The sequence below is a fragment of the Erythrolamprus reginae genome, chromosome Z (genome assembly GCF_031021105.1).
Source record: "Erythrolamprus reginae isolate rEryReg1 chromosome Z, rEryReg1.hap1, whole genome shotgun sequence".
NCBI classification, from domain to species: domain Eukaryota; kingdom Metazoa; phylum Chordata; class Lepidosauria; order Squamata; family Dipsadidae; genus Erythrolamprus; species Erythrolamprus reginae.
The window spans coordinates 64,295,499-65,351,056 of NC_091963.1; the positions used below are offsets into that span (position 1 = coordinate 64,295,499).

Here is a 1,055,558-nt window from a genome sequence, read left to right on the forward strand (position 1 = left end):
AATTCTCACAATTCCAGAAGCTTCTTAAGTATCTTGAAATATTGTGAATATCCTTAAAAATAGATCAATTTCAAAATATCATTGTGCTGACCACAAAAGCAAAGTTTACAGGCAATAATAACTTTTTTCTATTCATTTAAGGTACAAACAATCAGGAAAACACACTTAACAACTGGGAACAATTCTTTTTTGAAAATTGTTACATGGTGTAATTTGCTCTCTAATAAACAATTTGGTTTCAGGAAAAAAACTATCCTGCAACCTTCAGCTCCACCACAGCAAAAATATATGGACAACTCATCTAGATCAGGGGAAATCTATAGATGTAATTTATATCGACTTCTGCAAAGCCTTTGATTTAGTGGTCCACGAGAAACTACTCCTAAAACTCAAATCCTATGGCATCTCAGGATCCCTCCACAGCTGGATTACAACAAGTGGTCAAAATAGGAAGCACCATATCCACCCCCGTCCCAGTTAAAAGTGGTGTTTCCCAAGGTAGTGTACTGGGACCAACACTCTTCATTCTCTACATCAATGACCTTTGCGATTACATCACAAGCAACTGTGTCCTCTTCGCCGATGATGTTAAACTCTTCAACACCACCAATAACACAACTACTCTCCAAAAAGACCTGAACTCTGTTTCTGAGTGGTCTAACACATGGCAACTCCAAATCTCAACTAGCAAATGCTCTGTCCTACACATTGGAGAAAAAGAATCTGAACTCCAAATACGAACTGAATAATCAAATTATCACAGATAATCCCCACTCGGTTAAAGACCTCAGTGTACTAATAACAAAAGATTTAAATGCCAAAGCCCACTGCAACAACATAGCCAAGAAGGCTTCAAGAGTTGTAAATCTAATTCTATGTAGCTTTTGCTCTGGCAATCTCATACTACTTACCAGAGCTTACAAAACTTTTGCCAGACCCATCCTCAAATACAGCTCATCTGTTTGGAACCCATATCGCATCTCAGACATTAACACCCTTGAAAATTTCCAAAGATACTTCACCAGAAGAGCCCTTAACTACTCGAAATAGAATACCTTACGACAGTGTTTTTCAACCGGTGTGCCGCAGCACACTAGTGTGCCGCAAGACACGGTCAGGTGTGCCGCGAGGCGGCTCCTGCAAGTGGGAGCTCCAGGGCTGAGGCTTCAGCCCCGGAGCTCCCACTTGCAGAAGCCGCCCCCCGGCTATTGCCCACCGCCGCTATTGGCACCACTGTTCCCCATAGGCTGCGTGTGTGAGTGCCCGCGCACCCCAAAATACCCCCCGTGTGCCCTTTTCCATGGGTGCGGGGGGGCGGGGAGGCGCTGGCAGTAGAAGGCGCTGCCCCCCGCCCACCGAAAGAAACGCGCGGAAGCTGCCTGCTTGAGCCTCGCGTTGCTCCACCCCGCTTCGTCCTGCTTGTCATCCTCCGTTGTGTTTTCGCGGGGGAGCGGCGGGAAAGCCCTGTGCCAGCCAGGAAAGCCGGGTTTGCTTTCCGTGAAAGCAGCGTGCCTTTTAAACACGCTGCTTTCCTGCATCTCTTTCCTGGGGGGAGGGAGTGGCATCAGCGGCTTTCGGCATCGGCGCCCACCCCTCCAGAAGCAGCAAAAGCCTAAGCAGCGGGGCGCGCTGTTTGCCTTTCGGCTCTGTTGCTGAGGCTTTTGCTGCTCGTGGAGGGGAAGGCGCCGATGCCGAAAACCTCAGCTATGTTTGGCTGCCGGGGGGGCAGGGAGGAGAAAATCCTCCCCCCCTCCAGGAGCAGCAAAAGCCTAAGCAGCGGGGCGCGCCGTTTGCCTTTCGGCTCTGTTGCTGAGGCTTTTGCTGCTCGTGGAGGGGAAGGCGCCGATGCCGAAAACCTCAGCTACGTTTGGCTGCCGGGGGGGCAGGGAGGAGAAAATCCTCCCCCCCTCCAGGAGCAGCAAAAGCCTAAGCGGCGGGGTGCGCCGTTTGCCTTTCGGCATCAGCGCCACCCCTCCACGAGCAGCAAAAGCCTCAGCGACGGATCGCGCCGTTTGCTTTTGCTACTTGTGGAGGGGGGGTTGGTGGTGCCGATGCCAAATGCTTTCCCTCCGCGGTGGGGGTGCAGGGCAGGCGCAGTCAGCCCCAGGAGACAAAGAGGGAATGAGAGAAAGGAAAGAGACAGAAAGGAAGGGAGAGAAAGAAAAAGTGAGAGATAGAAAGGATAGAGAGAAAGGGAATGAGAGAAAGGAAAGAGACAGAAAGGGAGGGAGAGAAAGAAAAAGAGAGATAGAAAGGAGAGAGAAAGAGGGAATGAGAGAAAGGAAAGAGACAGAAAGGGAGGGAGAGAAAGAAAGAGTGAGAGATAGAAAGGATAGAGAGAAAGGGAATGAGAGAAAGGAAAGAGAGAGAAAGGGAGGGAGAGAGAGAGAAAAAATAAGAGAGAGAACGAGAGAGAGAGCAACAGAGAGAGAGAAAGAACAAGAGAGAGAAAACATGAGAGAGAAAGAACAAGAGAGAGAAAGAAAATAAGAGAGAGAACGAGAGAGAGAAGGAAAGCAAGAGAGAAAAAGAGATAGCAAGAGAGAGAGAAAGCAAGACAGATAGGGAGAGGAAAGGAGAGCGAGAGAAATGAGAACAAAAAGGGGAGAAAAAAGGAGAAATGAGAAAATGGTTGAGGCAGAGAATGAGAGGAGAGAGAAACAAAAGAGAGAGAGAGGTGATTCTTGAAGCATATGGTAAAAAGCATCCAAATAATAAGAAAACCCCCCCAGCCCACACCTGTTTTTTGAAAAGAATAAAAGAGAAAAAAAACCCAGCCCTCAACTGGTTTTGGAAATTGTTCGAGTGTGTATACACACACACACATAAGGGGGGGAGAGAGACAGGGATGGAAAAAGAGGAGAAGTGAGAGGGAGAAGGAATGAGGGAAAAAGGGAGGAAGAGAGAGAAATGAGAAACATGAGAGAGAAAAGGGGGAAAGACAGGAAAAGTACCCAGAAATGAGACAGTGGTATAAATTTCAGGAGGGATGATTGATGATTGACTGTATTTATAAGGGGATGTTACATGGGATTGTATATATGAGGGGGTTATTTATGTATGTATGTATGTATGTATGTATGTATGTATGTATCTATGTATGTATCTATGTATGTATGTATGTATTTATTTATTTATTAGATTTGTGTCATTTTGGTTGGTGGTGTGCCCCAGGATTTTGTAAATGTAAAAAATGTGCCGCGACTCAAAAAAGGTTGAAAATCACTGCCCTACGAGACTAGACTTTCAATCCTGGGCCTAGAAAGCTTAGAACTAAGATGCCTTAAACAAGATCTAAGTATTGCCCACAAGATCATATGCTGCAACGTCCTGCCTGTCGCGACTTCAGATTCAACCATAAAAGCATACAACAGATTTAAATTTAATATTAACCTGTTGTGGTTGGCTCTGGCCCAGCTCCTGCCCCAAGGAATGTGGAGGTGGATGTGGGGGAAACATCCACATGCCACAGGCCTGTTTTGCTCCCGATAGAATCCCCCGATGAAGTCTCCTCTGACAAAGGAAGCATGAGTGGCAGGGAAGAGGAGAGTTTGGCCAACAGCCCAGGAGGAGATCAATCATCCTTTTCATCCCTGGATACTGAACAAGAACCTATGACGGACCCACGCATGTGTAGAGTGATGCATAGGAGAGAACAACTGAAGGATTATTACAGGAGATAAGTGAGGCCACCTGTGGTTGGGTGGGGCTGTTGTAATTAGTGCTACAGATAAAAAGAGCAGCGTGCTGGTTTAGCCTCGTGGAAGTTTATCTGATTCATAGTTCGTCAAGATTGTGGTTTGTTGTTTCCCTATTCAAGACTGCGTGTGGAATTTCTGGAGTTTTGGAATTGGACTCAATTTCCCAGTTACTGGGTGAGAAATTGGATTGCATTTGACCTGTGCCTTGTGTGTACCAGAAAATCCCTTTGACATTTAAAAAGGGATTTTTTTTCTGCTTTGCTGTTGATAAAGACTTTGTTTTTCTTCTATCGTGTGGTGTCTTTTTGGACTAATTACCCTGTAATTACGGGCGGTTGGGACACATTAACCGCTCCAAACTTGACTAAAAAATATGACTTCAGTAACTGAGTTGTCGAAGCGTGTCATCCCCAAACCCCCAACTATTTACCCTTAGATTATCCACGGTTGACCTATCCAGATTCCTAAGAGGTCAGTAAGGGGCAAGTACAAGTGCACCAGAGTGCCTTCAGTCCCATCCTATTGCTCTCCTATATCTTCTATACCTTTCTTCTATTCCTATATCTCTTCTTCTATTCTTTCATTGATATGTTCTATTCCTATATCTTCTTTTCTATTCTTTCTTAGATATATTTTACTATGAGTATCTTCTCTATAACCTTTATCATGTATTTTACTATGTGTATACAGTGATCCCCCGCTCGTTGCGAGGGTTCCGTTCCAGGACCCCCCGCAACGAGCGGGTTTTCGCGAAGTAGCGCTGCGGAAGTAAAAACACCATCTGCGCATGTGCAGATGGTGTTTTTACTCCTGCAGCGCTAGCGAGGAGCCGAAGATTGGGGGCGGCGCGGCTGTTTTAAAACATCGCTGCCGGCATGGGGGGCTTCCTAGCAGCCCCCCAAACCTGGGTTGGGGGTCCGGGGAGTGCTGGAAAGCCCCCCATGCCGGCGGCAACATTTTAAAACAACCGCGCCGCCCCCAATCTTCGGCTCAGGACTCAGCTGAAAAGCGCCGAGAGCCAGCGCCAGCGAACGGCTTGTCCGCGCTGGCTCTCGCCGCTTTCGAGCTGAGTCCTGGAGCGAATTCGCTTCAGGACTCAGCTCAAAAGCGCCGAGAGCCAGCGCCAGCGAACGGCTTGTCCGCGCTGGCTCTCGCCGCTTTCGAGCTGAGTCCTGGAGCGAATTCGCTTCAGGACTCAGCTGAAAAGCGCCGAGAGCCAGCGCCAGCGAACGGCTTGTCCGCGCTGGCTCTCGCCGCTTTCGAGCTGAGTCCTGGAGCGAATTCGCTTCAGGACTCAGCTCAAAAGCGCCGAGAGCCAGCGCCAGCGAACGGCTTGTCCGCGCTGGCTCTCGCCGCTTTCGAGCTGAGTCCTGGAGCGAATTCGCTTCAGGACTCAGCTCAAAAGCGCCGAGAGCCAGCGCCAGCGAACGGCTTGTCCGCGCTGGCTCTCGGCGCTTTCGAGCTGAGTCCTGGAGCGAATTCGCTTCAGGACTCAGCTCAAAAGCGCCGAGAGCCAGCGCCAGCGAACGGCTTGTCCGCGCTGGCTCTTGGCGCTTTCGAGCTGAGTCCTGGAGCGAATTCGCTTCAGGACTCAGCTCAAAAGCGCCGAGAGCCAGCGCCAGCGAACGGCTTGTCCGCGCTGGCTCTCGCCGCTTTCGAGCTGAGTCCTGGAGCGAATTCGCTTCAGGACTCAGCTCAAAAGCGGCGAGAATGAACGGCGTGGGCGGGCGAAGGGCGGGCGGCAGCGAGGAGTTTGCGTGGGCGGTGGGGAAACTCCTTGCTGATGCCTGCTGCTCGCCCTCCCGCCAGCAAGAGGGGGAAGACCCAGGGAAGCCGCCCAGCAGCTGATCTGCCGGGCCCCATCTACGCATGCGTGCCCATAGAAAAAAAGGGCACGCATGCGTAGATGGTGTTTTGACTTCCGGGTTCAAAAATCGCAAATTACCCTGTTCGCAATGGTTGGGGACGCAATAACCGGGGGATCACTGTATATATTTATACCCACTAAAACCCTCATTGTGTATTGGACAAAATAAAGAAAACAAAAACGCCCTCTCACATCCCCCTAAAGGCCCATTGGAGGCTGAAAATGCCTCCAAGAGTCTCTGTGTGAGCTGAAAATCAGCTGGCCATGCACGTGTGCATGCTGGAGCTGAGCTAGGGCAATGGCTCGCATGCCGGAAAATATGGCTGCGCATGCCACCTGTGGCACAGGTTCGCCACCACTGGTCTAGAACATCCTTCCTGAGGATGGAAAGCTTTTAACTATCTTTAATAAATAACTGGGAATTAAAACCTTATTGCAAATTACACAGAGATCTATGAGAAAAATCTTCTTACAATATCCCATTTATAGATACATTTATGGAAAATCTAATAATTATTCTTCAACCTTTTATAATCAACATTCAACAAGATTTTTTTTAAAAAAAACTTTATTCAATAGCAAATAAATTTTGATAAGGCATCCACCTATGGCAATTGTTATTATACATGTCCATTGGCATCCTAACACTTTGGTTTCCATTACACAAATAGAATGCTAGTGGTTAAACTCCCTTGGTTAGTCAGATTGAAAACAAATACATAATGAAGACCAAATCTGCTGTAAGCAGCCACATCAAGAAGTAATTCTGTACATAACATCTACTACAGGATGTACAATCAAAATTTCTTGATGAATAAATATTCTCTAAACAGTAACATCTATAAAGCCTATCAGTTAGCACATTATGTATATATGCTTCTATTGGTTCAGATGTAGGTTTATGCATATATATTTAAAAAGCATTTTGGCAGTCACCTTTTATAAAGAATCCCTAAATTCCTAAAAGTCTCAAAATTGGAGGTTTAACTTTAGCTCAGTTACACATGTTAACACATGTTAAAGGATAGTGTGGTACTATCCTTTATCATAAAGAATTGAAGACAATCCGTTTTTAATATTTTAATGACAATTTTGGAAGCATGTCATCAGTATTTTGATATCGCAAGATAGTCAGCTGACTGACATAAACCAGAAGAATACATTTACATTAAACAATATACAGTAAATGTTCTCAAAACTAGAAAAAATAAACTCTAACAACTTACACATTTTTCAGAATGGAATCTTACTTGTGTTTTTAAAACCCATAGTGCTATCCTACTGGAGAAAAATATCTTTCACAAATAGGCAAACATAAAGTACTTACAAAAGTAAATGTCAGTATCTCTGAATTAAGGGGTAAGTAAATACTTCTAATTGAAATGCACTTCACCCACTTCATTTTTAAATTTAATGTATCAGTTAACTTTTACTAAAGCAATTTTCACTAAAGCAAAGAAACACAATATTCTGGATAATTCAAGATCCCGAATATGGCACATTTTTCTGATCAACTGTACTATTAAGTAGTAAAAATATTCAAAAACTGCATTACAAGATATTCCACAATGATGCACACGTACAATGTAGTGTGTTGCAAGGAAGATATACTATTAAATTAAGGCATATTCAAATATTGTTCTAGGTTTATACCATTAAGCTAGGTCCATGTATAAATGATTCCAATAGAAGCAGTCTCTCTTCTCTAATTTGCATAATTTTTAACAGCAAAAAAGAAAGCTTATTTACTTTTTGATTACTTTTCATTACCACTGTAATTTTCAAGGCAGTAAGATATAAAGAAAAACTATGATATAAAAATATATGCTTTAAAGAAAACAGAAAAAATGCTTTTTCATTCACAGTTCAAGAAACTGCCTAAGGCGGGGGGGCGGGAATCCCCTATACAACCATGGCAAAAGAAAACAAATTATATGAATTAAATTCTGCTTTTCTTGATATTGTTTTTTTTCAATGAAGATTTTCAATGTTGTCCAAACCATGTCTGAAGTGGTATATTAGAATCCCCCAACTATTAAGAGAGATTTCTGCATAACAGTCTCCAAAGAGCATGCTTTATGTTAATGGATTTTATTGTGGTTGAAGTAGGAAAAGACTTTGAAACTTTGATTATAAAATGCAACATCTTTCTCTGATCCTCTTGGCTAGACTTTTCCTTTTCTTTTTTCCATTCTTTTCTTTGCTGTCTTCCATCTTTCTTGCTCTGATTTCTCTCATTAAGTCAAAAAATACCTAGGAGAAATATCAGTATCAATACATTTGACTGAATGCTTAAATATAATATGTACTTAGCTATTTCACTTAGCTATTAATTAAGCCAGGATGTATCTTTAGTTCCAAATTATATGCTGAAAGCCAGAATTTTTTTTGCTATATCTCAACAGCAAAAGCAAATTGCACAATTAACAATAAATTAATTTTATTGATTGATTGAACTTATAGGCCATCCAACTCCGAAAGGACTCTTAAATATAATAATTTAAAATTTAACACATGAAAAATACAACCAAAGACTAGTCTTTCAAACTAACAGTCGATAAACTTTCAAAAAAACTAATTGTCCATATAACATGCACTTCAATCATTCAATGCTGTATTTTATAGAGCAAATTACATTTGCTGATTCAGACTCTAGCATCAGACTTTAACAGAATTATTTGCTAGTCACCTTTTAAGTGCCATCACATCCTTGCTTATAGAAACTATTCTCCTTTCTTGTACTCCTTTTTCTAATTTTTTTCCTTGTTTTAAAAACTGCTAATGAAAAAAAATCAGAGAATTGGCTATCATGTCCTGCCAGAAAGAAAAGGGTCCATGCTTGCCCATCTCCCATTTCCAATGTTCCCTTCTCTTCCATATAAGCATGGGACAGAAATTGCTTTTGCAGCTAACTGCAAAGGACAATGAAGAGCAGAGTGATTCAGAAAGTCAGATTGGGGGGAGGAATGGACCATCTGCACCATTACTTTTATTCTCCTCTAATGCAAAATTGCTGTTCTGACTCAGTTCCCGAAACAGGACAAATCCTGCAACATAAACTCAAACGTTTCTTTTATTAAGAATGCCAGCAGCCCCAGCAAAAAGTTTATCTGACAGGCTAACAAGTCCAGCCAGCTGGCAGACTAATAGTTGTCTGCCACACCTATTCATCTCTTCCCCCTGCCTTTTATTCCCAGTAGTAGTGGCTCTTCCTTCCCCAGGACTGGCCCGGAACTTTCTTTCTTTCTTTCTTTCTTTCTTTCTTTCTTTCCTTCCTTCCTTCCTTCCTTCCTTGACTTCTATGCCACCCAATCCTGAAGGACTCAGGACGGCTTACAATAATAATATAAATACAAATACAAATAGATACAGAACAATAAGACGTTGAATACATTATCTAAAACTATAAAACCCATAATAAAGAGAACCAATTAATTATAAAACAGTCATAATCACATGCATACATTCCATTCATACGGTTTGGCCATGAAAGATGTACATTTCATGGCCCCCAGGCCTGCCGGCAAAGCCAGGTCTTTGGAACTTTCCACTGCTTTCCCCTTCTCTGCCTTCTGCACAGCCTGCATCAGGTACTGGGCCCAGCTGTTCCTCTTTTTCATCAACAATCCCCTGATCTGGAAGCTATTGACTCTCCATCTGAAGGTTGACAAACGGCCTAGGTTCCACTTCTCTCTCTCTCTTTCTCTCTCTCCCCCCCCTCCCTCCCCCCCTCTCTCTGCCAGCTCAATTCCCTTTTCCCCCTTAGAGCTCCCAGGTTGTCCTAATGTTTATACAGACTTCTATGCCTCCTCCTGCTGCTGGAGCGGTTGGCAGTCAACAGGCCACAACAGTTGCTTTTTTCATTTCCCAAACTCTGTTCTAGATGGAAACAGTTGCAGCAAAAATAAAGCAAAATATTAAAAGTAATATTTTAAAAAATGGAATTTTAGATTTTCATTACTTCTACCAGCTTTTTTAAACTTATCTTTCAGATTTAAAATTTTCTAATGTACTGGGATTTTTGTAGCCACTTTGGGAATAAATTTAAAAATAATTATGTTGGCAAATCTTATGTGAAAAGGATTAGACAAAGTGGGAAATAACTTTTACCTTGTCAACATTAGCTCGTGTTTTAGCAGATGTTTCCACATAGTTAACATTCCAATTGTCAGCTCTAATTTTTGCTTCTTCTACAGAAACGCGTCTTCTATCCTCTAAATCAGATTTGTTGCCAACAAGCAAAAATGGCACATTTTCATCTTCCTTTACTCTTAAAATCTGCTCTCTGGAGAACAAAAAGGAACACACACTTTTGATGAATACACTCATGGAAAATACAAACTGTGATATTTTGAACTAAATGTACTGTTGTAAATGTAAACAAGCTGCCAAGCATGTAGATTATCATCATGTGATCACAGGCATGTGAGTGTGCAATGTTTTGCCACAGCTAGAAGAGCTTTTACATGTAAAACATCCTTTCTGAGGCTATCCTAATTCCGGATTGCTAGTCATTTTCCCCAGATCTGTGAAATGATATAGCATGTTACACATGGTTATCTGGAGCATTAATCAGACATTTCAGTTATATGTAGCTTTCTGGTACCATTGTATCAGTTGGTGGATGTTAACAGAATTACCATTATAAAAAGGCAAGGAACTTATAGAACAAAAATTACCATCATTCAAAATACTAAAACACTCATCCAATTACCTGAAGTCAGCTGTAGCAGCAAAAGATTCAAGCTCTGTAATTGAAAATACACAGAGAAAACCTTCTCCGCTTCGAAAATAATTATCACGAATTGCAGCATAATCTTCCTGTCCCGCTGTATCTAATATATCAATTTGAACCTCTTCTCCATCCAGGACCACTCTTTTTCTGTAGCTGTCGGCTTTGGTAGGTTCGTAATCTTCTACAAACTGTTAACAAAATAGTCAATTCTATTCTAAAGAAGCAAATTTATTTAAATACAGGTACAAAAATTCATTTCTTGTTCAACCCTACTGAAACATTGGTGGGACATTCAGACTCAGAACGTAAAGTTTTGAAAAATAGTCACTTGAAAATTACCCATCACATGAGAGGTACTGTGTTCCAGTTCTAATAATCCAAATTCCAACAGACCCCAAAACGTAAGAAAGTAGCCAGTCTTATAAAAGACCAAAAGGCAATCTGGGGGATGCTGTTCAACAAGGCAGGCAGTTACAGAAAAAGCAGAACTCTCAAGTCCAACAAAATGAGATTGTTTAATGGGGAAAAAAATTGGAGCATGCCTATTCTATAAGATCTGATAGGGCACACAGAAATAATGTGAGAACGGCAAAAAAAAGTTTGGCTACATGCAGGGCTTTAAGATGACAACCAGCACCTTGAATTTCTTCCAGAAGCCTACAAGGAACCAGTGCAGCTTGCAGAGCAGGTGTCTTATTAGGCTTAGTGAGAGAAGTGATAAACTGCCTGCACCACTGTATTCTGGATCACTGGCAACTTCCAAACACTCTTCAAAAGCAGCTCCAGAATGCATTACAATAACCCAAATGGGAATTATAAGCCACAGTAGCATGAAGACTCAGCCCCCAAACAAGCAAGTAGTGCATAAGCTGGACTTGCAAAAAGTTTTAGCCACAATTGCCACCTTTCCTTAAGGAAAGGTCTTAAAACCCTGAGCCAATCTTAAATCAAATCCTATTTACAATTGCCTTAGGCAAAGAAAAAGTTTTTAATCACACTATTTCTGTTTAAACCTAGCCAGAAACAAAAATATGTTTTGTTTCAAATTTTGACTCTTCCAAATATAACTAAAACATCCCCTCAGCTATTTTATTTATCAAGTAATTTTCTTAGATTATATCTGAATTTCTTCAACCACTTATACCAGAGAAATGTATTAAGTACTGATGAATGTACTGTAATGGTTTCAGTTGCTCTCATAGACAACCTTGAAAACACATATATTTAAAGAAAAACATTTTGAATTCTTACCTCATCATACATGAATTGTAAAGTCAATGCAGATTTTCCTACTCCCCCACTGCCTACCATAATTACTTTATGCAGAGTCAAAGCATTTTGATTTTTAGGCTTATTTGTTGCCATTTTTACCTGCAGGTATTTCACACAAAGACCTAGAAAAAAAGTTTGCATTAATAGGATATAAAATATTCAGGGGGGGTTTCTGTTCCACAACTGAGACTGAGAACTACATATGGACTTCCAAATTAGTAAAATTACTAAAAATTAGTATATAGTAAAAATGCTATATACACAAGCAAATTAAATACTGAAGAATTGTTTTTATTGGGTTTTAACTCCTAAATACAGTATAATGAATAGCATAACTAAATAACCCTTAAAAGGACTGAATAAGTAGAGAATATTTGTGTAGGTGTATGCACTTTCAAATAAGTCATTTGGGTGAACACCTGAGCAAGCCCCTACAATTTTCAGAAGTGATTTATCTTTGCTTTTTTAGGCTGACAGGGACAGGCTCAATCACCCAACTAGCTTTGCTTAAAACAGCAGTAACTCCGGGTCTCCCAGTTTCTAGCTTGATGGCTTAACAGCTATTCCATACACTGGCTCTCAAGTCTACTAATGTGTACAACATCCAACAATAGGACCTTATTTAGAGGCAGCATATGTAACAGAAGAAAGCTACTGATTTCAGAAATCTGGATATAGTGTCTCAGAATAATTTGCTTAGTGCTTCACCTCAATAAAGGCGTTATAAGCTTTTCTTTTTTACTGGAATTGCTAACCCTTCCCAGCTAAAGCAAACCCCAGGTCTGTCTGGACTCATGTAGGCCCAGCATATTTCGCTTTGAGTAAGTTTCACACTGCAGGGGGGGAAACGAGCGCCTTACGCGGAAACGCTTCCATCACTTTTTTTCGGCGATACACTTCAGTATAACTAATAGGAAAGCAGCCCTGAAGCCGCCTTAATTAAACAACCAGCTACACGCCCACACAAGCAGCGTGGCGCGCCCATTGCGTTCAAGACATGGAAAAAGGGGGCGCCACGGCGGGCCATTCAGGAGGGAAAAAGCGAGGACAACCTATCAGAAAAGGGAAGAGCTCCGAAAAAGGGAAAGCTCCGCCGTCGGCCTCCGAAGACACTCCACGCCACACTTGCCCTAGACAGGCCCCCTTCTTCCCCTAAAACAGCACTAGGCTTAGAAGCGTCGCCTTCCCATTTCCCACTCACAGAAACCGAAAGACTCAGCAGATTGCACCCGCCCAGTTCTAGGCAGCCTCCAACTGACCGCGGTGTGGAAGAGAGCACATATTTACCTGCAAGGGATGGGTCAGGCAGGTCCACCTAAGGTAGAAGGAAGCAAGCAGCTTGTAGAAGCTATCTCCGTTTTTCTTTTCAGTTCCGGACCCGCTAGGGCGAGACCGGGACGGATAGATTAAGGGCGACACTGACTACAATCGCTTGCCGGCAGACGCGTCTCATCAGCCAGTCGGCTCCTCCTCCAGAAGAGAAAAATAAGGGGGAAGGCAAGTGGGCGGGGCCCAAAATGGGTTTCACGTGCTTTCCAAAGGGAGCCGGGGACGATCAAGGGTGAAAATGTAGAAAAGCATGGTGCTGCGCAAAGGCCAAGGGCTTTTTAAATTAAGAGGCCCCCATTGGTTATACATACTGAGGACATGGTGATGTCATTTTTTCTCCATCATTTCTGTGGTGAATGCCTTGTACTCAACAGCGCAAGGGAAATTTTGGAAATGAGAATTTTTCGAAGTAATTGTTCTCACCTGTGAATGACCCTGAGAAGTTCCAAATAATCTCTAAATTAAGAAAGCGTGTACCTCTCACATCTTCAGAGAGAAAAATCAATAGCAACTAGTTCAATTTAACATTCATAAAGATTTCACTATAAACTCTTTCTCGCAGGCAATCTTTTGTGACCCTGGTGCGAGAACAACCCATTTATTTATTTAATTTGATTTCTATGCTGCCCAATCCCGAAGGACTCAGGGCGGTTTACAACAATATAAAATTACAACAGCAATAAAAAGAAGTCAAGAAATAAAACAATCTGAGCCAATGCAGTCTGCGGAGTGATGGTGAGATATGGGCATTTCTTGGAAGGCCCAAGACTGCTCGCGCGGCTGCATTTTGGACAAGCTGAAATTTCCGAACACTCTTCAAGGGTAGCCCCATGTAGAGAGCATTGCAGTAGTCAAACCTCGAGGTGATAAGGGCATAAGTGACCATGAGCAGTGACTCCTGGTCCAGATAGGGCCGCAACTGGTGCACCAAGCAGACCGGGGCAAATGTCCCCCTCGCCACAGCCGAAAGATGATGTTCTAATGTCAGCTGTGGATCGAGGAAGACGCCCAAGTTGCGGACCCTCTGAGGGGGTCAATAATTCCCCCCCAGGGTGATGGACGGACAGATGGAAGTGTCCTTGGGAGGCAGTACTCACAGCCACTCCGTCTTGTCTGGATTGAGTCAGAGCCTGTTGGCACCCATCCAGACCCTGACAGCCCCCAGACACCGGCACATCACTTCCACTGCTTCACTGAGTGGACATGGGGTGGAGATGTACAGCTGAGTATCATCAGCGTACTGATGGTAACTCTCCCCATGCCTTTGGATGATCTCACCCAACGGTTTCATGTAATATATTGAACAGCAGAGGGGAGAGGACCGACCCCTGAGGAACCCCACAAGGTAGGGACCTAGGAGTCGACCTCTGACCCCCCACTAACACCGACTCTGACCGACCAGAGAGGTAGCTGGAGAATCACCGTAAAACGGTGCCTCCCACTCCCAACCCCTCCAGTCGGCGCAGAAGAATACCATGATCGATGGTATCGAATCAAGAATAATTAACTGTGATGAAAATAAATCGGAGAAGCTGATGGCACGATGGAATAAGGTGAAAGATTATATTTTACGTAGAATATTTGACGACAATGTGAAAAATAAACTTCAATCACTCTTTGTATGTAAAGGAATGTAAACCGGAGCTAAGGAAGAAATTAAAATTTAATGTAAATAACTGAACCCCCTAATGGTGGAGGGGTTATTGGTGTTGGGCACTTTTTCTTTAAGTTTTGTTGTTGTTGTTGTTGTTTGTTTGTTTGTTTGTTGTGGAAAAATTTAATAAAAAAAACTTATTAAAAAAAAAAGAAAGCCGCTGAGAGGTCAAGAAGCACCAGGACAAACCCGTGTCCCGGGCCCGCCAAAGATCATCCATCAGCATGACCAAAGCAGTTTCCGTGCTGTAGCCGGGTCTGAATCCTGACTGCCGAGGGCCTAGATAACCAGCTTCTTCCAAGGATCGCTGGAGTTGGAGCGCCACCACCTTCTCAACAACCTTCTCCATAAAGGGAAGGTTGGAGACAGGATGGTAGTTGTTGAATACAGCTGGGTCCAGGGAAGGCTTCTTGAGGAGGGGGCGCACAAGTGCCTCCTTGTACGGAGACGGAAAGGACGACAAGCGTTGACAATCTCCTCGACCCAGCTCCGTGTCACCTCCCTGCTGGCCGAAACCAGCCAGGAGGGACACGGATCCAGTAAGCAGATGGTGGAACTCACAGCTCCAATGGCCTTGTCCACTTCATCAGGTGTCACCAGATCAAACTCGCTCAAAACAGATGGACTAAGATGGGCCCCTGTCACCTCAATTGACTCGTTGTCAGCCGACTCTGCACTCCAATTGGAGTCAAGATCAGTCCGGATCTGAGCGATTTTGTCTGCAAAAAGCGTCGGCACTACCCTGCAAGGGCTCCCCATCTCCCCCCTGGTTAAGAAGGGAGCAAGTCACCCTGAACAGGGCGTCCAGGTGGGATTCTGCAGACGAAATCAGGCCGACATTGTATGCACGCCTTGTCGACCTGATTGCCACTTTGTAAATCTCAATATGAGCTTTTACAAGTGTTCGGTCAGATTCGGATCTGATCTTTCTCCAACGCTTCTCTAGAGTTCTCTTCTGGCGTTTCATTCCCCGGAGCTCCTCGGTGAACCAAGGAGACCTCTGGGGTCTGTTGCCAGAGAGAGGTCGCAAAGACGCAATTCGGTCAAGAGCCTCCATCGCAGCACTATTCCAGGCTGCAGCAAGGGACTCCGCCGAGCTGTGGACAAGTGAATCCCAAGCGCCCTTTGAAAGCCTTCTGGATCCATCAGGCGTCTGGGGTGGAACCTCCTAATTGGTTCCGCCTCCCTGCGGGAGAGGATTGAAGCCTTAAAATCAAGCCGCAATAGAAAATGATCTGACCATGACAAAGGCAAGATATCTAAGCCCCTTAATATCAGATCATTACTCAACTGTCCCGAAAGGAAAACCATGCCAAGAGTGTGCCCCCTCTCATGGGTCGGGCTCTGAACTACTTGGGTCAGATCCATGATTGCCATGGTGGCCATGAATTCCTGTGCCAACCCAGAGAATCCGCTGAGCAAATTAAAATCCCCCAAGACAGTAAGTGTCAGGAAAAAAACCCTAGATGCCAAAGTTGAAAAGTTCACCCCTTCTGCTAAAGTATATCTATACGATACAAATTGGAAGTCCCAACTTCTATATACTTCTCACAATAAGTCTGGGGGACTCCACCGCCAGCCTGGCCACCCCCTTGAGTAGTGCAGGCAGGGCTGTTGACACGCAGCTGGGAAGCAGGTACATGAGCAACAAGTCCACCTGAACCCCTAGGTCCAACCTCATAAGAAGGGACTCACAACCCGCAATCTCAGGGGCAGCAAGCCTACGCAGTTTGATGGTCTTCTTGGCTATAATTGCCACTCCTCCCCCCCTTCCCTGGGGTCGTGGCTTGTGCCACACCTGAAACCCAGCTGGGCACATTTTCGAGAGAGGAACTCCTCCCTCTGGGCCTAGCCAGGTCTCAGTCACACACGCCAGGTTTGCCTCCTCATCCAGGAGTAAATCCTGGATGAGGGGAGCTTTATTTAAAGCAGACCTGGCACTGAGCAGCAACAGCCTGAGCCCAGGGTCCTGATTTTGCTTGTCACCAGTTCTCCGGGTTGAGTCCATGGGGCCGGAACAAGGAACTACTTTCAAGCAGTAGTCCCTTCTTCCTCGCGAGCGGCCTACCCCATGTCTTCTGCCATATCTGCCTCTCCCCAGCACAACCGGAATATTTTGGCCCTCTTCCACCCCAGAGATAGGCTCCCCCACTCCTCCTGTTTCCAGGCCGCCAGGCAAACTGACCCTTCCATTCAACCCGTTCATTTACACTTTAGTCTTTCAATCATATCCATTCAAACAATATAACAAACAGCCTTCCTTAAAAAGAATTAATACTTAAATACAATAATAAAATATATATTAAAATGTATTAAAATGCACATTTCATCACTAAAAACCTATCCAGTCAATCTATTCCATTCATACAGATTCATCCAAAAGCTTCTATTAATTAAAGTAAATTAATTAAAAGTATTACCAAAATTAAAAATACATTAAAAAGTGCATTTAAATATATATATATGGGTCCTCAGGTAATCCAGTAGTGCAATAAAGATATTAAAAATTTCATAAGTGCTACTAAAATATTATAATTGTATCAAAATGTACTAATATGTATAAATATACAAAAAATATATTAGAAAGCGAAACAGAACCTCAGTCTTAGTTTCTTTGGGGGGAAGTCTTAGTCTTAGGAGGAAAAAGACTCATATCTTAATATGTTTATAAATATTCATCGTTGGAGCCTTGTCTCCTCCTCCTCTTAATAGTAATGGGACTATTTTAGTAATTATTGGAATGAATGGAATACTGTGAATGAAAATGAATGGGAGGGGGGTGATAGATGGAATGGAGTGGGTGGGGGGGATTATAATATGTATGGAATGAATGAATATGACATGAATGGAATTTTTGGCACACCTGACGCTGGAATGGCAGGAGGGGAGGGGACACTTATCTCTGGGGTGGCAGAGGGTCAAAATATCCTGGTCTTGCTGGGGAGAGGCAGGTATGGCAGAAGCCATGGAGCTAGCTGTTCCAGGGGAAGGAGGGATCGCTGCTTAGTAGCGATCCCTTCTTCAGGTTCCATGAGCTTAACTCAAGGCACAGGTGATGAGTGTAATTCTGGCCCTGGGCTAAAGTTGTTGCTACTCAATGCCAGGTCGGTGGTAAATAAAGCTCTCCTCATCCGGGATCTGATCCTGGATGAGGAGGCCGACCTGGCTTTTGTGACCGAAACCTGGCTGGGCCCGGAGGGAGGAGTTCCTCTCTCTGAAATTTGCCCAGCCGGGTTTTGGGTATGGCACCAACCTCGACCCCAGGGAAGGGGGGGGAGGAGTGGCTATTATAGCCAGGGAGAGTCTTGGCCTGCGTAGGCTCATTGCTCCAGAGGTTGCGGGTTGCGAGTCCCTCCTGGTGAAGTTGGACTTAGGGGTTCAGGTGGGCTTGTTACTCACGTACCTGCCTCTCAGCTGCGTGTCAACAGCCCTGCGTGTGCTACTCGAGGAGGTGGCCGGGCTGGCGGTGGAGTTCCCCGGACTTATCGTCCTGGGGGACTTCAATCTGCCGTCGCTCGGCAGTTCCTCTCGACTGGCACAGGAGTTCATGGCCACCATGACAGCCATGGACCTGACTCAAGTAGTACAGGGTCCGACTCATGAGGGTGGGCACGCACCCGACATGATATTCCTCTCTGAGCAACTGAGTAATGATCTGAGATTAAGGGGCTTAGAAGTGTTGCCTTTGTCGTGGTCAGATCATTTCCTACTGCGGCTTAACTTCCTGGTTCTAATCCTTCCCCGCAGGGAGGCGGAAATAATTAGGAGGTTCCGCCCCAGACGCCTGATGGATCCAGAAGGCTTCCAGATGGCGCTTGGGGTTATTCCAGATACACTTGTCCACAGTTCGGCAGAGTCTCTTGCTGAGGCCTGGAACAAGGCTCCAGGGGAGGCTCTTGACCGGAATGCGCCGTTGCGACCTCTCCGCGGCACTAGACCCCGTAGAGCTCCATGGTTCAACGAGGAGCTCCGGGTGTTGAAGCGCCAGAAGAGACGTCTGGAGAAGCGATGGAGGAAGAGTAAGTCCGAATCCGATCGAACACTTGTAAGAGCTCATATTAAGACTTACAAAGTGGCGCTCAAGGCGGCAAGATGCGCGTATCATGCCGCCTTGATTGCATCAGCGGAATCCCGCCCGGCCGCTCTGTTTAGGGTAACCTGCTCCCTTCTTAATCAGAGGGGAGTTGGGGAGCCCTTGCAGAGTAGTGCTGAGGATTTTAACACGTTTTTCGCTGATAAAATCGCCCGGATCCGAGCGGACCTCGACTCCAATTGTGAAAAAGAGTCGACTGACAATGAGTCAGTCGAGGTGACTGGGGCTAAACGTCTTTGTCCATCTGTCTGGGAGGAGTTTGACTTGGTGACACCTGATGAAGTGGACAAGGCCATTGGAGCTGTGAGTTCCGCCAACTGTTTACTGGATCCGTGTCCCTCTTGGCTGGTTTCGGCCAGTCGAGGGGTGACACGGAGCTGGGTCCAGGAGATTGTCAACGCCTCCTTGGGGAGGGGGTCCTTTCCGCCCCTTTATAAGGAGGCGGTTGTGCGCCCCCTCCTCAAGAAGCCTTCCCTGGACCCAGCCGTGCTTAATAACTACCGTCCAGTCTCCAACCTTCCCTTCATGGGGAAGGTTGTCGAGAAGGTGGTGGCACTTCAACTCCAGCGGTCCTTGGATGAAACCGATTATCTAGGTCCTCAGCAGTCTGGATTCAGGCCCGGCTACAGCACAGAAATTGCTTTGGTCGTGTTGATGGATGATCTCTGGCGGGCCCGGGACAGGGGCTTGTCCTCTGTCCTGGTGCTCTTTGACCTCTCAGCGACTTTCGATACCATCGACCATGGTATCCTTCTGCGCCGGCTGGAGGGGTTGGGAGTGGGAGGCACTGTTCTTCAGTGGTTCTCCTCCTACCTCTCCGGTCGGTCGCAGTCAGTGTTAGTGGGGGGTCAGAGGTCGACCCCAATGTTTCTCCCTTGTGGGGTGCCTCAGGGGTCAGTCCTCTCCCCCCTGCTATTTAATATCTACATGAAACCGCTGGGTGAGATCATCCAAGGGCATGGGGTGAGGTATCATCAATATGCCGATGATACCCAGTTGTACATCTCCACCCCATGTCCAGTCAACGAAGCAGTGGAAGTGATGTGCCAGTGCCTGGAGGCTGTTGGGGCCTGGATGGGTGTCAACAAACTCAAACTCAACCCAGACAAGACGGAGTGGCTGTGGGTTTTGCCTCCCAAGGACAATTCTATCTGTCCGTCCATTACCCTGGGGGGGAATTATTGACCCCCTCAGAGAGAGTCCACAACTTGGGCGTCCTCCTCGATCCACAGCTCACATTAGAAAAACACCTTTCAGCTGTGGTGAGGGGGGCGTTTGCCCAGGTTCGCCTGGTGCGCCAGTTGCGGCCCTATTTGGACCGGGAGTCATTGCTCACAGTCAGTCATGCCCTCATCACCTCGAGGTTCTACTACTGTAACGCTCTCTACATGGGGCTACCTTTGAAAAGTGTTCGGAAACTTCAGATCGTGCAGAATGCAGCTGCGAGAGCAATTATGGGCTTCTCCAAGTATGCCCATATCACTCCAACACTCCGCAGTCTGCATTGGCTGCCGATCAGTTTCCGGTCACAATTCAAAGTGTTGGTTATGACCTATAAAGCCCTTCATGGCACCGGACCAGAATATCTTCGGGACCGCCTCCTGCTGCACGAATCCCAGCGACCGGTTAGGTCCCACAGAGTTGGCCTTCTCCGGGTCCTGTCAACTAAACAATGTCGTCTGGCGGGACCCAGGGGAAGAGCCTTCTCTGCGGGGGGCCCGACTCTCTGGAACCAGCTCCCCCCTGATATTAGGATTGCCCCCACCCTCCCTGCCTTTCGTAAACTCCTTAAGACCCACCTTTGCCGTCAGGCATGGGGGAACTAAAACACCTCCCCCTTGCCCATGTTGTTTTGTTGATTGATTGACTGTGTGCCTGTTTTTTTATATATACTGTTTTTATGAGATTATTAATTTTAAATTGTAACTAGATGGGTGGGCATTGGATTTGGTATTATGTACTGTACTGTTTTTTTATTATTGTTGTGAGCCACCCCGAGTTTGCGGAGAGGGGCGGCATATAAATCCAATAAACCTAACCTAACCTAATCTAACCTTAAAGTTAATGGAAGAAATATAAGAAAGAGAAATATGAATGACATAATTCTGCCTCCTAAATGCGCAATTTCTTCCTCGATCCATCTGTTGGTTCATTTTCTCTGCCAGAATTCCAGTCCCAACCTGCCTCGGCTTATTCAATACTTAGATGCATTCTCCCTCGCCAATTCGGGTTAGGTGAATGGTAGTGTGCATGATGTCAATCCCTCTCATCTACCTCTGTGTCCAGAAAGCCAGGCGTTGGCAATGGTCCCTCTTATCAGCCTCCGGGCGATGAAGTGTTAGTGTCAGGTGTCAGCGTCAGGTATTGGTGTTGGTGTCGGCCTCTCTCACCAGCCTTGCATCATAGATGTTAAACGGTTTCTGGGGTCTCCTGTGTATGTGTGTGTGGTGGGGGAGGTTGACGCTAGCGTCAGCTTTCTCACCAGCTGTTGCTTCCGCGTCACGTGATGAATTAGGGCATTAATGCCGATTCCCCTCACTAGCTTCGGCGTTTTTAAAACAGCTCCTCACACCGACTTCAATGCCCCTCGCCAGTCTCAGTCTACGTATAAGCTTAATCACTCATTCATATGCTCGCTCACCAACAACTCAGTCTCTTTGCAATTTGGTTTCTTTACTTAATTCCCCCATGCGGTTTATTTACTTAGCTCGTTGAGATTCACTTGCTCCTCTTTCAGTTCATAGGTGGTCACGGATGGGCGCTAATGTTCCCAGCAGCAATCCCAAAATGACTTAAAGGTTCTTAAAAGAAGGGTCTTCAGTCTCTTTGCAATTTGGTTTCTTTACTTAATTCCCTCTGTGCGGGTTGTTTACTTAGCTCATTCTGCCATTCTTTAAGCTGAGATTCGCTTGCTCCTCATTCAGTTCATAGGTGGTCACGGATGGGCGCTAATGTTCCCAGCAGCAATCCCAAAAGGACTTAAAGGTTCTTTAAAAAGGGTCTTCAATTGTCAGAGATTCTGATAGCTAATTTAGTAGTACATAGGCACTATTGAAAACCTGAGTATTTGGTAAACAACAATCCATTTCCAATTATAACAACAATCCATTTCCTTTCCTCTTCTTTCTCCTCCTTCTTCCCTTTCCCCCTGCTTCCCTCCTTCCTTCTCCTTTTCTTCCCTCTACTTCCTTCTATTCTCCTCCCCCTCTCTATTTCCCCTCTCTTCTCCATTTCTTGAAGTTCTGACATTTCTACGGGTGTAACGACCTCAGTGCTGTACTTTCTCGGCCCTCTTTTTAAAAAAAAATCAGGCTAGAAAATAAATTCCACAGAAACAACTTTATTTCATTTCATTCATGCTGACAACTCATATCACGTTGCTTTTCCATAGAAAATCAACTTGACTACTATTCACTTCCATCTTTGTGCTATACCATAGATTAGAGCAGAGCTCAGCAATCTTATTCAAGTGTAAGGATCACAGACAAGTAGCTGCCATAATATTTTGAAAGGAAGACAAAGGAAAATTCTCATTGATGAATGAAAGTAAAACAGGAAGAAAGAAGGGGGTAATAGCTTCATGTGTTTTAGCTTTTAAAAGCTATATGGATTATAAGAAGGAATTTATGGGATTTAATTTGTTGCTCAATGTAGAAATTATAGACACAGAGACATGATTTCTTGAACAATGCTTTGTCCAGGTTGGAAATATCTCTCTGGGATGAGCACAGCTGCCTCATGTTCATAAGCTCTCAGTTCTTTGGACTTGTGGTTTATTTTTTATAACAAAATTCCTGTGTATACAATTACAATGATTCACCTACTCTAAAGATAGATAACTCTGGCACGACCTTTCAGAGCGAACCCATCAACCCAAAGTCCACTATTTCATGGTAAAATCACACTCTTTATTGATGAAAGCAACACACAGCGAAAAGCAGATTAATGTCCAGGAGAAATGAGTTATTTTTCTCTCCAAAGTGAAACATACACCAAGTCTAGGAAAAGTGCCAACTCAACCTAAAAGCATATTTGTTTGTTTGTTTGTTTGATTTCCCGAAGGACTCAGGGCGGCTTACAACAATAAAGTGAATACAAAACAATGAAAAGAAGTCAAATTTAAAATCTAAAATACTATAAAACCGTAATTAAAAGCTCATAAATTAACCTTAGACAACATAGTCTATCATTCAGCAGAATAAACCAGCTGGCGGGGCGGAGTCCATGCCACTGGCGGCATGGAGTTTCCCTTCATCCGTGGGAATGTTCAAGCTGATGGAACCAAGCCAGATCCTCCCTAAAGGGAAGATGATGCTGGGGACACTACCAGGGGTCTGGTTTGGGGTCAGCATATCCCACCAGATGAACTGGCTTCTCTCACACCAATGACAGTGTGAAATCAGCTAGGCTGCCGTGCCTAAGCCAACAAAGCTGAGCCGACACCACAACAAAAGGATTTTTAAAGTAAGCTTGGAGTCATCTGGAGAGAGGAACTGAGGAATGTGATGGAGCGTGACAAACAAAACAAAGAGTGGTGCTGGTGAGTGATTTGGCTGACTGGAGCTTGGAATGTTTTTTTTCTTTTTTGACTTCAAATGGGAACAAAGGATTGAAAAGAAATGGAGAGGAAGTGACTAATTGGCAATGAATGCAATAGCAGAAAGCTTCTGAAAGGACACTAAAAGCCCAATTTGAGGATTTTTAAAATTTTGATTATTGAACTATCTTTATGAATTTTTACTTTATTGAAATGATTTTTATCAGCTGAGAAAATTCACTTTTAATATATAAACAAGTGAAAATATGTTTGTGGAGTTCATAAGTCTGCCACCTGCTGGTTGGAGGAATAATTGCAGGAGAAGATCTTGTTGGACATGTAAACTGTTTCCTGACCTTGGCTTTTGGAACATCTTATCTATTGTGATTGTGACTGTGAATATTTCTAATTACTTGCATGTGGAGATTATAGCACTTCAAAGAGGAGGATTTATATTGTTTTAGAAGGATTATTCTACAGAATTACAGAGACATAAGCATATTGTCATCTAACTTTGTGGACACTAGAGACCTTATTTGCAGCACAAAACTGAACTGAGAAAAAGAAGTAAGCATTCCAAAAATAAAAGCAAGAAAATAAAAGAAGAGCAGAAATAAGAAGGAGCAGATGGAAGAAGATTTTGACATTATTAAACTATAAATTATAAGATTTTTTAATGAATTTATGGAGATAAATTTGAATTTATTGATTATCTGAATTATAAGATTATCATAATGGGAATTATAATGGAAAAGAGAAGCAAGGGAAAATGGATATAAAAAGTTGTTATTAAAGGAAGATTAATTTGGGAAAAATAATAGTATAACAATTACCATTTTTGGAATTATCTACGATTTTAACTAAATAGATTAGGGAAGTTTATCATATTGGGAATGACAGTAAAACTAAATAGATCAGGGAAAATTACTCCACTGAGATTGACAGTTAAAAATAGATTAGGGAAGAATATTACACTGGGAATGACAGTGAATAGGGTTGGGCAAACCGAACTTGCATAGTTCGGGTTCGTACCGACCTTTGCTGTGTTCGGCATGCCGAACCCGAACATGAACGTTTTTTAAAGTCTGTGCAAAAGTTTGGCGTTCGAATGAACTCTGTGAGGCACCAATCAACAACCTTCTTCTTAGCTGAAGCTATGCGGTCTCCAGACATAAAATGCAAGAAAAGGCTGTGATTGGCCATGTGTCCTGCTGGCCACTGATTGGCCAGCCGGATGCATGGCTAAGATTGGTCCGGAGGGACACCTGACCTACCTCTATAAAAGGCAGGACCATGCGGTCCATCGTCATTGAAAGAGATAGTAGTTAGTTAGGGACAGTGTTGCTGCTGCTGACAGGAAGAGATAGGTTGGGGAGATTTCGAACAGCAACTAGGCTTCATCTGCTGACTGCTTCTTTAAAAGGGAGATTTCTCAACTGTGACATTGTCTTCAAAAGCCATCCAAGGTAAAGAAAGAAGAACACTTGTGTAGGCAGGGGGCATACCATCCTAGCAATCCAGCCAGGGCACCAGAAGAAACAGAATTTGGTGGGCAGGGGGGGCAGTTGCTCTCTCCCCCAGTTCCAGTTTTCCTGTTTGCCAGTTTTGTCCTGGGGGCAAAGCCAGCCAGCCAGGACTGAAGAAAAAACAGACTTTTCTGAGAAAGAGGGCATTTCCTCTCTACACCAGTTCCAGTGTGCCATTGTGTCAGTCTTGTCCTGGGGGCAAAGCCTGACAGCCAGGACAAAGGAAAAACAGTTTCCTGAGCAAGAGGGAAGTTCCTCTGTACACCAGTTCCAGTTTTACTGTGTGCCAGTCTGATCCTGTGGGTAAAGCCAACAAGCAATCAAGCAAAGGCAAGAAAAGAAAAATACTTTTTGAGGGCAAGTCTCATTGCATCTGCTGGCTGCCACTGAAAGGAAAACCTAACTTGCATAGTTCGGGTACATGCAGAATTTTGTTACTGTAGAAGGGATACATCAGGGCTTTAAAGCAATTAAAAGGGGCCGGTCAGTCTTGCACTGCTGCTACTGACTTCTGGCACTTGTAATTTTGGGTCAACCACAGGGCTACTTTCTCTGCATTTCCTTTTTCTATCTAATATAAAGTCTCTAGTGCTCTCTCTCTATTTAATTTGGGGTCAACCGCAGGACCACTTTCTTTTTCTACATTTCCTTTTTCTATCTAAAAAAGCCACTAGAGCTCTCTGTCAATTTAATTTTGAGTCAAACATGGGGCAGCTATTCTGGGAGGTGAAGTCCATTCATCTTAAAGTTGTCGTGGTTGAGAAACATGAGACTACATTAATGAATCTCATTTTTAAACCTAATGTGATTCCAAAGAAGTAGTACCTTGTCTTGCGCTCTGGGATATTGGTAGATTGCTCAACAATAGAATTGTCCTAAGTGCAGATTGGGTTGGAAAAGTTACTGTAGAAGGGATACATCAGGGCTTTCAAGTAATTAAGAGGGGCTGGTCAGTCTTGCATTGCTGCTACTGAATCTGACCTCTAGGTCAACAATAGACTTGTCCTACGTGCAGATTGGGTTGAAAAAGTTACTGTAGAAGGGATACCTCAGGGCCAGTGTTCCCTCTAATTTTTTGGGGGGGTGGGCGGAAAAGTATAGTGTCTGAGCGGCAGTCTCTTTGGGACTGGGCGGCATAAAAGTATAAATAAAAGTATAAATAAAAGTATAAATAAATAAATAAATAAATAAATAAATAAATAAATAAATAAATAAAGTGTGGGCGTGCGCTATCACACATGAGCGAGTTCTTGCAGCCATAATTCTAAATTTTTAATAGTTTATTTTCAAATACACAGTAATCATTCAACACTCCAAACTCACAACAGCCATTGCAAATTATAAATCTTTGCCTCTAGAAATACCAAAATGTATTTGAGAACTTTAGGTTTAGTCTGTCAGTCTCAGATTAAAAACATTATCAATATCCAATATATTCATAAATGTATTTAATAAGTCAAAAAAGTCTGGCTCGCGTTACAGTTTCTCACATCTGTCTCTCACATTGATGATGACCATTCCATCTTTGTCTTTGTCCATTCTCAAATACATCTTGGTATTTCTAGAGGGAAAGATTTATAATTTGCAATAGCTGTTGTAATCTTAGGTAGTTTGCAGTGCTTAAGTGGGTGCTGGAACAAATCAAATACAGTGATCCCCCGAGTTTCGCGATCTCGAGTATTGCGAAACGCTATATCGCGAGTTTTCAACCCGGAAGTAAACAACACCATCTGCGCATGCGTGCCTTTTTTTCTATGGCCACGCATGCGTAGATGGTGGAGTTTCCCGCCAGGCAGATAAGCTGCTGGGCGGCTTCCCTGGGTCTTCCCCCTCTTGCCCCGGTAAGACCCCAGCGGCGGCGCGAGCAACGGCGTGGGCGGGCGGGCGGTGCGCGCGCGCTTGGGGAAACCCCAGCTCCGCTTCCCAGCTGGGAAGCCGCCCCAGCAACGCGCGCGCGCTTGGGGACATCCCAGCTCCGCTTCCCAGCTGGGAAGCGGCCCCAGCAACGGCGTGGGCGGGGAAACCCCAGGCGCGAGCAACGGGGTGGGCGGGCGAAGGGCGGGCGGCGGTGGAAGTAAAAACACCATCTGCGCATGTGCAGATGGTGTTTTTACTTCCGCACCGCTACTTCGCGAAAAATCGATCATCGCAAGGGGTCCTGGAACGGAACCCTCGCGATGATCGAGGGACCACTGTATAATAAATTAACCATACCTATTGGTACATCCAGACTTTCTATCTTTCTTTCCCTGCCTTTCTCCCTCTTTCTCTCCCTTCCTTTTCCCTCTCTCTATCCTATTTCCCCCCTCTCCCTCCTGTCTATCTCATCCTCCCTCTTTCCTTTCTCCCTCTCTCCCTCTTTCCTTTCTCCCTCTTTCCTTTCTATCTTTCTGTCCCTTCGTTTCTCCCTCTTTCCCTTCATCTCTCCCTCTCTCTTTATCTCAATTCCCTTTTTCTCCCTGTGCTGCTGTGCCTGCCCTGCAGCCCCACCACGGACGGACTGCCTTAGCATCGGCGCCCCCCCATACACACACACACACACGCTGCAGCTTCCGGACCATCGGCGGCACACACACACGCGCACACACCCCACACACGCTGCGTTTCTCCCCGCGTTTCTCCCTCTTTCCCTTCATCTCTCCATGCACACACTGCAGCTCCCGGACCATCAGCGGCACACACACACACACACCACACATGCTGTGTTTCTCCCTGCCTTTCTCCCTTTCCCTTCATCTCTCCACGCACACGCTGCAACTCCCGGACCATCGGCGGCACACACACGCGCGCACACACCCCACACACGTTGCGTTTCTCCCTCTTTCTCTCTTTCTTTCTTGCTCTCTCACTCTCTCTTCCTTCCTATCTTCTCTCTCTCCCTTCCTTACTTTTCTTCGCTCTTCCTTCCACTTTTTTTCTCTTTGTCTCTCTCTTTTCCTTCCTTCCCCTCTTCCCCTCCCTCTCTTTCTCCCTCTCTCCCTTTATATTTATCTCCCCCTTCCTTCCTCTCTTCCTCCCTTTCTCTCTCCCTCTCGTTCACTTTTCTCTCCCTTCCCTCCCTCCCTCCTTCTGTCCTCTCCTCTTTCCCGCCCTCTCTTTCCTTTCTCTTCATGTCTCCGGCTTTGCTGACTGGCACAAGGCTCAAGCCAGCTGCCCGGGAAAGCCAGGAAGGTCCTCCTGCCCCCCCCAGCCGAAAACACAACGGAGGTCTTCTGCCACCAGCATGAGCCTCGCGTTGCTCCACCCCGCTTCGCCTGTCATCCTGGACTTCCATTGTGTTTTTGGGGGAGAGCGGCAGGAAAGCCGGGTTTGTTTTCCGTGAAAGCAGTGCGCCTTTTAAACACGCTGCTTTCTTGCAACTCTTTCCTGGGTGGGGGGGGGGAAGGAGGCCACCCTCCCCAGGAAAGAGGTACAGGAAAGCAGCGTGTTTAAAAGGCGTGCTGCTTTCACGGAAAGCAAACCCGGCTTTCCTGCCGGCACAGGGCTTTCCTGCCGCTCTCTCCCGAAAACACAACGGAGGATGACAAGCAGGACGAAGCGGGGTGGAGCAACGCGAGGCTCAAGTAGGCAGCTTCCGCGCACTTATTTCGGCAGAAGAGGAGGAGAGGGAGCGGATCGGGCGGGCGGGGGCAGCACCTTCTACTGCCTGCACCTCCCCGCCCCCGCCCCCCCACGGGCTGGCAGGTGGATGGGGACTGCGCGCCCATGGAAAAGGGTGCGCAGGACGGTATTTTGGGGTGCGCGCGCGCTCATGCGCGCAGCCTACAGGGGACAGTGCTCAGGGCTTTCCAGTAATTTAAAGGGGAAGGTCAGTCTTGCACTGCTGCTACTGATATCTGGCACTTGTACTTTTGGGTCCACCACAGGGCCACTTTCTTTCAATTTCTTTCTCTGCATTTCCTTTTTCTATCTAATATAAAACCTCTAGTGCTCTCTCTAAATTTAATTTGGGGTCAACTGCAAGGCCACTTTCTTTCTCTGCATTTCCTTTTTCTATCTAATGTAAAGCCTCTGGAGCTCTCTGTAAATTTATTTTTGGTAAAACAAGTGCCAATTCCTTTCTCTACATTTCCTTTTTCTATCTAATCTAAAGCTCTAGTGCTCTCTGTAAATTTAATTTTGGGTCAAACACGGGTCCGCTATTCTGAGAGTTGAAGTCCATTCATCTGAAATATGTCGTGGTTGAGAAACATGAGTCTACATTAATGAATCTACTTGTTAAACCTAATGTGATTCCAAAGCAGTAGCACCTCTGAGATATTGGTAGATTTCTCAGCGATAGACTTGTCCAATGTGCATATTGGGTAGAAAAAGTTACTGTAGCAGTGATAAATCAGGGCTTACAAGTAAATAAAAAGGAGTGGTCAGTATTGCATTGCTGATACTGACCTCTGGGTCAACGATAGACTTGTCCTATGTGCAGATTGGGTTGGAAAAGTTCACGTAGAAGTGATCAATCAAGCCATTCCAGTAATTTAAAAGTGCTATTGCTAACATGTTGTAAGCCGCCCTGAGTCTAAGGAGAAGTGTGGCATAAAAATCAAATAAATAAATAAAAAGGGGTGGACGGTCAGTTTTGTCTCGCTACTAACCTCTGGCACATGTAATTTGGGGTCAACCACAGGGCCAATTCCTTTCTCTGCATTTCCTTTTTCCATCTAATCTAAAGCCTCTAGTGCTCTCTGTAAATTTAATTTGGGGAAAAACAAGGGCCAATTCCTTTCTCTGCATCTCCTTCTTCTATTTAATCTAAAGCCTCTAGTACTCTCTGTAATTTTGGGTCAAACACAGGGCCACTTCCTGTATCTGTGATTTTAATATTTTTCTGCCTAATACAAGGGTTCTACTGCTGTCTAGGCATTTAAATTTTTCAGGGCATTTATTTTTCAAATTCTAGGTCCACTTGAACACTGCACCTTCTTCTGTTCCTTGGGCCAGTGTCACTGCAGGGCTTCAATCATGAACAAAGCCGTGAAAAAAGGATGTGGCCATGCTGCTGCTGCTGGTGGTGGTGATGGAGCTGCAGGGATAGGGCGTGTAACATCTGCGCCTCATACCCCTTCCTCTGGTGCAAGCAGGCGTCTGGGTTTGATGCAAGAAGAAGTTGGAGATAATATGGCATGCAGCGCTACCTTTTCCTGTGTATTGCCTTCTGCACACTCCACCTCATCTATGAGTTCAGAGCCCTCGTCATCACCCCCCCTCCAAAGCAGCAAGTCCATCTCACCCAGAAGCAGCGGAGTCTTTAATGCTGTTCGTTGACACTTGTAACTGGGATGCCATGAGCCGTCCACCTGCCCCATCCCCAGTTGTAAACCTTGGGCTTCCGGATAGCCAGGAGCTTCTGCTGGAGAAAGAGGAGGTGTCCAGGGCATCATCGGGGAAGACCACGATGGAGGATGATGAGACCCAGATACCCGCTCCTGTAGCTTACTGCAATGTTGAGGCTGAGAGGGAGGCTAGCGGGAAGGAGTCCGTGGAAGAATACACCAGGGAGGATGACGAGGTGCTATATCCCATGTGGACCAAAGGCCGGCAGAGTTCAGAGGAGGAAGAGGCTGTGGCGGTCCTACAGCCCCAGTCAGCCAGGAGACGAGGGAGAAGGCTGCAAACCTTCAGTGTTCTTTATGCTGGTACTACTGCCCACCGTGGCCAGGGAACGAGTGTGCCACATGTGCCACAAGGAATCTCACCAGTGTGGCATTTTTTCAAGCAGTTTACAGAAAACAAGACAAAGGTAATTTGCACACTCTGCCACCAGTCCCTGAAGCGAGGGAGAGGTGTTAATAATCTCAGCACCACCTGCATGACCAGGCACCTGAATACAAAACATGAGCTTCGGTGGCAACAATACCTTCAAAGTATTGAAATGCCTGGGTCTTCCTCTTCTGCTATGGATGCCTCGGCCCCTGCCACTGCCTCCCCAACAACAAGGCCACCTGTCTCTCCCCAAAGGGACAATGTAGGATCACCACCAACACCACCTATACCAATAGCAGCAGCAGCAGCAGCACCGGCACCAGCACCACCAGCACCACCACCACCAGCAGTAGCACTGGCACCGGCACCACCACCATCGCCAAGCCTGTCTATACCGTCCCAGGGAAGGTTTCAGCTGTCCATCCCTCAAACTTTGGAGAGAAAGCAGAGATTCGGCCCATCTCACCCACAAGCCCAGGCCCTGAATGCCAGCACATGGGGAAAGAACAAGAAGCAATGGATAGAAACTAAATTAGAGAAGCAACTTAGAACTAAGGAGTAATTTCCTGACAGTTAGAACAATTAATCAGTGGAACAGCTTTTCTGCAGAAGGTATGAATGCGCTGGAAGTTTTAAAGAAGATGTTGGACAACCACTTGTCTGAAGAAGTGTAAGGTTTCCTGCCTAAGCAGAGAAAAGACCTCCTATGTCCCTTTTAACTCATTATTATTATTATGTCAATATAACACAGCAAACAAGATCACTATGCTGGATTTCGTATTTCATCACCAGCTGGGTGCTTCCCAAGCACCTAGGACTGCGTGATGTAGCACCAAATTATGTTTGCTGATCCCAGTAAAGCAGCCTTTTTCAATCGACAGATGGAGATTTTGTCAATTCCGATGGTTTTCAAATGTCCGCCGAGAACCTTTGGCACTGCGCCCAGCGTGCCAAGTACCACTGGGACCACTTTCACTGGCTTATGCCAGAGTCATTGCAACTCGATTTTTAGATCTTTGTATTTCACTAATTTCTCTAGCTGCTTCTCCTCAATTCTGCTGTCTCCTGGGATTGCAATGTTGATGGCCCATGCTTTCTTTTTATCCACAATCAGGATGTCTGGTGTGTTATGCTTCAGAATTTGGTTAGTCTGAAGTCGGAGGTCCCACAGTAGTTTTGCTATTATTATTATTATTATTATTATTATTATTATTATTATTATTATTATTATTACCACCACCACCACCACCACCATCATCATCAGACAGCTCTTAAGTTCTCCATTCCAGAGAAGAATCATCCTATCATCCCACTTCCTCCCACTTAGGACTGTATGACTGTAACTTGTTGCTTGTATCCAAAGATTTTTATTAATATTGAAAAATAGAAACATAGAAGATTGACGGCAGAAAAAGACCTCATGATCCATCTAGTCTGCCCTTATATTATTTTTTTTGTATTTTATCTTAGGATGGATCTATGTTTATCCCAGGCATATTTAAATTCAGTTACTGTGGATTTACCAACCATGTCTGCTGGAAGTTTGTTCCAAGGATCTACTACTCTTTCAGTAAAATAATATTTTCTCATGTTGCTTTTGATCTTTCCCCCAGCTAACTTCAGATTGTGTCCCCTTGTTTTTGTGTTCACTTTCCTATTAAAAACACTTCCCTCCTGAACCTTATTTAACCCTTTGACATATTTAAATGTTTCGATCATGTCCCCCTTTTCCTTCTGTTCTCCAGACTATACAGATTGAGTTCATTAAGTCTTTCCTGATACGTTTTATGCTTAAGACCTTCCACCATTCTTGTAGCCCGTCTTTGGACCCGTTCAATTTTGTCAATCTTTTTGTAGGTGAGGTCTCCAGAACTGATCACAGCATTCCAAATGTGGTCTCACCAGCACTCTATATTGATTGTTTCTTCATTGCTTATTTGACCCCTATGACAATCATTAAGTGTTGTACCACATGATTCTTGACAAATGTATCTTTTTCTTTTATGTACACTGAGAGCATATGCACCAAGACAAATTCCTTGTGTGTCCAATCACACTTGGCTAAAGCAAATAAACTAAGACTTCCATATTGGAAAATATATATGAAAATATCTATGAGGGGAAAAAAGAACAGAATTTCACGATAAAAATAACAAAATATTAAGATCTGCAAGCAGAAGGAAAACTTCTGTGGCAAAATGAAGCAAAAATAATAGTAGTATATATTTTTGGTGTAATCCGGAAAAAAAAAATCCCAACTGTAATATTACTTGAAGAGCTTGACTAGCTTCCTGAGGGATTCAGATAAGGTTACTAGGATGTTTACTTTTAGTCAATAATGTAAATAACTGACTTAATAGAGAAGTTAAGTAATTTAAAGAAAGGAACATTCAATTAATAGTTCCCAGCAATTGTTGTAAATGAACTAAAGTAATAGGAAATTTTGGGATAACTGGTGCAGCATAAGATTGAGACATTTAGGTGCAAGTAAATATAGCTTGTAGCTGAATATTTTCTGGTGCAATGTTTAATCCATAAGGGAGAAGGTTACACCAGGAACTTCCGGGTGCAGCGGTGCTGCGACGGGAGGCAGGGGACAGAGCTCCATTCCCGAACCTCCTATTTCTTCCTGGAGGCCGCGTATGTGTGGTCCAATCAGACTCGGAGGGTCTGATCCTAGAATAGGGGGTCTCCCGGAACCCGAGCGGCAGATCACCATTGCCCCGAAGAGAAGGGATAGCTCTGCAGCTCCAGAAAAGAAGAACGGGCTCCACCCATAGCTGGCACCCGGCCATAGCAGCACGACCATGCAGAAGGAAGAAAAACATTTTAAAAAGAAGTCAATCGAAGAAAATAGATCAACAGAGGAGAAGACAAGGTAAAAGAATAAGGAAATAAGTAAATGTTTCAGATTCCACATGACTAATTGTTTAAAGAAAGTCAATTTGAAACAAGGTGAACACAGAGAAGTTGCTAGAGTTTAATGTCCGCACGAGTGGAAAATTACTAACTGGAACTTGATTTCTTGTGATCACACTGCGAGAACAAAGGAGTTGTTTAAATTGTTTTAATTTTTCTGATAATCCTAACCCTGGAAAGAACTAAGAATATACCTTTATACATGACATAGGGGATTAGGATTTGAATTTTTATGAACTAAAGAAAAAATTGATTGGTTGTTTTTTTTCTCAGGACATACTCTATTAAAATCATTTTGGCCTTAAAGAGACAGTGTGAAAGAAGTTTGTAATGTGAAATATAATGACAACGAAGGGCTAAAATAAATAAAGTGGAACAAAAGATCTGATCTTGAGAATTGATTTTATGGTGAATTAAATTGGATATTGCAATTGGATTTATGTTTTTGGAGTAATCAGTGAAGACTGGACTACAGAGGACAAATTTGAGAGAGATTGAATCGTATCTGGATTATATTGGACTATATGAAAATATGACTATTGGATTACTTATATAAAATTTGGACAGAACTTTTATATTGGACTACAACTGAAGATATTTTATATTGGACTACAACTGAAGATATTTTTTTTCTTTCATCAGTGGGAGCCTGTTTGACTTTTTGCCCATTTATTGGAATACATTTGAGATCCAAGGATCTCAAGGAAGAAAGGAAGAAAAAGAAAAGAAGGACTGAACTGATAGTGTTAGATTTTAAAAGGACTGGACAGAAAACATAGTTTAAGTATATTTTGTTGTTATTTCTTCATAACTTTCTTATTATTGTATCCCTCTGTTCCTTTTTTTCTTGGTATATAATTAAGAATAGAATGAATTGCTAACTTCCCTTTCCTCCCTCCAGGTTTGGTATACCCCCAACTCATTATAATTTTTTTTTAAAAATTATTTTGTATTGCTGTGGTTTGCATTATATATTTCTTTCATTTTTCCTTTCCTCTCTTTTTTGCCATTTTGATCTGATCTGATTAAGTAGATTAAGTAGATTAAGTCTGATTAATTATTTAAGTGTGTAATATCTATATTTACTTATATTTATAAGTTTTTGAGGTACTTTGATAACTGTTTTTGATAACTGATTAATTATTTATTTTTGTTCTTTCTTTGTTGTTTGACTTTTCCTCTTCTATAATTATTTTAATAACTAAGTAAATTGCGTATTATAAGATTTATATAATCAAGTTTCACATTATATTTTTATTATTAATTAAGTATATAATAAGTATATATTAATAAGTTCTTGATTGTTAACTAGGTGTTAAATAGTAAGTAAGTAATCATTTATAAATTAAGAAATAAGTGAATTTTATAAATTTTAAGTCACTGATGTCACCTTGGAAAATGTTTAATTTTACTATAGGCCAAAGGAAGTCCAGAAATTCATTTAAGATGTCGAATATTTCTAGTATTATAAAAACATCTAAAAAACAGAGTTCGACTCCATCTTTGGCTTCACAAGAATCTCCAACTCCATCTCCATCTCAACAAAAGATGATAACAAGTATGCTAGCAAAAGAGAAAGAGAAGAAGGAAAAAGCATTATCACAACCTTCTCTTCAAACTATTCAAGATTCATTGTCTGTCACACAAGATTTTATGCAGATCTCTATTGATACCAATAGAGAAGAAGCAAGACAGCAACATGAAGATTTGAAAGCTGAAATGGGAGATTTAAAAGTTGACATGGGAGAAATGAAGGAAAGAATGAAAGAAATGGATGTAAAAATCGAAGATATACAACAAACTTTAAAAGAGAATGATCAAAGGATTAAGACAGTAGAAGGCAAAATGGATAAAGTAGAGCTGAAAATAGAAGAATTCGAGGAGCACAGCAGTACAATAAACAGAGGATTCAATGAGGCAATAACTCATTTGGAATTACAATGCGCTTCGTATGGATTGATCTTTCAAAATATCATAGAAGAAAAGGATGAGGACTTAGGTCCAAAAATGGCTGAGATAATAGGAGAGATCCTACAGTAGCCCCAGGAACTGATAAAAGAAATTGATGAACTTTATACAGACAAGTTTTGCCAGAAAACATAATTTACTTAGGGAGGTCCATATAAAATTTATAAGAAAGACTATAAGAGATGATATTTTAAAATGGACAAGAAATCAAAGTCTGGATTTCAAAGGGAAAGAAATTATAATCTTAAAACAAGTTCCAAGAAGAGTTAGGGAAAGTAAGAGGGAGTATTACTTTTTGACCAGAATTTTAATTAAAGAAAATATAACCTTCCGCTGACTTATTCCAGAAGGTCTCTCACTGTACTGGCAAGGAGCAAGAGTAAAGATTGAGAATGTTGACGACACCAGGGACTTTTTTGAAGAAAGTAGCCTGAATAAATCTGATCAACCAAACAAGGAAGTTATCCAGAAAGAGGAGATGGGCTGGGGGCAACCTGCCAGGAGAAGGAGGAATCCTTAGGTGCTAGAAGAAAACAACCACAAATACAACAATAATTGATCTTAAGCAGTAGATTGTGAGAACACAAAGATACCAAGAAATATTATAAATAGTTATGTTGGCTGATACAAAAATCTTTTCTGTCAATGTAAATGGATTAAATAATCCAAGAAAAATATTTGCCAAGCTCAAAAAACAAAGCACAAATAATTATACTGCAAGAAGTGCATATTAAAAAATCTAACAGAAAACTATTATGTAATCTGAAACTACGGAAAGTTTAGCGGATCAGAAAAAAAAGTATTGCAATGTATATAGATGAAAAAATAGATACAAAACAATTATATAGTGACCAGGATGGTAGAATTTTAATTATACAACTGAAATTAGAATTCGAACCTCTCATTGTATCCATCTATGCACCGAATAAAAATCAAAAAGAATTTTATAAAAAATTACATGATAAAATAAATGAATTAGCTATTGAGAATATGATTACAGTGGGCGATTTTAATGCAATTCCTAATAGCTTAATGGATTATTCTGGCAAAAAGAAAGATAAGAAAATGAAAACAATTTTGCCAATGACATTTTGGAAAATGAGCTTAGAATTATTATTGAAAAATATATGGCGTGAGCAACATCCATTAACTAAACAGCATACTTTTTATTCAAATCCACACAAAATTTGGACAAGGATAGACATGGCCAGGACTTCTGCACATACTTCTGAATATATTAAAGATATTGAGATAGAAACAAATAGGGCAGATCACAATCCGCTAGTAATTTTTTGGAAAGGAAATAAGAAACAAATTAAATGGCAAATGAACAGAAATATTTTATGAGATCCTCAATATGCAGAATGGATGGAAAGAGAATTAGAATTTTTTTTTAGAATTAATAAAAATTCTGAAACAATCCCACAAAATACAGCCAAGGCCTATATTTGGGGTTTAACGATTTCTTATACTGCAAAAAATAAAAATAAAGAAAAAAAGAAACAACACCAACAATTAGAGAAAGAATTAAAAGATTTAGAAACAGTACTACAAAGTGATCCACACGATAATAAGGTAAAAAGGAAAATGGATTTGTTAAAACATAAAATAAATTTGATTGAACAAGAACAAATAGCTGAAAAAATTAAAAGAGCAAAACAGGAATATTTTGAACATGCAAATAAACCAGGACGATGGTTAGCCTTTAAACTGAGAAAACATAGAGAATCTAAAATGATAAAGAAATTGGAAGATAGTAAAGGAGCACTAATATATAGAACAGACAAAAAGAAAGAAATAGTGGTGGAATTTTATAAAAATTTATATCAAAAAGAAGAAATAAAAGAAGAAAAGCTTTCTAAATTCTTAAATTCCATAGACCAGCATTTCCCAACCAGTGTGCCGCGGCACACTAGTGTGCCGCGAGACATTTTCAGGTGTGCCGCGAAGCTCCTAGGGAAGCTCCAGCTGGGCGGGGCGCTGCCAGTCCCGGTACCTCCGCCCTGGAGCTCCCACTTGCAGCTACCCCCGGCTACTGGCCGATGCCGCTGTTGCCGGTGCTCTCCTGCTGGGCCCCAAAGACGGAAGGCGGGAAAAAGGAGAGCTTCATTCTTCGCACCTCCTTTTTCCTGCCTTCCTTCTTTGGGGCCCAGCAGGAGAGCACCGGCAACAGTGGCATCGGGCAGTAGCTGGGGGTAGCTGCGAATGGGAGCTCCAGGTCGGAGGCACTGGCACCGGCAGTGCCCTGCCCAGCTGGAGCTTCCCTGGCATCAGCGGCAAGTGTCCTTTGGAGCCCGGCGGGAGGGCATTGGCAGCGAGAGCAGGGGGGCACCATCAGCAGCGGCACCAGGTAGTAGCCGGGGGATGGTGGTGGCAAGAGCTCCAGGGCGGAGGCACCGGCAGCGCCACGCCCAGCTGGAGCTTCCCTGGCAGGGGCGGCAACCAATGTCCTTTGGGGCCCGGCGGGAGGGCACTGGCGGTGGGAGCGGGAGGGTGCCGGCTGCAGCACCCCCAGGCAGTCGCGGGGAGATGGCGGCGAGAGGGAGCTCCAAGATGGAGGCACCGACGTTGGCAGTCGGACGTGCTGTTGGATGCTGTACATGCTGGCACTGCGGTGCTGGCACTGGCTCGCTGGCTGGGCCAGAGGTGCCAGCCACGCGCCAGCATATATGGCATCCAGCAACACGTTCAGCTGCCGCCGTCAGGGCTCCTGCTCGCAGTCAACCGCTCTGCCGCCACCCCTGGTTACTGACTGATGCCGCTGTTGTCAGCATGGTGTAACGAGAGAGAAAGAGAGAGAGAGAAAGAGAGAAAGAAAGTGAGATAGCAAGAGAGAGAGAGAAAAAGAGAGAGATAGCAAGAGAGGCAGAGAGAGAGACAGAGAAAGAGAGAGAGAAAGAGAGAGAGAGAAAGAAAGTGAGATAGCAAGAGAGAGAAAAAAAGAGATAGCAAGAGAGCCAGAGAGAGAGAGAGAAAGAGATAGAAATAGAGATAGAAAGAGATAGAAAGAGAGAGAGAGAAAGAGAGATAGCAAGAGAGACAAAGAGACAGAGAGAGAGAGAAAGAGAGAGAAAGAAAGAGAGATAGCAAGAGAAAGAGAGAAAAAGAGAGAGATAGCAAGAGAGGCAGAGAGAGAGATAGCAAGAGAGAGAAAGAAAGAAAGAGAGAGTAAGAGAGAGAAAGAGAGATAGCAAGAGAGACAGAAAGAGAGAGAGAGAGAAAGAGAGAAAGAAAGAGAGATAGCAAGAGAGAGAGAGAGACATAGGAAGAGAGGCAGAGAGAGAGAGAAAGAAAGAGAGATAGCAAGAGAGACAGAGAGAGAGAGATAGCAAGAGAGAGATAGCAAGAGAGAGAAAGAAAGATAGCAAGAGAGACACACACACATACACAGAGAGAGCAAGAGAGAGAGAAAAAAAGCAAGAGAGAGAGCAAGACGGGGAAGGAGGGAGAGAAAGACATAGAGGGAGGGAAGGAAGGAGAGAGAAAGAGAGCAAAAAAGAGAGGAAGAAAGAAAGAAGGATGGAGAGAGAGAAAGAAGGGAAGGAAGGAAGAGAGAGAAAGAGGGAGGGAGAAATAGAGCGACAGGGAGGAAGAGATTTTTTTGTCCAAACTTTTTTTTAGCGGCCCCCCCTGCTCAATTTTCCCCAGGATTTTGAAAATATGAATAATGTGCCGCGGGTCAAAAAAGGTTGGCAGACACCGCCATAGGCTTACCATCCCTATTAGATGAACAACAAAAAAGGCTTAATGCTCCATTTACTATGGCAGAATTACAACAAACGTTGAAAAAAAATAAAAATAAAGCTACAGGCAAAGATGCTATTCCTGCTGAATTTTATAAATTAGATAGTAATGTACTTACCGTACTTTGAATATGTTAGAGATTTTTAATAAGATTATCACAGATGGTAAAATTCCTAGAACATGGTCAGAAGCCCTAATAATGTTAATACATAAACCAGGAACAGAGAAGGATAAAATACAAAATTATAGACCAATATCTTTATTAAATGTAGATTATAAAATATCTGTTTCTATTTATGCATTTAGACTAATTTTTTTTTAAATGAAATAATTCATGAAGATCAGAATGGATTTTTGCCAGGCAGACAAATAAAAAACAATTTGAGGATAATCATTAATACATTGGAATTTTATGAACATCACCCAGAAAAACAAATGGCATTGGTATTTCTGGATGCAAAGAAAGCTTTTGATAAAGTCGATTGGACTTATATGAAATTACAATTAAACAAAATGAAATTTGGCATTAAATTTATAAATTTAATAGATGCTATATATTTGAATCAAACAGCCATAATTATATTAAACAATGATCAAACGGAAAGGTTAGAGATACAAAGAGGGGTTAGACAGGGTTGTCCCCTCTCACCCCTGTTATTTATTTTAACATTGGAAACTTTGCTAATAAAAATTAGAGCAAATAAGAATATTAGAGGAATAGAGATCAAAAAAGAATCTTATAAAGTCCAGGCATATGCCGATGATGTCTTTATTACAGAAAACCCCCTGACTTCAATACCAAATTTAATAGATCTAATAGAAGAATTTGGGAGTGTGGCAGGCTTAAAAATTAATAAAAGTAAGATGCAATTGTTAATTAAAAATATGACAGAACCACAGATAAAACTGGAAAACTTGACAAATATGAAAATAACAAAGAAAGTGAAGTATCTTGGTATTTGGATTACTGCAAAATCCATGTCTTTAAAAAATGATAATTATATAAAATTCTTAGGTCAAATTAAAAAGGATTTAGAAATATGGAATAATGTACAATTATCCCTATTAGGAAGAATTTCGACAATCAGGATTAATAGCCTGCCCAAAGTATTGTTTTTATTCCAGGTAATTCCAATTAATCCGGGGGGAATTTTTTTAAAAGAATTAACAAAGATTATTAAAACATTTATATGGCAAGGGAAAAAAGCAAGAATACAACTAAGTGCATTAGAAGATGTAAAAGAGAGAGGCGGGCTCCGCCTACCAAACTGGAAATTATATTTCCAAGCTGCGGCCTTATCATGGTTTAAGGAATGGCTAACCTTGGAAAATAGATTATTGAATCTGGAGGGCCATAATTTAATGGTAGGTTGGCATGCCTTTGTATGGTATGATAAGACTCATTCATATTTTAAGAGACATATAGTTAGAAAGTCATTACTGGAAGTATGTATTGACATAAAAAAGACCACTTTTTAACAGTTCCAGAATGGATTTCTCCAATCAAAGCAATATGCCACCCCAATTTATTACAAGAATGTAAGTTATGGAAGTATAAGGATTTATTAGATGAACAAATGAAATTGAAAACTAAAGAATTACAGGAAGCTGGAGTAACAATGGATTGGTGGCAATATGCCCAGATTCAGACTAGATATCAAAAAGATGCAAGAATGTATATATTTAGATTAAGATGTTTTACAGATGGCATCTACCCCCTAATAGACTTTCAAAAATGTTTCCAAATGCATCCTCAAATTGTTGGAAATGTGAAAAAGAAATTGGCTCTTACTATCATCGATGGTGGACTTGCCAAAAAGCCAAAATCTGTAGGAACAAAGTAGAAAGATGGATTAGAGAAATCACTTCACAAGAAATTAGGAAAACCCCAGAATTTTTTCCTTTATCTGTGTCACAAAAAGGCATTGTAAAAAACAATATTTCAAATCAACTATCATTAATTGATAATTGTTTGGAATCAAATTAGGTGACTCCAGACATTGAATTTTTCTGAGAATTATTCCTCTGCCAGGAGCTCTGCATTCTTCCTTACAATTTTACTGTAACAATTGTAACATTTTTTTTTTGGGGGGGGGAGAGTTTTCTTAACTTGCCTTTTGGCTGCAGCTAACAAATTATTTTTATAACTAGGAAAATCTATATCTTTATAAATTTTAATCATTTCAGCCAATTCAGGATTCTTGCCTGATTCTCTGATATTCCTGCATTCAGAAGCAGCTTTTTCTTTAAATCTGCGTTTGGATGGGCTATCTGTGGAACAGTCTGTATCGACAGACTGCAGGCCCAAATCAGGTGATCACCATTCTCAGCAATGGCAGAGCATCCCACCTAAAACCATATCAAGAACATTTCATTAATTTATCAGACAACCCTGCTTTAGGATCAGCAGGGTTCCAGACCAGTTAAGAGGATAACGATTTAAGCATGTCAGTAGAACATAAAAGTTTTCTGCAGTTCATGGAAAAAGAACTTAAACGGGATGCTTGTAGTAGCTGGGTTGCACTGCTGCCTTTCCACACATCCAGGCCACACCTGTCTGACAACTGTGAGCAAGATCTCTCTCGCCTTTTTAGTCTGAGAAGGCTCATGAACAGGAAGCCTGGAATTGCCCACCTGGTGCAATTTATGGACAAGATGATCCAGAATGGACATGCTGAATTCACCCCATCTTTGGCTAAGGGTGAGGGATGCTGGTACCTGCCATTCTTTGGAGTATACCACCCAAAAAAAGCCTGGGCAGATAAGAGCAGTCTTCAATGCAAGTGCTCAGTTCCAAAACCTTTCTTTGAACAAAGTCCTTCTTACAGGACCCAACCTTACCAAGAGCCTGCTAGGTGTGCTTATTTGCTTCAGGAAGGAGGCCATAGCCTTCATGCCAATATCCAGAGGATGTTCTACTCGGTCCTTGTCAGAGAAGATCACCACAGTTATCTACACTTCCTGTTGCTCAGCAACAAACAGCATGACCAGCAAATTACAGAATATAGAATGCGAGTGCATGTCTTTGGTAATCGTTCTTCACCTGCAATTGCCAACTATGGCCTACAACATACTGCTCGTATAGGCGAAGCTAATCACGGTGCAGATGCTAGATGCTTTGTGGAACGAGATTTCTACGTAGACAATGGCTTGAATCTGTACATACTCCAAAAGAGGCCATAGACCTACTGACAAGAATATGTCAGATGCTAGCAGTAGCCAATCATAAATGCATAGGATAGCATCCAATAGCAAAGAAGTGCTGAAAGCCTTCAATCCTGAAGACCATGCCAGAGGACTGCAAGACCTTGATTTTAGTGCTGACACCCTTCTTGTACAATGGAGTTTTGGCCTGTGCTGGGACTTGAAGAAGGATGTTTTTACCTTCAGAACCCCAGCTCAGGAGGCTGTCTTCACAAGAAGAGGAGTAATGTCAACAGTAAATAGCTGTCAACGAACCAAATAGCATCTGAGAAATAAATCACATTCCACTCCTGTGCTCTCACACAAGGTTCGATTTATTAGCTTCGCCATGTTGGATTCACTACTCCGACATTCCAACACTAAATTATCTTCAGTTCCCCATCCAGGTTAAGGTTCATTTCACATCCCCCTACACCCACAAGTGCAATCACGTGGACCAATCCAGTGCAGGGATTCACTGGCTTCTTCATTTATTCAGTTGACCTTGGACTCTGTGTAAGGAATATATGGTGGTATCAATCGCTTTCTGTCAGGCAGCCCCCTTTCCACAAATACCCATCTCCTGGAATGATAGAATAAAACATAGGGGTCAGTATCGCTTCCAAACTATTCTATCTCCCCTCCTGCGGCCCCTGGCTTATTTGGGTAATTTTCATGGAACTGCTTGACTAACCTATCAGCCTTGACATCCCAACTCTTTACCCAAGTAGCCTCCAACAGAGGGTACCACTTCCAATGAATCAGGTACTGTAAATTACCCCAGAAAATGCAGGAATCCAATTTTTTTCACTTCATAGAAGGATTCCTCCTGTATCACTACAGGGGAAGGGGGTGGCTATGCATGTGACCTAATGTTGGACCTGATCACTGGCATAACCAGGCTGCAGTGAAATATACGGTGGATCCTCCCTAGGATTCTAGGCAATGCAAGCTGCACCATGACCGGGTTGATTACTTTCACAATTGGGAAAGGGCCCATCGTACCTGCTTAGGAGAAAGCCTCCAAGGGGTCTTTAAAGTTTTAAGGTTTTTATGGTCAGTCCACACTTCGAAAGGAAATGCTCCGCCTTCTAGAAATTGCCTCCATGTCCCCAGTGCTACATGTACAGCAAATGCTTCCTTCTCCCAAATAGCCCTCATCCTCTCGGTGGGGGTTAGCTTCTTGAAAAGGTATGCACAAGGCAGCAACTGTCCCTTTCCATTGTCTTGAAATAACACCACAGCTATTGCCACATCACTGGCATCTGACTGGATCACAAACTTCCGGACATTGCAGGATTGGCTCCTTTGCAAAAAGTCTTTTGAGCCTTTTGAAAGCTTTTTGGCATTCCATCGTCCACCTGATTGGCTGAGATGGTCTGGGCTCAGTAGGGGCTGACCCAGTCTTTAGTAGCTCGGTTAGGGGCAAGGCAACTTCAGCGAAAGCTGGAATGAACTGCCGGTAGAAATTTGCAAATCCTAAGAAACTCTAATTGTTTGTGCATGCGGGGAGCTTGCCAATCAAGCACAGCCTTCACCCTGGCTGTGCACCTCTATGCCTTTGTTTGATATGCGGTATCCCAAATAGTCTACTGACGTCTGGTGAAATTTGCATTTGGAAAGTTTTACACAGAGCTTAGCAGCTAAAGGTTTCTTCAAGACTTGCCTCACAAATTTGACGTGGTCAGGGAGATTCTTATTGCACCGTCTGTGGGCCTGTGAGGGGGCAGTTCATTGCAATCTTCCTCACTGAAAACCTTTTCCAAATCTCTGTATTCCAGGGGCAACCTCTGGAGATCTGGAAGTGTTCCTTCCTTCATCGCAGCTGCTGCTAAAGACCTATCTGGCTCCTCCCAGGGAGGGGGTTTTCTCCTGCAAGTTTCTAGAAAAGGGTTAGAGCCAAGTGGGAGGATAAGCTTGCGATATCCACCCTCCCAACGAATTGTGGGGGTCCATTTGTCCACCAGGCCAGACCCAATATGACTGCTTCCAACATCTTAGGGGCGACTATGAATCTCAGGAATTCACAGGGTCGATCTATCCGCAGCTCCACTACAAAGTTGTGGACAGTCAGGAGCATAGTGGGAACTCCACCTGCTAGAGAGCCGTCCACCTGTTGGAACCAGATGGGTTCTGCTAAAGGCCTGGTCTGGATCTTTAACTTCTCCACTACAGTTTTGCTGATAAGGCATCTCGAGCACCCTGTATCTACCAGAGCCCATATTTCTTCCTCCTTCCCCATGGCCATTACTTTAATCCTTGCTTTAATGAGGAATGGATGGATGGGCTCACTCACCATTGGGTCATCTTCTCCACCGGGCTCCTCATTCCAACTGGGGCTGGTTCCTGAAGGAATAGGTTGTTCACCCTCAATAAAATCCTCAGGAGGGCACAACTGTGTTGTTTGGAAGGCCCAGCGACCCTGCAGAGGAGCTTCTTCAGACCCTCTTTCCACTACAGGGCTTGGCTCTGGTTTCGGGGGAGGGGCACCAAGCGGTCAGCCCCCTTATGGCCAATCTGGTCACATAGCAATTTATTTTCTTCATGGCCCCTGAGCAAGAGGGGGCCAGATGGCAAGGGAAAAGGCAGCGTCTTAAAGAATCATTTGGTGCATGGAGAGGGAGGAGGTTCCTTCTCAGTAGGAATTACATGACCCAAAGTGAGCGCCATGGCTTAATCTTGAATGGCCCAACTGCCTCCCCCATACAATTCACAGGCCTCTCTCAATTCTGGGTCAAGGACACTTTTAAAAACATGGACCAAAAGGTTTTCTGACCATTCTCTCAGGTTGCAGGCAACTTTTCTGAATTCCTCCACAAATTTCCTCACACGCCACCCTGATTGTCTCAAATGGCCAATCCGAATCTCTGCCTCTATCTGTCTTGCCACATCATCCAGCTCAGGGGCCCCCTTGTTATGCAATTTAGAAAGCAGTTTGGGTTCCTCCCACTCCTCCATCCCTTTAGAGAGGCTATAATTTCACTGCCAATTAATTTGGAGCAAATGGTCACCTCTACCTCCAATCTCAACCTGGAAAACTGGCAGGCCAGCTGCAATCACAGGAGCAGGGGAAAGGGGGGTGAGCGGGGTTTGAAATCCCTCCACAGGGAAATTTCTTTGATGTAACAGAGGGCTTTGTCTATGTCCCAATTTACTCAGAGGGGGAGATGCTTGGGCTAAACATGCACGGTTCATTTTGTGTACCAGTAAAAAAACATATACCTATGTCTTGAATTTGGAAAATAAATTGATTTATCACTAAAGAAGGGGTTCGGTGAATGTGCATATGAAACTGGTAGGTTCGGTACGTCAAACAAGGTTAAGAACCACTGGGCTAAAGGAAAGACTACATTATTGTTCATTGTTGCCGCGCAGAGAGGCCCATAGGGAGGGGGAGATTCAGGAATCCATTGGCACCTCACCCATCCCCCCTCTGGGATATAAATTGCCTCCAGCATCTTCATCTCTGTCCTAAGCTCCCATCTCCCATGCTAGAAACTTCCCTCTGCACCTTCATACTGTTGAATTCTGGCTGGATCCTCCAGGAGAGGGGATAGAAAACTCCAAGCCCTTACACTCCAGGTTCTTGGTTAACCTTTCTCTTCCATTGTCTTGAGACAGAAATAGCATAGTTAGACTGTATTTAGTCATGTTCCTTTAAGAAACTGCACTTTGGTTAAGGAAGCTTCACATGTGACCATATCTATGTGTTCCTATTGGCTTTGTCTTAGGATGATGGGTAATTGGAGAGAACATTCCAACAGGCCTTTTGTAGCCCTTTTGTCTTCACTCACTAAGTCAGTCATCATATACAGTGGTACCTCAAGATACGAACCCCTCGTCTTACGAACAACTCGTGATACGAACCCGGGGTTCAGCAAAATTTTGCCTCTTCTTACGAACTTTTTTCGAGTTATGAACCTGCGTTCGGAGACAGCTGGGAAGCCGCGCGGCTGTTTTAAAAGGTAACAGCCGGCAGTGGGGCTTCCCAGAAGCCTCCCGAATGCCGGTTCGTAACTCGAACAAAGTTCGTAAGAAGAGGCAAAATTTGGCTGAACCCCGGGTTCGGTTCGGGAGGTTCCTGGGAAGCCCCCCAGGCCGGCTGCGACCTTTTAAAACACCCGCGCCGCTTCGCAGCTGTCTCGCGAAGCCGAACGCAGAAGTTCGGCTTTAGCGTTCGGCTTCGGGAGACAGCTACGAAGTGGCGCGGGTGTTTTAAAAGGTCGCAGCCGGCCTGGGGGGCTTGCCAGCACCCCCCTGAACCCCGAACCCGGAAGTTCGGCAAAAGTTCAGGGTTCGGGGGGGTGCTGGCAAGCCCCCCAGGCTGGCTGCGACCTTTTAAAACACCCGCGCCACTTCGCAGCTGTCTCCCGAAGCCGAACACGGAAGTTCGGCTTTAGCGTTCGGCTTCTGGAGACAGCTACGAAGCGGCGCGGGTGTTTTAAAAGGTCGCAGCCGGCCTGGGGGGCTTGCCAGCACCCCCCAAACCCGGGTTCGGGGTTCGGGGGGGTGCTGGCAAGCCCCCCAGGCCGGCTGCGACCTTTTAAAACACCCGCGCCGCTTCCCATCTGTCTCCTGAAGCCGAACACGGAAGTTCGGCTTTGCCGTTTGGCTTCAGGAGACAGATGGGAAGCGGCGCGGGTGTTTTAAAAGGTCGCAGCCGGCCTGGGGGGCTTGCCAGAACCCCCCCGAACCCCGAACCTGGGTTCGGGGGGGTGCTGGCAAGCCCCCCAGGCCGGCTGCGACCTTTTAAAAGAGCCGCGCCGCTTCGCAGCTGTCTCCTGAAGCCGAATGGCAAAGCCGAACTTCCGCGTTCGGCTTCAGGAGACAGCTGCGAAACGGCGCGGGTGTTTTAAAAGGTCGCAGCCGGCCTGGGGGGCTTGCCAGCACCCCCCGAACCCCAAACCCGGGTTCGGGGGGGTGCTGGGAAGCCCCCCAGGCCGGCTGTCACCTTTTAAAACAGCTGGAAAGCCGTTTTTTTGCGGGGGGTTTTTTGGTTGCACGGATTAATTGACTTTACATTGTTTCCTATGGGAAACAATGTTTCGTCTTACGAACTTTTCGTCTTACGAACCTCCTCCTTGCACCAATTAAGTTCGTATCATGAGGTATTACTGTACAGTAGATGCTAAACCTGGAGCTGGGGTCCATTCAAACTCTTAAAAAAAAATTTATTGATTTTTTAAAAAATATGAGACAAAACGAGACATACAACATTTAACAAAGCAGCAGGGTGGAGAGGCAATTAGATGTTGTTCTTTAAACACGTTTACAGACTATGGAGCCCCAAACAGAATCATCTCTGATCGGGGAGTACAGTTCACTGTGAAGTTCTAGATGGAGTTCCTACAGGCCATTGGGTGCAAACAAGGACTTAGCTCAGCCTTCCATCCTTCCACTAATGGAGCAGTAGAGAAAGCTAACGCTATAGTGGAACAGTACCTCAGATGCTATGTGGACCACCAACAGGACAACTGGGTGGAATTGCTGCCTTTTGCTGAAATGTCTTATAGCAATGCTGTCCATAGCAGTATGGTACTAACCTCTTTCCAGGTCACTTATGGCCAAGATTTCATTCCTATGCCTGAGTTATCTATAGACCCCCCTCCTCAATGTCCCTAACTGTGTGGATGGAGAAGCTAAAAAGGAGTGGGAAGACACAAAGAAGACACTTGTTGAAACAGCAGACACCTACAAGAAAGAAGCCGATAAACATAGGTCGCTCCGACCTCCTTTTAGAGTGGAGGACAAAGTCTTGTCAACCAAATACATTCAATTGAAATGCCTAGCAAAAAGTTAGGACCCAGATTTTTAGGCCCTTTCCCAATGGTGAAACTGACTGTAGTGAAAACCCAGTCACTGTGCAACTTGGGAAAAATTCACCCTGTATTTCATAGCAGCTTGCTTAAGCCAGTAATTAGGTCCAATATAAAACCCCATACCCAATCCGAGTCTACGGAGAGGGGCGGCATACAAATCTAATAAATAATAATAAAATAATAATAATAACCACCACCTCCCCCAGTAATAATAAGGGGGAGACACACTATGAAGTGAAAAAAAATTTAGACTCCCTTATATTTAGACATCAACTACAATATTTAATTCATTGGAAGATTCCTTGTCTGAGGCCATTTGGGTTAAAAGTTGGAATATGAAACTGACAAACTATTTAAACAATTCCACAAAAAATACCTACACAAAGTAAAGGGTTCCCCTTGGGGGGGAGTTGGTTAAATTTGATATTAACCCCCTGTGTTCTTTTGTTCTATCCTTTTTCTGGATATGCATTTTTCTTGAGTGGGTGCCTTGGGAGGCTGAAGCCATCATTTTGAGTTGGAGACTTTGGCCTGCCACAAGTAAATTACTACTGTGGGAATTGGGGAAGGGTGGGTGCATGAAAGGAAAAATACTAGCCACAACAAATTATTTCTAGAGTTTCAAGGTCATCTTTTGTTCAGCACCAGCCAGAAGTACATGGGAGGATCATGGACATTGAGAGAACTGGAATGGTCCATGACATGGATTTGAGTGATTGGGGACAAGGGATGAACCTTAATCTTGGTGGAGAAGTGTAGGAAGTTAGTATTGGATTGCCTACAGTTTGTAGCCAATATGACTGTTAATAAATTAGAACTTGGAAGAAGGCCAAGGTTTGATTTATTTCTCAGATGTTAATTGGAATGCTGACATCTGGCTTTCCAGTAGAGGGTGGTGTCACTCCTGCCAACTTTCTCTCCCTGTTATCAGTGGAGATGTTCCACCACTCCTTCAGGGACCAAGGGAGTGCCAGAAAGTGGAAGATTAGATGGCTGCCATGCTTGTGAACACTGGAAATTGGAAGATCATCTACTATTCCTGTTTAAGGCGCACTCCTGTTTTGGCATTTGGTGCCAAAAAGGTTTACCAATACAGTTCTACTTACGAACGCCTCTACATATGAACTTTTCAAGATATAAACCTGGTGTTTAAGATTTGTTTGCCTCTTCTTAAGAACCATTTTCACCTTACGAACCTGAGCCCGGGGGAGTGTGCTCTCTTACTGCGTGTGCATGCTCTTACTGCTGCAGGGATTCCCCTGCCTTGTGACTGCCACCGCTGGGATTTCCCATTTGCTTGCCACCCCCGATGGGATTCCCCACCTCCAGATTGCCAACATCGACTGTTGCTAGCCGGGGTGCCTGGGATTTTCTCTTTGCTTTCCAGCGGCTGGGTGAGATGCTCCCCTTCCTCCTCCTCCTCCTCCGGAGCCCACGGGGACAGTCACAGGCTCCCCTTTGTCTCCCCAGCCAAAGAAGCGGCAGCCAGTTGAAGTTGCGGCCTGGAGACCTAATCCGGCCACCGCTTCACCTCCCTCTGCCTGATCCTCGGCAGCCCTGGCAAGCCTACACAGCTTCTCTGTCTGGGAGAAACCGCTTTGAGTCCTCCTCACCCCTCCTGCCCATCGGCCGGTTGAATTGCAATTGCTGCCCATCAGGACGAAGCGCTTGGGGAGATGTCCGGCTCGGCATCCAGAGTCGCCCCTCCTTGGCATCCCCAAGCCGAGTCGGTGGCTCCCCGCTTCTCTGAGCCTCCCCTCAGAAACAGTGGGGCCTGGAGCCTGAGGTGACACGACAGTTTTTCCAGGGCTCCTGCGTTGGCCTGTCGAACCACAGCTGTTTATGTGTCCATTTAAGGATGGATCCTGATCTGGGGAATCAGGTAAGAGAGGGGAGTCTCTGGTGAATCCGCAGGATATCGCAAATCCTGCTGGTAGCCAGTCCCTTGACCTGCAGCTGTCCGGAGGTGGTAAATCACCACCAGTTTGACGATGGTTTTTTTCCCGTAGCAGAGAGGCTCTAAAGAAGATGAAAGATTCCATCTGGGTGAGACCATTTTCTATCTGATTTAAAGCTTATCTTGGGAAGAGGAAAATACAACTGTAGTGGCTTTTTAAAAAAGTTTCTTTTTTAAGACTTTGTGAGAAGAGGAGATTCCGGAATTTGTTATTTCCAGTTTAGCAGCGGGGAATGCATTGTGGAATGGCATCTCTTTCTGTTTTTTGTGAATTGTAGTGCCTGTGTGTGGCAGGCTAAACAGATAAAAACTGCTTAAGAATCTTGGACTAAGGTTTCATCTTTCTTTTCCTTTTTAAATCTATGTTGTGGTTTGGACTTTGAGATTTTTTTTAGGACTCTATTTCAGCTATATACTTTATACTTTACTTTATATTTACTTCGCTGCCACCGTGTGGGCAAAAAAATAATATATGGGAAAGAAGATCCTTTGCAATGTGGGGAAGTTTTACTATCTAGCTTTCTAATCTTGAAACCAAATAATAAAGCCAGCTGCGGTTTATTTATAGTCTAGTTTGGACTACAAATTTGATACTTCTTTTTTTTCTTTGTATGGAGAATTTACTCTAAAGATTCACAGAAACCTCTTTCTGACTAAACAGACAAAAACTGCTTAAGATCTTGGACTTATATTATTTTTTAATTATTATTTAGAGTTGAAGTTTGATTAGGAGAGTGCCTGAATTTTTTTAGCTTGATAGCTATATTTACATGGATATAGATATATAATAATAGACCTTTTTTCTTTTTTTTCTATTTCTTGTTTGTTTTTTCAAGTTTTTTATTCTAGATTTAAACCATTATAGATTTTTAAATTTTTAAAATTATTATTATTATTTTTAAAAAAGTTTTAACTATTATTTTTCCTTCTCCTTCATTGAATCTTTTGGAGTTTTTTTGAGTAGACATATTATTTTTCCTATTTTAAAATATTTTGATATTTTTAAATTTTAAATTAGATTTTTAAATTTAAACTTAAGTTTAACTTAAATTTTAAATATCTGGTTTGGAAGATTCATTTTTTTTGGAGTTTTTTTCTCCTCCTTTTATTAAAGCTATTTTTAAAGCTATTCCTGGCTGCTCTTTTTCTTTCCTCCCTTTTTCTTTTAGATCTTTTTTTGTAATTCTTTTCCCCTCTTCTGGAAAATTGGATTTTTTAGCATTTCTTTTTCATTTTAATTTTTTTGGGGTCTTTTCTTGAAGATCTGATCACCGATCTATAATTTGGATTGATTTTTAATTTTGTTTTTTTATTTATTTATTTTTGTTATTTTTCTTTTTTCCTTCTTTTCTTGAAAAAATAATTTTTGTTAGCTTTTTTAAATAGCTGTTTTAATACATTTAATCAATTTATTTGATTATTACCTGATTGGATTATAATTTGACTGAACTACAAAATGGCTGCAAAGAAACCTCCTTATGCTTCAAGCACACCGCCACAAGCATCAAGTATTTCAGAGAAATTGGAATTTGCTGAAATTAAAAATGCCATACAGGCTTTAAGAGAGGATATTAAATTAAGTAGAGAAAGTGCAAATCAAGAGTTCAATGTAGTCAAAGGAAACTTAAATCAGGTAATTAAAAATTTAGATCAAGTTACTGCTGAAGTGAAAGAAATGAAAGAAATTATACATAAGAATGAACAACCTATCCAAAAAACAGAAGAAGAGATCCAGTCTCATGATGTAAAGATAGAAGAACTGATAATGGAGGAGAAGAAACAAGAACTAATGTCTATAATTTTGGAGATGGACCACGCTGAATTTTATTTGCAATTTCAGAATATTCCAGAAGAGAAGGGGGAGAACTTACAAGAAATTATAGGAGATATTTTAGCAGAATCGTTGGAAGAAGACAAAGTGAAACTTTTGACTGACATCGATGAAGCCTTCAGAGTGAGCATGAGATTTGCTATGAGACATAATTTACCTAGAGAAGTTCACGTTAGATTTACAAAAAGGTCTCATAGAACTCAAATACTTCAGAAGTTGAGAGTTGCTACTTTTAAATATTGCGAAAAAGAGATTACTGTTTTAAAACAGGTGGCAAGGAAATCTTCGAAAAGAATATCAATTTTTAGCAAGAAAATTACATCAAAGAGGAATCAATTTTAGATGGTTGGTGCCCAAATGCTTGTTTCTGATTTGGCAAGGACAAAGATATAGATTAGATTCAATTAGTAAAGCACAACTATTCTATCGTCAGAAGTTTGAACAAACAGAGGAAGCTTTGAAGGAGATGCAAGTGATTGCGAGGCCGAAAGAACATGTCTTAAAAGAATCAGCTCCAATTGAGGGGGGACTTATAGATTTGAGGGAAGAATATTTACTGGATGTGGCAACAGAAGGCATAGAATCTACATTCCAAGGGCAGGAACAGATGTTGACTGAAGAACAACCCCTTGTATTGGTGAGCAAGGAACAAAGAGTAATGACTAGAGCAGCAAAAGAGAGGCAGAAGCCTTAATATGGGAAGACAAATATAATCAAAAATGGATGAAGAAATTAAATGGATCTCAATAAGTGTTAATGGACTTAATTCACCAATTAAGAGAAACAGAATTTTTAATAAACTCAAAAAATTGAATTTGGATATAATTTGTCTCCAGGAAGTTCATATTAAAAACAAACATAAGAAATTTTTAGAAAATAAGTGTTTTGGAGAGCTTTATATTGCACTGATTGATCAAGCTAAAAGAGGAGTCGCTCTTTATATACAGAAGAAAATGGACTCTAAGCATATTTATTCAGACGAAGAAGGAAGAATATTGATGGTGGAAATCAAAGTAAACTTGCAAAAAATTGTACTGATTGTAATTTACGCTCCAAATGATAATCAAGAACCTTTAATGTAAAATTACACAAGAAAATTAATGAATTAAACTATCAGAATTTTTGCATATTGGGGGATTTCAATGCGATAGTGAAACCTGACTTGGATTATAAGACGAATAAAGGAAATAGGCAAAAAAAGACTTTGCCTAAATCATTTTTTAATATGGCCTAATGAATGGAGTTTGGTGGACATTTGGAGAGATAGACCTTTGAATGAGAAACAGTATAGTTTCTATTCAGTGAGACATGCTTCTTGGACTAGAATTGATATGGTCTGGACTACCCTAGACCTACTTAATTGAATTCAAAAAGTTAATATTGAAACTAATGTCTGGGCAGATCATAATCCTATAGGGATGCAATGGAAAGGGAAAAGTAGAAAATTTAGATGGACATTAAGACGGGAAATATTATAAGAGAAAGACTTTGAGATGTATGTAAAAAAAGAAATGACTTTTTTCTTTCAAGAGAAAGAGACCATACTTCCTTGCAAATATTTTGGGACAAATCTAAAGCTTACCTTAGAGGCTTGGTCTCCTCATATATGAATAAGAGGAATAGACTGAAAACTATCTGCAAAAAAGAGCTTGAACTGAAACATAAAAAATTGGAACAACAATTGCAGTTGAATCCAGCTGATGTAAAAACTCAAGAAATGTTGGATCTAACTAAACATAAATTAAATCTATCAGAAGATGAAGAAATCGTTTTGTAGATGAAGTCAGTAAAACAAAACTTTTTTGAACAGGCTAATAAACCTGGAAAATGGTTGGCATACAAAATACGAAAAGATAAAGAGGCAAAATGGATAAAACAACTACAAAAGGACAAAGGTGAGTTGCAATATAAAGAGGATAAGAGACAAATCGTTTGGAACTATTATAGAGATTTATATAAACGAGAAGTAGTAGACGATAAAGAAATTTGTGACTACTTGGAGAAGGCAAATTTACCAAAAATTCCAGAAACTTTCAGGGAAAGTCTTGATGGTAGAATAACAATGATGGAGTTATCAGAGGCTATTAAAAAACAAAAAAAATGAAAAGGCCCCAGGGCCTGATGGATTACCAGCCGAAACTTTTGAGGAAGTATTTGGATTTTTAATGCTGAATATATTTCATGAAGTTTTGACTGAAGCTAAGATACCAGGCTCATGGCCAGAAGCTTTTATTTCCCTGATATCAAAAGAAGGGGTAGATATTCTGAAAGTGAAAAATTATAGACCCATTTCACTTTTAAATGTCGACTATAAAATATTTGTATCTATAATAGCGAAGAGACTAAAAAAAAATTTATTCATATAGATGAAAATGGGTTTCTTCCTAAAAGACAAATAAAAGATAATATGCGGATAATTTTAAATACTATTGAATATTATGAACAGCATCCTGAGAAGCAAATAGCATTGATGTTTTTAGATGCTCAGAAGGCATTTGATAATTTAATCTGGCAATTTTTGAATAGACAACTACAATATATGAACTTTGGTACAAGAAGCAATATATAAAAAAAACAATAGACTAAGATATTGATTAATGGAGAATTGACTCAAAAGGTGGAAATTACAAAGGGTACGAGGCAAGGATGCGCTTTAGCTCCATTGTTATTTATTCTGACTTTGGAAAGAGTAATATTTGACAAGATCGTGGGATTACAGGTTTAAAGATAAGGAATCAAGAATACAAATTGCAAGCCTCTGCAGATGATTTGGTATTTATACTTGAGAACCCAATAACATCGAGATCGAAGCTTTTATTCCAAATGGAAAGATATGGACAAGTAGCAGGACTTAAAATTAATAAAGACAAAGTTGATTACAAAGAATATGACTGAAAAACAGAAAACACAGTTAAAAAGACACTTAGATGTTGAGATTGTAAAAGAAGTAAAATATTTGAGGATTCAATTAACAGTGAGATGCTCATCACTTAAAAAAGGTAATTATATGATACTTAAAAAACAGATTGAGATGGATTTGGAAAAATGGAAAAGTCTTCAGTTATCTTTGATGGGCAGAATTGCTTTAATTAAGATGAATATCTTGCCAAGATTATTGTTCCTATCCTTTACAATTCCTATTAAAATTGAGAAATCCTTTTTCAATGAACTAAATAAAATGACTTCTAAATTTATTTGGCAAGGGAAGAGGCCAAGGATTAATCTAAAGAATCTACAAGATATTAGAGAAAGAGGTGGATTTGGACTCCCAAACTGGGAGTTTTATTATGGTTAAAAGAATGGATTCTACTCAGAAATAAAAGACTTTTAATTTTAGAAGGGCATGACTTGCAGACTGGATGGCATGCGTTTATGTGGTATGAGAAGAAAAAAAACATAGTTACTTTCAGAGACATATTATAAGGAATTCGTTATTGGCAATTTGGGACAAGATAATGGAGAAATGTTATTCAAAAATTCCATTCTGAGTTTCGACAATAGGAGGTTTTCTGCATCCCAACAGATTAGATTGGTCTAATATCTTAAGATATAAAGATATATTGACACAGTCAATGAAACTACAGTCGTTTCAAGAGATAGAAAGGCAAGGCATAAAAATAGACTGGTTTATATATCTTCAGTTGCAATCAAAGGCAGATAAAGATCTTAAAATAGAAGGTATCAATTTACAAAAAACTGAGCTAGATCAGATTATATTTGGTCAAGAGGACACTTTAATTAAAAAATTTTATAAGTACTTCTTATCTATTGCATTAGAATTTGAACAGGTGAAGGACACGATGATAAAATGGATGAGAAATTTAGGCTATATAATCGATATAGACAGTTGGCAGCAATTATGGAAACAGAATTATAAAATGACAATGTCAACTGCATTTAAAGAAAATATGTATAAGATGTTTTATAGATGGTACATGTCACCAGAGAAGTTAGCTAAGATGTTCAAAGGTTTGTCCATGAAATGTTGGAAATGTGCTGATTTACCTGGCCCCTTTTATCATAATTTACCTGGCCCTTTTTATCATTGTTCAGAAGCTTGAAAATATTGGATACGGATTCAACACTGGATATAGAAGATTCTGAAAAAGCCTATTGAATTTAAACCAGAAATATACCTGCTGGGTATTTTACCAGAAGGTTTCAATAAAGAAGAAATATCTTTAATTATACACATAGTAACGGCTGCGAGAATTGCCTATGCACAAAATTGGAAATTGAATAGAATACCAACTGAAAGGGAAGTTTTAAAGAAAATTATAGATTGTGCAGAGATAAATAGACTGACTTTAAAACTCAAAGACAAACAAGATTCTGATTATTACAGAATTTGGGGAAAATTTTATGAATGGTTGGAGAGTTAAGACTTATTGATGTTTTGATGTTTTTAATAATAAGATACTGTCGATAAAATTGAGATAAGAAAATTGAGTTTTAAATATTGTCACCCAGATGGAGAAGATGAGTAATGGTGGTAGCACTAAGTATTGATATAACACACACACAAAAGAATACTATTGGGATAATTTACTCTAAACATATTCAAATTAACTAATTTTTTAAAAAAAATTATTTAGCTTTTTTTAGTTGTGATATTCAATTTTACTTTATATATAATTTACTTTACTATAAAATATGATATACTGTACTTTCTTATCAAAATAACTATTTTATTAGATATATAGAATTATGGTTTATAGCTCTTTTTGCTGTAATATGAAGTATTATTTTATATATAATTTACTTGGGTTAAAAGATTATAAGAAAATTGTTTTGTTTTGTTTTTTTGAATAATGAGCCTAACAGATTTGTAAGATTTAAATAAGAAATGAATTTGATGACCAGCGATTAATGTAAAGGTTATTGTAATGTTTTAATATTAGATAATTAAAAGCTATACATTAAGAGTTTTTTTAATGTATGATACGTTCTTACAATTACTTTGTGAAAGAAAGAGATATGAACCTCCATTGAATGATTACAAAGGAAAAAGGAAAAATTTGTATATGTTTGACAATAAGCTGGACTTGTGTTGGAAACTATGTATTGTTTTTTAACTTTGTGTTGGAGAAAAAATAAAAAAATTATGATGCAGAAACTTTTTCCATTCCGTTCTCAGCCAAGCCTCTAGATGGATAGATAATGGATAGATGATTGATGGATAGATAGATGATTATCTATCTATCCATCCATCCATCCATCCATCCATCCATCCATCCATCCATCCATCCATCCATCTAGGGGCTTGTCTGAGAACGGAATGGAAAAAGTTTAAATTTTGGCACCGGACGATGCTTCGTCCCTCTCCCAGGTCAAAGTTTCCCCATGACAGTCTGGTGGAGGATGGAACAGTGGGGCGAGGAGGACCAGGGGGGGCACAGCAGACAGAATGGGAGATGCACATCTCTACTCATCTGCAGGCGGCAGGAGGGAAAGTTTGTGAGGCGTTTGTGAGGCGAAGTTACGGGAGAGCTGGCAAGCTCCACTCAAGGTGGCCGGGAACAAAGCTATGGCGGCAGCGGCCTGGCTTCGGGATTTCTGAGGGGAGGCTCAGAGAAGTGGGGAGCCGTCGACTCGGCTTGGGGGCACCGAGGAGGGGTGACTCCGGACTCTGAGCCGGACATCCACCCAAGTGCTTCATCGCCCGCCAGACAAGAGGGGGGTTAAGGCAGGTGCAGCTGGGCCAACTTTGGAGTGTCCTGGTGGGCAGCAGTTGCAATTCAACTGGCTGATGAGCAGGAGGTGCGAGGAGGACTCAGAGTGGTTTCTCCCGAATATAGAAGCCGTGCAGGATCGCCGGGGCTGCCGAGGATCAGGCGGAGGGAGGTGAAGTGGTGGCTGGATTAGGACTCCGGGCCGCAACTTCAACTGGCCGCCACTTCTTTGGTCAGGGAGACAAAGGGGAGCGCATGGCTGTCCCCACGGGCTGCAGAGGAGGAAGAGAGGCATCTCACCCAGCCCCTTGGTCCCTGCTTCGGCGTCTTCCTCCGGCTAGCATATGACCGGCTTCACAACTCTCCTTGGCCAAAAGCGGGTGGACAAGCTGGGCTCTCCCTGCCTGCTCGGGTGCCAGACACGGAATCATGGAGCCTTCTTTGAAGCCGAAGCGCCAGGATTCTCCTTTGCTGCCATCACCGAAAACTTTCAAGGAGGGTAGAAGACCTGCCGGTTGACAAGCCACCAGACAGCTTCCCGCGCGTGTCAATCTACCCATGAGGCTCCCTCTGGGCAGCCTCCACTGTCTTCCCCCCCCTCCTCCACCCACCTCCAAACAAGGATCCAAATGCTGGAAGTAATAAGGCAAAAGGGGTGAGTTTTGGGATTGCACGCATTATTCGCTTTTACATTGATTCCTATGGGAAAAATTGTTTCTTTTTATGAACTTTTCTACTTACGAACTTAAGAAGAGGTATCATTATACTAGTCTATAACCTTAGGTGCCTGGGAAGTTCCAGTGATACAATGTGAATCAGCTACTAGCAGATTTCTATGAAGGGCTTCCACAAGATAGAAACATAGAAGATGCATCTTTATCCCTCTTAAAAGAGGATGGAAATGTTGGTGCATCTTATATATTGAACACAGCCATTTTTGGCTTCCAGAAGCCCTACCCCCGCATCCCATTTTTTGCAAAAAATGGTGTCCACATAGGGTTTGGGAAGCCTGCAGAGTGCTTGTGGGGCCTGGGGAAAGTCAAAAATACCTCCGTTTCTGCAAAAAAAAAAAAAGATGAAAAATGGACTGAGTTTTCTTTTCAAAAATAGCGGTGCTTTTGCCTTCCCCCGGCCCCCATGAGTACTCTGTATGATTCCCAAACCCTCTGCATGCCCCATTTTGCAAAAATAGGCCTATTTTTGGCAAAAAACGGGGCATGCAGAGGCTTTGGAATAGTGCTCCTGTGGGCCAGGAAAGACAAAAAAATATTCTTACCTTTTTGAAATCTTGGTACTCCTTATACACCGGTGTGTCTTATAGTCCAAAAAATATGGTAATTATACACTCTTCTGTTTAGTTAGAAAGCATACCTTGATATCATTTGTCTGTATACCATGTGTTATATTTAACCATTTAGCATTGTAAGTAAAATAGTAAAATTAATACTTGTGTACACAAAGAAAATTGCTATGAAAATAAATGCAAATCCCGAGCAAGACAGATCTCTGAACAGCATACCCAGAGAAACAGATCTCTGAACATACCCAGAGAGAAGTAACATCTCTGAATACACCCAGACAGAACAAGACTCTGATCACTGAGGCTTCATACCAGAGAGAAGGTCTTTCTAGCTCGGAACTGCTTTGCTCAGAAAACAATGTCTCAGTGTCTATGATTCCTACAGTAAATTGCTGGCTTTTGGGCAAAGAATATATCTCATGTATTATCTAAACACTAGAATTTAAGTAGAGATGCCACTTGGGAATGAACATAATTGTCAGTCTGGCCCACTATGCTCTGGTTAACAAACCAAACATTAAAAAAAATTAGAACATAGCATATAAACCACCTAGAAATTATTGTTTTGGATTGAGAACTGTTTTATTTCTAAAGCCTTCTGATTTGCATCTGAAGTTCAGGATCAGCTGAAAATAAGAATTCTAATCCTATTGATGGAATTCTAATTCAGTTATATATTTTTATTAAAAAGTATTCACCAAGTCCATTAAATTTAGTAATTTACTAAACAGTCATATGGCTGGGCTGAAAGTCTTCGATTTCTAATTGTGAAATCAAAATTCTTTGTGAGAGATTTTGGATCACCAAATTTATTTTGCTCAAATGGTTATAGGTCTAGTTCAGGGGTCTGCAACATAAACACTCAAAGAACCATTTGGACCAGTTTCTCACAGGAAAAAACAACAACAGTAGCCAATAATTTTACAATCTGTGTGACAGGGTGGGCGTGGCCGACTCTAATGTCACTCACTCCCACCCAGTCATATGAGAAAGAAATAAAAGATACCGTATTTTTGGGTGAGTAAGACACACCTTTTTCCTCCCTAAAATAGGCTGATTAGGGTGCGTCTTAGACATTAAATGTAGCTTTTCCCCCCCAGTCCTAACTAGCTGCTAACAATCTTCCCAGCTCTTATTTTGCAGGCTCTTTCATTATTTCTCTCTGCAAAGAATGTTTTCCAAACCCTAAGTCTTTGCAGGGTTTTTAAAATTACTCTAACTTGCTCTGAGTAAGTTTCTTTCTAGCCCTAACCAGGTGCTAATGATGTTCCCAGCTTTTACTAGCTTGCAAGCTCTTTCATTGTTACTCTCCATCAAGAACGTATTCCAAACCCTGTCTTTGATTTTTTTTTCATTCTCTACTTGCTCCAAATGTTTCTTTCCAGCCCTAACCAGGTACTAATGATGTTCCCAGCTTTTACCAGCTTGCAAGCTCTTTCATTGTTATTCTCTGCCAAGAATGTTTTGTAGGTTTTTTTTTCATTGCTTTATTTGCTCCAGATATCTCTTTCCAGCCCTAACCAGGTGCTATTAATGTACCCAAGCTCTTTCATTGTTACTCTCTGTGAAGAATGTTTTCAAGCTCTAAGTCTTTGCAGGGTTTGTTTCATTACTCTAACTTGCTCTGAGTAAGTTTCTTTCAGCCCTAACCAGGTGCTAACAATGTTCCCAGCTTTTACCCACTTGCAAGCTCTTTCACTGTTACTCTCTGCAAAGAAGAATGTTTTCCAAGCCCTAAGTCTTTGCAGGGTTTTTTTCCATTGCTCTACTTGCAATGTAAGGAAGATCTGAGGAAGGCTATGCACCTGGGATCAGCTGGGGTGTGAGTTCAGTTGGAGGCGGCTAGCTTTCTTTTTTAGAGAGAAAAAAAGGGGGCAGGAGAATAACAAGCTTCTCTAGAGAAAGAAATGTGTATCTCCTATCAATTACAGTGTAAAGACAGAAAGAAAGAGAGAATTACACTGCAATTGATGGGAGATACACATTTCTTTCTCTAGAAAAGCTGGTTATTCGCCCGCCCCCTTTTCTCTCTCTCTCTCTTTAAAAGAAAATAAGCGGCCCCGAGCTGAACTCACACTACAGCCGATCCCAGGTGGGTAGCCTTCCTCAGATCTTCCTCAGCTGGACCTGGCTTCCCCCTTCTTTACAGATTTGGCAATTTGTTCCTCTTTTGAAGCTTTAGCAGCATATATTATCTGTTTTGCCTCCTTCTGTCTCATTTTATACACCTCCCTATTAGCTATACTTCCAGACTCTTTATACCTCCTATAGGCAGCCTTTTTTTCATTGACTATAGCCCTTACATCATTGCTAAACCATAGCGGTTTCTTCTTCCTTTTACCTTTAGTTATTTGTCTTACATACAGTCCAGTGGCTTTTAAGATGGCCTTTTTTAATACAGTCCACTGGGTTCTCGCTCCTGCCATTTTATCCCTCCCCTTTAATTCATTATCTAAATATTCCCCCATTGCATTAAAATTTGTTTTTCTGAAATCCAATACTTTGGTTGCATTATAGGATTGCTCACAATGAGTTTTTACATCAAACCACAAACATAGATGGTCACTGCAACCTAAATTTTCTCCCACCTTGACTTCTGAAACCCAATTCCCATTCGTAAAAACTAAATCTAGAATATTCTCCCCTCTAGTTGGTGTCTTAACCAGCTGTGCCAGAGCTGCTCCTGTAAAGGCCTCTACTATATTCTTACTTTTGCATGTAAGGGCACTGGGGATATTCCAGTCAACATCAGGCATGTTGAAATCACCCATAACCACAATATCTCCCTTTAGTGCCATTTGGGTAATTTCATCCACCATCTTGTTGTCATATTCCTCAGATTGCCCTGGAGGCCTATAGATCACCCCAATTCTAAGGACAGAACCTTCTTTATTTTGCATGCAAATCCAGAGAGTCTCCAGATCTTGACATGTATTTTGAATTAGTGTTGTTTTTAGACTTTCTTTAACATAAATGGCTACTCCACCTCCCCTTCTCTCTATTCTATCCTTCCTATACAGTGTATATCCTGGTATGGATATTTCCCATTCATTAGAATCCTTAAACCATGTCTCAGTTATGGCAACCAGATCCAAATTATCTCTAGATATTATGGCCATTAACTCACAGAGCTTGTTGCTCAAGCTTCGAGCATTCGTGCACATTGCCCGAACAACATTATTTTCATTATTAGTTTGTCCCTTATCATCAACAACTACATCTATTTTATTGCAGCTCCCTTTTCATAAGCTTCCAAAAACTGATTTATCCTCATTGGTCGGGGACAGAAATCACCCACATCAGTTACATCTCTGTCCCCTTTACCTAGTTTAAATGCCTGTCCAAAAAAGTTCTGAATTCCTCACCGAGCACCTGGGTACCTCTGTATGATGGATGCAAACCATCCCTCTTAAACAACTCCATATTAGACCATCTACTGATATCATGACTTAGATAGCCAAAACCTTCAGCTTTACACCACTGCCTTAACCACACATTAAACTCTCTGATACACGTTGTTTTATCCTCTTGGCCACAAACCGGTAACACATCTGAGAAAGTCACTGAATCAGTTATTTTACCCAGCTCCACACTTAGACATTGAAAATCTCTTTTTACTACATTAACATTTCTCTGGGACAAATCATTTGTGCCAAGATGCACCACTACATCAACGTTATTACCTTTACTCACAGCCTTGACAATGTTTCTAATCCGCCTCCTGTCCCTGCTGGCAGTGGCCCCTGGGAGACACCTCATCTCCTTCACCACATCCTTACTCTGTCCCAAATCAACACCTCTAACAGTCGAATCACCCACAAGAAAATGTGTCCTCTTTTTATTTCTACACTTGCACTTGATGGTTTGGTGACACTATGTACCTCACTTAGAACAACTTCCCCTTTGAACATCCCCTCATTCTCTGCCTGAGGGACCTTGCTAATATCTCCAACACCCTTACTATTTAAATCCGCAAGAACATTATAGGAATTCGAAACAGAGAGACCAAAATTGCTATGTTTTCGCTCAACTGCACGCAATCTTCCTGAACCGACAGTTGTTCACACAGCCCTCCTCCTCGGGGGGCGCTGTGGAAGTGGAGGCTGCACACATGGCTGCATTACAGCACGTGGCTGGGACAATCTTTCTACTTCAGACTGCAAGCTACAAACTAAGGACTGCAATCTAGAGATCTCGCCATCTAACCTAGATGTCCTTATGCAAAGAGGGCAGTACCCAAAGTTCCACAAGGTACTACGGAAGACAACAGCCAAACAAGTGTTACACTGCACCAAGCCAGTCATCTTAACAATGTATTGAAATACAAGTACTTAGCAAGAAAATCCACAACCCCTATTGCTACCAAACTTTGCTGATTTTGGTTTATAGTTATATGATTGTCCCTTACAGCCAGTAATATCTGCCCCTCCTCCTTGAATTAAAAAAAATACAAACTGTAAAAGAGCACTAGTTTTCTCTCCTCTTTCTCTGTGTTCTGAAAGTGCAATTTAAAATGGCTTTTTCCTGCCTTGTATCCTTCCCCGTCTAATCCTGCCCCAGCCCAATCTGATTGAACACAAACTGCCAATAAAATTGTCTCTTACAGCCCCTCCTCCTTGAATTCAAACAATAGAAATGTAAAAAGCACTACCTTCCTCTCTCCTTCTCTGTGATCTGAAAGTGCAACTTAAAATGGCTTTTTCCTGCCTTGTATCCTTCCCCGTCTAATCCTGCCCCAGCCTAATCCGATTGAACACAAACTGCCAATAAAATTGTCTCTTACAGCCCCTCCTCCTTGAATTCAAACAATAGAAATGTAAAAAGCACTACCTTCCTCTCTCCTTCTCTGTGATCTGAAAGTGCAACTTAAAATGGCTTTTTCCTGCCTTTTATCCTTCCCAGTCTAATCCTGCCCCAGCCTAATCTGATTGAACACATCTGCCAATAAAATTGTCTCTTACAGCCCCTCCTCCTTGAATTCAAACAATAGAAATGTAAAAAGCACTACCTTCCTCTCTCCTTCTCTGTGATCTGAAAGTGCAACTTAAAATGGCTTTTTCCTGCCTTTTATCCTTCCCAGTCTAATCCTGCCCCAGCCTAATCCGATTGAACACAAACTGCCAATAAAATTGTCTCTTACAGCCCCTCCTCCTTGAATTCAAACAATAGAAATGTAAAAAGCACTACCTTCCTCTCTCCTTCTCTGTGATCTGAAAGTGCCTAAAAAGTATACATGGTTGTAAAAAGTATTCTGCTACACTGGTATTTTATTAAACAACATAATACTAATTTGGTTCAGAATCCTTTTCTCCCTTGTTTTCCTTTTCGAAAGTCTAGGTGCGTCTTTAAATATGGTAACTTTTAAAAGTTTGAATCCTTCCTCCATGCCTTTCTGGGCAATTTCAGAACACACACATACAGGGGGAGAACAAAAAATGGAAACACTTGACTTCTTGGTATCATAATGTTTGAACATGTTCAAAACAATCAAAACTTGACATATGACTGCTTTTGAAAGAGAAAGGAAAATGTCCTCAGCCAAGCACAGGTCTGGTCGCAAGTCAAAGTTGTCTGAGAGAGACCGTCAGACTCTAAAGCAAATTGTTAGAGCAGATCGCAAGACCACAGCCCCTAAAATCACTGCAGAGCTCAATAGATATGTACAGAACCTAGTTTCCACAAAAACTGTTCAAAGGGAGCTTCACAAATCTGGATTTCACAAAAGAGTTGCAATTAGGAAACCTCTGCTCTCAAAGACAAATGTTTCAAAGCATTTAGAGTGATGCAGAAACCACCAGAAATGGTCCCTCAAGCACTGGCAAAATGTGATTTTTTTTCCTGATGAATCATCGTTTACCCTTTTTCTGATCTCCAGCCGTGTTTATGTTTGGAGACAGCCAAAAGAATCATTTCATCCAGACTGCCTCCTCCCAACCATCAAACATGGCGGGGGTTCAGTGATGATCTGGGGTGCTATTTCTTGAAAATCCACTGGGCCAATGATTTCCCTTCATGGAAGAATTAACAGCCATCACTATTTAGGAATTTTGGCTGACCAAATACATCCTATGATTCAAGAACGGTTTCCAGAAGGAGATGCCATCTTTCAAGATAATAATTCACCAATCCATAGAGCAAGAATTGTTAAAGAATGGCATGGGGAACATTCTAATGAAGTTCAGCATCTCATCTGGCCACCACAATCACCAGACCTCAACATTAATGAGCATTTATGGTCGATTTTAGAGATTCAAGTAAGAAGTCAATTTCCACCACCATCGTCTCTAAAAGAACTGGAGTGTGCTTTAACTGAAGAATGGGCTAAAATTCATTTGGAAACAATTCACAATTTGTATGAATCAATACCTTGGAGAATTGAGGCTGTATTTGCCCTGGACCAACACCATATTAAAAGATATTTTCATGATTTTTCAAGGTGCTTCCATTTTTTTGTTCACCCCCTGTACACTGCAAGTGACACCTTTTATAAAATAATTTAAATGAAGCATGTGTTTTTCTTGATGAGAAGATAATAAACAAGCTGCATTTAGCCCACACAAATGGAGTATAAAACAATGGGGCTAAAATGATAAAAACAACAAATCTCATTAATTTGGGTCAATTCCCACTTCTATACCCATCAACACACTTAACTCAATTTGTCAATTGAGAATACCACATTCATTTTGCAAAAATCTTTACATGGTAGCTGGTCAAGGGTGGCATAACTACTGTCAAGTTTAACTTTTGAAAATCCTGGAAGAAGAAAAATATCAAAGGATTTCTCTGTTGTAGAAAAATACGAGGAGATATTTATAACCAGTTGGGAATAGAACTGGATCCCAAGAAATCTTTACGAGTGCAATCGCATATTGATGGCGATTATAGCCTCCTCTTCAACATTTAACACTTAAACATTTGCTAGCCTGAAAACTACAATTTCAGAGTTTTATCTACAGCTATTTTGGGAGTGGATAATTTTCTCTTCTCCTGCTCACAACACCTATTAATCCAGCAGCACCATATTCCGGACCTTCGAACTCAAGGTGAGGCAGCCAATGCGCAGGCGCAAACTTCCAATTCCGCTACGGATGTCTCTCTCTTTCTCGCCGCTTGTTCTACGACCCCGGAAGTAGTAGGGACTTTGAATTGTTACGTGGCGAGAGGGCAAGAAGGAGAGAGAAAGATTGATTAAGGGGTGGCGGTAGTTTTGGCTTCGGGTCTGTTGGTGATTGAAGAGGAGGAAGGGAAAATATGTTATATGTTATTTAGGAGAAGCGCGTCTCATTTTTTTTAGAACAGACACATCTCCAATTTGTTTTGCCTTCCCTTGTTCGCTGGTTGCTAGGAGAGAACTTACATGGTTTTCTTTCTGATTCGACTTATTTTTGTTGCAGAGTTTAATGTCTCCAATGCTTCTCAAAATATTCTTGATTCTTTTCAGGTTTAGCCCGTTCTCCCGGCTATCCTGAGTATGCTCGATTTCAGCTGCTCAGATTCTTAGCCTCTTTTGGATCAGCAAGTTAAGCAAAATGTCATGGTTACAGTATTCAGTTAACCAGTGCGGTGAAGATGTATTTGATGAAAATGCAGATGAGATGGACATAGCCCAGAAAGAATGGAAGAGTGCAATGGAGAAACGAGTCAAGGTAAAAATAACCAGTGTACCCCTATAATGTTGATTGACATTATTACTTCTTCTCTGTCTCGTTTGTATTAACTTGAATGCAAATGGAGAGCTGGCATAATTCTTGATAGGAATCAGAAGAGTCAGTCTTGTTCTTTGTTTAGTGGGATTCTTAAAAATTAGATGTCAGGTGGATAGAATTTACCTCAGAATTTAATTTTGGAAATGATCCTGTAGAACAAAACTGACCTTTTAATTAGCAAGAATACTTATATTTTAATTAGCAAGAATACTTACATGGTTATACTGTATGACCCAAAATGAAATTTGAGACCCTGTAGATTATTTGTCATGTAGATCTGAAACTTGTGATTAATTGACTTTTCCTCATTTGAGGGGTTCTTGCTATGACTGTAGTCTTTTTTTCATTTTGTTTACTTTTTGCTACATGCTGATTGTTACATTTTGTTACACCCAAAACAGTACATGTGTATAGTAAATGCGAACACAACAGCAGGGTTAAAATAAAATGCTGTGAATCAGGCTCTGAAATTAATTTTAATTTATTCTGTTCTTTTTTGATAAGCCCGGCCCAGTCAATGGAGAGGGGCAGCATACAAATCCAATCAATCAATCAATCAATAAAGAAGGAAGGAAGGATACTTTTTGAAGCTTTTAAAATTTTACTTATATTAGATGGTATTATATTTAAATAATACAGAAAAATACTAACAAATTATATTATATTTCTTTTGCTTAAAGGAGGGCTATAGGGAAGGTGTTGAAGCTGGAAAAGTGGTAACACTTCAACAAGCCTTCAGTCAGGGTTACAAAGAAGCAATAAGGGTGATGTTTGAATATAGCCAGCTCAAAGGAATCATAAGGTATGTTTAAAGATAAGATAAGATCCTCCCCCTCCCCCAGATTGATCAATTTTATTGAATGTGTAACTGTCATCTTTTTCATAGCCTGAATAACTTAAGACTAATCTTTCTAGTTTACAAGGTAAGAGGTGGAAAATGTGATAAATTGGAACGACTGAATGACAAGGATTTCCATGCCATAGTAAGCATTAGGGCAATGATGGTGAACTTTTAGGGACTGAGTGAGCCCGAATTGCAACCTCAAAACCATTTATTTATCACAAAGTGCCACATGGCAATTTAACCTGAGTAAAGAGATTTTGTGAGGAATTTCAATCACTCTTTCACAACTTGACTTCTCCCTGGTGACTGGATTTCTTAACAGTACAACTCAGGAATGATGGAAGTGTAGTGCAGTAGCCTCTGGCAGCACTCCTTCCTCCCTTCCCTTCCTCCTTTCCCCCCTTCCTCCCCCCTCCTATGATTTCCCCTTCCTTCCTTTAATTATGTATATTATGGTTCACTATTGTTAGTATGCATTAAATAATGTTGTGTAACTTAGAAGCTCTCAGCAAAAATTTCAGCAGCTGTTGATTGTGGCTGAAGCAATCCCAAGATGTTATTTACATGCGCGCATGTGCACACACACACACACACACACACACAGAGTCTTACTTTTATTCAACTTTCTCTGGGTCCTTGGGAAAAGAATGGAATCTTTTCCCCATCCCATCCCCGCCTTTAACAAACCCTATCCTCCCTCACAGCCTTTTAGCTACTATTGTCCCACCTTGCTTTCCCCTCCCCTTAAAATAAGGCTAGGAAAGAAAGGGGGAGAGAAGAAGAGACCCAGGCAGATCCCTCTGTGAATAGCCTCCCACCCATATTTCAACTGATTTCTTCTCTTATTCTCTGATCCAAAGACCCTCCACCCCACCCCCTTTTGGACTGAACTGCTGGGCCTTTATTTTCCCCATTTATTGAGGGAAATTAGATTTTTATTAGGTCTTCCAGCCACTGCATGCCAAAAGAAAAGCCAGTTGGGCTTTTCCTCATAAAAGTCTCCCTACCTGCTCCATGCTTCCTTCCCCCTATCCCCTACTCAATCCCACTTCGGGAGCATGTACTTGAAAGACGTGTTTTGGTGAAGTGGGAGCATGCCTTCTGACCCTCCGGCCCGCAACTCTCCGCGCTCCTCCAGGCCCGGTTTGCTGAAGAGAAAGGAAGCAACCCTGACACCTCTGATGCTCCCCCATGGTCCTAGTCATTGGTGCCTGGCTTCTTGAAATGTGTGACATTTTTCAAAGGCAGCAGTTCACATCTGGAGATGCTGAACAGTGTCCCATTGCAAGAACCAGGCCAGGCCTCTTCACCATCTAACTCGCAAATGGGGGCACTTTGTTGGGTTAGCCGTCTCTCCTGCTAAGCTTTTGTGCTCAGCGCTTGGCCCAGAGAGGGAAATCCTTCCCCATGCCGTTTCCTTTCTCTTGGCCCCGTTGACGAGGGAGAAGGAAGGCCAGGCTTGGGGAATGCCTCCTACCCTCGCCATTCTCTCCCAGCCCTCTTTGCCCATCACTCCGCCCATTACTGCCGCTGTGACAGGGTGACAGCTCTTTCATTCCTCTGCCAATGACAGGAGCCACGGGTGAAAGAGGGGCATGTGTTGCCTTGCGGCTCCAGGTCATATTGGGCTACAGGAAGACGACGGGACTCCACTTCCCCCATTGTGAAGTGTGTAAGTGAAAAAGTTCAATCAATTCCAACTTCGTGAGATCTTTTGCGAGAAGTTGGAATTAATTGAGTGAAACATGATGGAGGAATGCGATTGGAGTTGGGCTCTGTGTGCCATATCTGACATGTGTGCCATAGGTTCCCCATCACGGCACTAGGACTTTTGTTCAAATCTCTCTTTTTCTGGAAAGAATCCGTTCTGAAATGTTTATTGATATAATGGTGATTTTCTATCTTAGCATTTAAAAATAAAAAAAATGTCTTTTTGTTTCAAATATCCACATTGTAGTGCTCTTCTGTCTTGGTATCATCACAATAAACACAGCCCTGCAATGCTGAAAGAGATGACTGTTCTGCTGAATCAATTAAGAATATATGAAGAACATATGCTTAAGAATTTAAATTGTGTAAACCCACCAGCCAGTGTTGGAGATTTGCTACATACACTTAATGACATGGATCTTCATCATGAATGCTGCCCTGTTGAACAACATAGTAGAACCTGTGATGAGCTTACTAAAAACGGTTGCAGAAATAATGGAACCGATTCATTTCAAAATGAATATTGTGGCAGGACAGAAGGTCACAAAGATTCTGAAAGAGCAACCCTTTCTTGGCTTAAAGAAAGAACTGCCATCCTCATGGAACAATTTGGTTTGTCTCCAGACACAATTAAACATATGTAGCTCTTGGAAAAATAAATGTGTTGCTTTAAATTATATGTATTTCTAATATTCTTTTTTGACAATCACATGATCATAGGAGACTACAACGATTATAAATAGAAGAATTGGACACAAAGTTGAAATTGTCTCAATTTCAAGCTGTCACTACAAATACAGTTGGCAAGACTACCTGCATGGTTTCAGCAGATGATGGTAATCATATTTCATCTTTATTATTTTTATAAATAATTCAATTCAATTTATTAGATTTGTATGCTGCCTCTCTCCGAAGACTCGGGGCGGCTCACAACAATGGTAAAAACAATATTATAATGGCACAAATCTAATATTAAAAGAAATAACTAAAACCCTATCATATTAAAACCAGACAACACATACATGCCAAACATAAATTATGAGGAGCCTGGGGGAAAGGTGTCTCAACTCCCCCATGCCTGGCGGTATAGGTGGGTCTTGAGTAGTTTACGGAAGACAAGGAGGGTGGGAGCAGATCTAATCTCCAGGAGGAGTTGGTTCCAGAGGGCCGGGGCCGCCACAGAGAAGGCTCTTCCCCTGGGGCCCGCCAGACGACATTGTTTAGTCGACGGGACCCGGAGAAGGCCCACTCTGTGGGACCTTATCGGTCGCTGGGATTCGTGCGGTAGCAGGCAGTTCCAGAGGTACTCTGGTCCAATGCCATGTAGGGCTTTAAAGGTCATAACCAACACTTTGAATTGTGACCGGAAATTGATCGGCAGCCAATGCAGGCCACGGAGTGTTGTAGATACGTGGGCGAATCTAGGAAGCCCCACGATGGTTCTCGCGGCCGCGTTCTGCACGATCTGAAGTTTCCGAACACTTTTCAAAGGTAGCCCCATGTAGAGAGCGTTGCAGTAATCGAACCTCAAGGTGATGGGGGCATGAGTGACTGTGAGCAATGACTCCCTGTCCAAATAGGGCCGCAACTGGTGCACCAGGCGAACCTGCGAAAACGCCTTCCTCGCCACAATGTTCCAATGTCAGCTGTGGATCAAGGAGGAAGCCCAAGTTGTGCACCCTCTCTAAGGGGGTCAACAATTCCCCCCCCCCAGGGTGATGGACGGACAGATGGAATTGTCCTTGGGAGGCAAGACCCAGAGCCACTCTGTCTTGTCTGGGTTGAGTTTGAGTTTGTTGACACCCATCCAGGCCTCAACAGTCTCCAGGCACCGGCACATCAATTCCACTGCTTCGTAGACTGGACATGGGGTGGAGATGTACAACTGGGTATCATTGGCGTACTGATGATACCTCACCCCATGCCCTTGGATGATCTCACCCAGCGGTTTCATGTAGATATTAAATATCGGGGGAGAGGACCGACCCCTGAGGCACCCCACAAGGGAGAGACCTAGAGGTCGACCTCTGACCCCCTACTAACACCGACTGCGACCGACCGGAGAGGTAGGAGGAGAACCACTGGAGAACAGTGCCTCCCATTCCCAGTCCCTCCAGTCGGTGCAGAAGGATACCATGGTTGATGGTATTGAAAGCCGCTGAGAGGTCAAGAAGCACCAGGACAGAGGACAAGCCTCTGTCCTGGGCCCGCCAGAGATCATCCATCAACACGACCAAAGCAGTTTCCGTGCTGTAGCCGGGCCTGAAACCAGACTGCTGAGGACCTAGATAATCGGCTTCTTCCAAGGACCGCTAGAGTTGGAGTGCCACCACCTTCTCAACAACTTTACCCATAAAGGGAAGGTTGGAGACTGGACGATAGTTATTAAGCACGGCTGGGTCCAGGGAAGGCTTCTTGAGGAGGGGGCGCACAAATGCCTCCTTATAAAGGGCCAGAAAGGACCCCCTCTCCAAGGAGACGTTGACAATCTCCTGGACCAGCTCTGTGTCACCTCTCGGCTAGCCGAAACCAGCCAAGAGGGACACGGATCCAGTAAACAGGTGGCGGAACTCACAGCTCCAATGGCCTTGTCCACTTCATCAGGTGTCACGAAGTCAAACTCTTCCCAGACAGATGGACAAAGACGTTTAGCCCCGGTCACCTCGACTGACTCATTGTCAGTCGATACTGCTATACAATTGGAGTCGAGTTCCGCCCAGATCCGAGTGACTTTATCAGCGAAAAATGAGTTAAATTCCTCGGCACTACCCTGCAAGGGTTCCCCAACTCCCCCCGATTCAGAAGGGAGCGGATCACCCTAAACAAAGCAGCTGGGCAGGATTCCGCTGATGCAATCAAGGCGGCATGGTACGCGCATCTTGCCGCCTTGAGCGCCACTTTGTAGGTCTTAACAAAAGCTCTTACAAGTGTTCGATCGGATTCGGACTTACTCTTCCTCCATCGCTTCTCTTGACGTCTCTTCTGGCGTTTCAACTCCTGGAGCTCCTCATTGAACCATGGGGCTCTACAGGGTCTTGTGCCACAGAGAGGTCGCAGTGGTGCAATTCGGTGAAGAGCCTCCACTGCAGCCTTGTTCCAGGCCTCAGCAAGAGACTCTGCCGAGCTGTGGACGAGTGAATCTGGTAAAACCCCAAGCGCCTTCTGAAAGCCCTAAGGGTCCATCAGGCATCTGGGGCGGAACTTCCTAATCGGTTTCGCCTCCCTGCGGGTAAGGATTGGAGCCAGGAAATCAAGCTGCAGTAGAAAATGGTCTGACCATGACAAAGGCAATGCTTCTAAGCCCCTTAGTCTCAGACCATTATTCAATTGCTCCGAGAGAAATACCATGTCAGGTGTGTGTCCACCCTCGTGAGTCAGACCCTGAACTACTTGAGTCAGGTCCATGGGTGTCATGGTGGCCATGAACTCCTGTGCTAATCCAGAGGAACTGCCGAGCGATGGTAGATTGAAGTCCCCCAGGACAGTGAGTCCGGGGGACTCCACCGCCAACCCGGCCACCTCTTCGAGCAGCACAGGCAGGGCTGTTGACACACAGCTGAGAGGCAGGTACGTGAGTAACAAGCCCACCTGAACCCCTAAGTCCAACTTCACAAGGAGTGACTCACAACCCGCAATCTCAGGAGCAACGAGTCTACGCAGATGGAGGCTCTCCCTGGCTACAATAGCCACTCCTCCTCCCCTTCCCTGGGATCGAGGCTGATGCCATAATCCTGGGGCTGTCCTCCATGGTGCTAGAGACTGGGCACTGGATGGGAGACAACAGGGTTTCTGCTGTACTCTGTTAAGGGGAGTCTTTAGTTCTATTCCAGACAGACAGACCCAAAGCACAACTTGGGGGTTCTCTTAGACTTCAATTGCTGCTCAAAGTGCATATGGTAGTGATGACTAGAAGAGCATTTTTGCGGCTTTATATTATGCACAAATTGTGATCTTTTCTGTATTGTGAGGCTGTGCCCTGAGTCACTCATGCCCTGTCCTCTCTTGTTTGTCTTATTGCATCACACTTGACATGGGGCTATTTTAAAAGAGTATTTAGAAGCTACAGTTGGCCCAGAATTCATTGGCATGGAGAGGCCCTAGGATGGCACATATAAAATTAAAAATACACTGACTGCCAATCTGATCCAGTTCATGCTGTTGGTTATCATCTTTAGTGCCTCCCAGGATATCTGAGGAACTGCCTTGCTCCAATTAAACTGCCCTGCCCCATTTGCTTTGGAAGAAATGGCCTATTGCAGTCCAGTGGTGGGTTTCTACTGGGTTTACAACCAGTATGCTGTGTGCACGCTTTGTTCTGTGCATGTGCGCAGTTCACAGCAAATAGAACTCCGTTGTATTTACATGCAGCAAACTAGGCATGGAGCAAGGAAAACAGCTGCGGAGCACGAATGCTGCCCCTGATCATCTGGACTTCAAAAGCAGAGATAAAGGTCAGTGTAACCTAAGGGTGGGCGGGCCCACTTTTACAGATATAGAGAACCTGTTCACTCTCGGCTTGGAATCAGAGCTAACAATTTGGGTGAACCAGTCCGAAACAGTACCAACCCACTACTGCTGCAATCCCTACTAGCCATAGAATTTTGCTAATGGAATCTAGCAAAGCAGCCTTTTCTGCCATGGCCCCTGCCCTAGGAGCAACTTGCCACTAAAGGAGAGATCTGCCCCCACCCTCCTGGAAACCAGACTCTGCTGGACTTCTGGTTTCTCTTTCAGTGACATCAGAAGCCGGACTGCAAGCTCCTTGGCTGACTTTGAACACTACGTCAAAAAGTCCCGGATTGGGATCTAAGTCCCCACCCCCATGGAGAGAACAAAGCAAAAGGGAATGCTTGGAAGGTAGAGGGGAGTCGCATCTCCCATCCCTGAACTGGAAAGCCCCTATCAATTCAATTTATTAGACTTGTATGCCGCCCCTCTCCGAGGACCCGGAGCGGTCCTAGTTGATGACATGGAGAAGTGGCAGCAAGCATGGCTGCCATAAAGTTGAATGAAGGCCAGAAACACCAAGACTGAGCAGGAGGGAAAACTGAGTGGTTTGTGATCTGGACTAAAAAGGATTGTTGCTTTTTAAGTTTAACCCCCTTTATACAAGGGGGGAGGATATGGAAGCTAAATGCTAGCAGCAGGATAAGCATATTAAAAACTTGAAGAAAACGTTCAGGAACTTTGAAAAAAAAGTCTTGCTAGAAATTTTAAAAGAATATGTGGTTCTGGAAAGATACAGTGATACCTCATACAAACCCCTCGTCATACAAACTTTTTGAGAGACAAACCTGGGGTTTAAGATTTTTTTGCCTCTTCTTCCAAACTATTTTCACCTTACAAACCCAAGCCGCCACCACCACTGGGATGCCATGCCTCTGGACTTCTGTTGCCAGCGAAGCACCCATTTTTACACTGCTGGGATTCCCCTGAGGCTCCCCTCCATGGAAAACACCACCTCCGGACTTCCGTGTTTTTGCGGTGCTGCAGGGGAATCCCAGCAGCACAAAAACGGGCGCTCCACTGGCAACGGAAGTCCAGAGGTGGGGTTTTCTAGTGAGGGGAGCTTCAGTGAAATCGCAGCATCACAAAAACACAGAAGCCCAGAGGTGGGGTTGTCGGGATTAGAAGACCCCCTTACCTTAGACAAGGCGCTCAGCCCGTGAGGAGTGAGCCGGGAGCTTCCAGAGGTGATGAATATTGAAGTACAGACAAGCATGTTCGAATGAACTAGTTATTTTTATTATGAAAGTATAAAAACAACAAATGTCTGAAGAGACATAGAAAAGCACATCCTCTGGCTAGGATGTATAGAAAGAATAATGTCCTCTAACTAAGGACCTCCCTTCTTCTCCAAGAAGGGACAGGATGTGAGCAAACAGGTTACATCACACAGGAGGAGCTACCTTACTAGACAGAATTAACTCTCTAACTACTGGATGTTTCTCAATGTCATGGGGGCTGGCAATTTCCAGCGTGACACCCCTTCTTTGTCAGTCATCAGAGACAAGAGGGACATCAGGACATCAAGACATCAATTCACTTAAGGCACAATTTGTTGGTGAGGTATTCATGTTGATCAGCTGGCAATGGCTTATTCAGCAAGTCAGCGATCTGCTCAGTAGTAGCCACATACTGAAATTTCACGAAACCATCTTTCACCTTCTCTCGGATATTTTGATACCGGATGTGAATGTGCCGTGAACGAGCTCCAACAAATTCAGCTTCAGCAATGAATGCAACTGAAATATTATCCTCCATAATAACAATTGGTGTCATAGGACCTTTCCAAATACTATCAATGAGAGGAAAAAGAGACATTAATGCATTACAGCAATCAGAAACACATGCATATTCAGATTCAGTTGAAGAGCAAGAAATAAACTTCTGCTGCCTAACTTTCCAAAAGAAAGGACAACCATTTAAAAACATGATATAACCAGAAGTACTTTTTCGTGTTTCTGTGTCACTTGCCCAGTCAGCATCAGCATAACAAATCACTTCAGGGTACCCAACATGATCTGGCTCAAGGTACAGCTTCTTGCCTTTCGTGAGCTTCATGTATTTGAGCAGCTTCTTTATGCAAGACCAATGAAACGTGGTAGCCTTTCCAACGTATCTGGACAGTAGATTCACACTCAGTGAAATGTCAGGTCTCGTCCAGCTGCTGATGTACAATAGCGATCCAATCACTGACCGGTACAATGTTTTGTTCTCAAAATCAGGATACTCTTCTCGGGTTAACCTGTAAAAGTCAGTTTGCATAGGAGAACGACAAGTATGCGCATCAGACATGTTACAATTTTGCAAAAGCTGGTCAACCTTACTTTCTTGTGAAAGAGAGAACCCCTTCTCAGTTTTCTCAAACTGAACACCTAGATAATCATTGATATGCCCTAGGCTTTTCAAGGTGAAATGTTTCTCAAGGCCCTTAGCAAAAGTTTGACTAGTGCTTTCATTGAGACCTACATAAACAATATCATCAACATAAACAAGAACAATTTCATAAGTCTTACCTTGCCCTTTTGTGAACACGCATCCATCAGATTCGGACTTAATAAAGCCCATTGAATTTAGCTTTTGGGATAATAATTTGTACCAGCAGAGGGCGCTCTGTTTGAGGCCGTATAAAGACTTGCTCAGATACCAAACCTCTCCTTCTCGGTTCTGGAATCCAGGAGCACCCTTGACGTAGATCTCTTCATTCAGATCAGCGTTCAAATAGGCAGTCTCTACATCAAACTGGAAAACTTCTAAACCCAAAGCAATAGCAGTGATTAAGGCAATCTTGACACTTTCATTTCTGACTGTGGGTGAGTATGTATCTGTGTAGTCATCCGGATAAATTTGAGAAAATCCTTGAGCTACGAGCCTAGCTTTGTACAGCTTTTCCTCATTAGGCTTTTGTTTGACTTTATACACCCAGCGTGTGCCAATGACTTTCTTCTTGTTAGGAGGCTCCACCTTCTGGAACACATTAAGTTTCTTTAAACAGTCCAGTTCGTGTTCCATAGCCTCATGCCATTTTTCTTGTTCAGAGTCAGGCAAAAGTTTGATCTGGTGAAAATGATCAGGTGGAAGTGTAAGATTGTTACACATGAAAAGATAAGGAGAGTCAGATACTTGCTGTGCAAATCTCTTTGGAGGAGTTCCTTTGGTAGTTCTCTTGGAACGCCTGGGAACGCTGGTCCATCCATCATCATCATCTCCGCCTTCAAGTTCATCACCAGGGGTTTCCTCGGCAACTGTCGAAGGCTGTTCAACATCTGGAACATCAGGAATATCTGGCACAGATCCTTCGGTATCAGGACTCTGGACACTTTCCTTAGGGAAATAAACTGAAGTATCATTACTATGTATACTGGACCAATTTGTGTCTTCCTCAAATTTGGCTGAATTAGAAATGTAAACTCTGTGATGAGAGTCAGCAAATTTGTGGTACTTGGAGACTTCATCAAAGCCGATGAATCTCATCCTTTCTGACACAGGACCTCCTTTTCTTCTCTGTTCAACTGGAATGTTAACAGTGGCATAACAACCAAAAATGTAAATGTTTTGAATGTCAGGTTTCTTGCCATGGAGCAAGTAATAAGGAGTGTCTTGAATGACGCTACTCCATGTTCTGTTAACAATGTAATTAGCATACCTTAATGCTTCGCCCCAGTATGAAAAGTCCACGTTTGCATCCTCAATGAGACAACGAAACATTGTCTGCAGGATCGCGCTTCTGTGTTCGCATGCATTGTTGTGCTGCTGCGCTCCTAACGATGAGGTCTGCCTTAGGATCCCATTCCTGGCCATCCATCCTTGGAACTCTTGTGACATAAGTTCGCCTCCACGATCACTTTGAATCCGCTCGATCCAGACGTCGTGTTGGGTAAGTATATCTGCAGCAAAGCCTTTAAAAGCCTCAAACGCCTCTGATTTTTGTTTTAAAAGAAAAACATAGCCAAATCGTGAGTAACTGTCAACTACAGTTAAGAAGTACTTACGTTTACCAACAGTAGGCCGAAATGGACCGACAACGTCGGTATGGACCAATTCAAAGATGCGTGTACACTGGCGGACAGGAAATCTGGGGATTGTGAGATCCTGAAATTTGACAGTGTTACAAATTCTACAATCAAGGTAAACTTTGCAAGCCCCATCAATTGTGAAACCATCAACATATTCAGATGTCTTTGCTAAAACGGGGTAAGAAGCATGCCCCAAGCGACGATGCCATCTGTGAATGCACCTGGAATGAAAAGATTTGTTTGTTAACATATGTTTAACATTTTTAACAGCATTAGGAACCTCAGGGGTTTCATTGGTTTTAGGAACCTTTGAACTAGCGGTGGCACCAGGGTTTCTCTCTGGACCTGTGCAATCGCCCTTTGGAACGCTTATACTTACACTACCTTTGCTGGCAGGTTTGGGTTGCAAATAGAAAACACCTTCGATGGGGATGGCAGTAGCAAGAAGTTTGCCATCCTTGAAAATGTTAGAGTCTTTGAGTCCAAAGTTCATTACAACCTTCAATTCTTCTTTCAGGCAATATCCACTAAGGATGTTGTTCTTGGCAGTTGGAACGTAGAAAACATTTGAGATAAGGGAGTCCAGTTCTTTGACGAAGACTTTTCCTTTTCCTTCCACCTTGGAACGTAGACCACCAACTCCATACACTTCTTTGACATCTGTCGGGTGTAGCTCACTGAAGGATTCCTTCCGGTACGCGATGTGTGCCGCTGCTCCACTGTCTAGGGTCCATAACTCACGAATGTCGTAGAGTGGACTCTTGTCAGGAACAATGCTGAGGTGGATGGTACCAACATAAGTAGGTTTCTCATCTTTGGAGTCTTTGGGAGTTGACTTTGCAGCTCCAGAACTCTTTCCTCTGGATCCTTTCTTGTGTGCGCCTTTAGGCTGGGTTGGATAAGGTGGATGATCAGTCTCGCCAGACTTCACACTTTGCACATCAGGAGAAATGCGGGTGTCATCCTTCTTAAAAGGTTTCTGGCGTGAGTACTTTGGAGTACTTGTTTTCTGCTGACCGCCCTTGGCCAAGTTAGATTTAAATGCTGCTGACATAGGTCTAAGGCCAGTGTTCAGCAACTCTGCTTCTTCAGTTAGCATGTTACAGAGTCTCTGAGTAGATTTAAAAGGCAGTGGATATCTGCTGAATCTGTCAACAACCTTCTTCCATTTAGGAGGACATGGGTTGAACAAAACATCAGAGTCTATAAACATGAGTATGAAAATCAGTCCTATCTTGCAAAGCCATACTTTAAAATCCAGTTGATTTGGTAACAGCACAAACTCACCTTTCAGAGTAGGAGAGGTGATGGCATGCCTTGCTGGAGCAGTCATCTGAACTGCTTGGAGTTGCAGGGGTTGAGCCCCAACTCCTCCTGGCAAACCTTGTGGCTGTCCCATCTGGGAAAGTTGTGCTTGCATCTGTGGAATGAAGACTGGAGGTCTCTGTGGTGAAACAGAAGTACCTAAAACATGAGGAGCCGATTGCCTTTGCATCTTAGTATTGAGGGAAACTCTAATTGCATTAGGTCTCACTTGAAATGCATTTGTTTCAGGAATTAACTGTGCCTTTGGCGCATTCCATCCACTAGTGGCCGCTGCTGCGTAACTTTGCTGCAATGGGGGAATTTGCCCCCCCGCACTGCTTGTAGTTTCAAACTGCAGGAAATTCGGCTTTTTTACGGTGGGGTGACTAGCCCCTCCTTGTCCCTCTTTTGAGGCCTCTATGTTTGTTATTTGAGCAGGGAAGATTTGCTTAGCCACTGGAGAGTGAGTAAAAAGAGATTTTCAATGTCTAAGTGTGGAGCTGGGTAAAATAGCAGATTCAGTGACTTTCTCAGAGGTGTTACCGGTTTGTGGCCAAGAGGATAAAACAACGTGTATCATAGAGTTTAATGTGTGGTTAAAGCAGTGGTGTAAAGCTGAAGGTTTTGGCTATGTAAGTCATGATGGCAGTAGGTGGTCTAATAGGGAGTTGTTTAAGAGGGATGGTTTGCATCCATCATACAGAGGTACCCAGGTATTCGGTGAGGAATTCAGAACTTTTTTGGACAGGCATTTAAACTAGGTAAAGGGGACAGAGATGTAACTGATGTGGGTGATTTCTGTCCCCGACCAATGAGGATAAAGCAGTTTTTGGAAGCTTATGAAAAGGGAGCTGCAAATAAAATAGATGTAGTTGTTGATGATAAGGGGCAAACTAATAATGAAAATAATGTTCTTAGTGTAATGTGCACGAATGCTCGAAGCTTGAGCAACAAGCTCTGTGAATTAATGGCCATAATATCTAGAGATAATTTGGACCTGGTTGCCATAACTGAGACATGGTTTAAGGATTCTAATGAATGGGAAATATCCATACCAGGATATACACTGTATAGGAAGGATAGAATAGAGAGAAGGGGAGGTGGAGTAGCCATTTATGTTAAAGAAACTCTAAAAACAACACTAATTCAAAATACATGTCAAGATCTAGAGACCCTCTGGATTTGCATGCAAAATAAAGACGGTTCTGTCATTAGAATTGGGGTGATCTATAGGCCTCCAGGGCAATCTGAGGAATATGACAACAAGATGGTGGATGAAATTACCCAAATGGCAGTAAAGGGAGATATTGTGGTTATGGGTGATTTCAACATGCCTGATGTTGACTGGAATATCCCCAGTGCCCTTACATGCAAAAGTAAGAATATAGTAGAGGCCTTTACAGGAGCAGCTCTGGCACAGCTGGTTAAGACACCAACTAGAGGGGAGAATATTCTAGATTTAGTTTTTACAAATGGGAATTGGGTTTCAGATGTCAAGGTGGGAGAAAATTTAGGTTGCAGTGACCATCTATGTTTGTGGTTTGATGTAAAAACTCATTGTGAGCAATCCTATAATGCAACCAAAGTATTGGATTTCAGAAAAACAAATTTTAATGCAATGGGGGAATATTTAGATAATGAATTAAAGGGGAGGGATAAAATGGCAGGAGCGAGCACCCAGTGGACTGTATTTAAAAAGGCCATCTTAAAAGCCACTGGACTGTATGTAAGACAAATAACTAAAGGTAAAAGGAAGAAGAAACCGCTATGGTTTAGCAATGATGTAAGGACTATAGTCAATGAAAAAAAGGCTGCCTATAGGAGGTATAAAGAGTCTGGAAGTATAGCTGATAGGGAGGTGTATAAAATGAGACAGAAGGAGGCGAAGCAGATAATATATGCTGCTAAAGCCTCAAAAGAGGAAGAAATTGCCAAATCTCTAAAGAAGGGAGATAAAACCTTCTTCAGATATATTAGTGATAAGAAGAAGAAAAACTGCGGCATCACGAAGCTTAGTACCGGGAAAAATACATGCATTAATGGGAATAAGGAGATCGCTGACCATTTCAATAGCTACTTCTGTTCAGTTTTCTCAAAAGACACCTTACAAAATAATACTATAGAGGGATATAGCATTGCTTCCAGCTGTACGGATTCAGCTCCAGTGATCTTAGAAGCCGATGTCTTAGAAGAACTTGAACGATTAAAGATAAATAAGGCAATGGGTCCAGATGGCATCCACCCCAGAGTTCTTAAAGAACTCAGATCTGTCATTGCTACCCCCCTGACTGATTTGTTTAACCAATCCTTGTTAACAGGAGATGTTCCTGAGGATTGGAGAATGGCAAGTGTTGTGCCTATCCACAAGAAGGGCAGTAGAGAAGAAGCTGGTAACTACAGGCCAGTTAGCTTGACATCAGTTGTCGTTAAAATGATGGAGACTCTACTGAAAAAGAGGATAAATCAGCACCTAAAAAACAATAACTTATTGGACCCAAATCAGCATGGCTTTACTGAAGGCAAATCATGTCAGACTAATCTCATTGATTTCTTTGACTATGTCACAAAGGTGTTGGATGAAGGTGGTGCCGTGGATATTGCCTACCTGGACTTCAGCAAAGCCTTTGATACGGTTCCACATAAAGAGCTGATAGATAAATTAGTGAAGATTGGACTTAATCCCTGGATAGTTCAATGGATTTGCAGCTGGCTGAAGCATAGACACCAGAGGGTTGTTGTGAATGGCGAGTATTCTGAGCAGAGTCAGGTTACAAGCGGTGTGCCACAAGGGTCTGTTCTGGGTCCTATTCTTTTTAATATGTTTGTGAGTGACATAGGGGAAGGTCTGGTAGGGAAGGTTTGCCTATTTGCCGATGACTCTAAAGTGTGCAATAGGGTTGATATTCCTGGAGGCGTCGGCAATATGGTAAATGATTTAGCTTTACTAGATAAATGGTCAAAGCAATGGAAACTGCAGTTTAATGTTTCCAAATGTAAAATAATGCACTTGGGGAAAAGAAATCCTCAATCTGACTATTGTATTGGCAGTTCTGTGTTAGCAAATACTTCAAAAGAAAAGGATTTAGGCGTAGTGATTTCTGACAGTCTCAAAATGGGTGAACAGTGCAGTCAGGCAGTAGGGAAAGCAAGTAGGATGCTTGGCTGCATAGCTAGAGGTATAACAAGCAGGAAGAGGGAGATTATGATCCCGCTATATAGAATGCTGGTGAGACCACATTTGGAATACTGTGTTCAGTTCTGGAGACCTCACCTACAAAAAGATATTGACAAAATTGAACGGGTCCAAAGACGGGCTACAAGAATGGTGGAAGGTCTTAAGTATAAAACGTATCAGGAAAGACTTAATGAACTCAATCTGTATAGTCTGGAGGACAGAAGGAAAAGGGGGGACATGATCGAAACATTTAAATATATTAAAGGGTTAAATAAGGTCCAGGAGGGAAGTGTTTTTAATAGGAAAGTGAACACAAGAACAAGGGGACACAATCTGAGGTTAGTTGGGGGAAAGATCAAAAGCAACATGAGAAAATATTATTTTACTGAAAGAGTAGTAGATCCTTGGAACAAACTTCCAGCAGACGTGGTAGATAAATCCACAGTAACTGAATTTAAACATGCCTGGGATAAACATATATCCATCCTAAGATAAAATACAGAAAATAGTATAAGGGCAGACTAGATGGACCATGGGGTCTTTTTCTGCCGTCAGACTTCTATGTTTCTATGTTTCTATGATTTGCGCATGCGTATCTTCGGGGGGATAGGAGGAGTGCATTCCTACGCTATCTCCCTGTGGAGAATGAACATACGTGGCACTTTTCAGGGTCATAGCCTCCATCTTTTTTATAAGAATTCTAAGCTGGAGTTTCTTCAGAGATCGTAATTCAGTCCTGACTTCATTAGCCTTTTTTAAGTAACTGAAATAGATTTCTTGCTGCTCTATATTTTTCATTGTAGGAAGATTATCGAAACGGAGACAGACTGATTCTAAAGAATTTATCTCCTTCTCATCCTTGTCAATGAGCTCTTCAATTTTCTGCAGGTTTAAGGAAGTTCCTTTTATTTTAGCAGAAGTGAGAGAGCTAAAATCATCTAGGTGCTTTGTCTTGGTTTGAGCCTTAACGTGGGTACCAGATGATTGCGAGGGGAACAGAGTTAACGTCTCCTCCTCCTCATCTTCGCTAGGATTAATGGAAAGACTGCCGGAGGGCTCACCCTGGGTAGATTTACAATCCTTTTCCCTGGTTTCTACATCAATCAAGTAAGATTCACTTACTGTTTGTTGAGTGCAGGGGTCAGCTAGAAGAAGTTCCTTCTCACCTTGTAGAGACATGGTTGGATTCCTTTTACAATCGGTTACACGAATTGTCTCCTTGAGTTGGGCCAATTGGTCACTCGTGAGGGAATCAACGTATGACTGCGTGAGAGGATTACGTTTCTTTTTCGCTGGCATCAGGGAAAAATTCCTAGGAAGCTTACGGGGTGTAAGCGGGGTCTGTTACTTCAATAATAACCGTGCTCGGCTACCATGTCGGGATTAGAAGACCCCCTTACCTTAGACAAGGCGCTCAGCCCGTGAGGAGTGAGCCGGGAGCTTCCAGAGGTGATGAATATTGAAGTACAGACAAGCATGTTCGAATGAACTAGTTATTTTTATTATGAAAGTATAAAAACAACAAATGTCTGAAGAGACATAGAAAAGCACATCCTCTGGCTAGGATGTATAGAAAGAATAATGTCCTCTAACTAAGGACCTCCCTTCTTCTCCAAGAAGGGACAGGATGTGAGCAAACAGGTTACATCACACAGGAGGAGCTACCTTACTAGACAGAATTAACTCTCTAACTACTGGATGTTTCTCAATGTCATGGGGGCTGGCAATTTCCAGCGTGACAGGGGTTTTGAGGACTTCCGTGTTTTTGCGATGCTGAAATTTTGCTGAGGCTCCCCTCGCTGGAAACCCCACCTCCAGATTTCCGTTGCCAGCGAAGCACCCATTTTTGCGCTTCTGGGATTCCCCTGCTGGGATTCCCCTGCAACATCACAAAAACACGGAAGGCCAGAGGTGGGGTTTCCCATAGAGGAGCCTCAGGAGAATTCCAGCAGTGCAAAAACGGGTGCTTCGGCTGGCAAAAGGGGTGAGTTTTGGCTTGCATGCATTAATCGCTTTTCCATTGATTCCTATGGGAAACATTGTTTCATCTTACAAACTTTTCACCTTACAAACCTTGTCCCGGAACCAATTAAGTTCGTAAGACACTACTTTGTTTTAAAGAAAAAATACCAATATTTGAATTGGAAGTTGTCTCTGCCTTATACCTAAACTGTATACTGTATACCTATTTACACACAGGATTTACAAAATAATGAAATTGAGAGCATAGAATAATAAAGAGGAATAATATTGACCTGAAGCATGAACCCATTTTAAAGAAAGAAAGATGGATGTAAGTAACTGTTGGAACTTTTGTTTATGCAGGAAAAATAAAGTGGAGTAAAAAAAGGAAAAGATCTGGTGACATTCCTGTTTTTCTTTTGAAATTTGGTTGGATTATAAAAATGAAAACAAGTGGAAATATAGATGTGGAATGGATACATCAGAATATTAAAGGCATTATAAACGAACAGCCTATGGGAATGAAAGAAATACCTGAAGATATGGAGTGCATAGAACTAAAACTGGAAAATATAATACAAAGAGTAACAAGTGCAGATCAGAAAATGAGGAAAATATGGAAGAGCAGAAGAAGTAAAGGAACTGGGGAAAAACAACAAAAAAGAAAATACAACAAATGGAAACACGGAGGGTGAAAAAGGGATTAGAACAGAAAGGAAATATCTTAGATGGCATGGAAAAATATTGGAGAAAAAGAAAAACAGAAAGGGAAAAGAAGATAAATCTAGAAAAGATGAAAGCAAAACAACAAAGGTGGAAAAAAGAGAAAGTATAGCAAAATAATGGATTTAAGAATAGAAATGAGTGAGTTGAAAGAAAAGGAGAAAAAAAGATCAAAACTATGGAGCAGGATAAAAGGCAAGGGATAAAAAAGAATAAGAATGTGCATGCTAAATTAGTATATTAGAATTATATAATCTTGAATATATTGTTTATTGTGATAATGTTTTGAATATAAGATATGAATATAGAAGAGTTATAATGTAGAAAAAATGCATTAAATATATTTATTTATTTATTTATTATTTGGATTTGTATGCCGCCCCTCTTCGAAGACTCGTATGTATGAATAGTTTGTAGAAATGAAAGTATAAAAAAAATATGACGATTGAAAATTAATAACTTTGAAACATGTTTTGTATGGGATAAAAGAGATAATTAGTTTTCAATGTTTGTTAGAAATGTGATAAAGTGAGAGAATTAACTGTTATGAAGGTAAAGCCAGCTTGTATTAAAGAGTAAGAATTGAAATGGAAAAGAGGAAAAATATTTTTGAATATTGTTTAGAAAAGAAGTGAAAAAATATTAATACTAGAAAGGTATGAAATGGAAAAAGATCACATCTCTGATTGTTTAATGGAAACAGAAGAATAGAAAAGAGAAAAGGGAGGAAAGAAAAGAAAATTTAAATAGAGATAAAATAAAAGGAGAAAAAGACGAAAAGATAGATATTAAGATGAAAAGAAACATAAGGGATGTATAAAAAATGAAATGATAATGAATTGTAAGTAATTAAGATAAATATTTTTAAGATTATTGTATGGATGTATGAAACTCATAAAGCTAACTCTCATGACATGAGATGTAGGGGAAAAAAACCCTTGTGTGGGATGGTGGTGGTGGGGAAACCAGACTCTGCTGGATGCAATGAAGCCCTGATGGAGAATCTGTAGACTAACGGTGTAGAATAGAATAGAATAGAATAGAATAGAATTTTTATTGGCCAAGTGTGATTGGACACACAAGGAATTTGTCTTGGTGCATATGCTCTCAGCGTACATAAAATAAAATATACATTTGTCAAGAATCATGTGGTACAACACTTAATGATTATCATAGAGGTCAAATAAGCAATGAAGAAGCAATATTAATAAAAATCTTAGAATATAAGCAACAAGTTACAGTCATACAGTCAACATGGGAGGAAGTGGGTGATAGGAATGATGAGAAAAACTAGTAGAATAGAAGTGCAGATTTAGTAGAAAGTCTGACTGTTGAGGGAATTATTTGTTTAGTAGAGTGATGGCGTTCAGAAAAAAAAAAGTGATAATGCACCATCCATCTATTATTATCTGAGCCAGTCTTTTAGTCTGTATTTAATCTTTTGTATTTTTCATTAATTTTTAATTCAAGGAGGTGAACATATCTACTGTATTTTTCGGAGTATAAGATGCACCTTAGTTTTGAGGGAGGAAAATAGGGAAAAGAATCTGTTTACCAGGTATTCATCTGGCTAGCATCCTTAGTCTGGTCAGCTTCAACACATTATTTTATCCCCTGGTTAGGGCTTTAATCTAGGACTTTATTCGGAGAGAGTAACAATGAAAGAGCATTAGCGCCTGGTTAGGGCTGGAAAGAAACTTATTTGGAGCAAGTTAGACCAATGGAGGAAAAAAAAGCCTGCAAAGACGTAGGACTTGGAAAACATTATTTGCAGAGAGTAACAATAAAAGAACTTGCAAGCCAGTAAGAGCTGGGAACATTGTTAGCACCTGGTTAGCGCTGGAAAGAAACTAATTTGGAGCAAGTTAGAATAATGAAAAAAAAACCCTGCAAAGAGTTAAGGCTTGGAAAACATTCTTTACAGAAAGAAACAATGAAAGAGCCTGCATGGTAAGAGCTGGGAAGATTGTTAGCAGCTAGTTAGGGCTAGGAGAAAAAAAGCTACATTCAGAATATAAGACGCACCTGAATTTTCAGCCTCTTTTAGGGAGGAAAAAGGTGTGTCTTATACTCCAAAAAATACGGTAATCGTCTTTCTCTTATTTACTTCTAACAACAATCCTGTGAGTGGATTGAGCAGAGAGACTGACTCTCAAGTTCACCCAACTAGCTTTCATGACTAAAGCAGGACTATAACTCACAATTTCCTAGTTTCTAGACTGGTGCCTTAAACACCAACTAAGTAGACTAGGGGTAGGCAAAGTTGGCTCTTCTATGATTTGTGGACTTCAACTCTTGAGAATTCCTGAGCCAATCATGCTAGCACAGGAATTCTGGGAGTTGAAGTTCACATGTCATAGAAGAGCTAACTTTGCCTACCCCTGAACTAGACCATTTATAGCCCCTTCTCTCCCCACGTATCACTTTAAAGGTGCAACAATACAGTAGTCATGAAGATGGCATATTTATTTGTATCTATGGGAAGGAAAATGAAACACTATAAAAATACAGCATTACAAAATATTGACAGGTCCAGACATAAAAATGATAAAGAAATTAGACAAAACAGAAGAAATAGTAAAATAACCAATGATACCTTGGGTAAAAAACATAAAACACAATATACATTAGGCTGACTAAGAGAAGACTTAGAATACAAATTGTAAAATTACAAAATCAGTGGCATTCAAAGAAAATTATTACAAAATGTATTATAGATAGTATTGAGCACCATCTAGATGAGCAGAAATATATCCAAATTCCAATCCAAACTGCTGGAAATGCAAAAAAGAGTTAGGCACCTTCTTTAATCTGCAGGAGATAATAGACATGGAACTAGAATTTTCCTCTGAATGCTTTATACTAAGAATTAGAAAAAAACTAATATTCTAAAAAAAATATCCATATTTAATAACCCATATAATAACGGCTGCAAGGATTTGCTATGCACAATCCTGGAAAAATAATACAGTACCACTAGAAAATATAGCCATAGATAAAATTTATAGATATGTAGAAATGGATAGCCTGATAATGTAAAGCAAAGGATTAAACAATTCAGAATATTATGGTATAATTGGACTGAAAATAAAATAAAATAAAATAAAGTGATATAATGTGAAAGAATGTATGAAAAATGGAACTATGTAAATATAAACAACGGAGTAGATTATAGAATTGATACAATATAAGAGATTGGGTATTAATCTGTGTAAAATTACTGTGATGTTTAAAAAGAAAAAGAAAAAATAAAGCATTAAAAATACAGCATTAGCAATTGTTTCAATATCACCCCATGTAGTGTCTTGATAGCAAGATTGGCAGGAAGTAGTAATAAACATTTCTCATTTAGTAGTCCATGGGCATAATTCAGTTTTAAAATATATTAAATATTTTATATATAAGGCCTTATAATTCATATCTACATATAAGGCCTTATAATTCACAAATTACTAAAATTTCTTCTTGAAACCACTTTTGTCTGATTTACTTGCTATGACTGCTTAATCTATATCTCACTTTCAAGAGTTGTGGTTTGTAAAGAAGCTGTTGTATATTATAGATACAAGCTCAAAATTCTCTATCCTTTTAGGAGCCTTGAGCAATCTTAGAAAATCATTAATTTAAAAAACAAATCAATGTTATTTTTTTAGTCCACTGCTCCCATAAAAATGAACAAGTTTTCCCATGCATAAAAACAATAAAATTCATAGAAAACAATAAAAACAGAATATTATTTTGTATATTTATTCCCCTCGTGAAGAACAGCAAAAGCCAAGTTTTAATTCTAGACCTCCAGGACTCTCTAACAAACCAATTGGGATCTTCCAGGCTGTATTAGGACACTAATACTCTGTTCTTTACATCAATTAACTGAGATTCTGTTAGGCTGGATAAGAGTTATTTAACACCTTATATTCCAACTCAAATCAATTATGTTTTATATTTGTCTTTACTGTTTTATATTTGTATTTTACATTTTAAATATCTTTTAATTAGGGTATTATTTTAGTTTAACCCTGAGGTTCTGTTTGAAAACACTATACACTTGTACTGTTCTTGGGTCTATTTGACCCGGACCAAAAATGGTTTATTTTAGGTACTTACATTTGGTCTTTTTGAAAACGTTTTTCACTGGGAAACTAGTTTGAACATTTCTGCACACAATGAAAGGAAAATTGAAATGAAGAAAATAATGTGTATATTTTTATTTTGCTCATAAAAGCCCCCCCCCATTTTTGTGAAATGTTTTTCAGTTTATAGATATTTTCGCCTGCAAATAACGTACAATTTTACTAGATTTGTTGTGGGATTACTAGTTTGAACATTTCTGAACATAATGATATGAAAATTGAACTGAAAAAAATGATGCTTATTTGTTTATTTTGCTCATAAAAGGGCCCCAGTTTTTTCAAGTACTTCACTTTATATTTTTTTCAGGCTCCTAATTCCAAATATTTTCAATAATGTTTGCATTGATATACTAAAATGAACATTCCTGATCACAACCAAATGAAAATTGAACTGAAAAAAATGATGCTTATTTGCTTATTTTGCTCTGAAAACCCCCCCACAAGCCTGTGTGCAATTTTTCACTTTATATATAAATTATGCTTGTGATTTCAAAATTACATACTTGTTTTTAGAAAAATGGATTTGTTTCATAAAATTAGTGGTCTGGCTATCATGTGCTTGCTTTTCAAAAGGATATTCCCAATATTTTTAGCCAAATCTATATAAAAAGTGAAAATGATGGCACACAGCAAGGTCAAGGGGTGGTGGCCCTTTTCTGAGCAAAATAAAGAAATAAGCATAGTTTTTTTCAGCTCTTATGATCAGTAATGTTAAATTTAGTATATCAATACCTTATGGGGAAAAGCTTTTGGAGATTTGTAGCCTAAAAAAAAAAATAAACTGACAAAGAATGTTCCAAATCATGGGGGTGGGCTTTTCAGAGCAAAATAAACAAATAGGCATCAATTTTTTCAGTTCAATTATGTTCAGAAATGTTCGAACTAGTTTCCCAGGGAATATTTTTCTGATGATCAGCAATGTTCAATTTAGTAAATCAATGCCTAGGGTATTAAAAATATTTCGGATTTGGAGCCTAAAACAAATGTAAAGTGATTGCACACACCTGGGGGGGGGGGAGGCCCTATTTCTCAGAAAAATAAACAAATAAGCATCAATATTTCCACTTCAATTTTCATATTATTATGTTCACAAATGTTCAAACTAGTAATCCAATGCAAAAAGTTTTAATAATATTTTGAATTTGGAGCCTGAAATGTATATAATTTGAAAATATTGCACACAGTGGGGGGGCACTTTTATGAGCAAAATAAAAGTATAAGAATCATTTTTTTCAGTTCAATTTTCATATCATTATGTTCAGAAATTTTCAAAATAGTAATTCAGTGCAAAAAAATTCAAAAAGGTTGCAACTGGCAGGCTAAAAATTTTTTAAAGTGAAAATGGTTGCACACAGCCGGGGGGGGGGGAGGGGGTTTGAGGCCTTATTTCTGAGCAAAAAACCCCCAATAAGCACCATTTTTTTCAGTTCATTCCCATTTTTGTAATGATCAAGGATGTTGAAACTAGTAATCCAACACCAAATATAATAAAATTGTATGCAGTTTGCAGGCTAAACTATCTATAAATTGAAAAAAATTTCACAAAAATGGGGGGGGGGGACTTTTATGAGCAAAATAAAAAATATAAGCATTAATTTTTTCATTTCAATTTTCATTTCATTGTGTGCAGAAATGTTCAAACTAGTTTCCCAGTGAAAAAGGTTTTCAAAAAGACCAATTTTAAGTACCTTAAATAATATTGACTTGGGAACAGAACAAGTGAAACTAAGCAAAAACTAAGCCCCCCCACCCCCAAAAAAAATTCTCATAGAAAGAACCCCTAAAATTATGCAAAGTCATGAAATTCCAAGTTTCAGATATGCAGGGAATTTTTTTTACAGGGTCTCAAACATCGATTCCAAGTCACATAGAGTATGTGGCAAACATGATTTTCAGAACCATGCCAAAAAAATACATATAGTATTGAAACTTGATTGTAAATATAGTTTCAAAGTTGTGTTTGTATCTCATATAGCATTTAATTTCCTTCTTCTATCATAATTCATGATGTCAATTGGTGTTCAGAAAATGCACAGAAAAGCATGTATGTAGCTCATATGGAGATTTACAAAGTGGCGCTTAGGGTGACAAGATGAGTGTATAATGTCGCCCTGGTTGCATCTGCGGAAGCCCGCCCAGCAGCCCGTTTTAGGGTGACTCATTCCCTACTTAACCAGGGGAGAGTTGATGAGCCCTTGCAGGGTACTACTGAGGACTTTAACAAGTTTTTTACAGGTAAAATTGCTCAGACCTTGACTCCAATTGCAATGCAGTGCCGGCTGACAACGAGTCAGTCGAGCTGACGGGGGTCTGTCCTAGTCCACCTGTCTGGGAGGAATTTGACTTGGTAACACTTTGCCACCTGTTTTTTGGACCTGTGTCCCTCCTGGCTGGTTTTTTTTTTTTTTTTGAAAATAAATTTATTAAATATATACAATAAAAACCAAATACAGAAAGACAAAAGAGATATGCATATTGTACATTTTTTTACACTCTACTTATGTAGTAATTGGGGAGTGGGAGAAGGGGTTTGTGAAGGGAGGGAAGTAGATATAGAAGGAAGGGGGATAGGGAGAAGAAGGAGGGGGGGGATAGAGAAGCGAAAACCAGCGTTAGAGCTGGGTCTTTCATGATTTGCGGCCTGTAGTTTGAGCTCGTAGTTGGTGTGTTTTACCCTAAGGCTTTATCGATATGTTTTGAATGTAGTTTTTAGTGCCAATATATATAATTCATTTAGGGGTTTATTTTCTTTGTAAAGTTGGAGTTCATGTCGATCGATGTTTACAGTTTGTTGTTTCGGTTTGATGTTATAATTTGTGATGTAAATTGCTATTTTTTCAAGTTGTTTTTGTTGGATATTTTTCTTGATGGGTAATTTTTAGATAATTCCTTTTTTTTAACCAGAGGTACCATTTATCCCAAGCTTTGTAGAAATCTGTCTCATCCTTGTTTTGAAGTTCCAAAATCTCCAAAAGTCCTTGGATGAAGCCGATAATCTAGGCCAGCGGTCCCCAAACTACGGCCTGCAGGACACATGCAACCCACTAAGGCCATTTATCTGGCCTGCGGCAGCGCACAATATTTTACATGGAGCCGGGTGTTGGAGTTGGGGGCAGGGAGCGACAAAAGTGTGAGGCCAGCTAAAGTTTTTCTTTTTTTGAATGGCGAAGGTTTTTCTTATTCTGAATGTTGCGCGTGCGCGTGCACTCCCCATCCCCTTGTGGGCTGGCAGGGTGATGGGGCGGAGAGGCCACAACCAAGAGGCTCGGCACCCGCCCATCCGCGGCGGGTGGGAGCGGCCGCGGCTTCCTTTCCTTCTCCCACTGGCAGCCAATGCCGCAGGTTCTTTGGGTGGGAGCTGCCACTCCCTCTGGGCAGCCCAGCCAGGCGGCCGTAGAAAGTGCAGAGATTATTAGAAAGTGGCAGAACCCGCCTGAGAAACTCGCGACGACTGCTGCCGGCTTGGCTGGAGGCGACAGCGGTGGGTGAAAGAAAGAGCTGTGCCCATGCCCACCCACCGTGAATGCTAATGACGAGATTCCCCGCTCCACGCCAGGTGGGCTGGCTGGTGGATGGGGGCGGAGATGCCACAACCGAGATACTCGGCACCCACCCATCTGCGGCGAGGGGGGGGGAGCGGCTGTAGCTGCAGCTCCCTTTCCTTCTCCCACCTATATCTACTGCCAGTGGCCGTCACTGCAGATTCCTCGGGCAGGAGCTGCCATTCCCTCTGGGCAGCCCAGCCAGGCAGCTGTAGAAAGTGCAGAGATTATTGCACTTTCTATGGCTGCCTGGCTGGGCTGCCCGGAGGGAAGTGGCAGATCCCGCCTGAGGAACTCGCAGCGACTACTGCCAGCTTGGCAGGAGGCGACGGCGGTGGGTGAAAGAAAGAGCCGTGGCTGTGGCTGCCCCACCTGCCACGAATGTACTGGTGCTGAGCCTCACTGCTCCATGCCAGGCAGGCTGGCTGGTGGATGGGGGAGGGGAGGCCACAACCGAGAGGCTTGGCAACCGCTCATCTGCGGCAAGGGGGAGCGGCTTCGGCCGCGGCTCCCTTTCCTTCTCCCACCTATATCTACCGCCGGTGGCCATCATTGCAGATTCTTTGGGCGGGAGCTGCCACTCCCTCTGGGCAGCCCAACAAGGCAGCCGTAGAAAGTGCAGAGATTATTGCACTTTCTATGGCTGCCTGGCTGGGCTGCCCAGGGGGAAGTGGCAGATCCCGCCCAAGGAACTCGCGGTGACTGCTGCCGGCTTGGCTGGAGGCGATGGCGGTGGGTGAAAGAAAGAGCCACGGCATGGGTGCCGTGAATGCTGGTGCCGAGCTTCCCCGCTCCACGCCAGGTGGGCTGGCAGGGGAATGGGGGCGGAGAGGCCACAACCGAGATGCTCGGCACCTGCCCATCCGTGGCGGGGGGATGGACGTGGCTCCCTTTCCTTCTCCCACTGGCAGCCATCGCCGCAGGTTTCTCAGGTGGGAGCTGCCACTCCCTCTGGCCGTGGAAAGTGCAGAGATTATTGCACTTTCTACGGCCACCTGGCTGGGCTGCCCAGAGGGAAGTGGCAGATCCTGCATGATGAACTTGCGGCGACTGCTGCCGGCTTGGCTGGAGGCGACGGCGGTGGGTGAAAGAAAGAGCCGCGGCTGCGCCCACCGGCCATGAATGCTGGTGCTGAGATTCCCCACTCTACGCCAGGCAAGCTGGCAGAAGAGGCCACAACCGAGATGCTTGGCACCCACCCACTGCGAATGTGCTGGTGCTGAGCCTCACTGCTCCACGCCAGGCAGGCTGGCTCCACGCCAGACAGGCTGGCTGGTGGATGGGGGAGGGAAGGCCACAACCGAGAGGCTTGGCACCCGCCCATCTGTGGCGGGGGGGAGCAGCTGCGGTCACGGCTCCCTTTCCTTCTCCCACCTATATCTACTGCCAGTGGCCATCACTGCAGGTTCCTCGGGTGGGAGCTGCCACTCCCCTCTGCACAGCCCAGCCAGGCAGCCGTAGAAAGTGCAGAGATTATTGCACTTTGTATGGATGCCTGGCTGGGCTGCCCGGAGGGAAGTGGAAGCTCCTGCCCGAGAAACCTGCGGCGCCGGCCGCCGACTTGGCGGGAGGCGCCGGGGGTAGACATAGGCAGTGGGAGAAGGGAGACGTGGCTGCCCCCACCTCTGCCCATTGTGGAGGTGCTGGTGCAAAGCCTCCGTGCCCCCGGCCTCCACAGAGAGGTAAGGAAGAGAGAAAGAGAGAATAAGAGAGAGAAAAAAGAGAGTGTGTGAGACAGAGATCAACAGACAGAGAGCGAGATAGAAAGAAAGAAGGAGAGAGAAAGTGAGAAAAAGAGAGCAAGAGAGGGGGGGAGAGAAATAGAGATAGCAAGAGAGAGAACAAGAGAGAAGGAAAGCAAGAGAGAGAAAGAGTGAGAGAGAGAAAAAATCAAGTGAGAGGGACAGAGAGAGAGAAAGAAAGAGAGAGAGAGAAAGCAAGCAAGAGAGAGAGGGACAAAGAGAGAGAGAAAGAAAGAAAGGGAGGGATAGAGAGGGAGAGAGGGAGAGGGAGAGATAGAGTGAGTGAGAGAGAGAAAAAAATCAAGTGAGAGGGACAGAGAAAGAAAGAAAGAGAGAGAGAAAGAAAGAGATAGATATTTTTTAAATATTTAAATTTATTTGAATCTATTTGGATTTGTACGATTTGTTTATGCCTGTTGTGAGCCGCCCCGAGTTCACAGAGAGGGGCGGCATACAAATCTAAATAATAAATAAAATAAATAAATAAATAGTGAGAGAGAGAGAGAGAGAAAGAAAACAAGATAAAGAGTGAGAGAGAAAGAAAGCAAGAGAGAGAGGGCTAGAGAGAGAGAGAAATAAATAAAGAAAGAAAGAAAGAAAGGGAGAGATAGAGAGGGAGAGAGGAAAAGGGAGAGATGGATTGAGTGAGAGAGAGGAAGAAATTGAGAGGGAGAGAGAGAAAGAAAGCAAGCAAGAGAGAGAGAGAGAAAGCAAGCAAGAGAGAGAGAGAAAGGAAGAGGGAGAGATAGAAAGAGAATGAGTGAGAGAGAAAGAAAGCGAGAGAGAGAAAGAGGGACAGAGAGAGAAAGAGAGAGAAAGAAAGAGGAATAGAGAGGGAGAGAGAAAGGAAGAGGGAGAGATACAAAGAAAGTGAGTGAGAGAGAAAGAAAGTGAGAGTGAGAGTGAGAGAAAGAGAGAGAGAAAAAAGGAGAGGAAGGAAGAGAGAGAGAGAGAGAAAGAAAGAAAGAGAAAACTCAGCAAGAAGTTGGGGACTTGCTCCACTTCACCTCCTCCTCCTTCCTCAAGGCAGTGGCATTAAGAAAACCGCAGGGTTTTTTATAGTCCGGCCCTCCAACAGTCTGAGTGACAGTGAACTGGCCCCCTGTGTAAAAAGTTTGGGGACCCCTGATCTAGGCCCCCGACAGTCAATACTCAGGCCCGGCTACAACATGGAAACTGCTTTGGTCACACTGATGGATGATCTCTGACATGCCCGGGATAGGGGTTTATCTTCTATCCTGGTGCTCCTTGATCTCTCAGTGGCTTTCAATACCATCAGCCATGGTATCCTTCCGTGCCGACTGGAGGGGTTGGGAGTGGGAGGCACCATCTTATGGTGGTTCTCCTCCTACCTCTCTGGTCGGTCACAGTAGGTGTTTTTAAAAAAAATTTTTAAAAATTATTTCTCAAAAACAAACATGACGAACAGAACATATAACATTTAGTGGAGCTACAATCGCTCCTCCTAAAATAGAAGTCTTCATTGTATAAAACGAAGAAAGATCTTATTGTTGTTTAACACAGTGTTTCCCAACCTTTTTTGAGCCGCGGCACATTATTCATGTTTTCAAAATTCTGGGGAACACTGAAGGGGGGGGGGGGCGGGGGGGCTAAAGAAAAGTTTGGACAAAAAAAATATCTCTTCCTCCATTTCACTCTATTTCTCCCTCCCTCTTTCTCTCCCTTCCTTCCCTTCTTTCTCTCCATCCCTCTTTCTTTCTTTCTCTCTTTTTTGCTCTCTTTCTCTCTCCCTCCTTCCCTCCCTCTATGTCTTTCCCTCTCCCTCCTTCCCCCCTTTCTTTCTCTCTCTCTCTTGCTTTCTTTCCCTCTCTTTCTCTTGCTTTCTTTCTCTCATTCTCTCTCCCCTCCTTTTTCTCTCTCTCTCTTTCTCTCTCGTTCACCACGCCAGCAACAGAGAGAAAAAGAAAGAGCGAGAGAGAGCCGGAGAGAGAGTGGAGTGCGCAGCAGCCATCAGCCTCCTTGCCCTCCCAGACGTCCCCAGCGCCCGGCCTCGCGCCGCCTCCCGTTAGCCCGGCCAAAAGCCACACAGTCCCGGACTCCCGGATTGCTCGCTTCTCTGGCCAGCGCGGCGCTTTCCTGGGCAGATGGCTTTGCTGACCGGAGAAACGAGCGATCCGGGAGTCCAGGACTGTGTGGCTTTGCGCCATGAAGAGAAAACGGCAGCAGGGAAAAGTCGGCCGTTTTCTCTTCATGGCGCAAAGCCACACAGTCCCGGACTCCCGGATTCCTCGCCCCAAGGCAGGAGGCGGTGGCGGAGAAGAGTGGGCGGATCGGGCGGGCAATGGGGCAGGACGGAGAAGCCAGGGGCGCGTTTGGCCGGAGGCACCGTGGGGAGGCAGGGAGGTGCGGCAGTAGGAGTAAAGGGAGCCGCGGCTGCCCCTGCCTCCCCACGGTGCCTCCGGCCAAACGTGCCCCTGGTTTCTCCGTCCTGCCCCATTGCCCGCCCGATCCGCCCACTCTTCTCCGCCACCGCCTCCTGCCTTGGGGCGAGGAATCCGAGAGTCTGGGACTGTGTGGCTTTGCGCCATGAAGAGAAAACGGCAGCAGGGAAAAGTCGGCCGTTTTCTCTTTATGGCGCAAAGCCACACAGTCCCGGACTCTCGGATTCCTCGCCCCAAGGCAGGAGGCGGTGGCGGAGAAGAGTGGGCGGATCGGGCGGGCAATGGGGCAGGACGGAGACGCCAGGGGCGCGTTTAGCCAGCCTGGAGGCACCGTGGGGAGCAGGGGCAGGGTGGTGCGGCAGTAGGAGTAAAGGGAGCCGCGGCTGCCCCTGCCTCCCCACGGTGCCTCCGGCCAAACGCGCCCTTGGCTTCTCCGCCCTGCCCCATTGCCCGCCTGATCTGCCCACTCTCCTCCGCCGCCTCTCGCCGCGGCACACCTGACAGTGTCTCGCGGCACACCACTGTGCCGCGGCACACCGGTTGGGAAACGCTGGTTTAACACCATGTAAAAAATGTATAACAATATCTATTATAACACACTAGTTAAAAGCACATCTAAAAATATAAAAGAATATATATAGAAATTCTTAATTTGTAAAATAGATCAAACAGAAATAAAGAAGATAAGAGTAAAAGAAATTACATTTATGTTATAGATAATCACAAACTAGTAAATTTTTTCTATTAAGTTCAAATTTTTGAAGTAATATAACAACAAGCTTATGTCTTTTTCTTTTTATCCCACCAAGTACAGTGATACCTTGTCTTACAAACTTAATTGGTTCTGGGATGAGGTTCTTAAGGTGAAAAGTTTGTAAGACGAAACAATGTTTCCCATAGGAATCAATGGAAAAGCGATTAATGCGTGCAAGCCCAAAATTCACCCCTTTTGCCAGCCAAAGCGCCCGTTTTTGCGCTGCTGGGATTCCCCTGAGGCTCCCCTCCATGGGAAACCCCACCTCCGGACTTCTGTGTTTCTGCGATGCTGCAGGGGAATCCCAGCAGGGGAATCCCAGCATCGCAAAAATGAGCACTTCTCTGGCAATGGAAGTCCAGAGGTGGTGTTTCCCAGCGAAGGGAGCATCAATGAAATCGCAGCATCGCAAAAACACCGAAGTCCTCGAAACCCCACCTCCGGACCTCTGTGTTTTTGTGATGCTGCGATTACACTGAGGCTCTCCTTGCTGGTATACCCCACCTGCGGACTTCCGTTGCCAGCGAAGTGCCCGTTTTTGCACTGCTGGAAGTCCGGAGGTGGGGTTTCCCATGGAGGGGAGCCTCAGGGGAATCCCAGCAGCACAAAAATGGGTGCTTCGCTGGCAATGGAAGTCCGGAGGCGGGGCATCCCAGCGGCGGCGGTGGGTTTTTAAGGTGAAAATAGTTTGTAAGAAGAGGCAAAAAAATCATAAACCCCGGGTTTGTATCTCGAAAAGTTTGTATGATGAGGCGTTTGTAAGATGAGGTATCACTGTATATACCTTCTGCCAAGTATTATAAAATTCTGAATCTTCTTGATTGTTTAACCGCCTCGTCGTCATATCTAGCTCAGCACATTCCAAAATGTTCTTAAGTATTTCTGCTTCTTTTGGAGTCTCCGTTTCTTTCCATTTTTGAGCAAAAACTATCCTAGCGGCTACTAATATGTATTTAATATGTAACTATTAAATAGTATATATCTTTTTTATATTTATTATTTGATATACCTAATAAGAAAAATTCTGGTGTTTTCTTAATTTCTTGCTGTGTTATTTCTCTTAATCATTTTTCTATTAAATTCCAATATTCTTTTGCTTTTGAAGTGTGGTAATAAGTGCCTATATCTGTCTTGCATTTCCAACAATTCGGTGACTTGGTTTAAAACATTTTTGAAATTCTATTTGGTGGCATCTATAAAACATCTTAATTTGATTTTCTTTAAAAGAGGTTGACTTTGTTATTTTCCAATTATATGTCCATACTCTTTCCCAAGTATTTAAATCTATCTCTTTATTTAAATTTCTGCACCAACTAATCATATTATCTTTTAATATCCATTCTATATTTTTACAGTTGATTGAAAATTTATAGATTTTCCCAATCAATTTTCCTTGATCTGTTGTTAATAGTTTACCTAGAATATTATTATCCTTTCTAAGTATGTATGTTTCTTTTATCTTTGTGGAACCTAGACTTAATCTGTGCATATTGCCACCAGTCTATAGCAATTCCTACCTCTAATAATTTCTGGTTCGTTTTTAAGTTCCACTGGTTGTCTACTAGGTCCCTGTATTTCCATATTTTACCTTCTTGTATTAAGTTTGGGGAACTTATAGCTTCAATCGGAGATATCCATTCTGGCATGACTAAGAAATCGTATTTTTTTTTGTCATTCCAGACTTCTATAAGTGCCTTTCTAATTGTGTGTTTCTTAAAATAGGAATGTGTTTTGCATTTTTCATACCATATAAAAGCATGCCACCCTAGCATTAAGTCGTGTCCTTCTAAATTTAATAATCTTCTATTTTGTAAAGTAAGCCACTCCTTAATCCAAGTTAAAGTTGCTGCTTGGTAATACAACTTCCAATTTGGGAAGGCAAGGCCGCCTCTTTCCTTTACATCTTCTAGTGTGCACAGTTTTATTCTGGGTTTTTTGTCTTGCCATATAAATTTTTTTGTTATCCTCGTTAATTCTTTTAAAAAGTCTCTTCCTGGGTTTATAGGGATTACTTGAAATAAAAACAAAACTTTAGGTAGGATGTTCATCTTAATTGTGGAGATCCTACCTAGTAATTGTTCTGTCTGGGTCCCCCCAGACGCCAACACCAACCAAAAAGAGTAGCCAGACACACTGGTAAAAAGCAAAGGCAGTTTATATAATTCAAAGCAAACACAGGTAACAAAAACTGTTCTTACAGACAGGAACACTATGAAGCTTCACAGAGGTTTCACGAAGGCCAGGCAATAAAACAGGATTCTTGCTGGCAAAACCAACGCTGGAGATAATAAAACCCACGCCTCCCCCAAGTCTTCCAGACTTCTAGGCCACAAGCCAGGATCAGAGATGCCGAGGATCGAAGCAAGGTCACAGGACTCCCAATTGATAACTCTCCACAAGACTGTAAGGGCAGGCCTGCCTTTTCAACCCTGCTGAGGAGAACCACACCCAAACCCAGCTGTTGCCAATTCAGGGATGGAAATACCTTTCTAATTGGCCCCTTCTTTGAGCTGCTCGTCGCTGCCTCATGTCTATTATAGCCTGTGCGTCTTCATCCAATGAATCCAGGCTACTATCTGGGGAGAGCCCCCGCCGGGGGTCTCAGGCTGCTCTCCCTCCTCCTCTTCCTGACGTTCCTCTCCCCTGTCTGCCTGGTCCTCCCCCTCCTGTTCACTGTCCTCCTCCTCTGGACATGGATCCGGCAGAGATCCAGCCATTCCCTGAGGAGCCTCAGGCTGAATCACAACAGTAATGATAGTTGCAAGTTATTCCAAATTGCTAGATCCTTTTTAATTTGCTTTAAAATAATTATCTTCTTTTAATGACATGGATTTTGCTGATATCCAAATACCTTAGTTATCTTCATATTTGATTTTGTTTCTAGTTGCTTTATCTGAAGTTCTGTCATATTTTTAGTTAATATTTGTGTCTTATTTTTGTTAATTTTCAGACCAGCTACTCTTCCATATTCTTCTATTGCTTTAAAATGCTTTAAAATCAAAGTCTATTAACTTTGATATTGAAATTAATGGGTCCTCTAGTCATAGTTCCCTCTAAGCTGAGCAGTGAGCAATCGCTCACTTAAAAATCATAATCAAGTCAGAGTTTTCCAAACCTGCCCAGAAGCCGAGAGGGAAAGAGTGAGAGGGAAGGAGAGAGAGAGGAAGAGAGGAAGAGAGAGAAACAGATAGAAAAAAGAGAGGAAGGAAAAGAGAAAGAAAAAGAATGGGAGTAAGGAAGAGAGAAAGAAAATCAAAATCTAGTTTGAAACTAGCTCAACTATTTAAGTGGCATTTTGATATTGATAGAGTTGCCCTATTATGAGTTCACTGTTATAGACACACAGTACAGTATTTTATTTTGAAATTCTCTGAGGCAAAACGGTGGGTTTTTTATTTGTTTGTTTGTTTGTTTGTTTATTTATTTATTTATTTATTTATTATTTCTGTGCCGCCCAGTCCCGAAGGGACTGCCACTCAGACACTATACTTTTCCGCCCCCCCCAAAAAAAAATTAGAGGGAACACTGCGTCTAGTATAAAGACAACACCATCTGCAAAGGCCTGTAGTTTGTAAGTTTCTTTTTTAATTTCTAAACCTTTAATGTTTTTATCTGTTCTTACTTTTGTCAATAAAGTTTGTAATGTTAAAATAAATAATAATGGTGAAATGGGGCAACCCTGTCTAACACCTCTTTGTATTTCAAACTTGTCTGTTTGGTCATTATTGAGAATAATTTTGGCTGTTTGGGTAGAATATATAGCGTCAATCATATTGAAAAATTTAGTTCCAAAATTCATTTTATTGAGTTGTAATTTCATAAAGGACCAGTCAACATTATCAAATGCTTTTTTTGTGTCTAAAAATATTAATGCCATTTGTTTTTCTGGGTGTTGTTCATAGTATTCTAATGTGTTTATAATTGTCCTCAAGTTATTTTTAATCTGCCTGTCTGGTCAAAAACCATTTTGATCTTCATGTATTATTCCAGTCATAATGTTTTTTAATCTATAAGCGTATATTGAGACAAAATTTTTATAATCTACATTTAATAATGAAATTGGTCTGTAATTTTGGATTTTTTCTTTCTCGGTGTCTGGTTTATGTATTGTAATGTTAGGAGCCAGGAGGGACACAAAGTTAGGGAGGTCCGAGGAAATAACAGCTAAGCCATATGGACATGAACTGGGGCTGCTGGTCAGGGGTCATGGCCAGCACTTTGGTGATTTCTTTTCCCCAGAGACTTGGACATTTGCTATGTGGACGCTCATACTAGACTCTTTAAGAAGCTATTTATTTTAGAGTCTGGTGCCATCTTTCTGTTGACTGCTTAAGAGCTGCTGATTGACTGCTTTTTCTATATTTTTATATTCAGCTATTCTTATATTTACCTGTTTTATTTTTTATGTTTAATTAATTTAATTAATTAATTAGCAACTAGTGTTTTAATTAATCTATATTTTTAAATTAATTATTGGGGTTTTTAGTGGTGGATGTTTTTAACTATTGGAATGAATGGAATGGAATGAATGGGGGTGGGTGGGAGGGTGGTGGTGAATGGGATGGGGTGGGTGGCTGGGATTATAGTATGTATGAGGTGAATGGATACAGTATGAATGAAATTCTTGGCACACCTGACTCTGGAGAGGCAGGAGGGGAGGGGGCACCTATCCCTGGGGTGATAGAGGGTCAGAATATCTTGGTCTTGCTGGGGAGAGGCAGATATGGTGGGAGCCATGGAGCTAGTCATTCCAGGGGAAGGAGGGATCGCCGCTTAGTAGCGATTCCTTCTTCTGGCTCCATTAGCTCAACTCAAGGCACTGGTGATGAGTGTAATTCTGGCCCTGGGCTCAGGCTGCTGCTACTCAATGCCAGGTCAGTGGCAAATAAAGCTCTCCTCATCCGGGATTTGATCCTGGATGAGGAGGCCGACCAGGCATGTGTGACCGAAACCTGGCTGGGCCCAGAGGGAGGAGTTCCTCTCTCTGAAATTTGCCCAGCCGGATTTTGGGTATGGCATCAGCCCTGACCCCAGGGAAGGGGGGAGGAGTGGCTATTATAGCCAGGGAGAGCCTTTGCCTGCGTAGACTCGTTGCCCCAGAGATTGCGGGTTCTGAGTCCCTCCTGGTGAAGTTGGACTTAGGGGTTCAGGTGGGCTTGTTACTCATGTACCTGCCTCCCAGCTGTGTGTCAACAGCCCTCCCAGTGCTGCTCGAGGAGGTAGCCGGGCTGGCGGTAGGGTTCCCCAGATTTATTGTCTTGGGGGACTTTAACCTACCGTCGCTCGGTGAAACCTCTGGGCTAGTGCAGGAGTTCATGGCCAACATGACAGCCATGGACCTGACTCAAGTAGTACAGGGTCCGACTCACGAATGGGGACACGCATCCGACATGGTATTCCTCTCTGAGCAACTGAGTAATGGTCTGAGACTAAGGGGCTTAGAAGTGTTGCCTTTGTCATGGTCAGACCATTTTCTATTGTGGCTTGACTTCCTGGCTCCAATCCTTCCCCGTAGGAAGGCTGAACCGACTAGGAGGTTCCACCCCAGACGTCAGATGGATCCAGAAGGCTTTCAGAGGGCACATTGGGTTATTCCAGATACACTCGTCCACAGTTCAGCAAAGTCTCTTGCTGAGGCCTGGAAAAAGGCTGCAGCGGAGGCTCTTGACCGGATTGCGCCATTGCGACCTCTCTGCGGCACTAGACCCTGTAGAGCTCCATGGTTCAACGAGAAGCTCCGGGAGTTGAAATGCCAGAAGAGATGTCTAGAGAAGCGATGGAGGAAGAGTAAGTCAGAATCCGATCGAACACTTGTAAGAGCTCATATTAAGACTTACAAAGTGGCGCTCAAGGCGGCAAGATGCGCGTATCATGCCGCCTTGATTGCATCAGCGGAATCTCACCTGGCCACTCTGTTTAGGGTGACCCGCTCCCTTCTTAACCAGGGAGGAGTTGGGGAGCCCTTGCAGAGTAGTCATTTCATTTCATTTCATTTCATTTATTGGATTTATATGCCGCCCCTCTCCGAAAACTCGGGGCGGCTAACAACAGTCATAAACAATATACAGTAAAAATCCAATACTAAAAACTAACTTAAAACCCCCTAATGTATAAAACCAACATACGTACAAACATACCATACATACAGTTGTATCAGCCTAGGGGGAGAAGAAGTCTTAATTCCCCCATGCCTGGCGGCAGAGGTGGGTTTTGAGTAGCTTGCGAAAGGCAAGGAGGGTAGGGGCAATTCTAATCTCTGGGGGGAGTTGGTTCCAGAGGGCCGGGGCCGCCACAGAGAAGGCTCTTCTCCTGGGTCCCGCCAAGTGGCATTGTTTCGTTGACGGGACCCGGAGAAGACCCACTCTGTGGGACCTAACTGGCCGCTGGGATTCGTGCGGCAGAAGGCGGTGCCGAGGACTTTAACACATTTTTCGCTTATAAAGTCGCTCGGATCCAGGCGGACCTCAACTCCGATTGGATAGCAGAGTCGACTGACAATGAGTCAGTCGAGGTGACTGGGGCCCGTACTTGTCCACCTGTCTGGGAAGAGTTTAGTCTGGTGACACTTGATGAAGTGGACAAGGCCATTGGAGCTGTGAGTTCCACCACCTGTTTACTGGATCCGTGTCCCTCCTGGCTGGTCTCAGCCAGCAGGGAGTGACACGGAGCTGGGTCCAGGACATTGTCAACGCTTCTTTGGGGAGGGGGTCCTTGACGGCTCCGTACAAGGAGGCACTTGTGCGCTCCATCCTCAAGAAGCCTTCCCTGGACCCAGCCGTACTTACTAAGTATAATCCAGTCTCCAACCTTCCCTTTATGGGGAAGGTTATTGAGAAGGTGGTGGTGCTCCAGCTTCAGCAGTCCTTGGAAGAAGCCGATTATCTAGGACCTCAATAGTTGGATTTCAGGCCCAGTTACAGCATGGAAACTGCTTTGGTTGCGTTGATGGATGATCTCTGGCGGGCCTGGGACAGGGATTTATCCTCTGTCCTGGTGCTTCTTGACCTCTCAGCGGCTTTCGATACCATCAACTATGGTATCCTTCTGCGCCGGCTGGAGGGGTTGGGAGCAGCGTTCCCCATAAGCTGCGCATGTGAGCACGCGCATGCCCCAAAATACCCCCCCACCCTTTTCCAAGGGGCAGGGGCGGGGAGATGCCGGCAGCAGAAGGAAAGGGAGCCGCAGCTGCCCTTGCCTTCCCACCGTGCCTTCGGCCCTCTTGTGACCCTGGCCTCTCGGCGCTGCCCTCCCCACCCGATCCACCCCCTCTCCTCCTCTTCCATCAGCTGCCCAGGAAAGGCCTGTGCCGGCCAGGAAAGCCGGCTTTCCGGGAAAGCAGCGCGCCTTTTAAACATGCTGCTTTCCTGCACCTCTTTCCTGGGGGGAGGGAAAAGTGGCCTCCTCCCCCCCCTGCCCAGGAAAGAGTTGCAGCAGGAAAGCAGCGCGCTTGAAAAGCACGCTGCTTTCCCGGAAAGCTGGCTTTCCTGGCTGACACAGGGCTTTCCCGGGCAGCTGGCTTGAGCCTTGTGCCGGTCAGCAAAGCCGGCTGCCCACCGGAGATGTGGAGAGAAAGAAGGGAAAGAGAGGGAGGGAAAGAGGAGAGGAAAGAAGGAGGGAGGGAAGAAATGGAGAGAAAAGTGAACGAGAGGGAGAGAGAAAGGGAGGAAGAGGAAGGAAGGAAGAGATAAATATAAAGGGAGAGAGGGAGAAAGAGAGGGAGAGGGAGGGGAAGAGGGGAAGGAAGAAAAAGAGAGAAAGAAAGAGAAAAAGGTGGAAGGAAGAGAGAAGGAAAGAAAGGAAGGGAGAGAGAGAAAGAAAGAGAGAGAGAGAGAAGATAGGAAGGAAGAGAGAGAGTGAGTGAGCAAGAAAGAAAGTGAGAGAGGAGAGAAAAAGGAAGAGAGAGAGAGAGGAAGAAAGCAAGAGAGAGAGAGGAGTGGAAGGAAGAGAGAGAGAAATGATGGAATAAAGGGGAGAAAAAAAGAGAAATGAGAAAATGATTGAGGCAGAGAATGACAGGAAAGAGAGAGAAAACAGAGAGAGAAGTGACTCTTGATTTAAAGCATATGGTAAAAGCACTTAAATAATAACAGAGAACCTCCAGCCCTCACCTGTTTTTATTAATAGTTATGTTTTTGGATTTGCTGGTTGTTTTAGTTTTAATAGTAATAGAGTTTTGTTTTGTTTTGTTTTATTATTAATTTCTTTTAATAAAAAAGAAGGGATTTATTATTTATTTATATTTATTTGTTTGTTTGTTTCTTTATTTATTTATTTATACATACTTCTATGCCACCCAGTCCCAAGGGGACTGCCGCTCAGACACTATACTTTTCCGCCCACCGCGAAAAAAAATTAGAGGGAACATTGGTTGGGAGTGGGAGGCACTGTTCTTCAGTGGTTCTCCTTCTACTTCTCCAGTCAGTTGCAGTTGGTGTTAGTGGGGGGTCAAAGGTCTACCTCTAGGTCTCTCCCTTGTGGGGTGCCTCAGGGGTCGGTCCTTTTCCCCCTGCTGTTTAATATCTACATGAAACTGCTGGGTGAATCATCCAAGGGCATGGGGTGAGGTATCATCAGTACGCCAATGATACCCAGTTGTACATCTCCACCCCATGTCCAGTCAACGAAGCAGTGGAAGTGATGTGCCGATGTCTGGAGGCTGTTGGGGTCTGGATGGGTGTCAACAGACTCAAACTCAACCCTGATAAGACGGAGTGGCTGTGGGTTTTGCCTCCCAAGGACAATTCTATCTGTCCGTCTATCACCATGGGGGGGAATTACTGACCCCCTCAGAGAGGGTCCGCAACTTGGGCATCCTCCTCGATCCACAGCTCACATTAGAGAACCATATTTCAGCTGTGGCGATGGGGGTGTTTTCCCAGGTTCGCCTGGTGCACCAGTTGCGGCTCTATCTGGACCGGGACTCACTGCTCACAATCACTCATGCCCTCATCACCTCGAGGTTCGACTACTGTAATGCTCTCTACATGGGGTTACCTTTGAAGAGTGTTCTGAAACTTCAGATCGTGCAGAATGCAGCTGCAAGAGCAATCATGGGCTTCCCTTGGTATGCAGTCTGCATTGGTTGCCGATCAGTTTCCGGTCACAATTCAAAGTTTTGGTTATGACCTATAAAGCCCTTCATGGCACCGGACCAGGATATCTGTGAGACCACCTTCTGCCGCACGACTCCTAGTGGCCGGTTAGGTCCCACAGAGTTGGCCTTCTCCGGGTCCCATCGACTAATCAATATCGTCTGGCAGGACCCAGGGCAAGAGCCTTCTCTGTGGTGGCCCCAACCCTCTGGAACCAGCTCCCCCCAGGTATCAGGACTGCCCCCACCCTCCTTGCCTTTCGTAAACTTCTTAAATACCATGTAAAACCTGCCCAGCCACATATATTCACTACAGCAGAAACCAACATCCTCTCCAAAGGATTCAACTTTACAGTCGCCCCCAAACGCATCCCCACTGAAAACATCATATGCGGAGTGGAAGCCACCCTAACTAAAATCAACCCAGATGAAGCTAACAAAATCAGACTCGAAGTCAGCAATGTCCTCTGCTCCAGCATTCCACCCAGAAGCAACTTACATAAAGATGAAGAAAAAGCACTCACCAACTTGAGGAAAGACAACAACATAATCATCCTCCCAGCAGACAAAGGCAATGCCAATGTGGTGATGAACACATCTGACTACCAAGACAAGCTATCAAACCTACTCCAAGACCCCACTTACAAACCTCTAAGCATAGATCCTACCACCTACCTGGAAAAATACCACCAAATCCAAAATAAAAGCTTCTCCCATCAGTGAAGAAATCCAGCAAAGAATCATCCCCAGAGAAAAATCATCCAGATGCCCCAAGCTCTATGGCCTCCCCAAGATACACAAAGAAGGAACACCACTCAGGCCCATAGTCAGCTCCATAGGCTCACCCTTGCAGAATCTTGCCAAATTTCTTGCCAAACAACTTCAGACCTATGCAGAATCCATCATGTCTCATGTACAAAACTCATTCCACTTCATAGAAATCATAAAGGAACAAAACCTACAACCCAGTGACCTTCTCATAAGCTTTGATGTCATATCTCTCTTCACCCAAGTGCCTATTAAAGAAGCCCTGACAGCCATCCAAAACAAATACAACCCCCTGAAGCACATCTTAGATCTGACCGACCACTGCCTGATGAACACATACTTCATCCACAATGGACAAAGATACAAACAGATAGAAGGAGCCCCCATGGGATCACCCCTGTCACCCGTCATCGCAAACTTATACATGGAATACTTTGAAACCAATGCCTTGGATAAATCTGAACCCAAACCCAAACTCTGGCTTAGATATGTAGATGATACCTTCGTAATTTGGCCACATGGGAAATAAAAACTGGACAGCTTCCTCACATATCTCAACAGCCTACATCCCAAAATACAATTCACCATGGAAATAGAAACCAACAACCAACTTCCTTTCCTGGATGTCCTAATCTACAAAAAACCCAATGGCTCCCTAGGACACACCGTCTACCAGAAGAAGACACACATCAACCGCTACTTGAACGCAAAATCCCACCACCACCCTGCACAGATCAATTCCGTAGCCAAGACCCTCATTTTGCTGTGAGCCGCCCCGAGTCTTCGGAGAGGGGCGGCATACAAATCCAAATAATAAATAAATAAATAAATAAATAAATTTCCAGAATGAAACGCCTAGCCTAGAAATATATATATTTCAAATTCAGCAAAAAACTATGTGACACATACATATAGAATTGTTGGCTATCAATAAAATTAACTGCCTTGGAAATGGTCCTGGGTTGGGCCGAGAGGCAAATAAGGAGCTTGTGATGTTCCTTCAATACACCAGGGTGATTCGACACAAAAATATGTAACCCTTCCCTGGTGCAGAGCTGAAGGGATTGGATACTGTAGCCTAGAGCAGTGATTTTCAACCTTTTTTGAGCCGCGGCACATTTTTTACATTTACAAAACCCTGGGGCACATTGCGCGGGGGGGGGGGGGGCTAAAAAAAGTTTGGACAAAAAATTATCTCTCTCTCTTCCTCCCCTTCACTCTATTTCTTTCTCCCTCCCTCTTTCTCTCCCTTCCTTCCTCTTTTTTGCTCTCTTTCTCTCTCCCTCCCTCACTCTATGTCTTTCTCTCTCTCTCCTTCCCTCCCTCTCTTTCTCTCTCTCTCTTTCTTTCTTTCTCTTTCTTTCTCTCTCTTTCTCTTGTTCTCTCTCTTGCTTTCTTTCTCTCTCTTGTTCTCTTTCTCTCTCTCTCTCGCGCTCTTTATCTCTCTTGCTTTCTTTCTCTCTCTTGCTTTCTTTCTCTCTTGCTATCTCTCTCTCTTGCTTTCTTTTTCTCTGAGCTTCGCGGCACAGCTGACCATGTCTCGCGGCACACTGGTTGAAAAACACTGGCCTAGAGGATAATTCTCTGCCTTACAAGGCAAAGGTTGCAGGTTCAAGTCCCAGTGGGTATGGCTAGCTGATGAGGCCAAAATAAGGCCGAAATAGATCTATCCTAGTCTCCCTTAATTTTCAAATTCAGCAAAAAAACATGTGACATATATATATATATATATATATATATGTATGTATGTATGTATGTATGTATGTATGTATGTATGTATGTATGTAGATTGTTCTGAGTTCGGGTTTTGCCCTGTGTAATATTTTGCATGTCTATGCGACGTTTCGGTGAAATCACATTCACCATCATCAGGCTGAAGTTCCAAGCTTCGTGTTGTTGTAAAATGGAATGTTTGCAACTGTCATTTCTTCCTGGAACTTCAGCCTGATGATGGTGAATGTGATTTCACCGAAACGTCGCATAGACATGCAAAATATTACACAGGGCAAAACCCGAACTCAGAACAATCTACATACATATACCCGTGAAAATTTACGAACACACACACACACACACACACACACACACACACATATATATATATGTCAGATCACCCTGGTATATTGAAGGAACGTCACAGCTCCTTTTTGTCTCTAGGCCCAACCCAGGGCCATTTCAAGGCAGTTAATTCATTCATAGTGTACAACTATATTCTGTATGTGTCACATGTTTTTTGCTGAAATTTTAAAATTAAGGGAGACTAGGATGGCACCATTTAGGCCTTGTTCTGGCCTCATCAACTAGCCATACCCTTGCTGGGATTTGATCCCTTTCAGTTCTGTCCCAGGGAGGGGCTATATGTTTTTTATGTCGGATTTTTGTATTTGTCACATGTTTTTTTTGCTGAATTTTTAAAATTAAGGGGGACTAGGATGGCATATTTAATATATGTTCGGAAACTTCAAGTTGTCCAGAATGCAGCTGCAGAAGCAGTTATGGGCCTTCCAAGGCATGCCCATATTTCTCCAGCACTCCGCAGACTGCATTGGGTGCCCTACATGGCATTGGACCAGATTACCTCAAGGACCGCCGTCTGCTGCATGAGTCCCAGTGGCTGGTTAGGTCCCACAGAGTTGGCCTTCTCAAGGCTCTGTCAACTAATCAATGTCGTTTGGCAGGGGGAATAGCTTTCTCTGTCAGGGTCCTGGCCCTCTGGCATCAGCTCCCCCCAGAGATTCGCACTGCCCCCACCCTCCTTACCTTCTGTAAAAGTTTAAAGACCTATCTGTGCTGCCAGGCTTGGGGCCATTAGACCCTAGCCCTCTGGCTGACGAGTGTAGTATGCCTTGCTATGTGGATGGGAATGAATGGTTTTAAATGATATTAGAGTTTTTGAAGTTTTTTAGCTATATTAATTGGATTGTTTAGATATGTATTTTGTTTATTGTTTTGATATGTTGTTAGCTGAGTCCTCAGAGAGGGCCAGCATACAAATCCAATAAATAAATAAATAATAAATGTTGCAGGTAAAATCCAAAAACTTTCTGAAAAAAGATCTTGATTGTGAACACCAGATGGTGCTGCAGCACCTTGACTATTTTACAAAGCTCATAATCCTATTAGCAAGTCCTTTCTTTTGATAACAGGAAATGTAAAATCTTCATGTCAGGTACTGGGGGAAAAATGAATTTCTTGACCTGTTTTGCTCTATTTTAGTGAACTTCTGTCCTCAATTAGAAACAAATGCTTTCAACATAGTAATTCAGTTTATTTTGAAGACAATGCAGATATTCTTGGTTTGAACTCATGGTGCAAGTAATATTTAAATTTGAAACTGTATTATAACATTATGATCTGGGTAGTGACATCCACTGGGGAAGGGAATCAAAATGGTAAATACTATTTTACAATCAAAGCCCTTTTTTATAGACATGCAAAAAAGGATGGGGCTTTGATCACACACTGTGGTTCCCATCTTGCAAATGTTAACACCCACTGTGGATGCTACAATAAAGAATATTCTTATAGCCATTATTTGTGGAAGGCTGCTCTTCTAACACCATTCTTGTGTTAGTGTGGTGGTTTAAATTATTATTTTTTTCTTTTGACAGCCTCTTAAAGCCTTGAATGTAATGACTTTTTCATTTGTAAGAATTGGCAGGTAGTAATTGTTTTATGCAGTTCCCTGGGCTGGAGAAATATGGGATAATACTCCATGATTTTGAAGGCTTCAAGCTCTGTTTTGGCCTTGAAATTTCTTTTATCCCCACCACTGGATATCACAGGAGAAAAAAAGACCTTAAATCTATCCAAGACCTGGGGGGAGGGCAGTTGGGGGTGGGGCAGTGTTGATCTGTTCCATTTGTGGCAATCATTGTCTTCCTGCTAAGGTTAAGTACAGCCTTTGGATATCAACGATTTGGCAATCCTTGTAGTGTGTATTTTCATTAAATCATTCAATTTAATTTCAAATATCATTAGAAAATCAGTATTAGATTATGTTCTTGGATTCTATCAATGACACCTGGACCAAGGGTAGATTTTTGTGTCTGTCATCTTAAACTATTTTTTTTGTCTGTAGACAATTTATAATAAATTGCCTATTATTCCTTATTGTAATAAATTTATAATAAAATATTAAATTTTAAAAAATCAAGAAAATGCCCCAAACAATTGCTTGTTATCTTTTATTACAATGTAAGTTCCAATCAGAATGATATATGAGAAATAGACTGGTTCTTTATTACTTTGCCTTGGAGGGGGAGTGTATTATGCATTGTGCGTATTGTATTGTATTTGCTTAGTGCTTATTATAAATTCTTTCTATCTGTTGTCTATATGTAAATAGCACTTATTAAGCATAACTAAGTCTGTGTCTTTGTTTCTTTGGCTTTATCACACATCCACGCTCTGTTAAAATTCTCTGCTCGGTGTATGTTGAAGGTCTCTTAGCCCAGCTATACCGAGATATACCAACAGTTGGCCTGCTTCTTTATGTTTTCATATTACTGTGGCACCTCTACTTAAGAACTTAATTCGTTTTGTGACCAGGTTCTTAAGTATAAAAGTTTGTAAGTAGAAGCAATTTTTCCCATAGGAATAAATGTAAAGGAAATAATGCGTACAAACCCATTATGAAAGAAATAAAAGCTTGGAATTTGGGTGGGAGGAGGAGGAGGAAGAGGAGGAGAAGGACAGTCACTGCTGAAGGAAGAAGGTGAAGTGAAGGGAATCAAAAAAATCCAAAACTTTAAGGCTTAAAAAAAAAGAGGGACTCTGGGGCGGTGAGGAGGAGCACATGCCTCCCATACACCCAGCGTGAGCCTGCCTCCCATACACTGAGCCAGAGAGAGAAACCCAGGCAGACGAGAGGGGGGAACCTCCCGCTCCTTTCACTGAAAGGTGGCTGCTAATGCTGCTACCTGCTTCCTCTTCCTTCCCATGCTGAAGGGCTCCCCTCTCCTCTCACTCGCTCGCTCGCTTTGTAGCCGGCCCCTTTCCTTCATTGTGTTGACTCCTCAGTTTGGCTGAAGCCAAGTTGATCCAGCCCCCTTCTGCCTTTCTGCACCCAGACGCTCCGGGAGGCAACCTCGCACCGGGTGTATGGGAGACAGCATGAGGGAGTCACCACAGCAAAGTGGTTTATTTCTTCTCCAAGTGCCCAGAGAAAGGAAAATACTCCGTTCACTCTGGGCTGCCCAGAGCGAAGGGAGTGGTTTTTTTCTCTGGGCACTGGCAGAGGTTTATTCCCTATCCAAGCACCCAGAGAAAGGAAAATTCTTCATTCGCTCTGGACTGCCAAAGCCTCCTTAAGCAACACCGAAAGTCTCCTCTGGCAGCTCAGAAAAGCCCGAGAAGGGAGGGATTAAAGGGGGAATGGCAGGAAACTGGCCCAGCCTTTTGCCACTCTCAAATTTCCTGGGAAATTTTTCTGGGCTTCGGTTCTTAAGTAGAAAATGGTTCTTAAAAAGAGGCAAAAAAATCTTGAATACTCGGTTCTTATCTAGAAAAGTTCTTAAGTAGAGGCATTCTTAAATAGAGGTACCACTGTACTTGGCCTTGAGCTTGTAGGTGGCTTGGAAGTTGCCACCTTCAATTTTCCCATCTGATGCTCTCAGATATTTCCCTATAATTAGTTCACTAGCAAGGTATTTCTCAATCTTGGCAGGATTAAAATGTATGAATGTCAACTCCCAGAATTCCCAAGTCAACATTCTTGTTTAGGCGTGTAGGGAGTAGATGTTGAACAAATCCAATAATTTGGTCATTTTATGGTCCAATATATTATGTGAAGGCAAAACTTGATTAATTAATGATTAGTTGTGACCTGCAATTAGTATCCTATGGAATTAATGATTCATCAACAGGCCTACATTGTTTCCCCCAAAGTAAGATATTTATTTATTTATTCTATTTTTATGCCCCCCTTCTCCTTAGACTCAGGGCAGCTTACAACATGTTAGCAATAGTACTTTTTTAAAAACAGAGCCAGCATATTGCCCACACAATCCGGGTCCTCTGATTATTATTATTTATTATTCCCTGATAATAAACCCAATTGGGCTTTTGAGTACATAGCAATAAGACCAAGCACTTATTTCAGGGTTCCAAAAAAAAAAAAGAAAAAGAAAAAAAGATGGGGTCTTATTTTCAGGGAAACACAGTAGTTATATATTGTTTTTAGCCAGATATTTTACATTCACCTTGTTTTCCAAAGAAAAATCATGAACCTTACTAACATACTGTATGATTATTATCATTTGTCGCAATCACTTTTAATATTGGAGAAATTAATAGTGGGAAGCAATATTGTAAAGAGGCAACATCAAAGTAACTGTACTTCTTTTATTTAATTTGGAAGTAGGGTCAACAGTTATATACATAAATGCTTGAAAGAAGGGGGGGAGTTATCTGTTGCTTTCCAGTTCCTCTTCAATTACTGAAACTTTATCATTCTTGCTGAAAGTTAAAGCTGCAGTAAAAACTTTTATACCAAAAATTAGGATTGTGGATAACCAAGCCTTCCTCCCTTTCCTCCCCCCTTACATTTCAATTATTGGCAGTATTCATTTTGCAATTGCCTCATTTAAGTAGTTTTGTGAGCAATCCTACATAGATCTGTAAAGCAAAGGAAAACTGAGATAACATCATAAGCAAAGCTGCTTTTTCAATTAGTGACTACTTTGCTTAACAATTGAGTGGCCGGTCCCAATTGGGGTTGTTAAATGAAAAATACCTATATATCTTCTATCAAGGATGATATCCAGGTATTCTTCAACCTATGACTGCAATTGGAACATGGTTTCTAGTGGTAAGGTACAACATTAATTTCACCAGACCTGATTTTACTACAATTTTTGCAACAGTCATTAGGCAAATCACCATTATTTGCTTAAATGAATTCATGGGTGTTAAACAAATGACATAGTTGTAAATGTTACCCTATTTTTCTGAATGGTTGTTTTTTTCTGGAAATCAGTAAAAAATGTTGGAAACTAGCAAAGTATGTTACACATTGGAGTCACATGACTGTAAAGATGAGCTGGTTGGTAAACAACTGAAATGTCCTGTGACTATGAGGAGCACATTATTTTACAACTGCCAGAAGTGCTTCAGGATCATAAATTGAAAAATACTTGCATTTGTCTTTTTTTTTTTTTTAGCAAATCCACCAAATTAAAGCATTCAACCTAAGCTTACCCAGTGAACTTTATGACAAAGCAAGGGTTTAAACCTAATATAAACCTTTAAGCCAACAGTCACCAAACTTTTGAGCACTAGGGACTAATTTCGTGGGAAACAATTTTTCCATGGGCTGGGGTGAGTGTGGTTTTGCACACTACTTAGATCTTGCACATGCACCAGATGAAGCTTCAGCTCACTTGTATGTGTCAGGATTGGGGCCCTATCTAATGTAATATTCCAAATTGCAGAGAGAAGAATTGTAATCAATGCAATGACTTTGACAGTGTAAAACTGCTTAGTCACTGTGAATCTACAGATTGTAATGTAATCTGATTGATTGACAAATGTATATACCATGATGCACCTTTGCATAGGTGTGGCTTAGTGTGGCTGAAGATATTGTGGCTAGGTGTGACTTATTATGGCTTGTGCTGGCTGAAGAATAGCATAGCTGAAGATTTGTAGCCGAATATTGTAATTCAGAGTAGTAGATAGAAATTGGTGAGTATTGTGTATAGCAGTGTTTCCCAACCGGTGTGCCGCGAGACATGATCAGGTGTGCCGCGAAGAAAGCAGCTCACCTTCTGGTCTCAAAACTTTTTGTGAAGAGCAAAAAGTTGTGAGAACGGAAGCTGAGCTTCCTTCTTAGCGCCTTCCAAGTTTTCCGGCAACTGCAGCGCCCCGCCCGGCTGGAGCTTCCCTGGCGGCTGCAGCAGGTGAGCTTTGGTGCCCGGTGGGAGGGTAGTGGCAGCAGAAGGGCGGTGCACAGCGGGAGGGTGATGGCGGCGGCAGGCGCAGCGGGTAGTAGCCGTGGGGCAGCGGCAGAGTTGTCAGCTGTGAGGCGGATCTCCAGAACAGAGGAACAGACGGCGGCGGCTGGACATGCTAGAATTGCGTGGCTGGCACTTGCCTGCCGCTGTCGGTGCCTCCGTTCTGAAGCTCCACCTCACAGCTGACGACCTTGCCGCCACCCCACGGCTACTACCCGCTGCGGCTGCTGAGAAAGAGAGAGGGAGAGAGGGGGGAGAGAAAGAGATAGCAAGAGAGGGAGAGGGAGAAAGAGGGAAAGAGGGGGGAGAGAAAGAGAGAGGGAGAGAGGGGGGAAGAAAAAGAGAGAGAAAGACATAGCAAGAGAGGGAGAGAGAGAAAGAGAGAGGGAGAGGGGGAGAGAGAAAGAGAGAGAAAGAGATAGCAAGAGAGGGAGACAGAGAAAGAGAGAGGGAGAGAGGGGGGAAGAGAAAGAGAGAGAAAGAGATAGCAAGAGAGGGAGAGAGAGAGAGAAAGAGAGAGGAAGAGGGGGAGAGAGAAAGAGATAGCAAGAGATAGCAAGAAAGGGAGAGAGAGGGGGAGAGAAAGAGATAGCAAAAGAGAGAAAGAGAGGGAGAGAGGGGGGAGAGAAAGAGAGAGAAAGAGATAGCAGGAGAGGGAGAGAGAAAGAGAGAGGGAGAAAGAGGGGGAAGGAGGGTGAGGGAAAGACATAGAGGGAGGGAAGGAGGGAGAGAGAAGGAGGGCAAAAAAGAGAGGAAGGAAGGAAGAAACAAAGAGATGGAGAGAGGGGGAAAGAAAGAGGAAGGAAGGGAGAGAGAGAAAGATGGAGAGAGAGAGAAATAGAGCGAAAGGGAGGAAGAGAGAGATTTTTTTTGTCCAAACTTTTTTTAGCGCCCCCCCCCCCCGCTCAATGTTCCCCAGGATTTTCTAAATGTGAATAATGTGCCGCAGCTCAAAAAAGGTTGGGAAACACTGGTGTATAGTATCTACTAGAGAGATAACTACAGTGTAATTTTACTACAAAAGAAGTAAATAGTTTCTTAAGAAATTCTGCAATACGTGTCTTCAATTATCTTCAATATTGCAGTTCCTGATATCCTGGTCTGAGGCAGACTGGCTAGCTGATTTAGCTATCTGGGTGGGCTAGCTTCTGCAAAACGTTACTCCAATAGATAATGGGCCCAGACTAGTCCAGAGTAACCCATAAGTAATCAGTGATAGCCCAGACTGAAGTGCATGTGTTTAAGTATTCCAGTGTTCCTGTGTTCTAGAGCTGGAGAAGGAGTGAGAAGAAAACCAGGATGGCAAAAGACAGGATTGGTGTCCAGAGCTGGTAGGAGTGAAGACAGAAGGCAGAGGTTTTGGCAAGAAGCCCAGTTTCTGAAGCAAGTCAGAGCTGGGTGCACTACAGAGACAGAAGTGAACTGTTTATCTATAGGAAGGGGCTGTTTGAGTTTGTAAACATGTCAGCAGTCAGTATGTCATTTGCAAAACTAAATAAAGGTAATTACTATTAAGTCGGAGAAAGTACGCTCGCAGACATGGAACTGTAAGAGTTATTTAATGGAACCAGCTGAGGGAACAAGAACGCGGCAACAACTGATGACAGATTATTTATACCAACAACCCCCTGACAGAACAACCAATCTGGTAACAGTAATGAGCCCACCTAAACTTGGGCTTCCCAGCAACTAATGATAACCAATAGGAATGGGGGAAAGGTTCAGCCAATCACTTAAGAGGAAACATAACACTCCTCTCCCCTTACATTTCTGCATACATAATCTCAGAGGTAAACAGGCAGATGACAGATCCTTCCAGAATGATGAGGGGGAACTTCTATCCAGGCCCCGCCCTGGGGCCCGGTAGCAGACTGCGTGTCTGTGACCAGTGACTCAGCCTGGAGCTCAGCCTGACTAAGTGTGTGCAGTTTGCCAGAGCCACTTGGGTCTGCTGGTGGCCCTAAAGGAGCCGGTAAGACAGGTGAGGCACCAGAACTCGGGGCCGGGACTGAGTCCTGTGGGTGCGGTTCGGAGGACGACCGGGGTGGAGCTGGTCTAAATGTCTGTGCCAATTCCAGCCATCAGACAGGGCGGTGTAATAAGAGTGAGACCCCCTTTCTGCTGACACGGTTCCAGGAAACCAAACTGGGCCAGTCAATTAGGAACGGGCATATACCAGGTCTCCGGGCCGCTGGGGGCTGGCCAAGGGGCATCATGCGAATAGGAGGGGTGAAGGCGATTTCGGGCAATTCGGAGCTTGTGTCCCAACAGAAGCTCTGCTGGTGTTTTCCCAATGGAAATGCAGGGTATTATATGCTGGGTGAAAAGCAAGGCAACTATCTTGGACTTCCAATTGCCTTGGGTCATTTTCTGGAGCACTTCCTTGGTGGAGCGTGCCATGCATTCCGCCTGGCCATTGGAGACTGGGTGCCAGGGCGCCGTCAAAGCATGACAAATGCCAGCTTCGGCTAAAAAGGATTAAAAAGAAGTGGAGATGAACTGGGGGCCATTATCTGAGACCAGTAGGTCCAGGTACCCATGTGTAGCAAATAGACTGGTGAGTGTGTCTGGGAAGTAGTGGAGGTCAGGTGGCAAGCTTCGAGCCAACGTGAGTGGGCATTCACAACTATCAAAAAGGTTTGACCCGAAAGGGACTGGCCAAGTCAATGTGGATTCACGCCCAAGGCCTGGCAGGAGGTTCCCAGGAGAGAGGGGAAGTGCAGGAGGGCATTGGGTGAGTTTCTTGACACAACATGCTCTACGTTGTTGGTCTAGGCCGGGCCACCAGAAATAGCCTCTGGCTAAGGACTTCATCCAGATCATTCTGGGATGGCCCTTGTGGAGAAGGGAGAGTACCGTATCTTTGCGAATGGTCACTCGGCTGCCCTGGAGCAGGTAGCTGCGTATAACAGAGAGCTTGGAACAGCAATGGGAATAAGGGGCGAACTCTTGAGCAACACTTGTTGGTGGCCAGCCTCGCAAAACCCATGATAAAACAGTGGATAGGACAGGGTCCCGTTGAGACTCCCAGGCCACGACCCTGGTTAACAAAACTAGTGGGTTGTCAGCAAAGGCCAGAACAGTAGATGCCAGTGCGAGGTCATCCAGCATGATTGGCAGGGGACAACAGCTGAGGGCATCAGCATGGGCGATATGTCATCCTGGGTGGTAAATCTAAGAATAGTTGGCTAGGAAGATGATCCAGTGGGCCATTCTAGGAGACAGAACAGCGGGACTCTGATGGTTGCCAGCTAGAAGGCTGAGGAGGGGCTGGTGATCCGTAACAAGGTCAAAAGACCTGCCATACATATAATCATGAAAACAGTCGATGCCCGCTATAAGAGCTAGGGCTTCCCAGTCAGTGTGGCCAAAATTATGTTCGGCCTTTGCCAATGTGCAGGAGAAAAATGAAATGGGTACCTCAGTTCCATTAGGTAGCTTATGACTAAGGACAGCACCCACCCTGTAGGGGGACACATCACACATGAAGACCAGCAGTAGGTGAGTAGAGTATTGGGCAAGGACGGCGGAGTAAGTAAGTATATTTTTTACGTCCTTAAATGCGCTTGCCTCCCGAGGACCCCAAAACCACTTGGTGTTCTTATCTAATAAACGGTGGAGGGGCTCAGCCAAAGATGCTTTGTGGCAGGTAGCGGCAGGATGACTGGCCAAGAAAAATGGCATTGCAATCAAAACAATGGGGACTGGCCAACGAGAAGGGCTTGCAAGCTGATCCTGTGAGGATGAAGAGGATGGTGGAGGCTGATGGCGGAGTCTGGATATATAAGCAATGTGGCCCTGTGCCACAATGGCGACAAACTGCATATTTCAATGGGCTGTTCACATGAAAATGGTCACCCCCCGCAGCCCCGACATGGGGAAGGTGGAGGATGGGGCCAATCTGCTGGTGGCTCCCAAGTGCAGGCGGCAGCAAGGCGGCAGACTTCTTCCTGTAGGGTTAAAGCTTTTTCTAGGTCATGGGGAAGGCAGGAAACTTCAGGACTGATGCAAGCGACTGTGGCGTTCACAGGTGTATCCATGGCAGCCATGGACTGGATGGACAGTTCGAACATTCAGGCCTCAGCTAAAGCGGACTTAAAAGGGAGGTCTTGAATAGCCAGTAATCTACACTTAAGGTGACCGTCCCTCAACTCAAAAATGAGATAGGAGATAGTCCTCCAAATTTTCAAACTTGCAATAGAGAGCGGCGCAACAGAGAGCAGCCACAAATTCATTGATGGTTTCGCCCTTATTCTGGGCCTGATGGAAAAACTTGTAATGGCGGGCACAACAGGAGGGGGCTGGGGCATAATGATCTTGCAGAGTAGACAAGAATTCTTGCCACAGAACACCATGGATGGACATAGGGATGAACATGGGCACGGGCAGTTTCAAACATTTCTGAGCCACAAAACCCCAGAAAGTAAGAGCGCTTACGATCCCCCGAGATCTCTGTGTACCCATTCAAGATCAGGAAGCACTCGAAATGGGCAACATACGAGTTCCAGGTTTCCCCTTGGAGATTGAACGGGGGGAAAGTTAACTGTGTGGACATTGTGACTTACGACAATTTCATCCACAGGTGAGATGACACAGTACCCGCAAAGCATCGCATGGGGAAAGTCCAAATCCTTCGTCACCAGTATTAAGTCGGAGAAAGTACACTCGCAGACATGGAACTGTAAGAATTATTTAATAGAATCAGCTGAGGGAACAAGAATGTGGCAACCACCGATGACAGGTTATTTATACCAACAACCCCTGACAGAACAACCAATCTGGTAACAGTAATGAGCCCACCTAAACTTAGGCTTCCCAGCAACTAATGATAACCAATAGGAATGGGGGAAAGGTTCAGCCAATCACTTAAGAGGATACATAACAATTACCATTCTTGGAGTATGAAAATACAGAGACTGTTAGTAAGGGAAGGCCTCTGGGACATTATAGTTACCCCACCGGATGATGATAATTTAGCTCAGCAGCAGGTGATTGTGTTCATGTTCATATGAACAAATTAAAGACTCTATTTGCTGAATTGGAGGTTCGAGGACTGACTTTCTTGGAAGAACACAAAGGTTAGATTTTATTGTCATCACTTAATTAAAGCTGGGAGCAATTCATGCTCAGTATATAAAGTGTACCTGATTCTAAACTGACTTTGGACTTTGTAACAGCAAAGTTAATTGATTGGGATAAACAATGGCAGTTTCGGGAGGGAGGTCACGAAGGGGCTGTTAGCAAAAATGAGAGGAATTTACATGCAGCTTAAATCTTATTATTGTGGGAAGAATGGACATATTGCCAAGAACTATTTTAAAAAGAAAAATACCGTAAATCAACGATTTACACCAAGAAGCGGCATTTTGGAGGAATGAAGTAAGAAGCGGACTCGACGTTGTTAGTATCTTCAAAAAATCCTTGAAAAAAGCTACATGGATTTTGGACTCAGCATGATCTGACCATATTGTTAACAGTAAAGAATGGTTAACTGGTGACTTGCAAACATCAGAAATTAGCCACATTACATTAGCTGATGGTTCTGAGTTTAATGTTCAATTATCTGGTTCAGCAGTAATATGTGTACCTAATCAAAAATTCTGTTTGTTAAGTGTAGGGAAATTAACAGCAGAGGGGTGTGTAGTTCATTTTTACGAAAAGGGATGTACAATAATGAAAAACAATGTAATTTATGCTGAAGGTATAATTGCAAACAGGTTATATATTATGAAAGAAAAGAATGATATGGGAAATGCCACCTGTGTAACTGACAAACCAGTTCATGATAGTTGCATGCACTACTTGCATAGAATTATGGGACATGCAAGTTTTAGCACATTGAAGAAGATGACTGGTATTTGTGATGTAAATGTAAAAGGCTGCAAAAAATTTCTTGATTGTTCTGTAGGCAGCAAGGTAAAAGTTAAAAAGTTCCCAATACCTAAATTTAGCAAAAGGGTTACTAAGAAGCCATTTGAATTGGTTCATGCAGATTTGACAGGTCCTTTTAAAGTGAGCCAAGATGGTGCTAAGTATATATTTGTTTTGGTAGATGATTACGCCAGATATACATTTTGTTTATTGTTGAAGTTTAAAAGTGAGGTGTTTTCCAGATTTAAAGAGTGGGTAGCCATGATAAAAGGGCAGTTAATGTGTAAGGTTGAGAAATTGCAAACAGACTGGCAAGGTGAGTTAATTGGTTACAATTTCCAGAGATGGCTAAATATTAAAGGAATAATATACAGCAGTGTTTTTCAACCTTTTTTTTCTTCAGGGGAATTCTTTGGTGTCGTCAGATTTCTGTCAGAACTCGAACTGTGTACCAGTACCGTTTATGTCCCTTCAAGGTGAGCCCCCATTTTTAAAAAAATCTAAAAATGTTCATAGGTGAGTTGGACTGTTGGAGACCATTTTGACTTCAAAAAAGTCAACACTGCTATAGCACATTTCATGCCTGCAATTTTTTCCTCACATATTTCAGAATACTAGTCAACTAATCATTAATTGCATGGTTTGCACAGCAAAAAAATATCACTGATCATGCTAGCTACCATTAATCAAACGTATTTACAAGTCTTACAGGAGTAGGTCGAGTACGGAAAAATGTTCATTGTGAACATTGTGCTTGGTGCCTTCTGCACAGCAGCTGTATTCTTGGCCAGATTTTGGATAGCAAAGTTCTTCCTCGACAGACAAAAGGCATTCTTGTTTCTTGTGTTTGATGTTGCTCATGGCTGAAAAATCCAAACTCCCACATGTATGAGGTGGAAAAAAGCAACAGAAGTCACAAAGCTTTCTCAGCAATTGCAGGGTACTTGTTTTCAACCAACAACCCAAACATATCCATGTTGAGCTCTGCATGTTTGAGTTTAAACATTCTGTCACTTCCAATGCTAACCAGCTCCTCTTCCTCTTTCAAAGTGAACGGTCCTTCGCACAATTCAAACTCAATGAATTGATTCCTAACCCAGTCATACTGGTCAACAGATATTGATGGGAAGTATTTGCTGAGACTGCTGGACAGACTTTCCAACTGGTGGACGATCAAAGGCCGAATGTCTTGGTGCAATGGTCACATTCTGTTTCAAAAATATAGCATAGAAGTTGAGTAATCCTGGGAAGACTTGCAACTCTGCTTTGTTCTTGGGGATTGGGGCTTCTTTTATGGCTTCTACTTTGGTGTCTGTGGGTATATTTTTTTTAATTTTTTCTCTATCTTAAAATAAAACATACATGAATAAAAACACAACAGCGATGCCTAACAATATAAATGCATAAAATTTTCTTATCTTACCTAATAAACATTCAATGGAGTAGCTTAGCTTTCTATTTTTATTTAAGCAATTATAACTTCATCCTTCCCATATTTAAGCTAATTAACAACTAAAATATATAAAAATAAAAAAATGAAACTATAAAAATATTTAAAATATAAAAATAAGAAAATTATATATAATTTTCTTATCTAATTAAAAAATAATTTCATCCCTCCAACTAATAAACTAATTAAGAAATGAGTAAAATTTACATATTTAAGAATAATATGTCATAAACTACCTTAGATTTGTGTTACATTATTTTCAAGTGCTACCACCATTTTTTTTGTCATCTAGGCTTTTACCAGCTAATTTCTAATTCTTTCACATCCTTTCCAAAATAATTATTTATAACTGTTTTTAATTTCCATCAATTCATAAAACTTTCCCCAAATCTTATAATATTCCAAATCTTCTTCATCTTTAAGTTTTAAAGTAAGTCTGTTCATTTCCACACAATCCACAAACTTTCTTAATGTTTCTCTTTCAGTTAGTATCTTATTCAGTATCCAATTTTGTGCATATAGAATTTCAGCTGCAGTCACTATATGAATAATTAAATATGTTTCTTCTTTGTTAATTTTTTCTGGTAAGTAGCCTAGCAAAAATATCTCAGGTTTTAATTCAATATCTTCTCAATCCAATGTTGAATTCCTGTCCAAAAATATTGAGCTTCCTTGCAAGTCCACCACATATGATAATAAGAACCAGGTACATTTCCAAGATTTCATCGATTTATTCTTAAACATTTTTGCTAATTTGTCTGGTGATAAATGCCATCTATAAAACATCTTATATATTTTTTCTTTGAATGCTGTCGACATCATTTTATATTTTTTCTTCTATAATTGCTGCCAGCTATCTATATCTATTGTATAGCCTATATATCTCATCCATTTTATCATTGTTTCATTAACTTGTTCAAATTCTGGTTCAGTGGACAACAAATGATTATAATTTATAAAACAGATTTTCACCTGGACCAAGTAAAATTTCATCCATTCAAAATTGATACCTTCTACTTTAATATCTTTTTCATATCTTGCTTGTAAAAATCTATCTTTATACCTTGATTTTCTAATTTTGCTATTGATTTTAAATTCTTTGTCTGTGTAATTATGTCCTTATATCTTGGAATTTTATTCCAATATGTTCTACTGGGGTGAATCAAAGCTTCTGTTGCTGAAGTACAATATGGTACCTTTGAATAATATTTATTTTTCATCCCCACCCCCAATTACAAATAATGAGTTCCTTATACTATGACTCAGGAAGTACCTATGTATTTTTTGTTTTTCATACCACACAAAAGCGTGCCACCCTATTTGTAAATCATTTCCTTCTAACATCATAAGTCTTTTATTTCTAAGCATAATCCATTATTTAATCCACGTCATTGCTGTAGCTTGATAATAAAGCTCCCAATTTGGAAGACCAAAACTACCTCTTATTCTTGTATTTTGTAGCATTTTTAAGTTAATCCTTGGTCTTTTCTATGTTTCATTTCAAGGTCTCTTTTATAGCCAATATTTTGTCTATTCCTCTTGTTCATATATGTCAACATCAATACTCTAAGACAGTGTTTCCCAACCAGTGTGCTGCAGCACACTAGTGTGCCGCAAGACGTGGTCAGGTGTACCAGGAAGAAGGAAGCTCAGCTTCTGGTCTCACAACTTTTTGCTGAGAGTGCTAAGAGCAAAAAGTTGTGAGACCTGAAGCTGACCTTCCTTCTTTGCGCCTTCCAGGTTTTCCGGCAGCTGCAGCACCCCGCCCGGCTGGAGCTGCCCTGGTGGCGGCAGCAGGTGAGCTTTGGGGCCTGGCGGAAGGGTGGTGGCAGCGGGAGGGTGGCAGCAGCAGCGGCACTGGGCAGTAGCTGCTGGGCGACAGCAGGGTGGTCGGCTGTGAGCCAGAACTCCAGGACAGAGGCACCGATGGCAGCAGCTGGACATGTTGCTGTATGCTGTACATGCTGGCATTGCATGGCTGGAACTTGCCTGCTGGCTGGGCCGGGGTGGAGGCTCCAGCCCCACACCCATGCCCAGTGCAATGCCAGCATGTACGGCATCCAGCAACACATCCACCCACCGCCGTCAGTGCCTCCGTTCTGGAGCTCCGCCTCACAGCTGACCACCCTGCCGCCACCCCATGGCTACTGCCCAATGCCGCTGCTGTGGCATGGTGTACAAGAAAGAGAGAGAAAAAGAAAGAGAGAGATAGCAAGAGAGAGAAAGAGAGAGAAAGAAAGAAAGAGAGAGAGAAAGCAAAAGAGATAGAGAGAGAAAGAGAGAGAAAGCAAGAGAGAGAAAGAGATAGCAAGAAAGGGGGAGAGAGAAAGAGAGAGAAAGCAAAAGAGAGAGAGAGATAGCAAAAAAGAGAGAAAGAGATAGCAAGAGAGGGAGAGAGAGAAAGAGAGAGGGAGAGGGGGGAGAGAGAGAGAAAGCAAAAAAGTCAGAGAGAGAGAAAGAAAGAGAGAGATAGCAAGAGAGGGAGAGAGAGAAAGAGGGAGAGAGAGGGGGAGAGAGAAAGAGAGAAAGCAAAAGAGAGAGAGAAAGAGACAGCAAAAAAAGAGAGAGAAAGCAAAAAAGAGAGCGAGAAAGAGAGAGATAGCAAGAAAGGGAGAGAGAGAAAGACAGAGGGAGAGAGAGGAGGAGAGAGAAAGAGAGAGAAAGCAAAAGAGAGAGAGAGAAAGAGAGATAGCAAGAGTGGGGGAGAGAAAGAGAGAAAGCAAAAGAGAGAGAGAAAGAGAGAGACATCAAAAAAAGAGAGAGGAAGATAGAGATAGCAAGAGAGGGAGAGAGAGAAAGAGAGAGGGAGAGGGGGGAGAGGGAAAGAGAGAGAAAGCAAAAAGAGAGAGAGACAGAAAGAAAGAGAGAGATAGCAAGAGAGAGGGGGGAGGGAGAGGGGAGAGAGAAAGAGAGAGAGAGAAAGAGAGAGAGAGAGAAAGAAAGAAAGAAAGAAAGAGAGAGATAGCAAGAGAGAGAAAGAGATAGCAAGAGAGGGAGATAGAGAAAGAGAGAGGGAGAGAGAGAGGGGAAGAGAGAAAGGGAGAGAAAGCAAAAAGAGAGACAAAGAGAGAGAGAAAGAGAGAGAAAGAGATAGCAAGAGAGGGAGAGAGAGGGAGAGAGAGAAAGAGAGAGGGAGAGAGAGGGGGAGAATGAGAGAAATAGCAAAAAAGAGAGAGAAAGAGAGAGATAGCAAGAGAGAGAGAGAGAAAGAGAGGGAGAGAGAGGGGGGAGAGAGAAAGAGAAAGACAGCAAGAGAGAGAGAGAAAGCAAGGGAGAGAGAAAGAGGGGGGAAGGAGGGTGAGGGAAAGACATAGAGGGAGGAAAGAAGGGAGAGAGAAAGAAAGCAAAAAAGAGAGGAAGGAAGGGAGAAACAAAGAGGGATGGAGAGAGAGAGGGAAAGAAAGAGGAAGGGAGGAAGAGAGAGAAAGAGGGAGAGAGAGAGAAATAGAGTGAAAGGGAGGAAGAGAGAGATTTTTTTGTCCAAACTTTTTTTAGCCCCCCCCCCCCGCTCAATGTTCCCCAGGGTTTTGTAAATGTGAATAATGTGCCGCGGCTCAAAAAAGGTTGGGAAACACTGCTCTAAGAAAAGCTTTAGATGTATCCCAAAGTATATGCAGTGTCGTAACCTCCTTTTTATTTTCTTGGAAAAAGAACGCCATTTCTTTCTTTATGAATAAATCAAAATCTTTTTCTTGTAATATTTCTCATTTTAAAATCCATCTTGGTCTTTTACTTTTGCCTTTCCATTTGATAGTAATAGGATTGTGATCTGCCCAGACATTCCTTTCAATATCAACTTTGTGCACTTGATTTATCAAATCCAATATAATCCATATCATACCCATTTTTGACCAAGATCTATGTCTAGAAGAATAAAAAGTATATTGTTTCTCTTTTAAGTGTCTCTCTTGTCATACATCAGTCAAATTCCATTCATCTACCATATTAAAAAATGATTTAGGCAAGGTTTCCCTTTTTACTTTATTTTCCTTGCTAGTCTTATAGTCCAAGTCAGTTTTCACTATTGCATTGAAGTCTTTCATTAAAAAAAATATTCCTATAATCTAACTCATTAATTTTCTTATGTAATTTATATAAAATGCTTCCTGATTATAATTTGGAGCATATATTGTTGTCAACAATATTTTTTGATTGTTCATGTTTATCTCCACCATTAATATTCTGCCTTCTTTGTCAGAATATTTACCTTTTGATTCTATTTTATTTTGTATATGCAGAACCACTCATCTTACTTTGATCTAGTAATGACACATAAAGTTCTCCAAGGGATTTATTTCCAAGAATTTCTTATGTTGTTCTTTAATATGTACTTCTTGTAAGCAAATTATATCCATATTTAATTTTTTGAGTATTAAATCTCTCACCTTTTTTGGTACTTGCTTTAATTTCCTTTTTGCTATATTTAAGAGTAGTGGTTCTCAATTTTTGAAGCAATTGAGTCCCGTGTGTCTTTTTAGTAAATTTTGCATGGACTTCTCCTGATAAATTGTGCTCCATGGCACAGCTAGCATTTACATGATGAATTTCATCAATATCATTCAGGGGTTTTTTTCTTACCTTCTTTCATAACTTTTGCTAACATTTTTCCAATTATTTCATATAGGTTTTCTCCTTTCTCCTCTGGGATGTTTTGAAAACACAAATAAAACTCAGATCTGTCAACTTGAGAATTATGGAAGACCTCTCTTGCTAGCTATTTATTTATTTATTTACTGATTGATTGATTGATTTGATTTCTATGCTGCCTCTTTCCAAGGTCTCAGGGAGGCTCACAATATATCAAAACAATAAATTACAGTATATACATATACAGGTTGGTATAGGGACAGTTGATGTGTCCCGGCTTTTGGCAATAGCAGCACACAGCATCCCTGAATTTGCAAGCAGTGTGGCTTCCTAGGCAGTTGGAACAGCGGGGCTGCCTTGGATCAAATATTTTTTGGCTCACCCTCCTTTCTTCATGAATGCGGTGCACATGGTCATTGTCCTCATACTCTTCTTCTTCCTCTGGGACCTCAGTCATCCAATCGGTCTGTGGATGAGTGCAATGGATTCCAGAGCTGGTTTTGCGGATGTCGGCTATAGAGTTTTCTGATGATTCTGCGGCTCTTGCTTCCTCTAACACATCTTTAAAGGTTGCTTACCTCTGGATCAGCAATTTCTTTTGTAAATTCAGGTCCCTCATTCCATTATTTCCTCCGGGTTGATAAACTCACATTTGAATGCAATTTCCCAGAGTTTTGCTATGAAATCATTGATTGATTCATCTTTGTGCTAGTACCTATTGTAAAATTTGTTTCTGCTGTCCATCGGAGGGTTCATAGTGTTCAGATAGCTTGATCTGTAGAGTTGACCAAGATATGGACTTGATTTCTGTTGGTGCCACCAAGGTCTGAACCATCTTATATATTTGTGGCCCACAGTAGGTAAGAAATCTTCCTGTTGTCCAGCATATCCTAGAAATTTCTTCTGTCTTCAGATCGAAGAAAGCTGGACTGGTGATATCTGTGTCATCATCCTTTAGGTTGCCTGGGCAGTTCAAGGTTTGCTTCTTAAGATGTCCATAGATGCCAAGAGATGCCTTTATTCTGTGGTTCTTCTTCTATCACCTTTGTCATCTGTGTTAGATTCATTCATAATTGAGGAGATGAGTTACAGGAACAATTCAGCACCTTTATTGTGTCTTAGCTAGAACTTATACAGACTGCCAGCAGGCTGCAGGGAAGCCGCTTTTAAGGGCTTCCCTGAAACTTGCTAGCCATTGACAGGAGTTTATTTTTCCTGCTGCTAGATTAGCTAATCAGCAGCGGCTATGCAAATAATCACTATGGACGTCTGTATGTAATACTAGAGTTAGTCATACCAGCATCTGTAACATTCAGAAGTCTGGACCTGTAGCTTGCCTAGTTTTTCAGCCAGCATATACTAGCATAAAATAGTTTTGGAAAATCAAATTTGGTAACATCGAAGTTTTTTTCTGAGACCTAAGTTGTGAAGACAACTATGGTAATATAATATAATATAATATAATATAATATAATATAATATAATATAATATAATATAATATAATATAATATAATATAATATAATATAATATAATATAATATAATATAATATAATATAATATTATATTATATTATATTATATTATATTATTTTATATATATATATATATATATATATATATATATATATATATATATATCTGACGGTCTTGGTATATTTGGGTTTCTTCCCGTGTAGGATTTGGAAATTTCTGGCGACGTTTCGACGAGGTCTCACTTGTCATCTTCAGGCTGGTGTTTCTGTCCTTGTTCTAAGGCGAACACTGCGAGACCTCAGCTGCCTTCCTTCTATAAATACTGGTGGCTGGGTGTGGTTTGATGGTTCAGCAATTGCCTGCTGTGTAGAAGCTTCCTGGTGAGTCAGTGGGGTAACAATTGGGGTTGTTGATGTAGCTGAGGAATGCTGATTAGTTAATGGTTGTAGATTAGGCGTGATATCCTGAGTACAGTGTTCCCTCGATTTTTGCGGGTTCGAACTTCGCGGAAAGTCTATACCACGGTTTTTCAAAAATATTAATTAAAAAATACTTTGCAGGTTTTTTCCCGTATACCACGTTTTTTCCCACCCAATGATGTCATATGTCATCACCAAACTTTTGGCTGCCTTTAATAAATTTTTTTTTTTATAAACTTTAATAAATAAACATGGTGAGTAATAATCTGAATGGTTGCTAAGGGAATGGAAAATTGCAATTTAGGGGTTTAAAGTGTTAAGGGAAGGCTTGTGATATTGTTCATAGCCAAAAATAGTGTATTTACTTCTGCATCTCTACTTCGCAGAAATTCAACTTTTGCGGGCGGTCTCGGAACGCATCCCCCGCGAAAAGCGAGGGAACACTGTAGTTGGAACTTGCAGGCTACTTGATTGTTTTACAATGTGTGTTCTGAGTCTGGTTTCTATGGCTGGGATACGTTTGAGGGCTGGTTTCCAGATGTTTGGTAAGCGAGAGGTATCATCCCGCTTGTTCATATTTTGGGGATGTTTTTCTATCTCGATGGCTTCCATGATTATTCTTTTGCTGTAGTGTTCTGTTTTGGAAAATCAAGCTGATCATGAGCACTTAAAAACTGAATTGAACAAACTCAAAGATGTATTAATTTCTAATGGATTCGAAAGAAAAACAATTACAAACCTAATCAAAAAAGAGACATCCCCCAAAAATCAAGACCAAGAACAGGATAATGGCACCACCCTCCTCCCTTACATCAAGGGCACCACAGACAAAATTAGTAAAATTCTACACAAACATAATATCAAAACTTCATTTGTCACTAACCAAAAAATATCAAACATCCTAAGAAACCCAAAAGATAAAATCCAACTCGAAAACCAAGGACTCTATGAAATCCCTTGCAAAACATGTGCAGCCACATACATCGCACAAACTAATCAAAGAGTAAATGCACGCATTGCAGAACATAAGAATGCAGTCAAAAAAGAAGAAAAAACTTCCTCCCTTGTCCAGCACATTAAAAAAACAGGGCATGAAATTGACTTTGAAAAAACTAAATTACTTTCCAAAACAGAAAATGTATACAAAAGAATAATTTTGGAAGCCATAGAGATAGAAAAACACCCCCTCAGCATGAACAAACGAGATGACACGTCCCGCCGATCAGAGATTTGGAAACCGGCCTTAAACAAAAAAACATATCATAATCATCACCATGTCAATCCTTCAACTAAATGTGATTCCACCAACCAATCAAATCATTAAAACATAGCCACCCAATCTATTTGCTACATTCAAACCAAATCTCCACCCCCACCACTATATATAAGGAACAAATGGCAGTTGCAAACAAACTATATTTACAGCAGCACGAAGCTTATAACTTCAGCCTGATGATGGTGAATGTGATTTCACTGAAACGTCGCATGGACACTCAAAATATTACACGGGGCAAAACCCGAACTCAGAACAATCTACATATACATACATACATACATACATACATACATACATACATACATACATATATATTAATGTCGGATCACCCTGGTATATTGAAGGAATGTCACAGCTCCTTTTTGCCTCTAGGCCCAACCCAGGACCATTTCAAGGCAGTTAATTTATTTATAGCCGACAACTATATTCTGTATGTGTCAAATGTTTGGGGTTTTTTTTAGCTGGAATTTTAAAAATTAAGGGAGACTAGGATGGTCCCATTTTGGCCTTGTTTTGGCCTCATCAGCTAGCCACACCCTTCCAAGGCAGAGTTCACCAGATCAAATCCCAGTAAGGAAGGGTGTGGCTAGCTGATGAGGCCAGAACAAGGCCGAAATGGGACCATCCTAGTATCCCTTAATTTTAAAATTCCAGCTAAAAAAAACATTTGACATATACAGTTTCCCTCGATTTTCGCGGGGGTTACGTTCCAAGACCTCCCGCGAAAATCGATTTTCCGACAAGTAGCGGCGCGGAAGTAAAAACACCATCTGCGCATGCACGCCCTGTTTCCATGGCCGCGCAAGGGCTTGAAGTTGGAGGCAGGGAGGCGGGGAGCGACGAAAGGCTGGCAATGATTGCTTTTAATGTCGGCCACCCACCCAGCGCCTCCGGCCTCCTCGCCGCTACGCCCCGCCCGCCCGATTCGCCCCTCTCACCGGCTTTCTTGGGGTACGAGTCCTCCTGCAGCAGCGCTGGCAGCTACGGCCGCTCTGAGTGCTTTTAGAATGCCCGCCCCACCCCTGTTGTAGTCCCTTGGCTGAGAGCACTTTCGTCACAGCTGTCAGCGAGGGGGGCTGCAGGAGGCGGGACAGGCGTTCTCACAGAGAGCAACAGAGAGAGCGAGATGGAAAGGAGAGAGGGAGAAAGAGAGAAATGAGAAAATGATTGAAGCAGAGAATGACAGGAAAGAGAATGAAAGCATACAGTATGGTAAAAGCACTTAAACAATGACAGAATAAAAAACCCCAGCCCTCACTGTGTTTGAATTTACAATATTCATTCATTCACTCACTCATTCATTCATTCATTCTTCTATGTCACTCAGTCCCAATACTTTTAACCCATAAATTACCATTTCCCATCCCCTTAATTACCATTTCCCCTTCCCATTACCTCTACCTGTACCTGTACAGTACTGTACTGTACACATTGAATAAGACACTTAGACATCCTGATAGTTATAAATGATAACAATATTTATTTACATTTTTTGGGGGGGGAGTTAGCATAACTAGGATAACTCGGGATCTTCTTCTATCACCATTTCATCGGGCACTTCTACAATGGACGCTGCAGGTGATGGTGTGACAGACCTCTTGGTTTTCATGACAAACATAGTTATGGGCAGTTGTTGGTGCAGTTTCTTTTTCTGGGCTAACATGGCTCTGTATGGTGCAAAGGTGTTGTCAAGGGAGGCCTTAAAGTGTATAGAGCGAGTCATGTTGGGATCCCAAAGTTCCACCATGTGTTGGAGATGTGCAGCAGCTCTGTTCAGTTCTGCAAGCTGCTCAAGCGTTAGGCCAACATCTTCTTCTTCCTCAGCTTGTTCAGCTTCCTCTTCCTCCTCTTCTTCACTCGCTGACCTGGTCAGCTCCTCCAGATCTTTGTCTGTCAGCGGTAGGCCATGCTCATCAAGCAAACCATTGACTTCATCTGGTGTCATGTCAATGAAGCCTTCTCCACCCAGTGCCTGTGCCACCTTCACAGATTTCTGGACTGCAGCATGTTGAATTTCTTCGGGAGCAAATCCCTTGTAATCATGCACCACTTCTGGCCACAATTTCTTCCAGCAGGCATTCATTGTCTGTGACTTCATATCCATTAAGGCATTCTGAATGTTCTTCAGACACGATGCGATCGTGTACTGACGCCAGTAGCCCTTCAATGTGAAGTTTTCATCAGCGTCCATTGCTTCCACGAGGCTTCCAAGGGAATTGCGCATGTACAGTGCCTTAAATTCGCGGACAACACCTTGATCCATCGGCTGGATAAGAGATGTGGTGTTTGGTGGCAAGAATTCGACTTGCACCCCAGCATGTTCATGTGCCAGGTCATCATGGCCTCCAGCATTGTCCATTAGGAGAAGCACTTTGAAATTGAGTCCTTTGCCAGCCAAATAATCCTTCACCTGTGGGATGAAGCACTGATGAAACCAGTCCCGCGTGAGGGCTTTTGTAATCCATGCTTTAGGATTATGCATCCAGTACACTGGCAATGCATTCTTATTTCTGTTCTTGAGGGCTCTTGGATTTCGTGATTTATAAATTAGCCCTGGCTTCATCAAGAAGCCTGCTGCATTCCCACACATGATCAAAGTTACCCGATCTTTCTGGGCCTAAAACCAGGGGCTTTGGCTTCATCCTGCATCAAGAAAGTCCGTGAAGGCATCCTCTTCCAGAACAGGCCTGTTTCATCCATGTTGAACACCTGTTCTGGAAGGTAGCCCCCTTCTTCAATTAGGTCTTTAAACGTGCCATGGACATACTGCTCGGCTGCACCTGTATCTGCTGAGGCAGCTTCTCCGTGCAATGACACACTCTTCAGGCCATAGCGCCGTTGAAATTTATCGAACCACCCTTTGCTTGCTGTGAATGTGGATGGGGCCGAAGAAGCAGAAGATGTTGATGGCTGGGGGTCTTCAGGGTCATCAGCACCTCCACCAGCATCTTCATCTGCAGAGAATGACAGGAAAGGGAGAGAGAAGTGACTCTTGAATGAAAGCATACAGTACTGTATGGTAAAAGCACTAAAATAATGACAGAATAAAAAAACCCAGCCCTCACCTGTGTTTCCCTCATCTGCATCGCCTCCTTCTGTGTTTGCAAGACGGGTGTAGAGTTGCTGTGCCTTTGTCCGTATGGTGTTGGTATCCAAAGCAATGCTCTTTTTACGGCAGTCTTGTACCCACACGGACAAAGCAGCTTCCATCTTCATAAGGCGTTTGTTTCTATGCGTCACCATTCTTTTTGCAGCCTTGTTGAATGTTATCAGAGAAGTTTGCCTTATCTTCTTTTCGTCTTTCCGAATGTATCGCACACTCGATTCGTTGATCCCATAATGCTGACCAACATCTGCATAAGAGCGTCCCTCTTTTAGCATGTCCAAAAGTTCAATTTTCTCCTTAATTGTCAGCATCTTCCTGCTCTTTTTAGTGTCGCCGCCTCCGCTCCACGTGCAACGTTCAGGAGCCATCTTCCAACAAGTTTTAACAAGTTGCAAAAGTTCCAAAGCACGCTGGGCTAACACCACTGATTGGCCGAGATTTCTGTCCATCAGCATTGTCGGGTGAAATTTTTGCAATGACAACGCTGATTGGCTGAGATTTCGGTGCATCAGCATTGCCGGGCAAACTTTTTGTGATGGCAAAGCTGATTGGCCGAGATTTCGGCCAATCAGCAATGGCAGACGTAAGTTTGGTGATGACATATGACGTCATCGGGCGGGAAAAACCGTGGTATAGAAAAAAACACGCGGACTATTTTTAAATTATTATTTTACAGGTATGACGGTCTTGGTATATTCGGGTTTCGTCCCGTGTAGGATTTGGAAATTTCTGGTGACGTTTTGACGAGGTCTCACTCATCATCTTCAGGCTGGTGTTTCTGTCCTTGTTCTAAGGCGAACACTGCAAGACCTGAGCTGCCTTCCTTCTATAAATACTGGTGGCTGGGTGTGGTTTGATGGCTCAGCAACTTCCTGGTGAGTCAGTGGAGTAACAATTGGGGTCGTTGATGTAGCTGAGGTATGCTGATTAGTTAATGGTTGTAGATACCAAGACCGTCATATATATATATATATGTTTTCGTAAATTTTCACGGGTATATGTATGTAGATTGTTCTGAGTTCGGGTTTTGCCCTGTGTAATGTTTTGCATGTCTATGCGACGTTTCGGCGAAATCACATTCACCATCTTCAGGCTGAGGTTCCAATCTTTGTGTTGTTGTAAATGGAATGTTAGCAACTGACATTTCTTCCTAGTATGTAGTGTGGGGGTGGAGATTTGTTTTGAATGTAGCAAATAGATTGGGTGATTATGTTTCAGTGATCTGATTGGTTGGTGTAATCATAGTTATTAGAAGGAGTGACATGGAGATTTTTTATGAAGTGTTTTGTTTAAGGCTGATTTCCAAATATAAAATTCTAAAATCATAATTATTAGAAGGATTGACATGCTGATTATTGTGAAGTGTTTATTTTGTTTAAGGCTGGTTTCCAAATCTCTGGCAGGCGGGAGGTATCATCTCTTTTATTTAGACAAAGGGGTCTCCTCTCAATTTCGATAGCTTCTAGAGAAATTCTTCTATATAAATTCTCTGTTTTGTGGAGTAATTTAGTTTTTTCAAAGTCAATTTCGTGCCCTGTTTTTTTAATGTGCTGGACAAGGGAGGAGGTCTTTTCTTGTTTTTTGACTGCATTCACATGTTCTGCTATGCGTTGGCTCACTCTTCGGTTAGTTTCCTTCCTTACATCAAAGGCACCACGGATAAAATTAGTAAAATTCTGCACAAACATAACATCAAAACCTCATTTTGCACTAACCAAAAAATATCTAATATCCTAAGGAGCCCCAAAGATAAAATCCAATTGGAATACCAAGGAATCTATGAAATCCCCTGCAAAACATGTGCAGCCACATACATTGGACAAACTAACCGAAGAGTGAGCCAACGCATAGCAGAACATGTGAATGCAGTCAAAAAACAAGAAAAGACCTCCTCCCTTGTCCAGCATATTAAAAAAACAGGGCACGAAATTGACTTTGAAAAAACTAAATTACTCCACAAAACAGAGAATTTATATAGAAGAATTTCTCTAGAAGCTATCGAAATTGAGAGGAGACCCCTTTGTCTAAATAAAAGAGATGATACCTCCCGCCTGCCAGAGATTTGGAAACCAGCCTTAAACAAAATAAACACTTCACAATAATCAGCATGTCAATCCTTCTAATAATTATGATTTTAGAATTTTATATTTGGAAATCAGCCTTAAACAAAACACTTCATAAAAAATCTCCATGTCATTCCTTCTAATAACTATGATTACACCAACCAATCAGATCACTGAAACATAATCACCCAATCTATTTGCTACATTCAAAACAAATCTCCACCCCCACACTACATACTAGGAAGAAATGTCAGTTGCTAACATTCCATTTACAACAACACAAAGATTGGAACCTCAGCCTGAAGATGGTGAATGTGATTTCGCCGAAACGTCGCATAGACATGCAAAACATTACACAGGGCAAAACCCGAACTCAGAACAATCTACATATATATATATATATATATATATATATATATATATATATATATATATATATATATATATATATATATATATATATGTAGATTGTTCTGAGTTCGTATATGTATATATATATATATACAGTGATCTCTCGATTAGCGCGGGGGTTACGTTCCAAGACCTCCCGCGCTAATCGATTTCCGCGTTATAGTGGTGCGGAAGTAAAAAACACCATCTACGCATGCGCGCCATTTTTTTCATGGCCGCACATGCGCAGATGGTGGAGTTTGCGTGTGGGCGGCAGGGAAGACCAAGGGAAGGTTCCTTCAGCCGCCCAACAGCTGATCTGCTCCGCAGCGCGGAAGCAGCGAGGAGCCGAAGATGGGGTAAAGGCAAAGGGGAAACCCCATCTTCGGCTCCTCGCTGCTGCCGCGCTGCGGAGCGGATCAGGTGTTGGGCGGCTGAAGGAACCTTCCCTTGGTCTTCCCGCCGCCCAGGCAAAGGGGAAACCCCAAGATCGCTTGCCGCTTGCCGTATTGCAGCTTGGAGCCTTGCTTCGCCTCCTTCGCTGCAATACGGCAAGCGGCAAGTGATCTTGGGATTTCCCCTTTGCCTGGGCGGCGCTGGGGCCATGCGGAGCCGCTCATCTAGGGGGGCGTGAATAGAAGACTGATTATTATTTTGATTATTTTATTATTAATTATTTTTTAATTAATATTTTTTGAAAAACCGCGTTGCAGCGTTTCGCGCTAATCGAGACCGTGCTAATCGAGGGATCACTGTATATATGTAGATTGTTCTGAGTTCGGGTTTTGCCCTGTGTAATATTTTGCATGTTTATGCGACGTTTCGGTGAAATCACATTCACCATCATCAGGCTGAAGTTTCCAAGCTTGGCGCACTTTTAAAACGCGTCACTTACCCGGGCAGCCGGCTTCGCCTCTTCCTCCCCCGCTGCCATGCTGGGGCTGCCCCCTGCAGCCGGGGGCGACGGGCTCGGCCTCGCCCCACTCTGCCCCAGTGTGCCCGAAGCACAAGCTTTGCTTCTTCTCCCGCCGCCGCGCTGGGGGCTGCCTGCCGCAGCCGGGTCCCCTCCACCACCCAATGCAAATAAAAGACTTCCCTGGCCGCATTTTTCAAACGTGTCACTTACCCGGGCAGCCGTCTTCGTCTTCCCCGCTGCCGCGATGGGGTTGCACCCGGGGGCGATGGGCCCGGCCTTGGCCCACTCTGCCCCAGTGTGCCCGAAGCACAAGCTTCGCTTTGTCTCCCGCTGCCGCCAGGTCCCCTCCGCCACCCAATCCCCGTACAAGACGGCGGCAGCCTGCATCAAGACAGAGCCGGCCACCGTTACACAGATAGGAAGAGAGGGGAAAGAGAAAGAGGGGGCAAGAGGGGGGAAAGAGAAAGGAGGCAAGAGGGGGGAGAGATGTCAGCTCAAAGCCCTGCAGAGCTGCCACCGCCGCCTCCCCCCTTCCGTCCCAGTGCCTGATGGGTGCCGGCAACTTTTCCTGAACAGGCGGGGCCAAAGTGGAATGGGGAGCATGCAGTTTTTCAAAGGAAGAAAAACCTTGTCACTCCCCGGCCCCAGCTCTGATGTCTGGCTTGGCTGGGCAGCCTTGGAAAAGGCTGCGGGCGGGGGGGGGGGTATTTTTGCGTGCATGCACAGCTTAGAGGAAACATTGGTACTTACCCCACTGCTCCTGCTGGTTTTTTCTCGCCACCGCCCCCCCCACCCAGCGGCTTTTCCCCCCTCTCGCGTGCAAGCAAAGGAGACAGCCAACCACTTCAACGACGCGCGAGGGGGGGAAAGGCCATGGGAAGCCGATGAGGTTGGAGGGGGTGGATTCCTGCTTTTGTTTTGTTGCCACTGCCCCCCCACCTCACAGGCTTTCCCCCCCTCGCGCGCGCAAGCTACCTCAGCCGGGAAGAGGCGGCACCTGCCATAGCTCCCTCACCCGCTCAAGCCAGCAATGCCTGCCAGGTTCCCGCGAGCGCCCTCTTGTGGTGACTTTTCTGTGACCCGAGTATAACCCGAGGTCGGGTTTTTCAGCCCATTTTGTGGGCTGAAAAACTCGACTTATACTCGAGTATACACGGTATTTTCATATGATGCATACAGAACCTAGTACAGTGGCCTTTTGTAGCTGACAGATTGTGATTTTGTCAATGTTTATTGTTTTCAAATGCTGGCTGAGGTCTTTTGGCACAGCACCCAGAATGCTGATTACTACTGGGACCGCCTGTACTGGTTTATGCCAGAGTCATTGTAGTTCGATTTTAAGATCCTGATATTGGCTAAGTTTTTCTTGTTTCTCATCAATTCAACTGTAACCTTGTATGGTGACATCAATGATCCACACTTTTTTCCTTTTCCACAATTGTGGGGTCCAGTGTATTGTGTTCCAAAATCCTGTCAGTTTGAATTTGAAAGTCCCAAAGTATTTTGGGATGCTTGTTTTCAACTACTTTCTCAGATTACCACTGATAGATGGTAGTTGTGGCACAGGTTCCAATGAAGCATCTGGGCCATGTAGTTGTACCTCTATTTGTAGTCCATCTGTGCAATTTTCTTGCAGCTACTGAGGATGTGATCAACTGTTTCATCAGCTTCCTTGCAAACTCTGCATTTTGGGTCATCAGCCTTGGCCTTGATTGCATTTGTTCGGATTGCTTGTTCCTGGACTCTAGGAATCAAACCTTCTGTCTCCTTCTTCAGTGTTCCATTAGTGAGCAATAACCAGGTCTTATCCTTATGAACTTTTCCTTCAATCTTGTCAAGGAACTGCCCATGCAAAGCTTTATTGCACAAGCTGTCGGCTCTGGTTTACATTGCAGTTTTCCTATATTGGTTCTTTGTCTGCTGTGCTTTCAGAAGTTTCTGGTTGTTTATTTCAATCAATGCAGGTTGTTCACGTTCTTTGACGTATTCTGCCTATGCATGGTTTTCTTCTTCTACCATTTGTTTTACTTGTAAAAGTCCTCTGCTACCAGATTTTCTGGGCAGATATAGTCTGTCAGCATCACTACAAGGGTGAATGGTCATGAGTTTTCTTGTTTTTCTGTACAAATTGTCCAGTTCAGCCTGTGTCCAGTTTATTATGCCAGCAGTATATCTTATGATAGGTATAGTCCATGTGTTTATGGCTCTGATAGTATTGCCTCCATTGAGCTTGCTTTTGAGAATTGTTCTGACTCTTTGTGTGTATTCTTTGCTGACTACATTTTTCACATGCCCATGTTTGATGTTGTCCAGTTGTAGTATGCCCAGGTATTTATAGCCCTCTGGCTGATGACACTTTATGGCTTGACCATTAGGCATATTTATGCCCATGCTTTCAGTGATTTTATCCTTCTTTAGTGCAACTGTGGCACATTTGTCCAAACCAAACTCCATGCTGATATCAGTGCTAAATTTTCGGACAGTGTTGGTTAGAGAGTGGATTTCAGTTTCAGTTTTTCCATACAGCTTCAGGTCATCCATGCCTAGCAGATGTAAAATTTTATTAGATTTCTAATAAATATAGCCAAGGTTTGTTTTTTGTAAGATTGTTGACAATGGTATCATAGCAATGATGAAAAGCAATGGTGACAATGAGTCTCCTTTGATGTTAACAGAGTTCCTTGGCTATAGTAGACAATTTTTGATTAGCTGGATTTCCTAACTTTCAATATTACACTGGCAGCAGAGGGTAGATGGCTAAACTTGTACAAAGAGTATAAGTATAATGAAATGAATTAAGCAGATCCAAAGCCAAATGAAGCCAACTCAAATTTATACACAAAGCTTGCATGACTAATAACCAATGAAAGGAAACAATGTTATGTACCAGCCATGCCAACCACGCACAGTATGGCAGTTCACTAAAGGCTCTGTCTTCTTTCTGATTTTGATGTCTGTCTCAGAGTAGAAAAATTCCATTATTGAATATATGTCTCAATTTGTCTTGGTTGGTTACTCTGCATGTATCCAGCATAGATAAATATTTATTTATTTATTTATTTATTTATTTATTTATTCATTCATTCATTCATTCATTTATTTATTTATTTATTTATTTATTTATTTATTTATTTATTTATTTATTTTGTCCAATGCACAATGAGGGTTTTAGTGGGTATATATCAATATACACATAATAAAATACATGATGACGGTTATAGAGGAGATACTCATAGTAAAATATATCTAAGAAATAATAGAAAAGAAGATATAGGAATAGAATATATCAATGAAAGAATAGAAGAAGAGATATAGGAATAGAGGAAAGGTATAGGAGATATAGGAGAGCAATAGGACAGGGGATGGAAGGCACTCTAGTGCACTTGTACTCACCCCTTACTGACCTCTTAGGAATCTGGATAGGTCAACTGTAGATAATCTAAGGGTAAAGTGTTGGGGGTTTGAGGATGACACTATGGAGTCCGGTAATGAGTTCCACGCTTCGACAACTCGGTTACTGAAGTCATATTTTTTACAGTCAAGTTTGGAGCGGTTAATATTAAGTTTAAATCTGTTGTGTGCTCTTGTGTTGTTGTGGTTGAAGCTGAAGTAGTCGCCGACAGGCAGGATGTTGCAGCATATGATCTTGTGGGCAATACTTAGATCTTGTTTAAGGCGTCTTAGTTCTAAACTTTCTAGGCCCAGGATTGAAAGTCTAGTCTCATAGGGTATTCTATTTCGAGTGGAGGAGTTAAGGGCTCTTCTGGTGAAGTATCTTTGGACATTTTCAAGGGTGTTAATGTCTGAGATGCGATATGGGTTCCAAACAGATGAGCTGTATTCGAGGATGGGTCTGGCAAAAGTTTTGTAAGCTCTGGTAAGTAGTGTGAGATTGCCAGAGCAGAAGCTTCGTAGGATTAGGTTTACAACTCTTGAAGCCTTCTTGGCTATATTGTTGCAGTGGGCTTTGGCACTTAAATCTTTTGTTATTAGTATACCAAGGTCTTTAACCGAATGGGGATTATCTGTGATAATTTGATTATTCAGTTCGTATTTGGAGTTCAGATTCTTCTTCCCAATGTGTAGGACAGAGCATTTGCTAGTTGAGATTTGGAGTTGCCATGTGTTAGACCACTCAGAAACAGCGTCAAGGTCTTTTTGGAGAGTAGTTGTGTTATCGGTGGTGTTGAAGAGTTTTACATCATCGGCGAAGAGGACACAGTTGCTTGTGATGTAATTGCAAAGGTCATTGATGTAGAGAATGAAGAGCGTTGGTCCCAGTACACTACCTTGGGGAACACCGCTTTTAACTGGGATGGGGGTGGATATGGTGCTTCCTATTTTGACCACTTGTTGTCTGTTTGACAGGAATGCTGTAATCCATCTGTGGAGGGATCCTGAGATGCCATAGGATTTGAGTTTTAGGAGTAGTTTGTCGTGGACCACTGAATCAAAGGCTTTGCAGAAGTCAATATAAATTGCATCTGTAGATTTCCCTTGATCTAGATGAGTTGTCCATATATTTTTGCAGTGGAGGAGCTGCAGGTTGCAGGATAGTTTTTTTCTGAAACCAAATTGTTTGTTAGAGAGCAAATTATTAGTTTCTAAATGGAGAGTAATTGATTTGTTTATAATTGATTCCATGACTTTGCATGGCACGCAGCATAGTGAAATTGGTCTGTAGTTATCTACAAGAGAGGGGTCTCCTTTTTTGAAGATGGGGATGACCATTGCTTTCGATCATAGCTTAGGAAGTGTGCTGGTTCTGAAGGATTTTTCAAAAATTATGCTTAGTGGTTCAGCTATGGCAGAAGAGAGCTTTTTTAGGAAGTATGCACATAGACCATCTGGTCCGACTGATAGAGAAGGTTTAAGGTCACTAATGCTTTTTCAACTTGGTCTTCAGTGAAGTCTACTTGGGTTAAGTCGTTGAGGGAGTTTGAGGTGCGATTGATGAAATTGGGGGATGAGCCATTGCTGTTAACAAAGACAGAGCCAAAGAAAGAGTTGAAGAGGTTGGCTTTGGATGAATCATCATGGTATTCTTTGTTGTTGGGTCCTTTGAGAGGTGGGATTGGTCTAGAGTCTTTGAGTTTATTGTTGACAAAGTTGTAGAAAGCTCTATTAGATTTGGTGCGTAGGAGGTTTTCCTCTTGTTTGCTGTAGTAGTTAAGGCATTCTGCTTTTATTTGATTGCAAATGCTTTTATATCGGCTTTTGAAGTTGGAAACTTGTCCTTTTTTGTTTTTCCTCCAGAGATTTTTTTCTTGTTTGTAATTTTCTTATTGAGATGGGGAGGTTATTTTTTTTGTTTATGGTACATGTTAGAGGTACATGAAGTCTGATGATAATTTTCATTTCGAGGTGGAATATGTTGTAGAGGTCATCAGGAGTGTAGCATTCAGAGAATAGAGTTTTCCAGTTTAATGTTGAGAGGTGGGCTTCAATGAGTTCGTAGTTCACTTTTTTGAAATTGAATTTTGGTGTTGTATTATTTTGGTGGTTCATAGTGTGGCTTAAGTTGAGACTGAAGTTTATCATGCTGTGGTCGCTGTTGGAAAATGGTTCTGTTATTTGTAAGCCATATATTGTACTTTTGCTGTTACAGAAGATGAGATCCAGACAGTTATCAAGTCTGGTATTTTTAGTTACTAGTTGGTCGAGTCCCAGATGGGTGACGGTATTATATATAGTAGAATGGATGGGTTCCGTGCTGCATTCATTTAAGGACCAGTTGATGTGTGATAGGTTGAGGTCTCCGAGGAAGATAATGGGGTATGGGCAGTTGGTTGCCCACGTTAGTAATGTGGATAATTTGTTAGCATGTTCGATGTTGTAGTCCGGGGCTCTGTAGCAGAGTAAGAAGCGAATTGTGGTATTTAGGGATAGATCACAGACAATAGTTTCAGGTACCAATAAATCCTGTGCAACTTTGAGGATTTTTAGGTTCAGCGATTTTTTGTAAAATATAGCTACTCCTCCTCCTCTGCGGGATTCACGGTCTGAGCAGAAAACATGGTAGTTTTTTGATGTGATAATGGAGTCTGGGTAGGAAGCATTTAGCCATGTTTCGCATATAAAAATTATATCAAAATTGGAGGTTTCAAGTAGAAGGAGGAATTCAGATATCTTGTTTACTAAACTTCTAGCATTTAATAGTTTACCATTTGAGATTGGTCTTGTGTTGGGGATTGGTTTTGGGGTGGTTAGAGGAAGTAAGGGGCACACTTTCCTATTCTTGGTTTGAGGTGGTAGGGTTGTCCATTTGTTGTTGTGGGATGGTGGTCTGGCTGGTGTCAGTTTGATGTTGTGAGATGGTAGGTTGAAAGTTAGACCGGAAGATGTGGGGAGAATTATGGGTTTTGGGTTTGATGCTTTCTGTGCGGTAATCTATGTAAAGGTTTGTTTCACCAAGTTCATAGCGTCTCTTGAGTTCTGCCCGTAGTTCGTGAGAGCGAATACGTTGGAGGAGAGAAAGATCTGGTCTGGATCTGAGTTTGTTGAAGGACTTGTTATTTCTGGCAATGTGGTTAATGGTCTTGATGAATTGCTGTTTTATTTGTTCAGTTTTGCATACTACTTTGCAGAAGCGGGGAGCTATTGAGCCATCGTTATACTTGTGCTCAGGTCCAATTCTGGTTACTTCCAAAATGTCTTCTTGAGCAAATGTTTGTGCATGTGAGTGATGTTGGTGGATGATATTTCTTATTCTTGTTATATCTGATTCATGACTTTCATCAAGACCAAAGAGGATAGCATTCTGGCGTTTTTGTTCACGTTCCATGGCATCCTTGACTAGGGTAGAGATATCAGTGGTAGAATTAGTGGGTTTTTGGAGTACTGGAAGTGGTTGAGGTTGAGGTTGAGGTGGTGGAGTGGTGAGTGGTATTTTGTCGGGTGGATTCAGTGTTTGGATATTTTTCTCCATGGATGAGAGTCTTGATTCAATACTTTCTTTGAATTCTTGTTGTGTTTTGAGAAGTCTTGGTTCAATACTTTCTATTAATGTTTTTTGGGTTTTTATGGCTTCTTTTAAGGTATTAATCTCATCAGACAAGCTGCTAAGTATATTTAGCTTGGGGGCGCAGGATGAGCACATATAAAGAAATGAAGAGTTTGCTTTTAGGAAGGTGTCAATATGTTTAGAAATATTGAAGCAGCTTTTGTGAGCAGACTGATTGCAAGTCTGGCATTTTATGAAACCATCATGATCATTGATAATGTCTTTGCATTTAAAACATTGATAGCTGTTATTATCAATTGTTGCTTGTTGTTCTTTTTGTTCTTGTTGTTGTATATTCTTTTTGATTGGCATTTCTGCTTTGATTTGAGCTGTTCTGTGCCAGCGTCTGTCTACCAGGATGTGTGTGTGTGGGGGTGTTAGTGCTTCAGGAAAGTATTTCAGTTACCCTGCCTGAATTTCTGGCTTCCTGCTCAGTGGGCCTCTTTATGACTTTATAGCGTGTTGAGGGAGAGGCAATTAGGAGTTTGTAACTTTAAGAGAGAGGCAAATAGTTGAAACAGGTAAGAACAATGGCTTTCAAATGCCCAGTAAACCCCCCCTCTTCCTTCACAGCCAGCACCTAGAAGTTTAAGCTTGCCTTATTAGCCCAAATGGTGTTTGATGAGGTGATTTAGAAGATTTTTCAGTCTCCCTTTGAATGGAGCATTTACCAGTCCTTTTGTTATTAACAGGACTCCTAGCGCTTGTTGAAACTAAGGGTTTCTCTCTTGGTTATTCACTTGGCTTACAAGCTTCAAATGGCTCCAAGCCTTGGTTGATAGCTCGGCTGATGGCAGGGTAAGCTTGGTTCTGCAGGGGGTTCGGGCAATGGCAAGAAGTTTGATGGTGCTAGGGTGCTGGAGGTCCTGGGGTGCTGGGCAGATTGAGGCTTTGTGGTGTTCAATGGGCAGTAGGGATCAATCACTTACGGTTTGATGTCTTGCCTTTGTCTTGCCTTGTTTCCTCGTGGATGTCTTGCCTTTGTCTTGCCTTGTTTCCTCGTGGAACATTTCTCTTCTCTTCTCTTCTCTGCTCTGCTCTGCTCTGTTCTGCTCTGCTCTCCCAGAAATGTTGATCGAAAATGTTTTTAAAATATTTATATTCAATAAAATTACTGTTTTAGCCAACTCTCTCCCCCCTCCCCAAGCAGAAGAAGTGCCACTGATCTTAGTAAATCTTAAAAATATTTAACTTTTACATTACATTGGATAGTAAAATTTTGTTACATTGCCTGAATTGCATTTACAGATGAAACTCGAAAAATTAGAATATCATGCAAACGGTCATTTATTTCAGAAAATTAGAATATTACATGCAGTCAATAAAGAAAGGATTGTACATTGAACAATATCGGACCTGAAAAGTATAATCATACATATGTACTCAGTACTTTGTTTGGGCTCCTTCTGCAGCAATTACTGCCTCAATGCGGAGTAGCATGGATGCTATTAGCCCGTGGCACTACTGAGGTGTTACGGAAGACCAGGATGCTTTAATAGTGGCCTTCAGTTCTTCTACATTACTTCTCTTTGGGGTTCAAGTCAGGAAGGTTCACTGGCCAATCAAGGGCAGTAATCCCCCGGACATTGAAGCAGGTTTTGGTGGTTTTGGAAGTGTGGGCAGGTGACAAGTCGTGCTGGAAAATTTAAGTCAACATCCCCATAAAGCTTGTATGTGGATGGAAGCATGGAACACTTCAAAATCTCCCGGGACTTAATGAACCATAGTGGACAAATATCAGCAGATGACATGACTCCTCAAATCAACACAGACTATGGAAAACTTTGCATCTTATTTGGAAATCAAGGACCTAGGGTATAGAGGAAGAATGGAGAGGCACACACTGCAAGATACTTGAGGCCAGGTGTAACGTTCCACAGTCTGGGTTGATGTTATTGTGTTATTGATCATATGTAATATTCTAATTTTCTGAGATAGTGGATTTGGGGTTTTCATGAGCTATATTTATTTTATTTATTTATATATTTGTCAAACAAGTATAGTATTATATTACATATTAACATAACATAACATAAGTAGAACGTAGTAATAGAAAGGATAATAAGACAGTAGGACAGGGACATTAGGCATATAAGTGCACTTATGCACGCCCCTTACAGACCTCTTAGAAAAGGGGAGAGGTCAATTGTAGATAATGTAAGGTTGAAGATTTTGGGGTTGGGGGAAGCAACAACAGAGTCAGGTAATGAGTTCCAGGCGGTGACCACTCTATTGCTGAAATCGTATTTTCTGCAGTCAAGTTTGGAGCGATTTACATTCCGTTTGTATCTATTATGTGCTCTTGTGTTGTTGTTGTTAAAGGTGAAGTAGTCACTGACAGGGAGTACATTATGATGTATGATTTTAGGAACAACAGTTTAATCAGTTCCGAGACGACATAGTTGTAAATTTTCTAGATTTAGTATATGAAGTCTGGAGGAGTATGGGTAATTTGTTATGTGAGGAGGAGTGAAGGACTCTTCTTGTGAAGTATTTCTGGACTCCTTCAATTGTATTAATATCTGATATGCAGTGTGGATTCCGCACAGGTGAACTATATTCTAGAATAGGTCAGACAAATGTTTTGTATGCTCTGGTTAATAAATCAGTGTTTCTAGAGAAGAAGCTACGTAAGATTAGGTTTACAATTCTTAAAGCCTTTTTGGCAATGCTGTTACAGTGGGCTCTAGCACCTAGGCCATTGGAAATGAGTACTCCAAGGTCTTTGACTGAGTGAGGGGCCGCTGTTAGTTCAGTTTTACTAAGTATGTATTTAGTATTCGGATTCTTTTTACCAATGTGTAGGATGGAGCATTTGTTGGTAGAGATTTGAAGTTGCCAGTTGGTAGACCATTCAGCTACGTGGTCAAGGTCCTTTTGAAAGGTAGAAGTATTGGCTTCCGGGTGGAGTTCGACCGCGTCGGAGGTGCAGAAGCCAAGCTCCGGCTCCGCAACCTTCCTTTCCCTCCTGTAGGACGCGGATTCGCGTTGTGCAGGCACCGGAGGGGTCGGCACAGGACAGGGGGTCTCCTGGACACCCCGAGACCGATCGCTGGGGTCTCGGGGGTTAGGGATTACCCCGCAGCTGCAGGAATGGAGAGCTGTGCCCAGGCGGCTGCCTGGACACAGCCATAGCGGCCGCCGAAAGCGGAAGGTTTAAAAAACAGAATTGAAGTCTACAAAAAACAGATCGGCAGATAAAGGAGATCGTTAGCACCACACGGAATTCTTTTGGTATCGGGACGACTTTGGAAGAAGAAGCTTTTAAACTTTAAGGCGAATCCACAAAAGAAGAAAACTGAAAGTGATATCCATTCGCTGAAGAGAAAACCAGCCGGAACTACTTGTCTTTGTTACAATTAAGTATAACTTTCACTTTTTTCTAAACTAAAGATTATAGTGTGGTGTGTACATTTTCCCTTTTTACTTTTTTCCTATATTTTTGATATATAAATTTTCTTTTTCTTCCTTTTAAATAAAGTTAAATAAAGTTAAACTTTGATTTGCTAAACATTGAGTGGATGAAGTAAAATATACCAATGAACTGAATACATGAACCTATGAACTGAATTAAATTGAAGCTACATTATTTGAATGGAATCCTACTGAAGCTACAATTATTTGAAATGAAATTTGGATTATTTACTCTATTTTTCTATTTTTAAAACTGTTGACATCATTTTTATTTCTCTTCTATCGTTGTTTTTGGACCTGATGGGACTATTTTTCTGTGTTATAATAGAGGTGTAAGGATATTTCTTGTATTTTTACTTTTTCTACTTTTTTTATAAAATAAAGAGAATCAGATTATTTTATAAGTACTTGAATTTGGAAAGGTTCACTTTAATTGGATTTATTGCCAGAAATATTTTTCCTATGGACTAAGTGGGATTATTCTCTCTTTCTCAACACAAATTTGGAGGTGTAAGGATATTTTTCGTGCTTGTTTCTTCTCTCCTTGTTTTTCCATATAATAAGAAGACATTTATTTTAACTGGACATTACATTGGATATTACAGTGGACACTTGCTTGGAGTATCTTCTTTTTTGAGATTTTTATTAAAGCATAACCTATATTTGGCATTTTTGGACTTAATAGTTTCCTTCTTTTTTTGCTCCTTTCCTCACCTATTGGACCTTTCCTTTAGATTTTTCGGATTTTTTTTTCTTTCAATTTTTTCAATTAAATTTCTCCCCTTTTTTCCCTTTTAAAATCATATTTATATTTCCCCCCCTCTTTTTTGGTATCAAATAGCTATGTGCTAGAATATTGGCTTCTTCCTTTCCCCTACCTGAACCCCCCCCTTTAAGGAGTCTAGGAACTTATTGAAATATTTTTCTATTTTTCCACCCTTCCTTTCTTTTCTCTTTTTCTTTTCCATTTTTTTCATTTTCCCTTTCTTTCTAATTAAACCAAAATAATTAATTATAACATAAATTGAATCGAATTGATATACTTAACTTCCTTTTTTTTCCTTTTTTTCCTCTCCTTTGTTTTACTTTCCCATTAAGAATACATAAGATTTAGATTAAAATAATTTTTAAAATAAAATAATAACAGTGATTTTGGATTATGAAAGGTTCCCACAGGGCACAGAGTGTGACCTCAGTGACTACAATAACAACGCGAAAACAACCAACTACTCCCGTCCCAACCTCTACACCCAGGGTCTCCCCAACTTCATCACCGCTACAACAAAGGACCATACCTACAATGTTGGCCAAAGAGAAAGAAAAAGATAAGCCTACGATGGACCCTAGTTTCCAGATTATTCAAGAAGCACTAGCAGACATTAAGGCATTACAAACCCAGGCAAAAACTCAAAGTGACACTGACAAGGAAGAAATGAAAACTTACTTACAAGAACTGAGGCAAGAGATGAAGGAGATGAAAGACGAAATCAAAAAAGAAATTGCGGAACTTAGAACCGAATTAACTGAAGAGACAGCGAAAAGAGAATACAAGTGACAGAAGGGAAAATCCAAGATGTGGGACAGAGAGTAGAAGAATATGAAGATCGTAACTATGCAGCCCGCAGAGATTTTGATATAGCAATAACTAATCTTGAACTTCACTCCGCACAACATGGCTTGAGGTTCCAAAATATTGAAGAAGAAAAAGACGAAGATCTGCCTGCAAAAATGGCAGAAGTCTTGGGCGCTATTTTGCAGTTAGACCCAACAGACCTGGTAAAAGAAATTGACGAAGTCTACCGAGTCCAGACTGGATATGTAAGGCGCCATAATTTACCTAGAGAAGTCCATATCAAGTTTACAAGAAGAATCGTTAAAGACACGATACTGAGATACACAAAAAATGAGTCCATTAAACGGGATGGGAAAGAAATCACGATTCTGAAACAAGTTCCGAGGAGAATCCGAGAGAGTAGAAGACAATATTATTTTCTTACAAGCATTTTAATCAGAAAGAACATTGTTTTCAGATGGCTGATCCCAGAAGGCCTGATCTTAACATGGCAATCAACGAGAGTGAAAATAGAAAGCGTAGAACAAGCAAGATCTTTCCTGGCACGCAGTGGACTGGACAGCACCGCACAAATCCAGATTCAACCACAGCCTAGCGATGAAACGATGGGGGCCACGGGTGATGGAGGGGAAGAAGCGTTGGTGATGAGGCAGAAACAACTACAGATCTCACAGGACTTAATTTTGGATACCCGACTTCGAGAACCAAAAGAACCGAAAAGGTACTATAAATAAAGATGACACATGATCTGAAAATATTTTCAGTCAATGTAAATGGATTGAATAACTCAAGGAAGAGAAACCAAGTATTAACTAAACTTACGAAGCAAAAAGCCCAGATAAATATCCTGCAAGAAGTCCATATCAAAAAATCAAAAAGAAGTCTTCTTAAAAACTCAAAATTGGGGAAATTATATACAAGTTTGGCTAATCAAAAGAAAAGAGGTGTAGTAATGTATATTGATGATCTAATTGAATCCAAAGAAATATACAATGACGGGGATGGAAGGATTTTGATAGTACAATTAGATTTAGAAATAAAACCTTTAACAATTGTCTCAATTTATGCACCAAATGATAATCAAAAACAATTTTATAAAGATTTACATGAAAAAATTAATGAGTTATCAATTGAAAATATGATAATAATAGGAGACTTTAATGCAATTTCAGATGACCAAATGGATTATAACGGGAAAAAAAAAGAAAAGAAAAAAAAGGTAATATTACTGGCCTCATTTTGGAAAATGAGTTCAGAATTAGCATTAAAAGACGTATGGCGAGAACAGCATTTAAAAGATAAACAGTATACTTTTTATTCCAACCCACATAAGACATGGTCTAGAATTGATATGGCTTGGGCTCCTATTCACATAATGGAACAAATAAGTGAAATAGAAATAGAGACAAACACTTGGGCGGATCATAACCCTCTATCCATATATTGGAAAGGTAAAAGGATAATAAAGAATTGGTCAATGAATAGAACAATAATAAAAGATCCTGAATATAAGAAATGGATAGAGAAGGAATTAGAGATTTTTTAAAAAATAAATAAAAACACAGATACCACCCCTCAAAATTTATGGGATACAACCAAAGCATATATACGCAGATTAACAATATCATTCATAGCAAAAAAAAAATAAAGAAAAGAAAGAATATCAAGGAACATTAGTAGAAGAATTAAGAAAATTAGAAATTTTAATGCAAAAAGAGGATAAGGATGACAAATTAAAAAATCAGAGAGAATTAATAAGACATAAACTGAGATTAATAGAACAAGAATTAATTGTAGAAAAGATAAAGAGAGTAAAACAAGATTATTTTGAACATGCGAATAAACCTGGAAGATGGCTGGCATACAAACTAAGAAAAGAGAGAGAAAATAAAATTATAAAAAATCTGACAGATTCAAAAGGTACAATAAAACATAGAATAGAAGATAAAAAGGAAATAGTATCGGAATTCTATAAACAATTATATAAGAAAGAAGAGATAAGTGAGGATTTAATTTTTAAATATCTGGGAAAAATAGAACTTCCAGTTTTAACGGAAGCTCAACAGCAAAAATTAAATAGACCTGTTTCAGATATAGAATTAAAACAATCTATAAAGAATCAAAAAAACAATAAAGCGACTGGTCCAGACGCAATACCAGCTGAATTTTATAAACTAGAATTAGAAATATTTTTCTCCAACATGCTTGAGATATATAATCAAATATTGACAACAGGTAAATTACCAAAAACCTGGTCAGAAACTTTAATAACCTTAATACATAAGGCAGATACTAAGAAAGAAAAAATTGAAAATTACAGACCTATGTCATTGTTGAACGTCGACTACAAAATTTTTATATCAATATTTGCCAATAGATTTAAAAGTATTATAAATAATATGATACATAGTGATCAAAATGGATTTCTACCAGGAAGACAAATTAAAAATAATTTAAGAATAATAGTTAATACTTTGGAATACTATGAGCAGCACCCTGAAAAGCAAATGGCACTTATATTTCTAGACGCTCAAAAAGCATTTGATAACGTGGATTGGAATTTTATGAAAATACAATTAAATAAGATGGAAGTAGGAACAAAGTTTTTTAATATAATAGATGCTATATATTCTGAACAAACTGCTAAAATTATAATAAATAGTGAAGAAACAGAAAAAGTAATTATACAAAGAGGAGTAAGACAAGGTTGTCCAATATCACCATTGTTATTTATTTTAACTTTACAAGCATTGTTGATAAAAATAAGAGCAGACAAGAAAATAAAAGGATTGAAAATTAGAAAAGAAACCTATAAAACACAAGCATTTGCTGATGACGTAGTGTTTATTTTGGATGACCCAATAGAATCTATTTTAAATTTAATAAATGTGATTGAAGAATATGGGAAAGTTGCAGGATTGAAAATAAATAAGGAAAAGACACAGATATTAACAAAAAACATGACTGAAATACAGAGGAAATACTTAGGAGACTTATCAAACATGAAGATCACGAAAAAAGTGAAATATTTAGGGATATGGATGACTTCTAAAGCCGTATCTTTAAAAGACGATAATTATTTAAAATTATTAAGTCAGATTAAAAAAGACTTAGAAATATGGAGTAATCTACAATTATCACTTGTAGGAAGAATTTCCACAGTTAAAATGAATATCCTTCCAAAAATATTGTTTCTTTTCCAAGTGATTCCAATAAATCCAGGAACGAAATTCTTTGCCGAATTGAATAAGATAATAAGAAAATTTATTTGGCAAGGTAAAAAATCAAGAATAAAACAAAACTCATTAGAAGATCGTAAGGAAAGAGGAGGCCTGGGTCTCCCAAATTGGAAATTATATTACCATGCCACGGCCCTGACATGGATAAAAGAATGGCTCACACTAGAAAATCAAAGATTGCTTAATCTAGAAGGCCACGACTTGATGGTCGGGTGGCATGCATTCGTATGGTATGATAAGTTAAGAACCCACTCATATTTTAAAAATAATGTTATTAGAAAGGCATTGATAGAAGTGTGGAATGAAATAAAGAAAAATCACTTTTTAGTAATGCCAGAATGGGTTTCACCCCTTGAAGCCATAGTGCACCCAAATCTTAAAGGAAAAGGTAAGATTTGGAAATATAGTGATTTGTTAGATAATCAATTAAAATTAAGAACAAAACAAGAGTTATATGAGTTAGGTATAGATTTAGATTGGTGGCATTATATGCAGATTAGTTCTAGATATCAAATAGATGTAAAGACTTATATTTTTAAAAAAGAAAATAATGTATTGGGCAAATTATTATTCCAAAATCAAACAAAGACAATTGGAAACGTTTATAAATATTTATTAAATCATAGAACGATAGGTTGGATATTGAAGGATAATATGATCAGTTGGTGCAAAAATTTTGGCAAAGAGATTGATTTAGATACTTGGGAAAAGATATGGATGTATAATTGGAAAATAACAAAATCAATCTCTTTCGAAGAAAATCAAATTAAGATGTTTTATAGATGGCACCTTCCACCATATAGAATCTCCAAAATGTTTCCTTCGGTATCGCCCATTTGTTGGAAATGTAAAAAAGAAGTTGGCACATATTACCATGCATGATGGACCTGTCCGGAGACAAAAATATTTTGGAATAAAGTAGAGAATTGGATAAATGAAATAACAAAGGAGAAGATAAAAAAATCTCCTGAATTTTTTCTATTGGGTATTTCAAACATAAAGTATAAAAAAGAAATTTACTATTTAATAATATATATATTGACAGCGGCACGAATAACATTCGCGCAGAAATGGAAAGAAAAGACGATACCGAAAGACACTGAGGTGTTTAAAAAAATTATAGAGTGTGCAGAACTAGATATGATGACTAAACGTTTGAACAATCAAACTGAAACAGAATTTTATAAAATTTGGGATAAAGTATATGATTGGTGGAATGTTAAAAACAGTATAAAAAATTAAATATATAAGAATAAATGACTATTTTAAAATCATAAGATAGCACTATACAGTTAATATTATAACTAACTTAGAAGTGTTTATATTATCTCCTTCCTGTATTACTAATAATTTGTTTATTGCTTTTTTATATATATATATATATATATATATATATATATATATATATATATATATTATTTTTCATGATTTTTCTTTAAAAAAAAAATTCATAAAGAAACTTAATTAATAATTTTAATTAATAATTTTAATTTTAATTAATAATTTTAATTTTAAAAATTTATAACTAAACTTAACGATAATGTAATCTTCAAGTGTGGTTTCTCTGCTTAGATCTGATAATAGTTAGAGTTTTTTATATTTTGTATTAGTTAGACTTCTAAGATAAGCGGAGCAATGGTAGCTCCTTAAATGTTCAATGTTGTATGTCTTTGTTTGTTTTCTTTTGAAAATAATAAAAAATATTTTTAAAAAAATAAATAAATGCCTGTCCAAAAAAGATCTGAATTTCTCATCAAGCACCTGGGTACCTCTGTATGATGGATGCAAACCATCCCTCTTAAACAACTCCTTATTAGACCACCTACTGACATCATGACTTACATAGCCAAAACCTTCAGCTTTACACCACTGCCTTAACTACACATTAAACTCTCTGATACAAGTTGTTTTATCCTCCTGGCCACAAACTGGTAACACCACATCAACGTTATTACCTTTACTCACAGCCTTGACAATGTTTGTAATCCGCCTCCTGTCCCTGCTGGCAGTGGCTCCTGGGAGACACCTCATCACCTTCACCACATCCTTACTCTGTCCCACATCAACACCTCTAACAATCGAGTCACCCACAAGAAAATGTGTCCTCTTTTTATTTCTACTAACTGCACTTGATGGTTTGGTGACACTATGCACCTCATTTACAACAACTTCTCCTTTGAGCATCCCCTCATTCTCCGCCTGAGGGGCCTTGCTAATACCTACAACATCCTTACTATTTAAATCTGCAAGAACATTATAGGAATTGGATACAGAGAGACCACAATTGCTATGTTTTTGCTCAACTGCACGTAATCCTCCTGAACCAACAGTTGTCCACACAGCCCTCCTCCTCAGGGGGCGCTGTGGAAGTGGAGGCTGCACACATGGCTGCATTACAGCACGTGGCTGGGACAATCTTTCCACTTCTGCCTGCAAGCTACAAACTAAGGACTGCAATCTAGAGATCTCGCCATATAAACTAGATGTCCTTATGCAAAGAGGGCAGCACCCCAGTTCCACAAGGTACTATGGAACACAACGTCCAAACAAGTGTTACACTGCACCAAGCCAGTCATGTTAACAATGTATTGAAATACAGGTACTTAGCAAGAAAATCAACCCCTATTGCTACCAAACTTTGCTGATTTTGGTTTATAGTTATATGATTGTCCCTTACAGCCAGTAATATCTGCCCCTCCTCCTTGAATTCAAAAAAATACAAACTGTAAAAGAGCACTAGTTTTCTCTCCTTGTGCTCTGTGTTCTGAAAGTGCAATTTAAAATGGCTTTTCTCACCTTTTTATACTTCCCAGTCTAGTCCCACTCCAGCCTAATGTGTGAGTGGTCTGTGCTTAAACACAACCAGCCAATAAAATTGTCCCTTACAGCCAGTAATATCTGCCCCTCCTCCTTGAATTCAAAAAATACAAACTGTATTTTCTCTCTCTCTCTCTTCCTCCTCCCTCTCTCTTTCACTTTCTTTCTCTCTCCCTCCATCTCTCCCTCTCTCTCTTCCTCCCTTCCTCTTTCTCTCTCTTTCTCTCTCACCCTCTCTCTTTTCTCTCTCTCTTCCTCTCCCTTCCTTCCTCTCTTTTTTCTCTCTCTCTTTTCCTTCCTCTCTTTTCTCTCTCTCTCTTCTTCCCTCCCTCTCTTTTTATTTCTCTCTCTCTATCCATCCTACCCTCTCTCTTCCTCCCTCCCTCCCCTTTCTCTTTCTCTCTCTCCATCCTACTTTCTTTCTCTCTGTTCCTTTTCTCTCTCTCTTCCTTTCTCTCTTCCTTCCTTCCTCTTTTTTCTTTCTCTCTTCCTTCCCTCTTCTCTCTTTCTTTCTCTCTCTCTTCCTCCCTTCCCTTCTCTTTCTCTCTCCCCTCTCTTCCTCTTCCTTCCTTCCTTTCTCCCTCTCCCTCTTTTTCTCTCTCTTCCTTCCTTTCTCTCTCTTTTTTTCTCTGTTGAGCCGATCAGAAGGTTCATTCAACCAGCTCTTTGTGGAGCCAGTTGGAACACCTGGATGGGCTTCTTCTCAGGGGTCTGGGAAGTTGAGCTAGTTTAAAACTAGATTTTGCTCCCTCTCTCTCTCTCTTTCTTTCTTTCTCTCTCTCTCCCTCCTTCCCTCTCTCTCACTCTCCTTCTCTCTCTTTCTCTTCCTCCCTCCTTCCCTTTCTCTCTCTTTCTTCCTCCCTCCCTCCCTTTCTCTCTTTCTTCATTTCTCTTTCTTCTTTTCTTCCTCTCTTTACTCTCTCTCTCTCTCTTTGGGGGCTCTCTGTGCCTCTTCCTTCCAGGCCATGTGGGGGTTGTGGCTCCAGAGGCTGCAGAGCCCTCACTGAGGAGAGAGTACAGCTAAAGGGGGAGTCTCTCCTGGCACCTCTCCACTGAAGACCTTGCAAGTGGGGCGGGTGGGTGTTGCAATGGGGAAGCTCATATTAGGAGGGGTGGATCAGGCACTGCCAGTTGCAGCTGTCAGGTAGGGAGAAATGGTGCCTGACTCTATTCCTGAGGCAGGAGAGGTGAGGAGCAACAGCAGCTAAAGTTGGAGACTTTTGGAAGGGAGCGGGAGGGAAGAGAATCTTTTTGTGGCCGTGTGAGAGGGAGAGAGAGAGAGAGAGAGAGAGAGAGAGAGAATCCCCCCTTTTACTTGCATGCAGGTCAAGGGGTTTTTCTTTGTCCCTCTTGCCCACCTTAGTCACTTCCCCACTCTTCCACAGACCCGGCACTGCAACCGTGGCGGTCCTCCTGCCTGGCAACTCAGGCATCACTGTGCAGCAGCAGTTCCTTGTTGGATGGGAACAGTGGCTACCGCTATCCACTGTGATTTTAAAAAATTGCTTTTTCTGTGCAGTCAACAATATAATCAAAGTCATACTAATATTGTCCTAGTTTTACAAAGCAGTGAGTTAGTATTGCAATATGCTGAACTCTGCTAAGTGGGAATGTGCTGTGCATATGTTTATAAATGGACTCTACTCATACTTTTACCAAGAAAGAACAATAGAGGAATTCATATCCATAGAGATCTTTTTGCATACTCTGAAATAGTCAGTGCATCAGTTAATCTTAAATTGTTTAACTTCACCTCTGGTATCTGCTGCTCTCTCCTGTTATAATACTGGTGGTCTGCTGTGACTCTATCTGCCTGGAATTTCTCTATGAATGGAAAGTTTCACAGAACAGGGGCAAAGTCTCAAAATTTCTATAATATAAATTAATGCAAATCAAATTAATCCTTATTATATTGATAGACCAACATAAGAAAATGGGATACAATCATAAAAAAGGATATAATATTGCTAATTCTCTGTAGATTTTAAAAATAAACATCTAAATGCAGTTATAAAAAATTAGAAAATACTAAAAATTTATTTTTGTTGGAATTCTGATATTAGCCATTGAGACTTGAATATTTCAAAAAACTATATATTTTGTTCTTGTATCCCAGTTACATTTTAATGTTCTATTTGTCAAGTAAAAATATGTTTTCTCCATCCACTGCATATATGATATTTTGTTATGGTTATGATTATGATTGCTGCATATATTGAATTAGGAATTAAATAATTTCCTACAAAGCAATTTGGCGGGTTTTTAAAAAATTCCTCCTCCCTGCCCTTCAAGATCCCTCTCACATTTGAGCAAAGTACAGATATACCAGTGAACCAAAAAAGTTCACAACTTTTTGGCATGTGAACTTTTTTGGTTTACATGACAGAGGTTATGTGTGGGCATGCTAACATGCATGCACATGCCTACACCCCTCCCCCCCTATGCATGTGCACATGCCTCCACTGCCCCCACACCAGTGCACAATTCTCTCCCATCCACATGCATGTGCAAAGGCATCAGTGAAACCTGAGACATGAAAACGGACACAACGGGCAAACCAGACATTCAGAAAAATGGACTTCTGATTTGCCCATTGTGCTGGTTTTTGCACTCTGGGGCTTCAGGAAACTTCCCCGAACCCTCTGGAGTGAAAAAAACAGCACAACAGACAAACAGGAGGTGCATTTTCTGAACTTCCAGTTTGTCCATTGGGCGGTTTTGGTTTTTTGTTTTGCATTCCGGGGCTTTAGGGAAGCTTCCCTGAAACATCCTGAGGGCAAAATGGCCTTTTCCAAGGCCAAAAATAGCTGGCCAGCACGCATATGTGCACAGGAGCTGATGTAGGGCAATGTCTCATGTGCGCTCTGATATGGCTCTGTGTGCCACCTGTGACATGCATGCTGTAGGTTTGCCATCAGACATATATTGTATCTGTACATTTTGTTTTTCTTGCCTAAGTGTAGAGCCTTACATTTTTTGCTATTGAATTTCATTTTGTTAGATAGCGCCCAATGTTCAAGTTTGTCAAGATCCTTCTGTGTCTTAATCCTATCTTCTGGAGTGTTGGCTGTTTCTGCCAGTTTGGTGTCATCTGCAAATTTGAAGAGTTCTCCTCCTATCCCCTCATCCAATTCATTGATGAAGATGTTGAGAAATACTGGACCTAAAACAGAGCCTTGGGGTACTGCACTGCATACTCCCCTCCATGTAAATATAGTTCAATTAAGGATTACATGTTGAGTGTGGATGGTCAGCCAGTTGCAAATCCATTTGATGATGATGCTATCTAACTCACATTTTTATACTTTATCTACTAGTAGGTTATGGCCTACTTTATCAAATGCCTTACTGAAGTCCAAGTAAATTATATTGACAATATTCCTCTGGTCCACTAATTAGTAATTATATTACTATATGAACTGAAATTTTAGGAATGAAACTATCATCAGAACACAGTAAGGCACAATATATCCAACTATTACTTGGTAATACAGGTGAAACTCAAAAAAGTAGAATATCGTGTAAAAGTTCATTTATTTTAGTAATGCAACTTAAAAGGTGAAATATAATATATGAGAGAGACTCATTATATGCAAGGCAAAATAGTTCAAGCTGTGATTTGTCATAATCGTGATGATTATGGGGTATAACTCATGAAAACCCCAAATCCACCATCTCAAAAAATTAGTATGTTACATGCAATCAATAAAACAAAGATTGTACATAGAACAATATCGGATCTCTGAAAAGTATATGCATGAATATGTACTCTTTACTTGTTTTGGGTCCCTTTTGCAGCAATTACTGCATCAATGCGGTGTGGCATGGAAGCTATCGGCCTGTGGGCAATGCGGTGTGGCATGGAAGCTATCGGCCTGTTGAGGTGTTATGGAAGACCAGAATACTTCAATAACAGCTTTCAGTTCTTCTGCATTGTTCGATCTTATGGCTCTCATCTTTCACTTGGCAATAACCCATAGATTCTCTATGGGATTCAGGTCAGGAGAGTTTGCTGGCTAATCAAACCCAGTAATTCCACATTCATTGAACCAAGTTTTGGTGCTTTTGGCAGTGTGGGCAGGTGCCAAATCGTGCTGGAAAATTAACATTAATATCCCCATAAAGCTTGTCTATGGAAAGAAGCATGAAATGCTTCAAAATCTCCTGGTAGCTGACTGCATTGATCCTGAACATAATGAAGCACAGTGGACCAACACTAGCAGATGACATGGCTCCCCAAATCAACACAGACTGTGGAAACTTCACACTGGACTTCAACCATCTTGCAATATGTGCCTCTCCGTTCTTCCTTCATACTCTGGGCCTTTGATGTCCAAATGAGATGCAAAAGTTTTCAGAGTCTGTGTTGATTTTGGGAGCCATGCCATCTGCTAGTGTTGGTTCAATGACCGTGGGATTACAGTGCTTGATACATAACTCCAGTCCATGTTGCAGTCAAAATGAAAGATAAAGGAAAATTTTGTAAACCATGAACCCAGCCCATGTTGCAGACAAATGAAAGGTAAAGGAAAATTTAATTTGCTTACATTAATACAGTAAAAACCCCAAATCTCAAGACCAGATCCATAATTATCCAAAATGAAGTCAAATATTTTTTATATTGAATGTAAAATTTAAGGCTGCAAAGTTTCTTCTATGGAATGGGAGATGAGGAACAGCTGAAAGTAAGTGTGAAAATAAATTGAAACTTTGCACAATGTAAGAAATATATTTAATTAAATTTCCCTGATCAATTTGTTCTACTTCTGATAGTTATTTAAAGTAAAGTATCAGATAATGAGAATAATGTAATCAGAATAATATAAAATGTTCAGAAATGTGAGTTACAGTTTATGAGCTTTGGAGAAATAATTAGTATTTAGATATATCTTGCATTTCTGGAAGCATCTGAGAGCCCAGTTCATGCTTTCTCATCTAAATAGACAATTTAATATATATAACTATTATGTTTCAATTTTTCATTTTGCATGTTTTTAAAACCTAGGCTTAAATAATTTAGCTATTATAGTGAGCAAGCAGAGAGATTACTAGGATAGTAAATTTTGTATTACAAATGTGGAAAAGTTGTTTAAAATAAGAATTCTGAGTGTGAAATGTTGTGCTTAATCTAAAAAAAGAAGAGGAAAATGATTGATCCAAGTATTTTTTTTTAACAAAAACACCAGCTAATAATAGCACATTCTTTAAGATATTCCTAGAATTAAGTATTTGCCCCCCAATTATTTAGTAAGTGCTTAATTTGCTACTGGTGGCGTCTAAGTTATTAAACAATATTTTTATGTCATTGACAGAACAAGAAAAAAAGTATTGACTAGGGACATCACACCATGGATAAATTTTTGACCCTGTCCTTTTATATGACATTGGAGAAAAAAATCAACAAAAAGTTATGAGTTAGCTACACACCATGGTGGAGAGATCCACATAATATATAAAGATAGAAATAAAAATGTCCCCATTTGTCTAAATATATTAGCACTTTACTTGAAAAACATGGGTGCAAAGACAGTTCGGATGAAAAAAATTCCAGTAAATACATCATATGTGTTTGTGGATCTGTCCTTAAAAATAGCATTACTTTAGATCATTAATATTGCAGGCACTCTTTTATTCCCCCACTCCACTCCTCTGCAAGTGCCTCCCTTTTTGGTTTTAAGATATATTTTTTTACTTTTTTTTGAGATTCAGAAAACACAAGAGAGTCAGGTCTTCCAGACAAATGCATTTACCTTGACTGAATGCATTTTCAGTTGTTTTATGACAATGGTCTAGAGAATACTTGCACTTTACATTGCAATTATTTTTAATATATATATATTTATATCACTTACTACTTGGGAAATGGACTCAGTGGACTAATTTTTGGTTACCGCACCTACTTTTTCTATCCAGGGAGCAAAAGAATGAATGGGTTAATCACCTGACATATTTTCATCCTATTTCAAGAATAGAATATGTTCATTTTCTGACTAATGGCATGTCATTTTACAAAAGCCTTTGCTTACAAATTAATCTTGGAATCAAAACAGATTTTCCAGGGAGCAATCTTCCATCAAGTATTGATTTTTTTTACACTCATAGAGTCTGTACTCTCTAATTTAACTTGACAATGATTGTGCACAATGGTCTGGGAGCCACTTGGCAACTCACAGAAGGAACTTTTACCATCTGTTCTGTTTTTAACTTTGGAGAGAGGGGAAAAACAATAGGAAGAAATAGTATAGTTGCTTAGAGATGGGGGAAGCATTTTTAAACTTCCTCCTGCTGATGCTGATTAAAGCAGAGAGAAATAATCGATACATGGTTTCATATATCTGTTTTTTCAGGGCTATTGCTTGAAATGTATGCCTAGTCTGCTTGTGAGTCCATTTGGATGTGTCTTTGTGGAGGGAATCGACAGGATAGATTAATGATAGATAGGTAGGTAAGTAGAAAGGTAGACAGACAGACAGACAGACAGACAGACAGACAGACAGACAGACAGACAGACAGACAGATAGACAGATGTAGAATAGAGATTGAATGGATGTATGTATGTATGGATGGCCAGACAGGGAGACAGATTTGAAATTAGCTGTATTATATGAATTTCAGTTGATAATATTCCCTACTTCATTTTATTCTTTTGACAAACTGTTACTTATTTTTATAGAAAAAGTGTATGGATAACTTTGGAGAAAACCTCTGTAAAACATGAGCATAACCTGGGAAAACATGAAAGAATTAGAAAGATATTTTTTCCATATTGGAGAGACCCTTTGGACAGGCAAGTTTTGCTGTTTTCATCTGGTGAGTTTCCACCTCCTTAAAGATGATGATGTAAATTTTATTTTAAAAGTTTACAAGATTTTGTTTGTACTATGTAGCAAAAAGATGGACATATTAATATGGACATATTAATAATAATATATATAACATAGATTATATATATATATAACGGTGGATGAAATTACAGGTGGATGAAATGGCAGTAAATGGGTGATTTCAACATGCCTGATGTTGACTGGAATATCCCTAGTGCCCTTACATGCAAAAGTAAGAATATAGTAGAGGTCATTACAGGAGCAGCTCTGGCACAGCTGGTTAAGACACTGACTAGAGCGGAAAATATTCTAGATTTAGTTTTTACGAATAGGAATCAGGTTTCAGAGGTTAAGGTGGGAGAAAACTTAGGTTGCAGTGACCACCTATATTTGTGGTTTGATGTAAAAACTGATTGTAAGCAATCCTATACTACAACCAAGTATTGGATTTCAGAAAAACAAATTTCAATGAAATGGGGGAATATTTAAATAATGAATTAAAGGGGAGGGATAAAACGGCAGGAGCAAGCACCCAGTGGACAGTATTTAAAAAGGTAATCTTAAAAGCCACTGGACTGTATGTAAGGCAAATAGCTAAAGGTAAAAGGAAGAAGAAACTGCTATGGTTTAGTAATGATGTAAGGGCTATAGTCAAATGAAAAAAAGTCTGCCTATAGGAGGTATAAAGAGTCTGGAAGTGTAGCCCGACAGAGAGGCATATACAATGAGACAGAAGGAAGCGAAACAGATAATATATGCTGCTAAAGCCTGAAAAGAGGAAGAAACTGCCAAATCTGTGAAGAAGGGGGATAAAACCTTCTTCAGATATATTAGTGACAGGAAGAAGAAAAACTGCAGCATCACAAAACTTAGTACTCAGGATAATACATACATTGATGGGGATAAGGAGGTTGCTGACCATTTGAATAGCTATTTCTGTTCAGTTTTCTCAGAAGACAGCTTACAATATAATACTATGGATGGATATAGCATTGCTTCCAGCTGTAGGGATTCAGCTCCAGTGATCTCAGAGGGCGATATCTTAGAAGAACTTGTATGATTAAAGATAAATTAGACAATGGGTCCAGATGGCATCCACCTCAGAGTTCTTAAAGACCTCAGATCTATTATTGCTACCCCCTGACTGATTTGTTTAACCAATCCCTTTTAACAGGAGATGTTCCTGATGATTGGAGAATAGCCAATGTTGTGCCTATCCACAAGAAGGGCAGTAGAGAAGAAGCTGGTAACTACAGTCCAGTTAGCTTGACATCAGTTATAGTTAAAATGATGGAGACTCTACTCAAAAAGATGATAAATCAGCACCTAAAGACCAAAAACTTTTTGGACCCAAACGAGCATGGCTTTACTGAGGTCAAATCATGTCAAACTAATCTCATTGATTTCTTTGACTATGCCACAAAGGTTTTGGATGAAGGTGGTGCCGTAGATATTGCCTCTCTGAACTTCAGCAAAGCCTTTTATACAGTTCCACATAAAGAGCTGATAGATAAGTTAGTGAAGATTGGACTTAATCCCTGGATAGTTCAGTGGATTTGCAGCTGGCTGAAGCATAGATGTCAGAGGGTTGTTGTTAATGGCGAGTATTCTGAGCAGACCCTGGTTACAAGTGGTGTGCCACAAGGGTCTGTTCTAGGTCCTATTCTTTTTAATGTTCGGGAGTGACATAGGGGAAGGTTTGCCTATTTGCCGATGACTCTAAAGTGTGCAATAGGATTGATATTCCTGGAGGCATCTGTAATATGGCAAATGATTTAGCTTTACTAGATAAATGGTCAAAGCAATGGAAACTGCAGTTTAATGTTTCCAAAATAAAATAATGCACTTGGGGAAAAGGAATCCTCAATCTGAGTATTGTATTGGCAGTTCTGTGTTAGCAAAAAGTTCAGAAGAAAAGGATTTAGGGGTAGTGATTTCTCACAGTCTCAAAATGGGTGAACAGTGCAATCAGGCTGTAGGGAAAGCAAGTAGAATGCTTGGCATAACAAGCAGGGTAAGGGAGATTATGATCCTGCTGTATAGAGCACTGGTGAGGCCACATCTGGAATACTGTGTTCAGTTCTTGAGAACTCACCTACAAAAAGATATTGATAAAATTGAACAGGTCCAAAGACCGACTACAAAAATGGTGGAAGGTCTTAAGCATAAAACCTGTCAGGAAAGACTTAATAAACTCAATCTGTACAGTCTGAAGGACAAAAGGGAAAGCGGGAACATGATCGAAACATTTAAATATGTTAAAGAGTTAAATAAGATTCAGGAAGGAAGTGTTTTTAATAGGAAAGTGAACACAAGAACAAGGGGGCACAATCTGAGGTTAGTTGGGGAAAAGATCAGAAGCAACGTGAGAAAATATTATTTTACTGAAAGAGTAGTAGATGCTTGGAACAAACTTCCAGCAGACGTGGTTGATAAATCCACAGTAACTGAATTTAAACATGCCTGGGATAAACATATATCCATCCTAAGATAAAATACAGGAAATCATATAAGGGCAGACTAGATGGACCATGAGGTCTTTTCTGCCGTTGATCTTCTATGTTTCTAGATGTAAAAATAACATTAAAGGATCAAAAGAATTTGGAATTACAGAGCTGAATTATTTAGAAAATATTTTATCATGGGAAAATGGACATTGTTTTCTTTTTTTTTTATGGTAACGAAATCTTAAAGATGGGCATTAGTTCAAGAAGATAAAGGAAATGGAACAGAAATCTTTATTGAAAAATTCTGAATATCTTTCAGCCATGTCTATGGAAGTACTCAATCATCCACTCACTATTGCCTTTTGAAAAAGCATATTTCAGATCTTTCAACCATGTTTAATCAAACATGGATCAAATGTTTGATAAAAATGAATGAGCATATTCTAATGAAATGGTAAAACAAGAATGAATGGCAATGGAGATCTACAAAATTAATTTGATATTAGCTATGGAAGGGGGATTTTATTTTGTTTAGAAATTGTGATAAGCTATTAAATAGCTTTTATCTGTTTGAATGAAAGGGGAAGTTACTTTTTCCCGTTTTCTTTACTTCCTCCCTCCCTCTTTCCTGATATTTTGTACTGATGTTTATTCTTTTAAAAAATTTTTTAATAAAATTATTTGAAAAAAAAGAAGTGGGAGTAATATCTGTATCATGTATATTTGTGTGAAAATGGTCAAGATGACAATAGTGGCAGCCATAACAAAACCCTCAATGACTTGCCATGATCTATCTTGATTATTGGATTCTGCCTGAAGATGCTGCTATTAAATAAAATTAACTTAATTGTTCTTGGCATGAGTCTATTTCCCCAAAAACTGCATGGAAAAATAGGAGCTGTTTTCATTGTGACTACATTTACATTTACATTGTGACATTTACATGTACTTTGAGCCTGCTAAGAGCTTTGAAAGACCTTAGGAGTCTTCACAAGAATACCAGGCATTTGTTGTCATGGAAGTGAAATTAGACAAGCTCTTTGAAGATATTTCCAAATCAACTCTCTTTGATCTTAAAGGATCTGTCAAATTATGAATGTTTTCCAAGGATTTCAAATGGTTAAAATACATACTGTACAATGGTAATGGAGCTGTGCATCAAAGAAATGTGCCTAGTTCAGACAATCTAATCCAGTGAAACTAAAAGAGTAGTTTTGTCCCAAGCATCCATTAGTCAGGACTGAGGACAGAAATCCAACAATTATGACTCCACTTTCTAGAGATCATGAAATTTTAGAATAAAATAATACAGATTAACTGTGGGGAGTCCTACAAGACATAGGGAGGCCAACACATCTGGTCAAGAGGTTATTGTATAAACACCACAAGGAACTTATTTGTTCAAGATAGAGAAAGGAATTTGGAAAGGTTTAAAAGCTGCCTCGAGTTGCCTTTCAATTAGATGAGTGGCATATAGATCTAATAAATAAATAGAATATTGCATTTCCCCACCTTTCTTATGCATTCAGTTTGATAAAGTGATCATGAAGAAGCTGGCACTTGAATAATAAAAAATTAGAGTAAATATTGCAGGAAACAACATCAACAATCTTTGTTATGCTGACAATATAACCAAACAAATCAAATGAGACCTAAAACTCCTGGTTAAAAGGATTAAAGAAGAAAGTGAGAAATTTGGACCCTTCCTGAACATCAAAAAGACCAAGCTCATGACTACTGTAGGGAAATAAAAGATCAACGTTACAGTTATCAATGAAGAGACTAAATTCATGCAAGAATTCATTTTCTTAGGATCACAGATTGATCAAAACAGTGAATAAAATTTAAAAATAAAGTGTCAGATTGCATTGAGTCACACAGCAATGATGAGTATGAATCAATTATGGAAAAGCAAGGTCATCAGTCTGGGAACTAAATACAATTTAGACTGCACTATTATGGTTACCATTGTTATCCATGGTTGTCAAAGCTGGACTGTAAAAAACAAGACAGGAGATTGACTCAAATTGACTAATTAGAGCTGTGGTATTGGAAATGGATCCTGCAAATTCCTTGTATGGCAAATGTGACAAACAAGTATATACTCAAGAACCTAAAACCAAATATTTTATTGCAAAGCCAAATTATAAAATCCCACTTTACATATTTTGCTCATGTCATGAGATCAAGCTCATTGGAAAAGGTGGCTATATTTGAAGTGGTCGGCAATAGAAAGAAATGAGGTTGCCAAAAAAATCTGACACCAGCGGCAGCAGAAAATAAGCTGTACAAGATTGGAAAATGTGAGAAGAACTGTTTCATAGAATCATTGAGAATAGGATACAAATGAACAGATAGGATCATTATTACCAAGTGCTAGCTATACATAAGGCCATTTTCCCGAGAGACAATAATCTGTACTCCAGGTTATTTCTGACATTGCTCTATCTTGCCTTTTCACCAAGGAATTAAAAGCCGCATATAAGATTTCAAACTCCCCCTCCCCACTATCCTTGAGAGCCTGAGAGGGTTAGGGTTAGAAGCAATTTAAAAAGGAAGAAATAGCCAGAATACAGGCTAAACGAGTAGAAGAGATGGCCAAAGTGCAAGCCAAACTTGACTTTTTGCAGTGTGAAAAGGAGGTCAGGGTAAAGATAGCAAGAATGGGAGACCCCAGAACCAAATCTCCAAGAAGAGAACCTCATCCTGTTGAAAGAAAAAGACACACCATGGAACTCTTGGCCCATGAGACTTGTACACCAGGTTCTGCCCAGGACTAGTGCAACAAGTTGAAGTGCAAGTTGTGAAGCCACATGACCCAGGCCATGACTCAAAGACTCTTGCCAAGAAACTCTACACCAGACCAGTCACTGACCTAGTTTTGCTGAGAAGAAAGATCGAGCTTCAAGACTGAATCTCAAATTTTGTATGGCTTGTACCCACCACAATGTTTGCTTTGTTTGATGATATAATTGTTTGCCCTAGTTGCTTAGATGTTTATGCTATGTCTCTTTACTTAGTCAGTTAGATAGTTACATTACGTTGCTCATGCTATACCTGAAATGACCGAGAAACACGGTTTCTAACTTCAATGGTTTATTCTCAATAGGAGACTAACAAGCCGCGGAAACACTTTCACTCTGGCGCGTGCCTGACAGAAGCTGCGTAAGACCGGAGGCACTTCTATTTATACATTTTCGCCCGGCAACAAGCGACGCCTGACAGCTCTCTAAGATTGGGGCCAAACCGCAGCAGCCAATGAGAGGCAGGTAAACAATCCTTCTTGTACATAGTGAATCTTGCTTAACAACTCATGTTTTAGACTTTACCTAGTTACAGAATATAGTGGAAACTTCTGGACATAACACCCCTCCCCCTTCTGGCTGGATTTTTTACAGATGTTTATTCAGACAAACACGTAATAAAATCGTCCAAACGGGCAGGCCTCCTGGGTGTTCGCTCAGACCTGCGGGGCCCGTTGAGGACCTGGGTGTCCACAGAAGAAGATGGTTCCTCGGGTGTCGTTGGTGCAGAGTTTCCACGGCTGGAACCTGACCGAGCTGAGGCAGCGCTGGATTGGTCACTGAACCCAGGTAAGTCCCAGTCTATTTGCTCCTGATTTCTGCTAGGTCTGGCATAACTCCCTGTGGGGCGTGAAGGAGTAGAGACCCCATTACTAGTGTTAGCCATATTGTCCCTTATACTGGCTGTTTCCAGTCTCTCCCGTATGTGATCTATGTGCCTCTTCCAGAGGCGGCCATCACAAAGTTTGATCATATAAGTTTTTGGACCTGTTTGATCGGTCACTATTCCACTCTCCCAATGTCTGCCCCTGTCAAAATTTTTGACATATACATTTTGACCCACACACATTGAGCGCTCAGGGGTTGTTACATTCTCAGGCTTCAATTTTACATAAGAGGGGTGAAGCCTATCTAAGGGAGACCTCAACCTTCTCCCCATGAGTAGCTCGGCGGGGCTCTTATTTGTTGTCAGGCTTGGCGTGATGTGCTGTGTGAGTAGGAAAGTATCTAATCTCTCCTGTATGTCCCCTGGTGATGACCTCTTGATGGCCTCCTTGGCCACACGGACATATCTCTCTGCCATCCCATTAGCCCAAGCTGCGTGGGGCGATACCAAGGCATGTCTGACCCCCAGGTGGGCTAAGAACATTTCTAGTTGCCTGGAAATAAACTGGGGCCCATTGCCCAAGACCAGGACATCTGGACACCCATGAGTTGAAAACAGTTTCCTTAGTGCATTTATCACAGCTGTAGAAGTGGTGGACCCTAATAACAGTATATCAAGCCATTTGGAGTATGCGTCCACCACAATCAAAAACATATTGTTGCCCACTGGCCAAGCCAGGTCAATATGTACTCTAGACCAAGGCCCCTGGGGAGCGTCCCACTGTGCAGGGGTGGTTTTGGGGGGATTTGGTCTTGTCTCCTGACATGGGCTACAGGTGGCAACCCAGTCCTCTATTCCCTTGTCCAACCCTGGCCACCATAAGTATCCTCTGGCCAAGGCTTTCACTCTAACCACCCCTGGGTGCCCTTGATGCAACATTTGCATGACCTGTGGCCTCAGAGCAGAGGGGATAACCACCCTGTTACCCCATAATATACAGTTGTGCATCACTGAGAGTTCCAACCTCTTAGTTTTATATTCACCCACTGAGGGGTCTTCTCCATTTGGTGGCCATCCCTTCAGAATGTACTGCAGGACTTTCCCTAACACCTGGTCTTGTTTGGTTTCAATGGCCACTTCTTTAGCAGTCACAAGGGATGGAGTGCCTAAGTCAATGAGAAGGACATCCCCTGCAGGGGCTGGGTCCTCCACCTTCTGCCCCAGTGGACAGCGACTCAACCCATCTGCATGATTTATTAGAGAGCCCCCCTTATGCACCAGAACATAATCGTAGCCTGCTAGAAAAATAGCCCATCTGGACATGTGGGGGGACATGAAAGGAGGGGTGGGCCGGCCGGTGGCTAGCAATCCTAGTAATGGCTTATGGTCGGTGACCAACTGGAATGGTCTTCGCAATAAATAGTTGTGAAATTTTTTCACCCCAGCCACCAATGCTAATGCTTCTCTATCAATTTGCGCATAATTGCGTTCTGCTAGGGACAATGTCCTGGAAAAGTAGGCCACTGGTGCTTCTTGGCCACTAGGTAATACATGGGCTAGGACCCCACCCACCCCATACGGTGAAGCATCGCATGTAAGCCTAAGGGGCAAGGTGGAACTGTACTGGACCACAACACTTTGCGATGTTAAGAGGTTTTTAACAGCATTAAAACCCTGTCGCTCTATCTCACCCCATTCCCATTGCGCTCCCTTGTGGAGAAGTCGATGAAGCGGCTCAGCTGCGGAGGCTTTCTGTCTAAAAAAAAAACAGAATAAAAATTCAATAGCCCTAGAAAGGCTTGCAGCTCCGTCTTACAGGTGGGGGCGGGTGCATCCTTAATGGCTCTAATCTTCTCCTCAGTGGGATGTATCCCCACTGCATCTATCCTGAAGCCTAAAAAATCTACTGAGGGGGTTCCCCACACACACTTTTCTGGTTTAAGCCGTAAGCCCTTAGCTTGCAATCGGGTCAGAACATGTCGGATTCTGCAGTGCAACTGGTCTGGAGTGTCCCCACAAATTAAGATGTCATCAAAATATGGGACCACTCCCTTAAGTCCCCACAGTAAACGTTCCATGAGCCGCTGGAAAATACCCGGGGCTACGCTAATGCCAAATTGCAGGCGCGTACATTTAAAGGCGCCTCTGTGGGTTACAATTGTTTGCGGTAGGGCTGTGGCATCATTGACGGGTAACTGCTGGTATGCCTGAGCGAGGTCCAGCCTCGCAAAGATTTTCCCAGACCCCAGGGTATGCAGCAACTGCTGCACTACAGGTATAGGGTACGAGTTGTGTTGTAATGCCCTATTGAGGGTAGATTTGTAATCCGCACAAACCCTCAGGGATCCGTCAGGCTTTAGGGGGGTTACAATAGGGGTTTCCCATGGGGTATGTTCAACAGGAACCAAGATCCCTTGAGCCTGGAGTTTTTGTAATTGGGCATCCAATTTTTCCATCAGTGGCAGCGGCACCCTGTGAGGTTTTAACCGAAGGGGAGGAACAGCAGGATCTAACGAGAAAGAAATTGGGGGCCCCTTACATGTACCTAAACCGTCTTTAAAAACCTCAGGAAATTCGTGTACAAAATCAGGTACCTTCAGACAAGTCAGTTTGTGAAGACCTGTAACAGCTAACCCTAAGGGAGCCATCCAATTTAGACCCAATAGGGAATGATTAGCCCCTTCAACAATCAGAATAGGTAACAGATGGTGAACATTTTAAAAAGTTACCGGCACCCTAGTGCTGCCCAAAACCCTGATTGGGTGTCTCTGGAAGTCCTTGATTGTGATGTCCAGCGGTTGCAAAGAGTCCCGTGATAAATCAGGCATATAAAGTCTCAGTTTATGCCATGGCATTAAGGTAAATTTGGAGCCCGTATCCAGCTCCATGTGGCATGGGTGGCGATTTAGCAAAAGAGGGACAACAATTTTATTAGGGGTAGGTGGATAGGTGGCACAATCTGTGTGTGTGCGGTTACCTCGGTTGTTCCACGGCCTCCGGCTTCCTCGTCCTTGTTGCCTGAATGGGCGGTAGGACCCTTGAGTAGGCAGCAGGTCCTGATTGCAGGGGATGTCATCGGGCAGTGTGGCTCAGCAGACGGCGGCGATATGGCCTCGTTTGTCGTAGCAGCGGCAGAAGGCGTCCTTGAAGGGACATCTGGACCGTGGATGTTGGCCCCGGCATCCGGCACAAGCTGGGAAGGGCTGGCGGGGTTGTCTGACAGGAGGTCCCCGAAGCTGGCAGCAGTAGTCCTCATACGCGTCGAAATCAGAGGAGTTGTAGTCATGTGGAAGATTGATGTGGGAATGCGGAGCCGCAGCAATTTTACAGACAGTAGATAGCTTGTCATTAGACTTCAGCTCAGCTGCCGCGGCTTCTGCGACTTCTGCTGTCTGAGCAGCCTTAATGACATCTTGAAGGGAAGAGTCTTCGGCTGCAAGCAGTTTGTTTCTGATGGACACATTTTTCATGCCAAAGATTATGGCATCTGTCAATCTTGCCTCAGGATTTTCAAATTGACACTTCGCTAATATTGTTCTTAGGCGAGTGGCAAACTGGTTAATAGTTTCCACGTCGGATTGAGCCATTCGGGAAAACTGGTGTCGGAAAACCCTCGCAGGTTTAGTCGGCTTAAAATGAGTTGCCAACTTTTCCCTCAAAGTTTGCCATGGCACTGAATTAGCAGGTTCAGGGTCGGTCAAAGTACCTGCCAAATCAAAAATTTGCATGCCGCAATAGTTCAGAAATAAAGCCCTTTTCGGGCTGTCATCGGCATCTTTCATGCCGGCGGCTTCAAGAAAGATTTCAAATTTGGCCATATAGGCAGTCCACGTTGACCTCTCAGGGTCAAACAGTTCAGGCGGCTGTATTATCGAAGGGGTTGCCATGATGATTTTTCCGTAAAGAAAAAATCGCCTCTAGACCCTCGTCGCCAGTGAAATGACCGAGAAACACGGTTTCTAACTTCAATGGCTTATTCTCAACAGGAGACTAACAAGCCGCGGAAACACTTTCACTCTGGCGCGTGCCTGACAGAAGCAGCGTAAGACTGGAGGCACTTCTATTTATACATTTCCGCCCAGCAACAAGCGACGCCTGACAGCTCTCTAAGATTGGCGCCAAACCGCAGCAGCCAATGAGAGGCAGGTAAACAATCCTTCTTGTACATAGTGAATCTTGCTTAACAACTCATGTTTTAGACTTTACCTAGTTACAGAATATAGTGGAAACTTCTGGACATAACAATACCTTTGTTTATTTCAGTTTATTTGCTAGTAGGTAGTGGAATTTTACACATTGCAGGCAGGAAATGTGCTGTGACCACAGACAGAAATAACATAGTTAGACTGTATTTAGACATGTTTCTTTAAGAAATTGCACTTTGGGTAACATAGCTTCACATGTGACCACATCTATGTGTTCTTATTGGCTTTGGCTTAGGATGATGGGTAATTGGAAAGAACATTCCAGCAGGCCTTTTGTAGGCCTTTAATTTTCACTCACTAAGCCAGCCAGCATATACAGTAGACGCTAAATCCAGAGCCAGGGTCCATTCAAACTCTTTTTATCTGTGCAATGAGAATGATTATATTGTAGAAGAACCATGAGTTATTGTGTAGATGACTGCAATAAAATTATCAGTGATATCTAATTGTGTTGAGTTATCTGACTGGGAAGTATACTGGCTTCATGCAATATCATAGCTGAGAGAAGATTTGAACCCAGGTCTTCCATTCAATATGTCAACTGTTACACCAATCTAATCCTGATGGATCTCCAGGGGAAAGGAAAGCTACAAACTATTACAGAGAAAGTAGACAATTGCTTGGAAAACATTTGGTGAAATCACATTCGCTATCTTCAGGCTGAAGTTATTGGCTTCTGCTGCTTTGAGTATGGTTTGTTTGCAACTGCCATTTCCCCCTTATAAATAGTGGTGGGGGTGGAGTTCTGGTTCAAATTTTGCAAATAGATTGGTTGGCTATGTTGTAATGTTTTGACTGGTTGGTGGAATCACATTTAATTAGATGATTGACATGGTGGAGTTCTGATTGTGATATGCTTTTTGGCTAGGGCCAATGAGGTGTCATCATGTTTATTCATATTGAGAGGGTATTTTTCCATTTCTATGGCTTCCATGATTTTTCTTTTGTATGGGTGTTCTGTTTTGGAGATTAATTTAGTTTTTTCGAAGTGAATTTTATGTCCTGTTTTTTTAATGTGCTGGGGGAAAAAAAGGACATAAAATTCACTTCGAAAAAGCTAATTTAATTTCCAATACATTTTTTTTAATGTGCTGGAAAAGGGGGAAATTTTTTTCTTCTTTTCTGATTGCATTTTTGTGTTCTGTGATGTGTGCATTTATTCTTTTATTACTTTGTGGCTGTGCAGATTTTGCATGGTATTTCATAGATTCCTTGAATTTCAAGTTGGACCATGTCTTTTGGGTTTCTTAAGATGTTGGATATTTTCTGGTTAGTGACAAAGGTTGCTTTGATTTTATGTTTGTGGAGAATTTTGTTGATTTTGTCTGCCTTTAATGTAAGGGAGGAGGTGGGGAGAGGGACGTGACCAGCGCTGTGACAAGATGGCATTCCTTGCGCTCCTGCGGGGGGGATGCCAAATCCCCTCTGTTTGGGGGTGCTGATTCCTGTTTGGATCGGCCTGGAACCCCCCTCAAGGGGGGTGAACAAGGGATCTTTGCCGCCCACTGTTTTTGGGGATGGCGTTCCCCACGGTGGACAGGCAACCAACCTCAACCGGCAGTGGGCAAAATGGCCTCAGCCGCCATAGTCGCGGCAGCTATGTGCTAGGAAGAGATTAAGAAAGCATCAGGAGTCATCTGGAAGGAGAAGAGAACTAAGTTTTTGTGCTGGAGGTGGAGGAGAAAAGAGGATTGTGTGGAAAGGTGAGCTGATTTTGCCGGAAGAAAACTTTGATACCAATTTTTCTAATGTTTTTCTTTTTAAATTTGAGTTAGAGTGAAGTGTGGAAGCAGCTGGACTATCAAAGACTTTTTAAAAGTTCAACACTAAATAGCTTTTAAACTAGTTAAAACCTATGAATTACATGTTTGCTTTGCTTTGGAATTTTGGAATTAAAATCTGATTTCGGAGACTATCAAAATTTAATTTTGAAAAATTCTAAAGTTAAAGGAATTGAAGGCTATTCTGAGTTTTGTGTTGGAGACACCTCTTGGCAAGGCTGAAGTAGTAGTCAGTTGGATTTGTTATTCTTTATTCATTGACTATGACCTTCATGAGATGGAGCTGAGCAGATTGTTGCCAAAACAAGTGATAAAGAGCAGCTGGGAACTTGCTGAGAACCAGAAGAAAATATTACTGATTTGAATTTCGTTTCTGTTGTGGTTGGCTCTGGCCCAGCTCCTGCCCCAAGGAATGTGGAGGTGGATGCAGGGGAAACATTAACATGTCATAGGCCTGTTTTATTGCCGATAGAGTCAGGTAGTGCAGTTTCTTCGGATGAAAAAGAAGGTGGAGGTGACTTGGAAGAAGGGGGCTTGGCACACAGCCCATGAAGCCAATCTCCATTATCTTCGGTCAATTCGGATGAGGAAGTGTTAGATTCACGCATGCGCAGAATTAGGCATAGAAGATACCAATTGAAGAAATATTACAGGAGATAAGAGAAGCCACCTGTGTTTGGGTGGGGCTCCAGTAATTAGAGCTGCTGGCTTGGCCGTTGAGGAAGATTATTTGATTGTTGTTTCTTCAGGACCGTGCCATGCTGTTTCCGAACTTTATTTGTTGATTTTTAACGACTTGGAAACCAAAGCAGAGAAGAGTGTGTGTGTGTCTCATTTCGTGGAAGGAGGACTGTGACGTTTCTTCACAGCTGCTAGCTAAATACTTAAGGACTGATTAAGGGGATTGTACAGCCTACAAGGTTGTTTTGGGATGAGTGCTCTTAGCAATACAAAAAGAGTGCTTTGTTTCTATTGAATTTTGTGATAAAGAACATTGTTTTTGAACTTTCAAGTGTGTGTGTGTCTGAAATTTTTACCCTTGAATTTTCAGGAGACTCATACCATAGAGTCCGGCAGAACAGTTTCAATGTGGAAGGAGTAAAAAGACAATCAGTTGGTTTTATTGGATACACATTGGTCTTTTCAAATTTGGACAAGATGGAGGAAATAAGAGATTTATTCAGAGATTATGCAAGACATTTCTTACTGGAGAAATCAATATGGAAATGTTAATATTGTTTTTTCAACTGGAAGGCTTAACCAAGACTATATAGAAAATGATGAAGGGGAAGAAGAAGAGAGGAGTTATGAACAGCTGGGAAAAACTCCTCAACAACAAGATAATGATGCAAATGCAAAGACACTGCCAATTGAACTTTATTATGAGATTGATCAAAGGAGGAAGGGATCCCAAAAGATAAATGATTTAGAAGGTGGTCAGATTAAAGAGAGGGTAGAGGGTCACATGTTTGATAATGATTATATGAAAATAAGCACTACTATTAAGAATAGATGTCACCTGACACCTTGGAATGGGCAAAATAAGACAGAAATTGGGATGGAAAATGGAAAATTTCTAAAAATTGTTTCTTTTGGCAGAGAGAGAGAGAGAGGAAGAAAGTATATGATTTTAAAAAGATAAGAAAGATTAGAGATAAAATAACTGGGGTTTGGCAAGAGGAATGGAAATTTGAGGATGGTTGATTGATGTAAGGATACAATTAGATTGAAATAGCATTATTTTTACAAATGATATATGAATTTATAAATTTGTATCAGAAGGATTGAATTATATGGATAATTTATAGCTATATTTACATTTATAATAGTAAAAGACTGGTGTGAGTTAATGTTTTTGGAAATGTTAAGTTTTTTCCTTTTTTACTTCTTATTTTAATATTAATTAAGCTTGGAAATATGTATATTGGAATCTCTGCAAGGTGTGAAAAACAATAAAAAATTTATGGAAATATCAAAAAAGATATAGAAATGTTAAGGTGCAATGGTATAATAAATATATTGAATTATTGATTTAATTCTAATAGGTCATATGTTATATGACTACAATATTATGATAAATGTTTAACTAAAATATTGAAATGATTAGATTTTGGTCTTTTCTTTTTCTTTTTTCTTTTTTAGTTTGCTTATTCTTAAATTTTTATTAATATTAGTAATAGTTTTTTTCTTTTTTCTTTTCTTTTTTACTACTAGACTTTTTTTTTCTTTTCCTTAGCTTATGAGCTTTTTAATTTTACTTAGGAAATGGTGGTAAGGGTTTCTAGAATACATGAGTAGGGGGAGTAAATATAATGGCTTAATTGTGTTTGTAAGAATAAGATGAAATTATTGCAATAAGGTTAAAGGAAATCAACGTGGAATTCAATTAGATGAAAATTTTGACATCTGGATGACAAAATTAGAGGTCGAGGTTGGGGGTTATGATTGATACTGAAAATAATTTAATTTGGAATTATTAAACTTTTTGAGGGACAATTATATATGATTTACTAACTAAAGACTGTTTTTATTGTAATCCGACTATTCGGAAATTTATGGAAAAAAGCTTGTATGGAGAATTTTTTTAAAAAAAATATCTGAAAAAATGTAAGGGAGGAAGGTGGTGCCGTTAGCCTGTTCTATGTCCTGGTTTTTTGGGTGTGTGTGTCTTTTTTTGATTTGGTTTGTAATAGTTTTTCTTTCAAATCCATTGGAAATCGATACATTTTTTTAAAAAAATATTTTTATTGGTTTTGCACATTGATTTTAACATAAAACAAACATAAAATGGTGCACAGTGCATGTGCCCACCACCCGACTGACAATCCCATCACCACCACCAATTGCGGGGGGGTGGGTGTGTGTTCGAATATTTACTAATTTATATTCTTATATTTCCTTAGCTCTACTTTGCATTTGTTTACTATTGAAAGAGTGATTGGAGTTTATTTTTCACATTTTCGTCACAAATTCTACTCAGCATATAATCTTTTACCTTATTCCCTCATACCATCAGCTTCTCCAATTTATTTTCATCAAAATTGTTTAATCTTATTTCCATGATTTCAAAATGAATGTGATCCACCATGTACCAGTACCAATTCTGTAATGTCCATTTTTAGACTCTTTCCAACCCAATACCACTACTGCTTGAGCGCTTTCTAATGCTGCAGTTTTTATTTCTTTGAAGTCTCTTAATTCTCTTTGTTTAACTAATATCGCTATTTCTTTTGTAATTACCCAGTTAATATTTAACATTTTATTTATTTCATTCTGCACTTCCTTCCAAAATTTCTGAACTTCAACACACTCCCAGAACATATGCATAAAGATTCCTTTCTTTTGGCAACCATGCCAACAATTACATTTCCCTTTCCTCTGGAAGTGTGAAAGTTGTGCTGGTGTATAGTACCATTTATGTAAAATTTTCCTTCTCATCTCTCTAACTCTTGTATTCTTGGTTTTATATATATTTTCTACTATTTCTTTCATTTCTCTTTCGTCAATTTGTAAATCGTTTTGCTAACATCTTGTCAAGCCTTTTATTACTCCCTCTTCTGCTTGCGATAACATTCTATATATATTACTTGCCTGTGCCTTTGTATCATTAATCTTTTCTTTTAATATTTTCTCTAAGCAATTTTCTTCTCTCAAAAAGGCTTCTTTATTCTCACTTTTATTTAAATATTTACATATTGCATTAATCTGCAGCCATTTCTGTTGGCCCAACCACCATTCCAACCGAATTCTATTAACTCTTCTGTCCTTCTCATATAATTGTTCTATTCTCATTATCCCTTTACAATTTAATTCTTTTATAATTCTGCTTAAGTTAACGTCATTATTTGTATTCAATACATGTAACATTGATAATTTTGAGTTTCTAATTCTCAATTTTCCCTGCCATCTTAATCATATTTCTAAAACTGCTTTCAGAGGATCGGTTAAATTATTAATTTCTAATTTACTACATTTTTAAAATAATAACTCCTTATTATTTATGTTATTGATTTCCTTTTCCAATTTCACCCACTTTCCCCCCCCCCCCAACCAATAACTGTAGTTCCATTAATCTTTCTATTTGGAATGCTTCCCTATATAACTCTAAGCTCGGGCTCCCCCACCCCCCTCTTTCTCATTAGCAAACAGCCATCTTTTCCTTATTCTAGGTCTTTTATTTCCTTCAATCCAAAAATTTAGTTTACTATCCCATTCCCTCAATTTTGCCCCTGGAAAGGTACCTGGCAAGACCTGAAATAAATACATCATTTTTGGAATAATCATCATTTTAAGAGCTCTAATCTTTGCCATTCTTCTCAATCTTTTTTTCTTCCAGTTTTTTATCTGCTTTTGAATTCTCTTCCATATTGAGTTATAATTAACCGTCACAATTTTATTAGGATTTTTAAATAGCCAAACTCCTAAATATTTCATTTTTTTACATTCTAATTTCAATCCTGAAACTTTTCATATCTCAATTTGCTCTTTAAGACCTGTATTTAAACAAATTATCTCTGATTTCTCTATATTAACTGAAAGACCCGATTGATCTTTAAATTCCTGGAGTAAAACCATTATTGTTTTCATCATTTCAATTGGGGTTTCAGTCAATACTATAGCATCATCTGCAAAAAGATTTAATTTTAATTCAAGTTTTCCTATCTGGTAACCTCTCCACTCCTTATTGTTTCTAATTTTATTTGCTAAGACCTCAATTGCCAATGCAAATAGCATTGGGGATAGTGGACAGCCTGTTTAGTTCCATTTTGAATTTTCACCTTCTCTGTTCTATTTTTGTTTACCCTTATATAAGCCGTATTATCCTTATAAATTGCTCTTATAATTTGACAAAAACTATCTCCCATGTTTAAATCCTTACACACAACTGAAACAAATAATTATGGTTAACTTTATCAAACGCTTTATACATGTCTAACTTTAAAATACTTAATTTCCTTTTGGTAGTGGTAGCATGGTGTATCACATTAACAACATTTCTAATTGGTTCATAAATCTTTCTTCCTTTAACAAATCCATATTGATCTTCTCCAATTATCTTTGGTAAAATATTCTCTATCCTGTTTGCCAATCTTTTCATAAATATTTTGTAATCCTGATTAAGTAAACTGATAGGACAATAGGAACCTGGATCCATTAGATCATGATCTGGCTTTGGGATAGTTATAATCTCCAAGATCTTCCATGACTGTGGAATATCAAAGGTTTGAAACACATTATTAAACAATTTCTCCAAATGCGGTAATAATTCATTCATATAAGTCTTATAGTATTCACCAGTGAAACCATATGGGCCTGGAGCCTTAGCAGGTTTTAGCCCTTTAATAACTCTAGATATTTCATCATTTGTTATTTTTGCATTTAATATTTGTCTATCTTCTTCCGTTAATTTCTCCTTAACTTCTATAGTTTGCACTATAACTTGTTCTTTTTTATATAAGTTTTCATAAAAGTCTTTCATTATTTTTTCCAGTTCAATATTACTACGTTTTATTACGCCATCCTTATCTTTTAAAGCAGGGATACAAGATTTCTCCTTTCTTTTTTCAAATAATGTACCATTTGTTTCATTGATTTGTTCCCCCATCCCATAATTTTCTGTTTTACAACCATCTTCATTTTATTCCATTGTTGCTCCTCAAGAAATTTTAATTTCTTTTTCTTAATTTGTAATAATTTATTCCATTCCCTATTTCTTGTGATTCTCAGACTCTCTTGGATTAAATCTATTTCTTTAATTATTTTTTCTCTTTCTACCTCCCATCTTTTTTAAATATAAGTTTCAGTACTTATGCAATTGCCTCTCATAAAAGCCTTGTGTGTATCCCAAATTATTGTTTGCTTAATTTCTCCTGTATCATTTATATTAAAAAATTCACACAATTCTTTTTGCAATTTGAGTCTATCTTTTTCACTAACCGAAACAACAAGGTTATATCTTCAGATCCTTTGTTGTCTGTTTAAATCCATTTCTATCACTGCTAATAATGGAGCGTGATCTGATAACCAGATACTTTTATCTTCAGCTCTCTTGAGATGTGCATTCCCCGTTTTATTCATTAATATATAATCAATACAACTAAATTGATTATGTCTTGCTGAATAAAACATATCCCTTTTTGCCACGTTTGTGTGGAGGTCCAACATATTAATTTTATTTAAGTGTAACTTTTTCTTTTCCCCCTTTCCTGCTGTTAATTCCAAATTAAAATCTCCTGCAAGGATCACTATGCCTTCTGCAAAGTTGTCTAACTTACGTTTTACATTTATTATGAATTGCTTTGTATTTACATTTGGAGCATAAATTACTGTTAAGGTTATCACCTTATTATTTATTTTCCCCTTAATGAATAGCATTCTACCATCTTTATCACTTTTAATATGGGTTAACTCAAAAGGAACTCTTTGATGAATAAGTATTGCAACTCCTCTGCTTTTTGTATTCCCCCAAGACTCATAAATCCATTTCCACTCACTATTATTAACTAATTTATCTGATATTTTCCTTCGTTTGGGAGTTTCTGATAAAAACAAAAAATCAACTCTACTATCCCTGGCCAACTTCATAATTCTATAACATTTTTTCCCCGATGCCATTCCGTTCACATTTAGTGACATTAAAATCCTTTCACCCATTGTACATACTTTTAAGTGTGTTCCCCCCTCCTGCAAAACAGAGCCTAATGGAAAAATCTTTGTTAATTATCTTAAACCCCCACCCTAGTGCCCCTTCCCCTGCACCCCCCCAAGGAGAAGTCAACAAAAAAAATATCCGTTGATCCGAAGAGGCACCCATGGATTTGCTAATCCACTGAGGAGGCTCCCAACATTTCCCCTTTAAAAACAGTAAAGAACCCCCTCTTCCCTCTTTATCCCCTGTTAATTAGAAGAGAATACACAAAGAAGCAAATCAGCTGAGAACAATAATACCACTTTAACAATTCAGTTCTTATTTCTTCTTTTGACGCGTGGTTCTGGGTTCTTCTTTCTTCTCTTTCTCTTGGAGTAATGCCAGCTCCTTTTGTAAAGCCGCAATCTTTTCATCTTTTTCTCGGTCTACGATGTGAATTGGTCCCGAATCAAATCTTCAGTTTCTCTCCCCCCTTCCGCTGTGATTATCTCCTTCGCTGAGGATGCCTGCTGGTTTAAATCGAAATTGACCCCCAGTTGCTGAAGCATTTTCTTCCCCTCCTCCAAAGATCTTGCTTGAAAGACTTTTGAATATTTAAAAACCATTATTGTCGCTGGGTATTTCCAGGTAAAGCGAACTCCACTTTGGAATAGAAGATTCGCGATAGGTCTCAATTGGTTTCTTGCCTGCAGTGTCTGAGCAGACAGATCTTTTAAAACGTGTATTGGAGTGCCTTTATAATGTAGATTGGAAGTTTGCTTTAATTCTCTGTAGATCTCAGCAGTCCTCCTTTCCGAGATAAATCTCACAATGATGTCTCTCTGGTTGCCTGGATTCTGAGGGCCGAAAACCGAATGAGCTCTTTCAAATTCATTTAAATCAATTTTGATCTTATTTTCCTGAAGCCACTGATGGATCGCTTGAATAAGTCTTTTGCTTTCAGCAAAATCTTGTTTAAAGCCTCTTAAACGTAAGTTAGGTCTTCTTTGTCTGTCTTCCAGATTATTTATGCGTAGCTCATGGCGGCTTTTTCCCTCCTCCAGTTTCACAATTCTCCTGTCCTGTGATTTAGACTGGTCTTTTAACTCCTTAACTCCTGTACTCACTGCAGCTATAGCCATTTGCATCTCTTTAAGTTCTTGTCCCATATTTGCATATGCCATTAAAAGTGAATCCATTCCCCCCCCCCCCAAATCAGGAGTAGTCGCAATTTTTTCTTTGTTCTCTTTTTTTTTACTCACAGTTTAAAACGATAACTTGCTTCTCTTTTTGAGATGATCCAAACACGTTTTCAAAAGCTCAGTTTGATTCTCTTCCTCTCAATCCACTTTTTCACCAAGTCTGAGAGGGTTATCAGGGGTTAATATTTACTTTTCTAATTCACATTTAGGAGCCTCCCATAGAGGCGTCTATCTCAGTCGACGCATGCACAAATCCCCAGAAATCGATACGTTTTTGAGCTTGTGTAATTCAGTTTTCAGATGGACTTTGTCAGCTAGGCGTTTGGTTCTGGAATTGAGAGTTTTGGCTACTGGGGTGATCTGTGCAGGTTGGTGGTAGGAATATGCATTTAAGTAGCGGTTGATGTGTGGGGTTTTTTTGGTAAATGGTGTGTCCTAAGGTGTCATTGGTTTCTTTGTAGATTAGATATCCAGAAAGAAGAGTTGGTTGTTGGCTTCTATTTCCATAGTGAATTGTATTTTGGGGTGTAGGCTATTGAGATGTCCAGTTTTAATTTTCCATGTGTCCATATTATGAAAGTGTCATCTACATATTTAAGCCAGAGTTTGGATTTGAGTTCAAATTTCGCTAAGTTGTTGGTTTCAAATTGTTCCATGTAAAGGTTTGCAATGGCAGGTGAGGGAGTGATCCCATAGGAGTTCCTTATAATTGTTTGTATCTTTGTCCATGTAGATGAAGTATATATCCATTAAGCCATGGTTGGTCAGATCCAAGATGTGCTTAGGGGGGTTGTATTTGTTTTGAATAGCTGTTAAGGTTTCTTTAATGGGTATTTGGGTGAAAAGGGATATGACATCAAAACTCACAAGTAGACACTAGGTTGTAGGCTTTTAAAAAAATTATTTCTATGAAATGAAATGAGTTTGTACATATGAGGTGATGGATTCTGTGTAAGGCTGAAGATGTTTGGCTAGAAATTTGGTGAGATTCTGTAGAGGTGATCCCATGGAGCTGACTATTGGTCTAAGAGGTATTCCTTCTTTGTGTATTTTTGGGAGGCCATAGAACTTAGGATATATGAAAGATTTTTCTGTGGGGATGATTTTTTGTTGGATCTCTTCACTGATGGGAGAGGCTTTTATTTTAGATTTGGAGGGTTTTTCCAGCTAGGTGGTAAGATCTGTGTTTAGAGGTTTGTAAGTGAGGTTTTGGAGTAGCTTGGATAGGTTTTTCTTGTAGCCAGCTGTGTTCATGACCACTGTGGAGTTTCCTTTGTCTGCTGGGAGGATGATGATGTTGTTGTCTTTCTTCAAACTGATAAGTGCTTTGTGTTCTTCTTTTTGAAAGTTTCTTCTGGGTGGATTGCTGGAGCATAGGATATTGGTTATATCAGATATAAGTCTGTTTTTGTTCGCTTCATCTGGGTTGATTTTATTTAGGATGGCTTCAATTCCACATATAATGTTTTCAGTTTGGGAGTCACTGTAAAGTTGAATCCTTTGGAAATGACATTGGTTTCTGCTGTGGTAAGAGTCCTGTCTGATTTGTCGTGAACTGCTTTTTTTCATGAGTTGTTGTGGGCAGCTGGGCTTCTAGTTCATGGAGTTTCTTGGTGTGCGTGTATGTCTGTCTTGTAGTAGGTTTCCATTTAAGCTTGCCAGATTGATATTTGTTTGTATTTGTCCCAGAGTATTAGGTGCATTTTGTTGCTGAGTTTAAGGTGAAGAGAGAGTAGGCTTTTGTTGGTTTGGTCCAGTATGAATCTTTTCTTGTGGAGTTCATTTCCCAAGTTGCCCCGAGTCTGTGGAGAGGGGCAGCATACAAATCTAATAAATAAATAATTAAAATAAATTTCTAATTAGGGCTAATTCAGTTCTTTTCAGGATCATTTCAGTGACTGCGGTTTTTGGGTGGAATTTTAATTGGAAGCATTTGAGAATTAATTAAAAAGAACTGGGGTGGTACAGCAGATAGAGTGCTGTACTGCAGGCTACTGAAGCTGACTGTAGATCTGAAGGTCAGTGGTTCAAATCTCATAACCGGCTCAAGGTTAACTCAGCCTTACATCCTTCCGAGGTAGGTAAAATGAGGACCTGGATTGTGGGGGCAATATGCTGGCTCTGCTAAAAAGTGCTGTTGCTAACAAATCATGTCAGACTAATCTCATTGATTTCTTTGACTATGTCACAAAGGTGTTGGATGAAGGTGGTGCCGTGGATATTGCCTACCTGGACTTCAGCAAAGCCTTTGATACGGTTCCACATAAAGAGCTGATAGATAAATTAGTGAAGATTGGACTTAATCCCTGGATAGTTCAATGGATTTGCAGCTGGCTGAAGCGTAGACATCAGAGAGTTATTGTTAATGGCGAGTATTCTGAGCAGAGTCAGGTTACAAGCGGTGTGCCACAAGGATCTGTTCTGGGTCCTATTCTTTTTAATATATTTGTGAGTGACATAGGGGAAGGTTTGGTAGGGAAGGTTTGCCTATTTGCCGATGACTCTAAAGTGTGCAATAGGGTTGATATTCCTGGAGGCGTCTGTAATATGGTAAATGATTTAGCTTTACTAGATAAATGGTATAAGCAATGGAAACTGCAGTTTAATGTTTCCAAATGTAAAATAATGCACTTGGGGAAAAGGAATCCTCAATCTGAGTATTGTATTGGCAGTTCAGTGTTGGCAAATACTTCAAAAGAAAAGGATTTAGGGGTAGTGATTTCTGACAGTCTCAAAATGGGTGAACAGTGCAGTCAGGCGGTAGCGAAAGCAAGTAGGATGCTTGGCTGCATAGCTAGAGGTATAACAAGCAGGAAGAGGGAGATTATGATCCCACTATATAGAATGCTGGTGAGACCACATTTGGAATACTGTGTTCAGTTCTGGAGACCTCACCTACAAAAAGATATTGACAAAATTGAACGGGTCCAAAGACGGGCTACAAGAATGGTGGAAGGTCTTAAGCATAAAACGTATCAGGAAAGACTTAATGAACTCAATCTGTATAGTCTGGAGGACAGAAGGAAAAGGGGGGACATGATCGAAACATTTAAATATATTAAAGGGTTAAATAAGGTCCAGGAGGGAAGTGTTTTTAATAGGAAAGTGAACACAAGAACAAGGGGACACAATCTGAAGTTAGTTGGGGGAAAGATCAAAAGCAACATGAGAAAATATTATTTTACTGAAAGAGTAGTAGATCCTTGGAACAAACTTCCAGCAGATGTGGTAGATAAATCCACAGTAACTGAATTTAAACATGCCTGGGATAAACATATATCCATCCTAAGATAAAATACAGAAAATAGTATAAGGGCAGACTAGATGGACCATGAGGTCTTTTTCTGCCGTCAGACTTCTATGTTTCTATGTTTCTATGTAAGCAGCCCTGAGTCTAAGGAAAAGGGCAGAATAAAAATTGAATAAACAAACAAACAAACAAACAAATAATGTTTTTGCCTCTGCAGTTAGCTGGAATGTGAGATCACATAAGATGGAGGCTTTTTGGACTTCAAGTTTTTTCATGGGTCTTAGTCATGAGGTAGGTATCCTCCCCACAGAGGTAAGATATTTGTTTTTCTAGATTTTCATGGGTATGTGTACTGTATGTAGATTGTTGTGAGTTCAGGCTGATGTTATTGGCTTCTGCTGCTCTGATTATGGTTTGTTTGCAACTGCTGTTTTTTCCTTATAAATAGTGGTGGGGTGGAGTTCTGGTTCAAATGTTGCAAGTAGATTGGGTGGCTGTGTTGTAATGTTTTGACTGTAATGTTTTGATACACACACAGAGTATAAGATGCACCCTAGTTTGGGGAGAGGAAAATAAGGATAATCCTTAGCCAGCACATTATTTTATTCCCTGGTTAGGGCTTTAATTTTTTTTTATTTAGAGAGAGTAACAATAAAAGAGCTTGCAAGCCAGTAAGAGCTGGGAACATCATTAGCACCTGGAAACAACATTCGGAACAAGTAAAGCAATGGAAAACTCCCTGCAAAGTCTTAGGGCTTGGAAAACATTCTTCGTAACAATGGGAGAGCTTGCAAACTGGTAAGAGCTGGGGACATCATTAGCACCTGGTTAGGGCTGGAAATAAATATTTGGAGCATGTTAGAGTAACAAAAAAAAAGCCTGCAAAGACTTAGGTCTTGGAAAACATTCTTCGCAGAGAGAAACAATGGAAGAGCCTGCAAGGTAAGAGCTGGGAAGATTAGCAGCTAGTTAGGGCTGGGGGGGGGGGAAACTACATTCAGAGTATAAGACACACCCAAATTATTAACCTCTTTTAGGGAGGAAAAAGTTGCCTCTTATACTCTGAAAAATATCCAAAAATATATGGAGACATGGGGACTTACAAAGTGGTGCTCAGAGTGACAGGATGCATATATCATATCACCTTGATTAATCTATGGAATTCTGCCCAGCTGCCTTGTTTAGGGTGACTCACTTCCTCCTTAATAAGGGGGGGAGAGTGTTTGATGAAATCTTGCAGGTAGTGTTAAGAATTTTAATACATTTTTCGCTGATAAAATCGCTAAAGATCGGGATAGATCTTGACTCCAACTGGAATGCAGTGTTGACTGGTCATGAGTTAGTTGAGGTGACAGGGGCTTGTCTTAGTCCCATTGTGTGGGAGGAGTTTTACCTGGTAACATCTGATGAAGTGGACAAGGCTATGGGAGCTGTGACCCGTGTCCCTCCTGGCTGGTTTTGGCAAACAATGAGGTGACATGGGGCTTGGTCCAGGAGATTGTCAATGCTTCTTTGAGGGAGGGATCCCTTCCAGCTCCCTATAAGGAGGCAGTTGTGTGCCCCCTCCTCAAAAAGCCTTCCCTGCATCCAGTTGTATTTAACAACTATTGTCCTGTCTCCAACCTTCCCTTCATTATGAAGGTTGTTGAGAAGGTGGTGTTGCTCCAGCTCCAATGGTCCTTGGATGAAGCCCTCAACAATCAGGATTCAGGCCTGGCTACAGCACAGAAATTACTTTGGTGGCGCTGACAGATGATTTCTGGTGGGCCCAGGACCTCTCAGTGGCTTTCAATACCATCGACCATGGTATCCTTCTGCACCAGCTGGAGGAGTTGGGATTAGGGGGCACCGTTTTATGGTGGTTCATCTCCTATCTCTTCGGTCAGTTGCATTCAGTGTTAGCAGGGGGTCAAAGGTCGACTCCTGGGTCCCTCCCTTGTGGGGTTCCTTAGGGATTGGGTCCTTTACTCGCAGTCACTCATGCCCTTATCACCTTGAGGTTCGATTACTGCAATGCTATATACATGATGCTACTTTTGAAATGTTTGGAAACTGCAAATCATGCAAAACACAGTTGCGCGAGGGGTCATGGGCCTTCCCAGGTAGGCCTATGTTTCTCCAGCACTCCGTGGACTGCACTGGCTGCTAATTGGTTTCTGGATGCAATTCAAAATGTTAGTTATGACCTATAAAGGTCTACATGGCATCGGACAGATTACTTGCGGGACTGCTTCCTGCCACATGAGTCCCAGTGACCGGTTGATTTTTAATGGTACTGGGGTTTTTAGATTAACTAGTTTTATTTTTAAAAATGTGTTTTATTGAAATTCTTTAAAAACATTAACAAAACATACACAAACATATATGCAAACAACCAAATAACCAAAGAAAAAGGGAAAAAAACAAAAAACAAACAAAAAAGAGAAAAACACTTACAAGTAACAATAAATATAAACTTACATCTCGCAAGGAGAATATATATTCATAAGTTAATAATTATTAAAAAAATAAGTTCATTTTATCACTCCTTTCCTTTCATTTAAATTCTGGCAATACAATCAGCATCCAAGTTAATTGATCTGATTATTAATTTCTGCTTATACCATCATAGATACATAGAAACATAGAAGATTGACGGCAGAAAAAGACCTCATGGTCCATCTAGTCTGCCCTTATACTATTTCCTGTATTTTATCTTAGGATAGATATATGTTTATCCCAGGCATGTTTAAATTCAGTTACTGTGGATTTACCAACCACGTCTGCTGGAAGTTTCTTCCAAGGCTCTATTACTCTTTCAGTAAAATAATATTTTCTCACGTTGCTTTTGATCTTTCCCCCAACTAACTTCAGATTGTGTTCCCTTGTTCTTGGGTTCACTTTCCTATTAAAAACACTTCCACCCTGAACCTTATTTAACCCTTTAACATATTTAAATGTTTCAATCATGTTCCCCCTTTTCCTTCTCTCCTCCAGACTATACATATTGAGTTCATTAAGTTTTTCCTGATAAGTTTTATGCTTAAGACCTTCCACCATTCTTGTAGCCCATCTTTGGACCCGTTCAATTTTGTCAATATCTTTTTGTAGGTGAGGTCTCTAGAACTGAACACAGTATTCCAAATGTGGTCCCACCAGTGCTCTATATAGCGGGACCACAATCTCCCTCTTCCTGCTTGTTATACCTCTAGCTATGCAGCCAAGCATCCTACTTGCTTTCCTACCGCCCGACCACACTGTTCACCCATTTTGAGACTGTCAGAAATCACTACCCCTAAATCATTCTCTTCTGAAGTTTTTGCTAACACAGAACTGCCAATACAATACTCATCAATTATTATTTTTAGCGCCTCGTTAATTATATATTTAGATTAACTAGTTTTAAATTAAGTGGATTAGGATCTTCACATTGTTTTTTTTTAAAAAATACGTTGTAAGCCACCCTGAGTCCTCAGAGAGGGGCAACATAGAAATCAAACAAACAAACAAACAAACAAACAAATAAATAAATAACAGATTTTTTAAAGGTAATATTTTAAGAGACTGCTAAAAAAATTTAAGCAGATCTAAAAGTCTCGCAACTTTTATGTGCTTCTTTTTTAATATTAGATTTGTTTCGCTATAATATTGTTTTTTATTGTTGTTGTGAGCTGCCCCGAGTCTTCGGAGAGAGGCGGCATACAAATCTAATAAATTATTATTATTATTATTATTATTATTATTATTATTATTATTATTACTTTCTTTATCAAAAGGATGGCAAGCAGTATTTTTGATATCTTACAATAGAATTATTTATTAGCCAAGTGTGATTGGACACACAAGGAATTTATCTCTGGTCCATAAGCTTTTAGGTACATACAAGAAAATCATAGATCATAAATCATAAGATACAATCATAATGTTCTTTTCACATTTTTGCATCATTTTCTGGTTACGTTGCAGGAATATCAACCCACAAAACCTGGTTAGTGAGATATGTGCACTGCCTCTTTTGCCCACCCCATTAGCTAGAGCTAAGTTATCCTCTCACCTTGATTAGCATCATACTACATTTTGTAGTAACTGTAATTAGAAGCTTAACTTTCTTTTACTGGGGGAAAAAGATGTCTAATCATTAATCTTTGTATTGTAACTCCAGTTAATGTTTCATGCTAAAGTTCTGGCCAGTATTTGGATACTATTTCTAGTTAGCATGATCATGCTTTCTCAGTCATGCAATTAAGGCAAAGCTGTCATGATCTCATCAACAACTTGAATATCCTGAAAATGTCAGCAAGACAGGATAATACAAGAGAAAGGCACTTGGAATTTCAAATCACTCTGGAAAAAAATCTTTCATCTAATATTTCTTAGTAAACCTGGTATTCAAAGGGTAAGAAGATGTTTTCTTTAATCTTTTATTTTCTAAAAATATACCCCTAAGATGACAACTCTCAGAAATATGAGCCATCATGACTAATGCATAGCTAGCATTCTAGCATTTATACAGTCAATACACATCTAGGGATCACCAGCTTAATTATGATATTTTTATCTTACCAACTGATGAAAGAACAACAAACAGGGAGCAAAATAGTGCATCATTGTAAAACAGATGAATAAAAGATTAGAATTTTTTAATATTGGACATAAGTGTGAAATTAACACAGCCAAGATTCTTATAAATGAATGTAGAAAATAGTAGTTAGAAAGCTTTAGTTGCAATGCCAACAAGTAGGTTGGCAAATTTATGTTTGTCTTGTTTTTGTCTTTGGTTTTTGTTCTGTATTTGTTTTGTCCTCTTTTTAATGTTAATAATTTATATATATATATATATATATATATATATATATATATATATATATATATATATATATATATATGTTTTCGTAAATTTTCACGGGTATATGTATGTAGATTGTTCTGAGTTCGGGTTTTGCCCTGTGTAATATTTTGCATGTTTATGCGACGTTTCGGCGAAATCACATTCACCATCATCAGGCTAAAGTTTCCAAGCTTCGTGCTGTTGTAAAATGGAATGTTTGCAACTGTCATTTCTTCCTAGTGTATAGTATGGGGGTGGAGATTTGGTTTGAATGTAGCAAATAGATTGGGTGAATAAAAGAGATGACACGTCCCGCCTACCAGAAATTTGGAAACCAGCCTTAAACAAAAAAAACACTTCATAAAAATCACCATATCAATCCTTCTAATAATTATGAATTTGGAATTTTGAAATTTGGAAACCAGCCTTAAACAAAAAACACTTCATAAAAATCACCATGTCAATCCTTCTAATAATTATGATTACACCAACCAATCAGATCACTGAAACATAATCACCCAATCTATTTGCTACATTCAAACCAAATCTCCACCCTCATACTATACACTAGGAAGAAATGACAGTTGCAAACATTCCATTTTACAACAGCACGAAGCTTGGAAACTTCAGCCTGATGATGGTGAATGTGATTTCGCCGAAACGTCGCATAAATGGCAGCATATAAATCCAAATAAATAAATAGATAGATAGATAGATAAATAAATAGATAAATAGATTAGATAAATAGATAAATAGATAAATAGATAAATAGATAAATAGATAAATAGATAAATAGATAAATAGATAAATAGATAAATAGATAAATAGATAAATAGATAAATAGATAAATAGATAAATAGATAAATAGATAAATAGATAAATAGATAAATAGATAAATAGATAAATAAATAGATAAATAGATAAATAAACTTACCAAATTTGCAGTTGATACTAAGCTGGCAGGAACACCCCAGCTAACATCCTACATAGGTTCAAGATCCAAATGGATCTTGACAGGCTTGAACACTAGGCTCTAGCTAACAAAATGACTTTCATGTAGAGAAAAGTAAAGTCTTACACTTAGGTAAGAAAAACCTAAAATACACATATAGACTGGGTGAAACCAAGCATAATAGCAGTAGCTGTGAGAGGGATCTTAGTTGACAACTGATTGAATATAAATTGTGTGGTGGCAGCTAAAAAAGACAATACAATCCTGAATTACATTAATAGAGGGATTCAATGAAGATCAAGTAAGATAGTAATACCACTCTATAAAGCTTTAGTAAGATCACACCTAAAATACCATATCTAGTTTTGGTCACCACACTATAAAAAAGATGTTGAGACTCTAGAACAGTGATGGTGAACCTTTTTTTCATTGGATGCCAAAAGAGCCTATGTGCGTGCTATTGTGCATGCATGAGTGCCCACACCCATAATTCAATGCCTTGGGAGGGCAAAAACAGCTTTCTCCGCCCTCCATAGGCCAGAAATGGCCTGTTTCACAACTTCTGGTGGGCCCAGTTGACTTATGTTTCGTCCTCACCAGGCTCCAAAGGCTTCCTGGAGCCGGGGCAGGGTAAAAATGCCCTCCCCCCGGAGGCTCTTTGGAAGCCAAAAATACCCTCCCAGAGCTTCCATGCAAGCCAAAAATCAGCTGCCCAGGACACAAACTTATGTTGGAGCTGAGCTAGGGCAATAGCTTGAGTGCCAGCAGATATGGCTCCACATGCCACCTGTGGCACCTGTGCCATAGGTTTATTTATTTATTATTTATTATTTAGATTTGTATGCCGCCCCTCTCCGAAGACTCGGGGTGGCTCACAACAAGATAGAACAAATCATAAATAATCCAAATAACATTAAAATATTTAAAGATTAAAAAAACACCCCATATACTAACAGACACACACACAAGCATACCATGTATAAATTGAACATGCCCGGGGGAGGTGTTTCAATTCCCCCATGCCTGACGGCAAAGGTGGGTTTTAAGGAGTTTACGGAAGGCAGGAAGAGTAGGGGCAGTTCTAATCTCTGGGGGGAGTTGGTTCCAGAGAGTCGGTGCCGCCACAGAGAAGGCTCTTCCCCTGGGGCCCGCCAACCGACATTGTTTAGTTGACGGGACCCGGAGAAGGCCCACTCTGTGGGACCTAATCGGTCACTGGGATTCGTGCGGCAGGAGGCGGTCTCGGAGATATTCTGGTCCAGTGCCATGAAGGGCTTTAAAGGTCATAACCATCACTGCTCTAGAAAAAATGCAGAGAAGAGAACCAGGGTAATTGGGGGACTGGAGACTAAATTATTATGTATTGAGGTTTGAATAGTGTAAACTGTTTACTTCAAGGTCTGCTCTTTGAAGGGGGAAATTAAGATTGCCGATTGATTGAACCAACTAGCAACCCTCTATTTAAAGAGAGAGCTCCCCAGCTGATTTGCTTGCTGGATCTATGGTTTCTACAATAAATAGCTGTTAGTTATTCCTGTGTTTGAGTCTCTTCAGTACCAGAACATAACATTGGCAATGAAGGTGGGATACTGAAGAGACATTTGTATGGCACCCAAGATCCAGCCCAGCAGGAAACATGACGATGGCCATTTCTACAAAGCAAATTCAAATTGCATAGCAAACTATGTCAAATTTCCACCTGCTGACTCAATTCAACCCGGCCAAAGAAAACTGGGGGTCCTACATGATTCGATTCAGATGCTTCCTAGAGATAAACAACTTACAAGGTCTAACCAACAACAGGAAGCAAGCCTTGTTCCTGAGCCATTCTGGCCATGAGATCTTCAACAAAGCTGAGTCACTAGCTGAGCCAATGCCATTGGAAAAAATTCCCTTCAGAACATGCTCCAGATGCACCGGTTCCATCCAAAGTAATTCACCAGCATGAATTCCACCAGCATCTGCAATGCAATGAGAAATCAATAAATCAATCCCTAGCAGTGCTAAAAAAGGCAGCCATGCACTGTGACATCTGTGACCTAGATGATATACTGCTAGATCAACTTATGAGCGGGGTGCAAGATATCCAAATACAATGGAGGCTCCTGACAAAGACTAATGTTTCACTATAAATGGCATTAGATGAAGCCAGAGCCACGGAATTCTCGAATAAAGCTGCAGAGTAGCTACATTGCCGAGGTGTGCCAAAGCTAAAGAAGCCAACATCAGAAGTACATGAAAACCAGTGCCACAATGACTCCGACCAAAGCAGGGATGAGGAGGTCTGCCATACCGATCAGCACCAAGGGCTCAAGGTGCAAAATCTAAAGCCATGATTCAGCTGGGGGTGGGGGTCCCATCTGACAAACTCTTCCCAGTTCAGAGATGCTATTTGTTGCCCTTGCAATAAAATGGATCACATTGCCAGAGCCTGTAGAGGGGTGAAAACGCCTAAATAGTTTATTGCCAGAAAAGCATGATGACTGGCTGTGAGATCCAAAGCCAGACAAGGTCAGGCCAACATACAGATCTGAATACCACTGCCCCCCAAAGCAAACCAGACCTGAGTTGGCCAAGCGAGCACTCAGAATAACAAAATGTTGATCATCACAGTGTTAATTGAAGGCTCTCCTTGTGAAATAAAGATAGACACTGGCTCATCTATCTCCATAATATCCTGGACTAATTTTAAAAGAACAATACCAGGCCTCTGCCAAAGACAACTGCAAACTCAACCACTGTGCATCAATTACTGCCAAGGGAACCAGATTCCTGTGATGGGCTGCGGGACATTCTATGTCAGATTCAGCCACCCTGAAGCCAGACTTCCACTAACTGTCATGCTAAAGGACTGTTTGTGGACCCAATAAAAGAACAAATTTCCACCAGACAGTAAAAAGATTTGAACCAACCATTCATAAAACTTTCCCCAGATCTTATAGTGATCACAATCTTTTTTATCTTTACGGTTTTTAAAAGTAATTTTTAGTAAATTGTGTTAAAAAGTATAATCAAAAAAGTATATACATTGGTATATTTTCAATATTTGCAATACACAAAGACAAAACAAACAAAAAACACCATGGACAATTTCAAAAATACAAATAACATGAAAAAAAATCTCATCAATATCCTCTAGAGAGGAGGAAAGTTACAATCTTATCGGATATCAAATTATTTTCTGGTGAATATAAATCATCAGCATTCACTATTGTTCTTTTTTGGTTATCAATGTCTTCTCTGTTATTATTGTTTTTTAACTGCCTTCTGTACACTCTTTGTTAATTAATTTAGTTACATAGAAATTTTGTCTTCACAAAAACAGTTGTATATACATCATATCTCATCTTTCTGTCAATAAATACATGTCTTAATGCATTGTTATTATCGTATTTCAATTTCAATTTCAATTTCTCCTCTTAAACCAATCATAAAATGTGTTCCATGTTTTATAATAATTGGAGTCTTCTTTGTTTTTTAATTTTAAAGTTAAAGCATCAAGTTCTGCACAGTCCAATTTTTAAAAAATTATTAACGAATCTTCTGGAGGGTTAGTCTGTTTCCAGCCAGGGCCACCGATAGACGGGTACTACTGGGAGTCCCGTACCGGGCCCGCCCGGCCCAGCAAAATTGAAGAATTAGGGGGGCCCCCGCAGTCAGCTCCTTGCACATGCGCAGACTGTCACCTCAGCAAAATAAAAGAACGGGCCTTTTACTTTGCTGAGGTGAGGTAGCAGCAGGCAGCCAGCAAAAGAGGGAGGGTACAGTGTGCAAGGAGCTGCTAATTGTTCAATAATTGAACAATTAGGGGGCCCGGTCTCTTGGCGCCAAGTTAGTACATGCGCAGACTGTACCCTCCCTCTTTTGCTGGGACCTTAGGTCCTCAGCAAAGTAAAAGGCGAAGCAGAAGAACTTGAGTCCCGGTCCTGGTCCCGAAAAATAAAGCGTGGTGGTGCCATGCCCGTGTGCGTGTGGCGAAGCAAGGTAGGAGCCCCTTTGGGGTGGCGAGAAACGAGGCTTTTGGGCGGCCGGGGCCCAGGCGCTCACCTCATCCGGGCCCTGGCTGGCCGGTGTGTGCGCGTGTGTGCGGATTTGCGATTTGGTAAATAAATCCCCAGAGGGAAGGGGACAGAACTTTTTTCTTTCCTTCGATAATCCGGTGTGTGATTGTGTGTTGTTGTGTTAATTTCGTTTAACAAACCGGGAGCTTAGTTTAAAGTATTCCTTCTCATTTTCTCAACACCCCCCCAAAACCCTCTAGAATCCTACTTCTCATTCCTCCCCCACCCCCTCGTAGCGTTTATAAAGCGTGTGTGTGTGTGTGCGCGTGTATGCGGATTTGCGATTTGGTAAATAAATCCCCAGAGGGAAGGGGACAGAACTTTTTTCTTTCCTTCGATAATCCGGTGTGTGATTGTGTGTTGTTGTGTTAATTTCGTTTAACAAACCGGGAGCTTAGTTTAAAGTATTCCTTCTCATTTTCTCAACCCCCCCCAAAACCCTCTAGAATCCTACTTCTCATTCCTCCCCCACCCCCTCGTAGCGTTTATAAAGCGTGTGTGTGTGTGTGCGCGTGTGTGCGGATTTGCGATTTGGTAAATAAATCCCCAGAGGGAAGGGGACAGAACTTTTTTCTTTCCTTCGATAATCCGGTGTGTGATTGTGTGTTGTTGTGTTAATTTCGTTTAACAAACCGGGAGCTTAGTTTAAAGTATTCCTTCTCATTTTCTCAACCCCCCCCCAAAAAAACCCTCTAGAATCCTACTTCTCATTCCTCCCCCACCCCCTCGTAGCGTTTATAAAGCGTGTGTGTGTGTGCGCGCGTGTGTGTGCGGATTTGCGATTTGGTAAATAAATCCCCAGAGGGAAGGGGACAGAACTTTTTTCTTTCCTTCGATAATCCGGTGTGTGATTGTGTGTTGTTGTGTTAATTTCATTTAACAAACCGGGAGCTTAGTTTAAAGTATTCCTTCTCATTTTCTCAACCCCCCCCAAAACCCCTCTAGAATCCTACTTCTCATTCCTCCCCCACCCCCTCGTAGTGTTTATAAAGCGTGTGTGTGTGTGTGTGTGTGTGCGCGCGCGTGTGTGAGGATTTGCGATTTGGTAAATAAATCCCCAGAGGGAAGGGGACAGAACTTTTTTCTTTCCTTCGATAATCCGGTGTGTGATTGTGTGTTGTTGTGTTAATTTCATTTAACAATCCGGGAGCTTAGTTTAAAGTATTCCTTCTCATTTTCTCAACCCCCCCCAAAAACCCTCTAGAATCCTACTTCTCATTCCTCCCCCACCCCCTCCAATAAATCTTGAATTCAAAGGCACCAACCGACCCATTTAAATTGGGGAAACAGCTTTTCTATATCCTTACAACCAAGACAGTAAAAGTAAAGGGGGGGGGTGAAAGAGGGAGAAGACTTCAAACTCTCCCGCTATCAGAAGATGCCTTAAAGTCACCCCATATTCTAATGGTAACAAGGACTTAAAATGGCTACTTAACCAAATCAATACATCGCCACTGCCCTCTTTTCTCTCGCCTTTTCCTAATGGGACGTGGGGGTTTTTTAAAAAAAAAATAAATGGCTCGAAATGTCTCCTCCCCACCCCCACCCCACACACATTGTCCATTACTTTGTCCCCCTGTGCCAACTGCATTCGTGTGAGACTGAAAGGGGATTAACTTGTGAACTTTTAAAAATCAGAACTTAAATGAGAGGCGAATCTAGGCCACCGCTCATTGTGGGAACCGTTTCTTAAGCAATTAAAGCGAGAAGAAATTCCTCTCAGCCTTTTTCCTTAAAGCTGCTTTCTGAAGGATTTAAGGAGGACTAATGTCCAGTCCATCAAGGCAGATTGCTGTTATTTAAAGGGGCACTATCACCATTTCCATAAGACCCTTGACATTGTTTCTTTAATCTTGTTTATAAACTTAAACAGATTTTAAAAAGTTCCCCATCCCTCCTCTCCCTCCCTCCCTCCCCCTCTTTCCATGAATTCATTGAAAACGTATTTGATGCCGGATTTCAAAAGAAACCAGAGCAGGCTGAGTTTTTAAGGATTTTCTGATGAAAAGTATGAAGTCGCTTGCTGCTGTCGTTCAGGCTTGGGATTCTCTCCCGCCCTCTCCTTTTGGAAAGTTTATGAAAAAAAAATTCCACAACTGTAGATGGGGGGAGGATTTCTTTTCTCTGCTATTCATCTCCCTATTTTTTTTTTAAAGGTTCCTGGCTAGGGCTCCTTTTACAATACCACCATGTTCACTTTTAAACACTCTAATGCAGGGGTCCCCAAACTTGGTAAGTTAAATACTTGTGGACGTCAACTCCCAGAATGCTCCATCCACCTATACTATGCTGGCTGGAGAATTCTGGGAGTTGAAGTCCACAAGTCTTAAAATTGCCAAGTTTGAGGCCCTCTGGTTTAGAGTAGCACTTGTTATTTTTTATGACTACCTTGTTATATCATAGAAACTTCATTGTTTTGTACTATTGATAATTAAGGTTGAATTGTGCAATGTGGATATGTGATGTTATGGCTGGAGAATTCTGGGAGTTGAAATTCACAAGTCTTAAAATTGCCAGGTTTGAGGACCTCTGGTTTAGAGTGAATCTTGTTATTTTTTAATGATTACCTTATTATATCCTAGACATTTCATCATCATCATCATCATCATCATCATCATCATCATCATCATTATTAATAATAGTTATTATTATTTATTAGATTTGTATGCCACCTCTCTCTGAAGACTCGGAGCAGCTCACAACAAACAATATACAGTGTACAAATCCAATGTTTAAAAAACAGTTTAAAAAAAACCCCTTATAATAAAAAGCAATCATACAACCCAAACAAACCATACATAAACCATAATAGCTAAGGGGTATATCAATTTCCCCATGCCTGGCAACATAGGTGGGTTTTCAGGAGCTTACGAAAGGCAAGGAGGGTGGGGACAGTCCTAATATCTGGGGGGGGAGTTGATTCCAGAAGGCTGGGGCCACCACAGAGAAGGCTCTTCTCCTGGGTCCCGCCAGATGGCATTGTTTTGTGGACGGGACCCGGAGAAGGCCAACCCTGTGGGACCTAAGGGAGTCCTGAAGGTATGTATGGTCTGATGCCATGTAGGGCTTTATAGGTCATAACCAAACTGTACTGAGGAGATTTAACATTCCATTGTGCAATGTAGATATGTCATGTTGTGGCTGGAGAATACTGGTAGTTGAAGTCCACAAGTCTTAAAGTTGCCAAGTTTGAGGACCCCTGCCTAAGGGCAGCAAGGGTTTTTATCAACCAAACCATCTTTTAAGAATGGAAAACTAAAGAGAGACGTTGTATTTGGTGTTGAGTATTGTGTACTTGTTAGGCTTCTATACCCGGCTTTCTTCCGGATATAACGAAAAAATATATATTCCCACATTCAAATTTTCACCCCTACCAGCTGGCTCAGAGGTAGGCCAGTTTCCACTCCCCCATAGGCATAGTTCCCCCCCTCAGTGTTGAAGCGGGCAGTTAGTTGCAGGACGGCCTAGTGGCCCTTTGGCTCCCTCCTCATTTACTAGGGCTTGTAAGTTGGCTCCAGGCTTCTCTCACTCCCCCTCCCTTTCTCCCCCCCCCACATCTTTCACGCCCTCTCCTGTTAAGTTGCACAAAAGCTGGTCAAGGGGAAAAAAATTCTAAAGAAAAATTGAAGTCCTCCTTGAGGAACTGCTCCTCCAGCTCCAGCTGGACAATGTTTGCTTGGAACTGAAGGCCCAAAGGGCATTTTTGGAATAAACTTGCATTGTGGGTCCTGAATAAGTTGCTGTTTTCCTTTGGAAATCAGCTGCGCTGTAATGCACTCTCCCATGGCTCTATTAGTGCTACCACTACCAGCATGTAGCCGGCATGAAACCACAGCTTAAATATATTGTTTGCAGAGTGGAGCTGTTTGCATAGCCTCAGATTAAAAGGGCTGATCAAATGTTGGGGTATAGTTTTCTCATGGTATGGAAGTTTTAGAGCACCATAGGATTTTTCTGTTGTGCAGTACTCAAGTAAATAAACAATTCTAGTGTTTAAAGCCCTGTTTTCCAATTTTATTTTTAATGGGGGCAATTGGAACCTTGTTTAAACCAAGTTAATGGCTTTAAACTAGGTTTCCTCTGCATGTGTAGTAGTTCACTTTTTGAATAGTTAGAATTATATGTCATGGGTGGAGGGGCATCAGGATTTTAGAGATGCTTGGGTGGGGCATGGCAAAAAAAAGGTTGGGAACCCATGGGTTAAGCCTTGAAACTTTTCTTCCTACATAGCCTTTCTGATTTCTCAAGAGCTTAATTGTAGCCTGGTTTTGACTAGGTTTCTGCTCAAAATAAAAGGGAACATGCTGAAAAATAAACCATGGTTAACATAAGTGGCCAAGCCCCTTATAAAGCAGTCATTCAGAATGGGTACCATCAATGTAAGCCAATAGTAGGTGTATGGCAGGTTGGAAGTTAATGTTCCAACAGCACATGGTTAGATGTTTTCTGCATCCTTAGGTGTGTTGAGTAAGAGTACTACACTTCTAGTATGGAAAGTGGAATTCCTAGGCCTGACTTGAAGAGTATACTAAATACTTGAGTTGTGTGAATGCAACTGTTCTGGTTTATGGCTTGACCAGAATTGGCTACACTTGCATGTTCTGCCACAATTAAGCAAACTAGGAAGTACTTTTAATGTCTCCTGGTTAAATGGATCTCCTAGGCCAGGTGTAGGCAAAGTCGGCTCTTCTATGACTTGTGAACTTCAAAGATGTTAGAAGGTGGACCAGGGAGGGCGGGATTGTTAGGACATCGGGTGTGTGGCACTGCGGAGAGGGACTGGGGCAATGTTATTATGTACTGTTTTTTATTATTGTTGTGAGCCGCCCCGAGTTTGCGGAGAGGGGCGGCATATAAATCCAATAAATCTAATATATAATATATAAGTTTTTAGCTGGAGAACAACAAAGCACACAATACCTCCAAAGGTATGTGTGCTTTGTATTAATAATGATGTAGGCTGCTATGCTACCAGCATAGCAGCCTGTTTGGGGATGGGACTTTCACTTTAAAGGAGTGTTCACATTGCGTTTTTGGCCTCCCTTGCCGGGATACGTTGGTAACCAGTCACAATCAGCTACCCACTTATCCCTGCACGGAGAACTGCAGCCCCCCCTTTTTTTAATGGCCAGTTCTTCGTGCAGGGATAAGTTGACAGCTGATTCTGACTGGTTACCAACCAGAAGGAAAAGGGGGGACATGATCGAAACATGTAAATATATTAAACGGTTAAATAAGGTCCAGGAGGGAAGTGTTTTTAATAGGAAAGTGATCAATAGAACAAGGGGACACAATCTGAAGTTAGTTGGGGGTAAGATCAAAAGCAACATGAGAAAATATTATTTTACTGAAAGAATAGTAGATCATTGGAACAAACTTCCAGCAGACGTGGTAGATAAATCCACAGTAACTGAATTTAAACATGCCTGGGATAAACATATATCCATCCTAAGATAAAATACAGAAAATAGTATAAGGGCAGACTAGATGGACCATGAGGTCTTTTTCTGCCGTCAGACTTCTATGTTTCTATGTTTCTATGTATCCCAGCAAGGGAGGCCAAAAACGCAATGTGACAAAGCCCTGAGGATTTATTAAGAGGGCTCTTTTAAATGGTGTTGGCCCTCTATAGGTGCTTTCACACGTAGCAGATTTTACGTAGCAGATTTTACCTGCAGATTTCCTGCTGTGGATTTGGCGCTTCTGATTGACTTTGGCTAGCCAGGCCAGCTGAAAATCCTCACGTAAAATCTGCTACATGTGAAAGCACCCTAAACAAGTATAAAATAAATAATTTTTATAAATATAAAAAAATCCCCTCTCACAATAGAAATTTAAATTACCCTTCTTCCCATTTTCCAAATGAAATTATCTCAAGGCTCCTGCACACATTTGTGTGCCAAGGCCATTTTGGCAGCCCATGGTTCACTTGCAAAGGAGGCTGTGATCATGACTTGCAAATTGAGGTTTCTCCCCATCATTGTGGGACGTGTCAAAGGCTACTGATCAAGGCACCAGTATTTATATTGGAGCTGCAATCACAGGTAGGGATAGGACCTGTCATTTGTAAGCCATGATCGCAACTTTAATTGCAAGTCAGCCAACAGGGCCTTGTAAAGAAACACAATAAAATGTAAAAGTTGGAACACAGCCTTGTGCATAGTGAGCAGTGTTTTGAAGTTCATTATTTTTCTTTTGCCTAGCAAATTCTGAGAACCCCCAAAAATGTACCATCACAAATCTGGCTCTCAAAAACGGAAGGAGAAAAAAGAGCGGAAAGATGAAGAGGAAAAGTTGAAGAAGAGAAAAGTCATTATGCAGTACTTTGAAAAGCGTAAAAGTGACAAGGGAGATGAAGTTCAGGAAGTACAGACAGAACCTTCTCAGGAAGTTGTTGAGCAGACTGCTTCATCCTCTCAGACTGCACCTGTAAGCATTTCAGTGATGGAAGAAGAGCATGAAACATGTAATATGCCAACTTGTGAAGTATCGGAAGAAGATTCTTCTCCAAACCCAATTATATCATCCACTGTTTGTATAGAGATGGATGAAGAAAGACCTTCCTACATAAATGTAAGTTATGACCCTGAGAATGAACATATTGCCCCAAACATAACTTCTTTGGAACAGACAAATGAGGAAGAAATCGACTGGAAAGACCCAGCACGTTGGCCAGATTTCCTCAAGGACAATGAAAGGGAGAAGATTATCCTCTCTGGACTTTTCAATGACGAACAATTAAAGAATATGGTGCACTCATTGCCTAAAGATGTAGAGAATCATTCTTTCAGTGATTTTCTTCTGTATGCCAAGTCATCAAATGGACGTGAGAAGATTTTAAGAGATTGGCTGAGATGGAGTTTAAGCAGAAAAGTACTATACTGTGTAACTTGCATGGCATTTTCTAATGACCGTATGAGTAAGAAAGGAAGCATCCTCAGTAGGAAGGATGGTTTTGACCCATCACAGCACAAGTGGCATCAGTTGTATAAGAAGTTGCCAGAGCATGAATCCTCTGCACAACACAAAAAGAACTACTGGAGCTGGAGAACACTTCAAAAGTCTATAGGTGGTCATGGCGTTGATTATGAGCTTCAAAGAAATTTGTTAAAGGAAGCTGATAAGTTTATGGCTCTTTTAGAGAGACTTTTGGATGTCACATTGCATCTAGCATCACGGAATTTGGCATTCCGAGGGAGTTCCCAAAGAATTGGAGAAAACGACAATGGCAACTTTCTGAGAACCTTGGAAATCTTGGCAAGATATGATCATCTACTGAGAGAGCATTTAGAAAAAGTCAAGGCTAATCAGGAAAAGGGAATAAGACTTCCAGCTCATTACCTGTCTTGGGCCACACAAAACGAATTCATTAATATTTGTGGAAAACATGTCCTGAATGCTATATTGTTGGAAAGGAAAGCAGCAATTTATTTTGCAATAATATGTGATGCAACACCTGATGTTTCACACATTGAAAAAAATGTAATTGTTTTGCGATATGTTTACAGAGAGCCCCAAAATGGAAAATGGAGTACAGTGGTCCCCCGATTATCGCGAGGGTTCAGTTCCAGGACTCCTCGTGATGATCGGTTTTTCGCGAAGTAGCGCTGTGGAAGTAAAAACACCATCTGCGCATGCGCGATCTTTTTTTTTTAAGGCCGCGCATGCGCAGACGGTGGGGCGACGGCAGTTTGGAGGCTGGCAATGGTTATTTTTCATGCCGGCCACCCCCCCCCAGTCCAATTTTAACCTGGTTTTTTTGTGCTCTCAAGTTGCTAGCTCTCAGTGAGGACACTTGCCACTTCTGATTTCCCAGTCCAATTTGAACCAGGTTTTTTGGCCCTCCCAAGTTGCTAGCTCTCAGTGAGAACACTACACTTCATGATTTCCCAGTCCAATTTGAACCAGGTTTTTTGGCCCTCCCAAGTTGCTAGCTCTCAGTGAGAACACTTCCCACTTCTGATTTCCCAGTCCAATTTGAACCAGGTTTTTTGGCCCTCCCAAGTTGCTAGCTCTCAGTGAGAACACTACACTTTATGATTTCCCAGTCCAATTTGAACCAGGTTTTTTGGCCCTCCCAAGTTGCTAGCTCTCAGTGAGAACACTTCCCACTTCTGATTTCCCAGTCCAATTTGAACCAGGTTTTTTGGCCCTCCCAAGTTGCTTGCTCTCAGTGAGAACACTACACTTTATGATTTCCCAGTCCAATTTGAACCAGGTTTTTTGGCCCTCCCAAGTTGCTAGCTCTCAGTGAGAACACTTACCACTTCTGATTTCCCAGTCCAATTTGAACCAGGTTTTTTGGCCCTCCCAAGTTGCTAGCTCTCAGTGAGAACACTACACTTTATGATTTCCCAGTTCAATTTGAACCAGGTTTTTTGGCCCTCCCAAGTTGCTAGTTCTCAGTGAGAACACTTACCACTTCTGATTTCCCAGTCCAATTTGAACCAGGTTTTTTGGCCCTCCCAAGTTGCTAGCTCTCAGTGAGAACACTACACTTTATGATTTCCCAGTCCAATTTGAACCAGGTTTTTTGGCCCTCCCAAGTTGCTAGCTCTCAGTGAGAACACTTACCACTTCTGATTTCCCAGTCCAATTTGAACCAGGTTTTTTGGCCCTCCCAAGTTGCTAGCTCTCAGTGAGAACACTTACCACTTCTGATTTCCCAGTCCAATTTGAACCAGGTTTTTTGGCCCTCATGTCCTCCTTCCATCCCTCCCTCCTTCCATCCCTCCCTCCATCCCTCCCTCCTTCCATCCCTCCTTCCTTTCGTAAAAAGCACTTAAACAATGACAGAATAAAAACCCCCAGCCCTCACCTGTTTGAATTTCATTCACTCAGTCATTCATTCATTCTTCTCTATGCCACTCAGTCCCAACACTTTCAACCCACAAATTACCATTTCCCATCCCCTTAATGTACTCTACTGTACTGTACTGTACCTCTACCTGTACCTGTAACCTGTACTGTACACATTGAATAACACTTAGTCATCCTGATAGAAATAACAAAAATATTTATTTACATTTTTATATTTTTTGGGGGGGGTTAGCATAACTAGGATAAATCGGGATCTTCTTCTATCACCATGTCTACAATGGACGCTGCAGGTGATGGTGTGACAGACCTCTTGGTTTTCGTGACAAACATAGTTATGGGCAGTTGTTGGCGCGTTTTCTTTTGCTTGGCTAACATGGCTCTGTATGGTGCAATGGTGTTGTCAAGGGAGGCCTTAAATTGTATAGAGCGAGTCATGTTGGGATCCCAAAGTTCCGCCATGCGTTGGAGATTTGCAGCAGCTCTGTTCATTTCTGCAAGTCACTCAAGCGTTAGGCCAACATCTTCTTCTTCCTCAGATTCTTCAGCTCCCTCTACCTCCTCTTCTTCACTCGCTGACCTGGTCAGCTCCTCCAGATCTCTGTCTGTCAGCGGTAGGCCATGCTCATCAAGCAAACCATTGACTTCCTCTGGTGTCATGTCAACGAAGCCTTCTCCACCCAGTGCCTGTTCCAGCTTCACAGAGTTCTGGACTGCAGCATCTTGAATTTCTTCGGGAGCAAATCCCCTGTGAGCATGCACCACTTCTGGCCACAATTTCCTCCAGCAGGCATTCATTGTCTGTGACTTCATATCCAGTAAGGCACTCTGAATGTTCTTCAGATAAGATGCAATTGTGTACTGACGCCAGTAGGCCTTCAATGTGAAGTTTTCATCAGCATCCATTGCTTCCACGATGCTTCCAAGAGAATTGCGCGTGTACAGTGCCTTAAATGCGCGGATAACACCTTGATCCATCGGCTGGATAAGCGATGTGGTGTTTGGTGGCAAGAATTCGACTTGCACCCCATCATGTTCATGTGCCAGGTCATCATGGCCTCCAGCATTGTCCATTAGGAGAAGCACTTTGAAATTGAGTCCTTTGCCAGCCAAATACACCTGCACCTGTGGGATGAAGCACTGATGAAACCAGTCCCGCGTGAGGGGTTTTGTAATCCATGCTTTAGGATTATGCATCCAGTACACTGGCAATGCATTCTTATTTCTGTTCTTGAGGGCTCTTGGATTTCGTGACTTATAGATTAGCCCTGGCTTCAGCAAAAAGCCTGCTGCATTCCCACACATGATCAAAGTCTCCCGATCTTTCATGGCCTTAAAGCCAGGGGCTTTGGCTTCATCTTGCATCAAGAAAGTCCTTGAAGGCATCCTCTTCCAGAACAGGCCTGTTTCGTCCATGTTGAACACCTGTTCTGGAAGGTAGCCCCCTTCTGCAATTAGGTCTTTAAACGTGCCCTGGACAAAGTTTTCGGCTGCACCTGTATCTGCTGAGGCAGCTTCTCCATGCAATGACACACTCTTCAGGCCATAGCGCCGTTGAAATCTGTCAAACCACCCTTTGCTTGCTTGGCTGGGGCTGAAGAAGCAGAAGATGTTGATGGCTGGGGGTCATCAGAGTCAACAACACCTTCATCTACAGAGAATGACAGAAAAGGGAGAGAGAAGTGACTTGAATGAAAGCATACAGTCCTTCCATCCCTCCTTCCATCCATCCCTCCCTCCTTCCATCCTTCTCTCCCTCCCTCCCTCCTTCCTTCCCTTCTCTCCCTCCCTCCTAACATCCATCCCTCCCTCCTTCCATCCCTCCCTCCTTCCATCCATCCCTCCCTCCTTCCATCCTTCCCTTCTCTCCCTCCCTCCTTCCTTCCTTCCTTCCCTCCCTCCTTCCCTCCCTCCCTCCCTCCTTCCTTAAAAACACTTAAATACAGTATGTAATGACAGAATAAAAACCCCCAGCCCTTACCTGGGTTTCCCTCATCTGCATCGCCTCCTTCTGTGTGTTCAAGACGGTTGTACAATTGCTGTGCCTTGGTTCGTATAGTGTTCGTATCCAAAGCAATGCTCTTTTTTCGGCAGTCTTGTACCCACACAGACAAAGCAGCTTCCATCTTCATAAGGCGTTTGTTTCTAGGCGTCACTATTCTTTTTGCAGCCTTGTTGAATGATATCAGAGAAGTTTGCCTTATCTTCTTCTCATCTTTCCTAATGTATCTCATAGTCGATTCGTTGATCCCATAATGCCGACCAACCTGTACATTAGAACGTCCCGCTTTCAGCATGTCCAAAAGTTCAATCTTCTCCTTGATTGTCAGCATCTTCCGGGTCTTTTTAGCATCGCCGGCTCCACTCCGGGTGCAACGTTTAGGTGCCATCTTCCACGAAGTCTTCACAAAGAGCTCCAAGAAACAGATCCAAGAAACAGATCCAAGACACAGATGCAAGACACAGCTCCAAGACACAACAACTCCAAGACACAACAACTCCAAGACACAGCTCCAAGACACAGCTCCAAGACACAGATGCAAGACACGCAAGCTCCAAGAAACGGCTGCAAAAGTTGCAAAAGTTTCAAAGCAAAGCAAAGCTGAGCAAACAACACTGATTGGCCGAGATTTCTGTCCATCAGCAATGACAACGGTGATTGGCTGAAATTTTGCTGTATCACCATTGCCAGGCAAACTTATTGCAATGGAAAAGCTGATTGGCCGAGATTTCGGCCAACCAGCAATGCTACACGTCAGTTTGGTGATGACGCGTGACGTCATCGGGCGGGAAAAACCACGCACGTATTTTTAATATTTTTTTTGAAAAATCGCGATATAGCGTTTCGCAAAGATCGAGATGGTATCAATTGCTGAAAAATCGCGATATAGCGTTTCGCAATGATCGAGATCGCGAAACGCGGGGGATCACTGTATTCAAGAAAGATTTATTGAATTTGTTGATTTTTTTAAGAAGACTGGAGAAGAAATTGCTGACACGATCACGTCAAGATTGAGTGAACATGCCATTGATCTCAAAGACTGCAGAGGTCAGGGATATGACAATGGAGCCAACATGTCTGGCAGAATTAAAGGTGTAAGAGCCAAAATCCAGGAGACATACCCAACAGCTATGTTTTGTCCCTGTGCTGCACATTCCTTAAACCTTGTCGGAGTGCATGCAGCCTCAAGCTGCCCTGAAATGAAGACCTTTTTTGGTAGTGTAAACAGGTTATTCTGTTCAGCAGCAGTCCTGCAAGATGGAACACACTGATTGATGAAGTGGGAAGGTCTTTGCATGGTTTGAGTGACACTCGGTGGAGTTCAAGAATAGAGGCTGTACATCCCATTGCACAGGATCTACCAAGCATTTTAAAGGCTCTGGAAAAAATCCTTGCTTCCAGAAAACTTTCAAATGATGCACACTCAGATGCCCAAGGTCTCTATGACTACTTCTCATCCTTTCGGGCAGTGGTTTTAGCCACATTCTGGTTCAAAGTGCTTACCAGCTTTGAGGATAGAAACAAAATTCTCCAATCAAGATCTATTTCCATGGAAATTGGAGTGGCCAACATTAAAGCTCTCGCTGAAGAAATGCAACTGCTTCGAGAAAAGTGGCCTGTTTTACTTTCTGAAGCTGGAGCAGTAGCAGATTGCATGGAGATTCTCAAGGAACTACTGAATCCTCAACAATTGCGGCAAAGGAAGTCAAAGCATCATGATGCAATAGATCCCAAAGAGCATTTTAAAGCTAATGTCTTCCTTGTGGCAATGGACACAATCATTTCTGACCTTCATCAGCGCGTCCAGTCTATGGAGGAAGTCTGCAAGCTATTTTCTCCAATCTTGAAATTGACCACAATAAGTGAGGAAGACCTGGTGGCATCAACTGAAGAATTAATCTCAGCATACCCTGATGATCTCACATCATCTTTACTCGATGAGCTGCAACATCTTCGGAAAGTGTACAAAGTTACATTTCCAGAAAACCTGGGTCCCTTAGATTTGCTAAACGCAATCTACGAACTAGAGCTTCAAGGAATATTTGGAGAGATGTGTATTGCTCTTCGGATTTTTACCACACTCCCACTTTCAGTGTCAGAAGGAGAGAGGGCATTTAGCAAACTTTCATTAATCAAGAACTACCTGCGCTCTACAATGAGTGAACAACGTCTAAACAGCCTAGCAATACTTTCCATTGAACATGAGCTTGCAAGACAACTCAGTTACAAAGATTTAATTAAAGACTTTGCAAATCAGAAAGTCAGAAGACTTGCTCCATAAACCTGAATTTGTTGTTTATTTTAACTATGAGCCAAGAAGGGCACAATTCAGTGCTCACAGTGCATTGGATAGAAGGTTCACTTTTGCTATCCACTAGGTTTTCCAGATACAGTACTGTGAACATTTACTTGAAGAAAATGACAGCTTTACTTTACCCACATAGACACGTAGGAAAATGTTATCATATGGGACTTTGTTTTTCGTTCAGCTGTGGACTTCACAGCTAAATACAGGTCCAAGTTTACTCTAGTTACCCAGATCTAGCTGATGTTCAAGCCAGAGTGCAGTTTGTGCAACACGGTCCATGTGTTCACCTCATCACAAGGACTGTACTTATGCATGTGAATGTGCATGGCTATGAAGCGTGGAGCTCCTCAGCGCTTGGAGTGGCAGTGCAGTTATGAAGTGGGGAGCCCCATTCACATGCACAAGTGCAGTCCTTGTGATGCAGTCAGCACACAGACTCTGTTGTCTGCAGGAGTATTTTGTCTTTATCCTTTGTGCCATCTTATTGCTTCTTTTAATATTGTTGATGGCAAAATTAATAATATTTTGTTAATTTGGTATATTTGCACTGTTCTGGTTATTTATATGTATGTAATATGTTGATGTGACTTGAATATATTTTCTGTGTTATTAACACATTGGTCAAAAACTGAGAGGCCAGTGAAGAGACATGTGGAATCAGCGCACAGACTCTGTTGCACGAACTGCACCTTTGTTTTGGAGCCAGCTGTTTGTTGCAATAGAGGTTCTACATGATTTGAGTTGGTTGACCTTTTTTTTACACCTATGGTGGAGTTTACGTATAGTTTTAAACATTATTACGTATAATTTATCTTCTGGTTACCTGTTATTTATTGGTATTATTGTGAAAACAAATATTTTTCTAGTGTGGTGCTGGAGTATTTTGTCTTTATCGTTTGTGCCACCTTATTGCTTTTTTTAATATTGTTGATGACAAAATTAATAATATTTTGTTAATTTGGTATATTTGCACTGTTCTGGCTATTTATATGTATGTAATATGTTGATGTGACTTGAATATATTTTCTGTGTTATTAACACATTGGTCAAAAACTGAGAGGCCAGCGAAGAGACATGTGGAAACAGCGCGGTTTTACTAAAGCTGAATATATGACAGAACTGGTGGCCCTAGCAGCTGCACTTTATAATGTTATATTTGTTATATGTCTAGTAAATATTTGTATATATTTACAGTTCACTGTGCTTTCCTTTATGATGTCATATTTGCACTATTGTAATAAACATACTTGACCAAAAGATTTAACAAAATGACTCATATTATTAATCTGTCAAACAAGTGTACCTTGTTGTAGTGGCAGGGTTTAAATTTTTTTTGTGAAAGGTAAATTTAATACATAATTGGTATGTCGCAAAATAAAGTAGTTTTAAAATGGCGGGGAGGGCAGACACTTAGGCTGTATGGGGCCCCAAAATTCCTGATGGCGGCCCTGTTTCCAGCATCGGGCTATTGCCATCCTAGTTGCAATTTTTGTCTAATTTTTGGTTTATTATTCCTAGAAGGAACTCTTCAGGTCTTCTGTTTATTCTAATTTGAAATATATCTGTTAGCCAATCTTGTATTTTAATCCAAAATTTCTTTATTTTTGGGCAGGTCCAACATGTATGAAAATATGTGCTGATTTCTTTTTTACATTTCCAACAAGTAGGAGAAATATTGGGGAACATTTTTGAAATCCTATATGGTGGGAGATGCCATCTATAGAACATCTTAATTTGATTTTCTTTAAAGGAAATTGATTTTGTTATTTTCCAATTATACATCCATACCTTTTCCCATGTTTCCAAATTTATTTCTTTTCCAAAATTTTTGTACCAACTGATCACATTGTCTTTCAATATCCAGCCTATCGTTCTATAGTTAAATAAATATTTATATACCTTTTCAATTAATTTTCCTTGATTTTGAGTCAATAATTTGCCCAATATATTATTTTCTTGTTTAAAATATATGTTTTGATATCCTTTTGATATCTAGAGTTAATCTGCACATACTGCCACCAATCTAGGTCAACACCTATCTCTTGTAGTTCTTGTTTAGTACTTAATTTTAATTGATTATCCCATAAATCTCTATATTTCCATATCTTTCCGTCTTTTAAAAAGTTTGGGTGTGAAATGGCCTCAATTGGTGAAATCCATTCTGGGGCTACTAAAAAAATGATTTTTCTGTATTTCATTCCAAACGTCTATCAATGCTTTTTCTAATAATATTACTTTTAAAATATGAGTGGGTTTTCAACTTTTTGTACCATATAAAGGCATGCCAGCGTAACATTAAATTATGGCCTTCTAAGTTAAGTAATCTTCAATTTTCAAGAGTTAACCATTCTTTTATCCATGTTAAAGCAGTAGCTTGGTAGTATAACTTCCAATTTGGGAGGCCTAGGCCTCCTTTTTCTTTACGATCTTCTAATGAATTTTGATTTATTCTTGGTTTCTTACCTTGCCATATGATTTTTTTTGTGATACTATTTAATTTTGTAAAAAAAATTGGCCCAGGATTAATTGAGATAACTTGAAAAAGAAATAATACTTTAGGGAGGATATTCATTTTAATTGTAGAAATTCTTCCTACTAGAGATAATTGCAAATTATTCCATATCTCTAGGTCCTTTTTAATCTGTTCTAACAGTTTATGTAATTATCATTTTTTAGAGGTATAGCTTTGGAGGTAATCCATACCCCTAAATATTTCACCCTTTTTGTGACTTTCATATTTGTTAAATTTTCTAAATGTTTTCTCTGTGACTCTGTCATATTTTTTGTTAATATCTGTGTCTTTTCTTTATTAATTTTCAAACCTGCAACTTTCCTGTATTCTTCTATAACAGGGGTCAGGAACCTTTTTGGCTAAGAGAGCCGTAAACGCCACATATTTTGAAATATAATTCCGCGAGAGCCGTACAATATGTTTAAAGGGCCATTGACAGATCAATCGCTCCAATGTTCACTTAGTACAGCAAGGAATGCTCCTCCCTGCTGTATAAAGCCACAACTGGACTGAAACAATGGTAATTAGCAGTAAAAAAATTAAATAAATAACTTACATTGTGAGCTTGCGATGCATGACATCAGTCCAGCAGTCTGGCTTCTTCTTTTTCCTGCGCATGACTGGAAGCTGGCATTCTTCCCACCTGATGTTGAGAGAATGCCAGCTTTGAGGCATTCGCAGAAGAAAGAAGCTGGAATGTTGGACATGTCACACAACGCATTGTAAGTTATGTCAATTATCTATTTTATTATTTTACAGCGAATTATTGTTTAGGTCCAGCGGTGGCTTAGTGCAGCAGAGAGGAACACTCCTTTGTGTACTCTTTGTCTCTTTCTATCTCTTTCTCTCCCTCCCTCTATCTTTCTCTTTTTATCTCTCTCTTTCTCTTTCTCTCTCTCTCTTTCTCCCCCTTCTCTCTGAAGTGGGGAGGGCCGGGTTGGCACCAAGGGAGCTCGAGACGGGGTGCAAAAGCAAACTACTCTGCTGGCCCAGGCCCACATCGGAAGGAAGGAAGGAAGGAATGGTAAAAGGGGCGATCAAGAGAGGAATGGGTGAATGAATGGATGGAGGGTGGGAAGGAAGGAAGGAAAGAGGGAAGGGACAGGAACAGAGGAAGGGTGCAAAGAAAGCAAGGAAAGGTGTGAAAGGGGAGAGTAAGAGAAGAAGGAGTGAAAGAAGGGAATGAGGGAGGAAACAAGGGAGGAAGGAGAAGGAAAGCAGGAAATGGAGGGAGGGAAGGAAGGAAAGAAAGAAAGAAAGAAAGAAAGGGGGAAGGGACAGGAACAGAGGAAGGAAGCAAGGAAACTTATGAAAGGGGAGAGTAAGAGAGGAAGGACTGAAGGAAGGGAGGGAGGGAAGAAGGTAGGAAGGAGAAAGAAAAGAAGAAATAGAGGAAGGGAAGGTAAAAGAGAGAAAGAAAAAGAGCAAGAAAGAAAGCAAGAAAGAGAGAAAGAAAGAATGAAAGAGAAATAAAAATAGAGAGGGGGAATGAAAGAAATGGAAGGAGGGAAGGAGAGAAAGCAAGAGAAAGAAAGAAAGCAAGAGAAAGAAAAAAGAATGAAAGAGCAAGAGAGAAAGAGAGAAAGAGAAAGAGAGAAAGAAAGAAAGAAAGAAAGAAAGGCAACTTCAAAGAAAGGCTCACTGAGCATCTCTCACTCTCTTTCTATCCCTCTTTCTTTCTCTCTCTTCCTTTCTATCTCTCCTCTTCCTTTCTCTCTCCTCTCTCTCTCCCTCTCTTTCTACCCTCCTTTCTCTTCCGTTCTTCTCTCCCTCCCTCCCCTCCCTCCCTCCTTCCTTCCTCTCCATTTCTCTTTCCCTCCCTCTCTTTCCCTTTTCTTTCTTTTGGTCCACTTCTCTCTCTCTCCGCTTCTCCACTTGCCTCCCCCTCGCGCCTCGCCCTTCCCACCCGGCCACCCGCGCGCGCTTACCAGCAGCAGGAATTCAAGTAAGCCCAAAAGAAGCCATTGGCTCCGGGCGGCGTTCATGGCCCCCCCGAACCCCCAGCCCAGCTGGAGCTCCCTCTCGCCGCCGCCATCTCCCTGCGACTGCCTGCGGCCGCTGCAGCCCCCCTCCCACCGGGCCACAAAGGACATTTGCCGCCGACGCCAGTGAAGCTTCAGCTGGGTGGGGCGCTGCCGGTACTTCCCTCCTGGGGCTCCCGCTCGCAGCTGTCCCCCGGCTTCTGCTCGATGCTGCGGTTTTCGGCGCTGTCCTGCTGTGCCCCAAAGACGGAAGGCGGGAAAAAGGCGAGAAGAATGGAGCTCTCCTTCTTCCTGCCTTCCGTCTTTGGGGCCCAGCAGGACAGCGCCGAAAACCGTGGCATCGAGCAGGAGCCAGGGGACAGCTGCGAGCGGGAGCTCAGTGCAAGGAGCCGCTGACTGCGGGCCCCAATTTGCCCGGGGCCCGGTAGCGCGCTCCCTGTAGTACCCGTCTATCGGCGGCCCTGGGTAGGAGCCCTGTCTGCGAGCCAGATACGGCCATCAAAAGAGCCATATCTGGCTCGCGAGCCATAGGTTCCCGACCCCTGTTCTATAAGATCTATTAACCTTAAAATTGATGTTGAAAAATCTTCTATAATAAAAACTACATCATCTGGGAAAGCTTGAACTTTGTATATTTCTTTTTTAACCTTCAACCCTTTTATTTCCTTTTCTGCTCTTATTTTTATCAATAAAACTTCTAATGTTAAGATAAATAATAGTGGTGATATTTAACATCCTTGTCTCACTCCTCTTTGTATTTCTAATTTTTCTGTTTGTTCACTGTTTATTATAATTCTAGCTGATTGTTCAGAATATATAGCGTCTATTATATTAAAAAATTTGGTTCCTACCTCCATCTTATTTAATTGTATTTTCATAAAGTTCCAGTCTACATTGTCGAACGCTTTTTTAGCGTCTAAAAATATTAGTGACATTTGTTTTTCAGGATGTTGTTCATAATATTCTAAGGTATTTATTATTGTTCTTAAATTGTTTTTAATTTGTCTTCCTGCTAAAAATCCATTTTGGTCTTCATGTATTATTCCATTTATAATATTTTTAAACATAGTGGCAAAAATTGATATAAAAATTTTATAATCTACATTTAACGATGATATGGGCCTATAGTTTTCAATTTTTTCCTTCTCAGTTCCCACTTTATGTATTAAAGTTATGAAGGTTTCTGTCCGTGTTTTTGGTAATTTACCATCTGCTATTATTTGATTATATATTTCTAACATATTTTTAAAAGGTATTCCAATATCTAACTTATAGAATTCTGCTGGTATCACATCTGGACAAGTCACTTTATTATTTTTCTGATTTTTAATAGATTGTCGTAATTCTATTTCTGTAATGGGTTTATTTAATCTTTGTTGTTGAACTTCCGTTAATACTGGTAGGTCTATAGTCCTTAAATAATCAAAAATTAAATCTTCTTTTATTTCTCCTTTCCCATATAATTTCCTGTAAAATTCTAATGCTATTTCCTTTTTTTCATCTGTTCTATGTCTTATTACACCTTTACTATCTATTAATTTTTTAATAATTTTGTTTTCTCTCTCTTTCCTAAGTTTACATGTCAACCATCTTCCTGGTTTGTGTGCATGTTCAAAATATTCCTGTTTTGCTCTTTTTATTTGTTCTACCATTGATTCTTGTTCTATCAACCTTAGTTTGTGTTTTAATACTTATCTCTGATTTTTAACTTTATCATCATATTCATCTTTTTGCATTTCTAATTCTAATTTTTTCAGTTTATTCTCTAACTCTTGGTGTTGTAACTTCTTCTCTTTATTTTTTTTCGCCATATAAGAAATTGTTAACCCACGTATATATGCCTTTGTTGTATCTCAAAGGTTTTGTGGGTAATGTCATTATTTTTATTTATTTTGAAAAAGGCCTCTAATTCTTTCTGTATCCATTTTTTATAGTCAGGGTCATTTACTATATTTCTATTCATCGACCAGTTATTTACTTTTCTTTTACTTTTCCAATATATAACTAATGAGTTATAATCTGCCCAGCTATTAGTTTCAGTCTCAATATCTCTGATCTTTTCCATTGTGTGTGCTGGGGCCCAAGCCATGTCAATCCTAGACCAAGTTTTATGTGGATTAGAATAAAAAGTATATTGTTTATTATGTGGGTGGTATTCACACCATATGTCTTTTAATAATAATTCTGTACTCATTTTCCAAAATGTTGCAGGTAAAATTACCTTTTTTTCTTTTCTTCCCCCCCCTGTATAGTCCATTTGATTATCTGAGATCGCATTGAAATTTCATATTATTATCATATTTTCTATTGATAGTTCAGTTATGTTGTCATGCAAATCTTTATAAAATTGTTTTTGGTTGTCATTTGGTGCATAAATTGAAATAATTACGAGAGGTTTTGTTTCTAAATCTAATTGTACAATTAAAATTCTGCCTTCACTATCGCTTTTGTAGACTTCTTTAAAATTCTCTTGACTTCCTTCATGGACTGATCGCTATGGCCGCGTCCCTGCAGCCGCTGGGACATGGTTCTCCATGGTACAACTGCGGGGCTTTCCCTACCCTCTGGGACAGTGGCAATCTGCCCCAAGGGATCCGGGAAACCCCCTGTTCTGTGTGGAGCCCTCCAGGCTCAGATGGAGCGCAAATTTGCACCCTGTAGCAGGGAAAAGGTATAGCGAAGACGGAGCAATGTCTTTCGAGTGTCACCCGGAAGTCCCCTAAAATTGAATTTCTAATAATATGCTGTTTAAAATATTTATGGGTTCTATTTTTCCTGTCCCATAGAAAGGCGTGCCACCCTACCATCAAATCATGGCCTTCTAATAATAATAATAGTTTATTCTCTAATTTAATCCAGTCTTTTGGCCAATCTATAATTGATGCATTATAATATAGCTCAAAATCAGGTAACCCAAAAACTCCTTGCTTTTTATTGTCCTGTAAATACTGTATTTTAATCCTTGGTTTTTTCCCTGCCCAGAAAAATTTTGTCATAATTTTGTTAAGTTTTTGAAAGAAGGTTTTTTTTTAAAATAACAGGAATTGTTCTAAATAAATATAGTATTTTAGGTAGAATAGACATTTTAATTACAGAAATTCTTCCCATGAGAGAGACCTGTAATTTGTTCAATTTTTCCAATTTTGTACGAATTTCTTTAATCAGTACTGTGTAGTTGTCTTCTTTAATTGTTATTGCCTTTGAATGGAGATGTAGAACTGGGTATCATCAGCATACGCTGATGATACCTCACTCCATGCCCTTGGATGATCTTCCCCAGTTGTTTCATGTAGATATTGAATAGCAAGGGGGAGAGGACTGACCCATGGGGCACCCCACAAGGGAGAGACCTAGATGTTAACCTCTGACCCCCCACTAACACTGACTGTGACTGACTGGAGAGGTAGGAGGAGAACGAACCACTGAAGAACAGTGCCTCCCACTCCCAGCCTCTCCAGCTGGTGATGAAGGATACCATGGTCAATGGTATTGAAAGCCGCTGAGAGGTCAAGAAGCACCAGGACAGTGAACAAGCCCCTGTCCCGGGCCCACTAGAGACCATCCATTAGGGCAGTGTTTCCCAACCTTTTTTGAGCCGCGGCACATTATTCATATTTTCAAAATCCTGGGGAACACTGAAAGGGGGGGGCGGGGCGGGGGGGCGGGCTAAAGAAAAGTTTGGACAAAAAAACCCTCTCTCTTCCTCCCTTTCGCTCTATTTCTCCCTCTTTCTCTCTTTTCCTTCCTTCCCTTCTTTCTCTCTCTCCATCCCTCTTTCTTTCTTCCTCTCTTTTTTGCTCTCTTTCTCTCTCCCTCCTTCCCTTCCTCTATGTCTTTCTCTCTCCCTTGCTCTCTCGCTCTCTGTCTCTCTTGCTATCTCTTTCTTGCTTTTTTCTCTCTCTTGCTCTCTCTCTCTCTTTCACTGTCTTGCTATATGTCTCTTTCTTTCTCTTTGCCTCTCTTGCTATCTCTCTTTCTTTCTCTTTCTTTCTCTCTCTCTGTCTCTCTTGCTATGTCTCTCTTTCTTTCTTTCTCTTTCTCTTTCTCTCTCTCTCTGTGCCTCTCTTGCTAAGTCTCTCTTTTTCTCTTGCTATGTCTTTCTTTTTCTCTCTCTCTGCCTCTCTTGCTATGTCTCTCTTTCTCTATCTCTCCTTCTCTGCCTCTCTTTCTTGGTCTGTCTCTCTTTCTCTGCCTCTCTTGCTATGTCTCTCTTTCTCTCTCTCTCTGCCTCTCTTATATGTCTCTCTTTCTTTCTTTCTCTCTCTCTCTCAGCTGACTGCAAGCGGGAGTCCTGATGGCGGCAGCTGTGGGCCAGGCCCGCAGCGCCAGCATGTATGATGTCCAGCAGCATGTCCAACCGCCACCGTCACGGCTCCCGCTTGCAGTCAGCTGAGAGAGAGAGAGAGAGAGCGCTCCCTCTCGCCGCTGCCATCTCCCCGTGACTGCTGCCGCCCCCCCCCCGCTCTCATCGCCAGTGCCCTCCCGTCGGGCCACAAAGGACACTTGCCGTCGACGCCAGAGAAACTCCAGCTGGGCAGGGCGCTGCCGGTACTTCCGTCCTGGGGCTCCCGCTCGCAGCTGTCAACCGGCTCCTGCTCGATGCCGCGGTTTTCGGTGCTCTCCTGCTGGGCCCCAAAGAAGGAAGGCGTGAAAAAGGCGCAAAGAATGGAGCTCTCCTTCTTCCTGCCTTCCTTCTTTGGGGCCCAGCAGGAGAGCGCCGAAAACCGCGGCATCGAGCAGGAGCCGGTTGACAGCTGCGAGCGGGAGCCCCAGGACGGAAGTACCGACAGCGCCCCACCCAGCTGGAGCTTGGCGGCACACCTGGCCATGTCTCGCAGCACACTAGTGTGCCGCGGCACACCGGTTGGGAAACGCTGCATTAGGGGACCAAAGTGGTTTCTGTGCTGTAGCTGGGCCTGAATCCTGACTGTTGAGGGCCTAGATAATCGGCTTCTTCCAAGGACCGCTGGAGCTGGAGCAACATCACCTTCTCGACAACCTTCCCCATAAAGGGATTGTTGGAGACTAGACTATAGTTATTAAGCGTGGCTGGGTCCGTGGAAGGCTTCTTCAGGAGGGGGCACACAAGTGCCTCCTAGTAGGGAGCCAGGAAGGACCCCCCCTCAAAGAAGCATTGACAATCTCCTGGACCCTGCTCCGTGTCACCTCTCTACTGGCCGAAACCAGCCAAGAGGGACACGGATCCAGTAAACAGGTAGTGGAACTCACAGCTCCAATGGCCTTGTCTACTTCATCAGGTGTCACCAGGTCAAACTCCTCCCAGATATTCTAGTATTGACTAGATACTCTAGTATTGACCTGAATAAAATTTATTCAGGTTTTGCTGAATAGTGATAAATTATCTTTGTTACCCTTTGTATCAATAGTTGAAGCTGAAGGCACTCTCAGGCCCACCGCCATTCAAAACCCAAGAAAGAAAACCCTAGGCTCCATTGAAGTAGAGAAGAGGTATTTTACTGAGTTTGAAATGATAGCGGCAAAAGCAAAGCAAGATCTGATTCAAAAGATGCGAAAGATAACGGATGAAATTTCCCTAAATGCTTCTCCCTAGAGTCCCAGACTGAATGTTCAATCCATGTCCTGCATAATGTCATGTGAAGTTCATCTTCAGGTATTTTTGCCCATTTGGAGTTCTAGGACAGGTGGCCATGACTGAATGTAAACAATTCCACTCAACAGCACAGTAATGTCCCAAGCATTTACCCATTCCAACTGTGAGGGAGGGAAATGATTCTAGGCTACCAAATACTGTACTTTCCCCCTATGTTACTGGGAATCCAGGATTTCTTTGACTTTGAAGTGTTGCTCACTTTCGGTGAGGAGCAGAATTGGAGAGGCAGGTTTAGCTGATCAAAGAGGAGACACAAGCTCAGGCTTTAACAAATTAACATAGGGTGGTTCCGCCTAAGGGTTTTGGGTAGCTCTACCATGACTGGATTGACAATTCTAACAATGGTGAAAGGGCCTACATACTTGGACCTTATTTAGATTTTTGAGTGGTTTATAAGTACTTTGTAGATAGGAAAACTCTGTCCCCAACTTGGAACTCTTTCAGTTTAGCTCTTCTTGTCAGACTACCTTTTATGAACTTGATGTGTCTTGTATAGTGCCTTACCAGTGGTGGGCAAAATACATTGAAGCTGTTTAATTCAGGATTTAAACTCCACCCACCATCCAAACTAATGGGGCCTGTGAATGCGCAAACTCAGTTCTGGAATAGTACCTTAGCAAATGTGAGTTCTAACTTATCTCACCACTGGTTTCCTTCCTCCCATGCCATGTGACCATGCAATGTGCACACATGTGCAAGCATAGTGCCAAAAACTCAGCTTTTGTCCATATGTAAAAGCAAAAAAGGAGGGGATCTGAAACTTTCCCTGTGGCAGTATTGGTATAGTATGAAATCCTGACCAGAAGCAATTTTAAATGGGATGGAGTTATTGAGTTGTTGTAAGTGACCTCTGCAAATGGCACCAAATTGGCCCAATTGTCCCGCTGGTAGTTTACATAGTCCCTAAGGTACAGAGGTGGGTTCCTACAGTTCTAACCAGTTCTTTAGAACTGTTAATAAACTGGTGTTCATGTCACGGAGCTTGTTCTGTCAGTGCCAGTCCATGGGTGCTTGCACCTTGTTTTTTGCTTCTGCACAGTTTTTGTTTTTTTGCTTTTGGCACTGTGCATGCACATGGGGTGGCCACATGATGTGGGGGGAAATAAACTGGCGGTGAGATAGGTTAGAACCTACCCCTGCTCAGTTCCATAACTAGTTCACGCATTCATAGGCCCCATTAGTTTGTGGATGGTGGGTGGAATTTAAACCCTGGGCAGAGCCTAACAACTTCAGGAATTCCCTCCAGAAGTGGGAGGTGAATTGTAACTTACACACATGTTGAATACACATTTTTGTGAGTAAAAATAAACATTTTTTTTGCTGAGGGAATCTTGGGGCAGGGTATGAAGTGCACCTGCTTGGAAAATAATTTCCTAATCACACAAATGACTGTGTCCCCTCACTTTGAGTAGTTCAACAATGAAGTCCATAGATAGTTTCTTCCATGGGGTGCTAAGACTGGCAACACTCTGGAGGAGCCCAGCAGGCTTCCCTGGAGGCTTCTTAGCAGCAGCACACACAGGACAGCTGGCCACGTAGATCTCTATGTCCTTTTTCAATGAGAGCCACTAAAACTGCTGTTTAACCAGGTGTACAGTTTTCATGAAGACAAAGTTCCCAGCAGCTTATGGGCCTGTTGCAGCACAGACCCCCTAAAATTGGAGAGAATGTATAATTTAGCACCAATCCACAGCAGATTGTCTTGCATGATGTACTCATTTGAGTGGGATAGGAACCAGTCATTACTATTTAGCATTCCTTTCAGCTCCCCACATAAATCACTAGGAAGGTCAAGGTCCACCTTTTCCTGGCTCTGGTGACCACTAGGGCAGCTAATTGCTTGGAAGGGATAACTGGATGGTTTACTTCTGACCAAGCACTATTTACTGGGGCAATCTAGAAAAGCATCCACCATAAAGTTCTTTCCCTCAGGGATGTAAAAACTGATTGTGAGCAATCCTATACTATAACCAAAGTATTGGATTTCAGAAAAACAAATTTCAATGAAATGGGGGAATATTTAAATAATGAATTAAAGGGGAGGGATAAAATGGCAGGAGCAAGCACCCAGTGGACTGTATTTAAAAAGGCCATCTTAAAAGCCACTGGACTGTATGTAAGGCAAATAACTAAAGGTAAAAGGAAGAAGAAACACTATGTTTTAGTAATGGTGTACATCAATGAAAAAAGGTCTGCCTATAGGAAGTATAAGGAGTCTGAAAGTATAGCTGACAGAGGTGTATAAAATGAGACAGAAGGAAGCAAAACAGATAATATATGCTGCTAAAGCCTCAAAAGAGGAAAAAATGGCCAAATATGTAAAGAAGGGAGATAAAACCTTCTTCAGATATATTAGTGATAGGAAGAAGAAAAGCTGCAGCATCACAAAGCTGGGGATAATACATACATTGATGGGACTAAGGAGGTTGCTGACCATTTGAATAGCTATTTCTGTTCAGTTTTCTCAGAAGACAGCTTACAATATAATACTATGGATGGATATAACATTGCTTCCAGCCACCGTTCCCTGTAAACTGCGTGCATGAGCACGCATGCGCCCAAAAATACCCCCGCGCACCCTTTTCCATGGGCGTGCAGTCCCCATCCCCCTGCCAGCCTGTGGGGGGGGAGGCGCTGGCAGTAGAAGGTGCTGCCCCCCCACCCGATCTGCCCCCTCTCCTCCTCTTCCGCTGAAAGAAAAGTGCAGAGGCTGCCTGCTTGAGCCTCCCGTAGCTCCACCCCGCTTCGCCCTGCCTGTCATCCTCCGTTGTGTTTTCAGAGGGGAGCGGCAGGAAAGCCCTGTGCTGGCCAGGAAAGCCAGCTTTCCAGGAAACAGCGTGCCTTTTAAACACGCTGCTTTCCTGCACCTCTTTCCTGGGGGGGGGGGAGAGTGGCCTCCTCCCTCCCCCCTGCCCAGGAAAGAGTTGCAAGAAAGCAGCACATTTGAAAAGCCCTGGCTGGCACAGGGCTTTCCTGCTGCTCCCCCCCGAAAACACAACGGACGTCCAGGATGACAGGTGAAGCGGGGTGGAGCAACGGGAGGCTCAAGCTGGTGGTGGCAGACCTCCATTGTGTTTTCGGCTGGGGGGGTGCAGAAGGATCTTCTTGGCTTTCCCGGGCAGCTGGCTTGAGCCTTGTGCCGGTCAGCAAAGCCAGCTGCTCGCTGGAGATGTGGAGAGAAAGAAGGGAAAGAGAGGGAGGGAAAGAGGAGAGGAAAGAAGGAGGGAGGGAGGGAAGGAAGGGAGAGAAAAGTGAACGAGAGGGAGAGAGAAAGGGAGGAAGAGAGGAAGGAAGAGATAAATATAAAGGGAGAGAAGGAGAAAGAGAGGGAGACGGAGGGGAAGAGGGAAAGGAAGGAAAAGAGAGAGACAAAGAGAAAAAAGTGGAAGGAAGAGAGAAGGAAAGAAAGGAAGGGAGAGAGAGAGAGAGAAAGAGAGAGAGAGAAGATAGGAAGGAAGAGAGAGTGAGAGAGAGCAAGAAAGAGAGAGAGAGAGGAGAGAGGAAGGAAGAGCATGAAAGAGAGTGAGAGAGAGGAAGAAAGCAAGAGAGAGAGAGAGGAGTGGAAGGAAGAGAGAGGGAGAGAGAAATGATAGAAAAAAAGGGGGGAAAGAGAAATGAGAAAATGATTGAGGCAGAGAATGACAGGAAAGAGAGAGAAACAGAGAGAGAAGTGACTCTTGATTTAAAGCATAAATAATAATAGAGAAAAAAACCCCCAGCCCTCACCTGTTTTCATTAATAGTTATGTTTTTGGATTTGCTGGTTGTTTTAGTTTTAATAGTAATAGAGTTTGGTTTTGTTTTATTATTAATTTCTTTTAATAAAAAAGAAGGGATTTATTTATTTATTTAATTTGTACTTCTATGCCACCCAGTCCCAAGGGGACTGCCCCTCAGACACTATACTTTTCCACCCCCCCCCCCGGAAAAAAATTAGAGGGAACATTGCTTCCAGCTGTAGGGATTCAGCTCCAGTGATTTAGAGGCTGATGTCTTAGAAGAACTTGAACGATTAAAGATAAATAAGGCAATGGGTCCAGATGACATCCACCCCAGAGTTCTTAAAAAGCTCAGATCTGTGATTGCTACCCCTCTGACTGATTTGTTTAACCAATCCTTTTTAACAGGAGGTATTCCTGGTGATTGGAGAAAGGCCAGTGTTGTGCTTATCCACAAGAAGGGCAGTAGAGAAGAAGCTGGTAACTACAGGCCAGTTAGAGAGAAGAGCCTGTGAAGAGTGTTTTTTGCCTGACAATTTATAGGGTTAATTTCTAGTAAGTGGACTTTGGCTGAGAAGCAACTGTGTGGGACTTTATCTTAACAACTTGGCCTCACGCCTGGATTTTTTCAAGTTGAAAGACGTTGTTTTGGTTCATGTTTGTGCAGTTCAACAAACATCTTTGTAAATAGATTCTTGTTCATTTTGAAACCTTTGTGTCTGAGTTTTAACTTGGGGCTAATTACCAGCCGGCTGCCGTGCAAGACAGAACACAACCCAAGGAGGATTTCTATGTCGCAGTCTGTGGGGCGATGGGGGGAGCATATCTGAGCCCCCCTCTCTGAATGCCTCCCTTAGGTCCCAGTATTCTTGTGGATTTTATTCTCACAGTTTAGGTGCTCCCTTGCTGCAGCTCCTAACTACTCACAATCTTAGCTCTGGTTAGGTCTTGCCTCCCATTTTTCCCAGCTATGTGGTATAAATTCATAAAAGCCCATCCTTCCAATTCACATGAGGGTTCCATTTTCAGAAGCAAGAAGGATCGCTCCATTCTGGGGGCTGCAATGAAATTCAGTGTCTTTCTGTGATTCCACATCCACATCTTCACTAGTTCAGTTACAAAGTGAGCTGGACCTTCTCCAGCTACTGACCCATCCAGTTTGCAAAATGCTCTAGGGACCCTCAGTGTTCTTAGTCTCAGTCCCAGTTTCTCTAATACCTCAGGGCCAGTGAAGGACTGCTCATCTTCAGAGCTACTGGTACGCTCTCCGAGGCCGTCATGGGTGTGTCCAATGGGCACTTGTGCATCTGTTGGTGTGAAATTCGACTTCTGCACACTTGCAGCAAGTGAAATCTCATGTGAGGACACAGAGTGAGATTTCAGCCATTTTTCACCAATATTTTTGCTCCCGCACATGCACAGAAGCAAAAAAATTGGCAAAAATAGCTGAAATCTCACTTGTGCAAGCATCCTCACACAAGATTTTGCTTACTGCACATGTGCAGAAGCCAAATGTCATGCAGGGGCACACATGAGCATGTTGGGGATGAGCAACTTCATGTGCAGCTCCCATTTTTCCAACTGAAAAACCAGCTGCCTGTAACTAACAGCCCATTACTGCTCAGGGCTAATTACACATCTTGTGCACCCTGATGCCAGGTTCCAATGTAATGAAGGAAGTCAAACACAGATGAAGGGTTGAACCTTATTTATTTACACTGGCATAAACTGACATCCACACTCACTGAAAGGATAAAATGATTGGAGCCACCGCTCTATGCTCCCCACTACCTGATAATGTCATGTCTCACAGCTGATTCAGGGAAGCCTCAGTGCACCTATTGCATTAGGGATTGTTCACCTCCCATCTAGACTCACTGGCAGGCTCAATGTCTGAGCTTCCAGGTGGGCTTCTGCTGCCAGTGCCCCTCCGCTCCCAATGCAATCCCCTTTGAAGTGACACCAGTGAGCACCAGATGTGCTGGGGCTGACATGCACCCCCCACCCAAGGAGACAGAATTTAGAACATAAAGATTTATAGTGAGTACTGAGCAGTCTTCTAAACCAGAACACCCCAGCATTGGATGCTTCTGATGAAACCTAGCAGTCCGTCGAGGGGTACTGACATATCTACTGGGTACCCAGGAGGTCTCCAATAGGAGATATCCTTTCCACAGAATTAAATACTGCACCCATCCCTATGCCACCGGATGTCCAATATTTCTTTTATCTCATAGTGCAGATCACTTCCCACTATGAGGGGGCTTGGTGGGATAGTATAGGACCGGGTCCCCTGATTTGGGCTCTGTAGGTCGGTCAGAGCAGCCTTTTCCTACTACCATCTTCTCCTCCCTCCTTCTTCCTTCTCCACCTCTCCTTCTGTTAATTTTAATTCTTAACTAAGATTAATCAATTTCAATGCCAATGTGCTTCACATCATCAATTAATAGTAATTCAAAATCTCCAATTTCCTTAATCCATTACTAATGGTAAACCTTTGAATCATGGATCTTCCTGAAGAAAAGGAACCTAAAACTTTTTTTATGGACTGTGTTGAATGAAGATCCAAAGAGTTACTTTATGAAATGGGAAGAAAGATTTACACTAGCACTTGAAGAAGTCTTGGAGCACAGTAATTGGATTGTAAGCAATAAAAAACCTACCAGCAAAATGTAGAGGAAACCAGAAAAAGAAAAACAGGTGGAAGAAGATGCAGACAATGGTGGAGTCAAAAATGAAAGGAACTATGAGAACAGACAGATCAATGATTACACTGAGCTTTTTGAAATCAAAGAAGAACAGAAGAATGAAGAATCAGAGAAAGATATAGGCAAAGGGAGAAAGAACTTTGAGAACAAACAAACTAAATGTAATAATAATTATACTGGGATTATTATTAGTGTTTAAAAAGTACTCAGATTGTGGGGGCAATAGACTGGCTCTGTAAAAAGTGCTATTGCTACCACCCTGAGTCTAAGGAGAAGGGCAGCATAAAAATCAAATAAATAAAACAAGGCGAGGAGAAAATGATGGAGATATGAATATGAATATTACATTGGGGTCTCTCTCTCTCTCTCTCCATGTATATATATATATGTGTGTGTGTGTGTGTGTGTGTGTGTAAGAACCGGGTGTTCAAGATTTTTTTTACCTCTTCTTAAGAACCATTTTCTACTTAAAAACCCGAGCCCGGAAAAATTTCTCAGGAAATTTGAGAGCGGCATGAAGGCCTGCCAGTTTCCTGCCATTCCCCATGGGTTTCTCTCTCTGGTGCAGTGTATGGGAGGTAGCCTCGTGCCAAGTGTATGGGAGGCGTGTGCTGTTCCTCGCCGCCTCAGAGTCCCTCTTTTTCTTAAGTCTTAAAGTTTTGGATTTTTTTTTATTCCTCTCACCTCACCTTTTTCCTTTGGCAGCAACTGTCCTCCTCTTCTTCTTCTTCCTTCTCCTCCTCCCACCCAAATTCCGAGCTTTTATTTATTTTCTAATGGGGTTGGACACATTATTTGCTTTTACATTGATTCCTATGGGAAAAATTGCTTCTACTTACCAACTTTCCTACTTAAGAACCTGATCACAGAACGAATTAAGTTCTTAAGTAGAGGTACCACTGTATGTGTATATATATATATATATATATATTTGTTTTCGTAGATTTTCACGGGTATATGTATGTAGATTGTTCTGAGTTTGGGTTTTGCCCCGTGTAATATTTTGAGTGTCTATGCGACGTTTTGGTGAAATCACATTCACCATCATCAGGCTGAAGTTATAAGCTTCGTGCTGCTGTAAATATAGAATGTTTGCAACTGCCATTTGTTCCTTATATATAGTGGTGGGGGTGGAGATTTGGTTTGAATGTATCAAATAGATTGGGTGACTATGTTTTAATGATTTGATTGGTTGGTGGAATCACATTTAGTTGAAGGATTGACATGGTGATGATTATGATATGTTTTTTTGTTTAAGGCTGGTTTCCAAATCTCTGGTAGGCGGGACGTGTCATCCCGTTTGTTCATGCTGAGGGGGTGCTTTTCTATCTCTATGGCTTCCATAATGATTCTTCTGTATACATTTTCTGTTTTGGAAAGTAATTTAGTTTTTTCAAAGTCAATTTCGTGCCCTGTTTTTTTAATGTGCTGGACAAGGGAGGAAGTTTTTTCTTCTTTTTTGACTGCATTCTTATGTTCTGCAATGCGTGTGTTTACTCTTTGATTAGTTTGTCCAATGTATGTGGCTGCACATGTTTTGCAAGGGATTTCATAGATTCCTTGGTTTTCGAGTTGGATTTTATCATTTGGGTTTCTTAGGAAGTTTGATATTTTTTGGTTAGTGGCAAATGAAGTTTTGATATTGTGTTTGTGTAGAATTTTACTAGTTTTGTCTGTGGTGCCTTTGATGTAAGGGAGGAGGGTGGTGCCATTATCCTGTTCTTGGTCTTGGTTTTTGGGGGATGTCTCTTTTTTGATTAGGTTTGTAATTGCTTTTCTTTCAAATCCATTAGAAATTAATACATCTTTGAGTTTGTTCAATTCAGTTTTTAAGTGCTCATGGTCAGCTAGGCGTTTGGTTCTGGTGATGAGAGTTTTGGCTACTGAGGTGATCTGTGCGGGGTGGTGGTGGGAGTGTGCATTTAGATAACGGTTGGTGTGGGTTTTCTTTTGGTAGATGGTGTGTCCTAGGGTGCCATTGGGTTTTTTATAGATTAGGACATCCAGAAAGGGAAGTTGATCATTGGCTTCTGTTTCCATAGTAAATTGTATTTTGGGGTGTAGGCTATTGAGATGTGTGGGGAAATTGTCTAGTTTTTCTTTTCCATGTGGCCAAATTACAAATGTGTTGTCTACATATCTCAGCCAAAGTTTAGGTTTGTGTTTAGATTGCTCCAATGCATTGTTTTCAAAATATTCCATGTAGAGGTTTGCGATGACAGGTGAGAGGGGTGATCCCATGGGGGCTCCTTCTATCTGTTTATATCTTTGTTCATTATAGATGAAGTATGTATTTGTCAGACAGTGGTTGGTCAGATCTAAGATATACTTGGGGGGCTTGTATTTGTTTTGGATAGCTGTTAAGGCTTCTTTAATTGGTATTTATTCTATATTTATTCTATATTTACAGCAGCACGAAGCTTACAACTTCAGCCTGATGATGGTGAATGTGATTTCACCGAAATGTCGCATAGACACTCAAAATATTACACAAGGCAAAACCCGAACTCAGAACAATCTACATATGGTACAGAGCTGAAGGGATTGGATACTGTAGCCTAGAGGATAATTCTCTGCCATACAAGGCAAAGGTTGCAGGTTCAAGTCCCAGTGGGTATGGCTAGCTGATGAGGCCAAAATAAGGCCGAAATAGATCTATCCTAGTCTCCCTTAATTTTAATTTTCAAATTCAGCTTAAACATGTGACATATATATATATATGTGTGTGTAGAGTGTTGTGGGTTTGGGTTTTCCCACTTGTAATATTTTGAATGTTTATAAGGAAGACCCGAACTCACAACAATCTACATACATATAGATGCATGTAGTTCTTGGAGAGGGGGCATACAAATCCAATAAAAATAAATAAATAAATAAATAAATATACCCATGAAAATATACCTATGAAAACACACACACGCGCATACGCACGCACACACACACACACAGAGACATGTATGTTTTCGTAGATTTTCACGGGTATTGGTGTATTTGGGGGTTTTCCCATGTATCAAGTATGTTTTTGTGATGTTTTGATGAGACCCCATTCGTCATTTTCAGGCATGTCCTGGGCTTTGCACTTCGGTGAACAAAGTGAGGTTGGAGCTGCCTTTTTTTCTTATAAATAGTGAGGTGGGGGTTGGAATGCTGGCTCACCTGATGCAAGTGGGCTAGATAGCTATAGTGTAACACCCTGATTGGTTGGTGGAGTCACATCTGGCCAGTTGATTGACATGGTGGACTTGTGGTTGTTATTCGTTTGTTGACCAGGGCTAGCTTCCATGTTTTTGGTAGGTGGGAGGTGTCATCACATTTATTCATATTGAGGGGGTGTTTTTTCTATTTCTATGGCTTCCATAATTATTCTTTTGGATAAGTGTTCAGTTTGGGAGATTAATTTAGCTTTTTCGAAGTCAATTTCATTCCTGTTTTTTAATGTGCTGGAAAAGGGAGGAAAATTTTTTCTTCGTTTCTGACTGTATTTTTGTGTTCTGCGACACGTGCATTTATCCTTCTATTAGTTTGTCCAATGTATGTGGCTGCATAGATTTTGCATGGTATTTCACAGACTCCTTGGTTTTCAAGCTGGGTTTTGTCTTTGGGGTTTCTTAAGATGTTGGATATTTTCTAGTTAGTGAATAAGGCTGTTTTGATATTGTATTTGTGAAGAATTTTGCTGATTTTATCTGCGGTGCCTTTGATGTAAGAGAGGATGACAATGCCATTATCCTGTTCTGTGTCTTGGTTTTTGTTGTGGTTGGCTCTGGCCCAGCTCCTGTCCCAGGGAATGGGGAGGTGGATGCAGGGGAAACTTCAACATGTCACAGGCCTGTGTTATTGCCAACAGAATCATTTCCAAGTTTAGTTTCCTCGGATGAAGAAGAAGGTGGGAGTGACTCGGTAGAGGAGGGCTTGGCACACAGCCAAGGCAGTCAATCTTCCTTATCTTCTATTGCTTCAGATGATGACATTTTGGACCCATGCAAGCACAGAATTATGCGTAGAAGAGACCAAGTAAGAACATATTACAGGAAATAAGAGAGGCCACCTGTGTTTGGGTGGGGCTCCAATAATTAGTCCTGCTGCTATAAATAGCAGCATGTGGGTTTGGCCATTGTGGAAGAATATCTGTTGCAGTTTGTCAGGAATCTTATGCGCTGGACTTTGTTGCTTTTTCATGCCTTTGAAACCAAAGCAGAGCTACGTGTGTGTGTGTCTCACTTCATTGGAAGAAGAAGGGGTGTGAAGTTTCTTCATAGCTGCTGGCCAAGTACTTAATGACTGCTTAAGGGAAATTGTACAGACTACCCGATTGTTTTGGGAAGAGTGCTCTTTGCAATACAAAAAGAGTGCTTAGTTTATTTTGACTTTTGTGATAAAGAACATTGTTTTGAATTTTGAAACGTGTGTGTGTCTGAAATTTGTATCCTTGAATTTTTGGGAGGCTCCTATCAGAGAGCCCGGCAGAACAGTTTTGGGGGAAGGAACGAGGCGAGGAGAAAACTTAGAAAATGATGGAGATAAAGGGAGAGAGAATTTTAAAAATGGACAGATTAAAAATTATACTGAATCTGTATAGTCTGGAGGACAGAAGGGAAAGGGGGGACATGATCGAAACATTTAAATATGTTAAAGGGTTAAATAAGGTTCAGGAAGGAAGTATTTTTAATAGGAAAGTGAACACAAGAACAAGGGGGCACAATCTGAGGTGAGTTGGGAGAAAGATCAGAAGCAACGTGAGAAAATATTATTTTACTGAAAGAGTAGTAGATGCTTGGAACAAACTTCCAGCAGACGTGGTTGGTAAATCCACAGTAACTGAATTTAAACATGCCTGGGATAAACATATATCCATCCTAAGATAAAATAAAGGAAATAGTATAAGGGCAGACTAGATGGACCATGAGGTCTTTTTCTGCTGTCAATCTACTAAGTTTCTATGTTTCTAATATGAATATTACACTGGGGTCAATGCAGAAAAAAAGAATTGGGCAAGGATATAGAAGGAAAAAGAGAGAGGTGAAGAAGTTGGAGGTATAAGGTTACAAGGAAAAAAGAAAGGAGGAAGTTAAGATTAAGAAAACGGAATTCGAAAGAAAATGGGTTGATTGACTATTCAACCATTATTTGATTACTATATAATGACTTTTTATTTCTTGCTTATAATTACATGCATTTATGAATATGTGGGATGTTAATAACTAATACTTTTGATTTGATTGATTAAATTAAATTTTTAAAAATAAATATTGGTATTGTTAGAAAGATTTATAATTAGCAATGGTTGAAATGAATTAAATCTGGGATGTAGTATGTCCAATGCCTATTTGAAAATATAGTTGGTCATGACAGCTAATATTGTTATTGATAATGAATATTTTCTTTCTTTCTTTTCTTTTTATGAATTCAAACTTAATATAATTATTTTAAAGTAACTTATGATACATTTAAGTGATAACTCTTGGAAAACATTATTATATTATAGATTGGTATAAAATTGATCTAAAATGCATATTAATTATGTAAGTGGGGAATATTTATGAATATATTGGATGGATATAACTAATACTTTTGGGTTGATGGCTTAATCTAAAAACTGTTAAATATATATTAGTTCTCTGAGAGAGAAAGAACCACAATTAGTACTGGGTTGAGATTTTATAGTTGTACACACCATGCAACTGCAGACGTGTCCTCTACATCTAGATTTGACCATATTTCAAGATCTAAAATGGACAACTAACATCAAGTGTCATCAACAAAGTGCAACAAAGAATGTTCTTTCTGCACCAACTCATCAGCTCGCTCTGCTAAACAAATAATTCCCTAACAATATCAATCTATTAATTAAGTCAGTATTACTATTGCTATTAATCTTCTCATCATTCCTATCACCCATCTCCTCCCACTTATGACTGTAACTTTTTGCTTGTATACAATTTATATTGACTGGTTCATAATATGATTTGATTGCTTATTTGTACCTGGACTATCATTAAGTGTTGTATATTATGATTCTTGACAAACCTATCTTTTATTTTATGTACACTGACAGCATATGCACCAAGACAAATTCCTTGTGTGTCCAATCACACTTGGCTAATGATGTTTATTAAAACATGAGTTACATTCTGCCAATGTTTGCAGAACATTTAGATAGTATAAATTAAAGTTAAATTCTATAGAAATAAATTTTGAATTATGTTGTACTTTTACAATGTGCTATTTTTAAAAGTACTCATTGGTTTAAGAGAGAATGCAATTAAATTCACAACAAAAGTAAATCCTATGTTGAATGCACAGAAATACTGTTTTGATTGCTTTTTGTGCAAAAACTTGTAAGGATCATGGTAAGAATGACTATTATAACCCCTTAAAATTTCTGGCACAGTGATTGCACTGTGATTTGAAGATAGATCTGTCAGTCATTGAATCAAATTCTGTTTCTTCTTACCATTAGTAAGGATAAGGATGAGTCTGAATTTACATACATGTTGTTGTGGCCTGTCCACGTCCTACTCAGCTGATCACGGATTTCGAGGATTGAGAGAAGGGTGCATTTTGATATTCTAGGCCAATATACTGGGCATCTGAGTCTGAGAGTGGAGAGGATGTGGAGTTAGAGGCTGAAAGCGAACCAGAAACTGTGGCACCTCTAGACTTTTCCAGCTGTTGTGGTTGGCTCCAGAGTTGTTATTGAGTGACTCCGGAGATGATAAAGAGCCACTTATAGATGCAAGGGTGCACAGAACTATGAGCAGACAGGATTATTTGAGGAGAAAGAGGTTTGAGTGAGAATAGATGTATAGAACACTTGGCCATGCCTTGTGGCTATATAAGGGGGGTTTCACAATGAATCAGTGTGAACGACAACTTTCGAATAATGGCAGGGTGTGTGATTTAGAGATGATCTCTGCTTCAAGACAGCTTTAAATATCTACAATCGGCTCTTCCGGGACTTCTGCCAAGGTACTGTGAGTTTGAGTGATTAATAGACCCTTCAAAGAGACTTTTAATGAGTTCTTAGATTCCGGCCTGAAAAGGTCATTAGCCATGGACCACTGCCCAGTTTTTGATGTTCTTTTTACCTTTAACCATTTTATGCTATGAACATTTTCATACTTTTCCAGCTGTTGTGGTTGGCTCTGGGCCAGCTCCTGCTCCGAGGACTGTGGGTGTTAGTTTGGGAGAATCCTCAAGTTCTCAGAGACTTGTTTTACTGCCAACAGCTTCAAACAGTGAAAGTTCTGTGTCAAGGGCAGACTCTGGGAGTGAAGCAGGATTGGATGGTGAGGCAGGCAGCCCTTTAGCTAATTACCCCATTAGTGAGCCATCATCAGACTCAGAGAAAGATTTTATTTATTTATTTATTATTTGGATTTGTATGCCGCCCCTCTCCGAAGACTCGGGGCGGCTCACAACAAGTGAAAAACAATCCAATACAATCCAATTAATTAAAATATTATAAGTTTGAGAAAATCCCCTGTACTAACATACACACATACAGACATACCATATATAACTTCAACGTGCCCAGGGGGAGATGTTTAGTTTCCCCATGCCTGACGGCAAAGGTGGGTTTTGAGGAGTTTACGGAAGGCAGGAAGAGTAGGGGCAGTTCTGATCTCCGGGGGGAGTTGGTTCCAGAGGGCCGGTGCCGCCACAGAGAAGGCTCTCCCCCTGGGGCCCGCCAACCGGCATTGTTTAGTTGACGGGACCCGGAGGAGGCCCACTCTGTGGGACCGAATCGGTCGCTGGGATTCGTGCGGCAGAAGGCGGTCTCAGAGATATTCTGGTCCAGTGCCATGAAGGGCTTTAAAGGTCATAACCAACAAGATGAATTAATAGATGCTTGCAGGCGCATGTTTATGACGAGAAAGGAACAACTGTGCAAGTATTATAGAAGATAAAGGAGAACACCTGTGGCTGGGGCAATTAGGGTAATGGGGCTGCTAATAAAATGTTAGCGTCTCTGAGAACGTGCACAGGAGATTATCCGTTTGGATAAGGATGCCATGTTTGAACTTTGTTCCTGATTATTCACAGACTCTTGGGGAGATTTCACAGTTAATAAAAACTTCTGAAGTGACTAAAAGATGTTTTGGCTGTGATGTTTTCACAGCTGCTTCTATCTGCTTTGGTTTGTTTTATTCTCACAGCTGGCAAAGTCTGTTATCTGTGTTTGAGCTCGTTTGCTCAGTTTAAAGTGTGTGTGCACCATATTTTTCTTTGATACACTGTTCTGCATCAGCATGTGTGTGTTTGAATTTACATTCCTGACTTCACTGGGGTTCGTAACGTGAGCCCGGCATAACACCAGCTATTTGTTGTATGTGGACTTATTTTCTAAGGTTTACTTGCTTAGACAGAACACATGTGTACATGTGCACATGCACACATGCATACACAAAAACATAAAAAATTGAATAACGGTTCAAAATACCTTCAAGAGTCAAGGCAGCCTTCAAGCCTGCTTTGACTCTTGATGACTGCCTAGACAAGTCCTTCTGTCTGTCTTGGAAAGATTCCAGAAGTGGTTTGTAATTTCCTAAGGCTGAGATAATGACTGCCCCAAGGTTACCCAATTGCTCCAGTGCCAGTCTGTCAGGTAGTGCCATCTTTTTTCTTGATTTTTTCTTGATTTTGTCATAAGGGGATGCTTGCGCATGCATGGAAGCCAAAAATTGCTGAAATCACGTGTGCACAAGCGTCCCCTTGTGAGATTTTGCTATGATTTTGTTTCCTGCGCATGCATGAAAGCAAAGTCACATGCACATCTGAATGAAAGAGAATGCATGCAAAGTGCACCGATTTCCTGGTAAGTGCAATCCACCACTGGTATATATGTATGTTCATTTTAGGAACCTATCCCTGCACTATCCTTTAATTCTTTTAATACTACTGTCTCTTTTAATTCAACTATTTTTACCTGTTGAACCGGCTTTCAATTTCTTTCACTCATTTTTAAAAGGTTTTTGTAGTGAACTGATGTAAAACTACATGAGGCTTTATTCCGTGAATAATTGAAGAAACTTAGGGGAAAAAAACTATGATGAAAGCTTATTTTTCAAGACAAACAATTCTTTATTTTTTTTATGGTATAAATTAAAAGTGACAGATCTGAAGCTGTTAAGAAATACACAAAGTGCAGCTTACTGACCATACAGATATTGCTCTAGATAAAGTACAGTTTCTGTCAGTTCATTTTTTAAAAATGTTAAGCAATCTGTGCAGATAAATCAGCTTTGGTTTCAAAGTCAGAATAGATATGAAGTTTGAAATAACCATTTGGCTTCTTGGTCACAAGTTCTCCATATATCTTTTCTTTCTTTTTTTAAAAAAAACAAAAATGAAGATTCCAGTACACTCCATCACAGTCTCTGCCATCTTTCCTTCTGCATGTATTCTTCATGAAAAACAAATCTCTTTTGCATGCTTCAGAAGTGACTCTGGTGACCATCCAGAAGATGTTGGGAGCAGGACACTATATTTTATTGCTACATGGCCTCCATTCTCTTCAAGGGAGCTGGCTCTGGAGCCTTGCAGAAATGCCATTAAAATGAAGGAAGGATATGCAGCAGTCATATTTCTGTACTGTACCCAGTAACATATAAGACCAATATATAAATATATAACAATAATATAAATTATACGTTAATTTAGATTATTATAGCTAAATGAAATTATTTCTTTTTCAACTTAAGGGAACTAATTTGACAACAATTTGGAATTCTTGTAAATTAATTAAATTGAATTAATTAAAGTTTTAAAAGAAAAATTTTCTCAACAATAAATAAAAATGTGCCCCATATAAGTTCAAACTGGAAACAAGCAAACTACATGGCAAAAAACATAATACAAAATGTTATTGAAACATTTTTTTCTTACAGTTAAACATTTACATGGAAATTATTTCTATTTTTATTTTAAATTAATTCAGTGTTGCTCATGAACTGGATACAAGTAGAGTGCTGAGGTAAAACTTTGATGAATAGTTTGTGTATTTTTTAAAATAGTAACATTTTAGTATTGCAAGATTGTCAGCGACATTTAGCCATATCTATACAACGTGCATATACCTACATACAATGAGCTTTGGTCCAGCTTTGAGAAGATGAGCAAAGGCATTATACATATTTCTTTTTGGTTATAGCTTGAGTACTTTGACATGCCTCTACATGTTCCTTCTTAGCTCCTCTTTCATTTCTTTGTTTATTTATTTATGTGATTATAGCATAAATTGAAAAGTCCTAAATGAATTTGATATTTTTCTGTTCATTTGAACCTGTACACTCAACATGAAAGCATTTTTGGTATGATACTGAAGTGATGCTGCTTATACAGTGATGCAATGCAGGAGTTTGTGACAAAGCTGTATATCTTGTTATGTAGTGCATCTCATGGATTTGCAGAGAAGGAAGAAAATGTAGGATTAGACTTTTACGAGCAAAAGAAAAAATGACACATCCAGGAACAAAGCACAAAAATAATTTAACAATATGTGTTACAATTAATTAATTCCTGTTCATTATTTCAGCTGAACTCAGAAAATGTATAATTGATACATTAAGCATAATAGTAAAGTTCAGATTAGTATTTTATGAATAAACTCCTCCCTGAATTATTGACTGTTTAGCATAGTTATGAAAAAAGAGTTAGAAAACTTTCATTTCACTGTCATAATCACAGACTGCTGTGTCCATTTGAACTTGGGCAAATTATACAATAGTTCATTTTCACTCTTTAGTAGAAACACACCCATTTAGCACTACATAATTTTAATCAAACCATTAATTATTTATAACTAAGGTATGACTTTAGGGAATACTGTATCTCTAACAAATTAATTAAGAGCAAGTGTTGCATTTATTTATTTATTTTCATATCCAGACATGGCTACCAAATCTGGAAATGAAATGGGCTTTTTGCTACTGAGGCTTTGAGTTTTATTAATTCCTAGAAACCTTTGGTCTTGAAAAATGAGAAGAAACAGTATTACTGAACATGGAAGTACTGAAAACTTTGTTCTCTTTATTTTATTAAGTTTGCTCAATACAGAAACTTTCTGGGTCTTGCTAACTAAAGTATAATGTAGTTTACATTGTATAAAAGAACATTCTATTCTTTCTTGTACTAAAGAACCCTAAACATTTGATTTTTTTGTTGTCATGACAGATTAAATTCACCTAAGTTTCAATAGGTATTATTCCTAAGGAATAATCATTCCATTGAATCATTACTTTGAAAATAAGCAGAAATCTACTCTGATAAAGTGAAAAAGCACAATCAATCTAAAACCTGATGAATGTAGACTTGCTATATTCCCACATTTAGTGTTCATTATATATATATATATTTAGGATGTAAGTAATCTGTTTATGCTTATGCCTATTGGGAATTCTTACTTTTTTGTTCATGTAGTGTTATATCCTTTACTACTATAAGAGTGAATGGTTTTTATAAAGGTTCTATTTAACTATTTCTATTCCAACAATAGGATATTTATAATACTGTATATTTTGGTGTATAAGACATATTTCTAACCACAAAAAAGTGTGTCAAAAACTGGGTGCATCTTATACATCACATGTTGCATGGGGGGGGGGGGGAGTTGGGTGGCAGTTAGCAGCAGCGGCAGCAGCCTTCCTTGGCTGGAGGCCAGCAACTCAGCTCCAGGGATGGGCAGAGTGCCAGCATTCATAGAAGAGGGCCCCAACTTCAGCAGTTTTGGGGGTGCCTTTGGGAGGGCGCGGCAGTCGGCAAAGGGCGCTCTGAGCGAAGCTGCCTCAGCTGGGGAAAGGTGACACCTGCCTGGCCCCTGCCACAGCTGCTCGCCCGAACCGCTTTTCAGCCAGCTGAGAGGGCTCCTTGGCCAATGCTCACCGGTCTCTCACAGGGAAGGAAGCTCTGGGAATTCCGCAGCTGGCGCCCTCTGCTCTGAACACCCAGTGCCCTGTGCAGGTGAGGTGGGGTGCACAGCGGAAGCTGCAGAGAAGCTGGCTAAAGCATTCATGCCCCCCTCCGTATCTCACAAGGCATACAAAGCCTCAGGTAGAATTACCTCAACAGCTCAAAAGACCCTGCCCAGCTTTGAGCATGAGGATCTGGAGAGCAGAGGTGCCGAAGAGAGATTCTTTTTTGGGCTCTCCAATGCCCCACAGCACTGTCCCTTTTGAGGAATGAGAGACATGGCGGCAATGGAATCTGCTACTTCAGTGCCGCACTCACTCATTTTGCCCACAGCTGAGGAGCCTGCCGGCTTTTAAAATGTTCCTGCCCCTCCAGGTGAGGAGACGCAGCTTGGTCAATGCAAGGAAGGGGTTTTCTAGAGGTCTCTGAAATTCTTAAGACTTTCCTGAGATATTTGTTTTTCTTGCCTTTACTTTCTCTTGTCTTTTGGGCATTTTCCAAACTGTTAGGCGTTTGCCTCCCCCACTGCAAAGGCCTGCTTTTCAAAGTCTATCTCCATTTCTGAGCTAGTATGACTAGTGGAGGAATTCCGGGGAGTTGAAATCCACAAGTCTTGAAGCTGTCAAGTTTGAAGTTTGTAAAAAATGTACATGGTTTTAAAAAGTATACATGGTTATAAAAAGTATACATGGTTGTAAAATGTATTCTAATACATGTAAATGTATTTTATTAAACAATATAACACTACACCATTTGGTTCAGAATACTTTTTGCCTTGTTTTCCTCTTCTAAAATCTAGATGCGTCTTATACACCAAAAAATACGGTAATTTATTTGGCTCCTATGAAATTTTAAGAAACAGGAAGAACCTACATTTTCCATTTCTATTAAATGTTTAATGGTACATGGTCACATAATGTCAATATGTGATTATAGAGCTTATCCTTGGCACAAAACCAAACTTGATTGGAAGTAGTACATTAAGAATTTCAAGTAATTTTAACATCTCAGGAATAATCTGTCAAAAGATTGTATTGTACAAATTTATTTAATCTGAAAAGTAGATTAAAACTCCAGAATTACAATCAGAATAAACTTCAAGAATGGAACACTTTATCCTGTATATGGTTTGTCTAAGATTAGCTCTTTCCGACTTTCAGGAAGATAGAAAAGAATTTGTGAACAGATGGAATCCTGTTTTTGTGGATGTTTTATACTCAGTTACAATGGGGTAGTTTTGCCCGAAGGAGAAAAAAAAGCTTTTGGATTTACCAAGAATTATTTAGTTATATAGGCTCAAATTCAAACATACTTAAAAACTCTGGCATGGAATTACTGTACAAATGAGCAGAACCTAGACCTCAAGTTCATACCTTTAAATATAAATGTAATCAATTCTGATTGACCTCTACAACTTGTACTATATGCTTTTTGTCCACAAAACTGATTTGTATAGGGTATCTCTGCTCCTTAATGCTTCTCTCTCCCCCTCAATTAGAATAAATAAATCATTGCAAAATATTCATTTTGTAACTAGCCAATTTGAGTAATTATAAAACCACTTCTGAGTTCATCCAAAGTCTTAATGGTTGCAATGCAATGCAGTGCAGTGCAGTCCAATGCAATGCAGTGCAGTCCAATGCAATGCAGTGCAGTCCAATGCAATGCAGTGCAATGCAATGCAATGCAATGCAATAAATAAACAAACAAATAAAAATATTAACAACGAAATAAATTCTTTAGTTAATAAAATTGAATCTAACTAATATTCTACTTATTTTATCACTGCCAGTTGCTTGTTTGTCATTAGAATCCCAAGAAATTTCTTTGGTTATCAGACTTCAGAGAGAAATTGGTTAACATAGAATCATAAGCATTGATACTGTTATTTTGGACTAAATGGTGCTATTTATGATTATATTACAAAAGTAGCTTTGGTAACTTGTCCAATTTGTGGCCAAAGGACAGAAAAAGTCACAAATTGTTTACAGAAATGGAAGTTCGAATAACTTTGTGTGTCCTTGAACTGACTGTTACAACTTGTGTACTTTAAAAAAACAACCAATTGTATTTTAAATAAATTTTAGTAATATTAAGATGGAAGTCAGTTAAAATGAAAGATCACTCTACTTGCAAATAAAGACTACAAACCCCAAAACCTATTGTTTAGGGAAACTGTCATTTTGGCACACAAACATTTGGAGATCACAAAACTGTATATGATCAACATGAGGTTTGAGCAGTGTAGCTCAAATCAAGTGAATTTTACTCACGTGCTGGGTATGTGTGAGAAGGTGCAGGGGGAAAGAAAGTCCTTTAATTATTATTGTTTCCTTTCTGTAAACGACAAATGTAAAAATTGAAAACACAATGTAGCACTCCCAAAAGAGTTGACCAACAGTCTAGTTTTAATGTCCTCTTTCTGACTTTGGTTAATAATTTTCATTGTGAAGAAGCCCTTGATACCTGAAAGACTACAATCATTCCTCCAGGTGGCAGGCTTGTACTCTCTTGCTTCCTAAGAACATTTAAATGCTTGCTGTCCTTGTCGTTGTGTTATTTTTCCACAAACAAAGTTCACATGTTCATAATGTACAGAAAAGGTAATAGATATTTGGTTTATTTCTAAGTCCATTAAGAAAAAAATTGTCTTATTGGAACTAATTCTAAAACACACACACACACATACACACACCCTAAGTGCCATGGGTTTTTCTTTCCTAGGAAATCCCGCAGGCATTTGTAAATCTTCAGTCCAGCTTGTAGCTTTTTCAATCTTTACTTACAAAGATGAGAAAAAGCATCTTTACAGATTTCCAATGGTTATAATGTTGTCCATTCTGGGAGGGGGAGGTATCTGGGTGTTTCCCCCTTTAAATCTATCCATTTAAGAGTCTTCTTTCAGAGAGTCTGTTAAGGGCTCCAATGGGGCTGCTGTCACAGGCTCATTCTGTTTTAGACGTTTAATTGTATTCTTCAGTGCTTGCCTTTTATTGCAGAACCATACCCTAACCACTTCCCGATCATAGTTCAGTTTCTGTGCAATTTCTGTCATTTCCTGCCCAGAGGGATGGGTGTTCTTCTCAAAATGGGCATTCAAGATTTCAAGAGCTTGTGGGGTGAAGGAAGTGCGCCTCTTGCGCTTTTTGGATGGTTCGCTTCCAATAAATTCAGTAAGGTTCTGCATACCTGCTCGATGGCGGGCCTCAGCCTCAGCCATCCACCGTTCAAGTACCGGCTTTATCTTCTTGGCACTTTTAGGGGTGATGTCCAGCTTTTCAAACCTGGCAGGATACAAAAGGCCAGGGTTCAGTTTGGCTGTCAGACTGCTAGCTATAGTGTTCTCTTGGGCTTCCTGTGGTAGGAAAAAGTGGCTTCTCAGGATGGTGTGTCTGAGGGGAAAATTGAAAAAGAAGAGTCTTTACACTGATGCTCTGCCAGGGTGGGATGTCCTGCCTGCCTACTTGCCTGCCTAATTGACTGGCAGAGATAATTTACAACGGATTATGAAAAAATATCATGTCTACAGTTATTGATATATTTCAGCAAGCAGGCAGACAAATACAATCACACTGACAAAATGCTACTTCATCTAACTAGTTGCTTCAGTCAGGAGATTCATGTGAAATTAAAGGCTCAAGTTTATCTTGATGCAGATGGATCTCTCAGTTCATTTATGTGAAGCATATTGACCCCATGACCTTCAGTCTATTTGTTTAGGTTGACCTGCTTCACTCAAATGAATGAAAGTCCAGCCAGAAGAACTATATGTTTGCACTGAAGAGGCACAGCTCTTCCTGGAAAGAACTGTTCTTAAGGATATACAATATGTTTCAGATTTAAGCATGTTCAAAACAATTTATACTATGATCTAGCTGAACACAAATGCTAGAAATGGAAATGACAGCAATTGATTCTGGTTTCTTTGTTTTATTTTTTTATGGGAATTGGTTTCTTTCTATAGTATACACTGCTATTTTAATTTTGCAGACAGATTGTTATCCTCCTAAAAGTAGGTTTTGTTTTCATTTTCATTTTGAAACATTTTTCACTGGTCAGAGATTAACATCATGCCCTTCCAAAATCTCCAAAGCAGTTGTAATCTTCAGTTCAAACAGCTGGATACATTGTAATTATCTTGAATATCCCCACTAGTAGCGTTATGAGAAACTCATGCCTTCCTGATAAAACCCAGCATAATAGTGAACTAATATACTTTGGCATCAAGCTGGGTTTATTATGGCATGTCTCCACACTGTGCCAAATGATATCATTTCCTCCAAATGAGGTCCTCTAGGTCTCATTTTACCATCAAAACTCTTTTACTGAATCAGATTTTACAAGTCAGTTTGCAGTACCTACAAAAACATTTCTAAACTTAGCTGAAATTTTTATTTTTTTTAAATTAAGCCATTTTAAAGTCTTACATTATCTACTAATTGTAACTTCAAAGATTATAGTGTTTTCATTCATTCCCAGAAAAAAAAATCAAATTTAATCCCTGAGATGCCTTTGCAAAATGTGTACTATCAATCTCAAGTTAAACTGTCACAGAAAAGTGATTGCTCTCAGCTAGTGTTCCATCATTAATATACATATAAACAGGGGTGGGCTACTGCCCGGACCGGTGGGGAGGGGATGCAGTGGGGTAGTGAAAATGGAGCTCCACCCCAGAGCACCCAATTTTGTATAATTTAATTTAATTTAATTTAATTTAATTTAATTTAATTTAATTTAATTTAATTTAATTTAATTTAATTTAATTTAATTTAATTTAATTTAATTTAATTTAATTTAATTTAATTTAATTTAATTTAATTTAATTTAATTTAATTTAATTTAATTTAATTTAATTTAATTTAATTTAATTTAATTTAATTTAATTTAATTTAATTTAATTTAATTTAATTTAATTTAATTTAATTTAATTTAATTTAATTTAATTTAATTTAATTTAATTTAATTTAATTTAATTTAATTTAATTTAATTTAATTTAATTTAATTTAATTTAATTTAATTTAATTTAATTTAATTTAATTTAATTTAATTTAATTTAATTTAATTTAATTTAATTTAATTTAATTTAATTTAATTTAATTTAATTTAATTTAATTTAATTTAATTTAATTTAATTTAATTTAATTTAATTTTTTAATTTTTTAATTTTTTAATTTTTTATTATTTTATTATTTTATTTATTTTTTATTTATTTATTTATTAGATTTGTATGCTGCCCCTCTCTGTAGACTCGGTGTGGCTCACAGCAACAATAAAACAATGTACGACAAATCTAATAATTTAAAAACACTAAAAACCCCATTATTAAAAGCAAACATACACACAAACATGCCATGCATAAACTGTATAGGCCCGGGGGGATGTCTCAATTCCCCCATGCCTGATGGCAGAGGTGGGTTTTAAGGAGTTTACAAAAGGTAAGCAGGGTGTGGCCAGTTCTAATATCTGGGGGGAGCTGGGGGGATATTCTGGTCCAATGCCATGAAAGGCTTTATAGGTCATAACCAACACTTTGAATTGTGAATGGAAACTGATCGGCAACCAATGCAGACTGCGGAGTGTTGGTGTAACATGGGCATACCTAGGGAAGCCCATGATTGCTCTCGCAGCTACATTCTGCACGACCTGAAGTTTCCAAACACATTTCAACGGTAGAGAGCACTACAGCAGTCGAATCTCGAGGTGATGAGGGCTTGACTGACTGTGAGCAGTGAGTCCCGGTCCAGATAGGGCCGCTACTGCTGCACCAGGCAAACCTGGGCAAACGTCCCCCTCGCCACAGCTGAAAGATGGCTCTCTAATCTGAGCTGTGGATCGAGGAGGATGCCCAGGTTGCGGACCCTCTCTGAGGGGTCAATAATTCCCCCCCCCCAGGGTTATGGATGGACAGATGGAATTGTCCCTGGGAGGCAGAACCCACAGCTACTCCATCTTATCCAGGTTGAGTTTGAGTCTGTTGACACCTATCCAGATCCCAACAGCCTCCAGGCACCGGCACATCACTTCCACTGCTTCGTTGACTGGACATGGGGTGGAGATGTACAGCTGGGTATCATCAGCATACTGATGATACCTCACCCCATGCCCCTGGATGATCTCACCCAGCGATTTCATGTAGATATTGAATAGCAGGGGGGAGAGAACCGACTCCTGAGGCACCCCGCAAGGGAGTAACCTTGAGGTTGACCTCTGACCCCCCACTAACACCGACTGCGACCGACCGGAGAGGTAGGAGGAGAACCACTGAAGAAGAGTGCCTCCCACTCCCAACCCCTGGTTGATAGTATCAAAAGCCGCTGAGAGGTCAAGAAGCACCAGGACAGAGGATAAACCTCTGTCCCGTGCCCACCAGAGATCATCCATCAGCACGACCAAAGCAGTTTCCATGCTGTAGCCGGGCCTGAATCCTGACTGTTGAGGGCCTAGATAATCAGCTTCTTCCAAGGACTGCTGGAGTTGGAGCGCCACCACCTTCTCAACAACCTTCCCCATAAAGGGAAGGTTGGAGACTGGCTGATAGTTGTTAAGAATGACTGGGTCCCGGGAAGGCTTCTTGAGGAAGGGGCGCACAAGTGCCTCCTTGTAGGGATCCGGAATGGCCCCCCTCCCCAAAGAAGCATTGACAATCTCCTGGAGCCAGCTCCGTGTCACCTCCCTGGTGGCCAAGACCAGCCAGAAGGGACACGGATCCAGTAAACAGGTGGCGGAACTCACAGCTCCAATGGCCTTGTCCACTTCAACAGGTGTCACCAGATCAAACTCCTCCCAGACAGGTGGACAAGTACGCGCCCCAGTACCTCAACTGACTCATTGTCAGTCGACTCTACTATCCAATTGGAGTTGAGGTCCGCTCGGATCTGAGCGATTTTATCAGCGAAAAACGTGTTAAAATCCTTGGCACTACTCTGTAAGGGATCCCCAACTCCCCCTTGGTTAAGAAGGGAGCAGGTCACCCTAAACATAGCGGCCGGGCGGGATTCCACTGTTGCAATCAAGGCGGCATGATACGCACATCTTGCCGCTTTGAGCGCCACTTTGTAAGTCTTAATATAAGCTCTTACAAGTGTTCGATCGCTTCTCTAGATGTCTCTTCTGACGTTTCAACTCCCAGAGCTCCTCGTTGAACCATGGAGCTCTACGGGGGTCTAGTGCCGCAGAGAGGTCTCAATGGTGCAATCCGGTCAAGAGCCTCCGCTGCAGCCTTGTTCCAGGCTTCAGCATTAGACTCCGCCAAACTGTGGACGAGTGCATTTGGAATAACCCCAAGTGCCCTCTGAAAGCACTCTGGGTCCATCAGGCGTCTGGGGCGGAACTGCCTAATTGGTTCCGCCTCCCTGTGGGGAAGGATTGGAGCCAGGAAGTCACGCCACAATAGAAAATGGTCTGACCATGACAAAGGCAACACTTCTAAGCCCCTTAGTCTCAGACCATTACTCAATTGCCCAGAGAGGAATATCATGTCGGGTGCATGCCCTCCCTTGTGAGTCAGACCCTGTACTACTTGAGTCAGGTCCATGGCTGTCATGGTGGCCATGAACTCCTGTGCTAACCCAGAGGTTTTGCCGAGCGACGGCAGGTTAAAGTCCCCCAAGACAATAAGTCTGTGGAATCCTACTGCCAGCTCGGCTACCTCCTTGAGCAGCACAGGCAGGGCTGTTGACACACAGCTGGGAGGCGGGTACCTGAGCAACAAGCCCACCTGGACCCCTAAGTCCAACTTCACTAGGAGGGACTCACAGCCCGCAATCTCTGGAGCAATGAGTCTACGCAGGCAAAGGCTCTCCCTAGCTATAATAGCCACTCTTCCCCCCCTTCCCTGGGGTTGAGGCTGATGCCATACCTGAAACCCAGCTGGGCAAATTTCAGACAGAGGAGATCCTCCATCTGGGCCCAGCCAGGTCTCGGTCACACATGCCAAGTTGGCCTCTTCATCCAGGATCAAATCCCAGATGAAGAGAGCTGTATTTACCACCGACCTGGCATTGAGTAGCAGCAGCCTGAGCCCAGGGCCAGAATTACACTCGTCACCAGCACCCTGGATTGAGCTCATGGAACCGGAACAAGGAATCGCTGTTAAGCAGAGATCCCTCCTTCCCCTGGAATGGCTAGCTCTGTGGCTCCTGCCATATCTGCACCGAAATATTCTGACCCTCTGCCACCCCAGAGATAGGTGCACCCTCCCCTCCTGCCTCTCCAATGTCAGGTGGACCAAATGTGTCATTCATGTCGTTCCCATTTACCTCATTCATACCATAATCCCACCCACCCCACCCATACCAGCCATTCATTCCATACATATTACTACACCCGCCCCACTTATCCATCAATTAAACTTTCCCCCAATACTTTAATTAAAATATAAAATTAAAAATACAGATTAATACTAATTTATTAATACTAATAAATACCAATTACTCCAGAATTAGTACTAATAATAAATAGCAAGGATATAGATAAAATCATTTAACTTAATTTACACTAGAAACTTACACTAAAAGCAGTTCATTAAAAATTACAATACATTAGATTAGTTCGAGTCAGTCCTTTACAAGTTTCCTGAGTCACAATTCTTCCACTAAGGGTACGGTAAGATTCTTCCAAAGGCAATAAAGGGAAAGGACTGTTTTTTTCAAAAATAGTAGTCCAGGAGGGGGGTGGGGGGATATCTCCTTAATCTCCAGTCTTCTAAATAAGTTCTCACCCCCATTGTTGTAACTTCGGTCTCCTCCTGGCTCAGCTGGCTCCGTACAGGGAATGTGGTCCTTATTAGTCAGGTCTTGGTTTCCACAGGTTGCTTTCGAGTGACTTCCCCTCTCACAAGTCGACGTCTCTGGCTTCCTGGTACACCACATGATCTTATAATGGCCACAATACGGCCGGCCACCATCCTCGCCAACTCCTCTCTTGATGGCCGGTCCTGGTCCCTCCATCCTGCAGATCTTCTTCTGGCAGGTCTTCCAGCACTGGCTGCTTTCACTACCAGTGCCCCAGATCTGCCTGCTCTCACCAGCCAGTTTTCGCGGGCTCCCGTCCACCCAGCCGTCTTTGATGTTATCAGCTCAGCTTTCACCTGCTTTTTTTCCGCTCGGCTCTGCATACACACACGCATGCTTGCTTCACTTTCACTCTGCCCAGCTTCCACTTGCTCAGCTGCCGGTCACCTCAGCTCATGATCTCAATTTAAGTTGGCAGCCTCAAAACAGTCCAAAAACCCCTTAGTTCCTTCCAACCACAGTTTTAGAGATAGAGACAGAGGCAGAGGGGGCGGCATCCAAAGACGGCCGCCATCTTCCGCCAAATAGCTGATCTCATTGTATTTTTTCTTTGATCGCTCTTGTCTCAAAACGCCCCGAATAAAGCCCTCGGCAATTTCAGTCTCTGCCACAGATCTTTCCACATCTGACAGTATTGAAAAGGGCTGTCTCCAGCTAACCAATTATCTATATCCTGGATCTTTTGCCATAGTCCAGTGGGAGCAGCATTTCCCAGCTGCCCCCTGCTGCCCCACCGGAACCGGAAGATGTTGAAAGAAAATTCAGGGAGTCCTGCATAAGCCACACCCACAGTGTGGTAGTAAAAATTTTGATAGCCTTTCACTGCATATAAATAACAAAAATGTCTGTAACTTTGTATCTCAATGATAATAAATAGAGAGAATACATAAACCATTTATTAGTGCTCTCTGTCCCCCTCCCCTGAACTAGCTTTTAGACTATTAAATTTGGTATACTTATAAGAAGCTAATAGTTGGGATGATATCAAAAAGTACTTACTAAAATGGGATAATTGCATTTATTTATTTATTTATTTGTTTGTTTGTTTGTTTGATTGTTTGTTTGTTTGACTTATATGCTGCCCCTCTCCATGGACTCGGGGCAGCTCACAACATTTCGATAAAAAGATACATTATAAAACATTTCTAAGCCAATTAATAGAATAATTACTTTAAAAAATTGTCTTAAAACTAGTCATTTAAAAAAATGAACAATCACATCCATACTGTCACATTCAATACATTTACTGGGCACAGGCTGGGGTCTAGTGACCCCAAGCCTGCCAACATAGGTGCATTTTCAAGTTCTTACGAAAGGCAAGGAGGGTGGGGGCAGTGCAAATCTCTGGGGGAAGTTGATTCCAGAGGGCCAAGGCTCCCACAGAGAAAGCTCTTCCCCTAGAACCCACCAAACGACATTGTTTAGTTGATGGGACCTGGAGAAGGCTAAACTAGATAAAGGGGACAGAGATGTAACTGATGTGGATGATTTCTGTCCCTGACCAATGAAGATAAATCAGTTTGTTGAGGTTTATGAAAAGGGCCCTGTAAATAAAATATATGTAGTTGTTGACGATAAGGGGCAAACAAATAATGATAATAATGTTCTTTGTGTAATGTGCACAAATGCTCAAAGCTTGAGCAACAAGATCTGTGAGTTAATGGCCATAATATCTAGAGATAATTTGAATCTGGTTGCCATAACTGAGACATGGTTTAAGGACTCCAATCAATGGGAAATATCCATACCAGGATATACATTGTATAGGAAGGATAGAATAGACAGAAGGGGGGGGGTAGTAGCCATTTATGTTACGGAAAGTCTAAAAGCAACACTAATTCAAAATACGTGTAAAGAACTGGAGACTCTCTGGGTTTGCATGTAAAGAGGGTTCTGTCATTAGAATTGGGGTGATCTATAGGCCTCCAGGGCAATCTGAGGATTATGACAGCAAACTGGTGGATAAAATTACCCAAATAGCAGTAAAGGGTGATATTGCAGTTATGGTTGATTTCAACATGTCTGACATTGACTGGAATATCCCTAGTGCCCTTAAATGCAAAAGTAGGAATATAGTAGAGGCCCTTATAGAAGCAGCTCTAGATTTAATTTTTATGAATGGGAATTGGGTTTTAGAGGTTAAGGTGGGAGAAAATTTAGGATGCAGTGACCACCTATGTTTGTGGTATGATTTAAAAACTAATTGTGAGCAATCCTATACTGCAACCAAAGTATTGGATTTCAGAAAAACAAATTTTAATGCAATGAGGGAATATTTAAATAATGAATTAGAGGGGAGGGATAAAATGGCAGGAGCAAGCGCCCAGTGGACTGTATTAAAAAATGCCATCTTAAAAGCCGCTAGACTGTATATAAGGCAAATAACTAAAGGTAAAAGGAACAAAAAAACCACTATCATTTAGCAATGAGGTAAGGGCTACACTCAGTGAAGAAAGGTCTGCCTATAGGAGATATAAAGAGTCTGGAAGTATAGCTGACAGAGAGGTGTATAAAATGAGACAGCAGGAGGTGAAACAGATAATAGATGCTGGTAAAGCCTCAAAAGAGGAAGAAATTGCCAAATCTGTAAAGAAGGTGGATAAAACCTTATTCAGATATATTAGTGATACAAAGAAGAAAAACTGCAGCATCCCAAAGCTTAGTACTGTGGACAATATATACATTGATGGGAATAAGGGGGTCACTGATAATTTCAACAGCTACTTCTGTTCAGTTTTCTCAAAAGACACCTTACAATATAATACTATAGATGGATATAGCATTGCTTCCAGCTGTACGGATTAAGCTCCAGTGACCTTAGAAGTCGATGTCTTAGAAGAACTTGAACGATTAAAGATAAATAAGGCAATGGGTCCAGATGACATCCACCCCAGAGTTCTTAAAGAACTCAGATTTGTCATTGCTACCCCCCTGACTGATTTGTTTAATCAATCCCTGTTAACAGGAGATGTTCCTGAGGATTGGAGAATGGCCAGTGTTATGCCTATCCACAAGAAGGGCAGTAGAGAAGAAGCTGGTAACTACAGGCCAGTTAGATTGACATCAGTTACAGTTAAAATGATGGAGACTCTACTCAAAAAGAGGTTAAATCAGCACCTAAAAACTAATAACTTATTGGACCCAAACCAGCATGGCTTTACTGAAGGCAAATCATGTCAGATTAATCTCATTGATTTCTCTGACTATGTTACAAAGGTGTTGATGAAGGTGGTGCCGTGGATATTGCCTATCTGTACCTCAGCAAAGTCTTTGATACAGTTCCACAGAAAGAGCTGATAGATAAATTAGTGAAGATTTGACTTAATCCCTGGATAGTTCAGTGGATTTACAGCTGGCTGAAGCATAGACATCAGAGGGTTGTTGTTAATGGTGAGTATTCTGTACAGAGACTGGTTACAAGCAGTGTGCCACAAGGGTCTGTTCTGGGTCCTATTCTTTTTAATATGTTTGTGAATGACATAGGGGAAGGTTTGGTAGGGAAGGTTTGCCTATTTGTGTACAATAGGGTTGATATTCCTTGAGGCATCGGTAATATGGCAAATGATTTAGCTTTACTAGATAAATGGTCAAAGCAATGGAAACTGCAGTTTAATGTTTCCAAATGTAAAATAATGCACTTGGGGAAAAGGAATCCTCAATCTGAGTATTGTATGGGCAATTCTGTCTTAGCAAAAATGTCAGAAAAGAAAGATTTAGGGCTAGTGGTTTCTGACAGTCTCAAAATGGGTAAACAGTGCAGTCAGGTGGTAGGAAAAGCAAGTAGAATGCTTGGCTGCATAGCTAGAAGCATAACAAGCAGGAAGAGGGAGATTGTGATCCTGTTGTATATAGCACTGGTGAGACCACATTAGAAATACTGTGACAAAATTGAACGGGTCCAAAGACGGGCTACAAAAATGGTGGAAGGTCTTAAGCATAAAACTTATAAGGAAAGACTTAATGAACTCAATCTGTATAGTCTGGAGGACAGAAGGGAATGGGGTGACATGATTGAAACATTTAAATATCAAAAGCAACATGAGAAAATATTATTTTACTGAAAGAGTAGTGGATGCTTGGAACAAACCTCCAGCAGACGTGGTTGGTAAATCCACAGTAACTGAATTTAAACATGCCTGGGAAAAACATATATCCATCCTAAGATAAAATACAGGAAATAGTAGAAGGGCAGACTAGATGGACCATGAGGTCTTTTTCTGCCATCCGTCTTCTATGTTTCTATGTTTCAATCTTCTAAGGCCAACTCTGTGGGACCTGCCCGGGTGCTGGGATTTGTGCGGCAGAAGGCAGTCCCGCAGGTAATCTGGTCCTATGCCATGTAGGGCTTTATAGGTTATAACCAACACTTTGAATTGGGATCAGAAACCAATTGGCAGCCAATGCAGTCTACCTAGTGCTGAAGAGACATGGGCATATCTTAGTTGGCCCATAATAGCTCACACGGTTGCATTTTGCACAATTTGAAGTTTCCGAACACTTTTCAAAGGTAGCCCCATGGAGAGCATTGCAGTAGTCGAATCTCATGGTGATAAGGGCATGAGCGACTGTGAGCAAAGACTTCCTGTCAAAATAGGGCCACAACTGTTGCAGCAGGTGAACCTGAGCAAATGCCCCCCCCCTTGCCACAGCCGAAAGATGGTATTCTAAGGTCAGCTGTGGATCAAGGAGGACACCCAAGTTGTGAATCTTCTCTGAGGTGATCAACAATTCCCTCCCCTCAGGGTGATGGACAGACAGGTGGACGTGTCCTTGAGAGGCAGTACCCACAACCACTCCATGTCTGGATTGAGTTTCAGCCTGTTGGCACCCATCTAGACCCTGACAACCTCCAGACATCAGCACATTACTTACATTGTTTCACTGAGAGGACACTAGGTGGAAATGTACAGCTGAGTATCATCAGCATACTGGTGGTAACTTACCCCATGCCCACAGATGATCTCACCCAGTGGTTTCATGTAGATATTAAACAGCAGGTGGGAGAGGAACAACACCTGAGGAACTCCACAAGGGAGAGACCTAGGAGCCGACCTCTGACCTTCCACTAACACCCACTGTGACCAACCAGTGAAGTAGGAAGAGAATCACTGTAAAATGGTGCCTCCCACTCCCAATCCCTCCAGTTGGCGCAGAAAGATACCATGATCAATAGTATTGAAAGCTGCTGAGATGTCAAGGAGCACCAGGACAGAGGATAAACCCCTATCCTGGACCCACCATTATCATGCATGAGTAGAATTTTTGTAATTAAGATAAATATTTTACTACCAAAGATGTTGGTATTTTCTGTTTCAGACATCACCAATATTTGCAACTGACACTGCATTTAAACAATAACAGATAGATATTTCCAAGTTTATATGGTAAAGGGAAAAACCAAGAATTACATACAAATGACTGCAAGGTGCTGAAGAAAGAGGAGGTTTGGGTTTACCAGATTTGAAATTGTATTGTTCTTTTGGGTCTGCCCAAAAGAGCAAGCTAATCTTCAAAATAAGAATTTACTTGATTTAGAGGGTATGAATTAAGATTTGGATGCTATTTTAAAAAAAATATTATTATTATTATTATTATTATTATTATTATTATTATTATTATTATTATTTAGATTTGTATGCCGCCCCTCTTCGAAGACTCGGACTTAGATTTATATACTGCTTTATAGTGCTTTTACAACCTTCTCTAAGCAGTTTACAGAATCAGCATATTGCTCCTAACAATCTGGGTCCTCATTTTACCCACCTCAGAAGGATGGAAGACTAAGTCCACCTTGAGTTGGTGGTGAGATTTGAACTGCTGCATTATAGCTAGCAGTTAGATGAAGTAGCCTGCAGTGCTGCACTCTAACCACTGCGCCACCACGGCTCTTTATGGTATGGTTATTTATAGTATGACAAGGTTAAAGTAAATATCAAATTGAATAACCCTTTTGTTAGAAGTGCTATTCTAAGAGTGTGGAATAAATATAAAGCAAGTTTTTCTGTGAAGATACCTCTCTGGGGTCTCTCCAGGAAGCTTTTTTTTAAAGAAAGGAAATAGTGGCAAATCAAAACTGGTAGACTCAAATCTAAAGTGGAATTAGACTAAGAAGGACATATCTGCCATTGGTTTACATATTTACTATTGAAAGAAATATTTAAATAAAAGAAGTTATGGGTGATTTTGTGAAAAACAAATTGGAAATCCTACTGCATGATAATGAGGAACACATTATTGTTAAGCTCTATAAATTGTTATTGAATTTGAATTTGGAGAATGAATATGCAAAGCATTGCAAGTTTCAGTGAGAAAGAAAATTTGGATGTAATATTGTTGTGGTTGGCTCTGGGCCAGCTCCTGCACCAAGAACTGTGGGGGTGGATGTGGGTGAATCTTCGCAGTGTCAGAGGCCAGTGTTACTGCCGTCTGCTTCTGACAGCGACACAGGGAGTGAATGTGAACTGGGATCCTCAGAGGAGGGCCTGGCAGACAGCCAATTAGGAAACAATTCATCTTCCTCCTTATCTTCTTCACTGGACTCAGATGAAGAAGCATTCATTGACGTACGCAGGCGCAGGGCAATGAATAGAAAGGAGCAGCTACCTAGGTATTACAAGAGATAAGAGAGTTCACCTGTGGTTGTGTGTGGTTTATCTAATTAGGGCTGCTGTTAAATGGGCAGTGTGCCAGCCTCTCAGTGTGGAAGATTATCTATTCGGAGAAAGAGGAAGCAGCTTTCATCTCAAGGACTCTCTTTGCATCGATCCCAGGACTTGGATATTAAATCATAGTTACGTGTGTGCATTGCCAACGGTTGAAGAAGGGTAGCTGTGACATTTTCACAGCTGCTTGCTAATTGATTTGTGTTTGTTTATTGCTTTTCACTGCCTTCAAGTCCGTTGTTTTGAAAGTGTGCCGTTTGACTGCAAAAAGGGTGTTTTGCTTTCCTTTTATTTTCAATAAAAACTTTGTTCTTGACTTTTCAAGAGCATTTGTTTGAATTCATACCTTTGCACCTAATTTGGGGCTCGTGCCGTTGAGCCCGGCAGAACAGAATAATCTTCCACACCCCCTCAGACACACACCGTTCCAGTTTGGGTGGTTTGTTACTGATTGTTTTTTGTTCCTGATTGCTTTTGTTCTTCCTACAATTGGTTTACCATGGCTGCTAGTGTCACTGAAATGAAGGCTGTGTTTGAGGTGCTGTAGCTGAAAATACAAGCTTTGACGCAGACGGTGCTTCAGTTGCAGAACCAGGTGGATGTGTTGTCCCAGCAGCCCGCCCCTCCCCAGGTGCAATCAGTGGCTCCTGCTCCACAGCCCCCACCATGGAGGAGATGGCCATGAGAGCGTTGAAGCAGTTGAAACAAGGCTCGCGCCCATTAGCGGAATATCTGAGTTACTTTTGCAGTCTCATTGGGCAGGTGCAGTGGAATGAGGCCACGTTGATGGAGGCGTTCCAGGACAGCTTAACAGAGACACTGTTAGATGAGCTGGTGCATGAGGCCTTGCCGGGCACCCTGAATGGGCTGGAGCAGCACTGCTTAGCCATTGAAGCTCAGCTGCTGGCTCAAGAGGTCGTCGGGCTGGGCGGTCCTCCCCCTGCATTTCTGGTGTCACGCCTGTGCCTGCTCCACAGCAGGCGGTGTCCACTGTGCCAGTTCAGACCCTGGTTCCTGTACCCCGTTGCTTCATGCCAGCCCTGCCTCCTCGCATGGCGGATTGTGCCCCTGTGGGGGAGCCCATGGATGTGAGCTTCGTTCGATCCCGCGTGCCTCTGGGAAGGGAGGGCTCATCAATGTGCATCAGGCCTGTGCTACTCTTGCTGGGGGGGCAGGTCATTTTGCGAATGCCTGCCCTTGCAAACAGCGGAGCATGGCTGCTGCCGCTGTCTCAATATCTCCCGGCCCGACTGCTGCCACCCCGACTCTTCCAGGACAGTTTCCAGAGTCTGCACCCCAGTTTTCCCCACAGTATCTGATTCCCTGATGTTGGTTCCCATGCCCCTGGTTCCTCAGCCGGCCGTTCAGCCAGGAAACGAGGTGAGACAGGAAAGCGGGGGCTGGCAATTCTAACGCCTCCCTGCCCCACCGGCGCTTATCAGACTGGTGGCCGCATGGGTGATGTTTGCGTGGCACATAAGTCAATCCCTGTGGGATCTCGGCGCCTGGGGCAGGGTGAGTTTAAGCACAATAATCCCAAGTAAGTTAATTGGCATGCCATTTGGCTCAAAGCGATTTGATTTATTTAAGTTAGTATACTTGAATTGATTGAGCATAAAATGAATTAATTAAAACAATTTAAGATATTTAAGTAAGTATACTTGAATTGATTGAGCTTAAAATGAATTAATTAAAATGATTTATTTATTTAAGTTGGTATACTTGAATTGATTAAGTGTAAATGAATTAATTAAAATGATTTAATTAAGTTAATGTACTTGAATTGATTGAGCTTAAAATGAATTAATTTAAAATTAAACTGATTTAAGGGAGGGGACATCACATATATTTGCAAATAGGGGCAGTGGGGCATAGACTTAGTAAACACAGCAGGGTTCTCTATTGAGGGCATAGATTTAATAAACACCTCTACTTGGGAACAATTATTGGTCAAAGAGTTCCCCACAGTTTTTGATGGACAATTAGGTAAATACAAGAGTCCCCCAGTGATTTTCAAGCTTAACTCCATGGTTCAGCCTATTTGGCTTAAGCCTAGAAGAATTCCATTGCCATTGAGACCTAAAGTCAATGCAGAAATTGACAAACTGTTGGTGCAAGGGGTCCTTGAACCAGTGGTCTAAGCTGAGTAGGTGACCACAATTGTAACTCCACTTAAGCTGGATGGGAGCATCAGAATTTGTGCTAGCTATAAGTGTACAATCAACTGTGCATTGGCTCCCAAAGCGTATCCCGTTCTGGTAGTGCAGAATCATTGGGGGAGGGAAAGATTTTCATGTGGTTAGACCTCACTCAGGCTTATCCACAGCTACCAGTCGACAATAGTGCAGCTGATGCTCAGACCATTTCTACCCATAGGGGCACCTTCAAGTGCAAGAGGTTGCAATTCTGGGTAAGCATAGCCCCTGGTATATTTCAGGGGTTGATGGAGCGTCTCCTCTGGGGAATACCAGGGACACTCCATTATAGTGATGACATATTATTGGTTGCACCTAATGAAAAGCAATTGCTAGAAAGATTAAGAGCAATCCTGAAGAGGTTTGAGGAGGTGGGGTTGAGAGTGAAAGCATCAAAATGTATATTTTCAGCACCCCCAGTTGAGTTTTTGGTTTTTTCTAGTGGATGCCAAGGACATCCATCCCACCCCTGCTAAAACAACAGCTATGGTAGATGCCCCTCCCAACCCGTTCCATAGCCAAGTTTCAGGCATTTTTAGGCCTTTTGAGTTTTATATTCTATTTTCTTGCCACATAAGGCTTCGGTAGCAGAACCGTTGTATCGGCTTTTGGATATGGGGGCCAGGTGGTGGTGGGGAGAGCATAAAAACATAGCTTTCACTGAAATCAAATGGCTCCTAGTTTCTAATGCTGTGTTTGCCCAGTATTCTGATCAATTACTATTGGTTTTGGCCTGTGATGCATCCAATTATTGCGGTCTTAAGCCACCATTTGCCAAATGGAACAGAAGCATCGATTACATTTTATTCCTGCACTCTTGCTGCACCAGAAAGGAATGATGGGCAGATTGATAAAGAGGCTTGGGCTTTGTTAGCAGGTGTTCGCCACTTTCACCATTACCTGTATGGCCGTAAATTTACATTAGTTACAGACAACCAGCCATTGCTGGGAATTCTTTCTAAGGACAGGCAGTCACCCCAACTAGTGTATGACGTTGTGGACTGTGTTCCTGGCAAATTATGAATTTAACTTGATATATAGGCCAGGTAAACACATTGCTCATGTGGACGCATTGAGTCATTGTCCTCTGCCTGTGTGATTTAGTGACCCAGCCCCAACTTCTACTGTTTTAGCTATTTCAGAACTCAATCTCCCTATAACTGCAGTGGAGTTTGCCCGTGCTACAGCAAGAGATTCAACCCTTTCAAAAGTTATATTGTGGGTCTTGTGGGGATGGCCTAATATGCAATTAACTTTGGAATTTGATCCATACAAACTTAGAAGAGAAGAGCTTTCAGTTATGAAAGGGTGTTTGTTATGGGCAGACTATGTGGTTATTCCACATGCACTTCATCAACCAATTTTGCAGTTGTTACACCAAACACACCCAGGGGTTTTACGGGTATTCCAGCAGATGATCCCCTAATGCCCCTTGTGAGAAGTAGCCTAGAGAGTACAAGTGAGTGGCCTATAGAAGCGCAGGTAACAGAGCAAGCAAGGGCTGCTCCAGTGCCTTTGAATAAAGACACTTCAAGACCTATAGAGTCCAATACTGATCCAGAAAGAGAGCCAGGGGTAATCCTTCACAGATCTAGTCATTGCCGGCAATGGCCTGCACATTTGTTAGAGTACGTTTGTGGAAACGTGGTGAGGAGTGTAATGTCCTAGAGCGTGAACAATTAGCCAACTCTGGCTCGCATTCGCTAGCCACATCCAGGATTGAATATGATTGTCTGACTCATTGAAAGTAGCTGCATGTAGAACTCATTGTGGTTTGTTCCATGCTTCTTCTTACTTGTATCATAATAAACTTATCTTCCTTTTAACTCAGCTGGTGAGTTCTTCGAGTACACTACAGTGTGGAAGTGGATGGTGATGGGCTGCCCTTCACCAGAAGTTCCAGGGAGAATCCACCTGAGTGTTGGGGAGGGGGTGCCCTTGGGGCTCAGTTGCCGCGAGCCCACAAATGGGGTGGGCCTTCCCACATGCCTTGGGCATGGCAGTGGGCAAGGGAAGGTCAAAGCCAAGGTCAAGATCAAGGCCAAGGTCAAGGGTGACATTCCCTTGCTCAGCAAGGAGTTTTCGCCGATAGCTGCCCAAGGATGTTTGAAACAGAGGTTCCACCCCATTGGCTTTCTCTGCATGTCCAGATTTAAATAAATAAAGTGACCCATAAAACCCAGCTCTGTGGTTCATGTACATTTTGTTTCTACTTGGCCATCGCTTCTGAACTTGATTTTGCATTTTGTTGATTAGTTAGGTTTATTTTTATAGAAATCACTAGTTTATATTATTATGTAGAAGTAAAAAGTCAAAGTTTGATGTTATTATTCTACTGCAACAAAGGGAATTGGAAGTCAACACTTTTTCTTTCTTTTTCCTTTTGCCCTATCCCTTTCTCTTCACTTTTCCTTCCCTTATTTTCCTATTATCTGCTTTTGAATTTTTGTATTTTATATACAGTATATAAAGAAACTAATGGTTTAGAAGTAAACCTCCTCCTAATGCTATGAAGTTCAAATAAGATAATCTCATTTGAACCATTCAATGCAAGGAGAAAATGTGCCAGCTGAAATGTGTGTTGTAGCGTAAGAATAATGACTGTTATTTTGAGATGGAGACAGAGATGGAAAATGAAACTATGAACACAAAGACTACTTTCTCTCTTTTTTCAATAATAAATTATATATTATGTTTGGACTGTTCGGGCTGTCAGAAATATTTGAGAGCAAATTGAGGTCTCATTAACCCATCAATGACTGGTTTGAAAAATGAAGAAATAAATGATTACTGGTACTCTATTAAGGAAAACCTCTGAGTCATAATTCTAGTGACGACCTTAGAAGTTTTTTGCTTGGGCAAACATGTCAGTTTCATGTCTCTAGTGGATTAAAAGATCTGGAGCTTAAAACATCACAATGATCAATCCAACTTAAGTAATGCACTTATGTTCCTTCTTTCATGTTCCTCAGAACTGTCACAGAACTTTGCCATGCTTACGGGTTCATAATGTTATGCTTTAGTCTTGATCTCAACCCTGTTGGATTCTTTGCACAGGGTTGAGATTTTACACTTTGCATTAGGCTTGTCATTCTTTCTAAGTAGCAGTAGCTCTTCTTTATAAGATGACTGAAGTACCCGAAGAGAGGAAAATCCTTTATATCTGTAGTTTTGATTGCTTAATGATGGAGTGATTTTTGCCATTTTTTCCATGTTGTTCTGAATACAGATATCAATTGTAAGCTGTTCATATCTTTTACTATAGATGCAACTTTCATAATTTTTTTTTTTGCATTTTGCTTTTTTTGTATTTAGATTTATATACCACTTCATAGTGCTTTGCAGCCCTATCTAAGCGGTTTACAGAGAGTAAGCATATTATTGTTGTGAGCTGCTCTGAGTCCTTGGAGAGGGGCAGCATACAAATCTAATAAATAAATTAAATAAATAAATAAACAAACAAACAAATAAATAAATAAATAAATATTGCCCCTAACAATCTGGGTCCTCATTTTACCAACCTTGGAAGGATGAAAGGCAGAGTCAACCTTGAGCCTACTGTGATTTGATCTGCCAAACTGCTGGCAGCTAGTGATCAGCAGAAGTAGCTTGCAGTACTGCACTCTAACCACCACACCACTGATATGCAGTTACATATCATAGGAAACATGTAAGTTACACTCTAACCACTGCGCCACTGCACCACCGATATGCAGTTACATATCATAGGAAACATGTAAGAAAACATGTATTTTCTTACATGTTTCCTATGATATGTGTTGTGGTTGGCTCTGGGCCAGCTCCTGCTCCAAGGACCGTGGGGGTTGATGTGAGCGAATCCTCCCATTGTCAGAGACCTGTTTTGCTGCTGGCTGCTTCTGACAGTGAAGCATCTGGGAAGGATTCTGAAAGTGAAGTGGGGTCGATGGAGGAGGTAAGGACAGGCAGCCCATTAGGTAATTGCCCCGTTAATGAGTCATCTTCCTTATCATCATTAGATTCTGAAGGAGAGACATTCATAGATGTGCGCAGACGCAGGGTGATGTCAAGGAAAGAACAACTGCATAAATATTACAGGAAATAAGGGAGATCACCTGTGGCCGGGGTAATTAGGCTAATGGGGCTGCTGTTAAATAGCCAGCATTGCTGCCTCTGGGTGTGGGAGTTTATCTGTTTGATGATAGTGAGAACTGTGTTTTACATCAGGATTTCACAAGGACTCTTTGACCTGTTTCAAGATTTTTCCAGGACTAACTCAGTTAAGGTTTTGATTCAAGGACTCTGAAAGGGGGTAGCTGTGACGTCTTCACAGCTGCCTTTTATCTGGTCTGTTTTCGTTTTGTGTTCCTCACAGCATTCAAGGCTGTTGACTTGTGGGAGAGCACTTTAACTGACTAACAGTGTGTTTGGAAGTATTTTCCTTTTGATAAAACAACTTTAGTTCCTTTACAAACATTTGTGTTTGAATTTCTCTTTTTGGACTTAATTGGGGGCTCTCAATGAGAAGCCCGGCAGAATAGATATGTAACAGCAACCCTGTTATAGAATTGAATTAGGTGACATTTGCTGTTCATTAATAGTTTAAATTTAAATTACTATCAGCATCAGTAATAATTCAGCTTCACTGGAGTTTGAGGCACATATTGAATCTTGACTTAAGATTTAAGATTTTTAGGATTTAATTGGATTTGTGGTCCACCCCTCTACGAGGACTTCGGGCGGCTCACAGCATGTACAGAAAAAATAGGAAACAATAATAACAATCCAATTAATAGTACATTAAAAACTATCTTTAAAATTGTAATACTATTCATTCAACAATCATCCTCAAAACATTCATTGGTCAGGGGGGAAGATTTAAGGGACCCCAGGCCTGGCGGCAAAGATGAGTTTTTAAACTCTTTCGGAAGGTGAGGAGGGTGGGGGCAGTATGAATCTCCAGGGGGAGCTGATTCCAGAGGGCTGCCCCCCCCCCAGAGAAGGATCTTCCCTTAGGTCCCACCAGCCAACATTGTTTGGTCAATGGGACCCTAAGGAGACCAACTCTGTGGGACCTCACTGGTCGCTGGGATTCATATGGCAGAAGGTGGTCTCTTAACTGCCTTGGCTGCTGCCTGATTGGTTGAACTTAATCAGACAGTATGTGGGAGATTTGGATAGTTTATTGGTCTGTCCCTCAACAGCTTTTCCCATAAATAAAGAAGTTGTCAGCCTTAATTCCATTGTTATTGTTTTAACCATAGTCCTAGAATAAACAGCTATATTTTATGCAAGGTGCCTCCTGCCTTCTTCCTAGAATAATCTGACACTCAACTTTAACATTTGGCGACTGAGGAGGAGAAATGAGCCTTTGCTGACCATTGTTGCTGCACGGTTTTTATGTATCTTTTTTTATCGTTTCTCTCTGCCAGATTGCTGTTTGTTCTGAGCTGCTCATGCCAAGCTAAAATTACTACTTCAACTTTTAGGGCTGATGAAATGAGAGGTTGCTGTCAGAGTTGCTACTATTTTCCTGCTATATAGAATGACTGCCTTGCTTTCATTTTCTTCTTTTGAACCAGCCACTGAGACTTGGGATGATTCTGACCCATTTTGAATGTGTACTTAGGGCTGCTAACTTGACTGAATTATCCAGCTCTTGAAAAGTGGGCTATTTTTAAGCTCCTGTGCCAGGGACATTTTTGCCACTGCCAGAGCCCTTACTGCTCCACAAGAGGTGCACCTTGTCGTCAGACCTGTACTTGTTCAAACCAGACCTCAATTTATTCACTATGAGGACTCAGATCCTGACATCCTTTCTGATGATGAACATGATATCTGCAAACTCCAAAGAACAAGGAGGAAACCCTCCAAAATTGATCAATCATCTCAGCAAATTTGTTTTAGCTGTGTGTGTGGGCACAATAGAACATTGCCATTTCAGAAATGTAACCTGCTGCCGTTGTGGCAAACAGGGACATCTAGTTAGAGTTTTCAAATCTTCCTTGCCAGGACCAGCAAGATTGCCCATTGGGGCATATCACAGAAGCCTTTTCCTGCTTCTACCTCAATGCTATCTCCAGATTTAGAGAAATATCTTCTCATAGACTCCCTCACTCTTCAAGATTCCTGTTACTCCATCTCCAGAGACCTTTCTCCAATCTCTTACTATGTGAACCATGCCTCCATGGTTGACCCATCACAAAAGTTGTTTGTTACTATTCATATCAAGAGCCAATCATGTCCGATGGAAGTGGACACTGGGTCATCAAAAACTTTACTCTCCTGGGCCACCTTGATTCAGTTATTCCCTGATTTTGATAAGGAACATTTAGAACCATGCCCCATTACTCTCAAAGATTACCAAATGAATTGAATTCCCCTTGTGGAGTGTGAATCCTTCCTTATCTCCTATGCAGGGTTCAAAGACTATCTTCCTCTCATCATTGTCAATAGACACTTGCCTGCTCTGGTTGGCCTCAGCTGGTTCCAGTAGTGCAACACCTCTTGCACTTGTTGGACTAGGGGTCTTTTTTTGCCAAGCTAGACCTGGCACAAGCTTACCAGCAACTCCTGGTGGATGAGCCGACTGCCTTAGCTCAGACTATCGTTACCCACTTGGGAGCTTTTAAATGCATCAGGCTCCACTTTGACATTAGCATTGCCCCTGGAATTTTTCAGAGCCTCATTGAAAGGCTCTTACCTGGGATGCAGGGGATGGCGCCGTATTTTGATGATATGCTCATTTCCACCTATTTGCAAGGGTTAGAGCTGTTCTTAAATTTAGAGAAGCAGGCTGCATTTGCAGCCTGATAAATGTCAATTTGGGGTCCCCCAGCTGTGGGTTTCTTATTGATGCCCACAGCTTCCTCCACTTCTTCCAAATTTGAGGCTATTCAATTGGTCCCTACTCCCTACTCCAAATCAGAGTTTCAGGCTTTCCCAGACCTTCTCAATTTTTATTCAATATTTTTACTGCACAAGGCCACCCTGGCTGAACCTTTTCACAGACTTTTAGACAATTGCACTGAATGGTATTGGGGTCCAGCATAGGAGACTGCTTTTAGAACAGTTAAACATCTTTTAACTTCTGATGCTGTCCTTGTTCAATACAGTGATAGCCTCCCCCTTCTGTTAGCCTATGATGCTTCCCCATATCGAGTGGGAGCAGTATTAAGTCACATCCTCCCAAATGGCTCAGAAGCTAGATGAACAAATAGAAAAGTGGGTTAAGCTGTGGTCAAAAGCAATAGTCATCCCCATTTTCAAAAAAGGAGACCCTTCACTAGTGGACAACTGCAGACCAATATCTCTCTGTTGCGTCCCTTGTAAAATCATGGAATCAATTATAAATCGATCATTCACCCTCTACTTAGAATCTAATAACCTACTCTCAAACAAACAATTTGGATTCAGAAAGAAACTATCCTGCAACCTACAACTACTTCACTGCAAAAACATTTGGACTACCCTCCTCGACCAAGGAAAATCCATTGATGCAATTTATATAGACTTTTGCAAAGCCTTTGACTCAGTGGTCCACGACAAACTACTCCTAAAACTCAAATCCTATGGCATCTCAGGACTCCTCCACAACTGGATTACTGCATTCCTGTCAAATAGGCAACAAATTGTCAAAATTGGTAGCGCCATCTCCACCCCCACCCCTGTCATAAGCGGCGTTCCCCAGGGAAGCGTATTAGGTCCTACTCTCTCCATTCTCTACATAGAAAGCAACTGTGTTTTTTTTGCTGACGATGTGAAACTTTTCAACACCACTGATAACACACTCACCCTTCAAAAAGACCTGGACTTTGTCTCAGACTGGTCTAACACCTGGCAACTTCAAATATCAAGCAACAAATGCTCTACCCTCCACATTGGCAAAAAGAATCCTAACCGCACATACGAACTGAATAAACAATCTCTCACTGCTAACCCGCATTCTGTAAAAGACCTTGGAATACTAATATCGAATGACCTAAGTGCTAAAGCCCACTGCAACAATATCGCCAAAAAAGCCTCTAGAGTTGTTAACCTGATCCTACGCAGCTTCTGCTCAGGCAATCTCACTCTACTCTCAAGAGTCTACAAAACTTTTGCCAGACCCATCCTAGACTACTGCTCATCTGTCTGGAACCCATACCACATCTCAGACATCAACACCCATGAAAATGTCCAAAGATATTTCACCAGAAGAGCCCTTCACTCCTCTACTCGAAACAGAATATCCTACGAAAATAGACTAACAATCCTGGGCCTTGAAAGCCTAGAACTACAGCGCCTAAAACACGATTTGAGTATTACCTACAAGATCATATGCTGCAAGGTCCTACCAGTCAATGACTACTTCAGCTTCAACCGCAATAACACAAGAGCACGCAACAGATTCAAACTTAATATGAACCACGCCAAACTTGACTGTAAAAAATATGATTTCAACAATCGAGTTATCGAAGTGTGGAACTCATTACCGGACTCAATTGTGTCAACCCCTAACCCCCAACACTTCTCCCTTAGACTCTCCATGATTGACCTCTCCAGGTTCCTAAGAGGCCAGTAAGGGGTGTACATAAGTGCACTGGAGTGCCTTTCATCCTCTGTCCAATTGTCTTCACCTATCTTATATATTCTCTTCCTTTCATATATCCTCTCCTACAAGTTCACTTTCACCCTCTTTTATATTATCATATGTCTATTTTTCTTCCTATGTATTTGTGTATTGGACAAATGAATAAATAAATAAAATAAATAAATAAATAAATGTAGTTGTCTAGGCCAAGCCCTCCTGCTGCTCCTGTCTTAGATGGACCTGACAGGGCCCTTCCATGGCCAAACCTTTCTGGTATTGGTTGATTCATATTCTAAATGGATGGAGCTAGCCAAATGCCTTCTACTACTTCCGAGTCCATTATCTGAATTCTGGACTTAATCTTTGCCACACATGGCATTCCGGATGTATTAGTTACAGATAATGGATCACAGTTTACTTCCTCTGGTTCAAGGCTTACCTACCTCAGATGGGGATGTGTCATGCTAAAACTACCCCCACTCACCCTGTCACCAATGAATTAGTAGAAATTAGTAGAAAAGTCTGTGAGGTCTCTCAAGGAGGCACTAAGTCAATTGGGCACCTTTAATTGGTAGGCTAGCTTAACCACCTGCCTATTTGCCCAGCATACAACTCCATGCCAAATTACAGGCCTACGTCCCACTGAACTTCTAATGGAATGATACTTAAGAACCATACTCAATCATCTCCATCCTTAACTTAGGGACTGAACTTAGGGACTGTGCCTAAGTGGGTCCCCAGACACAACTCTCAGATAAAAGGACCTTGCTCCTACAAGGTTCTGTTAGCAGATGGTTGAATCTGGTGGCGGCACATAAACCAGATTCACAACTATGTACCTGATACCACCCAGCGTCCTACTATGCCACCTTTACCTACTCCAATCAGCCTTCCGATTGCACCCTCGCCCTTAATGTCTCCGCCAGCACCTTCACCTGCTAGGATGGTTCCACCGGCACCAATCTCATCTCCAAGGATGGCCTGGCAGAGGGCGCGAGCAGCACCCTTCAATCTTTTCCTCCATCAACTCTGGCCCCAGTTCTGAGAAGGTCTGGGCAGAGCTGGCAGATCCCCACCTATTTGAAGGAATATGTCTGTGCAGTTTAAGGGGGGAGGGGTGTTGAATCCTGGCTTAACTGCCATGGCAACTGTCTGATTGTTTGAACTTAAACAGCCAGCATGCGGGAGACTTGGATAGTTTATTGTCTCTCCCCCCTGCAACTTTTCCCATAAATAAGGAAGTTGTCAGCCTTAGATCAGTTGTTACTGTTTTAACAATAGTCCTTGAATAAACAGCTATATTTTATTCAAGCTGCCTTCTTCCTTATTCCTAGAGTTATCCGATACTTGGCTTTAACAGCAAGCTTCCTGAGTCTTTAAAATCTGTATTAGCCAGTAAGCTTCCCCCCCACTCCCATTACAAATCTCAGGTAAATCAAAATAAAAAAACCAATGAATGGTTTGAAAATCTAATGTTCTGTATTAAGACATGATATTATTATAAAGTAAGGCAACATAACAATACTGAACACATTGCTTTTTAAAAAATCCTGCTAGTTCTGGTTTTATTTATCAACTAGCCATAGAGAAAATAAATTACATTAAATTTAAATAATGAGAAAACCAGATTCATATTCACGAAAGGTCTTGTTAACACTTGTACTTCTGTATGTGATCTTTGATATAATCGTCTCTAAGTCTTGAAATAAATTTCCTAGCAGTGGTATCCTTGTATACACTGGATAAAGGTTATTTTCTGTAGGAAAGAATCTTATAAGAAAAAACAGTAGGGGAGACCATAGAAGTGAGAGGATCCTATGGAGCTTTTTGTATTTAACAACAATCAATGGGTTTTATGGAAAACCATTGAGCAAAATGTGAGCTGCAAGCTCACTACCCCATACTGATGTTATTTATAACCTTATTCTTAAACTGTAGGAAAGGTACACTGCCATACTATGGGGAATACATTAGGAAGTACAACGAGCAGATAAAAAAAAACAGAGCATTTCATGGATCACAAAGAACAAGATCCACTTAAATGAACTTAGAGTTCATTTTTTGGCTCTCATTGATGGAGGAAAACTATAAGACTACATTGCCCAAGAGAAAAAATCTGTTACCTAAGTGGGTTTGTTACCTCATGCATAAACATAGAATTAGTAAATACATATATGAAGATGTAGGTGCTTTGTTTTCAAGATATTTTAACTCTATCAAGGCTACTGTATTTTCATGATTTTTCACTCACTCACTATGGAATATTATTCTCCTTTTTCTAAATACATATTTTTCTTTTGAAACACATTAGGAAGATATATAATTAATTCTAGAAAGCCCCAAAAATATTTTCTTTCATTTCCCCTCCTCCCACCTTAACAGCATTACAAAAATCACCATGAACATCTTTTGGGTAACATGGATTATGGCATTACAGGCTGAAACATATCAGGTAGGCACATGAAATAATTATTCAGAATTCACAACAGTAAAATGCACAGTTTGAAAGCATGCAAATACAGGTAATAAACAGGTACTACTTTGGTAGGAAGATAACGGTGTTCTGTGTGCTTGGAGTACAGTCCTGCCAGCCATATTGACCACAGAAATGTCTTTCGACAATGCTGATTCCCTTGGCTAAGACATGGAGATGAGCACCATCCCCTGAAATCTGACATGACTAGAACAGTGGAAACCTTTACCTTTAAGAAGCTTAACTGGTATTTGATAGCATCAGCCACAGGGTCAACTCCATAATATATTTATTTGCCTAAATAAATAAATTTGTGGGGGTGGGAAGATGAAAATTGTGTTAAAGCCAGGTGATAAAATATGTCAGTGTTTGGCTGCTGGACGTATAGATAAAATTATAATATAAAGGCAATATGTTATAAGCCTTAAAATAACAAGGTTGGAGAATGGAGGACAGACTATACATTTTGTTACCTGCAGATGGCAGACTGGCTGTAGGCTGGACCCTCTGTGGCACTTAGAGCTTGACCGACTTGTGTCTGAGTGAGACCAAGAGACAGGCGTCGGATTTTAAAAGTTTTGGCAAATTCTCGTATTTCTTCGAGATTCACCCCATCCACCTCACTAGAGGCTATTTGGGGATCTGTTGAAATAATAAAAAACAATTTGAATGTCTTCAGATCATATACAATTAAATTAAGGGAAATATTATCAAATACAGCACGGTAAAATCTCCTACATCCACATAGTTTTGTAAGGCAAACAGCATACCTGAAAGTACAGAAAGGTAGATAAAGCAAGAATTTGGGTTAATAATAAGTTTCCCATCTTCATTTGGAAAAGAACAAAAAGATGAACACTTTTAATAAAACAGTGCATGTTGTCAGGTTATTTTGTAAAATGTTTAGTTCTTGACTTGCAAGCTTTCACTTTTTTCACAAACTGCATTTCAAGTAAGATAAGCAGCTACTCAGAACTATAAATTGTTTTCCTAATAGCTATCATAAGAAGGTGCCCTCTTCTTTTGCCTAGCAACTGCTCTTCCAAGCCACACAGTTTTGGAGCAAGTCACAGAAGGCGGGCGTGGGAAATATTTGCTTTGCAGTTTTGTCTGATGGTTTTGAAATCAGGGCAGGGGGGGAATCACTGGAGGAGGGCGGGTTGGTTGCTAGCTTTAAAACCGCTGCAGCTGGAGAATGGAGCAAGAGAGGAAGGAGGGAAAACATCTCTCTGTGAAGAGAAGCAGAATTAAAGGTTCTCTTTAATTTCTTCCTTCTCCCACTGCCAAGAAGAGAGAAAGAAAGGGAAGAAAGAAGATTGCAAAGAAGTGAAGCAGCTGGCCACAGAACTGCCAGCTTCGGGAAGTGGTCCAATCTTTCTTTCTTTCTCTCTTCTTGGCAGTGGGAGAAGGAAGAAAGTGCTCTGGCCAGTGCTCAGAGACAGCCCAGCACACTCATCCACTGGCTCTCCAGGTAATGCCACTTTCTCCCTGCCCCAAGGGCCCTGCTAGTCTGGAGACTGCGCTCTGGGATGGTACATGACAGTGGACATGCTTGCCCTTCCCCCTTGCTTTCCCAGTTTACGGACCAGAATACCTACAGGGCCGTCTTCTGCTGCACAAATCCCAGTGGCTGATTAGGTCCCACAGAGTTGGCCTTCTCCGGGTCCCATCAACTAAACAATGTCATCTGGCAGGACCTAGGGGGAAGAGCCTTCTTTGTGGTGGCCCCGGCTCTCAGGAATCAACTCCCCCTGGAGATTTGCTCCTCCTTGCCTTCCGCAAGATGTTGAAGACCCATTTATGTCTCCAGGCATGGAGGGACTAATCCCTCCCTTCTGACTTGTAACATTTGAGTGTGGTGTGATTGTGTAGCATTGATTGGTATTTTTTAGTAATAATGGGTTTTAACTTGTTTTTCTTAATATTAGATTTGTATTGTATTGTATTGTTATTGTTGTTGTGAGTCGCCTCGAGTCCTCCGAGATTGGCAGCATACAAATCTAATAAATTATATTATTATTATTATTCAGCTCTGGGACCTTCGTGTGCTGGGAAGCATCGGGGCTTCCTATGGAGCTCCGCTGGCCTCCGAGATGGTGCCACTGCCTGGGAAGCTAGTGGATGGGTGTGCCGGGTGATCTCCGAGAACCGGCCAGAGCACTCTCTTCGTTCTCTCACTGCCAAGAAGAGAGAAATATAAAGAAAGAAGATTGGACTGCTTCTCGAATCCAGCAGCTCTGTGGCAAGCCACTTCGTTTCTTTTCAATTTTCTTTCTTTTTCTTCACCTCCCTTCCATTCCCTTCCTCCAAGCATGTCTCTATGGGTTCTAGGAGGAAGAGAAGGAAGGAGCACACACAAGTGGGGATGGGAGGAAAAGGCAAAAGAAAGAGAAAAAGAAAGAAAGTGCTTGGAGGGAGGGAAGGAAAAGCAAAAAAAGAAAGTGCTTGGTGGGAGGGAAGCAGTCAAAATGAACCTGTCTTGCCAACTGGGAATGTGCTCTGTTAGAAGCAGAGGCCCTAGCCATCCGGACTCTCAAAGGAAAGTGTGGGGAAAGTTCCCAGAAGGCAAGGGATTCTAGCCCAGCCTGCAGCAGACATTGCTTTTCAGCTATCAAATGGCTTGGCCCTTCTCTATCCTTCCACTCCTGCTGTCCCCTCCCCTGCTGTGTCCAAAGACACAGCCCTCTGTTTCTTTGCGGTTGGGGAGAGGTGCCATAAAAAAAATGAGACTGGAGGAAAGAATTCTATCAAGTTGGCTATTAGCAAACATGGCATCCCCTCTTCCAGCCCTCCAGAACACTTTGCATGCTGTTTGCCATTCCCTACAACAGAGAGGCAGTTGTGTTTTAAATGGCCTGTGGCAGCATTTTAAAACATGCTCCTGCCTTCATGGAGGCAGGGATCGATGCTCGCCCTTTGTTCCTCATGGGCAGAAGGGTGTTTTAAATTGCTGAAGGCAGAGCCTAGAGCAGCTTGTGCAAAAAAACCCAGCACAACGGCAAACCAGAAGTGTGCTTTTCTAAACTTGGTTTGTCCAATAGGGGATATTTTTTTGCCTCCAGGGCTTCAGGAAAGCTTCCCTGAAACATCCAGAGGACTAAACGGCCTTTCCCTTGGCCAGTGATGGTAAAACTATGACACGGGTGCCATAGGTGGCACAAGAAGCCATATCCGCTGGCACAAGAGCTGTTAGGCTAGCTCAGCTCCAATGTGCATGTGTGTGCCAGCCAGCTGATTTTAAACTTGCCCGGAGGCTCTCAGAGGATATTTTTGGCTTCTGAAACCTGGGGAGGGTAAAAAAGGGGCCTACTGGGCTCACCAGAGGTTGGTAAATGGCCTGGTTCAGGCCTCCAGAGGGTCATTTTTGCTGTCCCCAGGCATTGAATTATGGGTGTGGACACTCACGTATGTGCGATAGTATAAATGAAGTATAAATAAATAAATAAATAAATAAATAAATAAATAAACGAACGAACGAACGAACGAACGAATGAATGAATAAATCTCTTCTTTTTTATTAAAAGAAATTAATAATTAAAAAAACCCAAAATCCATTACTATTAAAACTAAAACAACCAGCAAAACTATTAATAAAAACAGGTGAGGGCTGGATTTTTTTCTCTGTTATTATTTAAGTGCTTATACCATATGCTTTAAATCAAGAGTCACTTCTCTCTCTGTTTCTCTCTCTTTCCTGTCATTCTCTGCCTCAATCATTTTCTCATTTCTCTTTTTTTCTCCCCTTTTTTCTATCATATCTCTCTCTCTCTTCCTTCCACTCTTCTCTCTCTCTCTTTCTTCCTCTCTCTCACTCTCTTCCTTCCTCTCTCATCTTTCTTTCTTTCTTTCTTTCTGTCTTTCTTTCTTTCTCTCTTTCTTTCTTTCTCTCTCTTGCTTTCTTCCTCTCTCTCACTCTCTTCCTTCTTCTCTCATCTCTTTCTTTCTCTCTCTCTCTCTCTCTTTCTCTCTCTTGCTTTCTTCCTCTCTCTCACTCTCTTCCTTCCTCTCTCATCTCTCTCTCTCTCTCTTTGTTTCTTTCTCTCTCTCTCTCTCTCTCTCTTGCTTTCTTCCTCTCTCACACTCTCTTCCTTCCTCTCTCATCTCTCTCTCTCTTTCTTTCCTTCTCTCTCTTTCTCTATCTCTGCCCCTCTTGCTCTCTCTCTTTTTCTCACTTTCCCTCTCTTGTTTTCTTTCTCTCATTCTTTCTCTCTCTCGTTCTCTCTCTCTTGCTATCTCTTTCTCTCCCCCCTCCTTCTCTCTCTCTCTTTTTCTCACTTTCTCTCTATCTTGCTCTGTCGCTCTGACTCTCGTCCTCCGGAGGCTGGCGAAAGTGATTTACAATGTCGGGCACACGGGCTGGCGTGCGCTCTCCCCATCTCCTTGCCAGCCCGCCCAGAACATTCAAAAAAAGAAAACCCTTCGCTCTTACTTAGAATGTTCCAGGCGGGTTGGCAGGGGGATGGGGAGAGCACGCGCTGGCCCGCGCGCCCGACATGGTAAATCACTTTTGCTAGCCTCCAGAGAACGCCTGCCTCGCCTCTCTTGCAGCAGAGGAGAAAGAGAGGCGGATTGGGCGGGTGGGTGGGGGGCAGCCTGTGTGCGCTCTCCCCATCTCCCTGCCAGCCCACCCAGAACATTCAAAATAAGAAAACCCTTCGATCTTACTTTGAATGTTCCGAGCGGGCTGGCAGGGGGATGGGGAGAGTGCGCGCCAGCCGTGCGCACGACATTGTAAATCACTTTTGCCAGCCTTCGGAGAACGCCTGCCCCGCCTCTCTTGCAGCGGAGGAGAAAGAGAGGTGGATCAGGTGGGCGGGCGGGGGGCAGCCGGCACGCACTCTCCCCATCTCCCTGCCAGCCCACCCGGAACATTCAAAATAAGAAAACCCTTCTCTCTTACTTTGAATGTTCCGGGCAGGCTGGCAGGGGGATGGGGAGAGCGCGCGCTGGCCCGCGCGTCCAACTTTGAAAATAGCCTTTGCCGGGCCCCGCTGTGAGAATGCCTGCCCCGCCTCTCTTGCAGTGGAGGAGAAAGAGAGGCGGATCAGGCGGGCGGGGGGCAGCGGCGAGTAGCCAGGGGTGCAAGGGGGCTAGAGGTGTGGGGGGGGGGCAGCCACAGCTTCGTGCGTGCCCTTGGAAAAGGGTGCGTGCGGGGCGTTTTGGGGTGCGCTGGCGCAGGCGTGCGCAGCCTACAGGGAATGGTGCTTGCCATTAACAACAACTCTCTGATGTCTACGCTTCAGCCAGCTGCAAATCCATTGAACTATCCAGGGATTAAGTCCGATCTTCACTAATTTATCTATCAGCTCTTTATGTGGAACCGTATCAAAGGCTTTGCTGAAGTCCAGATAGGCAATATCCACGGCACCACCTTGATCCAACACCTTTGTGACATAGTCAAAGAAATCAATGAGATTAGTCTGACATGATTTGCCTTCAGTAAAGCCATTCTGATTTGGGTCCAATAAGTTATTTTTATTTATTTATTGTAATCTAGATAATTAAAATTCTTCCTTCTTTATCTGCATAGATTTGTTGGGGGGTTAAGCAGTTTTTAATATATGTTGCTATTCTTTTCTTTTCTGTTGCTAGAGATGTAAAGAGTTTGCCTAGTTTTGGTTTTTCCAAATATTTTATATCTTTTTGTCTAATGTGGAATTCCTGCATACAAGGAAGGTGCATACACCTTTTGCTTGTTTAGTTTATTAAAAACTTGACCTCTTTTTTTCTGTGAGTTTTTTACATATTGAGATTCCCCTCTTATTTTACTCTTTTGGTGCTTCTTGGTTCTCGGAGTGTTCCTGTTCTATCTTCTCTTTGTACTATCTGTCCTTCCTCTATTTCTTCTTCAATTTCTTTCTCTTCTAAACTTTGTGACCTTGACCCTGTGGTACCCTCTAAGAATTCTTTGATAAATCTATCTGCTTATTTGGTCATTTTGGTAGTTATTTTTTTCTCTTTCAATTTAATGATTAGCCCCTCCGGGACCAACCATCTAAATTGAATTTCGCGTCTAATAAGTTTTGCTGTCAAATAGTGGAGGTCCCTCCTCTTTTCACAAATTCTTCTCGGGACTTGCTTCAATATTATTATCTCCTTCCCCTTATATGTTATTTTTAGAAGTTAGAAAAGGAAAACATCTGCATTGTAGGAGATTTTAATCCGATATTGGATATTAAAAAAGACTATAAGGAGACAGGGAAAATAAACAATAGAAAAAGATTACTGACAGAATTTTTTAACATGGTAAGTGAGTATAAACTAAAAGATATTTGGAGAGAGAGAAACCTGGAACAAAAAAAGTGTACATACTTTTCCAATCCATATAAATCGTGGTCCAGATTGGGCATGATATGGGCAGATATTGAGTTAGAAATGGATATTATAAATGTGGAAATTGAACCTAACATATGGGCTGACCATAACCCTGTAACAATAATAATTAAAGGAGAGCTAAAAAAAAGAACTAGATGGACAATGAACTCTAAAATAATACAAGAAATAGAATATAAACAATGGATTGAAAAAGAATTAAACGTTTTTCTATCAGTTAATTGGAACAACGACACCACTATCCAGAATATTTGGGATACAACAAAAGCATATATAAGAGGATTAACAATAGGATATACTGTTAAGAAAAACAAAAATAAATACAAAGAAATGAACAATCTCCAAAGTAGAATAAAGGAATTAGAAATTAAATTGCAAAATGACCCTAATGATTTGAAAAATAAAGAAGAAAAGGACCTACTTATTCATAAAATGAATTTGGCATTACAAGAAGAAATATCCATAAAAAAGAAAACAAAACAAAATTACTTTGAACATGCTAATGAGCCTGGTAGATGGCTTGCATATAAACTAAAAAAAGAAAAAGAAAGAAAATATATACAACAACTTGAAGATAAATTAGGGAATAGAAAATCTGAAATGGAGAAGAAAAAGCAAATAATTATGGAATATTTCCAAGAACTGTATAAAAAAGATACAATAGAAAAGGGTGATACACAGGCTTATTTAGATCAAGCAAACAGACCAGAAATATCAGAACCATATAGAAATAGAATGGAAGAGGATACTACAATATCTGAATTGGAAAGAGCAATACAAAAGCAGAAAAATAACAAAACCCCTGGCCCAGATGAGTTTTATAAAAATATGCAGGAATCTATTAAAAGTTTATTATTAGTGACCTTTAACGAAGTTATAATTAAAGGGAAGAAGCTACAATCATAGGGAGAAGGATTGATTACTTTAATCCCAAAAGATAAAAATAAAAAAACATATGAGTAAACAATACAGGCCCATTTCACTACTTAATAATGATTATAAAATATTTGCCACAATTATTGCGGAACGGTTGAAAAATATAATTAGTGAAATAATTCATCCCAATCAGAATGTTTTTTTACCAAACAGAAATATTGGAAACAACACAAGAATGCTATTAGATATTCTTGAATATTATGAATTACGTCTGGAAAAATCCATAGCATTAATATTTCTTGATGCTGAGAAGGCCTTTGATAATTTGAATTTGATTTTTTTTTTACAACAAATAATAAAAATGAAATTTGGAGAAAAATTCAATAGAACTATACAAACTTTATATACAGAACAAGTGGCTAAAATTATAATTAATGGCGACATTACAAAAAATATAAATATTGAGAAAGGAGTTAGACAGGGATGCCCATTATTCCCTTTAATATTTATCTTAGCAATTGAAATTCTTCTGATTCAAGTATGAGCTAATAGATATAAAAGGTCTTAAAATTAAAAATCAAGAGTATAAATTATTAATATTTGCTGATGATTTAGTATTTAATATAGAAGGACCATTAGAAACTGGAGGAAAACTTTTAGAAGAGATTAGCAAGTTCGGTAAAGTAGCAGGTCTACGGAGTCTACGGAGAGGGGCGGCATACAAATCTGATTAATAAAGAATAATAATAAATAAATAAATAAATAAATAAAGGTTTAAAGATGAATAAACAAAAGACTAAAATAATTTCTAAAAAATTAATGGACAAGGAAAATCAAAAATTGGAAGGAAAACTTGGAATCCAGATAGAAAAAAAAATTAAGTACTTAGCTGTAAATATAACTGCAAAAGCCACAACAATGAAGGATGGTAACTATCCACAACTACTAGGAAAAATAGAGGGGAAACTTATTAAATAGAATAAATTACCTATTTCAATGATAGGTAGAATCTCAGCAATTAAAATGGTAATCCTCCCACAATTATTGTATCTCTTTCAAACAATCCCAACTAATTTAAATAAAAAATATTTTGAAAAATTGAATAAAATGTTGACAAATTTTGTATGGGCAGGGAAAAGGCCAAGAATTAGATTGTCCTATTTACAGGAAAACAGGAGGCAATGGGGCTTTGGACTCCCTGATTTTCAACTTTACCACCAAGCAGCAATAATAGCTTGGCTCAAGGAATGGATTATTTTAAAAAATAAAAGACTTCTTCTGCTCGAGGGACATGACTTACATCTGGGCTGGCACATATTTATTATGGACGGAAAAGATAAAAAACTTACTTTAAGAGACATAGTCAGAAATGTCATAAATGCGATATGGACAAAAATAAAAAATCAGCATTATTTACAAATTCCTGGGTGGTTCTCCCCAATGGAGGCTACGATGCACCCCAACATGATTGATACTAAAAAATTAATTACATATTATGACTTGCTAAATGAAAGAGGAGAATTAAAAACAAATACACAATTAGATAGTGAAAGAATTAAAATTGATTGGTGGCCACTAATGCAAATAAAAGCAAGATTTGAAGAAGATAAAAGAAAAAGAGGAATACTAAAAAAGAAATCAGAGTTAGACTTGATAATATTAGGCCAAGATAAAAAAATGATTTCTAGAATATAGAACTTTCTGTTAAAACACAAAATGCAGAGTTATAACTTAAAAGGGAATATCCAAAGCTGGCACAAAAATTTTGAATATGATATTAATTCAGATAAATGGGACATAATTTAGAATAAAAATTATAAATTAACCAAATCGGTCGCCTACAAAGAAAATATATAAAAAATGTATTATAGGTGGCATCTCCCACCAGCACGACTGGCGCAAATGTACCCTTTACTAAAACCAATTTGCTGGAGATGTAATGAGAAAGCAGGGACTTATTTTCACATATTGTTCTGGGACAGGTTCAACTTTCCCAGTCAGATAACTCAGCACAAAGAGGTATCACAGATCATTTTATTACAGGAATTCTCACAATAACTCACAGTTATGATGCAATTCTTCTGCAGTATAATCTTTCCCATTGTGCAGGTAAAAAGAGATTGAATTGACCCCAGCTCTGGGTGTGGCATCTACATGCTAGCTGGCTTAATGAGTGAAGACAAAGGCCCACTGGAATGTTCTCTCTAATTACCCCTCATCCCGAGTCAGAGCCAATAGGAATACACAAATGTGGTCACATGTAAAACTACATTACCCAGAGTGCAATTTCACTACATTTCCCCTAATGCAATATCTTAAAGAAACATGCCTAAATACAGTCCAACTATCTCTGTCTCTGGGGACAGCACACTCTCTGCCTGGAATTTGTAAAATTCCACTACTAACTAGCAAATATAATAAACAAAAATATAGGCTAAATAGTGCAACTTAACTATCTTACTAAGATAAACAATGAATCGTATAAACAATGTAACATAACTATCTAATTGACTAAATAAAGGGCATAGCATAACAGTCTATCTGAACTAAATAACAATGGTAAATGAAGCATATCATCAAACAATGCAAACACTGAGGTAGACACAAGGCATGCAGAGCTTGAGGTTCAGTCTTGAAGTTCAGTCTTTCTTCTCAGCAAGACAAGGTCGGTGACTGGTCTGATGTAGAGTTTCTTGGCAAGAGTTTTTGAGTTGTGGCCTGAGTCATGTGGCTTTGCGACTTGCACCTCAACTTGGCGCACTAGTCCGTCGGAGCTGGGCATAACTTGGTACACAAGCCCTATAGGCCAAGAGTTCCGCAGTGTGTCCTTTTCTTTCAACAGGACGAGGTCCCCTTCTTCGAGATTTGGTTCTGTGGTCTCCCATTTCCGGCGGACCTGAAGGGTGATCAAGTATTCTTGTTTCCATCATTTCCAGAAGATGTTGGCCAGCAGTTGAACTTGTCTCCACTGCTGCTTATAACTGTCCTTGGGTACAAAGATCCCTTGTGGAGCCGGCCATTTGCATTAACAGGGTGGCTGGCAACAGGACAGTAGGATTTTCTGGATCTGAAGAGAGTGGCCCCAAAAAGTCGTGCATTGATGATAGCGGACACTTCTGCCATGAGGGTTGTAAGAACCTCACTTCTCAGCATGGGTACTTTAGTCAACATGGAATCAAAAATTTTTTGTGCTGTGCCGATCATTCTTTCCCATGCTCCTCCCATATGGGATGCATGAAGAGGGTTAAATACCCATATACAGCTTTGGGCTTTCAGGTAATTATCAATTGCTGTGTTGCAGTGAATGCCTTCATTGATCTGAGGCTCTTTGCAAGCTCCCACAAAGTTTGTCCCTCGGTCAGATCTGAACACTTTGACTGGGCCTCTGTGAGCTTGGAACCTTCTTAGTGCATTAATGAAGGAAGAGCTGTCCATGGAGTCGATAACTTCAATGTGGATGGCTCGAATGCTGAGGCATGTGAAGAGGACGGCCCAACGTTTGCTGTGAGCCTGACCACCTCTGGTTCGACAAGCAGATACTGACCATGGGCCAAAAACATCTAGACCAACATAAGTGAATGGCGGCTCAGTGCTTAGACGTTCTGGTGGCAGGTCAGCCATCAGCTGATATTTAGTCTTACTTTGTTGTTTGCGGCAATGCAGACACTTATGTAAGATGGTTGAAATGAGTTTCCTGGCTCCCACGATCCAGATTCCTGCAGCTCTAACCGCTCCCTCAATGAAGTGCCTGCCTTGATGTTCAACGGCTTCATGATGGTGTTGTACTAACAAGTTAGTTACATGATGACGAGCGGGAAGGATGATGGTGTGTTTTGCAATTGAGTCTATGTCAGCCTTGCTCAAACGTCCCCCAACTCGTAGCATGTTGTGGCTGTCAAGATATGGGTTCAGAGTCAGAAGTGGGCTCGATTTTGGAATTGGTCTTTTAGCTTTTAAGCATTCAAACTCCATGGAGTAGACACTTTGTTGTATGTCCCGTAGAATCCCTCTTTCTGCTTGGGTATAGCTTTCCCTAATGTCTACCTGTGCAGTTGCTCTGTGATGCAGAAAGCATACGATCACTGCTACCCCCCGTACAATAGATTTCCATTTAGAGAAAGTTTTGAAGGTGAGTGGTCTTAGGTCGAGTTTCCTTGTTTCCTTGATCATGGTTGCTGAGCAGGCAGTAAAGATAGATATATCTTGGCCCTGTACAGATGCTTGAGGCCGAATATCATTATCTTGGTCTGGATCAATAAGGTTGTAATGTTCTGATTTCTGTGGTGTCAGATTCTGAGGGCACATTAAGAACTCGGGATCCTTTACCCAGGTGGATTCGTCCAATTTGGTCACAGGCACGGATCGTGTGGCATGATCTGCAGGGTTCTTATCTGTTGGCACAAAATGCCATTGCTCTGGACTCGATGATCTTCTGATTCTGTCCACTCTATTGCCTACATAGAGATAAAAGCGTCTCATTTGGTTGTGGATATAGCCGAGTACCACCTTGCTATCCGTGTAGAAGGTGGTGGGTTGTAGATCGGGGTCTATTGTCTTGGTTATCAAGTCTGCGAGTTCTACAGGTAGCACTGCACCACAGAGCTCTAATCTTGGTATGGTGTGACCGTGTTGTGGTGCTAGCTTCGCCTTCCCCATAACAAAGCCAATGTATATGTCGCCCTCCCCACCATAGACTCTGATGTATGCCACAGTTGCTATTGCCTGTGTGGATGCATCGCGGAAGATGTGCAGCTCCTTTCTTAACGCGGTGGCAGGCGAGATGGGAACATATGCACGTTGTATGCTGACATTTTGAAGATTACTCAGGGAGCCACATCATGACTCCCATTTTTGTTTCTGCTCTTCCGGAAGTGGTTCATCCCAATCTTTGGCATCCTGGGAGAGCACTCGTAGAAGGAACCTTCCTTTGATAGTTACAGGCAAGGCAAACCCTAGGGGGTCAAAGAGACTATTTACTGATGACAGTACTCCTCTCCTTGTGAAAACAGCTTCTTGAGCTGGGGCTCTGAAGGTAAAAACGTCCTTCTTTAAGTCCCAGCACAGGCCAAGACTCTGTTGTACAAGAGGAGTGTCAGCTGCGAAATCGAGGTCTTGCAGTCCCTTGGCGTGGTCTTCGGGATTGAAGGCTTTCAGCACTTCTTCACTATTGGGCGCTATTTTATGCAGTTTAAAATTTGCTACTGCTAGCATCCGACGTGTTCTTGTCAGTAGGTCTATGGCTTCTATTGGAGTAGGTACAGATTTCAAACCATCGTCTACATAAAAATCTCTTTCGACAAAGCATCTAGCATCTGCACCGTGTTTGGCTTCGCCTATGTGACCAGTGTGTTGTAGGCCATAGTTGGCAATTGCAGGTAAAGAACCATTACCGAAGACATGCACTCGCATTCTATATTCTGTGATCCGCTGGTCATGCTGTTCATCGCTGAACCACAGGAAGCACAGGAAATTGCGGTGATCTTCTCTGACAAGGAATGAGTAGAACATCTGCTGGATGTCAGCCATGAAGGCTATGGCCTCCTTCCTGAAGTGAATAAGCACACCTAGCAGGCTGTTGGTAAGGTTGGGTCCTGTAAGAAGGACTGTGTTCAATGAAAGGTTTTGGAACTGAGCAATTGCATCGAAGACTACTCTTATCTGCCCAGGCTTTTGTGGGTGGTACACTCCAAAGAATGGCAGGCACCAGCATTCTTCGCCCTTAATCAGGGATGGGGCGAGTTTGGCATGTCTGTTCTGGATCATTTTGTCCATAAACTCCACCAGGTGAGCTTTCATCTTGGGCTTCCTGTTCATGAGCCTTCTCAGACTAAAGAGGCAAGAGAGAGATTGCTCAAGGTTGTCAGGCAGGCGTGGTCTGGGTGTGCGGAAAGGCAGCCGTGCAACCCAGCTACCACTATTGTCCTGTTTAAGTTCCTTTTCCATGAGCTGCAGAAAATGTTTATCTTCTATCGACATGCCTAAGTCGTTGTCCTCTTTGCTGGTTTGGAACACTGCCGCCCCTAGAACTGGGTTGTCTGATGAAATTGTGAAGTGGTCTTGGCATGGTTTCAGGTGGGATGCTCTACCATTGCTGAGAACGGTGGTCGCAGATGCGTTCACCTGATTAGGGGCTCTCATCCTATTGATACAGGCAGTTCCGAAAATAGCCCATCCAAATACAGATTTGATGGCGATTGGAGCTTCTGCCTGGCCTTTTGGGCCTTTAACCACTTCACGGGTATATGAAAGTCCAGGGGCATCTGCTCCCAACAAGAGCAGGACTTCTGCTTTGGGGTCCAAGGGAGGAAAAAGGTTAGCTAAGTGCTTCAAGTGAGGTATACTACTTACTACTTCTGGTGTCGCGATCTGCCTGCGATCGCCCGGTATGTTGTCGCATTCTGGCAATGGCAGCAGTGTGAACTTTTCTCTTCCATCTAATGATTCTATACAGAATCCAGTTACTTTCCTCCCCGCCGTGCACTGGTATCCAGTGCATGTTGATAGCATGTAGCGAATTTCCTCAGTCTGAATGTCAAAAAGGTCAAAAAATGCAGGTTTAGCTAATGGCCTGCTGCTCTGCGAGTCCAGTATTACATACATGTTCATGGCTTTTCCTGGGTGTCCCGCTGGGTAGACCTTGGCTAAGTATATGTGGTGGCATGACCGAGGCACTGGTGATCCATCGCATATAGCTGTGCAGCCAATATTAATGGCTGCTGGTGTCTGAGTTTCCATAGACACAATGGATCCATCGAGGTAAGCTTTGTAATAGTGAGGAGGGAATCTTGCGATCCGGCGCATGCAATGTCATATGACTTTGTTGCGTCAGGCTGTTGGAATCGTTCTTGACGTAGTGAGTTTTGTTCATCTATATAGGTCTGGACTCGATTGTTTGGGTCCTCTTCCTTCAACTCTATAGGGTTGAACTTGGGGGTAGCGATCTGAATCTCCTCTAGTAGAGCGGCAGCTCTCGCTATCGTTAGCCTGGCCTCTCTTTCACTCTGCAAAAAATCAAGTTCGGCTTGAATTCTGGCTGTCTCTTCGACTTGTTTAGCCTGTAACCTGCCCATTTCTTTCTTTTTTAATTGCTCTTGCTTTGCCAGCTCTAGGGTCACCTTAGCTACCTGTATTTCAATTCGTGCCTTTGCAGCTTCGTTGACCAGACTCTCTGCTCTCGAGGCTCTGGATGTATGGCTACGGCTGGAAGATTGTCATGAGACACTGCTGCTTGCATGAGACTGGGCTGTCTTGGAGTGAAAGGAGGAGGCTTTCTTTGAGCGATAGGATGCCTCTGATGTGGGTTTATTATATGTTGTGCCCTGGATGTGTGCTGAGGAGGATTTCTCAGAGACGTGTGTAGAGATTCTAGGTGGCTGTGGTGATGGTGTGCATGAAGGATAAAACAGCTTGTGTGTATCCTTGCTGCTTGTCAGGATTTCTGCTTGAAGCTGGTTATGGGGCTGAAACTCGGGGTTGAGAAAATGAAATTTGCATAGGAAAGACCTCTCTTGTTCCTTGTTCTTCTTCTGGAGATGTTGCAGGCTCTCCAGCAGGTTCTTGTCCTGCAGCTTCTTTTGTATGCTACTTAGCTGACATTCACTGTCTTTCCAAGATATGTAAGTCTTCTTGCAATCTGTATGTAGTGACTGAATTTTATCTGGGGAAATGTCCTCTTCCTTAATGTCGGAGAAGTGTAATAATCTCTTCCCAAGTGTTTGACAGTTCTGGTAGTATTTGTCCCATTCCATAGTTAGGTCCTGCACGGTCTCAGTAAGTTTTCTATTTGATCTCAAATTGTAGCTTTTCTGAATTGCCCCTGCTTCTTCTGAAGTGTATGGGTTAAACTCAGAGATTGTGTTGTCATTGGGCAAGTAGTTCTGTATTTCTGTCAAAGCAAATGTTTCTTCTTCAATTGGGAAGGATTCCATGATATCAGTGTCTTCATTTGCATCAAAATTGATTAGGGCGACCTGCTCTTCTTATGCTGCAGTTAAGGGGAAGAGATTTGCAATTTGCCCTTTGGCTACTAGGGGGTGCTGTTGGTGTTTGAGAGTGGGAGGCACTCGGGCTTTGCTCTTTGCTGTACAGGCATGTTAGGCTATGCTTGGCTTGCTTTGGACAACAGGGTGTGCTATAGGCTTGGTAGTGGGCTACACTTGGCTTGTTTGGCTTTAATGTGTTTAGCAAAATTCAGCTGGTGGCCAGTAGAGGGAGGCGGCAATCATATTTTAAGCTTTGGCATATTTTAACTGAGATTCAAAGTGTGACCACCAGATGGCGATGCTTCTTTGCTAGTAAAGGCTTAGGTGCACTGGCCCTTTAATTCCTTTGTCTGAAGGGAGCCATGTGCTGTTTTCTAGAACAAGCATTCAATCCTCAGGCATAACTTTCATATAGGCTTCTTAGTTAGTGTTGTGGAGAGAGGCAAAGACTCTGAGTTTGTAGATTTACAAATAGTTGAAACAGGCAAGCATAATAGTCTTTAAATGCAAACGTGCCCCCCTTCTTCCTTTATGCTGAACAGATTAGAGCAATACTTTTCCAAGGCAGTAACTGAGGGGAAAGAAGTGGGGGGAATTTCCTTTCTCTTATAGATTAGATAGATTAGATTTATTGGATTTATATGCCGCCCCTCTCTGAAAACTCAGGGCGGCTCACAACAATAATAAAAAACAGTACACAATAACAAATCCAATGCCCACCAATCTAATTACAATTTAAAATTAGTAATTTCATAAAACAATCCCAATATATATAAAAAACAGGCACACAGTCAATCAATCAACAAAACAGCATGGGCAAGGGGGAGGTGTTTTAGTTCTCCCATGCCTGACGGCAGAGGTGGGTCTTAAGGAGTTTACGAAAGGCAGAGAGGGTGGGGGCAATCCTAATCTCAGGGGGGAGCTGGTTCCAGAGGGTCAGGGCCCCCTCAGAGAAGGCTCTTCCCCTGGGTCCCGCCAGACGACATTGTTTAGTCGACGGGACCTGAAGAAGGCCGACTCTGTGGGACCTAACCGGTTGCTGGGATTCGTGCGGCAGAAGGCGGTCCTGAAGATATTCTGGTCCAGTGCCATGAAGGGCTTTATAGGTCATAACCAACACTTTGAATTGTGACCGGAAACTGATCGGCAACCAATGCAGACTGCGGAGTGTTGGAGTAATATGGGCATACTTAGAGAAGCCCATAATTGCTCTCGCAGCTGCATTCTGCACGATCTGAAGTTTCCGAACACTTTTCAAAGGTAGCCCCATGTAGAGAGCGTTACAGTTGTCGAGCCTCGAGGTGATGAGGGCATGAGTGACTGTGAGCAGTGACTCCCGGTCCAAATAGGGCCGCAGCTGGCGCACCAGGCGAACCTGAGCAAACGCCCCCCTCGCCACAGCTGAAAGGTGTTTCTCTAATGTGAGCTGTGGATCGAGGAGGATGCCCAAGTTGCGGACCCTCTCTGAGGGGGTCAATAATTCCCCCTCCCAGGGTGATGGACGGACAGATAGAATTGTCCTTGGGAGGCAAAACCCACAGCCACTCCGTCTTGTCTGGATTGAGTTTGAGTTTGTTGACACTCATCCAGGCCCCAACAGCCTCCAGGCACCAGCACATCACTTCCACTGCTTCGTTGACTGGACATGGGGTGGAGATGTACAGCTGGGTATCATCGGTGTATTGATGATACCTCACCCCATGCCCTTGGATGATCTCACCCAGCGGTTTCATGTAGATATTAAATAGCAGGGGGGAGAGGACCGACCCCTGAGGCACCCCACAAGGGAGAAACCTCGGGGTCGACCTCTGACCCACCACTAACACTGACTGTGACCGACCGGAGAGGTAGGAGGAGAACCACTGAAGAACAATGCCTCCCACTCCCAACCCCTCCAGCCTGCGCAGAAGGATACCATGGTCGATAGTATCGAAAGCCGCTGAGAGGTCAAGGAGCACCAGGACAGAGGACAGTCCCCTGTCCTGGGCCCGCCAGAGATCATCCATCAACGCGACCAAAGCAGTTTCCGTGCTGTAGCCGGGCCTGAATCCAGACTGCTGAGGACCTAGATAATTGGCTTCTTCCAAGGACCGCTGGAGTTGAAGTGCCACCACCTTCTCAACAACCTTCCCCATGAAGGGAAGGTTGGAGACTGGACGGTAGTTATTAAGCACGGCTGGGTCCAGGGAGGGCTTCTTGAGGAGGGGGCGCACAAACGCCTCCTTATAAAGGGGCGGAAAGGACCCCCTCCCCAAGGAGGCGTTGACAATCTCCTGGACCCAGCTCCGTGTCACCCATCGACTGGCCGAAACCAGCCAAGAGGGACACAGATCCAGTAAACAGGTGGTGGAACTCACAGCTCCAATGGCCTTGTCCACTTCATCAGGTGTCACCAAGTCAAACTCCTCCCAGACAGATGGGCAAAGACGTTTAGCCCCAGTCACCTCGACTGACTCATTGTCAGTCGATTCTGTTTCTTAAGGCTTCAGAAGACAGTGACATAGCATGCAGCAACCTCAGAATGGGAATTTAAAGCTTCTGGTCATCAGGAAGAGGGATCAGACCTCTTTCAGGCTATTAAGTTTGCAGGGAAACAGAGGGAGGTTAATCTTTTTTAGTAGACTGATTACTTCTTTAAAACAGGTTATTTCTTTAAGGCAGCAGTGATTGCTTTGAAGGCTTGCAGCTGTGCCAAGGGACATGAATTTCTTCTCTTTTTACTGTTCTGGGACAGGTTCAACTTTCCCAGTCAGATAACTCAGCACAAAGAGGTATCACAGATCATTTTATTACAGGAATTCTCACAATAACTCACAGTTATGAGGCGATTCTTCTGCAGTATAATCTTTCCCATTGTGCAGGTAAAAAGAGATTGAATTGACCCCAGCTCTGGGTGTGGCATCTACATGCTAGCTGGCTTAATGAGTGAAGACAAAGGCCCACTGGAATGTTCTCTCTAATTACCCCTCATCCCGAGTCAGAGCCAATAGAAATACACAAATGTGGTCACATGTAAAACTACATTACCCAGAGTGCAATTTCACTACATTTCCTCTAATGCAATATCTTAAAGAAACATGCCTAAATACAGTCCAACTATCTCTGTCTCTGGGGACAGCACACATATGGTGGACCTGCCCACAAATCAAGAAATTCTGGAGTAAAATACAAAATTGGATAGAGGAACTGACTAAAATTCAAATTAACAAAAAACCTGAAGTATTTTTATGAGGCATCATAGATCAGAATATGAAAAACCCCCCAATATTATTTAATATTACATATTTTGACAGCGGCCAAAATTTTAACCGCACAATTCTGGAAACAGAAAGATCTACCAGATGATTCCATACTAAGAAAAAATATGGACTGCACTGAAGCAGACATGATGACACTCAAAATAAACAATAAAGAAGACTCCAAATATTATAAAACATGGAACAATTTTTATGAATGGTTAAAAATAAGAAATAAATAAAAATGAGATATTTATATGAAATATATATACATATTTTAAAAAAAGAAATGAATTTACATAAATGTTAAACTCTTTAAGACAAATTATTAATAATTTGATAAGAAATGTATTATTATACCTATGATGGATTCTAAGCGGTCAAAAGCACAACAAAATCGTAAATTAAGTGAATAACCAAGACCAATTTTCTTACATTATCACTCATATCAGCTGTCAAATTGACTTACTCTAAGATGTGTTTGATGGACATGTACAAAATAATCATTAGATATTTTTGTTTGTTGTTTTGTTTTGTTTGTCTGCGTTTTTTTCTATGTTTTAATGTAAATAATTCAATTAAAAAAAACAATTTTTTTTCATCAGTTAACTTAATGAACTCTTTGTATTACTTGGATGTTATACTTAGAAAAGCACTTGAAACAGTTTTCCTAAAACTAGAGATGTTGTGCCTGGCTGCACTTTTAATAAAAATAGCCGTAGGCTGATAATATTAAAAAATAGATATAATCTTTTAGGTCAGTGATGGCGAATCTTTTTTGGGTGTGTGCGCGCATGATAGCATGCATGTGCGTGCCCACAATCATAATACAATGCTCTCCCCCTGTGCATGCACACAACCTCTGCAATGTCCCTGTGCATGCGCACTCTCCCCCGCATTGCCATCCAGCACATGCCCACTGAAGCCTCTACACTTCGGCTAGGCCCAATTGGCCATTTTTCACTGTCCCCTGGGTTCAGGAGGGTTTCCTGAAGACTGGGGAGAGCAAAATGATCAAAAAGAAGGCTGAAAATCAGCTGACTAGTGCGCACATGGGCACTGGAGCTGGTATAGGGCAATGCCTCGCATGCTCTCAGGCATGACTCTGCATGCCACTTGTGGCACCTTTGCCATAGGTTCACCATCTCTGTTTTAGGTTCCTCTGGTAACTAAAAAGCCTCTAACAAGATGAGACCTTACATTTGGTGTAACTTTTTCCAGCACGGAAACTGTCCTGTCTAGCCCAGTTAATTAGCAGTAATTAATCCATAATTAAGATTCAAAAGCACGCACAGCCTTATACATTTTGTCTTTATAAATGAGCACGTAAAAAACAGTGATGAGATCATTGGAATGCCTGTCTGACTGCCAACTCGGCTGTTATCAACAAAAGCACTACGCTTTTGAAAAGAAATGATACCTCAGGAGGAAGAGGTTATAGAAAAGATTACAACTTGTGTGGAGATGGATAAATTAACGTTGGAAATTAAAAACAAAGAAGAATCTGATTTGTACAAATGTTGGGATATGTTCTACTGGTGGTTAGGAAAAAGGATAAAGTAATTAATGTACATTTGATTAATGCTTAATCGATAAAGTTATTGCCTGGTAATAGAATTTATTGTTAAATATAAGATGACTTATATGACTTAAGATTTGTATTTTTTCAAAACTTCTGTATATGACTAATTCAACAGAGCTATAATAGAAAGTCAATATAGTTAGAACTGTTTTTAGGATATGCTACATTTTCATCCAATTTTTTGGTTTTTTTAAATGTCTTTGTGTTGTTTTGTGTACTGTATTTTCTTATGTATTTAAATGAAAGTTAAATTAAAAAAACAAAAGCAAAAGCACTATGCCTGCCAAAATAGGCTCATAAAATCAATTTCATTAGCTCTTACAGTTTTTTACTCACAAATTCCATTCAAAACCAGGATTTTTCAAGACCCCAGAGGATTAGGAGAAGCTTTTTTGCTATAAATCTTTGCTCTCCATATTGGAACGTTAAACTTCTCGAACTACTTTTCCCACAAGCCTTCCTTTTTATACTGCCTGTGATGACAAGCTATACATAGATGTATTCAATGCCTGAATTCACGTCCATAGAGATATTCGTGCCTATCTCTCATTCTTCTAATTCTGGCATCTAAGATTGGCTCCTCTATGTTCCCTCATCCTCTAAGACATTGCCATAGCTGGGGGTTCTGCAATCTCTAGCAAACTGTAGCTTAGCTTAGCTTAGCTCAGTGTTTCTCAATTGTTTCCTGTTGTGCCTCCCCTTAGGCAAAAGTAAACATTTCACACACACTCCACACTCTCCGCCAAAATGATTGTTTGCAATATTCAGCACGTTTTTTGCTGAAAAACCTCAAGCGGCTTATCAGCTTAATTTATTTGACTTCATGTTGTCAGCTTCCTTCATTCAATGCCATTTGGTTTACCCTGCATTCTATTTCTCTAGGTAATACATAAGACATTGATGCTTTAACAATGGAGTTCTTTACAACATCATAGAAAACATAGATTTCTTGATTATCCCAAATCAGTACCCAGATGTAGTTTAAGAGAAAATAAGAGATCCCATCTGGAAGAAAAGGGAAAAAATTATGCATTCTTGCTCAAATACATCAGAAACATGCATATACACTGAACAAAATTGACATAATATTGAGTTTCTTTGCTGAGCTGGCAAAAATAATCTACATAATTATGTACGGCCGGCATTTTAAAACAGTAGCAGATGCTCTGAACCTCTGCCAGCGAACGTGGGCTGTAAATCCACAGTAACTGAATCTAAACATGCTTGGGATAATAATATATCCACACTAAGATGAAATAGAGGAGATAGCACAGAGGCAGGCTAAAAGGACCATAGTTCTTTTTCTGCCATAAATCTTCAGTTTCATGTTTATACCCCAAGACAGTTCCTTAAAACCATTTAACTCAAACTACACTTGCCCTTTTATACCATTATGCAGTTGTGTTCAATTAGAGCGGAGCCTGCTAATGCTATCTGATACCGACAGACTAACCACCTTAGAGGTTTCCCTTTATGTTTAGGGAGTTATATGGTGGAGGTTATTTTGCCATACAGGGCAAAGGCTTGTAGTTAATCCCAGTACAGCATGGGAGGCGGCAAATGTCAGTGGGCTATCCAGATTGTTTAACATAGTTTATGGGGTATATTCCTGTCTGGGGTTATGTATTCCCTTAGATGGTCTCGCCAAACTGATCAAGGTCTTAGATAACTCTAGGCGGGCACAAGGATGGTTTGGCCAACCCTGTACAGTTTAATTCCCCTTCACCCTGGCGATCCTTCGGGTTTGACTTCTAATGTAGGGGTGCGGGAGGCGTCTCGGTTATAGCAGACTATCACCCGCCCATTTAGGGGAAACGAAAGTAGCAGAGCTGATAGTGTTTTTTATTACACCATTTCTGAGCCTTGCCTCCCTTGGCATTTCACCATCTATGCTGGCTGCCTTTAATGGCTTAGCCATTAATGTAAGTAATGGTCAACAACTGAACTTATCATGGCCATGCGGTAGACCATGGACTCCCTGGCTTCTTTGCGTAGGGATCTGGAACTGATACTGGGAGTGGGCAGTTGCTCTAAGCCTTCCTCCTTTTAAGTAGGAGCACCCAGTAGGAGCAACTGCACATTCTCCTTTTGGGTATCTTTTCAAGATGATGGGCCGCCTCTCCCCATGAACTATAGGTTGGTGCAACTTAGGGGATTGGAGAGGGGATGCCCATGGGACTCACCTTATCCAATTTCCCTCGGGGATTGGAGGGTGAGCTCCTCCCACATGCTTATGGGCATGGCTCGGATCCAGAGATGGCTACCTTCACCTGGATCAGCAAGGAGTTATGCCCAATAGTTGCCTATGAATGTTTTGACAGGTAAATTCCGCCCCATTAGTTGTTGGCCTCTGCAGGTCCTTTGTTTACATTGTTATAACGTTTGATTTACATTATTTAAATTGACATTATTTAAATTTATGCTAATTTAATAAAGTGACCCATTATTAAATTCCAGCTACTGTCTCATCATTGTTACTCCGCTTCCGGGGCAATGCCACTTTTCATCCACTATCCTACTTTTTGCAATATGTATCTCAATGCTGGGCACTATATTTATTTCTTAGGTCCCCCCTCCTCCAAGAGTAAGTTATAGTTTAAAAATATTTGTTAAAACTGATAGTGTTGGCATGGGCATGGGAAAAGGGGCATGGGAGGCAAGTAATAAAATATGCATTGTGTTGCAAACTCTTCCTCATATGTATTTGTTTGCCATGTTGTACTGCACATATGAAAGGACAGAACATGTGTCATATTATCATGATGCACATTTTGTCATTATTTTGTTTATTATTTCTGTAAACTATAAGGATTAGGTAGATGGACTATTTTTTTAAAGTATCAAAGAAAGAAATCAAAGGGACAGAAAAATGACAATAAATGTTTGTCTTATCGGTTATACTATGGTTGGTTCATTGATGAATTAATTTGATTTGATTTCTTAAATTCCTGGTCCTGCTTTTCAATGATTTTAGTCAAGGAATAAATATTAATAATTAACATTTTCTGCTGTGGCTTGACTTCATGGCTCCAATCCTTCCCCGCAGGGAGGCGGAACCGACTAGGTGGTTCTGCCCCAGGTGCCTGATGGATCCAGAAGGTTTTCAGAGGGTGCTTGGGGTTTTACCGGATACACTCATACACAGCTCGGCGGAGTCTCTTGCTGAGGCCTGGAACAGGGCTGTGACGGAGGCTCTTGACCAAATTGTGCCATTGCGACCTCTTTGTGGCACTAGACCCGGTAGAGCTCTGTGGTTCACCGGAGAGCTCTGGGTGTTGAAATGCCAGAAGAGACGTCTAGAGCAGTGGTGGAAGAGTAAATCTGAATCTGATCGAACACTTGTAAAAGCTCATATTAAGACTTACAAAGTGGCTCTCAAGGTGGCAAGATGTGCATCCCATGCCGCCTTGATCGCGTCAGCGGAATCCCACCCAGCCGCTCGGTTTAGGGTGACCTGCTCCCTTCTTAATTGGGGGGGATGGGAAACCCTTACAGAGCAGTGCCGAGGACTTTAACTCATTTTTCGCTGATAAAGTCGCTCAGATCCAGACAGACCTTGACTCTGATTGGATAGCAGTGTCGGCTGACAACAAGTCAGTTGAGGTGATTGGGGCCCGTCTTTGTCCATCTGTCTGGGAGGAGTTTGACCTGGTGACACCTGATGAAGTGGACAAGGCCATTGGAGCTGTGAGTTCCGCCACCTGTTTACTGGATCCGTGTCCCTCTTGGCTGGTTTCAGCCAGCAGAGAGGTGACACAGAGCTGAGTCCAGGAGATTGTCAACACTTCCTTGAGGGGGGGGGGGTACTTTCTGGCTCCTTACAAGGAGGCACTCATGCGCCCCCTCCTCAAGAAGCCTTCCCTGGATCCAGCCGTACTTAATAACTATCGTCCAGTCTCCAACCTTCCCTTTATGGGGAAGGTTGTCGAGAAGGTGGTGTTGCTCCAGCTCCAGTGGTCCTTGGAAGAAGCCAATTATCTAGGCCCTCAACAGTTGGGATTCAGGCCCATCTACAGCATGGAAACTGCTTTGGTCGTGCTGATGGATGATCTCTGGCTGTCCCGGGACAGGGGTTTATCCTCTGTCCTGGTGCTTCTTGACCTCTCAGTGGCTTTCAATACCATCGACCATGGTATCCTTTTGTGCAGGCTGGAGGGGTTGGGAGTGGGAGGCACTGTTCTGCAGTGGTTCTCCTCCTACCTCTCTGGTCGGTTGCAGTTGGTGTTAGTGGAGATTGATTGCTCCCTTGTGGGGTGCCTTAGGGCTCGGTCCTCTCCCCCCTGCTATTTAATATCTAATGAAACTGCTGGGTGAGATCATCCAAGGGCATGGGGTGAGGTATCATCAGTATGTTGATGATACCCAGTTATACATCTTCACCCCATGTCCAGTCGGTGAAGCAGTGGAAGTGATGTGCCAGTGCCTGTAGGCTGTTGGGGTCTGGATGGGTGTCAACAGGCTCAAACTCAACCCTGACAAGATGGAGTGGCTGTGGGTTTTGCCTTCCAAAGAAAATTCCATTTGTCCATCCATTACCCTGGGGAGGGAATTATTGACCCCATCAGAGAGGGTTTACAACTTGGGCATCCTCCTCGATCCACAGCTGACATTGGAACATCATCTTTCAGCTGTGGCGAGGAGGGCGTTTGCCCAGGTTCGCCTGGTGCACCAGTTGTGGCCCTATTTGGACTGGGAGTCACTGCTCACAGTCACTCATGCCCTCATCACCTCGAGGTTCGACTACTGCAACGCTCTCTACATGGGGCTACCTCTGAAAAGTGTTCGGAAACTTCAGATCATGCAGAATGCGGCTGCGAGAGCAATCATAGGCTTCCCTTGGTATGCCCATGTCTCATCAACACTCTGCAGCCTGCACTGGCTGCCGATCAGCTTCCGGTCACAATTCAAAGTGCTGGTTATGACCTATAAAGCCCTACATGGCATCGGACCAGAATATCTCTGGGACTGCCTTCTGCTGCACGAATCCCAGTGGCCAATTAGGTCCCACAGAGTTGGCCTTCTCCCGGTCCCGTCGACTAAACAATGTCGGCTGGCGGGACCCAGGGCAAGAGCCTTCTCTGTGGTGGCCCCGGCCCTCTGAAATCAACTCTCTCCAGGGATTCGAACAGCCCCACCCTCCTCGCCTTCCATAAAATGTTGAAGACCCACCTTTGTTGCCAGGCATGGAGATAATTACCATCCTCTCCGCCCTTTTTTGTTACATTTTCGGCCTTACTGTATGACAGATTAGGTTGAATGTGTATGATTGTATAGTTAGGGATTTTACTATGTTATTAAGGTTTTTTAAATTGATTTTATTTTTGTACTATTGGATTTGTAATGTATTGTATCACTGTTATGTTGTGAGACGCCCCGAGTCTTCAGAGAGGAGTGGCATACAAATCTAATAAATAATAATAATAATAATTATTATTATTATTATTATTATTTAATTATATAATTAATTATATAATTAATTATAACAACAACAATAATTAACATTTTATGGGAAAAGATTCTTCTTTTTATGCTTCCTTTTTACATGATTCTTTTCTCATGGAAAAGAAATAAAAACTTTTGATACTTAAAAAAAATCTATCTGCCTAATCTTTATACGTAGATAAAGATTAAATGTATATGAAGGTAGGCATATATGTGTGTGAATGTGTATTCATATTTTTAATTTCAATGATCCATTGGGTTTATTGCGTTTGTTGTATGTGTATACACAGCCACACATAAATGTAGATGTAAGTATATATACATAGATGTAGAAGAGGACAACTTGCAGCAAAGTGGATGGACTCAATTATAGTGGCAATTGGTGCCCTGTGGAAAGAGACCAGTAGATAGAGAAGGTAGTAGACAAAAATAGGATAAGAGTGCAGTACTTACTGTTGACTAATTGCCCAACACTCAAAGCTGAAGATGAGGTGGATGAGGAAGAGGAAGAAGAAGCCTGGTGCACTGGGCTTTGAGATATAGATGATTGACTATGAGTCAGGTGTAGAAGACTGGTCTGTGAGGCTGCTTGTCCTACTTGTGTTTGAGAGGGCTGATGGAGCTACAGGCAAAGACAAAGACATTTTCAGCAATAAAATTAAGATGTTCATAATATAAGGTGACCAGATTTGAACTTTGTTAAAGTGGGACACCATTGCTGGAGGGGGGGGGGAGATGGACTTCAACTCCCAGAAAGCTACAGGCTATAGAAGGAGGCAAAATACCCTTCCAAAAGCAAATCGCCTTTCTCTTCTCGACACTCACCATTGCTGCACTCAATATTTAATCAACAAGCCAGGCTGAAAGCCCTTGTAACTATTGGAATCCATATTACAGTATGCCTACTGGAGAAATCTCAAGACACCTGCAAAGTATGGCTACCTCTGCTTTCAAAACCTGGTGCCGAACAAGAACACTCAAACCAACTGCTACCGCTTTGAATGGGGCACACTGAAAAGGCTACATTTCCCAGAGAGTCTTGGGAGCGGAACATGGTTAAAGTTGATTCAAATGTGATGCAGTCTAAGAAAGTAAGAAATTAAAGCAATGTCTTCTATATTCTGGGGGATGCATTTGGTGGCTGGCCATCTGCAACATGTAAAAAAATTGGGGGTCTGTGTAGAAATATCTGGGGTTTTACTATTATTATTCATATTTTATTGGTCCTAAAGCATTTCCTTTCTCTGGGCACTGGGGGAAGTTTATTCCCTCTCCCAGCACCCAGAGAAAGGAAGCGCTTTATTTGCTGAGGGCAGTCCAGAGAAAGAAAAATCGGGACTTTTAAAAAACCCCATAGGACGTGGGACAAATGATTAAAAACGGGACTGTCCCACCAAAAGCAGGACATCTGGTCACCTTATCATAATACCCCTTACCTATCTCTACCATTCCCCCTCACTGGCTCCTCCAGGCCTCCTCACCCTGTGTGTCACCTTTGTGACTTATCCTTCAAAGATCTTTGGAGTTTGAGTTAGGGATTGGGGGCAGGATGCTCCATTTCTTAGTGTGCCGCATGAACCAGAAGTGTCCTTCACTTTTGGATTGGCCACAATGCAATGCCATTCCGTAAATGGAATTGTGCCATACAACCCAGGAACAAAGAGGCCTGGTCTGCTTCCCTAATGCAAGCTCCAAAGAGTTCTATATAATCTGCCATGATCCATAGGCTCCAGAGATCACAACCAACTCTGTCCCTAAATTTACTCTTGGAAGAAAACACCATTTTAGATTTAAATTTAAAAATGGTGTTCACTTGCAGAAGCAAACCATGTGGCCTAAAGGTGAAGTGGCATATTCTTCTCCACTGGATCTCAACAATTCTGCAGATACTGGTAGAGATTTCCTGAATCTAAACTCCAGAGATTTTAGAAGAAGAGCTACAAAGATAACTGAGTGATCAGTGATGAGGCGGAGTGTGCAGAACTCAGTGATGAGGCAGAGCATGCAGGACTCAGTGGATGGGAAGCAAGCTCAAGTTTAGGGGGGAATCAAGGGGCAGGAATGGGATATTCTGCTTAATGACCCCTTTAATGTTTAATATTCAACTTAATGGCTGCATTAATGCTCATTTACTTGTTGGCCTGATTTGAGAGGTGACAGTGTAATTCCTTGTGTGTTGATTACTGGCAATATCTGGTTTCCAATGACTGTTGCAATGATTTGACCTTGGGCATTGGTCAATAACTGTGGTGTGATTGGCTGCACTTGAAGGCCCTGAGCTCCTCTTGCTGCTTGATTGGATGAGACTGGATTAGGCATTAGTGGAATTGTCCCAATAATCTGAAAGAAATAGAAAGCAGAAATTCTGTATATTATAAATATTTCATTGTGAAATTAATATATCTAAGAACACAAAGTATTTTAGCTGTTTGAAACTCATACTTTGTCCAATTAATTTATTAGCCGTGACCATATATTGTAATTGATATACTGTAAATTAGCAGTCTTTATCAATCTGTCTTATTACATTCTACTATTTTGCTTGTCTTCTGCTATTCTTCCCTTGAAGTCTTGAATTCCAAAACATCAAGGGACATATTTTAAAGCTAACAATTAGAGGAGATTAATTGATGAATTGGAGATGCCAAAATTCTTTCAAAAAGGTGGATAATCTTTTGGTGTCCCATAGCAATAACTTTGGAGAGAGAAAGGTCACTATGGGAGGCAGGGGGAAAGAATAATGCAAGTAGATAAATTGAAACCACAGTATAAACCAGTGGTGGTGGTGGTGGTTGTATTAAAACAGTTTTTAAAAATCTTTTTTCTACATTAACCTCACTTTTGAGATGGTTGATTCCTTGTTAACCTGTAATATGACTGTTTTAGGGCCCTTTAGTACTATGACTGTTTTAGGACCTTCGACTATGTGCAAATTTTCCAACTAAAATAGCAATAACAATAGCACTTAGACTTATATACTGCTTCATAGTGCTTTACAGCCCTGTCTAAGTGGTTTACAGAGTTAGCATGTTGCACCCAACAATCTGGGTCCTCACTTAACTGACCTCGGAAAGATGGAAAGCTGAGTCAGCCTTGAGCTGGTGAGTATCAAATTACTGGTAGTAAGCAGTGAGTTAGCCTGCAATACTGCAGTCTAACACTGCACCACCATGGCAATGATCAACTTTAGCAAGCACTCAAAAAGCTGTTTGTTTGTTTGTTTGTTTGTTTGTTTGTTTGACTCCTATGCTGCCCTTCTCGAAGTGACTCAGGGCGGCGTACAACATAATGAAAACAATATTAAAAGAAATCTAATTATTTTTTAAAAAATAATTATTTATAAAATCGTAAAAAGTGCCCATCTGCAGTCATTCCCATTCATTCAATTCAATCATTCACAACATCGGCTGGAGACAATCTCATCTCTTACGGCCCCCATGCCTGCCAGCAGAGGTAGGTCTTCAGAGCTTCATGAAAGACCAGGAGGGAGGGAGTGGTATGTATCTCCGGGGGGAATTTGTTCCAGAGGGCCGGGGCTACCACAGAGAAGGTTCTTCCCCTAGACCCCGCCAGACAATTTTGGCTGACAGGACCTGGAGAAGGCCAGCTCTGTGGCACCTAACCAGGGTGCATGAGGCAGAAGACGGTCCCGCAGGTAATCTGGTCCTAAGCCATGTAGAACTTTGTAGGTCATAACCAGCACTTTGAATTGTGCCCAGAGACCAATTGGCAATCAGTGAAGCTGACGGAGTGAGGTTGAAATGTGGGCAGATCTTGGGAGCCCCACAATAGCTCGCACAGTAGCATTTTGCACCATTTGCAGTCTCTGAACACTCTTCAAAGGCAGCCGCATGTAGGGAGCATTGCAGTAATTGAACCTTGAGGTGATAAGGGCTTGAGCGACCTTGAGAAGTGATTCCCTGTCCAAATAGGGCTGCAACTGGTGCACAAGGCATATCCATATGAACGCCCCCCTCACCACAGCCGTGAGATGGTCTTCTAAGCTCAACTGTGGATCAAAACCCATAGCCACTCCATCTTGTCGGGGTTGAGCCTGAGCCTATTAATGCCCATCCAGATCTTGACAACCTCCAGACACCTGCACATTACCTGCACTGCTTCACTGAGTTGACTCAAGGTGGAGATGTATAGCTGAGTATCATCAGCATACTGATGGTAATTCACCCTCTGCCATTGGATGATCTCACCAGCAGTTTCATGTAGATATTAAACAGTAGGGGCGAGAGGATCGACCCCTGAGGAACCCACAAGGGAGGGACCTAGGAGTTGACTTCTGGCCACCTGCCACCATCGACTGTGACCGGCTAGAGAGGTAGGAGGTGAACCACCACAGGACACTGCCTCGGACCTTAACCCCTCCAGCTTGTGCAGAAGAATACCACGATCAATGGTATAGAAAGCTGCTGAGAGGTCAAGAAGTACAAAGATAGAGGATTGCCACCTATCCCGGGCCTGCCAGAGATCCTCCATCAGTGTGACCAAAGCAGTTTCAGTGCTGTAGCTGGGCCTGAATCCTGACTGCTGAGGATCCAGATAATCAGCTTCATCCAAGGACTATTGGAGCTGGAGTGATACTACCTTCTCAACAACCTTCCCTATAAAGGGAAGATTGGAGAACAGGAAAATAGTTGTTCATAGGGTCCAGAGAAGGCTTCTTGAGGAGGAGGCGCACAACTGCCTCCTTGCAGGGAGCCGGAAAGGACCCCTCCCTCAGAGAATGGTTGACCCAGCCCCATGTCACCTCCCTCCTGGCAAAACCAGGTCAAACTCCTCCCACACATCAGGACTAAGACAAGCCTCTGTCACCTCAACTGACTCATTGTCAGCCGATAGTGTATTTCATTCAAAGCCAAGGTCTGTCCAGATCTGAGAGATTTTATCTAGGAAAAACTCATTAAAATCCTCTGCACTACCCTGCAAGGGTTCATCAACTCCCCCCTGGTTAAGGAGTGAGTGAGTCACCCTAAACAGGGTGGCTGGGCGAGATTCCGCTGATGCAATCTTGCTGTCTTGAGCACCACTTTATAAGTCTCAATATTAGTTCTTAAAAATGTTTGGTTGGATTTACATCCAACACATCTCTACACATCTCTTCTGGCATTTTATCCCCGTGAGTTTCTCGGTAAACCAAGGATCTCTCTGGGGTCTACTACCACAGAGAGATCGCAAAAGTGCAATTCAGTCTAGAGCCCCCCTTGCAGCCGTATTCCAGGCCAATACCAGAGACTCCATCAAACTGTGGATAAGCAAATTTGGTAAAACCCGAAGCACTCTCTGAATGTCCGTCAGGTCCATCAGATGCCTGGGATGGAACCACCTAATTGGAGAAGGACTGGAGCCTGAAACCCAAACCCTAGCAGAAAATAATGTGACCATGACAAGGGCAGAATGTCTAGGCCCCTTTAATTCAGATCATTACTCAGCTGCTCCGAGAGGAATACCATGTTGGGCGTGTGTCCCCCTTCATGAGTCAGACCCTGAATTACTTGAGTCAGGTTCATGGTTGCCATGGAAGCCATGAACTCCTATGCCAACCCAGAGGACTGGCTGAGTGATGGTGTGTTGAAGTCCCCATGTCTTGGGAACTCCACCATCAACCCGGCCACCTCCTTGAGCAGCTTGAAATGCATCTGGGAGGCAGGTATGTGAGCCACAAGCCCACCTGAACTCTTAGGTCTAGCTTCACAAAGAGGGACTCACAACCCCCTATCAAAGGAGCAGAAAGCCTGCATAGTTTGAGGGTCAGCCACTCCTCCCCACTTCCCTGGAGTCGTGGCTGATGGCACAACTGAAATCCATCTGGGCACATTTCAGAGCCAGCCAGGTCTCAGTAACACAAGCCAGGCCAGCCTCTTCATCCGGGAGTAAATCCTGGATGGGGGAGCTTTATTAACAACCGACCTGGCATTGAGCAGTAACAGCTTGAGCCCAGGGTCTAGATTTCTCCTATCACCAGGACCTCGGGTCAGACTTGTGGAGCCAGAACAAGGAATCGCTTTCAAGCAGTGGGGCCTCATTCCCAGAGTGTGGCCTACCCCATGGCCCCCACCATGTCGGCTTCTCCCCAGCAAGACAAGAATAGTCCGACCCTCTGCCTCTTTAGAGATTGACACACCCATCCTTCCAGCCTCTCCATAATCTAGCAAGTTGGCCTTCCCATTCCTCTGAATCAGCCCATGTCCTTCCCAATCTAATCCATTTTCCTCTAATCCATTCAGTTGCAATAAATTATAAAAACTCTCCCCCAACCCACCCAACCCCCTATAAAACCCTTCCCCTTAATATTTTTTAAACAGTCAATTAATAAATCACAAGCTCAAGATGTATGATATTACCTTCACCCCCACCCACCCCAAGTATCATCACTCCTATGAATAATAAATAAAAAGGCATTAGGGTCCAAAGTTTCTTTGACATAATGTTCCTGTTCAAATAATGACCTTCCTGAATTGTCCAGTTTAGTAATAGGTCTAAAATATGGCCCTCATTATGTCTACAAAAGGGTTCAGGTTCGCTATATTGATATTAAATACCAGTCTAACAAGGAAAAACACTAGCATGCTCATAACCACAGCAATCTCAAATCATGATTCATAGTTTGCAGATGTTGCCCATATATAGATGTTAGTGGTTCACTACTATGTTCTCAGTCTTGGCATTGGTCTTCTCACCCTCACCACCAAGATCAGTCCTTCCTCAGCTCCGCTCTCCACATCTTCACCAGCAGTTCTCATCCATTGGCTTAGCAGTATGCGTCCTTCTTTCGCAAATGTGCTCCACCCACTCAGGCACTGCCTCCTCCAACTACTCTCCCTTGCCGGCTAGGCAGTCCTGCTCTGCCCATGCAGGCACCATTTGCTTCTGCCTCCATCAGCTCAATTTTCTGCTGGCTGGTAATGTTAATTCTTCCTCCCTCATCTCCATTGCCAGCTGCTCTCATCTTCTGGCAACTCAACAGTGATATAGCTCAGCTCAGCAGTCCGTTTGTAATCTAAACTCCTTCATCTTCCCAGTGCTCATTCCACATAAAAGTCATTTCCATCTCCACTGCCACTACCTCGTTACCGTAGTTGGTTAGCTGCCAGTTGCTCTCATTGCTGGCAGTCCAAGATTGAATCAGTAGCTTGGCTTGGCTTAGTGAAGTTTAATATTTATTATTTATTTATTTATTGGATTTCTATGCTGCCCCTCTCCAAAGACTCGGGGCAGCTCACAACATATAAAACATACAATGCAAAATATTTTAATCCAATTAACTAATTAAAAATCTAACCCCCTCCCCCAAAACCACAAATAACAATCATTCCATTCACTCCACATTTTCTTAACATGTTCATTGGGCAGGGGCAAAGATCTAATGGCCCCAGGCCTGGTGGCATAAGTGAGACTTCAGACTCTTACGGAAGGCAAGGAGGGTGGGGACTGTACGAATCTCTGGGGGGAGCTGATTCCAGAGGGCTGGGCCCCCCACAGAAAAGGCTCTCCCCCTGGGCCCTACCAAATGACATTGTCTGGTTGACAGAACCTGGAGTAGGCGGATTCTGTGGGACCTAACTGGTCGCTGGGATTCATGTGGCAGAAGGCGGTCTCGGAGGTATTCTGGTCCAATGCCATGTAGGGCTTTATAGGTCATAACCAACACTTTGAATTGGGTCCGGAAACCAATTGGCAACCTGTTAGTATGTCTTGGTGTGAAACCTTCAACATACATTAAGCAGAATTGTTGTGGGTATAGGTAATGTGGGTTAGCCAGACAATGACTCAGTATCAATGTATATACAACAATATTATTATTTACAAATATACAGAAACAACAACATATCTCTAATAGTTTACAAACCGCACACAGCAAGAATAATACAGTTCACAAGCAAAGATATCTCTAACAAAGTAACCCCCCCAAAGGGAATGGTTTTGGCGCCCTCTTATGGCCAACCAGTAATAAAGGTACAGTTTTTATATTTTACATACTAACATTGTTAGTTACTGTATGGCAACACCCAAGTAGGTTACCTACAATGTACTAACACAACCAATGCAGGCCACGGAGTGTTGGAGAAATATGTGAGTGTCTGGGCACGCCCGTGATTGCTTGCGTGACTGCATTTTGCACAATTTGTAGTTTCTGAATGCTTTTCAAAGACAGCCCCATGTAGAGAGCATTGCAGTAGGTAATGAGGGCATGAGTGACTGTGAGCAGAGACTCCCTATGTAGGTAGGGCTGCAACTGGTGCACCAGACAGACCTAGGCAAATGCCCCTTCGCCACAGACAAGAGATGATGTTCTAATGTCAGCTGTAGGTAAAGAAGGATGCCCAAGTTGCAGACCCTCTCTGAGGAGGTGAAAAGTCCCTCCCACAGGGTGATGGATGGACAGACGGATGTGTCCTTGGGAGGCAGTAACCACAGCCACTCTGTCTTGTCTGGATTGAGATTGAGCCTGTTGGCACCCATCCAGACCCTGAAAGCCTCCAGACACCAGCACATTATTTCCACTTCTTCACTGAGTGGACACGGGGTGGAGATGTATAGCTGTGTATCATCAGCATACTGGTGGTAACTCACCCAGCATTTTCATGTAGATATTAAACAGCAGGGGGGAGAGGACTGACCCCTGGGGTTCCACACAAAGTAGGGACCTAGGAGTCGACCTCTGACCCCCCCATTAACACTGACTGCGACTGACCAGAGAGGTAGGAGGAAAACCACCATAGAACTGTGAAAGAGAAAGAGAGAAGGGGGGAGGAAGAAAGAGAGAGAGAGAAAGAGAAGAGAGCAGGAAAAGAGAGAGGAAGGAAGGATGAAAGAGAAAGAAAGAAAGAAAATGGGGGGAGAGAAATAGAGAGAAATGGAGGAAGGGAGGAGGAGAGAGAAAAAGAAAGAAAAAGAGCAAGAGGGAGGGAAGGAGAGAGAGAAAAAAATAGAAAGAGAGAAGGAAAAAGGAAGAGAGAGAAAGAGAGAGAGGAAAAAGAGAGGAAGTAAGAGAGAGAGAAAGAGAGAGGGGGGAGGGAGGAAGAGAGAAAGAGAGAAATAGAGAGAAAGGGAGGGAGGAAGACTTACGTAGTTAAGTGACTTGTGTTCTTATCTTACATATTGGTTATTTAAGAGGGCAATATATAGCAAAATGAATAATTAATGATAGATGGTTGATTGCTATTTGATCATTATTTGTTTAATATATAATGTTCTGTCTGGGTTTTTTCTTTTAATATACTGTATAATGGATTACATCTATGAATATATTGGATGGTGACATATACAGAGAATAGTATTAATGATATTTAGTAGATGATACATGTTTACTAAATTGACCTATATGATGTATGCTCTTTTTTAGTGGGGAGAAAAATAATAAGAAAAAATCTTTGTAATTAAAATTATTCGCTCAGGAAAGGATTTAGAGGCTGTAAGAGTGGGTGACATCTGTGAAAAAAAATCCAGGTTCTCAGGCATGAAAATGTGCCATTCAGACATTATATTTTTCTACCCACACTGAGAAAAAAATTAGAGGGAACATTGGTACCCACTCTTCGAAGCTACTTGGGTCAAGAGATGGGATGTGAAGGCAGATAGCGGGTCAAAAATTTCATGCTGAATATGCCCAGAAACTTAAGGGGCCCCCAGGGGGAGGAAGCAGAGGTTAGACTGAGTCTTATGTAATCTCCTACATTTTCTTTTCTTTACAGAAATTACTTTCCAGTTAAGGGACAGGTCACCTGTCAACCTTGAAGCTGACCTGACTGAGGCTTTAGTGTTGCCATACTGGAAGTATAGGGAAAGGGAATAGAAATAATTGGTGATTGTAACCAAAACAAAATACTTTCTCCTGGGAACAGGGGCATTCCCATAGATGACACCTTGATTATAATGTTTGGGGAAGGGAGGAAAATTTTACTTTTAATTATGTGAAATCTGCAGGACTATTCTGAGTTGGTTTTCACCAGCCTGTGCCAATATGATATATCCAAATAAAATTATTCTTTGAGGAATCTACTTGCCTCAGAGTTGTGTTTGCTAAGGCTGTATTACTTGGAACCCTGATACAATGCAACTTTCAACACTTTCAGTTCAACCACCTATAAATGGAAATTGAAGCTCATACATTTGAAGAGTCCTAGGACTACTTTAGAATTCATTTTTCAACCACTATATTTTTGATCAATTGATATTTTAAAACCTCAAAATCTGTAATTTATCCACAAGAAATATATTCCTATCGCTGTTCACACTTGCTGGGTTACCACAAAGTGGTGGTAGCCATGGTGAAAGCATGAAGTGAAATAAAGAGGTGAACACAGAGTGCCTAAGGAAATAGGATGAAGTGGGACTAGGTTGCCTCAAAGGCTTCTCTGTGAGGCAACTTAGCCTCAGGTAAATATGCTGACTGCAAGGTTCCCTGAGGGGCACAAGAACCTGGACATGTTTAAACTCTTCAAAATTATGTAGCACACTTTTCACAGTCACAATATGTGATCCAGAAGATAGTAGAAAATAAAGTAGGTTTAGGACAATAAAGTAGAAGAATAAAGCATTGCTGCTGCTGCCTAGTTTGGGTAATAAAACAAGAATAAAAACAAGAAAACAACCAAGCTCCAAGAACACCAAGGATAAAGTATCGCATTTTTCAGATTAAAAGGCACTCTGGACTATAAGACACACCCAGCTTTTGGGGAGGTAAACAAGAAAAAAATCTGCCTCCCAGCATCCATCAGTATTCATCTGGCCCATTCACCATGGCCTGTTCACCATCACGGCCATTCGCCATGGCCTGTTCACCACCACGGCCATTCACCATGACCTATTCACCATGGTGGCAGCATGTTTGCTGCAGCCTGCCAAGACACAGTAAAAAATACAAAGACCTAAAACATATAAAAATACAATAAAATTGCAGATTAATTTTAATCTTTAATATAGATTAAAACCAATAGTAAAATAAGTAAAAGATGAAGGCCATCAACAAATCCAAGGGTTTTGTGTTGCTAATTCAGTCCCATGTGAGTTGGCGGAGCCAGCACTTCAGACTCCTTTGAAAGGCCAGGACGATGGGAGCCCAGCTCACCTCTGGAATACAAAATATTCCAGGGGGCTGGAGCAATGAAGAAAAGGCACTGACCAGAGGAGACAGGCTGGTTTTGTGGAAGCAGTATCCACAAAGCAGCCACTGCTTTGGAAGTCTTCCTTGTCCCAATATTTAGTCATTTAGTTAATTATCTAGTCATTTTGATAATTAATTTATACAATATTTAGGCAAAACTTGCTCATAAATGTGAACAGAAAGTATTGCTCATGCAGATTACTTATACACATATTGCAGATTTTGGATTTCCTATATACATTATTTTGGGATATATAGCATTCATTTACTTAGTCTATAGAAAGGGCGGCATAAAAATCTAATAAATAAATAAATTTATTGATAACACAAAGGTTTATTTTTGCAGATTGTTTCAACCATCTTTTTTCTTATCTGAATATGTCATTTATTTTATTTTTTTACTTTGAAGAACTGTAATGCAAATACTACTTTTCTAAAGATATGCAGTTTTAATTTACTTTTACAGGAACTCCACATCACTATCTTTTAAAGCAATTTCATTTTTAAAATATCTTTTTATGAACTTGCTCACGTTATTCTGATAAGAGTTAATTGTAGAGTGGCTAACAAATCTTTCCTCTGAAGGAAACCACTAATTCAACTCTTGCTTCTTGCCTCAGTAAAGAGTAAGGTAGAGAACTGTGAATTTCAAAATGGTTAAAAGATGTAGAATATTTTCTGCAGTGTTCTGTACTGAGGAGCTCCCCAGAGAATATAGCTCCATTTCTTCTAGTAAACAAGTTCATATTGAGAAACACATACAAGTTTGAAATGCTATCACTCTGTATTTAATTTTCCTCAATAAAAGAGACAGAAGGAAGTTCTATGTAAGCTCTTTGTGCAGAGATTATTGAACAAACATGGAGAAGGACTTGCTATTTCTTTCCCATTATGGTTCCCGTAGAAACATAGAAGACTGACTATCAGAAATCACTACCCCTAAATCCTTTCCTTCTGAAGTTTTTGCAGAACTGCTAATACAATACTCCGATTGAGGATTCCTCTCCCCCAAGGGCATTATTTTACATTTGGAAACATTAAACTGCACTTTCCATTGCTTTGACCACTTATATAGGAAAGGTAAATCATTTGCCATATTACAGATGCCTTCAGGAATATCAACCCTAATGCACACTTTTGAGTCATCGGCAAATAGGCAAACCTTCCCTACTTTCCCCTATGTCACTCACAAACATATGAAAAAGAATAGGACCCAGAACAGACCCTTCTGGCACTTGTTACCAGTCTCTGCTCAGAATATTCATCATTAACAACAACTCTCTGATATCTACGCTTCCGCCAGCTGCAAATCCACTGAACTATCCAGGGATTAAGTCCAATCTTCACTAATTTATCTATCAGCTCTTTATGTGGAACGGTATCAAAGGCTTTGCTGAAGTTCAGATAGGCAATATCCATGGCACCACCTTCATCTAACACTTTGGTGACATAGTCAAAGAAATCAATGAGATTAGTCTGACATGATTTGCCCTCAGTAATGGCACCGACACATCACTTCCACTGCTTCCATGACTGGATATGGGGTGGAGATGTACAGCTGGGTATCATCAGTGTACTGATGATACCTCACCCCATGCCCTTGGATGATCTCACCCAGCGGTTTCATGTAGATATTAAATAGCAGGGGGGAGAGGACCGACCCCTGAGACACCCCACAAGAAAGAGGCCTAGAGGTTGACCTCTGACCCCCACTAACACCGACTGCAACCAACTGGAGAGGTAGGAAGAGAACCACTGAAGAACAGTGCCTGAAGAACAACCCCTCCAGCCGGCACAGAAGGATACCATGGTCGATGGTATCAAAAGCCGCTGAGAGATCAAGAAGCACCAGGATAGAAGACAAGCCCCTGTCCTGAGCCTGCCAGAGATCATCCATCAGCACGACCAACAAATTTTCCGTGCTGTAGCCGGGCCTGAATCCTGACACTTGAGGGCATAAATTTGCTGTACCCAGCAAATATAACAAGGCAAGCACTTTTCCTTGTGGGGTTTTACACAAGGCACATGGGCACTAGTTGAATCTTTGTTTTATCTTAATCATGCTTAAATAACATTTACTATTAAATATTTTTAGAAATATCAGGCAGAAGAAAATAAATTCCACTTCTGAGGAAAGTAAAATAACAATGGAATCAGGTAGAATAGAAGAATTTATTTTTTAATTATATGAAATGAATTGAATTGAGGGAACACCCATTTATAACCAATGGTTTCAAAGACAATACTGTAATCTTGTCTTCATGGTATAGTTGTTTCTTCTTCTCAATATAAGATGTTTGGGAAGATCTTGAGACTCATCAAGCATATTGAAATCTGGCTCTGGATCTAGTCCTGACAATATTAATAAGCTGTTTATTACAGAAAGAACTCAAAAGTTTTAATCTAACTAAATGTGTTTCTTGAAAACAAGTATAACACATATAATGAAAAACATAGTAGAATTGTATCCAAGCATATGAATATTAAATACTGTTTTATTTATCCTCTGTATGCAAATGCATATTAAATGCTATCTGCAATATTTGTCTACTAAAACTCTTGTTTGTTCGTAATCTTCAGTTGGATGAAATTGGAAGGTATAGGGGAACAGTTATTGAATCAAGTAACTAAAAAGACTTAATTTACAGAATGCCAGGACCTATGAATTCCATGGAAATGAAATGGCAAGTTGTGACTGCTTCAGTATTGCTTCTCTGTTACTGTTTCAATGCTGCTGCTGCTGGATCTGGGAAGGAGAGGGAAGGAAGGAAGGAAAAAAGGAAGGAAGGAAGGAAGAAGAAAGAAATGGATGCAGAGGAGGAGAAAGGAAGTGAGAGAGCAAGCGAGAGCAGGAAACAAACAACTAAGAGAAGGGGCATTGGCATACACTAATATGCCCTTTCTCAAGGGGTTGAGCTAGCCTCCAAGTGTATGGGTTAAGAATGATCACCCAGTGACAAAAGAACTGAATCAAATGTTAAAAAAAGAGATTGACCCCCATTGTTACCCCTCTTTTGATGAGGGAAGTGATGATTCTGCATGTACTTCTCCTGTAAGTATAGCCAACCATAAATACCAATATTTCTAAACTCAGGCTCTTGATGAATAGGACGGGTCTTGGAGGCTGGCTCCACCCCTTGAGAAAGGGCATATCAGTATATACCAAAGCCCTTTCTCCAAGAAGGGTGGAGCTAGGCTCCAAGCTATGACCTCCCTAAGGGTAGGGTACTAGGGCCTGGTTGAGACCCCTCTGCTAGAGAAACATGTTGCAATACCCCATAGCCAAAGCCAGAGACCTCAGCGGCCTAGGCATCTATCTTGTAGTGTCTGATGAAGGGAGTGGGAGATGCCCAAATAGCTGCCTTGCGGATTTCCTTGATGGAGACTCTAATCAGCCATGCCACTGAAGTAGCCGCACTGCATGTGGAATGGGCTGTGATTCTCTGAGGGAGAGGGAGCCCTGCTAGCTGATATGCCAGAACAATGGTTCTGCAAAGCCAACCGCCCACCACGATGGGTGAGACCTTCCTGTCAAGAGAGGCTGGTTGGAAGGAGATAAACCTACACCTCACTACAGCCAGCAAGGGCCCACTGAGTCGGCCTTCTCCAGGTCCCATCTGCCAAGCAATGTTGGTTGGAGGGACCTCAGGGAAGAGCCTTCTCTGCAGTGGCTCTGACCCTATGGAATCAATTGCCTCCTCCCTACCAGTCTTCTGGAAAGCTGTTAAGACCTGGCTTTTCTGGCAGGCCTGGAATTAGGTTGACTGCTGTGTGTAAATATACATATATTTATACACACACACACACACACACACACACACACACACATATATATACACATATATATATGTTTTCATAAATTTTCACAGGTCTATGTATGTAGATTGTTCTGAGTTTGGGTTTTGCCCCATGTAATATTTTGAGTGTCTATGCGACGTTTCGGTGAAATCACATTCACCATCATCAGGCTGAAGTTGTAAGCTTCGTGCTGCTGTAGACATATCTAGACCCAGTTTGAGGAATGTAAGGATGTCTATGATGGAGAGCTCCAGGGGAGACCATCCAGTCTCCTTGCACCATTTTCAGAAAGCTCTCCAGGTCAAGGAATAAATGCTCCCAGAGGGTGGTCTCCTAGCAGCTAGCATGATTTCTGATATGTCCTCCAGGACTCTATGTTTTCTTAAAGTGAGCCACTCAAGCGTCAGGTGGTCAGTTGCACCCAGTCTGGACCTGGATGTAGGATGGTCCCCTGTGACAGCAACCACTCTGTTATCAGATTTTCCAAGGCAGCATTATAGAGAGGGACACTATGCTCTCCTGGGCCAGTGTGGCACCAGCAGGATGTTGCTGCACTATTTTCCTCACTACTTTGGGGATAATAGGGAGTGGAGGGAAGGCATAAAGCAGACCCTTCAGCCAGGCACAGTGAAGGGCATTCATTCCTTCCCTGCCTAGGGTCTGAAATCTCATCAGAAACCTGGGTACCTGCACATTATGTGGAGCGCATTGTGTGGAATGGTGAACAGGTCTATTACTGGTCACCCAAACTGAGATGTGAGCTGCTTGAACACCCTCAGATGGAGAGACCACTCTGCCTGGCCGATGCCATAACAGCTGAGCCAATCCGCTGTGACATTGTCCACACTGGAGATGTGCTCCGCTGTGATCGATAGGAGGTAGGTCTCTGCCCATAAACTCAGTCACCTGTCCTCTTCCATCAAGGATTTGGACACCATCCCCCATTGTCTGTTTGTGTATGCCCTGGCAGTTATGTTTTCTGTTAGGACAAGGAAATGATGGTCCCGCAGGGACTACTGCAAATAGCCAAGAGCCAGAGTGATCACTCGCAATTTCAGTAGGTTGATGCTGCATAGTGTCTCCTCTGGTGACCATGTGCCCTGAGCCACCCTATTCCCCAAGTGGGTACCCAACCCAGAATACTTGCATCTGTCATGATGGTCACCCTTTCAGGCTCTAAGAAGCATGTCCCCATGTCGATCGCCTGTGAGTTCCACCACTGCAGTGATGCACGAGCTTCCTGAGACAGCTGTACTCTGACTGTCGATGTGCCGTAGCCACTCACTGAAAAGGGAGAAGAAACCAATGGAGATCCCTCAAATGGAGGTGTGCCCAGGGAACAATGTGAATGGCTGAAATAATCTTCCCTAATAGTAAAGAAAGTGCTAAGAGTTGTACCATGGTGGACTCCCTCACTACTCTGACTGATTCCCATAGGCTGTCCCTCCTTCCTTCTGACAGGTATACCATGCAGGCTGAGGAGTCTATGATACCCCCAAATGAGTCAGGCTAGTGCTGGGGCTAACTGACTCTCCTTCAGGTTGATGAGAAAACCCTGCTCTTCCAGCACCTTTTGTGTGATGCAGACATCACTTTCTGCCCATCTGATAGAGGCTGACTGGATCAGGATGTCATCCAAATAACACTGGACCCTGATGGGGATGGTTCTGAGATGTGCCGCCAGCACCAAGAGGACCTTACTGAAAACCCTGGGAGTTGAAGAGAGTCCAAAGGGAAGGGACATGAACTGGAAGTACCTCCCCCCATAGGATTCTATAGGATTCCCTTTTGGGGATGTGAACGTATTCCTCCAAAAGATTTATGGAAGCCAGGAGTTTTACCCTGCCTGATTCCCCCCAAAATGATCTGGAGGGTGTGCATTTTAAATCTCCTGTACACCACAAATTTATTGAGGTGTTTAAGCTCTAAGATGATGATGATTTCGAAACTAGAAAGAGGGTGGTGTAGAAACCCTGACCCCTCTGTTCCACAGGCACTAGCTGAATGGCTGCTATGTCTAACAAATGTTGGATAGCTTCTTCCATGAGGGCCCCTTGACTGAGGCTTTGGGACTTGGGGCAACTAAGGGACAGCTCTGGGGGTGAGACCCAGAATTTGGTTGCCAGGTCCTGGGATATGGTATCCCGGGCCCAGGAATTGCTGGTCATAACCTCCCACCAGTTGGCAAAAAAGGCCAGACAACCCCCGATGGAAGGAAGTGTAGGCTTAGTGACTCTGGCAAAAGAGGCATTTGCCAGCCACTTGAAAGGGCTGCTTGCTGTATGCCCTTCTCTGGGGATGTCTGTCATCCCCACTCCTAACCTTGGAGGGGAAACACCCATACTAGTTGTCCGGAGCTCTGTATCCCCTCTTGGAGGGATCTGATTGTTGCCCTGCACATTCCTCTTGTCTTTAGTCTCGATAACCAATGTGTCTAAGGCTGAGCCAAATAATAACTGACCCACTAGGGGGCAGCTGCTAGTTTCCATTTGGTGCAGGTGTCCCCATCTGGCCACCATCACGCATCAGGCATCTGGCCACCACCATGATTCACATAGGCTGAACCACAAAATATGTTGCCTGCAGAGTGATGTCTGCTGTATATCTTGCTGCGGCCAGGAGCTTGTTCAGGTCCTGATGCACCTTGATATCCGACAGGGAGATGTGCTCCTAAAGAGTAGACAGCCACTTCAAGGATGTGTAAGAGAGGATTGAGGCTGAAGTGGCTGCCTTGATTGCCCAAGCAGCTGACTGGTGGGCCTGTTGCAGTGAGATGTCTGTCCAGTGCTCGTCCAGCTTGAGTAGCTCCTTTGCATCCCCAGGCATCTGGGGGCTGGTATAGAGGGCCAGGACTGGGCCATCCATCTTGGGCACCTGTAATCATTGAGCTAACTTCAGGGTGATGGGAAAAAAATTCTTCTCTAGGGTACTAGGCAGAGGATCCACAGCTGGGTTCAGCCGTTGCTTATCAATAGGGTGGAGGAACAATTGTGGCATTGGAATCAGTTCCACCTCTGTTGTGGTTTCCTCAAAGAAGGGGTCTGGTTGGGAAGCCGGTGCCTTCAGGTCCACTGTAGTGGAGACTACCTTGGCAGTAGCTCTAGCCTTTTGAAGGAGGATGTGGAACAGGGCTGGTTGCAAAAACAGCTGGAGGCTCTGGAACAGGAGTCTCATCCTCCGAGAAGTCTACATCTAACTGTTCCTCCAGGGATATGTCCTCCTGCAGTTCCCCTCCTCCAGATCCAACATAGGGTGAGAAATTAACTGGTTTAATGGCGGATAAGCAGTGGGCTCCCTTGGGATGGCTGAAGAAGATAAACCATGATAAGCGATGCATTTGAGAGGGGTGGGGTTTGGTGGGCCCTCCATGGCCCTGACTGCGGCTTCAATGCCTTTCCTGAGGGCCTCATTGAATCTAGACTGTTTCCCAGAAGTGGCCTGCCAGTCCAGGTTCTGGGACTGTGGCTGTGATTGGGCCCCCTCATCTGCCAGGGGCCCTTCCCCCATATCAGTGTCCCCCAGCCTCAGCACTAGATTGTCCATGGAAAGGATAACTGAGGAGGTATTGCTTCTGGAAGATCCAGTGCTATGCCTCCCCCATATTCATGATGTTCGTAATGCCACCGGTTGAACCTGAGAGCCTACAGTAGAAGATGTTGCTACTGCAACTGGTTCTGCTGTTTCAATGTCCATGTCTTGTCTAAGGGACTTGGCATTTGCCTTGCTTTGGCAGGTCCCTCTGTAGGCCATGCTTCTAATGGGTGGTTGGAAATAACTGTGTGACCTGTTAATGCACATTGACAACATAATTACCAAGAATCAGAAAAGAAAGGAGGCTGTTTGTAATTCAAGCCCATGTATCTAGAGCCTTGTGGACAAGAGCCCCCCCTTGGGGCCCACTATGGCGAAAAGTGCCTAGTATGAGCAAGCTGCCACCATCCCCCACTTACAGTGACCTGAAAAAAGGGGCAAAATGTTTAAAATCTATTATTTGAAATCCTGCTGTTCCTATAGAGGGTGCCTAATAACTCTCCTATGGGTATAGGCAAAGAGGCCCTTGGTCCCCCGACTTCTCCCTGCCTGGTCCCTTTGACTGAACAAAAGGCTAGGCCTGGCCATGTGGAAGGACAAAGGCCATCTGCCAGACTGCTGTCCAGAGGGAGGGGAGAGGGGAGAGGCAAAAGGATGAGGGATGATGGGCTGAGCAGCAGCCATGCAGTTCTTCCCATCCAGTGTCATGTATGCGGCAAATGGGTAGGCAAATAAGGCCTTGCCTAAGGCAGCGTGCCCACACGTTCGGACTCCCTCCGGGGCTCGGCTCAGGCGGAAAACTTCATCTGAGTGTCAGCAGGTAAGTAGCAAAACTAAAAGCCATGCTGTAGCTCTTTAAGGGTGCAATCGGGGTGCGCATACAGCTCAGGCAACAGCGCTACAATTACCACCTACCAGCTGAAGCAGGGCGATGCCTCCATGGGCAATTAAAAAGGGTGCCGATGCAGTCGCTTAGCTAGCCGGAAGAGGAGATGAAAAGGAGCATTGCACTCCATTATCATATGAATATAAATCACTTGCCAAGTGTCTGAATTTTGATCATGTGACCAAGGGAATACTACAACAGTCTTAAAGTGTGAAAATAAGTCATAAGTGACTTCTTTCGATGCCATTGTAATTTTGAATGGTTATTAAATGAAGTGTTATAAGTCAAACATTACCTATAGTAACATGAAACTGTGAATGTTTCTTTGATCATTCTCAGTAGTATCACTCAGCCCTCATTATAAAAATGGAATTTATTTATTTATTTATTTATTTATTTAACTTCTATGCTGCCCAATCCTGAAGGACTCAGGGTGGCTTACAACAATATAAAATACAAGACAATAAAAAGAAGTCAAATATAAAACTAAGTTATAAAACCATTAATTAAAACCCCCAATAAACATAATAACTAACCCAACATGCATACTAAACATTTATACAATTGGGCATTGTTGTTGTTGGTTCATGGCCCTTAGGCCTCTCTGCAAAGCTAGGTCTTAATGGCCTTATGGAAGGCCAATAAGGTGAGAGCAGTATGAGTTGATTCCATAGAGCTGGGACGGCAACATTGCATTGCTTGGCTGACGGGACCTGGAGAAGGCCAACTCTGTGTGCTCTTATAGATCTCTGGGAGGTATGTGGCAAGATACAGTCCCGTAAATAATCTGGTCCTGAGCCATATTGGGCTTTATAGGTAATAACCAACACCTTGAATTGTGCCCAGAGACTAATAGGAAGCCAGTGCAGCATGCGGAGTGTGGCTGTATTCTGGATAATTTGGAGTCTCTGAACACTCACTAAGGGTAGCCCCATGTAGAGCATATTGCAATAACCAAGGCAGGAGGTGATGAGAGCCTGAGTGACTGTGCATAGAGCCTCCTGGTCTAAGTAGGGCCACAACTGGAAACCAGACGAAATTGGGCAAAAGTCCTCCTGGCCACAGCTGAGAGGTGATGATGTGGATCCAGGAGGACATCCAAGTTGCAGACCCTATCTGAGGGGGTCAATGTTTCTCCCCTCAGAACAATGGATGGACAGATCAAATAGTCCATAGGAGGAAATGCCCACAGCCACTTGGTCTTGTCTGGGTTGAGCTTGAGCCTGTTGGCCCCCATCCAGACCCTTACAGCTTCCACCACTTCACTGAATTGGCTTGGGGTGGAGATGTATAACTGGGTATCGTCAGCGTACTGATGATACTGCATCCATTCTGTTCTGCTGGCGTTTCCCAACCACCCGTAATTACAGGGTAATTAGTCCAAAAAGACACACACCACATGATAGAAGGAAAATCAAAAGTCTTTATCAACAGAAAAGCAGAAAAAATTCCCTGGGGGTTGGTAGAAGTTTATTCTGTTCTGCCGGCGTGTCCCAACCACCCATAATTACAGCGTAATTAGTCCAAAAAGACACACACCACACAATAAAAGGAAAACCAAAAAAAGTAGAAGGAAAAACAGAAAAGTAGAAAAAACTCTACTATGAATCAGATAAACTTTCACGAGGCTAAATCAGCACGATGCTCTTTTTATCTGTAGCACTAATTACAAACTCCCCTCTTCCCTGTTACTCATGCTTCCTTCGTCAGAGGAGCCTTCGTCGGGAGATGCTATTGGGAGCAAAACAGGCCTGTGGCATGGGGATGTTTCCCCCACATCCACCTCCACATTCCTTGGGGGCAGGAGCTGGGCCAAAGCCAACCACAATACATACCAGCAGGTGATCTCACCCCACAGCTTCATGTAGATGTTAAATAATAGGAGGGAGAGGACAGACCCTTGTGTCATCCCACAAAAGAAGGGCCAAGGGGTGGATCTTTATCCCCCCACTAACATCGACTGTGAACGACCAGAGAGATAGGAGGAGAACCACCGTAAAACAGTGCTTTCCATTCCCAATCATCACAGAAGGATACTATGGTCAATGGTATCGAAGGCCACTGAAAGGTCAAGGACCACCAGGATAGAGGAATATCCCCTATCCTGGGCTTATCAGGGATCATCCATCAGCACGACCAGAGCAGTTTCTTTGCTGTGACCGATCCTGAAGCCAGATTGGAAGGAGTCTAGATAATCGGCTTTCTTAATACAGTAGGAAATGTTAAACATAAACATGTTTTGTGGAGACCTGTTAATTCTGTTGATATTAAATGATCAGAATAAGTATATAATATGAACTGAGCTGGAGAAATGCTCAAGATATATAAGTTTGCAAATGTAGGGCAAATCAAACAAATGGCCGTTTAATTATGATCAATATATTTATCTCATGGTTTTATGCTCTTAATGCTGTAAGTTGCCTGCATTCTCTTCAAAAGGAGTTGTAATAAATAAATAAAATAAAATAATTTAAAAAATAATATTGGATTAGCACTAACACAGGGATTTAAGTTTCAATGATTTTTAGAGTCAACTTTAATATAACTCAATTCAAACCTTTATCTTAATGTTCTACTTCTTTAAAATTTTCTCTATGCCCTTTCATATATATGCAGGGCCGCCATCAGGAATTTTGGGGCCCCATACAGCCTAAGTGTCTGGGCCCCCCACCATTTTAAAACTATTTTAAGTTGCCGAGCCACTCCATCCCCCGGGATCATTTCCCGCTTTACACCAAGCAAGGCGGTCCCATAGGCCAGTGTTTCCCAACCTTGGCAACCTGAAGATATCTGGACTTCAACTCCCAGAATTCCCCAGCCAGCTGGGGAATTCTGGGAGTTGAAGTCCAGATATCTTCAAGTTGTCAAGGTTGGAAAGCACTGCCATAGGCTATTTCAGGAACTGGGTTAAGCCGATTGTGTGGACTCATCCAGGAGAAAGAAAGAAGCGGGAGCGGCGAGGGAAAGAAAGAGCCTCCTGGCATCGGTCAGGTGGAGCATGGCTTATTTATAGCTCCTTGGCACTTCTCCCTTCTTGGAAGAGGCCTTGTTGACAAAACCATATGCTCTCTAGCGAGGGGAGAGGGGAGGGGGATCCCACACCCGGCAGCCACTGGCGAGGAGTTGGAAAGGACGAGGGGAGAGAAAAAGCAGGGCACCAGCAGTCGGGCAGGTGTCTTGAGGGGGCACTCCCACCTGGAAGGAAGGGAAGAAAGGCGAGGGTGAGCTATGAAGGAAGGAAGGAGGGAGGGAGGAAAGAAGGAAGGAATGGTAAAAGGGGCGATCAAGAGAGGAATGGGTGAATGAATGGACGGAGGGTGGGAAGGAAGGAAGGAAAGAGGGAAGGGACAGGAACAGAGGAAGTGTGCAAAGAAAGCAAGGAAAGGTGTGAAAGGGGAGAGTAAGAGAGGAAGGAGTGAAAGAAGGGAGTGAGGGAGGAAAGAAGGGAGGAAGGAGAAGGAAAGCAAGAAATGGAGGGAGGGAAGGAAGGAAGGAAAGAAAGAAAGAAAGAAAGGTGGAAGGGACAGGAACAGAGGAAGGAAGCAAGGAAACTTATGAAAGGGGAGAGTAAGAGAGGAAGGACTGAAGGAAGGGAGGGAGGGAAGAAGGTAGGAAGGAGAAAGAAAAGAAGAAATAGAGGAAGGGAAGATAAAAGAGAAAGAAAAAGAGCAAGAAAGAAAGCATGAAAGAGAAAGAAAGAGAATGAAAGAGAAATAAAAAGAGAGAGGGGGAATGAAAGAAGTGGAAGGAGGGAAGGAAGGAGAGAAAGAAAGAGAAAGAAAGAAAGAAAGAAAGAGAAAGAAAGAAAAAAGAATGAAAGAGCAAGATAGCAAGAGAGAAAGAGAGAAAGAAAGAAGGAAGGAAGGAAGGAAAGAAAGAAGGAAAGAAAGAAGGAAAGAAAGAAGGAAAGAAAGAAAGAAGGAAGGAAAGAAAGAAGGAAGGAAAGAAAGAAAGAAGGAAAGAAAGAAAGAAAGAAGGAAAGAAAGAAAGAAAGAAGAAAAGAAAGAAAGAAGGAAAGAAAGAAAGAAAGAAAGAAGGAAGGAAGGAAAGAAAGAAAGAAAGAAAGAAAGAAAGAAAGAAAGAAAGAAAGGCAACTCCAAAGAAAGGCTCACTGAGCGGATGCATGAAAAGAGGGACCAGGATCTCCACTTGCCTCCCCCTCGCGCCTTGCCCTTCCCACCCAGCCGCCCGCGTGCGCTTACCTGCTCCCAGCACCAGCAGCAGGAAGGCGAGCGAGTTAGCCGGCGCCCGCCAAAATGAAGCCATTGGCTCCGGGCAGCGGGTGGTGTTCATGCCCCCCCAAACCGCCGACCCAGCACCTCCGGAGGCCGAAAGGCATGGCTCTCTTGCCCTCGCAATCCGGCGGAGAAGCCGGCCGGGCTCAGCCCTCTCCCGGCTTCCCCAATTGCGCTTCCCCAGCAGCGCAGCTTGGCTTCTGGAGGGCCGAGTCACCCCCGCAGTGACTCCTCCTTCCGCGGCTGCCATCGGGGCTCCCTGCCTTCTTTCATCGCGGGGGTGGGAAGAAGGTGTGGGCTGCGGTCGGAGAAGTTCCGCAGAAGCGGAGTTCGGCAAGGTGTCTCTGGTCCTTTCGCTCGCCTTGGCGCGCTTTTCCCCATCGCAATTGGGGTTGGAGAGTTTTTGGCGGGCGCCGCCCCCCCCATTTTTCAATTTGGCCGGGCCCCTGACGCCAGTCCCAGTAGTACCGGCCTATCGGCGGCCCTGTATATATGTACAGTCTCAGATTGTTAACATTGGAAATACTCAATATGCCATGTGAATTCACTATTTCCATCTATCCTCCACTCACCTGTCCTTGAGCATTAGTGACTAGTTGACCTGTGACCCCCTGAAGACTGGAGAGTACATTGCCAAAAGCTTGTGAGTTAGCTATTGAGCCCATGGCGGCTGCGGCGGCGGCTGCTGCTGCTTGACTTGCCAGAGGATTATTAACCAGCTGAAAATGGGAATAAAACAGGAAAGAATAACGTTACTCACTACAATTTAGTTTTATAGCTCGACATTATTAATAATGAGTTTGATGGGAAGGAACAGTTAATCTTAACATTGCAAAATGTGTTTTAGAGCTTTGACAATGTGAATATCAGGCGGTCCAATTCTAACACTTTTTAAATTCTATTGGAGCGCAATGATAGTGAAATTTGTTCAAAGAATTTCTTCTATCTGTAGGGAGTTATGGGAATATGTGTCTTAAAAACATTGTGTAAAACTATTTGTTTAAAAGACATTAATCAAAAGCAACTCTGAATTAGATACATATAGTTGAGATGGGCAGCTAAATAAATTTATTCAATAAATAAATACACCACATATATCCTCCAATTATTCTCATTGAGCTGGGACAACCATAAACTGCAGAATATATCTCTCAGGAAAAACACTGAAATCAAATGATCTACAATTTTTTAATAAATAGTCATATTTCATTCTTCTATTTTTCTTCCATGAAAACCTACACTAACTAAAATTAAAGGAAAATCCAGAAAATGTATGTCACACAAGTCACATAATAATGTTTGAGTTTCAGAATATAAGAAACTAGGTTTATAGCAGTAATAAAGAAAACATTTTTTTAAAAGGTAGGTGATGGGAAGAGAAGTCTTTTTTTTTAAAAAAAAAATTCTCTACATACACATATAATATCATATACCTTCAATACCATACAACATAAGCATATATCAATCATCGCATAATCATTAATAGTTATTCATTCAATATCTATTTACTTTCAGTATGTATCATTCATCTCCTGCTCCCCCCTTGTCATCCAGATAAACCAATTACCGTATTTTTTGGTGTATAAGACACACCGATGGATAAGATGCACCTAGATTTTAGAGGAGGAAACCAAGGAAAAAACCATTCTGAATCAAATGGTGTAGTGTTATATTGTTTAATAAAATACCAGTGTAGCAGAATATTTTTTACAACCATGTATACTTTTTAAAACCATGTATACTTTTTAAAACCATGTACACTTTTTACAAACTTCAAACTTGACAGCTTCAAGACTTGTAGACTTCAATTCCCAGAATTCCTCCACCAGTCATGCTAGCTCATAATTGGGAGTTGAAATCCTCAAGCCTTAAACTTGCCGGATTTGAAGACCCTTGCACTACTAACCTCTAACTCAGGTGTCTTCAAACTTGACAGCTTTAAGACTTGTGGACTTCAACTCCCAGAATTCCTCCACCAATCATCCTAGCTCAGAAATGGGAGTTGAAGTCCACAAGCCTTAAACTTGCCAGGTTTGAAGATCCTTGCACTCCTAACCTCTAACTTGGGGGGTCTTCCAACTTCCAACTTGCAGCTTTAAGACTTGTGGACTTCAACTGCCAGAATGCACGGCCCGTGGTTTACCCCCGGCCCGGATTTGCCGCAGGGCCAGGGAGACACGGCCCTCAGCGTAGCCGCCATCTTGTCGAGATCCTGGCCATCTTTGGGCATCGGCCCAGGCTGATGATGTCGTCGGGGGGGCAGAGCCTGCCGGCCCTATAAAAAGGGCTGTGCAGGCTTGGGGCCTCCTTTTCGCCCCAACAACGAGCAGGCAAACACCCGGCTGGGGTTCGCCCTTCAATATTGGCCATTTTGGTTGGCCTAGTGGTGTCGGCCATTTTAGGGCCTGCAGCTCGTGGACCATCCTGAGGCCTGGTTTGGAGTCGCGGGGGGGGGGGGGCGAGGAAACATGGGGATTCACCCTCCGGGAACAAGGGGGGGAATCTTCTTGGGCAGTAGCCTTCCCTTCAGGGGAAAAATTTTCCCATTGAGGTCTTGGAAGGCTCAGTGTGTGTGGGGGGTACGGCCTTACAGGCCTGGTGGAGGCCTCCACCCTTTGAGGCCTCATTGAGGCAGAAGGGCACCTGAGTGAGCTCTCTTTTCATAGTAACTGAAAGAAAGGGGTTCTGCCCCACTATTTGAGAAACACTGGTTTAATGTAACATTTTTTGAGTTCATTTGATGTTCAAAATTCCAGCAAATGTTTTTTTCTCTTTTTTCACCACTTCTAAGAAGAAGGTCCAGTTTCAGAGTTCAGCAAAAACAACAACAATATAATCCTTTCTTCTTTATTGCATTTTATGAAAAGAATCACCAACACTCTGCATAAGCCAAATAGACTCCTGCTTCAAGGTCACAGCTGAGCAAATAAGCACTGATAAACAATCCATATGGAGCCTCTCACCAACAAATCTTCTATCAGCAGATGACAACAGCAAGCAGTCCCAAAGTTTCTTTTAAGTCCAAATTTTAAATCCAAAATAATACTCTGTATCAAATTCCTATAATGTTCTTGCAGATTTAAATAGTAAGGATGTTGTAGGTATTAGCAAGGCCCCTCAGCTGAAGAATGAGGGGATGTTCAAAGGAGAAGTTGTTGTAAATGAGGTGCATAGTGTCACCAATCCATCAAGTGCAGTTAGTAGAAATAGAAAGAGGACACATTTTCTTGTGGGTGACTCGACTGTTAGAGGTGTTGATTTGGGACTGAGTAAGGATGTGGTGAAGCTGATGAGGTGTCTCCCAGGGGCCACTGCCATCAGGGACAGGAGGCGAATTACAAACATTGTCAAGGCTGTGAGTAAAGGTAATAACGTTGATGTGGTGGTGCATCTTGGCACAAATGATTTGTGCCAAAGAAATGTTAATGTAGTAAAAAGAGATTTTCAATGTCTAAGTGTGGAGCTGGGTAAAATAACTGATTCAGTGACTTTCTCAGAGGTGTTACCGGTTTGTGGCCAGGAGGATAAAACAACTTGTATCAGAGAGTTTAATGTGTGGTTAAGGCAGTGGTGTAAAGCTGAAGGTTTTGGCGATGTAAGTCATGATGTCAGTAGGTGGTCTAATAGGGAGTTGTTTAAGAGGGATGGTTTGCATCCATCATACAGAGGTACCCAGGTGCTCGGTGAGGAATTCAGAACTTTTTTGGACAGGCATTTTAACTAGATAAAGGGGACAGAGATGTAACTGATGTGGATGATTTCTGTCCCCGACCAATGAGGATAAATCAGTTTCTGGAAGCTTATGAAAAGGGAGCTGTAAATAGAATAGATGTAGTTGTTGATGATAAGGGGCAAACTAATAATGAAAATAATGTTCTTCGGGTAATGTGCACGAATGCTCGAAGCTTGAGCAACAAGCTCTGTGAGTTAATGGCCATAATATCTAGAGATAATTTGGATCTGGTTGCCATAACTGAGACATGGTTTAAGGATTCTAATGAATGGGAAATATCTATACCAGGATATACACTGTATAGGAAGGATAGAATAGAGAGAAGGGGAAGTGGAGTAGCCATTTATGTTAAAGAAAGTCTAAAAACAACACTAATTCAAAATACGTGTAAAGATCCAGAGACTCTCTGGATTTGCATGCAAAATAAAGACGGTTCTGTCATTAGAATTGGGGTGATCTATAGGCCTCCAGGGCAATCTGAGGAATATGACAACAAGATGGTGGATGAAATTACCCAAATGGCAGTAAAGGGAGATATTGTGATTATGGGTGATTTCAACATGCCTGATGTTGACTGGAATATTCCCAGTGCCCTTACATGCAAAAGTAAGAATATAGTAGAGGCCTTTACAGGAGCAGCTCTGGCACAGCTGGTTAAGATACCGACTAGAGGGGAGAATATTCTAGATTTAGTTTTTACAAATGGGAATTGGGTTTCAGAGGTCAAGGTGGTAGAAAATTTAGGTTGCAGTGACCATCTATGTTTGTGGTTTGATGTAAAAACTGATTGTGAGCAATCCTATACTGCAACCAAAGTATTGGATTTCAGAAAAACAAATTTTAATGCAATGGGGGAATATTTAAATAATGAATTAAAGGGGAGGGATAAAATGGCAGGAGCGAGCACTCATTGGACTGTATTAAAAAAGGCCATCTTAAAAGCCACAGGACTGTATGTAAGGCAAATAACTAAAGGTAAAAGGAAGAAGAAACTGCTATGGTTTAGCAATGATGTAAGGGCTATAGTCAATGAAAAAAGGCTGCCTATAGGAGGTATAAAGAGTCTGGAAGTATAGCTGATAGAGAGGTGTATAAAATGAGACAGAAGGAGGTGAAACAGATAATATATGCTGCTAAAGTCTCAAAAGAGGAAGAAATTGCCAAATCTGTAAAGAAGGGGGATACAACCTTCTTCAGATATATTAGTGATAGGAAGAAGAAAAACTGCAGCATCACGAAGCTTAGTACCGGGAATAATACATGCATTGATGGGAATAAGGAGATCGCTGACCATTTCAACAGCTACTTCTGTTCAGTTTTCTCAAAAGACACCTTACAAAATAATACTATAGAGGGATATAGCATTGCTTCCAGCTGTAGGGATTCAGCTCCAGTGATCTTAGAAGCCGATGTTTTAGAAGAACTTGAATGATTAAAGATAAATAAGGCAATGGGTTCAGATGGCATCCACCCCAGAGTTCTTAAAGAACTCAGATCTGTCATTGCTACCCACCTGACTGATTTGTTTAACCAATCCCGGTTAACAGGAGATGTTCCTGAGGATTGGAGAATGGCCAGTGTTGTGCCTATCCACAAGAAGGGCAGTAGAGAAGAAGCTGGTAACTACAGGCCAGTTAGCTTGACATCAGTTATAGTTAAAATGATGGAGACTCTACTCAAAAAGAGGATAAATCAGCACCTAAAAAACAATAACTTATTGGACCCAAATCAGCATGGCTTTATTGAAGGCAAATCATGTCAGACTAATCTCATTGATTTCTTTGACTATGTCACAAAGGTGTTGGATCAAGGTGGTGCCATGGATATTGCCTATCTGGACTTCAGCAAAGCCTTTGATATGGTTCCACATAAAGAGCTGATAGATAAATTAGTGAAGATTGGACTTAATCCCTGGATAGTTCAGTGGATTTCAAGCTGGCTGAAGCATAGACATCAGAGAGTTATTGTTAATGGCGAGTATTCTGAGCAGAGACAGGTTGCAAGTGGTGTGCCACAATGGTCTGTTCTGGGTCCTATTCTTTTTAATATGTTTGTGAGTGACATAGGGGAAGGTTTGGTAGGGAAGGTTTGCCTATTTGCCGATGACTCTAAAGTGTGCAATAGGGTTGATATTCCTGGAGGGGTATGTAGTATGGTAAATGATTTAGTTTTACTAGATAAATGGTCAAAGCAATGGAAACTGCAGTTTAATGTTTCCAAATGTAAAATAATGCACTTGGGGAAAAGGAAGCCTCAATCTGAGTATTGTATTGGCAGTTCTGTGTTAGCAAAAACTTCAGAAGAGAAGGATTTAGGGGTAGTGATTTCTGACAGTCTCAAAATGGGTGAGCAGTGTGGTCGGGCAGTAGGAAAAGCAAGTAGGATGCTTGGCTGCATAGCTAGAGGTATAACAAGCAGGAAGAGGGAGATTGTGATCCCCTTATATAGAGCACTGGTGAGACCACATTTGGAATACTGTGTTCAGTTCTGGAGACCTCACCTACAAAAAGATATTGACAAAATTGAACGGGTCCAAAGATGGGCTACAAGAATGGTTGAAGGTCTTAAGCATAAAACGTATCAGGAAAGACTTAATGAACTCAATCTGTATAGTCTGGAGGACAGAAGGAAAAGGGGGGACATGATCGAAACATTTAAATATGTTAAAGGGTTAAATAAGTTTCAGGAGGGAAGTGTTTTTAATAGGAAACTGAACACAAGAAAAAGGGGACACAATCTGAAGTTAGTTGGGGGAAAGATCAGAAGCAACGTGAGAAAATATTATTTCACTGAAAGAGTAGTAGATCCTTGGAACAAACTTCCAGCAGACGTGGTTGCTAAACCCACAGTAACTGAATTTAAACATGCCTGGGATAAACATATATCCATTGTAAAATAAAATACAGGAAATAGTATAAGGGCAGACTAGATGGACCATGAGGTCTTTTTCTGCCGTCAGTCTTTTATGAATACATCAACATGGGTTTTAGTTATAACTTTCCAAATCCTCAAGAACACTTCTGGTAACTAATTAGCCATTTCCCCCACCTTTCTCTGAATCTTTTCTCCTTTGATCTAAAGAATAAAAATTCTAAAATAAAAATTATGGCAAAATAGCTCACCAAGTCCATAAGTTTCTTTTCTCTTCAACTTTAGCACTTTGCTTAAGTTTCCTTTCTTCCCAGATGACTTCCAACTTTCAAAACAAATCCAATCATTGCATAAGTGGTGCTCAAGTTGGCAAGATGCGCGTATCATTGATTGCTTCAATGGAATCCCGCCCAGCCTCTCTGTTTAGGGTGACCCACTCCCTTCTTAACCAGGGGGGAGTTGGGGAGCTCCTGCAGGGCAGTGCCGAGGACTTTAACACATTTTTCACTGATAAAATTGCTCGGATCTGAGCAGACCTTGACTCCAATTGGATAACAGAGTCAACTGACAATGAGTCAGTCGAGATGACTGGGGCCCGTACTTGTCCATCTGTCTGGGAAGAGTTTGATCTGGTGACACCTGATGAAGTGGACAAGGCCATTGGAGCTGTGAGTTCCATCACCTGTTTACTGGATCCCTGTACCTCCTGACCAGCAGGGAAGTGACATGGAGCTGGGTCCAGGAGATTGTCAATGCTTCTTTGGGGAGGGAGTCCTTTCAGGATCCCTACAAGGAGGCATGTATGCGCCCCCTCCTCAAGAAGCCTTCCCTGGACCCAGCCATTTTCAACAACTATCGTCCAGTCTCCAACCTTCCCTTTATGGGGAAGGTTGTTGAGAAGGTGATGGCACTGATTATACCCAGTTGTACAACTCCACCCCATTTCCAGTCAGTGAAGCAGTGGAAGTGATGTGCCGGTGCCTGGAGGCTGTTGGGGTCTGGATGGGTGTCAACAGGCTCAAACCCAACCCTGACAAGATGGAGTAGCTGTGGGTCTTGCCTCCCAAGGACAATTCCATCTGTCCATCCATTACCCTGGGGGGGGGGGAAATCATTGACCTCCCTCAAAGAGGGTTCGCAACTTGGGCGTCCTCCTCGATCCACAGCTAACATTAGAACACCATCTTTCGGCTGTAGCAAGGAGGGCATTTGCCCAGGTTCGCCTAGTGCACCAGTTGCCGCCCTACTTGGACAGGGAGTCATTGCTCATAGTTGCTCATGCCCTCATCACCTCAAGGTTCAATTACTGCAACGCTCTCTACATGGGGCTTCCTTTGAAAAGTGTTCTGAAACTTCAGATCCTGCAGAATGCGGCTGCGAGAGCTATCGTGGGGCTTCCAAGATCTGCCCACGTTTCGCCAACACTCCGTGGCCTGCACTGGTTGCTAATCAGTTTCCGGTGACAATTCAAAGTGCTGGTAATGACCTATAAAGCCCTACATGGCATCTGACCAGAATACCTCCGGGACCGCCTTCTACCGTATGAATCCCAGTAGCTAATCAGGTCCCACAGAGTTGGCCTTCTCTGGCTCCCATCAACTAAACAATGCTGTTTGATGGGACCCAGGAGAAGAGCCTTCTCTGTGGCGGCCCCGGCCCTCTGGAATCAACTCCCCCCAGGCATGGTGTGTCCCCCAGCACCACCTTTTTCTCACTGTAATACAGTGATCCCTCGATTATCGCGAGGGTTCCGTTCCAAGACCCCTCGCGATAATCGATTTTTCGCGATGTAGGGTTGCGGAAGTAAAAACACCATCTGCGCATGCGCGCCCTTTTTCATGGCCGCACATGCGCAGATGGTGGAGTTTGCGTGGGTGGCGGGGAAGACCCAGGGAAGGTTCCTTCGGCCGCCCAGCAGCTGATCTGCTCGGCAGCGCAGCAGCAGCGAGCAGATGAAGATCGGGGTTTCCCCTTTGCGTGGGTGGCGGGGAAACCCCGATCTTCGTCTTCTCGCTGCTGCTGCGGCCGCCCAGCAGCTGATCTGCTCGGCAGCACAGCAGCAGTGTGCAGACGAAGATCAGGGTTTCCCTGCCGCCCACGCAAAGGGGAAACCCCGATTCGGCTCCTGGCTGCTGCCGCGCTGCCGAGCAGATCAGCTGCTGGGCGGCCGAAGGAACCTTCCCTGGGTCTTCCTCGCTGATGCCCCTGCTCGCCCGCCCGCCCGCCGCCCGCCGCCCACCAGCAAGAGGGGGAGAGATAGAGAAAGAGAGAGAAGGAAAGAAAGAGATGAGAGAGGGAGGAAGAGAGTGTGAGAGAGGAAGAAGCAAGATAGAGAGAGAGAGAGGAAGAAAGATGAGAAAGGAAGGAAGAGAGTGATGTCATCGGGTGGGAAAAATCGCGATATAGCGTTTCGCGAAGAACGAGATCGCGAAAATCGAGGGATCACTGTATATGAGAATGGTGTGATTGTGTAGTAATGATCATTTTTTAATATTTATGGGTTTTAAATTGTTTTTAACTTATATTGGATTTGTATTTTGTATATTGTATTGCTGTTGTTGTGAGCTGCCACGAATCATTGGAGAGGGGTGGCATACAAATCTAATAAAACTTAAACTTAACTTAAACTTCTACCATTCCAGAAACAATGAACGAGCCACTCTACTTGGCTCGTTACACTGACGGGGAAGGTCAGAAGTGGTGGAGTTCAGCAGTGGTGCTTCAGGGCTCTTTTTGAGGCAACAGGAGATCGTCATCACCACGGATGCAAGCCTATGTGGTTGGGTTGCCCACTCAAATTCACAGGTAGCCCAAGGCCTGTGGAACCCCAAGACCTCACTGGCATGAATATCAATATTTTAATATTTTATATTAAATATATCAATATTTTATATTTTATATTTTTATACTATCTTATTAACTTTTTAATTTCTTATCTTATTAACTTATTTAGACTTATAATTTTATATCCGATATATTTGTAATATTTTATTAGTACATTAATCTATCGCTAATTTAATCTATTTTTAATCAATTGGGGGGGTTTAACCGATGCATAATTGGAGTGGGTGCAATGACGTGTATGGGATGAATGATTGGTATGAGTGCGATGGTTGGAGTGGGTAGGGTTATGCCAGGGACGGGATGAATGGGATGAATGGAAATAGTATGAATGAGATATTTGGCCCACCTGACGCCGGAGAGGTGGGAGGGGAAGGGGCACTGATCTCTGGGGTGGCAGAGGGTCGGAATATCCTTGTTTTGCTGGGGAGAGGCAGATATGGCGGGAGCCACGGAGCTAGCCGTTCCAGGGGAACAAGGGATCGCTGTCTAATAACTATTCCTTGTTCCGGCTCCGTGAGCTCAACCCAGGGCACTGGTGATGAGTGTAACTCTGGCCCTGGGCTCAGGTTGCTGCTGCTCAATGCCAGGTCGGTGGTAAATAAAGCTCTCCTCATCCGGGATTTAATCCTGGATGAGGAGGCCGACCTGGCATGTGTAACTGAAACCTGGCTGGGCCCGGAGGGAGGAGTTCCTCTCTCGGAAATTTGCCCAGCCGGGTTTCAGATATGGCATCAACCTCGACCCCAGGGAAGGGGGGGAGGAGTGGCTATTATAGCCAGGGAGCGCCTTTGCCTGCGTAGGCTCGTTGCTCCGGAGATTGCAGGTTGCGAGTCCCTCCTTGTGAAGTTGGACTTAGGGGTTCAGGTGGGCTTGCTTCTCACGTACCTGCCTCCCAGCTGTGTGGCACAAGCCCTGCCTGTGCTACTCGAGGAGGTAGCCGGGTTGGCGGTGGAGTTCCCTGGACTCATTGTCCTGGGGGACTTCAATCTGCCACCACTCGGCGAAACCTCTGGGTTGGCACAGGAGTTCATGGCCACCATGACAGCCATGGACCTGACTCAAGTAGTACAGGGTCCGACTCACGAGGGAGGGCACGCACCTGACATGGTATTCCTTTCCGAGCAATTGAGTAATGGTCTGAGACTAAGGGGCTTAGAAGCTTTGCCTTTGTCATGGTCAGACCATTTCCTAGTACGGTTTGACTTCCTGGCTCCAATCCTTCCCTGCAGGGAGGCGGAACCAATTAAGATGTTCCGCCCCAGATGCCTGATGGACCCAGAGGGCTTTCAGACGGCGCTTGGGGTTATTCCAGAGGCACTCGTCCACAGTTCGGCGGAGTCTCTTGCGGAGGCCTGGAACAAGGCCGCAGCGGAGGCTCTTGACCAGATTGCGCCTTTGCGACGTCTCCGTGGCGCTAGACCCCGTAGAGCTCCATGGTTCAGCGAGGAGCTCCGGGAGTTGAAACGCCAGAAGAGACGTCTAGAGAAGCAATGGAGGAAGAGTAGGTCTGAATCTGATTGAACTCTTGTAAGAGCTTTTATTAAGACTTACAAAGTGGCGCTCAAGGCGGCAAGATGCGCGTACCATGCCGCCTTGATTGCATCAGCGGAATCCTGCCCGGCCGCTCTGTTTAGGGTGACCCGCTCCCTTCTTAATCAGGGGGGAGTTGGGGAGCCCTTGCAGAGCAGTGCCGAGGATTTTAACACATTTTTCGCTGATAAAATCGCTCAGATCCGGGCCGATCTCGACTCCAATTGGGAAACAGAGTCGACTGACAATGAGTCAGTCGAGGTGACTGGGGCCCGTACTTGTCCACCTGTCTGGGAAGAGTTTGATCTGGTGACACCTGATGAAGTGGACAAGGCCATTGGATCCGTGAGTTCCGCCACCTGTTTACTGGATCCGTGTCCCTCCTGGTTGGTCTCGGCCAGCAGGGAGGTGACACGGAGCTGGGTCCAGGAGATTACCAAAGCTTCCTTGGGGAGCCCCCTCCTCAAGAAGCCCTCCATGGACCCAGCTGTACTTAATAACTATCGTCCAGTCTCCAACCTTCCCTTTATGGGGAAGGTTGTTGAGAAGGTGGTGGCGCTCCAGCTCCAACGGTCCTTGGAAGAAGCTGATTATCTAGGTCCCCAGCAGTCGGGCTTCAGACCCGGTTACAGCACGGAAACTGCTTTGGTCACGTTGATGGATGATCTCTGGCGGGCCCGGGACAGGGGTTTATCCTCTGTCCTGGTGCTCCTTGACCTCTCAGCGGCTTTCGATACCATCGACCATGGTATCCTTCTGCACCGGCTGGAGGGGTTGGGAGTGGGGGGCACTGTTCTTCAGTGGTTCTCCTCCTACCTCACTGGCCGGTCACAGTTGGTGTTAGTGGGGTGTCAGAGGTCGACTCTGAGGTCTCTCCCTTGTGGGGTACCTCAGGGGTGGGTCCTCTCCCCCCTGCTATTTAATATCTACATGAAACTGCTGGGTGAGATCATCCGAGGGCATGGGGTGAGGATCATCAGTACGCTGATGATACCCAGCTTTACATCTCCACCCCATGTCCAGTCAACGAAGCAGTGGAAGTGATGTGCCGGTGTCTGGAGGCTGTTGGGGCCTGGATGGGTGTCAACAGACTCAAACTCAACCTGGATAAGACGGAGTGGCTGTGGGTTCTGCCTCCCAAGGACAATTCCATCTGTCCGTCCATTACCCTGGGGGGGGGGAATTATTGACCCCCTTGGAGAGGGTCCGCAGCTTGGGCGTCCTTCTCGATCCACAGCTCACATTAGAAAACCATCTTTCAGCTGTGGCGAGGGGAGGGCGTTTGCCCAGGTTCGCCTGGTGCACCAGTTGCGGCCCTATCTGGACCGGGACTCATTGCTCACAGTCACTCATGCCCTCATCACCTCGAGATTCGACTACTGTAACGCTCTCTACATGGGGCTACCTTTGAAAAGTGTTCGGAAACTTCAGATTGTGCAGAATGCAGCTGCGAGAGCAGTCATGGGCTTACCTAGGTATACCCATGTTTCGCCATCACTCCGCAGTCTGCATTGGTTGCCGATCAATTTCCGGTCACAATTCAGTGTTGGTTATGACCTTTAAAGCCCTTCATGGCATCGGACCAGAATACCTCCGAGACCGCCTCCTGCCGCACGAATCCCAGCGACCAATTAGGTCCCACAGAGTGGGCCTTCTCCGGGTCCCGTCAACTAAACAATGTCGGTTGGCGGGCCCCAGGGGAAGAGCCTTCTCTGTGGCGGCCACGACTCTCTAGAACCAACTCCCCCCGGAGATTAGAACTGCCCTACTCTCCCTGCCTTCCGTAAAGTTCTTAAAACCCACCTTTGTCGTCAGGCATGGGGGAACTGAAACATCTCCCCCGGGCACGTACAATTTATGTATGGTATGTTTGTGTGTGTGCTTGTTAGTATATCGGGTTTCTTTTTAAAACTTTTTAAAATATTTAAATTTATTTGAATCTATTTGGATTTGTACGATTTGTTTATGCCTGTTGGGAGCCGCCCCGAGTTCACGGAGAGGGGCGGCATACAAATCTAAATAATAAATAAATAAATAAATAAATTTCCTGGAGTTAAGAGCAGTGTTCCTGGCACTACAAGCATTCCAGAACCAGGTGTGGGGAGAACACGTACTCATCCTGATGGACAATGTGGCTACACGATCTCACATAAACCATCAGGGTTGGACGAGGTCCGGCAGGTTGATGCAACAAGCAGGAGCCCTGATCACCTGGGCGGAAGCAAACCTATTTTCTCTCCATGCCGAACATATCTCCGGGGTTTCCAAAGTCCAAGCAGATTGGTTGAGCAGGTCAATGCTCGATCCATCAGAATGGTATCTTGATACAGCTGTAACACCATACAAGCAGATTCATGCTCTCCATCTGCAGTGAATCTTCTGTCTTTCCTGCAAACCGGTCTTGACAAAGGGCTTGCTCCCAATACGTTATGGAGGCATGTAGCGGCTCTTTCCACCATACTCAAATGGGACCCATAGAGGTCTATGCCACAACACCCGTGGGTCAGAGACTTCCTTAGAGGGGCATCCAACCTTTGCCCACCAGTGCAACACAGGTATCCCGCATGGGATCTTCCACTGGTGTTGCAGGTGCTAACGGGACCCCCATTTGAGCCATTAAGACACATTCCTCTGAGACTCATTACCTTTAAGACGGCCTTCTTGGTGGCCATTACGTCTGCCAGGAGGGTGTCTGAGCTGTCACCATTCTCTGTACGTCCAGATCTCTGTATCTTTCAACCAGACAGAGTAGTGTTACGTCTGGATCCGGCCTTTCTGCTGAAGGTCAACTCTGTTTTCCATCGATCCCAAGATCTGATCCTTCCAGACTTTTGCATGCATGGTTCCCATCCGCTGGAGCTACGCTGGCATAAACTTGATGTCAGACGAGCTCTAAAAATATACATACGCAGGACTGCACATTTACGCAGAACTGAAGTCCTTTTCATTTCATTTCTACCATCATCCATGGGGGCTAAAGTATCACCTCAAACAATTAGTAGATGGGTGAGGTCCTGCATAACCATAGCATATGAGACTCAATCCCTCCTTGTCCCATCTGGAATCACGGCTCACTCCACAAGGAGTGCGGAGACATCTGCAGCATGGACTACGCAGGCCTCTCTAGAGGACATTTGCCGGGCGTCTACCTGGGCCGTCCTGGATACCTTCATCAAACATTACCGACTGGACTTATTTAGGTCCGCAGAAGCGGCTTTCGGTCGAAGAGTGCTGCAATGGGTGTGCAAAACTCATGTGCCCTTGGTCCCGCCTGTTTCTGCCCTGTCTTCATAGCTTGGGTATATCCCATGTTGGACTCTCTGCAGCAGTGCTTTGGAGAAGGATTTTTGAACTTACCTGAAAGGTCTTCTCGAGGCACTGCAAGGAGAGTCCAAACCACCTGGCTATTTGGCCCAGGGGCACAGTTTCTTGGTTGTTAAGTTGTTTAATAAAGAGTTATTTGTATTTTCACTACTACTTCATTTTTTTCCTTGACTGACCTACTGGGGTAGGCACTGGGTGGGACCTATTTATTATGCTAATTTTAATTCAGTCCCTGCCAATAAGGCTGAAGTATTACCCATGTTGGACTCTTCTTGCAGTGTCTCGAGAAGACCATTCAGGTAAGTTCAACGGTCCATTTCCAAGATATTTTTTCATATTTGAAAAGAAATCTATTTTTTTTAAAAAAAACTTTACATAATAATTCAGTTTAGGGATTTTGGGGGGGAGGCTACAGGAAAATTCAAAATATATTATTGGAAGAATGATTTCTCTGTCTTACAAAATTATGCATTCAGGCCAGATTCTATCCACAATGCTATCCACATAATGTATGTTCTCCTAGCCCCAACTGAATGCTGAAATGACATTGGAGAGGGGCGGCATAGAAATCCAATTAATAAAATAAATATATTTCAGAAAATACTTCATAATGGAACCAATTGCCTTGGTTAAATAAAAAGTTAATCTAAATTGTTTTACCACAGACAAACATAATCTAACTCCTGAAATAAATTATTTTAAGAAAATGAAATTGTTGAAAATATGATAGAGCTTTCGTTGATTTTTAAAATTTGTTTGTTTGTTTATTTTATTATTTATTTATTTTATTATTTATTTATTTATTTTATTATTTGTTTGTTTGTTTGTTTGTTTATTTATTTATTTATTTAGGCTTCTATGCCACCCAATCCTGAAGGACTCAGAGTGGCTTACAATAAACAATATAAATATAAAAACAATAAAAAGAAGTTGAATATAAAATCTAAAACAATAAAACCCTCTTTAAAAACTCATGATAGAACTGTCACAGCAACCTGCATACATACCATTCATACAATTTGGCTATGATGGTTGTTAGTTTATGGCTCTCAGGTCTGCCGGCAAAGCCAGATCTTCGTGACCTTAAGGAAGACCAGTAGGGTGGAAGCAATACGGACATCAGGGGGAGTTGATTCCATAGAGCCGTGGTGGCAACAGAGAAGGCCCTTCCTCATGGTCTTGCCAAGCTGCATTGCTGAGTTGACAGGACATGGAGGAGGCCAACTCTGTATGCTCTTATTGGTTTCTGGGAGGTGTGTGGCAAGAGACCGTTCCATAAATAGTCTGGCCCTGAGCCATGTAGAGCCTTATATGTAATAACAAACACCTTGAATTGTACCCAGACAGCATGGCTGTTTTGATGGGTATTTTTATGGGTGGAGCGTAGGTGTTTGGATGGGTGAACCGAGGAACACCCATGACAGCTTGCGCAGCTGCATTCTGGACTATTTGCAGTTTCTGAACACTCTTCATGCTAGCCTCATGTAGAGTGCATTGGAATAATCAAGACAGGAGGTGATGAGGGCCTGAGTGACTGCGTAGAACCTGCTGGTCCAGATAGGGCCACAACTAGTAAACCAGGCGAACCTGGGCAAAGGTCTTCCTGGCCACAGCCGAGAGGTGGTGGTCAAGGTTCAGCTGTGGATCCAGGAGGACACCCACAATTCAGCTATGGATCCAGGAGGACACCCAAGTGTCCCCCCCCCAGAACAATGGACGGACAGATCGAATGATTCTTAGGAGGAAATGCCCACAGCCACTCAGTCTTGTCTGGGTTGAGCTTGAGCCTGTTGGCTCCCATCAAGATGCTTACAGCTTCCAGGTACTGGTGCATCACATCAATCACTTCACTGAATTACTATGGGGTATAGGTGTATAACTGGGCATCATCAGCGTACTGATTATATCTCACCCCATGCCATTGGATGATCTCACTCAGCAGCTTCATGTAAATATTAAATTTGTACATTGTTTTATTGTTGTGAGCCACCCCGAGTTCTCTGAGAGGGGTGGCATACAAATCTAAATAATAATCACAATCACAATCACAATAAAAAAAATAGCAGGGGGGAGAGGACAGACCCCTGTGGCACACCACAAAGGAGAGGATGACGGGTGGACCTCTGCCCCCCCACTAACATCAACTGTGAACAACCAGAGAGAGAGGATGAGAACCATCGTAAAATGGTGCCTTCCACTCCCAACTTCTCCAACCATCGCAGAAGGATACCATGGTCAATGGTATCGAAGGCTGCTGAGAGGTTGAGGAGCACTAGGATAGAGGGAAGTTCCTTATCTCTGGCCTGCCAGAGATCATCCCTCAGCGTGACAAAAGCAGTTTCCATGCTGTAACTGGTCCTGAAGCCAGACTGAAAGGAGTCCAGATAAACAGCTTCATCCAAGGACTGCCGGAGCTGGAGTGCCACCCACTTCTCAACAACCTTACCCAAAAAGGGCAGATTGGAGACTTCAATTCATCTGGATCCAGGGATGGTTTCTTGAGGAGGGGGTCATACAACCACTTCCTTTAATGGCTGAGAAAATGACCTATCACTCAAGGAAGCATTAATCAACACCTGGATCCAGGCACGTGTTATCTCCTGACTGGTCGAAACCAGCCAGGAGGGGCATGGGTCTAGTAGGCAGGTGGAGGAACTCATAGCTCCCATGGCCTTGTCCACTTCCTCAAGGGTTACCAGATCAAACTCTTCCTAAATAACAGGATTAAGACCTCTGAAACTCATCCGGGTTCATTAGGCTCCTGGGGTGAAACCTCCTAATTGGTCCCTGCGATGGGAGATTGGTTGGTCATAGGATCATGGTTTGTTTGTTTCTTCAATTTCTAGACTGCCCTTCTCCAGAGACTCAGGGTGGCTTACAACATATTAATATGTAACAATGGAAGAAATCTAAATTAAATGAAACAAACACTATAAAATATCACTATAAAAAACCTCTTAACTTAAAACATCTCACAGAACAGCCCACCTCATACAAATCTGTGATATCTCCAACAGTCATGCAAACAGTCAACAGCCCCACGCCTACTGGCATAGATGTGCTTTTAAGCTCTTCCAGAAAGGCGGTAGAGTGGGAATAATACAAATCTCCAGGGGAAGTTGATTCCAGATGGCAGGGGCAACCACAGAGAAGGTCCTCCCCCTAGGGCCTGCCAGCCAGCATTATCTGTCTGACAGGACCTGGAGAAGGCTGACCCTCTGGGCCCTAACCAGTCGATGGGATACATGAGGTAATCAGGTCTTAAGCCATGTGGGGCTTTAAAGGTGAACACCAACACTTTGAATTGTGTTTGGAGACTACTTGGCAACCAATGCAGCTCACGGAGTGATGACAAAAAATGGGCATATCAGATCGGGCTACAGCACTGAAAATGCTTTGGTTGCACTGTAGGATGATCTCTGGCAGGAATAGGATAGGGGATACTCCTCTGTCCAGTGCTTCTTGACCTCTCAGCGCTGGAGGAGAAGTAAAGCTGAATCTGACCGAACACTTGTAAAAGCTCATATGGAGATTTACAAAGTGGGGCTCTGGGCAACAAGATGCATGTATAATGTTGCCCTGATCGCATCTGTGGAATCCCACCCAGACGCTCTCTACATGGGGCTACCTTTGAAAAGCGTTGAAGTCAGTGTTAGTGGGGGCCAGAGGTTGACCCCTAGGTTTCTCCCTTGTGGAGTTCCTCAGGGGTCAGTTCTCTTCCCCTTGCTGTTCAATATCTACATGAAACTGCTGGGTCAGATCACCCAAGGGCATGTGGTGAGTTGTTATACACCCAGTTGTACATCTCCACCCTGTGACCACGTGGTGAAGCAGTGGAACTGATGTGCCGGTGCTTGGAGGCTGTTATGGTCTGGATGGGTGTCAACAGACTCAAACTTAACCCTGAAAGATGGAGTGACTGTGGGTTTTGCCTCCCAAGGACAATCCTATCTGTTTGTCCATTTCCCTGGGGGGAGGGATTATTGACCCCCTCAGAGAGGGTCCGTAACTTGGCTGTCCTCCTCGGACCACAGCTGACATTAGAACGCCATTTTTTGGCTGTGGCGAGGGGGCATTCGCCCAGGTTCACCTGGTGCACCAGTTGCGGCCCTATCTGGACAGGGAGTCTCTGCCCTCTGGACAGTCACTCATGCCCTTATCACCTCGAGGTTCGGCTACTGCAATGCTCTCTATATGGGGCTACCTTTGAAGAGTGTTTGGAAACTTCAAATAGTGCAGAATGCAGATGTGCATGGGTCTTTCCAGATACATTCACGTTTCTACAACACTCTGCGGACTGTATTAGTTGCCTATTGGTTTCCGGACATAATTCAAAGTGTTGGTAATGACCTATAAAGCCCTACATGGCACCGGAACAGATTACTTACGGGATCGCCTTCTACCGCATGAATCCCAGTGACTTGTTAGGTCCCACAGAGTTGGTCTTCTCAGGGTCCTGTCGGCCAGGCAATGTTGTCTGGTGGGGCCTAGGAGAAGAGCCTTCTCTGTGGTGCCCCGGCCCTCTGGAATCAGCTCCCTCTGGAGATTCACACTGCCCCCACCCTCCTTGCCTTTCGTAAGAATATTAACACTCATTTATGTCGCCAGGCATGGGGCAATTAGACCAAGCCCCCCCCCCCCATTTAATAAATGAAATGTGTGGTTGTGAATGAATTGGCTGATTGATTTTACTGTATTGGATTTTTAGTTTGTAATTTTAATTGATTAGATTTCTTGCTGTATTGTTTACATTGTATTCTGTGAGCCACCCCAGGTCTTTGGAAATATAATTAATAATAATAATAATAATAATAATAATAATAATAATAATAATAACTGACAGAATTCAGGACTACCTAGAAGAAAATGACATCATGCCAGTGGAACAAAAGGGCAATAAAAGATGAAGCGGAGGTACAAAAGACCAACTCCTAATTGATAAAATGATTTCGGAGAACTGTAAGAACAGGAAAAGAAAGCTATACATGACCTGGATTGATTACAAGAAAGCCTTTGACTCATTGCCACACAGCTGGATCATAAAATGCCTGGAAGTCATTGGAGTCAATGAAAACATCAGGAAATTCATAGAAAAGACAATGAAATATTGGAAGACTGAGCTTTTTGTTGGGAATGAAAGCTATGGACTGGTCGACATCAGAAGGGGCATCTTCCAGGGGGACTCTTTGTCCCCATTGCTATTCATCATCGCTATAATCCCGCTGTCACTCATCCTACAGAAAACAAACCTAAGCTACCAAACTGCTAGGAATTCACCAAAAATTTCACACCTGATGTATATGGATGACATGAAGTTGTACGGAAAATCAGAAACCGAGATACAGTCACTAACCAACACTGTGCTAATCTTCAGCAATGACATCAGCATGGAGTTTGGCCTGGATAAATGAGCCACAGTGGCACTGAAAAAGGGGAAAATCACTGAAAGTGAGGGCATTGAAATGCCAAATGGTCAAACCATCAAGTGCCACCAGCCAAAAGCCTACAGATACTTGGGCATCTTGCAACTGGATAATATCAAGCATGGCCATGTGAAAACTGTGATCAGCAAAGAGTAAATCCAGAGGACCAGAAAAATTTTGAAGAGCAAACTGAATGGTGGCAACACTATCAAGGCTATAAATACGTGGGCCATACCTCTCATTAGATACACAGCTGGCATAGTGAACTGGACTCAAATAGAGCTGGACAACCTGGACAGGAAAACCAGAAAATTAATGGCGATCCATCATGCACTACACCCCACAGTGACGTTGACAGGCTGTATTTACCAAGGAAAATAGGCAGCAGAGGACTTTTGCAAGTGAAGCAGACAGAGGAAGAAGAGAAGCATGCACTAGCTGACTATGTGAAGGGGAGCAAAGAGTCAGCATTGATAGGAAGCTTCTCAAGGTGAAGCAAACTAAGGACCAGTACAGAAAAACTGTAACTCAATGCCGTATGGACAGTTGGCGGAACAAAGCATTGCATGGCCAGTTCTTGGAGAAGATTGAAGGCAAAGTGGATAAGGAAAAGACCTGGTCATGGCTTACAAGTGGAACACTCAAAAAGGAGACAGAAGGACTAATACTGGTGGCACAAGAACAGGCCATTAGAACAAATGCTGTCAAAGCCATAATTGAAAAATCAACAGACGATCCAAAGTGCAGACTCTGTAAAGAAACAGATGAAACAATCGATCACATACTCAGCTGCTGCAAAAAGATCGCACAGACTGACTACAAGCATAGACATGATGCTGTGGCACAGATGATCCACTGGAACTTGTGCCAGAACTACCATTTACCAGTGGCAAAGAACTGGTGGGATCATAAGCCCGAAAAAGTGGTCAAAAATGAGCAAGCAAAACTACTGTGGGACTTCCAACTTCAAACTGACCGAATTCTGAAGCATAACACACCAGACATTGTGATCATGGAGAAAAAGAAAGTATGGATCATCGACATCGCAATCCCAGGAGACAGCAGAATTGAGGAGAAGCAGCTAGAGAAATTAGTGAAATACGAAGATCTAAAAATCGAGCTGCAAAGACTCTGGCATAAACCCATGAAAGTGGTCCCAGTGGTACTTGGCACACTGGGCGCAGTACCAAAGGATCTCAGCGGACATTTGAAAATAATTGGAATTGACAAAATCTCCATCTGTCAATTGCAAAAGGCTGCTTTACTGGGATCAGCAAGCATAATTCGCCGCTACATCACGCAGTCCTAGGTGCTTGGGAAGCGCCCGACTGGTGATGAAATTCGAAATCCAGCATAATGATCTTGTTTGCTGTGTTGTACTGACATAATAATAATGGAAAGAGTGAAAAGCAAGATAAGATTTTCTTATTATGGTAAAAAAGAATCCCAGTAATGAAAATAGCATGTTTACTAACCAATGTTGACGATATGATCTGTTAAAAGAAAGTGGTCTAGGTTTCCCAAATCAAAGATAGGGGAGTTCAAGCAACCCACAGGTCTCAGTCATCTAATCCTCCCTCTCTCTCTTGGTGCACACAGATCCACAGAAAGACATTACTAAGATACAGTGTAATTTATAACCAAGTTATGTATTTAATTCATTTAATTATGTAACTTATATTGAACATCCATTTATGGTAGTTCTTCTGCAATGAAACTTCATTCATGAACTCATGAAGTGCTTGTTGGTTCATCTTGAGAATCAAAAGTAAATGGATTCATTGCTTTATATAATATATAAGTGCACCATGTGCAAAGTTATGTTTAGCATGCATATATAAACAGTGATGTGTAGCACCTTTGGTGGATATCACCCTACTCTCCCCACTCCAAGACTTAGCTCTACCAGAAAAAAATTACAAAACAGCAAGAAGCTAGACAAGCAATTAAAACCTTCATCTTCTTAGAAAAGGATATTTTCTATTAATTATCCTGATCCTAGAGGCCTTGGCCTTTTGCAAAAGGTCAAAACTTTGCTCTGCAGCCTTGCATGGGAGGGTCCAAAGAACTCTGCCTGTAGTACCAAATGTTTTTGAAGTTTTGATATTTATAACATCATTATTATATAATGTTATTTTTTTATTCCTAATGTAATGGTAATGTTAATTTTAAAGGTTTTTTTCATTTATCAATTATATTATATTATATATTGTATCTTTTCCCAGAAAGCCACTTTAAGAGAGTAGTTTAGAAGCATGAGAAATAAATAAATACCGTATATACTCGAGTATAAGTCGCTCCGACTATAAGTCGAGGCGCCTACTTTTGCCACAAAAACTGGGAAAATTTATAAACCCCTGTATAAGTCGAGGGTGGAAATTGCAGCGGCTACTGGTAACTTATAAAAATGGCAGGTTCCTTTGCTTGCACGCAAGAGCCAACCACTCGAACGCCACGCTAAACAAGAAAAAAGCCGTTTGGCTAGGGGGGGGATTCTTGCTTCTTAACTGGGAGCAGTTGCCCCCTCTCCCAAAGCGATGTCCCAAAGCGGTCTCCGGGAAGCGACCGAGGGAAAGGCAATCGTCTGCCTTTCCTTCAGCCCGAAAGAGGAGGCAAATGCCCCGCCTTCCCCCAGCCGGTTAACTTGAAGCGCTCGGTTAACCGGCTGGGGGAAGGCAGGGCATTTGCCTCCTCTTTTGAGCTGAAGGAAAGGCAGACGACTGCCTTTCCCTCGGTCGCTTCCCGGAGACCGCTTTGGGACATTGCTTTGGGAGAGGGGGCAACTGCTCCCGGTTTAAGAAGCAAGAATCCCCCCCCCAGCGAAACGGCTTTTTTCTTGTTTAGCGCGGCGTTCGAGTGGTTGGCAGGTTCCTTTGCTTGCACGCAAGAGCCAACCACTCGAACGCCGCGCTAAACAAGAAAAAAGCCGTTTGGATGGGGGGGGGGAGGATTCTTGCTTCTTAACCGGGCAGTTGCCCCCTCTCCCAGAGCGATATCTTTAGCGGTCTCCAGGAAGCGGCTTAGGGAAAGACAGCCGTCTGCCTTTGCTTCAGCTCCAAAGAAGCTCTGGGAGAGGGGGCAACTGCCCGGTTAAGAAGCAAGAATCTACCCCCTAGCCAAACGGCTTTTTTCTTGTTTAGCGTGGCGTTCGAGTGGTTGGCTCTTGCGTGCAAGCAAAGGAACCTGCCAACCACTCGAACGCCGCGCTAAACAAGAAAAAAGCCGTTTGGCTAGGGGGTGGATTCTTGCTTCTTGACCGGGCAGTTGCCGCTTCTTTCTAGCTGAAGCAAAGGCCAGCTGTCTTTCCCTCAGCCGCTTGCGCCCTCTTGTGGTGACATGTCAGTCACCCGAGTATAAGTCGAGGTCGGGTTTTTCAGCCCATTTTTTGGGCTAAAAAACTCGACTTATACTCGAGTATATATGGTAAATAAATAAATATTAATTCCTATGTTACTAGAAGATACGTTTTCAAATTTATGATTCATTGGAAAAATGAGTTTTGTATTTTACTCTGAAGACATTGCATAATGTACTGAGACATTGTTTGTTAAGGGCTTGTATTAAACTGAACATATATCCCAAAGATGCTTTTTCAAAAGGCAACTGGATTTTCTTATTTTTCCTTAAAGACATTTCTTTCCTCTCTTCAATAATTTTTGAGAAATGGTTAAAATATAAGGCGACGATGCTGACAATTTCCAGATTTACTTTATGATTTAAGCAAAAATTCCTTTCATGTTCTTTAATTTTGTATTTTATGGAGAATTCAATTTCCTTCATGTAACTTGGTAATTGCAAAATTGTTACATTATTTTTGCTCTTCTTTGGTTCTTAGTATTGGATATTCATCCTGATAAAAATTTAGCAGTTGTCTTCCACCCCGAATCTTACCATTGCATTTTTATTTTCATACTGTCACCAAAGTAGATGTATCCAAGTAGTCTTTATGACTAAAGAAGAATTTATATCAACACATTATATTTATAAAGATAAAAGGTAAAGGTTTATCTTGTTCAGTTATTTGAAAAAAAACCCCCGAAAGCTGAAAAATTGAAAATTCTGTTTGATTTGTAACAAATCCATTGTAAAAGCCCTAGGTGGGCATTATTCTTTATTTAAACATTAAAATGTTGTATGAACTATTTATTTGTATTCTTGTAGTGTAGGATATGTGTTGAAATTTCAAGATAGGTTTTAGCCGCCCCGAATCTACGGAGAGGGGTAGCAAACAAATTTGATTAATAAATTAAAAATAAATAATAAATTTCTGACTCTAGGAGGCAATGCTCATCTCAGTTTAACATTTCTGTGGTTATGTGGCCAGCATGACTATAAGCTGAGGGACATGGAATGCTATTATCCCTGATGTTTATAGAATGCAACAATTATTTACATATATGGCAACTAAAGTTGAAAATAATTATTATTAAACTATTAAATAGTTATTTAAAAATAACTTTGCTTCAAAAATTAATTCAAAAATTATTTATATAGAATTTAAAAAACTAATCAATAGTATCCAATTCTCTTTCATTTCTCTTGTTCCATTATAAATCCATCAGTTATGATACAGAAAATCAAGTGTTCTTAATTTCCACTCTTAGTGTATCAGGAGAAATCCTAGAGGATTATCAAGTAACATGTTTTTTTAAAAGGGAAAATGAAATAAAGAGCGTTTGTATGTATGTTTGTATATATGTATGTATGCATGTATGCATGCACATACATATGTATATATGTGTGTATGTGTATTTATACATGGCATAGAAAAACAAAAACTGCTAGATATTTGCTGCAAAACAATTTGATGGAAATAAAAGAAGACAGGGAAATGTTAAATAGGGAGATTACAGCAATAGAACTTCAAAATGCAATCAAAAACAAAAAAAATAACAAATCACCAGGCCCAGACAGATACCCAGGATAATATTACAAGTGTTTTGGAGAGTCCCTAGAGCAATTACAATTAGAAATGTATAATGAAGCATTATTGAAAGCTAGAATACCCAAAACATGGAAAGAGACATATATCACCATGATACCAAAAGAAGGTGCCAACACAAATCAAGTTAGTGATTATAGGCCAATTGCCCTCTTAAACACGGCTTACAAAATTTTCACTCCAATATTAGTGGAAAGATTTAAAAAATATTAAACAAAATTATACATATTGACCAGAATGGTTTCCTACCAACGAGACAAATTATGAATAATACAAGAATTGTACTGGATATAATTGAATATTATGAAGCACACCCTGAAAAACAACATTGATTTTTTTGGATGTGCAGAAAGCCTTTGATAATGTGAATTGACAATATATGAAAAAATTAATACAACAAATGAGTAATTGTTAATAATGAAATGACTAAAACATTCCAAATAAACAAATCGGTTAGACTAGGATGCCCACCATCTCCTTTTCTCTTCATATTAGTACTTGAAACCCTGTTAAATGAGACCCACAAAGACAGCAATATCAAAGGAACAAAAGTTTAAAAAGAAGAGTATAAATTACAGGCTTTCGCGGATGATCTAGTATTTTTCTTAAACGAACCGCTAGAGACAGAAGAATATTTAATAGGAAAAATAGAAGAATATTGAGAGGTGGCAGGCCTAAAAATTAATAAACAAAAAACAAAATTCATGACTAAGAATATGACAAACAAGCAAAATGAGGAATTAGAAATCAAATTAGGATTCACAAATACAAAGAGAATTAAATATTTAGGAATAAATTTAACCAATAGATATTCATCAATAAAAGAAGATAACTATATAAAATTAGTAAACCAAAGCAAAACAGAATTAGAAAAATGGGGAAAACTGCAACTGTCATTGACAGGAAGAATTGCATCCATTAAAATGAGTATACTTCCTAAATTTTAAAATCTATTTCAAACCATCCCAATAAAACTGGACTCCAATTTTTTTTTACCAAATTAAACAAAATAATATCCAAATTTATATGGCAAGGTAAAAAGTCAAGAATAAAGATAGTAGATTTGCAAGATATAAAGAGTAGAGGTGGATTCAGAATGCCAGATTGGAAAATGTACTACAAAGCAGCTTCCCTGATGTAGATAAAATAATGGGTTAACCTAGACAATATATGTATTTTACAGTTGGAATTCCATGAACTAGAGAAAGGCTGGCATGCTTATCTCTGGGACATAGGAGATAAAATGCAAAATGCTTTAACAGACATTTAATTAGACAATCTTTATTTAAAATATGGAAAGAAATTAGACAGAAACACTATATAAAAATACCAAATTGGATATCCACAATGGAAGCCCTCATATACCCAAATACAATAGAAATTATTTAAAAAATTAAATACCAGGAAATATTAGATGCAACGGGGAGACTAAAAAGCAGAGAAGAACTAATCACACAAAATATAAATATTGGTGGATTTACCTTCAAATCAAATCAAGATATAAAAAAAATATGGAACAAACAGGTATAGAAAAAGTTACCCAACCATTAGATAAATTACTGACAGGCCCGGAGGAAAAAATAATATCTAAGATTTACAAATATTTGATGGAACATGAGAGACCAAAAGAGATAGTCAAAGGTACAATGATTGCTTGGGCAAAAAAACTTGGCTATAATATATATTTAGAAGAATGGGAACAAATTTGGAAGAGAAATATAAAATTGAAAAATCTACGACATGCAAAGAAAATCAGTACAAAATGCTATACCATTGGCACATGCACCAAAGAGATTAACAACAACAACAACAACAACAATAATAATAATAATAATAATTTATTAGATTTGTATGCCGCCCCTCTCTGAAAACTCGGGGCAGCATAGCTAAAATACATAAAAACAATAATTCAGTATGTTGGAAATGTAACAAAACACAAGGCACCTTTTTTCATTCATGTTGGTCATGTCCAGAGATGAAAAAATATTGGAAAAAATTGTGTAATTGGTTGCAACATATAACAAATATAACAGTAGAATATACACCAGAATTCTTTTTACTTGGTATTATGAGAGGGTCCTATACCAAAAATATTAAATATTTAATCCTGCATACAGGACCACCATCAGGAATTTTGGGGCCCCATACAGCCTAAGTGTTTGGGGCCCCCCTGCCATTTTAAAACTATTTTAAGTCGCCAAGCCACTCCATCCCCTGGGGATCATTTCCCGCTTCACGCCAAGCGAGGCGGTCCCATAGGCCAGTGTTTCCCAACCTTGGCAACTTGAAGATATCTGGACTTTAACTCCCAGAATTCCCCAGCCAGCGAATGCTGGCTGGGGAATTCTGGGAGTTGAAGTCCAGATATCTTCAAGTTGTCAAGGTTAGGAAGCACTGCCATAGGCTATTTCAGGAACTGGGTTAAGCCGATTGTGTGGACTCGTTCAGGAGAAAGAAAGAAGCGGGAGTGACAAGGGAAAGAAAGATCATGGCATCGGTCAGGCGGAGCGAGGCTTATTTACGGCTCCTTGGCACTTCTCCCTTCTTGTTGACAAAACCATGTGCTTTCTAGCGAGGGGAGAGGGGATCCCACACCCGGCAGCCACCGGCGAGGAGCTGGAAAGGACGAGGGGAGAGAAAAAGCAGGGTACCAGCAGTCAGGCGGGTGTCTTGAGGGGGCTCTCCCATCTGGAAGGAAGGGAAGAAAGGCGAGGGCGAGCTATGAAGGAAGGAAGGAAGGAAGGAAGGAAGGGTAAAAGGGGCGATCAAGAGAGGAATGGGTGAATGAATGGACGGAGGGTGGGAAGGAAGGAAGGAAAGAGGGAAGGGACAGGAACAGAGGATGGGTACAAAGGAAGCAAGGAAAGGTGTGAAAGGGGAGAGTAAGAGAGGAAGGAGTGAAAGAAGGGAGTGAGGAAGGAAAGAAGGGAGGAAGGAGAAGGAAAGCAAGAAATGGAGGGAGGGAAGGAAGGAAGGAAAGAAAGAAAGAAAGAAAGAAAGGGGGAAGGGACAGGAACAGAGGAAGGAAGGAAGGAAACTTATGAAAGGGGAGAGTAAGAGAGGAAGGACTGAAGGAAGGGAGGGAGGGAAGAAGGTAGGAAGGAGAAAGAAAAGAAGAAATAGAGGAAGGGAAGGTAAAAGAGAGAAAGAAAAAGAGAAAGAAAGAGAAAGAAAGAAAGAGAATGAAAGAGAAATAAAAAGAGAGAGGGGGAATGAAAGAAATGGAAGGAGGGAAGGAAGGAAGGAGAGAAAGAAAGAGGAAGAAAGAAAGAAAGAGAAAGAAAAAAGAATGAAAGAGCAAGAGAGAAAGAGAGAAAGAAAGAAAAAGAAACGAAATAAAGAAAGAAAGAGGAAAAAAAGAGAATGAAAGAGAAATAAAAAGAGAGGGGGAATGAAAGAAATGGAAAGAAGAAAGGAAGGAGAGAAAGCAAGAGAAAGAAAAAAAGCAAGATAAAGAAAAAAGAATGAAAGAGCAAGAGAGAAATAGAGAAAGAAAAAGAAACGAAAGAAATTGTGATTTTGACTATGCCGGCTTTTTCCCTCCCCTGCTCCCGGCTCCCCACAAACCACCTACCTCTCTACCACAAGAGGGAAGCGCCCGAGGCGCCAGGTTCTTCCCTTCCTCCCTCGCCCGCATCCTTGCCGCGGTGACTCACCAGGAGAAGGCTGGAGACCCACGCGGCTCCTCGGGGGGCCTTGCGGAAGGCGGCGGCGGAAGCCCCCATGGCCGGCGCTGGGTGCGAGGAAGGATGCTTTCTGCGCAGGCGGAGGCCGAGAGCTGAGAAGGGCGCACCTTGCCCACCCTCACCGGAAGAGCTGCCCATCTAGCAGTCCCGCTGCCCCATTGCCCGGCAGGGGATGATGGGCAAGGGATGCCTCGGGGAAGGAGGGCAGGGCAGGAAGGGAAGGAGGGGGCTGGCAGGGGTTTAGGAAAGGGGAGCCCGCCGGGCACGAGGGAACGCTGGCCGTGCGGGGCTCCGAGGCCAGCCTTGCAGCTCCTCGGCGGGAGGAGCCGAAAGCCACCGGGAGAGGACTGGGCTCAGCAGGAGAAGCGCCGGGGCCCCCCCCATTATTCAATTTCCCCGGGCCCGTGACGCCACACCCACTAGTACCGGTCTATCGGCGGCCCTGCCTGCATATAATAACAGCGGCAAGGATTGTATGTGCACAGAAATGGAAGAACCCGCAGCTACCGGAGAACAAAGAGATAATTAAGAAAATATATGAGTGTGTTGAAATGGACAGACTGACCATGGAACTAAATAATAAAAAAGACTCGGACTATTATGCAATCTGGACAAAATGGTATTTATGGTCTAAAAAAAGGAACTCAAAACAAACGCCAGAATAAAACATCAAGATATATAAGGACAATTAAAGACAATATAGATAAAAATGTACATACAAGACACTGATTCACCTGTAAATAAGATTATGTATTGTTTTTAAAATTGGAAAAAATTAATCAATACATATTTAAAACAAAAACAAAAACTGCAAATAGTGAAGCCAAACATCCCTGAGTTTCTTGGGAGGCATATATATTTTTGATGATTGTCATCAATGTCTTCTCTAACTACGCAAAAATATATTAAAGAGCTGTCAGAATGATTGATAGTCATAATTATAACATATAATTGCAACATTTATGAAGGTTTCACATACGTATAACATATAACATATGTTACTAATAAAGTAAATTGTTATTCAAAGTTTATTATCAAGTTTGTAGGTGTTAATTTTCCTTGTTAATTTTATTTAGAAACTTTGGGAAGAAGCTGAAGAACAGTACTAGATAACACATTGCACACATACTGTACAGCCTAAGGGGGAAAATATAAACTAGGCACATAGAGATATAAAATAAAATAAAATATAGTTTTCTATATATTTAGTTTATATTTTCCCCCTTAGGCTGTACTGTACGTGGACAGTGTGTTATCTAGTCTGTTTTTTCAGCGTCTTCCCAAATTACTGGACATTCTTTTAACTAAACTAGGCTAGTGGTACCTGAACACACTTGTAAATGGATCACAAGATTCCTAACAGATAGGAAGCAGCAGGTGAAGCTAGGTAAAATCACATCAGATACCTGTACAATTAGCACAGAGCCCCCCCCAAGGCTGCGTATTCACACCACTTCTCTTTTCTCTATATACCAATGACTGAATCTCAAATGATCCATCTGTTAAACTACTGAAGTTTGCAGATCATACAACAGTGATTGGTGTAGGAAACTGCATACAGATGGAAGGTTGAACAATTAGCCTCATGGCGCAACCGGAACAATCTAGAACTGAACACACTCAAAACTGTAGAAATGGTGGTAGATTTAAAAGAAACCTTCCCATCCTATCACCTCTCGTAATGCTAGACAACACAGTAGCAACAGTAGAGACCTTCAAATTTCTAGGTTCTATCACATTTCAAGATCTAAAATGGCCACCTAACATCAAAAACATCATCAAAAAAGCACAACAAAGAATGTTCTTTCTGCGCCAACTCAGGAAGCTCAAACTGCCCAAGGAGCTGCTGATACAGTCCTACAGAGTCATTGAATCTGTCATCTGCACTTCTATAACTGCCTGGTTTGTTTTTGCAACCCAACAAGACCGATACAGATTTCAGAGGATAATCAGAACTGCAGAAAAAACAATTGTTGCCAACCTGTCTGTCTTCTATTGAGGACCTGTATACTGCATGAGTCAAAAAGAGGGTGGTGAAAATATTTACTGACCCCTCACATCCTGGACATGAACTGTTTTAACTCCTACCCTCAAAACATCACCGTAGAGCACTGCACACCAAGACAACTAGACACAAGAACAGTTTTCCCCCCGAACGCCATCACCCTGCTAAACAAATAATCCTCTCAACACTGTCAAACTAGTTACTAAGTCTGCACTACTAATACTACTAGTTTTTTCTCATCATTCCTATCACCCATCTCCTCCCACTTATGACTGCATGACTGTAACTTGTTGCTTGTATCCTTAATATCTCTATTAATATTAATTGTTTCCTGATTGCTTATTTGACCCCCATGACAATCATTAAGTATTGTACCTCATGATTCTTAACAAATGTATATTTTCTTTTATGTACACTGAGAGTACAGTATATGCACCAAAGACAAATTCCAATTACACTTGGCCAATAAAGAATTCTATTCTATTCTTTAAAAAAAAATCCAGTTACCAATGATCCACTACCAATATGCTGCTGTAACAATGCATACTTGGACAGTGCAAAATCTTGTCAGAAAATAGATAAACCTATGACTTTTCCCACATTTTTAAAAATAAAGGTGTTAACAGGCCTTGAAAAAGTAGTGCACAGTTCAGTGCAAATATATCTTGCCTGTAAAATATTATGCTGCATTTGAAATCTGATAAATATTTATTATCAATGTTGTTTGCTTTTAATCTCTTCCAGATATCATTTCCCCAGCTTTTGACTCCTTAAACAAAAATGACATTTACATTGCAATATTGCTTGCCAACAATCTCATTTTCTGGTTTAGTTAGCAGCATTCATGCTTGATTAGTCTTTAATTATACAAATACCTACATATTTAAAAAAAGTTTTATTTTTTCCCCATACTTAAAGCATTTAATTATTTCTTTTTGTATGCAATAATCTTTAATTTTAGGATTAAGCAACTGATGTTTTTTAGTATGGATGGATTTTTTCAAGTGTAAAAGTAAATATGTTTATTCTATTACAAGTGGAAAAATTAACTTTAGGAAAGTTTTTCATTAGCACATTTGACAGCACAGTGATCAGCTCTGAGAAAACATTCAAAAGAATAATGTCTGCAAAAACAAATTCACATCTGATCTGTTTCATTAGAGTAGCTTTCAGAGTTAAAACATTTCTAGGCTCCAACTGAAAATAACTCAAAAGAGGTGTGTTGAAACTACTAGATCCTAGAGCAGTGATGGTGAACCTTTTTTTACTTGGGTGCCAAAAGGGTGCATGCCTGTGCAATAGAATGCACACATGTGCCCACATCCATATTGCAATGCCCTCCCCCATGCAGGTGCACAGAATCCTACCCTGCGCTCCCACACATATGTGCAGGTCTCACTGAAGCCTTTGGACTCTGTGGATGGAGAAAAATGGGCCCAATGGGTATACCGGAAGTTCAGAAATGAACTTCCATTGGGACTGTTTGGCCATTTTTCGCCCTCCCCAGGCTTCAGAAGCCTGAACATCAGCTGGCCAGTGTGCAAATGCATGCTGGAGTTGACATTGGGCAATGCCTCATGTATCATCAGATATGGCTCTGTGTGCCACCTGTGGACATGTGCCATAGGTTCACCATCACGGTCCTAGAGTGTCTGGAATAGTTCAGTATAGGCTGGGGTAATCTAGTATTTGAATCTAATCTGAAAATCTGGAAAAACAGAGCTCCAGCTTTAGTACCAGAAAACCAGAAAGACCTGCAATTAATATCAAAAAACCAGAAAAGGCTGTAATTCTGTTTTCCATTATAAATTATAAATCAATTAAATAGCTCTCTGCACCTGAGATGGTCGGCTGTGAGTCCCTCATTGTGAAGTTGGACCCAGGGGTTCAGGTGGGACTGTTGCTCATGTACCTGCCTCCCAGCTGTGTGTCAACAGCTATGCCTGTGCTACTTAAGGAGGTAGCTGGGTTGATGGTCGAGTTCCCCAGACCAATAGTCTTGGGGGACTTTAACGTGCTGTCACTTGGCAAATCCTCCAGGTTGGTGTAGGAGTTTATGGCTTCCATGGCAACCCTGCACCTGACCCAGGTAATTCAGGGTCTTACTCAGAAGGGGGGGGGACACACTTCTAACATGGTATTCGTCTCAGAGCAATTGAGCAATGATCTGAATTTAAGAGGATTTAGACATCATGCAACATTACCTACCTGACATGGATCTGGAGTAGGTCTGTGGTTGCTGGGATTCATGAGCCAGAAGAGAGTCCCATAAGTAAGCCATGTAGGGCTTCATAGACCAATACTTTAAATTGGGTCTGGAGACCAATCGGTAACCAATGGAGCTCACAGAGTGGTGTTGAGATATGGGTATAGCTTGAAAGTCCCAAGACTTTTGCACAAACGGTAGTCTCTGAACTCTCTTTAAAGTTAGCCCTATTACAGGGCATTGCAGTACTCAAACCATGAGGTGATAAGGACATGAGTGATGTCAAAAGAGACTCCCTGTCCAGATAGTGCCACAACTGGTACACCAGGTGAACTTGAGCTAATGCCCCCATGCCACAGCTGAAAGATGGTGTTCTAAAGTCAGCTGTGGATCAAGGAGGACTCCCAAGTTGTGGACCCTCTCTGAGGGGGTCAGAACCCCCCCCCCCTTCTGGGGGGATGGGTAATGGATGTACAGATGGAATTGTCCTTGGAAGGCCAACCCCCCAGCCATTCCATCTTGTTGGGGTTGTGTCTGAACCTGTTAACACCCATCCAGACCATAACAGCCTCCAGACACCGGCACATCAACTCCACTGCTTCACAGATGTACAGCTAAGTGTCATCAGTGTACTGATGGTAACTCACTCTGTGTCGTTGGATGATCTCAATGGTTTCATGTAGATATTAAACAGCGGGGGGAGGGGTTCTGGGTGGGAACAGAGCTGCAGCAGGAGGTCGGGGATAGAGCTCTGTCCTCGATGCTCCTTTTTTCCTCCCAAAGGTCGCTGTTTGCGATCTGATCGGGCTTGGAAGGCTTGATCCAGAACAGGGGGTCTCCTGGATCCCAAGGGGCAAAACACCATTGCCCTGGAGGGAAGGGATTGCCCCGCAGCTTCAGGAGTGAAGAACTGTGCCTCAGCTAGCTGGGACATGGCCATAGCAGCATGACCACGTAAGAGGAAGACATATTATAAGAAGTCATTTTAAAATAAAGATCTACAGAGAAGAAGAAAAGAAAAGAATAGAGTAAGTTTAAAAACTTTCTTCTGGATTTCACAATCTTTGAACAATTAAGAATTTGAAAGTAAAGAGGCGAACAAAGAGAAGTTTTCAGAGTTAAATCCTTGGGTGAGTGGAAAAATACCAACCAGAACGTTTTTTTCTTTTGTGAATGAATTGTAAGAAATAAAGAATAAATAAATAAATCTGTTTCTACGTGCGATCCTATCCCTGGAAAGAATAAAAGAACTTGTTTTTTATATTAAAATTAGGGGATGAGGACTGGTAGGTTAATAAATTAAATCAAAGTAATTAAATAAGATAAAAGGGAAATTTTGAGTGGCTGCTGTTTCCTGAACTTTTCTTTTTTGGAAGACCTGTCTTTTTTGTTGCTTAATGTTTATGTTTATGTTTGTTTATTTAGATTTGTATGCCGCCCCTCTCCGCAGACTCGGGGCGGCTCACAACAGAATAACAAAAAACAATTACAGCAAATCTAAATTTCTACTAAAAACATTTAAAAACCCCATTTTCTAAACACACATACATACACACATACCATTCATAAATTGTATATGCCCGGGGGAGATGTCTCAGTTCCCCCATGGCTGATGACACAGGTGGGTCTTAAGGAGCTTACGAAAGGCAAGGAGAGTAGGGGCAGTTCTAATCTCCAGGGGGAGTTGGTTCCAGAGGGTCGGGGCCACCACAGAGAAGGCTCTTCCCCTGGGGCCCGCCAACCGACATTGTTTAGTTGACGGGACCCGGAGAAGGCCCACTCTGTGGGACCTAATTGATCGCTGGGATTCGTGCGGCAGCAGGCGGTCTCAAAGATATTCTGGTCCAGTGCCATGAAGGGCTTTAAAGGTCATAACCAACACTTTGAATTGTGACCGGAAGTTGATCGGCAACCAATGCAGACTGCGGAGTGTTGGTGAAACATGGGCATACCTAGGTAGGCCCATGACTGCTCTCGCAGCTGCATTCTGCACGATCTGAAGTTTCCGAACACTTTTCAAAGGTAGCCCCATGTAGAGAGCATTACAGTAGTCGAACCTTGAGGTGATGAGTGCATGAGTGACTGTGAGCAGTGAGTCCCGGTCCAGATAGGGCCGCAACTGGTACACCAGCCGAACCTGGGCAAACGCCCCCCTCGCCACAGCTGAAAGATGTTTCTCTAATGTGAGCTGTGGATCGAGGAGGACGCCCAAGTTGCGGACCCTCTCCGAGGGGGTCAAAAGTGTCCCCCCCAGGGTAATGGAAGGACAGATGGAATTGTCCTTGGGAGGCAAAACCCACAGCCACTCCGTCTTATCCGGGTTGAGTTTGAGTCTGTTGACACCCATCCAGGCCCCAACAGCCTCCAGACACCGGCACATCACTTCCACTGCTTCGTTGACTGGACATGGGGTGGAGATGTAAAGCTGGGTATCATCAGCGTACTGATGATACCTCACCCCATGCCCTTGGATGATCTCACCCAGCGGTTTCATGTAGATATTAAATAGCAGGGGGGAGAGGACCGACCCCTGAGGCACCCCACAAGGGAGAGACCTCGGAGTCGACCTCTGACCCCCCACTAACACTGACTGCAACCGACCGGAGAGGTAGGAGGAGAACCACTGGAGAACAGTGCCTCCCACTCCCAACCCCTCCAGCCAGTGCAGAAGGATACCATGGTCGATGGTATCAAAAGCCGCTGAAAGGTCAAGAAGCACCAGGACAGAGGATAAACCCCTGTCCCGGGCCCGCCAGAGATCATCCATCAACGCGACCAAAGCAGTTTCCATGCTGTAACCGGGTCTGAAACCCGACTGCTGGGGACCTAGATAATCGGCTTCTTCCAAGGATCGTTGGAGCTGGAGTGCCACCACCTTCTCGACAACCTTCCCCATAAAGAGAAGGTTGGAGACTGGCCGGTAGTTATTAAGAATGGCTGGGTCCAGGGAAGGCTTCTTGAGGAGGGGGCGCACGAGCGCCTCTTTATGGGATGATGGAAAGGATCCCCTCCCCAAGGAAGCGTTGATAATCTCCTGGACCCAGCTCCATGTCACCTCCCTGCTGGCTGAAACCAGCCAGGAGGGACACGGATCCAGTAAACAGGTGGCGGAACTCACAGCTCCAATGGCCTTGTCCACTTCATCAGGTGTCACCAGATCAAACTCTTCCCAGACAGGTGGACAAGTACGGGCCCAAGTCACCTCAAGTGACTCATTGTCAGCCGACTCTGTTTTCCAATTGGAGTCGAGGTCCGCCCGGATCTGAGCGATTTTATCAGTGAAAAACGAGTTTAAATCCTCGGCACTACTCTGTAAGGGCTCCCCAACTCTCCTCTGATTAAGAAGGGAGCGGGTCACCCTAAACAGAGCGGCCGGGCGGGATTCCGCTGATGCAATCAAGGCGGCATGATACGCGCATCTTGCCGCTTTGAGCGCCGCTTTGTAAGTCTTAATAAAAGCTCTTACAAGTGTTCGATCGGATTCAGACTTACTCTTCCTCCATCGCTTCTCTAGACGTCTCTTTTGGCGTTTCAACTCCCGGAACTCCTCATTGAACCATGGGACTCTACGGGGTCTAGCGCCACGGAGAGGTCGCAAAGGCGCAATCCGATCAAGAGCCTCCGCTGAAGCCTTGTTCCAGGCTTCCGCAAGAGACTCCACCGAACTGTGGACAAGTGCATCTGGAATAACCCCAAGTGCCGTCTGAAAACCCTCTGGGTCCATCAGGCGTCTGGGGCGGAACATCTTAATTGGTTCCGCCTCCCTGCAGGGAAGGATTGGAGCCAGGAAGTCAAGCCGTAGTAGGAAATGGTCTGACCATGACAAAGGCAGTATTTCTAAGCCCCTTAGTCTCAGACCATTACTCAATTGCTCAGAGAGGAATACCATGTCGGGTGCGTGCCCTCCCTCGTGAGTTGGACCTTGTATTACTTGAGACAGGTCCATGGCTGTCATGGTGGCCATGAACTCCTGTGCCAGTCCAGAGGTTTCGCCTATAAGTCTGGGGAACTCCACCACCAACCGGCTACCTCCTCGAGCAGCACAGGCAGGGCTTTTGACATGCAGCTGGGAGGCAGGTACGTGAGAAACAAGCCCACCTGAACCCCTAAGTCCAGCTTCATCAAGAGAAATTCGCAACCCGCAATCTCTGGAGCAATGAGTCCACGTAGGCAAAGGCTCTCCCTGGCTATAATAGCCACACCTCCCCCCCTTCCCTGGGGTCGAGGTTGATGCCATATCTGAAACCCAGCTGGGCAAATTTCAGAGAGAGGAACTCCTCCCTCTGGGCCCAGCCAGGTTTCAGTAATACATGCCAGGTCGGCCTCCTCATCCAGGATTAGATCCCGGATGAGGAGAGCTTTATTTACCAGTGACCTGGCATTAAGCAGCAGCAACCTGAGCCCAGGGCCAGAATTACACTCATCACCAGCACCCAAGGTTGCGCTCACAGAGCCAGAACAAGGGATCGTTATTACACAACGATCCCTCGTTCCCCTGGAACGGCTAACTCTGTGGCCCCCGCCATATCTGCCTCTCCCCAGCAACACCGGGATGTTCTGACCCTCTGCCCCCCCCAGAGATAGGTGCCTCCCCCCCTCCTGCCTCTCCAGCGCCAGGTGGGCCAACTATGTTACTTGCATCCTTCCCATTCATTTCACCCATATTGTAACCCCATCCATCCCATCCATCCCATCCATACCAATCATTCACTCCATACATACTACACCCTCCCCAATTGTCCATCATTAACCCCCCAAAAATTTTTTTAGTTAAAATATAGATCAATTTATAGTTAAAAATACTAAAATTAGAATACTAGTAAAAGTAATAGATATACATAAAAATATAAAATATATAAAATATGAATAATAATGTAATAATTTAGTTGATTAAAATGAGTCCAATCTAATCAGTAATATATAAAGTGTATATGTAGAGAATATAGGAATATAGGAATTTGGTTAGCAGCAAAGTCATATCAGTTCTCAGTTTCTAGTTCTGGATTAATAGTATGTTCTATGTCCCCGACAAAAGGTAAAAAAGAGGGGGGTTAGGATAGGGGAATGTCCCAGTCCTGGGTAGGTCGTCTCCTCTTGATGTTACCCGATTCTGCCTCCGGCTCCTTGGCTCCGCCCAGGACCCCTGGTTCTCGCCAGTCGTTGGTCTGCACTTTCTGTTGGTGTCGCTGCAGTCCAGGTGATATTTTCGCAACTCCCTTTGCCAAACAGCACTGCAGGACCACCAAATGTTCATTCCACAGCTCCAAACGCTCACAATACAGCCTCGGCATCGCCCCGACATCCTCCTCAGCTCCTCTTCCCTCGCAGGCCTCGCTTTCAGTTCCTCTCCCCTCGCAGACCTCGTTCCCAGCGACGACAATCGGTCCGGCCTCTCCACGCTGGCCCTTCGATCGGCAGACCTTCCGGCGCTGGGCGCTCCCACCAACAGCGCACCAGCGTCCCCAGCCCACCTCCAACATCTCCAGCCAGCACAGTCCTGGACACTCGCCTCTCGTTCTCTCACTCCTCAGCCAGCATAGTCCAGGACACTCGCCTCTCGTTCTCTCACTCCTCACTCCTCACTCTCCTGCCTCTCGCTCTTTCCACCTTCCGCCTTCCATGCAGGTCAGTTCGCTGTGGCGGCTGCCATTTTCCGCAGCCCAGCTGATCAGAGTCCGACTCTTCCGTGGCCAGCAAAGTTCTTAATTATCATCCAAAGAGTATCAAATGGGGGGCTCCAAAGGCAGGGACAACTCACCCTACAAGAATTTCTAGAGACAGTTTGCTGACACAATCAAATCCCCCTATATTCAAGATGTTTCACCCGTTGTCCGGGGAGCTGCAGCTTCAGCTTCCTCCTTCCTTCCTTAAAAGTGAAAAAGGATTAGAAAATAATGGAACAGATGATTGGATATTGAAAATAAACGACTGAGCTTTGATGGATTAAATCTGACTTTAGAAAGTTGAGATTTGTACTTGGTTTAAACAAAGAGGAATGGACTATTTTGAAAGAGATTGGATTGTAAATGGACTAAATTGCATACATCGGATGGATATATAATTATTTGAACATTTGTGTAAAAAGGGACAGAAACTCTAATTTGGATTACACTTGGATTACAATTTGGATTATAATTGAAGATCAATATTTCTTTGGCTAAAAGACTTTTGGATTCTTTGTTCATTACTTGGAAAATGAGATGAATGGACTAAACAAGGACTAAAGATTAAAGACAAAGAGAACAAGGAAGAAAAAGAAAAATCATAAAGAAGCTTTTAATTAAGAACTCCTGAAATAGACTGCAAAGAAAACTTAGTATAAGTATATTCATTGTTGTTATTCCTCTTATTTTATCCTATAGTCATTTCGGTGTTCTTTCTTTTTTTTTTAATAGATTGTTAAAGTATATAATGAAGTGCTAATTTTCTTTTTTCTCCCTCTTGGTCTGGTATACCCCAACCCCTAATAACTGTGTTTCTTTAGATATTGCTGTGGTCACTAGGTTTATTCTTTTTCTTATTCTTTTTTTGTTCAGCTTTTTGCTTTAATAGATTTGATTAAGATACTAAATAATTAATTAACTGTCTAATTAGTAATCATCAGAGTCTATTAAGTTTTATATCACATTTATATGGAGTATAAGCTTATTAAGTTTTATATCATATTATTAAGTTTGCATATAATTGCATTATAAAGATACTCCCTTTCTTAAATATATATATTAACTGATTATATGTTAAGTACATTGATAATACTACATTTTATTTGGAGTGGACCTAATTAGACTAACTTGTAACAATTTTACAATTTGATATAATCTGTATAAGCTTTTTGTGGGGTCTTATAATCAAGATTTTAAATGAAAGTGATAAATATAGATTGTTGAAATAAGATTGTTTTAACTGGATTTGTAGGTGGAAATCAATTTAGTGTTAATTGGATAATTGGTAATTTCATCCTAGATTTTGGAAAAAATTATTGAAGTAAATAGTAAGAATTTTTCCTTTTTAAAATAACCTCTTATTTCCTTTTACATAAAAAGTGTAAGTAAATAAGTGAATGCCATTTTGGAAAAAAAATCAGGCTTACCTTAGACACCAAGAAGTCTAGAAACGTACACAGGATGTCAAGTACATCCACCAATGTAAAAACATCTAGAGAACAGACTTCAACTACATCTTCAACACCACAAGCATCTCCACTGGCATCACCAGTTCAACAAAAATGATAACAAGTATATTGGCAAAAGAGAAAGAGAAAGAAAAGGAAAAAGCCCAACCACAACCAACTCTGCAAACAGTTGAAGACACATTAGCAGTTATGCAAGATGTTATGCAGAATACTCAGATTTCTATCGACACCAATAGAAAAGAAGCAAGACAGCAACGCGAAGATTTGAAAGCTGAAATGGGCGACCTGAACATTGATACAGGTGAAGTAAAGGAAAAAATGAAAGAATTAGATGGGAAAATTGTAGAAATACAACAAACCTTGAAAGAGAATGAACAAAGGATTAAGACAATTGAAGGAAAAATGAATTTGAGGATCGCAGCATCATAATTAATAGACGTTATGATGAGGCAATAACCCATTTAGAATTGCAATGCGCTTCTTATGGCTTGAGATTTCAGAATATTATAGAAGAAAAAGATGAAGATTTAAATGCAAAAATGACAGAGATAATTGGAGAGATCCTTCAGGTGGATCCTCAGGAACTCATAAAAGAAATTGATGAACTTTACAGAGTACAGACAAGTTATGTTAGAAAACATAATCTACCAAGGGAGGTCCATATTAAGTTTGTAAGTAAGACTATAAGAGATATTTTAAAATGGACAAGAAATCAAAGATTTGATATTAAAGGGGAAGAAATTGTAATTCTCAAATAAGTTCCAAGAAGAGTCAGAGAAAGCAGAAAGGAATATTATTTTCTGACTAAAATTTTGATCAAGGAAAATATAACCTTCTGCTGGCTTATCCCAGAAGGTTTCTCACTGTATTGGCAAGGTGCAAGAGTGAAGCTTGAGAATGTCGATGAGGCTAGAGAATTCTTTGAAACAAGTGGCCTCAACAAACCTGAACAATTGCGTAAGGAAATCCCCAAGAGAAATGAAGAGGAGTTGGCTGCCACCAGACAAGAGAAGGAGGAATCCTTAGGTGCAAGAAGAAAGATTCAACAAGATTTTATTTTAAGCAGCAGATTACGTGAATATAAGGATACCAAAAAATACTATAAATAGTTATGTTGGCAGATACAAAAATCTTTTCTGTCAATGTGAACGGATTAAATGAACCAAGAAAAAGAAATCAAATATTTGCAAAGCTTAAAAAACAAAGAGCACAAATAATTATATTACAAGAAGTTCATATTAAAAAAACTAATAGAAAATTATTATGTAATTCGAAATGAGGGAATATATTTACTAGTTTAGCAGATCAAAAAAAAGAGGTATTGCAATGTACATAGATAATTCAATAGATTCAAAACAACTTTACAGTGACCAGAATGGTAGAATATCAATTGAAAATAGATCAGAAACCTCTCGTTATTGTATCACCAAATGATAACCAAAAAGAATTTTATAAACAACTACATGAAAAGATAAATGATTTGGCCATTGAAAATATGGTTATAATAGGTGATTTTAGTGCAGTCTCAAATAGATCAATGAATCATTCAGGCAAAAAGAAAGATAAGAAAAAGAAAACAATCTTACCAATAACATTTCAGAAAATGAGTTCAGAATTATTATTAAAAGATATTTTGCAGAATCCCCATAAAATTTGGACAAGGATAGATATGGGTTGGGCTTTGACACAATCTGCAGAATACATTAAAGATATTGAGATAGAAACAAATACCTGGGCGGATCACAACCCTTTGGTAATCTATTGGAAAGGACACAGGAAACAGATTAAATGGCAAATGAATAGGAATGTTTTGCAAGACCCACAATATATTGAATGGATGGAAAAAGAATTAGATTTTTTAAAAATTAACAAAAACTCAGAAACATCTCCACAAAATTTATGGGATACAACCAAGGCATATATTCGTGGCTTAAAAACCAAAGCATATATTCGGGGCTTAAAAAGAAACAATATGAACAATTAGAAAAAGAACTAAAGGATTTCGAAATATTATTACAAAATAATTCATATGATGAAAAGATAAAAAGAAAAAGGGATCTGGTTAAACATAAAATAAATCTTATAGAACAAGAACAAATAGCTGAAAAAACCAAAAGAGCGAAACAAGAATATCTCGAACATGCAAATAAACCGGGACGATGGTTAGCATTCAAATTAAGGAAACATAGAGAATAAAAATTATAAAGAAATTGGTAGATAGCAAAGGAGTGCCAAGATTTAGAACAGAGTAGAAAATAAAAATAGTTGAGGAATTTTATAAGACTTTATATAGAAAAGAAGAAATAAAAGAAGAGATTTTTAAATTTTTAAATTCATTAGATCTACCTTTTCTGTCAGAAGAACAACAACCAAGGCTTAATGGCCCATTCACTATGGCTGAACATCAGTTGATCTTAAAAAACCAAAAAAATAATAAAGCTACAGGCCCAGACATCATACCAGCTGAATTTTATAAAATAGAAAGTAATGTACTTACTGTGAACATGTTAGAGATTTTTAATAGGATTATAATGGACGGTAAAACCCCTAGATCTTGGTCAGAGGCGTTAATAACTTTAATACATAAGACAGGTACAGAGAAAGATAAAATACAAAATTATAGACCAGTAGATTACAAAATTTTCACTTCTATTTATGCATTTAGACTTTTAAAAATTCTAAATTAAACAATACATGAAGATCAGAATGGCTTCCTACCAGGTAGACAAATAAAAAATAATTTAAGAATGATTATTAATACATTAGAATTTTATGAACAACATCCAGAAAAACAAATGTCATTGGTATTTTTGGATGCAAAAAAAAAAAATCAATAATGTTGATTGGACATTCATAAAAATGCAATTAAATAAAATGAAATTGGAACAAAATTCGTTAACATAATAGATATGATATATTCAAATCAAACAGCTAAAATTATATTGAATAATGAACAATTAGAAAGTTTTGAGATTTTTAAAGGTGTCAGACAGGTTTGTCCTCTTTCACCATTACTGTTTATTTTAACTTTGGAAGTTTTGTTAATAAAGATAAGAGCAAATAATAAAATTAAAGGATTAGAGATTGGGAAAGAAACTTACAAAGTTCAAGCTTTTGCCGATGATGTGGTTTTTATTATAGAAAATCCTATAACATCAATCCCAAATTTAATAGAATTGATAGAAGAATATGGATGCATTGCAGGTTTAAAAATTATTAGAAATAAGACACAAGTATTAGTTAAGAATATGACAAATATACAAATAAGACAATTGGAAAATTTGATGGATATGAAGATAGTAAAGAAAGTGAAATATTTAGGTATTTGGGTTACAGCTAAAACAATGTCTCTAAAAATGACAATTATATGAAACTCACTGGTGAAATTAAAAAGGATTTAGAAATATGGAATAATTTACAATTATCCTTCATGGGGAGAATTTCAACAATTAAGATGGATATTTTACCCAAAGTATTGTTTTTATTCCAGGTTATTCCTATAAATCCTGGAGGATTTTTTTTAAAAGAATTAACAAAGATTGTTAAGAAATTTTTATGGCAAGGGGAAAAGGCGTGAATAAAACTAAGTGCTTTAGAAGATATTAAAGAAAGAGGAGGGCTCACTCTCCCCAATTGGAAGTTATATTACCAGGCCGCAGCCTTATCTTGGAATAAGGAATGGGTAACTTTGGAAAATAGAAGATTATTGAATTTGGAGGGCCACAATCTTATGCTTGGCTGGCATGCCTTTATATGGTATGATAAGTATAAAACACATTCTTATTTTAGGAAACATACAATGAGAAAAGCCTTATTAGATGTTTGGAAGGATATAAAAAAAGACCATTTCTTAACAATTCCAGAATGGATTTCTCTTATAGAAGCAATTTGCCACCCTAACTTAATTCAAGAAGGGAAGATATGGAAATATAAAGAATTAATAGATGAACAAATGAAATTGAAATCTAGACATGTTACAAGATGAGGGAGTAACAATAGATTGGTGTCAATACATGTAGATTCAGTCCAGATATCCAAAAGACATCAAAACATATATATTCAGGAAGGGGAAAATTATTTAGGGAACATGTTAATCACAAAGCAGAGAAAACTAATAGGAAAAGTATATAAATATCTGATTAGCTTTAAAACTACCAATTTGATTTTAAAAGATAATATGATAAGTTGGTGTAAAAATTTAGGAAAATAAATTGACTTAGATACCTGGGAAAGAGTTTGGACATATAATTGGAAAATAACTAAATCAGTTTCATTTAAAGAAAATCAGATTAAGATGTTTTACAGGTGGCATTTACCACCTAATAGAATTTCAAAAATGTTTCCGAACATATCTCCAAATTGTTGGAAATGTAAAAGAGAAATAGGTTCCTACTATCATCAGTGGTGGACTTGCCAAAAAGCCAAGCTCTATTGGAATAAAATAGAAAGTTGGATAAAAGAAATTACCCTTCAGGAGATTAGGAAAACCCCAGAATTTTTTTACTAGGCATAACAAATAAAAAATATAAAAATATAATATCTTGGTTGTCGTCAGGATTGTATATGCACAAAAATGGAAAGAAAAAGATATCCCCAAGGAGGATGACGTTCTAAGGAAAATCATAGAGTGTGCAGAGATGGACATGATGACGAGGTGATTAAATAATAAAGAAGAATCAAGTTTTCTATAAAATTCGGGAAAGGATTTATATATGGTTGAATAAAAAGAATACTAAATGAATGGAATAAAAAGAAATATATATATGAATTGATTCCCTTACAAAAGTTTTAATATATGAAAATTTTAAACAACTTTTTTTTCTTTTTTATATTCTCTGTATGGAGCTTACAAATTCTAGTGTTTTCTTTTCTGTATTAGAAAGACTTCTATTTTCAGGGGGGCAATTGTAGCCCCTCTATATGTTCGATGTTTGTTTGTTTTGTTTGTCTTTTTATGAAAAATTAATAAAATAGAATTAAAAATAAATAAACAGCGGGGGGAGAGGACTGACCCCTGGGGAACCCCACAAAGGAGGGCCCTAGGAGTCAATCTCTGACCCCCAGACAGCACCGACTGAGATCAACCAGAGAGGTAGGAGGAGAACCACAGTAAAATGGTGGCTCCCACTCCAAAACATGGTTACTTGCAAATATTTTTTCTAACATTTGGCCCTGCTAAGCTGAGAAAAAACTTTCATAGATGGAAAGCAAAGACATTTTCATGCAAATGAACTTGCTATTACATTTCCAAAGCTACTAAGGAGTAGTGCAATTATTATCCTGTGTTCTAGTATTATACTAATTAGTCATGGAAACCCAAAAAACCTCCCCAAGAAATTCTGTGTGGACTGTAGTGAGTTGAGCACATGAAGTATAAGATTAATCTATCTGCTCATGATACACCATGGTTTCTCTTGTCAGTGTTCATCTTGCAAGATGCAAAGTTAAGTTAGTAGCAAAATGCAAAATACAAAAATGAATCAACTAGAGTTGTTTTTGTGCTCCCATGACTAAATAATAAATAATTTCACTAGTTCAGCAATTTCACTAGTCAGCTTTTTGGTAAATGCTGAGTCTCTTTGACTGAATTCAATCACATTTTTATCCCATGGAACGTGATCAGCATTTTTTGTCATCATTTGACTGCTCTGTAGATTGGAAGTTTTGAGTGCCTCATACATGTGCTTACATGCAACTATTGCTTCATTGAAAGCCATTGCCAACCACATCATTAGTGATGAATGACAGAGAGCTTCATAGATTGTAAAATGCTTTTGATTTTGGTCTCTGCTTTTTCAGAGTTTGAGAGTTTTCTCCTCCTATACTTCTCAAGTGTGATGAACACTGGCAAGAGGAGCTCTGATGTTTCACAAGCAGATAGATCTGTTTTATATTTGATGTGCCAACTCACTACGATACACACAGACTTGCATAAAGTATGCTTACTTCTCTTTGATTCCCCACACTATATGTTTTAATGGTATATTCTTTTTAACGGTTATCTTTCCCCCAGTGTAATATTGCACATATTCTCTAATTCTAATCCCTATCTTGTTTTGAAGCAAAAACAAAGACAACTACTTGCTTGCTCTAACAATTCTACACTAGTACCCAGAATCTGCTAATACATTGTTACAGTTTCCTATTGTATTTTTTAAACAGAGGCAAGATGAAATAAGGCCTTTTTTGTTGTAGATGAGGCGATTTCCAAGCTCTTTGTCCCATTTGACCCAAAGATAGTTAACTAATCTTATAATTTTGATCAAACTTCTGATTAGTTTGTCACTTATCAACTAACAAGTTCATTTCTTTAGTTACTTGCTTAAGAAAATGTGTTGAAAAAAGTAAAAAAGAAAAGCCAATGAAGGATAGGATATATGATGAGTAGAATATAATAGAATTCTTTATTGGCCAAGTGAGATTGGACACATAAAGAATTTGTCTTTGGTGCATATGCTTTCAGTGTACATAAAGGAAGTCAAGAATCATGAGGTACAATACTTAATGATTGTCATAGGGGTCAAATAAACAATGAAGAAACAATCAATATTAATAAAAATCTTAAGGATACAAGCAACAAGTTACAGTCATATAGTCATAAGTGAGAAGAAATGGGTGATAAGAATTATGAGAAAAAACTAGTAGTATTAGTAGTGCAGACTTAGTTTGACAGTGTTGAGGGAATTATTTGTTTAGCAGAGTGATGGCGTTTGGGGGAAAAACTGTTCTTGTGTCTAGTTGTCTTGGTGTGCAGTGCTCTGGAGCAACGTTTTGAGGGTAGGAGTTGAAACAGTTTATGTCCAGGATGCGAGAGATCAGTAAATATTTCTACAGCCCTCTTTTTGACTCATGCAGTATATAGGTCCTCAACGGAAGGTGGGTTGGCAGCAATTGTTTTTTCTGCAGTTCTGATTATCCTCTGAAGTATGTGTTGGTCTTGTTGGGTTGCAGAACCAAACCAGACAGTTATAGAGGTACAGATGACAGATTCAATGACTCTGTAGAGTCAACCTTAAAATAATAGAACAGGTACCTAAACTGTTGGTATGTTTACATTTGTTCTGAGTTCATACTGAGCTCAGATACTTTCATAAACTTACACAGTTGAATGTAACAGAAATGATACTTCCTTTGTCTTAGAAAAGTTCATTCATTCATTCACGTTTTTTTCCTCTGCATTAAAAAAAGTGATGTAGCTTAAACGTTCGGACTTCGATTTCGAATCTAATATTACCCTTGCAGACATTACATCTATTTGTAAAATTGGTATTTGCTTAGCGTGTAATATGAGGATTAAACTGCAAAGGTATTATGTGTAGAATATTACAAAGGATAATTATTCAGATAATGATAGAATATAAATATAAACATGTAGAATATAAAAACAACATAACATGCTACTTTTAAATATTTCATGTCTTTGATATGGCTTTGAAACTGCTGTCTTTATTTATTTATTTTTTTATCCTTAAAAAAGTAAGAACATATTTGTAAAATTATCTAAATTATCCGATTGCCTAAAGCCTAAAGCAATACAGAGCAATAATACATGAGTATATTGCTCTCTGGATGTCCACAAATAAATAACAAATCTCCCTCTTTCTCTACCCTTCCCCCACTTCATCCTCTTTCAATCCTTCTGTCTCTGTATGTGTGTCTGTGTTTGCAGCAGGGAGTAAACTATATGCTTCTCTAAATCAAGGCTATTGCATTGCAAAGGTTTCGAAAAAGTTTTCCTTAGAGATTTGCATGTGTCTGGCGCATAAGGCCTCCTGAAATATTGCAATGTGTGCCTAGAATACCAACAGTTCACCAGTTGGACAGAGCAGAGGTGACTCACTTAAGTATCTTGATTCTCCACTTGCTGTACATCAATATTTACATTAACTTAATGAATCAATTCAGACTGTCTCCTAGATTATTCTCAGTCTTAATGATTTCCCTGGAGCTCTTCCATGTTCTTTCTAGCTATTTTATTCTATGATAAAGTGTATTCAATTGCTATGATTTCTAAATAAATCTTCAAGTCAAGCCATCCAACTAGATTAGATGTCAGATCTAATTATTCACCTATTATCTTGCAGAGGATTCCTGGTTCCCATGTGTTCTTATTCACCACTCATTTAAAAGCTTTGTTTCCAAAATAAGTTTCTAAAAAGGTTGTTACTCTTTACTTTTTTCTTTATGTGATTGTTTTAGGAGTCCTGTCTATGTGTGGGTCTGGGTATATATAAGATCTTTGGATAACATACAGTGCATAAGAAAAAAAAGGAACACATTCATATATTTCATAAGGACTGTGTAATCCCTGTGATAGAGGATATTTTTTTATTTTATATTATATTATTTATTTTGGCCTTATATATTTCTAGAGGCTGCACTGAGGTCAGACTAAACCAAGAGAACAAATGGAACAAGAGTCCAGATGGGCTGCCTGAAGCTGGCTGGTGTTATGGATCAGCGTAACACCAGGTCTTTTTCCTATGACTGGGCTGATGTAAGCCACTGGAGTGGCAAATTACAGTACATCAGACCTGCAGCTGTAACCTGGCATTATGATTAATTTGATCAGTAATTTCTCCTGTTTTTTATTTTAAGCGGTGTGACTATTCTGCTGTGGCAGGTCTTTCAGATCTAATTAAGATAAATTTCAGAGTAAAAGACTTGGCAGGATTTTCAAGTCAAAGCCAAGCATCATGTATGAAAGACTTCAGCACTAGTCAATCAATCCTGAGTGAAAAGAAATCAACCCATTAATACTTTAACAAATTTCATAAACTCCAGAAGTCCTTAGTCATTCTCAAAACATTCTGGTTTAGAAAAAAAACCATTGTTATTTGTTTCTTTCTTTGCATTTATTAATCAAATAATTTCACAAGTGGTCAATATACAGTATATATATGATACTGTGCTACAATAATATGTTAATAATAATATGCTTCATCATATTTAGGTGAAGAAATTTGGCATCTGAGAATCTCAAATTTAGATGTATGATTCCCGCTGATACAATCAAGGCTTAATTCTCAGCAGTTCAAGGAAATGGGCCAGTCTATACCCAAATATTAGTGAATGGCACCAATCATATCTCTGGCATTATGGCCATAGCAAATTGTTTCCTTACATGGATCAGCTACTGTTGAGATCAGGTAGATGGAATGAAGCAGTGGTGAAATCTACTTAACTTCCCTACCAGTTTGGAAGCTCATGCTTTTTCACCTTCTGTGCATGTATGTGCAGAAGACTTTGCTCATGCACAGAGTTAAAAAAAAGATAATGGTGACATCTAGATGAATGGGTGGAGCATCACACTGCTGCCGTTAACTAGTTCTCTGAACTACCGGTGGCTACCACTACCAGTATGCCCAAACTGGGGCAAACTGGTAGCATTTCACCCCTGAAATGAAGACAAATGGTCACTCACAACTACCCGGTAAACATGGTTTGAGTTAATTCAGACAATAGTAAGACTCATTCAAGATCTTGGATTTCCAAGGATTACCTGATTTAGTGGGAAATTGATAATTCATTGGATAGGATGACAACACAATTTATAATATTTTTCTTTTTAAAGTGAAAAATAGCTAAGAAAAAATGGAGAAACATTTGGCAACAGGAGCAGAACTTGCAAAGTACAAAAGACAAAAAGACAGAAAAAGATATACTGGATAAAGAATAAAATATCAGAAATTATTGATTCATAATTATCAACATTTAGAATTCATCATTTCACTCATTCACTCACTCACTCATTCATTCAATATATGGTAGCATAGCAATATATAGTAATTATAAAATAGCTAAAGGCTTGTAATAAATTCTAAATATGATAGTCATATTGATATCACCATTAATTACTGTTGTTAATACACATAATCATGTGTGTTAACAAGAAAGAGAGAAAGAGGGAGAAAGAGAGAGAGAGAGAGAGAAAGAAAGGTAAAAATAAAAATCAATAAAACTCCTCCCACTGATAACTGCTGTATATTCATAATCATTGAAATAGCCTCTATTTATTGTATATCAGTTTTGGTGAGTAGCTTTCAGTCACTGTTGCAAGATTTTGACAATTGTTTACCCTTGCCTTCTTCCTAGGATTGAAAGCGAATAACTTGCCCAATATTACCCAACTGGCTTTTTGTCCAATATAGGATTAGAATTCATGGTTTCCCAGTTTTTAGTCTGCTTTCTTAACCATTACACTAAACTGGCTGTTGTATATAATTATTTCTCCCATAAAAACTGTACTGTTTACTGTCTGAGTTTGGCTTGTTGTGTAACATATTATATATAAGTCATTCTTGCTTAAGTTTAATCAATCTTATGTTCTAGATATATATTATTAATTTTGCTGTGGCTGTATATTCCCCAAATTTGGTTTCCTAGTCCATTATTGGCAAAATTTCCCTTTTCCACAGCTGAGCCAGATTTGTCTTTTTTTTTTAACTTCCGGGTGATGCTCCGATCGCTCCAGGAGGACGAAGACATTGCTCCATCTTCATTCCTTCCCTTTTCTTGTTGCAGGGTGCTTTTTGCGCTTTGCTGGAGACCGGAGGGATCAGCACAGAACAGGGGGTCTCCTGGGTTACTAAGGGCAGAACGCCACTGCCCAGAAGGGTAAGGAAAGCCCTGCAGCTGCAGCATGGAGAACTGCGCTCCAGCATCGGCAGGGACGCGGCCATAGTGATCTGTCCATGGAGGAAGTAAAGAAATATAATAGAAGTCTACAACAAGAAGATCAACAGAAAGAAGAAGATATACGAGGTAAAATTTTGGAACTCAATATTTAAAAAGTGAAGATCCTGAATTTAAAAGGCGAAAGAGAAAAAGCTTATTTTTAAGAGTTAAATCCTTCCGCAAAAGTAACACACGGCCGGATCTACTTTCCTTTGTTTAACTGTTTGGATTTTAAAAAAAGATGATTTTATATTTTAATTATCACATATTAGATCCTGGATTCTGATTTTTTAAACCCTTGGATTGAAAATTCCTAATACAGACATTTTAAAAAATGGAATGAAATGAAAATGAATTTTTATGAACCTGTCTGAGATTTTATAAATTTCTATTTTTTTTAAATAATTTTTATTAATTTAAAATATATATATATACATCTACACATTTACAAAACATAAAAAGAAAAAAGAAAATATACAAAACAAAACAAAACATATAAAGACAAAAATGATAATATTATAATAATTAATTAAATCCAATAACAATATTGACAATAACAATAAACAAGCAACAAAAAATATATATCATTTGTATTCTCTTGTGAGGAGGAAAAAATAAACAGTCTTTTCTGGTATCAAATTATTTTCTGGTGAAAGAAACAATCGGTATTTACTATTATTCCTTTTGGTTATCAATGTCTTTTTTGTTGTTGTTGTTTTCTTAGCCGCTTTCATACACTCTCGCTTGATTAATTTAATTTCATACAAATTTTATTTTAATAAAGCACTTTATATATATCATATTTGATCTGTTATATAAAAAAAAGAAAAAATATTGCTATTGTTATATTTTAATTTAAACTTTATTTCTTCTTTTAAACAAATCGTAAAAGGAATTCCATGTTTTATAATAATTGGAGTCTTCTTTGTTTTTTAATTTAAGGGTTAAAGCATTAGATTCTGCACAGTCCAAATTTTTTTTAAGTATTAGTGAATCTTCTGGAGGATTGGGTTGCTTCCAGCATTGGGCTATTGCCATTTTGTTGTGGTCAATATATGGAACATTAAATAATATTTATTTTTATCTATTTTTTGATCTATAATTCCAAGAAGGAACGCTTCTGGTCTTCTGTTTATTTTAGTTTGTAGCATATCCGTTATCCATTTTTGTATTTTGATCCAAATTTTTTTTATTATTGGGCAGGTCCACCAAATATGGTAATAAGTCCCCGTATGTTCCTTGCATCTCAAACACTGTGGATTTATCCCAGTATACATTCATGCTAGTCTTGCCAGGGGGAGATGCCATCTATAGTACATTTTGTACATGTTTTCTTTAAATGCTATTGATTTCGTTAGTTTATAGTTTTTTGTCCAGATTATATCCCATTTATTTAAATTTATGATGTAGCCAAAGTTTCTACACAGCTATGTATATTGTTTTTAACTATATAATCCTCCATTTTATAGTTTAGCAAGTATTTGTAAATTTTAGAAATAATTTTCTTATCTTGATTTAAAATTATTTTATCCAGTTCTATTTCTCTTTTTTGTGTCCCATTTCGTTTTTCTTCTTGGTATCTTGATTTTATCAGATTGTATGGCCACCAGTCTATTATTATCCTACTTTTTTTTCTAATTGCTCCCTTGTTTTCAATTCACCTCTTCTGTCTAGTAGCTGATAATAATTGAGCATTTTATTTAAATCCTTTGTATTGGGATGCATCATCGCCTCCATACTCCATCCGTGGCACTAGACCCCGTAGAGCATATCATGCCGCCTTGATTGTATCAGCGGAATCCCGCCCGGCTGCTCTGTTTAGGGTGACCCGCTCCCTTCTTATCCAGGGGGGAGTTGGGGAGCCCTTGCAGAGTAGTGCCGAGGATTTTAACACGTTTTTCGCTGATAAAATCACTCGGATCCGGGCGGACCTCAACTCCAATTGGATAACACAGTCGACTGACAACAAGTCAGTCGAGGTGACTGGGGCCTGTACTTGTCCACCTGTCTGGGAAGAGTTTGATCTGGTGACACCTGATGAAGTGGACAAGGCCATTGGAGCTGTGAGTTCTGCCACCTGCTTACTGGATCCGTGTCCCTCCTGGCTGGTTTCAGCCAGCAGGGAGGTGACACAGAGCTGGGTCCAGGAAATTGTCAATGTCTCCTTGGGGAGAGAGTCCTTTCTGGCTCCTTATAAGGAGGCACTTGTGCGCCCCCTCCTCAAGAAGCCTTCCCTGGACCCAGCCGTGCTCAATAACTACTGTCCAATCTCCAACCTCCCCTTTATGGGGAAGGTTGTCGGGAAGGTTTTGGCACTCCAACTCCAACGGTCCTTGGAAGAAGCCGATGATCTAGGTCCCCAGCAGTCTGGATTCAGGCCTGGCTACAGCATGGAAACTGCTTTGGTCGCATTGATGGATGATCTCTGGCAGGCCCGGGACAGGGGCTTGTCCTCTGTCCTGGTGCTTCTTGACCTCTCAGCGGCTTTGGATACCATCGACCATGCACCGGCTGGAGGGGTTGGGAGTAGGAGGCACTGTTCTCCAGTGGTTCTCCTCCTACCTCTCCAGTCGGTCGCAGTCCGTGTTAGTGGGGGGTCAGAGGTCAACCTCGAGGTTACTCCCTTGTGGGGTGCCTCAGAGGTCGGTCCTCTCCCCCCTGCTGTTCAATATCTACATGAAACCACTGGGTGAGATCATCCAGGGGCATGGGGTGAGGTATCATCAGTATGTGGATTATACCCAGTTATACATCTCCACCCCATGTCCAGTCAACGAAGCAGTGGAAGTGATGTGCCAGTGCCTGGAGGCTGTTGGGGTCTGGATGGGTGTCAACAGACTCAAACTAAACCAGGATAAGACGGAGTGGCTGTGGGTTCTGCCTCTCAAGGACAATTCCATCTGTCCGTCCATTACCCTGGGGGGGGGGAATTATTGACCACCTCAGAGAGGGTCCGCAACTTGGGCGTCCTCCTCGATCCACAGCTCACATTAGAGAAACATCTTTCAGCTGTGGCGAGGGGGGCGTTTTCCCAGGTTCGCCTGGTGCACCAGTTGCAGGCCTATCTGGAACGGGACTCACTGCTCACAGTCACTCATGCCCTCATCACCTCGAGGTTCGACTACTGTAATGCTCTCTACATGGGGCTACCTTTGAAAAGTGTTCGGAAACTTCAGATCGTGCAGAATGCAGCTGCGAGAGCAATCATGAGCTTCCCAAGGTATGCCCATGTTACACCAACACTCCGCAGTCTGCATTGGTTGCCGATCAATTTCCGGTCACAATTCAAAGTGTTGGGACCTTCATGGCATCGGACCAGAATATCTCCGGGACCGCCTTCTGCCGCACGAATCCCAGCGACCGGTTAGGTCCCACAGAATTGCCCTTCTCCGGGGCCTGTCGACAAAGCAATGTCATTTGGCGGGACCCAGGAGAAGAGCCTTCTCTGTGGCGGCCCTGAACCTTTTATAGAAGGCTTTTTGATCATTGTTAGGTGCATAAATCACAATTAGTGTTATTTTTTTCCGTTTGATTTCAATTTCTATAATAAGTATTCTCCCTTGTTCATCTCTATCAATTATTGGACTTCTTGGAGGCACACAATATCCGCATTTTGCTTTATTAATTTACCAAATAGTTGTCCTCTTTTCTGGGGGGAATTCAGCCCAATGATATTCACAGAAAATAATTTGATGTGTTTATCCATTCTGTTATTAGCTATTTCATTCTTTTACTGCTTCTTAGTTCTCTGTAATTTCCCAATCTTTCCTCTCTTCCTTTTTTTGCTTTATCTACTCTCTCTTCTTCTATTTTTCCCTCTTCCTGACTTGTTGTCTCTAATTCAATATTACTTTCCCCTTCTTTTTTAGATGTTCTGTAATAAATTGATCTGCTTGATCTAAAGTTTCAATGGAGATTTTTTTCCCTTTCCAAGTGACCATTACCCCTTCGGGCACCAGCCACCTGAACTGTATTTCATTCTTTATTAATTTAGTTGTAAAATAGTGGAAATCCCTTCTGTTCTCCCTAATTCTTCTTGGGATTTGCTTTAACACTATAATATCCTTCCTTTTATATGATAGTACCCCTGTGGTGTTTTTATAAATTTCATCCCTTAAAGTTTTTTTAGTAAATCTAATATGGATCTCCCTGGGGAGTTGGGGACGCCGTGCATAATTAGTCTGCACCTGGTATATCTCATCTACATGTCTAATTAATTCATCTTCATCTATTTTCAGTTCATCTGCGAAGATTTCAACAGCTGTTGCAAATAAGTTTTCCCCCTTCTCTTCCGGGACATTTTGTAGTCTTAGGTAAAAAGAAGCTTTTTCAAACTCAAGTTGGGCAATAGTTGCTTCCAAGTCCTTATTTACCCTTTTAAATTCTTCCTCATTTTTGTTTAATCTTAATTTATTAGCCTCTGTTGTTTCTTCAACCTTTTGTATTTGTTTCCTGCTCATCCACTGTTTTTTGGACTCCCCCTATTATAGTATTAATTTTAGCAAAATTCTCACACACTTCTTCAATTTTGTGTGTGTGTCTCTAAATGGTTTTGCAAAATTGTTTCTTGAGTTTTACTTGTGGCTTCTTGCTGCTTAATCATGAATTCTTGTATTTTATCTAAAGAGTTCTGCAATGTTTGTAATGTGGGGGTCTGTTCTTTACCCTCTGTATTAGTAATATCAGAGGCTGAGGAAGATTTCTGTACAGCAGATTATGACAGGGTTAAATTACCCCTCTTCATTGATTTAGTTATGGTTTGTTGAGTTGCCATTAGAATTTTTAAAACTTTATCACTCTAATATTCAATATTCAATCACCTCTTAACTGTTGTCTACCAATCCCCAATCTATGTATACACATAACTATAGTAATAGAGTGCAGAGTTCAAATCTATATAAATCTATATAAAATTTAAACAATCAATAGGTATATATCTAATCAGACAATTTGTTAATTAGTAGCAGATCTGTCTATCACAAAAACTTATATATATATTTGTTTTCGTAGATTTTCACGGGTACAGGTATGACGGTCTTGGTATATTCGGGTTTCTTCCCCTGTAGGATTTGGAAATTTCTGGCGACGTTTTGATGAGGTCCCACTCGTCATCTTCAGGCTGGTGTTTCTGTCCTTGTTCTAGGGCGAACACAGCGAGACCTGAGCTGCCTTCCTTCTATAAATACTGGTGGCTGGATGTGGTTTGATGGCTCAGCAATTGCCTGCTGTGTAGAAACTTCCTGGTGAGTCAGTGGGGTAACACCTGGGATCGTTGATTTAACTGAGGCATGCTGATTAGTTAATTATTGTGGATTAGGGGTGATATCCTGAGTAGTTGGAGCTTGCAGGCTACTTGGTTGTTTTGCAATGTGTGTTCTGAGTCTGGTTTCAGTTTCTATGGCTGGGATACATTTGTTAATGAGGGCTGGTTTCCAGATGTCTGGTAGGTGGGAGGTATCATCCCGCTTGTTCATATTTTGGGGATGTTTTTCTATCTCGATGGCTTCCATGATTATTCTTTTGCTGTAGTGTTCTGTTTTGGAAATTAATTTAGTACTGTCAAAATCAATTTCATGTACTGTAGTTTTGAAGTGTTGGAAAAGGGAGGAGGTTTTTTCTTTTTTTCTTAATGCATTCTTATGTTCTGCAACACGTGCATTTACTCTCCTGTTAGTTTGTCCAATATATGTGGCTGGGCAGATTTTACATGGTATTTGATAAACTCCCTGGTTTTCTAGCTGGATATTGTCTTTGGGGTCTCTTAGGATGTTGGCTATTTTTTAATCTGTACTAAAGGCTGTCTTGATGTTGTGTTTGTGGAGAATTTTGCTGATTTTATCTGTGGTGCCTTTGATGTAAGGGAGGAGGGCGATGCCATTATCCTATTCTGTGTCTTCATTCTTGGGGGGTGTATCTTTTTGGATTAAGTTGGTGATTGCCTCTCTTTGGAATCCATTGGAAATTAATACATTTGTGAGACTGTGTAATTCAGTTTCCAGGTGGTCTTTGTCGGCTAGGCGTTTGGTTCTGGAAATGAGGGTCTTGGCTACAGAATTGATCTGTGCAGGGTGGTGGTGGGATTTTGCGTTCAAGTAGCGGTTGATGTGTGTCTTCTTCTGATAGATGGTGTGTCCTAGGAAGACATTGGTTTTTTTGTAGATTAGGACATCCAGGAAGGGAAGTTGGTTGTTGGTTTCTATTTCCATGGTGAATTGTATTTTGGGATGTAGGCTGTTGAGATGTGTGAGGAAGCTGTCCACTTTTTCTTTCCCATGTGGCCAAATTATGAAGGTATCATCTACATATCTAAGCCAGAGTTTGGGTTTGTGTTCAGATTTATCCAAGGCATTGGTTTCATTCCCTTTATAAATCTCTTTTATAATGTCACAAAATCCCCCCCCCATATTTAGTTCATTACATAATTTATATATATAGCTATGGTTAACTTTATAGAATGCTTTATACACATCTAATTTCAAAATTCCCAATTTCCTTTTAGTAACGGTAGCATGGTGCATCACATTTATTACATTTCTAATTGGTTCGCTTATTTTCCTTCCCTTCACGAATCCTTATTGATCCTCTTCAATTATTTTTGGTAAAATATTTTCTAATCTATTTGCCAGTATTTTCATAAATATTTTATAATCCTGATTTGCCAAACTGATTGGACGGTAAGACCCAGGCTCTCTTAAATCTTGACCCATCTTCGGAATAGTAACAATTTCTGAAAGCTTCCATGTCTGTTTGAAATTATGGATAAAAGGATAAATTTGGAAAATGAAACTGAGTTGGCACAACTGATGGGACGGTGGGACAAGGTAAGACAATATATGACGAGCAGAATCTGAGACCAAGCTACAAGAAATAAATTGGAATCACTCTATAATATGTAAATAGATATATTGCTCTTGGGTCAAGTGGACTATACAAGAAACACCTCCGATTTGGTGGTGGGGAATGTGTGTGTGTCTGGGTGGTGGGCACAATTCACTATGCACTGTTTTATGTTGTGTGTAATATAAATTTGTTAAAAATTAATTTAAAAAATTATTTTTTAAAAAAGCATTTCTTTTAAATTTTCAGTTGTTGTTTCCTGGGTCTGATTTCTATCTCAGTTCTATTCAATATAATCCAGCATATATCCAGTAAGTTCCACGTTGTTTATCAAATGTTTAGAAGTCTAAAGGGTCAAGGAAATTTAAAGAAGTAATACCTGAAACAATAAAGGTGTTATTAATACAGTACCATACGTTTTCTTCTTATATCTTCCGAGAGGGCTCGGTCGGGGAACAAACGCAGCAAAGGTGGTTAAATGACGAAGTTAGTATGGCGACTGTTCCCGTCTTCTCTTTCTCTGTATCCTTAAATAATCAGAGCATGGTATCCACTCTAGTCATTTCAGTCTCTGGTTTTTAAAAATCTGAATGCTGAGATCCTAGAAATTGCAGTTTCACTTTCCACTAGTAAATATAGTTATTCTTCACAAATCCATGTCTAGGTTTTTAAAGATCTTCACTCTTTTGCCTCCCCCGGAACTGCATTCATCTGTTATGTCGCCCTTTTGATGACACACCAATCTCCGATCTCCAATCTCCAATCACCCAACTTTGTTTATATTGTTGCTCAAGCCTCTCAATCGCCCCTTATTTAAATTCAAGCTTCTCTGTCTTCCATGTATTTAATATTATTAGAAGCATTCAAAAGTCTCTGAAGAAAAAGAAATCTTAACATATACACCGATGTTCACCAATCTCACCAATTCCCTCCTCGGTGTTTATGAGGCAGCCATGTCTGTGGGCCAGCTAACGCTGGCTTCTTCTCTGCCTGGTCCTGGCAGTCTAAAAGTCTGTTCTGACGAAGGATTGCAGTCCTCTCATCGGGTACAGCATAACCACCCCTTACGATGCCTTTCTCTCCAGGATGGACACCTGATTTTAATCAAAAGTCGTGCTGGGAGAGCAGCGGCTCACCCTCCAGCGGCTCACTCTCCGACGAAGCCCCGCCCCGGAAGCGAGATTTTATAAATTTCTAAGTGGACTAATTCAATAAGGATCGTGGTGAATGGATTAATCTTAAATGAACTCTTATATTGATGGATTAAATTTTTAACTTTTTAACTTTTAACCTGATTGAACCCAAAACTTTTGCATAAAATAGACTCTTAGCGATTTGGAGGTATCTATAGTAGGACTACTTTACAGATGACATCAGCGTAAGAATCAAACCAAACGAGATAGATTAAAACTTTTCTTTTCCTTTTTCCTTTTTTTTTACATCCTTAAATTTTTATATTTGCAACACATCTATTTCTATGTTTTTCCCTGGTCTCTCCTTGCGGATTGTGGATTTTGGATTTCTTTTTGGGATCTTTTTTTCAATCTGTTGATATATTATAAATAATTAATATAATAATAATTAATTTTGTAGTAATTAGTATTATTTAAAAAATCTATATAAGAAGTAAGAAAATAAAGAGGAAAGATAACAAAAGGTATTGGAAAAGTAAAGCACAGTCCAAAAAACAATTGATTGAACAATTAATACTGTGGTAGAGTTATATGTATTATAAAGCAAATGACATAAAAAACAGAGATATTTAACAGTGAGTAAGAAACAATTTTCTCAGCTTTCCCGCTGTAGTTTCTTTGACATAGTGTCTTATTTTTTTATGCAGGGGGAAGTATATAATTCAATATCCAGGAACAGGTTCAAAATATCAAATGTAGAGAAGGGAGTTAGTTCAATTTTTTTTCCGGTCAGCCAGTCCATCAATCGTCTGTCTGTTAGTGAGTCTGTAGGTAATTAGTTATTTGTAGTTTTAGTAAATCAATTTGAGTCTATATGGGTCAGTATAATCCAAGTTTTATGGGTCCAGTCCAGTTCAGAGTTGGTTTGAAAAGAGGTGGAACAGGGCAGTCTTAATAATAATCCAATAATAGTAGTCTAGTCTTAGTAATCCACCAAAATATCCAAAAGAATTCCAAGAAGAAGCAGGGTTGGGGGGGGGAAGGGCTGTATATAGAGGAGCTGAAAATGTGGGAAAAATAGAGAAATAGCAGATGTTGAAGATTTCACAAAGAAGGGTGTGTAGAGGGGAAAGAAAAGGAGAGAAAATTGGGTATATTCTGGTTGCTAGTCTCGTATATCTCTGACTCAGTTCTCTTTTCTTTCTTTCTTTCTTTCAAAACGACTTGGTAGATTTATCAAGGCAAAAAAGAAACCAACACCCTGCACTTTCCCTCTACACTTTCTGGGTCTCTACCTCCCTTTGTAGCTAATCCCGATTTCTTCTGTTCTTGATAGCAACGTTATGATCTTTTCCACCTCAAATCTGCCTCAAATCGTCCTGGTAGATTGTTGCTGTGTCAGCAAGGTTTACTGGGTGAGGCTTGAGAACGCTGCCGTTTAATTTAATTTAATTTGCAAACATACCATCCTAGTTTTCACTACTTTCAACAATCTACAAAAGGGCTACTTTCCATCAAAATCCATCTCGAACGCCAAACACTCACAACTTCTTAATTTTAATGCTCAAGTCATCTTCGTGGCCTCCATGTAAAAGTCAGGAACATCGCACTTCCGGATCGGTCTGGTAGGCCAATCTCTTTGGGGGTCGGCAAGGGGGGGGACAACCCCTCTATCTGATGGGCCAGTGCGCTGGAAATTCCCCTGTTAAATTGTGAACTCTTGGGGTCCACGATCGCCCATAAGGCAGCCGAAATCTCCCAAAAAACCAAAGCTTCCTCAGAGCTGTCGAGAGAAGCGAGGCACCAGCATGATGTCACAACCTGACATCTAATAGGGGCTCCTGGTTACCAATGTCCCCCTCCTCCTCTGAGTCAGACATTACCACAATTGGGGTTTCTTCAGTCTCTGGTGGTTGTTGTGAGTGATCCTTATCCACCTCAGGTCATGCCTGATTCTGAAGAGGATGAACCAGGCCCCTCAGCATATCCTGCGCCAGTGGGGCTACCAGAGGAAGCTGAGAATGAGAGTGAGGCAGACAATGAGTTTGAGGTGCGATTGATGAAATTGGGGGATGAGCCATTGCTGTTAACAAAACAGAGCCAATGAAAGAGTTGAGGAGGTTGGCTTTGGATGAATTGTCATGGTATTCTTTGTTGTTGGGTACTTTGGGATAGGTCTAGAGTCTTTGAGTTGACAAAGTTGTAGAAGGCTTTGAGTTGACAAAGTTGTAGAAGGCTCTATTAGATTTGGTGCATAGGAGGTTTTCCTCTTGTTTGCTGTAGTAAAGGTATTCTGCTTTTATTTGATTGCAAATGCTTTTATATCGGCTTTTGAAGTTGGAAACTTGTCCTTTTTTGTTTTTCCCCCAGAGAGGGGTTTTTTTTTTTGTAATTTTCTTATTGAGATGTGGAGGTTATTTTTTTTTTTGTGGTACATGTTAGAGGTACAAGAAGTCTGATAATAATGTTCATTTCGAATAGGAATGTGTTGTAGAAGTCATCAGTAGTGTAGTATTCAGAGAATAGAGTTTTACAGTTTAATGTTGAGAGGTGGGCTTCAATGAGTTCGTAGTTCGCTTTTTTGAAATTGAATTTTGGTGTTGTATTATTTTGGTGGTTCATAGTGTGGCTTAGGTTGAGACTGAAACTTATCATGCTGTGGTCGCTGTTGGAAAATCCTTCAGAACCAGCACACTTCCTAAGCTATGGTCAAAAGCAATGGTCATCCCCATCTTCAAAAAAGGAGACCCCTCTCTTGTTGATAACTACAGACCAATATCATTATGCTGTGTCCCATGCACAGTCATGGAATCAATTATAAACAAATCAATTACTCTCCATCTAGAAACTAATAATTTGCTCTCTAAAAAAACAATTTGGATTCAGAAAAAAACTATCCTGCAACCTGCAGCTCCTCCACTGCAAAAATATATGGACAACTCATCTAGATCAAGGGAAATCTATAGATGCAATTTATATCGACTTCTGCAAAGCCTTTGATTCAGTGGTCCATGACAAACTACTCCTAAAACTCAAATCCTATGGCATCTCAGGATCCCTCCACAGCTGGATTACAGCATTCCTGTCAAACAGACAACAAGTGGTCAAAATAGGAAGCACCATATCCACCCCCATCCCAGTTAAAAGCGGTGTTCCCCAAGGTAGTGTACTGGGACCAATGCTCTTCAGTCTCTACATCAATGACCTTTGCAATTACATCACAAGCAACTGTGTCCTTTACGCCAATGATGTAAAACTCTTCAACACCACCTATAACACAACTACTCTCCAAAAAGACATGAACTCTGTTTCTGAGTGGTCTAACACATGGCAACTCCAAATCTCAACTAGCAAATGCTCTGTCCTACACATTAGGAAAAAGAATCTGAACTCCAAATACAAACTGAATAATCAAATTATCACAGATAATCCCCACTCAGTTAAAGACCTTGGTATACTAATAACAAAAGATTTAAGTGCCAAAGCCCACTGCAACAACACAGCCAAGAAGGCTTCAAGAGTTGCAAACCTAATCCTACGTAGCTTCTGCTCTGGCAATCTCTCACTACTTACCGGCCCTTACAAAACTGTCACCAGACCCATCCTCGAATACAGCTCATCTGTTTGGAACCCATATCACATCTCTGACATTAACATCCTTGAAAATGTCCAAAGATACTTCACCAGAAGAGCCCTTCACTCCTCCACTCGAAACAGAATACCCTACAAGACTAGACTTTCAATCCTGGGCCTAGAAAGCTTAGAACTAAGATGCCTTAAACATGATCTAAGTATTTCCCACAAGATCATATGCTGCAATGTCCTGCCTGTCAGCGACTACTTCAGCTTCAACCACAACAACACAAGAGTACACAACGGATTTAAACTTAATATTAACCGCTCCAAACTTGACTGTAAAATATATGACTTCAGTAACCGAGTTGTCGAAGCCCCCAACACTTTACCTTTAGATTATCCATGGTTGACCTATCCAGATTCCTGTAGACGTCATTAAGGGGTGAGTACAAGTGCACTAGAGTGCCTACCGTCCCATGTCCTATTGCTCGCCTATATCTCCTATACCTTTCTTCTATTCCTATATCTCTTCTTCTATTTTTTCATTGATATGTTTTATTCCTATATCTTCTCTTCTATTTTTTCTTAGATATATTTTACTATGATTATATCCTCTATAACCTTCATTATGTATTTTACCATGTGTATACCCACTAAAACCCTCATTGTAGCCGCCCCGAGTTTGCGGAGAGGGGCGGCATATAAATCCAATAAATCAAATCATTGTGTATTGGACAAAATCAATCAATAAATAAAATAATAACTCGAGGGGGCTGATGTGACAATGGGAGATTGGTCTCTGTCAGATAGTGGGGAAAACATATTAGTGGAAATACATGGATTAACCCACGCTATAGAAGAATGGCTAAAAGGCGAGGGAAGGTCCAGAGTAAAAGATATTAATCCACAGCCTTAATTCTTTGAGGCGTGTTGTCACTTTCAGGCTCTATGTATATGGGAAATGGGGGCGTGGACTTTCAATATTTGAACATGGAAGAGCTGAGAAACTGTGGTGTGCCTAAAAAGAAATCCTAAACATCATGGTCTCTGTCTCCCAAGACATTCTATGCTGTTTTCCTGCGTTAGTAAAAGTTTGTGGTGAGCTTGTGACTATGTTTCGATTTATGAGAAGAGAGTTATCTAGGAATGTGATAAGGGTTGAGTCGTGACTGGTTTCTTAATGAGATTGAATGGTCTGCTTAATATGCTACTTAAAACTCTGCATTGCAATTTATGTATTCTGCTTGATTGAAATAAAGAGTGAGTTTTATTACTAAGAAGTGATTTTCTGGGAATTGGAATTTATTGGAGGCCTGAGAGTAGAACAATGGTTCCCCAGGTTTCTCAGGTTCCAATTCTCCCTCACTCTCACTCTCTGACTCAGCTGTCAAGAACACTGGCCTGGGGTACCAAAATGGACCTGGTTCATCCTCCTCCAAATCTGTGACTAACTGGGCTGATTGTGGACCACTCACAACATCAGTTAGACAGTATCTTGGCACAAACATTCCTTATAGAAAGAGAAAAGTCTCATATACCTTCCCTTCCTTAGACATCACTATATTTTGTTAAATATATCTCTTGAAATCTTGCAAAAAGGTGATCTAACATTAATCAATCCAAATAGCAGAACTGGAAGAAGCAGCTGTAAAATTAGTTCATTTATAAATTTAATTAATTTCTGCTTCTTATATAGCATTTTTGACTTTTCACTATTCAGAGATTACCTCTCAGGAATGTCAAAACAAGAATAGATAAACAAAATTAGTATAATTATTTCAGGAAAATAAGATAACTATGCTTTTTTAATAAGTTTTTTTTAATTTTTAAAACAAAATACAGTATATACATCTTTTATGGACAAAGTGTTGCCTGGATCCCCTCTCTTGCATAATTTCTTATACATAGTCAATAATACATCTTATTTCCAATTTCAGCCATATTATTCTTTTGCAATCATATTTATCCGTATTCATTTTTTTCTTATACATGCTTATTATTACATATACTAAGGGTGAGTTCTAACTTACCTCGCTGCCAGTTCACTTCCTCCTGTGCTGCTTGGCCGCGTGCATGCTTTGGGCGTGCACTCATGTGCAGTATATAAAAAATAATAATTTAAAAAATCTGAAAACAAGATGGTGACACATGCAGTGCCAGAAACTTAGTTTCTGCGTATGCTCAGAAGAAAAAAACTCAGAAAAAAATTTCAAAAACAAAAAAGAAATTATTTTTTTAAAAAGATGGTAGCATCCATGGACCAGCACCACCTGAACTGGTTTCATGATATCACCATGATATCATCAATGGGTTAATATTGGTTCGGGTCAACTAGTCTGAACTGGGAGGGACCCACCTCTGCACTATACGCTCTTAATTTCTAGTCTGTTAACACCTTTTAAATTTCTCTTTTAGTTATTTAACCATCCAAGTTTAAATTTTTAATTAATTTAATAATCAAAACCAATTTTAATTTCAGTTCATATTTCATCTACTGAAGTATTTTACCATCTATAACATAATTTATCTTATTTCAATTTTACACATATGAAGAACCGTTTTTCAAACAATTTTTAGTACTAGTACAATTTATTTTCTTCTCAAACATATTCAAAAGTACTATACTATAGTACTAGTACAATTCATTTTCTTCTCAAACATATTCAAAATTACTATGTACAATTCATTTTCTTCTCAAACATATTCAAAATTACTATACCATTTACACCTTTAATATTTATCTCATTTAATAACCAAATATTTACCATGTTTGCCATTTCTCAGTGGAGCTTACTTTACTTTACAGTCAATATTAACCTCACTTCCTATTCAAATTTTATTTTAAAGAATATTTTGCTATATATAAATCATCTTATATCTATTTTCATTTTAACATACATGAAAAACCCATTTTTCCAATAATTAATATTAAAAATTTATAGTACTAGTACTATTATAATTCTATTATATCGTACTATATCTACCCATACAACACCCATTTTCCTTCCTCTCTTCTTAATGTTCCCTTTTAAAATCATTATTTCATGGTCTCCGTTTTGCATTAATTTTCCGCTTGTCTTTTTTCCCTCTTTCTCTTAACACCCCCCCTTTTTTGTTTTATATGGATTGTATCTTTTCTTCTGAATCCTTCCTGTTACCTTTCAATAGATTGCGCAACCCTCACCAGAATTTTATTTTTTCACTTCTTGTTGTTTCCCTCTTCACTTTTTAACTGTTTCTTTTTTGGGAAACATTTCCCTTTTTCCTCTCTACTCTTTCTGTAACACTAAATTTCAGTGAAATTGTCTAACAGGTTTCATTTCTATTTTCTTTTTGCTCTTTATTCAATTCTTGTTTTCATTTGTGTTCTCTTTAACCAATTTCCTGTTCAGTGTGCTTCATTGGTTTTTCTGACTCTATAATATCTTCTAATATTATATGTGCATTTTTAAATATGCCAAGCAGTTCTTACATCCATCCATTTTCAGTTTACCATTTTTTCTTTATACTCAATTTTAATTTCCACTCCCAATTTTAGTCCAAATTAATTCAAAAGTCTTATATCTTCCACAGCCAAAGAAAAACAAATCCAACAATAAAATGGAACCAGGCACTCCTTAAAAATTCTTACAATAGTCAACTTATCTTGCTTTTAGTCAAGGTCAGTCTTTGTCTATATTTTGTTGTACTCACTTTCCTCCAGTAGATGGCTCCTTCAGATCTCTGTACTGTCTATTCATTTTCTTTTCAAGAATACCAAAAAGTTTTAAATCCATTCAAATGGGGGATGGGATTCTTCTTCAAAACTTTCTCTTTTATTCTTTTAAAAACTTCTTTATTTCTATTTCCAATCAACAAAAAAATTTCTTGGGCTTTCACTGTTTCACTCCTGCTTCCCCCTCTCTATGTTCCAAATCTCAAACAGCTGCTAATTAAACCTTTAAAAATTGTTTACAATCCAAATTTTAAATTTTCTTAATTGCAAAACTGACCACAAAACTTTCTCTGGTTCCAACACTTCATCCAAGCACTGCTCCTGCTCAACATCTTAGTCTGTTTGCTCCATCTCCAGAGCAGTCATTGAAAGATGGCTGTCCAACTGCTCAGTTTGAAGAGCTTGTTTCTGACCTGCCAAGGAGCTTATCTTACTCCCCATGATCTTCCAAATGCCTCTTCTTATTCATTGTCCCTTCAGGATGTTTCCTGCCTGAAGAACCCAACCACAGCAGTTTGTCTGGCTGAGTTTTTGTGAAACTCTTCGGAGCTGTGCTATTTTCCCAGCCAGCCTCACCCCAATGCTTCCAGTTCACTCAGAAGAACTATATTCACAATGAATATTTTATTCCCTTTTATTGTTGCCTTTTGCCAATGAATTTTGTATTGATCAAAACCCACCGGCTAAATTTCATTTCAGTGTGCATCTAGACCTTAGCACACACACACACACACACACACACACACACACACACACACACAACTTGGTGATTAACTAAGGAGAATGTATGCTGCTAGATGTCAACAATACTGAAAGCTTTTTATCATTGACCCTCATTCACAGAGGTGGTTGTGAAAAGAAGTCTTAAAATTGATTGATTGATCTATTAGTCAAACAATCAATCTGCTGCTAAATTGAAGTGCATAGTAAGTATTGTGAGTGGTCCTCGACCAATTCTGGTAATGATAGATTCTGAAGAGGATGAAGCAGGCCCATATTGGTACCCTAGCCCAGTGGTCTTGCTGGCTGATGCAGAGAGTGAGAGTGAGGGAGAGATAGACCTGGATGAACCTGGGGGACCATCAGAGGTGGCAAATATGTCATGATGGTAATGTCTGACTCAGAGGAGCAGGGAGACCACGAGCCTCTGTTAGATTCTCACTTTAGAAGACTAAGAATAAAGACAAGAATATTTGTATGGGAAAAGGAAATAATCTATAGTTTTAACTCTAGGGAATGGTTGACCACTCTCATTAAGTATTTAAGGGTGGCTTGGTGGGAAAATTTGGGTGGAGTTTCAACATTTATGATGGAGTCAGTTTGAGGTTTAGAGTTCCAAACATGCTATGCCAGCAAACTGCTATTTCTCTTCTAAAATCCATGGAGTAGAAATGCCCCTGTCTGCAGAACATCTGGAGAATCTGGAAGTGTGTCTGTGTGACTCAGAGAATATTTATCTCCCTTCCAGAATGTTAATTTGCTTTGATCAGCCAGGACCTTCATCTGTCTTCTTTGCCTTCACTGGGAAAGTGGCCAAGATAATGCTTGTAAAAAAATGCTGCTTCTTATATAAAAGAGTTTGATTTAAAATATCATTGCATGGGATTCCTCCTTTGTTTCTCAATCTGTGTAGCCCGAAACAGAACAGTTAGTACAGTACTTCCCTTTCTAGTTACCCAAATAGCTGGCAACTGATTAATTCCCAATTTGATGCATTTACCCTGGCTTCCAGCCTAGATCCAAATATCCACTTCTGATTGTGTTTCCATCCATCCAGAGAGATAAAATAAATATGAATGATTATTTTTATATACAACAGCCAATTACTGTACAAGCTGCAAGTCAGAACATATATAACAGAGCTGAATTTCTCATGAAATTCTCTTTGAAATTCATCCAACTCTGAGATGAGGTTTCAAAGTGTATTTCCAGAAGGACTACCAGATTATGTAACAGCTTTGTTTCCTATGCCATCCATCTGGTAACTCGCAAGATTCATTTTTCTTGACAGGTACATGTATACATCTGGACTAGACTGTATTTTTTCTCTGTGTCATATATTACATGTGGGTATATGCATAATTTTCTATTTGTTTGTTTGTTTGGTCATGTTTATGTAGTGTATATTGAAGGAGATGACCTTTTGAGAGCTGTATGCAACAAAATTTCATTTTCATGTATGCCAATCAATTTATATTCAAAGTGACAATAAAGTTATTGTATTGTATTATATTGTTTTGTATTGTATTGTATTCCAGTTTCAGTTTCAGTTCCATTTCCAATTCTAATTCTAATTTTAAAGGAAATACAGATAAATCTGGTTGAAGGTTTTACTTTCAAAGAAGATAAGGCAAGAGTCAAGGTAAGGCAAGATTTTCTACTAAATCTTCCAAATCAAATAAATAGAACAGAACAGAATAAGAGTTGGAAGGGACCTTGGAGGTCTTCTAGTTCTGCTTAGGTAGAAAACCCTATACCACTTCAGACAAATGGTTATCCAACATCTTCTTAAAAACTAGAGTGTTGGAGTATTTGCAACTGTTGGAGGCAATTTGTTCCACGGATTAATTGTTTTATGTTCCACTGATTAATTAATAATATAATAATAATTTATTAGATTTGTATGCTGCCCCTCTCCGAAGATTTGGGGCTGCTCACAACAACAATAATAACAGTATACAATGTAACAAATCTAATATTAAAAATTATCTAAAACCCATCATTTAAAAATCATACAACACAAGCATACCATACATAAACTATATAAGCCCAGGGGAGATGTCTCAATTCAAGTGAAAACTGATTTCTGAAGGTAATTTCACAGTGCAACTAAATGGTATGTAACCATGGGAGATGCTGATGTAAGCCATAATCAGCATGTAATCATGGGTTTGCTAATTGTGCTGGAATCTCATTGGCTGTAATCCGATATAAGGAGCAACATCCTTGCATGGGTGTGGTTTATTACAAAGAGTGGTTTGTTACAGAGTGGTTTGTAATTTAGTGGTTAGTGCTTAGTGGTATCAATGGTGGATATTAGAGTTAGATTATTTAGATTAAAGATAGTTTATTTAGAGAAGCAGTTTGATAAAAGAGAAGTAAAGTATATATTTTTTACAAGAAAGCCTGCTGCTGTGTTTCACTGAAGACTTCAATTAGGTATAGTGGTTAACTGTGACTACTTGGTGGGTTAAGTTCTGTGTGCGCAAAACTCTCACTCTGCCCAACAGGTTATGGACTGAGTAGCTCTGCCCAACAAACTCTATTAATATTGTGAAGTTATATAGGTAGTCTTAAATTTACAATGGACCCTCACAAAAGCTACTCATGATCTAGTTTGAAGTTCTGATTGTCTGTGCCCCCCACTCCTCACCATGGACCACAGCTTGGGCACTTCACAAATGACTGGATATACAACAATTGCAGTACTCCATGGTCAGGTGATTGTGGCTTCTGGCAAAAATCACCATACAGTGAACAATGGGTTCAATTAACAACTGTGTGGTCTGCTTGTTTGCTTAACCACCACCACTGCAAACAAGTTGTAAAATTGGGTGTAGTCATGTGCTAAGGCCCTTTACAACTGACCTGATTGACAGGTGGACATTGTGGATTCATTTATTGTAAGTCAAGCAGTACATGTATTTCCCATTTGCAATTTTTGCTTTCACTCACTGTTTTTATATTTATCTCTGCTTTGTTTTGTACGTTAGGAAATACCTTGTTTGTTTGTTTGTTTGTTTGTTTGTTTGTTTGTTTATTCGTTAAGTATGTATTTGTAATATACAGAGACATAACATTGTTTACATATATAAGATGATTACTGACAAGAGGGAACAGTTGGACAGGGACAGTAGGCATGCTGGTACACTTATGCACGGCCCTTACTGACCTTTTAGGAATCGTGTGAGGTCATCTGTAGACAGACTAAAGGTAAAACTTTGGGGGTTTGATGCCAAATCACAGTGTCAGGTAATGAGTTCCATGCATTAACCACTCTGTTACTAAAGTCATATTTTCTTCAGTCATTTTGGCATGGTTCACTTTTCTTTAATGGGAAAAAGTTTTCTATTTTTCCCCACACACCAATCACATATGCAATATAATATACCATCAATCTTAAAATATAACACAATAATAAAATTTTTGAATTGGGTATTTATAATCCATCCAGTGCTACCTCCTGTACTTTTGATATCTGGATAAAAAATAATTATTCAAATTTCTTATATGCATTTAAAAAGCTATTAACCAATACAGTTTCTTTTAGCTGCTTCTTTTCTTATTACATCTGATCATTTAGGCCGTCATGCTTCAATCTCTTCAATATATCCTTAATATCAATTTCATATATATTTCTTACCATTACTTTTATTGTAATCACCCTTTAAAAAAGAAAAGGAGATGGGCGGTGTCAATGGCCACGGCAACATGGGGGTGCCTCCGCTCCACTGAGGGTAGCCCCAAATCCCCACCATTTTGGCGGTCTCGGTTCAGTAGAACTGGGCCCAATCCTCCTTGGAGGGGAGGAGATGTAGGGGATGCTACTGGGGGCCTGGCGGGGGGTCAACAAACCCTCGCTGGGTGAACCGGCCTGGTCTCTCACCAGCGGTGGTGCGAAGTCAGCCAGGCTACAATGCCTGTGTCGATGTTAGCCATGGACGACAACGCAATGCAGGAGATTGTAGAAGACTGGTAACATCTGGAAAGGGAATAAAATTAAAGCATTGGCAAGGTGAAGAAATTTTAAGCGGAGTGCTGGTGAGTTTGAAGTGCTAAAAGTATTTAAATGGATTTGTTGGAGAATATCTTATGATCGGGATCAGAGAAGCCGGGAATAGAACATAGCGGCTGCTCGGGAACGGAGGCACACAGTGGCAGCAGGTATCAGCAAAATGCCTAACAGTCTCTCTTCTTTTTGAAGAGCATTAAAGGCTGTAAAAGATGGAACTTTAGATCAGAGCTGATTCAGTTTTCATTTGGATTATGGCTTTTTCTTTCGAAATTGTTCCCTCTGTCTTTGTGGAAATGACATGTCGCTTTAGAAGAGGATTCGCCGTCTTGAATTTGAGAAGCTTCCACATTGAGGAGATTTGGATATAACATCGCTTTGAAATGGAAGAGCTTCGTATAACTATTGGACAAGGTCTGATTAATAGAATAAGTCATCACATGCTTGGAGATATATATGGAGAAGATCTGGATTGGTAATTTGAGAGTTAACATCAACTTCAATATTTGCATCATTAATTTAAGTAAAGAAGAAGAAAATACAGTATTTTTAGAAGAAAGAATTTATTAGAGACATGGCCATACTACTTGGCAAAATTTATTACTCATACAAAAGATTGATTTTAGTAAAATTACTGGATTTATTAACAGGTTTACTAAAACCTTTATCTATGGAGAAAGAATTATGGATCTGAAATTTGCGTGATAATATTAACAACATGAGGAAAAGAGCTCTTTGAAAAGTTTAGATGAAGTATAAATAGAGAGGTTAGGTAAGTGGGGGGGTGGGGGAGGGAAATCTGCAAAATTACAGACATTTTCAGGAGATGCGACAAAGTGGTATAGTACAATAGTGGGCATGTATAATGAAAGAATATAGAAGAATGTAAAAAGGTATAGAAATTGAATATAAAGTTAAATAAGTAATAAATAGTTATATTAGAATAGTATAGTATTAGTAGTTATTTCGAATAGGTAAATAAAGAGAAATGTGTTACCAAAATTTGTCTTCACAACCAAATTAGTTGTTGTCGGTAATTGGAATTGTTGTATCAATAAATAATATTTTCATTTAGAATGGTCAAAGATGAGGTAAATTTATTACTTTTAATGAAAGAAATAAAAGTAATGAAAGTAATTGAAAGATAAGTATTTTATGCTGTAGTACATTTGTACCAATTGTCCCATATTTTATAATAATCTGACTCTTTTTTATTTTGAGTTTCCATTGTAATTTTGGACATCTCCACACATTCCATAATTTTAGTAATAATTGTTAACATCGAAGGAGTTTTTTCTTGTTTCCATGCTTGGGTGTATGAGATTCTAGCAGCTCCTAAAATCTGTAAAATAAGATATTTTTCTTGTCAGGTGAGTTTCTATCTAAATATGCCTAACAGGTATGCTTCTGGTTCAAGTAATAGGTTGATCGATATGACTTGGTCTATTAACATTTTAATGTCCTTTCAAAAAAATTTGGCGTACGTGCAAGTCCACCATAAGTAATAATAAGTTCCTGATTTTATTTTACATGTACAGCATTTAGGGGATAAGTTCGGGAATATTCTGGATAATCTGGCTGGAGGGAGGTGCCATCGATAAAACATTTTCAATTGATTTTCTTTATAAGACGTTGCTAGAGTCATTTTATAATTTGAAGTCATGTTTTTTCCCATTCTGTAAGATTGATCGTATATCCAAAATTCTGGGCCCAGGCGATCATACAACATTTGACTTGTTCTTCAAAATTGTCATACATTAATAAATAATTATATAATTTAGAAATCATTTTTGCAGTTGGACCAAAGAAAATTGAATCTATTATATTATTTTCTTGGAAGCCAAATCTTTTTTGTGTTCAATGTATTTGGAATTAATTTTGTACGTATGTTAACCAATCTATGTTTATCCCTATATTTTGTAATTGTTGTCTTGTTAGCAGAATATTGTTGTCATCGAGTAAGTGTTGGTATGTTAGTAATTTAGAGGGGGGGGAGATTAGGGTAAATAATTAATTCATTCGGTGATAACCATTTTGGTACAGAATTGTAATGATTTCTTTTTATAAGATGCCAAATTGTTATTAGGGTTTTTCGTAAGTAGTGGTGCTTAAAGTAATTAGATGTTTTGTGGGGGTCCATCATTAGAAATGAATGCCATCCAAATTGAAGGTCAAAGCCTTCAATGGTTAGCAATCTTAAGTTTTTAAGGGTCACCCAGTCTCTTAACGTGGTTAGAATTGCTGCTTGGTAATATAAGTGGAAATTGGGAAGTCCAAGGCCGCCACTAGTTCTGTGATCTTGAAGGTTTTTAAATTTAATTTTGGCCTTTTTCTTTGACCACATGAATTTCCAAATTTCCTTGTGTAAAGTTTCAAAAAAGGTTTTGTTTAGATTTATTGGCGCGACTTGAAAGAGATATAAAAATCTTGGTAATATGTTGGATTTAATAGCAAATATTTTTCCCATCAAGGATAGTTTCAGTTTAAACCATCTTAATAGGTCTTTTTGAGCATCTTTTAATAATTGATCATAATTTTCTTTTTTATGGTGATGTAATTTGAAGTCATCCATACACCCAAATATTTAATTTTTGACTACTTTTATATTAATCAAATCTTCCAAAAGTGTATTTTGTTTCAGGGGTCATGTTTTTGATTAAAATCCAAGTCTTTCTCTTGTTGATTTTTAAACCACTTACTTCTCCAAATTTATATATTTTGTTTAATAGAATCGGCGTGGTTTCTATTGCATCTTGTACGATAAACACGACATTGTCTGCAAAAGCCTGTAGTTTGTATTGTTCTCTTTTAATACTAATACCCTGAAATAGATTGTTGTTTCTTATATTGTTCAAGAGTGTTTCTATCGCAAAAATGAAAATGAGGGGGGATAATGGGCATCCTTGGCGTATGCTTTTCGTTATTCGTATTTTATCCGTGATGTTGTTATTAAAAAGAATTTTGGCAGATTGTTGGGAATAAATAGCTTTAATTAAGTTGAGGTAGTTTTCACCAAAGTTCATATACTCAATTTGGGTGGTAAAGTATTGCCATTGGAGACTGTCAAATGCTTTCTTTAGATCCATAAATATTAGGGCAACTGATTTATCAAAATGTTTATCATAGTATTCCATAGTGTTTAATATTATTCTTGTATTAGTTGCTATATTTCTCGAGGGCAAAAATCCGTTTTGGTCAGAATGAATAGTAGTATTTAAAATTTTCTTTAGACAATCTGCAATTATTGAGGTAAAAATGTTGTAATCAGTATTGAGAAGTGATATGGGTCTGTAATTTTCGAGGTGGTGTCTGTTCTGGTTTTGGGATCAATGTTATATAGGTTTCTAATCAGGAATTGGGAAGTTTAGCATGAGAGAGTGCATCGTTATAAATATCTAACATTATGGGTAGGAATATATCTAAATGTTGTTTGCAAAATTTAGACGGAATTCCGTCAGGGCCAGGAGTTTTATTTATTTTTTTGCTTTGCAATTGCAGTTTTAAGTTCAGTAATGGCAATTTGATTATTTAGGATGTGTCTTTGTTCATCATTTCAAATCAATCCAATCAATTCATTTACTAGTAAATATAGAATACGGTACTTATTGATTTTAGAATCTATGTCACTCTGATCCCTTAATCCCTTACTCTCTAAAACCTTATTAATCACTATTGTATTATATTATTTCATTCACTATAGAATCAATCGCTATTAGCTAATGCATTATTATACATTATTATCAAGCTACAATTATCAATTATTGCACTTATATACTTATATCAATTAATATTAATATTATATACTTATATCAATTAATATTTTTAAATCAACTAATGTACTTAAATCAGTTAGTATATTTAAATCACTTAATCAATTAATCATGAATATTTACCCAAGAAGAGTAGTTAAATAGCAATAGCAATGGTGAAAACGTATCTATTATAATATAGTATAGTATCTAAATAATATCCAATAATGTCCAAGTATATTCAAATGGTAAGCAAAAAAAAGTTGTGGAATCTAAGAATTAGTAAAATGAAGGATTTAAGGTAGGATAGACAAGATACTTAGTTCAAGAGAGAGAAAAAGGAGAGTCACAAAAAAAGGGGATGTATAAATCAAGCAACTCCAATCATGAACATAAATTGTCCCTTTGCCAGGAAAATATTGAATCTCTTATGGTGACATTCTCATAGTTGCAGTCACTTAAGTTGTCACTCCAGATCCCAATCAGTTCACAAGATCTGTTAGTAGTCTGTTCAAAGTCTTGTCAAATCAAATCAAATCAAATCAAAGTTATTTGGTATTATTGAAAATTATACAAAATTAATCTGTGAGTCTCAACACGATCTAAGCATAAAGGGGAAGTTCCATTCTAAAGAAATGGAACTCGCTCTGTCTATTCAGTCACCCTTATCCAGTTATGTTGTAGTTAGAAAAGACAGAATCAAATTTGATGTTAAACACTTCCAAATCAACACACATTCTTCTGGTTAAATCTATAAGCGTTCTAGCACAGATTGGGGAATAACCTGTCTCCATTTAAAAAAAAAAATATCCGGGTTTGGAGGCTTTAAACAGCAGAAGAAATTCCCTGGGTTCCTGGATGGCCTCTTTCTCAAACAAGTAAGGCAGCACTTTTCATGTGGATTCGCTGTTTCAGCTCTCTCTGCTCCATCCTTTCCCTCTGTCGGCGCCACCTTTTCTCTCACTTTCGGAGCTGCTCTCACTGCTGCCAGCTCAGGAGTCCTTTAGATGATTCATTCTGATCTACGGGTCTGTTGTTGGCTGCTTCCCTTCGGTTTCACAGATAGCACACTGTTTCCCTCTTGCTGTCTTCCCTCGCTCATCTATTGGGCCGCTATGGCTTCGGGCCATAATGTCAAACACAGGCTTCTTTCCATACAGTCCTGGGGAATCTACCTAAAACAGCAGGGTCTGCGCTCACCCATTATGTCCTACAGTACAACCTTTGAAAGGCTACTGATGTCCCTCTTAAAAAATATCACAGATCCACTGTTAGTCCCCCTGCAATTTGCATACTGATGAAACTGCATACAGATGGGAGGTTGAACAACTAGTTGTGACCGGAACAATCTAGAACTGAACATATTCAAAATCGTAGAAATAGTGATAGACCTACCACCTCTCACTATACTGGACAACACATTATCAACAGTAGGGACCTTCAAATTTCTAGGTTCTATCATATCTCAAGACCTAAAATTGTCACCTAACATCCAAAACATCAACAAAAAAGCACAACAAAGAATGTTCTTTCTGCGCTAACACAGGAAATTCAAACTGCCCAAGAAACTGCTGGTACAGTTCTACAGAGGAATCATTGAGTCTGTCATCTGCACCTCTATAACTGTCTGGTTTTGTTCTGCAACCCAACAAGACCAACACAGACTTCAGAGGATAATCAAAACTGCAGAAAAAACAATTGCTGCCAAATTGTCTTCCACACTGCATGGGTCAAAAAGAGAGCTGTGAAAATATTTACTGATCCCTCACATCTTGAATATAAACTGTTTCAACTCCTACCCTCAAAATGTCGCTATGGAGCACTGCACACCAAGACAACTAAACACAAGAACAGTTTTTTTCCTGAACGCCATCACTCTGCTAAAAAAATAATTCCCTCAACACTGTCAAACTATTTACTGCACTACTATTACTACTATTTTTCTCATCATTCCTACCACCTATTTCCTCCCACTTAGGACTGTATGATTGTAACTTGTTGATTTTTATTAATATTGCTTATTTGCTTATTTGATTCCTATGACAATCATTAAGTGTTGTACCTTATGATTCTTGACAAATGTATCTTTTTATTTTATTTTTATTTTATGTACACTGAGAGCATATGCACCAAAGATAAATTCCTTGTGTGTACAATCACACTTGGCCAATAAAGAATTCTATTCTATGTCTGTTTTATGGAGTTTGATGTGCTGATTCCAAAAATATGCTTAGTTTTGCTTTATCACATAAAGTTTCTGATATATAATAAAGGAGAAATACAAATAAATTAATGAAATAAAATTAATCAGCTGCTCTTTGTCAGGAGCAGCCTTCCCAAACATGGTCTCCTCCAGATGTATTAGATTTTGTAATGGTATGTGGGAATGACCTTGGGAGACAGAGCAAAGCAAATGAATGAATGGAATGGAATGACCTCTTTCAAGAACTTGCTGTTTACAAAGAGCTGTTGCTGTTTACAAAGCCAAATGATGTGTTGAAGAGGTTAGCTTTGACTGTTTCATTGCAGCATTCTTTGTTGTTTGGCCCTTTTAATGATGGGAGAGGTCTCAAGCAGCACTGTTCCCCCTAAGGTGTGTGGCTGCGCGCTAGTGTACTCACCAACGGCCTGCCATGCAGAGTTTTTGAATGCTGCGCAGGAGCCAGGTGCCACTTCTTCCCGCCCGAAGGCTGCTCTCTCTCGGAGGCTAATGACACACACCAAGGAGTCGAGCATGCCTGGAGGGCGGGGGTTAAAAAAGGTGGGGAGGAGCGGCTGGCTGGGATTGATGCATCCCGAGTTGGGGGATGCCTTTGCAAACAGTGGCCAGGTGGGCCGACCGACCAACCAGAGCCAAGGAGCATGAGCAGCGGAGCAGCCATCACAGCCGGGGCCACATTTCTAGGTACTTGCCCTGCAGCCGTCCCTTTGGATCGCCGCCTTCAAGGTACATGCCCGAAGAGGGGAGGTAGAAAAGTGCATGCCAGAATGGATCTGAAAGGGTGCCACGTGTCTTGGATTTGCATCCAAGTGCTCTGCGGGGTGAGCGAGGCTGCATTGTCTCGAATCGGGAGCCAGGGCAGGAAGAGTTCAAGCAGTTGCCTGTCATGAAGGGCTGCTGATCTTTGTTGCTGGCGGAATGCTCTGGAGCAGAAGCGGCTATCTCGCCAGGGTGGAGGGAGAAGAGAAGCAGGGTGGCGATTGCCGAAGGGTTCCAACCGGGAGAAGGGTGCTCGGTAAGCCACGAAGGCTCTCTTAAGGAGGGGGAAGCACACCGGGATTTTTTTCTTCAGTTGTTCAAAGTCTATTAAATGTAGGCCTTCTGCCAGTTGTTGGGCTTTTAGACTTGCCTCAAGCCAGGAATTTGAGAGAAATGCCACCCCCGCTTCCCTCCCTATGGGGGTCAGACAGGCAGAGAGACAGAGGGGAAGATGGGGGAGAAGTGAGAGTGGGTGGGAATGTGAGAGAGAGAGAAAGAGAAAAATGAGAAAATGATGAAAGGAAAGAACGAGGTAGAGGAAAAGGAAACAACTTAGAGAGAAGGAAGAAAAGAAAAAAAGAGGGAGAAGGAAGAGAGGAGATGAAGGATATCTTATTATAATCAATACTTCTAACCTCATTAAAACAGATTTGCAATTCCTAACTTCATATATTTAAAAAGAACAAGTAATTAAAGTTAAAAAAGAGCAAACAAAACAATACTCCAAGCTTAATCATGCCTTCTCAAACTCCAATTTCTTTAATCTGAGGAGAACTTTGAACCGAACCCTTTTCTTTTTTATTTTTTGTATCCCCTTTTATGATGATGATGATGATGATGATGATGATGATTATTATTATTATTATTATTATTATTATTATTATTATTATTATTTATTGGATTTGTATGCCGCTCCTCTCCGCAGACTCGGGGTGGCTAACAACAATGATAAAAAACAACATGTAACAATCCAATTTAATAAAACAACTAAAAACCCTTATTATAAAAACCAAACATACACACAAACATACCATACATAACTTGTAATGGCCTAGGGGAAGGAATATCCTAACTCCCCCATGCCTGGCGACAAAGGTGGGTCTTGAGTAATTTGCGAAAGACAAGGAGGGTGGGAGCCGTTCTAATATCTGTGGGGAATTGATTCCAGAGGGCTGGGGCCGCCACAGAGAAGACTCTTCCCCTGGGGCCCGCCAAATGACATTGTTTGGTCGACAGGACCCAGAGAAGGCCAACTCTGTGGGACCTTGTCGGCCGCTGGATTCGTGCGGTAGAAGGCGGTTCCGGATGTATTCTGGCCCAATGCCATGTAGGGCTTTAAAGGGCATTACCAACACTTTGAATTGTGACCGGAAACTGATCGGCAGCCAGTGCAGGCTGTGGAGTGTTGCAGAAACGTGGGCGAATCTAGGAAGCCCCACGATAGCTCTTGCGGCCGCATTCTGCACGATCTGAAGTTTCCGAACACTTTTCAAAGGTAGCCCCATGTAGAGAGCATTGCAGTAATCGAACCTCGAGGTGATGAGGGCATGAGTGACTGTGAGCAATGATTCCCTGTCCAAATAGGGCCGCAACTGGTGCACCAGGCAAACCTGGGTAAACGCCCTCCTCGCCACAGCCAAAAGATGATGTTCCAATGTCAGCTGTGGATCGAGGAGGATGCCCAAGTTGCGGACCCTCTCTGAGGGGTCAATAGTTCTCCCCCCAGGGTAATGGACAGACAGATGGTATTGTCCTTCTTGGGAGGCAAGACCCACTGCCACTCCGTCTTGTCTGGGTTGAATTTGAGTTTGTTGACACCCATCCAGACCCCAACAGTCTCCAGGCACTGGTACATCACTTCCACTGCTTCGTTGACTAGAGATGGGGTGGAGATGTATAGCTGGGTATCATCAGCGTATTGATGATATCTCACCCCATGCCTCTGGATGATCTCACCCAGCGGTTTCATGTAGATATTAAATAGCAGGGGGGAGAGGACCGACCCCTGAGGCACCCCACAAGGGAGAGACCTAGAGGTCGACCTCTGACCCCCCACTAACACCGACTGTGACCGACCGGAGAGGTAGGAGGAGAATCACTAAAGAACACTGCCTCTCACTCCCAACCCCTCCAGCCGGCACAGAAGGATACCATGGTCGATGGTATTGAAAGCCGCTGAGAGGTCAAGAAGCACCAGGACAGAGGACAAGCCCCTGTCCCGGGCCCGCCAGAGATCATCCATCAACACAACCAAACAGTTTCCGTGCTGTAGCCGGGCCTGAATCCAAACTGTTGAGGACCTAGATAATCGGCTCCTTCCAAGGACTGCTGGAATTGGAGCGCCACTACCTTCTCAACAACCTTCCCCATAAAGGGAAGGTTGGAGACTGGACGGTAGTTATTAAACACGGCTGGGGCCAGGGAAGGCTTCTTGAGGAGGGGGTGCACAAGTGCCTTCTTATAAGGAGCTGGAAAGGACCTCCTCCCCAAGGAGGCATTGACAATCTCCTGGGCCCAGCTCTGTGTCACCCCTCGGCTGGCCGAAACCAAGAGGGACACGGAACCAGTAGACAGGTGGCAGAACTCACACTCCAATGGCCTTGTCCACTTCATCAGGTGTCACCAAGTCAAACTCCTCCCAGATAGATGGACAAAGAGGTTTAGCCTCAGTCACCTTGACTGACTCATTGTCAGCCGATACTGCTATGCAATTGGAGGCGAGATCAGCCTGCATCCGAACGACTTTATCAGCGAAAAATGAGTTAAATTCCTTGGCCCTACCCTGTAAGGGTTCCCCAACTCCCCCCTGATTTAGAAGGGAGAGGGTCACCCTAAACAGAGCGGCCGGGCGGGATTCTGCTGATGCAATCAAGGCGGCATGGTACGCGCATCTTGCCACCTTGAGCGCCACTTTGTAGGTCTTAATCAAAGCTCTTACAAGTGTTCGGTCAGATTCAGACTTACTCTTCCTCCATCACTTCTCTAGACATCTCTTCTGGCGTTTCAACTCCCGGAGCTCCTTGTTGAACCATGGAGCTCTACAGGGTCTAGTACCACAGAGAGGTTGCAAAGGCGCAATTCGGTCGAAAGCCTCCGCTGCAGCCTTGTTCCAGGTCTCAGTTAAGAGACTCTGCTGAGCTGTGGACAAGTGAATCTGGTAAAACCCCAAACGGCCTCTGAAAGCCCTCTCGGTCCATCAGGCGTCTGGGGTGGAACCTCCTAATCGGTTCCGCCTCCCTGCGGGGGGGTTATTGGAGCCAGGAAATCGAGCCGCAGTAGAAAATGGTCTGACCATGACAAAGGCAATGCTTCTAAGCCCCTTAGTCTCAGACCATTATTCAATTGCTCCAAGAGGAATATCATATCGGGTGTGTGTCCACCCTTGTGAGTCGGACCCTGAACTATTTGGGTCAGGTCCATGGCTGTCATGGTGGCCATGAACTCCTGTGCCAATTCTGAGGAACCGCCGAGTGACAGCAGATTGAAGTCCCCCAGGACAATAAGTCCGGGGAACTCCACCGCCAACCCAGCTACCTCCTCGAGCAGAACAGGCAGGGCTGTTGACACGCAGCTGGGAGGCAGGTACATGAGTAACAAGCCCACCTGAACCCCTGAATCCAACTTCACAAGGAGTGACTCACAACCCGCAATCTCAGGGGCAAGGAGTCTACGCAGGCGAAGATTCTCCCTGGCTATAATAGCCACTCCCCCCCCTTTCCTGGGGTCGAGGCTGATGCCATATCTGAAACCCGGCTGGGCATAATTCCAAGAGAGAAACTCCTCCCTCGGGGCCCAGCCAGGTTTCAGTCACACATGCCAGATCAGCCTCCTCATCCAGGATTAAATCCCAGATGAGGAGAGCTTTGTTTACTACTGATCTGGCATTGAGCAGCAGCAGCTTTAGCCCAGGGCCTGGATTACACTCATCACCAGTACCCCCGGATGAGCTCACGGGACCGGAACAGGGGATCGCTTTTAAGCAGTGATCCCTTCTTCCTCCAGAATGGCTAATCCTGTGACTCCCACCATATCTACCTCTCCCCAGCAAGACCGGAATATTCCGGCCCTCCGCCACCCCAGAGATAGGTGCCCCTCTCCCTCCTGTCCTTCCATCGCTAGGTAGGCTAAGTTCAACATTCACACTATTCTCATTATTCATATACCTATCATCCCATCCACCCCACTCATTAATTTCATACAAAACAGCCCTCCCACCCCAATCTTCCAACCTTGACCCTCCCCCCTCATTCAATTCATATATATCATTCTCACCATTCCACCCTTGCCATTCATCCATCCTTAAAATCCCCCCAATAATTTAATTAAAAGTTAATTAGTGTAAAACTAAACTATTAAAATATATGTTAATTATTAAAAATATAGGTAAAATATTCCAACTGGTCAATTAATTAATCAATTCAGCCAAGTTCATATAGATAACATCTGATCTAAAAACTGAGTTCAAAGGATGTAAAATAGGACAAAGTCTGAATCCTGGGTATAAGCTCTGTCCTCCCAGGCTTTTTGGTAATGGCCGTTATCGCTGACCAAGTCTGTCTCTTTGCCGCTGTCGTTGTTGTCATCTTCTCAGTGCTGGACATATCCACAGACCAGCACTTTAAAGGTTCTATCTCTTTACCTTGGTTGGAATTGTCTCCTGTTCTTCTTTCTCTGTGGAAACTCCAATTCACACAGCAACCTTCAGTCCCGCCCGCCCTTCGTATCCCCGCACAGACTGTACAGCTGCAAGACGCCCCTAGATAGTCCTCACACGATCCCAGTAACTCTTCATCCTCCCCCCTTTTTTTTATGGCAGCAAAAGTCAGTGGCTTTTAATCCCCTTCTCCATTTTATTATTTCTATTTTTCTTTCTAGGAAGGAAGGACTTTGTTAGAAAAATAAAGGGGTTATTGGATCAAACTTTGGATACTTGACAAATTAGTTATGATGGTGGCCATGTGAACATCTTTTGAGATCTTCTGACAAGCAGCTGCAGGAATTCACTTAACGACTGTGGCAAGAAAGGTGGTAAAGTGAGGCAGAACTTTATCAGAACAGAAGTCAAGGATTATCTGTCTGACCAGTGCACTTTTTTAGAAGCAGATCAGGAGTCCATTTTGAAGCTCCACAGAAAATATCTAGGTGGGAAGGCAGGTTGTCGTCGACTTACAATGGTTAATTTACTGACTGTTCAAAGTTGCAACGACCCTGAAAAAAGTGACTTTTGCCCCTTTTTCAAACTTAGGACCTTTGCAACAACCCGATTATTGCAGGATCAAAACTTGACTGCTGTTTCATATTTATGACTGTTGCTGGGTGTCCTGAGGTCACATGACCCCCTAATGTGACTGTCTCACAAGCAAAGACAATGGGGGAGGGGTGGCAGAGGAGCCAGATTCGCTAAACGACTGGGTTTCTAACCAATCCATGCCCAGGCATGAAAATGTGCCACTCAGACATTATACTTTTCCGCCCACACTGAAAAAAAATTAGAGGGAACATTGCTCTCGAGTCCTTGAGTTTGTTATTTATGAAGTTATAGAATTTATTTTCATCTATTGACACTAATTGCACTTTTAATTGTAAATTCATTCTTTTCAATGATAAGTGGTGTCAAAATATTTTAAATACATTCATACTACAGTTAAAATGAGAAGGTATAAATTAAATGCACTCTCTATAAATCAATTTATCATTTTTTAAAAGATTTATATCAACTTGATTGCTTCTTCCATATCTTCATTTGTAATAAATTCCTGAAAATGCCAATACATTTAGCATTATTTTTATTTTTCAGTAAACGTATTGAATATTGTGCTTGTTGGCTATCATATTTTTATCTTATTGGAACTGCAGTGGGTATCCATACAGCTGTTCTTACTCATTTAAGACTACTTTCTTATCTAACTTTTTTTTAAAAAAAATATATCTAGCAGCCAAATATATTATTTACAATTAGCATGAAAATTTAATCAGCAAAAAACCTGCTTTGGCTATCTGTGCTTCAATTTATTTATTTTGTTATTGTAGCTCATGTTCTAATATCTCTCATTTCTCTATTTCCCCATGCCAACATATTCCTTTTTTATTCACTCATCACATTCCTGTATTGGCTTTATTTTGTGTCAGTTTCAAAAACAAAAAGGTACTTTATGACTGAGTTCTGAGAATGTTCAGAATAATTCTACAGTCAAGGCATCCCTGGGGGAATTTCCTATTTTTCTGAAGGGTTTTGCAGATAACTGTTGGGTGTTTTTTTCCTCATATAACTATGGCTCTTTCTTTTTGTTATTTTGTTATTATGGAATCAAAATGGGCATTGCACAAAAGCAAACATATAACTATGTTTTTGGTTTACAAATTTATTCATTTTATTTTGTATTCTAATGTATTATTGTATTTTCAATGGTTAACATTACATAGTAAAATTATATTGATGATATTTTGGGCTATTGAATTTATTCAATAAATATAATGATTTTTTATGAAGAATCCTAGAAACTGCATTTTGATATTGAGAATATTTATTAGGGTTTCTTATATTGCTGGAAGTGTGAATTCAATGGCATTGAGAGTTCAGGACCATTAGGTGTACTAACCATTAGGGGGCAGTGAGTGTTAATAGAAAATTAAGATGAGGTAGAGAAGAAACAAAGTAAATTTTAATCGCTAGTTCTTGCAGTTTGTCAAAGAGATTGCTAATCTCAAATTACTTCTTTTATTCCCAGGCAGAATACTGCAAATTTATGATTGTTTGACTTCCGATTGGGAACGGAGCTGCAGCAGGAGGTCTGGGACAGGGCTCTGTCCCCGATGCTCCCTTTCCCCCCCAAAGGTCACCGTTTGCGATCTGATCGGGCTTGGACAGCCCGATCAAAGAACAGGGGGTCTCCCGGATCCCGAGGAGCCAAACGCCGATGCTCCGGAGGGAAGGGATTGCCCCACAGCTTTGGGGAAGGAAGAACCGTGTCTTGGTTTCACCTAAGACACGGCCACAGCAGCACGACTGCACCAGAGGAAGGGAGAGATGATTAGAAGAAGTCAATAATAATAAGATCGACAGAGAAGAACAAAAGGGAAGAAAAGAAGAAAGTAAGTTACAATATTACTTTTTTGGATTCCACAACTTTTAAAAGTTAAAAGAAATTATTCTTTAAAGATGGACAAGAGAATTAAAGAAAAGTTTATATCCTTGGGCAAAAGGGAACAAGCAGCAGGAACTTTTTTCCTAAGCATAAATAGCAAAAATAGAAAGAAATATTATCTTTTATGGTTGATTTCTCATCCCTGAAGATAAATCCAGGGGATGAGGGCAGATGAAGAATTAAGAATTAAAGACCTTAAAGAACCGAAAAAAGAAAACTAGAAGCAGCTATTGTTCCCGGAACTCTTTTTGTTTGTGGAAGGATTACTTTTTTTGAAAAGGAACAGAAACCAAATTTATATAAAAGTTAAAAAGGAAAGAATAGATACAGTGGAACAGAAAATACACAATTAAAAATAAAAGACTGAGCTGTAATTGATTAACCTGCTTTTTGAAATTTGAAGTTTATATTTGCTTTAACTAATTAGGAAAGAATGAGCTGGAAGAAATTTAAATCGGGCCTTTTGGAAGAAACGCAGAGCATATAAATGGACTAATTGAACTAATTGTAGACGAATAAAAATTTGACATGGACTATAATGGGATTATAAATTTAATTTGGATTATAATTTGATACAATTTGACTGCAAGTATAACTTGGATTACAATTTTGAACTTGGATTATACATTAATACAACTTGTACTTTATTGGATTATATAACGGATTTATAACTTCACTTTGGACTTCAACCTGCCATAATTTCCCACAATCTATTGGACTATAATTGGATTATAATTTTAACTGGGACTACAATTTGCTATAATTTGGACTAAATATTGGACTATTTCTTAAGATCAACTTTACTCTGGAGGAAGACCCTCATTGCCAAACCTGATTCCAGAAGAAATCTACTTTAAGTATATAAAAATCCCTTTTCCTGTTTTATTGGTATATTTGGTATTTTCTTAAGAGTTATATTGTATACTTTATTTTATAGTCATTTTAGTGCTTCTTATTTCATTATACATTTCTTCCTCCCCATTCTTTTTAGATTGTTAAACTATATAATGAATTGCTAACTTTTAATTTCCTCCCTCTGGGTTTGGTACACCCCAACTTTAAAGAATCTGGTTGTTGTTTTAAAAGATTTGATCAAGGTACAAAATTTACTAACTGTTTAACTTTTTAATCAGCATTACTTCTTTAAACCTTATATCACATTTTATAGTTTTATAAGTTTTATTAAGTTTTATATAAAATTCTATATTATAAGTTTTCATATTATTAAACTCTATAATTTTGTGATATTTAGTTATAAGTTACATATTAGTATATAAAGTTTAAGATAATTAATTTTTAATAGTATAATTTTTAAAAAACACCTTTTTTCCTTCTGTACCCTATATATAGATTAATTGATTAAGAATTAAGTAATAATAGTAAATATATAACAATAATTAAGTTTGAAACCTTGCTAAGTGATAGAATTAATTTTTTTTAAACTACAGTGAAAAAGAAAATTATTAGAACAATATTATCTTAATCAAACCTATAGATGCAATTTTAAATTCTGTTTGGAGTTTATTTGGATAACTGAAATTAGTGAGGAGCTCTTTTCTCTTCTATTTTAAAAATATTTTTCCTTTTTATAATACAGTGTCAGTTAACAATTGAATGCCATTCTGGAAAAAACGTAGACTTACTTTAAATAAAAACAGGTAAAAAATACTCACAGGATGTCAAGTACATCCACTAATGTAAAGTTAGTTAAAAAAACAGATTTCAACTACATATATATCTCCACAAGTGTCTCCATTGGCATCACCAGTTCAACAGAAAACAATTATAAGTATGTTAGCCAAAGGGAAAGACAAGGAGAAAGAAAAGGAGAAACCCCAATCACAACCAAGATTGCAAACAATCCAAGATACATTAGCTGTAATTCAAGATTTTATGCAGAAAACTCAAAATGAAGCAAAACAGAAACACAAATATTTGAAAGTGGAAATGGGCAATTTGAAAGCTGACACAGGAGAAATGAAAGAAAGGATGAAAGAACTAGACAATAAAGTAGCAGAAATACAACAGACTTTGAAAGAGAATGAACAAAGGATTAAGACAGTCGAAGAGAAAATCGACAAAGTTGAGCAGAGAATGGAAGAGCTGGAGGATAGAAGCTGTGTACTTAACAAAGGATATGACGAGTCAATAACTCATTTAGAGTTACAACGTGCATCTTACTGTTTGAGATTTCAGAATATAATAGAAGAAAAAGATGAAGATTTACATGTAAAAATGACGGAAATAATTGGAGAGATCCTTCAGGCTGATCCTCAGGAACTTATAAAAGAAATTGATTAACTTTACAGAGAGCAAACAAGCTATGTTCGAAAACATAAGATACTGAGAGAGGTCCATATCAAGTTTGTAAGGAAGACTATAAGAGACGACATTTTGAAATGGACATGAAATAAAAACTGGAAGTCAAAGGGAAAGAAATTGCTATATTCAAACAAGTTCCAAGAAGAGTTTGAGAAAGCAGAAGGGAATATTACTTTTTGACCAGAATTTTAATTAAGGAAAATATAACCTTCCGCTGGCTCATTCCAGAAGGCCTCTCTTTGTATTGGCAAGGTCAAAGAATGAGACTGGAGAACGTTGAAGAAGCTAGAGAATTCTATGAAACAAGTGGAATCAACAAATTCGAACAACCAAGAAAGGAAATAGCCATAAGAAAAGAAGATGAGTTGGGCGCCACCAGCCAGGAGAAGGAGGAAGCCACTGGTGCAAGAAGAAAACAACCACAGCATGAATCTAAAGAAACCAAGAAATATTACAAATAACCATGCTGGAGGATATAAAAATATTCTCAGTAAATGTGAATGGATTAAATGAACCAAGAAAAAGAAATCAAATATTTTCAAAACTAAAAAAACCCAAAAGCACAGATAATTATATTACAAGAAGTTCATATTAAAAAAAACAATAGAAATGTTGTTATGTAATCCAAAATTAGGGAATATTTTTACCAGTCTATCAGATCAAAAAAAGAGAAGTATTGCAATGTATATAGATAATTCAATAAACTCCAAACAACTATATACTGACCAGGAGGGTAGAATTTTAATTGCACAAGTAAATATAGATCCAAAACCTCTCATTATTGTTTCCATTTATGCACTGAATGATAAACAAACAGAATTTTATAAACAATTATATCAAAAGATTAATGAACTAGCTATTGAGAACATGATTATAATAGGCAATTTCAAATAGATTACTGGATCATTCAGGAAAAAAGAAAGACAAGAAAAAGAAAACAATATTGCCAATAACTTTTCAGAAAATGAGGTCAGAATTATTATTAAATGACATCTGGCAGGAGCGACACCCTTTAACTAGACAATATACTTACTACTTGAACCCTCATAAAATCTGAACAAGAATAGATATGGCCTGGGCCTCAAAAACAACTATAGAACAAATTAAAGAAATAGAGATAGACACCAACACATGGGCAGACCACAATCCATTAGTAATATATTGGAAAAGACACAGGAAACAAATCAAATGGCAGATAATTAGAAACATTATAAGAGACCCACAATATAGGGAATGGATAGAAAAAGAATTAGATTTTTTTAAAAATTAATAAAAACCCAGAAACATCTCCACAAAACTTATGGTATACCACAAAGGCATATATAAGGGGTCTAACGATTTTTTATACTGTGAGAAAAAATAAAGAAAAAAAGAAACAATACGAGCAATTAAAAAAAGAATTAAAGGAGTTAGAAGTAGTATCACAACACAATTCAGATGACTGAAAGATAAAAAGAAAAATAGAATTAGTTAAGCATAAAAAAGCTTATAGAACAAGAACAAATAGCTGAAAAAATTAAAAGAGCCAAACAGGAATACTTTGAACATGCAAATAAACCAGGATGATGGCTTGCATTTAAACTAAGAAAACAACAGACAATCAAAAATAATAAAGAAATTGGCAGATAATAAAGGGGAAATGAAATTTAAAACTGAGGAAAAATCAAAAATAGTGGAGGAATTCTATAAGGAGTTATATAGGAAAGAAATCTTAAAAGAATTCAGGCATTGAAAAAGAAATTTTTCAATATCTGAATTCTTCAGATTTACCTTTATTATCAGAAGAACAACAGACGAGCCTAAATAGTCCATTTACTATGGCTGAACTACAGACAACCTTAAAAAATCAAAAGAACAACAAAGCCACAGGCCCGGACGCCATACTGGCTAAATGGTTCAAATCGGAGAGGGGCGGCATACAAATCTAATAAATAAATAAATAAATGTAGCAATGACGAATATGTTGGAAATCTTTAACTGGATTATAACGGATGGTAAAATTCCTAAATCCTGGTCGGAAGCACTAATAACTTTAATACATAAAACAGGTACAGACAAAGATAAGATACAAAATTATACACCAATATCTCTACTAAATGTTGATTACAAAATTTTTACTTCTATCTTAGGTGAAAGATCTTAGGTGAAATAATACATGAAGATCAAAATGGCTTTCTACCAGGTAGACAAATAAAAAACAATCTAAGAACGATCATCAATACGCCAGGAAGACAGATGTCATTAGTATTTCTAGATGCAAAGAAAGCGTTTGATAATATAGATTGGACATTTATTAAAATGCAATTAAATAAAATGAGATTTGGCACAAAATTTGTTAATGTAATAGACGCAATATATTCAAATCAAAGAGCAAAAATTATACTAAACAATGAACAACTTGAAAATTTTGAGATTTTTAAAGGAGTGAGACAAGGTTGCCCTCTCCCACCTCTACTAACTTTGGAAGTTTTGTTGATTAAGATAAGGCCAAATAATAAAATCAAATGGTTAAATAATGGAAAAGAAATTTATAAAGTACAAGCTTTTGCCGATGATGTGGCTTTTATAGTCGAAAATCCCATAATATCAATACCAAATTTAATAGAAGTGATAGAAGAATATGGCGAAGTTGCAGGTTTAAAAATTAATAGAAATAAGACACAATTACTAACTAAAAATATGACAGAAATACAAATAAGACAATTAGAACAAGTGACCGATATGAAGATAGTTAAGAAAGTGAAATATTTAGGAATTTGGATTACAACTAAAACAATTTCTTTAAAAAATGACAATCATTTGAAATTTATTGGCGACATAAAAAAAGATTTAGAAATATGGAATAACTTACAACTATCCTTCTTAGGGAGAATCTCAAAAATCAAGATGAATATTTTACCTAAAGTATTATTTTTATTCCAGGTGATACCCATAAACCCAGAAGGGAACTTTTTAAAAGAATTAAAAAAAGATAGTGAAGAAATTTTTATGGCAAGGAAAAAAAATAGAATAAGAGCATTAAAAGATATTAAAGAAAGAGGAGGTTTTACATTACCTAATTGGAAGTTATATTACCAGGCTGCAGCCCTATCCTGGATTAAAGATTGGATAACTTTAGAAAATAGAAGATTATTAAACTTGGAAAGTTATGATCTTATGCTTGGCTGGCATGCATTTATTTGGTATGATAAAGATAAAGATAAAAAGATAAAAAACACACAATGAGAAAATCCCTATTAGAGGTTTGGAAGGATATAAAGAAAGATAAATTCTTAACTATCCCTGATTGGATTTCTCCAATAGAAGTGGTTTGTCACTCTAACTTAATTCAAGAAAGGAAGATACTGAAATATAAAGAATTAATAGATGAACAAATGAAATTAAAATCACGACAAAAATTGCAAGAAGAGGGAATAACAATTGACTGGTGGCAATATATACAAATCCAGTCTAGGTATCAAAAAGATATTAAAACATACATATTTAGGAAGAGTAAAAATTATTTAGGGAATTTGTTAATTACTAATCAGAGAAAACTAATAGGGAAATTTTATAAGCTATAAAAATATAGATCAAACATTAAAAGATAATATGATAAGTTGGTGTAAACATATAGGAAAAGAAATAGATTTGGAAACCTGGGAAAAAGTTTGGACATATAACTGGAAAATAACTAGATCAGTTTCATTGAAAGAAAACCAGATTAAGATGTTTTATAGGTGGCATTTACCACCCAATAGAATTGCTAAGATGTTCCCAAATATGTCCCCAAATTGTTGGAAATGTAAACGAGAAATAGGCTCCTACTATCATCAGTGGTGGACTTGCCATAAAGCTAAATTATATTGGAATAGAATAGAAAGATGGATAAAAGAAATCACGTTACACGAGATTAAGAAAACTCCAGAATTTTTCTTATTAGGTATAAAAAACCAAAATTATAAAAAGGATATTTTTTACCTAATAACCCACATTTTGACCGTGGCAAGGAGAGTTTATGTACAAAAATGGAAGGGAGAAGACATCCCTACAGAGGATGAAGTAATAAGGAAAATTATAGAATGTGCTGAAATGGATATGATGACAAGACGGTTAAAAAATCAAGAAGAATCTGAATTTTATAATATTTGGGAAAAGATTTATGTATGGTTAAATAAAAAAAATGTTAAATGAATTGAATACAAAGGCCTCCTCTATTTCAATAATGAATTTCTTACAGAAAATTCCTTCCTGTCATAGTTACAAAAATGACTTCACTAATAACTGATCAATGCTCAGATCAAATTATCTCTCTCAAAAATGCTCACAGAGAACATTTCAACTTCAACTTCCAACAAGCTTTTCAGTTTCTAGTCATATAGATTTATTCAGGGAAAAAATCAGGGAGATAACCTTGAGGAAATTTGACAAAATTATTATATAAGGAAAGGGAGCTGAAATAAACCTTGTAAAACCAGATAACATTCAAAAGAGACTCAGGCAGGTTCCTCTTTGATTCACTGAGATATTAAAGAGAGGGGAGGTAACATATGATCAGGCTTGTTAGATTCTGTTATTTTAGAATATTTCAATGAATTATACAGTAGTTGTAAATGTACGGAGTCTGTTTCCTGATCTAATCTACCTCAAAATGATTGATAGGTGCCCAGGAGGAAGCCAGAATGATACAATTATGAATGAACACAGGTGTGTGTGTGAAGCCAGCTGCAGAGCCAGGTGGATGGTGTGGAGCGGAACTCCGTGAAACACTTGACACTTTGAGCGATTGATAAGCTTCCCAGAAGCTGTAGATCCCCAGGGAAGGGATCAGAATATGATGGATCAGAAGAAGCGGATTACCTAAACCCATTTCAATCTGACTTCAGACCCAGTTATAACACAGAAACAGCTTTGATTGCACTGATGGATGATTTTTTGGTGGGCCTAGGATAGAGGTCACTCCTCTATCCTGGGGCCAATGTTCCCTCTAATTTTTTTTCGGTGTGGGGGGAAAAGTATAGTGTCTCAGCGGCAGTCCCTTAGGGACTAGGTGGCATAGAAGTCAAAATAAATGAATGAACGAACGAACGAACGAACAAACAAACAAACAAACAAACAAACAAACAAAACTTCATGCCTCAGCGCCTGGTTTTTTTTCCACAGATGTGGAAAACTTCAGAAGAGAAGGATTTAGGGATAGTGATTTCTGACAGTCTCAAAATGGGTGAGAAGTGTGGTCGGGTGGTAGGAAAAGCAAGTAGGATGCTTGGCTGCATAGCTAGAGGTATACCAAGCAGGAAGAGGGAAATTGTGATCTTGCTTTATAGAGCGCTGGTGAGACCACATTTGGAATTCTGTGTTCAGTTCTGGAGACCTCATCTACAAAAAGATATTGACAAAATTGAATGGATCCAAAGACGGGCTACAAGAATGGTGGAAGGTCTTAAACATAAAACATATCAGGAAAGACTTGATGAACTCAATCTGTATAGTCTGAAGGATAGAAGGAAAAGGGGGGACATGATCGAAACATTTAAATATGTTAAAGGGTTAAATAAGGTTCAGGAAGGAAGTGTTTTTAATAGGAAAGTGAACACAAGAACAAGGGGACACAATCTGAAGTTAGTTGGGGGAAAGATCATAGTGATAAAAGAAAAGGAAGCAGCACTAGCAGGAGGCTAAATACAAAAAATAATTGCATAATTGTTGTATTGTAATGCAGAGGGAAGGTATATGATATTGAATATGTTTTTGAGTGGAGAAAATTAAAAAAATTAACCCGAAAATAAAAAAGAATGCAGGGAAGTCAGAACACAGCAAAATTAGGTGTAATGAATCAACCACATTGTCCCCAGGAAATGACTCAATGTGCTTATGTCTCAAATAGCCTCAGAGTAGTCAATTAGCTTGCATCTCTACTCAGGGTGAGACCTCTTCCTACAGAGCCAGTCATGCCTGCTAGCTGCCCTGCATGCCCTAGCATCAAGAAGAGGCTCTTCCTCTTCTCCTGAGTCACACAGCTCCTCAACTGAAAAGGTGCAGAAGACTGCAGTTGTCTTTCAACCTCTGGCACTGAGCCCTCTTTCGTATTGGGCTATCACTATCACTATCGGGATGAATTGGTCATGCCATAATCATCTCCTGGTCCTCTGGATCCATGACCAGGTGTGGGAGACGTGGGCAGGCCACAACAGAAATAATCTAACAAAAACAAATTAACTTCCGTGAAGACATGAAAGACTGCAGTATTCAGGAATTATGGAAGAGTTAATGGAGTAGATTATACAAGCTGGTTGCCAGTTTTCATAATAATAACTCTTACAACTGGGGGGGGGGACCCAAATCCCTCAGAAAAGACAGGCAGCTGAAAGATTGGGATGGCTATTTGTTCACTACAATAAAGTTTCTTGAACTGATGTCTAAGAAAGATCTGAAGATGGAAATCTGTAGACATTCACAATTGTAAGGTATTTGTTTTGCATCCCTGGTTGGCAGAATTTCTTTTTAGTACTTTCCTTCAATGATCAAGGAAAACTTAATACCATTCATATGAATTCACAAATGTATTACATATTCCATATACAATGCACTTATGAATGCATTACATTTCATTCATGTTCTGTAAAAGAACAGATTCATGAAACATGATCCTACAATTCAGTGAATGCATAGGTTGAATCTATTTTCTATCCGGAGCTATCATAGCAGCTTTATATTTTAGATTTCTATACTACTTTTCATTCAGAACAAGCATATTCTATTAATAACTCTACATTAAAAAAAACCATGAAATTTCATCAAAAAATGGTAAGACAATGATTAACTAATTAGTGTTTCTGCACTCCTCATTTAAGAAGAAAATTGAATTAAACTCATGTTGTTTATAAGAAACTGCAAAATACATTTCTAAAAAGCTGTACCATTTTCAGCTTGAATATTTTTTTCATCTACCTTTTGTAATTTTTTTACCTGAAATTAGATGTTAATTTGGATGTATGAAATTGCCTTTTGTATATTTTATGCATTTAAGTGAGGGAAGAATTTGTATCTATAGTACACCAAGGCCTTTAAAAAGATGGGCCCTTTGTTGCACTCTCTTGGATACACATCATTACAAGGATGTTATCTAAGTGATTCAATCCAAATAAATGAGAAAATGTCCGTAAGGTGTCACTTTATAACAAGACCAAAAAGTATTGTCCCTCTACATTGCCTGAAGAACTTGGCAGTGTAGTCATCTGGGCTTCGGAAATGGTGATTGCGAGGTAAATCGAGCCACCTGTCATCTGCGGCATTGCGGCACACTGCCTGCTGCCCACTCTTGTTTATCAGCATTTCGGGAGGATAGAAAGGGGGTTTGGAACCCCAGAAGAAAGTACCCCTTGCATCCAGATTAAAGAAGAGTAAGAAGATCCCAATGTCCCTGCTCCGCGGCATTTTAATTATTTTCGCCGCGGAGATATTGCTGAGCAATCAGCTGGGGATCCGAAATGGTGGCTGCCAAACAACATTGAGCTTGCTGCCATTTGCCTGTATGTTTGTCTGTCTGTCATCTACGGCTACTGTTATTATTCACTTTCTTCTGAGCCATTTGCCAGCCGTCTGCTACCATGAAGTAGATATAATACTGAAAACTGAGAAAAACAGCTGGATTCTTGCCAGAGAACCAGATAGTCCTAGGCCGCCGTTGCGCCAGATGATGGGGGCACCCGATGTTGGAGGGACCATCAGAATGGGTGGGTTTTCAAGACCAAATCTGGAGCGGGCACTTACGAGACTACAAACACATGGAACAGGGAGGATTGTCAGACTAATCTCATTGAGTTCTTTGACTATGTCACAAAGGTGTTGGATCAAGGTGGTGCCGTGGATATTGCCTATCTGGACTTCAGCAAAGCCTTTGATACGGTTCCACATAAAGAGCTGATAGATAAATTAGTGAAGATTGGACTTAATCCCTGGATAGTTCAGTGGATTTCAAGCTGGCTGAAGCATAGACATCAGAGAGTTATTGTTAATGGCGAGTATTCTGAGCAGAGACAGGTTACAAGCGGTGTGCCACAAGGGTCTGTTCTGGGTCCTATTCTTTTTAATATGTTTGTGAGTGACATAGGGGAAGGTTTGGTAGGGAAGGTTTGCCTATTTGCCGATGACTCTAAAGTGTGCAATAGGGTTGATATTCCTGGAGGGGTCTGTAATATGGTAAATGATTTAGCGTTACTAGATAAATGGTCAAAGCAATGGAAACTGCAGTTTAATGTTTCCAAATGTAAAATAATGCACTTGGGGAAAAGGAATCCTAAATCTGAGTATTGCATTGGCAGTTCTGTGTTAGCAAAAACTTCAGAAGAGAAGGATTTAGGGGTAGTGATTTCTGACAGTCTCAAAATGGGTGAGCAGTGTGGTCGGGCGGTAGGAAAGGCAAGTAGGATGCTTGGCTGCATAGCTAGAGGTATAACAAGCAGGAAGAGGGAGATTGTGATCCCCTTATATAGAGCGCTGGTGAGACCACATTTGGAGTACTGTGTTCAGTTCTGGAGACCTCACCTACAAAAAGATATTGACAAAATTGAATGGGTCCAAAGACGGGCTACAAGAATGGTGGAAGGTCTGAAGTATAAAACGTATCAGGAAAGACTTAATGAACTCAATCTGTATAGTCTGGAAGACAGAAGGAAAAGGGGGGACATGATCGAAACATTTAAATATGTTAAAGGGTTAAATAGGGTTCAGGAGGGAAGTGTTTTTAACAGGAAAGTGAACACAAGAACAAGGGGACACAATCTGAGGTTGGTTGGGGGAAAGATCAGAGGCAACATGAGAAAGTATTATTTTACTGAAAGAGTAGTAGATCCTTGGAACAAACTTCCAGCAGACGTGGTTGGTAAATCCACAGTAACCGAATTTAAACATGCCTGGGATAAACATATATCCATTGTAAGATAAAATACAGGAAATAGTAAAAGGGCAGACTAGATGGACCATGGGGTCTTTTTCTGCTGTCAGTCTTCTATGTTTCTATGTTTCTATGTTTCTATGATTGTGTGGAGAACTGGAGATGCCTCCTGAGAGGAGCAGCGGACATTGGGGAGTGACCAGAGAGATTGATAGGAACCAGGAGAGATGCAAAGACAGAGAAGTCCTGGGAAACAATAGCCAACCATATGGACATGGACTGGGGATGCTGGTTGGTGGCAGCAGCCAGTATTGCAGTGGTCATTTTTACCCAGAAACTTGGACATTTGGGGACCTGGACTCTCATTTAGGGTCTCATACTAGACTTTTCTGGAACTTAATTGGTTCAGAGCCAGCGCCATCTGCCTGCTGTTATTAAGAACTGCTGATTGATTACTTCTCTTATATTTCCTATTGCTATTACTATTTTCTATTTATTGTTTTTGTTTTTTAATATTTTTAACTGTTTTTAGCTAATTTATTGGGTGGGTTAATTGATGGATGCTTATGATTATTGGAATGAATGGGGTTATATGCATTGGGTAGATGATTACGGGATGAATGGGGGTGGGTGGGATGGATGTGGAGGATGGGACTACGGTATAAATGAGTTGAATGGAAATAGTATAAATGATATATTTGGCCCACCTGATGCTGGAGAGGCAGGAGGGGAGGGGGCACTGATCTCTGAGGTGGCAGAGGGTCGGAATATCCCGGTGTTGCTGGGGAGAGGCAGATACGGCGGGAGCCACAGAGTTAGCCGTTCCAGGGGAACGAGGAATCACTACTTAATAACGATACCTTGTTCTGGCTTTGTGAGCTCAACCCTGGGCACTGGTGATGAGTGTAATTCTGGCCCTGGGCTCAGGTTGCTGCTGCTTAATGCCAGGTCGGTGGTAAATAAAGCTATCCTCATCTGGGATTTGATTCTGGATGAGGAGGCCGACCTGGTATGTGTAACTGAAACCTGGCTGGGCCCGGAGGGAGGAGTTCCACTCTCTGAAATTTGCCCAGCTGGGTTTCAGATATGGCATCAACCTCGACCCCAGGGAAGGGGGGGAGGAGTGGCTATTATAGCCAAAGAGAACCCTTGCCTACGTAGACTCATTGCTTCAGAGATTGCAGGTTGCGAGTTGGACTTAGGGGTTCAGGTGGGCTTGTTTCTCACGTACCTGCCTCCCAGCTGCGTGTCAAAAGCCATGCCTGTGCTACTCAAGGAGGTAGCCGGGTTGGCGATGGGGTTCCCCAGACTTATTGTCTTGGAGGACTTTAACCTGCCATCACTCAGTGAAACCTCTGGACTGACACAGGAGTTCATGGCCACCATGATAGCCATGGACCTGACTCAAGTAATACAGGGTCCAACTCACGAGGGGGGACACACACCCGACATGGTATTCCTCTTTTTTTAAAAAAAAAATAAATAAGTTTTTTTATTAAATTTTTCCACAACAAACAAACAAACAAACAAACAAAAAAGCTTAAAGAAAAAGTGCCCAACACCAATAATCCCTCCACCATTAGGGGGTTCAGTTATTTACAGTAAATTTCAATTTCTTCCTTGGCTTCGGTTTACATTTCTTTACATACAAAGAGTGATTGAACATTATCGTCATATATTCTACGTAAAATATAATCTTTCGCCTTATTCCATCGTGCCATCAGCTTCTCCAATTTATTTTCATCACAGTTAATTAATCTTGATTCCGTAATTTCAAAGTGAATGTGGTCCACCATGTACCAGTACCAATTTTGGATTGTCCATTTATTGCTGTCCTTCCACCCTACTACCACTACTGCTTGTGCACTTTCCAAGGCTGCTGTTTTGATTTCTCTAAATTCTCGTAATTCCCCATGTTTAACTAATGTTGCTAATTCTTTCGTGATTATCCAATTAATGTTTAACATATTGTTAATTTCATTCTGTACTTCCTTCCAAAAGTTTTGAACTTCAGCACATTCCCAGAGCATATGCATAAAAACTCCTTTTATTTGGCAACCGTGCCAACAGTTTCCTTTTCCTTTCCTCTGGAAGTGTGCTAGTTTTACTGGCGTGAAGTACCATTTGTGTAAAATTTTCCTTCTCATTTCTCTAATTCTTGTGTTCTTTATCTTATATATATTTTCTACTACGTCTTCCATCTCGTTTTCATTGATCTGTAATTCGTTTTGCCAGTATCTTGTTAGGCCTTTAATCACTTCCTCTTCCACTTGTAATAACATACTATAAATCTTACTAGCCTGTCCTTTTGAATCATTACTCTTTTCTTTCAGTATTTTCTCTAGACAGTTTTCTTCTCTTAAAAATGCTTCTTTAATCTCCGTTTTATTCAAATATTTGCATATTGCATTAATCTGCAACCATTTTTGTTGGCCCAACCACCATTCGAGGCGAGTTCTGTTAACTCTTCCATCTGTTTCATATAATTGTTCTATTCTCATTATGCCTTTATCGTTTAATTCCTTTATAACTCTACCTAGGTTAATGTCATTATTTATGTTCAAAACATGCAACGTTGATAATTTTGAGTTCCTATTTGCTAATTTCCCTTGCCATTTTGACCAAATATCTACAGCTGCTTTCAAAGGATCGGCTAATCTATTGATTTCTATTTTATTCCATTTTTTAAATAAGATCTCTTTGTTTTTAACGTTGTTAATCTCCTTTTCAAGTTTCACCCACTTCTTTTCTGTCAGTAATTGTAATTCCATTAATCTTTCTATTTGAAATGCCTCTCTATATAATTCTAAATTTGGGTACCCCCATCCTCCATCTTTTTCTCTGGCAATCAGCCATCGTTTCCTTGTTCTAGGTTTTTTATTTCCTTCAATCCAATAGTTCATTTTAGTGTCCCATTCCCTTAATTTTACTCCTGGGAAGGTGCCTTGTAAAACTTGAAATAAGTACATCATTTTTGGAATAATCATCATTTTAAGAGCTCTTACTTTGGCCATTTTTCTCAAACTTTTATCTTTCCACTTTTTAATTTGCTTTTGCATTTTTTTTCCATATTAAGTTATAATTTGCCTCAGCAATTTTATTTGGGTTTTTAAATAACCAAATTCCTAAGTATTTCATTTTTTTACATCCTAATTTCAATCCTGAGTTTTTTCGTATCTCGATTTGCTCTTTGGGACCTATATTCAAACAGAATATTTCTGATTTCTCAATATTAATTGAGAGACCTGATTGGTCTTTAAATTCCTGAAGTACCACCATTAATTTTCGCATCATTTCAATGGGGGTTTCAGACAGTATTATGGCATCATCTGCAAAGAGATTTAATTTCAATTCGAGTTTCCCAATTCGGTAACCCTTCCAATCCCTCTCATCTCTAATTTTATTTGCTAGAACCTCAATTGCCATTGCAAACAAAATGGGGGAAAGTGGACACCCCTGCTTAGTTCCATTTTGGATATTAATTTTCTCTGTTCTATTTCCATTTACCCTAATATAGGCCATATTATCCTTATAAATTTCTTTTATAATTTGACAGAAGTTTTCTCCCATATTTAATTCCTTATAAAGTTGAAACAGGTAATTATGATTAACTTTGTCGAATGCTTTGTACACATCTAACTTCAGAACACATAATTTCTTTTTGGTAGTGGTAGCATGGTGTAACACATTAACAACATTTCTAATTGGTTCGTGAATCTTTCTTCCTTTAACAAATTGGTCTTCCCCAATTATTTTTGGTAAGATACTCTCTATCCTATTTGCTATAATTTTCATAAATATTTTATAGTCCTGGTTTAATAAACTGATGGGGCGATAGGATCCCAGATCTAACAAATCACGATCTGGTTTTGGAATAGTGATAATCTCGGATGTCTTCCATGACTGTGGAATGTTGAAGGTTTGAAGTATGTTATTAAATAGTTTCCCCAAATGAGGTAATAATTGAGTCACAAAAGTCTTATAATATTCCCCCGTAAGTCCGTCTGGGCCTGGAGCTTTGGCAGGTTTCAGTCCATTAACAACTCTACTAATTTCATCATTTGTTATTGTCCCATTTAGCATTTGTTTATCTTCATCAGTTAGTTTCTCCTTAGTCTCTATCTTTTGCAAAATAATCTGATCTTTTTTATATAACTCTTCATAAAACTCTTTCATTATTTTTTGCAATTCATCATTACTACGTTTTGTAACACCTTTCTTGTCCCTTAAAGCAACTATACAAGATTTTTCTTTTCTTTTTTTAAAATAATTTGCCATTTGTTTCATTGATTTATTGCCCCATCCCAAAATTTTCTGCTTTACAATCAATCTCATATTATTCCATATTTGTTGATCCATAAGTCTCAGTTGTTTTTTTTTTATTTTTAGTAAATTGTTCCACTCCCCATTTTTTGTACTTTTCAATCTTTCTTGAGTTAACTCAATATCTTTAATTAATTTTTTCCTTTCTGTCTCACATTTTTTTTTAATATAAATTTCGGTACTGATACAATTCCCTCTCATAAAGGCCTTATGTGCATCCCAAATTGTTGATTGCTTCATATTTCCCGTGTCATTTAATTTAAAATATTCAATCAATTCTTTTTGGAGTTTCAATTTATTTTCTTCTCTTCCTGACACAATAGGATTGTATCTCCATATTTTTTGTTTATTGTTTGAGTCAAATACAATTACTGCTAATAATGGGGCATGGTCAGATAACCAAATGCTTTCAGTTTCAGCTCTTTTAAGATATGCATCCCCGATTTTGTTCATTAATATATAGTCGATGCAGCTAAACTTGTTATGCCTAGCTGAATAGAACGTGGCTCTATTTGTCGCCTTTAATGAAGATCCATCATACCTAATTTATTTAATGGCAAATTATTTTTCCCTGTTTCCCTGCTATCAGTTCAATATTGAAATCACCTGCCAAAATCACTGTACCTTCTGCGAAGTTATTCAATTTACGCTTTGTATTTAATATGAATTGCTTTGTGTTTACATTTGGGGCATAAATTACTGCTAATGTTATTACCTTATTGTTCATTTTTCCTTTAACAAATAACATCCTTCCCTCCTTGTACCTTTTAGTCTGGGTCAATTCAAAAGGAACTCTTTTATTTATTAAAATTGCCACTCCTTTACTTTTATTATTATTGCTTCTGGATTCATATACCCCTCCCCAATCCTTACAGTTTGTTAATTTATCATTTCTTTTTCTACCCTTATGTGTTTCTGATAAAAATAGAAAGTCTACTTTTTTATCCCTAGCCAGTTTCATGATTCTGTAACGTTTGATCTGTGACGACAATCCGTTCACATTTAGTGACATCAGAACTTTTTCACCCATTCCTTTTAGTTATGTTTCTCTCCTCTGTAAAGCGAAGCATATTGGAAGATTCTTCATTTGTCATCTTGAACCCCCACCCAAGTGCCCCTCCCTCAACATTCCCTCTGGGGGGAATCAATGGAAGAAATCTCCATTGGCTCCGAGAGGCACCCATGGCTTTGCTATCCCTCTAGTACGCTCTAACAAAAATACTCCTTTAAGAGTCAAATAGTAACCCTCAAACCCCCCCCCCCTATTCCTTCCTTTAGATATTGAAGGGAAAAGAATACCCAAAAAGTTAGTCAGCTGGGAACAACAACACCAGTTATACAATGCAACGCTTGTTTCTTATTTCTTCTTTTGGCGTGTGACGCGTCCCTCCTCCTTCTTTCCCTTGTCTCGGAGTAAAGCTAGTTCCTTTTCTAATGCGATGATTCTTTCCTCCTTCTCTTGACTGCTGGGATCTCCTGTAGATAACAGAGGAATTGCTTCTCCCATATCCGGATTAATTCCCAACTGTCGAAGCATTTGCATTCCTTCTTCCAGGGAACTCGCAAAATAAGTCTTGGCATCTTTGAAGATCAGGATCGTGGCTGGAAATTTCCATGTGTAATGCTGATTATTCTGATGGAGCATATTCGTCACTTGTCTCATCTGATTTCTTAACATCAGCGTCTGAGGAAATAAATCTTTCAAGACCCGGACAGAAGAGCCTTTATAATGAAGATTTGGGTTTTTTTTAAGCTGTGTAAAAACTTCGGCTGCTCTCCGCTCCAGGGCAAATCTTATCAGAATATCTTTTTGATTGGCTAAATTCCGAGGACCGTAAGCCCAATGGACTCTCTCAATTTCATCCAAGTCCACTGTGATTTTACTTTCCAGGAACCATTGGTAAATCAATTGGGTTAATTTCTTATTTTCACCAAAATCCTGCTTAAATCCCATCAATCGTAAGTTTGATCTCCTCTGCCGGTCCTCCAAATTGTTTATACGCTGCTCTTGTTTTTTCCTATCAGCCTCCAGTTTCAAGATCCTTATCTCCTGATCTTTGGATTGAACTTTCAGTTCGTTCATGCCATTTGTCATTTCTTTCATGGCTAGTTGCATTTCTTTAAGTTGTTCCCCCACGTTAGTAAATGCCTGGAGGAGTGTATCCATTTTCCCCCCTAGATCTGGGATAGTCGCCATTTCCCTTGGTCGTTTTACTCACTTTTTTAGCAGTGAAGTTCTGGTCTATAACTCCCCTTTTTAGCTGATCCAAGCAGGTTTTCGAAGTCTCTTTCAAGTTCGCTATCTCATAAATCACTTTCACTTAGCTTGGGAGGGCTGTTGAGGGTTAAGATTTGTTTTCTCTAATCACATCTGGAGAGCGTTCCGTGGGAGCGTCTACTCTGGACGCATGCACAAAGCCTTCTCGACATGGTATTCCTCTCTGAGCAATTGAATAATGGTCTGAGACTAAGGGGCTTAGAAGCGTTGTCTTTGCCATGGCCATTTTCTACTACGGCTTGACTTCCTGGCTCCAATCCTTCCCTGCAGGGAGGGGGAACCGATTAAGTTGTTCCGCCCCAGATGCCTGATGGATCCAGAGGGCTTTCAGAAGGTGCTTGGGGTTATTCCAGATGCACTCATCCACAGTTCAGTGGAGTCTCTTGCTGAGGCCTGGAACAAGGCTGCACTAGACCCCATCGAGCTCCATGGTTCAACGAGGAGCTCCGGGAGTTGAAACGTCAAAAGAGACGTCTAGAGAAGCGATGGAGGAAGAGTAAGTCTGAATCTGATCGAACACGTGTAAGAGCTTTTATTAAGACTTACAAAGTGGCGCTCAAGGTGGCAAGATGTGCGTATCATGCCGCATTCATTGCATCAGCGGAATCACACTCAGCCGCTCTGTTTAGGGTCACCCGCTCCCTTCTTAACCAGGGGGGAGTTGGGGAGCCCTTACAGAGAAGTGCTGAGGATTTTAACATGTTTTTCGCTGATAAAATCGCTCGGATCCTGGTGAACATCGACTCCAATTGGAGAACAGAGTCGACTGACAATGAGTCAGTTGTGGTGACTGGGGCTCGTACTTGTCCACCTGTCTGGGAAGAGTTTGATCTGGTGACACCTGATGAAGTGGACAAGGCCGATGGAGCTGTGAGTTCCGCCACCTTCTTACTGGATCCGTGTCCCTCCTGGCTGGTCTCCACCAGCAGGGAGGTGGCATGGAGCTGGGTCCAGGAGATTGTCAATGCTTCTTTGGGGAGGGGGTCCTTTCCGGATCCCTACAAGGAGGCACTTCTGTGCCCCCTCCTCAAGAAGCCTTCCCTGGACCCAGCCATTCTTAACAACTATCGGCCAGTCTCCAATCTTCCCGTTATGGGGAAGGTTGTTGAGAAGGTGGTGGCGCTCCAACTCCAACGGTCCTTGGAAGAAGCTGATTATCTAGGTCCTCAACAGTCAGGATTCAGGCCCAGCTACAGCATGGAAACTGCTTTGGTTGCGTTGATGGATGATCTCTGGCGGGCCCGGGACAGGGGTTTATCCTCTGTCTTGGTGCTTCTTGACCTCTCAGCGGCTTTCGATACCATCAACCATGGTATCCTTCTGCGCCGGCTGGAGGGTTTGAGAGTGGGAGGCACTGTTCTTCAGTGGTTCTCCTCCTACCACTCTGGTTGGTCGCAGTCAGTGTTAGTGGGGGGTCAGAGGTCGACCTCTAGGTCTCTCCCTTGTGGGGTGCCTCAGGGGTCAGTCCTCTCCCCCCTGCTATTCAATATCTACATGAAATCGCTGGGTGAGGTCATCCAGAGGCATGGGGTGAGGTATCATCAGTATGCAGATGATATCCAGTTGTACATCTCCACCCCATCTCCAGTCAACGAAACAGTGGAAGTGATGTGTCAGTGCCTGGAGGTTGTTGGGGTCTGGATGGGGGTCAACAGACTCAAACTCAACCCGGATAAACGGAGTTGCTGTGGGTTCTGCCTCCCAAGGACAATCCCACCTGTCCATCCATAGCCCTGGGGGGGGAATTATTAACCCCCTCAGAGAGGGTACACAACCTGGGCATCCTCCTCGATCCACAGCTCACATTAGAGAACCATCTTTCAGCTGTGGCGAGGGGGACGTTTGCCCAGGTTTGCCTGGTGCACCAGTTGCGGCCCTATTTGGATCAGTACTCACTGCTCACAGTCACTCATGCCCTCATCACCTCAAGATTCAACTACTGTAATGCTCTCTACATGGGGCTACCTTTGAAAAGTGTTCAGAAACTTCAGATCGTGCATAATGCAGCTGCAAGAGAAATCATGGGCTTCCCAAGGTATGCCCATGTTACTCCAACACTCCGCAGTCATTGGTTGCTGATCAATTTCCGGTCACAATTCAAAGTGTTGGTTATGACCTATAAAGCTCTTCATGGCATTGGACCAGAATATCTCCGGGACCACCTTCTGCTGCACGAATCCCAGCGGCTGATTAGGTCCCACAGAGTTGGCCTTCTCCGGGTCCCGTCGACTAAACCATGTTGTTTGGCGGGCCCAGGGGAAGAGCCTTCTCTGTGGTGGCCCTGACCCTCTGGAATCAGCTCCCCCCTGAGATTAGAACTGTCCCCACCCTCCTGGCCTTTCGTAAGCTCCTTAAAATCCACCTCTGTCATCAGGCATGGGGGAACTGAGATAACTTCCCCAGGCCTATACTGTTTATGTATGGTATGTTGTGGGTATGTTTTCTTAAATTATGGGTTTTTTAGTTTTAATTATTAGATTTGTATTGTACATTGTTTTTCTATTACTGTTGTGAGCCACCCTGAGTCTGCGGAGAGGGGCAGCATACAAATTTAATAAATAAATAAATAAAATAAAAGAAGCTGGCTTAGCCAAATAGAGGTGGGGGAGGGGGAGAAGAACATAGCTTGCCTTGCATGCACAGGGAAAATCAGAGCCCTCATGAGATGGCATTCTAGGCTTTGAAGGCAGATAGCTTGACTGGGCAGAGCAGGAAAAAATTGTGAATTAATATTTTAACTCTAGGACTGAGGTTTAAATACCTAATTCAAAACTAAACCTGGTTCTTTTGTAGCAAAACTTTATGTGCAATGTTTGTGACAAACTTTTCTTCCATTTTTATATGTACATATATAATTTATATAATTATAATGAGAAACCTATAACATATATAAGTTGAGCAGGTTTCTGTAGAAAAAACTATATCATGCCAACAAATTCAAAAAGAAGTGTATGGAATTTAGAATTGAAATTGATGCCGCTTAAATAGTAAATTTTAAAAAAAGAAATAAATTAAAAAGAGTGCAGTTTTCATAAGGAAAATACATTCTTTCTAAGCACTCATATATTTACCATCCACCTTCAACAAGGTTATCTTCTTATGTCTTCAGTTGTCAGAATAACAATATAAATTTTCTCACTTTTTAAAAATGACATATATATCTTTTAAATCTTTATCACTCAGGAAAACCAAAACCAAAATAAAATGTTATTTTACATTCTATAACAACATAACATATTTGATTTTTACTTTTAAGAAGGGATGGGCTATGGGCTGGAACAGTGTGAATGCTGTTCTGCTGGCGGCAATGGAGCGTGTAGCTTCGCTCCATTGCCACCAGGTGTGCACGTGCCATCCACGCGCAACTGGTTTTTTTGTGGGGTGGGCAGTGATGACTGGTGGGGTGAGCGATGGCGGTCACTTACCATATTTTGTCCTATTTTGGGGTCTTCTCATTTTTGTACATGCACAGAAGTGAAAAATACCCAGAAATGTCGCATGTGCACATCCTCATGTGAGATTCGGCTTCTGTGCACATGCAGAAGCTGAATCACGTACCATATGCACATGCGTACATGTACGCACATGCTCCTGCCCCGTTCCAGTAGCACTGGAAATGGTGGCCCACCCCTGCTTTTAAGGATTCATTAACAAATTTTACAAATACATAGTAATTAGTCTGAAGATTGCAATTTTTATTAGGAACAATAAAAAGTAGAATAAATGAAATAAACTAGATGTAATAACTTAGTTAAAAGCATTAACTAAGACTTAAAATGAAGTCTTTGGCAAAAGACTCTCTTGCATACTTAAGAGATTCATCACACTTCTGTATTCTTCTACCCCAAAGGGGAAAAAAAAGAAAGCTACAAGCAGTTAAAATAACAATATTACATCTCCAGTACTTTATGATTCTCATTTATACTTGATTCCTTCTGGCTATTCACTGCCACCGATCCTCTATATCAGTACTTTGCAGCAGTTGACAGGAAAGGAGGAATATCTTCTCACCTTCCCTCCCTTCTCATTTAGAAAATAATCTGCCAAAGTAATTTTTCAAATTGTAAATTTGGAGGCATGAATGAAGCCAACAAATACCAACAGCAAATCTCTATGATTAGTGTTCAGGATTATCTCGTAGTAGGAAAGTATGAATTAAAAAAACCCAAATAAATTATTGAATGCTTTGAATATGCTCTCCAGCTGTATTTTCCAAGGCCCACATACTTTTCTCCCTCATTTGCGAAAGAGAACAGTCAGTATTTTGAGGCTTAGTCAAGGTAAGTTCCTTGGACACATAAAATTCCTGCTCATATTTTATGTGAGGTCTTTTTGTATGGGTCCCAGACTCTATTGCATTCTGGCCAACAATCTTTAGATTAATAAACTTTATTTTCCACGTATTCTCCCTAAGTGGGCAGTGGAGGAGCTCAAAAATTTGTTTAAAGATTCCCAAACAACAAATACTTTTATGAACTGTGCCAGCTATTGCTACCCCAACTAATCCATATTGTGAAACTGTATGCTGCAATTTTCTAACCTTTGTCAAGAAATGCCAACCAATTCAAAAACAATTCTTTATATGGAATATACTTTATGTCGGTCTTCTAATCCAAATCCTCTATATTATTCAAGGGTTTCAATTTACTTTTAATTAAATTACATCACTTGGAGTATATTCTTGATATCAAGATGATGAATAAGGTCAATCAATCATATTTTAAATTTAAGTGAAAAACCTTTTCTTATTGCCATTGTGATGAAATAAGTGCCATATTACAAGGATAAGATAGCAATTTTTAAAGAAAGACTGAAGCATTTCTCTTATGAAGTACTTTTTTATTTTATATTTTACAAGGTGGATAGATTGATGAGACTAATTGTTGCTAATTTAAAAATCATTGTGCATTGTTATATTTCCGCATAACATAGGAGAAACACACTGATTTTTTTCATATCAACTTTTCATACTAAGGAGTTTTGATTTCAGATTGTATCATGCTTATGGAAGCTGTTGCATGGGAAGTTGTTGTGTGAGAAAATGGGAATGAACCTCCTCCCCACCATCACTGTTCCCGCTAAGCTGAGCAGTGTGCCATGGCACACTTAGCAGCAGCTTTCAGTGCACGATTTTTGAACCCTGCCCAGGAGCCAATCGCCTACCTTTTGCAAAAGTGACCTTCTACATGGGCTCAGGTAGTGGGGGGGGAGAGGAGGTGGTGGAGGCAAGGGGTTTAAAAGTGGCCACCTCGTCGCCCCCCCCCCAGCACAAGGCGAGCACAGCTGTCCAGAGAAGCAGCGCGCTTTTCAAACGTGGGCTTTTTAAACATGGTACTTCCCCGGGCAGCCGGCTTTGATGGCCAGCGCAGGGCTTGACGTCAGTGGGCCCCTGCTGCCCCGACAGCAACATCCAGATAGTCGTGCTCGCCTTGTGCTGCTGGGGGGAGGTGGCCGTTTGCAAACCCCTCACCTCATCTCACCGCCTCCTCTCTCATGGCCCCACTGCCTGAGCCCGTGTAGAAGGTGGCTTTTGCAAAAGGTAGGCAAAAAAAAGAGAGAGGGGGAGAAAGAGAGGTAGAGAGAAAGGGAGGGGAGGGAAGGAAGGAAGGAAGGGAGAGAGAGAAAGGGGAAAAAAGAAAGAAAGAGGAAGGAAGAGAGAGAGAGAGGGAGAGAAAGAAAGAAAACTAGCTCAACTATTTAAGTGGCATTTTGATATTGATAAAGTTGCCCCATTCCGAGGTCACTGTTATAGACACAGTATTTTATTTTGAAATTCTCTGAGGCAAAATATGGTGGGTTTTTTAAAAACCAAAATTTCTTTATTGCAGATTAAGATCAGCAAAACAATATCAATCATCCAATTTCTTAGTATACTTTAATTTTAATGTCTCTCAGCTGCATAAAAACCTTTGGTAGCTTATAATTAAAAAGAAAAATAACAAATATCAAAAGAAAAATGCAGGTTACTGAAAAACAACATGGTTTCTTCCCTTTGGCAAGAGTGGTGGAAATTTGAGGAGGGATGTTTGATTATTAAATATGGATTGACTATGCAATGATAGTAAAAGATATATTTAGATGTTGTTTAATATTAGGATGTATTAATTCCTAAAATGGGATTAGAATTTTAGAACTATATAGAATTACATAATTAAAATTAATGGAAGATACATAGGATAAATAAAGGGTTTATGATATGTACTGTACGATTTTATGACTTTGCATTACGAATTTAAAATATACTTGGAAATGAAGAAGATTGATGAAAGTTAATAGTAGTATATGCTAAATGCCTGAAAAGTAATTGAGCTTGGAAATATTGAATGAAATTATAGAAAAGTAAATATGGAAATATATTAATTGATGCATTGGTGTTCAGATAGATTTTCCTAGTATTATTAAATTACTATAATACTATGATAAATATTTTTAAAATGAAGATTTTAAAGCATGGATTTATTAATAGTTGTGTTTCTGGTTTTGCTGGTTGTTTTAGTTTTAATAGTAATAGATTTTGGTTTTGTTTTATTATTAATTTTTTTTAATAAAAAAGAAGGGAATTTTTTTTTCCTAATTAGGAAAAATTGTATAAGGGTGTTTTGTATCTTTTAAGAAGAATGTTTAAGAAGGAGGAGTAGGCATGATGGCCTATCTGGATTTATAAGAGGATAATGATATTAATTGAAATATAAAATAACAGAATAACATAGTAAGAAGGGACCTTATTCTGCCCCAGCACCGAGCCCCAAATAATTACACAATAAGTTGTCTTGGGTGACATCTGTGAAAAAAATCAGGCATTCAGGCATGAAAATGTGTTTGTCTGTCTGTCTGTCTGTCTGTCTGTCTGTCTGTCTGTCTGTCTGTCTGTCTATCTATCTATCTATCTATCTATTTATTTTGACTTCTATGCCGCCCAGTCCCAAAGGGACTGCCGCTCAGACCCTATACTTTTCAGCCCACACACACACACACAAAATAGATGGAACATTGCCCACCATAACTATTAACCCTGTAGCAATAGCAAGAGCACTTAGACTTATATACTGCTTCAGAGTGCTTTACAGCCCTCTCTAAGTAGTTTATGGAGTCAGTGTATTGCCTCCAACAATCTGGGTTCTCATTTTACTGACCTAGGAAGGATGGAAGGTTGAATCAATCTTGAGCCTGGTGAGATTTGATTTGTCAGACTGCTGGCAGCTGGTGATCAGCAGAAGTAGTCTGCAGTGCTCTATTCTAACCATGACGGCATTGATCACACAAGACATAGACCAGATGAACAGGGAATTAGTTATTGTCCAAGCATCCTGTCTAGGTGAACAAATCCAGAGGATTAGCGTTAACTCAAAGTAGTCCTGGAGCTACGCAACATTAAACTAATTCCCAGTAGTTAATCCTCTAAGATAAACTAATTCCACTAGTTAACGAGAGGTTAACTATCACTTTATGGAAGTTAGGCATGATATTGGGTGCTCCCTTCTCTTCAAAATATTTCTACTGTGTTTCCCTGAAAATAAACCCAATCTTATTTTTTGGGGGTGTCCCAAAATAAGCACCAGGACTTATTTTCAGACGATGTCTTACCTGCTTAAGTCAGGACCACCTCAATTAGGCATCTCACTCTCCTACACCTTTCACCCCACTGCCCAACTTCTTCTGTGGCCACTTGTGGCAGAAGACTGCATGGCATTGGCTGCTGGCATAGATGTGTTTTTAAACTCTTATAGAAGACTGGGAGAGTGGGAATAGTACGGATCTCTGGGGAGAGTTGATTCCAGAGGGTAGGGGCAACCACCGAGAACACCCTTCCCCTGGGGCCCGCCAGTTGGCATTGTCTGGCTGATGGGACTTGGAGAAGGGCAACCCTGTGGGCCCTAACCGGTTGATGGGATACAGTAGGCTAGAGACAGTCCCATAGATAATCAGGTCCTAAGCTATGTAAGGCTTTAAACATCAACATCAACACTTTGAATTGCGTTCAGAGACTAGTTGGCAATTAATGCTGCTCAAGAAGTGATGACAAAATATGGGCATATCTGGGAAGGCCCATGAGAGCTCACATAGCTGCATTTTGAATCAATTGCAGTCTCTGAACATTCTTCAGAGGTAGCCCTATGTAGAGAGCATTGTATTAGTCGATTCTCGAGGTGACGAGGGCATGAGTGACTGTCAGAAAAGCCTCCCTATTATTATTATTTATTGGATTTGTGTGCCGCCCCTCTTCGCAGACTCCCTATCCAGATAAGGTCGCAACTGGTACACCAGGTGAACCTGGGCAAATATCCCCCTCACCACTGCCAAGAGTAGGAAACACAGTAGCACAGAAAGAACTGTTGCCACACAGCTGGGAGGCAGGTATGTTAGCAACAAGCCCACCTGAACTCCTAAGTCCAGCTTCACAAGAAGGGGCTCACAACCGGATATCTCAGGAGCAGCAAAGTCTGCATAGACCAAGAGATTCACGGGTATAATTGCCACTCCTTCCCCCCTTCTCTGGGGTCGTGGCTGATGCCACACCTGAAACCCAACCGGGCACATCTCAAAGAGGGAAACTCCCCCCTTGGGGCCCAGCCAGGTCTCAATCACACATGCCCGGTTGGCCTCCTCATCCAAAAGCAAGTCCTGGATGAGGGAAGCTTTATTCATAACTGACTTGGTGTTAAGTAGCAGCAGCCTGAGCCCAGGGCCTGGATTTCACCTATCACCGTTACCCTGAGTTGAGTTTGAGGGGCCAGAATGGGGAACCGCTTTCAAGCAGTGGGTCCTTGTTCTCTGTGAGCAGCATACCCCTCAGCTCCCGCCATACCTGTCTCTTCCGGTTGTGACTGGAATAGCATGGCCCTCTGCACCCCCAGAGATCACACTCACAACCCACTCAGCCTCTATAACATGCGACAGGTCAGCCCATTTTTCCAATCCATTCTCTCCATTCCATTTGCCTTCACATCCATACATTCTAACAACCCACCCCGATTAAAATTATCTTCAAAACCTCTCTTCTAAATTATATATTTAAAATATATGTGCATTCATAAGTGCATGTAAGATGGAAATAAAAATTTAATTCTTAAGATCATAGAAAAATAACTTTCAAAATAATCCTAATGGTTGTACAATACTCTATTCCTTTTTAGATTTCATTAATCATGCTATTTACTTTTTCCTGATTAGCTGAACTGGCATTTTTCAGTTTTGCCAGTCAGGGGAAAAAGATAAGTAAAAGGAAGATGAAAAAGCTTGGACAAGAAGAAATATTAGAAATATTTTGTTTTGGGAATATTTTTAAAACATTAAAACTTCAGATTGATAAATGTAGTCATATAGTTAACAGAATAGATTCAGAAAATGTAATTTATGTACTGTAATTTACCTGGCCACATATTTGTATCACATGGTTGTGCATTTGAATGCCATGTTGTATCCTTTTGGAATCATCTTTCGATGCATGTTGCACATTAAGTTTTCTGACCTAAAATCATCTATTTTCATAATCAGTGAGAAAAGTAACATAACCAATTAGGCCAAAAAAGCAGAAAAATATCCAGATAAACAATACTCTTATTTATTCTGTGACATACACATATTTGGAATAATAATAGTTATAATAATAACTAACAATCTTGAAAAATAGCTGCCCCTACTCAATTGTGTACCAATAAAATAAAATCACAGTATGATTACTTATTAAGAAATTTGACATAAGTTTAAGGCATTTGACAAGAAATTTGACATAAGTTTAAGGCATTTGACAAGAATCATTCTGAGAATTTTATACCTTAGCTTTTAGTCCAACAAAGATATTCATTCTAATCATCCAGAAATGTTCAAATTCCTTGTTCAGTGTAATACAACAATTCACTTCCATTTAATTTTTATCTGGAGATATGATAGCAGCTGTTTATTTTTAATTATAATTGTTGCTATACATCAGATCCTCTTGAAATAAATGTTATCATCTTTTTCATAATATTGTCATTTACAATTATCTGTCTCAATTGCATTGTTCTAAGCCAATATTTCTTGGCCATCCCTCAATAATGTAAGAAGTCAAACCCACATGAAAAATCAGGAATTCAGAAATGAAATTTAACCTGTCAAATTTTAACTTAGTTTATTTTTATTCCCTTAATATTCTTCAAGGCAATCAAATTTGTTCCAGTTCATAAAGATCATTCATAAGTTAAAGCAATAGGGGAAAAAACAATCCAAAGATCAACATCTCTTAGAAGCTTTATAATAGAATGCAAAATGTTGCCTGGTATCTGCTATATACTACTGTAAGAATCACCAATTGGCAACATCTGGTGGGTGAGGAATTGTCAATCCAATAACAGTAATTTTGGGCTATAGTTTGGCTAACCATCCTGTTACATATATATAAAGGAGCTCAAGAGTCTTCAGTCAGACTCAGGGAATTAGGAGAATTTACATACCCGCTGCTCATTGCTTGTTTTGAGCAGTGGGAAAAATAATACATTGTCAGTGGCCAGCTTGGCTGGTGGAGGTTTTGAAAAGAGAGTGCTAGCAGCCAGCTAACAGAGTTTTTCTGATCACATTTCCAAAATAAAGTGCTGAAGTTACTGCCAGAATCCTGCCTTTTCATTTAAAGCCTATACTTAACACTGGCAACAAGGGTGGGATCTTGAAGAGAACAAAGGACAATGATCTGACAAAGAGGTGACTCTCCACCATGGCATCAGTAGCCATCTTTGCTGAAGGACAGAACCTTGCATCAGCTAATCCAAGATGACCATACACACTCCACCAGCACCAGCACCCTTTGATCCAAGTACCCAAGAATGGTCCTTCTATATGGGTCATTTCCGAATGTTTCTGGAGGTAAATAATTAGCAAGATCTCTCTGACAATAGGAAAAGAGCACTTTTCCTAAGTTACTGTCAACCAAGAATTTACAAGGTGGCCAAATCGCTGGCAGGTCCAATCAACATAGAAACTAAAATGTGGACAATGCTACAACGCTTCAGGTCCTCGGAGGGGGGCGGCATACAAATCTAATAAATTATTATTATTAAAATACACTAGAACATTATGCACCAGCAGCATCACCAATGGAGAGTCAAAATGGATTCTACCACAGATGCCAAAAGCAAAGTGAGACAATAAATGATTTTGTTGTTAAATTAAGACAACTCACAGGTGTATGCGAATTCATAAAGCCAGAAGAAATTATGAAAGAGATTATTATTTGGGGAGTGAGAGACCTGAACTTACAAAAAAACCCCAGCTAATAAGAAGGGAACCACATTCAAAAAAGAAGCCTGAGGACCAGAATCATCAGACAAATCTGCAACCAAGATACAAAAAGCAAGCAGTGTCCATTGTGCACAAAGGGCATTTGAGAGACAACAGGAAGACCCTTAATCAGATGGAAATACAGTTGGATAGGACAAAGTGCATTACATACAGACTGAAAAGAAGGTAGGCTATACAGAGACTGACCTATGATCATCCCGGTGTGCCAGTTATATGGGAAATCATGTCAGGGCATTTTGCAAATTTAAGGAGGCCATCTGCCAGCTGTGCCAATGGAAGAGGCATATTGTGGAGGATTGCAGAGCCACACAGCCTATCCCTTTCCAACCAAGGCAACTAGCTCCTCTCACCGATGAGACAAAGTGCCCAAGACCGAGATTCCATAAGAATAGACCAGTGATGGCAAACATTTTTTTGGTTCATGTGCCAAAAAGAGGAGGAGTATGGGGGGAGCAGGTGCACTTGCCCACACCTATAATTCCATGTGCCCCCTCTCACGTATGCATGCATGATACCCCTTCTCCCAACACATGATGCCTTGTGTGCACGCAGGTCTGACAGGATGGCATGAGCTGAGCTGAAGCATCTCGAGCTGACCTTTTACAGTTTCCAGGAAAGTTTAAACTATTTTTTATTACCATAGCCCCACCGACTACTTTTGTTGTTCTGTATAAGGTGGCAGTGAACTGGGTCTCTGTGTGCATGCTCCTACCTACTCCTGTGCATGTATATACCTGTTGCCTTGTGTGCGCGCAGGTCTGACAGGATGGCATGAGCTGGGCTGAAGCGTCATGAGCTGACCCTTTACAGTTTCCAGGATGACCTCAATGAGGTCAGATTTGGCCTGCAGGCCTTGAGGTTAACATTTCTTCTTTAACCCTTCAAAACTTTTATTTTCAAAAAGTATTGATTTACCCAGGCCTATTTCATTTATTTGTTATGTTTATCCTAACATGGGATCTTCCTTCATTTTCCCCACATAGTAACTTGTTTGGTTAGGTTGAGAGAGATTAGGTGTCCAGTATCTGAATTGCTAGTGATATTGGCTTCGAGTCATTAGTGTTAGCAGTTGGCGAACCTGAGAAGCTAACCTGAGTTGAGTTCAGATATTCTTCACTAGGAACTCTGCGACTGCCAGGGCTGTTGTCTAGACTGAGAAGTTGAAACAACATAATAGAATAGAATAGAATAGAATAGAATTTTATTGGCCAAGTGTGATTGGACACACAAGGAATTTGTCTTGGTGCATATGCTCTCAGAGTACATAAAAGAAAAAGATACATTTGTCAAGAATCATGTGGTAGAACATTTAACAATTGCCATAGGGGTCAAATAACCAATGAAGAAACAATCAATATTAATAAAAATCTTAGGATACAAGCAACAAGTTACAGTCATACAGTCCTAAGTGGGAGGAAAAGGATGATAGGTATGATGAGAAAAAAACCTAGTAGAAATAGAAGTTCAGATTTAGTAAAAAGTCTGATAGTGTTGAGGGAATTATTTGTTTAGTAGAGTGATGGCGTTTGGGGAAAAACTGTTCTTGTGTCTAGTTGTCTTGATGTGCAGTGCTGTGTAGTGACGATTTGAGGGTAGGAGTTGAAACAGTTTGTGTCCAGGATGCGAGGGTCAGTAAATATTTTCCCCGCCCTCTTTTTGACTCGTGCAGTATACAGATCCTCAATGGAAGGCAGGTTGGCAGCAATTGTTTTTTCTGCAGTTCTGATTATCCTCTGAAGTGGTTCAAGGCCTTTTTTGCTTCTCTCACCATTCATTCTAATTGTCCATTACTAGCAGGAGAAAAAGGTGAGACCAGTGCATTTCTTATACCAAGTTCTGCCAGGAACATCTCTATTTGCCTTGCAATGAATTGGGGCCCATTATCAGAAACAATCAGGTCAGGGAATCCATGTGTGGCAAACAGATTTCTCAATGCTTTTACAGTTGCACAATTATTATTTCCAACCATTTTGAGTAAGCATCCACTACTATTAAGAATGACTGAGCAACTTTGGATTTGGCATTGCTGTGATATCTGGGTGGTCTCCGTCTCTCCTCGGAGCTACTCCGGCTTTTCATGATATTCGGTGCCTTTTGGGCAGCTCCCGACCCGAAGAGTTGGGGGTTCTGCAGGAGGAATTTCCAGCGCACCCGGGGGTAGTGGGCAGACCCCCCCGAACAGCGAGGATCCCTCCTGCCGACTCACGAAAATCCCAATCATTTCATTGGCCCAAAGAGCTGACGCTTCAATTCCTCTGTGGAAGCTACTGAATATACGGCAAGAATGGAAGGAAAGTGAGACTCTTTTTTTATTTGTTGGCATACAAACAGTGTTATATACGATAAGAAGGTTAAAGAAAGTGAATCCCTGCTGCTTTTGTCAATCTGGACTGAGGTTGAAGCTTATTGCCAAATTTGAAAGGCGGCGACTGAGTTAAAATGGCGATGGTATTAAAACGATCTGCGTAGGTGAGCAAAGAGGACACAATCTTTACTTTAACAACCATATTTAACAGCTATATTAAAGTCCCAATAATCTGACTTACAAAAGCGACTGGTAAAATCTTGATTAGTATTAGCAGCGGGGATCTTGTTTTTGAGTTGGACTCGGAAGTTGTGAGGGTTTGTGGAAGTCTGTGAAGTTTGTGAACTGTTTGAAGGATTACATCGCCGACGGAGTGAATCTTTGAGAAAGACAAAAGTGGAAGCCTAAAATTCCTTTTATATATATATATTGTGTTTTCCCCCCTCTTTAAACCTTCTTTCTAACTTTGGATTGCTTTTTCTATTTGGATATTTACTTATTTTTGGATTGCCTCTCCCACTTGGATATCTACCTAGTTTTGATCCTACTTTAACCCCGGAATCTCATTGGAATGTGTGGATTATAAATTGGCTTATACTTTATTGTGATACAACATCGGAGACTATCTACAGCTGAAATACTATATCGGGGAAGGAAAAAGACAGAACACCAAAAGAATAATTCATTAACAATGCCGAACATTGTGAACACCTGGCAATACTAGAAGAATCTAGAATAATAACTCTTTAACCTTGTGAAGTGTTGACCTCGCTGATAATTGCTGACAATTGTGGATAATTGCAGACAGTCTACTGAACGCTGACAAAACTTATTAAACTTTGCTTAACCATCAAGGGACTGACATTCTCTGCCTTTAGAACGTTGGCAACAAACATATCTATAACATCACTTGGAACAGCCTAATTCCAGACAACGACTAGAGGATATGCTTCTTTTCAATCAATAGTAATTATACTCTTAAAACAACAATAAATGTTTGCTTTAACAACAATAATAATATATTTATAATAATAGTAAAATTGTTTATATTGTCATACATCATTCAATTAATGCAAAGTTAATAAATTTTCTCCTATCAATTTACTGTTTAATGATTACTAATAGTTATTGTCTAGTAATTACCACTGCTCAATGAGAATTGATTAATAATAGTTTAGTATAGAATTCAATTAATTTGTAGTTAAGCAACTTTTTTGCACTGATATATTAAGTATTTATTACGATTAATTATTGGTTATTGCTTATTAATTACTACTGTTTAATGATAACTGCTTATTAACATCTTAGTATATATTAGTATTATAGTGTTCGATACTTTTTTGATTTTCCTTTCTTCTGACCTATAGATATATAGTGATCCCCCGATTATCGCGAGGGTTCCGTTCCAAGACCCCTCGCGATAATCGATTTCTCGCGATGTAGTGGTGCGGAAGAAAAACACCATCTGCGCATGCGCGCCCCTTTTTCCATGGCCGCGCATGCACAGATGGTGTTTTTACTTCCGCACCTGGGAAGACCCAGCAGCTGAGGAGCCGCCTGCCTGCCCGCTTGTCTGCCGCTTTTCCGCTTGTCCGCCGCTCTGGGAGTTGAAGACCCAGGGAAGGTTCCTTCGGCTGCCCACCAGCTGATCTGCTCGGCAGCGCAGTAGCAGCGAGGAGCCAAAGATGGGGTTTCCCCGTTGCCCACGCAAAGGGGAAACCCCATCTTCGGCTCCTCGCTGCTACTGCGCTGCTGAGCAGATCAGCTGGTGGGCGTCCGAAGGAACCTTCCCTGGGTGCCACCCGCCGCTCGAGAGCAAGAGGGGGAGAGATAGAGAAAGAGAGAGAAGGAAAGAAAGAGATGAGAGCGGGAGGAAGAGAGTGTGAGAGAGGAAGAAGCAAGATAGAGAAAGAGAGAGAGAAAGAAAGATGAGAAAGGAAGGGAGTGACGTCATCGGGTGGAAAAATCGCGATATAGCGTTTCGCAAAGATCGAGATCGCGAAACTCGGGGGATCACTGTATACATAGTTCCTTTAATTTACATATTTTGTATGCAAATATAAACCTGAAAAGTTGAGATATAAATTAAATAAAGTAGGAAGTGCCTAGTAATTGTTAAGGTCTTATATAGATTTACTTCTATGATTTAATGTTTTATAATAATAAGCATGAAAATTTAATTTACTATCACAATTTGAGATATTTGATCTATAAAGTATATTATATCATTTGATTTTGGGTTTGCTAATGAATGAATTGCTGATAAATGAATTGATATCCTTTAAGATTCCTACCCTTTTAGACTAAGACTCTATTGCTTACACTATATTCCCTATTTTTATTTTTCATACTTAGAAATAATTATTAATAATACCTCTATATTCTACATAACATCTATACATTTCCCATCTATATCTATCTACCTTATGATATAATCCTAAACTACCTCAACAACTATTGTCCTATGGAAATATCTCTGGATTAAACTCAAAATGGCTACCTCAAGCACCAATATGATAACAAAGGCCTGGAGAAAGATGGCTGCTCAACCCTTAACACCTTCTAATCAACGCGGCTCTGACAGTCCTCCTAACCCCCCAAATCCACCAAATGAAAGGAACCCTGCCAATCAGACCACAGTTACAACATTAACTTCTTTGCAAGAGATGATACTCCGGATGCAAGAGTCTATCGACAGGAACTATGTAGCAATGACAGGCACTATGGGAACAGTGAAGGAGGACATAAAGAAAATTGATGATCGGGTTGGACACCTCAATGGAAGGATTGAAATGGTGCATGAAATACTTACAAAAAATGACCAAAAAATCCAAAAAATTGAAGAAGCCAATGAAAGAATAGAAACATGCCTCCAAGACCTGAAGGTAGAACGGAGTATATCAACAAAGATCTCGAAGAAGCCATTATAAATCTGGAACTGGAAAAGTCTGCATTGTTTCTAAGATTTCAAAACATAACTGAATCAAAGGATGAAGATCTACCTCAAGTTATGGCAGAAATTCTAGCTACAATGACAAATAAACCCGCAGAACAAATGGATGAAATATACAGGATTTCTACGCCATATGATGGAAGAAACTGATTACCCAGAGAAGTCCACATTTGCTTCCTTCGGCGTACCTTCAGAGATGAAATATACAATGCATCTAAAGACAACTCTGTTTCTTTTAAACAGAAGAAAATTATAACTCTTCGTCAAATACCACAACGTGTAAGAGAAAAAAGAAAACCTTATCATGCACTGGCACATGAACTGAACAAGAACAAAATACCTTTTAGATGGCTTGTCCCGGAGGGCATGCTTATATCTCTCAGTGAGAAGAAACACAAGATCACCACGATAGAAGAGGCTAAAGACTTTCATGAGCACGTCATCAAAATAGTGGAGGAATATTACCCCCTGGAACAAGAAACTAAAGACAAGGCTAATGTTGACGAATTGAGCTCCGAAGATGCCCTTTCAGATAAAGAAACCAGAGATGTTTCCAGAAGACAGGAATATGGTAGAGACGGTCCAAAAACCAGAGCCCAAACTGAAGCCAGAAAGGAGAAAAGATGAGAATGCTGAAACTTACCACCAGTACAAGGAAACAACATTATTCTCAGGAAACATTAACGGTCTAAAATCCCCTTTGAAGAGAAAGAAAACCTTCCACAAATTAACAAAACAAGACTTTGATCTAATTTGTCTGCAAGAAACACATATCAAATCTCGAGATGCCAAGATACTTAATTGCCCCAGACTTGGTAAAAGATTCATATCAAATGTGAAAAAAAGAGGAATAATTGTCTTCACCAAATTGAATCTCGCCCCAAAATTAATTTATTCTGACAATAATGGTCAGATCTTAATAATAAAAATCTCGCTAGGCTTAAAAAGAGTGAATATAATTACAATTTACGTCCCATTGATTTGGCAACAAATATTTTTTTCTAATCTCCATAAAAAATTGTGGAATTAAAATTAGAAAATATAATGATTATTGGTGATTACAATGCAATATGTAACAAAAAATTGGATTACAAAGGCTCTAAAACTAAATCTAGAAAGCAACTGCCATTAACCTTTGAAGATTTGAGTACGGAATATGCACTACAAGATGTCTGGGGTTATTATAACCCAGAATGTCTAGAATATACGTTCTTCTCTGCTCCTCATAAATCATGGTCACACATTGACATGATTTGGTCTACCCCAAAAATTATTAATGAAATTACGCAGGTTCAGATACTTCCAAATACATGGGCAGACCATAATCCCATAACCTTGAGACTAATAATTCCCTCAAATCTACACTTTCGAAGATGGTCTATGAACCAAGTAGTTCTCAACGAAAAAGAGTTCCAAAACTTAATTCAAAATGAAATTCAGATCTTTCTTCAAATAAACCAGGATGGAACAACATCAACTCAACATTTGTGGGATACTTTGAAAGCATACATAAGAGGCATTTATATCGCATATACAGCTAAAAAGAAAAAAACAAAACAAAACTCAATTTGACACATTAAATACAAAAATAAAAAAATTAGAAGAAAAATTACAAATAAACCCAACTAATAATAAAATCATATCTGAAATAAATTTGATTAAACATGAAATAAACATAAAAAACCAAGATGAATTATCCCCAAAACTAAGAATGTCTAGGCAAAAACAATTTGAATTTGCCAATAAACCTGGTAGATGGTTATCCTATCAACTCACACAACAGAAGAAAGACAAAAATATTGAAGCTTTATATGATGAACAGGGAGTCTTAAAAACATCCCATAATGATAAAAAAACAAATAATTGAAATGTTTTTCGCCAATTTGTATAAAAATGAAGATATTGACAAACATCTGATCTTAGAATTTTTACAACATTCAGACTTAATTAAAATAAATAAAGAACATCAGGAACTAATAAATTAAAAAATAATGGCCTTTGAATTAGACAAAGCAATTGGTAATAAAAAAAACAATAAAACGCCTGGGCCAGATGGCATTCCTGCTGAATTATATAAACAAGCATCAGAAAATTTGAACCCTATACTTCTTAAACTATTTAACAAAGTACTAGAAGAAGCCCGAATTCCTGACTAATGGAACGAAGCCTACATAACAATAGTCCCTAAAGATGAGAAAAATAGTCTCATATACAGACTTACCATCCGATATCTCTACTAAACTCAGACTATAAAATTTTCACCACAATTATCGCTGATAGATTAAAAAGGATTTTAAATATTATTATACACGCAGATCAAAACGGCTTTCTTCCGACAAGAATATTGGAATGAACACCAGAATTATACTTGATTCAATAGAATGTTATACTAAAAATATTGATAAGCCTGCTGCGTTCATATTTGTTGACCTTTATAAAGCTTTTGATAGCCTACATTGGCAATTTCTCATTTCACAACTGGAAATTATGAACTTTGGTAACCATTTTGTTAATCTAATTAGAGCCTTATATACTATCCCCAGAGCAAAAATACTGGTCAACAACGATATCACAGATAAGATATACATTGGTAAAGATGTCAGACAAGGCTGTCCACTAGCCCCATTACTTTTTATTTTGGCCTTAGAAACCTTGTTAAACAACATAAGAGCGAACAAACAAATTCAAGGTCTTAAAATAAAACATGAACACTTTAAAGTTCAAGCCTTCGCTAACGACATGGTGTTCATACTGCAGGACCCACTAAAAACAATCTCAAATTTTATTAAAGAAATTGAGAGATTTGGTATTGTGTCTGGACTAAATATTAATAAAGAAAAAACTAAAATGATAATTAAAAATATGTCTCAAACCCAGATAACTAAGCTAGAGGAATTATCTAAACTCAAATCTACAAAAAAAAAACCTAAATATTTAGGCCTATGGATCACCCTGAACTGTGCAACAATTAAAAAAGATAATTATGATAAACTTACAGAAGATGTAGATAAAGAATTGAAAAAATGGGCAAAACTTCCTCTCTCTTTAATGGGAAGGATAGCCACAATTAAATCAAATATTCTCCAGAGATACTTATATCTATTTCAAATTGCCCCAACAAAATTAAATAAAACCTTTTTTGAGATACTACATAAAAAGTTCTGCAAATTCATCTGGGCAAAGAAGAAGGCAAGGATAAAAATGAAATGTATGTTCGACTACTGTACAAGAGGAGGATTTGGACTCCCTAATATGGAATTGTATTATAAAGCCGCAATGCTCAATTTAATTAGGGAGTGGATAACCCTGAAAAACAGAAGGCTACTTCTATTAGAAGGCTATGACCTTCTTAAGGGATGGCACACTATCTTATTAACAGACTTGCACAAAATAGCACCTTACATCAAGCAACATTACATTCGTAACGCATTAATCCATGTCTGGCAATTTATTAGGAAGAATTATTACTTAGCTATTCTAAAATGGATTTCACCATTTGAAGTATTCATGTATCCTAATCTTCTTCCCATAAATAAGATAATAACTTACGAACAAGTACTTGACCCAAATGATCGTTTAACACCTAAACAAACTCTTGCAGAGATTGGCATTAACTTAGATTGGTATCAATATATTCAACTACATAATATCTACACTAAACACAAAAAAACCTCTGGATTCCAAAAAAATATTACATTAGATAAAGTCATATTTGGCCCAAAAAAGAAAATAATATCTAACTTATATAATATTCTCTTACAACAATATATGATAGAAGAAACAGTTAAAACAATGATGATTGCCTGGGGCCAAAATTTTGGGTATAATATCTATCTTAACGAATGGGAAAGAATATGGACAAAAAATTATAAATACACAGTTGCCACCAGTGTTCCCTCTAATTTTTTTGGGGGGTGGGCGGAAAAGTATAGTGTCTGAGCGGCAGTCCCTTCGGGACTGGGTGGCACTCTTTCCCTCTCACTCTTTCCCTCTCGGCTTCTGGGCAGGTTTGAAAAACTCTGAGTTGATGATGATTTTTAAGTGAGCCATTGCTCACTGCTCAGCTTAGAGGGAACTATGGTTGCCACTACCCAGAAAGAAAACCAATACAAAATGTTTTATAGATGGCACCTCCCTCCAGCAAGACTTGCTAAAATTTATCCAAATATGTCTCCAAAATGCTGGAAGTGTAATGAAAAAATTGGCACATACTACCATATTTGGTGGACCTGTGAAATTGCTAAAGACTATTGGTTAAAAATAAAAAAAATAATAGAACAAATTACTTCTATAAATATATCACTAAAACCAGAACTCTTCCTTTTAGGAATAATAAGGCAAAAGATTAACAAACATGATTACTATACCATAATTCAAATTCTTGCCGCTGCAAGAATTCTTTACGCTCAATATTGGAAACAGGAACAAACACCCACTACGTTAAACCTCTTAATTAAAATCATGGACTATGCAGAGATGTCTGTTGAATCCTATGTAAATAGTTGGTTCCATGAAAAAACGCTGTCTGTGCAAAACCGGAAGTCGCGCCTGATTGGCTCAGACGCTGACTGCTCTCTTTTGGCAGGAGCCGCAAAAGTATAAAAGAGCGGCTGCTCTCCAGGTTAAGCCAGACGTGTTCCCGCTGATTGTCACTTGTCTTAAAGAGCTGAATAAAGGAACCGTCTTATTTAAGCCTTTGTCTCTGGACTCTTCAATGTCAAAACTGACCATAGAATTACAAAATCGAGATGACACTGTCTTTTACTAAGTCTGGGGCAAATGGTACAATTGGCTAAAGAAAAAAAAATTCATTCAAATAATCCAAAAAGAAAATAACTCAACAAAATAACTTACTATTGAATGACAAATCATTAAAAAATATTCCAATCAATATAAACTATAAGATACAACCCATATCTAACACTGGAAAAATTTTTACACTCATAACCCTAAACCAACCAATAGAATCCATCAAAAACGCCAAGAAAGGGAATACTGTACCAACGATAAACACAGACTTAATGTCGTATGAAAATGATATACCAGCCTTTAGCTGGCTCCTTACTATCTTTCTTCTATATCACTTTATTCTTTTTCTTTCTTACTATACTGTTTTACTCTTTTTTCCTCTTCTTTTCCTTTTTATATTTCTCTTACCCCTACCTTTCTCTTCTCCCTCCCTTCTCTTCCTCTTGAACCAAAGCCCAACCAAAACTGAACCAAAAAATAGGAAAATTTATGTAGAAATGAAATTGACACAATCAACTAACTTAATAAGAATCAACCCTATGTATGTAATGAGAAAGCTTTAAATTATGAAACTAAACCAAATGTACTATGGTAATATGCACTGTTACAGAAGCTGTACCCCTTCGTATTTTACCGTCAGTTTTGCTATTGTTTTCTATTTTGTTTTGAGCAACATAGCTTTACTTTCATCCTTTTTTATAATATTTATTCAATAAAGACTATTTTTTAAAAAAAGAATGACTGAGCATTTATGGGCCCTGAAAAGTCTATGTGGAGTCTTGACCAGGGTCCTCTGGGTGTCTCCCACTCTGTTGGTGTTGTCTTTGGGGGACTTGCTCTTGATTCTTGGCATGGGCTACAAGGGGCGACCCATTGTTCAATGTCTTTGTCTAAGCCTGGTCACCATAAGTGGCTCCTAGCTAGCCCTTTCATATGAACTATTCTTGGGTGGCCTTTGTGCAATGTGTCCATTACTCTTTTTTGAGAGTTGAGGGAATAACCACTCTATCTCCCCACAATATGCACCCCTTTAAAATTGACAATTTTAGTTGTTTACTCTTGTATGGTTTAAGTTCTTCTGGAAGTGTTCCCTCTGCCCATCCCCCTGAGTATGTAGTTTGCTAAGGTGTGAAGTGTCTTGCCCTTTTGTGTTTCTTTAGCTACTTCCTCTGCTGTTACGTTTGGGCAATCACCTAATTCTATTAACAATACATCTGCTGCCAGTGCAGGGTCATTAAGTACTTTGGCTTCTGAACAATGGCTCAAGACATCAGCATGGCTGATCTCCACCCCACCCCACCCTCGTCTTTTAAAATGCAGTTGTAGCCGGATAGGAAAATTGCCCACCTGGCCATTCTGGGGGACATAAAGGCAGGTGTGGCTTTGTTTTCTGCAAAGAGTCCTAATAGGGGTTTATGAAATGGAATGACTGACCATAGAGATAATCGTGACATTTTTTGACCCATGCTACGGCCACTAATGCCTCTTTGTCAATCTGACTATAGTTCCTGTCTGCAGGAGATAATTTTCTTGAAAAGAAGCTATAGGAGCCTCTGTGCCATCTGGAAATATGTGGCCAAAGACTGCACCTACTCCATAGAAGGATGCATCGCAGGTTAACCTTAAGGGCAAGGTTGCATTGTATTGAATAACGATGCTATTAGAAGACAATTTTTTTTATTGCCTTGAATATGCTCTGTTCTTTGTCTCCCCATATCCAGCTAGCTCCTTTTTGAAGCAATCTATGCAGGGGCTCCACTGCCATGGCTTTCTGTTTTAAAAAAATGAAGTAGAAATTTAATAGTCCTAAGAATGCCTGTAATTCTGTTTTGTTCTGGGGTTCTGGGGCATCTTTTATGGCTTTGACCTTTTCTTCTGTGGGGTTTATTCCTTTCCTGTCTATCTTGAAGCCAAGGAATTCAACACTAGGGACATCCCATGAGCATTTATCTGCTCTTAGTCTTAGCCCTTTTTCCTGAAATCTTTTTAAAATCTCCCTGATTCTGTGGTTGAGCTGAGTTTGCCTTTCCCCTGATGTTAACACATCATCGAAGTATGGAACCACACCTGGAATTCCATTTAATAGCCTTTCCATGAGGCTTTGAAAAATTATAGGGGCTACACATACTCCAAATTGGAGTCTGGTACATTTAAAGGCTCCCCTGTGCATTATAATGGTTTAGGCTTGGGCTGTATTTTCATCTACTGGGAGTTGCTGGTATGCCTGAGCTAAGTCAAGTTTTATGAATATTGTCCCATTTCCCAGATAATGTAATAGGTGTCGGACTACTGAGATGGGGTACTCATTTTGCTGAATCCCTCTGTTTAGCATTGATTTATAATCAGCACACACTCTTATGGAGCTGTCAGGCTTAAACGGTGTTACGATGGGGGTTTCCTAGTGTGCATAATCTACAGGAACTAGAATTACCTGGCCTATAAGCTTGTCTAGCTGCGGAAGTAGTGGCAATGGCACCCTGCAAGGCTTTAGCCTTAAAGGGGATATTGTTGGGTCTAAGTTAATTGAGATTGGTGGTCCCGCACTGAAAACAATCAGGAATTTTTAAACAAAATTAATATTGTTGCCTTCTTGTATTTTGTGAAGCCCGGTTACCTCAATACCCAGTGGTTCCATCCATTCCACCCCCAGCAAAGTCTGCTTAGCTCCATCTACCACAATCAACAGTAACGTTAATACATAATTTCTGAAAAATAAAAGTACCCCCACTTATCCCAATATTGGGATCCCATTCCCTTGGAAGTCTTTTATGGTTGTTGAAAGAGGGTCTAATTGTTCCCTTTGAATATATGGCATATACAAATTAAGTTTGTGCCAGGGCATAATGCTGTATTTTGACCCCATATCCAGTTCCATTTTACAATGCTAGCCGTTTAAAAGTAAGGAAATGGATAGTTTGTTTTTTCCGGCCAGAAAGGTGGTGTTTACTGCGGAGTACTGGTTACCTTGGTTTGGCTCTCGATTGACTTGTCTGCTTTCTGGGGGTATCCTCTCATATAGCCGTGCATAGGACGATTGTCTCTGCTTTGCCAGCTGTTTCCGAATGGACATTGACTCCTGCTTGGTGGGGGTAGTTGTCCGGAAAGGATGAGTGGCATGCCTCTGCAATGTGCCCCTCTTTCCCACAGCAGCAGCAGTTAGCATCTTGGAATAGACACTTTGCTTGTGGATGAATGCCTTTGCATCCTGGGCACTTCATCTGTGTTGTGGGGCCTCCCTGGAACCTTTCGTGTGCTGTTCAAATCTGTAGGCATCTGTTGTCCTCCAGGCTGGAGTCTTCCTCTTCTGCGTTGGGGACCTCCGATGCCCAGTCAACCTCTGATTTCAGCATGTTGATGTCTTTTTAAGCTCATCTTCTGCTGCTTAAAAGACTTTGGCTGCTTTTGCCACTTTTAGGACATCTGGCAATGTGGCTTCCTTGTCTATGAGGAGTTTATTTCTTAGTGCTATGTTTTGCATCCCGAAGATTAACCTATTGATCAGCATCTCTTCAGGATCTTTAAACTTGCATTTAGAGAGTATGCCTCTGAGGCATGTGGCAAAGTCATTTATGGACTCGCCTTCATTCTGCTTTCTATGAAAGAATTGGTTGTGGCTTAACTCTCTGAGGGGTGGTAGGCTTAAAGTGTGCTGCTAATTTTGTTTGTAGCATGATCCAGGGCATTGACTTCATGGGATCTGGATCTGTCAGCATTTCGGCTAATTCATACATGTTGGAACTGCAGTGATTCAGGAATATTGCTCACTTCCTATCATCTTCAGCATTTTGGAGATTGCACACCTGCAGGAAGATTCTGAATTTTGCCATGTAGGTGGTCCTGGTGCCCTTCTCTGGGTTGAAATACTCAGGAGCTTGTGCTACAAATGATTCCACTTCTATGGTTTCGGTTCGTGTTGGTTCTAGATCTTCGTCACCAGTATATAGTTTGAGGAAATGATGAAAGACCACATTGTAACCTGAATCCATTTATTCGAGATCGGCTGGAATGGGTATCACAAAGTACCAGCAAGTGAAACAGTGAAAATCTGCAAAGCGGCACAGCTGTGAGTCCTTTTAAAAGTTTTTCCTTGGAGGTGCGGCTTCACAGCCGCTTGAATTACCTGGCCAAGTTTTACACAATCCACGACCGGTGTGTAGATCACGTTAATTTACATACATAACAAAGACAATAATAATAATAATAATAATAATAATAATAATAATAATAATAATAATAATAATAATAATTTATTAGATTTGTATGCCGCCCCTCTCTGAAGACTCGGGGCGGCTCACAAAAATAATAATTTAAAAAAAACAGTGAACAAACCTAATATTAAAAGAAAAAGATATATAAACCCCAGCAATTAAAACCATACAACACATACATACCAAACATAAAATATAAAAGCCTGGGGTAGGTATCTCAGTTCCCCCAGGCCTGGCAATATAGGTGGGTCTTGAGTAATTTGTGAAAGACAAGGAGGGTGAGGGCCATTCTAATCTCCCAGGGGAGTTGATTCCAGAGGGCTGGGGCCACCACAGAAAAGGCTCTTCCCCTAGGGCCCGCCAAACGACATTCTTTGGTTGACGGGACCCGGAGAAGGTCAACTCTGTGGGACCTTATCGGCCACTGGGAATCATGCAGTAGAAGGCGGTTCTGGAGGTATTCTGGTCCAATGCCATGTAGGGCTTTAAAGTTCATTACCAACACTTTGAATTGTGACTGGAAACTGCTCGGCAGCCAGTGCAGGCCACAGAGTGTTGTAGAAACGTGGGCAAATCTGGGAAGACCCACGATAGCTCTCGCAGACGCATTCTGCACAATCTGAAGTTTCCGAACACTTTTCAAAGGTAGCCCCATGTAGAGAGTGCTGCAGTAATCGAACCTCAAGGTGATGAGGGTATGAGCGACTGTGAGTAGTGACTCCCTGTCCAAGTAGGGCCACAACTGGTGCACCAGGTGAACCTGGGCAAACGCCTTCCCCGCCACAGCCAAAAGATGATGTTCCAATGTTAGCTATGGATTGAGGAGGACGCCCAAGTTGCGAATCCTCTCTGAGGGGGTCAATAATTCACCCCCCAGGGTAATGGATGGACAGATGGAATTGTCCTTGGGAGGCAAAACCCACAGCCACTCCATCTTGTCTGGGTTGAGTTTGAGCTTGTTGACACCCACCCAGACCCTAACAGCCTCCAGGCACTGGCACACCACTTCAACTGCTTCATTGACTCGACATGGGGTAGAGATGTATAACTGGGTATCATTGGCGTACTGATGATACCTCACCCCATGCCCTTGGATGATCTCACCCAGCGGTTTCATATAAATATTAAATAGCAGGGGGGAGAGGACCCCACAAGGGAGAGACCTAGAGGTCAACCTCTGACCCCCCACTAACACCAACTGCAACCAACCGGAGAGGTAGGAGGAGAACCACTGAAGAACAGTGCCTCCCACTCCCAACCCCTCCAGCCGGTGCAGAAGGATACCATGGTCGATGGTATCAAAAGCCGCTGAGAGGTCAAGAAGCTCCAGGACAGAGGACAAGCCCCTGTCCTGGCCCCGCCAGAGATCATCCATCAACGTGACTAAAACAGTTTCCATGCTGTAGCCAGGCCTGAATCCAGACTGCTGAGGGCCTAGATAATCGGCTTCTTCCAAGGACCGCTGGAGTTGGAACGCCACCACCTTCTCAACAACCTTCCCCATAAAGGGAAGGTTGGAGACTGGACGGTAGTTATTAAGCACGGCTGGGTCCAGGGAAGGCTTCTTGAAGAGGGGGTGCACAAGTGCCTCCTTATAAGGAACTGGAAAGGACCCCCTCCCCAAGGAGGCATTGACAATCTCCTGGACCCAGCTCCGTGTCACCTCTCGGCTGGCCGAAACCAACCAAGAGGGACACGGATCCAGTAAACAGGTGGCGGAACTCACAGCTCCAATGGCCTTGTCCACTTTATCAGGTGTCACCAAGTCAAACTCCTCCCAGACAGATGGACAAAGATGTTCAGCTCCAGTCACCTCGACTGACTCGTTGTCAACCGATACTGCTATCCTATTGGAGTCAAGGTCCGCCCGGATCCGAGCGACTTTATCAGCGAAAAACTAGTTAAATTCCTCGGCACTGCCCTGCAAGGGCTCCCTAACTCCCCCCTGATTTAGAAGGGAGCAGGTCACCCTAAACAGAGCGGCCGGGTGGTATTCTGCTGATGCAATCAAGGCAGCATGGTATATGCATCTTGCTGCCTTGAGTGCCACTTTGTAGGTGTTAATAAAAGCTCTTACAAGTGTTCGATTGGATTTGGAGTTACTCTTTCTCCATCGCTTCTCTAGATGTCTCTTCTGGCATTTCAACTCCCGGACCTCTTCTTTGAACCATGGAGCTCTATGGGGTCTAGTGCCACAAAGAGGTCGCAATGGCGCAATTTCGTCAAGAGCATCTGCTGCAGCCTTGTTCCAGGCCTCAGCAAGAAACTCCACCGAGCTATGCACGAGTGAATCTGGTACAACCCCAAGTGCTCTCTGAAAGCCCTCTGGGTCCATTAGGCATCTGGGGCAGAACCTCCTAATCGGTTCCACCACCCTGCGGGGGAGGATTGGAGCTAGGAAATCAAGCCGCAGTAGGAAATGGTCTGACCATGACAAAGGCAATGTTTCTAAGCCCCTTAGTCTCAGACCATTACTCAATTGCTCCAAGAGGAATACCATGTCAGGTGTGTCCCCCCCCCTCATGAGTCGGACCCTGAACTACTTGGGTCAAGTCCATGGTTGTCATGGTGGCCATGAACTCCTGTGCCAATCTAGAGGAACCGCCAAGTGGCGGCAGATTGAAGTCCCCCAGGACAATAAGTCCGGGGAACTCCACCGCCAACCCGGCCACCTCTTCGAGCAGCACAGGCAGGGCTGTTGACACGCAGCTGGGAGGCAAGTACATGAGTAACAAGTCCACCTGAACCCCTAAGTCCAACTTCACAAGGAGGGACTCACAACCCGCAATCTCAGGGGCAACTAGTCTACGCAGGCGAACGTTCTCCTTGGCTGCAATAGCCACTCCTCCCCCCTTCCTTGGGGTCAAGGCTGAAACCCGGCTGGCCATACCTGAAACCCGGCTGGGCATATTTCTGAGAGAGAAGCTCCTCCCTCCGGGCCCAGTCAGGTTTCAATCACACATGCCAAATCGGCCTCCTCATCCAGGATCATATCCCGGATGAGGAGAGCTTTGTTTACGACCAATCTGGCATTGAGTAGCAGCAGCTTGAGCCCAGGGCCTGGATTACACTTGTCACCAGTACCCCGGGTTGAGCTCATGGGACCGGAACAGGGGATTGCTTTTAAGCGGCGATCCCTTCTTCCTCCAGAACGGCTAGCCCCGTGACTCCCACCATATCTTCCTCTCCCCAGCAAGACCAGGATATTCTGGCCCTCCGCCACCCCAGAGATAGATATCCCCATCCTTCCTGTCTCTCCATCACCAGGTGGACTATTCTCATTCATACTATTCCCATTTGCCTCATACATAACATCCCGCCCACCCCAATCATTCATACCATACATGCCTTCCCACCCATCCCAAAAATCCATCATTAAAAACTCTCCCCAATAAATTAGCTAAAATGTTAATTACTAAAATCTCCATATAAAATCCCATTAATAATTAATATTAAACATCAAATTACTCTAATACTAAAATACCAATTACTCTAAGTTACTCTCTAAGATCTTAATAGAATAACATATTAATTATTAAAAATTGTTAAAATTATTAAGTGCTAAAATATAGGAAATAATTAAGATCATTTGTCCATCAAGTCAGCAATACAGCACCAGTTCTAAAAGGTGAGTTCTAAAAAGAAATTCAGTGTTCAGGGAGAAGTCCTGGCATACTGTCCCCCAGGGTCTTTGGTACCGGCCACTGCCACTGGCTGGCAATCTCAGGTCTTTTGTCTGGGTCCACAATCACCTTTATTCCTCTACTCTTGCAGTATTTCCAAGTCTCCAGTTCCTCTGCAGTATTATATGATCTTAGTACGAGCTCCATTTGGTCTCAGTAGTGCGAGCCTCAATCTCAGTCTCGATCTCCTCCTTCCTCCTTCCTCTCCTTCCTATCCTTGGTTTGCTCTTTCACAGGCCCTCTGGTGCCGGGTGCTCCCACCATGCAGCTCCTCCGGGTCCGTGCAATGAGAACAGGGCAGTCCCGGGCATTGTTCTTCTCTCACCCCTCTCGCCCTTCTCTTTCCAGTGCGCACTCTCTCCTCCTGTTTTCTGCCCCTCGATCACACGCTCGGGATTGTTCTTCAGGGGATCCCTCAAATCCAGGAGACCTCCCCTGGGTCCAAATAGTCCAGGCCGGGTGTTTTTTGGCTGGCTCAGTTAGCGCTCTCTCCCCGGCAGTCGCGGTCTTCTGCTCTCCAACTCACCCCTGGCAGCGTGACTCAGCTGCAAATGGCGGCCGCCATTCTACCGCATCTCAGCTGATCCAACTCCAGGCATGTCCGTGACTATACAGCTCTTTATCGCCATGGACACTGCCGAATCAAGGATCTTCAGAGGCAGGGACACTTCGCCTCCCTAAACATCCAGACAGGTTTGTCGACTTAAGCTAAGTATTCCTATATTTTGATGTTATACTGTAGTCCGGCGAAGCTACGGTTTCCACCCTCCTTCTTGCTCCCCCACCGGAACCAGAAAAAAAAAATATCATCTTTAAATTCTGATCTAAAATGAGCCAAAGTGACAGAACCCTCCACCAGAACGCTCCTGTTCCATAATCCTTTAAAATGCCTCAAATTTCATTTTAAAACTCACATTGAATTGGATTTTCACTACATTGCATTGCATTTAAACTCACTTTGCACTGGATTTCAAGCCCCTTTCATTAGCCTCCGAAGGGGTGAGTGTGATTAATCCCAAAGACTCGGAGGGGTGAGAGAGATCAGAAGCAAGCAAACAAAGGGGCCAGCAGCAAAACTATTTAGAATTGAAGGCTACTTTAAAAAGCAAAAGGAATTTTCCTTCTGTCCTCTCAAAATTTTACCACAGTTGCAAGATATCTCTGCTCAAAAGGAGAGTAATTAACTTTCCTAGCACATCAATAAAGCAATAAACTTCCAGGGGCCAGCAACCTTCTCAAACAACAAGTCCTTTCAAACAAATCATTGCAAACCTTCACTCTTCCAGCAAGCAAAAAGCTCCAAATCCCCAGCCTTTGCTTTTGAATAACAAATGGACCTGCCTAGTGAAGAGGAAAAAAAGGAAGGGGTCACAAATTCTACATCTAAAAGGCAGTTTTAAAATAAAGAGAGGGGTAGTTAAAAGAGAGGGCAGCTAATAGCCAAAACAAATTCCTTTCTTAGAGTTCAAGGTCATCTTTTGTTCTGTGTCAACTGAACAAAAGAGGAAGTTGGTGAATCCCTGCACTTGGACTGGTCCATGTGATGAACTTGTGGTTGTGAAGATGTGAGATGAACTCTAACCTGGGTGGAGTACTAGAAAGAAATTAGTATTGGAATGGCAGAAACGTAACCGACATGGGTCTGCTAATAAATCAAACCTTATGTGAGAGAACTGGAGTGGAATCTGATTTATTTCTCAGATGCTATTTAGGGCATTGACAATCAATTCCAATACTCCTTTTTCCTCGATGGCCTGAGCACTCATCCATCTGCTTTCAGCCACAGGCAGAGAGGAAATTCAGGAAAATGGAAGAGAAAGTGTTAAACAAGAAGCTGGTGATGGAACGGGTTGGAGTTTTTGACCCCACTCTCCTGGAGGATCCAACCAGAATTGAAGGTACAGGGGAAAGTCTCCAGCATGGGAGACAAGAGCTTGGGGGGTGGGGCACGGAGATGAAGATGCCTGGTGCAATATATTCCCCAAAGATGGGATGGGCACAGAGCTAGTGGATTCCTAGTCTCCCACTCCCCATGGGCCCCAGCATCTGCCTCTCTACACTGCAACCATGGAAATAAATGCTGCCTTTTCTTTTGCCCAGGCACCTTCCCCTTTAAGTGAAATGAGACTTAGATGAAGCCCTCCCTTTCAGCAAGGACATCCCCCAGTGGGAGGATTCCACACCCAGCTCGCCCCCCTTTTCCTGTTGCCATGAGTGCTGCTGGCCCTATTTTGACAGGTCCACTGTTTTTCCAAGGTGAATAAGAAGAAGAATATGACCATTTGTTCCCTAGTGATTGACAGTTGATTGATAGCATCTATCAAGGGATGAAAGAGGGGGAGGCAGCAAGATTGCTTTCTAAATTGCATACAGAAGGGCCCCTTGAGCTTGATGATGTGGCTGGTTTCATTGAACTGTTGAAGTGGAGATCCCTTGATGTTGCAAGCCAGATAGAGGCAGAGAACCAGATTTGCTGGTTAAGACAGTCAGGATGGCCTGTGAAGGAATTTGAGGATGAATTCAGAAAGGCTGCCAGCAAGCTGAGAGAATGGCCAGAGAGACTTTTGATCCATAGTTTTGGTTCATAGTCCACAGAATTGAAGGAGGCTTGCAAATTATGTGGGTTGCCCTGGGCCATTCAAAACTGGTATGCCAGAGCTATCACTTTGGATGATGTAGTTCATGTTGAGAAGAAACTCCCCCCCCCCTGCTGTGCACCAAATGATTCTTTAAGTCACCACCCTTTCCCTTGCCAGCTGGGCCCTCTTGCTCAGAGGCCATGAGGGGAATAAAATGCTATTGTTGTGGCCAGACAGGCCCTAAGATGGCTGACTGCTTGGCACCCCTTTCTTCCCTGAAACCCAAGCCATGCTCAGTAGCAGAAAGAGAACCTGGGCCTTTCAAACAACGGAATTGTTTCCTCCTGAGGATTCTTCTGAGGGTGAAGAAGCCGTTCTTTCAGGACCCAGTCCCAACTGGAATGAGGAGCCCGGTGAAGTAGATGACCCAATGGTGAGTGAGTCCATCCATCCTTCCTCATTAAATCAAGGATTAAAGTAATTACCACAGGGGAGGAGGAAGAATTACAGGCTCTGATAGATACATGGTGCTCAAGGTGCTTTATCAGCAAAACAGTAGTGGAGAAATTAAAAATCAAAACCAGGCCTTTAGCCAACCCCATCGGTTTCCAACAAGTGAATGGTTCCCTAGTAGGTGGAGTTCCAGCTACACTCCTGATGGAATTAGTAGAAATGCGAATAGGCAGACAACGTGAATTTCTGAGGTTCATAGTCACCCCCCAGATGTCAGAAGTAGTGATATTGGGTTTGGCCTGGCTGGACAAATGGACCCCCACCATTAGATGGGAGGATAAATATCGCAAGATTGCCCTCCACATCGCAGTGGCCACGATGAAGGAAGGGAAACTCCCTGGTCTCCAAAAAGTGCCCCTTGAATACAGAGACTTGGAAAGGGTCTTCAGTGAGGAAGATTGCAATGAATTGCCCCCTCACAGACCAACAGACTGTGCAATAGAATTTGAACCAGGGGCAACTGTCCCAAAACCTAGAATGTATGCAATGTCACCAAGAGAATTGGAAGAGCTGATAAAGTACATTGACATCAACCTAAGAAGGGGATTCATTCAGCCTACCAATTCCAGGACAGCAGCCCCAGTTTTAAGAAGGATGGAGGGATCCGTCAAGTGGTTGATTTCCACAATTTAAATTGCTTGTGCATGCAGAACACTTATTCCCTCCCCCTTATGAAGGACTTACTCAATCATCTAGCCAAGAGGAAAATATTCACGAAACTGGATTTGAAAGAGGCTTATTAAACATCAGAATAAAGGAAGGGGATGAGTGGAAAATAGCTTTCAACTGCCTGTTGCGGAGTTTCCAATTCCGTGTCATGCCATTTGGCCTAAAAGGAACCCCAGTGGTATTCATGCAGTACATAAATGAAGTCTTACATGCCCACCTTTATAATGGAGTCCTTGTGTATTTACATGACTTTTGTATTTACAACCAGAATCTGCCTGACCATGTCAAATTGGTGAGGCAAGTCTTGAAGAAATTTTTGGCTGCTAATCTCTATGTAAAACTTTCCAAATACGAATTTCACAAAATGTCAGTAGACTATTTGGGATACTGCATATCAGATGAAGGCATAGAAATGAACCGGGCCAAGGTGAAGGCTGTGCTGGATTGACAAGCTCCCCATACATGAAAACAATTACAGAGTTTCTTAGGATTTGCAAATTTCTACCAACAGTTCATTCCAGCTTTCGCTGAAGTTGCCTTGCCCCTAACTGAGCTGCTAAAGACCGGCCCGACCCCTACTAAGCCCAAACCATCTCAGCCTATCAGGTGGACAGTGGAGTGCCAAAAGGCTTTTGAAAGGCTCAAAAGACTTTTTGCAAAGGAGCCAATCTTGCAACATCCTAACCCCCAACAAATGTTTGTGATCCAGTCAGATGCCAGCGATGTGGCAATAGCAGCAGTGTTGTCACAAGGCAACCGGAAGGGACAGCTGCTACCTTGTGCATACCTTTCCAAAAAGCTAACTCCCACTGAGAGGAGGTGGGCCATTTGGGAGAAGGAAGCATTTGCTGTACGTGTAGCACTGGGGACATGGAGGCATTTCCTAGAAGGCAGAGCAATTCCTTTCAAAATGTGGACTGACCATAAGAACCTCGAAGCATTAAAGATGCCTCGGAGGCTTTCTCCTAAGCAAGTATGATGGGCCCAATACTTCAGACATTTCAACTTCACACTGAAACATATCCCAGCTGGGAAAAATCTCATTGCTGACACTTTGTCCTGAAAAACAACAGTATTTATTTATTTGTTTGTTTGCTTGTTTATTTATTTATTTAATTGGATTTGTATGCTGCCCTCTCCAAGGACATAGGGCGGCTCACAGCATATACAAAGATGCAATAGTACAGTTAATCCAATTAATATACATAAAATAATCTTTAAAAATTCTAACTTTAAAAGCTTTCATTAACATTCATTCAATAAAATCATACTAAGAACATTTGTTGGTCGGGAGAAGATCTAGTAACCCCAGGCCTGGTGGCAAAGATGAGTAGTTAAACTCTTTTGAAAGGCAAGGAGGGTGGGGGCAGTGCGAATCTCTGAGGGGAGCTGATTCTAAAGGGCCAGGGACCCCACGGAGAAGGCTCTTCCCCTAGGTTCCTCCAGATGACATTGTTTGGTCGATGGGACCCTAAGGAGACCAACTCTGTGGGACCTCACTGGTCGATGGGATTCGTGCAGCAGAAGTATAATTGCAAAAGCGAGGAAGAAGTCCATCCGATCATCCCCTGTCTTTCCCCGCATTTTTTTAAAAAATGTATTAGACTTGTTTACATTGTTGTTATTGTTGTGAGCCACTCCGAGTCTCCAGAGAGGGGTAGCATACAAATCTAATAAATTAAATTAAATTAAATTAAAATTAAATTCTGAAAGTAAGGAGAAAACTGCACCTGTACACACCCAAGACCAGACTAGGAGACAGCTTTCACCAGGAAATGGAGAGTGGGAGAACTAATTGAAGTCAGCCCTTTTCCAATTGTGAAAGTAATCAACCTGGTCACGGTGCAGCTTGCATTAAGAACACAAGAACATAAGAAGACCCATGCTGAATCAGACCAAATCCCATTGAGTCCAGCATTCTGTGTCACACAGTGGCCCACCAATTGTATATGGGGATCTTGAGTAGAAAGAGAAGGCAAAACCCTCCCTTTACCTTGACCCCCAACAAATGGTACTCAAGAGAATCCTGCCTGCCTCAACCAACATAGAGGCAGCACATGGACATCCGATAACTACTGATACACTTCATCCATGAATCTGTCTAATCCTGCCTTGAAGCTATCAAGGCTGACAGCTGTCATGACCTCTTCTGGAAGTGAATTCCATAAACCAACGACCCTTTATTTGTCCTCACTTTCTTACCTATGAGCTTTAGGGAGTGGCCCCTTGTCCTAATATTGTGTGATAGAGAAAAGATTTTTTCTCTACCCACCTATTCTATCCCATGCATGATTTTATACACTTTGATCAAGTCACCCCTTAAACACCGTCTTTCAAGGCTGAAGAGACCAAGGCGTTGCAACCTGGTTTCAGAAGGGAGGTGCTCCATTTCTTTGATCATACCTGTTGCCCATTTTTGCACCTTTTCCAGTTCCATTATATCCTTCTTTAGGTGAGGTGACCAGAACTGTACACAGTATTCCAAGTGTGGTCTCACCATCAATTTGTACAAAGGCAATACAACACTTACTGACTTATTTTCGATTCCCTTCTTAATCATGCCAAGCATGGAATTTGCTGTTTTTTTACTGCTGCTGCACACTGGGTTGACATCTTCATTGAGCTATCCACCAAAATCCCATTGCCTAGAATCCTAGTGAGGATCCACTCTATATTCCATTGCAGCCTGCTTAAGCTGGTGATCAGGTCCAACATTAGGTCATGTGCATAGTCGCCCCCTCCCGCTGTAGTGATACAGGGGGAAACCCACTATGAAGTGAAAAATATTTTGGATTCCCACATTTTCCGGGGTAAATTGCAGTACCTGATTCATTGGAAGGGGTACCCTTTGTCGGAGGCTACCTGGGTTAAGAATTGGGATGTCAAGGCTAATAGGTTAATTAAGCAGTTCCACGAAAATTACCTGACCAAACCAAAGTGTCCCCTGGGTGGGGAGGGGAAGAGAAAGGTTTAAAAGTGGTACTAACCCCTATGTTTTATTCTATAATTTCAGGAGATGGGTCTTTGCAAAGGGGGGCTGCCTGTCAGGACAAAAGCCATCATGTGGAGTTAGAGGCTTTGGCCTGCCACAGGAGCACAGCATTAGGGAAATTAGGTGGGGTAGTTGAAAGAGAGGAAAGCTAATAGCCAAAACAAATTCCTTTCTTATTCTTAGAGTCCAAGATCATCTTTTGTTCTGTGTCAACTGAACAAAAGAGGAAGTCGGTGAATCCCTACATTTGGACTGGTCCACATGATGAACTTGTGGGTGTGGGGATGTGAGATGAACCCTAACCTGGGTGGAATACTGGAAAGAAGTTAGTATTGGAATGGCCAAAATGTAACCAACATGGCTCTGCTAATAAGTCGAACTTTATGTGAGTGAACTGGAGTAGAATCTGATTTATTTCTCAGATGTTATTTGGAGCGTTGACAGGTATGCAAAAATGAGCCCACCAAACAACAATTCATCAAGACCATAAACTCCATGCCAATTACAATAAACTTAGATCCAGACCAGATCTCTCTCTCTAACAAGGTATCCATTACCGTGAACTCTGTGCGGAATTTAAGAGACAACTGGATCTTGAAGAAATAAACGCATACATAAATTACCATGCTAAGTGCATCAAAAATCAAGACCCACAATCCATCCTACATCTTCCAATCTACCACCTATTCTATCCCAGGCCTACACAGCTTGAAAACAAAGGAAGAATCCACGCACTGCTATTTCAAATCAGTCTCATTTTTACAAGCTGAATTCATGCATGTGATATAATCTTGGCAGTTTCTCAGTGAGGGTAATTAAGAGATAAGAGTTCCACTGCTAGGCTGCTGCCAAAGATCAAAGCAACTTGTGCATTCCTTCATGAGATAAGAGGTCTTCAGTTTCACAGATTTACTATTACAGCTTCCCAGCATCTCCGCAGACAGAGGACTTTTGTTCCAAGGATTTTAGGAAGAAAATAACAGGTAGCTAGCTTAACCTGGCTAAAACCCAATCATCATCTGACTCTATTGCAAAACTTTGTAACTCCACCCTGAATATTATTATTATTATTATTATTATTATTATTGTTGTTGTTGTTGTTGTTGTTATTATTATTATCATTATTTATTAGACTTGTATGCCGCCCCTCTCTGAGGACCCCGAGCAGCTCACAACATGCAATATAAAACAATGTGTATACAAATCTAATAGTTAAAACAGTAAGCTAAAAACCCCATTATGTTAAAAAACAGTCTACTCAATCACATCCACACATTTCATTTAACTGTCAGAGAAGATGCCTGGTGACATAGATGGATCTTAAGGGTCTTGCGAAAGGTGAGGAGGATGGGAGCAGTGTGACTCTCTAGAGGGAGCTGATTCCAGAGGGCCAGGGCCGCCACAGAGAAGACTCTTCCCGTAGGCCCCACCAGATGACATTGTCTGGTCGACAGGACCTGGAGAAGGCCAACTCGGTGGGACCTTATCGGCCACTGGCATTTGTGCAGCAGAAGGCTGTCCCATAAGTAATCTGGTCCAATGCCATGTAGGGCTTTATAGGTCATCACCAACACTTTGAATTGTGTGCAGAAACCAATTGGCAGCTAATGCAGGCTGCGGAATGTTGGAGAGACATGGGTGCATCTGGGAAGACCCATAACGGCTCGTGCAGCCACATTCTGCACGATTTGAAGTTTCCGAACACTCTTCAAAGGCAGCACTATGTAGAGAGCATTGAAGTAGTTGAACCTCAAGGTGATAAGGGCGTGAGTGACTGTGAGCAAGAACTCCCTGTCCAAATAGAGCCACAACTGGTGCACCAGGTGAACTTGGGCAAATGCCCCCCCCCTTATCACAGCCAAAAGATGGTGTTCTAACATCAACTGTGGATTGAGGAGGATGCCCAAGTTGCGGACCCTCTCAGAGGGGGTCAATGATTCCCCCACCAGGGTAATGGATGGACATATGAGATTGTACTTGGGAGGCAAAACCCACAGTCACTCCATGTTGTCAGGGTTGAGTTTGAGCCTGTTGGCACCCATCCAGACCCTAACAGCCTCCAGACAATGGCACATCACTTCCATTGCTTTGCCGAGTGGACACGGGGTGGAGATGTACAATAGGGTGTCATCAGCATACTGATGGCACCTCACCCCTTGGATGATCTTACCCAACGGTTTCATGTAGATATTAAATAGTAGGGGGGAGAGGACAGACCCCTGAGTAACTCCACAAGGGAGAAACCTAGACGTCAACCTTTGACCCCCCCCCCACTAACACCGACTGCGACCGACTAGAAAGGTAGGAGGATAACCACCATAAAATGGTGGCTCCCACTCCCAACCCCTCCAGCTGGCACAGAAAGATACCATGGCCGATGGTATCAAAAGCCGCTGAGAGGTCAAGGAGCATCAGGGTAGAGCAGAGGTCCCCAACCTTTTTTGCACCAGGGACCGGCTTTAAGCTAGACCAGTTTTCCATGGCCCGGTGGGGGGGGGAGCTAGCTGTCAGCGGCGCCGTAAAAGGGGCGATCAAGAGAGGAATGGGTGAATGAATGGACGGAGGGTGGGAAGGAAGGAAGGAAAGAGGGAAGGGACAGGAACAGAAGAAGGGTGCAAAGGAAGCAAGGAAAGGTGTGAAAGGGGAGAGTAAGAGAGGAAGGAGTGAAAGAAGGGAATGAGGGAGGAAAGAAGGGAGGAAGGAAAAGGAAAGCAAGAAATGGAGGGAGGAAAGGAAGGAAGGAAAGAAAGAAAAAAGGGGGGAAGGGACAGGAACAGAGGAAGGAAGCAAGGAAACTTATGAAAGGGGAGAGTAAGGGAAGAAGGTAGGAAGGAGAAAGAAAAGAAGAAATAGAGGAAGGGAAGGTAAAAGAGAGAAAGAAAAAGAGCAAGAAAGAAAGCAAGAAAGAGAAAGAAAGAAAGAAAGAAAGAAAGAAAGGCAACTTCAAAGAAAGGCTCACTGAGCATCTCTCACTCTCTCTCTCTTTCTATCCCTCTTTCTTTCTTTCTCTTCCTTTCTCTCTCTCCTCTTCCTTTATCTCCTCTCTCTCTCCCTCTCTCTTTCTCTCCCCCCTCTCTCCCCTTTCCCTCTCTCTTTCTCTCTCTCCCTCTCTTGCTATCTCTCCCCCCTTTCCCTCTCTCTTTCTCTCTCTCCCGCTCTTGCTATCTCTCCCCCCTCTCCCTCTCTCTTTCTCCCTCTCCCTCTCTTTCTCTCTCTCTCCCCCTCTTTCTCTCTCTTCTTCTCACTTTCTCTCTCTTGTTTTCTTTCTGTCTCTTTTGCTTTCTCTCTCTCTCACTCTTTCTTGTTTTCTTTCTCACGCTCTTTCTCTCTCTTGTTCTCTCTCTTGCTATCTCTTTCTCCCCCCCTTTCTCTCACTCTCTCTTTCTCACTTTCTCTCTATCTTGCTGTCTGTTGCTCTCACTCACTCTCGTTCTCCGTTCTTCTCAGCGGTGACGCGCGCACGCCCTGCCCGCCTCACCTTTGCGAGAGCACTTTCGCCCCGAGCTCTCAGCAAGGGGGTTTGCAGGAGAGGTGGGGCCGGCGAAGGTGATATTCAATGTCGGGGGCGCACAGGCGGTTGCACGCGCTCCCTATCTCCCTGCTAGCCCACTCAGAATATTCAAAATAAGAAAAGCCTTCGCCGGCAAAGGTTTTTCTTATTTTGAATACTCCGAGTGGGCTAGCAGGGAGATAGGGAGCGCGTGCAACCGCCCGTGCGCCCCCGACATTGAAGACCTCCGCTGAGAAAAGCCTTTGCCGGCATTTCCTCTCGGCGTCAAGGAGGCGCAGCGGCGGGCGGAGAGAGGGAAGGGGGGGGAAGCGGCGTCCCTCCTGGCCTTGGCGGGCCGCCCGACCCTCCCCACCTCCTGCAAACGCGGCGGGCGGCGGGGGGAGAGCGAGGAGCCGGTTCCGGCGGGCGCGGGGCTTGGCTGGCGGGGGGAGCGCCGCTGGTGGTGCGGAAAGGCCGAGGGGGCCCTGGCGCCGCGGACCGGCTGAAAACCCCCAACGGCCCGGTGCCGGTCCGCGGACCGGCGGTTGGGGACCTCTGGGGTAGAGGATAAACCCCTATTATAGGATGATTATAGAGATCATCCATCAGTGTGACCAAAGCAGTTTCCGTGCTGTAGCCAGGTCTGAATCCTGACTGCTATGGGCCTAGATAATCAGCTTCTTCCAAGGACCACTGGAGCTGGAACAACACCACCTTCTCAACAACCTTCCACATAAGGGGGAGGTTGGAGACCGGACGGTAGTTATTAAGTACGGCTGGGTCCAGGGAAGGCTTCTTAAGGAGGGGGCGTACAAGTGCCTCCTTGTAGGAGGCCAGGAAGGATCCCCCTCAAAGAAGCATTGACAATCTCCTGGACCCAGCTCCATGTTACTCCCTTCTGGCCGAAATCAGCCAGGAGGGACATGGGTCCAGTGAACAGATGGCGGAACTCACAACTCCAATGGCCTTGTCCACTTCATTAGGTGTCACCAGGTCAAACTCCTCCCAGACAGATGGACAAGGACGGGCCCCTGTCACCTCAACTGACTCATTGTCAGCCGACACTGCGTTCCAATTGGAGTCCAGATCCATCCAGATCTGAGCGATTTTATCAGTGAAAAACATATTGAAATCCTCAGCATTACCCTGCCCCCTTTCTGATTTAGAAGGGAGCAGGTCACCCTAAACAGGGTGGCTGGGCGGGATTCCACTGATGCAATCAAGGCGGCATGATATGCACATCTTGCCGCCTTGAGCGAGACTTTATAAGTCTTAATAAAAGCTCTTAAAAGTGTTCGATCAGACTCAGATTTACTTTTCCTCCAGCGCTTTTCTAGACGTCTCTTCTGGCATTTCATTACCCAAACACCACCCTTAAATACCTATAGGAAGTAGTCAACAATTCCCTAAAGTTACAAACTAGAGACTACTTCCTTTTTCCATACAAGTATTCTTGCCTGTCTCTTAATCTTCTAAAGTGGGCATCTGGCACCTGATCTTCCTCATCTAAACCAGACTCTACTGACATTGGCATATATGCCACCTCTGGTGGCAGGTCTATTTCTTTCTTAATCTCACTTTCTGCATCAGCTGACAACACCACTGGCCCAGGGTACCAAGATGTGCCTGGCTCATCCTCCTCAGAGTCATTACCAGAGTTGGATGAGAAGCACTCCCAATACCATTCCCCAACAACAAATTGACATCCCATGCACCACCAACTAAGAATAGGAAAGCACACCCCTTACTTTCTCAATCCAATCCAAAACCAATCTCAAATGCAAACTAATCAATGCAATAAGCATAATTAACAAGATGTCTGAATTCCTCCTACTACTAAATACTGACACCTTCGACAGTATCTTTGTCTGCAAAACATGGCTAAATGCAACTTCTCCCTGACTCCATCATCACAAGAAACTACCTTGTCTTCTGGTCCAACTGTGAATTCCGCAGAGGAGGCAGAGTAGCTATATTCTACAGAAAAAAAAATTAAACCTATAAAATACCTAAGTTGCACATGATCTTACCCTCCTCGAAGCCATAATCTGTGATCAATCTCTAAATGCCACACTTTGCTTCCTACTTTGTTACAGGGCCTCAGACTACGACATCATCCATGCGAACAAATTAACCTAAAATTAAATAGACCTTTATCACAGTCAAAGACCATCAATATAATAATAATAATAATAATAATAATAATAATAATAATAATAATAACCCAGAACATTTATTTATTTATTTGGATTTGTATGCCGCCCCTCTCCGAGGACTCGGAGCAGCTCACAGCATATATAAAAATAGAACAATAATGTAAATCCAATTAATACTACAATTTAAAAACAATTAAAAGAAAAACTTATCGACCAAACATTCAACAATCATACTTAAAGCATTCAGTGGTCAGGGGGAAGATCTAAAAGTCCCAAGCCTGGCGGCAAAGATGAGTTTTTAAGCTCTTTCGGAAGGCAAGGAGGGTGGGGGCAGTGCGAATCTCTGGGGGGAGCTGATTTCAGAGGGTCGGGGCTCCCACAGAGAAGGCTCTTCCCCTAGCACCCGCAAGTCGACATTGCTTAGTCGACGGGACCTTAAGGAGGCCAACTCTATGGGACCTCACTGGTCACTGGGATTTGTGCGGCAGAAGGCAGTCTTGGATATAGCGGGGGGGGGGGGAGCAACATCCAAGAACTGTTTCAGATTCTTAGAATCTAGACATTTTAGTATCTCTTTGATCCTAGTAGCAGATTCTTGTGTGATAAATGTAGTCCTTGACTTACAACAGTTCGTTGACCATCCAAAGTTGGTCGTCACCCAAGTCAACAAAGACATGCTAGTGTTGAGGTTCTTGGACATCTGGAGACAAATGACTTACAAAATTCATGACTTTTGGCTGACCAACCAAAATTGACCCATTGTAAATATACAAAAAATGTATATATCTCACTATGGTGAAGGCACACATTTGCAACAAATCCCCACTGCTGCTGCACAGAATCTGCCCACCTGTGCTCTAATTATGGCCTATTCATCTTTAAGCAGCCACTGGAGATAGGTAGTGTCTGAGTGGCCAGGATACCTTGCAATTAGTGGCAAAATATGTTTTTTCCTAATGTCTATATAAAAGGAGCATTTCAGTCACCCCCTCTCCTGAGCCACAAGGGCAAAATCTTTCAGTGAATGGTATTCTTTTGTACTTGCTGTACAAAACGGTGGATGGAAGTGCATGGCACCATATAAGAACAAATGCTTTTCGGTGGTTTGCTGGTTCCAGTTGTCTAAGATATCTGGCAAGAGCCACAACATATCTAGTGGCATTTGGGGCCAGAAACAGCGGAGCTTTATTTAAGTTTTCCTTCCTCTCGATGTCCTCCACCTTTTGTCACAAGGTCTTGCTAGATCATAGTTCATCTCGAGTATTGAAGCTGGGGAGAAGCCTAATTTGTGAAGATTGAACTCGACGGCTTTAATCCATGAGGAGGAAAATTAGTTGTGAAGGATTAATGGAGCAAGACCTTGTGGAAAAAAATTAAGTTTTAACCACATATTTAGAGATGCTAAACAGATTCTTGCTTCAACTTTTATCAATCCAGTCTCTGTTGTATATACTCCTGGTCAGTTTGAAGATTTTGAAGATTTTGCAGATTCTGATTTGGATAGTATTTATGAATTAGTGGCAGGTCCTGATTTACAGGCAGCACAGCAAGGGGGAGGCCAGCCAAAGGACGTTTCTATGAGCCCAGACTCCAGTGAAGAAGAGACAGATAATAGATGGTTAAATCCGCATTTCAGACATTTACCACAGCATGGTTAAATTCAGCCTCAACCAGTGCCACTTCCAGAATCACCCTAATCATGTGACACCAAAGTACAACTTGAAAAAAGCCAACTATGAATTCATAGACACCGATCTCTCAACTCTTGACTGGCAAACTATATTCTCTGGCTGTAACATGGCTAATGACCTCTACAACATATTCTTGCTTAAAGTCAAAAGAATGATCAGACTACATGTACCACTAATAACTGCCATAAGCAAGAAAAGCTGAAAAACAAAAAAGGCCATGTAGCCAACTTCAAAAGCCGCTACAAAAATATATGCCATCAAATAAAGACAGAATGCTTCAACTATCACAGCAAACAAAAGGAAAACCTTCTGCTCATCAAATCCATAAAGCATAATCTTTAAATAATCATTCAGGACCAACTCACAACCAAGCTATGGACACAAGTAACCTTACATTTATTTATTTATTTATTGGATTTGTATGCCGCCCCTCTGCAGAGACTCGGGGCGGCTAACAGCAACAATAAAACAGTGTACAATAGTAATTTGGTATTGATGATTAAAAATCAATTAATATAAAAACCAAACATACATACATACATACCATGCATAGAATTGTAAAGGCCTAGGGGGAAAGAGGATCTCAATTCCCCCATGCCTGGCGGCAGAGGTGGGTTTTAAGTTGTTTATGAAAGGCAAGGAGGGTGGGGGCAGTTCTAATCTCTGGGGGGAGTTGGTTCCAGAGGGCTGGGGCCGCCACAGAGAAGGCTCTTCCCCTGGGTCCCGCCAGGCGACATTGCTTAGACATCCTTCTAAGTTGGGTGAAATGAGAACCCAGATAGTTGGGGGCTATATGCTGACTCGGTAAATGACTTAAAATTGTAAAAACACTATGAAGCAGTATTTATTTATTATTTATTTATTATTTAGATTTGTATGCCGCCCCTCTCCGCAGACTCGGGGCGGCTCACAACAAAGTGAAAAACAATTTACAACAAATCTAAATTACTGTTTAAAAATATTTTAAAAACCCCATTTTCTAAACAGACATACATACAGACATACCATTCATAAATTGTATATGCCCGGGGGAGATGTCTCAGTTTAATTATTAATTAAAATATTTAAAGATTTAAAAAACCCCATATACTAACAGACACACACACAAGCATACCATGTATAAATTAAACGTGCCCAGGGGGAGATGTTTAATTTCCCCATGCCTGATGGCAAAGGTGGGTTTTAAGGAGTTTACGGAAGGAAGGGAGAGTAGGGGCAGTTCTAATCTCCGGGGGGAGTTGGTTCCAGAGGGCTGAGGCCGTCACAGAGAAGGCTCTTCCCCTGGGGCCCGCCAACCGACATTGTTTAGTTGACGGGACCCAGAGAAGGCCCACTCTGTGGGACCTAATCGGTCGCTGGGATTCGTGCGGCAGCAGGCGGTCTCGGAGATATTCTGGTCTGGTGCCATGAAGGGCTTTAAAGGTCAACCAATGCAGACTGCGGAGTGTTGGTGAAACATGGGCATACCTAGGTAAGCCCATGACTGCTCTCGCAGCTGCATTCTGCATGATCAGGAGTTTCCGAACACTTTTCAAAGGTAGCCCCATGTAGAGAGCATTACAGAAGTCGAACCTCGAGGTGATGAGGGCATGAGTGACTGTGAGCAGTGAGTCCCGGTCCAGATAGGGCCGCAACTGGTGCACCAAGCGAACCTGGGCAAACGCCCCCCTCGCCACAGCTGAAAGATGGTTCTCCAATGTGAGCTGTGGATCGAGGAGGACACCCAAATTGCGGACCCTCTCTGAGGGGGTCAATAATTCCCCCCCCAGGGTAATGGAAGGACAGATGGAATTGTCCTTGGGAGGCAAAACCCACAGCCACTCCGTCTTATCCGGGTTGAGTTTGAGTCTGTTGGCACCCATCCAGGCCCCAACAGCCTCCAGACACCGGCACATCACTTCCACTGTTTCATTGACTGGACATGGGGTGGAGATGTAAAGCTGGGTATCATCAGCGTACTGATGATACCTCACCCCATGCCCTTGAATGATCTCACCCAGTGGTTTCATGTAGATATTAAATAGCAAGGGGGAGAGGACCGACCCCTAAGGCACCCCACAAGGGAGAGACCTCGGGGTCGACCTCTGACCCCCCACTAACACCAACTGCGACCGACCGGAGAGGTAGGAGGAGAACCACTGGAGAACAGTGCCTCCCACCCCCAGCCCCTCCAGCCGGTGCAGAAGGATACCATGGTCGATGGTATCGAAAGCCGCTGAGAGATCGAGGGGCACCAGGACAGAGGATAAACCCCTGTCCCAGGCCCGCCAGAGATCATCCATCAACGCGACCAAAGCAGTTTCCATGCTGTAACCGGGCCTGAAACCCGACTGCTGGGGACCTAGATAATCGGCTTCTTCCAAGGACCGTTGGAGCTGGAGTGCCACCACCTTCTCGACAACCTTTCCCATAAAGGGAAGGTTGGAGATTGGACGGTAGTTATTGAGTATGGCTGGGTCCAGGGAAGGCTTCTTGAGGAGGGGGCGCACGAGCGCCTCTTTATAGGATGATGGAAAGGATCCCCTCCCCAAGGAAGCCTTGACAATCTCCTGGACCCAGCTCCGTGTCACCTCCCTGCTGGCCGAAACCAGCCAGGAGGGACACGGATCCAGTAAACAGGTGGTGGAACTCACAGCTCCAATGGCCTTGTCCACTTCATCAGGTGTCACCAGATCAAACTCTTCCCAGACAGGTGGACAAAGTATAAAAGTGTAAATGCTATTGCTATTATTTTTGTGGTTTTCTATTTTTAGTACTCCCTGCTTACAGTCCACTCTTCAGGTATGTATCTAAATTTTACTTTAATTTTAATTATTATTCTAATTTTTGCCATTCAGGGGAAATAGTCCATATTATAGGAGAAATAGTCAGCATAAAAATTGAATAAATAAATAAAATAAAAATAAATAAAAATCTAATGACTGGACTACACAATGGTTAATTGCCTTGATGATATTTCCTCCAATGAGTTTGGATTGTAAGATTTCTTTAGTCTCATGATGTATTCATTATTAATCTTTTTCATGTCTTTAGTTTTTATTATTATGGTTTTTAGGGCATGTCAAATTTTTCAGCTTTCAATTTCCAAATATTACAAGTGCTTAAATATTGTGGTATGCCTTGGGGATTGTAAAGATAGTTTGGTTACTTTAATTAATATAATTTAGGTATGCTTGGTAAATAACTACATAAATATCATAACTTTTTAATATTGTGTTTGTTTCATTGGTTCATCACATAGTAAGCCAGATGTTAAGCTTGATTTGACATTTTTGTTCACCTATCAAATCTTTTCAAAATATCTGGGATCAGAAAATGTTATTTGAAGATGGTAAAGGTATTGCCATATGATGCAGTCTGTTCCAATTAAACTGTCTTTTGCAAAGAGGGACAAATAACTGAGGCTGATTATCAGGAAAGCAAAAGCTCAAAATAAATATGCTGCAAAAGATAATAAAAAAGTTACTTTCAGCATATTAATAATAAGAAAACAGTCAAAGAAACAGTAGAGGGTAACAAGAAGTAGGGAGAAAGCAGAGCTGCTTAACTTATTTTTTGTTTTAGTCTTCTTGCAAAAAGATATTATCCAGTATTCTTTGGTCCAATGTACCAAAAAAGCTACTATAAAAGACAAACCAGAAATAAAAAATCAAAATAAGCAAGAAAATGGTAAAAGACCACCTATCTGACTTTGATGAATATAAATCACCAGGACCTGACAGATTACATCACAGAATTCTGAAGGCATTGGCAGATGTTATCTCAGAACCTCTCTATCAAATCTTTCAAAAATTCAGGAGCTCAGCGGAAGCAATTAAGGATTGGAAAAGAGTTGATGTGGCTCCCATCTTCAAGAAAGGGTGGGGGGAATAGATCCAGGAAATTACAGACTAATCAGTCTATGATATCAGAGCTGGGGTGGCGCAGTGGTTAGAGTTCAGAACTGCAGTGTGCAACATGGTTGATACTCCTGGAGGCAGCTGTAATATGGAAAATGATGTAGATTTACTAGATAAGTGTCAAAGCAATGGAAACTGCAGTTTAATGTTTCCAAATGTAAAATAATGCACTTGGGGAAAATAAATCCTCAATCGGAGTATTGTATTGATAGTTCTGTGTTAACAAAAACTTCAGAAGAGAAGGATTTAGGGGTAGTGATTTCTGACAGTCTGAAAATGGGTAAACAGTGCAGTCAGGCGGTAGGGAAAGCAAGTAGAATGCTTGGCTGCATAGCTAGAAGTATAACAAGCAGGAAGAGGGAGATTGTGATCTCGTTGTATAGAGCACTGGTGAGACCGCATTTGGAATACTGTGTTCAGTTCTGGACACCTCACCTACAAAAAGATATTGATAAAATTGAATGGGTCCAAAGACGGGCTACAAAAATGGTCTATCTAGTCTGCCCTTATACTATTTTTGTATTTTATCTTAGGATGGATATATGTTTATCCCAGGCATGTTTAAATTCAGTTACTGTGGATTTCCCAACCATGTCTGCTGGAAGTTTGTTCCAAGCATCTACTACTCTTTTACTAAAATAATATTTTCTCATGTTGCTTCTGATCTTTCCCCAGCTCACCTCAGATTGTGCCCACTTGTTCTTGTGTTCACTTTCCTATTAAAACACTTATCTCCTGAACCTTATTTAACCCTTTAACATATTTAAATGTTTCGATCATGTCCCCCCATGAGATACACCAATGACAGTTCTTGCGGCTCTGTTCTGGACTATTTGCAGTCTCCGAACACATTTCAAGGGTAGCCCCATGTAGAGTGCAATAATCAAGACAGGAGGTGATGAGGGCCTGTGCATAGAGTTGCACAGAAGGTCCAAATAGTTGCGGCCCTATTTGGACCTTCTGGTCCAAAAGGGTCACAACTGGTGGACCAGATGAACCTGGGCAAAGGTGCTCTTGGCCACAGCTGAGGAATGGTGATAAAGACTCAGCTGTGGGTCCAGGAGGACACCCAAGTTGCGGACCTTATCTGAGGGAGTCAATGTTTCTCCCCGCAGAACAATGGACAGACAGATCAAATAGTCTGTCCACAGCCACTCGATCTTGTCTGGGTTGAGTTTGAGCCTGTTAACCTCCATCCAGACCCTTACAGCTTCCAGGCACCAGCACATCACATCCACCACTTCACTGAATTGGCATGGAATGGAGATGCATAACTGGGTATCATCAACATACTGATGATACCTCACCCCATGCCATTGGATTATCTCATGGCTTCATGTAGATGTTAAATAGTAGGGGGAGAGGACAGCCCCCTGTGGCACTCCACAAAGAAGAGACTGAGGGGTGGACCTCTGCCCCCCCCACTAACAATGGCTGGAGAGATAGGAAGAGAACCACCATAAAATGGTGCCTCCCACTCCCAATGGTGCCTTCCACTCCTAATCACTCCAGATGTCGCAGAAGGATACCATGGTTGATGGTATCGAAGGCTGCTGAGAGGTCGATGAGCACCAGGATAGAGGAATGACCCCCATATCAGGTCTACCAGAGATCATCCATCAGCATGACCAAAGCAGTTTCCATGCTGTGACCAGTCCTGAAACCAGACTGAAAGGAATCTAGATAATCAGCTTCTTCCAAGGACTGTTGGAGTTGGTGTGCCACCACCTTCTCAACAACCTTACCCCAAAAGGGCAGGTTGGAGATTGGCCTATAGTTCTTCAATTCAGCTGGATATAGGGACGGTTTCTTGAGGAGGGTTCATACCACCGCCTCCTTCAGAGACTGTGGGAATGACCCCTCATTCAAGGAAGCATTAATCAACGCCTGGATCCAGCCATGTGTCACTTCCCAACTGGCTGAGAACAGCCAAGAGTGGCACGGGTTCAATAAGCAGATGGAGGAACACATAGCTCCCATAGCCTTGTCCACTTCCTCAGGGGTTACCAGGTCAAACTCTTCCCAAATGATTAAACTAAGACCTGACCCTGTCACTTTAGTCTGTATTGCCCAATTAGAGTCCATATCATTCTGAATCTGAGCGACCTTATCTACAGGAAATTGAACAAATTCCTCCGCCCACCCCTTTAAGGCTCCACTGCTGCCTCCTTATTCAGGAGAGAGTGGGTCACCCTAAACAGGCTAGCTGGGTGAGAATCTGCAGACGCAATAAGGGAGGTAACATACACTGACTTTGCCACCTCTATCGCCACAAGCTAAGTCTTAGTATAAGCTCTTACCCATGCTCAGTCAGACTCAGAGTTACTGGCCCTCCATGCTTGCTCTCGGCGTCTCTTCTGGCATTTCATCTCCCAGAGTTCCTTAGTAAATCAAGGAGATCTCCCATCCCTTCCCTGGTGTCACGGCTGATGCAAGACCAGAAACCCGTCTGGGCACATTTCTGAGAGAAGAACACCTCCCTCTGGGCCCAGCCAGGTTTCAGTCACAAAAGCCAGGTCAGCCCCCTCCTCCAAGAGTAAATATCGGATCAGGAGGCCTTGTTGGCAATTGACCTGGCATTGAGTAGCCTGAGACCAGGGCCCTGACTATGTCTGACACCAGCTACACAGGATAAGACACAGGAGGCAGAACAGGGAATCACTTTCAAACAGCGAGTCCTCATTCTCTGAGGGCGGCCTACCCCTTGGCTCCCACCATGCCTGCCCCTCCCAGTAATGACCATAATGTCCCAGCTCTCCTCCACACCTGGAATCCACCTTCTCTCATTATAGGTCTTGGAATCTCTTGGCCAACCTGTCATTCCATATAAGTCAGTCATTCCTCACTCACACAATAAAATTTAATTCAATCCCCAAACCACAATTCCCTCCCCAATAATATACAATGATAATATGATATAAAGATAGAAAATATGCCATCTACTATATAATTTAGTCACAATTTACATAAAACAGCCATTCATTCAACCTCACAAACAAACATTATCCAACACATATACCCTAATTACAGCTAAAATTAATTTCCACAATTAAAAAGCATTAAAATGTAGTTTAAAATACTAGACAATATAAAACAAATTATAAATACAATTGGATTGACTCGGAAATATAGAAGATATAACTCTTATTCAGCCTGGCATAGTCCCAGTTCATCAGTGTGAACTGGGACTTCTTCTTAAAGACCTTCTTCTTAAAGACCTGAGAGGTCCCAATTGGTTCACTGAAAAGGGAAAAGATATAAAGGGGGGGGGGGCTAAATGCCATAATCTTTATTTATTTATTTATTTTTCAATAGTTTTTATTAAATTTCTTCTTTAAAAGAAACATATATCAAACAAAAAAGACAATACAATGCAAAAATGCAAACATCACAAAACCAACAACAACAAACATTTAAGAACAATATATAAACTTGTATTTATACTTTATGAGGAGAAAAGATAAATCATTCTCTATTACAATTGTCAATATTATTCATATCCATTCAATAAAATTAAGATAAAATATTTTCATCCTATGACTTGAATATTCAATGTCTTTTACTTGTCTTGGTTGTCGATAAATCTACTATTTTCTTACCGCCTTATGTTAAATTTGTATTAAATATTTAATATAATAAAAATATGTATTCTAAGGATATATTACCTATATATATAATAACTTAACTTAACCTTAAGTATATCAAATAATCATTTTTATCCAAAATTTTTAAATCATTGGACAAGTCCACCAAACATGATAGTGTGTTCCCATTTTTTCCTTATATCTCCAACATTGCGATTTTAATTTTGGGTACATCTGAGCTAGTCCTGCAGGTGGGAGGTGCCATCTATAGTACATTTTATAGAGATTCTCTCTATATGCCATTGATTTTGTTAATGTATAATTCTTTGAGCAAATTATGTCCCGTTTATCTAAATTAATGTTGTAACCAAAATTCTTAATCCAATTATGTATGTTATCTTTTAACTATGAACTCTTCCATTTTATAATTCAGTAAGTATTTATATAATTTTGAGATAACTTTTTATCTTGTCCTAGAATTATTTTATCCAATTCAGATTCTCTTTTTTGTATTCCCATTATTTTATCTTTTTGAACTCTTGATTTTATTTGACTATATAGCCACCAATCTACTTTTAAACCATTTTTTCTAATTGTTCTCTATCTTCCAATTCACCTCTTTCATCTAGTAATTGACTATATTTAATCATCTCTCATAAATCTTTGGTATTTGGATGTGTAATCACTTCCATACTGGAGAACCAATTTGGAACTTGTGAATAGTGGGCTCTCTTAATTCTAATCCATATTTCGTATATCGAGTTTCTAATTACATGGCATCTGAAATATTTATGTGTTTTATCTTTTTCATCCCATAGGAAAACATGCTATCCCACCATTAGGTCATGGCATTCTAATAATAATAATAATAATCTTTTGTTCTCCAATTTTACCCAATCTCTTAGCCATGATGCATAATAGTATCATTTAAAGTCAGGTAATCCAAAACCATAATCTTAACATCTGTATTTATAGGGCTCTTGTTATTTCATCTATACAAAGAATCAATAACACTGTAAAAAACTTCTTGGCACTCATTACACAAGGTGAGAAAGAGAAAGACATCAAGAAGTTATCCTCAGGGGTGGCTGCTCCCACCAGCCAGCCCTCTTGGCTCTGTTTTTTCTTTGGGTCAGATCTTACTGACCCAAGTAAGAGCACCTCCCTGCATCCCCTCTCTCACTGACCAACAATCATGGTTTGATGCTAGAAGGTCCTTGTTGCCCATTCTTGGCTCATCCTCTTTTTGAGTAGAGTCTCCATCATTTTAACTAACCTATGTCAAGCTAACTGGCCTGTAGTTACCAGCTTCTCTACTGCCCTTCTTGTGGATAGGCACAACACTGGCTCTTCTCCAATCATCAGGAACATATCCTGTTAAAATGGACTGGTTAAACAAATCAGTCAGGGGGGGGTAGCAATCACAGATCTGGGTTCTTTAAGAACTCTGGGGCGGATGCCATCTGGACCTGTTGCCTTATTTGTCTTTAATTGTTCAAGTTCTTCTAAGACATCGGCCTCTGAGATCACTGGAGCTGAATCCCTACAGCTGGAAGCAATGCCATATCCACCCATAGTATTATATTGTAAGCTGAGAAAACTGAACAGCAGTAGCTATTCAAATGGTCAGCGATCTCCTTATTCCCATCAATTTATGTATTATTTCCAGTACGAAGCTTTGTGATGCTGCAGTTTTTCTTCTTCCTATCACTAATATATCCGAAGAAAGTTTTATCCCCCTTTTTTATTTTCCATTTTTGGATAATACAATTAAAAATTTCAACGATCTATGTGAACTGATTATAGAACTAATTTTTGGACTGATTCAGAAACATCAAACAAATTTATTTGACCATTTTCCTTTTTATTATTTTTTTCTCTCCCCCCCCCTCTGTACCACAACCACAAACTCCTCAGATTTGGCAAATTCTTCCTCTTTTGAGGCTTTAGCCGCATATAATATCTGTTTCGCCTCCTTCTGTCTCATTTTATACATCTCTCTGTCAGCTATACTTCCAGACTCTTTGTACCTCCTATAGGCAGACTTTTTTCTTTTTCTTTTTAATGTTTATTGAATATATACATTAAAAAGAGAGAACAAAAGGCAACACATATAATAATAGTTGTCACAGTCATTGTTAACATATGTAGAGAAAGATAAGAGAAAAGAAAATAGATAGGAGAGGGGAAAGAAAAGACTAGTGAGGGGAGGAAAAGAAAAGGGGGAGGGGGAGAAAGGGAAAACCAGTGATTTAGCTGGAACTTCAATAATATACAACCTATAATTCATATATGTAGTTGGTATAAGTTTCCCTTCAGTTTTGACTGTTCAAAATAAGGTAATGGTTGATTTTAGAGAATATACCTTGCAAATTCTCTGATTTGTATGTTTTTATCCCATTAATCAATATTTTAAGAGTTTAGTCACAGAGTTTATTTAAGATATAAGAGGTGTGTCGTTTGGTGTCTTCTGCAAATTGTAGCAAGTATAATAATATAATTTGTCTCATGAGTTCTTAATTTTACATGATGTTAGTTTTGGATTGTCTTCTTTGTAGATAATTTTTAGATATTTGTTTAAGACAATAATACCATTTGTCCCAGGCCTTGTAGAAACCAGTCTCATCCCTATTTTGTATTTCCATTGTTAATTTTGACATTTCAGCACATACCATTATTTTAATTAGAAGATTTAATCTGGTTGGGTTCTTTTGTTGTTTTTAGCATTGTGCATATAAGATTCTTGCGGCCATGATAATGTGGAGTATGATATATCGATTCTCTTTATTAATATTTTGTCTAATAACTCCTAGCCGGAATAACTCAGGTTTAATTTGGATAATCTGAGAAGTAATCTGGTCTAATATAGTTTTAATTTTGTACCAATATTTTTTTGTGGATTCGCACATCCACCAGATATGATAGTAACTACCAGGTTTCTTTCCACACTTTCAACATAGGGGTGACATATTTGGGTACATCTTAGCAAGTGTGGCAGGTGGTTACTGCCATCTATAAAACATTTTATAATGGTTTTCCTTGTACAAGGTCGCCATTGTTAACTTATAGTTCTCAGTCCAAATTTTTTCCCATTTGTTCAAATTAATTGAATATCCAAAGTTTTGGGCCCATGCTATCATTGGCCCTTTAACTATTTCTTCTGCTGTATCATGTTGTAAGAGGAAGTTGTATATTTCAGATTTTCTTTTCTTTTCTGAGCCTAGAATAATCTTATCAAGTGGGTTGTTTTTTTGAAAGCCAAATTTATTTATGCCTTCATCATATTTTGAATTAATTTGTAAATAGTGTAACCAATTGAGTTTAATGCCTTTATCCAGAAGTTTTTGGTTAAGAATTAGATCATTGTTATCATCTAGCAGTTGGTCATATATTATAATGTTATCTTGCTGTATATAGTATATTGGTATTTTTTGTGTATTGGCCATTATGAAAGCATGCCATCCTGATTGGAGGTCGTAGCCTTCAAGAGTTAGTATTCTAGGGTTTTTTAATGTTATCCATTCTCTCAGTAGGTTAATAATTGAAGCATGGTAGTACAGTTTCACGTTAGATAGTCCAAAATCACCCTTTCATCTATGATCTTGTAAATTTTTAAATTTTATCCTAGCCTTTTTTTTTTTTGACCAAATGAATCTGCGATTTTTTTAATGGAGGTTATTAAAAAATGTCCTATTTAATTTAATGGGTGCAGTTTGAAAAAGATATAGAAATTGTGGGAGTAAATTATTTTTAATTATGGCGATCTTTCCCATTAAAGAGAGTGGAAGTTTTGACCATCTAGTAAAATCTTTTTCCATATCATTAATTAGTTTGTCATGATTATCCTTCTTGATACTACTGCAGTTAGCTGTAACCCACAAACTTAGGTATTTATGGTAACTTTTTTTGTAGTTTAAGGATTTCCTCCAGATCCGTGGTCTGTTTTTGTGTCATATTTTTTATTATTATCTTAGTTTTTTCCCTATTAATTCTTAGTCCAGCGATCTCTCCAAATTTATGAATTTCATTAATCAAAATGGGTGCAGATTCCAAGGGGTCTTGTACAATAAAGACCATATCGTCGACGAATGATGGAAGTTTGTTCCTTTTTAATTTTTAATCCTTGAATTTCATTATTGTGCCTTATATTATTGGGTAAAATTTCTAAGGAAAGAATGAAGATCAGAGGGGCTAAATGGCAACCCAGTCACACATCTTTCCTTATGTTTATTGTATCTGTCATGTCATTATTTATCAGTATTTTGGCTGTTTGCAATGAGTAAATGATTCTAATAAATCCTGTAAACTTCTCTCCAAATTGCATTGTTGCCATTTGAGTTGTAAAGAATTGCCAATATAAACTGTTGAAGGCTTTTTGTAGATCTACAAATATAAAGGCTATGTGTTTGTCTATATTTTTAGTATAATATTCTAAGGAGTCTAAAATGATTCTTGTGTTCGTTGCAATATTTCTCGTTGGAAGGAAACCGTTTTGGTCTGAGTGTAATATAGCATTGAGTATTCTTTTGAATCTTTTGGCTATAATGGAGGCAAAAATTTTGTAGTCTGAATTGAGGAGGGAAACCGGATAGCAATTTTAGATATGGGCTCTATCTTTGGTGTCTTTGGGGATTAAGGTTATATAGGCCTCATTTCAAGAGGTAGGAAGTTTAGCTCCCCCAAGGACTTCGTTAAAGAGGTATAACATTGTGAGTTCCAGTGTTTTTTGGAAATGTTTGTAAAATTTGGAAGGTATACCATCTGTGCCCTGAGTTTTATTATTATTTTGTTTCACAATTGCATTAATTAATTCTGTTGTTGTTATTTTATCATTTAACATATCCTGGTCTTCCTTATTTATTTTTGTTAGTTCTAAGTCCTCAAGTGATTTCAGGATTAATTGTTCATTTACTTCCTCTTTTTTATTCAGTTCCTCAAAAAATAACTTAATTGTTTTTTTGGTTTTTTTTGGTTAATCTTTGTCTTTAGGACACCCATGTGATCATATAATCCCTCTATAGCTTTATCTGTTTTTTGGTGAGGAAGTTTTGAAGTTAACCATTGGCCTCCTTTCCTTTGTAGGACACAGAGTTCTCTTTTGACATGTTGTAAATTTCATCCCTTTTAATGAATCTAATGTGCACTTCTCTGGGTAGATGGTTCCTTTTTGTGTAACTTGGAGAAATTCTATAAATTTCATCTATTTGTTGGTACATTTCTTGTGGGGTTTTATTTGTGATGGAAGCAAGAATTTCCAACATAATCTGGGGCAAGTCCACGTCATTTGATTCAATAATGTTCTGAAACCATAGAAAAAATGCAGATTTCTCGAATTTGAGATTTATTATAGCCTCTTCCAAGTTTTTGTTGACAGTTTCTGTTCTGCATTCAGCATATTGTAGTCTGGTTTCCATTCTTTCATTACGTTCCTCAATTTTTCTAATTTTTTTATCATTCTGTGTGAGGATTCCATGTACCATCTCCATTTTCTTGTCAAGGTGCCCAACACAATCATCAATTTTTTTGATATCTTCCTTCATTGCACCCATGTTTCCCATCATTGCCTCATAATTTCAGTCTATTGATTCCTGCATTTTGATCATCATCTCTTGGAGGGAGGCTAGGGTGATAGGTATGGCTTGTGCAGCTGATATTTTGTCAGTAGGAGGGTTTTCTAAATTACATTGGGTGACTGGTGTTGAGGGTTGAGGGGTTACCTTCTTCCAAGCCTTGGTAATTGTGTTAGTATTGATAGATGGCATTTTAAATATTTTTAAAATTATTTCCAATTTAATCATACAAGGTTAAGAACGAGAATTTCAGATTTGGGTATCTATCTTAGTTCAAACTAATTGTATTAGAATGAAGTATAGAAATAACTGTCTAAGTGTTTTATATTGGAAATACTGTATAATAAAATATGATAAAAGGTGGGAGAATGATATATTTAAACTACACACAGATAAATAGAAGATATATTCAGACAATAATAAGTAAAATTTAAGTTAATCTGAATGCATTAGAATGTAACTAGACTTACGAACCAAGTCAAAATGATCAAATATCAATATTCAAATTAGTATCAACGTATCATTAATATCGTTAAGAATCTAGATGTAGATATTTAAATACTACAAAACAATGCAATTAGGTAGTTAATAAATAGTAAATAGTTAATAAATATAGTTATCAATCAATTAATGATAGCTAATGAGCTAATCTTTCTAGAATAGTATATAAATCAATAAATAGATTAATAACTTGGATATAGGTCAACAAAATAAATCTGATTCAATAAATCAATAAATCTTTAACAGTAACAATATAATAAAGTATAATAAAGTGGTATCAATAGTATCAATAATAGGTTATTAAACTACAGCTAGCACAGTATGGATTATTCAAAATGGCAGTGAGGGGCAGGGAGATAAGAGAAAGGGAGATATAGAAAAGGCAGTGAGTATAAAGAAGGAAAAGTTGATTATTAATTAATTAATTATTCTGAAAATACCCGTAAATTTATATCATTTCATCAAGGAAAGGGCAAAAACCTTCTGTAAGTCAAGATAAATCAAGATAAATATTTGGTCCAGCGAAAGTCTTAATCAGAGAGATTTACGACAACTATTCTTTCCTCTCTTTTTTTGGCTTATGCAATAATGTTGAGTCACAGTTCAATCTCAGTCAGCAAGAGTCTGTGCTGCACATTCAGTGAGTAACCACAATTCACAGTCCTTATTGCCAATAGTCAATTATCAGAAAATAGTGGAAATAGTGCAAAGTCAATAAAAGGCCAAAAAGAGAGTAAGAAAAAAAGGCAGAAAGAAAAGAAAAGAAAAAGTATATATTAGAACCTCCGTTTTTGTAGCTTGTCACTGACTCGATCCACTCTAGTCCATTCTAATCTGTCCAAAACTTTCTCTCACCATCAAGACATCCAAAACAGAAACTTTCTCCCATATCTATTGTGTATGACACGTTGTTTTCAATCTATCACTGCATTAATCACCAATGGAGTCCAGTGGAATGATCAGGATAGTAAAAGACTTCATTCACAGGAGACCATTCAATTTGCCTAGCACCGTTCTTTCATTGCCGCCATTAGGCACTCAGAAAGATCGCAGTCGCCGCTTTTTAAAAAAAACGTTTTGGCAGATCTTTTATCCAGTACACAGCACGCAACAGGGGGTTTACCATCCATTACCATCCACAGATATTGATTGATCAAAACCAGAAATCCTTCAATCTTCTCATTCCAAAAACTATTTCTGTCATCTCCTCGCAGCTTCCTTAATGGAGTCGGAGCGTCACAGCTTCAGGCCAGTCTGAAGACTGGTTTCTTCGTGTGCCAGCTAGAGGGATCCCTTGCTGCCCGGTGGGTCTGCTGACCTCCCTAAGGTGTGCTGGGGATTCCTCTGTTTAACCACCATCTCTACAGGTCGGGGATCGCTGAAAAGCAGCCAGAAAAAACACACAAAAACCAGAATGGTCTCGGAGAGACCAAAGTCTGCCTGGTACCAGCATGATGTCAAAACCGGAAGGCAGACTTTTTTTTCATTGACTATAGCCCTTACATCATTACTAAACCACAGCAGTTTCTTCTTCCTTTTATCTTTAGTTATTTGCCTTACATACAGTCCAGTGGCTTTTAAGATGGCCTTTTCTAATACAGTCCGCTGGGTGCTTGCTCCTGCCATTTTATCCCTCCCCTTTAATTCATTATTTAAATATTTCCCCATTTTATTGAATAGTTTTTCTGAAATCCAATACTTTGGTTGTAGTACAGGATTGCTCACAATCAGTTTTTACATCAAACCACAAATATAGGTGGTCACTGCAACCTACGTTTTCTCCCACCTTAACCTCTGAAACCCGGTTCCCATTTGCAAAAACTAAATCTAGAATATTCTCCCCTCTAGTTGGTGTCTTAACCAGCTGTCTCAGAGCTGCTCCTATAAGGCCCTCTACTATATTCTTACTTTTGCATGTAAGAGCACTAGGGATATTCCAGTTAACGTCAGGCATATTGAAATCACCCATAACCACAATATCTCCCTTTACTGCCATTTGGGTAATTTCATCCACCATCTTGTTGTCATAATCCTCAGATTGCCCTGGAGGCCTGTAGATCACCCCAAATCTAATGACAGAACCCTCTTTAGTTTGCATGCAAACCCAGAAATTCTGCAGCTCTTTACATGTATTTTGAATCAGTGTTGCTTTTAGACTTTCATTAACATAAATGGCTACTCCACCTCCCCTTCTCTCTACTCTAGCCTTCCTATACAATGTATATCCTGGTATGGATATTTCCCATTCATTGAAGTCCTTAAACCATGTCTCAGTTATGGCAACCAGATCCAAATTATCTCTAGATATTATGGTCATTAACTCACAGAGCTTGTTGCTCAATGTTCGAGCATTTGTGCACATTACCCAAAGAACTTTATTATCATTATTTGTTTGCCCCCTTTTCTCAACAACTACATCTATTTCTTTTACAGTTCCCTTTTCATAAACTTCAACAAACTGATTTTCCCCTGTTCTGCCTGGCCTCAAGCCACCCAAGCACAAAGTAATGAATCAAACACACCCACTCAGATTTGTAAAAATCAAACAAGGATTGTTCTTTATGTTCAGAAAACTGCAAACCAGAAAGTTTCAGAGCAATGTGAGTTTAAGTAGTCAATAGATCAGAGTTAATTACTCCAGTCCATGCAGGAACTGTTCAGGCTTACTGCAACCAGCAATAACTCACAATTGGAATGTCAAAATGTGACAGAGATCCAAAGGCCAAAACGAAACCACGATGCATCAATGTCTCTCTTCAAAGCTGAACGATAATCTCCCACACAAATCACTTCAACCCTCCCCCTTTTCAAGGTTCCAGCAGCATCATTAAGTCTTATCACCTGTGACCTATAATTTGTTTCTGTGTTTGCACAGCTGCTCTTGTCTTCCTATCATTCTCCTCACCCAAGCATTCAGAATAGGGTTATTCATTAACTCTTTTCTTTCTGATTCAGATGAACCTCTGGCTGGAGAGCTGACTGAATCCATTCCCCTCTCTGTCTCTCCAGTCCCTTCCTGCTCCCTGTCTCTCCCTGTCTCTGCTTTCGGTTCACTGTCTGATTTGTCCTGCAGCCAGACTGGCCTTCTGTGAACAGACAGCCCCCATTCCTCTGCGTCAAAATCAGCTACCACAGGAGCTGGCCTGAAGCCAACCACAACATCCCCATTGGTTGGGAACAGAAATCATCCACATTGGTTACATCCACTAACTGCACCTGATGGCTTGGTAACAATGTGCACTTGTCTTACAACAACTTCCCCTTGGAACATCCCCTCATCCGCTACCTGAGCGGCCTCGCTAATGTCCGCAACAATCTTACTATTTAAATTTGCAAGAACATTATAGGAATTAGATACAGAGAGACCAAAATTGCTGTGTCTGTGTTCCGCTGCATGAAATCTTCCTGAACCAATAGTTGTCCACACAGCCCTTCTCCTGGGGGTGGGGGGGGGCACTGAGGAAGTGGAGGCTGCACATATGGCTACATTACAGCAGTGGCTGGGACAATCTTTCCACTTCTGACCGCAGAGCACAAACTAAGGACTGTAACCTAGAGATCTAACCATATAAACTAGATGTCTTTATACAAAGAAGACAGCACCCCAAGTTTCACAAAGTACTACGGAAAACAACAGCCAAACAAGTGTTATACTGCACCAAGCCAGACAGCTTAACAATTTATTGAAAAACTAGTACTTACCAAAAAAATCAACAACCCCTGTAATTAAAATTTTACACAACTGTAAAACATATATAACACTGAACTAAGCCAGTAATTTTGAAATAAAATAGAATTACCATCTCAAGCGCAGTACCCCTGAATGTATTATTACTATTTTTGGTTTACAACTATATGATTTGTGTGCCATTAGGTGCAAGGGCCACTAATTTCTCACTAGCTCCCTTGAATTCAAGCAATAGGAATAGAAAATGGCTTTTACAGTACCTTCCTCCTCCTTCTCTCACTCAGCCTCAGAGTCCCTGCCTCAGCCTCTGTGAACTGAAACTGAATTGGAAATGGCCTTTCCTCTCCTATATTCTACTTCCCAACCAGTAGCTCTGAACCTTCCTTCTTCTTCTCACACTCAGCCTCAGAGTCCCTACCTCAGTCTCTGTGAACTGAAACTGATTGAAACATTTAAATATGTTAAACTGATCAAAACATTTAAATATGTTATAAGGTTAAATAAGGTTCAGGAGAGAATTGTTTTTAATAGGAAAGTGAACACAAGAACAAGGGGGCACAATCTGAGGTTAGTTGGGGGAAAGATCAGAAGCAACGTGAGAAAATATTATTTTACTGAAATAGTAGTAGATGCTTGGAACAAACTTCCAGCAGACGTGGTTGGTAAATCCACAGTAACTGAATTTAAACATGCCTGGGATAAACATATATCCATCCTAAGATAAAATACAGAAAATAGTATAAGGGCAGACTAGATGGACCATGAGGTCTTTTTCTGACAACAATCTTCTACGTTTCTATATTTCTATGCAGCCTATTTCAGCTAACCGCTAGCTGTAGTTCAGCAGTTCAAATCTCACCACTGGCTCAAGGTTGACTCAGTCCTCCATCCTTCCAAAGTGGGTAAAATGAGGACCCAGATTGTTGGGGAAAATATGCTGATTCTGTAAACCGCTTAGAGAGGACTGTAAAAGCACTATGAAGCAGTATACAGTGATCCCCCGTTTATTGCGTCCCCAACCATTGCGAACAGGGTACTTCGCTATTTTTCAACCCGGAAGTCAAAATACCATCTACGCATGCGTGCCCGTTTTTTCTATGGGCACGCATGCGTAGATGGCAACCGGCTTCCCTGGGTCTTCCCCCTCTTGCTGGCGTCAGCGAGGAGTTTCCCCACCGCCCACGCAAACTCCTCGCTGCCGCCCGCCCTTCGCCCGCCCACGCGGTTCATTCTCGCCGCTTTCGAGCTGAGTCCGGAAGAGAATTCGCTCCCGGACTCAGCTCGAAAGCGCCGATAGCCAGCGTGGACAAGCCATTCGCTAGCGCTGGCTCTCGGCGCTTTTGAGCTGAGTCTGGAAGAGAATTCGCTCCCGGACTCAGCTCGAAAGCGCCGATAGCCAGCGCGGAGGAGCCGTTCGCTAGCGCTGGCTCTCGGCGCTTTTGAGCTGAGTCCTGGAGCGAATTCGCTCCCGGACTCAGCTCGAAAGCGCCGATAGCCAGCGTGGACAAGCCGTTCGCTAGCGCTGGCTCTCGGCGCTTTTGAGCTGAGTCCTGGAGCGAATTCGCTCCCGGACTCAGCTCGAAAGTGCCGAGAGCCAGCGCGGAGGAGCCGAAGATTGGGGGCGGCGCGGCTATTTTAAAATGTCACCGCCGGCATGGGGGGCTTGCCAGCACCCCCCGGACCCCCAACCTGGGTTTGGGGGGCTGCTAGGAAGCCCCCCATGCCAGCAGCAAACAGCCGCGCCGCCCCCAATCTTCGGTTCCTCGCTAGCGCTGTGGGAGTAAAAACACCATCTGCACATGCGCAGATGGTGTTTTTACTTCCGCAGCGCTACTTCGCGAAAACCCGCTCATTGCGGGGGGTCCTGGAATGGAACCCTCGCAACGAGCGGGGGATCACTGTATATGCTAATATCAATACCTGGGAAGATCCTGGAAAAGATACTCAAAAAAATAGATCTGCGAACAATTAGAAGCAAAAAGTTATAACAAGTACTCAGCACAGGTTTATTAAAAAGAGGTCATGTCAGGTTATTTCATTTCAAAAGTCATTTCAGAAAGTCACTAAATTAGTAGAGCAGCAAAATGTTGTGGACATATTCTACTTAGATTTCAGTAAGGCGTTTAACAAAGTAGACCATAATCTACTTCTTGGTAGGCTAGAAAAATGTGGAACAGACAACATCAGATGGATTTTTATGTGGCTGGCAAACTGTACTGAACAGGTAGTCCTTAATGGTACTACATCCACATGGGAAAAAGTAAGCAGTGGGGTACCACCGGGCTCTGTCTTAGGCCCAGTATTCTTCAATATCTTTATAAATTACTTAGATGAGGGAATATAAGATGATATTAAACTGGTAGAAATAGTCAACACCCCAGAAGACAAAACTATATTGACAAACCTGAACAATGGGCCCTAGCCAACAAGATGAATTTTAATGTGGAGAAAAGAAAAGCTTCCTATTTAGGCAGGAAAAATATTTTTCAAAGCATCAGAGGATAGGACAAGAAATAATAGTTGGAAACTTGTCTGAGATTCAGCGGTGAAATCTACTTATCTTTCCTACTGGTTCGGAAGTGCATGCTTCATTTTGTGCATGCACAGAGAGTTAAAAAAAGAAAATGGTGACATCTGGGCAGTATACCCAAACTGGGCCAAACTGGTAGCATTTCACCCCTACCGAGATTGTATAGGTTTGTGATGATAACCTATGACACATATGCCAGAGGTGGCACGCAGTGCTTTCTCTGATGGTATGTGAGACATCTTCCCCATGCCTCCTGCCAATCAGCTGAGTTTTAGGTCTCTGCTGTGCATGCACAGGGGTAGGATCAGTGAAGGGCTGTCAAAATTTTTACTACCAGACTGTGAGCATGGCTTATGCAGGGCACCCTGCATTTTCTTTCAACATCTTTCAGTGCAAATTGAGTGCTCTGTGGTGGACTCTATTTTCGCTGCGTTCCCTCCCATTCCAGGCAGTAGCCCACCCCTGGGTAGGATGTATGTGGGACATGCATGCACATGTGCAGGGGCAGTAGGGTTGCAAGCACATGTGGGAGGGGGATGTGGGGGGTTACATGTGCATGTGCAGAATGGGAGCATGGAGGGGTTATGCATGTATGTGCAGGGTGTCGTGCATGCATAATCTGTGAAATGATTAACGGGTACACTAAATCCACAATATTTAACACTAAACTTACTTTATATGCTGTTTTAAATGATATTTATTTATTTATTTATTATTTGGATTTGTATGCCGCCCCTCTCCGAAGACTCGGGGCGGCTCACAACAAGTGAAACAAATCATAATAATCCAATTAATTAAAATATTTAAAGATTTAAAAAAACCCATATACTAACAGACACACACACAAGCATACCATGTATAAATTAAACGTGCCCAGGGGGAGATGTTTAATTTCCCCATGCCTGACGGCAAAGGTGGGTTTTAAGGAGTTTACGGAAGGCAGAAAGAGTAGGGGCAGTTCTAATCTCCAGGGGGAGTTGGTTCCAGAGCGCCGGTGCCGCCACAGAGAACGCTCTTCCCCTGGGGCCCGCCAACCGACATTGTTTAGTTGACAGGACCCGGAGAAGGCCCACTCTGTGGGACCTAATCGGTCGCTGGGATTCGTGCGGCAGGAGGCAGTCTCGGAGATATTCTGGTCCGATGCCATGAAGGGCTTTAAAGGTCATAACCAACACTTTGAATTGTGACCGGAAATTGATCAGCAGCCAATGCAGACTGCGGAGTGATGGTGAAACATGGGCATACCTAGGTAAGCCCATGACTGCTCTCGCAGCTGCATTCTGCACGATCTGAAGTTTCTGAACACTTTTCAAAGGTAACCCCATGTAGAGAGCATTACAGTAGTCGAACCTCGAGGTGATGAGGGCATGAGTGACTGTGAGCAATGAGTCCCGGTCCAGATAGGGCTGCAACTGGTGTACCAGGCGAACCTGGGCAAACGCCCCCCTCGCCACAGCTGAGAGATGGTTTTCTAATGTGAGCTGTGGATCGAGGAGGATGCCCAAGTTGCGTACCCTCTCTGAGGGGGTCAGTAATTCCCCCCCCAGGGTAATGGACGGACAGATGGGATTGTCCTTGGGAGGCAAAACCCACAGCCACTCCATCTTATCCGGGTTGAGCTTGAGTCTGTTGACACCCATCCAGACCCCAACAGCCTCCAGGCACCGGCACATCACTTCCACCGCTTCGTTGACTGGGCATGGGGTGGAGATGTAAAGCTGGGTATCATCGGCATATTGATGATACCTCACCCCATGTCCTTGGATGATCTCACCCAGCGGTTTCATGTAGATGTTAAATAGCAAGGGGGAGAGGACCAACCCCTGAGGCACCCCACAATGGAGAGACCTCGGAGCCGACCTCTGACCCCCCACTAACACTGACTGCGACTGACCAGAGAGGTAGGAGGAGAACCACTGGAGAACAGTGCCTCCCAACCCCTCCAACCGGTGCAGAAGGATACCATGGTCGATGGTATCGAAAGCCGCCGAGAGATCGAGGAGCACCAGGACAGAGGATAAACCCCTGTCCCGGGCCCGCCAGAGATCATCCATCAACGCAACCAAAGCGGTTTCCGTGCTGTAACCGGGCCTGAAACCCGACTGCCGGGGACCTAGATAATCGGCTTCTTCCAAGGACCGCTGGAGTGCTACCACCTTCTCAACAACCTTCCCCATAAAGGGAAGGTTGGAGACTGGACGATAGTTATTAAGTACGGCTGGGTCCAGGGAAGGCTTCTTGAGGAGGGGGCGCACGAGCGCTTCTTTATAGAGTGTTGGAAAAACTCCCCTCCCCAAGGAAGCGTTGGTAATCTCCTGGGCCCAGCTCCGTGTCACCTCCCTGCTGGCCGAGACCAACCAGGAGGGACACGGATCCAGTAGACAGGTGGCAGAACTCACAGCTCCAATGGCCTTGTCCACTTCATCAGGTGTCACCAGATCAAACTCTTCCCAGACAGGTGGACAAGTACGTGCCCCAGTCACCTTGACTGACTCATTGTCAGTTGACTCTGTTTTACAATTGGAGTCGAGGTCGGCCCGGATCTCAGCGACTTTATCAGTGAAAAATGTGTTAAACTCCTCGGCACTACTCTGCAAGGGCTCCCCAACTCCCCCCTAGTTAAGAAGGGAGCGGGTCACCCTAAACAGAGCGGCCTTGCGGGATTCCGCTGATGCAATCAAGGCGGCATGGTACGCGCATCTTGCCGCCTTGAGCGCCACTTTGTAAGTCTTAATAAAAGCTCTTACAAGTGTTCGATCAGATTCAGACCTACTCTTCCTCCATCGCTTCTCTAGACGTCTCTTTTGGTGTTTCAACTCCTGGAGCTCCTCGTTGAACCATGGGGCTCTACGGGGTCTAGCGCCACGGAGAGGTCGCAAAGGCGCAATCCAGTCAAGAGCCTCCACAGCAGCCATGTTCCAGGCCTCTGCAAGAGACTCCGCTGAACTGTGGATGAGTGCCTCTGGAATAACCCCAAGCGCCGTCTGAAAGCCCTCTGGGTCCATCAGGCGTCTGGGGCGGAACGTTTTCATTGGTTCCGCCTCCCTGCAGGGAAGGACTGGAGCCAGGAAGTCAAGCCGTAGTAGAAAATGGTCTGACCATGACAAAGGCAATGCTTCTAAGACCCTTAGTCTCAGACCATTTCTCAATTGCTCGGAAAGGAATACCATGTCAGGTGCGTGCCCTCCCTCGTGAGTCGGACTCTGTACTACTTGAGTCAGGTCCATGGCTGTCATGGTGGCCATGAACTCCTGTGCCAACCCAGAGGTTTCGCCGAGTGACGGCAGGTTGAAGACCCCCAGGACAATGAGTCCGGGGAACTCCACCGCCAACCCGGCTACCTCCTCGAGTAGCACAGGCAGGACTTTTGACACGCAGGTACATGAGAAATAAGCCCACCTGAACCCCTAAGTCCAACTTCAGCAAGAGAGACTCGCAACCCGCAATTTCCGGAGCAATGAGTCTACGCAGGCAAAGGCTCTCCCTGGCTATAATAGCCACTCCTCCCCCCCTTCCCTGGGGTCGAGGTTGATGCCATATCTGAAACCCAGCTGGGCAAATTTCAGAGAGAGGAACACCTCCCTCCGGGCCCAGCCAGGTTTCAGTAATACAAGCCAGGTCGGCCTCCTCATCCAGGATCAGATCCCGGATGAGGAGAGCTTTATTTACCACTGACCTGGCATTAAGCAGCAGCAACCTGAGTCCAGGGCCAGAGTTACACTCATCACCAGTACCCAAGATTGGGCTCACAGAGCCAGAACAAGGGACCGTTATTAAGCAATGGTCCCTCGTTCCCCTGGAACGGCTAGCTCTGTGGCCCCCGCCATATCTGCCTCTCCCCAGCAACACAGGGATATTCCCCCACCAACCCAATTATACCAATCATTCCATTCATACCCACAAGTATATTTATCCCAGTCATCCATTACTTAGCACCCCAATTATATTAAAAAACAATTAAATTAGTAACAGTATAAAATAGCAATTGATAAAAAATTTAAAACACTAAAACATTAAAATTATACTTATATAAATATAGGATAAAAATTATAAATTAGTAAAAATTGATTTTTTTTGATGGTATAAAATCAGATCTTAAAACATTTTATAATCATCAGTAATCAATCAGTCCAGGTGTGATGTTCCTTGGTCTCCATGGTCTAAGGTCTTAATCTAGTTTCAAGAGTCTTGATGTTAAACCTCCTCTCTTTCTAGCTGTCTTTTAAATCAATCCAGAAGGGGGCATAGTTCTTCAATCCATTCACAATCCACAAGGGGGCATAGTTCCTCAGCGATGATACACACAAATCAAGAATCAAGGTTAAGAGGGGAAGGAGGGGGGGGAAAGGAAAATTGGAGAAATAATCCTCAGTTCTTAGTTTTTAATCTCCCCCTGGCCCCCAGCAGCTCTCACCCACTGGTGCCATACGGGGGAGGGGGCTAAATTATTGCCCCTAGATGTCCTCATTCATCCGTTGGCGTTTGAAGCTGACCTCCGCCACTGGGCTCCATTCCTTCCCAGCTGTCTCTCTCCCCCCCGTTGTCTCTGTTGTTCCCCGGCACTGCCATCTCAACACCGGACCTCTCACCTCCGGAGTCGGGCTGGGGTCTATCCCGGCGGGGTATATTTAATGAATTAGAGGCATTTGTGAATATTTAGTGCCCTCCAATCCAATAGTCTAGAATTCAGGAATTTGGCTTTTTGACTGTCATTCATTATATTGGATATACTTGTTGAAAACAGAAAAGAGACATTTGGCAAAACATGGGATAGGATTTTCCAGATGTTATTTACCCTCCCCATCTCCAGATAACATATCTGTTTTAAAAATATCAAAATTCCTGTTACTGTTGTTTATTATTCATCTGGAATACTTCTGTAGTTCTGAATGCTGATGCATTTTTTTTCTCTTTTAGTATGTTACTTCATTTTTCAAGCAGGTATAAATATATGTAACATTTAAACCTCTAGAACAAATAAGAGATGAAGCAGTTGATATAATTGATAAAGACCTATTTGTTGGAGAAAGAAATCATTCTTCTTCCCTTCAATTTGCATTTGGACTGCAAAGAAAATATAAATTTTTTAGATGGTGATGGGCACCAGAATTTCTTAAAATTAAATAGAGTGAACTTGAAGAAAAATGACATAATAAAATTTAATAATAATAATTAAGTTTTTATCAAACCCATTTTTACTATATGCTTTTTAATCTACAGTATCATTTTATTTATTATAACATCCATATTAAGTTCATTATAAAGATAAAATTAGAATAAAAGAGGAAAGAAATCATAATTTCTACTGTTGGCCCTCTGAAGGACAGTTTAACGTGAAACAGAGGGATGAAAACTAATAATTCCTAGTCTGACAATAGTTCTCCTTTTCTTTTTCCAGTTCCACATTCTATCTGCAGGAAAGAAACACTATCACCATCCCGACTTCAAATGTGGAATATGCTGGGATGAAATATCTGAGTCTAAAGACTATTGTGAAGTCAAAGTATGAATGAATGTTTGTGCATGGGGTACATATAAACATCTTAAAAATATGGAAATGCTAAGGATGATAAAATAAGAGTCACGTAAGTTAGTCATTTAAGAAAAAAAATGAGTAATCCAGACTTTTGGCCATAATATGCTGACTACAATGCTTACATTATGCAAAACAAAATCATGCCACAGTGAAAATTGGTAGAAATCATTCACTACCACCATTGTAAAGTGGTAGTAACCATTCAAATACAAGACAGATGAGATAAACAATGATGGATAAAGTAAGAGACAACAAACAGATCATCTAACATTTACCTGGAGTGGGTTTGAGGATGTGAGCGAAGAGGGAAGACCATGACCTGGAAGTAGGTTGCTCTTTGTGGGGGAGCTTGAAGTTTGGTGAGCTTGAGCTGGTGGATTTTGATTCTGAGGCTGTTGCTGTGACGGTGGTGGTGGAGGGTGCTGTTGCTGTTGAGGCAGTTGTGGCTGGGTTGGTTGCTGCTGGGGTTGACTGACTTGTCCCTGTGCTTGCTGGCTAATTTGGCTCTGCTGCTGTTGCTGCTGTTGCTGGAATTGTTGAAGATGCTGGAGCTGCTGGAGTTGGGAATTCAGGGATGAGGTAGCTATAAGTGATTTAAATATATCAAGCTGGAGTTACAAATGATTCTTCACAAAGTTATAAATGACAATAGTTATACAAATAAAATCTCAATGGTCAAGGACAGGAAACACTAAACTGGAAAAAAGATGGATGGATAACGATTGAGACCAGATTCAAGAAAACGGTACAATACTGCACAGAAGAAATTGAATATGTCAGCAGGATTCCTTTAGCTTGAGAATTGGACTTAAATTCTCAAATCTTCTAATCAATGCAGCCAATGGTTTTGCTAGGACCTGAAGCAGTGGTGGCATTCAAATAATTTAACAACAGTTTCTCTATCTAATGATTGGGTTGGTAGGCATGACTGGGAGGTCATGTGACTGAGTGGATGTGGTCAACTCAATGTCACTCACATTGAGGGGTACTTTGCCTTGCCTGGCCTCTCCTCATCATGCCTTCCCCCTCCCCTCCCAGTCTCTCCTTGTCATGCTCGGCCTCTCCTTGCTCACCCAGCCTCTCCTCACTGGGCGTCTCACCTTGCCTGGCCCTTCACCTTGCCTCCCAGCTGCTTGCCTCATCAAGGCAAGCCTCATATGCTTGGAAACACTCTTCTTTCCTCTTGTGATAGAGTCAGTGCTAACATTATAAGGGCATTGTAAGTATCTCAAACAATTCCTTACTGTCATTCTCCACTTCACATGTGGGTGGCAGCATCAAGTTCAATCCCCAACTCAGTGCAGAAATCATTACATCCTGTATGATGGATGACCATACAATCTATTTTCAAAAATTTCCAGTGAAGAAAAGTTAGCCCAATCTGTAACAGTTTATTATACTAAACAAGAGCTTGTAAATAGTGTTATATGTAGCCTGAATACACTTTCTTATATCATTGATTCTGGTTCTGCCCGTTGGATTGATAGAAAATAAATCCCATGCTGTTTTCCAAATGACAGCCCTTCAGATAGCTGAAAACTATTATCATATCTTTCTTCTATATGTTAAACGTTTCTATAAATTTCTTTTTATGTAGCTTGGTTTTCAGATCTATCACCATTGTGATACTCTTAAATTTGCTGCAATTTATAATTCCCTTTTAATTTTTATTTATATCTCACCTTTATTATTTTTCCTAACACAAGACAGTGAACATATCAAAAACACCATTCTGTTCCTGTGTCCCCTACAACAATATCCCTATGAGATGGGCTGAGAGAGAGTGACTGGCCCAAAGTGATCCAGACAGCGGTGGGCTATGAGCCGGAATGCTAAATTGAGCTCACCGTGTCGGCCCATAAGTTCTTGCGAGACCAGCGCGATTTTGCTGCTGCACCTGTGGAGGTAGCAAAATTGCGCCCGTGTGTGAGCAAGGTTTTATCTGCAGCTCCATGCACGATTTTGCTGCCTCCACAGGTGCAGCAGCAAAATCGTGCTGGTCCTGCAAGAACCTATGAGCTGCGGCGGCGAGCATAATTTAGCTTTCCAGCTCGTAGCCCACCGCTGCATCCACCTCACTTTCATAGCTAAGTCAAGACTTGAATTCACAGTATATTGCTTTCTAACAATCTTAACCACTAGACTGAACTGATTTGTAATCAGAACAGGACACAGTATTCCAAGTAGGAATTAATCAAGTAAGAGCAGAGTTGGGACAGTTACTCCCCATGATGTGGACATTAAGTTTTGCAAATGTACCTTCAAGTGTCATTTGCTTTTGTAGCATCTCTCTCATCCTAGTGGTACATACCAAATTTTTGATAAATAAGAATCAGATTCCTTTCACATGAATTACTACAAAAATCTCCCTATTTATACCTGCCTATCCAGATGCAGAAGTTTGTTTCTCACTAAATTCTATTTTATTTATTTCAGGACACTCAAGATTGTCTAGGTTTTTTGTTTTTAATTTCTTCTTTAGGTATTCACCTAAACATTGATTTAGTTTTCCCATATAAATCACTAATAAAAATGTAACAAGGCACAAGACAGAGCTCTGTGGAACCATAGCTCACAACTAAGTGGAACCATTATGATCATTGTTAGAATGTAGTCATTCAGCCAACTGCAAATCTTTTAACAATCATGTCATCTAGATCTTATTTTATTATTTTATGAAAGAGAGGCAGAATGTTTGAAAGTCTTGGTATATTATGTGTGCAGCATACTAATCATCTATTGCACTAACAACTTTCTCAAAGGAAGAGATACATTTAGTTTGAATGACATCAAAAATAGAATATACTTGTTGAGTTCACAAAATACAGTGAACCATATACAATTGGGTTTTTTAGCTTACTACAAGATGGGAACAGGTATTTTTACATTCATGATTCTCCCTCTCCCATGATGGGGGTGATGAATGGCTTAGCTAAATACCTGCTCATCACTTTAAAGTAGAGTTGATCTTTCCCATACCCACTGCATTTCTAAACTTTTAACCCTAACCCTCTGCTATGTAACTTCCATAATTTCCAACCAATGAACTAAATAATGAACCAACTCACCAATCAACCCACCAACCCACCAATCAGTTCTGGCTTTGTGTGATGAATGATGTAGCTTAGCCAACCCAGTTAATTTAATGTAATATGATTTAGCTTAAAATGTACTTAGTAAATACTGCCATGGGTTAAGTTAGGTCTTACAGATCTCCTGGGCTAGTTGTCTATAGAGATTCTTAATCATCCAGGTTGTCCCAAAAGTGCTTTTTCAAAAAGCAATTGGCTTTTGTTTCTATTTGATGATGTTTCACTTCTCATCCAAGAAGTTGTTTCAGTTCTGATAGAATGGTGGAGGATGAAAGGATTTACCGGTATATTCCTTGCAGTCTTCTAGTTTAATATACATTCCATATAGTGCTGCTGCTTCAGTATAGCCTTCATCACATCTAAAAGGCCCTATATTTTTGCATAAAAATTTGCATATAACATCATCCTCAGTTCATTTTCAAGAAAAAAACTGTTCTTTGAAGATTAAAGTTTTTAAAAGCAATTCTGCAGTGCTTTGCTAGAGGAGCTGCCTTTCCTGTGCCAAGGATCCCAATGATCATGTTCTGTATGATGGTGCACAATAGTAAAATATATAAATAAAGTAAGATTGACAGCTAATCTAGGCACTACTTGAATGTACATGATATCATATGCATACTATTATAAGAAACGTCTGCTTTCTTATAATCCATGTTCCTACTATAATTCTATTTTGGCAGTTTTGGATTTTTTTCCCTGTATGGGTCATCATCAACTTGTTATCCCAAAAGTTTTAATCTAGCAATGTCATAAATACTCTTAGTAACCAGAAAGATCCTCAGCTCTCCCTGAGTAGCATATTGAATGCCATCTGTCATGGGAAGCCAATCGTCGGACATTCTATTGTCAATTACTACACCTCTAGCATCTTCCCATATTACTGATGCTCATGCCTTCTTCCTTTAGCTGAACATCTGGGGTGATATCCACAATTTAGATGACCCTGCTGGATTATGAACTCTTTATTCATCCATCCCAGATATAAGTCTCCTCTCCTTGATAAAGCAACCCAGATCACTTCAGGTAGTTAATATTATTAGGGAATTTAAAACTAACAAAGCACAAGTCCACATAATAGCCAGCCATAGATTCCTAAACATCTTAAATGTTTTTGAGACTATCCAACAAAACTTTAAACCAGAAAATTAAAAATGGATAAATAGATGACATACGTAATTAGTGATAAATTTTCAAGCATATAAAAGAGGGCATATTGTTCAAGAAGCATTAAGCTGGTTTCTGTAAATGTAAACTACTTTTTATTAAACTTTGGCTCACAGGGCAGAGTTTAGGGATTTTTTAAAAAATGAAATATAATCCTGATATGATTCAAACTATCACAGAATAAATTGCCATATTTTCTTAGAGTATTAACTGCATCAGGACATAGATCACTCAAAATAAAAAAAAAACTAAATAGCTATTTTTCTATATGAATCTTGCCAAGAAATTGGAAGGAGTCAAATAATTTTTTAGCAGCAAAATTGTTTCGTTTTTTCCCCGACAATCCATACATTAGTTCATATACCTTTAAATTTACATTTAAGCATGTTAAATACATGCTTATACATTTTATATCAATCATTCCGATATTCTTCATTATTTTATCAACCTTATTCCAAATCATTTAGTTCTTCAAGTCTCAACATTGTACATTTTCCATATACACCTAAAGGTGATCTCATTTATAACATAGTAATCAATCATAATTTTTTTTCATTTAAACTATTTACATTCTCTCTGATTTTTAAATATCCACCTTTAAAACTGGTAATAAATTATATTCAATCAGAAAATTAGTCTATCACCATTGTCAATTTTACCTTCTAATGTAAATTATCAACCAGTATTGGGTTGCTACTGGAACGGAGGGGGGAGGGTTTGATGGCATTCTGGTACCGAAAATGGAGTTGCACATGCAGCTCCAAGTGACCAGTGGCAGGCGTGTGGGTTGGAGCAAGATTTGCCTTCTGTGTATGCACAGGAAGCAAAATCTCTCAAGAAAATACACAGGTGCATGAGATTTGGGTGATTTTTGACAATTTTTTGATTCTGCACTTGTGCAGAAGCAAAAAAATAACCAAAATCTCACACGTCCATGTGTCTTTTCATGAGATTTGCTTCCTTTTTTAAAAGAAAAAATATTATTGGGATTTTAAAAAAAATATAAAAACAAAAACATAAACAGACAAAAAGGAAAAAATAAGAGGGGGAAAAATGCACTATAGAAAAACACAATTGTACAGTACAGACATATCACAAAGTACATAACATAAGAAGAGTCATACTGAATCAGGCCAAAGCCCATCAAGTCCAGCATTCTGTGTCACACAGTGGCCCACTAATTGTCCATGGGGATCTTGAGCAGAAAGAGAAAGCAAGACCATCCCTTTCCCCTGACCCCCAACAAATTTTACTCAAGGAAATCCTGCCTGCCTCAACCAACATAGAGGCGGCACATGGACATCCGTTTCAATAACCACCGATACACTTGGCATCCATGAATCTGTCTAATCCTGCCTTGAAGCTATCAAGTAATCATGTAACACATCGTCATCTTCTTATTTTACCTTTCTGATAATTGAAAAAGAAGAAAAGAATATCTATGCCTAACTATCTAGCTATTAAATTATCAAATAGTTTAACTGAATTTGTTATTAATAGTTACCAATAATTCCTCAGTTTGCTTATCTGTTTAATTTCTAGCTACAGTACTTATAAAAATTATCCCATACAGTAAAAAAGTCACTGTCTTGTCTATTTTGTATGTCATATGTGAGCCTAGTCATTTTGGCACAATCAATCAATTTATTAATTATCATATTTTCTGATGGGAGATTTTCATTTTTCCAATTTAGCAGCAGTTAATATGTGCTTGATAAAGTAGTACCATAATTTGATTTGGTATAATGTCCTTTAATAATTCCTAATAAATAGTTCTCAGGTCTTAGTTCTATATCATAATGCGTCATTTCATTTAGCCAGCTCTTGATTTTGATCCAGTAAATTCTTGATATTGGACATGAGCACCATAGGTGGTAGTATGTTCCATATTCTTTTTTTGCATTTCCAGCATAAAGGGTCAATGTTCAGGAATTTTTTTAGCACATCTTATGGGAGTGAAATGCCATTGATAAAACATATTATAAAGCTTTTCTTTATACAAAACTGATAGTGTTAATTTATAGTTTTCTTTCCACAGTTTGTCCCAGTCCTCTAATTATATCGTGTACCCCAAAATTTTTATCCATGCAAACATATTATCTTTAACTATTTCTTCTGTGTTATCATATTGCAATAAATCATTATACATTTTCATTATAAATTTAATATGTGGTCCAATTAAATTTTTATCTATTAAGTTTAATTTCTTGCTTGTTTGTATTTACTTCGCATTGCAGGTATGGCAGCCATTCTATAGATTTCCCTTCTGCCTCTAGTGTTTGTTTGGACTTCAAGTTGTCTTCTTTGTCTAAGAGTTCATCATATATCCTCATTTTAGTCCTTTAGTACATTTGGATATATCAGGACTTCCATAGTACATAGTCAACAAGGTATCTCTATGTAGTGTCTTTTTTCCTAATCTTCCTCCACACACCCCTTTTTTGTGGGGTACCCTCTTCTCAAGTGGCCTGTTTGACTGCTCAGCCAGCCTCTTATATGCCTTTCACATGCAAGGGGGGGGGGCAGTACAGGATCCACCAGGAGTAACATTTTCACAAGAACCTCCAACATTCTATCCCTGGAAACCTTGACTTATCCTTGGGGGGACTTAGCCTTCTCAAGTGGCCTGTTTGACTGCTCAACCAGCTTCTCATATGCCTTTCATATGCAAGGGGAGGGCCAGTTCAGGATCCACCAGGGCAGTGTTTCCCAACCTTGGCAACTTGAAGATATTTGGACTTCAACTCCCAGAATTCCCCATCCAGCATCCGCTGGCTGGGGAATTCTGGGAGTTGAAGTCCAAATATCTTCAAGTTGTCAAGGTTGGGAAACACTGCACCAGGAGTAACATTTTCACAAGAACCTCCAACATTCTATCCCTGGAAACCTTGACTTAGCCTTGGGAGACGCCGAAATGCGGGAGGTCCCACCTTCAGAAAGCAGGAATCAGTCACAATTGGGAGATAACCTCATACAGGAAGATTTAGAGACTCAGGATAGAATTAACGAGGCCATAAGAAGTGGCATTGAGGCTGGTATCCAAGCCATGACATGCACCCCTAGACTTGCGGCCTTGGGAGCCAAGGAATATTTATTTATTTATTCATTCATTCATTCATTTATTGGATTTTTATGAAGACTCGAGGTGTCTTACAACATGTAAAAAACAGCAAGTTATAATAAAAATCTATCCAAATAAATTGAAAATTACATAACTATTTTAAAATTCCTAGGTATATTAAAATCAATCATAGCCAGTCATACAACAACCATACAATCATTCATTGGCAAGGGGCCAAGATCTAATCGGCCCAAACCTGGTGACATAAATGAGTCTTAAGACTCTTAGCAAAGGCGTGGAGGGTGGGGGCTGTATGAATCTCCAGGGGGAGCTGCTTCCAGAGGGCCAGGACCCCCACAGAGAAGGCTCTTCCCCTAAGTCCCACCAAGTGACATTATCAAGTTGACGGGACTTGAAGAAGGCCAACTTTGTGGGACCTAACCAGTCCCTGGAATTCATGCAGTAGAAGGTAGACCTGCAGGTAATCTGGTCCAATTCCATGCAGGGCTTTATAGGTCATAACCAACACTTTGAATTGAGCCTGGAAACCAATTGGCAGCCAATGCAGACTGCGGAGTGTTGGAGAGATATGGGCATGTCTGGGCAGGCCCATGACCATTTGCGCAGCTGCGTTATGGACAATTTACAGTTTCTGAACACTCTTCAGTGGTAGCCCCATGTAGAGAGCATTGCAATAGTCGAATCTCAAGGTGATAAGGCCATGAGTGATTGTGAGTGAAGACTCCCTGTCCAAAATAGGGCTACAACTGGTGCACCAGGTGAACCTGGGCAAACTCCAACCTCGCCACAGCCGACAGAAGATGTTCCAAGGTCAGCTGTGGATCGAGGAGGATGCCCAAGTTGCAGACCCTCCCTGAGAGGATCAAAAGCTGCCCCCCAGGATAATGGACAGACAAATGGAAGCATCCTTGAGAGGCAGAACCCACAGCCATTCCATTTCGTCGGGGATGAGTTTGAGCTTGTTAGCACCCATCCAGACTCTAACAGACACTGGCACATCACTTCCACTGCTTCAATGACTGGACACGGGGTGGAGAAGTATAGCTTAGTATCATCAGCATAATGATGGTAACTCATCCTGTACCCTCAGATGATCTCACCCAGTGCTTTCATGTAGATATTAAATAGCAGGAGGGAGAGTATCAACCCTTGAGGAACCCCCATAAGGGAGGGAACTAGGAGTTGACCTCTGACCCCCTGCTAATACTGACTGCAACTGACTGGAGGAGAACCACCATAAAACTGTGTCTCCCACTCCCAAACCCTCCAGCCAGTGCAGAAGGATATAATGATCGATGGTATCAAAAGCTGCTGAGAAGTCAAGAAGCACCAGGATAGTTGATTGCACATGTGCCGAAGCAAATTCTAGGTACTCCACCTCAAGCTCCGTAATAATTTATTATGTAAAAGGAAATCTCTCCCTTAAAAATACTATAAATCCTTCCTGAAGAAGAACAAAGGGAAAAAGAATCCATGGACATCAAAGAGAATCTAAAGATTTACAGTTTTAAGCAAAGATGGAGATTCTTTCACTATAACAAGGGAGTAATAAAGTGAGTACAATAAATCTTAAAATTGCGGAGGGAGAGGCAGACTCAAGCCTTGCGAAGATTGAAAAAAAGCTGGATAGATTGTTAGACATTTTTCAGGATTTGAGCAGAGATTTATTACAGTGGAGTCAACAATTAGAAATCTGGTTTAGATGTTAAATTGATTAAAAAGGAGGCTGAGTTTTCTGCGGGAAAGATTCAGAAAGTTGAAAAACAATCGAAGGATCAGGATGAATTAATTAAACAATTGAATTATAGAATTGCTAATTTGGAGGACCATCAAAGGAGAAGAAATTTACGTCTGCGTGGGTTCAGATCAGATTTTGCTTCAGGCTCAAACTTAAATGAAGCAGTAACTGCTTGGATTAATAAGCAAGCTGGTGTTCAAGTCGGCTCTGATGATATAATACATGTCCATTGGGCTGCCCCACGCAAAAATAGGGAGAGGCAAAGAGACATTGTTATGGCTTTGGTCAGCAAAAAAAAAGCGGAGATCATTTACAAGTCTTTGAAAAGTTTGGCCAGCCTTAAAGAAGATGGGAATGAGAGAAGAGTTCTGAGGAATCTCTCTTGGGAAACCTTGAGAGCGAGAGCTGCCTTATGCCCAATTTCAAGCCATTTATATCAAAGTGGAAAAAGGTTTACTTGGGGGTTTCCAGCTGCTATTTTGGTGTTCCAAGAAAATAAGATGTACAGGGCACGTATATTGGAAGAGGGAAAGGCATTATTGGATCAACTGGTGATTGGGTTTGAAGAAGCTGGAGCACAAGTAACTATGGGTGAGACAAAAGAAGCAGAAGAAGGAGAAGATTTTTTTGTCGGTCGTAGTACACCAGACGAGGAGGAAAGACAAAGAGAAGAGCAGCTGAAGGAGTTAACTGGACAGGTGGAGGCCATTAGAAGAGAGCAGGGAAAAACACGAGCTCAGCGTGAGAAGAAATCTAAAAAGTGACCTTGTTGGTTCCCCTTGTCTTTTTGTATTTTTTCTTGGAGATGTTTTTGGATTCTTGTGTATCAGTTATTCTGTGGGGGAAGTTTAAGGGGGGGGGAGAAAAGGTTTAAAAAGTTAAAGAAGTTAAAGAAGGAATTATCTAGAGGAGAAGGGAGGGTGGGAGGGGAATATTTCTCTTTTATTACAATTAAAAGTGGTTGAAAGTGGAGCTCAGTAATGTGGAAACGCAATCAAGAGAATGTGCCTCATAATTGCACAAGGGTTTTTCTTTTCCTCCCCACTTTTTGGTGGAGGGAGCACGAGGGGAGGCACGTTGGGGGGTGATAGGGGTAAGGAAGGGGGGGAAATAAACCAAGGGCAAAACAAGAGGGGGAAAGGGTTATTTTAGTATATTATGATTGAGTTTAAAATAATGGTTTTAAATGTGAATGGTTTGGGATCAGATTTGAAACGTTTTAGGATATTAAGGATGGCTAAGCAACATAAGGTGGATATTATGATTTTGACAGAAACACATAAAAGACGGGGAGGAAGGGATAAATTGATTAATGATAGAAATTGGAAAGGGGTATATGAATCTAGAGGAACACAAAATAGTAGAGGTACGGCGATTCTTATTCATCAGAGGGTTCCTTTCAAAGAGGTTGGAGTTCAGAAAGACAGAGAAGGAAGGTGGATATTTGTTGAAGGGAAAATCTATCAAAAGAAGTTGACAACAATTTATGCCCAGAATGTGAAAACAAGACAATTTATAATAAATACTAAGAGGAAGTTAGACAACTTTATGAAGGGCTCAACTCTTTTGACAGGAGATTTTAATATGCAATTAACAAATGGGACTGGAGACAGTAGGACGCTACATTTAAACAGACTTACTATGGTGGATCTTCATGCAGATTTTTCAAACAGAAGTACATATTATTCAGCAAGATATCATACATTTAGCTGAATAGATTATAAATTAATGAATAGGGTGGGGCAATATACAAGTTAAAAAAGTAGATATTAAAATTATTTGGTTATCAGATCATGCCCCACTATTGGCAGAATTGGAAACAGGTCAGGAATGCAATCAAAGAATTTGGAGATATAATGCAGTCGTAACTGCTAGTGAACAAGATAAAGATAAATTGCAAACAGAGTTATGTGAATATTTTAGAATTAATGATGTGGGTGGTATTAAACAATCAATTATGTGGGATGCACGTAAGGCCTTTATGAGGGGACAATGTATATGTATGGAAGCAGATATTAGGAAGAGGTGGGGTAGAGAAAGGGAAATGAAGATAAGGGAAATAGATTTGTTAAAAGAGCAGTTAAGGTTAATTAAAAGTATAAATTGGAATAGTTTATTGAAATTGAAAAAGTAACAATTGATGGTGTATGAGGAGATCCAATGGAACAAGATGAGAATGATGATGCGACAAAAAACGTTGAATTGGGGGACAAAATCAATGCAGCAAATGGCCAGATATTTGAAGAAGAGGAAAGAAAAATCATGTATGTTAGCATTGAGAGACTCTAGTGGAGAGGTTAGATATGGCAAAGAGCAGCTAGAGAAGATAACGAGGAAATATTATGAAGATTTGTATAAAGAGGAGCAGGTGAAGATAGGACTCCTCAGTGTTGGGAAAATAGTAAGTGAAGAAGATAAACAAATATTGAATGCAGAAATTACACAAGATTAAATTACTAGAGTAATTAAAGGGTTAAAACAAGCCAAAGCACTGGGCCCGGATGGGTTTACAGGGGAATTTTATAAAACTTATATGAATGTATTGCTGCCGCATTTGGGGAAACTGTTTAATAATATATAGTTAAATCGTGATATCCTGCAGACATGGAAGTTTTCAGAGATTGTTACTATTCCGAAGATGGGTCGAGATTTAAGAGAGACTGGGTCCTACCATCCTATCAGTTTGGCAAATCAAGATTATAAAATATTTATGAAAATATTGGCAAATAGACTAGAAAATATTTTACCAAAAATAATTGAAGAGGATCAATATGGATTTGTGAAGGAAAGGAAAATAAGCGAACCAATTAGAAATGTAATAAATGTGATGCACCATTACTGCACCACATTACTGCAAGCTATTGAACAATATGGAAAGGTAGCAGGTCTAAAGATAAACAAAAGTAAAACACATTTTTTAACTAAAAATATGAGCAAAACACAAGAAACCAAATTAGAAAGCATTTCTGGAATAAAGATTGTTAAAAAAGTAAAATACCTAGGAATAAATCTAACAGCGAAAACAATAACATTAAAAAATGATAACTATACAAAATTACTAACAGAAATTAAAAAAGATTTAGCAATGTGGAATAACCTGAAAACATCATTTCTAGGAAGAGTGGCAACGATTAAGATGAATATTTTACCCAAGGTCTTATTTCTCTTCCAGGTAATTCCAATAAATCCAGGGGGAATCTTTTTTAAAACTTTGACAAATCTAGTTAAAAAATTTATATGGCAAGGGAAAAAAGCAAGGATAAAAATAAATTGTCTAGAAGATATCAAAGAAAGAGGAGGATTTGGCCTTCCAAATTGGAAATTATATTACCAGGCTGCCGCATTAACATGGGTTAGAGATTGGATAACTCTAGAGAACAAAAGAATATTAAATCTAGAAGGACATGATCTTATGCTTGGATGGCACGCATTTATATGGTACGACAAGGAAAAAAACCACTCATATTTTAAAAGACATACATTAAGGAAGTACCTACTAGAGGTTTGGAAAGACATAAGGAAAAAATCACTTTCTAAATATCCCAGAATGGCTTGCCCCCCTAGAAGCAATAACACATCCGAAGTCTATAAAAGACAAGAAAATATCTTTTAGATATAAAGAATTACTAAATGACCAGATGAAGTTAAAATCTAGGATTAAATTACAAGAAGAAGGAATAACAATAGACGGGTGGCATTATGCCCAGATTCGATCTAGATACCAGAAGGATAAAACTCTTTATATTTTTAATAAAAGTAAAAATTTGTTAAGTAATCTAATTACTACCAATCCAACAAAAATGATAGGTAAAATATATAAATTCCTCATTGCTCATAAAAACATAGAGTTGACTTTAAAAGACACTATGATAAGATGGTGCAGAAATATTGGCAAGGAAATAGACATAGACACATGGGAGAAAGTTTGGATTAATAACTGGAAAATGACCAAATCAGTCTCATTAAAAGAAAACCAAATTAAAATGTTCTACAGGTGGCATCTCCCACCAAATAGGATAGCAAAAATGTTTCCCAAAACATCCCCATTATGTTGGAAATGCAAGAATGAAATAGGAACCTATTACCATCAATGGTGGACATGTGGTAAAGCTAAAATATACTGGAAGATGATAGAGAAAATAATAAAAGAAATAGTAAAGCAAGATATAGAAAATACCCCGGAATTTTACTTATTAGGAATTACCAACCAGACTTATAAGAAAGAAATTTTTTACTTAATCATACACATACTAACTGCGGCTAGAATAACATATGCGCAAAATTGGAAGGGGGAAGAAATCCCCAAGGAAGAAGAAGTTATAGCTAAAATATTAGATTGCGCTGAAATGGATATGATGACAAGACGATTAAATGATCAAGAAGATACTAAATTCTATGAAACATGGAACAATGTTTATAAATGGATAGACAAGAAAAAATAAGATATACAAATTTATCTTTAGTTAATTTTTTGTATTTGTTTTTACCTAGGTGATAACAATGTTAATATTAGTTTAAATGTATTTTTTGATGATTATGATACAGTAGTTTATGTACAAGCAACATATTAAGAATTTTGGTTTATATACGTATAGTAGTTGAAATTAGTTTAAATGTATTGTTTGATGATTATGGTTTATTAGTTTATGTATAAGCAATATACAATGAATTTTGGTTTACACACGTATAGTAGTTAAAACTAGATTATTTTTTGATGATTATGGTATATTAGTTTATGTATAAGCAATATATTAAGAACTTTACTTTATATATACATAGTACTTAAGATTTTTAAAATTCTAACCCAAATTTACTAGACTTTTTAATATTCAACATATATTCAATTATGTATTCTTTTTCTGTATTTGAATCTATACTTTCAAGAGAAGCGTGGGAAATGCACCCCCACTTTATGTTTAGTGTTTGTATGTGTGTCTGTTTATTTTAAGAAAATTAATTAAAAAAATTAAAAAAAAAGAAAAGAAATGTAATAAATGTGATGCACCATGCTACCATCAGTAAAAGGAAATTGGGAGTTTTGAAATTAGATGTCTATAAAGCTTTTGATAAAGTTAACTATAGCTATTTATATAAATTATGTAAGGAACTAAATATGGGGGATAAAGTTTGTGAAACTATAAAAGAGATTTATAAAGGAAATGAAGTGTATATTAGAGTGAATGGACAAAGAATGCAGAGAATTAAAATATTAAACGGCACAAAGCAGGGATGTCCTTTATCTCCAAAATTATTTGTAATAGCAATAGAGATCTTAGCTAATAAGATAAGAGAAGATAACACCTGGGCAGGATATAGAATGGGGGAATTAGAAATGAAAATAAACTTATTTGCACATGATGCAATTATATTGACCCAGGCCCTGATGGAGATGATTAAAGGTATAAGAAATATTTTACAAGAGTTTAAACAGGAATCGGGACTGTCGGTTAATATGGAAAAATCAGAGATTATGTGTTTAAATACAGGTCCAAGAGAGCAGATAGAAATTAGGGAAGAGTCAAGGTTGAAATTAGGACTAAAAAAAATAAATATTTGGGAATTTGGTTATTGAGAAACCCAGCGAAAATTGAGGAGGTGAATTATAGATTAATATGGAGGAAAATGTTAAAACAGATGAGGAGTTGGAAAGAGTAAAAGCTAAGGAGAATCTCTAAAATAAGAGTGTTAAAAATGATGATAGTTCCCAAAATGATGTACCTATTTCAGGTGCTGTCAGGGAGGCTATCAACATTTAAGTTTAACGAGTGGGACAAAAAACTTAATTACTGGATTAAAGAATTAATAGGTCCCATGAAAGGGACTATGGAAATTTGGAAAAAAATGGCAGGGGAAAATAGGATTATATAAATCTAAACGATGGCAGGCCAAGTAGAAATCGTATAGAATGGTGGTTAGGTAAGAAAAGATGGCTGCAAATAAATGCAATATGTAAATATCTCAATGAAAGGGAGAATAAAGAAGTAGTATTGAGGGAGGAGACAGGGTTAGAGAAAATAATAAGAGAAAAAAGTTAGGGTATAAAGGCGCAAGCAACCAATATATATAAGCTGTTAGTGCAGTCAGACGGGGACACGATTGAAGGATTGACTAAATGGTGGCAAAATGAGATACGAGTAGAGGTAGAAGAGATGGAAAACACAGTAGAAAATATAAGGAAAATTAAGAATACAAGAATTAAGGAAATGAGAAGGAAAATATTACATAAGTGGTATTATACTCCTGTTCAACTCGCACACTTTCAGCAGAAGGTTAGGAGTAATTGTTGGCATGGCTGTCAAGATAAAGGAGTGTTTATGCATATGATTTGGGAATGCCCCATAGTGCAGGAATTTTGGCAAAAAGTGCAAGAGGATATTATTGTGGCACTGGTTGAGGATGAGACCTTGGAGTGGGCCTGCTGGAACGTAGAGCAGGTCATGGATAGCATAGCAAGTCATCGGAGACAGTCCATGGTGAATCAGATTCTAGTTCTTGCTTTCTTTGGTCTACAAATATGTCTTGGTGTTGCACTTCCTAAATTCATTCTCGAAGATTTACAGTATTGTGGATGGCTGCAATCAACATGAGAGGTAGAATGGTACAAAGTGGCACAGGTTCTTGGGCTTGGGTGTACTCAGGTTTGCGAGACAGGGCAGTTCTGTGGGACCTAATCGGTGTACTCAGGTTTGCAGGTGTACTCAGGTTTGCGAGACAGGGCAACTCTGTGGGACCTAATCGGTCGCTGGGATTCATGCGGCAGAAGGCAGTCCCAGAGATATTCTGATTCGATGCAATGAAGGGCTTTATAGGTCATAACCAACACTTTGAATTGTGACCAGAAATTGATCGACAACCAATGCAAACTGCGGAATGTTGGTGTGACATGGGCATATCTGGGGAAGCCTATGATTGCTCTCGCAGTTGCATTCTGCACAATCTGAAGTTTCCAAACACTTTTCAAAGGTAACCTCATGTAGAGAGCATTACAGTAGTCGAATCTTGAGGTGATGAGGGCATGAGTGACTGTGAGCAGTCCAGGTCCAGATAGGGCCGCAACTGGTGCAACAGGCAAACATGGGCAAACGTCCCCCTCGCCACAGCTGAAAGGTGGTTCTCTAATGTGAGCTGTGGGTCAAGTGGGATGCCCAAGTTGTGGACCCTCTCTGAGGGGGTCAATAATTCCCCCCCCAGGGTTATGGACAGACAGATGGGATTGTCCTTGGCAGGCAGAACCCACAGCCATTCCGTCTTATCCGGGTTGAGTTTGAGTCTGTTGGCACCCATCCAGACTTCAACAGCCTCCAGGCACCGGCACATCACTTCCACTGCTTCGTTGACTGGACATGGGGTGGAGATGTACAGCTGGGTATCATCTGCATACTGATGATACCTCACCCCATGCCCTTGGATGATGTCACCCAGCGGTTTCATGTAGATATTGAATAGCAGGGGGGAGAGGACCAACCCCTGAGGCACCCCACAAAGGAGTGACCTTGAGGTTGACCTTGAGGTTGACCTCTGACCCCCCCTAACACCACTGAAGAACACTGCCTCCCACTCCCAACCCCTCCAGCCGGCGCAGAAGGATACCATGGTGGATTTTTGTATCTTGATTCAAAATTTCTTTATTTTTGGGCAGGTCCACCAAATATGAGTCGGGGTGGTGCAGCAGGTAGATTGCTGTACTGCAGGCCACTGAATCTGACTGTAGATCTGTAGGTCAGCGGTTCAAATCTCATCCCCGGCTCAAGGTTGACTCAGCCTTCCATCCTTCCGAGGTTAGTAAAATGAGGACCCAGATTGTGGGGGCAATATGCTGGCTCGGTTAAAAAGTGCTATTGCTAACATGTTGTAAGCCGCCCTGAGTCTAAGGAGAAGGATGGCATAAAAATCAAATAAGTAAGTAAGTAAGTAAGTAAGTAAGTAAGTAAGTAAGTAAGTAAGTAAGTAAGTAAGTAAGTAAACAAACAAACAAACAAACAAACAAACAAACAAACAAACATGATAATAAGTCCCCATGTGTTCCTTGCATCTCCAACATTGTGGATTTATCCCAGTATACATTTGCGCTAGTCTTGCTGGAGGGAGGTGCCATCTATAGTACATTTTGTATAGGTTTTCCCTAAATGCCATTGATTTCATTAATTTGAAATTTTTTGACCAGATTGTGTCCCATTTATCTAAATTTATGCTTTAACCAAAGTTTCTGCTCCAGCTATGGATATTATTCTTGACTATATAATCCTCCATTTTGTAATTTAATAAATATTTATAAAGTTTTGAAATCATTTTTTTATCTTGATCTAGGATTATTTTATCAAGTTCTATTTCTTGTTCTGTCTGGGTTCCCCCAGACCTCAACACCAACTGGAAAAAACAGCCAGACACTCTGGTAAAAGCCAAAAGTATTTTATAGCTGGAAAAAATAAGCACAGAGGAAAACCTGTTCTTCCCAACAGACAGGCTATAATACGTTACAGCAGGGTCCTGATGTCCAGACAATACAGCAAGCTTCTTGCTGGCACCCCCCCCCCCCAAGGTTTCAATAGTCAAAGGCACAAACCAGGATTCCAAGACGCCAAAGTTCACAGCCAGGTCCCACGACTTTCAAAGATAAAACTCCACAAGCCAGGAAGGGTGGGTCTGCCTTTTAGCCTTTCCCAAGAGCACCACACCCAAACCCAGCTGTTGCCTCGTTAATGCTGAAAGTACTTAGCCAATTGATTTCTTCTCTGAGTAGCTCTTCTTTGTCGCAGATCAATTATGGCTTGTGCATTTTCCTCTAAGGAATCCAGGCTGCTTGCTGGGGAGAGCTCCCCCTGGTGGGACTCTGGCTGTCCTCCCTCTTCTTCAGCCTGGGATTCCTCCTCCTCGTCTGTCTGCACCTCCTGTTCCTCAGCCTCTCCCTCTGAGCTGGAAACCGACAGAAGGTCAGCCGTTCCCTGAGGGGCCTCAGACGGAACCACAACAATTTCTCCTTTTTGTATCCCACTTATTCTTTTATGTTCTTGATACCTTGATTTTATTTGGATATATGGCCACCAATCCATTCTTATCCCATTTTTTTCTACTTGCTCCCTAGTCTTCAATTCGCCTCTTCCATCTGGCCTACTGTTCTAACAGTGTTAATATAATTTCTTTAATCTGCATCCAGCACGGTCAAAATGAGAAGATCATGGCCAACAGCGCAAAGTCTATGCAATGTAAATCTTACAAGTTATCTTCCACTTCAAAAGTACTTTAAACCTTGCTTTTATCTAGCTTGCTAACACACAAGATTCATTCACTTTAATCTCAGCATACAACAACCTCTGTGTGGCAGTAGACCCTGGAGGTCTCTTTGGTTTACTGAGGAACTCTGGGGGATGAAACACCAGAAGAGATGTTTAGAGAAACATTGGAGGAAAAGTAAATCTGAATCACACTGAATGCTTGAAAGTACTCATATTAAGACTTATAAAGTGGCACTCAAGATGACAAGATGTGCATATCATGTTGCTTTGACTGCATCTGCAGAATCTCACCCAACCGCCCTGTTTAGGGTGACTCCCTCCCTCCTTAACCGTGGTTGGGTGGGTGGGGGCTGTTGATGAATCCTTGCAGGGTAGTGCTGAGGATTTTAATAAGTTTTTTGCAGATAAAATTGCCCAGATGGACCTTGGCTCCAATTGGAATGCAGTTTCATCTGACAATGAGTCAGTCAAAGTGACAGGGGCCCATCTTAGTTCTGTTGTGTGGGAAGAGTTTGACCTGATAACACCTGATGAAGTGGACAAGGCCATGGGAGCTGTGAGCTCTGCCACCTGTTTGTTGGACCCCTGTCCCTCCTGGCTGGTTTCAGCCAGCAGAGAGGTGACCCAGAGTTGGGTCCAGGAGATTATCAATGCTTCCTTGAGGGAGGGGTCCGTTCTGGTTCCCTAAAAGGAGGCACTTGTGCACTCCCTCCTCAAGAAATCTTCCCTGGATCCAGCTGTATTTAATAGCTATCATCCAGTCTCCAACCTTCCCTTCATAGGGAAGGTTGTTGAGAAGGGGATGTTGCTCCCGCTCCAATGATCCTTGGATGAAGCCAATTATCTGGGCCTTCAACAGTCAGGATTCAGGCCTGGCTACAGCATGGAAACTGCTTTGGTCACATTGATGGATAATCTCTGGCAGGTCCGGGATAGGGGTTTATCCTTTATTCTGGTGCTTCTTGACCTCTTAGTGGCTTTTGAAACCATTGACCATGGTATCCTTCTGTGCTGGCTGGAGGGACTAGGAGGGGGAGGCACCGTTTTACAGTGGTTCACTTCCTGCCTCTCCGGTCAGTCACAGTCGGTGTTGGCAGGGGGTCAGATGTCAACTCCTAGGTCCCTCCCTTTGGGGTTCCTCTGGGGTTGGTCCTCTCCCCCCTGCTGTTTAATACCTACATGAAACCGCTGGGTGAAAACATCCGAGGGCACAGGGTGAGTTACCATCAGTATGCTAATGATACCCAGCTATATATCTCCACCCCGTGTCCACTCAGTGAAGCAGTGGAAGTAATGTGCCGGTATCTGGTTCCGGGAGCGTGGAAGCAGCAGGAGGAGAGAGCTCTGCTGCCGAGAATGACAGTTTTTTTCCAAGTGGCCGGATTGGCTGGAGATCTTGTTGGGACCAGTATAATATCGAGAAGCAGATCTGTCTGCACCTTGGCTCCTTGGAGTTAGACCCAGTTTGTCATCTCTGGCAAGATCCTACCAAGGAGATCAAGTGAGTAAGCCTTCCACTATTTTCTAACTATTGCTCTCTTTTTGTCTGCAGAATCCCAATTGCTGCAGAGACTTTTCTATGTGGACTACCTTGCCTGGATGATGTTGTTTACATTTATTGCAGCCGGCACTTTAACTGGTGAGGGAGGACTTCAAGAAGTTTCCATAGACTTCATAAGAAGACCTGGAATAGAGACCCTTACCCATGCCTCATTAGAACTTATACATATCATCCTTGTTTGCACCACCCTGATGATCTTGATTATTCTATTACCATCTCTGTTCATATTGTCTTGATTAATTACCAGTCATTAGAATTAATTTTGGGTTCTCTGATTTTGATTGGACCAAGGACTACTTTGCTATACTGCTGCTTATTTTATACTTTATTATTACGTTTTAAACTGCTGTAATTGGGGGGGTGGGGGAGTGAGGTTTTTATTAACTAAGTTAATTAAATTTACTGCTTTAATTACATGAGGGTTGAATGTTGGATTGAATGGTTTTGTATAGATGGAGAGGAATGAGTGGTTTGATAAAATGTGGTGCCTGGGAGTGAAAACCAGTGTCCCCCTTGCTGGTAGCAGGTGGGGCCCTGGATATAACCCCTGAGCTTGTATGTATGCCAAAAAGAAAAGTGACCAAATTCGGATGGGGTGGAGAGCTGGGGTATTACAGTCATCACTGAGAGAAGCAGGTATGGCAGGAGCCAAGGTGTAGGGGAGAATGAGGACTTGGTGCTTAGAAGCGATTCCCTGTTCTGGCTCCCCGGTCTCATCCCGTGTAGCTGGTGTCAGACATTAGTCAGAGCCCTGGTCTCAGGCTGCTGATACTCAATGCCAGGTCGGTTGCTAACAAAAACCCCTTGATCCAAGACTTACTCTTGGAGGAAGGGGCTGACCTGGCTTGTATGACTGAAACCTGGCTGGGTCCTGAGGGAGGCGTTCCTCTCTCAGAAATGTGCCCAGATGGGTTTCTGGTCCTGCATCAGCCATGACACCAGGGAAGGGGTAGGGGAGTGGCCTTCATCATCCATGAGACTCTAAGCCCTCGCAGGGCCCCTGCTCCGGAGATTGTTGGATGTGAATCTCTCCTCTTGAGATTGGATTCATTCATTCATTCATTCATTCATTCATTCATTCATTCATTCATTCATTCATTCATTTACTTGATTTTTATGCCGCCCTTCTCCTTAGACTCAGGGCGGCTTACAACATGTTAGCAATAGCACTTTTTAACAGAGCCAGCATATTGCCCCCACAATCTGGGTCCTCATTTCAATCCAACTTAGGGGTTCAGGTGGGCTTGATGTTAACATACCTGTTGCAACAGCCCTGCCTGTGCTGCTCAAGGCAATAGCTGGGCTGATGGTGGGGTTCCCCAGGCTTGCGGTCCTGGGGGACCCCAACTTGCTGTTGCTTGGTGAAACCTTGGAGGCAGCACAGGAGTTCATGGCTTCCATGACAACCATGGACCTGACCCAAGTAATTCAGGGTCCAGCTCATAGAGGGTGACATACACTCGACATGGTATTTCTCTTGGAGCAATGGGAAACTGATCTGGTTTTAAGGGGCATAGCCATTACACCCTTGTCATGGTCAGATCACTCCCTGTTGAGGCTGGACTTTTATAGGCAAATCGCCCATTGCAGGGAGGTGGAACCAATTAGAAGGTTCTGCCCCAGCCGCCTAATGGACCCAAATGGGTTTCAGAGGGAGCTTGTGGAAATTCCTGACTCATTTGTCCACAGTTCAGCTGACTCTCTTGTGACAGCATGGAATACAGCCACAATGGGGGCTCTGGACCGGATTGCACCTTTGTGGCCTCTACGAGATGACAGACCCTGGAGATCTCCTTGGTTTACTGAGGAACTCTGGGGGATTCAGTGCCAAATGAGATGCCTAGAGCAAGCATGGAGAGCCAGTAACTCTGAATCTGACCGAGAACGGGTGAGAGCTTATATTAAGACTTACCTCATGGTGATAGAGGCAGCAAAGTCGGCTTACGTTGCTGCCCTTATTGCATCAGCAGATTCTCACCCAGCCAGCTGTTTAGGGTGACCTGCTCTCTCCTAAATAGGGAGGCAGTGATGGAGCCCTTGCATGGGCGTGCTGAGGAATTTGTTCAGTTTCTTGCAGATCAAGTCACTCAGATTCAGAATGATCTGGACTCCAATTGGGCAATACAGACTGAGGTGACAGGGTCAGGTCTTAGCTCCATCATTTGGGAAGAGTTTGACCTGGTAACCCCTGAGGCAGTGGACAAGGCCATGAGAACTGTGTGTTCCTCCACCTGCTTACTGGACCCATGCCCCTCCTGGCTGGTTTCAACCAGTTGGGAGGTGACATACAGCTGGATCCAGGTATTGATCAACAGTTCCATGAGTGAGGGGTCATTCCCGCAGTCTCTGAAGGAGGCTGTGGTGCGGCCCTACCCTCAAGAAACCATCCCTGGATCCAGCCGAGTTGAAGAACTATAGGCCAGTCTATAACCTGCCATTTTGGGGCAAGGTTGTTGAGAAGGTGTTGGAACACCAGCTCTGACAGTCATTGGAAGAAGCCAATTATCTAGATTCCTTCCAGCCTGGTTTCAGGACCGGTCACAGCACGGAAACTGCTTTGGTTGCGCTGATGGATGATCTCTGGAGGGCCCAGGATAGGGGACATTCCAGTATCTTGGTGCTCCTTGACCTCTCAGCGGCCTTTGATACCATTGACCATGGTATCCTTCTGCGACGACTGGAGGGATTGGGAGTGGGAGGCACCATGTTATGGTGGTTCTCCTCCTATCTCTCCGGTCATTCACAGTCGGTGTTAGTGGAGGGGCAGTGGTCCACCCCTCGGCCTCTCCTTTGTGGGATACCGCAGGGGTCTGTCCTTTCCTCTTCAAAGAGGGGCAGCATACAAATCTAATAAATTGAATTGAATTGAATTGAATTGAATTTCCTCCCTGCTCTTCAATATCTACATGAAGCCGCTGGGTGAGATCATCCGAGGACATGGGGTGAGATATCATCAGTATGCTGATGATACCCAGTTATACATCTCCACTCCATGCCAATTTAGTGAAGTGGTGGATGTGATGTGCTGGTGCCTGGAAGCTTTGAGGATCTGGATGGGGGCCAACAGGTTCAGACTCAACCCAGACAAGACTGAGTGGCTGTGGGCTTTCCCTCCTAAGGACATTTCGATCTGGCAGTCCATTGCTCTGGTGGGGAGATATTGTCCCCCTCAGATAGGATCCGCAACTTGGGTGTCCTCCTGGACCCATGGCTGAGTTTTGACCATCACATTTTGACTGTGACCAGGGGGACCTTCGCCCAAGTTCACCTGATACACCAGTTGCAGCCCTACTTGGACCAGGAGGCTCTCAGCACAATCACTCAGACCCTCATCACCTCTCATCTTGTTTGTTGCAAACCAAGACTAGTGATGCATGCCCCTTACTTCTTCATCAACCACTTCTAACATTAGATGCAAACTTCACCTTTAACAACAACGACACAAGAGCACGTAATAGATACAAACTGGATGTAAATTGCTCCAAACTTGACTGCAGAAAATATGATTTAAGCAATAGAGTGGTCACTACCTGACTCTTTTGTTGCCTCCCCCAACCCCAAAATCTTCAACCTTACATTATCAACAATTGACCTCTCCCCTTTTCTAAGAGGTCTGTAAGGGGCGTGCATAAATGCACTTTTGTGCCTAATGTCCCTGTCCTATTGTCTTATTATCCTTTCTATTACTACGTTCTACTTATGTTATATTATGTTATGTTAATATGTACTGTAATACTATACTTGTTTGACAAATAAATAAATAAATAAAATAAATGCGCTCTACATGGGGCTACCCTTGAAAAGTGGTCAGAGACTGCAAATAGTCCATAGTGGACCCATATAATATCTTTGCTCCCCGAGCTGCACTGGTTTCCTATTAGTCTCTGGGCACAATTCAAGGTATTGGTTATTACCTATACAGCCCTACATGGTTCAGGGCCAGACTATTTACGGGACCATCTCCTGCCGCATAACTCCCAGAGACCAATAAGAGCTCACAGAGTTGGCCTCCTCCAGGTCCCATCGACTAAACAATGTAGGTTGGTGGGACTGAGAGGGAGGGTCTTCTTTGTAGCTGCCCTGAATCTATGGAACCAACTACCCCCCAATGTCCGCACTGCTCCCACCCTACAGGCCTTTTGCAAGGCCACAAAGACCTGGCTTTGCAGGCAGGCCTGGGGGCCATGAATTGTCCATCTTTCATGGCCAAATTTTATTTTATGAATGGTGTGCATGCATAAGATTTGACTGGTTTTTATATAAATGGGTTTTACTGGGGTTAGTTTTTTAGAGCTTATATTCAACTTCTTTTTATTGCTGTATCTTTTTGTATTATTATTATGTTGTAAGCCACCCTGAGTCCTTCGGGATTGGGCAGCATAGAAGTCGAATGAATGAATGAATGAATGAATGAATGAATGAATGAATGAATGAATGAATGAATGAATGAATGAATCTGGAGGCTGTTAAGGTCTGGATGGGTGTTAATAGGCTCAGACTCAACCCCAACAAGACAGAGTGACTGTGGTTTCTGCCTTCTCCAGGTCCTGTCAACTAGACAATGTCACTTAGCGGGGCCTAGGGGAAGAGCCTTTTCAGTGGGGGCCCCAGCCCTCTGGAATCAGCTGCCCCCCCAAATTTCTACTGCCCCCACCTTCCTCACCTTCTGTAAGCATGTAAAGACTCATCTATGCTGCCAGGCTTGGGGCCATTAGACACTAGCTCCCTGGCTGACAAATGATATGTTGTTGTTGACTGGGAATGATTGATTTTTAATAAAATGGGGATTTAGATTAGATAAGTCGGTTTTATATTAATTGGATTTAGGATTTGTATTGTATTGTTCTTTTTATATGTTGTAAACTGCCCTGAGTCCCCAGAGTGGGGCGGCATATGAATCCAATCAATCAACAAACAAAGAAAGAAACAAAGAAACCATTCAAATCTCCCATTTTTTCTTTTATGGGATCACACACCCTCTCCAGTGATCTGAGTTTTTTCACATTTGCTGAAATACACTCCCCCTCTCCAAAACACTGGTTTAATGTAAACCATTTCTAAACCTTTCAATTCAGCTGTTCTCCATTCCTTCCTTGATTTCTCTTCAATCCTTTTTGGTTGATTTTAGCCCATCATAGTGTTCTCTATAGCCTTGCCACTTTATTTCACTTTTTGCCTTTCCTGTTCTCTATCTTTTAAGGCAACTTCTTAAAGGTGAAGCTGAATTATTTATTTGTTAAAATTGTATGCTCTCCACCTCATCTACTGTAGGTAGAGTAGACCTTTGCAGTCCTTTTTCAAAATTATTTTCATACTATCTACACCACCTCTGTCTTATTACAGCTACACCTGGACTGCAATAATTCAGGTGACTACTAGATGGTTGCCCTGGATTAATTTATTATCATCAAACATTGTAGTTTATTTGGATTTGCAGTTTGTACATAATATCCCTGGCTTAATCCTGTTTCCCAATTTTCTTTTTCTACTATAACAAGCAGGTCCACAAATACCATAGTTGCATAGAATTTTGGTAGCTAGAGTTGATGAGGATGATTTTACATTATACCTTTACATTTAAGTTATGCAACTTCCCCAATTTTTCCTATTTAAATTTCAACATAATCCTTTATGGATTCTTTCTATTCTTTCCAAGTGATTAGAAGTGTTTCAAAATGTTAGTTCCTAGATGTTCATAATTTATATTTCCACAGAGTATTTTTAGGTGAACATGGTCTCTATAAGTATTTTGCAAAGAAAAAGATGAAAGACACTTTTTTATTTTGAAAGATTTACAGTCACATTAAAATTAGCAGACTTGTTTTGTTATAGTATGTTCTGATAGCACAAAAGCTATTTATGATTTTAATCTCCATATTTATTAAATTTGCTATTTATATTAAATCTTTCTAGTTCAAATATCGTTTGGTCTAATGCATTTTTTTTAAAGAGAAACAACAATTTGATATTACTAGTAGGGCATTTTATAGATACAAGGAAAAGTGTTTAGGACAGAATAAACTTTTCCAGCTTGATAGTAGGTGGTAGAAAAAACCATTGCCAGAAATCAATAAAAGTTAGAGTAAAAAAATAATGTTGATCTATGGGTGCCCTTGTTGTTTCTTAAACAACTAATCATTTGCTTTGTTCCTGGTGATAAGTGTTTGGTGTTGCAAATACTTAGTAGAAACAGTTTCTTACTAGAGAATATAAGAAATATCTGGGCTAGACTATTTCCTCTCTTGATAAAGCAGATTAATGTGGTCTTTCTCTGTTTCTTTTCTTCGATTATACAAACACTCTACAATTGCATCATTAATAGCTAGATATGTCTTTACCCTTGTGGAATGTGAAGGTTACTTACTTGTACTTTGTGTGAAATATTTCTTCCTTTCCCTGATTATATAATGGTTATATTTCATAGGTGCATAAATTACTCTAAGGAGTGACTGTAAAAACTCAATGAATGCCTACTGAAGTCAGTGATTTCTATTACTATCTAGATTCTACCCTTCTATCCATCATTTAATCTTAAAATTGCACAAAAAGTTTCTCTTTGTTCCCTAGTCAGTACATGTATGGTTGCAGATACTCAGGAAATATACAGGTTGCTTACTCTGATATATTTCCCATCATTTTTAAATTGTATCTATAGTTATTTTATTTATTTTTTTCTATCATCTACTAAACATCAGTGTTTGCACCTGTGCTCTGTTTCTTCCCTTGTCTAAGAGCCTCCTATCTTTTTTTTAACTTACAATACTCAAAGCTCACATTTATCTTCTTGTCTATGAATTCACAAAGAAAATGATTTTTTAAAAAGAATACTAAAAATCTGGAGTTAAATGTGAGTGTCACAGCTATAATTCTTTATGAAGCAGCAGGTAAGATTGATCATCAAGGGTCAAAAGGCTAGGTCAAATTCTACTCATTCGTCAGCTGAATGTCATTTTTGTTTTCCCTGTCACTAGATAGCTTAAAAACATTGCAATTCCTTCCTCATTATCTGGGATTGGGCGCTTACCTGCCATCCAATATTAATGAAACTATGTTTCAAACCTGGCCATCATTTCTGTGGCATTTCTTCATGTAATTTCCTTCCCTTGGTTTAAATTCTTCAGATAAAGGACTGTTTTATTTAGAATATAGTTTATCAAGTAGTGAAATGGGAAAACTGCCGCTCCTGAGAACAATATAAATTTATACACCCATTAGAATCATTTAAATGAACAAATATAAGAGGCCAGTAAGGGGCGTATATAAGTGCACTAGTGTGCCTTTTGTCCCCTGTCCAATTGTCTCTCCTTATCTCATATCTCATATATCTTTTCTTCATTTCATATATCTTCTCCTCTATTTTTATATCTTTTCTTCTATCCTTTTCTTTATATATAATACTACATGTCTATTCTCTTCGATATGTATTGGACTAACTAACTAACTAACTAACTAACTAACTAACTAACTAACTAACTAAATAAATAAATAAATAAATAAATAAATAAATACAATTGTATTTATTTCAAAACAACCTAAATCAGAGTCCACAATTCTTAAACAATACAATCCCCCACTTCTTTAGATTTGCTTAATATTATGTATTAAAAGGGAAGAAGAAGAAAAGGGCCATGAATTCTGAATAATTCTAAAAAATATGAATAGAAATTATTTCTTTCTTTGGTGATAAGATGAAAGCCACCTCTATAAACAAGAGTATTAGTCCCACAATATATGTCATAGCTTTTGCTATTTCCCTCAGCTATAATCTTTTTTTATTTAGGGAATCCTTGAATAACAATTAAATTCCATTAATTCCAAAATTAAAAGAAATATTTTTTAAAAAAATGCTTTTTAAGATAGTAAAAAGGCAATATGTTGGCTTTATGGTTATGCTTTCATCAGAGGACTTTGTTGCTTTTTATGAATGAAAGAGTACCATAGTAAAATATCAAAAATGGTTATATTTGCTAAGTTCAAAATAACATTAAAAAAATCAATATACTTTCTGTTCAATTAAGACAACAAAGTACTAATACAGGTAGTCCTTGATATTTAACCACAATTGAGGTCAAAATTTCGGTTGCTAAGAGAGACATTTTATGATCTTTCTTACCATAATTGTTAAGTGAATCACTGCAGTTGTTAGTAACATGGTTATTAAGTGAATCTGGCTTCCCCATTAATTTTGCTTGTCAGAAGGTTGCAAAAGGTGATCACATGATCCCAGGACAATGCAACTATCATAAATATGAGTCAGTTAACAAGCATCTGAATCTTGAACATGTAACCATGGGCAGGGCCGCCGATAGACCAATATTACTGGGAGTGCTGTCCCGGGCCCGGCCAAATTGGAAAATTTGGGGGGCCTGGCGCCCGCCAAAAACTCCCCAACCCCGAAGAGAGCCACGCCTTTCGGCCTCCGGAAGTGCTGGGCCGGGGGACGCCTCCACCGCGCAGGTTTAGGAGGCGGAGCAGCGCCGGAGGAGCGTTGGCGGCTCCGAGCTTTTCCTGGAGCGCTCCGGACGCCCCTCTCGATGGCCCGGCTGCTAACCCGGGCGGAGGCACGGTTAGGGAAGGCGCCGCCCTTCCCGTGCAGCGCAATGCCAAGGCGAAAGCGCTGCCCGGCCGACACTTCCGTCCGACCCGTCCAATGCTGATGCCTCCCTCCCTCCCTGCCTGCCAGCCCCTGCGTGCCCCAACCCCCGAAACTCCCGCGGAAGGCAGTCCCCGTCCCCCCCCCGCTTGCCAGCTCTCACTTTGGTGTTTCTCCGGCGAAAGCAAGGCGGTTGAGTTGCTCCAAGGTTCCGCTTCCAAGCAACCGTTTGCCACCCCCCCGCAAGCCCCCTGCCCGAAGCTGCAAGTGCAAGATCCTGGGGCGAGGGGGAGGCGGCAGTCCTGCGCTTTGCACTGGGGAGGTGCGGCGGGGAACCGGGGCGGCGCGGCACAAGATGGGAACCTTTGGCTAACTTGCCCTCGAAGAGAACCAGCAAATGGCTGCTGGGGTTAATTAGCCTTCTCCGAGTCGGAACCGATTTTCAGGACGATCGATTTTCCCTCTCAGTGACTCCACCATCTCCCAGCTACCTTGGCTGGTGATGCAAGAGACCAAGGAAGCCTCAGTTCAGCAGCCATTTTTCAAAAATTTCTGGAAAGCTGAAGTCTGAATGGAGCCCTTCCAGTGCCGTGTGGAGCCCTTCTTGACGCTGCCTCCCCCCCCCCCGCTGCTGGGAAGTTCTGTTTCTAAGGGGCTCCGGGAACCCAGGTGAGGCTTCTCATCTGAAAACTATTTGTGGAAGAAGTTGGGAGAGGTTGGTGAGCAGAGCTCTCCTTGCAGGAGGAAGCCACCCCTCTGCGCTGGGAGGGAAGAAGGAACAATGTTCACCATCTCCCAGGACCCCCAAGCCCCCTTCCAACAGCACATGCGAGGATCCTGGCCTGCCAGCTCTCAGCTTCTCATTTCTGCTTTCTCTTTCTTTCTTTCTTTCTCTCTTGCTCTTTCATTCTTTTTTCTTTCTCTTTCTTTCTTTCTTTCTCTTGCTTTCTCTCCTTCCTTCCCTCCTTCCATTTCTTTCATTCCCCCTCTCTATTTTTATTTTTCTTTCATTCTCTTTCTTTCTTTCTTTCTCTCTTTTTCTTTCTTGCTTGCTCTTTTTCTTTCTCTCTTTTGCCTTCCCTTCCTCTATTTCTTCTTTTCTTTCTCCTTCCTACCTTCTTCCTTCCCTCCTTTCCTTCAGCCCTTCCTCTCTTACTCTCCCCTTTCATAAGTTTCCTTGCTTCCTTCCTCTGTTCTGTCCCTTCCCTCTTTCTTTCTTTCTTTCTTTCTTTTCCTCCCTCCATTTCTTGCTTTCCTTCTTCTTCCTCCCTTCTTTCCTCCCTCACTCCCTTCTTTCACTTCTTCCTCTCTTACTCTCCCCTTTCACACCTTTCCTTGCTTCTTTGCACCCTTCCTCTGTTCCTGTCCCTTCCCTCTTTCCTTCCTTCCTTCCCACCCTCCGTCCATTCATTCACCCATTCCTCTCTTGATCGCCCCTTTTACTATTCCTTCCTTCCTTCCTTCCACCCTCCCTCCTTCCTTCATAGCTCGCCCCTGCCTTTCTTCTCTTCCTTCCAGATGGGAGTGCCCCCTCAAGACACCCGCCCAACTGCTGGTGCCCTGCTTTTTCTCTCCCCTCGTCCTTTCCAGCTCCTCGCCGGTGGCTGCCGGGTGTGGGATCCCCCTCCCCCTCCCCTCGCTAGAAAGCACATGGTTTTGTCAACAAGAAGGGAGAAGTGCCAAGGAGCTGTAAATAAGCCTCGCTCTGCCTGACCGATGCCAGGAGGATCTTTCTTTCCCTTGTCACTCCCGCTTCTTTCTTTCTCCTGGATGAGTCCACACAATCGGCTTAACCCAGTTCCTGAAATAGCCTATGGCAGTGCTTCCCAACCTTGACAACTTGAAGATATCTGGACTTCAACTCCCAGAATTCTGGGAGTTAAAGTCCAGATATCTTCAAGTTGCCAAGGTTGGGAAACACTGGCCTATGGAACCGTCTCTCTTGGCGTGAAGCGGGAAATGATCCCCGGGGGATGGAGTGGCTTGGCGACTTAAAATAGTTTTAAAATGGCGGGGGGGCCAGACACTTAGGCTGTATGGGGCCCCAAAATTCCTGATGGTGGCCCTGACCATGGGAATGCTGCAGTGGTCATAATAAATAAATTCGTCAAAAATCAGACAATGTGATTTTCTGGATGTGTTTTCTCATGTTGTCTCTCATGGTTGAGGTCCACCTATGATGATGATGATGATGATGATGATGATGATGATGATGATGATGATAATAATAATAAAAAGCTTGAGATCATATGCAAGTAACTTGAAGAACATTAAAGAGCAGAAACTGAACAATCAGAAGATCAAAGACTATTTGACAAAAAAGTACTGGCTTAGTACAAGAAAGATCGAGGAAGCTCTGGAAATTGTAAAGCAGCAGATAACAGCAACAGCCAGAAAAACTGAGCAATATGAAGCTAGGATCACCCAGTACAGGCAGAATCAAACATTTCAATCCAACCAGAGGCAGTTCTACCAGAACCTGCATCAGCAAACAGATAAGGAAATTGAAAAGCCAGAGGTGAAAATAACAACAAAGTTCTGGAAAGATCTCTGGGAGGTCGAAAAGGACTATAACAGGACTGCTGGGTGGATAAAGGAGTTTGAGAAGGAATTCTCAGGAGCAATATGCAGCAGCTGGAGATAATACCTGAAATGATTGCAGAAAGAGTGAAAAGGGTAAAGAACTGGACATCCCCTGGCACTGATCAGGTGAATGGTTCTTGGCTGAAATACCTGACCAGCCTGCGTGCAAAAATGGCCAAATTGTTCAACAAAATGCTGCAGCCAGGAAATATCAGTGAATGGCTTACAACTGGCAGAACATATTTAAAAAGAAAGACACAGCGAAAGGAGCCATATCAGGAAACTACAGGCCAATAACATGTTTAACGACCATGCTCAAACTGCTGACAAGTATCATAGCTGACAGAATTCAGGACTACCTAGAAGAAAATGACATCATGCCAGTGGAGCAAAAGGGCAATAAAAGATGAAGTAGAGGTACAAAAGACCAGCTTCTAATTGATAAAATGATTTTGAAGAACTGTAACAACAGGAAAACAAACCTATACATGACCTGGATTGACTACAAGAAAGCTTTTGGCTCATTGCCACACAGCTGGATCATAAAATCCCTGGAAGTCATTGGAGTCAATGAAAACATCATGAAATTCATGGAAAAGGAAATTGGAAGACTGAGCTTTTTGTTGGGAATGAAAGCTATGGACTGATCAACATCAGAAGGGGCATCTTCCAGGGGGACTCTTTGTCCCCATTGCTATTCATCATCGCTATAATCCCACTGTCACATATTCTACAGAAAACAAACCTAACAAACTGCTAGGAATTCACCAAAAATTTCATACCTGCTGTATATGGATGACCTGAAGTTATACGGAAAATCAGAAACTGAGATACAGTCACTAACCAACACTGTGTGAATCTTCAGCAATGACATCAGCATGGAGTTTGGCCTGGATAAATGTGCCACAGCAGCACTGAAAAAGGGGAAAATCACTGAAAGTGAGGTCATTGAAATGACAAATGGTCAAACCATCAAGTGCCACCAGCCAGAAGCATACAGATACTTGGGCATCATGCAACTGGATAATATCAAGCATGGCCATGTGAAAACTGTGATCAGCAAAGAGTACATCCAGAGGACCAGAAAAATTTTGAAGAGCAAACTGAATGGTGGCAACACTATCAAGGCTATAAATACTTGGGCCATTCCTGTCATTAGATACACAGCTGGCATAGTGAACTGGACTCAAGCAGAGCTGGACAACTTGGACAGGAAAACCAGAAAATTAATGATGATCCATCATGCACTACACCCCCGCAGTGATGTTGACAGGCTGTATTTACCAAGGAAAATAGGCGGCAGAGGACTTTTGCAAGTGAAGCAAACAGTGGAAGAAGAGAAGCATGTATTAGCTGACAATGTGAAGGAGAACAAAGAGTCAGCATTGATGGAGGTCAGCAATAGGAAGCTTCTCAAGGTGAAGCAAACTAAGGACCAGTACAGAAAAACTGTAACTCAATGTCGTATGGACAGTTGGCGGAACAAAGCATTGCATGGCCAGTTCTTGGAGAAGATTGAAGGCAAAGTGGATAAAGAAAAGACCTGGTCATGGCTTACAAGTGGAACATTCAAAAAAGAGACAGAAGGACTGATACTGGCGGCACAAGAACAGGCCATTAGAACAAATGCTGTCAAAGCCAGAATTGAAAAATCAACAGACGATCCAAAGTGCAGACTCTGTAAAGAAACAGATGAAACAATCAATCACATACTCAGCTGCTGCAAAAAGATCACACAGACTGACTACAAGCATAGACATGATGCTGTGGCACAGATGATCCACTGGAACATGTGCCGGAACTACCATTTCCCAGTGGTAAAGAACTGGTAGGATCATAAGCCCAAAAAAGTGGTTGAAAATGAGCAAGCAAAACTATTGTGGGACTTCCAACTTCAGACTGACCGAATTCACCAGACATCCTGATTGTGGAGAAAAAGAAAGTATGGATTATTGATATCGCAATCCCAGGAGACAGCAGAATTGAGGAGAAGCAGCTAGAGAAATTAGTGAAATACGAAGATCTAAAAATCGAGCTGCAACAACTTTGGCATAAACTAGTGAAAGTGGTCCCAGTGGTACTTGGCACGCTGAGTGCAGTGCCAAAGGATCTCAGCAGACATTTGAAAACCATCGGAATTGACAAAATCTCCATTTGTCAATTGCAAAACGCTGCTTTACTGGGATCGGCAAACATAATTCGCCGCTACATCACGCTGTCTTAGGTGCTTGGGAACAACAACAATAAAACAATGTACAATGAACAAATCTAATATTTAAAAGAAAATATCTAAAAACCCATTATTTTAAAAACATACAACACAAGCATACTATACACAAAACTATATAAGCCTGGGGGAGATGTCGCAATTCCCCCATGCCTGACGATATAGGTGAGTCTTAAGTAATGTGTGAAAGACAAGGAGGGTGGGAGCAGTTCTGATCTCTGGGGGGAGTTGATTCCAGAGGGCCGAGACCGCCACAGAGAAGGCTCTTCCCCTGGGGCCCGCCAGACAACATTGTTTAGTCGATGGGACCCGGAGAAGGCCAACTCAGTGGGACCTTATCGACCGCTGGGATTCGTGCAGCAGAAGACGATCTCAGAGGTATTCTGGTCCAATGCCATGTAGGGCTTTATAGATCATTACCAACACTTTGAATTGTGATTGGAAACTGATAGGCAGCCAGTGCAGGCCACGGAGTGTTGGAGAGACGTGGACGAACCTAGGTAAACCCATAATAGCTCTCGCGGCTGCATTCTGCACAATCTGAAGGTAGCTTTTCAAAGGTAGCCCCATGTAGAGTTCATTGCAGTAGTCAAACCTCGAGGTGATGAGGGCATGAGCGACTTTGAGCAATGATTCCCTGTCCAAATAGGGCCGCAACTGGTGCAAACGCCCTCTCCTGGGAGGGCAATATTTTCCCCCCACCCGGGTAATGGACGGAAAGATGGAATTGTTCTTGGGAGGCAAAACCCACAAAAAAACGTCTTGTCAGGGTTCAGTTTGAGCTTGTTGACACCCATCCAGACCCCAAAAGCCTCCAGGCACTGGCACATAACTTCCACTGCTTCGCTGACTGGATATGGGGTGGAGATATATAACTGGATATCATCAGCATACTGATGATACCTCACCCCATGCCCCTGGATGATCTCACCCAGCGGTTTCATGTAGATATTAAATAGCAGGTGGGGAGAGGACTGACCCCTGAGGCACCCCACAAGGGAGAGACCTAGAGGTCGATCTCTGATCCCCCACTAACACTGACTGTAAACAACCAGGGAGGTAGGAGGAGAACCACTGAAGAATGCCTCCCACTCCCAACCCCTCCAGCCGGTGCAGAAGGATACCATGGTCGATGGTATCGAAAGCCGCTGAGAGGTCAAGAAGCACCAGGACAGAGAACAAACCCCTGTCCCAGGCCTGCCAGAGATCATCCATCAGTGCAACCAAAGCAGTTTCCATGCTGTGGCTGGGCCTGAATCTTGACTGTTGAGGGCCTAGATAATCGGCTTTTTCCAAGGGCCACTGCAGTTGGAGCGCCACCACCTTCTCAACAACCTTCCCCATAAAGGGAAGGTTGGAGACTGGACGGTAGTTATCAAGCATGGCTGGGTCCAGGGAAGACTTCTTAAGGAGGGGGCACACAAGTGCCTCCTTGAAGGGAGCCAGGAAGGACCCCCTCCTCAAAGAAGCATTGATAATCTCCTGGACCCAGCTCCGTGTCACCTCCCGGCTGGCTGAAATCAACCAAGAGGGACACGGATCCAGTAAGCAGGTGGCGAAACTCACAGCTCGAATGGCCTTGTCCACTTCATGAGGTGTCACCAAGTCAAACTCCTCCCAGACAGGTGGACAAGGACAGGCCCCAGTCACCTCGACTGACTCGTCAACCGACACTGCTCTCTAATCGGAGTCGAGGTCCGCCCGGATCCGAGTGACTTTATCAGAGAAACATGAGTTAAACTCCTCAGCACTGCCCTGCAAGGGCTTTCCAACTCCCCCCCTGGTTCAGAAGGGAGTGGGTCACCCTAAACAAAGCGGCCAGGTGGGATTCCACTGATGCAATCGAGGCATCATGGTACGCACATCTTGCCGCCTTGAGCGCCACTTTGTAAGTCTTAATGTGAGCTCTTACAAGTGTTCGGTTGGATTTGGATTTACTCTTCCTCCATCACTTTTCTAGACGTCTTTTCTGGTGTTTCAACTCCCGGAGCTCCTCGGTAAACCAAGGAGCCCTCCGGGGTCTAGTGCCACAGAGAGGTCGCAACGGCACAATTCGGTCAAGAGCCTCCATCGCAGCTCTGTTCCAGGCCACGGCAAGAGACTCTGCCAAGCTGTGGGGAAGTGAATCTGGTAAAACCCCAAGCGCCCTCTGAAAGCCCTCTGGGTCCATCAGGCATCTGGGACGGAACCACCTAGTCAGTTCCACCCCCCTGTGGGGAAGGATTGGAGCCAGGAAATCAAGCCGTTGTAGAAAATGGTCTGACCATGACAAAGGCAACACTTCTAAGCTCCTTAGTCTCAGACCATTACTCAATTGCTCCGAGAGGAATACCGTGTCGGGTGCATGTCCCCTCTTGTGAGTCGGACCCTAAACTAGTTGAGTTAGGTCCATGGCTGTCATGGTGGCCATGAACTCCTGTGCTAAACCAGAGGAATCGCCAAGTCGTGGCAGATTGAAGTCCCCCAGGACAATGAGTCCAGGGAACTCCACTGCCAAACCGGCCACCTCCTGAAGCAGCACGGGCAGGGCTGTTGACATGTAGCTGGGAGGCAGATATGTGAGCAGCAAGCCCACCGAAGTCCAACTTCACAAGGAGGGACTCACAGCCCACAATCTTGGGGGCAACGAATCTACTTAGGAAGAGGTTCTCCTTGGCTATAATAGCCATTCCTCCCCCCCTTCCTTGGGGTCGAGGCTGATGCCATACCTGAAACCCAGCTGGGCATATTTCCGAGAGGGGAACTTCTCCCTCTGGACCCAGCCAGGTTTCAGTCACAAATTCCAGGTTGGCCTCCTCATTCAAGATCAAGTCCACCGACCTGGCATTGAGTAGCAGCAGCTTGAGCCCAGGGCCCGGATTACACTCGTCACTAGTACCCCAGGTTGAGCTCACAGGACCGGAACAAGAGATTGCTTTTAAGCAGCAATCTCTTCTTCTTCCAGAACGGCTAGCCCATGACTCCCGCCATATCTGCCTCTCCCCAGCAGGACCAGAATATTTTGCCTCTGCCACCCCAGAAATAGATACCTCAAGCCCTCCTGCCTCTCTACCGCCAGATAGGCTACATTCTGCATTTATACTATTCCCATTATTCCCATAGATACCATCCGACCCACCCCACTCATTTATTTCATACAAATCACCCCACCCACCCCAATCATCCATCATTAACCCCCCCCATAAGTTAGCCAAAAGTTAAATTACTAAAAACATTAATAATAAACCCCTTAATAATTAATACTAGCAAATATCAAATTTACTTTAAAAATTAACATTAAAAATATATGTATTAATTATTAAAAATATTAAGAATACAGGAGGTAGTCTAATTCATTAATCAGTCAGTCAAGTAGCACCAAAGTTCTAAAAAGGTGAGTTCTAGAGATATTCAATATTCAGTGGGGAATGCCTGAGTCCTGGGTATACTAATTCTGTTCCCCAGGTTCTTTTGTGCCGACTGCTGCCACTGGCCGGCACTCCCGATCTTTCTCTCTGTCTCAGTTACTTCAGCTGCCGTCTTCGACTCTTCCACTTCCACGGCACCCCCCAATTTCCACTGGTGCCCCTGGCCACCTTCCAATGCCTTTGTTGTTGCTGGATGGCATTTCCAACTTTCGAGCCCCTCTGCGGCATCACCCAGTCTCCACACGGTCTCCATGAGACTTTAACACAGTCTGCCGGACTCATCAGCATTTTTCTCAGCCTCCTTCTTCTCTCGGCCTCCTCCCTCATGACAGTGGCCAGTCCGGGTAGGCCCTCCATCCAACAGACCTTCCGATGCCAGGCGCTCCCACCATATAGCTTTTCGGCATCCTGGGTCCGTTCAGGGGGCCAGGACCGTTGTGCCATTGATCTCTTGCCTCTCTCACCTCTCCCACCTCTCGGCTCATACGACCAGCCCATTCCTCAGCCCGTTCCTTAATCGCTCAGTCTCCCCGCAGCGTGACTCAACACCAGACAGTGTCAACTTGTGGGCACCATTTTCCACATCTCCGTGTCTCAGCTGATCAAGTCCTGGTGTGTCCATGGCCAAGACAGATCTCACCGCCGTGGAAAACTGCCGAGACGGGGGTCTTTGGAGGCAGGGACAATTTGCCTCACTGAACAACCAGAGCAAAATCAGTGACTCGAATGAAAAATGTCCTGTATTCATGATGTTCCACCGTAGTCCGGCAGAGCTGCAGCTTCCACCCTCCTCCTTGCAACCCCACCAAAACTGGATAGATCTCAGCGTCTTCAGCATTCTTTGAATAGACACCAGCAGGCCCCTCCCCATGCACTTTCAGGAAGCCCAAGACATCAGCCGATGTCAATTACAGGCCTCTCTCATCTTTTTAAGTGGGAGAACTTGCACAACTGGTGTCTGGCTAAATACTTTCCCCCCCACTGTATGTATGTATGTATGTATGTATGTATGTATGTATGTATGTATGTATTATTATTATTATTATTATTATTATTATTATTATTATTCATTCATTCATTCATTCATTCATTTATTTGACTTCTATGCCGCCCCTCTCTAAGGACTCAGGACGGCTTGCAACATATAATAAATCAATATGAAACATCTTAATTTAATTTTTTTAAAACCCCAAAAACCATTAAAACAGTCATTTCATTCAATCAACTTTCTCTCAACACATTCATTGGCCAGGGGGCAAGGATCTAATGGTCTCAAGTCTGGCAGCATAAATGAGTTTTAAGACTCTTATGGAAGGCTAGGAGGCAGTCTCCAGAGAGAAATCTTAGTGCTTTACAGCAATTTCTGAGGAGTCCTCATTTTACTGACCTCAGAAGGATGGAAGGTTGAGTCAACCTTGAATTAGTCAGGCTTGAACTACTGGAGCTGAAGCTGTCCAGATATTTTTATTCATTCATTCATTCATTCATTCATTCATTCATTCATTCATTCATTCATCTTCTATGCTGCCCAATCCCGAAGGACTTAGGGCAACTTACAACAGGATAAAAATTAGAAAGGCAAGAAAAAGAAGTCAAATATAACAACTAAACTATAAAATCTTAATTAAAAACCATAATACTATTAACATGCATACATAACATTCATACAATATGGCCATGATAGTTGTTAAATTCATGGGTCCCAGGCCTGCTGGCAAAGCCAGATCTTAGCATCCCTACAAAAACCCGACAAATTATACAGAAACCAACTCCCTTAAAACCCGAATTATTCCTCCTAAGAATAATTAGAAAGCCATTAAACAAAGAAAATAGATACCTACTGGTAAATTTAGGTTGCTAGGTAGAAGATTAAAGTCCAGGACCCCCACGGTTGCCTTCTCAAAAATGCTACCTGTTCCACACGCAGGGCCAGCTAGACAGGCAGAGCTCAGGAGCTTCAATGCGTGGATGAGGCAGTGGTGTCGAGAGGAAGGTTTTAGATTCATTAGGAACTGGGAAACATTTTGGGACAAGCCACACCTGTACAAAAGGGATGGGTTACACTTGAACCATAATGGAACCAGACTGCTGGCGATTAATATTAAAAAGTTTTCAGAGCAGCTTTTAAACTGATCTGTAGGGGCAAGTCGACAGGAGCTGGGCAGCTTCCGGTTCGAGAAGAACATGGAGGATGGAAGTTATGCACACATTGGTGAGTCAATAGGAAAACTAAATTTTAATAGTCAAGCAGAAGGACATGGAAGACCATCTACAAATTCTACAGTCAAATTCTACAGCCAAAATCTACAGTCAAAGTTGAAAGTGCACCAGAAAATTACATATAAATGTCTGTACACAAATGCTAGAAGCCTTTGAGCAAAAATAGGGGAATTGGAATGCTTGGTGAAAGAAAATAATATTGATATTATTGGCATAACAGAAACCTGGTGGACAGAAGAAAACCAATGGGACACAAGGATTCCAGTTTATAAACTGTATAGGATGGACAGGAGAGGGGAAAATGTTGGTGGCGTGGCCTTGTACATAAATGAGAACTTAGAATCTCATGAACTCGAAATTCAAGAAAATTCAAACTCACCCATAGAAACATTGTGGATAAAAATCCCAGGAGAGGAAACTAATCTGACGTTAGGGATCTGCTATCGCCTTCCCAACCAAACCCCAGAGGCAGATTGCTATTTGGAAAATGAATTTAAGGAGGCCTCAAAAAGAAATAGGGTAGTCATAATGGGGGACTTCAACTATCCCCGAATAAATTGGGTAAATTCTTGTTCTACACATGAGAGAAAAGTTCCTCGACATGTTAGCTGATTATTCCCTTGAGCAGATGGTCATGGAACCAACCAGGGGAAAGGGGATCCTGGAATTGGTTCTAACTAACGCACAGGATTTGGTTCATGATGTCTTTGTAACCGAGCCCATAGGAACCAGCGATCGCAACACAATAACCTTCAACTTAGCCATGGATAGCAAATTGTCAGTGAAAACTAACACAGAGGTCTTAAACTTTCACACAGGGAATTTTGCCAAAATGAGGAAAATAGTAAAGAAGAAACTAAAAGGGACAGAAAAAAAAGTCAAATCCCTCCAAAGTGCTTGGAAACTGTTTAAAAATATGTTACAACAGGCTCAACTAAGATGCATTCCTAAAAGAAGAAGAGGACCGGAAAGTCCAAGAGGATACCAGCTTACAGATGAGGTAAATGAGGTTATTGGAAAGAAGAAAAACTCATTTAAGAAATGGAAGGCTCTTCCTATCGACGAGAACAGGAAGGATCACAAACTCTGGCAGACCAAATGCAAGGCAATAGTCAGGAAAGCCAAGAGAGATTTTGAGGAGCATATAGCAAAGAATATTAAAAATAATAACAAAACCTTTTTTAAGTACATCAGAAGCAGGAACCCAAGCAGAAAAACAGTTGGGCCACTCAATGACAATGGTCAGAAGGGGATAATCAGAAAAGACAAGGAGATTGCTGAGATACTAAATGACTTCTTTGCCTCCATTTTCACTGAGGAGGATAGAGAGCATTTGCCTGCCATTGAATTAGTTTTCCCAGGGAGGGAATTAGAAGTATTAAACCAGATAGAGATAAACAAGGAAGATGTTCTTGCATGCCTCTCTAAACTGAATGTCAACAAATTGCCGGGTCCAGATGGCATCGATCCTAGAGTTCTCAAGGAACTCAAGTGTGAAATTGCTGAACTTCTAGCTAAAATATACAATCTTTCTCTAAGATCAGGCACTGTACCTAAGGATTGGAGGGGTGCAAATGTAACCCCGATCTTCAAGAAAGGATCCAGAGGTGATCCAGGAAACTATAGACCAGTCAGTTTAACCTCAGTTCCACGTAAAGTGATGGAAACCAGGATTAAAGATAAAATTACTGGACACATAGAAAAACAGGCATTGCTGAAAGAAAATCAACATTGTTTCTGCAAAGGCAAATCATGCCTTACTAACTTGTTAGAATTCTTTGAGGGTGTAAATAAACACAGAGATAAAGGGGACCCAGTTGATATTGCATATCTTGACTTTCAAAAGGCTTTTGACAAAGTCCCTCACCAAAGGCTTCTAAAAAAGCTCTTCAGCCATGGAATTAGAGGACAGGTCTTGTCCTGGATTGGTAACTAGCTAAATTGTAGGAAGCAAAGGGTGGCAATAAATGGACAATTCTCTGGATGGAAAGAAGTGGTGTAGCCCAAGGTTCAGTTTTGGGACCTTTACTTTTTAATTTATTCATTAATGATCTGGATGTAGAAGTAAATAGTGAGGTAGCAAAATTTGCTGATGACACTAAATTGTTCTGGGTAGTGGAAAGTGAAACTGATTGCCGGGGCTCCAGAAGGATCTCTCGAAATTGAGTGAGTGGGCAACAAAGTGGCAAATGCATTTTAACCTAAACAAGTGCAAAGTTATGCACATCGGGGCAAAGAACTCCAATTACAGTGTTCCCTCGATTTTCACGGGTTTGAACTTCGCGAAACGGCTATACCACGGTTTTTCAAAAATATTAATTAAAAAATACTTTGCAGTTTTCCCCCCTATACCACAATTTTTCCTGCCCGTTGACATCATGTCATCACCAAACTTTCGTCCGCCTTTAATAAATATTTTTTTAAAATAAACTTTAATAAATAAACATGGTGAGTAATAATCTAAATGGTTGCTAAGGGAATGGGAAATTGTAATTTAGGGGTTTAAAGTTTTAAGGGAAGGCTTGTGACACTGTTCATAGCCAAAAATAGTGTATTTACTTCTGCATCTCTACTTCGCGGAAATTCGATTTTCGCGGGTGGTCTCGGAACGCATCCCCCACGAAAATCGAGGGAGCACTGTATACCTAACAACTGATGGGGACAAAACTTTTCAAGACAATCCAAGAACGGGATCTTGGGGTTTTGGTGGACAGCTCAATGAAGATGTCAACCCAGCGCGCAGCAGCAGTAAAAAAAGCAAATTCCATTCTTGGCATGATTAGGATCGAAAATAGGTCAGTATTGCCTCTGTACAAATCAATGGTGAGACCACACTTGGAGTACTGTGTACAGTTCTGGACACCACATCTCAAGAAGGATATAATGGAACTGGAAAAGGTGCAAAAAAAGGCCAACAAGAATGATAAAGGAAATGGAGCACCTCCCTTATGATACCAGGTTACAACGTCTTGGTCTCTTCAGCCTTGAAAGACGGCGTTTAAGGGGTGACTTGATCAAAGTGTATAAAATCATGCATGGGATAGAAAAGGTAGATAGAGAAAAAATATTTTCTCTATCACACAATACTAGGACAAGGGGGCACTCCCTAAAGCTCATAAGTAAGAAAGTGAGGACAAATCAAGGGAAATATTTCTTCACCCAGAGGGTCATTGGTTTATGGAATTCACTTCCAGAAGAGGTCATGGCAGCAGTCAGCCTTGGTAGCTTCAAGGCAGGATTAGACAGATTCATGGATTCCAAGCATATAGATGGTTATTGAAACAGATGTCCAAGTGCTGCCTCTATGTTGGTTGAGGCAGGCAAGATTCCCTTGAATACCACTTGTTGAGGGTCAAGGGAAAGGGAGAGTCTTGCCTTCTCTTTCTATTCAAGATCCCCATGGACAATTGGTGGGCCACTGTGGGATACAGAATGCTGGACTCAATAGGCTTTGGCCTGATTCAGCATGGCTGTTCTTATGTTCTTATATTCTTAAACATTTTAACTACTGCAAGAATAACATTTGCCCAATCGTGGAAATTGGATCACACCCCATCTACCCTAAATTTCATTAACAAAACTCATGAATGTGCTGAACTGATGAAAATAACCCTTGAATTCTGGGGCAAAGAGGAATCAGAGTTCTATAAAGCATGGAATAAATGGTACATCTGGCTGGATAAAAGACAACATACAACTCCATCATGATCCTTTTACCCTTCTCCCAAACAATTATCCCACAAAATATAAAATAACATTATGAATCATTGATAAAAGGATGAACAAATTCAAAACAGCAAAACTTAAACTCTAACTCAAGTTTAGAAACTTAAAACTTTCATCTATATTGATAGTAAAGATCATAAAAGAATAATCGGGTCAACAGATAAGTTGACACTATTTATGAAATCTGATAAATTTATAGATATGAATTTATCTCTTCTTTCTTTTTTAATTTTTATTTTTTCCTCTTCTCTTTCCTTCCCCCTTTTCTCTCTTTTTCTTTCTCTCTCTTTAGCTTTATTTTCTTTTATATACAGTATGTAAGCGTGTATTTTGATTTATGATTGTATACTCTAAATTCATATACATTTGTACCAATATTTGCACAGTCCTTTTGCTTTATGTATCCCCTCCCCTATTTATCTTCAATAAATATTATATTTTCTTTTTAAAAAACCTGACAGGGTGGGAGCAGTATGGACCTCGGGGGGGGGAGTTGGTTCCATTGAGCTGGGGCAACAACAGAGAAGGCCCTTTCCCATGGCCCCACCAACCTGCATTGCTTGGTCGATGGGACCCAGAGGAAGCCAACTTTGTGTGTTCTTATAAGTCTCTGGGAGGTATGTGGCAGGAGACATTCCCATAAATAGTCTGGCCCCGAGCCATAGGTGATGATCAATGCCTTGAATTATGCCCAGAGACTAATAGGAAGCCAGTGCAGCTCGCAGAGCATAGATGTTATATGTTGCATGACAGCTCGCGCAGCTGCATTCTGGACCATTTGGAGTCTCTGAATACTCTTCAAGGGTAGCCCCATATAGAGTGTGTTGCAATAATCAAGATGGGAGGGGATGAGGGCCTGAGTGACTATGCATAGAGCCTCCTGGTCCAAATAGGGCCGCAACTGGTGGACCAGATGAACCGGGGCAAAAGTCCCCCTGGTCACAGCCAAGAGGTGGTGATCAAGGCTCAGCTGTGGGTCCAGGAGGACACCCAAGTTGCAGACTTTAACTGAGGGGGTCAATGTTTCTTCCCTCCAGAGCAATAGACAGACAGATTGAATAGTCTGCCCACAGCCACTCAGTCTTGTCTGGGTTGAGTTTGAGCCTGTTGACCCTGATCCAGACCCATACAGCTGCCAGGCACTGGCACATCACATCCATGGCTTCACTGAATTGGCATGAGGTGGAGATATATAACTGAGTATCATCAATGTACTGATGATAGCTTACCCCATGCCATCGGATGATCTCGCCCAATGGCTTCATGTAGATGTTAAATAGTAGGGGAAGAGGATAGATTCCTGTGGCACCCCACAAAGGAGAGACTTAGGGGTGGACCTCTGCCCCCCCCACTAACACTGACTGCAAATGGCCACAGAGATAGGAGGAGAACCACCATAAAACAGTGCCTACCAATATTTCTTCAATTCTTCAATTCGGCTGGATCCAGGGATGGTTTCTTGAGGAAGGGTCATACAACTGCTTCCTTCAACGATTGCAGAAATGACCCCTCTCTCAAGGAAGTGTTAATCAACACCTGGATCCAGCCGTGTGTCACCTCCTGATTTGCTGAAACCAGTCAGGAGGGGCACGGATACAGAAGACAGGTGGAGGAACTCACAGCTCCTATGGCCTTGTCCATTTCCTCATGGGTTACCAGGTCAAACTCTTCTCAAATAACAGGACTAAGGCCTGACCCTATTGCCTCGGTCTGAATTGCCCAATTGGAATCCAGATCATTCTGAATCTGAGTGACTTTATCTGCAAGAAACTGAACAAATTCCTCAGCTCTGCCCTGTAAGAGTTCCACTACTTCCACCTTATTTAGGAGGGAGTGGTTCACCCTAAACAGGGAGACTGGGTGAGAACCTGCAGATGCAATAAGGACAGTGATGTACTCAGAATATGCCACCTCAATTGCCATGAGTTAAGTCCTAATGTAGGCTTTTAACTGTGTTTGTTTAGACTCATGCTTGCTCTAGGCATCTCTTCTGGCATTTCATCTCCTGGAGTTCCTCAGTAAACCAAGGAGATCTCCAGGGTCTACTACCTGAGAGAAGCCGCAGAGGTGTAATCCGGGCGAGAGCCCCCAATGTGGCCTTATTCTATAGCATCACTAGAGCCGGACTATGGATAAACAAGCTCCTTCTGAAACCTATCCAGGTCCATTATGCACCTAGAGCAGAACCTCCTAATCAGTTCTGCCTCCCTGCAGTGGAAGATTGGTCAGTCAGGTCCAGACTGAGATACCACAAGGGTGTGGTGACTATACCCCTTAAAACCAGATCATTATTCCACTGCTCCGAGAGAAACACCAAGTCAAGTGTATGTCCTCCTCCATGAATCGGACCCTGAATTACTTGGGTCAGGTCCATGTTTGTCATGGAAGCCATGAACTCCTGCGCCACTTCTGAGGTTTTAGTGAGCAATGGTAGATTAAATCCTGCAAGCCTGGGGAACTCCACCCCCAACTCGTCTACCGCCTCAAGCAGCGCAGGCATGGCTGTTGCAACATAGCTGGGAGGCATGTATGTTAATATCAAGCCCACCTGGACCCCTAAGTCCAATCTCAAGAGGAGAGACCCCTAAGTCCAATCTCAAGAGGAGAGACTCACACTTGGTAATATCTGGAGCAGGGACACTACGAGGGCTTTGAATCTCTCGGACAATGATCGCAACTCCCCCACCCCTTCCCTGGTGTCACGGCAGATGCAACACCAGAAACCTGGGACATCTCTCTCTAGTCCCAGCCAGATTTCGGTCACACAAGCCAGGTCAGCCCGCTCCTTCAAGAGTAAATCTCGGACCAAGGGGGCCCTGTTGGCAACCCACCTGGCATTTAGTGGCAGCAGCCTGAAACCAGAGCTCTGACTATATGCAGAGGTATGCAGGAGGACTAGATAAGATACCAAAATATATTGTGGCAACTAAGCAGCCAGATAAATGAATGAAGACATGTTTGTATAAAACAGTAGTTTATTCTTCCATGCAAAATATCTTCTGTTTCAGTCTTCTATATACAGGAACTTTACTTTAGCTATATTACTTAGTAGACACTAAACCAATTTAAGTTTCAAGTAGATACTAAACCAAACCAGGTTTCTAGAATCACTATTACTACTCAATATTTAGGGTGAATTTTTTTAAATTTTTCATCTCCAATCACGTGTACGGAAGAAAAGATACCATTAATTTCAAATTAATTTACAACATAACATTTTTACAATTTCGGTATACACAGATTAAACCAATGCCACCTCCTGATGATTTAACATCTGGACCAGAAAATAATTATTCCAATTCCTCTTATGATAAAAAAAGTTTTAAAAAAGAACTGTTTACATTTTAGGCTGTTACCATTCTTAATCACATCGAATTAATTAGATCAAAATGTTTCAATTTTCTTAAAAATCTCCTCCATATCAATTTTCATTTATACTTTAAACCCTCTTCCATAATAAATTCCCTTTTAAAAAAAGGGGGGAAAAGAGAACCTTAAGGGGAAAGAAAAGGAGCAAATATTTCCAATTACTATATTAAATTACTATATTTAAAAAAGATAGCTAAAATATATATAAAGGTGGCAAGAAAAAAAAAGAGAACCCATCATACAGTATATCCCAAATATTGCCAAATTAATAAACCAAATTAGAAAGGAACCTAATTAAAAAATAGTTCCCTTTCCTGAATAGAAATACAAAATTGTAATAAAGATTAAAGAAAATTAGAAAACAGGGAGAGAACAAGGGGGGAAAATATAGGGAAAGAGATAAGAAAAGGGGAGGATAAAAACAGAAACTAAATACTCCATGCATTCATACATTCATCATATCCTGTTCTGGTTATACAACTTTCAATCCATAACACTTTCAATCCAATAGCATCATCCTACCCTATTCTACGAAGGGGGGGGGAAGGTTACTGTATGGCCAGTGTAATCATCTTCCCTGTACTAATTATAACACTTTCAATCCATCATCATACCCTATTCTAGAAACAAAAAAGGTCACTGTATAGCCAGTGTAATCTTCTTCCCTAAACTAATTGTAATACTTTCAATCCATCATCGTGTCCTGTTCTAAAATGAAAAAAAATATCACCATATAGTCAGCGTAATCATCTTCCCTATACTAATTATAACACTTTCAATCCATCGTCATATCCTATTCTAGGGGAAAAAAAGGTCACTGTAGATCAGCAGAATCATCTGCCCTACTCTAATTATGTAACTTTCCATCCAATAAAATCAACATATTCCATTCTGAAAAGAAGGGAAAGAAAAAGAAAAAAAAGAGGGAAAGAGATCATTAAATTAAATTTAACGATCATATTCCAAATTATATTAAATATATAGTCAACATTTCTAGTATATCATTATTCCCTTTTCTTAAACTTTAAACAACATTAACCAAATTAATCCTTACACCTTAATCATTAGTATTAATCATCCTACCAAACCTAAGATTACCTAAACATTTTCAATTCAATTTAATATTCAGTAGTATTATTTCATTATCCTAATAGTGTCCCCATCAAAATAATTTTATACGTCTCAAAAAAGTAATTTAGTTAACCATTATTTCATATGCAACTCACTTAAAATCTTAATCTTTACATTAATCATTAAAGCTAAACAACCCTATCAAACCAAACCATTTTCAATTCTCATTTAACAGTAATATTTCATTATTTCCACCAAGACAAGAATTTTTTTTAAAATCTCAGATATTTTAGTTAAACAATCAATTCATCTCATTTAAAATCTAAATCTTTAATTAAATCCTCCTGCATTAAATCAATTTTATTCCTAAAAGTTTCATTACATTCTCTTATAATAAAGTCCAATTTAAAATCAATTTAAAGTCAAATTCACCATCCGGGGGTCCCGGCTCTTTTGAACTGGGCCTGATCCTCCTTGCAGGGGAGGTGACGTAGGGGATGCTACCGGAGGCTTGGTTTAGGGCCGGCATGCCCCACCAGGCGAACTGGCTTCATCTTGCGCCGGCGGTGGCGCGAGATTTGCCAGGCTGCCATGCCTGGCAGACACTAGCCGCAAACGACTTCGCAACACAGGGATTGAAGAAGCTCAGAAACACCTGCAAAGAGAATGGATTTCAGTGATGGCGAGGTGAAAAACGATTAAGCAGAGTGCTGGTGAGTGCGGAGGGTTGGAGAGAACTTAAAACGGACTGTTTCTTACTTTTTTTATTCATGGAAGCAGAAATGCCTGGAATTCATGTGGAAGCTGCTGATCGGTTATGGAGCAATTAGCGGAAAGCTTTAAAGTCATAGCAAATTGCCCAGTTATTATTTTTCTCTTTTTTTGGACGAATTTTAAGTAATTTAAAGATTTGGAGCTTGAATCGGGATTTTTTCTTCTAATTTATTGAGGCATTTCCTTTCTCCCCTCGATGATGTCACTTCCTGTTATAACAACTTACAAAGAATGATCAATTGTGATAATCTACTGCCACCCTCAGGTCGGAGGAAGTACTACAATGAATTTTGTGATGCAATTAGTGCCAGATGGCTTTTTATTTTATTTTGCTTGCTGTTTGATATCTATGTATACTGCTGTAAAAAGATTATCTCCAGATTTGTTTTGGAACATGGATAACTGGAAAAATTTCTTGTTTGTAACTGAGAGGAGATACTGCACATTAACTAAAGGACATATTGGTCACATCTGGGTAAGTATGGAGCAAGAACATAAAATGTGAATGTGGAGGCTGACAGGATTTTCAAAGAAGATGATTTATACTAAAGGACATTAATGGACTTTTTTTAAAAAAAAATTGGACTATTAATTCAAACTAGACTCTAATGGAACTCTAATTGGACTTTACTATATAAATAGTTTAATGAAATTGCAAGGAAGAATCTGCTCTGATGGAGGAGGAATTAATTTAAGACTATGATTATTAATTGATTTAATTGACTTTGATTGAGTGGCATATGTAATACTGATTAATTAAGATATTTGAGACTCATAAAAGTACTCTGGTGGGTAAAATGATAGATTAATGAAATAATATTATTAAAAGTTAAGGAATTTAATGAGGGTTTAAAACTTTAAATAGATTTTTTTATCACTCAGTATTTAACTCATGCTCAAACTGCTCCAGCCAGCCAACTCCAGCCAACCAACCACCACCATCAACAGCAAACAACAGCAGACAGAAGAACTGTGGTGAAGTTGATTTGCATCTTATAATGCTCCGGTCCAATCACATTGCAGTTCACACCCTATGATTGAGCATTAGCATGCTTACATTCTACCTTTTACCTTATATGGTAATACAATAATACAGTCAGTGTTAGTGGGGGGTCAGAGGTCGACCACTAGGTTTGTCCCTTGTGGGGTGCCTCAGGGGTCGGTCCTCTCCCCCCTGCTATTTAATATCTACATGAAACCGCTGGGTGAGATAATCCAAGGGCATGGGGTGAGGTATCATCAGTAAGGCGATGATACCCAGCTGTACATCTCCACCCCATGTCCAGTCAACGAAGCAGTGGAAGTGATGTGACGGTGCCTGGAGGCTGTTAGGGTCTGGATGGGTGTCAACAGACTCAAACTCAACCCTGATAAGACGGAGTGGCTGTGGGTTTTTCCTTCCCAGGTTCAATTCCATCTGTCCGTCCATTACCCTGGGGGGGGGGGGAATTACTGACTCCCTCAGAAAGGGTCCGCAACTTGGGCGTCCTCCTCGATCCACAGCTAACATTAGAGAACCATCTTTCAGCTATGGCGAGGAGGGCATTGGCCCAGGTTCACCTGATGCACCAATTGCGCCCCTATCTGGACCGGGAGTCACTGCTCACAGTCACTCATGCTCTCATCACCTTGAGGTTCAACTACTGTAATGCTCTCTACATGGGGCTACCTTTGAAGAGTGTTCAGAAACTTCAGATCATGCAGAATGCAGCTGAATGCAGCTGCGAGAGCTATCATGGGCTTCATGTTACACCAACACTCCGCAGTCTGCATTGGTTGCCGATAAGTTTCCGATCACAATTCAAAGTGTTGGTTATGACCTATAAAGCCCTACATGGCATCAGACCAGAATATCTCCAAGACCACCTTCTGCCGCACGAATCCCAGTGATCGGTTAAGTCCCACAGAGTTCGCCTTCTCCGGGTCCCGTCGATGAAACAATGTCATCTGGCAGGACCCAGGGGAAGAGCTTTCTCTGTGGCAGCCCCGACCCTCTGGAATCAACTCCCCCCCCCGGAGATTAGGATTGCCCCCATCCTCCTTGCCTTTAAAACCCACCTCTGTCATCAGGCTTGGGGAAATTGATTCCCCTGGACCATTTCCGTTTTATGCATGGTCTGTATGAGATGTATGATTGCTTTTTATATTAAGGGTTTTTAAATTGTTTTAGTTATTGGATTTGCACTGTTTTGTTGTTGTGAGCCACTCCAGGGCTCTGAAGAGGGGCGGCATACAAATCTAATAAATAGTAATAGTGATAGTGATAGTGATAGTAATAATCACCCATGATTGCTAATCCTGACAGAAGCCTGCAATACTTCTACATTCTAAACATTGTGTCACCACAGCTTCTATTTGATATGATTTTCCAAAATAATCTGAGATTCAATACCATGGGACAGGAATTTTATGTTGAATCAGGTTCTATCCTACATAAAATTGGCTTAATAATAATTAATAATTAACAACAACCAATAATATTACTATCTATTCTACCTTCTGAAAGAGGAAAGGGGTAACTTTGAGGGAAATTGCATGGTAGAGTGGAGCAAAGTAGTTAAAGCAATTAAAATGTCAACATACCAGAAATTTGTCAAAAAAACATCCTCTAACCCAACTCTACCAAAAGGTTCACCCTCAACTCAAAGATCAATAACTGGCATGTTAGCGCCTGAGAAAACAAGTAATACTTCACTAATAACACAAGAAACATTACTGGCAATTCAGGAAACAATGCTGAAACTCCAGGAAAAGTTAGCTAAAAATCATGAGATAATGAGGGAAGATATGCAAAGAATGGATAATAAAATAGAAATAATCCATCAAATTTTAGAGAAAAATGAAAAAAGGATATAACAAATTGAGAAAAGAATGGAACAAAATGAAAAAAGTAGATATGATAGATCAAAAATTTATGCTTATGAATAGAGTTGGAAGAATCAATAATTAATTTAGAGATAGATAGAGCAGAATTTTATATCAGATTTCAAAATATAGTAGAAGACAAAAATGAAAATCTAGCAGAGATAATGACAGATATGATAGCTAACATCCTACAAAAAGATAAGCAAGAAACTGCAAATGGATTAGATGATATTTGCAGTGTGCACACCAATTATGCCCTGAAACATAAATTGCCCAGAGAAGTACATGTAAGGTGCTCCAAAAAAGAGATTAGAAATGAAATTTTAAAAATTACAAAAGACAAAACAGTATTGTACAAAGGGAAAGAAATTAGAATCCTTAAGCAAATACCAAAAAGACTAAGGGACAATCAAAGAGGGTATCGCCAGTTGGCAGAACAACTAAATAAAAGGAGAATTCTCTTCAGATGGTTAGTCCCAGAAGGAATGCTTATTACATGGAAAGGGGAAAAAATCAAAATAGACAATGAACTAATGGCACAGGAATTTTTTGAAGAATTTATGGTAGAAGAAAGATCTGAATTAGAAAGTAAAAGCCAAGAAGAACAACCCTAATAGACTTACACAGTGGAAAAGAAAGAACATCTAAAGATAAAGAATAGGAAGAAGAAAGAATGCTCACTAGAGCGCAGAAAGAAAATAGAATAAATAGAAGACAAATACGAAACTAAGTGGGCATGGAAAATACTGTCAATCTACTCTCAATTAATGTAAATGGTTTAAATTCATATGTCAAAAGAAAACGAATATTTAGTAATGTTGTGATTCAGCCTGAGGCTCCTCAGGGACTACAAGAACAAAACTTGAACATTATCTGTTTACAAGAAGTGCACATCCCACAAGAAAATGAAAAACAGCTAGAAAATAAGAAATTAGGAAGAGTATTTACAGCCTTATTGTGCAATAAAAAAGAGGGATTGCGGTATATGTGAAAAAAGAACTAAATGCCCAAAAATATATGCTGATAAAAAAAGAAGAATATTAATAATTTCAGATTCAATTTTTAATGTACAAGTTACATTAGCAGTTATATATGCACCAAACAAAAACCTTAAAGCTTTTTTTTGTAAATTACATCATAAATTGGTAGAGCTGGAAGTTGAGGATATTTGTGTAATTGGGGATTTTAATGGTATAATTGATGCTATTAAAGACTATAAAAGTGTTAATAAAAATCTATATAAAAAAGGAAAAGTGCTTCCGAAAACATTCCACCAAATGTATGAAGAATTAAGTCTGAGAGATTGTTGGAGAATAAGAAACAAAGATAAGAGAGAATATACATTTAACTCCAATGCCCACCAGAATTGGTCCAGAATAGACATGGCTTGGGCTAATAGTAAAGTAGAAAATTTAATTAATCAGATCCAAATTGATATAAACGAATGGGCAGATAACAATCCTATAAAAATCTTGTGGAAAGGTGAAGGTAGAAAAAAATAAAAGATGGATGTTGAACTCGCAATTATTAAAAGATCAAGATTATATAGATTATATAGAGTTATTTCTTAAAGAAAATAATAACCAAGAAAATTCTTTGCAGAATTTATGGGACACAGCTAAAGCTTACCAGAAAGGATTAACAATAGCCTTTACATCCAGAAAAAATAAAGAAAAAAGACAATGTAAAAATGAATTTATATGCAAACTGAAAAATTTAGAAAAAGAATCTCAGGATGACCCAGGAAACCAAACCACAAGACAACAAATTGAGCTAATTAAACATAAATTAGAATTATTAGATCAGGAAGAGGTAGTAAGAAAATTAAGAGCTGCAAAACAAAATCAATTTGAAAATGCAAATAAACCAGGTAGATGGTTATCTTATAAATTGAGGAAAGATAAGGAAAAAATTAATTCAACAATTAACAGACAAGAATAAAATAATACACCACCAATTAGAAAAAAAGAAAGAAATAGCATTAGAATACTATAAAGAATTATATGATAAAGATAACATTAGTGAAGAAGATATATTAAAATACTTAGAAAAATCTAAAATTAAACCTATAAGTAAAGAAGACAAAGAAATGTTAAATAAAGAAATAACTAAGGAAGAGTTAGAAAAAGCAATCATGAAACAGAATAATAATAAAACCCCTGGACCGGATGGATTCCCAATTGAATTTTATAAAACAACACTACATATAACAGGAGACTTATTTTTAGAAATTTACAATAATATGTTAAAAAATGCCGTATATCCTTTATCATGGCAAGAAGCCAACATAACATTGATATATAAAGAAGGTACAGATGCAGATCAGATTAAAAACTACAAACCAATATCTTTGCTAAATGTCGATTACAAATTGTACATGTCAGTCATAGCAGAGAGATTGAAAAAAATACTAAATAAGACAATCCATCCAGATCAGAACAGTTTTCTGCCTGACAGACAAATAAGGTACAATACTAGAATAACTTTGAACATGCTAGAGTATTATGAAAGCCATAGTGATAAAGAATTTGCAATGTTGTTTTTAGATGCCGAAAAAGCCTTTGACAATTTAAATTGGGATTTGTTTAAAAAAGTAATAAAAATTATGGAATTTGGATCCAATTTTGAAAATATGATAAACAAAATATATACTGAGCAAAAGGCAAGGATCCTAATCAATGGAGATCTGAGAGATACATTTGATATTAAGAAGGAGTAAGACAAGGGTGCCCGCTCTCTCCTTTGATTTTTATAATGTCAATCAAAATTTTATTAAATCAAATTAGGACCAATCCTGAAATACAAGGATCCAAGGTTAAAAAACAAGTTTATAAGACACAGGCATGCGCAGACGACTTAGTCTTCTTTCTAGAAGAGCCAGCCAACTCAATGATACACTTATTAAAAGAATTGGAAGCATATGGAAGAGTAGCTGGTCTTAAAATAAATAGGAATAAAACTAAGATATTAACCAAACCTTGCAATCAAGATCAAACCATGACATCAATGGAGAAAACTGGATTTCAAATAGAAAAAAAAATTAAATACCTAGGACTTTGGCTCACATCTAGATATTCGTCTTTAAAAGAATTAAATTATATGAAACTTTTAAATAGAACCAAAGAAGACCTAGAAAAATGGTCCAAATTAAATCTATCTTTAATGGGAAGGATTAATACTATAAAATCTAATATACTTCCGAGATGGTTGTACCTCTTTCAAACGGCACCAATTCAATTAGATAAAAAAAAAATTCTCGAACATAAATAGAACAATCTCTAAATTTATTTGGCATAACAAAAAACCAAGGATAAGTATCAAAGCACTGCAGGATTCAAGACTGAGAGGAGGATTTGGTCTTCTGAACTTAGAATTATATTATCAGGCTACAATATTACTGTGGATTAAAGAATGCATTAAATTGGACAACATTAGAATCTTAGCAATAGAGGGACATAATATTAATGAGGGATGGCACGCACACCTGTGGGAAAGAGAGTGTATCAAACATTCACAATTTAGACAACACCAGATACGGACTATTCTACTTGAATACTGGAGAAAAGTGAGAAAAAACACTATAGAGAAATGCCTAGATTGTTATCTACATTGGAAGCTCAAATACACCCGAATATAATCAATAAAAATCAAATTAAAACATATGAAGAACTTCTTGATTCCAAGGAAGTCTTGAAATCCAGAGAAAAACTTAAAAGTGAAGGCCTGGAGTTAGATTGGTTACCATATTTTCAGGTACAAAGCAGATATAAAAAAGATCTAATTGAATTTGGAATATGTAAAAAACCTAGTGAAATAGATAAAATTTTAATAGGATCAGATAAAAAAATTATTTCCAAAATGTACAATTATTTACTAAACTATGAAAATACAGAGGAAATAGTTAAACATAACATGATAGCATGGATGACAAATTTTGGTTACTCTATTCAGCTAGACGATTGGGAAAAATTATGGAAAAGTAATTACAAGATGACATTGTCAGTATCATATAAAGAGAATTTACACAAGTTGTTTTATCGATGGCATTATGCTCCAGCACGTCTAGCCAAAATCCATCCAAATATAAGTAATAAGTGCTTGAAATGCAAATCTGGAACGTACTATCATATTTGGTGGCTATGTCCGGAAGAAGAAAGATTTTGGTCTAGGATTCAAAATTGGTTGAAAGAAATATTAAATTATCAATTGGAAATGAAACCGGAAATGTATCTGTTGGGAATAATCAGAGGACACCATAGCAAAGAAGATTACTATTTAATAACTCATATATTAACATCAGTAAGGTTAGTGTTCGCACAAACTTGGAAACAAGAAATATACCAAATGAAGAAATGGTGATTAGGAAAATGTTAGATTGTGCTAAATTAAGTAAATGAACATATGAATTGCAGAATAAACAAAATAAGGACTACTATACAGCTTGGGGGAAACTATATAATTGGATAGAAAAATAAAAAAATAAAAAATTGAACTAACGTTTAAGGGAAGGAAATGAACTAATAGAAACAGAATTGTAAAGTATAAAATATTAAACAAATTTAATCTGTATTTATATATATGTATGTCTATATGTCTTGTTTTGTTTGTATTATAATCAAAATAAAAAATAATAATTAAAAAAATTGGATACAAACAATAGAGAGATGATAAAGTGAGATAATAAAGATGATAAAGTGAGAGAACCTCTGGAGAGAAACATGATAGCATGAACCTGAACTATAGATATGAATACATAGGCAGGAGAAAATATAGAAGGGGACGTTCAAGGAAGAGCTCCTCTAATAGCTATCAAAAGGGAGCACAAACCCATAAGCTGTCAGAGCTGCACTTTTGGAAGCTAGCCAGCCCAACCAGGTAACCAGCCCAACCACCCAACCAACCCAACCAGCCAGCCAGCCAGCCACAGACCAATAGATATGGAGTTGAAGTCTTCAATGAAGCACAGCAGCAGCAGCAGGAAGTCTTGCAAAAATATATTTACTTCTTATTTACACTACTATCTGTATTCTACCTTACTATACATACACCATAGTAGTATCTCACTAGTATATCACTACAAGTATCTCAAGAAGAGCCGGGGTGGCGCAGCAGGTAGAGCGCTGTACTGCAGGCCACTGAAGCTGACTGTAGATCTGTAGGTCAGCGATTCAAATCTCATCATCGGCTCAAGGTTGACTCAGCCTTCCATCCTTCTGAGGTGGGTAAAATGAGGACTCGGATTGTGGGGGCATTATGCTGGCTCTGTTAAAAAGTGCTATTGCTAACATGTTGTAAGCCGGCCTGAGTCTAAGGAGAAGGGCAGCATAAAAATTGAATTGAATAAATAAATTACAGGAACTCACAGGAACCAACAGATCAATACAGCAATACAGCAACAGAAACATCAGATAGCATCACAGAGCAGAGAGCAGAGAGCAGAGCAGAGCAATACAAAAGCTGTTACATATTTATATATTTATTGCCCAATCAGGTTGCTGCATGCTTAATTAACTCAGAATGACTCAGCATTCTCTTTGTAGTCTTTCCTTCTGCATTGGGATATTACCTCAGGATATTGCTTAATCGTGACACCCTTTCTAATATCTCAATGCAGCATTACACAACTTGTTTATCATTACTTTATGCTTTACATACATACATTTGCATTGTTACAATTACTCTCTATATAATATAATTTAATCTCTCTGGATTATGTCAGGATATTGCTTAATCCTGACATAAGCATCCCCAGTGATTTTCACTGAGCCTTCTACCTTTCTTTATAGGTAAAGTAAGTTTCCAGATAATTTGTATAAATATGGAATGGGAATTCTGTTTTTGATATTTAAGGCTTGGCTTCCTTGTTGATTTATTTATTTACAGAGCTTATATGACACTTCAAACACTGTCATCCCAACAGTGCAAGTAAACCAGAAAGCCTAATGGAAAACATCATGAATACCATAACTGAAGCAAAGTCACTACTGTATATTAAGCAATTAGCATTCATTGTTAATACATCTCTGCTCCAAAGGCCTGCAAGAATTCTCTTTTGAATTAAATGACATTTAAACATGCTTAAATGTTTGCGCAGCTGTCTTCAGTGGGAGGACTAGTGTAAAAGCAGCATTTTAATGTAGACTTCTCATTTCCTAATCATTTCCAAACTGTCTTTCTAGCAGAATTTGGTTTTCGTTCAGAGAAATAATTACCGTATTTTTGAGTATAAGATGCACCTTTATCCTCCTTAAAAGAGGCTGAAACTTCAGGTGTATCTTATACTCTGAATACAGCTTTTTTCGAAGCTTTTTTCCCCCAGCCCAAACAAGGTGCTAATGATCTTCCCAGTTCTTATCTTGCAGGTTCTTTTATTGTTACTGTCTGTTGAGAATGTTTTCCAAGCTCTAAGTCTTTGCAGAGTTTTTTTCATTACTCTAACTTGCCCCAAGTAAGTCTGTTTCCAGCCCTAACCAAGTGCTAAGGATGTTCCCAGCTCTTACCACTTGAAAGCTCTTTCATTGTTACTCTCTATGAATAATGTTTTCCAAACGCTGTCTTTTTAGGGTTTTTTATTGTTCTACTTGCTCCAAATGTTTCTTTCCAGTCCTAGCCAGGTGCTAACAATGTTCCCAGCTCTTACAGGCTTGCAAGATCTTTCATATGAGAGCATATACACCAAGACAAATTCCTTTTGTATCCAATCACACTCGGACAATAAAGAATTCAATTCTATTGTTACTCTCTGCTAAGAATGTTTCCCAAGCCCTAAGTTTCTGCAAGGTTTTTTTTCATTGCCCTAACTTGCTCCAAATGTTTATTTTCAGCCTTAACCAGGCGCTAACAATGTTTCCTGCTCTTACCATCTTGCAAGGTCTTTCATTGTTATTCTCTGCAAATAATGTTTTCCAAGCCTTAACCAGGGGATAAAATAATGTGCTGAAACTGACCAGACTAAGGATGCTAGTCAGATGAATATCTGGTAAGCAGATTCTTTCCCCTATTTTCCTCCCCAAAAACTAAGGTGCACCTTATACTTCGGTGCTTCTTATACTGTAAAAAATACGGCACTTTTTAAACATAAGCACTAGTATGCAGCAGGGGGAACTAGTTGCACCTTTTTATGTTGTGCTATAGATGAAGTAACATAGTTATTTAGCTTGATTGAGGTCCACTCAAACCACCATGCTAAAAATATAGTTTGAGTGCATGGGGGAATAGTATATGCTTTTACAACAAGAAAGACAAATTGCCACAATCTTCTTTAATATGATCTCATACCAGATGAACTGAACAATGTGCAGGGGGAGGCAATGGCAAACTTGACTCTTTTCTGCCAAATAAGCGAGGAGGAATCGGAGGTTGGTGATTTTCTTGGTGATAGTGTTCTTCTTGTCAGAACAGAAGTAAAAAATTATCCAGTATAATTTTGGATAATTTTGTTAAGTATATGTTATTCACTGTAGCTTATAATATACAAAGAGAGAGAGAAGAAATAGAAAAAAATCTTATTTGTTCCTCAAGGACTGGAAAAAATGAGAAAAGATTTTAGAAGCAAAGTACAAACTTTTAAATTTTTATCAAATTGAATGGAAAATGTAAGGGTTCTACTTGGTTCATAAAGAAGAAGCATTCACACTAAAACATTCTCAACTCTGTTTCATATATCCCACATCTGAAGATTCAGCTTTTGTGTAATCAAAATAAAGTGTTCTCATTCAACACAAAGTAGAGACAGTCATCTTGATCAATGTAGAAGTCAAATACATAAAAAGCAGACTTCAATGAACGTAAGTACAACTTGTTGGGAAAACATTTAACAAATGAATCTCACAGGTTTTAGTAAGTTATCTCAGAAAGTTGTAATCTATGGAATTCAATTATCAGTTGTGAGCAGAAATGAAAAACAAAAGATTAATTACCGTATTTTTCTGTGTATAAGATGCACCGGTATATAAGACACACCTTGATTTTAGACTTCTCTCTCTCTCTTTTCCCTCTCTCTCATTCTCTCCTATCAGGTCTCTCTCATTTCTGTGTACCTCTCTCTCTCTGCACCTTTTTGCTCTCATTTCCCTCACTTTCATTTCTGTTTTTCTCTCTCTTTCCTCCCCCCTTTTTCTTTCTCTCCCCTTCTCTCCCTCATTTGTTTCCCTCTTCCCCCTCTCTCATTCTCTCTCTGTCTCAGTCTTTTCTTATTTGTCTCCCTTCTCTCTCATTTGCCTGTATTTCCTCTACTTCATTCTTTCCCTCCACCATTTTCTCATTTCTCTTTTTCTTTTTCTCTCTCATTCCCTCTAACTTCCCCCCTCTCTTTTTCTGTCCCTGTCTCCACCCCCCCTTGTGTGTGTGTGTATTTGTGTGTATGTGTGTGTATACACTCTTGAACCATTTCAAAAACCATTTCTCTCTTCTTCTTTGGGTACTTTTTACCATATGACTTAAATCAAGTCTCTCTCTCTCTCTTTTGTTTCTCTCTCTTTCCTCTCATTCTCTGCCTCCATCATTTTCTCCTTTCTTTCTTTTTCTCCCCTTTTTGCTCTCATTTCTCTCACACTCTCTCCCTTTCATTTTTGTTTTTATCTTCACTCTCCCTCTCTTTTTCCTTCTCTCCCCTACTCTCTCTCATTTGTTTGTTCTTCCTCTCCCACCTACCCCACTTCTTCTCAGCTTATCCTCATGCAGAACTGCACAGCTTCCTGGTTTTACAGCCAGCTCCAATTCTCTCTGGCGAGACTTTGCCCCCGTGGCTCTGGTTTCAGCCACTGCTACTAGGACTAGCAAGAAGTGCCGAGGGGATGCCCTGACAAGTTCTCTGCAGCTGCATGTGGGGAATGCTCCATCGTGAGGGGCTCCCAGAGGCTCCACTCTGCACCAGGTTAAGTCCTAGCAGCAAAGCATTGCATTCCAGGTGGCTGCTGGGGCCTCCAGGTGAGAGGAACAGGGGGGTGCACCAGTTAGCCAGTCCCAGTGGAGACAGTCGCAGCGGTGGTGATGGCGGGGGCCTGGGATATGGATGTGACATTCTCAGTGCTACTCCTCCTCGAAGGGCAGCCTCCAGAGCTGCCTCAGCAGTTGCCACTGCTGCTGTCTCCTGTGGGACCAGCTAACTCAGTGGCACACCCACCTTGTCCCTGCCACCCAGAGGCCCCGGCAGCCACCTGGAATGTGAAGCTTTGCTGCTGGGACTTAACCTGGTGCAGAGCAGAGCCTCCAGGAGCTCCTCACGATGGAGGATTTCCTGCATGCAGCTGCAGAGAACCAGGCAGGGCATCCCCTCGGCCCATCCAGCCAGCAGAGAAGGCCCGCATTGTGTCCCTGATCGTCTGGCAGGAGGGGACTTGGCTCCATCAGCCTCCACCCCAATCTCCAACCTTCGGGGCATCCCCAGGGCTGAGCCATTGGTCTCCCACCGAGGGCTGCTGGGCAGCCTCGGCAACATTCAGCATATAAGACGCACCCAGTTTTTGACACACTTTTTTGAAGTAAAAAAGTACTTCTTATACACCGAAAAATATGGTAATCTGACCTCAAATCAGTTTACTGCAGTGATTCTGAAAATAGAATTTACCAATTAAGGTTCACATTCCATATATTCAGAAATAACTTATAGATAATGATCCTTATAGGCAAAATCTGTTACTTTGCATATTGTTAACTAATTGCTAATTCATTATTAAACTGACAGTCGATTAAGTTGAATTACTTACTTACTTAATTATTTAATTATTAAGTAATTATTTAATTACTTATCAAATATACATACAATTTAAACATTTTTTTATTCTGAACTATTTAAGGTGTATTATATATTTTTAAGTCTTCTGCCATTTTGACAAATGTGTCTTTGACACTAACATTATTTCTGCTGAAAGTGTAAGGAAACCATAGGAACATACTACCATTCATAGTGGACATGTCTATGTGCAAAAGGTTTTTGAACTAAAATAAAAAACTGTTTGGAACAAATTACTGCCAAACAAATCCCCCCCAAATCCAAATAATTCTTACTGGAAATAATTCGACTATAAACTAATGAAAGAAGACAGATACCTAATCCTACACATAATAACAGCAGCCAGGTTGTCACATGCTCAAAGTTGGAAATTAGATACAACACCATCAATACTAAATTTGAAAACTAAGATGCATGAAATTGCAGAGATGAATAAGATGACTTTAGAACTTCAGGACAGGGATGACACAGAATTTTATAAGACATGGAACAGATGGTGTAATTGGTTGAACCTAAAAAGATATTTAAATCTATAAGATTTTACATGATTCAAAAGAAAAATAAAAAGATATATACAAGTAATCTTATAAATCCTTTGACCTAGAACAAGAAGTAAACAAACAAACCATTGTTAAATACCTTTATTAATCTACAGTTATAAAAAAAAAATAACATGATTTAGAAATAGAACATCAAAAACAAATTTTAAAAAGTTCAAAATAACTCAATGTTGCATTAATTTGATCTTCTGAACTGCTTCAGGAGTACTCCAGAGTTTCATTTCTGTTCAGAATAGAAAGACTGCAATTGACTCATTGATCAAAATAATACATGCTTTCCTGATTCTGCTAGTGAAGAATGGAAGTTGGATTCATGCCCATGTCATAGCCTGGATCCCCTGATCCAGAATAACGTCTCCTACATCCCTTTAACTTTAAGAAAAGTTCATCTCAACTTGTTTCCAAGTCCAAAGAATGATTTAGATAAACCCAAATTCAATTGGAACTTGAAAAAAAGCTTGCTTCCCCCCCTCCCCAATATGAATAAAATCAATATATATTAGAAATGTGTTTCTTTCCTCTATCTCTTAACTATCTAAGTGCCAAGGATTATCCACTATCATGGAACCAGCCTTCTTTCTCTTCCTCCTCAAGAATACATCTATCAAAATTTCTCAATAAAAACTGGTACAATTAGATTTCAACTAAGATTATTAAAGTGTGTCCAGTAGACCTAATAACTTCAATTCTAAAGAGAAATTAGGCACACTATTTGTTAGCAAAATGAGTAATAGGATATTTAGATTTTATAAGCTAAGATTAATATTATTAATTTCACAGGCTGGTGATGAGTGTAGTAATTTCTTAAAAAGATTGAAACTCTTACTCTGAATCTGGTGTAAACATCATCATTTACTTGCTTACTTGCTTGCTTGCTTGCTTGTTCGTTTGATTTCTATGCCGCCCTTCTCTGTAGACTTAGGGCATCTTACAAAAATAAGAATAAATACAAAATGCGACATGTAAAAACCCAAACATAAAAACTAATGCTAAAACCCCAAAGTTATTAAAACCAGACACTCACATTCATCCCATCACACTCATACATTCATATAGTCAACCAGAGCAGAGTGCCTGTGCTTAGTGGCCCAAGGCCTGCCAGCAAAGGTGAGTTTTTAAAACCTTATGAAAGGTTTTAAAGGTTTGAAATACACTGTTTTTGTTTTACATATTGTCCCTTACATCTCTTGATTAGACTATTTCCATCCTATTTCTACATTCCAACAGTCCTTTGTGAGAGGGGTTTGATTTATTTTGTTTATTTTGTTCGTCAAACATGTACAAGATAGCAGGTAAATGTATAAATGTAAACATACGAAGTAAATGAGGATAGTAAGACAAGAAAGATAGGTGCTCTTATGCATGCCCCTTACAGACCTCTTAGAAATGTTCACACCTAAATCCAGTCTCTATCTACTTTCCAATGTATTTTGTACAATCTTGATTTAGTTCAAATATATACCACTGAATTTTTTTACTATTGTTGTTTTTGTCACCATTACCATCTGTTACTAATTGCACAATATATGCTTTATAAAAGCAAATTTTCTAAATTCTCTGTTCCTCTAGTCCTATTCTCCATTTCCCTCACTGCCTTTGTTGTGTAAGTGAGTGTGCAGGCTAAATTTGCATGCTGCTCACTAATTGCCCAAACCGTAAGCGGCAGTTTCAAATAGCTATCAGAGCCGGCTGCCTCCAAGCGAGCCCTCTAAGTCTTCCCTTGGAACTGGCTGGACATTCTGAATGCACTACCCCTACTCTGAGTCCCTTTGTTGTGCAAATCTAACATTGGCAACGAGGGTACTAGGAAACAAAAGACACCTCATGGCACAGCAGACATCTTGAACAAAATATTGAGACCAGAAGAACTACACAGTCAATCCACAACGGCTTTGCACATATTGCCAGCTCCAGCTATCTATGACCCGAAGACAGAGTCTTCAAAGACCTACATGTCCCAGTTTCAGATGTTCTTGGAAGCCAACAATTTCCATGAAATTCTACATAACACATAAGAGCTGGGGTGGTTCAGCAGGTAGAGTGCTGTACTGCAGGCCACTGAAGCTGACTGTAGATCTGTAGGTCAGTGGTTCAAATCTCATCACCGGCTCATGGTTGACTCAGTCTTCCATCCTTCCAAGGTGGGTAAAATGAGGACCCAGATTGTGGGGGCAATATGCTGGCTCTGTTAAAAAGTGCTATTGCTAATATGTTGTAAGCCACCCTGAGTCTAAGGAGAAGGGTGACATAAAAATAAATAAATAACAGGAAGAGGGCTCTCTTCCTCATGTACTGTAGAACAGAAATCTACAACATTGCCCAGACATTCGTGGCACTAGAGGACATCAAAACCATAGCCTGGTCCACACTACAGAGCAAGCCCTTTGTCCTTCTACTATAGGTAGCAAAGAGAGGAAGAGTCAATAAATTATTTTTTTGCTAGCTTAAGGCTGTTCTGCCTGGCCTCAAGCCACCCAAGAACAAAGTAATGAATCAAACACACACTCCGATTTGTAAAAAATCAAACAATGATTGTTCTTTATGTTCAGAAAACTTCAAACCACAAAGTTTTAGAGCAATGTGAGTTTAAGTAGTCAATAGATCAGAGTTAATTACTCCAGTCAGTGCAGGAGCCTTCCAGGCTTACAGCAGCCAGCAATAACTCACAATTGGATTGTCAGAATGTCCAGAAATCCACAGAAAGCACCAAGCCACAATTCATCAAACTTTCCTCAATGCTAAACGATAATCTCCCACACAGATCTCTCCAACCCTCTTCTTTTTTCAAGGTTGTAGCAGTGTCATTAAGAGTTAACACCTGTGCCCTATAATTTGTTTCTGTGTTTGTGCAGCTACTCTTGTCTTATTTATTTATTTATTTATTTATTGGATTTATATGCTGCCCCTCTCCACAGACTCTTCCCAGCATTCTCCAGACCTGAGCATTCAAAATAGGATTACTCATTAACTCTTCCCCTTCTGATTCAAATGAACCTCTGGCTGGAGAGCCATTCTCCTCTCTTTCTCTCCAGTCCCTTCCTGCTCCCTCTCTTTCCCTGTCTCTGCTTCTGGTTCACTGTCTGATTCGTCCTGCACCCAGACTGGTCCTCTGTGAACAGATGGCCCTCACTCCTCTACGCCAAAATCAGCAGCCTTAGGAGCTCGCCTGAAGCCCACCACAAGAAAGGCAAATAGCTACAAAATGCAAATTTGACAACCCATAAGATATGCTAAAGGATTGCATCATCCTGGAAATGAGAGACCTCATTTTCCAGAAAAAATTATTAGTCAAATAGGGAGAGGCATCCAGAGAAGAAGAAGCGTCAGACATATCTGCCACAGATGTCCAAAAGACCACATCAGTGGTACACCAAACACAGTTCCAAACTGACTTGGCTACAGAGATTTTGGAAGTGAATGGAGAGCAAGAAGACAAGGACAAGGACTGAAGCTGGCAGATCTGCAACCGCAGAGGTGCCTACAGAGGGGGAAAGCAGTGACTTCTCCACTGCCCAAAATGCCTAGGGAACCACCCCAGAGCCAGATGCAGTTTCAGAGATGCAGTATGTTGCCGCTGTCTGAAAAGAGGGTACATCACAAATGCATGCCAACCAGCCCTGCCCACAGACTTCCAGAATGCCTCAATGCAACCCAGACCTAGCAGAGGAAGCTGGTGCCAAAACCAAGGCAGGCTAGGAGCACAAAGAGGAAAGCTCAGATGAAGTGATGACAAAACTCAATTCCACAAACGAGGTAATTATTACAGGGTTGGGCACTCAGCCTCAGAAGAAGACAAAAAACTTTTAATAAAATTACAGATAAATGGTCAGCATGTAGAATGGAGGTAGATACAGGATCTACTTATAGCATTATACCTTAGATTAAATTCAACAGTTAATGCTAGGAATTAATAAGAAACATCTTAAGACCAGCAAAATTAGATTGAGAGACTTTCAGGGAAACAGAATTCCCATCTTCACCACCTCACAGGTGACTTTGGTGATGACCTGATGTAGAAATTCCAGGACGTATTCTCCAATGGGTTTGGTAAATATAAAGGGAAACCCATGAGCCGGGGTGGCACAGCAGGTAGAGTGCTGTACTGCAGGCCACTGAAGCTGACTTGTAGATCTGAAGGTCAGCGGTTCAAATCTCATCCCCGGCTCAAGGTTGACTCAGCCTTCCATCCTTCCGAGGTGGGTAAAATGAGAACCTGGATTGTGGGGGCAATAGGCTGGTTCGGTTAAAAAGTGCTATTGCTAACATGTTATAAGCTGCCCTGAGTATAAGGAGAAGGGCGGCATAAAAATCGAATAAACAAATAAATAAATAAATATCATTTAATCTAAACCCCATAGTAAATCCTATTAGGCTTAAGCCACACTGAGTTCCACTACCACTCCTTTCTAAGGTTGGCTAACAATAATCAAGGGGCGCTGGAACCAGTAAATCATGCCATGTGGGAGACCCCTGTTGTCACCCCCAGGAAGCCAGATGATTCCATAAGAATTTTTGCTGACTACCGGGAAACAATAAACAAGGCATTACAACCAAATTCATACCCTGTCTCAGTGGTACATCACTTGTTACATTCACTGGGACAAGGGAAAATATTTGCGAATTGGACTTGGCCCAAGCATATCAGCAGCTGCCTCTGGATGACAAAATGGCTGAGACTCAAACTATTGTCACACACGGGGGGGGGGAATTCAGATGCACCGGGCTGTAGTTTAGAGTCAACATAGCCCCAGGACTGTTCCAAAGTTTAATGAAATGATTACTGCAGGGCAGCCCTGGGGTCATGCCATATTTTGATGATGTCCTTCATGGACATCTAAATCTCAACTAATGGGGTGACTGCAGGAAGTCCTAACATGGTTCCAGGAAAAAAGACTCAAGGTAAAGAGGGACAAGTGAATCATAGGGGTGCTAAGCATAGAGTTCCTGGGGTTCCACATTAATAAGTCTGGAATTCACCCCATGGAAGCTAAAATTAAAGCAATTCAAGAAGCTGCATAGCTTTTGTAAAATGATGAATTGAATGAATGGGAATTTAATGATGAATTTTAATTTTAATTGGATTTTATTATAGGGAATTATATTGGGGAAGAGAATGAACATAGACTGGGGGATAGCTATGGAAAAGATGGAGGGGGAAATAATTAGCAAGATGAAAAAGTATTAATTGAGTTATATATGTAAGAATGCTTAACTAAGATATGTTAAGATTATGGAAATTATTTTTCACGGTAAGCAATGGAACAATGGAATAGTAGTATAATGACAATAGAAAATGGTTATGACTATATTGGATGATTAATATTTTATTACTTTTAATATTTGTAGGAGAAAGGTAACCAAACATTGAGAATGAATTTCATATGTAATAAGGTTTAAGTATAAGATAAAAGCAAAAATCCCATAAAAATTATGGGAATTATACATGTGGATGAATTATGGTATAATGGAATAATAGAATTATGAAAATAAAAAATAGTGATGATTATATCAGATGATTTTTATTTTTCAGGGAAAAGGAAATAAAGATAGTGAGAATAATGATTATAGAATTTAAGAAAGATACGAGGATTATATTTGTTTCATTCATAAATTATACTGATATAAATAGAGTAGGGCATGATTATTCTACTGGGTTCACAGTTATTTAAATTAGATTAGGGTATGAGGATTTTATTGGGTTTATTGTCCCATAAAATAGAGTAGGTTCTATTGGATTATGTCACAGTGACATAAAATAGATTAGGGTATGATGATTCCACTGGGTTCATAGTGATTTATTTAGAACAGGACACAATGATTCCACTGGGTTTACAGTGATATAAGTAGAGTAGGAAATGATTATTCCATTGGGTTTACAGTGTTATAAATAGAAATAGGACACAATGATTCCATTGGGTTTACAGTGACACAATTAAAGTAGGGCATGATGATTCCACTGTTTTCACAGTGATACAATTAGCATAGGGCATGATGATTCCACTGCTTTTACAGTGATATAAATAGAATAGGAAATGATGATTCCATTGGGTTTACAGTGAGATAAATAGAATAGGGCATGATGATTCCACTGGGTTTACAGTGACATAATTAGAGTAGGGCATGGTGATTTTACTGGGTTTATAGTGATATAAATAGAGTCAGGAATAATGATTCCACTGGGTTTACCATGATTTAAATTAGTTTAGGATATGAGGACCTTATTGGGCTTATTATCCTATACAATAGAGTAGGTTCTACTGGATTCACAGTGTTATAAAATATATTAGGGTATGATGATTCCACTGGGTTCACAGAGACTTAAATAGAATAGGGCATGATGATTCCACTGGGTTTACAGTGATATAAATAGAATAGGGCATGATGATTCTACTGGGTTTACAGTGATATGAAATACATTAGGATATGAGTATCTTATTGGGCTTTTTGTACCACAAAATTGGGTAGGGTATAATGATTATATTGGGTTTGCAAGGGATATATGAAAGAAAAGGAAAAGGGAATCTTTTTTCTTTTCCTTTCTTTTTCCTTTTTTTATTTTACCTCCCAAAAGGAATTATTAATTGGGTTTATTGAGACATATGTGATAAATTATTTGGACTTTTCCCCTTTGAATTGATATAATCTTGATCCCTGTAATTGTTAGATAAAATTTAGGATCTACTTGATATGAATGGGAATACTTGCTTTCTTTGTGTTTATTTCTTTTCTTTGTTAAAGGGCAACTATTATAAAAGTAGGGTTAAGAAATATACATGAAATTGATATTAAGGATATATGGAGAAGATTGAAGTACCACAGCCTAAATATATTAGATGTGATTAGAAAAGAAGCAGCCTAAAAAGTGTATTAGCTAATAGCTTTTTTAATGCATATAAGAAATTTGAGTAATTATTTTTGTCCAGATGTCAAATGTAAAAGGAGGAAGCATTTGATGGATTATGAATACTGAATTTAAAAAGATAAATTATTGTAATGTAATTTAGGATTGATGGTGTGTCATTTTGCATATGTGATTGGAATTAAAAAATTAAAAAATTCTTTGCCAAAAGAAGAAGAAGAAGCCCTAGTTCCAAAGACTAAAGCCGAGTTACAAACTTTCCTGGATTACTAAATTTCTATGCAATCTTTTTGCAACAGTAAGTGACTGTAGCTGAACCCTTGCATAGACTGTTGGGAAAAGGGGCCATATTTCTCCCATTACATGGAGAAAGTGGCAAGAAGGTGACAAGTGACAGGGAGAAAGCAGAGTTACTTAACATGTTTTTTTTTGCAACTGTCTTTATACAGTTTTCAAAAACAGCATCACAAAAAACAATTTAGGAAAACAAGTTTAAAAAGGGAAGAAAATGGTAAGGGAACATCTGTCTACCCTACATGAATTCAAATCATCAGGACCAGATGGATTCCACCCCAAGGTTCTGAAGAACTGGCAAACGAGATCTCAGAACAACTGAACTATATTTTCAAATATCCTGGAGCACCAGGGAACTGCCAGAGGACTGTAAAAGAGCTGATGTAGTTTCCATCTTCAAGAAAGGGAATAAAAACAGATCCAGGAAACTACAGATCTATCAACCTGACCTCAATACCAGGGAAGATTTTGGAAAAATCTTTATGGGACTGCCTCCTGCTTCATGAATCCCAGTGACTGGTTAGGTCCCACAGAGTCAGCTTTCTCCAGGTCCCATCAACAAGACAATGTCACTTGGTGGGACCTAGGGGAAGGGCTTTCTCTGTAGGGGGCCTGGTCCTCTGGAATCAGCTTCCCCCAGCGGTTAATACTGCCCCCACCCTCCTCGCCTTTTGTAAGAGTCTGAAGATCCATCTATGCCCCCAGACATGGGGTCATTAGACATTATCCCTGGCTGATGAAAGTATGGTGAGTTTGTCGACTGAATGGATATGAGTGCATTTTAATTGATTTTCAGGTTTTTAGATTTTTAACTTAATTAATTGGATTTCAATGTACATTGTTTTTTTATGTTGTAAGCTGCCCCGTGTCCTCAAAGAGGGGCAGCATATAAATCTGATAAATAAATAAATAAATAAATAAAAGATAATCAAGCAACGAATCAACAAACACCTAGAAGCAACCAAAGTAATAACTAAAATCCCACATGAGTTTGTCAAAAACAGATCATGCCAGACGAATCTAATTGCATTCTTTGACAAAGTGACAAAATTTGGGGACCATGGGAATGTTGTTGATTTGGTTTACTTAGTCTTCAGTAAAGCTTTTGACAAAGTAGACCATAAACTACTACTAAATAAGGTAGAAAAAATGTGGGATGGACAGCAACGCCGCCAGATGGATTCAAAACTGGTTAACCAACTGCACTCAATGTGTAATGCTCAATGGAACTATATCTACATGCAGTGGAGTATCCCAAGGCTCTGTTTTAGGCCCAGTACTCTTCAACATCTTCATCAATGACTTGGACAAGGGAATAGATGGGGAACTCATCAAATTTGCACATGACACCAAACTGGCAGGAATAGTCAACATTCCAGAAGATAGGCACAAAATATAGAAGGATCTTGACAAATTTGAACAATGGGCGCTATCTAACAAAATGAAATTCAATGGTGAAAAAGTAAGGTTCTACATTTAAGCAAGAAAAACAAAATGCACAGGTACAGTATATGTGGTACATTGCTCCACAGTAGTAACTGTGAGAGGGATCTTGGAGCCCTCTCTTGGAGCCCTCACAGCATTTAAATATGAGCCAGCAGTGTGCAGCAGCTGCCAAAAAAGCTGACGCAGTTCTAGGCTGCATTAACAGAGGAATAGAATCAAGATCACACGGAGTGTTAATGCTACTTTATAAGGTCTTGGTAAGACCACACTTGGAATACTGCATTCAGTTTTGGTTGCTACAATGCAAAAAAGATGTTGAGACTCTAGAAAGAATGCAGAGAAGACCAAGAAAGATGATTAGATGAGGGCAGTAGAGGCCAGTTAGCTTGACATCAGTTGTAGTTAAAATGATGGAGACTCTACTCAAAAAGAGGATAAATCAGCACCTAAAAAACAATAACTTATTGGACCCAAATCAGCATGGCTTTACTGAAGGCAAATCATGTCAGACTAATCTCATTGATTTCTTTGACTATGTCACAAAGGTGTTGGATGAAGGTGGTGCCGTGGATATTGCCTACCTGGACTTCAGCAAAGCCTTTGATACGGTTCCACATAAAGAGCTGATAGATAAATTAGTGAAGATTGGACTTAATCCCTGGATAGTTCAATGGATTTGCAGCTGGCTGAAGCATAGACATCAGAGAGTTATTGTTAATGGCGAGTATTCTGAGCAGAGTCAGGTTACAAGCGGTGTGCCACAAAGGTATGTTCTGGGTCCTATTCTTTTTAATATGTTTGTGAGTGACATAGGGGAAGGTTTGGTAGGGAAAGTTTGCCTATTTGCCGATGACTCTAAAGCGTGCAATAGGGTTGATATTCCTGGAGGGGTCTATAATATGGTAAATGATTTAGCTTTACTAGATAAATGGTCAAAGCAATGGAAACTGCAGTTTAATGTTTCCAAATGTAAAATAATGCACTTGGGGAAAAGGAATCCTCAATCTGAGTATTGTATTGGCAGTTCTGTGTTAGCAAATACTTCAGAAGAAAAGGATTTAGGGGTAGTGATTTCTGACAGTCTCAAAATGGGTGAACAGTGCAGTCAGGCGGTAGGGAAAGCAAGTAGGATTCTTGGCTGCATAGCTAAAGGTATAACAAGCAGGAAGAGGGAGATTATGATCCCGCTATATAGAATGCTGGTGAGACCACATTTGGAATACTGTGTTCAGTTCTGGAGACCTCACCTACAAAAAGATATTGACAAAATTGAACGGGTCCAAAGATGGGCTACAAGAATGGTGGAAGGTCTTAAGCATAAAACGTATCAGGAAAGACTTAATGAACTCAATCTGTATAATCTGGAGGACAGAAGGAAAAGGGGGGACATGATCGAAACATTTAAATATATTAAAGGGTTAAATAAGGTTCAGGAGGGAAGTGTTTTTAATAGGAAAGTGAACACAAGAACAAGGGGACACAATCTGAAGTTAGTTGGGGGAAAGATCAAAAGCAACATGAGAAAATATTATTTTACTGAAAGAGTAGTAGATCCTTGGAACAAACTTCCAGCAGACGTGGTAGATAAATCCACAGTAACTGAATTTAAACATGCCTGGGATAAACATATATCCATCCTAAGATAAAATACAGAAAATAGTATAAGGGCAAACTAGATGGACCATGAGGTCTTTTTCTGCCGTCAGACTTCTATGTTTCTTCTATGTTTCTATTAGGGGACTGTAAACTAAAACATATGAAGAATGGTTGCAGGAACTGGGCATGGCTAGTTTAATGAAAAGAAGGACCAGGGGAGACATGATAGCAGTGTTCCAATATCTCAGGGGTTGTCACAAAGGAGTCAACCTATTCTCCAAAGCATCTGAGGGTAGAACAAGAAGCAATGGATGGAAACTAAACAAGGAGAGAATTAACTTAGAAGGAGAAATTTCCTGACAGTTAGAACAATTAATCAGTGGAACAGCTTGCCTCCAGAATTTGTGAATTCTCCACTGGAAGTTTTTAAGATGTTGCATGACATCTTGATTGTATGGTTTTTGTTCAAATGAGTATGATTGATTTTTAATATAACCGGGGATTTTGGATAGTTTATGTAATTTTAATTAATTGGATTTAGCTTATTGCATCCTATTGTTCCTTTTACATGATGTAAGCCGCCCCCAGTCCAAATGAGGAAGCTGGGCTATGCCTTGATATCTGTATTTTCATTTTATACTGCATTTCTTGCCAGAATTATGCTTTTTTGATATATGACCTTTGTCCTACATATCTGATATACTCTTAACATTCTTAAAGTGCTGAGAGCCGGGCAAAAGATCTTTTTGTTTTCACACCTCTGTTTCCTCTGTTTCCTCTATGCCTGGCTGGGGTGCAGCTGTAGCTCTAATGCGTACCCAAGAGATGTGCTCAGGAAAGGAACAAAGCTTTGATGGTGTAAGATAGGATGTTAGCTAGCAAATAACTTCATACGAATATAACCACTGATTAACCACAAGTTCTTCTTTATGCCGACCACAGGTACTTTCGATCTGTAATTCTCGTTTCTGTATTTTTACATCATATAACCTTGCCCCTTTGATGTTTGATTGGTTATTTTATTCTCTGCTTTTTGAATATGTATAAAAAACCCCAAGGGACAGATTTATAACTGTTCAGACATTGCTTTTATATCTTCTGAACCTGATGCATGCACCAAATAAACCTGGCAATCTCAATCTTCTCGTGGTCTCTGCTCCCTTATTGGCAACAATTCATTCTTGTTCTGCTACACTCAGAGAGGGGGGGCATATAAAGCCAATAAATTAAACAAACAAACAAATAAATAAACAAATAAACAAACAAACAAATAACCATCAATCTGAAGTAGTGTAGGGTTTCCTGCCCAAGCAGGGGGTTGGACTAGAAGATCTCCAAGGTCCCTTCCGACTCTATTGTTCTTGCTATTATTGTTGTTGTTGTTGTTATTGTTGTTGTTATTATTGTTGTTGTTATTATTGTTGTTGTTGTTATTGTTGTTGTTACTATTACTGTCATTCTTGTTGTCGTTGTCATCGTTATTATTATTATTATTATTATTATTATTATTATTATTATTATTATATAGACTTGGGGGAACAAAAAGGACACCACTTTCAAAGATGTCAAGAATCTCCTCTCATCAGACAGTATTCTCGTCCAATACATCAGGGGTCTCCAACCGCCGGTCCGCGGACCGGGACCGGGCCGTTGGGGGTTTTCAGCCGGTCCGCGGCGCCAGGGCCCCCTCGGCCTTTCCGCGCTGCCCACCGCCCGCCCGATTTGCCCCCTCTGCTCCTCTGCCACCTCCTGCCTTTCACCGCAGCTCCTCCCGCACCCGGAACACACGCCCTGCCCGCCTCACATTTGCCGAGAGGACTTTCGCCCCGGGCTCTCAGCAAGGGGGCTGCATGAGAGGCGGGGCCGGCGGAAGGTGATATTCAATGTCGGGGGTGCACGGGCGGTTTTGCGCGCGCTCCCTATCTCCCTGCTAGCCCACTCGGAATACGTATTCAAAATAAGAAAAGCCTTCGCCGGCAAAGGCTTTTCTTATTTTGAATACAGTATTCCGAGTGGGCTAGCAGGGAGATAGGGAGCGCGCGCAAAACCGCCCGTGCGCCCCCGACATTGAATATCACCTTCCGCCGGCCCCGCCTCTCATGCAAACCCCCTTGCTGAGAGCCCGGGGCGAAAGTCCTCTCGGCAAATGTGAGGCGGGCAGGGCGTGCGCGCGTCACCGCTGAGAAGAACGGAGAGAGAACGAGAGTGAGTGAAAGCAACAGACAGCAAGATAGAGAGAAAGTGAGAAAGAGAGAGTGAGAGAAAGGGGGGGAGAGAAAGAGATAGCAAGAGAGAGAGAACAAGAGAGAGAAAGAGCGTGAGAAACAAAACAAGAGAGAAAGAGTGAGAGAGAGAGAAAGCAAAAGAGACAGAAAGAAAACAAGAGAGAAAGTGAGAAGAAGAGAGAGAAAGAGGGGGAGAGAGAGAGAAAGAGAGAGGGGGGAGAGAGAGAAAGAGAGGGAAAGGGGGGAGAGATAGCAAGAGAGGGAGAGAGAAAGAGAGAGGGAAAGGGGGAGAGAGGGGGGAGAGAAAGAGGAGATAAAGGAAGAGGAGAGAGAGAAAGGAAGAGAAAGAAAGAAAGAGGGATAGAAAGAGAGAGAGAGTGAGAGATGCTCAGTGAGCCTTTCTTTGAAGTTGCCTTTCTTTCTTTCTTTCTTTCTCTTTCTTTCTTTCTTTCTTGCTCTTTTTCTTTCTCTCTTTTACCTTTCCTTCCTCTATTTCTTTTCTTTCTCCTTCCTACCTTCTTCCCTCCCTCCCTCCAGTCCTTCCTCTCTTACTCTCCCCTTTCATAAGTTTCCTTGCTTCCTTCCTCTGTTCCTGTACCTTCCCTCTTTCCTTCTTTCTTCCTTCCTTCCTTCCTTTCCTCCCTTCCTTTCCTCCCTCCATTTCTTGCTTTCCTTTTCCTTCCTCCCTTCTTTCCTCCCTCATTCCCTTCTTTCACTCCTTCCTCTCTTACTCTCCCCTTTCACACCTTTCTTTGCTTCTTTGCACCCTTCTTCTGTTCCTGTACCTTCCCTCTTTCCTTCCTTCCTTCCCACCCTCCGTCCATTCATTCACCCATTCCTCTCTTGATCGCCCCTTTTACGGCGCCGCTGACAGCTAGCTCCCCCCCCCCACCGGGCCATGGAAAACTGGTCTAGCTGAAAGCCGGTCCCTGGTGCAAAAAAGGTTGGGGACCTCTGCAATACATTACCATTTTACCCCTAAGGCTCATATGCGACATGTTCCCTTTTGGAGTGGGATATTTCCAGATGGCATGGAGGCACTAATTGCCTCCTATTCAAAGACATTGTCCCTTGATGAGAGGAACCATAGTCAAAACGATTAGCAGCAGTTGCAGGAATAAATAGGTTCTATGACTACTTATATGGCTGGACATTTTAGCTTCTCACCTACCATAAATCTCTACTGGAACTATTAGCAGGAGACAAACAAATGCTGCAGTTTATGTCTCCTAGAATGACCCACTGGTCCATCTTCCTATCAGGCTACAGCTATAAGCTCTGCCATAGGGAAAGGAAGGGCATCAGTCATGTGGATGCTTTGAGCCGCTGCCCAGATCCAGACCTTGTCACTGGCCTGGCATCAGTAGCAGACATTCTGCTGGTGGACATAGAACCAATCACCATGGTAACGGCCAAAAAGGTTGCTGAATACATGGAGAATGATCAGGTACTGGTGAAAGTTAGAATGGATGTTGAGGAGGTGGCCACAGGAGATACCAAAACAACACTTTAGGATATTCAAGAGCAAACAAATGGAGGTCTCAGTTGTTAAAGGTTGTTTGCTTGGGGGTGTTCTGCCTGGGTTGGGTCGGATCAGAACAAAGAAGCACACACTTTCAAAATTTCAAACCAAACACATTTGCATTTTTTAAACGAGGAATACAAGATAGGCTAAGGCTTTTAGTCCATGCTTACGGCGTTCCCAGTTGAATTGTCTATGAGATAAGGAGTGAAACTCTGGGCCAGAAGCCAAATCTAATTAAGGCATTCCTTAAGTTTTTTTTTTAATCATTCAAGCATAGACTTACAAGGCTTTGTGTTTTTCTCATGCATCACTGGATGATGAACGTATATGAGTAAGAGCAGTTTGCCAGCAAAGTGTTTCTAGAACCCCAGATCTGGGACATCAACCATTACAAACATTGATTCTTCATGCCTCTTTTCCCATGAGCCTCTCTTTTATGCTGCCAGAAGTGGCAAATGTACATAGATATATTTAATGTCTCAATCTACATCTATAGAGATAGAGTGGTACCTCTACTTATAAACTTAATTCATTCCATGACCAGGTTCTTAAGTAGAAAAGTTTGTAAGAAGAAGCAATTTTTCCCATAGGAATCAATGTAAAAGCATATAATGCATTGGGAAACCACAGGGAGGGTGGAGGCCCTGTTTCCTCCCAGAAGATTCCTAGAGAGGCCCCACAGAGGCTTCTCCCTGGCTTTTTTGGCCCTGTTTCCTCCCAGGAGATTCCTAGAGAGGCCCCACAGAGGCTTTTCCCCACCTTTTCTAGTCCTTTCCGCCCCCAGGAGATTCCTAGAGAGGCCCCACGGAGGCTTTTCCTTGCCTTTTTTGGTTACAGTTTCAGAGGAAAATGGTTCTTGAGAAGAGGCAAAAAATCTTGAACACCCGGTTCCATGTAGAAAAGTTCATAAGTAGAGGCGTTCTTAAGTATTGTATTCGTGTCTGTCTCTCATTCTTCTAATTATAGCATCTAGTATTGGGTCCTCAATGTCCCCATCATCCTCTAACTTAGACAGTATCATAGCTGGGGGTTCTATATTTTTGGGTGGTCTCCCAGGTTCTAACTCCCCTTCACTCTCATTTTCATTCTCAGACTCAGCTGGCAAAAACACTGGCATAGGATACTTAAATGGACTGGCTCATCCTCAAAGTCCATGAGCAGCTGAGCTGGCCATGGCCCACTCACAAGAAAGGGAAAGGATAATTATATCAAGAAAATTAAGGAAAAGGGTGATGGAAACACTATACAAGGGACATTCAGGGATTGTCAGGATGAAGGGACTAGCAAGAAGTTACCTCTGGTGGCCACAACTAGATAAGGATATAGAGGAATGGGTAGCCACATGTGATCCCTGCCAAGAAACCAGAGCAACTCCCCCTAGAACCATACCAAGAGAATGGGACACTCTTAGGGGACTCTGGTCAAGGTGCATATAGACTTTGCAGAGCCAACTGAGGGGCAATCATTTCTGATAGTTGTAGATGCCTATTCAAAATGGCTAGAGGTGGTACCAATGACATCAACAATGATGAGTGCCACCATCAAGGCATTCAGGAAGTTATTCGCCACCCACAGGCTGCCGGACACCCTGGTCTCAGACTATGGTCCCCAGCTAACAGCCTGCCAAATAGAACTATTCCTAGCAAGCCTGGGCATCAAGCATGCGTTAATAGCACGTTTCTGTCCATCCAGCAATGAACAAGTAGAAAGAATGGTAAGGCTGATCAAAGATGCCTTAGCCAAACTAGGATCAGGAAATTGGCAGGAGTGAGTAGACCAGTTTCTACTCATGCAATATATAACTCTGAGCATGACAACAAACAAAAGTCCTGCTGAGCTATTGATGGACCGTAAGCTTCACTCACAATTGGATTGGCTGAACCCATCCTATGCATCACACAGACCCATGAATATACACAAACCAGAATGAACTCTCGGGGTGGCTGATATTTGCCCGGAATGATACTGGGAAATATCAATGGGAGAAATCCACAGTCATAGAAGTTACCGGGCCAAAACCATACAGCTCTGCTTAGAGGATGGTGGGAATGGAAGAAACACATCAATCAACTCCAGTCTCAATGAGACAATGCCAGGCTATGGCAACCAGAGGATGACACAGAGGGAACCAACCAACCCAGATGGTCTCTGCCCCGAGCCCAGCACAACCTACTCGCAACCCCTGAATGATGAGACATCAGCGAGAAATCAAGCCAGTGACCTACTGGATCTTCCCTGTGATTCCAGCTACATTACGGGACACCAAGTGGTGGTGCAGCTACAATGTATCGAGGTTGGTTCCAGATTTTTTAAAAGGACCTCCAGTGGAGCTACAGCAGAGCTGACCGCACACACCAAGGCCAGCATAGGAACTGAACTGTGCAGGTCAACTAGGACCGTAAGATGACCAATCTTCCTTCAGGACTATGTCACATGGATAAATTCCTCATTGACATCTAGGAACTTAGGGGGGAGAAGTGTTGTGTATGTGAGTATGCAGGCTAAATTTGCATGCTGCTCATTAATTGGCCAAATCATGAGCAGCAGTTTCGAATGACTGTCAAAACTGGCCACCTCCAAGCGAGCCCTAAACGGCTTCCCTTGGATCTGGCTGGCCATTTTGAAGGTAGCTCTACAGCTATCTTAAAATAAACGTTTAAATAGCTAGTGACTCTGAGTCCCTTTGTTGTGCAAATCTAACAATTCTTCCTATTTTTGGTCTAGGATCTATTCAAAACCAAAGAATATACTAACTTCTTTAAGTATGAACTATACTGCTCTTAAATTGGACATCTATATTATTTCCTGAAAACTCGCGTATCCGTTCTGAGGGACATAAATTTCTGTTTTACGATTATGAAAATACAAAGCAATTTTAAATGCCTGGAGGAGAGAACAAGAAATGACAAATGGAAAGTAATTAGATGATTCATTCGTTTCTGAGTATGAGTGGGTAAAGAATTCTAGAATTCTAGAATTCGAATGTAATTTAGATGGTTGTTCCTTTAATTATCTTTCTCTTTTCCTTCATGCAGCTTGTATAAAATATAGTTTCTGATGACTATTCACTTTAAAAAATACAGTGTTATGCCATGGAGAATAAATTTGGCTGTACAATATTCTGGAAGTGATTATTCTATAGCCTCTGGCAGATTAGAAAATTTCATTGAAGGCTTCAGCTCACATGTCTGTAAAATTTGCAGTCTTTTTCTAGAAAATGAAATAAAGTTAATCCATTTTATATACTATTGTTCTTTGTGCTTAAATTTCTACTGAATGCATACCAGTATAGTAAAAACTCTTGGACAAATTTTAGTCCTGCCCAATTAAGGTTGCATTCTACATCCCAAAGATAGGTAAGTCATAACCAAAGGCCAAGTTTAAATCTTCAATGTCTCTAATATCACACACTTAGAAACTTTTCATTATTTGCTACCAAAATGCAACACCATAAATTGGATTAGAAATAAAAAAGCTAGACAAATGCTTTGTCCTCTGTAAGAACAACAACAAAAATTTCAAACAATGTGTTTGATAACTTTCATAAAGACAAAGCATCTGCCCATTATTGAAAGGATAATATTTTATTCATCCAAGTGTGTAAAATATTAAACATTCATTCATATCCACACTTTTCCTGTCTTCCTATTTTCCCCTTACAACCCTATTCACTTTTCCTTGGGTTTTTTGGTAGAATTCTCAGCAATCTATGCAAGTCTGAATGTACTTTTGGCCAAGAAAAAGATTGCCTGCCCTGCAGATTTACCTAGCAGCAAACATTAGTGAATTAAATAGAATTTATTTCTGAGTAGATATACTTAAGTTTACATTTAAAAAATATTAAAATGCATAATTTATTATTGGAAATCCAATATTACCAACCTAATTAGGTCAACTTTAGTTCCAAGAATACATACATACTTCCTAGAGGTATTATTAGAAAATAAAAAGTCAGTGGGTGGAATATAGAATTTTCTTGGAAACTATATCCATACCTCACCCCCTCCTTCCCAAAGCAAGTACTAATGAACACAGGAGTAAAAAGAATTGCAGAAACAATTAGACCAATTTGTCTTTCTGTAAATGTGTGTAATGGGACTGATCACACCTTCCAAAATAACATGTTCTTACTATGCCCATACAATATTACAATATTACAATTTTTTTTTCAGGCTTGTAAAGTTTGGAGACCCTTTCTCTAAGTAACTAGGAAAGTGTTTACATTAAAAGAAATGAAAAGTATCCCATAATCCTAGCCACATTTATTTAAATGGGAGTCCTAATACAGAATTATATTGCATACAATGTCATCAGAATTAAATTATTTTAACCTATTGCTTTTATTGCATAATTTGGGTAATTGTTAAGTCTCACTCTTTAGAATCAGACAGATGTGCAACATATCCTTCAGTAATAGATGGAGAAAGTGTTTCTCTTTCAACTAGTTACTCCTTACAAAGTAGATTGCAGCATATTTGTTTATATTTATTTATATTTATATTCAATTTTTTGCTATTGGGCTGATCTAGATGTCAAATAAATTTATTTATTCATAATATTTATTTGTTACAGCTTAGAGATTTATTTTATTAAATTTATATTAAACCTTTCTATCTGTCAGTAACAACAGTTCGTCATCATGAAAAGAAAAAATGTGTAGTATGCAAATATATTTAAAGACTTTAATTTAATTTAAAGATCATTACCATCAAAATTCAGTTCAACTTAAATGTACAATCTTGGTGACAGAGACAGGTTTTGGTTGGTTGGTTTTTAAATGGGAAATATATTCCATAACCTGGGATCCACACAGGAAAATACTATTATATCTCAGATAGGCAAGATTCTGACATGTACCTTGCTGTTCTAAATAACTGGTCCATATGATTTCTGAAAGTTGCATCACTCACACACTACCTATCATGTTTTGCACTCTCAGCAATTTCAAGGAACTTTTCAATTATTCCCTCATATATCATAACATCCAAAAAACTTAGAAAGGGACACAATTTATGCACTAGGCACAGTTGCACAGAAATCATCATAGCTGTGGTAATGCAGTGGTTTAGAATGTAGTATTGTAGACTATGTCTGATGACTGCCAGCAGTTTGGCAGTTCGATTCTCAACGGCTCAAGGTTGACTCAACCTTCTATTCCCCTATTTTTGGGAGCAATATGCTGACTCTAGAAACAGCTTAGAGAGGGCTGTAAAAGTACTGTGAAATGATATATAAGTCTAAGTGGTGTTGCTATAGCTAGCATTGCAATCTAGTGATAACTGCAGGTCAAGAAGCAATATTAACTTGATTGAATTAGATCAGACCAACCCCATCCAAACAGATTCCCAATTTCTTAGTAGAAAATTAAATGTATTGACTTTGTTAGACATCTATTTTAATCCATAAAAGACCATAAAAGGCCTATTTTGTTGTTTCGATAACTAAGCTTACACCAACACTCTGCAGTCTGCATTGGTTGCCGATCAATTTCCAGTCACAATTCAAAGTGTTGGTTATGACCTATAAAGCCCTTCATGGCATCGGACCGCCTTCTGCCGCACGAATCCCAGCGAACAGTTAAGTCCCACAGAGTTGGCCTTCTCCAGATTCCGTCAACTAAGCAATGTCGTTTGGCGGGACCCAGGAGAAGAGCCTTCTCTGTGGTGGCCCCGACGCTCTTGAACCAGCTCCCCACAGATATCAGAGTTGCCCCCACCCTCCTTGCCTTTCGCAAGCTCCTTAAAAACCACCTCTGTCATCAGGCATGGGGGAATTGAAATTTCCCTTCCCCCTAGGCTTATAGAATTTATACATGGTATGTTTGTATGTATGAGTGGTTCTTTAAATTGGGGGTTTTAAGATTATTTTTAATATTAGATTTGTTTACATTGTCTTTTTATATTGTTGTTAGCCGCCCCGAGTCTTCAGAGAGGGGCGGCATACAAATCTAATAAATAAATGAATAAATAAATGAATGAATGAATAAATAAATAAATAAATAAATAAATAGCTTGCAATTGTGTAGTAGATTAAAAGGACTAGCAAATATCAACACTTTCTTTTTTTTCTCCAGGTATAATTTTTTTATTTTCCAATTTTGTACATATATCCTTGCTGCTGCAACTATATGTATAATTAAATATGTTTCTTCTTTGTCAAAATTGTCTGGTAAAATACCCAGAAAATATATCTCCAGTTTTACTTCAATAGTCTTACTTAAGATCTTCTGGATCCAATGTTGCATTTGTATCCAATATTTACATGCCTTCAGCCAAGTCCACCACATATGATAAAAAGAACCAGGTAACTCGCTACATTTCCAACATTTTATTGACAAGTTCTTAAACATTTTAGCTAATGTTTCTGCTGGTATATACCATCTATAAAACATCTTGTACATATTTTCCTTAACTGCAGTTGATATTGTCATTTTTTAGTTTCTCTCCCATAAGTGTGAGGCCAGCCGCTTAAGGCAGGCTGACATTTGCGGCGGGGCCGGATGCACTTAGCCACCACCACCAGAGGCTTTGAAATGGGCGATCATGTGATAAATCGCACAATCACACAGGAGGCCTTGCTCTCGGTGCTAGGCATGTTGGGAGGCCAAGGGGTGGGATGAAGAACCCTTGCATAAAAGCAACAGGTCACCGCTCCCCACCCTATCCAATTTTGGACTCATTGGCCCCTGTTGCAGGCTGACAAAGATGCGTCAGAACCAGGCCATGTGTGGGCAGAGCCCAGTGGCCCAGTGAGAGCCAGACGATTTCCCCCTGGGCCTGCTTGAGGGCACCAGGTGAGAGGGGGAAGAGGCCAGGGTGGTGGGCCTTGGGGTGCTAGCCTCAGGGATGCAGAGGAGGTCCTAACAGGGACTGTGCTCCAGGGATCGCAAGAGCTGGTGAGACCAGACCATGAGACGAGGTCCACTCCTGGGCCGAAGCACTAGGTGGGAATGGGGAGGTGATAAAATGACATAGGGGCTACCCTGACCCAGGGGTGCTCTACAGGTGAGTAAGGGCTGAGGGATTGGGCAGTGAGGATCTGGTCCACTATCATGGGGAGCTGGCAACTTTTAGGCTCAGACAGGAAAGAGGGGAGCTGGCAATCCTAACACCCCCTACTCCATCAACACTCATCAGATTGGTGGCTAGTGCTCAAGTCATCTTCGTGGCTTCCGTATGCAAGTTAGGAGCGTCGCACTTCCGGATCGGTCTGGTAGGCCGATCTCTTTGAGGGTCAGCAAAGGGGCTTATCCCACTTTCCAGGGGGCTGCCCGGGCACCCCCAGATGCGCTGGTGGTTCCCCTGTCAGATCGTGAGCTCTACGGTTCCACGATCGCCCGAAGGACAGCCGAAATCCCTCAAAACACCAAAGCTTCCTCAGAGCTGCCAAGAGAAGCGAGGCACCAGTGCAACATCACAGCCGGAAGTCCTTTGTTGTTATTGTTATTTTATTCTGCTGTTGTTGTTGTGTTCATTGCCTACCAAATTTAATTTCCAAATTCCAACTCCAAGCATTCAAGAAGGCTCTTCCCCTAGACCTTGCCAGTCGACATTGGCTGATGGAACATGGAGAAGGCCGACTCTATGAGACCTAACCAGCCTCTGGGATGCATGAGGCAGAAGACGGTCCCTAAGGTAATCTGGCCTTAAGCCATGTAGGGCTTTGCAGGTCATAATTAGCACTTTGAATTGCGCCCGGAGACCAATTGGCCGGCAGTGCAGCTCACAGAGTGATGTTGAAATGTGGGCAGATCTTAGTAGCCCCACTATAGCTCGTGCGGTTGCATTTTGCACAATTTGTAGTCTCCGAATACTCTTCAAAGGGAGCCACATATAGAGACCATTGCAGTAATCAAACCTTGAGGGGATAGGGGCATGAGTAACTATGAGAAGTGACTCCCTGTCCAGATAGGGCTGCAACTGGTGCACAAGGTGTGAACGCCCCTTTTGCCACAGCTGAGATATGGTCTTCTAAGTTTGGCTGTGGATCGAGGAGGCTGCCCAAGTTGTGGACCTCTCATGGGGGGGGGGGGTTAAGACACCCCCCGGGTGATAGACAGACAGTTGGAATTGTCCCTGGGAGGCAAAATCCACAGTCACTCTGTCTTGTTGGAATTGAGTCTGAACCTATTAACACCCATCCAGATGCTGACAGCCTCCAGAAACCAGCACATTACCTCTACTACTTCACTGAGCGGACACGGGATGGAGATACAAAAGATCTTCTTCTTCTCCTTCTTTTGTCTCAACCATAGTTCCTTGTGCTCCAGCTTCTTCAAACCCGATCCCCAGTTGACCCAATAATACCTTTCCCTCCTCCAATGTACAGGCCCTGTACATCTTATTTTCTTGGAACACCAAAATAGCAGATGGAAACCCCCAAGTAAACCTTTTTCCACTTTGATATAAATGGCTTGAAATTGGGCATAAGGCAGCTCTCGCTCTCAAGGTTTCCCAAGAGAGATCCCTCAGAACTCTTATCTCGTTCCCATCTTGTTTAAGGCTGGCACAACTTTTCAAAGACTTGTAAACGATCTCCGCTTTTTTTTCACTGGCCAAAGCCATAACAATGTCTCTTTGCCTCTCCCTATTTCTGCGTGGGGCAGCCCAATGGACAAGTATTATATCATCAGAGCCAACTTGGTCACCAGCTTGCTTATTAATCCAAGCAGTTACTGCTTCATTTAAGTTTGAGCCTGAAGCAAAGTCTGATCTGAACCCACGCAGACGTAAATTTCTTCTCCTTTGACGATCCTCCAAATTAGCAATTCTATAATTCAATTGTTTAATTATTTCATCCCAATCCTTCGCTTGTTTTTCAACTTTCTGAATCTTTCCAGTAGTAAACTCAGCCTCCTTTTTAATCAATTTAACATCTGAAGCCAGATTTCCAATTGTTGACTCCACTGTAATAAATCTCTGCTCAAATCCTGAGACAATATCTAACAATCTATCCAATTTTTTTTCGATTTTATCCAGGCTTGTTCCAATGGAACAAGATGAGAATGATGATGCGACAAAAAACATTGAGCTGGGGGACAAAATCAATGCAGCTAATGGACAGATATTTGAAGAAGAGGAAAGAAAAATCATGTATGTTAGCATTGAGAGACTCTAGTGGAGAGGTTAGATATGGTAAAGAGCAGCTAGAGAAGATAACGAGGAAATATTATGAAGATTTGTATAAAGAGGAGCAGGTGGAGATAGGAGTCCTCAGTGTTGGGAAAATAGTAAGTGAAGAAGATAAACAAATATTGAATGCAGAAATTACACAAGATGAAATTGCTAGAGTAATTAAAAGGTTAAAACAAGCCAAAGCACTGAGCCCGTATGGGTTTACAGGGGAATTTTATAAAACTTATATGAATGTATTGTTGCCGCATTTGGGGAAACTGTTTAATAATATATTGTTAAATCGTGATATCCCGCAGACATGGAAGCTTTCAGAGATTGTTACTATCCCAAAGATGGATCAAGATTTAAGAGAGCCTGGTTCCTACCATCCTATCAGTTTGACAAATCAAGATTATAAAATATTTATGAAAATATTGACAAATAGACTAGAAAATATTTTGCCAAAAATAATTGAAGAGGATCAATATGGATTTGTGAAGGGAAGGAAAATAAGTGAACCAATTAGAAATGTAATAAATGTGATGCACCATGCTGCCGTTACTAAAAGGAAATTGGGAGTTTTGAAATTAGATGTGTATAAAGCCTTTGATAAAGTTAACCATAGCTATTTATATAAATTATGTAAGGAACTAAATATGGGGGATAAATTTTGTGAAACTATAAAAGAGATTTATAAAGGGAATGAAGCATATATAAGGGTGAATGGACAAAGAACACAGAGAATTAAAATTCAATAGCAATAGAGATCTTAGCTAATAAGATAAGACAAGATAACACTTAGGCAGGATATAAAGTAGGGGAATTAGAAATGAAATTAAACTTATTTGCAGATGATGCAATTGTATTGACCCAGACCCCGATGGAGATGATTAAAGGTATAAGAATTATTTTACAAGAGTTTAAACAGGAATCGGGACTGTCGGTTAATATGGAAAAATCAGAGATTATGTGTTTAAATACAGATCCGAGAGAGCAGATAGAAATCAGGGTTGAAATTTAAAAATTTTTTAAAAAATTTAAATATTTGGGAATTTGGTTATTGAGAAACCCAGCGAAAACTGAGGTGAATTATAGATTAATATGGAGGAAAATGTTGAAACAGATGAGTAGCTGGAAAGAGAAAAAGCTAAGGAGAATCTCTAAAATAAGAGCTTTAAAAATGATGATAGTTCCCAAAATGATGTACCTATTTCAGATGCTGTCAGGGGGGCTATCAACATTTAAGTTTAAAGAGTGAGACAAAAAACTTAATTACTGGATTGAAGAAGATAAGAGACCAAGAATAAGGAAAAAGTAATTAATTGAGAATGAAAAAGAGGGGGGATGGGGAGTTTCCTTGTTTGGAGCTGTATAGGGAAGCTTTTCAAATGGAAAGGTTAATGGAGTTGCAACTATGTGAAAACAAATGGGTGAAATTGGAAAAACAGATAAACGGGATGAAGAATAGAGAATTAATTTTTACAAAGTAGAATAGGAGCGACTTAGGTAAATTAATAGGTCCCATGAAAGGGACTATGGAAATTTAGAAAAAATGGCAGGGGAAAATAGGATTATATAAATCTAAACTGTCATCGCTTTATGTAATAAATAGATATAATGAAACAAATTTGAATAGGGTTATAGGAGAGCTGAAGGGAAGAGGGATAACTAAGATAGAACAGTTATATGAGAAGGATGGCATAGAATGGTGGTTAGGTAAGGAAAGATGGCTACAAATAAATGCAATATGTAAATATCTCAATGAAAGGGAGAATAAAGAAGTAGTATAGAGGGAGGAGACAGGGTTAGAGAAAATAATAAGAGAAAAAAGTGAGGGTATAAAGGCTCAAGCAACCAATATATATAAGTTGTTAGTGCAGTCAAACGGGGACATGATTCAAGGATTGACTAAATGGTGGCAAAATGAGATACAAGTAGAGATGCAAGAGATGGAAAATACAGTAGAAAATATAAGGAAAATTAAGAATACAAGAATTAGGGAAATGAGAAGGAAAATATTACATAAGTGGTGTTATATTCCCGTTCAACTCGCACACTTTCAGCAGAAGGTCAGGGGTAATTGTTGGCACGGGTTTCAAGATAAAGGAGTGTTTATGCATATGATTTGGGAATGCCACATAGTGCAGGAATTTTGGCAAAAAGTGCAAGAGGACATTAGTAGAATGTTAAATATACAATGGACAATCACTAAGGAAATGACAGTATTAGTTAAAAGCAATGCAATGGGAGAATTTAGAGAAATAGAACAAGCAGCAATAGAAAGCGCTCAGGCGGTAATAGTTTTGGGTTGGAAGGATGCGACAAAATGGACAATGAAAAATTGGTATAGGTACATGGTGGATCATATTCAACTTGAAATTATGGATAAAAGGATAAATTTGGATAATGAAACTGAATTGAGACAACTGATGAGACGGTGGGACAAGGTAAGAAGATATATGACGAGTAGAATCCAAGACCAAGCTACAAGAAATAAATTGGAATCACTCTATAATATATAAATAGATATATTGCTCTTGGGTCAAAGTGGGTTATATAAGAAACACCCCCGATTTGGTGGTGGGGTATGTGTGTGTGTCGGGGTGGAAGGCACTTTTTACTAAGCACTGTTTTATCTTGTGTGTATATTAAACTTGCTAAAAATCAATAAAACAATATTTTTTTAAAAAATAATAATAATAAAAATAATAAAAATAAAAACTAGAGCTTAAATAAAAAGAATACATCATCTAAATACATATACATTTCAAAGAGATAATTTACAACATTTAAAAGAGAAAAAGAAAGGTCTCTTATTAAAATTATTATACAGGAAGCTCAGACTAAAAAAGATCTGTATAACTGTACTTTCCAAAAGAGAAAAGAAAATTTTAATTTATTAATTATTATTATTATTATTAGTAGTAGTAGTAGTAGTAGTAGCAGCAGTAGTATCATCATCATCATCATCATTATTATTTATTAGATTTGTATGACGCCCCTCTCCGTAGACTCAGAACAATAATTAAAAAAATATACAACAAATCTAATATTTAAAAATCTCTAAAAACCCCTTATTTAAAAAGCAAGACATTCACACAAACATACCATGCATAACCTATATAGGCCAAGGGGAGATGTCTCAATTCCCCCATGCCTGACTGCAGAGGTGGGTTTTAAGGTGTTTACAAAAGGCAAGGAGGGTGGGGGCAATCCTAATCTCTGGGGGAAGCTGGTTCCAGAGGGCCAGGGCCACCACAGGGAAGGGGGTCACGGAGATATTCTGGTCAGATGCCATGAAGGGATCTATAGGTCATAACCAACACTTTGAATTGTGACCGGAAATTGGTCGGCAACCAATGCAGACTGCGGAGTGTTGGTGTAACATGGACATACCTATGGAAGCCCATGATTGCTCTCGCAGCTGCATTCTGCACGATCTGAAGCCCCATGTAGACAGCATTACAGTAGTCTAACCTCGAGGTGATGAGGCCATGAGTGATTGTGAGCAGTGACTCCTAGTCCAGATAGGGCCACAACTGGTGCACCAGGCGGACCTGGGCAAATGCCCCCCTTGCCACAGCTGAAAGATGGTTCTCTAATGTGAGCCGTGGATTGAGAAGGACGCCCAAGATGTGGACCCTCTCTGAGGCGGTCATTAATTCCCCCTCCCCAGGGTAATGGATGGACAGATGGAATTATCCTTGGGAGGCAAAACCCACAGCCATTCCATCTTATCAGGGTTGAGTTTGAGTCTTTTGACACCCATCCAGACCCTAACAGCCTCCAGGCACCGGCACATCACTTCCACTGCTTCATTGACTGGACATGGGGTGTAGATGTACAACTGGATATCATCAGCATACTGATTATATCTCACCCCATGCCCTTGGATAATCTCACCCAGCGGTTTCATGTAGATATTAAATAGCAGGGGGGGAGAGGAGCAACCCCTGAGGCACCCCACAAGGGAGAGACCTAGAGGTTGACCTCTGACCCCCCACTAACACCGACTGTCACCGACCAGAGATGTAGGAGGAGAACCACTGAAGAACAGTGCCTCCCACCCCAACCTTTCCAGCCGGTGCAGAAGGATACCATGGTTGATGGTATTGAAAGCCATTGAGAGGTCAAGAAGCACCAGGACAGAGGATAAACCCCTGTCCCGTGCATGCCAGAGATCATCCATCAACGTGACCAAAGCAGTTTCCGTGCTGTAGCCGGGCCTGAAACCCGACTGTTGAGGGCCTAAATAATCAGCTTCTTCCAAGGACTGCTGGAGCACCACCACCTTCTCAACAACCTTCCCCATAAAGGGAGGGCTGGAGACTGGACGATAGTAATTAAGAATGGCTGGGTCCAGGGAAGGCTTCTTGAGGAGAGGGCGCACAAGTGCCTACTTATAAGCAGCTGGAAAGGACCCCCTCCCCAAGGAAGTGTTGACAATCTCATGGACCCAGCTCCATGTCACCTCCCTGCTGGCTGAGACCAGCCAAGAGGGAAACAGTTCCAGTAAGCAGATGGCAGAACTCAGAGCCCCAATGGCCTTGTCCACTTCATCAGGTGTCACCAGATCAAACTATTCCCAGACAAATGGACAAGGATGGGCCCCAGTCACCTCAACTGACTCATTGTCAGCCAACTCTGTTATCCAATTGGAATCGAGGGTTGCCTGGATCCGAGCGACTTTATCAGTGAAAAAATGTGTTGAAACTGTTTCGCATTTAATATATGGATGCAGCAAAATTACACAAACTGATTACAATGTTAGAGATGACCGAGTTGCTAAATTAATCCACTGGTCATTATGTAAAAAATACGACTTACCAATATCAAAAACCTCATGGGAACATAAAGTGAGAAAAGCTATTGAAAATGAAATAAAGAACTTGTGGGACATTTGAATACAGATGGATTATCATTTAGAACACAACACGCCAGATATCACAATTGTCAAAAACTGAAATGTACAGTTTATTAAGATCGCAGTACCAGGAAATGCCAGAGTTGAAAAATATCACACAATATCACAACCTGGCCATCAAAACTATGCACTTATGGATGAAACATGTAACAGTCATACCCATTTTCATCAGGGCACTTGGTATCATGTCCCAGAGTTTTATAAAATACATCAAGAAATTGCAGCTTCCTGCAATGACACCAGTGGAACTGCAAAAAAATGCACTACTTGGAACATCATACAACTTAAGAAGGTACTTGGTTGATACCGTGTTTCCCCGATAGTAAGGCAGTGTCTTACTTTCTTTTTACCCCCAAAAACCCCCCTATGTCTTTCTTTCGGAGTATGTCTTATATTGGAAAAAATTTGAAAGGGTCGCGTTCCCGAAGGCTCAAAGTTGACTCAGCCTTCCATCCTTAACGAGGGTAAGTCAGAAAAGCACAGGGTCTGCAATGTTTGGGGTCCATCAGCTGATGAAAGGCACCGAAAAAAGGAGGAAAGGAGCTAAAAAGAAGCAGCAGGATTGAAAGACCCGCATAATTTCCGAGCCGAGATAAATGAATGATGAAACCTGGACTGCCGGGCGGCCCGCCTGGAACGCCAGCAATGCCGCCGGGCCGATTGCCGAGCGGGGACGGGGCGTGGGAGGAGGCAGCGCTGCACCAGACCCCTCAGACTGCTCCACCCGGGATGGGGCTCCTCCCGAACCCTCGTGCGCCCCTCCGGAGGAGCCCCATCCCGGGCGGAGCGGCCTGAGGGGTCTGGTGCAGCGCTGCCTCCTCCCGCGCCCCATCCCCGCTTGGCAATCGGCCCGGCGGCATTGCTGGCGTTCCAAGCGGGCTGCCCGGCATAAGCAGCGGTTTCGTGCCTCTCTTGCCGAGCGAGGACGGGGCGTGGGAGGAAGCAGCGCCGCACCAGACCCCTCAGGCTGCTCCGCCCAGGATGGGGCTCCTCCGGAGGGGCGCATGGGGGCTCGGGAGGAGCCCCATCCCAGGCGGAGCAGCCTGAGGGGTCCGGTGCAGCGCTGCCTCCTCCCGCGCCCCGTCCCCGCTCGGCAATCGGCCCGGCGGCAATACCCCCCGTGTTTCCCCGAAAGTAAGACATATGTCTTACTTTCGGGGTATGACTTATATTAGCCGACCCCCCTGAAACCCCCCATATGTCTTACAATCGGGGGGGTCTTACTATCGGGGAAACACGGTACGTAGGATGCTGGCAGCAAACTGTATCAACCATTAGCACCAATCAATGGTATCTGGGATGTATTTTTGAATGTTCAGTTGACTGAGTTTCATGTTTAATGAATATAGTATAACAACAACAACAATTATTATTATTATTATTGTTGTTGTTGTTATTATTATTATTATTATTATTATTATTATTATTTTATTAGATTTGTATGCCACCCCTCTCCGTAGACTCATCATCATAATCATTATCATTAATAATCATCAATATCATGTGTTTTAAATAAAGAAAAGCAATATTTAGAAATAACAATGTTGTGATTATATAGTGTAGCTGTAGGAAAATAAAAGAAATAAACACACAGACATGCAATTTACCTTCCTTCCTTCCTTTCTTTTTTCTTTTTTAAATTTAAATTTAGAACATGTACATGTGGATCTCACCCATGATCTCCGATTCACTTGGAATTAATACTCATTATTTATCCATTACATTTATCTACATATGAAGTTTGCTATAATATAGTTTAGGATACCTTTGCCTATTTGAAATATGCCTTCAATTGCAGTAGATAGTGGCTATGATAAAAAATATTTTTAGCAAAATGAAAAATAAATTCATATAATTATTCATTCTAATGGTTTTTCCTTCTTCTGATTTTATTTAAAGCAAAATGGCTTTCATCTTTTTACTGACTAAAACTGAATTAATGGGCATGGGTTTGCTTGCAATATATGTTCTTTCAAGTGAATTTAATTTAATTTGAAAAAGTTTCAGTCCATGATATTACAAACAGCAGTAATTAATGTTCTTGAAACAGTTGTTAGTGCACTGGTGCAATTCTTACTGGAAATTATGGTGTTTGTATTACTTAGATTCCTTCTTTTTTGATCCAGTGACATGATCTCAAAATTGGATGAGTGGATTCTGAAATGGAATACTTAAAAATGAATGAAGAGCAGAAAGTCAAGGAATATTAACAAGAAGAAAAAAATCACTAAGGATCAAAATGGAATGAACAGGACATTGCTTTTAAGATGCGATTTCACTTCTCTTGCCTGTCTATTATGGGGCAGAATAAGGATTTAAAAAGAAAAAAGGAAAGGAAAATAAAATAAAATAAAATAAAATAAAGCAAAAAGCACAGATACTAGAATCAAAACCTACAGTGCACACTTTAGTCTCCAGTGCTGACTTAAAAGATATGGCAATAGGCCAAAAATCGGAGTGGCACATAAAGTGGAAAAAATAGTAAAATAGAAAATAGAGAGAGTTGTGGCTTTGATACATCTTGGGTAGCAAAATCTTGCCTAGCAAAAATTTAGCAACATTTTTATCTGCATTAGATTGTGAGATGAATGTGTGTGTGTGGGGGGGATAGTATATATCACCATAATAATACATACAATTTCATAATATACATTGATATATATTTCCTTGAAAGGGGTCTAGAGAGATAGATGGAAACTCTACATGAGTACCCGCTGCCAAGATGGGAATATCTGTTTTCTATCATGCCAGAGAGGCACCACCTCAAGCTTTTGTCCTTCAAATTTGTGAACGCCCATCCTTTAATGCCTGCAGGTTGATTGTGCATTGTTATTGTCCAGTCTTCATGTTCACATCATGTGTCATCTGACCAAAGGAGAGTCTACGAAGTGAAAGCCTCATGCAATATTTATGCTTATATGGCTGCTTCAGTCAGTGGAAAAATCAATACTGCAGGCTTGATGCACTGAAATGTTGGAGATGGAGTGTTCTCTGACTGACACTAAAAGCACTGGGAGATTGAGGGCCTGTATTTCCCATTCTAAAGAATTGAGTGTATTAAAGCTCTCATAAGAGTCTGATCACCTTATATTAGCCTTTCCTTGGGATTATTTTTTGATAACAATTATGATTGTGGGGTTTATGGCAATTACACCATTACAAAGAAAAAGGTGCTTCTTATGCCTCGTAAAGCTGTCATATATTTCATGCCACAACTGCTTTCCAATTATTTTTGCTACAGAGAACTTCAGAAGCAAACTCCTAACTGATATATTTTAGTCCTTTATGTTTTATAAATAAAAATCAAAGTCATAATGTAATCCCTCAAAAGAAGTATCTCACTTGCTTCGATGTGATTTTTAAAAGAGCAAAAAAACCACATTCCACTATTCAAAAAGAGAGTGTATATCTGTGACTCCTTCGTGTGCTAGCAACGTATAGAAAGGAGTCTGAAACTCTGATGACAGCATAACAGTGAAATCTGCATTTTTAAAAAATTAAAAATTTAATTAAAAGGAAATAATAAAGTATAATTTATTTATACTTAAATATGAATTGTGATTGGTATCCATCATTATAAATAAAGCAAGAGTAAATCTGTACAGTTTCAATAAATATCTTAAATGATTTCTTGATCATTGTCAAATTTAGCCCAGCAAATAGGTGGGGCTAATGCTTGAAAGTTAACATAGATACACTAAAATTTCAAAAATAGTTCCACATTTAAGCAATAAGGCTTTGGTACCTATTCACTGATTAATATTTTTACTTTAATAGTAAACTTTTTAATAGAATGTATCAAATATATATTATACAATCTGTTCTTCTCAGACTCTTGTTATTTCATCTATTATATATGCAGGGTGTGTTCCAAAAGTAATGCATTTTTTAAAAAAGTAATTTATTGAACAGATTTGCACAAACACTTAAAATTCTTCAAAGTACTGTCTTTGGGCCTCTACCGGTCATGGCAGAGTCGATGGAAAAAATGTGTAGAGGCCCAAGGACAGTACTTTGAAGAATTTTAAGTGTTTGTGCAAATCGGTTCAGTAAATTACCTTAAAAAATAATTGCATTACTTTTAGAACACACCCTGTATTTCTACCTAATCCCACATTTTCAAGGCACTATCACACATTATTTGCCAGCAGACCCAACTATGCTATTGATAGTTCACCTGAATCCTGACTTGGTGTATCTCTTCTTTGGAAAATATTGATTTAATAAAAAAAACCACAAGTTTGTTGAAACATATTGAAATCTGCCATGACAAATAAATTTTATCATACCACTAAATTCACTTTAATAGTATAGAGTTCTTAATGCTAAACCATGTTTTCTTTTGCATGCCCATTTTAAAGATTTTTGACAGTTTTGTTTGCTCCCAATTTGGTGCTAGGATCTCTCTTCAAGATCCTAACCCTTGCCATTAATGCATGGCATTGGGAACAAATAATAATCAAATTTCTGCATCCAGGAATATATTAATAGACAATTTATTCTGTTGATTCATATGGATCAGTTTAAATTTCCTATGTTGATCAGTAGATTGCTCTATTCCATTTACAGAAATCAAATGGACTGAGACTTGATCTTATTTTGACTTTGATCATGAGACATCATTCTAGAAAAAACAAGTTCTGCCCTTTAATCCCCTTTATTGAACAGGATCTGTTGGTGCTTTCTTAAAATACAGTATGACATATATACTTGATTCAACTTTCCAATGTTATATTCTAATTTAGACCTCTGAAACACTGAATCATCCATCCATCCATTATCAAATGTCCCAAAGGACAAGAAAACTTAAAAAGAAAAGGGAAAAAAAAGATAGAACACATACCAACATACGTATATACTCAAGTAGAAATTGACCTGATTATAAGCCGAAGCACCTACTTTTGCCAAAAAACTGGGAAAATTTATTGATTCAAGTATAAGTTGAGGGTGGAAAATGCAGTGGCTACTGGTAACCTATAAAAATGGAAACCAATAAAATTGCATTGATTGAGGCATCAGTAAGTTAAATGTTTTAGAATATTTATTTCAAAGAAAACCAGTAAACTAGCTCTGTAACTTTAAAAGAGGGTAAACAAAAACAATCTAGTATTAACAATAACTTAAAAAGTAAAAAAAAAGTAACTCAGTCAGCAACCAAGCTAAAACCTAAGAGTTAAAATCCTTCAAAACTGGATTCCTTCTCATCATCTGTATGTCCAAACAGAGCTTCAGCATTAGCTGCTGTGAGGTTATCAGCATAGAAAATCAAATAGATAGATAGATAGATAGATAGATAGATAGATAGATAGATAGATGGATGGATGGATGGATGGATGGATGGATGGATGGATGGATGGATGGATGGATGGATGGATGGATAGAAAGATAGATAGATAGATAGATAGAGAGAGAGAGAGAGAGAGAGAGATAGATAGATAGATAGATAGATAGATAGATAGATAGATGATAGATAGATAGATAGATAGATAGATAGATAGATAGATAGATAGATAGATAGAAAGATAGATAGATAAATGGAAGAATGGATGGATGGATGGACGAACGGACGGACGGACAGACAGTCAGTCAGACAGACAGACCCACTCCTTCAAAGAAATAGCTGGCAGACGGGCACGCACATAAACACGCACACACGCTCGCCCTCACAAATTCATCCTCTCCTTTTTAGAAATATAGAAACATAGAAGTCTGACGGCAGAAAAAGACCTCATGGTCCATCTAGTCTGCCCTTATACTATTTTCTGTATTTTATCTTAGGATGGATATATGTTTATCCCAGGCATGTTTAAATTCAGTTACTGTGGATTTATCTACCACGTCTGCTGGAAGTTTGTTCCAAGGATCTACTACTATTTCAGTAAAATAATATTTTCTCATGTTGCTTTTGATCCTTCCCCCAACTAACTTCAGATTGTGTCCCCTTGTTCTTGTGCTCACCCTCCTATTAAAAACACTTCCCTCCTGGACCTTATTTAACCCTTTAATATATTTAAATGTTTCGATCATGTCCCCCCTTTTCCTTCTGTCCTCCAGACTATACAGATTGAGTTCATTAAGTCTTTCCTGATATGTTTTATGCTTAAGACCTTCCACCATTTTGTAGCCCGTCTTTGGACCCGTTCAATTTTGTCAATATCTTTTTGTAGGTGAGGTCTCCAGAACTGAACACAGTATTCCAAATGTGGTCTCACCAGCATTCTATATAGCGGGATCATAATCTCCCTCTTCCTGCTTGTTATACCTCTAGCTATGCAGCCAAGCATCCTACTTGCTGACTGCACTGTTCACCCATTTTGAGACTATCAGAAATCACTACCCCTAAATCCTTTTCTTCTGAAGTATTTGCTAACACAGAACTGCCAATACAATACTCAGATTGAGGATGCCTTTTCCCCAAGTGCATTATTTTACATTTGGAAACATTAAACTGCAGTTTCCATTGCTTTGACCATTTATCTAGTAAAGCTAAATCATTTACCATATTACAGATGCCTCCAGGAATATCAACCCTATTGCACACTTTAGAGTCATCGGCAAATAGGCAAACCTTCCCTACCAAACCTTCCCCTATGTCACTCACAAACATATTAAAAAGAATAGGACCCAGAACAGACCCTTGTGGCACACCGCTTGTAACCTGACTCTGCTCAGAATACTCGCCGTTAACAATAACTCTCTGATGTCTACGCTTCAGCCAGCTGCAAATCCATTGAACTATCCAGGGATTAAGTCCAATCTTCACTAATTTATCTATCAGCTCTTTATGTGGAACCGTATCAAAGGCTTTGCTGAAGTCCAGGTAGGCAATATCCACGGCACCACCTTCATCCAACACCTTTGTGACACAGTCAAAGAAATCAATGATATTAGTCTGACATGATTTGCCTTCAGTAAAGCCATGCTGATTTGGGTCCAATACGTTATTGTTTTTTAGGTGCTGATTTATCCTCTTTTTGAGTAGAGTCTCCATCATTTTAACTACAATTGATGTCAAGCTAACTGGCCTGTAGTTACCAGCTTCTTCTCTACTGCCCTTCTTGTGGATAGGCACAACACTGGCCATTCTCCAATCCTCAGGAATTTCTCCTGTTAACAAGGATTGGTTAAACAAATCAGTCAGGGGGGTAGCAATGACAGATCTGAGTTCTTTAAGAACTCTGGGGTGGATGCCATCTGGACCCATTGCCTTATTTATCTTTAATCATTCAAGTTCTTCTAAGACATCGGCTTCTAAGATCACTGGAGCTGAATCCATACAGCTGGAAGCAATGCTATATCCCTCTATAGTATTATTTTGTAAGGTGTCTTTTGAGAAAACTGAACAGAAGTAGCTATTGAAATGGTCAGCAATCTCCTTATTCCCATTAATGCATGCATTATTCCCTGTACTAAGCTTCGTGATGCCGCAGTTTTTCTTCTTCTTATCACTAATATATCTGAAGAAGGTTTTATCCCCCTTCTTTACAGATTTGGCAATTTCTTCCTCTTTTGAGGCTTTAGCAGCATATATTATCTGTTTCGCCTCCTTCTGTCTCATTTTATACACCTCTCTATCAGCTATACTTCCAGACTCTTTATACCTCCTATAGGCAGCCTTTTTTTCATTGACTATAGCCCTTACATCATTGCTAAACCATAGCGGTTTCTTCTTCCTTTTACCTTTAGTTATTTGTCTTACATACAGTCCAGTGGCTTTTAAGATGGCCTTTTTTAATACAGTCCACTGGGTGCTCACTCCTGCCATTTTATCCCTCCCCTTTAATTCATTATCTAAATATTCCCCCATTGCATTAAAATTTTTTTTTCTGAAATCCAATACTTTGGTTGCATTATAGGATTGCTCACAATGAGTTTTTACATCAAACCACAAACATAGATGGTCACTGCAACCTAAATTTTCTCCCACCTTGATCTCTGAAACCCAATTCCCATTCGTAAAAACTAAATCTAGAATATTCTCCCCTCTAGTTGGTGTCTTAACCAGCTGTGCCAGAGCTGCTCCTGTAAAGGCCTCTACTATATTCTTACTTTTGAATGTAAGGGCACTGGGGATATTCCAGTCAACATCAGACATGTTGAAATCACCCATAACCACAATATCTCCCTTTACTGCCATTTGGGTAATTTCATCCACCATCTTGTTGTCATATTCCTCAGATTGCCCTGGAGGCCTATAGATCACCCCAAGTCTAATGACAGAACCTTCTTTATTTTGCATGCAAATCCAGAGAGTCTCCAGATCTTGACATGTATTTTGAATTAGTGTTGTTTTTAGACTTTCTTTAACATAAATGGCTACTCCACCTCCCCTTCTCTTTATTCTATTCTTCCTATACAGTGTATATCCTGGTATGGATAATTCCCATTCATTAGAATCCTTAAACCATGTCTCAGTTATGGCAACCAGATCCAAATTATCTCTAGATATTATGGCCATTAACTCACAGAGCTTGTTGCTCAAGCTTCGACCATTCGTGCACATTACCCGAAGAACATTATTTTCATTATTAGTTTGCCCTTTATCATCAACAACTACATCTATTTTATTTGCAGCTCCCTTTTCATAAGCTTCCAAAAACTGATTTATCCTCATTGGTCAGGGACAGAAATCACCCACATCAGTTACATCTCTGTCCCCTTTACCTAGTTTAAATGCCTGTCCAAAAAAGTTCTGAATTCCTCACCGAGCACCTGGGTACCTCTGTATGATGGATGCAAACCATCCCTCTTAAACAACTCCCTATTAGACCACCTACTGACATCATGACTTACATAGCCAAAACCTTCAGCTTTACACCACTGCCTTAACCACACATTAAATTCTCTGATACATGTTGTTTTATCCTCTTGGCCACAAACCGGTAACACCTCTGAGAAAGTCACTGAATCAGTTATTTTACCCAGCTCCACACTTAGACATTGAAAATCTCTTTTTACTACATTAAAATTTCTCTGAGACAAATCATTTGTGCCAAGATGCACCACCACATCAACGTTATTACCTTTACTCACAGCCTTGACAATGTTTGTAATTCGCCTCCTGTCCCTGCTGGCAGTGGCCCCTGGGAGACACCTCATCACCTTCACCACATCCTTACTCTGTCCCAAATCAACACCTCTAACAGTCGAATCACCCACAAGAAAATGTGTCCTCTTTTTATTTCTACTAACTGCACTTGATGGTTTGGTGACACTGTGTACCTCACTTAGAACAACTTCCCCTTTGAACATCCCCTCGTTCTCTGCCTAAGGGACCTTGCTAATATCTCCAACATCCTTACTATTTAAATCCGCAAGAACATTATAGGAATTCGATACAGAGAGACCAAAATTGCTATGTTTTTGCTCAACTGCATGCAATCTTCCTGAACCGACAGTTGTCCACACAGCCCCCCTCCTCGGGGGGTGCTGTGGAAGTGGAGGCTGCACACATGGCTGCATTACAGCACGTGGCTGGGACAATCTATCCACTTCTGACTGCGAGCTACAAACTAAGGACTGCAAGCTAGAGATCTCGCCATCTAACCTAGATGTCCTTATGCAAAGAGGGCAGTACCCCAAGTTCCACAAGGTATTACGGAAGACAACACCCAAACAAGTGTTACACTGCACCAAGCCAGTCATCTTAACAATGTATTGAAATACAAGTACTTAGCAAGAAAATCAACACCCCCTATTGCTACCAAACTTTGCTGATTTTGGTTTATAGTTATATGATTCGCGCGCCGTTAGGAGCGCGGGCCACTACCTTCCTCTCTCCTTCTCTGTGATCTGAAAGTGCAAATTAAAATGGCTTTTTCCTGCTTTTTATCCTTCCCAGGCTAATCCTACCCCAGCCTAATCTGAGTGGTCTGTGCTTGAACACAAACTGCCAATAAAATTGTCTCTTACAGCCAGTATCTGCCCCTCCTCCTTGAATTCAAAAATACAAAATGTAAAAAGCACTACCTTCCTCTCTCCTTCTCTGTGATCTGATTTTTTTGGTTCCTTTGGCTCCCCCCCCTTTCATTTGCACGCCCACCCTCACACCACTCTGGGGCTTCCTTCGCCTTGCTGACTCCCTCAAGCTCAGCAGGGTGGAGGAAGAAGAGGAGGGGTGGATGGAGAAGGGGCTTAGCAGGTGAGACGCCTGGCCTTTCACAACGAAGGAGCCGGGCGGAAGGACTCACATGGGAGGCGGTGGAAGAAGGGGAACTTCCTGAGCAGCTGGGTGTTTGACAAGCCTCAGAAACTCGGGAAGTTCCCCTCCTTTCTCCACTTCCTGTGTGAGTCCTTCTGCCCGGCTCCTTCATTGTGGATGCTACAGGTAGTAACAGTGGGAAGAAACAAACAGTCATGCTTGCAGTGATGAAGACTCACACAGTGATCGGGACCAATAGTGCTTTACTTCAGAAACCTCCTGCTGAGCGACTGTAATGTACTGGGTGGCTAACCCTCCCTCAAGGAGAATAACGCCTCCAATGGTGGTATGCCTTCCCTGCCAATTTCTTATGGTTTTTAACCCAAATGATACACATCACAGCATGTGTCAGCCTGCCCAACTGTTTCCGAGTGCCATGGATTCAAGGCACCATTGAAAAGGACCTGAAAGGACATTCTGATTCCAATATATCCCAATTTAATAAGGCCAACAGCTGCCTCATATGGGCCGTGCATTATATGCTGGACTGTCCCTTGACATGACTGAATACTTCCTGACCTACAATCTACAAACTACAATCACTCTTTTAGTAAAAAAAAAGCGTTCAAGATAGAGCCAAGGATTAATAGATAGACAAATAATTCAAAAGTCTTTGAATCCTTCTATAGGGGTGGTGGGGGTGATGGGGTGTGTGTGTTGTTTGGTGATGGGCACATGCACTGTGCACTGTTATACGTTTGTTTTTTGTAAACTTATAAAATCAATAAAATTTATTAAAAAAAAAAAAAAACTGAATACTTCCTGACCCTACTTCCTCAAAGGAAGTGCTTGAAAGCACAGACGTGAAACATTCCCATCTTACTCACTTGGAAAAAATTTGAAATGTACCGCTTTTCTCTGTAAAAGGAACTGGAGAAAATAAAGTTAGAAATTACCCCAGAGAGATGCCATTTGACTATATGTCACTTCACCTCGCTGCTTTCTTATTCTGCTGCGTTCGTTGCTATTCCCTTGCCACTTATATTACTGCAAATTATTTTGGTGTCATTAGCTGAAGTAGCCTGCAGTTATGCACTTCAACCACTGGGCCACCCTGACAATATTGCCTCTTGCCCTGGCTAAATTTGGCCAAAATCCAGGTTCCAAAGCAGACAGCTAAATAGCTAAATATTTCCTAAATAGCCGCTCAGTAAGTTAGAGACCCCAGCCTTTCAAGCTGGGGCATAGTCTGCTTGCTACTGGAGAGCTGCAGGCCTTGCTTCCAGATAGGGCAAGGATAGCCCTTGTCACGTACAATCCTCCCCCCCCTCAATAAAAACATAGTTATGTTGTTATCCATCTCAAATTATGGAATCTAATCCCTATACCATTTATATGTATATCCCATTATAGCTGAATTATATGTCTCGCTCCATCCAGTACCTATTAAATAGCCGCCCATTTGGCCTACACCAGATATTTAACTTGTACACAGGAGCCTTATTTCTCCCAATTTGCGTATGCTAAAAAACTGCCTTAAGGGGCCACTCTAAGTGCCCCATGGAGTTGGAGGAGTGGGTGGGGTGGGAGTTGCCCTGCCGCCTCCCCCCCCCGGTCATACCACAAACACATGTGCTGTCCCCTCCCTTAAATCATTTTAATTTTAAATTAATTCATTTTAAGCTCAATCAATTCAAGTAATTAACTTAGATAAATTAAATCATTTCAATTAATTCATTTTATGCTTAATCAATGCAAGTATACAAACTTAAATAAATTAAAACATTTTAATTAATTCATTTTAAGATCAATCAATTCAATTATACTAACTTAAATGAATTAAATCACTCTGAGCCAAATGGCATGCCAATTAATTTACAAGGGATTATTGTAATTAAACTCACCCCCCACACACCGAGACCCTGCAGGGGTTGACTCACTCCAAAAGCGGCCGTTGCCCACGTGACTGGTCTATTGGGTATTTTTAAATTATGTACAATGATCACTACTTCTTAAGGTTTCCAGAAGTAGTAATGGCCATTTTACTTCCCAAAATTATTTTTTTATTATTATTGAATTTTTTTAAAAGGACAAACAAGGACATACAACAATAAACATTTAAGGAGCTACCATTGCTCCTCTTGTCGTAGAAGTCTAACTAATACAAAAATATAAAAAACCTAACTATGATCAGATCAAAGCAGAAATGTTATACATGTGAGTTACATTCTTGTTAATTTTAACTCTATATTTTCAATATTAGACTTATTAATTAAACTTTTTTTATATATATTTTAAAATATTCTATGCTTATACAAACAGAAAAAACAAGGGAAGAAAGTTATTAGTAATACTATTCTATATTGTGGTTAATTATTAGTACCATTTTAAAAATTCCACCAATCATATACTTTATCCCATATTTTATAATATTCTGTTTCAGTTTGATTGTTTAAACGTTTAGTCATCATATCTAATTCTGCACATTCTATAATTTTTTTAAATACTTCAGTATCTTTTGGTATTGTATTTTCTTTCCATTTCTGTGCAAATACTATTCGTGCCGCAACCAATATATGTATTATTAGATAATAAATTTCTTTTTTATACTTTGTATTTGAGATACCCAATAAAAACAATTCAGGAGATTTTTTAATCTTCTCCTTTGTTATTTCATTTATCCAATTCTCTACTTTGTTCCAAAATATTTTTGTCTCAGGACATGTCCACCACGCATGATAATATGTACCAATTTCTTTTTTACATTTCCAACAAATAGGTGATACAGACGGAAACATTTTAGAAATTCTATACGGTGGAAGATGCCATCTATAAAACATCTTAATTTGATTTTCTTTAAAGGAAATCGATTTTGTTATTTTCCAATTATACATCCATACTTTTTCCCATGTATCTAAATCTATCTCTTTGCCTAAATTTTTGCACCAACTGATCATATTGTCTTTCAATATCCAACCTATCGTTCTATAATTTAATAGGTATTTATACACATTTCCAATTATTTTTGAATAATTTTGAAATAATAATTTACTCAGTACGTTATTTTCTTTTTTAAAGATATAGGTCTTTACATCTGTTTGATATCTCGAACTAATCTGTATATATTGCCACCAATCCAAGTCAATACCTAAGTCATATAATTCTTGTTTTGTTCTTAATTTAAATTTATCATCTAACAAATCCCTATATTTCCAATTCTTAGCTTTTTCTTTAAGATTCGGGTGTATAATAGCTTCAATGGGTGATACCCATTCTGGCATTACTAAAAAATGATTTTTCTTTATTTCGTTCCATACATCTATCAATGCTTTCCTAATAATATTATTTTTAAAGTATGAATGTGTTTTTAATTTATCATACCATATAAATGCATGCCAACCAACCATCAAATCGTGCCCTTCTAGGTTAAGCATCCTTTGGTTTTCTAAGGTCAACCATTCTTTTATTCATGTCAAAGCGGTGGCATGGTAATATAGTTTCCAATTTGGGAGACCTAGGCCTCCTCTTTCCTTACAGTCTTCTAATGAATTTTGTTTTATTCTTGCTTTTTTACCTTGCCAAATAAATTTTTTTATTACCTTATTTAATTCAGCAAAAAATTTGGGTCCTGGGTTTATTGGAATAACTTGAAAAAGAAACAAAATTTTAGGAAGGATGTTCATTTTAATTGTAGAGATTCTTCCTACTAATGATAGTTGTAAATTACTCCATATTTCTAAATCTTTTTTAACTTGGCTTAACAATTTTAAATAGTTATCGTTTTTCAATGATACAGCCTTGGAGGTCATCCATATCCCTAAATACTTCACTTTTTTTGTAATTTTCATGTTAGATAAATCTTCTAAATTTTTTCTTTGTGTTTCAGTCATATTTTTTGTTAATATCTGCATCTTTTCTTTATTTATTTTCAATCCAGCAACTTTCCCATATTCTTCAATCGAATTCATTAAGTTTAAGATAGATTCTGTTGGGTCCTCCAAAACAAACACCACATCATCTGCGAATGTTTGTGTTTTATAAATTTCTTTTTTAATCTTCAATCCTTTTATTTCCCTATCTGCTCTTATTTTTATCAACAGTACCTCTAATGTTAAAATAAATAATAGTGGTGATATTGGGCAACCTTGTCTTACTCCTCGTTGTATATCTACTTTTTTAGTCTGTTCACCATTTATTATAATTTTAGCTGTTTGTTCAGAGTATATAGCATCTATTACGTTAAAAAACTTTGTTCCTACCTCCATCTTGTTTAGTTGTATTTTCATAAAGTTCCAGTCTACATTGTCAAACGCCTTTTTCGCATCTAAAAATATAAGCACCATTTGCTTTTCTGGGTGTTGCTCATAGTATTCTAATGTATTTACTATTATTCTTAAGTTATTTTAAATTTGTCTTCCTGGTAGAAAACCATTTTGATCACTGTGTATCATATTATTTATAATACTTTTAAGTCTATTTGCAAATATTGATATAAAAATTTTATAATCTACATTTAATAGTGAAATAGGTCTATAATTTTCAAGTTTTTCTTTTTCCGTATCGGCTTTATGAATTAAAATTATTAAAGTTTCTGACCATGTTTTTGGCAATTTACCTTCTGCCAATATTTGATTATATATTTCAAGCATGTTTGAAAAAAATGTTTCTATCTCCAATTTATAAAATTCTGCTGGTATTGTATCTATGCCAGTTGCTTTATTATTTTTTTGATTCTTTATAGATTGTTTTAATTCCGTGTCAGTAATAGGTTTATTCAATCTTTGCTGTTGTGCCTCAGTTAATACTGGTAATTCTATTTTTCCCAAATATTTGGAAATTGAATCCTCACTTATTTCTTCTTTCTTATATAATTGTTTATTAAGATCTGTTTTTATATTTTATATTTTTATACTATTTTATTAACTTCTTAATTTCTTATTTATTAACCTATTTAGACTTGTAATTTTATATACTATACTAATTTAATCTATTTTTAATCAATTGGGGGGGTTTAACTGATGCATAATTGGAGTGGGTGCAATGACGTGCATGGGATGAATGATTGGTATGAGTGTGATGGTTGGAGTGGGTGGGGTTATGTCAGGGACGGGATGAACGGGATGAATGGAAATAGTATGAATGAGATATTTGGCCCACCTGACACCTGAATTTATTTGGATTTGTACGATTTGTTTATGTCTGTTGTGAGCCGCCCCGAGTTCATGGAGAGGGGCGGCATACAAATCTAAATGATAAATAAATAAATAAATAAATAAAATTCCAATGCTATTTCCTTTTTGTCTTCTATTCTAAGTTTCATTATACTCTTTGAATCTATCAACTTTTTTATAATTCTATTTTCTCTCTCTTTTCTTAATTTATATGCCAACCATCTTCCAGGTTTATTTGCATGTTCAAAATATTCTTGTTTTGCTCTTTTTATTTTTTCTACAATTGATTCTTGTTCTATTAATCTCAATTTATGTCTTATTAATTCTCTCTGATTTTTTAACTTGTCATCCTTGTCCTCTTTTTGCATTAACATTTCTAAACTTTTAAGTTCTTCTAATAATTTTTCATGACATTTTTTCCTTTCTTTATTTTTTTTTTGCTACAAATGATATTGTTAGTCCACGTATGTACGCCTTAGTTGTATCCCATAAATTTTGAGGGGTAGTATCAGAATTTTTATTTATTTTTTTTAAAAAGCTCTAATTCTTTTTTTATCCATTTTTTATATTCTGGATCCTTTATTATGGTTCTATTCATTGACCAGTTATTTATTTTCCTTTTACCTTTCCAATATATAGATAAAGGGTTATGATCTGCCCAATTATTTGTCTCTATTTCTATTTTACTAATTTGTTCCATTATATGAAGAGGGGCCCATGCCATATCAATTCTAGACCATGTCTTATGTAGATTAGAATAAAAAGTATATTGTTTATCTTTTAAATGCTGTTCTTGCCATACATCTTTTAATGATAATTCAGTACACATTTTCCAGAATGTCCCAGGCAAAGTTACCTTTTTTTTCTTTTCTTTTCTTTTCCCAAAATTATTAATACTATGATGAATTTATATCCTATGGAATTCAAATCCAAGCTAAAAATGAGATAATTTCCTCAATTCAAGCCTGTTACTTATTTATTTTATTTATTTATTAAATTTGTATGCCGCCCCTCTCGGCAGACTCGGGACAGCTCACAGCAATAGTAGAAAACAATGTAAAATACAAATCTAATATTTAAAAAACTAAAAACCCATAATTTAAAAAACATACACACAACATACCATACATAAACTATATAGGCCTGGGGAAGATGTTTCAGTTCCCCCATCCCTGATGGCAGAGGTGGGTCTTAAGGAGTCTACGAAAGGCAAGGAGGGTGGGGGCAATCCTAATCTCCGGGGAGAGCTGGTTCCAGAGGGTTGGGGCCATCACAGAGAAGGCTCTTCCCCTGGGTCCCACCAGACGACATTGTTTAGTCGACGGGACCCAAAGAAGGCCAACTCTGTGGGACCTAACTGGTCACTGGGATTCGTGTGGCAGAAGACGGTCCCAGAGATATTCTGGTCCAATGCCATGAAGGGCTTTATAGGTCATAACCAACATTTTGAATTGTGACCGGAAACTGATCAGCAACCAATGCAGACTGCGGAGTGTTGGTGAAACATGGGCATACCTTGGAAAGCCCATGATTGCTCTCGCAATCATGGGCTTCTGCACGATCTGCACACGCATTCTGCACGATCTGAAGTTTCCGAAAACTCTTCAAAGGTAGCCCCATGTAGAGAGCATTACATTACTTGATCCTCGAGGTGATGAGGACATGAGTGACTGTGAGCAGTGACTCCCAGTCCAGATAGGGTCACAACTGGTGCACCAGGTGAACCTGGGCAAACACCCCCCTTGCCACAGCTGAAAGATGGTTCTCTGATGTGAGCTGTGGATCGAGAAGGACGCCCAAGATGTGGACCCTCTCTGAGGCCGTCATTACCCGCAGGGTAATGGATGGACAGATGGAATTATCCTTGGGAGGCAAAACCCAGAGCCATTCCGTCTTATCAGGGTTGAGTTTGAGTCTGTTGACACCCATCCAGACCATAACAGCCTCCACGCACTGGCACATCACTTCCATTGCTTCGTTGACTGGACATGGGGTGGAGATGTACAACTGGGTATCATCAGCGTACTGATGGTACCTCACCCCATGCCCCTGGATTATCTCGCACAACGGTTTCATGTAGACATTAAATAGCAGGGGGGAGAGGACTGGCCCCTGAGGCACCCCCACAAGGGAGAAGCCTAGAGGTCGAGCTCTGACCCCCCCCACTAACACCGACTGCGACCGACCGGAGAGGTAGGAGGAGAACCACTGAAGGACAGTGCCTCCCACTCCCAATCCCTCCAGCCGGCGCAGAAGGATACCATGGTCGATGGTATCGAAAGCCACTGAGAGGTCAAGAAGCACCAGGACAGAGGATAAACCCCTGTCCCGGGACCGCCAGAGATCATCCATCAACGCGACCAAAGCAGTTTCCATGCTGTTGCCAGGCCTGAATCCTGACTGCTGAGGGCCTAGATAATTGGCTTCTTCCAAGGACCACTGGAGCTGGAGTGCCACCACCTTCTCAACAACCTTCCCCATAATGGGAAGGTTGGAGACTGGATGATAGTTGAGAATGGCTGGGTCCAGGGAAGGCTTCTTGAGGAGGGGGTGCACAAGTGCCTCCTTGTAGGGAGCTGGAAAAGACCCCCTCCCAAAAGAAGCATTGATAATCAGCAGGGAGATGATATGGGCCCAGCTCCGTGTCATCTCCCTGCTGGCCGAAACCAGCCAGGAGGGACACAGATCCAGTAAACAGGTGTCGGAACTCACAGCTCCAATGGCCTTGTCCACTTCATCAGGTGTCACCAGATCAAATTCTTCCCAGACAGATGGACAAGTACGGGCCCCAGTCACCTCGACTTGTTGTCTTGTTGTCAGTCAACTCTTTTATCCAATTGGAGTCAAGGTCTGAGCGACTTTATCAGCAAAAATTGTTTTAAAGTCCTCAGCACTACTCTGCAAGGGCTCTCCAACTCCCCCTGGTTAAGAAGGGAGCGGGTCACCCTAAACAGAGCCACCGGGTGAAATTCCGCTGATGCAATCAAGGCGGCATGATACCCGCATCTTGCCACTTTGAGCGCCACTTTGTAAGTCTTAATATGAGCTCTTACAAGTGTTCGATCAGATTCGGACTTACTCTTCCTCCATCGCTTCTCTACATGTCTCTTCTGGTGTTTTAACTCCCGGAGCTCCTCGTTGAACCACAGAACTCTATGGGGTCTAGTGCCGCGGAGAGGTCGCAATAGCGCAATCCAGTCAAGAGCCTCCTCAGCCAGGAAGTCAAGCCGCAATAGAAAATACTTAATTCAAGTCCTTGTTATTTGTCCTTTTTTCTTTTCTTTTTAAATATTTTTATTTGGAATTTTCAAAGGTTTTACATACATACATCAAGATATGAAATGGTATAACAGAATAACAACAATGGTGCATTATAATATCTTTCAGAAATATTATTTGCCTGCAAGCAAGAATGATATCATTACAAATTAGATAAAGTAATAGAAGCTAAAATGCTCTTATATTTTAGAATTTGAACAGATATAAGCACCTGCCACCTAAGACTTAATGATTGGCTAACAAAGACAAAAATGTTTGGATAGAGCACATTGCAATACCTGAAGAAAACACAATAGGAGAGAAAGAATTGTAGAAAATCGCAAAATATGAAAACTTGCAAAACAAAGTAAAATGACTGTGGCAACTCTCTCCCACCCCACCAAAAATAGTACCAAAATACTAGACACCCTGGGTGTATTAAAAATCATTTGGAGCAGTACTTGAGCTCCACTGGCATTGACAAAGTCATAAATCAATCAGTTTCAAAGATGAAGCTTTTGTGAAGCAGCTAACATGCAACAATAGCTTGAACACCATACAACACTAATTCCTGCCTAACCCAGATTCTTGGAAAGGATTCAATGAACCCAAAATGCTAATTCCAGTTTAAACATCTCAGTGTGTGAACAACCATATTTTTAAAAATTGCACTTATTACACTTGTATATTGCTTTGGATGGTTTACAATTATTAAATATTTAAAAACAAATAAACCCAAGTTCAGTTGCAGCCCAATTCATGTCTTGAAATGCTTTGTTCTGGAGCAACATCCCAAAGGAGCATGGATTCCCTCATATAACTGGACAGATAAAGTGAGACCTATTTCATGTAGTGATGGAAGCAGGAAAAAAAGTCTTATTAACATATAGCACAACATCAGAATTGATTTATATGTCTTGCTTGCTGTTCCTTGGGAAGAAAGCTCAACTAAACATCTATATGCTCAATTAAGCTGAATTAAGCTGAATTGGAACTGAATGACTACAGACCAGTTGCTCTAACATCTGTAACTATTAAAACCTTTGAAAGGCTAGTGATGTTCCACTTGAAAACCATCATGTATCCACTGTTAGACCCCCTGCAATTTGCATACCAAACAAATAGATCGACAGATGATGCTATTAATATGTATGTATATATGTAATATAAACTACATCATATGAAAGTATGTATTTAATATGGACTACATCCTACAATATCTTGAATCTCCAATGACCTAAGCTATGGTTCTCTTTGTAGACTTCAGTTCAGCATTCAACACTATCATGCCGGACATTCTATTAATCAAACTAAATCAGCTAGTGGTATCTGAACACACAGGAAGCATCAGATGAAGCAAGGAAAAATCACATCATATACATGTACAATTAGCAAAGCCCCCCGCCCAAGGCTGTGTATTCTTACGACTGCTCTTCTCTCTATACATCAATGACTGCATCTCAAAGGATCCATCTGTTAAACTACTGAAGTTTGCAGATGATACAACAGTGATCAGACTCATTCGAGACAATGATGAATCTGCATACAGACGAGAGGTTGAACAACTAACCTTGTGGTGTGACTAGAACAATCTAGAACTGAACACACTCAAAACCATAGAAATGGTGGTAGACATTAGGAGAAACCCTTCCATCCTTCCACCTCTCACAGTACTAGATAACACAGTATCAACAGTAGAGACCGTCAAATTTCTAGGTTCTATCATATCTCGAGACCTAAAATGGTCACCTAACATCAAAAACATCATAAAAAAAGCACAACAAAGAATGTTCTTTCTGCGCCAACTCAGGAAGCTCAAACTGCCCAAGGAGTTGATGATACAGTTCTACAGAGGAATCATTGAGTCTGTCATCTGCACCTCTATAACTGTCTGGTTTGGTTCTACAACCCAACAAGACCGACACAGACTTCAGAGGATAATCAGAACTGCAGAAAAAACAATTGCTGCCAACCTGCCTTCCATTGAGGACCTGTAAACTGCACGAGTCAAAAAGAGGGTGGGGAAAATATTTACTGACCCCTCACATCCTGGACACAAAGTCCTACCCTCAAAACATCGCTACAGAGCACTGCACACCAAAACAATTAGACACAAGAACAGTTTTTTCCCAAACACCATCACTCTACTAAACAAATAATTCCCTCAACACTGTAAAACTTTTTACTAAATCTGCACTTCTATTTCTACTAGTTTTTTCCTCATCATGACTATCATCCTTTTCCTCCCATTTAGGACTGTATGACTGTAATTCATTGCTTGTATCCTAAGATTTTTATTAATATTGATTTCTTCATTGCTTATTTGAATCCTATGACAAGTGTCGTACCACATGTTTCTTGACAAATCTATATTTTCTTTTATGTACACTGGGAGCATATGCACCAAGACAAATTCCTTGTGTGTCCAATCACACTTAATAATAATTATAATAATAATAATTTATTAGATTTGTATGCCGCCCCTTTCCGGAGACTCGGGGTGGCTTGGCCAATAAAGAATTCTATTCTACTCTATTCTATTCTATTCTATTCTATTCTACTCTACTCTACTCTACTCTATTCTACTCTACTCTACGCTACTCTATTGAAGAAGCTGGGGCCAAGACAGAATTAAAATAGTAAGGTGGGTATTTACTTCTTCCATATATATTATGGATAATCTTTGTGCAGACTGTAGCCAAGGTGTATATTAATACCAGACAAATACACAGAAGAGAAGACATTCAAACAATTATCCAAAAATATAGCTATAGATGTGGTTGCAAGTATATTGAACATATCTCAGTAGCAAATAAGAAGCTAGTGCAGCTCCTATAAAACAAGCTAAAGTAATCCTTGACAATCTTCTCATTTAGCTGCAGCTCAGCTGTTACGTTTTGTAGAAATCAGTGGCAGAGTATAAAGTTAGAAATGTTCACAGAGCAAAAGGAATATTCTGCTAACTAACAATAATATGTAAGTTAGTTCCAATTTTGTATTTTCTGTCTCTCTCTTTGGGATGCTGTCAACATTCCCACACAAACCAGACAGAAAAGACCAGATAAGTTAATTGTGCCAGATGCGGAATAAACACATGAACACCATAGCTGGGTAATAAGGGTCACTTTATTGAATATATTATCAAAAACCTGCAGAGATCGCTAAGAGGGGCAGAATTCCTTGTATCAACATATTTGGGCAACTATGGGCATAGCTCCTTGCCTGAACTGTGCGAAACTATTATTAGCCTTCGTCTTGCCCCTAGCCATACCCCCTGGCATGTGAGAGGGCTCACATCCCATGTCCCAGAACCAGAACTGGCGTAAATGAGCCCCAAGGGTACCCCCGCTCCAACTCCCTAACTGGGTTGGCCCTTGAGTTTTTGGAAAGTGGCAGCCCATCATCTTCCAAAAGATGCCCAAGAGGAGAACATGCAGTTGCTACTGATCCCCATTTCCACCCACGTTTGCCACTTCAGTGACCAAAGAGAAAGTAGCCCATTGAATTGTTATCTTGTCTATTTAAAAGCCGGTATATCTCCTATCCAAATCCTTTCCCTGTCGTCTAGTGTGGAGTAGGTGAAAAAACAGTCTTGACATAAGTGTGCTGATGCTGCAAAAAATTCCTACTCATCTCCCCTAAAGGTAACCCATCAATCACCCTGGATTGAGAGGAGGGTGGGCGGGTGTTTTTCTTCATGGGGCAGCAATGGCAAAAAGGAGGGCATGGGTGGCATGCCTTCCCTTAAATAGGACTCCTGGTGCCACCCCTCACCTCCTCTGCCCCTGCACAGAAGCCCAGTGGTTGATGGGTGATTTTGCGCTGTCGGCGAGACTGCCCCCTACCCCTGGAGCCAAAATGTCAGGAGTCGTGTTAGTCTAGCCCTGGTGCAAATGCCAGCCCACCACTGAGAGCGGTCGGCCTTTCAATTCTATTTTATTGTCAAGCCTATCTTATTTATTTTATTTTATTTTATTTATTAGATTTGTATGCCGCACCTCTCCATAGACTCGGGGCGGCTCACAACAGCAATAAAACAATTCATGACAAATTTAATAATTTAAAAACATTTTTTAAAAACCCATTATTAAGCAGACATACATATAAACATACCATACGTAAATTGTATAGGCCCAGGGGAGATATATCAATTCCCCCATGCCTGGCAGCAAAGGTGGGTTTTAAGGAGTTTACAAAAGGCAAGGAGGGTGGGGGCAGTTCTAATCTCCAGGGGGAGCTGGTGCTTGGCACCTTGCCTGTCAGACCTGCAGAGGTACCTGCTCTGATGGTGCAGGGTGGGGGGAACTGGGGAGGCTCACTTTGCAATTCCCCATCCCCAGCAGTGGCGGTAAGGGCGAAAAGAATGGTAGTTCAGCAACTGTGTGATCTCCTTTGGGCACCTTTTGGAAGGTGAAGGGCCACTCCACGCCATGGCTAAAAGACTCGGCCAGCCTGGGTATGGAGGGGAGATGCCCTTGGGGTATGGGTGGTAGGGCCAGTGGGACAGGAAAGCAATCTCATTCTTCTTCCTATTGTCTTCTGCAGTTTCTGCTTGTGCTGGGATTGATGAATTGATTTTTTTATCTTCCTACAATTCAGTAAGTGACCTCCCCAATTTGGCAATAGGTCTAATATTCTGACTGTTAGTGAGTGGTGCTAAGGTGAATTCATGTGTTTAGGTATCCTGTTTTATTAAAACTAAACATATGCTTTATTGCAAGAGCGCTGGGGACTAGTGCAGTTGATGTGTGTCAAATATCCAACTTTATCATCTGGGAATAGCTGCTGTCCAGACAGAAAGCAGATCTGGTAATCTGCATGGAGCATGGTAACAGGAGGCCAAGGCCTCTAGTATGTGCCATATGTGGGTAGAATGATATAGTTGGCAAAACGAGGTGGGTGATTAAGGTTATAATAGTAATAGTGTTTGTAGTAAAAACATTGATAATACCATTAGTAGGAGTTTTGGTAATAATAATAATAATAATAACAAGAACAACAAGAACAACAAGAATAATAGTAGTAGTAGTAGTAGTAGTAGTAATAATAATAATAATAATAATAATAATAATAATAATAATAGTAATAATAATATGGTGGCAACACTATCAAGGCTATAAATATGTGGCCCATACCTGTCATTAGTTACACAGCTGGCATAGTGAACTGGACTCAAGCAGAGCTGGACAAACTGGACAGGAAAACCAGAAAATTAATGACGATCCATCATGCACTACACCCCACAGTGACGTTGACAGGCTGTATTTACCAAGGAAAATAGGTGGCAGAGGACTTTTGCAAGTGAAGCAGACAGGGGAAGAAGAGAAGCATGCATTAGCTGATTATGTGAAGGAGAACAAAGAGTCAGCATTGATGGAGGTCAACAATAGGAAGCTTCTCAAGGTGAAGCAAACTAAGGACCAGTACAGAAAAACTGTAACTCAATGTCGTATGGACAGTTGGCAGAACAAAGCATTGCATGGCCAGTTCTTGGAGAAGACTGAAGGCAAAGTGGATAAAGAAAAGACCTGGTCATGGCTTACAAGTGGAACACTCAAAAAGGAGACAGAAGGACTAATACTGGCGGCACAAGAACCGGCCATTAGAATAAATGCTGTCAAAGCCAGAATTGAAAAATCAACAGACGATCCAAAGTGCAGACTCTGTAAAGAAACAGATGAAACAATCAATCACATACTCAGTTGCTGTAAAAAGATCGCACAGACTGACTACAAGCATAGACGATGCTGTGGCACAGATGATCCACTGGCACTTGTGCCGGAACTACCATTTACCAGTGGCAAAGAACTGGTGGGATCATAAACCCGAAAAAGTGGTCAAAAATTTACAAGCAAAACTACTGTGGGACTTCCGACTTCCGACTGACCGAATTCTGAAGCATAACACACCAGACATTCTGATTGTGGAGAAAAAGAAAGTATGGATCATCGACATCGCAATCCCAGGGGACAGCAGAATTGAGGAGAAGCAGCTAGAGAAATTAGTGAAATATGAAGATTTAAAAATTGAGCTGCAACGACTCTGGCATAAGCCAGTGAAAGTGGTCCGAGTGATACTTGGACTTCCGGTTTGACATCACGTCGCAGCAGAGCAGTCTCCAGAGCAATCGCTCGATTAAAAATCATCATCAACTCAGAGTTTTCCAAACCTGCCCAGAAGCCGAGAGGGAAAGAGTGAGAGGGAAGGAGAGAGAGAGGAAGAGGGGAAGGGAGAGAAACAGATAGAAAAAAGAGAGGAAGAAAAAGAAAAAAAATGGGAGTAAGGAAGAGAGAAAGAAAATCAAAATCTAGTTTGAAACTAGCTCAACTATTTAAGTGGCATTTTGATATTGATAGAGTTGCCCTATTATGAGCTCACTGTTATAGACACACAGTACAGTATTTTATTTTGAAATTCTCTGAGGCAAAACAGGGTGGGTTTTTTATTTGTTTGTCTGTCTGTCTGTCTGTCTGTCTGTCTGTCTGTCTGTCTGTCTATCTATCTATCTATCTATTTATTTATTTATTTATTTATTATTTCTGTGCCGCCCAGTCCCGAAGGGACTGCCGCTCAGACACTATACTTTTCCGCGCCCCCCCCCAAAAAAAAAATTAGAGGGAACACTGGTGCTAATAAACCTGGAAGGTGGCTAGCTTGGGAATTGGCAAACCAAAAATCAGAAAGATATATTGAAGCATTGGTAGATACCACAGGGGAAAGGCAAACAAATGAAAAACAAAAAAAAGTAATAGTGGAGCAATTTTATTCTAGTTTGTACAGTCAGGAAGAGGTAGAGGAAGGGGAAATTATTAACTATTTAGAACAAATTGATATATCAAAAATCATGGAGGAAGACAGGGAAAAATTACATGCAAATATTACAATAACAGAATTAAGATTAATTATTATTAAGAAAAATAATAAGTCCACGGGACCAGATGGAATCCCATTCAAATTATATAAGGCCTTACAAGATAAGCTAGAAGTAACTATGCTAGATTTATTTAATGATATTATGAAGGGAGGAAAGCTGCCAGAATCCTGGAAACATGCGTATATAAGTTTAATTCCCAAGAATGAATCAGATAAACACCTAATTCAAAATTACAGACCAATAACTCTTTTGAATACGGATTATAAAATTCTAGCAGCAATCATTGCAGAAAGATTAAAATCGATACTAAATCAAATTATTCATATAGATCAAAGTGGTTTTTTTACCTTATAGACAGATTAGGAATAACACCAGAACAATATTAAATACAATCGAATATTATGACTTACATGTGGAGAAACAAGCTGTCTTAATATTTGTAGATGCAGAGAAAGCTTTCAACAAAGAGATTTGGAAATACCTTATTTTACAATTTAAAAAAATTAACTTTGGCGATAAATTAACAGGCTTAATTAGTGCAATATATACTCATCAAAAAGCTAGGGTGATAATTAACAGAGAATTGATGGAGGAGATAAAGAAAGGTGTAAGACAAGGGTGCCCACTAGGACCCTTAATATTTATTACAGCCCTAGAAACTTTATTAATTAAAATAAGGAATAATTCAAATATAACAGGCCTAAGAGCCAGAAAAGAAGAATTTAAACTCCAAGCTTATGCTGATGACATGGTTTTTATTATGGAAGATCCACTATTGTCTGGAAAATTCTTATTAAAAGAAATTGAAGATTATGGAACTGTCACTGGACTAAAAATAAACAAAAATAAGACCAAAATAATAACCAAGAAGATGACTTCGAAACAGAATTTGGAATTAGAGGACAAACTAGGTATCAATATTGTAAAAAAGGTGAAATATTTAAGAATTACACTCTCTGCTAAATGTAGCTCAATATTTATAGACAACTATGAGAATCTCCTACAAGCAATAAAGGTAAATCTGGATAGATGATCAAAATTTCAATTATCTTTCCTAGGTAGGATAGCAGCTATAAAAATGAATATACTACCCAAAATTCTTTTCTTTTTTCAAACGATCCCTATAAAACTACCTGTTGTGGTTCAGCCTGGGACCCCTCCGGGAATGGCTGATTTGCTGTCGGCTTCCAGCTCAGAGGGAGAGGCTGAGGACCAGGAGGTGCAGACTGACGAGGAAGCGGAATCCCAGGCTGAAGAAGAAGGACAGCCAGAGTTCCACCAGGGGGAGCTCTCCCCAGCAAGCAGCCTGGATTCCCTGGGGGAAGATGCTCATGACATCATAGATATGCGACAAAGGAGAGCTAATCAGAGACGAACTCAATTGGCTAGGTATTTCCAGCATTAGAGGTCACAGCTGGGTTTGGGTGTGGTGCTTGGGAAAGGATAAAAGGCGGCCCCACCCTTCCTGGCTTGTGGAGTTTTATCTTGGAGATTCGTGAGACCTGTCTGTGAACTTTGGTGGCTACAATCCTGGTTTGTGCCTTGGACTATTGAAACCTTGGGGGGGGGGGGGGTGCCAGCAAGAAGCTTGTGAAATTGACTGGACATCAGGACCCTGTTGTAACGTATTGTAACCTGTCTGCTGTGAAGACAGGTTTTCCTTTGTGCTTATTGTTTCCTGCTATAAAATACTTTTGGATTTTACCAGAGTGTCTGGCTGTTTTTTCAGTGGGTGTGGAGGTCTGGGAAAACCCAGACAGAACACTACCCAAGAAAATTTTTGATACACTTAAAAAAATAACACATCAATTTATATGGAGCAAGAAAAAAGCGAGACTTAAATACAAAAACTTACAAGATCATAAGAAAAGAGGGGGAATGGGAGTTCCGGACTGGAAATTATATTACATAGCCACGTCAATGTGCTGGATAAAGGATTGGCTAACTTTCAGGGGGAAGAGAGTGCTAGCATTAGAGGATTTCAATCTTGAATTTGGATGGCACTCCTACTTATTTGGAAATAAAAATAAATCCTACACACACTTCAAACAACATCTTATAAGAAAAAGCTTAATAGAATCTTGGTCAACAGTTCAAAAATCCCAGTATTTACAAATCCCAAGATGGATATCTCCAAATGAGGCTATAATATATCCTAAAATAATGAACTTAAATAAAATAATAACATACGACCAAATCTTAGATGAGAATAACCTCTTAATTTCTAAACAAGATTTACAACAAAAAGGGATTGATGTAGACTGGATTCAATACTATCAGATTAGATCAAGATACAAGGAAGATAAAAATAGACTGGGATTTCAAAAAACAGGTATATTGGATAAAATTCTACTTGGACCAGATGAAAAATTGATCTCTAAAATATATAAGTATTTATTATATCAAGAACTAGCGGAGGAAGAGGTAAAGGGATCTATGATAGCATGGGGCCAAAACTTTGGTTACACTATAAATTTGCAGGAATGGGAGAAATTATGGACATCCAATTATAAAATAATGCTATCAGTTCCCTACAGAGAAAATATATATAAAATGTTTTATAGGTGGCATTTGCCACCAGCACGTTTAGCCAAGATGTACCCAAAACTTTCCCCAAAATGTTGGAAGTACAAAGTGAAAATAGGTACATATTACCACATGTGGTGGACGTGTTCATTGGCCAAGAAATTTTGGAAAAAAATTAAAAATATGATGGAGGAAATTACAAGAGAAAAAATACCATTAAAACCGGAACTCTTTCTTCTTGGAATAATTAGACATAAAGTTACAATAAATGACAGGCATCTAATTTTACATATAACAACCGCAGCAAGAATTATATATGCGCAAACCTGGAAACAGGAAATCGGCCCAACAATGTTTAATTTAATAACCAAAATATATGAGGTAGTAGAAATGACAAAGCTTACATACGAACTACAGGACAAAGATATTAAAGAATTCCACAAAGGAATTCCGCAGGTGGTATATCTGGATTGCCAAAAATAAAATAAAAGAACAATGTGAATAACAATAAAGTTATTCAAGTCATCAAATTTAGAGAGAAAAATTAAAATGTTAATAAGAGGAAATATTGTTATTATAAGGCACTATTATACCATAGAGAAAATAGAGAAAATGAAAATAATCTCACAAAAACGGAAGTCAACAAGATGTATGTGTAACAATTAACAAAGGGAAAATACTGTTATAAATGAATGAGCTGCAAATCAAGTATACTGCTACTTAGCAGGTGTAAATATCAAGTTCTGATACCAAAATAGCCATGTATAAAGCATAATGCTTTATTTTTGTTATGAGTGTATATATGTTATCATTCTCTTTCTTCTTGTTATTTTTTTTCTCACTTATAGATTTACATGTATATACATTCTGTAAATGTTGTATTGTTGTTTTGTCTTTCTATGTTTTTTAATGTATATAATTAATAAAGTATTTTTCAAAAAAAAAAGAAAAATGAACAGACGATCCAAAATGCAGACTCTGTAAAGAAACAGATGAAACAATCGATCACATGCTCAGCTGCTGCAAAAAAATCGCACAGACTGACTACAAGCATAGACATGATACTGTGGCACAAATGATCCACTGGAACTTGTGCCGGAACTACCATTTACCAGTGGCAAAGAACTGGTGGGATCATAAGCCCGAAAAAGTGGTCAAAAATGAGCAAGCAAAACTACTGTGGGACTTCCAACTTCAGACTGACCAAAAAAAGATGACGTAAATGAACAACTAATAAATAAACTATTCGAGAGCTTAGAAAACACAGAAAAAATAAATAAGGAAGATCAGGATATGCTAAATGACAAAATAACATCAGTAGAACTAATCAATGCAATTATGAAACAAAATAATAATAAAACCCCTGGCACAGACGGTATACCTGCCGAATTCTACAAACAATTTCAAGAAATCCTGGAGCCTATAATGTTACCTCTTTTTAATGAAATCCTCGAAGGTTCAAAACTTCCTTCCTCTTGGAATGAGGCTTATATAACTTTAATACCTAAAGATACACAAAATAGAGCTTACATTCAAAATTATCGCCCAATATCCCTGCTTAATTCAGACTATAAAATCTTTGCATCCATCATAGCTGAAAGATTTAAAAGAATACTAACTGTTAGAATACATACAGACCAAAATGGCTTCCTTCCGGCAAGAAATATAGCAACAAACACAAGGATTATTTTGGACTCTTTAGAATATTACGATAAAAACATAGATAAACCAGTAGCATTCCTATTCGTAGATTTACAGAAAGCCTTTGATAGTTTATACTGGCAATTCTTCACAACATAAATAGCGTCAATGCAACTTGGTAACAAATTTACAGAACTCATTAAAACTATATACTCAATACAAACAGCCAAAATACTGATAAACAATGATATGACAGAAACAATAAACATAAAAAAGGAGTGAGGCAGGGCTGTCCCTTAGCCCCCCTGATCTTTATCTTCACACTAGAAGTTCTACTAAATAAAATAAGACACAACAAGGAAATCCAAGGACTAAAAATTAAAAGTGAACACTATAAACTTCAAGCATTTGCTGATGACATGGTGTTCATTGTACAAGACCCCTTAAAATCCGCACCTATTCTAATTAATGAAATAAATAAATTTGGAGAGATTTCCGGACTAAAAATCAATAGGGAAAAAACAAAAATGATAACAAAAAATATGACAAAACAGCAGATATTGAAGGTAGAGGAATCTACCAAAATCAAAACCGCCAAAAAAGTTAAATACCTAGGACTATGGATTACCGCAAATTGCAGCACTATCAAGAAAGACAATTACGATAAACTAATCAATGAAATGGACAAAGATTTTTGCAGATGGTCGAAGCTCCCACTTTCTATAATGGGGAAAATTGCTGTAATTAAAAGCAATATACTTCCTAGATTTTTATACCTTTTTCAAACTGTACCCATTAAATTAAACAGGACCTTTTTCAAAAACTTACACAAAAAAATTCGCAAATTTATATGGACAAAAAAAAAAAGGCCAGAATAAAACTTAAAGACCTACAAGACCATAGGTCAAGAGGTGGATTTGGGTTACCAAACATGGAACTATATTACCATGCCTCAATTGCAAATTTACTAAAAGAATGGATAACACTTAAAAACTCTAGAATATTAACACTTGAAGGCTATGACCTTCAATCCGGGTGGTACAAGTTTCTGATGGCAGACATAGGTAAAATACCAACATACTTCAGATCACACTACATTCGAAAAACCTTAATTAACACCTGGCACTTTATTAAAAAAACCAATTATCTCTGTATCCCAAAATGGATATCCCCAACAGAAGCAATTATATACCCGAATGCATTAACCCCCAACAAAATTATAACATACGACCAACTGTTAAACAAAAATAATGATCTAATCCCAAAACAAAAACTCATGGAAAAAGGTATTAAAGTGGATTGGTTACACTATCTACAAATTAAATCAAAATATAATGAAGATAAGAACAAATTAGGCTTTCAAAAAAACCAATCTCCTTGATAAGATAATTTTTGGTCCACAAAAAAAACAAATATCAAACATATACAATATCCTCCTTCAACACGATACTGTAGAAGAAATAGTTAAAGGAACTATGATAGCGTGGTCACAAAATTTTGGGTACACAATTTATTTAAACGAATGTGAAAAAATTTGGATTGTTAACTATAAACTAACGATGGCAACTTCATATAAGGAAAATCATTACAAAATGTTCTACAGATGGCACTTGCCACCTGCTAGACTTGCAAAAATGTATCCAAACCTATCACCACTATGTTGGAAGTGCAGGGAAAAACCAGGTACATACTACCACATCTGGTGGACATGTGAAACCACCCAAAAATATTGGTATAAAATCAAAACTATGCTAGAACAAATTACTTCCCAGATCATCCATGCAAAACCCGAACTATTTTTTATTAGGAATCATAAGACAAAACTTTAGTAAAGAAAACAGATATATTATAATTCACATTATTACAGCTGCAAGGATTTTATATGCACAATTCTGGAAACAAGAAAAAAACCCAAACGTTCTATCACTTTTGATTAAAATAATGGAATGTGCAGAAATGTCCAAACTAACAATGGAACTGCAAAACAATGATGAGACAGATTTCTACAAAGCATGGGACAAATGGTACCTCTGGTTAAAAAAAAGGAATTACTTAAAAATTATTCATCAAGAAAAATATCCAACAAAAACAACTTGAAAAACTAGCAACCTACATCACAAATCATAACATCAAATTGAAACGACAAACTAGACATCGATTGACACGAACTTTAAATTACAAAGAAAACAAACCCTTAAACCACTGATACGTATTGGCACTAATAATTACATCAAAAACATATGGACAAAACTTTAGGGAAATTTACACCACCTATGTGCTCAAACCACAGGCCGCAAAGCATGAAAGCTCCAGCTCTAACGCTGGCCTTCTCTTCTTACCACTCCCCTTTTGCTCTAATTTCCCCTTCCCCTTATATCTCTTTCCCTTCTTCCCCAACCCCTTACCTTTCTTCTTTTCTCCCTCCCCACCTACGTGTACTATATAAGTAAATTATAAATGTTAGAATGTATATTATATATATCCCTTTTGCTTTTCTGTACCCTGTTTTTAATGTATATATTCAATAAATTTTTTTTTTTAAAAAAAAAACAAATTCTGAAGCATAACACACCAGACATCCTGATTGTGGAGAAAAAGAAAGTATGGATCATCGACATTGCAATCCCAGGGGACAGCAGAATTGAGGAGAAGCAGCTAGAGAAATTAGTGAAATACGAAGATTTAAAAATTGAGCTGCAACGACTCTGGCATAAGCCAGTGAAAGTGGTCCCAGTGGTACTTGGCACGCTGGGCGCAGTGCCAAAGGATCTCAGCGGACATTTGAAAACCATCAGAATTGAAAAAATCTCCATCTGTCAATTGCAGAAGGCCGCTTTACTGGGATCGGCAAACATAACTCGCCGCTACATCACGCAGTCCTAGGTGCTTGGGAAGCGCCCGACTGGTGATGAAATACGAAATCCAGCATAGTGATCTCGTTTGCTGTGTTGCATTGACATAATAATAATGATGATGATGATGATGATGATGATGATGATGTAGTTATGGTCACAGATCTCCATATTATGACTTCTCCGATGGTTGGGAGATTTTCTCCCACTCTCTAGCTAATCCACTCATGGGTAAAAGCCAGTTCATGGCTCGGGTTCAGCTAGATTGACATTTCTGGAAGTGGGGTTGACTTTTATACACATGCTACAGCAATGGCTATGGGATATCATTTTAATTTCTCAGAAATAACCCGGCATCTATCTCCAGTTCAGCTGGAGATGAAGGCCACTGCTTTAATACGCGACAAGCGAAATCATTGCTCTGGGATTGGATAAAGTTGTTAATTGCAGGCACAATCTCTCATTTTTTTCAGGAAATAAAGCCATCTTATCTCAGCGCCTTAGATTGTTCCTGAAAGATCCATTACAGTGTTCATTTACTCTAAGGAGATAAATACATTTTGAAAACAAGGACCATAGTATCCAAATATCATTGTTAATTTATAAATCTCACTTTAAAAGAAACTATTCATGAGAATTAAATTAAAATGTAGACTGCAAAATAGCAAATTCACAGGAAAGTGGCCTTCTATAAGGTCTGACCTCATGTAGTTTGCTATTGTGAGAATCTACAAGTTGGTTTGTTTAATTGCATGGGTAGCTTGCAATGATGTTAACACATTGGAGCCACCCAAATCAAACACACTTGAGCTTTTTAAGCGTAGTATGAATTACAGCATTCTATTAATTATTCATTAGGGAATAATAAGTTTAGACAAGGTTTAGTAGTATTATTAATATTGGGGTTATTGTTTAATGATAGTATCTTTAAAGATTATTATTGAATTGATTAGGTCATATTGGTAAAGTCAATCCATTTGTTACCATTAAAGAAAGCACTGGCATTAGACAATTGGTATGACACTTAACTTGCCTTCATAAATTTTCTTTCAATTATTTTAAAACCTGAGCGAGCAAACAAAGGTTACTTAAGCATGTTTCAGATTCCTCCAATGATTTAATGAGGGAGGAGGAGTATTCTTCTTTCCCGACAGGAATACAGGAACACTGGATGGCGGCTATGGTGCGCAGATCACCCATTGGTGGAAGGAAGTGAGAAAGCAACAGACGTCCAGTCCATTAACAGGGAGTACATGTATGTGGGTGGGCAGAGTGCAGCCACATAGCATAGGCTGGGATGCAGGGTACCCAGAAGTAGTGGACAGTGCCACGGCCCAAGCAGAGGAGAGCCAATAGGATCATGCAGTTGCAAGACAACACCTGCGGGCAACAAGCTAGCCCGGGTGTACATGTACACAAAAGTGGGGATGTTATGAGTCATCCACAAAATTTTTTACAGGCTACCAATGGTACAGAATATATTCAAGTTGTGCCCTGTTGAGGTAATGGCAGTTCAAAGTTGCTGGAAGTAATTTTGTTTTTATTCTATTGGATATATTAAATAAAGTAAATATTAAATTAGTTTAACATAATCTATAACACTTTATACATGATTTATGAAGTAGCTATTAAGTAAATTTTGAATGCCTTTAAAGCATTGGCAGGAAATGTAACCAAGCACACTGGCAGGAGTTGGTGTCCTGTAAGCTATGGCCCTGCTATATCGAAAATGCCAACTCAATTCCCCAGGGAGTGGCTCACTAGGGGCACAGCCATTGCCAGCCGCCAGGCTGGTCTAACTTTACTGGCCAATGATTATGGCTTCCAGGAGGCATCAAACTATTTAAGGTTATGGAAGATGATTTGGGGATGGTCTAAGGAGAGGACTCAGATAGCTGGAAACATCAGGAAGCCACTCTACACTTCCCAGTTACGGGGAACAGAGGGTGTTGGAGGTTACGTGGCTCCTTGCCTTATGAGGCAATGCTGTTTCACACAGCGGCCACTAAACTGGTCTTTGGAGCACTTTTAGGTCAGTAGGGTGCTGATATCATCTTGCGGTGATAGATCATGCAGAGCTTCCCAGGCCAGCGATCTGACGATAAACAAGTGTCGAGGCAGCTGCGTTGGATACGCCCCGAGACCGAGTGGTGGCTCTGAGGAGAGAGTATTCACCTTTTGAGTATATCAAATAAGGAAATAGGCCTGGGTCAGCAGGGACACAGTTCAATTAAAACAAGCCGGTGTATGGTACCTATTACACCACTGAATGAATACCAGTTCTGGGCCATTACAAAAAAAAGATCTGCGGTATATCGGAGGGATCCCCTTGACAATACTGAATGCAGGTTTCAGCAGGTTTCTCAGTGAAGTAATAAAATCAAGTGGCAGATGGAAGTCATGTGGCTTTCAGAGAGTAGATTCAGAACATCTGAATCTAGGCTGTTTTGGGCTCGGGTGGCTAACACAGTTTTTTGTGTTCTTATCATTTCTCCAGGTCCTGGCCCTGCTCTGCATTGTCATGTGCGAAGCACGAAGGTGCTGCCCTTCTGTTTGCCTACAGTATTGATCTGCGGCCAGAGCGTGGCATGGTGGCTGGAAGATGGACTGCAATATTATCTTGGGGACAAGAATGTTGCTGTGTTGCTGTGGAAGGGCTCGTGAAAAGTGGTATCCGTGTGAGATGGCCCTCTACAATTGTTGAAAGTTTGGAGCCGGGCCGGACCCAGTTAGTTGGTGTTGCACGTGGTATTAACAACCTTATTGTTGTGAAGGACTTGGCACAGGGATGTCAAATCATGGTAGACCCACGGGCCTTGTGGAACCTATAGCCTTTGTATGATTTGATACCCTTCCATGGAGGGGGTGAGGACACGCCATCACACCAATGGTGGTGGACAGGACAAGGATACGGGTTAACATAGCAACGGGTGGCACAGTGATCAACCCAGGTAATTGTTTAAAACTCCCCTAGCCTTCACTGGGTCGATGTAGTGCAGATGTTGGGATCAGCATTTTTTCCACAGACCTGCAGTGGTGTCTGTATGAGCTGGGGCAGGCTTGGTGGGGAGCAGGGAGCCAAGATAGAGATCTGACCCACTGCTGTGGCAGAAACGGAGCGGAAAGGGTATCAGTAGTAACTGTGTGTTCTCCCTTGGGCATCTTTTGGAAGATGATTGGCTCCCCCATTGCACAGCTCATGCTGCCTAACCAGACAGAGCGGTGTGAAGGGGGTGCCCTTGGGGCTCACATCATTTCCAGTTCTGGGTCATGGGGGTGAGCCCTCCCACATGATGGGCATGCCTCACCCTGACCAAGCATGGAGGTGCACCCATTAGTTGCCCAAGTATGTTGTGTTCAGGTAATTCTATCCCATTTTCCGACCCCTGCAGGTCTCTCTGTAAATATTTAACAAAGTGACCCTTTTATTACCCAGCTCAGTGTCCAAGTATTCATTTTCCCTCCGATGCAAAGATTTCATCAGCCACCTACACCAAAAAGCGCCCTCCTTCCATTTTATTTCATCATGATCTTTTTCCTCCATCCTTTTTTTATTCTGCAATTTCCTACTTTACATGCACTCTCAAATTTTAAACATGAAAAATTTGTGCATTAGTCTGTCCTTTTCATTTATGATTAATGAATGACAGGTTCGTCTGTGCAACATAATGGTATGAGAGGAAGACATTTTAAACATTAAAGAAAAAACCATTTGCAACTATGATAAGAAATGTCTATTGACATTAAAGTTTAAAATCTGCACAAGATAGAGGCAAGCCACTGAGCTAACAGGTGAGAGCATCATGCATGCAATTGATAGAGAGTTCAGCACATTAGTTGTCTTCATTTCACAATCTTTGGCAACCGTTTAGTTTTGGTGCATCAAACAATCCATCAAATTATCAAAGCAACTACAGTTTAATGACTTAAAAAGTAATTAGAATGCTAGTCAGAGCATTCACTTAATAAAAATCCCATTTGATTTGTTAGAAAGTTTTACCTGTCTTTAAGTCAACAAAATATGCAAATCCAAAAAATACAAAATGAAAAGTTTCAAAGTGGATCTAATTCTTTCACACATGCTGCAAAATTTTTCCTTTACATATTCTTCTAGATTGCCTTTTGGAATACATAGATATAAAATATGCATTAAGTAATAGAAAATATGAAGTTGAATAATAATTGAAAATGTGTATTACAGTATAGATTGGTAATTACAATTCCTGTTCTTATTTCCTCAATGGTAAAAAGAATATGCCAGGAAAGAAGATTAAGGAGGAAAGTTTCATCTTAATGAGTTTTATGCCAAAAATAATAAAATAATCAACATCTCCTTTTTCTTTATAACAGTCATTTTTTAAATACTGAATTTGTACATTTCAGTGATGCAACATTTTATTTAAAAATGTTATAACAGTTTTATATTTCTGCTGTAATATCTACCATCTGTCTATTACATTTATAAGCAGCTCAATTCAGGATACACAATTAAAAACAGAATACATAAAAGATAGAAGGAGGCAAGGAGGCTGTAAACTGATATGTAAGAAGTATGAGAGTAAAAAATTCTTCCAAGGCTTATATTTTTAACCCAGTCAGAATTGATTGGCCCATTTGAAAGATGGAGGGATAGAATTCAATATATTCGAGAGAATACTGTTTGTAGTAAAAGCTAAGAAAACAAGAGAAGGACAAGAAAGCAAAAGGAAAAGAATAAATACAGGCAATTTATTGTAATTGTTGGATAGGGTGAACAAATGAGGCAGACATCAGGATCAGTGACAACAGCTCTTTATTTAGGAAACTATGTATAATCCAGCAGCTCTCTGTCTGACAGCTTCCACTTTTATAGGGCACTGTCAGACTGCTCGACCAATCAGTTTCAAGTATTTTCCTGCCAGAATGGAGGACCTGACTGGAGCCTACTTGCTGTAGTAAGGGCCACCATCAGGAATTTTGGGGGCCCATACAGCCTAAGTGTCTGCCCCCCCCCCGCCATTTTAAAACTACTGCCCCCCAAATCAAGTGCCATGCCACCATGGCCACACACCCTGGGCTAGCCCTCCCCCGGCCCTCTGAGGTCAAACACAGCCCTGATATGGCCCTCAATGAAATTGAGTTTGACACCCCTGGCCTAGAGGCTAAATCCTATGACCAAGGGCTAAGAGAATGAGTATGTTTAGCTCAACAAATAGAAAACTGAGGGGGAATATAATAGTAGTTTCCCAATCCTTAAAGGGCTGCCACAGAGCACATGGCATCTATTTATTCTCCATGCCACCTGAAGGTAGTACAAGAAGCAATGGGCAGAACCTCACCAAGAAGAAATGCAATCTGGAAATAAGGAAAAACCTGGGACTGGGCGACATATATATAAATAAGTAAGTAAGTAAGCAAGCAAGCAAGCAAACAAACAAACAAACAAACAAACAAACAAACAAACAAATAAATAAATCCCTTCTTTTTTATTAAAATAATATAATAATTTTAAGAAACCAAAATCCATTACTATTAAAACTAAAACAACCAGCAAAATTATCCGCGGTGAGGGGCGGCATACAAATCTAAATAATAAATAAATAAATAAATAAATAAATAAATAAATAAATAAATTAACAAAAACAAGTTAGGGCTGGTTTTTTTTCTCTGTTATTATTTAAGTGCTTTTACCATATGCTTTAAATCAAGAGTCACTTCTCTCTCTGTTTCTCTTTCCTGTCATTCTCTGCCTCAATCATTTTCTCATTTCTTTTTCTCCCCTTTTTTCTATCATTACTCTCTCTCTCTCTTCCTTCCATTCTTCTCTCACTCTTTCTTCCTCTCTCTCTCTTCCTTCCTCTCTCATCTCTCTTTCTTTCTTTCTCTCTCTCTCTCTCTTTCTCTATCTTGCTTTCTTCCTCTCTCTCACTCTCTTCCTTCCTCTCCCATCTCTTTCTTTCTCTCTCTCTCTCTTTCTCTATCTTGCTCTCTTCCTCTCTCTCTCTTCCTTCCTCTCTCATCTCTTTCTTTCTTTCATTCTTTCTCTCTCTCTCTTTCTCTATCTTGCTTTCTTCCTCTCTCACACTCTCTTCCTTCCTCTCTCATCTCTCTTTCTTTCTTTCTCTCTCTCTCTTTCTCTCTCTTGCTTTCTTCCTCTCTCTCACTCTCTTCCTTCCTCTCCCATCTCTTTCTTTCTCTCTCTCTCTTTCTCTCTCTTGCTCTCTTCATCTCTCTCTCTTCCTTCCTCTCTCATCTCTTTCTTTCTTTCATTCTTTCTCTCTCTCTCTTTCTCTCTCTTGCTTTCTTCCTCTCTCACATGCTCTTCCTTCCTCTCTCATCTCTCTCTCTCTCTTTCTTTCTCTCATTCTCTATCTTGCTTTCTTCCTCTCTCTCACTCTCTTCCTTCCTCTCTCATCTCTTTCTTTCTTTCTCTCTCTTTCTCTATCTCTCCCCCTCTTGCGCTATCTCTCTTTTTCTCACTTTCCCTCTCTTGTTTTCTTTCTCTCTCTTGCTTTCTCTCTCACACCCTTTCTCTCTTGTTTTTTTTATCTCACTCTTTCTCTCTCTCATTCTCTCTCTCTTGCTATCTCTTTCTCTCCCCCCTCTTTCTCTTTCTCTCTCTTTCTCACTTTCTCTCTATCTTGCTCTGTCGCTCTCACTCTCTCTCATTCTCCGGAGGCTGGCAAAAGTGATTTTCAATGTCGCGCGCTTTCCCCATCCCCTTGCCAGCCCACCCGGAACATTCAAAGTAAGAAAAACCTTTGCTCTTAATTTGAATGTTCCGGGCGGGCTGGCAGGGGGATGGGGAGAGTGCGCGCTGGCCCATGCACCCAACATTGAAAATCGCCTTCGCTGGGCCCCGCTGTGAGAACGCCTGTCCCGCCTCTCTTGCAGCGGAGGAGAAAGAGAAGTGGATCAGGCGGGCGGGCAGGGGGCAGCAGCGAGTAGCCAGGGACGTGAGGGGGCTAGAGGCACGGGGGGGTGGGGGCATCCACGGCTCCTTGCGCGCCCTTGGAAAAGGGGGCGCGGGGGGGGCGTTTTGGGGTGCGCTGGCACAGCCTACAGGGAACGGTGCTGGGCACAATGACTGCTGCAGGCGCATGGTCAGCTCTTTGTCTTCAAAGAGTGAGCATGTTATGCACTTGGTCCTATACTTTGTAGGCTGGTCCTTGATGCATAATGGCCTAGTTTTGGCCCACCACATCCCTGGCTTGCAGAATGGTGTGGTTGACACTCTGTCCCATGGACAGTTGCCCAAGTTTCGAATGCTGGGACCAGGGGCACAGAGAACACCAGAGGAAATTCCCCAATGGTTATGGGGCCTGGAAGGGCTGCTGTGCCATGGCAGATTGAGGCAAATAGGGCTGTGGGCTTGTCAATAGCCCCGAGTACTTGGATGGCTTACAAAAGATCAAGTAAGAATTTTTGAGAATTCCGACAGGAAAGAGGTTATGGTCAGCCCATACCAGGGGATCACCTCGTGGAGTATTTCATGCTGACACACCAGCATGGGCTGTCAGTCAGGACTATTGTGAGCCGTACTCAGAGAGGGTTGGCATACAAATCTAATAAATTATTGTTATTGTTATTTATTTATTTATTTATTTGTTTGTTTGTTTGTTTTATTTGTATGCCGCTCCGCTCCGTAGACTTGGGGCAGCTCACAGCAAAAATAAAACAATGTACGAAAAATATAATAATTTAAAAACACTAAAAAACCCATTATTAAAAGAAAACATACACACAAACATACCATGCATAAACTGAATACGCCCGGGGGGATGTCTCAATTCCCCCATGCCTGACGGCAGAGGTGGATTTTAAGGAGTTTACGAAAGGCAAGGAGGGTGTAGGCAGTTCTAATCTCCGGGGGGAGCTGGTTCCAGAGGGTCGGGGCCACCACAGATAAGGCTCTTCCCCTGGGTCCCGCCAGACGACATTGTTTAGTCGACGGAACCTGGAGATGGCCAATTCTGTGGGACCTAACTGGTTGCTGGGATTCGTGCGGCAGAAGGCGGTCCCGGAGATATTCTGGTCCAATGTCATGAAGGACTTTATACGTCATAACCAACACTTTGAATTGTGACCGGAAACTGATCGACAACCAATGCAAACTGCGGAGTGTTGGTGTAACATGGGCATACCTAGGGAAGCCCATGATTGCTTTCGCAGCTGCATTCTGCATGATCTCAAGTTTCCAAATGTAGCGCCATTTAGAGAGCATTACAGTAGTTGAAACTCGAGGTGATGAGGGCATGAGTGACTGTGAGCAGTGAGTCCCGGTCCAGATAGGGCTGCAACTGGTGCTTTCTTGACTGGACATGGGGTGGAGATGTACAGCTGGGTATCATCAGCATACTGATGATACCTCACCCCATGCCCCTGGATGATCTCACCCAGCGGTTTCATGTAGATATTGAATAGCAGGGGGGAGAGGACCGACCCCTGAGACCTCCCACTAACACCGACTGCCACCAACCGGAGAGGTAGGAGGAGAACCACTGAAGAACACTGCCTCCCACTCCCAACCCCTCCAGCCGGCGCAGAAGGATACCATGGTCAATGGTATCGAAAGCCGCTGAGAGGTCAAGAAGCACCAGGACAGAGGATAAGCCCCTGTCCTGGGCCTACCAGGGATCATCCATCAAGGTGACCAAAGCAGGTTCCGTGCTGTAGCCGGGCCTGAATCCTTGTAGGGATCCGGAAAGGACCCCCTCCTCAAAGAAGCATTGACAATCTCCTGGACCCAGCTCCATGTCACCTCCCTGCTGGCCGAGACCAGCCAGGACAGACATGGATCCAGTAAGCAGGTGGCGGAACTCACAGCTCTAATGGCCTTGTCCACTTCATCAGGTGTCACCAGATCAAACTCTTCCCAGACAGGTGGACAATTACGGGCCCGAGTCGACTCTGTTATCCAATTGGAGTCGAAGTCCTCCCAGATCCAAGCGATTTTATCAGCGAAAAACGTGTTAAAATCCTCGGCACTACTCTGTAAGGGCTCCCCAACTCCCCCCTGGTTAATACGGAAGCAGGTCACCCTAAACAGACCAGCCATGCGGGATTCCGCTGATACAATCAAGGCGGCATGATACACGCATCTTGCCGCCTTGAGTGCCACTTTGTAAGTCTTAATATAAGGTCTTACAAGCACCGTTCCCTGTAGGCTGCCCGCGTGAGCGCGCGCGCACCCCAAAATACCACCCTGCGCACCCTTTTCCATGGGCGCGCAGTCCCCATCCCCCTGCCAGCCCACGGGGGGCGGGGGCGGGGAGGCGCCTGCAGTAGAAGGTGCTGCCCCCGCCCGATCCGCTCCCTCTCCTCGTCTTCCGCCGAAAGAAATGCGCGGAAGCTGCGAGTGGCCTCCTCCCCCCCCCACCCAGGAAAGAGTTGCAAGAAAGCAGCGTGTTTAAAAGGCGCGCTGCTTTCACGGAAAGCAAACCCGGCTTTCCTGGCCGGCACAGGGCTTTCCTGCCGCTCCCCCCTGAAAACACAACGGAGGTCTAGGATGACAGGCGAAGTGGGGTGGAGCAACGCGAGACTCAAGCTGGTGGCGGAAGACCTCCGTTGTGTTTTTGGCTGGGGGTGGGGGGCAGGAGGACCTTCCTGGCTTTCCTGGGCAGCTGGCTTGAGCCTTGTACCGGTCAGCAAAGCCGGAGACGTGGAGAGAAAGGAAAGAGAGGGAGGGAAAGAGGAGAGGAAAGAAGGAGGGAGGGAGGGAAGGGAGAGAAAAGTGAACGAGAGGGAGAGAGAAAGGGAGGAAGAGAGGAAGGAAGAGATAAATATAAAGGGAGAGAGGGAGAAAGAGAGGGAGGGGAAGAGGGGAAGGAAGGAAAAGAGAGAGAGAAAGAGAAAAAGTGGAAGGAAGAGAGAAGGAAAGAAAGGGAGAGGAAGAGAGAGAGAGAGAAGATAGGAAGGAAGAGAGAGTGAGAGAGGAAAAGAAAGAAAGAGTGAGAGAGGAGAGAGGAAGGAAGAGTGAGAGAGAGTGAGAGAGAGGAAGAAAGCAAGAGATAGAGAGGAGTGGAAGGAAGAGAGAGGAAGAGAGAAATGATAGAAAAAAGGGGGGAAGAGAAATGAGAAAATGATTGAGGCAGAGAATGACAGGAAAGAGAGAGAAATAGAGAGAGAAGTGACTCTTGATTTAAAGCATATGGCAAAAGCACTTAAATAATAACAGGAAAAAAAACCCAGCCCTCACCTGTTTTTATTAATAGTTATGTTTTTGGATTTGCTGGTTGTTTTAGTTTTAATAGTAATAGAGTTTGGTTTTGTTTTATTATTAATTTCTTTTAATAAAAAAGTAGGGATTTTGTTTGTTTGTTTGTTCGTTCGTTCGTTCGTTCGTTCGTTCATTCATTCATTCATTCATTCATTCATTCATTCATTCATTCATTCATTTATTTATTTATTTATTTATTTATTTATTTATTTCTCTATGCCGCCCAGTCCCAAGGGGACTGCCGCTCAGACACTATACTTTTCCGCCCACCCTGAAAAAAAATTAGAGGGAACATTGCTTACAAGTGTTTGATCGGATTTGGACTTATTCTTCCTCCATCGCTTCTCTAGATGTCTCTTCTGGCGTTTTACCTCCTGGAGCTCCTCGTTGAACCATGGAGCTCTATGGGGTGTAGTGCCGCGGAGAGGTCGCAATGGCGCAATCCGGTCAAGAGCCTCCACTGCAGCCTTGTTCCAGACTTCAGGAAGAGACTCCTCTGAAATGTGGACATGTGCCTCTGGAATAACCCCAAGCGCCCCCTGAAAGCCCTCTGGGTCCATCAGGCATCTGGGGCAAAACTGCCTCATCGGTTCTGCCTCCCTGCGGGGAAGGATTGGAGCCAGGAAGTCAAGCCGCAATAGAAAATGGTCTGACCATGACAAAGGCAACACTTCTAAGTCCCTTAGTCTCACACCATTACTCAATTGCCCAGAGAAGAATACCATGTTGGGTGCATGCCCCCCCTTGTGAGTTGGACCCTGTACTACTTGAGTCATGTCCATGGCTGTCATGGTGGCCATGAACTCCTGCGCTAACCCAGAGGTTTCGCCGAGCGATGGCAGTTTAAAGTCCCCCAAGATAATAACTCTGGGGAATCCTACTGCCAGCCCGGCTACCTGCTTGAGCAGCACAGGCAGGGTTTTTGACATGCAGCTGGGAGGCAGCTACATGAGAAACAAGCCCATCTGAACCCCTAAGTCCAACTTCAAAAGGAGGGACTCAAACCCGCAATCTCTGGGGCAACAAGTCTATGCAGGCAAAGGCTCTCCCTGGCTATAATAGCCACTCCTCCCCCCCCCCTTCCCTGGGGTCGAGGCTGATGCCATACCTGAAACCCAGCTGGGCAAATTTCAGAGAGAGGAACTCCTCCCTCTGGGCCAGCCAGGTCTCGGTCACACGTGTCAGGTCGGCTTCCTCATCCAGGATCAAATCCCGGATGAGGAGAGCTTTATTTACCACCAACTTGGCATTGAGTAGCAGCAGCCTGAGGCCAGGGCCAGGATTACACTCATCACCAATACCCTGGGTTGAGCTCACGGAACCGGAACAAGGAATAGCTATTAAGCAGCAATCCCTCCTTCCCCTGGAACGGCTAGCTCCGTGGCTCCCACCATATCTGCCTCTCCCCAGCAGCACCAGAATATTCTGACCCTCTGCCACCCCAGAGATAGGTGCCCCCTCCCACCTCTCCAGCATCAGGTGGACCAAATGTGTCATTCATGTCGTTCCCATTTACCTCATCCATACCATAATCCCACCCACCCCAGCCATACCAGCCATACCAGCCATTCATTCCATACATATTACTACACCCGCCCCACTTATCCATCAATTAAAAATCCCCCCAATAATTTAATTAAAATATAAAATTAAATATAGAATTAAAAATACAGATTAATACTAATTAATTAATACTGATAAATACCAATTACTCCAAAATTAGTACTAATAATAAATAGCAAGGATATAGATAAAATCAATTAACTTAATTTACACTAAAAACACTAAAAGCAGTTCATTAAAAAATACAATACATTAGATTAGTTTGAGTCAGTCCTTTACAAGTTTCCTGAGTCTTCCACTAAGGGTACGGTAAGATTCTTCCAAAGGCAATAAAGGAAAAGGACTGTTTTTTCAAAAATAGTAGTCCAGGAGGGGGGTGGGGGGTATCTCCTTAATCTCCAGTCTTCTAAGTAAGTTCTCACCTCCATTGTTGTAACTTTGGTCTCCTCCTGGCTCAGCTGGCTCCGTACAGGGAACATGGTCCTTATTAGTCAGGTCTTGGTTTCCACAGGTTGCTTTCGAGTGACGGCCCCTCTCACAGGTTGACATCTCCAGCTTCCTGGTAAACCATATGATCTTAAAATGGCCACAATGCGGCCAGCCACCATCCTCGCCAACTCTTCTCTTGATGGCCGGTCCTGGTCCCTCCGACCCACAGATCTTCTTCTGGCAGGTCTTCCAGCGCTGGCTGCTTTCACTACCAGAGCCCCAGATTTGCCTGCTCTCACCAGCCAGTTCCCGGGGGCTCCCGGCCGCCCAGCCATCTTTGATGTTATCAGCTCAGCTTTCGCCTGTTTTGTTTCCACTCAGCTCCGCATATATACACGCACACTTGCTTCGCTTTCACTCTGCCCAGCTTCCACTTGCTCAGCTGCCGGTCACCTCAGCTCATGATCTCAATTTAAGTTGGCAGCCTCAAAACAGTCCAAAAACCCCTTAGTTCCTTCCAACCACAGTTTTAGGGTTAGAGACAGAGGCGGAGGGGGTGGCATCCAAAGACGGCAGCCATCTTCCGCCTTACAGCTGATCTCACCGTATTTTTTCTTTGATCGCTCTTGTCTCAAAACGCCCCAAATAAAGCCCTCGGCAATTTCAGTCTCTGCCACAGATCTTCCCACATCAGACAGTATTGAAAAGGGCTGTCTTGAGCTAACCAATTATCTATATCCTGGATCTTTCGCCGTAGTCTAGTGGGAGGAGCGTCTCCCAGCTGCCTCCTGCTGCCCCACCAGAACCGGATGCTATTATTGTATTATTAATACTGTTATTGTTGTTTGTTGTAGTTGCTGTTGTTGTTGTTATTATTATTATTATTGTTGTTGTTGTTATTATTATTATTATTATTATTATTATTATTATTATTATTATTATCTGAGGTAAGCTAGCAGGCTTGGCATTCCTCTCCAAGTCGGGAGGTTTTAGCGATGCTTCTACTGACTTCAAGATTAAGAGAATGCTCGAGGGTTGGACCTGTGAAGGGACTCATAGTGTGGAGGATTCTAGATGGCCTTTATCCCTCTAGCAGATTATAGACATTAGTGGGAAATGGGAAGACTATGCACTTCATTATATGAGGCTAGACACAGCCGCCACAACACTTTTCTTCAGACCTTTCAGGGTGAGCAAGGTTCTTCCATCAACCCAGTGGGATAGATTGCGTTGGGCTCTCCAAGCGAGTGACCTGTTCTTTGAGGGTGCTGGTGTCTCCCTCCTCCTTAGGATGTCCAAGATGGACCAATTAGACAGGGGGTCCCTGGTCGGCCTTCCCCCCACATCCGATAGAAGGATCTGTCCAGTGGCAGCATTGGCTGCCTTCAGCTCCATCAGGTGCCCAGGTTGTGATTACCTCTTCTGTCACTGAGATGGTTCCCCACTTACTAGATACCAATTTTGGTAAGTGACCTCTAGGGCCCTTAGGGAAATCGGGGGTGACTCTGGTTGCTATGGAACATTCCTTTCAAATTGATGCTGACATTGCTGCATCTGGCTTTTCTGACAATTGGATTAGGGCCATTGGCCGTTGGAGGTCGAACGCTTTCTGGACTTACATCCGGTCACCCGAATAGGGTGGCCTTATTACTGTTTTATGACTAACCCTATCTTGTTCTGCCTTTCAGATTTACTGTCAAGGGAGAAGCCTACGGTATTGCTTTGTGGCCACAGTATAGTCTTCTGGGCCAGAAGGAGAGCTGCAAAATCTTCCATCGGGATGCAGATGTCACTGGGCCATTGGGCCAATGTGGTCTGGCTAGGCTGGAGAGGCCTTCACTGAGAGGGGCTCCTCCCATTGCTTTTGGGCAAGCACCACCTGGTTGTATCACCCAAGTGATTGATCTTGCACTTGGGTGGCAATGACCTGAGAGTTTTGAAGGACTTGGCCATGATCTGTCAAGCTCATGAAGACCTGAAGGTCCTCAGTGAGTTGTGGCTAGACATGCATTTGGTCTGGTCAGAAATCCTTCCGAGGATTGTGTGGTACAATGCAGTATCCCCAAAGAGAGTCAATAAAGCCAGGAAGACGGTTAACAAGGCAGTGGGCAGAATTGTAGAGGAACTGGGAGGCAGCATTATTAAACATGCTGAGATTAGGATTTCTAGGCCGGGTCTCTACTGAGCTGACAACGTTCACCTTTCAGATGAAGGAAATGATATTTTTCTTGAGGAACTGCAGAGGTGCCTGCGTGAGCTGTTGCAGGCTGGGAGGGGAGTTGGGGGCCAAAATAGAGATTCAACTCCTCACCGTGGCAGGTGAGGGGCAGAAATGGGCAGCAGTAGCAACTGTGCATTCTCCTTTAGGGCAAATTTTGGAAGATGATGGGCTGCCCCTTGCCAGGAACTCTGGGCAGAAATGGCCTGAGAAAATGGAGGGGGGATGCTCTTGGGACTCATCTACCCCAATACCTGGATGGGGATTTGACAGTGAGTCCTCTCACATGCTTTGTGAGCGTGGCCTAGAATAAAGTGAAGGAATGGTCCCCTCAGTTTGCTCAGAAAGGGGCTATGCCCATAGTTACTCAGGAAGGTTTATTGACAGGAATTTCCACCCCATTTTTCTTATTGGCCTCTGCAGGTCCTAGTCATTTGTTGATAATCAGTTAAAGTTGATTTATCAGTTAATAAAGTGACCCATTAATCCCAGTTCTTTGGTGTCCACATTCTTATTCCACATCCGATGCAATATCTTACAGATATTGATGTGAGCTAATAGATAGGAGGACATGGAGATATAGTCTTTCCATTATCTCTATCTTTTGATTCCTAAGAAATATCATTTCTCTAACAAATGCTTCTCTGTTGGAAATATCTTCCATGCTTCTTAAATTCTCTTTAAAATTTTGCTATAAGTTTACTTAAACCAGTAAATATTATATGGCAATTTATTATCATGATATAAATCAATTTCATATTATTCTTATTGTCTTTTATCAGCCCTCAATCAATTTCAGTGGAAGGCTAATGAAATTTTAAGTGATAATCAATGACCCACTGAAGGTCCTGACCAAAGTTCCCTCTAATTTTTTTCGGTATGGGCGGAAAAATATCTGAGCGGCTGTCCCTTCGGGACAAGTCTAAATAAATAAATGAAATAAATAAACAAACAAACATACAAATAATTTTTCATGCCTGAGTGCCTGATTTTTTTCTCACAGATGTTACCCAAGACAACTTATTCCGTAATTATTATAAGGTCCCTTCCCACTATGTTATTCTGTTATTTTATATTTCAATTAATATCATTATCCACTAATAAATCCAGATAGGCCATCATGCCTACTCCTCCTTCTTATACATTCTGCTTAAAAGAAGCAAAAAGCCCTCATATAATTTTTTCCTAATTAATAGAAAAAAAATTCCCTTCTTTTTTATTAAAAGAAATTAATAATAAAACAAAACCAAAATCTATTACTATTAAAACTAAAGCAACCAACAAAAAAAAAAACCCCTATTAATAAATCCATGCTTTAAAATCTTCATTTCTTAAATATTTATCATAGTATTATAGTAATCTAATAATACTATGAAAATCTATCTGAACACCAATGCATCAATTAATATATTTCCATATTTACTTTTCTATAATTTCATTCAATATTTCCAAAGTCAATTAATTTTCAGGCATTTAGCATTTACTATTATTAACTTTCATCATTCTTCTACATTTCCAAGTATATTTTAAATTCATAATGCAAAGTCATAAAACCATACAGAACATATCATAAACCTCTTATTTATCATATGTATCTTCCATTAATTTTACCTATGTAATTCTATATAGTTCTAAAATTCTAATCCAATTTTACGAATTAATACATCCTAATATTAAACAACACCTAAATATATCTTTTACCATCATTCCATAGTCAATCCATATTTAATAATCAATCATCCACCCTCAAATTTCTACCCCTGTCTCATTTCTGGGTCTTTCTCCTGTCTCTCCCCCTTTTCTCTCTCATTTGTTTCTCATTTCTCCCTCTTCCTCCCTTTTTCTCTCATTCCTTCCCCCTCTCACTTCTCCTCTCTTTTTCCATCCCTGTCTCCTCCCCCCTTGTGTGTGTGTGTGTGTGTGTGTGAACTCTTGAACCATTTCCAAAAACAGGTGATGGCTGGGTTTTTTCTTTGTTATTATTTTGGTGCTTTTTACCATATGCTATAAATCAAGAGTCACTTCTCTCTCTGTTTCTCTTTCCTGTTATTCTCTGCCTCAATCATTTTCTCATTTCTCTTTTTTCTCCCCCTTTTGCTCTCATTTCTCTCATTCTCTTCCTTTCATTTCTATTTTTCTCTCCCCTCTCCTTTTCCTTCTCTCGGCTTCTCTCTCTCATTTGTTTGTTCTACCCCTTCTTCATTCTTTCCATCATTTCCTTTGTCCCCCCTCCCTTTTCCTCTCTCGTCTCTCTGCCTCTGTCTCTCTGGGAACCAGCCAGCAGCCTACTCCACTTCTTCTGAGCTTATTCTCCAGTTTCACGCAGAACTTCCTGGTTTTACAGCCAGGCGAGCCAGCGGAGCACAATCAACTCCTCTCCTGTGCTCGGGGTTTCACCTTCACGTTTTGGGGTGGGGAAGAAGCTGTCGAGCCCCCCCCTGCAGCCAGGGTTTTGCTGGGGGCTGGCTTGGAAAAGGAGTCTAAGGTATAGGACGAACACTTGAGGTGTACCTTCCTCTCCTTTTCTACCTCTCTCTCTCCCTCTTGCTTTCTTTCTTTCTCTCTCTCACTCTCTCTCTCTCTCTTTCTTTCTCTCTTTCTCTTTCTCTCTCCCTGCTCTTGCTACCTGTTCCATGCTCTCGATGTGGGCCACCTCCGTCTCATATTCATCTTCAATGGGGGGTGGGCAGCTGCAGGGTGTACGGCTGGTTCCCTCTCTCCCAAGAGCCTGGCTATGCAAGCAAAGGCCAAGTCAGTGCTTCCCTCTGCTGCACCCACCCCACCAAGCCAGCCAACCTGACTAACTGACGTGCGACAGGAGGGGAAAAGTGGCACGTTGCGGCACTTATGCAAGCCCCAAGCCAGCTGAGGATGGTGGGCGTCATTGTCCTCCTGCTCACGGATTCCCCCTCATGCTTTTCCCCTCGGGAAAGGGATGCCAGGCTCAGTGGGGGGTGGACAGGGTGGGGCCTGATGGAGCGAGGCCACCCTGTGGGCTTTCTTGAGCCCCGAGGGATGCCCCTTTGCTTCCCCTCAGTTGTCACGTGCACCTTATCACTTGTCTGGCAGTGGGTGTTTCTCGTGGGGTCCCTGCTGGCAGCAGCCTTACTTCAGATGCCCATGGCGACTAGCTGCCCCCATCCAAACTGGGGGTGGTGCCGGCAGGGACCCCACGAGAAACACCCACCACCGGGCAAGTGACACAGTGCGTGCGGCGGCAACTGAGGGGAAGCGGAAGGGCATCCTTCAGCACTCTACATCCAGACACTAGAGAAAGCCCGTGGGGCAGCCTTGATCGGTGCAAGGGGGCTGGCCTCCATCAGCCCCCCCTGATCTTCTGCCTTCTTCTGAGATTGCAGGGGAGGTGGGTGCGCATGACGACAGCCCCAGACAGAGCCAGAGAAGCAGGGGCTTTATCCCTGCTGACAGCTTGGGAGGGGCAGATCAGCTATCGGGCGGAGAGAGAGGGCGCCGACTCTGCATGGGCTTGGAAAAGTCTGTGCCGTCTTTGACATTTGTCTGCACCACAGCGCGCTGCGCAGGTTAGAGGGAACATTGGTCCTGACTGCAGCTATTACATCATTTATGGGTATAATGACAGAAAAGTGACTGGAGGTAGCTTTTCTAACAAAAATATTTTGATATAAACTCTGCCTGTACTTTACACAATAGTTATAATAAGCATTATCATTTTGTACATTTTTAACAGATTCCTATTCTCCAATTCATCTGTCTGAAGACAGATAAGTTCTTGCATTATTAGCATATGAAAGAATCCTTAGGGGTTTAAAAATAGGGTATATGCTACTATGCGAGTTATATATAATATTTAAGTATTGAGTCTGTATTGTTTACTCCAAGGTCTGCTATTCAAGTGAGAAAATAAAGCCTGTTACTTGGTCGAGCCATCTGACAGCCCTCTAGAAAAGGGAGAGCTGTCAGCCTGGTTCTTTGCTGGATCTTACTTGTTGCTTGAATAAAGAGCTGTGTTTCTTAAGTCTGTCTTCAGTTCCAGAACTTAATGTATAATAACATTGGATCATCACTGAATATTCTAGCTGTATGTTATACTGCTTCATTGTGTAATATGCATTAGAAGAAATTTGCATGTCTAAATTAACCAATCATAGTGCCTTTATACCAATCATTGTATTGTATTTATTAACTATTCAAAAATTTGCACCACAATTTCCTTGCGTCATCATCATCTGATTATAAAATAAATTTGTAACAAATAACATCATTCCACAGATTAATGCAGCATCTCTTTAATCTACCCTGAATATTTTCAACAATGTCAGACTTCTTCAGTGTGCCTCCAGTTACAACTACCAATATCCATTTCTATAACAATGCTATATTTAACCCTAATCCTAACCTCAATTTTGGGTTGAAAAGACTATACTATTCCAAGTATTGCATGTGTTTTCAAACACAGAAAGAATGAAGCCATGGATAGAGGAAAATACGAGAAGGAATCAGAAAACTGAAAGTGCTGGCAATTTTCTTTGTAATAATCCTTGCTATGGAATATTGTCTCTCTTTGCTGTAATTCCATAAACAACTCAATGCTCCCCCACCCCCCAAATATACTTCAGATTTGAGACTAGGCCATAAGCATAGTTTGCTGGCAGAACTAGAAAATTTTACCAATAGGCAAATAGCATAATATTGCTGGCCATCTCTAGAAGGAAAAAAGAAATTTGGCAAGAGCATATCATCCACAGGAAATAGAGTTGCTGCCACAATGGGCAAACAATCTGACAAAAGCCTATTTCTGGCTTAGTTTTTGCATGATATGTTCCTTGAATCCACACAATGAAACATTAAACTTTCCTAATAAAATAAAAAGCATTTTGAAGAAAGCCTGATTGTGGATGTTTCTCCACAAGTAGACAAGTGAATCTACTGAAAACTTCCACAGGTTAGAATATTATGTAGCACATGCTTTCTTCAAATTAGATTTCAAATTTCTATAATTCTGGCTATTCCGATCATTGCCAAAGATGACAACGGTTGAAGATCATACATGTATTTATCACAAGTACCAAATTAGGCATGCATTTTACCATCCAGGCTTTTAAAAAGTATAAACTATATCTAAGAGATAGCCATCAAGGAGAAAGCACGTGAATCTGCATCAAGGAATGTAACTTTTCAAAATATGGTTTTACATTTACAGAGCATGTCACATGGTAATAAATCAATATGATGAAGATCCAATAATTTTTACCTTGTAGATTTTGCAGTGGCAATGTCATGATGCCTCCTGCTGCAGCTGCTGCTACAAGCCCTTGGATGTTTGTGAGGTTAGCAGTAGGTAAAGTCAGGACAAGACTTTGCTGACCACCCAATTGTCCAGCCATGTTGAAGGGAATCAGAATAGGTTGATTCAGTGCTGGAGGGACTCCTGGCATTACTCCAGCTACAGCTGAGGTTAGCTGCTGAGCTGTCAACAATGGCTGCAACAAAATATAAAGATCACAGATTATCATTTAACAAAATAAAGTGGGAAGCAATTATTTCACTGGAGCCATAGATTCTTCCAATGCATCTGATCTTGTGACTCATTTAAAGTCACATTAAAGCCACATTTAAAACCCTGCTGTTCTGTTCGGGTCTGTGAGACCCGAAATCAAGGTTTGAGACCCTGTAAAAAATTTTCCCTGCATATCTGAAACTTGAAATTTCATGACTTTTCATCATTTCAGGGGTTCTCTCTATGAGAATTTTTTTTGGGGGGTGGGAGGTTTCTTTCTTGCTGAAAAAAAAACCTCCCTAATGTTATGTTCCCGGGTCACCCTGACCCGGACCGAAAACTCTTCATTTGCAGTGCTTATGTTTGGTCTTTTTGAAAGCTTTTTTCACTTGGAAAGTAGTCTGAACATTTCTTCACACAATGGAATGAAAATTGAACTGAAAAAATTAATCCTTATTGGTTTATTTTGCCCATAAATGTGCCTCCCCCCCCATTTTTGTGAAAGTTTTTTTAATTTATGGATAGTTTTGCTTGCAAAATGCAGTCTATTTTACTGGAGTTGGTGTGGGAATGGTACCTTGAACATTTCTGAATATAAGAAAAATATAAAGGAACTGAAAAAAATGATTCTTACTGTTTTTTTAACATCAGAAATAAGGCCTCCCCCCCCCCTGGCTGCTTGCAACAATTTTCACTTTTTATTTTTTTATGCTCCAAATCCGAAATATTCTTTAAAATCTTACGCATTCATTTACTCAATTTAACAATGCTGATCATCAAAAAAATATTTGTGGGGGTGGGGGAAAAAATTTTTTCTTGGCAAAAAAAAGGTCACATTTACTCTGTTCGGGTCATATAGACCCGGATCAAAATGATTTTTTTTAGGTACTTGAATTTGGTCTTTTTGAAAACTTTTTCCACTGGAAAACTAGTTTGAACATTTATGAACATAATGATATGAAAATTGAACTGGAAAAATTGAGACTTATATTTTTATTTTGATCAAAAAGCCCCTCCCCCCATCCTTTTTGAATTTCGTGTCAATTTATATTTTTTAAGGCTACAAATCCCTAAGGAATTTTCCCCCAAAAGGTTTGATATACTAAATTGAACAATCCTGAACATAAGAAAAATATAAATGAACTGAAAAAAATGACTCTTATTGGTTTATTGTTTTATACTCGAGTATAAGCCTACTCGAGTATAAGCCTATTTGAGTATAAGCATGGGGGCCCATTTATGAGCAAAATAAACCAATAAGGATCATTTTTTCAGTTTAATTTTCATATCATTATGTTCAGAAAGGTTCAAGCTACCAATCCCACACCAAAATAGAATAGTAAAATAGAATGCATTTTGCAGGCAAAATTATCAATAAACTCAAAAGTTTTGATATACTAAATTGAACAATCCTAAACATAAGAAAAATAGAAATGAACTGAAAAAAAATGATTCTTATTGGTTTATTTTTGAATATAAGACCATATCATTTTATACTCGAGTATAAGCCTACTCGAGTATAAGCCTATTTGAGTATAAGCATGGGGGCCCATTTATGAGCAAAATAAACCAATAAGGATTAATTTTCTCAGTTCAATTTTCATATCATTGTGTGCAGAAATGTTCAAGCTACCAATCCCACACCAACTTTAGTAAAATAGAATGGATTTTGCAAGCAAAACTATCCATAAATTGAAAAAACTTTCACAAAAACGGGGGGGGAGGCACATTTATGTGCAAAATAAACCAATAAGGATTAATTTTTTCAGTTCAATTTTCATTCCATTGTGTGCAGAAATGTTCAAACATGTTTCCAGGTGAAAAAAGCTTTCAAAAAGACCAAACATAAGCACTGCAAATGAAGAGTTTTCGGTCCGGGTCAGGGTGACCCGGGAACATAACATTAGGAACTTTTTTCGAACAGAACAGCAGGGTTAAAGACATTAAAAATTAGTCCAAAGATGAGACATAATATTAAACTAATCAATATTTTAAAAAGTGTAACTGTTTCAGAAATTATCCACAATTATGGTAACCGAGCTATACAGACTGCTGAAATATAGATGGAAAGAGGCATTTTATAGGGCTAAATTCTATTCCTTATCTTAAAAAAATTAAATATGGTTCTTGATTGATTAATTATGCAACTTGGAGAAATATAACTGATAAAACATAATTTAACAGTTTAAAATGTATAAAAATATAAATTATTATTTAATTATGTTGCAACCTTAGTTGGAGCCATGGCGGCAGTTTTTAGAATGCTGTATTGCAGGCTAATTTTATCCTAACTGGCTCAAGTTTGACTTCCATCCTTCCAAGGTCAGTAAAATGAGGACCCATACTGTTGGAGGAAACATGTTGACTCTGTAAACCATTTAGAGAGAGCCGTAAAGCACTCTGAAGCAGTGTATGTCTTATTGCTATTAAATTCAGCAATGTTTATAGGAGCACTCACAACCCCTCTAAGCAATCAGATTTATTCATACAATCAGCAGTGGGTTTCTCCCAATTCGGTCTAGTTCTACAAACTGGTAGCAGTGGGGGAGGCATGTGCAGAAGTGTCATGCATGAGTTTTAGTAACGGGTTTTAAAACCCACTACTGCACACAATGTATATTTTTGAGTAGTTATATTGAGATTAGCTGGATGCAAGGACAGTACTTATACCAAAGGGTTTACTGTATTTTTAGAGGCAGAATTAAGTGCAAAAATTGGAAACTTTTAAACACATTCTTCACTTTCTGGAATGCTTTTCCAATTCACTACCTCTCCATACACCCCAGAATAAAAAAGAAAAATATAATCCTCTGTTAATACAGTTAGTACTCAACCTACGTTTCTGTTGCTAAGCAAGGTAGTTGTTAAGTGAGTTTTGTCCCATTTTGCAACCTTTTTTGTTCTGGGTATAATTTTTTTATATTTTTTCCTCCATTATAAAACATACAATATACAATACAATATAATATACTTTCCCTTTTTAGTACAATAAAAAGCAATATACAGTGGTACCTCATGATACGAGCCCCTCGTCTTACGAACAACCCGAGATACGAACCTGGGGTTCAAAAATTTTTTTGCCTCTTCTTACAAACTTTTTTCTTCTTACAAATCCGCCGCTGCCATCGCCGAGAAGCCCCGCCGCCCAGCTGTCGCTTTTTGAAACAGCCGGGGGGCTTCCCAGCAGCCTCCTGAACCCGAACACCAAACCCAAACTTCCAGGTTCGGCATTCGGGAGGCCGCTGAGAAGCCCCCCCGGCTGTTTTAAAATGTGACAGCCGGGCGGCGGGGCTTCTTGGCGGCCTCCCGAATGCCGAACCCAGAAGTTAAAAATAAAAAATATATATAAAAAAACCCATACATACTAACATTCAGTCCTAATTCCAGGCCTTCCAGAAAATGGCTTAACGGTTTTCTGGAAGACTGGTAGAGAGGAGATAATGCAAATTTCTGGGGCAGTTGATTCCACAGGGTTGGAGTCACCATGGAGAAGGCTCTTCCTCAAGTTCCTGCCAACCAACATTGTTTGGCAGATGGGACCTGGAGAAGGCCAACTCTTTGGGCCCTTACTGGCCACAGTGAGGTATGAGGAAAGATGCAGTCCCATAAATAGAGTTGGCCCTGAGCCATTTATTATTATTATTATTATTATTATTATTATTATTATTATTATTAATTAGATTTGAATGCTGCCCCTCTCCGAAGATTCAGAGTGGCTCACAACACAAAACATGGTACAAATTCAACGATAAAAACAATTTAAAATCCTTAATATAAAAACAATCATACATCTCAGACAAACCTTGCATAAAATGGAAACAGCCCAGGGGAATCAATTTCCCCATGCCTGACGGCAGAGGTGGGCTTTAAGGAGTTTGCGAAAGGCAAGGAGGGTGGGGGTAGTCCTAATCTCCGGGGGGAGTTGATTCCAGAAGGTCGGGGCTGCCACAGAGAAGGCTCTTCCCCTGGGACCCACCAGATGACATTGTTTCATTGATGGGACCCAGAGAAGGCCAACTCTGTGGGACCTAATCGGTCGCTGGGATTCGAGCGGCAGAAGGTGGTCCCAGAGATATTCTGGTCCGATGCCATGAAGGGATTTATAGATCATAACCAACACTTTGAATTGTGACCAGAAACCGATCGGCAACCAATGCAGACTGCGGAGTGTTGGTGTAACATGGGCATACCATGATTGCTCTCATAGCTGTAGTAGTTGAACTTCGAGGTGATGAGGGCATGAGTAAATGTGAGTAGTGAGTCCCGGTCCAGATAGGGCCACAACTGGTGCACCAGGTGAACCTGGGCAAATGCCCCCCTCGCCACAGCTGAAAGATGGTTCTCTAATGTAAGTTGTGGATCAAGGAGGACACCCAAGTTGCGTACCCTCTCTGAGGGGGTCAAAAATCCCCCCCAGGGTAATGGACAGACAGATGGGATTGTCCTCGGGAGGCAAAACCCACAGCCACTCCATCTTATCAGTGTTGAGTTTGAGTCTGTTGACACCCATCCACACCCCAACAGCCTCCAGGCACCGGCACATTGCTTCCACTGCTTCATTGACTGGACATGGGGTGGAGATATACAACTGGGTATCATCAGCATACTGAAGGTACCTCACCCCATGCCCCTGGATAATCTCGCCCAGTGGTTTCATGTAGATATTAAATAGCAGGGGGGAGAGGACCGACCCCTGAGGCACCCCACAAGGGAGAAACCTAGAGGTTGACCTCTGACGCCCCACTAACACTGACTGCAACTGACCGGAGAGGTAGGAGGAGAACCACTGAAAGACAGTGCCTCCCACTCCCAACCCCTCCAGCTGGCACAGGAGGATACCATGGTCGATGGTATCGAAAGCCGCTGAGAACGGACGGAAGATAAACCCCTGTCCTGGGCCCGCCAGAGATTTGATTTTTGATTTTTGATTTTTGATTTTTGATTTTTGATTTTTGATTTTTTGATTTCTGATTTCTGATTTCTGATTTCTGATTTCTGATTTCTGATTTCTGATTTCTGATTTCTGATTTCTGATTTCTGATTTCTGATTTCTGATTTCTGATTTCTGATTTCTGATTTCTGATTTCTGATTTCTGATTTTTATGCCGCCCCTCTCCGGAGACTCAGAGCAGCTTATAACAACAATACATAGTACAAATCTAATGGTTAAAAAGAACAGCTTAAAATCCTTATTAAAACAGTCATGCATCCCAGACAAATCATACCTAAAATGAAACGGCTCGGAGAAATCAATTCCCCCATGCCTGACGGCAGAGGTGGGTTTTTTGGAGTTTTGTCAATGGGACCTGGAGAAGGCCAACTCTGGATGGGACATGGATCCAGCAAACAGGTGGCAGAGATCAAAGATCCAATGGCCTTGTCCACTTCATCAGGTGTCACCAGATCAAACTCTTCCCAGACAGATGGACAAGGATGGGCCCCAGTCACCTCGACTGACTTATTGTCAGTTGACTCTTTTATCCAATTGGAGTCAAGGTCTGTCCGGATCACTATTAAGCAGCGATTTCTCCTTCCCCTGGAATGGCTAGCTCTATGGCTCCCACCATATCTGTCTCTCCCCAGCAGCACCGGAATATTCTGACCCTCTGCCACCCCAGAGATAGGTGTCCCCTCCCCTCCTGCTTCTCCAATGTCAGATGGACCAAAGTCATTCATGACAATCCCATTCACCTCTTCCATACCATAATCCCAGCCACCCCACCCATCTCACCCATCCCAATCATTCATTTCATACACATTACTACACCCACCCCAATTATCCATCAATTAACCCCCCCAATAATTTAATTAAAAATAGATTAGTTATTTAAAACAGAAATATATATATACATACATACATTCATTCATTCATTCATTCATTCATTCATTCATACATACATACATACATACATACATACATACATATATAATGTATGTATGTATCACATGTTTTTTGCTGAAATTTTAAAATTAAGGGAGACTAGGATGGAACCATTACTAGTCTCCCTTAATTTTAAAATTTCAGCAAAAAACATGTGATATATACAGAATATAGTTGTTGGCTATGAATAAATTAACTGCCTTGAAATGGCCCTGGGTTGGGCCTAGAGGCAAAAAGGAGCTATGATGTTCCTTCAATATAACAGAGAGATCTGACATAAACTCAACCCAGACAAGATGGAGTGGCTGTGGGTTTTGCCTCCCAAGGACAATTCCATCTGTCCATCCATTACCCTGGGGGGGGAACTACTGACCCCCTCAGAGGGTTCGCAACTTGGGCATCCTCCTCGATCCACAGCTGACATTGGAACATAATCTTTCGGCTGTGGCGAGGAGGGTGTTTGCCCAGGTTCACCTGGTGCACCAGTTGCGGCCCTATTTGGACAGGGAGTCATTGCTCACAGTCGCTCATGCCCTCATCACCTCGAGGTTCGATTACTGCAATGCTCTCTACATGGGGCTACCTTTGAAAAGTGTTCAGAAATTTCAGATCGTGCAGAACGCAGCCGCAAGAGCCATCGTGGGGCTTCCAAGATTCGCCCACGTTTCCACAACACTCCATGGCTTGCATCGACTGCTGATCAGTTTCCAGTCACAATTCAAAGTGTTGGTTATGACCTTTAAAGCCTTACATGGCATTGGACCAGAGTACCTCTGGAACCGCCTGCTACTGCATGAATCCCATTGACCGATAAGGTCCCACAGAGTTGGCCTTCTCCGGGTCCCGTCGACTAAACAATGTCATTTGGCAGGCCCTAGGGGAAGAGCCTTCTCTGTGGCGGCCCCAGCCCTCTGGAATCAACTCCCCCCAGGGATTAGAATTGCCCCTACCCTCCCTGTCTTTCGTAAACTACTCAAGACTCACTTATACCTCCAGGCATGGGGGAGTTGAGACACCTTTCCCCCAGGCCCTTTTATACTTTGCTTTATGTTTAATATGAATGTGATGTTTGGTTTTTTAAATAATGATAGGGTTTTAATATTAGATTTGTTCTACTATAATATTGTTTTTATTATTGTTGTGAACCGCCCCGAGTCTTCAGAGAGGGGCGGCATACAAATCTAATAAATAATAATAATAATAATTATTATTATTATTATTATTATTATTATTATTATTATTATTATTATTATTATTATTATACCTCCCAGAAAGCCAGAGCAATTGTTAATACTGAAATCACTAAAACATTCCAAATAAAGAAAGGTGTCAGACAGGGATGTCCATTGACACCTCTGCTCTTCGTGCTAACACTGGAAAGTCTTTTAAATAGAATTTGTAATGATAGTAACATTAAGGGAACAAAAGTAAAAAAGGAAGAATATAAAGTACAGGCCTTTGTGGATGACTTAGTATTTTTTTCTAGAAGATCCATTAGAAACAGGGCAATCATTAATTACAAAAATAAAAGCATACGGTCAATCCGCAGAACTGGAAATTACCAGACAATCCCCCCCCCCAATTTTTGATTAAAAATTTGACAATAATACAAAAAGAGGAATTAGAAATTAAATTGGGATTTAAAAGTACAAAGAAAATTAAATATCTAGGGATACATTTAACCAATAGATGCTCATCGATAAAAGAAGACATTTATATAAAATTGGTAAATCAAACAAAAATGGACTTAGAAAAATGAAACAAATTACAATTGTCTTTGATAGGAAGAATATCATTCATTAAGATTAGCATACTTCCAAACTTTCTTTTTCTATTTGAAATTATTCCCATAAAATTAGATTCAAAATTCTTTACAGAATTAAACAAAATGATCTCCAAATTTATTTGGCAAAGGAAGAAACTGATTTACAGGACATTAAAAGCAACGGGTGAAAAACATCGGCCGTAATATTCACCTGGCTTTGGACTACCAGACTGGAAGATATATTACAAGGCTACCTCCCTATCATGGAAAAAATAATGGATTAATTTGAAAAATAAACGTATATTACAATTAGAAGGACACGATTTGGAAAAGGGATGGCATGCATATCTCTCGGACATTGGTGATAAAAAATAGAAATATTTTAATAGCCATTTAATTAGAAATTCTTTATTAAACACATGGAAAGAAATTAGACGAAAACACCATTTGAAAATTCCAAAATGGCTGTCAACTATAGAGGCATTAATTTACCTAAATACAATTGAGATAACTAAAACAATTAAATATAAAAAGCATTCTAGACCAGTGATGGTGAACCTATGGCATTGGTGCCACAGGTGGCACACAGAGGCATATCTGCCGGCACGCGAGCCATTGCCCTAGCTCAGCTCCAGCACACATGTATGCACTGGGCAGGTGATTTTCAGCTTGCACTGAGGTTGTGGGAGGGTGTTTTCAGCTTCTGGAAGGCCTCCAAGGGTATGTGAGAGGGCATTTTTGCCTTCCCCAGGCTCCAGGGAAGTCTCTAGAGCCTGGGGAGGGTGAAAAATGGACCTAGGAGGCCCACCAGAAGTTGGGAAATGTGCTGTTTCTGACCTTCAGAGGGCCTCTGGGGTAGCAGCGGAGGCAATATTTGTCCTCCACAGGCATTGGATTATGGGTGTGGGCACTTGTGCAGGTGTGATAGTGTGTGCGCACAAGCTTTTGGTACCCGAGGAAAAAAGGTTTGCCATCACTGTTCTAGACCCATTTGGCAAATTGAGAAGCAGGGAAGAATTGGAGACATAAAATATAAATATAGATTGGTGGACTTATTTGCAAATTCAAATGAGCTATAAAAATGACAGTTATTGACAGCCAAACTCAGCAATTAGACAAATTGTTAACAGGCCCAGAGGAAAAAAAATAATATCAAAAATTTATAAATATTTGATAGAATATGAAAAACATGAGGAAATAGTTAAAGGAACGATAGCCACTTGGGTGAAAAACATCGGCTGTAATATTCACCTGTCAGAATGGGAGCAATTTTGGGCAAGAAATATTAAAATTACCAAATCAATAATTTACAAAGAGAACCAATATAAAATGTTGTATAAGTGGCATTTAGCACCAAAAAGATTGGCCCAGATATATCCAAATTATAATCCGATAGGTTGGACGTGTAAAAAAGAGCAGGGCACCTTCTTCCATCTATGGTGGTTATGTCCCAAGGTGAAAAAATACTGGAGGAAACTTAGAAAGTGTCTACAAGAAATAACGAATACAGCAATCAAATTTACAAAATAATTCTTTCTGGTAGGCATCATTAGAAATTTATATGTTAAAAAATATTTAATATTACACATTGTAACAGCTGCAATAATTGCTTATGCAAAAAAATGGAAAGACCCACAGATACCTAGCAACAAGGAGATAATTAATATGAATGCGCAGAAATGGACCAACTATGGAATTGAACAATCAAAAGGACTCATTACAATTCCACCTGGACAAAGTGGTATAATTGAACACAAAAAAGAAATGCAAATCAATAATAAGACATGGAACAGTATAAAAGAAATATGTCTACAAATGTATAAATATATAATATATTAATGTGAATGTAAATATATGGATGTCAAACCATCTGAAAGTATCAAGATAAAAAATATATTTTTAAAAAAATGCATACCAGCCTCAGGCACCAAAAGGACATCTAGAGTTATACCACAAGTTCCCTGTCGTAACATAACACTTCTTATTATAGGCACATCAAAGGGTATACTCTGTACCCCTCTTATTCTTAAAATCTCAGTTCCCTGCTTCACCCTTCAGGCTGACAAATAGAAGTTCTAGTAGCACCAATATCAATTAAAAACAAAAACTCTTCATTCTCAGGTTCCACAAATAAATTTATCAAGGGTTCCTGGGAACCTATCAACCCCCCTGACATCCCTAATAATCTTCTCCCATGAGGGAGAACAAATGCTGCTCTGTCCCCTGGGTCTTCTGCAGAGAACTCCAAGAAGCGAACACCCCCCACACACAAATCCCCAATGCCCAGATGACTCTGCTGGGAGAGCCAGAAGCAAGGAGGACTCCCCCGAGCCTCCGAAGCCATCTGCGACCTCCCCCGAAGCCCCGACGAGCGCCAGAAGCCAGGAGGACTCCCCTGAGCCTCTGGACCTCCCCCGAAGCCCCAACGCCCAGCTGACTCTGCCAGGAGCGCCAGAGGTAAGAAGGACTCCCCCGAGCCTCCGGAGCCCTCAGCAACCCCCCACAGGAAGCCCCAATGCCCAGCTGACTCTGCCAGGAGCGCCAGATGCCAGGAGGACTCCCCCGAGCCTCTGGAGCCCACAGCAACCTTCCTGAAGATCATAATACCTCTTCCCAGAGCTAAAAAGCTGATCCCAAAGGACTCTGAAGCAGCAGCAATAGTCCAAAACTAAAATTCCAACTGCCTCCACACTTAAACAGGGGATAGCCATCGCCATTACCACGTGGATAATTTAACAAAGCTTCTACTTTCAAAACAGTGACGCTACAAACCCCCCTAGTGGCTGCAAAGGAACCCAGCAGTCACATCCAAGTTTTCTTCAGTCAAATCTCATCTCAACATACATCCTAGTCAAACAATCAATAATCAACAAATAGATTATTAAGACTCATCCCAGCTATGCCAAGTAAGAAGAAACCCCAAGTAGATAATTCTGATAACTTCAACTTTTGCTTTATGTGCAACAACAATATTAATATACAAGAAGGATTTATAAAATGTCACTCATGCAAAAAATCAGCTCACCATACCTGCCTTAGCGTAAATAAACATGTCGCCACTTTTCTTCAAGATAATCCCTCATTCTACTATTTCTGCCCAACTTGTACTCCCAAACCAGACTCCTTCAGCAATCTGTCCAATATAATCCTAACAACAGTCTCTAAATCTCAACAATCATACACAGAAAGCATGGAATCACGGCTTGCCTCCATGGAAAAAACATCCAAGATCTGATCAACACTAAAACACCAAAACAAGTACCCTACATCACCCCACCACCACCACTTTATACTCCACCTAGGCCACCACAACCTCTATCTCCAAACCCTACTACTGACATCTCCACCCTAATGCAAGATGCCATGGAACGGGGACATAAACGCCATAACGCCATACTTTCTGGCCTAGAGGAAAATGGGGAAACCGATCTATCAAATATTTGTAGTATCATCCACAACCATCATCCTCAATCAATCGCCCCTGATGATATCTTAGAGGTTTCTAGAAGCGGCCCTGTACTAAAGTACAGTGATGGATCAATGGCTCCCCGGATGTGCAGAATAGTCTGCAAAAATGAAACTACCAAACAGTTCATTAAGACCATGAACTCCATCGCCATAAATAATGCAAAATACAACAAACTCAGATCCAGACCAGACCTAACACTACTCCAACGCATCCGCTCTCGGGAACTACGGGCCGAACTCCGGAGACATTGTGACCAAGGTGAAACTAACCTCTACATTGACTACTGCTCTGATTGCATCAGGACCAAAACTCATAACCCTCCCTTCATCTCCAAACCCACTGTCCCTCCTCAACCATCCCACACTTCTCCACCCACCATCCCCCCTAGCACTTCAAGCAACAAATAGGATAGCACGCCTCTTACTACCTCATTTCAATCCAATTTCAACTCAGCTCAATCCAATCTCACCCCTGATCACAAACTCAATCTCAAATGTAAACTAATCAATGCAAGAAGTATTATCAACAAGTTGTCTGAATTCCTCATCCTACTTGACACCAACTTATTTGACTTAATCTTTGTTTGTGAAACATGGCTGAATCCTTCCTATCCCGACTCCTTCATCACACAAAATAACTACCTGGTCTTCCAGTCTGACCGTAAATCCCGCAGAGGGGGTGGTGTAGCCATATTCTACAAAAGCTCACTCAATCTAAAAAACATTCAAGTTGCACATGATCTTATCCTCCCTGAAAGCCTAGTTTGTGACATTTCCCTCAACACTACACTCCATTTCCTACTGTGCTACAGAGCTCCAAGCTACGACATTACCCATGCAACTAAACTAACCTCCCTCCTAACTTGGGCAACCTCCTGCCCCCATCCCATTATCTTCCTTGGTGACCTCAACTTACCACACATCAACTGGTCACTAAATGAATGCTCCACTGAACCTATACATACCGCCATCTATAATGCCATCACCAGCCTAGGACTGGAACAATTAGTATCAAACAACACCAGACTCAACAACTGTCTTGACCTCATATTTTGCAACAGCAAAAGTGCTATTTATGGACTGCACACAAAAGAACCCTTCTCCAACAGCGACCACAGTACGATCAACTTCAACCTCAACCTACATCATCTAAACACTCACCAGAATGACGTGACTCCTTTAGGAAAGCCAACTATGATCTCATAGATGCCAATCTCTCAATCCTTAACTGGCAATCCTTGTTGTCTAACTGCATCACCACTGATGATCTCTACAATATGTTCTTACTCCAAATCAAAAGGCTTATAGAACTACATGTGCCACTCACTTCTTCCAAAGGTAAATAAAAAATAACATACCTGTCTCGATAAAGAAACTGCAAACCAAAAAAAGATCACTCTGGCGTAGAAACAAAAAAAGCCCAGTAACCAACTTTAAAGTCCGCTACAAAAGCATATGCCAACAAATAAAAGCAGAATGCCTCAACTATCACAGCAAACAAGAGGAAAGCCTCCTGCGCACCAAGTCTAACCGAGCTTTTTATAACTTCGTCAACAACAAACTCAATGACTCCAGACCTATTCCACCACTCGTAAGACCCAATAACAAAGAATACCATGATGACCCATCCAAAGCCAACCTTTTCAACTCTTCTTTTGGCTCTGTTTTTGTTAACAGCAATGGCTTTTCCCCCATCTTCGCAAATCGCACCTCAAACCCATTAAAAAACCTAACCCAAATTGTCTTCACTGTAGACCGCGTAGAAAAAGCAATCCGTGACCTCAAACTTTCCCTATCTGCCGGACCAGACAGTCTCTGTGCATACTTCCTAAGGAAACTTTCTTCTGCTCTTGCTGAACCCCTAAGCATTATCTTCCAAAAATCCTTCAGGACCAGCACGCTCCCCAAGCTGTGATCAAAAGCAGTAGTCATCCCCATTTTCAAAAAAGGAGACCCTTCACTAGTGGACAACTACAGACCAATATCTCTCTGTTGTGTCCCTTGTAAAATCATGGAATCAATTATAAATCGATCAATCACCCTCTACTTAGAATCTAATAACCTACTCAAACAAACAATTTGGATTCAGAAATAAATTATCCTGCAACCTACAACTACTTCACTGCAAAAACATTTGGACTACCCACCTCGACCAAGGAAAATCCATTGATGCAATTTATATAGACTTTTGCAAAGCCTTCGACTCAGTGGTCCATGACAAACAACTCCTAAAACTCAAATCCTATGGCATCTCAGGACTCCTCCACAACTGGATTACCGCATTCCTGTCAAACAGGCAACAAATTGTCAAACTTGGTAGCGCCATCTCCACCCCTGCCCCTGTCATAAGCGTCGTTCCCCAGGGAAGCGTACTAGGTCCTACTCTCTTCATTCTCTACATTAATGACCTCTGTGACCATATCGAAAGCAACTGTGTTCTTTTTGCCGACGATGTGAAACTTTTCAACACTACTGATAACACACTCACTCTCCCAAAAGACCTAGACTTTGTCTCAGACTGGTCTAACACCTGGCAACTTCAAATATCAACCAACAAATGCTCTACCCTCCACATCGGCAAAAAGAATCCAAACCGCACATACGAACTGAATAAACAATCACTCACTGCTAACCCACACTCAGTAAAAGACCTTGGAATACTAATATCGAATGACCTAAGTGCTAAAGCCCACTGCAACTATATCACCAAAAAAGCTTCTAGAGTTGTTAACCTGATCCTACGCAGCTTCTGCTCAGGCAATCTCACACTATTCACAAGAGCCTACAAAACTTTTGCCAAACCCATCCTAGACTACTGCTCATCTGTCTGGAACCCATACCACATCTCAGACATCAACACCCTTGAAAATGTCCAAAGATATTTCACCAGAAGAGCCCTTCACTCCTCCACTCGAAACAGAATATCCTACGAAAATAGACTAACAATCCTGGGCCTAGAAAGCCTAGAACTACAGTGCCTAAAACACGATTTGAGTATTGCCCACAAGATCATATGCTGCAACGTCCTACCGGTCAATGACTAGTTAAGCTTCAACCACAACAACACAAGGGCACGCAACAGATTCAAACTTAATACGAACCGCTCCAAACTTGACTGTAAAAAATATGATTTCAACAATCGAGTTATCGAAGCATGGAACTCATTACCGGACTCAATTGTGTCAACCCTTAACCCCCAACATTTCTCCCTTAGACTCTCCATGATTGACCTCTCCAGGTTCCTAAGAGGCCAGTAAGGGGCGTACATAAGTGCACTGGTGTGCCTTTCGTCCCCTGTCCAATTGTCTTTCCTTTCTTTCACCTATCATATATATTCTCTTCCTTTCATATATCCTCTCCTCTAAGTTTACTTTTACCCTTATATATATTACCACATGTCTTTTTTCTTCTTATGTATTTGTGTATTGGACAAATGAATGAATGAATAAATAAATAAATAAATAAATAAATAAGAAAAATGCCCTTCCTTGCCACACACAAAACATTTCTTGCCTGTCTCAGCAGGTCTCATCCATTGCCTAGATCCTCGCCCTAGTCCAAGGAATTTCCCCTGCATTGCCCGAAGCCTCCCAAAAGTTCTGCCTCTACCAACAACATCCCTAGGTTCCCTTGTCTTGTTTGCCTTAAGGACTGTTGCCAACATTTGAGCTTTTTGTTTACTCTTCACATCATCCCTATTCCTATAAACTTTCTGAGCTGCTTTTAAAAGCTTGGTGATGTCAGCTGCAGCCCAATCATCAATCTTCTGTATTTTCTTTTGTATATCTGGCCAGGCATTTGTCACAAACTGCATTTTCTTTTTTTAAAAAACATTTTTATTGATTTTTTAAAAATATAAGACAAGACAAGACAAACAACATTTAACGTGTAAAGGAGCTACCATTGCTCCGCTAAGCATAGAAGTCTTACTAATACAAAAAAGAAAGACTAGTTATGATTCAGATCAGTACAGAAAAGTAAAAATTGTTAATAACATATTTCTTAACAAACTACTATAATATCACATCTGAATACTTCAGCATTTTCGTCATAGCATTGTAATTAAAATAATTGAAATCAGTTAATAAAGCTAAAACCTATCCATAAAGTTTTGGTATACAATTTATTCAGTCTGGTAAATTTAAGTTTTCTATAATTTGTTTTTTTAAAAAAATATGTTTATTGGTTATATACCAATAAACAGGGTAAAGAAAAATAAAGGGAATATATATAATGTACATTCTAGCAATTATAGTTTACTTATATAGCATGCGTGATTGGGGAAGGAGAGGGAAAAAAAGGGAAAGGGATTTAGAAAGAAGGGAAAGAAATACAAGAGGAGGATTAATAGAAAAATAGAGCAAGAAAAGAGTAGTAAGAAGAGTGTGTGGGGCCAGCGTTGGAGCTGGGGCTTCTATGTTTTGTGGCCTGTGGTTTAAGTTTATAGGTGGTATAGATTTTCCTGAAGTTTTATCCATATGTATTTGACGTAGTTGCTAGTGCCATTATTTATCAGTGATTTATGAGTTTATTCATTCAATTTCTTTGTAGTTCAAAATTTGTGTCGATCGATGTTTACATTTTATCATTTCAATTTGGTATTATGATTCATGTCGTTGTTTACTAGTTTTACATGTTGTTTTAGTTGGACATTTTTCTTGATGTATAATTTTTAAGTATTTTCTTTTTTTTAACCAACTGTTAAACGAAAATAATGATCTAATTCCTAAACAAAAACTCATGGAAAAAGGTATTAAAGTAGATTGGTTACACTACTTACAAATTAAATCAAAATATAATGAAGATAAGAACAAATTAGGTTTTCAAAAAAACAATCTCCTTGATAAGATAATTTTCAGCCGACAAAAAAAACAAATATCAAACAAATACAATCTCCTCCTTCAACATGATACAGTAGAAGAAATAGTAAAAGGAACTATGATAGCGTGGTCACAAAATTTTGGATATACAATTAATTTAAACGAATGGGAAAAATTTTGGACTGTCAACTACAAACTAACGATGGCAACTTCATATAAGGAAAATCTTTACAAAATGTTCTACAGATGGCACCTGCCACTAGCTAGACTTGCAAAAATGTATCCAAATTTATCACCACTATGTTGGAAGTACAGGGAAAAACCAGGTACATATTACCACATCTGGTGGACATGTGAAACCACCCAAAAATATTGGTATAAAATCAAAATTATACTAGAACAAATCACCTCCCAGACCATCCATGCAAAACCTGAACTATTTTTATTAGGAATCATAAGACAAAATTTTAATAAAGAAAACAGATATATTATAATTCACATTATTACAGCCGCAAGGATTCTATACGCACAATACTGGAAACAGGAAAAAAACCCAACCGTTTTATCTCTTTTGATTAAAATAATGGAATGTGCAGAAATGTCCAAGCTAACAATGGAACTGCAAAACAAGGATGAGACAGATTTCTATAAAGCATGGGACAAATGGTACCATTGGCTATAATTTGTTTTTGTATTATTGATAATCTTTTTTTACATTCCACCAATTATATACTTTCTCCCAAGTTTTCTAAAACTGTGTTTCCATTTGATTATTTAACCATCTCGTCATCATATCTAATTCTGCACATTCCATTATTTTCTTAAAGACGTCTTCATCTTTTGGAATTTCCTTTTCTTTCCATTTTTGTGCAAAGGTAATTCTTGCCGCTACTAATATATGGATTATTAAATAATATATTTCTTTTTTGTATTTAGTATCAGTAATACCTAATAAGAAAAATTCTGGGGTCTTCTTAATCTCCTTATTTGTAATTTCCTTTAACCATTTTTCTACCTTATTCCAGTAGATTTTAGCTTTCGGGCAAGTCCAGCATGTATGGAAATATGTACCAATTTCTTTTTTACATTTCCAGCAAATAGGAGAGGTATTTGGAAACATCTTTGAAATCCTATATGGTGGAAGGTGCCATCTATAAAGCATCTTGATTTGATTTTCTTGGAAAGAGATCGATTTAGTTATTTTCCAATTGTGTACCCATATCTTTTCCCATGTGTCTAAATTTATTTCTTTTCCAAAATTTTTACACCAACTAATCATGTTATCTTTCAATATACAACCTATCTTTTTATAATTTATTAAATATTTATATAACTTCCCAATTAATTTCCCTTGGTTTTGAATTAGTAATTTCCCAAGTATATTATTATCTTTTTAAAAAATGGATAGTCTGACACCTTTTTGGTATCTAGAGTTAATCTGGGCATACTGCCACCAATCAATATCCACTCCTATCTCCTGCAATTTTTGTTTTATTTTAAATTTTAATTGATTATCTAATAAGTCTCTGTATTTCCATATTTTACTTTCTTTTAACAAATTAGGGTGAGAAATAGCTTCTATCGGTGAGATCCATTCTGGCATTACTAAAAGGTGATTTTTCCTTATCTCATTACAGACATCTATCAATGCCTTCCTAATTATATTACTTTTAAAATATGAGTGAATTTTAGACTTTTCATACAATACGAAGGCATGCCAGCCTAACATTAGATCATGACCCTTTAGGTTGAGTAGTCTTCTATTTTCCAGGGTTAGCCATTCTTTTATCCACATTAACGCAGTCGCTTGATAATATAACTTCCAATTAGGGAGGGCGAGCCCTCCTCTCTCTTTCTGGGCCTCTAATGAGCTTTGTTTTATTCTTGGTTTCTTACCCTGCCATATATATTTTTTGTAATTCTTTAAAGAAATTTGGTCCAGGGTTAATTGGGATAACTTGAAATAAAAGCAATACTTTGGGAAGAATATTCATTTTAATTGTGGAAATTCTTCTAACTAATGATAACTGTAAGTTATTCCATATTTCCAGATCATTTTTAATTTGTCCTATAAGTTTTGTATAATTATCATTTTTTAGAGACATAACTTTGGAAGTAATCCAAATACCTAAGTATTTAACCTTTTTTGTTATTTTCATATTTGTTAAATTTTCAAGATGTTTTGTCTGTGGATCTGTCATATTTTTGTAAGTATTTGTGTCTTTTCCTTATTAATTTTCAAACCTGCTACTTTCCCATATTCTTCTATTAAATCTATTAATTTTAAAATTGATGTCAAAGGATATTCTATTAAAAAACCACATTGTCAGCGAAAGCTTGAACTTTATATGTTTCTTTTTTAATCTTCAAACCTTTTATTTCATTTTCTGTTCTTATTTTTATTAGTAAAAGCTTCTAGTGTTAAAATAAATAATAATGGTGATATAGGGCAACCTTGTCTAACTCCTCTTTGTATTTCTAATCTTCCTGTTTGTTCTTTGTTTATTATAATTTTTGCTGATTGATTAAAATAAATGGCATCAATTATATTTAAAAAAATTGTTCCCACATTCATCTTATTTAATTGTATTTTCATGAAGGTCCAATCTACATTATCAAATGCTTTTTTGGCATCTAGGAATATGAGTGACATTTGTTTTTCAGGGTGCCGTTCATAATATTCTAGGGTATTTATGATTGTTCTCAGGCTATTTTTAATTTGTCTACCTGGTAAGAATCCATTCTGATCTTCATGTATTATTTCATTTATAATGTTTTTAAACCTAGAAGCAAATATTGTTATAAAGATTTTATAATCTACATTTAATAGAGAAATCGGACTATAATTTTCAATTTTTTCCTTTTCAGTTCCCGGTTTATGTATTAATGTTATTAAAGTTCCTGTCCATGTTTTAGGTAATTTACCATCTGCTATTATTTTATTGAATATCTCTAACATATTTAAGAAAAGTATTTCACTATCTAACTTATACAATTCTGCTGGTATTGCGTCTGGGCCAGTAGCTTTGATATTTTTCTGGTTTTTAATAGATTGCTGTAACTCTATTTCTTTAAAGGGTTTATTTAATTTTTGTTGTTGGTCTTCAGTTAATATAGGTAAATCTATAGAGTTTAAATAATCCAAAATTACATCTTCTTTTATTTCTTCTTTTTCATATAATTTCCTATAAAACTAACACTATTTCCTTCTTTTCGTCTATTCTATGTCTTATTACACATTTACTATCTGTTAGGTTTTTAATAATTTTACTTTCTCTTTCTTTCCTAAGTTTGTAAGCCAGCCATCTTCCTAGTTTATTTGCATGTTCAAAATATTCTTGTTTTGCTCTTTTTATTTTTTCTACTATTTGTTCTTGTTCTATCAACCTTATTTTATGCTTTAGTAAATCTCTCTGATTTTTAATTTTATCATCATGTTCATTTTGTTGCATTCCTAGTTCTAATTTTTTTAAATTCATCCTCTAATTTTTGATATTGCATCTTCTTCTCTTTATTCTTTTTTGCCATATAAGAAATTGTTAACTCCTGTATATATGCCTTTGTTGTATCCCAAAGGTTTTGTGGAGTTGTATCATTGTTTTTATTTGTTTTAAAGAAAAAATCTAATTCTTTCCCTATCCACTCTTTATATTTGGGGTCATGTAACACATTTCTATTCATGAACCAATTATTAGATTTTTCCTTACCTTTTGTTCTGTCTGGGTCACTCCAGAAACCAATACCAACCGAAAAAGAGAATCCAGACACACTGGTAAAAGGCAAAGACAGTTTTATAAAATTCAAGAAAAACACAGGTAACAGAAAATGTCCTTACAAACAGGAAAATGCTGTATCTTCAGATATATCCACGAAGGCAAAAGTCCATGCAGCAATACAGAATTCTTGCTGCCAAGCCGAGGCTGTAGATAGCAGACCTACACCTCCCACGGGTCTTCCAAAGCTGCTGGGCCACAAGCCAGGAACAGAGACACCGAGAAACAAGACAGGATAACGCAACTCCAAACTGATAACACTCCACATGGCTTCAAGGGCTTGCCTGCCTTTTAAACCCTGCTAAGGAGGACCACACCCAAACCCAGCTGTTCCTAATTCAGTGCTGATAATACTTCTTTAATTGCTCCTTTCTTTGATCTGACCGTCTCTGTCACATGTCAATGACGGCTTGAGCTTCATCACCTAATGACTCCAAACTACTGGCTGGGGAGAGCCCCCCCCCCGGGGGCTCTCATGCTCCTTCATCCCATTCCTGATTTTCCTCTTCCCCGTCTGACTATTCAGCCCCCTCCTCTTCGCTGTCATCCTCCTTCGGGCATGGAGCCAGCAGAGACACAGCCAGTCCCTGAGCAGCCTCAGGCTGAACCACAACACCTTTCCAGTATATAACTAATGGATTATGATCTGCCCAGCTATTAATTTCTATTTCAATATCTCTAATCTTTTCCATTATGTGTGCTGGTGCCCAGGCCATATCTATCCTAGTCCAGATTTTATGGCGGTTTGAGTAAAAAGTATATTGTTTATTTTGTGGATGGCATTCACACCATATATCTTTTAATAATAATTCTGTACTCATTTTCCAAAATGTTGTTGGTAAAATTACCTTTTTTTCCATTTTTTTTCTTTTTCTCTGTATAGTCCATTTGACTATCTGGTATCACGTTAAAATAATCTATTATTATCATATTTTCTATTGATAGCTCAATTATTTTATCATGTAATCCCTTATAAAATTGTTTTTGATTGTCATTTGGTGGATATATTGATATAATAATGAGAGGTTTCGATTCTAAATCCAATTGTAACTGAAAAGATTTTCAAGTCATGTGACATTTCTATTTATAGTATTTTTTATTTCTTTTGGTTCGCGCAATCTGCTTTCTAACACACAATTCTTGAATTTGTGGTTGTTTCTTTTTAGCATCTTGTATTTCCTCCCTCTCTTTACAGGTAGCCCCCTTTCTTCTTTTTTATCTTTAGGTTCTTTCTGTGGTTGGTCTGTTCTATTCAATCCGCTTTGTGCAAAGAAAGCTCTTGCATCTTCCATACTCTCTATCTTGATTTTCATTCCTTGCCAAATCAAAGAAAATCCTTCTGGTACTGACCATTGGAAAATTATGGTTTTTTTTATTAAACGCTTGTAAGAAAATAGTACTCTCTTCTACTTTCTCATAACCTCTTTGGAACTTGTTTCAGAATTGTAATGTCTTTCCCTTTATACTTCCAAGTCTGATTTCTCGCCTGTTTTAGGATGTCATCTCTACTTACTCTTCTAGAAAACTTGATGTGAACTTCTCTTGGTAGGTTGTGTCTCCGTGCATAGCCAGTTTGGACTCTGTAAATTTCATCTATCTCTCTTTTTTAAAAAAAAATAAATTTTATTGATTTTATAAGTTTACAGAAAACAAACATATAACAGTGCACAGTGCATGTGCCCATCACCAAACAACACACACACCCCATCACCCCCACCACCCCTATAGAAGGATTCAAAGACTTTAAGTTATTTGTCTATCTATTGATCCTTGGCTCTATCTTGAACGATTTTTACTAAAAGAGTGATTGTAATTTATTTTTCGTATTTACATCACAGATTCTACTTAACATATAATCTTTTACCTTGTTCCATCGCACCATCAACTTCTCTAGTTTATTCTCATCAAAATTATTTAATCTTATTTCCATAATTTCAAAATGTATGTGATCCACCATGTACCAGTACCAATTCTGTAGTGTCCATTTTGTAGAGTCTTTCCATCCTAATACTATCACCGCTTGAGCACTTTCCAATGCTACAGTTTTAATTTCTTTAGATTCTCCTAGTTCCCTATATTTAATTAAGATTGCTGTTTCTTTTATAATTATCCAATTAATGTTTAACATTTTATTAATTTCATTCTGGACTACCTTCCAGAATTTCTGTATTTCTGTACATTCCCAGATCATATGCATAAAAATTCCTTTTTTCTGGCATCCATGCCAGCATTTACCCTTCTCTTTCCCCTGGAAGTATGCAAGTTGTACCGGTGTATAGTACCACTTATGTAAGATTTTTCTTCTCATCTCTTTAACTCTCGTGTTTTTAATCTTATAAATATTTACTATTATTTCTTCCATTTCTCTTTCGTCTATTTGTAAGTCATCCTGCCAACATCTTGTTATACTTTTAACTACTTCTTCTTCCCTCTGCAATAGCATTCTATATATGTTACTGGCTTGTGCTTTACTTTCATTTATCTTTACCCTTATTATTTTTTCCAAGCTATTTTCTTCTCGTAAGAAGGCTTCTTTATTCTCACTTTTATTTAAATATATACATATTGCATTAATCTGCAACCATTGCTGTTTACCGATCCACCATTCCAATCTAGTTCTACTAACTCTTCCATCTTTCTCATATAACTGTTCCATTCTCATTACCCCTTTACTATTTAATATTTTAATAATTCTAGTTAAATTAGCCTCGTCCCCTATATTTAGTACATGTAACGTTGATAACTTGGATATCTTTATTCCACTTATCCTCTGCCATTTAAGCCATATTTCTAAACATGCTTTAAAAGGATCACTTAGGGTACTGGTTTCAATTCTACTCCAACTTTTAAATAATAATTCTTTATTATTTATATTATTAATTTCTCTTTCTAATTCTACCCATTTCTTTTCCCCCCATAACTGTAGCTCGATTAACCTTTCGATTTGAAATGCATTTCTATATAATACTAAGGATGGGCTTCCCCAACCTCCTTCTTTTTCTTGTGCATACTGCCAATGCTTCCTTATTCTAGATTTTTTCTCTCCTTCAATCCAAAAGTTTAGTCTATTATCCCATTCTCTTAATTTAGCCTCAGGAAAACTACCCGGTAAAACTTGAAACAAATACATCATCTTTGGTATTATCATCATCTTAAGGGCCCTAATCTTAGCCATTCTTCCTAAATTTTTACCCTTCCAATTTTTGATCTGCTTCTGGATTTTTTTCCATATTAAGTTGTAATTGGCCGTTGTTATTTTGGATGGATTTTTAAATAACCAAATTCCCAAATATTTCATTTTTTTACAACCTAATTTCAATCCTGAGATTTTTTGAATTTCAATTTGCTCTTTGGGGCCAGTATTTAAACATATTATCTCTGATTTTTCTATATTAACCTTAAGCCCAGATTGATCTTTAAATTCCTGAAGTAATATCATTATTTTTTTCATCATTTCAATTGGGGTTTCAGACATTACTATAGCATCATCTGCAAATAAGTTTAATTTCAATTCAAGTTCCCCTATTTGATAGCCTTTCCATTCCTTATCATTTATAATTTTATTTGCTAAGGTCTCGATTGCTAATGCAAATAGCATTGGGGATAATGGGCAACCCTGTTTAGTTCCATTTTGAATTTTAATCATTTCTGTTCTATTGCCATTTACTCTAATTTGAGCTACATTATCCTTATATATTGTTTCTATAACTTTACAAAATTTATTTCCCATATTTAAATCTTTACATAGTTGAAATAGGTATTCATGATTAACTTTATTGAAAGCCTTATATACATCTAATTTTAAAATGCTTAATTTCCTTTTGGTACTGGTAGCATGATGTAAAACATTAATCACATTTCTCATTGGTTCAGAGATTTTCCTTCCTTTCACAAATCCATATTGATCTTCTCCAATTATTTTTGGTAATATATTCTCCACCCTATTTGCTAATATTTTCATAAATATCTTGTAGTCCTGATTTAACAAGCTAATGGGGCGATAGGAACTAGGATCCGTTAAATCACGATCTGGTTTTGGGACCGTTATAATTTCTGACATTTTCCACGTCTGTGGAGTTTCAAAAGTTTCCATTACATTATTAAACAATTTCTCCATATACGGTAGTAATTCATTCATATACACTTTATAATATTCAGCTGTAAAACCATCTGGACCAGGAGCTTTAGCAGGTTTCAATCCCTTAATAACTCTAGATATCTCCTCACTTGTAATTTTTGCATTTAACATTTGACTGTCCTCTTTCTTTAATTGCTTTCTAACCTCTGAAGTTTGTGAAACAACATACTCTTTTTTATATAATTCCCCATAAAAATCTCTCATTATTTTTTTCCATTTCTACAGTATTGCGTTTTATTAGACCATCCTTATCTTTTAAAGCAGAGATAAAAGATTTCTCTTTTCTTTTTTTCAAATAATGTACCATTTGCTTCATAGATTTGTTGTTCCAACTTCTAATTCTATGTTTCATAATCATCTTCATTTTATTCCAATTTTCCTCATCAAGTAATTGTAATTGCTTTTTCTTAAATGATAATAGTAATTTCCATTCTCTGTTTCTTGTAATTTTTAAGGTTTCTTGGATTAATTCTATCTCTTTTAATAAATTATTTCTCTTAACATTCCAGGATTTCCTAAGGAAAGCTTCCGTACTAATGCAGTTACCCCTCATCACTGCTTTATGTGTATCCCAGACTATTGTTTCTTTAATCTCGCCTGTTGCATTAATACTAAAAAATCCATTAAGTTCCTTTTGTAATTTAATTCTACTCTCCTCATTTGCAGAGACAATGGGGTTATACCTCCAAATTCTTTGTTTATTACAAACCTCTATTTCTAACACAGCTGACAAAGGAGCGTGATCTGATAGCCAGATAACTTTCACTTCTGCTTTCTTCAACTTAACCTTATCTGTTTTATTAATTAACATGTAATCTATACAGCTAAATTTATTATGTCTTACAGAATAGAAAGTATCTCTTTTAACTACGTTTTGATGAAGGTCCATCATATTAATTTTATTTAAATGTAACTTTTTCTTATCCCCCTTCCCTGTTGTTAATTCCAAATTAAAATCACCTGCTAAAACCACTATACCTTCCGCAAAATTATCTAATTTCCGTTTTACATTTATTATGAATTGTTTTGCATTTACGTTAGGGGCATAGATAACCGCTAGAGTTACTAGATTATTTCTTATTTTCCCCTTAATAAATAACATTCTGCCATCCTTGTCCCTCTTAATATTGCTTAACTGAAAATCCACTCTTCTGTGAACCAAAATAGCTACCCCTTTTGCTTTGTTCGTTCCTTTCGACTGATATACTTTTTCCCATTCTATATTTGTTACTAATTTATTTGTTTTTTCCCTTCCCATATGAGTCTCTGAAAGGAATAAAATATCTGCCTTACAGTCTTTAGCCAGCTTCATGATTCTACATCGCTTTTTCTGTGATGAAAGACCATTTACATTGAGAGATAGAAGGCCTAGATCACCCATTTACATAAACTAAATGCATTTCCTCTTTCAACAAAACAGAGCCTGCCGGAGAATTGTTTATTTTCCCAATGAATCCACACCCTGGTGCCTCTAACCTGACCTCCCCCCCCCAGGGGAAGGCAACGGAAAAAACCTTCCGTTACTGAGAGGCACTCTTAGATCTACGTTCCCTCTGAAAGCCCTCCCTTCTCCCCCATTTTACAAGACAATAAAAGATTCCCCCCTCCTTCCCTCCTCTCCCCTTGTTAACTAGCATGAACCCCCAACAAGAAATACAAAAATACAGAAAAAAGGTTAATTAGTTGAAAAACTTAATACCATATTAGCATGACAACTCAGTTCAGTTTATTATTTTTTTCTTTTGTCTGGTGATACGTGGCTCATCTCGCTTCTCCGATTGAAGTGAAGCCAATTCTCCTTGAAGCTCGGCAATTTTCTCCTCTTTGGTTTGTTCTACTCGCGAAACGGTTCTGCTGCATCTGGCCGGTCGATCGATGCCTGGGTCTGCATTGCTTCCTCTGGATTTAATCCCAATTGTAAAAGCAGCTTTCTTCCTTCTTCTAATGACTTTGCCTGAAAAAATTTGGTGTCTTTAAACACAATAATGGTGGCAGGGTATCTCCAAGAAAATTTGATTCCATTTTCATACAGCTGAGAAGAGACCTCTCTCATCTGATTTCTCATCTTGAGAGTCTCGGCAGATAAATCTTTTAAAACACGTATTGGAAAAGCTTTGTAACGTAAGTTTAAAATCTGTTTGAGTTCTTTAAAAATCTCTGCAGCTCTTCTTTCTGAAACAAATCTAATAACAATGTCTTTTGAATCACCCTTACGAGGTCCAAAAGCCCAATGCGCTCTTTCAAATTCTTGCAACTCACATGTAACTTTGTTCTCGATAAACCACTGGAGGATTTCTTGAATAAGTTGTTTGCCCCCCCAAAAAATCTTTGGGGAAGCCTCTCAAGCGTATGTTAGCACGACGCTGTCTATCTTCAAGATTTATGATGCGAATTTCCTGGTGAGATTTCCCAGCTTCCAGCTTTCCAATCCTTTGATCTTGAGTTTTGGTTTGTTGTTTCAGTTCCGCCATTCCAGCTCCCAATGCCGATAAATCTTTTTTCATTTCTTGGAGCAATTTGCCCATATCAGCAAAACCTTTAAGCAGCATGTCCATCTTCTCCTCCAGCTCCACAGCAGACGCCATTTTCCCTTTGTGCTCACTTCTCCCCCCAACCGCGTAAACAAAAAGTTGTTTGCTTCAACTTTTAACTCCTTCTGGTAAAGTTTTCCAATAGCTTATTCAGTTCACTCTCCTCTCAATCCACTTTTAGTAAGCTAGAGAGGGTAGTTAAGGGTTAACTTTTATTTTTTTCTTCTTCATATGGGAGAGCTCTCCCTCGGTGCGTCTAGCTCAGGCGACGCATGCGTAGATCCCTCATTTCATCTATCTCTCTTATAAGTTCTTTTGGGTCCATTTGTAAAATTTCTCCTATTATGTCTGCCATTTTTGCTGATAGGTCTTTGTCTTTCTCCTCACTTATGTTTTGAAATCTCAAGCTATGTGAGGCAGATTGTAGTTCAAGATTAATTATTGCTTTGTCAAAGCTTCTATTAATTGCGTAAGTATGTTCTTCATATTCTTCCACCTTTTGATCTATATTCTGAACTATACCTTCCATTGCTTTCATTCTTTTTTCATTTTCTTGTAAATTCTGTTGTATAGCTTTCATATTTTCATCCATCTCCTTCATGCTCCCTTTTACTTCACCAATTTCAGTTTTGAGATCTCTGATCTCCATCTTGAGATCAGCTTTCAGATCTCCCATCTCATTTTTCATTTCTTCTTTCATTCCTTCTAGATATTTTTTCACTTCTTCTTTATTTGTATCCATTTGAGTTTGTGTTTTGTGCATGAAGTCTTGAATAACAGCTAAGGTATCTTGAATGGCCTGGAAATTTTATTCTGTTGGAGTTTTCTCCTTTTCTTTTTTTTTTCTTGAGCTAGCATTGTTATTATTGATCTTTGTTGTAACGGAGATGATGTGGGGGGATACCTTTGTGGTAAGAGTTGGAGTTGGAGTGGATGTTTGTTTTCGGGTTGTTGTTGTAACAGAAGTCACACTTTGAGCCCTAAAAGAACCTTTCATGTCTCAGAGGTTTACAGCAATACCTTAATTTACTTTCTTTTTCAGTTAATAATAAGATTTATATTCTTAAAAAATCACTATAGGATTAAAGTAATCAAACTTAGTAATTATGCAATAAAAAGATACAACAATCAAACAGGCAAAACAATCCAGCAAACAATACCAATATTAATAAACAGTAAAAGAATGGAAGGGAAAGGAAAAAGAAATAAGAAAAGAAATGAATTAATAACAAAAAAAGGCTATGACAATGGTTCTTAAAATACACTGTAAATCAAATATCAAACAATACACTTAGCCATGAACTTATGTGTATGAAAGAAAGAAAGGAAGGAAGGAAAAGAAAAGAGAGAGAGTAAATATAAAATATAATCTAGAATGTATTATAAATTTGGGGGTATACCAAATCAAGAGGGGGGAAAGTAATATTCTAGCACATTTTTAATATAAAAAATAAAGAGAAAAGAAATAGAAAAGCCAAGATAGAATATGACAAGAGAAGGGGGGGGGGAAAGAATTTAAAAAACACAGGTGAGCGCGCTCCCTATCTCCATACCAGGCCACTCGGAACATTCAAAATAAGAAAAGCCTTCGCCGGCAGGCGTTCTCTCAGCAAAGGCCGGCGAAGGTGATATTCAATGTCGGGGGCGCGCGCGCGGTTGAGCACGCTCCCTATCTCCATACCAGGCCACTCGGAACATTCAAAATAAGAAAAGCCTTCGCTGGCGAAAGTTTTTCTTATTTTGAATGTTCCGAGTGGCCTGGTATGGAGATAGGGAGCGCGCGCAACCTGCCCCGCCTCTCCTGCAACCCCCTTGCTGAGAGCCCTGGATGAAAGTGCTCTCAGCAAAGGGACTGAGATGGGCAGGGCATGCGTTCCAGGTGCGGAGGAGCCGTGCCCAAAGGTAGAAGGCGGCGGCGGAGCAGAGGGGGCGGATCGGGCGGGGGCAGTGACGAAAGGCCGAGGGGGCCGGAAGCAACATGGGGAGGCAGGGGCGACTACGGCTCCCTTCCCTTCTGCTGCCGGCACCTCCCCGCCCCCCCCCCCCACGGGACTGCGCGCCCATGGAAAATAGGGACTGCGCACCCATGGAAAAGGGCGCACGGCCCGGTATTTTTGGGATGCGCGCGCGCTCACATGCGCAGCCTACAGGGAACGGTGACTGTAAGACCATTAGGCATTTCCCATAAAAACTGCTTTGCCTGAAATCTAGTAACCCTATCCGATGGAGTTGGATACTTTTTCACCTTTGGCTTGACATCAATCTCTCTAACTGTCTAAGCTGCTCCCCTGCCGCACTATCACCAGCCACCTGCTGCTTACCAGCTTGCCCCCCAACCTGAGCATAGGGAGGAGGTCTTGGACATGCAACATAACACAGAGGATCCCAGCCCGTCTTCTCTTCCTCCTTTTCATATAACACTGAAGAAGTTACAAATGGGTCTGTCCAATCTACGTGTTTCCACACTAATAAATACTGCAATTGATCTGACAACTACTTTCTTTCCAGCACTCTCGAGTGACAATTTGGCTGGATTAGCACATCCCTAGTACAATATTCAATCATTGTAACCTTATCCAATCTTTTTGTGAAAGGAAAAAAAACAAGTTTCATTCCACTATGACAATAATTCATCTAACAGAGAAAGCACAGGAATGGGAGGAGCAACAGTTTTAATGACATGACTCCCCATGATTTACAACTATTCCCTTCACCTATTTACCCCTGCCACCACCACAGATCCACTCACTATATTTATATATTTATCTATATTTAATAGGGCTTTACCAAACAGACAAAGATTATAAACCAATCATCCAGTGCTAACTCCCTACAAACAACACAGCATTGTCAAGGAGTTACTCACCAAAGCACATGTGCATGCTTTACATCACCACTCTCAGGACAGCTTTCTCTGTTCAACTCAGGCTCACCACAGCTCTGAATCTAGAGCATCTCACTGAGGAGAAGAAAAACCTCACCAGCAACTGTAAAAAAACAACAACTGGGATGCCCCTGGCAAGGCCCTTCTTCACCCCAGAATGAATTTCCAAAAAATTCTGGACACGAGCCCCCAAATTTTGAGAAAAGAAAAATAATGACACAGGAGCCAGATGAACAGGAACAGACATTTACTATCTCATTGATCAAGGGGAGGCCAACCCAGGTAAAGAATCACACCTGAAGAAGGCAACTGACACTGTCATGCATACATTATTATACTAAACCATGGGACTTCCGGTGGCAGCGGAGCCGCGTCAGGAGGTTGGAGACAGAGCTCTGTCCCCAGACCTCTGTTTTTGCCCTGGCGATCGTGACCCAGCGATCCAATCGGACCCGGAGAGTCCGATCCAGAACAGGGGTTTTTCCAGCATCCGGGGGATATTTTGCTGCTACCCCAAAGGGGAAAGATTGCCCCGCAGCACCAGGAGCAAAGATCCGGGCCCTGGCAATGTCTGGCGCCCGGCCATAGTGGCACGTCCACAAGAAGGGAAGGAAAAAACAACAACAAAAGAAGTCTAACAGAGTGTATAGATCAATGGGGAAGAAAGGAGGTAAAGAGATTAATATTCCTACAAGCTTAATTACATAAATAAATACATAAATATATTAAATTAAGGTGAAGAAGAAGAAAGTTACAGTAATTTGCCAGTGTGAGTGGACTTTAATAAGCTGGAACAGATTCAGCTCCCATGATTACAGAGACCATATTAGAGCGTAAGATCTAATTTGCCTTACATTTATTCTGTGACTTTATTCCTGGAAGTTTTTATTAAATATATTAGAACCGAGGAGATAAGGACTGTATTGAACTGAACTTTATTTCTACAATCAAAGAGAGTTAATTAAATTTAAAATTACTGGCTCCCTTCCCTCTTTTGTGAAATCTACATAGTGATTGTATTTAAAGCAACAGCAGGAAAATATTACACAAGATGGAGGTTTAACACTTTATGAAGACAAAGGATTTAATGAAGACAAAGAACTAGACACGTCACATTATATTTGGATTTACTAAAGATATATTTGGATTTGCTAAAGATATTTTTGGATTTACTAGAGAAATAGGACTAAAGTATTTTAAGCTATGTTCAGTTTGGATTGAGGTTTATACTCTTTTTGAAGAAATTTTTGATCCTGAATAGAACTTTATTTGGACATTATCTGGACTTTACCTTTGGATTATAATTTGGATTATTTTGACTACAATTAATTGGTTTAAATTGTGTTTTTTAACTGGACAACAAGGATTGTTTAATTATTTGGACATTGGGCATTGGTTTATTTTCAAATAATAACAAGACTGAGTTGGCTTATTTTTAATCACCTTTAACTACTAGAAGAAGAAGACAGGACTGCTTTGGACATTACAGAAAATTTGACTTAAGTATTTTTAATTATTGTGGTAGAAATCCTTTTAATCAAATCAATTTAAAGCACAAATGAATTGTTAGATTTTTTTCCTCCCTCCTATCTGGCAAGCCCTTATCCCTCTTTGCACTTAGGTTGGCATTAGTTCTCCCTTTTTATTCCAGTATTATATAAATATCTGTTTAATCATCTTCTCTAGCTTTGTTTCACCTCTTTCCCCCATTTTTCTTACCTCTCTTTCTTTTAATCTTCTCCCCCCCCCCCTTTGCTTCTTTCTTTTTCTTTCTTTGAATATATATTTGAGCTGATAAGATTGTTTGGTAGTATAATATTTGATTAGTTATACTGGATTAATAATAACTGCATAAATAGTTTTAGTATTTTGATATTGTAATTTTTATATTGAATAATAAGTTGCTAATTTTTGGAAAACATTCTTTCACTTATATAAGCTATTTTAAGGATTTTTGTTATACTTTTTATTTTTCTCTTGATATATTTTGACATATTTTATGTTGTTTCTTTCTTTTTCCTACACCTTTATTTTTCTTAAGAAGAAATAGTAGTATTTTTTAAGCACATAGATATAAAAAGTATTTGATTCATATATAATATAAATTTTATTACCCCTCTTTATTCCCATATTTTAACATTTAATAATATTTAGTATTTTTATTGTATCTACTAGATTATATACTAAGTCTAACAGTAGTGGTTGGAATAATTGATCTTTAAGTATTTTAAAGTATTAAGTAAAATAGAAGATACAGTATTTTTTAAAAAAATTTAAACTGTTAACTTGATGCCATTTTGGAAGAAGATAAATTTTACAGGTATTAGGAAACTTAGAAATTCCCTTAAGATGTCTACTACGACTACCATCATAAAAACTAACAAAAAACAGACTTGAACGCCATCTTCTACCCCACAAGGGTCTCTATCCCTATCTCCAGCACAACAAAGAACAATAATAAGTATGTTGGGCAAGGAGAAAGAAAAGAAAATGGAGAAGACTTCAACACAACCATCATTCAGGATTCTTTAGCTGTTCTTCAAGATTTTATGCAGAAAACCCAGATCTAAATTGATGCAAACAGAGAAGCACCAGAAGAAGCTAACAGGCATTAAGAAGATATAAAAGCAGAAATGAGAGATCTGAAAGTTGAACTTGGAGACATGAAAGGAAGTGTCCAAGCAATGGATGGGAAAATAGAAGTTGTACAACAAACTTTAAAAGAAAATGAACAAAGGAATAAAATGGTGGAAGACAAAATGGAGAAAGCAGAACAGAGAATGGAGGAATTTGAAGACCACAGTAATATAATTAATCAAGGATTCAATGAAGCCATTACACATCTAGAATTACAACGTGCCTCTTACGGGCTGAGGTTTCAAAATGTGTTAGAAGAAAAAGATGAAGATCTTGGTTCAAAAATGGCGGAGATAATAGGGGAGATCTTACAGATGGATCCACAAGAATTAATAAAAGAAATTGGTGAAATTTACAGAGTACAGACTAGTTTTGCCAGGAAACACAATTTGCCGAGAGAGGTCCATATCAAATTCATCAGGAAGACTATAAGAGATGATATCTTAAAATGGACAAGAAATCAAAATTTAAACTACAAAGGAAAAAAACATCATAATATTAAAACAAGTGCCAAAAAGAGTACGGGAAAGCCGGAGGGAATATTACTTTCTAACCAGAATTCTAATCAGAGAAAATATAACCTTCCATTGGCTTATCCCAGAAGGTATTTTTTATATTGGCAAGGATCCAGAATAAAATTGGAGAGTGTGGATGAAGCTAGAGCCTTTTTTGAAGAAACTGGCCTGAATAGGTGAGAACAACCTCACAAAGAAATCAAAGAAAGAGAAGAGGATCAAGAGGCTGCCAGCAAGGAGAGGGAGGAGGCCCAAGGTGCTAAGAGAAAACAACCACAAATACAACAAGAATTGGTGTTAAGTAGCAGACTTCAAGAACCCAAAGAAACCAAGAAATATTATAAATAGACATGTGCTCTGACATTAATTTTTTCTCTGTCAACATAAATGGATTAAATAATCCAAGAAAAAGAAATCAAATATTTTCCAAACTTAAAAAACAAAGAGCGCAAATTACAATTTTAAAGAAGTCCATATCAAAAAATTAAACAGAAAACTATTATGCAACCCCAAACTAGGTAATATTTTTACCAGTTTAGCTGATCAAAAAAAAGAGGTATTGCAGTTTATATTGATGAAATGATTGAGACCAAACAATTATATAGCAATCAAGAGGGTAGAATCTTAATGTTACAAGTAAAATTAGAAACAAGACCTCTCATTATTATATCGATCTATGCACCAAATGAAAATCAAAAACAATTTTACAAGAAATTACATGATAAAATAATGGAGTTATCTATTGAAAATATGATAATAGTTGGAGATTTTAATGCTATATCTAATAGTCAAATGGACCATTTAGGTAAAAAGAAAGATAAGAAAAAGAATAACGCCGGCTGACTCACCGGCCCCACGGCGATGTTGCTGAAGGGCCGGGCAGACTCGGACCCTTCAGATGGCGGCCGCCATCTTGTTTTCGGCCGAAATCTCGCGAGACGAGATTTCGGCCGGGAATGCCCTGCCCACGTGGCCGGGCATGACGTCGGGTCCGGGCGGGGCCTGCTGGCCCTATTTAAGGGGCAGCAGGCCGGGAAGCAGCCTTTTCGCCCGGACCTGGTTGCCTGAGCAGACACTTGTTTGGTGCTGCTCGGCCGCCATTTTGTGTCTCCCTCGTGTTGCGGCCGCCATTTTGTGGCCTACCGAGGGGGCGAAAAGTGCGTCCCTGACCAGGGGGGGGTGGTCGCGTTGCCTCCTGCCCCTCAACCTGATCTTTCTCCTGCTATGTCTTGGGCCAGGGTGTTGGAGAGGCTCGACGAGCTCGAGCAGTGGAGGAGCGGTGCGGTCCCCGGAGCGTCCAGCGATCCAGTACCCGCGGCGTTGGGGAGAGATCCGGCGGCGGCCCAGGCTGGGCAGATGGCTCCGTTTGGACGACAGGCCCCGGCAGGGCCTATGGCGGCTTTCCCGGGCCCTGCAGCATTGGGTCCCCCGTGGATGTCTTCAACCCCGTACGGGGCAGGTGAGGCTGCACCACACACTACATCACTGTCCTTTCTTCCTCCCCCCGCCCCGGTTTTCCCCCCGGCGGGGGTCGGGAGTGGGTCCAGCTTTTTGGGGGCCACCGCGGGCACCTGCGGGCAGGTATGGGCCCCGCCGGTTCCCCCTCCGGGGCCGCAGACGGCCGGTGCTGCCCCGCTGTCCGGGACGGGCCCTGCGGGGACACCTGCGGTGCCAGGTACAGGGGGGTGGGTTCCCCCGGCCCCTCCTGTCATGCCCCCACTCCCGGTTTTCCCTTATCCTCACGGGGCGGGAGTTTTTGGTGTGGCGGCCAACTCGATATGGGACCCGTTCGCTTGTATTAAAGCGGGGGCCATACCGTGCGGGTTGCCGTCCACCCCTCTAGGATGCCACCTTCACCCGTCGGTCAAGGAGGCTATTTGGCGGGGTGAATACGTGGATCTTTTTTCGCTTTTGAACCGTGAGGTTCCCAAGCAGGAGAAAGAGATTGTCCCGGGGGAGAAAACGAAGAAGACCAAGGTAACGAAATGCTTCAGCTCCTGGCTGTATGCTTTTCTTACCTATGGGTCGGTGGTGATCCAAAGGCAGCCGGCCATGGCCTCTGCCATGTTTAAGTATATAGACTTGATTGCCAGGGCCCACTTTGAATATAAGGGCACCATCTGGCGCCATTATGATAAGGGTTTCCGTATGAGGATGTCGGTGGAGCCTAACTTGCCATGGGATATGGTGGTCCCGGACCTGTGGTTCCGGGCCACGCATATGTCTGGGAAGGAAGGGTGTGAGCGCACGGATAGTGGGCACTTTATGGAGGAGGAGCCTGGCGCGGCTTCGCCGGCCAAGGCGACTCCGGGTGTGGCTGGCAAGGGGGCCTCGCCCGCTTGTCATGAGTTTGCTGCAAAAGGGGCGTGTTTTCGTCCCTTTTGTAAGTACAAGCATGCCTGCGGGAATTGTGGGGGGTCCCATGCAGCTTCAGTCTGTCCCCGCCCCAAGAAAGGGGCGGAGAAGAAGGGCGGGGGTCCAGGAAAACCTCCCCCACCAGCTGGGGGAAAAGGGGCCCAGTCCAATTAGGGTGTCTGTGCTCGAGGGTTGGTTGTTCGACTACCACCCTCGCCCGAGAGCCGAGTTGCTCTTGAGGGGCTTCTCCGAGGGATTTAGGATCCCTTATGTGGGTATTAGGAGGGCCTTCATGTCCGACAACCTCAGGTCGGTTGTCGGACATGAAGACATTGTACGGGCTAAGATTCGAAAGGAGGTGGCTGAGGGCAGGGTCCTTGGGCCCTTCCCGGAGCCGCCCTTTCCGAATCTTCGTGTGTCCCCCTTAGGTGTGGTCCCCAAAAAGGCGAGTGGTGAATTTAGGTTGATTCACCATTTGTCTTTTCCGAAAGGGGAGTCAGTGAATGACTTCATTCCTGACGAGCTTTGTTCTGTCCGGTACGCATCCTTTGATGCGGCCGTGGCTATGGTTAGGGAGTGTGGGGTGGGAGCCCTTATGGGTAAATGCGACATTAAGTCGGCATTTCGGCTCCTCCCCATTCACCCAGGCGACTTCGAGCTGCTGGGCTTCCATTTCGAAGGTGGGTTTTACGTGGATAGGGCATTGCCTATGGGCTGCTCTATTTCCTGCTCCCTTTTTGAGAGCTTTAGTACCTTCCTGGAGTGGGTGCTCAGGAGGCGGAGTGGCCTGGGGTCCGTCGTTCATTACCTTGATGATTTCTTGATGGCCGGGCCTGCGCAATCGGAGCAATGCTTTGCTTTGATGCGGGACTTCGAAGCCCTTTGTGCTCAATTGGGGGTGCCTTTAGCCTCCGAGAAGACCGAAGGCCCTGCCACCAGGATTACCTTCCTTGGTATTGAATTGGATTCAGTGGAGCAATCTTCCAGATTGCCCCTGGATAAGTTGATTAAAATCAGGTCCAAGCTTGAGGCGGTCTTGGGCTGCAGGAAGGTTACTCTTCGGCAGCTCCAGGAGTTGGCTGGGATTCTTAATTTTGCCTGTCGGGTAGTGGTGCCTGGTAGGGCTTTTTCTCGCCGGTTGTATGAGGCGATGAGGGGGCTCAGTTTGCCCCACCATCGTACCCGCTTATGTGCAGGGGTCAGGGCTGACCTCTGCGTGTGGCGGGAGTTTTTGGAACGTTTTAACGGGTTGTCGTTCTGGCGGCAGGAGCTTCTTTTGGAAGCGGAGCTGCAGCTGTGTTCCGACGCCGCAGGGACTTGCGGTTTTGGGGTAGTGTTAGGTGACCAGTGGTGCTGGTCGGCATGGCCTCCGGAATGGAGTGCCTGTTCATTGGTTAAGGACTTAACCTTTTTGGAGCTTTTCCCCTTAATAGTGGCCTTAGACCTATGGGGGGAGCAGTTCAGGGACAAGACTGTGCATTTTTGGTGTGACAATCTTGCGGTTGTCCATGTTGTGAACGCCCTGTCCTCTAAGAGTGACAGGGTGATGCGGCTTGTCCGCCATTTTGTGCACAGGTCCTTGTCTTTGAACGCCTTGTTTTTGGCTAGGCACGTCCCTGGTTTAGATAACGGGGTGGCTGACGCCTTGTCCCGTGGTCAGTTGTCCAGGTTTCGGACCCTGGCCCCGTGGGCCCGAGAGTCGCCAGAGGTGTTTCCAGCCCACCTGTGGAGCCTGGGCGGGCTCTCGAGAGCTGGAGAGACGAGGCCTCCAGGGCGATCGCCTTATCGGTAGCTCCTAGCACCCTGCGAGCTTATCAGCGTGCAGGTAAGGAGTTTGGGGATTTCAGGCTGGGTAAGGGTTACCCCCATTGCTGGCCTGCCCCGGTTGAGCACCTAGCTGAATTCTGTGTCCTGCTGAAGGGGCGTGGCCTTTCAGTGAGGACTATCAGGGCTAGGTTAGCCGGCCTCGCCTTTCTGTCCAAGGCGGGGGGGTTTGGTGATTTTACGGGTGATTTTCGCATCCGGAGGATGCTGGAAGGTTGGGTGCGGGAGCGACAGGGGTTCCCCTCCGACACTCGTCGGGCCCTGACGGTTCAGCAGCTGTCTCTGATTAATCAGACATTTGGCAGTCTGTGTGCCTCTCTTTACGAGGCTCGGCTGTTCAGGGCAGCGACTTGCGTTATGTTTTTTGGGGCCCTCAGGGTCAGCGAGGCAATGGCCTCCTCACAGTCTGACTTGTCGCTCCGCGCTTTCCAGCTCGCTGATCTGTCCTTTAGACAGGGGGGTGTCTCTCTTTTGGTGAGACACTCCAAGACAGATCAGTTACACAGAGGGGTTAGACTTGAACTTAGCGCAGCCACCGATAAGTCTGTTTGCCCGGTGGCTGCTTTGCAGCAATTTTGTGTTTTGCGTGGGTCAGGGCGTGGGTACCTTTTTCTACACCAGGATGGCACCCCCCTGACCCGGTATCAATTCTGGGCGATAGTGTCTAAGGCTATGTCTCAGGTAGGCATGGATCCCGCCGGCTATGGAACGCATTCGTTCCGTATCGGCGCCGCCACTAGCGCGGCACTTTCTGGTTTCCCGGCCCAACGGATTCAGGAGATCGGCCGCTGGCGGTCAGCGGCATATTTGGGTTACGTTAGGCCCGCTGAGGATCCGGGGCAGGGTTTAGGCTAGGTAACCTCTCTGTGTGTGTCCTCTTCCAGGTTCCCAGTCCAGGCAGAAACCGACGGCGCTCCTGTGTGGCCACAGCATGGTCTTCTGGGCCGGCCGCTCCGCATCCAGAAGCGCCATCGGGACCCAGCTGTCGTTGGGACGGTGGGTCAATGTTGTTTGGATGGGCCGGAGGGGTATGCGGTGGGAGGGGCTCCTACCGACGTTGCTGCGTACTCAGCATCTCAGGGCGGTACCCGGCGCTGCTGGGCGGGCGGCTACCCAGGGTTGCGCCCAGATGGGACTGGGTGGTCGGCAGCCCATAGCCGCACCCAGATGGCTGGTCTTGCACCTCGGTGGCAATGACCTATGCCTGCTTGGCGGTCTACCGTTGATCGTCCAGGCGCGCGAAGACCTGCGGCGGCTTCGCACGTTATGGCCCACCACGCAAGTGGTGTGGTCAGAGATCCTTCCAAGGATCGTTTGGAGGGACGCCATTTCCCTTAGGGCCATCCACCGGGTTAGACGCAGGGTGAATAAGGCCGTGGGTAAAACTGTCAAAGAATTAGGGGGGATTGTAGTGGCCCATCCCCTCATCACTGTAGATCGGCCGTGGCTTTACCGGGCCGATGGCGTTCACCTGTCAGAACAGGGGAACGCCATTTTCTTACAGGACCTGCAGAGGTCTCTGCGTGAGCTGGCGCAGATAGAGGGGGGAGTCGGGGGGCCAAGATAGAGATCTGACCCCCGCTCCATGGCAGGTTAGGGGCGGAAATCTGGGTGGTTTCAGCAACTGCGCGTTCTCCCTTGGGCATCTTTGGGGATGATTGACAGGTTCTCTCCAAGCCCATGGTGGGTGCTACCTGCGCACTTGGGGGGAACCTGTCTTTGGGTCCCGCTATTGAAGTCCCAGGGTAGGGGTGAGCCGGCGGGACCCCCCTCATGCGAGTGTATGGCAGGGTCTCAGGTGAGGGAGAGGTCCCTCACCTGGACCAGCATCGATTACGCCCATAGTTGCCCAGGAATGTTGACCTTTTACGTCATTTCCGCCCCGGAAGTATTTGTTTGACCCTGCAGGTCCACTGTTTCCGGGTCATAGTTGAGTATGTTGATTTATGCAAATTTATGCTAATTCATGCTAATTTAATTAATAAATTATGCAAATTTATTATAATAAAAATGACCCAAGTTTAAATCCAGCTCTTGTGTCCGAGTCGTTACTCCGTCTCTTCTGCAATAACGCCGGCCGACTCACCGGCCCCACGGCGATGTTGCTGAAGGGCCGGGCAGACTCGGACCCTTCAGATGGCGGCCGCCATCTTGTTTTCGGCCGAAATCTCGCGAGACGAGATTTCGGCCGGGAATGCCCTGCCCACGTGGCCGGGCATGACGTCGGGTCCGGGCGGGGCCTGCTGGCCCTATTTAAGGGGCAGCAGGCCGGGAAGCAGCCTTTTCGCCCGGACCTGGTTGCCTGAGCAGACACCCACCCGCCCTTCCCTATTTTGCAGTGTGCCTAGGGGTCGCCTGCGGGGGCCGAATGGGAATTTTTTGCAGCCTCGCCCATTAGGCCAGGCTGTTTTTTCGCCCATTCCACACTGGGGAGATGGATGTGCGGTTAGGGGGTGTTTGCATTTAATTAGGTTAATTGGCTTACCTCTGGTCATTGGGTAGGCAGGTTAGGGGCGGAAATCTGGGTGGTTTCAGCAACTGCGCGTTCTCCCTTGGGCATCTTTGGGGATGATTGACAGGTTCTCTCCAAGCCCATGGTGGGTGCTACCTGCGCACTTGGGGGGAACCTGTCTTTGGGTCCCGCTATTGAAGTCCCAGGGTAGGGGTGAGCCGGCGGGACCCCCCTCATGCGAGTGTATGGCAGGGTCTCAGGTGAGGGAGAGGTCCCTCACCTGGACCAGCATCGATTACGCCCATAGTTGCCCAGGAATGTTGACCTTTTACGTCATTTCCGCCCCGGAAGTATTTGTTTGACCCTGCAGGTCCACTGTTTCCGGGTCATAGTTGAGTATGTTGATTTATGCAAATTTATGCTAATTCATGCTAATTTAATTAATAAATTATGCAAATTTATTATAATAAAAATGACCCAAGTTTAAATCCAGCTCTTGTGTCCGAGTCGTTACTCCGTCTCTTCTGCAATAACGCCGGCTGACTCACCGGCCCCACGGCGATGTTGCTGAAGGGCCGGGCAGACTCGGACCCTTCAGATGGCGGCCGCCATCTTGTTTTCGGCCGAAATCTCGCGAGACGAGATTTCGGCCGGGAATGCCCTGCCCACGTGGCCGGGCATGACGTCGGGTCCGGGCGGGGCCTGCTGGCCCTATTTAAGGGGCAGCAGGCCGGGAAGCAGCCTTTTCGCCCGGACCTGGTTGCCTGAGCAGACACCCACCCGCCCTTCCCTATTTTGCAGTGTGCCTAGGGGTCGCCTGCGGGGGCCGAATGGGAATTTTTTGCAGCCTCGCCCATTAGGCCAGGCTGTTTTTTCGCCCATTCCACACTGGGGAGATGGATGTGCGGTTAGGGGGTGTTTGCATTTAATTAGGTTAATTGGCTTACCTCTGGTCATTGGGTAGGCAGGTTAGGGGCGGAAATCTGGGTGGTTTCAGCAACTGCGCGTTCTCCCTTGGGCATCTTTGGGGATGATTGACAGGTTCTCTCCAAGCCCATGGTGGGTGCTACCTGCGCACTTGGGGGGAACCTGTCTTTGGGTCCCGCTATTGAAGTCCCAGGGTAGGGGTGAGCCGGCGGGACCCCCCTCATGCAAGTGTATGGCAGGGTCTCAGGTGAGGGAGAGGTCCCTCACCTGGACCAGCATCGATTACGCCCATAGTTGCCCAGGAATGTTGACCTTTTACGTCATTTCCGCCCCGGAAGTATTTGTTTGACCCTGCAGGTCCACTGTTTCCGGGTCATAGTTGAGTATGTTGATTTATGCAAATTTATGCTAATTCATGCTAATTTAATTAATAAATTATGCAAATTTATTATAATAAAAATGACCCAAGTTTAAATCCAGCTCTTGTGTCCGAGTCGTTACTCCGTCTCTTCTGCAAAACAATTTTACCAACAACATTTTGGAAAATGAGTTCAGAACTCTCATTGCAAGATATTTGGCATGAATTGCATCCATCAAATAAACAATATACTTTCTATTCAAATCCTCATAAAATTTAGACCAGAATAGATATGGCATGGGCCTCTACACACATTTCTGAATATATCTTGAATATTGAAATAGAAACAAATAACTGGGCAGACCATAACCCATTAGTAATTTTATGGAAAGGAAACAAAAAACTGAGTAATTGGCAAATGAATAGAAATATTTTATGAGATCCCCAATATACAGAATGGATAGAAAAAGAATTAGAAATCTTCTTTAATATAAATAAAAATACAGATACTACGCCATAAAATTTGAAGGCGTATATATGTGGCCTGACAATTTTGTATACGGTAAAAAATAATAAAGAGAAAAAGAAACAACTTCCACAATTAGAGGCAGAATTAAAAGATTTAGAAGCAATATCACAAAGCAATCAAGGTGATAATACAGTTAAAAGGAAAATGGATTTAATAAAACATAAAATAAATTTGATAGTATAAGAACAAATAGTTGAAAAAATAAAATGCACCAAACAGGAATATTTTGAATATGCAAATAAACCAGGACGTTGGTTAGCATCTAAATTAAGGAATCAAAGAGAATCTAAAAAAAAAAAAAAATTAGAAGAGAGTAAAGGTACACTTATTTATAGAACAGATGAAAAGAAGGAGATCTCATTCGAATTCTATAAAAAATTATACCAAAAAGAAGACATAGTAGAAGATAAGGCTTTAGAATTTTTAAGTTCAATAGACTTACCAATAATAACAGAAGAACAACAACAAAAACTCAACGCACCACTTACAATGGTTGAATTACAACAAGTACTTAAGAACCAGAAAAATAATAAAGCTACCTGACCCTATACCGGCAGAATTTTATAAGCTAAATAGTAATATAACAAATATGTTAGAGATTTTTAATAACATAATTGCAGATGGTAAAATCCCCAAATCCTGGTCAGAAGCTTTAATAATTTTAATACACAAACCAGGTACAGAGAAGGAAAAAATCCAAAATTATAGGCCAATCTCCTTATTAAATGTAGATTACAAAAATCTTTGTTTCAGTAAATGCCTTCAGACTAAAAAATATTGTGAATGGAATAATACATGAAGACCAAAATGGATTTTTACCGGGCAGGCAGATTAAAAATAATTTGAGGACAATTATAAACACACTAGAATATTATGAACAAAATCCAGAAAAATAAATGGCATTAGTATTCTTAGATGCAAACAAAGCATTTGATAATGTTGATTGGTCCTTTATGAAACTGCAATTGAACAAAATGAATTTTGGTACCAATTTTTTAAATATAATTGATGCAATATATTCAAATCAAATGACTAAAATTATCTTGAATAATGATCAAACAAAAAGTTTGAAATATAAAGAGGAGTTAGACAGGGTTTCCCCATTTTACCATTGTTATTTATTTTAACATTAGAAACCTTATTGATAAAAGTAAGAACAAATAAAAATATTAAAGGTCTAGAAATAAAAAAAGAATCCTACAAAGCACAGGCATTTGCAGATGATGTTGCTTTTATAATAGAAGATCCATTATCCAAATTAATAGACTTAATAGAAGAATATGAAAGTGTAGCAGGTCTGAAAATCAATAAAAATAAGACATAATTATTAACTAAAAACATGACAGATTTTCAGACAAAACAATTAGAAAAAATATCAAAAATGTAGATAGCAAAGAAAGTAAAATATTTAGGTATTTCAATTTCAGCTACATCTATGTCATTAAAAGATGATAACTATTTGAAACTTTTAAAGCAAATTAAAAAGGATTTAGAAATATGGAATAATTTACAGCTATCATTATTAGGAAGAATTTCCACAATTAAGATGAATATTTTACCCAAAGTTCTGTTCTTATTCCAGGTAATTCCCATAAACCCAGGAGGAGAATTTTTTAAAAGAATTAACGAAGATAACAAAAAAATTTATATGGCAAAGTAAAAAAACCTAGAATAAAACAATGTGCATTAGAAGATGTGAAGGAAAGAGGAGGCCTCGCCCTCCCAAATTGGAAGCTATATTATCAAGCAGCAGCCCTATCTTGGATCAAAGAATGGCTTACTTTAGAAAATAGAAGGTTACTAAATTTGGAAGGCCATGACTTAATGTTAGGCTGGCATGCTTTTATATGGTATGAGAAGTATAAAATACACTCCTATTTTAAGAGGCATACAATTAGAAAGGCACTATTGGAGGTCTAGAATGACATAAAAAAAGACCACTTTTTAGTTATGCCAGAATGGATATCCCCGATTGAAGCCATATGTCCCCCTAATTTACTACAAGAAGGTAAATTGTTAATTACAAATCCAGGAAAATTGATCGGGAAAGTATATAAATACTTAATTAACTGCAAAACTATAGGTTGGATATTAAAAGGTAATATGATTAGTTGGTGCAGAAACTTAGGTAAAGAAATAGATTTAAATACATGGGAAAAGGTGTGGACATATAATTGGAAAATAACTAAAATCAACTTCTTTTAAGGAAAACCATATTAAGATGTTTTACAGGTGACATTTACCACCTAATAGAATTTCAAAAATGTTTCCAAGTAAATCACCTAATTGTTGGAAATGCAAAACAGAAATAGGCACTTATTATCATACAGAGTGGACTTGCTCAAAAGCAAAGGGTTACTGGAATATGGTAGAAAGATGGTTAAAAGAAATAAACACAGCAAGAAATTAAGAAAACTCCAGAATTTTTTTTATTAGGTATTTCAAATAATAAATATTAAAAAGAAATATATTATTTAATAATTTATATATTAGTAGCTGCTAGGATTGTTTTTGCACAAAAATGGAAAGAAATGGAGACACTGAAAGAAGAAGTACTTAGAAAAATTATAGAATGTGCTGAGCTCAATATGATGACGAGGCAGTTAAATAACCAAGAAGAATTGGAATTTTATAATATTTGGCAGATGGTAAATATCTGGTGGGGTTAAAAAATGTATAAGGATGTTGAAATATTAGTCAAAAAGTTAAATTTATTAGAAAAAAACAAGTTAGGTAGTGATGTTTTATAATAGAACGTATCTTTTTTATTTGATTTAACTTATAATTAGGTTTTTTTCAGAAAATATATATAGTTCAATATATTATTAGATTTGTTTTCAAATAGCGAATTGTAATAGGTATTATTATATATTCTCTGAATTCATCTAAATAATAATAAGTTTTTCTTTTCTTCTGTACAATGAAGACTTCTATTTTGAGTGGAGCGAATGTAGCTCCTTTTTATGTTATGTGTTGTGTCTGTAATGTTAGTCTTTTGAAAAATAATAAAAACATTTCAAAAAAAATATTATACCAAACCACAATGCATACTTGACTCCCAGGATTTTGAACAATCCAATAAGTCATGATGTTAGCTCCCACAAGTCATGAAGTTAGACATACATTATTAATGTGTTTTTTCCTTTTCACTTAGGGACTTTCTGAATGAAAATTCCCCAGCCTTGCTCTTATCCTTTGTTACTAAAACAATGGGCTTAAAATATCATGTTTATGCACAATACTGCTTCACATGCATTATTATATAATTGTACATAGAAAAGGTCATCTAAAGTATAATTTGGTTCATACAAAGTACAATATGGCTACACTCTGGTTCCCTTTCTTACACACAATAAACCATCTTTACACTTTTCTCTCACTTATATATAATATTCTTGTATGAGTGTCTGATTAATAATCTTGATTTTCTTCCAGTTTCAAATAGAAATTCTGAAACCTTTTATCTAACTAACCTTTTATCTAACAATCATGAAAATAACCAAGACAATTCAAATGAAATACACTAAATTAAATTTAAGTTTATCACCAAAGACTACAGCTTAAAATGTCTGCCAGCTTTTTATTTTTATCTCACAGGATTCTTTTATATACTTTCATAATTTTGTTAAGCACTACAGTTTGCTCATAAAGAGCAACTGGCTGAGAAATGTGAGTTTGAGTAAGAAAGGAGGAGAAAGAAGGAAAAAAGCCATCCTCCAATCAGTTTGAATTTACAGAAGCTGAGGAAAGAGCAACTGGCTGAGAACTGCGAGAATCATATAACTGAACATTCACCCCCCCACCCAGCAAGGATACAGCTCTCCCACCAAACTCCTACACTCATCTTGCAAAATATCTACACACACCCTACAAAAGAACCTAACAAACTGAAAGCACAACTTCCCACATTCTAATCTCCCACACACACCTTGCAACCAACCACACACGTGGAAGACAAACCCACCGCAACCAAGGATGAGGAAGGTACCGACTCCTTGGTGATTTGCAGATTGTGTTCTACGTACACACTTCTGCCCTCAAACCTCCCAAACGTTACACGCAACAAATGTAAATTAATCCAATTACTACAGGGAAAAAATAGAAAACCTAAAAAACTAAAAACTCTCAAACACAAACATAACAACGAGAAAGACTAACCAACTCCTAGCAGACCTAACACCTCAGAAGAGCAAAACAGAATCAATCCCCCAGAGGATGAAAATGGCTGGACACATGTCACACAAAGAAGGAAAAACAAACCAAATACAACACCACTACCAATTCCAACCCACCCCCTCCCAACCCCACTACCTACAAGCAACAAATACCTACAACTCATAACATAAGAGAACCCACAGATAATTGACCAAGAATCACTAGAAAGAAAGCACACCAGATGCCACCACAACAAAGAAACACCCCACCCCCTGATGATTGGTGGCTCAATTCTCAGGGGAACTGAACCTACCATCTGCAGATCAGACAATCAAACCAGAGAGCTGCCTCGCTGGAGCTAAAATCTCTCACATAACATAAAGCCTTACCAAAACAATAAAACCCACGGATTACTATCCCCTACTGGTGAACTATGCAGGAACAAATGACACAGGGAAGGACTTGAATGCAATAATGAGAGACTATAACTAATTCGGCAACACAGTCAAAAACATAGATGCACAGGTTGTTTTTTCTTCCATCCTGCCTACAAGAGGAGGACACCTGACAAGAGAACACAAAATCTCACAAATAAATCATTTGCTAAAGGGTTGGTGATGCCAAAATAACTTTGGTTCCCTTGATCATGTGCTATAATATCTCCAAGATAGGCTTCTAGCAAAGGACAGGCTACACCTCACCAGGGCTGGGAATAATTTCCTAGGAAACCAACTAGCCCAGGGGTAGGCAAAGTTGGCTCTTCTATGACTTGTGGACTTCAACTCCCAGAGTTTCTGAGTCAAATCATTCTAGTTCAGGAATTCTGGGAGTGGAGGTCCACATCACTGTTCCCTGTAAGCTGCGCGCACCTGCGCGTGTGCACCCCAAAACGCCCCCACCGCGCACCGACCCGCCTCTCTTTCTCCTCTGCTTCCCGCCTTGGGGCGTGGCTCCTCCCGCATCGGGAACGCCCACCCCGCCGCTCTTGCAGTCCCTTCGCCGAGAGCGCTTTCACCCCGGGCTCTCAGCGAGGGGGCTGCCAGAGAGGCAGGGCAGGCGTTCTCACAGCAGAGACTGGCGAAGGTAATTTTCAGTGTCGGGCACGTGGGTGTGTGCGCTCCTCATCCCCCTGCCAGCCTGCTCGGAACATTCAAAATAAGAAAAACCTTCGCCGACGAAGGTTTTTCTTACTTTGAATGTTCTGGGCGGGCTGGCAGGGGGATGGGGAGTGCACGCACCCACCCGCATGCCCGACATTGAAAATCACCTTCGCCGGCCTCCGCTGTGAGAAGAATGGAGAGAGAACAAGAGAGAGTGAGAGTGACAGAGCAAGATAGAGGGAAGGTGAGAAAAAGAGAAAGAGAGGGGAGAGAAAGAGATAGCAAGAGAGAGAGAACAAGAGAGAGAAAGAGTGAGAGAAAGAGAGAGAGAGAGAAAGCAAGAGAGAGAGAAAGAAAGAAAACAAGAGAGAGAAAGTGAGAAAAAGAGAGAAAGGGCAAGAGGGGGAGAGAGAAAGAGAGAGAAAGAAAGAGAGAGATGAGAGAGGAAGGAAGAGAGTGAGAGAGAGGAAGAAAGCAAGAGAGAGAGAGACAGAGAAAGCAAGAGAGAGAGAAGAATGGAAGGAAGAGAGAGAGAGAAATGATAGAAAAAAGGGGAGAAAAAAAGAGAAATGAGAAAATGATTGAGGCAGAGAATGACAGGAAAGAGAGAGAAACAGAGAGAGAAGTGACTCTTGATTTAAAGCATATGGTAAAAGCACTTAAATAATAAAAGAGAAAAAAACCCCAGCCCTCACCTGTTTTTATTAATAGTTATATTTTTGGTTTTGCTGGTTGTTTTAGTTTTAATAGTAATGGATTTTGGGGGTTTTTAAATTATTAATTTCTTTTAATAAAAAAGAAGGGATTTTTTTCTTATTTATTTATTTATTTATTATTTCTATGCCGCCCAGTCCCAAGGGGACTGCCGCTCAGACACTATACTTTTCCGTTCACACCGAAAAAAAATTAGAGGGAACATTGGTCCACATGTCATAGAAGAGCCAATTTTGCCTACCTCTGGACTAGCCCAGGAGGTTTTGTCAGGAGGGCTTTAAACTAAGACCGAGAGGGGAGGATGACCAAACTAGGAGATCAAACGATGAACAAAATAAGGATGGGGAACAAGTCAAGCTCAAACACCAGCCAGAAGATACAATATGCCCTCCCAGTATCAGGCACAAATGACTCAAATGCCTTTACACAAATGTACAAAGCCTGGGAAACAAACAGGATAAACTGCAAATACTAATGCATGAGGGTAAACATGATTTAGTTGGAATAACAGAAACCTGGTGGGATGAAACACACGATGAACACACAGATAAAGGGATACAAACTTTTCAACAAAAATAGGTCACACAAAAAAGAAGGTGGAGTTGCACTGTGCATAAAAGAGCACTACACTGTCACAGAGTTACATCCAACTAAAGAAAAAAATATCCTAGAAAGCATATGGATTAACGTAAAGGAAAGAAAATGTGACACAACAATAGGAGTATGCTACGGACCACCAAACCAAACTGAAACTATGGACAACCTTTTTACAAACCAATTAATGGAAATATGCAAAAAGCATAACACAATTATAATGTGTGACTTTAACTACCCTGACATCAATTGGAAAACCAACTCAACACTAAGCGATAAGTCTAATAGATTCCTAACCAGTCTTGCAGATAGCTTTGTAGCCCAAAAAATGGAAGTAGGAACTAGAGGGGCAGCAATATTAGATCTAATACCAACAGAGAAGAAATGATAGAAAGAGTTGAAGTAGAAGGGACATTGGGTGAGAGTGACCACATCATCCTAAAATTCAATTTAATGCAAACACAAATGGCTGGTCCTAACATCACTAAAGTTCTGGACTTCAGAAAAGCAGACTTCAACAAACTTAGAGATAACCTGGGAAGCTTGGGAGGCCCTGAAAAACCAACTTTAAAAGCCGCTACAGAAGCATATGCCAACAAATAAAAGCAGAATGTCTCAACTACCACAGTGAACAAGAGGAAAACCTCCTACGCTCCAAATCTAACCGTGCCTTCTACAACTTCGTCAACAACAAACTTAACGACTCCAGACCTATTCCACCTCTCGTAGGACCACACAACATAGAATACCACGATGACCCATCCAAAGCTAACCTCTTCAACTCCTTTTTTGGCTCTGTTTTTGTTAACAGTAATGGCTCATCCCCCCTCTTCGCAAACCGCACTTCTAACTCATTAAACAACCTAACCCAAATCATCTTCACTACAGACCACGTTGAAAAAGCAATCCGTGATCTCAACCCTTCCCTATCTGCTGGACCAGATGGTCTTTGTGCATACTTCTTAAGAAAACTTTCTTCTGCCATAGCTGAGCCCTTAAGCATTATCTTCCAAAAATCCTTCAGGACCAGTACTCTCCCCAAGCTGTGGTCTAAAGCAGTAGTCATCCCCATCTTCAAAAAAGGAGACCTATCACTAGTTGACAACTACAGACCAATATCTCTATGCTGCGTTCCTTGTAAAATCATGGAATCAATCATAAATCAATCAATTACCCTTTACCTAGAATCTAATAACCTACTATCAAAAAAACAATTTGGATTCAGAAAGAAACTATCCTGCAACCTACAACTACTTCACTGCAAAAACATCTGGACTACCCACCTTGATCAAGGAAAATCCATCGATGCAATTTATATCGACTTCTGCAAAGCCTTTGACTCAGTGGTTCATGACAAACTTCTCCTAAAACTCAAATCCTATGGCATCTCAGGACTCCTCCACAACTGGATTACTGCATTCCTGTCAAACAGGCAACAAGTTGTCAAAATCGGAAGCGCCATTTCCTCCCCTGTCCCTGTCAAAAGCGGCGTTCCCCAAGGCAGCGTACTAGGTCCTACTCTTTTCATCCTATACATCAATGACCTCTGCGATAATATCGCAAGCAACTGTGTGCTCTTTGCCGATGATGTGAAACTTTTCAACACCACTGACAACACACTCACTCTCCAAAAAGACCTTGACTATGTTTCAGATTGGTCTAACATCTGGCAACTTTGAATCTCAACCAACAAGTGCTCTACCCTCCACATCGGCAAAAATAACCCAAACCTCATATATGAACTAAACGAACAAATTCTCACAGCAAACCCACACCCAGTAAAAGACCTCGGAATACTAATTTCAAATGACCTAAGTGCTAAAGCCCACTGCAACAATATCGCCAAAAAGGCTTCCAGAGTTGTAAACCTGATTCTACGTAGCTTCTGCTCTGGCAATCTCACACTACTGACCAGAGCCTACAAAACCTATGCCAGGCCCATCCTCGAATATAGCTCATCTGTCTGGAACCCTCACCACATCTCAGACATCAACACTCTCGAAAACGTCCAAAGATTTCACCAGAAAAGCCCTCCACTCCTCCACCCGAAACAGAATACCATACGAAAACAGACTAACCATCCTGGATCTTGAAAGCTTAGAACTGCGGCGCCTAAAACACGATTTAAGTATTGCCCACAAAATCATTCGCTGTAATGTCCTTCCGGCCAACGACTACTTCAGCTTCAACCGCAACAACACAAGAGCATGCAACAGCTTCAAACTCAATGTTAATCGCTCCAAACTTGACTGTAAAAAATATGACTTTAACAATCGAGTCATCGAAGCGTGGAACTCATTACCGGACTCAATAGTGTCAACCCCCAACCCCCAACATTTCACCCTCAGACTCTCCACGATTGACCTCTCCAGGTTCCTAAGAGGCCAGTAAGGGACATACATAAGTGCACTGATGTGCCTTTCGTCCCCTGTCCAATTGTCTTTCCTTTCCCTTTTATCATATATATTCTTTCCTTCCCACCCACTTCTCTTCCTCTTTACTTCCTATCTTTACTTCCTATCTTTTATATATCACTTAATGTCTATTCTCTTTCATATGTATTGTATATTGGACAAAGAATAAATAAATAAACAAATAAATAAATAAATAAACAAACAATCATCAAAGCCCAAAATAACACAATTCCTATGAAAAAAGAAAAACAGGAAATCTAACAAGAAAGCAGTATGGCTAAACAAAGACATCACAGAAACTCTAAAAGAAAAAAAAGTCAAATACAAAAAATGGAAAGAGGGACACATAACCAAAGTAAAGTACCAACAAACAGCAAGAACCTGCAAACAAAAAATAAGGACAGCAAAGGCTCAATATGAACAAAACCTTGCAACAAAAGTCAATGACAACAAAAAAAGCTTCTTCCAACACATAAACAACAAGAAAAAATGTAAATAAACAGTTGGTATATGAAAAAGAGAAGATTGGAAAGAAATCATAGACAATAGAGACAAAGCAGAACTGCTCAATACATATTTTGCATCAGTCTTCACACCAAAATAAACCACTAACCAACAAACAAGCATCACAACCGCAAAAAACAGTTTTGGAACAAAACTCAACATAACTAAAATCATAGTAAGAGACCCTGAGAGAACTCTACAAATCGCCAGGACCAGATGGACTATACCCCAGAGTCCTAGAAGAACTGGCAAATATCATTGCACCTACCACTACTCCTTATCTTCCAAAAATCATGGAACACAGGAGAACTATCAGAAAATTGAAAATGAGCTGACATAGTCCCCATCTACAAAAAAGGGGGAAAAAATAGACCCAGGCAACTACAGACCAATTAGTCTGACATCTATACCTGGAAAAATACTAGGAAAAAAAAATTAAAAATAGCTCTGCCACTACCTAGAAACAAACAAGATAATAACCAACAGTCAGCATGGGTTTGTCAGAAATAAATTATGCCAAACCAATCTCATATCATTTTACAACACCATAACCAAACCAGTAGACCAGCATAATGCAATAGACCTAATATATTTGGACTTTAGTAAAGCTTTTGATAAAGTAGACCACAACCTACTACTCTACAAATTTGAAAAAAAGTGGGATTGACTACAACATATGTAGATGGATTAACAGTTGGCTGACCAACCGCACTCAACAAGTAGTCCTCAACGGATCCAAATTCACATGGCAGGAATGATCTATTGATTGAGTGAATGATAATTGAATGTTTTTAAGTTTTTAGGATGTTTTTTAATCTTTAAACTGTTATTAATTGAATCAAATTGTTTTATTATGTATTCTATGTTTGTTGTGAGCCGCCCCGAGTCCACGGAGAGGGGTGGCATACAAATAAATGAATGGACGGACGGACGGACGGACAAACAAACAAACAAACAAACAAACAAACAAACAAAACCCCTGAACATTTTTATATGGTTCTTGTTGGTATGAAACCTGCTTTCAGAAAAGCTGAGATGCAATGAGAGAAACATACCTGGGATCCAACAGGGAATGTTGTATGGGATTTACTGGATTGGTGCTGGGCAGAAATATTTGTATTGCACAGTGCTGTATTTCCTCTGGCTCCTGGAATTCAAATTAAAAAGATTATATTTTAATTTCTATCTTGAGGACCAACACATTACATTTTATTGTGATGTAACATAACATCATAATAAAAATAATATGTCAAAGCAGTTTATCAATAATTCATGTGCTCAATTCACTTATCAGATGCATAAATTATCCAACATTCCTTCTGTCCAGCCCCATTCTTTGAACTAATAAAGAAATCTGAAAACAGTGAAACTGCACTATCATCACTATTAATGTGGTTTGTACAGCCACTTACAGGAAAGCTTTCTTCATAAGAGGAAACTTTTCCAGAATCTTAAAAAGCAAGTAAAAGCTATTTTAATTTCACTGAAGAAAAGAGTCTGTGCAAAAGTCAAGTCATATCTATTTACTTTCCTAGTAATAAAACACATTAGATATACAATATGGGTCCTCCTCTAATCTACGGTTACAATTTTCCATTGACACAAAGTGTATGTTTGCATAAGAAGTGCTATCAGGTGAATAGAATATGAAATGAATGTGTCAATATTTTAGACTATATCCTTCAAACCAAAGGAAGAGCATCTTAGTTTTACATGGTCCTCCATTAAACACAAAAAGTAGACATTGCAGATATGAAAGCAAATATATAAGCAACCACACCAATGACCTTTTTTTTTATTGTGATATTTGGTTGCATTTGAAATAAGATGCTCAGGATGAAGCAATATCATTCAAAGTTCTTTCACCTCAAACCGACTAAAGAAAGGAATACAGGTAGTCCTCAAATTATGACCATAATGGAGTCTGCCCATCAAGTTGTAACATCTGACAGTCATAAATGACTCATGAACCACCTGATTTTACAATTTTTGTGACAATTGCTAAACAGTAAACACCAGTTTTCAACAAAAAATGTCATAAAATGTGGACAATTCAATTGCAGGATAATATAGTCATAAATGCTGAGCTCCCAAAATGTAGTCATGTGATTATGAGAGTTATTGGAATTTAAAATCTGAATTGTAATTGACCCCAGCCAAGTCAGTTATAATTTTTTACGTTAATTAGTCTGCACATGCCAAGTGGGGCACATGAAGGTTAAGGTGGATCATAAATAATGCATGGATCTTGTAAGGGTATGTGATAGAAGATTGGACATGGCCTGTGGAAGAGGGGGCATGAATCAGGAAGGGCTTCTGTGGGTGAATAAGAGATGTTGTACAGGTCAGAAACAGCATGGGAGGAGGCAGGTTAGGAAAGATGTATGAGTAGCCCAAGAGGTATTGCATGGATTGAGGAAGATTTATGGGACATGGGTGCTGGCTTTTGAACACAATCTGTAAATTAGCCCATTTCAGGTAACTTGGTTCAAAAATAGTCCTTATGGTATAACATTTCATCCACTTAAAGATCATAAAACGAGTTTTAGTAGTGTATAAATTAAGTAAGAACGTTGCTGTTTCATTTCGTTCATTGAACAAAATTGTAAAAAATAGGAACAAACAGCAACTATTTAATAGTCTTACTATTGCATTTCTTCTTCACTAGAATTAAGTGTTTTAGTATTCACTATCTTTATGGATATTTTTAAGTCCAAACTGCAGGTTCATCTGTGTTTAACCTTTTATGATCACTTAGGTGTTGTCTTCTAGCTGGGCATGCAGTTACATAGGTTATTCTAATCACATCTGGTTGGTGTTGGCGCCGACCTTGTTCAGCATAATGTTTCAACCTTGCTGTCAGATGCTTTCCAAAACAGTTCTTTGGGAGTTAGCCTGAGCAACAGGACCAATGGGAAACTGTTCAACTTGCAAAGGCTCCAGACTGTGCCCTGAAGGCTGAATAAGAATAGGAAATGCAAGTCAGTGTGGGAAACTTTGCAGCAGCATGCGGCAACTTTGGTCTGCTTATCAACATATAGAAGACCGAAGTCTTAATTCTGTACTCATTTTCCAAAATGTTGCTGGCAAGATTGTTTTCCTTTTCTTTTCCTTTCTCTTTCCAGAATAGTCATCCGTGCTATTGGTAATTGTGTTAAAGTCCCGAATTAAAATCATATTTTCAATCTCTAATTCTGTTATCTTTTCATGTAATTTTCTAAAAAAGTCCTTTTGGTTTTCATTGGGTGTATAGATGGGTATGATGACGAGAGGTTTATGGTCTATCTTTAATTTAACTATTAAGATCCTGCCTTTCTGATCACTATATAATTGCTTTGAGTCTATAGCTTCATCTATATATACAGCTAATCCTCTTTTCTTCTGATCGGCTAAACTGGTGTAAATTTTACCTAGCTTTGGGTTCTGAAACAATTTTTTGTTAGACTGTTTAATATGTACTTCTTATAAAATATTTTTTTTGCTCCTTGTTTGATTAACCTGATTTAATAAAATGAACCTGATTTAATAAAAATATTAAATTTGATGAACCCGATTTAATAAAAATACATAACATTGTTTGCCAACATCACCTCTCTCATACAATCACCCCAGAAGACATATTAGAAGTCTCCAGAAATGAACCAGAGCAGAAGTACAGTGATGGCTCAGTGGCACCACGATTCTGCAGAGTGATTTGCAAAAATGAAGCTACAAAACAGCTTTTCATTGACCATCAACCTCATAGCCAGAAACAGCACCAGTCACAACAAACTCAGATCCAGACCTGACCTGTCGTTCCTCCAACGCATCCACTCCCATGAACTAAGAGCTGAACTAAAGCGACGCCAAGACCTGGGTGACACCAACTTATACATCGACTATAGCTCAGAATGCATCAAATCCAGGACCCACAACCCTCCCTTCATATTCCAGCCTAACATCCCGCACCAACCACTCTACTTCTCCCAACCGACCATCTCACAAAAACAAATCGACACCTACCAACCAGCACTACAACAACAAAAGCAAAATGTCATCCCTAACACCACAAACAAAGACTAGGAAAGCACACCCCGTATTGCCTCTAACCAACCCAAAACCTACTCCCAACACAAAACCAATCTCAAATGCAAATTATTAAATGCCAGAAGTATAGCCAATAAGATATCAGAATTCCTCCTCCTTCTTGACTCCTCAGTCTTTGATATTATCTTTGTTTGTGAAACATGGCTCAATGCATCCTACTCAGACTCCATTATTACAATAAGGAACTATCTTGTCTCTCTTTATGACCGTGAATCCCGCAGAGGAGGCGGGATAGCTATATTCTACAAAAAATCTCTAAACCTAAAAAACATCAAAGTTGCACAGGATCTATTACTCCCTGAAACTATTGTCTGTGATCTTTCCTTAAATACCATAATTCGCTTCTTACTATGCTACAGAGCTCCTGACTATGACATCGCACATGAAAACAAATTATCAGAACTACTAACTTGGGCTACCCAGTGCTGACACCCCATCATCTTCCTCGGAGACCTCAACCTACCACATATCAACTGGACATTAAATGAATGTAGCACGGAACCTATCCACTCTACTATATATAAGACCGTCAACAATCTGGGACTTGACCAACTAGTAACTAACAATACTAGAGTAGATAACTGTCTAGATCTCATCTTCTGCAACAGCAAAAGTACAATATATGATTTACAAATAATAGAACCTTTCTCAAACAGTGACCACAGCATGATAAACTTCAGTCTCAACCTAAGCCACACCGAGATCCACCCAAATAATGCGACACAGAAATTTAACTTCAAAAAAGCGAACTATGAACTCATTGATACCCATCTCTCAACATTAAACTGGCAAACTTTATTCACAAACTGCAACTCTACAAATGACGCTCGAGATGAAAATAATCATCAGACTTTACGTACCATTAATATTTACCTCAATCAAGAAAAATAACCTCCCCATCTCAATAAGAAAATTACAAATGAAAAAAAATCTCTCTGGTGTAAAAACAAAAAAGGACAAGTAGCAAACTTCAAAAGCCATTATAAAAGCATATGCAACCAAATAAAAGCAGAATGTCTCAACTACCACATCATACAAGAGGAGAACCTCCTATGCTCCAAATCCAATCGAGCCTTCTACAACTTTGTCAACAACAAACTCAAGGACTGTAGAGCTATCCCACCTCTCAAAGGACCCATCAACAAAGAATGTCATGACGATTCATCCAAAGCTAACCTCCTGAACTCATTCTTTGGCTCTGTCTTTGTCAACAGCAATGGCTCATCCCCCAAATTCATCTCTCGCACCACAAACTCTCTCAATGAACTAACCCAAATAGACTTCAGTGAAGTCCGAGTTGAAAAAGCATTACGTGACCTTGAACCGTCTCTATCAGTCGGATCAGATGGCCTATGTGCATACTTCCTAAAAAAACTCTCTTCTGCTATAGCTGAACCACTGAGCATAATCTTCAAAAAATCCTTCAGAACAGCAAACTATGGTCAAAAGCTATGGTCATCTCCATCTTTAAAAAAGGAGACCTCTCTCTTGTCGATAACTACAGACCAATATCACTATGCTGCGTCCCATGTAAAATCATGGAATCAATTATAAATCAATCAATTACTCTCCACCTAGAAACTAATAATCTGCTCTCTAACAAACAATTTGGATTCAGAAAAAAAACTATCCTGCAACCTGCAGCTCCTCCACTGCAAAAACATCTGGACAACTCATCTTGATCAAGGAAAATCTGTAGATGCAATTTATATTGACTTTTGCAAAGCCTTTGATTCAGTGGTCCACAACAAACTACTTCTAAAACTCAAATCCTATGGCATCTCAGGATCCCTTCACAGGTGGATTACAGCATTCCTGTCAAACAGACAACAAGTGGTTAAAATAGGAAGCACCATATCTACCCCTGTCCCTGTTAAAAGCGGTGTCCCCCAAGGTAGTGTTCTGGGACCAACGCTCTTCATTCTCTACATCAATGATCTTTGCGATCTCATCACAAGCAACTGTGTTCTCTTTGCAGACGATATAAAACTCTTCAACACCACCGATAACACAACTGCTCTCCAAAAAGACCTAGACTCTGTTTCTGATTGGTCTAACACATGGCAACTCCAAATCTCAACCGGCAAATGCTCTGTCCTTTACATCAGCAAAAAGAATCAAAACTCCAAATACAAAATGAATCAACAAATTATCACAGATAATCCCCACTCAGTCACGGACCTTGGAGTACTAATAACTAAAGACTTAAGTGCCAAAGCCCATTTCAACAACATCGCCAAGAAGGCTTTAAGAGTTGTTAATCTAATCCTACATAGTTTCCACTCTGGCAATCTCACACTACTTATCAGAGCTTATAAAACTTTTGCCATCCTAGAATATAGCTCATCTGTTTGGAGCCCATACCACATTTCTGACATTAATACCCTCGAAAATGTCCAGAAATACTTCACCAGAAGAGCTCTTCACTCCTCTACCCGTAACAGAACACTCTACGAAACTAGACTTACAATCCTGGATCTAGAAAGCTTAGAACTAAGACAGCTCAAACGTGATCTAAGTATTGCCCACAAGATCATATACTGCAACGTCCTGCCTGTCAAAGACTACTTCAGCTTCAACCACAACAACACAAGAGCCCACAATAGATACAAGCTTAATATTAACCGCTCCAAACTTGACTGTAAAAAATACGACTTTAGTAATCGAGTTGTCGAAGCGTGGAATTCACTACCAGACTCTGTAGTATCATCCCCTAACCCCCAACACTTTACCCTTAGACTATCCATGGTTGACCTCACCAAGTTCCTAAGAGGTCAGTAAGGGGTGTACATAAGTGCACCAGAGTGCTTACCGTCCCCTGTCCTATTGTCTCTCCTATATCTTCTCTTCTATACCTATATCTTTTCCTGCTATTCTCTCATAGTTATATTTCACTCCTTTATTTTCTCCCCTTTAATACATTCTACCTGATTATATCCTCTATAACCCTCACTGTGTATTATTGTGTATTGGACAAAACAAATAAATAAATAAATAAGTTTTTGCAAATATCTGATTTCTTTTTGGGGTGTTATTTAGTCCAATTACATTAATGGAGAATATTATTATATCTCCCGACATGTCTGTTTATAGTAGCTCATGGTATCTTTTTGCTGTCTCAACCTTCTTCTTAATATTAATTCTTGTTGTGGTTGTTTCTTCCTTGTTTCTTTTTGCCTTTCCTCTGTAATATCCTCCTCCTCCTGTCTGGTATGCTCCAACTCTTCTCTATTTCCTTTACTATCCTTTACTATCCTTTACTATCCTAGATTGTTATATTCTATTTAGTCCACTTTCTTTGAAGAACTTCTTCGTTGTTCTATATTTTCAATCTTTACTTTTGTTCCTTGCCATGTCAAAGTCAGGCCTTCGGGAATAAGCCAACGAAAGGTTATGTTTTCCTTAATCAATTTTCTAGTTAAAAAATGGTAATCCCTTCTGCTTTCTTTTCGGGACTTGTTTTAGGATTATAATTTCTTTGCCTTTAAAATCTATACTTTGGTTTCTTGACCATTTTAGAATATTGTCTCTTATTACCTTTCTAGCAAATTTAACATGTACCTCCCTTGGAAGGTTATGTCTCCGGGTGAAGTTTGTCTGGACCTTGTAAATTTCATCAATTTCTGTAATTATTTCCTGCGGGTCCATTTGTAGAATTTCTCCCAGTATCTCTGACATTTTTGTTCTCAAGTCATCATCCTTTTCCTCTAATACATTTTGAAACCTTAGCCCATAAAAGGCGGGGGCCACGGAGTTAGCCATTCCAGGGGAATGAGGGATCGTTGCTTAATAACGATCCCTTGTTCTGGCTCCATGAGCCCAATCTTGGGTACTGGTGATGAGTGTAACTCTGGCCCTGGGCTCAGGTTGCTGCTGCTTAATGCCAGGTCGGTGATAAATAAAGCTCTCCTCTAAAAAAAAAGAAAATTACTTAGAACATTCAAAATTACCACAAATAACGGAAGATCAACAGAATACTATGGATGGACCAATAACAATGGAAGAACTCCTAACAATAATTAAAAAACAAAAAAATAACAAAGCCACTGGCCCAGATGCTATACCGGCAGAATGGTATAAAATAGAAAATGAAACAATAAGAAATAATATGCTAGAAATTTTTAATGAATGTAGACTTGAGGGTAAAATTCCTAAATCTTGGTCAGAATCATTAATAACTTTAATTCATAAGCCGGGTACGGCACCAGAAAAAATTAAAAATTATAGGCCTATATCATTATTGAATGTGGATTAAAAGATATTTACTGCTATATATGCAGACAGACTCAAAAGAGTTATAAATGGAATAATACATCAAGATCAAAATGGTTTTTTACCAGGTAGACAAATTAAAAATAATCTTAGAATTGTCATAAATACGCTAGAATATTATGAGCAACACCCAGGGAAAACATTATCTTTAATGTTTATAGATGCCCAAAAAGCCTTTAACAATCTTAATTGGATATTTATAAAAATGCAATTAAACAAAATGAAATTTGGTTCAAAATTTGTTAATTTAATAGATGCCATTTACTCAAAACAAGCAACGAACATAATACTGAATAGTGAACAATTAACAACACTTGAGATAAACAAGCGAGTTCGCCAAGGTTGTCCTATATCACCGCTGCTATTCATTATGGCTTTGGAGACTTTATTAATTAAAATAAGAACAGATCCTAAAATAAAAGGCCTAACTGTAGGAGACGAGACGTATAAAGTCCAAGCCTTCGCAGATGACTTAACTTTTATAATTGAAGAACCGATTAAGACAGTCCCAATATTAATGCAGACAATAGAACATTATGGAAAGGTAGCAGGTTTAAAGATAAATAAAAGTAAAACACAATTTTTAACCAAAAACATGAGCAAAATACAAGAAACTAAATTAGAACATATTTCTGGAATAAAGATTGTTAAAAAAGTAAAATATCTAGGAATTTGGTTAACAGCTAAAACAATAACTATAAAAAATGATAACTATTTAAAATTATTGACAGAAATTAAAAAAGATTTAGAAATCTGGAATAACTTGAAAATATCTTTTTTAGGAAGAGTAGCAACAATTAAGATGGATATTTTACCTAAAATTTTATTTCTTTTCCAGGTAATTCCAATAAACCCCGGGGGGCATTTTCTTCAAAAATTTAACAAACATAGTTAAAAAGTTTTTATGGCAAGGGAAAAAAGCAAGGATAAAAATAAATTGTCTAGAAGATATTAAAGAAAGGGGAGGATTTGGACTTCCAAATTGGAAATTATATTATCAGGCGACCGCCTTAACATGGATTAGAGATTGGATTACCCTAGAAAATAAAAGAATATTAAATTTAGAAGGGTATGATCTTATGCTTGGATGGCACGCCTTTATATGGTATGATAAGGAGAAAAATCACTCATATTTTAAAAGACCTACACTAAGGAAATACTTACTAGAAGTTTGGAAAGATATAAGGAAAAACCATTTGTTAACCATTCCAGAATGGCTTGCCCCCCTAGAAGCAATAATACACCCAAAATCTATAAAAGATAAAAAAATTATACGATACAAAGATTTATTAAATGACCAAATGAAATTAAAATCCAGGACTACATTACAAGATGAAGGGATAACAATAGATTGGTGGCATTATGCCCAGATTCGATCTAGATACCAGAAAGACAAAACACTTTATATTTTCAATAAAAATAAAAATTTGTTAAGCAATTTAATTACTCTTAATCAAACAAAAACAATAGGGAAAATATATAAATTCCTTATTGCACACAAAAATATAGAATTGACCCTAAAAGATAATATGATAAGATGGTGCAGAAACATGGGTAAAGAAATAGATATAGACACATGGGAGAAAGTTTGGGTTAACAATTGGAAAATGACCAAATCAGTATCATTAAAAGAAAACCAAATTAAAATGTTCTACAGATGGCATCTTCCACCAAATAGAATTGCAAAAATGTTCCCTAAAACCTCTCCATTGTGTTGGAAATGTAAGAAAGAAATAGGAACCTACTACCATCAATGGTGGACATGTGGTAAACCTAAAATATATTGGAAAATGATAGAGAAAATAATAAAAGAAATGGTAAAACAGGAAGTAGAAAGTACCCCGGAATTTTATTTACTAGGAATTACCAATCAGACTTATAAGAAAGAAATTTTATATTTAATTATACACATATTAACTGCGGCTAGAATTACGTATGCGCAAAATTGGAAGGGGGAGGAAATCCCCAAAGAAGAAGAAGTTATAGCAAAAGTATTAGACTGCGCTGAAATGGATATGATGACAAGACGTTTAAATGATCAAGAAGAAACTAAGTTTTATGAAACATGGAACAATGTTTATAAATGGATAGATAAGAAAAAATAAGATATATAATCTATTTTTAGTTAACTTGTTGCTTTTGCTTTTACTTGGGTAATATCAACACTAACATTAGTTTAAATGTATTGCTTAATGACTATGGTAGAATTAGTTTATATATAAGAATTAGTTTATATATAAGTAATATAGTAAGAATTTTGGTTTTATACATATATTAGTAAAAATGTGAAAAAATTTAACCTAAATTTAGCAAATTTTTAACATTCAATATATATCTAATTATGTATTCTTTTTCTCTATTTGAATCTATACTTTCAAGATAAGCGGGGGGAAAGTATCCCCGCTTTGTGTTTAATGTTTGTATGTTTGTTTGTCTATTTTATGAAAAATCAATTTAAAAAATTTAAAAAAATAAAGCTCTCCTCATCCGGGATCTGATCCTGGATGAGGAGGCCGACCTGGCATGTATTACTGAAACCTGGCTGGGCCCAGAGGGAGGTGTTCCTCTCTCCGAAATTTGCCCAGCCGGGTTTCAGATATGGCATCAACCTCGACCCCAGGGAAGGGGGGGAGGAGTGGCTATTATAGCCAGGGAGAGCCTTTGCCTACGTAGACTCATTGCTCTGGAAATTGCGGGTTGCGAGTCACTCTTGATGAAGTTGGACTTAGGGGTTCAGGTGGGCTTATTTCTCAGGTACCTGCCTCCCAGCTGCGTGTCAAAAGCCCTGCCTGTGCTACTCGAGGAGGTAGCCGGGTTGGCGGTGGAGGTCCCCGGACTTATTGTCCTGGGGGACTTCAACCTGCCATCACTCGGAGAAACCTCTGGGTTGGCACAGGAGTTCATGGCCACCATGACAGCCATGGACCTGACTCAAGTAGTACGGAGTCCGACTCACGAGGGAGGGCACGCACCTGACATGGTATTCCTTTCCGAGCAATTGAGTAATGGTCTGAGACTAAGGGGCTTAGAAGCATTGCCTTTGTCATGGTCAGACCATTTTCTACTACGGCTTGACTTCCTGGCTCCAATCCTTCCCCGCAGGGAGGCGGAACCAATGTTCCGCCCCAGACGTCTGATGGACCCAGAGGGCTTTCAGACGGCGCTTGGGGTTATACCAGAGGCACTTGTCCACAGTTCGGCAGAGTCTCTTGCGGAAGCCTGGAACAAGGCTGCAACGGAGGCTCTCGACCGGATTGTGCCTTTGTGACCTCTCCGTGGCGCTAGACCCTTAGAGCTCCATGGTTTAACGAGGAGCTCCGGGAGTTGAAACGCCAGAAGAGACGTCTAGAGAAGCGATGGAGGAAGAGTAGGTCTGAATCTGATCGAACACTTGTAAGAGCTTTTATTAAGACTTACAAAGTGGCGCTCAAGGTGGCAAGATGCGCGTACCATGCTGCCTTGATTGCATCAGCGGAATCCTGCCCGGCCGCTCTGTTTAGGGTAACCCGCTCCCTTCTTAATCAGGGGGGAGTTGGGGATCCCTTGCAGAGCAGTGCCGAGGATTTTAACACGTTTTTCGCTGATAAAATCGCTCAGATCCGGGCCAATCTTGACTCCAATTGGGAAACTGAGTCGACTGACAATGAGTCAGTCGATGTGACTGGGGCACGTACTTGTCCACCTATCTGGGAAGAGTTTGATCTGGTGAAACCTGATGACGTGGACAAGGCCATTGGATCTGTGAGTTCCGCCACCTGCTTACTGGATCCGTGTTCCTCCTGGTTGGTCTCAGCCAGCAGGTAGGTGACACGGAGCTGGGTCCAGGAGATTACCAACGCTTCCTTGGGGAGGGGAGTTTTTCCAACTCTCTATAAAGAGGCGCTTGTGCGCCCCCTCCTCAAGAAGCCCTCCCTGGACCCAGCCATACTTAATAACTATCACCCAGTCTCCAACCTTCCCTTTATGGGGAAGGTTGTTGAGAAGGTGGTGGAGCTCCAGCTCCAACGGTCCTTGGAAGAAGCCGATTATCTAGGTCCCCAGCAGTCGGGTTTCAAACCCGGTTACAGCACGGAAACTGCTTTGGTCGCGTTGATGGATGATCTCTGGCGGGCCCGGGACAGGGGTTTATCCTCTGTCCTGGTGCTCCTTGACCTCTCAGCGGCTTTCGATACCATCGAGCATGGTATCCTTCTGCACCGGCTGGAGGGGTTGGGAGTGGGGGGCACTGTTCTTCAGTGGTTCTCCTCCTACCTCTCCGGCCGGTCGCAGTCGGTGTTAGTGGGGGGTCAGAGGTCGACTCCAAGGTCTCTCCCTTGTGGGGTGCCTCAGGGGTCAGTCCTCTCCCCCTTGCTATTTAATATCTACGTGAAACCGCTGGGTGAGATCATCCGAGGGCATGGGGTGAGGTATCATCAGTACGCTGATGATACCCAGCTTTACATCTCCACCCCATGTCCAGTCAACGAAGCAGCGGAAGTGATGTGCCGGTGTCTGGAGGTTGTTGGGGCCTGGATGGGTGTCAACAGACTCAAACTCAACCCGGATAAGACGGAGTGGCTGTGGGTCCTGCCTCCCAAGGACAATTCCATCTGTCCGTCCATTACCTTGGGGGGGAATTATTGACCCCCTCGGAGAGGGTCCACAACTTGGGCGTCCTCCTCAATCCACAGCTCACATTAGAGAACCATCTTTCAGCTGTGGCGAGGGGGGCGTTTGCCCAGGTTCGCCTGGTGCACCAGTTGCGGCCCTATCTGGACCGGGACTCATTGCTCACAGTCACTCATGCCCTCATCACCTCGAGGTTCGACTACTGTAACGCTCTCTACATGGGGCTACGTTTGAAAAGTGTTCGGAAACTTCAGATCGTGCAGAATGCAGCTGCGAGAGCAGTCATGGGGTTACCTAGGTATGCCCATATTTCGCCATCACTCCGCAGTCTGCATTGGTTGCCAATCAATTTCCGGTCACAATTCAAAGTGTTGGTTATGACCTTTAAAGCCCTTCATGGCATTGGACCAGGATACCTCCGAGACCTCCTCCTGCCGCATGAATCCCAGCGACCGATTAGGTCCCACAGAGTGGGCCTTCTCCAGGTCCTGTCAACTAAACAATGTCAGTTGGCGGGCCCCAGGGGAAGAACCTTCTCTGTGGCGGCCCCGACTCTCTGGAACCAACTCCCCCCGGAGATTAGAACTGCCCCTACTCTCCCTGCCTTCCGTAAAGTTCTTAAAACCCACCTCGGAACTTCCAGTCTGGCTCGGGACAGCAGCAGAGTCTCCCGGGCAGGGCTCTGCCCCGAGACTCCTTTCACCCCTCCAGAGGTCACTGATTGCGATCGGATCGGGTCCGGATGGCCCGATCCTAGAACAGGGGGCTTCCCTCTGTCCGAGGAGCCGCCTCCGAAGCTCCGGAGAACGCGGTCTGCCCTGCAGCTCTATACAAGGGAGAACCGATCCTCTTCACTGAGAGGATACCGCCATTGCGATCCCCCCAAACCTAGCGGGAAGCGGGAAAAAGTCAAAAGAAAGTAAAGACTTTTGAAATTCTTCAGATCGGGAAAGAGTGCAAAAAGACAAGAAGAAATCAAGGTAAATATTTTTTGTTTCATGTTTAAAGACAGAAGATTGGATCATAGAGAAAATCACAAGTGAAAGTTTTCTTAACAAGGCGAAGGTGAAAGTTATTAGAAAGATTGTATCCAACAGCAAAACAACAGCCGGATCTAATTTTCTTCACTTTCGTTTCTTACTTTGAACTTGATCTTGAACTTTTGAACAGTTAAAAATATTGAAAAACTAATTATACAACCTAAATTGGATATGACTTTATGAAAGACTTAATCTGCAAAGTTAATAAAAATGAATAAAATCTGGAACTTTTAAATCTACAGCAAGTTCTAAATCCCAGGCTCTAATTTCGTTAGCGGAGGGATAAAGAACATTCTTGCTTCAACTTATTTTTTTTCCCCCTCTTCTAACGATAAAATGAAATAAATCAACAAATTGAAAATAAATGAAAAATAAAATGAACTGATACATTAAAGCTAAGAAGAACTCTGTTTTTGGACTGTTGATTCGTGGATTACTGCCTTTGGATTATTTGCCGTTTTCTCTTGGATTAATAGCTGAGACTTTGCCTGCATTTGTCTTGGACTGTGAAATATAAACCGACTCCATTTTTTAAAAAAAGAAGAAAAAAACTCAAATTTGACTTTGTTTTTAATTGGAAAATCGGGACTGCACAAAATATAACAATACAGAAATTCTTCCCTTGATACTACTGGATTTATAACATTTTGCATCAATAAGGATTACTTGATTTATAAGAAGACTATAAGTATATAATATTTGCATTTTGTGTTCTAAATTTTACAGTGATACTTCTTAACCTTTTTTTGCTTTCTTTTTTTGTTGTTCTTAAAACTAAATTGATATAGAATACATGCACTGTTAACAAACCTTGGTTGCCTGCTCTACCTTAGTGAAATCAAACCCCCCCTTCGCCTTTCTTTCTTTCTTTAAAGACAGCTTTTTTCTTACATTCTCCTTCTCTTTCTTTTTTAGATACATAGCTATTTTTTTAATTCTTCCTCTTTCTCCAACAGTTCTTTTTTCCCCTTACACTGAATCTTTCCTTTCTTTTCTTTATTTAAAGCGCTTTACTTCTCTTCTTTCCTTCTAGTCTTGTTAATTTAAAGTAAAAAGACAATTTATTGTGAATTTTGCTAGCAATTTTACTGACACATTCGTTGTTCTTATTGGTCAATACTTCATTGTGTTATTTTAAGGGAACTTTGTAGCAAAGTTAATTGAACAGGTTTGGAATTTATAGTAATTTTTCCCTTTTCACACCAGGTTTTATCAGTAACCATGTCTACCAAGGAGAAGGAGAAAGATAAATCACTGCAGCCCACCTTAACAACAATACAAGAAACTTTGAATGCAATGAAGGACTTTATGCTTAAATCTCAAGAAGATGCAACTCAACAAAGAGAAGCTATAAAAGACGATGCAACTCAACAAAGAGAAGCCATAAAAACAGAACTGGCTGAATTCAAAACAGAGATGGCTGAACTAAAAGCAGACACGGGAGAAATGAAGGCGCAGATGAAAGAGATACAACAAACTCTACAAGAGAATGAAGATCATGTTAAAACAGTTGAAGAAAAGACTGACAAAATAGAGAAGAGAATGGACTACTTTGAGGGTAGAGCTGACTCACGATACAGAAGATATGATGAATCAATCACTCATTTGGAGATGCAACGTGCTTCGTATGGGCTACGATTTCAAAACATAATAGAAGAAAAAGATGAAGATTTAAAGATGACTATAGCTGAAACTATTGGAGGAATTCTCCACGTGGATCCTATGGAAATAATGAGAGAAATCGATGAAGTTTTTAGAATTTCAAATAGCTACATACGTCGCCACAATCTTCCGAGAGAGATTCACATCAAGTTTGCAAGAAAGACACTGCGAGATGATATATTGCATTGGGCAAGAACCGCAAAACTGCAACACAAAGGATTTGAAATAAAAATACTAAAACAAGTCCCAAGAAGTGTTAGAGAAAGCAGAAGAGACTATCACTTTATAACTAGAATTTTGATCAAAGAAAACATAACTTTCCGTTGGCTCATCCCACAAGGACTATCATTGACTTGGCATTCTAGAAGATATAAGTTGGAAAACCTGGACCAAGCAAGGGACTTCTTTGAAAATAGTGGTATAAGCCAACTGGATCAACCAGTAAAGGAACAAATTGTACAACAACAACCAGTACAACAGCAACCAGTGAAAGAACCAGCGGTACAACAGGAGCAAGTCATGGGGGCTGCCGCTCAAGAAGAAGAGCAGGACCAAGGTGCGAGAAGAAAACAACCTCAGCACGAAACCAAAAAATACAACAAATGACAATACTCAAAGATTTAAAAATCTTCTCAGTAAATGTGAATGGACTTAATGAACCAAAGAAAAGAAAACAAATGTTCTCTAAAATCTAAAATCAAAATGCTCAAATTGCAATACTACAAGAAGTGCATATTTAAAAAGTAATCAGAAATTATTGTTGAATCCTAAAATTGGAAAAATGTATGCTGCATTAGCAGACCCAAAAAAAAGAGGAGTAGTGATGTATGTTGAGAACTCTATAAATTCCAAACAATTATTTACAGATGATGAAGGTAGAATTTTGATTGTACAAGTTAACATTGAACCTAGACCTCTGGTTATTGTTTCTATCTATGCCCCTAATGAAGACCAAATGACGTTTTATAAAAAATTACATCAAAAAATAACAGAGTTAAATATTGAAAATATGTTAATAATTGGTGATTTAAATGCTATTACAAACAGACAATTAGATCATTCGGGGGGAAAGAATAATAATAGTAAAAAGAGAAGAAAGAATCTGTTACCTACTACTTTCCAAAAAATGAAAGCGGAATTATTATTAAATGATATTTGGAGGGAAAGACATCCCCATAAGAGACAATACACTTTTTACTTTAACCCCCATAAAATCTGGACAAGAATAGACATGGTATGGGCTCCAAAAATAACTGCAGAACAAGTAAAAGAGGTAGAAATAGATGTTAATACATGGGCAGATCATAATCCTGTAGTAGTTTATATGAGAACCAAGAATAAACAGGTTAATTGGCGGATGAATAGAAATATCTTGAAAGAAAAGAAATATAAGGATTGGATTGAGAAAGAATTAAAAATATTTTTTGAAATTAATAAAAACTCAGACACTACTCCACAAAATTTCTGCGACACAACTAAAGCATACATAAGAGGATTAACGATATCTTACACAGCAAAATACAATAAGGAAAATAAAATAAAATATGAACAATTAATAAATGAATTAAAACAACTAGAATTACTATCACAACAAAATTCAAAGAATAAAGAACTGAAAACAAAAATAGATATAATTAAACATAAAATCAGATTGATAGAACAAAATCAAATAGCTGAAAAAATAAAAAGAGCAAAACAATATTACTTTGAACACGCTAATAAGCCAGGTAGATGGTTAGCATATAAACTTAGAAAACAGAGGCAATCAAAAATAATTAAAAAACTAGAAGATAAGGATGGATTAATAAAATATGACACAGAAGGGAAAGCAGATATTGTATATAACTTTTTAAAAGAACTATATAAAAAAGATGATATTAGTGAAGATGAAGTTTTTAAGTACTTAGAACACTCAGAGTTACCACAATTGATGGAAGAACAACAGGCGATTATGGACGGACCAATAACAATGGAAGAACTCCTAACAACAATAAAAAAACAGAAAAATAACAAAGCCACTGGACCAGATGCTATACCAGCAGAATGGTATAAAATAGAAAATGAGACAATAAGAAATAATATGTTAGAAATTTTTAATGAATGTAGACTTGATGGTAAAATTCCCAAATCCTGGTCTGAATCCTTAATAACTTTAATTCATAAGTCGGGTACAGACGCAGAAAAAATTAAAAATTACAGACCCATATCATTATTAAACGTAGATTACAAGATATTTACAGCAATATATGCAAATAGACTAAAAAGGGTTATAAATGGGATAATTCATCAAGATCAAAACGGTTTCTTACCAGGTAGACAAATTAAAAATAACCTTAAAATGGTTATTAATACATTAGAATATTACGAGCAACATCCAGGGAAAACATTATCATTAATGTTCCTGGATGCCCAAAAAGCCTTCGACAACGTCAATTGGATATTTATAAAAATGCAACTAAATAAAATGAGGTTCGGTCCAAAATTTGTAAACTTAATAGATGCTATATATTCAAAACAAACAACAAAAATTATATTAAATAATGAACAACTGGAAACTTTTGAGATAAATAAAGGAGTTCACCAAGGCTGTCCCATATCACCTTTGTTATTTATTATGTCTTTGGAAACTTTATTAATCAAGATAAGAGCAGACCCCAAAATAAAAGGTTTAACCGTAGGAGACGAGACATATAAAGTCCAAGCTTTTGCAGATGATTTGACTTTCATAATTGAAGACCCAACAACGACAGTTCCAATATTAATTCAGACAATAGAACAATATGGAAAAGTAGCAGGTTTAAAGTTATTTAAAGTTATTTAAAAGTAAAACACAATTCTTAACAAAAAATATGAGCAAAATACAAGAAACCAAATTAGAATGCATTTCTGGAATAAAGATAGCCAAAAAAGTAAAGTATTTGGGAATATGGTTAACAGCTAAAACAATAGCATTAAAAAATGACAATTATATAAAATTATTGACAGAAATTAAGAAAGATTTAGAAATTTGGAATAATTTAAAAATATCCTTTTTAGGAAGGGTAGCTACAATTAAGATGAATATTTTGCCCAAAATTTTATTTCTTTTCCAGGTAATTCCAATAAATCCAGGGGGCAACTTCTTTAAAAATTTAACAAACATAGTTAAAAAAAATTTATGGCAAGGGAAAAAAGCAAGGATAAAAATAAATATCCTAGAGGATATTAAAGTAAGGGGAGGATTCAGACTTCCAAATTGGAAATTATATTATCAGGCTGCCGCTTTAACATGGATTAGAGATTGGATAACTTTAGAAAATAAAAGAATATTAAATTTGGAAGGACATGATCTTTTGCTTGGATGGCATGCCTTTATATGGTATGACAAGGAGAAAAACCACTCATATTTTAAAAGACATACACTAAGGAAATACTTAATAGAAGTCTGGAAAGATATAAGGAAATACCATTTCTTAACTATTCCTGAATGGGTTGCTCCTTTAGAAGCAATAATTCATCCAAAGTCTATAAAGGAGAAAAAAATAATAAGATATAAAGACTTATTAAATGGTCAAATGAAATTAAAATCTAGGATTAAATTACAAGAAGAAGGGATAATACAGTAATAGATTGGTGGCACTATGCACAGATCCGATCTAGATATCAGAAAGACATAACACTTTACATCTTTAATAAGAATAAAAATTTACTAAGCAATTTAATTACTCTTAACCAAACAAATAGGAAAATATATAAATATTTGATTGCGCATAAAAATATAGATTTGACTTTAAAAGACAATATGATAAGATGGTGCAAGAACATTGGTAAAGAAATAGATATAGATACATGGGAGAAAGTTTGGACTAATAATTGGAAAATGACAAAATCAGCGTCATTAAAAGAAAATCAAATCAAAATGTTTTATAAATGGCATCTCCCACCAAATAGGATAGCAAAAATGTTTCCCAAAACTTCTCCGTTGTGTTGGAAATGCAAGAAAGAAATAGGAACTTATTATCACCAATGGTGGGCATGTGGTAAAGCAAAAATATACTTGAAGATGATAGAGAAAATAATAAAAGAAATAGTAAAGCAGGATATAGAAATTACCCCAGAATTTTATTTACTAGGAATTACTAATCAGATTTATAAGAAAGAAATTTTATATTTAATTATACACATTTTAACTGCAGCTAGAATTATTTATGCGCAGAATTGGAAAGGGGAGGATGTCCCCAAAGAAGAAGAAGTTATTATGAAAAGATTAGATTGCGCTGAAATGGATATGATGACAAGACGTTTGAATGATCAAGAAGATACGAAATTCTATGAAACATGGAACAAAGTTTATATATGGATAGATAAGAAAAAATAAGATATATAATCTATTTTTAGTAAGCATAAGGTTTTCATTTTTGTTTGGGTTATATTAGTATTAGTTAAATCAATTTTGTTTAAGAATCATACTAGAATTAGTTTATATATAAGTAATATGGTAAGAATTTTGGTTTTATACTTGTATTAGAGTAAATGTGAAAAACTTTAATTCACAATTTAGCAAAATTTTTAATATTCAACATATATCTAATTATGTATTCTTTTTCTATATTTGAATTTATACTTTCGAGATAAGCGGGGAAAATGTATCCCCACTCTGTGTTTAATGTTTGTATGTCTGTTTGTCTATTTTATGAAAATCAATAAAAAATATTTTTTTAAAAAAGAAAAAGTTCTTAAAACCCACCTCTGTCGTCAGGCATGGGGGAACTGAAACATCTCCCCCGGGCATGTATAATTTATGTATGGTATGTTTGTGTGTGTGTTTGTTAGTATATTGGGGTTCTTTTTAAACTTTTTTAAATATTAAATTTATTTGGATTTGTTACGATTTGTTTATGCCTTGTTGTGAGCCGCCCCGAGTCCGCGGAGAGGGGCGGCATACAAATCTAAATAATAAATAAATAAATAAATAATAAATGTTCCATTTCTAAATATATTATTGCCTCATCTAAGCCCCTAGTATTTGTATCGTTACGCTCTTCAAAGTCATCAATTTTTTGTTCTACTTTCCCCATTTTTCCTTCAACTGTTTTTAGTCTTTGATCATTTTCCTGCAATGTTTTTGTATATTTTCAATTTTCTCATCTATTCCTCTCATTCTTTCTTTCACCTCCCCCATTTTTGCTTTAATACCTTCATGTTGTTATCTTGCTTCGTCCCTGTTATGCTGAGGGGGTGTCGAGGGTGCCGAGGGAGAGCGGACAGAGAACGCGGCACCGGAGGAACATCTGGCCAGCGCGGAGAATGGCGGCGGGACCGGACAGAGGTCAGAGGCTCGCGGCGCCGGCGGAGAGATGATGAGAGGAGGTGTGGGGAGCAAAGGGAGTCAAGTCCCCATTGAGATGGATCCCCAACCCGACTCCGGAAGTGAGAGGCCCGGTGTCGGGATGGTAATGATTGGGAACGGCAGAGACAACATGGGGGAGAGAGACAGCGGGGAAGAAATGGAGTCCAGTGGCGGAAGTCAGCCGTAACACCAACAGATGAACGAGGACATTTAGGGGCAATTAATTTAGCCCCCTCCCATTGGCACCAGTGGGTGAGAGCTACTGGGGGCCAAGGGGAGTCAAAAAACTGAGGACTATTCTATCAACTCCCTTCCCCCCCCTTCCCCTCCTTCCCCTCTTGATCTATGTGTATCATTGCTGAAAGACTATGCCCCTTGCGGACTGTGGATGAATTGAAGAACTCTGCCCCCTTGTGGACTGATTTAAAAAGACACCTAGAAAGAGAGAAAATTAAGATCAAGACTTTTTAAATTAGACTAAGACCTAAGACCTTTGAAGACCGGAAGAACATCATGCCTGGACTGACTGATTACTGATGATTGAAGAATATTTTAAGATCTGTTTTATACCATCAACGAAATTAATTTATAATAACGTATAATTTTAGCGTATATTGAAACATCTCCCCCTGGGCATGTTTAATTTATATATGGTATGCTTGTGTGTATGTCTGTTAGTATATGGGGTCTTTTTTAAATCTTTAAATATTTTAAATTTGTCAGATTATTTATGATTTGTTTCCACGTGTTGTGAGCCACCCCGAGTCTTCGGAGAGGGGCGGCATACAAATCTAATTAATAAAATAAATAAATAAAATAAATAATAAAATCTAATGCATTCTGGATTTTCTGCATAAATCCCTGTATCACCAACAGGGTTTCTTGAATGGTTTGTAGGCTTGGTTGAGAGGCTGATTTCTCTTTTGAAAGCATACCTGTTATGGTCCTTTGGTGCACTGGATAATCTTGTAAGGGCAACGACAGGTAGAGGTCAGTTTTTTAGATGTTTTTAGAGTTGTTGTATTGGACACATTAAATGAGACTCTAAAATTTCTCCAAAAAAGCATCAACTTAATTTCTATTTGATACAATTTAAATAGTTTCTCCAAAATTCAGCCAGCTCATCAAATTCCAAAATTCATTAAATACTCTAAAATTCAAAATTCATTAAAGTCCTAAATACAAATATAACAAATATACTTTATACCGATTATACCTTATATAGCTTATATATCTTAACTTGTAAAATTTATAAAATTGCTAATAATAACTATATAATTATTAAATTGATATAAAATTACTTAAACCTTAAGTTGATTACTTTATTACCTTATTGATTATTTAATTACTTAATTACTATTATTAATGATACTATTAATTCAACTATGTTACTGTTAATTCTACTATATTACTATAATTCAAAAAAAATTCTAATCCTAGATTAACTAAGGCAAAGAAATAATAATGATGATACAAAAATTAAATAGCAAAGTAAGGAAATTAGGAGTTCACCAAACCAGGAGGGGAAAAAGCAAATTCAAGAATTCATCATATTTAGAAGAAAGCAGGGAAAAGGGGAGAAGAAGAAATTAAGAAATAAAGAAAGAATCCAAATATTCTTAAACTTTTATTTCTATTTAGTCCTTTTGATCCTTATTTGGCATTGGTTGTTCTTCTAGTAATGTCCTTCTTAAGCAGTACAGTTCCAATAAGGTTTCAAATTCAATCTTTTTCAAAAAATAAAGGCAGTCGGGAGAATTTTGCCAGGAGAAAATTAATCCAAATGGGAAGTACAATCAGTCCAGGAAGAAAGTGAAGTCAAAATGCAATCTAAATTTCTCAAACAACTCCGAAGTTCATAACCCACAATCCAAAATCAAATATCAGGGTCCAAAAATAAGGTCACATCTACTCAGGTCCAAAAGTACAATCCCCAAATATAGTTCCAACCACTTTAATTTTATATCCCTCTTCAAGGCTAAGACCTCTTTTTTTCCTGTACTGTCACTTTAAGGCTGCAATGGTGGCATCAACGTGTGCAAATAAGCAGCCGATCTGATTTACAATACTCATCTTCCACCAGCTCCTAGGTCCCCCGATCTTTTAAAGACAGATACTCACTTTTTTTTTGTTACTCGGGAGAAAGTCTGCTGATGTTTTAAAGATTTTGAATTTTGAATTGTCTTAGATTTTCTTATAATTAGTTTATGGCAGTTTTCAAGTCTTGAGTCCTTCCGGTAGTTTGATTTTGCGTTGCTACTCTGTCTGCCTTTTTAGTCGATTTTGGCAAAAACAATGAATCATAGGATCCTTTTAAAAAACTTTTAGACCTTTTTCCTTTAGTGATCTATTTACTCTGATCGACTTCTGTTTACTTTTTTCTACTTCCTCCTGTGTGGTAGTTCTGTTATGGCCGGACAGCCGCCATAGTTGATGCCCAGTTTTTCTTCTGAGGAGCTGTGGGGCAATCCCTGCCTCATGAGACACTGGCAATCTGTCCATAGGGTTCCAGGAGACCCCCTGTCTATGATCGGACCCTCCAAGTCCGATCAGACTGCAAAAGTGCAACCCCCAGGGAAGGAAAGGAAGGTTCGGGTATGAAGCTCTGTCCCTTGCCTCCTGTCACAGCGCTGTTCCCAACCAGAAGAGCATGAAAGATATCTGGCAGGAACGAAATCCATCAACAAGACAATATAATTTTTACTCAAATCCTCTTAAAATCTGGGCTAGGATTGACATGGCCTGGCTGTCCACACATATTTGTGATTATATAAAGAATATTGAAATAGATACAAACAGTTGGGCAGACCATAACCCTCTCATAATTACCTTGGAGAGAGTCAGGAAACAAAATAATTGGCAAATGAATTGAAATATTCCAAGAGAACTCCAGTATATGAAATGGATAGAACATGAATTAGAAATTTTCTTCAAAATAAACAAAAATTCAGAAACATCCCCTCAAAACCTCTGGGATATGGCCATGGCCTATGTTCGGGGCCTGACAATCTCTTATATTGCCAAAAAAAAATAATAATAAAGAAAAAAAGAGACAATACCAACAATTAGATCAAGAATTAAAAGAAGCAGAATTGGAATTACAAAATGATCCTCATAACAGAAAAATTAAAGATAAAAAGGATCAGATAAAACATAAAATAAAATTAATGGAACAGGAAGAAATAGTGGAAAAAATTAAAAGGGCAAAACAAGAGTATTTTGAGCATGCAAATAAGCCAGGCCGTTGGCTACCTTATAAACTCAGGAAACAAAAAGAATCCAAAATAATTAATAAATTAGAAGCAAGGGTAAAATAAATATAGAACAGAACAAAAGGTTAGAATTTTAGCATTAGAATTTTATAAACAACTATACCATCCTGAAGAGGTAAAAAAAGAAGAAATTGAAATTTTTTTAGATTCTGTAAACTTTCCAATATTGTCAGATGAACAACAATATAGATTAAATTTATCAATTACCATGGTGGAGCTACAAAAGGCAATCAAAAATCAAAAGAACAATAAGGCTACTGGTCCAGATGCAATTCCTACAGAGTTTTATAAAATGGACGGTAATATACTTACTTTAAATATGTTAGAGATTTTTAATAGGATAAGTCTGGATGCAAAAATCCCAACATCGTGGTCTGAAGCCTTAATTACATTAATACACAAATCGGGAACACAGAAAGAGAAAATACAAAATTACAGGCCAATATCATTATTGAACGTGGATTATAAAATATTTATTTCTATTTATGCAACAAGACTTAAAAAAAATTTTTATGAGATAATCCACAAGGATCAAAATGGATTCCTTCCTGGCAGACAAATTAAAATAACCTTAGGACCACCGTTCCCTGTAAGCTGCGCGCGTGCGTGCGCACGCCCCCCAAAATACCCCGCCCGCGTCCTTTTCCATGGGTGCATGCTCCCCATCCCCCTACCAGCCCACGGGGGGCGGGGGCAGGGGTGGGGAGGTGCGGCAGTAGGAGGACAGGGAGCCGTGGCCGCCCCTGCCTCCCCATGGTGCCTCCGGCCAAATGCGCCCCTGGCTTCTCAGCCCTGCCCCCTGCCCACCTGATCAGCCCCCTCTCTTCCTCCGCCACCTCCTGCCTTGGGGCGCGACTTCTCTCGTGGCGGTGGCGGCTGCGGGACGAAAGTGCTGCCAGCCAGGGGGCTGCGAGAGAGGGCTTTCTCTGCGGGCTTCGGGAATGCCTGCCCCGCCCCTCTCGCAGCCCCTTCGCTGGGAGCGCTTTCGTCCCAGACTTCCAGCAAGGGGGCTGCAGTAGAGGCAGGGCAGGCGTTCCCGAAGCACTTGGAGAAAGTGCTCTGCAGCCCCCTCGCTGTCGGTGCCTCCGTTCCGGAGCTCCGCCTCACAGCTGATCACCCTGCCGCCACCCATGGCTACTGCCCAATGCCGCTGCTGAGAGAAAGGGGGGAGAGAGAGCTAGCAAGAGAGACAAGAGAAAGAAAGCAATAGAGAGAGAGAAAGAAAACAAGAGAGAAAGAGAGAGAGATGAAAGGGGGGAGAGAGCTAGCAAGAGAGAGGAGAAAGAAAGAAAGAAAGATAGAAAGAAAGAAAGAGTGAGAGAGAAAGAAAGCAAGCAAGAGAGAGAGAGCAAGAGGGGGAGAGAGAAAGAGAGAGAAATGACTCTTGATTTAAAGCATATGGTAAAAAGCACCCAAATAATAACAGAGGAAAAAACCCCCAGCCGTTTGTGTGTGTGTATGTGTGTGTGTGTGTGTGAGAGAGAGAGAGAACTCTTGAACCATTTCCAATAGCTCACCTCTAATTGGAAATGGTTCAAGAGTTCACACACACACACACACACACACACACACACGGGGGGGAGTAGACAGGGATGGAAAAAGAGAAGATAATAATAGTAATAGATTTTGGTTTTGTTTTATTATTAATTTCTTTTAATAAAAAAAGAAGGTAATATTTTTCTTATTTATTTATTTATTTATTTATTTTCCTATGCCGCCCAGTCCCAAAGGGACTGTCACTCAGACACTATACTTTTCCGCCCACACCGAAAAAAAATTAGAGGGAACATTGCTTAGGACAATTATCAATACACTAATACCTTGTCTTACGAACTTAATTGGTTCCGGAAGTAGGTTCGTAAGGTGAAAGGTTCGTAAGACGAAACATTGTTTCCCATAGGAAACAATGTAAAAGCGATTTATGCGTGCAAAGGGGAAAAAAATCGCAAAATGGCACTCCGCTGGCCGCCGCCGCCCAGCTGTCACCTTTTAAAACAGCCAGGGGGCTTCTCGGCGTTCTCCCAAACCTGAACCCGAACCTGAACTTTTCGGGTTCGGGTTCAGGAGGCCGCCAAGAAGCGCCGTCACCTGGTTGTCACCTTCTGAAACAGCCAGGGGGGCTTCTCGGCGTTCTCCTGAACGCCGAACCCGGAAGTTCGGATTCAGGTTCCGGAGGCCGCCAAGAAGCGCCCAGCTGTTTCAGAAGGTGACAGCTGGGTGGTGCCACCCGGCGGAGCACCATTTTTGCGATCAGCGGTGACGTTTTTGGCCAATCTGGAGGCTGGAAAGGAGGTGGGGAATCCCAATAGGGAATTCCATGGGCGGAGCTTTGACGTCACGAAGACATCCTTCCTGGAGTCTTCAGAGAGGGGTGGCATACAAATCTAATAAATAAATAAATAAATAAATAAATCTAATAAATGAATGAATGAATGAATGAATAAATAAATAAATAAATAAATAAAACATACTAAACACTCATTGGTCAGGGGGCTAGCATCTAATGGCCCCAAGCCTGGCAGCAAGAAAGTGCATCAAAAACTGGTGTGCCTTATACACTGAATGTTGCCCAGGCTGCCTGGAAGCTCTCGGTGAGAGGCTGGCGGATCAGCCCTGGGGATGCCCCCAAAGGTGGGGGATTGGAGTGGGGGCTGATGGAGCCAAACCCCCTCCTGCTGGATGATTGGGGCTGCATGTAGGAAATCCTCCTCGCAAGTGGTTCCCAGAGACTCTGCTCCGCACCCAGCAGCAAAGCTTTGCATTCCAGATGGCTGCCAGGGCCTCCACGTGGCAGGAACAAGAGGTGTGTGCCACTGAGTTAGCCAGTCCCAGTGGAGACAGTGTTGGCGGCGGGGGCCTGGGGCGTGGACATGACATCCCCAATGCTGCTGCTCCTCGAAGGGAAGCTGCTGCCACCACCACTGTCTCCGCTGGGATCAGCTAGCTCAACAGCACACACACACCCTTGTTCCTGCTACCCATACGCCCTGGCAGCCACCTGGAATGTGAAGCTTTGCTGCTGGGTGCGGAGCAGAGCCTCCAAGAGCCATTTGCGAGGAGGATTCTCCATATGCAGCTGCGGAGAAGTGGGCAGGGCATCCCCTCAGTGCATCCAGCCAGCAGAGGGGTGCTCGGCTCCATCAGCCCCCACTCCAATTTCCTGCCTTCAGGGGCATCCCCAGGGCTGAGTCACTGGCCTCCTGCTGAGGGCTGCCAGGTGGCCTCAGCAACATTCTTCAGCTTTCGAGAACCTACCATGGCATCTCCTAAGCACATTTTGGGGGGCAGAGTGCAGCCAGAAACAGTGCAGAGCACAGGAGAGGAGGTGATCCTGCTCAGCTGGCTGTAAAACCCAGAAGTGGTGCAGTTCTGCATGAAACTGGAAGATAAGCTCAGAAGTGGGGTAGGCTGCTGGCTGGTCCCCAGAGAGACAGAGATGGAGGGAAAGATAGGGGAAGTGACAGGGGGAGGGAATGTGAGAGAAAAGGGAAAAGAGAAAAATGAGAAACTGAAAAAGGGAATGAATGAGAGAGAGGAAGAACAAACAAATGAGAGAGAAGGGGACAGAAGGAAAAAGAGAGTGAGAGGGAAGAGAGAAACAGAAATGAAAGGGAGAGAGAGAGAGAGAAATGAGAACAAAAGGGGGAGAAAAAGAGAGAAATGAAAAAATGATGGAGACAGAGAATGAGAGGAAAGAGAGAAAAACAGAAGAGAGAGAGATGTGACTCTTGATCTAAACCATATGGTAAAAAGCACCGAAAGAAGAAGAGAGAGAAAACAGCAGTCCTCACCTGTTTTGGGAAATGGTTCAAGAGTGAACACACACACACACACACACACACACACAAAGGGAGAGTGGAGACAGGGATGGAAAAAGAGAGGAGGGAGGGAATGAGAGAGAAAATGGGAGAAACAGAGAAATGATGAAGGGAAAGAATGAGGTAGGGGAAATAGAGGCAAATGAGAGAGAAGGGAGAGTGAAATTGAAGATTGAGAGAGAATGAGAGAGGGAGAAGAGGGAAATAAATGGGAAAGAGAAGGGGAGAGGGAAAAAAAGGGAGAGGGAGAGGAAAGAGAGAAAAACAGAAATGAAAGTGAGATAAATGAGAGCAAAAAGGGAGGGAGAGAGAAAATGGGGAGAGAGGGAGAGGTACACAGAAATGAGAGCATCCTGGCGGGAGGGAATGAGAGAGAGGGAAAAGAGAGACAGAGAAGTGGAGAAATAGAAAGGAAAGGAAAAGAGAGAGGAAGGGAAAGAGAGAAGTGGAGATGAAGAAAGGAAGGAAGGAAGGAGGACATTTCCAATAGAAAACACCGGGAGCCATAAAACCACCCCCTCATGGCTAGAGAGGTTACTATTACTACTACTATTTAATACTACACCATTTGGTTCAGAATACTTTTTTCCTTGTTTTTCTCCTCTAAAATCTAGGTGCGTCTTATATATTGTGTGTCTTATACACTGAAAAATATGGTAAACATGTCAACATGGAACACTGCAAAAAGCTGTAAATACAGCAATGTTGCTGAGTACCCAAGACTGCGGAAGAATTCCAAACATCAAAATATCAAATCTGCTTTCTTAATTCTAATATTAATTTAACAATTTCTGCACACTGTAATTTTCTCCAGTATTAGCTCTTCCTGTGGTATTTCTGTTTTTCCACATTTGAGTGAAAGCTATTCTAGCTGCAGTTGTGATATGAATTATCAAATATATGTGATTTTTATTGAGGTGTTGCCATAGGATTCCTAACAGAAAACATTCTGGGGTTTTATTCAAATTAACATATAAGTTTTCATCAAGCCAGTTTCCTATTCTTTTGCAGTAGGTTTGAGATTTTTCACATTCCTACCATAAGTGGTAATAGGTTCCGTATTCTTTTTTACATTTTTAGCAGTTGGATGATAGCTTTTTATCTATCTTTGCTAGCTTGGTGGGAGTGGTATACCATCTGTAAAACATTTTAATCCAGTTTTCCTTATAAGATATTGCTAAAGTCAGTTTATAATTCCTACTTCAGAATAGTTTGTTTGTTTGTCTGTCTGTCTGTCTGTCTGTCTGTCTCTTCCCAGGGGAAGAGCCTTCTCTGTGGTGGCCCCAGCCCTCTGGAACCAACTCCCCCCATAGATTAGGATTGCTCCCACCCTCCTTGCCTTTCGTAAACTCCTTAAAACTCACCTCTGCCATCAGGCATGAGGGAATTGAGACATCTCCCCCTGGCCTATATAATTTATGTATGGTATATTTGTGTGTATGTATTTTTTAAATAATGGGTTTTTTAGATATTTTTAAATATTAGATTTGTTATTGTACATTGTTTTATTATTGCTGTGAGCTGACCCAAGTCTACAGAGAGGGGCGGCATACAAATCTAATTAATAATAATAATAATAATAATAATAATAATAATAATAATAATAATAATAATAATAATAATAATAATAATAAGTGATGCCGTCCAGTTAGCCTACCTCAATATTCTTTTATAGATAACATTGTTCTGCTTTGGGCCTACCAGATCCCATGAGCAAAGTATTCAATTCAAGCACTTTTATATAGTAAATGATGCTTTGTACAGACAGGAGCAGATTTTTCCATTCATGTTGGCAGAGGCCCCACTTAAATTGGACAACAGATAACAAATGGACAGCAGCCAAGAGGCAGAGCTAATTAGCACATTTTCCCTTGAGATAAGTCCATAAATCACACACATACCCTTACAGATCTCCAGGTTTCTTTTCTTTCTCATTCATGAGGAGCCACAGCACAGCAGTTCCGGAACTCTAGATCTGAGTCCCCCACCATGAGGAATGCCTCCTTACCTAAAAACCCTCCCTTATATACAAACTGGGTGTGGTTAACCGTTCCCTAGAGCTATAACTGACTAGAATTACTTTCATAGACTCACTTTCTGAACTTTTTCCCATAAAGATATTCCTGCCTGCTTCTTGACCTTCTGACCTAAGCATCTAATAGGAGCTCCTGACCTCAATGTCTTCCTCCTCCTCTGACTCAGACATTACCATCCTAGAGGTTTCTTCAATCTGTGGAGGTTCCTCAGGTTCTAACTCTACCTCACTCTCACTCTCTGACTCAGTAGTCAAGAACACTGACTTAGGGTACCAAGATGGACCCAGTTCATCCTCCTCAAAATCTGACGTGGTAGTGGCACTTTCCCCCTACACATGCAGGGCCCTTCCCCTTGGTCCTTTGCAGTGGGTGGGTTCTGTTTGGGAACTGCAAATGAAAAGCATGAACCAAATCAGGGGCTTCAACATAATTGGCATCCACCCAGGTGCAATTGTCGGGGTCACCCTTGGTCCATTGGACAAGATACTGGAATTGATCTTTGATGCATCAGGAATCTTGGATACTGGTGATCTCCAACTTGGACAGATGATCTCAAACACTGGATATTGGTGGGGCTGGAACAAGAGATCAAAGCAAGTTATCAGGGCTGACTGGAACAAGCAGGGACTAATGAAACCCTGGATGCACATGGAGCGAACTATGCAAGGTCAGACAATAGCTCATCGGTTTGATGACCTTCTCCACCGGGAACAGATCCATGAAGCATTGATCAAGCTTGCGATGTGGTTTCTGTGAGGATAAGTATTTGGTAAATAACCAAACTCAGTCTCCAACAGCCAATGGAGGGGTGTCTTGACATGAGTGGACTGCAAATCTCTTGTAATCTTCTTTAGCTTTATTCAGGTACCATTTGACCATCTTGTGGATGGACTGGAGCTTGGACAGGGAGCCTTCTGTGGCTGGAACTGGGGAATCGAGGAGCATGAGCAGAAAGAATCTGGAATGATAGCTGTATTTGGCCAAAAAATTGAGTGATCTGAAAGGAAGTGTGCTGGGAATTGTTAAAAGCAAACTCGGCCACGAGGAAGTATCCTGACCAATCTTTCTGCTGGTTGTTGATAAAACAATGCAGGTACTGCTCCAGGATGCCAATCACTTTCTCCATGCCTCCAGCTCTCTCTGGTTGCTGTGTGGATGCTAGGCATACTTGGACTTCAAGAGCTAACATGAGTTCTTTCCAGAACTTAGCAGTGAACTGGGCTCCTCTGTCAGACACCGCTTTGTCAGGCAGACTGTGTAGCCAAAAGATATGCTGAATAAACAGATAAGTTGTGGCCTGAGCTATTGGCACTCCTCAACAGGGAACAAAATGTACCATCTTGGTCAGCATGTCCACCACTTGCCATGCAACCTGCAGAAACAGGTAAGTTTGTCAGGAAGTCCATAGAAATAGCCACCCAAGGTCTCTCTGGCATTGGCAGAGGCTGTAACAGTCCAGGAGAGGTTTCCATGACTGTCTTGGCTTGGTGGCAATGAACACAAGAGTTCACATAGGAAGGGACATCATGCTGGTGTCTAGGCCACCAAAAGATCTGAGACACTAGATACAGAATCTTGAAGAGACCAAAATGTCCAGCTGTAGGGTTGTATGGCACTGTTTCATGATTAAGCCCCCAAGTGGCTCGGCGGGAACATACAATTGGTCTTGAAAGCGTAGCAGGCCCTTGAAAAATGTTCAAGGCAAGTCATGGCCAATCTCTTGCTTCTGTTGCTCCACAAAGTCATCCTGCTTTTGCGGCATTCAGTTTTGATAGACACAGCATAGATGTAAATCTCCAGTTTTCTTTTTCACAAACAGGACTGGGGCTGATAAAGGTGATGATGTGGGTCGGATGAAACTCCTGGCCAGGTTTTTGTCCAAAAAGTCCAGTAATGCAGCCAACTCAAGTAAATGTGTCCCCCCTGGAGCTTGGCATTGGGCAGCACTTCAATGGCACAATCATATAGTTGGTGTGGGGGCAAATGGTCCACCTCTTCCTTGTTAAACATATCTGCTATGGTCAGCCAGCAATATGATGTCGGGTTGCCCTGGTACCTGCACTGTGCAGACTTGGTGTATGTTTTATTTATTTATTTATTTTATTTATTTATTTATTTGGTTCAATACACAATGAGAGTTTTAGTGGGTATATACAGTGATCCCCCGGTTATTGCGTCCCCGACCATTGCGAACAGGGTAATTTGCGATTTTTGAACCCGGAAGTCAAAACACCATCTGCGCATGCGTGCCCTTTTTTCTATGGGCACGCATGCGTAGATGGCGCCGGGCAGATCAGCTGCTGGGCGGCTTCCCTGGGTCTTCCCCCTCTTGTTGGCGGGAGGGCGAAGCCCCCCCAGCACCCGCTCGCCCGCCCTTCGCCCTTCGCCCGGGAAGTTCGCCAGGAGTCAGCGGAGAACGGCGCGCCTGTTTTAAAACGATCGGAGCCGCGTTTTATTTTTTAGCTTGATCAGCTAAATCCGAATTTTAAACTCACCGGTTCGTTCGGCTGGCTTAGAAAAAACCGAATCCAGCCCTCAAAAGCCTGCCTACGTTTTTGGAGCCTGGATCGCTGCAAGCCAACGCGCAGCGCGCGCACTTCCAAGCCAGGGAAGGGAAAGAGAAGAAGCTGCGGCGGAAACTTTGTTTCTCAAGCAAACAAACAAAAAAAACCGTTAACCTTTTGCATCCGCTTGGAAAAGCCGGGCCCGAGTCTGCTTGCAAAAAATAATTTTAAAAAATTAACTAACAACAACCGCTCGCCGCCGCCGCGCAACCTGCTTTAGTTTCATATATTATTCCACGGCTCTCTTCGCTCCACGTTTGTTTTGGGGTTTCTTTCTTTCTTTTTTAAAAAACCTAGATCCGAAGCTGCTTTCCTTGGCTGAACTTTGCCCGTCGACGATCGTCTTTAACATCCCGTTTGACAAACCGGCGGACGCCTTGAGAGAGAGAGAGAAAACAAACTCAAACAAAAACAACTTTCCTTCCCTTTCTCGCTCTCTGCACGGAAAGCGCAAAAGAGGCGGACTTGGGGGGAAAAGCGCCGCCAGTTAGAAACATAGAAACATAGAAGTCTGACGGCAGAAAAAGACCTCATGGTCCATCTAGTCTGCCCTTATACTATTTTCTGTATTTTATCTTAGGATGGATATATGTTTATCCCAGGCATGTTTAAATTCAGTTACTGTGGATTTATCTACCACGTCTGCTGGAAGTTTGTTCCAAGGATCTACTACTCTTTCAGTAAAATAATATTTTCTCATGTTGCTTTTGGTCTTTCCCCCAACTAACTTCAGATTGTGTCCCCTTGTTCTTGTGTTCACTTTCCTATTAAAAACACTTCCCTCCTGGACCTTATTTAACCCTTTAATATATTTAAATGTTTCGATCATGTCCCCCCTTTTCCTTCTGTCCTCCAGACTATACAGATTGAGTTCATTAAGTCTTTCCTGATACGTTTTATGCTTAAGACCTTCCACCATTCTTGTAGCCCGTCTTTGGACCCGTTCAATTTTGTCAATATCTTTTTGTAGGTGAGGTCTCCAGAACTGAACACAGTATTCCAAATGTGGTCTCACCAGCATTCTATATAGTGGGATCATAATCTCCCTCTTCCTGCTTGTTATACCTCTAGCTATGCAGCCAAGCATCCTACTTGCTTTCCCTACCGCCTGACTGCACTGTTCACCCATTTTGAGACTGTCAGAAATCACTACCCCTAAATCCTTTTCTTTTGAAGTATTTGCCAACACAGAACCGCCAATACAATACTCAGATTGAGGATTCCTTTTCCCCAAGTGCATTATTTTACATTTGGAAACATTAAACTGCAGTTTCCATTGCTTAGACCATTTATCTAGTAAAGTTAAATCATTTACCATATTACAGACGCCTCCAGGAATATCAACCCTATTGCACACTTTAGAGTCATCGGCAAATAGGCAAACCTTCCCTACCAAACCTTTCCCTATGTCACTCACAAATATATTAAAAAGAATAGGACCCAGAACAGACCCTTGTGGCACACCGCTTGTAACCTGACTCTGCTCAGAATACTTGCCATTAACAATAACTCTCTGATGTCTACGCTTCAGCCAGCTGCAAATCCATTGAACTATCCAGGGATTAAGTCCAATCTTCACTAATTTATCTATCAGCTCTTTATGTGGAACCGTATCAAAGGCTTTGCTGAAGTCCAGGTAGGCAATATCCACGGCACCACCTTCATCCAACACCTTTGTGACATAGTCAAAGAAATCAATGAGATTAGTCTGACATGATTTGCCTTCAGTAAAGCCATGCTGATTTGGGTCCAATAAGTTATTGTTTTTTAGGTGCTGATTTATCCTCTTTTTGAGTAGAGTCTCCATCATTTTAACTACAAGTGATGTCAAGCTAACTGGCCTGTAGTTACCAGCTTCTTCTCTACTGCCCTTCTTGTGAATAGGCACAACACTGGCCATTCTCCAATCCTCAGGAACTTCTCCTGTTAACAACGATTGGTTAAACAAATCAGTCAGGGGGGTAGTAATGACAGATCTGAGTTCTTTAAGAACTCTGGGGTGGATGCCATCTGGACCCATTGCCTTATTTATCTTTAATCGTTCAAGTTCTTCTAAGACATCGGCTTCTAAGATCACTGGAGCTGAATCCGTACAGTTGGAAGCAATGCTATATCCCTCTATAGTATTATTTTGTAAGGTGTCTTTTGAGAAAACTGAACAGAAGTAGCTATTGAAATGGTCAGCGATCTCCTTATTCCCATTAATGCATGTATTATTCCCGGTACTAAGCTTCGTGATGCCGCAGTTTTTCTTCTTCTTATCATTAATATATCTGAAGAAGGTTTTATCCCCCTTCTTTACAGATTTGGCAATTTCTTCCTCTTTTGAGGCTTTAGCATCATATATTATCTGTTTCGCCTCCTTCTATCTCATTTTATACACCTCCCTATCAGCTATACTTCCAGACTCTTTATACCTCCTATAGGCAGCCTTTTTTTCATTGACTATAGCCCTTACATCATTGCTAAACCATAGCGGTTTCTTCTTCCTTTTACCTTTAGTTATTTGTCTTACATACAGTCCAGTGGCTTTTAAGATGGCCTTTTTTAATACAGTCCACTGGATGCTCGCTCCTGCCATTTTATCCCTCCCCTTTAATTCATTATCTAATTATTCTCCCATTGCATTAAAATTTGTTTTTCTGAAATCCAATACTTTGGTTGCATTATAGGATTGCTCACAATGAGATTGCTCACAGTTCTTTCCTCCTCGCCGTTTTAACCCGTCACCTTCGCTGAACCTGCTTTCCATCTTGACGACCTAGGAGGGGGGCACTGCGAGGCAATCAAGCCCGGCCTCTCGAGTCCCCCCCCTCCCTTTGCTCCTGGTCGCCGTCTGCTCACTGAAGTTCTTGCTGCGCTCCGCTTATCTCAACAGACAGGAGCTGCATGGCGCACGGGGCAGAGCACACAGGCGCGCGTGTATCCTCCCCCCCTTAAGGCTATCGGGGCAGCAGATCGGAAAGCGACCCGGATCCTGGCCCCGCCGTTCGGAATAAAGCAAGCAGGATGCTGATGGACGAGATTCTGCTGGACGGTTTTGCTCATTAAAGGGAGAAGGAGGAGGAGGAGGAAAGGAAACTCCAGATAAATTATTGGAAAGAAAAGACGGGGAAGCCGTTGCACTTTTCCTTCCTCTGTCTCAGTCTCTCTCCTTTGCTGATGCGTTGCCATCACTGCAGGGCTGCCGTGCTCCCGGCCGTCCTCCTCCTCCTCTCCCCCCCACCCCCGCCCGGCCAGGACATCTCTATTTTCTCCCCGTTTGCTGATGTGCAGTCCGACTCCAGCGCGGGAACAAGCGGAAAGCTCGGCAGGGAGGTCGACCGGGAGAAGGAGGAGGGATCCTTCCAACCGTCGCCACCTCCGGGCAGAAGAGTTCCCGGTAGCCCGGCGGTACTACCGCCGCCGCGGTGGCGGGGAGGCAGAAAAGTTTGCCCGGCCTTTGACAGAGGAGGAGGCGAGGAGGGGAGCCGGGCACTGCGAGAGGGCAGGCGGGTGAGTCAGCGCCTTCTCCCGCTTTGCAACTTCCCCTCCTCACGGGGGGTCGGACCCCTTTGCCCTCCACGCGCGCCTACACACACAAACACACAAGCGCAGCACTCACTCACACACACGCAGAGAGAAGCACTGCACGCCCACGCGCACGGTAGCCTCCCGATTCCTTTGCATGGGGGGAAGCCCCAGGCTCCGGGTGCGATCTTCTTGGAGAAGAGCAGAGCCGGTCGGCGCGGACAGAGGAGATCCTCGCGGCCCTTTTTTCCTCCCCACGGCGCCCCTTCTCTCTAGCCTTCCACCTCCCCCGTCCGCCACACGTACGCACTCCACCGCTCCTGGCACCCGGCGCCTCGCCTCCCTCCCTCTCCCTCTCTCTCGCTTCCATCTCTCCGCCGAGGAGCCTGACCATGTTTTGCTGGAGGATGGCTCTGTGGCTGGCCGGGGTGGCCCTCTGGAACAAACTCTGCCGCTCCCGTGGCTCCGGCTTGGATTTCAACTACATTTACGACCTTAGCCCGGAGGATCAGGCGGAAGCCATCGATTACAAAGATCCTTGCAAAGCCGGTAAGTGTCTTTTCCCAGGCGAGGTTAATCCCCTCGTGCTAGTTGCCCTGCCTCTCTCTCCCAGCCGCCCACACACCCGGCTTCTTCTCCGTTCCAAAAAAAGGAATTTTTTTTCTTTCCAGCCGGCTGGGGCTTCAATGGGGTGGACGGAGGAGGAGAAGTCCACCTGTTTCCTTTGCTTCGGAGAGGCGAAGTGAGAAACGCCGGAGCCAAGAAAAAAGGAAGCTTTGGAGAGGCGCGCTTGGATTCCGCTAGAGCGATGGGTGCGGGTGTGTGTTGGGGGGGGCAGATCGCTCGAGAACCTGTTGTCTTCTTGAGGAACCCCGCCGGTTCTCTCCACCTCTCCGCGAGCCGCGTCCTCCTCCAACCTTTTGCGCTTTGAAAAAGCCGGGTCGCTGCTTGTCCGCAAGGCTCGGAGCAAAAGAAAAGTCTGCAGGAGAAAGGGAAATCTAGCCCCGATCCCCCACGCCCCCACGCCCGGCCTTGGAAATGTCATTCTTCGAGTTGGGGGGGGCGGTCCTCTTCTCCATCTCTCGATATGCCGCCTCCGATCGTTTTAAAACAGGCGCGCCGTTCTCCGCTGACTCCTAAAGCGGGGAAGTTCACCAGGAGTCAGCGGAGAACGGCGCGCCTGTTTTAAAACGATCGGAGCTTTCCAATGAGTCCCGAAGACAAACGTCAAACTTCCGCGTTTGTCTTCGGGACTCATTGGAAAGCCGCGCGGCTGTTTTAAAACGTCGCCGCCAACATGGGGGGCTTGCTAGCACCCCCCCAAACCCGGGTTGGGGGTTTGGGGGGGTGCTAGCGAGCCCCCCATGTCGGCGGCGATGTTTTAAAACAGCCGCGCCGCCCCCAATCTTCGGCTCCTCGCTAGCGCTGTGGAAGTTAAAAACACCATCTGCACATGCGCAGATGGTGTTTTTACTTCCGCAGCGCTACTTCGCGAAAACCCACTCGTTGCGGGGGTCCTGGAACGGAACCCTCGCAACGAGCGGGGGATCACTGTATATGTTTTCGTAGATTTTCACGGGTACAGGTATGATGGTCTTGGTATATTCGGGTTTCTTCCCGTGTAGGATTTGGAAATTTCTGGCGACGTTTTGACGAGGTCCCACTCGTCATCTTCAGGCTGGTGTTTCTGTCCTTGTTGGACAGAAACTAGAACAAGGACAGAAACACCAGCCTGAAGATGACGAGTGGGACCTCGTTGAAACGTCGCCAGAAATTTCCAAATCCTACACGGGAAGAAACCCGAATATATGTTTTTTTATGTCGGATCACCCTGGTATATTGAAGGAACATCACAGCTCCTTTTTGCCTCTAGGCCCAACCCAGGACCATTTCAAGGCAGTTAATTTATTCATAGCCGACAACTATATTCTGTATGTATCAAATGTTTTTAGCTGGAATTTTAAAATTAAGGGACACTAGGATGGTCCCATTTCGGCCTTGTTCTGACCTCATCAGCTAGCCACACCCTTCCTTACTGGGATTCGATCTGGCAGCCTCTGCCTTGTAAGGCAGAGAATTAGCAGTTGAGCCACCAGACCTGATCCCTCCAGCTCTGTACCAGGGAGGGGCTATATGTTTTTGGTGGCTCAACTGCTAATTGTGGGGGTTGTCGGTTCTCAGCCAGGCCAGACCAAGGACCAAGGGAAAATAAAGTCTTTTGGTGACATAAAACTGGATGGCCTCCTCATGTTGTCCGATGGCCAGGCTGGGTCATGAACTTGATTGGTATAGACAGCAGCACACAACCATCGATCATCTTGTCATCATGGGAGGTTTGACTGGGCACAAAGGTATAGCATGGTGACTAGCAAAGACCTTGTCCATGAAATTTGTGATGGCTCTGGAATCTGGCAGGGCTCGGGTATGATTCTTAAGAATTACCTGGGTTGCTACAATCAGATGTCTGGGTGGTCCAGGATCTTCCTCCGTAGGATTGGAACTTGTCTTGGCGTCTGCCTGACCTAATGTTTCCATTAGGCTGGGCTCTGATTATTTCCTGATAGGGTTTCCTGGAATTGCTGTACTGGAGCACGAGCTAGAACAGGAACAGGAACTGCCACACCATGTTTCTTCTGGGGGCAAGAGATGGAGAAGTGGCCTACCTCCCCACAATACAGACACAAATCTTCAGCTTGATGCCTGGTCTTCTCTGCATCGGTCATGTGAGGTCTGGCAGCGCTGAGTTCCATTGGTTCATCTCTGGAAGTGGCCACTGGACAAACCTCAGGGTATGCATATGGTAACTGGAGGAAACATCTTGGGGCAAGGATGGGTGGGTTAACAGGTGTCAACTGGGCCCCCTGGTGAGGAGCAGGGACTGGCCTGTTGACATCAGGAACTGGAGCCAGCTGCCTAACAAGGTGAGCATTTCTGGATTGCATTCTGGCTTTGATATCTAAGCAATGTTGATACAATTCATTCAGGGTAGCAGCGATGGGCCTGTGAATCAGTTTGTTCAGTATCTTTACAAACAGGCCATCCTGGAAGATTTTCATTAATGTGTTCTTGGTCCAATTTAACCGTTGACTTAACCAATGAAAATCGCTGATGTAATCTGCCACACATCTTGGACCTTGTTTTAATTTTCTTAATTGTCTAGTAGCATTTTGAATGTGAAGAGGGGGGGGTTCCATCAAATTCTTGCTGCAGCTGATTACAGAAAGTTGTGTAGTTTTGCAAGATAAGGTCTTGCCTGGCTAGCAAAGGAGATGCCCAATCAGAAGCTTGAGCATTTAGCAAGCTAATGATGAAAGCAACTTTCATGGTATCTTGGGGAAAATCTGATGGGGAGGCATCAATGAACATTCTACATTGATTTATGAGAGTTGAAAATTTATTATGTTCTCCAGTAAAGTTATCTGGTAAAGCTAGGAAGCATCTGGGAGGGGGACTGCAGGAGGAACATCTTGCTGAACTTGATTTTATAAATTTGCCAACTGATTCATTAAATTTTGCATGTCTTGACGTAAGGTCTTATTGTCTCTCGTAATTGTTCCATGACATCAAGGAGCCTGCACAGTGGGATCAGTGGCAGTGGAGTTTCAAACTCTACTGCTTTGGGCCTATCAGATCGGAAAAAAGAAGCCCCCACGAGCAAAGGATTCAATTCAAACACATTTATATAGTTAAAGATGCTTTGTACAGACAGGAGTAGATTTTTCAGTTCATGTTGCCAGAGGCCCCACTCAAATTGGCCAACAGATAACAAATGGACAGCAGCCAAGAAGCAGAGCCAATTAGCACCATAAGGTCCGTAAATCACACACATACCCTTACAGATCTCCAGGTTTCTTTTCTTTCTCATTCCTCAGTATCTCTGCATGACTCTTAAAGAAGCCACAACAGTTTCTCAGCACAGCAGTTCCAGAACTCTAGATCTGAATCCTCTACCATGACGAATGTTGAAAGCCCATGCCTCTTTACCCAGAAACCCTTCATTTTTCCCATAAAGATATTCCTGCCTGCTTTTTGACCTTCTGACCTAAGCATCTAATAGGAGCTCCTGATCCCCAATGTCTCCATCCTCCTCTGACTCAGACATTACCATCCTCGAGGTTTCTGCAGTCTTTGGAGGTTCCTAAGTTCCAACTCTCCCCCAGTCTCACTCTCTGACTCAGTAGTCAAGAATACTGGCCTAGGGTACCAAGACGGACCCGATTCCTCCTCCTCAGAATCTATGACTAACTGACCTAGTTGTGGACCACTCACAAAAAGCATATACTGCCAATCTCTAGAAAATTCATATTTTTTTCTGTTAACTGAAGTATAGAACTATTTTAAAATAATTCAATTTCTATAGATTAAGAGATACATTTAATGTTTTTAATTTCAAATGACAATCCCAAAGTTTTTAATCCCAAATGACAAGTAATTCCCATGATAAACCCAAGGGAATTTTGCAAACTTTCCCAAACACAAGGGCAAACAAAGTCTACTAAGAGTAATGGGATGGAACATAAAAAGTACATTTAACTTTAATGGAACTTTACTACCTGGTAAACATGTATAGGGTTGTATTCATAATTGCACATAGCATAGCCCTCAACCTGATTTCAGTACAAATATATGTTTGCATGATTGTAGCCTAAGTTACGCATAGCTTTTATAATGATCTTGGTTCTGCCTTTTTTTATTCAGATGCATCATTTATTCTTCTGCAATATGTCTCTATTGTCATGGGTACAACAATTTCTTTGGAATATCTATTGCTTTATCTTGGGTATGGCATGTGGAATTCCAGACATTTGAAAGAATAATTTAGCAGTCATTCAAGTGATTTACCATGGGATTAAAATGCATTGTTTGGCAACAAAAGAACAAGTTGTGAAAACTTTTCATTTACAAATCAACTGTACCTTTAAATTAATTTCTGTAATCACTGGTCATTAATATTTAATATATTCTTATCAAGGAATATATTGCTTCATTTCCCCAAGCATCCAACTTTTAATAATGTGGAAATAGTTCATTGTCTTACCATCCCTAGGACTGGATTTGCAATAACAAGTAATGTTAAATTTTATTTTTTTATTTTAAAAAATCAATAATAAATAAATACATAAGCACTTCCCAGCAGATTGCTTTTGATGCTATTTACAAAATTAAAAAACAGAAAGGAGCAACTGGGGATTTTATAACCATTTCATGACTATCTCCTTAACTGTATATGGTGGAACTGCATAATCTGTTTATTGGAAATGAAATCTTTGAAGCTGATTCTCCCTATAGGCATTTGCTAAAAGCATCCAGTGCAATAGCACAGCATGTAATGTAATATTAGTATTATATGCATCAAGCTCTAAACATCTCTGTGGCTTCCCTGCTAGAACCAAACATTTACTAAACCTCTTGTGTTCAACTACTGCATTAAATTCCATATCTAATTTACAGACTGTAAAATACAATATTCACAGATAACAATAAATAAAGGAAGAGACTTTGAAAACACAAACACAATTGGTACTAGGACAAGCAACCAATATCTAATAAAATGGAAATAAATCAAACCCTTTCGGGAATTATGAATAAATATGAGTCTCCACTGGATAGAGAATTGGTTGTTTTATGCTCAACTTTGCAAGTCTACAAACAGAAATTATATACAGTATTAACCAAAATTACCAAACTATAGTGCTGAATATTTTATAATTATTATATTATATGGTAAAATCTGTGTGCTTTATATCTGTGGTGAATAAGTTAAACAGAATTAAATAAATTCTACTTTTTATAAAATATACTAGAATCTTGAGAAAAACTATTAAGAGAGGTTGGATTTCATTCCCTGCCTCTTTGGGAACACTCTCTAAGTAAAAGTATTGATGTGTTTGCTTGTAGAATCTATCTCAACAAGTTTAATCAAAAGTAAGAAAAGCTCACTTGAAGAACCCTTAACTAATTCTTATTGACTTTAAACATAACCCATAAATAAATAAGAAACCCCAGTTCATTTAAAGTAGATCAGTGGTGGCTGTTCTTTTTTGTGTAGTGCCATTATCACATTAAAGTTTTTAAACCTCTTAGAATCTGCCATATACAGACAGTAAGAAGAACTCATAATTTGACTCCACCAAACATTGCTTCCAAACTGAAGGCTTGAATATGGTCTGATAGTGCAGGATGTTGTCTGTTAATATTGTACTGAGTCTTTTAATCTGTATTTCATTTTGTTTTTGTTTCCTTTTCTGTTCTCTTGGTTGCTTTTATTCTTCTACACTTCCTTGCATTTTTAGATTAGAAATCAACCTTACTACTTAAATAAAGATTCTTGATATTCTTGGAGCTGTCTTGTAATACATTCAAGATTTTAGTGTAAGGCTTTTACACAATGCCAGGTTGCTTATCACCAGGATGGGCTGGCAACTATTGCCATATGACAGGAATGAATTTCATTTATACTCATTCTTCATCTATTACAAAATATCTTCCAGGCGCTCTTTTTTACTCTGCTTTTCAAGTATCATTTTCCTGTTCCTGACCTTAAATTCCATTTAATCTGTAAAGTTAAATGGGAATGGCCTTGGGAAACAGGATTAAACATTGGTCAGATCAGAGATAGTTGGCCTTGCCAATGGGGGTGTGACAAAAATCTCAGAAAGAACCCTCCCTAGTTTGGACTATAAAGCCAAGGGGAAAGACTTTACCTTTAAACTTTCAATTATTTGTTAATGTAACCTTACAATAAACTAAAACTAATATTCTTAAATGTGATTATTGTCAAAAGGCTGATATTAACTGTGATATTAGTTTTCTTAAAAACTAATGTCTAGATTTTGACTGCCTAGTTTGCAGAGGTAGCAATGCCTTATCAATTAAGACAGCAATTACAATAATCTCTAATATTTTCTTGAACCTTTCTTTAGTTCTTCAATATATGTCTTATATGTAGAATTTTTGGTCTGAAACCTTGTTGAAAATGGCTTTACTCTTTTATTTAAGAACAGGGTTACTTTAATTTACTTTATGACATAGTTGAAGCATTGGACTTCTTTTTTTTAAAAAAGTAGAAATATCAAAAGCTCAAAGAAACAAAAATATCACCAATAAAAAAGCTTCTGCCTACCTCTAAACTAAGAATAATCTGTATGTTAAAACAGTGTTGTATTCATCTTGCTGTTGCAGGATTATTGGTAATGGTAGCTTTAGAAGATTTTAGAGACCAACAGAGCGATAAGAAACCAAATTCATTTTAAAGTTTCTTGTTGAGCCTACAAGTTTTGATATTTAAAATATATAAAATTAATTTGACTTTTTTATTTCACACACACACACACACACACACACACACACACACACACACACATGTCAACAAAGAAAAGGAGTATTGCAACTGCTTTTTGGCCGATGTGGAGGACAGATCAGGTATTGTCCAGTGGAAGGATTTGTTAGTTACAGTCTGGACTGAATAGCTTGCAATCTGTTATCGAAGTATTTCAGTCCAAATGGGAATTTTTTCAGCTAGTTTAAAATCAAATGATATGAGTAGATTACTGGAGCAGTTTAAGTATGCAATTCAGATATGTTTATATTGTATTCTCCTTCAATGACTATGGTCGTTTTTTTCTAAAGATATATTATAAAGGATTTCTTTGAATTTTGAGAATGAAATTTGGAATAATTTAGAAATAACTTGGAAAGTTCCTTTATATGAGAATTGTAAAAAAATCAATCCAGCATTCTTGCAATCTTCTAAAAATGCCCTCTGAGAATCACATAAGAAAAGAAAAAAAGTTAGTCAAGGAATCCCCAAATGGAGAAAAGCTAAAATTAGATTTTATTTCCTGACTACATTGCATTGAAAGAGACTTCAAAACTACAATCCTAAACAAACACCTATAAACAATAGATAGATTAATGACATTTTGTGATAACATTTCACTGATAAGTAATACAGTGCATGGAAACTCATGACACATTTAATTGCTTTCCAACTGTGTTCTTTATAGGTCAATTGCCAAGGGAGTTAAAATCAATTTATACAGCTTTTAATCACCAAATTATGTATGTTTAACACTGTCTAATAAGACTATATGATTCAAAATGAATTCCAACAATCATATATAAACTAAAATATGAAATAATTACCTAGTGACTTTTCCCTTATGTTTTGTCAGTATTAGGGGAGGGGAAAACTATATTTTCCCAAACTTTTGTCCAGAAATATTTCAATACTGTGGGCATAATAATATTCATCCTATCTTTCAAAATATTTATTTAGCAAGCATTAATTTGCATTTTTACCATTCATTTAAAAAAACCTATTTCAGATATACTCATGGATAAAGTGACTATATCCAGACAAATATGTTTGGTTCCCATCGCCAAGCTCTAGACAGGTTTAACAAAATCAACGTGTAATTATTTGTTCATCACCTTTGCTATATTCCTAGCAGCCTGATGTGTTAAAATCTATTTAAGGATTTTCTTATTTAATCAAAAAACAAGCTAAGAAATAGCGGAGAGGGGCGGCATACAAATCCAATAAATAATAATAATAATAATAATAATAATAATAATAATAATAATATTTACTTTTTAATGGATCTATAAATTGATTTCTAAACTGCTTTTTACAACTTAAAATCTTCTATTGGTGACAGAAAAGGGGCTTGTACTTACCTGATATGCCCTTTCTTGTAGGGTGGAGCTAGTCTCCAAGGATGGGAAAACACTGCCTTTAGCCAATGAAGACCAAGTCTGAAAAGGTATAAATGGAATCCCCTATGCCACAAACCCTCCCCTGCTCTTCAAGAAGAGGGATGAAAGTCAGACTCTGCGTGGAACTCCTTGATAAGGATAAAACCTTTATTATTTAGATATATGCATTAGTCAGTATGTGGCAACCCTTTTCCCTGAAGGGAGGTGATTGGGGGCTAGTTTCACTCTACAGGAAAGGGCTATCAAGTAAGTACAATACCCCTTTCCCATAGTAGGTGGATCTAGCCTTCAAAGATGGGACATACCAAAGTAATCAGTCCTTGGGTGGGCTACCAGTCCTACATCACCTATTGCAAAACACTTTGCCCAAATGCCACCTCCTCTGAGGCAAAAGTGTCCAATTTGAAGTGACGTATGAATGGTGTTGGGGATGACCAGGTGGCTGCTCAACAGACCTCCTCGATGTATGCCCCAATATTCTGAGCTGGCATGGTAGTGCCACTACACGTCAAATGGGCAGTTATTCTACTGAGTCATGGTAATAAGAATTGGTCATAAGTTCAAGACATAACTACACAAATCCAATGACCCATGGGCCAAAAGGATGATACCTTTTGGCCCATGGAAGGGGGCCGGAAGGAATCAAACAGCACCTCACTTCTATGGAAGGTCGATGTGCATTGCAAATAAATGTCCAAGTCATGTCTCATGTCTAAGGAGGTGTCAGGATTTAGCATATCCTGAGGTAATGTCTCAATGCAGAAGAAAGGCCTATGTTGAGAATGCTGAGTCATTCTGAGGCAATTAGGCATGCAGCAACCTCATCAGGTGAAAAGTATTCAAATATGCAAGAGCTCTCTGTTTGCTGTTTATTTGTTCTCTGTCTCTCTCTCTGATTCCTGATTCTGCTCTGTGTGAAGTGTGCTCTGAAGCTGATGTATTGCTGTATTGATCTGTTGGTTCTTGTGAGTTATTGTAATTGAGATAGTTGTGGTGAGATACTAGTGAGATACTAGTGTGATGTATGTATAGTATAGATAGTATACAGTAGTAGTGGAAATAAGAAGTAAATATATTTTTCCAAGACTTCCTACTGCTGATGTGTTTCATTGAAGACTTCATTCCATATCTACTGGTCTGTGGCTGGCTGGTTGGATTGGTTAGCTGGTTGGGCTGGTTTGCTGCTTGGGCTGGCTAGTTTTCGCAAATGCAGCTCTGATAGAAGGTGCTACTGTTGTTCTACAACATTAATGGGACAAGGATAAAAGCTGGTTAAGATTATCTCTTGTGCCTTATGAAAATGAGAGTTAACCTTTGGGGAAAAGGTATGGTCCAATCTCAGTAACCCTTATCATGTTACTGAGCATGAGCAGCCAATTCTGAAATTTTACGTGCCGATATGATAGCTACTAGAGACATAACCTTATACATCATATCACAGAGGTAAACAGATTGCAAAATCTCTTTATAAATACATTGAGCACTTTGGATAATTCCCAGATCAGGTACCTATGTATGATGTGGAGACATAAGTTGGCTGCCCCTTCAAGGAATCCGTGAATCAGAGGGTGCTTAGAGAGGAAGTCCAAAGACTCACAGGACAGCACCATTGATAGGGCCACCACCTGACAGCAGAGTGTTAATGATGGACGGGTTTAGGGGGAAACAGCCCACTTGGAGACACCAGTTACAGAAAGCTCTCCAGGTGGCAGAATATATGCACTCCTTGGACGACCTTCTAGAAGCCAGCATGATTTGTATAATTAATCTAATACGATTTGTATAATATATTTTAAATTTTAAAATATTATTTAAGACAATATGACATCAATATGTTGAGGTCAATCCTCTGGGACCTGGAGATCTCTGAGAGTAAGCCGCTCAAGTACCAGGCGGTCAGTTGCAACCAGCATGGGTCTGGATGCTAGACTGACCTCTGGACAAGTGACCACTCTGTCGGAGAGATTCTCCAAGGGGTGACAATGAAAAGGATACCAGTTCTGCATACCAGGCTCTCAGCAAGAGCATCTCTGCTCTCTCCTCCAGGATCCTCCTGATCACCCCCTCGGAATCAATGGTGTGGGTGTGGGGAGGGAATGCATAAAATAGTCCTTGCAGCCAGGTGCAATGAATAGCATTTGTTCCATCTGCCCCTGTCTTGTACCTGGGCAGGAACCTCAGCTACTTGGTATTCCCCAGAGCGGCAAAGAGTCTATGACTGGCAGGACAAAATGGCTCCCTAATTGTTAGAAAATATCTGGGTGGAGGCTCCACTTCGCTGGGTTGATGCAATGATGGCTGAGCCAGTCTGCTTTTGTGTTGCTGTTATGGACAACAGATGTTGCTCTGCCCAAAGTCCCAACCCCCTGGTCTCTGCATCAGTGACCTGGATACGGACCCCCTGCCAGTTTATGTGTGCCTTGGTGATTATGTTGTTTGTCAGTACCAGCTCATGCTGGTTTGACAGAAGGGTCATGAAATGTTGCAGAGCTAGAAACACAGCATGAAACTCCAGTAAATTTATGCTGAGTCCTGTTTCTGCCTATGACCAGGTTTCCTGAGCAATCTTTGAAACCGCGTTGGTCCCCCACCTCAGAGTGCTGGCATCAGTGGACACCATGATCCTTTGGGGTCCAGGAAGAAGATTCCCTTGTGGATGGAGTTCGATGTCCACCACTGGAACGACTTCCGGACAGGGTTTGGATTTCTGCCCTTTGTCGGGGAGGCACTGCATCCTGATCGCTGAAAAGGGAGAAAAGACAATCAAAGGTTCCTGGAATGCAACTGAGCCCATGGGGTGATGTGGATAGCTGAAATCATTTTGGCCAGGAGAGAGGACAACAGGTTTGGAGGAACTGAGGTTTGTCTCAGAACTTGCTGGACTAACCCAACTAGGTCTTCCCTCCTCTCTTGGGACAGGTCCACCTTGCACTCCAGGGAATCAATAATGGCCCCCAAATGGTTTAGAATGGTGGATGGAGACAGTTGGCTCTTGCCTAGGTTGACCAGAAACCCATGGCGTCCAAGGGGGTTAAGGACTACTGTACATTCTGCTCTGCTTGTGAAAGAGAGGAAGATTGAATGAGTATGTCATCTAGGAAACATTGGACATTCACAGGTATGAACCTTAGATGGGCCGTCAAGATGGCCATAACTTTAATGAATACTCTCAGTGCTGCAGACAGGCCAAAGGGAAAGGCTCAATATTTGTAGTGCATCCCTGCAAGTATTGGCAATGGGATGGCCTAATAGGAGTATGGAAGTGGGCCTCCAAGAGATCGAGGGATGTAGGTAGATCTCCCTCCCTAATACTAACCAGAATTGATTGTAGGATGTGCATCTTGAAATTTTTATGCACTATGTATTTGTTAAGCTGTTTAATGTCCAGCATAGTTCTCCATCCACCCAAGAAGATGGAATAAGACTCCTGCCCCTGTTTATCCTCAGGCACTTACCAGGTGGCTTGAATGTCCAGCAGGTGCTTAATGGACTCCTTCATCAGAATGCCTTTTTTGGGAGTTTCATGACAAGGGGAATGTAGAAAAAACCTTGGGGGAATGGAGAAGAGTTTGAGTGCAAGACCAAATGATGGAGTTTCCGGAACCCAAGCATTGTCCCATTGTTTGGCAAATAGTGCCAGGCTACCCACTATGGGAGACAAAGCTGGTAGTTCACTTATTCCTTTGGGAGGGGCAACCACTGGCCTCTCAAAAAAGGCTGCTTAGGTTGAATTCCCCTAAAGTTTCTGTCATAGATGATTCTTTAGTGCCCACCAATCTGCTCTTGTTATTGCCTCTGGTACCTCCCATATGGCTGTTCTAACCTTCTGGGGGCCCATCTGGGGAAAGGAGCATCTCAGTAAGTAGATTTCCAGCTGCCTGAGGGAAGAATTTTATGTTTGTTCCTTGCTTCAACCACCCTGGGATTCAAGGCCTCCCCAAAGAGGGGACTGACAATGGAATTAGCCAAATCAACCTGTAGTGTTTCCAAGGCAAGCACACAGTCCAGCAATATCTGCCCTCAGTTAATCCTTTTAAATTTTAATTGCGAGAGTTTCTCTTTCCCTTCAGGTGATCACTGCCCTTATTTATCAGAGAAGGCTGCTAGGGCCACTCTCCTTGGTAGCCTGAAGGTTGAACAAGCAATTATCAGTTGAGCACCAATTCAAGAAAACTCTCTGCTCTCATGCAAATCAACTAATGGAATTATTTCCCTGTTCCCCAAGCAGTCAAAATATTGTAACTTGGTGTTGGTTCTCCGCTGTAGGATTGATCATCATCTGGGCTGACATTCAGGACTGCCTTCAAGCAGCAGCTGGGTTAACTCCCTCCAACCCAGGTGATCACCTGAAGAGCACAGTAAGGGCCAGAGGGAGCACTCGCTGTGAAGTAGATCATAGCCACTGCTTCAAGATAGCATCTTCAAAGAGGAAAAGTGCTGGAATGCCCTCTGATTGCAAGGTGGTGGACTTGAACATAGGATCTGTGATTGGCACTGTTTATTTGGACATCCCCTGACGATGGGGAGCTAGGTTGGCTGTGGTCCTGGCCTTATGGGGAAGGGAACGAAATAGAAAAATATGAAAAAAAGGACTGGTGGAGACAGAAGGTTCTGGAGCCAAGTCCTCATCGTCAGACAATATAATGTCAATCTGGGAGGCACCTAAGGGGAATAGTCCCCCTCCTTTTGATGGTGGGCAAGGAAATAGGGAGGTGTTCTCAGTTTTTCTTTTTTGAATTTCACATGAGACTGTCTTGGGGGGGGGTTACTTAAAAAGACAAATACCACACCAACAAGGGGGCAGTGCTATCTCTGATTGTTTCCAACAGCTGTGGCACCCTAATCAAGCTGTCCAAGGACAGTGTACAGGATAAATGAAGGTCATAATCAAACTGCCCAGGAACAGGACCCATGCTTCCTGGCCTGCTGGCCTTTAAACCTATCCCAGGTCTTATTTGGAACCACCTCCATTTGTTGCCTGGAGGTTCTTGGATCTGCTTGCAGAAGGAGTGGTTTGACCCCTTTTGGAAGATCTTTCTCTATCATGGTGAGAGGATCGATTCTATTCCTGCCATGTTTCATGTTCTTTTCAGGCATTGAACTCCTCTTTTTGACATAAAAGGAACTATTGGATGTGGCTATGGAAATGAGGCCAATTGCCTTCAGGCCTCATGGTTCACGTTAAGATGGTCACCGCCGCAATCTTCTACCTCCTGAGACAATGCAGAGCTTTGGAGGCAGGTAAACTAATCATTTTAATTGTTTTCTAATTGCTAAGAAGCCACATACCAGGAGTTTAAAAGTTGTAGCTTTCATTACAACACAGAATCCCTTAGAATCAGCTGTTGTGTGCTTCACTCTATCGGAAGTCAATGGAATCATTCAAATCAGCTGTCGGTTTTCCCAAGCAAGCAACCCATCTGATAATCTCTGCCCTTAGTTAACCCTTTGTTAATTTAGGATTTTAAGTTAGGAGAGTTGTTTCCCTTCCAGTGCCCTTAATTAGCTGGAAACAGCAGATTAATGTTGTTAGGGCCACACCAGTTTGTGTCCAGTGTTTGAACAAACACTTTAAAGTCTTCTTCAGTTTGGGGGTGTAATTTTCAGGTGGATGGGAGCACCTCAGAAGCACTCCCCCAATTCTTAGGAAGGCCAAAAATAAAAGGGATCATTTCCCTGTTTCCCACACAGCCAAATCTTAACAAACTGAAGTATCACAGCTGGGGTATTGAGGTGTAGCTGGGTTGTCTCCCAAGTCTGCTTCTGAGCAACAGGTGAGCTGATGCACAAGGCTGCCTTCAACCCAGGTGAGAGGAAAGAGTTACCTCGGGGGCTTTTTAAGGGCAGATAAAACACTCACTGTGAGATGAATCATGAAAATGGAGAAGTCTTCAAGAAGAAAAAAGCACAAGTCCTTGGCTCCAGACTCAGTCTCAAAGAGGGAAGGTTGTGGCACAGAAGGTGCCATTTATACCTTTTCAGACTCAGTCCTGATAGGCTAAAGATGGTGTTTTGCCATTCTTGGAGGCTAGCTCCACCTACTATTGAGAATATACACAACAGCAATTTCTCTTTTTGTCTTGCCACATAATAGTATAACAAAATGAAATTGCTGATTGTTTCAGAATTTTTGTTCTTTATACAATACCCAAGGATTGGCCACGTCCTGCAATGCTGAGAACTCCGTTCCAGCAGTGGAAATGGAGCCTTGCACAACTGGTGTGTTTCTGGTAAAAAAACACAATTTTTTTGTGCATGATCTGCTTTCTGCTTTCTCTACTGCAGGCATCTCTCAGCATGGCGATGGTGCCCTGAGTGAGTCATGGCCTTTGGGAGCAGCAGCACTGTGCTCCCAAGAGCCATGACTCACTCAGGGCGCCATTGCCGCACCAAGAGATACCTGTGGTGCAGGACAGAACAGAACAGGCCGCATGGCTGGAGCTCAGGCACCGTTCCATGGCCCCTCTTCTCAGCAGGAGAGAACTCAAGGTAAGGGCCGGTGGCTGGGTGGCAGCATGATGGAATGGGCAGGCCACTCATGGAGGAGCAGTAAGTGGATGGACAGAAATAGGCAAGCAGATGGAAGCATAGGCAGGAGAGGGCGGGTGCACAGAGTTGCGGCTCGTGTGGCAAGGGGAAGAAGGCAAGCGGACGGGAGTGTAGATGGGAGAAGATGAGCAAATGGAGCTGCTGCTTGTGGCGGAGCCATGGTAAGTGGCACAGTGGGGCAAGCGACTGCTGTCATCTTGTTTGCCAGTTTCTGGGCCTTTTTGCTTCTGCGCAAGCATGGAAGCCAAAACCCCCCAGAAATCTCTTGCACTCACATCCTTGCATGAGATTCAGTTTCTGCACATGCACAGAAGTTGAATTCTGTGCTGGGCATGCGCGCACCGGGTATGCACACACTCCCACACTCCTAGTCCGTTCCATAGCACTGGGAATTTTGGCCCGCCGCTGACAATACCCAATGTAATGGCTTCTACTCAACTAATATAAAACAACAGATGGCTGCTCAGTGTATACACTTGTGATCAATGTTAACTAAATGTTATCTCTATGTTATATTTCAGGGTGCTGACTTAAGAATCAAAGAATAGGGCTACTCAGATTCTTGTATGTATTATGAGTTCACTAATGTAAGCAAAATATTGAAAGGGGCAGATGTTTGGCAGAATCTATAAGAAGTTTAGTGAATATTATCAAAGGTGCCTGAACAGTTTTCTGTTGTCACAAATAGACCACAAGTTTTGGTTTTGATAAGGTACACCATAATCTAAGATCACCCTGTGAGGTCAAGGAGAGTCGCACTCTCCTATCTGACCTGTGGTTCTTTTTCCCTCTTAGCCAGGGCAAGGAAAAGAGACAGCCTAAAGATGGCTGCCACATAAAGGAACAAAAAAACAAACTCTTTTACTTTTGACTCCGACAAGACAAAGATCCTTAGAAAGTATGTTGGCAGAAAAAAAAGCATCACCTCAGAAGCTAGAAGTTGAATTGAATACATTACAGGAAACCCTTTTAAAAATGCAAGACAACCTCACAAAAAGTATAGATGGAGTGAGAGATGAGATTAGTGAATTGAAGATCAGCATGGGTAAAATATATGAGAGTTTGAGTAATGCAAGATGCTCTAACAAGAAACGAACAAGAGATAGAAATAGTGAAGAAGAGGATTGAAGTAATTTAAAGATAAACAGAAAAGACAGATGACACATTAGAAGCTGTTAACCATAACTTAGAACAGACCATTCTCCATTTAGAACTTGAAAAGTCGGCCTTCTCTTTACATATTCAGAACAGAGAGGAATTTAGAGATGAAAATCTCCCAGATCTTATTACTGAAATTTTAGGCCTTGTATTAGACAGACCCAAAGAAGAAATGGTTAAGGAAATTGACAAAGTTTATAGAATCAATACAAGCTATGTGAGAAGGTTCAAACATCCAAGAGAGATCCACATCAGACTTCTGAAGAGAAAATTATGATATGAGATTATGAATATTATTAGAGGAGAATCCTTGAAGTATAAAGGAAAAGAAATCTTCCCCATAGAATTCCCCATAAGAGAGAAGAGGCGAAAGTTCCAATTTCTATCAACACAATTAAATAGAAACAGTATCCCTTTTAGATGGCTTGTTCCTGAGGGAATGTTTGTTACCTGGAAAGGTATAAGATAAACTCTACTGACAAAGCACAAGAACTTCATGAGATGATACTGATGGAAAATGAATGTTTCAACAGAGAAGAAATTGGAAATCAGAACCTGGAAGAGGTAGGGATGAAATCGAGAATTGAGGAGGGGGAGGTTAGGGAATCCAGAGAGTTTGTGAGAAATGAAAGTGAAGGAGCTAGGGTCAGGACCTCAGTTGAGACAAGATCAAGAGGCGCCTTAAATCAAATAGCCAATAATCATGTCAAAGAATGTGAAACAAAAATTCTATCTGTAAATATCAATGGTTTAAACTCCTCAATTCAAAGAAAATGTGTTTTTCTAGAATTGGGTAAATTAAATTTGGATATTATTTATATGCAAGAAACACACATAAAAGAAAAATATAATAAACTTTAGGTGACTTCAATGCAATTGTTGATCTTAATTTGGATTATAAAGGAAAAATTAAAAATCATATTAAAAGTTGACTTCCAAACTCTTGTACGGCTGTGATTAAGGAATTTGATTTATATGATACTTGGAGGAAACTACATCGTAAAAGTCAGCAGTACACTTATTTCTCACACCCACATTAATCTTCGTTCCGCATAGATATGGTGATGACCCATATAACTCTGCTTTGACAGATAACCAATGTGGAGATACAAAATAATAAGTGGTAAGATTACTCTTTGATTCTATTAAATTTGAAAAAGCCCTTTCAAGGTAAGAATAGGTGGATATTAAATCAAAATATACTACAAGAAAAGGAATATTTGGTTAAAATGGAAAAAGAATTAAACTTCTTTTTAAAAGAAAATTTAAATGAGGACACATCTACATACAACGTATGGGATAAGATGAAAGCGTATTTTAGAGGCATATCCATTACTTATCAAATACGAGGAAAAAATTACACAAAGAAAAAATGAATAAACTTCAAAAAGAACTTTGAGACATAGAAACTCAGCGTCAGGAAGACTCTGCAAATGAAAGTCTTAAAGAAGCAAGAGATTTAGTAACTCATAGAATAAATTTAATTAATCAGGAAGAATATAAAAACAATGAAGCAAAATTATTTTGAACATATTGACAAAGCTGGGAGATGGTTGGCTTATAGGCCAAGGAAAAGGAAAGCTAGAAGAGTAATTCAACAACTTGAAGCTGGTCAGGGACAACGGTATCAAGATTTGGTGGGGGGGGGGGAGAATAATTCTAAACTTTTTTCAAAATTTATGCAAAAAAGAAGAAATGAATGAGTTAGAGGTTAAAAATTATTTACTAAAGCAACATCAACCTATCTTGACTAAGGACATGAGAACTAATCTAAATAGGGATATTACACAAGAAAAATTATAAAAAGCACTGCAAAAAAACAAGAAAGCAACAAGACCCCAGATCCAGATGGTCTTCCTGTAGAAATTTACAAAACTTTTATTAATATATATGAAAATAAACCATTGCAATTGTTTAATAAAATTTTGAAGGAAGGTAAGATGCCAATTTCCGGAGGGGGGGGGGAGCATATATTACTCTACTTCAGAAAGAAGGTTTAGATGAGTGCCAAATTCAAAACTGTAGACCCATGTCCCTACTTAATGCTGATTACAAAATCTTTGCTTCAATAATTGCAGAGAGATTAAAAACAGTAAATTCAACCCGATCGGAATGGTTTCCTTCCTAACTGCCATATTAGAAACAATACCAGAATAGTAATGAATGTGTTAGAGTACTATGAGTTAAGACCAGATAAACAATTAGCCCTTCTCTTTATCGACATGCAAAAGGCTTTTGACAATGTAAACTGGAATTTTCTAATGACACTAATCAAAATGATGCAATTTGGAGACAAATTTAATAAACTGATAGAAAATATTTATTCTGGCCAAACAGCTACTCTCTTAATTAATGGAGATAAGTCGGATAAAATCAATATTGAAAAAGGAGTTAGACAAGGTTGCCAATCTCTCCTCTATTATACATTCTTTATATTGAAATTCTATTGAATAATGTAAGAGCCAATCAAGATATTAGAGGTTTAAAAATTAAAGATCAACACTATGAAACACAAGTTTTTGCAGATGATATAGTTTATATCATAGAAAACCCACTAACTTCTGGACCTGAATTATTAAAAAGAAAGGGACAATGTTGGAAGAGCAGCTGGGCTCAAAATTAACAAAGATAAAACAAAAATGTTAATTAAAAATTTGCCAAAAAAGCATACAGAGGAACTGGAAGAAAGTATAGGAATCAAATCGGTTAAAAAAGTTAAATAATTGGGAATCTGGCTATCAATAAAAGAAAATAATTATCAAAAATTATTAAAAGATATTCAGAAAGATTTAACAAGATTGTCCAAATTACAAATATCTCTACTAGGTAGAATATTGGTAATTAAAATGAGCGTACTCCCAAAGGTTCTTTATTTATTTCAAAGCCCCATTTAGGAATGAACAAAAATTTTATAATGAATTTTATAATTGGTTAGGAAATTCATTTGGAAAGGGAAAACACCTAGAATTAAATACAAACTCTTAAATACAAGGAGGCATGGGTTTACCAAATTGGAAGTTATATTACCAAGGTGCTATAGCTATATGGTTAAAAGATTGGGTAACAAATAAGAGACTTTTAATTATTGAAGGACATGAATTGCAGTATGGGTGGCACAAATATTTATGGAACAATGAAGAAAAATACATAGATACTTTAGAAATCACTATATTGGAGGTATATTAATTCAAAATTGGTTGGAAATGAAGAAAAACTTCTATTTCCAGATTCCAAAATGGCTTTCACCCTTAGAAGCAATAATGCACCCAAATTTAACTAAGATAAATAATACTATTACATATAAAGAATTATTATCAGAACAGAATGAACTTAAATCAAGGACAAAGCTAGCGGAAGAGGGTGTAACTATTGATTGGTGGCCCTATTTTCAGTTACAAAATAAATACAAATCTGATTTGGGAAAATTTGAGTTTCAACCAAATGAGCAAGAAATTGATAAAATTTTCACAGGCCCAGAGGGAAAAGCAAATTCAAAGTTTTATAAACATTTACTTAAAAATAAAATGGAGGAAGAGAGAGTTAAAGAGGTTATGATTAAATGGGCCCAAAATGTAATCTGGATAAATGGGAAACTCTTTGGAACTAATAATTTGAAATTAACCATGTCTTCTACCTACAAAGAAAACCTTTACAAAACCTCCTATCGTTGGCATCTTACACCACTTAGACTGGCAAAAGTTTATCAAGGAATATCTCCAAATTGTTGGAAATGTAAAGACAAGTTAGGTACAAATTTCCATCCGTGGGGACCCTGTGGGGAACCTAGACAATTTTTAAAAAAATATGGAAATGGATAAAAGAAGTTACTGCAATAGAGATTAAATTTGAACCAGAAACACTCACATTGGGAATGGTCGATATGAATAATAAAAAAGATGGTAAATACCTAATCATACACATGATTACTGCCACAAAAAATTGTTATGTTCAAAACTGGAATTGGCTGAAAGGTTAACTATGTGTATTAAAGACAGAGAAGACACAGTCTTCTCTAAACTTTGGGACAAATGGTATAATTGGTTACAAAAAAGAAAAAGAATTGGAAACAATTAGTTTGTTCACATCGCAAAGAGGAATTATTTCAAAATAAAAATCAAAACCTTTTTTCCTTAACCCAGACATGCAATAATATACATAGATTAAAATTGGTTAAGTCTGGATTCTTAAGATCCATTAAATGGTCTAAGTGTAGGAGATGAAAAAATATATCTACAAAATTTGTTAACATCTACATATATTTTTTTGTTTTTTGTGATGTCTTTTTGTATTCTTTTTATCTCTTAAGAAATCACCCAGTACAGGCAGAATAAAACATTTCAATCCAATCAGAGGCTGTTCTACCAGAACCTGCATCAGCAAACAAATAAGAAAATTGAAAAGCCAGAGGCAAAAATAACAACAAAGTTCTGGAAAGAACTCTGGGAGGTTGAAAGGGGCTATAACAAAACTGCTGGGTGGATAAATTGTCAAAGGGCAATATGCAGCAGCTGAAAATAACACCTGAAATGATTGCAAAAAGAGTGAAGAAGTAAAGAACTGGACATCCCCTGACACTGATCAGGTGCATGGTTTCTGACTCAAATACCTGACCAGCCTACGTGCAAAAACGGCTGAATGGTTCAACAAAATGCTGCAGACAGGAAATAACATGACTGCCGACCATGCTCAAACTGCTGACAGGTATCATAGCTGACAGAATTCAGAACTACCTAGAAGAAAATGCCAGTGGAGCAAAACGGCAATAAAAGACGAAGCAGAGGCACAAAAGACCAGCTCCTAATTGATAAAATAATTTGGGAGAACTGTAAGAACAGGAAAACAAGCCTATACATGACCTGGATTGACTACAAGAAAGCTGTTGACTCACTGCCACACAGCTGGATCATAAAATGCCTGGAAGTCATTGGAGTCAATGAAAACATCAGAAAATTCATAGAAAAGGTGATGAAATATTGGAAGACTGAGCTTTTTGTTGGGAATGAAAGCTATGGACTGATCAATATCAGAAGGGGCATCTTCCAGAGGACTCTTTGTCCCCATTGCTATTCATAATCGCTATAACCCCGCTCACCCTATAGAAAACAAACCTAGGCTACCAAATTGCTAGGAATTCACCAAAAATTACACACATGCTGTATATGGATGACCTGAAGTTGTACGGAAAATCAGAAACTGAGATACAGTCACCAACACTACGAATCTTCAGCAATGATATCAGCATGGAGTTTAGCCTGGATAAGTGTGCCACAGTGACACTGAAAAAGGGGGAAATCACTAAAAGTGAGGGCATTGAAATGCCAAATGGTCAAACCATCAAGGGCCACCAGTTAGAAGCCTACAGATATTTGGACATTCTGCAACTGGATAATATCAAGCATGGTCATGTGAAAGCTGTGATCAACAAAGAGTACATCCAGAGGACCAGAAAATTTTTAAAGAGCAAACTGAATGGTGGCAACAGTATCAAGGCTATAAATACTTGGGCCATACCTGTCATTAGGTCCAAAGCTGGCATAGTGAACTGGACTCAAGCAGAGCTGGACAACTTGGACAGGAAAACCAGAAAATGTATGACGATCTATCATGAACTACACCCCGCAATGACATTGACAGGCTATATTTACCAAGGAAAATAGGTGGCAGAGGACTTTTGCAAGTGAGGCAGACAACAGAAGAAGAGAAGCATGCATTATCTGACTATGTGAAAGAGAGCAAAGAACTAGCATTGATAGAGGTCAACAATAGGAAGCTTCTCAAGGTGAAACAAACTAAGGACCAGTACAGAAAAACTGTAACTCAATGTCATATGGAGAGCTGGCGGAACACAGCATTGCATGGCCAGTTCTTGGAGAAGATTGAAGGCAAAGTGGATAAAGAAATGACCTGGTCATGGCTTTTCTCAAAAAGGAAATAGAGGGAGTAATACTGGTTGCACAAGACTAGGCCATTAGAACGAATGCTATGAAAGCCAGAATTGAAAAATCAACAGACTCTGTAAACCCCTGCTGTTTTGTTTGGGCCGTTTGTGACCCAAAGCCATGTTTCAGACCCTGTAAAAAAAATTCCCTGCATAACTGAAACTTGAAATTTTATGACTTTGTATCATTTGATGGGTTCTTTCTTTGAGAATTTTTTTGGGGAGGGGCTTAGTTTTTGCTGAGCAAAAAAAGTCACACTTGTAATGTTTGGGTCGTATATGACCTGGACCAAAAAAGGTTTAATTGACATACTTAGATTTGGTCTACACAATAAAAGTAAAATTGAGATGAAAACATTATTGCTTATATTTTTATTTTGCTCATAATAGCCCGCCCTTAGCGTTTTTGTGCAATTTTGTTCATTTTTATCTTGCTCAGGTTGCCAGTTCAAAGTCCCCCCCCTTTTTTGCATTGGATCACTATTTTGAACATTCCTGATCATTAGAAAAATAGAAATGAACTGAAAAAAGTTATGCTTATTGGGGTTTTTTGCTCAGAAATAGGGCCTCCCCCCTCACAGCTGTGTGCAATCATTTTCAATTTACCTTTGTTTTTAGGCTCCAAATCCTGCCAGTTCCAACTTTTTAGAAAACCTTTTTCACTGGGATACTAATTTGAACTTTTCTGAACATAATTATATTTCAGGCTCCAAAATCAAAATATTATTAAAACTTTTTGCATTGAATTACTTTTCTAAATGTTGAACTATAAATTGATCTGCTTTTTCAAATGAGTATATTTTTATCTTTTTTTCCCTTTACATGTTATTAAAAGTCCTTCTGGCACTAGCCATCTGAATGGTATTCTTCATCTCATTAGTTTGGTGGTTAGGAAGTGAAAATTGCATCTTTTTCCCTTATTCTTTTGTGTATCTGCTTCAGAATTATAATTTCTTTCCCTTTATATCATATTTGTTCACTTCTCGCACTTTTATAAATTTCATCCCTGACCGCTTTTTTTGTAAACCTTATGTGTACTTCCCTCAGAAGTCTGTGTTGTCTAGCATAGTTTGTCTGCACTCTATAGACTTTGTCTATGTGGTTTTTAACCCCTTCTTCAACTATTTGCAGATTTTCTATTACTAGTTCAACCACTTTGTTAAATAAATCTTCCTCTATTGTTTCTGGTATAATCTGGAAATGTAAATGAAAAGCAGATTTCTCCATTTCTAACATAGATAATGTGCCCTCTAACTCTTTATTGGCTGCAATGAGCCTCCCTTCAGCTTCTTCCACTTTATCTTCCATCTTCCCCATGTTTAATTCAATATTTTTAATTCTTTGTTCATGATTCACAATCATCTCTTGTATATTTTCCATTCTTGTCTCTAGACCCTCAATCTTTCCTGACATTCTTTTGAAGTTTTTATTTGTCTCTTCTTGGTTCTGCTTCATTGTTTCTTGCATAGTCATTGTGGCTTCCTGGCTTCTGACCATAAATTCTTGTATCATCTCCAATGACACTTGTATCGATTGCAGTATAGGTAATTGATCTTGCTTCTCTGATGGTGCCATCTCAGTGGTTGTTTTAGTTCCTGAAGATTTTGATGATGATGAGGTCCCTGGTGTTGTCTTCTTCAGTGTTCTGGAATAAGTTGTTGACATATTCACCACCCCTAGAAGATTACTCCAAAAGCTCATTCACTTTTTCTCTTATCTTAATAAAGTTAGCCTTATTTTAGTATTCTAAAGTTAACAATTATTTCAAATATTTTAATTAATCCATTAATAAATAATAAATAATAATCTCTATAATTATATAACTATAACTATTCAATGAGTATGATCAATCAATTTCCTTTAGTAATTAATATTATATTATAATATGTTACCTTACATAGATTATTAGGTTATTAGATTATTAACTTCTTAGATTATTCAATAGATTTAAATAAAGTATCTAAGCAAAACTGGACTAAGACAACAGTAAAAAAAGAAAAAAAGAAAATATATATTTAGGCAAACAATGAAATAGAAGAAAGAAAATTTAAAATATCAACTTTGAAATATCAGCTTAAAGTAGGTTCAAAGAGAAAGAGGGGAGAAGGGGGGCAAAGGGAATTTAAAAAAGAGAAAGGGGAAGAAGATACATTTCTTTCACGTATCTTCTTCTTAAGTCTACGGAGAGGGGTGGCATACAAATCTAATAAATTTAAAAAAGTGTTAAATCAGTTCCAGATCAGTCTAATTTCTGTATCGGTTTCAGAAATTTAAAAGATAATTTCTGTATTGGTTTCAGTCTTTAAAAGATAATAGTCAATCAATAATAGTTAGCAGTCAATAGTCCAATCATCCACTAGTCCACCAGTCTAATCCATCAATAAAAAGCAAGGGGTAAGTAAAGTTTTCAGTCCGTATATATTCCAAGCTATAGCCTGCTGTCTTGACCAACTGATATAGTCCCCCATTCTCTGGATTCTCGGCTTTTCACTTTCTGATCTCTGATCTCCAAACTCCCCACAAGAGCTCATAAATCACCTCCTCTCCTTGTTTTTAACTACGATTTCCACTCTCCAATCTCTTTTATTCAATCCCAGATCTCCACTCATCTCCGTCTCCGTCTATCGTTCCTCTCACGCTGAGTCACTCATGCTCCACCATTAACTTCCACCTTCAACTTCCACTTGTCAACTTTCACTTTTGTTTACTTGTCAACTTTCACTTGCTCCCCTCCACAGAGTCACCGCCCGGTTCAACCAGGAGACTCACTTTTACAGCTACTTTACTCCAAGTTCTTCTGTTGCAATTTTATGGGTGCAGGATTTAGCTGTTAAGATCAAATACACTGGTGCTTGCCATTTCACACTTTCTCTGCTTCCCAGCTGTCAATTTAGCATGCCATGTCTTTGGGCCAAAAGAGAAACTTTGACTTTTTTTCCTGTCTGATCACAGAGGTTTTGTCTATTCCAGCAGGGGTTTGCACCTTCACCCGCTGCTCTGAACTTTCCCCTCCAGGGAATTGCTTTACCAAAATAGTGGTTTCTGAATGGAAAATCCCAAGCAGGGTCCAGCAGCAGCTAGACTTTGCTTTGTGTCGTCATGGCGCCACCCCCAGAATTATTTCATTCTTCTTAATTTCATCGTTTGTGTAAATATATTTAAAGTACTCTAATGTAATCTATTTTTTCTTATCTAGTTGGTGGTATACTATTTTGTCTTTACCCTCAAGTTGTATCATTTTTTTCTCCTTTTATTTTTTTAATTTGTAGGATAGCCTTCTGCCCGGCATGTTGGCATTTTCAAAGTGGTTTTGTTTTGCAAATCTAATATTCCTAGCTATTTTTTCTTGTTCTAGTTGATTTAGCTTATGTCTAATAAATTTTTTTACAGAAATCAATAAAATCCTACCTTTGTCACCTGCATAGATCTTTTCAGCTTCTAGTTTCCTCTTAATGCATCTATACCCCTTTTTTCCATTGCCAGTTATGTGAATAATTGTCCTAATGTTTCTTGTTCCAAATCTTTTTCATTTTGGAGGGCTATATGGACTTCCTGTAGGCAAATGATATCTAAATTTTGTTTCAAAAGTTTGGTACTGACAGTAGGTTTAAAGGTTTATTCATTGTTGTTTACTTGTGTATCTGTCTCCTATTAATTCTATTATTATTATTTTTTGCACTTGTTTGAATTCTTTATTCATTTTCTTCAATGCTTCCTTTTTTTTCCTATTTCAATTTCCTCTGGAGTCTGATCTTCTTGACTTTTACTTTCCAAGTCTTTCTCCTCCTCTGACATGAATTGTTCATAAAAATCTCTAGCCATTTCTTCATTTTCAATTTTGTATTTCTTCTCGTGCCATGAGATCAACATATCTTCCGGTACTAGCCATCTGAACAATACTTTTTGTTTATTAAGTAAATTTGCCATGGGTTAATAGCCTCTCTGGTTATCTCTCAGTCTTTTTGGTATTTGTTTTAAGATTTTTATCTCTTTTCCTTTGTAAATTATAGATTCTTCTTTTGTTGCCTTGAATATTTTATTACAGAATTTCTTTCTTGTGCACCTAATGTGTACCTCCCTCAGTAGTTTATTTCGATGAGTGCTGTTCTCCTTCACCTGATCGCTGAGACTTCACCTTGAATCAAGTTTTGAGTTCCATATGTTTTTGCAGTATAGTAGTTGTGGATTGCAGGATAATTTTTTTCCTGAAACCAAATTGCTTGTTTGAAAGTAGGTTGTTAGTTTTTAGGTGGAGGGTAATGGATTGGTTTATGATTGATTCCATGACTTTGCATGTGACGCAGAATAGGGAGATTGGTCTGTAATTTTCTACTAGACTAGGATATCCCTTTTTGAAGATGGGGATGACCATGGCTAGTGACCATAGGTTTGGTAGGGAACTGGTCCTATACAATTTTTCTAAGATTATGCTTAGTGATTCAGTTATGGCTGTGGAAAGCTTTTTAAAGAGGTATGCACACAGTCCATCAGATCCGATTGACAGGGAAGGTTTTAGGCTGTGTAGTGGTTTTTCAACATTGTCTTCAGTGAAGTCTATTTGTGTTAACTCATTGTGAATATTTGTGATACAATTTCAGAATTTTGGGTATGAGCCATTGCTGTTTACAAAGCCAAATAATATGTTGGCCTTAATTGTTTCATCATAGCATTCTTTGTTGTTGGGTTCTTTTAATGGTGGGAGGAGTCTCAAGTCCTTGAGTTTGTTATTTATGAAGTTGTAGAAGTTTGGATTTTGTGTGAAGAAGGTTTTCCTCTTGTTTGCTGTGATAGTTGGAGCATTCCATCTTTATTTGGTGATATATATTCTTGTAGCGGTTTTTGAAGTTAGCTACATACCTGCTTTGTTTTTTCATCAGAGGGATTTTTTTATGATTTGAATGCTGAGCTTCAGTTAATAATTTTAATATATTTTTCTTGTAATTTTTTTCCACAATAGATAAATAACTGGGTTTGACACACTTTTCTTCACTGACATTAGTAGCAACATTCAGTATAATTTTATGTACTTAATTCTACTTACAAGAGTGAAAAGCATATCTAAAAGCAAGAAAAGAGATGAAATCCATTGCTTCTTTCAAGGAAGGCACCATAAAATCCATTGCTTTGCTATGCTTGATTTACAGTTCCACTGCCTTAGGCAAATTATAAGATAGCAAGAAGTGGCTGCATGCCACCCTTAGTTAAAAGGATGGTCAGAGGTGTATCTTACTCACTAACAACTGCAGGCAATTGCCTAAACTCTGTAGTCCACCATAGAAACTTGTTTATAACACTTGGCTTATCAATTTAATTATTAATTATTCATCAAATATGACTATGCATTGGTAATGTAAAAAATAGGAAATATAGGATGGAATTTTTCACTCCAGCAGTTTGGAAATTGTGGCAGCTGGTGGAGTCTCTGTAGTAATTACTAACCCATTCCAGCCAGTGGATTGGCCTTCTGGTTCAGAAAGGAAAGGGAGGGAGTGGTGGGGAGAGAGCGAAAGGAGAGAGAAGGAAAAAGCAATAAACTAAAGGAGCAAGAATATGAGCTGTGACAATTGATGTGGGGAAAAATCCACAGCTGCTGGTAGTGATAAATGAGAGATGGTGGCCCTCTTCTAATCAATACATGTAAATGCTACTCATTACATCTTTTATAAACACTTCTCAATTAGCCTTTCCTCCCAGTGGTAAAAAGGAATGTCATGCTTTCTGGACTGTGAAAGTGGTTGAGCACTAAGTTCACCTGCATCTGTAAAGGCAAAAAAAACAAAAAAACAGGGGGGGAAATCAACAACCCCCAAACCAATGCTTCAGGTTCAGCTTGGCAGCAGGTGGTAGCAGCAGAAGTCTAAATTCCTTCTGTAATGCAAACAAAATAAAATTCCCAAAGCTTCATTTAATTAAATGGGATATTTTGTGTTTTTAAGTAGTACTTGATTTCTATTTCTTTCCTACAATGGATCAAGATAGAAGCAGGACAGATTCTTCACATTTCATTGAGGAAAACACACACACATAATAAAAAGAAAGTGCAGAAGCTTCAAGTCCTTTTGGACCCAATCTACCAATACAAAAAAGCCTCATAAATAGGACTAAGCAAAAATAGATATTTATTTATAGAAATCTTATTTGTTTTAAATTGTTAGAGACAACTTCTGCATTTAAAAAATATTATTTAAAATCAAGATTTAGAGGGAAGAATTTCCATAACCATCTCTACATATTTCATCTAAAATGTTTTAATATGCATACTGGAACAACAACTAAAGAAGGTATTTTTTTCAATTTATCTATGAAATTGAAAAGGTGTTAAATGTATAGTGTTTTCTTCCTTCTCTCCTTTCTTTTTATGATGATGATGGCTCTCTAAAGGAAAGAGAAATTCATACAGGCATTAAGGGGCAGACTGTGACCTTCTAAGGAACAAAAGAAGAGAGCTGATCACCTGAGACAATGAGATTGCAAGTCTGGTGAGTAATTGCTCAATAGTGGAGAAATAGGCTGGTGATCCAGACTTAAAAGAACTGTGTTAACCTGGGCTTGCTGAAAACCAGCCTTTGCTGAACAATAGACTCTCCAAACTTACACTGAGAAGTATATTTTTTTCCATCAGCAGAAAAAAATGGCTTTTTTCTATCAGGCCACTTCCTTCTTTTCTAATCTGACATATTCTATTTTGCTCAATTAGGCAAACATTGTTCATTAACTCTTATTATGTATTAAAACATTTACTTTTATTTTAGGATTACATACAAAAGCATACCTCCTTGCCAAAAATAGTACCCTTAAGACTTTTCTGCACTTTATTTCAAACTAATAATTTAGTATCTTTTTGTAAACAGGAATTGCTAATTTATGCACAGCATATTCACATGTATATCTAACTATAAACACTTTTTAAATTAAGCTTCAGAAAATCTATTTCAGAAAGCACATTTTGAATATTTAAACTAATTTGCTTTAAATATAAATGGCAGTCCTTGCATCTTTTATAGTCTTACCTGATTTTGTGAGTCATCCTGTGTGATATGTACCACACACTGAGAAACTAAGGACAAATGTTTCTCTGGAATTTAGTTCTAAACTGCTATAAGTGGTCTGTATCATCCATAAACAGCATCCCTGAGGTGAATCTATAGAGTATTCCTAATATGACAATCATAATGTCTCAACCTGCAGATCTGCTATGTGGGACACACATACTTGGCTCTTTCTCAATCTTTTGTTCTACACCACTAAGTCCGTTTTTAATAAAACACACGCTTAATTCAATTTAATTCAATTCATTTGACTTATATGTAGCCCAATCTCATGGGATTCAGGGCGGTTTACAACAATAAAATACTGCAATAATACAGTAAAGTTAAATATAAACCAATAAAAACAGTAAAACCCCAATTAAGTGAACCAATAAAACCCCCTAACAAAACTAAACAGACATACACATCAAACCAAATCACAATTCAGCCGTGACTAGATGTTAACTCCCATGGCCCCCAGGCCTGCCAGCAAAGCAAGACCTTCAGAGCCATTTGAAAGGCCAGTAGGATGGGAGCAGTATGAACATTGGGGGTAGTTGGTTCCAAAGGGCCGGGCAGCCACAGAGAAGGCCTACCCTTGAGGGCCTGCCAACCTGCATTGTTTAGTCCAGGGGTAGGCAAAGTTGGCTCTTCTATGACTCGTGGACTTCAAGTCCCAGAATTCCTAAGCCAAACATTCCTGAGCTCAGGAATTCTGAGAGTTGAAGTCCACATGTCATAGAAGAGCCAACTTTGACTATCCCTCTAATTTTTTTTCGGTGTGGGCAGAAAAGTATAGTGTCTGAGCGGCAGTCCCTTCGGGACTGGGGGGCATAGAAGTATAAATAAATAAGTAAGTAAGTAAGTAAGTAAGTAAGTAAGTAAGTAAGTAAGTAAGTAAGTAAGTAAGTAAATAAAATAGGAAAAATTTCCCTTCTTTTTTATTAAAAGAAATTAATAATAAAACAAAACCAAACTAAAACAACCAGCAAAACCAAAAACACAACTATTAATAAATCCATGCTTTAAAATCTTCATTTCTTAAATATCTATCATAGTATTATAGTAATCTAGCAATACTATGAAAATCTATCCGAACACCAATGCATCAATTAATATATTTCCATAAATTATACTTTTCTATAATTTCATTCAACATTTCCAAGCTCAATTAATTTTCAAGCACTTGGCATTTACTATTACAGTGGTACCTCGAGATACGAGTTTAATTCGTTCCGGACCTGGGCTCTTAAGTCGAGCAGCTCTTATCTCGAACGACTTTTCCCCATAGGAATTAATGTAAATAATTTTAATTGGTTCCAGCCCTCAAAAAACTCACAAAGTTAGTCTAAATTATGCAGAAAGACATGTTTTTAATGAAGAAATGTACATGTACATATAAATGAATAATGAAGTTTCTTTCACTTAACTTGTAAACTTTCTTAAACTTTTAAATTTACATATGTTCAACTTCTCTGCCACCCAATCCTGTAGGACAGAGGTCCCCAACCCTTTTTGCACCAGGGACCGGCTTTAAGTGATCAAGAGAGGAATGGGTGAATGAATGGACGGAGGGTGGGAAGGAAGGAAGGAAAGAGGGAAGGGACAGGAACAGAGGAAGGAAGCAAGGAAACTTATGAAAGGGGAGAGTAAGAGAGGAATGAGTGAAGGGAGGGAGGGAGGGAAGAAGGTGGGAAGGAGAAAGAAAAGAAGAAATAGAGGAAGGGAAGGTAAAAGAGAGAAAGAAAAAGAGCAAGAAAGAAAGAAAGAAAGAAAGCAAGAAAGCAAGAAAGAAAGAAAGGGGGAAGGGACAGGAACAGAGGAAGGAAGCAAGGAAACTTATGAAAGGGGAGAGTAAGAGAGGAATGAGTGAAGGGAGGGAGGGAGGGAAGAAGGTGGGAAGGAGAAAGAAAAGAAGAAATAGAGGAAGGGAAGGTAAAAGAGAGAAAGAAAAAGAGCAAGAAAGAAAGCTGCAAGCACCCCCCCGAGCCCCCCAGGCCGGCTGCAACCTTTTAAAACACGCGCACCGCTTCGCAGCTGTCTCCTGAAGCTGAACGCGGAAGTTAGCGTTTGGCTTCAGGAGACAGCTCCTTGGCGCTTGTATCTCGAATTTGGGCTTGTAAGTAGAACAAAAATATCTCTCCCCTCCCAGCTCTTATCTCGAGTTGCTCTTAAGTAGAGCAGCTCTTATGTCGGGGTTCCACTGTATTAACTTTAATCAATCTTCTACATTTCCAAGTATATTTTAAATTCATAATGCAAACTCATAAAATCATACAGCACATATCATAAACCCCTTGTTTATCATATGTATCTTCCATTAATTTTACCTATGTAATTCTATATAGTTCTAAAATTCTAATCCAATTTTAGGAAATTAATACATGCTAATATTAAACAACACCTAAATATATATTTTACCAATTTTTCCATAGTCAATCCATATTTAATAATCAATCATCCCTCCTCAAATTTCTACCACTGTTCTCATTTCTGGGTACCTCTCCTGTCTCTCCCCCTTTTCTCTCTCATTTGTTTCTCATTTCTCCCTCTTCCTCCCTTTTTCTCTCATTCCTTCCCCCTCTCACTTCTCCTCTCTTTTTTCATTCCTGTCTCCTCCCCCCTTGTGTGTGAACTCTTGAACCATTTCCAAAAACAGGTGAGGGCTGGGGTTTTTTCTCTGTGCTATTATTTGGGGGACTTTTTACCATATGTTTAAATCAAGAGTCACTTCTCTCTCTCTCTTTTCTCTTTCTTTCTCTCCCTTCCCTCCTTCCCTCCCTCCCCTCCCTTTCTCTCTCCCTCTTTCTTCCACCCTCTCTTTCTCTCTCTTTTCCTCCCTCCCTCCCTTTCTCGACACAGCAGTCATCCGTTTTCCCTTTCAGCAGGAAGGGATTTGAAGACCACAACGCGCCACAGCCCTGAGCGTGCCAACACCACGACCAACCCCCTTCCCTCTTTTTTCTTTTTCTCTGTGTGTGTTTGTTGCGGCCTCGGTCTCTTCCATCTTATTCCTCCCTCCTTCCACCCTTGTCCCTCCGTGAAGGTTGCCAATCCCCTCACGTTGCCTGCGGGCGTTCAACAAGAGAAGACTTCTCCTCCTTTTTTTTTTCTTCTCCTGTGAGTTGCCACCGGTTTGTTTTGTTTTATTTAACCAGAGGGACACATACAGATAGAATTGTCAGCTATCAATTAAAAAAAATTAACTGCCTTGGAAATGGCCCTGGGTTGGGCCAAGAGGCAAATAAGGAGCTTGTGATGTTCCTTCAATATAGCAGGGTGATTCGACACAAAAATATTTAATCCTTCCCTGGTGCAGAGCTGAAGGGATTGGATACTGTAGCCTAGAGGATAATTCTCTGCCTTACAAGGCAAAGGTTGCAGGTTCAAGTCCCAGTGGGTATGGCTAGCTGATGAGACCAAAATAAGACCAAAATAGATCTATCCTAGTCTCCCTTAATTTTCAAATTCAGCAAAAAAACATGTGACACATACAGATAGAATTGTCTTCTATCAATAAAAAAAAATTAACTGCCTTGGAAATGGCCCTGGGTTGGGCCGAGAGGCAAATAAGGAGCTTGTGATGTTCCTTCAATACACCAGAGTGATTCGACACAAATATATATTCCTTCAATATACCAGGGTGATCCGACATAAAAAACATATAGCTCCTCCCTGGTACAGAGCTGTAGGGATCAGGTCTGGTAGCTCAGCTGCTAATTCTCTGCCTTACAAGGCAGAAGCTGCCAAATCAAATCCCAGTAAGGGTGTGGCTAGCTGATGGGGCCAGAACAAGGCCGAAATGGTGCCATCCTAGTCTCCCTTAATTTTAAAATTTCAGCAAAAAACATGTAATATATACACATAGTAAAATACATGATGAAGGTTATAGAGGAGATACTCATAGTAAAATATATCTAAGAAAGAATAGAAAAGAAGATATAATAAAAGAACATATCAATGAAAATATGTATCAGAACCACTTTCAGCGATGGAATGTATGTGGGAAAATATCCAAAGTGCAATTGTACATATGATGTGGAAGTGAAAGATAGAGATGTGGCTATTAAAATGGAAGCTATCCATAGGCAATGTTTTGAAAGGTATGGGAATACAGTGTTCCCTCGCTTTTCGCGGGGGATGCGTTCCGAGACTGCCCGCGAAAGTTGAATTTCCGCGAAGTAGAGATGCGGAAGTAAATACACTATTTTTGGCTATGAACATTATCACAAACCTTCCCTTAACACTTTAAACTCCTAAATTGCAATTTTCCATTCCCTTAGCAACCATTTAGATTATTACTCACCATGTTTATTTGTTAAAGTTTATCTTAAAAAATATTTATTAAAAGCAGACGAAAGTTTGGCGATGACATATGACGTCATTGGGTGGGAAAAACCGTGGTATAGGAAAAAAAACCGTGAAGTATTTTTTAATTAATATTTTTGAAAAACCGTGGTATAGAATTTCGCGAAGTTCGAACCCGTGAAAATCAAGGGAACACTGTATAAGAAATTTAGGAGGACAGAAGAGGGGTTATTATTGCCATATCAAGAAATAAAAGCATCTTCAAAGCTTGTATTCCTATGTGGCAATATGGCCCTAATAATGGAAAGGTAGATGTGCAATTGGTTATGTGAAAGCATCATATACATGTACAAGGGAAGTGGGAGACACAATAAAGAAAGAAGGAAATGTTTTCCTAGAATTGTTGAAAGTAATATTAAATAGTTCCTTTTTATGTGTGAAAGGGGAATAAACAGTTTCAGATATAATGTCTGCATGTTTTGTCGGAGTTTCAGTCTCAGGAAGATTTTTGTTTGAAGAAGTTAATGTTATTATAAAACCTAATAATTACAAACTTTCAAAGATAATTATTTTGTTTGGGAGTCCAATTAGACCCACTAAATGGAGAAATAAAAAGAAACTGGTAATTGAAGTAAAACACATATTACCAGCTTATGATTGTGTAGTATTTCAGCCACTGGATAAAAAGATAGAAAAGCTATATAAACATCTGTCCTTAGAGAAAATACATTCACTTGTGCTAAAAAAGAAGAAGTTGAAGCCCTAGGACAAGTCTTATATTTACCTAAGGGATGGTTTTTCTTTTGTGCTTTATATGTTTATGTATTCATTCCTGCAAATGCAGTAGGTGGGACCTGCACAATAGGACACCTAACCACATTTATGTAGGTAGCATATTTTAGTGATGTTAATCAATAAACACAGTTCTATTATGAAATTAGGAACACCACAGTATATCATTATAGCTGTGTATCATCAGACATTATAATAGAGAAAGGTGAAGTAAAAGAACCAACACATGAACATGTCCCGGAAGGTGGAGAAACAGTATCTCATTATGAGCATATACCAGGACAACGCCCTGTTCAGTGGGCTATATCCCCAGTGTTGTTTGATCCAAACCAAGAAAATATCTATAGGGGTAAGAGATCTATCACTTGGTGTTGAATATGCAATGACTAATATGTAAATAGTTTGGGATTTAAATACTGGATACTGAGTGGTTGTTTGCTGAGCAGGAGATTTGAATTACTGTCAGTAATTTTGGGCAGGAAGCCAAAGGGATTTAAGAACAGTAGCCCAGAACCATTTGCTTTGTTCGCACCTATTTACTTTGTAGCGGCTGGTGAAGCAATGTTACTCCTGCAACTCAGACAATACACTATGAAGAGCCCGAGTGCCTAAACTCTATTCATTTAGATTTAGATTTAATTGGATTTATATGCCACCCCTCTCCGAGGACTTGGGGCGGCTCACAGCATGTACAGAAAAAACAGGAAACAATAATAACAATCCAATTATATCTTTAAAAACAATCTTAAAATTCTAATTAAAAACTATCAATATCATTCATTTAGCAGTCAACTAAGCATTCATTGGTCAGGGGGGAAGGTCTAAGAAACCCCAGGCCTGGTGGCAAAGATGAGTTTTTAAACTTTTTCGGAAGGCAAGGAGGGTGGGGGCAGTACGAATCTCTGGGGGAAGCTGATTCCAGAGGGCCGGGGTCCCCACAGAGAAGGCTCTTCCCCTAGGTCCCACCAGCCAACATTGTTTGGTCAACAGGACCCTAAGGAGACCAACTCTGTGGGACCTCACCGGTCGCTGGGATTCGTGCGGCAGAAGGTGGTCTCAGAGATAATCTGGTCCTATGCCATGTAGGGCTTTTCATTCATTTCATTGACGACGAAGGAGGTCTTACCTACGTTCTCCACTCACCATGGAAAACCAGGCTGTAGCAAGACCACCCGAACTCTTCGATCCCGAGAAGTCTACATGGCATGAATGCATGGGAAAATTCAATGTGTTCCTAGAGGCAGCAGGTATAAAGAATGCCAACAGCAGATGAAAGAGAGCCATCTTTCTGAATTATTGCGGATCGCAACTCTACGACTTGGCTCAAACTTTGACTGACCCTCTCCCTGCGAACTTGGTACCTTGGGACACTTTAACATCCAAACTCACTGATCACTTTAAGCCAATTAAACCAGCCATCATCTACAGGCATCAATTCTCCCGAATGGCACAAGCCGAGGGAGAATCTATAAACAGATATGCAAACCGTTTGTGAACCATTTTATCAAAGTGCAAATTCCATAACCCAGAAGCAAGGCTCACACGCTCTAATTTTCAGAATGAACTTCTCACAGAAGACAAGTCATACTTACAATTAGTAATTTAGTAATTAAGCAATTAGTAATTAAGACCGCCCAAACCGCGGAGGTCTCAGAAGCAGCAGCTGCTGAGTTAAAGCAGAACGACAAAGTGTCAATTGTTTGCAAAATCGAGAGTCCGCCATCCATAACTGAAATGGAAGAAGGGCCAACTCAACTGCTCGACGTGGAAGATTCCTGCCTCTAGCTTAGATCTACCCAAAGCAGACAGCAAAGACCACCTCGACAATTCTTCCCCTGTTCTGGATGCAGAGGTAACCATCCATCATCATCATCATCATCATCATCATCATCATCATTATTATTATTATTATTATTATTATTATTATTATTAATTAGATTTGTATGCTGCCCCTCTCCATAGACTCAGATCCGTGTCCGAAGTGCCCTTTCAAGGAGTCTGTTTGCTGCTGCTGCGACTGCCGGGGTCACATCGCTGAAGCGTGCAGAGCTGTCTTTTCCGATGATTTTCCTCCGACCCAGTGACCCCCCCTGCCAACAGAACGCTACCTGGCAAACAAGAGAAAATTGTCCTCCACGTTTTGCAGCTGGGAACTACTCCAGAAACACTGGGAGCACAAACTGGGATTACATCCGAGGTAACTCTGACTACACAATTAATAGCACTGCAACACTCTAATAAAATAATTGTTCTGGTACACATTAACAATCACCCGTGTCAAATGGAATATTCAGTTATGCCATGGAAAAAACTCAAACTATATATGCCTGCTATACAAAAGGCTCATTTGGAGCCTGTAACTGCTTTAATATGAGACTTTCAAGAGGGGGGCTATTCCAATACTTGGTAAAGCCAGTATTGAAACAGTATGCCTGTTTCTTTTAAAAATGTGCACTGTTTTAAAAACAGTATGCCTGTTTCTTTTAAAAATGTGCACTGTAACTTGCCCTTAATAGTGGTGTCAGGGGCTAGGCACACGCTTTTGGGATTGCAGTGGATGACACCTTTGGGGATTCAAGTAACTGGGGTTAACAAAATATCAGAAATTGCTTATGCAGACTTTGTTCGAGAATTTCCTGAAGTTTTTAACCCCACATTAGGATTGTATAAGGGACCACCTATTTCCTTTTCATTGGATCCAAAAGAACCCCCAGTGAGACTTAAACCTTGCAGAGCCCCCTTACCCTTATTGCCTAAATTAGACCAACAGATTGATAAATTGATTGCCCAAGGCATTTTAGTGCCTGTTGACCATGTCCCTTGGGAGACCCCAATAGTCACGCCTTTAAAGCCTGATGGATCTTTGAGAGTATGTGCTGACTACAAATCAACCTTAAATAAAGCATTACAGCACTATTCCCATCCAATCCCCATGGTACAACAGTTGCTTCATTTGTTGGGGGAAGGGAGAGTATTCGCCAAGCTGGATTTAGCGCAGGCATATCAACAACTACCAGTAGATGAAAAAACTGCACTAGCACAAACAATAGTGACTCACAGGGGTGTTTTCAAGTGCACAAGATTACAATTTGGGGTTAGCATAGCCCCAGGTATATTTCAGAGCCTGATGGAGAGAATACTCTCTGGCCTTAAAGGAACCATACCATATTTTGATGACATATTAATCTCAAGAGAGAACCAAAATCAATTAAATCAGAGGCTAAGAGAGGTATTAAAAAGATTACAACAGAAAGGCCTTAAAATCAACGCAGACAAGTGCGTATGGGTAACTGATAGTGTGGAATTCCTGGGTTATCGCATTGATAGTGAGGGAATACGCCCCATACAAGATAAAATAAAAACAATACAGAAGCCCCTGAGCCCCAGAATAAAACAGAGCTCCAAGCATTCTTAGGACTCCTAAACTTTTACTCTGTTTTTTTGAAACAGAAGGCCACAGTAGCTGAACCACTCCACAGACTATTCCAGAAAAGAACACCATGGACTTGGGGGAAAGCAGAATGCATAGCCTTTATCCAAGTAAAAGAATTACTGTCTTCAAAGATTGTAGTGGTTCAATACAGCACAACGTTACCAGTAAGGTTAACCTGTGATGCTTCACTGTATGGGGTGGGAGCTGTGCTAGCTCACATTTTGCCAAATGGCACAGAAGCCCCAATAGCATATTTTTCTAGAACATTTTCAGGAGCAGAAAGGAATTACAGCCAATTAGACAAAGAGGCTCTGGCCCTCATGACTGGGGTGAAGAAATTTCACAACTACATTTTTGGATGCTCCTTTGAATTGGTAACTGACCATAAACCATTGTTGGGGTTGCTAGCAGAAAATAAACCCACTTCTCCATTTATGTCACCCAGATTTTCTTAGCAGGCTATAATTATATGCTCAAACATAAAGGGGGGAAGGAAATCAACTATGCTGATTGGCCTGAGCAGGTGCCCAATTCCCCAAAATGTAGAAGACCCTGCTCCAGTCTCTGATACATTATTAATAGAAATGGATGAAAAGCCAGTAACCACGGCCAAAGAAGTTGCTGAAAATACCAGGAAAGATCCAATCTTACAGAGGGTTGCAAATTATATTTTAAGGGGGTGGCCTGACAAAATTACAGACGCGGCCACCAGGGATTTTAAAAACAAACAACAAGAGTTATCGTACCTGAGGGGATGTCTTTTGTGGGGGGACAGAGTTATAATTCCCTCCATCTTGAGGAACAGAGTTTTAGAAATGCTGCATAGGGGCCACCCTGGAGTAGTACGTATGAAGAGCCTGGCCAGATGACATTTGTGATGGCCAGGCCGAGATGACATTGAAAAATGGGTAGCCACATGTGACCTCTGCCAAAAATCCAGACCAAACCCCCTTAGAACCTCTCCAATAGAATGTGAAGCACCAAAAGGACCTTGGTCCAGAATTCACATAGATTACACAGGCCCAATAGAGTCTCATGCCTTTTTGTTAGTAGTTGATGCCTATTCTAAATGGGTAGATATCATACCAAGGGAAGTACTACAATGTGTGCCACCATCAAAGCCTTGCGTCGATTGCTTGCAACTCATGGGTGCCCAGATGTGGTGGTATCAGATAATGGGCCACAATTTACCTCCAGACAAATGGAACTTTTCTTAGACCAGTTGGGCATCAGACATGCACTCATTTCTCCTTATTTCCCCCTGGGCCAATGGGCAGGTGGAAAGATATGTTAGAGTTGCCAAAGAGGCATTAAGGAGATCAAGCCCAGGTGAAATCCAAGAGCGCCTTGATCAATTTCTGCTCACACAGCACATAACCCCAAATTCAGTAATTAACAAAAGCCCAGCTGAACTGCTAATGGGGAGAAAGCTAAGAAACCCATCATACTGTGAAAATAATAGAAATACACATGTATCCCGAGAGAACTATGTATGTTGGTCAGACTGTGTTTGCTAAAAATTGTGACGGAGGGTTAAACTGGCTTAAGGGGTCTATTGTACAACTATTGCCTCCAAAAGTATACTCTGTTCTTTTGGAGGATGGCCACACATGGAAGCGGCACATTGATCACTTAAGGAAGTGCCTGGAACCGGCAAACCTCCAACAACAACAAACTAGGGACCTTAATCAAAACTGTACCTCTTCACTCCCCACAGGGAGTACCAACTGACGAACAAACCAACAAGTACACCATGAAGTGGGAAACATAGATATAGACTTATACTTACCAAGCCACAGGAGATCTTCCAGCATTGCAGGAGCAGTTCCCGAGGAGGCCAGCAGAGTGTCTGCAGACTCAATGCATGGGTCCATCCCACTGAGCAGGCCAGGGATGGTCAGCAAAGTCACTGATGAACTGACCTCCTCTTCCCTCGATCTCCAGGACTTGACTGATCTGTGCAGATCAGAACGGGAGGTGCACAGACCCAGTCGATTGGACGATTTTGTCACGTGGCTTGCTGATTAATCTTTTACTGAACTAAGAGGGGAGGGGTGTTGAATATGCAATGACTAATATGTAAATAGTTTGGGATTTAAATACTGGATACTGAGTGGTTGTTTGCTGAGCAGGAGATTTGAATTACTGTCAGTAATTTTGGGCAGGAAGCCAAAGGGATTTAAGAACAGTAGCCCAGAACCATTTGCTTTGTTCGCACCTATTTACTTTGTAGCGGCTGGTGAAACAATGTTACTCCTGCAACTCAGACAATACACTATGAAGAGTCTGAGCGCCTAAACTCTATTCATTTCACTTATGAATATGATACAGGATGTAGTGATGAAGTAGTACTACTGTCAAAAGTAGAAGCTGGTTTATTGAGTATATTCCCCTGGTTTGCCTCACAATATAGGCAAATAGGACATCTTACTTGTGCTTTAGCAACAAGGTATTAATGAAACCTCATCTGCTACGGTAGCCCTGGCAGATGAAATGGGAGGAATAAGAGCCATACTATAAAATCAGGTTACATATTATTGATAATGAGAAAGAAGAAGTGAACTGTATGGGATGCACAAATTAAGCACAATCCATCGAAGCTAAAACATAAGCTTTATACAACATCACTACACATTTACAACATGATATAACATTGTATTTAGAGACATATGGAACACTTTAAATTCCTGGCTGCCAGACTTAACCAGGCTGAAAAATGTATTTGTAGGAATTATTGTAATTGTTATTTTAAGCTTTGTAACCTGTATCTGTATCAAATGTATACCCATATGTATGAGCTGCTAGAAAGGCTGTTATAAACAGGGTTGTAAAAAAAGGAAAATAGGAGTGGACGGCAATATTCGCTCTAATAGGGAAGTTAGAATTATACTACAGGATATTCAAGATTCCTAAGAAAATTGAATTTCTTAGGAGGTGGGAGAGGGAGGAGTTATAAAAAAAATATGAGGCCTATACTAGAATCAATAATGCTCCTTAGCCTATTTGGCATTAGAAAACCTTGTTTTTAAAAACAGGGCTGTCCCTGCAGTTCTGAGGAAAAGGGAGGATATACGTCCAACAAATATTTGTCTGCCAGTAAATATTTTAGATAAATATGATTATTGAAATACCAAGAATTGGGGAAAAGTGACCCTTAGAAAGAATAAACAAGATGTGGAAATATAAAACCAGTAAGGAGTAATTGTCAATGATTGTCAAACTTTCCCCAAAGGAAAGTTTGGGAATATCCAAACTAGGGGGAAAATGCAGTGAAAGCATTGTGAAAACATATCTAATATTGAAATGAGGAAGGAGTAATTAGGAGTGTGAATAAAAAATTAAGAAGAGTATAAATGATATGATGTGTATTAAGCAAATCACTGGGGCCAAGACCAGTGCGGGAAAGTCCCTGGCATGGGAGACAAGAGCCTGGGGGGAGCCCTGATATGAAGATGCCTGGGGTGGTATATATTCCAGGGATGGGATGGGCACAGTGCTCCTAGCCTCCCCCCTGCCCTTAGGATCAAGCAGCCACCTCTCTACACTATAACCATGAGAACAAATGCTGCCTCCTTCTCTGCCCCGCTGCCTCCCCCTTCCAGCAGAATGGGACTGAGACAAAGCACTCCCCCTCAGCAGGGAGATCCAGTGGTGGGAGGGAGGTTCATCTTCTGTTCGCTGCCCCCTGTGCCTGCTGCCATGTCTGCTGCTGCCTCTCCCAGCCTGGCAGGCCTGCCTTCTTTCCAAGCCAATAATGATTGGGACCCAAAGAAGTTGCCCTATTTCTTCTACTGAGTGGGGGCATATGTGAGAGAATATGACCATTTGTTCCCAAGAGATTAACAGTTGATTGATAGAATTTCAGAAGGGATAAATGAATGGGAAATGACAGAATGAATTGCTAAACAACATGATGAGGAAGCCCCTGAGTTAAACAATGTGGCTGATTTCATTGAACTGATGAGGATGAGATTCCTTGATGTTGCAAGCCAGGTAGATTCAGAGAAACAGATTGGCCTACTAAAACAATTAGCACGACCTGTGAAGGAACTGGTGTGGGAATTCAGATGGGTTGCAGACAAGCTGAGAGAATGGCCAGAAAGACTTTTGGTCCATACATTTAAAAATGCTCTTGACCCAGAATTGAGAAGGGCTCGTAAACTATATGGGGTCCCCTGGGTCATTCAGAACTGGTATGCCATGGCTATTATTTTGGATGATGTTGTTCGCACTGAGAAGAAACTTTCTCCCAGCCGTGCCCTGCATAAACCTGCAGGACGCTGCCCTTTTTCCTGCCCTCTCGCTCAGAGGCCATGGGAGGAACAAAATGCTATTGGGCAGACTAGACAAAGGGTGGTTGAGTACTTGGCCCCAGCCCCTCTCTCTTTCCCATGAGCCAAGCCAGACTCCGCAGCAAAAAAGGAAACTAGGAAAAGCCTCAGAGCTGTGACCCTAGATTTTTCAGACAACGGAGCTGTTCCCTCCCGAGGATCCTCCTGAGAGCGAAGGAGCCATTCCTTCAGGACCTAGCCCTGACTAGGAGGAGGGGCCCAGTGGAGAAGATCCAATGGTGAGTGAACCCAACCCTCCATTTCTCCTTAAGGCAAAGATTAAAGCAATATACACAGGGAAGGAGGAAGAAATACAGGCCCTGATAGATACGGGAAAAGCAGTAGTAGAGAAATTAAAAATCCAAACCAGACTTTTAGCCAATTTTTTTCAACAAGTAGATGGGTCATTAGTGGGTGGAGTTCCAGCTACCCTCCTGACTGTGTTAGTAGAGTTGCAAATAGGCCAAGACCGTGAATTCCTTCAGTTCATAGTTGCCTCGAAGATGTAAGAAGCAGTCATCTTAGATCTGGCCTGGCTGGACAAATGGACTCCCACCACTAGGTGGGAAGATGGATAACACAAGGTTTCCCTCCACATCGGGCCTATTCGTCCCCCAGAGGCCTGCAGGAGGAATCCCCCAGGAGGGAGCAGATGGCCCCTTGCTACAGTCAAGAAGGGACTGCTCCCAGGTCTTCAAAAAGTGCCCCTTGAATACCAAGACTTGGAAAGGGTTTTCAGTGAGAAAGATTGAAATGAACTGCCCCTTTCACAGACCAACAGACTCTGCAATAGAATTTGAACCAGGGGTAACTCTCCCAAAACCCAGAATGAACCCAATGTCACCCAAAGAATTGGAAGAGCTGAGAAAGTAGATAGACACCAACCTAAAGAGGGTTATTCAAAGATAGCAGATCCAGTTCTCTTTAAGGAGAAAAAGGATGAAGGGAGCCGGCTAGTGGTTGATTTTTGAAATTTAAATGCTTTATGTGTGCAGAACACTTATCATTTCCCCCTTATGAAGGACTTACTTGCAATCATCTAGCCAAGGGGAAAATATTCACCAAACTGGATTTGAGAGAAGCTGTTAGTACATGGTACATAACCTACTTTGGGGTTGCCATATAGTAAACTAGCAATGTTATTCTATGAAAGTAAACTGTATCTTTAAGAACTTTGACTGGTTGACCATAAGAGGGCGTCAGCACCGTTCCCTGTGGGGGGAGTTACTTTGAGCTATCCTTGCTTGTGAGTCATATTATTCTAGCTGTATGTGGTTTGTAATCTATTCTTAATATTGTTGTATATTTGTAAATAATAATGTTGTTAATACGAAGTCTAAGTCTTTATCTGACTAGCCCACATTATCTACACCACTGCAACAACTCTGCTGAGTGTATGTCGAAGGTTTTGCACAGAGCTGCACTGAAACATACTGACATTGGTTATGGGCCAGGGCAGCAGAGGGGCATAGTTTTTGAAGCAAGAATGTGGAGTGACCATTTGCTATTAAGAGATAAACCTCAAGAAAAGCCTCAGCAAGACAAGCTGAGAAGGGACTTTGTGTCTAGAAATGTTTCTACAATGAAATACTATAACTGCCAAAGGCCAGTTTAGCAAAATTTTAGCAAAATTTTGCCGAAAGAAAGATGTGCCTGGTGATTCTTTTGTTGCTATCAGGAATGTAAAACAAACCAGGAATGTGAAATGCGGTTACTGGGTTGTTGATACTGGGTTGACACATTGCTTAATTAATGATAAGAGATGTTTTGGAAAACTAAGTGCCAGTAAGTAACGTATCTGTTTAGCTAACGGCTGCAAAATGAAAGCAGCTGGGGAGGGAGAAGCTAATTGTTAGTTCCTTAAAGAGACAATACTATATATATATTCTATATATTCCTTAGGCAAAGTATAAACTGCTGTCTGTTAATGTACTAACTAGGATGGGTTATTCAAGATTTTTAAAAAATGACAATTGCATTATTGAGAAAGAGGGGTGTAAAATTTTGCAGAGCTTAAAGATGGTTTATATGTAATTAATGAAGAGAAACAAGCAAAAACAAATGCCATTGTTAGCAATGTAAAACCTCATGATAATTGTATACATCTAATGCATAGGAGAATCACATAATGCAATGTGATTTATTTATGTATGGTATGAATGATATGGATTTTAATGATATGGCTTTTTAGATGTATTGGATTTGTCACATTGTTTATCGCTGTTCTGAGCCACAACGAGTCTTTAGCGAAGGGCAGCATACCAATCTAATAACTAGCAATATTTATTATTAATGTAAGTCATGATGTCAGTAGGTGGTCTAATAGGGAGTTGTTTAAGAGGGATGGTTTGCATCCATCATACAGAGGTACCCAGGTGCTCGGTGAGGAGTTCAGAACTTTTTTGGACAGGCATTTAAACTAGGTAAAGGGGACAGAGATGTAACTGATGTGGATGATTTCTGTCCCCGACCAGGGAGGATAAATCAGTTTCTGGAAGCTTATGAAAAGGGAGCTGAAAATAAAATAGATGTAGTTGTTGATGATAAGGGGCAAATTAATAATGAAAACAATGTTCTTCGGGTAATGTGCATGAATGGTCGAAGCTTGAGCAACAAGCTCTGTGGGTTAATGGCCATAATATCTAGAGATAATTTGGATCTGGTTGCCATAACTGAGACATGGTTTAAGGATTCTAATGAATGGGAAATATCCATACCAGGATATACACTGTATAGGAAGGATAGAATAGAGAGAAGGGGAGGTGGAGTAGCCATTTATGTTAAGGAAAGTCTAAAAACAACACTAATTCAAAATACATGTAAAGATCTGGAGACTCTCTGGGTTTGCATGCAAAATAAAGAATGTTCTGTCATTAGACTTGGGGTGATCTATAGGCTTCCAGGGCAATCTGAGGAATATGACAACAAGATGGTGGATGAAATTACCCAAATGGCAGTAAAGGGAGATATTGTGGTATGTGTGATTTCAACATGCCTGATGTTGACTGGAATATCCCCAGTGCCCTTACATGCAAAAGTAAGAATATAGTAGAGGCCTTTACAGGAGCAGCTCTGGCACAGCTGGTTAAGACACCAACTAGAGGGGAGAATATTCTAGATTTAGTCTTTATGAATGGGAATTGGGTTTCAGAGGTTAAGGTGGGAAAAAAATTAGGTTGTAGTGACCATCTATGTGTGTGGTTTGATGTAAAAACAGATTGTGAGCAATCCTATACTGCCACCAAAGTATTGGATTTCAAAAAAACAAATTTTAATGCAATGGGGGAATATTTAAATAATGAATTAAAGGGGAGGGATAAAATGGCAGGAGCGAGCACCCAGTGGACTGTATTTAAAAAGGCCATCTTAAAAGCCACTGGACTCTATGTAAGGCAAATAACTAAAGGTAAAAGGAAGAAGAAACCGTTATGGTTTAGCAATGATGTAAGGGCTATAGTCAATGCAAAAAAGGCTGCCTATAGGAGGTATAAAGAGTCTGGAAGTATAGCTGATAGAGAGGTGTATAAAATGAGACAGAAGGAGGCGAAACAGATAATATATGCTGCTAAAGCCTCAAAAGAGGAAGAAATTGCCAAATCTGTAAAGAAGGGGAATAAAACCTTCTTCAGATATATTAGTGATAGGAAGAAGAAAAACTGCAGCATCACAAAGCTTAGTACTGGGAATAATACATGCATTGATGGGAATAAGGAGATCGCTGACCATTTCAATAACTATTTCTGTTCAGTTTTCTCAAAAGTCACCTTACAATATAATACTATAGATGGATATAGCATTGCTTCCAGCTGTACGGATTCAGCTCCAGTGATCTTAGAAGCTGATGTCTTAGAAGAACTTGAAAGATTAAAGATAAATAAGGCAATGGGTCCACATGGCATCCACCCCAGAGTTCTTAAAGAACTCAGATTTGTCATTGCTACCCCCCTGACTGATTTGTTTAATCAATCCCTGTTAACAGGAGATGTTCCTGAGGATTGGAGAATAGCCAGTGTTGTGCCTATCCACAAGAAGGGCAGTAGAGAAGAAGCTGGTAACTACAGGCCAGTTAGATTGACATCAGTTATAGTTAAAATGTTGGAGACTATACTCAAAAAGAGGATAAATCAACACCTAAAAAACAATAACTTATTGGACCCAAATCAGCATGGCTTTACCGAAGGCAAATCATGTCAGACTAATCTCATTGATTTCTTTGACTATGTCACAAAGATGTTGGATAAAGGTGGTGCCGTGGATATTGCCTATCTGGACTTCATCAAAGCCTTTGATACGGTTCCACATAAAGAGCTGATAGATAAATTAGTGAAGATTGGACTTAATCCCTGGATAGTTCAGTGGATTGTGAGCTTCCCCGAGTCTACGGAGAGGGGCGGCATACAAATCTAATAAATAAATAAATAAATAAATTTGCAGTTGGCTGAAGCGTAGACATCAGAGAGTTATTGTTAATGGCGAGTATTCTGAGCAGAGACAGGTTACAAGTGGTGTGCCACAAGGGTCTGTTCTGGGTCCTATTCTTTTTAATATGTTTGTGAGTGACATATGGGAAGGTTTGGTAGGGAAGGTTTGCCTATTTGCCAATGACTCTAAAGTGTGCAATAGGGGGGCTTCCGGGGCAGAGCCGTGGCGAGCAGGCAGGGGAGAGCAATGCTCCACTCTCTCAGACCTGGTTCCTGGCATTTGGAGGCTGACATTTTGGCACATTCACACTGGAGGAGTGGGTGAAGAAGCGGGGGTTCCTTCGAGCACGGTAAAAAGCAATCACCCCGTGTGAAGAAAGGAGAGCATCGCAACACATAGTTCCCTCTAAGCTGAGCAGTGAGCAATCGCTCACTTAAAAATCATCATCAACTCAGAGTTTTCCAAACCTGCCCAGAAGCCGAGAAGGAAAGAGTGAGAGGGAAGGAGAGAGAGAGGAAGAGAGGAAGAGAGAGAAACAGATAGAAAAAAGAGAGGAAGGAAAAGAGAAAGAAAAAGAATGGGAGTAAGGAAGAGAGAAAGAAAAATAAAAATCTAGTTTGAAACTAGCTCAACTATTTAAGTGGCATTTTGATATTGATAGAGTTGCCCTATTATGAGCTCACTGTTATAGACACACAGTACAGTATTTTATTTTGAAATTCTCTGAGGAAAAACAGGGTGGGTTGTTTGTTTGTTTGTTTGTTTGTTCACTTTTTCGTTCATTCATTCATTCATTCATTCATTCATTCATTTATTTATTTATTATATCTGTGCAGCCCAGTCCCAAAGGGACTGCCGCTCAGACACTATACTTTTCCGCCCACCCCCCAAAAAAATTAGAGGGAACACTGTCGCAACAGAGGAAGCAAGAAAGGGTATTACGATTCTGTTTTTACAAGGGGACCCGACATGATAACTAAAGAAATTATTGGAGTAGATAAACAAGCGACACTATATTAAGGGAGACAGTAAGCCATAAAGAACCACCAAGTTAAATAGCAGGTACCTGGCGGGGAGGGAAACAAAGAAGGAAAGGGGTAGAAAAAAGAGACACAAAAGAGAGTACGCGAGCTGTGAGAATGCCAAAACAAATAAAAAATATAAAACTTTGGGAACTAAATTTTATAAGAAAAAGGACGGTAACTTGAATAGACGGTGGGTTGTGCATTTTGGAAAATGCTAGCGATCTATTTAACAGAGAAGATGGATTTAATGGCGATGGCGATTTGACAGAGATGGAGATGGAAGGTGCGGAGATAGCAGAGATTGCGGTGTTGGCGGAAGCTGAGGCGGAGTCTGGGAGACTGGGAGCCAAAAAGAGCCAAAAAGAGGATTAACCCTTTAAGCGACGGTGACAGAGTTTGGAAGAGCGGAAAGACCCAGCAGAAGGGATCAGAGGAAGGCAACGTGATCCGAAAAAGAAAAGAAAAGATAGCAATACGAGACTGAAAAGAAAGAAAGGAACCAGAGAGAGACGAATCAAAGAGGAAAGAGGGCACCACCCAATGGATAAAGGAAACCTCAATCTCTACACCAACCAGGGTAAAGGAAGCGGTGAACTAAAAGAAAAGAGGAAACGGCAACAGACAAGATAGAGAACTCTGCTTTCTAACCTTTTTTCTTTCTGGTGACTATAGTGAATAAGAAACCTGAAAGACGAAGTTCCTGTGTTGAATTAAGAACTGTGGAAAAGTCTTTTAATAATAATAATAATAATTAATCTAGTTTAAATCTTTGATGAATTGTACTTTGATGAATTGAACTCTATTGACTGAACAGGATTAACTATTAATTATTGTTACTACTATTGTTATTGCTACTATTGTTATTACTACTGATTGAAAGGGGGAAAAGAATCTTATATACTATATTCTATATTTACTATACTATAAGTACTATTAAGAGCTTAAGACTTATTGAAGTATTTAAGAAAGTTGTTTCTATAATTAGTTATAAGTTATCTCTATAATTAGCTATTCATTTGTTAGTTGGTTTCTTTCTTTCCTCTCTTTGTGAACTATTTACAAAAGATTTAAATATTATCAACAATATAGATTAATTAATATACCTTAAGATATAGATTAAGATTAAGATTGATTTAAATTGATTTAGAATTAAGATTCAAGACTCAAGATTGATTTAGATTGAATTAGAATTAGATTTATTTATTATTTATAGTACAATAAATATTAGGTTCAACAATTAACTTTAAAATCAATAATTAACAATAATCAACAATACTATTATATATTATATAGAATTATTATTTATTTTTGTCTTTTGTAAGGGATTTCCGAGGGTAATTGTATGGTAGAGTGGGATAAAGTAGTTAATGCAATTAAGATGTCAACATTTCAGAAATATGTTAAAAAGACTCCATCTAACCCAACACTAACAACAGGCTCACCCTCAATCTAAAAATCAATAACTAGCATGTTAGCAACAGAAAAAACAAGAATTACCTCACAATCAACACAGGAAACATTATTGGCAATTCAAGAAACAATGTTAAAACTTCAGGAAAAAATAGATAGAAATCATGAGACAATAAGGGAAGATATGGAAAGAATGGATAACAAAATTGAAATAATTCAAAAAAACTAAAAAAGGATAGAACAAATTGAAAAAAGAATGGAACAAAATGAAAAAAAGTAGAGACAATAGATCAAAAGCTTATGCTGATGAACAAAGAGTTAGAAGAATCAATAATTAATTTAGAGATGGATAGAGCAGAATTTTAGAGTAGATTTCAAAATATAGAAGATAAAAACGAAAACTTAGTAGAGACAATGACAGAAATGATAGCCAATACAGTGGTCCCCCGATTATCGCGAGGGTTCCGTTCCAGGACCCCTCGCAATGATCGGTTTTTCACGAAGTAGCGGTGCGGAAGTAAAAACACCATCTGCGCATGCGCAGATGGTGTTTTTACTTCCGCCGCAGCAGCGAGGAGCCGAAGATTGGGGTTTCCCCACCGCCCACGCAAACTCCTCGCTGCTGTCGCGCCCACTGCTTGTCTTGTCCACCCGCCGCTTGTCCACCGCCTGCCTGCCCGCGCGCCCGCCGCGCGCCCGCCCTATGCCCGCCCACGCCGTTCGCTCGCGCCGCTTCCCAGCTGAGTCCTGAAGCCACAAGGCAAAGGCGAACTTCCGCGTTTGGCTTCGGGACTCAGCTGGGAAGCGGCGCTGGGGTTTCCCCACCACCCACGCAAACTCCTCGCTGCCACTCGCCCGCCCTTCGCCCGCCCACGCCGTTCGCTCGTGCCGCTTCCCAGCTGAGTCCTGAAACGAACTTCCGCGTTTGGCTTCAGGGACTCAGCTGGGAAGCGGCGTGAGCGAACGGCATGGGCGGGCGAAGGGCGGGCGAGCGGCAGCGAGGAGTTTGCGTGGGCGGTGGGGAAACCCCAGCGCCGCTTCCCAGCTGAGTCCCGAAGCCAAACGTGGAAGTTCGCCTTTGCCTTCTGGCTTCAGGACTCAGCTGGGAAGCGGCGCGAGCGAACGGCGTGGGCGGGCGAAGGGCGGGCGAGCGGTAGCGAGGAGTTTGCGTGGGCGGTGGGGAAACTCCTCGCTGATGCCCGCCGCTCGCCCTCCCGCCAGCAAGAGGGGGAAGACCCAGGGAAGCCGCCCAGCAGCTGATCTGCCCGGCGCCATCTACGCATGCGTGGCCATAAAAAAGGGCGCGCATGCGCAGATGGTGTTTTGACTTCCGGGTTGAAAAATCGCGTTATAGCCTTTCGCAATGATCGGGATCGCGAAACGCGGGGGATCACTGTATTCTACAAAAAGATAAGCAAGAAACTGCAAATGGAATAGACAAAATTGACAGGGTGCATACCAGCTACACCTGGAAACATAAGCTTCCTAGAGAAATCCATGTGATATGTGCCAAAAAAGAAATTAGAAATTTCTTTGTCTATGTGCTTACTTCCTAAAAAAGTCTAAGAAAGTCTATGTGCTTACTTCCTAATAAAGCTCTCTTCTGCCATAGCTGAACCACTAAGCATAATTTTTGAAAAATCCTTCAGAACCAGCACACTTCCTAAGCTATGGTCGAAAGCAATGGTCATCCCCATCTTCAAAAAAGGAGACCCCTCTCTTGTAGATAACTACAGACCAATTTCACTATGCTGCGTCCCATGCAAAGTCATGGAATCAATTATAAACAACAAATCAATTACTCTCCATCTAGAAACTAATAATTTGCTCTCTAACAAACAATTTGGTTTCAGAAAAAAACTATCCTGCAACTTGCAGCTCCTCCACTGCAAAAATATATGGACAACTCATCTAGATCAAGGGAAATCTACAGATGCAATTTATATTGACTTCTGCAAAGCCTTTGATTCAGTGGTCCACAACAAACTACTCCTAAAACTCAAATCCTATGGCATCTCAGGATCCCTCCATAGCTGGATTACAGCATTCCTGTCAAACAGACAACAAGTGGTCAAAATAGGAAGCACCATATCCACCCCCGTCCCAGTTAAAAGTGGTGTTCCCCAAGGTAGTGTACTGGGACCAATGCTCTTCATTCTCTACATCAATGACCTTTGCAATTACATCACAAGCAACTGTGTCCTCTTCGCCAACAATGTAAAACTCTTCAACACCACCGATAACACAACTACTCTCCAAAAAGAACTTGACGCTGTTTCTGAGTAGTCTAACACATGGCAACTCCAAATCTCAACTAGCAAATGCTCTGTCCTACACATTGGGAAGAAGAATCTGAACTCCAAATACGAACTGAATAATCAAATTATCACAGATAATCCCCACTCAGTTAAAGACCTTGGTATACTAATAACAAAAGATTTAAGTGCCAAAGCCCACTGCAACAATATAGCCAAGAAGGCTTCAAGAGTTGTAAACCTAATCCTATGTAGCTTCTGCTCTGGCAATCTCACACTACTTACCAAAGCTTACAAAACTTTTGCCAGACCCATCCTCGAATACAGCTCATCTGTTTGGAACCCATATCGCATCTCAGACATTAACACCCTTGAAAATGTCCAAAGATACTTCAACAGAAGAGCCCTTCACTCCTCCACTCGAAATAGAATACCCTATGAGACTAGACTTTCAATCCTGGGCCTAGAAAGTTTAGAACTAAGACACCTTAAACGAGATCTAAGTATTGCCCACAAGATCATATGCTGTAACGTCCTGCCTGTCAGCGACTACTTCAGCTTCAACCACAACAACACAAGAGCACACAACAGATTTAAACTTAATATTAACCGCTCCAAAGTTGACTGTAAAAAATATGACTTCAGTAACCGAGTTGTCGAAGCTTGGAACTCATAGTGTCATCCTCAAACCCCCAACACTTTACCCTTAGATTATCTACAGTTGACCTATCCAGATTCCTAAGAGGTCAGTAAGGGGCGAGTACTAGAGTGCCTTCCGTCCCCTGTCCTATTGCTCTCCTATATTTCCTATACCTTTCTTCTATTCCTATATCTCTTCTTCTATTCTTTCATTGATATGTTCTATTACTATATCTTCTTTTCTATTATTTCTTAGATATATTTTACTATGAGTATCTCCTCTATAACCTTCATCATGTATTTTACTATGTGTATATAGATATATACCCACTAAAACCCTCATTGTGTATTGGACTAAATAAATAGAAAGATAGATAGATAGATAGATAGATAGATAGATAGATAGATAGATAGATAGATAGATAAATAAGATGAAATATTAAGAATGACAAGAGATGAAACAGTAGTACATAAAGGGAAAGAAATTAGAATCCTTAAGCAAATACCAAAAAAGTTAAGAGACAACCAAAGAGGGTATCGCCCATTGGCAGAATAACTAAATAAAAGGAAAATCCTCTTCAGATGGTTAGTTCCAGAAGGAATGCTTATTACATGGAAAGGGAGAAAAATGAAAATAGATAATGAATTAATGGCACAGGAATTTTATGAGGAATTTATAATAGAAGAAAGGTCAGAAATAGAAAATCAAAGCCAGGAAGAACAACCATTAATAGACCTAGATAGTGGCAAAGAAGGAACATCCAAAGGTAAAGAACAGGAAGAAGAAAGAATGCTCACAAGAGCACAGAAAGAAAATAGAATAAATAGAAGGCAAATACGAAACTAAGTTGGTATGGAAACAGAGGTTAAGCTACTCTCAATCAATGTAAACGGTTTAAATTCATATGTTAAAAGAAAACGTATATTTAGTAAATTACAAGAACAAAATTTGAATATTATTTGTTTACAAGAAGTGCACATTCCACATGAAAATGAAAAACAATTAGAAAATGAGAAATTAGGAAGAGTATTTACAGCACTATCACACAATAAGAAAAGAGGTATTGCGGTATATGTAAAAAAAGAATTAGACCTCCAAAAAATATATGCTGATAAAAAAGGAAGAATCTTAATAATTTTAGTTTCAATTTTCAATGTACAAGTAACTCTAGTGGTTATATATGCGCCAAATAAAAATCTTAAAACCTTTTTTTGTAATTTACATCAGAAATTAGTAGAATTGGAAGTTGAAGATATTTGTGTGATTGGGGATTTTAATGGTATAATTGATGCTACTAAAGATTATAAAAGTGCAAATAAAAATTTATATAAGAAAAGGAAAGTGCTTCCAAAAACATTCCACCAAGTGTGTGAAGAATTAAATTTGAGAGACTGTTGGAGAATAAGAAACAAAAATAAAAAAGAATATACATTCTATTCTAATGCCCATCAAAACTGGTCCAGAATAGATATGGCCTGGGCCAACAATAAAATAGGAAATCTAATCAACCAGATTCAAATTGACAGGAATGATTGGGCAGACCACAATCCAATAAAAATTCTATGTAAAGGTGAAGGTAGGAAAAATAAGAGTTGGATGTTAAATTTGCAATTACTAAAAGATCAAGAATATATAGACTGGATCAAAAAAGAAATGGAGTTATTTCTTAAAGAAAATAATAATTCAGATACTTCCTTGCAGAATTTATGGGACACAGCTAAAGCTTACCAGAGAGGATTAACAATAGCCTATGCATCCAGAAAAAACAAAGAAAAAACACAAAGTAAAAACGAATGGATATGTAAATTGGGGTACCTAGAAAAGGAATCCCAGAATGACCCGGGAAATCAAAATATAAGACCACAAATTGTGTTAACTAAACACAAATTAAAATTACTAGATCAAGAAGAGGTAATAAGGAAATTAAGAGCAGTAAAACAAAATCAATTCAAAAATGCGAACAAACCAGGTAGATGGTTATCTTATAAATTGAGGAAAGAAAAAGAAAAAAAATTAATCCAACAGTTAACAGATAAGAATAAAATAACACACTATCAATTAGAAAAAAAGAAAGAAATAGCATTAGAATACTATAAAGAACTATATTACAAAGACATTAGCGAAGAAGATATAATAAATTAGTTAGAGAAATCCAAAATTAAACCTATAAGCAAAGAACATAAAATAATGCTAAATAAAGAAATAACCAAAGAAGAGTTAGAAAAGGCAATCATGAAACAGAACAATAACAAAACCCCTGGACCAGATAGGCTCCCAATTGAATTCTACAAAGCAACACTACATATAACAGGAGAACTATTATTAGAAATTTACAATAATATGCTAAAAAATGCTACATACCCTCCACTATGGCAAGAAGCCAATATAACATTGATACACAAAGAAGGAACAGATGCAGATTACATTAAAAATTACAGACCAATATCTTTGCTGAATGTAGACTACAAATTATACATGTCAATTATAGCAGAAAGACTGAAAAAAATATTAAACAAAACAATACATCCAGACCAGAATGGTTTTCTGCCGAATAGACAAATAAGAAACAATACCAGAATAACCTTAAATATGTTAGAATACTATGAAACCCATAGTGACAAAGAATTTGCAATGCTATAATTTAAATTGTTACTTTTTTAAAAAAATTGATACAAATTATGGAATTTGGACCAAATTTTGAAAATATGATAAATAAAATATACTCCAAACAAAAGGCAAGGATCTTAATTAATGGAGATTTGACAGACACATTCGACATCATGAAGGGAGTGAGACAAGGGTGTCCACTATCCCCTTTAATTTTTATAATGTTGATTGAAATTTTATTGAATCAAATTAGACAGAAATACAAGGCACCAAGATTAAACAAGAAATTTACAAAACGCAGGCATTCACAGATGACTTAGTTTTTTTCTAGAAAAGCCAAACAATTCAATGTTACACCTAATAAAAGAATTGGAAACATACGATAATGTAGCTGGTCTTAAAATAAATAGGAATAAAACCAAAATACTAACTAAAAACTGCAAACAAGATCAAACTACGATATTAATAGAAAACAATGGATTTCAAATAGAAAAAAAATTAAGTACTTAGGAATTTGGTTCACATCAAGATATTCATCTTTAAAAGAATTAAATTACACGAAACTATTAAATAAAACCAAAGAAAACTTAGAAAAATGGTCCAATTTGAATTTATCTTTAATGGGAAGGATCAATACCATATAATCCAATATACTTCCAAGATGGCTTTATCTTTTTCAAACAGCACCAATACAATTAGATAAGAATTTTTTTTCCAAATATAAACAGAATAATTTCAAAATTCATTTGGCATAACAAAAAACCAAGGATAAACATTAAAGCATTGCAGGACTTAAGAGCAAGAGGAGGTTTTGGCCTCCTGAACTTAGAATTATACTACCAGGCAGCCAAATTATTATGGATCAAAGAATGGATCAATTTAGAAAATGCTAGAATTCTAACAATAGAAGGTTACAATATCAACGAAGGTTGGCATGCACATTTGTGGGAAAGGGAACACATAAAACATTCACATTTCAGACAGCACCAGATTCGGAACACCTTACTGGAACACTGGCGGAAAGTAAGGAAAAAACATTATAGAGAAGTGCCTAGATGGCTATCTATACTGGAAGCCCAAATACATCCGAACATAATAACCCAAAATCAAATAATAACATATGAAGGTCTTTTAGATTCCAAGGGAAGCATAAAAACAAGAGAAAAACTCAAAAATGAAGGTATAGAAATAGATTGGTTACCATACTCGAGAGATGGGGAGATTTGGTGGCCGGAAGAGAGCACCCCTCAATAAGACCCTGATGCCCTGCTGCTCCGGAATGTCTTTCGGGTGGTTTTTTATTGCGGAAGTACTACTGAGAAGGCTGAGCACCAAGACTGATCAAGATAACTGGACCTTCGTTACTAAATTTGTTCCTGGGACACTGCGGCGCCAAATGGTGGGGGCGCCCGATGTCGGGGGGACCATTAAAACGGAGGCCATTGTGCAGGTTTGGAGCTGGAGGGACTATTGTGAGGGGAGATGCCGCCTAGGGAGAACAGCGGACATTGGAGGGCGACTGAAGCAAACGACAGGAGCAAGGAAGGACACAAGGTTAAGGCAGTCGGAGGAAATAACAACTAAGCCATATGGACTTGAACTGGGGATGCTAGTCAGGGGTCAGGGCCAGCACTTTGGTGATTTCTTTCCCCAGAAACTTGGACAATTGCTAAGTGGACGATCATACCAGACCCTTAAGAAGCCATTTATTTAGACTTTGGCGCCATCTTTCTGCTGACTACTTAAGAGCTGCTGATTGACTCCTTTTTCTATATATTTTATATATTTTATATTTTTATACTTAGCTATTCTAATATTTTACCTGTTTTAATATTTAATTAATTTAATTAATTAATTGGGAATTGTATTTTAACTAATCTATATTTTAAAAATTAATTATTGGGGTTTTAGTGATGGATGTTTTTATCTATCAGATTGAAAGGAATGGAATGAATAGGGGTGGGTGGGAGGGTGGTAGTGATGGTATGAGTGAATGGGATTATTTTAGTAATTATTGGAATGAATGGAATACTGTGAATGAAAATGAATGGGAGGGGGGGTGATAGATGGAATTGAGTGGGTGGAGGGGATTATAATATGTATGAAATGAATGAATATGATATGAATGGAATTTTTGGCACTCCTGACGCTGGAAGGGCAGGAGGGGGCACACACTTATCTCTGGGGTGGCAGAGGGTCAAAATATCCTGGTTTTGCTGGGGAGAGGCAGGTATGGCATAAGCCATGGAGCTAGCCGTTCCAGGGGAAGGAGGGATCGCTGCTTAGTAGCGATCCCTTCTTCCGGCTCCATGAGCTTAACTCAAGACACTGGTGATGAGTGTAATCCAGGCCCTGGGCTCAAGCTGTTGCTACTCAATGCCAGGTCGGTGGTAAATAAAGCTCTCCTCATCCGGGATTTGATCCTGGATGAGGAGGCCGACCTGGCTTGTGTGACCGAAACCTGGCTGGGCCCGGAGGGAGGAGTTCCTCTCTCTGAAATTTGCCCAGCTGGGTTTCGGGTATGGCACCAACCTCGACCCCAGGGAAGGGGGGAGGAGTGGCTATTATAGCCAGGGAGAGTCTTTGCTTGCATAGGCTCATTGCTCCAGAGGTTGTGGGTTGCGAGTCCCTCCTGGTGAAGTTGGACTTAGGGGTTTAGGTGGGCTTGTTACTCATGTACCTGCCTCCCAGCTGCGTGTCAACAGCCCTGCCTGTGCTGCTCGAGGAGGTGGCCGGGTTGGCGGTGGAGTTCCCCGGACTTATCATCCTGGGGGACTTTAATCTACCGTTGCTTGGCGGTTCCTCTGGACTGGCACAGGAGTTCATGGCCACCATGACAGCCATGGACCTGACTCAAGTAGTTCAGGGTCCGACTCATGAGGGTGGACACGCACCCGATATGATATTCCTCTCTGAGCAATTGAGTAATGATTCTCTGTGGCGGCTCCGACCCTCTGGAACCAGCTCCCCCCTGAGATTAGGATTGCCCCCACCCTCCCTGCCTTTTGTAAACTCCTAAAAACCCACCTCTGCCGTCAGGCATGGGGGAACTAAAACATCTCCCCCTTGCCCATGTTGTTTTGCCATTTGATTGATTGTGTGCTTGTTTTTTATATATATATTGGGATTGTTTTATGAATTTCTTAACTTAAAATTGTAATTGGATTTTGTCACTATGTACTGTTTTTTACTATTGTTGTGAGCCGCCCCGAGTCTGCGGAGAGGGGCGGCATATAAATCCAATAAATCTAATCTAATCTAATCTATACTATCAAATACAAAGTAGATACAAAAAAGATTTAATAGAATATGGAATATGAAAAAACCCCAATGAAATAGATAAAATTCTAACAGGTCCAGATAAAAGATTTATTACTAAAATGTATAATTATTTATTAAATTATGAAAATATAGAAGAAATAGTCAAACATAATATGATAGCATGGATGACAAATTTTGGTTACTCAATTCAATTAGATAATTGGGAAAATTATGGAAAGTAAATTATAAGATGACATTATCTACACCATATAAAGAAAACCTATACAAAATGTTTTACCGATGGCATTATGCCCCAGTACGCTTAGCTAAAATACACCCGAGTATAAGTAATAAATGCTGGAAGTGCAAAACAGCCATAGGAACATATTATCACATCTGGTGGTTATGCCCGGAAGCAAGAAAGTTTTGGACTAGAACTCAGAGCTGGCTGGAAGAAATATTGGAATATAAATTAGAAAGAAAACCAGAAATGTATTTATTAGGAATAATCAGAGGTCAACACAGCAAAGAAGATTATTATTTAATAACACACATACTAACATCAGCAAGATTGGCATTCACACAAAATTGGAAACAAGAAAAGACACCAAATGAAGAGATGGTGATCAAGAAAATGTTAGACTGCGCTAAATTAAGTAAATTAACATATGAATTACAGGATAAACAAAATAAGAACTACTACAGAGTGTGGGAGAAACTGTATAACTGGATAGAAAAAAAATAAGAAAAGGAATTAGTATTAAGGAAATATAATGTAAAAAAACAGAATTGTAAAATATCAATTATTATGTATATAGATAAGTATAAATGTTTAATGTTGTTTGTATGGTTGTCGATATAATTTTTTTAAAAAAATAAAATAAATAAAGTGTGCAATAGGGTTGATATTCCTGGCGGCGTCTGTAATATGGTAAATGATTTAGCTTTACTAGATAAATGGTGAAAGCAATGGAAACTGCAGTTTAATGTTTCCAAATGTAAAATAATGTACTTGGGGAAAAGGAATCCTCAATCTGAGTATTATATTGGCAGTTCTGTGTTAGCAAAAACTTCAGAAGAGAAGGATTTAGGGGTAGTGATTTCTGACAGTCTCAAAATGGGTGAGCAGTGTGGTCAGGCGGTAGGAAAGGCAAGTAGGATGCTTGGCTGCATAGCTAGAGGTATAACAAGCAGGAAGAGGGAGATTGTGATTCTGCTATATAGAGAGCTGGTGAGACCACATTTGGAATACTATGTTCAGTTCTGGAGATCTCACCTACAAAAAGATATTGACAAAATTGAATGGGTCCAAAGACGGGCTACAAGAATGGTGGGAGGTCTTAAGCATAAAACGTATCAGGAAAGACTTAATGAACTCAATCTGTACAGTCTGGAGGACAGAAGGAAAAGGGGGGACATGATCGAAACATTTAAATATGTTAAAGGGTTAAATAAGGTTCAAGAGGGAAGTGTTTTTAATAGGAAAGTGAACACAAGAACAAGGGGACACATTCAATTGGTGAAAAACACAATTGGACTTGTTAATGGCATAAACCTTAAACCATGTTCTAGATTTGTTGATTGCAACATTTGCCATGAGGAGAAAAGCAAAATTTCCCCTTCAAACCGATATGAGGGTTTTAAGACCAAGGCTATATTAGAACTAGTGTTCATGGATGTGATAGGTCCAATGAGGAAACCTAGCTACGTTGGTTCATGATATATTCTGAGCATTGTGGATCATTTTTCAAGGTTTGGCTTTGTTTATGCAATGAAGATGAAGGCAGATATTTGTAGACTGTTTTTTAACTGGCTAGGATTTGTTGAGAAAAAGATGAATAAGAACGTTGTTAGCGTGGTAACTGACAATGGTACAGAGTTTACTAACAGAAGGTTTGTTGGCTTGTTAAAGAATTATGATATAGGCCACAGCACAATGCATTTGTGGAGAGAAGAGGCCAAACATTACAAGCCATGATTAGAACAATGATAAGAGATTCTGGTTTATTGGTTCAGTTATGGGCTGAGGCATTGATGTGTGTGAATGTGGTCTTAAATAATGTTGTTCACTCAGCTACTGGAGAGGTACAGTTCATGAGGTGGTACGGTAGGGAGTCTGACTCGAGTATCTTCATGTGTTCGGGTGCATGTTCCATCGTCGCTTAGGAGAAAAGGTCAGCATAGAGCAAGATTATTGTATTTTGTTGGATATAACAATAATCACAGGTCCTTTAAGATTTGGGACAAGAATAGTGGTGTGTGTTGGTATAGTTCAAGTGCCTAGTTTTTGGAAAACACTAGATGGAACAGGGTAGAACATGCGGAAGGGAGAAGTAAGGAAGTTGTGATTCAGACTCCATTATTTTTCTCTGGAACCAGCTCCCCCCCCAGAGATTCGCACCGCCCCCACTATCCTTGCTTTCCAAAAAAGTTTGAAGACTCATCTTTGCCGCTAGGCCTGGGGTCATTAGATCTCCCCCCCCCTGACCAACGAATGTGTTTAGAATAAATTGTTGATTGAATGAATGTTAACTGAATCTTTTAATTTTTAGGATGTTTTTAAGTTTTTAAAAAATTATTATTAATTGGATCAAATTGTTTTATTGTGTATTCCTTGTTTGTTCTGAGCTGCCCCGGGTCCATGGAGAGGGGCGGCATATAAATCCAATCAATCAATCAATCAATAAGCAAGCAAGAAAGCAAGTAAACAAACAAACAAACAAATAAAAGGAGAATAGGGATAGCTGCCAGAGACTGCGAAGCAGTTTGAGAAGTGAGTCAGAAGAGTCAGGTGATTAGGAGTTGTCAGATAAGGAAATTCCAGGTATTGGCGAGAGTGCTCCAGTAGTGGATGTAAAAAGTGAAGTAAAGGAAGAGCCAATGCTGAGTGTTAGCGATATAGTTGTTCCCAGAAGAGAATTAGGCGGGAACCTGATAGGTATCAATCTAATGTAGCTTGTAATGCAGTTGTGGAATCATTGCATTATGGCAAAATCAAGATGTATCCAGATAGGGAGAAGAAACATTGGCATGATGCTATGAAAAAAGAATTGGCTGCAATGAAGGAGTTGGGTGTTTATGAGGAAGTGCAGTTGCCTCTGGGAGAACATTTAGTAGGATCTCACCGGGTATATAAGATTAAGCACGGAAACTACTTTAGTCGCGTTGACGGATGATCTCTTGGGCTTGTCCATTGTCCTGGTGCTTCTTGACCTCTCAGCGGCTTTCAATACCATCGACCATGGTATCCTTCTGCACCGGCTAGAGGGGTTGGGAGTGGGAGGCACTGTTCTCCAGTGGTTCTGAACTACAAATACGAACGGAATAATCAAATTATCACAGATAATCCCCACTCGGTTAAAGACCTTGGTATACTAATAACAAAAGATTTAAGTGCCAAAGTCCACTGCAACAATATAACCAAGAAGGCTTCAAGAGTTGTAAACCTAATCCTACGTAGCTTCTGCTCTGGCAATCTCACACTACTTACCAGAGCTTACAAAACTTTTGCCAGACCCATCCTCGAATACAGCTCATCTGTTTGGAACCCATATCGCATCTCAGACATTAACACCCTTGAAAATGTCCAAAGATACTTCACCAGAAGAGCCCTTCACTCCTCCACTCGAAATAGAATACCCTATGAGACTAGACTTTCAATCCTGGGCCTAGAAAGTTTAGAACCAAGACGCCTTAAACAAGATCTAAGTATTGCCCACAAGATCATATGCTGCAACGTCCTGCCTGTTGGCGACTACTTCAGCTTCAACCACAACAACACAAGAGCACACAACAGATTTAAACTTAATATTAACCGCTCCAAACTTGACTGTAAAAAATATGACTTCAGTAACCGAGTTGTCGAACCGTGGAACTCATTACCAGACTCCATAGTGTCATCCCCAAACCCCCAACACTTTACCCTTAGATTATCTACGGTTGACCTATCCAGATTCCTAAGAGGTCAGTAAGGGGCGAGTACAAGTGCACTAGAGTGCCTTCCGTCCCCTGTCCTATTGCTCTCCTATATCTCCTATATACCTTTCCTCTATTCCTATATCTCTTCTTCTATTCTTTCATTGATATATTCTATTCATATATCTTCTTTTCTATTATTTCTTAGATATATTTTACTATGAGTATCTCCTCTATAACCTTCATCATGTATTTTACTATGTGTATATTGATATATACCCACTAAAACCCTCATTGTGTATTGGACTTTTATATCCTTTCTTTATATATAATAACTCATGTCTATCCTCTTCAATATGTATTGTGCATTGGACAAAATAAATAAATAAATAAATAAATAAATATATAAATAAATACCTCTCTGGTCGGTCACAGTCAGTGTTAGTGGGGGGTTAGAGGTTGACCTCTAGGTCTCTCCCTTGTGGGGTGCCTCAGGGGTCGGTCCTCTCCCCCCTGCTATTTAATATCTACATGAAACCGCTGGGTGAGATCATCCAAAGGCATGGGATGAGGTATCATCAATATGCCGATGATACCCAATTATACATCTCCACCCCGTATCCAGCAAACGAAGCAGTGGAAGTGATGTGCCGGTGCCTGAAGCATGTTGGGGCCTGGATGAATGTCAACAAGCTCAAACTCAACCCATACAAGACGGAGTGGCTGTGGGTCTTACCTCCCAAGGACAATTCCATCTGTCTGTGCATTACCCTGGGGGGAGAATAACTGACCCCTTCAGAGAAGTTTCGCAACTTGGGCGTCCTCCTCGATCCACAGCTCACATTAGAGAAACATATTTCAGCTGTGGCGAGGGGGGCGTTCGCCCAGGTCCACCTTGTGCACCAGTTGCGACCCTACTTGGACCAGGAGTCACTGCTCAGAAGTCACTCATGCCCTCATCACCTCGAGACTTGACTACTGTAACCCTCTGTACATGGGGCTACCTTTGAAAAATGTTTGGAAACTTCAGATCGTGCAGAATGCAGCTGCGAGAGCAATCATGGGCTTTCCCAACTATGCCCATGTTACACCAACACTCCGCAGTCTGCATTGGTTGCCGATCAGTTTCCGGTCACAATTCAAAGTGTTGGTTATGACCTATAAATCCCTTCATGGCACCGGACCAGATTATCTCAGGGACCGCCTTCTGCTGCACGAATCCCAGCGACTAGTTAGGTCCCACAGAGTGGATCTTCTCTGGGTCCTGTCAACTAAGTAATGTCGCTTGGCGGGACCCAGGGGAAGAGCCTTCTCTGTGGTGGCCCCGGCCCTCTGGAACCAACTCCCCCCGAAGATCAGAATTGCCTCCACTCTCCTTGCCTTTCGTAAGCTACTTAAAACCCACCTCTGCCGTCAGGCATAGGGGAAATGAGATCCTTTTCCCCGCTAGGCCTTTACAATTCTATGCATGGTATGTATGTATGTTTGGTTTTTTATATTAATGGGTTTTTTAATCATCTCTAGTATCAGATTACTATTGTACACTGTTTTATTGTTGCTGTTAGCCGCCCCGAGTCTCCGGAGAGGGGCGGCATACAAATCCAATCAATCAATCAATCAATCAGTCAATAATAAATGAATGAATGAATGAATGAATGAATAAGACTGGGTCTGATGGTGCTGATTGTATGTCGAAGGTTTCGCCAAGAGTTGCACTGAGACATATTAACAGAAGCTTATTAACGCATCAGAATAAAGGAAGGGGATGAGTGGAAAACCGCTGTCAACTGCATATCTTTCCAAAAAGCTGACCCCCACTGAAAGGAGATGGGCCAATTGGGAAAAGGTAGCTTTTTGCTATACGCATAGCACAGCTGACATGGAGGCATTTCCTAGAAGGTGGAATAATTCCTTTCAAGGTGTGGACTGATCAGAAGAACCTCGAGGCATTAAAGACTCCTCAGAAGCTTTCTCCCAAACAAGTACGTTGGGCTCAATACTTTCAACTTCACACTAGAACATATCCCAGCCAGGAAGAATCTCCTTGCTGACACTTTGTCATGGAAACCCCAGTATAACAGCCAAAGAGAGGAAGAAGTCTATCCAATCATCCCATGTCTCCTCATGCCTTCTGAAGAAAAAGAAAAAGCCACACCGGTCTGCACCCGAGACCAGACTAGGAGACAACCCTCACAAGGGGAAAGCAATGGGAGAAGAAATTGAAGTCAGCTTTGCCAACTGCCCCATATTTCAACAACCACAAGGAAATACTAACACTGAAGGAAAGGTTGGCTTGGAAGGGAACCAAATTATATGTACCTGCTAGCCTGCGATTAGAAATTCTCCAACAAAGTCATGATTCCAGACTATGGTGCCATTTCGGGTTCCTGAAAACATTGCACCTTGCACGGAGGCAGTTCTGGCCCAGGATGAGAGCAGAAGGTATTCTGGTCCGATGCCATGTAGGGCTTTATAGGTCATTTCCAACACCTTGAATTGTGACCGGAAACTAATTGGCAGCCAGTGCAGGCTGCGGAGTGTTGACAAGATGTGGGCAAATCTAGGAAGTCCCACTACTGCTCTCGTGGCCACATTCTGCACGATCTGAAGTTTCCGAACACTCTTCAAAGGTAGCCCCACGCATAGAGCATTGTAGTAGTTGAACCTCAAGGTGATGAGGGCATGAGTGACTGTGAGCAATGACTACCTGTCCAAATAGGGCCGCCCTCCTTGCCACAGCTGAAAGATGGTGCTCTAATGTTAGCTGTGGATTGAGGAGGATGCCCAAGTTGTGAACCCTCTCCGAGGGGGGCAGTGATTTCCCCCCACCAAGGTAATGGATGGACAGATGGAATTGTCCTTGGGAGGCAGGACCCACAGTCACTCTGTCTTGTCACTGTTGAGTTTGAGTCTGTTGACACCCATCCAGACCCTAACAGCCTCCAGGCATTGGCACATCACTTCCACTGCTTCACTGACTGGACATGGGGTGGAGATGTATAACTGGGTATCATCAGTATATTGATGATACCTCACCCCATGCCCTTGGATGATCTCACCCAGTGGTTTCATGTAGATGTTAAATAGTAAGGGGGAGAGGACTGACCCATGAGGCACCATGCAAAGGAGAAACCTAGAGGTCAACCTCTGACCCCCCACTAATGCCAACTGTGACCGACCAGAGAGGTAGGAGGAGAACCATTGCAAAACAGTGCCTCCCACTCCCAACCACTCCAGCCAGCACATGGTTGATGGTATCGAAAGCCGCTGAGAGGTCAAGAAGCACCAGGACAGAGGACAAACACCTATCCCAGGCCCGCCAGAGATCATCCATCAGTGTGACCAAAACAGTTTCCATGCTGCAGCTGGGCCTGAATCCTGACTGCTGAGGGCCTAGATAATTGGTTTCTTCCAAGGACTGCTGTAGCTGGAGCACCGCCACCTTCCCGACAACCTTCCCCATAAAGGGACAGTTGGAGACTGGATGATAGTTGTTAAGTATGGCTGGGTCCAGGGAAGGCTTCTTGAGGAGGGGGCACACAAGTGCCTCCTTGTAGGGAGCCGGAAAGGACTCCCTCCCCAAAGAAGCATTGATAGTCTCCTGGACCCAGCTCCGTGTCACCTCTTTGCTGGCCGAAATCCGCCAAGAGGGACACAGATCCAGTAAACAGGTGGCCGAACTTATAGCTCCAATGGCCTTGTCCACTTCATCAGGTGTCACCAGATGAAACTCCTCCCAGACAGATGGGCAAAGACGGGCCCTAGTCACTTGACTGACTCATTGTCAGCCAACAATGTTATCCAACTGGAGTCAAGGTCCGTCTCGATCTGAGCGATTTTATCAGCAAAAAATGTATTAAACTCCTCGGCACTGTTCTGCAAGGGCTACCCAACTCCCCTCTGGTTAAGAAGGGAGTGAGTCACCCTAAACAGAGTGGTCGGGTGGGATTCCGCTGATGCAATCAAGACGGCATGGTATGCGTATCTTGCCGCCTTGAGTGCCACTCTTACAAGTGTTCGATCGGATTCGGATTTAATAATAATAATAAATTTATTGTCATTGTCAAAACAACGAATTGCCATTGGCAACGAAACTCAAGTGACACCCAAAGACCAGTCCCACCATACATAACATTTAAAAATAGAATAAAAATAGAATAAAATATCCCACCCACTACAAATTCACCACCCTTTACTTTTTCTCCACTGCTTCTCTAGATATGTCTTCTGGTGTTTCAACTCCTGGAGTTCCTCAGTGAACCAAGGAGCTCTCTGGGGCCTAGTGCCACAGAGAGGTCGCAACAGCTCAATCCGATCAAGAGCCTCCGTCGCAGTCTTATTCCAGGCCACGGCAAGAGATTTTGCCGAACTGTGAACGAGTGAATCTGGTAAAGCCCCAAGCTCCCTCTGAAAGCCCTCTGGGTCCATCAGGAATCTGGGTTGGAACCACCTAATCAGTTCTGCCTCCCTGTGGGGAAGGATTGGAGCCTCGAATCAAGCTGCAGTAGAAAATGATCTAACCATGACAAAGTCAGAACAACTAAGCCCCTTAGTCTCAGACCATTACTCAGTTGTTCCAAGAGAAATATCATGTAGGGTGCGTGCCCCCCCTCGCGAGTCGGACCCTGAACTATTTGAGTCAGATACATGGTTGTCATGGTGGCCATGAACTCCTGTGCTAACCCAGATGATTCGCTGAGTGATGACAAATTAAAGTCTCCAAGGAAAATAAATCCGGGGAACTCCACTGCCAGCCCGGCCACCTCCTTGAGCAGCACAGGCATGGCTGTTGACATGCAGCTGTGAGGCAGGTACATGAGCAACAAGCCCACCTGAACCCCTAGATCCAACTTCACCAAGAGAGACTCACAACCTGCAATCTCGGGAGCAACAAGTCTACGTAGGCCAAAAGTCTCCTTGGCTATAATAGCCACTCCTCCCCCCCCTTCCCTGGGGTCGCAGATGATGCCATACCTGGAACTTGGCTGGGCAGATTTCAGATAGAGGAACTCCTCCCTCCGGGCCCAACCAGGTTTCAGTCACGCATACCAGGTCAGCCTCCTCATGCACGATCAAATCCCAGATGAAGAGAGCTTCATTTACCACCAACCTGGCATTGAGTAGCAGCAGCTTGAGCCCAGGGCTTAGATTACATTAATCACCAGTACCCCGGGTTGTGCTCGTAGAACCGTAACAAGGGATTGCTTTCAAGCAGCAATCTCTTCTTCTTGAAGAATGGCTTGCCCCACAGCTCCCACCATATCTGCCGCTCCCCAGCAGCATTGGAATATTCTGGCCCTCTGCCACCCCAGAAATATGTACTTCCATCCCTCCTGCCTCTCCATCATCAGGTGAGCTAAATTCCCCATTCATACTATTCCCATTCATCTCATGCGTACCATCACATCCATCCCAATTATCCATCATTTTAAAAAACCCAATAAATTAGCTAATAAAGCATCAATAATAAACCCATTAATAATTAATACTAATTAGTACTAACTTACTATAGATTAATACTAAAAAAAACTACATATAAAAATTAATTAAAAATTATATAAAACAAGGTTTACAAATGGTAATGTGGTGCATATACAGTACTTATTAAGATGTTAAAAATATTGCACAGTGCCCAAAGAATATCAAGAGAATCTCAGTCTCAGTTCTTCAAAAGGGCTTAAAGTTGATAATGTCCCTTAAATTGTTCTCTTTTTCATCAGTTCTTATCTTCTCCCCTTCTCAGATCTTTAAAATTAATAATTCAGTTAAAATCCATACACCTCCTGTTCTTTGGTCCAAAAAAATCAACCACCATCTCCCAGTTTTAAAATTCCAGCAGGGGGTAGCAGGCACGATAACAAAATTACAAAGTGCTCTCGGTCTCAGAACAAAGTGTAAAGTGATCTTAGTTTCCAGTACAAAATAGGGAGGAGGAGTGAATTTTATCCACCATACCATTCTCAGGAAATTCAGCATTGTCAATCCCAGTCTGTTCTTCTCGACGTTTCTTCCCAACGCTTCTGACTCGCTTTCAACTTTGTTTTTATAGCCCTCAATGCTGGCCACTCTCACTTGCCAGCATGTCCAGTATCTGCTATTCCAATTGCAAAGCTGCTCTCGGTGTTTCCCAGCAACTCTCCTCTAGGCAATTCCTCTAGCTGCTCCCACGGCTTGGTTGCTCTCACTAGTCAATGCCTGTGATCTGACGCCCATTCTCTCTTCACTTTCTCCACTCTCAGTCGCTGCTCTTGCTGTTACCTTCTCAATGTCAGTCTTTCCCATCGGCTGACACCATGGTCTTGTTCATTTGCAGCAGCTGACACTCGGGTTGTTGTGGCGTCCCTGGAATTGTCACGGCAGACTGATGTTCTGGCTATCCCTGGGGACCCGCCACTCCCACAGACGGTTCCAAGGCCAGGAATGCTCCTCCTGCATCTAATGCCCAATATTCTCTCAGTCAGTCAAACACAGTCAAGCACAGTCATGTAGCGTTGTTTAAAAATTCAGAAGTTCAGAAGTTTACAGCACTCCCGGTAGTGTCTTCCCTCCCCAGCCACCATCTTCTTCACATGGGACTCACCAGTCTCTGAAAGATGGCTGTAATGCCAGGATTCCCTCACACTTTCGGATAAAAATTAAATACCAATAGACAGAGGATTCCAATTGGCACACTGGTATGCAAGTACTAAAGTAAAAACCTTGCTTTAAAAGTCCCAATTAAATCGTTACCAGTTGTGGATGATCTTTTCCTCCCTCCTACAGCCACCAAACTGGAACTGGAAATTTATTCTCTAAACAAGCTTATTTCATCACTTGTTCAGGGCTACCTACTGCCACACATCTGGCTAAGCTATTTCTAAAACACATTTACAGACTGCATGGAAAATGTGGAATTTTTTCAAGAAAATGAAGAGGAGCCAGAACTTGATGTCTTTGTTGAAACACCAGGAACACTGACAACACGTTAACAAGAACTGAACGATAAACTTACAGTCCATACTACATCAAAAGTAAGAAGACAGCTTCCAACTGTGCCCACCACTGATGAAGGATACCGTACTAACTACTGTCCAAATAACATCCATTGAATAAATAAACCAGCTTTCCTATTGTACAGCAGTAATAGTAACAGAAGACCTTGGGCTCCTACAGCCACTGCAGCCTCCTAGAAAATTGACTGGAAAACCAAAATGGAAGATCAGATTGGAGTTGAAAATCAAAAGTTTACGATCTGATGCAAGCAACTTAAAGAATATAAAAGACAAAAGACTGAAGAATGAGAACATCAAAGAATACCTGATCAGAAAGTACTGTCTGAACACCAGAAAAATGGAAGAATCTATAGAAATTGTGAAAGAATAAATTACAGTAACAGTCAGAAAAATTGAAAGATATGAAGCCAGAATCATCCAGTACAAACAAAACCAATTGTTTCAATTAGACTAAAGACAGTTCTACCAGAGCGTGAATCAAGCAACAGACATAGTAGTTGAAAACTGCAACAACTGCATTTTGGAAAGAGCTTTGGGAAAATGAGAAGAACTACAACAGAAATGCTGGGTAGATAAAAGAGTTTGAGGAAAACAGAACAAAATGGAACACACGGAAATAACAACTGAAATGATCAGCAAATGAGTGAGGAAAATAAAGAACTGGACATCACCTGGTAGTGATCAACTGCATGGATTTTGGCTCAAATATCTGACCAGTCTGCATGAAGTAGCAGGGGTACAAAAGATCAGCTTTTAATTGACAAAATGATTCTGGAGAACTGCAAAAGCCAAAAAACTAATCTTCACACAACATGGATTGACTATAAAAAAGCTTTTGACTCACTCCCTCACAATTGGATCATCAAGTGCCTAGAGACCATTGGGATCTGCAAAAATGTTGGCATTTTCATTGAAAACAAGTTGGAGCACTGGAAAACTGAACTGGGTTTTTTTTTGGAAATGAACACTATGGATCTGTCAACATCAGAAGAGGAATTTTCCAGGGAGAGTCATTATCACCACTGCTTTTCATCATTGCCCTAATCCTGTTGTCAACAATCTTACAAAAAACAAACTTCGGCTATCAAACAAATCTAATAAAGAAATCTTTATTTAGAATAAATCTAATAACATTTCACATCTGCTATACATGACCTGAAGCTGTATCGAAAAACTGAAACTGAAATCCATGCTCTGACCATCACTGTCCAAATCTTTAGCACTGATATCAGCATGGAGTTTGGTTTTGACAAATAATAATAATAATAATAATAATAATAATAATAATAATAATTAATAATTTATTAGATTTGTATGCCATCATCCATCAGCGTGACCAAAGCGAGTCTGCGGAGAGGGGCGGCATACAAATCTAAATAAATAAATAAATAAGTTTCAGTGCTGTAGCCGGGCCTGAACCCTGACTACTGAGGACCTAGATAATCGGCTTTTTCCATGACGGGAAAGTTGGAGACTGGACGATAGTTATTAAGTACGGCTGGATCCAGGGAAGGCTTCTTGAGGAGGGGGAGCTGGGAAGGACCCCCTCCCCAAAGAAGCATTGACAATCTCATGGACCCACCTCCATGTCACCTCTCTGCTGGCTGAAACCAGCCAAGAGGGACACAGATCTAGTAAGCAGGTGGCAGAACACACAGCTCCAATAGCCTTGTCCACTTCATCAGGTGTCACCAGGTCTAATTCCTCCCAGACAGGTGGACAAAGATGAGCCCCAGTCACCTTGACTGACTCGTTGTCAGCCAACTCTGCTATCCAATCGGAGTAAAGGTTCATTGAGATCCAAGTGATTTTATCAGTGAAAAATGTGTTAAAATCCTCGGCATTACTCTGCAAGGGCTCCTCAGCTCTCCCCTGATTAAGAAGGGAGTGGGTCACTCTAAACAGAGCGGCTGGGCGAAATTCCGCTGATGCAATCAAGATGGCATGATATGCGCATCTTGCCACCTTGAGCGCCACTTTGTAAGTCTTAATATGAGCTCTTACAACTCAGACTCAGACTTACTTTTCCTCCACTGCTTCACTAGATGTCTCTTCTGGTGTTACAACTCCCAGAGTTGAAGCACCACTGAAGAAGGGTAAAATCTCAGAAAGTGTGGGCATAAATATGCCCATTGGTCAAGCCATGAAGTGTCATCAATCAGAGGCCTATAAACTGAGTTCACGGAGAGGGGTGGCATACAAATCCAATCAGTCAATCAATCAACAAACAAATAAACAAACAAATACCTGGGCATACTACAACTGGACATCAAACATGGAGATGTGAAAAATGTGGTCAGCAAAGAATACACACAGAGTCAGAAAAATTCCCCAAAGCAAACTCAATGGAGATAATACCATCAAGTCCATGAACACACTGACTATACTTTTCATAAGATACACTGCTGGCATGTCATGCTGGAAATTGCCAGCCACAGAGACAATAAGTAATTAAAGAGTTAACATGTGTGCCTTTGCTATTAATCACTCCCATACTCCACGTCATATCCCACATATCACTTCCATCTGCATGAGATCTCTTCTCCTCCGTCCACGTTCCTGTCTAGACGCCATTATGCCTTAAACTGCTTATATTATTTTGTCTCTCAAGACACTGTTTGTTTTCTGTTTTATGAATAAAGAAATGCTTGTTTTGATTAACACTGCTTGGGTCTCATAACTTCATCGACCTCCGTGGTTATCAGAAGTTCAAACGGGCTTCTGTTATCCTTGACATGGCAGCAGATGGATGGCTGTGCCGTAATTAATCAGGTCTGATATGCCTGCGAAGAAACGCAGATAGTTCCTTTTGCATCTCCCTGCATCAGAAACAAACATGCCGACACCGGCAGATGGAATTCCTAACACCCCCCCCCCGTGGGGGTTCCTGCTGAAGAAATCTCAACTCTCACCCACATATCAGAAGAAGAAATATGCGGTGAGTCAAATCTAATTATTTTGACAGAAAATATTACGTTATCAGAGCAGGCTCAGTTAGAAAGTTCAGAGCTCCAGAAAGAAGCAACAATTTACTGTGAATCAGAACAGCTCCCGGCAAAACTGGGATCATGGCCAAAAGTGAAGCTTAAAGTTAATGAGGACCAGATGTTTTCAAAATGCTCTGAACCAATTATACAGCAAAGCCAGCTTTTGTTAGAAAATATTGATATGCCGACAGCCGAATCTCTACCAGAGATCTGCAAAGAGACATTCAAATAACTCAAGAATATCTCTCAAATTTTTATGTAAACAGAAAATCAACTCCTCTTACCAAGAGTGAAAATAACCTAATTGATTTCTATTGTACTCAAATAACTAAGAAAGAACAGAAACTAGATGAATTAAGAAATATGCAACTGATGTTTTGTCAAGGGGAAATGCACAATTTATTAGAGGCAAGAAAGATGGAGTCTGTGGAAAAACAAGCTAACTATTTCAAAAATGTTGATGTCATGCATAACTTGCCATCCAAAGAACTTGGTGCAGCACCACCCAGTGGCCAAACTGAGAATTTAGCTAAACCAATTTTTTCATATTTACCAAGTTACTCATTTCCAAACCAGATGAACCAAAGTGTCCTTTCAATGCCAGAAGGCTCAGGAATCTCATCCAGTGACCGTTTTAAGCAATTTAGCTCACCAGAAAATTTATATGGCCAGAAAAATGTTAATTTGCGCCAGAAAGATTTCTTTTTAGATTTTCAAATGAATCAACAAGCTTCAGCAGGACAATTTTACTCTGCAGACAAAGGAAGGTTTGTACCTCAACAGACATTTTTGCAGCAAGTACCCCAACCAAGTCAAGGGGTGCAATTCTCACAGGTACAACCGCCACAAGTTCCTGCTACGCCCATGCAACAGTTGCAGATTCCACTTCAGCTGGCTCAACCATTATTGGCACCACGTCCTCAACTACAACAACCGATGCCGGCTCCAATATAAAGACAATTCTCTACCTTGTCACCATTGCAAGGTGAGTCTCAACTACAGAACAACGGGTGGAATTATAAGACGTGGTTACACCAGATTACACTGATATTAGCTGCAGAAGGGGTTGACAACATGGCATTCAACCCACCAAATAGACTCTGGACAGAAGAAGAGAGAGCCTTAGATAGAAGAGCGACTATATTGATTCTCATGTCTCTCGATACCGATTTATCAGTTAGATTCTCACTTGCAAATACTGCAAATGCCGTGATCACTGCCCTTGATGAACTTTACCATCCTATTTCATCCGAGGGCACATGTCTATTGTTTACTGACTTTTTCAATGCGAAACTAAAACCTGGAGAGAAAATTGCTCCACACTTGTCAAAACTCTTGGCAATGCAAAAGGAATTGGCGGAAAGAGGATACAACATTGATCACCTACAAATGACCATGGCAATCATCTCGTCGCTAAATGAGGACTGGAAAGAGGCTATTACAAAGTGCCATACTATACCTCTACCTCAATGTACTACATCCAGAGTTTGCCAAATCTTAACTGAAGAAGAAGTAATTATGGAATGCAGGCTAAAATCCAGAACAGCTACTACTAGAGCTCCAGCGAGTCGTGGTTACCAGCAAAGAAGTAACCAATCCAGAAGGACAGATTTTCAATGCTCTCAATCTGCTGATCCACAATGCTCTCAATATCCTGCCCAGCCCAGAGAAACAGGTCCCAGAGGTGGCAGACATAGGAGTTCCAGTAACTACAGATCAGCTCAATGAGGTTCCGGAAGCAAATCACATGCTACAATCAATACTTTGACTTTAAACAACGTTCCTGATTCAAATTATGAGTACAACACAAGATATTTATGGACTTTAGATAGCGGAGCTGCTTTTCACATTACTCATCAAAAAGAACTTTTCACTGAATTACATGAAACTGATATAAAGGAGTTGTACTCAGTCTCAAATCACATATGCAGAGTTGAATGAGAAGGAACTGTCTACATAGAAGAATTGGATCAGATGATTCCACATGTTCTCTACATTCCAAATGCTACAAGCAACTTACTTAGTCTTTATCACCTGAACAAAGACTTGGGCTACAAAGCTATGCTCCTGAACAATGAGATCCACATTATTAAAAATGGAACTGTTGTCGCACGTGCTATTCCAATTGGTGGTGTTTATTACCTGAAGCCAAACTTTCGTGCACAGGTAGATGTAAGTATAAGCGTTCCAAACCATGAAAGCACAGGCCCAGAGAGAAAACCTGTTGCTACTATAGAAACAGAGGCTCATAAAGCCAATGAATTCCAAGGTGTTCCGCATAATGATGCAAATGCTAAACCTGTACTAACAAATAAATCTTTTCATTCCAGGTGCATTCACCGTTGGCACCGTTGTTTGGGCCATGCTTCATATGAGGTCTTATCCAAGATGCCTGAATTTGTAAATGGTTTCAAAGTCGATAGTAATTGCCCAATTTACTTAGACTGTTTTGTTTGTAACAAATCAAAATCGAAAGCTGCTCCCATTGCTAAGCATGCTCTACGTTTGTCTACACGCATTTTTGATTTGGTTCATACCGACATTGTCGGTCCATTTCAGCCTACTAGGGGTAACAGTAAGTATTTCTTAACAATTGTTGATAGTTATTCTAGATATGGTTTTGTGTATCTAATGAAACAAAAATCAGAGACATTTCAGATCTTTACAGACTTTGCTGCACAAGTCTTCAATCAATACGGTGTCCGTATCAGAAGAATCCAAAGTGATTGTGGCGGATAATTCATGTCCCAACAATTCCAAGGATGGATGAGACAGAACGGGATACGGCACCAAGCTTCAGCCCCTTACATGCCTCAGCACAACGGTATTGTAGAACAAAGACAGGGCGTTTTACAGACTATGTATCGCTGTCTCCTAGAAGACGCTGATCTCAACAATTTCTACTGGGGTGAAGCACTAAGGTATGCAAACTACATTGTTAATCGTACCTGGAGCAGTGTTTTAAGGCAAACGCCATACTACATGCTTTATGGAAAGAAACCTGACATTCAAAACCTTCACATTTTTGGCTCATATGCCATGGTTAACATTCCACTGGCCCAGAGAACTAAAGGAGGTCCAGTGGCAGAAAGACTGAGATTTATAGGTTTTGATGAAAGTTCCAAGAACTGCAAATTTGCTGACTCTAATCACAAAGCTGTTATTTCCAATTCAGCTAAATTTGGGGAAGATACAAATTGGTCCAGAATACACAGTAATGATACTTCAGTTTATTTTCCTAGAAATGATGTTCAAGGTACAGCACAACTTGACTCTCAGATAGCTGCCCCAGATGTTCCAGATGTTCCTGATGTGCAGTCTTCACCAGTCGCAGATGATATTCCTAGCGATGTAATTGGAGACGGAGATGACCAAGATGATGAATGGACCATGGTTCTAAGACGTTCCAAGAGAACCACAAAAGGAGTTCCTCCACAGAGATATCAAGCGCAAGTATCTCAAAAATCTTTTCCTGTTCTTTGCAACAATGTTACACTTCCTCCTGATAATTTTTATCAAATAAGACATTTACCTGAGTCAGAACAAGAAAAATGGTATGATGCCATGCAAGCTGAACTGGACAGTTTAGAAACTTAAGGTGTTCAAACACATTGACCCTCCAAGGAACAAAAAAGTTATTGGCACTCGATGGGTCTACAGAATTAAGCAAAAACCAAATGGTGAGAAAATATACAAAGCAAGATTAGTAGCACAGGGCTACTCTCAAATTTTTCCAGAAGATTACACCGATACTTATTCACCTACTGTCAGAAATGAAAGTGTCAAAATTGCCTTAACAACAGCCGTTGCCCTGAAGTTAGAAGTTTTCCAGTTCGATGTCGAAGCTACTTATCTGAATGCTGATCTAGATGAAGAAATCTACATGAAAGGCGCGCCCGGATTCCAGGACCAGGAAGATGTCTGGCACCTGCAAAAGAGTCTGTACGGATTGAAACAATCTGGTTTAATGTGGCATAGATGTCTCATTGACAAGCTAAATTCAATGGGCTTTACTAAGTCCGACTCTGATGAATGCGTGTTCACAAAAGGGCAAGGTAATGTTTATGAAATTGTTCTTGTTTATGTTGATGATATTGTTTACATTGGTCCAAATCAACGCATGAGTGAGATTTTTGCAAAAGGTTTAGAAAAACACTTTACACTGAAAAGCTTAGGACACATTCATGATTACTTAGGAGTTCAGATTGAGAAAACTCAGAAGGGGTTTAGCCTCTCACAAGAGAACAAGATTGATCAACTTTTGCAACATTGCAACATGACTGATGCACATCCATGTTGCTCTCCAATGCAGACAGACTTTTACAAGTTGACATACCAAGACAGTCCTTTGTTTAAGGACCAAACACTTTATCGCTCAGTCATTGGGTCACTGTTATACATTAGCAGTTGGACAAGACCCGACATTTCACTTAGTGTGAATTTGTTGTCATGACACGTAGGCAATGCAACTACATTTCACTGGACATGCATAAAGAGATTGCTCAGATACATGAAGTACACGAAAAACACGAAGTTGTTCTTGGAACCAGAACACAACAAGTATCCTGAATTGATTTGCTATGCAGATTCTGATTGGGCAGGTGATATTGAAACTCGACAAAGTACTTCTGGTTTTATAATGTTTTTGAATGGTTGTCCAATTTATTGGAAAGTTAGAAAGCAGAAATTTATTTCTTGTTCTTCCACTGAGTCAGAATATGCTTGTGTCTCTGACTGTTGTAATGCTTTAACCAATGTTTCTGCTCTCGTTAATAGTATCTGGGCTGATCCCATGAAACCAATAGTTATTATGGAGGACAATATTTCAGTTACATTCATTGCTGAAGCTGAATATGTGGGAGCTCGTTCACGGCACATCGACATAAGATATAAGAATGCAAGAAAATATGTACAACAAGGATTCGTGAAACTAGATTATGTGCCTACAACTGAACAGATCGCTGACGTGCTGAATAAACCACTGCCAGCTGACCAACACAAATACCTCTCCAAGAAAATGTGCCTTATGTGAATGTCCCTGATGACTGCCAAAGAAGGGGTGTCACGCTGGAAATTGCTAGCCACAGAGACATTCAGTAATTAAAGAGTTAACATGTGTGCCTTTGCTATTAATCATTCCCATACTCCACGTCATATCACACATCTCTTCTCCTCCGTCCACGTTCCTCTCTAGACGCCATTATGCCTTAAACTGCTTATTTCAAGACACTGTTTGTTTTCTGTTTTATGAATAAAGAAATGCTTGTTTTGATTAACACTGCTTGGGTCTCATAACTTCATTGACTTCCGTGGTTATCAGAAGTTTAAACGGGCTTCTGTTATCCTTGACATGGCATAATAAACTAGACACAGGCTAAACTAGACAATTTGGACAGAAAAACAAGAAAACTCATGACCATTCACTATTCACTTCATCCTTATAGTGATGTTGACAGCCTATATCTGCCCAGAAAATCTGGTGGCAGAGGATTTTTACAAGTAAAACAAACAGTAGTAGAAGAAAATCATGCATTGGCAGAATATGTTAAAGAAAGTGAACAACCTGCCTTGATTGAAGTAAACAACTGGAAGCTTCTAAAAGCACAGCAAACAAAGAATCAGAAACAGGATAACTGCAATGCAAACCAGAGCTGACAGCTGGCACAGTAAAGCTTTGCATGGGCAGTTCCTTGACAAGATTGAAGGAAATGTTGATGAGAAGAAGACTTGATTTTGGCTCACTAATGGAACACTGAAGAAGGAGACAAAAGGTTTGATTCTTGCAGCCCAGAAGCAAGCAATCAGAACAAATGCAATCAAGGTAAGGATTGAAAAAATCAGCTGATGACCCAAAATACAGACTTTGCAAGGAAATTGATAAAACAATTGATCATGTCCTCAGTGGCTGCAACAAAACCCCACAGACAGACTACAAATAGAGACACAACTAAATGGCCCAGATGCTCCTTTGGAACCTGGGACACAACTGCCATCTACCAGTGGTAAAGAACTGGTGGGACCATAAATCTGAGAAAGTAGTTTAAAACAAACATCCCAAACATGCACTGTCTTTTGAATTCAAACTGACAAGGTTTTGAAACACAGTACACCAGATCTCGCAATCGTAGAAAAGAAAAAAGTGTTATACCAGGTGACAGTCAAATTGATGAAAAACAACAAGAAAAACTTAGCTGATATCATGATCTTAAAATCAAACTACAACGACTCTGGCATAAACCAATTATCTGGGCCCTTAAGTGTCAGGATTCAGGCATGGAAACTGCTTTGGTTGCGCTGATGGATGATCTCTGGATGGCCCAGGATAGGGGTTTATCTATTTTCCTGGTATTCCTTGACCTCTCAGCGGCTTTCAATACCATCTATCCTTGTGTGCCAACTGGAGGGGTTGGGAGTGGGAGGCATTGTCTTATGGTGGTTCTCCTCCTTCCTCTGCAATCGGTCACAGTCAGTGGGGGATCAGAGGTCGACTCCTAGATCCCTCCATTGTGGGGTTCCTCAGGGGTCGGTCCTCTCCCCCTTGCTGTTTAATATCAACATGAAAACAATGAGTGAGATCATCCAAGCATACGGGGTGAGTTGCCATCAGTATGCTGATGATATTCAGCTATAGATCTCCATCCTGTGTCCACTAGGTGAAGCAGTACAAGTGATGTGTCTGGATGCTGTTAGGGTCTGAATGGGTGCTAAGAGGCTCAAATTCAACACAGACAAGATAGAGGGGCTGTGAGTTCTGCCTCCTAAGGACAGCTCCATCTGTCCATTTATCATCTGGGGGGAACTCTTGACCCCCTCAGAAAGGGTCTGCAACTTGGGCATTCTCCTCAATCCACAGCTGACTTTGGACCATCATCTTTTGGCTTTGGTGAGGGGGGTATTTGCCCAGGTTCACTTGGTGCACCAGTTGTGGCCCTATGTGGACAGGGAGTCTCTATTCACAGTCACTCGTGCCCTTATCACCTTGGAAATGACAAGCAGTCATGGGCCTCCCAAGGTATGCCCATGTTTCTCCAGCACTCTGCAGACTGCATTGGTGGCCTATTGGTTTCCGGACATGATTCAAAGTGTTGGTTATGACCTGTAAAGTCCTACATGGCATCAGACCAGATTACCTGCGGGACTGCCTCCTGCTGTATGAATCCCAGTGTCCGGTTAGGTCTCACAGAGTCAGCCTTCCCCAGGTCCCATCAACTAGACAATGTCACTAGGAGAAGAGCCTTCTCTGTGATGGGACAACCAACAAAGTTCAGGTTCAGCGGATTCGGATGAACTTTGCAAAAAAATTGGGTGACGTCACAGAACCCCGAATCCGAACCCAAACCGAACTCTGAACTTTTTAAAAATAGAGCCACGGAAGGCAGCGCAGCCCTGTGCTTGCCCACACAAATTAAATTTGTAGGAGGGTGAACGGGGATGCAGAGTCGCAGGAGGAGGCAATAGCAGCCACTCGCCAGATTTTACCCAGCAATCCGATATGCCACAGGCATCAGCTTTTTCACAGTAATCCCATGTGATGGAAGGCCATGCACTCTGTGGCGGCATCAGTCTCTGACCACTGTGACCAGTAGTAACAGCTTGAGGCTTCAGCTTACAGAGAAAAAGGAAAGGCAGAGAAAGAAGGTGTCCCTGTGATTGACCCAAAATTACATTTAGAGAGAGCGCTAGTGGCTTTGTCTTGCATAGGAAAAGGAAAGGCAGAGAAAGAAGGTGGTCCTGAGGTTGATCCAAATGTACATTACAGGTTCTCAGAACAAATCTATGCAAAAAATAGGTTTATTGAACACAAACTTTAGTCAAACACAAACTATACTCAAACTTTCACCATAAAAATATAACTGACTATATATATACATACATAACATGAATTTTACAACTGTCTGTGAGGGTGGTGTTGGTATTGGTGTTGGTAGCGAACGCTCTAACCACTCACTCAGGTGGTGGCACAGCAACGCCCTCTGTTAACCACGCCTGGTTCATTTTAAGAAACATCAGTATATCCATGTTGACTGTGGATAGGCGGATCCTTCTGTCAGTGATGATCCCTCCTGCGGTGCTGAACACATGCTCTGACAGGACGCTTGCCGCAGGGCAGGCCAGCACTTCCAGGGCATAGAGGGCAAGCTCTGGCCACGTGTTCAATTTTCCTACCCAAAAATTGAATTTGGTGGAGGCATCGCTAAGAAGAACCATCATGCATGTAGACAGGTATTCGTCCACCATTCGGGTCACGTGATGCCTTCTGCTATGGGACATCACATCCGAGGGTGGTGCATCTGTGTGGCTGTCGAATAAGGTCTCATGCATATTTGCAATGTCTTCCAATGACCACCCCCCTGTGGTGCTGCCAGTGTCCCCGCTGTGTTGCCGACTGCATGCTACTTCTACTCCATGTGCAACCACTGGGCACTCCAATTGCTCTGGGAACTCTTCCAATAGTGCGTCTACGAGCGCATGCTTGTACTCGCCTATTCTGGGCTCCCGCTCGGGCGCTGGTATGAAGGAGGTGATGCAGTCCTTATAACAGGAATCCAGCAGGCCGGCCACCCAGTAACTGGCCAAATTGAGGATGCGGGCTACCCTGGGGTCATTCTGCAGGCACTGGAGCATGTAGGGGCTCATGTGAGCCAGGCTGCCCTGAGTCAAGGCGAAGTTTTCAGCAACAGGTCTCTCCTCCTCCTCCTCCTCTTCCTCCTACTCCCCCCTCCAGCCACACTCCATTGGTGCCCATGAGCTGCACTGGGGGCCGCCCTGCTGCAAGTCATCGTTGTTGTCCTCCTTCTCCTCCTGCTGCCACAAAACTTTATGCTGGCTGGACAGCGGAGTACCTGGCTGCTGTCGGCACAGCCCCCCACCCTGCGAGACATGGATTTGCTGGGAAAATGGGCCTTCCTCCGCCTGCTCCTCCTGTTCCACCTGCCGCTCTGTTTCCTCCTGTCACACATCATGCATGGCCTGAAGGGTTTTTTCCAGTAGGCAAACCATGGGGATGGTAGCAATGGCAACGGAATTGTCAGCGCTGACCATATTAGTCACTTATTGGAATACAAATGTCCCTCTTGGAGGCCCACTCATTGGGGGTAAAGTGCTGTGGGTCTGCACTTTGACTTGACCGGGGGTTATGAAACTGGTAATCCACTATTGCCTGCTGTTGCTCACACCCTTTTAAGCATATGGTTGGCAAATCGCAGATGAGGCAGTGGGTGGGAAGGCCAAAGTTCCTCTGCAGAGAAAATAGGCAAGCAGCAGCAGGGTGGGAACGTTGAACATGTGCACACACCGCACGCACTTTATCCAGCAGCACCAACATGCCCGGATAATTGGCCAGGAATTTCTGCACCAGCAGGTTGACCACATGCGCCATGCAAGGGATGTGAGTCAATCCCGCTTGGCCCAAGGCTGCCACAAAGTTCCGCCCGTTGTTGCACACCACCTTCCCCGGCTTCAGGTTCAGTGGCAGCATACACTCATCTGTCTGCCCCTGGATGCCGGTCCATAGCTCCTGGGCGGTGTGTGGTCTCTCCCCCAAGCAGATGAGTTTCAGCACCATGTGCTGCCATTTACCCACGGCCGTTCTGAAGTAGGCGGTTGCCAGGCTGCACTTACTGGATGTGGAGGAAGAAGACGGGGAAGCAGAGTAGGAGCTGGAGGCAACAGTAGGCACCGACTGATGTCCAGTAATCCTGGGTGGTGGAAGGATATGTGCTGAACTGCTTTCCGCCTCATTCCCGGCTGCCACTACATTCACCCAGTGGGCACTGAGAGAGATGTACTGGACCTGGCCATGTTTGCTGGTCCATGTGTCGGTGGTGAGATGGACGCAGGAACTGACAGCATTTTGCAGTGCACACTGAATTTTCTCCACTACATGTTGGTGCAGGGCAGGGATGGCCTTGCGTGAAAAGTAATAGCGGCTGGGAACGGAGTATTGTGGGACAGCCAATTTAACAAATTTCCTGAAACTTGGTGTCTCAACCAGGCAGTAGGGTAGCATTTCAAATGCAAGAAGCTGTGAAATGCTCGCATTTAGGGCCATGGCTCATGGGTGGGATGGCTCGAACCTCCACTTTCTCTCAAAAGTTTGAGGGATGGACAGCTGATGAATGCTTCCCTGGGATGGTGTAGACATGTTTGGTGATGGTGGTGGTGGTGGTGCTGCTGCTGCCGGTGCTGCTGGTGGTGGTGGTGATCCATCATTGTCCCTTTGGGGACAGGCAGGTGACCTTGTTGTTGGGGGGGCCTTGGCAGTGTCCGAGGCAGCCACAGCAGAAGAGGAAGACCCAGGCGTTTGAATACTTTTAAGCTATTGTCCCCACCGAAGGTCACGTTTTGAAATCAGGTGCCTGGTCATGCAGCTGGTGCTGAGATTATTAAGATCTCTCCCTCGCTTCAGGGACTGGTGGCAGAGATTGCAAACAACCTTTTTCTTGTCTTCTAACTGCTTGAAAAAATGCCACGCTGGTGAGATTCTTTGTGACACATGAGGTGTGCTCGGCCCCTGGACACGGTGGGAAGTAGTACCAGCAGACTTAGCGCTGAGGGTTTGCAGCCTTCTCCCTCTGCTTCTGCTTGCTGCTTGGGCTGTGGGGCTACCACAGCCTCTTCCTCCTCTGAATTCTGTCAGCCTTCGGTCCACGTGGGATCTAGCACCTCGTCATCTTTTTCCACCGACTCCTCCCCGTTACCCTCCTTCGCAGACTCCACATTACAGTAAGCTGCAGGAGCGGGGATCTGGGTCTCATCGTCATTGATTGTGGTCTTCCCTGATGATGCCATGGACACCTCCTCTTTCTCCGGCAGAAGCTCCTGGCTATCCGGAAGCCCAAGGTCTGCAACTGCGGATTGGGCAAGTGGACGCCCCGTGGCATACCAGTTGCAAGTTTCAGAGAACAGCATTAAAGACTCCGCTGCTTCTGGGTGAGACGGCCTTGCTGCTTTGGAGGAGGGTGATGACTCAGGCAATGAACACGCACATCTGGTCGAGTGTGTAGAAAGCAATAACAAGGAAAAGGTAGCGCTGCATGCCATGTCATCTCTAACTTCTTCTTGCATCAAACCCAGCCGCCTGCTTCCACCAGAGGAAGGGGTAGGAGACTCAGGTGTTACACATTCTCTACCTGCCCCTGCAGCACCAGCTCCATCACCACCACCACCAGCAGCAGCAGCAGCAGCAGCACGGCCATGTCCCTTTTTCGCGGCTTTCTTCATGATTGAAGGCCTGCGGTGACACTGGTCCAAGGAACAGATGAAGGTGCGGCATTCAGGTTGAACTAAAATTAGAGGAAAAAATGCCTTATAAAACTGAAATGCCCACGCAGCAGTAGAGCCTTTGTATTAGACAGAAAAAAACATCAAAATCACAGATACATGAAGTCACCCCATGTTTGACCCAAAATTAAATTTCAGAGAGCACTAGTGGCTTCAGATTAGATAGAAGAAAGAGATGCAGAGATAGGAATTGGCCCTTGTTTTACCCAAAAATAAATTGAAAGAGCTCTAGTGGTTTTTATATATATAGAAAAAAATGAAATGCACAGAAGGAAATTGAAATTAAGTGGCCCAGAGGTGGACCCAAAAGTACGAGTGCAAGAGGTCAGTAGCAAGACAAAAGTGTCCGTCCACCCCTTTTTATGCATTTATTTATTTTGTTTATTTTTATGTCATGATTCTTCTTAGAGTCTGGGCGGCTTACAAGTTGTTAGCCATTGCACTTTTTAATTACTTGAATGGCTCGATTGATCACTTATACATGAACTTTTTGCACCCAACCAATCTGCACGTTTGACAAGTCCCCCTCCCTCTGCATACAGGAAATGGCTTTCACCCTGCAAGCAGGTGTTGTTTTGCAAGACTGGAAGTTCCCCAGACTGCACTGGAGACCATTTCTTCAGACAGGTACAGGAGTCCCCCTCCCTCTGGATACAGGAAATGGTGTTTGCCCTGCAAGCATGTGTTGCTTTGCAAGACTGGAAGTTCACCCGACCGCACTGGAGACCTTTTCTTCAGACAGGTACAGGAGTCCCCCTCCCTCTGGATACAGGTAATGGCATTTGCCCTGCAAGCAGGCATTGCTTTGCAAGACTGGAAGTTCACCAGACCCCACTTTTCATTTGTCATTTGTAGACAAAATGAATGAAAGGGAAAAAATGTTTAATAATTTTAAAGTGCAAGTATAGGATAGAGAAAATAAGTTGAAAAATACCCCAAAAGTAATACTGTTGTTCCCAAAAATGCATTTGTAGAAAGGAAATAAATTGTGGTTTAAAAATTTTAAAGTGCAAGTATAGAATAGAGAAAATAAGTTGAAAAATACCCCAAAAGTAATATTGTTGTTCCCAAAAATGCATTTGTAAAAAGGAAAGAAATTGTTGTTTAAAAATTTTAAAGTGCAAGTATAGCAGAGAGCAACTGGCCCCCTGCCTCCCCTCCCCTGTTTTTTTGCTCTCAGCTCTTCCCTGTCTGGTTGCTCACCAAAGTTTTCCTGTCTCTTCAACTTGTATGAAGAGTCTTTGAGGTCTTTGAAGTCTCTCTTTCTTTGCAGCAGAAACAAAGTGAAACCTAAATCTATCTATCCCTCTCAGTAAAACTAATACAGGCTTTCCCTGCCTAGCTTGTATCTTTTACAATAGGGCTGGACACCGAGGTGCTGCCTTTTATAGAGGCAGGTCAGGTGTCCTTGTGAACCAATGTAAGCCATGCATACTGCTGGCTAATGGACACATGGCCAATCCCAGCCTTTCATTTACCTTGATGTCCGGAGACCGCATGGCTTCAGGTAAGAAGAAGGCTGTCCATTGGTCCTCAGCTTCACCACGCCGGCCGAACCGAACCTGAACTTCGTCACAGATTTTGAAAAAAATTCGGGTTCGGGTCCGGGATACCGAACACCGCAAAATTCAGTATGGACCCGTATAGTGCAAGTTCGGTTCACCCATCACTATTCATTTTCCCTTTAACAAACAACCACCTCCCTTCTCTATCTTTCTGAACTCCTACCTCCTCAAATGAGACTCTCTAGTGAATAAGAATCGCAGTACCTCTACTATTTTGGATACTACGAGATTCATATATCCATTTCCAATTTTTATCATTGACCAGTTTGTCCCTTCCTCCACGTCTTTTATGTGTTTCTGTCAAAACCATAATATCCACCATGTTTTGCTTAGCCATCTTTAATACTCTATGACATTTCAAATCCAATCCCAAACCATTCTCATTTAAAACCATTATAATACAATCACTCATAATATATAAATTAATCCTTTTCCCCTTTTGTTTTGCTCTTAGTCTACTTGGTTCCCCCTTTCTCACCCTAATCACCCTCCCAAAAGTGCCTCCCTCATGCTCTCCCCATGGGAGGGGGGGAGGACAAGAGTCCCCTTTGTCCTTCCATGGAGGCACCCATCAAGATTATGTTCCCACATTTCTGAACTCCCCTTACAACCACTTTTTTATTTTGGGGGAAAATTCTTCCCCCTCTCATCCTCCTTTATGTTACCATTGAAGAATACATCCTCTTACTTTATACTCATCCCTTTCCCCATAAAAGAGAGTAAAATAAAAAACCAATAGACAAAAATTTCCAAAAGCATTTCCAAAGAGAAGTGACAGAATCAATTTTAACTCTTCACTTCTTCACTTTCCTCTCAGCCTGCAATCTCGGTTTTCTTCTCTTCTTCTTTCTCAGGGCCTCAACCTGTGTGACCAATGCCCTCAGCTGCTCTTCTCTTTGCCTTTCCTCTTCATCTGGGGTACCTCTGTCGCTAAAATTGGAGGCTGTTTCTTCTCCTCCTTCTGTTCCTCGTAGCTCTGCAACTGCTCCGGCTTCTCTGAACTCGATACTCAGCTGTTGCAGCAATGCTTTCCCCTCCTCTAATGAACATGTTTTAAGCATCTCATTTCCTTGAAACACAAAATAGCTGCAGGAAAGGCCAAGGTAAACTTTACGCCACTTTGAAACAGGCAGCTTGTAATTGGACGTAATGCAGCCCTCTCTTTCCAGGTTTCTTGGGAGAGATTTCTGAGAACTCTTATCTCATTTCCATTTTGATTGAGGCCAGCACAGCCTTTCAGGTGTTTATAAATCAGTTCAATTTTCCTTTCGCTTGCCAGTGCCATAACAATCTCTCTTTGCCTTTCCGGATTTTTATGTGGGACACTCCAGTGAACCTGTTCCATGTCCTCCAAATTAATTTGAACTCCGTTCACCTTTAACCAATCATGGAGTGCCTCAGCCAACTTCAATCCTGCACCAAAACCTTGTTTAAAACCGCGTAAATGCAGATTTCATCTCCTGACAATAGTCAGTAATAAAATCCAACCATAAAAGCTACATTTGAAAATCCAAACATTAAAAATCTAATCTTAAAAACTAAAAACATTAATACCATTCAACTGACATCATCCCATCACAGTCATACTATTTGGCTGTAGCAGAGTGTCAGCACTCAACAGCCCCAGGCCTGCCGGCAAAGGTGTGTTTTTAAAACCTTTTGAAAGGCCAAGAGGATAGGGCAGTATGAATTTCTGGGGGGAGTTAGTTCCAAAGGACCAAAGCCGCCACAGAGAAGGCCTTTCCCCTTGGCCCCACAGGCAACATAGCTTGGCTGACAGGACCTGGAGAAGGCCAACTCTGTGGGAGCTGACTGGTCACTGGGTTGCATGAGTTAGGAGATGGTCCTGTAAGTATAATATAATAAGTAAAAATGCTGTTACTTTCCTCTATCTTTTTTTGCTTGGAAAACTGTTTAAAAAGCAATAAGTATTGTGAAGGCAGTCAGACATCTTAGCATCTTGCAATGTCTTGTCTCTAACTCCATCAAGATATCACCTATCTCCAGTCTACAATGCAGCCATTGCACACTTCCAAGAAGATTTATTATTTATTTATTACTTAGATTTGTATGCCGCCCCTTTCCGTACAACTAATTGCACACCAATTTAGGTGAGGCCAAAGATAAACTGCAAGTGGTCTTCAGAGCTCTCAGGGAGTGTACTAACAACCAAATGACTGCAAAGAAATGCAAACCGTTCCATTGTTCCAACCATGTAGTCAGAATCTATCCTTCCACTCTCTGACCATCCATTTTCAAGTATCAGTTCCTATCCTACTATTCTCCACCACCAGCACATAGCAACTAATGAAGTTTCTTGGGTGAGAAGTGAAACACATTGTTTTTCTTCCGAAAGAAAATAACAGTCCAGTTGCCTTTTTAAAAAGGACTTATCACTTCAATATGAAAATGGGGACACTTTTGTATTATTGATGTTTGTACAGAATGATATCATTTCTTCTCTATGAAAATTGCATCTAGACTTCCGGGGCGGGGCAAGGCCGGTGCGACGTGCAAACTTGGGGCTCCAGGTTTGTACTCGAAGTTTTTGTTCGTTAGCCGTGATAACGGTGACAGTTCCTCACGGTCGAGGGTGCTGAAGAAAGGGGAAGTCTCAAGCAAGGGGGAACGGACGGGGGGAAAAGTTGGGGTTTACCCTCAGCCCGAAGGCCTAAAGGCCCACCACACTAAATTGTCACCAGGGAGTTGAAGCTATAGGCGGTGTAATCGGCGGAATCAGCAGAGCGTAATAGCAATCCATCGCTATTTAAACCAGAGGGTGTTGAGGTTACCTTTTTTCATTGAGTGTTGTGAGTCTCCTGGAGTGCGGAAAAGCGGCAATCGTTGTGTTTGGAGCGCGAGCAGAAGAAAGTAAAAGGAAGTTGAAGCGAGCGAGAGGAAGTGAATGGTGGACGTTATATGGTGAGGGGCGGAAAAGCAGAGAAGAAAGAGGTGAGGTGAGGAAAGGCGTCCCGATTCGGCCTCGCTGTGTTTTGCTGGCAGCTGGAATAGTAAAGTGGAGGAACAGCGTTTGCTCGGAGAGAGGAGTGGTGGAAACAAACACACACTGAGGAAGGAAGACGCAGAGGACGAGGAGAACGAAGGAAAGCGGAGTGGTGGAGTGGCGGAGCAGCGGCGTGACGGACGTTGTTTAAGGAGCGAAAGGAAAAGAAAGGAATAGAAGAAAAATAGAAAGAAAGAGCGGAGAGAGCAAAGCAGAAGAAGATTTGCCGATTTGTTTGCTGAGTTATTTTGCCTCTTTTGAGGCCGGGAGAGCAATCAGGGGGTTTTGAATCAGCTGTGTGGCGGAGAGCGGCGGAGAGCGGCGGAGAGCGGCGGAGAGCGGCGGAGAGCGGCGGAGAGCGGCGGAGAGCGGCGGAGAGCGGCGGAGAGCGGCGGAGAGCGGCGGAGAGCGGCGGAGAGCGGCGGAGAGCGGCGGAGAGCGGCGGAGAGCGGCGGAGAGCAGCGGAGAGCGGCGGAAGCGGCGGAAGCGGCGGAGAGCGGCGGAGAGCAGCGGAGAGCGGCGGAGAGCGGCGGAGAGCGGCGGAGAGCAGCGGAGAGCAGCGGAGAGCAGCGGAAGCGGCGGAAGCGGCGGAAATGACAAAAAGACAACGCAGAAGGAACGAGAGACAAGGAGACAAGAAGACTGTGTACAACAGACGTCGAGAGGCGATGAGGGGTGACGAGGAACGCACAAAAGAAGAGGGACTAACACCCCAGCTCAGCCTGGAAAGTTGAAATTTTTCTACTACTCCTAGACTATCTTTTTAGTTTTTAGTTTTTTCTCTTACTTTTTACTTGACAATAAAAACTTGCTTACGTATTAATTAAAACTTCTTAAACAGCTTACATATTTCAAATATCATAAATCTTCTTAATCTTAAACCCTTATTACTAACTGTTATTTAACTGTGAACATTATTAATTATTAATTATTAATAGAGTTAATAGAGTTAATAGATTTGATAATTACTATTTAGTATTAGATAAACTGAAAATTAGTATATTTGATATTTAAATTGAAAAATTAGTATATTTAATATTTAATATCTGATAAATTGATGAACCCATTTTATGAATTGTAATATTTAGGATAGTATTTACTAATATTTAATATTTAATATTTATTGAAGAACAATTTATTATTCATTAATAGTTATTAGAGGGTATATAAGTATAAAAGTATATATAAATATATAAGCATAAGTAAAAAAATTAAGATTACAAAACCATATTTAATGTTACAAATCTATATATAAGTTATACAATCTACAAAAGCCCTGTACTACAATTGAGACTTAACTAATTGCTTCATTCAACTGACTTTTTTATAGCACATTTTGTATTACTAGTGGATTTGAAAGATAGGATTGACTTTGAATAGTGGTTTATCTGAGATTAGATGGTGATTTATTGATGAATTGAACTAAAGCAAATTAATGGTGTTAATATAAATTATACATAAAGTATATACTTAGCAAACCTTATCAGTAATTCGGGATTTTAGCAGTAAATTATTCAAATTTTTTAGACAGAAATATATTAGGATGAAATAAAAAAAAATTAGGCAAATGGTCTGAGGGCAAATGAAGGAGTGATGCAAACTTGTAAATCTATATAATTGAGATGAGTCAATTTAACCTATACATAAATATCTTTAGATAAATTACAAGAGAAACACATCACTCAAAAAAAAAAGAAAGAAAGAAAACGAATCTTGCATTATTAACTCTACAAGTAAAAGCCTTTCAAGTATGTCAACAACCTTTACTAAAACATCTAAGAAAACAACTATTGCAGGAAGCCCGAGCATCTCTAACCTGAAGCAGTCCACGGAGATGGCCTCTATAGAAAAGCAAAGCCAACTACCGACCTTACAATCAATCCAAGCCTCTCTGGACCTTATCCAAGAATTCATGGCGAGAAGTAAAGAAGCTTCCACTGTAACCCAGAAAACAATGGTAAAAAATCAAGAAGAAACCAACAAAAACTTCGAGAAGATGACAGACAAGATAGAAGGCCTAGAGGCAAAAATGGAATCTGTCCAAGATGCGGTCAATAACCACGAACTCAGAATTAGAAGTATGGAAGCCAACATAACAAAAACGTATAACAACATTGTTCTTGCCAAGGGAAGATTAAAAGAGGAAAACAAGGAGTTGGAAGGGGCCGTAGCGGTTCTTGAGATGGAGAAAGCCTCTTATTATCTCCGTTTTCAAAACGTTCCTGATCAGGCGGATGAAGATCTAACCTCCAAAGTGGTGAAGATTCTGACGGAAAACCTACAAATAGACGAGGACTAAGTGAGGAACCACATAGACGAGGTCTTCAGGATTCAAACTAACTACGCCAAAAAAAATAAAGTTCCAAGAGAGGTACACATTCGTTTCACACAAAAAACTGCAAGAGATGCGATCTATAGAAGCACCAGAAACGAACAAATACTGTATAACGACAGAGAAATAACCATATTAAAACAGATACCCAAGAGAATAAGAGAGAGGCGTAGAGAGTTCCACTTCCTGACCGCCAAACTGATGAGGAAAGAAATACCTTTCAGATGGCTGATTCCAGAGGGCTTATTGGTAACTTGGAAAGGCAAAAAGTTTTAAATTGACTCATTCGAAAAAGCTGATAATTTCATCTCACAAAACTTGGAAGGAGAAACCACAGTTGGCCCAGAAGGAAGCTCTCAGACCAGACTAGAAGAAAGTGAGCAAGGACAACAAAGCGTAAAAAGTGAGAAAGATCTTAGCTCAAGAGAAGAAAGCAGAGTGACAACAAGAGCAACAGCAAAAAAGAAGTAGAAAGAAAAATCCACAACACCAACTACAACAGAACACATACATAGATATAGATAAATAATAAATAACAAATACAGAAAGGGAATCTCAGCGAATAAATAAATAAAAGGTTAAATAAACAGAGTTTTTAAAGGAAAAAATAAAATAAAAATGAAACTACTTAAAATATTTTCAGTCAACATAAATGGGTTAAATTCAACTATAAAAAGAAAACAAACGATGATTAAACTCCAGAAGGAAGAAGCAGATATAATCTGCTTGCAAGAAACACACATTAGATCACAAGACCAGAATTTACTTACGAACAAAAAATTAGGGAAACTGTTTACTGTGCTAGCAGAAACAAAAAAAAGAGGAATAGCAGTGTATGTAAAAGAGAGGCTACAACCGGAATTAATTTACGCAGACCCAGATGGAAAAATCCTTAATCTGAAAATTAAAATTGGTCAAAATCCTGCAGTCTTGATGGTGATATATGCCCCAAACACAAATCAATCAGAATTCTACCAAAAAATAATGGCTCAATTAACATAACTAGAAGGGAAAAACATTTGTATGATAGGAGACTTCAACACAATCTCTGACACAAAAAAAGACTATAAAACAGCAAAGAAAAAAAATTCAGGATAGGAAAATCCTACCTAACAAATTTTTTGAATTAATAAGAGAATTTAACCTCCTAGATTTATGGAGAGAAAGACATCAGGGGAATAAGGAATATACCTTTTTTTCAACTCCACATCAATCGTGGTCGAGGATAGATATGGCTTGGGGTGACCTGGACATGGATAAGTGTATAGAACAAGTTGAGATCGGTCCCAACATATGGGCAGATCACCACCCAATTATAGTTAAGATAAAAGAACAAAAAAAAATTCTTAAAATGGTCCCTAAACCAATCACTACTCAGGGAAAAAAACTATATTGACCAGGTAAAAAGGGAATTAACCTTTTTCCTTAAAGATAATTGGAATGAAGAGACTTCTACACAAAATCTATGGGACACCTTAAAAGCATATATAAGGGGAATCACTATCTCATACTCTTTCAAAGCAAAGAAAATTAAAAACCAAAAAATTAAAGACTACCAAGCTAGAATCAAACAATTAGAAACAGACTTACAACAAGATATTTCAAATGAGAAACTAAAAGAGGAAAAAGATAAATTAAATCATCAAATTAATTTAATAGCTCAGGATGAATTATCATGGAAACTAAAAAGGGCTAAATTAGATTATTTTGAAAATGCGAACAAGCCGGGTAGATGGTTAGCCTATAAACTTAAAAAAGAAGAAAATGAACGATATATCCATTCGTTAGAAGATATCAAAGGAGAGAGACAATCCACGATAGAAGGGAAAAAATGAATTGCCACTGATTACTATAGAATAGAATAGAATAGAATAGAATAGAATAGAATTTTATTGGCCAAGTGTGATTGGACACACAAGGAATTTGTCTTGGTGCATATGCTCTCAACGTACATAAAATAAAATATACATTTGTCAAGAATCATGTGGTACAACACTTAATGATTGTCATAGAGGTCAAATAAGTAATGAAGAAGCAATATTAATAAAAATCTTAGGATATACGCAACAAGTTATAGTCATATAGTCAACATGGGAGGAAATGGGTGATAGGAATGATGAGAAAAACTAGTAGAATAGAAATGCAGATTTAGTAGAAAGTCTGACAGTGTTGAGGGAATTATTTGTTATACAGAACTTTACAAAAAGGAAATAAAATCGTTAGAGGAACAAAAGGTGTATATAACAAAATCTGAACCGGGAGAACTGACTGATAACGAAAGAAAAAGGCTAAACAAAGAAATTACGATAACTGAACTGGAGGAAACAATTAAAAATCTGAAAAATAATAAAGCCCCAGGCCCAGACGGTATTATTTGTGAATTTTACAAAGAATTCTCCACTGATTTAGGAGACCTTCTACTAGTACTATATAATGAAGTGCTAGAAAAAGGTTTAATGCCTAATTCTTGGACGGAGGCAACCACGAGTTTAATCCCTAAAAATGAAGCAGAGAAGCATAGAATCCAAAATTATAGAACCATCTCCCTGTTAAACGTGGACTACAAAATTTTTATGAGTATAATGGCAAGTAGATTAAAAATAGTCTTAAACAACAAGATACATCCGGACCAAAACGGCTTTCTACCAGGCAGATACATTAGAAATAATACGAGGATAATATTAGACGTTTTAGAATTCTATGAAAAACATTCGGACAAACAAATGGCTCTTATCTTTCTAGATGCCCCAAAAGCTTTTGATAATCTAAATTGGGGATTCATGATGGAATTAATAAAGCAAATGAAATTCGGCCCCAAATTCAATAGAATGATCGAGACAATTTACTATAAACAATATACAAGAATTGCAATCAACGGGGACTTAACAGATACATTTCAGATTGAAAAAGGGGTTCGCCAAGGCTGCCCATTATCCCCGCTTTTATATATTCTTGCTACAGAAACCATGTTAAGGCAGATCAGAGCCAACTCAAAAATAAGAGGGCTGAAAATCAAAGGTCAAGAGTTCAAACTGCAGGCTTACGCTGATGATTTAGTCTTGATACTAGAAAATCCATTGGAATCGGGGAAATACATAATGGAGGAGGTGGAGGATTTCGGCAGGGTAGCAGGCCTAAAAATAAACACCCAAAAAACTAAAATTATAACTAAAAATATGATGAAAGAGCAAGAAAAAACTTTGGAAGAAATTTTGAAAATCAAAATAGCCAAAACAGTTAAATACTTAGGGATCTTACTCACAAAAAAATGTAGCACCATTAAAGAAAATAACTATGAAAGACTATTGAAGACAACTGAAAAACAATTAAAAGATTGGAACAAGCTGCAAATTTCGCTACTACGTAGAATAGCGACAATTAAAATGTAAATACTGCCGAAATTCTTATACCTCTTCCAAACAGTTCTGACAAAATTAGATAATCACTTCTTTAATAAACTGAATAAAATCATTTCTAAATTTATATGGAATAACAAAAGACGCAGGATAAGACTAAAATGGCTACAAGATAGAACCAAACAAGGAGGTTTGAGCTTACCGGATTTTAAAACATATTATTTAGCAACTAACTTACTCTGGATCAAAGACTGGGTAGAGATCAAAGCAGAGAAATTACTGGCATTAGAAGGCCACGATATGCTTTCTGGCTGGCACAACATTTTATGGAACCAACATCAAAAAATCCCATCTTACTTTAAAAATCACATGATCAGAGATGCCTTAATAACAACATGGCTTAAAATAAAAAAAGATCACTATACAAAAATACCTAGATGATACTCCAGTCTGGAAGCTCTCACCCACCCGAACATCACAGAATTAAAAAATATGATAACTTATAACCACTTACTAAATATAGAAGGCAATATAAAAACAAGAGAAGAGCTAACAGAACAAAATATAAACTTGAACTGGTGGCCATACAGGTTAATATTTTCAAAATGGCAAAAAGATACTAAAAATGAAGGAATACTGGCACAGGACACATCCCTTGATAAATTAATATTAGGAAGGGAAAAAATTTTTATAACAAAAATATACAGTTATTTAATAAATTATGAAATGGAAACCAAAATAGTAAAAGGATCAATGACCAGCTGGGCAAGGAACTTTGGTTACAACATTTATATAGATCAGTGGGAGACAATTTGGAATAAGAACTATAAAATCACCAAATCAGTAGCATATAAAGAAAACACCATAAAAATGTTCTACAGGTGGCATATGTCACCATCAAGACTAGCACAGATTTTTCCCAAAACCAGACCAAATTGTTGGAGATGTTCAAACCCATCTGGAACTTTCTTTCACATCTGGTGGACTTTCTTTCACATCTGGTCCAAAAATAAAAAAAATATGGAGCAAAATCAGGACCTGGATATTTGAAATTACGGAAATCAACCTCTTATTTAAGCCAGAGATCTTTTTATTAGGAATAATAGATATGAAAATAAAGAAAAAAGATTACTATATAATCCAACACGTTATAACAGCAAGCAGAATAACAATAGCCCAAAATTGGAAGAGAGAAGAGGTACCAACAGACAGAGACCTGATTAAAAAAATATTTGACTGCGCCGAGTGTGATTCCCTAATACAAAAATTGAAAGACAACACGGAAACAAAAAATACAACTACATGGGATAAGTTCTATAACTGGATCAATGCAAGGGAGAGAGATATGCAAAGAAACAAAAATAAAATAAATTAAAATAAATTAAAAAACAAAAACAAAGAAAGGAATGGAGACACTTATTTAACAACTACAACACTTTATTTATTCGCTGACCCCTTTTCAGGGACCAAAATCAATTATAATTGTAATATCCAGAATACCAAACATAGCATTTAGAAAAGGAAATTTGAGATTAACAACTGAGTAAACTTAAAGAGATAAGATTTCGCTGATGCAAAAACCGTGAAAATAAAACCAAGTATAGCTGCAGATTGGCAGCGGGGGGGAGGGGGAAAGGGCTGTTTGATGTTTGATGTCATTGATGTCATTGTTGAATGTGGTTTGTTCGACTCTACTGAAAATATTGGTCAGATGTTTATGACATGAACACCTTGTCCTGTCAATATTGTTTTGTACTGTCTTTTATATTTGTATATAATCAATAAATATTTTTTTTTAAAGAAAACAGAAGCAGAAGCTAGTAAATTTGGAGTCATTGAAGAGGGGCGGCATATAAATCCAATTAATATAAATAAATAAATAAATAGAGATAAATGAATATACAATATATATATATATATATATATATATATATATATATATATATATATATATATATATATATATATATATATATGTAGATTGTTCTGAGTTCGGGTTTTGCCCTGTCTAATGTTTTGCATGTCTATGCGACGTTTCAGCGAAATCACATTCACCATCATCAGGCTGAAGTTCCAATCTTTGTGTTGTTGTAAATGGAATGTTAGCAACTGTCATTTCTTCCTAGTATATAGTGTGGGGGTGGAGATTTGTTTTGAACGTAGCAAATAGATTGGGTGATTATGTTTCAGTGATCTGATTGGTTGGTGTAATCATAGTTATTAGAAGGAATGACATGGAGATTTTTATGAAGTGTTTTGTTTAAGGCTGATTTCCAAATATAAAATTCTAAAATCATAATTATTAGAAGGATTGACATGCTGATTATTATGAAGTGTTTATTTTGTTTAAGGCTGGTTTCCAAATCTCTGGCAGGCGGGAGGTATCATCTCTTTTATTTATACAAAGGGGTCTCCTCTCAATTTCTATAGCTTCTAGAGAAATTCTTCTATATAAATTCTCTGTTTTGTGGAGTAATTTAGTTTTTTCAAAGTCAATTTCGTGCCCAGTTTTTTTAATGTGCTGGACAAGGGAGGAGGTATATATATATATAAATGTTTTTACCTGGAATTTTAAAATTAAGGGAGACTAGGATGGTCCCATTTCGGCCTTGTTCTGGCCTCATCAGCTAGCCACACCCTTTCCTTTACTGGGATTCGATCTGGTGAACTCTGCCTTGTAAAGCAGAGAACTAGCAGTTAGAGCTATCAGATCAGAACCCTTCCAGCTCTGTACTATATATATATAAGCATAACATTATAAGCAATATTATCATAGAAACATAGAAACATAGAAGTCTGACGGCAGAAAAAGACCTCATGGTCCATCTAGTCTGCCCTTATACTATTTTCTGTGTTTTATCTTAGGATGGATATATGTTTATCCCAGGCATGTTTAAATTCAGTTACTGTGGATTTATCTACCACGTCTGCTGGAAGTTTGTTCCAAGGATCTACTACTCTTTCAGTAAAATAATATTTTCTCATGTTACTTTTGATCTTTCCCCCAACTAACTTCAGATTGTGTCCCCTTGTTCTTGTGTTCACTTTCCTATTAAAAACACTTCCCTCCTGAACCTTATTTAACCCTTTAATATATTTAAATGTTTCGATCATGTCCCCCCTTTTCCTTCTGTCCTCCAGACTATACAGATTGAATTCATTAAGTCTTTCCTGATACGTTTTATGCTTAAGACCTTCCACCATTCTTGTAGCCCGTCTTTGGACCCGTTCAATTTTGTCAATATCTTTTTGTAGGTGAGGTCTCCAGAACTGAACACAGTATTCCAAATGTGGTCTCACCAGCATTCTATATAGCGGGATCATAATCTCCCTCTTCCTGCTTGTTATACCTCTAGCTATGCAGCCAAGCATCCTACTTGCTTTCCCTACCGCCTGACTGCACTGTTCACCCATTTTGAGACTGTCAGAAATCATTACCCCTAAATCCTTTTCTTTTGAAGTATTTGCTAACACAGAACTGCCAATACAATACTCAGATTGAGGATTCCTTTTCCCCAAGTGCATTATTTTACATTTGGAAACATTAAACTGCAGTTTCCATTGCTTTGACCATTTATCTAGTAAAACTAAATCATTTACCATATTACAGACCCCTCCAGGAATATCAACCCTATTGCACACTTTAGAGTCATCGGCAAATAGGCAAACTTTCCCTACCAAACCTTCCCCTATGTCACTCACAAACATATTAAAAAGAATAGGACCCAGAACAGACCCTTGTGGCACACCGCTTGTAACCTGACTCTGCTCAGAATACTCGCCATTAACAATAACTCTCTGATGTCTATGCTTCAGCCAGCTGCAAATCCATTGAACTATCCAGGGATTAAGTCCAATCTTCACTAATTTATCTATCAGCTCTTTATGTGGAACCATATCAAAGGCTTTGCTGAAGTCCAGGTAGGCAATATCCACGGCACCACCTTCATCCAATACCTTTGTGACATAGTCAAAGAAATCAATGAGATTAGTCTGACATGATTTGCCTTCAGTAAAGCCATGCTGATTTGGGTCCAATAAGTTATTGTTTTTTAGGTGCTGATTTATCCTCTTTTTGAGTAGAGTCTCCATCATTTTAACTACAACTGATGTCAAGCTAACTGGCCTGTAGTTACCAGCTTCTTCTCTACTGCCCTTCTTGTGAATAGGCACAACACTGGCCATTCTCCAATCCTCAGGAACTTCTCCTGTTAGCAAGGATTGGTTAAACAAATCAGTCAGGGGGGTAGTAATGACAGATCTGAGTTCTTTAAGAACTCTGGGGTGGATGCCATCTGGACCCATTGCCTTATTTATCTTTAATCGTTCAAGTTCTTCTAAGACATCGGCTTCTAAGATCATTGCATTATATCTGATTACAGATTAAAATGTATAGAGCAACTAGAAGTGAAGATTATATTGTATATATTGAAAATGATGGCTATAATTATGATGTGTAATATTATGTATATTCAAAAGAGATTTGATACATGCAGTAAACTGTCATTGCAGAAATGGAATTGTGATGTATAACAAAGGAAAATGTATAATAAAAATAATACAAAAAGAAAAAAGAAAATTGCATCTAACCTTCAAGCAACCACAGATCTTTTCCAGAGCTTTGACAGCATAGTGCCCAGTAATATCAGAATCCATCATGATGTTGTCATTGATGATACTGTACTTCATAGTCACATTGCTTCTCATGGTACTTGGTAGGGTGCTTAAAGCAGCACTTTTCCAATTTCTACTCTTACCCCAAGACACTATAATCTTCCTGCCCAAACATAATAAATCTAAGTAAACATTTAGAGCCATGCATAGAATCTATAGCATTTAACTATGTTTGCCAATTTACATGACACACATAATGACTGAAATCATCTACACAGTGAACTCCCATATTAACTACCTCTTTTATTCCAAACAAAATTGCCCATAATAGCAGAAGTGTTTTGATTTTTCTAATATCCTGCCAAATTTTTTGAGTTTTATGAATTAAAGTCTCAAATAATTTATATAATTCAAGAATTGACTTTGGAATTACTATCTTTCAGACAAACACATGAATGATGCAGAAATTACAGGCATATCTAATATGTTTTGTATTATGGAAATGGAAATTTCCTAGGTGAAATATCTTAGGAAAAGCTTTTTGCTAGCTAGTTTCTCTAGCAGAGAGAAAGCAAACATTGCTTGAACACTGGAGAAAAATAAGGAAAAAACATTCCTAGAGAGGCTCCGTAGAGGCTTCTCCCTGCCTTTTCCGGCCCTGTTTCCTCCCAGGAGATTCCTTGAGACACCCAACGGAGGCTTCTCACTGCCTTTTCCAGCTCAGGTTTGTAAGTGGAAAATGATTCTTGAGAAGAGGCAAAAAAATCTTGAATACCTGGTTCTTATCTAGAAAAGTTCATAAGTAGTGGCGTTTGTAGGTAGAGGTACCACTGTACTTATAAATTACTGCAAATATTACATTAATATAAATGACATCAGAAATATTAATAGGTGTCCTACTCATATTTCCAAATCTTTACTGAAAGCTAAATTTTGAACAACACATGATGTTAGATTAATTTAAATGCATGACTCATCACCAAAATATACTATTGTGCAAAAGCTCTCCTCATCTGGGATTTAATCCTGGATGAGGAGGCCGACCTGGCATGTGTAACTGAAACCTGGCTGGGCCCAGAGGGAGGAGTTCCTCTCTCTGAAATTTACCCAGATGGGTTTCAGATATGGCATCAACCTTGACCCCAAGGAGGGGGGGAGGAGTGGCTATTATAGCCAGGGAGAGCCTTTGCCTCCGTAGACTCATTACTCCAGAGATTGGGGGTTGCGAGTCCCTCCTGGTGAAGTTGGACTTAGGGATTCAGGTGGGCTTGTTTCTCATGTACCTGCCTCCCAGCTGCGTGGCACAAGCCCTGCCTGTGCTACTCGAGGAGGTAGCCGGGCAGGTGGTGGGGCTCCCTAGACTTATTGTCTTGGGGGACCTCAACCTGCCGTCGCTCGGCAAATCCTCTGGACTGGCACAGGAGTTCATGGCTGCCATGACAGCCATGGACCTGACCCAAGTAGTACAGGATCCGACTCACAAGGAGGGGCACGCACCCAACATGGTATTCCTCTCTGAGCAACTGAGAAGTGTTGCCTTTGTCATAGTCAGATCATTTTCTACTGCGGCTTGACTTCCTGGCTCCAATCCTCCCCTACAGGGAGGCAGAACCGATTAAGTTGTTCTGCCCCAGGCGTTTGATGGATCCAGAAGGCTTTCAGAAGGCACTTACGGTTCTTCCAGATACACTCGTCCACAGTTCGGCAGAGTCTTTGGCTGAGGTCTGGAACAAGGCTGCAGCGGAGGCCCTTGACCGAATTGCGCCGCTGAGACCTCTCCATGGCACTAGACCCTGTAGAGCTCCATGGTTCAACGAGGAGCTCCGGGAGTTGAAACACCAGAAGAGACGTCTAGAGAAGCAATGGAGGAAGAGTAAGTCCGAATTGGATCGAACACTTGTAAGAGCTCATATTAAGACTTACAAAGTGGCGCTCAAGGCAGCAAGATGTGCATATCATGCCGCCTTGATTGCATCAGCGGAATCCCACCCGGCCACTCTGTTTAGGGTAACCTGCTCCCTTCTTAACCAGGGGGGAGTTGGGAAGCCCTTGCAGAGTAGTGCCAAGGATTTTAACACGTTTTTTGCTAAAAAAAATAGCTCGGATCCGAGCGGACCTCCACTCCAATTGTAAAACAGAGTCGACTGACAATGAGTCAGTTGAGGTGACTGGGGCTAAACATCTTTGTCCATCTGTCTTGGAGGAGTTTGTCTTGGTGACACCTGATGAAGTGGAAAAGGCCATTGGAGCTGTGAGTTGGATCCGTGTCTACCTGTCTACTGGATCCGTGTCCCTCTTGGTTGGTTTCGGCCAGTCGAGAGGTGACACGGAGATGGGTCCAGGAGATTGTCAACGCCTCCTTGGGGAGGGGGTCCTTTCCGGCTGCTTATAAGGAGGCACTTGTGCACCCCCTCCTCAAGAAGCCTTCCCTGGACCCAGCCATGCTCAATAACTACTGTCCAGTCTCCAACCTTCCCTTTATGGGGAAGGTTGTTGAGAAGGTGGTGGCACTTCAACTCCAGCGGTCCTCGGAAGAAGCCGATTATCTAGGTCCTCAGCAGTCTGGATTCAGGCCCGGCTACAGCATGGAAACTGCTTTGGTCGCACTGATGGATGATCTCTGGCGGGCCCGGGACAGGGGCTTGTCCTCTGTCCTGGTGCTTCTTGACCTCTCAGCGGCTTTCGATATCATCGACCATGGTATCCTTCTGCGCCAGCTGGAGTGGGAGGCACTGTTCTTCAGTGGTTCTCCTCCTACCTCTCTGGTCGGTCACAATCGGTGTTAGTGAGGGGTCAGAGGTCGACCTCTAGGTCTCTCCCTTGTGGGGTGCCTCAGGGGTCGGTCCTCTCACCCCTGCTATTTAATATCTACATGAAACCGCTGGGTGAGATCATCCAAGGGCATGGGGTGAGGTATCATCAATATGCCAATGATACCCAGTTATACATCTCCACCCCATGTCCAGTCAACAAAGCAGTGGAAGTGATGTGCTGGTGCCTGGAAGCTGTTGGGGCCTGGATGGGAGTCAACAAACGCAAACTCAACCCAGACAAGACGGAGTGGCTGTGGGTCTTGCCTCCCAAGGACAATTCCATCTGTCCATCCATTACCCTGGGGGGAGAATCATTGACCCCCTCAGAGAGGGTTCGCAACTTGGGCGTCCTCCTCGATCCACAGCTCACATTAGAGAAACATCTTTCAGCTGTGGTGAGGGGGGCGTTCACCCAGGTTCGCCTGGTGCACCAGTTGCGACCCTATTTGGACCGGGAGTCATTGCTCGGTCACTCATGCCCTCATCACCTCGAGGCTCGACTACTGTAACACTCTCTACACGGGGCTACCTTTGAGAAGTGTTCGGAAACTTCAGATCATGCAGAATGCAGCTGCAAGAGCAATCATGGGCTTTCCCAAACATGCCCATGTTTCACCAACACTACGCAGTCTGCATTGGTTGCCGATCAGTTTCCAGTCACAATTCAAAGTGTTAGTTATGACCTATAAAGCCCTTCATGGCACCAGACCAGATTATCTCAGGACCGCCTTTTGCTACACGAATCCCAGCAACCAGTTAGGTCCCACAGAGTGGGTCTTCTCCAGGTCCCGTCAACTAAACAGTGCTGCTTGGCAGGACCCAGGGGAAGAGCCTTCTCTGTGGTGGTCCCAGCCCTCTGGAACCAACTCCCCTCAGAGATTAGAATTGCCCCCACCCTCCTTGCCTTTTGTAAGCTACTTAAAACTGACCTCTGCTGCTAGGCATGGGGGAATTGAGATACTCTTTCCCCCTAGGCCTTTACAATTTTATGCATGGTATGTCTGTATGTATGTTTGATTTTTATAATACAGTAGAACCTCGACATACGAGCTGCTCTATATACGAGCATTTCGAGATGCGAGCTAGGAGGGGAGAGATATTTCTGTCCTACTTACGAGCCCACATTCGGGATACGAGCGCTCACCGCCTGTCCCTGTCAGCATCCCAGCCCCAGCCACCTCCACCCGCCCGGACAACCGCCAGGGGGGCTCCTCCGGAGGGGTGCATGGGGAAGGGCTTGAGCCACCGCCTTCTCCTTTCCCCGTGGGAGCGGCGCACCTCTTATCTGCCCAGCCTGAGAGGAGGGACGCACGGGGCCTCCAGAGGAGCCCCATCCCGGGCGGAGCAGCACACCTCTTATCTGCCCGGCCTGAGAGGCACGAAACCAGTGCTCATTCCGGGCGGCCCGCCTGGAATGCCAGCAATGCCGCCGAGCCGATTGCCGAGGGGGGCGGGGCGCGGGAGGAGGTGAAGGTGCCGCCGCACCAGCCCCCCTCAGGCCGGACGGAGCGCCTTCGCTGCTGCTGCTGCCTTGTTGTTTCTCGCCGCAGCCTCGCGTGCTGCTTATCCCTCGCTAAGGCGAGAGAGCCGCGGGGCAAACAGCCGGCACCAGGCGCAGCCTTTTGCGAGGGAAGCCACCGATGCTTTTCTTGGGTGGCCCCGCTGATCTGCAGAGCAGGTGGCGTAAGGCGGAAAGCCTCATTTTTTTGAGGGGAAAAGACGTTGGCTGAGGGGTGCCCGGTGCTTCCCGGCGAGGAGGAGGAGGAGCTGGGCTCCGGAGGGGCGTACGGGGAAGGGCTTGAGCCGCCGCCGCCTTCTTTCCCCGTGGGAGCGCCGCACCTCTTATCTGCCTGGCCTGAGAGGAGGGACGCACGGGGGCTCCAGAGGAGCCCCATCCCGGGCGGAGCAGTGCACCTCTTATCTGCCCGGCCTGAGAGGCACGAAACCAGTGCTCATGCCGGGGCCGGTGCAGCGGCGCCTTCGCCTCCTCCTGCGCCCCGCCCCTGCTCGGCAATCGGCTCGGCGGCATTGCTGGCGTTCCAGGCGGGCCGCCCTGCATGAGCACTGGTTTCGTGCCTCTCAGGCCGGGCAGATAAGAGGTGCGCCGCTCCGCCCAGGATGGGGCTCCTCTGGAGCCCCCGTGCGTCCCTCCTCTCAGGCCAGGCAGATAAGAGGTGCAGCACTCCCATGGGGAAAGGAGAAGGCGGCGGCTCAAGCCCTTCCCCGTGCGCCCCTCCGAAGCCCAGCTCCTCCTCCTCCTCGCTGGGAAGCACCGGGCACCCCTCAGCCGACGTCTTTTCCCCTTAAAAAAATGAGGCTTTCCACCTTACGCCGCCTGCTCTGCAGATCAGCGGGGCCACCCAAGAAAAGCGTCGGTGGCTTCCCTCGCAAAAGGCTGCGCCCAGTGCCGGCTGTTTGCCCCGTGGCTCTCTCGCCTCAGCGAGGGATAAGCAGCATGCGAGGCTGCGGCGAGAAACAACAAGGCAGCAGCAGCAGCAGCGAAGGCACTCCGTCTGGCCTGAGGGGGCCGGTGCGGCGGCACCTTTGCCTCCTCCCGCACCCCGCACCCCTCGGCAATCGGCTCGGAGGCATTGCTGGCGTTCCAGGTGGGCCGCCCGGCATGAGCACCGGTTTCGTGCCTCTCAGGCCGGGCAGATAAGAGGTGCGCCGCTCCGCCCGGGATGGGGCTCCTCTGGAGGCCCCGTGCATCCCTCCTCTCAGGCCGGGCAGATAAGAGGTGCGCCGCTCCCACGGGGAAAGGAGAAGGCAGTGGCTCAAGCCCTTCCCCGTGCGCCCCTCCGGAGGAGCCCCTCTGGCGGTTGTCCGGGCGGGTGAAGGTGGCTGGGGCTGGGACGCTGACAGGGACAGGCGGTGAGCGCCGCGGTGCTTGGCGAATGGAGAGGCGGTCGCCTCGCCTGCCGCCCCACTCTGCTTCCCTCCCTCCGCAGCCTTTGTGTTTTTGGCTGGGGGGGGAGCAGGATGACCTTCCTGACTGCATGACATCCTGCATGCAGGATGACATGCATGGCAAAGGGGCGGGGAGGATCGGGAGGCTCAAGCCTCCTTCGGTGGTGGCGGCCGGTTTCTTATTTTTGGGCTTGCACGCATTAATTGCTTTTCCATTGATTCCTATGGGAAACAATGTTTCGTCATACGAGCTTTTTGACTTACGAGCCTCCTTCCCGCACCAATTAAATTCGTAAGTCGAGGTACTACTGTAATGGGTTTTTAATTGTTTCTAGTATTGGATTATTATTATATGCTGTTTTATTATTGCTGTTAGCCACCCCGAGTCTCCGGAGAGGGGCCGCGTACAAATCCAATAAACAAATAAGCAAATAAATAAGCAAACAAACAAGCAAATAAATAAATAAATAAAATCTAAAGCAAGAACAAACAAATTAAAGCTAGACCTGGACTTATTTTTTAAAAAGTAGTAACTGGGAAAAGGATTGCTAATTTTTTTATATTTTCTATTAAAGAATAAAGTCTACATTAATATTTGTAGCACAAATAAAATAAGATTCAGACTTAAATTGTGAAACAACATTTAAAAATGTGATTTTCTTTAAAAAAGCAAAAATATAAAAGCAAATTATATTTATAAATGCTTTCTCCTTTCAAAGCTTTCATTAATCAATTATAATACCAATTTAATTCATTATCTTTTAACTAGCATTAAGGAGCCGGGGTGGCACAGCAGGTAGAGTGCGGAACTGTAGGCCACTGAAGCTGACTGTAGATCTGTAGGTCAGCGGTTCAAATCTCACCACCGGCTCAAGGTTGACTCAGCCTTCCATCCTTCTGAGGTGGGTAAAATGGGGACCCAGATTGTGGGGGCAATATGCTGGCTCTGTTAAAAAAGTGCTATTGCTAATGTGTTGTAAGCCACCCTGAGTCTAAAGAGAAGGGTGGCATAAAAATCGAATAAATAAAATAAATAAATTAATTAACATTTTCTGCACTTTCTGTTTAATCTGTGTATAATAATAATAATAATAATAATAATAATAATAATAATAATAATAATAACAACAACAACAACAACAACAAAACAACAACAACAGCAATAATAATAATAATAATAATAATAATAATAATAATAATAATAATCCCCACTGATGGGTACGCCTTGTTGTGATAGTGGGGCTTGTGTGCTTCAATGAAACTGAGAGCTGTGCCGGCTGGTAGGTCTAACCTTGCCGGAGTGGTCAAAGCAGAGGAGCCAGACTAAACGTACCTAACCCAGACAAAACATAAAGAAGTCCATACTGGCTCGGTCATCGCCCAGGATAAAAAGGACCGCGGTGACTGCTGTGGAACCTGAGCAGCCATTGACAAATGAGCTACAAGAACAAAACAAAGCTTACAAATCAAAAAGCAGCAGAAATTCTCAATGTCAGAGAATCGCACAATGTTGAAGTGTTATTACAACTCGGAGCCTGAAAAACGTGGACATCAAAGACGGATGTACCAATTATGGAAACAAGAACATGCAGACTCAAAAATAACGGAACTTTGACTGGCCGATCAGCGACGACTCATAATCAGGAACCAAATGTTCAGTGAAGTCGAATTAGAAGAAATACAGAAAATTTGCCAAATAGAAACACCAAAATCTGATTTGGCTCCAATAAGATCTGGAGTCATTGCACAACTGGAACTTGATGAAAACTTGGAAAGACAGCAAGAAGCTGCAGATGAGACACTTGGCACTATGACTCAAAGGCAGCAAGAACTGAAAGACCAAATACTTGCTCATGCAGGGTCCAATGCAGAGCAAAAGAGACTGCCAGTCTTAAAAAACATAAGCAAGAAACGATTTGTCCCACTGATGGAAGATAATAACTCTGCACTTGCAACTGTTAATATAACTTCAATTGAAGAATTGAATCAGTTTGCCTACAGTACAGCTGTGATAGTAACTGAAGAATTAGGGTTACTGCAACAGAAACCAATCGGAAAACCAACTGGAAAACTAAAATGGAAAATCCGACTAGAACTGAAAATCAAAAGCTTGAGATCAGATGCAAGTAATTTGAAGAACATTAAGGAGCAGAAACTTACCAATCAGAAGATCAAAGACTATTTGACAAAAAAGTACTGGCTTAGTACAAGAAAAATCGAGGAAGCTCTGGAAATTGTAAAACAGCAGATAACAGCGACCGCCAGGAAAATTGAGAGATATGAAGCTAGGATCACCCAGTACAGGCAGAATCAAACATTTCAATCCAACCAGAGGCAGTTCTACCAGAACCTGCATCAGCAAACAGATAAGAAAATTGAAAAGCCAGAGGTAAAAATAACAACAAAATTCTGGAAAGATCTCTGGGAGGTTGAAAAGAATTATAACAAAACTGCTGGGTGGATAAAGGAGTTTGAGAAAAAATTCTCAAAGAGCAATATGCAGCATCTGGAAATAACACCTGAAACGATTGCAAAAAGAGTGAAGAAAGTAAAGAACTGGACATCCCCTGACACTAATCAGGTGCCCCGTTTTTGGCTCAAATATCTGACCAACCTGCATGCAAAAATGGCCAAATTGTTCAACAAAATGCTGCAGACAGGAAATATCAGTGAATGGCTTACAACTTCCAGGACATATTAAATACAGAAAGAGGCAGCGAAAGGAACTATACCAGGAGCTATACAGGCCGATAACATGTTTGCTGACCATACTCAAAATGCTGACAGATATCATAGCTGACAGAATTCAGGACTACCTAGAAGAAAATGACATCATGACAGTGGAGCAAAGGGCAATAAAAGATGAAGCAGAGGTATGAAAGACCAGCTCCTAATTGATAAAATGATTTTGGAGAACTGTAAGAACAGGAAAGCAAACATATACATGACCTGGATTGACTAAAAGAAAGCCTTTGACTCATTGCCACATAGCTGGATCATAAAATGCCTGGAAGTCATTGGAATCAATGAAAACATCAGGAAATTCATAGAAAAGGCGATGAAATATTGGAAGACTGAGCTTTTTATTGGGAATGAAAGCTATGAACTGATCAACATCAGAAGGGGCATCTTCCAGGGGGACTCTTGTCCCCATTGCTATTCATCATTGCTATAATCCCACTGTCACTCATCCTACAGAAAACAAACCTAGGCTACCAAACTGCTAGGAATTCACCAAAAATTACATACATTCTATATATGGATGACCTGAAGTTGTACAGAAAATCAGAAACTGAGATACAGTCACTAACCAACACTGTGCGAATCTTCAGCAATGACATCAGCATGGAGTTTGGCCTGGATAAGTGTGCCACAGTGGCACTGAAAAAGGGGAAAATCACTGAAAGTGAGGTCATTGAAATACCAAATGGTCAAACTATCAAGTGCCACCAGCCAGAAACCTACAGATACTTGGGCATCTTGTAACTGGATAATATCAAGCATGGTCATGTGAAAACTGTGATCAGCTAAGAGTACATCCAGAGGACCAGAAACATTTTGAAGAGCAAACTGAATGGTAGCAACACTATCAAGGCTATAAATACTTGGGCCATACCTGTCATTAGATACACAGCTGGCATAGTGAACTGGACTCAAGCAGAGCTGGACAACCTGGACAGGAAAACCAGAAAATTAATGACAATCCATCATGCACTACACCCCCGCAGTGTCGTTGACAGGCTGTATTTACCAAGGAAAATAGGTGGCAGAGGACTTTTGCAAGTGAAGCAGACAGTGGAAGAAGAGAAGCATGCATTAGCTGACTATGTGGAGGAGAGCAAAGAGTCAGCGTTGATGGAGGTCAACAATAAGAAGCTTCTCAAGGTGAAGCAAATTAAGGACCAGTACAGAAAAACTGTAACTCAATGTTGTATGTACAGTTGGCGGAACAAAGCATTGGATGGCCAGTTCTTGGAGAAGATTGAAGGCAAAGTAGATAAAGAAAAAACCTGGTCATGGCTTACAAATGGGACACTCAAAAAGGAGACAGAAGGACTAATACTGGCGGCACAAGAACAGCCCATTAGAACAAATGCTGTCAAAGCCAGAATTGAAAAATCAACAGACGATCCAAAGTGCAGACTCTGTAAAGAAACAGATGAAACAATCGATCACATACTCAACTGCTGCAAAAAGATCGCACAGACTGTCTACAAGTATAGACACAATGCTGTGGCACAGATGATCCACTGGAACCTGTGCAAGAACTACCATCTACCAGTGGCAAAGCACTAGTGGGATCATAAGCCCGAAAAAGTGGTCGAAAATGAGCAAGCAAAACTACTGTGGGACTTCCAACTTCAGACTGACCAAATTCTGAAGCATAACACACCAGACATCCTGATTGTTGAGAAAAAGAAAGCATGGATCATCGACATCGAAATCCCAGGAGACAGCAGAATCGAGGAGAAACAGCTAGAGAAATTAGTGAAATACGACTCTGGCATAAGCCAGTGAAAGTGGTCCCACTGGTACTTGGCACGCTGGGCGCAGTGCCAAAGGTTCTCGGCGGACATTTGAAAACCATCGGAATTGACAAAATCTCCATCTGTCAATTGCAAAAGGCCACTTTACTGGGATCGGCAAACATAATTCGCCGCTACATCACACAGTCCTAGGTGCTTGGGAAGCACCCGACTGGTAATGAAATATGAAATCCAGCATAGTGATCTCGTTTGCTGTGTTGTATTGACATAATGATAATGATAATGATAATGATAATGATAATGATAATGATAATGATAATGATAATGATAATGATAATGATAATAATAATATTATTTGTATGCTGCCCCTCTCTGCAGACTCGGGGCGGCTCACAACAAGAATAGTAACAATATAACAATGTAACAAATCTAATATTAAAAAAACCCATCTAAAAATCCCATCATTAAAAAACTATACAACACAAACATACCATACATAAACTATATAAGCCTGGGGGAGGTGTCTCAATTCCCCCATGCCTGGTGATACAGGTGGGTCTTAAGCAATTTACGAAAGACAAGGAGGGTTGGGGCATTTATGATCTCTGGGGGATAGTTAAACTTGGCTAGTCTGATATGAGCTTAATTTTGGTTATTTTAATCTTGGCTACCCTCGTAGGTAGCACTGTTTCCTTGCTAACAACTTGTGTTTTCTCAGGCTCCAATCAATATTCCCTCTAATTTTTTTTCACCTGTGTTTCCTCAGGCTCCAATCAATATTCCCTCTAATTTTTTTTCACTGTGGGCAGAAAAGTATAGTGTCTGAGCGGCAGTTCCTTTGGGACTGAGTGGCATAGAAGTATAAGTAAGTAAGTAAGTAAGTAAGTAAGTAAGTAAGTAAGTAAGTAAGTAAGTAAGTAAGTAAGTAAATAAATAAATAAATTCCCTTCTTCTTTATTAAAATAAATTAATAATTAAACAAAACCATCTCTTTCTCATTCACCCCTCCTCTCTTCTTGCACTTTCTCTCTCTCTTTCTCTCTCCTCCCTCTTGCTCTCTCTCTCTCTTTTTCTCACTTTCTCCCTCTTTCCTTCTATCTGGCTGTTTTGTTCTCTCTCTCTCTTTCTCTCTTTCTCTCTTTCTCTCTTTCTCTCTCTCTCTCTTTCTCTCTCTTTCTCTCTCTCTCCCTCTCTCTCCCTCTCTCTTTCTTTCTACCTTGCTCTGTCTGTTGCTCTCTCTCTCTCTCTTGTTCTCTCTTTCTCTTTCTTTCTTCTCTGGAGGCCGTGGAAGGTTTTTCTTATTTTAAGGAGTATTGGAAGCACTCGGGGAAAGCGCTCCAAGTGAAGGGGCTGCGACTTGAGAGCGACGGGGTGGGCGCCCCCGGAGTGCTCAGAGAAAACCCTCTCATAGCCTGGAAGCACTTCGGGGACACTTGCCCCACCCCTCTCACAACCCCTTTGCTAGCGGCCAAATGAGGAAGAGGAGGAGCTGCAGCCACAGCCGCAGCCGCCACCGCTGTGGGAGGAGCTGCACCCCAAGGCAGGAGGTAGAAGAGGAGAAAGCGGATTGGGTGGGCAGCGGCAAGAGGCCAGGAGTGCAAGGAGGCTGGAGGCACCTGGGGGGGGGGCAGGGAGGCTTGGCAGTCACCATCACATCCATGGTGGGTGGGGCGGCCGGCGCCTCCTGTTACACGCCCTTAGAAAAGGCTGCATGGGAAGTTGTTTTGGGGCACATGAGCACGCAGCCGCGCACATTAGAGGGTACAGTGGCTCCAATATCTGTTCTTCAACTTCACATTTCACACTGCTTTCTAATTGTTGCCTAACCTTAACCTCACTTTGATTTAACTCTGTTGGTTTCCTCCCCCAAAATATCTCTGTATTGGAATGAATCTTTTCCGGATTACATGTTTCTCAAAATTGGCACTTCTAGATATAATAACTTTACCATAAGATGTAGAAAATCTGTATCCTTTGGAGTGTTCATCATATCCCACAAATCTAAGTTTCTTCCATTTTGGCTGTCCTTTTAACCTCTGTTCCTCAGGTACTGAAGTAGACCCAGAGGCAGGGTTCAAGCAATCGGTACTTTTATTTCAGCTCAGAGAACAAGTGACAGCTCAGCAAGGCAAAGTGACAATTCAGCGAGTACCGACTGACTCTGCCTGGAGAAACCGCTCCTTTTATACATTTGCGGTTCCCGCCAAAGCTAGAGCCGGCCGCGTCTGAGCCAATCAGGAGCGACTTCCTGCTTCGGCTCAGACAGCGCTGGAAAGAGGAACAAACTATCTACAGGAATTACAAGGTAGCCATTTCAGGATACAACACCCCTCCCCTCATAGTTGGACACATCCATCACGAAAGCCATGTGACAAAGTCGTCCAATCGGTGGGGCCTCCGAGGAGCTCGCGCTGACCTGCGCAGTTCAATTTCTCCTTCGCCACCGACTGTGGAGGATGGCTCGCCGCTGTTCTCCCGGCGCGGTGGACTTGGTCTGGCTGGCCCAACGAAGGCTTCGGAGGACGAGGATGGCTCGGCGTCGCTGGATGGTTCCCCCTGGCCCGATAAGTCTCTTTGCATGTTTCTTAACTCGGGCAATGTGCTAAAGTCTGTTGAAGGGGGAGAGTCCATGTCAGCGGTTTGTGTCAATTGATTTTCTGTTCGCTTCCGAATGTGGTCTATGTGTCGTTTCCACAAACGACCATCCTCTAGTTTTACAATATAAGTCTTTGGTGCATTTTGCTTAACAATAATTCCTTTCATCCAGTTTACATTTCCATCAAAACTTTTTACATATACATTTTGTCCCAAATACATTTCTCTTTCAGGTTTTACACACATTTGGTTATTATTAACACAGAACCTTGGGTTCAACCTGTCTAGTGGTGACCTCAATTTCCTTCCCATCAATAACTCTGCAGGGCTTACATGTGTGTGCGAGTTAGGGGTAATGTGTTGGGTGAGTAAGAATTGGTCCAAGTTTTGTTGTACATCCCCAGGGCCTGACCTGCGCAATGCCTCCTTTGCCACACGAACGTAACGTTCTGCCAATCCATTAGCCCAGGGCGAATAAGGCGAGATGAGGGCATGCCTGACCCCTAGGCCATCTAGGAACAATTCGAATTGCCTGGCTGTTAGCTGTGGCCCATTGTCAGACACTAAGATATCTGGGCAACCATGGGATGCAAACAGTCTACTCAATACCTTGATGGTGGCACTTGTGGTTATGTTGTTCATTGCTATTATTTCCACCCATTTGGAGAAGGCATCAACCGCTATTAAAAAATACTGGGACCCCACTGGGCCAGCAAAGTCAATGTGGATTCTTGACCAAGGACCAGCAGGCTGCTCCCACTCAGCCGGAGTTGTTTTGGGGGGACTAGGCCGTGACTCTTGGCATGGTTCACACTTTGAAACCCAACTTTCAATGTCAGCATCCAGCCCTGGCCACCATAAATGCCCCCTTGCTAGGCTCTTCATCCTGACAATCCCAGGATGATCCACATGTAACATTTTGAGTACCTTTTCCCTTAGGCTTTTGGGGATGATCACTCTATCTCCCCACAGCAGACAACCCTTTACATAAGATAACTCAAGTCTTTTGTTTTTAAAATCACACAATTCAGGTTTCACAACATCATTTTGCCATCCCTTTAGTACACAGTTCACCACTTGTTTAAGGATTTGATCTTGCTGCGTGTGTGCAGCTACCTCTTTGGCCGTGGTTAGTGGTTTATCCTCGAGTTCTATCATTAATACATCTGTGGAAGGAACAGGGTCTTCCACTAAGTCTGTTATGGGGCACCTGCTGAGGCCGTCTGCGTGATTGATTTCCTTCCCCCCCTTGTGGGTGAGCTCATACTGGTACCCTGAGAGGAAAAGAGCCCATCTGATTAGTCTTGGAGACATAAAAGGTGGAGTGGGCTTGTTGGGGGCTAGCAGACCTAGTAGGGGCTTGTGGTCAGTGACTAGTTCAAAACTTCTTCCAAAAATATAGTTGTGAAACTTCTTTACCCCTGCCACTAAAGCTAGAGCCTCCTTGTCTAACTGGCTATAATTCCTCTCTGTGCTGGTCATGGTTCTTGAGAAAAATGCTATTGGGGCCTCTGTCTTATTAGGTAGAACGTGAGCTAGGACTCCTCCTATGCCGTACGGCGAAGCGTCGCACGTGAGCCTAATGGGTAGTGAAGCACTATATTGGACTACTACACTTTTAGAAGTTAATAATTGCTTTATTTGAGAAAAAGCTTCACGTTCAGTTTCCCCCCATGTCCAGCGGGCTTCCTTCTGGAGTAAACGATGGAGAGGCTCTGCTACTGTTGCCTTCTGTTTTAAAAAAACGGAATAAAAATTAAGGAGGCCTAAAAATGCCTGCAGCTCATTCTTATCTCGTGGTTCTGGGGCTTCTCTAATTGCTCTCAGCTTCTCTGTTGTGTGGTGGATACCTTCTTTGTCTATTTTATATCCTAGGAATTCTATACTGTTGGTTCCCCAGACACATTTATCAGGCTTGATTCTTAAACCTTTGTCCTGTAACCTCTTAAGTACTTCCCTTATTCTTTTGTTCACTTGTTCCTGGTTTTCCCCTGCAATTAAGATGTCATCAAAGTATGGAATGGCCCCATTTACCCCTGACAATAGGCGTTCCATAATGCTCTGGAATATTCCTGGGGCTATGCTTACCCCAAACTGTAACCTCGTGCATTTGAACGCCCCCCTGTGCGTTACAATTGTTTGTGCGTTTGCTGTTTGTTCATCGACCGGAAGTTGCTGGTAAGCTTGCGCCAGGTCGATCTTTGCGAACCTTTTCCCCTCCCCCAGGGAGTGTAGAAGTTGTTGTACAACCGGGATGGGGTAGGGGTGGTGTTGGAGTGCCTTATTCAGGGTAGATTTGTAATCAGCGCAAACTCTTAAAGACCCATCTGGCTTCAGAGGTGTAACTATGGGAGTTTCCCATGGCCCCTGTTCCACAGGGACCAAAATACCTTGGCTAATGAGTTTATCCAGCTGCATGTCTAGTTTGGGGAGAAGCGGAAGGGGGACCCTGCGAGGTTTTAGCCTGACCGGTGGGACCTTGGGGTCAATAGAGAATGATATAGGGGTCCCCTTATACAATCCCAAGGTGGGGCTGAACACTTCAGGGAACTCTTTCACAAAGTTAGGCATAATATCACAGTTTACATTACACACACCCGAAATTTCGATCCCCAACGGTTCCATCCACGCTAAACCCAGAAGAGAGTGCTTAGCCCCCGCCACAATAAGCATGGGAAGGGTACATTTAACATTCTTGAATGCAATAGGTACATTTGCTGTTCCCAGGACCGAGATTACCCCCCCTTGAAAGTCTCTGATCACTAAAGAGGTTTGATTTAGGTCAGCTTTAGACACATTAGGCATATACAGTTTAAACTTCTCCCAAGGCATGATGGTATATCTAGAACCCGTATCCAGCTCCATTGAGCAAGGCTGGTTATTTAGTAACAGTGAGATAACAATTTTAGCCCCCTTTTTTGTTGCCGTGTTATTCACGGAAAATTGAGAGTTACCTCTATAGTAGTCGCGGTTAGCGGTTGAGTAGTTCCTTTGACCCGAGTTGCGGAACGGTCTCTTTTCTCGCGATTGGGGGGTCTGGTTTTGTGGTCGCTGGTATTGCGGTGTGGCGAATGTCTCTTCTGGTGCCGTTGCTCTGCATGCGATGGCGATGTGGCCTCGACGGTTGCAGCGGTGGCATGTGGCGTCTCGGAAAGGGCATCGATGGCGCTGGTGGTTTCCCCGGCAGCCCGCGCAGGGGGCTGGGTGAGTAGCTCTGTGGTGTCTCGGCTGGTCTTGTACCAGGAGACAGTTGTCCCCGCTGTGAGCTGGTTGGCTGGGGTCGTCTGATTCTACGGCGCGGGGAGACGCGGAGTCAATCTTGGCAATGAGTTCTCGCCTTCCGTGCTCTTTCAATTCTCTAGCTGCTGCGTCGGCGGCTTCTGCGGTTTGCGCTAGTTTAATCACGGTTTGTAGAGTCGGCTCTTCTTCGGTGAGGAGTTTATTTCTCACTGTGGCGCTTTTCATGCCGAAAACCAGGGCGTCGGTGAGGCGAGCTTCCGGGTCTTTAAACTTGCATTGAGCAAGTACCGTTCGAAGTCGCGTTGTAAACTGGTTGATTGACTCAGTTTCCTTCTGAGCCATCATGGAAAACTGATGCTGAAAAACCATGGCTGGTTTGGTCGGTTTGAAATGGCTCGCTAGCTTTTCCTGTAGGACGTCCCAAGCTACGGTTCTTGCTTGCTGCGGTTCGGTGAGAGTCTGGGCAAGGCCACGGATTTCTGGGCCGCAGTAATTAAGGAAAATAGCCCGTCTGCGATCGGCTTCGGCGTCCTGTATTCCCGCCGCCTCGAGGAAGATCTCGAAGGTGGCCATGTATTCGTCCCAGGACGTTTTTTCGGGATCGAAGAGTTCCGGAGCCTGGCCGATCTGGACTTTGTTCATGTTGCACGCGATATTTCTTCCGTCCGTTCGTCGCCAGTGAAGTAGACCCAGAGGCAGGGTTCAAGCAATCGGTACTTTTATTTCAGCTCAGAGAACAAGTGACAGCTCAGCAAGGCAAAGTGACAATTCAGCGAGTACCGACTGACTCTGCCTGGAGAAACCGCTCCTTTTATACATTTGCGGTTCCCGCCAAAGCTAGAGCCGGCCGCGTCTGAGCCAATCAGGAGCGACTTCCTGCTTCGGCTCAGACAGCGCTGGAAAGAGGAACAAACTATCTACAGGAATTACAAGGTAGCCATTTCAGGATACAACAGGTACCAACACATATGCATAAGAACCAAAAATTCTTAAGCGTTGCAAATTGGGGGTTTTCTAAAACAACTTATAATATAGAGTCTGGTTGATTACTGAACTCCATGTTCTATTAATAAGGTAGGTAGCTGTGTTTACAGCCTCAACCTAAAAATGAAATGGTAAATTTGTATCTGTCAACAAAGTGTCTCTCATAACATTCAATACTCCTATTTTCCTTTCTGTAATCCTATTCTCAGCAGTGGAATAAAGATTAGTCATTCTATGTACTAATCTTTTACTTCAAGACATCTTTTAAACTGTAAACTATTAAATTCACTACCTCTATCTGTCTGCAATTTTCTAACTAATTAAACTGTCTCTCAATCCTATTAACCTATTCCCTAAACTTTACAAATACCTCATTCTTGTACTTCAATAATATACAAAATGTATATCTTGTATAATCATCTACAAGTATAAACACATACTTAGCACGTCATTGACTGGATTTCTATGGTCCAGACAAATCTCCATGTACCAACTCAAATGGTCTCTTCGTTATACGTGTGCTAAACTTTGGAATAGGGTATCTCTTTACTTTCACTCTACTGCAAACTGAGCAATCCAGAAATTTGCTGCAACCTTTTACTTTTAAACCACAATTCTCAGTTACCTTTTTCACAGCACCAAAATTAGCATGACCTAGCACTCTATGAAAATAGTGAATACAATTGTCATGTAAAGGTTGGTTTACAATGCATATAGCATTTTTTTTTACACTCTTATTCTTCATTACATACAATTTGTCTTCTAATTCCCCTTCAGCACAAACCACATTGTTTTTCAAAATAGAACATTTGTTTTCATAAAAATGAATTACATATCCTTCAGCAGCCAACTTTCCTACACTTAGCAAACAACATTTTAGTGTAGGCATGCAAATTGCATTATCAATTGTTGTGTCTAAACAGGAAACATATGCTGACCCTGATACTTGTACTTTTGATTCTGTACCATCAGCTAAACTAACGCGGCTTATCTGCGAAGACTTTAAACCACCCTGTAAAAAGTTTTTATTGTTGACAATGTGTTCAGAGCATGCCGAATCCAGGATCCACTTTGCCTTTTCCTGAAGACCTCTGCCCGACATCAGCATTGCTGAACTTTTTTTCTCAGCTACTTCGACATGCCCCTTCTTAGTAGTAAACGGCTGTCTTTTCCTGCTAAAGCAATTCCTAGCTACATGTCCATTTCTCTTTCTAACAGCCCCTTCTTGGCTTTCATCCATAAACTGTCTTTGTTTATTACAATCCATCAACTTGGAAGTAACAAAGTCCAAATCCAAGGAACTTTCATGTACGCTCTGAATACTCAACACTAAGTGTTCCCAAGTTTTATCTAATGATGAAAGTAATATATATTATTATAATCCTTTGGAAAACTCAACCCATGAGAGTCCAATTCTGCAAACAACATCTTCATCTTAGTTAAATTGTCATTTATATTTTGTCCTGCTTGTAGCTTCATATTAAATAAACATCACATTAAAACGACCTTGACACCAGCTAATTCTCTCTGATATAACTCCTTAAATCTTTGCCAAACTTCAAAGCCTCTATGTTCACTTTTAAAGTTAACAAGCTGGCTGTCGTCCAGGGCCAAAACTATAGTTACTTCTGCTTTTTGAACCAACTTCTGCTTTTCTTCATTATCTTCATCAGGAGGAAATTATCACATCTCATAGTCCTTCTCTAATTAACAAACTTTTCATTTTTATGCTCCACGAATGTTAGTTAGTCTCATTTAATCTTGCAAATGGCAAACTTGCTGCTGAAAAAGTCATTCTAACACATAACAATTCACCAAGCTCTGTCACATACAGAAACCTGGCTTGCCAAACTTTAACTCTTGCTTGTAGTCAACTCCTACCAGCATTGGCCACCAATCCTGGTCTTCTTCTTCTCCAACACAGGAAGTCAGGAGCACTGTGTCTTCAGTCTGAGCTAGCCTAGTTAATCTGGGTTTAAACTTGGCTAGTCTGATATTGGCTTAAACTTGATTAATCTGGGCTTAATCTTGGCTACTCTGGGCCCATAACCTGTCAGAGCTGCACTTTCAGAAGCTAGCCAGCCCAACCAGCCAGCTACAGACTAATAGATATGGAGTTGAAGTCTTTAATGAAACACAGCAGCAGCAGGAAGTCTTGCAAAAATATATTTATTTCTTATTTACACTACTAACTATATTCTATCTTACTATACATACATCATACTAGTATCTCACTAGTATCTCACTACAACTATCTCAATTACAGTAACTCACAGGAACCTACAGATCAATACTTCGATACAGCAACAGGAACCTCAGAGAACAGATCACATTCACAAAGCAGAGAGCACAGAGAACAGAGAATCAGAGAGAGCAATATTAAAACTCTTACATATTTAAATACTCATCACCCAATAAGGTTGCTGCATGCTTAATTTCCTCAGAATGACTCAGCATTCTCTTTGTAATCCTTCTTCTTGTATTGAGATATTACCTCAGGATATGCTTAATCTTGACAAATTGCTCAATCACATTTGTATGTTTCTATGATATATGATTTTACATTACAATATAATCAATATTTAAACATTTATTTTTTTAATTAAGAAAAAGAAAAGAGATAATTCAGATTGTAAATGTAAAGTTAATGAAAACGTAAATGAGCATAATATTGGATACTTCTTTCTCTTATTTAAATATAGTTTGGGGATTGCTTCACACAGTGCAGATAATCCAGAGACATAAATAATGCTTAAACCCAGTTGAAATAATTAGTATTAATATCAATTAATATCTCTGATACTTTAGACTCTATATTTAGTATGTACCCAGAAATATCACATAGCATCAGCTCACTAAAATAAATCTTACTTTACTATTCACTAAGTGTCAATCTACTTTTTCTCATTAAAGAAGTAGTGTAGTACAATTGGTGCATAAGATGTGCAAAAGTCCTTTCTGGCCACAGCTGCCATGTGCTCTTTTGAGCAATAGCTGTGAATCCAGGAAGCTGGGCAACTGTTTCCAGAGGGAATGTCTCCACAGGGGGTTGCTCCCGGTTTGGCCCGAACTGGTAGTGATGGGATTTAAAGCCCACAACTGGAATGTCTGCATGCCATAACTGTACTTCATTATCTACTTACACGAGACAATTCTAGGGGTAACTATTCTGCCCTGAAAATTGTATTTTCCTTCTTAAACTGTATGTTGAAGAATGGACACACTGATATCGATTGGGAAACAGCCTGAATTGACTTGGTTTGTATCAGTAAATGTGTGGCTTCAATCAATTCTGCTAATTTGCTGTAGGAACATCCTTTTCCACCTGATCCCTAACCTACTTTCTTACTTCCCCTCTGTCTTTTTTCAAATGGATTAATCAACCAGTTGACCAAATGAAATTGCCTTGCCTGGATTAATCCACGAAATTGAATATCACTGAAAAAATTCACCTCTTGAACTTTTGTAGTCTGGCAAGAAATATCCTTCTAAGTGCCTCTCATATATTGTTCTTAGGGTAGTTTACAACTCCCATGTTTATTCCTACAGTTTAAATCCTTTTTCAAATTCTAGCTCTTTAATACTTATCTGAGGGCTGCACAAATTCAAACCACCACTGAATAACTACCAAGAGACTAAACATAAATGTATCTTTGTAATATAATCATGCATATATGCCTCAACCTATGCACAAAACATGTAATGAAGTGTTTCTATATTTTCCAGCACTGGTTTATTTAAGACCTAATCTGGAAAAGAGGGAACCTTGGCACTATAATCAAAAGTCTAATTGGGTATTTTTCTGAATTATCCATTTTTATCTAATTAAATAATAAGGTACTTTTATGAAATTACAATTTTATCTTATTTAAGGAGGCAAATATACATTTGCAAAGGAATGAGTCACATCAACTTTAATAGTAGTATTGCTAGGGTAACAAAGAGACAAATGTTATTAACATAATATATACACTTGCCCTCTTTCTGCTCTATTTGACAAACTGTATAGTGAATTGTATGCATGAATTCTCTTGCTGGAGAAGGTCAATAATTGTGTTTTTAAATTCCTAACTGTAGAAGAAAAAGATAATGGCCTTGAAGGATAAAGAGGGAGAGCAATTACCAAGTCAACCAGAAAAGAGAGGTTTGAGCCTAGGTCAAGAAAACAATATGAGAACACAACTCAGATAGGATTCTATCTAGTTCATTTGTACAAAGATAAAGTGAAAGATATGAAGCACATTCATACTTGAAAGATTATGTTTTTATTTATTTGTATCCCACTTTCATTATTTCACAGATAACTCAAGGCAGTGAACATAGTCAATACACCTTTTTATCTATCTATGTATCTATCTATGTATCTATGTATCTATCTATCTATCTATCTATCTATTTAATATCTAATATTTAAAAAGTATCGAAAAACCCATTAATTTAAAAACCATTCAACGCAAGCATACCATACATAAAACTATATAAGCCTGGGGGAAATGTCTCAATTCCCCCATGCCTGATGGCAGAGGTGAGTTTTAAGAAGTTTGCGAAAGGCAAGGAGAGTGGGGGCAATCCTAATCTCAGGGGAACGCTGATTCCAGAGGGTCGGGGCCACCACAGAGAAGGCTCTTCCCCTGGGTCCCGCCGAACGACATTGTTTGGTCGACGGGACCCAGAGAAGGCCAACTCTGTGGGACCTAACCAGTCGCTGGGATTCATGCAGCAGAAGGCGGTCTCTGAGATATTCTGGTCCGATGCCATAAAGGGCTTCATAGGTCATAATCAACACTTTGAATTGTGACCACAAACTGATCGGCAACCAATGCAGACTGCAGAGTATTGGTGTGACATGGGCATACCTAGGGAAGTCCATGATTGCTCTCGCAGCTGAATTTTGCATGATCTGAAGTTTCCGGATATTTTTCAAAGGTAGCCCCAAGTAGAGACTGTTACAGTAGTCGAGCCTCAGGGTGATGAGGGCATGAGTGACTGTGAGCATTGACCCATCTGGTCCAGATAGGGCCGCAACTGGTGCACCAGGCGAACTTGGGCAAACACCCGCCTCGCCACAGCTGAAAGATGGTGCTCTAATGTAAGCTGTGGATAGAGGAGGATGCCCAAGGTGCGAAGCCTCTCTGGGGGGGTTTCAATAATTCCCCCCCCCAGAATGATGGACAGACAGATGGAATTGTCCTTGCGAGGCAAAACCCACAGCCACTACATCTTATCAGGGTTGAGTTTGAGTCTGTTGATACCCATCCAGACCCCAACAGCCTCCATGCACTGGGCTTCTTGAGGAGGGGGTGCTCAAGTGCCTCCTTATAAGGAGCTGGAAAGGACCCCCTCCCCAAGGAAACATTGACAATCTCCTGGACCCAGCTCCATGTCACCTCCCTGCTGGCCAAAACCAGCCAGGAGGGACACGGATCCAGTAAACAGGTGAGGGAACTCACAGCTCCAATGGCCTTGTCCACTTCATCAGGTGTCACCAGATCAAACTGTTTCTAGACAGATGGACAAGTACGAGCCCCAGTCACCTCGACTGACTCATTGTCAGTCGACTGTTATCCAATCAGAGTCGAGGTCTGCCTAGATCCGAGCGACTTTATCAGCGAAAAATGTGTTTAAGTCCTGGGCACAACTCTGTAAGGGCTCCCCAACTCCCCCCTGATTAAAAAGAGAGCGGGTCACCCTAAACAGAGTGGCCGGGTGAGATTGCACGGATACAATCAAGGCGGCATGATATGCACATCTTGCCGCCTTGAACGCCACTTTGTAAATCTTAATATGAGCTCTTACAAGTGTTCGATCGGATTCAGACTTTCTCTTCCTCCATCGCTTCTCTAGATGTCTCTTCTGGCGTTTCAACTCCCGGATCTCCTCCCGGATCTCTGGCGGGCTCGGGACAGGGGTTTATCCTCTGTCCTGGTGCTTCTTGACCTCTCAGCGGCTTTCGATACCATCGACCATGGTATCCTTCTGCACCAGCTGGAGGGGTTGGGGGTGGGAGGCACTGTTCTCCAGTGGTTCTCCTCCTACCTCTCCGGCCGATCGCAGTTGGTGTTAGTGGGGGGCCAGAGGTCGACTCTGAGGTCTCTCCCTTGTGGGGTGCCTCAGGGGTCAGTCATCTCCCCCCTGCTATTTAATATCTACATGAAACCGCTGGGTGAGATCATCCAAGGGCATGGGGTGAGGTATCATCAGTACGCTGATGATACCCAGCTTTACATCTCCACCCCATGTCCAGTCAATGAAGCAGTGGAAGTGATGTGCCGGTGTCTGGAGGCTGTTGCGGCCTGGATGGGTGTCAACAGACTCAAACTCAACCCGGATAAGACGGAGTGGCTGTGGGTTTTGCCTCCCAAGGACAATTCCATCTGTCCTTCCATTACCCTGGGGGGGGAATTATTGACCCCCTCGGAGAGGGTCTGCAACTTGGGTGTCCTCCTCGATCCACACCTCACATTAGAGAACCATTTTTCAGCTGTGGCGAGGGGGGCGTTTGCCCAGGTTTGCCTAGTGCACCAGTTGCAGCCCTATCTGGACCGGGACTCACTGCTCACAGTCACTCATGCCCTCATCACCTCGAGGTTCGACTACTGTAATGCTCTCTACATGGGGCTACCTTTGAAAAGTGTTCGGAAACTTCAGATTGTGCAAAATGCATCTGCGAGAGCAATCATGGGCTTACCTAGGTATGCCCATGTTTCACCAACACTCCGCAGTCTGCATTGGTTGCCGATCAACTTCCGGTCACAATTCAAAGTGTTGGTTATGACCTTTATAGCCCTTCATAGCACTGGACCAGAATATCTCTGAGACCGCCTTCTGCCGCACGAATCCCAGCGACCGATTAGGTTCCACAAAGTGGGCCTTCTCCGGGTCCCGTCAACTAAACAATATCGGTTGGCGGGCCCCAGGGGAAGAGCCTTCTCTGTGGCGGCCCCGACCCTCTGGAACCAACTCTCTCCGGAGATTAGAACTGCCCCTACCCTCCTTGCCTTTCGTAAGCTCCTTAAGACCCACCTTTGTCATCAGGCATGGGGGAACTGAGACATCTCCCCCGGGCATATACAATTTATGAATGGTATGTTTGTATGTATGTGTGTTTAGAAAATGGGGTCTTTTAAATATTTTTAAATAGTAATTTAGATTTGTTGTAAATTGTTTTCACTTTGTTGTGAGCCACCCCGAGTCTGCGGAGAGGGGCGGCATACAAATCTAAATAATAAATTAATAAATAAATAAACCATGGAGCTCTATGGGGTCTAGTGCCACGGAGAGGTCGCAATGGTGCAATCCAGTCAAGACCCTCCGTCGCAGCCTTATTCCAGGCTACAGCAACAGACTCTGCTGAACTGTGGACGAGTGAATCTGGAATAACCCCAAGCGCCCTCTGAAAGCCCTCTGGGTCCATCAGGCATCTGGGGCGGAACCACCTAGTCGGTTCCACCTCCTTGCAGAGAAGGATTGGAGCCAGGAAGTCGAGCCGCAGTAGAAAATGGTCTGACCATGACAAAGGCAACACTTCTAAGCCCCTTAGTCTCAGATCATTTCCCAATTGCTCAGAGAGGAATACCATGTCGGGTGCATGCCCCCCCTCATGAGTTGGACGCTGGACTATTTGAGTCAGGTCCATGGCTGTCATGGTGGCCATGGATTCCTGCCCTAGCCCAGAGGTTTCACCGAACGACGGTAGGTTAAAGTCCCCAGAGACAATAAGTCTAGGGAACCCCACCGCCAGCCCAGCTACCTCCTCGAGCAGCACAGACAGGGCTGTTGACACACAGCTGGGAGGCAGGTACATGAGCAACAAGCCCACCTGGACCCCTAAGTCCAACTTCACTAGGAGGGACTCACAAACCGCAATCTCTGGAGCAACGAGTCTACATAGGCAAAGGCTCTCCCAGGCTATAATAGCCACTCCTCCCCCCTTCCCTGGGGTAGAGACTGATGCCATACCTGAAACCCAGCTGGGCAAATTTCAGGGAGAGGAACTCCTCCCTCCAGGTCCAGTCAGGTTTCAGTCACACATGCCAGGTCGGCCTCCTCCTCCAGGATCAAATCCCGGATGAGGAGAGCTTTATTTACCACTGACCTGGCATTGAGTAGCAGCAGCCTGAGCCCAGGGCCAGGATTACACTTGTCACCAGTATCCTGGGTTGAGCTCACAGAGCCAGAACAAGGGATTGCTATTAACCAGCGATCCCTCCTTCCCCTTGAATGGCTAGCTCAGTGGCTCCCACCATATCTGCGTCTCCCCAGCAGCACTGGGATATTCTGACCCTCCGCCACCCCAGAGAACGGTGCCCCTCCTCTCCTGCCTTTCCAGCGCCAGGTGGGCCAAATATGTCATTCATACCATTACCATTTACCTCATCCATACCATAATCCCACCCATCCCATCCATCCCACAAGCTAACCCAATCATTCATTCCATTCATTTCATACATACCTTCCATCCGATCCCAAATATCCATCACTAAAATTACCCCCCAATAAATTAGTTAAAAAGTATATAAAAATTAAAAATTAATTAATTAATTTAAAAAGGTTAACCAGTCAATAATAAAATTAAACTGAGACAATAATATAATTAGGATCAATTAATATAAAATCAGTAGTTCAAAATTCATCAGGCAATTCAGTTCCCATTGTTCACTCTTCCCCAACTCTGTCTACTCTGTTCTTTCGATCTAATCCCAGCCAATGCCCTCAGCTCCACACGGTGGCCCCAACTTGCCTCAGCCTCCTTCCTCCACATTCCAGTGCTGCCTCCTTCATCCCCCCCTTGGCACCAGTAACTCTCACTTACTGGTGCTGTACAGGGGATTGGGCTGCTGTTCTTAGCCCACCAGATGGTATCCCTAGCTCCTCTGTTCTCCTCAAACGACCTCTGGCACCGACAGCCGACCGCTCTTCTGCTTTATCCACAACAACAGCCCTGTGAGATGGGTTGGTCTAAAGGAATGGCTGGCTCAAAGTTACTCAGCTGGTTTTCATAGCTAAGGCAGGACTTGAATTCAAGTCTCCTACTTTCTACCCTCGACCAAACTAGCTCTCTAAAAATGAAAAATAAAGTGAGAGGTGACAATAAGGATTAAGGAAAGTGTGTATTGCGAGTGAAGCAGAAAAGTGTATATTGCAAGCGGAGAATAAAGGAATCCCTGGAGAGCGAGTGGAGTGGAGCAGAGCGAAGTAGGAATAGTTTTGGCAGACCAGCAGATGGCTGTGGAGACAGCAGAGACAGAGAAGATAGAAATGGTTGCGACCAGAGTGAAGTGACGAGGAAGGAGGGGCATATTGTTAAATCTGACAGCTACAATAACTGAGTGGAGCAGAGCGGAGTAAAAGGAAGACCTTTATCAGGCAAGACAGAATAAACCAGAGTAAAAGCAGGGAAGTTGGAGAGAGACTGGACTGTTTTGGCTGGTAAAAGGGGATCTTAAACTGTGAAAGTTAAGACTGAGAGAAAGTGGAGAAAAAGAAAGTACTCCCCCTCCCTAAAAGAATGTCAGATCCGGCTGATGCACAAGACTCAGTTTGAAACATAATAGAGTGTAAGTGTTAAATTGTAACATAAATTAACTAGACTTGTTTAAGCATTCAAATTTCTCTTACTTCTAAAGAAGAATAACAGCTGGAAGAAGAATTTAATGGACTACTAAGACTTTGATCCACATATATTAATTAGACTTGTTTAAGCATTTCAACTTTTCCTACTTTTGCTACTACTAAGACTTCGATCTACGTAAATTAACTAGACTTGCTGTTTAAGCACTTAAACATCTCCCACTTCCAAAGAAGAACAACAACTGGAAGAAGAATTTTGTGGATTATTACGATTTGATTCCTGGACTAAATAGCATATAAGTATATGAATACCTTGATTGCATAATTAGATTAATTTATATTTGAACACATTTAATAGATAGCTTTGAAATCCCCCTTTTTGACTTTTTCCTCTTATTCTATTTTCCTCTCTCTGATAGATATTATCTAAATATTATTATAGAATAAGAGCATATAGAAAATATAGTAATAATAGTATATTAAGGTTATTATTAGAAGTATTAGTAAGGTAAACTTTATATAAGATAATTATATTAATAGATATTATAGAGTTACACAGAGACATTTGGAGATAAATTGATTATATTAATTGTTGATATTGTTTTTGTTTAAGAAATGCACATTCCTTTTGCATAACCTATTGTATTACTAATAAGTTTTGTACAAACATAACATCATAACCAATTTTTTTTCCAAAGAAAGACAAACTTAAGTAGACCTTGCTATAGAAAAGAAGGGTTTTTATTGTAAATTGAATGGTAGAATTGAGTGACCTCTTTAATATCTTCAAGATAGTATGCTGACTGCAGAAAAGGTGGGATGTCAAACTCAGTCAGTGCAGGTGACCCTATTGGCAATCCAGGAAACAATGATGAAGATGCAAGAAAAAATGGATTAAAACTATGAAAATGTGAGAGAGGACATACAGAAGGTTGACAGCAGAATTAGTAACCTGCAACAAATTTTGGGGGAAAATGAACAAAGGATAGAAGTAGTGGAGAAAAAGACAGAACAGACTGAAAAGGCAGTAATAGCAGTAGACCAAAAAATGATGATGCTAAACCACAAACTGGAAAATTCAATTCTGAATCTGGAATTAGATTGAGCAGCATTCTATCTATGTTTTCAGAACATAACGGAGAACAAAGAAGAAAATTTGGGTGAAATAATGACTGAGATAATAGCAAACATATTAGAGAAGGACAAACAAGAGGTAATGAATGGGCTGGACGAAGTGTACCGAGTATACACACACTATGCACAAAGAAACAAATTAGCAAGGGAGGTACATGTAAGATGCACGAGAAAACAATTTTGTAATGAAATACTTAAGGCAACAAAAGAAGAGACTATAACCTACAAAGGAAAGGAAATAAGGATTCTGAAGCAAATACCTAAAAGATTGAGAGATAACAGGAGGGACTACCGCCTATTGGCAAACCAACTTAAACAAAAAATCCTGTTCAGATGGTTGATTCCTGAAGGAATGATGATTACATGGCAGGGAGAGAGATTTAAGATTGAAAACTTAGAAATGGCAAAAGACTTTTATGAACAGCTTATGTCAGAGGAGGGGGAAGAATTGGAAAGTAAAAGTCAAGAAGAACAAATTTAGAGGACACCGAAACAGAGAAAAGGGAAACTATTGAGGAAAAGGAACAAGAGATAGAAGGCATTAGAACAAGAGCTCAAAAAGAAAACAGAATAAATAGGAGGAAGCTACACAAGTAATAACAGAAACAATAATGGATCAATCTATAAATTTAATATCAATAAACATTAATGGATTGAATTTGGACAGAAAATGGAAAAATGTATTTGCCAAACTTTTGAAACAAATTTGGACATTGTTTGTTTACAGAAAGTCCATATAAATCGCCAAAATGAGAAAATTTTTAAACAAGAAAAATTGGGCCAATTGTTTACTGCCCTGGACAAAAAAAAAGAGGTATTAAGGGAGAGATAGAAGCAGAAAAAATTTATGCGGATGATAAAGGTAGGATTTTGATGATTTCAATAAGGATTCATTTCACACAGATACTTCTGGTAATAATATATGCTCCAAATAAAGAACAGGAAAAAAAATTTCAAAACCTTCACCAAAAAATAATAGAAACAAATTACCAGGATGTGTGCCTAATTGGAGATTTCAATAGGATTGTGTCTTCCAAAAAAGACTATAAAACAGATAATAAAAAATTGCTTAAAAAAAGAGGAAAACTTTACCAAAAACTTTCCATGAAATGTGTTATGAGCTTAATGTAGGCGATTGCTGGCAGGAGCGTAATCTAGAGGCACAAGAATATACTTTTTTTTCTTGTCCACACAGATCCTGGTCAAGAATTGACATGGTGTGGGCTAATAAAAAATTACTAAACTTGATAACTAGAATGGAAATAGGGATAAATGAATGGGCTGACCATAATCCTCTGAAAGTAACTTGGAAAGGAGAAAGAAAAGAGTTTAGAAATTGGACTTTGAATACTATAATATTAAAAGAACAGGACTACATAAATCAGATTAAAAAAGAAATGGAAATGTTTATCAGGGAAAACAAAAATCAGGATACAAGTATTCAGAACATATGGGATACAGCAAAAGCCTTCCAAAGAGGGGTGACAATCTCCTATCTAGCAAAAAGTAACAAAGAGAAAGGACTGCAGTGAAATAATTTATTAGATAAATTAAAACAAATAGAAAAAGAATTACAAAATTATCCACAAAATTAAAAATTTATAGCAGAAAAAAATTTGACGAGACACAGGCTAAATTTAATGGAGCAAGAAGAAATTGCCAAAAATATTAGATTAATAAAACAGGATTATTTTGAAAACACAAACAAACCGGGTAGAAGACAAGGAGAAAAAAATGATACAGCAACTTGAGGATCAGAATAAAAAAATATACCACCAAACGGAAAAGAAGAAAGAAATTATATTAAATGATTTTAGAGATTTATATGCAAAGGATGAAATTAAGATAGAAGAAGTAACAAAATACTTGCAAGACAAGAACCTAAATACAATACAAAAAGATGACAGTGATATGTTGAATAATATAATAACTAAAGAGGAGCTATTATTTGCAGTGTTGAAGCAGAAAAATAATAAAACACCTGGACCGGATGGTTTTCCTGGTGAATTTTATAAGGCCACAATTGATATTATAGGAGATTTGATGTTGGAAGTTTATAATGAAATCCTACAAACAGCAATCTGCCCAATATCCTGGGAAGAAATCTACATCACATTAATTCATAAAATGACCCAAATCAAATTATAGACCAATTTCACTATTAAATGTGGATTACAAATTTTTTATGACAATTATTGCAGAAGGGTCAAAAAAATCTTAAACAAAACTATTCATTCCGATCAAAATGGATTTCTACCCACACAACAAATCAGAAACAATACTAGAATAGTTCTAAACATATTAAAATTTTATGAAGGTAACAGTGATAAACAATTGGCCATGCTTTTTCTAGATGCACAAAAAGTCTTCGACAACTTAAATTGGGACTTTTTTAAAAAGCAAATTAAAATTATGAAATTTGGTCCTAAATTTGAAAAAATGATCGATGCCATGTATACTAATCAAAGGGCAAGGGTGAGGGTAAATGGTGACTTGACTGATGAACTTAAAATTTGTAAAGGCGTAAGACAAGGCTGCCCTTTATCACCCCTATTATTTACATTATCACTTGGAGTATTACTTAACCAAATTAGAAACAACCCGAATATTAAAGGCACAAAATTAATAAAGAAATTTATAAAACCCAAGCTTTTGCAGATGACTTGGTATTCTTCCTTGAAGAACCAAAATCATCAATAACCAATCTGTTAAAGGAATTAAAACTATTTGGGAAGGTCGCAGGTTTAAAAATTAACAAAGATAAAACCAAATTCTTAGCCAAAAATTGCACTCAAGCACAGATAAAGGAACTAGAAAAAAATTTCAGGATTGCAAGCAATAAAGGGAATTAAATACTTAGGCATATGGCTCACAGCTAGATACTCATAATTAAAAGAAGATAATTATATAAAACTATACCGCAACACAAAATAAGACCTAGAAAAATGGGGTAAAATACAATTATTGCTTCTTGGCAGAATCGCATTTATAAAATCAAATATTCTTCCTATTCCAAACGGCTCCAATTAAATTAGAAAAAAATTCTTCAAAGAAACTAATAGAGTTATATCAAAGTTCATATGGGCAGGGAGAAAGCCAAGAATTAAATATAAAAATCTGGTTGACAAACAAGAGGCGGGGGGCTTCGGCCTACCTGATCTTGAAATTTACTACTATTCAGCCAGCCTCTTATGGATTAAGAATGGGGTCACACTAAATAATCAAAGAATTCTCAAATTAGAAGGTTATAATCTACAAGAAGGATGGCATGCCCCCTTTGGGGAAAAAAGAATATCAAACACACACAATCCCAACAACACGCAATAAGAGGTACCTTACTATTCATTTGGAGGAAAATCAAAAATAAACACTTTATAGAAATACCAAGGTGGTTACCCACCATGGAAGCCTTGATATACCCGAATGTCCTAAGAAATACTAAAGTGAGAACATATGATGAACTGTTAGATAAGGACGGTAAGCTTAAATCTAGACAAACTTTAGAAGCTGAAGGGAAACATATAGATTAGTTTCCATATATACAACTTCAAAATAGATATAAAATTGATTCTGGAATATGGAATAAGCCCTAAATTAAATATAATAGACAAAATTTTATTAGGCCCACCCACAAAATTCGTAACAAAAATGTATAATTATTTAATAAAATTTGATAACTTAGAAGAAATAGTAAAAGACAGCATGTTGGCATGGATGAAGAATTTTGGGTATCCAATTCACTTAGAAGAATGGACAAAACTGTAGAAAGAAAACTATGAATTAACATTATCGGTACCATATAAGGAAAACCTCTATAAAATGGCATTATGCTCTCACCAGGTTGGCTAAGATCTATCCTAATATAGATCCCATATGCTGGAAATGTAAAAAAGATTTTGGAACTTATGATCATCTGTGGTGGCTATGCCCCAGGCACGTAATTATTGGCTGAAAATTAAAGGATGGATAAAAGATATACTGCAATTTGATTTATAATTAAAACCAGACACCTATCTTCTAGGGCTTGTTAGAGGGCAATACGTAAAATCAAAATACTACCAGATCATCCATATAATAACTGCAGCGAGATTAGCCTATGGACAAATGTGGAAAGATAATAATCTCCCAACAGATAATATGATTATAAAGAAACTTATGGATTGCGCTGAAATGTCCAGGCTCACTTTTGAACTACAAAATAAACAAGAGAAAGACTTTTACACAATTTGGGAAAATCTTTATGAATGGCTTGAAACCAGAAGAAATAACTAATAAACAAGTAAATAATATAAGGATATAATTGATAACTATAAATAACACAATACAGTGGAACCCCGACATAAGAGCTGCTCTACTTAAGAGCAACTCGAGATAAGAGCTGGGAGGGGAGAGATATTTTTGTTCTACTTACAAGCCCAAATTCGAGATACAAGCGCCAAGGAGCTGTCTCCTGAAGCCAAACGCTAACTTCCGCGTTCGGCTTCAGGAGACAGCTGCGAAGCGGCGCGCGTGTTTTAAAAGGTTGCAGCCGGCCTGGGGGGCTCGGGGGGGTGCTTGCAGCTTTCTTTCTTGCTCTTTTTCTTTCTCTCTTTTACCTTCCCTTCCTCTATTTCTTCTTTTCTTTCTCCTTCCCACCTTCTTCCCTCCCTCCCTCCTTTCACTCATTCCTCTCTTACTCTCCCCTTTCATAAGTTTCCTTGCTTCCTTCCTCTGTTCCTGTCCCTTCCCCCTTTCTTTCTTTCTTTCTTTCTTTCTTTCTTTCTTTCTTTCTTTCTTGCTCTTTTTCTTTCTTTCTTTTACCTTCCCTTCCTCTATTTCTTCTTTTCTTTCTCCTTCCCACCTTCTTCCCTCCCTCCCTCCCTTCACTCATTCCTCTCTTACTCTCCCCTTTCATAAGTTTCCTTGCTTCCTTCCTCTGTTCCTGTCCCTTCCCTCTTTCCTTCCTTCCTTCCCACCCTCCGTCCATTCATTCACCCATTCCTCTCTTGATCGCTTAAAGCCGGTCCCTGGTGCAAAAAGGGTTGGGGACCTCTGTCCTACAGGATTGGGTGGCAGAGAAGTTGAACATATGTAAATTTAAAAGTTTAAGAAAGTTTACAAGTTAAGTGAAAGAAACTTCATTATTCATTTATATGTACATGTACATTTCTTCATTAAAAACATGTCTTTCTGCATAATTTAGACTAACTTTGTGAGTTTTTTGAGGGCTGGAACCAATTAAAATTATTTACATTAATTCCTATGGGGAAAAGTCGTTCGAGATAAGAGCTGCTCGACTTAAGAGCCCAGGTCCGGAACGAATTAAACTCGTATCTCGAGGTACCACTGTACAATGTAAATAAGTGATATGTGGATTAGATAAAGCAACAAAGAGATATATAGAGTTTTCTTTTTGATCCAACAGGAATGCAAACAAAATGGAAATGATGTACAATGTAACCATTTTCCTTTCTTTTTCTATTTTCTTTTTATTCTATTTTCTTTTCTCTCTTTTTTTTCTCTCTGTCTATCTTTCTTGTTTCTCTTTCTTCTCTTTTGCTAGGTTTTTCCTTTATTTTCTTCTCCCTACTCTTTCTTTTCTTTCTCTTAATTACATGTTTGCAATAGTCATTTACTATTCTTTTTGAATTGTATTGTTTTTCTATTTGTGAATAAAAATTTATTTTAAAAAAAGAAGTTACCATAGATCAGTGATAGTGAACCTACGAGACGTGTGCCACAGGTGGCACGTGGAGCCATATCTGCTGCCATGTGAACTGTTGCCCTAGCTCAGCTCCAGCATGCATGTGTATGCTTGCCAGCTGATTTGTGGCTCATGTGGAGACTCTGGAAGGGCATTTTTGGGCTTTGGGGGACCTTGGGAGGGCGGGAGAGGCCATTTTCACTCTCCCTGGATTCCAGAGGAGCCTCTGGAGCCTGGGGAGGTAAAAAACCAGACCTACCTGGCCCATCCAAAGCCGGGAAATGGGGGACCAGGGGATCACGTGCATGGATATCTGGGCAGTATTGAATTATGGGTGTGGGCATTTGAGTATGTGCAATAGCGTGTGCATGCAAGCTTTTGGCGCCCTCCCCAAAAAAGGTTTGCCATCATTGCCATGGATGTTATAATAAGAGCATTCCTAATCTATATTAATTTTATTTTTTAGTCTGGTCAACCTTAGTGGGCTGACATTAAATTAAACTATTCTGTCATGACATGTGAGTTATGCACTTACTACATAGAGCACATTCAGACAAGGGCACTGCCATAAAAATTTATAGAACTGAAGCTATTTAAAAAATATGATTCAACACAAATCCCCTTAGATTTTGGAACATTAATTCTTATATATTGTTTCTCTTTGGTTCTAATGGTTATTTAATCATTTTTAATAATAAATATTTCTTTGAAGCTTTTAAAATGTATTTTAAATGGTTTAGTACTGTTCTATACAAATCAATACTAGTTTTCCAGTTCAATTTAGTCATAGATGAACTGCATATTAAATTAAAGTTTAATAAGAAATATACTTTGCCTATGTGACACTTCTGGGCTAAGCATTAATACCAAATATTAATTGAGTCTATATACAATTTAAATATAGTAAGTTTGTAGAACAATTTTTCTTATGGAACTTTTACAATCTGTCATTCCTTCCATTTTGGGGCATTTGTCTCTTCAAAGAAATATTCCCTTTTTAATTTAAAAAAAACATTACTTCCTAGAGAGAAAAAAATCCCAATCAGTTGGCAAAATTTCTTTGAAAGTAACAAAGATATGCCATTTTAATGTTTTCTAATCATACAAATCAATACCCAAGATTTTTGTACTTTCACATGACCTTCCTCAAATTATCCCTCTACTTTGGTTGCATCAGAATGAGCGCTGGCTATTTGATAAAAAAAATACTAAGTGTATGAAATGAGGGGCCCTCATCACTTCTGCCAGACTCCTCTTGACAGCATGATGATAGAAGCATCACAGCCCTGGGAGAGTAAATGCTAACTGACAAGAGATGAGTCTTTAGATGTTGAATATAATCTTGAATTGTGCTTGAAGTGTCTTATTATCTTGTCTTTTGATGTCTGAAGGGTGTCTCATTGTTAGAAAAAGGAAAAGCCCTTGCACATCTTTTGCCATCTTTAAAAATTGTTTGGCCTTTAACAACTGCTTTTCCAACTAATGTCCATTTTTCCTGACAATAAATATGGCAGGTCATCAGCAAAGTGACAAACAATTTACTTTACATGCTGGGCTTTTATGGGTTTTGAGAGCTCATGTGGAAGCATATTTTAAAAGGCACTTGGAAATTAGCACCATTACAAATGTTAAGACAACTGAGATTCCAGTATGTGTATATATTGTGACTATATAATCATTCTTTACTTCCATATTTCCTGCTATTTCCCCTACATCACCATCAACTTACTACACAAGTTCTTTATTTCTACTCTTTTTAATATAAGGTGAAAGAAAACAGGAACAAAATGTTCCTCTCTTTTAAAAGGCCATTTGCTGCAATACATGTTGCATGCATAAAATTCCTATTGTTAATCATAGCAAATCAATATTTGTGTTAATGGGCATTGTGGCATAGTCCTATGTGCATTCCAGGCCTCAATCATGTATACAGTACTTTTCCAACAACGTGCTTAATGTCCCTCCACCTTTAATTTAAATTTAATGATAAATCAAATCAATATGTTTTCTTAGCAATGCAGACAGACTATTTCTGTCATGGAATTCATTTTGCTACACAGTCAGCTACTGTTTCCCAGATTCCTGTGACTCTGATGATCTATAATAAGTCTCAAATAAATCATAAATTGATATCAGGTTCAGATTGTATCATTATTAAAAAAAACATATTGATGCACTGCAGATCACAAGACATCCCAGATTCTACAATTGTTTATTACAACTAACAAATGAATGCATTAAAAAATAAACATAATATAAAACAACAGGAAGCTGTCTTTTAAATAAAATTATTTTATATCAACTCAAACCTTCTTTGAACAGGAGCAACTAAAAAAGTGCCTATAAAATGAATAAAAGTTGGAATGAAGAAAATATTACATAAACAAATATCAGTTAATAGAATAGAACAGAACAGAACAGAACAGAATTTTATTGGACAAGTATGATTGGATACACAAGGAATTTGTCTTGGTGCATATGCTCTCAGCGTACATAAAAGAAAAAGATACATTTGTCAAGAATCATGTGGTACAACACTTAATGATTGTCATAGGGGGTCAAATAAGCAATGAAGAAACAATCAATATTAATAAAAATCTTAGGATACATGCAACAAGTTACAGTCATACAGTCCTAAGTGGGAGGAAAAGGATTATAGGAATGATGAGAAAAACTAGTAGAATAGAAGTGCAGATTTAGTAAAAAGTCTGACAGTGTTGAGGGAATTACTTGTTTAGTAGAGTTATGATGTTTGGGAAAAAACTGTTCTTGTGTCTACTTGTCTTGGTGTGCAGTGCTCTGTAGCGACGTTTTGAGGGTAGGAGGTGAAACAGTTTATGTCCAGGATGTGAGGGGTCAGTAAATATTTTCCCCACCCTCTTTTTGACTCGTGCAGTATACAGGTCCTCAATGGAAGGCAGGTTGGCAGCAATTGTTTTTTCTGCAGTTCTGATTATCCTCTGATGTCTGTGTCGGTCCTGTTCGGTTGCAGCACGAAACCAGACAGTTGTAGAGGTGCAGATGACAGACTCAATGATTCCTCTATAGAACTGTATCAGCAGCTCCTTGGGCAGTTCGAGCTTCCTGAGCTGGCGCAGAAAGAACATTCTTTGTTGTGCTTTTTTGATGATGTTTTTGATGTTAGGTGACCATTTTAGGTCTTGAGATATGATAGAACCTAGAAATTTGAAGGTCTCTACTATTGATACTGTGTTGTCTAGTATTGTGAGAGGTGGAAAGGTTGAAGGGTTTCTCCTAATGTCTACCACCATTTCTACGGTTTTGAGTGTGTTCAGTTCTAGATCGTTCTGGTCACACCACAAGGATAGTTGTTCAACTTCCCATCTGTATGTGGATTCATCATTGTCTCGAATGAGTCTGATCACTGTTGTATCATCTGCAAACTTCAGTAGTTTAACAGATGGATCATTTAAGATGCAGTCAATAGTGTATAGAGAGAAGAGAAGTGGTGAGAGTACACAGCCTTGGGGGGCACCTGTGCTAATTGTACATGTATCTAACGTGATTTTTCCTAGCTTCACCTGCTGCTTCCTGTCTGTTAGGAAGCTTGTGATCCATTTACAAGTGTGTTCAGGTACCGCTACCTGATTTAGTTTGGTTAAGAAAATGTCCGGTATGATGGTATTGAATGCTGAACTGAAGTCTACAAAGAGGACCCTAGCTTCAGTCATTGGAGATTCAAGATGTTGAAGGATGTAATTTATAATAATAATAATTAATAATAATTTATTAGATTTGTATGCCACCCCTCTCCGAAGACTCGGGGAGGCTCACAACAATAATAAAACAGTGTGACAATGTAAACAAATCTAATATTAAAAAAGCATCTAAAAAAACCATCATTTAAAAACCATGCAACACATGCATACCATACATAAAACTATAAAAGCCTGGGGGAGATGTCTCAATTCCCCCATGCCTGGCAATATAGGTGGGTCTTAAGTAATTTGCAAAAGACAAGGAGGGTGGTGGCAGTTCTGATCTCTGGGGGGAGTTGATTCCAGAGGGCTGGGGCCGCCACAGAGAAGGCCCGTCAGATGACAATGTTTAGTCGACGGGACCCGGAAAAGGCCAACTCTCTGGGACCTTATCGGCCACTGGGATTCATGAGGCAGAAGACGGTTCCGGAGGTATTCTGGTCCGATGCCATGTAGGGGCTTTAAAGGTCATTACTTTGAATTGTGACCGGAAACTGATCAGCAGCCAATGCAAGTTACGGAGTGTTGGAGAGACGTGGGTGAACCTAGGTAACCCCTGACGCATTCTGCACGATCTGAAGTTTCTGAACACTTTTCAAAGGTAGCCCCATGTAGTGAACGTTGCAGTAGTCGAACCTCGAGGTGATGAGGGCATGAGCAACTGTGAGCAATGACTCCCTGTCCAAATAGGGCTGCAACTGGTGCACCAGGCGAATCTGGGCAAATGCCCTCCTTGCCACAGCTGAAAGATGATGTTCTAATGTTAGCTGTGGATCAAAGAGGATGCACAAGTTGTGGACCCTCTCTGAGGGGGCAATAATCCCCCCCCAGGGTAATGGACGGACAGATGGAATTGTCCTTGGGAGGCAAAACCCACAGCCACTCCATCTTGTCAGGGTTGAGTTTGAGCTTGTTGATACCCATCCAGACCCCAACAGCCTCCAGGCACCGGCACATCACTTCCACTGTTCACTGACTGGACATGGGGTGGAGATGTATAACTGGGTATCATCAGCATACTGATGATACCTCACCCAATGCCTTTGGACGATCTCACCCAGCAGTTTCATGTAGATATTAAATAGCGGGGGGAGAGGTCCGGCCCCTGAGGCACCCCACAAGGTAGAGGCCTAGGGGTCAACCTCTGACCCCCCACTAACACTGACTGCGACTGACTGGAGAGGTAGGAGAACCACTGAAGAACAGTACCTCCCACTCCCAACCCCTCCAGCCGGCGCAGAAGGATACCATGGTCGATGGTATCGAAAGCCGCTGAGAGGTCAAGAAGCACCAGGACAGAGGATAAACCCCTGTCCCAGGCCCGCCAGAGATCGTCCATCAGCGCGACCAAAGCAGTTTCCCTGCTGTAGCCAGGCCTGAATCCTGACTGCTGAGGGCCTAGATAATTGGCTTCCTCCAAGGACAGCTGCAACCCCTCCGCGGCACTAGACCCCGTAGAGCTCCATGGTTCAATGAGGAGCTCCGGGAGTTGAAATGACAGAAGAGACGTCTGGAGAAGCGATGGAGGAAGAATAAGTCCAGTCAAGAGCCTCCGCTGCAGCCTTGTTCCAGACCTCAGCAAGAGACTCTGCCGAACTGTGGACGATATGGAACAAATGCTGTCAAAGCCAGAATTTAAAAATCAACAGATGATCCAAAGTGTAGACTCTGTAAAGAAACAGATGAAACAATCAATCACATACTCAGCTGCTGCAAAAAGATCGCACAGATTGACTACAAGCATAGACATGATGCTGTGGCACAGATGATCCACTGGCACTTGTGCCGGAACTACCATTTACCTGTGGCAAAGAACTGGTGGGATCATAAGCCCAAAAAAGTAGTCAAAAAAGAGCAAGCAAAACTACTGTGGGACTTCCGACTTCAGACTGACCAAATTCGGAAGCATAACACACCAGACATTGTGATCGTGGAGAAAAAGAAAGTATGGATCATTGACATTGCAATCCCAGGAGACAGCAGAATTGAGGAGAAGCAGCTAGAGAAATTAGTGAAATACGAAGATCTAAAAATTGAGCTGCAACGACTCTGGCATAAGCCAGTGAAAGTGGTCTCACTGGTACTTGGCACGCTGGGCGCAGTGCCAAAGGTTCTCGGCGGACATTTGAAAATCATCGGAATTGACAAAATCTCCATCTGTCAATTGCAAAAGGCCGCTTTACTGGGATCGGCAAACATAATTCGCCACTACATCACGCAGTCTTAGGTGCTTGGGAAGCGCCCTACTGATGATGAAATACGAAATCCAGCATAGTGATCTCGTTTGCTGTGATGTAGTGACATAATAATAATAATAATAATAATAATAATAATAATAATAATAGTAGTAGTAGTAGTAGTAGTAGTAGCAGCAGCAGCAGCAGTAGCAGTAGCAGTAGTAATACTGTAAAAGAGTTGGAAGGAATCTTGAAGATCTTCTAGTCCCTCTGTTTAGTAAGAAACCCTACACTATTTCAGAGAAATGGTCATCCAACTTCTTAAAAACTTCCAATATTGGGGTATCTACAACTTTTGAAAAAAAGTTATTCCAATGATTAATTGTTCTAACTGTTAGAAAAAATGTTCATAGTTTTAAGTTGCTTCTACCTTTGTTTAATTTGTACTCATTGCTTCTTGTTTTACCCTGAGATCTTTTTGAAAATAGTTTTACTATCTCTTCTTTGTGGCAACTTCTGAGATATCAGAAGACTAATATCATGTCTCCCAAGTCTTTCTTTTCATTAAATTAAAAAAAGATATGTCCAGTTCCTGCAATCATTCTTTATATGTTTTAGACAGTAATCTAATTATCATTGTTACTCTTTTTTGCACTCTTTCTAAAGTCTCAACATTCTTTTTACATCATGGTGACAAAAACTAAATGAAGTTTTATTAACATTTCAGCAATTTTCTTATAATGCTGTTAACATGTTTTCTCATTCTCATTATGTGTGTTAGTAAGTTAATCATTTCATGGAACTTACTTAGTACCTAGGACTGATGTTAATCCTATCACTCTTAAGCAAACTTTTTCAGAAGGTTTTACCTTACCAAGACTTCTATGTTGATTGTGTTAATTAGTGTTTTATCTTGTAGTCACTCTTTACTGAGCTATTTTAAAGCCATCTATTTTTTTTAATGCTAAAAGTCTTACTCAATGTTGTGGTGTTTCTCTATCAAAAGCATAATACATTTATTTTATTTTTTAAAAATATTTATTTTGACATAGACATGCCTGAACAAATATTTAAAAAACATTGGACAATGTGTAGCATTTCTATTTTTTATAGTAATTTGTTTACAGTATATTATTGTTGCTATTGTTTTATACATTTTATACATTATATCATACATAGATCTTATTTAAGTACTGTATCTCCCTTGTTGAATTTTTAACTGGTCCTCTTTTTTTTAGATCCAAAATTTTATTTTGGTTGACTATGTATGTGTATTTTTTTTTCTCAACCAACAATAAAACCTATTTTAACATTTGTAATATTCTGACTAATCTTTATCTTTTATCTCCATTGCTAATTTATCCATTTCTGCATAAGGCATTATTTTTTTCAATTAAGTCTTCTTCAGTTGGTATACTTTTACTTTTCCAATGCTGTGCAAAAGTAAATCTTGCTTCTGTTATTATATGTAAGATTAAATATGTTTGGCATTTTTCATATTTTTCATGTGTTATTCCCAATTTAAAAAATCAGTTTTTTCCCCCTTCTCTTTTCCTTTCTAATATTCCTCCCAATATTCCTCATTCTAGTATTAAACCCTCAAGGAGAATTATTTACAATCTAATTATTTATGGCAAATGGATGTAACTCATATCTCTCAATTATCTCCTTGGAGGTATAATATTTTTGTGGAATACTTATTCTGGTATTTTTGAGGCAAACTCCTCAGCATGGAGAAACCTCTTCTCCTGTTATCTCACTTCTCCATTTCTGCTCTTGGAGGATCATATTTTCTTCAAACTGATAATGCTTCTGTTTACATTTCTATTTTTTTCTTGATTTTTGTTCTACATGGAACATTGTTGTTACTCATGGTATTTTCTATAATTTGAATAATCAAGCAATTGTGGAACGATCTCATGCCATTTTCAAACAATATTTAGAAAAACAATTAAAAGGAGTGAAAATCCATATTCTATGTCTTGCAAATATTCAACAAGAAGTTTGTATAAAGTTCTACTCACTCTTAATCAAAGTAAGTATAAAGTTTTATTCATTCTTAATCAATTTAATATTTATTTTTTATTTAAAATTAATATTTATTTTCAAAATTTAATTGCTTATGAGCATAATTTAAGACACCAAGAACTGTTGCTTAGATCATTGGTTTATTATCAAGCTCTACCGGATAAACCTTGGTTAGTGCCCATATCATTAATAACCTGGGGAAAAGGGGTGGGTTTTTTTGTAATTGTGTTTACTCCTACAGGTATGGTGTGGTATCAGAGTTCCAGCAATCCAGGAAACACATTGCTTTCCTCATCAAGTATGTACCCTTGAGCACACAATGTAATATGGGGAGCAGTAAAGAAGACATCAAAGGCTCAGCAGATCCTACGGGAACAGAACAAACCAGAAACTATCTAGAATTTATGCTGTGCCTTCCATGCAATCATCGTTGTAAATTTACTTCTCATTATTTGTGTTGTGTACAATATAAATCTTGAATTGTAACCCAGGATTTGTGGACATATCTAGAAAAACAAATGAATGTCTCTAAATGAAGTTGCAGATATGCATATGCTGCTTGATAATTGTTTGATTCATGTTTGTATTATTCTTTCTACATTTCTTAGGGAAACTTCACTAAATATGTTTTTAAATTCATTATGAACACTCTACAAGTTGAGAGCCTATCACTAGAATTCTTCCTGTTCACACTACCACTTTCTTTATACCTTATGTTGTTAGTGAAAATAATATTACATGTGCTAAGATTAAGAATTTTATCACTCTTTTGCTACGCCTATTTGTATGTACACAATAATTTCTTAATGGAATTGCTCTCATATATTCTATTTATGTACATATTATATTTCCTGCTGATAAGTTTTTTACATGTGGCCAACAGACTTTTAATTACATTCCTGCTAATTTGTCTGACACCCAATGTTGTTTAAGTCATCTAACTGTGGTCTTACCTACAGAAGAGGATATCATTCACCGTTTCAAAAGATCTTGTATAGCTCTTGATGAAACATGTGACAGCAAAGTTTTTCTTCTCTTAACTAGGCTGAATAAATTTATCCATATTTGGTGTGGCTGCTCTTTGGCCAAAGACTATCAACATTTTTAGCTATTGCAGCATTAAATCAAGAGCAGATTGGGCTTTGACATGTAATCTTGGACAATAGAGCTGATGTAGAATTTTTATTGTTAGTACTTCACTTGCATTGTGAATGTTGTTTTATACTTATTTGCTTTTGCTGCTTTGTGCAATGTCTACCTTCTATTATTTCTTATTGTACCCCTAATGTTTATGATTTATGAATCTGAATAGGATATTACCTTAAATAAAACAGAAAAAATGAAATGTAAATTATTATCAATTATTGCAATAATATGCACACATATATTGCCAATAAAACATTTCATTATTCTGAATAATTTAAAGCATAAAAATTATACTTTACATAGGATGCACGCTGTTGTATTATATAAGCAACTGCAACAATATGGCTAAATTAATAATGTTTATGATGATGAAATCTGAGTGTGATAATATTTCCTTTAATTAATTTTTTTAAAAAAGAGTGAAATGTGGGTTAACTTTCCATTTCTGCATAAATGTGAATGCCTCCTGCAGAGGTGAGGAGGTTAAACCTGCATGCCTGGTCAAAAGGTAATTCACCTCTTCTGATCAAAAGTGAAACCAACCATAATTGGATTAAGAAGCTATGTGCTTGAGACAACCCACCCATTTGATTAGTTTAATTAAGGAAATCCTTTTGTTTGTCTAGAGCAGTGTTTCCCAACCTTGGCCACTTGAAGATATCTGTACGTCAACTCCCAGAATTCCCCAGCTAGCATTCGCTGGCTGGGGAATTCTGGGAGTTGAAGTCCAAATATCTTCAAGTGGCCAAGGTTGGGAAACACTGGTCTAGAGCAAAGACAAATTAAGGTGTTCTTCTATTTGTTTTAGCCATCCTGCTGACTGGATTATATTTTGCTTGCTGTACGTGACAAATTAATCATTTCCATTGTAACTAAGAGTTAATGTTTTATATTTGTATACACAAGAACATCTTATAAATAATAAACTGCTAGTTCAAGAGAGACAGCATCATCCCAGGGAGAGAGAGAGAGAGCTTCTCAACATTAGACAGCTCTACTCAGCCCAGAGAGATATTTCCAACATGGACAAAGCATTCTAGAAACTGTGTGTCTGTGTCTGTGATTTTTACATCTCTACAGATTTAGCAAGTTGAGAAAAAAATAACATTCGATTTTACTGTTTAATTAATTTTTGCATTAATTGATTGATATAATTAAACTAATAAATGGCACAATCCTAGCTATATTTATTTATCAGTAAGTCCCATGGAATTTAATTGAATTCATTAATATGTTATGTATGTGCAACTTAAAACTGGCAATCTAATAAAAATCCTAATGCTTAATAAAGGCAATAGAAATTCTTCCAACATGCTTCATGAGGAAAAAGATTTATGGTACAAAATATTTTTATCAATTTCAAAATAAAAACTGTTAATAAGAGCTTTAAGGATGGGCTCTGGAGTTCACTGGAATACAGTGTTATTCTTATCTTTATGATCTTTGCTTTCAAGCTAAACATGTTTTATTCCAGGCCTGGAATAAACTATGAAAACATAGCAAAGCAGATGCCAAATTGTCACAACACAAATATGTTTTAATTTCCTAAAGTTTTATGATTTTTTTTTTGTTAAAATACAAATTCATATAGGAGCATTTAAAAATCAATATTTTAAACTAAGTTTTAAAGATTACTACTTACAGCACATTATATTTGAAATGTGGTGGGCTGGCAGTTGCATCGGGGTTGGAAGACATGTCCCTGGCAGATTTTGCCAGCATGGAGAGACAGCGATCTCATATGGATGCACGAGATTGCCCAGCGGCCCCTGTGCCAATGGCGCAGGAATGGAGGAAACTGGGGGCGTGCCGGCACACCCATATATAAAGGCCAGCATGCTGCCCAAGCCCTCCTTTTCTCTGACATGGACACAGTGCCCTTCAGCAGATCTAGTGGCCACAAGGGTGAGCACATGGCGAGGAACGAGTCAGAATCTGACACATCTCAGGCCAGGCGAGTATACCAGACGGGGGAGGATTAAGGAAAGGCGTTGGGATGCCAGTACAGCTTATTTGAAAGCTTTGTGGTGCCTTCCCCTCACATCGCCTTAAGGCAAGTGGTTGACTAGAGTTCTTCCCCATGGTAGTCACTGTAGAGATATGGGGTGACAGGTTTGCTGACAGGACAGTCCAGGCAGTGGTCCATATAATTAACACTCTATCATCCAAGAATGAACACGTTATACATTTGGTTCACCTTTTGTTAGGAGGTGTCTTACACTCAACACTTTGTGGTGCGCCATGTCCTTGGAGTGGACAATGGCATGGCTGATGCATTTTCATGTGGACAGTTGGCCAGGTTCCAGAGGCTGGCACCAGGAGTGAAGGACACATCGGTGGGAGTGCCCCAGCATTTATGGAGCCTTGGATGACAGAGGTAAACAGGGCAGTGAACATGTCAGTGGCACCAAGCATGTGGAGCACATATCAAAGAACAAGGAGTTCTAGGCATTTAGGCAGGAGAAGAGATACAAGCCACACTGGTCCATCCCAGTGGAGCATCTGCTCGAATATTGCGTGGTAAGCCATCAAAAGGGATTACCAGCATGGACGATAAGAGGCAAGTTGGCGGGTCTCACATTTATTGCCAAAGCAGACGGCTTTAACAACAGCTCAGAAGATTTCAGGGTTTGAAGAATGCTAGAAGGATGGAGCAAGGAATGTGCCCACGGGAGGTATGATTATAAGAAACCATTATCCATCCACCAGCTAACGGACATCTGTGGCCAGTGGAGAAGGCTCTGCTCCTCACTTTACGAGGCCACACTTTTTCATGCGGTGATCACAATCTATTTTTTTGGCACCTTCTGTATTAACAAATTTCTTGCCGCATCCTGCGGGAACAGCTCTCAGTGAGTGCTACAGGAAAGGGACTTGTCAATTGACAGAGAAGGGATCCACCTGCACCTTAGGAGGTCCAAGACCGATCAGAGGAGTAGTGGAGTGACAGTCAACTTAGCCCACGCATCAAACACCAGAATATGCCCAGTAATGGCCCTGGTGCTATTTAGACACATTAGGGGACCAGCTGCTGACTACTTGTTTAGCCACCAGGACGGCTTACCTCTCACAAAATACAAGTTCTGGACAGTCACAGGAAGAGCTCTGTGCGAAATTGGAGGAAACCCTCAACTTTATGGGACACAATCTTTCAGGATAGGAGTGGCAACCACTGCAGCAGTATCCAGCTTTCCAGTGGAACAGATACAGTCAATTGGCAGATGGAAGTTGAGTGCATTTCGGAATTATATTCAGACACCTGAGTAAGTGAATGTCAGGGTACTAGATTGACACTGCTTTGTTTCTGCCTTTTTCAGATCATGGTCTTGCCTTGCCTTTTCCAGATCATTGCTTGGGGGAGAAGCCCATTGTATTGATTTGAGACCACAGCATGGTGTTCTGGGCTGGAAGAAGAGCTGCGAAGTCATCCATGGGGACGCAGCTGACACTGAGTTGATGGGCCAAAATGAAGTGGCTTGGACAGAGAGGCTTATGCTAGGATGGACTTCTCCCATTGTTATTTGGCAGGAGCCAGGCTGAGGCTGGGCCCATTGGGCTGGTGTTGCACCTTGGTGGCAATGATCTTGGTGTTTTGAAGGGCCTGGCCTTGGTACGTCAAGCATTTGAAGACCTAAGGGTCATACGGGGGCACTGACCTGACACACAACTGGTGTGGTCTGACATCCTTCCGTGAAAGGTGTGGCAATATGCTTTGAATCCCAAACAGTAGACAGGGCCAGGAAATGGATTAACAAGACAGTGGGCAAGAGAGTCCGGTACCTAAGACGTAGAGTCATCCACCACCCTGGAATCCGTATAAGTATACAATATCTCTCCAGGGCAATGCAATTCATTTATCAGATGTTGTCAATGACATATTTCTCACGGACCTGTAGAGGTGCCTGCAAGAGCTGGTACAGGCTTGGGGGGGGGGGAATCTGGGGGCCAAATGCTGTTCCCCTCCCATTTACTATACACTTGTTACCCTACGAGTCCTTTTAGACCTGGAGTATAAAAAGGTTGGTTCTAGCTACTGGAATTCTCTTTTTGAATACTTTTTTCCACTAGTATACTAATTTGAACATTTCTGAACACAATGAAATGAAAATTGAAGTGAAAAAATAATGCTTATTTGTTTATTTTGCTCATCAAACCTCTCCCCCATCCTGTTTTTGTGAAATTTTGTTCATTTTCATCTAGATTAGGCTGCAAAATCTTACTTTTATGACCATCTTTGATATTGGGAAACTAATTTGAACATTTCTGAACATAATGAAATGAAAATTGAAATGAAAAAATTGATGCTTATTTGTTTATTTTGCTCAGAAAAGAGCCTTTCCCCCATTTTTGTGCAATTTTGTTTATTTTTATCTAGATTATCCTGCCAAATCAGAATTTTTTGACCATCTTTGGCATTGGCATACTAATTTGAACATTTCTGAACATAATGAAATGAAAATTGAAATGAGAAAAAATTATGTTCGCAAAGATTATACACTTGTGCTCCTCTGGATCCTTTTAGACCCAAAGTATAGCTACTAGAATGGGGTTTTTTGAATACTTTTTTCACTATTACACTAATTTGAACATCCCTGATCACAAACAAATGAAAAATGAAATGAAAAAAAAAGGATTTTGCAGGCTAATCTATCTATAAATTGAAATAATTGCACACAGCCAGGGGGGCAGTCCTTTCTCAGCAAAATAAACAAATAAGCAATATTTTTTTCATTTCATTGTGTTCAGAAATGTTCAAATTAGTATACTAGCAAAAAGAGTATTTTAAAAAACCATTCCAGTAGCTAGAACCAACCTTTTTTACTCTGGGTCGCATATGACTCAGAGGACTCCAAGTGTTTAAAACTTTTTTTTTCAATTTCATTATGTTCAGAAATGTTCAAATTAGTATGCCAATGCCAAAGATGGTCAAAAAATTCTGATTTGGCAGGCTATTCTATCTATAAATTGAAAAAAGTGCACACAGCCGTGAGGGGGAGGCCCTTTTCTGAGAAAAATAAACAAATAAGCATCAATTTTTTCATTTCAATTTTCATATCATTGTGTTAAGAAATGTTCAAATTAGTATTTCAATGCCAAAGATGGTTTAAAAAGTAAGATTTTGTAGCGTAATCTAGATGAAAATGAACAAAATTTCACAAAAATGGGGGGGGGGGCTTTTCTAAGAAAAATAAACAAATAAGCATTAATTTTTTCATTTCAATTTTCATATCATTGTATTCAGAAATGTTCAAATTAGTATAACTAGTGAAAAAAGTATTCAAACAGACCATTCCAGTAGCTAGAACCAACCCTTTTATACTCCGGGTCTAAAAGGACCCGGAGGGTAATATTGGTAACTTTTTTTGCCCAGCAAAAATTATACCTCCCCCCCCAAAAAAACCCACCACCCTTAGAAAGAACTCCTCAAATGAGACAAAGTCATAGAATTTCAAGTTTCAGATATACAGGGAAAAATTTTTACAGGGTCTCAAACTTCATTTCAGGTCCTTTTAGACCCGAGGGGAACAGCAGGGATAGAGATTTGACCTCCTGCTGTGGCAGAAAGGAGTGGAAATTGGTGTCAGTAGAAACTGCATGTTCTCCTTTTGGCCATCTTTTGGAAGGTGATGGGCTGCTGGTCTCCAGAAACTCAAGGCCTACCTGGCTCGATTGATAGGGGGACTGCCCTTGGATCTTACAAATTCCAATTTCAGAATGGGGACATGGGGGGGTGAGCCCTCCCACATGCCTGGGGGCATGGCAGAGAGCAAGGGAAGGGTAGTGATAACTTCCCCCTGCTCAGCAAGGAGCTATGCCCATAGTTGCCCAGGAAGATTACTGAGAGGAAATTCCACCACATTTAGCGGCCTATGCAGGTCTTTGATAATTATATAAATAAAGTGACCCATAATACCAAGGTCTTGAATCCGTGGGTTGATTTCCACACTTGACACAATAAACTAATGCTATTATGGCCCAACTAATTGGGCTAGGCTGGATGGCAGATTGTTGGATTTCTATGTGATTTATGGTTATTGGAGATGTTCTTCACTTCATCCAGCAGAGCCTGTTCATAGCACAACCGTGCTTCTATGTTATATTGGGTACAAATACAATTACTCCAATATAAAACTTATGGTTCTATTTCTTCTTTTATCATTGAACAGGTTTCATATTACACAAATAAACAGCTTGACAGTATAACTATATTTCTGTATTCATCTGCTCTCTATGATGCAAATTCACCAACAGTCAGCATACGAATCCCCAATAATTCTAATCTTCCAACTACCATAGTTGGCCACATGCCTGTATGCAAATTATCTCTCTCTCAACATTCCACCCCCCCCTTTTCCATGCTATATGCTAACATAGATCTCTAGAGAATGCTGAGTATAAATAGAGTGAAAGCAAAACTCCCAAAGGCAATAGTACACCACTCCTCTATTGTTGCCCCAAACCCCCACTTTTCACAAAATCATCAGGAGCAAGTTCAACTTCAAGACTAATCCAGATAGAAGATATTTAAGTGATTTTTTTAAAAAAAATAAAAGGACCTCCAAGTATTCCTTAATGTTTTTAATAGGAAACTTTGCATAAGAAAGATTTTAAATACTAAAATGACATCTAGGTCAGAAAAGAACAAAACCTAAGAAGGAAAAAATAAAAAAGAGTTATACAGGGAAAAATGAAAGAAGATACCAAGTAATGTGAAATAACTCCTTTGTCTGATTTCTGTATTCCTATAATATACTGTAATACTATGATAAATATTTAAGAAATGGATATTTTAAAGCATGGATTTATTAATACTTGTGGTTTTTAGTTTGCTGATTTTTAAGTTTTAATAGTAATAGATTTTGGTTTTTTTTTATTATTAATTTCTTTTAATAAAAAAGCAGGGAATTTTTTTCTATTAATTAGGAAAAAAATTGTATAAGGGTTTTTAGTTTCTTAGAAGAATGTATAAGAAGGAGGAGTAGGCATGACAGCCTATCGGGATTTATAAGAGGATAATGATAAATTGAAATATAAAATAACAGAATATCATAGTGGGAAGGGAACCTATTCTGCCCCAGCACCGAGCCCTAAATAATTACGCAACAATTTGTCTTGGGTGACATCTGTGCTCAGGCATGAAAATGTCTCAGACACTATAGTTTTCCGCCCACACCAAAAAACAAATAGAGGGAATATTTGCTGCAACTGGTGCACCAGGTGAAGCTGGGAAAACTCCCACAGCCAAAAGATGATGTTCCAAAGTCAGCTGTGGATCGAGGAGGATGCCCAAGTTGTGGACCCTCTCTGAGGAGGCCAATAGTCCCCCCTCCCTAGGGTGATGGACAGACAGATGGAATTGTCCCTGGGAGGCAAGACCCACAGCCACTCCATCTTATCAGGATTGAGTTTGAGTCTGTTAGCAATCATCCACACCCTAATAGCCTCCAGACACTGGCACATCACTTCCACTGCTTCACCAAGTGGACATGGGGTGGAGATATATAACTGGGTGTCATCAGCATACTGATGACAACTCACCCCATGCCCTCAGATGATCTCACCCAGAGGTTCATGTAGATATTGAACAGCTGGGGGGAGAGGACCGATCCCCAAGGCACTCCACAAGGGAGAGACCTAGGAGTTGACCTCTGAATCCCTCCCACTAACACCGACTGCAACCAATCAGAGAGGTAGGAGGAGAACCACCATAAGACAGCGTCTCTCACTCCCAACCCCTCCAGTCGGTGCAGAAGGATACCATGGTATCGAAAGCCGCTGAGAGGTCAAGGAGCACCATGATAGTCAGCGCAACCAAAGCAGTTTCCATCCTGTAGCTGGGCCTGAATCCTGATTGCTGAGGGCTTAGATAATCGGCTTCATCCAAGGACTGTTAGAGCTGGAGCAACATCACCTTCTCAACAACTTTCCCCAAAAAGGGAAGGCTGGAGACAGGACAATAGTTGTTAAATACAGCTGGATCAAGGAAAGGCTTCTTGAGGAGGGGGCACACTAGTGCCTCCTTATAGGGAGCCAGAAAGGACCCCTCCCTCAACAAAGCATTGGTAATCTCCTGGACCCAGCTCTGTGTCACCCCCCTGTTAGTCGAAACCAGCCAGGAGGGACATGGGTCCAATAAACAGGTGGCGGAACTCATACTCCAATGGCCTTGTCCACTTCATCATGTGTTACCAGGTCACACTCCCTTCATACAGATGGACTAGGACATGCCCCTGTTATCTTGACTGACTCATTGTCAGCCAACACTGCATTCCAATTGGAGTCAAGGTCTGTCCAGATATGAGCGATTTTATCTGCAAAAAACTTGCTAAAGTCCTCAGTACTACCTTGCAAGAGTTCGTCAGTGAGTCACCCTAAACAGGGCAGCTGCATGGGATTCCGCAGATGCAATCAGGGCAACATTATATGAGCATCCTGTCGACCTGATCACCACTTTGTAAATCTCCATATGAGCTTTTACATGTGCTCGGTCAGATTCGGATCTGTTTTTCCTCCAATGCTTCTTTAGACCTCTCTTATGGCGTTTCATCCCCCAGAATTCTTCAGTAAACCAAGGAGATCTCCAGTGTCTGTTGGCACAGAGAGGTCGCAAAGGCGCACTTCGGTCTAGAGTCTCCATCGCAGCCATATTCCAGGCTGCAGCAAGAGACTCTGCTAAACTGTGTAGAAGCAAATCAGGCAAAACCCCAAGCACCTTTTGAAAACCTTCTGGATCCATCAGGTGTCTGGGGCAGAACCTCCTAATCAATTCCGCCTCCCTGCAGGGGAGGATTGGAGCCTTAAAATCAAGCCGCAATAGAAAATGATCTGACCATGACAAAGGCAAGATATCTAAACCCCTTAATTTCAGATTACTACTCAACTGCTCTTAGAGCATATCCCCCTTTGTGAGTCGGGCTCTGAACTACTTGGGTCTGGTCCATGGAATAGTAATTTAGCTTGGCATGAGTAACTCAGAAACAAACAGCGGTCTGGTAGGGAAAAAAGAGAAAAAAGATACATAAAAACCTTGCAGCAATAATGGCTCCTCCTCAGTCACTAAATGTTAAAGCCGGGTGTTAACTAACTCAAGGGAAAAAAGTTAGGAGGCAGCTTTGCATAAAAATAGCTGTTTATTGTTTATTCAAGGCCTCAGCTAAAACAGTTAACAACAGAACTAAGGCTGACAAGCTTCCTTATTTATGGGGAAGCTGTAGGGGAAAGACGAATAAAAACTATCCAGGTCTACCACACAGTGGAAGCAGCCAGGGCAGTTAAGCCAGGATTCAACATGTATAATGCATAACAAAATCTAACATACTGAACCATTTTATGAGTTTCATAGTACATTAATTTATTATAGATGGTCTAAATTGTATTAATTGCAAGGTCTAATTGCATTATTTGGTTGTTTGTTTGTTTGTTTATCTGACTTCTATGCCACCCAATCCCGAAGGACTCATTGCGGCTTACAAAATAATAGTACAAATGCAAAAGATATAAAGATATTAATTAGAATATCAATTTAGTCAAACCTGGCCCAGCATACACATTCACAGCAATTTCGTGATCCAAATAACTCTCCATGTATTGATTATAAGAGTAACATCATTGGTTTCGGCAACAAACATAATATGTGCGATAGCACAGCAAAATGACACACACACTTTTAACTGTTAAAAGAGATAATTGCCAAAGCTGATACTACCACATCTGTAGTTCCAAATCTAGTAAAACAAATCAAGAGCAATTTTGATTACTGAAAAGGTCATCAACAAAAAACATTTATCCATATGCAGGCATAAGAATCATCTTATTTGTGAAAACTTTCTTCTCTGGCTTCAAATGCATGTATTGCCTCCCCCCCCCCAAACAACAACAACAACAGATCAAAATGGTTCAATTTGATTGAATTTTACAGGAAAGTCTCAATTTACTACAATAGACTGAACATGCAATGGAAAAAAACTTTGTGGCAAGTTATTTGTGTATAATATGTCATTATGCATATGATGCAAATAAATAATGCTGTTACACAAGCAACAAAAATATTTAATTTATGTATTTTTAATCAAAATTTGGGAATAATAGAAATCTTCTTCCACTTACTCAAAAGTTACATTGAATATGGTTTTGCAACTGTATTATCTGAAATGAATGTATTACTAATTTGGAAAATTAGCAGAACTTACTTTTTCAGCACCTGCATGTCATACAAGTTCATTCAGTCCAGAGTTTTTGTGTGATTGTTTCTGTGCATGTTTTGTGTGTGGTGGCTACTTTTTTTTTCTTTTACAAAATTTCTGAAGGACAAGTGGTCCAAACTAAATCTCATCCATTGTACTAATCAGTATAGATCAGAAACTCTTGAAACTTCCTCCGCTTCACAAAGAAATTGATAGAAAAAAATAATAGTATTTATTATTTCTCAAAATACTTTTTAAATATTTTATTTAATGCTATACAGCTAAGAAAGGTTGATACCAAAAGATATAATTAAGTACAAACTATCTTTCAATCGAAATTTTACCTGAAAATTGCCTTCACAAACTATTAATTTAGTTCAATCTCCCACACTACGATGTTTGAAGATGATTGTAAATTTATATCTGAGAATTGAAAACTGTAATAATTCTGATAATTATTTAACATACGATTTTATTTATTGCTTATTTATTTGTTCTGCTTTGTCTTAGCAACCTCCAATATCTGTTTAGATATTATTATTATGGCTTGGCATACAAAAAACCAAAAAACCAACCCAAAAGACAGAAATTAGTGTCTGATTTATACTTATAAACAAAATATTGAGATTGTAATTTTCCACTTGGATACACTCATTGACATTATGTGGATATCAGTGAGATATAAGAGCACATAACTGCTGCCTGAAATGTCACAGACCTGCATCTGATAGAAGCAAAAGCAGGTGTCACCTTATAATAATGAGATACAAATACAGAGATAAATATTTCTTAATGTTTTCATATAATATTTTTTAATCAGAGAGCAAATATGCTAAATGCTTGAGCTGAGAAAAGCTATGTATAGATTGCTCATTAGTGCTCTGATCAAAGTAGCAAACAGCAGTTTAATTCTCAGACAGTTAAGAAAGCATTGTATAGATTTGTAGACAATTATATATTCTGCATTGTTTTCGGTATTGATTTATTGCTCAATTAATGTAGCAGCCTTCTAGCAAGCCTTCTTTTTAAAGTTTGTTTCACTGTACATTTTGGTGCCCTATATCCTGCAATATTTTTGTACTCAAAGTCAAACACTCATATGGAGATACTGCATTTAATAGATAATTATACATATAAAAATTCAGACATCAAAAGCTACAGCATTTCACTCAAAATTATAAATACACATCAGAAAATTCAAGAAACTTTATTTCACACATGGTACATACAGGAGTAATTATAAACTGAATTTCGCAGAGCGACCCTACACAAATGTTATCTATCTGCCTATCTATCTATCTATCTATCTATCTATCTATCTATCTATCTATCTATCTATCGTCCGTCCGTCCGTCCGTCCGTCCATCCATCCATCTATCTATCTATTTATGGATTTCTATGTCAGAGAGGCTTACAACACATAAAAACAGTAAATTACAACAGCATAGATCCAATTAAATTAAAAATTAAATAATTATCTAAGATCCCAATTATTAAAATCAATCACACCCATTTATATAAAGATCATACAGACATTTGTTGGCTGGGGCCAAGATCTAATCAGCCCAAGCCTAATGACATAAATGAGTCTTAAGACTCTTATAAAAGGCAAGAAGGGTGGGGGCAGTATGAATCTGCGGGGGGGGGGGGCCTGCTACTTCTGATTATTATTTTAAAAAGAAAATGACCATTCAATCTTGGGTCCTCATATCACCATATCTACTTACGATTCTATCAAACTAATTTTGATAGCACTAAAACAATTTCTTAGTTTAACTAAAAACAATTGGACTGTCTTTGTTACTGTTGCTGATGATTTTACTTACATCTCAATAATCGTAAGGCCAGTAAAATATATAATAAAATTAATTTTTCATTATAAAATATTATTTGTCCAAAGGTCCATGCATGTTCTTGCCATATTTATAACATTTAACCATGTGTTCAGTGAAAGAATGTAACATTTAAAAATTATAATCTATACCAAGACAGGTAAATATATTAATTCCTATTTATTTTAGTGGAAGCTAATTTTCTGTTTTAAATTCTTCTAGTGAAATAAATATGTGCAACAGTTGAGTACATCATTCTCCTGCTTAGTTACATGAGTACAATCTAAATGTGATATTAAGAGATTCATGATCACATTGCTGATTTTGATTAATTGTTACATTTATTGGGTAGGGTTTGCATTTATGAAATTATAAAATATTTAATTTTCCCCCATTGGGTCATTTTCCAAACCAAATTCATTTCCCATACCTGATATTTGTTCTGCAACGTGAAACTTATAGCGTCTTCAAGCAAAGATGACTTATACTGAATATACTTTAGAGCAGTAGTTCCCAACCTTTTTTTTGGCCATGTCCCACCTAAGCCTCTCTAAAATCCTGATGCTCTCCTCCATGACATACAGTTCTTACTATTCAAAAAGTGAACTCCTACTTACTCAGGGGAAGCCTAGAAGGCTATGAACTTGGTTTAAACAAGATTCCAATTGCCCCGAGAGGGGTGTGGTCAGTGCCGTGGCGAGACGGTTTCTTTGTGCTTGCAGGGGGATGCTGAATCCCCGCTGTTTGGAGATGCTGATTCCTGTCAGATTGACCCGGAACCGACCTGGAGGGGTGTGTGAAAAGGGGTTCTTTGTCTCCTGTCATTTTGGGGGCTGGCATGCCCCACAACAGGCAGAACTGCAACCTCGACCGGCAGTGGGTGAAACAACCTCAGTCACCATAGCCACAGCGACTATGTGCTGGGAAGATAGGATTTAAAGCATTGGGAGTCATCTGGAAGGAAAAGAAACATAAGCTTTTGTACTGGAGGGTGAGAAACCTGTTGGAAAGGATGAGCAATATTGCCAGAGGGGACTTTGATTTGTATTTTTAAAAATCTCTTTTTTCGGAAGTTGGGCGGAAGCGGAAATGGCTGTGGCATTTAAATGAACTTTAAAATTTATTTTAAAACACAAGAACTTTACAAATTGTTTTTATCTGTGGAAGTTGGGAATACAAGACTGGATTTTCAGAATTAGCATAATTTAAGTATAAAAGTGATTATAGAAGCCGGAATTGAAGAATTGGGAGTAACCATAATTGCATATTGATGACATCTGCTGGTGAAGTTGAGACAATATTTGGTTGGACTTGTTGTTCACTGAATTTGTCCTTGATGCAATGAGGCTGGGCAGATTATTTTCCTTTTATAAGTGATAAAGAGAAACTTAAAAACAAATAGAAAGAAAACATCTTGGGCTTGAACTTTATTTGAACTTGGAAAGGGTGAGAAGGAAAAAAGGATATAATCTATTTTGGAAAATTTTGGCTTCTGAATGTTAGAAAGGCTAATTGGAATTTGGATAACACTTTTTGATACATTAACTTTGTAAAAGATGGAAGACATAAGAGACTTGTTCAAAGATATACTTAAAGAGATCCAGGAATGGAAAGAAGAAATCAGAAATGAAAACACCTTTTTTTTATATACTGAAAGCTCACAGCAAGACTGTAATGAAATTGAAGAAGAAAAGAGTCTTCAACAACTGGAATTCAATGAGCAAAAGAGAAATGGAAACAGAAAAGTATCACCAGAGGGACATTCCAAAAAGGAACTGATTAAAGGACACATTAATGAAATAGTGGTTTTTAGAAATGAATTGGAAAATGGTTTGATTGAAGGAGGGGTTGATGGGGTTGATGGTCATATTCTTGATGATTTAAGCACTACTTTAAGCATTAAGAAAATAAAGAATAGATATGACCTGACACCCCGGAAATGGCAGAGTAAGAAAGAAGTCAGAATGGAAATGAAAAAAATTATATATTTGGGTAAAAAGGGAGGCAAGGAGAAAATATATGGGTTTAAATGATAAAAAATAAAAGCCCTGAGGATTGGCAAAGATGGTGTTTTGAGGAGGGATTACAGATTATTAAATATACATTAACTATGAAAAGATGTAGTTAGATTAATTAGGTGTTGTTTTCAAGATATATTTCAAGTTATTAAATTTTATTGAATTGTATTGAAATAGATAGATTTTGATTATTGAAATTATTGGGAAAGACAATGACAATGAAGTGATAAATACTTGAATAATAATTGATTATGATTAATGTTGGGTGAACCCGTCGAAGTTCAGGTAGGTTCGCTGAACCCGAACATGAACCCAAACCCCATTTGCCTGGTGCAAATTATTTCAGCTATTTTCAAGGTGACCCCCCCTGGGAAGGAACATGCCTTTTGGCTCTTAGAAACCATCTCTGCCAAAATTATTTTTATTGATGGGCAGCTGCAGCTATCCAATTGTCAGAATTTAAACCGACCAAACTATACAAAAATATTTACATAAAAATAAACCTAAATATATACATACATACATGGATTTTACAGCTGTCTAGGGGGGAGGTGATGTAGGTGAAAGTGGCAGAGGAGGAGGAGGGGGAGGAGGTGGTGATGGTAGCAAACACTCTAACCACTCACTCAGGTGGTGGCACAGCCACGTCCCGTGGGATCCACGCCTGGTTCATTTTAAGGAATGTAAGTATGTCCACATTGTCTGTGGATAGGCAGATCCTTTTGTCAGTGATGACCACTCCTGCTGTGCTGAACACACAGGCAGGACACTTGCCACAGGGCAGGCCAGCACTTCCCTGGCATAGAGGGCAAGCTCTGGCCATGTGTCCAATTTACCGACCCAAAAATTGAAGGGGTGGAGGCATTACTAAGTACCATGAGGCGCGTGGACGAGTAGTCATCCACCATGCGTGTCACATTCTGCCTTCTGGTATTATGGGCCATCACATCCGATGGTGGGGGGTGTGTGGGATGATGGAATACGTTTTCCCACATTGTGGCCATGTTCACCCTCCCCTGTGAGGTGCTGCCAGTGCCCCTGCTGCATTGGTAACTGCGTCCTCCTCCTCCTCCGCATGCCACCACTGAGCCCTCCAATTCCTGTGGGAACTCTGCCACTAGTGTGTCCACGAGCACACTCTTGTACTCTCTCATTTTGCGCTCTTGCTCGAGTGCTGGGATCAAGAAGGTGAAGTTGTCCTTATAACAGGGATCCAGCAGGGTGGCCACCCAGTAACAGGCAGAGTTGACGATGCAGGCTACCCTGGGGTCATTGCGCAGGCACTGGAGCATGTAGTGGCTCATGTGAGCCAGGCTGCCCTGAGTGAAGGAGAGGTTGTCAGTAAGAGGTCTCTCCTCCTCCTCTTCCTAATGCTCCTCCCTCCAGCCACACTCCATTGATGCCATGAGCTGCACTGGGGGCCGCCCTGCTGCAAGTCCTCCTCCTCCTCCTCCCCCAAAACTCTTCGCTGGCTGGACAGCGGAGTACCTGGCTGCTGTCAGCCCAGCCACCCTGCTGCCTGGGGAAATGGGCCTTCCTCCTCCTCCTCCTCCGCTTCCTCCTGTGACACCATCACATCCTCCCTCATGGCCTGAAGGGTTTTTTCCAGTAGGCAAAGGATGGGGATGGTAGCGCTGATGATGGCATTATCAGCGCTGACCATATCAGTGGCGTACTGGAAGCACTGCAGCATGGCACAAATGTCCCTCATGGAGGCCCAGTCATTGGTGGTAAAGTGCTGTTGGTCTGCACTTCTACAGTTCTACACTTTTGAAGCTGAAACTCCACTATTGCCTGCTGCTGCTCACACACCCTTACCAGCATATGCAGCGTGGAATTCCACCTGGTTGGCAAATCGCATATGAGGCAGTGGGTGGAAAGCCCAAGTTCCTCTGCAGGGAAGACAGGAAGCAGCAGCAGGGTGGGAATGCAAAAGTGCGCACATATGGCATGCACTTTATGCAGCAGCACCGACATGTCTGGATAATGGCCCAGGAACTTCTGCACCACCAAGTTGAGCACATGCACCAGGCAAGGAATGTGCATCAACCCCACTCGGTCCAAGGGTGCCACAAGGTTCCGCCTGTTGTCACACACCACCTTGCCAGATTTCAGGTTCATTGGCAGCAACCACTCGTCTGTCTACCCATGGATGCCAGTCCACATCTCCTGGGCGGTGTGTGGTCTGTTGCCCAAGCAGATGAGTTTTAGCACCACCTGGCCGTGCTCAAATCGGTGGTTGCTGCGCTGCACTTACTGCATGTGGAGGGTGAAGAGGAGGAAGCAGAGTAGTAGTAGGAGGCAATAGGAGGCACCGACTGATGTCCAGCAATCCTGGGTGGTGGAAGGATATGTGCTAAATTTTTTCCCGCCTCATTCCCAGCTGCCACTACATTCACCCAGTGGGCAGTGAGAGAGATGTACCGGCCCTGGCCATGTGGTGATGTGGACACGGGAACTGACAGCATTGCGCAGTGTACACCTAACTTTCTCCACTACATGTTGGGGCAGGGCAGGGATGGCCTGGTGTGAAAAGTAGTAGCGGCTGGGAACAGCATACTGTGGGACAGCCACTTCCATAAAATTTTTGAAGCTTTCTGTCTCGACCAGGTGTTAGGGGAGCATTTCAAATGTCAGCAGCTTTGAAATGCTGGCATTAAGGGCCTGGGCTTGTGGGTGAGATGGGCCGAACGTCCACTTTTTCTCCAAAGTTTGAGGGATGGACAGCTGAAAGCTTCCTTGGGACGGTATGGACAGACTTGGCGATGGTGGTGGTGTGGTGGTGGAGGAGGAGGAGGTGGTGTTGGTGGTGATCCTACATTGTCCCTTTGGGGAGAGATAGGTGGTCTTGTTGTTGGGGAGGTCGTGGCAGGGGCTGAGGCAGCCAAAGCAGAAGAGGAAGACCCAGGCGTTTGAACACTTTTAAGGTATTGCTGCCACCAAAGCTCATGTTTTGTATTCAGGTGCCTTGTCATGCAGGTGGTGCTGAGATTATTAACACCTCTCCCTCGCTTCAGGGACTGGTGACAGAGCGTGCAAATAATCTTTGTCTTGTCTTCTGTAAACTGTTTGAAAAAATGCCACGCTGGTGAGATTCTTTGTGGCATATGTGGCGCGCTCCGTTCCTGGCCACGGTGAGCAGTAGTACCAGCAGACTGAGTGCTGAGGATTTGCACCCTTCTCCCTCTTCTGCTGGCTGCCTGGGGATGTGGGACCCCCATAGCCTCTTCCTTCTCTGAACTCTTTGGTCCATGTGGGATCTAGCACCTCGTCATCACCCCTGACATTTGCTTCCACTCAGTCCTCCCTGCTAGCCTCCCTCTCAGCCTCAACATTGTGGTAAGCTGCAGGAACGGGGATTTGGGTCTCATCTTCCTCTATCATGGTCTTCCACGATGATGCCCTGGACACCTCCTCATTCTCTAGCAGAAGCTCTTAGGCATCCAGAAGTCCAAGGTCTGCAATTGGGGATGGGGCAGGTGGACGGCCCATGGCATCCCAGTTAGAAGTGTCATCGAAGAGCATTAAAGACTCCACTGTTTGTGGCTGAGATGGCCTTGCTGCTCTGAAGGGGGGTGATAAGGAGCGCTCTGAACTCGCGGCTGAGGTGGAGTGGATGGAAGGCAATCCCATGGAACTGGTAGCACTGCGTGCCATATTATCTACAACTGCCTTGACTTCTTCTTGCCTCACCACTCTGGAAGCAGTTTTGGGGCCTACCAATATAGGCCCTAAACCCAGGTGCCTGCTTGTACCACAGGAAGGTGTATCAGGCGCAGATATTACATGCCCTCTCCCTGCCTCTGCAGCACCAGCTCCATCACCACTACCACCACCACCAGCTATACGGCCATGTCCCCTTTTTGTGGCTTTCTTCATAGTTAAAGCCCTGCAGTGACACTTGTCCTAGAATTTGGGGAACAGAAGAAGATGCAGCATTCAGATGGACCTAGACTTCAAAAATTAAATGCCCTGTAAAAATTAAATGCTCAGACAGCACTAGTGGCCCTGTATTTCACAGAAAACATAAATGCACAAATAAAGGAAGTGGCCCTGTGTTTGACCCAAAATTAAATGCCCAGACAGCACTAGTGGCCTTGTATTAGACAGAAAAAGTAAATGCAGATAAAGGAAGTGGCCCTTTGATTGACCCAAAATGAAATTGCCAGACAGCAGTAGAGGCCTTGTATTATACAGAAAAAGTAAATGCACAGATAAAGGAAGTGGCCCTGTATTTGACAGAAAATGTAAATGCACAGATAAAGGTAGTGAAATATATCTGGCACATACCAGAACTATGCAAGTTTGGTTCCCCTTTCAGTGGCAGCCACCACCAGATACAGCGAGACTGCCCCCCCAAAAATCTTCCCTTTTTTGTCTTGGATGCCTAGATTATTTGCCCTTAGGAAAACAGTGGCATAGTTGAGATATGTCCCCTTTCAGTGGCAGCCACCAGATGCAGCGAGACAGCCCCCCCCCCAAAAAAATCTTCCCTTGGATGCCTAGGTGATCTGCCCTTAGGAAGACAATAGCACAGTTGGGATATGTCCCCTTCCAGTGGCAGCTACCAGATGCAGCAAGACAGGCCCCCCAAAACTTTTCTCCTTTTTTGTCTTGGATGCCTAGGTGATCTGCCCTTAGGAAGACAATGGCACAGTTGGGATATGTCCCCTTTCAGTGGCAGCCACCACCAGATGCAGCCTAGGTGATCTGCCCTTAGAAATCTCCCCAACTGTCCCTACCTAATGCGGAGCTCGTTTAATGGTGCTGGAATGCGTGGTCCTGCCTTTTATACAGGTAGGGTCAGGTGTCCCACCAAGCCAATCACAGTCATGCGTCCAGCTGGCCAATCACTGGCAAGCAGGATGCATGGCCAATCACAGGCAGTCCTTGCGTTTCCTGCCTGGATATAGCACGGCTTACAACACGGTGTATCGCGGTGTTCGTTCGAACGCCGAGCCTGAACACGGACTTCAGAAAAAGTCCGGGTTTATTTATTTATTTATTTTATTTATTAGATTTGCATGCCGCCCCTCTCCGCAGACTCAGGGTTCAGGTTCAGTATACCAAACCCAGCCAAATTCAGCACGGGACCTGAACTGTGCAAGTTCGGTTCACCCAACACTAATTATGATTTAAAACAAAATATGATTACAATATTAAGATGATTATTAATTGAAGATTTAAAATAACAGAGAGGAGCGGCATACAAATCTAATAAATTATTGTTGTTGTTATTATTATTATTATTATTATTATTATTTTATATTGTTATAATACTGGTATAATAATAGAGTTTGATTTTTTTTTTTGGCTTTTTCTCCCCCCCCCTTTTTTCCTTTCCTCTTTCCTTTTCTTTTTTAAAACTATAATTTCTCTTTTTTATTATGTGTAATTGATAAAGCCTTTTTTCTTGTAAGGGTTTTGGAGAATACATAAGGAGGAGTAGGAACTATGGCATATCTGAAGTATTAAAAGAAAAGGATATTATTTTAATAAGGTTTAAAAGAAATTAAGCTTGAATTCAATTAGACGAAAATTGGGTTTCTAGATGACAAAATTAGAGGTCGAGGTTGGGGGGGTTGGGTTGACACCGAAAGTAAATAATTTGGAACTAATAATATTTTGGGGGAGATTAATTATAAGGAATGTACTAACACGATACTGTTTTTATTATAATATGAAAATATTTTTAAATGTATTGAAGACGTTTGTATGGAGAAAAATTTAATAAAATTACCCAAAAGATTCCGATTGCCCCCATTAAAAATCAAATTCCGCCCCCAGGGGGCTTGGGATATATGTTGGAAACCAGTGTTTTAGAGGTTCCTTCAGTAGTCTAATGTAATAACAATAATAATAATAATAATAATAATAATAATAATAATAATAATAATAATTTATTAGATTTGTATGCTGCCCCTCTCCAAAGATTCGGGGACTTACAAAAGGCGAGGAGGTTGGGGGCAGTTCTAATCTCTGGGGGAGTTGATTCCAGAGGGCTGGGGCCGCCACAGAGGAGACTCTTACCCTGGGTCCTGCCAGACGACAATGTTTAGTCGACGGGACCCGGAGAAGGCCAACTCTGTGGGACCTGATCGGCCACTGGGATTCGTGTGGCAGAAGATGGTCCCGAAGGTAAGCTGCTGATCAGCAGAGAAAGGACTAAAACATCATACAAGGGGTACCTCTTGCCAAATTTCTTTAGATCAAAATTCATCAGAAGGTATTTAATTCTATAGTTACATGGAATCATTTTACCAGTTCATGTCCTGTTTCAAAAAATAAAAAATGAATTTGGTTGATCAGTTTGTTAGGGTTTCCCCCCCGATTTTAACTCAGCAGACTTTTTTGCTATTGTTGAGAGCTCTACTGCTCTGAGAAATATTAAGGCCATTCAGAGCCGTTTAACAACATAGAAATGATAAAAGATAACTGCAAGAGTATTTTTTCTGTTCTTCCCTTGTTTTCATATTTTTTATTAATTATTTCTCCTTCATTAAAAGCCAAAGATATAAAGAAATATGATGTATCTCTAAGATTGCACAAGATTAAATACCAATTTGGAACCATTTGGAGCTTTAGATTCAAAGCACGTACCTTTCCCAGTATGTATTTAGTCAGTTTCCACCAAGCTCTTGGTCCACTTTCATCATACTTATTTCCTTTCCTTTTATAGCCCCCCCCCCTTTTTTTGATATTGTAATTCTGTTTTCTCACAGGGCAGCAACAGTTTCTTAGAATATACAATAAGGGATAATATACTTGCAAACTAAGACTCTATATAGATCCATATTTTGTTTTGTTGTGAGGTGATGGGCGCATGCACCGTGCACCGTTGTATGTTTGTTTTTTGTAACTACTTTATAAAATCAATAAAAAATTTATTACAATATATATATATATATATATATATATATATATATATATATATACATACATACATACATACATACATACATACATACATACATACATATCCCTAAAATTCCACTCCCTTTAATTTTGATTTAGCATGTAAGTATGTAACCCACCCCAAATATTAAAGAGCTAATTTAATTTAATTTATTAGATTTGTATGCCGCCCCTCTCTGGAGACTTGGAGCGGCTCATCAGCTATCTTGAAGCCTAATTATTTTTCATAGAAAACATTATAGTATGTAAATCTCTAAATAATTAATAATTCTTTATTAACTTAGTTTTGAATTGTAAGTCTTCTCTGTCCATCAAATTTGGTCTAAAGTATTACTGTTTGGTTCAGTGTCATAAATTGGAACCATGTTATTGCAGTGAACTTGCTGTCTCTTTCCAAATAGAAGCTAGTCCATAAATTAATTTTATAGCAAACTTCTGAAGTGATTGTTAATTGGAGACAAAATAGAATAAAATAAATAGATAAAAATTACTTTAGTAAAACAATATAAGAAAAATTACATGGCTGATATAATGCATAAGAACATAAAAATCCTTTAGAAACAATACTCAATACTGCCCCATTTTTAAATTTCAAATGGAAATTAGTAACTGCACAAAGTTTTGTTATTTAAATATGAAGAAAGCAACTTTGAAAATGTAATGTGGTATATGTGAGCAGAAGGACACTAAAATATGGGAACATTGTAATACTTTAATTAAGGATATCTCGCAAAGTTCCTCACATATTTGAAAGCTGAATAAACTCAGATACTAGATATTTATTTATTTATTTTGTCCAATACACAATTAGGGTTTTAGTGAGTATACAAATGGTAAAATACATAACGAAGGTTATAGAGGATATACTCATAGTAAAATATATCTAAGAAAGAATAGAAGATATAGGAATAAAACATATCAATGAAAGAATATAAGAAGAGATATAGGAATAGAAGAAAGGTATAGGAGATATAGGAGAGCAATAGGACAGGGGACGAAAGGCACTCTAGTGCACTTGTACTCGCCCCTTACTGACCTCTTAAGAATCTGGATAGGTCAACCGTGGATAATCTAAGGGTAAAGTGTTGGGGGTTTGGGGATGACACTATGGAGTCCGGTAATGAGTTCCATGCTTTGACAACTTGGTTACTGAAGTCATATTTTTTACAGTCAAGTTTGGAGCGGTTAATATTAAGTTTAAATCTGTTGTGTGCTCTTGTGTTGTTGTGGTTGAAGCTAAAGTAATCGCCGACAGGCAAGACATTGCAGCATATGGTCTTGTGGGCAATACTTAGATCATGTTTAAGGCATCTTAGTTCTAAGCTTTCTAGGCCCGGGATTGAAAGTCTAGTCTCGTAGGGTATTCTGTTTCGAGTGGAGGAGTGAAGGGCTCTTCTGGTGAAGTATCTTTGGACATTTTCAAGAGTGTTAATGTCTGAGATGCGATATGGATTCCAAACAGATGAGCTGTATTCAAGGATGGGTCTGGCGAAAGTTTTGTAAGCTCTGGTAAGTAGTGAGAGATTTCCAGATCAGAAGCTATGTAGGATTAGGTTTACAACTCTTGAATCCTATTGAAGCTCAAGAGTACTCTGGAATTGGTGGTAAAATAAACATTTTAGATGGCTTACTAAAACTGTGTAGTTAGTAATACTTTCAAAAATCACCCAGAAGAGGAGGTAGTGGTGAAAGAAATTACTCTGAGGACAAATAATGTTGCCAATTAAAATATCTTAAATATTATATACACATGTGTGAAATGCTATCTAAATAGTCCAAATCAAATCAGCTTGGAGATGTCAATTCAACCCAACAATTTTTTAAAAACCCTATTTTAGTGCAAAAATCTAATTCAGTTCAGAGAATCATTGTAGAGAATTTTATTTCTCAATCTCTGTCCTCTAAAATTAGAACTAGTGCAACTGGAAGAAAAGCAAAAGGATTTTGCTTATGTTCTATTCATGAAACAATCTGACATTACAGCTGTGGGCAATATTCTCAGTAGATATTTTTTTTATTGGATATTGATATCCTCAGCCATAACTCTATTTCTTTATCTTTCCTATCAAGACTGATTAACATTTAGACCTCAATTTAATAACAAAAATGATTTATGACAAATCTACAAAGTAATTTAATACCAAAAAAGAAGCTAGCAAACATTTAAAAAGTAATTAACAAAATATTCGCATATTTAATGCTAAGAATTGTATTAAATTATTAAATAGTTGGAACTACTTTCAAAGAAGGAAACAGTTACTTTAGAGAATAAAATTTAATCAGAATATGTTTAAATACACAAAAGGTAACTTATATATGTTCCCAACAATTTTCTTTCCCTTCTATAGATGTCCCTTGTTTCTTTACAACTTCTCTCCTTAACTTCTGTGAAATATTCAATATGTATAAATGGGCTACGACCTCATACTGAAATTCACAAGGGTAAATAGGCCCTTTCTATGAAATCAATGGAATGAGTTCCCATTAAAATACTTGCTAGACATGATTATCAAAATAATCCCAATGCCTTTTATGATATTTTTGAATACATGTTTAGAATACTAGATTATTGGAACAAATACTCTCCAGCCATAATTAATGTTTTGTTTCCATTTAATAGAAACTGTAGAGAATTAAGCTTTATCTAAGAATGACATTTGATCTGAGTTATTCCTTTTGAAGTCAATGTGGTTTATTACTGGCATGCATTGGATTATATTGTTAAGGACATGCTAGCCATTGAAATCGTGTATAAATATGTTTTAAGGATTGGCAGTTGTTAATACTAAAAACAATATTTTCATTAAAAGTACATTCTTTTATCTTTACATTATAAATTTACCTAATTCTAGGAATATTTTAAATAATTTAAAAAACAGTTCTCTATTATTTTAATATTACTTATACACAAATTTTCTATTAAAATAAGTAGCAGCCAGATGATAATCAGGAAAAAAAATTCTTTTCGGAAGAAAAGTATGAATAAATGTATTCTGAAGCAGAAAAATACTTTTATTTATTTCTTAACTTCCAAACATATGAACATTTTTTAAATTACATATTTATGGTTATACATGTTTATACATTTGAAATATTACTTTGCAATCTTTATAAGAATCAAAATGTATTCTCTGCACTAAGATGTATGGTAATTCAACATTCCTACGTGAAAGAAAATTATTTTTTAAACCTCTTTTTTGAATGAAAATTATTTTTTAAGCTTCTTTTTGTACAAAAACAAGAAATGATGGCTTACATGAAGAATAATATATTTCAGCTGCAATGATGTGATTTTCTTGTTATAGATTATTTACCTGATTCTTGTGCCTATCTGTGTTTCTGAAAAAAACATAATGTGACATATATTCTTATAAATATTGCATGGACTTTTTTCTTGCAAAAATTATTTTATAGTTTCATCCTCTCATAAAATTACAGACTTTCTATTCTCTGTTTTATTGGAAATAAAGAAACCACATAATTTGGATTGTTGTGTAATGGTATGTTCGTCCCTCAAATATGACACTTTTATAAGATGCAAACTATACATGCTTTAGCATGTTCTTCTTGAAATAGTGTACATAGTGATCATTAAAAAGAACTCCCTGTGAAGCAATGGCTACAGAATTGAAATGTCACATTGGACTACATAGCGTTGCTCCAGCTCAGACGTGTATCAACATCTATCACTCAAGCACACACCCCCAAACATGCTTTATTCCATTTTCTGATTAGAGATTACAGTTGCTTAAGTTGTCTTACAGAGTGTCATTGGTTTGAATGACAGATGCCCAGGTTAGACTGCTATCTTTCCTATTTTTATTTAGATATAAAACCAATATTGCTGAAAAGCTATTATGTCATAAGATATTTGTCCAGTTGTTTAAACATAAAATATCTATATTCATGCATCCTCAGAAACAGGAATAATTTTCAGCTGAAATGAAAATACTTTTTAAGAAGCCATAAAAAGTATTCTTGATTTCCTTCCCCATTAAAATGTGTAAGATTGATTTCTTAGATTATCCCAAATTATCTAAACTACCTTTCCAGAATGTGATAATAATATCAAAGAAGAGATTCCTATAAAAAGGAGAAAAACTCTCTTGGAAATACTTAAGAAAAGTTTACCAAACGCACAGCTTTCTAGCAGGTCATTTTTATGATATAATACAAAGAAAACATAACCTTTTGGTTACATATTCATACATTTCAGTTGTTTACTAATTTCTTAACAAAATCAATACATGACAGTGGTCAATTCTTTAAAAAAACCAGTTATATCTGTATCCCAAAGCAAAAGATAATATGCAACAAACCATTTGCATGGAGAATAGTCTTGCTGCTGTCCCACTGATTTCTATGGGACTCATGTATGCAATTTGTAAATTTCAGCTAAAATAAATGAAGTCATGCTATTCCTCAAGCCCAACGCTTATCAATTAGCAGGCACATTACTCTCAAGCAGGACAGAGAAAGCTTGTGCCCACTTTCCTTCCCCCAGAAGTTGGTTCTTCCAAACACGAAAGCTTCACCTGCTTTTTCTTCTCTTCTGGCACCAAGGCAGAGAGGAGCCTTGATGCCAGAAGAGGAGAACCCCACAAAACAAAATACCAAGGCAGACTTACCGAAGAGCTTGCTGGGAGTGTCCTCGTTGTCATTTGATTCCACAGGCTCAAGCAGGGACTTATCCAGCTCGTGGTCTGAAGCAGCTGCCTTGTCCTCACCTCTCAACTCTGCATTCATTTCACTCTGCACTGACAACAAGAGCTTACTGACTTGTCCAGTTATCATTGGATCCTAGGATGGGGGGGGGAGGAGGGGGAAAAGAGGTAGCTTTGATGTGCGTATTCTGTCTTGTGGGCTCTCTCTCTCTCTCTCCTATCTCTTGCTGCTCCTGCTGATATTCCTGGCTGCAGTCAAGTGAAGAGCTATTACAGATCCAATGAGTTTTTCATTATTCCCCACCCTATTAAAGCTCAACTAGCATGTGAAAGACTGGATGCTTTGGAGAAAAACTTCTGTGAAAGCTACATAGCCAACACAGCTTTAACTGTGAGATGCACTTCTTTTGAATGTTTTTTTACACTTCACTCTTTAATGTGGTAACAAGAAGGGAAATGCAAGCACTATGGTCGAGCAGTGCAATAAAAAATGGTAATGCAGAAATGTTCTAGAACTTTCTCAAAAAATTCACTTTTATAACATTAACTTTATCAGAACAAAAAAACTACACCATATAAATAACATTTCCAGAACATCCCACACCAAAATTAAAAAAAACCCAACAGAAATGTTTCATTGTATTACATATAACAAAGCAAGAAGAAATATTCATGCATTATGTTTTGGAGTTTTTTGGCTTCAAAAGTCCCTAATCACACACATATGGAACAGATACATATAAATAAAACAAGTGATTTATATATTTAAAAAACAAAAAAAACTTGCAAGGGATACTTACTAAAGATTTGTAATATTTTTGTTTAGGACATTATAATTCCACCAAGCCTAGACACACACAGACACATACAGAGAGAGAAAGAGAAAGAGAGAGAATACATCTATGTCTTTAGATATTTCTTGATTATCAGGATATATTGGTTTTGCAATTAAATCAACCAAGGTGGGCAAATAACAGTCTCATGCAATTTCTCAACCATTTATTCTTAAGTTCATGCCTAATTGGTTCTTGTACACAGAACAGGTGATCGGCGTGCAAGTAGGTTGGTCAGCATGTTACATCTGCCCACTTGCACATTGGTCAGTGGTTGCCTATGGGTTTTTAATGTATTCATGTTTGAAAAGTGAATTTGATATGACATATGATAATCAATTAAAATGTTAATCAATACAAATAGTTTAAGATGTCATCAAATGCACTTCTTTGGTCAATATTCATATTGCCAAAAACAATGTCACTGTCACTAGGGTTTAATTTGCACAGCCTTAAGTATTGGACTCTGTGCATCAATGCACTCTACTTCAAATACTGTAGGTAAACACATTTTCTCCCTATTTAAAGCTAAAACACTCAATGTGCATTTAGTTCAAACTGAATCCTCCCTTTTGAATACGTTGATAGGTCCATTGGAGGGCAAAATTAATACTTAATTGAATCTCACAGTCATCAAAATAATCAATACTTTTTTATTATTTATTCTTTACAGTCTGTTGACTGTTTCAAATCTCAGAGGAAATGGGGTGGTAGAGAAGGATTCATGGCTTTGAAACACTGTCATTTAACAAGGTAATTTTCAGTGGGACATTAGGGATTGTGAAACACACAATAAAACAAAAATGGTGGCTTATAATAGAAAGAAAGAAAAGAATTACATTTCTGCCGTCTAACAAAACAGGATAAATAAAAAAGAAGCAAGTGCTGGGAGAGAGAAAGGGAGGAGGGGAGAGAGGGGAGAGACTGGCTTTTGAAGGGTTTTATCATATCAAGAGCAGAGCTGAGCTTTCATAATGCTGACATTTCTCATCCTGACAATCCTAAACAAGTGGAAAGGATGAGATCGGAGATATCATCTTTCATCACATTCCCCAGCTTAAGAACCAACATGACAGCTCCTCTCCCCTTTACATTGTTAATTGCTAAATAAAATGCTACTCTCTGTCAGCATTAGATTATTGAAGATAGCAATCACTAACATTACTCCATGGTTTTTTTCCATATGGTTATTGTTTGGGGCTTGCTTTGTTTTTCTTTTAGCACCAATAGTACTTACCCTCAATTTTCAAGGAAATAATTTAATCTACTTTTGACTTAAAGTACTTAAAATGTGACTTGTTCAATCATGGGAAAATCTGCAACATTTCTGGTTGAAACTGCTAACTAATCCAGATGCATAGATTAGTTTGAATTTGGCAGATATTTTAAGGAAACTTGAATGAGCATATATCTAGGCTTACCTTTTTTTTGCAACGATATCTGATTCTTTTTGTAATAGTATGCTACATTTATATATATATATATATATATATATATATATATATATATATATATATATATATATATATATATATAAAGAATAGTCCTAAAAATGCGATTTCCAGGTACATACGTGAATGATGAGGCAGCAGCCATCTCGATCACCGGAACATAGAAACTTTAATAAAACCACTTAGCTTTCGTTAGCGTGCTGCTAACTTCGTCAGAGTATTAAAATGCCGTGGGAGACAAACATCTTTATAAAGCATTACTCAGTCTGCTCATTGCCCGCGTCACGGGGCCACACCCTTCCCTCCCCCCACAGCCCCCAGCAGAATTCCCCAGGCCAGACATAGAAACCAGCCAAATGAGGGTGGGATAACCCCCCACGAGAAACAAGGGAACATACTGGAGCAATACGGAGGTAGAGGTGGAGGGGCACAATTTAAGTCTAACATAGAGGACAAGGGGGGATTAGAACAGTGTAGACCTAGGACGAGGACATGGGTAAAAAAATTGCAAGAGCAGACATGTACCACTATAGAAAGTAACAACGACAATGGGGGGAAGAAAGGAATACCAAACACCTCCGAAGCATTGCCTCACAACTCCACCCCCTCCCTTGGGGAGGGAAAAAGGCAACAGACACGAGTAAAAGCGGTAGATCTCCCTACAGCCAGCAGGATTAAGCCTCACAATTCCACTCCCTTGGGGAGGGAAAAAGGCAACAAACACGAGCAAAAGCGGTAGATCTCCCTTCAACCAGCAGGATTAAGCCCACAATTAGGCTTACCGCAGGGGGGAGGGAAGGGTGTGGCCCCGTGACGCGGGCAATGAGCAGACTGAGTAATGCTTTATAAAGATGTTTGTCTCCCACGGCATTTTAATACTCTGACGAAGTTAGCAGCACACTAACGAAAGCTAAGTGGTTTTATTAAAGTTTCTATGTTCCGGTGATCGAGATGGCTGCTGCCTCATCATTCATGTATGTATGTATATATTAAGGCCACCAGATTTTAACATTGGTAAAGTGGGACACCATTGAAGGGAGGATGTGTGTGTTTCTTGATTAAAATTTTGGTCAAAATTGTAAAAGCCTCTGTAAAAGCCTTCAGAGGCATGCAAGAGTGATTGGTGGTACAGAAATTTGACCAAATCTAGATGATCTTTGATCAAAATTTTTATTTATTTATTTATTTATTTATTTAGTTAGTTAGTTAGTTAGTTAGTTAGTTAGTTAGTTAGTTAGTTAGTCCAATACACAATGAGGGTTTTAGTAGGTATATATCTATATACACATAGTAAAATACACGATGAAGGTTATAGAGGAGATACTCATAGTAAAATATATCTAAGAAATAATAGAAATCTAGATGGTCTTTGCATTTGAATGTTAGATTTAAAAAGAATTGAAAGAGGTACAGAACAATCAGAATTTAGGACTTGATACTGGGAAGTTTAAAAACTGCAGCCACAAAACCAAGGATGAATTTGGCTAATATAGTAATAACTTGTCTATGATAAGATGTGGACTTGATTTGGCAGTATCAATTCAAAACTGGGGATTTTTGCTTTATATTGCAAACATTACAAACATTTATATTTTTAAAAAAGCTAAGAGGACCAATCTTACTTTATTTCTGTTGCACACTAACTCTCTTAAGGTAAAGTACAAGTCTGCCTAGATTACAAAAAATCCACATGACCATTGCAAAGGGGTTAATTTTCCAGCGGTCATTTGGATTTTTTGCATCCCAGAACTTGTCACTTAATTTTTGCAGAGTACGCAGGACTGAACCTTTAGTTGACTAAACTCATAGTTTAAAACTAAAATTTGCTCCCTCCCTTCCTTCCTCCCTCCCTCTCTCTTTCTTTCTTTTTCTCTCCCTCCTTCCTTCCCTCTTGCTCTCTTTCTCCCCCTCCTTTTCTCTCCATTTTTCTCCCTTTCTCTGTCCCTCCCTTTCTTTCTTTCTTTCTTTCTTTCTTTCTTTCTTTCTCTCTTTCTCTCTTATCCTTCCTTTCTCTCTCTTTTTCTCTCTCTGTGGAACTGGTTGGAGTGCAACAGCTGGCAAAGGATTCCTCCCAAGAGGGCTATGGGGATGGTGGGTGGGGGCTCTCTGCACCTCAAAAACTGGGATTTTTGAGATGTTACATCCATGATCTTGCAATTACATTTCAATCTCCATAATGCCTTTTCTTCAGACTAAAGATTAAGTCTGATCTTTAAAAAGTGTACCTATCAGTATCCACGTGTGAGTTGCAGCTCCAGAGGCTGAGGCATACCCGCCGTGGAGAGAGAGTGGCTGCATGGGGGGCTTCTCCCGGCATCTCCCCACTGCAAACTCTTCAAGGTGGGCAGGTGCTGCAGTGGGGAGTCTTGGGAGGAGCAGATCAGACACCGCTGGCTGCAGCTGTCAGGCAGGGAGAAACAGCATCTGGCTCCACTCCCAGGATAGGAGAGGCAAGGAACGGTTGTGGCTGCAAAGTTGGAGACTCTTGGAAGGGAGCAGGTGAGAAGAGAATCTTTTTGTGGCTGTGAGTGTTTGTGTGTGAGAGAGAGGGGGGAGAGAGAGAGAAAGAGAGGGAGGGAGGGGGGGAAGGGAGGGAGAGAGAGAGAGATAAAAAATCAGGACATTTTTTAAAGCGGAACATCTGGCCACCTTAGTATATATGAATGTCTGTCTGTCTGTGTATGTATATAGCTTATAGGGGTTTATATAGCTTATTATTCAAATATTTAATATTTTAGCATTCTACTAGGAAAATTTACATTGGTGTTATTTTTTTCCTGTTTCAGTTTATTATCATTAAAGACCAGGTTAAGCAATGAACAAATCAGCAACAATTTAAGACATGGATAAAATACATTTATAGAATGAGCTACCTGGCACCTAATGAGTAAGATATAGGATACAGTCTATATTAAATTATAATATAAACACTAAAGTTATATTAGTATAATTGCATTAAAGATTACAGCAAAATATCAGTCTTTTGGTAAAAGCCATAATCTTGGTTTATTTCCAGATTCTCCCTGTTGCAGTATTGGATTAACATTCTCAGTGCTCTTTTAAGGTCTATTGGTGTTCTGGAGAGAACTACATCATTGTTAGCATAGGTCAACAGGGCAATGCTGTGATACCTTAATTTAGGGGTATGGAAGTGTTGATTGTTTAGACATCTCACATTATCACTGATATAAAAATTGAAAAGCAACCCTATTTTATCTCCTTTTGGATTGTAACTTATTTTGAGAGAAACTCTTGTATGTTGCACCTGACCTTAAGAGGACCATTGGTGTGTGGGATACAAAATAAATAGAGAAGCTTATGATCTATTGATGCAGCTCCCAGCTTCTATCATAATTTGGTTGTGGATTCAGAATCAAAAGTTGTCTTAAGATCTATGAAGTAAGTATACAAGGATACCATATTATTGGTTAAATAGCTGATCAACTGATCACTAATCGATCTTCATTAAAACCAGCCTGCTCTTTCACAATCAGATTTCCCTGATGCAGTCAGTACTTAAGTTATTGTGGAAGTGGTTAATATAATGTTTGCTGGTTATATTAAAGAGACTAATTGGTCTGAAGTTAGTGGATAGTAGTTTTAAAGATTGGGACTATGGTTGCCAGGCCCCAGTTATCAGGGACAATTTTTATTCTATTTTACTTTTACTAGGCCGTCTGCAGCCAATTCCAAGATGGCGATCTGTGTAGATGCTTAATCACATCGCTAGGCAGTGAAAGTTAAAAAAAGTTAAAATGACCCAAGTATAGATACTGTATATCAAAATCAGCAAAATCAGCAAATCAGCTTCAACTTAACAATAAGGAGCGATGAGACACAACAAGCAGCTTAAACAACCTCTCCAATTTCGTAAGACTGCAAAGCAGCAAATGGAGGTATGTTCCAGAGTGGAGGGAGAGAGGGAAAACAGAGTGAATGCATTACCTGAGAGAGGGGGGAACCCGCGCTGTCATTTACTATTCTGTCTGGGTGCCCCCAGACTTCAACACCAACTGGAAAAAACAGCCAGACACGCTGGTAAAAGCAAAGGCACTTTATAGTTTGAAAAATAAACACAGAGAAAAACCTGTTCTTCCCAACAGGCAGGCTATGAGGCTTCACAGCAGAGTCCTGACGGCCAGACAATACAGCACACACACCACTGTAGAGAATAAGACCCACGCCTTTCCCCCCAAGGTTTCAGCCGTCAAGGCCACAAGCCAGAAGCAGAGACGCCAAAGATCACAGCCAGGTCCCAGGACTCCCAAAGATAATACTCCACAATACAGGAAGGGTGGGTCTGCCTTTTCAGCCTTTCTGGGGAGAACCACACCCAAACCCAGCTGTTGCCTATTTAGGGCTGGAAATACCTGGCTAATTGTCCCCTTCGTTGTGCTGCTCTTCTCTGCCTGAGATCGATGATGGCTTGTGCATTTTCATCTAAGGACTCCAGGCTGCTTGCTGGGGAGAGCTCCACTCCGGGGGACTCAGGCTGTTCTCCCTCTCCCTCGGCCTGATATTCCTCCTCCCCGTCTGCCTGGGCCTCCTCCTCCTCCTCCTGTTCCTCATCCTCCCCCTCTGAGCATGGAGCCGGCAGAGGTTCAGCCGTTCCCTCAGGAGCCACAGACAGAATCACAACATTTACTAGAGAGTGAGAGAGGCAAAACCTAAAAATACCTAACAGAGGGAGTACGTTACCAGAGAGAGAGAGAGAGGCAACCTGTGTAGCCCTGCTGCTACCCAGCTGATCCCTTCCCTGCTAACGAAGCTTCCCAACTGATTTCCACACCGTTTCCACTGTGATCAAAATGAAAGGGCTTCCAGCCTGTTGAAGCAGCACCAAGCAAAGCAAACTGAGGCTTGGAGCCGCAGCGGAGCCATTCTGATGCTCCCAACAACAAAGTAGCCAAGGCTTCTAGCAACAAAGTAGCTGAGACTTCCAGAAACAAAGTAGCTTCTAATAAAGGTAAAAAAAGAACTTCTAATAAAGGAATAGGAAGGAGTCACAGGGGACTGACAGTAGTAGCTGCTATTATTTCCTCAGCCCAACCATGACCAGTCTGAAACCCTAATTCCGCCCTGGCATCCTGAAATAAAGTGAAAAAGAAAGTGGGAAAGGATAGCCCCATCTCTGCAAACACCCAGATGGTGTTAGGAGATGGAAGAAGCAAAATAATCTTAAATCAAAATAAATCAAGGCTAATTGACTGAAGTTTCAAAAGTACACTAATAAATGGAATAAACAAGCCAAAGTTTATTAGTTAAGAGCTATTCTGAATGCAACAGTCAATTCACGGATTATCCACCATTACTGTAAAATACAAAGCTCCATCCCACATGATTATCCACAGATCTATAAGCATCACAAAGGGGTAGCCAGGCTTTCAAAGCATCCTCAAGCAGTAAACATCCATTTCTGCTCCTCAGCTGTATAAATTCCATTGCCCCCCCCTCCACTCACCATACCATAAAACAATAAAACTACAAACAACAGTGCTAAATCCCAGAGAACAGTCATGCCAGGGGGGGGGGGGGAGATAACAACCTCAAAATCTTCATTTAAAAGATACAAGCAAAATCCTCTGCTTTATATGCAAAGACAATATAAATGATTTTGATAAATACATCAAATGTCAGGCCTGCAAAAATTCTACACACCACTCTTGCCTGAAGATAACTGATCATATTGCCACCTTTCTCCATGGAAACTCCTCATTCTACCTCTGTTCTATGTGTACTTCTAAATTAGAGATCCTCAATAGCCTTTCTGAAGATATCAATACATTGAAAACAACTTCCAAAACCCATCAAACATTCATTGAAAACATAGAACCATGCCTACTATCCATGGAAAACATAGAACCATGCCTACTATCCATGGAAAAAAGATATCCAGGCACTGTTAAACACTAAACCTCCAAACCCAATTTCCTCTACCACCCCACCTCCGCCTGTCTACACCTCAACAAGTCTACCTCAACCACCACCCATAACACAAAGACAGTCCAATTCTTCTCCAGACATCCCTACTCTTGTCAAAGATGCAATGGAGAGAGAACAAAAAAGCCGAAATGCCATCCCCTTCGGCCTTGAAGACAATGATGAACCTGATATAACAAAAATACAGAACATTATCCGTCAACAACAATCACTCTCAGACAATCACCCCAGAAGGTATATTAGAAGTTTCCAGAAATGGACCAGAGCACAAGTTCCGTGATGGCACAGTGGCACCATGATTCTGCAGAGTTATCTGCAAAATATACACAGCACGTGTTTATGCCATAGCATCACAAGATACACAGGATTGTTGGGGATGCGGTTTTGCATTTAGAATCTGGCAGAAAGAGAATAACTTGGTCTTGGGGGTTTATTGGGTATAGCAGCAGGGCCCAGGAACGATTGGTCGTTCGTCACACTCACACCATGCAGGTTTGCTTCTGTTACCCTTCTGGTAACAGCACGGTTTCTTCTTCCCAAGAGCACTTGGCAACCCGTTGAAGATGCTTGTTTACTTTCTTTGTTTACTGCAATGTCTCAATTTTGGTGAATCCATAGATGCAGGCCCATGTCATTCTCATCGGTACCGGTGGAGGGCGCTAGGTGTCTGGACGATTCTCGGCGGCGAGCTGATCTGGTAACCACCATCTGGGTCGATGCAGGCTCGTTGGTCAGCATCAGGGTGAGGTATTGTATACTGTTATATAACGGGGCATGGGGCACAGAAGCTATCTTATGATTAACGACATGTCCTCCCCCCTTTTTTTCCAACAGCTGCTTCTAGTAGTCATGACAGGAGCATGGCTGGCAGATTTGGCATCAGCTGAAGGAATTTCACTATGCCCGCCACAGATTGGCAGGCAGGCTTTGGCGGTGGGCCTGAAGAAGAAGGCGGAGAATGCTGAGGGAGCTTTACCACCATTTCCTGCTCTGTGTATGGCTGTGGGCCAATGTCTAAGGAGTCCTGGCCATAGTGTAGCCGGTTCATCCCCCCCAGCTACACAGCTTACGTAGCACAAGCACTTTACTTTACCAATCTTGCACATGCATTGGAACCAGGCAGTTAAGCCACATTGGGCAGTGACATCTAGCCTCTTTGCCCATATGCATAGAACATTGCCCCCCTCAGGTGGGAGCAGCTGGGCAACATTCAGGGTACCCGATACAGCGTGGTGTTTTGAAGCCCATGGTCCAGTACGGCTTTCTGGTTCGTGGGGAGATTGGCACGTTTTCAACCACCAGTGGGCGCCATTGCCCTCACTTGCAGGCTTCATCTCATCATAATTATACACCATCACACACACAACTTTTTTGGTCCCCAACGTGTCGGGGCTCTTCATTCTCTACATCAATGACCTTTGCGATCTCATCACAAGCAACTGTGTTCTTTTTTGCAGACAAAGTAAAACTCTTCAACACCACTGATAACACAACTACTCTACAAAAAGACCTAGACTCGGTTTCTTACTGGTCCAACACATGGCAATTCCAAATCTCAACCAGCAAATGCTCTGTCCTACACATCGGCAAAAAGAATCAGAACTTCAAATACAAACTGAATAAACAAATAGTCACAGATAATCCTCACTCAGTCAAGGATCTCGGAATACTAATAACTAAAGATCTAAGTGCCAAAGCCCATTGCAACAACATCGTCAAGAAGGCCTCAAGAGTTGTTAATCTAATCCTACATAGCTTCTGCTCTGGAAATCTCACAATACTTACCAGAGCTTACAAAACTTTCGCCAGACCCATCATAGAATATAGCTCATCTGTTTGGAACCCATACCACATTTCTGACATTAACACCCTTGAAAATGTCCAAAGATACTTCTCCAGAAGAGCCCTTCACTCCTTTACCCGAAACAGAATACCCTATGAAACTAGATTTACAATCCTGGGTCTTGGAAGCTTAGAGCTACGACGCCTTAAACATGATCTAAGTATTGCCCACAAGATCATATGCTGCAATGTCCTACCTGTCAAAGACTACTTCAGCTTCAACCACAACAACACAAGAGCACACAACAGATTCAAGCTTAATATTAACCGCTCCAAACTTGACTGTAAAAATTAAGACTTTAGTAATCAGGTTGTCGAAGCGTGGAACTCATTACTGGACTCTGTAGTATCATTCCCTAACCCCCAACACTTTATCCTTAGACTATCCACAGTTGACCTTTCCAGATTCCTAAGAGGTCAATAAGGGGCATATTATAAGCACATTAGATTGCCTTCCGTCCCCTGTCCTATTGCTCTCCTATATCTCCTATATCTTCTCTACTATATCCTCTATAACCTTCATTGTGTATTATTGTGTATTGGACAAAATAGATAGATAGATAGATAGATAGATAGATAGATAGATAGATAGATAGATAGATAGATAGATAGATAGATGATAGATATAGATAGATAGATAGATAGATAGATAAATACATAAATTAAAAAATAAAAAAAATAAATTTTGAATGACTGATAAAAGCAGTGGCCATTTTGAGGATACCTGACATGTAGTGATAGCCATTTTGAGCATACCAAAATAAAATAAAATAAATAAAATATAAAATAAAATAAAGTAAAATGTCAAGCTGCCAGTCAGAATTCAGACAAATAAAACTCAGAGTCCTTTTTATAAAAGTTCAAAAGTGAATTTATCAAAATCAGAACTAGAAGCATCGAAAGAAAAGAAAAGTCTGAGAAAATGGCACGATACAGACATACTATCAAACCCCTTTTTCCAACCCCCCTTGGGACCGTGGCCAATCCCCATTGTCCATAATCATCAAGTGGGACATCTTGGCCCTCATGTCACTCTTCTGGAATTTTCCTCTAACTGTCTCCTCCTGGTACCTAGCAAAATGAAACCTATATCTCCTCCTGTGCACTTCCTACCCACACCCCTTTCTCTAACCCACCCCGTAACTATTGACAACCAAGTGAAAGAATGCAGCAGTCTAAGCGAAGGCTGACATAAATAAAATAAAATAAAATAAAATAAAATGAAATGAAATGAAATGAAATGAAATGAAATGAAATGAAATAATGAAATGAAATGAAATGAAATGAAATGAAATAATAAAATAAAATAAAATAAAATAATAAAATGAAATGAAATGAAATGAAATGAAATAAGATATGATATGATATGATATGATATGATATGATATGATATGATATGAAATGAAATGAAATGAAATGAAATGAAATGAAATAAAATAAAATAAAATAAAATAAAATAAAATAAAATAAAATAAAATAAAATAAAATAAAATAAAATAAAATAAAATAAAATAAAATAAAATAATAAAATAAAATAAAATAAAATAAAATAAAATAAAATAAAAACACACAATCAAGGACAACAGTAGGAATAATTTTTATCTTTCTGTTGATAGATTTATTGTTGTAAATCATGGCTGAAGTGGTCAAGCACAGTAAGCCCAAGGTCAAATCCAATAGGCCCTCTGTGGACAAGCCTCATTCCACTGTGATGCCCTCCAATCTGCCAGGGACTGTTCGCTCATTGGGTCACAACTGATACCTTTCCCCAGGACTAAACATCAAAATGACTGGCAGCCATCCTCTCCTGCTCCTTTTGTGAGGGCAGATAATCCCAGATCCAAACATCAGTCTGGTGGCTCAAACTCCTTGTAGGTCAGTACAGAATCCAGAAAGAAGGGGCCTGCTCCCACTGGACACATCCATCAACATTCCCTAGGACGCTCCTCCAACTTGGTTTTGCTAGACAATATTAGTCTACAATTGCTTCAAATCAATGTCTGGGGTCCTCCGTGCCCCATACCACCAGATGAATTGAACATCCTACCTTCTGAACCCCCTTACCCAAAGGAGGTTCAGGAGAAGATAGATCTGGCCATCAAGTGGGGCATTGAGGTGGGCCTTAGGGCCATGGCCACATCTTCTTCTTTGCATGCCCCAGTGGCTGCTGTCTACCACCCACTTCCTCAGCCAGAGCCTCTCCTCTCAGCTTACAATGATGAGGAAGAGACCACTGCTCCCCTCCAAGATACCATTCCCTGGTTGAAGAAATGGACAATGACCAGCTACAATAGGACCAGGTAAAAGGTGAACCATTGGACCTCAAGCTGTCTGATGGTGAGGACCTCACACCCGACCCTCCCACATCCTCTTCAAGGCCTTTCCTACATATGGCCAGGGCTACCACCAATATCCCCACTCTATCAGGGGATACCACAAAGAGTGACAAAGTAGCTGCAGCTCTCATTTTTGCAGCAGTGATGACCAGGTAAGAGGTCATCCCAGCTCTGCCCTTGTTTGTGGATGCAGTACTGAAGCAATGGCATGCCCCTGGTTCTGGATCTTTGCCAAGCTCACTTGACAAGTGGTACTTCAATGTGTATGCTGCCCTGTTCCCATACCCACAATGGACAGTACAGTCTTGACATTGTATTCTAATGCTACCATTCCTGGTGATGCTGAGGAACTCCTCAGCCTGGAGGATTGTCGAACGGAGTCAGTGCTCCAATGGGCTCATCAATCTGCAGCCTGGGCAATGAAGGCATCCACCATGACCTCCTTCTTCGCTTGTACCACCCCCTGCCAGCGTTGAATTCAAGGGCACAGCAAGATCTTAACAAGCTGTTGGCTGCAGTTCAATTAACTTTAGTTGCCACAGTTGCAGTCACCCTGTTTTGCTGCAAGGGCCATGGGGTAAGCTGTGGTGGTATGTGGGATGACCTGGCTACAAAGCTGGTCAGCTGATGCATACCATAAATGTGGTGCCTTACTTCTGCACCAATAGCTGGTCAATCTCTCTTTGGCCAGGTCTTAGACCAAATTCTTGTGTGAGAAGAAGGACAAATGCAAGGTTTTGCCTTCATCTTCTAAGAAGCCCAAATTCCATCCTGCCCACGTCCCCCAAAAGGGTTTCAGGGGTTTTGATCACATCCCAAGGGCAAAATTATGGGTGGAACCAAAGTCAGCACAACACCCATCAGAAGACACCCACTGGCAGATCCTTTGGGGCAGTAAGGCTAAACCGTCCTTTTGAGGAGCCGACAGTCATCCTTTCCACTGGTTCAAGTAAATTCTTGTCAGAGAATTCTTGTCAAGTAAATTCTTGTCAGAGAATTCTTGTCAAGTAAATTCTTGTCAGAGAATTCTTGTCAAGTAAATTCTTGTCAGAGAATTCTTGTCAAGTAAATTCTTGTCAGAGAATTCTTGTCAAGTAAATTCTTGTCAGAGAATTCTTGTCAAGTAAATTCTTGTCGGAGAATTCTTGTCAAGTAAATTCTTGTCAGTAAATTCTTGCCAGAGATGACCCCATTGGGGGTCATCTGGCTTTGTATGCTAGTCGATGGGAGGGCATCACCACCAACAAGTGGATCCTTAAGACCTTGTTGTCAGGACTCTCCATCAAGTTCCTTTCCACCTCTCAGAGATTTTTTGTTCACTCCTCCATCCCCTATTCCAGCCAAATGGGGCCCTCATGCAGGAAGCTATACAGCACCTACTGGACATCCAGGCTATCCAACATGTTCCTGGGGGTCAGCAGGGGCAGGGGTTTTATTCTATTTTGTTTCTAGTGCCTAAATCCTCAGGTGGGTGGAAACTGATTCTCAACATGAAGAGACTTAGCAGGTATGTGGCATACCATAAATTTAAAATGCACACTCTGCAATCCATTTTGGCAGCCATAGGCAGGGAGATCTATCATCAATAGATATCTCAGAAGCATATTTATATATACCAATCTGGCTCTCCACTGCCGATATTTGCGGTTCTTTTATGCAGGTCTACACTATGAATGCACTGCCTTGCCATTTGGACTATCTTCGGCACCACGTGTGTTGACTAAGGAATTAGCTGCCTTAGCTGCTCACTTAAGGCTGATTCCTGTCTGTGTCCAGTGTTATCTGGATGACATCCTTATTCAATCCCCTTTTCGGTCCCAGGCGGAGCAGGATGTCCAGATAATACTGTACACCATGGTTAGCATGTAAATTCAGGGAAGAGCAATTGTCACCTTCCACCAGGATCTCTGGAGTGTAAGGTGTATCTGTCTCAGGAGCACAGGCTCAGCCTATTGGACATCATCCAGCAAGTTCTGGCTCAACATGCAACTCCAATGAGTCTGCTGTCCTTGCTCCTGGGCAAGATGATATCAGCCATATATATCGCTCCTTGGGACCACTTGTATTCCAGAGACCTTCAAAGGTTTTTGTTTTCATTTCAGTGGGCGGGGCTTTTCTCCAGCCAAGGTCAAGCTTCCAGCTGTCTAGAGTGGTGTAAGTCAGAGACATCCACAGAGGGACCTACTTCCTAGAGCCACAGAAATTGACTGTAGCCATAGATGCCAACATCTTGGGTTGGGGGGCCCATGCCCTCTCAGAGGTAGCTCAGGGCACATGGACGACTGCAGAGAAGAGGCTCAGCATCAACTTGCTAGAGCACCGGGCTGTTTTCCTGGCCCTTCACTGCTTTCAGCCCCTCCTGTCAAACCAGCATGTGCTTGTTCTTACAGACAATGTAACAACAAAGACACACATCAATCAACAAGGGAGCACCATGCCCTGGCTCCTGATGGCCAAAGCCATGAAACTTGGGCTCTAGGCAGAACACCATCTTCTGTCCCTTGGAGACTAACTCCACCTATCATGGGGAAGGGGCATTAGTACTCACCTGCTACACCTATTCTCCAAGATGGGAGGCGCTAGTTTCCAAGTATGGGTTAAGACCACCCTATGACCATTTAGGTTATAAAAGTTGTATCATTTTCTGTTCTCCCCCTTTTTTGATTCAGTCCCTGACACTTGCTTTCCTTCATTCCATCGGTAAGCAGGGGAAGTTTTTTTCCTATGTTCTCAAGATCTCTTTAATCTCACAAAACCAATCTTGGTTTTCTACGTTACTTTCATACTTATCCCTTATTTTTTGCTTCAACTTAAAAAAAACAAAAAAAACAAAGAAGGAACCCCAAGATGGTGCAAGACTGCTGCCAGCCAAGGATATGTTATAGCAGGGAGGAATTCCCATAGAGGCAGTGAAATACCACACCAACCTGGTAGGGTTTTGAGTATCGGCAGAACACACACACTCTGACACACTACCAGAACATGTTGCAGAAAAAGGCGGAGGTGAGAGAAGATGCCAGGCCAACAGGAGGGGGGAGAGAATCTCTTTGGAACTTTCACCCTCTTCCCACCAACCCACCCCCTCGCTCAGTCACAAATGCAGCAACGGAGCACACCTGCCTTCCCTGCTGGACAGGGGGTCCCTCAATGGTTCCTCCTCTTACTGCGATTTTGAGAGGAATGCAGAGGTGCTGTGGCAGAGCTGTCAGGGAGGGAGTTGATGTTTTCCCCCCAGCTCACACCAGACATAACAAGCAAGGCGGCATTCAAATTGATCATCCAGGGAAAAGGGTTTTTTTCCTCCCTGTTTGCTGCCAACATTTGAACATTCCATACAGGGACAGGCTGCTGGTGGCTATGCAGCTGCAGGTCTTCCGGAACACACCACCAGCTGGTCCTTAAGGGCTTCATGTGGGCACGGTCCCAGGAGGTGGCTAAATCAGGGAATGGTGGCATGGGGGAAAAACCTAAAAGCTACATGGGTTGACTGGGCGAGGGCCAAACAGCACACCAATGGGCCAGAACCATAATCAATAACCATGTGGCTATGCTCTATCCATATCTTTCTTTTTTTCTCTCACAGGCTGAGCCGTTACCAGCAACCATGTGGCCGATTCTACTTACCCCTTTGTTCTCTCACAAGCTCTTCAGTCACCCACCTGCACAGCTTCAATGGAGATAGGCAAGGTCTCCTCCCTACCTAGACCAGAGGACATTAGCGGCACCTAGTAGACAACAAAAAACCCAAAAGAAGTAATCTAACAAATTGTAATAATATTCTCATAATAAGAACAATAGCAACAAGCTAACGGAGATAGGATAATCTTTCAGAAAGCTTTTTTTAAAAAAGGGGGAGGGAACCAAGGGGCACCATAATAACAAACCACAACAAACGAGGGGCACATGCCTACAGGGGCACATGCCAGGCAAAGCCAGAGCAAAGTCAAACAGGCCAAACCTGGTGGTTGACACGGACAGCCCAGGTATTTCAAGCGTGGCTCAACCCCGACAACTAGGTGAAAGGTCTCCGACAGCAGCTCCATCACCTCAACCCACCCCTCAATAGGGCCTGGTAATCAGGGGGAGGCACAGTACTGGGTCCACCCAAAGCAATACCTCCTCAGACAAAGAGGATGGCAGTCTGTTCCAAGTGCAGGGGAATCCTGACCCTCTAGAGGAATTAGAAAAAGGTTAGCTGCAGGACGATAGCTCACAGAAGGACTGGTTGCACTTGGATCTGTTGGAGGATGAGGGCCCATAAGGCAAAGGCCACAGCCAAGCTACCAGACATGGTGGCGGAACCACAGCTGGGCCCCTTGCACGGGGATTCTCTTTTTGAGAAAACCACCAGACAGGCTGAAGTTATACCAATACCACAGTTGTTCCTGGATGCCATTGATAAACAATGGCTGAACCCAGCCACAGGCCTTTTGCCTAACTCTTAGATAAAAGGTGTTTTAACATGGTTCCTCAGTTATCTCAGTGTTTATGGGTCCCGAAGATCAATGGCCCGGTGCTGGCTCTTCACTCCAATGTACAGATGCCAGGAGATGCGGAGGAGCTACTGTGCCCAGAGGAACACTGAGTGGAGATTGTGCCGCAGGAGGTACACGAATCAATAATGTGGGTGATCAAGGTGACAACCACAGCATTGTTCTTTTCTCACACGTCCCTGAGATATCTGTCCATACTACAGGAACACCTCCCTCCATTGGACATCAGGGCTCATCAAGATCTGAATAAGCTAATAGCAGCAGAGAGATTCGAAGTGGATGCAACCCTCCAAGCAATGCAGTTTGCAGCACATTCTATGGGGTGCGCCATGGTGGCCAGACACATGAACTGACTATGAAATTGGCCAGGGACATGTGCCACAAATGGAAACTGGCTGCAGCCCTGCTAGTAGGTCAGTGCCTGCTTGAGGTGGTCCTCAAAACTAGAGATAAAAGGAAGGTCCCTCCCACTCAGTTACACAGAGCTTTGGCTAGACCCAGTCCCTTCCCAAAGAAGGAGTACAGAGTACCTGATTCCCAATATGGGTGATTCTCCAGCACTTTAATTCTTGTGGTAGGAGTGAAGGGGACAGAGGTCATAGAGGAACACAAGCCAAGCGGCCCTTTTGAGGGGCTGGCAAACCCCAATTGGGGGTTGACTGGCACACCGCCAGCTGATGGGAGGCAATGATTAATGACTATTGGGTCCAGGAAATAGTTTCCTTGGGTCTGGTAATTGAATTCCGCTCCACACCCTGGAATTCTTCACAACTGTCCCAGGTCCCATAACATCACGCAGAGAGAACCTCCTAGAAATAGAGGCCATCCAGCAGGTGTCAGAGGATCAGCGAGGGTGGGGCTTTTACTTCATTCTCTTCATAGTGCCCGAACTGTCTGGGGGATAAAGGGTGATTCTGGATCTGAAATGACCCAATAAATATGTAGTTTACAGGAGGTTCAAGATGCATACCCTACAGACCATTCTAGGGAGAATCAGACAGGGAGACTTCCTAGCCTCAACTGATCTCTCAGAAGCCTATTTTTACATATCCTTTATGCATTTCCATTGCCAGTACCTTTGTTTCTCATACAAAGGAAGGAATTTCCAGTGCAGGGCTTTACCCTTCAAACTATCATCAGCCTCAAGGGTCTTCACCAAAGTTCTAGCAGCCCTCCCAGCACACTTAAGGTCCATATCGGTCTAGGTACAGTGTTACCTGGATGACATTCTTGTTCAGTCCCCCCAAGAGATCAGGTGCAAAGAGATGTCAGAACAACGTGGGGGTTCTGCAGAACCATGGGTTCCTGATAAATAGAGCCAAAGGCCAGATAAACACTGCCACAAGATTGATTCATTTAGTGGTGATAATAGACTCCCCTGAATGTATGGTATACCTGTCTAATGTGAGCAGGGATTGCCTGTTGGAGTCCATTGGCATTGTGAGGAGTAGTTCCTCCGTCCAACTCCAAACACTATCTTCCCTCCTGGGGAAAATGATCTCGGCCATACATATTGTCCCCTGGATGCATCTTCATTCTACGGATCTCCAGTGGTTTCTTCTCCCCTTCCAGCGAGTGGGATGCAGAGCATCAGTGACCAGGGTGCACCATCTGAGCTTCATTGGAGTGGTGGAGATCCCCAGCAATTGACAGGGGGACCTGCTTAGTGGAACCACATAGGGAAATGCTAATAACAGACACAAGTACTTTAGGATGGGGGGCCCACCTAGGAAAAAAGATGGCCCAGGGCATGTGGTCCCCAAAGGAGGAGGCACGCAGCATTAACCTGCTGGAGCTATGGGCAGCCACTCTGGCTCTTGAGCACTTCAAGCAGCACCAGTGGGGACACAATATACTGGTTTTGACAAACAATGTGACCACCAAGGCACACATCAACAGGCAGGGGGTTACCATGTCCAAACAACTAATGACAGAAACCATGTTTCTGGCTATGGGCAGAGGCACATGTCACCTCCCTCTTGGTGGAGTACATCTCAGGGGTAAACAATGTCAAGGTGGACTGTCTCAGTCACCACAATATTGATCAGGTGGAATAATCACTGCATCCAGCATTATTCTGGGAGTTGGTATCTCAGTTTGGCCACCTGATAATAGACCGGTTTGCCATCCCATCTAACACCTAACCAGGTTCATGACTCGGTTTCAGATGACTGGCGCCAAAGAGACAGATGCCCTATGCCATAGGCTACTATATGTGCCCCCCCCCCCGAATAGTCAGGAGGTTAGTTCAGGAGCAGGCAGAAATGGTCTTTCTGGTGCCTCACTGGCCCAGGAGGGTGTGACCTGGTATTCCTTTCCATAGCTTCACCCTGGAGGATTCCAATGACAGAGTGTTCACTGTCACAGGACTTGATTCAACATCCAGATCCAGCCTGGTTCCAACTGACCAACTGACCACCTGGCACTTGAACAGCTCATCTTGAGGCAGCAGGGGGTCTGGGATAATCTCGCCACCATAATGTTGGCATCCAGAAGACCATCTACGGAGAGAATATACCCATCCACCTGGAAGCCTTTTGCCATTTGTGCACGGAAGCAGAGTGCTTCCCACTGGGCCTATCCATCAAAGACATACTCCAATTCCTACAAGAGAGACTGGTTCTAGGCCTGTCCCCTGACACCTTCTGGTGCCAAGTGGCTGCTCTAACTATGGTACTGACCTGTGGGTCACTGGAGTCCCTAGGGACACATGACCTAGTAAAAAAGTTTTTCAGAAGGGCATCCAAGATTTCCCTCCCAGTAGTACCTAGATTCCTGACCTGGGATCTAGGACTAGTGTTAGACTCTCTCTCTAGAGTACCATATGAGCCAGTGGATTCCATTCCACTGATGCTCCTAACTATCAATACAATGTTCTTGGTAGCAATCACTTCAGCCTGTAGGATCTCAAAACTGGTAGCCCTCTCCACAAAGAGGGACCTGTGCATGTTCCTTAGTGACAAGGTTGTCTTAAGGATAGACCCTACGTTCGCCCCTAAGGTGGACTCCATTTTTCGTAGAACACAGGAAATAGTGTTACCTACCTTTTATAAAAACCCATCTCTGCACAGGAGGCCATCTAGCATATGTTGGACATAAAAAGGGTTTGGTTAATATACACACAAAGAACAGTAGCAAAAGCACTGTTTCTATTGTTCCAACCAACTTCGATGGGCAAAAGGCTCCTCTGCCCTGTTGGGAGGATGGATCAGGAAGGTTATTACCTTAGTTTATCAGTAGACAGGCATTCCTCAACTGGAGGGAATAACTGTGTTTGACCTGTAGTGCAGCAACTACAGCAACCTGGTTGACAAAGGTCTCTATCAAGGAGATCTGCAGAGTGGAGACTTGGTTGTCTCTGATGGACACCTATGCCTTCAAAGAGTCGGCATTCAGGAGAAATGTTTTGCAAATGGCAGTGGAGGCCAGAAGGACTTAATCAGACCATAGTAGCAATAATGGGCGCCTCCCCCCACATGAGGGGATGCCAATTTGGTAATGGAAATGGCCCAGGAATGGCACGGCTGACAGATTTCTGGTGAAAATCACTGGTTTTTAGCTTCCACGCGTACGCAGAAGCAAAAATACCAGTAAAAACAGCCAAAATCTTACTTCCGCTTATGAGATTTTGTCGAATTTCTGCCATATCTGCATCAGTGAGCAAAGGAACTTGGTATGTTAGAGTGAAACTAGATTATAAGTCAACCCTGTTCTGGATTCTGGTTAGAACTTTGGTTAAATTGGAAATAATGCTTACTGAATGCAGGATTTCATAAACAAAAACTCCATCTTTATTTCTCCTCTCCTCTGTATTCAAAATGCATTACAGGCAGTCACATCCCTTCCTCTCTTATCTTAACAATTAGAGCACACCAAAACATTCCTCCAGGCTTCCTCCCTTATCTTAAGATTTATGTCTAGGCAGCGTAGTTCAAAGCACTAAGAACAGCTGCAAAATAGCAGAGAATAAACTAACTTACTTTGTAGCCATACCGGCACACATCCATGATAGATTTACAACATTGAAAACTCCGCCCTTCTTTTCCACTGGCACCCGGACGTGATGAATAAATCACTTCAGTAATTAACCTGTTCCTCCCCTTAATATCTCTTCCCTAACACTTGTTCCCTGCGCTTTTGCACCCTCCTGAAATGCGGATTTAACCATCTATTATCTGTCTCTTCTTCACTGGAGTCTGGACTCATAGCAACATCCTGTGGTTGGCCTCCCACCTGTTCTGACACCTGTAACCCAGGACTTGCCACTAATTCATAAACACTATCTGTATCAGAGTCAGCAACCTCTTCGCCATCCTCCAACTGACCAGGAGTATGTACAACAAACCCCATCACTGATAGAACAAAATGAACCCCTCTCCTATATGCTAAATATACGAGCCTCTGAAATTTAGGGCACCTTCAAAAAGGTCCATCTTGCAGATCTGTGGGGCCAAACAGATTTATCTGTTTGGCCCCAATCGAACACTTGCAAGAGCTCATATTAAGACTTACAAAGTGGCGCTCAAGGCGGCAAGATGCGCGTACCATGCTGCCTTGATTGCATCAATCAGTCCTCTCCCCCCCTGCTATTTAACATCTACATGAAACCGCTGGGTGAGATCATTCAAGGGCATGGGGTGAGGTATCATCAGTACGCTGATGCCGCCTTGATTGCATCAGTGGAATCTCGCCCGACTGCTCTGTTTAGGGTGACCCTCTCCCTTCTTAACCAGGGGGAAGTTGGGAAGCCCTTGCAGAGTAGTGCCGAGGACTTTAACACATTTTTCGCTGATAAAATCGCTTGGATCCGGGCGGACCTTGACTCCGATTGGATAGCAGAGTCGACTAACAACAAATCAGTCGAGGTGACTGGGACCCGTACTTGTCCACCTGTCTGGGAAAAGTTTAATCTGGTGACACCTGATGAAGTGGGCAAGGCCATTGGAGCTGTGAGTTCCGCCACCTGCTAACTGGATCCGTGTCCCTCCTGGCTGGTTTCGGCCAGCAGAGAGGTGACACGGAGATGGGTCCAGGAGATTGTCAATGCCTCCTTGGGGAGGGGGTCCTTTCTGGATCCCTATAAGGAGGTGCTTGTGCGCCCCCTCCTCAAGAAGCCTTCCCTGGACCCAGCCGTACTTAATAACTATCATCCAGTGTCCAACCTTCCCTTTATGGGGAAGGTTGTTGAGAAGGTGGTGGCGCTCCAGCTCCAGCAGTCCTTGGAAGAAGCCGGTTATCTAGGTCCCCAGCAGTCGGGTTTCAGGCCCGGTTACAACACGGAAACTGCTTTGGTTGCATTGATGGATGATCTTTCGATACCATGGACCATGGTATCCTTCTGCGCCGGCTGGAGGGGTTGGGAGTGGGAGGCACCGTTCTTCAGTGGTTCTCCTCCTACCTCTCCGGTGGGTCGCAGTCGGTGTTAGTGGGGGGCCGACCCCTGAAGCACCCCACAAGGGAAAGACCTCAGGGTCCGGTCCTCTCCCCCCTGCTATTTAATATCTACATGAAACCGCTGGGTGAGATCATCCAGGGGCATGGGGTGAGGTATCATCAGTACGCTGATGATACCCAGCTTTACATCTCCACCCCATGTCCAGTCAGCAAAGCAGTGGAAGTGATGTGCCAGTGTCTGGAGGCTGTTGGCACCTGGATGGGTGTCAACAGACTCAAACTCAACCCTGATAAGACGGAGTGGCTGTGGGTTTTGCCTCCCAAGAACAATTCCATCTGTCCGTCAATCACCCTGGGGGGAGGGGAATTATTGACCCCCTCGGAGAGTGTCCGTAACTTGGGCATCTTCCTCGATCCACAGCTCACATTAGAGAAACATCTTTCAGCTGTGGTGACGGGGGCGTTTGCCCAGGTTTGCCTGGTGTACCAGTTGCGGCCCTATTTGGACCAGGAGTCACTGCTCACAGTCACTCATGCGCTCATCACCTCGAGGCTCATTTACTGTAATGCTCTCTACATGGGGCTACCTTTGAAGAGTGTTCAGAAACTTCAGATCGTGCAGAATGCAGCTGCGAGAGCAATCATGGGCTTTCCAAAATATGCCCATGTTACTCCAACACTCTGCAGTTTGCATTGGTTGCCGATCAGTTTCCGTTCACAATTCAAAGTGTTGGTCATCACCTATGAAGCCCTTCATGGCACCGGACCAGGGTATCTATGAGACCGCCTTCTGCCGCACGAATCCCAGTGACCGGTTAGATCCCACAGAGTTGGTCTCCTCTGGGTCCCGTCAACTAAACAATGTCATTTGGCGGGACCCAGAGGAAGAGCCTTCTCTGTGGCTGTTCCGACCCTCTGGAATCAGCTCCCTCCAGAGATTAGAACTACCCCCACCCTCCTTGCCTTTCATAAACTCCTTAAAACCCACCTCTGTCGTCAAGCGTGGGGGAACTGAAACATCTCCCCCTGCCTATGTAGTTCTTTGTGTATGATATGACTGTATGTATTTTTTAAAAATATATATTGGGGTTTCTTGTTTTTTAGACTTTTTAAATGTATTATTGTTATTTTAGATTCTAACTATTAGATTTGTCATTATATATTGTTTTTATCATTGCTGTAAGCCGCCCCGAGTCTACAGAGAGGGGCGGCATACAAATCTAATAAATAATAATAATTAAAATAATTATAATAATTATAACATGATCTCTCATCATCTCTTAGCAATTATCAGGACAAAAGACATTAAGGCTTTTAAAAGTTAATACAATTTACTTAATTATGTTTGGTAAGTAGAGATGGTAAAGTATATCTGTCTTACCTTAAACCAGGAGCCGCCTGGAAATACTAAAGGAATGGCCCATGGTGCTCTGCCAACCAAAATGGGACCCAGGATGTGCATGTGCCCCCACAACCCATTTTCAGCCTCCACAGCCTCCTGCAGCATTCTGCTGCACAAAAATGGGCTGCGAAGTGGCCTCAGGCCTTGCATCCCCTTTTAGGGTGGCACAATGCTGTAGGAGGCCCATTGAGGGGGGTGCGTGAAACTACCCTGTGGCCCATTTTGGCCAGCAGAGGCACTGTGGGACAATCCTTTGATATTTCCAGGCTGGCTTCATGGGCAGGAGGCTGAGTACTGCAAGAGGTATTTATTTATTATTATTATTTATTATTTGGATTTGTATGCCGCCCCTCTCCGAAAACTCGGGGCGGCTCACAACAAGTGAAAAGACAATCCAATACATTAATCCAATTAATTAAAATATTATAAATTTAAGAACAACCCCTATACTAACATACACACACACACAAGCATACCATATATAAATTCAACGTGCCCAGGGGAAGATGTTTAGTTTCCCCATGCCTGACGGCAAAGGTGGGTTTTGAGGAGTTTACGGAAGGCAGGAAGAGTAGGGGCAGTCCTGATCTCTGGGGGGAGTTGGTTCCAGAGAGCTGGTGCCGCCACAGAGAAGGCTCTCCCCCTGGGGCCCGCCAACCAGCATTGTTTAGTTGACGGGACCCGGAGAAGGCCCACTCTGTGGGACCTAATCGGTCGCTGGGATTCGTGCGGCAGAAGGCGGTCTCGGAGATATTCTGGTCCAGTGCCATGAAGGGCTTTAAAGGTCATAACCAACACTTTGAATTGTGACCGGAAACTGATCGGCAGCCAATGCAGGCTGCGGAGTGATGGTGAAACATGGGCATACCTGGGTAAGCCCATGACTGCTCTCGCAGCTGCAATCTGCACGATCTGAAGTTTCCGAACACTTTTCAAAGGTAGCCCCATGTAGAGAGCATTACAGTAGTCGAACCTCGAGGTGATGAGGGCATGAGTGACTGTGAGCAATGAGTCCCGGTCCAGGTAGGGCCGCAACTGGTGCACCAGGCGAACCTGGGCAAACGCCCCCCTCGCCACAGCTGAGAGATGTTGTTCTAATGTGAGCTGTGGATCGAGGAGGACGCCCAAGTTGCGGACCCTCTCTGAGGGGGTCAATAATTCCCCCCCCAGGGTAATGGACGGACAGATGGAGTTGTCCTTGGGAGGCAGAACCCACAGCCACTCCGTCTTATCCGGGTTGAGCTTGAGTCTGTTGACACCCATCCAGGCCCCAACAGCCTCCAGGCACCGGCACATCACTTCCACCGCTTCACTGACTGGGCATGGGGTGGAGATGTAAAGCTGGGTATCATCCGCATATTGATGATACCTCACCCCATGTCCTTGGATGATCTCGCCCAGCAGTTTCATGTAGATGTTAAATAGCAGGGGGGAGAGGACCGACCCCTGAGGCACCCCACAAGGGAGAGACCTAGGAGCCGACCTCTGTCCCCCCACTAACACCGACTGCGACCGGCCAGAGAGGTAGGAGGAGAACCACTGAAGAACAGTGCCTCCCACTCCCAACCCCTCCAGCCGGTGCAGAAGGATACCATGGTCGATGGTATCGAAAGCCGCTGAGAGGTCAAGGAGCACCAGGACAGAGGACAAACCCCTGTCCCGGGCCCGCCAGAGATCATCCATCAACGCGACCAAAGCAGTTTCCGTGCTGTAACCGGGCCTGAAACCCGACTGCCGGGGACCTAGATAATCGGCTTCTTCCAAGGACCGCTGGAGCTGGAGTGCCACCACCTTCTCAACAACCTTCCCCATAAAGGGAAGGTTGGAGACTGGACGGTAGTTATTAAGCACAGCTGGGTCCAGGGAGGGCTTCTTGAGGAGGGGGCGCACAAGCGCTTCTTTATAGAGTGATGGAAAAACTCCCCTCCCCAAGGAAGCGTTGGTAATCTCCTGGGCCCAGCTCCGTGTCACCTCCCTGCTGGCCGAAACCAACCAGGAGGGACACGGATCCAGTGAACAGGTGGCGGAACTCACAGCTCCAATGGCCTTGTCCACTTCATCAGGTGTCACCAGATCAAACTCTTCCCAGACAGGTGGACAAGTACGTGCCCCAGTCACCTCGACTGACTCATTGTCAGTCGACTCTGTTTTACAATTGGAGTCGAGGTCGGCCCGAATCCGAGCGACTTTATCAGCGAAAAACGTGTTAAAGTCCTCGGCACTACTCTGCAAGGGCTCCCCAACTCCCCCCTGATTAAGAAGGGAGCGGGTCACCCTAAACAGAGCGGCCGGGCGGGATTCCGCTGATGCAATCAAAGCGGCATGGTACGCGCATCTTGCCGCCTTGAGCGCCACTTTGTAAGTCTTAATAAAAGCTCTTACAAGTGTTCGATCAGATTCAGACCTACTCTTCCTCCATCGCTTCTCTAGACGTCTCTTCTGGCGTTTCAACTCCCGGAGCTCCTCGTTGAACCATGGAGCTCTACGGGGTCTAGCGCCACGGAGAGGTCGCAAAGGCGCAATCCGGTCAAGAGCCCCTGCTGCAGCCTCATTCCAGGCTTTCACAAGAGACTCTGCCGAACTGTGGACAAGTGCCTCTGGAATAATCCCAAGCGCCGTCTGAAAGCCCTCTGGGTCCATCAGGCGTCTGGGGCGGAACATCTTAATTGGTTCCGCCTCCCTGCGGGGAAGGATTGGAGCCAGGAAGTCAAGCCGTAGTAGAAAATGGTCTGACCATGACAAAGGCACTGCTTCTAAGCCCCTTAGTCTCAGACCATTACTCAATTGCTCGGAAAGGAATACCATGTCGGGTGCGTGCCCCCCCTCATGAGTCGGACCCCGTACTACTTGAGTCAGGTCCATGGCTGTCATGGTGGCCATGAACTCCTGTGCCAACCCAGAGGTTTCGCCGAGTGACGGCAGGTTGAAGTCCCCCAAGACAATAAGTCTGGGGAACTCCACCGCCAACCCGGCTACCTCCTCGAGTAGCACAGGCAGGGCTTTTGACACGCAGCTGGGAGGCAGGTACGTGAGAAATAAGCCCACCTGAACCCCTAAGTCCAACTTCATCAGGAGTGACTCGCAACCCGCAATTTCCGGAGCAATGAGTCCACGTAGGCAAAGGCTCTCCCTGGCTATAATAGCCACTCCTCCCCCCCTTCCCTGGGGTCGAGGTTGATGCCATATCTGAAACCCAGCTGGGCAAATTTCAGAGAGAGGAACACCTCCCTCTGGGCCCAGCCAGGTTTCAGTAATACATGCCAGGTCGGCCTCCTCATCCAGGATCAAATCCCGGATGAGGAGAGCTTTATTTACCACCGACCTGGCATTAAGCAGCAGCAACCTGAGCCCAGGGCCAGAGTTACACTCATCACCAGTACCCAAGATTGGGCTCACGTAGCCAGAACAAGGGATCGTTATTAAGCAACGGTCCCTCGTTCCCCTGGAACGGCTAACTCCGTGGCCCCCGCCATACACCCCATAGCCTGTTTTAGTCAGAAAAGTGCTATAGGAGATAATCAGGCCAAAAATGGGATGCAGGGGCCATGTGAAGCCCCTCACACCCAATTTTTGCTGGGAGAGTGCTGTAGGAGGCACACCTTCTTCACTTTCTCTTTAGCAGCATTTAGAACTCTTTAGCAGCTACAAGTTTCACCCAAACCCAGTTGAATTGCAGATCAAGAAATACCCATGCCTGCAGACCATGTCTTCCAAAACTCCTAGCATATCTGGAAAGGACTGAACTTCAGTTCCAGAGATAACTTTCCTTTAAATCTTTTTCTGGATTTAATTCCAGCTTGGTGTCTCTCATATCCAATGAGCCGGGGTGGCGCAGCAGGTACAGTGCTGTACTGTAGGCCACTGAAGCTGACTTGTAGATCTGAATGTCAGCGGTTCAAATCTCATCACCGGCTCAAGGTTGACTCAGCCTTCCATCCTTCCGAGGTGGGTAAAATGAGGACCCAGATTGTGGGGGCAATAGCCTAGCTCTGTTTAAAAAGTGCTATTGCTAACATGTTGTAAGCCGCCCTGAGTCTAAGAAGGGCGGCATAAAAATCAAATAAATAAATAAATAAATAAATAAATAAATAAATAAATAAATAAATAAATAAATAAATGCTCACAGTCACTCATGCTCTCATCACCTCGAGGTTCGACTACTGTAATGCTCTGTACATGAGGCTACCTTTGAAAAGTGTTCGGAAACTTCAGATCGTGCAGAATGCAGCTGCGAGAGCAGTCATGGGCTTACCTAGGTATGTCCATGTTTCACCAACACTCCGCAGTCTGCATTGGTTGCCGATCAATTTCCGGTCACAATTCAAAGTGTTGGTTATGACCTTTAAAGCCCTTCATGGCATTGGACCAGAATATCTCCGAGACCACTTTCTGCCGCACGAATCCCAGCGACCGATTAGGTCCCACAGAGTGGGCCTTCTCTGGGTCCCATCAACTAAACAATGTTGGTTGGCGGGCCCCAGGGGAAGAGCCTTCTCTGTGGTGGGCCCGACTCTCTGGAACCAACTCCCCCCAGAGATTAGAACTGCCCCTACTCTCCTTGCCTTTCGTAAGCTACTTAAAACCCACCTTTGTCGTCAGGCATGGGGGAATTGAGACATCTCCCCCGGGCATATACAATTTATGCATGGTATGTTTGTATGTATGTTTGCTTAGTAAATGGTTTTTTAAAAATATTTTAAACTATAATTTAGATTTGTCATGAATTGTTTTATTCTGTTGTGAGCCGCTCCGAGTCTGCGGAGAGGGGCGGCATATAAATCTAAATAATAAATAAATATAAATAAATAAATAAATAAATAAATAAATATTCAAGCATCATTCAAGGATAATAATTATTTCCTTAGAATTAGAAGTAAAACTGGATATCATATTTTCATTAATGGTAATTTAATCCAAAGATTTGAATGTAGATTATAAATAGTATCAAGATGGAAAGCCATATTATATAATAGATTATAGGTTGAACTGTCAAACAGTTGTTCCCAGAAAAAGACAAAAGTATTGTAAAACTCTCCCTGTCATCTAACTCAGATAGGCACCTTTAACATATCATTAAAAGCAATCATTTATTAAACAATAACAAAACTTTTCTTTTTTAAAGAAGTTTTTGAACTAGATCATTAAGTTTTTGAACTAGAACTAAATTTCAGAAAATATTCATTAATCACTACTTTAATTGAGCATAATCAGAATTTAAGTGAAAATTATATTAATTTCATGCTCACGCACATGGAGAAAACAAAATCTCACATTTAAGAATCTTTCCTGAAATACTATTTCTCTCTCAGCAACAGTGTTTAGAATGTTGTCTCTTCACTCACTTTCATGATACCTGATGACTTTTATTCTGGTGCTTCTCTGGTATAAAATTGCTGATATTTCTTTTCTTTTTCGTTTTAACTTTCAGTTGAACCAATCTCTATCAATCAGCCATATTCTCCTTTGGTAGATCTTATGCCAGGATCTGGTGTCTCTAACATTTTTCTTTTTCCAAACATCTCCTTAATAGTTTTGCTGAAAAATTTAGTTCATCATCTTCATAACTCTGAACTAGCATTTCTCTTATTGTCTGTTGTGATTCCGTCTGAGGCCCCTCAGGGAACGGCTGACCCTCTGCCGGCTCTCTGCTCAGAGGGGGAGGATGAGGAACAGGGAACGGCTGACCCTCTGCCGGCTCTCTGCTCAGGGGGGGAAGATGAGGAACAGGAGGTTCAGGCAGACGAGGAGGAGGAATCTCAGCCCGAGGGGGAGCTCTCCCCAGCAAGCAGCCTGGATTCTTTAGATGACCAGGCACAAGGAATAATAGATTTCCGGCAGACAAGGGCAATCCAACGAAGGGGACAATTAGCCAGGTACTTCAAGCACTGAATGGGCAACAGCTGGGTTTGGGTGTGGTGCTCTCCGGAAAGGCTAAAAAGGCAGACCCACCCTTCCTGGTTTGTGGAGAATTATCTTTCGGAGTCGTGAGACCTGGCTGTGATCTTTGGCGTCTTGGAATTCTGGCTTGTGACTTTGAATACTGAAACCTTGAGGAGAAAAGGTGGGTGTGCCAGCAAGAGGTCTGCTGTGAAGGCTCATAGCCTGCCTGTGGGGAAGAACAGGTTTTCCTCTGTGTTTATTTTCAAATTATAAAGTGCTTTTGTTTCTACCAGCGTGTCTGGCTGCTTTTTCCAGTTGGTGCTGAAGTCTGGGGGCACCCAGACAGAACATTGTCTAGATAAATTTGTTCATAATTCTGTTACCCTTATATTGAAAACAGATCCAAACTCTGTCTTTTGAGGTTAAAACTCTCTTAAGTACCTTTGAATTTAGCTCTTGTTGGGTATTAATAAACAAACTGATGTATTTCTCCATGTTGTTATTATTAATTGGTAATATGATATAAATAATTGGAGTTTATGGAGTGTTCAGGGAGGGGTAGCATCTCTGGTGTAGAGACTTGTGTCTTTTCAGGGCATCTTGTCCACCTTTGGCCCCCCCATCTGTCACTCAGCTCTCCCATGTGGCTTCTAGCAGCTGTAGCATGGGCAGCAGCCATATTCTGGATAACATCTTCAATAGCTTGATTGAGGGTAGCCATCAGGTCATAGACCTTCGGTGAGATAGGAATTTGTCTATCCCAAGCATATGAAGACAGACTCCAGTGGATTGAATGGATGAGACCTACCAGAATAGGACAAACATTATGAAGGCAGTCTTTGCAAGTCATGTGGTATAGTAAGAGCACAGCAAGGTATGTAGCAAGATGGCCTGGGTCAACCACTGCACCCATCCCATCTCCAACTGTCTAGACTTTTGTCCAGCCATTTGAGCAAGATGGAATCTGGGAAGGGAGCGCATCTTTCCCTCACTTTAATCCAAGTCACATGCAAGCCTTGATGCCCCCCCCCCCCAATTCCCATAAACCTTCAAAGTCCTGTGGCAATAGGAAAACAATGAAGTAGCTGGTCTGGATACACTGGGAACTATAGCCATTGACTTGCACACAGGCAGCTCAGGTCTAATGGTCATCCTCTTGCTGACTAAAGCAACAAGGGCTCACTTCCTCCTTGATTTGTTGGGAGTGGATAAGCCTCTACAGGGTAGAGTTGAGGAGTTTAATCAGTTTCTCATGGATAAAGTCAATCAGATTCAGACAGACCTGGACTTTGACTGGATAGTATCAACAGAGATGACAAGGGCAAGTCTTAGTCTGGTTGTGTGGGGCGAGTTTGAACTGACGCCACCTGATGAAGTGGACAAGGCCATGGAAGCTGTGAGCTCCTCACCTGTTTATTGGACCAGTGGCCCTCCTGACTGGTTTCGACCAGCAGGGAGGTGACATGAAGCTTGATCCAGGCGGTGACAAACACTTCATTTAAAGGAGCATCAAGAAACCTTCCCTGGATCCAGGTATTCTGAATAACTGTCGTCCCATCAGAAGGTAGTGGTGCTGCAGCTCCTGCAGTCCTTGGATGAAGTCGATTATCTAGATCCTTACCAATCTGGTTTCAGGCTCAACAGTACCAAAAACTGCTTTGGTTGCACTAATGGATGATCTCTGCCTGGCCGAGGATAGGGGATATTCTTCTATCCTGGTGCTTCTTGACCTCTCAGTGGCTTTAGATACTATCAACCATGGTAACCTTCTGCACCAACTGGAGGGAGTGGGAGGCACTGTTTTATGGTGGTTCTGCTCTTACCTCTCTAGATGGTTGTAGTTGGTGTTGGCAGGGGCAGAGATCGGTTTGTAGGCTTCTCCATTGTGGGGTACCTCAGGGGTCAGTTCTCTCCCCCCCTACTTTTTAACATCTACATGAAAATGCTGGGTGAGATCATCCAATAGCACAGGGTATGAAACTCAGCTGTATATTTCCACTCCGTGTTAATTCAGTGAAGTATGTGCTGGTGCCTGGAGGCTGTGAGGGTATGAAACTCAGCTGTATATTTCCACTCCGTGTTAATTCAGTGAAGTATGTGCTGGTGCCTGGAGGCTGTGAGGGTCTGGATGGGTGTCAACAGGCTCAACTCAACCCCGTCAACATGGAGTGGTGTGAGTTTGCCTCCCAAGGGTAATTCCATCTGCTCTTCCATAACTCGGGGGGATTTTGACACACACTCCAGAGAGGGTCCACAACTTGGGAATCCTCCCAAATCCACAGCTGAGGCTAGAGCAACATCCCTCAGCTGTGACTAGGGGGACTTTTGTACAAATCCACCTGGTGCACCTGTTGTGGCCCTATTTGGATAGAGAGTCTCTTCTCACAGTCACTCATGCCCTTATCACCTTGAGGCTCAATTACTGCAATGTGCTCTATATGGGGCTACTCTTAAAGAATGTTCAGAGACTTCAGTTAGTCCAGAATGCAGCTGTGCGAGCTGTTATGGAGGTAACTAGATATACCCATGTGAGTCCATCAGTCTGTGAGCTGCACTAGTTTCCAATTGATCTTCAAATGCAATTTAAGGGATTGGTTATTACCTATAAAGCCCCTATATGGCTTAGGACCAGATTATCTATGAGACCGATTTCTGCTTCATATGTTCCAGTGACAGATTAGAAGCCACAGGGTTGCCCTTCTCCAGGTCCCATCAGCCAAGCAATGCCAACTGGTGGGGCTGCGGGGAAGGGTCTTCTCCGTGGCGGCTCTGGTCCTCTGGAACCAACTCCCCCTAGAGATTTACATGGCCCCCACTCCTTCCAAAAGGCTTTAAAAACATTACTTTGCTGGCAGGCCTGGGGCTGTTGAGCAATATACTCTGCTCCAGCCAGTAGTAATGAATGAGTCCTTTGGGATTGAGTGGCATAGAAGTTGAATTAATTAATTAGTTAATTAAGTATTAATAAATAAATAAATGAGAAAGGTATGAATGTTTTTAAATATTGGGGTTTTAAATTTTGTATTCTTTTTATTGTTGTACACCACCCTGAGTCCATCAGGAGATGAAAAGCCTATATATTTTAAATAAATAAACAAACAAACAAACAAACAAACAAATAATATGGATTTGGCATCTATCAGAATGACTGAACTGTCCTCTTTAGGATTGTACTGCTTACCTCTAGAGTAAGAAGGGACTAGAAAAGGTGTCCTAAACATTGTTTACTTCACAGAACCCTGGCCAACTTAATGTGGCTGGAGGGAATCCCTTTTCATGCAGTCAAATAACAATGGTTTAAACAAAGCACAAGGCCACGCATTATTGGCACATGCAACTCACAAGATTTAACATGAATATTTCAGCCCTGTGTCAAACTAACGAAACCAATGAAGGCCAGCTCACAGAAACAGGAGGTACATTTTTTTGTGTGGATGCAGTAGTGACAAATGTTGTGAATCTGGAGTTGGTTTTGCTGTTTTGCTGTTAAGAACCATCTTGTCTGCAAACTTGACAGTCTTTCCAAGGGCGTGAATGATCGACTCATGACACTCCATCTCCCACTACCAAGAGGAAGGCAAGCCACACTGATAAGCGTCTATGCACCCACAATAATAATTCCGGATGAAGTGACGGATAAGTTCTATGAAGATCTTTATACCCTATTCTCATCCGTGAAGTGCAGAAACAGGCTGATTCTACTTGGCAATTTCAATGTGAGGGTAGGATCTGATCATTCTGCCTGGGATGGTGTCATTGCCTTAGATCAATCAATATTATTATATCTCAATTAATACAAATTAAATAATTCATAATTTATCTTTAGAATGTTATAAGTTAAATAACGTCATCCTTTTTGTTTTGTATTTAATTCATAATTATATATCAGTTTTGTTGTTTTCTTGTTTGTAACCACTCATAAAAGTTGTTCAAAATTTTATAGTACTCTGAGTCTTCTTTATTGTTTATTTTAAATGTCAGCATATCTTCTTCAGCACAGTACATAATGTTCTTTATTAATATATAATCATCTGGTAATTCTCTTTGTTTCCAGTATTGTACAATTATGATTCTGGCTGCCGTTAATATGTGCAGTGTTAAATAATACTGGTTCCCCCCCCCCCCCATCTTTTGATCAATGATGCCTAGCAAAAATGCTTCTGCTTTTTTTTAATTAATTTCCAGTTTTGTCAATTCCTTTAACCAATTTTGTATTTTATTCCAAAATTTCTTGATGTGGGGGCATGTCCAAAATATGTGAAAGTAAGTCCCTAGTTTCTCATTATATCTCCAGCAATTTGGTTTAAGTGTGGAATACATTTGCGCCAGTTGTACTGGTGAAAGATGCCACCTATAATACATTTTGTACAAATTTTCTTTGTATGCTGCAGATTTGGTCAATTTGTAATTTTTGTGCCATATTATATCCCAATTGTCTAAGTTTATGTTATATCCCAGATTTTTATGCCAGCTATAGATGTTCCCTTTTATGATGTGGTCCTGCATCTAATATTTTAACAAAAAATGTATATTCTAGATATCATTTTTTATCTTGTCCTAATATTATCTGATCTAATTCTAATTTTCTTTTTTATATTCCTATTTTCCTTTTGTCTTCCTCAAATCTTGTCTTTATTTGCATAAATGACCACCAGTGTTCCCTCTAATTTTTTTTTGGTGTGAGCAGAAAAGTATAATGTCTGAGCAGCACATTTCCATGCCTGGGCGTGGGTCGGTTAGAACAAAAGGGGGTCACGTGACCTCAGGACACACAGCAACGGTCATAAATATGAAATGGCAGCAAAGTTTTGATTCTCCAATCATTGGGCTGCTGTGATGGTCCTAAGTGTGAAAAAGGGGCATAAGTCACTTTTTTCAGAGCCATTGCAACTTTGAACGGTCAGTAAATGAACCAATGAGGCCAACGTTTCTATCTCCTGAGTAAGACGGTTATTAAGTGAGTTCTGCCTCACTTTACCACCTTTCTTGCCGCAGTCATTAAGTGAATCCCTGCAGCTGCTTGAACATCCCAAAAAATATTCACATAACTCTGGGACATGGCCACCATCATAACTAACTTGTCAAGTGTCCAAAGTTTGATCCAATAACCTCTTTATTTTTCTAACAAAATCCTTTCTTCCTAGAAGGAAGAATAGAAAGAATAAAATGGAAAAGGGGATTAAAAGGGGATACAAAAAAATAAAAAAGAAAAGGGTTTGGTTCAAAGTTCTGCTCAGATTGAAGAAATTGGAGTTTGAGAAGGGTTGATTAAGCTTGGAGTATTGTTTTGTTTGCTCTTTTTTTAACTTCTATTGTTCTATTTAGATATATGAATTTAGGAATTGCTGATCTGTTTTAATAAAGTTAGAAGTAGTGATTATAATAAGATATGCACTAGGTGATACTGATTTGGATTAATGCATAAATGGAATTGAATTTAGCATTCTGGCATACTAGTTAATAAGTTAGAAATATAATTGGTGTTGTACTTTTTGAAGGAACATTAAGGAGGGAATTTAACTAAAAGAAAATGTATGTAATTGGATGACAAAATTAGAAAAAAAAACCTTTTGCAACGTTTGGGATGATTGATATTAGTTACTAAGAAAATACGACATTTTATTCATGAAAAATTAGATGGTACATTGTATTGTTTGAATGTATGTTGAGAGAGAGAAAAAAATTACCCCCCAAAAAAGTCCTTCCACCCTCTTTCCCTCCATTCATTTCATTCTTCCTCCTTCCTCCCTCCATTTCTTCTTCCTTCCTTCCTCCCTTCCTCTCCACTTCTCTCTTTCCCTCCCTCTCTTTCACTTTTCTTTCTTTCTCTCTCTTTTCCCTCTCTCTCATTCTCTCCTTCCAGGTCTCTCTCATTCCTGCGGCCTCTCCCTCTCTCCCCATTTCACTCTCTCGTTTGTTTATCTCTCCTCCCTTGTGTGTCCAATCACACCTGGCCAATAAAGAAATAAAGGAAGGATCGTCCCGGAGCAGATTCCATTGGTTCCTAAACGGGGGGGGGGGGCGACCATGTTGGAGGGAAATGGGGTGGGGAAGAGATGTGCTGCCAGGCACTCGGTTCCAGCACCTCCCGCCTTTTCATCCTCCCTCTCCGAAGCTTCGTCCTCCCTCTCCAACCCCCCCCATCTCCGAAGTTTCACAACTCCTCCCATTGTCTCAGCACTCACAATGGATAGCTTGCATCTCTTTTGATTGCTGGATTCTCCATTTCAAAATGCAGTGGGGGGTGCAATCTTGCAGGCCCTACTTTAAACCCCCTCAGGAGGCTTTTGAGACTCCTTTACAGCGATCGGGTGGTTGCTGTCAGCAACTTTGCTGGCTGTCACAGGTCTTGACGTCAGGGTGCCCCTGCTGCCCTTGTGCCATGGGGAGGGGCATGCAAGCCTCTTGCCTCCTCTTCCACTGCCCTGCTGCTTGAGCCCATTTACAAGGGGCTGGTGGAAGACCCGATGTCGCTTTTGCTAAAGGTAGGGGGGGAAGAGTAAAAGCGACATCGGATCTTCCACCAGCCCCTTGTAAATGGGCTCAGGTAGCAGGGTGGTGGAAGAGGAGGAGGTGGAGGCAAGGGGCTTGCATGCATCCCCCCCCCATGGCACAATGGCCCACTGATGTCAAGGCCACCCAGGGAAGCGGCACGCAGCGACAGACCCAGAGAAGCCGGATGGGGCTTAGAGCCCACGGGGCACCGGCTCCATCACACTGGCATGGAAAACTCTGAGCTGATCTTGGTTTTTCCCTGTGCCCCAGCGCCCTCTGCACGTTAGAGGGAACATTAATGGCCACCAGTCAATCTTTATTCCTTCATTATCTAATTCATTAAGTTCTCCTCTTTCATCTAATATTTCTTAGTATGTAACCATTTTTTTAGTATCTACCATATTGGGATGCATCATAGCCTCCATACTTGAAAATCATCCATCACAAACAAAACCCCACAGGAAATGTATCAACAAATGGATGAAATTTACAGACTATCCACAAGCTATGCAAAAAGAAATCACCTACCCAGGGAAGTACATATTAGATTCATAAAGCATACTATAAGAGATGAAATCTACAATATGTCAAAGGAAAATCCTCCATCATATAAAGGAAAAGAGATCATAGTCCTACGTCAAGTTCCCAGACGAGTTCGTGAAAAGCGGAAACCCTATCAAACACTAGCTAATAAACTTAACAGAAACAAGATACCGTTTAAATGGCTGACACCTGAGGGCATGCTTATCTCCTTAATTGATAAAAAATACAAAATAACTTTGATAGAAGATGCAAGGGACTTTTATGATCAAGTCATCAAAAAGGTGGATGAGGAATGTATTAGGGAACAAGAATCAAAAGATAAACCTAGCCTGGATGAAATTAGCTCTGAAGACATTCTCTCAGATAAGGAAACTGGACTTAAATTAACAGAAGAATATGGCAGAGACGGCCCAACAACAAGATCTCAAGCGGAGGTGAGAAAGGAGAAGAGAACCAGCAAACTAACCTACATCACAAAAAAACCTTACCGAACAATGGAATAAGACTATTCTCCATTAATATTAATGGCCTCAACTCTCCTAGTAAAAGGAAAAAAACATTCCACAAAATTGAACAACAAAATGCAGATATAATTTGTCTTCAAGAAACACATGTAAGAAAACAAGACCAATTAATTTTAAACCATCCCAAGCTTGGAGAAATCTTCTCATCCCTTGCCCAAGTCAAGAAAAGAGGAGTAGTACTATACATTAAACCTAAACTCAACCCCCAACTAATTTACACAGATGACAACGGACAGATATTAATAGTACAAATTACATCAGGAACAAAGAAAATACATATAATCGCAATCTATGCTCCCACAATAAATCAATCCACTTTTTATGCAAAACTACATCAAAAAATTACGGAATTAAACTTGACAAACATAATAATAGTAGGCGATTTCAATGCAATATTAGATAGGAAAAAGGATCATAAAAGCACTAAACAAATGAAAAAGAGAAGACAACTACCGACAACTTTTGAACAACTTACAACTGAATTAGCTCTAAAAGACATATGGCGTCACTTTAATCCAAACAATAGACAATATACCTTTTTCTCTTTTCCTCACAAGTCATGGTCCCCCATTGATATGGCCTAGGCTGATTTAGAATTTATCAATGAAGTAACAGACATACAAATACTTCCAAACTCCTGGGCAGACCATAACCCCATATTGTTGAAATGGAGAGATTCAACTAATAACTATTCAAGACGATGGACTATGAACCAAACAATATTTAAAGAAGAAAACTTTCAAAAAAACTTTAAAACAAGAAATATGTGAATTTCTCCAAATTAACAATGATGGTAACACTTCCACACAAAACCTATGGGACACAATGAAAGCCTATGTGCAAGGAATCTATATTGCATACCAAAGTAAAAAAGAAAAAACAGAAACAAAACAGTCTATCCACACTAAAAATAAAACTTCAGAACCTTGAAAAAACCCTACAAACCAAACCAAACAACACCGAAATTTTAGGAGAACTGAATATTACAAAACACTACATAAACCTACAAACTCAAGAAGAACTCTCACATAAATTAAGGATTGCCAAACAAAAGCATTTTGAACTTGCAAACAAACCCGGGCGATGGTTAGCCTCAAAACTCGTTCATCAAAAAGCAGATAAAATCATAGAGGCAATATATGATCATACAGGTGTCCTAAAAACAACACTTAGTGATAAAAAACAAATAATTAAATCCTTCTTTGAGGAATTGTATAAAAAAGATGACGTAAATGAACAACTAATAAATAAACTATTCAAGAGCTTAGAAAATACAGAAAAAATAAATAAGGAAGATCAGGACATGCTAAATGACAAAATAACATCAATAGAACTAATCAATGCAATTATGAAACAAAAAAATAATAAAACCCCGGGCACAGACAGTATACCTGCTGAATTCTACAAACAATTTCAAGAAATGCTGGAGCCTATAATGTTACCTCCCTTTAATGAAATCTTCGAAGGTTCAAAGCTTCCTTCCTCTTGGAATGAGGCTTATATAACTTTAATACCTAAAGATACACAAAATAGAGCTTACATTCAAAATTATCGCCCAATATCCCTTCTTAATTCAGACTATAAAATCTTTGCATCAATCATAGCTGAAAGATTTAAAAGAATACTGTTAGAATACATACAGACCAAAATGGCTTTCTTCCAGCAAGAAATATAGCAACAAATACAAGGATTATTTTGGACTCTTTAGAATATTACGATAAAAACATAGATAAACCAGTAGCATTCCTATTCGTAGATTTACAGAAAGCCTTTGATAGTTTATACTGGCAATTCTTCACAACACAAATGGCGTCAATGCAACTTGGTAATAAATTTACAGAACTCATTAAAACTATATACTCAATACAAACAGCCAAAATACTGATAAACAATGATATGACAGAAACAATAAACATCAAAAAAGGAGTGAGGCAGGGCTGCCCCTTAGCCCCCGATTTTTATTTTCGCACTAGAAGTTCTACTACATAAAATAAGACACAACAAGGAAATCCAAGGACTAAAAATTAAAAGTGAACACTATAAACTTCAAGCATTTGCTGATGACATGGTGTTCATTGCACAAGACCCCTTAAAATCTGCACCTATTCTAATTAATGAAATAAATACATTTGGAGAGATTGCCGGACTAAAAATCAACAGGGGAAAAACAAAAATGATAACAAAAAATATGACAAAACAGCAGATATTGAAACTAGAGGAATCTACTAAAATCAAAACCGCCAAAAAAGTTAAATACCTAGGACTATGGATTACCGCTAATTGTAGCACTATCAAGAAAGACAACTATGATAAACTAATCAATGAAATGGACAAAGATTTTTGCAGATGGTCGAAGCTCCCACTTTCTATAATGGGGAAAATTCCGTAATTAAAAGTAATATACTCCCTAGATTTTTATACCTTTTTCAAACTGCACCCATTAAATTAAACAGGACTTTTTTCAAAAACTTACACAAAAGAATTTGCAAATTTATATGGACAAAAAACAAAGGCCAGAACAAAACTTAAAGACCTACAAGACCATAGGTCAAGAGGTGGATTCGGGTTACCAAACATGGAACTATATTACCATGCCTCAATTGCAAACTTACTGAAATAATGGATAACACTAAAAAATTCTAGAATATTAACACTTGAAGGCTATGACCTTCAATCCGGGTGGCACAAGTTTCTGATGGCAGACATAGGTAAAATACCAACATACTTCAGATCACACTACATACGAAAAACCTTAATTAACACCTGGCACTTCATTAAAAAGAACCACTACCTCTGTATCCCAAAATGGATATCCCCAACAGAAGCAATTATATACCCGAATGCATTAACTCCTGACAAAATTATAACATACGACCAATTGTTAAACGAAAATAATGATCTAATCCCTAAACAAAAACTCATGGAAAAAGGTATTAAAGTGGATTGGTTACACTACCTACAAATTAAATCAAAATATAATGAAGATAAGAACAAATTAGGCTTTCAAAAAAACAATCTCCTTGATAAGATAATTTTTGGCCCACAAAAAAAACAAATATCAAACATATACAATATCCTCCTTCAACACGATACAGTAGAAGAAATAGTTAAAGGAACTATGATAGCGTGGTCACAAAATTTTGGATATACAATTAATTTAAACGAATGGGAAAAAATTTGGACTGTTAACTACAAACTAACGATGGCAACTTCATATAAGGAAAATCATTACAAAATGTTCTACAGATGGCACCTGCCACCTGCTAGACTTGCAAAAATGTATCCAAACTTATCACCACTATGTTGGAAGTGCAGGGAAAAACCAGGTACATACTACCACATCTGGTGGACATGTGAAACCACCCCAAAATATTGGCATAAAATCAAAATTATGCTAGAACAAATCACCTCCCAGATCATCCATGCAAAACCCGAACTATTTTTATTAGGAATCGTAAGACAAAACTTTAATAAAGAAAACAGATATATTATAATTCACATTATTACAGCCGCAAGGATTTTATATGCACAATTCTGGAAACAGGAAAAAAACCCAACCGTTCTATCCCTTTTGGTTAAAATAATGGAATGTGCAGAAATGTCCAAGCTAACAATGGAATTGCAAAACAAGGATGAGACAGATTTCTATAAAGCTTGGGACAAATGGTACCATTGGTTAAAAAAAAGAAATTACTTAAAAATTATTCATCAAGAAAAATATCCAACAAAAACAACTTGTAAAACCAGCAATCTACGTTACAAAACATAATATCAAATTGAAACGACAAACTGTAAACATCGATTGACACAAATTTTGAATTACAAAGAAACTGAATAAACAAACCCTTAAACCACTGATACGTGTTGGCACTAGCAATTACGTCAAAAACATATGGACAAAACTTTAGGGAAATCTACACCACCTATGTGTTTAAACCACAGGCCGCAAAGCATGGAAGCCCCAGCTTTAACGCTGGCCCTTTACACTCTTCTTACTATTCCTCTTTTGCTCCAATTTCCTATCCCTCTTCCCCTCATATCTCTTTCCCCTCTTCCCCAACCCCCTCTCCTTCTTCTTTTCTCCCTCCCCACTTACATGTACTATATAAGTAAATTATAATTGCTAGAATGTACATTGTATATATTCCCTTTGCCTTTCTGTACCCTGTTTTTAATGTATATATTCAATAAAAATTTAAAAAGAAAAAAGAAAACCATCCTGGGACTTGAGGGTTGTAATTTTTTTAAAAAAAATTGTCCATATTTCATAAGTTACATTTCTCACTTTATGTCTTTTAAAATATGTATAAGTTTTGTCTTTTCCATCTATAAGGAATGCATGCCAGCCCACGTGTAAATCATGTCCCTGTAGCAAAAGAAATCTTTTATTTTTTATCGTAATCCATTCTTTAAGCCAAGTTATCATTGCCGCTTAGTAGTAGAGTTCAAAGTCAGGGAGTCCAAAACCCCTTGTTTTCTATTATTTTGTAAATAAGATAACCTAATTCTTGGTCTTTTTCCTGCCCATATAAATTTTGTCAATATTTTATTCAACTTTTTTTTTAAAAAAAAATATTCAAAATGGTTTGAACTGTTTGAAATAAATACAGCATTTGCAGGAGAATCACCATTTGATCGTTGAGATTCTTCCAATTGTTGAAATGGGTAGTTTATTCAATTTTTCCAATTTCTCCTTAATTTTTTTTGAGTAATTCCTTTTTAAAAAAAATATTTTTATTCATTTTCTTTAAACAAACAAAACAAACAACATTTAACATTTAAAGAAGCTACCATTGCACCGCTAGTCATAGAAGTCTAACTAATACAAAACAAAAAGTCTAACTATAATCAGATCAATACAGAAATACAATTTATAATATTCTACATTCTTATTAAATTTACCTCTAGATTTCTGATTTTATATTATAATTCATATAATTCAAGTCAGTTCTCATATCTATAAATTTTTCAATTTATTTTCAAAATATCTTTTCAATAATATAATTAAACTAGTTAAAGTCAATTAATTAAACATATTAAAAAATTGCATTTAAAATTTCTTAAAATACGAAAATACTCTATGATTATACAATTTATAATCTACTTCTTTATATCTTTTTTAACAGTATAATAAAATAATTAAACAGTATAATAAAATAACTAAACAGTATAATAAGATAGTTAAAGTCACTAAAAAACCTTATCCTTTAAATTTCTTAATATTCTACTATATGTATATTTAAATTAATAAATTCAAATGTTTTAAAATTTGTTCATATATATTTTTTAAACTATTTTTTAACATTCCACTATTTGTACACTTTGTCTCAAATTTTATAAAATTCTGTTTCCGTTTGATTATTTAAATGTCTTGTCATATCTAATTCTGCACATTCCATATTTTTTTTAAATACTTCTTCATCTTTTGGTATTTCCTTTTCTTTCCATTTTTGCACAAATGTAATTCTTGCCGCAACTAGAATGTGAATTATTAAATAATATATTTCTTTTTTATATTTAATATCTGAAATACCTAGTAGGAAGAATTCTGGAGTCTTTCTAATCTTCTCGTTCATTATTTCCTTTAACCATTTTTCTACTTTGTTCCAATAGTTCTTGGCTTCAAGGCAAGTCCACTATGTATTAAAATATGTACCAATTTCTTTTTTACATTTCCAACAGGTGGGAGAAATATTAGGAAACATTTTTGAAATCCTATATGGTGGGAGATGCCATCTATAAAACATCTTAATTTGATTTTCTTTAAAAGAAATTGATTTTGTTATTTTCCAATTATATACCCATACCGTTTCCCATGCTTCCAAATTTATTTCTTTTCCAAAAAAATTTGCACCAACTGCTCATATTATCTTTCAATATCCAACCTATCTTTCTATAGTTTATTAAATATTTATATATCTTTCCAATTAGTTTCCCTTGATTTTGAATCAATAATTTACCCAATATATTATTTTCTTTTAAAAAAATATAAATTTGGGTATCCTTTTGATATCTACAGCTAATCTGCGTATACTGCCACCAATCCAAATCAATACCTATGTCTTGAAATTCTTGTTTAGTTCTTAATTTTAATTGGTTATCCAATAAATCCCTATATTTCCATATCTTTCCATCTTTTAAAAAGTTTGGGTGTGAAATGGCCTCAATTGGTGAAATAGATTCTGGCATTGGTTCCTACCTCCATCTTATTCAATTGTATTTTCATAAAATTCCAGTCTACATTATCAAACACTTTTTTAGCATCCAAAAATATAAGTGACATTTGTTTATCTGGATGTTGCTCATAATATTCTAATGTATTTATTATTGTTCTTAAATTATTTTTAATTTGTCTTCCTGATAAAAATCCATATTGGTCTTCATGTATTATTCCATTTATAATATTTTTAAACCTAGTAGCAAAAATTGATATAAAAATTTTATAATCCACATTTAACAATGATATTGGTCTGTAATTTTCAATTTTTTCCTTCTCAGTTCCCGCTTTATGTTTCTTTAACCTTGAGTTCCATCTGTAATTGATCTATCTTTTCCAGTCCACTTTGTGCAAAAAAATCTCTTGCTTGGTCCACTCTATCTTAATTTTCATTGCTTGCCATGTCAAGGTGAGACCTTCTGGTACCAGCCATCTAAAGACAATATTCTTTTTGATTAATACACTTGTGAGGAAGTAGCATTCTCTTCTGCTTTCTCTTACCCTCTTAGGAACTTGTTTCAGAATCATGATATCTTTCCATTTGTGTTTCCAAGTCTGATTTCTTGCCTGTTTTAAGATATCATCTTTGATTATTCTTCTTGCAAACTTAATGTGTACTTCTCTTGGTAAGTTGTGCCATCTTACGTATCCTGTTTGAACTCTGTAAACTTCATCTATTTCTCTTATCAGTTCTCCTGGATCAGCTTGTAAGATTTCACCTATTATTTCTGCCATTTTCACAGATAAATCTTCATCTCTTTCTTCCTCTATATTTTGGAATCTCAAGCCATGTGATGCGGATTGGAGTTCAAGATTTATTTATTTATTTATTTATTTATTATTTGGATTTGTATGCCGCCCCTCTCCGAAGACTCGGGGCGGCTCACAACAAGTGAAACAAATCATAAGTAATCCAATTAATTAAAATATTTAAAGATTTTAAAAAACCCATATACTAACAGACACACACACAAGCATACCATGTATAAATTAAACGTGCCCGGGGGTGATGTTTCAATTCCCCCATGCCTGACGGCAAAGGTGGGTTTTAAGGAGTTTACGGAAGGCAGGAAGAGTAGGGGCAGTTCTAATCTCCGGGGGGAGTTGGTTCCAGAGAGCCGGTGCCACCACAGAGAAGGCTCTTCCCCTGGGGCCAACCAACCGACATTGTTTAGTTGACGGGACCCGGAGAAGGCCCACTCTGTGGGACCTAATCGGTCGCTGGGATTCATGCGGCAGGAGGCGGTCTCGGAGATATTCTGGTCTGATGCATTGAAGGGCTTTAAAGGTCATAACCAACACTTTGAATTGTGACCGGAAATTGATCGGCAGCCAATGCAGACTGCGGAGTGATGGTGAAACATGGGCATACCTAGGTAAGCCCATGACTGCTCTCGCAGCTGCATTCTGCACGATCTGAAGTTTCCGAACACTTTTCAAAGGTAGCCCCATGTAGAGAGCATTACAGTAGTCGAACCTCGAGGTGATGAGGGCATGAGTGACTGTGAGCAATGAGTCCGGTCCAGATAGGGCCGCAACTGGTGCACCAAGCGAACCTGGGCAAACGCCCCCCTCGCCACAGCTGAGAGATGGTTTTCTAATGTGAGCTGTGGATCGAGGAGGATGCCCAAGTTGCGGACCCCCTCTGAGGGGGTCAGTAATTTCCCCCCCCCAGGGTAATGGACGGACAGATGGGATTGTCCTTGGGAGGCAAAACCCACAGCCACTCCGTCTTATCCGGGTTGAGCTTGAGTCTGTTGACACCCTTCCAGGCCCCAACAGCCTCCAGGCACCGGCACATCACTTCCACCGTTTCGTTGACTGGGCATGGGGTGGAGATGTAAAGCTGGGTATCATCGGCATATTGATGATACCTCACCCCATGTCCTTGGATGATCTCTCCCAGCGGTTTCATGTAGATGTTAAATAGCAAGGGGGAGAGGACCAACCCCTGAGGCACCCCACAAGGGAGAGACCTCAGAGCCGACCTCTGACTCCCCACTAACACCGACTGCGACTGGCCAGAGAGGTAGGAGGAGAACCACTGGAGAACAGTGCCTCCCACCCCCAACCCCTCCAACCGGTGCAGAAGGATACCATGGTCGATGGTATCGAAAGCCGCTGAGAGATCGAGGAGCACCAGGACAGAGGATAAACCCCTGTCCCGGGCCCGCCAGAGATCATCCATCAACGTGACCAAAGCGGTTTCCGTGCTGTAACTGGGCCTGAAACCCGACTGCTGGGAACCTAGATAATCGGCTTCTTCCAAGGACCGCTGGAGCTGGAGTGCCACCACCTTCTCAACAACCTTCCCCATAAAGGGAAGGTTGGAAACTGGATGATAGTTATTAAGTACGGCTGGGTCCAGGAAAGGCTTCTTGAGGAGGGGGCGCACGAGCACTTCTTTATAGAGTGTTGGAAAAACTCCCCTCCCCAAGGAAGCGTTGGTAATCTCCTGGGCCCAGCTCCGTGTCACCTCCCTGCTGGCCGAGACCAACCAGGAGGGACACGGATCCAGTAGACAGGTGGTGGAACTCACAGCTCCAATGGCCTTGTCCACTTCATCAGGTGTCACCAGATCAAACTCTTCCCAGACAGGTGGACAAGTACGTGCCCCAGTCACCTCGACTGACTCATTGTCAGTCGACTCTGTTTTACAATAGGAGTCGAGGTCGGCCCGGATCTGAGCGACTTTATCAGCAAAAAACGTGTTAAAATCCTCGGCACTACTCTGCAAGGGCTCCCCAACTCCCCCCTGGTTAAGAAGGGAGCGGGTCACCCTAAACAGAGCGGCCGGGCGGGATTCTGCTGATGCAATCAAGGCGGCATGGTATGCGCATCTTGCCGCCTTGAGCGCCACTTTGTAAGTCTTAATAAAAGCTCTTACAAGTGTTCGATCAGATTCAGACCTACTCTTCCTCCATCGCTTCTCTAGACGTCTCTTTTTGCATTTCAACTCCCGGAGCTCCTCGTTGAACCATGGGGCTCTACGGGGTCTAGCGCCACGGAGAGGTCGCAAAGGCGCAATCCGGTCAAGAGCCTCCGCAGCAGCCGTGTTCCAGGCCTCCGCAAGAGACTCCACCGAACTGTGGATGAGTGCCTCTGGAATAACCCCAAGCGCCGTCTGAAAGCCCTCTGGGTCCATCAGGCGTCTGGGGCGGAACATCTTCATTGGTTCCGCCTCCCTGCGGGAAAGGATTGGAGCCAGGAAGTCAAGCCGTAGTAGAAAACGGTCTGACCATGCCAAAGGCAATGCTTCTAAGCCCCTTAGTCTCAGACCATTTCTCAATTGCTCGGAAAGGAATACCATGTCAGGTGCGTGCCCTCCCTCGTGAGTCGGACCCTGTACTACTTGAGTCAGGTCCATGGCTGTCATGGTGGCCATGAACTCCTGTACCAGCCCAGAGGTTTCGTCGAGTGACGGCAGGTTGAAGTCCCCCAGGACAATGAGTCCGGGGAACTCCACCGCCAACCTGGCTACCTCCTCGAGTAGCACAGGCAGGGCTTTTGACACGCAGCTGGGAGGCAGGTACATGAGAAATAAGCCCACCTGAACCCCTAAGTCCAACTTCAGCAAGAGAGACTCGCAATCTGCAATTTCCGGAGCAATGAGTCTACGCAGGCAAAGGCTCTCCCTGGCTATAATAGCCACTCCTCCCCCCCTTCCCTGGGGTCGAGGTTGATGCCATATCTGAAACCCAGCTGGGCAAATTTCGGAGAGAGGAACACCTCCCTCTTGGCCCAGCCAGGTTTCAGTAATACATGCCAGGTCGGCCTCCTCATCCAGGATCAGATCCCGGATGAGGAGAGCTTTATTTACCACCGACCTGGCATTAAGCAGCAGCAACCTGAGTCCAGGGCCAGAGTTACACTCATCACCAGTACCCAAGGTTGGGCTCACAGAGCCAGAACAAGGGACCGTTATTAGGCAACGGTCCCTCGTTCCCCTGGAACGGCTAGCTCTGTGGCCCCCGCCATATCTGCCTCTCCCCAGCAACACAGGGATATTTCGACCCTCTGCCACCCCAGAGATCGGTGCCCCTTCCTCTCCTGTCTCCCGAGCGTCAGGTGGGCCAAATCTATCATTCACACTACTATCAATCAACTCATCCATACCATAACCCCCCCCACCAACCCAATCATACCAATCATTCCATTCATATCCACAAGTATATTTATCCCAGTCATCCATTGCTTAGCACCCCAATTCTATTAAAAAACAATTAAATTAGTAACAGTATAAAATAGCAATTGATAAAAATTTAAAACACTCAAACCCCCAATGTTATTAAAAAATTTAATTAATAGTAGTTAAAACACCTATAAAATGTATCACAATAAATACACTAATAAAAAGATAATAGATACAAATAGAAACAATAGAATATATAAAATATAGGTAATAATGCAGCAATTCAGTTGGTTAAAATAGATCCAGTCAGCAGCAAATGACAAAAGAGCCAATGTCTCAGGTGGTAAAGTCAAAGATTGTTCAGAGTCAAAAGTCATTCTATATCTACCTCCCTCCTCAAAGAAGGGGGGGGTAGAGTGTCCTTATCCCAAGTATGCTGGTTGTTAAATCAATTTCCCTGTCTCTCAAACTCCTTGATGTCGATCTTTCCAGATCCAAGATTGGTTATTGCTTCATCAAAGCTTCTGCAGGCTGCATAGTTTTGTTCTTCATATTCTTCTATCTTCTGTCCCATGTCTTGAACTTTTTCTTCTGTTGCTTTTATTCTTCTGGGTGACACTCGACCGTGCCGGGTGGGTGAAGACATCACTCTGTCTTCGCTGCACTTTTTCCCTGCTACAGGGCATGTATTTGTGCTCCGTCGGAGCCCTGCAGGGTAGGGACAGCCCCATGGCTGTATCATGAAGAACCTCGTCCCAGCGGCTGTCGGGACGCGGCCATAGTGGTCGATCCACGAAGGGAGTCAAAAGAATTTCAAAGAAGTCTGCAAAGAGCCAGATCAGCAGGAAAAAAGACAACAAAGCACCTACAAGGTAATCTTTTGGCATTTAATACTTGAAAAGTGAAAAGAGAAGATCTTGAAAGCAAAAGGCGAATTGAAAATAAAGCTTATACTTTGAAGCGATATCCATCCGCAAAAGAGAAGAACGACCAGATCTACTTTCCTTTGTTAAACTGCTTGTTTTGGAGGGGGGGAAGCATTTTACAGTTTACAATTAGATATTATACAGTGTTCCTGAATTTTAAAAAAAAATCACTAAAGAAACTTTTTAAAACTTTTTAAAATATTTGGACTAACAAATAATTAATTAACAATTAATTGGATGATCTTTTTTTAATTAGTTGGACTATTTTGGAATGAATTGTGATTGAGTTCATTAAGTCTTTCCTGATACGTTTCATGCTTAAGACCTTCCACCATTCTTGTAGCCCATCTTTGGACCCGTTCAATTTTGTCAATATCTTTTTGTAGGTGAGATCTCCAGAACTGAACACAGTATTCCAAGTGTGGTCTCACCAGCGCTCTATATAGCGGGATCACAATCTCCCTCTTCTTGCTTGTTATACCTCTAGCTATGCAGCCAAGCATCCTACTTGCTTTTCCTACCGCCCGACCACACTGTTCACACATTTTGAGACTGTCAGAAATCACTACCCCTAAATCCTTCTCTTTTGAAGTTTTTGCTAACACAAAGCTGCCAATACAGTACTCAGATTGAGGATTCCTTTTCCCCAAATGACCAATTGACACACACATACCAATTGAGACATAGGACAGAAACCTCCTGGATATGCCAATCAGAGGCCAAACCCAAGAGGACCAAGTATTGTGGCAGGTCTCTGCCCCGTGAGCAATAAAGTCATGCAGAGACTGAACCAGACAAAGAGAATCCAGACCTTATAGAAACTTATCCAGAGAACCTAGACTCAAGCCAAGAGAAGTATTGTAGGCACCTACCAGGTCTTCAAGATGACCAGGCGAGCTTCCAAAATGATGACGACACTGGAGCGAAGTTTTCAGCCACCACACCTGGTTCCAGATTTTTCCAAGGGATGCCGGAGGAACTTATTAAAGGCATGTCTGCTCAGCTCAAAGACTTCGGAGGAACTGAGTTGTGCAGGCCCAGTAGGACAGTCAGGCGACCAGGTATTTATGGGACTATGTTATACTACTTAATTCCTGATTGGACAATTGAGAAACCTAGGAGATTGATGTTACTTATGGAGGTATGTCCCTAGGATTTGCATTCAGCCCACTGATTGGCTAATCAACGGGAAGGAGATTTGATCAACTGTCAGTGTCTGGTAGCCTTCAGGCAAGCCCTTAAAAGGGTTTGCCTGGAACCGGCCGGCATTCAATATTCAATACAGCTTGGACAGAAATAAAGTTCATTCCCACGCGAATCTAAATTGTAGCCTTTTTATTCAGAAATAAGCTTTGCTGAATTCAATGGCCCTTCTCAGAATGACTGGCTTCATCTATCATGCTATGCCATAATATGAGTTGTTTGTCTTTGTTTTGTCTGATGTGTTCAAGAATCTAAAGCATGAATAGATTTGAAGCCCAATTCTTGACTTACAGTGGTTGCCACAGATCATAGCATGATAATTCCTATTGAATTCATTGGGTCAAATTCCCATATCGAAAAATTGCAGCTTACAATATTTCAAACCTATCTATTTTCAAACCTTGTGCTTAGATCGAGTTTACTGGAAACAGCAGCTTTAAAGATTATGGATTTGATTGAATCCACTCAGATTTCTCTTACCTATCCAGATCCATATTGTTTATACTGAAAATCTTTTAAGAAAGAAAAAGACAACATTTTTAATAGGAGTACTGAACATACATAGAACATCCAAACATTTCAAATGTATGCATTTGGCTATAATCATTAAATGGTCCTGCAAATCTATACTTCATTTAAAATGCTGTTTTTACTATAATACCAAACAAACAACATAATTCTAATCTCAATTAATATCTCATTTTGTCATAGGGATGCATCATAATACTATTTTTAATTAGGATTATTTCCCATTTATATTAGTAAGTCTAAATAAATGTAAATGAGTTATTTGACTGGGTCAAACTGAATTTCATGCAGTGAAATTTATTTACATGGTAGATATTGAAATTAGTCTAAAGTGTTGTTTAATTCCTCATTCATTCAATACATTGTAATAAAATCCATGTGGAATGGAATGGAATGGAAGAGAATAGAACAAAACAGAACAGAACAAAACAGAACAGAATTCTTTATCGGCCAAGTGTGATTGGATACACAAGTAATTTGTCTGTTTTCAGTGTACATAAAAAGAAAGAAATGTGACTTCCGGTGGCCGCTCGAGGTACAGCAGCCGCAAGGAGGGGACCTCTCCCTCCAGAGACTGCTTTCTCCTTTGTTTTCTGAGATCCTTCAAGACACAGATCATCTGGAGGACGACGTGGGTAAAAGAGGGACAACCAGGCATCGTGGGGTTAAAGGCACTTACCCTCTATGCGAAGGGAACCCTTCCTATTAGGATTCAAAGGCGTCCACCGCCACTGAAAACTATGGCGGACCCGAAGTTTTGACAGCCACGAAAAAGAGGAAGCAACCAGATTGGCAGATCAACCCATTTTATTGTAAGCTGAAAGCTGTATTGTATTTATGGGATTCTTACATAATAGAACATTCTATACACTCTAATAATCTAATAAGTGAAAGAACTATAATACATATAACAAATGAATTCTGACGGATTTTTAAAAAAATGCTGGACCAGGATTCGAGAAGAAGGGACCCAACTACTACTTAAGCGGCGATAGCGAGTGGTGTGAGAAAGATAATACTCCTATCATATAGATAGGAGTTGATTAGAAACCTGATCTGGATGCTTATGTTACTCGTTTCCCCAGAATCCAGAAATTTAATTGTTGGTTCCGATTTGATTGAAATATGAACTGAGCGAGCGGAGGATTTACCTTGATTGATTGGACAGCTCATACCAAACTCCGGAGCGGATCGAGTGTGAAATTGAACAGACTGCGATCATCCTATGGGTTTTTTTTCTTACTTACTTGACGGTTTGGTGGATTGCTACTGGGCTATTAACTACTAAACCAGAAGAGAGAGCGGTAATCTAAGAGGAAAATAATTCGGCGATTCCTTGTGTTGGCTGGAGGAAGAATTAAACAGACGAGTTGAAGGACTGTGATACCAGAGGAATGCAATTCCCCCCCTCCCACAGATCAAAAAGAAAAGTAACGAGGATTGAGGAGGTGCCGTGTTTGTGTAGGCTGTTTGGAGCGGAGAGCCGAGATCAGAAAGTTGGGTGATCTGAGGTGTGGTTGGTGGAAGATTTTGAGACTCGCTTATGCTTAAGACTGCCAGTTTCCTTTTTCAGCTTTGATTGTCATTGACTTCCAGCTTCTTCACCAACAATTTCTGGAAGTGATGCAACGGGAGCAGTAGATCAAGGAATTACAGAGAAACCATAGAGAAATCAGAGATGAGAGACTATTAAACTTAGGAATCATAGAAACTTCAGATCATAGTTTTTACATCATAGATGATAGATTCTGACAAGTGGAGAAAGTCTAAAGCATCATAAATTAGGAAAAGACTCTATGAACTTTTTGCTCTCTCCAACTGATGGGCAAGAGAACTGAATTGAACTGATCCTTAAAAGAATGGGGGGGGGGGAACCTAAGGGAAGACATATATGTATCCAACACTATAAGAAAAGAGGACCTATACTTATATTATATTTAGCATTTATATTTATAAGTACAATAATATCTCATATGTATATCTATGTTTAATATCTATAGTTAACATATAACAAATCGGGCTCTGGAGCGTGGCCGGCTCTGGCGTGCGGCTGCGGGGAAGCGAGCAGGGCAGCCAGGCAGGAGGAAGAGGAAGGAGATGCTCAGGGGATGTGGGCAGCCCCGGCGGCTCTGGCCTCTCCTGCCTGCGGGCTGACGCTGATGGGAGCACCGGCTTCGCCCAAGTGCTGCCGGCCCACCAGGAGATTTGTATGCCGCCCCTCTCTGAAGACTCGGGGCGGCTTAGATCTGGTCCGCGGAGCTGCCCTGGAAACATTGAAGGACCAGCCCACACAGCCAGCCAAAAATTTTTTCCGGTTCTGGTGTGGTTTTGAGGAGGTGGGTGGAAGCCACAGCTCCGCTGGACTACAATGGAACATCGGTGGATATAGGATTTTTTCAGTCAAGTTCTGAACTTTGCTCTGGCTGTTCAGTGAGGTAAATTGTCCCTGCCTCCAAAGACTCCCGTCTCAAGCAATTACACGGTGGGGGAGATCCATTGCTGGCCTGTGGACGTGTTGGGGTTTGATCAGCTGAGATGCAGAGCTGCAGAAATGGCGTCTGCGGATCTGACTCTGTTTTCTGCAGTCATACTACGTGGAAAGACCGAGGGACTAAGAATTCAGCCGAAAACCGACCCCGAGATGTGAGAGAGAGAGAAGGGGGGTGAGGGAGAGAGGGGCGAGAAAGGAATCGGAGGAATCGATGCCATAGCAGCCCTCCCCCCCAAACATATTCAGGACACTGTTTGATGTAGTAACACACTGTGTGGAGCCAGAGAAATAAAGAGATCGAGAGGGGTGAGGGAGAGGTGGGAGAGGAAATAAACTAACATCACCACCATGACAGTCCTGGCCACCGAATAGACCTAAGACACCGAGAGCTATATGGTGGGAGCGCTCAGCGTTGGAAAGTCTATCGGGTGGAGGGCCTACCCGGACCGGCTGCTGCTGTGAGGGAGAGGGCCAAGAGAGCAAGGCGGAGACTGTGAAAAAGCGCCGATGAAGCTGGAGGACTCTACTGAAGGCCATGGAGTCCGTATGCAGACTGCGTGACATTGTGGAGGGGCTCGTGAATTGGAAGTTCCCCCCTATAACTACAGAGGTATTGGATGGCAACCAGGGGGACCAGCGGAAATCGGGGAGTTCTGTAGAAATGGAGGAGCTGAAGACAGAGGAAAAGACCAGGAGGGCCGGCCTGTGGCAGCGGTCAGCACAAAAGAGCCTTGGAAATAGAACTAGTAAACCCAGGACTCGCTGACTCATTTCCCACTGAACTTGAATATCTCCAGAACTGACCTTTTTAAAACTTAGGTGCTACTTGACTGATAGATTAATGAACTGGACTATCTCCTGTATTCTTAACATTTTAAAAATATTTCTAATTTTAATTTTTTAATAATTAATTTATATATTTTAATATTTAATATCAATTTTAGAGTAAATTTTAGAATAAATTGGGGGGATTTAAATTTGATGGATAATTGGGGTTGGTGTGATAATATGTATGAAATGAGTGATTGCTATGGGTGGGCTGGGTGGGATTTTGGTATGGATGAAACAAATGGAAATGGTATGAATGATTTAATTAGCCTACCTGACACTGGAGAGGCAGGAGGGGAGTGGGCACTGATCTCTGGGATGGCAGAGGGTTGTAATATTCCAGTGTTGCTGGGGAGAGGCAGATATGGCGGGAGCCACGGAGCTAGCCATTCCAGGGGAACGAGGGATCGCTGCTTAATAACGATCCTTTATTCTGGCTCCGTGAGCTCAACTCTGGGCACTGGTGATGAGTGTAATTCTGGCCCTGGGCTCAGGCTGCTGCTACTTAATGCCAGGTCGGTGGTAAATAAAGCTCTCCTCATCCGGGATTTGATCCTGGAGGAGGAGGCCGACCTGGCATGTGTTACTGAAACCTGGCTGGGCCCAGAGGGAGGAGTTCCTCTCTCTGAAATTTGCTCAGCCAGGTTTCAGATATGGCATCAACCTCGAACCCAGGAAAGGGGGGGAAGAGTGGCTATTATAGCCAGGGAGAGCCTTTGCCTGCGTAGACTCATTGCTCCAGAGATTGCAGGTTGCGTGTCCCTCTTGGTGAAGTTGGACTTAGGGGTTCAGGTGGGCTTGTTTCTCACGTACCTGCCTCCCAGCTGCATGTCAAAAGCCATGCCTGTGCTACTCGAAGAGGTAGTCGGGCTGGCGGTGGGGTTCCCCAGATTTATTGTCGTGGGGGACTTCCTGCCATCACTCGGCGAAACCTTTGGACTGGCACAGGAGTTCATGGCCACCATGACAGCCATGGACCTGACTCAATAGTACAGGGTGCAACTCATGAGGGGGGGCACACACCTGACATGATATTCCTCTCTGAGCAATTGAGTAATGAGACTAAGGGGCTTAGAAGTGTTGCCTTTGTCATGGTTGGACCATTTTCTACTACGGCTTGACTTCCTGGCTCCAATCCTTCCCCGCAGGGAGGCGGAACCAATTAGGTTGTTCTGCCCCAGACGCCTGATGGACCCAGAGGGCTTTCAGAAGGCACTTGGGGTTATTCCAGACACACTCGTCCACAGTTCGGCAGAGTCTCTTGCTGAGGCCTGGAACAAGGTGCAGTGGAGGCTCTTGACCGGATTGCGCCGTTACGACCGCTCTGCGGCACTAGACCCCGCAAAGCTCCATGATTCAACGAGGAGCTCCGGGAGTTGACACGCCAGAAGAAAAGTCTGGAGAAGCGATAGAGGAAGAGTAAGTCTGAATCCGATCGAACACTTGTAAGAGCTCACATTAAGAATTACAAAGTGGCACTCAAGGTGGCAAGATGCGCATATCATGCCACCTTGATTGCATCAGCAGAATCCTGCCCGGCCGCTCTGTTTAGGGTGACCCTCTCCCTTCTTAACCAGGGGGAAGTTGGGGAGCCCTTGGAGAGTAGTGCTGAGGACTTTAACACATTTTTCGCTGATAAAATCACTCAGATTCAAGCAGACCTCGACTCCAATTGTAAAACAGAATCGACTGATAACGAGTCAGTCAAGGTGACTGGGGCCCGTACTTGTCCATCTGTCTGGGAAGAGTTTGATCTGGTGACACCTGATGAAATGGACAAGGCCACTGGAGCTGTGAGTTCCGCCACCTGTTTGCTGGATCCGTGTCTCTCCTGGTTGGTCTCGGCCAGCAGGGAGGTGACACGGAGCTGGGTCCAGGAGATTGTCAACGCTTCTTTGGGGAGGGGGTCCTTTCCGGATCCGTACAAGGAGGCACTTGTACGCCCCCTCCTCAAGAAGCCTTCCCTGGATCCAGCCATTCTCAACAACTATTGTCCAGTCTCCAACCTTCCCTTTATGGGGAAGGTTGTTGAGAAGGTGGTGGTGCTCCAGCTCCAGCGGTCCTTGGAAGAAGACAATTATCTAGGCCCTCGGCAGTCAGGATTCAGTTCCGGCTACAGCATGGAAACTGCTTTGGTTGCGTTGATGGATGATCTCTGGCGGGCCCGGGACAGGGGTTTATCCTCCGTCCTGGTGCTTCTCTTTTTTTTTTTTATAAAATTTTTATTATACAAATAATACAGAATACATCACATTGTATAAAACATGAAATAGTGGTCGAAACAAAAGAAAACAGTCGAATAATGTATCAATTTACAAAGTACAAATTTGAAAACTTGTAAAGGGGAGGGAAAGAAGTAAGTAGGGAAAGGGTACAGAGGAGGAGGGGAAAAGATAGAAAGGACAGGAAACATAGAAAGGATAGAGAGGATAAAGAATTCGGCAAATGTCCGGGGGAGCTGTATTGAAAACGAGAACTGGTTCCTATTTTATTAGCTCGTTGCCATGGTTCGGTTTGTTCATCTAAATTGGTAAATGCCAGTGTTGAATTAATCAAATTATAGAGATTTTAGGGAGTAGTAGTAAAGATACTATCAGTATATATATAAAGTCTCTTAATACTATGTAAAATATAGAATAGCTATATACCAGATTTGTAACTGGTCGTGTTTATATCCATCGTATCAATCTTATGGCGTGTTATTCTCACTCTTTTTTCCTAACCAGTTGTAGAAAGGATCCCAACAATTATTGAATGTGGCCTTTGTTTCGTTTCTGACTAATATAGTTAATTTCGTCATCTCTGCGCAGTATTTAATTTTTTTTATTATTGCATCATTCGGAGGTATCTCCTCGTTCTTCCACCACTGCGCAAAGGTTAGTCTGGCTGCTGTTGTTAAATGGACAATTAAATGTATTTGGGATTTAGGTATATTCTATCTAATAATGCCCAGAAGAAAACATTCAGGGGTTTTTTCTATGTTCAGTTTGAGTATTTCGTCAATCCAGAGTCCGATTTTGTTCCAATATATCTTAGCTTTTGGGCATTGCCACCATAAATGGAAATAGGTGCCTATTTCTTGGTGACACTTCCAACAATATGGTGAAAGTTTATTATTTAGTTTTGTTAATTTAATTGGGGTAATATGCCACCTGTAAAACATTTTGACTAAATTCTCTTTGTGGGACATGGCAATGGTCAGTTTATGATTTCTACTCCAAAGTATTTGCCATTCCTCTTCTTTGATCTCTTTTTTGAGGTCCACATTGTTTTACATTGATTTTTGTGTTAATATTATCCAATTCGTTATAGTTTAGGTAACAGTAGAATTTTTTGATTAATTGTTCTTGGGAATCTGTACATAATTTGTCTAGCGGGGCATTTTTAATTATTCCAGGTTTACTTTTATCCTTGTTGAATTTAGTTTGTATCTGTAAGTATTCCCACCATTCCGTTTTTTGGCCGAGGTTTTCTAATTCTATTCTTGATCTAATTTCGCCATTGGAATTTAGAATATCCTTATACCTTATTATATTGTATTTTTTTAATGAAAATTGGGATGAACATATGCTTCTAATGGGGCATACCATGTAGGGATTCCTTTGTAGAGTTTAGACTTAATTTTTTTCCAGGTATGTATTAAAAATTTCCTAATCAGATGATTGGTAAAATATTTATGGGTCCTCGGCTTCTCATCCCAAAGATAGTAATGCCATCCTAAGTGGAGGTCGTGACCTTCTAAGCTGAGTAATCTGATGTTAGATAAACTCATCCATTGCATTGATGGATGATCTCTGGCGGGCCCAGGACAGGGGTTTATCCTCTGTCCTGGTGCTTCTTGACCTCTCAGCGGCTTTCGATACCATTGACCATGGTATCCTTCTGCGCCGGCTGGAGGGGTTGGCAGTGGGAGGCACTGTTCTTCATTGGTTCTCCTCCTACCTCTCCAGTCGGTTGCAGTCGGTGTTAGTGGGGGGTCAGAAGTCGACCTCTAGGTTGCTCCCTTCTGGGGTGCCTCAGTAGTCGGTCCTCTACCCCCTGCTATTTAATATCTACATGAAGCCTCTGGGTTAGATCATCCAAGGGCATGGGGTGAGGTATCATCAGTACGCAGATGATACCCAGCTTTACACCTCCACCCCATGTCCAGTCAGCAAAGCAGTGGAAATGATGTGCCGATGCCTGGAGGCTGTTGGGGTCTGGATGAGTGTCAACAGACTCAAACTCAACCCAGAGAAGACGGAGTGGCTGTGGGTTTTGCCTCCCAGGGACAATTCCATCTGTCCGTCCATCACCCGGCGGGGGAATTATTGACCCCCTCAGAGAGGGTCCATAACTTGGGCATCTTCCTCGATCCATAGCTCAAATTACAGAAACATCTTTCAGCTGTGGTGAGGGGGGTGTTTGCCCAGGTTCGCCCGGTGTACCAGTTGCAGCCCTATTTGGACCAGGAGTCACTGCTCACAGTCACTCATGCCCTCATCACCTCGAGGTTCGACTACTGTAATGCTCTCTACATGGGGCTACCTCTGAAAAGTGTTTGGAAACTCCACATTGTGCAGAATGCAGCTGCGAGAGCAATCGTGGGCTTCCCTAAATATGCCCAAGTTAAACCAACACTGCATTGGTTGCTGATCAGTTTCCGGTCACAATTCAAAGTGTTGCTAATGACCCATAAAGCCTTTCATGGCATCGGACCAGAATATCTCCGGGACCGCCTTTTGCCGGACGAATCCCAGCGACCAGTTAGGTCCCACAGAGTTGGCCTTCTCCGGTCCCGTCGACTAAACAATGTCGTTTGGCGGGACCCAGGGGAAGAGCCTTTTCTGTGGCGCCCCCGACCCTCTGGAACCAACTCCTCCCAGAGATCAGAATTACCCCCACCCTCCTCGCCTTTCATAAGCTTCTTAACACCTACCTCTGTCATCAGGCATGGGGGAATTGAGATATTCCCTTCTCCCTCAGCCTATACAATTTATGCATGGTATGATTGTGTGTATGTTCAGTTTTTTAAATAAGGATCTTTTAATTATTTTAAATATTAGATTTGTTATATGTTGTTTCATTATTGTTGTTAGCCGCCCCGAGTCTACGAGAGGGGCAGCATACAAATCTAATAAATAAATTAAGTATTTATTGCTTAGCAATAGTAATCAGACTTGCATTATCAGTATAGCTTACATTATTATATTATTATAGTTAATTAAATACCATATTATTACAGTTAATTAGATGCTATTTATTAAATGTCTAAAAATAATAAATAATTAAATATTGTGATTTTGAAGTTATTAATATAAGTAACAATACATATTCTGACATTGTCTATAATCTTTTGTGATTTTGTTGCTTTGACAATTAGTATTATAACAAGTCATACAGAGTTTGTTAAAAGTAAAATGTAATAAGATAATTATTGCTTTCCCTTTCCTTTTCTCTATTCTTCCTTTTTGCTTATTCTTCTCCTTCTCTGAATTGTACTTGACATTTATCATATTATATTTGATATACATGATATTTTGAATTATATTTGATACATATCATATGAGTGAAAAATTATACATTTACAATTAGAATAGATATTTTTATTTAGAAAGCATCTTAGAAATTTAGCTTACTTGTATAATCATTGAAAGGTATTTAAGATAATTATTAATTAATTGTAATTTAAATTTAAATCTCAGACATCTAAACCTATTGTTATTAGTATATAGTTGATATTTTACTATTATTACATGGTCATTTGGAATAGAATTTTTAGCATTCTTGATAAGCAAAATCAGATAATAAAGGAGATGGCTAGCTATCAAGCAAAAAGTACTAAAAGGCAAGCAAATGCAATTTCAACAAGTACTCCCTCTCTAGTAGCACAACAACAAATAAGGAAGGCATTTATTTATTTATTTATTGGATTTGTATGCCGCCCCTCTCCGGAGACTCGGGGCAGCTAACAGCAACAATAAAGCACTGTACAATAGTAGTCTGATGTTAGAAACAATTAAAAACCCATTAATATAAAAAAACCAAACATACATACATACATACCATGCATAGAATTGTAAAGGCCTACGGGGAAGAGGGTCTCAATTCCCCCATGCCTGACGGCAGAGGTGGGTTTTAAGCAGCTTACGAAAGGCAAGGAGGGTGGGGCCAATTCTAATCTTCGGGGGGAGTTGGTTCCAGAGGGCCGGGGCCACCACAGAGAAGGCTATTCCCCTGGGTCCCGCCAAGCAACATCCTTTAATTGACCGGACCTGGAGAAGATCCACTCTGTGGGACCTAACTGGTCACTGGGATTCGTGCAGCAGAAGGCGGTCCCTGAGATAATCTGGTCCGGTGCCATGAAGGGCTTTATAGGTCATAACCAACACTTTGAATTGTGATCGGAAACTGATCGGCAACCAATGCAGACTGCGGAGTGTTGGTGTAACATGGGCATATTTGGGAAAGCCCATGATTGCTCTCGCAGCTGCATTCTGCACGATCTGAAGTTTCCGAACATTTTTCAAAGGTAGCCCCATGTAGAGAGCATTACAGTAGTCGAGTTTCGAGGTGATGAGCGCATGAGTGACTGTGAGCAGTGACTCCCGGTCCAAGTAGGGTCGCAACTGGTGCACAAGGCGAACCTGGGCAAACGCCCCCCTCGCCACAGCTGATAGATGTTTCTCTAATGTGAGCTGTGGGTCAAGGAGGACGCCCAAGTTGCGAACCTTCTCTGAGGGGGCCAGTGATTCTCCCCTAGGGTAATGGACGGACAGATGGAATTGTCCTTGGGAGGTAAGACCCACAGTCACTCCGTCTTGTCTGGGTTGAGCTTAAGTTTGTTGACACTCATCCAGGTCCCAACATCCTCCAGGCACCGGCACATCACTTCCACTGCTTCATTGGCTGGACATGGGGTGGAGATGCATAACTGGGTATCATCGGCGTATTGATGATACCTCACCCCATGCCCTTGGATGATCTCACCCAGTGGTTTCATGTAGATATTAAATAGTAGGGGGGAGAGGACTGACCCCTGAGGCACCCCACAAGGGAGAGACCTAGAGGTCAACCTCTGACCCTCCACTAACACCGACTGCGACCGACCAGAGAGGTATGAGGAGAACCACTGAAGAACAGTGCCTCCCACTCCCAAACCCTCCAGCCGGTGCAGAAGGATACCATGGTTGATGGTATCGAAAGCTGCTGAGAGGTCAAGAAGCACCAGGACAGAGGACAAGCCCCTGTCTTGGGCCCGCCAGAGATCATCCATCAATGCGACCAAAGCAGTTTCCATGCTGTAGCCGGGCCTGAATCCAGACTGTTGAGGACCTAGATAATCAGCTTCTTCCAAGGACTGCTGGAGCTGAAATGCCACCACTTTCTTGACAACCTTCCCCATGAAGGGAAGGTTGGAGACTGGACGGTAGTTATTGAGTACAGCTGGGTCCAGGGAAGGCTTCTTGAGGAGGGGGCACACAAGTGCCTCCTTATAAGGGGCCGGAAAGGACCCAGTCCCCAAGGAAGCATTGACAATCTCCCGGACCCAGCTCCGTGTCACCTCTCGACTGGCCGAAACCAACCAAGAGGGACATGGATCCAGTAGACAGGTGGCAGAACACACAGCTCCAATGGCCCTGTCCACTTCCTTAGGTGTCACCAAGTCAAACTCCTCCCAGACAGATGGACAAAGATGTTTAGCCCCAGTCACCTCGATTGACTCGTTGTCAGTCAACTCTGTTTTACAATTGGAGTTGAGGTCAGCCCGAATCCGAGCAATTTTATCAGCGAAAAACGTGTTAAAATCCTCAGCACTACTCTGCAAGGGCTCCCCAACTCCCCCCTGGTTAAGAAGGGAGAAGGTTACCCTAAACAGAGTGGCCGGGTGGGATTCCGCTGATGCAATCAAGGTGGCATGATACGCGCATCTTGCCGCCTTGAGCGCCACTTTGTAAGTCATAATATGAGCTCTTACAAGTGTTTGATCGGATTCGGACTTACTCTTCCTCCATTGCTTCTCTAGACATCTCTTCTGGCGTTTCAACTCCCGGAGCTCCTCATTAAACCATGGAGCTCTGCGGGGTCTAGTGCCGTGGAGAGGTTGCAGCGGCGCAATTCGGTCAAGGGCCACTGCTGCAGCCTTGTTCCAGGCCTCAGCCAGAGACTCTGCCGAACTGTGGACGAGTGCATCTGGAAGAGCCCCAAGTGCATTCTGAAAGCCTTCTGGATCCATCAGGCGCCTGGGGCGGAACAACTTAATCGGTTCCGCCTCCCTGCGAGGGAGGATTGGAGCCAGGAAGTCAAGCCGTAGCAGAAAATGGTCTGACCATGACAAAGGTAACACTTCTAAGCCCCTTAATCTCAGACCATTACTCAGTTGCTCAGAGAGGAATACCATGTCGGGTGTGTGCCCCCCCTCGTGAGTTGGACCCTGTACTACTTGGGTCAGGTCCATGGCTTCCATGGTGGCCATGAACTCCTGTGCCAGTCCAGAGGACCCACCGAATGATGGCAGGTTAAGGTCCCCCAAGACAATAAGTCTAGGGAACCCCACCGCCAGCCCGGCCACCTCCTCGAGTAGCACAGGCAGGGCTTGTGCCACGCAGCTGGGAGGCAGGTACGTGAGAAGCAAGCCCACCTGTACCCCTAAGTCCAACTTCACCAGGGGGGACTCACAACCCGCAATGTCCGGAGCAACGAATCTGCGCAGGCAAAGGTTCTCCCTGGCTATAATAGCCACTCCTCCCCCCCTTCCCTGGGGTCGGGGTTGATGCCATATCTGAAACCCGGCTGGGCAGATTTCAGAGAGAGGGACTCCTCCCTCCGGGCCCAGCCAGGTTTCAGTTACACATGCCAGGTCGGCCTCCTCATCCAGGATTAAATCCCGGAGGAGGAGAGCTTTATTTACTACCGACCTGGCATTGAGCAGCAGCAACCTGAGCCCAGGGCCAGAGTTACACTCATCACCAGTGTCCAGGGTTGAGCTCATGGAGCCAGAACAAGGAATCGTTATTAAACAGCGATCTCTTGTTCTCCTTGAATGGCTAACTCCGCGGTTCCCGCCATATCTGCCTCTCCCCAGCAACACCGGGATATTCCGACCCTCCGCCACCCCAGAGATCGATGCCCCCTCTCCTCCTGCCCTTCCAGCGTCAGGTGGGCCAAATATATCATTCATACTATTTCCAATCATCTCATCCATGCCATAACTCCACTCATCCCATCCATCCCACTCATACCAATCATGTATCCCATATATATTATTGCACTCACCCCAGTTATCCATTAGTTAAAAAAAAAACCAATTAATTAAAAAATGAATTAATTCACAGTAATTAAAATACTAATTAATTAAGAAACTCCCCAATAATTTAGTTAAAAAATAAGTTAATTATTAAAACACAAATTGGGGAGTATAAAATCTAATAATTTAAGATAATATATATAAATATAGAATGGAATATAGGAAATTGGTCAATGGCAAAACAATGTTGAGATCTTTGATTATTGAGTTCTGGATTATTTAAAATTAATTAGGGTGTTCAAAAAATCCCGGGGAATTTGGCTTGGCAGAAAAAGTCTCCTCTTGATGCCAATTACCCTTCTTCCAGTTCCTTGTTGTTGGCCTTTGCCACCAGCCGACATTCCCAGGTCTCCTCTCTCTGTTCTCTGTCCGGCAAATGATATTGTTTGTTGTCCAAACACTCCTAGCACCGCCTCGGCGTCACCTCAACCTCATCCCCAGCCTCCTCACTCCTCTCATGGGTCTCTTTCTCAGTGGCAAAGCCAGCCCGGTCTCTTCACCTGACAGATCTTCTGACGTTGGGTGTCCCCACCTAGCAGTGCACCAGCGTTCCTGGTTTGTCCGGAGGGTCCCGCTGTTTTTGGCTGCTTCAGGCAGCAACACCTCCAACCAGCAGCCTCTAAGTCTCCCGTTCTCTCAAATCATCCAGGGCGGCCGCCATGATTACTCAGCAATATCCCCGTTGCGAAAGTGATTAAACCAAACGCCACAGAGCGGGGGGCACCGGGGTCTTCATAGACTAGATGCAAAGAAAAACTTTCTTCTGGGAGTTCGTGACCTCCTCTCTGTCCTCCCCAGTGTGGATGTACGAGAGGAGGCAGCAGGCAGCGTGTCGCAATGTTACAGATGACAGGCAGCTCAGTTTGGTGTTGCGGCCGCCATTTTCCGATGCCCAGCTGATTAAAGTACTGATTCCAGGGCAAAGAAAGAAACAGAAGAAAGGAGCAGAAAACAACATGGGGAACAGGAAGCGAGGGGTTGGGGGGGTTTTGGGTTTTTTTGTCCAGCGGCTGCTCACCTCACCAAACTATAGTGTCGCAGTTGACAGGCGGCTCAGTTTCGTCTCTGTTTCAGCTCGCTGTCAGTTTCATCTCGCTGTCATGATCGCGGTCGCCATTTTCCAGAGCCCAGTTGATTATAGGCTCCAGATGAAAAAAGACAGCGCAGAAAAGTGCAGAACAGCGTGGAGAGACAGAGAATGTGGATCTTCTTGGGCAGTAACTGCTCACCTCTCTGAACTATAAGTCCAGTGCTGAATAAAACCACAGTTCCCCTATATTTCTTGATGTCATCGCCATAGTCCTCAGATTGTCTACAGTTGACCTCTCCCCTTTTCTAATAGGTTTTTATACACCATGAACTGTAATTTTCTCCATTCAATTAATAGAAGTTTGGAATGAGATAAAAAAATCATTTTCTAGTAATGCCAGAATGGATTTCGTCGATAGAAGCTATCTCTCATCCTAACTTATTAAAGGAAGGTAAAATATGGAAATATAGAGATCTACTTGATAATCAATTAAAATTGAAAACAAGACAAGAATTACAGGAGTTGAGTGTAGAAATAGATTGGTGGCAATACGCCCAGATTAATTCTAGATATCAAAAAGATGTAAGAACATTTATATTTCAGAAGGATAATAATATACTTGGAAAATTACTAACTCAAAACTAAGGAAAATTGATAGGAAAGTTATATAAATATTTAATAAACTATAAGACAATAGGTTGGATATTAAAAGATAATATGATCAGTTGGTGTAAAAATTTAGGAAAAGAAATAGACTTAGATACTGGAAAATAACTAAATCGGTTTCTTTTAAAGAAAATCAAATACAGATGTTCTATAGATGGCATTTGCCACCCAATAGGATATCAAAGATGTTTCCAAGTGCTTCACCTATTTGTTGGAAATGTAAAAAAGAAATTGGCACATACTTTCATGCATGGTGGACATGCCCCAAAACTAAGATTTATTGGAATAAGGTAGAAAAATAGTTAAAGGAAATTACAAATAAAGAAATTAGGAAGACCCCAGAATTTTTCTTATTAGGTATTACAGATGTTAGATATAAAAAAGAAATATATTATTTAATAATTCATATATTAGTAGCAGCAAGGATTACATTTGCCCAAAAATGGAAAGAAAAGGAAATTCCAAAATACGAAGAGGTCTTTAGGAAAATTATGGAATGTGCAGCATTAGACATGATGACAAGACGGTTAAATAATCAAGCTGAAACAGCTGTTGCGGAGCCCAGCCATGTGGGCTCCGCTCTCCTCCCCGCCGGGTCTCCATTGCGGAGCCCAGCCACGTGGGCTCCGTTCCATCAGGTTGGCCAGTGGTCCCCGTCAGCAGGCTGATCGGGCTGGTGAGGAGAGGGGTGGAGCCCACATGGCCGGGCTCCGCAGCGGCTGCCTGATGGGCTGGTAAGAGGGGGAACGGAGCCCACATGGCTGGGCTCTGCAACGGAGACCCAGCAGGGAACAGAGCGGAGCCCACATGGCTGTGCTCCATGACGGGGACCACCGGCCGGTCTGCTGGGCCAGTGGGGGATGGAACGGAGCCCACGTGGCTGGGCTCCGCAACGGAGACCCGGCGGGGAGGAGAGCGGAGCCCACATGGCTGGGCTCTGCGACAGAGACTGCCGGCCAGCTGATCGGGCCGGTAAGGAGAGGGGCGGAGCCCACATGGCCGAGCTCCGCGGCGGCTGCCTGCTGGGCTGGTAAGAGGGGGAACGGAGCCCACATGGCTGGGCTCTGCAACGGAGACCCGGCAGGGAACAGAGCGGAGCCCACATGCCTGTGCTCCGTGACAGGGACCACCGGCCGGCCTGCTGGGCCGGTGGGGGATGGAACGGAGCCCACATGGCTGGGCTCCGCAACAGAGACCCGGCGGGGAGGAGAGCGGAGCCCACATGGCTGGGCTCCATGACAGAGACCGCCGGCCAGCTGATCAGGCCGGTGAGGAGAGGGCCGGAGCCCACATGGCCGGGCTCCGCGGCGGCTGCCTGCTGGGCTAGTAAGAGGGGGAACGGAGCCCACATGGCTGGGCTCCACAACTGAGACCCGGCAGGGAACAGAGCGGAGCCCACATGGCTGTGTTCCATGACAGGGACCACCGGCCGGCATGCTGGGCCGGTGGGGGATGGAACGGAGCCCACGTGGCTGGGCTCCATGATAGAGACCGCCGGCCTGCCTAGCAGGCTGAGAGGGAGGCGGAATACGGGAGGAGGAGGGAGGCGCCGAACCTCCTGCCTTTCCCCCCCCCAGCCAAAACCCCAAATGTCTACGCTGTATCAGCTGCTGCAAGAGGCTTCCCCGCCCCTTGCGCTCTTGCCCGGCTGTTTTAAAAGGTGACAGCTGGGCGGCGGGGCTTCTCGGTGGCCTCCCAACACCAAACCCGGAAGTTCGGCAAAAGTTCAGGGTTCGGGAGGCTGCTGGGAAGCCCCACTGCCCGGCTGTCACCTTTTAAAACAGCCGGGGGGCTTCCCAGCAGCCTCCCGAACGCCGAACCCGGAAGTTTGGGTTTGGCGTTCATAAGATGAAAAAAGTTCATAAGAAGGGGCAAAAAATTTCTGAACCCCGGGTTCGTATCTCGGGTTGTTCGTAAGACGAAGGGTTCGTATCTTGAGGTACCACTGTATAACAGAATTGGAAGGTGAAAATATAGGCGAAATCATGCTGACAATTGTAGCCGGTATCTTGCGAAAAAGTTGTGGGGAGGTGGTTAATGAAATAGATGAAGTTAGAATGGCTAATATTGGATAATTATTTATTATTATTATTATTTATTAGATTTGTATGCCGCCCCCTCCGTAGACTCGGGGCGGCTTACAGCAATGATAAAAACGATATATAATGACAAATCTAATAGTTAGACTCTAAAATAACAATAATACATTTAAAAAGTCTAAAAAACAAGAAACCCCAATATATAAAAAGCATACATACAGTCATATCATACACAGAAAACTACATAGGCAGGGGGAGATGTTTCAGTTCCACCACGCTTGACAACAGAGGTGGGTTTTAAGGAGTTTATGAAAGGCAAGGAGGGTGGGGGCAGTTCTAATCTCTGGAGGGAGCTGATTCCAGAGGGTCGGAGCCACCACAGAGAAGGCTCTTCCTCTGGGTACCGCCAAATGACATTGTTTAGTTGATGGGACCCAGAGGAGACCAATTCTGTGGGACCTAACAGAAGATTATATAGAAGATTATTAAATTTAGAGGGCCATGACTTAATATTAGGTTGGCATGCCTTCGTGTGGTACAAAAAGATTAAAACACATTCATATTTTAAAAGAAATATAATAAGGAAGGCATTAATAGAAGTTTGGAATGAGATAAAAAAATCATTTTCTAGTAATGCCAGAATGGATATCGTCGATAGAAGCTATCTCTCATCCTAACTTATTAAAGGAAGGTAAAATATGGAAATATAGAGATCTACTTGATAATCAATTAAAATTGAAAACAAGACAAGAATTACAGGAGTTGAGTGTAGAAATAGATTGGTGGCAATACGCCCAGATTAATTCTAGATATCAAAAAGATGTAAGAAAATTTATATTTCAGAAGGATAATAATATACTTGGAAAATTACTAACTCAAAACCAAGGAAAATTGATAGGAAAGTTATATAAATATTTAATAAACTATAAGACAATACGTTCGATATTAAAAGATAATATGATCAGTTGGTGTAAAAATTTAGGAAAAGAAATAGACTTAGATACTGGAAAATAACTAAATCAGTTTCTTTTAAAGAAAATCAAATACAGATGTTCTATAGATGGCATTTGCCACCCAATAGGATATCAAAGATGTTTCCAAGTGCTTCACCTATTTGTTGGAAATGTAAAAAAGAAATTGGCACATACTTTCATGCATGGTGGACATGCCCCAAAACTAAGATTTATTGGAATAAGGTAGAAAAATGGTTAAAGGAAATTACAAATAAAGAAATTAGGAAGACCCCAGAATTTTTCTTATTAGGTATTACAGATGTTAGATATAAAAAAGAAATATATTATTTAATAATTCATATATTAGTAGCAGCAAGGATTACATTTGCCCAAAAATGGAAAGAAAAGGAAATCCCAAAATACGAAGAGGTCTTTAGGAAAATTATGGAATGTGCAGCATTAGACATGATGACGAGACGGTTAAATAACCAAGCTGAAACAGAATTTAATAAAACTTGGCAAAAAGTGTACAATTGGTGGAATGAATAAAAGGATTTTTAAAGATATTGAAATAAAATATTAGATTGTTAAACATATTAGGTTGAATATACTATATAGTGATGTTTGATAGACTATTTTTGCTAATTGATTTTAATTATTTTAATTATAACTATATAAGTGTTAGAAAGTATAGAAAAGTCAAGATTTTTATATTACTATTGATTTATAGAGATATTTCATTGATAAGTTTACCTTTCTGTATTGATCTAAACTAGAATTAGGTTTTTTTCTGTATTAAGAAGACTTCTATACTTAGCGAAGCAATTGTAGCTCCTTTACATGTTAAATGTTGTCTGTCTTATTTTGTCCTACATTTAAAAAAATTAATAAAAATATTTCAAAAAAAAAAAAGAACACTCTTGGCTTTCAAAATACTAATCCCCTTGATGTAATTTTATTTGGATCTAATCTAAAAATGATTTCAAAAATATATAGCTACTTACTAAGACAAGACACTATAGAGGAACAAGTTAAGGGATGCATGATTGCATGGGTACAAAATTTTGGATATATAATAAATCTCTCAGAATTGGAAAAAATATACACAATCAATTATAAAGCAACGCTCGCGACATCTTGCAAATAAAATTTATTCAAAATGATTTATACGTGGCATCTTCCACTGGCTAGACTTTCAAAGATGTACCATAATATATCTCCTCTCTGTTGGAAATGTAAAAAAAAACAAGGAACCTACTATCATTCATGGTGGACATGCATATATGCTAAAAAAAATTGGGCAGATATTAAAAAAATTATAGACCAAGCCATATTGATAACGATTATACTTAAACCTGAATTATTCTTGTTAGGCATCTTCTGACAGAAAGTCACAAAAGTCTTATTATACAAATATTGACCGCTGCTAGAATGCACGGCCGGTGCTTCATCCCCTGGCCCGGATTTGCCGCAGGGCCAGGGAGACACAGCCCTTCGGCGTAGCCGCCATCTTGGGGCCGAGATCTCAGCCATTTCTAGAAGCATCGGCCATAGCCGATGACATCGTCGGGGGCGGAGCCTGCCAGCCCTATAAAAGGGCTGTGCAGGCTTTGGGCCTCCTTTTCGCCCCGACGACGACAGAGCGAACACCCGGCTGGGGTTCGCTCTTCACCCTCGGCCATCCTTAAAGACAGCCTTGTGGCGTCGGCCATTTTGGAGGCTGCAACATGGAGGCCTGGTTTGGAGGTCATGGGGGGGGCGGAGAGATTAGGGACCCCCCCTGGAATACAGGGGGGAATTTTCCTGGGCGGTTGCCTTTCCCCTCTGGGGTTTTTTCCCCCCATTTCGGCCTGGGGTGGCCTGGTGCCAAGGGGGAGGGTGCGGCCTTGCAGTCCTAGTTGAGGCCTTCAGCCTCTTAGGTCCAGGGGCCCAGGGGCATGCCTTTGCTCACATTTAAAGTGACTTCTGCCTTACAAGGCAGGATTTGCTAGAGCAAATCCCAGTGAAGGGGTTTTTGAGTTCTGATTGTAAAAAAAAACAAAAGAAACCCTACCCCAGGATCAGGTCCAGAACAAGGCCGAAATGGCCCTATCCTAATTCCCCATTTGGCCTTCTTATGCTGGGGCTTGAGGGAGGTGGGTGGCCTTACAGGCCCGGTGGACCTGATCCTTTAGGCCCCAATTTGTGGTGCGGCCTGTTCAGGCCTGAGGCAGGCCTGCACTCTGTGGGCCTCACAGGCCAGAGTTTTTTGTTTTTTGCTTTATCATTGGTAGTTTGCTTTATCATTGGTAGTTATGGATCCTAAAGGCAGAAGGCCCTACCTCCACTTATGGAGATGGTGGTGAGGCCTAGGAGAGCCATGAGGCCCTCTGTCAAGGCCAGGCTGGCACAAGAGATGGCTCAAGTCAGGGCCAGGCAGGGGGGCAGGGTGAGGGATCTCCCCTTTGATTGAACCTAATGTACCTTCTCATTCTTAGTACAGGATAATTGGGAGATTGGATGTCTTGGATGCACGGTGGAGGTCAGTGTATGGGCCTGGGGGCATCATCCCATCAGTCCAGCAGCCTTGGCAGGCCACCAAGGAACCAGCGGCCCAGACCGGGCAGATGTCAGCAACGCCTGGCTCAGTAGGAACTGGGCCTTCATGGATGGCTTCTACCCCTTTGGGGGCAGGTGAGACTGCACCACACACAACATTCACACCGCCCTTCCCTCTGACCGGGCAGGCCATTGTGCCACCGGGTTTTGGGAGTGGGGTCAACTCTTTGGGTAGTTCAGCCATCATCTGTAGTCAGGTATGGGCTTCCCCCACTGCTACTGCGGTGGCCCAGGCCCCTTCGACGGCTTCAGTGCCTTCGACAGGGTCAGGGGAGGCGACTGTGGGGGTTCCCATGGTCTTAGACCCTTTGGCTGCTGTTCGGGCAGCTGCCATTCCATGGGGGTTACCCTCCACGCCTTTGGGTTTTCACCTTCACCCACTGTCAGGGAACGTATTTGGAAGGGAGAGTATATAGATCTTTTCTCCCTCCTTAACAGGGAAGTCCCTAAGAAGGAGAAAGAGGCTGAGGCTGAGGTGGATAAGCCCAAGAAGGTCAGGATTAGTAGATGCTTCAGCTCATGGCTGTATGCATACCTGACATATGCTTCAGTAGTGATACAGAGGGAGCCTGCCCAGGCTGCCTCTATGCTTAAATGCATTGACCTAATTGCCCATGCTCATTTTGAGTACAAGGGCACAGTGTGGCGCCACTACGTTGAGGCTTTTAGGATGCGGGTGGCATTTGAGCGCACGCTCCCTTGGGACGTGGTTGCCCCCGATTTGTGGTTTAACGCAACACACATGTCCCAGGCCAGGGGTGGCGACCGCACGGACAGCAGTCACTATATGGAGGCTGAGAGTGCTAGAGGAGTTGCTGAAGGAGTATCACCCTCGTGGGAGAGCGGCTGCTCTCTTACAGGGTTTTACCGAGGATTTTAGGATTCCGTGTGTGGGGCCTAGGAAGGCCTTCATGTCTGACAACCTTAGATCGGTTGTGGGTCATGAGGACATTGTTAGGGCTAAAATTAAGAAGGAGGTGGCCGAGGGCAGGGTACTGGGACCTTTCCCATGCCCGCCCTCGCCAGCTCTTCGGGTCTCCCCCTTAGGGGTGGTTCACAAGAAGGCCAGTGGTGAATTTTGGTTGATTCACCACTTGTTCTTCCCGAAGGGAGAATCAGTGAATGACTTCATTCCTGATGAGCTTTGCTCAGTCCGCTATGCATCCTTGGATGCAGCAGTGGCCATGGTAAGGAAGTGTGGAGTGGGAGCCCTTATGGGTAAATGCGACATTAAGTCTGCATTCCGGCTCCTCCCCATACACCCAGATGACTTTGAGCTCCTGGACTTCCACTTCGAAGGTCGCTTTTACGTAGACAGAGCACTGCCAATGGGCTGCTCTATATCTTGCTCCCTTTTCGAGAGCTTTAGCACCTTCTTGGAGTGGGTGCTCAGGATGCGCTCTGGTCTGGGTTCGGTCATTCATTACCTCGATGACTTCCTGTTGGTGGGGCCTGCGCATTCAGAGCAATGTTCTGCCCAATGTTGGCCTTTGGAGCCCTTTGCGCTCAATTAGGGGTCCCTTTGGCCCCTGAGAGGACCGAGGGTCCTGCTACCAGGATTACTTTTTTGGGTATTGAATTGGACTCGGAGGAGCAATCTTGTGGATTGCCCCTAGTCAAGCTGCTCAAGATTCAGAGTAAGCTTGACATAGTGTTAGGTAGTCGGAAGGTGACCCTTCATCAGCTTCAGGAACTCGCCGGGCTTCTTAACTTTGCCTGCTGGGTGGTGGCTCCCGGCAGGGCTTTTTCCCGGAGGGTATATACCGCGATGAAGGGGCTACGCTTGCCCCATCATTGCACCCGCCTGAGCGCTGGGGTCAAGGATGACCTGCGCGTATGGCAAGTCTTTTTGGCCCACTTCAATGGTCGTTCCTTCTGGAGGCACGAGCTTCTTTTGGAAGCTGAGTTGCAATTATGTTCAAAAGCCGCAGGGACCTGCTGGTTTGGGGTTATTTTAGGCGACCAGTGGTGCCATTCCATGTGGCCTCCGGAATGGAGGCCCTCTTCTCTGGTCAAGGATTTGACCTTTCTGGAGCTCTTCCCACTGATAGTAGCTTTAGAGCTGTGGAGAGAGCAATTTAGAGACAAAATGGTGCACTTCTGGTGTGAAAACTTGGCAGTGGTCCACGTTGTGAATGCCCTGTCCTCTAAGAGTGACAGGGTCATGCGGCTTGTCCGCCATTTTGTGCACAGGTCGTTGTCTCTAAATGCCCTGTTTCTGGCTCGGCATGTCCCCAGGCTAGATAACAGGATCGCTGACGCCTTGTCCCATGGTCAGTTGTCCAGGTTTCGGACGCTGGCTCCGTGGGCTCGCGCATCACCGGAGGTCTTCCCCGACCACCTGTGGAGCCAGGGCGGGCTCACGAACAGTGGAGGGTGGAAGCAAGCAGGGCCATGGCCTTCTCGGTGGCACCCGGCACCTTGAGGGCATATCAGAACTCAGGTGAGGAGTTTTGGGACTTTAAGCAAACCAGGGGTTACCCTCATATTTATTTATTTATTTATTATTTGGATTTGGATGCCGCCCCTCTCCGAAAACTCGGGGCGGCTCACAACAAGTGAAAAGACAATCCAATACATAATCCAATTTAATTAAAATATTATAAATTTAAGAAAAACCCCTATACTAACATACACACACACAAGCATACCATATATAAATTCAACGTGCCCAGGGGAAGATGTTTAGTTTCCCCATACCTGACGGCAAATGTGGCCCTTCACGGTAGATCACCTCATGGAATTCTGCGTGCTGCTTGGGCATCACGGCTTGTCAGTTATTAGGTCCAGGTTGGCTGGCCTGGCCTTTCTGTCTAAGGCCAGTGGCTTTCCGGACTCTTCTTGCGACTTCCGTATTCGGAAGATGCTGGAAGGTTGGGTTAGGGAGCGGCCTGCACCCCCATTGGACAGTAGACAGGCGTTAACTGTACAGCAGCTGTCCCTTATTAATCATGCTGGGGACAGCCTGTGCGCCTCTCTGTACGAGCCCCCCCCCCCTTTTTGCAAGCGGCGGCCAGTGGGATGTTTTTGGGGCCTCTGCTGTAATAACTTATGCCCAACAGTGGAAACAGAAAAATATCCCGATAACTGTAAATAGTATCACCAAAATCATGGAATGTGCTGAACTATCTAAATTGATGATGGAGTTACAAAACAAAAATGACTCAGAGTTTTACAGGGCCTGGAAGAAGTAGTACCGATGGTTATCCAATACTAATAATAATAAAAAAGAAAGCAACTGTTAAATCATCTAAACATGAGTTTCCATCTTACATTAGAACACATAGTAATCAAAAATCAAAATTTAAAAAAATTAATTAAAAAAGAAATAAAAATAAAAATAAAAACTAATACCATTCACATACAATTCAAAATACTAAATAGACATTAGTCGCATATACTGTCCGAATTCAATTTTTGATATTCACTCATAAATACTAACAATTTAATTTACATTCATCTTTAACATATACACCTACCATACATCACAAACTAATAAGTCTTCAAATTACTAATGCCTGCTATATTGCAGGTATTACCTCCCCTTTTCTTTTCCCCCATCAAAATCCCACTTCACCTTTCCACATATCTTCCAATGCTTACACTACTTTACTAACCCACTTCTGAACCACCATACATAATAGATATGAATCTATATAATCTAAACCTCGAAAAGAAATGTTATTCTATTATGTAGAGTTTAATACTTAGAATTGATATATAATAAGTTATATATGTTATCTACGTTATTTAGATATGTGTTTTATGTCTCTCTTTTTCTTCCTCTGTATCCCTTTTTCCCCGTTCCTTTTTCAATAAATTAATAAATTATTTTTTTAAAAAAATATTAACATTAGAAGGTCGTGACCTGCAAATAGGGTGGCATGCCCATTTGTGGAAAAATGATAATAAAATATCAACCATTTTTAATGAACACCTAATAAGACAAATTCCTACTAAGATCATGGTATGAGATTAAAAAGAAATATATAAAAATCCCCCTTTGGCTTTCAACAATGGAGGCCATTATATATCCTAACTTAATTGACCCGAAAAAATCTGTAACATATAAAGACATTTTACACCCAGACGGACGAATAAAATCCAGAGAAGAATTGGAAATTCAACACATTAAAATGGATTGATGGACATACAACCAAATTGGATCCAGATACACAAAAGATACAAATGGAATAGGCATAGAAAAATCCCTCAGAAAAATTCTTCTGGGTCCAGATTAAAAAAATATAACAAAAATATACAATTATTTTTTGGGAAATGATAATCCCGAAGAAATAGTAAAAGAACCAATGTTAGCATGGGCAAAAAACATAGGCCGAAATATCTACTTAGCAGAGTGGGAGAAAACTTGGAATATTACCAGTAAAATTACTCTACCTGTGGCCTACAAGGAAAACTTCTATAAAATTGAATTGCCAAAATGTTGCAAAATATGCCCCAACATGCTGGAAATGTAGTAAAGTAATCAGCTCTTTTTACCATATGTGGTGGATGTGCCCTAAAGCACAATCAATGTGGAAGACCATACATAATTGGCTAGTTGAAATTACCGATAAAGAAATAGAATTCACCACGGAGGGATTCTTACTCGGCATTTGGGGGGGAAAATACCCCAAACATGTACTATACCTAATTACACACATAATTACTTCTACAAGAATAGCTTACGCGCAAATCTGGAAAAGTAAAAATATACCCTCGGAATCTCAAATCATAAAAAAAATATACAAATGTGCGGAATTGGATGAGATGACTAGAGATATTAAGGCAACAAAAGAAAATGAATCAATTAAAATATGGGAGAATTGGCATAAATGGATGCCAAAAAGATATATGACAGAAGGAATGTAAATCTCAGGTTATAATCGCACTGAATTAATTGAATTACTTGTTATAGTGTTATCTATGTCAGTGTTTTTCAACAGGTGTGCCGCGGCACACTGGTGTGCCACGAGACATCATCAGGTGTGCCGCGAAGCTCAGCTTCTGAGACCGGAAGCTGAGCTTTATTCTTCGCGCCCAGCTGGAGCTTCCCAGTGGAGGCGGCAACAAGTGTCCTTTCGGGCCCGGCAGGAGGGCAATCGCAGCAGAAATGGGAGGCTGCCGGCTGCAGCGGCCCCGGGCAGATGCTGGGGGATGGTAGCGGCGAGCAAGAGCTCCAGGGCGGAGCCACCGACAGCACCCCGCCCAGCTGGAGCTTTCCTGGCGGGGGTGGCAACAATTGTCCTTTGGGGCCCGGCGGGAGGGCAATGGCAGCGGAAACAGGAGGCTGCCGGCTGCAGCGGCCCCAGGCACCATTCCCTGTAGGCTGGGCACGCCTGCGCCAGCGCACCCCAAAATGCCCCCCGTGCACCCTTTTCCAGGGGCGCGCAGGGAGCCGCAGCCACCCGCCCGCCTGCCCGATTTCCCTCCATGTGGCTGGGGATGCGGTTCCACCGCCCTCGCCAGCCCGATCTCCCTCCACCCGGCTGGGGAGGTGGATTCGCCGCCCCGCCTGCCCGATTTCCCTCCGCCTGGCTGGGGAGGTGGATTCGCCACCCCCGCCAGCCCGATTTCCCTCCAGTGGCTGGGGACGCAGATCTACCGCCCTCGCCAGCCTGATCTCCCTCCGTGTGGGGGGGCCACGAACGGATGACCGGGGGCTGTCCATCCGTGTTGGGTGGTGCAGGGCAGGCACAGGCAGCCCCAGGGGAGAACAAGGGAGGGAGAGAAAGGAAAGAGAGAAAAAGGGAGGGAGAGAAAATTGAATGAAGGAGGGAGAGAAAGAAAGAGTAAGAGGTAGAAAGGAGAGAGAAAAAGGAAGAGAAAGGGAGGGGGAGAAAGGAAAGAGGGAGGAAGGGGGAAGAGAAAGAAGATATGAAGGAGGGAGAAAAAGAGATAGAAAGGAAAGAGGGAGAGAAAGGGAGGGAGAGAAAGGGAATGAAAGAGGGAGAAGGGGTGAGAGATAGAAAGGATAGACAGAAAGGGAGAGAAAGGAAAGAGAGAAAGTGAGGGAGAGGAAGGAAAGAGAGATGAGAGAGGAAGGAGGAGACAGAAAGAGAGGAAGGAAGGAAGAGAGAAAGAAAGAGGGATGGAGAGAGAAAGGAAGGAAGAGAGAGAAAGAGGGAGGGAGAGAGAAATAGAGCGAAAGGGAGGAAGAGAGATTTTTTTGTCCAAACTTTTTTAGCGCCCCCCCCCCCCCCCCAATGTTCCCCAGGATTTTGAAAATATGAAAAATGTGCCGCGGCTCCAAAAAGGTTGGGAAACACTGATCTATGTAATAGGAGTATATGTTAACATCTTCTCTATTTTTTACCTCCTGCTGTTTTTTTTCTTTCTTTCTTTATTATTAATACATATTAACTGAGATCGATGTAAGCTCCCAATTTCTTTTATTCTATCAATTACATTTGTCTATGTGCTATAAAATTCTTAAGAATGTATACCAAAAACGGGTATTGATCTGTAAATAGATGTGTATTTACATGTACCCAAAAACTAAAATAAAACATTAAAAAAAGAAAAAAGAAAACAATGCATTCATCAAGAATCATAGGACACAACACTTAGTGATAGTCATGGGTTAGCAATTAAATCATACTAGGAAACAAAACAATATAAATCATAACGATACAAGCAACATGGTTATAGTCATCAGCAGGAGGATATAGGAGGATGAGAATAATAATAGTAATAAGTCTTTGTAAATAGATTGACAGTGTTGTGGGAATTAGTTTTAAGCAGAGTGATGGCATTTGGGAAAAACTGACCTTGTGCCTAGTTATTCTGGTGTGTAGTGCCCTATAGCGTCATTTGTTGAAACAACTTATGTCCATGATGTGAGGTGTCTAAATATTTTCACAGCCCTCTTTTTGATTTGTGCAGTGTACAGGTCCTCAATAGAAGGGAGGTTGGTAGCAATTGTTTTTTTTGCAGTTCTAATTATCCACTGAAATCTGTGTCTGTCTTGTTTGGTTGCAGACCCAAACCAGACAGTTATAGAGGTGCTATGTAGTATCTGTAATGATATGCAGTATTGCCAAAAAGATCACATTAAATTTCTAATGTATTATTTATTTTTAAGAAATGACAGTACAACAAGCAAGACATTCTAGAGATATTAAAAACTTTAAAGTATATTATTTTGGATACTGAAGTTTGTTCTAAACTCCTAATACAGCCCTTTTTCAACTATAACTATAATAATAGGTACACTAAAGAAATGCAAAAAGAAGTAACTTGTGAAGTTGTAGGTCGGAGATGCAGAAATCAATACATGAACACTATCTCAAAAAAATATTATACTCTCTCAGTAGTATTTTGAAATGTTATTTCTTTGTCCAGTCATTTAGCAAATGATTATGGTAATGAATATCCAAGATAGCTGTATGGTTTATCAATTACTTTGTTTTAGTTATTCAGCTTCAAACCACATAAAGTTGTCTGATACATCTGTATCCTCAGTATGAAGAGTCCCAGTTATTAAGAAGAGAAAGAACATGTACAGTGCTTCCTGTATTTAGCCTGCTTGAACCATGAAAATCTAGATTTGGAGCATAGAGACCATTTAATTAAAAAAAAAAAATTAAAAAAAATCTCATTGATGTAGAACAGTGATGGTGAACCTATGACATGGGTGACACAGGTGGCATGTGGAGCCATATCTGCTGGCAAGTGAGCCGTTGCCCTAGCTAAGCTCCAGTGTGCATGTGTGTGCCAGCCAGCTGATTTTTGGCTCGTACAGAGGTTCTAGGAGGGCATTTTTGGCTTCCAGAGTGTCATGTCCTTGGCAACAGCAGGGGGAGCTATTTGGCGGGATAGTTCTAGTGATTTCATTGGTTAACTGTTGAGTATAAATATCCTGTCAAGAGTGTTATGTTACCTCAAGTTAAGCTGTTAATAAAATTGTGTTGCATCTGCTCTGGGTGTCCGGTGCCTTCACTACACTGGCGACGAGGAAATCTGGATCAGAATCCACAATCGAATCTGCCGTCCTGGAAACGAAGGACTGGGTAAATAATGATGCCAACTTCAATCCTCAAGGGGATTCGTGGGAAGCATATCTCGCCCGTTTTGAGTGTTTTCTCATATCAAATGACTACAAAGACCTCTCAGGTGACAGGAAACTATTGTATTTCTTGAGTTTTTGTGGGTTTGTTTGCCCCAAAATCTATCCATGATGTGCCCTGGGATGAGTTCCTCACCACACTCCAAAACCACTATGCCCCCACACCATCTCGCAGTGCTAGGCGTTATTTGTTTTATCATCGGAATCAGGCGGAGGGGGAGACAATTAATCAATATATGGCAGCCCTCCGTCATGCAGCCAAATCTTGCAAATTTCAAGATTTGGATGATTATCTACTTGATCGTTTGATCTTCAGGGTGAGGGATGCCCGCCTTCGGTGCCGGCTGTTAACCATGACGGATTTGACATTGGCGGCCGCTTTAAAAGAGGCAAGAGCTGTTGAGATGTCCGCACAGTCTTTGGCCAAAATGGATCTGCCAGCCGTAACGGTCACCACTCATAGCACTGCAGCTGTGGTCGTATTACCACCAGACATTGAAAACATCTTAAGACAGGAGGAAGAGGAAATAAACAAATTAGCCACCTCAACAAGACAAAGACAACCACCGCTGGGGGAGCCCCGCTCTGTCGGAGGGTCGCGTTTATCGTGTGGGGGTTATGGTGGCGACTACCCCCAGTTGGTCTGTGGATTTCGGGATGCTTATTGTCACCGTTGTGGCAGACAGGGGCATATCGCACGAGTATGCCGCTCATGAAGAAACTCATCCAGTAGTCAGCCATTTTCCGCTCGGGAGTAATTTGCTCCACAACAGAGGGCGTGGCAGAAGGAGTCATTCGGCCGATGGGACTTCTGTAATACAATCCGGAATTCATCACCAACTCCTCCTATAAACATTCGCCATGCCACACCGCCATCAGAACAGCAGGGGGAGCTGTCACCGTCATCGAAGATCTCAGTGTTTGTGCAAGTTGGAGGATCATTGTGTTCCATGGAAGTCAACACAGGATCGTCAGTTTTCTTCATGTCTTGGAGCACCATCAAGCGACTCTTTCCCCGGATTTTGAAAAATTGTCTGAGGCCATGTCCTCTTTTCCTAAAAGACTATCAAGGGCTAGTAATTCCAACTGTGGGGAAGGGCTATTTTCCTGTGCAATACAAGACCTTTAGGGGGCAGTTACCTCTTATTATTGTTAATGGCCCATTGATGAGCTTACTTGGGTTGCACTGGTTCTCAGCGTTGGGGTTTACTATCATGGGTATTAATGTTGTCAATGATGTTTCAATGTCCCAGCAGTTAGCTAAAGAGTTCCCCGCAGTTTTTGATGGCATCCTGGGGAAGTATTCGGGCACACCGGTCTCACTGACCCTTGATCCTTTGGTTCCACCGGTTCGCCTGAAGCCATGATGCGTACCGTTGGCTATTAAAAGCAAAGTCAACATAGACCAGGCTAAATGGGAAACCCCCTTGGTCGTAGCCATCAAACTGGACGAATCAGTGCGTTTGTGTGTGGACTATAAGTGTACGGTTAATAGAGCATTGGCACACCATTCATATCCCGTGCCAATGGTGGCTCATCTTTTACATTCATTGGAAGGGGGAAATGTTTTCACGAAAATTGACCTGTCTCGCGCATACCAACAGTTGGCAGTGGACCCTGAGACAGCTGACTTACAAACCATTATTACCCACTGGGGGGCATTCCGTTGCACTCGCTTACAATTTGGAATAAGTTCTGCTCCTGGAATTTTCCAGGGACTCATGGAGCGTTTGCTGTATGGAATTCTGGGAACTTTACCCTACTTCGATGATGTAATCATAGCTGCATCATCCCTCCCAGAATTATTAGAGCGACTCTGGGCTGTGTTGAACAAATTCCAAGAGGTTGGGTTGTGGGTCAAAACTGAAAACTGTACATTTGCTTCTCACAGTGTTGAATTTTTGGGAATCCTCATTGATGGTAGGGGAATTCACCCTACCCCTACCAAGATACGGGCCATTACTGAAGCTCCTGAACCAAGGTCCAAGGCAGAATTGCAATCTGGGGTTGTTGAATTTTTATGCAATGTTTCTACCCCACAAAGCTTCAATTGTAGAGCCACTGCATAAGTTACTGACTAAAGGAGTTCTGTGGCGTTGGGGTAAAGCGGAGGCGGGCGCTTTTACGGCCATAAAAGAGGTGTTAGTGTCTCATGAGGGCTCAGTACAGTATAGCCTGAAATTGCCACTAGTATTAACATGTGATGCATCCCCCTATGGCATTGGCGCTGTGCTGGGCACCATTTGCCTTTGGGAAAAGAGGCTCCTATGGCATTTTATTCGAGGACCCTGGGCTGGCCAGAATGGAATTATGGGCAATTGGACAAGGAAGCTTTGGCATTAGTGGCAGGCGTCAAATGTTTCCATCACTATCTGTATGGCCGCCATTTCCAATTGATCACAGACCACCAACCCTGTTGGGAATACTTGCGGGGAATCGACAAACTCCCGAAATTCTTTCCCCTCGTTTAAATCAATGGGCTATGTTCTTGGCAAATTATTCATATAATCTGATCTACCGTCCGGGGCGCACTATTCCCCACGTGGATGCGTTGAGCTGTTGTCCACTACCCATTCCCTTAACAGATCCGGCACCAATCTCCACAGTGTTAGCCGTTGATTTGCATCCTTTCAGGGTATCAGCCGTCACGATTGCTTCCGAATCAGCAAAAGACCCCGTTCTTTCTGTAGTCATGTCATGGATTTTGCGTGGGTGGCCCTCATCCTGCATTGAACCTAATATATTGCCGTACTGGGTCTGCAGGAAAGAACTGTCTGTATTGAGAGGATGTGTGTTGTGGGGCTCGAGAGTGGTGATTCCCCCACTGTTGCAGTCCAAAGTGTTGGGGCTGGTACACATCGGCCACCCCGGAATAGTCCGGATGAAAGCACTGGCTAGGGGCTACATTTGGTGGCCAGGGTTAGATAGGGCTATTGAGCGGAAGATCGCTAGTTGTCAATCTTGCCAACAGAACCACGCAGCCCTTCCGGCAGCCATCCCATTGCAGTGGGAAAACCACAACATGCCGTGGTCCAGGGTGCACATTGACCTCGCGGGATCAGTAGCTGATAGATGCTTACTCTAAGTGGTTGGAGGTTAAAATTATGTCATCTACAACAACCAGCGACATAATCAAGGGGTTATTGGCCCTTTTCTCAACCCATGGATACCCAGACGTTATCGTATCGGATAACAGTCTGCAATTTTCTTCTGGGGGTTTTGAGGCCTACCTAGCAGGATTAGGTGTACGACATGCTAAAACTGCCCCTTGTCACCCTGCCAGCAATGGTCTAGCCGAAAGGATGGTGCGCAGCACAAAAATATGCTATCCAAAATAACCCATGGCACCCTACAGGAAAGAATAGATGAGCTTTTATTGGTGCAGCATACCACTCCTTGCGACACGACCTCTAAGGCCCCGTCAGAACTATTAATGGGGCGAAGATTAAGAATCGTATTAGATAGACTACATCCATTGTATGCCAAGCCAGAATGAGATATTGAGAGCGCACAATTTTTTAGAAGCGGGGACCTGGTTTTTGCCCAGAATTTCATGGGTTCCCCTCGATGGGTGGCAGGTATTGTTAGTGGTTCCCGAGGGCCCCATGCATATACCGTGGTATTGCCTGACGGCAGGGAGTGGCATTGTCATGTGGATCAACTAAGGGCCAGGACGGCCGAAACAACAGACCCCAGGGGGGGTGGCAAAAGACCCTGTGTCCCTGGAAGACCCTCTCCGCATTGAACTGGCTGGCCTTGTAGAGAATGGATTACACATGGTCTCTCCCCGGTCGCTTATGGGCAGATTCATCGAGCCCCCATACTCACCTGAAGTAGCTCTCCCAAATGAACCGCCGTGTTCTCCTCTACCAGCAGAAGCCGACTATTTACCCAAAGAGGAGGAGGATAGAGGCGGGGCCCAAGAGACCGTCGAGTCTCCACCCTCAGCGGTCATTTGCAGGAAGATGCCCTGTTGTTCAGGGTGTATCTGAAGGAGGCCGGTGTATCTGGAAGATTATGCAAGTGCCCCCTAGGGGAAAGGGGTGTCATGTCCTTGGCAACAGCAGGGGGAGCTATTTGGCGGGATAGTTCTAGCGATTTCATTGGTTAACTGTTGAGTATAAATATCCTGTCAAGATTGTTATGTTACCTCAAGTTAAGCTGTTAATAAAGTTGTTGCATCTGCTGTGGGTGCCCAGTGCCTTCACTACACAGAGAGGTTCCAGAGGGATGGGGTGTTCTGGTCTCTGGCTAAGGCCACTGTTAATTGGAATAAAGGCTGGCTGAATACAGAGATTTATAAAAACAAAACATCATCTTTATTTTTTCTTCCTTCTGCTACAAACTGCGTCATATCGGTATGCAGTCACTTTTATCTCAGTCTTTAGTAATTAAGGCAGCATAAACATCCTCAAAGCATTCCTCCATTCATCTTAAAATGTATGGCTAGGCAGCATTAGCTCAGGGTAATAAAAATTGCAATTAAAAACACATAAAACAAAGCTTACTTTCAGAGCTGCAGAAAGGCACCTCCATATTGATTCATAGCAGATTGAAAACTCCACCCTTCTTCTCTGCTGACACCTGGACATGACGGATTAATTACTTAATTAATTCACCTGTTCCTCTCCTAATATTTCTTCCCTGACACTTGTTCAATTCGTCTCTGTAGTCATCTGAAAGAAGGATTTACCCATCTGATATCTGTCTCTCCTTCACTTGAGTCTGAACTCATAGGAACGTCCTGTGGTTGGTCTCCCCCTATTCCTCTGCCTGTAAATCAGGACCTGTCACTAATTCATAAACACTATCTGAATCAGAATCTGCAAAATCCTCAAACTGAACAGGAGTATACACAACATGGGGGAAGGCATTTTTACCCTCCCCCAGCTCCAGGGAAGCCTTTGGAGACTGGGGAGGGCAAAAAATGAGCCTACTGGGCCCACCAGAAGTTGTGAAACAGGCCATTTTCAGCCTCCAGAGGGTCTACTGGGGGTGAAGGAATCTGTTTTTGTCCTCCCCAGGCATTGAATTATAGGTGTGGACACTCGGGTATGTGCAATAGCACACACGCACCCTCTTCGGCACCCAGGGACAAAAAAGTTCGCCATCACTGATGTAGAGGATATTTTGCTTCTTTCTCCCTTTGGTCCCTCATGACAAATGCAATCTTGTGTACGAGTGGTGGATGTATATGTATACACACACAAACACATACACACACAAGGATACAGAGAGATCAGGAGACATATAGGGAGAGGGAAGATACTTGTATCTGAAGATATGTACCATATTTTTCAGAGTATAAGATGCACCAGAGTATAAGACGCACCTTAGTTTTGGGGGAGGAAAATAGGGAAAAAATCTTCTTACCATGTATTAATCTGGCTAGTGTCCTTAGTCTGGTGAACTTCAGCACATTATTTTATCCCAAAAACTTTATTTAGAGACAGTAACAATGAAAGAGCTTGAAAATCAGTAAGAGCTGGGAATATTGTTAGTAACTGGTTAGGGCTGGAAAGAAACATTCGGAGCAAGTAAAGCAATGAAAAAAAACTACAGAGAAAACATTATTTGCAGGGAGTAACAATGAAAGAACTTGCAAGCGGATAAGAATTGGGAACATCATTAGCACCTGCTTAGGGCTTGAAAGAAACATTTGGAATAAGTGAGACCAAGGGAAAAAACCTGCAAAGACTTAGGGGTTGGGAAACATTCTTTGCAGAGAGAAACAATGCAGAGAGAAGCAAAGTAAGAGCTGGGAAGATCGTTAGCAGCTGTTCTCTTCACTAACTATCCTTAGATTGTGCCCCCTTGTTCTTGTGTTCACTTTCCTATTAAAAACACTTCCCCCTTGAACCTTATTTAACCCTTTAACATATTTAAATGTTTCAATCATGGCCCCCTTTCCCTTCTGTCCTCCAGACTATACAGATTGAGTTCATTAAATCTTTCCTGATAGGCTTTATGCTTAAGACCTTCCACCATTTTTGTAACATGTCTTTGTGCCCGTTCAATTTTATCAATATCTTTTTGTAAGTGAGGTCTCCAGAACTGAACACAGTATTCCAAATGTGGTCTAGCCAGCACTCTATACAGCGGGATCACAATCTCCCTCTTGCTGCTTGTTATACCTCTAGCTATGCAGCCAAGCATTCTACTTGCTTTTCCTACCACTTGACTGCACTGTTCACCCATTTTGAGACTGTCAGAAATTACTACCCCTAAATCCTTCTCTTCTGAACATATGCTCATTTGGGCAAGTGTGTACACAGAAAAATGCTGCCATCCCCTCCTTCTTGGCAGCATGAATTTCAATAATTTCTATCTTATCTTTATGTTCATATTACTGCTAGAAACGGGGAGCAGGGATCCTAAAAATATTAAATACACAAATAATTGCACTTTGAATGCCATTTTATAGCTTAGATAAATAAGTCCTTGCAGTGCAATTATTTCTTGATAACCAGAAAAAAGTATCACCCTGTGCGATGAATCAGTCAGGAGACTATAGGCTGTTGTGCATCAGTATCGGGGGATTTCTTTTCAAAGTCAACTTTCTTGGTATTCCCTGAGAACTGCATAGTGCAAAGGTGTGAAAATCTGATTTTCTAAAATGGATCAGTAATTCTCTACGAAGTGGGAAAGGGTCAATAAACCTTTGCAAAGTAGATTCAGTGACAATACATTAGGATCCCCCAGTCACAATAAACTAAAAATACAGCATTTCTCCAACAGCTTTTTTTGACTTCTGATATATTTTTGTAATTTTGGATCATTCTGCAATGTACATATATTTACATTTCCTAAGCAATGTTCCATGTTGATGTTGATTTATGAGGAGTTGCCATTATAATACCAAACCAGGAGTAGACAAAAGAAAACTCTTGGCTATTTCTAAGCTGATAGGTACAATACAAATAAATGGCATTAAAACCTTGCACATGTATATATTTTCTTTCATTCCACTCTTCCTTTATAACTATTATGTATATATCCTGAACTTTGGATCTATTGAAAGAAATAAACATCTGTTAAGCATTTTAGGCATAAAATAAAATAAGAAACATTCAAAGATTCCCAGACTGTTAAATTAAAAGAAATTTCTAATAATTATTTCCAAAATAAAGTGATACAACAACTATAACAGTACAACTTACCATATTTTTTGGTATAAGATGCACCTTAATTTTTGGAGAGGGAAATAGGGAAAAGAATCTGCTTATCAGATATTCATCTGGCTACCATCTTTAGTCTGGTCACCTTCAGCACATTATTTCATCCTCTAACAAACCATTTAAAAAAAATATTCAGAGAACAGTGAAAAAGTTTGCAGGACAGTAAGAGCTGGGAACATAATTAACACTTGTTTAGGGCTAAAAAAAAACATTAGGAGCAATAATTAAGAGCAATAAAAAAACCTGTAAATATAGGGTTTGGAAAACATTCTTATTTTTTTAAATTTTTAAGTTTTATTATTAAAAATGAAACATGTACATCGTTTAATAAAACATATAGTACAATACAAAACATAAAATACGAGAGAAAGAAAAAATAAAACAAACAAACAAAAACCAAACAGGTAGTAAGGATAAAAGTATCGGCGAATATACAGGGGAGTTGTATTAAAAACGAAAACTAGATCCAGTTATATTTGCTCATTACCATGATTCAAATAGTTTATCTTGAATGTTAAATGCAAGGGTTGAAATAAACGAATTGCAGAGAAATTAACAAATAATAATAAAATTCATATCCAAATATATATAAAATCTCATGTTATTATATTAGATAAAGAGTTGCTTTATACCAGATTTGTAACAGTTCAAGGTTATATCTGACATTTCAATCTTGTAGCCTGTTGTTCTCGCTCTTGCTTCCTAACCAATTATAAAAAGGGTCCCAACAATTATTGAACGTAGCCAATGATTCGTTTCTAACTAGTATAGTCAGTTTCGACATTTCTGCGCAGTATATTATTTTTTAAATTATTGCTTCATTTGGGGGTAGCTCATCATTTTTCCACCACTGCGCATAAGTTAGTCTTGCTGCCGTTGTTAAGTGAATAATTAAGTGTACTTGGGGTTTCGGTAGATTTTGTCTGATTATGCCCAATAAAAAACATTCAGGAGTTTTGTCTAGTGATAGATTTAGTATTTCATCGATCCAAATTCCAATTTTGTTCCAGTATAATTTAGCTTTTGTACATTGCCACCATAGGTGGAAATAGGTGCCCAATTCTTGTTGACATTTCCAACAATTTGGTGAGAGTTTATTATTTAATTTGGTTAGCTTAATTGGGGTAATATGCCATCGGTAAAACATTTTAACTAAATTTTCTTTATAGGATGTGGCAATAGTCAGTTTATAGTTCCTACTCCAGAGTATTTGCCATTCCTCCTCTTTAATCTCATTTTTAAGGTCCAGATTCCATTTTTTGACATTAATTTTTGTGCTAAAATTGTCCAGTTCATTGTAGTTTAAGTAACAGTAACATTTTTTGATTAGCTGATCTTGGGGGCCTGTACATAGCTTATCTAGCAGGGCATTTTTGCTTATCCCGGTTTTATTTTTATCTTTGTTAAATTTAGTTTGAATCTGTAGGTATTCCCACCATTCCACTTTTTGACCAAGATTTTCTAGTTCTAGCCTTGTTCTAATTGCCCCATTTGAATTTAGAATATCTTTATATCTTATTATATTGTTTCTTTTGTGGAAATTGGGATGAACATAGGCTTCTAATGGGGCGTACCAGATGGGAATTCCTTTATAAAGTTTAGGTTTAATTTTTTTGGTTTGGAAAACATTCTTGACAAAGAGTAACAATGAAAGAGCTTGCAAGCAGGTAAGAGGTGGGAACATCATTAGCACCTGGTTAGGGCTAGAAAGAAACATATGGAGCAAGTTAGAACAATGAAAAAAACCCTGCAAAGACTTAGGGTTTGGAAAAGATTCTTTGCAAAGTGTAACAATGAAAGAACCTACAAGGTAAGAGCTGGAAAGATCGTTAGCACCTAGTTAGGGCTGGGGGGAAAAGCTTCATAGAAAGTTACATTCAGAGTATAAGACACACCTGAATTTTCAGCCTCTTTTAGGGAGGAAAAAGGTGCGACTTATACTCTGAAAAATATGGTATAGCAAAATATCTGGTTTATATGAACAGGTCCAAGATATTTTACTACAACATTGTTTGTAGCAACAATGAAAAATAAATGAAAAATAAATCTCAGTAAGCTTTAGTCTTAGTATGTATTTTCTTCCCATGAGCATTGACCATAATGAACACTTGCATTCTTGAAAAAGATATTAAAAATGCTACCTCTCGGTTTCTCTGGGATAATTTAAAACAAAACAAAACACTTCTAAGTCTATTCTACATGCTTGGAATTTCCTAGAGGTCCCCTATCGCAGTGCTAACAGATTTGACCTTTTGCATCAACAAGGTGGTGCTGTCATCTGCTGAAAACAATGACCATAGCATTCTAAACCAATTGTATCAGGAAGGCAGATATGCTATATGTTAAGCAAATGAGATGCTAATGAGATGGGATGTTAATGAAATGCAGAGGCAATTTCAATGGGGATGCGAAATTCTGAAGAAAATCAAGTAGAGTGATTTGTATCTATAGGGGTTTATCACAACTATAATGAAAATGTTTTAAGCATATGCTTTCTAATTGGTATTTCTATACCAACATTACATCTCATATTACATTCTACTCAGTGGTGGGTTTCATCTAGTTCACACTGTTTTGGTAGAATGGATACCTAATTGCTGAGTCAGGCAACCAGTTGGACAAGTTCCGGAAAAAGGGAAGCTGCTGGAGCCATCTCAGCAGTTGCCGCCGCTCCAGAAGCTTCCCTTCATTACGTGACGTTACCGGCGCTGTTGCTCCTCGAAGGGAAGCAGCCACCGGGAAGGAGAAAGTTTTTGCAGCTGCTTACAGGTAATAAGAGGAAGCAATGAAGAAAGGAGCCCCCCGAAGCTGCCGGGATTGCAGCAGCCCCCACCCTTCCTGCAGCTTGGAGATCTTATAGAGTTCCTCAGCCCCCTGAAGCTGCTGGGATTGTAGCAGCCCCCACCCTTCCTGCAGCTTGGAGTACCAAATTTATTTATCCCATTGGAAATAAAGAAAATAGATTTAATTGGTTCCCAGCGAGTTAACAGGGGCTGGGAACCAATTAAATCCATTTCCATTATTTCCTATGGGATAAATAAATTCGGTACTTGACCAAATCGGTTCTCAACCACACTTCTGGAACGAATTGTGGTCGAGTACCGAGGTACCACTGTATATGAATATTTTGCAAAGCAAAGTTAATTTAGCCAGGAAATAACACAGTCTATTTTGGCTCAGCTCAAAATTCTGGGAAGCGTGCCAGCATTCAACTCCTCTGAAATTTCTTAGATTACAAGACTTACAATCAAGGCTTAAAATCTAAAAGCTCACCACAACTTCATTTCAAACAAACTGATGCATTTTCAGGACATCTCGGTAAAATCTCAGGATTTTAGCATATTTGTTCAGATACGACACAATTTCTCAGCCATACTTTGTCACAAATGTTGTCAGACCACACCTCCCCTTTCCCAGCCACCCTTCTTATGTATCCTGGAAGTGACATCACACACCACAGATCTTCTACTGTGAATTAATACATTTTATTCTGGATTAATCCAAGAAGAATAATCTCCTGATAAATCTTTCTGGCTATCTGACAGGGACCAATTTCCTATTGTCACATCAGCCTCCTCGGTCTCTTATAAATCACTATCTGCCTCATTCTTGGTCTCAGCTTCCTCTGGCAGCCTTCCTGGCCCAGGGTATCCTGAGGGGCCTGGCTCATCATCCTCAGAATCAGACATGGTCTGAGGTATACAAGGATCACTCACAACAGCAATGAAATAACACATATTTCTACTTAAACAAACCAGAACAAAAGATTCATATGAAGAGCACCCATGGCAAAGAACATAGCATCATAATGATGACTATTATGCAAGAGGTCATGATTATATAGCATATTTTTAAAAGTGTTGTTTGGGCTAAGATTGCAGAACAGAAGTTAATAGAAGACTGTTCTTCTATTAAGATTAATGGATCATATATATAAAGAACAAGAATTATATACAGCCTTCAACACTTTTGCTAAGTTTTGCTTTTGTTTTTTACAAGGGAAAGATTTCAGTAAATTTATTTAATCCATCAGCCAAGCAGACTCCATCATTAACTGCTGTAATACTGTTTGATCAAGCTTGGTCAAGACTAAAAACTTTAAGCTTAAGTAAGCCTTGAACAGTACAGGTAAGGAAACTGAAAACTATCAACAACATAAAGAATATAGGAGAGGGGCGGGGTCAAATGGCTGCGGCAACACGGAGCCTCCCCACTTCTTGGGTGGCTCTAAATCCCCAATGGCCGGGGGTTCTGGTCCTTTTGAACAAGACCCAATCCTCCCTGAAGGGGAGGTGATGCAGGGGATGCTACTGGGGGTCTGGTTAGGAGTCGGCATACCCCACCAGGTGAATCAGCCTAGTCTCACACTGGCAGTGGTGTGAAGCTGGCCAGGCAGCCATGCCTGAGTTGGCACCAGCCATGGAGACAACACAATGCCGGGATGGAAAGATGAGTGGTAACATCTGGAAAGAGGATGGCCTAAAGTATTTACAGAGTGAAGAAAAGATCAAATGATGTGCTGGTGAGCGAGGATGGCTGGGGGGATTTCAGGTTTCCCCCCCCTGATTTTTATTCTTAACGAAGCTAAAATTGCCAGAAATGGAAACGGAAGCAGCTATTTAGTGATGGGGCGAACAACGAAAGGCTTCAGAATGCAGCAAATTGCCCAAGATTGGATTACTAATGTTTTTAATTTGGATTTTTAAATTGAAGACTATAATTTTTCTTTGTGGAGGCTGTGTTTCTTTTTCTTTTATATATTAAATGAAGAGGAATATTTTACATTAGAAAATATGAAAGTCTGCCATCTTTTTGGTTGGAGGAACTATTGAAAACAGTTATTGTAAATATGTTTCTAACAGATGCTGGCTTTGGTGGAAGCATATCTTATTTGTTTTGGCTACAATATTTATTTTTAGAAGAAAGGAGTCATCAGCTCTGGCTTGGAAGGAAGGAATTCTTGAGAGATGAGATAACAGAATTGACTGAGGACACATTGGATAATTCTACCTGAAAAGAGGCTTAAGGCACTATAAAAGAATATGGATATGGAAAATACAGATGGCAGCAATACTACAAAAAAGAGGAAGATGACCAAGCTTTACCATAAAATTATAAATTTATAAAAGAATAAGACTATGTAAAACTATGAATTAAAATTAAAAATGTTAAATTTAATTGGAATTTATTATGAAAATATATGAGGAAAAAAATGAACATAGAACGGGTGATAACATTGGGAAATATGGAGGGGGAACTAATGAGTTATTATGTGTTGTGTGTAACAATGTTCAATTAAGATGTATTTTACTTTCTTTAAAAAATATTTTAAGGGATAAATAATGCTAAAATGGTTGAATAAGGAAGAGAAAATTGAAAATGATTATGATTATTATGGATGATAAATATTTTTAATACCCTTATTGATTACTTAAGAATATAAAGTGGGACATGCCCTGACAAATAAAAGATCAGTACTCCCCTCCTCAGACTTTTGAACACAGAAACACAATTTGTTTGGAACATCTAAGGAACAAATATTATTTGTTTGTTTGTTTATTTATTTGATACTAACTTGCCTACATATCAAAAGATAAAGAGGGTTTTTGGGTTGTAAACTCCAATATTTCAATACAAGTAAGAAGGAGATGATTTGGATACAGGAAAAGGAAATGGCAGAGGATAAGCTGATGCAAGGCAAGGGAGAAAAGGCAGTGGAATCATCAAAGATCAAAGGCTGCAGAAGAAAGAGGTTTGCCCAACTGGCAGAGGCAAAATGTCCTAGACCTATTTGAGACATAGTCTATTATTGGTTTCTTCAATTCATAACAATTTATTAACCTTTGCAGCATATCAAAATGCAAACCTCTCCAAAGCCAAATTATAGTTTTGGAAATTGATCAGAATATAAAGGATAATTTGCTAGAAAAATGATATATTTCTTTATTCTGGAAAACTTCACCATAGTGAGAGAACTACAGTTTAAGATTGACAACTGTAATTTCTGCCCACAATAATAGTTTATCAGGGCTAATCTCCAATGTAATATGGAAGACATGGGAGGTCAAGGTAAACTTCTGGTATACAGTATTCCAGAGTTCACATTGCATCTTTTCAAGGAGTAAAATGTTAGGAAAATTTTACTGCTGTCTACAGTATCTAAAAAATATGTGCATGCTACTAGGTGTCCATTCTGCATCCTATGATCTTGAATTATTAATGTAATTGCCAATAATAAGGAATCAATTAGAGAATTTGGGTAACTCAGATTATATAAACCCAATCAGATATTAGCAAAAGGTTTTTGCATCTATCTCTCAATATGATGCCATGCAAATATGATAAAATTCCAGCTCTGAAGGTTGCCCTTGACTTTGGTTTATTTGATATCTATCTTCTGAAATTTGGATTCCAGTCTTTCACAGAAGTTTGAGTATAACATGTTTGTTTTTCTCCTTTGTCAAAGCATCATATGTATAAATTCTATACAATTCTGTAGAAATGAGATACCTGATTGGAGGAAGCAAGCTTAAGTAGCCTTTCATCTGGAGACTCAGAAAATTCTTATAAGTGAGTTCAATGCTCATTGAATATATACATCATTTACCGTATTTTTCAGAATATAAGATGCACCAGAGTATAATGCACCTTAGTTTGGGGGGAGGAAAATAGGGAAAAGAATCTGCATACCATATATTCATCTGGCTAGGGTTCTTAGTCTGGTCAGTTTCAGCACATTATTTATCTCCTGGTTAGGGCTAGAAAAAACCTTATTTGGAGAGAGAGTAACAATGAAAGAGCTTGCAAGCCAGTAAGAGCTGGGAACATCATTAGCACCTGGTTAGGGCTGGAAAGAAACATTTGGAGCAAGTAGAGCAATAAAAAACCCTGCAAAGACTTAGAACTTGGAAAACATTCTTCACAAACAGTAACAATGAAAGAGCTTGCAAGCCGTTAAAAGCTGGGAACATCAATAGCACTTGGTTAGGGCTGGAAAGAAACATATTTGGAGCAAGTTAGAGTAATGAAAAAAACCCTGCAAAGACTTAGGGCTTGGAAAACATTCTTCGCAGAGAGTAACAATGAAAGAACCTGCAGGGTAAGAGCTGGAAAGATCATTAGCATCTAGTTGGGCTGGGGGGAAAAGCTCTGAAAAAAACTACATTCAGAGTATAAGATGCACCCAAATTTTCAGCCTTTTTATGCATCTTATACTCTGAAAAATATGGTAATTCTCTCTCCTTTTTAAACAATTTCACTTACTATAAATATATGTTTTATCTATAAAAACAACAAAAAAAGCATTTCCCCCACATCCTCTATCACTTTGGGCTTGTTTCAAGAACATACATAAAAGCAAGTATTTGTTTCATTATTTCCAGCTGGAACAACATCTCTGTATGAAATAACAGAAGAAAAGACAGTGACTGCAACCAAGAGAGTAAATTTCTTCAGAGACTGAATTTTTCAAATTAAAAGCCTGACAAAAGTCCAACTAACAATAGGTGGCAAGAAATTATCCATATCTAAAGAGGATTCAGCAGGAAATGAACACATAATAGGAGAAAGATACTCCATGCCAGTTTTCTTTTCTTTTTTAAATTAACTTTTATTGGATATAAATATTAAAAATACATTTAGAACATTGATTAGACTTATACTCGCACAACATAACATAGATACATATAAACAAACATACAAACAGCAAAAAAGAAAAAAGAATGAGAAAAAATGGAAAAAGAGAAAGAAAGAAAAAGAAAATTCAACTTCTAAATCTCTTCTTTTTACAGTAAACTATACTCTTGTCATATTTCATACGGTTAAACTGTTTTTCTTTTATAGTTTTTTACTTTCAATATATTTCCTTATTAATATCAGTATTTCAATATCTACATTTTATATATTATAATCAGCATGCAAACATTAAGATATTATTATTATCCATTATGATTATCTATTTCAATCAATATTTTTACACTCTACAAATTTTTCCTGTTTCCTCTACTCTCCTTGTTTATTTGTTTTTCTCTATTCAGCTATAGAACATATTCCAGCTTTCATAGAATTCAGTGTCTTCTTTGTTGTTCAATGTACAGTGATACCTCATCTTACAACGCCTCGTCATACAAACTTTTTGAGATACAAACCCGGGGTTTAAGATTTTTTTGCCTCTTCTTACAAATTATTTTCACCTTACAAACCCACCACCGCCACTGGGATGCCCTGCCTCCGGACTTCTGTTGCCAGCGAAGTGTCCGTTTTTGCGCTGCTGGGATTCCCCTGAGGCTCCCCTCCATGGGAAACCCCACCTTCGGACTTCCGTGTTTTTGTGATGCTGCAGGGGAATCCCAGCAGCGCAAAATGGGTGCTTCAGTGGCAATGGAAGTCCGGAGGTGGGATTTCCCAGCGAGTGGAGCCTCAGTAGAATTGCAGCATCACAAAAACACAGAGGTCCAGAGGTGGGGTTTCAAGGACTTTGGTGTTTTTGCAATGCTGCAATTTCACTGATGCTCCCTTTGCTGGGAAACCCCACCTCTGGACTTCCGTTGCCAGCGAAGCGCTCATTTTTGCGATGCTGGGATTCCCCTGCTGGGATACCCCTGCAGCATCGCAAACACACAGAAGTCTGGAGGTGGAGTTTCCCAGTGAGGGGAGCCTCAGGGGAATCCCAGCAGCGCAAAAACGGGCGCTTCGGCTGGCAAAAGGGGTGAATTTTGGGCTTGCACGCATTAATCGCTTTTCCATTGATTCCTATGGGAAACATTGTTTCGTCTTACAAACTTTTCACCTTAAGAACCTCATCCTGGAACCAATTAAATTTGTAAGACAAGGTATCACTGTATATGTTAATTTGTCTAGTTCTGCACACTCTAATTTTTTTTTTAATAATAGTCCTATCGCTCGGTATTTCGTTCAGTTTCCAATATTGTGCCATTACTATTCTTGTTGCTGTAAGAATGTGTTGAGTAATGTAGCTATATTTTTTCCCTAAGTCATCATCAAATATTCCTAGTAAAAAGGTTTCTGGTTTCATATTAATCTTTTGTTGTATTATTTCTTCTAACCATTTATGTATTTTTATTCACAGTTTTTTAATTTTAGGGCGTGGCCACCACATATGATAATAAGTTCCCTCCTTTTCCTGATATTTCCCAAATTTAGGGTCCATGTTTTTGTACATTTTTGCAAGTCTCGCAGGTGGAAGATGCCGCCTGAAGAACATTTATATAAATTTTCTTTATAAGATATCGCTTTTGTAAGTTTATAATTACAGGTCCAAATTTTCTCCCATTTGTCCAAATTTATACTGTGTCCAAAATTCCTTCTCCAGCTGATCATACATCCCTTGACAATTTCTACTTCCATTTTATAATTTAATAAATATTTATATATTCTAGTTATGAATTTTCTTCCTGGTTCCAATAGAATATTATCCAATTCCGTTCTTTTTTTTCGCAATTCCTTCTTTCTTTTTATCTTCACTAAATTTGGATTTGATTTGATAGTATGTCCACCAGTCTAGGGTTATGCCTTTTTGTTTTTTGTTTTCCAAATCTTTTAAGTTACCCTGAGTATCCAATATTTCTTCATACCTTAGTATTCTCCGTAGGTTTTTTTACCTTTGGATATATGAGGGCCTCCGTACTGGAGATCCATACAGATATTTCTTTATAATAGCGGGATTTAATTTTTAACCAGATTTTATGAAGGGATTCTCTAATTTTAGGGTTATAGAAGTATGAATGTACTTTGTGTTTCCCATACCATAAAAGGCTGTGCCAACCTGTTTGCAGTTTATGTCCTTCTAAAGTTAATAGTCTCACATTTTTTAATGTTATCCATTCAGTGATCCACTCTAATCCTGCTGCTTGATAGTATAATTCTATGTCTGGTACTCCGAATCCTCCTTGCCGTCTATTATCTTGCAAGTATTTTAATCTTACTCTCGCTTTTTTCTTTACCTAGATGAACCTCATTATCATTTTATTTAAATCTTGGAAATATTTTTGGTCTAATTTAATTGGAACGCATTGAAAAAAAATACAATATTTTGGGAAGTATGGACATTTTAATAGCTAAAATTCTTCCCAATGATGAAATCGGGAGTTTATTCCAATTCTCTAATTCTTTAGCTATTTGATTGCTTAATGTCATGCAGTTATCCTATTTTAATGTTGTACATCTTGCAGATATGACAATGCCTAAGTATTTAGGTTTTTTAACCACTTGTATTACCAAATTTCTTTCTAATTCTTGATTTTGTTGATTAGTCATATTTTTAGTTATTATCTTGGTTTTAGTTTTGTTTATTTTCATACCTGCTACTTTTCCAAATTTGTTTATTTCTTTTAAAAGGTATTCTGCTGATTCAAGTGGGTTTTCCAATATACAGACTTGCACTTTATATTCTTGTTCTTTAATTTTGAGGCCTTGTATGTGAACATTTTGTCTAATTTGTTGTAATAGTGTTTCTAACGTAAATATAAAAAGCAAGGGGGACATTGGGCACCCTTGTCTTACTCCCTTTTTTTAGTTCTCCATTTACAATTAATTTAGCTATTTGCTCCGTGTAAATTACCTCTATCATTTTTATGTACAGTATTTTCATCCAAATTTCATCATTTTTAATTTATTGGTAAAAAATTCCCAACTTAAATTATCAAATGCTTTTTGAGCATTGAGAAATACAAATGCTACTGGTTTCCCTGAATTAATTAATTTCGTAGTACTCCAATGCATTTAGGATTGTTTTTATATTGTCTCTCATATATCTATTTGGAAGGAATCCATTATGATCAGAGGGGCGGCATACAAATCTAATAAATAAATAAATAAATAAGTAAATAAGTAAATAAGTAAATAAGTAAATAAGTATGTATGTATGTATGTATGTATGTATGTATGTATGTATGTATGTATGTAGATTGTTCTGAGTTTGGGTTTTGCCCCATGTAATATTTTGAGTGTCTATGCGACGTTTCGGTGAAATCACATTCACCATCATCAGGCTGAAGTTATAAGCTTTGTGCTGCTGTAAATATGGAATTCTGTATGTATCAAATGTTTTTAGCTGAAATTTTAAAATTAAGGGAGACTAGGATGGTACCATTTCGGCCTTGTTCTGGCCTCATCAGCTAGCCACACCCTTCCTTACTGGGATTCGATGAGGCCAGAACAAGGCCGAAATGGTACCATCCTAGTCTCCCTTAATTTTAAAATTTCAGCTAAAAACATTTGATACATACAGAATATAGTTGTCGGCTATGAATAAATTAACTGCCTTGAAATGGTCCTGGGTTGGGCCTAGAGGCAAAAAGGAGCTGTGACGTTCCTTCAATATACCAGGGTGAACTGACATTAAAAAAACACACCATATAGCCCCTCCCTGGTACAGAGCTGGAGGGATCAGGTCTGGTGGCTCAACTGTTAATTCTCTGCCTTACAAGGCAGAAGCTGCCAGATCGAATCCCAGTAAGGAAGGGTGTGGCTAGCTGATGAGGCCAGAACAAGGCCGAAATGGTACCATCCTAGTCTCCCTTAATTTTAAAATTTCAGCTAAAAACATTTGATAACATTTGCTTGCTGCCATTCAATGCCGCCCCTCGGAGAGGGGCGGAATACAAATCTAAATAATAAATAAATAAATAATAAATAATATATATATGTATGTATGTATGTATGTATGTATGTATATATATATATATATATATATATATATATATATATATATATATATATATATATATATATATGTAGATTGTTCTGAGTTCGGGTTTTGCCCTGTGTAATGTTTTGCATGTCTATGCGACGTTTCGGCGAAATCACATTCACCATCTTCAGGCTGAAGTTCCAATCTTTGTGTTGTTGTAAATGGATTGGAAAGATTGGAACTTCAGCCTGAAGATGGTGAATGTGATTTCGCCGAAACGTCGCATAGACATGCAAAACATTACACAGGGCAAAACCCGAACTCAGAACAATCTACATACATATACCCGTGAAAATTTACGAAAACATATATATATATATATATATATATATATATATATATATATATATATATATATATATTAACTATGTTTTTAAATCTTTCTGCAATTATTGTTGCAAATATTTTATAGTCAACATTGAGTAGAGAGATTGGCCTAAAATTTCATATTTGTTTTTTTTTCTGTTTCGTCTTTGGGGATCAAGGTAATTATTGATTATTTCCATGTTTGAGGGATTAAGCCTTTCTCTAAAACTTCATTAAACAATACTAGTAATAACTTCTTTAATGGGTTCATCAATTCCCTATACACTGTCATGCCATCTGGCCCTGGCGTTTTATTATTCTTTTGTTTTCGTATTGCTTCTTCCAATTCCTTCTGTTATTTCTTTTTATAATACTGTATATCTCTATCAATTTCTGTTATGTTTATATTCTCTGTTGCAGATATTTTTGAATATCGTCTGTTTTAATTTCCTCTTTCCTATATAGCTCTCTGTAGTAATTAAATATTATTTCTTCTATTTCTTCCTGTGCCATTTTTATATGTCCCTTATCGTCTTCTAGTTTATTTATTAATTTTTTTCCTTTTCCTTTCTTAATTTATAAGCTAACCACCTACCTGGTTTGTTGGCATGCTCAAAGTAGTATTGTTTTGTTTTTTGAATTTTTTAACCTAATTTTTCCTGTGTTATTACATTAATTTTATGTTTTAATAGCTCAATTTCCTCCCTCTTTCTTTTAATATTGCATGATTGAGAAACCATCTTTTACTACTTTTGCTTGAGTTTTTAATCTTGAGAACTAAAGGATTGTGGTCAGCCCATGTTAGGCTTTATTTCTATCTCTTCTATATTGTTTAGTGTCTTTATATCTGTCCATGCCGTATCTAATCTTGTCCAGGAGCATTGTGGTACCAAATAGTGTGTGTATTGTTTTTCTTCTACATGTCTTTCTCTCCAGGCAACTTTCAGGTGTAATTCCCATACTAAATCGAAAAAAAGTATGTGGCAAGCTCTTTCTTTCTTTGTTTTTATTGCTTGGTAATCTACTTTTGTATCTGGAACTGCGTTGAAATCACCAATTATACATATTCTTTCTTTTTCAAATTTAACCATAAGTTCATGAAGTTTTTTGTAATATTTCTTTTGTTCAGTATTTGGGGCGTATATATTTACAAGTAATATCTTCTCTTGATCTATTTGTATCTCAACCCCTAAAATCTTTCCCTCTTCATCTTGATATATTTCTTATGGTTTTAACCATTCTTTAATATACATTACTACACCCCCTTTTTTAAATCAGCAAGTGCAGCAAGTAGTTTCCGTAATCTAGGCATTTCCAGTAATTTCTTATGTTCTTTTTTTAAGTGTGCTTCTTGTATACAAATTACATCTACATTTTGTTGCTTTTATTTATTTAAAGAAGAAGAAAGAAGGTGTAAATACTCAAAGAGTTTACTGGCAGTTCAATCAATTCAATCAAGTCACTTTCAAAAGTCTATTTCTATATTGTTGTCACTGTCAGTACTCTATATTTCAAAATAGAAGTCCCAAAAATAAAAGAAGTCAAAATGTAAATCTAATAGAATCAAGTTCAGAGATCGAATGTTAATGTCCCAAATTGTCAATGTCCCAGAGTGAAATCAGGCAATCAATGTCAATGTCCAAGTACTGTATATATAAATCAGAAAAGTAGAACAGAAGAGGAGTCTAAACACAAATTCAGCAAAATCCAATCAGGCATTTAAGTATTCAATATAGTTTTTGTCAGTTCTGTTCCACCCTCCAATCACAAAATTCACCTCAAAGCCGCTCTTCTTATCGTTTAAGTCCCTTTTGACAGACGAATTCTCTCTCTATGCCCGATATTTTCTTCTGTTCTGTTCTCACTCCCCTTTTTCCGCTCTCGCTCTCTCTGTGTACCTCTGGATCTCTGCTTTGAAAGAAAGTTTTTTTTCCCTCCGGTTTTCAAATTCATCTCCCAATATAGATTGCGTTCATAGGTACCTCAGTCTCCTTTCTTCTTTTTGGCTCCACTCTCTCACTATCTATCAAGATGTCAGCTTTCAAATCTGCGTAGTCATGCCCGACCGCTCTCTCCCTCCTCTCGTCTTCCCTCACTTTCCTCTCCTCCCAGCGTCTGGCAGCTGATCTTGCAAAAGAAGGAAGGGGCTGTTGTAAGCTTCAGGTTGGCTCTGTATTAGATTGTTTAAGTTGTATTGCCGGAGTTGTTATTGAGAGGCATTAGTCTATTCCTTATATTTCTTTCAAAGTTTGAGGCTGGCTTTATTTCGTTCTTAGCGTTCGGATCACTATTTGTGCTCTCTGCTTTTAATGACGCCCGGTCAATCACAGAGTCTCCCTAGAGTTCAATCAAATCTTTTCAGGAGAATCTTTAGAGGCTCGCTCTTTAAATCTTAAATATGTTTAAATAAACAAAGTCCAAGAGAAGAGTTTACCGGCCTTTTTAGTTCCTCTTTTGAAGTCAGTTCGCCATGTCTTCAGATCCGCACATCATGTTGATCTTTTCTGAGCTTGAATTCCGGGTATTCCACCTGCCGCAGAGGGAGAAAGCACCTCTCCACCTTTGGAGCAGATTATCCCCTTTACAGTGGCGACCTCCTCCAGAAAAATTACTTGCCTAAACCGGCGATCCAATACTGAGAAAGTTGGGCAAAGTCCGCAGCTGCTTTCTTTGCTTCACTCCGAAATAGCCCCACCCCTAGAAGTCCCCATGCCAGTTTTCTTGTTCATTTAATCTTTTATTGTATCCAACAAACACTGTGTCCTCATGCCTGACTTTTTATAAAGCAATATCTTTAAAAAGAAGCTTTGCTAGTATTACATTTTTATGATGCCTGCCCATTACAGTTACATGGTGTGATGGTCGTTAAACTAAACAACCTTACATAATGACCTAGTATCTGATTTTGCTGATGCAGCCATTAAATGAACATGCTGGTCATTTAGCAGAGCATAAAGTACCTCAGAGTTGGGGAAGTTCGGCACTGGCCCAAGTCTGCCTGGCCCAGCTTTTCAAGACTTCTCCCATAACCTGAGATATCCATGTTCCACCTGAGACTCACCCTTGAGTCCCCAGTGCCATTTCCTCCTCCCCCTCATCAGATTACCAATGGTTTCCCACTGGAGTTAGCCCATTAGGCCTGATTCACACCATGCCATACCCCACATACTTGTCCTCACTTCCATAGTATTAGAATGTCTTTCAGCCACATAATGAGATTCCAAAATTACACCATGCAGATAAGGAATAAATAACTTCATTTTACTGCCTTAATTCAGTCTCCATGGCACTGCAGAAAGCTCCAGGCCTTTGGAAAGATGTTTAGATCGTGTTTGGAAAGCAAAATGTATCAATATGTCCCAGACCTGTGTGGCAGTCTCATGGAAGCAGTCATCCTTTTGGATGTTAACTTAATTTTGCATAGCTTCGTCTCACCTGTCTGGAACCCGTACTGCAGATCGGACATTAATACAATTGAGGGACTCCAGAAATATTCCACAAGAGTCCTCCAGACCTCTGCTCTCAGCAAAATACCTTACTCTACCAGACTTAAAATTTTAGGCTTAAATAACTTAGAGCAGCGTCGCCTTTGATCTAATCTAAATGTAGTTCATAAAATCATCTACCACAATATCCTCCTGTCAATGAATATGTCAACTTCAACCACAACAACACACACACAATAGATTCAAACTCAATGTAAACTGCTCGAAACATCACTGCAGAAAATACAAAGTGGTCAATGCCTGGAATGCACCACCTGACTTTGTGGTTTCTTCCACAAACTCCAAAAACTTTAACTTGTCTACAGTTGACCTCACCTCATTCCTAAGAGGTCTGTAAGGGGCAATCATAAGCACACCATTGTGCCTACCATCTCTGTCCTACTGTCCTATTGTTCAAATTTACCTATACCTGCTTTTTTATTTTTATATCATACCTGTTATCTTGTACATGTTTTGACAAATAAAATAAATAAATAATATAATAAATAAAGACAGGGCCACTTAAACAGATGTAACTTTGGGACCAGGTGATAAGTTTTTTTTTAAAGTATCTTTATTAATTTTTCATAAAACGGACAAATGGGACATACATACATTTAACATATATTTGGGGTTACAATTACCCCACTTATTGTAGAAGTCTTTCTAAGACAGAAAATGAATATACTAATAATTTGTAAAATCAACATAGTAATTTAGATGAAAAGAAGAATTTTTGTTTTTATGTAATTTAACCATTAATATCTATAATTATAGAAAAATAAACTATTTTAATACATTTACATACTTTCAGGTCTTTTTTTTTGTTTAACCATACATAAACTTTATTCCAAATATTGTAAAAATCTGATTATTCTTGATTATTTAACTGCCTTGTCATCATATCCATTTCAGCATTCTATAATTTTCCTTATTACATCATCATCCATGGGGACATCTTCTCCCTTCCAATTTTGTGCGTATACTATCCTAGCCGCTGTCAAAATATGAGTAATTAAGAAAAAAAATATCCTTTTTATGTTTTTGTTTCGTTATACCTAATAAAAAAAATTCTGGAGTTTACTTTATATCCTGTAATTTCTTTCATCCACTTTTCTATTATATTCCAATATAATTTAGTTTTATGGCAAGTCCACCACTGTTGGTAATAGGAGCCTATTTCGCGCTTACATTCCCAACAGTTTGGGGACATGTTAGGAAACATCTTGGCAATTCTGTTTGGTGGCAAGTGCCACCTATAGAACATCTTAATTTGATTTTCTTTTAGTGAAACAGATTTTGTCATTTTCCAATTGGATATCCAAACTTTTTCCCAAGTTTCTAAATTGATTTCTTTTCCTAGGTTTTTACACCAACTTATCATATTGTCTTTCAAAGTCTGGTCTATATTTTTATATCGTATCATGTATTTATATGCTTTCCCTATTAATTTACTCTGGTTTGTAATTAACAGATTTCCTAAGAATTTTTTACTCTTCCTAAATAAATATGTTTTAGTATCTTTTTGATATCTAGACTGTATCTGGATATATTGCCACCAATATATTGTTATTCCCTCTTCCTGTAGTTTTTGTCTTGATTTTAATTTCATTTGGTCATCTATTAATTCTTTGTATTTTGGTATCTTCCTTTCCTGCATTAAGTTAACTTGGCAAATTGCTTCTAATGGAGAGATCCAATCTGGAATGGTTAAAAAGTGGTCTTTCTTTATGTCTTTCCAAACTTCTAATAGATATTTTCTTATTATATGTTTTTTAAAATAAGAATGTGTTTTGTCCTTCTCATACCAAATAAAGGCATGCCAGCCAAGCATGAGATCATAACCTTCTAAATTTAGTGTTCTTCTATTTTCTAATGTTATCCAATCGTTAATCCAGAATAAAGCTGCAGCCTGATAGTATAGCTTCCAATTAGGTAATGCAAAACCTCCTCCTTCTTTTATATCTTCTAATGCACTTAATTTTATTCTCACCTTCTTTCCTTGCCATAGGAATTTCCTAACTATTTTTGTTAATTCCTTAAAGAATTTCCCTCCTGGGTTTATAGGTAACACCTGAAATAAAAACAATACCTTAGGTAATATATTCATCTTAATTGTTGAGATTCTCCCTATGAAAGATAATTTCAAGTTGTTCCAAATTTCTAAGTCTTTTTTAATTTTGCCAATAAGTTTCATATGGTTATCATTTTTTAAGAGTATGGTTTTGGATGTAATCCAGATTCCTAAATACTTCACTTTCTTAACTATCTTCATACCTGTGATGTATTCTAGTTGTCTTTTCTGTGTTTCTGTCATGTTCTTGACTACTAATTGTGTCTTGTTTCTATTTATTTTTAAACCTGCTACTTTACCGTATTCTTCTATCATTTCAATTAAATTAGGTATTGATGTTATAGGATTTTCAATAATAAAAGTCAAGTCATCTACGAAAGCTTGCACTTTATAAGTTTCTTTCCCTATAGTTAATCCTTTGATTTTATTATTTGCTCTTATCTTTATCAATAAAACTTCCAAAGTTAGTATAAACAGTAGGGGTGAGAGAGGGCAACCCTGCCTCACACCTTTAAAAATTTCAAACTTTTCAAGTTGTTCATTATTTAGTATAATTTTTGCTGTTTGATTTGAATATATTGCGTCTATTACATTAACAGATTTTGTTCCAAATCTCATTTTATTTAATTGCATTTTAATAAATGTCCAATCTATATGGTTGAAAGCTTTTTTTGCATCTAGGAACATTAGTGACATTTGTCTTCCTGGATATTGTTCATAAAATTCTAAAGTGTTAATAATCGTTCTTAATTTTTTTTTATTTGTCTGCCTGGTAGAAAACCATTCTGATCTTCATGTATCTTCTCATTCAAAATCTTTTTAAGTCTTGATGCATAAATAGAGGTAAAGATTTTATAATGGACATTTAATAAAGATATAAGTCTATAGTTTTGTATCTTATCTTTGTCTGAACCTGTTTTATGTATTAATGTTATTAAAGCCTCTGACCAGGATTTGGGAATTTTACCGTCCATTATTATCTGTTGTGGTTCAGTCTGGGACCCCTCCGGGAATGGCTGACCTTCTGTCGGTTTCCAGCTCAGAGGGAGAGGCTGAGGAACAGGAGGTGCAGACTGACGAGGAAGAGGAATCCCAGGCTGAAGAAGAAGGACAGCCAGAGTTCCACCAGGGGGAGCTCTCCCCAGCAAGCAGCCTGGATTCCTTAGGGGAAAATGCTCAAGACATCATAGATATGCGACAAAGGAGAGCTAATCAGAGACGGACTCAATTGGCTAGGTATTTCCAGCATTAGAGGTCACAGCTGGGTTTGGGTGTGGTGCTCTTGGGAAAGGATAAAAGGCGGACCCACCCTTCCTGGCTTGTGGAGTTTTATCTTGGAGATTCGTGAGACCTGTCTGTGAACTTTGGTGGCTTACAATCCTGGTTTGTGCCTTGGACTATTGAAACCTTGGGGGGGGGGTGCCAGCAAGAAGCTTGTGGTATTGACTGGACATCAGGACCCTGCTGTAACGTATTATAGCCTGTCTGTTGTGAAGACAGGTTTTCCTTTGTGCTTATTTTTTCCAGCTATAAAATACTTTTGGCTTTTACCAGAGTGTCTGGCTGTTTTTTCAGTTGGTGTTGAGGTCTGGGAAAACCCAGACAGAACAATTATCCAAATAAAAGTTTCTAACATGTTCGTCATTACAACATTGCTTTCTATTTTATACCATTCTGCTGGTATAGCATCTGGCCCAGTAGCTTTGTTATTTTTTTGATTTTTTATTGTTGTCTGTAGTTCAGTCATTGTAAATAAACTATTTAAACTTGTCTGTTGTTCTTCTGATAATTGAGGTAGATATAAGGGGTCTAAATATTTAAAAATCTCATCTTCTTTTATTACCTCTTTTTTATATAGCTCTTTGTAAAAATCCTGTACTATTTTTGATTTTTCATCAGTTTTAAATTTTATCATACCTTTATTGTCTACTAGTTTCTTTATTATTTTTGATTGTCTACGTTTTCTTAATTTATATGCGAGCCACCTTCCTGGCTTATTAGCATGTTCAAAATATTGCTGTTTGGCTCTTTTGATTTTTTCAGCTATTTGGTTTTGTTCTATAAGCTTTATTTTATGTTTAATTAGTTCTATTTTTCTTTTAATCTCTCGATCTGCTGAATTGTGTTGTGAAACTACTTCTAATTCCTTCAGTTCTTTCTCTAATTGTTCGTATTGTGTCTTTCTTTCTTTATTTTTCTTTGCAGTATAAGAAATCGATAAACCTCTGACATATGCCTTTGCAGTATCCCATAAGTTTTGAGGGGAGGTTTCTGAGTTTTTATTAAGTGTAAAGAAAATTTCTAGTTCTTTTTCGAACCATTCTCTATATTTTAGGTCTCTTATAATATCTCTATTCATCTGCCAATTTATTTGTTTCTTGTGTCTTTTCCAATATATCACTAAAGGATTGTGATCTGCCCAGGTGTTTGTGTCTATCTCAATTTATTTAATTTGTTCTGTAGTTGTTTTCAAGGCCCAGGCCATATCTATTCTTCTCCAAATTTTGTGAGGGTTCGAATAAAAAGTATACTGTCTAGTTAAAGGGTGTCGTTCCCTCCAAATGTTATTCAATAATAATTCTGACCTCATTTTCTGAAAAGTAGTTGGCAAAATTGTTTTCTTTTTCTTGTTTTTCTTTTTACCCGAATGGTCCAGTGATCTGTTTGAAATTGCATTAAAGTCACCAATTATAATCATATTTTCATTGTTTAATTCATTTATCTTTGATGTAATTGTTTATAAAATCCCATTTGGTTATCATTGGGTGCATAAATAGAGTCAATGACAAGAGGTTTTGGATCTATATTCAATCGTACAATTAGTATTCTACCATCCTGATCAGTATATAATTGTTTGGAGTTTATTGAATTTTCAATATACATTGCAATACCTCTTTTTTTAAAAATTTGCTAAACTGGTATACATATTCCCTATTTTTGGATTATATAACAATTTTCTATTAATTTTTTTAATATGAACTTCTTGTAATATCACTATCTGTGCTTTTTGTTTTTTGAGCTTGGAAAATATTTGATTTCTTTTTCTTGGTTCATTTAGTCCATTTACGTTAACAGAGAATATTTTCATGTCTTCTGACATAGTTATTTGGAGTATTTCTTGGTATCTTTAGATTCCCACTGTGGTTGTTGCCTTCTTGCACCACTAGTTTCTTCTTTTCCCTGGCTGGTATCACCCAACTCATCTTCTTTCCTTGTAGATACTTCCTTTGTTGGTTGCTCTAATTTGCATATACCACTTGTTTTGTAAAATTCTCTGGCATCTTCAATATTTTCCAATTTCATTCTTTGTGTTTGCCAATATAGAGAGAGGCCTTCTAGGATAAGCCAGCGGAAGGTTGTTTGCTTTAATTAGGATTTTAGTCAAAAAATAATATTCCATTCTGCTTTCTCATACTCTTCTTGGAACTTGCTTAAGTATTGTAATTTCTTTTCCTTTATCTTGCAATTTTTCATTTCTTGTCCATTTCAAAATGTCATCTCTTATAGTCTTCCTCACAAATTTGATATGGACTTCTCTCATTGTGTCTTCAAACATAGCTTGTTTGCACTCTATAAAGTTCATCAATTTCTTTTATTGGTTCCTGGGGATCCACCTGAAGGATTCCTCCTATAATTTCTGGCATTTTTGTGTGGAGGTCTTCATCTTTTTCTTCTGTTATATTCTGGAATCTCAGGCTGTAAGATGCACGTTGTAACTCTAGATGGATTATTGATTTGTCGTATCCTTTGTTTGGAAAGTCACCTCTGTCCTCATAATCATCCATTCTTTGCTCAAATTTGTCTATTTTTCCTTCTACTGTCTTAATTCTTTATTCATTCTCTTTCAAGGTCTGTTGTATTTCTGCTACTTTATCATCTACTTCTTTCATCTTTGCTTTCATTTCTCCTGTATCAGATTTCAGCTCCCCCATTTCCGCTTTTAACTCATCACATTGGTTTTTTGCTTCATTTGGGAATTTCAACATAAAATCTTGCATGACTGCCACTGTTTCTTGAATTGTTTGCAGCGTAGGCTGTGATTCTGGTTTCTCCCTTTCTTTCTCCTTGGCTAACATACTTGTGATTGTTTTTTGATGCGCAGGCGAAGGCAATGGAGACACTTGTGGAGATATAGAAGAGGTTAAGGTTGATTTTGTAATTGTCTTTGTAGTGGTGGATGTACTTGACATCGTGTGGGTATTTTTGGGCTATATTTTATTTAGGGTAGATCTGAATTATATGTTATTATAGAGAAGGTGGAGATCCTTCGCATCACTTCTTCAAATTTTCACTTACTTTGTAATATAAAATTTGGATTATCCAAATAAACTCCAAACAAGATTTAAAATTGCAACTATGGATCTAATTAAAAATAAAAGCAGTCTTCTTATATATTTATGTATCACTGTTTAGAAATCTATTAAAAAAGAGAAAATTAGTTCTATCACTATAACAAAAATATAAACTTACTTATTGTTGTATGATCTATATTTATGAACAAAAAAGAAATAGAGGGAGAGGAAAAAAAGAAAAAAGGATTTTAAATCAATATTATCAAAAACCTGATTGTATTACACTTAAAATATTTTATGGACTATAATGTTACTTAACAGTTGAATTTCTAAAAATTATACAGGCTTAATAATGTAAAGTAATATAAAGGTTTAAAATCTAAGACTTTATATAAAATATAATAACACAAAGCTTAATAAAATTTTAGGCTTATAAATTATAAAATATAATATAAAATTCAATGAATTAATTCCAATTAAAAAGATAAAAAAAGAAAATTAATTCTAGTTTAAAAAGTTGAGCAGGTAAATGAATTTTTGTCCAATCTTTGAAAATAGCAGACACGTTCTTTTAAGTTGAAATGCACCAAACCACGTAAGAGGAGATTTAAAATTAGCAATTCATTATATCAATAAATTTATCAATCCAAAGAAAACATCAAGAATAAGAAAAATAAGAAAAAGAGAACACTAGGATTGTTATCAAGTGTAATCAAATATAATTATAGCTATGGCATAAAATATATGATGTAATTTCTAAAAAGACAATTAATATTCAAGTATACTTAATATAAACTTCTTCCTTTCTTCAGGAATCCATTTTAAATTGTTCTTATTTGTTGATAGAAGGTCCCAAATTTTTAATATCTTCTAGAATCAATTTAATCTTTAATTATAATCCAAAGTATGTCCAGTTATAATCCAAATTGAAATTTAAAACATAATTCAGTTATAGTTCCGATGCAAACCAATAAGTCAAACTGTAGTTTTATTCCAAAAGAGTTCAAAGTGTATTAAAATGCCAATCAAAGTTTCTAATTTTAATCTAAATCAAATTCATTATAATCAGGTTTGTCATTGAAATCCACTTATGTCGAATTGTAATCCAGTGATTTATGATTCAATTGTAATCCACATCAGGAATTAATTTCTTGTATCTGTTGCAATTTAATCGTTTATTATAATGGTTCCTTCTAGACATTACAAATAGTTCAGATGTTACACTTTCTTTTGAGGAAGTTTATTCCTGTTGTTTCACCAGGAAGTATATTCCAATTTTCTATAAAAGTAAAATTAATCCATACCAACTCTCTCCTTAATTTTCTGTTTGTATCTTTTATTTCACAGTATTTATTCTTTTCGTACTTTTATTTTCAAGATGATTTCGGAAAACGAGCCTTCCGCAGCTAGTTTAAAGAAAAAGTTCTAGGAACTGCTGCCGATTTAAACTTTTTCCTTTCATCTTTGAGTTCTTTGATTTTTAATTTACTCTCATCTCCTAGAATCCTCTTCAGAGATGAGAATTCAATTTCAAACCATAATATTTATAATCTTTAGTTCTATTCTTATATTTTTAGCCGTTATACTTAGTAAAGAAGTTGCAGCTGCAAGTTCTTTTTGCCCAAGGATATAGTTCTTTTCCTTTATTGCTTTCTTGTTCACCTTCTATTTTAAAAAATTAATACTTCTAAGCATTTTCAAACTATCGAAATAAACTTGTACCTTATTTTCTTCTTTTCTTCTTATTTCCTTTTCTGTGCTGCTACCAATTTTTGACTTCTTCTTCTGATCTTTTTCTCTTCCGCTGGTGTGGTCGTGCTGCTATGGCCGTGTCTTCGGGGAACTGAGACATGGTTTTTCCATCCCCAAAGCTGCAGGGCAAACCCTTCCCTTCGGAGCTTCGCCGTTAGCTCCTCGGGATCTGGGGAGCCCCCTGTTCTTCGATCGGACCGTCTGGATCCGATCTAACTGCAAAATGCGAACTTTGGAGGGAAGAAAGGTAACATCGGGGACAGAGCCCTGTCCCAGAGCTCCCCCTGCAGCTCCCTTACAAACCGGAAGTGTCATATAAGAAGAAGGATTCACTCTAACTTTGAACAGCAGTTAAGCAGCCAATCGTAAGTCAAGATTTACTTACGACTGTATTATCTGATGCATAGATGAGATTAAAGAAAAATAGTGTCTTTCTATTTATGACATTAAATTATTACTATTTTTAATTGACATTATCAATTTTACACATTCTCCTCATTCTCAATGGTCTACAATTTTTCAAGACTTAACAAGACAGAGGATCACCTTTGAGTTATTAATCTGATGTTGTTTTTAAAATTTATTTATCTAATTTATCCTGTTCCATCATCTCAATTCTAAGTTTAGGATTGTTAATCCTAATGTACAGCACATATGAAAAAATTAATACACAAACAATAATAAATTCACCTAATATATTATAATTCAACATTGTGGTGAGATACATTTCCATAAATCTTACAATAGCTATGAATGATTATACTGTTGTGCTATAATATTTATTTATTTATTTATTATTTGTTTTTTCCAATACACAATAATAGAGGATAAATATGAGTAGAATGTATCAAAGAGAGTATAGAAGAGAAATATAGGAGTAAAATATAACTAGAGAGAATAGCAGAAAATATAAGAGATAAAAGAGATACAAGAGATAGAAGAGATATAATAGATAGAAGAGAAGATATAGGAGATATAGGAGATATAGGAGAGACTATAGGAGAGGGGATGGCAGGCACTCTGGTGCACTTATGTACGCCCCTTACTGACCTCTTAGTAACCTGGTGAGGTCAACCGTAGATAGTCTAAGGGTAAAGTGGGGATGATACTATGGAGTCCGATAGTGAGTTCCATGCTTTGACAACTCAATTGTTAAAGTCATATTTTTTACAGTCCAGTTTGGCGTGGTTAATATTAAGCTTGAATCTGTTGTGTGCTCTTGTGTTGTTGCAGTTGAAGCTGAAGTAATAATTGACAGGCAGGGAGTTGCAGCATATAATCTTGTGGGCAATACTTAGATCATCTTTGAGACATTGTAGTTCTAAGGTTTCAAGATCCAGGATTGTAGGTCTTGATTCGTAGGGTATTCTGTTTCGAGTAGAGGAGTTTGGGGCTCTTCTGGTGAAGTATTTTTGGACATTTTATTATTATTATTATTAGTAGTAGTAGTAGTAGTAGTAGTAGTAGTAGTAGTATTATTATTATTATTATTATTATTATTTTATTGGTTTTTCTTTAAGACAAACAATACAAATTACATTTAACATTTAATGGAGCTGCCTGTGCTCCCCTAGTCATAGAAGTCTAACTAATACCAAAAAAAAGTCTAACTATAATCAGATCAATACAGAAAAACAATTCTTAATATACTACTATATTATAACATCTGGTTTTATCTTTCCATTTTGATATTATGGTTTGCGTACTTAAGATCAATTCTAATATCCATAACTTTTATCAATGTACTACTAAAATATAATATTCAGCTCTATATTTTCTCTTTAATAGTATAATTAAACTAATTAAACACAATTAATTAAACAAAAAAACCTTATACTTAAAATTTCTTAATATACTGCTATACTATATAATTATTCAATTTAAAATCTACTTCTTTATATCTATTTTAACAATATAATGAAATAATTAAAATCAGTTAATCAGTCTAAAAACCTTATCCTTTAAATTTCTTAATATACTACTATCCTTGAAATTTGAATATATCGTATATTTAATTAATTAAATTCAAATGTTTTAAAATTTATTCATATGTTTTTAAAACTCTTTTTTAACATTCCACCAATTATACACTTTCTCCCAGGTTTTGTAGAACTCTGTTTCCATTTGATTATTCAACTGTCTTGTCATCATATCTAATTCTGCACATTCCATAATTTTTTTGAATACTTCTTCATCTTTTGGTATTTCCTTTTCTTTCCATTTTTGCGCAAATGTAATTCTTGCCGCTACTAAAATATGAATTATTAAATAATATATTTCTTTTTTATATTTGGTATCACAAATGCCTAGTAGAAAGAATTCTGGAGTCTTTTTAATCTTCTTGTTCATTATTTCCTTTAACCATTTTTCTACTTTGTTCCAATAAATACAGTATCTAAAAAATATGTGCATGCTACTAGGTGTCCATCCTGCATCCTATGATCTTGAATTATTAATGTAATTGCCAATAATAGGGAATCAATTAGAGAATTCGGGTAACTCAGATTATATAAACCCATTCAGATATTAGCAAAAGGTTTTTGCATCTATCTCTCAATCTGGTGCCATGCAAATATGATAAAATTCCAGCTCTGAAGGTTGCCTTTGACTTTGGTTTATTTGATATCTATCTTCTGAAATTTGGATTCCAGTCTTTCACAGAAATTTGAGTATAACATGTTTGTTTTTCTCCTTTGTCAAAGCATCATATGCATACATTCTATACAATTCTGTAGAAATGAGATACCTGATTTGAGGAAGCAAGCTTAAGTAGCCTTTCATCTGGAGACTCAGAAAATTCTTATAAGTGAGTTCAATGCTCATTGAATATATACATCATTTACCATATTTTTCAGAATATAAGATGCACCAGAGTATAATGCACCTTAGTTTTGGGGGAGGAAAATAGGGAAAAGAATCTGCTTACCATATATTCATCTGGCTAGGGTCCTTAGTCTGGTCAGTTTCAGCACATTATTTTATCTCCTGGTTAGGGCTAGAAAAATCTTTATTTGGAGAGAGTAACAATGAAAGAGCTTGCAAGCCAGTAAGAGCTGGAAACATCATTACCACCTGGTTAGGGCTGGAAAGAAACATTTGGAGCAAGTAGAGCAATAAAAAACCCTGCAAACACTTAGAACTTGGAAAACATTCTTCACAAACAGTAACAATGAAAGAACTTGCAAGCCGGTAAGAGCTGGGAACATTAATAGCACTTGATTAGGGCTGGAAAGAAACATATTTGGAGCAAGTTAGAGTAATGAAAAAAACCTGCAAAGACTTAGGGCTTGGAAAACATTCTTCGCAGAGAGTAACAGTGAAAGAACCTGCAAGGTAAGAGCTGGAAAGATCATTAGCATCTAGTTGGGCTGGGGAAAAAAGCTCTGAAAAAACTACATTCAGAGTATAAGATGCACCCAAATTTTCAGCCTTTTTAAGGGAGGAAAAGGTGCATCTTATACTCTGAAAAATATGGTAATTCTCTCTCTTTTTAAAACAATTTCACTTACTATTTATTTTATAAAACTTATATGAATGATTTATTTTTCCTTTAACAAATATCCACCTTCCTTCTCTGTCTTTCTGAATCACTATACCTCTACTATTTTGCGTTCCTCTAGATTCAAACACCCATTTCCAATTTCTATCATTAATCAATTTATCCCTTCCTCCCTGTCTTTTATGTGTTTCTGTCAAAATCATAATATCCACCTTATATTGCTTAGCCATCCTTAATATCCTGAAACGTTTCAAATCCGATTCCAAACCATTCACATTTAAAACCATTATCTTACACTCCATCACAATATACAAAAATAACCCTTTTCCCCTCTTATTTTGCCCTTGGTTTAATTTTTTCCCCTTTCCTTACCCATGTTACCCCCCCAACATGCCTCCCCCCATGCTCCCCCCACCAAAGGGGGGAGGACAAGAAAAACCCTTGTCCATTCATGAGGCACATTCTCTTGATTGCGTTCTCACACAACTAGCTCCTTTTTCAACCACTTTTAATTGTAATAAAAGAGAAATATTCCCCTCCCACCCTCCTTTCTCCTTTAGATAATTCCTTCTTTAACTTCTTTAACCACTTTTTTCCCCATAAACTACCCCCACCGAATAACAAATATACAAGAATCCAAAAACATCTCCAAGGAAAAAAAATACAAAAAGACAAGGACAGCCAAACAATATAACTTTCTAACTTTCTTCTCATGCTGAGCGCGTGTTTTTCTCTGTTCTCTTCTAATGGCCTCCACCTGCCCGGTTAACTCCTTCAGCTGCTCTTCCCTTTGTCTTTCCTCATCGTCTGGGGTACTACGACCATCAAAAAAATCCTCTCCTTCTTGTGCTCCAGCTTCTTCAAACTTAATCCCCAGTTGATCCAATAAAGCCTTTCCCTTCTCCAATGTACGTGCCCTGTACATTTTATTTTCTTGGAACATCAAAATAGCAGCTGGAAGCCCCCAAGTAAACTTTTTTCCACTTTGATATAAACAGCTTGAAATTGGGCGTAAGGCAGCTCTCGCTCTCAAAGTTTCCCAAGAGAGATCCCTCAGAATTCTTATCTCATTTCCATCTTGTTTAAGGCAAGCAGAACTCTTCAAAGACTTGAAAACAATCTCCGCTTTTTTTTCACTGACGAAAGCCATAACAATGTCTCTTTGCCTTTCCTTATTTCTTCATGGTGCAGCCCAGTGCACTCGTAATATATCTTCCAAGCCGACTTGAACACCAGCTTGATTATTTATCCAAGCAGACACTGCTTCCATTAAGTTTGAACCAGAGGCAAAGTCCAATCCAATCCTGGGAAACTTTGAGAGCAAGAGCTGCCTTATGCCCAATTTCAAGCAGTCTATATTAAAGTGAAAAAAAGTTTACCAGGGGTTTCCAGTTGCCATTTTGGTGTTCCAGGAAAATAAGATGTTTAGAGCACGATCATTGAGGAGGGAAAGGCACTATTGAACCAACTGGGTATTGAGTTTGGAGAAAGCGGAGCACAAGGAGCAGAAGGAGGGGAGAGAGGAGCAGTTGGAGAGCCACAAGGAGCAGAAGGAGGAAAAGATTATTTCAGCGGTCACAGTACCCCAGATGAGAAGGAAAGGCAAAGGGAGGAGCAGCTGAAAGAGCTGACGGGGCAGGTGGAGGCCATTAGAAGGGAGCAGAGAAGAACAAGAGCCCAGCGTGAGAAGAAAGTGAAGAAGTGAAGAGTTGAAACTGACTCTGCTGTCCCCTCTTGAAGATGTTTCTGGAAATTATTGTTAATTTTTATTCTTGTTTTGGGGAGAAAGGAAAAAAGTAAAAGAAGTAAAAAAGGTAAAAGAAGGTATTATTCAAATGGATAAAGGAGGGTGGGAGGGGATTTTTTTTCTCTAATTATATTAAAAAGTGGTTGCAAGTGGAGCTCAGCAGCGTAGGAACGTAATCAGTAGAAGTGCCTCATGATTGGATAATGGTGGGGGGAGCATGGTGAAGGCACTTTGGGGGGGGTGATTGGGGTGAGGAAGGGGAAAATAAGTAAACCAAGAGCAAACCAAGAGGGAGAAAGGGTTATTCTTGTATATTATGAGTGACTGTACTATAATGATTTTAAATGTGAATGGTTTGGGGTCGGATTTGAAATGGATAAGCAAAACAAGGTGGATATTATGATTTTATTTATTTATTTATTTATTTGATTTTTATGCCACCCTTCTCCTTAGACTCAGGGCAGCTTACAACATGTTAGCAATAGCACTTTTTAACAGAGCCAGCTTATTGCCCCCACAACCCGGGTCCTCATTTTGACAGAAACACATAAAAGATGGGGAGGAAGGGATAAATTGGTTAATGATAGAAATTGGAAATGGGTATATGAATCTCGAGGAATGCAGAATAGAAGAGGTACAGCAATTCTTATTCATCAGAGGGTTCCATTTGAGGAGGTTGGAGTTCAGAAAGATAGAGAAGGGAGGTGGTTGTTTGTTGAAGGGAAAATTAATCAAAATAAATTGACACTGGCGGCAATTTATGCCCCAAATGCAAAAACAAAACTATTTATTATTATTATTTTATTATTTATTAGATTTGTATGCGGCCCCTCTCCGAAGACTCGGGGCGGCTCACAACAACAATAGAAACAATATAACAGTGAAACAAATCTAATATTAAAATAAAACATATCTAAAACAACGGCAATTTAAAACCATACAACACATACATACCAAACATAAAATATAAAAGCCTGGGGGAGGATGTCTCAGTTCCCCCATGCCTGGCGATAAAGGTGGGTCTTGAGTAATTTGCGAAAGACAAGGATAATAAATACAAAGAGGAAATTGGATAACTTTATGGAGGGCGTTTTTATTTATTTATTTATTCATTCATTCATTCATTGGATTTGTATGCCGCCCCTCTCCGTGGACTCGGGGCGGCTAACAACAATGATAAAAACAGCATGTAACAATCCAATACTAAAACAACTAAAAAAACCCTTATTATAACACCAAACATACATACAAACATGCCATGCATAAATTGTAAAGGCCTAGGGGGAAAGAATATCTCAGTTCTTCCATGCCTGACGGCAGAGGTGGGTTTTAACAAGCTTACAAAAGGCGAGGAGGGAGGGGACAATTCTAATCTCTGGGGGGAGATAGTTTCAGGGGGCCGGGGGCACCACAGAGAAGGCTCTTCCCCTGGGTCCCGCCAAACGACATTGTTTAATTGAGGGGCCGCAGAGAAGGCCCACTCTGTGGGACCTAACTGGTCGCTGGGATTTGTGCGGCAGAAGGCAGTCCCGGAGATAATCTGGTCTGGTGCCATGAAGAGCTTTATAGGTCATGACCAACACTTTGAACTGTGACCGGAAACTTATCGGCAACCAATGCAGACTGCAGAGTGTTGGTGTAACATGGGCATACTTGGGGAAGCCCATGATTGTTCTCGCAGCTGCATTCTGCATGATCTGAAGTTTCCGAACAGTTTTCAAAGGTAGCACCATGCAGAGCATTACAGTAGTCGAGCCTCGAGGTGATGAGGGCATGAGTGACTGTGAGTAGTGACTCCCGGTCCAGATAGGGTCGCAAATGGTGCACCAGGCGAACCTGGGCAAACGCCCCCCTCGCCACAGCTGAAAGATGTTTCTCTAATGTGAGCTGTGGATTGGGGAGGACGCCCAAGTTGTGGACCCTCTCTGAGGGGGTCAATGACTCCCCCCCCAGGGTGATCGACAGACAGATAGAATTGTCCCTGGGAGGCAAAACCAAAAGCCACTCCATGTTACTCACACCATGAGTTTGTGTCTGTTGACACCCATCCAGACCCCAACAGTCTCCAGGCACTGGCACATCACTTCCACTGCTTCGTTGACTGGACATGGGGTGGAGATGTACAACTGGGAATCATCCGCATACTGATGATACCTCACCCCATGCCCTTGGATGATCACACCTAATGGTTTCATGTAGATATTAAATAACAGGGGGGAGAGGACTGACCCCTGAGGCACTCCACAAGGGAGAAGCCTAGAGGTCAACCTCTGACCGCCCACTAACACCGTCTGCGACCGATCGGAAAGGTAGGAGGATAACCACTGAAGTGCCTCCCACTCAAAACCCCTCCAGTCGGCGCAGAAGGATACCATGGTCAATAGTATCGAAAGCCACTGAGAGATCAAGAAGCACCAGGACAGAGGATAAACCCTTGTCCCGGGCCCGCCAGAGATCATTCATCAACGCGACCAAAGCAGTTTCCGTGCTATAGCCAGGCCTGAATCCTGACTGCTGAGGACCTAAATAATCGGCTTCTTCCAAGGACCATTGGAGCTGGAGCGCCACCACCTTCCCAACAACCTTCCCCATAAAGGGAAGGTTGGAGACTGGTTGGAAGTTGTTAAGAATGGTTGGGTCCAGGGAAGGCTTCTTGAGGAGGGGGCGCACAAGTGCCTCCTTGTAGGGATCCGGAAAGGACCCCCTCCCTAAAGAAGCATTGACAATCTCCTGGACCCAGCTCCGTGTCACCTCCCTGCTGGCCAAGACCAGCCAGAAGGGACACAGATCCAGTAAGCAGGTGACGGAACTCACAGCTCCAATGGCCTTGTCCATCAGGTGTCACCAGATCAAACTCTTCCCTGACAGATGGACAAGTAGGGGCCCCAGTCACCTCGACTGACTCATTGTCAGTCAACTGTCATCCAATTGATATCGAGGTCCACCCGGATTCAAGCGATTTTATCAGCGAAAAACATGTTAAAATCCTAGGCACTGCTCTGCAAGGGCTCCCCAACTCCCCCCTGGTTAAGAAGGGAGCGGGTCACCCTAAACAGAGTGGCCGGGCAGGATTCCGCTGATGCAATCAAGGCGGCATGATACGCACATCTTGCTGCCTTGAGCGCCACTTTGTAAGTCTTAATATGAGCCCTTACAAGTGTTCGATCGGATTCGGACTTACTCTTCCTCCATTGCTTCTCTAGACGTCTTCTGGCATTTCAACTTTCTGGGAGCTCCTTGTTGAACCATGGAGCTCTACAGGGTCTAGTGCCGCGGAGAGGTTGCAATGGCGCAATCCAGTCAAGGGCCTCCACTGCAGCCTTGTTCCACGCCTCAGCAAGAGACTCTGCCAAACTGTGGACGAGTGCATCTGGAATAATCCCAAGCACCTTCTGAAAGCCCTCTGGATCCATCAGGCATCTGGGGCGGAACAACCTAATCAGTTCCACCTCCCTGCGGGGAAAGATTGGGGCCAGGAAGTCAAGCCGCAGTAGAAAATGGTCCAACCAGGACAAAGTCAACACTTCTAAGCCCCTTAGTCTCACACCATTACTCAATTGCTCACAGATGAATACCATGTCGGGTGCGTGCCCCCCCCTCGTGTGTCAGACCCTGTACTACTTGGGTCAGGTCCATGGCTGTCGTGGTGGCCATGAACTCCTGTGCCAGTCCAGAGGTTTCACCAAGTGACAGCAGGTTAAAGTCCCCCAAGACAATAAGTCTGGGGAACCCCACCGCCCACCTGGCTACCTCCTCAAGTAGCACAGGCAGGGCTTGTGACACGCAGCTGGGAGGCAAGTATGTGAGAAACAAGCCCACCTGAACCCCTAAATCCAACTTCACCAGGAGGGACTCGCATCCCGCAATCTCTGGAGCAATGAGTCTACGCAGGCAAAGGCTCTCCATGGCTATAATAGCCACTCCTCCCCCCCTTCCCTGGGGTCGAGGCTGATGCCATATCTGAAACCCGGCTGGCAAATCTCAGAGAGAGGAACTCCTCCCTCTGGGCCCAGCCAGGTTTCAGTTAGACATGCCAGGTCGGCCTCCTCATCCAGGATTAAATCCCAGATGAGGAGAACTTTATTTACCACCGACCTGGCATTGAGTAGCTTTATTTACCATCCTTCGCCTGGAATGGCCAGCTCCGTGGCTTCCGCCATATCTGCCTCTCCCCAGCAACACCGGAATATTCTGACCCTCTGACACCCCAGAGATAGGTGTCCTCCCCCCTCCTGCCTCTCCAGTGCCATGTAGGCCAACTATATCATTTACACCATTCCCATTCACTTCATCCATATTGTAACCCCACCCACTCCACCCATCCCATCCATACCAATCATTCATTCCATACATACTACACCCACCCCAATTATCCATCATTTTAAGAAACCTCCAGTAATTTAATTAAAATATAAATTAATAATAATTAAGAACACTAATAATTAAAACACTAATAAAATAAATAAAAATAAAAATAAAAAATATACAAAATATACAAAATATAGGTCAAAGTGCAGTAGTTCAGTTCATTAAAATAGATCAAGTCAACAGCAAGAACCAAAAGTGCCAAGTTCTGAGATGGTAGAGTCAAAGGTTGTTCAGAGTCTAGGATCATTCAATATCCCTCCCCCTCCCAGAGAAAAGGGGTATACTGATTATTAATTACGCTGTCTCTCAAGTTCCTTAATGCCGGTGTTTCCAGATCTTTCCTTCTCTCCTGTCCCATCTGCTCTTACAGTACCTCCAGACCACACTGGTCGACCCTCCATTGGTTTCCAATAGTTCTGCTGCTTGGGCAGCACCTCCAACTCCTGCTCATCTGGCAGCATCACATGACCATAATTCTCATAAGTTAACATTCCCAGTCCACCGTGTTCCCAGTAATATCCAAAGCCTCCGCGCAACCACAACCTGATTCATTGATGTTCATAATAGTCTTCTCCTCAGTCTCCTCGTTTTCCCATAGACCTCCTTCTCCTCTCTCTCCTCATCATGCAGTCCCCCACCTGGCTGGCCCTCTGACGTCGAACACCCCCACCATTCAGTGTTCTGGCGTCTCATGTCAGTCCGGTATGTCCGGTGGGTTTGGCTGCTTCAATTCGACTGCAGGAGATTTCAATATTCAATTAACAAATGGGATCGGAAATAGCAGGATGTTACATTTAAATAGACTTAATATGGTGGATCTCCATGCAGATATACCAAATAGAGGTACTTATTATTCAGCAAGATGTCATACATTTAGTTGTATTGACTATATATTAATGAACAGGGTGGGCAATATACAAATTTAAAAAGTAGATATTAAAAGTATTTGGTTGTCAGATCATGCCCCACTACTGTCAGAATTGGAAATAGGTCAGGAATGTAATCAAAGAACTTGGAGATATAATGCAGTTGTAACTGCTAGTGAACAATATAAAGATAATTTGCAGACAGAGTTATGTGAATATTTTAGAATTAATGATGTGGGCGATATTCAACAATCAATTGTTTGGGATGCATGTAAGGCTTATATGAAGGGACAATGTATATGTATAGAAGTAGATATCAGAAAGAGGGGGATAGAGAAAGGGAGAAGAAGATAAGGGATATAGATTTGATACAAGAGCAGGTGAGATTAACTAAGAGTTGGGATTGGAATATTCTATTGAAATTAAAAAGGAAAAAATTGAAGGTGTATGATGAGATCCAATGGAATAAGATGAGAATGACGATGCGACAAAAATATTGGGCTGGGGGACAAAATAAATGCAACAAATGGCAAGATATTTGAAGAAGAGGAAAGAAAAATCATGTATATTAGCACTGAGAGACCCTAGTGGAGAGGTTAGATATGGTAAAGAGCAGCTAGAGAAGATAATGAGAAAATATCATGAGGATTTATATAAAGAGGAGCAGGTAAATATAGAGTCCTCAATGTTGGGAAAATAGTAAGTGAGGAAGATAAACAAATATTGAATACAGAAATTACAGAAGATTAAATTGCTAGAGTAATTGAAGGGTTAAAACAAGCCAAAGCACCAGGCCTGGATGGGTTTACAGCAGAATTTTATAAAACTTATATGAATGAACTGTTGCCACATTTGGGGAAACTGTTTAATAATATATTGTTAACTCATGATATCCCGCAGACATGGAAGACTTTAGAGATTGTTACCATCCTGAAGATTGATCGAGATTTAAGAGAGCCTGGGTCCTACTGTTCTATTAGTTTGGTAAATCAATATTATAAAATATTTATGAAGATATTGACAAATAGACTCAAAAATATTGTACCAAAAATCATTGAAGAGGATCAATATGGGATTGTGAAGGGTAGGAAGATAAATGCTACCGTTACTAAAAGGAAATTTTGAAATTAGACGTTTATAAAGTTTTTGATAAAGTTAACCATACCTATTTATACAAACTATGTAAGGAATTAAATATGGGGGGGGATTTTGTGGAATTATAAAAGAGATTTATAAAGGGAATGAACCGTATATAAGGGTAAATGGACAAAGAATGGAGAGAATTAAAATACAAAATGGCACCAAGCAGGGATGTCCTTTATCTCCAACATTATTTGTAATAGCAATAGAGATATTAGCTAATAAGATAAGACAAGATAATACTTGGGTAGGATGTAAAATAGAGGAAATAGAAATGAAACTAAACCTATTTGCAGATGATGCAATTATACTGACCCAGACCCCGATGGAGATGATTAAAGGCATAAGAAATATTTTGCAAGAGTTTAAACAGGAATCGGGATTTTTAGTCAATATGGAAAAATCAGAGATTATGTGTTTAAATTCAGGTCCGAGAGAGCAGATAGAAATTAGGAAAGAATCAAGGTTGAAGTTAGGATTAAAGAAAATTAAATATTTGGGAATTTGGTTATTGAGAAACCCAGCAAAAACCGAGGAGGTGAATTATAGACAAATGGAGGAAAATGTTGAAACAGATGAGGATCCGGAAAGAGAAAAAGAGAATCTCTAAAATAAGAGCATTAAAAATGATGATATTTCCAAAAACGATGTACCTGTTTCAGGTATTGCCAGGGGTTTTATTAGCATCCAAGTTTAGGGAGTGGGATAAAAACCTTAATTATTGGGTTGAAGAAGATAAGAGACCGAGAATAATGAAAAAGTGGTTAATAGCGAATGAAAAAGAGAGTTGATGGGAATTCCTTGTTTGGAGTTGTATGGGGAAGCATTTCAAATTGAAAGGTTAATAGAGCTGCAATTATTCGAAAACAAATGGATGAAATTAGAAAAAGAGATAAATGGGATGAAGAATAGAGAATTAATTTTTATAAGGTGGGATAGGAGCAACTTAGATAAATTAATAGGTCCCATGAAAGGAACCATGGAAATTTGAAAAAAATGACAGGGGAAAATAGGATTATATAAATCAAAACTGTCATCACTATATGTAATAAATAGAGATAACGAAAAAAATCTAAATAGGGTTATAGGAGAGTTGAAGGGAAGAGGGATAATTAAGATAGAAGAGTGATATGAGAAGGATGGGAGGCCAAGTAGAAATCGTATAGAAGGGTGGTTGGGTAAGGGAAAATGGCTACAAATAAATGCAATATGTAAATGTCTGAATGAAAGAAAAAATAAAGAAGCACTATTTAGGGAGGATAAATACGACTTACTGACTTAATTTTATACTTGATCATTCACTATCTTATCATACCACAATGTTGCATATCCTGAAAACATCTGCTACTTGGCAGACTCCTCCCACACTTTGCCCTATCCCCAATCCCCCTCTACCAATATCTCGTCTTCCTTTCTTCTTTTATTTTCCCTTCCTCTCTATTTCTTTTTATACCTTATAGATTCACTATTTTACGTTATGTACACGTATTTTATATCTCTTGTTATGTACTGTAACTGTGGTTACAATATAGTGTTATAGATTATGTATAGTTCAAGACCTGTTTTATTATTATGTAATGCCTTTCTTCCCCCTTCCCCTTTTTCCAATGACCCTTCCCCACCATTTTTAATGATTTAAACTTAATAAACTTTCTTTTTAATAAAGAATTCTTCTACAATTCACCAACCTCCAAACTTTAACTCTTGCTTGCAGTCAACTCCTACCAGCACTGACCACCTATCCTGGTCTTCTCCAACACAGGAACTCAGGAACACTGTGTCTTCAGTCTGGGCTAGCATGGTTAATCTGGATTTAAACTTGACTAGTCTGTTATGGGCTTAAACCTGGTTACTCTCGGCTTAATCTTGGGTATTCTGACCTTAATCTTGGGTACTATGGGCCCATAACCTGTCAGAGCTGCACTTTCGGAAGATAGCCAGTCCAACCAGCTAACCAACCCAAACAGCCAGCCACACACTAGTAGATATGGAGTTGAAGTCTTCAATGAATCATAGCAGCAGCAGGAAGTCTTGCAAAATTATATTTACTTCTTATTTACACTACTAACTGAATTCTATCTTACTATACATACATCACACTAGTATCTCACTAGTATCTCACTACAAATATCTCAATTACAGTAACTCACAGGAGCCAATACCTCAATGCAGCAATACAGCAACAGGAACTTTAGATCAGAGCACAGAAAACAGAGCACACATCACACATCAGAGAATCAGAGAGTCAGAGAGAGCAATACTAAAGCTCTTACATATATTTAAATATTTATCACCCAATCAGGTTGCTGCATGCTTCATTAATTCACAATGACTCAGCATTCTCTTTGTATTCCTTCCTTCTGCATTGAGATATTACTTCAGGATATTTCTTAATCCTGACAGCCCCCAGCTGCACTCTCCCTCCTCTCCACTTACAATAATTTATTTATTTATTTATTTATTTATTATTAGATTTGTATGCCTCCCCTCTCCGTAGACTCGGGGCAGCTAACAACAATAATAAAACAGCATATGACAAATCTAATATTAAAATAACTAAAAAACCCTTATTAAAAATCAAACAAACACACAAACATACCATGCATAAATTGTATAGGCCTCAGGGGAAAGGAATATCTCAATTTCCTCATTATTTATTTATTTATTTATTTATTTATTTATTTATTTATACTTCTATGCCGCCCAGTCTGGACACTGCACCCACCACTCAGTTGCCATCTTCGTTCTCCCCCTCCTTCCTTCCAACCTCTAGTGTCCCAGCTCTTCCCAACTTGACTTTGCGGACTACCAAACTTTGGAAGGATATTAAAGAGTAGCAAAGCATGTCTCATACAATTCTTTGATGTTATCTGATGTTGTTGTGGGTGAAAAACCATTGTTACTGGTGATGACCTTTCCTCTCCAACCTCCTCCACTGCCACTGGAACTGGAAGAAATACCCAAAGCCTATGAAGAACTCAGCGAAAAGGTAGACCAGTGCCTGTAGAGAAGAGAACACAGAGGAAGCTACCAAGGGTGTGAAGAAGGGAACTTCAGATGCCCCAGCTGCCAAGGGAACCACCCAAGAGCCAAAAATAATTTTGGGGAGACCATCTGTCATTAATGTAGGTGCAGAGATTGTTTGCCCTAGGGAGGAAGGATAACAATACCAAATAAGTTAAGAAAACGAGTTATGGAAACATGCGTAAGAGACACCCAGGTATGGTGAGGATGAAAAGCCTGGCAAAGAGTTATCTATGGTGGCCCAATCTGGACACAGACATAGAAGAGTGGGTTGCAACATGTGACCCTTGCCAAGAGTAAAGCCACAACAATAGAGTGAGAGATGCCAAGGGGGGTATGGTCCAGGGTGCACATAGACTTCACAGGGCTAGTGCAAGGGCAATCCTTTCTAATAGTTGTGGATGAATATTCCAGATGGCTGGAATAGTTATGTGATATTTATGACATCCACCACTACTATTGCCACTATAAAAGCCCTATTCACCACCCGTGTTATTCCAGATATACTAGTTTCTGATAATGGCCCACAATTCATGGCTTGGCAAATGGAGACATTTTTAGCAGGATGGGGCATAAGGCATGTACGGGTATCTCCTTTTTGTCCTCCTAGCAATGGCCCAGTAGACAGAATGGTGTTAGTATATCTCGGTGCACCTCTGTGCGAAACCTTAGACACACAATCAGCAGAATTGTTGCAGTGTTGCAAATAATGTGGACTAGCCAGTTAAAGACTCAGACTTAGTATTAACAATATTATTATTTACAAATATACAATATAATACAAATAGATTACAAACTTCACACAGCTAAAATAATACAACTCATAAGCAAAGATATCTCAAAGTAACTCCCCCACAGGGAACAGTGCTGGCATGCTCTTATGGCTAACCAGTAAAAATTCTTAGAGATACTTTCACAGACCAACATTATTAGTTTACTATATGGCAACCCCAAAGTAAGTTATGTACTATGTATTAACCATCTCCCCCCCCCTTGCAATTGACAACACAGTTTCCATTCAATACAGTTTCAAATTCACTGTCTCATATTGTATCTAGTACAACTCTCAATATGTAGTTTAGCTCCTTGTGCCTTGGTAAAATTGTCAGCTCTGCTGTCCATAATTTCACAGTATTAAGTTTAATTAGCCCATCTTTTACACACTATCTTATATTCAAATACTTTAATTTTGTGTGTTTGAACCTTGTTTTGACAGCGTTTCTCTTTGCCATATTTATAGCTGACTGGTTATCTTCATATACTGTAATTGGCTTATTACACTCTATACCCAAGTCCACCAGCAACTGCCGATACACCACCAAATCTGTACATAACTACGACAGACTAGCAAATTCGACATCCATTGTAGACAAACTAATGTGTTGCTGTAGACTTCCAGACTACCAAGGCTGCACCAAACAAAATAGCTAAACCATTCATAGACTTCCTGGTCACATTATCAGAGGTGAAACTGGCATCCGCATATGCCGTCAATTCCAACCTATCACCTGGTTCCAAAAATAAACCATGATGGATGGTACCCTTCAAATACTGCAATATCTTTTTTGCCTCCTTATTGTACTGTGCCAACTGATCCACGCTATATGCTATATCTGGCCATGACCAGTTTTCCAAATACAATAAGCTTCCTATGAGTGAACGATACAGTTCCTTATCAACAGCCTTCCCTTTTTCATTGCTATGCACAAAGCAACTTTCCATTGGAGTTCTAGCAATCTTGCAACCTTCCATATTGAATTTCTTTAACAACTGTTAATCTTTCCAGCTTGCGATAACTTATAGCCTTTCTTGGTCTTTACAATATCAACGCCCAAATATTGACTAATCTCACCCAGATTCCACATTCTAAGCTTCTTCTCTAAATCTTTCACAGTCTTGTTAACAGACTCTACAGACCGAGCATTAATTGCTATATCATCTGTGAAAAGCAATAATATTTCCTTGGAACATTTCCTATCTCTTACACAAATACAAGGATCAACCTTACTTGCGTGAAATCCCATGTTCTCCAATTCTTTGACAATTATTGAATTCCACTCGTATCCAGATTGTTTTAACCTGTACAAACTTTTCTTTAGCTTCTAGCATCTACATTTTTTATGCATAATGCCAGGTGGAATCCTCATAAATATCTTATGTTGTAATGGCGCATGCAAGTACGCAGTTTCCACATCAATGTGGCGGACACAGCACTTGTGCTTTGCAGCCCAAACCAGCACTGTCCTTATAGTTACTGCTGGCAAACTTGGAGCAAATACTTCATCAAAGTCACCCTCCATCTGGAAGAAACCCTGTGCTACCAATCTAGCCCTGTACTTAATAGCACCATCAGCCCAGTCTTAATTTTATAGACGCAGCGAGATCCTGCCAAATGTTCTCCAGGAGGCAACTGCACTTCCTCATAAACATCCAACTCTTTCATTGCAGCCAATTCTTTTCTCATACCATAATGCCAATGTTTCTTCTCCCTATCTGGATACATCTTGAGTTCACCATAATGCAATGGTTCCACAACTGCATTACAAGCTACATTAGCTTGATACCTATCAAGTTACCACCTAATTCTAGTACCTCTCCAGGGAACAACTACATCACTAACGCTCAGCATTGGCTCTTCCTTCACTTTGTTTTTTACATCAACTACTGGAGCACTCACATCAATACCTGGAGTTTCCTCATCTGACAACTCCTCATCACCTGACTCTTCTGACTCACTTCTCACACTGCTATGCAGTCTCTGACAGCTATCCTTCTTCTCCTTAAATAATAGTCTGAATCACTTCCTTTCTTGTCCCTTCAGGATGTTCTACCCTGTTCCATCCAATGTTTTCCAGAAATTTGGCACTTGCACTGTACCAACACACACTAGTATTCTTGTCCCAAAACTTAAAGGACCTGTGATTATTGTTATATCCAACGAAGTACAATAATCATGCTCTATGCTGATCTTTTCTCCTAAGCTGCGATGGAACATGCACTCAAGCTGGTTCTCCAAACACATGAAGATGGCTCAAGTTAGGCTTCCTACCGCATGAGCAGTATATTTCCAGTAGCTGAGTGAACAACATTATTTAAGACCACATTTGCACACATCAGTGCCTTGGCCCATAACTGAATTGACAAACCAGAATATATTATCATTGTTCTAATCATGGCTTGTAATGTTTGGCCTCTTCTCTCTACAAATGCATTGTGCTGTAGCCTATAAGGCGCAGACAGCATATGTTCTATATCACAATTCTTTAACAAGTCAACAAACTTCTTGTTAGTAAATTTTGTACCATTGTCAATTACCACACTAACAATTTTCTTGTTCATCTTTCTCTCAACAAACTCTAGTCAGTTACAAAACAGTCTATAAGTATCTGCCTTCATCTTCATTGCATAAACAAAGCCAAAGCTTGAAAAATGATCCACAATGCTCAGAATATATCGTGAACCACCATAGCTAGGTTTCCCCATTGGACCTATCACATCCATAAACACTGTCCTGACCTTTTACAGCTAAAGCATTTCATTATAAAAACATTTCTAGACACAAAGTCCCTCCTTGGCTTCTTGTCTTGCTGAAGTTTTGCTTGAGGTATCTCTTAACAGCAAACGGTCACTCCACATTCTTGCTTCCTTCAGCAAATGGCCAGTAACCTCAGTCAAAGTAAATTCATCTCTGGTCAACACTCCTAACAATGATACATAATCGTCGCAACTGTCATCAAGCAAAGATAAGACAATATACACTTGATGAATCTCTGAGAAAATAAGTTCTTTTTCATGCAGCTCTGCTAAAATCTTTTTTATCACAGTCAAATGAACTAGCATGTCTCCATTCCAGGCTAAATGGGTACAAAAAAGTTTCCTTCTTAACTGTATATGTGCTCAAACACTGTCCCGCACATATATTCTCCGCAAAATGTCCCAACACTTGGCAGACGAACTTTCACCATGAATGTGAGTTAGTTGCTTGTCATCAAGTTTAAGTCCTACAATGCTATGAGCCTTATCATTGTCTTGGTCAAACTCTCTTTTCTTGGCATACTCTTTCACATCAGGATCCAAGGCAGTCAAATCGGGGGCGGCATAAAAGTCTAAATAAATACATACATACATACATACATACATACATACTTACATACATAAATTTTCATGCCTGAGTGCCTGATTTTTTTTTACAGATGTCACACAAGACAACTTATTGCGTAATTATTTGGTGTTTGGTGCTGCGGCAGAATAAGGTCCCTTCCCACTATGTTATTCTGTTATTTTATATTTCAATTAATATCATTATCCTCTTATAAATTCAGATAGGCCATCATGCCTACTCCTCCTTCTTATACATTCTTCTTAAAAGAAACAAAAAACCCTTATACAACTTTTTCCTAAGCAATAGGAAAAAAAATTCCCTTCTTTTTTATTAAAAGAAATTAATAATAAAACAAAACCAAAATCTATTACTATTAAAAGTAAAACAACCATCAAAACCAAAAATTCTATCGCCAGTGGCCGGAAAAACTTGGAAGCTGTGAAGAAATAAGCTCAGCTTCTGGTCTCGCAACTTTTTGCTCTTTGCACCTTCAGAAAAAAGTTGTGAGATTGGAAGCTGAGCTTCCTTCTTCACGGCTTCCAAGTTTTTCCGGCCACTTGTGAGAGAATCTGCTGGGGGGAAAAGAGATTTGAGACCTCTGCGCTAGAATTGGAATCTCCTGCGCCGAGGTCTCAAATCTAGTGTGCTATAGCGCATAGTGCAGGTTAGAGGGAACGTTGCTCGCCTTCATACATTCCATTTCTGTCACAGGTCTAGCCAACATCTCTGCATTACTTTGAGGCTCACATTAGATGTTGCATGCATACACACCCTGAGTAAATCCATACCTTTCCGGTAGTATACCCTTAATACTTCTCTCAGATCTACGTGGCAATACCCTCTCACCTTCCAGTATCTGTTCAGATCCTATACCACTTTTGGCCTCTGCAATACTTTCAGTTTCAACTTTTATACTATCCTGCAAAGATCTAGAACTTTCAATTTCCTTACTTCTTTGATCTTCCTGCACTTTATTCTGGTCAAAGAACACTTCGGTATTACTATGTAACCTTTCCCAGCCAACATGTCTTTCAAAATTCGCACTTCTAGATATTATCACTTTGCCATACTGACATAAAAATCTATACCCTTTAGAATGTTCATTATATTTATTATTTATTTATTTATTTATTTATTTATTTATTCAATTTTTTTTATGCCGCTCTTCTCCTTAGACTTAGGGCAGCTTACAACAAGTTAGCAATAGCACTTTTTAACAGAGCCAGCATATTGCCCCCACAATCCAGGCCCTCATTTTACCCACCTCAGAGCTGGGGATGAGATTTGAATCATTGACCTGCAGATCTAGCAGTCAGCTTTAGTGGCCTGCAGTACTGCACTCTACTGACTGCGCCACCTCAGCTCATCATATCCCATGAATCTCAGATGTTTCTATTTGTGTTGAAATGACTGTTACAGTTTTCTTGCCTCAGGAATTAACACATATGCATAACTACCGAATATCCTTAAATGATCTAACCAAGGAGCTTTCTTAAACAATATATAATAGGGAATCTGGTTAACATGTCCTATTTAACACATATGTTGCTGTCTTAATTGCTTCTCCCCAAAAACTGAAATCTATGTTTGCATTAGCAAGCATTGCATCACAGATTGTATTTAATATACTTATCCATCTCTCTACCACTCTATTATCAGCAGGAGAATGAGAATTTGTTAACCTCTGAACAATAGCCCTGCTTCTCAACCAACGTTTGAAATTGTACAAGGTAAATTCACCAGCTTTGTCAGTCTGTGACTTTTTAACTTTACAATTAAACTGCCATTCAATCATAGTTATCCATTCTTTGAACTTCTGGAAGGCCTCACTTTTACACTTCAACAAGATACAATATGTATACCTTGTGTAGTCATCCACCAACAGGAATACATATTTCACCACCACCCCTTGGCTTTTTTGAATGGTCCTGACTGATCACCATGTATTAACTCAAATGGTTTTGGTGTTACTCTATTACTAAACATAGGAACAGGATATCTCTTCACTTTAACCAAGTAATGATTACATTTCTTAAAATTTAGTGCACAGATTTCTGACATTTTCCTCAATGCCCCAAAATTAACATGCCGCAGAATCCTATGAAAATAGTGAATACACTTGTCATGCATTGGTTCATTTTTTACACATATTATATTGCCAATGTTATTTTTGTCATTCATGACATACAATCTATCCTTTACCATTCCTTCAGCACACACAATACCATCTTTTATAATTTTACATTTCTTTTAATCAAAATTAACCATGTAACCATCATCTGTTAACCTCCCCACACCTTAATAAACAAAACTTTAACTTTGGCACACAAAGTACATTGTTTACAGTCTTATTCAAACAGGGAATAAACACAGACCCAACTAATGTTACATTAGAAGTTTTTCCATGCTTTTAAACCATCATTTAGCAAAGATTCACAATTTACAATGTGCTCCGAACAAGCTGAATACAAAATCCAAATTGACTTGTTTTGTTTCTTCTTTGTTGATACCATACAGGCTGCATCTTTGTTTCCTTTAATTCCATCAAAAAAACCCTTCTTGGGTTTAATCTGTGGTTTATTTTTAGTTGGACAATTCTTTACAATGTGTCCTTTCTATCCACACTGGGAACACCTTTTTACAGCAAAAATCCTTTCAGCTTTTTCATCTTTATTGACACTTTTCAACTGACTCTCCTTTTCACAAAGTCTCTGCCTAGCACAGTCCATCAACTTTGACATTACAAAGTCTAAATTCAAGGATGTTTCTGGTATATTTTGCAAGCTTAAGACAAAGGGCTCCCAACTTTTATCTAAAGAAGATAACAGGATATAAGTTTTTTGCTCATCTAGAAATGTCAGTCCACAACTTCCCAGCTCTGCAAACAAACTCTGTATTTTATTTATGTGTTCACTAACACATCTGTTTTACTGCAATTTCAAGTTGTATAACTGTCGTGTTAAGATAACTTTTGCCCTGACTGTTTTCCTTTGAAACAGACCCTTTAAACTTTGCCAGATTTCATGGGGATTTTCTGTTGGTCTTATGTTAACCAGCTGAGCATCCTCAAGGGTTAACATTAATGTGGTCTTGGCTTTCTCATTCAAAATTCTTTGAGCTAGATCCCTATCTGCAGGTGGCATTACAACAATGTCCGATAAACATTCTCTTATTAATAAACTCTGTACCTTTAAGCTCCAGGCATGGTAATTGTTTCCATTCAACTTCTCAAAAGGCATGGTAATTCTTATGTATCCATGTAAATAGGACTATGTAAATAAGTTATGTAAATATCTATTTAAATCCGTTCATCTGGCTAGCCGCCCGCGGATTGGCCAAGCTGTGGGTGGGAAAAATCCAAACGGGTGCCCAAGCCGCACCTACTGAAAAAAGGCCCTTTAAGTGCAGATAACTGTGCTGCATGTCTTGCTTTTTATCGCGAACCTCAATATAGATACTGTTGCTAGTTACTTTGTTACACTGGCCGATTCCTAATAAAGATGAATTTGGGAACCATGTGTCTTCTGGTTATTCAGATCTAACATTGGCGATGAAGGAAACTTAAACCAAAAGCAGCACAGAGGTCATGGAAGCATCTTTGGTAGCCCAAGTGCCAGAATTCTTTGACCCAGAGAAAATCACCTGGGAGACATGGAGAAGTTTGAAAACTTCCTAGAAGCTTCAGGCCACGAAGATGCCAGTGACAATATGAAGCAGACAATTTTCCTAAATTGTTGCAGCCCCTTCATCTACGTGCTTTCCAAAACGCTCACAAATCCAGGCCCAGTGAGGTAGGTACCATGGGCCATGCTAACAGCCAAATGAAAAGCCCATTTCAAACCGATGAAACTGTCAAGAGTCTACAGACACAAATTTGAGTGCTCGAGGCAAGTGGAGGGTGAGACAATCAATGAATTCACCACCCGACAGAGGCAATTGCTCGCCAAATGCAATTATGAGAACCCAGAACCCTGACTTCTGGACAGAGTGAACATCGGAATGCGAAATGAAGCACTCCGAGTAAACTGATCACTGAAGAGGACACAACGTTACAAGATGTCCTCAAACAAGCACAGGTGATGGAAATTTCTCAACCAGCTGCTGTAGAGCTCAAAGGAAGTACAACATCTGTGAACTGCATAAAAGCCAACAGTAAAAGTATATCGGAGCCAGCAGATCCAGTGGAAGAACTCACCGACCAAGTGGAACAGACGTGCCTGCAAATAACATCTGGAAACCAAGAGACCACACGAGTGCAACCCAGTGCCAAGGCTGCAGAGGTCTCCATCCAAGAGCAAGATGCCCTTTCAGAGATACCATCTGCCGATGTTGCAACAAGAGAGGTCACATCGCCATTGCCTGCCGAGCCGTCCTCCAAGATGACTTCACACCACAGCCCAGGTACTAACAAACCTCTGGCAGTGGCAACTACAGACCCAATTGCCCCACAACCTACCCAGTGAGAAACTACCTGTGAAGAAGTGAGAGAAACGGAAGAGAGCATAACCGAGGTAACTGGTACCCTGCAGTAAACTTCGTGGGGCCAAATGCGAACAGTAACATCTCAGTTTTCCTCTCACTAAATGGTCACCCTTGTAAGATGGAACTGGACACAGGTTCAAAATATACCATTATACCCTGGCACAAGCTAAAGATTTACGTGCCTAACCTAACCAGGCAAAACCTTGAACCTGTGTCAACAACTGTGCGGGACTTTCAAGGGAAGGGAATTCCAATTTTGGGGTGGGTGAGGGTACCTGTAAAGTTTAAGAATGTGGGACTCACATTGCCATTAATTGTTGTAGATGTGCCGAGGCACACATTGCTGGGAATGGAATGGATGGATCCATTGGGGATTGAGGTAATAGGCATCCATAAGATTCAAGTCCACCAACGCATGGACTTCATTAAGGATTTGCCTGACGTTTTCGCAGAGGGGCTGGGAACATATAAAGGACCCCCAATCTCCTTCACATTAGACCCAGAAATTCTGCCATTATGCCTCAAGCCCGGCTGAGTTCCTCTACCGCTCCTTCCCAAATTAGATGCACATTGCACAGGGAATCCTAGTTCCAATAGATTATGTCCCATAGGAGACCCCAATAGTGACCCCGCTTAAGCCTGATGGGTCACTAAGGGTGTGTGCAGATTATAAATCAACGCTGAACAAAGCCCTCCAGCAAAATGCATATCTGATTCCAGTAGTTCAGCACTTGCTACACTCTTTGGGAGATGGAAAAATATTTGCCAAATTGGACCTGGCTCAAGCATACCAGCAATTACCCATAGACAAAGCCACTGCCCTAGCTCAAACAATTGTCACGCATAAGGGAGCCTTTAAATGTATGAGGCTGCAATTCGGAGTAAGTGTTGCCCACGGAATTTTTCAAAGCCTCATGGAAAGATTACTTAGCGGGCTTCCAGGTGTCATTTCCTACTTTGACAATGTGTTAATATTGGGGGAATCACAGATACAATTAAATCAAAGAATCAGGGCTGTGCTTAAAATTTTTCAAGAAAAGGGACTCCACCTAAAACCTAATAAATGTTTGTGGGGAGTTCCAAGCATTGAATTCTTGGGATTTAAAATAGATGGAGCTGGAATTCACCCCAAAGAATAGAAACTGAGGGCAATTAAAGAAGCACCAGAGCCACAGAACAAAAGAGAATTACAGGCATTCTTGGGACTATTAAATTTTTATTCTGTTTTTTTTTTTAAGAGAAAGCCACGGGAGCAGAACCCCTACATAAATTGCTGCAGAAATGATCAAATTGGCAGTGTGGAGATCAAGAAAGGTTTGCCTTTAACCAAATAAAAAACCCTTTATCTTCCAACAGTGTTATTGTACAATACAATGCCACCCTGCCACTTAGGCTGACTTTTGATGCCTCACCATATGGAGTAGGCGCAGTTCTTGCCCACATTTTCCCTGATGGTTCTGAAGCCCCCATAGTATTTTTTTCTAGAACCCTGTCTAATGGTGAATGAAATTATAGGCAAATTGATAAGGAAGCATTAGCAGCAGTAGCCAGTGTGAAAAAATTTCACAATTACTTGTATGGTCAGCCATTCGAACTAATTACTGACCATAAACCCCTCTTAGGGCTATTCACGAAAATAAAGCCACTCCTGCATTCATGTCCCCCAGAATGACCAGGTGGGCAATCTTCCTAGCTGTCTACAACTATTCCCTGAAACACCAGGGGGGGAGGTCAGCCATGCAGATGCGTTAGGCCACTGTCCACAGCCCAAAATCCTTAATGACCCAGCTCCAGCGGCTGATGTGTTGCTAATTGAGCTAGACAATAGCCCTATAGTTACAGTGGAAGTAGTATCCAGGGAGACACAAAAAGACCAGACACTCCGGACATTAAAAAACTACATACTCAAGGGGTGGGGGGATTTCACACATCAGGAAGAACTAAAGCAGTACAAGAGTAAGCAATTGGAACTGTCCACACTGAAGGGCTGCATATTGTGTGGGGGGGAGAGTAGTAATATCTCCAACACTAAGGGAAAGGGTAATGCACACACTTCACAAGGGGCACCCAGGAATAGTGAAAATGAAGAGCCCATCCAGAAGCCACTTGTGGTGCCCAGGGTTAGACTCAGATATTGAACAATGGGTGGCCACCTGCACACCATGCCAACAATCCAGACCAAGCCCTCCCAAGACATCATCCACAGAGTGGGAAGCACCTAGGGGACCATGGTCTAGGCTACACATAGACTTCGCAGGACCATTCAATACACAAACATTCCTCATTGTGGTAGATGCTTACTCCAAATGGTTGGAGGTAGTCCTGATGAATGCAACCACCACCACTGCAACAGTAAAAGCATTGCAAACGTTGTTTGCCACACGTGGGTACCCTGACCTGATTGTATCTGACAATGGGCCCCAATTCATGGCAAGACAAATGGAGGTATTTTTAGCAGAGTTGGGGATCAGACATGCCTTGGTATTGCCTTACTCCCCGAGCTCGAATGGACAGGTGGAACGGATGGTGAGAGTAACCAAAGAAGCTCTCAGCTGTTCCCCATCAGGAGACTGGCAATCAAAAATCAATCAGTTTCTATTAATTCAACATATCACACCCAGCAGCTCCACTAATAAAAGCCCAGCAGAGCTCCTCATGGGCAGGAGACTAAGGTCTAGTTTAGACTGACTGCACTCCCTTTACACAGCCCAACCAGAGAAAATAAGAAACACCCTAGAAAGGTCTTTTGAAATAGGAGAAACCATATATGTGAGGAATTTTGACGGGGGGCTGAAATGGGAACGGGGAACAATTATAAAGAAATCAGGACCAAAATCATATTCCATAAAAATGGACGATGGGCGTGAATGGAGGAGACACATAGACCACTTCTGGAACAGACTGGAAACAGCAAACATCCGAACGCCACCGAATGAAGACTCTTACCCTTCGCTTTCTGCAGAAAGCAGCGACACCATGCCAACCGTGCCAACAATCTAGACCAAGCCCTCCCAAGACATCATCCACAGAGGCGACCCCTGTCCCAAGACACTATAGACTTCTTACCTGCAAACCTTCAGGGCTCCAGCAGGGGGAGCTGTGAGCTCCAGGAGGCTGGCATTAGTTTAGTCAGCTCAACATGGGATGCTGCAGTACAGGCCTGCCAAGACAGCAAGCCGACCTCCTCTTCAGCCGACAAACATTCAATTGAACTGCACAGGTCCAGTCAGGATCAGCTACATCCAACTAGATTGGAGGACTATGTCACAACTGAGTGACAGTTGTCTCGACCTATGAGTGGAGGGGTGTTATGTATCTATATAAATTAGAATATGTAAGTAAGTTATGTAAATATCCGTTTAAAACTGCTCATCTGCATAGCCGCCTGCCACTTGGCCAAGCCACAGGCAGGAAAAATCCAAATGGCTGTCAAGGCCATGCCTACCCAAAAAAAGCCCTTTAAATGCGGATACCTGTGCCGCACACCTTGCTTTTTATCACGAACTTCAATAAAGATACTGTTGCTAGTTACTTTGTTACATGGACCAATTCCTAATAAAGACAAATTCGGCAACCATGTGTCTTCTAGTTATTCAGAGCTAACAGTAATTGTTTCCATTCAACTTCTCAAACGATAAACTGGCAATTGAGAATGCCATGTTTACTGTTTATTCTTTTGTTATCAGAAGCCTAATTCAAAACAGTTTTCTTCTCTCATGGTACATCCCGGCTGCAACAACCCGAAAAGGAGACACTAGATCAGACATCAGAATCAGGGTCTCTGCCCCACAGCACAACCAAACAGCAAGAGAGTTACTCGATCTTCTGAAAAATTCTAGCAATGCACAAGAAGTGGCAGAAGGTGACCCTGGACACCTAGAGTCCAGTGTAGGCGCCACAGCTTCAATGCAGGGAGGAGAGTTCCAGATCCTTCCTGCACTCACCCATGGAGCTGCGGCAGGGCTGACTTCTCAGGTTGAAGATAACTCAACAAATGGACTGTGCAGGTCTAAGAGAGAAAGATGAAGCAACCCATCTATTTGCAGGACTACATCACGAGGCTAAATGATTGATAGATGACCTCAGACTCAGAGGGGAGGGGTGTTGTATATGGAGATACATTGAGCAAATTTGCATGCCGGTCACAGATTGGCTAAGACACGACCGACTATTTCAAATAACTGTCAAAGCGCACCTTCCCTAGGAGACTTTAAAAGAACAGTTTTTTTCCATACAGTTCAGTTCAGTTCTGTCCAATGCAACCTGACCCTTGCCAATAAAGGAAATAATAGTTATCGTGTCTCTGCCTCTTTTTGTTCCAATCTAACATCTTCTCCCTGTCTCCCAAGCCCTTCCCTCATACTATTATACTATTCCACAATATTGAAGTTTCCTCAGAGAATTTCTGCTTGCATGCCCCATAACAGACATGCCCAAAATTGGAGAACTTCACCAGGCATTGTCTCTTAATGCATTTTGGATATGCAAGTTTTAGAAGAAATAAGTGGTTTCTAAAATACCCAATCCCAAACCATATGTAGTTTTATTGATAACCATGATCTTATACTGTTTTCAGAAACAATTGTAGATAGTGGGGCTCCCTTAGCAGCAATGTAACATACTAATAATGGAACACAGGAGCAGATACATCTCATTCCATCTTTAATTTCCAAACTATCTTACAGATGAGCTCCACGTACAATGAATTACAGCTGGCTAATTTACAGGCAGCAGTGACTCTAGGAATGGTCTGATTGGCTAACCAGGTGGACAACTGAAAGATTGATTTATATCAGAGATATATAGCCAGCATCTTGAGGCTGAACAGTTTACAATGTTTGTAGATAAATGAATTTGATTGCTGTTACTCTCCTTGCATTATTTCTTTACCTTGTATGTTTTACCTTGTATACTTTTGTGTAAATATTATTTTGTGTGTAAATAATATCTTGTCCTTTGAATTAGTGGTATCCATCCATTTTATCTATGGCATGACATCATTATGCTGCAGTCCCAATACATAAATTAATCAACATCTGTGGATTAATTAATCACATGAAAAGTCAGTGCTAGTTGATGGAAATGACAATAAATAATAACTGCACATATGCTTTATGAATTATTTCAGCTATGTTTCTAAACAAAACCAAGCCAAAACTTCATGTTCATTTTGCCTTGACCATCAAATTAACTTAACTTCAAATTGTAGAAATGTAGAAATCACAGACACATAGTTTCTAGAATGCTTTGTCCATGTTTGAAAAATCTCTCTGGACTGAGCAGAGCTGTCTCATGTTGAGAAGCTCTCTCTCTCTCCCTCTCTCTCTCTCTCTCTCTCTCTCTCTCTCTCTCTCTCTCTCTCTCTCTCTCTCTCTCTCGGATTATGCTGTCCTTTTTGGACTTGCAGTTTATTATTTATAAGATGTTATTGTGTATACAATTATAAAACATTAACTCTTAGTTACAATGAGAAAGATTAAATTGTCACATATAGCAAGCAAAACATAGTCCTGTCAGTAGGATGGCTAAAACCAATAGAAGAGCACCTTAATTAGTTTTTGCCCTAGACAAACAGAAGGATTTCCTTAAACTAGTCAAATGGTTGGGTTACCTCAAGTCCATAGCTTATTAATCCAATCATGGATTAATCATCTTTGCTCTTACATTAACTTTTACTCTAGATACACAGAAGTGTCTTAGGTGAAGGGAAGCCTAAGTGAATAATTATTTCATTAAATTAATCAGAAGAGGTGAATTACCTTTTGACCAGGCTTGCAGGTTTAATTTTCTCACCTCTGCAGAGGGCATTCCCGTTCATGCAGAAATGGAAGGTTAACCCACATTTCACTCTTTTTTATTTAATTAAAGGAAATATCATTACACTCAGATTTCATCATCATAAACATTATTAATCTAGCCTTACTGTTGCAGTTGCTTATATAATACATGAGCCTGAGGCCTATGTAAACTATATTTTTTATGCTTTAAATAATTCAGAATAATGAAATGCTTTATTGGCAATATATATGGGCATATTATTGCAATAATTGATAATAACCTACACTGATATGATCTAAATGATTATACTGTAACCTTGGCCCAATCAATCCTAGATATTAGAGAAACCTTAAATGTTTAAAGAAAGCAAGATGGGTTGCAGCTGTTTTTCTCTCTGCAGTTTAAAAGATAATTGTGATACTGATTGCTGGTAATGAAAAAGCCTCCTAGAGGTCTGCCACTCTTACAGAATGAATAAATATTAATTTGGCTATGCCTTCTTTGCTACTTGAACTCAAACCGTGGGAGAATCAAGCCAATTATTTCCAGATAATGCAACTAAGGCAAGGAAGAAATGACCTTCAAAAAATTAACTCTTCATCATTTTTTGCTGATGATCATTAATATAAAAATCAATTTAAAAACCCCAACAAAATATAGTGGGAGATGGATGAAATGAAGCCTCTTTGTTTTTATTCATATCCAGGGGGAAATAACTATTGCTACCTTGTTCCCTTTTCACAAAAATAAACAGTTCTGGACTAGAGTCAATACAAAATGGCTCTGGCTAATAAAATGCTTCACCTCAGAACCAACAGCTCAGAAAATATTTCCTTATTCCAGACAAATCTTTGGACTCCAAAGCTTCAAAGGAAGAACAAGGCTGTTCCCTTTCTCTTATAGAAAGAAAACCTTGTGTATTACACAAATGTAAAATAAAAATCTCAGATCTCCAGAGATATGATGAAATATTTCAGAAATCAAACTCAGAAAATTTTAAAATGTTTTCAACACATCAGCATGAAGCACTGACCTAGTCGGAATCACTTAGATCTAAAGCAAATGCAGTGATTGTTTTCACAGCATGGTTTTCTTCTTCAAGCTGCAACAGGCAGGTTGGCAACTGCTGTTCAGAAAGATTTTCAGCCCCCTGCCTTGGACTGCTGTAGTCAGTGACATGATCAATAGTGGGGTTAGAAGGCAGAGGAAGCTAGGGAAAGATTATGAAGATGAGGTGAATGACAGAATTACCTTACAGGATTTGTTCTCTCTCACTCACCTTGAATTTCATCTATTTCAGACAAAGACAGGAAATAATCTGAGCACAAAACCACACATAAAAGAAAGTGGCTTTGTGGAACGTTGTTCATCCTTTGAAACCAGCACAGTAAAATAGGAATTTACAGGCCAGCAAGAAAAGTCAATATATTCAAAAATATATTATTGCTTGGTTGAATGGCTGTTGCCCAATTGCTTGTTAATTAATGCTGCATTAAACTGATTTTAAGGAAAGATAATGGTTTGGTGGATGGGACTTTCTTTGCTTTTAGCTGACACAGATACTTGTCACAACAGATGGTTTATTTCAGGAGGCACTTCTTGGTAACCAAATACACTGTTTTTTTGCTTTTGGAAATGATTATATTTAGGCGAAACACACAGGCCCAGACTGAATTAAGTAATAACCTGATTTGAAATTGAGGATTTTGCACCTGATATTTATGTCATTTGTAGATTTCCTTAAGGCATAACATTAAAATATTATGATAAATTCAAAATATTAAAAATGTCAATTTTTATATTGCAATGTTAAGGAGGAAGATAGTTTTATTTGCTTAATGAGCACCAGTTTTTAAAAAAGTTTTTAAAATTAAATGGAAGAAACAATAAAGCATTATCTCATCTTGCATATAAAAAACATCAAATGCAATAATTAGTTATGTTCGCCATAAAAACAGCAATTTTATTATGGTGGCAGTTGTTAGAGCTAACATAAACTTTCTTTATTCTGTAGTTCAGTTCTATTCCTATAAGGATATAAAATTCCTAGGGGGAAAAAATTAGGGATTACACAAACCATCCTTCTGGCTATCACAATAAAGTAAAGCTTTATTGTGACTTGAATTAAAATCTCATCTCAAATGCAGGTAAATTGGCCACCTGACATAAATTCCCACAGATACATTTTAATCCTGGGGGGCAGTGCGGATGAACCGTTGCCTACCATTATCTTTTTAGTTGTACCCACTCAGTTCAGGTAACACATAGCAATAGGCTAGAGGAAAGGTGTCTTCCTGTAGGAATAATAAAGAATCATTCATCTCCCATAAACTCCAAATTTTTGGGAATATATATTTCCTAATGGACTATAAAACCATTATCTTAGTAAACACGCAAAGGGTTTCAAAATCACAAGGCTGATTTCATCAATCTGATTCCCCTTGCTTCTTCCTTCAATAGCTATTAGCCACTACCAAAATAAAGCAATATGTTTTTAATCTTGATTTATAAGCTGATGAATTCAGATTGACTATTTATCATAATCTTTTTTGTTATTCCTAAACTTTTTTTAAAAGATACTTTTCTCATTTCATAGGATCAGTACATGTCTAATTTATACTAGCAAGTCTTCATATTGTACTTTAAATCAGGGGTTCTCGACTCCCGAGTGGTGGACACTTGCATGCATGCAGCTCAAATCAAATTACAGTGCATATGCATGCATACCAGCCTTTCACTCGCACAGCCAGTTCCCTTCTCCCCCCCCCCCACTCTGCCAAGCTAACAAGCCACAAAATTTGGCGACTACTGCATTAAATACAGTGGTACCTCGGTACTCGAACGCTTTGGTTCTCGTACATTTCGGATACCGAACAAAATTTTCGGCAAAAATTTGCTTCGGTATCTGAACAAAAATTCAGATACCGAACAGCCACAGAAAATTTTGTTTATTATCCGAAATGAGAGGACGGGGTGAGAAGGAATGGGAGTCGGAATCTGACACGCCCATCCTGCTAAGTTTCTTTATTTTCTCCCTCTTGGTTTGGTATACCCACAACTCCTAACAACCTAATTGTTTTGGATACTGTTTTATATATTGTGATTTTGCATTATTATAATATAACATATATTCTTTTTTCTTTTCTTATTCTTTTTTTCATATATTCATATATATATTAACTGACTTATAACAAATATACTGATAGATATTAGATTTTTTATTTGGAAGTGTTTCTAAGCTGCAATAATTAATTAATTATAACTTGATATATAAACTTCATAATCAGGTTTGTTTTTCTTTTTTTATTGTATTTGTTGTTTAGCTGTTTTGTATTTTTCAACCTTCTGCACTTAGTACTTGGTACTTTTCAATTATCTTGTTTTCTTTATTACTGCAATTTCATATATTTGAATAAATTATTTCTAATTAATTATAAAACAGTTAGATAAATTAGGTTATATAACAAAATTCTGAATAACTACATTTATATTTAAAGTTTTTTACTTCATTTATACTGACAAACGAATTGTAGTTTTTTTACTTCATTTATATTTTAACTAAATATTAGTATTAAGTTTATTATATAGATACACCTAGTTTATCAATTGATGTTTTAATAATCAACTTAGCTAAAAATTACTAGGTACATTATATAGAAAAATATTCAAGTTATTAAGTATATGCCATTTTCGAAGTATATTAACTTTAGAGGTTTGAGAAAGTCTTTTAGGATGTCAAGCACGTCAATGATAATTAAAACCACAAAAAAACATCTTCAACTCCACAAGGATCCCCATTGCCATCCCCACTGCAACAAAGGACGATAACAACTATGTTGGCCAAGGACAAAGACAGGACACGGAGAAAAGTTCGGCCCAGCCAACTCTCCAGACTATCCAAGATTCATTGGCAGTTATTCAAGACTTCATGCAGAAAACTCAAATTTCCATGGAAACAAATAGAGAAAAAGCAAGAAAACATCATGAAGATATAAAAACAGAAATGGGAGACTTAAAAGTAGAAATGTGAGACTTAAAAGTTGAAGTGGGAGATGTAAAAGAAAGCATGAAGGTAATGGATGGAAGAATAGAAGTTATACAACAAGCTTTAAAAGATAATGAACAAAGAATGAAAACAGTGGAAGAAAAGATGGAGAAAGCAGAACAGAAAATTGATGACTTTGAAGTACATAGTAGCATAACCAAGAGGATTTGGTGAAGCAATAACTCAGTAAAAGTTACAACGCGCCTTACACGGACTGAGATTTCAAAATGTAATTGAAGAAAAGGATGAAGATTTAAGTTCAAAAATGGCAGAAATAATAGGAGAGATCTTACAAATGGACCCTCAAGACCTGATAAAAGAAATTGATGAAATTTACAGAGTTCAAACTAGCTATACCAGAAAGCACAATTTATCATGGGAGGTGCATGTCAAGTTCATCAGGAAGACAATCAGAGATGATATTTTAAAATGGACAAGAAATGAAAGCCTGAACTATAAAGGAAAAGATAAAGGAAGAGACGTCTAGAGAAGCGATGGAGGAAGAGTAGGTCTGAATCTGATCGAACACTTGTAAGAGCTTTTATTAAGACTTACAAAGTGGCGCTCAAGGCAGCAAGATGCGCGTACCATGCCACCTTGATTGCATCAGCGGAATCCCGCCCGGCCGCTCTGTTTAGGGTGACCCGCTCCCTTCTTAATCAGGGGGGAGTTGGGGAGCCCTTGCAGAGCAGTGCCGAGGATTTTAACACGTTTTTCGCTGATAAAATCGCTCAGATCTGGGCCAACTTCGACTCCAATTGGAAAACAGAGTTGACTGACAATGAGTCAGTCGAGGTGACTGGGGCACGTACTTGTCCACCTGTCTGGGAAGAGTTTGATCTGGTGACACCTGATGAAGTGGACAAGGCCGTTGGATCTGTGAGTTCCGCCACCTGTTTACGGGATCCGTGTCCCTCCTGGTTGGTCTTGGCCAGCAGGGAGGTGACACGGAGCTGGGTCCAGGAGATTACCAATGCTTCCTTGGGGAGGGGAGTTTTTCCAACACTCTATAAAGAGGCGCTCGTGCGCCCCCTCCTCAAGAAGCCTTCCCTGGACCCACCCGTACTTAATAACTATCGTCCAGTCTCCAACCTTCCCTTTATGGGGAAGGTTGTTGAGAAGGTGGTGGCACTCCAGCTCCAACGGTCCTTGGAAGAAGCCGATTATCTAGGTCCGCAGCAGTCGGGTTTCAGGCCCGGTTACAGCACAGAAACTGCTTTGGTCACGTTGATGGATGATCTCTGGCAGGCCCGGGACAGGGGTTTATCCTCTGTCCTGGTGCTCCTTGACCTCTCAGCGGCTTTCGATACCATCGACCATGGTATCCTTCTGCACCGGCTGGAGGGGTTGGGAGTGGGAGGCACTGTTCTTCAGTGGTTCTCCTCCTACCTCTCCGGTCGGTCGCAGTCGGTGTTAGTGGAGGGTCAGAGGTCGACTCCGAGGTCTCTCCCTTGTGGGGTGCCTCAGGGGTCAGTCCTCTCCCCCCTGCTATTTAATATCTACATGAAACCGCTGGGTGAGATCATCCAAGGGCATGGGGTGAGGTATCATCAGTACGCTGATGATACCCAGCTTTACATCTCCACCCCATGTCCAGTCAACGAAGCAGCGGAAGTGATGTGCCGGTGTCTGGAGGCTGTTGGGGCCTGGATGGGTGTCAACAGACTCAAACTCAACCCGGATAAGATGGAGTGGCTGTGGGTTTTGCCTCCCAAGGACAATTCCATCTGTCCGTCCATTACCCTGGGGGGGGGGAATTATTGACCCTCTCGGAGAGGGTCTGCAACATGGGCATCCTCCTTGATCCACAGCTCACTTTAGAGAACCATCTTTCAGCTGTGGCGAGGGGGGCGTTTGCCCAGGTTCATCTGGTGCACCAATTGCGGCCCTATCTGGACTGGGACTCATTGCTCACAGTCACTCATGCCCTCATCACCTTGAGGTTCAACTACTGTAATGCTCTCTACATGGGGCTACCTTTGAAAAGTGTTCGGAAACTTCAGATCGTGCAGAATGCAGCTGCGAGAGCAGTCATGGGCTTACCTAGGTATGCCCATGTTTCGCCATCACTCCGCAGTCTGCATTGGCTGCCGATCAATTTCCGGTCACAATTCAAAGTGTTGGTTATGACCTTTAAAGCCCTTCATGGCACTGGACCAGAATATCTCCGAGACCGCCTCCTGCCGCACGAATCCCAGCAACCGATTAGGTCCCACAGAGTGGGCCTTCTCCGGGTCCCGTCAACTAAACAATGTCGTTTGGCGGGGCCCAGGGGAAGAGCCTTCTCTGTGGCGGCCCCGACTCTCTGGAACCAACTCCCCCCAGAGATTAGAACTGCCCCTACTCTCCCTGCCTTCCGTAAACTCCTTAAATCCCACCTTTGCTGTCAATCATGGGGAAACTAAAACACCTCCCCCAGGCATGTACAATTTATGCATGGTATGTTTGTGTGTGTGTGTGTTAGTATATTGGGATTCTTTTTAAACTTTTTAAATATTTAAATTTATTTGGATTTGTTACGATTTGTTGTGTCTTGTTGTGAGCCGCCCCGAGTCTGCGGAGAGGGGCGGCATACAAATCTAAATAATAAATAAATAAATAAATAAATTATAATATTAAAACAAGTTCCAAAAAGAGTGAGGTAAAGGTGGAGGGAATATTATTTCCTTACTAGAATATTAACTAAAGAAAACATAATTTTCCGTTGGCTTAACCCTGAGGGTCTCTCCCTATATTGGCAAGCGACTAGAGAGGTGGCAAGTGAGACCAGCCATCCCTGGGGGAGGTGCCTGAGAGACTTCCCTGTGTGTGCATGGGAGGGGTCTGCTGGTGCCTTAGAAAAGCCTTAAAGATGCTGAGCAACACCACAGCGACTGGAGAAGTGGCAAGTGTGGAAAACTGGAGATGCCTCCTGAGAGGAACATTGGACATTGGGGAGTGACTGGAGGGATTGATAGGAGTCAGGAGAGACAATAGCCAACCACATGGACATGAACTGGGGATGCTGGTTGGTGGCAGCAACCAGTATTGCAGTGGTTATTTTTACCCAGAAACCTGGACATTTGGGGACCTGGACTATCATTCAGGGTCTCATACTAGACTTTTCTGGAACTTAATTGATTCAGAGCCTAGCACCATCTGCCTGCTGCTATTAAGAACTACTGACTGATTACTTTTTTCTATGTTCCCTATTACTATTGTTATTTCTTATTGTTTTTGTTTTTTAATAGTTTTTAACTGTTTTTAGCTAATTTATTGGGGGGGTCTTTCTAATTGATGGATGCGTATGATTATCGGAATGAATAGGGCTATATGCATTGGGTGGATGATTACGGGATGAATGGGGGTGGGTGGGATAGATATGGAGGGTGGGACTACAGTGTGAGTGAGATAAATGGAAATAGTATGAATTATATATTTGGCAAACCTGATTCTGGAGAGGAAGGGGGGGCATTGATCTCTGGGGTGGCAGAGGGTCGGAATATCCAGGTGTTGCTGGGGAGAAGCAGATATGGTGGGAGCCATGGCGTTCGCCATTCCAGGGGAATGAGGGATCGCTGCTTAATAATGATACCTTGTTCTGGCTGCACGAGCTCAACCCTGGGCACTGGTGATGAGTGTAACTCTGGCCCTGGGCTCAGGCTGCTGCTACTCAATGCCAGGTTGGTGGTAAATAAAGCTCTCCTCATCCGGGATTTGATCCTGGATGAGGAGGCCGACCTGGCATGTGTAACTGAAACCTGGCTGGGCCCGGAGGGAGGAGTTCCTCTCTCTGAAATTTGCCCAGCCGGGTTTCAGATATGGCATCAACCTTGACCCCAGGGAAGGGGAGAGGAGTGGCTATTATAGCCAGGGAGAACCTTTGCCTGCGTAGACTCGTTGCTCCAGAGATTTCGGGTTTAGTTTAGTTTAGTTTAATCAGATTTGTATGCCGCCCCTCTCCGCAGACTCGGGGCAGCTCACAGCAACAGGGTTGTGAGTCCTTCCTGGGGAAGTTGGACTTAGGGGTTCAGGTGGGCTTGTTTCTCATATACCTGCCTCCCAGCTGCATGGCACAAGCCCTGCCTGTGCTACTCGAGGAAGTAGCCGGGCTGGCGGTGGGGTTCCCTAGACTTATTGTCTTGGGGGACCTTAACCTGCCGTCACTCGATGAATCCTCTGGACTGGCACAGGAGTTCATGGCCACCATTGCAGCCATGGACCTGACCCAAATAGTACAGGGTCCGACTCATGAGGGGGGGCACACACCCAACATGGTATTCCTCTCTGAGCAACTGAGTAATGGTCTGAGACTAAGGGGCTTAGAAGTGTTGCCTTTGTCATGGTCAGACCATTTTCTACTGCGCAGGGAGGCAGAACTGATTAAGTTCTTCCGCCCCAGGCGCCTGATGGATCCAGAAGGCTTTCAGAAGACACTTGGGGTTCTTCCAGATACACTCATCCACAGTTTGGCAGAGTCTCTGGCTGAAGCCTGGAACAAGGCTGCAGTGGAGGCCCTTGACTGAATTGCGCCACTGCGACCTCACTAGACCCCGTAGAGCTCCATGGTTCAATGAGGAGCTCCGGGAGTTGAAACGCCAGAAGAGACATCTAGAGAGGCGATGGAGGAAGAGTAAGTCCAAATCCGATCAAACACTTGTAGGAACTCATATTAAGACTTACAAAGTGGCGCTCAACACGACAAGATGCGGGTATCATGCCGCCTTGATTGAATCAGCGGAATTCCACCTGGCCACTCTGTTTAGGGTAACCCACTCCCTTCTTAATCAGGGGGGAGTTGGAGAGCTGTTACAGAGTAGTGCCAAGGATTTTAACATGTTTTTCGCTGATAAAATCGCTCGGATCCGAGCAGACCTCGACTCCAATTGTAAAACAGAGTCGACTGACAACGAGTCAGTCAAGGTGACTGGGGCTAAATGTCTTTGTCCATCTGTCTGGGGAGAGTTTGACTTGGTGACACCTGATGAAGTGGACAAGGCCATTGGAGCTGTGAGTTCCGCCACCTGTCTACTGGATCCGTGTCCCTCTTGGTTGGTCTCGGCCAGCAGGGAGGTGACACGGAGCTTGGTCCAGAAGATTGTCAACGCCTCCTTGGGGAGGGGGTCCTTTCTGGCTCCTTATAAGGAGGCACTTGTGCGCCCCCTCCTCAAGAAGCCTTCCCTGGACCCAGCCGTGCTCAATAACTACCATCCAGTCTCCAACCTTCCTTTTATGGGGAAGGTTGTTGAGAAGGTGGTGGCATTTCAACTCCAGTGGTCCTTGGAAGAAGCCGATTATCTAGGTCCTCAACAGTCTGGATTCAGGCCCAGCTACAGCACGGAAACTGCTTTGGTCACGCTGATGGATGATCTCTGGCGGGCCCGGAACATGGTCTTGTCCTCTGTCCTGGTGCTTCTTGACCTCTCAGCGGCTTTCGATATCATCGACCATGGTATCTTTCTGCGCCGGCTGGAGGGGTTGGGAGTGGGAGGCACTGTTCTTCAGTGGTTCTCCTCCTACCTCTCCGGTTGGTCGCAGTCGGTGTTAGTGGGGGGTCAGAGGTTGACCTCTAGGTCTCTCCCTTGTGGGGTGTCTCAGGGGTTGGTCCTCTCCCCCCTGCTATTTAATATCTACATGAAACCGCTAGTTGAGATCATCCAAGGGCATGGGGTGAGGTATCATCAATATGCCGATGATACCCAGTTATACATCTCCACCCCATGTCCAGTAAACGAAGCAGTGGAAGTGATGTGCTGGTGCCTGGAGGCTGTTAGGGCCTGGATGGGTGTCAACAAACTACAACTCAACCCAGATAAGATGGAGTGGCAGTGGATCTTGCCTCCCAAGGACAATTCCATCTGTCCGTCCATTACCCTGGGGGGGGGGAATTATTGACCCTCTCGGAGAGGGTCTGCAACATGGGCATCCTCCTTGATCCACAGCTCACATTAGAGAAACATCTTTCAGCTGTGGCAAGGGGGGCATTTGCCCAGGTTCGCCTGGTGCACCAGTTGCAACCCTATTTGGACTGGGAGTCACTGCTCACAGTCACTCATGCCATATTCTACATGTGATTATATGTCGATACAATGATGTAAAACAAGATGTACCTACTCTTCCTCCCTTTTTATATATTTTTTTGTAAACTAATAAAAACTATTTTTAAAAAAAAGAATTTATACCAAAAAGAAGAAATAAAAGAAGATAAGATTTTTAATTTCTTAAGCGCTATAGATTTACCAATATTAACAGAGGATCAATGACAAAAGCTTAATGCTCCATTTACAATGCTTGAATTACAACAAATACTTAAAAATCAGAAAAATAACAAAGCTACAGGTCCAGATGCTATACCCGCTGAATTTTATCAAATAAATAGTAGTATACTCACTTCAAACATGTTAGAGATTTTTAACAAGATAATAGCAGAGGGAAAATTACCCAGATCCTGGTCAGAAACTTTAATAACATTGATACATAAATCAGGAACGGAGAAGAAAAAAATTGAAAATTATAGACCAACATCAGATTTAAAAAAATTATTTCCATATATGCAATTAGATTTAAAAATATTATGAATAATATAATTCATGAAGACCAAAATGGATTCCTCCCAGGTAGACAAATTAAAAACAATTTAAGGACAATTATAAATACTGTTCTGTCTGGGTGCCCCCAGACTTCAACACCAACTGGAAAAAGCAGCCAGACACGCTGGTAAAAGCAAAAGCACTTTATAGTTTGAAAAAGAAACACAGAGAAAAACCTGTTCTTCCCAACAGACAGGCTATGAGACTTCACAGCAGAGTCCTGATGGCCAGACAATACAGCAGACTTCTTGCTGGCACACCCACCACTGTAGAGAATAAGACCCACACCTTTTCCCCCCAAGGTTTCAGTATTCAAAGTCACAAACCAGAATTCCAAGACGCCAAAGATCACAGCCAGGTCCCAGGACTCCCAAAGATAATACTCCACAAGCCAGGAAGGGTGGGTCTGCCTTTTCAGCCTTTCCAGAGAGCACCACACCCAAACCCAGCTGTTGCCTCTTTAGTGCTGAAAGTACCTGGCTAATTGTCCCCTTCGTTGTGTTGCTCTTCTCTGCCGGAGATCGATTATTGCTTGTGCATTTTCATCTAAGGAATCCAGGCTGCTTGCTGGGGAGAGCTCCCTCTCGGGGGACTCTGGCTGTCCTCCCTCTCCCTCAGCCTGAGATTCCTCCTCCCCGGCTGCCTGAACCTCCTGTTCCTCATCCTCCCCCTCTGAGCAGGAAGCCGGCAGAGGATCAGCCGTTCCCTGAGGGGCCTCAGACGGAATCACAACACCATCCCCCCGCGGAAGGCCCCTCCCCATCTGCCAGCGGAGAGGACGTAGTTTCTGAGGGAACTGGGCGTGAAAATCCCGAATAAGGTCGGGAGCGTCCAACAACGCCACTTCCACCCAGGAGCAATCATCAGGGTCCCCCTCCACCCATTGCACCTTGTACTGGAAGCAACCGTCCACCCAACGGGAATCCAAAATGTCATGTACCATAGCTTCAGAGAGGTGGTCACGAACACACGGGGCAGGAAACACGGGAACATTGGGACGGAGCGGACAATCGGGAGGGACCGGGACTAACAGCGAACGGTGAAACACAGGGTGAACCCGCAAGTTGGCCAGCAGGGTGAGCCGATAGGCCACCGGATTGATCACCCGTTCAACGGGAAAAGGACCCAGGAACCGGGGATCTAATTTGTGTCTGGGTAATTCGGAGGCTACATATTTCATGGACAGCCACACCTGATCCCCCACCACCAAGGGGGGCACATCCTGTCTGGAGCGGTCAGCCACCCTCTTATAGTCCTCCTTGGCTTTATTCAGGTACCTCTTCACCATCTCGTGGACCGCCTGCAGCTCCGAGAGAAAGTCCTCGGCAGCAGGCACCGGGGAATCTAGGAGGGTCAAGGGAAAGAAGCGAGGATGGAAGCCATAATTGGCGAAAAAGGGCATGAACCGGGTCGAGGAGTGGCGGGAGTTGTTGAAAGCAAACTCCGCTACAGGGAGGAACCTGGACCAATCAGTCTGGCGATCCGCCACTACACACCTCAGGTATTGCTCCAGTATCCCTATGACCTTTTCTGTGCCTCCATCGGTCTGGGGGTGCTGCGTCGATGCGAGGCACACGGACACATTCAGGGCCGACATCAATTCCCGCCAAAACCGGGCTGTGAATTGTGTTCCCCTGTCAGAGACCACCCAATCCGGAAGCCCATGTAACCTAAACACGTGGCTGATAAACATTTGGGCCGTGAGTTGGGCAGTGGGCACCCTAGTGCAAGGTACAAAATGGACCATCTTGGTGAGCATGTCCATCACCACCATGACTACCGTGAAGCGAGCAGAGGAAGGCAAATGAGTTACAAAGTCAATGGACACGGCACCCCAGGGTCTCTCAGGCATGGGCAAAGGTTGCAGTAATCCTGGTGGGGCTCCAGTCACCCCCTTGGCCGTACGACACCGGACACAGGTGGCCACATAGGAACGCACATCATCTTGGATGCGTGGCCACCAGAATGTCCGAGAGACCAGCTCCAATGTTTTGAACAGGCCAAAATGCCCCGCCACTGGACAGTCATGACACTGGGTCATAATCAACTCTCTCACTGGGCCAGCGGGAACATACAGCTGCCCCCGGTACCGAAGCAGACCGTCTTGAAATGTCCAGGGGGAATTGGGTGTTAACTCCCGCACCCTCTGCGCTACAAACCCATCCTCCCACTGCGCCTCCCGTAAACGGCGACGCAAGTCCACTGGGTCCTGAGTCACAGCCAAAGCTGCAGGGGGTAGAACCGTCTGCAGAGGAGCAGGATCCTTCGGGTGCGTGTACTCCGGCTTGCGCGACAAGGCGTCTGCTCGAGGGTTCTGGGCGCTGGGAGTGTACCTGATGCGGAAATTGAACCGCGCGAAAAAGAAGGACCAGCGGATCTGTCTCTGGTTCAATTTCCGAACCGTCTGCAGATACTCGAGGTTCCGGTGGTCCGTCCGTACCTCAATTTGGTGACGGGCCCCCTCCAGGTAATGCCGCCAATGCTCAAAGGCGGCCTTCACCGCTAAGAGTTCCTTCTCCCAAATAGTATAATTCCTTTCCAAGGGAGACAATTTGCGGGAGAAGTAGGCACACGGAAACAGCATGTCACCGGGACGCTGGGTTTGGAGGAGCACTGCGCCAATCGCTACATCTGAGGCGTCTGTTTCCAACACAAATGGCCGAGCGGGATCAGGATGGCGCAGAAGTGGTTCCGCCATGAACGCCGCTTTCAGGGCATCAAAAGCCTGCTGTTCCGCCTCCCCCCAACCAAACGGGACTTGTTTTTGTAACAACCGAGTCAAGGGTGTGGTTAACGTGGCATACCCCGGAACAAAAGCCCGATAGTAGTTCGCAAACCCCAAAAGACGTACGTCTTTCACCCGTCGTGGAGGTTGCCAAGACTGAAGTGCGGCCACTTTGCCCGGGTCCATGGAAATGCCACCTGGAGACAAAATGTGCCCAAGGAATTCTACGGTAGTCTGGAAGAATTGGCACTTCTCCAGCTTGGCATACAAATGCTGCTCCCGCAACCGGAGCAGGACCTGGCGCAAATGGTCCAAATGCAAGGCATGGTTCGGGGAATACACTAAAATGTCATCAAGGTAAATCACCAGGAAATGGTCCAACATGTCCCGGAACACGTCATTCATCAGATGTTGAAACACGGCCGGGGCGTTGGTGAGGCCAAATGGCATCACGGTGTATTCAAAGTGGCTGTAACGCATGCCAAACGCTGTCTTCCACTCATCCCCAGCCCGCATCTGGACCAAATTGTACGCACTGCGCAAATTAATTTTGGTGAACACCGTTGCCGTCTGCAACCGGTCCATGAGTTCAGGGATCAAGGGCAAGGGGTACCTATTCCGCACCGTGATGGCGTTAAGGCGCCGATAGTCACAGCAGAGGTGAAGATCGCCCGTTTTCTTTTTCACAAACAAAACAAGCGCAGACAAAGGGGACTTGGATGGCCGAATAAATCCCTTGGCCAAATTCTTTTCCACAAACTGCTTGAGGGCCACAAGCTCCGGCTCTGACATGGAGTACAAACGACCAGCGGGAGCTTGGCGTCAGGGATCAGGTCGATGGCACAGTCGTACGTCTGATGCGGTGGTAGCCGATCCGCCTCCTTCTCATTAAACACATCGGCAAACTCCTCGAGGCAACGAGGTAACTGGATCGTGGGAACTACTGGGCCGTGGGCTGCGCACACATGTCGGTGGTGGTCCACGCACTGCAAACTGGAGAATGTGACCAGGTTCTGGGACCACACCACATGCGGGTCATGCGCGAGCAGCCACGACAACCTCAGCACGAGGGGAAAATGAAGCCCCTTGGTAACATAAAACTGCAGGGCCTCCTCATGAGTTCCGATGCACATCCGCACCGGCAGGGTCTGGAAACGGATGGGACCAGCCAGCAATACCCGCCCATCGATGGTCTCCACAGTTAATGGCGGGATGACAGGACAAAGGGGCAAGGAATGGCGTTGGGCAAAGGCTTCGTCCAAGAAATTCGTCGTCGCCCCCGAATCCACGAGGGCCAACGCTGGATAAGTCCGAGTCCGTTGCGCAATATGCAGAGTCACCGCAAGCGTCAGGTGTCGAAACGGTCCGGAGTCGGTAGCCATGGAGTCAGGAGAAAGTGGGATCCCCGCCCGACCTAGTGTTGCCACCAAGCCGGGCCTCCCTCGTTTCCCGATCGTTCCGGCGACGGAGTACGTCCAGACGAAGGCCCCGCCATCAGAGAGTTCATGACAGGGACGGGGACACAAGGGGTTGTCTCCTGGAAACTGCACGGGGAACGCCATGGGAAGCACGGGAGAGCTGGAGGGTACGTGAACGACGGCAGCCACCGTGCTCCGCCTCTTGTGGGGACAAACGACAGCAAAATGTCCCGGGGCCCCGCAATAAAAACACAACCCTGCCACCCGCCAACGCCCTCGTTCCTCCGGGGTCTGTTGGGGTCGTGCATAACTCACGTCCATCGGCTCCCCGGCGGCAACACGATCCATCAGGCGTGGAGGCAGCGCTGGTGAAAAACGTCGGGGTGCAGGGACCGGAGCTGGGGTGCCTACGGTCGACAACCCCCGCCGCGGAACAGGTGTCGGCGGGACGCCTGACGCATGGGGGTTGGACCGTCCCGCTCGACGGACTTCCCTGGCCAACAGCCTGGCCTCTATGGCCAAGCAATGCCGCTCCAAAGCGTCCAAAGTGCCGGGCAGCACCTCATGCACTAGTTCATCTAACATAGTGTCCGATAGTCCATCCTGAAAGGCCTCGATCAGGGCAGCCTCATTCCACTGGACTTGCCCGGCCAGAGACCGAAAGTCAGCCATGTAGTCCGCCAGGGGACGCGAACCCTGGCGCAGTTGCTTCAGCGCCCACGTGGCCGTCTGCTCCTGCACCGGGTCCGCAAATTGGTGCCGCAGCAGGTCACAGAAAGCAGCATAGTTCTGAAGTAGCGAGTCATCCCGAGCCAGGTAAGGAGCCACCCACGACGCTGCAGGGCCAGCCAACAGGCTACACAGAAACGCCACCTTGTGGTCATCCCCCGGGAAGTGCATCATCTGGGCGTTGATAAAGAGCTGCACCTGGCTCTGAAACGCAGAAAACAGCCGCCGGTCCCCCCAGAACTTTTCCGGCATCGCCACAAAACATTTCCTTCTGGGCAAAGGTGCTGGAGGAGGTACCACAGGGGCCGCCTGGGGTGGGGCCGGCTGGGACAAAACCTCCACCTGGCGTTGTAACATCAGGACCATCTGGGTCAACTGGGCAATGTCCCCTCGCAACTCTGCAAAGACAGCCTGCATGTCAGCTGCAGAAACGTCCATGGTGGCAGGCAAAAACAGGAAGCCAAAAAGCAAAAAATGCCCAACAAGGAACCAGCAGCAGAGAGCAAGAAAAATAAACAATCAAACCACCCCTCCAAAATGAGAACCAGGTGTCTGGTGGTTGGTGGAGTATTATACTGTTCTGTCTGGGTGCCCCCAGACTCCAGCACCAACTGGAAAAAGCAGCCAGACACGCTGGTAAAAGCAAAAGCACTTTATAGTTTGAAAAAGAAACACAGAGAAAAACCTGTTCTTCCCAACAGGCAGGCTATGAGACTTCACAGCAGAGTCCTGATGGCCAGACAATACAGCAGACTTCTTGCTGGCACACCCACCACTGTAGAGAATAAGACCCACACCTTTTCCCCCCAAGGTTTCAGTATTCAAAGTCACAAACCAGAATTCCAAGACGCCAAAGATCACAGCCAGGTCCCAGGACTCCCAAAGATAATACTCCACAAGCCAGGAAGGGTGGGTCTGCCTTTTCAGCCTTTCCAGAGAGCACCACACCCAAACCCAGCTGTTGCCTCTTTAATGCTGAAAGTACCTGGCTAATTGTCCCCTTCGTTGTGTTGCTCTTCTCTGCCGGAGATCGATTATTGCTTGTGCATTTTCATCTAAGGAATCCAGGCTGCTTGCTGGGGAGAGCTCCCTCTCGGGGGACTCTGGCTGTCCTCCCTCTCCCTCAGCCTGAGATTCCTCCTCCCCGGCTGCCTGAACCTCCTGTTCCTCATCCTCCCCCTCTGAGCAGGAAGCCGGCAGAGGATCAGCCATTCCCTGAGGGGCCTCAGACGGAATCACAACAAATACATTGGAATATTATGAACAACACCCTGAAAAACAAATGGCATTAGTATTTTTAGATGCTAAAAAAGCATTTGATAACGTTAACTGGACTTTTATGAAAATGCAATTAAATAAGATGAATGTCGGTACAAAATTCTTTAATATCATCGACGCTATATACTCAAATCAATCAGCCAAAATTATCTTAAATAACGAACAAACAGAAAGGTTAGAAATATTTAGAGGAGTTAGACAGGGTTGCCCCATTTCACCATTGTTATTTATTCTAACATTATAAACATTGTTATATCTCGGGCTCAGGAAAGAAGCTCCGATACTGAGCGTGTGTTTTCTGTGTTTCCTCAGTATCGGAGAGCCCGAGATATCAAGGAAGAGATTTGGAGGTGGGGGGTGGAGGTGCGTGTGTGAGAGAGAGAGAGAGAGAAAGAAGAAGGGTCCTTTCTCAGAGTCCACAGAGATCTACACTGATGCTTCTTTTATAAAAGAATCTCAAGGGGGAGGGGCCTGGCAATGAAAAGAATCCAGAGCCCTGGAATAAAAGTCAAACCGGCACAAAAGCCCAATCTCTTCACTAGAAGCAGGATTGGGGAAACCTGATGAGGAAATTGGGCGGGCTTTTTAAAGGGGAGTTACAGCACTTAAAGAAGCTTTGCAGAGCCCAATGTGCGGGGGGGGACACTTCAGCTGGGAAGTCACCTCCACCACCCTCTGTTGTCTTTTTTAAAACCTGATTGGGGGGGAGAGCTCAACAGCACAGCCACATGGTTACTGCAGGACTGGTTTCATGGGCAATGTAGTTCCCACCAAAGGGATCACGTCGCCCTCTGCCAGGTGATTGAGTCTGAGGACTACTGTTCCCAGCATGCTCCTGGCTGGAAGGATGAGGCAGCTCAAGAAGGCTCGCCAAAACACAGCAATGTTTCTCTGTTACATTACATCAAAAGGGGAATGTTCAGCAAGTGGATGGTGGAAGAAGCGAAAGTTCTCCCTTCATGACCCTCTTTTCCCCGCTTTTCTGTTCGGTCCAATAATATTCCCCCACTCCGGTTTCACTATAAAAAAGGAGGGGAGAAAGTTTTGTGGGGAGTGTTTCTCTCCAGCCCCCTCCCCGGAGTTTTCGTAACTTACTTACTTACTTTCTTTCTTTCTTTCCTCCTTCCTTCCCTTTCCTTTCCTTTCCTTTCCCTAATTTTGGACCTGATCAAGCGAAGGGATTGTGCTTTTGTGCCTCTGAACAGCCTCTGAACAGCCCGGCTTGACTTTTATTCCAGGGCTCTGGATTATTTTCATTGCCAGCCCCCCCCCCTTGAGATTCTTTTATAAAAGAAGCAACAGCCTATAGATCTCTGGACTCTGAGAAAGGACCCTTCTCCTTTCTCTCTCTCTCTCTCTCTCTCACACACGCACCTCCACCCCCATCTCCAAATCTCTTCCTTGATATCTCGGGCTCAGGAAAGAAGCTCCGATACTGAGCATGTGTTTCTAGCACCTCTTTTTGTGTACAGGCGCCCGCTCCTTTAATCCCAAGAGAGATTGCATAAAGCTCGGTCTCTTTCAGAAGTCTTGGCTGAGAACCCTTTGTTTCCGTGTTCCCAACGGGTGTTGGGAGCAGATCTTGCCTTCTTCCCACTCCTCCTTCTCCCAGCCCGGCTCTTCCTCCTCTTCCCCACATTACCAAGTCACGCTGTCCCCAAGCTTTTTGCGCACCAGAGCTTTTCAAATCATATTTCGCCTTTGGGTGGCTCCCGTGTGGAGAGCCAACCCCCTTCCTCACACAAGCTAAAGTTCAGGTTGGGGCATTGGAGGGATCGTAAGAGGTTGAAAAAAAATTCCCTGGGCAAGTTGTGCCGGGAGAGCGTGCGTGTGCTGGGCAGGGATCCTCCAAAGTTACCAAAGCCTTGAACGGCAGATCTAGAGGAGGCTAGCGAGGGGAACCCTCCTGGAAGCAGTGGCTCCCAGGCAGCCTCGGTGCAGCTCTTGGAGGGGGTGGGACAGGCGCTGTTGGCGGAGGGTGGGAGGGCAACCGGCAGGGCAGGGCAGGTGGGCGGGAAGGTGGCATCTCCAGGCTCTCCGGTCCATCCAGGAGCTGAAAGTTTCACCTTTCTCCACACCCAGCTTTGGCTCTTTGTGGGCTTCTGGCAGGAGGGGGCTGTGGGTGATGGATGGCTGGATCTCCCACGGACACATTTTGACAGCGAGATGGGGGAAATCCCCTCGCCCGATGCTTCCTCGTCTCACTTCCAAGCGGAGGAAGCTAAGGGCAAGAGGGGAAAGTGGCAGCCAGATGGGGCAGCTGCGGAGAGCTCCTCTGATGCGTGGTTCTCTCTCCCCTCCAACACCTTTGACGTCACGGAGACCTCCTTCCTGGAGTCCATGTTTTGGCTGGCCAGGAAGGATGTCTCTGTGACGTCAAAGCTCCGCCCCTGGAATTCCCTATTGGGATTCCCCACCTCAGTTGGAGCCTCCCGACCTGCCAAGAGAGCCGCAGATCACAAAAACCGATTGGTGGCGGTGGGTTCGTAAGGCAAAAAAAGTTCGTAAGAAGAGGCAAAAATTTTCTGAACCCCGGGTTCGTATCTTGGGTTGTTTGTAAGACGAGGGGTTCGTATCATGAGGTACCACTGTATAGGGATGTATTAGATAACCAACTGAAATTAAAACCGAGACGAGCTACAACAGGCAGGGATAGTAACCGACTGGTGGCAGTATGCGCAGATCAAATCAAGATTCCAAAAAGATGTAAGAACATACATATTTCAGAAAGATAATAATATACTAGGGAAAATATTAATAAAAAATGAAGGAAAATTGATTGGTAAGGTATATAAATACTTGATTAACTATAGGACGATAGGTTGGATATTAAAAGATAATATGATAAGTTGGTGTAAAAATATAGGAAAAGAAATAGATATAGATACATGGGAAAAGGTCTGGATATATAACTGAAAGATAACTAAATCAAATAAAAATGTTCTATAGATGGCATTTGCCACCAAATAGAATCTCAAAGATGTTTCCAAATATATCCCCTAATTGTTGGAAATGTAAAAAAGAAATTGGTACATACTTTCATTTATGGTGAACGTGTCCGAAAGCAAAGATTTATTGGAACAACGTGGAAAGATGGTTAAGAGAAATAATGCAACAAGAAATTAAGAAGACTCCAGAATTTTTTTATTAGGTATTGCAAATGATAAATATAAAAAAGAAATATACTATTTAATAATTCATATTCTAGTAGCTGCAAGGATTGTTTTTGCACAAAACTGGAAAGATATGGAAATCCCTAAGGACAAATAGGTTTTTAGTAAGATTATGGAATGCGCAGAATTAGATATGATGACGAGGTGGTTGAATAATCAAGTGCAAACAGAATTTTATAAAACTTGGCAAAAGGTTTATTGTTGGTGGAATAAAAGAAATGTTTAGTGATGTTGAAGTACAGTGTTTAATAGTTAAATGTATTAGATATAGAATAAAGAAATATTATAGAGATGTTTACTTCTCTGAATTGATCTAAACTGTAATCAACTTTTCTTTTCTGTATTAAGATGATTTCAATACTGAGCGGAGCAATTGTAGCTCCTTTTCATGTTATGTGTTATGTTTTGTCTATTTTATGTTTGTCTGCCTTGTTATGTCTTATTACTTTGAAAATAATAAAAATATTTTTAAAAAAAAATAATTTTCCGTATTTAGATGAACTATTTATATACTTGGAAGTACTTCTCCTGTCGCCCTCCCATTTTATCAGGATTGGTGGTTTCTTGCTGGGAGCATAGACTAGGTCCAACATTCTATAATTGTTAGCAGAGGCTTCCACTGAAATCCTTATGAAAATTACAAAATTATACTTCATTGCAACAGTAGTCATGAACTAGTGGGATTAATTCATGAGTACTGTTGCAATGAGGTATAACTTGTTTAGGGTTGGAGCATCCAGTTATTTAGGGATTTAAAAAGTTATATGAGATTATTTACCATTTTACCTTTGGTATTTATATATAAAACAGTTCATTTGACCTTATTTCATTGTAATCTATTTTTTAATCTATTCATTTCTTCTGTTACTCATAATCTATTTTTGCAACTTCACAAATACATATTTTATTTGTTTTAGAATATACATTCAAGAAAATAAACCTAATCTTGGTTTGACCAATTCATTTTGTAACTATTATAATACTGAAGATACAAACTAGTTTATTCAGGAATGAAGTTTGATTCTGATATTGGTCTGTAACTGAGTAAAACTCTACTGCCCCAAGTCTTCAGAGAGGGGCGGCCTACAAATCTTCTTCTTATTATTATTATTATTATTATTATTATTATTATTATTATTATTATTATTATTATTATATCTTTCCTTACCAAAAATTATCTGCATTTGGGTATCACTAGATTGTGTGTGCAGAAGCTTCTATATCAAAGCTAGTATGTAAGAACATTTTGGGTTACTATACCATTTGTTTTGACAATTTCAACCATTGTTCTGGCAGCTGAGAATTTTTCTGTCTTAGTTAATGCTTTATTTATTTATTGTTACATAGGTTTACGTGTCTCATGAATCATAGAACTGTAAGTCATTTCAAATAATATAGTACTGCAAAATAAATGTTGTAAATATGCAACTCTCATCCAGCTCAATATATTAATACATGAATAAATATCCATAATGTATCAGATAGAAAGTATAGGCACATATAATGTTTATATAGCACCCTTCTTTCAGTTCCAGAAATACAAACCAGTCTACTTCATTATTCAGTCCATGAAGGTTCTATGGACAAACAATGATTAAACAGATTTCTAAATGTCACCAAGAGAGAGGATGTCTTCATCTTTTAGAGCAAGCTGCTCCTGAACTAGGGAATGATAGCAGAGAATGGGCATTGTTATACTTACCTGAATGCTCATTCTTATGTAGGGGAGTTAGCTTCCAAGGATGGATTTGACCTTATCCAATAGCCAATCAGGACTGAGTCTTAGAAAAATATAAACTATGCCCTCCATCTTGCATTCCCTCTCTTCAATGAAGGATGAAAGAACAGACTCTTTATGCAGCTTCCAATTCAGTCAGAACAAAAAAAATATGCAATAAGCAGAACCAATACTCATGATAAAAAATGAACAATAATATATACACAAACTCACAGCCAGCCCAATCTTAAGCAAGGCCGGAACTTGGAGGCTAACTTCCTTACATGAGAATGGGTGTTCAGGTAAGTATAATAATGCCCATTTTCCATGTTAGGAGGAGTTAGCCTCCAAGGATGGGACATGCCAAAGCAACCCATTTGGGGAGGGTCAATTAAGGCTCACTAGGACCACCTTGGCCCACAATTGCTTATAACAAGAACTGGTGACCAAAGTCTGCCATGCCTGTGGCAAAGGAATTAATCTTATGGTGGCAGCTAAAGGGCATAGGAGATGCCCAGGTGACTGCCCTACAAACCTCCTCAATTGATGCTCATACAGACCAAAGAGTAGTGGTAACCGCACGGTGACACCTCTCAGCTGAGGTAGACTGAGCAGGTCAGAACACAGGGAGATCACCACACAAATCCCTCCCAAGAGAAGACACCATTTGTCCAAGGGAAGTAGATTGTAAAGAAACAAAAGATGCCTCTGACCAATGAGAGTCAGCAATCCAGTCACATAAATATTCAGTGCTGGATGCACATCAAGCGTGTGCCAGTGACGCTCCAAGTCAGTAGACAGGAAGTGTTCTGCCTGGCCTCGAGCTACCCAGGAACAATTAATCAAATAAACACAGAAAGCTGGCTTTTAAAAATAAAACAATGATTGTCCTTTATATTCAGAAAACTACAAACCATGGAGTTTCAGAGCAATCGTTAGTTTAAAAAGTCAATAGGTCAGAATAAATTACTCCGGTCAGTGCAGGAGCCCTTTAGACTTATGTCAGTCAGAAATAACTCACAAATTGAATGTCAAAATGTCCAGAAAGCCACAGCAAACACCAAACCACAATTCATCAAACTTTCTTCAACGCTGAACGATAGACTCCCACACAAATCACTCCAATCCTCCCCTTTTTCAAGGTTCCAGCAGTGTCATAAATTCTTATCATCTGTGACCTATAATTTGTTTCTGCATTTGCACAGCTGCGTTTGTCTTCCCAGCATTCTCCACACCTGAGCATTAAGAATAGGGTTGTTCATTAACTCTTCCCCTTTTGATTCAGATGACCCTCTGGCTGGAGATCTGACTGACTCCCTTCCCCTCTCTGTCTCTCCAGTCCCTTCCTGCTCCCTTTCTCTCCCTCTCTCTGTTACTGGTTCATGGTCTGATTTGTCCTCCAGCCAGACTGGTCTTTTGTAAACAGATGGCTCCCACTCCTCTGCGTCAAAATGAGCCACCACAGGAGCTGGCCTGAAGCCAACCACAACAGGGAGGGAAAGAGACAAGGTAGAATAATCTCTGGAGCCCTATGGAAATTGGAATTCACCTTATGTGTGAAAGTGGGATCTAATCTAAGAACAGCCCTGTCCAGTGAAAGACCCAGAGTTCACTTAATACCAAAAGGACTGCCAGTTCAGAGATCCGATGGGCTGAGATCACTGCCACAAGGAATACTACTGTATAGATGAGATGACAATGGGAAGCGGAGTCCAAGGGTTTGAACGGCCCTCTGGTGAATGAGTACAATACTTTAGACAAGTCCTCTATAGGGAACCTGTGGATAACTGGGGAACACAAGTTAGTTACACCTTTAGGAATTCTTGAACCAAAGGATGGACAGTAAGAGAATCTAGTAATGTACATGATAGTATGGTAGACAGAGCTTCCAGTTGGTGGTGAACAGTATCAAGAGTAAGGTCTTTAGCCAGACCCTGGCACAAGAATTAAATAATCGGCAGATCTAGGGGTGAATGCCCTACCCTGTCATGCCCTACAGAAAAAAAGAGGTCCTCTAAGGTGCTGAATATGTTCAGCAAATGGTCACCTAGTGATCAACATGATATTTACAAGGACTTTGAGAACCTGATGGTGTGTCAAGGTGGGCCACTCAAACAGAAGATGGTCAGTTGCATTCAACCTGGAATGGGGTATGGTACTGACCCCTGGGCAATCAATCACTCCATCTGAGGGATCTGGTAGTGTGGTGGCATGAAATTGAGAGAAGATCCACGACCCAAGCTCTTCTACTCCAGTGGGTGTAGGAGAAGGATTCTAGCCCTTTCTTGCTGAGTCTACCTGGCTGCTTTACTGGTAAGGTGATACTTAAAGGAATGCGTAAATCAGACCTTGCAATCAAGTGCAAGAAATAATGCCTGTTACCCCTGCTCCTGAGGCCAGAGCCAGGAGATAAGACTGGGGAGACCAATGTTGTGGCGGCTGAGTCAGCCTGCCTCCATGTTGTTCACTTCGAAAGAGTGTTCTGTGGCAAGAGACAGAAAATCACACTGGAATCATATTTCAAGACCCATGGGTTTGATATGAGAGCCCAGGACATGGTGTCCCTCTGCTGAGTGATGCATGCCATCATTGGTACCTGCATTAGCATGGCAGACAACAAGAGGCAAGACCCTTATTGATGGCTTCCAACATTCACCACTGTAGGGGTTTCTGGCCAGCAACTAGAAGTTTGATGTTGACTGGGAAAGAAACTCACGGTGTCCACTGGAATGGAGCCAAGTCCCTGAAAAACATTTGGATACAAGAAGGCTCCAGATGTTACACGGTAGGGCAACACTCAATGGTAATGCCCAAAATGCTAATCTTTCTGTTCTGGGGCAGGAACAGCTTGCACTCCAGAGAATCTAACATGATTCTCAATAGTGATGCTCAAGATACTAATCTTTCTGTTCTGGAGTAGGAACAGCTTGCTCTCCAAAGGATCTAACATGATTCCCAAAGGAGTGATTCTGATGAATGGTGACAACAAGCTCTTACCAGTACAACAGGGAAGACGTGGTATCTTAAAGTATGCAGAGGTATCTGATATCCCATCAGCTTAGGACAGGGGAGAGGATGGCATAGAGGTATCAACCAAATGAGAATATCTGCGTAAAAACCAGCATAACCCAGAGAGGGGTAGTGAAGGTAATCATACCCAGTAAAAATACCCGTGGTGTGTCGAGAAGCCAAAGGGCTACACTAGATATTCTTAGTACACACCTGTGTAGGAGGAGATATATACAAACACTCTCTGAGGGATCAATTGAGAATCTCCCTTTCTTGTTGATTTATTGAAACATTGAGATTTATGGTATTACTAATAAATACTTATAAATACTAATCTTATTACTCCAAACCTTGCAGAGATCAGATATATTAGAAACAATAGAAATATCAATTGGCCAGAAAAACCAGTAGAAACTATATACATCAAGGGAAATTTTGACATAATCTAAATTCCCAAGATATATAGATTATAAATTGTGATATAATAATTTAAATTATTGTCTATTAATGATCAAATGTTAAACTATTGATGCGTTTGGAGAAATATTGATTACAAAGAAATATTGAGATACATTGATTAGTTATACATATAGACCCTGAAAACTATCGAATTTCTGAATTATTGATAAACATTGGGATATATAGAACTTACTGACATTCTGATAAAGATCTCTCAAACATAAATTCTACACTGCAATTACCCTTCCTTTATACGATAAAGTATATGGTCCAATTTGGAAGTGTCTGGAACCTCTTCAAAATGTCCAACACTAACACTCTCACAAGCAAGATATAGAAAAAAACAACTGCTCCACCATCCATCCCATCAAACCAATGATCCTCTGATACTGCCATGTGTGATAAAGCCCCGATGACTTCTGATCAGTAAGCCCAAACTACAATCCTAGCTTCCTTCCAGGAGATTATGATTAAGATGCAAGAATCGATTGACAGGAACCATGAAGCAATGATGGGAAAAATGGGGGACATGAACGATAACATCCAAAGGATTGAAACCCGAATGGGGTGAATGGACGAGAAAATAGAATCCATCCAAGGAGTATTAATGAATAACGAAGAAAAAATTAAGAAGGTGGAAGAATTTAATGAGAGAGTGGAAACCAGGATTCAATTTACAGAGAATAGAACAGACTATGTTGCCAGAAATCTCGAAGAAGCAATTCTAAATTTAGAACTCGAGAAGTCAGCTTTCTTCTTGAGGTTTCAAAATGTGACAGAAGAAAAAGAGGAAGATTTACTGAAAATCATGGCAGAAATAATTGCAGAAATTACAAACAAAGCAACACAAGAGATTATAGCATAAATGGATGAAATTTACAGATTAAACACTACCTAGGTGAGATGCAACAAACTACCCAAAGAAGTACACATTCGGTTTACAAAACAAACAATAAAGATGAAATTTATAACTCCTCCAAAGAAAAATCAGTTGTATATAAGGGTAGAGAGATATTAGTCCTTCGACAGATTTCTCAACAGGTGAGAGAAAAAAGAAGACAATATTACTTCCTGACTTAATAGACATAGGATACCCTTCAGATGGCTGGTTCCCGAAGGAATGCTCATAACCCTAGCAGATAAAAAACATAAACTTGAGTCCGCCGAAGATGCCAAAGATTTCTACGACCAATTCATCAAGAATGCAGAGGAAGAAGAAAGCAGGGAGGAAGGTGAAAAAGGAAGAGAAAGCCTGGGAGAAATGAGCTCGGAAGATAACCTTCTGGAAAAGGAAAATAGAAGAAGAATAACCCAATAGGATTATGGATGAGAAAGACCAGTGCACAAGAAGAAGCTAGGAAGGGAAAACTAAAACCAAAATAAACTACAAATTGAACAAAAGAGAATTAAATTATTGTCTACTAATATTAATGGATTAAACTCACCCATGAAAAGGAAGAAAGTGTAGAACAAACTGTTAAAGCACAATCTAGACATAGGATGTCTACAAGAAACGCACATCAAAAGAGAAGATGCTCCCCTTTTGTACTTCCCAAAACTAGGTGAAATGTTTTTTACATCAGCAATAGAAAAAAAGAGAGATAGTCCTATATATTAAACAAAGAGTTAACCTGAAATTGATATATAGGGATGATGATAGGAGTAGTAAATTGTACAAATTACCAGTGGGAATAATAAAAATGTGATAACAGCTATATATGCTCCATCGATTAATCAATCTTTTTTTAAAGAAAATTTTAGAAATAACACGAGAAAATATATTATTAATTGGAGATTTCAATGCAATTGATGATAGAAGGAAAGATTATAAGGGTATTACTAAAACTAAAACTAGAAAACAATTGCCTGTAACATTTGCTCAGATGAAAGACGAACTAAACTTAGGAGACATTTGGCACTATTACAACCCAGATAACAGACAATATACTTTCTTTTCCATCCCACATAGATCGTGGTTGAGAATTGATATGGCCTGGGCCAATATAGAGTTTATAAACTAAATAAGTGATATCGAAATGCTGCCAAGTGCCTGCGCCAATCATAATCCCATCTGCTTACAATGGAGAGATCTCGATAGGAAAATAAACAAAAGATGGACATTAAACCAAACAATAACCAGAGATAAAAAATTATATTAAAATAATGGAAAAGGAACTAACTATCTTTTTCAAAATAAACAATAATGAAAATACCACATGCAAAAATCTATGGGATACAACAAAGGCTTACATAAGGGGACTTTCAATAGCATACATGGTGAACAATAAAAACAAGAGAAAAATAGATTAAATATGCTAAATGCTGAACTACAAAAATTAGAGAAAGCTTTGCAGAAAAATCCAAGCGATAACAAGACATTAAGTGATCTGGGAATAACTAAACACAAAATCAATCTGATAACCCAGAATACGTTAGTACGGAAATTAAAAGCAGCTAAGCAAAAACACTTCGAGTCAGCAAACAAACCAGGGAGATGACTGACCTATAAGCTAGCTAAAGAGAAAGCCGATAGAACAATAGATGCACTTTATGACCAAACTGGTGAAATAAAAACAAAAATTGAAGATAAGAAACAGATTATTCAAACCTTCTATGAGGCCCTTTATAAACTGGGAGAATCGAATGTAGAAGATATTAAAAACACAGAGGTCCGGAGGTGGGGTTTCGAGGACTCCGGTGTTTTTGTGATGCTGCAATTTCACTGATGCTCCCCTCGCTGGGAAACCCCACCTCTGGACTTCTGTTGCCAGCGAAGCGCTCATTTTTGTGATGCTGGGATTCCCCTGCTGGGATTCCCCTGCAGCATCGCAAAAACACAGAAGTCTGGAGGTGGGGTTTCCCATGGAGGGGAGCCTCAGGGAAATCCCAGCAGTGCAAAAATGGGTGCTTCAGCTGGTAAAAGGGGTGAATTTGGGGCTTGCACGCATTAATCACTTTTCCATTGATTCCTATGGGAAACATTGTTTCGTCTTACAAACTTTTCACCTTAAAAACATCATCCCGGAACCAATTAAGTTTGTAAGACAAGATATCACTGTATACAATTCCATACCCTAGACATAAATACCCAACTTAAAATTGCTCGACAATGATAAATGACATGGTTGATTATTCATGTTTTGATTTCTTTTGTTTTTTACTATTGAAATTTAACATTTTATATGATTTAAACACATTTGTTTGTCTTTTTTCACCCCCTATTCCCTCTTTCCCTATGTATGTTTTACCTGTTTTGGTTGTTTTTATGTGTAGAAAATTAATAAAGATTTTTTTAAAAAAAAAAGAGAGAGAGAGAATCTCCTTTTCTAATGCAATTCAAAAGGAATTATAAGGTATGCCTATAGCCTTATGGCACGTTGTGTACCTGTTAAGGCACACCAAGTGGAAAAATGGTAAACAACACATAATCAAAAGGAAATGCTTGCCCTAGATGACCCCCCCTCCAGAGGCCTGCTGAGTGGCCGGAATATCCAGTGGGTGCTGGATGGTCTCCACAATGGGGAACTCCTGTTGAGTTAGGGGAACAGGATCTGGCAAAGAACAAACCAATGGGGAAGTGGAAATGGGTTTGGAGGCAAGGCCGGAAGACGGGGTCCCAAGGAGCCATCATTGGTGGTGATGTACTCTTTTCGCCTGGCATACAAGACCAGGCATCCTCTTAAGAAGATATCTGATAGGCATTTACATGACCAGTGGAACAAATGACCACTGGATCATCGAAAAAGGCTGATTAACTTAACTGTCCCTAAAGGGCTTGTTGGGCAGTACTTCCCCCACATGCATCAGACTGCCCTTGGTACCACCTAGAAGTCTGTCCATAGAAGTGTTCAAAGTCCAAGAGACCCCATGATGACAGGGGTAATTTGGAAGGGAGGAGTCTGGATTTATTCTTATCCTCCATCTCCTCAAGGATGAGGAGTAGAGCCAGCACACATGAGTCAGATCAGGTGGTGGCTTGGAAGCCAGAGGCCAAATAAAGAGGGCAAAAGCCTACCAGTCATGTGGCAAGTACAAAATGTGCATCATGACTGTGGACCCCTATGAGCATGTGAAATGGACCTACCATAACATTGTGGAATGTAAGTTGGGTGACAGCCAGTAACACCTTAAGGTCTCGGTGTGCCTGGACCCCAACACCGGCAAGTATTTTCGCAAATCCTGAAACTACTTGAGAATGTATGCTTGAGCAAGGAGCACTGAGCAAATGTGACCAGTGGGTCAGAATGCACCACTATTTGAGGTGGCTTCAAAAGGCACTTAAACAACAGCATGGCAAACCAGGACTGGGAGATCTTCTGAGGTCATCTAATCCATCCCCCTGCTGCAGCGGAAAAAGGCATGCATTGTCTGGATTATTTAGGTGCCTCTTACAGAGGGAAAAAAATTGCCAGAAATAGGCAGGACTTAAATAGGACAAAGCTGCCTTGCAGAAAAAGGCAGAGTTAGTCCTTTACTTATGACAACCATTGTAAGAGGAAACAAAAACCAGAAGGACTCTGTCTGGGAAGACGGCTGGTGGAAAGCAGTCACCAAGACCAGCATTGGATACGTCATGGCCAAGACTCTGTTGTGAGCCGCTCCAATTCTCCGGAGAGGGGTGGCACACAAATCTAATAAATTAAATTAAATTCCACATGCATGCGTAGTGCCAAAAAAAAATTAAATCCAAAAAAAGTCAAAAACAAGATGGCAACATATGCACAATGCCAGAAATTTGGCTTCTGTGCATGCTCAAAAGGAAAAAAAACAGAAAAAAAACAGGGAAAAAATAAAAACAATTCAAAAACTTTTTTTTTTTAAAGATGGTGGTATCCATGGATCAGCACTGAGCAAACTGGTGCGGTGACACCACCATGACATAACCAGCTGATTATTACTGGTTTGGGCAAACTGGTCCGAACCAGGTGGAATCCACCTCTGATGTTGTTCCAAAGAACGTCATATTGTCCATTATGTTATCTAATAGCATGTGATTCGGCATAATGACAGTGTTAATGAAACCTAGTCTATACCTTTATCCAGGCCCAAGTAGGAGCTGTATTGGAAGTCTTGACAGTGCCTGGATTAGGAGAAATATACCAAGGAATAATCTTATCAAAACATAAGGATCATTAATTAGGAAATTCTCTGCCTCTACCAATTCTGTCCTTAGCTTCAGGCAAAATTGTTCTTATCCTGAAGGAACAGGAACTTCTGCAGGGGAGGAACCAACTACTCCCTGAAGACCGTACTGCCCTTACTCTACTGGCCTTCCAAAAAGCCTTGAAGAACTGGCTCTGCCAACAGGCCTGGGTGCCATGAGAATTAACAGCTTACTTCTAGCCGATACATATTTTGACTAGTACGGTATGTGTGATACTGTGATTGTATTGTCTGGATCAGAACATTGCAATAGTGGTTGCTGAATATGTATTGGGGTAATGTAAATAGTTGAATGTGGATTGCTCAATATGATTGGTTAAGAAAGTGACAGTTGCGTTTAAGCGGGAAAATGAAAGTAAAAAAGGGGCGAGCTGACACTGTTTCAGTCAGTCGCGTCTAGAGCTGAAGTCACTATTGCAATGTTCTTTCCTGCTGCCGAGAATAATTTTTTTTAAAAAAGAGCTGACTGCCTCAGTATTCTTCACTGGAGACGAAGAAGGTCGAACCTACGCTCCTTCATCATGGACAGCCTGCCCATCAGACAAGCTCCCGACCCCTTCGACCCAGAAAAGTCGATCTGGGACGACTACATCAGAAAATTTGAGGTCTTCCTTGAAGCTGCGAGAATGAAAGATGCTGACAGTGGCAGGAAAAGAGCTATTTTTCTCAACTACTGCGGCTCCGAAATCTACGACATGGCTCAGACCCTAACCGACCTGCTGCCGGCAAACTCTGTTTCGTTGGACGCCTTGACTTCAAAACTCGCCTCCCATTTCAAGCCGACCAAACCGGCCATCGTCTACCGACACCAATTCTCCCACATGAGCCAGATCGAAGGAGAATCCATCAATCAGTACGTGACCCGCCTTTGCACTGTCATGTCAAAATGCAAGTTTGACAACCCCAAAACAAGGCTGACTGACACCTTAATCTTTGGTATGAAGAATGCAGTCGTATGGAACAAACTCCTCACAGAAGATGAGCCCTTACAGACAGTAATAAAGACAGCTCAAACCGCAGAAGTCTCTGAAGCTGTAGCAGCAGAACTAAAACAAAATGACAAGCGAGAAGTTGTCTCCAAGATCGAGAGCCTGCAAATCCATCCTGACACCTCGGAGAAACCTGGTCTACCCATGGACTCAGACGAATCATGCTTCCTCCTTAAACCTAACCCTTCTCGACAACAGAGGCCACCACAGCACTTCCTTCCATGTTCCAGCTGCCGAGGAAACCACCCGCACTCGAAGTGCCCCTTCAAAGACTCTATTTGCCACCGTTGCGACCGCCGAGGACACATCACAGATCTATACAAATCTAAATAATAAATAAATAATAAATAAATAAATAAATCACAGAAGCCTGCAGAACTGCCCTGCCTGAAGAATCCTTCTCCACCCAGCGACCCCCCCCCCACCAGCAAGGACTGTCTTGGCAGATGCGTGATGCTCGCCCTCCTCATTTCCCTTTTTGAAGAAATAACGGCAACACTAACCGCAACTACATACGAGGTAACCTTGCTCATTCGGTTAATAGCACTATGACCCAGGACTCAAAGAAAATTGTCATTCCAGTGCACATTAACAACCAACCGTGCCACATGGAACTGGACACCGGGTCTAGATTTACTATAATGCCTTGGGAGAAACTTAAAATGTACATGCCTTATCTTACAAAGGCTCACTTGGAGCCTATCACTGCTGTAATTAGAGATTTTCAGGGGGGAGTAATTCCTGTCTTACGGACAACAAATGTACCTGTATCTTTTAAAAATGTTAAATGTATATTTGTCACGCTGAATATTGACAGCCCCAGAGACATGCAGTAATTAAATAGTTAACTGTGTGTGTTTTACTAAGATCCTCCTATTATGATGTAATATCCTGCCACTTCTAACATCACATCCTTCTTCTTCATGCTCTTTGTTCATTCGCCATTCTACCTTTATCATGTGAAGACATGTTTTATTATGTTGTCCCTTGCGACATGTTTATTTTTATACAGTAGTCCCTCGCTATATCGCGCTTCATCTGCCGCGGCTTCACTTCATCGCGGGTTTTGAAGTCAGCTTCATTTGAATGATTTTACCACACAAACAAGCGCTAGAATCCCCCAGCGGGACTCCCAAATGATGAGCGGGGCGGGGACTGAGCTCCGGCGGAGGCCCGTCCCCTCGTTCAATCCCCCTCGCCAGTGCCGAAAGGAAAAAAAAGGAAAGGAATGCGACGCGGCAGGGATTTCCAGACTGGGCTCAAGGGCGGAAGAGGAAGTGCTTGAGGGCGGAAGAGAGAGAGAGAAAAAAAGAAACAGCCGGGGCAGCTCACCAGGGACTTTACAGCCGGGGCAAGGCAAAAAAACACAACATTTGGCCGAACTGCTGCAAAGAACAGAGTAAGTAGTAGTGGGGGGGAAAGGTTAGCCGGCCATTGCTCGCCTCCAGGCATCCGGAGCTGGTGGGAAGGAGGATAAATTCCCCATCGCGGATTTCAACTATCGCGGCAAGGTCTGGAACGTAACTCCCACGATAGGTGAGGGATTACTGTACTTTTATAATAAAAGAAATCTTGTTTTGAACAAATGAGTGGGCTCTCATCCATCTCCTCCGCGGTGATTTAAAGTTCTAACTGACTTTAATTATTTACAAACCATGACATGGTAGCAGAGGATGGTTCTCTTATTTAAGCCTGAAAAGCATTAATCTGTAAAGGCTTGATATGCCTGCCAAGAGGAGGAAATTTCTACTTACAGAATCCTTTTTCTCCGGAATGTCTGACAGCCAAATAAATGATGTCCTTTCTATGATAACCAGAACTCAAGAAAAATGCATTGCTGAAATGCAAACACAGTCTTCTGATCAAACAGAAATTCCAGCCGACGCAGTCCTACCTCCCACAGAAGAAGAAGATTCATCTCCAATCGTGAGTAAAAGTTCCGATCCTCTTTTAAATGCTGACATGCAACGATTGATTGATATTGCAGGCTCTATAAAACTGTCAGACATTTCAGCTCAGCTGATTTATGCTTCAAATCAAATAGAAACTATGTTAATGAGTTCTTCAGAGCCGTGTAGCCAGGATATCTCTGAGTGCGGCACAAGCCATAAACATGGCACCTCCCTAAAAGCAGAAACGAAACTCAGACATTCCATTGACCGAGAGTCTTTAAAAAGCTCTGCAAGCAGTGTGAGTTCAAATGATGATTTTGACAAAATAAATAACCTAGTGGCAAGCTTATAACGAAGCTTACAAGACAGCCAAAGTTTCCTTTCCAATTTCTATGCACAGAAGGGATCAAATCCCCTAAATAAAAAGGAAGAACTTTTAATGGACTCTTACTTCGATGATATTATTATATATAAAAAGAAGCTTAATAAATTAAGAGATATACAAATGCATTTTTGTGAAAAAGAGCTTGAAACAGATAATAGAGCTGAGATGTTAGAAGCCCATGAACAATTAGCTGCAATGTATAATATGTCTGTGGAGGTGGCAAATCCTAAAAAAGAGCAGGAAAAATTCAAAAGTGATGTTGCAGTGCCACCCTTTGGCCAAATTAAGCAAATGCAGTCTGTTTATTCAAATATGTCAGATAAATTCAAACGTGATCCTACAGTGCCATCTAGTGACCAAATAAAGCAAAAATTATTTGAAAAAATGTATTTTCAAAGGAATGCAACAGATTTCATTTCAGATGATCCAATGAAGCAAGCAGAGCATATAGTCCACTACTACCCTGCAAATAAACCACAGATACCGCATAGAAGCCAAGGCACGCAGATGCAACATGACCAACAACCACAGGTTCCAGTTTCTCAAATACAACCACCGTTGGTTCAAGTTCCCCAGATGCCACAACCAGTAGCAGTACCAGCTGCAGTTCAAAAGCCAGCTTTTGCTTTGTCACCATTGAAAGGTGAGTCAAGATTAAAAAATAATGGACAAAATTATAAAGCTTGGTTATATGAAATCAGAGTAAGATTACACAGTGAAGGTGCTGACCACATGGCATTCAATCCACCCAATAGACAGTGGACTGAAGAAGAAAGAGCTTTAAATACCAGAGCAAGTACCCTGATGCTAATGTCAATGGACACAGACCTATCAGTTAGATTTCCACATAATATCACTGCAAGTGACTTGATCACAGCTCTAGATGAACTTTATAGACCAATTTCAGCTGAAGGGACATGCTTATCGTTTTTGGACTTTTTCACTGCAAAATTAAAGCCTGGAGAGAAAATTGCTGCACATTTATCTAAACTTCTAGCAATGCAGAAATAATTGATAGAAAGAGGATATGCAATAGATGACATTCAGATGAATACAGCTATAATCACCTCTCTGAATCATGAATGTAAGGATGCTATTACAAAATATAACAACATACCTTTAGCTCAATGCACCACATCCAGAGTTTGTAAGCTTTTAACAGAAGAAGTTATTATGCAAAGTAGACTTAAGACCACAGCACCTCCTTACAAACCTACAATGAGTCGCAGCTACCAACAAAGGGGCTACACTCCAAGATATCCAGGGTATAACCAGCCCAGAGAACAGATCCTAGGGGCGGCAGAAGCAGAAGCTCCAGCAACTACAGATCACCTCAACGAGGTTCTAGAGGTGAACCACGTCCTTATATCAGTTCTTTGGTCCTGAACAACGTTCCACAATCAGGTCCAGAGCATGATGTTCAACATTTATGGACTTTAGATAGCGGAGCAGCTTTTCACATTACCTACCAAAGAGAACTTTTCGCAGAACTACATAAGACTGATATAAAAGAACTACATTCAGTGTCAAATCACTTATGCAAAGTTGAAGGAGAAGGAACTGTATACATAAAAGAATTAGACCAAATGATTCCACATGTTCTATACATTCCACAAGCTACAAGCAACTTACTCAGCATGTATCACCTAAATGAAGACTTAGGTTATAAAGTTATATTTGAACAAAATGAAGGCCACATTGTCAAGAACGAGACAGTCATTGCTCGTGCTTTTCCAATTAGAGGGGTTTACTACTTAAGGCCAAAACCTCTGATGAAAGTTGATATAAGTATAAAAGTTCCAAAGGGTGAAAGCACAGGTCCAGAGAGAAAACCTGTTGCTATTATAGAAACAAAGGCTCCTAAAGACAATGAGGTTCAAGAGGTTCCGCATAATGTTGCAAATGTTAAATCTGTACTAACAAACAAATCTTTTCATTCCAGGTGTGTTCACCGTTGGCATCGTCATTTGGGCCATGCATCCTTTGCAGTTTTATCTAATATGCCTAAATTTGTAAAGGGTTTTAAGGTTGATAGTAATTGCAAAATTTATTTAGACTGTTCTGTTTTTAACGCATCAAAATTCAAAGCTGCACCTATTGCTAAACATGCCACACGTTTCTCTACACGCATTTTTTTATTTGGTTCATACCGACATTGTCGGTCCATTTCGTCCTACTAAAGGTAATTGTAAGTATTTCTTAACTATTGTTGATAGTTATTCTAGATATGGTTTTGTATACCTAATGAAACAAAAATCAGAGACCTTTCAGATCTTTAAAGACTTTGCTGCAGAGGTTCTCAATCAACATGGTGTCCGCATCAGAAGAATACAAAGTGATTGTGGTGGAGAATTCATGTCCCAGCAATTTCAAGGATGGATGAGACGAAGTGGAATCCATCATCAAACTTCAGCTCCTTACACCCCTTCCAAAATGGTATTGTAGAATGCCGGGAAAAGGCGTTTTACAGACTATGTTTCATTGTCTTCTAGAAGATGCCAATCTCAACAATTTCTATTGGGGTGAAGCACTAAGGTATGCTAATTACATTGTTAACCGTATTTGGAGCAGAGTTTTAAATCAAACTCCTTTTTACATGCTTTACGGAAAGAAGCCTGATATTCAAAACCTCCACATTTTTGGCTCATATGCCATGGTTAACATTCCACTGGTCCAGAGAAAGAAAGGAGGTCCAGGAGCAGAAAGACTGAGATTTATAGGTTTTGATCAAAGTTCCAAGTATTATAAATTTGCTGACACTAATCACGCAGTTGTTATTTCCAACTCAGCTAAATGTGAAGAAGATACAAATTGGTCCAGAATACACAGTAATGATACTTCAGTTTATTTTCCTAAAGATGATGTTCAAGGTACAGCGTAACCTGTTCCACAGGAAGCTGTTCCAGATGTTGTTTCTACAAAAGATGATGCACAGTCTTCACCAGCCACAGATGATGTTCCTAGCGATGCAATTGGAGATGGAGATGACCAAGATGAAGGATGGACCACAGTTCCAAGACGCTCAGAGAGAACCACAAAAGGAATTCCTCCAAAGAGATACCAACAGCAAGTATTACACAAATCTTTTCCTTTTCTTTGTAACAATGTTACACTTCCTCCTGAGAATTTTTCTCAAATAAGACATTTACCTGAGCCTGAATAAGAAAAATGGTGTGAGGCAATGGAAACTGAACTGGACAGTTTAAAGAAACTGAAAGTGTTTAAATATGTTGAGCCTCCAAGAAACAAGATTATTGGCACACAATGGGTCTACAGAATTAAACAAAAACCAATCGGTGAGAAAATATACAAAGCAAGATTAGTAGCACAAGGCTATTCACAGGTGTATCCCGAAGATTACACAGATACATTTTCACCTACAGTTAAAAATGAAAGTGTCAAAATTGCCTTAACCACAGCTATTGCCTTGAATTTAGAAGTTTACCAGTTTGATGTTGAAACTGCTTATCTGAATGCTAATTTAAATGAAGAGCGCACCCGGGTTCCAGGAACAAGAAGGTGATGTCTGGTACCTTCAAAAGAGTCTTTATGGATTAAAACAGTCCGTCCTCATGTGGCACCATTGTCTCATTGACAAGCTAAATTCAATGGGCTTTATTAAGTCCGACTCTGATGAATGCGTGTTTACAAAAGGGCAAGGTAACGTTTATGAAATTATACTTGTTTATGTTGATGACATTGTTTACATTGGTCCTAACAAATGTATGAGTGAAATTTTTGCAAAAGGTTTAGAAAGACATTTCACATTGAAAAGCTTAGGGCACATACATGATTATCTAGGAGTTCAGATTGAAAAAACTGAGAAGGGGTTTTGCCTTTCACAAGAAAACAAGATTGACCAACTTTTGCACAATTGCAACATGACTGACGCACATCCATGTCGTTCTCCAATGCAAACTGATTTTTACAGGTTGACACAACAAGATAGTCCTCAATTTGAAGACCAAACACTTTATCGGTCAGTCATTGGATCACTGTTATACATTAGCAGTTGGACAAGACCCGACATTTCACTTAGTGTGAATCTTTTGTCAAGGTACGTTGGCAAAGCAACTACATTTTACTGGACATGCATAAAAAGACTGCTGAGATACATGAAGCACACGAAGAACATGAAGTTGTTCCTAGAGCTGAAACACGACAAGTTTCCTGAGTTAATTTGTTATGCAGATGCTGATTGGGCAGGTGATAAAGAAACACGAAAAAGTACTTCTGGTTATATAATGTTTTTGAATGGTTGTCCAATTTATTGGAAAGTTAGAAAGCAGAATTTTATTTCTTGTTCTTCCACTGAAGCTGAATATGCTTGTGTTTCTGATTGTTGTAATGCATTAACCTGTGTTTCTGCTCTTGTTGATAGTATTTGGGGCGATCCCATGAAACCAATTGTTATTATGGAGGACAATGTTTCAGTTACGTTCATATCTGAAACTGAATATGTTGGATTGCGTTCACGGCACATCGACATAAGATATAAGAATGCAAGAGAATATGTAAAACAAGGATTCGTGAAATTGCTTTATGTGCCCACAACTGAACAAATTGCTGACGTGCTAAATAAACCACTGCCAGCTGACCAACACGAATACCTCTCCAAGAAAATGTGCTTTATGTGAACCAATGTCACTGATGACTGCCAAAGAAGGGGTGTCACGCTGAATATTGACAGCCCCAGAGACATTCAGTAATTAAATAGTTAACTGTGCGGGTTTTATTAAGATCCTCCTATTATGATGTAATATCCTGCCACTTCTAACATCACATCCTTCTTCTTCATGCTCTTTGTTCATTCTCCATTCCACCTTTATCATGTGAAGACATGTTTTATTATGTTGTCCCTTGCGACATGTTTATTTTTATACTTTTATAATAAAAGAAATCTTGTTTTGAACAAATGACTGGGCTCTCATCCATCTCCTCCGCAGTGATTTAAAGTTCTAACGGACTTTAATTATTTACAAACTGTGACAATATTGCCTATACGTATGGTGTCAGGAGCCAGGCATACCCTTTTAGGGTTACAATGGATGGCTCCCCTAGGTATTATGATAACTGGGATTCACCATTTAACTGAAATAACCCCCCCAAATTTCCTAAAGGAATTCCCTGAAGTATTTAACTCCACCTTGGGATCCTACAAAGGCCCACCAATCTCCTTTTCCCTAGACCCTAAGGTCCCCCCTGTTAGGCTAAAACCACGCATGGTTCCCTTGCCCTTACTTCCTAAACTGGACCAGCAGCTAGATAAGCTAATCGCACAGGGCATCCTGGTACCTGTCGATCATGCCCCTTGGGAGACCCCAATAGTCACCCCCTTAAAGCCAGATGGATCGTTGAGGGTCTGTGCTGACTATAAGTCAACACTTAATAAGGCCCTGCGACACCACTCTTATCCAATTCCTGTTGTCCAGCAATTGCTCCATTCATTAGGGGAAGGAAAGGTATTCGCAAAAATAGATTTAGCCCAGGCATGTCAGCAATTATCTGTGGACGAGTCAACAGGTAATTGCTGACTATAGTAGCGCACAGGGGTGCATTTAAATGCACAAGACTACAGTTTGGGGTCAGCGTAGCCCCTGGGATCTTCCAAAGCTTAATGGAAAGACTGCTATTTGGAATTAAAGGGGCCATACCCTATTTTGACAATATATTAATATCAGGGAAAAATCAACTTCAGCTAAACCATAGAATAAGGGAAGTTCTAAAAAGATTACAGCAAAAAGGCCTTAAAATTAAGGAAGACAAATGTATGTGGGGTACACACAGTGTGGAATTCCTATGATA

At 40.9% G+C, this 1,055,558-nt stretch overlaps 3 protein-coding genes and 1 long non-coding RNA gene across 5 annotated transcripts; 2 read left to right on the top strand and 2 right to left on the bottom strand.

The window, feature by feature from the left end:
* Window positions 1-6,633: 6,633 nt before the first annotated feature.
* RALA (RAS like proto-oncogene A) lies at window positions 6,634-12,950 on the bottom strand. The gene is made up of 5 exons (XM_070729506.1): window positions 12,863-12,950; window positions 11,555-11,697; window positions 10,283-10,491; window positions 9,679-9,853; window positions 6,634-7,821 (listed from the first exon to the last, which is right to left on the bottom strand). The coding sequence occupies exons 2-5, from the start codon at window positions 11,666-11,668 to the stop codon at window positions 7,699-7,701; spliced, it is 621 nt and encodes a 206-aa protein (XP_070585607.1). The 5' UTR covers window positions 11,669-11,697; window positions 12,863-12,950; the 3' UTR covers window positions 6,634-7,698.
* Window positions 12,951-65,947: 52,997 nt separating this feature from the next.
* YAE1 (YAE1 maturation factor of ABCE1) lies at window positions 65,948-69,747 on the top strand. Its single transcript, XM_070729507.1, has 3 exons — window positions 65,948-66,456; window positions 67,197-67,318; window positions 69,318-69,747. Exons 1-3 carry the CDS (start codon window positions 66,340-66,342, stop codon window positions 69,712-69,714), a joined length of 636 nt encoding a protein of 211 aa, XP_070585608.1. The 5' UTR covers window positions 65,948-66,339; the 3' UTR covers window positions 69,715-69,747.
* A 66-nt stretch (window positions 69,748-69,813) lies between these two features.
* On the top strand, window positions 69,814-85,061 carry LOC139154650 (uncharacterized). Its single transcript, XR_011556949.1, has 3 exons — window positions 69,814-69,906; window positions 73,439-73,521; window positions 84,395-85,061. It is a non-coding gene; the product is annotated as an uncharacterized lncRNA (long non-coding RNA).
* Window positions 85,062-239,002: 153,941 nt separating this feature from the next.
* POU6F2 (POU class 6 homeobox 2) lies at window positions 239,003-878,431 on the bottom strand. Of its 2 annotated transcripts, none has more exons than XM_070767398.1 (9): window positions 878,266-878,431; window positions 677,141-677,232; window positions 625,502-625,730; window positions 484,693-485,000; window positions 314,382-314,528; window positions 292,374-292,580; window positions 290,694-290,862; window positions 265,263-265,431; window positions 239,003-239,399 (listed from the first exon to the last, which is right to left on the bottom strand). In XM_070767398.1, the coding sequence occupies exons 1-9, from the start codon at window positions 878,429-878,431 to the stop codon at window positions 239,003-239,005; spliced, it is 1,884 nt and encodes a 627-aa protein (XP_070623499.1). The 2 variants fall into 2 exon arrangements, with proteins under 2 accessions (XP_070623499.1, XP_070623498.1); XM_070767397.1 differs by having other exon boundaries at window positions 239,003-239,507.
* Between the last annotated feature and the right edge of the window lie 177,127 nt (window positions 878,432-1,055,558).

Coding starts and splice junctions, on each gene's coding strand:
- RALA (XM_070729506.1), bottom strand. CDS start 11,668: ATGGCAACAAATAAGCCTAAAAATCAAAATGCTTTGACTCTGCATAAA. Junction 10,492..11,554: donor TACAATTCATGTATGATGAG/GTAAGAATTCAA, acceptor TTTTGTTAACAG/TTTGTAGAAGATTACGAACC. Junction 7,822..9,678: donor CACGAGCTAATGTTGACAAG/GTAAAAGTTATT, acceptor TATTTCTCCTAG/GTATTTTTTGACTTAATGAG.
- YAE1 (XM_070729507.1), top strand. CDS start 66,340: ATGTCATGGTTACAGTATTCAGTTAACCAGTGCGGTGAAGATGTATTT. Junction 66,457..67,196: donor CAATGGAGAAACGAGTCAAG/GTAAAAATAACC, acceptor TTTTGCTTAAAG/GAGGGCTATAGGGAAGGTGT. Junction 67,319..69,317: donor CAGCTCAAAGGAATCATAAG/GTATGTTTAAAG, acceptor TCCACATTGTAG/TGCTCTTCTGTCTTGGTATC.
- POU6F2 (XM_070767397.1), bottom strand. CDS start 878,431: ATGATAACTGGACAAGTCAGTAAGCTCTTGTTGTCAGTGCAGAGTGAA. Junction 677,233..878,265: donor CACTCCCAGCAAGCTCTTCG/GTAAGTCTGCCT, acceptor TTTGAATTCCAG/GAGCCAGAGGAAATACAGCA. Junction 314,529..484,692: donor CATCCTCAAACCCACTCCAG/GTAAATGTTAGA, acceptor TCCCATTTTCAG/CTGGTTAATAATCCTCTGGC.